The following is a 954,897-nucleotide window of genomic DNA, read 5'->3' on the forward strand; positions in this document are numbered from 1 at the left end:
AGCCAAAGAAGGCAAACTGACTTGAGTGTGGTTGTCAAAGGGGATTTTACTTTTATTTGAGAGACCAGTTAAGTTCATAAACCATGGCAGCTAGACTACTTGGGTTTAAATCCTGGCTCTGCGGCTTATTGGCTGAGTGACTTTGGGCAAAATACTTAACCTCTCTGAATCTGTTTCTTCTCCTCTAGAAGAAGGACGATAATAATGCCATTGTTAAATTAATTTTAGCTTAAGGCTGCCTCCTTACATATTTTAAGTTTGTCCTAAAGGTTTCTCCATACATAGTGAACTACAACCTTCCTGGATGTGTAAACAGAGTGTAACCTACTCTTGTACCAATCACTGTGTTTCAACCAAAGGTAGCCAACTGTTCAAACTGTGTGCAAATAAGGCAAATGCCAAGCTGTAACCAATCCAGCTGTTTCTGTACCTCACGTGTGTTTTCTGTACATCTCTTTCCTTTTTCTGTCCATAAATATTATCTGACGATGTTGCACCCCCCAGAGTTGCTCTGAACCTATTCTGCCTCCAGGGACTATGTTCTTTGCTCAGTTATACTCTGCTAAATTTCATTTAAGTTTTTAATTAAACAAGTATTTGTTGTTTATCTGAAATTCAAGTTGAACTGAGTGTCCTATATTTTAATTTGGCAAAATCTAATCCTGGCAATGGAAAGGCCCTGAAGGAATTTGAGGCAGAGGAATAACGTAATCTAAGATTTAATAAATACGTTTATTTATAAAATTAAAACTATGGGTTACTATAAATGAGTTTAGAGGATTTTGAGGCATATAAATAAGTTCCAGGAGCATTTCGAGAAATTCATGATGCAAGGTCTCCATCTAACAAGTAGAGCAGTTGGTGCAGATGAGATGAGCCTGATCGCCAACCAGCCTGGAGGAACCATGAGCTCTCTCTGCACTCCTTGTCTTCGCCTTTGCATGGTTCTTTACCGGTTATCCAGGCCTATCATGCCCAGTATTTCCTTCCATCCTGACCACATCCCTGCGTGGGAAGTAGGTCACATCAATGGTAAATATGCTGTCGTTATGCAGATGTAGAAACCGAGGCTCAGAGAGGTGAAGTGACTTACCCAAGGTCACACAGGGAGGCGGCACAGGACCAAGGTTACAACTCAGGTCTCTGCAACTCCAAAGCTCTTTCCCTTCTCCCTCACTGCTCTCGGTTCTTAAGGCATCCAGCCTGTAGTCTATCCATGCCGGAGGCTTGCAGGCAGGTCTGGGTGTGGGGACGCAAGAAGGATCCCCTAGGGGCAGCTGCTGGCCTTGGTGCCTGTCGTGTCTTCGCTGGAGCCGGGCGTGCAGGTGGCGGACCCTCCTCGCCTCCTGGGCTGTGAAGAAGGAAGCGGCGATGGCATGCCGCAGGCGGCGGGCGTAGGCCTCCAGGAGCACCGTGGAGCCCGCCAGGAGCTGCAGGGCCCCCGCGGCCAGCGGGGCAGCTGCGCGGGGACGCCGGGCGGGTAGCAGTGGGCAGCGGGCGGAGGTGAGGCGGAGCTCCCATTGGTAGGAGCTGTGGACGGAGAGGAAGGGGCTCTCCGGAGCCAGCTGGTTGAAGAGGAAAGGGATGAAGCCCAGGACAGTGTATGCCACCTTGGGAAAGGAGAAAAAGGCAGGGTCAACTGAGGGCCTCTCTGGCCACTCCCCACCTCTAGGAGAGGCTTGTCCAGCTTTCCCTGCCTTCATCTGCAAAATGGTTACAGAAATAACCCGTTTCCCAGGGTTTGAGGAGGACCCAATGAGACTAGGAGTCTGAAACAGGTTCTTTTGCCAAATAAAAATCACCATACAAATGTTACTAAGGTTAGTATCTTTGAGCAGAATATTTTAGAGAAAACAAATTGTCTATGGATGTTTGCTCCTTGCTGAGTCCTTACTGAATACTTTAGATGTCCTATTCCATCCAATATACACAATTCTATGGGTCGAGCCCAGGAGGAGCCTAATTTAAAAGATGGGAAGTGGCCAGGCGCAGTGGCTCACGCCTGTAATCCCAGCATTCTGGGAGGCCGAGGCGGGTGGATCACTTGAAGTCAGGAGTTCGAGACCAGCTTGGCTAACACGGTGAAATCCCGTCTCTACTAAAAATACAAAAAATTAGCTGGGTGTGTTGGCACGTGCCTGTAATCCCAGCTTCTCAGGAGGCTGAGGCAGGAGAATAGCTTGAGCCCGAGAGGGGAGGGTGCAGTGAGATTACACCACTGCACTCCAGACTGGGCAACACAGCAAGACTCTGTCTCAAAAAAAAAAAAAAGATGGGAAGCCCAAAGCCACACATGGGTTACATGTTGCCAACTCAGGGATCAGTCTCAGCCAAGGTGGGTCCCTATGTCCTGCTTATAAGCACTGGGCCCTGCAGTTTCCATAGGTATGTCCAGGTGAGGAAGAATGGTATCTAGAGAGGCAGGGAAGAAAGAAGTTCACCATTTGAACTTTGGAACCAACCTGGGTTGGATTCTGCACTAACCCAGGTGCAGAAGGATAGCTTGCCACACCCCAAATGGTTCAAATGAATGCAGGAGAAACTCCCAAAGCTTTCAGAAAAGATGAAATAATGTGAAAGCAATGAGTGGGCCTGTACAATTTATGCTTTCCCAGAGGATCAGAGAGTGCCAGCCTCAAAACTTGCTGAGTGAGGGCCCGCAGCTTGCAAGAAAATGCTGGAAACAATGGTGGGGCATCACCGGGGCTCTGGAAGGCACAGAGAATGATATTGGAGGAAAAGCCTCAGAGACTGACTCCTCGGCCAGAGTCATTCAGAAAAGTCAGATTGAATGTTTTAGGAAAACCATCAGATTACTTCCCCTCCCTCCCTTCCTTCCTTCCTCCCTTCCTTCCTTCGTCCCTCCCTCTCTCTCTCATTCCTTCCTTTTTTCTTTCTTCCTTCCTTCCTTTCTTTTTCTTTCTTTCTTTCTTTCTTTCCTTCTTTCTTTTCTTTCTCTCTTTCTCTTTCTTTCTCTCTTTCTCTTTCCTTTCTTTCTTTCTTTCTTTCTTTCTTCGTTTCTTCCTTTTTTTTTTTTTGGAGTCTTGCTGGCTCAGGTTGGAGTGCAGTGGAGCAATCTCAATTCACTGCAAACTTTGCCTCCCAGGTTCAAGCGATTATCTCACCTCAGCCTCCTGAGTAGCTGGGATTACAGGCACACACCACCATGCCTGGCTAATTTTTGTATTTTCAGTAGAGATGGGGTTTCACCATGTTGTTGGCCAGGCTGGTCTTGAACTCCTGACCTCAGGTGATCCACCCACCTCGGCCTCCCAAAGTGCTGGGATTATAGATAGGCATGAGCCTCCATGCCCAGCCCCCTATTTTTCTTTTTATGTATACGCGAGAAAGATATGGCAAAATAAACCTATGTTAAATAATAAGTGAACTATTTTATACAAATACAATAAAAATTCTAAATGATAAGAAAGCATTGTGTCAAGGTTGAATTGGTAGCATTTTCTGCCCTAAGGATACATAAAGTAATGGTGTGACTTGCAATTGATGACTATCTGAGATTTGGTGAAAATGAGTAAATCAGGGAACATGCTTAGAACATTGCCTGACACATTTCTTTACTGTGACCTATGGTAAGAAATGCATTTTACAGGCCAGGCATGGTGGCTTATGCCTGTAATCCCAACACTTTGGGAGGCTGAGGTGAGAGGAATGCTTGAGCCCAGGAGTCTGAGACCAGCCTGAGCCACATAGTGGGACACCATCTCTAAAAAAAATATTAAAAATTAACTGGGTGGTGGTGGTGCATGCCTGTAGTCTCAGCTACTTGGAAGGCAGAGGTAGGTGAAGTGGGAGGCTCGTTTGAGCCAGGAGGTCAAGGTTACAGTGAGCTGTGATTGCACCACTGCACCACTGCATTCTGGCATGGGCAACAGAGTGAAACCCTGTCTCAAAAAAGGAAAGAAAAGAAATGCATTTTACAGTACCTTCAAAGCAGAGATTGTTTTGTAATTGAAGAAAATATTCAAAAACCATACACTCCCTTATTGCCTAAGATGTAATCTTATAATTTTCCAGTTGATTCTATTTCATTAAAAACACTATTTATGACTCCTTAAATTGATTAAATTGATTTTGTGCAGTCTGAAAAGCACTTTCTTAATATGTAATAAGTACTTGATAAATATAAACTGTTAATATTATTAGCTCGAAGTTTGACACTTTGATATGTTTTATGCAATGGACTTTTGTGTGAGACCTCACTACTAAAAATTAAAAATAAAAAGATCCGTGGCAAAAGAAAGGATCGAAAAACACAACTCTTGATCTGATAGTAATATATCCGATTATAAGTCGATAGTAAATATTTTCTATATCACTATTAAAATAGCAAATATTTCAGGCTTTGCAGGACATACAGTCTCTGTTGCAATTACTCAACTTTGCCTTTGTAGGGCAGCCACAGACAATATATTGACAAATGGCATGGCTGTGTTCTAAAAAAGCTTTATTTACAAAACCAAGAAGCCATTGGATTTGTCCTGAAGGCTATAGTTGGATGCCTCCTGATCAAGGCCATTCCAAAGTCCTCCTCCAGTCTGACATAGACAGATGTAAGCTATTAATAATAGCCACTCTTTATTAAATAATCTCTTATGTGCCATGGAGCTTACTAGGTACTTTAAGACAATACCACATTGTAAGACACAATAGCCTTTTAGGATTAGGAGGATCGATTCAATTTGTACAAATGTGGAAAATGAGGCTAGGACAAGCTGCCACTTGTGAAGGGTGACCTTGGATGCAAGTTATTTTAAGGTGTCTGGGTTTCAGCATCCTCAACTGCAATAGGAAGTGAAAATAGAAACCACTTCCTAGAGCTGTTGTGGGTATCCGATGAGTCCCTCTGCCCATGGTATGGGGCCCCATGGATGATTCAAGGGCTGTTTCTTGGAGGCAAGTCAAATTTCATCACAAGTCAAGGGTTTAACAGATTCTCCCCCTGCCCTCAAAACAATGACTCCCTTCCCTTTTCCCATCATCACACTTACATCATACTTGACCGTGAGCGTGATGGGCACAGTTGGCAACTTCTGAGCCCAGTCCACAGTAGCCTGTGCCAGGAGGAAGGCTACATGGTCTGTGGCCACCGCCACAGCCGTGGCCACGAGGAGCAGGGCAAGCAGCCCCAGCCTTAGAAGACAACTCAACAGCTCCTCCTGTGACAGCCTCAGCTGAGCCGCCTGGAGCAGCCAGGTGGGTGGAGGGGCCAGGAGGTGTGTAGCCTGGGCCTGTGCCAACCGCTGGGTCAGCTGTTGAGTGGCGTAGATATTGTCAAACCGCAGGTCTGTCAGGTAGCAATGGAGGTACCATGCCGACTCCACCAGGAGGCCCAACATAAACAGCCCTGTGACCACTCGCTGGGTCCCTAGCGCTGCTGCCCGGGCCAGGGACTCCAGGCCAGAGAAATCCTCCAGGACCTGCTGAGTGACCCTGAGCATGTGAAGGTAGAAGGCAGAGCCATTGTCCTGGGCCTCAAATGTCAGGCCCCGGCTGCCTGCCTGGCCTGTGGGGCCCAGAGCCCTGGATGCTGCATGCAGCTGGTGAGTGGTATTGAGGAGACTCTCCAGGGAGCCCTCGGTGACACACCTCAGCACCTGCCCGGCCGCACCCACGTTGGCCAGGACGTTGGGCACCACAGCAATGGCCAGGGTGGCAGTGCTGTAGGACAGGAGCAGCCGGCGGCCCTGCTCCATACCCAGGGTGGGCACGCTGAGTGCAAACAGGCAGCGGACTGGGGGTACCAGGCCCAGGCTCAGGAAGACCAGGAGGCCACAGACAGTGGCAACCATGGCTGAAGGTCCAGGAGGATAAAGCAGCAAGGATGCCAGCCAGTGATAAACCAGACCTGCAGCAGCAGCAGCCAGGGAGGCACACAGGAGGAGCTGGGTCAGCAGCTGGCCACAGCTGGCTGGAACAGGCTGGGAGAAGGCGTCCCAGGCAGCCTGCAGTGGGGCAAGGGCCTTCCAGAACCCCAAGTGCCAGGACCTCCACCTGCACACAAGGAAATTGAAGGGCATCTCTATCAGGAGGTGGGTGGGTGGGTGTCTGTCCACTGCCCCTGCCCCACATACCCATCACCAGGCTCTGCTAACAGACTCCACCCTTGTAGTTACCCAGGTGGACCAATCAGAGTAAGTCACTGTATACCCACGTGACACAAGCTGAACCAATCAGAGCCTTCCCCAGGATTACTCTCGCTGGAACTGTCAGGGAAGAGCCCAATTCCCATGCAGTACCTGAGGATGTGAGGATGAAAGTCTGCCCTGTTTGAGTCCATTATTACAGTTTTGTGAAGGCAACTGGCCCAAGAGAATGAAAGAGTCATGGAGCGAGAAGCACAGGTGAAAGAGAGAGAATGAGTAAGAGGAGAGAGAAGAAGAGAAACGATTTCACTTGAATTAATAGTCTTGGTGGCTTGCTGTATGATTCTGGACCTTCTATTCTTTCTGAACTTCAGGGTCTCCTCTATAATTTAGGGGTGAGGAGGGTGAACTAGTTGGCCTGTGAGGGACTTTTATATTCTATCATCCTTATATTTATTCATTCAACAAGTGTTTATCAAGCAACGACTTTGTGTTAACCATTGGAGAAACAGGAATGAAAAAAACAGAAGTCCCTACCTTCGTGGGGCTTGCACTATGTTAAGAGCGATGGCAGAGGAGTAGTAAGGAAAGCTTGGATTCTGAACACATTTTGTTGGCAGAGTCAACAAGATTTGCAGAGGCTGATTGGTTGTGGGGTGTGAGAGAAAGAGGGGAGTCAAGGATGACGAGGTGCTTTTGTGTCTGAGCAACTGGAAGCACCAAGGTGTCATTTCCTGAGATGAGAACTCTGTGGTCAAAACAGGTTTGAGTGGAGGGGGAGAGAGGAGGAATTCAGTTCAGAACTCTTAAATTTGAGATTCAGTTGAGCCATTCCGTGGAGCTTTTGACGACGTGGTTGGAAATAGAAGTCAGGAATTCAGAGGGGAGGTCAGGCTGGAGTTATAACATTGGGAGTCTGATTATTAGATGTCTCCCAACTTTATATCCCTACCTAAAGCCATGTGCACCATGAGATTCCTCAAGAGAGTGTGTCACTGGGGAGGAAAGACATCCAAGGACATGCCTCAAGGCGCTCCAAGGTTAGGGGCTCTTAGATAAGGAGGAACCAGCAAAAGAGACTGAGAAACCAATGTGGTGCTTAGGAAGCCAAATAAACAAAATGTTTCAAGGAGAAAGGAGTGATCAAGTACGTCAAATGCAGCCAACAGGTCAAGAATGATGAGGACTGAGCAATGCCTATTAGCCGCTTAGAGGTCACTGTTGACCTTGGCAGGGAGAGTTCGGTGGCTTTTGGGGCCAAAATCCAACTAGACTGGGTCCAGGAGAGACGGGAAGGAGAAGAATAGGAAACACAGATACAGACAACTCTTTCCGGTAATTTCTACACTAAAACAGCAGGGAGATGAAGCAGTGGCTGGTAGCTATGGGAAATTGGACCAAGAGAATTCATGTAAAGGGAGGAAATCTATAGCATGTTTGCAGGTGGGAGATCTCATCGAGAGGGGAGACATTGACAAAGGGGAGACTCCCTGGAGTGACACCTGTAGGGGTGGAGGCAGAGAGTGAGACTGAGAACATGCAAGGTGGGGCTGGTCTTAGAATAGAGCAGGGGTCGTTCATCCTTAATAGCAGGTGGGAAAGCAGAGGAAATAGGTACAGATGATGGCGAATGAACAGGCAGCGTGTATGCACCTGTGAAAAGTATCCTCTGATATACGCAGAGCAGAGTAATGTTAAGGGCATGACCTCTGGACTGCCTGGGCTCAAATTTCTGCTCCACCACTTGCCAGCTATGTGAACTTGGGTACATATCACAACCTTTCTGTGTCTCAGCTGTCTCATCTGTAAAATGGTGCAATAAAAGTATGCACCTCCTGGGGTCACTTTGTTTCTGGCACATGGTAAGTATCACATCAGCTATTACCTACCACTAGAGTCAACTCCACCGGAGCAGGGACTTTGTCCGTTTTGGTCACTGATATGTCCCAAGTGCCTACAATAGTGTCTGCCATGTTGTGAGTGCTCCAAAACTATTCATTAAGAGTAGCATGACCGATTGCTTCTGTTTGCTCAGGTTGGCAGGAAGCAAGGTCAGCAGAGAAGGTAAGATGCTGGCGGAGGTGATGGATGCTTGAAGAGGAAGAAGAAAGTACAAAATGGTTGCCCAGGAAAGTGGGAGAACAAACGAACTGGGGCAATAACATATGTGCTGGGCAACACTGAGGCCCACTTGAGGTTGGAGATCATACATTATCTTAAGTGAGAGCAGGCAGAAAGGTTATACGGGAATATGGTTATAAAGGGCAGGGAGGGTGGTGGGGAGGCTGTCACTGTGTTGGTTACAGGCAAAGCTGCTGACTTGCTCCACCATCAACAGCTTGAAGGATAAGCATGTGACTGGGTCTAGTTGATCCAAGTACCTCTGATCCCCTGGCCACCGTGACTGGTGCAGGGATTGCACCTGACCGGAGATGGACCAATAGAGCTTTCCTCAGGATTTTGCTGCAACGACAAAAAAACTGCCCTTTGTTGCCTTGAGAGCTAAGCTGGTAGGAAGATGCCTCAAGCCTTGGGGACCACCATGTAGTATGAGTCGGCCTGGGATGAAGGCAACACAAGGAAAACAGTGTTAGGAAACAGACAGAGAGTCCCAGTGGCCTTGTTGGAGGACCTGGATCCAGAAATGCCTGAAGCCGAAATCTATGCCGGACCACACACTAGGAGATGTCTGTTTTTCTACAGGCAGTGTAAGATCAATCTGTCACTTGCAACTCAATGAGTCCTGACTAATACAGAAACCTTTGTCACAGGGCTTCTGGGACAATAAAATGAAATAATCCATGTAAAGAAGTTTACACAGGGTCTGGCACAGAAGAGGGATCCTATAAAACTGCACCACTTGTTACTCTGATGATACTTATGTCAACGATGTAAATGTTTCACTCGAGTCTCCTCTGTGCCCAGGCTCTGTGCTGACCCCTGTGGACACAAAGATGAATTAAGTCCTGGTCCCACTAAAGGAGTTCACAGTCTAATTGAGGAGACTTAAATAGACCATTAGAGTTTAAGTTCATTAACAAAGAATTCTGAGCATAGTATGCCTGGGCCTGGACTGGGGTGGGATAGATGGAGAGTGACCCAGTTTTACCTGGGAGTCAGGAAGGCTCCCTGGAAGAGGTGACATTCCAGCTGGGGGTGGAAGGACAAGTGTCAGTTTGTGGGTGAAGAAGGGAGTTGGACATCCCTGACAGAAGGAACAGCGTGTGCAAAGGTCCTGTGCTCTGACCATCGGGAAATAGGGAGTTGGGAGAACCAGAACAGTGGGAAGCTGAGATGCAGTGAGGCCTGTGGGGCTGGAGTGAAGGTCACAACCTTGAAGCCCTAAAGGCTGAATCATATGCAAATGTGCCTTATTGTGGCCCACTCTGTGTGTGTGTGTGTGTGTGTAAGCTGCCCCCATTTGGAAATAAGGAAGTTTCACATTAAAATCTGGGTTTCCAGCTTTTCTTGAGAGATAAGAAGATCTGGGTTAGAGCTCCCACCTTTGCAACAGGTAGCTGGAGCTGAGTATCCACTACCCACCTTTGACAGGGGAGCAGCCCTGCAGACTGCATCCTGCTGATCAATGAACGGGTCCGTCTGCACACCCAGGTGGCCTTCCACAGGTGCAACCCCTTCCCAGCTCCCGAAGGCATTTGAATTTGGGACTAAACACCCCCTTCTACTATATAATTAATATTTGGAACACAGTAGCTTTTGGAATAATAGCTAATAATAAAAACAATTTTAAGGATTGAAAGCCAGTCCTAAGTCATATTGGATGACAATTCCTGCACGGGGTATTGAAAATGGCAAGGAAACTAGCTGCTGTTTAGTGAGTGCTTCCTCTGAGCCAAGCAGGTGCCAAGTACTAAGCATGTGTTTTCTCATTCAATTCTGGCAACAGTCTTGTAGATGTCATTATTACTTCCATTTCACAGATGGGGAACTGAGGCTCACAGAGAACTGAGGATTTGCCTAAGGTCACATAGCCAAGGAATGGCAGAGCTGAAGATTTGGGTTCATATCCATCACCCCCAATGGCTGACTGTTTTCTCACCTGTAGCCCTCAGTGTCCAAAGTCCCCAGACCTACCCGGTCTTGACAAGTTGCTCAGCTGCTCCTGGGTGGCCTGGCATGCTGTCCAAATGGCAGTGGTTTCAGGCGGGCGGTCGCTGGCAGCTGTGGCAGGTGGAGAGGAAGTGGGGGAATCGCTGGGACTTGGGAATCCCTGCCACTTCTGCTTTTCCACTCTTTAATGAAGCTCTCCTGGCTGCCTTGTCCCGCCCTTTTCGGGGCCCACCTCCCAGAGGGTTGGGCAAGCTGCCTCATCCTCTGCCCACAAGCAAGAGCGGGTGGAAGGTGTGGGAAGAGGAAAAGACAGCCTTTTCCAAGCGATGTCTCTAATCTTGGTAGCAGGAAGGTAGAATTAGCCCCATTTTACAGAGAAGGAAACTGAGGCACAGAGAAACCATACAGCTTCCCTTTCCCTCCCACTCCATAGTTGTGTGCCCCAAGGGGAGCCTGATCCCTGCTCTTGGGACTCACAGGTGATAATCAGACCCCTGCCAAGTACTGGGAGCAGTGGCTCTGGTCTCCTTCCCCAGCCCCCTTCCTGTCTTTAGCCTGACTTGTACCTCGCTTCAAATCTCAGCTCTGTCCCTCCCTAGCTATGAGACCTTGGGCAGGTGACCTCATATCTCTCTGCTGGTTTTCTCCCCTTAAAAAAAGTTTAATGAGGCTGGGCACAGTGGCTCACATCTGTAATCCCAGCACTCTGGGAGGCTGAGGGGGGTGGATCACCTGAGGTCAGGAGTTTGAGATCAGCCTGACCAACATGGTGAAACCCTGTCTCTACTAAAAATACAAAAATTATCTGGTTTGTGGTGGTGCATACCTGTAGTTCCAGATACTCGGGAGGCTGAGGCAGGAGAATCACTTGAACCTAGGAGACAAGGTTGCAGTGAGCTGAGATCACGTCACTGCACTCCAGCCTGGGCACAGAGCGAGACTCCGTCTCAAAAAAAAATAGTTAATGAAAATAACAGTTAACATTTATTGAGCACTTACTATGTATCAGGCATTCTTCTAAACAATTTCTCTTCAAATTCACTGAACACTTACTTTGAACATCCCTTTATGGTAAAGATGTTATTTTCATTCTTCAGCTCAGAAAACTGAGACTCAGAGAGCTACGTCGCCAACCACGCCACTCAGCTATTAATGGTACTGCCGTGATTTCTAACCAGCGGGCTGGCTTCAGGGTATACCAGTTAGCCACTGGGCTCTGCTGCTGTGGAGGGGATAATTCACAGACCTCGTGATTACTTCATAGTACAGCTGGTACTGCAAATAGTAGGTACTCAATAATGTAAATTCCCCACGCACACCCTCTGCAGTTAGTGCCCTGCAGGTCTGCTTTCAGGCTGTCCTGAAAGCCAGTTCCTACCTGGAATGCAGACACCTCTCCAGCATCTCTGTACCCCATCACTCCCAGCAGGCCTCCCCTGAGCCCCCCAGGCTCCCCCTCTGTGGGATGGACCAGTAGGGGCACAGCCACTTTCCCTTATAAGGACATGTTGCCTGGGTCACTCTCAGGCCTGAAGGGGAATGTCCTGCGGCCTGGATAGGGGAAGTGACGTTCTTATAGTTACACAGCGATTGAATGGAATACCTGTGGCCAGAACCCTCAGAGGGCCTAACACACTTCCCAGACAGTGCACCCCTGCAGGATGTTAGGCCAGCTACCAGGTCTGCAAAGAACTAAGTACATGAGGCAGACTAGCAGCAGCAAACTTGTGTACCCACAGGGGCCACGCTGCTTAGCTCATGAACAAAGCAGGATGAATGCAAATAGCAGTGAGCTACAAAGTGTAGCCCCCCCCACTCCCTCCTGTCTGGTCAGCTGTTATTCATCTCCAGTTGAGGGTCAAAGCCCCTTGAAAACGAGGCCCACCATGACCAGATTTTCCAGCTTTTCTAAAGACGCCAGTCATTCTCTTTTTAATGTAAATGTCAGCTTTTTTTTTTTTAAATGAAAGACTACCATGCAGACCAATCTTAACAGGTCTATGGGCCAAAGCCAGCATGAGGAGCATCAATTTTCACCTTCCGCAGGAGGCCTTAGTCAGGCCTGCTGTTAGCTGTCTGGCTGCAAGGAGATGTCTAGCTATTCCCCCCAAACTGCAGGGGCCCTGGACTGGAGGCAGCAGACCTGAACTCAAATGCCAGCTTTACCACTTACTGTGCTGTGTGACCTTGGGCAAGACACTGTCCCTCTCTGAAGTTGTGCATCCTCTGCTATAATGAGGGTAATACAGTACCTACTTTAAGGACTGTTTGAGGATTCAATGAGATAATGCATATAGAGTGTTCAGTAAACAATAGGTAAATGCTCATGCCCTGTTTCCTCCTACCTGGGATGACAGTTCTGCCAAGTGAGCCCCTGTCTGCTCACATCTGATTGTTGAGACTTCTGATGCTCACCAGGCCACCCTGGCCTGGATCCCATCACATAGCAAACTTCAGGGCATTGTGCTGGTCAGACAGAAAGAGTCCTAGAAGCCAGCCACCAGCATTTGCCCAGTTTCTGCACAGGCACTAGGGAGCTGGTTGGATAAGGACCAGGCAGTTTGTTTCCGGAAGGCCTCTGGTGGATATGTAAGATTTGGGAGCATGGGGGCATAGGGAGTGAACAGGCAAAATATATTTTTGGCTTTTCTCGGTACATGTAGGCAGTTACCTCTGTCTATATAAGGCTGGCCTGACCTCAAGGCCCACAACATCCGGAAGGGGCTTCTGAATCATCAAAAATAGAATCAGCTTTGTTGAGGGGAATTTGTGGGTGGAGGATTCAGAGCCATAAGACAGAAGAGGAAGAGGAAGAGGTAAGCCTTCAGATCTTCCTGGAGAGCCTGGTCTGGGATCAGAATCAGAGACCCATAGAGTATTATTTTCAGTAGAGATGGACTTTTGCCTTGTTGCCCAGGATGGTCTCAAACTCCTAGGCTCAAGTAATCTGCCCACCTCAGCCTCCCAAAGCGCTGGGATTACAGGCGTGAGCTACTGTGCCCAGCTGCACAGAATAATTAGAGTCACTGAATTCTTTAGCCTTCTTCAACGTTGCCACTGTCCAGATAGTTTGAGAATACAGAGAAGCAGCCAAAATCTTCCTATATTGCTGGTGCTATCCAATAGCAACAGTATGTGAGCCACCAACTCGAACCGTATGCATAATTTAAACTTTTCTGGTAACCCTACTCAAAGTCCACTGATTCAAATGTTAGTCTCATCTAAAAACACCCTCACAGAAATATCCAGAATAATGCTTGACCAAATATCTGGGCACTATGGCCCAGTCAAGTTGATATATAACATTTTTTAAATTTAAAAAATCGAATTTTTAAAAACAGAAATCAATTTTAATAAAATATTTTAGTCAATGTAACATATCACAAATATCCTTTTAACATGTAAATAATATAAAAAATTGACAGGATGTTTTACATTTATTTTCTCATATTACAATTTTCTACTTATAACAAATCTCAATTTGAACTAGCCACATTACAAATGTTCAGTAGCCACACATAGCAAGTGGCTACTGTGTCACACAGGGCAGCTATAGACCATTTCCATCATTACAGAAAGGTCAGTGGGTAGTGCTGCTCTAGGCCATTAGAACCCGTGACCGCTAATGCTGAAATGGACCTCCCAGATCATGCAATTCAAGGGTCATAGATTCAAATGCTTTCACAAGCCAGGAAAGTGACAGAGTTGACAGAGGAGAGCCAGTGTAAGTCATTAAAGAGTGGTGGGGACTGAGGCTAATTAATGTTTACGTTCCAACTTATGATTTCCTCCACATACTACTCAGCTCCAAACAATTGTTGCCAGATGCCAAAGAGGGTCTCATATTGCTAGATCTGGTATTTTCCTTTCCAAGAGAAGCAGAAATCCAGATTTTTATGTGAAATCTCCTGAATTTTAATGACTAGCAAATAATAATTTAAAATTCATCAGGGGTCTGGCACAGTGGCTCACGCTTGTAATATCAGCACTTTGGGAGGCCGAGGCAGGTGGATCACTTGAGGCTCAGGAGTCTAAGATCAGCCTGGGCAAATGGAAAAACCCCGACTCTACTAAAAATAGAAAAATTAGGTGGGCATGATAGTGATGTTGTGCACTTCCAGCTACTCCAGAGGCTGAGGTGGGAGGATCACCTGAGCCTGGGACATGGAGGTTGCAGTGAGCTGAGATCACACCAGGCCAGTGCACTCCAGCCTGGGCCACAAAGCGAGACCCTGTCTCAAAAAAACTAAACTTAAAAAACCAAACTCATTGGGGAGAGGACAAACAAAACCTGGCTGAGGGCTGGCACCAGATTGCAAGCTCTGATGTGTCAACCCTTTGTGCCTTACTCTTCTCAAAGCTTGTTTCTCCAGACCCCTCCCCATGCTCCTCCTCCCTGCCCTGCACCCGGGAGGTGGACCTGGACAGGCTGCATCAAAGCCCTCCTTGCATTCTGGCTGGTGTTGGTGCAACACATAAAATTTCATGTGTCAACTTGGCTGAGCCATGGTGCCCAGGGATTTAGCTATGCATCACTCTTGATGTTTCCGTGAGTATGTTTTGAGATGAGATTAACATTTGAATAAGTGGGTTTTGAGTAGGGTGGATCACCCTTCAGAATGTGAATGGGTCTCATCCATCAGTGGGAGGCCTGAATATTGCAACAGACTGACCCTTCCTGAGCAAGAGGACGCTCTGCAGCAGATAGCCTTCAGGTTCCAACTGCAGCACTTTCTTGGCTCTCCAGCCTCCTGGTCTCCCCATCAGATTTTGGACTTGCTAAGCCTCCACAATGGTGTGAGCCAATTCCTAAAAGAAATCTTTCTCCTTCTGTCTTGATAAGACACACACACACACACACACACACACACACACACACACACACACACACACACCCTGTTTGTTGGTTTCTCTAGGGAGCCCTGACTCCCCAGAAGGAGAGCTGAGGGATAGAGGAGAGGAAGAGCCCCCTCCTTCCTGCAGTCACCAAGAGCCAGCTGCATCCCTGGACCCAGATCCCATCAGGAAGCTTGCTCCCTTGAGGCCTTGGGCTGGGAGGTGCTCCTCTACTCTTCACTCCCTGATTTCTCAGCACTGGGGTCCCACAATTTTCCTGTGGTCCCCCTACTCTCTGCTGACCTTGTAACTTGACCTTTTACTAAACTCTCTACAAATTAGCTAGTTTGTATACTTTCTATTTCCTCTTGAGACCCCACCTACGTGCTCTCATTTCTCAGATGAAAAAATCGAAATCCAAAATAGTAGGCCAGGTGCAGTGGCTCGTGCCTATAATCCCTGTGCTTTGGGAGGCAAAAGCAGGAGGACTGCTTGAGGCCAGGAGTTTGAGACCAGCCTAGGCAACATAGCAAGACCCTGTCTGCGCAAAAAAAATTAGAAAATAAGCCAGGTATGGTGGTGCACACCTGTAGTCCTTTTTACTCAGTAGGCTAAGGTGGGAGGATCACTTGAGCCCAGGAGTTCAAGGTTACGGTGAGCTATAATTGCACCCCACACTCCAGCCTGGGCTACAGAGCAAGATCCAGTCTCAAAAAAAAAAATAGTAAAGAGATCTGCTCAAGGTCACACAGCATGTTAGAGATGGAGCCAGGATTCCAATGAGGCTTATTGAACTCCTTGTTTAGTGATTTTTATTTCTTCTCCTTTTTACGATACCATCACCACCTCTATTTCTCCACCTACTTGACTCTATATCTGTTTGGCACTCATATTGGAATATGTCTGTGTGTAATCTGTCACTATGTGTACCTGTAGTTCATCACTTCTGTGTGTTCCTGTGTTTTCCTTGGTGGATTTCCTTTATATTTTATTTCAATACTCTCCCGGTGATGATCACCTAGGTGGCCTCAAACAACCGTGGCACAAATATCCTTTGACACTGTCTCCTTAGGACCCATGAGGTAGTTTTCTGGGTCATAGGAAATACAGATAATGAATACCCCTAATTACTGCCAAGATGCTGGCCGGGCTGACAGGATTTCTGTTTCCTTATATCCTACCAGGACTTATTGTCCACTTTTCTTATTTTTCCCAGTCTGATTGGCATGTTGTTGAATTTATTTTAATTTGCATTTCCCTGCAAATTATAAACACATAGGTTTGGGTATCTCTTCATAATCCTGTTGGCCATGTAGATATCTCTTTTCAGGATGACATTTCGTACCTTTTGTCCACTTTTTTCTTGGGGGCTATGGTAAATGGCTTCCAAACACGGCAGCCCACTGTCCCTGGTGGATGCCGCCCCTACCATCAAGGGCTGGAGTCTATTTCCTTCCCCTTGAACCAGGCCAGTCCTGTGGGCTACTTTGACCAATAGAATTTGGCAGAATTGACGTTCTTAGACTTCCACATCCTGCCCTTAGAGGCCTTTTAGCTTCGGTTTTTGTTGCTCTTGAAGGCCACTATCATGTAAAGAGGTCAAGGATAGACTCCTGGAGAAGCTACGTGAAGAGAGACCCTGAAGTGTCAGCGGCCATTGCAGACCTTCCAGCCCTAGCAAAACTCCCAGCTCACGGGGCAGAGACAATGCCATCCCTGCAGAGCTCTGTCCAAATGCAGAAACGTGAGCCGAGAAATTGCTGTTTCAAAGTTCTAAGTTTGAGGATGGCTTGTTATGTGGCCACAGGTAACAAAAACAAGGTTTGGTTTGGTTTTGTTTGTCTTGTCTTTTCTGAGTTGGGGTGCTTCTCATATCTTCTGGACATGAGCCCTTGGTGTATTCCAATGACTCTGTACCAGCCCTGCCATCTCCTTGTTCCTATGCTGCCATGAGCGTACCGTAATGGTGCTGCCGCCTTCTGCCTGCAGATCTTTTTCACTAAGAATGGCAAAGCCCTTCAGGCTTCAAGGACTGAGTAACATCCGGTCAGAGCAAGCTAGAATGCCTTCTCAGGAAAGCTGCAGAGACACCTGGTAACCAGCCAGAAGAGGCAGACTCTAGATTTCCAAATGCCACAAAGTTCCAGCTCAGAGCACCCAACTAAGTGAAGCAATCTGCTCATCTGAAACTCTGCACTTGCAGTCCCCTTGCCTGGAATGTTCTCCCCAGAGACTCCCCATCGCTCCCACCTTCTCCCTTCCTCCCACATTGCCATGAGCATCTGGCTGACTCCTTCAGGTCTCAATCTAGTGCCACCTGCTCAGAGAAGTCCTCTCCGTCCACCCTGGCTAAAGTAGCCTCTGAGTCAGTTTAACATCTTGGTCATTTTCTTCTTAGCCGGCATCATGACACATGACTTGTTTATGTTTCTATTGCCTGTCTCCCCTGCCAGCTTGTAAGTTCCATGTGGGCGGGACAATGAACCAGAACATGACAGGTTCCCAATAAATGTTTATTGAATGAATAAATGGAAGAAGGAGTGAACAAAGTAATGAACAAAACAGACCCCAGATCAGAGGAAGAGATGGCTTTCTTGTTAATTCTGGAGCAGATTCAAGCAGCAAATATTTACTGAACACTTGCTATGTGCTGGAAATTGTTCTAGGAACTGGAGTTACAGCAGTAAAAAAAATAACATTTGTATTTTCATAAATTTATATTCTAGAGGGAGAAGAAGATAATAAGAAAATAAGTTATACAGTGTCCTATTAAGGAGAAATTATAGCAGAGTAAGGGGGTGGAGAGTAATGAGGGTGACATTTTAGACAGGAGGTCAGGGAAGCCTCTCAGGGAAGGTGACACCTGAGCAGGGACTTGAATAAAGTGAGTCGGGGAACCAGACATATACTTGGGAGAGAGTGTTCTAGGCAGAGGGAACAGCACATGCGAAGGCCCTGAGGCAGAGTATGTAGCTGGAGAGGGGAGGGAAGAGCAGTAGAAAATCAGAGAGGTCAACTCTGTGGAATCCCCAGCCCAGGAATTTGGGGCTTTGAAGCTCTCTTATGTTCAGAAAGGCAAATCATCTCCAGGTCCAAAGTTGATTAACATTCTTTATTTCACAGTATTTTTGATCAGAAGTCTTAGAAATCATGATTCATCTGGTTACAAATCCCATGAGTTTCTCTTTGAATGAACCTCTTGCTTCCAGTCCCATACAACGCATCTCCCACCAGCCCCAGTGGGTTGTAACTGTGATTCAACACTGAGTGCTCACTTGGAAAGGAGGTGGAGCTCAACTTCCAACTCAGAGGGCCTCTCCCACTGCTCTCAGGGAAATGCCCATGATTCACTTATGCTGTATCAACAACAAGTGCAGCTGGGCGCTGCCTTCCCAGCTGGCCAAGCGCTCCTAGGGGAATCTCCACCCTCAGAGGCTTAGGAAAGGGAAGTGTGACGAGTCAGGGCCCCTGGGCTGGTGTCTTTTCCAATACTGGGCTAATGCTGGGCCATTCCATTCAGCAGACACTTCCTGAGGGCCTGAGCTCTTCACTGGGATGCCAGAATGCTTCTGCTTGGAACAAAGAGGGATTAACCCTTGAAGGCAGACACCACTTCCAGCCTCGGGCTCACGGGGACGTCTCAGTTTTACCCATATGCAGAAGGGGACAATCTTTTGCTTGCCTGAGACATTTTACCCTGGCCTTTTACAAGGCCCCAATTTATCTTTTGACTTTTCTCTCACCCCTGACAAATGGGGCCTTTGATAATTAAACATGCTTACCACTTAAGGTGGGGCATGGAGAGATCAAGGCCACCTGCTGGGACAAGCAGCAACTGACCGCCTTGCAGCCACAGAGGCCTATGGGGGCCACATGTAGGAGAGTCCTGGCTGGAGGGGTCATGAGTCACCCCATGGGAGGGCAGGACCCAGGCCTGGCCTGACCCCAGAATTATGGCCAAACTGACCCAGATGAAACAGGAGAATCCTAAATCTCTTGGGTCGAGATGTCAGCTGCGGTTTCTAGAACTTCCCCTGGTATGCTCAGGAGCCCAGAGAAACAGCAAAGAGGCTTTGCACAGTCTCATGTCCTTGGAAAGCTATCTGTCCCTTTCCCTGTCTCCAAGGATTAAAAAAGAATCTCTGACTGCTGGTTATCGGCAGGGGTAAAACAACTGGTGCAGAATGGGCACCAACTAAGCAAAATCACACACTGGTTGTGAACAGCTGGAACAACTGGGTTGGAACATTGCAGCCCAGGAAAGTGATCTTTAAAGACAAGGTGGTCTCTTCAGTGTAATCGAAAGTAATCACTGGGGGATAATGTTAGCTGTGCCCATGGGAATGAATGGCCTCCTATCCCAACTGTACGAGACAAACACCATGCCAGATTTGCTCACTGTTGATGACACTGGGCTGTCTTGTATCCTAATGATAAAACAGCTAACTGATAAAGGAGCTTATTTCTCAGGCAGCAGATCTGAGAGATACCTGGGCTTTGAACTGCATGAAAGAGAGAGAAAGTATCCTAGATAATGGCTCATGGACTTGAGTGGGCCACTGGAGGTCACCCTTGCTTGCTGCATATTGGATTACAGAAAAGAATTATTTGATTGTTTTGTAGTGTCCTAGCAGCAGGTGATGGTGACAGCCCTTTGAGAGGGTTCAGCCTCAAGGGAGTCCTCCAGGGGGACTCAGAGGGTCCGAAATGTGTCATTGGCCAAGGTGGGTGGCAATGCTGTGACATTGACCGAGTACATATCAGCCCAGTCCGGGAAGGTGCCCAGCTGGAAGATGGTCTGTGCCCAGGTATTCATAGCCAAACTGAGCAGCAGGACACCCATCAGGTTCATCAGGAGGCCTGTCCGCACCTGAAATAGAGCCCAGACAGAGGGAGGGGTCAGCACCTGACCCACCATACAGATGGAAACATTCAGACTCAGAGACAGGAAGTCACTCACCCAAGATCGCACAGCCAGGAAGTGATGGAGCCAGGACACAGACCCAGGTCGGTAAATGCCTGGGACCCTTCAATCTTTACACTACCCTAGGCTGTCACTCAAAGAGCTGCAAGTGTCCCCATTCATTGATGGCCTCTAGGTTCCAGGCACTGTGTGCTACGCAGTTGTCACAGGGTTATGCTGTTTAACCCAGAAAGCAACCTTACAAAGGTCATTCTTATTAATCCCCATTTTATAGAAGAGAAAAATGAGACCTAGAGAAGTTGACTTGTCCAAGGTCACCTAACTTGAAAATAATCTTGTCTGATCACTAAACACCCCCATCCCACACACATATACACACACGCATGCACACACACACGCATGCATGTAGGAACACACATATGTACACATAGGTACACACACACACTTCAGGTCCAGTCCAGTCAGGTAGTCCTAGTCAAGACTACCCTTGTCCATTGGGAAGCATTTTTCTTCTGTCGGTGGAGAATGTGCCCATCTGCTCCCTACCCTGGCTGGCCTCTTGGACCATTCAGTCCACCTTGGGCTGAAAATCCTTGTTTTCCCACCTGGGTCTTCTGGCTGCCCCGCCTTCACATAGCCCAGGCTGAATCACATGGTGAGACAGTTACTTCCTTTCTAATTCTCTTTCTGTCTATTCCTCCCAGAGAAAGTCTCTCTTAGGGGTGTGATAGGAAAATAAATCTTGGGGCCCCCAAATTACTAAGCTAAAGAGAAAAGTCAAACTGGGAACTACTTAGGGCCAACCTGTCTCCCATTCTATTCAGTCATCCCTCTGCTCACTGAGTTGAATGCATATCTGATTGCCTTCTTTGGAAAGGCTCATCAGAGACTCAAAATAATGCAACCATTTGTCTCTTATATACCTATGACCTGGTAGCCCCCTGCCCTCTTTGAGTTGTCCCGCCTTTCCGGACCAAACCAATGTTCATCTTACATATGTTGATTGATGTCTCATGCCTCCCTAAAATGTATAAAATCAAGCTGTGCTCCACCCACCTTGGGTGCATGTCGTCAGGACCTCCTGAAGCTGTGTCACAGGCGTATGTCCTTAACTTAGGCAAAATAAACTTCCTAAATTTACTGAGACCTGTCTCAGATTTTTGGGGTTCACAGGGGCCACCATGGCTTCAGCACTTCTCTGCTCCTGTCAGTTGCCCTTTTAACAAGGAGAGGCCCAGAACCTTCTCCAGGCAGCTGCTATCAGGGAGAGCTTAATTCTTTTGTTTTTGCCGCTTTGCATTTATTTTTAGGTTTACTGGCCATGGCATATATTAATAATACCGGTTTTCCATTGATGGATGCACTGGAAACATTTCTTCTGGAATATTCTTATTCAAGTTTTTTTTTGTTTTTTTTTTTTAATGTCAAGCTGATTTAGTAAAGGTGTTAAATAAATATTACCACGGACGGGTGGGGGACATACTGCGTGTGCTGTCCTGCCTCTCTTCTAAGGGCACAGAGGTGGAAGCCCTGGCACCTTCGGAGGATTAGAGGGAGTCGGGCCGACATGTTGGGGAAACTGGGGGAGGATTGGGTCTCCCTTTGCCAGGGCTCAAAATTCCTGCTGGTCCCATGTTAGCTACTTCATTAACACCTAACTCATTACTCTCAGGAGCGAACCTGCAGGTGGGCCATCCCTGCCCGGGACTGGCTGACCGGGGGTGCCCCTTGTACCCCTCCACATCTCTTGCAAGTCTCTACCTCTTGGGGACTCTCCATTTCTCTGGCTGTCTTTATTCTCCAAATCTATGCTGTTTGCATTGCTGCCCTCTCAGTCTTTTTCTCTAAGTAGCCTCCCTGCTTCCACACTTGTCCCTCCCACCCTAACGATTCACTCCAGCCAGCAGCCAAAATGATCTTCTACAGACAGAAGTGAAATCACATCATTGCCCTGCTTACCGAGGGTCCCCACTGTGGTTTGAATAAGATACCAAGTCTGTCCTGTCCCCGCTGTTCCCTGACCTCGTGTCTCCAACCTCATCCTTCTCCAACTCCACTGCAGCCACCCCAGCCTCCTGGCCCTGAATTTCTGGAGCACTCGCTGCTATTCCTCTCTTCCAGGCCTTTGTACCTGCTGTGCCCTCCATTGGGACTGCTCTTCCCCTTTTTCTCTGTGAGGCTGGCGGCTTCCCATGATCATCAGCTCCCATGTCACCTTCCTGGAGAGGGCTTCCCTGCCACCCCTCTCCCCCGTCCTCTTACACTTCCTCATGTTTTATTTCCTTCTGAGCACCTAGCAATATTGAAATTTTACATAATTTAGGAAAATCTGCTGAACTTGTTCACGTCTGTCTCCACCAATAGAAAGCAGCCTCCTAGGAGGCGGATCGGTGTCTCTCCCACTCTGCAGTGCCCCCAGTGGCTGGAACATAGAATGCACTCAGTAAATAGTGCTGTAATGAACGAACAAATCAATGAGTCTCTGTCTCGTCTCTTCTCTGTTTGCTCTGTGTCTCCCTTTCTGCCTCGCTCTCACTCTCGCTCTCTCTCCCCATGTGTCCTGCAGGGGTCTTGTGCCTGGAGGGCCTGCATCGCGATTGGTTAAGCAGGTCGCCCGTCTTGGCTTTGACAGCTTTGGAAGGGTTATTTGCAAAGCCAGTGGAGAGGGAAAAGGCCGCAGGAGTCAGGAGCGGGAAGGGAGGAGCTGGTTCAGCAGGGACCTTCCGGGGGAGGGAACATATTGCCAATGGCTGGGCCCTGCTGAAAGCTGGTGGGGTCCTCCCACTGCTACAGTCCTCCGCTTCTGTCTCCTTCCCAGCTGGCTGAGCACTGAGGCCCACCCCTGAGTCCTAGGGTGTGTCTGCTGCTTCTCTCCCCCGAAGATTCTGGGCACGAAGTGGGGTCCAGAGGGAAGGGGAAGTTCCTTGCCTCTGGAGCAAATTTTGGAAAGTAGTCACTAAGGCAGTGTTTCCTGAGATTGTCTAAGTGCAGGAATCATCCCAGAGTCTCTGCTAAATGTATGTTCCTGGTCCCACTCAGAAAGATCTATTCAGAGACTGGGGAGTGGGGTCAGCGTGCAGGAGTCCTGCATAGAGGCCTTGCCCGCCCCCTTGCGGCCCACCCACATCCCGGGGCCTCTGCTGGGAAATGCCCAGACTCACCATGTCTTTGACCAGCAAGTGTCCAGAGGCGAAGGCGATGGAGTTGGGGGGCGTTGAGACCGGGAGCATGAAGGCAAAGGAGCAGCCGACTGTGCCCGGAATCATCAGATACAGGGGGTGCACTCTCAGGCGGATGGCCTGGGCCAGGAAAAGGTGGGAGAGACCCGGAGAGAGACCAACGCAGAGCGACCACAGCAAGAGGGAGAGAGAGAGAGAGAGGCAGTTGGAAAGAGGGACACAAAGACGTAGAGACAGAGAGACAAAGACATCCATAGAGATTGGCAGAGTGGCAGAGAACAACAGGGACAAGTGAGAAGAGAGAGTTAGAGAGACAGAGAGAGAAAGGCAGTCAGAAAGACACATGCACAGGCAGAAACAGAGACAAGCAGGTAAGAAGAGAACCAGATCGAGAGAGAGGTGGAGAGAACATTCCCAGGGTTAGTGACATTCAAGGGCCACACTGTGGTTTGATCAGGGATGGGCTGGGGTGGTGTACCTAGAACACTCCTTCTCCAATGTGAGAGTGCAGAAAAGCACTTGGAGGGCTGGTTAAAGCCCACATGGCTGGCCCCACCTCACCCAGAATTGCTGATTCAGCAAGTCTGGGGTGGGATCCAAGAATCTGCATTCCTGACGTGTTCCCCCGGTGCTGCTGGTCTAAGGACTGTACACTGAGAACCAGGGCTTTAAAATACTTCCTCTGCCTGCTCCTTCCCTCAGCCAAACAATCTCAACCCAGAGTTGGCCTCTGGATACCTCTTGTTGGGGGCATCCCTGGATTTCAGTGAGAAAGAGAGCTCATGAGAGCATCTGTTGGCAGCTCTTCCAAATTTCTAAGACTGTGTGTATCAAACCCCCCTATGAGCTGGCCTCAGCTAGTGGGCCACCAGTTTGTCACCTCTCCTGCCTACAATTCATACTGATCACTTTTATGGCGTTTTACTTAAATAGGATATTTTTGGGCCTTCTAGGGAATTTTTGCAACCCAAAGCATATTTATTTTCTCAAAAAGCTCTAAAATCACCCCCTTGCATGTAAAATGTTTTTTGATTTTGATGATAAGCAAAGTTTACAAGAATGTGTCATTTACAAGTGTCTTTTCCAGCAAAAGCTGCCCCTTACAGACCTGGCTGGGTTCTATGCTCCGTCTCCGTCCCCATACCCCCTATAATACTCTCATTTCTCTCAGTGACCAGGTCCCTCTGAGGACTCCCACCCCATACTGCTATAAAATGGTGAGCCACTTTGGAGGGCAATTTCCTCATCTCTAACGACATTTTAAACGTACATGCTCTTTGACCCAGGAATCTCAGTCACAGGAATTTCTCTAGATGTAATCAATGAATGCATAGACAAGGCTCAGGTGACACGTCATTGTTGAGTAACAGCAAAGTCTGGAAATACCTATATTTCCATTGGGCAGAGAGATTGCTTAAATAAACCAACAACTGTCCATTTATAATGGAATATTCTCCCGTCATTGAAAAATAACACAGTGTATATCTGTGTGCTAACACAGATAAATTGATGCATAAAATAAGCAGACAGAAACCAAAGACAAGGTGCTGCAGGTATGTGTGCTGGGGCATCACTGTTTGCATACAAAGCATTTACTTGCATCATTGATTTAATTTTATCAGCGTGGGTTACATTAAGGTAATTACATGGTCTGGTCTTTAATCTGTTTAAATATAAAACTATATTGATAGTTTCCTTTTTAAAACTCCTAGTATAAAAGCTACCTGATCATGTGTATATTGTTCTTTTCATTCTGTCATGGTTTCATTTTGCTATTTGCATTTCTTTTTACAGGAGATTGAATTATAGCTTTCTCTTCCCTTGCTCTCCTTACCTGGTTTTGGGGCCAGGGTTTTGCTAGCTATAAATTGAGTGGCCATGTCTATTTTTCTATGCTGGTGAACAGTTTGGGTGAGTTGGGAACTCTCTGTTCCTTGCAAATCTGCTAGCTCTCACCCAGCAAACCACCTGGGGCTGGTGATTTTGTTTTTGTTTTTGTTTTGAGACAGGATCTGGATCTGGGTCTGTTGCCCAGGCACCTGCCACTAAGCCTGGCTACTTTTTGTATTTTTTGCAGAGATGGGGTCTCACCATGTTGCCCAGGCTAGTCTGAAACTCCTGAGCTCAAGCAATCTGCCTGCTTCAGCCTCCAAAAGTGCTGGGATTACAGGCATGAGTGGCAGAGCCCGGCCTGGGGCTGGTGATTTTTAGCCCAGGAGTCATCAGCTGGGTAGGGGGAAGGATTTGTTCCCCTGACGGGGATATTTGGGAATGCTAGGAGACATTTGGATTGTCATGATTTAGGGAGGCGCCACTTGTCTCTAGTGAGCAGAGCCCAGGGATGCCACTACACACCCTGTAGTGCACGGATCAGCCCCATACAGAGAATGATCCAGCCCCAACTATCAACAGTGTTGAAACCCCTGCTTTAGAGGGAGGCTACTGCTTTGCTTCCATTAGAATTTCTCCTATGGCCATTTGTTTACTCAGATTTTCTACTTCTTCTTCATCCAAAATTGGTAATTTACCTGTTCTAGAAAACTCTCCATGTCACCATGGGTTAATTTTCCCAGAAGAGAGAATTGGGAGCACTTTGAAAATATTTACTCTATGTATACATTTTTTGAAGGAAAACATCCAGTATTTAAAAAAATTGTACTGTGGTTCTGATACGTTCATGTATTTTGGAAGACAGCAATGGCAACTGTGGCCCCCAGTGAAGGTCCCTTGGCGGGGGAAGATTTCTGAATGTGTGTTGGGGGAGGGGTGCTCCCCTCTTCCCCAGAAGGACCCTCACCAGCTCTGCCAGGACCGGCAGGAAGATGATGATGGTCGCCGTGTTGCTGGCAAACTCAGTGAAGAAGGCGATGACCACAGTGATGAGCAGCACAGCCAGGGCGGGGGGCACATTCTCCAGGGGGTGCAGCTGCCCACCAATCCATACAGACAGCCCCGATTCCTGCGGAGGGAAAGGCATTCCTTCATACCCCAGCCCATCCCCAGCTGCCGCCCCCCAGAGAGGGTTAGGATAGATCACAACAATGACGACCATACCCCTTCCCAGATGGGGAGACTGAGGTGCAGAGAGGGGAGGTGACGTGTCCAATGTCACACATTCGAGCCAAGGTCACACATCTGAGCCAGCAGCCTCTCTACTTCTCGAACTGCTCTCCACTCTATCTCATACAGGCCAGGGACCCAAACCCCTGGGTCTCCAATAATCCATTTGGTTCTAGCACCCCTAAGCACCGATTTAAGTGGGAAAGGGAAATCAAACCAGACCCTCAGTAGTAAAACTTCTCATCCCTCCAGTGAAGGTTATTAATTACCCAAATCATAATAGTTACTTATATAAAATATTCATTATTTTTATAATTATTATTTAATAATATATTAATATGTATGAAATATATATACAAGACTTACTATATATCATATATAAAACACGTATCAGATATACATCAACTACAACACAATCAATGTAATTATCAATAATAATGGTATTTATACGCCTGTAATCCCAGCACTTTGGGAGGCTGAGGTAGGCGGATCACTTGAGGTCAGGAGTTCGAGACCAGGCCAGCCAACCTGGCGAAACCCTGCCTCTACTAAAAATGCAAAAATCACATGTGTGCCTGTAATCCTAGCTACTCGGGAGACTAAGGCATGAGAATCGCTTGAACCTGGGAGGGAGAGGTTTCAATGAGCCAACCTCACGCCACTGCACTCCAGCCTGGGCGACAGAAACTCTGTCTCAAAAGCTACATATATATATGTATTTGTATATATACACACATACAGTAATAAGGATAATTACTACAATGATAATACTACAAATATTAACGTTGCATTATTATTCATTGTCGTAAGAATCACCATTATTGAGGCTTTACAGGGGACCAGGCACCTGCAGGCATTAGCTCCTTGACTCCTCCCAACCATCCCAAAAGGTAAATATTGGTTCCTGTTTTACTGAGGAGGAACTTCAGCCTGAAAAAGTTTTTGTGACTTGCCCAGGATCCCTAAAAGTAGTGCCTGAGACACCCATCTACCTCCATAAGATGTGTGATTCTGCAAAGCTCCCCGCAAATCAGCATCTTCCTCTGGACCCACCAGTCTGTCACCTTGTCTGTAAATTAAGAGCAATGCCCAGTGCTGACTCCAGTCCTCCAGGGCAGAGACGGGTAGAGAAGTTCACCGAGACTCCACTCGCCTGTCAGTGCTGCAGAATTATTTGGGTGCTCTCTCTGCTGACTTCTCCAGAAGCTACCCTATTTACCAGTGTATAACATCTAGAATACTCTTCCGCACCTCTGTCCTCTCACCATCAAATGCATCCTTAAATAACTGACCCAACACATCATTATAACCACAAAACGGCAAAGCTGAGGATGTCAAAATATGCTCAATGCTGTCCCCTGGTGCAACTGTGATGCAGCAAGATCACAATAAAGCCACCGTTTGCTTAGACCTAGAACAAAGCTGTAGGTTTTGGAGCTGATCTAGGGCAGAGCTGGGTTAGTCCATTAACATTCAGAATCCAATGTATTGCTACCATAGCCCTTTTATCAATCCAGTATACCAAAGACACTTTATATATATATTTTTACTTTTAATAGAAAAGTCCCTGCTTACTCAGAACTTAAAAATTTCATAATCGATTCTAGAAGACAGCATACAGGGCCAGGCATGGTGGCTCACGCCTGTAACCCAGCACTTTTAGAGGCCAAGGTGGGCAGGTCGCTTGAGGTCAGGAGTGCGAGATCAGACTGGCTAACATGGTGAAACCCCATCTCTACTAAAAAAAAATACAAAAATTAGCCAGGCGTGGTGGTGCACGCCTGTAATCCTAGCTACCCAGGAGGCTGAGGCAGGATAATCACTTAAACCAGGGAAGCGGAGGTTGCAGTGAGCTGAGATCACGCCACCGCACTCCAGTCTGGGTGACAGAGAGAGCGAGACTCCATCTCAAAAAAAAAAAAAAAAAAAAAAAAAATAGAATAGAGCATACAGTTTTTACATAAATAAAATAGTACACTTGCCCCTACAATTTGACTTAAAAGTTACCTTCAATGTAAGAATAATAAATGCTTAAAAATATTTGTCCCCAGAAGAGTCCTCATGAAACTAAGGTGTTTCTGGTACACCTGCAGTTTGTCTGCTAGCCTGGGGAATACGGTAAGTGGCAGCGTGGAGGCCACAGCCCCTAACCTGGCTGCAAGGAGTGCTGCAGGGAGAAAATGGGACCTCTGGTTTTTCCCATAGGCCACAGCTCTGGCAAAGAGTCTGACCTGACAGCTCTGTGCGCAATTAAAGGGAGAGGGGCTAGAGAGAGGGAATATTAATGACTCGGGCAAGTGAGAAGCCAGGAGCTGCCCCGTAGCTGGGCCTCTGAGTGACCGGGCTTCCAGCCAGCATCCTCGCAGCCACACAGGCCTTGGCACAGCTCCAGCGCTGGAGGGAGGTCTGGCAGCTTCCTAAGAGAGGAAAACGCCTGTTGCGTAGGGTTCTACTGGGGACTCTAAAGGGACTTCACCTGCCCTTTCCCATTTTATTTTATTTATTTTTTTGAGACAGAGCCTCACATTGTCACCCAGGCTGGAGTGCAGTGACACAATTATAGCTCACTGCAGCCTCTATCTCCTGGGTTCAAGCAAGCCTCCCACCTCAGTGTCCTGAGTAGCTAAGGCTACAGGCACACAACACCATGTTTGGCTAAATTTTTTTAAGTGTTTTTTTTTGTAGAGACAGGGTCTTACTATGTTGCCCAGGCTGGTTTGAACCTCTGGGCTTAAGCGATCCTCCTGCCTAGGCCTCCCAAAGTGCTGGGATTACAGACATGAGCCACCATGCCCCAGACTCTTTCCCATATTCTTAGGAATTGGAAGCTTTGTTTCCTTGGAAACACACAGCCCCACAGTATTCCCAGGGACTCCAGGGACCAGCAACAGCCAAGGTCAGAGGTGGCATGGCCAGAAGGTGAAGAGAAGGGGCTCTGGAGTCAGACTGAGTTTGCTTCCCAGCTTAATCTTTTCTAGCTGTCACTTAACTTCCTAGGCAAGTCACTTAACCTCTCTGTGCTAAAATTTCCTTATCTGTAAACGAGGGATAATGATAGTGCCTGTCCCAGAAGGTTATTGTTGGGAGAAAAGGAGTGAATCTATAAAGGGCCTAGGAAAGTGGCTGGGCGCTTGGTTAGCGCCTGCCATAACCAGTAGCATGAAGTCACAAGATGCCTGAAGTGATGGAACTCAGAAATCACCCAGCACAGTGGTTGTCAAATTATGTTCCTTAGTGGCCTTGAAGATGACCAGAAGTACCCAAGGCCACCTTGCAAAAATGGGAGGTGGGGAGATGGAGTTGGTACAGTGATGTTTCCCTCTTCCTCCTGTTTTCTTACTTCAACCAGGTCCTCTCTTCTTGGTGTCTTTGATATACAGTAGAGGAGCATCTTATAAGGGGGTTTGTTATGGCATAAGTTCAATATTTGAAGTCAAAAACTCCTGTGGCCAAAATACCCTTGAAAATCTTTTAAAAGGCTTTGTAAAACACAACGGGCTCGGCTGTGTGCATACAACTTTGTATAATAATTCCTAGGTAAAGAGACCAGCGAATTTGATTAAAGGAAGGAAAAAAGACAAGGCTTTATGTACATGTATAAACATTCAAACCACTGCACCATTTACAAGCTGTGTGACTTTGGGCAAATTAATTAACATCTCTGTTCCTTGATTTCTTTAAGCGATTGCAGTAAGGATTAAATAAGTGCACACGAAACACTCTCTGTACTTAGTAAGCACTGAATATGATCTATCATTTAATTTAACAAAGCAACATAGTGCTTACTCTGTGCTGGGCACTCTTCTAAGTAATTTGTAAATATTACTTAATCTTCATAGCAACCTCATGGAATACAGACTACAGATGCTCCTTGACTTACAGTGGAGTTATGTCTCAATAAGCCCATCACGAATTGAGAATATTGAAGTAGAAAATGCATGTAATACACCTAACCTACCTGTTCACATCATAACTTAGCCCAGCCTACCTTAAATGCGCTCAGGACACTGACATTAGCCTACATTTGGGCAAAATCATCTGGCAATGCTATACACTGTAGAATATCTGTTGTTTACCCTTATAATTGCTCAGCATCTACAAGAGAGTGTCCCACCACATATCACAGCCTGGGAAAAGATCAAAATTCAAGATTCTAAGTACCCTTTCTATTGAATGCATATCACTCTTTCACCATTGCAAAGTTGAAAAATCGTATGTCGAATCGTTGTGAAGTCAGGAACCATCTGTACAATTATCTCCATTTTATGGTTGAAGAAACTGAAGCATAAAAAAGCTCAGTGATTTGCCCAAATAAATAATATGACGTGCCCTAGTAAGATTCAGAATCTGGATCTTAGTCATGTCATTAGGCTTGTCTGTCCGATAAAATGAGGGTAATAATAATTGTATTAGTCCATTCTCGCTCTGCTAATAAAAACATACCCGGGTGTGGGTAATTTATAAAGGAAAGAGGCTTAATTGACTCACAATTCAGCATGGCTGGGGAGGCCTTAGGAAACTTACAATCATGGTGGAAGTGGAAGCAAACACGTCCTTCTTCACATGGTGGCAGCAAGAAGTGCCGAGCAGAAGGGGGAAAAGCCCCTTACAAAAAATCATCAGATCTCTTGAGAACTCACTCATTGTCACAAGAACAGCATAAGGGTAACCGCCCCCACGATTAAATTACTTCCCACCAGGTCCCATGACATGTGGGGATAATGGGAACTACACAATTCAGGATGAGATTTGGGTGGGGACACAGCCAAACTATGTCAATAATAAAGATGACAGACTTCTGGCAGAAAATGAGGAATGGGGAGAATACACATTTTCTCCTTACCTCTATCACCGCAACATATTTGTAAGTAAGTTTGTTGTGGCAACAGAATAAGATCAACCTTTCCTCAATGAATTAATGCAATAATAACAGTAATAATAATAGTGAAGATGAGTGTGGCTCCTGGTTTGAGCACCCAGGGTATATCACCACTCTTCTGGGTACTTTCCATACATTATGTTAGCAATTCTCAAAGCAGCCCATCTTGTAGGTCATAGCAACAATGATGTGTTAAGCACCATTACGCACCCGGTGTCTTCTAGGTGCCTAGAACAGTGGTGGGTAAGACAGACATGGTCTCTGCCTGCCCTCATGGAGCTTCCATTCTAGTAAGAGACACAATCAATAAACATGCCCACAGGATCATTTGGGGGGTAGATGTGGTATATAGGAATAGGCAGGGTCATGAGAGGAAGAGGGACTGGGGTGGGAGGCTATTCTAGATGTGGGGGCTTGGGAGGGCATTTCTGAGGGACTGAGACCTGAAGAGTGAGGACTCAGAGCTCTCAGGATGAAAATTCAACAGAGAAAGGGAAGATGCAAAGGCTGTGGGGTGCATGTGAGTCTGATGTGGCTGAGGAAGGGGCCAAGGAGACTGGAGGGGTGTTAGGAGGGAAGAGAGGTAGGTGCCAATGTTGAGACCTACATTGTCCCATACAGCTTTCTGTGTTGGCCAAGGGAAACCTTGGACTTGACTTTAAGTCTATGCAGAGTCATGACTATACGGTTTTGTGGCAGGAGAAAACTGTAGTGAGGACCCTAAGTGGGCTTAAGTGAGTTGCTGAGGCTCAGAGTAAGCACTACTTCCTGCCCTTCAGAATGAGCGCTGGGAGCCCACACACCCAGGCTCACCCTGGATTGCATCCAGGGACCTCCGATCCTCAGGAGGCTGCCAGGCTGTGTTCTGATGAGAGTGTGGGGCAGGGGCCAGGAACCAGGATGTGCCATAAGCATTCTGGTCGCTCCTGGGCCAGGCTGCGGCTGCCTGGGGAGAGGATGGTACGGCAGAGGCTGGGGAAAGGAACAGCTACTACACAAAGCCCCTGTTGAAGAGAAACTCCGGCCAGCTGCCCAGGGCTGGGCTCAGAGCCAGGGTGGCCTCTCAGCATGCCCAGCGTCCCGCAGCCCAGCCTCCACTGAGAGCCAGTGCTCCCCACACCACTTCTGGAGCTTAGGGAAACCTCTGGATCAGGGTCATCTCATCCAGCCTCCTTCCTCTAGGCCAGGCTGGGCTCAGATCACTGAGGTAAATGGCACCATTTCCACCAAGTTGCTCAAGCCACGAACCTCCACATGATTCTTGATTTTGATTTTCCTTTTCCTCAGTATCTAACCATAATAACCAACTGTGCTGGGCTGTGTTCTCATTTCTCTGCATATATTGACTCACTTAATGATCATGGCAACTTTACCAGGTGGGTGCCGTTGTGATTCCAATTTTACAGATGAGGAAACTGAGGCCCAGAGAGGTTTAGTAACTTGACAAAGATCATACACCTAAGAAGTGGGAAATCTGTGATTCCAATCCAGATGGTCTGGTTCCATCGTACTGCAAGCTTCTTCAAGATCTGGATAACATGCCACTTCCTTCAGGAAGCCTTCCCTAAGACACCCCCAGCAGGAGGCAATAGCATAAGTCAGATAGACATGAGTTCAAATCTTACCTCTGCTACTAATGAGCTGTGTTACCCAGAACCAGTTACTTAACCTCTCTGTGTCTCACGATTCCTAAAATGGAGACAAATAACAGTACTTTTGCTCATCTATTCCTTTGTTCCCTTTGAAGTCTGTATCGTTATTTATGTGTTTTTTAATTAATAAAGTAAAACATATTTTATTTAAAAATGAGCAGCTATGTAGAGAGCCTGAATGTGCCACCCAGATCCCCATCAGTGGAGATCTTGTTGCCCCAGCTAAGGGAGTGCAGTCGGCTGTCTCAGACCCCAAAAGCGGCCTCACTTGAGGTCATACCTGCACCTGGGGCAGCTTGTGTCCCCAGACAGATGGATGCTGGGATACAAGGGCCTGGCTATCTCTGATTACTCGGACTGCCTCTAAAGGTCATCTCAGCTCCAGTGCTCCTGTGGGGCTGGGACTGCCTCCAGCTGCATTTCTCCCTCTGCACTCTCCTGCTTCCTTCCTCTCCCTTCCACAGTGACCCCAAGGGCACAACCTAATGAAGCCCGTGCTTCCGAATCTCCATCCCAGAGTCTGCTTCCTGAAAGCCCAACCTGTAGAAACCATGACATGAGGATTTATGAGCTGGTGTACATGCAGTTTTTAGCACTTCTTATCGGCTATATGTATTGGGCAGTTATTCTTTAATTTTTTCCAACAACCCTGTAGAGTAAGAACTTTGAGCCTCAATCTATGGATGAGAAAAATAGGAACCCAGAGAGGTTAAGAAACCTGCCTGACGTGTCCCAGCAAGGAGTGGTAGAGCCTAGATTGACCAGGTACTGAGATTCCCAAGCCTGGGCTTCTGCCCAGTGTACACAGTTAACAGGCGTCCAACATTGTAACTTCATTTGAAACTGAAAATTAAAATTGAATTAACAACAGAAGCAGTAAAAGAAGTAATTTCAGCTTCCCTTAACCTTAATTTCAGATTGACTCTTAATTGGCTGTGGTTTTTAACGCCTCGGTTTACAAGGCGTTCAGGGGTGAGACGGAGCTCAGCCACCTGACCTTTGGCTTCAGATCCTGGCTCTACCATCTCCTGGCTGTGCAAACGTAGGCGAGCTATTTAGCCTCCTTTTGCCTCCGATTCCTCATCTTTAAAATGGAGACAGTGATAGTAGCTGATTCAGTGGTGTTTATAAAGATCGACTGAGTCATATTCGATTCACGAAGCACTTCAAACAATGGCTGGCATGTGCAAAATTCTAGAGTGAACAATTTGGAGCCCGGACTCTGAAATCAGGGAGAGTTTGAACCCCAGCTCCCAAGCGGAATGCAATTGTAAGAATTTAAGAGAGTTGCTTAATTTTTCATGTCTCAGTTTTCCTATCTGTAAAAGAGGCATAAAAACATTACCCAACTCTTAGGGCTGGTGTGGCGATTCAGTGAGATAATCTGTGGTGACAGATGCTGGATGCTGACGTTGCACTGCCTCTGAGCTGGGCTGGCTGACCCGCACTTGCACGCCCCGGAGAGTGAGCACTCCCTGCAATTCTGCACTCCGTGTGCCTCATTTGCCCCACCCTGGTCCCAGCCCTGACTTCTGAGCTCACAAAGCCCTCTGGAATAACATTAATAATAACATCCATGAACTAATTAATATTACTATCTAGGACTTATATGAGAGTGGTTAAGAGCATAGACTCTAGAGCCGAACTGCCTGGATTCTAATCCTGACTCCATAGCTGTGTGACATTAGGTAAGGTACTGTATCTCTCTGTGTCTCAAGTTCTTTATCTAGAGAATGGGCATAAGAATGGTATCTACCTTCTAGCTTTGTTGGGAGGTTTAGATGAGTTAACGTGTAAAGCATGTTTTTTTCTTTTTCTTTTTTTTTTTTCTTAGAGATGAGGTCTCGCTCTGTCACCCAGGCTGGAGTACAGTATTATGATCATGACTCCACTGTACTCCAGCCTAGGACCACCACACCTGGCTAATTTTTTTAACCCCATCTCTACAAAAAAAAAATACAAAAGAAAATTAGCTGGGCATGGGGAGGCATCCCTGCAGTCCCAGCTACTTGGGAGGCTGAGGTGAGAGAATTGATTAAGCCCGGCAGGCTGAGGCTGCAGTGAGCTGTGTTGGCACCACTGCACTCCAACCTGGGTGACAGAGTGAAACTCTGTCTCAAAAAAAGAGAGAGAAAAAAAGAGAGAGGGTCTCACTATATTGCCCAGGCTGATCTTGGACTCCTGGCCTGAAGCCATCCTTCCACCTCCACAAGCATGTTGAACAGTGTCTGGCATTGGGTGAGCGCAATATGTTGTTATCCCTCTGAAGTCACAGAGCCCTCGAGTCCTAGTATTATTAGTATTAGTATTATATTAATATTTTGCCCATCATGAGCTCCTTAAGGATCCAGGCCATAACTCATTCCTCTCTTTCTCTGTAGCACCAGGAATGAACTATGATCATCTCAGTTTGGCAAGTGAGGAAACTGGCTGTGCCCCCAGGGCCCGTGCAGCTCACCTGCTCTGATCCTGGTGCTGCAGCCAGCACTGGGACCCGCCCACACCTGCCTCCCACTGTTCCTGCTGGTTGGGGGAGCCAGGGGGTCTTACCTCACAGCCTTTGGCCATGGCGAAGCCCCCTCCCAGGAGAAGGATGATGTTCCAGGGCACTGTCTCCTGGGCCTTCTTCCAGGTCAGCAAGGGCTCTGTCTCTGTGTTGGGAGCTGGGCAGAGAGAGGGATTCAGCACACACTCAGGGCCGCTCAGCCTGAGGCAGAGGCCACCAGCCCTGAGCCCCATCTTACCGGGGACACTCAGGGGTCCCCAGGAAGCCAAAGTGTGGATCCAGCATTTGACTTGGAGCTTTAGGGAGAGAGTGCACAGGCATCATGATAGGTGGAGCTGCTCTATTCCCAGTGAAAATAATTGTCATGGTTCCCACAGCTTGGGAGTTTTTGGAAACTCCACATGCAGGACATCACTTAACTCTCCCAACAGCCCTTGGGCACAAGTGCTATTTTTACCCTCATTTATAAGAGAAAAGGCTTTCTTTGTACTGGAACATGTACAGAGAGGAAAGAAAAAGAGGAAGGAAATTTAGAAAAATAGAAACAAAGGGTATTTTTGAGCCCCGAAATGATGGGATGATTTTTATTTCCTCGCAAGTGGCAGCGCTGCAGTGGTGAGGACAGTGGGCGGGGGAGTCAACAAACTTTCTGCAGGGGGTTAGCGAGTGAATCATTGAGGCTTTGCAGGCCACACAGTCTCTGTTGTCACTACTCCGTCGTTGTAGCATGAAAACAGCCAGAGACCATACCTAAACGTGTGGGCATGGTTGTAAATAAAACTCTATTTACAAAAGCAGGTGGTGGGTTGGACCTGGCACGTGGCTGGTAGTGTGACATCCCTGGGTTGGGGGCATAGGCTTGGAGACAGACCTTCCTCAGTCTTGGCTTACTGCATGCCCTTGACAAGTGACTTTGCCTCCCTGAGCCCCATTTCCTCAGCCGGCACATGGCACAGTTACAGAACCGGGGAGTCCCTGTGAACACGAACCAGGACAATGATGCATCTGCAGGGAGATGAGGCATTTCCAGTTAGCTGATAGTTGCATCCACAGGGTCTAGAACAGTGCCTGACACCTGATGGTAACTCCGTAAATATTTGTCAAATAATGTACATGACACACTTAGACCCATGCCTGGTGCAGGGTAATCACTCCTGAAATAGGACTTTTCTTGGCAGGCTGTGACCAGGGAAGCAGGGAGGATGGGTCTGACTCCTTTAAGGCAGTTTACCATCTCCCAGGACACTTCCTGGTCAAGCAGTTATGGAAATTTTGCTTCTCCTTTTGAGCTTTTTCCAAACGTTACACAGTGGTCTACCTAAAACAAGATTTTATAGTCAGGAAATAAAGATAATAAAAGCTACTTAATAAAATCCTTCTACCAGCAAGCATGCAGTCCACAAGTGTATGCAGCCCACAGGTGTATGCAATCCACAGGTGTATGCAGTCCACAGGTGCATGCAGTCCACAGGTGCATGCAACCCACAGGTGTATGCAGCCCGCAGGTGTATGAAGCCCACAGGTGTATGCAGTCTACAGACGTATGAAGCCCACAGATGTATGAAGCCCACAGGTGTATGCAACCTACAGGTGTATGCAGCCCGCAGGTGTATGAAGCCCACAGGTGTATGCAGTCTACAGACGTATGAAGCCCACAGGTGTATGCAGCCCACAGATGTATGAAGCCCACAGGCGTATGCAACCTACAGGTGTATGCAGCCCAAAGATGTATCAGTCCACAAGTGTATGCAGCCCACAGGTGTATGTAGCCCACAGGTGCATGCAGCCCATGGTATCTACATGCAATGCAGGTGTCATATACCTTGAGGGGATTCTTGGGCCAAATGCAACATACACTTAAGCCCAGAACTGGATGAGGTAACCAGACATGGCAGGTGGCCCAGCCCTATGCCTTCAGATGATAAAATGTCGTTTCATTAAAGAAGTACAAGAAGTCTGAAAAAGTGAAGCGACTTGCCCCACGCAGCAGGTAAGGGTGGATGGGACTGGGGAAGGAAGAAAGCCTTGAGCAGGGTCCCATGTAATGCAGATTAAATGGCGAGTGCGTATCAGACTGTCTGTCACATGCCAAGTGCTCAGTTAATGTTAGCTACCATGGGTTTTATTGTTTTCCCATCCAACCATGCCTTTGCTGCTATTTCTCATAAGCACAATCTCTGACTATGTGGATTTCCCACTGCAGCTCAACCTGATACCAGCCGACTGTCTACAGCAGTAGCTGAAGGCACAAGCTTTGAACTAGACTTGAATCCTAGCTCTGCTGTGCCCCAACTGTGTGATTTGGGCCAGTGTCACTACCTTTCTGAGCCTCGATTTCCTCTTCTGCAAAATGGGCTAACAGCACTTCCCTCGGAGACTTACTGGAAAGAAGAAATGGTCCCACTGTGCAAAGGACTCATCCCAGGGCTTTGCCCAGAGCAAGTCCCTGGCTATTTATTTATTTTTTATTTTTATTTATTTATTTTTTTTGAGATGGAGTCTCGTCTCTGTCGCCCAGGCTGGAGTGCAGTGGTGCGATCTCGGCTCACTGCAAACTCCGCCTAATTTTGTGTATTTTTTTTTAGTAGAGACGGGGTTTCACCGTGTTCTCCAGGATGGTCTCGATCTCCTGACCTCATGATCCGCCCGCCTCGGCCTCCCAAAGTGCTGGGATTACAGGCGTGAGCCACCACGCCCGGTCAGTCCTTGGCTATTTATTTAGCAAATATATATTGAGTACCTGCCATGTGTCAAACACTCTTCTGGGCTCTCAGGATACAGAAATGGTCAAAACAGAGAAAATTTGTCTCCTTGGAGAACTTATATTCCAGGGGGGAAGTCAGGTGATAAACAAATAAATATACTGGCCGGGCATGGTGGTTCACGCCTGTAATTCCAGCACTTTGGGAGGACAAGGTGGGCGGGTCACCTGAGGTCAGGAGTTCAAGATCAGCCTGGCCAACATGGTGAAACCCCATCTCTACTGAAAATACAAAAATTAGCCAGGCATGGTGGTGGGTGCCTATAATCCCAGCTACTTGGGAGGTTGAGGCATGAGAATCGCTTGAACCCGGGAGGCAGAAGTTGCAGTGAGCTGAGATTGTGTGGCTGCACTCCAGCCTGGGCAACAGAGCAAGACCCTGTCTTAAAAAATAAATAAATAATGCCAAGAAATTTCATGTGCTATGAAGAAAAATAAAATAAGGTAAAGGAATAAAGAGTAACACAGGAAGACGCTTTTCTAGATGGTGTAGTGAGGGAAGGTTTCTCAGGAGGTGGCATTTGGACAGAGCCCTGAATGAAGTGATGGAGTGAGTCACGAAGATCCCTAGAGGAACAGCTAGTTGGCAAAGAGGAAAGAGAAGTCGTCGTCGTCGTCATCATCATCATCATCATCATCATCATCAACTACTTTTCCACCACAAGCACATAGTAGGTACTCAATCAATATTTGAATGACCACAAAGGGTGAGAAATGCAAGTGCAACTCAGACCCACAAAAGAATAGTGGGGTGAGTATAAGAAGAAAATCAAGGCTGGCTTGAATGCCTGGTTCTATGTCCTGTCTCTCTCTTTCCCTTTGTCTCTTTGTCTCTCTCTCCCCCTCGATTTTTCTTTTTTTTCTTGAGACAGGGTCTCACTCTGTTGCCCAGGCTGGAGTGCAGTGGCAACATCACAGCTCACTGCAACCTTGAACTCCTCAATCTTCCTGCCTCAGCCTCCCGAGTAGCTGGAACTACAGGTGTGTGCCACCACACAGGCTAATTTCTTAAATTTCTGGAGACAGGCTCTTGTTATGTGGCCCAGGCTCTTCTTGAACTCCTGACCTCAAGCAATCCTCCCACCTCAGCCTTCCAAAGTACTGGGACTAGAGGTGTGAGCCACCACACCTGGCCCTGACTCTTTTTAATGAGCAGGGTGACCTTAAACAAGTCACTTTCTCTCTATGGAAACTTACTGACCAAAATATAAGACTCCACAAAAGTCTTTAGTGTTAAATACCAGAAAGTATCACATCAGCCAAGTCTGCACAGGGTCACTGGTGGCCAAAGGACAGGCAGTGCTCATGGAGTTCCCTCCCCACCCACTGGGAAATGCTGGAAACTCCAGTTCAAAGACCCCTGGGCTAAGGGCACACATTGGCATTCCATGGACCAGACTTAACACACATGTTTTAGTGCTACTGTTGTTGGCCCACATAGTATTTGTTTTTCAACTTGAATGAGTTGCCAATATTTAAAACCAGGGAGATTCCACATAAAAATCTAGATTTTTGGCTTCTTTTGAAAAATCAGCAAATCTGACTAAACTAGTTCTGTTCTCCTGCATGGGCACAATCAGTGGAAGCTAAGTAATATCCGTCCCCTTTAATTTAAGTGGGGATTGGCTCACCAATTTTCCACAGACCCTGCCTTGCCACGAGACTGAGGCACTCATCACTACTTTTTTTTTTTTGAGACAGAGTCTTACTCTTTCAACCAGCCTGGAGTGCAGTGGCGTGATCTCGGCTCACTGCAACCGGGTTCAAGCAATTCTTCTGCCTCAGCCTCCCAAGTAGCTGGGGTTACAGGTATGTGCCACCACACCCTGATAATTTTTGTATTTTTAGTAGAGACAGGGTTTCGCCATGTTGGCCAGGCTGCTCTTAGACTCGTGACCTCAGGTGATCCACCCACCTAAGCCTCCCAGAGTGCTGGGATTACAGGTGTGAGCCACTGCGCCCAGCCTCTCACCACTTCTTACTGATCTCAGCTGTTGTCTCCCTTTGTATAATAAGGAAACTGCTTTCTGTTTCAAAAATGGGAAAGGAAAGATTCACAAGGAGGGCCATGTGTTTCTTGAGACACATATTCCTGTACCCAATCTGCTGTATACAAATGTTACCTTCCATCTGGAGAAAAATATAGGTCAAATATATATAAATATATATAATATATAAAATAGATTATATATTTATAAAACATATAAATATATACAATATATAAAATAAGTGTTACCTCCTTGTAGGCAGTTGAGTTACAAACTCAATTGTAACCCCTGATCTATAAAGCCAGTAAAAGCCAGAGGTGGAAGGCATCTAAGGGACTCCCTCATTTTCTAAGTGAGAAAGTAAGGCTCAGACAATATAGGACCTTCCCTGAGGTCACCCAGAAAATTAGTAGCAGAGCTGAGATGCCAGTCATCTATGTCATAGTGAGGTAGGAGGCAGGACTCACTCCAGGGTTGGGGCTTGGGAACCAGACCAAATTGAGGACCAGCTAAAACAGGTCCTGGGCGGAAGCAGCTTTCCATAAGACACACCCACCAGTATACCATGTCAATCTACCATTGCCATGGCAACACCCAGAAGTTACCATCCCTTTTCATGGCAATGATTCAACAACCTAAAAGTTAACACCCTTATCCTAGAAATTTCTGCATAAACTACCCCTTAATTTGCATATAATTAAAAGTGCATATAAATATGACTGCAGCACTGCCTCTGAGCTACTACTCTGGGCACACTGCCTATGGGGTAGCCCCACTCCACAAGAAGCAGAACCTCTGCTGCTGCTGTGCACTGCTGTGTCAATAAAAGTTGCTGTCTAAAACCACTGGCTTGCCCTGGAATTCCTTCCTGGGTGAAGAAGCCAAGAACCCTCCCAGACTAAGCCCCAATTTGGGGGCTCGCCTGCCCTGCAACAATAGCGCCTTCCCCATGGGCCCAGCTGAGAGAAAGCCCTGGGCATTGTGAGTTCAACCCCAGGTGCCAGAACCATGGATGGGCACCTGACCAAGGGCAGCTGATCCATAGGCAGGCCAGGGATCTACGAGGCTGTGAAGTAGCCTTGTGGAAGGAGATCTGCCCAAGAAGAACAAGCTGGACCAACCCGACTCTTACTCTCAGATGCAGCAATGGGAAACAGAGACCCACTGGGCAAAGAGAAGTGACACCTGAAGGTGAAAGAATGAACAGAGAGGCTGTATGACACACAGGGGCATGACTGGGCTGAAGTTGGGTGAGGAAGCAGAAGCCAGGAGGAAACAGATACTGTGAGGACACAAAGGCTCCAGGGAAGCAGAGGCTCAAGGCATCAGATGGGCACCATGAGGAAGTGGCTGCCACCAGGGGGAAGAAGCTAGGAAGGAGCAGAAAGTATGAGGGGCGATGCCACAGGGAATAGAAAACATGAGGAAGTGGAGTTGGCAGAAGCCACGGGGATCAGACACTATAAGGGAACAAAAGTAGAGACTAAAATGAAGCAGAAACTATAAAGGTGCAAAACCTAATAAGCAGCAGAAACCAGGAAAAGGTTAAGAAATTGTATACAGAGGGAATGATGAGAACAGCCATTTGGAAGACTGACTGGAAAAGAAGCAGAGATGGAGAAAAACTGAATCCTGTTCAACTGCAGAGTACGCAGGCCCACAGCTAAGCCTCCTTAGACCCAGTTCCAGCCTCCCTGAGGTCCAGCTATGCTACAGGAACTGTCTATGGGTCGCACATGGTGGCTCATACCTGTAGTCCCAACATTTCAGAAGGCAGAGACGGGAGGGTCACTTGAGGCTAGGAGTTCAAGACCAGCCTGGGTAATGTAGCAAGACCCCTGTTCCTACAAAAAAAATTTTTTTGAGACAGGGTTTCACTCTGTCACCCAGGCTGGAGTGCAGTGGGTGCCATCACAGCTCACTGCAGCTTTGACCTGCCAGGCTCAATTCACCCACCTCAGCCTTCCAAGTAGCTGGGACTACCAGGAATGCCTCACCACGCCCAGCTATTTTTTTTATTTTTTAATTTTTTGTAGAGATGGGGTTTCTCCATGTTGCCAGGCTGGTCTCAAACTCCTGGACTCAAGCAATCCACCCGCCTCAGCCTCCCAAAGTGCTGGGATTACAGGTGTGAGCTACCATGCCCAGCCTGCTACAATTTTTTTTTTTTTTTAAATTAGCCAAGCGAGGTGGCTCACACCTGTAATCCCAGCTTCTTGGGAGTCTGAGGTGGGAGGTTCACTGGAGCCCAAGAGTTCGAGACTGCGCTGAGCTGTGATGGTGCTACTGCACCCCAGCCTGGGTGACAGAGTGAGACCCCATTAAAAAAAAAAGAAGAAGAAGAAAGAAAGAACTGTTTATGGAGCTTGCAAAATCCTCATCTTCCTACAGGACACATACACTATACTCCCCACACTCAAACCCTGACTCTTCCATGGCTGGGGCTATCCTGAGTGACACTATTTTTCTCAACAATAGAAAATAGTTTGATTATAGTCCCTATTTCCTGACTCCGGAGGAGCTCATCCAACTGACCCAGGTGGCAGCCTCAGGTGTTGGCGTCACCTTCTGGTAGACATCTGCTGGACACCGGAGGGAGTCGCAAGCTGGCAATCTGAAGGCCACAGTCTACAACATTTTGGTTAGAGGTACTCAGTGATTTTTTAAAAATGGAATCTGAATGCCTTTAGGCAGTTTTTCCTCAGTCCCCAACACTTCCTATACGGTTGAAACCCAGCTTGTGTTTTCCATGTGTGGCTCCCTGGGCAACCAAGGTGCAACTCCTGCTTTGGGCCAAGGGGTCATTTTTCTGCAAAGGACAAGAAAAATAAACATTTTTTGCTTTTGTGGGCCAAGAGGCAAAATTGAGGCTATTGTGTAGGTACTTATATAACTAAAGAAAATAAATTTCCACAAATTCCTTAGGGGAAAGCAAAATTTGATACATGGACACTGAAATTTAGATTTCATGTAACTTTCACATGTAGTAAAATGTTTTTCTTTTGGTTTTTTTTTCAACCATTTAAAAATCTGAAAACTGTGCTTAGCTCACAGGCTGTTCAAAAACAGATAGCAGGCTGGATTTGGTCTGAAGACTGTAGTTGCTAACCCCTGTCCTGGACTACCACCTGGGGCAGCCCTCAGTCCCCAGACAAGGCAATGGCTCAGACAGTGAAAGGAGAAGCAGGAAGGACCACGTGGTTAGTGCAGTGGGGGGCTCCAGGCCCTTGATGACCACACTCCATGCCGCAGTCCTCACTGAGCCCACCGAGACCCCAGCCTTGACCACCTTACCTTTGAAGTCAAACCACCACTTGAGAGAGGGCCTTTGGGACGGGAAGAAGAACAAGATGGTGACAATAGCCACGCCGGTGACAGCATCAGAAAGAAACCTACAATGAGAAGGCCCCAAATCACGTGACCATGGGCATCTCAGCGGGCCGAGGTTTGGCAGAATTGTAAAGGAGGATTTGTGGAAGGGAATTAGGCCTGCTGTGAAGGGGCCATTGTTGGAGGCTGGGCCACTGGATTCTGTCCTTCAGTGCGCTCAGCATGGTGCAAAGCTCTTCATTCACAGCTCCCTGGGGGCATTTAGATGCTGCTTGGGCTCAAGCAAATGCTTATCTTCCCAACTCAAGGACCCTACGAAGAGGGACTTGACCAAAGAGGGGAGAATCCGAGGGCCGCAGAATATTGGAGTCCTTGGAACCCCTATAAATCACCCTCACCGGGACTCCTGTAAGAGCCCTGTCTTTGTTCAGCTTGTGCTTGAATCCCTCCTGGGATGGGCAGCTCACTGCATTGAGATACAGCCCACTCACACCAGTGGAACCCAGATTGACCCAGCCTCTTGGCCCCTCAAAACCTAACTGTCACGTTTCAAGCATCCACAATGTGTCCTTTAGGGGAGTTTTGCGCACATTAAGCCCTCGGGGCAGGCACTTTCCATTTCAGGTGGAGAATCAGAGGGTCAAAGAGCAGAAACAACTTGTTCAAGGGCAGACCCTGAGCAAGTCATTTTGTTAAACTGACATACAAATACAACCAAGATACCCTGTAAATTGTATTTTTAAAGTTTTTATTTGCAGCATTGGACACAATTCAATAAGGAATTGGTTAAATAAATTGAAGTGCTCCCATTCTGTAGACCCTGGCCTGAAACTCAGATTGTTCTGGCTCCAAGTTCAACAAAGCCTAGAGCTCACTGCTAACCAAAGCTCTTTCCACTCACACATTTGGAAAGGAGAGTATTCAAACAGACAAGAAGTTGGAAGAGATGGTCAATATCACTATCATCAGAGAAATGCAGATCAAAACACTAATGGTATACCATTCATTTGCCAACAGGCAAGACTTGAAAAGGAGAGTAAAACTGGTGAGGGTGTTGGGAACATATGCCCTTAGTGAAAGAATAAACCAGTTTAACCTCCTGGGGCATTTGGCAACATGTTTCCAATTTTACATGTAAATACCCTTTGATCCAGTTATCCTCCTTCTAGGAATTTAACCTTGAGAAACAGTCGTACTTTTGTACACAGATTATGTGCAACGATGTTCATTACTGATAAGAGTAAAAAAAAATTGGAAGATTTTTGATAGACACATGTTTAAAGAAATTGTGTTCCATTCATATTATGAAGTACACTGCATCTGTTTAAAAAAAGATAAAAGATAACGTCAATCTATGTATTGACATAGAAACACAACCAAGACACCCTGTAAATTTTATTTTGAAAGTTTTGATTTGAAGCATTGAACACAATCCAATAAGGAATTGGTTAAATAAATCAAAGTGCTCCCATTCTGTAGAGTACTATGCAGTGTTTTAAAAGAATAAATTTGTGACCTGAGTCCAAGAAAATAAAATTAAAAAAAAAGAATGGAGTAAGTCCAAATGGCAAGTTGTCCATGATCATATTATTATATTTTACAGTCTTTTGTTATATGTATACATATTTGTATGTGTGTATGTATGAAGATATGTGTGCGTATCTGGAATGTCATACACCAAACTGCTCATGGTGATGATCTCTGGGCAGTGGGACATAAAGTGGATAAAGAGCCACTAACTTTTCCTTTTTCAATTCAGCATTGTTTGAATTTTTATGAGTATGCATAACTTTTGAAATTCAATACAAAATTAAAAAGCGGATTACAAATAATATGTTGACGTGATCACATTTCTGTTAAAAAAATCTTCTTTTAATAGGGTTCTAAAAGCCAATTGGCATATGTTTCATTGAGGTATAATTAACATGCAATAAAATGCACCCATTTTAAGGGTATAGTTTAACAAGTCTTGACAAATGTATGCAGTCCGATAACAGCGTGATCACAATGTAGAACAGTTCTCAGATAGGCATTGTTTAAAAGTCAGGAAAGATGTATATCAGAATTAGAGACTGAGATTTAGCTGATCTTCACATTTTCTGTATTGTTGAAATGCTTATAATGCCCATTTTGCATCTGAAAAAAATAAAGCATCTACATTTTAGAAAAATAAAAAAATGGTAAGAGCAACAAGAGCTTCATGGCTTCATGAAATTATATTGTTTCTTGCTTATAACAACCTTCAGGAGATCAGAATTTATGTCACCCATTTTACCAGGGAAGAGGTTGAGGCCCAGAAGGTGAGATATCTGGATTGTGCACTGCCCAGTATGGTAGCCACAAGCCACATGTGGGCTAGTGGGCACTTGAAATGTGGCAAGACCAAACTGACATGTGCTTTAAATGTAAAGCACACACCAGATTTTGATGATTTCACATGAAAAAAAGAATGCAAAATATCTCACTAATAATTTATACATAAAATATATTATTCATATTAGTTTCATCTGTTTTTCACTTTTTTAATATAGCTACCAAAAAATTTAAAATACATATGTGGCTCACATTATATCTCTCTTGGATGGGGCTAACTGAAATAATCAGATTTCACCAAATCCAGCAGATACATCTCTATTTAATCATGTTCCCACTCACACCAGAATTTGACACAGTGCCCACTCACGCTTCTTAAAACACTCCCCTCTCTTGGCTTTTGCTGGTCCATAGCTCTAAGTTTTCCTTCTACCTCACTCACCATCTCTCTGTTTCTCTGGTAAATTCATTTTCCTTTCCCCAGCTCCCAAGTGCTGGGGTTCCTCATGGTCTATACTCTACTTAAACACTTTCCATAGCTGAGCCCATTGATTCCTACGGATTTAACTCCCAAATTTATACAATGACTCCCAGATTTATGTCTGCAACCTAAACATCTCCTCTAAGCTCCAGTCTTGCATATCTAACTGCCTATTGAGCTTGACAAGTCTAAACCAAGTCCAAAATAGAATTATGAATAAGCCATTCCCAGCCCCCTAAAAAATATTCTTCTCCAATTAACCACCATCCATGCAGGTACTCCTTTCATTCACACCCCCCAATCCAACCCAGCACAAGTCCCACATTTAACTTTGAATGATATCTTGACTGCTACATTGCCATTGCTACCACCCTCACTCAAGCCATCCCCCAGACCAGGGGTCAGCAAATGTCTCCTGTAAAAAGCCACACAGTAAGTATTTTGGCTTTGCAGGCCACATGGTGTTTGTCTGGACTCACATTTGACATTGGAGTATGAAAGCAGCCATAGACAATATGTAATTGAATAGGTGTGGCTGTGTGTCAATAAAACTTTATTTGCAGACACTGAAATTTGAATTTCATATAATTTTCGTGTATTACAAGACGTTGTCTTTTGATTTTTCCGCAGCCATTTAAAAAATGTAAAAATCATTCAAAATCAAATGGCGGGCCAGATTTGGCCCAAAAAGACACGGGCCATCTAGATGATGTTATAGCTCCTAACTATTCTCCTCGTCTATATTTTTGCCCCCACTACCCATTTCCTAATGAATATAGCTAACAACTATTGAGTTCTTTTTATGAGCCATTTTAATCACTTGACATGTATTAACTCATTTACCTTTACAACAAGTCAATGAAAAACGTACTAGTATAATATCATTTTACAGATTAGGAAACTGAGGCACAGAGAGGTTGAGTACCTTACAACCCTCCAATGGCTGCCCACTGCTCACAGAAAAAAAACAAACCAAAATGCATAACATGCCCGAAAAGACACTCTGATCTGGCCCTCCCCTACCTTTCCTCACCCGCTTTCCTTCCTTCCCACCAGGCCTCGCTCCCACTGGGCTTTTCTCATTTTCTCAAACATGCTACGTTTGTTCTGACTCAGGCTTCAGTAGACATTCCCAGGGCATCTCCACTGCTTTCATCTGCAGTCTTCCTAAGCTTTGGCTCTTCCCAGAACTGTCCAAAGTCAATGCCCCTGCTCTATTATTTTATAGCATAACCCTCTCAGTCTTTCCTTCATAGCACTCATTGCAATGCAGTTGTTTTGTTGTCTAACTACTTGCTTTTGTCTGTGTCCCAGCATCCAGCATCCAGCTTAGCACATAATAGGTTCTCAATCAATGTTGATTGAATGAATGAACGATTTGCTCAGTCACACAGCTCGTAAGTGGCAGAGCTAGAATTCTAACCCAGTTTAGTCTGACTCCAAATCCAGAGCTCCCAACACATGAGAAGTCATATTTTATCACCCAAACCTAAACTCTTTTGAGAGTGAAAGAGGGACCTATTAATAATCATATGGGACAAAAGATGGAAACTTGGATGCGTGTCTCCCCAGCTGCACTGCCGCCTCTCCAGCTCCAGGTGGCCCAGCCCAGAATCCTCCCTGTTGGACTCCTCCCTGTGGGTCCCCAGAGTCTCACCCAGGATTGAAGAGGCTGGCCCAGCCAGGGATGAACTTCGGGTCCCGGGTGAAGAGGAGGATGGCAAACATGCAGAAAAGGATGAAAACAGCCTGTTCGGCAAACCTGTGGCACAGACATGCAGGCATGATGGTGACCCCGGGTTTCAGGCAGACCGCAGCAGGCACAGGCTCAGGCAGCTGCCCACTGGGAGTGACTGGGCCCGGGCTCTGCCTCTGAGAAAGCTGAAGTCATCCACTCCCCAGGGAGTGCCCAGAGTGAGGGGAGGGGTGCCAATGGACTGTAAATGATTCCTGTCCTAGGACTTCCACGATCCCTCAGGATCCTTCCTGAGCCTCAAGCCACCCCCTCCCCGAAATCGCGTGTTTCATTATCACCAGGAGTTTACCAGGGTCCTACGGAAAATCAAGAAAGTGAGAAACAGAGACAGAGTCCGAAAAGCAGAGAGGAAGAGAAACAGACAGAAATGCAGTAGGCAAAGAGAAAGAGGAGCATTCATACAGAGAGAGAGAGAGACAGAAAAACACACAGTCTGTCTACACCGAAAGGAGAAGACACAGAGAGGGGACAGACCTGGAGAGAGGGTGGATGAAGGTGGAAAGAGAGGATCCCCAAGAGTTGGAGGAGACAGTTACCCAATGTACCCATTTCACAGACTGGAGAGCAGGGCCCAGAGAGGGTTAGTGCCATGACCAAAGCCACACAGGACATGAGTGGCACAGCTGGTCCTTGAACACAGGCCTACTGAACCCGTTATTTTCACCATATGGAAATGTGCATTAAACAAGGTCCCGGAAGTCACCTGAGATAGTGTCAGGTATTCTGCGTACCGGGAGGGAAACGGTGCCTTGGGTGGAAGGTAGCAGATCCCACTGTAAGTACACTCTGAGGGGCTTTTTGGTCCTCAGGTTTCTACCCCAGCACCACGGCAAGAGGTTGACTGTGTAAACCACCTCCCATCCTCCATCTCTAGGCTCCCACGCCACGGGTCCTGGAATTCCCCTGGAGCTCAGCCCCCATGGGCCCAAGGCCAGGCCAGGAGGAAGCTCTCCTGAGCGTTTAATACTCAGCTCTTTCCTTAACCCAAGGGCCCCCACATACTTGATGGGCCCCAGGTTCTGGTATTCTTCCCGAATTACAGCTCGAGCCCTATCTTCTGCATTGGTTCTTATCTCAGATTTATTCTTCCTCCAGCCCCTGAAACAGAAAGTGGGAGATTAGGAGTGGCCACTGCAGGTATAACTAACTTCTCACCTACAACAAGCACCACCACCTGACCAAGCCACATCCTCTCTGTCCGGGAGGCTGCAACTGCCTGATAGCTTGTCTCCCTGCAACTGTCTTCCTTTGCTACAGTTGTTCTCCCCACGTATAGCCTGGTTGATCTTTGAAAATGTGAATCTGATGATATGACTTCCAGGCTTAAAATCCATGAGTGGGTCAAACAGGCACATGAATAAACACAGGAATCAATGGAACAAAACAGAAAGTCTAGACACAGACTCAATCACAAATGGGAATTTAGTCTATAATAAAATTGCTATCTCAGATTGGTGTGGAAAAGATGGGCTATTCAGTAAATGGTATCAGACATATAGATCAATGGAACAGAGTTGAGAGCCCAGAAATAAACCCATCCATCTATGGCCAGTTGATTTTTGACAGGCGTACCAAGACTGAATAGTGGGGGAAGGAATAGCCTTTCAACAAATGGTGCTAGGAAAACTGGACAGCCATGTGGAAAAGAATGAATCTGGACCCCTACCTCACACCAAATACAAAATTAAACCCAAAATGGATTGAAGACCTAAATGTTAGAGCTAAAGCCATAACACTCTCAGAAGAAAAGGCAGGGGTAAATTTTCATGTGCCTTGGAATAATATGGTTAGAGTTAAAACCATAAACCTCTCAGAAGAAAGGGCAGTGGTAAATTTTCATGCCCTTGGAATAGGCAACAGTTTCTTCAATATTACGTCAAAAACACAAGCCATCAAAGATAGATAAATTTGACTTCATCAAAATAGTAAAATGTTGTGTGTCCATAAATGGTGTTAGGACACTGGGTGACCATTTGGGACAAAAAAAAGTGAAGTTGAATCCAAACTTCACACTGTACCATAAGGATGAACTCCAAATAGATTAGAGGTTTAAATGTAAAAAAAAATAATAATACTAGAAGAAAACATATGATTATTCTTTTATAAGTCCTGTATTAGGAAAACCTTTCTAAACTGTAACTGAAATTTCAGAAACCATATGAGAAAAGATTGAAAAAAAAATTAAAACAATTCTGCAGGGAGAAAAGCACCATAAGCAAAGCCAAAAGACAAATCAGGAAAAAAAATGTAGCTTCTATTGTAGAATAAGCACTCATCTTTCTAAAATATAAAGCATACCAGAAACTAGTAAGAACAAGACCAAAAACCCATTTGAAAAAAATGTATAAAAATATGAACACACAGTTTCACAATTCACAGGAAAGAAAATACCTATGAACAAACTTTTCATATGCTTCCAAACCTATGAAAAGTTGCCCAAAATTACTGTTCATAAAATAAACACAAGTTATTTTTCTCTTATCAGATTGGCAAAAATCCACTTTGCTGCAAGGAAGCAGACACTCTCATACATTGTTCATGGGAGAGGAAACATGTACGATTTTTATGAAGAATGATTTGATAATATCTATTAAAATAAAAATGTGTTTATTCTCTGATCCAGAAATCCCACTTCTGGAAATGTATCTTATAAAAATGCTTGCTTCCTTTGAGCTACAGCTGCAAGGTAAAAGAGAAAAAAATAATAAAATAAAAATTAAAAAACAGCTGGGCTTGGGTGGCTCATGCCTGTAATCCCAGCTGTTTGGGGGGCCGAGGTGGGTGGATCACTTGAGGTTTGAGACCAGCCTGGCCAACAGAGTAAACCCCTCTCTCTACCAAAAAAAAAAAAAGGCACAAAAAATTAGCTGGGCAAGGTGGCAAGAGCCTGTAGTCCCAGCTACTCTGGAGGCTGAGGCAGGAGAATGGCCTGAACCTGGGAGGTGGAGGTTGCACTCCGACATGGTGCCACTGCACTCCAGCCTGGGTGACAGAATGAGACTTTGTCTAAATAAATAAATAAATAAATAAATAAATAAACAAACAAACAAAAATCTGTCACGGAGGCCAGTCACTAGAAAAAGATATCTATGTCTGCTCATATTTGCTTAAGAAAACTCTGGAAGGTTACACAAGAAACCAATAAAAGTGGATGCTTGTTTGGGAGGATATCGTGGCAGAAGAGGCCCATGGTTGGGAAGAGGGGTTCTCACTGCATACCTCTTAGCGCTGTTTTGATTTTTGAGAAGCATATGTATGTATTGCCTATCCAAATTAAGGTAGCCATATTAAAAAGTAATTGAAGTAAGCAAAATAAATATAGGAAAACAAAGTGCCAGTATTATATTTTGGCTAGTTATCATTTCTGGCTCAAGTCTCTGGGTCTGAAGCTTGCTCTTTCTTCGTTTAGAGGTTGATTTGGAAATGTTAGATATTAAGGTTTCTTTAGCACCCAACTGAGACTTTCTCCTCAACGTAAGTAGACTGAGTGATGAGAGTTGATAAAGACATATTTCCCATAATATGATTTGGTGTTATTTAGTATTTTGTCCTCATGCCACCCCAAATTATCTTCTGTATCAGGGCCCCATAAAATGGGAAATCGTGCACTCCCCTCTTCTCTGGTCAAGAGTGTTTACCTTATTTAAAGACAATACTATTAATAATTATGAATAATATGTGACATCAACAGAGGGTCTGTGTGTGGCAGGCAGGTCACACCTCTCACTTAATCCTCACATCCCTGGGAGGTCAAGAAATGAGGATATGGCTAGCACGGTGGCTCACACCTATAACCCCAGAGCTTTGAGAGGCCAAGACAAGAAGGATCACTTGAGGCCAGAAGTTTGAGACAAGCCTGGGCAATATAGTGAGACTCTGTCTCTACAAAAAATTAAAAAAAAAAATTTAACCAGGCACAGTGGCACTTGCCTGTAGTCTCAGCTACTTGGGAGGCTGAGGCCAGAGGAACACTGAACCTGGGAGATTGAGGCTGCAATGTGCTATGATCGCACCACTGCACTCCAGCCTGGGCAGCAGAGCAAGACCCTGTCTGTAAAACTAAATGCATACATACATACATACATACATACATATATACATACCTACATACATACATACATAAAAGAAAGAAATGAGAATACAACATGAAATAACAATCATCCTCAGTTTTCATAGGCAGATACTGAGGTTAGAAACGCCATTCCCTGCTTCCCCACTCTATTGCCAAAAAGAAAATGAGAGGTACCTGAAGCTCAGTCCCCCGTACAGGAAGGAGATCCAGAGCCAGCCTGCCAACAGGAACAACAGCATAAGAGGGAAGGCGAAAATGAACCAGGAGCCGAAATTCACCACGTCACACTGCGGAAAGAAACTGGAGAACAGCGGGAGATGAGAACAGGCCAAGGGCAGCCATGCCCATTTTGGGAGTGGGAGAGGGGACCAGGCAGTACTAGTAGCAGCGGGGAGGAGGAATGAGAGGGTCCCATGGAAGTCTTGGGAACAGTGTTTTCCACCAATTCTAATAGAAGCACCCTTTTTTCCTCTTCTTTGGAGGCTGCTGGCTTCTGACCTAGTGGGACCAATGGGTGCCCTACAGTCAAAATCTCTGCCCCCTGGAGGCCAGACAGGTACCTGAGTGAGTGAAACAGGCCAGGCTGGGCCATGGTGAATTGAAGAGAGCCCTGCTCATTAAAGGGCTCAGCTGCTATTTGCTTCCCCATGGTTGCCATGCAAGAGTGCAGGGCCAGTAAGCCCAGGTTTGGGTTTTACTTGAAATTATGTGATGTTTAAATGTTGACAATTCATGAAAATGTTTTAATGAATGTGGGAGTCACATATAACACATCTGCAGGCTGAAACCTTTGCCCTCCTTATTACATATGCTCAAAGACCCTGGGCATTTTGTCCAGGCAATGGTGATGTCGATGAGTTCTTTCTCTGCTGAACGGTGTCCAATCTCAGTTTTATTAAGACATCATCAAGCCTGAAAAGATGAAGGGCAATAACACTCAGTGCTGGTGAAGATGTGGAAAAACAGGCAGATTCTTGATGTTTGTTCGTCAGAATATTCTTTTCTGGAGAGGAATTTGGTAAAATGCAGTAAGAGTCTTAAAAATGTGCATATCCTTTTACCCAGAAATTCTACTACTAGAAATAAACTTTAAAAAAACAACCAGAAATGTGGTCAGGAATATAAGTGCTAGATTGAAAAGAGGAAAAGTAAGTTATAGAATGATGTATACAAAAGTATGTGGATACTCACGGACATTTCTAGGTAAATAATAAACCAAAACCTTAACAGTTATTGTATAACAAATAAGCAAACAAAAATATTAATAAACTCTATATAGTGGGATTCTAAGAGGTTTTTATTTCCTCCTTTTTCTCTACCTGTATTTTCTACAATGAATAAGTATACCTCTATAATTAGACAAAATAAAAATATTGTTTTAAAAATATTAAAATATCAGCAAGTGTGTGGTCAGTTACATAATTTGTAATAGCAAAATAATAATTATTATAAAATGAAAACAATCAATGCTTATGATTAAAGCATGTACACCCAAAATAAGACAATACATAGTCACTAAAAATTATGTTTTCTAAAAAATTTTAATAATAAAATCAGACTATAAAACTGTATTAAGAGCATAGTGGCAAAAACGTTAAATATATACACATTTAATATATGGACATAGAAAAGTCTAGAAGAAAGTCTGTTAAAATATCGACAGTGGGATTGGAGGTATTTCAAACTTCTTTTTCTACATTTTCCAAATGTTCTTTAGTGTGCCAATATCATTTTATAATCAGAATAAACCAATAAAATGTATTTTGGCAACAAGGGCCAAAGGACCACTCAGGGCAATCACTTCTCCTCTCCCCAGGCTTCTCCTGTTCTCAGCTGGAGAATCAAAATCACATATTACCTAGCATTCCTTTTAAATCCCCTCTTCCTACACCAGAGGGTCTGCATTTGAGCCCTTGTGTTGCATAAGATTTGCATGAAATTTACTTGAAATCCCACATTTGATATTTTTACTGTATATATGTTAATATTATATATTTTATGTATTATATGTTAATATAATATATATTACATACTTAAACATACATAAGATATATTTTAGAAAATATAAATATGAAATAGACATATAAAAAATATAATTTCCCCAATTTCATTTCAGGTTGGAACAAAGTCCTACTCACATCAGGGCAGGCAGGCAGCCTGTAAACGCTTTGACAACAACTGCTCCCCTCCAATTCTCTCCATCCCCAACCTAGGCTCTGCTCTCCATCCCCAGAGCCCACATCTTCCTGTCCAGCCCTGGGGATGGGTCCTGGCAAACCCTCATACCAAATGCCTACCTTCCCCCTTGGCAGAACGCTAAAGGGCTGAGCCTAGATCCTCCCCACACCTGAAGCAGGACCATCTTTGCTTCTGGTTTTTCTGTCACTGAGCTAAAACCAGAAGGCACAGCCAGCCTTGTTTAAAGGATAGTGATAAAAAGACATCTAAGGTTTGCAGTAAAACTCAGTGGGCTTAAATCAATTGGTGAAATACACCCACAACTTCTTTTTTTTTTTTTTCACCTCTCCCAGTGCATGGTTGACAATCACTGGTTTCCATCATCAAATCTTAAAATCAAAGCATTTTGGAAGCTGAGAATGTATTGGCAATTCATCTCACTCAGGGGTTAAGGTTTTAAAATCAGCACATGTGGCCAAACATGGGTGTACTAAAATCTCTTGTGAAAATACCTATAATGACTCACATGTATGTTACTGAGGGTTGCACACATAGCAAACCTCTCTCGGGGAGATCAGCAGGGCCTCCCTTTATTCATCCCCACAGGTTTTTGATTCTTTGGTTGGCCAACAGGTAAAGAAGTCAGCTAGTATTTGCAGCCACGTTGAATATCAAATACTATTTGGTGTCCTTTGTTGGCCAAATGCTTACATTTGCATTTATGTAAATCAAATGAACCTATGCTACATCTCCACTGCAAGGAATCTTAGAAACCCTGCCTCGGAATCCTGGAACCTAAAAGTCTTAAAGACAGAATCTTGAAATACTGAAGTTTTAAAAGCTTAGAAACCAGAGGTTTAGAATAATGGGAGCGGCACGTTGTGCAGTTGGAACATCTTTTCTTTTCTCTTTTCTCTTTTCTTTTCTTTTTTTTAGAGCAGGAGTGAAAGTTTATTAAAAAGTTATAAAGCAGGAACATCTTTCTTTTATCCTCGTGCCCTGACCGGCCACCCAGTCACTGCTGACCACTTCCAGGGGTGGGGAGACTTTAGCTCCCAGCAGAGCCCACTCCACTGGGGGACCCTGCTTATGGTTGGAAGGCTTCTCTTGGGCCATGACGGCCACAGACCCATGCCTCCCGCTGGATCACTCCTCTGCTGTGACCTTTCCAATGACCCCCATCTCACTTGGAGGAAAAGCTGGAGTCCTTAGACAACACTTACCGCTATAACCTTTTGTCTTCTCACCTTCCCTTCGCCCCAGGCTCTTCGTCTCCCTGGTTTTCTTGCTGGTCCCTGAACCTCCCCAGGAACAGCTCCACCTCCAAGCCCTGTAGGAGCTACTCCCCACTGTCGGCAATGCCTTTCCCTCCTGTGTCCACATGGCTCATTCCCTTCTAGGTCTCTGCTCAAATGTCAGCCCATCAGAGAGAACGGGTGTCCTTGACCAACCTACATAAACTAGCACCCCACTCTCCTCACTTCTACCCTCTTTCCCTGCTGTATTTTTTTCCTAACTTATCACACAGATATATTTTATATTCATTTGCTTTTTCACTTATTGCCTGTCTCTCCCGCCAGAATGGAAGTTCCCCAAGGGCAGGGATCTCACTGGATTTTGTGCATTGCTGTGTTCCCAGAGCCTGGCCCAGAGAAGGCCCTCAATACACATTCCCTGGATGTTGAATGAAGGAGGGAAGAGGAGGGGAGGAGCAGAACCCTCCCCGCCGGTGGGGACTCTCGCTTTCACCTCTTGAGCTGGCCAAGCAGGATGAGGTTAGGGGCTGTGCCCGTGAGTGTGGCTGTGCCCCCAATACTGGCTGAGTAGGGGATGGAGATGAGGAAGCCCTTCCAGATGTTCCGACGATATTCATCCTCCTTCCTGGAGTCAGCCGGCAGATCCAGTGGAACCTCTGTCTCCCCAGGGTGGTCTTTGCTTTAAACAAATCCAAAGAGAAGCCATTCAGAATACATGGAGAACAGGCCACAGACTGCCTGGGAGTTGGGGAGCTAAGTGATCTTTCTAGAAGGTAATTTGGCACAGGTATCAAAAACCCGTAACAAGGTGCAACTCTTCAGCTCAGATGTTCTACTCTAAGAATGTATCCTAAAGGAATAGACAAGTGTCTCAGGTGTGGGTACAAGGGAATTCACCATGCCATTAAATATAATTTAAATGAAGGACAGTCTAAATGCCCATCAAAAAGGGGCTGATAATAAAGATGACTCTCTTCCTGAATGGAACACCAATGCAGCTATTAAATGGATGCTTACTAAGATGAGAGCTGTCCAGTCATAAACTATAGTGAAAAGGCATGTCACAGTACTATTTAGTTTTTTATTTTATAAATACTTATGTTGCAGCTGGGCGTGGTGGCTCACTCCTGTAACTCCAACACTTTGGGAGACCAAGGCAAAAGGATTGCTTGAGGAAAGGAGTTTGAGACCAGCCTGGGCAATATAGTGAGATCCCATCTCTATAAAAAAAATTTAAAAATCAGCTGGGCATGGTGGCACGCACCTATAGTCCCAGCTACTCGGGAGGCTGAGGCAGGAGGGTTGATTGAGCCCAAAAGTTTGAGGCTGTAGTGAACTTTGATTGCCCCACTGCCCTCCAGCCTGGGTGACAGAGTGAGACCCTGTCTCTAAAAAAAATTAATAAGTAATAAATAAAAATAAAGAAATGGCTATGTTTCATGAATATAAGAATATTTAAAGTCTAGAAATATATGCAAGTTGTTTTGATACCTTTCCCAGGAGTGGAATTACATATTATTTTCCTTTTTTATTTTCTGGGTTGTTTTTCTTGTACAGTTAAAGAGTTTTGGGAAATAATGAAATTAAGAATTACTAAGTACATAAGTAAAAGATCATAATGTTGGCATTATTGAGATGAAATGATGTCCGCTATTCTCCATTAAATAAAATAGGTATTTGGAAACAGACTGAAATGAAGAAAAAAATGTGAAATAGCAGGTTACAAAACAGCGTACATAGAATTATCAATTTATGTTTTATTTTATTATTTATTTTTATTTTTCATTTTTGAGACAGAGCTTCACTCTTGTCACCCAGGCTAGAGTGCAATGGCATGATCTCGGCTCACTGCTACCTCTGCCTCCCGGGTTCAAGCGATTCTCCTGCCTCAGCCTCCCGAGTAACTGAGATTATAGGTGCCCACCACCATGCCCAGCTAATTTTTGTATTTTTAGTAGAGACAGGGTTTCACCATGTTGGCCTGGCTGGTCTCGAACTCCTCACCTCAGGTAATCTGCCCGCCTTGGCCTCCCAAAGTACTGGGATTACAGGCATAAGCCACCGCGGTAAAAATGCATCTATGTATACAGCTGTCTGTCAAGAAATAGTCTAGAATGGTATTCATTTAACTGTTATAATCTACCTCTGGAAGTGAGATGTTAAATGCATTTATCTTTTATTTCAAGAGTATTTTTTGACATATGCAATTGTAAATTGTTTCTAAGCGAATGAAACTGAGAATTGCTGTAGCACTGATAGATATGTTAATGAGCTTGACTGTGGTAGTCATTTCACAATGTGCCCATATATCAAAACATTACATTGTATATCTTAAATATATATAATTTTTATTTGTCAATTATACTTCAATGAATCTGAAAAAAAGATAAATTAAGATTTTTAAAAAAGTGTTCTGTGTAACAAATCAATTTTTTTAAATTAAAGTGGAAATTAAAATGAAAAAATATTTACTTAAAGAAGGAAAGATAATTCAAATACCCTCTGGCCTGAATCACTACATAAGGGACTCCTTCCCCAGAGGGCAATGTGGACATGAGCTGGGGTCTGAGTAGCTGATTTCCAGTATGACAGGAAGGCAAAGACCAGAAGCAGGTGGAAACTACCGTCATGGTCTGACTTCTTAGGAGTGGCAGGCCTGGTCCAGAACTGTGGCCTCCCTCAGACCTGGGGACCCTAACCATCCTGAGTATCGAAAAGAGAAAAAGCAGAAAGGGCCCTAGAGTTTATCTAGAGCAAACACTTTTTTGTTCAGGTGAGGAAACTGAGGCCCAGAGAAGGGAAGGGGTTTGCATCCAACAGATGTAGGCTTCTAGAGGGTGAGGACTGGGTTTTGCAACAGACCCAGTGCAAGCACTGCACAGGCAGATGTTTAAAGCATATTTCCAGGCCACACAGTCATGAGTGGCTGAACCAATCACAGAACTCATGTCTCAAAGTTGGACTCAAAGCCCCCAAACATGGTGCCAAGAGGGAGCACAGGCTGTGGGATGAAACAGGCATAAGGTCATGCCCCTCTCCTGCTAAAATCTCCATCAGCTCCCATCTCATTCAAAATCAAGGTTATATCTATGGCTCATGATGTCCCACATGCTCTGTCCTCCACCATCACTCTCTCCCCCCCGAAGCCAACTCTCAGACCCCACCTCCTACCATGTGCTCACTCATTCACTCGGCTCCAGCCACACTGGCTTCCTGGCTGTTCTTTGACCTCTCAGGAGCTTTGCACGTGCTGGTCCACACGCTGAGAACACTCTTCCCATGGATTCCCCCACCACTCCCCACCTCTTGCAGAGATTTGCTCAAGGACGATCTTCTTGTGATGACTTCCCTGACCACCCATATTCAAACTGCCCCTTCCCAATTACCAGCTCGCCTCCCCCACCCTTTTCCTGCTTTGATCTCCCTCTGAAGCTTATCAACCACCCAACACACCATGGATTACATTCACTTATCCATTTCTTGCCACTAGAATGTAAGCCCATAAGGGCTGGGCTTTCTGTCTTTTCCTTGCTGTATCTCCATCCTTAGAATAGTGCCTGGCTCATCGTAAGCTCCCAATAAATATTAGTGAATGAATGAAATAGACCGGATCAATGCCCAGCACTGCCTTGAGCAGATCGCTTGGCTCCCTGTTGTGTCATCACTGTTAAATTGAGATCACAATGTCATAATAACAAGTGCTAACATCTGGACGTGTAAGGTCCAGCCAACCTGCTCTGTCTACATTATCTCATTGTCTCACACAGCCAGTATGGAGCAGAGCCAGAGTTCGAAGTCAGGTGTTTGTGACTCCAAATCCCATGATCTTAACTACACTGCCATAATGCAAAGGATACTGTAGACTAAATGCGATTTCAACATCAATGTGAAGATGCTTTGTAAGTCATGTAGGGTGAAGGGCTGTTATTGTTTTATAAGGAATTTTTTTGTCTGTATGGACTGTTAACCCTGCCTGCAACCCTCTCCTCCTTGACTGTCATGCAGTTTGTGCTATCTTGCTTTTTTGGGTCTCTTCTTTCAAGAGGAAAGTACCTGTGATCCTCAACCTCACCAGATCTTTAGGGATTTAATGTGCTGCCCTACCCTTTCCATGTCTGCATTTTTTTTTAAATGAGGCTGTTGAGGTTAATGTTTAAGCCACAGAGATGAATGGTGGAAACTCAGGCATTAGGTCATTTGGAGAAAAATTCAGGGATGGGAGGAAAATGGTTTGCAGCATTGAATTCTTGTTCATCATCTCCTTGAATCAAGCACTGGGTCCTCTATGAATTTCACCAGTAACTTACGCTTCTGTGCTGGCGAGAAACTGCATCTCCGTGGGCACAGTGTGTAGGCCGTTTCTCCGCACAGCAGCTAGGAGGAAAGAGCATGATGTCTTTAATGTAATGTAGCGAATGGAACAGGAGTGTCCCAAATCTTGTGAAGTCAGTCAAGAATGCTTTCTTTGCCAAGGATCCTATACTACTCACTGAATCAAAAGACAAAGACAGAGAGAGAGAGGAAGAGAGGGAGGAAGGGAGAGAGAGGAAGGGAGAGAGGGGGAGGGAGGGAGGGAGAGAGAGATGGAGGAAGGAAGGAAAGGAAAGGAAAGGAAAGGAAAGGGAGGGAAAGAAAGAAAGAAAGAAAGAGGGAAGGAAGGAAAGGAAGGAAGGAAGGAAAGGAAAAGAAAGGAAAGGAAAGAAAAGGAAGGGAAAGGAAAGGGAGGGAAAGAAAGAAAGAAAGGAGGAAGGAAGGAAGGAAAGGAAGGAAGGAAGGAAGGAAAAGGAAAGGAAAAAGAAAAGAAAGGTCATTCAGCATTCTATCCTCCTGTCCTACCATCCATATGTGAAGATGTGCCCAGGCCTGTTGGCAGGGGTTTAGCTGCAGGGCTGCTTGACAACCCATAACTCAAGCTTAGGCTTACCTGAGCAGCCATTGCCAAAGTTGTGAAAGGCCAGCTATGAATGGTAATGAGTCATCAATGGGTTGGACGACCCCAATTGTCCATTCATTCATTCATCCAAAAAGTATTTATTGAGCACCTACTATGTGCTATTGACTATGTTCTCAGGGTACTCTGTGAACAATATAGAACAAGGCCCCTGGCTTCCATGGAGGTCATACTCTAGAAGGGGAGGCAGGAAATAAATGAATAAAGAAAATTTTAGGTAGGGACAAATGTATGGAGGAAATAGAACTGGGTAATGTGACTGGAAAGTGGAGAGGGGAGTAGGTGGGCTCTCCCTTCAACAGAGAAGACACTGTGTGCTGATGGCCTCGGGTCTGAGACCTCAAGGATAAAATGGAATCCATCCTATGAAGAGCCCTGGGAAAAGGGTGCAAGGAAACAGGAACAGCAAGTGCAAAGGCCCGGCAGTAAGGAGGTGCTTGGCTGAGATGAAGAACTGAGGAAGCCCATGTGCTGGGAAAGAGGTGTATAGGAAAGGCCTAGGGGAGATGGGGGTGGGGACGGAGTGGGCAAAGGCCAACGGGAACTAAATCAGGGAAGGGGACCCCCTGCAGGATTTAATGCCCAAGACGATATGATTTACATTTTATAAACAACTCTGGGCCTGGTCCGAGAGAATGGACGTAGGGAAAGGGGCAAAAATGGAAGCTGAGAGTCCAGTTCTGGATCTGTTGCATTTTCCAGCTAAGATGATGATGGCTGGATTTGGCTGGTAACCATACAGACCCTGAGAGTAATAAGTGGTGGATGTGTTTCAGTTCTTTTGAGATAAGAGCTTGGTGCAACTTGGAACCCAGAGCCAAAACTGGGGCACATGAACCCTAGCCAACTGATCCCTCAGCAAATCGCTATGGAGCACCTGTCATGTACCTGGTGCTGAGTGACAAAAGATGAAAGTCCATGTCCTCATGGAGCTGATCTTCTGGTGGGGGAGACAGACCACACACGACTAAGTAATATACGCAGTATGTCAAATGAAGATGCATGCCATGCAAAAGAACAAGGCAGGGAAGGAGCCAGGCATCCTGGGGTGAGACACCTTCTTCAAGGCTCAAAGAAAGTCTGATGGAGAAGGAAAATTTGACTTTGAACCAAGACCTGAAGGTGAGGGGATGAGCCAAGCAAACATCTGGGGCAAGAAAGAGCAGGTGCAAAGGCCCTGGGGTGGGAGCACACCCAGGAAGCAAAGGGGAGGCCAGTGGAGCTGCAGGGGCCAGAGGGAGGAGAAGAGTAAGAGGAGGCAAGGTAAGAGAAGTGGCAGGGGGTGGAGGTGGTAGGAAGTGGGTGGGATCATGCAGGGATCTCAGAGCTCACAGGAAGGACTGTGGCTTCTCCTCTGAGTCAGGTAGGAACTAGAGTAGCATTTGAGCAGAGGAGGCTCAGGACAGGAGCTAACTTTGTTTTTAAAGTTATTTCTCTGGTCAAGTGTGGTGGTTCATGCCTATAATCCCAGCTACTCAGGAGGCTAAGGCAGGAGGATTGCTTGAGCCGAGAGTTTGAAACTAGCCTGAGCCAGATAGTGAGACCACATCTCTAAAAAACATTCTCCAAAAAATTAGCTGGGTGTGGTGGTGCATGCCTGTAGTCCCAACCACTCCAGAGGCTGAGGTGGAGGATCTGTTGAGCCCAGGAGTTGGAGGCTGCAGTGAGGTATGATCATGCTACTGCACTCCACCTTGGGTGACAGAGAAAGACCTTGTCTCTTAAAACAAACACACAAAAATAATAAAGTTATTTCTCTGCTTGATAGACCAGACTCCCCAGCAGCCTTTGACAGTGTTTTGGAGAAAAGAAAATTAGAATGAATTAAATGTTCCTGCAGCTGGAACCACCACCAAGAGTAAAATAACTCACCTCTGGGAGTTGGGTGTGTGGCTGGTAGCCAAACACATCAGCCTTGGGTTCAAATCCTAGCTCCATCACTTACAATGTGACTTTAGGTCAGTAGTTCCCAGCGAGGGCCAATTCTGTACCCAAGAGATGTTGGGCAATGTCTGGGGGCATTTTTGGTTATCACAGCTTGGGTGGAAGGGCAAAGTACTACTGGCGTCTATTAGTTAGAGACCAGAAATGCTGCTAAACATCCTGCAATACACAGGTCAGCCCACCCCAGCAAAGAATTATCCCACCCAAATGTCATTGGTAATGAAGTTGAGAAACCCTGGTTAGGGTATATCCCTTAATCTCCCTATACCTCAGTTCTTTAATGATAAAATGGAAGTAACCATTCTAGGATTGTTAAGAGGATTAAAGAGTTAATCTACTGCCAGGTGTGGTGACTCACGCCTGTAATCCCAGCACTTTGGGAAGCCGAGGTGGGCAGATCACCTGAGGTCGGGAGTTTGAGACCAGCCTGACCAACATGGAGAAACCCCGTCTCCACTAAAAATACAAAATTAGCCAGGCATGGTGGCGCATGCCTGTAATCCCAGCTACTCAGGAGGCTGAGGCAGGAGAATTGCTTGAACCCAGGAGGTGGAGGTTACGGTGAGCTGAGATAGCACCATTGCACACCACTCCAGCCTGGGCAACAAGAGCAAAATTTCGTCTCAAAAAAAAAAAAGAGTTAACTTATTAAAAGCAAGGATCAACAAACTTCTGTAAAAAGCCAGATAGTAAACATTTTAGGTTTTGGGGGGCCATGAGGTCTCTGTCATAACAACATCTCTGCCATAGGGGCAGAAAATCAGCCACAGACAACATCAATGCTTGAGTGTGGCTAAACTTTTATTTGGGGGACATCAAAAAAATTTTTGTTTTGAGATAGGATCTCGTTCTGTTGCCCAGGCTGGAGGGCAGTGGCACGATCACAGCTCACAACAGCCTCGACATACCAGGCTCAAGTGATCCTCCCACCTCAGCCTCCCAAGTAGCTGGGACCACAGGCATGTGCCACCATGCCCAGCTAATTGTTGTATTTTTTTTTTTTTTTTTGGTAAAAAAGAAGGTCTTGCTATGTTGCCCAGGCTGGTCTCTAACTCTGGGGCTCAAGCGATCCTCTCACCTCGGCCTCCCAAAGTGCTGGGATTACAGAAGTGAACTACCACGCCTGGGCTGAAATTTGAATATCATATAATTTTTCATGTCACAAAATATTTTTCTGCTTTTGATTTATTTCAATCACTTAAAAATATGAAAACTATTCTTAGCTCCCAGGCTGTAAAAAAACAAGCAGTAGGCTGGATGTGGAGGGCCATGCTTTGTCAATCTTGATATAAAGACTTCAACAGAGCTGGGTAGTCCCAGCTCTTGAGAGGCTGAGGTGGGAGGATTGCTTGATCTAGGGAGGTCAAGGCTGCAGTGAACCGTGATCATGCCACTGCACTCCATCTTGGGTGACAGAGCAAGACGCCATCTCAAAAAAAAAAAAAAAAGACAGAAAGAATTTAACAGGAAGCTGAGTACTAGCAAATGTTCAGTAAATATGGGTTACCATAGAGAAAGAAGAAAACAGAGCATAGGGAATGATTCTGACACTCAGAGCCTGGTCACTTCATTCTCCATCATCTTGTCTAAGGGCAAGGTGGCTGTGTCACCCTCAAAATCCCAACATCCCCCTCTCTTGCTAAATGAGTGACTGCTCCTTCCTTACCCAGCTCAGAATTGCCTCTGGTCTCTCTCAGTGCCCAGCCTCCAGTCCAGATCCTGTCCTGGGTTCCTTTTAACACCCCCTTCCTGAAATAATCAGGGTAGCTCATGGCATGTGTGCCCCGCCCCCTCACTGCTGTAGTAAATGATAACTCAGCTTGTTTCATTACTAGGGTATTCCTGGGGTCTTTGGTGAAGGCCATTGACACTCTTCAAGGAACCCAAGCAAGACACAAAAAAAGTTTGATTTTTTTTCTTTTTTACATGGGATTTTCCTTCACATGGAAGTCAGGCCACATACACAGCCATGTGGACATTCCTTGTCTCGCCCCGTGGTTTGGGGAAGTCCCTTCCACACCACGGGCCGCTCTCGTGGTACACCGTTGGTACCATGAGGGAACAGGATTCCATGGTGGCTGGCTGTGTCATTTTTCCTGTGCCTGGAGCTGGCCCTGTTGACCCCCTGCAGGGGCCTGAAGATGAAAGTTGAATCAGCTGCCCTGGGCCATAGGGATGAGGGCCCCTGAGCACGAGTGCTGGGAACAGGTCCACAAGCCATGCACGAGGCCAGGGTCCAGGGCACTGAAGTAGGAAGCGAGGGACTATTAATAGCACACTAAGGTTGGGGGCAAAGTTGCTCCCCAGGGGATGGCCAGACAGTAAGAACTCTGACTTGGTGACCCCCAGTCCCCACCATCGCTAGCTCGCTCTACCCTCTTCCCACCTGGGTGCTGTGCAGGTGATTCCTTTATGCAGCCAGGGTGGACAGCAACTTGTCTGAGGTTACAGATAGGGAAACTGAGCTCACCAGTTTGCCACAGCCCTCGCCTGGCCCCGTTTGCTCTGCATCTGAGTTGAAGAGCCCTGATAAGAGATTGTATGTGCTATAAATAAGGCAGTGAAGGGTATTCGTACACACAGAACTCTAAACAGTAATTAGCTTTATCATATAAGATCAGGAAGGAGGGAGTTTTGCTTTTTCCTTATGGAGATTAGTAATGTAAGAAAAGTTAATATCAGGCATTATTTTCTGATGATGATGATGATAAAGTCATGAAGATGAAACTGGAAAACCTGGTGCTGAGCAGAGCTCTTAGGCATTTACACAGGATCCACCCCTGTGCTTCCTGTGACCTCAGTGGCCCAAGAGACCACATGGAAACAGGCCAGTGGAGCAAAGTCCCCAGAGAGACTTCTCTGGGTCCAGAAATTGCCAGTTGATTAGAAGCTTGATGCTTCTGTAGGGTCTTATTCACATCATACAAATCCTTGAGTTTGTGTCAGGCCAGGGGATGGAGAACTTTCACATTTATAATCTTACAGCTGTCTCCAAGCAGCCTTACAGAGCTATGCAAAGTTTATTACCTTCCTCTTCACAACTGGGGAAACTGAGGCCTAGAGAGGTGGGCTAAATTGGGATCAAGAGGACCCAATGGGTCAGTGGCAGAGTCAGGATTATACCCAGAACTTTGGATCTCCCATCCCCTGAACCTCGGTCCATCTCCAAGGCACCCACCTGTCACTTTAGCAGGTCTGACGTGAAACTGATAACTCTAGTCTAGCCTCCCTGGTATGACTAAGATGTTCTTAAAATTTGACACGAAGAGGGCCCTCAGGAAAGAGTTCTTGTGTCAAATTAGGTAAACGGCAATCCAGGGAAGGTCAAAAGCCCCCAAGTTAAGCAGGTTTATATCCATTTACTCACTTAGCACTCATGTCAGCCTAAGTAGTAAGGATTATTATCCCTGTTTTAGGTTTGAGGAAACTGAGACATAGAACAGTTAGTTCAATGGTCTATTTGTGTATTCATTAATTCCACACATTTATTGAACATCTACTATGTACCAACAGTGTCTTAGGTGCACAAGACTGCACCAGTGAAGATTCACAACAATGAGAAAGACTGATAGGCCCTTCACGGAGCTTGGAACCTGTGGAGGAGACAGATTATAAACCAGGAAGCAAATCAATCCCGCTCAAGTAGGAGGGGAAACACCAAGGTGGAACGAGGTAGGAGGTCTTATTACCTGTGCCTCCAATGCCTGGAAGTCTCATAGGTAGTTTTTAATACAACTGCCATATATTAACCACTTCCTATGTACCTGGCTCTCGTTTCTCACGTAAGAGGCAGTGTCCTTGTTTTATAGATGAGGAAAGTTGCAGAAGGTTGGTTAGCATATGGATGAGCACCACGCTTCACTCAACATTAAAGACCCTTGTGTTGTGAAGGGTGGCATCCTGGGCCTTCCTATAAAATAAAGATGTAGATGGCAAGTTAGCTTTCTATGGACAGAGAAAAGGAGGGGAAAGAGTTTAGATTCAAAAGCCAGGTGGAAGGCCAGATATGGTGGCTCACGCCTGTAAGCCCAGTGCTTTGGGAGGCCGAGGCTAGAGGATCACTTGAGCCTGGGAGTTTGAGGCTGCAGCGAGCTGAATGCACCACTGCACTCCAGCCTAGGAGACAGAGGAAGACCCTGTCTCTAAAAAACAAAAACAAAATCCAGGTGGGCCCCTTACTGGCCAAGGAACATTGGGCCTATCATGGCTGTGAGCTTCAGTTTCCTCATCTGTAAAACAGGCATGCTAATAGTGCCTCCCCACAGGGCTGTGGTGGAGGACCTAATGAGAGCGTGCATGCAGGGGGACATTGGCGAAGCCATCACTCACATGGCCCCTGGGTCCCCCAGGAAGTGCAGGGCACAGAACTGAGCAAAGGAACTGGAGAAAGGCAACAGCGCTGCCCTCCAAGTCTGAGGACCTCTGGAGTCTTATCCAGATAGCCCCACCCTGCCCTAGGTTCTGCCTCCTCTGTACCAGGCACCATGGCAAGGTGCTTATAAGCACAGATTCTGGATTCTGACAGAGCTCAGCAAATCATCGTGTTACTTTGGGCAAATCATTTTGCTTCTCTGAGCCTCAGTTTCCTCATCTATAAAATGGGCATCATTACCTCCTAGTACAATTATGAAGATCAGATGAGCTAATGAGTATAAAAAAATTAGCATGGTATCTGCATGTGGTGGTTACTCAGAAAATGGGAGCTCAGCTCACATGATGATTATGGTTGCTGCTGGTGCTACAGATGTCCTTCATGAACCTATAGCTCCTAGGAACTTCCTTGTGCCTCTCCTAGCCCACTGGCAGAATCTCTACTCCCTCCACCCCTGTCCTCGCCTCCTGCCACCTGGTCAAAGCTCAGAACTGGATGAAAGGGAATAGCTCTCTTTGTACTGGAATTAGCCTTGTTTTAGGTCTTAGAAGCTGATCATTAACCAATTCCTGCTCCTCCCTGATCCCATGGCCTGTAAAGGTAGGTATCTATCCCAACCCCCAGGATCCCCTCCCTCTTGACATCCTGCAGCATAGGAAAAGGCTCTGGACTTCAATGCATGGCCACCACTGTGTGTGGCCTTGGGCAAGTCCCTTCCCCTTCCTGAGTCTCAGATTTTTCATTCTCACAATGAGGGACTTGGCTTTCAATCATTTGCTTGACCACTTTGGAAAAAGTCTCATGTGGGAGGCAGAATAATGGAGCCTGAGAATGTAGGCTCTGAAGTCAGCCAGCCCGGATTCAAAATACCAGAGCCACAGTTTGGAAACTGCGTAACGGGGGGTGGGAGGACTCTTTTTAATTCCTTCCTCAATTTCCATTTCTGTAAATGAGGTCGATGCTTGCTCCGTCTCATTCAGATATGAGGTCCACCTAAGAGTCCGCGCATAAACTAAGTGCACAGTAAACATTGGTTATTATTGCTTAGAGGCCCAGTGTACAAAATGAATAAAGTGAGTCTAACTAGGGTTGAAATGGGGAAAAGGGCAGAGTCCCAGGTGCTTGCTGCCACCCCAGGGTGACCATCAGGCAGTTCTCTTAAGGGAAACAGTTTGAAAATCAAGAAAGCCAATATTGTACAGCAGGGGTCAGTGACCTACAATATGCAGCCCCAATCCAGCCCACCGCCTGTTTTTGTGTGGCCTGCCAACTAGGAATGGCTTCTACATTTTCAAATGGTTGAAAAACATCTATGGAAGAATATTTCCTGATACAAAAATTATATGAAATTTTAATTTCAGCACCCATAAATACAATTTTTTTGTCACATTGCCACGCCTGCTTGTTTGTTTTATCTGTGGCTGCTTTCTCACTGCAAGGGCAGCGTTGAGTAGTTGCAACAGAGTGGCCCACAAAGCCTGCAGTATTTACTATTTGGTCATTTATAGACAAAGTTTGTTAATCCATGCTATAAAGCTTCTCTTCACTTCCTCGTGGAAGACTCTGCCGTTGCATAGAGCTGACTCTGCCACTTTGCCAATGCTATGATCCTCAACACATCATCTCACCTCTCCAAACTTCATCTGTAAAGTACATATAATCATTTCTAGTGTTCAGGGTTGCTGTGAAAATAAAATAAGCAGGACCCCTTAGTGTATGACGGGGAAATACTCATGTGACTGTCAGTGAGATTAACTTAGATGGTACACGGATCAACATTTAAGTTTTAACAGATACGTATTTAATTTAATTCATATTTTAAAAACTAGAACTAGCACACAAAACCTATGGTTTCATGGATAATGCTTGTTGTGTTCACTGAGGTAAATGATCCAAAGCCACAGGGGCAGATCTGCCATCTATCTCTCAAGATGTGGCTCCTGTCTTTGGGTCCCAGGTGCCATCATATTCACATTCCACCCGGCAGGAAGGACAGAACCCGGAAGTTGCACACATCATTTCCACTCATATTCCATTGACCAGACTCAGTTATCTGACCAAGTCTTATCACAAGGGGAGCTTGAAGTTTCAGCCTTTCCTCAGAGAGGAAAGTATTGGGTTCTATTCCTAAAAGAACAAAGGAAGAATCAATGCCGGGGTTAAACTAGCCATTTCTGCCCACATATGTATCAATTCAAATCTTCCTTTTAAAATACAGTTATGTAAATTAAAAGTAAGACATTTTAAAGTGACATGATGTGGCAGCCACTTTGCAACCATAAGACCAGGGGAACCAGAGTTGCCAATGAAAAATCATGACGTCATTGTGCCTCTGAATTGATCCTGGACTTCTTTAACTTCACTGTGTAATTTGGGAAAATCATTTCCCTCTTGGAGACTGTATGTAGTCACCTAAAAATACAATGGCTGTGTATGTTTTGTTTTATTAAGAACATAATTTCAGAGGATTGAGGGAATCAAATCCCTCCGTTCATAATACGTTATCACTATTTACTTCACAAAGCCTCTCTTTCCTATAATTGATTGGGTCTTTTTAGTCCTTTCTCTCCCCATTTCCCACTCTCACCCTTTCCATAGCAACCATTCTGATATGTTTAATGTGTAGCTTTTCATCATACATTGCTTACAAAATCTTTTGTCGTTCATGTGTATTTTCAGCTTACATATTGAGGTTGTATTCTAGATCTCATTCTGGTTTTTACCTCCAATCATAACTGCTCTATGAGATCCATTTATAGAAGTACATGGTTCACTAATTCTTCTCTCTTTTAAAAGGAGCATAATGCTCAATGGCATGTATCCACCATATTTGCCTTTGCCTGTACTAGCAATAAAGTGCATGTAGCCACCAACTTCCCACACCACAGAGAGCGCTACAGTGAATATCACTATGTGCGTTCCCTCCTGGACCTATAGGAGAATTCCTTTGGTGTCTGGGAGCAAAACTGCTGGGTTACAGAGTATAAACACATTTAATGTGATTAAATCCTTGCACAAGATCCTTAAGAAACTCTAACCCAGTCCACACTCTTTCTAGCAGTACACGAAAGTTCCTGTGGCCCCTATTCCTGTCAACATGGGGATTCATCAGCTTCCTTATTTCTGCCTGTCTCATTGATTAAAATGTTATTGTTTCAATTTGCATTTCTCTGAGTACTGGTGATGCTGAGCATCTCTTTGAATGCTGTAAAACAAGGTTTAATTATAGTACTTACTTCATAGAGCTGTTTTGAGAGTTAAGGAAGATAATGTATGTAAAGAGTTCAACTCACTGCTCAGTATACAGTATGTGCTTAATAAATGCAAATTTTAAACAACCAAGGTACCATGATTTCTTATCTAATTATCAGTCATTGTCATAACTAAAACACCTGACGCATAGTAGGTGCTCAATAAGTGTGCATGCCCTTGGCCTTCCCTAACATCCTTTGGACATCCCATTCCCACTTCCAAATCCTGGTGGATTTGGCCCCAATCCCTTAGCACAGCCTCACCTGTGTTCTCTTCACTCTCCTGGCTGGGGTCCTTTCGAACCTCCTTCTGGCCAAAGAGACTTTTCAGGATGGCATTGGCAATGGGAAGCATCATGGCAGTGGAGGCGGTGTTGCTCAGCCACATGGACAAGAACGAGGTGGTCACCATCATCCCCAGGATGAGCCTGCAGAGCAGATGGCATTAGAGGCAAATCCAGAACCCAGGGCCCAGGAGATCCTCTGGTCCCAGTTTGCCATCCCTGAGGAATACAATCCATCCATTTTACAGATGGAAACTTGAGACTCAAAGCAGAAACCAAATCCACTCACCAGGTTTATTTTAGATCTAAGAAAACTGTGGTTCAGTGTGTTTAAGTGAACTGTCCATAGGTACCCAGGTTATAAAGACATCCCAAGCCTGACGTTTTCTCTTTCTTGCCCTCAAATCCTCAATGATACCCATTTCAGAATAAAGTTGCCGGGGCACCAAGACACTCCACTATCTTTCCCTCATGGCCTTCTCAGCTTCCTCCCTCTTTTCCCCTCCTCTTACCAGCTACTCCCTGCTGCGACTCTGCTGAACTTCTCACCCGCACCCAACACCTTTACTCCCCTGCCTCCCTGCCTTTGCTTGGTCCATTCCCACCAACAGAATCTAAGTATCAGGATTTTTTCTCTTTATATTGAACTCTGAATCCACCTGGAATTTACTTAGATGCATAGTACAAAGTAAGATGTAAATTTTTTAATAGAAGAAACCAATTATCCCAACTCTCACCATTTATTGGAAAATCCTTCCTTCGGATTTGGGTTTCCTATAGATTTATTCTGTTTCAAAAATCTGTTTCCAGACTTGTGTCTTACTGTTTTAATTATTGTAATTTTAGAATATGTTTAAGAGCAGCCCTACTCATTATTCAAAGTCAAGCTCAAATGTGACCTCCTCCAGGAAGTTTCCCCCTATCTCCCTACCTCTCATGTGGGCTCTCACACCATGATGTGCCCCTTGGAGATCAAATTCCACTTGGCATTGGAATTAGTTCCATAGATGGAGTCTGTCCCACAGGACTGGCAGCTCCTCCAGGAGGAGGCGCAGCTACAGAGCCTAGCAGAGCAGATGGCACAGAGATAATGCTAGAAACCTAGGAGTCATCCAGAACCTTCTTTTCCTACGCCCTCCCCTGTGTCAATTTTATCACCCAAATTACTCTCAAATCTATCCAATCTGTTCATCTCCACTGCCACCTCCTAGTCCAAGCTGCTACTGTCTCTTGTCGGGACACTCTAAATGGCCTTCTAACTGGGATGTATCAGCTTCTCATGCCCGTACCCTCCTGTCTGACCTCTACAAGGCAGCTAAGACGAATCTTTAAAAAATGCAAATCTGAAGGAAATGAGACGTATTTGAAATAAAATGCAAATCTGGCCATGTCATTCCTCAGCTTAGAACCCTTTAAAGCACAGATTTATAAGTCTATGGATATAATTCAGAACTGGATTGGGAGAAAATGTGTATCCTCATTTTGCTAACATCTAATCAAATTAAGCATTTCCTTCAGGGATAAACAGGCAACAAAGTTGAGGTGTATGAGCAGTGCCTGAGGCTCTGTCACCCAAAAAAAAATCCCTGACATTTTCTCTTTCTTTTTTTTCTTTCTGTCTTTTCTTTTCTTTCTTTCTCTCTTTCTCTCTCTCTTTGCTTTTTTTTTTTTTTTTTTTTTTTGAGACAGGGTCTCACTGTTACTGAGGTTGGAGTACAGTGAGTGGCGTGATCTTGGCTCACTGCAACATCCGCCTCCTGGGTTCAAGCGATCCGCCCACCTCAGCTTTCTGAGTAGCTGGGATCACAGGCATGCGCCACCACGCCCAGTGAATTTTTTGTATTTTTGGTAGAGACAGGGGTTTTACCATGTTAGCCAGGCTGGTCTTGAACTCCTGGCCTCAAGCAATCCACCTGCCTCAGCCTCCCAAAGTGCTGGGATTACAGGCTGGGATTACACTGCGCCCGGCAAGATCCCTGATATTTTTATATGACATTATAATCACTGCAGACATCTTGAAATATCATCGACACTCAAAACTGCTCAACATTATGGGTGTGATTAGGCCTATCACTCGGTCTTGCCGTTTGCGGTGTTAATAAAACAGTACCTACCTGTACCAGGGCACAGGTGTCTGTGTTCAAAAAAAAAAAAATTAGATAATTGCATTTTGCTGTAGCTGTTGTTTCAAACTCTGTTGTGCATTATGCATTTAAAAACATTATTCTGGGAAGATCCTTAAGATTCACCAAATTGCCAAAAGGGTTTATGGAACAAAAAATAAGATGAAAATAAAACCCCTATTTTAAAGGCCACCCAATTCTCTAAGAATAAAAGTCCAAATCCTAGCCAGAGTGCCCGAGGCTCTTTAGGATTGTAACCCTGCCTCCCTTTCCCTTCAAGCCCATCTTCCCACATCCTCTGCATCCCCCCACCTTCAACTCCCACCTGATCTTCATCATCTAGGCAGGTAAATAGCAAACAAGAATGCTAACAGCCAGCATTGCCTGCTCAGGTCCAGGGGATTTGCCTGCATTTGCTCATCTAATCCTCACTAAACTCTATGAGGTGGGTGCCACTACATCACTATTTCACAGGCAGACAGAGGTTAAGTTATTTTTCAGAGCAGGTCACCTGGGATTCAGCCCTGAGCAGTCAGGGTCAAACTGTCAGTGTGGCCCCCTCCAAAACTATGGGACTGGAATCCCTGGGGGTGGGGCCTGGGGGTCAGCAGCTCATGTTCCCAGGTGATTCTTCTGCACCTTTGAGAACAGCTGCCCATGATGGGCCTAGTGCTGTGTCTAGCATGCAGCAGGTGCTTGCTAAATAGTAGAGAAATAAATAAATAAATAAATAAATAAATAAATAAATAAATGGTGGGAACCGATGAGTTTCTTGGCCTGGACGAGTAAATCAAGAAGAGCAGGTATAGGCTCCAGAGGTGTGGTCCCTCTGCCTCTCCGCTGTAGGGCTGGAACCATTACCTGTTCTTACCTGGCCGGCTGGACTCCAACAAGCATCAGGATCTTGAGGGCGATTCGCCGGTGCAGGTTCCACTCCTCAATGGCGCTGGCCATGATCAGCCCACTGAGGAAGAGGAAGTTGGTGTCGAGGAAGTACTGGGGGCAGACCTTGTTGGAGGGCAAGATGCCCATGAAGGGGAAGAGGACGATGGGCAGCAGCGCCGTCACTGAGAGCGGCAGGGCCTCCGTGCACCAGTACACCGCCATGAGCAGGATGACAAACAAGCAGCGGCCTTCCTGCAGGAGGAGATGCATGCTCAGAGGGTCAGCGGGGCTCGGGGCAGAAGGGGAAGGAGGCCCAGGGCTCAGGGCAGAGGGGGAAGGAGGCCTGGGCTGGGGGCAGAGGGGGAAGGAGGCCTGCGGCAGGGCCTGCCCCGGCTTGTTCTCAGGGCAGCAGTGGAGCAGGTGTGTGCCTAAGGCGTTGACTTAAAGCAGGTGGCATCACCTTTCTAAGCCTCATTTTGCTCAATTATAAAATGAGGAAGCTATTTTGGTTCACCTCATAGGACTGTTTGAGAATGAAATGAAATACATTGTTGTCTTAGAGATAAAGACGAGAATGAAAATAGTTTACTTGATAGAGGATCCCAGGAGGTTCTGGAAGGACAATGGGGAAATGAAACAGAAGGAAGCCAATCCAGAGAGTGTCCCATGAGAAGGTTACCACTGTGGACACCTGGATCTCAATTCTGATGGGGACAGGGCAGACCATGCTTCAGTGTATGTCCCATGAGAAGGTTACCACTGTGGACACCTGAAGCTCAATTCTGATGGGGAACCCTGGGGGACAGGGCATATCATGCCTTAGAGTTGTCTCAACTGGAGGCAAGGAAGTTGGAGCATTTATCTGCCAACTCCTGGCCATCATTGGTTGAGGGCTGATACTGGGAGCATTAACTTTCAGCACTTCCGGCATCCTTATGTGCAGACTGAGCATGCTCCTGCAGCCAGGGGAAATACTCCCGCAGTCCATCTCAGAGGCAGTAGGAAGCTACTAGTGTGTGCGGAAATGGTGAGCACCAGTGGGGGTGTGGAGTTGGGACAGGGAGCAACTGCCACATCCTTACACGGTACTTAGTGCAATGCCCAACACATAATGCATACTCCATAAACAATAACAACAGCTGACATCTGTTGGGCTATTAAGTACCAGGTGCTATTTATTCCTAACAAAATCCTAGTGATGTAGGTATGATTATTACCCCCATTTGATGGATTAGGAAACTGAGGTGCAAGGAGGTGGTTAGCAAGGTAATGGCTGTGCAGACCAGGGTAGACCAAAGCAATCTACCTCCACAGCCAGACCTTCATACAAGTGCCCTGCTGCTGTTCTCAGCTAAATATTAGACCCAATGAAAGGCAGACAAAGTAATTTAAATCTAATCAGTGGTTGCCAAGGCTAGGGTGGAAGGTCTATGTTGTGGGGGCATAGGTAGGGGTTGCAGAGGAGCACAGAGGAAACTTTTGGGCTGATGGCAATGTTCTATACCTAGATTGGAGTGGTAGCTACATTGGTGTGCACATTTGTCAAAACCTGTCAAACTACACACCTGTTCTCATAATGAGAGTGATAATGACAATGACTTCACATCTGATGCATCCGTGTCCCACAGGATTCATAATACTTAATGTCCTATTATTTGCATGATCACTGTTGGAATGAAACTATTCCTGCCCTGCCCTTGCTTTCTTATGTCCTTTCAAGGCAACGATCTTGCATATTCTAGGAAACATGAACTTTTTCTTGGATTTGGTCCTGTCTGGAGCCATCTTATGGCTCTTACTTTATAGTAAGTTTTGTTAACTTTATTCCATGTCCATAGGACATCAAACAGCGCACCATCCTAAGAGCCACCCTCATAGAACATATCCTCAGCGAAACAGGACAGGTATCAGGTTACGTGGGGGATGCTATGATTAGTTAATCCATCTTACAGGGAGGCCAGGGAGGGACCACGGAGACCCATCAGACAACTGTGACAACAATCCAGGCAACAGACACCGGCCACCAGGGCCCATTGCTGGCAGTTGTAGGTAGTGAGAAGTAGTTGAATTCTCGATCAATTTCCAAGATCACGTCTGACAGCTTGGCTGATAGATCTGTTGTGATATGTGAGGCAAAGAGAGAAACCAAGGGCAATTCCAAGTTGTTGGTCTCAGGGAAGGTGGGGTTGTCATTTACTGAGATGGGGGAGACACACTGTCACCAATTTCCATACCTTGAAAAACACATCCCGAGACTCTGCTTAATACACCCTACATTGGAAAATGTCCAGATTCCCAAGTCCCTTAGCTTTTCTATCAGTGCTCACATTCATTCATGAAATTTATAGATGTGCAAAAAGTCTCCCGCTGGGAGAATTTCTGTACAGCACATCCTATTTTCCTATTGACTTAAGATACATTGTTTTAGAGAAAAAATTAAATAAGCTGCCACAGTTAATACAAAGTTATCCTTCAGGATACCTAAAATTTATTTCCTGGGGGCCAGAGAAGAACAACTGCAAAACAAATTAACTCAACTTGGAATGAATATCCCAAGAACCCAGGTTATTGGACACACACACTAAAGGTTGAAAGCAAAAAGAATAATACAGAATCAAACTCCACAACCAAAAATTCTCTAAGTTTTGATTTGTCATCATCCTTTCAGTTTCTCAAATGAGGCAGATCCTGCATCTCAGAGGTAAGATATCTTTGAGAATCACAAGACCAGAGTCCATAAATACTTATAACCCCCAGCCCTTTGTTCAAGCAAAATTGTATGTTGAATCTCAGTATATAAAACAGACAAACTTTGAATGTAAAAATCAGAAAAAAAGGCACTCTTCTGGAGAAGTGAGAAAAAGAGCTGTCGATGGGCTTCTCTGTTCTCTCCCTCCCTTCCACCTATCCTGGCAGCCCCTAAACCTCCCCGATTTGGGGATTCAATGGCAGATCATCAGATCATCACCAAGCCCCTATCATTTCCCTGGCTCTACAGATGTGGAGACTGGGACCAGAGAGGGGAAGAATGAGTCAGCAGGTGGATGTCAGAGCCGTTTCCAGAACCCCAAAGCTCCCCCAACAAGAAGCTGAGACCCTTTTGTTGGAAAAGCCTCAATGTGTGCTTGGAGCCAAAGGGCATCATCCCAGAATTCCACAGAGATAGAGGGCAGGCCCGTCCCAGGTATACAGCACAGCAAACAAGGATGTGGGGAAGCAGTGGCACAATAAACAGCACCCTGTTTAGAGAAGCTCCTGGAATCCCAACATTCTGCCTACAGAGCTTTAGTAACCACCTGGGGAGCCAGTGTACCAAAGGCTTCAGACTTGGCCAAGGCCACCTCAGCCTTCTTAGGCTGGGAACCTGAATATCAGCTGGGAACAATCGGTTTCCACAGCTCAGAGAGCCAAAGGGGCCTTCCTGAAGACATACAACTTTGGAGAGATGGAGCCACCTCTCCTCTTGAGTCTTGGCTCCTGGTACAAAAGCAGCATGAAACTCTGTCTCCAGCCCATTATCCTGCTTCATGTTCTTTTATGTAACCGGTTACCACCTGAAAGCAGATTTTATAGCTTTATATGTTTTCTCCTCTATTAGAATGCAAGCTCTAGGAGAGCAGGGATTGTGTTCCCAGTGCCAAGAACAGTTCCTGGCACATTGTAGGCACTCAAAATATCTGTTGAATGATGAAAACATGTTTCTACAACTTAGAGAAAAAGCTTGATCCAAGCTATCATTCATTCATCCATCCATTTAGCAAACTTTATTCCTGACCACATTTTATGCCCTGGGCTGGAAGCTGGTACAAGGAAAATGACTAAGACATAGCCTAAATTTTTAACAAGTAAATCTGGCCATGCCAACCAATAAACAGTTCTTAGTCAGGTGCCTATAGTCCCAGGTACTTGGGAGGCTTAGGGAAGATGATTGCTTGAGGCCAGGAGTTCAAGTCCAGCCTGGGCAACACAGTGAAACCTGGTCTCTAAAAACCAAACAAAAAAAAACTACAGTGCTTCTCAAACCCAAATCACCTTCCCAGGCTCTTTCTGCCAAATATCCCTCAAACAACAGATGTGTGTTGGTAAATGTTGAACAATTGGCTCTCTGAAAAACTTGTGTGTGTGTGTGTGTGTGCGTGTGTGTGTGTGTGTGTGTATTAAGGTCTGTATTTAATAACTGGCTATTAGAATTCCTAAAAATTTGACAAGCACATTTCCCAAGCCAGCATAAGCTGGCTGCAGCACACCACTGTGGGCCTCCAGGCAGAAGAACATCCATGTATCACCCCCTGGGCCAGGAAATCTGCATCACATTCTGCGCAAAACTGACTTTCTTCCACCCATGCTTGGTATCCTGCTCCACAATGAATTCGTGCTTTTAAAAATATACAATTACTTTCTATCAAATCTTCCTGCTGACCCAAGAAGGAATGCCCCATGTATCCTGTTCTGTGTACCACTCACCAGACCAACAGGTATCCCAATTTGTAAATATGAGTCCTCGGTGGAGATTATAGTCTCAAATTCCCACAGAAGCCCAGACATACCATAAATTAACTCTTGGACCCCTTCAGACAATCCTCATCTTTGCGTTTTGAAAATGATATGACTATAAGATGTTTCACTTTCATCTTAGGTCTATTATGAGACACCTAGACCCCTAGACTGTAGTCCACACCGCTACTTGGCATTCAAGGTTTGGTGCCCAGCCCATCCCTGGTCCTAGATTCCTAGACTGTAGTCCACCCCTCTACTAGGCATTCAAGGTTTGGTGCCTAGCCCATCCTTGGTTCATATGCTTCCACTGCTCAAGGAGACAGACATGAAGACAAATCATTCACCTCCCAGAGAGACAAGGGCTAAAACAGAGTTTAAGACAGTGAGCTATGGAGCAAAGGTGAAAGGCAGCTGTGTCAGCCAGTGGGGTCTGAGAAGGGCAGACACCTCAGCACCTCCTTGCTATGGTCTCAGTGTTTCTGTCCCCCCAGATTCATACATGGAATCCTCATCCCCATTGTAGTGGTAATAAGAGGCAGGGACTTTGGGAGGTGATTAGGTCGTGAGGGCTCTGCCCTCACTAATAGGATTAGTTTCCTCATAAAAAGGGCCTAAGAGCCTTCCTTCTGCCATGTGAGGACACAGCAATAAGGCACTGTCTTTGAAGCAAAGAGCAAGGCCCCACCAGGCACTGAATCTGCCAGTGCCTTGATCTTGAACTTCACAGCCCCCAGAACTGTAAGCAATATATTTCTATTGTTTAAATATCACCCAGTCTAAGGTATTTTGTTATAGTAGCCCAAATGGACTAAGACAGTCCTCCGTCTCTCGCTTCAGTGCCCATCATTCCTGTTCACACCAGTGACGTCTTCAGATTTCTCCGGTTTCAGAAGCACACTTGGCCAAGACTGCCAAGAAATAACACTCCAGGAGTAGCTCCTAGCCACGAACTTCAGTTGCCTTTCAGTGGGATAACTGAGGCATGTCGAATACCATTTCCCAGAAGTCCCCAGTAAGGCTGAGTCACTGCTGCTGGTAGTAACCTCTTCATTGGCACACTTGTATTTCTTCCATGCTCTTCACTGTTTCCCTTCTCCACTGCCCCCAAATTCCTTGCAGTCAAATTGTTGTCTCAGGGTCCTTCTGAAGACCCAATCTAAGACAGAAGCCTTCTCAGACAGGGTGACATCTTTCCGAGCTAGGATTTGAGAGGTGTTTGGCACAGAGAAGGAGAGGGACTGCCTTCTTGCCTATGCTGGAAGCCTCTTTTGTATTTGAGTCAAAAAAAGGCTCATGTCCTCCAGCTGGATTTGGGGTTTATCTGAGCCAAACCCAGTTGAGAGAGGTCCCAGGCATGATCTGATACAATAGAGTCCAAGCTCTGTCATTAGAGCCTGAGTCTTTAGGTCTCTCCTCTCCATCTGCACTGCCCTTGACTAAGGTCAAACTTCATCAGCTTTCACTGAGACTATTTCTCAACTTTTGCACTTGTCTTCATGAATCCTCCACATAAGCAGTCAAAGGAATACTTCTAAAATGCACTTCAGATTATGTCACTCCCCTGCTCAAACACCTCCTCTGGCTCCCCATGGCCCCCAGACTCACAGTCATGGCATTCAAAGCTTATCAGTGTGTCCCAGTACAGGCTTCCCACATTCCCCACTTTCTCTGTTATCTTGGACACAGTTCTCTCAGCAGTCTACGCTGCTTGTCATTCTCTGGGCCTTTGCACATGCTTTTCCTTTTGCCAGGAACATTCTTCTGCTTCTTCATCTAGTGAATTATGACTCATCTTGTAAAGGCCATTTTTATCCTGTGACCCCCACCCTAAAGTCCTGGTCAGTTCCAATATCTATGCTCTCACAGCACTCGGTTCACAGAAGAGCAGAACAGCACAGCGGTTAAGAACATGGGCTTGTTGCAAGACTTCCTGGATTTGAACTATAGCTTGATTACACCATGACTTTCGTGACCTTGGATAGGTGACTTAATGTCCCTGTGATTCAAGTTTCTGTCATTTGCAACTCAGACTCCTGACTAAAACACTCACCTTCTCCATCCTCCTAACAATAAATAATACCTGACATTTTAATAGAACTTAATGTGTGTGCTTTCATCCTTGCTATTGCAAAATTCAGAATATCTCTGTCACACAGTGATGGAAAAAATAAGAACATTTATTGAATGTTACTATGTGCCTGGGACTGTTCTAAGTATGTTATGTCTATTTGTTCATTAAACAACCTTATGAAAGGAAGGTTAGTATTATTTTCATTTACATTTAGCAAATGAGAAAATTGAGGCACAGAGAGGTTAAGACAAGGGATCTTCAAAAAGTTCATGAAAAGTATGTATTATTTAAAAACTATGCATGGGTTTCAAATTTTTGCACCAAAATAAACTCATACTAACTTATTATCACATGTCTGAACAGAATCTAGTTTGAGGCACTAAAAAGGATAGTTCGAAAACAGCCCCTATCAGAGCAACATGAATTCTGCTAAAACTGAAGCAAAAACAAATATCAAATTGATGATGAAGTTTGGATGGAAGAATAATGAAATAATTGACACTTTATGAACAGTTTATGGGGACAATGCTACAAAGAAATTCTAGTTTACAAATGGATAATTTGTTTTAGAAGGGATGAGACTATGTTGAAGATGAGGCCTGCAGTGGCAGAGCATCCACATGGATCTGCAAGGAAAAAAAAATTCATCTTGTTCATGCCCTAATTGAAAAGGACCAACAATTAACAGCAGAAACAATAGCCAACACCACAGACATCTCAACTGGTTCAGCATACACAATTCTGACTGGAAAATTAAAGCTGGGCAAACTTTCCACTTGATGGGTACCAAGACCACTGCACCGAGATCAGCTGTAGACAAGAGCAGAACTGTCAATGGAAATTTTAAACAAATGGGATCAAGATCCTGAAGCATTTCTTCTAAGAATTGTAACAGGAGATGAAACATGGCTTTGCCAGTACAATCCTGAAGACAAAGCACAATCAAGGCAATGGCCATCAAGAGTTGGAAGTGGTCCGGTCAAAGCAAAAGTGAACTGGTCAATAGCAAAGGTCATGGCAACATTTTTGGGGGGATGCTCAAGGCATTTTCCTAATTGACTTTCTGGAGGGCCAAAGAACAATAACATCTGCTCATTATGAGAGTTTTATGAGGGTTAGCCAAAGCTTTAGCAGAAAAATGCTAGGGAAAGCTTCCCCAGAGAGTCCTTCACCACAGCAATGCTCCTGCTCCTTCCTCTCATCAAACAAGGACAGTTTTGTGAGAGTTTTAATGGGGAATCATTAGGCATCTGTCTTATGGTCCTGATATGGTTTCTTCTGACTTCTTTTTGTTCCTAATCTTTAAAAATCTTTAAAGAGCACCCATTTTTCTTCAGTTAATAATGTAAAACAAAGATGGCATTGACATGATTAAGTTCCGCAGACTCTTAGTTTCTTAAGGATGGATTAAATAGCTGGTATCATCATTACAAAAGTGTCTATAACTTGATGGAGCTTATGTTGAGAAACAAAGTTTGTATTTTTATTTTTGTCTTTTAATTCCATTTTTTCATGAACTTTTTGAAGTCCTCTCATCTTATAGATGGTTCTGGAATAAAAAAAAGTTGTGGCTCCAAATCCAGAAAAATACACTGAGTACATTCTGCACGGACAGAATAACTGGCAGCTGAGTCAGCTGCTAGGGGCAACCCAGGAGGTCTTAAGCAATCTCTGTGTGGAACTTCCCGGCACATCACATCCAATGTCACATGATATCTTCCCAAGAAATGGTTCTAAAATCAAATAAGTTTTTCAGGAACTGTTCTCCCTACCGCTCCGCTAAAAATTCATAATTGGTACACTGAAAGTGCTAACAAATCATGTAGTACATATATTTATTTGACCTTATCTAACCCAAAGTTTCCAAAATACGTTTGACCACGGATTGAAATATTTCTTAAAATCCTCCACAACTTATGCTCCATGGAAAATAGGGTGGTAAATGGTGCCAAATTGTAACCTGCAAAGGTTCATCCATTCAAAATGATTTACTGACTCTGTCTCCTCGACTACTAAGAAAGTTCCCTGAGAAGACGGACCCCATTGCTTTTATCTTGTTCACGTCTGTGTCCCCAGAACTTGGCACAGTCCCCAACACATTGATGGAGTTGGTTTCAGGGAGTGTGGAATGAGTGAAAGAATAAATAGATTGTGACCCTGACTCTTTGCTGGCCACCATGCTGGAAGTTCAGGAGGTAGAGATGAGTAAGTGAACATCTGCCCTTGAGGATCTCAGAGTCTAGGGATCAAGCAGGTGGATGCCGGCTCAAATAACTACAATGGGATCAACATGTGGTTCTCAGTAAGCTAGGGACACCTAGGGGAAAGTAATTAACTTAACTCAGAGGACAAAGAAAGATAGCAGGGAACAGTTTTCTTAGGAAGAGCTATTTAAACTAAATCTCAGACAATAAAAGCTTTTGCAGATTCCTAAGGTCAGAGCCTCCCCTTTGTCCAGCAGGCACTTGAGCATTTATTTGCCTATTGTACTTTAAAATATGAGGGCAGATTTCTGGAGCAGTAGGGGATTCTTGCAAATTTGCTCCTCTAACTCAACAGGAATTGGTGTGTGGTGTGTGCGTGTGTGTGTGTGTGTGTGTGTGTGTGTGTGTGTGTGTGTGTGTGTGTCTGATACTCATGAATAGCAACAAAGTTACAAATTTAAGAAGGCAATATAGCTTCCCTGCTAGGGACACTCTAAGGTCAGAACTTAATAGATGACAAGAATTTTAAAAAGACATGACTCAGATCTTACAATATCAAAGGGATACAAAGGGATAGTTTGAACAACTTTTTACCAATAACTTTGATGATTTCAAGTAACCAGAGGAACTTCCTGATAAAAACATACCTTTCTCAACTATCAGAAAAAGAAATTAAAAAGTTGAATATTTCAGTGTCTATTGAAGAAACTGAATCAATCATTAAAAACCTCCCCACGAAAAAGCTCCAAGCCCTTCTGGCTTCAATGGTAATTCTACCAAACATTGAAGGAATAAATAATACCATCTTGCACAAACTCTTTCAGAGAGCAGAGAAAAAGGGAACACTTCCCAATTCATTTTATGAGGACAGGATAACCCTGTTACCTGGGTGATCCTGACAAGGGCATTAAAAGAAAAGAAAATGGAATACAATGGTTGAGAACAGTGACATGCAGTCACCTGGAAAATTTCAATTCTCAGGAGCTCTGGTGAGAGTTTCCTTTTCTATGCAGCTTCACATCTCTATGCAGAAGAATAACTACAGTATAATGACAATCACAATCACCAACATTTTTTGAGTATTCTCTAAGTTTCAGGCGTCTTCTATGTATTAACTCATGTAATGCCCCTAACAATCTTTTCTTTTCCTTTCCTCTCTATCTTTTTTTGAACCAAGGTCTAACTATGTTGCCCAGGCTGGTCTTGAATTCCTGGGCTCAAGTGAACCTCCCATCTCAGCCTCCCAAGTAGCTGGGATGACAGGCATACACTGACACACCTGGATTCAGGAAGGTACTATTACTTTCCCCCTCTGTTTTGGGGGAAATTATAAAAAGATGTCTATTTAGGTCATGCATACAATGCTGTGTCCCAGGTAATTCAGTCCCAGGGTAGTGTTGCAGCTTACAAACTGTGTAGTCTAAACAGGAATTCTAATTTTTAAACTCTTCTCTTTTAAACATTTAAGGGACTCAAAGTATAACGATCGCTAGCAATTAATTAGCAAGCAATTAATTTCCAAGTAATTGCATTTGTGAACTCATTTTATTTTCAAAACAATCCTTTGAGGCAGATATTATTAGCTCTATTTTACTGATGGGACATGGAGGCAAACAGGAAAAGTCAAGTAACTTGCCCATAGCTGCTGAGGCAGTCAGGATTTGAACCCAGGTGGTCTGACCAGAGTTTTCTCTTTATCACTATGTATTTCTGCACAATCCGTGGGTGTTCTTGTCAAATGCCTACATCCTCTCTATTCTCTAGCATGCCTGAAAATCTCTCTCGTTCCTAGGCCAAGAGAACCTCTCTCAAGCTTCCTGGCTCCTTGCCATCTCTGCCCCTCCATGACTCCCCATCTCTGCCTCACTGTCTCCCACAAGGCATGCTAATAATAACCATCCTGTTCCTTGCCAATTCCTCATTCACAGGAACCCCATCCTTCTAGTTCTGGCTCCTTTCTCCAGAAAATAACCTATCTGGAGGCTCTAGTTCTTCCTCTCTTCATGCAATAGCAACAACAATCACTATCACCATAATAATACTAATAACAGTCAATACCTATTGAGAATTTGCTATGTGGCAGACACTGCCCAAACAACTGTACCTGTGTATTATCTCAGTTTAATTGTGATTGTCACAACAGCCCTATGCAGGAGGTTCCATGATTATCTCCATTTAGCAGATAATGCAACTGAAGCACAGAGTGAATAAGTAGCCTGACCAGGGTCACAGAGATGAAAGTAGTGGACAGCCTGCTGGGTAGACACAAGGCAAGCTGCTCATAGCATTATGCTATTACACAAGGGGGAGATGGAGAGAGCTAGACAAGCTATTCCCAAATATCCAATCAGTATTAGGATGGATAGCAGCAAAATTGTTTAGCATAAGTATATCCCATGCACTATTTGGGATATACTTATAGTTTAAAAATGACTCCTTGTTCATCTGAAATTCAAAGTGAACTTAGCACCCTGTGTTTTATCCCTCAACCCTAGCTGGACCAACATTCCAAAGATGTGAGGAGGGAAAGCCCAAGTATTTCTAAAGACCAGATGTGGTTCTGAAGTGAGAATTTCAGCCCAGGTCCTCTTTAAAATCCTGCCTAAGAGGTCTGCTTCTAAGTGATATAGGACCCCTAAGGGAGTTCCCATATATAGGAAACCAGGAACTAGAGGGGGAGCAGCCAGGGGAAAAAAAACCCAAGGGAAGGGCTGTGAAGTGTTCTGAGAAGGGGGAGATCCTCTAGTCTCCCGACTCTGTAATGCTCACAAGAGAAGGGTCTGCTGTAAAGGGAAGCTGAGGGGCAGGAGTCATGCACCTGCTAGGCTCCTTGTCTTTTCCTGCCCCCTGGCTTCTTTCACTGTGGCTGTCACAAACCTTGCTTAAGAAAATAAGGAAGAAGAGATGAAACCGTAAAGGGGAACTCAGGAGACAATAATCTCTCTTTCCTCTTTCTCTCCCAGCTTCCAGCCTGTAGAGCCCTCAGGAAGGGGAGGGGAAAGGATTTCACTTCAAATCAAGTTCCACATTCTGATGATCACCTGGAACTGACCATTCTAATTTCTGAATTGAGACCATGTTTGTGTATTAAAGTAATTGGAGGATTTTAATTACATCTCAAGAGTGATAGGAAAAGGCATGTGTCTGCAGGGGTTTTTGTCCAAGTAATAGGAAAAGAACTTCCCCACTGAAAATATTTTAGAGCACTAGCTGGAGAGAAAAATAAACATGACTTTTAAAAAATAGCTCATTGAGCTATAATTTACATAAAATAAAAGTTCTGACAAATGGTCATATTCATATAGCCACCATCCCAACCAAGATATAGGACATTTACATCTCCCCAGAAAGTTCCTACATGCCCCTTTCAGGTCAATTCCCACATCCTCTCCAAAACAGTGCTGCAATTTCTATCACTATAGATTGGTTTTTGCCTGTTCTGGGATATAATGGAATCATACAGGATGTACTTCTGTCTCTGGCTGTCTTTTAATTTTAATTTTACCAACAAGAATGAGCTTGAAGTGTGTCTGGCTGTTTTGCTCAGCGTGATGTCTGTGAGATTCCTCCACGCAGTTGTGTGTATCAGTAGCCTATTCTTTTTTGCTGCTGAGTAGTATTCCATTCTGTGAATAGATGAGAATTTATTTGTACATTTTCCTGCTGGTGGACATTTGTATTATTTCCAGTTTGGGGCTACTATGGAAAAAGTTGTTGTGAACACTAGAATACATCTGCTTTGGAGGTGACATCCTGTGAGTCCTTTTGTGCGATGTATTCATTCTGTACATGATATAAATGGTAGGAAAGTTGTTTAAATTCTGGCTGCAAAGGTTGCTGTCAAAGCTGTATTCTCTCTCTCTCTCTCTCTCTCTCTGTCTCTCTCTCTCTCTGTCTCTCTGTCTCTCTCTCCCCCCTTCTTTTTCTCTCCTCTCCCTCCCTCCTTCTTCCCACTCCCTCTGTCTGTCCTCTCTCTCCCTCCCCCTCCTTTTCTCTTTCCTTCCTCTCTCTCCTCCCTTTCTCTCTCTCCCTCCTCCTCCCTTTCTCTCTCTCCTCCTCCCTCTCTCTTCTTCCTCTCTCACTCCCCCTCCCTTTCTCTCCCTCCCTCTTTCTCCTGTCTCTCTGGATGCTCCTGTCAGGATGTCAACTCAGCTTTCTGTGAAGGAATGACTCCAGATACAGCACATGTCAGCTGGAGAGGTGACCCAAGGGAAATGGCAGGAGTTGGGAAGTCAATCCTTGGCCCACTTGGGGTTTTGGCAGCAAGTAGGTCAAGAGTGTGTTTTATTACCTTGCTGGAGAGGGACTGGAGCAGAGCCAGAGTGACCCCCAAATGCCTGCCCTGCCTCAGCTGAGCTTCCTGTGGGCAAATGGATTCAGATTTGCCAGCTGTATGCCAGACATCTGGTGGAGAATTAGTAAGAAGTGCTGCTGCCCCTCATCCCCTGACCTTCCCACTCTGCCAGGACTTAAGAACAAAACTAACTTCCAGAGAGCAAAAATCTCCCAGGGGACTTGGAGGCAGGGACTAGAGCACTGAGGCCTGTAAAATGCTAAGTGGTGGGCTCTCAGAACAAGCAGGCCAGGCCTTTTCCCCCGTCCAGGTCTTTGCACCTGCTGTTCCCTCTGCCTGGCCCTCTTGACCCCACGCACCCCCTTCTATCTCTGGCTGGCTGGCTCCTTGCTGTTCAGCCCTCACTTCAAAGGTCTCCCCTCCAGGAAGTCCATCTCTGATCACACTGTTCATTGTGGTCTGCTGCACATTATCTGGCTTCATTCTTGTGGAGCCACTTATCACTAGCTGAAGTTTATTTTTTGTTCATTCACTTATTATCTCTCTCTCGCCTCCCTGCAGACCAGGAGCACCATGCAAACAGGGCCTTTTCTGTCTTTGTTCGCCTCTATTCTCAGTGCCTCAACAGGTATTTGTTAAAAGAATGAATAAATGATATAAAGTCATTTCAGGCATTTCAAACTCATATGCAGGGGACAATTTAATGAGTAATATGGGCTGGTGTAAGAAAAGTCACGTTTTCTCAAGTCTGATTTGCACTTCCAATAGTGCTGTGGATATAGAAAACTATTATTTTAGCAGGGGATAAAAGTTCCCAAGCTTAACAGTAACTTACAGCTGGCACTGGACTTCAGTGTCATGAGTGCAATAGGGAGGGGCGGGGACTGTGGTGAAGTGGGGAACACAGGGGCCTCCCCTACCACGAGGACAACCACTGCTGCTCAGCTCCTCTGATTGTTGTGATGCAGGAATGTGGGTCCCGTGATGCCAGCTCTCCTGATTTCAAGAGAAGCTTGAAATTTTGCTTCTATGTGAAATCTCAGTTTTAAAAGATTTGCTCATTAAAAGGAAACTGTGGGCCAATCAAAAAAAAAACTACATCTGCAGGTGGTATTCAACCTATAGTCACCAATTTATGACCTCTCATCTAAGTGATTTGAATTGGTAGAAGGATGGACCCCTGCGGTAATTAATGAAAAACCGACATATTGTATATGTGCCCACACATACGCAATACTGAATGTAATGTCAAGATGTTGACAGATTAGTAGGGATCACCGGACTCTGTACTGAAAACCCCTGCTCCATTTTAAAATCCCCATTTTACAGATATAAACTGAGGTCTGGAGAGGAGGTGTAGTGTCTTCAGGACCATGCAGAGCCTAAGAGTAGATCTCATCACTCCCAGCCCTGGTCCGTTTGAAATAGTGGAATCATAGAGGGGAGTCCAGGTGGATCCATGATTTTACTCCACCCAACAGCAGCTCTGGTCAACCTCTGCCTCTGGGCCTCCTGTTTCATGAACTCACACCAGCCACGTGGCCACACTGAGGTTCATTCTGTGTGTTTGCAAAATAGAGGCTTCCCTCGGATCTTCAAGGGCAGATTCAGGTAGGAAGGAGTGTGGGGCCACATGATCCCGAGGCACTGCTCCTTTCAATTTTAACTTCTGGAGTTCAGAGGTTGGGAGAGGTGTCTGATTTTGCAGACTTATTTTCTGGGTCAAGCCAGGGTGAGCAGTTTGCTTTCTTGCCACTTGTTTCTGTCCAGAGGCTCCATTTTGGGAGGGAGAATCTTGCTGAGCGGGCCCAGGGAAGAAGGAGTAGCAGCTTCGGGTAAAACATTGCTTAGCTCCCAGCCTACTCCCTCTGCCGTCAGAAGCCAGTGGGACTCAGCTAAAATCTCTAGGGTTGAAGGAACTGACGGCAAGGCCTAACGGAGTCTGCATCTGGAGAAGACAGGTGCCACAGGGAAGGAGGCTAGTCCTAATGATCAAGGCTGACCCTAGAGGCCAGATTCTGGGTGAACTTGATATGGATGAGGTTGGGAGGATGGCTGAAATGGAAAGTGGTCAGCTGCCTTTGAAGGGGAAAGAATACCAAGCAACTCTCTAGTGCTGGCCTGTCTAAACAGTGGAGCCCTGGGTCACATGTGGAATTTAAGTTCAAGTTCATTAACATCAAACAAAATTTAAAATTCCAGTTTCTTAGTAACACTAGCCACATTTCAGGTGCTCAACAGCCACATGGGACTAGGGTCCACCATTCTGAACAGAGCAGATATGGAACATCTCCATCATCACAGAAAGTTTTATAGGACAGACTGTTCTAGAGAACTCAGGCCCAAGGGCCAGGAAGCCTGGGGATAGGTGGTTTTGCTGCTGAATTTTTGCAGAAAATCACTGAACACACTGAGCCTAAATTAGTTCATCTTCTAATTGGGAATAATAATATTGGGATGTCTACATCACAGAGGATTCCATTAGGACAAATGTCTGTGAAAGCATTTTGAAGTGTGTGATTGACATTTCTATCTTAGGGATGATATTATGAATAAATTTGGATTTCTTTCTTATATGCTCTATTTTCCAAACTTCAACAACAAATATGCACATATTTTAAAAAAGAAGGCATCCTCTGAATACACAAGTGATATATCTGTAAAATTATTGGGTTACATGTTCTTTCTCTGAGAATTAGCAGATATTTAATTATTGCAGAAATTTGAGTCCAGCCTGATTTCTCCCACCCCTTATAGCTCACTTGAATTTTTTGCCTGGATATCCATAAGGTTTTTTAATTAAGCTTCAAGTCCATTAATGTTACCACAATTTGTCTTGGTGTTGATGAGTGTCCATAAGCTGTTTCTGGAAGACAGTAAGCTCTTTCAACCTGCATATGTTTTAGTTTTGGAGAAATGTTCTTCTATTAAAGATTCCAATATTGTTTTCCATTTTATTTTTTTCTTCAGGAACACCAATTATGCTGATGTTGGATTTCCTTTGTCTTCCATACTAATTGTTTTTCATCCATCCTTTCTTACTTTTCCACTTCATTTTGTTCAATCTTTTTTAGCCTGTATATCATGTCTCTGATTATGTTTTTAATATTTCCCCATTTTGCTCTGTCTGATACAGCCTTTATAACAGAATAGCTTTATTTTTCTCTTCCACTTACTTCCTGAGTGCTGTTTTTTCACCCCCTTCTGCTTCTTAATCTCTCTTCTTTGCCCTTTTTGTTTCTTATTTTGAGATTTGTTGTAGGCAGGCAATTTTTAAAATACATTTCACCGAAAAATATCTGTCCGATAGTTTCTCCCACTTCATAACACAAATCTTCTAGTATTTATTCTGTTTTTCTCCTTTCTATTTTATGTTTCTTCCCTTTTTATTTCTCATGCTCTCTTTTTGGCAGATCTCATGTTGGCTACTTATTACAGAATTGCGGTCATTCTTTTAAGACCGGTTCTTTGTTGGAGGAAAGTGTGGGGAAAGGGGCTGGCCCACAGGTATCTAAGCATTGGCTCTGTTGACTATCTCAGAATGCTTTCTCATCAACATGGACCCAGAACATGCCTCTCCTCTAAGCAAGGGGGAGCCCCTTACTCAATGCGAAGACCCAAGACGGTCACAGTTCTTTGGTGTCTCTTTAGCATTTATGTTTGTTTGACTGACAGAGAGAGAAAACTAGAACCTTTACAGCCATACAGGTGATCACTATCCACAATCTCTCTCCCATGTGCCATTCCAACATCCCGCTTCATGACAAGCGTCTTGGAGCCTCCTCAATCAGTTCATCTGAATGCTGTACTGTCACATACATCTCAGGAACTCTCCCTTCTCTGACATGCATGCTCCAGGCTTTGCCAGTATTAGGAAGTGTCAGAGTTCAAAAACACTTCAGAACTCCTCGTCCTGCCCACGATGTGCAGAAGCATGCGCCACTCTTGATTTCCTTCTGCAGTTTGGTCAAAGTTTCCTGCCATTGTCAGCTCTTCTTCATATGCTGGCGAGGTGGGATTGTGGTCTTTCCTTCTTTCATCAAAGATGGCATATTCTTCTCCTTTTGTTGCTTTTGTGGTTGTTTTCAGAGTGCTTCAGAAAGGTGAATGGAATAAAAGTCTTTGTTCTACTAACTTAAACCATAAGTGCCTCCCACCTAGTAATTCTGTGATCAGAAAGTGCTGTTTTCTTTTGCATATCTGTATTTTCTAATCTTTCTACAACAAATATGCACAGTTGAAACAATATGGGATTTGGAATTAAAGGAGCCTGAATTAAAGACCCGATTCTTCCACATTCTAGCTGTTGAACCTGGGCTTGTTAACTCTGTTTACCTTCAGTTTCCTTGTGTGCTGTAGACATATGATCATACCATCTCCCTTGGAGAGATGGTTATTAATATAAGGTAACCACTGACCCAGTGATTGATACATACAGTAGCTCAATACATATGATATATTGTTATGTTGTATTAAATAACATTGTTATTAATAGTACAATTAGATCAATTTCATAAAGCTGGGCTTCAAAAATACTGTACTTAAAATATGAGAGTCAGAATGAAGCTGAGATCATTTAATCCAGTGGTTCTCGACAGGGGGTGATTCTGTCCCCCAGGGGACACGTTTTAGTCTCACGACTGGTGGAGGGTGCTCCTGGCATCTAGTGAGTACAGGACAGAGATGCTGCTAAACATCCTGCAGTGTCCAGAACAGCCCCCTACAATAAAGAATTATTTGTTCCAATAGGGTCAATGTCCACAGTGCTGAACAAAGTGGAGAAACCCTGGTCTAATCTAACTTTTAGTACATACAATGGAGGAAGTGGTTGTCCCAAGAAGGAAAGTGGCTTCCCTGAGGTCACACAGTGAGTCAGAGGTAGATTGTGCAAGTTAAGGCCATGCTTTCTCTTAGTTCATTGAAAGACCATTGTGCCCTGGGCTTTATCATGCAGCAGGAGTTGGGAGCAGGGCTGCCATGTGGGCGAGGCTCACGCGTGACCCTGAGTGAGCTCCTCCTTCAATCTTGCTCTCCAAATGCCTCATGTGGCCACCCTAGTCCTAGCCTTGGTCCCCAACTCAGCCCCGCTCACACCCACCCAACCCATACATAATCTCCAAGGTCTGGCTTTCTTATAGGAAGCCTTATAATCCCCCCACCAAAGAAATCCCAGCTTCTCAGGCTTAGCCAATACACGACCACAGGGATTAAAGCCTGCAAGCAAAACGCGCAGGGGTGAGAGACGGGTGGAGAGAGAGAGAAAAAAATGCCATGTCAGGTGGTTAATTTTTGAGCTGGGGAATGATTTCCAGGCATACACAAGGCAACTTTTTTCCTACTGCCCCCCAACTTGCCCTCTTTGTGTAGGAAAGGAAAGAAAGAGAAGTGGTCTGTTCTCCAGGACCCTGGGGCAGGAATTTTCAGGACACTGCCTCCACCACCACTGTCCCCTTCCCCCTGCCCCAGCTCCCTGCTGGGCTGCAGCTGGCATTTTTGTCAGGGCACTGGGCAGTGACCAGGCTCTTGGCAGATACTGGTAGCTCTGTGCCAGGCAGAGAGCTGGCTGGCCCACACTTTGGGGACAGGACTGAGACCAGCTGCCCACAGCAGTGCCCTCCTGCTGCCTACGAGAGTCCCACTTCTCAGGAGTGTCCAGGGCTGGGGCTATGAAGTGCTGAACTTTGCACTCCAGCAAGGCAGAAGCAAGCCTTAAACCTCATGGTATCCCGTTGCCCAGGACTGAGCCTGCGAAGTGCCAGACCCTCTGGAGCTACATAGTGTTTGAAGCATCATGGCTCAGGCACTCAGGACTGGTGTCGCTTCCTCACTCCGAGCGTCAGTTCACTCATGGATAACATGGGAATGACGGCCTCACAGAATCACCATGGTGGGACATTGCCTGGAAGAAGGCCAGCCCCCAAGGGGGAAAAAAAAAAAAAGCTGCCAGGATCAGGGGAAAGAGCCATGGACAGGGAGCTGGGACCTGGGGGTTATAATCCGGACCTGATGCCAAGAAGCAGAGAAGCCTATGGGTTATGAGCTTGGCATCCAGTGCCAGATTGTCTGGGTTCCAATCCTGGAAGTCTATAGCTTCCAGAGCAGATGACTTAACTTTGTTCCTTGGTTTTCTGTAAAATGAGGGTGATGATAATAATGATGATAAGAATTTCAACCTCATAGAGTTATTGTTGGAAGGATTAAATAAGTTCACGTAGGTAAAAGGCTGGGTGCAACATATAGCCCAGAGTAATCTCTATCTCTCTCTCTCTCTTTCTTCCTCTCACTCTCTCTCTCCCTTCCTTCCTCTCTCCTTTTCTCTCTTTCAATAGATAGATAGATAGATAGATAGATAGATAGATAGATAGATAGATATATCTATCTATCTATCTATCTATCTATCTATCTATCTATCTATCTATCTATCTATCTGTTTATGTATCTATCATCTATCTATCTATCATCTATCTATCTGGAGATTTACATATTTAATGTTACCTACTACTGGCAGCTGTTATTTTGTTACATTCCTTGCCCTCTTTATGTTAGAAGGTTCATCCCAATGATCCATAAGCTACTTCACGTCCACCATTTGGGGATGAAGGTAACAATTCCAGTTCCCACATATATACGGACCCCAAAGGGAAAGAAATTTGGAGCACACAGAGCAGGCCCAGGGAAAGGACCCAACCTGGAAAGAAGAGACAGAACCCAAGAGAAACCCTTTCTGCCAAGGCCAAGAAGCACATTGGCATGAGACCTCCACTTGGAAAGAGGAGGTTAAATCAGGCAGGTGAAGGCTCAGGGGAACAAGGCCACTAGGAGTCACATAGCTTGGGTGCAAATCTCAGCTCCACCACTTATAAGCCACCAGCTTCAGGCTGACTCATTGGCTTTTTGGAGCCTCCCTGTCTCCATCCGTAATTTCGGATGCATATTAGGCCATCCTCAGAGAATGCCCAGGGGAGATCAAAAGGCAGGTGGACATGGCTATGCTTTGACAGTCCTGCAATATGGGCATTTCTCCCCCAGCCTCTGGGGCAACTCTCCCTCATGGCCTCAGTGCCATACCACTGCTATCTGAGATAGCTACACATGTTGAGCCCTTACTACACACCAGACACTGTTTGGCAATTCCCTTGTTAAACTCTACCCACTGCCCTGAGAGGCAGCAATAACTACTGTTTATGGGTGGCTTGGTTTATTGTAGCTCAGAGAACTCAAGTGACTTGCTCAAGGCCCTCTGCCTCAATGCAAACCATAGACAAGAAGAACAAAGCAACTATCGATTGAGGGCTTACTATGCTTAGGCACCAAGCCATGCTTTTTGGGGTGCATTAGCTCGCCTGTGTGTCCCAGTGACCCTGTTTAGAAATGATAAAGCACACAGAGGTTTGGCAACTTCTCTGCCCATGTGTGTACATCTAGCAAGGGATGGAGCCACGATCCTACCATGGTGGTCTAGCCCAGGGCCCTAGTCCTGATCTTATGGGCCCTATCCCCACGGCTCAGCGATGAAGATTATAGTGGAGGGAGCAGCCAGCATTTACTGAGCACTTACTATGTGTGAGTGCTGATTAAAGCCCTTTACAGTAATTGTGTCTTCAGCTCTTCCCAGGCTCTGGTAGGTTCTAGTAGAGGAAATGAAAGGACAGGCACTCAACAGAAGGTGCTTGATAGGCATTTTCATATCCTCTCTGGGGGGCTAATTCAGTCTTGAGGGTGAGCAGAACTGATTTTCGTGTGCCCACTTTCCAGAGGGAGAGACTGAGGCATGGAGGATTAATCCAGAGGTGATGCAGATGGAAGTAGTTGAGGCCACCGGGAAGTCTTGCTTCTGGTTGCCAACCGAGGCTCCCTCTTACCTTGTCCCATGCCCCAAAACACTCTGAGACAGCAGCTAGGGGCCATCTGTGTCCATCTGGGCACAAGACTCAATGGGGGAAACAGAAAGGGCAGCAAACCTGCCCCAGGAGATGCCTGAGCCCCGCCCCCAACCCCTCCCCTACAGTGGACTCTGTTAGACCCCTGGACTCATTAGTGGATGTTGTGACAAGTTCAAGTTCTTGGAGCCATTCATTAAAAACGTTCCTGCGGTGGCTCACACCCTGTGGCTGCCCAGGCCTCACTAATCATTCACGAGCCAGACAGGAGGGTGGTTGTGGGGGTGTGCCCTGGATGCAGGAGCTCCTGGTGGCCTCACTCAGCCTGAGGAGGGTAGAACACGTTGTTCTGAGAAAATAAGCTGATTCATGGTGTGACCTTGGGCAGCTCCGTCCTCTCTCTTTGCCTCAGTCTTCCCAACTGTCCAGCTGGTTCCTTCATCTCCCATCATGGAGCGGCATGGTGGGGTGCACCAAAAGCTCCCCTCAGGCCCCCTCTATGTCCCTTTTCCCCTGTCATCCTCTCCCGCACCTTTGCAGCTGGTGCTAATGGGAGGCCTTTCTCCAGGTGAAGTGAAACCCTGCCCGAAGGCACTGGGGTGGGACGAGCCTTTAAATCCCATCTGGGCTCTTCATTTTAGTTTTTCTGTGACCAGGGGACCAAGGATCAGTCTCCTGGAAAAGGCTGTTATGAGAACCAAGGAAGACCACTTGCTGTTTCTTGGACACTTGCCATGCTCCCACCCTTCTTTATGTTAGAACGTTATTCCCAATGATCTGTAAACCACTTTGGGTCTATCATTTGGAGATAAAGGTAATGATTCCAGGTACCACATATATATGGGACCCAAAGGGAAAGGAATTTGAAGCACACACGGCAGGCCCAGGGAAAGGACCCAGCCTGGTTAGATGAGAGAGAACCCAAGAGAAACCCTCTACCGAGGCCAAGAAGCACAGCCGCGTCCATGCAAAGTGACTTTTGCACTTGCTGTTCCCTATGCCTGGAATGCTCTTCCTTTATAGATGCTCAGGGCTTGCTCCTTCACCTTCTTCAGGTCTTTGCTCAAATGTCACCTCCTTTTGGTATGTGTTCAATGCTCCCTTTTCCAGGACACCTTCCGGACTCTACAATTGCACTACTCTCATCCCCAACTCCCTCCCTACCCTGCTTTTGTTCTCCATAGCAGTTATCATCATGGGACCTACTGTCAGAGGCGTTTGAACCAGAGTGACTCCATCTTGAACAGGAGCTGGGGAGAATGAGGCTGAGACCTGCTGGGCTGCATTCCCAGGAAGTTAGGCAGCCTAAGTCACAGAATGAGATAGGAGGTCAGCAGGACTGGTTTCACAAGATACAGGTCACAAAGATCCAATTCATGAAACAGGATGCAGCAAAGAAGCTGGCCAAAACCAAGATGGCAAGGAAAGCGACCTCTAGTTGTCCTCACTGCTCATTATATGCTAATTCTAATGCATTAGCATGCTAAAAGACACTCCCACCAGCACCATGACAGCTTATCAATGCCGTGGCAGCATCCAGAAGTTACCCTATATGGTCTAAAAAGGGGAGGAACCCTCAGTTTCAGGAACTTCCCACCCATTTCCCAGAAAACTCATGAATAATCCACCCCTTGTTTAGCAGATGATCGAGAAATAACCACAAGTATGCTCAGTTGAGCAGCCTATGCCACTGCTCTGCCTGTGGAGTAGCCATTCTTTTGTTTTTTCACTTCTCTCATAAATTCACTTTACTCTGTGGACTCACCCCGAATCCTTACTTGCACAAGATCCAAGGACCCTTTCTTGGGGTCTGCACTGGGACCCCTTTCTGCCAACAATACTATAGATCTTGCTTATTTATCCCTCGCTAGAATGTCAGCTGCATAGCTGAAAGGATTTGTGACTGTCCGGTTCACTGTGACTGTCTGCCATGTCCCCCTAGAATAGTAGCTGGTACCTAGAAGGTACTCAATTGAAATTTTTTGACTGATTGTATTAGTCACTTGTGGGTAGCACCTGGCACACAGGGAACACTGAGGAAATATCCCTTTTGATTCCATAATCATTCAGGACACGTGGATTAAGCACCTGTTGTGCATTGGTGGACAAGATGGACAAGGTCCCTATTAACCTCTCACTATTTGGAGGGCACTTTTTTGTTTTACAAAGCACCTGGTTCCCCTGGCTCCTCATCACAGCCCCATGAGGCTGGTGGGCCTGTAGGACAGATGAGAAAACCGAGGCTGGCAAGGGAAGTGCCTGGCTTTCACCTGCAGGGAAGTTCTTGGCCAATCTTGGCTCTGTCCTGGATCATCCGAGCCCACATTCTGTGCTCCCACTGCTTCTTGGGCCCTGGGCTCTGGCCCACCCTTGACATTTTTTTTTTCTTTTTTTCTTTTTTTTTTGAGACAGACTCTGTCACCCAGGCTGGAGTGCACTGGCGTGATCTCAGCTCACTGCAGCCTCCGCCTCCTGGGTTCCAGTGATTCTCCTGCCTTAGTCTCCTGAGTAGCTGGGATTATAGGCGCCCACCACCACGCCTGGCTAATTTTTGTATTTTTAGTAGAGATGGGATTTCACCATGTTGACCAGGTTGGTCTCGATCTCCTGACCTTGTGATCTGCCCACCTCAGCCTCCCAAAGTGCTAGGATTACAGGCGTGAGCCACCGCGCCCGGCCTGACATTTTCAATTCTCTTATGTTTACCATCATCCCAGCTCCACCTGGGTCCAGCTGGTCCTGCCCCAGGCATCCTGGGAGGGGGCGCAGTTGGGAAACCAGTGAGTGAAGGGGAAGCTGGTCCTGGGGGAAGCCGGCCCTGCTGGAAAGGCCCGGCCTGTTTCCAAGCCCCTTTTGACAATGCGCCTCCACTGCTCACAGTCCCTCGCTTCTCAGGCATCTGGGACTTCGGGATTTTGGCCAAGAATAAGAATGACAAGGGAACTCTCACTGAGATTTTTCTCTGAATAAGCATCATCTCAGTTAATCTTCCCAGCAGCCCCTAGGAGATGAGCTTTATTCCATTTTATACAGGAGGAAATGGAGGCTCAGAGAACCCAAGAACCCACACAGTGAGTAAAGGGAGGAGGTCAAGAGGATTCAAGAACAAACCTCATCCCCTATAATGCCCTTCCAGACCCCAGGGCCAAGAGGTCATTTGTAAGGCAAACAATACCACTACGACTACTACTGACAATAGCAAACATTGACCTAGCACCTGTTCTGGGCCAGATACACCCCTAAGTACTCTGGGCATGTGAACCCATCATCACAACATTCCTATGAGTTAGGCCCGATCAGTATTTTCATTTTACAGAGGAGGAGACTGAGGCACAGAGAGGCTAAGTAACTTGCCCAAGGTCACACAGCTAGGAAGTGGGAGAGCAAAGCTGGAGTCCAGGAAGGCTGGTGCTAGGGTTCATGCTCTCATGGTGCTGTCCCTCCTCCTCCATCCCCCAGGAGGTGATTCAGGGGGACATACCACCCCAGGTGAGGCAGGCTCCTTCTCTAGGAAGGGAAAGCCAGGGTCTGGAGAAGTACAGGTTCCATATCAAGAAAAAAGTCAGGAGCAGGAAGCGGTTGATGTCTGGTTTAGTGGGGGTGAGAATGTCCTCTCAGAACAGGCCTCAGTCTCCCCTATCAACCCCAAAGAAAGGTGAGAGCCAGGCCTTGGCAGGACTCCCCAGGCCTGGATGTCCCACGATTCTGGTCCCAGACACTGGCAGAGCAGGACTGGCTGCCCAGTGAGGAGCCCATACCTGCGGCTGGGCACTCTGTGGTGTAAAACGCCCAACTCAGGCACCATGAGAAGTTTTGCTGACTGGTTCCAGCCCTTTCCAGAGAATTCTGAGCGGGGCCACAGGCTGGGGCAGGGATTGGTTAATAAAAAGAGCTGGAAGAATGTTCCTTTGCTCTGCCCCTCACCCCTAGGCCCCCAGAGCCAGCACTTTCAGCTTGTCAAGAGAGAAAGGTGCAGGAGGCATGGTAAAACCCAGGAGAGAAGCGGGGCCGTGGGCGGCGGCGAACAAGGGCCTCTTTTGTTATTTCCCTAGCAAGGGAAAGGCGGCTGTCCTGACTGCTGCGGACAGAGGGGCCGTCAGCTCCGTCCAGTGAAGCCTGGAGCTGGCCTCTGAGAGGCCCTGAGGGCAGGAGTGCCTTTCTCGTGCCTGGAATGCCCTGCATTTCCAAATCCTCTCCTTCCTGCCAGGCCCTCTGCCTCCAGGCTGTGTGCTCACAGGCTAGCATGCCCCTCTTTAGGCCTCAGTTTCCTCATCAGCAAAATGGGACTCTGGACCATGCCTGCCTCCACGTGTCAGAGAGATCAAAGGAACTAATGCATTTGGGGCAGCGGTTCTCAGCCTTGGCACCGCGGACATTTGGGGCCTGAGGATTCTCTGTGGGGGGCTGTCCTGTGCATGGGAGGGTGTTTAGCAGCATCGCTGGCCTCTACCCATCAGATGCCAGTAGCACCCTACTCCCACTGTGAGAATCAAAATTGCCTCCAGACATTGCCACATGTCTCCTGGGAGCAAATTTGCTGGAAGACTCACTGATTTAAAGCATATCCTCTAAGGCCTGCGACACAGTAGGTGCTTTGTCCCTGAAGGTAGCCAATGTTTTTTTAGCTCTCTACAAACATCATCTATTATTATCATACCCATTTCACAGATGAAGAAACTGAAGCACGAAGAGGTTAAGTAACTGGCCCAAGGTCACACAGTTGGTTAAAAAGCCAGGACTGGGGCCAGGCATGGTGGCTCACGCCTGTAATCCTAGCACTTTGGGAGGTTAAGGGCAGGGGGGTGGGGGTGAGGGGCAGATCACCTGAGGTCAAGAGTTCGAGACCAGACTGGCCAACATGGTGAAACCCCGTTTCTACTAAAAATACAAAAATTAGCCTGGCGTGGTGGCAGGTGCCTGTAATCCCAGCTACTCGGGAGGCTGAGGCAGAATTGCTTAAACCTGGGAGGCGGAGGTTGCAGTGAGCTGAGATCGTGCCACTGCACTCCAGCCTGGGCAACAGAGTGAGACTCTGTCTCAGAAAAAAACCAAAAAAACAAAAAAACAAAAAACCAGAGTTGGAACCAAGCAGCCGAACCCAAGCTCCTCCCTCCACTGCCTGATCACTTGTGTTAGTTCTTGTCTCCATAAACTCCAATCTTCAGAAAGCCCTCTGAGATTTCCAAACTCCCACTCCAGTGTCTGGATGACATCACTGTCCTCTGGGAAGCCTGTCTTGATGTCCCACCTTCCCCATCCAGCACAATCGCTCCCTTCCCTGATGGCCTCCACTGAACCACAAAAGAGTTTGGGTTTCCAATGAGGCAGACCTAGGCTCAAGTGCCAACCCCACTATTTTGTCAATGGCTATGAGATGCTGGGCAAATGGCTTAATCTCTCTGAGCCTCAACTTCCTCATCTGTAAAATGGGTCCATCACCTCTGGGTCATACTGCATGGCTGAGAACACAGACCCTGGAGCCAGAATGGTGAGGTTTGAATCTTACCTCGGCCACTTCCCAGCTGTGGGAGCTTGGGCAAGTGAGGGAACCACTCGGTGCCTCAGTTTCTTCGTCTGCAAATGTCAGTAATAACACACCAGCCCACAGAGCCACAGTGAACATAAAAAAGCTCACAAGCATATCATGAGTGCTTAGAACCATGCCTGGCACTTAGTAGATGCTAGAGGTGCTGGCTGTGGCTCTTTTGAAGTCTCCTCGGGGGACAGAGGAGAGTGCAAGAATAAGGCATGTGATGTGGCCCAGGACATCAACAAAGCTGAGGTCACTTCCTACAGCCTCCCAGGTGTCGGCACTTTCTTGTAGGGGAGCTGAGTACAGTGGAAATCGAAGTCCTCTCTCTGCGCAGAGGGCTGGTAAGGTCCTGCAGGAGAGTAGAGCTAAAAGGGTGGGGAAGGGACTTCACCAGGTTGACCGGCAGGGCAGGGGCTTGCTGGCCTCCCCGGCTCTGCTCCAATGTCTTTTTCTAGCTGGGGCTCACTGTTGTGTTCTGCCTATGGGTGCTCCTACCAGCACCACAGGCACCTTCCCATGGCTGTCCCTCTTCGTGTGAATTTCAAGGACAAACAAAAAGAGCAGAGAGTCTGGACTCTCTGCAGATAATAGCAACAGCAGCAATCCTTTATTAAGCACCTACTGCGTGTCAGCACCTTTGAGCCTTCCCAGCAGGTATCATTATGCCCACTTTGCAGATGAATAAATTGAGGCTCAGGGGAGGGAAATCACTTGCCGGGAAGTGGTGTGACCTCATGTGGCTCTTCCCAAGTCCCCAGTGCATCTCAGCTGAAAAAAGCAGTTTGGACACACGTGTCTGACTTGTTCCAGGCCCGGGCCAGGTCTGCCCCTAGCTAGGGTGCTGACTTCGTGTCTTCAAGGTCTGGCGGTGTCAGAGAATTCTGCTCATCAGTCCAGAGAGCACTGTCCTGTTGAGTTGGGTCAGGAAACACGATCTTGCTCCCTGCTGCATCACTGGAAGTCACGCCAGCCTGTTTACACACCTGGCAGGAGCTCCGGGAAAGTGGAAAGTTGGCTGGACCTCAGAGGAATTGTTCTGGGGTCAGCGGGTCTATGTGCCCACTTGAGGGATGGGGCAATGGGTCAAACCGGGTAGGGAGAGCATGGAGGGGCACAGATGAGGGATCTGGGTCCACTAGGCTGGGAGAGGTTAGCAAAGTCTCTCCAGTCCCCTTCTGGGCCTCAGTCTTCCCAGCTCAAAATAGAAAGGGCTGGAAACCCTGATTCCTGCTCAAACGTTACGCAAACCAGGAAGCAGTCTGGGGTTTTAGACCCCGTACAGGTTCTGAAATCAGAACTTGTGTTCAAATCCAAATTCATGGAATGAATACTTTTTCACTGAGCACCTACTATGTGTCAGGCACTACTCTGGGTACAGGGCTGCCATAGAGCACACTATAAGCATAAACCTGCTCTTAGGTCACTCACAGCCAAGGGGGAGAGGCAGACACTAGACAAAGAAATGATCATTTCAGATCAGGATGAATGCCATGAAGGAATAAAACAGAAGGCTGTTTTAGAGAGTGATTTGTGGGATGAAGAGGGCAGGTGTGCTTGAGAAGCAGGAGGACTTCTAGGAGGAGGTACCATTGGAGCCAAGGCCTAAATGACCAGAAGCACCCAGCTGTGGAAGATCTGGGGCAAGAATGGTCCAGGGAAGCAAGTGCAAAGGGCCTGAGGCAGGAGCAAGCTTGGCAGCTTTGAAGAACCAAAAGAAGGCACATGAGGCTGGGGCACAGTGAGAAAAGACAAGGGCAGGGGAAGTTGTAAAATCAGGTTTTCTAATTTCTGTATTTGAGGCTCTGAGACCCTGGAGGGACTGCCCCTTCCCAGGGCTAGCAAATTCCTAGAAAGAATAAACTACTAGCCTGCAAGCATTCCTTCATATGTGAAACAACCAATCGAGACCCCATACTCCCTACCACCTCTTTTTGAGGGATCTCACATGAATCCACCTGCCCTAATCACCCCAGAGCCAGGTACAAGACAACTAGGGGAAGCCCCTATGCCCCCAGACCCACTGAAATGATTCAAACTAACTAGCCAGTCCTAAACCTGCACACCCTGCCTTGCCCGAACATATTGCCCACAGTAAAGGCTCATGCCCACGTTTCCTCTTATTCCCTCTGCCTCCCGACAGACCCTGCTGCTCCCCTGTGTGGCCCTGTGTGGCATGGTATGCCTCCTGCTTCTAGGGCCATCTGAGTATAAAAACTTCTTTGATAATGCTGATTTCTGTGTCTGTGTGTTTATCATACCCAAATAAAACAAATTCCATTACCATTAAAACAGACACAAGGGGACAGGTGGGCAGGAGCTGGATGACACAGGGCCCTGGGGCCACAGCTGTGAGCATGGGTGTCATTTTAAATTCTACTCACCAGCTGGGGACCTTGGGCTACAACACTGCACTGTGCTGACCCTCGGTGCCTCCTCATAGGCCTCCCTTGTCTGGATGTTCTAAGCATTGGCTGCAATGCATGTGAAGTACCCAGCATAACACCTGGCGCTTAGTAGGTGCTCAGTCTATGGTTGCTTTTGCCAGTTTCTGCCCTCCTGGGTCGCTGTGCACTGGAAGTCTGCATCTAGAGTTGGGAAGATGACTCCTTGCCCTCTCCCCCTGCTCAGGACTCTTCCTGCTCCTGGCCTCTTGCGCTTCCCATTCCCCAGGAGCACCCTTCCTTCCTCTCTTCATCTTACCACATCCAGTCCAAGCGCAAAGCCAACCAGAGACAAGAAGCCTTCCCAGCTTGTCAGCCTGACCCCAGAGCTTTACGGTGAGTCACAGCCTGTCCCTGTCCCTGGATTGCCAACCTGGCTCTCGAATTAGCCTCTGATTATTCCCGGAGTGTCCAGGGTCAGCAACTTTCTGCAGGAGGCAAAGGGCCAGGGGAGATAGGCGACAGCAGGAGTCTGGAAGTCAGCCTGAGAACCATCTGCCGCCATCTGCCGCCATCTGCCAGCCTAATGTGGGCAGGGGTCTCCTCCTGTCTGCACGTGGGCTCTTCATTGGGCAAATGGAGAGAATCGTAGTAGCTCCTTCTTGGGGTCATGGTGAGGATTAATGAGAAAATGCATGCCAAGAACTTAGCACACAACTGGCATTCTTTCTTTCACTTATTCGAGACATACTTATGAGCACCTACTATGTGCCAGGCACGGGGCTGGCACCAAAGATACAATGGTAAGCAGGACAAAAAAAAAAATATCCCTGCCCTTGTGAGCTTATACCCCATGGGTGGGAAGGGGGGAAGGGGGTTAATATAGATAATGCACCAGCAGATACATAATTAAAACATAATACGTTGCCAGGTAGTGATAAAGACCGTGAAGAAAAATAAGGCAGAATGGAGTGTAAAGGATTTTTCATTTTCTATTTTAGATAGGGTCTAAAGATAGGGGCAGGGACGGCCTTTTCGGAGGTAAGATCTGAACGGAGATCAATGAAGGGAAGGAGCAAGACTTGCGGACATCTGGGAGAACAGAGGTTCAGAACGAGGGGGCTGCAAGTGCAAAGGTCCTGGGATGAGAGCAAGCTTGGGATATTTAAGGAGCAGTAAGAAAGCCAGAGCGCTGGGAGCAGAGGGCATGAGAGGTGGAGTGGGGTTGGAAGATGGATCAGCAAGGAAACGGGGACCAGAACTCCTAATAAACATACAGTAAACATGAGCTGTCCTTAACCTTTGTTGAGAGCTAGCTACGATCTGAATAGAAATAAGTGAACTTGACCTCTGACCCCCCTCACCTGTCATCTAGAAGTTAGCTGTCAAGAGATTAAATGAAATGTCTTTAGCATAAAACATTGATGAGGCCAGATACAGTTGCTCGTGCCTGTAATCCCAGAATTTTAGGAGGCTGAGAGGGGCGGATAGCTTGAGCCCAGGAGTTTGAGACCAGTTGAGTGGCATGACTCCATCTCTACAAAAAATACAAAAATTAGCCAGGCGTGGTGACGTGTGCTTGTAGTCCCAGCCACTTGGGAGACTGATGTGAGAGGATCACTTGAGCCCAGGAGGCAGAAGTTGTAGTGAGCCGGGATCATGCCACTGCACACCAGCCTGGGCAACAGAGGAAGACCCTGTCTCAAAAATAATTAATTAATTAAAATAAAAACATTGATGACCAATGCCTAAGACAGGGTACTCCCTGGAGAGGGGGATGGAAGTGCTCATCTCCGCCCTGCCCCTCACTGAAGCCTTTGGAAAATTCACTTCCTTTTCTGGGCCTCAGTTTCCTTTTTGTGGGGGTTAAACTAGAATGAGCACCAGTTTACGATGGCAACTGTAATATTAATAGCTGACAGTTACTAAGTGCTAACTATAAGCCAGCACTCCAGTAAGTGCCTCAAACATATGAACCCATTTCCTCCCCACAGCAGTATGAGGTTGAACGATGATTAGACCCAATCTCCAGATGAGAAAACTGAGGCACGGGACTGACCATTTCAACATAGTCCTTTGCACCAAATGCTACCAGCATCTCCCATTTTTTTTTCCAAATCAATTTCAAAGATCCCAACCAGAAAAGCATGTGTAAAGGTTAAATTGCCAAAAAAATAAAATAAAATGTACATGTCCTCTGAGACACACATTTTGCATGTATGAACTTATTTATTCATTGTAAAATCCTGTGAAGAAAGGACTGTGGACATTTCCATTTTTCAGCTGGGGAACTGGGTTCAGAGAGGTGAAGACACTCTTCCTGCATCACACTGCTCATCAGGGCAGAGGCTAGAGATGAATTCATATCCAAATGAATCCAAAGCCTGGAACCTTTTTGACCAAGCCAGGCTCTCTCCTGAACACCAGGGTTTGCATCCCAGGAACATGGGGCCCACATGATGGGACCCATCTGGGAATTATGGACAATTGATGCATCAAAATTCAGAGGGAGACATGGGGCTAAACTTCCCAGCCGCTCCTGGGAGAACCAGTCTGGTGGGGTGGTTTTGCCATGTATTCATCTTTTCTTGCTGCTGTAACAAATGACCCCAAATGGAGTGGCTTAAGAAACACAAATGTATTCTTTTAGAGTTTTGGAGGCCAGAATTCTGAAATCATTTTCACTAGGCTAAAGTCAAGGTGTTGGCCAGGCTGGTTCCTCCTGGAAGCTCCAGGAGAGAGAATCCATGCCTTGCCTGTTCCAGCTTCTGGAGGCCACCTGCATTCCTCAGCTCACAGCCCCACATCACATTGCTTTTTCTCCCTCTGCTTCCATCATCCTATTACCTTCCGATTTCAACTTCTCCTGCCTGCCTCTCAGAAAGCCGCCTGTGGATTACATCAGGTCCACCTGGATACTGCACAATAATCTCCCTGTTTCAAGATCCTTTACCTAATCACACCTGGAAAGTCCCTTTTTTCCATAGAAAGTAACATTCACTGGTTCAGGGGATTAGGACACCGACACCTTTGGTGGGTCACTATTCAGCCAGCCACATGCCCGAGATTTCCTTTACTTAACAGCTCACCAAGCTTCATGGTGGCAAGAAGGCCATCCATGTACAGATGAGGAAATTGAGGAGCTGGGGCTATCAGTCAACCTCAGCATCCCCAGACAAGACACGCTTCCAGGCTATGGGTCCAGTATTTCTTGAAGCATAAAAAGCCAACTCCAGAAGACTTTGGGTGGAACAATGAGGTTACCTCCCTTCTAATCCTTCTTTCCTTCTCATTATTTCCAAAACAAAGTCTCAGTTTGGTACTAGTTTGTCTTTAATGCCTCACTTGATGATATCCCTCCCCTTGCAACAAAGAGAGGGCAGATCGCAGGCCCATAGCTTCAACCAGGCAGTATGTACCCAGTATTAATCAGCGTTAAATATTTACCTATCAATTGCTAGTTTTCTTCTCCTAATCATCAGTGATGATCCTGGTTTTCCATACATGATACCCACAGAAAATCTCCTTTTAAAGTCATTGCATTTAAGTTTTTTTAAAAGGAGAGGGCAGTAAGACATTAATGTAAAAAGAATAACAGGAATGTAATTAAGTAAATAATATTGAGTGGTAAGGGACTCTGGCAAAAATGATGTGAGTGGTATTTGGATGATGGAAACCAAACCAGATTCACTCCATTCTGGGGTGCATGGGGGAAAACTCCCTGTCTGAGCTCCCTGAGGCTCAAATGAGATGATAGAAGGTAAAATCAGCAGGCAGTGTCTGGCCAGAGAAGGTGCTCAATCCGCAGAGCTGGACTTGCAGTTTTTTTCTGGAAAACCTCTGTTGGGGAAAACTCAAGGGCCTCTCTCACTTCCTGGCCGCTCTCACTTCCAAAATCCAGGACTAAGAGAGAAGGAGGAGGAGTGACCGAAGTAGTGTTTAGTAGCTGTGTGACCTTGGAATTTAACCTCTCTGTGCCTCACTTTCCTCATCTCTAAAAATGGGGATAATTTTTGTTTGAACTTCCTACATCTGATGTGAAGAGTAAATGAGCTGAAATTTGAGATGCATGTAAAACAGCATTTTGTAAATGTGAGAAAATCTGTGGCTATTGCTCTAATTATAAACTCCCACTATATGCTGAGCACCACTCTGGACACCTCCTGTATCTTCCCCTAATTCTCGTAACAGAATGAGAGGGTGTGAGTCCTCCTCACTTCACAAATGAGACTCAGCCTCAGAAATTCAAGGTTTCCAGCCCAGGCTCCCCTCTTCAGAGCCAGACACAAATCCAGGTTTTCTCAACTCTAAAGCCCATGTTCTCTCCAACATTTAACTTCTCTGAGCCTCAGTTTCATCATCTGCAAAATAGGAGAACTAAAACATATTTTCAGCATTAAATAAAAAACTAAGAATTTATAGTACAGGCACAATGTATTAACTCACTGTGGCCAGAAAATAACTGGGAAAGAATATAATATTATGGCTGTGTTATAAATGAAGAAACCAAGGCCAGAAATAGAAAATGACTTGCCCAGCAAGTATGTGGAATGCGAATGCAGTTCTGATTCCAAAGCCTCAAAACTGGGAATGAAAGGACCATCTTCCTGGTCATCTACCTGCCCACAAATTAGGCAAATGCAAGAAAGGGGGCCTCTGACCTTACAGGTGTACTACCATCCCCCCCAAATATCTCTATCCCAGAGTAAGTCTGCTGTTGGCCACCGTGACACCTTTGTGCAAATTAGAATAAAAGGCCCTTCCTCAGGTGGATCCAGCTGTGCACCAGGGTGCACAGCTTGGCATGTGGAATGCAGGCTGGTTCAGCCTTACTTGCCTCCTCAAGCACCTTGTGCAGTGCACAGCTTGCACAACACTCTGTAGCAGCCTTGCCGAGAGCATCCCCAAACTCTTCCTTCTCAGAGCATCTTTAGAGTCACCTGTGAGTCCCCAGTGTTAAGAACTCCTCTTGGACAGGTGGTCAGTATCATTTAATTTGCTCTCAGGGGGCATAAGGCAGGAAAGGGGGTAAGGCTTCTCTGCAAACAAGTGGGGCTGGAGCTTATTTGTAAGCCTGTTTTATTAATAAGAGTCCCATCTGTGCCCACTAGCTAAGATCACTCCCCAAACCTCTAACTCGCAGGATGGCCATTCTTGGAAAACGTTGATGTAGTCCCTGGGGTAGCATCCCAACTTCCTGAGCCCCCAGCACTCTTCATAGCAAGAGCTAGGATCCCCAGTGGTGCTGGAAGCGGCAGCCATGCATTCCAGAGCTCATCCCACTCCTTTTCATCCCTGCTGACAGCATTTCTGAGCCAGAGGACATAATGTAAGAATTGTTCCTTCCAGCTCTGCTCTGCAGATTGACTCCAGCCTCCCCGAAGACAAGCTCACCAGTCACCAGGAACAGGTGCATGAAAACCAACCCTCTTAACACACAGACTCCTAGAACAGCAAAGCAGCAGTGGACAGATGTCATCAAGCTGGAAACCCAGGCCCCAAAGAGGGGTTGTCTCCTACTCCACACTGCCTGGTAAATGACAAATAACTGAACATCTCCAACTTCTTTCCTGATGTGATATCTGCAGTTTCGCAAGTTGTTAGTGATCCATGTATACAATACAACCTGCATTCATGGCGCCAGAATATCCATGTGGAAGAGGCTGAGAAGTGACAATCTGATGTTGGAGTGGACGCTGAGGACGCCTGTCTTGAATTGCCCAGCAAGCATGTTTTGAAGTTAGTCCACCAGCCTCTGTTTGGGGAGGCTCTCACAGGGAGTGACTGGTGAAGATGACCAGAATTGTCTTGAAGCTCCATGTGCATAACAAACCTACTGTGCTTGCTTTAACCCATGTCCCGTTTTGCACCGAGAATACTGCACTGGCAGTGAGCTGCACTTTTTTTTTTTCTAAATGGGAAATGGATTAAATGTGTGTCCCAGATCAATAAAGATGATGATGTTTTCTAAGGATACTTCTTATTCGCATTGTATATGAAATTGAGAAACACGTCTGTTCTTAATGTCAGAGAATCTAATAATGACAATCATATAAATATTGTTATATGGGAGAGGAGGCTTCAGGTATGCCAACAGAGATTTTGAGGGAGGCGAAGGTCCTCCAAAGAGCCAGGCCTGCCTCCTGGGAGGAGGCCCTGGTTCATCAACCACTTAAAGAGGCAGTGACATCTAGAGCCATATAAAGGGTCCCCACAAGGGAACTGTAGGGAACAAAGGGGTGGTTTGTATTGAATTATAACTAAGAAGAGCATGTAAGGCACAGCAGTTAGAAAGAAGTACAGACTCTTGCCTGTAATCCCAGCACTTTGCGTAGCCGAGGCTGGTGGATCGCTTGAGTCTAGGAGTTTGAGACCAGCCTGGGTGACATAGTGAAACCCCGTCTCTACTAAAAATATAAAAATTAGCCGGGTGTGGTGACAGGAGCTGATAGTCCCAGCTACTTGGGAGGCTGAGGCAGGAGGATGGCTTAAGCCTGGGAGGTGGAGGTTGCAGTGAGCCAAGATCGTGCCACTGCACTCCAGCCTGTGTTACAGAGCAAGACCCTATCTCTCTCTCTCTCTCACACACACACACACACACACACACATACACACACACACACACACACACACATAAAGGAGTACAGACTCTGCATTCTGGCTTTGCAGCAGCTGTGTAACCTTAGGCAAGTCACCTAACCCCGCTGAGTTTCCGTTTCTTCACCTGTCAAATAGGGATGCAAATAACAGCTGCCTCTCTGGTTGTTGTGGGCATTACATGGGACAAGCCTGACAAGCTCCTAGCATGGCCCCTAGCACATGGTAAGAGCTAAGCACTCAATAAAACACCTTCTTCATCAGGCTTAGCACCATCATAAGGGATTAGTTACATCCCAGGGGCTCTCCCTGTTATCTCTCCCTGCTTTCCATTCAGTTGTGCATGTTGGAGTTCAGATAGGAAGAGGATCCTTTGTGAAGCTCAAGCTTCAGACCTCTCCCAAGCCTCGTACCGAATCCTGTATTTGTAAATCTGTATTCATTTTCTTCAAGAGTCCCCCTCAAGTAGTAAATGCTCCCCGCCCCTTAACCCTTGGATCTGCTCCTGGGTTCATGTTCTTGCTAGAGAACAGAGCAGAGAGAAGCTGTCGGGACCCCTACTGAGAGAATAGAGACCTTGTGTTTTATCTCTTCTTGCCAGAGAGCTCTGCCTATGGCCTCGCAGACAGCAATCAGTCAAGGCTCAGCCACCCACACTTCCACCAAAGATGTTTCACAAAGCCTTACTCAACCTCTCACATCAATCCCAGAAGCTAGCGGTGTAATCGCTCCACTTACAGGGAAGCAAAACCCAAAGAGGAAAGGAGATTGGTCCAAGATCTTAAGATCCACAGGTCAGAAAGTGGCCTGGGGTGGGCTGAGTTTTGCAAAGGTGACCTCATCCTTCTTCCATCATTTATTGTGTTTTTCTCTTCCACGTCGAGAAAGTCTAATAGCTTAGATAATTCCACACTAATGAACTTGCTGTGTGTTAGCCCTGGGTCTCCTTGGAACCACTGGTGTCACCTTCTTACTCCATGTGCCCAAGGAGGGCTCCTTCTTCCAGGAGAAGCTCCCTGGTCTCAGCTGATCGGTGCTGGGTAATGCACCACTAAATTATACCTCCTCTTTACTTTTATTTTTGTGAACATTTAATACCTCACTGAGAGATGGTGAAGCAACTTCCTGGAGGTAGAAGCCTTATCTTACAAGCCCAGTGCCCTCTCATGATGCCCTGGCTGGGCTGGGCAGGGCACAGGTGAAGAACCCAAAAGGGACCTGTGGTACCATCTCCTTCCAGCCCCCACTAGTGTTGATTTCAGTTATGACTCCTGAACTCCACCTGCGGCCTTTGATCTTACAGGGGTTACTTCCTTGGGGAGACTGAAAACAGCTAGGGTTCTGGATTCTGACAAGCCGGGGACTGAATACCGACATAGTCACTTGCTGTGTGACTCTGAGCAAGTCACTTTCTCTCCCCGAGCCTTGGTTTTCTCCTCTGGAAAATGGGTCAAATAATCTTTCCCCTCTGAGACGCGTTGAAATGATTAAATAAAGTGATACACAAAAGGCAAATCCTCACCCGTAGTAAGCACTCATGAATCTTACCGTCCTCATCACGTAAGGACCTGGTGCAGAAAAAGACCAGTCACTGCTTATTGGGCATTTATTCTGTACAAGGTTTAGTTATAAGAGATTTACATATATTGCCTCATTGATATTCACCGCTGCCCTATGGGTGGGCACTATCATTTCTCCCATTTTTACACATGAGTAAACTGAAGTTCAGAGAGGTTAAGTGACTTGCACCATGTCACACAGCTTGGCACCCAGTAAGTGTTCATTGTGACTGTCGCGTGAAATGTGCAATACAGCACCAAGCACAGAATTAGAGCTCAGGAAAGAAAGAATTCTGCTAGGCACAGTGGTTCACGTCTGTAATCCCAGTATATGGGAGACCAAGGTGGGAGAATTGCTTGAGTCCAGGAGTTCCAGACCAGCCTGGACAACATAGTGAGACCCTATCTCTATTAAAAAAAAATTAGCTGGGCATGCACCTGTAGTTCTAGCCACTAGGGAGGCTGCGGAAGGAGGATCGCTTAAGTCCAGGAGTTGGAGGCTGCAGTGAGCTATGATCACATCACTGCACTCCAGCCTGGGTGACCGGCGAGAACCTGTCACTGAAACGAAACGAAATTATTCCCATGGAAGTGAGATCCAGAAGGCAGGGTGGGACTCAAGCTCTAAGGAGCAGCTGGGAAGAGGGAAGAGGCGTTAGGAGCGTTCACAGCGGTCCGCGGCAGGTGCAAGGGAGGGAAGGCGAGGGGGTCTGGTGGAGCCTGTCTACACTGGGACCTCAGCGGTCTCCCAACTTGGAGGCTTGGGAGAAGAGGATCCCGCCTGTGGTTGACCGGGGGCGCACAGGCGGAGGAGGCGTTACCTTGGGCGGGAGGGCGAAGACCACCGGCAGCAGCGCGAGCGGCGTGAACAGCAGCACCAGCAGCCGCCGCGCGCTCCACACCTTCTTGGCCGCTGCTGCCAGCGCCGCCATCAGCGCGATCGCCTGGCGGTACGGGCCGGCCCGGGACTGCCCCGCCTGGCCCCGGCGCCGGCTTAAAGCCTGGGGGAGGGTCGGGGAGGGGACTGCGCTGGGGAACCCGCCCTCTCCCTGCTCCTCCTGGAGGAAAAGGGTGGTGCCTGCGCCCCTGGGACCGGGTGAAAGAGGCCCGGGAACGTTGGAGAAAGTTAGGCACTAGAATTAGCAAACGGGACCCCAGCCGCAGGGCAGTGTGGCCTTGCCTCTTGGCTTCCCAGCAATGTGGCCTGGGGCAGCTGGCTTATCCTCTCCTCGCCTCTGTTTACTCGCCTGTGAGATGGCTGAGGATGACAAGGCGAGGATTAAGGCGCGTACTCCTATTACCCGGGTTCAAATCCTGGCACGGCCACTTACTCACTGCGTGGCCTTCAACAACAGCCTCTGAGCCTGAAAGTGGAGTGGTGATAATAATAGTCTACACCATGGAATACTATGCAGTCACAAAAAAGAAGGACATCATGTTTTTTGCGGGAACATGGATGGAGCTGGAGGCCATTATCCTTAGCAAACTAACACAGGAACAGAAAACCAAATGCCGCATGTTTTCACTTATAAGCGGGAGCTAAATGATGAGAACACATGGACACATAGAGGGGAACAACTGACACTGAAGCCTATGGGAGGCTGGAGGGTGGGAGGAGACAGAGGATCAGGAAAAATAACTAATGGGCACTAGGCTTAATACCTGGATGACGAAATAATCTGTGCAACAAATCCCCATGACACAAGTTTACCTATACAACAAATCTGCACATGTACCCCTGAACTTAAAAGTTAAATTTTTAAAAATAGTCTACACCAGACAAGAAGGTTGTTAGGAAGTTTAAATGAGATAACACATGTAATGTGATTAGCGCAGTGTCTGGCAGAGCAGGTGCTCAATGAGAGTTATTGCTGCTGATGAGTTATTCTTATTTTTGGGTTTTTTTTTCTTTTTTTTGAGATGTAGTCTCACTCTGTAACCCAGGCTGGGCTGGGGAGCAGTGGAGCGATCTCGGATCACTGCAACCTCTGCCTCCCGGGTTCAAGCAATTCTTCTGAGTAGCTGGGATTACAGGCGTGTGCCACCATATCTGGCTAATTTTTTTTTTTTTTTTTTTTGTATTTTTAGTAGAGATGGGGTTTCACCATTTTGGCCAGGCTGGTCTCGAACTCCTGGCCTCATGATCCGCCCATCTCGGGCCTCCCAAAGTTCTGGGATTACAGGTGTGCGTCACCACGCCCGGCCGTTATTCTTATTTTTTTTTAAGGGGGGTGAGTCACTTCTATTCACTTCTGATTATTCTCAGGTAACCATACAGGAGTGCAACTGTTGGGTTGCCCAGTATTTGCAATGCTTAGCTTTTTAAGACACTGTCAACCTGTCTTCCAAAGTGATTGTACTATTTTGCACTTCCATCAACAATGTATGAATCATCCAGTTTCTCCACATCTTTGCCAACATTTGGTGTTGTCACTGTTTATTTTATTTTAACCATTCTGACAGGGACATAGTAATAGCTCATTGTGGTTTTAATTTCTATTTCCCTAATGGCTAGTGATGTTTAACATCTTTTCACATGCTAATTTGCCATCTCTATATCCTCTTTGGTGAACTATCTTTTCCTGTCATTTGCCTGTTTTCTACTTGTATTATTTGGTTTTTTACAGTTGAGTTTTGAAAGTTCTTTGCAAATTCTAGATGTCAGTTCTTTGCCAGTTACGCTGTTTGCAAATATTTCTCCCCGTCTGTAGCTTGTCTTTTCAGCCTCTTAACTATATATCACCAAGCAAACATTTCTAATTTTGATGTAGTTAAATTTATCAAATTTTTCCTTTGGATGATCGGGTTAAGCTCTCTGCATAGCCTTAGACCCCAAAGAGTTTCTCGTATGTTTAGTTTGCTTTGTTCTCACAGAAGTGTCCAAGGAAGAGAATACAGTCATGGGTTCTTAGTTTCTGTTTCTGGTTGGGCCAGTAAAGCCCCTTCCTCATCCCTCTTTTCCACTCATCACTAGAGACAGAAACTAAAAACCATGGCTTCAGGCTGCTAAAAGCTTAAAACAAACAAACAAACAAAAAAAGAACAACAACAAAATAAGGCAGGTTGGACAAGCTTGTCAGAAGTTTTACAGTTTTGAAACACTGTATTCATTACAAAATAACTTCATTCTCTCCTCCCACAGCCTCTGGAAACCATCATTCTGCTTTCTGTCTCTATAAATTTGATTAATCTGGATAGCTCATACAAGCGGTATCATGGAATATTTATCCTTTTGTGATTAGCTTTGTGTCCTTAAGGCTCACCCATGTTGTAGCATGTGTCATAATTCCTTTTTAAGGCTGAATAATATTCCATTGTATGGATATACTATATCGTGTTTATCCATTCATTTGTTGATAGACATTGGGTTGTTTCTACCGTTTGGCTATTGTGAGTAATGCAGCTATAAACATAGGTGTACAAAGAGTATCTGTCTGAGTCCCTGCTTTCAGTTCTGGGTATATACCCAGAAGTGGAACTGCTGGATCATAAGGTAATTCTGCGCTTTTTGAAAATTATTATTGAGAAATGGCCATACTGTTTTTCACAGAGGCTGCACTATTTTACATTCCCACGATGTGCAAGGGTTCCAGTTTCACCACATCCTCACCAACACTTATTTTCTGTGATTTTTTTAAATAATAGCCATCCTAATAGGTGTGAAGTGGTATCCCACTGTGATTCTGATGTGCGTTTCTCTAATGATTATTGATGTTGAACATCTTTCCATGTGTTTATTGGCCATCTGCGTATCTTGTTTGGAGAAATGTCTATCCAGGGCCTTGGTCCATTTTTTTAGCATTTTGGTTTTTGTCACTTGCATGGCTTTTTTCAGTAATTGCTCTAGGTATTACATTGCATGTACATAACTTATAAGTTATAATCCACTGGTATTGCCATTTAACCAATTCCAGCAAAGCATAGAAACCTTACTTCATGCCCCTTTGCCTTACCCAGTTTAAAATACTTCTTTCAATATTTTCTCTACATACATTTAGAACCACATCAGTGTTTTAACTTTTCCTTCAGCTATCAGGTATAATTTTTTTTTCTTGTTGACATGGAGTTTTGCTCTTGTTGCCCAGACTAGAGTGCAATGGCGCCATCTCAGCTCACTGCAACCTCCGCCTTCCAGGTTCAAGTGATTCTCCTGCCTCAGCCTCCTGAGTAGCTGGGATTACAGGCACCCACCATCACACCCGGCTAATTTTTTGTATTTTTAGTAGAGACGGGTTTACACCATGTTGGCCAGGCTGGTCTCAAACTCTTGACCTCAGGTGATCCACCGGCCTAGGCAACACAAATTGTTGGGATTATAGGCATGAGCCACCATGCCTGGCCAAGAACTTCCTTTAATCATTCTTTGAGACCAGGTCTGCAGGCAACAAATTCTCTTAGTTTTCCAACATCTGAGAAGGTCTTGATTTCCCCTTGGTTCTTATTTTTGGTGGACATAGAATTCTGTTATTTTCTTTGAGCACTTGAGAAATGCTATGCACCTACTTTCTGGCCTCCATGGTCTCTGGTGAAAAATCTGATATCATTTGAGTTATTTCTTCTCCATAGGTAAGGTTCATTTCTCTTTCTCTTGAATAAATATTTTCCAAGATTTCTTTTTTTTGTCTTATGTTTTGAGAAGTTTGGCCATGATATGTCTTGGTGTGGATTTCCTTGGTTTACCCTAGCAATATTTGGAGTTCACTCAGCTTCTTGGGTCTGTAGATTTATAATATACACATACATATATACACATATATATACACACGTATATACACATATGTATACACATATATACACATATATACACATATATACACACACATATATACACATAGATATGTTCATTCATATATATATATACCAAATATACATATATGTATATATAAGCCAAAAGAGGTTTAATTAGCTCATGGTTATGCAGGCTTTACAGGAAGCATGGTGCTGGCATCTGCTCGGCTTCTGGGGAGGCCTCAGAGAGCCAACATGTATATATATGTGTGTGTGTGTGGTATATATATAATATATATTTTTATATAGTATATATTATATATACTATACAAAAATACAGATATACTACACAATAATATTCCATTGTATGGATATACCATATCATGTTTATCCATTCATTTGTTGATAGACATTGGGTTGTTTCTACCTTTCGGCTATTGTGAGTAATGCAGCTATAAACATGGGTGTACAAAGAGTATCTGTCTGAGTCCCTGCTTTTATACAAAAGAAAATAATATATATATACTATATATATATTTTATACAAAAGAAAATAGTATATATATGCCTTCAGTATATATAATATATAATACTGTATATACTATATATACTATACAGTATATATTATACTGTATATAATATATATACTGTACAGTATATATTATACTGTATATAATATATATACTGTACAGTATATTATATATACGTATATAATATACTACAGTATATATATACAGTATACATATATGTATATATGTATGTATATATGTATATATGTATACTACATATACTATATATACAGTATATATACATATACTACAGTATACTATATATACATATACTACAGTATACTATATATACATATATATTATATATACTGTACAGTCTATATTATACTGTATATAATATACCACACAGTCTATATTATACTGTATGTAATAGACTGTACAGTCTGTATTATATTGTATATAATATAGACTGCACAGTATATATAATACTGTATGTGATGTAGACTGTACAGTATATATTATACTGTATACTTATATAGACTGTACAGTATATATTATACTGTATATAATATACTATACAGTATATATTATACTGTATATGATATACTATACAGTATATATTATACTGTATATGATATACTATACAGTATATATTATACTGTATATGATATACTATACAGTATATATTATACTGTATATGATATACTATACAGTATATATTATACTGTATATGATATACTATACAGTATATATTATACTGTATATGATATACTATACAGTATATATTATACTGTATATGATATATACTATACAGTACATATATTATACTGTATATGATATATACTATACAGTACATATATTATACTGTATATGATATATACTATAGTGTATATATTATACTGTATATGATATATACTACCTATTATTATATATATAGCCAAATTTGGGAAGTTTTCAGCCATTATTTCTTTGAATAATTTTATGTCCCACTTTCTTTCTCCTCTCCTTGCATAATTTCAGTGATACAGATGTTAGCTCTTTTGCTGTAGTTCCCCCTGTCCCTGCAGCTCTATTTACCTTTTCAGTCTATTCTCTCTCTGTTGTTCACAGTGGGTAATTTCCATTGTTCCATGTCCCGGTTCACTGATCCTTCTGCCTTCTCCATTTGCTGTTGAACCCATCCGTTGTATAATATTCTTCAGTTATACAATTTTCATTTGATTCTTCTTTGTACCTTCTATTACTTTGCTAAGTCTTCTGTTTCTTTGCTGAGGTTTTCTACTTTTTTCGTTTGTTTCCAGTGTGACACATCACTGTCATCTTAATATTAAGCATCAAAAGTCAGTTTGACCAGCCTGGTCAACATGGCAAAACCTCATCTCTACTAACAAACCAACAAAAAAAGCTTTTGAGAAAAAGTTTGAAAAAAAACTTTTATCATGATCCGGGACATCATCAGAGAGCACTGAGCTTGTAAGATAGGGCTTCTACCTCCAGGAAGTAGCTGGGTGTGATGGCATGCTTGTAATCCCAGCTACTCAGGAGGCTGAGGCACGAAAATCATTTGAACCCGGGAGGCAGAAGTTACAGTGAGCCGAGATCGCACCACTGCATTCCAGCCTGGATGACAGAGTGCGAAAATGTCTCAAAAAAAAAAAAAAGTCAGTGTGAGACCTTCCACTTGTCTTATACAACAAGTGACTTTCGTTTGGAACCTGGACATTTTGGGTACTGTATTACGAGATTTTGGCTCTTATTTAAAACTTGTTTTTGCTGACTTCTTTCAGTGCTCTTGCAAAGGAAATGGGGATGTCACCTCATTACTACAAGACGAAAGTAGAAGTCCAGTTCCCCACCTCATCCTCCATTAATATCTGAGGTGGGGGGAGTTGTTAGGCCGTTTCTGCATTGCTATAAAGAAATATGTGAGGCTGAGTAATTTATAAAGAAAAGAGGTTTAATGAGCTCATCGTTCTGCAAGGTTGTACATGAAACATGGCGCTGTCATCTGCTCAGCTTCTGGGGAGGCCTTGGGGAGCTTTTACTCGTGGCAGAAGGCGAACCAGGAGCAGGCAGGTCACATGTCCAGAGCAGGAGCAAGGCGCTGGGGGGAGGTGCCACACACTTTTAAACAACCAGATTTCCTGAGAACTCATATCTCAAGGACAGCACGGATCCAACCCCATGACCCAAACACTTCCCACCAGGCCCCACCTCCAACATTAGGGATTGTATTTCAATATGAGATTTGGACAGGACAAACATCAAAACCATCTCAGGGGGGTTCATTACTGCTGGGGAGTGCTGGGAGTTCTAGCTCCCATCAGCCCTCTCCTGATACCTCCCTGGCTAGAGGAGTAGGAGTGCCTTGTCTTTGCTCCCCATGTGGCTTCCATTGACACTGCGGGAGGGTGGTGTCCTTGTTGCTGCTGGGTGGTAGTTACTTTGGAATACTGATACATGCAACACTCTAAATAAATATCAAAAAAAAACCCATTATGCTATATGAAAGAAGCTGAACATAAAAAAAACTACATTCTGCATAATTATATCTATATGAAGAGTTAAAAGAGGCAAACTTCAATTATAGAAACCATATAGTGATTGCCAAGCAATGGGGGTCAAAAGACAGGATCAACTGGAAACAGCATGAGGAAATGTATAGGGTGATAGATGTGTTCTGCTGACTGTGGTGGTGGTAATACAGTTGTATATAATTATTAAATTCCATCAAACTGATCATTTAAAATAGGTGAATTTTATTATATATAGTTATACCTCAATAAAGCCAGAACAGAAGTGCATTGAGGTCAGGTGTGGTGGCTCACACCTGTAATCCCAGCACTTTGGGAGGCCAAGGCAGGAGGACTGCTTGAGCCCAGGAGTTCGAGACCAGCCTGGGCAACACGGTGAGATCCTGTCTCTAATTTTTTAAATAAATTGTTTTTTAAAAGTGATTGAGTATATTTAGCGATAAAAAATATTCATTGGATCAAGTTGGCTGATCGTGTTCTTCAAATTTAGATTCTTAAAGTCTCCAATTCAATTATGGATTTGTCTATTTCTCACTTTAGTTCTGTCAATTTTCACTTCATAGATTTTGAAGCTCTGTTATTAAATGTGAACACACTTAAGATTGTTATGTCTTTATTGGTGGATTCACCTTTCTATCATTCTAAAATCTCTCTCTTTATCACCATAGATGCCCTTTGTGTTGAAGTCCACTTTATCTGATATTTAAATAGCCACAATAGTTTTCTTATGCTCAAAGTTTGTATTGTATATCTTTTCCACTTTTTTTAAACTGTCAACCTGTTTCTATATGTACAATGTGTTTATTCTATACAGTGTATTGATGAACTCTGCTTTTTTATCTAGTCTAACATTCTCTGATATTTTAATTGGAATGTCTAATCAATTTACATCTAATATAATTATTTATCTGGTTGGATTTAAGTGTCTTATTTTGCTATTAGTTTTCTATTTATCTTATTTGTTCTTTGTTCCTCTCTTCCTCCTCTCTTGCTTTCTTTTGTATCAACTGATTATATTTTGGTGCATTTTATTTCCTCTATTAATTTTTTAGCTTTTTTCTGTTTTATTATTTTAGTGGTTTCTCTAGAGATTATGATATGCATCTTTATCACAGTCTACCTTTGCACAATGATATATTATTTTAGGAACAATATAAGAGCCTTACAATAATGGTGGCCAAGTATGGTTGCTCATGCTTGTAATCCCAGCAATCTGGGAGGCTGAGGAGGGTGTTGCTTGAGTTCAGGAGTTTGAGACCAGCCTGGCCAACATGGTGAAACCTCATCTCTACAAAAAATACAAAAATTAGCTGAGCGTAGTTGCAGGCATCTGTAGTCCCAGCTACCGGGGAGGCTGAGGTGGGAGGATAGCTCGAGCCCGGGGAGGTGGAGGTTGCAGTGAGCTGAGATCACAGTACTGCACTCCAGCCTGGGTGACAGAGTGAGACCCTATCCCCCCCCCCCAAAAAAAAAAAGAAAAAACAAAGAAAGAAAGCCTTACAATAATGGAAATAATGTAAAAAAATTCCATTTACCACCCTCTTCTCTTCCTTTGTACTTTTATTGTCTTTTTAAATTTGTGTATTCTATAAACCCAAGTATGTGCTGAAGATAACTCATGCTAGCTTATGAGAAATGACTGTTACTCTTTCAGAAAATTTGTGAGCCAGCTGTAGAACTGATGGTAGCATGAAATCACCCATAGCAAGAATATTTACACCATGAAATTAATAAAATTCTATAAATAAGGGCTTTTCTTCCAGCAGCCAATTGTTAAACATTTACCAGAACACCACTGTTTGAATTACACAACATATTGTTTTAATTTTATAAACAATCAATAGTCTTTAAAAGACATGTATAAATTATATAAATAAAAGATAAATGTACTTTAAAAAGTATTTCATATTTTCCCAAATATTTACCCTATCTCTTCACTTCTTCCTGCAGATCCAGGATCATTTCTCTTTCAGGTGCTAGCATTTCTTTTACCATTTCTTATAGTGCTGGCTTGTTGAAAGGAAATTCTCTCAGCTTCTGTTTATCTGAAAGTATCTTTATTTTTGCTTTTGTTTTTGAAGTTACTTTCACCAGATATAGAAGTCTAGATTGACAATTTTTTTTCCTTTAGTACTTAAAGATCTCATTCCATTGTGTTCAAGTTTCTATTGTTTCTGGTAAGAGATTAGCCACCATTCATATCATTGATCCCCTGTAAGTAATGTCTGGTAAGAAATTAGCCACCATTCATATCATTGTTCCCCTGTAAGTAATGCCCCATTTTTATTCTGGCTACTTGTAAGATCTCTTTATCTTTCACTTTTCAGCAGTTTGACTGAAACGTTTAGGTGTAGTGTTTCCCTTATATTTATTTACTCGGAGTTTGCTGAGCTGCTTGGATCTGTGCATTGATGTCTTTCATCAATTTTGGTATATTTCCCGTCATTATCTCTTCAAATACCTCTTTTGCCCCATTCTCTCTCTCCTTTCCTTCTAGAATTCCAGTAACATTTATGTTAGAGCATTTGGTATCATCTTACAAATTTCAGACTCTTTGTTCTTTATTTTTTTCACTTTTCCTTCTCTACGTGTTTCAAACAGGCATTTTCTATTACCTGTCTTTAGTGATTCCTGTCTTTGTTGTGCCCAGTCTCTTATAGATCTAAGTCTTCATTTCTGATGTAGTATTTTTCATCTCTATAATTTTCACTAGTTCTTTTAATAGTTTCCAGGTCTCTGCTGAAGTTTTCCATTTGTTTATGCATGTTGTTCTTTAGATTCTTTCATTTTTAGAATTTTGTTGTAGATTTTTTAAGTCTCTGGGAATTCCAGAATCTAGGCCAAATCTGAATCTGCTTCTATTAATACTTTTCTTTAATGACTGTCACATTTTATTATTGTCTGTGTGGTTGCTAATCTTTGAACGCATTGTTGACATTTTTGTAAGAAAGAACAGTAGAGAATGAAGTAAATAATATTTACCTCCAGAAGGGGGTACTCCCCTTTTCCTGTAAAACCGATAGAGTATGGAATTAACCAGTCTTACCTGCAGTATGGAGTTAATCGGTTTTACCCGTAGTATGGAGTTAACCAGTCTTACCTGTGGTTGAACTGGATTTCAGCTTTGGTGCAGTTTTAGATTGTTTCAGTTCATCACTGGCTCCAAATGTTTTGAGGGTAGATTTAGAACTTTTCCTTCAGCAGATCTGAGACCGGAGCACTGGTGAGATTTTAGGAATCTGCCTTTGCTTCCCAGAAGAGTTACCCAGTTTGGGAATGTTGGGAGTTCTCTCTCTTGTGTAGAGCCAAGTTGCCATGGGGCTTTTTGGTCATTGGTGAGTTCTCTTTGTTCTCAAATCCTGCCCCCCATTTCCTGCACCTGGGAGGATTTTTTCAGCCTAGTTGTTGTTCATCTGGCCTTTGGAGGGCTATGGTTCTACACATTTTGAAGGTCTGGAATGACTGGTAGGGGTGTCTTTTCACTATAAGCTTCTGATAGTCAAAAGCCAGGCATGCCTGGGAGGGGAGGGAATCTCTCAATTCTTCTACCTCAGGTTTTCTGTCTGTTCTCCTGACCTGTTCCCCTGTGCCTACTTTTGAGAGTGTCTTATACTTAAGAGAGGCCCCTTGCTTTCAGGGGAATCCTTCTTATCCCTCCTTTTATCACCTGTTTTGGTGTAATATCCCGCACTTGATAAATCCCATGGTAAGACTTGGTGGGCAGATTCAGACCTATTCAGTGAGTAGAGTTTATCTCCATTATAAGCTACACAGAAGCTCTCATGTTATTGAAAATTTAGCTGGTTTCTTCCTGCCCATCCATGGCAGTCTCCTCTTTCTCCAGCAGTTGTGTTAGGATTTGGAGCAGCTATGAGTCTCTTCTCCCCCATTATGATCTTGGCATTTCCTCCTGGAGGTTAGCTCCTTTAGGTTTCTTTGTGTCCTCAGCTTTCCATGAAGTTTTTAAAACTATGATTTTATAGCTAATAAAGCCTATTTTGATGGGGTGGTGTTAGAGTGGGAGCAACAGTCTCTTATCATTTCCTATACTAGAACCAGAAGTGGAACTCTTTCCAAAAAAATAATAACAAAAACATGTTTCTAATAATGCCATCAGACATTGTTGTAGTCTATCAAAATACCAGGACCATTGGGTCATTCCTGCCTACCATGTGAAAGTCAAAGAATATTTCATTTGGGGGAAAAACTCAAGTCTTTCAAGATTAAACTCCAAGTAGAATACAGAGACTTATGGGTACCCGATATAGCAGACGAAAACGATATTACAAAAAGGAAGTAAGCACCTGCTATAGCAGGGAAAGGTTATATTACAAAAAGGAACTAAGCACACTGCTCAAACACTCTGGATCATTCAAGATGAACCTGAATCATCTTGAAATATACAACAAGATCCAAAATGTTCTGATGAGAAGTCAGCCAGTTGGTAACTCAGCTCCTATAGGCATGGCATGTTTGAGACAGCACTCTTTTGCTTTTGAATTGGGTGAGATTACCAAATGCTCATGAAGAATTTTTTCTTTGTTGTTGTATCTAGGAAGGGGTAAAAATTAGAACCTTGCAAAGTTCTGAAAATATAAATAAGAAACAAAGTAAATTATATGAGTTCAGCACTTTTGTAACTGACCTTGGTGTGAAGATATGAATTTATAAGTCTTATCAGCAATGAATTTGTGTATATTTGGTCTGCTGTTTAATATGCTTGAACCATTTGAAATAATCTGCTTGGGGGCTGGGCATGGTGTGTCACACCTGTAATCCCAGCACTTTGGGAGGCCGAGGTAGGATTGCTTGAGACCAGAAGTTTGATATCAGCCTGGGCAACATAGTGAGATATCATCGCTGTTTTAAAATAAATAAAATAAAATAAAAAAGAATCACCCTAGCTGGGTGCAGTGGCTCACACCTGTAATTTCAGCACTCTGGGAGACTGAGGCAGGAGGACCGTTTGAGCTCAGGAGTTTGAGATCAGCCTGGGCAACATAGTGAGACCCTGTCTCTACAAAAAAATTACAAAATTAGCAGGCCATGGTGGTGCACGCCTGTAGTCTCAGCTACTCGAGAGGCTGAAGTGGGAGGATTGATTAAGCCCAGGAGGCGAAGGGTACAATGAGCTATAATTGTGCCACTACACTCCAGCCTGGGTGACAGATCGAGACCCTGTTTCAAAAAAAAAAAAAAAGTTGGGGGGCTTTACCAAGATTTGTAATTGCAGTTTATATTGTTCAAGGGAATTTAATCAAGTTTGTGATCTATGTCAAATGCAAGGAATGTTGGCTTTCCAGCTTATTTATTCGTGAATAATAATGGCCACACTCACTACGTGTTTACTCCAGTTCAGGTCCTATTCTAAGAGCTTTACATGATTTAATTCATTGAACATTTAAATAACCCTATGAAATAGGTTCTATTATATTCCCATTTTGCAGAGGAGGAAACTGAGGTACAGGGAAATTGAGTAACTTATCCAAGGACACACAGCTACTGAGTGGGGATTCAAACCCAAGCAATTTCACTGCAGAGTCCACATGCGTAACCAACCACTACACTGTAATAACTCTAGTATAGGTGTTTATTAGATCTGGGCAATATGACTTTAATACTGAGCATTGAACAAAGTAGCAGTGAGTATCCTTCATGCACCAAATCCCTGAAAGTAGTAATATTAAAGGAGTTGTCGACAATGTGAGTGTATTCACTCAAGAGGCTGTTTCCCAACACTCATTCCCCTCAGATAACAAGGGTGCTACATGCACTTCTTTAAACTTCTAGCATGTGGTTCTCAACCCCGGCTGCACATTGGAATCACCTGAGGAGCATTAAAAGTGCTGATGCTCCATCCTCAGAGTCTGATTTCATTGTCTAGGGTGTGGCTTGGGCATCAGGATTTTTTTTAAGCTCCAAGCAGATTCTAAAGGGTAGCTTGGATTGAGAACCACTGTCCCTAAAAATCTAATTCATCCTTTGCCAGATTCTGGTGAAACCTGGGAAATGTGAACTGGCTTTTTATCACATCACGTCTAAAGGCTGAAGCGACCCTCCTGAGTTAGTACAGAATCTTGACACCCAACAGCTTTGGGGCCTGGGCATTGGTCTATGTTAGATGCCTTGTCAATGTTTACTTAACTATTAATAATATTTGAATACCTACCAGACTTGGTTTTGCTCATTAGCAAACTTGGGATTAATCAGACATACCTTTCACCATGTGTTTTACTCAATATTTGCTATATGGCAACCATATACCAGGCTGTATATACACTAATGAATAAGACTAAAAAATTAAAATCCCTGACCTCATGGAACTTAAATGATGGCAGGTGCAAATAATAAATAAATGAGTAAAATGTATTATAATCAAAAGATGAAAATATGACAAATCTGGGAAGAAAACACAAGGAAGCAGCAAAGGGAAGTTGAGAGTGGTGCTTTGGAGGTGCTGTTGTAGATAAGGTGGTCAGGGAAGCTGTCCATGAAGAGGACCCTAAGTTAAACCAAGACCTAAAGAAAGTGAACACATGAACTTCTGGGTATACAAAGGAAGCATTCCAGGAAGAAAGAGAAGTCAAACGCAATGGCTTTGAGGCAGCAGGCAACATGACAGGTCTTAGCATCATCAAGGAACTGGAGTGCAGAGACAAGGTCACAGCCAGCCAGCAAGGACTCAAAGTAGGATCCTGAAAGCCCAAGTAGGGATTTTCACACTCAGTGACAAGGGCAGCCATTGTAGAGATTTAAGCAGAGTGGCATATTCTGCTTTCATTTTTTTTTTAAGTCAGTGTTACTGAGATATAGTTCATATAGCATATAATTCACCTGTTTAAAAGTGAATATGTCAATTAGCCAAGCATGGTGGTGTGTGCCTGTAGTCCCAGCTACTTGGTAGGCTAAGACAGGAGGATCACTTGAGCCCAGGATGTCAAGGCTTCAGAGAGTGGTGTTTGCATCACTGCACTCCAGCCTGGGCAATAGAATGAGACACTGTCTCAAAAAAAAAAAAAAGTATGTGTAATGTAATGATTTTTCAGGACACTCACAATGCAACCATCACTACAATCAATTTAACACATTTTCATCACCCCAAAGGGAAATCTCATGCCCACTAACAGTCACTCCCTATCTCCCCACAACCTCCCCAGTCCCAGGCAACTACTAAGATACTTTCTGTCTGTATAGATTTGCCTACTCTGGACATTTCATATAAATGGAATCATATAATATGTGGTCCTTTTGTGTCTGGCTTCTCTGACTTAACATAATGCTTTCAAGATTCATCTCTGTCACAGCACGCATTGGTACTACATTTCTTTTTATTGCTGAATAATATTTCATTGTATGGGTGTATCCTACTTTATTATTCAATCATCAGTTAATACACATTTGGACCGTTTGAACTTTCTGGCTATTATGAATAATGCTGCCTTGACCTTTAGTGTACAAGTTTTTGGACATGTTTATATTTCTCTTAGGTACATACCTAGGAGTGGAATTTCTGGGTCATATGGTAACTCTATGTCTAACCTTTTGAGGAACTGCCCAACTGTTTTCCAAGGTGTCTGCACTATTTCACAATCCCACCAGCAGTGTATGCGGGTTCCAGTTTCTCTACATCTTCCCAGCACTTGCTATTATTTACCTTTTTTATGATAGCCATCCTACTGCGTGTGCTTTTTATTTCAAAGATAACTCAGGCTAAGACAATGGTGGCTTGGACCAGAGTAGTAACAGCAGAGGTGGTAGGAAAGGATTCAATTCTGGATATACTTTGCCAGCAGAGCTGGTAGGTCTTGCTGAAACTCTGATGAGGCTATGAGAGAGAGGAACTGGTACTGGGATCAAATGTGAGATGGTGGAATATTTCTCAAAGTGTGAGAGGAATACTAGTGAGGAAACACAGATAATTTTATGTCAGGCATTTAAATAACATTGAGTCACAGAAAGTGAAAGTTATCCTGTGTCACTTTTCTTCAACTCCTCATTATACCGTGGAGAGAGTCTCAGTTGGGTGTCAGTATCCCTTTAAGACCTCATCACCTATAAATCTTCCTTTGTAACAGACAGAAAAGGGTTTGGAGTCAGAAACATTGGGCTCTTGCTGAGCCAGGCAATATTGTTTTATTTTTATTTTATTTATTCTTATAACTACTTTTGACTGAAAGAGAGTGATTTTTTGTTTTGGTTTTGGTTTTGTTGCTTTGTTGTTGTTGTTGTTGTTGTTGTTGTTGTTGTTGTTGTTGTTGCTTTGAGACAGGGTCTCACTCTGTTACCCAGGCTGGAGTGCAGTCGTGTGATCACGGCTCACTGCAGCCTTGACTTCCCTGGCTTAAGCAATCCTCCCACTTCAGCATCCTGAGTAGCTGTAACTACAGGCGCACACCACCATGCCTGGCTAATTTTTAAATTTTTTGTAGAGATAGAGTCTTGCTATGTTGCCCAGGCTGGTCTCGAACTCCTGGGCTCAAGCGACCCTCCTGCCTCGGCCTCTCAAAGCGTTGGGATTACAGGCATGAGCCATCACACCTGGCTGTGATTTTCATTTTTTTATTAAAGCCTATGACTTTTTTAGAAAGCTCTCTGTTTAACTTATATCTATTTAAGTTTACAATGTAAAGCAACTCAAAGAAAAATGCCAAGTAACTTGGAGTGCAGGGAGTACGTGACAATGGCAAAATTCCAAAAATTTGAGGCCAAAATCTGAAATTTGGGAGACTACGAGATAGCAAGAGAAAGACCCAGGAAGGGGTGTGGCACTCACTTCCTATCCAGATCATGCTGATGCTGTTCCTATAAACACCGAGGGCAAGTTATTTCCCAACGGACCCATTCCAAGCTATGATGAAACTGTCTCCCATGACCTTTCAGGTTGGGACTTGATCCTGAGCCAGCCCAATAACCGGCTTCATCAAAGGCTCCAGACAACAGTGTATGGAGGGACAAAGGCCCTCCAGGGAGCACTTTGGACCTTCAAGGTCTGGGCATGGGAGGATGGGGTACTCCAAACTGGAAAAGGTATTTCTAGAGAATTGGATTCATTGACATCAAAGGAACTCTGGTCCATGCCCCAAAGTCTGAGTGGAGGCAGCTGGGACCAGGGCATATTTTACCGGTGGGCCTGGGTTGGATTCCCTGTTCCAGAACCAGCTAAGAGATTAAGAGTACAATATTTAGCATTAGAGCAGAGGTTTCAATCTGGTGGCCCAAATGTAGCCATCATCATAACAATATTAATATTAGCAAGCCCATATACCACACCTTACTATTTGCCAGGCTCCGTTTTCAGTACTTTACCTGTCTTAACTCATTCCATCCTTATAAAATCCATGCATTACTTGTGTGAGTCTATCACCCATGCATTAGACAAAGCTACATTCAAATTCTGGCTGGGCCACTTGCTCGTTGCTGGGCAGGAGGTTTCACTCAAACTGAGTTTCCTCATCTGAAACGAGAACTATAATGTGTACAGGCATATCTTGTCTCATTGTGTTTTACAGATATTGCATTTTTGTGACAACCCTACAGTGAGCAATTCTCTTGGCATCATTTTTCCAACAGCATGTGCTCACTTCATGTTTCTAGGTCACATTTTGGTAATCTTGCACAATTTCAAACTTTTTTTATGATTATATCTGTTATGCTGATCTGTGATCAGTGATCTTTGAAGTTACTATTGTAATTGTTTTGAGGTGCCATGAACTGTGCCCATATAAGACGGCAAATTTAGTGGATAAATATTGTGTGTATTCTGATTGCTCCACTGACTGGCTATTCCCCAATCTCTCTCCCTCTCCTCAGGCCTCCCTATTCCCTGAGATACAATACTATTGAAATTAGTCCAACTAATAATCCTTCAATGGCCTCAAAGTATTCAAGTGAAAGAAAGAGTCATACATCTCTCACTTTAAAATCAAAAGCTAGAAATGGTTACACTTAGTGAGGAAGGCACGTCGAAAGCCAACACAGGCCAAAAACTAGGCCTCTTGTGCCAAACAGTTAGCCAACTTGTGAGTGTAAAGGAAAAGTTCTGGAAGGAAATTAAAAGTGCTACTCCAATGAACACATGGATGATAAGAAAGCAAAACAGCCTTATTCCTGATAGGGAGAAAGTTTTAGTAGTCTAACATAGAAGATCAAACCAGCCACAACATTCCCAAGCCAAAGCCTAATCCAGAGCAAGACCCTAACTCTCATTAATTCTGTGAAGACTGAGAGAGGTGAGGAAGCTGCAGAAGAAAAGTTTGAAGTTAGCTGAGTTCATGAGTTTAAGGAAAGAAGCCATCTGCATAACATAAAAGTGCAAGTGAAACAGCAAGTGATGATGTAGAAGCTACACCAAGTTAACCAGAAGATCAAGCTAAGGTCATTGATGAAGATGACTACACTGAACAACAGATTTTCAACATAGATGAAATACTCTTCTTTTGGAAGAAGATGCCATCAAGTTGACCTCTGGTTAGGGCATAATGCAGCTGGTAACTCTAAGTTGAAGTTCTGCTCATTTGCCATTCTGAAAATCTGAAGGCCCACAAGAATTATGCTAAATCTAAGCTGCTTATGCGCTATAAATGGAGCAACAAAGTCTAGATGACAGTACATCTGTTTACAGCATGTTTTACTGAATATTTTAAGCCTATTGTTGAGATATACTGTTCAGTAGACTGTGGAAGGGAATTCTTAAAGAACTTCCACAGTCAATGGATGGCTTGACCAACATTAATTTTCATTCCTTACTAGGTATGTTCATTGGACAGATAAGGAAACTGAGACTCAGAGGGATTAAGACATTTGTCCCAGGTCACACAGCTGAAATAGAGCTGAAATCCCAATGATACACACTGCTACTCCCATATCCCCACACAAATACTGAACTCTTTTTCTTGTTGGAGTCATCAGAAGATCAAGAAGTTATTATATGTGTTGAGTGAAGGAATATAACACATGACCTGAAATCCAGAGACACACTTCAGCTAAAGGAGAAATCTTGTGTTCCACCCCCCTCGTGGACCCCCCGCCCTGCTTAACTTCTTTTAAAGACTGTCAGAGAGACAGGTCGAGTCCTTTCATCAAGGCATCCCATACCATTGACTGAGCACTTACTATGCCCCACACACTATGCTAAGTGCTTCCTCAGCTTTTCTCATTTTATTTTTACAACCACCCTTCCAGATGGGTGTGATTACCTTCATTACAGAGGAAGAGACTAAAACTCAGAGATGTGTCTTCTGACTCCAAAGTCTGTGTTGCTAACCCTCAACTAGACTGTTCCCAAGCCTGCCATCATGCTCACCTTAGGGCAAAGTTAGAAAAACCTCAGGTTGATGGGAGCTATTGGCAAGAGACCACATGAGCTGGGTGGGTCTGACCACTGGCACCCAAGGCAAATTAGAGAATGTGACTCAAGGTACTCATAATTTTATTGTACTACTATTTGTATAAATAATAAATACCATTTTTGAGGGGCAATGCCTACAATTTATAAAATTGTTGTCCAAGCACTGTGCTAAGACCATTATACAGACATTTCCTGATTTTTGATGGTTAGACTTAGAATTTTTCAACTTTACAATGGATTTATTGAGAGTATTAAGTGCCTTTTAACTTAGGATATTTTCAACTTACAATGGGTTTATTGAGGGGTAACATCATCGTAAGTTAAGAAGTATCTGTATAGAAATCCATATAAAACTTCATGCTGGCCAGTGTGTAAAGAAAGAAAAAAAATACATGCATACTTAACAATGCAGAAGGATAAATAAAAAATTGATTACCTTGCTTGTCTCCTAGAAGGTGCACTGGGAGGCTTGGGAGGCTGGTGTAGCAGGGACCACCCATATGTAGCTTCCTTTGGACCTTAGTGCCACTTCCCTGGAATACATGAGCAGCTTTAAAAACAATTCTCAGGCTTCCCTACAGTTGGTGTATCTATAGGATTAAGATCTGGCCAATGGGAAGTGAGTAGAAGTTGTTATGTGGGACATTTAGGACCGTGTCTTTAAAGGAGCATACCCTTTTTTCTTTCCTCTCCCTTTTTCCTTCCTGACTCATGGCTTGAGCTCCAGCAGCCATCGTTGATCAGGAAGTGTAAGGGATGTATTGGTGGCCTCCACAGACCCATGCCTCCTGGTATTCACACCCTTGTGTAGTCCCCTCCCACACTGACTCTGGGCTTGGCCATGTAACTTGCTTTGGCCAATGGGACATCAGCAAATGTGATGCAAACAAAGACTTAATAACCACTTGCACATTAGGGCTTGTCTTCTTTAAACACTCCCTCTTGGCAGCCAATGTCACACCATAAAGAAGCATGGACTAGACTACTAAATGATGAAAGACTCCATAGAGAGGGGCCCTGAAAGACAGGAAGCTATTTTGGATGTCTCAGCCCCAGCAGAGCTCCCACTAAATGCAGCCCCCTAAGTGATCTCAGCTGCACCATGTGGAGCAGAAGAACCACCCAACTGAGCCCAGTCAATCATGGAATTATGAGAAATAACAAAATAATGTTGTTGCAACTTGTGAGGTGATTTAATACAGAAACCAACATGAACCAACCTTGAAAATGAAAGGTACACACTAAGGATGGAAAAGCAGAAAGATGGGAGTTGGGATCCTTCATGAATTCATGGAACCACCTCTGTACTTTATTTACAAGGCAGCAGAAAACCTAATATGTTGAGCCTTATGTGTCTATGTTTTCAGTTATGTGTGACTAAAGTTATGTTGGGGACATGAGCAAGCGGAAGACTTATTTGCACATCATACTCTGCTATGAATGTTGGAATGCACTGCCCAGTGCCCCTTTAGGAACAAAAATCTTTATCTGCTTGGAATGCTTCCAGTAGTCAATCCTTGGCTATGAGCCCATTTGATAATTGCCTCAGCAAACAGTGCCACTTTAGCCAAGGTCATGTTTCCTTCCCAGAGTGGCTGACATCCAGTTAGTGACTGAAGCGGGAATACAAGTTCCCAGCCTCCTCACCCCAATTTGGGACAACTTTGAGGGGCCATCCCCCTTCAGAGCACTCATGCAATTGGTCAAGTCCTCTGTGAAGGTTGCATTTCTGCTCAACATCTCCCTTCACCCTATATTTGTTTCCTTCCCTTCCCTTCCATGGGGGTGGATCCCAAAGGCATGTCCTAATAAATTTCCTGCACACTCGTCTCCAAGTCCTTGAAAACCCAGCCTACAACACAGTGTTTTTCAACCCTTTGAATGTTAGAGTATATGTCTGTAATCCTCATTAAAAAAAAAAGATAAATAAGACAGAGTTCATATGTAGAACCAAATCACAGTGTGGGTTCTCTAGGAAACAGGGGGTTAGGAATGCATAAGATTTATTGGGAATAACACCTGTGAAAAGGAAAAGGAACAGGGAGAAGCAGGATTGGGCAGAGGGAGCCACCAGGCAGCATTCAGGCAAGACAAAGTCTCTGCCAGCACAATGGAGAGCCCAGAGCAAAGCTCACCCATTGGAGGAGTCTTGCACCAGGTGGGTAGATACTTGTACCGGCATCTGACTCAACCAGTCTCTGAGCTGAGGGCCTCCCTGAGAAGAGCATTACTTCTACTTGAAAACTGAGGCAGTCCCCAAAAGAGCTAATAATGGCTGGGCAGCAAGTCCCAGTTTGAAGGGGAATCTGAGCTGCACATGTCTATGACTCCCACTAGCTAGAGGGGCTTTTTCATAGTCATCCAATCTGATACACCTGTCCCACTAAACAGGTCAACAAACAGAGGGTCACAGTGTCTGTTCCAATACCATCCAGAGAGTCAGGGTCTGAATTATGGCCAGTTCCCAGTCCAGGGGTCCTTCCACCAGACTTCAAGCCAACTCATGTGAAGAGAAGGAAAGCGTGGCTTTGAGCTTCCCATAGGCAGAGGCCATGCCTGCTCAGACACAGCTGCCTCTCTACTGCCTGGCACATGAGTGGGAAATAAATATGAGATGGGTTGAATTGAATTGATGTGCAAATCCCAACATTTGGTAACCCTCACCAGAAGGCTGGGCTATCAGCATTCCTGGGGTTCCTGGTGCTGCACCGAGCAGTAGTCATTCATACCCAAGCTCTGCTGAGCCCATGGCAACAGGAGTATGGATTTTGGAATCATCTATTCATTTATTCATTCAGCAAACATTTACTGAATTCAAACCTGTGCCAGGCACTGTGCTGAACACTGGGGATCTGACATGAAATGAGGCAGGCAGCATCCCTCCTTCATGCGGCTTCCCATCTAGTGGGGTAGGCAGTTCAAATGCCAGTCCATATGTGGTTATAAAACATAGCCACAAATCCTGTGACACCCTTTCCACTGGGAGGCAGGGCCTATTCCCCCTCCTGATGAACCTAGGTGAGCTTCTGACTGCTTTGACCAACAGCTTACCGTGGAAGTGACCCGATACGGCTTCCAGGGCATGAATAAGGCCACACAGCTTCTGCCTGATTTCTAGAACACTTGTCCTTGGAGACCTGGACTACTGCCCTGAGGCTGTCATGCTGGAGAGGCCATGAGTATCTGCTCTGGTTGACAGCTGAGCCCAGACTTCCAGCCAGCCCTATCAAGGCACAAGACACATGAATGAAGCTGTCTTAGGCCCCCCAGATGAGTTCATCTGAATGGCTGAGTGACCCTGAGTGCATTCCTCGATGCCACGGAGAACAGAAGAATCACCCAGCTGAGCCCCACTCTAATTCTTGCCCCACAAAATCATGATGTATTATTGCATGATTATTGTTTAAGTTTGGGGGATAGTTTGTCAAGCAGCAGATGTTTAACACTGAAACTGTGCACCTGGTGGGCTCATATCACCCCTCTGAGCCTCCATGGCCTTGTGGAAAATGTAGATAATAAAAACAACTACATCATAGGTTTATGATAAGTCTCAGAGAATGAAAAGCCAGGTGCTGTTCTAAGGGCTGTTCCCATTTATTCGTTTAGCACAGGACCAGGTACCTATCAACCCCTAATTACAGGGAAGTATGATTTCTAATTGGGAAATAACACGCTATGTGAGGTATGAATAAATATATTAACTATGGTCATCAGCCCAGTTATGGAGGCTTGCTGTGTGCCAAGCACAGTGCTAGGCATTTACATGAACGATCAGGTCCTGCCTGGTCCTTCAACCCTTCCCCCATTCCCTTCCATTGCTGGGGGCTGTCCTCTTTGCAGCCTTCTTTCTGCTCCTTGAGCATAGCAAGTTCTCTGCTTTTACAAATGCTCAGTCTGCCTGGATCTCCCTGTGCACCCTCCCCAAGCTCCCGCCACCATCACCATGACTGGTTCCTTCTACTCACTCAGTCCTCAGCTCAAATGTCACCTCCTCAGAGGGTCCCCACCCCCGACCTCCTGATCTAAGGAAACGCAGCCTTCCTCAAGTTCACGTCACTCACCCTGTACAAAATCCCCAAATAGCATGATTCGTCGTCTGAAAGTGTTTACCACTAGGTTAAACTCCAGGGGAACAAGGGAGTCCCAATTGCCCCCTGCCACACTCCCAGTGCCTGGAACATGGAGAGGAGCAATAAATATTGAAGGATGAAACACGCTCTACATCATTGGGTCTTACTGTTAGGAATATCAGTCAAAATCATGACTATTGTTCATTCAGCAAGGATTAATTGAGCACCTATTGTATACCAGGCATCATTCTGGGTGCTGGGGATACAACAGTGATCAAATCAGACACCAGTTTTGCTCTCACAGAGTTTTCATTTTAGTAGCTCTGTGATAAGATACATGTGTGAAATACACAGCATGTCACGTGGAACTTAGTGCTATGAAGAAAAATAAGGTAGGCAGTGGGAGAGAGTATGAGGGGAATCTTGGCACCAAATTCCATTCTTCCCTCCACAGAAGGGACTTTCGGTTCCCCTCCCCTCCACCTCCGCACCCTGACCCCCATACCCCGTCAACATCTCTCAGTGTGACATTTTGTTTGAGGTCTCTGCAGCTCCAAGAACAATATTGGCTTTGATGCAGGTCCCAGCAGAGAGCCCTCAGACTGGAGGGGGGATTAGTTCCCCCTTCTTTCCCCTGGAGGGGGAAGTCAAACAGTTTGGCCTTGTGGGGCCTTTCCTCACTATGGGGAAGGGGGCAGGCCTGGGCCTTCCTGGCCTGGATCGTTGACTAACCCTGGGTTCTGGGCCATCCCCTGGCCTCCTCCATCCCAGGCAGAGAGTCAAGGTTTACAAACACGGAGAGGCCTTTGATCGGCAGCAGACCCCCAGTGTTCTGTTTTTTGTTCCAAACCTCAGGCCAGGACTATACTCTGTTTTGCCTCCAGCAGGGGAGACAGTGGGTAGGTGGGGAGTGCGCGCGCGCGCGCGCGTGTGTGTGTGTGTGTGTGTGTGTGTGTGTGTTTGTTTGGAGGAGTGGAAGGAATCAGAGGAAGGCTCACATGGATCCTTGATTTTCTTTCCAACAGGCAGGCTAGGTTTGGAAGAGAGAATTCAATTCAATTCAAAATACCTAAGGAGCACCTACTAAATCCCAGGCACCATGGTAGAAATTAGGGCTAGAGCAGTGAACCAAACAGAGCTCCCTGCCCAGAGCCCCAATTCTAGAGGGGGCCACAGACAGCAAACAAATGAGCAAGTGAATACAGAGGCTGTGGGGGGCCATGATGCGCTTGACAGGAATGAAGCTGGGCAGTCGATGGGGCTGGGATGAGGGTGCTGTGGGGGCTTCCCAGACAAAGTGGCATTTGGTAGAGACCTGAAGGAAATGAGGGAGGCAGCCATGTGGCGATCAGTGGGAAAAGTGTTTCAGGGAAAGGGAACAGCTGCTATGAAGGCCCTGAGATGTGCGCAAGGCTGGCATGTTGGAAGAACAGCAAGGAGCCCAGTGTGGCTGACCCAGGGGAATAGTGGGGAGAGGAACAGCAGAGGGGTCAGAATGGGGAGTGTTGGGGTTGGTGGGGGGAAGTGGAGTGGTTTTCCTTTTTTTCTTTTCTTTTCTTTTTTGTTTTTAGGAGATGGAGTCTCACTCTGTCACCCAGGCTAGAGTGCAGTGGCGCAATCTCATCTCACTGCAACCTCTGCCTCCCAGGTTCAAGCAATTCTCCTGCCTCAGCCTCCCAAGTAGCTGGGACTACAGGCGCATGCTGCCACGCCCAGCTAATTTTTTTTCTTTTTTTTTTTTTTTTTTTCAGTAGAGACAAGGTTTCACCGTGTTGCTCAGGCTGGTCTCGAACTTCTGAGCTCAGGCAATCTGCCCACCTCAGCCTCCCAAAGTGTTAGGATTACAGGCACGAGCAACCATGCCCGGCCCCTTTTTTTTTCTTTCTTTCTTTTTTTTTTTTTAGTTTGTTTAATTTTGTTTTTAACTAAAACTAAACTGTGTCATCCAGGCTGGAGTGCAGTGGTGCAATCACAGCTCACTGCAGCCTTGAACTCCTGGGCCCAGGAGATCCTTCCCGCCTCAGCCTCCCCAGTCGCTGGGACTACAGGCATGCACCACCTTGCCTGGCAGATCTGAACTGAGATTTAATAGAATTCCTGGGCTGTGTGGAAACAGTGGGGACGACGGCAGAAGTGGGGAGAACCATGAGAGGCAACTGCAGGGGTTCAGGCAAAAGATCACATGGCCTACGCCAGGGTGGTCAGGAGGGGGAACGGAGAGTAGTTCCAAATTCATCAGCTTCTTTTCTTTTTTTGAGACAGAGTCTCACCCTGTCCAGGCTGGAGTGCAGTGGCGATCTCGGCTCACTGCAACCTCCACATCCTGGGTTCAAGCGATTCTCCTATCTCAGCCTCCCAAGTAGCTGAGATTACAGGCACCCGCCATCATGCCCGGCTAATTTTTGTGTTTTTAGTAGAGACAGGGTTTCGCCATGTTGGCCAGACTGGTCTTAAACTCCTGACCTCAGGTGATCTACCCACCTCGGCCTTCCAAAGTGCTGGCATTACAGACACAAGCCACCACCTGGCCTCACAGCTTTTTATTGAAGTACCACATAAATACTGAAAAGTACCCATATAAACATGCCTGCAGTTTCATGAAATTTTACAAACCCAATCCACCCACATAACCAGCATCAAGCTCAAGAAATAGAACTTGTCCATCCCCCGAGAAGTCCCCAGAAGCCCCCTCCAAATCACTGCCCCTTCACCAAGGGCAGCCACTCTCTCAACTCTTTTTTTTTTTTTTTTTTTTTTTAGTAGAGACAAGGTTTCACCGTGTTGCCCAGGCTGGTCTCGAACTCCTGAGCTCAGGCAATCCGCCCACCTCAGCCTCCCAAATTGTTAGGATTACAGGCACGAGCCACTGCGCCCGGCCCCTTTTTTTCTTTTCTTTTCTTTTTCTTTAGTTTGTTTAATTTTGTTTTTAACTAAAACTAAACTGTGTCATCCAGGCTGGAGTGCAGTGGTGCAATCACAGCTCACTGCAGCCTTGAACTCCTGGGCCCAGGAGATCCTTCCCGCCTCAGCCTCCCCAGTCGCTGGGACTACAGGCATGCACCACCTTGCCTGGCAGATCTGAACTGAGATTTAATAGAATTCCTGGGCTGCGTGGAAACAGTGGGGACGACGGCAGAAGTGGGGAGAACCATGAGAGGCAACTGCAGGGGTTCAGGCAAAAGATCACATGGCCTACGCCAGGGTGGCCAGGAGGGGGAACGGAGAGTAGTTCCAAATTCATCAGCTTCTTTTCTTTTTTTGAGACAGAGTCTCACCCTGTCCAGGCTGGAGTGCAGTGGCGATCTCGGCTCACTGCAACCCCCATCTCCTGGGTTCAAGCGATTCTCCTGTCTCAGCCTCCCAAGTAGCTGGGATTACAGGCGCCCACCATCATGCCTGGCTAATTTTTGTGTTTTTAGTAGAGACAGGGTTTCGCCATGTTGGCCAGACTGGACTTGAACTCCTGACCTCAGGTGATCCGCCCACCTCGGCATTCCAAAGTGCTGGCATTACAAGCACAAGCCACCACCTGGCCTCACAGCTTTTTATTGAAGTACAACATAAATACTGAAAAGTACACATATAAACATGCCTGCAGTTTCATGAAGTTTTACAAACCCAATCCACCCACATAACCAGCATCAAGCTCAAGAAATAGAACTTGTCCATCCCCCTAGAAGTCCCCAGAAGCCCCCTCCAAATCACTGCCCCTCCCCCAAGGGCAGCCACGCTCCCAACCTTTTAATTATATTTTGAAAGTAAAGCTGGCAGGATCTTTTGCTGGATCGAATGGGGGCGAGGGGAGCTGGTGAAAGACAGGAGTCAAAGAGAGCCCCCAGGTTTGGGGTGAAGTTCTGGATTCCTGGGGCTGCCATTTACTAAGATGGGAAACTTGTGATGGGGGCAGAGACTATGGGTGAAACCAGGGGTTTGTTTTGGGACCTGTTGAGTTTTGGGATGCCCGTGAGGCCCTGGGGAAGATACATGCCATCTTATCTAAAGGTTGCAAATTCAATGCTCTCAGGGACAAGTAACAAGAGGAGTAAGACATATCTCACTCTCCTCTTACCTCTGTAAGAAGAACAACGGGACCAGCGTGATGACAAACAGTGACTCAGAGCCAAAGAGCAATAGGGAGCAGTGGAGACTGGGGCAAATTGGAAAGCACAGGCCCCTCTAAAAGAAGAGGTGTTAGAACAGGGTCCCGTGTGGCAAGATCTCCTGACGATGTTTCCAGAGAAGCCAGATGTCTAGATTTTTACATATGAAACAATCCATATGTATGTTTGAAATTGTTTAACATTGGCATATGAAATTGTTTAACATTGGCAACTAAAAAGCAAACATTATGTGAACCCAAGAAAACTGCCTACAGTTACAGCCACCCACTGGACCTAGATCAAATCTTCCACTTTACAGGTGGAGAAACTGAGGCCCAGGGAAGTCTAGAATTTTCCCCAAACTCACAGAAGGAGTTGGTGGCAGACTTTGGCCAGGCCTTGAATAGGCTGGGTCTCAGTGCCGGGTTCTCACCTCCCAGGCCTTGGTAAGAAGGGGCTGGAGTTAGTCTGTCTCCTTCACTTTGATCTAAATAGAGAGGCTCTAACCTGACAGTAAAAGGCAGCAAGATGCTATGAACAAGTATGGCTTTGGCGGCCTGGGGTCTCTATCTGTGTTGGTTAGGAATGCTTTTGGCTTCAAGTGATGGAAAATCTGATTTATGGTAGCTTCAGCTTTGGAGACGTTTACCTGTGCATATAATAAGTCCAGAAAGTGAGGTCTGAGGTCACTAAGAACAGACTCACACTCTGCCCATCCCTCTACCTCAACATCTTCCTCTCATTGACTCTTTACCATCAGGGGTGGCCTCATGGCCTCCAGATTGCTGCTGAACCTCCGGTTATTGCCATTGCATTGAAAAGCAGACATTGTTGATGGGGATGTGCTGGTGTCAGAGCAGGGAGAGAATTCTTACATCTTCTCACCTTCTAGGAGAAGCAAAATCTTCCACAGAAGCAATCTTCCCAGATTTGCTCTTGTATCTTATTGGCCAGAAAAGGGTCACATGCTGACACGGTTTGGAGGTTTGTCCCCTCCAAATCTCAGGTTGAAATGTGACCTCCAGTGTAGGAGGTGGGGCTGGTGGGAGGTACTGGATCATGGCGGCAGATCCCTCGTGAATGGCTTGGTGCCCTCTCTGTGGTAATCTCTGAGTGAGCCCTGGCTCTGTTAGTTCACAAGACAGCCAGTTGTTTAAAGGAGCCCGGCTCCTCCCCTTCTCTCTCTTGTTCCTGCTTTCACCATGGGACACTGCCTGCTCCCCCTTTGCCTTCCACCATGATCGGAAGCTTCCTGAGGCCCTCACCAGAAGCAGATGCTGGAGCCATGCTTGTACAGCCTGCAGAACTGTAAGCCAATTAAGCCTCTTTTCCCTATAAATTACCCAGCCTCAGGTGTTTCTTTACAGCAATGCAAAAGGCCTAATACACATGCCCATTCCTAATCAGGAACCGATCTGACCTTTCCTGAGATGAAGCTATCTTCGCCTAAAAATATCTAGACTAATTGGGATTCTGTCCAAAAGGAATAAGAAGGGTAGGCCGGGTGCCATGGCTCATGCCTATAATCCCAGCACTTTGGGAGGCCGAGGCAGGCAGATCACTTGAGGTCAGGAGTTCGAGACTAGCCTGGCCAACATGTCAAAATCCTGTCTCTACTAACAAATACAAAAATTGAGACCATCCTGGCTAACACGGTGAAACCCCGTCTCTACTAAAAAATACAAAAATTCGCCGGGCGTGGTGGCGGGCGCCTGTAGTCCCAGCTACTTGAAAGGCTGAGGCAGGAGAATGGCGTGAACCCAGGAGGTGAAGCTTGCAGTGAGCCAAGATCAAGCCACTGCACTCTAGCCTGGGCGACAGAGCGAGACTCCGTCTCAAAAAAAAAAAGGGGGTGGGGGATGGGCTCACGCCTGTAATCCCAGCATTTTGGGAGGCCAAGGCAGGTGGATCATTTGAGGCGGGACTTTGAGACCAGCTTGGCCAATATGGTGATATCCCCGTCTTCACTAAAAATTCAAAAATTAGCTGGGCGTGGTGGTGGGCACCTGTGATCCCAGCTACTGGGGAGGCTGAGGTGGGAGAATTGCTTGAACCTGGGAGGTGGAGGTTGTGATGAGCCGAAATCACACTACTACACTCCAGCCTGAGTGACAGAGTGAGACTCTGTCTCAAAAAAAAAAAAAAAGAGGGTGACTTTTGGTAGGCAATAATGCCTGGCACAATTTCTACCATTTACAGGCTGATGACTCTGGGAAAGTTGCTTAGCACCTCTGAGCCTCTACTCCCCCATCTGTAAAATGGGTATGGCAGATGGTATTTTGTTTCTTGCCCTCTCAGCATCCATTTCCTATTTTTCTGATGACATACTTTGATTTTCCTTCAGGTAGGAGTTTTCAGAACAGCAGCCTCAGCATCACCTGGGAAGTTGTTAGCAATGCAGATTCTCAGGCCAGTCTCAGACCTTTGATTCAGAAGCTTTGGAATGGCAGCCTGGCAAGGTGGGAAAGTGCGTCTTGTCTACCCTTAGCTTATAAGGGGAACAAATGGAGCTGTATTATAATCACCTGTTTGCTGTTCTCTAAAAATAGTAGCCACTTAAATGACATCACGATAATGATATTGCTCATTGTCACCATGTGCCATGCACTGTGGTAGTGCTCCAACTGCTCCACGTACCTCCTTATATGGATGCTTGTGGTGGACATGGATGTGCGACCCAGATCCCTTAAGGAAGCACCTATTGCCCCAGAGGCAGGGAGAGTGGTCAGCAGTCAGCTCCTGTGGTCAGCTCCTCCAGGGATCAACTCACAGTAGGCAGAGAGTGGCCTTGCCAGAGCTCGTGTCCCTTCCAGGCGTGACACCCCCAACGACTGCATAATGTGAGACTGCAAAGTCCTGGCCATCTCAGGCCATCTTGTGACATCTCTGAAGAGCCATTTCAACTGCAGAGCTCCCGCAGAATTGACTGAAGCTGCTGCTGGGTCTCAGCTCCAGTTCTCCCTCTGCCCGCTCCTGTGTACTCTGCCCTCTCCTGTGTCCTCTGCCATCTCCTGTGTCCTCCATGCTGTGGATGTTGATCCCAAGGGCAGCTCAACTGTATCTGAGTCTGCTTCCTGGGGATCCTGACCAGTGACAATACTCACAGCAACTCCACCATGCAGCACCACTGTGAGTCCATTTTACAGATGAGGACACTGAGGCTCAGAGAGGTACAAGGAGGGGATCCTAGGCCATGCACCTGGTAAACAAGGAGACATGGGCTGGGAAGCCAGCACATTTGTGAATAGAGAAGTGGCATGTTCTGGCTTTAAAAGGGTCCCCTGGGCTGCTGAGTAAGGAAGAACGGAAGGGGCCAGGACAAGGGCCTCCCAGGCCGCGGCTGGACCTTGTCATCCCTGCAGCTTCTTCAGAAGAGCCAGACGCAGCCCATGTGCTCACTAAGTACCCAGTGAAGGAGTGAGTGAAGAGAGAATGGATGAAAACATTAAGACTGGAAGGAACTAGACATCCTCACGTCCGTCTCCCTCATTACATGGTGCATAATTAGCACAGTGCCTGCTACACTTAGGTGCTCAGCTAAGGTGGCGTTGAGTGAATAAATGAACACGTTCAAGGAAAGGAGGGAGGGAGAGAGGGGCATGGACTTGGGAAGAAAAGATGGAAGTAGAGGAAGGAGAAGGGGAGAAAAGAAAGGGAGGAAGAAAGAGGGGAAGGAGGGAGGAGGGAGGAGGAAGAGAAGAGAGAAAGTGAAGGGAGGTTTACCTGTTCGCACCAAGAATGACAGTAACTTACGACCCCTGGTGGCAGAAAAGTGCACAGTCCATTGAAATTGCGGTGCCTAGAATTAAAGGACGCAAGGGAAGACTCCTAGTTCCCCAAGAGGTTCAGGCTGCATTCATTTGTTTTCTATTGCTTTTAACAGAATACTTAAAACTGGGTAATTTATAAAGAAAAGGAGTTTATTTCTTACTGTTATGGAGGAATACAAGGTCGAGGGGGCACATCTGGTGGGGGCACAGCCTTCTTGAAGGTGGGGACTCTACAGAGACCTGAGGCGGCACATGGCATCATGTGACAAGGGGGCTGGGTGTGCTAGCTCAGGTCTCTCTTCCTCTTATAAAGCCACCAGTCCTGCTCTCATAATAACCCATTAATCTATTAGTCCACACGTGGATTAATCAATTCATGAGGGCAGAGGCCTTAGGATCCAATCACCTCTTAAAGGCCCCATCTTTCAATACTGCTAAGTTGGGCATTCAGTTTCCAACACATGAAATACGGGGAACACATTCAAACCACAGCAGGTGCAGACCCTTGTAAGAACATGGGCTCCTCCATCAGGGCTCTGGCAGTCAGTGACAGCTGGGTTAGGACTAGGGTGAAGCAAGTGAGGCACAAATTTAAGGAGGCATCCAAAAACTCAATAATCCAAAAAATATCTTAATGGGATGGTTTTAAAAATCAAATTGGCAAACTATCGCCCACGGGCCGACTGTCTGATTTGTAAATAAAGTTTTATTGGAACCAGGGTCAGGAATATGGTGGATTCTTGCAGTTAAATCAGAGATTATGCCCTGCATGCCTTCGCTAATGTAGATGTTCCCAACCCCTAAGGTAGCACGTGGTGTGGGCGTGGTCAGCTCAGCTCATCCAACAATAAGAACACAGCTTGTTTGGAGCACTCACTATGCCAGCTTTAAAGCAACTCTACTCTGGAACTACCTCTCTTGGCCCCATGGACTGGCCACAAAAGCACTTTTAAATGTTCCAGGAATGTGGGCCTGTGTCAAGTGTTGGTCGCATCTCGGTGTCATATCACATTTCCCTGGTTCTGCCATTTACTAACTGAGTGGCCTGGGGCAGGACTTAATTTCTCTGTGTCTCATTTGCTTCTTCTGTAAAATGGGTTAATGCATGGAAAGAACGTAACTCTATAAAGTCAGCTGCTGTTGTTAAAAGCATGGGTCTGAATCCCAGCTCTGTCACTTATTGTGACCCTAGGACATATTTCCTATTGCCCAGTGTTTCCTCCACCATAAAATGGAGATTATAATCCTCATCTGGTTGGGTTTAGCTGGGGATTCACACAAAACTGCTAGTGCTGTTGGCTCAGCACTGCAAAGCACCTGCAGCTCCCCGGTGGACGTCAAGGGATCTGAAAGTGCAGAGGGTTCCTTAGCCCTTTGTGAGAGGAACTAGGAAAGGAATCCACTGTTCACCTAGGAACATTTGTTAACCCTTTATTTCCCACTGTGGGCCAAGGGCTAAGTGTGCAGATGGACGATTCTCCTCCTGGGGGCATTTGTGACGTTTCTCCAGTCTCCAATATCTGCCACTCTCCCTCTTGATACTTGCAAAGATCATTACTGCTTCCTGACAGCTGCGGCTACCCCCACTGCTACTGGCCACTGATACCGGAGATAGAAATTATTTAGGCAGATATTCAGGGCAAAAGAGTCCTCGGCGGAATTTCCCTTCTAACAAAAAAGCAGCCCCAGAAATCATTTCTTTTCTAACAAAGAGCAGCCTGAAAAATCCAGCTGCAAACATAGATAAGGAAGCTGGAAGCTTGCACGGGGGAATGCTGGTAGCTGTGCCAATAGAGAAGGGCTAACTGGGGGCCAGGCATGTCTAACACGAGGCTCCATCTTCCCTTTTCTTTTACCACGTGTACAGTAATAAAGAAATGGGCAACATGGCACAGCTCAGGCAGAGAACTCGCCTGCATAATAAAAGACTGGGGTGGGGGTGCCGAGATTCATACCCTGTGCCAATGGCACACCTGGGTCCAACCAGTTTTTCACACCCTATGTAGATCAGACAGCACCTCCTCACCAGCTCATCTATAAAACTCCCTTGCATTTCACTGCAGATCCAGCAACCCATTTTTCCAGGACCCCTCTTGTAGCAGAGCGCTATTCTCTTTCTTTCAACTATTAAATTTCTGCTCTTCACCTCACTCTTTGTGGGTCCCTGTCCTTGATCTCCGTGACCATGAGACAACGAGCCTCGGGTGTTACCCCCAGACAAGCCTGCTTCTCCACCGCGTTCCCTGCCTCAGTGGCTGCCAGGTCCTGTGCCAAGCAGTTGGAGCATGCTCGCCACAGCTTCCACCCTGGCTACTGTTTTTACTGGACCAGCTGGTTTCGGTCGCCTTTTCACTTCCAGGTTTCTTGCTTCCACTCTTGCCCTCTATGGTTTTCTGCCAGCAACCAATGCAACCCTTTCAAAACAATCAGGTATCACCCTGTTAAAAACCCTGAGTCCCATTAAGAACAAAACCCAACCTTGTAACAGGGCCCTGCAGGATCCGGCCCCGCCTCTCCCATCTCATGTTCTGCTCCTCCCCCTTGCTCACTAATGCCGGCCACACCAGCCTTGCTGTCGGGGATGTTTCTTCTTCGCCAACTTCGCACGCCACAGCCTGCCTGGGATATACTCTCTTCATCTCCTGTGTTTCTGGTTTTCCTTCACATCTTCACTCATCACTGTCTGAAACTGTCTTATGTTCCCCAGGAAAGTAAGCTTCATGTTCCCCTCTATTAGATCTCCAGTGCCCGGCGCATAGTGAGTACTAGTGTATTAGTCCGTTCTCACACTGCTGATAAAGACATACCCGAGACCGGGTAATTTATAAAGGAAAAGTTTAATAACTCACAGTTCAGCATGGCTGGGGATGCCTCAGAAAACTTATAATCATGGCAGATGGGGAAACAAACACACCCTTCTCCACGTGGCAGCAGGAAGTGCCGAACAAGAGGGAAAAGCCCCTTATAAAACCATCAGATCTCGTGAGAACTCACTCGCTATCACGAGAACAGCACGGAGGTAGCCGCCCCGAGGATTAAATTACCTCCCACTGGGTCCCTCCCATGTCACGTGGGGATTACGGGAACAATTCAAGATGAGATTTGGATGGGGACACAGCCAAACCCTATCAACTAGGGATTTGTTGACTTAATGCACACGAGCCAACCATACCCCAACAAAGCAGGTACTAGCCTTATAGTACACGTGAGGAAACTGAGGAATGAGGCATCTCATTCATGTTGGGAATATTAATTGAAAAACCTGTCAGCTCCTGTGGCCCTTGGAGTTCCTTGAAAATAATGTTATACGCCAATACTTATTATAGTACTGTAAAGATGCACCATATCCCATATCTCATTTGTCAGTGGAAAGAACACAGATTTGGAGCCAGGTAAAAGTACCTCTTGCTACCTGTGACGTCTTGGACAAGTTCCCACCTTTTGGGGCCAGTTTCTCCATCTATAAAATGGGGATAATGCCTAACTTAAGAGTTATTTTAGATCCAATATAAAAATTCCCAGCCCAATGCCTGGCATGCAGTAAGCAGGCAATTATATTATTTTTCCTCTCTACTAGTCACAACTACCCAGGAAGGGAAGTTTTCACTCATTCCTGGCCATCCGCCCCATGCTGGGCACTTGGGGCATGCTGACTGTGGTGAATGAAACAGACAGGGTACTGGTCCTACTATTATAGAATGTTTGCTTCATAAGAACAGGCACTGACTGTATCATCTCTGAACACAATGGAATGAAGCTGGCAATAACAAAAGAAAAATTGGAACATTTACAAATGTGTGGAAATTAACAGATTTCTAAACAATCAAGGGGTCAAAGAAGAAATCACAAGGGAAATTAGAAAATACTTTGAGATGAATGAAAACAAAAACACAAAATACCAAAACTGAGAGTGTGTGATGACAACAGTGTGCAGAGGGAAATTCATAGCTGCAAATGTCCATATTAAGAAACAAGACAGTAACTATGTGAGGTGATGGGTGTTAATTAGCTCAGCTGTAGCAATCATTTCATAATGTATATCAAAACATCCCACTGTATACTTTATACTTTTTTATAAAAATAAATATTCTTACAAAAGGACAGGCGCTGTGTCTGTCTGGCTCACCATTGTACCCAATACCCAACAGGGTGCCAAGTACCCAATACCCAACAGGGTGCCAAGGAACACAAAAGGCACTCAAAATATGTTTGTTGATTGGAGTTTACAAGGAAGAAAGGTATTTTCTTATCCCTCTCTTCCCTTCCCACCCAAACATAGCTTCTTCTAAGAAAAGAAACTGAGGCTGGGCAAGGTTAAAAGCTAGCTCCTGGTACTTTTGCATCCACACTCAGTTTACCTGTGCCTTAAACCAGACTTCATCAAACTTCAGTCTTCACAAGTCACTTCACCATTTTTGCTCTACCTACTTACTGCCTGTGATAGAAATCAACTCAGTTTGTTTAGCGGTATAAACTTAAAAGGAACTTTAGATCAATCACTTGTCTTAGAAGGTAACCACAAAAATACAAAGCAATAAAAATAAAAACATGTTAACATGAATTTCAGTTGCCTGAAAGCTGTAAGTCTGCTTTTTTAAAAGAGAAATTGGAGTTAAGCAGACTTTTCATTTTTTGATCATGACCCTGAAAGAGAAATATATTTGACATCAAAACTCAGCACATATCCTTGGTCTATATATACACGTGAAAGTTTCATAAAACAATACACTGATATTTTCCATGCTGTATTCTATTTCATTTTTTAAAATGCTGGTTGTATCCCATTAAACTGGTTTCAAAATAAATATAACATGTACACAACAACAACAAAAAAAAACACTGGGTTAGAGGGCCAGTAAGCTCAGCGAGTATCAGCAACTGAGACTTCATCCTTGTCTCACAAGGACTAAAAAGAGAATAATGTTCTCATTATGTGGTTCAATGCCACACCCATGTATCTGAGATATACATGTCACAATCTGGGAGAAGCCTGTCCTCAATTTACTTTAAATACCCAATTCTGCCTAGAACATGACTTAGACACATAGTAAGCTCTTGAGTGAAGTGCAGATGATAATGACACGATCACATACCACTTAAAAATATCTTAACACCTTTACTTAGATCTCATCTCATACTTGTAGCATTTCTTCAAATTTACTTTGAAAAAAGAGCTTCACTGTGTGTGGTTGTCATACACATTCTTCTACCCAACCATGGACCTCTTTCTTCCTCTCAGGCGCACTTCATCTAATTTTTTTAGCACTGGCCTGGCCTTTTTGGAGGAGGTGGAGTAGCTCTTCAGAAAGGCTTCAAACACAGTTTCAGTGTTGGGATGGGTACTGAGGAAGGCCTTCTCCAGGACATAGAGGTCTACTCCCTTATCCTCTGGAAGTGCTGAAATGAAACTCAGCCCAAAGTCTATGAGCACAATGTTCAGCTGTTCCAGGGGGGGTTTCAGGAGCATGTTGGAGGTGGTGAGATCACCATGAATGAGGTCTTCATCGTGCATTCGAGCCAAAACCTGCCCAATTGTCTTGGCTAAGTTGGAGAGACCCTGGGGAGTTTTTTCAGTCTCCATAGTGGACTGAATATAATCTCGAACAGTCACTGAGCCTTCAATTTCTTCCATATATAAGCAGTTGGAAGCATAGTCCACAAAAAAGACAACTGGGGCAGATATTCCTGAAATCAAGACATAAGTGGTTATTGGGTTGGATTTTTTTTAACGGGTAAACTTAATTTTCAAAGATTAAGCCAGTTTTTCCATCTATATCTACTTATTTCAGGACTATTGAGGAATGCTACAGGAAATGGTACAACTGAACTCATCTGGAATATTCCCCTGCTCATGCCCACTGCAGGACTATGCCTGGGAACACCCCACAGCTAAACTGAGGAGGCCATAGCTTCCTCCTCCCTTCCAAACCACCCTTTCTCACTGGACTTCATTTGTCACACTCACTCTCTAAAAAACAAACAAAACAAAGGCCGGGTGTGGTGGCTCATGCCTGTAATCCCAGCACTTTGGGAGGCGGAGGCAGGCGGATCACTTGAGGTCAGAAGTTCGAGACCCCCATCTCTACTAAAAATACAAAAATTAGCCAGGTGTGGTGGCTCACGCCTGTAGTCCCAGCTACTCGGGAGGCTGAGGCAGGAGAATAGCTTGAACTCAGGGAGCGTAAGTTGCAGTGAGCTGAGATTGTGCCACTGCACCACTCCAGCCTGGGTGACAAAGTGAGACACTGTCTCAAAAAACAAAAACAAAGAGCAAGGCACAGCCCAGTCAGAGCAGTTTCTACTGATGAGGACACAAACAGGAGGCCAAGCAGTGTGCTAGCTTCGAGGTTCATCTTCGTAGTCAGAGAGGACAGGGTTCAAATCCCAGCTGCTTTTCTTATTAGTTGTCTAATCTAATCTTAAAATTACATTAACTTCTCTAAGCCTCAGTTTCTGCTACTATACAAGGAACAATAGCTCCAATAAACTCAATGAATCTTTACTGAAAGTCAACCAGGCTCAGTATACTTTTCTAGAAACTGAGAGATGTTATCAATGGGGATACAGCAATAAACAAGCCAGCTATAATACAATCTCTGCTTAACGAAACAGATCATGAGGCTGAAAACAGAAATATGAATACACAAATAACTTCATGAAATCTTAAGTCTCTGAAAGGGCAGCAATGTGTCCGCTTGTTGGCTACTGAATATCCCCCACCCAGATCTCCCAGCACTTAACAATGTCCTGGTACCCACTGGTACCTAAAAAATACTGATAAAAGAAAGGCAAGAAGCGTAAAAGTAAAAAGCCAGGGCTTCTGAGTCAGAGGCATAAGGAGCTGAGGGCCTGGACCGGCCACTTAGTAACCGTGTAACCTTGGGCAAGTTACTTCTCTCTGAGTGTCACTTTCTCATCTGAGGACAAAGTTTATGGTGCTGGCGCACAATGATGTTTAATGAAAAAATAGGCAATTTAATGAAATCCAACATTTATTGGGCACTATGTGCCAGGCACACATTTGAACATAATACGTGACACACATACCTCCTCTAATGGTCACAACATCCCTATGACATGGATACTGCTACTATGTCTCCCATTTTACAGGTGAGAAAACCGAGGCTGAGAGGCTAAATAACTTGTTGAAAGGCTACACAAGCAGCAGAGTTAGTATTTCAACCCAGGGAGCCTGGCTCCAGTGGGGCAAGTACTTGTCATTACATGTTTCTTAAAACTAATAAATGGAAAGATAATGATCGAAAATTGAAACGAGTCAAATGGGGAAACCAAGGCTCAGGGAAGTTAAACATGTTCAACATTGAGCAATAATGACAGATCCCAGATTTGAACCAGGCAGAACGGCCTCAGGACAAAAGCTTGACGCTGCATGGCCACGTGGTTTCTTAAGACTTAACGAATGAAAAAAGGGATGAAAGAATAACATTTCCGAAAGGCCGGACACCGCAGAAGGCACAGAAGGAGAAACTGAGGGAAATCCAGCTTCGGAGCGCAGGGGAGTCCCTCACCCGCCCAGGCCCCAGAGCCTCGGGGCCGCCCACGCCGGGATCCCGGCCCACCTTACCAGCGCGGCGACAGCGGAGGAGCGCCCGGGCCTCCTGCACCGTCCGCCGTCTGCCAAGCCGCGCCTCCAGCGCCGGGTGCCGGTAGCCCTTGGGGAAGCGGTGCTTGATCACCGCCGCGCGGCCCTGGAAGCGGCCACGGAACACGCGCGCCTCGGCACCCTGCTTCACCAGCTCCAGGCCGCTCAAGAAGCGGCTGCTCCGCTCCCGGGCTGCGGCCAGAGCCTCAGCCTCCGGGGCGGGCTCCTCGCCATCGGCCGGCGTAGTAGCTCTGGCCGCCGCCATGACTGCTCGGCGCAACAGCTCCAACCGATCAGCTGTCTCTGAAAACTGTCGCGATGCTTCGGCTCGCTTCGGAAATCCTGGGACTTCTTCGGCAATCCTGGGACTTCTTCGGCTACCCGAATGCGTCCACCCCGGACACTTCCGGCCTGTAAGTGGTTACGCCTCCCAACTTTTCGGCTCTCTGAAGCCTGAGGTTCCCTGCAGGAAGGGCTCTTGTGGCCCCGCCTTCCGCCTCTTCGGCTATCTCCGTACACGTTCGGCAACGCTCAGTAAGTGGCTCTTCCCGACTCCTTGGCTCTCCGGAAATCTTCGGTGACTCTCGCAGCCGGCTTTGGGGGCCCACCTCTCAGTTGGTCGTCTCTTTCCGGAAAACTTCGGCGCCTCTCGAGAAAAACGTCGGACGCGCTTTGCTCTCTTCAGAAGTCTCTTCCGGGACAGCTGTACCCTCTAGTAGTCTCTTTTTGGAACTCCTCTTCCCCTGACTCCTACATTCCCCCCAAAATGTGCTCATACAAGTCAGAGTCGGAAGGGTCAGACAATGAACCATGTTTCCGACATCCTCTTAAGTGCTAGGATAACTACCATTTAGTGCATTCAGAAGAAATAAGGTTAAATGATGAAAATCCTTACAGAAAAGAAAATTGAGACTCAGAGCTGGCAGAGGGGGTGGTAAGATGGGGTGGGGAGTGGGGGCTGGGGAATCCGGGAAAGTCTTCCGGAGACAGAACCTAAACTGAATTGGGAATAATTAAACTTTTTCAGTTTCTACCTGTTTCATTACAAAGCTTATAATAACACAGGCTGTAGCAAATTCTTACAATACGGAACTTTGCACACGCACACATAAATAAATAAACTACCTATCCCCCTTGTGACACTGCTGGCCGTTAGTTTCTTTCCAGAATTTTCTTTCATTCAGTGTGCACACTCACACATCGTTGTGGCGTTTTTTCCAACATAAATGACATCATACTGTGGGTTCTTTGGCAACTTGCTTTTCATTTTCCTAAACAATTTATCTCAGACTATATTCCATATCAATACATACAGAGCTACCACGTCCTTCTACCTGGTCAGGCAGTTTCTTGTTGCTAAACAGTTGTTTCCAGTTTGTTGTTTCTCAGGAAAACACTTTACTTACTATTGCCAGTTTATTATAAAAGATAGTATAAAAGATAAAAATGAACAGCCAGATGAAGACGTACATAAGGAAAAGTAAAAATTGTACGTGTTTATCGTAAGTAACATGTTTTGAAATATGTATACATTGTGGAATGGCTAAATCCAGCTAGTTAACGTTACCTAACATACTGATCATTTCGGGGGTGAGGACACTTAAAATCTATTATCTTAGCATTTTTCAAGAATACAACCCATTGTTATTATCTATAGTCACCATGTCGTGCAATAGATTTCATGAATGTTTCCTCCTATCTAACTGAAATTTTGTATCCTTTGACCAACTTCTCAAAATCCTCCCTATCTCCCTCCCCCTACCCCACCGCCTGGTAACCACCATTCTACTCTGCTTGCATGAGTTCAACTTTTCTTACCTTCCTCATATAAGTGAGATCATGGGATATTTGTCTTTCTGTGCCTAGCTTATTTCATTTAACACAATATCCTCCTGTTCCATCCATGTTGCTGTAAATGACAGCATTCCATTCTTTTTAAAGGCTGAATAGTATCCCATTGTGTATATAAATGTACCATATTTTTATCCATTCATTTAGTGATGGACACTCAGATTGAGAATTGTGAATGATGCTGCAATTAACATGGGACTGCAGACATCTCTTCAATATACTGATTTTGTTTCCTTTGGATATGTACCCAGTAGTAGGGTTGCTGGATCATAAGGTAGTTCTATTTTTATTTTTTTTGAAGAACCTCCATACTGTTGTCCATAATGTCTGTACTAATTTACATTCCTATCAACAGGGTGCAACGGTTCCCTTTTCTCCACATCCTTGCCAACACTTATTATCTTTCTTATGTTTTAAAATAGCGATTCTAACAGGTCAGAGGTGATATCTCATTGTGGGTTTAATTTGCATTTCGCTGATGATTAGTGATGTTGAGCATTTTTTTTTAATATACCCGTTGTCCATTTTTATGTCTTCTTTTGAGAAAGATTTCTTTGGATCTTTTGCCTACTTTTAATTCAGGTTTTGTCCTTTCTTACTATTGGATTGTATTCCTTATATATTTGGATATTAACCCCTCATCAGATGTATGGTTTGCAAAAATTTTCTCCCATTCTGTAGTTTGTCTTTTCACTCTTTTTTTTTCTTTTTTCTTGACTGTGCAGAAACGTTTTAGTTTGATGCAATTCCATTTGTCTATTTTCACTTTTGCTGCCTGTGTTTTGAGAGTCCTACACAAAAAATCGTTGCTCAGGCCAATGCCATGACATTTTGTCCCTGTTTTCTTATAAGAGTTTTATAGTTTTGGCTCTTACATTTAAGTCTAATCCATTTTGAGTTGATTTTTGCATATGATGTAAGATAAGAGTCTAAATTCTTTCACATGAATATCCAGTTGTCCCAACACCATTTATAGAAAAGACTGTCCTTTCTCCATTACGCGTTCTTGGCATGTTTGATGAAACTCAATTGACTATAGTGCGTGGATTTATTTCTGGGCTCTCTATTCTGTTCCATTGGTCTATGTGCCTGTTTTTATGCCAGTGACATGCTGTTTTGATTACAATAACTTTGTAGTATATTTTGAAGTCAGGCAATATGATGCCTCCAGCTTTGTTCTTTTTGCTCAAGATTGCTTTGACTATATGGAGTCTATTATGATTCTATATAAATTTTAGAATTTTTTATTTCTACAAAAATGTCATTGGAATATTGATAAGAATTACATGGAATCTGTAGGACATTTTAACAATGTTACTTCTCCAGTTTTGTTTCATTTTTTTTTGTTTTGTTGTCTCTTATAAACAGTGCTGCAGTGAGCAGGCTTATCCAGCCATCTTTGCACACATGAATGTTTCTGAGGACATCTTTCTACAGGTGATATTGCTGGGTTGTAGGTGACAAGCACTTTGAAACTCGACTCCTCAGCCAAACTACCCTCCCAAAGTTTTGTGCCTATTTATGCTTCAGTCAAATTCATGTCTCATTTTCCCATATCTTCATCTTCATTGAGATTCTCAGGTGCTGGAACGCTCAGTCAGGGGGTGGAGAGGGAGGGTGCTCAGGTTCCAGGCAGTGAGAACAGACACAGGGTAGGATTGGGTTGGACAAGGACCAGCAGCTCCACATGGCTGCTGGCAGGTTGGCACTGGGGACAGGCTGGGAGCTGAAAGAACAAGGACAGTGGCCTGGTCCCAAAGGATTTCTCTTGCTGGAGGAGAGGTGCTGTGAGCCTGGGGTGACTACACCAAGCATGGCCCTTTGGGGCCTTGACCTCTGGCTGCAAAATATGCAGCTGAGCTCTGGGTAGAACAGCCAAGCAGTAAAGGGGAGGGAGGGGTCTACTTTTTAGCCCTTTCTGAGCCTGAAAGAGAACCTATGGCCTCTTCTTCACTTCCCACCCACCAGCACCAGATGCCCATTCAGTGATTTATTCACCAATTAATTTAATAAATATTTATTGAGTGACTACTATAGGCCAGGTACTGTGCTAGGCCCTGGGGACAGAGCTGTAAACAAAATAGAGAATAATTATTACTGCCCTCATGGAGTTTACATTCTAGTGGGTGGAAACCAGCAATAAACAAATAAGGAAAATGTGTCATTGACAGGGGCTAGCAGGAGATAAATCCAGCAGGAAGGGGGATGGGAAGGATGACGTGCATCTGGGCTTGCCAGGGACAGCCCCAGTTTTTGCCTGTTGCCCTGGCATAACTATTATTAGTGCCCCCGCCTTTTTTTTGAGAAGGAGTCTCACTCTGTTGCCCAGGCTGGAGTGCAGTGGCATGATCTTGGCTCACTGCAACCTCAACCTCCCAGGTTCAAGTGATTCTCAGGCCTCAGCCTCCTGAGTAGCTGGGACTATAGGTGTATGCCACCATGCCCAACTAATTTTTTTGTATTTTTAGTAGAGATGGGGTTTCACCGTGTTGGATAGGCTGGTCTCAAACTCCTGACCTCAAGTGATCCACCTGCCTCGGCCTCCCAAAGTGCTGGGATTACAGGCGTGAGCCACTGCGCCCAGGCTAGTGTCCCCTTTTTACTCTCAAAAGCATTCTAGTTTGGATGATACAATATATGGTTACCCTATGTGTAGTAGAGTGGGGGTGGGAGGGAGTGATGCAATTTTATTTTATTTTATTTTTTATTTTTATTTTTATTGAGACAGGGTCTTGCTTTGTTGCCCAGGCTGCAGTGCAGTGATGCAACCTGCTGGGGCTCAAGCAATCAATCCTCCTACCTTAGCCTTCTGAGTAGCTGGGACCACAAGCATGTGCCACCACCCCCAGCCAATTGTTACCATTTTTTGTAGAGATGGGGTCTCCCTATGTAGTGCAGGCTGGTTACGAACTCCTGGCCTCAAGTGATCCTGTTGCCTCGGCCTCCCTCCCAAACTTCTGGGATTACACATCTGAGCTACCATGCCGGGCCTAATTTTAAATAAAGTGGTTGAGAAGGTGTCAACGAAAAGGTGACATTTGAACCCTGTGAATGGATTCCTGGGGGAAGATCTTTCCAGACAGGAGAGGCCCCAGAGAGGAAGTGTGCTTGACATGTTTGAGTAAGAGTGAGTTATTTAACCTCTCTGTGCTTTAGTTTCCTCATCTGTAAAAGAAGATTGTAGATAATATTCATCTTGTAGGGTTTTTGTGATGATTAAATGTGTAACAAGGTAAAACACATAGAACCGTGCTGGGCACATGATATGCACTTCGAAATGGAAGCTATTATTATTATGGAGTGTTTAGTATGATGACAATTAAAACTGGACCCCCAGTATCCAACCACTGCTCCTTGTGGGGGAAGGGGCTTCCCATTGTGTGGTGTCTCGGGGAACACAGAAACCACCTCCCACTACAGAAGCCTCTCCTTTGCCCCATCCTTGTGTGGCTTGCAACAAGAACCCTGACTTGTACCACCACTGAGTGGAGGTGTGTTGTAACTGTATTAATTAGCTAGGAAACAAAATAAACTGCTATAACAAAGTAACCTACAAATACTGGCTTAAATATGAGAGAGATTTATTTCTTGCTTATGAAACATCCAGATCTGTTATTCTCAACTTATTGCTTCCTCCTCTGAGTCTACTCCACTTGTTGCCCTCTCCACTCAGCAAAAAGGGTGATGACAACCAGGAAAAAGAGATCAACCAGCTAAGAACTTGGCCCAAAGTTGCACATGTCACTTCCACTCTCATCCTATTGGCCAGAACTTAGTCACATGGAAGATGCAAAGGAAGCTGGGAAATGTATTCTTTAGCAGGGCGGACACGAATTCAGCTAAAACCCTGGGTGATTATTACTAAAAGGAAGGAGGGGAGGAATGATATTGGGGGACAATTAATAGACTGCAATGGTTTTGATATTTTAAACTGCAAGTAACATCAGTCAACTAATTAGCTTAATTGGCATAAACAATAAGTTCATTTATTATCTCCCAAAATTTCAAGAGGTGTGGCTGGGTGCAGTGGCTCACGCCTGTAATCCCAGCACTTTGGGAGGCTGAGGCAAGTGGATCACCTGAGGTAAGGAGTTGGAGACCAGCCTGGCCAACATAGCTAAACCCTGTCTCTACTAAAAATGCAAAAAATTTGCTGAGCATAGTGGCATGCGCCTGTAGTCCCAGCTACTCAGGAGGCTGAGGCAGGAGAATCACTTGAACCCAGGAGGCAGAGGTTGCAGTGAGCCACGATCACACCATTGCACTCCAGCCTGCACAACAAGAGCAAAACTCCATCTCAATAAATAAATAAATAATTTCAAGAGATGGAAGGTCCCAGCTGTCATTAGATACCAAGGACATGGGGTCCTTTCATTCTTTTCCACCAGCCTCAGCATGTTGTTTTGGTCCTTATCCTTGTCACCTTATGATCTCAAGATGGCTATCAAAGTTCCACACATTATCTGAAGACACAAAAACATTTGGTTCAAGAAGAGGGGCAGTACCTCCTGTATAGTTTTCTTTATTTGGGAGAAAATCCTTTGCTGAAGCCTCTTCTCTCCCCATCACACTTCCCATAAAGGGCATCGGTCATAGTTGGCCCATGTGCCTTTGGCTTAGCTACAGAGGAAGCTGGAAAAGTGAGGATCTGGCATCTTCAGCCTTTGAAGATGGAGATGTGTTCTATAAGCAACGAGCAAGCGAGCTGGGCATAGCTATTGGAAAGGCAGCCACAAATGGCTGGCACACTGTGACGCCCACCAACATCATTTTTCTGTATTTCAGTTTAATCATCTTCAGAATGGGGATAATTAGTTCTACTTTGGCAAGTGCTTATAAAAATTAAACAAGATGTTCAACATAAGGGTGCCTGGTGGATAGCAGACACTCTTCATTTGTTCATTTTCCTTCCTTCCACCCACTAGTCACTGGGGCCCTGTTTGAAATACCAAAGAAAAGCCCTTTGGTCTGAGGGTTGCTATGACACCAATGCCTTGGGCTCTGCAGTCCTTAGGTTTCATTCACACACGAGGCAGGTCGCTTTTTCAAACATAAGATCCTTTATGTTGGCATAATGTGGTTTCTAGCACCTTTCATCAGCCCAGACTACTCAAAGCCTACCCAGAACCAATTCTATTTATAACTCCCAGTTTCCCAAGTTTGTGGCTTCATTATCATAATTGTTAGTGTCCACGTAGTTGTCTCTATGGTTACCAAATTCATCTGAGCCTCTGCCTTAGAAATCTGCATGAAAACATATTTACAAGACCCAGGCTTGCTATGGTCAGACTGGTTCTGGCTTCTGTGGCAGGAAACTCAATTTAAAGCCTTTCAGTGGCTCCCCACTGCACTTAGGATAAAGATCCAATCCTTAATTCAGCCCAGGAGGCCCTGCATAAGATCCCTGCATCCACTTCCAAACTTATCTCCCGTGAAACTCCCCCTTCTACTTGGTCTCTGCTTTTTTTCTTTCTTTCTTTTTTAAGAAACAGGGTCTCACTCTGTCACCCAGGCTGGAGTGCAGTGGCATGATCTCAGCTCACTGCAGCCTCCAACCTCCTGGTCTCAAGCGATTCTCTGGCCTCAGCCTCCTGAGTAGCTAAGACTTCAGGCATGAGCCACCACACCTAGCTAATTTTTGTATTTTTTTATAAAGATGGGTGTCTTACTATGTTGCCCAGGCTGGTCTCCAATTCCCAGACAACTGTAATATCAAGAAACACCAGGAGAGGAGTGAGGTAAGGACAGGAAGGCAGTCAGTGAAAGGTGAGCCCATTTCCACTCTGGGCAACTAGAGCTGAATCCCACTGGGGAACAGAAGCCAGTGTAGATGACTCAGGCCTCAGACCCAAGGGGCAAGGGACCTGGGTACTTAGACAGCAGTCGTTGACTGAGGGTTGTTCCCAAGAGATGTTACTTTCTCTGTGCTCCTGGCCTGCCACAAAGCAGCAGAGCAGGGGCAGAGAGAGCCCAAATGCAGATGCCGGCTTGACTGTCAGCCATGTGCAGTGAAGGGCAAGGCATCCAGGGGACTGAGCATAGCACTGCCAGTGACTGCCCAATGGGGATACATTTTGCATTATTCATCGCCATGGTGGCTGCAAATGACAGAAACAAGCTTAACCACAAAAAGAAATTTATTTTAGGTGCAGCTGGACCCAGGGGCTCACAGGATGTATCTGGCTGCCTCTCAACATTGCTTTCATCTTCAATGGCTTTATCTCCAGGAGTGCTCCCTTTCTCATGATGAGCTCCACATCAACCAGCCCAGCAACCCCAGCAGAAAGAACAGACCCTTCTGCACTGGTTTCTCATTGCTGCTGCAACGAATTGCCACACACTTAGTAGCTTAAGTGACATTTTTTTTTTTTTGAGACAGGGTCTCACTCTGTCATCCAGGCTGGAGTGCAGTGGCATGATCAGGGCTCACTGCAGCTTCAACTCCCCCCTACAAGCCCAAGCAATCCTTCTGCTGAAACCTCCCGAGTAGCTGGGACTATAGGACTACATGTGTGAGCCACCACGCCCTGCTGATTTGTTGTATTTTTAGTAGAGATTGGGTTTCGCCCTGTTGGCCAGGTCTCAAACTCCTGGACTCAAGCAATCTGCCCACCTTGTCCTCCCAAAGTGTTGGGATTACAGGCATGAGCCACCATGCCCAGCCTTAAATGACATTTATTATCTTACAGTTCTAGAGATCAGAAGTCTGAAATGGGTCTCACTGGGGTGAAATTGGAGTGTCAGCAGGGCTGTGTTCCTTTCTGGGGGCTTTAGGGATAGAATCTGTTTACCTGCTTTTCTAATGTCTAAAAGCTGCCCACATTCCTTGTCTGATAGCCCCCTTTCTCTGTCTTCAAGGCCAGCAACATCCGGTCAATTCCTTCTGTGTAAGGACACTCTGTGTTGCTATAAAGAATACCTGAGGCTGGGTGGTTTATAGAGAAAAGAGGTTTATTTTGGCTCATGGTTCTGCAGGCTGTAGAGGAAGCACAACACCACATCTGCTTCTGGTGAGGCCTCAGGAAGCTTGCAATCATGGCAGAAGGTGAAAGGGGAGCAGACGTGCCACATGGTGAGAGAGGGAGCAAGAGAGAAGGGAGGAGGTGCCAGTGGGCTCTTTGAACAACCAGATCTCACATGGACTAATAGAGCAAGAACTCACTCATGAACATGCAGAAGGCACCAAGCCATTCATGAGAGATCTGCCCCCATGACCCAAATACTTCCCATTAGGCCCCTCCTGCAACATTAGGGGTCATATTTCAACATGAGATTTGGAGGGAACACACATCCAAACCATATCGCCTTCTCAGGCTGCCATCTCCCCAGCTCTCTCTCCTGCCTCCTTCTACTTTTAAGGATCCTTGTGATTACATTAGGCCCACCCGGCTAATCCAGGATAATCTTTCCAAAATCTGCTGGCTAGCAACTTTATTTTTTTGAGATGAAGTCTTAACTTACTCTGCCACCCAGGCTGGAGTGCAGTGGCCTGATCTCTGTTCACTGCAAACTCCGCCTCCCAGATTCAAGCAATTCTCCTGCCCCAGCCTCCCGAGTAGCTGAGATGACAGACGTGTGCCACCATGCCTAGCTAATTTTTGTATTTTTAGTACAGACGGGGTTTCGCCATGTTGGCCAGGGTGGTCTTGAACTCCTGACCTCAAGTGATCTACCCACCTCGGCATCCCAGAGTGCTGGGATTATAGGCGTGAGCCACCACCGCACCCGGCCTCACAACTTTAATTCTATCTGCAACCTGAATTCCCCTTTGCCATGTGGCCTAATATATTCACAGTCTCCAGAGATGAGAATAGGAACGTCTTTGTGGATTGTTATTTTGCCTGCTACACTATTTTCCCCCAACAGTTCTAGCAAAAATCCAGGATCAATTTTCATTGGTCTGCCTTGGGTCACATAACTGTTTCTGAACACACTACTGTAGACAAAGCAATGGAAAAGACTGATTGGCCAGATCTGGTCATGTGGAAAGGGGAGGTGGAGCCAGCCCCATTGGAATTCACATGGAGAGTGAAGAAGGTGTGGCTCCCCAAAGGAAAATCTGAGTGGTCTTACCAGGAGAAGGTATAATGAATGTCAGGCAGGCAAAAGTCCGGGATGCTCACTACAGGTCAGCAGGCCAGAATTTCTTGTTGTGGGAAGAAGATGATACATGTTTAGAATTGTAATGTTGTAATGTTGAATTTTAAATTAAAAGAAAATTTCGGCACTGTTCTGGGTGATAACAAGCCTCCATCACTGCAAACCTCCAATAAATATAACCACATACATTGCCTAGTGCACGACTCCAAAGTTGTAAGAAAAATCGGACAACTATTACAGGCATGAAGACGAGCAGTGATAGGGAATTAGGCAAGAGTACAGGGAAAAAAAGCAAGAAGTGATTAGGAGAAATTTCAGCCTCCTCCATCCACCCTACTCCTAGAATCCAGCTCCAGAACATTAGATTTCCCTTTATATGAGTGTAGTGGGATAATATATTTTTAATGATGATTTTTAAAAACTACATCTTTATCCCATTACTGTTGAAACATACTAGAAATGATTTGGTTCATTTGTGAATAACAGAAAGACTCACAATAGCAGTGACTCAAACAATCTAGCAGTTTATCTTTGAAGTACAGAGACAGTGGGGCCAGGCCTGAAGTGGTACATCACGGAGTTAGGAACCCAGATTGCTGCTGTGGGGTTGCTCTGCTGGGTTCAGTTTCTACTCTCAAGGTCTCATGGCACAAAATGGCTGCTGGAGCTCTGTCAATCATGACTGCATTCTGGCTGGCTTTAAAGACACTTCCAATAAATTTCATGCAGTACCTATGCTTATATCCGTAACCATCATGCTACACGCATACATTTAACCCAGTGGTTCTCAAACGGAAGAGATTTTGCCTCCCAGGGAATATTTGGCAATGCGAGGAGCAGGGAGTGTGCTGCCCTCTAGTGCGAAGAAGCCAGCGATGCTGCTAAACATCCTACAGTACAGAGCATCTTCCTACAACAGTCTTTCAGTCCAAAATGTCAATAGTGCTGAGGTTGAGAAACCTGGTTTATCCTTTCCGAGCCTCAGTTTCCTCACTTATCTAAATGCTGGGAACAGAGAAATGATCAAAACAGAGAAAATGATAAAACACGGGACACAGGGGAGGCTTCCTCAGATTAATTATACAGGACTCATGAGTTCTTACGGAATTCAAATTTGATCAATCACGTGAAGGTTTTACAAACTAAGGCACTACTAGGGGACAAATCTGTGATTGTTTCAAGTCAGCTGAGTAGCGTTCAGTGACAGTGGAGCAGGCAGAGCAGGGATAAAGGACTATTTGCAATGGTTCAAGCCTAGTATTTGGGAACCAGAAGGGAAGGGATAGTGCAGTACCCCAGAGAGGGTAACCGTGGAGCTGTCACCATCCTTGAGCCACAGGGGTGAAGGAAGGAGTAAAAGGAGAAAGTCATATAGAGAAAAGGTTGTTTGGAGAGGAGCAAGGAGCAATGCACTAGGAGACAGAAGGCCTGGGTCACATAGTCTTGCAGAAGTCCCCAAAAGCCCTGCGTATCGCTCGTCACCTCTGCCCTCGTCTCCTATCTCTCTTCCCCTCATTCTGCTCCAGCCATCCTGGCCTCCCTGCTCTTCCTCAGACACACTCCTGCCTCAGGGCTCTGGCGCGTGCTGTTTCCTCTGCTTGGAATGCTGATCCCACAGGTATCCTTCTGCCCATTCTCTCACCTCATTCAGGTCTTTTCCCAAGTGTCACCTTCTCATTGAGGACTTCCCAAACCACCTGATTAGGAATTGGCACACTGCCATTCCTCTTGCAACTTTGATCCTCTTTCCCTGCTTTATTTTTCTCCATACTGTTTATCATTATCTGGTACCTTATACAATTTACGTATTTATCTTGTATTGTATTGTATTTTACATATTGTAAAATATGTAAAAAATGTAAAATCTGTCGTCTGTCTCCCTTTATTGAATGTAAGCTCCATGGAGACAAGAGTTTTTCTCTGTTTTGATCATTTCTCGGTTCCCAGCACTTAGATAAGTTATCAGCATAATAAATACTCAATATATACCTGTTGAATTAATAATTAAATGTAAGAATGAATGAATTTATTCATTCATAAAATTAATTGTTCATGAATCTCATTAATTATTCATGAAGTAATTGAATCAGTAAACCACTCCTCTTCCATGTGAATCAGAACTGACTCATTAGCATACTCCACCGGCTCCCAGCCTGGCCAATGAGACTCAATTCTGAGACTTTGGAGAGAGCTCTTTGAAAAGACAAGCTCTCTTTATACCAAGGAAAATAAACTGTGAGGATGTGAGTCTGGGACTACCCAGTAAACCTGCCTGAGAGGGAACCCAAAATAGAAGAAGCAGAGAATTACAGAGATCTGATGAAATCATTTAACCCTGGATCCGGCCATGCCTGAAGCAGAATTTTAAAATATATGTTAACCAACAAATATATTTTTTTCTTAAGCTGCTTTGAGTTAGGTCTCTGTAACTTGCAACTGAAAGCATCCTGACTGCCAGGATGAGAGATGTGGAGCAGAGATGATTTGCAGACCAACGAGAGAATCAGCCAAATAGCAGACATGGGAGAGAAGAGCACAGATCCTGGGAAATAAATACATATTTTTCTATGCCCCTGAGGTTTTGTGGGAATCTTTTGTTGTTGTTCTGTTTATTTGTTGTGTAGCAATTTTGTGGCAACAGTTAACCATGACGAATACCGTGGGGCAAATGGAATCTGTTTGGCCCAACATCAGCCTTCCCAATGACTGAGTCAGGTTTAGAGGTGCTCTGCTACTCTGGGCAGGATGTAGGACATGGGACACAGGGGAAGCTTTGTTGAGGTTGTCTGTGTCCTAGCCAGTTAACTTGATATGGATTCTGGTGTCCTTTGGGTTGTGTCCGGTTTGCTAACACCTTGTTTTTAAAACATAATATCTCCTGCTTCATTAAAAAAAAAATCAGGAAAGTTCACGTTTCCTATAATGAAAAATATTAGCATCAGGTCCACATTCCTACCTAGCCAGCCTGCTGAGCTCCACCCAGCTGTCCCTGTTAGTCCTTTTTTTTTTTGGCAAGGGTGGGGGTGGGGGGTGGGGGGTGGGGGCAGGGTTTCGCTCTATCACCTAGGCTGGAGTGCAGTGGTGCAATCTCAGTACACTGCAACCTCCACTTCCTGGCTCAAGTGATCCTTCAGCCTCAGCCCCCTGAGTAGCTGGGATCCCAGGCACAAGCCACCATGCCCGGCTCATTTTTGTATTTTTTATAGAGACAGGGTTTTGCCATGTTGCTCAGGCTGGTCTCCAACCCCTGAGCTCAAAGCGATCCACCCACCTCGGCCTCCCAAAGTGCTAGGATTACAGGCATGAGCCACCCCATCTGGCGCCCTGAGAGTCTCGACCTGTGGTTGTCAAACTTTTTCTGAAAGGCCAGATAGTAAATATTTAAAGCACTGTGGGCCATACCATCATGTCTGTTACAACTACTCAACTTTGCTGTTGTAGTGCAAAGGCAACCATGGACAATATGGAAATGCACAGGCATGACTGTGTTCGAATAAAACTTTATAGACAAAACAGTCAGCTGATTGTAGTCTGCTGACTTCCGCCCTGAATGAACAGCCTTCAGCTTGCCACAGTCCTCACCACTCCGCACTGCCTTATGCCCGGCTCACTTCCCTCACTTATAACACCTCAGTGGGCCCTGTAGGCGTATGAATTTGCAGCCTCTAATCTAAGTTCTTTTTAAGGTTAGAGTTTGGGGAACAAAAAACAGGCAGTCTTGTAAGCTGGCTGCTTGGGTGAACAAGAGGAAGGTAAAATCCTTCAACAATTATGATTTAGCAACTAGTATGTGCTAGGTGTAATTCTAGATGTTTATCCTGAACCAAAACACTGGGATACAGAAGAGAAAAAGGGAGATTTAAAAAAATTCCTGACCAGGTGCGATGACTCATGCCTGTAATCCCAGCATTTTGGGAGGCCGAGGCAAATTCCTTGAGCCCAGGAATTTGAGACCAGACAGGGCAATGTGGCAAAGCCCCATTTCTACAGAAAATATAAAAAAATTAGCCCAATGTGGTGGCACACGCTTATAGTCCCAGCTACTTGGGAGGCTGAGGTGAGAGGATCACTTGGGCTTGGGGTGGTCAAGGCTGCAGTGAGCTGTGATTGCTCTACTGTACTCCAGCCTCGGCAACAGAGCGAGATCTTGTCTCCAAAAAAAAAAAAATCCCACTCATAGAGCTTCATTTTAAGGGAGAAGACAGAGTAAACAAATAAATGAGAGATATAATGTGTTAAGGATAATAGATATGTTCCTTATCTTAATTGTGATGATGGTTTCACGTGATGGTTTCACAGGTGTAAATGTGTGAAAATTTGTCAAACTATACACTTTAAGTATGAGCAGCTTATCATATGCCAACTGTGCTTCTGTTAAATTAAGTTTAGCCTGAAGCTGCCTCCTTACCTATTTCTAGTTCAGCCTAAAGGTTTCCCTGTACGTGATGAACCATGACCTAACTAGATGTGTAAACAGACTACAACTTACCCTTGCACCAGTCACCAAGTTTTGGCCAATCAGTGGTGGCCAACTGTTCAAACTGTGTTCAAATAAGACAAATGCCAAGCTGTAACCAATCCAATTGTTTCTGTACCTCACTTCCGTTTTCTCTATGTCACTTTCCTTTTTGTGTCCATAAATCCTCTCCAACCATGTGGTAACACCTATTCTGGTTCGGGGGGCTGCCCAATTCACAAATTATCCTCTGCTCCATTAAACTCTGTTAAATTTAATTGGTCCAAAGTTTTTCTTTTAATAGTTCAATAAAGCTTATATATATATATATATATATATATATATACACACACACACACACACATATATAAAGAAATGAAGAAAAAAACAACTGCTTATCTAGAAAGATACCAAAATGTAACTAGGTTTTTGAGTTTTGTTCCAAATATGTATTATTTTTAACATATGATGTTCTTTAATGTGTCATATATTGCTATTTTAATAAAGAGCTCCATTTTTGTTTCTGTCTTTAAAAAAAGATATACAGTGTATCAGATGGTGATAAGTACAACAGATAGAAATATGCAAAGAAGAGATATAGAGAGAGTTGGAAGGGGGTTATAAATGGTAAATGAGAAGACAGAGAAAAACAGTAATTAAGATCTCACAGTGGCCGGGTGTGGTGGCTCACACCTGTAATTCCAGCACTTTGGGAGGCTGAGGCGGGCAGATCACTTGAGGCCAGGAATCCGAGACCAGACTGCAACATTGTGAAACCCAGTCTCTACTAAAAATACAAAAATTAGCCAGGCGCGGTGGCAGGCCTCTGTAATCCCAGCTACTTGGGAGGTTGAGGCACGAGAATCTCTTGAACCTGGGAGGCGGAGGCTGCAGTGAGCCAAGATCGTGCCACTGCACTGCAGCCTAGGTGACAGAGTGAGACTTTGTCTCAAAAAAAAAAAAAAAGAAAAGAAAAAGAAAAAAGATCTCAAAGTAAGCTGGGTGTGGTTGTGACTATAACAGGTCTGTTGCTTGAAGCAGGGCAAGTCAATACACCAATACAGAGGGTTGCGGCAGAGAAAGAGTTAAAAAAAATCTTAGGGCAGCTGAATGAGGAGACAGAAGGAAACCTCAAATCCACCTCCTGGAGGAGTTTCAGCCTTGGGATTTTAAGGGTTTTGGAGTGGGCTGAGGTATAGGGATCGTCGTTTGGTTGAAGAATGCAGAGTGAAGTCACAGGACAGGGAGATAAAGAAATTTCGTTCTTAGGCTGATTCAGTTCCTCTGTGGGGGTCTTCAAACTGGTTGGTGTCTGCCGGTCCACTGGAATTCAGGATCTGAAGAACATCTTAAGCAATTCCTAAACAAAAAGCCTTATGATGCAAAGGTCAGAAATCCTATCTGTAGGAACAATGGGGATGCAAATGGCAGTATCTAGTGCCACATGACTTTCAGTTACAAGGAAGTGGGCCAAAGGGCAGCCAAATTAATGCTTAATTATAACTATGTTTCTGCCCAGAACCCAGCATGTAATTCTAGTTAACCCTATGAGGACAATTTCATGGCGGCACATGCCTATAGTCTTTGCTACTCAGAAGACTGAGGCAGGAGGATCACTTGAGTCAGGAGTTAGAGGCTGAAGGGCACTATCCTCATGCCTGTGAATAGCCACTGCACTCCAGCCTGGGCAACATAGTGAGACTCCATCGCAAAAAATACAAAATAAAATCTCAAAGCAGAATCCACTTACAAAACAAACTCTAAATGTGCAAGTTATACTCCCTTTCTCAGCCCTAATCCAACCCTCCATCGTGCCCTCCCCTCCTCACTCCTGCTAAACTTCAGGGTTGCCGACAGCTGAGTTTAAGCTCCATGCCCTGCTACATGATTCACAGCTGAAGCCTCCTTCTGGGTCTTGCTGTCTTCATCCTGCCTCTTCTGATCCATCCCGACAGTCCCAGGGAAGTGTAGTTGTTCCTGGTCTGTTCCTCATTAGCTGTGTCGAAAGACAAAATCACAAGTTTAAAGATCTCAGTTGGCTTTATTTACAATTCTAAAATTGGGCAACACTTCGTTTCATCAAATAGAATAAATGTTCCAGTAAGCTGAGAAGCAGAGGTTGGCTTTATAAAGACAGAGAAGGACTGAAGAAAGCAGAAACAAAGAACAAAAAGTATATTAGTTACTTTAGAGCAATAGAAAAATAACTGGTTAACATCAGGTTACTTCAGGCTACCTTTTTTGTGTAAGGATGAAAGCAGAGGGAACTTCATCATCACACTGATTGAAGATTTAAGCTGGCTGCTTGTCTCTCTCCTGATTTCTGGAAAGGTCAGATAACAACTTAGCTTAGGTTCAGTGACCTGGAACTCTAGCATGGGTGACTCCATTTTGATTTTCAGTCTGTTCTGTTGGGGACTAGTGCAGGAGCTTAGTCCAAAACAATGGCTGGTAAGGTTGCCAGATTTAGCAAAAACAGCAACAAATAGTATGCCCAGTTAAACGCGAATTTCAGATAGACATCAAATAATTTTGTAGTAAAATTATGTCCCATGTTTATCTGAAATTCACATTTAACTGGGCATCCTGTATTTTATCCTGTATTTTATCTAAATTCTGTGTCACTCCCCAAGAAATCAACTTGGGTTCTGAGGCCATCTATAAAAGGAAGTTTATTAAAGTGGCTTTTTAAGGGAATTTTTTTTTTAAATCAGAGAAACTCCTTTTTCCATGATGGACCCCAAGCTAATGAATAGGCTTTTAAAATAGTGAGTGAGAGGTTTACAACACTTAAGAGACAGACATTGGTGAGAAGGGCTTTTCAGCAAAGTCCTATAATTGCTGAATGGGTTCTTCCTGCTCGCTGCACAGACAAAACCAGTTCACTGAGACTGCAGTATTGCAGTAGAGAAAGAGTTTTATTAATGCAGAGCTAGCCAAGTGGGCTAGGTGGAGTTATTCCTCAAATCAGTCTTTCTGAAAACTTCAGAAACCAGGGTTTTTATAAATACTTTGGTGAGCAGGGGGATAGGGAATGGGTGCTGCTGATTGGTTGGGGGGGTGAAATCATCGAGATATGGAAAACAGCCCCGTGCACTGAGTCTGCCTCTAGATGGGAGCCACAGGACCAGTCCACTCATGAATCTTTAGTCCAGGCGGGGTCAGTTGGTTGCCAGGATGTGAAAGTATGAAAAACATCTCAAAAGATGAATCTTAGGTTCTACAATAGTGATGTTATCTACAGGAGCAATTGGGGAAATTACAAATCTTGTGACCTCTGGCCACATGACTCCTGAGCAGTAAGGAATTACCAAAACTACACCTGCATTTTAGCATAATTCAGGCCCATCCCATAATCCTAACCTCATGGACTTTCATTAATTTTACAAAGGTAGCTTCAGTCCCTGAGCAAGGAGGGGGTTAGTTTTAGGGAGTGATTATTATCATCCTTGCTTCAAAGTTAAAATATAAACTAAACTCCTCTCGTGGTTGGCTTGGCCTATACCCAGAAATAAGCAAAGACAGGTAGCCGGTGAGGTCAGAGTCAAGATGGAGTCAACCATGCCAGATTTCTCTTGCTCTCTAATCTTTGCAAAGGCATTTTCAGTCCCTTAAGATCACATTAAATTAAAGTTAGATACCATCCTCACCGATTTCTCAGCTTCTGATGGTTAACTGTTCAAGGGTCAGAGGAGAGATTCAAGGCCAAGGGTGATAAGCCTCCTAGTGTCCATGTAGATATAACCTAATCTCTACTTTCTCCTGGAGATGATCCATCTCCTTTTTCTAATCAAGATAATGAACAATAATGAAATGTGTATTCGTTATTTATCACTGTATAACAAATTATTCCCCAAATTTAGTGGCTTAAAGAAACAAACATTTATTATCTCATGTCTTCTAGGATAAAGAATTTAGCATAGCTAAATTCTAGCTCTGAGCAAGAGCTCAGAATCTTGCAAGGTTGAAATCAAGGTGTCAGCCAGGACTAGAGTCACCTCCAGGCTAGGCTGAGGGAAGATTCACGTCCAAGCTCACCACAAGCTTGTTGGCCAGATTTAGCTCCTTAGGGGCTGTTGATTTAAGGGCTTTAGTCCCTCACTGGTTATTGCCTGGAGGCATTAGCTATGTGATTCAATAGCTTCGCTCCATGTGGGCCTCTCCATTGGGAAGCTCAAAACATGGCAGCTCAATTGCTTCATCAGAGCAAACAAGTGAGAGATCTCGAAACTGAACAACACAGAAATCATTTATAACCTAATCCGAAAATGACATCCACCATATTTGCCGTCTTCTATTCATTAGACGTTGCTAAGTGATACTTCTAGTGACATCTAGAAGAGAAGAGGATGCCACTAGGCCACGAATACCAGGAGGGTCTCAGTGTAATCAGACTTTTTATATGAAGGCTCAGGGATCCAGGCACCAGTATTCCAGTGACCCAGCCTCAGAAGTTACACAGTGTCACTCTGCAGGCTACTGATCAAACCAGTCACAAGCCCACTTTTATTTCAAGGGAAGGAACAACGAATTCTGGAGCCATGTTTTCAAACTGCCCCAGCTATTATTATTTTTGAAACTGTGCAAGGATCCCCTGGTTCAGAGGTCTTATGGATGCTGTCATCTTTGCTGAGATACCTGCTTGTGCCTTCAGCATGGAAGAATGCCTGTGTATCCACCTGTACGGTAGGGGTCGCTGTGACTTTGACTGGTGAGGGTACAGCCACTGGTGCACATGCAAAGGTGCCTATCTGTGAACACGTATTGAGAGGCTGGATAAGGCTGCGCCCATGTGAGTGCTGGGCTTGTACGTGCATTTTTGCCTGAGTGAGCATTAGTGGCAGTGTCCCCAGCCTACCCCTTTCCTGAATCCCAGGCTCATAGCCAACTGCCCACCTATTTCCACGTGGATGCCTGCTGAGCACCTCAAATGTCACACAGCCAAGACAGAACTCTGGATCTCCTTTCCCAGCCACAAGCTGCCCCTCTTCCAGTCTGTAAGTTCTTACGGAGCATATATATGTGATCTGCCTACTTTTCTCCAACCTCACCACAGTGACATGAGCCCAAACCAACTTCTCACCTTGCAACAGCCTCCCAGGTGGGAAGGCTGAGTATTCTGGCCCTTAACCAGTTAGAACTCCCCAGTTATCTGTCCTGCTGATGGGGTTGAAATCTACATTCCTGACCCTGGCCCACCAAAGCCCCTCCCTTAGCTCCCATCTCCCTCCTCTCTCCCTGTCTTCTCCTCTGCTCCAGACACTCTGGCTTCATTTCTGCGTTTTTTGTACCCCATAAGCTCCTTCCCACCCCGGGGCCTTTGCCTTTGCTGTTCCCCCTGCGGGGAATGCCGGATCTCTGCTCAGATATCCTCTTCTCAGATCAGCAAGCTAAAGCAGCCACCTGTGTCTGCCTAACCCACCACCGTAGTTTAACTTTCTGCCTAGTCTTTATCACTAGCTGATATTTCTCAGGATCCTTTAGTTACTTCTTTTTCGTCTTCCCCTCCTAGAATGTAAACTCTTCCCCTCCTAGAAGGTAAACAAAAGACCTGTTCTGTTTTGTTCTTCGGCCCATCCCAAGCCTAGCGTAGTGCCTGGTATGTGGTGGTGTCCAAACCCAAGCGTGGAGTGAATGAGGGATGAATCCATGAGAGAGTGAGCGGCTCCAGTGGGTATGCGCGAGTGTCTCACTCGGTGTAGATGTGTGTGTTGTGTGTGTTGTGTGTGTGCGCACGCTGGGGAGGCCAGACAAGTGTGGACCAGTGATTGGGGCACCTCTTCCCTGCAAAGAGGCCAGGGGAAGACAGTGCGTGTGGGGTCTTCTACCAGGGAGGATGGCTTGCTGGTGTGTCCCCCCCAGGGGAGGACTACCAACGAAGGGGACCCGGGAGATGGCGGGTGGGGGCCCCCGGGAGGACAGTGGGCGAGGGAGGGGGTCCTTGCCAGGCCTGGGGCGGCCGGGGGCGGTCCTGGGCTCCCCTCCGTCCCGCCTCCAGGCCTCGGGGCCTGGCTGGCCGACGTGGCGTTGGCGGCGCTGCGCGCGGGAGGGCAGGGCAGGAGGGACAGAGGCGGGGGCGGGCCGGAAAGTTTGTCCGGCGGCAGCGGCGTTGGGGACTCCGGCGGGGGATGCGCGCCCGGCCCCTCAGCGCCCCCAGCACGCCGCCGAGTCCCGCTCGCCATGGGTAAGTCCCGATCGGGCGCTGCCTGCTGGAAGCCCGACCCCTTCCCAGGGTGTAGACACCGCCCCCACGCTCCCCTAAGAGTGCGCGCCCCCTGGCTCCCCCAGGGCCGCCCCGGCCGGATACCGCCTCTCGGGTGGCCAGCCCGAGACTGCAGGCCTGCGGCGGGGGCTGGGACGGGGCTCGGTCGCGCTTCCTTCCATCTTCCTTTCTGCCCCGGAAAAGTGGCCCCTCACTTGCTGCAGCGCCCACTCGGGCCCAGGCACTCTCCCGGGCGCCCTGATCCGACAGCCCCAGGCAAGTGCAGCTGTTCCTGGTCTGCAGATGAAGAAATGGAGGCTCCGAAAGAAGCAAAGCAGTTCATCGATTCGCTGAGCGCGGTTGTGCCCCAGGCGCTGTTGTGGGCCTGGGGACGCTGTCGCGAACGAAACTGCGAACAAAACAGACGAACCCCCTCCTCTGGACGTGATTCTGCAGAGAGGGGACAGAGAAGGAGATTCTAACACAGCATTGGGGTGGGACGCGTGGGGAATGGCTTTGTTGCCACTCGGGACTAGGGCTCTATTTTTCTCTCTGCATTCAGAAGCCTCGAAGGATCAGTCGTTGATTCTTGAGTGAGCACCTACTACGTGCCAGACATTGATATAGGGGTTAGAGCTTCAGCAATGAACAAAATAGACAATAAACCTCTCTCTCATGGAGGTGGCATTCTGATTGAGCAGCTGGGTAAACACGTTTATGAATAACTTCAGAGAGAGATAAGGTGTTGTGGAACCCATAAAATGGGGTGGCGTGAAGGCCAAGGGCGTGGGTTCCTTGGGTAGGTGGTCAGGGTGGGTTTTCTGGAGTAGGACGTTTTGGAGCTGAGAACTTCCTCAGAAGCGGGTCTTGCTGAGATCTGGAGAAAGAGCTTCCAGGTGGCAGCAACAGTGCAAAGGCCCTCAGGCAGGAATGAGTTTGTGTGGCCCAGGCCAGGATGGCCAGAGCACAGCGGGCAGGGCACTGAGGTCAAAGGGATGGCAGAGAGGTGTGCAGGGCTTTGTAAGCCGTGGTGAGAAGTTCAGATTTTATTGCAAATGCCACGGCAAGCTGGAGAAGGGTTTTAAGCTGGAGCGGGGCCGTGACCTGAATTATCTTTTCTTTTTTTTTTCTTTTTTTTGAGATGATCACTCTGTCGCCAGGCTGGAGTGCAGTGGCGTGATCCCGCTCACTGCAACCTCCAGCTCCCTGGTTCAAGCAATTCTCCTGCCTCAGCCTCCCAAGTAGCTGGGATTACAGGCATACACCACCACGCCCAGCTAATTTTTGTATTTTTAGTAGAGAGTGGGTTTCACCATGTTGGCCAGGATGTCTTGATCTCCTGACCTCGTGATCCGGCTGCCTCGGCTTGGGATTACAGGCGTGAGCCTCCGCGCCCGGCCCTGAATTAACTTCTCAAAGTTTGCTCTGAGTCGTTCTGTGGAGAATCACAGTCGCTAACACTGGCTATGATGTAGGTAAGCATAGAAGGTAGGCATTAATATCCCATTTGTAGATGGGGAAGCCCAGAGAGGTGAGGTGAGTTCCCCAAGGTCACACAGCTATGGAGAGGAGAAGCTGGGAAGGAGCCCCAGCATTCTGACTCCAGTCTGCATTCCTAACCACTGCACCACGTGGCCTGTCATGGTGGATTAATGGTAAAACTGGTGACCAGTTCCGGCTCTGACAGGAGAGTCCATCCTCTTAACCCCCACAGCACAGTGCCCCAGAGCCTGAGAAAAAAATGAGGCCCAGAGAGGTCAAGGTCTTCTTAAGGACACTCAGCTTAGCCCTAGCCCCTTGTTCCTGCACCTCCTATTCCTGCTAAATCAACCCAACAGCCATTTGCTGAGTGCCTTCTATGGGCAGAGCGAGGGCTGGGTGTTAGTGCTGGGGGAGGCATAAGTCATGGCTGCGGGTCTCTGTCCTCCCCAGAATTCTTACACAGCAGGGACCAGGGATTGGGCTCTCTTTATAGCCTCTGGGGGCAGAACTGGGTTCTAGACCCAATTCCTCTCACTTTGTTCCACCATTCCACTTTGACCTGGGAGAGTCTGCCAACTTCTCTGGTCACTATCAAATACCCTTATCACAGGGTAGCCATGAGAATGATGTGAAAAAATGAATTACAGTGCTCGGCTCATCACCTATATCTGGTAAATGGTGAGTGAATGTGAGTTTTTATTTTATATTGCACCCAATATTGGGATTCTGGAGTCAGACTGCCCGAGTTCAAGTTCCTGCTATGTGACTTACAAACTGTGCCACCTTGGGGAAATGTCTTCACCTCTCAGTGTGGTGGTTATTTCTGTAAAATGGGAATGACAATAGTGATTGTCATAGGATTGTCTAGGGATTAAGCCAGCTGGTACAGATACTGCCCCTTAGGAGAGTGGCTGGCTATAGTGGGTACTCCAAGTATCAGCTGTGGCTGCAATTGCTGGGACATTTGGAAGCCGGCCATCTGCAAGAGGATATTCATACAGTTCAATTTCACATCTGGCTTCTCCCTGGAGCTTCAGGGAAAGCCACAGCAGGTCTCTGGTGCAGGAGGGACCCAGTGCTCTGTGACCTCTGGTTGAGACACTACTCTAGTGTCACCAACGGGAGGCCTAGGACTTGCAGCTGGAGATACTTGCATCCCAAACCAGGGTTCTCCCCCCTCCCCCTGCCCCCTGACCCTGTCCCGGGGAAGCTGTGCCCTCCACAGCGAGGGGCTTAGAGGATTAAGGGATTTCCTCCAGTGTGGGACATCTTCACTACAGCCTATGTTAGGCAGGTTATTAATAGAAAGGATGCACACTTGCTAAACTTAGGTCAAGCCGTCTTAATGTGTTCTCCTTAATTTTCTTTCTTTTCTTTTTTTCTCTTTCTTTCTTTCTGTCTTCTTTCTTTCTTTTTTTTTTTTTTTTTTTTTTGACAAAGTCTGGCTCTGTCATCTAGGCTAGAGTGCAGTGGTACAGTCTCGGCTCACTGCAACCTCTGCCTCCCAGGCTCAAGCCATCCTCCCACCTCAGCCTCCCAAGTAGCTGGAATTACAGGTGCACACCACTATTCCTGGCTCATTTTTGTATTTTTTGGTAGAGATGGGGTTTCACCGTGTTACCCAGGCTGATCTTGAACTCATGAACTCAAGTGATCCACTTGCCTTAGCCTCCCAAAGTATTGGGATTATAGGCATGAGCCACCGAGCCCAGCCTAAGACATCTTAATTTGAGGACGAGGCTTTGCTCTGCTTCCTGTCCATGGCCACTTCCAGGCCCTGGACCTTTCAGATGTTCATGAGCCAAGATCCTTTCTTTCTGGATTTCCTACATCCCCACAGTTCATTTGGTTTTTCATTCATTCACTCAATCATTCATTTGTTTAACAAATATTATTGATTGAGTGCTGAGTAACTGTCCTTGGCCTCAGGGAGACAGCTGAGAAGAAACAAACCACTCCTGTTCCCTTGAGGCTGACTTTCAGGTCAGGGAGACCAATAAATATGTAAAATATGTAGTTATTTTGGAAGATGAGAAGTGCCACGCAGAAAAAACAAGTGGAGAAGGGAATACAAAGTGCTAGATGCTACAGGGAGGTTGAATTTTAGGTAGAAGGCCAGGGACAGCCTCACCGAGAAGGGGATGTTTCAGCAAAGATCAGAAGGGAGGAAGGAAGGAACTGTTGGCATGGAGGGACAGGACTTCCCAGGCAGAGAGGCTGGCAGGTACCAAGCTTTGAGTTGGGACGTGCTTGGAGTGAGAGTAGCAGCAAGGAACCAGTGTGACTGGAGCCCAGTGAGAGGGGGCAGATCCTGCAGAGTCTTGAAGGCCACGGTGAGGACGTTGGCTTTTCTTAGACTGAAATAGGAGCCTTGGAGGGCTCCTAGTGGAAGAGTGACGAGGCCTGACTTAGGTTTTCCCAGAATCCTTCTGGCTGCTGTGTAGAATTAGTTTAGGTTCAGAGGTATCTGACACAGCCCTAGAAATGTCATGAGGTGAAATAGCCCTGGTCCTCTACCCAGTCATTTGTTCATTCAGCAGAAACTTCACTGGGTTCCTCTTGGGTGTCAGGGCAGGGCTGGGGCCCCGGAGGCTCAGGACGAGTCAGTCTCTATCCCTGCCCTCCTTAGTTGAATATGGAAGACTCATAAAGGAACTTGCAGTGTGAAGGAAAAAGAGTACAGTGGAGAGTTGAGGAAGATGCATGGGAATTGGTCAGGAACTCCCTCAAACTTTTCCACTGAAAGGCACTAAGCAAACATCACTGTCTGCTGATAGGAAGGGTACTTGGGTACTGAGATTAAAAAAAAAATGACAGGCCAACCTTCAGAAAATCCAGAAATTGGCAATGAGTATTTATGGGTCACTGAAGTCTATGGCTTCAGGTGCAGTTGGATCTAGGGGCTCATACAGTGTTGTCAGGAATCCTTCATTGGGGAAGATGGCCCCCAGTGGCTCCAGGCAAGTAAAACACCAGCTTGGCACCCCTGGTGAGCAAACACACCCGGTCCGACTCTCACTGGCCCAGGTTCACCCACGTGGTATTCACCTCTGCCTAGGGCCCAGGAATTTGCTGATTGATTGGATCTGGATCATGGACACCACCCTGGGGCTGGGCACTGAGGGTGGAGGTGGGGGCAGTCATCTCCACCCAAACCAGGAGACTGTGAGACAAGGAAAAGGGGCGGCTCCCTGCAACGGAAGATGAGGAGCGGATGCCAAATAACAGATGTGTATACCTGGAGGCTCCTTGGGGAGGTGGCACAGGACCTGGGACTGAAGAGGGAGAGTAGAGGAACAAGGGGACCCTTTCCTTGGGGAACAAGGACAGTGCACGTAGGAGGCCCAGCACGTGCAGTGGTGGAGCGGCATGAAAGCATACAGTATGTGCCGGGAACAAACATGTTGGCAAGGTGTGTGGGGCGGGGCTGTGGCGACAGAGTCCGGGAGGAGGCGAAGTGGCTGAGGAGTTAGGCCAGCCCATGAAGGGCCTTGCCTGTCATGCTAAGGTGGTGGGACTGACTCAGGTGATGGGAACCATGGAAAGGGAATGTTCTTCCTCGTCTTCCTAATGGCTCCAACTCCTTTGAGGTCCTCCTTTATATCTACAGTCCCATGCCACAGTATCATTTCACCATGCTTTATCCCTTGGGGTTTTCCTGAGAGCTCTTTCCCCTCCACCTCTGCCTCCTGCACCCCAGTTTCCTCCCACCGCACCTATCTCTGATTGACTCTTCTTGCTGGGAGGTCAGTGCAGCGGAGCTCTTAAGGACATGGGTTTGGGAGGCAGGCAGGTCAGCATTTCCATCCTGATCCTGTTGCTTCCTAGCTGTGAGAACACTCTGAGCCTTAACCTCCACATCTGTAAGATGGAATAATTGTAGCAGTCTCACCTAGGGTTGTTATGAGGATGAATTGAGGGAAGGAACATAAAGTCTTCACACAGAGGAGGTCTCCATACATGATAGCTGTTATTATTACTGTTTTATTTCACGTTTGTTTGTTTGTTTGTTTGTTTCTATTGTCCATTGGCCTTATTGTCCATTTCAACTGAACCTGCACTGATGTGTTTTCCAGTGGAACCTGTGGGTGGAAGCTGTGAGCCCTTTGGCTGGGTTCCCTTTCGCTGCAAGAGGAACCCAGGAAATGGCAAACAAATCCTGGGCTTTCACCTCGATTGCTTCACATGGCCTGGAAGGACCTTGCTTTCTGGGAAAAAGCCTCAGGAATGAGGGAGGAGGGGCAAAGGGGGGCGAAGACAGAGCAGGATCTGAGCAGCATCTTCCAGGATGTTTACTAGTGGTGAGGAACAGGAAGGACAGGCCAGCCAGGGAGTGGCAAGGGCTCGTTTCCTTGGAAGGTAGGAGTGGCAGGGGAGAGGGATGAGCAGAAGTGGGGGTGGAGAATGATTCCTTCACCCATGGAACTCCTCCTTCTGCACAAAAACTGCCTAACAAAGCTAAGAAGGGACCCAAGCAAGAGAACAGAGTGAAATCACATTTCACCAAGGTTTTATAATGGAGCAGTCAAGAGTAGGGACTGTGGACCCAGACAGCCTGGCTTTCATTCTATCCTCAGCTGCTTACAACTTTTTTTGTTTTTTTATTTTAGAGTCAGGGTCTCAGTCTGTCACCCAAGCTGGAGTGCAGTGTCACGATCATAGCTCACTGTAACCTCAAACTCCTGGGCTCAAGCGATCCTCACACTTCAACCCCTAGAGTAGCTGGGACTACAGGTGCCCACCACCCTGCCTGGCTAATTTTTAAACCTTTTGTATAGAGACAGGATCTTGCTATGTTGCCCAGGTTGCACTTACTACTTTTGACCTTAAGTGAGTTGCTTTACCCCCCTGATGATCACTTTATTCATTCGTAAATAATACAAGAGCCTACCTCATAACGTTGGGGTGAGAACTTTTTTTTTTTTTTTTTGAGACAGGATCTTGCTCTGTTGTCCAGGCTGGAGTGCAGTGGCACGATCTCGGCTCACTGCAACCTCCACCTTCCCGGATTCAAATGATTCTCCCACCTCAGCCTCCCGAGTAGCTGGGATTACAGGTGCATGCCACACACCCGGCTGATTTTTGTATTTTTAGTTGAGATGGGTTCTCATCATGTTGGCCAGGCTGCTCTTGAACTCCTGGCCTCAAGTGATCCGCCCGCCTCAGCCTCCCAAAGTGTTGGGATTACAGGCGTGAGCCACCACACCTGGCCATAAATGTGTTTTTAAACTCAAAGCAATGTCTAGTCCAGAGAAACTCTCCATACATCTGGCTATAATATTGCAGATGTCCTTGTCAGGTCCAGGGTGGGGGTGCATGACATAGATACTGCTGGATTATTCTAGATGCTTCCAGAAATATATAAATTTAAGTGTGTGAATTAAAAATTAAGAGTAATCTGTGCAACTGTGCTGCCAATAGGGTAGCCAGCATCCATATGTGGTTATTTTTATATGTACACTAATATAAATAAAATAAAATAAAATAAAAAATTCAGGCTGGGCATGGTGGCTCATACCTGTAAGTAATCTCAGCATTTTGGGAGACTGAGGCGGGCGGATCACCAGAGGTCAGGAGTTCGAGACCAGCCTGGCCAACATGGTGAAACCCGGTCTCTACTAAAAATATAAAAATTAGCCAGGCTTAGTGGTACATGCCTGTAGTCCCAGCTACTCGGGAGGCTGAGGCAGGAGAATTGCTAGAACCCAGGAGATGGAGGTTGCAGTGAGCCGGAATTACGCCACTGCGCTCCAGCCTGGGAAACAGAGTAAGACTGTCTAAAAAAAAAGAAAAGAAATTATTTCCTGCATCCCGTTAGCCACATTTCAAGGGCTCATTTTCTACATGTGGTTGGCTAGTGACTATCATATTGCACAGCATGGTTATAGAAATTTCTGTCATTGCAGAAAATGCTGTCAGATAGTGCTGCTCTAAGAAGAAAGGAAAACATAGAAAATGTAACACTCAGATCAGTGCGGGAAAAAATGGAAAAAAAACCCACCCCATAATTGATCCATCAAAAGCAGAAATGGAGGTAAAAAGAAATATCCTGATAGCACAGTAAATAGAAGACAAAAAGATAAATGGCAGAAGCAATTTCAATTGTATCAGTCATTGTAATAAATGTGGACCAGTTCACCTTTTTATTTATTTATTTATTTTTGAGATGGAGTCTTGCTCTGTCGCCCAGGCTGGAGTGCAGTGGTGCAATCTCGGTTCACTACAACCTCCGCCTCCTGGGTTTAATTGATTCTCCCACCTCAGCCTCCTTGATAGCTGGGATTACAGGCGCCCACCACCACGCCAGGCTAATTTTTGTATTTTTAGTAGAGATGGGTTTTGCCATGTTGGCCAGGCTGTTCTCGAACTCCTGACCACAGGTGATCCACCTGCTTTGGCCTTCCAAAGTGCTGGGATTATAGGTGCGAGCCACCACACACGGCCAAGTTCACCTTTTAAAAGAAGACAGTCAGATTGCATCTGAAATCATCCAGCTGTATACTGCTTTCACAAGGAACACATGACAAATGGTTACAGATCTAACCTGTTGGGTTAAAGTGCTTTGAAAATGCAGACACTGAGGAGGGAGCGCTCACTGTCTAAATGTAGGTGCCTCTGGGGTGAACAGGTTTCAGAAGGAGGAGACAATGTGAGTTGAGAAAGGCTAAATCTAACTACAGCTGTTGAAAATACCTTGACTGCCATGCATGGTGACTCACGCCTGTAATCCCAACACTTTGGGAGGCCTAGGCAGGAAGATCACTTGAGCCCAGGAGTTCGAGACCAGCCTGGGCAATGTAGTGAGACCCCACCTCTTCAAAAAAATCAAAAAGTTAGCCTGGCATGGTGGTGCATGTCTATAGTCCCAGCTGCTTGGAAAGCTAAGGCAGGAGGATCACTTGAGCCCGGGAGGCAGAGGCAGTGAGCCATATGGTGCCACTGCACTCCAGCCTGAGTGACGGAACGAGACCTCATCTTAGAAAAAAAAAAGAAAGAAAATGCTTTGAGCTTTCTTTTTCCTGTGTCTGTTCTTATGGCGCCTTCATTATTCCCTGTGTTGTTTGGATTTCTGTCTTTTCTCCTTATTTATGCTTACCAAAGCATTATCTGTTTTCTTATCCATGTCAAGGAACCAACTTGAGTTTTAGCGATCAACTATCCTCTTCTTGTCGTTTTTCCATTCCCTTAACATCTGTTTTCATATTCACTAATTCCACTTGCTCTTTGGGTTCATTTTGTTCTAATTTTCCTAGCTTCTTCACACAAAGACTTAATTAATTTACTCTCAGGTTCTTTTGGGGTTCCTGATAAAATATAATTTTCACTTGATTATCTCTTTGACCACATCCCACAGGCCCATTTTTTATGTGGGCCTTTTATTCTCATTTCATTATTTATTACAATTTTTATTCTCAGTTATTTTTATCCTCAATTATTCAAGATTTTTAATCTTTATTTTATTTATTCTCATTCAGTAGGTGGTTATTTCTATTTTGTTTCTTCTTTATGCCAAGTAATTTAGATGTATATTTTATATTTTATTTTATTTTTTAAAGATAGGGCCTTGCTCTGTCACCCAGGCTGGGATGCAGTGGTGTGATCATAGCTCACTGCAGCCTCGACCTCCTGGGCTCAAGCAATCCTTCTGCCTCAGCCTCCTGATTAGCTGGAACTACAGGTATGCACCACCACACCCAGCTAATTTTTAAAGAAAATTTTTCTGTAGAGGTGGTGTCTCACTATGTTGTGCAGGCTGGCCTCAAACTCCTGGCCTCAAGTGATCCTCCTGCTTTGGCCTCCCAAAGCGATGAGATTACAGGCATGAGCTACCACATTCGGCTTTAGCTGTGTATTTTAAGTTTCTCCATGTATATTTGGGCGGAGGGGGGTGTTGTTGTTACTGGTTGTTTTTTTTTTCTCTCTGAATGAAAAAGCCATGGTTGGAAAAAAAAAATGCTTGTCTGCAATGCCAGGAACCAACAGGCTTAGTTTTGCTATTTGGCCTGTTCCCTTTGCACTAGATCTGCAGCAAAGAGTGAAATGGAGTCAGCGTCTTCTTCCTCTTATTCTCTTAGCACCAGCTGTTGAAGGGTTATGTTTTGAAGGTGTATTAGTCTGTTTTCATGCTGCTGATAAAGACATACCTGAGACTGGGTAGTTTATAAAGAAAAAGAGGTTTAATGAACTCACAGTTCCATGTGTCTGGGGAGGCCTCAAAATCATGGTGGAAGGTGAAAGGCACTTTACATGGCGGCAGGCAAGAAAGAATGAAAGCCACGTGAAAGGGATTCCCCTTATAAAACCATCAGATCTTGTGAGACTTATTCACTACCACGAAACAGTATGGGGGAACCACCCCCATGACTCAATTATCTCCCACTGGGTCCCTTCCACAACATGAGGGAATTATGGGAGCTACAATTTAAGATGAGATTTGGGTGGGGACACAGCCAAATCATATCAGAAGTGGAGCAGGAGATGACATCAAATTTGTGTTTTCTTAATCAAGTCTGGCATTGGGCAGGACTGCTACAGGTGGTAACAGCAATCATGGTACTTCTCCTTGAGCATACTTCCTGAGCCTCCTTTCTCTACTGAACTCTTCCAAGAGCCAGTGAGAAAGGATTTATTAGCCCTGTTTTACAGGTGAGGAAACGAGTTCAAAGAGAAGAAGCAGCTTGCCCAGGGTGGCACAGAGCAAGTGGCAGTGCTAAGACTGGTACTCAGGCCTTTTCAGTCCTAGTCCTCATTGCTTTACACTGTGCTAAGCTGTCAACACAGCAGATCATATAACAACTTAGAGGAACAGCATCCATTGTTTCATTTTATCTTCCCACTGGCTCTGAAAGCAAACAAGGTGGGTATTATTGTCCCCATTTTACACATGAGCAAACTGACACTGAGAGATCAGAAGTACCTTGGTTCAAGTGCAGCTGAGAGGGGCACAGAGTGAGATGAGGTATGCACAGATACACAAGAAAGAAGCTTAAGAATGTCTTTAATAACCACAGCTCTCGGATCACTGGATTCATGAGGACTGGAAGGGGAAAAGAAGCAAATGGCAAGAAAACAGATCTACCAAAAACAAAACAAAGCAAGACAAAAAGCCTCTCACATTCTTACATTCAGCCAAGGATTTTGTACCTTCTTCACTAGTTTGTTCATTCATAAAATGGGAATATTGAAACACTAATTTCTTTGGATTTAGGAAGAATTTTTCAGAATTATTATTTTTGAGCTCCTCCTTTACTACCCTTTTCATTTTTCATCTTTAGCCAATGGTCCATTTGGATATAAATTAAACTAATCTAGGACTAAAAACCTCACATTGTAAGATACGGAAGTCAGAATTATTGTGCAGTTTGGTATTTCCTAAGTAATGAAGTAGTTGGGTCATGGCGTGCTTTCCTGATTCCCACAAACTGACCCTTGTGCTCGCTCGTCATGTACTCAGGAATCTTTATTCCATTTTAAAGGAGAAAAATGTTTGAATGGATGCTTTATATATTGGTATTTTTAACACACAGATGTTGTAACATCTTTCATTAATGTGTCAGGAGCCCTTTGGAAGAGACTGATCTAGTAACATTTCCTCATTTTATAGATTTCCTTATTTTATATTCAAGTTATCTATTGCTGTTTAACAAAACACTCCAAGACTTAGCATCTTCTAATAATAATCATCTTATATCTACTAGTTCTCTGGGTTGAATGGGCTCAGCTGGGTGGTTCTTCTGCAGCTGTGGTTGGAATCATCTGGAGGCCCCTGTCTGTTGCCTAAGGGTCTCTCCACACAGTTTTTCCATGTGACAGTGTAGCCAGATTTCTTACAGAGTGGCTTGGGGCTCCCCAAAAAAACATAAAATGTGGAAATTGCTCAAGGTTTAGACCCAGGACTGAACAGTGTCATGGTAGCCATATTCTGGTGGTTAAAACTAGTCACAGAGCTACTCAGATTCAGTGTGAGAGGGAACCACATAAAGGCATAACACCAGGAGGCATGACTCATTGGGAGCCATCTTTAGAGACCAGCTCCCACAGCCCAAAAAGGGCAAGTGACTGGCCTGGTGTCACACTGCAAGTTAGTTACCAAAACAGAAAAGAACCTTGTTTTGCAAATCTCTAAATTATTGTCCTGTCCTCACTACTATATATGTGTAAAAATGACTTGGGGGCCCTACAAATCCCTCAATTAGCAAAAAAAAAAAAAAAAGAGAGAGAGAGACATTGCAGGTTTTTCCATGAGTCTGGAAATTCTGTTGCTCAGTGTACTAATTGGGAGCTTTTAAATTATAATTTACAGAAACCAACTCAATCTGACTAAAAGAACAAAGAGTATTGGTTGGCTCATGTAACGAGAGCCCAGTGGATTGGGTAAGCTTCAGGCACTGCTAGATCCATGGGTTCATGCAATAATATTGGGATCTATTTCTTGTTATCTTTTGGCTCTGCTCTCATCTGTGTTGGTTTCATTTTCATAAAGGCCTTCTGCACAGCATGACCAATGACTATTTTGTTTCTGTAACTTGAAATTCTCAAAAAATGTAGTTCTTTTTTCTTGTCTATGTATAGCAATTCCCTGAGACCCACTTGCTCATCCCTATGTGTGGGTGGAGAGTACATGTGACTGGTAACCCCATCAGTGGGGAAGGGGCTCTTCCTCAAAGGAAAAGATTCCAGGCAGACAGAAGAAGTAACAAATGTTTACTACACCCAGAGGCTTGTATTCCTTGAAGATTTGTTTCCATGTGGAAGCAGTTGAAAACTGGTACCTATGGGTTGCACTCTGAGATGTGTTTTGTCTGACTCAAAGAATATTTTTATATATTCTTGGAACAGCATTTAAAAATCAGAAAATAGTTTATAAAAATCTGGATTTATGGTTTCTCTTTAAAAAAAAAACCAGATCTGGCAGTTCTTGACCTTCCTGTTTTCCAATTTCCTTATCTGTGACATGGAGATATTAGTAATACCTAACTCGTGAGGTTACTGTTCCATGGTGAGCAGGTCTATGCAAACCTACCTCTGAAGGCTGAGGAGCTGAGAGGCCAAAGAAAGAGGCTGACAAATCCAGTCTTGCAGAAAGAAATTTCACAGGGACATAAAAACAGGAGCCATATCTCAGGTAGCCACAAGACCGTGGATTCCCATACCTGACCTCCAGAAAGTATTCTTAATATATCAAGCTTTTAGCATAAAACATGTGCAGCTGATCATGTCTTCAGACTTTCTTGCCAAGACTTGTGACCACTGGAGAGGCTGGATAAGCATCTTTATGAAGGGTTATCTATGCTACAGGCATTTTTAAAGAACTTACTGTAGAACAACTTGGTATGTGGGGCCCAAATATCCATCATCATGGTGGTTTCACTTCAAGATGGCCTCACTCTGGCCATGCAACAGGGTGTTTTCCTACAGTTGTGAGGATTACATGAAATGATGCGTTTAAAGTTTCTCACACTATGCCTGGCACATAGGGATCAGTCATGAAATGGCAGTTACTCTTCTAATAATTTGCCTGAGATTATACAGTCGGTGTGTTAACAATACCTGGAGCTGTGTTGTGACTTTAGATGAGGCATGAACTCTCCAGTTTGGCAATCCCCACCATTCTTTGTTGTCTCACATGCAGCCCGTGTTCCTCATTGATCTTAACTGGCAGCTCCCTGCTATATAGCATTTCTTCTTAGTTTTCGTTAGCACTCTTACCTGGACCCTTGTACTAGCCTTCCAACCTGGGTTTGCTCTTGCTCTTTGGTTTCACTGCTAGGAATAGAAACTGGAAATAGCATAGTTTCACTAAGTCAGAAATTGTTGGGATTTTCTTCTTAGCACATAAAAATATATGGAGATTGACAATCCATTGTTGGTATGGTAGGCTTACTGCCATCAGGGACCCATTCTTCTTCTATATTTCCATCCTACTATGTCGGTGTGTAGCTTGCATCCTCATGGTTACCCCCCATCATGTTCCAAGATGGCTGCTGAAGCTCCAGTCATCACACCTGCATTCCAGGCAAGAGGTAAGGGAGCTAGAAAAAAGGGCAAAAAAGATCTAGCCAGCTGTTTCCCTCCTCACCCTCTTCTTGGAGAGCTTTTTTCAATGTCCCACCAAAAAAACTCCCTCTTCCATCTTAGTAGCCACCAATAGCTGTGGGAAAGGTGGGAAATGTAGTCTTTTAGCTGGATGTAGTCCTGATACCAAAGAAAAAGGGGTGAATGGACATTGATTGGGCCACATTCACCTCATTTAGCATCTCCATACAACAGCAAGAGCAATATTTTAAAAATTAAAAATAGATGACCGATTTGTTTCCTGTTGGGACTCATAAAAAATGAAAAATAAAAGTAGATCACCTCATTCCTGGCTGAAGCCAGCAAAGGCTTCCAACCACTGAGAATGACATTCCTCATTGTCCTCTTGACTTGCAAAGCCCCACATGATCTGGCCCCTGCCTATTTCTCCTGCCTCATCATCTCCCATCACTCTCACTCACTGGGCTTCAGCCTCTGGCCTCCTGTCTGATTACCTCAGTGATTAAAGGTCCTCACTTTAGCCACATCATCTCTACAACTTACTTGTTATGTGACCATGAGAAAGTTTCTTAACTTCTCTGCACTTTGGAGGATGATATGTTATAGGGTAGCTGTAACAATTAAATGAGAAAATACATATAAAGCTCTTAAAACAGATTCTGGCATTTAGTAAGGGCCATATAAGTACTAACCATTAATATCCATAGTTGTTCAAACACCAAGAACTGTCCTACCTCAGGGCCTCTGTACTTTGTGTTCACTCTGTCTAGGATGTTCTTCTCCCAGATTTTCCTGGGACTTTCATGTCACTCAAATCTCTGCTCAAATTTTTGCTCTTCAGAGAGGCCTTAAAATAGTACTACTCCATCAACCTTAATTCTCCTTCCCTGCTTCATTTTTTATGACATCTTCACTATCTGAAATTATATACTTATTTATCATCTTCCTATTTCTTCTAGAACTTTAGATCCTGGACAACACATCTGTATTCCAGCCCTAAGAGCACTTCCTGGCATGTTGTAAATGCCAGATAAATAAATTTAGATGGATGGATAGATGGATGGATGGATGGACTGATGTGTGGATGAGTATACAAAGGGATGAAATACAGAGATGGGTGGATGAATGGATGGATTTGTAGATAGACTGATCAACAAATTGATGGATGGTTGGGTGAATTAAGGTATAGATAAATGGACATGCAGATGGATGAATATTTGGATGGATGAAGTAGATGAATGGATGGAGGATGCATAGATGGATGGATGGGTGGTTGAATAGATGGAGTGGATGGAAGAATGGATGGATAGTTAAATGGATGATTGAACAGATGGTGTAGATGGATGGTGGTTGGATGGATGGATGGATGGATGGATGGATGGATGGATGGATGGATGGTTGGAGTGGATGGATAGATGGATAGATGGATCAGTGAATGGTTGAATGGGTGGTTGAACAGATGGAGTAGATGGATGGAGGATGAATGGATGGATGGTTGAATTGATGGAGTGGATGGATGGACAGATGGAAGGATGGATGGATGGATGGATGGATGGATGGATGGATGGATGGTTGAATTGATGGAGTGGATGGATGGACGGATGGATGGATGGATGGATGGATGGATGGTTTGAATGGATGGTTGAATAGATGGAGTAGATGGATGGATAAATGAAGGTGTTGACAGATGGAGGGAAGGTTGAATGGATGGATGGTATGACAAGGAACCATTCTAACTCTGTCCCTCTCACTTTTGTTTTTTAGGCCACTCCCCACCTGTCCTGCCTTTGTGTGCCTCTGTGTCTTTGCTGGGTGGCCTGACCTTTGGTTATGAACTGGCAGTCATATCAGGTGCCCTGCTGCCACTGCAGCTTGACTTTGGGCTAAGCTGCTTGGAGCAGGAGTTCCTGGTGGGCAGCCTGCTCCTGGGGGCTCTCCTCGCCTCCCTGGTTGGTGGCTTCCTCATTGACTGCTATGGCAGGAAGCAAGCCATCCTCGGGAGCAACTTGGTGCTGCTGGCAGGCAGCCTGACCCTGGGCCTGGCTGGTTCCCTGGCCTGGCTGGTCCTGGGCCGCGCTGTGGTTGGCTTCGCCATTTCCCTCTCCTCCATGGCTTGCTGTATCTACGTGTCAGAGCTGGTGGGGCCACGGCAGCGGGGAGTGCTGGTGTCCCTCTATGAGGCAGGCATCACCGTGGGCATCCTGCTCTCCTATGCCCTCAACTATGCACTGGCTGGTACCCCCTGGGGATGGAGGCACATGTTCGGCTGGGCCACTGCACCTGCTGTCCTGCAATCCCTCAGCCTCCTCTTCCTCCCTGCTGGTACAGATGAGACTGCAACACACAAGGACCTCATCCCACTCCAGGGAGGTGAGGCCCCCAAGCTGGGCCCGGGGAGGCCACGGTACTCCTTTCTGGACCTCTTCAGGGCACGCGATAACATGCGAGGCCGGACCACAGTGGGCCTGGGGCTGGTGCTCTTCCAGCAACTAACAGGGCAGCCCAACGTGCTGTGCTATGCCTCCACCATCTTCAGCTCCGTTGGTTTCCATGGGGGATCCTCAGCCGTGCTGGCCTCTGTGGGGCTTGGCGCAGTGAAGGTGGCAGCTACCCTGACCGCCATGGGGCTGGTGGACCGTGCAGGCCGCAGGGCTCTGTTGCTAGCTGGCTGTGCCCTCATGGCCCTGTCCGTCAGTGGCATAGGCCTCGTCAGCTTTGCCGTGCCCATGGACTCAGGCCCAAGCTGTCTGGCTGTGCCCAATGCCACCGGGCAGACAGGCCTCCCTGGAGACTCTGGCCTGCTGCAGGACTCCTCTCTACCTCCCATTCCAAGGACCAATGAGGACCAAAGGGAGCCAATCTTGTCCACTGCTAAGAAAACCAAGCCCCATCCCAGATCTGGAGACCCCTCAGCCCCTCCTCGGCTGGCCCTGAGCTCTGCCCTCCCTGGGCCCCCTCTGCCCGCTCGGGGGCATGCACTGCTGCGCTGGACCGCACTGCTGTGCCTGATGGTCTTTGTCAGTGCCTTCTCCTTTGGGTTTGGGCCAGGTAAGTGGAGTTTTCTTGCAGGTGACTCTGGAGACTTCTACCCCTCCTAGGGGGAAGTTTGGGGACTTCCCACCCTGATGACCTGGCAGGGTGTCAGTGGGGCACTAGAGGTGGGTTGACCATGAAGCCTCAGGGCCCCTCACTTACCTGCAGTTGCTCCTCCCAGGGCCAGTGCCTAATTTTATGTTTGTAATTTGTATTCCTTAAAAGCCTCCCCAAGTCATTTGAGCTTCAGGTCCCTTAAAGCCCGGATAGCTCACAACTGGAAGGAATTTAATGAATAGCGTGAAAACCAATCATCCCAGTTCGTCCAAGACTGTTCCCATCTCGGCATTGAAAGTCTCATGTCTCAGAAAACCTCTCAGTCTTCAGCAAACTGAGACTCTACTGTAATTCTTATAGCAGAATGGGAGTGGGAGTTTAGTATCAGGAGCCTGACACTAGAAAATCCCATTGTTGAGAGGCTGCATGTTTGACCTGATGGTGCCAGGCCCCAGGTCCCACCACAGCCCAGGAGCCCTCCTGCTCTCCCACCCTAGTGACCTGGCTTGTCCTCAGCGAGATCTACCCTGTGGAGATACGAGGAAGAGCCTTCGCCTTCTGCAACAGCTTCAACTGGGCGGCCAACCTCTTCATCAGCCTCTCCTTCCTCGATCTCATTGGTGAGTCCTTCCCAGACAAGTCCGTTTTTTTTCTGTGGCCCAAGCTCCCTACTCTAAAGCAGAAATTTTTGGATTTTCCTATGTATTAGCTGCAGAACTATTATTCTGTGCAGAAACATCATCAAATGTCCAAGACGACATCCAGGACCCTCATATGCACTGTAAAACTCCCCAGGCCAGCTAATGGGTGATGGTCTACACCCAGTACTGGTGAGAGGTCATCTGAGGTCAACCGGCAGGAGTAAGAGTAGCAATGTTTATTTGCTCCAAACTGGCTTAAACTGGTTCATGACACCTGCCAGGTGGAAGTTTTTCTTGGCTTTTCTTTTCTTTTTAATTTTTAATTTTTTTTGAGATGGAATCTTGCTCTGTCACCCAGGCTGGAGTGCAGTGGCACAATCTCAGCTCACTGCAACCTCCACCTCCCGGGTTCAAACTATTCTCCTGCCTCAGTCTCCCGAGTAGCTGGGACTACAGGCACCCGCCACCACGCCCGGCTAATTTTTGTATTTTTTGTAAAGACAGGGTTTCACCAGGTTGGCCAGGCTGGTCTTGAACTCCTGACCTCAAGTGATCCACCTGTAATCCCAAAGTGCTGGGATTACGGGCATGAGCCACCGTGTCTGGCCTGGAAGTTTTTCTCAAATCAAGTTTGGGTGACATCATCTCTTCCTCCCTAGCATTGAAACCCATTCTGAGGTGTGGTGGGATGGGGTGGAAATGATGTGGGCCCAGAACACCAGGGAATGACTCTGAGATGCTGAGATGCTCATGGCTCCAGGCCCTGGTCTTCAGTGGGTATTGCTCATCTGGGCCAGAGTACACAGGCTCCTTCACTGTGGTCCCCAAGGCACAGTTCTTAGGGTTCAGTTATTTTCCTATTCCCTATGGCCAAGAGTTTCCTTCCCAAAGGTGCAGCCAACTTGGGAGGCTGGGGGGCAGTGCTGTGGGAAACCCCAGTGGAAGAACCCCCCCTATCATGGCTGTCTTCCAACCCCAGTCTTAGGGAATCCAAGCTTCTCCCTGCAGCCTCAGTCTTCAAGCATTTCCCTTTGTGTGGAGTAAATGAGTGAGAGAGGAGAAAGAAGGAGAGAAACAAGGAAGGGAGGAAGGAAGGGAGGGAGGGAGGAAGGAAGGAAGGAATTTATTAGAATTGTGTCATATATCATCCCCATTTCACAGATGGGAAAATACATCCTTACCCCGTCCAGCCAGGGAGTCAAAAGACTAGAACCAGCCCCACTGCCTTCCAGCCCATTGCTCTCCCTGCTGGCGATAGGTCCAGCTGGTCATGGGAGGCTGCCTAAAGGAGGTATGGACGTGGCTGTCAGAGGTGAGAATGGCTTCCAAAACATAATTTGTCTTCCACCTTGACAAAGATCCTTCCTCCACAGCCTCTTCTCTGTCTTGGGATGAATGACATCAAATGACTCAGGGTCATTCCCATCTTGGCTGCTGGTTCTGAGACCCACCGGAGGCTCTAGGAGGAGGCTGACTCTGGGACTGAACTGTGGCTTTTGTCCTCTCTCCCAAACCAGTCACAGGTCAAACTGGCTGAAACTCAATTCTCTGAATGATCAATTCACTGAATGACCGATTCATGGAATTTCTGGGTGTGTTTTTTTTTTTTTTTTTTTTTTTTGAAACAGGGTCTCACTCTGTCGCCCTGAGTGCAGGGTGGAGTGCAGTGGCATGATCTCGGCTCACTGCAGCCTTGACCTCCGGGGCTCAAACAATCCTCCAGCCTCAGCCTCCCGAGTAGCTGGGGCTACAGGTGTGTGCCACCATGCCCAGCTAATTTTTTTATTTTTTATTTTTAGTAGAGACAGGGTTTCACCATGTTGCCCAGGCTGGTCTTGAACTCCTGAGCTCAAGTGATCCTCCCACTTTGGCCTCCCAAAGTGCTGAGATTACAGGCATGAACCACTGCACCAAGCCCAATTCATGAAATTTCTAAGGATTTTTTTTTTTTCAAACTGAGATTTGCCAAGGCCGTGTCCATGCAGCTGTTTGGCCACTCAGCTGGATCCACGATCCCTCAGGCCAGGCTTTCGGAGCCCAAGCGTGCTCCACGGGATAGTGCTCTAGATGTGGGTGAGGGGCCTTTCCCATAAACACAAGTTGCCTTTGTCTCTGTGCTTGTGGACTTGCGTCCTGGCTCATCCCCGCCTTTGAGACAATCAGCGAGATTTCCGCTTTAAGGTACTTCACTGACAGCTTATTGGTCACTCTGCAAATTGACCAACGGGAACATTTGCTTTGAGTGAACTGACTTTCCATGCCTGACCTAGAACCTACCAGTTGGCCCAGGCTGCGGGGCCAGAGTGCTTGGTCCTGGGCCTACACTCCCGCCCTCCTGTTTCCAGGCACCATCGGCTTGTCCTGGACCTTCCTGCTCTACGGACTGACCGCTGTCCTCGGCCTGGGCTTCATCTATTTATTTGTTCCTGAAACAAAAGGCCAGTCGTTGGCAGAGATAGACCAGCAGTTCCAGAAGAGACGGTAGGAAGCTGACAGGGTGGGTCTGGGGGAAGAGCTGTAGCACACCCCAAGCACACAGCTTCAGGATTTTAGTCTTTGTGCTTTCCTTTTGCAAGCGGGCATTCCTCCTGTCTTCCTTATTGCCTGGGCACTATGAGTTTTTTTTTTTTTTTTTTTTTTTTTTTTTTTTTTGAGATGGAGTCTCGCTCTGTTGCCCAGGCTGGAGTGCAGTGGCGCCATCTCGGCTCACTGCAAGCTCCGCCTCCCGGGTTCACGCCATTCTCCTGCCTCAGCCTCTCCGAGTAGCTGGGACTACAGGCGCCCGCCACCACGCCCGGCTAATTTTTTGTATTTTTAGTAGAGACGGGGTTTCACCGTGGTCTCGATCTCCTGACCTCGTGATCCGCCCGCCTCGGCCTCCCAAAGTGCTGAGATTACAAGCGTGAGCCACCGCGCCCGGCCGGCACTATGAGTTTTGTCCGGTCACACACAAACTGTTTTCCTTGAGTTGTTTTGTGTCTCCCTACAGTGCCTTTTCATTTGACTTTAAGACCCAGCTCATGGGGATTTAAAAATCATTTGATTATGGAATCACAGGAGGCTAGAAGAGTAGAATCTTAAAACCATAAACTATCTTAGAGTCACAGGACCTTGGAGTAGCAAAATATCATAACTATGGCCTTTAAACATTGCACGCAAAACGCTTGTGGGCTTCATGCATTCATTCCGTGGCTATTTATTAAGTCCTTACTCTGTGCCAGACAGTGTTCAGAGCCTTAGGAAACATGCTGAGATTAAGGAAGACAAAGTGCCTGTCCTCAAGAGCTTCCATTTGATGGGGGAGGGAAGCCAACAAATGCATAAACAAGAGCGTTTTAGTTGGTGATGAGTAATTAGGAGAAAATGAAGCAGAGCAAAATATGTTGAGAGGGCCAGGTTGACACAGGAGGAACAAAGAAGAAAGGGGTTGTGGCTGAAGTAGAGTGGGTGGTGAGGGAGGGAAGTCGTCTCAGAGGAGGTGGAATTTAAGTTAGTGAGAAGGAGGCACCCACGTAATGATGAGGGGAGGAGCATTCTAAGCAGAAGGAACAGCAAGTGCAAAGGCCCTGAGGTGGGCATGTATCTGGCATGTGCAAGGAACAACAAGGAAGCCAGTGTGCCTGGAACAGAGGGAGGAAGGGAAGAGCGTGGAGGGTCAGACAGGCCAGATGGGTAGGATCACATCAGGTCTTCAGGTTATTGAGGGGAGTTCAGAATCTTAGCATCATGAGACCTTAGGCTGTTCAAATAAAAGAAGAGTGAAATGGGAGCTTCAGAAGGAACTTCAAAGTGCTACAGTCCTAAGCATCCTTGGCAAATATCCCCAGTTACCTCTTAAAAGCAGGTGATAGTCACCAGCTCCTGACTGCCCATTCTGTTTCTGGGAAGTCATAAAACGTTTTAAAAAATCATTCTATTATTGACTAGCATCCCTGCACTGGCTGCTAAGCCCCACCCCAATCTGGATCCTAATGTAAGAACCTGTGACCCAGTCCTCCCCACCCCAGAATGTTCTCTCCTACTTTGTTGAGTGGAACCTTCTGCAGTTTCGGCAGGCGCCTCAGCAACCCAGCTGTATTAGTTAGGAAATCGATTTGGCTGCTTGAAGTCGTCCAAATGTCGGTTGGGGGTCCAGGGTTGGGTGGATGCAGCATGCCATGAGCTCATGTAGGGTCCCAGGCTCCTTCTGTCTTGTTGCTCTGCCACCTCTTCCATATCACCTTTCCTGCATGGCCTAAGGAGGTGCACCCCCACATACCTGCCAGAGGATGGGGGAGGGGAAGGGGTGGGCACAGTCCTCAAGGTCACTTCCACCCACATGACTTTCCATAGAACTTGGCTACACCTATATGCAGGGGAGGCCAAGAAATGTGGTCTTCAATCTGGGCAGCCATGTGCCCAGCTAAAAATCGAGGGTTCTGTTACTAGACAGCTGCCTGGCATCTCTGCCACACTGGTTTTCTTGGGAGAAGATTCCAAATCCATCCTCTGGGATAAAAAGCAACGGAGGCAGAAACGCTGGTGGGAGCCAGCTTTGGGGTAAGGCAGGATGTGACTGCAGCTGCGGGGTGTCAGCCTGGACCTGGGGTTACATGGGGGGAGCCAAGGCCAGCCCTTGGGGACTGGAGGCTGGGTCTGCTATGACTCTGGAGAAGACAGGAAGTTAGGGGTTTTTGTGGAGTCCAGAGGCAGGTCTGTGTTTTATCATCTCTGTCCCTAGAGTTCAGGGGGCTCTTGATATCAGAGGCCACAGAGAGAGAGAGAAACTCGACTTTAGGAACACAGGGACCAGGGCATGTCCAGGGATTTTGACAGCAGGAACTAATGGGATAGTCTTTTCAGCAGCAACTATTTTCACTCCTGTGTCCTCCATACAAGAGCCATGGTCCCAGGAGAAAGTCTGATTGGCCAAGGCTGGTTTATGTGCCCACCTCCTAACCCCTAACTTAGCCAGGATAGGGCAGAGATCCTTGATTGACAGTCCAGTCAAGCCACATGCCACGTTCCCCAAAAATGGGAGGCAGATGCCGGTAGAGCCGTCACCCACTGCTGTAGGGCTGACTTATTCTGCATCCCTGTGCCTCAGATGTGCTTGTTGGAAATGGGGACCTACATCTTATGGATCCAGCTCCTCTACCTGCTTTAAGGACACATTAGTAATACAAGGGGCTCAAATCGTCTTACATCAATCAATGGCAATTGGTTGCCGAAATGTTGTTTATTTTGCCTTCTTATCAGGTTATTTCTGCTCAAAAGAGACCTTTACCAATCCCTCAGGGGATATAACAAAAAAAATTCAAAAATTCCTGTTTTATCCCAGTTTCTCAGGAATCGATTCATTCAACTTTCAGCAAATATTTTCAAGTGCCGGGCACTGTAGTAGGCTCTGGGGACAGACCCATGACCGGGAGAGACCCTGTCTCTGGACTTAGAAGGAAGTTACATTTTAATGTATAGGAGAGAGATAGACTACAAAACTCAAAAATGCACAAATAAGATAATTCAGAGTTTTTATATCATGAAGAAAATAAGGCAGGTTAACCTACCAGGGGGTGAACAGCAGATTTGGGAAATGGATAGTTTCTTTAGCTAGGGTGCAAACAGCTATGGGTGCATTTGTGTTACAAGTGTATCAGGAATTTTCAACAAGCACGGTGATATTTTTGTGTATCGGTTTCACTCACTGCCCTGTTTCCAGGGCCTAGAACAGTGCCTGGCACTGTCATCTTTAATCATATCTCTGGCTGAATGAATGATGCTCAAGGAAGGCTGCTCTGAGCTGAGACTGGAATTACAAGAAAAAGTCAATGGTTTCTAGAGCTGGAAGAAATGTTCAAGCAGAAGAAACAGTTTCAAGAGCTGGAAGAAATGTTCTAGGTGGAGGGAACAGCAAGAGCAAAGGCCCGGAGGTGGAAACAAGTTAGGAGTTTTGAAGGGAGAGACAGGAGGCCTATGTGGCCAAGGCGTGATGAGCAAATGGGACTGGAGGGGTTGGTGTGGGGGAGGGCAGCCATGGTGAGAAGATGGGATGTTAGGCTGAGCATGATGATGGTCTCCTTCTGAGCAGATGTATTAGTCCATTCTCACATTGCTATGAAGAAATACTGGGTAATTTATAAAGAAAAGAGGTTTAATTGGCTCACAGTTCTGCACTCTGTACAGGAAGAATGATGCTGTTGTCTGCTTAGCTTCCAGGGAGGCCTCAGGAAACTTACGATCATGGCGGAAGGCGAAGGGCAGCCAGCACATCTTCCATGGCGGGAGCAGGGGGTGGTGCTGCACACTTTTAAATCACCAGATTTCATGAGAACGAACTCACCATCTCAAGGACACTACCAAAAGGGATGGTGTTAAACCATTCATGAGAAGCTGCCCCCATGATCCAATCACCTCCCATCAGGCCCCACCTCCAACACGGAATTACAATTGAACATGAGATTTTGGTGGGGACACAGATCCAAACCATATCAGTGGAGAGTGACAGATTTTTGCGTTTAGGAAGGTCATTGTAGATGCAATGGTGACAAGGGGCTATAGGAGGCCAGGGAAGACCCAGGGAGACCAGGGAGGAGCTGCTAGGGGGTCCAGGTGAGAGAAGGTGGACATTTGTAATAAGGCAGGAGGCAGGAAGGGTCATGGTAGGAGTGAAGGTGGGATTGGGTGGTGGGAACCCCAGTGGAAGGTCCACTCCCCAGGGACGGCCCCAGGCCCTGCCACCCCCTGATCCCACGCATTCTTTGTCTGACAGGTTCACCCTGAGCTTTGGCCACAGGCAGAACTCCACTGGCATCCCGTACAGCCGCATCGAGATCTCTGCGGCCTCCTGAGGAATCCGTCTGCCTGGAAATTCTGGAACTGTGGCTTTGGCAGACCATCTCCAGCATCCTGCTTCCTAGGCCCCAGAGCACAAGTTCCAGCTGGTCTTTTGGGAGTGGCCCCTGCCCCCAAAGGTGGTCTGCTTTTGCTGGGGTAAAAAGGATGAAAGTCTGAGAATGCCCAACTCTTCATTTTGAGTCTCAGGCCCTGAAGGTTCCTGAGGATCTAGCTTCATGCCTCAGTTTCCCCATTGACTTGCACATCTCTGCAGTATTTATAAGAAGAATATTCTATGAAGTCTTTGTTGCACCATGGACTTTTCTCAAAGAATCTCAAGGGTACCAATCCTGGCAGGAAGTCTCTCCCGATATCACCCCTAAATCCAAATGAGGATATCATCTTTTCTAATCTCTTTTTTCAACTGGCTGGGACATTTTCGGAAGGGGGAAGTCTCTTTTTTTACTCTTATCATTTTTTTTTTTTGAGGTGGAGTCTCATTCTGTTGCCCAGGCTGGCCTGATCTTGGCTCACTGCAACCTCCACCTCCTGAGTTCAAGCGATTCTTGTGCCTCAGCCTCCTAAGCAGCTGGGACTACAGGCGCATGCAACCATACCCAGCTAATTTATTTTTAGCAGAGATGGGGTTTCACTGTGTTGGCCAGGCTGGTCGTGAACTCCTGAGCTCAAGTGATCCACCCACCTCAGCCTCCCAGAGTGCTAGGATTACAGGCCTTTTGACTCTTTTATCTGAGTTTTATTGACCCCTCTAATTCTCTTACCCAGAATATTTATCCTTCACCAGCAACTCTGACTCTTTGACGGGAGGCCTCAGTTCTAGTCCTTGGTCTGCTGGTGTCATTGCTGTAGGAATGACCACGGGCCTCAGTTTCCCCATTTGTATAATGGGAAGCCTGTACCAGGTCATTCTTAAGATTTCTCCTGACTCCAGTGAGCTGGAATTCTAAATGCTGGTCTAGGAGCTGTCTCCAGGATGGTGCAGGATGGCTTTGCGGAAAGGAGATGGGTTTGGAGGCCAACAAACCTGCTTGTCAATATTGCCTTTGCCTCTTGGCAGCCCTTGAACTTGAGTAAATAACAACTCCCTGAACCTCAGTTTCCTCATCTGCAGAATGGGGATAATTATGTCCCAGGGGTATATTTAGACCCTGTTTCCTTTCAGGAGGGTCCCCAGCTGGTCCAGGGCCTGGGAAATTTCTACTTATCCTCATTACCCAGGTCCCTCCTTTGGACCCTGTAAAGGGTCAGGGTGAATCAGATGGGGGACTGAGCAAGTAGCTATGACTGCAGATCATGTAAGGAAGGGACTGACAAGAAGCTCCCAGATGCTGGGGAGAATGAAGAGCTAAAATAGATCCTAGGTGCTGGATGCTTTGTCATCCATGCGTGCACATATGGGTGCTGGCAGAGCCCCCAAGGACTCTGGCCTCTCGAGTTCTCCTATCTTCTCCATTCTAGATGCTTCCCTTGTATCCAGTGATGTGCTGGAGCTGGCTTTGCCAAGCTTGTGAGAGCTGGTTGCTACATTTTCAGGATTTTTACAAGTTGGTAAACACAGCCATTATAAAAAATTAAATGATTTAAATTTATAATTAAGTAAATTACATTAAAACAAAAAAATTATACTCAAAATTCATTACTTAATTTTACTACCTGTTACTATTATCTGTGCTTTTGAGGCTATTTCTACATAGTAACTCTTATGGAGACCTAGGGGAGACACCGCGCATCTCTTCCTGATTCCCCACTCAATGACATCATGTTAGTCTTTGGTTGCTTAACTGGCTGTGGGGAGTGTTTTTGTATCACAAAGATTAGAGAGGACTACACATCAGGGCTTGATTTATTGTTTGTTGATTTTCTAGACTTCAGAACATGCTGGATAAAATGTCAGTAATGCAAATTAAACTTTAAAGTATGTCTTGTTTGTAGCCAATACATGGTGTATAGCACCAAAAAATGGAGGGATTATTCTTCCAGTAGTTGAACACTGTCATCCGTTTCAGCTGACAGCTGCTCAAATCATTTAAGAAGGAGTTCTGACATTCATTTTCATTGTTTTACTTTTGTCTTCCTCACTAGTGTAAACAAAAATTTCAACCAGCATTCATGCCGAACCTATACCCATTCTTCAGTGCCTAGCTGTACAGTTATCAGGGATTTTTATTTGTAGTCTAATTTTGTCAAATCATGGCCAAATCGCAGTGATAGTTGACTTTGGATACAAGGTTTGGCAAAAAAAAAAATATTAACAAAATATTCTGTAAGAATCAATTGTCTATATGGAATTTAGGATAAAGAATATTTACAATAAAGAATATTTACAATAAAGAGTTTATTATTATTTGTAAGTTGTGTGCAACAAACATACCCTTTATCTCTGTAAAATTTATACACACAAAAATTAACAAAAGATTCTGTAAGAATTAATTGGCTATATGGAATTTAGGATAGAATATTTACAATAAAGAGTATTTACAATAAAGAGTTTGTTATTATTTGTAAATTGTGTGCAACAAACATATCTTTTATCATAGTAAAATTTACACACACACACACTTTTCTTCCCTGGAGAGCTGTTGTTAAACATTTACCAGCACACTACTGCTTAGAGCTGTGCTTGTGGCCCCTTCAGATCTCTTCTCTCTCCAGGGACCCATAAACCTCACTCAATTCTCCTTTCCTCTCCTATCAGCCTGGAAGAATGCTCTCCTAGTCCTAGGGTGAATTCTCCACTTTCTTGCTCCAGGTTATAAACTTGGGGTTCAGGTAGGGAATATAAATGAGTGAAGCCATTTAAGACATTAGGGAGTAGTGGGGTCTGTGGAAATGGGGAAACACAGGGTCTGTCTATAAGGGTGACTGACCCTCAATTCCAACTGGTGGCTGCCATGTGACCCTCAATTCCAACTGGTGGCTGCCATGTAGGAATGTGGGCCCAATGTGGCATGGCCGTCTGTGTTTTCAACAAATTCCAGAAATTCACACTTTGGTGCAAATTTTATTGATTTTTAAGTTTTGGCAGTTGATTCCAAACTTAAAAATAGCTTGGAAGTTAAACAAAATACTCCGTGGCTAGATCACAGACCTCAGTCTGTGCCTCTAATCTCTATGTTTTTCCCTCTGAGACATTCCTTTCTTCTGCATATTTGAGGCACTTGGCTTAATCTCCTTAAAGAATCATGGCTTTTGGGCCGGGCTTGGTAGCCTACACCTATAATCCCAGTGCTTTGGGAGGCCGAGGCAGGTGGATCACTTTAGGCCAGGAGTTCGAAACAAGCCTGGTCAACATGGTGAAGTCCTGTCTCTACTAAAAATAAAAAGATTAGCTGGGTATGATGACACTCACCTGTAGTCCCGGCCACTTGGGAGGCTGAGGCAGAGAATTGCTTGAACCCAGGAGGCAGAGGTCACAGTGACCCGAGATTGTGCCACCGCACTCCAGCCAGAGTGACAGAGCGAGACTCTGTCTCAAAAAAAAAAAGAATCACAGTTTTTGAAAAATAAAATGCCAAGCAAACTGAATACCCAAGCACTTGAATTGGGTGAGTGAAGGGGCTATTACTGAACCTGAAGTATAAGACACCTGGAGGGAATGAAAATAGTCCACACCTCAAGCATCTTATACTGGCACAATTAGGTGCGTGACTTGGGGAGTTGTTCATCTCTATTATGGGGATGACACTACTTAACTCTTCAGAAATGACACATGTCAGTCACTTAGTGCAGGGTTCATAGTGGGTGCTCCTAAATGGCTAACTGTCCCAACAGCCTCCAGGGCCATCTGGCTTTAGGTAAGGATAATGAGGCCAAAGACCAGGTGGTAGTCTGGAAGGGGAGAAGGGGGCATTAAAGAAAGCTAAAAATTTGGGGGACACCAACTAGGTGCTCAGTTAGGAGGGTTTTTTGTTTGTTTGTTTGTTTTTGACAGGGCTTGCTCTGTTGCCCAGGTTGGAGTACAGTGGTGTGATCTTGGCTCACAGCAACCTGAAACTCTGGAGCTCAAGCGAACCTCTCACCTCATCCTCCCAAGTAGCTGGGACTACAGGCATGCACCACAAAGCCTGGCTAATTTTTAAATTTTTTGTAGAAATGGAGTCTCCCCATGTTTCTCAGGCTGGTCTCGAATTCCTGGGCTCAAGCAGTTCTCCCACTTCGGCCTCCGAAAGTGCTGGGATTACTGGCATGAGCCACCACACCTGGCCAATGCTCAAAGATCTTTAGCACCAACCAGAGGAGAGAGACAGTCTGTTCATTGGTCTGCAGGGAGAGCACTGGGAAATTCTTCTCCTTCCCGCAAGTAACTCCAGAATCGCTTCAGGGAAGCAGTTCCCAAACCTCAGTCTTGTGCACAGTCCTTTAATAAAATATGCCCATCACTTAGCACCTTTGGTTATTTGCCAGATTGTACTACACAGACTTCTTGCTGAATGCTTTTCTTCACATTTATTTGCTATTCCACTTAAATAAATGTATTTTAAAAGGAAACTATGTTAACCTATTTTTCCTTCAAATGCATATTTATTGAGTGTCTTATATATGCCAGTCACTGTTCTAGACCCTGGGGTCACAGCAGTGAACACGACAAGGTCCCTGTCCTCATGGAGCTCTAGTAAAGGAGATAAATTCTAAACAAGAGATGGGGAGGAAGGGAGGGAGGAAAGGAAAAAGGAAGGAAGAAAAGAAAAAATGAATGAAACAAGGAAGGAAGGAGAGAAGGAGGGAAAAGCAAGTAGGTAGAGAGAAGTTAATTAGTGTGAGTGCTAACAAAAGTTACAAAGCTAAAGAGAAATTGGGTGAGGTTCAGATGCAGATGCTTTCATGCCATGTTAGCTAGAGTCGCTAGGGCAGTCAGGAAGAGCCTCTTTGAGGTGCTGGCATCTGAGCAGAGACCTGCATGAAGGGTTAGAGTGAGCCATGGGATGATTGGGTGAAAGCATCCCAGGCAGATGGCACGGCACAGCACGTGCAGAGGCCCCAAGGTGAGACTAAGTTTGGCATATCAGAGGAACATTAAGGGGGTGTGAGCAAAGGGTAGAATGATGGAAGAAGAGGAGGCTGAGCTTAGCACGGGTCTGACTATGAAGGGTCTTCCAGACCATGGAAATCCCTCAGATTTTATTCCAGATGTGTTGGGAAGCCCTGAAGGGGTGTGAGCAGTGGACTGACATGATCTGACTTGATGCTATAAAATAGTCATTGGATGTTGGTGAACACACAAAGTGAATATCAACTGCAGAAATAGGAAGAAAACAATAAAATACTATGAAAGCAACAGATTCAGTAAACCCTCACCAGCCATTGTTATCTACTGAAGATTCTGAACCTAAGGTCTGCTCTGTAATGAAAAGGGGAGCTTAGCGGGTGTGAGAGAGGTGTTCAGGACATAGTAGCAACAACTGAAGACTTTCTCTTTGTCTGGATTGAAAGAACAACAATGCAATTCATCATATTTATATGGTGTTTGTGAACCACCTAAAATCATTTCCAGTGCTACTGGTATTATGCTTCTGACTCTGGTAAATACAGCTTTAAGGTGAGAATACCAAGGAAGTCACAAGCACCGAGAGAAAGTTGACCTCTTGTTACTTTCTCATGTCAGACCCTCCTAGAAAGAAGCATTGACCTTCAGCATGGAACTAGTTTAGAGTAGAGTGAAGTCCCTGCAGCCAATGTCCTTCCAGGAAGAAGTAAATAACATCCTCATGGGTTACCCTTCACCGGTCTGGCCTCTCCCAGTTCCTGGACTGTGAAATCCTAGAAGCCTATGTTTCATTTTACTTCATACACCCTGATGAGCTCAGCCTCAAACACCACTCTTTCAAGGCTGTATTTCAAACATCCTATTTCCTGGTCACCGCATCCTTACATTTCTGCTAATACCTTAATACTGTCTCATAACCACAATTCTCTGATCTCATGAAGACCTCTGACCTCTAAATGCTAACCCCTGACCTCACCCCTTTCCCAGAATCTATGAACCTCTTCCTGCCTTCACTTTCCTTCTTGTCCATCCAAGATCCCATAGCCCAACCTTATAATCCATCCTTTGCAAACACCCCCTTGTGCACTTGGTAATGCTAATCTCAGATCAATTTACACACCCATCTTCTCTGCTTGCACGTGGGCTGTGAATGTTGCAGGAGAGAAGTCACACAACCTGACAAACAGGTTTCACTTAAAGTCCATGAGCTCAAACCTCAGACTCACCCTCCAAACCCTCTCATGGCACACATTCCTGCTCCACAATTCAGCGATTTGATATGGTCTCCTTGACTGAAACTGTCCTGTCTCTTTCATCTCCCTCACTCTCAGCTGCTAACCCTGCCTCATACTTCATTGAATGAACAGAAGTTCTCAGGAGAGGTATGTTCCCTGATATCTTCATCTCTTTTAGGCATAGTAACAGAGCCTCTGATGTTTCGCTGGGAACATGGCTGCCCAGACCAAACACCGCATTTCCCAGGCTCCTTTGCAGCCAGGTGGGGCCATGTGACCAAGTTCAGTCTGATGTGAGGGAACACAAGTGATGTGCTCCAGGCAAGCCCTATGGCAGAGAAGACTAGCTGTCCTTGGAAATTTATTCTCCCTTGTTTCTTTTTAATAATAGAAATCCCTTTGTTTTAGCTGGATACATGGCCATCTAGCTAAAGATGACTTTTCCCAGCGTCCCTTGCAGCAAGAGGGCCATGTGACTAAGTTCTGGCCAATGGGATGTGAGCAGTAGCAATGTGGCATCTTCTGGGTCATTTCCTTAAAGGGAAGATGTTTGCATGAAATCAACATGCATTTTCCCCTTTCTGCAGGCCAGGGTGGGTATATGGTGGTCAGCTTTCACCATGAAGACAAAGACAAGGGGACGGTGGAACAAGATGGAAGGTGGCTGGATCCATGGATACCTTCATGAACTAATGTATCTAGTGGCCCTGTTTCAACACCTTCTACTGGACTGTTATATGAAAGAGGAATCAACTACCTTATTCCAGCCAACTTATGTTAGGGTCCCTTTTGTTACAGCGCCTTAGCCTGAGACTTTACTAATGCATAGCCTCAGATGGAATGGAAGTGTCCTTTCCTTTTTCCATCTTCTGTTCTTGTTGACTGAAATAGAGGTGTGTTAGGAAATCATCTGGGGTCATGCAGACAAGGACAACATCCTAGGGATGGCAGGGCATCAAGCTATAAGAAGCCTGGATCCCTGCTGACATCACAGAGCAGGGCTGCCACATTAGCCGGGACTATTACGTGAAAGAGAAATACCTTCTATCTCGTTTAAGCCACTGCTATTTTATGTGTCTGTTACTTGCAACCAAACAGCCTGACCAATACAGGGGGCCACTATCAAAATTACAGACCTGTCCATTTTCTCTGCTCTATCCTGCATCCTTCTACCGTGGGACCATCCTCTTACCTGGACTGCTGGGGAGATACCATCCTCACATTACACCTTGGTGAGCTTCTCTGTCTCCTGAATCACCAACCTCACTTTCCGTTGGACCATTCCAAGTCCCTTGTTAATTTCCTCCATGATACTTATTTTGCCTTCTAATTATTTTGATTGTCTGTGTACTAGAATTCAAATTAAAATTCTTCCACCTCTCCTTTCCATCCTTTTTCTCCATCCAATCCTCCTTTCCAAAAATAGTTTGATTGGGAATGAGGATTTGAGCCAGTAATTCTCATTTATTTGCTCCAACAAATTCAACCTCTACCTGCTCTGTGTCAGCAGGTTGACTTGTTTGGGCTCCATCAATGGGCTGCCCCATGCTCAGCTTCTGGTTGGGTTAGGAGTCCTGGCATTTGGTAGCAGGGAGGGGGAAGAATGAGTAGAGACGGGTTTTCATCAGGCTCACGCCTGTAATCCCAGCACTTTGGGAGCCGAGGCAGGCAGATCACTTGAGGTCAGGAGTTCGAGACTAGCCTGGCCAACATGATGAAAACCTGTCTCTATTAAAAATATAAAAATTAGCCGGGTATAGTGGCACACACCTGTAATCCCAGCTACTCAGGAGGCTGAGGCAGGAGAATCACTTGCACCCAGGAGGTGGAGATTGGAGTGAGCCAAGATCATGCCACTGCACTGCAGCCTGGACGACAGAGCGAGACTCCATCACAAATCAATCAATCAATCAATCAAGTGAACATGCCTAAAGAAAAGATTAAATTACCTTTTTATTGTCACTGTAGAAAAGAATCTTATGAAACTGTTATGAGAGAATCTGCAGCCAAAAATGGAGTAAAACAGGTGTAATAGAGGTGGGTCAGGCCGGTGATGATGATGGTGATGATGGTGATGATGGTGATGATGAGGATGAGGATGATTTATCACTTATTTTGATTTTCAGGTGCTTGTGGCATTTGCCACCTTTTTAACATTTCCAACTTACCATGATTCCTTTTATCACTTTAAATAAATATTCATGTCCATACTTAATTTTATATGTGTAGTTTGTTTTTTCTTAAAAGAAGTCCTTAACATTAAATCAGCCTGGATGAGCCCCTTGCTGGCCAGAGAGGTGCTAGGACAGAGGATGGGAGGTCAGCTGCAAACTGAGTGTCCTCCTGTCCCTGGAGGCTCAGCCTGAGTTCTCCCCCTTGTCCTCTCTTCCTCCCTCCACTGGCCACTTCAGGATCCAGCTGGAAGAGCCAAATCTTGGCGCTCAGAAGGGGTTAGTCACAGGGCAGGCTTTGTTGAAAGCACCTGTGGCCTCCTACCTTGGGCAGGAGATTTCCTCCAAAACCGCATCAGGGGGAAATGTCAGGGCACCTGAATCGATTTTTCTGCGTAGGAGTGATTTTTATTTTTTCCTACATCTCAATCGCTTCTAGGATTCAGGATCAACTAGGATTAACTGGAAAGCCCTGAATATGTGTTTGTAATGGCACCTTCTCAATTATCTGCCCTCTTTAGGAGTGGAATGTAGGGAATGCCAGAAGCATTCGAAATACATGTCTAGGTTCATTAATTTATATGGTTAAAAGGCATGGGTGAAGAAAAAAAAGACCATCAAGGCTGTTTGGACCACACACTCATCCAATACTTGACTCCCTGCATTACTTAGAAAACTTTTCGACAGAAACGGAAACCAAGCAGACTTAAGTTACCCGGGAACCCATTTGTTCTGGACTAAAAACGTCATAGTTAGTCCTGGTTTCAGACAGGCTCAGCTTGATCCAGGACTAGGATGATGATATTTCCTTTTGCCTCTGTTCTCAGTCTTTTCCTATCACAAAATCTCTCTTCTTCCAGCAGCAACTCTGGCTATGCCCTTCCAGGTTCACATAGAGGAGGAGAGAGGGTTTCCTTCTCCCCCAAGCCCCACCACATAGTTCTAGCATCCCACTGGCTCTCTGTGGGTTAAATGTGCCTCTCCAGACCCACTCATGGGGAGCAGGGCGCTGGGAGATGCAGACGGGCTTAACTCGAGCTGCTGGAGGTGGGGCTTGTGTTGGCTTCCTAGGCCTGCATTCACATAGCAACACACACTGGGTGGCTTAACACAACCGAAGTTTATTCTCACACTGTTCTGGACCTGAGAAATCTGAAATCAAGGTGTCAGCAGCTCCCTCTGAAGACTCCAGGGAAGAATCCTTCCTCGCCTCATCCAGTTTCTAGTGGTTGCCTGCAGTTCTTGGTATTCCCTGGCTGGCAGCTGCCTCAGTCCAAATCTCTGCCTCCACCCTCATGTGGCCTTCCTCCCGCCGTGTGTCTCCTCTGTGTCTCTGTGTTACATTTCCCTCTTCTTATAAAGACCCAAGTCATTGGATGGAGGGCCCACCCGAATCCAGTGTGACTTGATTACATCTGCCAAAATCTTATTTCCAAATAAAGTCACATTCACAGGGGCCAGGTAGACATGAAGTTTATGACACTGTTCAACCCAGTACAGGGGCCAATCACCCCAGACCCTATGGCTGAGTGGGGAAGAAGTGGACACCATAAGGCAAGTTGGCAAGAGAAGAGGAAAGAGATGCTGGAAATCACTCTGCACATTTCCCGTGGCCACACTGCATCCTGTGTCCAGCTCCGCTTGCACACCCCCCCAGATGGGGGAGTCACTAGTCACTACCGAGCCAGACAGGCTGTCACTCCGGCTGGTGCCCTGCAGTGTGGCCCTGCCCTCGTGTTCACCAGGGGTTTTATTTGTGGTCTTGGTCATGACCTGATCGAGGATCATGGGGTTCTCGGGCACAAAACTGAACTGCGAGAGGAGCTACAGGAGGGAGGGATGGGGGTGCAGACGGAGCGCGTAGAGAGGGGGTGGCCTGGCCAAGAGGAAGGGTTCAGAAGGTGCAGTCAGGAGACCTGGGTTTGATTCTGCTGCAGCTACTTAGCTAGTTTTGTGAACTCTGGCAGGGGATTTAACCTCTCTGAGCCTCAGTTTCCTTAACTGTAAGATGTGGGCAGCAGCAGCCCCCACCCCAAAGGGCTGCCGGGCAGATTCACTGAGATACTGGGTAGGAAAGCTCTTTCCCAGCTGCGAAGGGCAATGCAACCACAGGGCGGGGATCCACCAACACCTTTCCCCCAGAAGCAGGGCTTCCTACCCCACCCAGGGCTGTCCCTAGCTCCCGCTGTCCCAGGGCCAGACTCAGTTTCCATATTTGTTCATTTTACTTTCCAGTGTAAATATTTTTTCCATCTGTGGCAGAGGAGGAGGAGGATGGCATTTTGACGTGAGACACAACATTTTCAGACACCCTCTGAAAGCATTTCCAGACCCTCACATGCTGGGTCTCATCCAAGGATAGAAAATGATTTATCGTGGATGCTTTGGCACGTGCTTTTGGAGTTTTTCCTCCTAATGAAATGTTTAACTGGAAAAGCTGACATTCTGCTTTTAATTGATTCTCATGAGATGAGAAACATTCCCAGGTAGGTTATATTAGGTTGAAAGTCTCCTATTCTAAATGAAATTAAATAACAAATAAAATTCAGTTCTTAAAAATGATTCTGTTTAACATTTTGAAGGGTGGCACACCAAAACATTATTGCCCATTTCCACATTATAGTAAACTCTAATTTATTTAGTTTTGCTTTGTATTAAAATTGTATTAAAATCAAAACGTTTGTTGACCCAATTTAGGTCTTCCAAGATTATCTAGTTAACATACTCTCTTAATAGTCACATGAATTCTCTTTTGTTGAAATATTTGCATTTTTAGCAACTGTTTTTGCATATTAAATCACGGCTTTCATAGTGTGTGTGTGTGTGTGTTTCCACTGAATTTGGTGCACAATGAAGTTGCTAAATTCTTCCAGATTTGGGACTGATGCCATCCTGCCTCTCCTGGTTTGACAGGTTGGGTTGTTGGTTACCGAGATATGATCCCCAAAGCTTCCTCTTCAGCAAAATAAATATTACATGGATCCTTAAGCTGATCAATAGAATTTCAATATCTAAAGCAATAAAGAGATTAAAAAAATAAAACCTCCAAGTTACCTCTTGACGGTGAATAACATGCTTTGTTTGTTTTTTGATTAGATTGATAGAAGCCCACATGACTATAGAATCTCTGATGTCACATAGTGTTAGGCGCGCCAGAAGTAACTATAAAGTGAGTATTTCTCTTTTTGACTTTTCAAAAGCCAAAGCTAGACCTAATGCCAAACAGTGATTATTGTCTGGATACTATTGTTATAGGACCAACAGATTCGTATACCCACTGTGCAGTAACAGACCCATTACACCGAAACAGCAGAGATGAAGCAGGGAAAGAGTTTAATGATCACAGAGACATCTAGAGCCCAGGTCCTAGAATGAAAAACCTGGAATAGATCTGAACCCTACCAGTAGCCTGAACCAGGGCTGCTCCAGCCAACTCACATCTCAGAAAGCGAGAAAGAAACACTAATTAAGAGCCTGGGAGGCCAGGTGCAGTGGCTCATGCCTGTAATCTCAGTTTGGGAGGCCGAGGTGGACAGATCACTTGGGGCCAGGAGTTCAAGACCAGCCTGGACAACAAGATGAAACACCATCTTAACTAAAAATACAAAAATTAGTGGGGTGTGATGGCACACGCCTGTAGTCCCATGTACTTGGAAGGCTGAGGCATGAGAATCTCTTGAACCTGGGAGGCGGAGGTTACAGTGAGTCCAGATCACGCCACTGCACTCTAGCCTGAGCAACAGAGTAAGACTCTGTCTCAAAAAAAAAGAAAAAAAAGAGCCTGGGGTTGTTTGTCATGCAGCAGATGCTGACTAATACAGAATCCAACAAGGTAGAGAGTGTTTTTACCTGGTCCATTGAGTATAGCCTTGTCATGCCTGAAAGCCCCAAATTTTAAAAAATAATAATAGTAATCCAGTTTTTATATTCAAAAATGAAAAATATTGAAAAACATAAAGAAAGATAACATCACCTATGACCTACCACACAGACATAATTGTTAACAATATTTTTGTATATACCCGTGTAATCTCTTTTCTCTGATGACAGATCAAGTTACCTACATAGGAAGATAGTGAAAAGGCAATCCTATCCTTCCAATTGTTCAGATCAAAAACTTTGGAGGGCCAGACACAGTGGCTCACACCTGTAATCTCAGCACTTTGAGAAGCCAAGGTGGGAGGATTGCCTAAGGCCAGAAGTTTGAGACCAGCCTGGAGAACATAGTGAGACTCTGTCTCTATCAAAAAAAAAAAAAATTAGCCAGGCATGATTAATTAGATCACAGGTGCACACCTGTGATCCTAGCTACTTGGAAGGCTGAGGCAGGATTGCTTGAGCCCAGGAGTCTGAGGCAGGATTGCTTGAGCCCAGGAGTCTGAGGCAGCAGCGAGCTGTGATTGTACCACTGCATTGCAGCCTGGATGACAGAGAGAGACCCTGTCTTTAAAAAATAAGCAAAACTATAAACCAACAAAAACAAACCTCGCAGTCACCCCTAACTCCTCTTTTGCACTCCCACATCCAATCTGTTAGCAAATCCTGCAGGCTCTGCAGAATTTGACCTTTCTCATCATCTCCTCCATCACCATCATCACCATCACTCCCTAGATTGAGGATGCCACTACTTTCTAACAGGTCTCGTTACTTTGCTCCTTGCCCCCTATCTATCTTCCATGCAGCAGCCATAAGGGGCTTTTAAAACCCAAGTCAGTTCATGTGACTCTTCTGAGATGGTCTCCCCACGGCTCCCCCTCTTACTCAGAGGGTTCCTTATCAGAAACTCTCAGGCCCCCAAAGAACAGCCCAGCCTTTTCCTCCAATCTCATCTTTTCCCATTATCCTCCTTGCTCAGTTAGCCTATCTTTTCCCAGTCCCTCCAACACACCAGCCACGCCCTGCCTGGCGTCCTTAGCTCTTTCTGTGTCGTTGGTTAGGAATGTGCCCACGCCTCATACTTGTATGGCTCACTCTCTTCCATCAAGAGTTATTCAAGAGTTATCTGCTCTGGAAGGCTTTTCCTGGCTACCCCAGCTAAAATGTCACACTCACATGAGCTCATACACATGCACACACTTAATATGTACACACACACCCCTGCAAATGCATGCATGCACACACACATACTGCACATTTCTTTCTTGCTTTATTGCTTCTCCTTGACCCTTTACCACCATCTAACATATGATACAGCTATGTTGCTTGTTCATTTAATATCTATATCCCTTGCTACAATATTCCTTCCCCAAGGGCAGGACGTTTTGCCTGTTTTGTTTACTGCTGTACTCCCGGTGTCTAGAAAAGTGCTTGGCACATAAGTAGACAATTAATATTTGTTGAATAAATGAATGAATGAGTGAATGTAAAGTGCCTGGAACGCTGCAAACATACAATAATAATAAAGCATAATCATTAGCACCAAACAGGTAAAAGAAGGATTTTCTTCCTTTTTCATTGTAGATGCTGTAAAAAGTTGATAGAATTGAAAAATGGAGTTTAAATATATTACATAAAGTCATTAAGGCCACTGGTAGGAGAATTAGTAATAATCTAACTAATAAAAGCAAGGAGCTGAAAGGAATAAGGGGCAGTGGAGGGAATGTATATGAACAAAATTCCTCATCTCATCCCTGGAAATTGATCATTAATACAACACTCTACATCTATTTCTTAAAGCAGAGGCCTCAATTCTTTGGATGCTGGCCCTCAGGTGTTTTTATTTGTTCCAGACATTACTTTTAAAACTTTTTAGTTAGTTGCCAACCTTTGAAATTCGGAATATTTCGCAGATAACTTGGTATTTCTGGCTTCTCTTGAAAATGATCTGGTTATGATTGTACCACTGCATTCCAGCCTGGGTGACAGGGCCTGCATTCTGCAATAGAGCCACCAGATGGCACAGAGTCACAGCCACTCCCTTTCCATGCCGCTTGAACTCTCCTGTTTGCTACACATTACCAGGGCTTTTCACTCCTGATATAAATGTTTCATAGAAACAGTCTCTGGGCCGGGCGTGGTGGCTCACGCCTGTAATCCTAACACTTTGGGAGGCCAAGGCGGGTGGATCACCTGAGGTCAGGAGTTCGAGACCAGCCTGGCCAAAGTGGTGAAACCCCGTCTCTACTAAAAACACAAAAATTAGCAGGGTGTGGTGGTGGGCGCCTGTAATCTCAGCTACTCGCGAGGCTGAGGTAGGAGAATCCCTTGAACTCGGGAGGTGGAGGTTGAAGTGAGCCAAGATCGCGCCATTGCACTCCAGCCTAGGTGATAGAGTGAGACTCTGTCTCAAAAAAAAAAAAAGAAAAAGAAAAAAAAGAAAAAGAAAGAAAAAAAGGAAAAGAAAACAGCCTGAAAAATAGAAAGCAAGATTTCTGACAGTGGCAATCTCAAGGCAGTTGGAAGAACAGGAAAGACTAGCTCCCCACTTAGAACATTCTATACTGTCTATGTGTTTCTGTGAATTCTCATTCATGTCTTGCTTCTATAATGAAAGGGCTATGACAGTGAAAGAAAAAAATAAAAATAATTTTTAGTACTTTAGAAAATACTGAAAACTATAAAGATTAAAAATAAAAACTGCCCATGTCCTACCAGTTACTAACAACATTTTGGTATATATTCATTCACCTACTCTTTTGTCTATGACAATAAATCAAGCTAGTTAGAAACGAGGACAGGTATTGGGATATATAGACATTCTCACATCATTGAGACCACACAGTATACGACACGCTGTGGCATTTACTTTTTGAGATTATCAAGCATTTCACATGAGGCTGAGTTCACAAATATATTGTCTTTGCCAAAGTTACAAACAGTATCCACGATTTCCCCCAGGGTCTGGCTTTTTGGGTCTGGCTTTTTCTTTACTTCTGAACATGTAGAAAAATGAATTATGTGCCTACCAAGACAACATTGCAGTTTTCCTGGCAAAGGCTAATTCTGCCGATGGAAACAGTGTTTTCATTTTCTTTCTTTCTTTCTCCCCACCATTCTATGCTTTTCTGGTTTCTCTGTGTGCGTATTTTCCCCCTGGATTTGACATTATAAAGTTGCTAAGTTCTTCCAGATTTAAGGTGCTATGCCATCTTAAATCTCTGGATTTGACAGGCTGGGCCAGTGGTTACTGAGATATGATCCAAGAAGCTTTCTCTGGGGCCATCTGTCAATCAGATGTCAGCTCATAAGGAGGAAGAACTTGGCTGCTGGCCTGCACTTGGATGCCAGAGTTGGTTGCCTTTTGCTTGAATTGTGTCTGCACAGTGCTAGGCGCCCAGTAAATTCTCATTGTATCCCTGATGGGTGAAACCTCATCAGGTAGCTCTTGAATGGAGATATAAAATGTTTGCCTCATGTCAACTCTTCTTGATCTTTTTGACCCATGTCTTCCGATCTGAACAGCATTTAAAACTTTCTCCCATTGTAGCACCTATGGCCATACTAACTTGTCTGATCCTATTGTGGGTGAATTTTTGAAGACAATTATAAACCAGCCCACATGTCAGTACCTGAGATTTCTAGCCTTCCAGTGTCATCCATTCTAAAACCCGATTTGAAGATGCAATGTAGGAAACCAAGAACTACCACCACCACACCCTGTCATCGCTGTACCTTTGAGGTCATTTACTCAGCTTTCATGTCTGGTATGTTGAAAGAGTGGAAGTTGGGAGTTAGAGGGGTGCAAGTAGCAACTTGATTTTCCCTCTCACTGCCCATTCAAACACAACTGGTGGGATAGTTCTTTACTTTCCCCGAATGATCCATTGGGCCGATCCTTTAGCCCTTCTCCTCACCCTTAGATCATGACCAATAACAATATGGTGATGATTATAAAAATAAAATGTCTCCAAGTCACTTCTGAGTGTAGCAACAGTCTAAATGAAGTCATTAGAATGTCGAGTCATGTCAAAACTCCAAACTTCATTCATATTAAACCTCTTTCCTCCTCCACTCTCATTTCTTCTCCTCCCCAGCCCCCTTGGGCTCTGAAGAGGTGAGGAGCAGGGATGTTTTACTTGGCTGGTGTTGTGATGATGTGATCTTGTGCTTTCTGGACTTAGAGGGCCAATTCCTTCTTTCCTTAGCTTGTGTGTCCCAGGGGAGGGATGGCGGTTCTTGGCAATTCTCCCACTGGCAACCTCCAAATTTGCTTCCTGGGAGGCAGGCAATGTGTCTCCTCTGGCAGGCCACTCTTGAGTGTGCCTGCAGGTCCTGGGCATCCTGTGGTCCAGCAGCCCCATTTGGGCGCCTCACATTTTCAGGCAGTCCTGCACTGGGAATCCCAAATAACCCCAGGCCAGCTGCCTCTGGAGGTTCAGAACCTGCTGGAAGAAACTTACACCTTTGGCCTTCTCTAAAGTCATCATTCCTGATGCAGTAATCCATTTTCCTGCAGAGGCTGAGCGGCCATGGTCCCTAACTTCTACCCATTTCCAGGCATGGGTTTGGCACTAGTCTGTCCAGAAGACACAGGGCAAGCTCTTTCGGTGGTTTCCCCACATCTCTCTGACTCGGCGTTCGGTGAAGAGTTGGAACGGCTTTTTCTCCAGCATAACGTTGGAGGTGCTAATGGCAAGGAAATGCCACAGGACGCCAAGTATCAATAGTTTCTCCAAAGACGTGTCTCCAAACCTGTATTAGTCCCTTCGTTCTCGCACTGCTAAAAAAAATACCTGAGACTGGGTAATTTACAAAGAAAAGAGGTTTAACTGGCCCACAGTTCTGCAGGCTATACAGGAAGCATGGCTGAGGAGGCCTCAGGAAACTTACACTCACGGAGCAAGGCAAAGGGAAAGAAGGAATGTGTTCACATGGCTGGGGCAGGAGGAAGAGAGAGAGGTGGGAGGCACTACACACTTCTTTTTTTTTTTTTTTTTTTTTTTTTTGAGATGGAGTCTTGCTCTGTCGCCAGGCTGGAGTGCAGTGGCACGATCTCGGCTCACTGCAACCTCCGCCTCCCAGGTTCAAGCTATTCTCCTGCCTCAGCCTCCCAAGCAGCTGAGACTACAGGCACACGCCACCACGCCCAGCTAATTTTTATATTTTTAGTAGAGACGGGGTTTCACCATGTTGGCCAGGATGGTCTCTATCTCCTGATCTCATGATCTGCCCGCCTTGGCCTCCCAAAGTGCTGGGATTACAGGCGTGAGCCACCGCACCCGGCCAGCACTACACACTTCTAAGCAATCAGATCTGATGAGAACTCACTCACTATCACGAGAACAGCAAGGGGAAATTCGCCCCCATGATCCAATCACCTCCCACCAGTCCCTCCTCCAACACTGGGGATTACCATTTGACATGAGATTTGGGTGGGGACACAAATCCAAACCATATCAAAACCAGTCCTCTCTTTCAGCTTCTCCAACCTCCTTGAGCACTGGGGTAAGGATCACAAACCAATTTTTTTACCATTGCTTTTTGCAATTCCTGCAGAGGTGGAGGGAAGGGTGCTTGCTACCCACTGGGTTACTCCTGGCGTTTGGAGCTTCAGCCAAACGGAAGACAGAAAGAGTCCCATCCACACGCCACGGCTCTCATTTATCCCTTCAACAGGCGCCTGGATCCTCCGGTTCCACTTCTCAGGGTGTTCTGCCTTGCAGCTCTGGCAGCTGTTGTCTCCAGCCTGCATCAACTCAAATATGGAAAACATCCACGTTTTCTTTTCATTTTCTTGCCGCTTTCTAACAGTATCACTCATACATTTCAGAGAGTCCCATAGACTTTCCGTAAGGGGTGGAGTCACAGAAGCGGGCATCTGTTGCTTGGACGCCATCCACTTCCATTCGCCTCTAAGCTGATAGCTCTTACGGATCTGCTCCTCAGGGACCCCACCCATCTCCTAGTTAACCAATAAGAGCACCCCACCCCCACCATCCCAGCAACAATGATTGGTTCAGGAATGAGGGCGTGGCCAAAGCTAAGCCAACCAAAGCCAGTGATACTGGATTCTGGGACTAATTTTTAAATTTCTTAAGAAAAACTCTTCGTACTGGATTGCTGAGAGAATGGGATGTAAGGTCTGAACTCATGTCTGCCTTCATGCTACCAGCAAAGAGAACCTTGAAACCAAGTGCCCTGTATCCAGTAGGTGCTTAATAGTAGTTTATCGAGTGAAGGAAATAATGGGGAAAACATCTGCCAATGCAAGTAGTGCCAGTGCAATGATTCAAAGTGGTACTAAGTGCCCCCTGGAGAGGGCTGCATACACATGCAATTCCAAGTCTAAGAATGTATCTCACAGATACATTTGCACATGGACCCATATCAGTGTTACGGTGAAAGGTTGGACAGGTTATGCACTGCCCAACATTAGTGTGCACCATTCACATCAGGCGGGACAGAGTGGGAGAAGATAACTTTGCTGTAAACCTTTGTGCCCTGTGTGATTTTTTTTTTACCATGATCATATATAGTTTCTTCAGAAGAAAAATTTTTATATCAAAGCCGAAACTGTGCATTTACATTTCTTTATACATTGCTTGGCACATCAGTGCTCAATATGTATCAGCTGTATCAGCAGCCATCATTATTGTTATTTTTTAAGCTGTTTTGAAAACCTTACGGTGTTATTACACCATGGAGACACACGAGGGCGCGCCAGGCATCTATTTAAAAAGTGTTTTCATAGCAGTTCGTGGAGGCTGTAATTTTGAGTGTGTACAGGAGATGGGGGAAAAAGTCTTGGGGGTCCCGTGTGGGTGACAAGGGCAAGTCTTAGTTCCAACTTGGTCCAGTCTGCCAGCCTTGTCAATGAAATACCAGGACTCCCTTCCTGAGTGCTCCATAGTGGAATCAGGGTGAGCGTCCACTCTTTGCAAGTCCTTAGAGGAGAGAGCTGGCTGAGCCGGAGGACTGGCCCGGGGAGCCCCTGCTGCACCCGGACCTGTGTTCTCATCTGTGCAGCAGAAACAATCAAACCCACCTGCAGGGCTATCGTGAGATTAAGCAGGGTCTCTCAGAGATCAAAAGAAGCCCGAACTACTTTCTAGAGTGAAGAACTGGAAAGAAGAGAGAGAGAGAAGGAAAAGAAAGCCTCAAACAATCACCAAGATTGAAGTCACTCTCACAAGGTTAAATTTTACAACTCACCCCTCTGCCTCATATACACGGCAACCTAACAGTGCCAGGCAGAGATGGTGGGATTTATTTTAAAACAGTAACTTATATGGTCTGATAGAAGGACCCAAGCTTGGCCGGGCGCGGTGGCTCACGCCTGTATTCCCAGCACTTTGGGAGGCTGAGGCGGGTGGATCACGAGGTCAGGAGTTTGAGACCAGCCTGGCCAACATGGTGAAACCCCGTCTCTACTAAAAATACACAAATTAGCCGGGCGTGGCGGCGCGCGCCTGTAATCCCAGCTACTCAGGAGGCTGAGGCAGGAGAATTGCTTGAACCCTGGAGGCGGAAGCTGCAGTGAGCGGAGATAGCACCACTGCACTCCAGCCTGGGTGACAGAGCGAGACTCCGTGTCAAAAAAAAAAAAAAAAAGAAAAGAAAAAGAAGGACCCAAGCTTAATAATTTCTTTCTGACCCCTTCTGCTATCAGTTCTGGCGGTGCTTCTCCGTGATTTGGGTATAAGCTTATTCGATAAGGTTATACATATACTCATAAGATAATACACAAAAGCATATGCAGAGGGCTGCGGCAGACAGATTGCTGGTCTACTGGAAAGCCAGCTCCCCTTCTTGGCTAAGAGAGTGCCCAATGTGTTCCATGCACGGCGGATGACAATGTGCCCAATGGAGAGATGCTTCAGCCCCAGCCCCAGGGCATCCATTGCGATTGGGCTAAGTCATTCCTTTCCGCCAGCAATTGCTTTATAGGCAGGCAGATGCCCTGGTTCTGGCCACAGAGACACAAGTGGATGTCTCCTGGGAGCTTCTGAAACAGAGTTTTTGTGTGTGTGTGATAAGATAGAGACACTTGAGAAACTTCTCTCCTGTTGGTCTTATCTTTGGATGTTGTCAGAACGTTTGGAGCTGCAGCAGCCATCTTGTGACCACAAGGGAAAGACCAAGGGAATTGTAGAGACCCCCATCTTTGTGTCTGACATAATCGAGTTGCCAAATTAACCAGCTCAATTGGTGGTTAATTCCATTAATCCTGGAATTATCAAATTCAAGATTTCTTTTTCTTTACTTTCTTTTTTTTTTTTTTTTTGAGATGGAGTCTTGCTCTGTCACCCAGGCTGGAGTGCAGTGGTGTAATCTCGGCTCACTGCAGCCTCTGCCTCCCTGGCCCAAGCGATTCTCCTGCCTCAGCCTCCTTAGTAGCTGGGATTACAGGCGCCCACCACCACGCCCAGTTAATTTTTGTATTTTTAGTAGAGACGGGGTTTCACCAGGTTGGCCAGGCTGGTCTCGAACTCCTGACCTCCAGGGATTCACTTGCCTCAGCCTCCCAAAGTGCTGGTTTTACAAGTGTGAGCTACGGCGCCCAGCCCAAATTCAGGACTTCTGATTATATGACATACTTTCTAGGAAACTTGCAGTTTCACCTCTTTTAGATGACAGATTACTTGCAGTCAAAGCCCATGCAAACAACACAGGCACATGTCAAATGCCCCCTTGGGTGGAACGCAGGAATTTGCATTTCTAACAAGCTCAGGGGGCCACAGTTTGAGTATCATTGAGCCCAGCCATTTCTTGGTCTAGAGTAGGAGCCTGCAGAAGGGACAGAGCTCAGGGGTTAGGCAGACCTGTTTCCAGTTTCATCTGCATCCCACACTGGCTGGGTGACTTTGCACGAGGGAGTCAATCTCTTTGGGCCTGAGCTGCTTCATTGCTAAATTGAGGATAATAAAAGAACTCCTGGTTTTCTCCTCAAATCTGTTTCTCCAGCCACTTTTCCCATCTTTGTACATGACAGCTCCATTCTTCCAGAAGTTGAGCCCCAAATACTGGAGTTACCCTCGAGAACTCTCGTTCACACAAGCCTTACCTTCAATTGGTCTGAAAAACCTGTGGGTTCTACCTTCAATTGTATGCACAGCGAGACCACTTCTCATCACCTCCATCACTACCACACTGGTCCAGGCCTGCATTGCTTCCCGCCTGGGCCGTGGCAGCTGCCTCCTTGCTGGTCCCTGACTCCACCTCACCCCTGACAGTCTGTGCCTCACACACAGCACCAGATCAATTGCTAAAATAAGTAAGTACATCACTGCCTTCCTCTGCTCGGCTCCCAGAGCTCTCACCTCACTCACTCAGAGCAAGAACTGAAACTCTACCATGGCCTTCAAAGCTCTTGGAGATCTGGCTTCCTGGTACCTTCTGCCCCATTTCAGCTCCCCGCACTCCCCACTGTGCTCCAGCTGCCGTGGCCTCCTTGCTGTTCCTTAAACACACCAAGCAAGCTCCTTCCTTCTGCCTGGAACCATCTTCTCCAGGTATCCACATGGCTCCTTCTTTTGCTTCCTTCTGACCTCTGCTCAAATGTCACCTCCTCAGTGAGGCCCATCCTGATTGCTCACCTAGATTTCCACCCCACCCAACTTCTTCTGTCCCTTTTTTTTCTCCATATCCCACCTCACTAAGTGTATATTTGTTTGCCTATTTGTTTATTTCCTCTCCATGTATTGGAACGTAATTTCCACAAAAGCAAGGTTCATATCTGTTTTTCTTTTTTTAAATTTATGTTTAATTTACATACGGTAACATTCACTTTTTGGAGTACAGTTCTGTGAGCTTTGATAAATGCACAGTCATGCAACCATCACCAAAATCAAGACACAGAACAGTTCCATCATCTCCAAAAATATCTTCAAGCAACTTCTGGATAGTGAGGCCCTTTTGCCACCCTGCCCGATGTCAATCATGGATCTGGTCTCTCCTCTGTAGTTCTGCCTTTTCTATTTAATATGTGTCATATAAAAGACACACAGCTTGCAGCCTTTGGGGACGGGCTTCTTTCTTGCAGCAGAATGCTTCTGAGATTCATCCATGTTGTTGCATCCATCAATCGTCTGTTTCTTTTTATTGCTGACTCGTAATTTATCCTATGAATGAGCCACTTGTCAATCCATTCCCCAGGCGAGGGACATTTGGATTGTTTCTAGTTCTTGGTGATTGGGAATAAGCTGCTCTAACCCTGCATGTACTAGATTTTGCATGAACAAAGGTTTTCATTTCTGTAGGTTACACACCAGGAGCGGGATTGCGGGATCATGTAAGTGTGTGTTTAACGTCACGAGAAACTGCCATGCCGTTTTTCAGAGTGGTTGCACCATTTTACATTACCACTGGTGATGGAGGAGCCTGACAGCTGTTCTGCATTCCCACATGTTTTTTCTCATCATTGAATTTCCACCACCAAGGATAGAACCTGGCACTGGTAGGTGCTCAACAAATATGCACATAGTAGGTACACAAAAATATGCATACCTACTATGTGCACATAAACAGATAACTAGAGGCTATCACACAGTGGGATCGGAAGGATGAATTAGGGTAAAATGTATAGAGTGCTTGGTACAGTGCCTGGCCCTTAGTACCTGAGGATCATTGCTAACAGTAGAGGCCACTCTCCCCAGGGGAGGGCCATAGGGCAGGGGCCTCAGCTCCAGCCACACAGAGAGACTGCCTAGCAGAACCCTCCACTATGCTAATCGCTGATTCCTTGAGCTGTAGGCTTTGGGGATATAAAGATCTTCTCCCTCCAGGAACTGAGGAGGTAAGAATCTGCCCCCACGCCAGCAAGACCCGCAATGCTGCAAACACTTCCTGAGGCTCTCTGTGCCCCCCTCCACCCCAGCGTAGGGAACCCAGGAGACCTGGCTCCAGCTGTGTTTTCCTTGCCTCCACACTCAAAAATGGGAGGCCCACAGGCCAAGGAATGGAGTAAGTCTGTTTTCCTAGCTGACCTTGTCCCCTCAAGGGGACACCAGTGCCCCCACGCTGCTGAGTTTTCTCCCACTTTAGCCAAACTCTTTGGCTGCCCTTGTCCACCCCCACTGGGGGCCTGTTTGCCAGAATCTTTCAGCACCTTTTCTTTTTCACAATCACTCTGACCCTTTTTGCTATTGTTTTTTGTAGGTTAATTGAGTACGTTCTCCTCTCGGTGGAGACCGCAGGCAGGGCCAAGCACAACAGGCCCAGCACGAAGGGGGCCTGGGAGGCCCGTCCCAACTCTGCAGCCTGAGGCCTGCTCAGGCAAGGGCAGGGGGACATTGATGGGGCCAAGATGTAACTGACCTCGCCTGCAGGCAGCAGCTAGCTGGGGTGGAGGACGCGGGGGACGAGAGCATCAGGCCTCCCTTTCAATCCCTGCTCTTCCTTCTTCCTCTTTTTTGTTTTCAGAGCAGATTATCCCTAAATTCTCCTTCAGTTGGTATTTTCTGAGCACCTTCTAACCGCAGAAAACTGTAGCACGATGCAAAGTGTAATGACTGACAGAAACGAGGCTTGCAGTGGTCTCACCTGGGGTGAGTTTGTGCCCCAGGAGACACTCAGCAATGTCTGGAGACCGTTTTGGCTGTCGGCCCTAGGCAGGAGGGGTCCTGCTGACATTTAGTGGGTGGAGGCCACGGATGCTGCTAAACTTTCTACAATGCACAAGACAAGCCCACGTAACAAACATCGATCCGGGTGGGATGTCAGCAGTGCTGAGGCTGAGAAAACCTGGCTCCTCACTGTCCCATTATATGGATGAGGAGACTGAGGTCCTGTGCAGCTAAGTGACATGTCCAAGGACACACAGGATTTCAACCCAGAGGCCTGACTCTGCTGTCCTCATGCACCTCCCACTCCTAGAGCTCATCAAGGGACGGGGAAAGGAGTTAGGAGGGACAGGGACGCAGGGGGAGTTGACCTGGGTGTGGGAATGGAGCTCTGGGGGCCTTCCGCAGAGGATGAGGGGACTGAGGGGAATTTGGAAAGACTCCCGGGGGATGGGAGAGTCTGTCATGATTCCCTTTGACATCCGTTTCTGATACAGGAAAAGCCTGCTTTGAAATTTAGGGGGTGGGGGGGAACACCTGTCACCCCCACACAGCACTTCCGGCAGATCCTGGGAGGGGCATTGCAGTAGCAAATGATGAACAGCAGAGGGCGCGAGGGTTCCTTTGCCTCCTATGTACCACTTTTTTCATCGTAAAGGGAGTAGGTGTGCCTTAAAGAAAACTGCGGAAAGCCCAAAAAAGCAGAACAAAGAAACCTACATTGCCCAGAATCCCACCTCCTGGGACAGTTGAACATTTAAATAGTGAATAGTTTCTTCCTTTTTCCCCAGACAACTTTGTTGACATTTTTTATTCTGTTTTGTTTTGCTTTCCAACACAGGGGCCATCAGCCAGTACACATGATTTTGCAGCCTGGATTTTCACATAACATTCTATCAGAAGCTTTTCCCTTTGTCTGACAAGCCCATGTCATCCTCAGTCCCTGGTCACCGCTGCGGAGTCAGGGCTTGTGTATTAGGCCGTTTTTCAATTTCTGTAAAGAAATACCTGAGGCTAGGTAATTTACAGAGAAGAGAGGTTTCATTGGCTGGTGGTTCTGCAGATTATACAAGCATGGCACAGGCATCTGTTTCTGGGGAGGCCTCAGGAAGCTTCCAATCATGGCGGAAGGCAAAGGAGGGGCAGGTGCATCACATGGTGAGAGAGGGAGCAAAAGGGGGGCGTCCCAGGCTCTTAAACCACCAGATGTGGCATGAACTGAGGGAGAAGTCGCTCATCGCCAAGGGGGTGGCACTAAACTTTTCCTGAGGGACTCACCCCCAGGATTTAATCACCTCCCACAGTGCCCACCTCCAGCACGGGAATCACATTTCAACATGAGATTTGGAGGGGACAAACCTCCAAACCACATCAGCACACATCCATTCAGCAGATGTGTTTTGAGCCCCCATGTGTGGGAAGCTGTGACAAGCAAGGAGATCAACTGGGTGTGTGCTCTGTCTGGGGGAGATGGACCCCATCCAGGGTCATTTCAGATGGGGCAATGCACAGTGATGGAGTGAGAGATCTGGGCTGTGTCCCTGGGGGGGCCTCTCAAAGTAGGGGACATTTGGATGGGGACCTGGATGACCACCAGGAGGCTGCAGGAGCTGCAGGGACACTCCTGGCACGCTGGAAGTTCACATGAGAAAGGGGAAAGGCCTATTTTGGATAAAGATCCCCCCAGGACAGGGTGAGGGGTGGAACATGGGACATGAGGAACATGAGTGGTCTCAGATGCCTACAAGTCTCCTTCCTGGGCCTTTGGGCAGGTGGTGGCGCCATATACGGCAGCAGAGAAGGAAGGATGACACTTAAGCCTGCTGCCCCTGCTCCCCCCTTGATATGATTTGGCTCTGTGTCTCCATCCAAATCTCATCTCGAATTATAATCCCCATGTGTCAATGGAGTGAGGTGATTGGATCATGGCAGCGGTTTTTCCCATGCTGTTCTCATGATAGTGAGTGAGTTCTCACAAGATCTGATGGTTCTATAAGTGTTTGACAGTTTCTCCTTCAGAGTCTCGCTGTTTCTCCTGCCACCATGTAAAACATGCCTGCTTCCCCTTCCGCCATGATTGTAAGTCTCCTGAGACCTCCTCAGCTATGCAGAACTGTGAGTCAATTAAACCTCTTTCTTTATAAATTACCCAGTCTCGGGTACTTCTTTATAGCAGGATGAGAACAGACTAATACACCTGCTTTTCCCAGAGCCTAGCATTCAGCATGTGGGAGGAAGGAGCACTTTCTGCTTCTCTTTCATTAGTGAGGATAAAGAGGGACAGTACCAAAGGAGGATAAGGACTCAATTTCATTCTAATAAAAATGGGAACCCCTTGCATTTTATTTAAAATATCATTGTTTGTTTGCTCTTTCAGATTGCAAAAATAATTACTAGTCATTATAGAAACATGTGTAAAAATATAAATAAGTACAAAGGGAATAGTGGTTCCCCATGATCCCATTGTCCAGGGACCCTCCGCAAGCCTTTCAGGGTATTCCTTTATCGTAAGACCTTCATCAGTGTCTGTGTCTGCATTTATTCATCCATTCAACGGAATTTTTTGAGCACCCACTATGTGCCAGTCATCTTTCTAGATGCAAAGGATGTAGTTGGGAATAAAAACACAAAAATCCCCGTCATCATGGAGGTGACATTCCAGTGAGGGTGACAAACAAAATAATCGGTAAACGCTGCAGTACAGTCTATGATAAGGGCAGAAGTGCCATGGAGAAATGAAAGCAGGGAACCCGGAGGAGGGCACTAAATGGGGTTTGGATTTTAAGCGGGATGCTCAGGGAAGGTGTCACTGAGAGGTGACATTTGAACAGAGGCTTGAATTTTTGGAGGGAGCGAGGCATGAGGGCAGCTGCGGGGGAGGGGAGAGAGAACAGCAGGTGCAAAGGCCCCCAGGGGGCGAGCCTGGGTGGCTCAGGAGGTGCGAGAAGGTCAATCGGTGAGTGCTGGGTGAGCAGGGATGGCGAGGGGTGGGGAGGATAAAGAGGAAGTTGGGGAGCAGACCTCACAGGGCTGTGGGGGACACTGAGAGGACCACGCTTTACTCTGAGTGACATGAGAAGCCAGAGCAAGACTTTGATTTCTCTGTAAATGTTTTATTGTCAATCCAAACAAAAGTGGAGAGAACAGTAAGATCAACCCCACACACTCACCCCCCAGCCCCGTGTACGGTCCATCTGGCTTCACTGATTTCCTCCCCACTGGATGGTTTTGAAACAGATCTGGGCACCACCTCATTTCATCTGTTTACATTTTGTGAATGTCACCAAAATCAGGATTTTCTTCCAGCGTAACCTCAATACCATTATCCTGACTTCAAACATTACCAGTCATTCCTTAGTGTTACCAGAATTCCAGTCCACGTTCAGATGTCCCTCATTCTCTCAATTCATTTTCGCCTTCATTTGTTCAAACTAGGATCTAAACGAGGTTGTTTATGACAGCTGAGCTGTTCCTTAGGTCTTTTTAAATCTATGGGTTCCCCCTTCTTCTGTTTTTCTCCTTGCAGTGTGTTTGTTGAAGAAACTGGGCTGCTCATTCTCTAACGTTTCCCATATTCGTAGCACTTATCTCCTTTGAATATGCCATATAATTTATTCTTCTTATTAAAAAAAAAGTCCTCTCTCCCCTACTAGAAAGCAGTCTCCCAAGAGCAGCCTGTTGGTCTGTTTTGTTCCCTGCTGTGTGCCCAACACCAGAGCCTGGCACAGTCAATGACCCATAAAAGGATGGCTAACACTGAAAATACTGGCTATTGTTTCCCAGCGTTACAGATGAGGAAACTGAGGCTCACAGAGGTTAAGTGAACTTCAAAAGGTCATACAACCAGGAAGTGAGGAGATTGGGATTTGAACTCAATCTTTCAGGCTTAGTGATCAATTTTAACAACCATATACCACACTCTCCCGCGACCCAGCTCCCTCCTTCCCGACAGATGGCGGCTGTCTGTGAAAGGACCCAGCTCCAAAGGCAATTCCCCAGGACGCTCGGGGTCCCACTTTCCTAGGGGTGCTGGTGCCTGCTGGAAGCTGAGCCCCACTGGAGAGATGAGGCCATGCTGAGCCACCGGGGACACTAGTCCTCCATGAGACAGTCTCAGCAGCCCTGTGTGTCAAACTCCCCAGCACTGGCTTAAACTCCAGTGGCTCCCGAAGGCAAGGACCCCCAGCCCTCGCTGAGCATTTGGTTCATAGTAAGTGACCAAGAAGCTCCTGGGAGACAAGAGACCCAGCAAAAGTGGTCAAGATATCTGGACTGCACTGCTGCTAGGCCTGCCAGGCTCTGTCTCCTGCCCTCCGTGTCAGGCCCTGCCTCCAACCAACCAGCCTCCAGGTCAGCATTGCTATGTGATTCTCAGACCAGCAGCTTCCGCACACACCAGCACCTTGCTGGAAAGGCAGGTTGGAACACCCCAAGGATGTGGTACACGGAAAGACAGGGAACCATAGGTGCTGGGGTGGACCCTGCGATCTGGGCTTTCACAAGCCCCAGAGACTCTATCCGCAGAGATATTCTGGTTCTCAGTACCTTTGGGCAGAGCCTTCTTTGAGTGTTGAGGCCAGAAGGGCCAACTCCTTGGTTTATTGATTAGTAGGGACCACTGGGCTCTTTCTCAAATGGGTCTAACCATTTATCTGGGTGCAGGAATGTGGAATTTCAGTGCTGGGAACCATGTGCCTGAGCCTCATGTTGAGGTCCTCTGGGGTCCCAAGGTCTACCTGGTCTAGCATGCACTTAGAGAGGGCCCATGGGTGCCAGACACAGCAAGCAGCTTATAGCGTCTGTCCTCAAGTCACTCTGAGAAAGCCCAGGGTTAACGGCTAAGCCGGCTGCTCTCTCAGCATCCTCTCTTCCATCTTCCTGTTTATTTCATGGCTTCCATCACCACTGAAAGTTGTCACCAATTTGCCCTCTTGTTCGTCTGTCTCACCCCCCATCAAACATGCCCCTCACCCACCCAACCATGAGCTCCATGAGAATGGGGTCTCCTCACTTTGTTCCCAGCACCCAAAATAGTGTTTGGCCCATAGCAGGCACTCAAGAAATAGATGCTCAATGAATGAGTGAATGAACGAATGAATGAATGGGAACAATAAGAAGAACCCATGGAGAGAGAGAACGGGAGTGAAGGGAGATGGAGAGGTTGCGCTCTCAAGGTGGGATTTTGGAGTTTCAGACCATGGTGAGTGGAAGTGTCAGAACAGATCCCCAGGAAATACCAGGCCTCCATGCAATATTACAGGTTTTTAAATGTAGCCTTAATGTGATTTTTGCATATTGGGAATAATAAAAATGTAAGTGATGTCTGCTCAGAGCACACTCCCTGATTCAATTTCCACTCTGTTCGTGAGTATGTTGTTAAATTGTCTGGTCCCACGGGTTAACAACAATAGATTCGGAGTACGTTCAAATCAGAAGGCACAGAAGGTGATCCAGAGCAGAGCTTTCCGATCTTTTGACAGCAGCTCACAAGAAGAAATACAGTTGACATAGCGACCCAGTACCTGTGCACACCACGTACACACACACGTGAAAGTTACAGGAAACCATACCTTCCTCCGTGCAATGTACTCTGTTATTTTCTGTTGGTTCTATTTCCTTTCCTTTAAAAAATGACAGTTGCCACTTTTCAACTTGACTTCATAAGTCACTTAAGGGGTCACAGCTCACAGTTTGAAAATCAGCAGGTCCAAAGCCTGCAATTTACACATGGGGAAATGGAGGGAGACCCAAGCTGGGCCAATGACCTTGCTAAGGTCACATGGGAAGTTAGTAGAAGAGCCAGGCAAAGGAGCTTCTACTTCCAGTGGAACTTTCTTCCAGTGTAGACATCTGGAGATCTGGGAATCTAAGGATAGTAGAGAACCTTGGAATGCTGGAATTCCAGCATCATGGACAGTGATTTTGCTGTGGATGGCCCCTCTGTTCCATCAAGTGCTCACTCCTCCCCCGCCAAGCTGCCCTCTATCCTGGCACGCTGCCTGATTTTCTTCATAATGTTTATTGCTCTCCGACAACATCTAATTAGTTTGTTTCCAGGGTGTCTGTCCCACCCACCCGTACCACAAAATGCAATCTGCATGAGAGCAAGGACTTGTCTGCATTGTGCTCTGCTGTGTCCCGACACTCAAAAAGGCATCTGGCACATAGTAGATGCTCAATAAATATTTGTTAAATAACTACAAGAATAAATGGAGCAGCTGGTAGCTGGCATCCAGGTTTTGATGAAGGCACCTCTCAGACCACATCCAACCACAATTTATTAACAAGCAGAGGAAAACAGCTCCACAAGCCAGTCTGGAAGCTCCTGGACTGCCAGATCTCAGGCCCAACTGAGACTCAGAAAATGCTTTGCTTAAGAGGCTCCCTGGGGCAAAGGCCACAGTATTGCAGCAGTAGAATTTGTCCAGCATCCATGGTGGTCAGGACTTGGGCCTTTTAGGGATCAAACCCAGGGTGCCATCCCCTAGAGCAACTCTGGCCAATAGCACTCTCTATGGTAATGGAATGTTCTACTCTGTGCTGTGCCATGTGGTAGTCACCAGCCACATGTGCCAATGGAGCCCTTGAAATGCCGCTAGTGTGACTGAGGAGCTGAAGTATCCATTGAATTTTAGTTAATTGAAATTGAAGTCAAGATAACCACAGTGTGACTTGTGGCTACACATGAGACGGTGCAGCCCTAGATTCTTAAACCCTGCGGCTCCTGCAAGGGCCGGGAGCAGCTCTGACACATTCCCCCATCCACTTATCTTGGAAAGCACTGCTGCCACTGAAAACGACGCATGTCTCACGTCCACTTTGCCAAGCATCAGTCCTGACTTCCGCCCGTGACCACTTATGTCGAAAGTTCCTTGGGCCAGTTAGTGAAGCCTCTGGGGTTGACCTGGCATAAAGCTAGTGGTGCCATTGAAGATGCCACCTCTGGAGCGTGATCTTTTTGACAATCACCTCCAGAGAACGCATTCCTGATTAGAAAAACTGGCCGCCGCCAAAGTGGACATTGCAATGAACTAATACATGGATGTCCCCCTATCTATGCAGAAGTAGCAGAAACATGAAATAAATTAATATGTAATTACAGTTGCAATGGGTTGCGAAGGATGCTGGCAGCGTGAATAACAGGACAGGGTTGAGGTCAAACCCACCTTCCCTGAGCAAGTGATTTTTAACTGGAGAGTTGTCCTCTGCAGAGGGGAAAGCCAAGAGCAGGGAAATGAAGGGAAGCATTCCAGGCACAAGTAGCTGCAGGCACAGAGGTCCTGGGGTGAGCTTGGTATCTGAGGAACAGAACAAAGACCAACGTGGAAAACCAGGAAAACCAGCGAGGGGCCAGAACTTTCTGGCTATTCTGTCACAACAAGGATTTGGGATATTTTTCTCCCACCGCATTCTCTCATCCTTTCCCTGGGATGCTGGCAGGTACTGGGTTAAGCAAAGCTCCGTGGAAGCCAGAGAAGCCAGCTGATATAAAACCTTTGTATATGCTGTCTGCTATAGGATCCAATTTAGTATTGATATTCCCGTTTTAAAAAATAATAATTTCCATTAGATTGAGACCAGAATGCCCCGTGAAGCCCAGTGTGGTTTGCCAATTGATTCACAGAATGAAATCTTATCTAAAATCTTTTTATTTTATGCTATTAGGGACGCAGGAGGGAGCAGCCAAGGAAAAAAATCTCCCTGCTTGGTTAATGCACAGGGTCAGCTGGAAGTGGCCCTAGGGCCGTCTTAAAAAGACTGTCATTTGCGATTTCCCACTCTTTTGTTTCACATTACCAGTAATTGACATTTTTTTTCTTCCCTTCAAGTGGAGTTAATGGATTGACATCTTCTTGTTAGCACCTTGGATCTTTATTGAGGACTCCTTCCTGGGGCTGGCATCACCCCCAAGTGCCCTTGGGAGGCCTGGGGTGGTCCGTGTGGTTTGCCCACATTTCTCTTGGCGGCCCTTGGCAGCAGGCGGTGGGAGGGAGGTTGAGGGAAGGAGGGGGTGTGTCCCCCACCCCCAAGTCCACAGGCCACACGGCTCTGAACCTTTGGAATGGCATCTCTCACGCTGAACATACGATGACCCAGGAAAGGGCAGCCTTGAAGGGTTGCCTGCAGGAGGCCAGCCTTGTGCAGATGCGAAACTGGGCAAAGAGAGGAAAACTGTCAGCTTCGCGTAGGCGAGAAAAAAAGATGATTTTTCCCTTTCACCCCCCATTTTATTTTCCTGTAAAGATAATAAAAAGCTTTGACTTCCATTATACAAGTGACAGACTCTCACTAGAGAAAGCACAGCCGGCCACTGCCCCTGGCTCTGCTCCAGCCACAACGGCCCCTAGCTGTTTTCTGTGCACCCTTCATTTGCTGTTCCCCTTGCCTGAAACCTTCTTCCCCCAAACATTCTCACTCTCTCCTCTCCTCCCAATCTTTGCTCGAGCATCTTTTTCTCAGTAAGGCCTTCCCCACCCACACCTGCACCTGCAACCTGGCACTTCCTGTCTCCTGCCTGGCTTGATTTTGTTCTCCTAAGCACACATCAACCCCAGCCTGATGTATATTTCACTTAGTTAGATGTTCATCATCTGTCTCCACCTGCCAATTCGTTTTGCATTTTATAATTCACTGTTTTATCTTCAGTGAATAAAATAGCATCTGGAACATAGTAGATGCTCAATAAAAAATTCAATGACTAGAAGAAGAGGGCAGAAAAAAAATCACTCCCACTTCTTCATATTCAGCCTTTGGTAGTATTTGGTGCATTTGCTTCTTATCTTTTTCTATATATAGGCTTCCGTTTTTATTTCTACAGTGGAGTTCCCCATACACTGGGTTAGGCTATAAAGATAAATGCCTATGGAGAAAGCTGCAAAAATGCCCATGAAAACCTCTTATATTGCTCTTGAATGGTTTTGTCTGTACATAGAGTAGTTGGTTTGCATTTGGGAGGTATGTAGCATGGAAATTACATGTCTCGAAACACCAGAGTTGTTTGGCAGAAAGAGATGCTCTCAGGAGAGGTAGGACTCCGTGAAGGCCTCCAGATTCACACCACCCACTTCACACTCAACAAGTGACAAATAGTCATTAAACTAGAGGAACTGCCTGCACTGTTTAAGTGATTTTTTTTCTCTCTTGTTTCTTTTTAAAAACGAATATAGCTGAATTTATACATGTGTAATGTGCACAGAGGCAACTTTCCTATACGCAGCTCCAATCATACCTGTGAAAATAATTTTAATCCTGCATAATTATATTGTACTCATTTTCTACATCACTCTAAACACTTCATAAATATCTCTAACAGCTGCATTATCTGCCATCAGGGCATCCTTTCATCTACTCAGCCCATCCCCTATTCTCCTACATTGAGGTTGTTTCCAATTTTTCACAATAATAAATAACACAGAAGAAACATCATGCCCAATACTCTACTGGATTTCAGATTCCTTATTTGGGTCAAAATCAGGGAGATTTATGCAAGTGGGAGCCCAGGGAATCAGTGTCAGATTAGCAAAGTGAGTAATTGCTAGGAAGATAGTTTTGTCTTGAAAGTGAGGTCAGAGTGCAGCTGGGTGGGCTGGCGTGCACCTGCCCTCTAGTTTAGGCCAGCATTCCAGGGAGAAAGGACTCCAGAGCACACTGGAAGAGAAGCAACCTGACCACTAGGGGGAGCCAAGTGGGAGTCTGGGTTAAAGAGAGATGGTATTAACCAAGATATAAATTGGAGCAGATAAGGAGGATAATTAGGAACAGCATTAAAAATAATAGCATCAACATACATCATCAACATATGCTATTATTTTACAACCCTCGGCCCAAGGTTATGGCTCCGTGTCTGTAAAGTACCAGGCATTGTACCAGTACTATATGACCCTCATCTCTAAGCCTTTAGCAACCTTACAAGGGACAAATCACTATCCTTCCCTATTCTTGTTGCAGAAGTGGAAATTGAGGCTCAGAGAGGCTAACTGATTCACCTAGCATCACACGCAGAGCCAACATTCTAACTCAGGATATCAGACATCAAGCCTCATTTCTATTTCTATATCCTTTAAAAATCAAAATGCAGGTCAAAAAGATCCAAGGCTATGGCCAGGAAGACACAGCATTGTCTAGAGGACAAGAACGTGATGGTTAGATGAGAGTAAATGATATGAAATGCTGAGAGGTGACACGGACATGGAGGCCTCCATTCATTTGGCCAAGAGTGGTAGACTTGATGGCGTGGTCACTGCCAGGTGTGACCATGGCATGGGGTCTTGTGCCAATGCCTTCCTTCCACCTCCTCACTTTTCCCCACCCTGCTTTCTGCCCAAGAGGCTCACCTGCATGGGCTCCACCAACAGGCTCCCATGGGTGGGTGTGCTCTGGTTGCGTTTGGCCGATAGTGACCTTTAGCAGGATGGGAGGAGATACGATGCAAAGTAGAAATTTATTCCCTGTCCCTGGCCTGCAGAGCTACCTGTGATGGCTGCCTCCCTCAGCCCAAGTCATGGCTCTGTGAGGTGGCCCCCTCCACGTGGCTGTCATTCCAGGAGCACCTCTGTGTCAGAGGCACCGTCCCCATGGCTTTCCTCCACCCTGCCCATACTTTGTAAATAGAAAATCCCTTCCAGTGACTCTGTTTAGCTGTGTCCCCATATCTTCCTCAGATCCTGGCTGATAGAGACCCCCATTCATGCACATTTACTCTGTCCTCAGTTTTCTAAGGTGAGACTGCAAACCGGTGGCCCTGTTGGTTGAATTAGGCCATCACACATGCCTCGTGGTCTGTGCAGTGCTTAAAAATCCTTTCAAATTAGTTTGCAACCTTTAACCATTGGGAGAGTTAATGCAAAAAATTCTAAAATTTTGGCTTTGCTGGAAAACAAAGCAAAACAAACAAACAAAAAATGGTGGGGGCTCCCTGGCCACACGGGGCTTGCCTTCTTCTCTCAGGATCACTTTTAACCACTTGGGAAGAGCTTTGCAGCCTTCGAGGCCTTTTCAGGTACCCCCTCCCATCGACTCCTCTTCCTCATTGACGTTACCTGCCCAGCCCTGGTAAACATGGAGTTTATGACAGCCTCTCAAGCCTTCCAGATGTGGCCTCACCAGCCTTTATGGGGCTGCTTGTGAGAGAAACCAGAACTAGGAGTGGGTTCTCGGGCGGGGGCACAGCTCAGAGGGCAGTCAGTACCGAGGAAATGGAGATGCGGAGATGGCCATGAGCTTGGCGGCTGCACTGAGCTGGGGCAGCAAGGTCGCCGTTATATAGATCAGCCTGGGGAGAGAGAGACTGTGCTTTGATCGTGGGCAAGGTTAGTTAGATTTGGGAATAGCAGCCTCTGTAATTAGCCCCTGGTAAAGAGCTGAGAGGCAATATGAGAGCGTGTCCAAGAGTCCATCTCTGCGATATTGAGTTCAGATGGAACCAAGGAATTAGAAGGCTCTGGATAAAATGACCACCTCTGCCCTCCTCTCTGGGCTTTCCTCTAGAGCTCTGGGGGCAGGTAAGCGTGAGAGCATGCCCTTGACCTTCTAATGAGATGATGCTGCAAATTTCCTCCCAATTGGCTTATCAAGTTTACCAGCTCCCACTCACCCAGTGCAAGCTTTGGCCCAGAGAGAGCTCCCTTCATTGTCAACATGCCAAGAAAGCATTCTGAATGGTTCCCAACACACACGCAAATCCCAGCACAAGAGAGACGTGGAGGGCACATGGAGGAAGACAGTTTGAGGTCCTAGGATCTGTGGTCAGACTGGGAGCTGCACTGCAGGACAGGCCTCCAAAGTTGGTCACAGAGCCCCTGAGTTGGTATCCATGATCTTCTCTCTTGGAAAACTTAGAGAGAGTTCAGTTTTGCAAGCACCTGAAGGATGCTTCAGCCTTGGAGTCTGCAATACAGTAGGGTGGTCACTGTCATCAACATCAGCTGTGGGAGCCTGACAGACTTCAAACTCATCCTCGTTCCTTAAAGCCAGTGCCTTTAGCAATGTCATTAACCTGTGTGGGCTATTTCACTATCTGTAAAGCGGACGGTGGTCACAGCCACTAAGTCCTTGCTGCTCAGAGTGTGGCCTAGGGCCAGGAGCATCAGCATCCCCTGAGAACTTGTAGAACCACAGAATCTCGAACCCAGCCCCAGCCTCACTGATTCAGAATCTGTTTTCACAGGCTCTCCAGGTGGTTTTGATCAAACTCGTAGGGCTTTTGGGAGGAGTATATGCAGTTCAATAATGCAACAGTTTTGTTTGTTTGTTTGTTTGTTTGTTTTAGATAGGGTCTGGCTCTGTCACCCAGGCTGGAGTTCAGTGGCGTGATCTCACTACAACCTCCACCTCCCGGACTAAAGGGATCTTCTCACCTCAGCCTCCTGAGTAGCTGGGACTACAGGTGTGTGCACCACCATGCCTGGCTAATTTTTGTATTTTTTGTAGAGATGGGGTTTCACCATGTTGCCCAGACTGGTCTTGAACTCCTGAGCTCAAGCAATTCGCTGCCTTGGCCTCCCAATGTTGGGATTATAGCTGTGAGCCACCATGCCCAGCCAATCCAACACATATTTCTTGAGCACTTACTATGTGCCAGGCTTGGTTGCAAATGCTGGGAGTACAGCACTGAACATGGCAGATGAATCCCAGCCCTCAAGGAATTTACTTTCTAATGGGGTGTATTAGTCCATCCTCATGCTGCTAATAAAGACATACCCAAGACTGGGTAATTTATAAAGGAAAGAGGTTTAATGGACTCACAGTTCCACATGACTAGGGAGGCCTCACAATCATGGCGGAAGATGAAGGAAAAGCAAAAGGACTTTTTACATGGTGGTGGGCAAGAGAGCATGTGCAGGGAACGCCCCTTGGTAAAACCATCACATCTCACGAGACTTAATTACTATCACAAGAACAGCACAGGAAAGACCCGCCCCCATGATTCAATCACCTCCCACTGGGTCCCTCCCACAACACATAGGAATTGTGGGAGCTACAGTTCAAGATGAGCCAAACCATATCATAGGGAGAGACAGACAAACAAGAGACAGACAAACGGACAAGATGAAAATATAAAATACAGGAAATGGGGGATGGTGCTCAGTGGGAAGGAGAAAAATAAAGCAGTGCTTCCAGGTGGGACCCGGCAGGGAGAAGGACTATAATGGCAAGTAGAATGACAAGAAGGTGACATTTGAACAGTCACCTGAGGAAGGTGAGGAAAAGTATATTCCAGGTGACCAGAACAGCACAGACGAAGTCCCTGCAGCAGAAGTATGCCTGCTGTGTTGGAAAGATCTGTCAGGATGTCAGTGTGGCTGGAATAAAGTGAGTCAGCAGAAGTGCTGGAAGGTGAGGTCAGGGAGAAGTAAGAGCAAGGGCGGATGATGCACAGCTTTAGAAGCTGCTGAGGGTCCTGGCTTGTCCTCCAGTTCCTGATGCCCAGGAATGGGCAGGGACCCACTGGAGAGGGGCTGGAAGCAGTGGCTGGCACGTGGTAAGTTCAGGGACCAGCATTATTGTAATCGTTGCTGTTATCCAAAGCTGATAGAAACAGGTTGGACTCACCCTTGAGGTTTCAGCTTAGGTGTCCCTTCTCCAGGATTGCTGACACCCCAGGCTGGAGGGGGTGCAGACCTGAGAGCACCTCAGCCTTCTGAAAGCTCCTGGGTGAGGCTGGGATGGGGAGCTGGCCAGCCCTATTCACGATCGTATCTCAGAGCACAACACTGTACTTGGCATCTAGTAGTTGCTCAATAAATACCTGTCAATTAGAGGAATGAATACATACAAAGACTTGGGGGTGTCGGGTGGGGGACGTGCTCAGGAAAGGTGGGGAAGTGGCTGGGAGGAGTGACAGGAGTATTGTTAGAAGTAAACACCTGAGCTTTGTCCATTCAAGGTGCCCTCTGGAGCCTGACGCCCAGGAACGAACAGGGTCAGGGTGTTGGTCATCTCTGATCACACTGCTGGGTAAGGTAACCCAGAGGCCACCAGGACTCTGTGCCAAGAAACCCTGGGCCTTTGTGCTGAACTTGGCAGGCTTCTTGTCCTCCTCTGGCTCATTTCAGGGCCACCCCATGCTTTAGCCCAGGCTCCACCATGAAACTTTCTCCCCCACGGAAATGCTTGGGCACTGCTGGTAAAAGGATGGCCCCTCAGGAGAGCCACCAGGCAGCACTCAGAGAAAGTGACAATGCACAGGCTCTCAACAGGCAGCCCACCCTCTGGGGCAGGGCCCAGAGCAGCAGTTCTCAACCTTGGTGATCTTGCACCCCTAGGGACACATGGCAATGCTTGGGGACATTTTTGTTTGTCACAGCTGGGAAGGAGGTGCTACTGGCATCCAGTGGGTGGAAGCTCAGGGTGCTGCTAAACATTGTCCAATGCACGGGACAGCTCCACAGTGAGAATTATCCGGTCCACAGCGTCAACAGTCATTATCCCTTAAGGAGCCTTTTAAGATTTTTTTTTTCTAATTCCCCCTTTAATGAAATTTTAGAACTATAGAGATATTGCATACATATCTGTTTGTGTGCTGTAGGTATATGTGTGCTTTATACATAAAAAAGGTAAGATTTGGCTGGGTATGGCAGCTCACGCCTGTAATCCCAGCACTTTGGGAGGCCGAGGAGAGTGGATCACCTGAGGTCAGGAGTTCAAGACCAGCCTGACCAATATGGTGAAACGCTGTCTCTACTAAAAATACAAAAATTAGCTGGGTGTGATGGTGTGCACCTGTAATTCCAGCTACTCGGGAGGCTGAGACAGGAGAATTGTTTGAACCCAGGAAGTGGAGGTTGCACTGAGCTGGGATTGCAGCACTGCACTCCAGCCTGGGCTACAGAGAGACTGTCTCAAAAAAAAAAAAGTAAGATTTTTAAGTGTCCATTGATGGATATGAATAGTATGAATAGATAAACAGAATGTGCTATTGTACATAGTGTGGAATATTATTCAGCCTTAAGAAGGAAGGAAATTGTGGCACATGCTACAACATGGATGCATCCCGAGGACACTATACTAAGTGAAATTAGCCAGTCCCCAAAAGACAAATATTGTGTGATTCTACAGTATTTGTAGAATATTGTATGATGTACCTAGCGTAGTCAGAATTCTAGAGATAGAAAGTAGAGTGGTGGTTGCCAGCGTCTGGGAGGGCGGGGAATGTGGAGTTAGTGTTTGATGGGTAGAAAAGACTTCTGTGGATGGACAGTGGTGACAGTTGCACAAGAATGTGAATGTACTCAATGCCACTGAGCTGCACATTTTAAAATGGCTAAAATGGTCAATTTTATTTTATGTGTATTCTGCCACAATTTTAAACAAAGAGTATTCCGACGCGTTAAGAATCAGTTCTCGCCCGCCAGGGGGCTGTATCACCCCCATTGAGAATTCACAGCCTAGAGATCCTTGCATAGGACCTACAGGTGTGGATGTTCATCGCAACATGGTTGGGGGTGGTGAGAGCTGCAGGCACCCTGGGAGTCCCTCCCTTTGATGGTGGGAGAAGTTCTTAGGAAGAATGGGCCCACCTGGACACCGCAGGTGGAAAAGCTGGCGGAGAGATGCTCTTGCTCATTGCTCAGAGGCATCGTGACCGCCCCACACTCATACTCTGCAGGTTTTTGGAAAATCCAGGCTGGGCGCGATGGTTCACACCTGTAACCCCAGCACTTTAGGGGGCTGAGGCAGGAGGATCGCTTGAGGCCAAGAGTTTGAGACCAGCCTGGACAATACGGTGATACCCCATCTCTACAAAAAAGAGAATTAAACAGACATGGTAGCATGCACCTGTAGCCCCAGCTACTCAGAAGGCTGAGGTGGGAGGATCACTCGAGCCCAGATGTTCCAGGCTGCAGTGAGAACCCCTGCATTCCAGCCTGGGGGCTGGAGCGTTATAGTAGGTAGCTGGTCAGGTATGAGCAGGGCAGGAGAGGATCCTCCTCAACACACACCAGGAGTGTCACGCAACCATCAGGTGACGGTCAGGCAGTTGTTAACTGGCTTTCTAAAGTAATAATTGGCCACAGCTGGCATGAGGGAAAGGCAGTCCCTTAATAGATAGAAAACACCTGAAATGGGTGGCCAGAGGCTTCCCAATAAGATCTCAGGAGTGGTGAGAAGGAACGCAGGACCCCTGAGGCTTGCCACCATATCAAACCCCAAGTCAAGAGGTCAGGTCGCACACTTGGTCTCTCGAGTTGCCCGCTTGGCCCTCTTCCAAGTGCACTTCCCTTTCTTTCATTCCTGCTCTGAGGCTTTTTAATAAACTTTCACTCCTGCTCTAAAACTTGCCTCAGCCGCTCCTTCTGCCTTCTGCGCCTCGGTCGAATTCTGTCTTCTGAGGAGGCAAGAACTGAGGTTGCTGCAGACCCGTACAGATAACTACTACTGCTAACAAGAGTGAGACCCCATCTCAAAACACAAAAACAAACCCATACACGGCCAAATTAGCTTCCTCATCTCCTCTAGTCAACAACTCAAACTGAATTTTTCAAACTGACCTCTTTGCTCTCAAAATTCTGTTTTTGCCTTTGTTGCTTGAAACAATCTAGGAACATGAGTCTTCTTCATGTCAGAGCTAAACAGCATGCAGATAACTAGCTAAATGTTTCAGAGTCATTCTTTGACCATAAGTAAAATGTGCCAGGTGTGCACTAAGCATCTTATGGGATGGTTACAAGCAGTGCCCCAGATGTGTGCACAGCAGTACAGAGAGGTCTTGACAACACAGCTCAATGCCATTTTACATAAGGTAAAATAGATGCACACAAAGCAATTATAGGTATTTTGCAAACTGCCTACAAACAAAAGGATAACTCAAGCGTGCCAGGGGGAAGCAGGTGAATGGGGAATGGAGATTAGAGGAACTAAATAGATTTATAAACACGAGCACAGCTGTGGGTTGCTCCCAAGATGAAAAACAAAACAAACACACACACATAAACAAAAGAGGGAGTCTATCACATAATGTGGCACACTTAAAACACACACACATACAAAAATGCTCGCATATGTTATCCCGAATCATACAAAATAAAAGAAAAAGAAAACACATCTGGGCAGCTGACAGTGGCAGGAGTTGGAAGCAAAGGATGGAATAAAATAGAATTAACACATGAATGAACAAATCAACCAAGGGTTAGAGCTTGTCTGAACCAATTATGACAATATGTCATTGAAAGGATTTTTTTTTTTTTTTTGAGACAGGATCTCACTCTGTTGCCCAGGCTAGAGTACAGTGGCATGATCATAGTTCACTGCAGCCTCCACCTCCGGGGCTCAAGCAATCCTCCCACCTCAGCCTCCCGAGTACCTGGAATTACAGGAGTGTGTCACCATACCTGCCTAATTGTTTAATTTTTTGTGGAGATGAGGTCTCACTATGTTGACCCGGCTGGTCTCAAACTCCTGGGCTCAAATGATCCTCCTGTCTCAACCTCCCAAAGTGCTGGGATTACAGGTGTGAGTCACCACCCCCGGCCGACAGAGGAATTTGACTAACCCTACCTTCATTCCCCAAGGTCCATAAAGTGCCCAAATAGCCATATAAAGCACCATTGCAGATTCACCTGCGTTAGTTAAGACCTGTTAGTTACAACCAACTGATACCCACCACATTGCCTGAAACCCCTACAGGGCCACTTTCTTATAAAGAAGGCGTGGGGTGTCCTGGAGCCCTGAGGCTGCGAGGCCAGTTGGCTTTATGCCAGCTTGACTCAGAGGGCACCTATCTCTGTGGCTTCTCTCAGTCTTCCTCTCTGGGTCTCTGCTCTCTTCCCTCCATCTTCGGACCCACTTTCTCTGCTTTTACTCACAGAATAATAGCCATCCTTTCTTGTGCTATTTATTTGCAAATAAATGCTACCATTTATTTGCCAGAATAAGTTAAAGCTTTATTCGTTGGCTTGGAGACATTTCTATGAGATATTTTTGAATAAGAAAAAAGAATAGAATGTAGAAAAGAGTGTAAAATAGAATCCCATTTTTATAAAACAAAGACTGATGGAAAAATCCCAATTAATTCGCGTATATTTGTGAGTCTATACATATGTATCACATAAAAACACAGATGCAAATATAAGCACAAATAAAAATAGTTTGAAAGAACACATGCTGGGTTGTTAACCTGGGTCTCTAGCACTGGGCCACAGGGATAATGTAGATAAAAGAGTGAGGAAATAGGAATAAGGGAATAAGGAATGCACATCATTACATGTATTCCTTCATGTAAAATTATGTATAAAGAGATTATGCAAAAGATTGAGAGAGAGAGAGAGAAACATAAAAGTGAAGTGAGACCAAGATTCAAATCTTTACGTCACATTCCACATTCCCAGGGAAGGACTCTGATTGGTCCACTTTGGACCAATCAACTGTGACCAGGAAGCATAGTCATTGGATATAAGTATTAATATATCTGTTCCCACTTCATCTGTGCAGCTAGGGGAGGAGGAGAAAAGTCCAGAAACCTGGGGGGTGGGGGAATTAGTCACATGAAGTAACAGTTTCCACTAGTTTTTGCTTTTTTCTCTGCATTCCTGGAAACCTTAAAAAGAAGGATTGGAGAAGGAAGGGGGCATAAAACAAGTAAGATCTCAGGGAAGCTTAGAAACTAAGCCAGTGAATGAGGTGGGGACAGTACACACAAAGGTTCTGTGACAAGGCCGAGCCTGGAACCATCAGGGGTCTTTAAGTAATTCCAGGTGGCTGGAGAAATACTGAGAGATGGGAGGAGAAAATACTGAGAGATGGGATGGAAACAGAATCAAGCCAACCATGAAGGACCCTGGGCATCCCTGGTGAGTGACGGGTTCAACAAGTTTATGGGCAGGTCAAGATGGTCTTACAAGCCATCAGAAAGACTCCGCTTTTCCTGGAATGAGATGGAAGCCACTGGAGGGTTTTTTGTTTGTTTGTTTGTTTGTTTTCAGATATAGGGTCTCACTGTGTTGCCCAGGCTGGAGTGCAATGGGGCAATCATAGCTCACTGCAGCCTTGAACTCCTGGGTTCAAGCCATCCTCCCCACTCAGCCTCCTGAGTAGTACTACAGGCATGCACTACCACACCCAGCTAATTTTTTTTTTTATTGTTTTCTTTAGAGACAGGGTCTCACAATGTTTCCCAGGCTGGTCTTGAACTCCTGGGCTCCAGTGATCCTCCCACCTCAGCCTCCCAGAGTCCTGGGATTACAGGCATGAGCCGCCGTGCCCAGCCAGGTTTTGAGCAGAGGCAGGACATAGTTCCACTTAGGTTCTAACAGGATTCTCTAGCTGCTGTACAGAGAAGAGGCTCCCCAGGCAAGGACAGAACCAGGAGACCAATGAGAAGGTGACCGCAGTAGTTCAGGTGAGAGACGGTGGTGGCAGTGGACACCAGATTCGGGATGCTTTTTAAGATTAGAGCCCACAGGATTTGTTGATGGACCATTTGTAGGGTGGGACAGGAAAAGAGGCCCAGGAAGGAGGTACCATTGACATTTGATCCCAAAACTCAGCCAGACCAGATTGAAAAACAGATTGAAGTTGGTCACTCGCTTATCTCGAGGAGTTTCCAAGATGAGAGTTTCAGCCTGTCACCCCAGAAATACAGTGAGGCCATTAGTTCCCCATCTTAATCAGATCTCTCCCATCCTATTAAGCAATTTGGGGCCATATCTGGAGAAGATTTTGTTATTTACCTAAATCTCTGGCTGCTTCATTTAGACCTGGTGTTTAGGCGGAATGCAATTAACACATTCCAAACCTGGTTTCCCCTAAAATCCAATCAACTGTAACTCGTTTTCAAATCACACTGCTTTCTCTAATTGTGAACCTCAGCCTCCGCAGAATAGCGATTTAAGTCAATTATTGCCTCGCTTGTATGAAAATTGTGCTATTTATGTTGGCAGCTCCCCACATTACTGATGAGCTTCCTCGAGCTAATGGAATAATGAAAACACAAAACAGATTTACCATTCTTAATAAGAGAAAGAGATAATGAAGGCAAATTAAAATGGAGGCTCAGATCTGCATGGAGAACAGGTAATGCAGTTTCTTCTTTGAAATTAACACTCGAATTCTCAAATGCCAATGGCAGGGAGGGGGAAAGAAACTCAAAATTCCTTTAGACACAAGTGTGCCACTTCAGCTTGGTTTTGAAGATTGTGGTCCTCCCCGGCACTTTCTGGAGTTTAGATATGGGACGCTGTCAGCAGCCATCCCTGCTGGCACAATAGCCCACGCGCTCACCTCCTCCCCCATTTATGAGCGAAAACTCGCTTTCCACCAGACACGACGTTCAGCTCTCTCATGCCTTAGGTCATTAGATCCTCTCCAAGTTCTATGCGCTCAGTAGCGTTATCATTATTTCACAGAAGAACCAGTTAAATAATTTATCCAAGGCTTAACGCTGCATGTGAATCTAGCCCAGGGTCTCAACTGATTGTTGTTTGAGGCTAGCTAATTCTTTGTAGTCGGGGGTGGGGGCTGTCCTGTGCTTTACAGGATCATTAGCAACATTCCCAGATTCTACTCACAAGACACCAGTGGCAGCCCCATACCTCCAGTGATGATGACCAAAGATGTCTTGAGACGTTGTCAAATGTTCTCTCCGAGGCATAATCACCCCCGGCTGAGAGCTGCTGGTCTAGATTGTGTGCTTGTCAATCAACCCGAACAGCCAGTCTTGCCGGTGTAAGCAGCAAGAGGCTGAAGGTCAGGAAACCCGCATCCTGGATCTGTCCCCACCTCACATTGTGGCCCAGGGAAAGTCACAGTTCCTCATGGGGCCTGGGTGTTCTGACCTGCCAAATGAGTGTGATGGCACTGGGACCTGGAACCTGGCTTGGCTAAAGAAGTTTGGCCAAGGTCATTGAAGACCTTGGTCAAGTGAGAAGCAGCAGGCCAAGGTGGGGCGGTCACAGGGGGGAAAGGTCAGAGAGATGTGAAGGGCAGCCAAGCCAGAGGGTCTATATTGGCAAGAAGCAAGGTCAGCTGCGGTCAGAGGGGCCAGAGACCTGCAAAGGCCAGAGCTGACTCCAGGAGGCCGGGAGAGCTGAACATCTGCCTCCCTCCCTCTTCCTGCAAAGGCCAGAGCTGACTCCAGGAGGCCAGGAGAGCTGAACATCCAGCTCCCTCCCTCTTCCTCCTCTGCACCAGGCATTGGGGTCTTACACCTCATTTTCCTGTGCTTTTGCTGTGCACTTTCCCATTTACTACAAATAGATGCTTCTGGGCCTAATTCTGGGGCTAATGAGACTCAGACTGGTGATTATAATAAATATAAAAATGATAGAAACAGATACGAAATGCTGTGCAGAGCCCTCCACTGGCTTCACGGCCTGCATCCTCCCAGCAGCACTGTATCCTTATCGTTATTAGCCCAGAGGGACAGCCCATTGCTAGGTGTCACAGAGAGAAAGGAGAGAAAAGAGAGCCTTTGAGGCCGAGGAGAAAGAAAGAAAGAAAGAAAGAAAGAAAGAAAGAAAGAAAGAAAGAAAGAAAGAAAGAAAGAAAGAAGGAGAAACTTGGTGGTAATGGTTGTCATTTATTGAATGCATACTGTGTGCCAGGCCCTGTTCTAAGCACCTGACTTGGTTTTGCTCATTTAATCCTCACCATCACGTTTAATCTCCACTTCATAGTTAGGCACAGAGAGGTTAAGCCAGTTGCCAGGTTTGCACAGTTAACTAGTGGTAGAGCTGTGATTTGAACCCATAGTCTGGCTCCAGATTCTGTGCTCTTGACAGCTGTCCCTCAGAGCTGATGGCTCTGTGCTGCACCTGGGAAATTTAGTCCTCAGCCATGGGGGCCCCTGAACCCACCCAAGGTTTTGTGCTTTAAACACAGCATGAATGATTGGGGCCTCCTGTCCTGGAGGGAACATGTGGGAACTAGACAACCCATTATGTAGGGACTTTGCACTGATAACAGTGCCCCCGCCCACCACTCCCATGGCTTGGGCTACCCAGGATATTCGCACAAGCATTGGTTGGGAACCCCAAGAAGGACTGAGTTTGGCCTCCCCAGCAGTTCACTGACTTGACACATGGCTTGGAGACCAAAAGAAAGTGCTTAATAAAAACAAAACAAAACAAAAAACACCTGAGTTTGTGAACCAAGAATAATCCAAGGACGATACTTGGTCAGTAAGAAAAGTGCCCAGCATGGAGGTTGGCACATCGTGGGTGCTCAGTAAATGTTAGTCCCCACCTTGTTCCTGACCATGCCATCACCACCCACCCCCCGCCTTGCTTAGGGCTTACCCCGCTGGGTGGGGGTCTGTTTGGGGTAGCTTGTGCAGTCATCTAACTGGTCCCATCCCTCACTTGCAACAGACCGCCCCTGCTTGGTAGCTCATCTTTCTTTTCTGAGGCTAATGCTTGGCTGTGTGACCTTTGGCAGGGTGCTTGACCTCTCTGAGCTTCCACTTCCTGGGAGGTTGGGCAGAATCTGTGGATTCTCTTTCAACTCTGAAATGCTAGGAATCTCCACTCGGCTCTCTCTTGCAACCCTCTTCTCTCCTCTTCCCTCCACCTCCTCCATCTGTATCTGTATCTCTTTCCTTCTGTCTATACCAAGCTTCTCCAACCTGTGGTCTAGGACAGCTTTGAATGTGGCCCATCACAAATTCGTAAACTTTCTTAAAACATTATGAGATTTATATTTGCAATTTTTTAAAAGCTCATCAGATATCATTAGTGTTAGTGTGTTTTATGTGTGGCTCAAGGCAATTCTTCTTCTTCCAATGTGGCCCAGGGAAGCCAAAAGATTGAACACCCCTGGATTCTGGACTCTTCTCCACACACCTCTGGGCACTGCTCTGAGCCTCTTTCTAGATCATGATTTCCCAGGAATGGGGGAGGGCAGGATGGAGAGGACCATTCCCCCTTTTCCATGGGGTGGCACTGCCCAAGAGGGCTTCGGGCTAGATACCCGGGCGCGCGGCTTGCGTTTTCAGGAAGCTTGTAGCACAGGTAGATCTCAGCTGACGTCTAGTTGACAAGCTAAATATTTACGGAGCTCCTAAGATTTCCCACCACGTTAAGCCCATTGCTTGATCTCACGTCTGCACACAGCCCTTCTCTATTCACCTTCAGTCAGACGTTTCCCAGAATCCTCTGGGTTCCAGGCACCATCTCTCAGGAGGGTGATGAAACCATGTCTGCGTCTAATCAATTCCAGTAATAATAATAATTCCTTATCGTTGTATAGGATTTCTCAAAGCACGTTTGCACACATTATCTCACTCGCTTTTCACATTAACCCTGTGACTTAGATTTTATTTTGAGTCCCATTTTGGAGAGCATGGCTGAGCCACCTACTCCAGGGCCAGCGTGTGGCAGAGCTGTCAGGATCCTCCCTCTTGTCCTCCCACGGTTGGCAAGGCCAGCTCACTCACATCCAGTTCATCTCTGGGCCCCAGGACAAGAGTATAAATGGAGCCCGACGTACCATGTGTCTAATATTTAAAAGTTATAAACAAAGCTAAACATGTTTTTTTATCTTCCTACCTTGACTAAAATACCTGGAAGCCCAGGTTCAAATTTAGAGATCTTGGGCCGGGTGTGGTGGCTCACGCCTGTAATCCCAGCACTTTGGGAGGCTGAGGCAGGTGGATTACCTGAGGTCAGGAGTTCGAGAGCAGCCTGGCCAACATGGTGAAACCCCATCTCTACTAAAAATACAAAAATTAGCCAAGCGTGGTGGCGCGCACCTGTAATCCCAGCACTTGAGAGGCTGAGGCAGGAGAATCATTTGAACCTGGGAGGCAGAGGTCAGAGTGAGTTAAGATCAAGCCACTGCACTCCAGCCCTGGTGGCAAAGCAAGACTTTGTCTAAGAAAAAATAATAATAAATAAATAAATTTAGAGATCTTGGGCTCCTTGGGGTTTCCCACTGGAATGTGCTAGAAGCCATAATAAAAAGCATGGCCTTTTTAGTTTCATAAACTAAAAAATTTGCTTTATGCCACAGCCAGTTTAAGTTCCTGTCATTTATAGGAAGAGTCCTGATAATGCGGTTGCTGTGGAAGACAGACCAGGGGACAGGAGGGAAGGGAGGCCAGGCTTCCCCTGGTGAACTGGGAAGATCAGAGACCCACAGTAGTTCATGATGAGACCTTTGAGACCAACGGTCCCCAGCCTTTTTGGCATGAAGGACTGGTTTGGTGGAACACAGTTTTTCCACAGATGGGGGCAGGGAATGGTTTCAGGATGATTCAAGCGCATTACCTTTACGGTTCACTTTATTTCTATTATTATTAGATTGTAATATATAATGAAATAATTATACAACTCACCATAATGTAGAATCAGTGGGAGCCCGAGCTTGTTTTCCTGCAACTAGATGGTCCCATCTGGGGGTGATGGGAGACAGTAACAGATCATCAGACATTAAATTCTCATAAGGAGTGCACAACCTAGATCTCCATCATGCGCAGTTCACGATAGGGTTCGAACTCCTATGAGGATCTAATGCCGCAGCTGACTTGTCAGGAGGCGGAGCTCAGGTGGTAATACGACTGGTACCAGGCTCTGACCCAGGCACTGGGGACCCCTGTTTTAGATAATGGAATAGCTATATAAAGTTTAATCAAAGAAGAGGACCAAGAAAACTTATAAATCCTTGCACCACATGCACCCACACCATGCCTTTGTAAGATAAGAAAATAATACAGGAATACTGTCAATACCTTGAAATTCTCAAACCATAGCTCACCTTCATAGAATATCAAAGCTCATTTGGCCCAGTCTCTCTATCTTACCAATGAAAAAAATGGAAGTTCAGAGAAGGGACCCGCTCAAGGCCTCCAAGCTGGTGAGCAGCAGGAACCATTCATCAGGTTAGCAAATATTTCTTGATCCCATATCACATCCAAGATCTCATGGTAAACACTGGAGAGACCTTGGGATCCACCACCTGTCTTTGCAAATAAATTTTATTGAAACACAGCCCTGTCTATTTGTTTATGTATTGTCCAGGGCTGCTTTTGCATTACAGTGGCAGTGTTGAATAGTTGCAGGAGCCTAACTCTTACCTTGGCCTGCAAAGCCTAAAATGTTTACCCTCTGGCTCTTTGCAAAAAGTTTGCTGGCCAGGCACGGTGGCTCATGCCTGTAATCCCGGCAGTTTGGGAGGATGAGGCGGGTGGATCACCTGAGGTCAGGAGTTCGAGACCAGCCTGGCCAACAAGATGAAACCCTGTCTCTACTAAAAATACAAAAAATTAGCCAGATGTGGTGGCAGGCGCCTGTAATCCCAGCTACTCGGGAGGCTGAGGCAGGAGAATTGCTTGAACCCGGGAGGCGGAGGTTGCAGTGAGCTGAGATCGCACCACTGCACTCCAGCCTGGGCAACAAGAGTGAAATTCTGTCTCAAAAAAAAAAAGTTTTCAACCCCTGCAACAGGAAATAAACTAGGCATGAGGTTCCAATCTAGAGAGATGGAAATAGTACCCAAATATCATTCCACAAACATAGGCAGGCAGGAAACGAACCTCTCTGTATTTCTCCAGGGCAATTTGAGTCTCCATTTTTGGGGAATGTTGAAATCTTAGTTTCATCGAGTTGAGGCTCCTGCACTTTCCATGGGTGAATTCTGAGTTCATGCAGTGCCAAGTATTTGAAGGAAGTGGGTGGGGGCTGGCCTTGGGGTGACTTGGCCATCTGTCATGCTTTGGTCCTCAGTCACTGTCCACACAGTAGCTGTGGGGTTCCCATCCTCAGGGCACCTGCAGATCCAGAGATTCTCTGCTGGATCCTTGTTGCCCTCGGCTCACAGATATTAATCATATTCAACTGCTCCCTTCCAAGCTGTGGGGTGAGGACTTTGGTGAGGGCCAGACTGCTTGGAGCACACACCTGTGCCTACAGCCACCTGTCTTCTGGTCTTCTGCTACCTCTTCACGGCTCTCCCCATGCTCTGGACACAGTGCTGTGCTCCGGATGTCTCCAGGCACACTCACACCTCTGTCTGCTTTTCATCACCCGCCACTACCACCACCCCACTCCAAGCCATCGTTGTCCCCTCTCTGGGCCATGACAGTGGCCTCCTGCCTGGTCTTTCTAATCACAACCTGCTCTCCATGGTTCCCAAGGTCTATTAGCCCTGGGCAGCCATAATAATCCTTTAAAAATGGAAGTCATCTCTGCCACTCCTCTGCTCTTTAACCCCTCACCCCTCTACAGTCAGCATCCCATCTGCAATCAGCATCAATGGCTTCCCATCTCCAATCAGCATCAATCCTAAGGTCTTTGCCATGACTTCTAGGGCTCCAAATAAACCAAAGCGCTTTTGTCCATTGACCCTACTGAGCCATCCTCGTTCCATCCACCCCACCCCAGTTACCAGTCAGACAACATTTCCTAACACAGTAAGTGTTGGCTACTGTTTCAATTTTTTTTTTTACCCTGTCTCCCAGGCTGGAGTGGAGGAACCCTCTGCCTCCCAAGTTCAAGCAATTCTTCTGCCTCAGTCTCCCAAGTAGCTGGGACTACAGGTGCACACCACCATTCCCCGCTAATTTTTGTATTTTTTAGTAGAGTTGGGGTTTCACCATGTTGGCCAGACTGGTCTTGAACTCCTGACCTCAAGTGATCCGGCTGCCTCAGCCTCCCAAAGTGTGAGATTACAGGCATGAGCCACTGTGCCTGGCCTGTTATGAATATTATTACTATTAAAAAATCAGGGAAATTACATTTTTCTATATGTGGAGTACGAACTGAGGTTTTGACCTGTTTACATGTCTCATGAGAGGGACCTTGGGTTCTGACTGTCTACAAGGTGATATACCCTGTCTAGAAGCTTCCCCTGCCCCCCCGGGAGACCCAAGGACCCCTGGGTCACAGGATCAGGCTTTCTGGCTGGTCGTCCCCTCAGAAGAGGCCAGGGCTGCAATCTTGTCTTAAGAATCTTTATTGGAAAATAAACACCGTTAATGTACAAGAAATCCCATCCAAGGGTCCAGTCAAAACATCTCTGTGTGGACTGATGCCATCCTAATGGGCTCCAGATGTCCTCCCGTCTCAGTGTCCTGGTGACCTGAGGGAGGGAGGTGGGCCTTGGGGGAGACACGTGGCAGGTTTGGAACCTGAGCAGGGCCTCTTTGCTGCCCCAGTTTCTCTCTGTGTGGGAAGGTTTGGGGGACCTCCTGCACCCGACCCTGTCCCGTTTCACCAGACCCCCGTCTGTCTTTGCCCTCAGCGGCCTCTGCAGCTTCCTTCTCCTGAGTTTATTCATCTGACCACAGGAAATGCCCAGCTTGGGTGGATCCGATTTCACTTGAAATTGAAACTGGAGGTGACTCCTTCCGGTCAGCTGAGCTGGAGGCCATGTCTATGCCAAAGCAAGCCAGCTCTTCCCAGAGAACTGTGGAAGGAGCTGCGGTGGGGATCGGGTATTAGGAGGGAGGGGGCTTGGAGAGATGCGTCAGAGGCCAGAAAGGAAGACACAAGTTGGGGGTTCGAAAGACAAGCTCAGAAATGTCTCTACTGATAACTTTCTTGAAGATTACTCTTCAAAATTACGGCCTTACGATTTAACACCTGAGCTGACCCCAGCTCTCTCTGAGACCTCATTTCCTACCACACCTCCCAGCACCCTCTTTGCTGCAACCCCACTGGCCTGCTCGCTCTTCCTCCAACCAGGCAAGAACAGTCCTGCCCCCGGGTCTCTGCAGTTGCTGGTTCCATCACCTGGAGAGCCCTTTCCTTAAATATCTCCGCGGCTGGCTCACTCTGTTCAGATGTCCCTCCTCAGAGATGCTCTCCCTGATGGCCAGGTCTAGAATATCTGCTGCCTCCCCTCTGCCTCGCGCTTCTGTGTCTTTTCTCTTGTCTCGTTTTCCTTCACGGCACTTCTCACTACCTGCTACTAGACGACGTATTTCATCGTCTGTTGATTTGCTTTTCCTGTCTCCCTCGCTAGGCTCCAGGAGCCACCGGGGGCTTGTTCACGCTTGCTGCTGTGGCTCCAGCAGTAAGAACGGGGCCTGGCACCTAGTAGGTGCTCAGTCAATAGTTACTAAGTGATGCTATAGTGATACATTCTCAGCGTAAAAATATTTAAACGATCCAGGTGATGAGGTCAGGAGTTCGAGATCAGCCTGGCCAACATGGTGAAACCCTGTCTCTATTGAAAATACAAAAATTAGCCAGGCATGGTGGTGCACACCTGTAATCCCAGCTACTTGGGAGGCTGAGGCAGGAAAATAGCTTGAACCTGGAAGGCGGAGATTGCAGTGAGCCGAGATCATGCCACTGCACTCCAGCCTGGGCAAGAGAGAGCGACTCCATCTCAAAAAATAAATAAATAAACAAACAAATAAACAAACAGTCCAGGTGAGCTTTTTAAAAAATAATCCAGCAGATGGGTCCTTGAGGCTTCACCCCCACCTCAACTGCCCCCAACCCCACTCCACCCTACCCTCAGTGTCCCTGGAGTCTGGAGCAGGCGGCTGGGCCCCTGTGGTGGTATAACTGCCTGCTCTGCTCCACGAGGCTACAGAGGGCTTCATGTGGATGTCTGTTTCCCTTCCTCACACCCACGTGGCTGTGACTGCAAAGGAATGGCGACTGGACAGCGTCTTGCAGCAACCAAGGCAATCACAGTAATCCTGGCCGATAGCCCTAGAGCCCTATCTGAGCCTCACAACAACCCCAGATGGAGGTTACATCATTACCCCATCAACAGAGAAGGAAACTGAGGCACAGAGCGATTCAATGTCTGCCCAGGGTCCCATGGATAGCAAATGGGGGAGCTGAGAGCTGAAGCCCAGTATTCCCAGTTGGGTATTGGTCCCAGGTCCACATGAGGCCAAACCCAATGTCCTTCCCTTTACACGAAGCATCATCAGTGTGCTCTGGAGCCAAGAGAAATTAAGCACTTGCATTCGATCCTCCAGCATGGCTCTGCCAGGGAAAGTGGCCGGGAGAGGACACTTACCTCTGGGGAAAGGAGAGGAACTGAGGCTCACAGACTAATGAATGTGTAAGAGTCTTAGGTCTCTGCCAACCTCAGTGGTCAGAGTCCACACTACTTCCCCTTACCAGATTACTGCCCTCTGTTAGAGTCATTCTTCGGGGGGAGCTGCCAGGAGGCCTGTGTATTCTCACCAGGCTTCCCTCCCTGAGAGAAGCCAAACGTATAAACAACTCATGATTTGTGTGAATTTCCCATGATGTACCCAATCCAAGTTTGGCTATACCAAATAGATGAAAGCAGAGACTTCTAGAAATCCAACCCTGAGGTCAGGCGTGGTGGTTCATGCCTGTAATTCCCGAGGTGGGCAGATCACTTGAGGTCAGGAGTTCGGGACCAGCCTGGCCAACATGGTGAAACCCGTCTCTACTAAAAACACAAAAATTAGCTGGGCATGGTGGCAGGTGCCTGTAATCCGAGCTACTGGGGAGGCTGTGGCAGGAGAATCACTTAAACCCAGGAGGCGGAGGTTGCAGTGAGCCGAGATCGCACTGCACTCCAGCCTGGGTGACAGAGCAAGACTCCATCTCAAAAAAATAAATAAATAAAATAAATCGAGCCCTGAAAGGCACTTGGAAACCATTTACCCACTCTCCCCTTCTCTCCTTCCATTCCACTCTCACTGCTGTTCCCATCACACCAGGTACAGACGTACCCTCCCTCCGGGCCTGTGTGCTTGCCCAGCCACCCACCCAGAACGTGACTGCCCCCCTCCTGCCCTGGCTCACATATCACCTTCTCAGTAAGGCCTTTCTTCACCTGTCATGTCCTGACATACCAGGTGCTGCACTTATTTTTGCATTTAATATTTGCTTCCACCTTCTGGGAGGTCACCTTCACAGGGGCAGGGATTTCTCTTTCCTCGACTTCCTGCAGTGTGTCAAATGCCAGGCGCCAGGAGATGCCCAACACATTAGTTAAAAAATTGATATCCAAGAGCCTCTCCTTTTACAGGTGAGCAAATTAAGGACCAGCGGAGGGAAGGACTTGCCCACGTCCATCCAACCAACTAGAGCCTATAGTCATTGCTTAGGGCCGTCATGACAAATTGCCACAATCTTGGTGCCATAAATTCCTGCCAAAACAATAGAAATTTCTCCTCTCACAGTTCTGAAGGTCAGAAATCCCAGATCAAGGTATGGGCAGGGCCACACTCCCCTGCAAGGCTCTGGGGGAGAATTCATTGCTTGCCTCTTCCAACGGCAGGAGATCCCTGGCTTGTGGCTGCACCTCTGTCTGCCTCCATCTTTACGGGGCCTTCTCTGTGTCTCTGCGTCCCTCTCCCTCCTCTTATAAAGACATCAGTCATTGGATTTAGGACCCATCCTATCTTCAGGGTGACTTCATTTCAAGATCCTTAGATAATTATGCCTGCAAAGATCCTATTTCCAAATAAGCTCACATTCTGAATTTTGGGGGACAGTAGGCACCCTCCTACAGAGGCAGAGCTGGCAAGATTCCAGGTCTCCTCCCAACTGCAGCCCCCATGGGGACTTCACAAGGAACTCAGCTTTCAGGGAGGGCGTTGGCGGCCAGCGGCTGTGGCTGTCAGTCTCCCACGTACTTGTCAAGAAGGAGATGAAAAAAATAAACTATAGGGTTAATGAAAGCGGCAAGATGACCTCGGCTGATCCCCGTAATCCCTTGCTCTAAGCCTGGCTTTCTATCATCAGTCAAGGGTTCTTTTTTTTCTCCTTCTTCAGAAAGTTTCTCCAGAGAAGCAGCCCTTCCAAATTTAATAAATCTCCCCGCCCCCAGCTTTCCCTGAAATAATGAACCGGCAGGATGATTTTCAAATGTCTGTCTCAACGCTGTGACGAAGAATCCCCAGGAAAAAACTGCAGGGGAGAGGGAGGTGTGCAGACTGGGGCTGTTTGTGGCTGAGGATGTGCACAGATGCCTGGAAGTGTGTGTGATGGTGTGTGCAGCGTGTGTGTGTATGTGTGTGTGTAAGGAGCATCAGGCCTGTGGGACGGGGATCTGACAGGGACTGCCTACATTGAAAGTGTGTGCACGTAGGTAGACACATGTGTGTGAACATGTGAGTGAAAAAATGAGCACGTGCGAATGTGCACGTGTGTGTTTGCGACTGTGCGTGTGTGTGTGCATGTGTGCGTGAGTACATGTCAGAGAGAACGTAAGTATTAGAGTTTATGTGTCAGGCAAAGGTTTGGAGGTCCATGTGCAGTGTGAGGAAATGCCTGGATGCCTGGATATGGAGGTGTGTGTTTATTGGATGTGAGCGTGTGGGTGTGCAGGTGTGTGTTTATTGGCTGTGAGCGTGTGGGTGTGCAGGTGTGTGTTTATTGGATGTGAGTGTGTGGGTGTGCAGGTGTGTGTTTATTGGATGTGGGCGTCTGGGTGTGCAGGTGTGTGTTTATTGGATGTGGGTGTGTGGGTGTGCACGTGTGTGTTTATTGGATGTGTGTGGGTGGGTGTGCAGGTGTGTTTATTGGCTGTGAGCGTGTGGGTGTGCAGGTGTGTGTTTATTGGCTGTGAGCGTGTGGGTGTGCAGGTGTGTGTTTATTGGATGTGAGTGTGTGGGTGTGTGGGTGTGTGTTTATTGGCTGTGAGCGTGTGGGTGTGCAGGTGTGTGTTTATTGGATGTGAGTGTGTGGGTGTGCAGGTGTGTGTTTATTGGATGTGGGTGTGGCGGGTGTGCAGGTGTGTGTTTATTGGATGTGGGTGTGTGGGTGTGTAGGTGTGTGTTTATTGGATGTGAGCGTGTGGGTGTGCAGGTGTGTGTTTATTGGATGTGGGTGTGGTGGGTGTGCAGGTGTGTGTTTATTGGATGTGGGCGTGTGGGTGTGTAGGTGTGTGTTTATTGGATGTGAGCGTGTGGGTGTGCAGGTGTGTGTTTATGTGCATACAGGCCAATGTGGGTGTGAATGTGTGTATATGGGCCTGTGGGAGTTAGGGTATGTGAGTGTTTGGTGACGGGGAGGTAACTCTGAACATCACATTAATATGACTCATAACAATACCCAAAGCCTTTCCAGTGGTCCAGGGTCCCTACACAGTCTGTGGCTGCCCCACTTCCCTTCTGACCTTATGGTACCGCCTTCGCCTTCGTCCTCTCTCCTCCAGCCGCACGGGCTCCGTGGTGCTCCCTGAACACAGCAGGTTCATCCCTGATGAGAGTCTCTCATGGCTTCCTCTCTCACCTTTTCCTGGCTCTGCTCTGTGTCATCTTACCAGAGCGCCCTGCTGCAGCCACTGCTGCCCTCCTCCGGAATTCCCCATCCTCCTTCCCTGGAGTGTGGCAGGACAGAAAGGCAGACCAGGAGGTGGGAGTGCGGGTGCTGACCAAAGTTGGTAACTTCAGTAGAATCTCACTGGCTTGACAAGATAACCCAGGTCACATAAAATTCTTTGCTGTTGGGAAGTCTTTTTAGAATGTTTGGCTAGAGGGGAGTTTAGAAATCATCTAGTTTCATGCTTCTTTACTGATTTGTGATCATGAACTATCATTCATCTTCTTTGGGTAACAAGTAACAAAAATATAAAACCTCAAACTGGCTGAAGCCAAAAAGTGTATTTGTTGGCTTATATAACTTCTGGGTAATGCATTTCCAGAAGTAGAACTAGCTTCAAGCTTGGCTGGACTCAGTGACTTAAACTGAATGCATGTCCATCAGGACGGGTCCTTCTCCATCTCTCAACTGTTTGCCTTTGTATTGGCTTTAGACCTCTGGAGACCTTCTTTGCATGGTGGCCTTGAGTAGCATTGGGCATTTATCCAATTAGCTTAGCAACCCGAGTTCATATCACTGCAGCAAATATTCTGAGACGACACTCATTGGCCTGGCTTGACACATCTGCTCACACCAGAAAGATGGCTCCAGGCACAGGGTATAGTGAGCAGCTGCTATTTTTGGAACCCAGCACACTTTCACCATATAGGAGAGCCCTAAGTTTCCTGCAGCAATTTACCTCCCCAACTCGCAGTCCATAAGCTGACCAGGCAATCAGTGTCCCTGGCCCTAGTGACTGGTTCAGGGGAGTCCTATGGCTTCAGCCAAGCCAATCAAGCCAATTCAGGGGAAACCATGGCTTTTGCTTTCCACACGAGCAAAGGTGTTAGAGTCTCTTCCTCTCTGGACTTGATGTTGTGAGGGTGTCAGGCCGAAGGTCAGTGCATTAGGCCATTCTTGCATTGCTATAAAGGAATACCTAAGGTGGGTAATTTATAAGAAAAGAAGTTTAATTGTCTCATGGTTCTGCAGACTGTACGGGACGCATAGTGCCAGCATCTGCTTCTGGTGGGGCCTCAGGAAGCTTCCAATCATGGTGGAAGGTGAAGGGGGAGCAGGCATCTCACATGGCCACATAGGGAACAAGAGAGAGAGCAAGAGGAGGGCCTGCATTCTTTCAAACAGTCAGATCTTTCGAGAACTCACTCACTATCATGAGGACAGCACGAAGGGGATGGTGCCAAACCATTCGTGAGAAACCCCGCACCCCATGGTCCAGTCACCTCCCGCCAGGCCCCACCTCCAACACTGGGGATTGCATTGCAACAGGAGATTTGGGTGGGACAGACATCCAAATCATATCAGTGAGTCAGTCATCTTGACACCACAAAGGAAAATCCCATGAGGGTCCCAGGGGAGGCGGCCCTGAAAGATGAAATCATGTGAGCATTTGCAGCAAGTGGTACCTGGAGCCGGCCAATCCTTCTGAGCTTTTGCACTATAAAATCCAGTCAATCCCTACAGGGATGGAGAGTGGTTGTTGAATGGGTACAGCGTTTTTGTGTGGGATGATGAAACTGCATCCATCTGGAGATGGGTGGTGGTGATGGCTACACAATACCGTAGATGAACTTAGTACCACTGAAACAATTGTGCATTGAAAAATGGTTAAAACGGTAAATTTTATTATGTATATCTTACCACATTTTTTAAAACTACAAAAAACTCTTAATAAATTCCTCTTTTGTTTAAGTCTGTTTGAATTGTGGTTTTACTCTTACAACCACAAGTCCAGGTAACACTAAAGACATGACTTCAGCTTATTTATTTATTTTGTAAAAAATACCCAAGCATATTTAAATATATCTGCCCTGTGTCCTATCCCCTCATGGGTTCCACTGGCAACTAAAGAAACATCTGGACTAAGGTTTTGGCAGGCACCAATGCACTACTCTTTTCTGGGTAACACTTTTGTGTATTTGTAGAGACTTCTGGAAGGAGTGCTTCGAATCCTAAAGCGTGCCTCTAGTGGTAGTGCTGAGGCCCAGGCACATAGGAGGCTTTCCCACAAATCCACAGGTAGATTCACTCAGCAAACAAGCCCTCACTGACACCCCACCTGCACCTGGGAGTGGCGGGGCTCCTGCACACTGGCCAGCAGCCTCTGGGCATTCCCCATTCCATAGTAGAGGCTTCTCTTCCCCCTACAAGGAACCTGAGTGTGGCAGGGCCAGCCAGGCAAGTCCTACCCACCCACCCACTCTGCTTGGCCCTAAGCACCTAAAAATCCAACCAGATTTTTATCCCTCGGGCCAATCTCGTGTGATTTCCTGGTGACAGGTGCTGTCAGATCCTGAGGCCATGGTGGGGCAGGCAGTCGGGGCTCCCCTCCCGCCTCACCTTATCTGGCTCCCTTCCCTGCCTTCCAACCTCTAAATGGTTATTAACATTACAAGCAGCATTCCTGAGCCAGCTGTAGCCTCTCTGATCGGTCATTGATGCCATGATAGACAGAGGATCCTCCTCTCCCTTCAGGGGCTGGGACATATCTGCCCACGATCCCCCCCTCTCCAATGACCGAAGTTTTACATTATCTGCTAATTCACTCATTCATTTACTTGTTCATTCATTTATTCATTGTGGCCCCTGCAGCCTCTCTCTGTCACCTCCCTCCTTCCTGCCCCTGCAAGCCCGCCCCCAGCCTTTGCCCTTGCTGTTCCCTCTGCCTAGAGCACCCTTCCTTCAGAGCTTCCCATGGCTACCTGCTTCTCGTCCTTCAGCTCTGGGTCAGACGTCACCACCTCAGAGAAGGCCTTGTTGACCACCTTGTCTAAGATGCACTTTGCCCCTCAGACATCTAAATTTTCACTCTACTCATTTCCTCCATGGCATCAGCATTATCTGATCATTTTCTTGTCAGTTGCATCTGGCGTGCTTGTTGATGATCTGTCCACCCCAACCGGAGGAAAAAGAGTAAGAGGGGCCTGGATACTTCTATGTTTCTGGAGGTCAGAACCAGGTCCAGCTCCAAACTGGTGTTTAGAAAATAATTGTTGAGTGTCTTTGGTTGGGTCTCCCCAGAAGCAGACCCTGAGACCGGGATTCAAGCTCAAGAAGTTTATTTGGGAGGTGCAGGAAATATCAGTATAGGAGAGGGCAAGTGATGTGGGGAAGGAAGGCAGCCCATGCAGGGTGCCATCAAGCAGCTGGAGCTTAGTCCCACTGGGGCCCTCTGGGTGACTCTGTAGCTGGGTGACACATCTCGAAGCTACCCCATCTGGGCAGTGAAATAGCTGGTGTATTTATTTTCAAACTCCCTCAGTCATGAGTGACCACTCCGGGTTGCTCCCTGGAAAGGAGGAGGCATTCTTTCCAGGTGCTTCCTGACCTCCATAGGCACAGCAGGGCTCATCTCAGAGTCCTGTGAAAGCCCGCAGGCAAAGGGATGCAGGTGCTGCTGGCTAGAAGTCAGGCTGGGGTGCACTGGGGTAAAGACCAAGGGGGCACAGGTGGGAGCTGTCAATATCTGCCAGGTGAATAAACGAATGAATGAACAAATGCAGTCATTCATTCATTCCATCAGCCTGAATACCTACAACATAAAGTGTTGCCAATGGAGTGATGATTTAGATACACACAGTTCTTGTCTTTATGGAGCTGGAAGTCTGAGAAGGGGAATGGGAGGAACAAGCAAGAAACAGAATCACAAATGTAATTGTTTAATTTCAATTGTGGCACGGGCTCGGGCTCCAAGATGAACAGGAGCTCTGAATGTTTGCAAGGTGGGTGCCTGAGGCTGGCCAGGATGGTAGGATCTCCCTGAGAAGGCCACATTGAACCTGAGCCCTGGTGAATAACCTGGAGGGACAGCACCACAGACAGGAGGAACAGCATTACGGAGGCTCTGGGGAGAGAGGAGCGATCTGTTGGGGAATCACTGCAGGGGAGTACATGTCTCTGCAGACTTCTGTTTCCAATTGCCTGCTCCACATCTCTACTAGACGTCTAATAAACATCTCAAATTAACACAGCTGAAAATAAATTATTAGTTTTCCACTTGCAGACTTGCTTCCCTTCCACATTTTCCCTGTCCCAGTCCATGGCACCTGCACTCTCCCCAGCTTCTCAAATGTCACCCTGTCAAGAAGATCCCTCTGACCACCCATAAGAACATGCAGTAAAGCCCCACCACAGCCTTCCATCTCCCCACCCTACTTTGCTTCTTCATGGCACTGTCATCCCCTGACCAATTATCTGCTGTATTTATTGTTTGCCTCGCTGAGATGGAAGGTCCCTGAGAGATTGAATGGTGCTCTGTTCCCTATGACATCCCCAGCCCCTAGAACAGCCAGTAGGACATATAATTAATGTTCAATAAATGTTAGAATAAATGAACACATGAACAAAAACATGAATGAGTGAATGAATGATTCAGTCTCTGCCAGATGTGAGCGAAGGAAGATGAGGGCTCCGTGTGATTCTGGAGCTCGGACCTGGGCATTGGAGTCCCGATGACTTTGGCCTGCCCTTGAGTTCTCACCTCCCAGCACACTGCCCAGCCTGCCTTCTCCAGCTGCTCTCATGCCTTCAGCCTCCCTCCATTTATTCCCTGAGCCCCTACACCCGCAGTGACGTCTCCTCACCCCACAGGAAGGTCTCTCCTTCCTCCTTGGCCCAGCTTACATGCATGCCACCCAGCACAGGGACAAGGGAGGTAACACCAGCTCTACATCAGACAGGCCACGGCTGCATCTGAACTCTACCACTCGGGCACTGCACAGCCTTTAGCCCTGCGTGGACAGGTGGTTAAGGCGGCTTCTCTTGGTGCTCATGGCCCTTGCCATCCCTTTTTCTGCAGCGTGGGTGCAACCTGCAACCTGCTTCTAGGCGGTAGAATGCACCAAGTTGGTGGGAGGTGTGTGACTGAGGGTTATGGAGGTGCTTATGTGATGACGGTGCAGGAGATGTAGCACTGCACCTATTTTATGGGTCTCCCTCTCCCTGGCTGGTTTTGAAGAGATGAGCTGCAGTAAGGAGGCAGGTGTGCTGGGGAAGGCAGTTAGCGAGGAACGGTGCACCAACTCCTGACCAACAGAAACTGTGAGATCGTAGACAAGCGTTGTTCCAAGCTGCTAAATTTGTGGTGATTTGTTTGCAGCAGTCAATAACTAATAGGGTTACCCACTTTTCAGAGCTGTCCTGAGGACGGAGGTAATATACATATATACATATGCATACGGACATACACGCATTACATTACGTATATAATATACATGTAGGGCTAGGCGTCGTGGCTGCAATCCCAGCACTTTGGGAGGCTGAGGTGAGAGAATCACAGGAGCCCTGGAGTTCAAGATGAGTCTGGGCAACACAGCAAAACCCCGTCTCTACAAAAAATACATAAATTAGCTGGGTGACGCATGCCTATAGTCCCAGCTACTCAGGAGGTTGAGACAGGAGGATCACTTGAGCCCGGGAGTTGGAGGCTACAGTGAGCTATGATGACACCACTGCACTCCAGCCTAGGAAACAGAGCAAAATTCTGTCTCTAAATAAATAAATAAATAAAAATATACATGTACATACACATACACATGTACTGTATATATCACGATGCTTGGCTCAGTGCTTGGGGTGTAACAAATGTGTGTTGTCTCCCCCTCCCTTATCTTGCTTTTGGTTGCCATGATGAGTGGTGGCCATAACTGGAATTCAGTGGGCACTGACCAGAGATGGTCAATGTCCTGCAATGCATGGACTGTCAGCACACTGACAAATTGTTTCATCCAAACGGCCAATGACAGCCCCATTGAGAAACCTATTGGTGGTTATAGTTAGATGATGTAAGCTGTAAATCCTCGTAATTGGGCACATGTACGGTGCAGGGTCTGAAAACAAACACACACGAGTGGACACCACTGCCAACCTCCCATGAGGTGTGATGTTCCTCCGAGCCTCAGATGCCTTGGGTAGGTTTGTGTTGCGTAGATTCTGACAAAGTGAGGGTGCCCCTGACAATCTATTATTAATAAATATAAATTAGGCTTAATTTCTTATTTATTAGATAAGAAATGTAAATCGAATTTTTGATATTTTCTTCCCGTGCCCCAAAGGACTATCTTGTGCTTCCCAGTTTGGGGGCCACAACTTTGGTACAGAAGTTATTCATCATAGCAGTTAGTAGAGACACAATTATATCATTTAACAAGATTTCTAGAGCGGTGGTCCCCAACCAGGTATGATTTGCCACACCAAGGGATGTTTGACAAAGTCTGGAGATATTTTTGTTATTGTCATGAGTGAAATGTGGGTGCTACTGGCATCTAGTGGGTAGAAACCAGAGATACTGCTCAACATTCTACGATGAAGAAAACAGCTTCCCACAACAATTATCTGGTCCAAAATGTCAATAGTGCTGAGGTTGAGAAACCTTGGTCTAAATGGAAGCAGTTTCAGGGTTGATTCAGTAGCTCAGCAATGTATAGACTCTGAGTGCCTCTTTTTTGTTTTTGTTTTTGAGACAGAGTCTCGCTCTTTCACCCAGGCCAGAGTGCAGCGGCACTATCTCAGCTCACTGCAAGCTCCGCCTCCTGGGTTCACATCATTCTCCTGCCTCAGCCTCCCGAGTAGCTGGGACTACAGGTGCCCGTCACCGCTCCCGGCTAATTTTTTGTATTTTTAGTAGAGACGGGGTTTCACCATGTTAGCCAGGATGGTCTCGTTAGCCAGGATGGTCTTGATCTCCTGACCTTGTGATCCACCCGCCTCGGCCTCCCAAAGTGCTGGGATTACAGGTGTGACTGAGTGCCTCTTTGATTCTTTTGGGGTTTCTCCTCCTGGTTGCAATATGGTTGTCACAGCTCCAGACATCACACTCATCATTCCAAACAAACAAAAAAAAATCTGGCTTTCTGTCTCCTTTTTTCTCCCCTTCTCCTTCTCCCTTTCCCTCTTTCTCTCTCAGAGAAAAATATGGCGAGTGACACATGCTGGGTCACATATTCACCCCTAGTCTAATCACTGTCCAAGAAAGACTGAGTGGCTCAGATTGGCTGGGATTGACTGACTCACCTCAAGGGTCTAGATTCAGTACCTGGGAACAAAAATCAGGATTATATGAGCAAAGAAGAGGGAATGGCTGTTGGGTAGTCAACTTGACCAACAGTGTCTGACATTGAGAATTATTTCCTTTTTCTCTTCTTATGGTTTCTACCAACAAAACAAATCAGATGAATAAAAAAATTCCTTGCTCTTCCAATTACTTCCCACCCCAAAATCCACCTTTGCTGATCTGACTCCACTTCTTCAGCTTGCTGGAGAAAAGAGGAAAAGTCTTTCCACTGTCCCCCATCAGATTGCATTGGGTGCTTGGTGTGCTTTGGAACCCAGGTCAATAGGATTCCCCTTCCAGTGTCCCTTTAAAAAACCCAGGCCCCCTCTCCTTCCCACCAGAAGTCTCTTGCTGGTCCTGCAGACCTAAGCTGCTTATAGCAGCAGCGAACATCCAAGTTCACTAAAGAGGCCTGACCCCAGCAAGGCAGGTGGGAGTTAAGCAACCTGAGCTGGTCCACAAATGCCAGACAGCTGTGCACATCTTTGGGGCGGAGACGAAAAACAGATACTTAACGTATCTGGTTAGAAATGAGGATTTTCTGGTTTGGTTATGCCTGTCATTTCGAATGTGTCTCTTCTAATATTTACAGCATCTATGCACCTGACCTTGTCAGTTTCACCACTGAGAAGCAACATGGTAAACCATCCTCAGAGTATGACCCAGAGGCTTGGGGGTGTTCTCTGCCCAGCCTCAATCCCTCTTAAGCCTTTGTCGGGGGACAAGTCTGGGTGAAGATGTTTATGCAGATAAAGGTTTGCCAAGCTGCAGATAACCCTTCCCATTTAGAGAAACTGCTCTCTTGATTCAGCCTTCCTCTGTATTCGCCCCCAAACCTAGGATATCTGACCAGTACCCAGTTCCATAATCTCAAGGCGATTCTTATTTCCTTTCTTTCCCTCATACCTCACATCTTTCTAGCAGTAAACCCTGTGGGTTCTTCATTAAAAATATATCGACTAGGCACAGTGGTCCATGCCTGTAATCCCAGCACTTTGGGAGGCCAAGGTGAGAGGATCACTTGAACCTGGGAGTTCAAGACCAGCCTAGGCCACATAGCAAAACCCTGTCTCTACAAAAAAAAATTTAAAATTAACTGGGTGGGGTAGCACACACCTGTAGTCCCACCTACTTGGGAGGCTGAGGTGGGAGGATCACTTGAACCCAGGGGGTCAAGGCTGCAGTGAGCTATGATTGCCACTGCCCTCCATCCTGGGCAACAGAGCAAGACCCTGTCTCAAAAAAATAAGAAAAGAAAGAAAAGTAAAATTAAAAAAATAAAATATATCTATCTCATCCACTTTTCAGCACCTTCATGGCCACTGCTCTTATCTAAGCCACCATCATTTCTAAATTAGTGCAATTGCCTCTTCACTGGTCTTGTTTCTGGTCTTGCCACCTTTTCAAGCCACTCTCCATACAGCAGCCAGAGGGATCTGCTAAAATAGAAATCAGATCAGGGCCCTAACCTGCTTCAAATCCACCAATGATGAATCGTTGTGTTTAGGAGAAAATCCGAATTCCTGGCAATGGCCTCTCGAGCCCTGTACTGCCTGGTTCCAGGGGGTCTTACTAACCTCACCTCCTGCCTCCTGCCTCTCTCTCAGCCCACTCCAGTCACATGGGCTCCCACCTCCTCTCCCTAATCGCTGCAAATTCAGTCCCACCTCACAGCTGCAGAATTTGCCGCCTCCTCCCTCACCCAGGAACCCTCTGTCCTCAGACCTTGTCATGGCTTACTCCTCGTCATTCATATCTTTGCTCAAATGCCACCTTCTCAAAGGCTTCCTGAGCACTCCTGTCAACGTAGCCAGCCCACCCTATCAGCCACCCTGGCACCATCCTGTTCTATTTTCTTCATTTCTTTACTTGACTACCACTTTCCTCCCCTTATACAATGTTTTGTCTGTGAGAACAGGCACCATTTCTAACTTATATGATGCTGTATTCTCAGCACCTAGAATGATACTCGGCACATAGCAGGTGCTCAATAAATTGTCCTCAAATTAATGAAGCTCATTAGTGGCCCCTTCACCCAGGAGTCATCCCAACCTCCCCAGCCCCTGGGACTTCTGTCCTCTCTGGGTTCCCATCACCCTGACCATCCCTGAGCCAGCTCTGAGGAGAGGAGAACGCTCTGGGAATGCCTGCCTCCTCAGCTAGACGCCAGACTCATCAAAGATGGAGCCTGACGTAGATCCTGCTGTCTCCCCCACAGCATGAGTGCTGGATATGCAGCAGATGTAGAACACTGCCTCAGCATCAAAACACACCTGGCACAAAGGAAGGCTCAGCTCTTCACTCCATGTGAACTCAAAGACATCACAGCGTCTATCAAACTGTGCAGCATCTCTGACACTATCCTTCCATTTCTAGGACTTTATCCCATGGAAATATTCACTTAAGTGTGAGGAAAAGATGCATATAGAGGGTGTTTCCTACTGCATTGTCTGTCCTGGGGGAAAATTGGAACCTACCTAAAAGCTAAATTGTAAGGGAATGGCTACACTTGCCGTAGTCTTCCCAGTATTGTGAGATACTATGTGGCAATTTAAAATCATCAGAGGGCTGTATGGGCTGACTTTCACGTTCTTGGATACTTTGTTATTTATTGAGCACCTACTATGTGCCAGGCAGTGTTCTAAATATTTGGGACTTAACAGGGAACAAAGAAGACAAAAATATCTGCTAGAGTCAAGGAAGACAAACAAAAAACTTAAAGAAATAACATGCCAGATGGTTGATAAGTGCTGTGGAGAAAAGGAAAACAGGAAAGGGGGAAAGGGAGGGTATCAGGTGGAGATGAGGGTCTTGGGAACAGTGGGGAGCAGGGTTTGGGCTTCCAGGGGTGACGGATGTCAGCACGATGAGCATGATGAGATTAGTCCTGCTGATCTCCATGCAGATCAAGTAGAGAAGAAGGGTCTCACTGAGACCTAGGCGGGGCTTACAGTGCAATATGGCTGTCTTCTGCTGCCTCCTCCAAGTCCAGCCTGGAAGCTGGCTCATGGAAGTTAAGCTCCCCTTCCTCCAGCTTCCTGTAGGTTCAACTAGGGGGAAGCCCCAGCAGGAGACAGGTGCACAGTGAGGGCTTTATCCCCCTTTGCTGGCCCCTGCCAGGCACCGAGGCTTCACCGTGTCTCCACAGAAGGCTCTCTCCACTCTGCACCCTTGTTGGTTCCCCAGGCCCACTGCACCATTCTTACAGCCTTCCCACTGGCTACCCACAGCTCTGTAAATATTACATTCATTAAACTCCCTGTATTACCCAGGCTGACTGTGCCATCTGTTTCCTGAGAGGTCCTGACACACACACAGAGTGTGATCTCATTAGCTAGAAAAAGTCAAATTACCCATGGATATACAGGCATGGAGACTCGTTTAGAAGCAAACATCAAACTGTCAATAATCACTACCCAAGGGAGGTAGGAGAAGGGATGTCCTTGAAAGACGGTCTTATAGAAAAAGAGAGAGAGAGAGACGGAAGGGATGGAGGGAACTTCATTTGCACCTTCTACTTCTCCATGGGCTTTGTTGTATGTTTGGTTTTTTATAATGAATGTGTACTGGTTTTCTAATTTAGAAAGTGCAGAACTGGAAACAAAATGCCACCAGCCCCGCTGGCTCTGCAGTAGCCTGGACAGTGTATACACTCTCTGGACTGGCAGAGTTGGCAGGTGTCCTTCTTGGGGAGTCTGTGTGGAGCCCAGGGACAGCTGACTCTGGACAGTGCCTGGGTCCCTCACCGTCCCCTCCCCAGTGCCTGATGCAGACCAAACTCTACCCAAAAAGTCACCTAAATTGTGGTTGGTTTTTTTTTGCAATAAACATATATTGCCTTTGTTCTCTCTACATGTATATGTAGATATACACAAACACATATACAATTAACATTATTATATATACAATTAACAAGTAATTAACACAGTTGACAACTTTGTGGTTGTGTGTGTATACTCCTCTGTAAGGAAGAACAGGGGACATAGCATGTACCACAGACTGGACACTGTTCTCAGTGCTTTGCACGTCTTAGCCCAATTCCTTTTTGCAACCGCTCTAAAGATGAGCCCCGTTACTGTTTGCATGGATAGGTTGAGGGGGTGGAGGCATGTACACATATATGTAATGATCCAGCATGTTAATTGTGCTATACAAGTCCCCCATATCTTCTACTCCTGCTGGTCACTTTTGAGCTTGTCATTTCTCAGATGCGGAGGGCACAGTGTGCTGTGCACCTGCAGCCCAGGGGTTCTGAGCAGCAGCTCTGGTGCCGTGCTGCCTACGCTTGAGCCCTGGGTTGACATTTGCGAGCTGTGTGCCCTTGGGGAAGACACTGACTTATCTCGATCCCTCAGTACCCCCAGTTTACAATGGGATCAATAATGGGGACCACCTTTAAAACTGTAAAACGTAAACAGGGCAATGTGTAAGGTGCTTAGAATAGTGTCCAGTCTGCAGTGTGAGCTACGACCCCCGTTCTTCCTTGCTGGTGGGTCTTGTTAGTTGAGCAATGTTCCCCACTCTGAGTGACAGCTGGCTAGCTCATCACTGATCTGAGCCTGTCTTTGCAGTCTGTTGCTTCACTCGTACCTGAAAGGCACAGAGTGAGTCACTAGTCAATGGGTCTTTCAGGGAAAGTCAGATGGGGGAGGGCTGGAAAAACATGTGCTTTCCTGACAAACGGTTTACTTACAACTGTCATTACTCTTCATTTCCTCCTGCTTTCTTTCTGCCTCGACATCAGGTGTGATGTTTGGAGTTATAGCAGCCGCCTTGCAACCATGAGGCAAGAAGCTGGAAAGACAAGCCAAGAGACTAAAACACTGTGACATCACATCTGACAAAATTGAGCCACTGAACCAATGCCAGCAGCTGTGTCCTCCAGATTTCTTCTTATGTGGGGCAAGACCTTTATTATTTAAGCCACCAGTGGTCTGATAGTGTTACCTGAAGCCAAACAGACTCCTGTTTGAAACAGTGTGTTTGTTTCCCACTTATCATTGAGGATCTGTCAATGTCTCCCTCTCTCTCTCTCTTTATTTAATCTCCAGGGCAGAATGACGAGTTAATCCTACTCCTCGGGTCCTGGCACATCATCATTGGTCCAATCTCGAGAGATTGATTAATTGGTTGATTCCCTTTCATTCCCTTTCCCTACTTTCTTTCCTTTCCCATTCATAGGCAGCCATTCTAATGCATGTAATATATTACATATTTCCAACTTGCAGGCATTCATATGTGATTTGCATTGTCTTGTGTGCACATGTATTTTTATCTTATATAAATGGTATTGTGCCGTATATCTTTTGCTTCTTGCACTCTGCACTGTGTTCTTAGAATCCACGCATGTTGCAATGTGCGTGTCTCATCCATTGTTCTAACGCTGCTCAGAGCTCCCAGAGTGCATCCTCCTTGTGGTGGACTTCCACGTAAGTTCTCTCCCCTCACCACCACCACTAATGCTAGAATGATCATCATTGTACAGGTCTTCTTATGCACTCTAATGATAACTCATCTGGGGTTGATATCCAGAAGAGGAATGGCGGGGTCCCATACTTTTACATGTACTTAATTAGATTCAACAGTGCCTGCTGTTCTTTAGAATGGCTGCATCAGACTATCCTCCCAACAGAAAATTTTTCATCCTTTTTTTATTACCTTTTGCATTTTGAGTTTCCCTTGTTAGGTAGACTAATATTCAAGGCTTTCTTTCATGGGGTTTTCCTGTTGTTAACATGCAATTTCTCTCTTTGTCCATTTCAAAGCTCTTCACCTTGAATTCCATTTAGTTGGGCCTCAGAGCCTGAGCGTTTCCCAATTTTTCATGCAGCCTTTCTGACTCAAAGCTCGTGCCTGCTAATCCTGTATGATCAAGATTTATGTCAATGCCTGCAGTTCACGCATGCCCACTGTTAAGATGGGATAATGCCTCATGATGGATTCTTCAAAACAACAGCCTTTGCCAGCAAAGAAAAAGAGACAGACTGTCCAAGAGGTAAAGTGAACATCTGTTGTTTACGTCTGCCCAGAATCCATTCCCTCTTCTGGCCATGGCACCATAGTTTTTGTCTGGGGTCCACCCCTCCCCCACTTCTACTCTGTGAAGCTCCGTCTCTCCCCAAGTCCAGTCCTGGCTGATCAGAGTATCCACACTCCCAGCCACAGCAATTGGTTCAGCAGTGGGCAGCTGACCCAGGCCATTTGATAAAATGTTGAACTAGCACATTAGCTGTAACTCTTTAGGAAGAGGTGTTCTCTTTTGCTAAGATTTCTAAGCTTGCAGAGTATAGCCTGAAACTCCCTGAAATGGGAGACAGAGTTGAGAGAGAGAGAGATAAAGGGAAAGAGTCAAAACTTCATTACATCATCATTGAGCTACTGGATTCAGCCATGGCTGAAGCCCAATTACCTGTTTGTTTCAACTACGTGGCTCAATAAAATCCCCTATTTGAATGAGACAGCTTGAGTTGGATTTCCATCCCATACCGCTGAACATGCAGCATGCATTGGTGAGTGAGTGGTAGAGAGCTTCAGTGATAATACAGTGAGTGGTAGAGAGCTTCAGTGATAATACAGTGAGTGGCAGAGAGCTTCTCCCAGGGCCTGTGGGAAAAAAAAAAAGCCCTGTCCGTCAATCATCTGTTAGGCAACTGCCCACTTCTTCAAACTCATATCTTACCATGCTTCCCCTCCCTGACTGTGTTCCAGCCACACCAGCTTCCTGGCTATTCTGGGAACACACTAGCTTGTCCTGTGCACTTGCTGTTGTTCCCTCTGCCTAGAGTGTCCTTCTGCCGAACTGCCGGATTGTTTCCTTCTCATGCCTCAGGACTCAGCTCAAGTGTTACCCCCTCATAGGGACCTCCTTGGCAAGCCCCTCTCGATGCAACCGTCAGTCTGCTCTGCAGCTCAGCACAGCAGCCACCTGGGCGATGGCTTCTTGGGCATTTGGTCCTTTACTTGGCTGTTGCTTGTCTCCTCTGCCAGAATTAAGCTGTTTTGTCACCACTGCAACCCGAGTGTTTACGCGGATGCCCGGTTCATGGAAGATACTCCATAAATATATGTGAAATAAATGAAGGAATGAAGAGGTTAGGAGGAAGAGAGAAAAGAAAGGAAGGCAGGAAGGAAGGGCAGAAGGAAGAGAAGGAGGGGGAGAAAGGCAAAGGAGGAAGGGAGGAAAGTCGGGGGCAGGGAAGGGAGGAGGAGGAGGACGGACTCACTCAAATGCTTCAGGTTTAAGGGTCACTTCTTTTTTGTTCATACCCTCAGACTTGGCCCAAAAGCAAACTCAGAAACAAGAGTCCTTGAAATCTCATCTCAAATGTCCCTCTGGCCTGCTACTTAATTAAGTGACCCCATAATGAAATTTCTTCCCATTGAGTCTGTATTTAATAATTAATTGACCTCTTCAGCCCAGCCAGGCTTGGAGGCTCATCAATTATACATCTTTCCCATCTGCACTCAACACTCACCTCCCAGGAAAAAAGAGTCCAAAGAGGAGAGGCTGGGAGTGACTGGAGGCGAGCACTGGCTCCTCTGCGGGGTGAAGTTACTCCCAGAATGGTGACCTGCTAGGGACAGATGGAGAGGAATGAAAGGGGCTAGATTCAATCTCGGGCCTGAAGTTTATTCTGAGGCATCATCTTGCAAAAGACAAAATTAGTAATAAAAAGTTAGGCATGAAAGTAAACATTTATCTAGAAAAGCTAAATAACAACCAATTACTTTGTTATGGCAAAACCCACAAAATCCCATAAAAACAACACAATATTTTTATTAATTAACTAATTGTCTGGCCTGCTTGAAGTGTCATCAATTTAGTGAGTATTTAAGACTAGCTACTCACACCTATAATCTCAGCACATTGGGAGGCCAAGGTAGGCGGATCACCTGAGGTCAGGAGTTCAAGACCAGCCTAGACAACATGGTGAAACCCCATCTCTACTAGAAACAGAAAAATTAGCTGGTTATGGAGGCACGTGCCTGTAATCCCAGCTACTTGGGAGGCTGAGGCAAGAGCGAATCTCTTGAACCCAAGAGGTGGAAGTTGCAGTGAGCCGAGATTACACCACTGCACTCGAGCCTGGGCGACAGAGCAAGACTCCATCTCAAAAAAAAAAAAAAAAAGATCAAAAAAAAAAACTAGTTACTTACTTCACAACAAAATTTGAAATGGCCTGAATGTTTTAGCTCCTGTAGGAAAAAACTTGATTGTCATTTTCCCTTTTGGCCAGACTCTTTGATTGTCTTTTCTCATCAATATCATTTTCTACAGAGAGCAGAGAGAAAAGAAAGGTAACTCATTCTTTTCTTTAGAAAGTTGATCAGAAAAAAAAAAGAAAGAAAAAAAAGGAAAAGAAAAGTCTGACCATTTAGAAGTTTCTTTTGGCTTTGTAACCTGTCAGGGCTGTCACTACGAAGTAACACAGCCTGTGTGCCTTAAGAAATAGGAATTTATTTTCTTACAGTGCTGGAGGCTGGAGGCCTATGATCAAGGTGCTGGCAGAGTTGGTTTCTTCTGAGGCCCCCTCCTTGGTCTGTAGATGGCCGTCTCCTCTTCACACAGCCTTCCCTCTGTGCATTTCTGTGTCCTGATTTCCTCTTCTTAAGGACACCGGTCATATTGGATTAGGGCCCACCAATATGACCTGATTTACACTTAATCTTTAAAGACCCTCCCTATCTCCAAATACAGTCACATTCTAAGACACTAGGGTTAGGACTTCAACATATAAATTTGGGGGAGGAACACATAATTCAGCTGACAGCACACACATTTACAGGGCAGTTGTCAAATTTGGGGAAACCACTATCAAGTTTCTTTCCTACATGAGCTAAAACATTTTAAGGCATTTCAAGTCTTCTAAGCACAGCAACTAACCTAAAATACCTGATGCGTTGGTAACTCTTCTCAACCAGTTTGTCAATGACATCTCTGTGCTGTGATGCTTCATCGGGATCAGAGCGGGCAGGTGGCATTTTCTAGAATTCCATTCTCACACTTGAAGGACAGCAATGATTTACCCATAGAGACAACTGCAAGCCACATACAATATGTCGTGGTAGCCAAAGTGAATGCAATCCCAACCAAACCCCGCTTTGACCAGACCCCAACAGCGCCCGCGGCCACCCCAGCACCACTCCGTGCAAGGGAAAGTGCAGGGAAAGTCAAAAGACAAAATTAGTAATAAAAAGTTAGGCTGGGAAAGTCAAAAGACAAAATTCATTTTATTCAGCTGTGACTCCGTAGTGCCCATTGCCATCTAACATAGTACATATTGGTTTGTTTTTGTTAGCAGAAAGAAACAGTGGTCTTAATGGGCTGCCATTCAAATATCTTGCTTTTACAAATTTCACAAACATGTGCCTTGATTTTTACAAATTTCACAAACATGTGAACATAGCGTTAGGGCCCTTCCCAGGGCTTTGGAATGTCCCTGGGCAGGTGATGGGCCCTGAAGCTTAAACTTTATAAACTTCCCAGTAAATCTGCCTCCAAGTGGGTCCAGATTGTGAGCTTCCTCTCCTGCAACCCCATGCAACCCCTGGCCAGGCCAGAGTTCCAAAAAGAGAGAGAACAAACAGAGCTTTTTTGGTGTTGTGTTTCTTAAGGCCACTGCCCACCTGAACTGCGGCAATTAACCACAGAGTTGAAGGGTTAAAACAACAGAAACGTGTTCTCTCACAGTTCTGGTGGCCAGAACTCCAAAATCAAGGTTTCAGCAGGGCCACGCCCTCTAAAGTTTCTACAGGAGGCTCCTTTCTGGCCTCTTCCAGCTGCTGGGAGCTCCTAGTGTTCCTTGGCTGTGACCACATCACTCCCATCTCTGCCTCCATCTGCACGTGGCCTTCTCTCCGTGTCTCTGTGCGTCTTCTTCTTGTTCTCTTTTAAGGAGGCTGGTCATTGGATTTAGGGCCCACACTAATCCAGGATGATCTCATCTTGAGACCCTTACCTTAATTATGTCTGCAAAGACCCTTATTCCAATTACGGTCACATTCACAGGTACCAGGGTTAGGACCTGGACATATCTTTTGGGGAAGACACTATTTAACTCACCACAGGGGGGTTAACCATGTTCTCATCTTTCATGACCATTAAGGAGAGCAGGCCTAGGCCTCAGTGGTTTAATAAAGGAAAGACCACCCTTCATGCCTAAAAATCCCACCATTATGACTCCCCTTAAGGCTGCTTTTATCCATCACCTGCAGGCTCTGGAAGCAAATGCTCTGCAGACAGGTTTTTCTCCCACCCAGGAGTTGCCCAGACTTCAACCTATTTCTCAACTTCATGGTGATTTTCATATCCACAAACCACTTCATTAATGTTTTACCATCCACTTAATGTTCTCCTTCCAATAGATTTATTTTTAAAAATTCAGCCTCATCCTAAGCAGTAATGCCCTTGAAATTGGGGCATTGATGTGTCACTTCTATTTTTTCCTATACATACTTGAACAACTGGAGTTTGCATGTATTGATCTCTGCCTTTGTGTCATAGCTAAGTCCTGGTGATTTCATCCTCACGTCAACCCTGCAAGGAAGGAACTGTTACTACCACCCCCATTTTACAGTTGAGAAAATGTAGGTAGAGAAAGGGTCAGTAACTTGAGCCAGGTAAGAAGGGACAAAATGGAGAGCCCTGGGGGAAGGGACAGAGGAAGGAGAAAACAGACTGCAGGCTGGTTCTTGGTGTGTAAGGGTGGATGGGGAAGCAGGAGGGAGAGAACAGGGGGAGGAGAAGGGAACAGGGCAAGGAGAGAAGGGAAGCGGAGTTTCAAGGGATGAAATAAATCCTGAGCCCAGAAGTGGAGAAAGGTCACCAGGTCCTCACTTTGCAGAAGTCTTGACTTTGCCAGGCACTGTATTCCATCCATAACAATGAGACAGAGGTCTGTCCTGTAGATCAGAGCTCCACTCCATCGTTCAACATAGAGATTCAAGATGAAGATGAAGGGATTTTATTGAGGGCAGTGGGGGTCACAGCCACCCCCCATTGCCCTGGGAAAGAACTCCTTTAGAGGCTCGTCCTTTAGCCCCTCCCCATCAATGCTGACACAGCCGAGGTTGCCGCTGGCTGCCCACCTGAAATTCCCCTATCACCAACTTAGCTTCTCCCTGCCCCCATCCAAATTTCCCCTGTGGGTCCCTCGGGCTCAATAAGATGCTACAGGTTGGCCCAGAAACTGAGTGGAGCTGGAGCGTTCCTCACTCACCCCTTTCATCACAGCTGCTGTGAACTGAGTGCCAGGCTCTGCGCTAGGCCCTGGGGATATGACAATGAACAAGCCAAAGTCCTAGCCTCCCAGAGGTGACATTCCCTGGAAAGTATTAGGATGAGCCAGCTGCTGCCACCAACAAGCCTTGAATCTCAGCTGTTTAATTTTAAAAGGAAGAAAAAGTTTATTTCTCATTCACATCACAGCCCACTGCAGGTTGGCAGGTAAGGGCCCGAGGGACCCTACGAGTTCTTCCATTCAATGGCTCTGCCGTCGTGAGCCTGGCATTCTTAACCCATTGCGTGCTTCTGGACCTCTTTGTGTGATAGTATTTTAAAATCCTTCAATTGTCATTAAAAAATAAAACACCTAGGACTATGAAGAATACCAATTATATTGAAACATAATTATCCAGTATTTTTCTCAATTCATCACTTAGTAATATGAATTCTTCTTTTTAACACATTAAATAACAAGACCTAGTGGCAGATCTGATAATTACTGTAATTTCAAAGTAGTAATGAGTGTAAATCTATGGTCAGCAAACTACTACAGATGGGCCAAATTGGGTAAACATGCCACCTGTTTTTTTCAAGTTTTATTGGCACACAACCATAGTCATTTATTTGTATAATGTCTGTGGCTGTGTTTGTTCTACAACAGCAGAATCAAATCGTTCCAACAGAAACTGTATGGCCTAAAATATTTACTATCTGTGTCTTTACAGGAAAAGTTTGCAGTTAACAGTATTTTTGAGACATTTGCAGCAACTGTCATGTAATATGAAGGCATTTATGGTTTCTAGGGAAAAAGTCACAGGCCTTGCTGCCACCATTGTGGCTTGTTGGCTACATTCATTATTGAAGAAAATGATAATTTTCAATTCAAGGTGAGTAAAAATAAAGACACAATATTTTAAAGATCCAAATTCAGAGATTCCCCCTCTGCCTTTTAGCCACAGATCTCTGTAGGGGGGTCTCAGGACTGATCCCAGGTTAGAAAGCCCAGGTTAAAAAACCCTAATCTGGCCGGGTGCGGTGGCTCACACCTGTAATCCCAGCCTTTTGGGAGGCTGAGCCAGGCGGATCACCTGAATTCAGGAGTTTGAGACCAGCCTGGCCAGCAGGGTGAAACCCCGTCTCTACTAAAAATACAAAAATTAGCCAGGTGTGGTGGCGCACGCTTATAGTCCCAGCTACTCGGGAGGCTGAGGCAGGGGAATCGCTTGAAGCTGGGAGACAGAGGTTGCAGTGAGCCAAGATCACACCAGTGCACTCCAGCCTGGGTAACAGAGCAAGACTGTCAAAAAACAAACAAAAAAACAACAACAAAAAAACACCAACAAAAAAAACACCTAATCCAGGGCCTCAGGGGCTCTCTCCCAGATCCTCTGCACCCACAGGTGACAAGGGAGGAGAGCAAGTATGGAGGATCCTGCAGGAGGTTTTGTAGCCCAAGACAAAAGGTGGCGTCCATCACTTCTACCATTTTCAGAACTCGATGACAGGGTCACGCCCAGTTTCAAGGGATGCTGGAAAATGCAGTTAAGCGGTGTACTTAACACAAATATTTCGTAGAGCTAACAAAAACAAACCAATATGTACTATGTTAGATGGGAATGGGCACTATGGAGTCAAAGCTGAATAAAATGAATAGCTAATTCCAGCATGAACCATGATTTTAAATAGCATGGCAAGGAAAGGCACCCCTGAGAAGGCAACATTGAACAATGATCTGAAGATTCCAAGCCTGGGGCTTTCTGGGGAATGATGTTGCTGGCAGCAGGAATAGCGTGTGGGAAGGGCCCGAGGGAAAAATGCAACTATGATGATTTTGAAGGCCTGAGATTCAGTCACAGTATATATTTTAATCGTTTGTCTGTTTCTTGTCTGTCTCCCCCACTAGAACGCCAGCCCATGAAGAAGAAATTTTTGTCTATTTTGTTCACTGCTCTTTCCTAAGAGCCTAGAGGCGTGTCTGGTACATAGTTCGCACCTGTTTGTCAAATGCTGCCGGAACATGGCACGATCTGCCTGCTCTAGGGAGACAGGAGTATGGAATGAGGGCAGAGAAGTCTCCCTCCAGGGAGATCGCTTAGGGCCATAGGCCATGGTGGGGATCAACATTTTATTCTTTAGGAATAGGAAATTATCGGAGAGTCTTCACCACCGAGGGATGAGCTCCAATTTTGATTTTGCAAAGATCACTCTGGCTGCTACAGTGGATGCTGCGGCAGGTGAAGGCTTGGCAAAGTGTCTGACACTAAGAAGGGGAGTTCAGTCCAACAGCCTCTGGGGCAGTGAGTGAGAAGGTGTTTTGAGAGGCGAAGTATGGGACCTGGAGGACCCCTTATCCTGGAGTTTCACTGCTGAGAAAGGCCTCAAATTGGGCCTTTGGAAATTACATCTCAATGAGCTCTCTTCTCAGTCTCAAGGACTGAGGAGCTTCTGAGACACAGTAGGTTCACCATGTACAGAGAGGAGACTGATGGCACCCCCTGCAGCCACACACTCTTTCGGCAGGGCTCTAGGCAGCTCTAATTGCACGAACTTGTCCTATAAACATCTTAGGCAAAAGCACAATTTTATTGCGCCTTGATTTTTTTTTTTCTTAGGTGGAGAGTTGTTGAGAGGTCGATGCAGTCCACGTAAACATGTAAAACAGCCTAACATTTCAAAACCCTGCTATTTTTTGTTAGGTTGGTGCAAAAGTAATTGCGAGTTTTGCCATGAAAAGTAATGGCAAAAACCGCATATTACTTTTGCACCAACCCGATATGTCCGTAACCGGAGCAACGGAAAACAAACAAAAAAAAGAGGTGGAAAGACTGGCTCCCCACAACTGAGAGCCTCGTGGGGACAGCCCTGGACTGGGAGTCACTGGTGGAGCTGCCTCTAGCTGGGTGTTCCTGGGTGCGGGGCTGGTCTTCCCTGGCCACCGTCTTCTCCAATGAGAGCGATGACAGGATCTAAGGGGCCCCCTGGCGCTCTAAGGTCCTGGCCAGTGGAGACCCTGGGGTGCGACAAAGGGGTTAGGGGGCTCCCCCCTCCCCGCCCCTCGCCCCCACCTTTCCCCCTCGCGCTGTCTCTCCAACCCCATCCAAGCCCCAGGCTGGAAAGCCCCAGGGAGGCCGCCACAGTAATGACCCCTCGACAGCTGCGCTCCCCGCGAAGCAGCCGCCCCCACCCCCCGGGCCCCCGCCCTCCGCCCCGCCGCCTCGGCAGACAGGTTCGCACCTGCTCGGGGCCATTTCTCATCAATTAGGCCTTGGCAGCGCTTGAATGGGGCCCAGCTAGGGTGCGTCCCGGCTCCTCCCCGCGCCGCCCCCTGTCTCCCCCCACCAGAGCCGCGCTCGCAGATGGCAGCTCGGGCGCAGCTGCCCGCCGGGCTCGCGGGGGCCACAATCGGCCCAGTGTTCGCAGCCCCCAGGTTGGACAGGGGGCCGGGCACACCTGCGCGGCGCAGATGGCGCCGGGGGGCGGACAGCAGGCACCAAAGTCTCCTCCGGGGACTGGGAGGCGGGAAGAGAGCAGGGCCCCCTCACCGCAAGGCGGTTCCTGTCGGAACTAGGAACCTGTAGGGAAGAGGCCATCGAGAAAATGACCAGGGGCAGCGGGACCCAGCCATGCCCTAGTCCTTCTCGTTTCGAAAGGAGGGAGTCTTTTTTGGATAGTAGCTTGGTAACCTAAATGCCCAGCGATAGGGGATTGACTAGAAAACGTGTGCTGCGATTCTGCAGGGCACGGACTCAACCATTAAAAATATACTAAAGAAAAGCAAGTCGGGAAGAGGGATGTGTTGAGTGTAACTTTTGGTTGTTGTTGTTGTTGTTAGGTAGGGTCTCCCTCTGTCACCCAGGCTGGAGTGCAGTGGCGCAATCACAGCTCACTGCAGCCTCTACCTCCCAGGCTCAAGTGATCCTCCCACCTCAGCCTCCCAAGTAGCTGGGTTTTTTATTTTTGTAGGCGCAGGTTCTCTCTATGTTGCCCAGGCTGGTCTTGAACTCCTGGACTCAAGCAATCCTCCTGTCTGGGCCTCCCAAAGTGCTGGGATTACAGCTATGAGCCACTGCCGCACATCCAGTGTAATCTTAATTTGGGGAATCTGAGTTTGAGCTCTGGTGTCATCTCTTTTGAGCTTGATCAGGTCACTTTACCCTTGCCAACATCAGTTTTCTCATCTGTAGAATGGTGTAATAAGAGAGCTGTTGCAGGAGTTAAATGAGACAATGTGTGAAACTGCCTAGCCTAGGTGCTGGCAAACAGCAAACACCTGTAGTAAGTATTTTTTATTATTTCTTATTATACAAGTAATACATACTATTCACTGTTAAGAATCCACATTTTATCCAATTATGTAAGATTAAAAGCTAAACTACTCTATAATTTCACCTCTACCTGAGATCACCATTGATAACAGTTTTGTGTCTTGCCCCATGATTTTTTTTTCTTTTTCTCTTTTTTTTTTTTTTTTTTTTTTTTTTGAGACAGAGTCTCACTCTGTCGCCCAGGCTGGAGTGCAGTGGCACAATCTCGGCTCACTGCAACCTCCACCTCCTGGGTTCAAGCGGTTCTCCTGCCTCAGCCTCCTGAGTAGCTGAGATTACAGGCTCCTGCCACCACGCCTGGCTAATTTTTATATTTTTAGTAGAATGTTGGCCAGGGTGGTCTCGAACTCCTGGCTGCAAGTGATCCACTCGCCTCGGCCTCCCAAAGTGCTGAGATTACAGGTGTGAGCCACCGCACCTGGCTGCCCCATGATTTTTTCTACACTATATGTATAATAAATAAATACAGATAGATCTATGCGTAAATATAGATTCCAGAATCAAATAGAAGAAGTTTCACTTAGAGGCTGAAACCTTGGAGTCTGGAGCTAGACTTCCTGCACTAAAAAACCTGGCTCTTGTTTCCCTGCTGTGTGTCCCTGGGAAAACTACTTAACTTCTCTGGACCCCAGTTTCCTCATCTATAGCCTTGTAGGAAAGTTGTGAGATTAATACAAAACATTTCCAACAGTGCAAATAGAAATATGAGCTTCATTATAGGTGTGGTTTTGTAACTTTCTTCCTTAATATGTCTTAGATGTTTTTATGTGTTGGAAAATTTGAAATAATATTCTTTTTAACGGCTGTAGAATATGCCACCGTATGGCTCCATGTAAGCAGCCGTCTTCTAAGAAGGACTGGACTGGTTTCCCATGCTGCGGTGAGCACTCTTGAACACACTCTTTTGTGTGACAGTTCCCCTAACGTCAAGCCTGAGGGGTGGTATCTGCTGGATAAGGCCCCTTATGGTCTGGCACAAGCAGGATCAGAAGTAGGGTGAGGTGAGTGAAGCATTCAGGCACAAAATTTAAGAGGATGCCCCAAAAACTCAGTAATCAAGATAAATTGTATCTTAATGCAATATTTTTAAAAATCAAAATTAATGCTAAAAACCATCCATAATGAGCAAAATATCAACGTTTTAAAGACAGCATCTGACAGTGTCATACTGGCTTTGTTGAGCCTGTGGCCAAAGGAAAAACGTGCCTTCATATACATATTTTAATGTATTCTTTAATGGTAATTTTCTCCCAAATCGTTGAAGTAGTTGAAAAATATACACTGAAAAGTTAGAAGTAAGTGTATTAAAACTCACAGCATTACTTATGTTTTATTTTATTTATACCCCAAACAGAATTTGTATCAATTTTACTTTGCTGGGTTTAATGGAAGCAAACTCATCGCTAATATTTTCAAAATCTACTCCTGGAAAGAATTTAACTGTGAAAAAATAGATTATTTATATGTATGAGGCTAGCCGGGCATGGTTGCGAATGTCTGTAGTTCCAGCTACTCAGGAGGCTGAGGCAGGAGGATCGCTTGAGCCTGGGAGCTCGAGGCTTCAGTGAGCTAAGATCGAGCCACTGAACTCCAGCCTAGGTGACACAGTGAGATCCTGTCTCAATGATAATAATAATAATAATAATAATAATAAGGCTGGGTGCAGTGGCTCATGCCTGTAATCCTAGAACTTTGGGAGGCCAAGGTGGGGGCGGATCATGAAGTCAGGAGTTCAGGACCAGCCTGACCAACATGGTGAAACCCCGTCTCTACTAAAAAAAAAAAAAAAAAAAAAAAAAAATTAGCCGGGCGTGGTGGCAAGTGGCTATAATCACAGCTACTCAGGAGGCGGAGGCAGGAGAATCACTTGAACTCGGGTGGCAGAGGTTGCAGTGAGCTGAGATCGCGCCACTGCACTCCAACCTGGGTGACAGAGTGAGACTCCGTCTCAAATAATAATAATAATATTAATAATTTTTTAAAGTCATATATATGAAGGCTGCACATTTTCCCTTTGGCCTCAGGCTTCAAAATGACTCAACAAGGTGCTGGTATCGTTAATTTGCCTTTGCAGAGGGTGGCACCAATTGATGCTTCCACTGACAGCAGGCTCCATTTTTTCAAGCACCTTTTGGGATTAAGCTGCTCAGCAGAGGGTCATTATCCCCACATTTGGGCCTTCATCTGGGAGGAGCCAGGAGCTGGTATGCCTACCTGGGCTGGCTTTCTGTCCTCCCTTTCTTGTGAGAGCTTCCCAGATGCCTCTGCCAAGCCTGGGCAGCTCAGGTTACTGCAGACTCTAAGAGCTGCCTTATCTCAGATCTGCAAAGCCCCAGCACTTCATTCTCAGGAAAACCTTTTAACTCTGGGGTAGACAAACTCTAAAAACTCTAGAGCTGCCTTGGGGCAATGACAGCAGCTCCTCGATGGACTAGATCTGGGACCCCTGCAGAAATAATCTCATGAATGTTCCCTTACCTGTGGCCAGCAAGACCTGCTCCATTCCTTCCTTTATTTACATCCTCAGTGGCTACCCTGAGTCACTGCTCTGATCAGCCCTGAGTCAAAGCCTGGGACCGAGGCGAGTTAGTCATGGTCTCTGGAGCTCAAAGGGGCAGACAGACGGGTAAACAAAGAGTTTCCAAGACTCTTTCATGTCTGTTATTATCTCACCACATTGTCCCCAGAGACTTGGGAGCACTTGGGCCAGATATAATTGGATGTCAATAGGCATCTCAATCTTAACATGTCTAAAGCAGTAATACTAATAACAAAACCACTAGTAATAATAATAATAGTGTTTACTGCACAAGGCACTGTTATAAGTGCTTTACATATTGTAACTCACTCAGTCCTCATCACGACCCTCTGAAGTACAGCTTTTAGTTTCATTTTACAGATAAAGAAATCGAGGCATTAAGGGACTCAGTGGCTTGCCTAAGTTCCTGCAGATGTTAAATGGCAGTGCTGGGACATGTACCCAAGGGTCTGGCTCCAGAGTCCGTGCTCTTAACAATGACCCTCTGATCTTCAGTTCCTTCCCATTTCCCCTATATCTTCCACATCTCACAAAGTGGCATCGCACAAAAAAATAAATAAATAAAAACATCTATGCACCATTTTTATTCCACTCTTACCCAATTCTTTTCATACCTGACTTCTCGTCATCACTCAAATATCAGAGATGTCTCAAATTTCAGTTTTCCTGAAAGCAATCACTGAGAAAGGGATTCAAGGGTACGTAGCTTATTTAAGAGATGAGAGGTGACGGTTCAAGGAGAAGCATTGAAGAAGACAGAGGAGAAAAGTCAGCAGATACAGTGTGCCTTATCAAGTCAGCCACCACAACAGGTGACCACAGACAGCTTCATCCCTCCAACAAACTCTGGGAAAGAGTGCAAAGCACACAGCTCAGAATTATTCCGTCTACACTTCGAGGGAGCTGGGATATTGATACGCTAACTCCTGAGAGTCATTGGTTGAGATGTACTGGGGAGGAGTGTGCAGTGTTAAATCGTGGGCACTTCTTCCAGCCAGCAGCAAGTCCTTCCAGTTTCAGGGAAAAAAACCCAGGTAAAGATGCAGATACTGGCAATTAAAAGTCACTAGAGCATCTAGGGACCATTTGCTATCCCTCACCTACTCCTCCTCATCTCTTTCTTCTTGTACGTAAGACGCAGAAGAAAAGGAAAGCAATACAGAGTATATCACCAAGCAGGTTTTCAGCGTGAGCAAATAGAGCTTAATCTCACTGGGGTGCTTGGGGAGGCAGCACAAAATATGTGCCTCAGAGTGATCCCACCTGTGGGGAGAGGGAGTGGAGGTATTTATCCTCCACCCTCGAATTGATTGGTTGAGGGCTGCTTCTGGGGTATTAACCCAACAGCACTTCTGGCTTGCTCTGAACATGGGCCAAGCATGCTCCCAGGGCCAGAAAAAGTGCCTCAGGTGGAGAAGTGCAGGTGTTTGCAGTAAGCGTTTTTGGTGAGAGGAAGACAGTACAAGAGGATGGAGAAGGAGCAGCACCAGTGGCTGCTTCAAATAGCTTACTCATCCGAAGGAGAACCAGATGACAGTGACCATTTAGTAAGCACCTACTGTTTGCCTGGCTTCACGCTGAGTGATTTCCTTATATAAGTTCACTGCAAAACTTGCTTTTATATCATTACCTTTAAAAAAAAAAAAAGAAGGCAAAGTTTAGAGAAAGTAGGACTTTACCTAAAGCCACATATCCAGATAACATGGTGGACTCAGGATTATAACCAGATCTGTCTGACCTGAAAGACCCAATATTTTTTTGCCTCATGCTATTTCTCTGGATTTCTCTGCATCTCTGAGATTCACGATTCCCACCAATCTGGCCTATCGGGTAATATGTACCAAGGCTATTATGAGCACTGAAGTGAATAAAATGCTAATCCTCATCGATAGATTAAACAGAGAAATGCTTAAACCAGAGATCTGCCTGCAATAAAAGCAATTGGGTTACTTCTTTGTAATTTGACTGCTCACATGAGCCCAGGAACCTGCGTTATAGCTTTACAAATCTGTGATAATTTCCTTCAACTTTTCCATTTTATTACCGCCATTAAAATCCCGTTGTGTTCTTTAAACAGGAAAAAAAATGATTAAAACAGATGTGGCTCTTAAAGTTACAATATGAATTTTACAACCCCAGGTTTTATGATACTGAGAGAAACTTCAGCCACCAGGGTCAGAGGCAAGAAAAATGGGACCGGATTTCTGAAATGGGTCTGGGGAGGGGGAAAGGAGTAGGGTGAGAGGTTCAGAATGACGAAGACAGCCAACAGAGCCAATTTCCTGACATTTACTTTTCTCCCCAAACTCTGGGGATCAACTGCAGAATGTCACATTTGCAGCCATCCCTCTGCACCACAGAGCCTGGTCCCCACAGCTACTGAGGTTTGACTCAACTGCTTTCCCTCCCTCCAACCTCACTTCCAACCCACGCCCACACCCCCACCAAATCATAATTTTCCAGTTAAGTAGTCCACAGTGATCATTGTTTTGTTTTTTGAAGCAGTGTTTTATAGTAAAGAGAGCATTGAGATCCAAGTCCCAGATCTTCAACTAATTCACCACGTGACTTGGGCAAATCAGTGGACTCTGGGCTTCCAGTTTTTCATCTGCAAAACTAAGGAGTTGTACCAGATCTCTCTGTTCTCTCTTAGCACTGCCAGTCTATGACCCCATCTGCAGGAACACAATGCCAGGCACAAAGGAAGCTCTGAATATTTGTTGCCAGAAGAAAGAAATGATTTCCTAAATTTGTCTGTATTTTTCTTTTGCAGGGAATGAAGGGGTTATTAACTTCTACAAATAACCGAAAAAAAGAAGGAAAGCAACCATAAAGTTTGTTTCCTTTTTTATGTAAAAACAGTAATGGTGAGAATGACAAAAATTTTAAAGAGCCCATACACAGTGTTGGCAAAAATGTGCAGAAATAGGAAGTCTTCTATACTGCTGGTGGGAAGGTAAAAGAGTACAATATTTCTGGAGGGTGACTATCAAAATGTTAAAAGGGCATGTCCTTTGAATCTGCAATGTCACTCTCAGGAAATCATCCTAAGGAAATAATCAGAAAGATATATTTAGAGCACAAAAAATATAATATAAAGTCCAAGGGAAGGAGAGAAAAAATATAAAAATTTATATACTGCATTATTGTAATTTTAAGTTTTTTTAAAAAAATAACTGCATAGAAAATAACTGAAAAGAAAACATCAAAATGTTACATAGAAGTGGCCGGGCGTGGTGGCTCATGCCTGTAATCCCAAAACTTTGAGAGGCCGAGGCAGGTGGATTACCTGAGGTCAGGAGTTTGAGACCAGCCTGGCCAACATGATGAAACCCCATCTCTACTAAAAATACAAAAATTAGCCAGGCATGGTGGTGGGCGCCTGTAATCCCAGCTACTCGGGAGGCTGAGGCAGAGAATCATTTGAACCCCCGAGGCAGAGGTTGCATTCATTGAACCGAGATCACGCCTGCACTCCAGCCTGAGTGACAGAGCAAGACTCTGTCTCAAAAAAAAAAAAAAAAAAAAATCTCTGGTTAGTAAGACTATGGACTATTTTCTTCTTTAGGTATTTGAACACTGCTCTCACTCCCTGTCTTCCTTCAGGTCTCTGCTCCAATGTCACCCTGTCATCAAGGTTTTCCTTGACCAGCTTATCTAAAAGAGCAAACTCCTGCTCCTTCTCTCCCATTGCCCTCTTTTTCTTACCCACTTTTATTATTCTTCACTGCTGGACATAGTATTTATAAATATTTAGTTATATATTAAATTGTGCCTCACAACACGAATGGCAATCCGATGGGGGCTGTCTTCCCCTCACCTGGTATATAACAGTCACAAAATTGAATGATAATTTGAATGAATAGATGACACATGCAAAGATATATGGGCAAAGATAATCTATTGTGCTATTGTTTATAAAAGTAAAAATTTGCAAATCAATTAAATGTCTAACAGTAGAAAATTGGCTAAATGCAATATACTACATTTACACATTGGAAGTTTATGCAACACTTATTTCAAGTTTGTTTTTAACATATGTATGTGTGTAAGCGTGTCTGTACATATAATTGTATTTTTCTTCCTAGCAATAAAAGAAATCCACGTTGTTTGAAACAAATCAATCAACAGAGATTAGTTAAAACAACAATTCACACCTGAAGCTTTAATAGTTGGGTCAGAATCTTCCCATACGCTTTTTTTCCTCCATGCTTGTACAAATAAATGCCAACAAATAGTCACATAAATAAGTTTCTCACCCTTTCCAAAATCTGATTAATCATATACATTGTAGACATATATTGATCTAATTCAAACTACAACAGAGAAGTCATGATATGAATACAATATAATTTCTCAAATTGTTACGCTATGTCCATCACGACATTCAGATGGTCCTAAATTTTTGTCTATATAATAAATGCTGCAATAAGTATCCTTGGTCATATATCCCATATTGATCTTTTTGTTTATGTAGGATGGATTTCCAAATGTGAGACTTCTGGGTCAAAGGTTCCAAGCGTTTTGTGTATTCATTTATTTATTTATTTATCCTTGAGGCAAAGTCTCACTCTGTCGTCCAGGCTGGAGTGCGGGCAGATCACTTGAGGTCAGGAGTTTGAGACCAGCATGGCCAGTATGGTGAAACTCCTTCTCAGTTGGGCATGGTGGCTCACGCCTGTAATCCCAGCACTTTAGGAGGCAGAGGCGGGTAGATAATGAGGTCAGGAGTTTGAGACCAGCCTGACCAACATGGTGAAACCCCGTCTCTACTAAAAATACAAAAATTAGCCAGGCATGGTGGTATGTGCCTGTAATCTCAGCTACTCAGGAGGCTGAGGCAGGAGAATGGCATGAACCCAGGAGGCAGAGGTTGCAGTGAGCCGAGATTGTGCCACTGCACTCCAGCCTGGGCAACAGAGCGAGACTCTGTCTCAAAAAAAAAAAAGAAAGAAAGAAAGAAAGAAAAAGAAACTCTGTCACTACTAAAAATACAAAAATTAGTCAAGCGTTTTAAATTTAATAACACTTTCACAACACTTTTAATTTAACAATACTTTTTAACAATACATCAAGAATCATTGTAGCAATTCACATTTCATCAGGAATGTATGACAGTTCCTTCCCATCTTCACCAACCCGGGGTATTGCCAATCTTCCCAATTTTTATCAATAAAGGAGTACAAAATACTCTATTACCATCTAGATTTTTTTGACCATGAGCAAGGTTACAAATATTTTCATGCGTATACGTCGTTCTGTGAACACACTTTGTCCATTTTGCTATTTAAATGTTTATCTTTTTCTTGTCAATTTCTAGGAGCTCTCTGTAGATTAGGGACATTATATCTTTGCCTATCATTTTTTTGTTCCAAATCCCCCCCCAAGGTGACTCTGAGTACATATAAATATTCTCTGAAGCATTATTCAAAGGTTATAGTTGTATTCCTTCATTTAGATATTGATCCATCTAGAATTATTTTGGTATATACAATAGCATGAGGTAGAGTTTAACCTACCTTCTTATTAATGATACCATTTGTTAATGAAGCAGTCTGTTTCTGTTGAATTTAAACGCCACCTATATATATTAAAAATATATATACATACATAAATTTATACATATAAATATGTATACATAAATTTCCCAAATATACTCAGATTAATTTATGGAGTACCTATAATGTCCTATTAATCTATTTGTTCTTCTGTCCTTTTCTTTGAACTAACTTTCTAGTAACTCCTCAGCTAGGGTCCTAGCAGGAAGCAAACCGTCTACTCAAGTGGTACAACAAAGAAGGGATGGGCAAGCTTTATGGAAGCAAACAAGGAGTAGGGCAGTACACCAGGGCCAGTGACAGGGGGAGCTGTCCCTAGGGTGTGCTGAAGGTGGCTCACACTAGCTGGCAGGAGCCAGTTGTTAGCAACACGCAACTTCACGTTAGTAGCTTGAAATCAGCCATGGTGGGAATACTTACACCAAGGAAATGGGCAAATGCTGTACATCAGAGGTTCATGCCCCCCTTTTTTTCAGAGCTTGCCATTCAGCAGTTACTAGCACACCTCTGGGAGGAAGCGTTTTCTGGAATCTGGGGAGCAGAGTTCTATGGAGAGGGCTGTCTGCCAGGGACTGTGGTCTTCAGTAGGAAACAGGCAATTCATTGTAACCCCCCAGGGAAGGAGCTGGGGAGGAAACATTCTGACTTGATCTTCTGCCCCCCTATTCCTTACAGTACCTCCCACTGCCCAAATCCAACCAGGTATAAGAGGACGAGAGAGCTGGGGACGCAGTCACAGGGGCCAGCTTTGGGGCAGGGTAGAGAAGGGCAGAGACAGATAGAAACGTCCAGCCCAAGATCATTTTCCACCCCACCCAAGTCTTCATTTTAAAAAATTTCTTCGTGATTTTTATCCACATCCAGAAAAAAACCTCACTGAGGTAAGGATTGGAATTTTATACAATTGAAAAATTAATTTGGGAAAGATCGAAATTTTATGAAACTCAAAATTTCACAAATTTCAAACGATATAAAATTTTAAAAATCTAATGTCTTTTTCAAATTTGAAATTTGAAAGTACATGTCTTTCCACATATTCCTTTTATTTAGGCTTTTGTTTTTTATTCTCTAATTAAATCTTACAATCATTTCCATATGGGTCTTGTAATTTTCTTGTTAAATTCCTTTGTATTTTATAGTTTTGATCACTGTTATAAATGAAATATTTTTCTGTGTTCATGCCTAACTGACTAGTCCTAATAAAAAGAAAGTTACTGGTGTCTTCATATTTAGTACATATTCAAGCAATCTATAAATTGCCATTTACAAAGATCAAAAACTCATGTGAATACTATTTTGTAAGTAGGTTCTTTTGAATTTTCTATGTTTACAATTATATCATCTGCAAAAAAGAATAATTTTGAATATTTATACTACTTATTTTATTTCCTTATATAATCGTATTAGCTACAAACTTTGAAAGGACAGTGTAGACGATAGCCATCCTGTCTTATTTCTTATTTTATTGGGCCTGATTCATGTTTCACAGTAAAATACTAGGTTGGTGCAAAAGTAATTGTGATCTTTTCCATTAAAAGTAATGACAAGAACTGCAATTACTTTTGCACCAATCTAATAGTATGTCTACGGTTAGCTTGTACTACATATTTTTATTTTATTCATGTACCTTCTTTCTAGAAACAGCTGTAGAATTTTATCAAACGCTGCTCCAGCATTTTTCAAATATAAAATCTGGCTTTTCTCACTTACTTTGCTGACGTAATGAATTCTGCCAGCTTTTTAAATGATGAGCCATTCTTGCCTCCCTGAAACACATGTTATTTGCTCATAATATATTATTCTTTTAATATGCCGCTGAATTATATTCGCTGACACTTTATTGAGATTTTTAGCATCTTTATTCATAAGTGAACATGATCTTTATTCATAAGTGAACAATTAGTTTTCCTAATTGTATTAGGAATGACAAACCTTAGCATTAAGGTTGTTCTTTGTTTTGGATAAATGATTTGAGGAACTTTGCATCAAGTTTTGTAGACTGAAGCACTTTAAATAATATTTTGGTAAATTTTGTTTGTCAGTTTGTTTGTTGTTATTGTTTTGTTTTGGAGACAGAGCCTTGCTCTGCTGCCCAGGCTGGAGTTCAGTGATGTGAGCATAATTCATGGCAGCCTAAAACTCCCGAGCTCAAGCAATCCTTCCCGCTCAGCCTCCCAAGTAGCTAGGACTACAGGCACACATCTGTGCCCAGTTTATTTATTTTGGTTGTTTGTTTTATGGAGACAGAGCCCCCTTATATTGCTCAGGCTGGTCTCAAACTCCTGGCCTCAAACAATCCTCCTGCCTCGGCCTCCCAAAGTGCTGGGATTATAGGCACGAGCCATCATGCCCAGCCCATCTTGGTAAACGTTTAATAATGTTTCGCTCCTTCTTCTGGTTAGCTGTCTTTTTCTATTTCTCACCTCTTCTTGAGTCAATTTTGACCGTTTATGTTTTGCTTAAAGATCGCTTATATTCCCTACATTTTCCATGGTTTGCTTTGAAGTTCCGCAACTTTTTTCTTATAATTATGTTACTCCTTTCTATATTTGTAATTATATATCCTCTCTCATACTGACGCACATGATTTCCTTTATTTTTCCTCACAAGGGATTTATCTAGGTCATTTTCCCCCTGCAAAGAACCGACTTTGGTTTTTTACTCCCAGCGTTTGGCTTTTTGCTTCCCGTATGGCAAGTTAGGAAGGGAATTTGGAGTCAAATGTCAGTTCTGCTGCTCACCAGCCAGGGACATCGGCAAATCATTTACTGACCTTGGTGAGCCTCCAGTTCTTATCTGTGAATAAGAACATGCCTCACTCCCAGGGTAGTGATGTAGTAAAAAATAAGAAAAAGCCTATAAAGCACCCAGCACAACTCCTGACACACATTAAGACCTCAGTGGTGTTAGTGGTATTACTCAGGGCTCTCCAGAGGAACAGAACCAATAGGAGTTATAAATATAGGCTCATGTGATTATAAAGCCTGGCAAGTCCCCAGATCTGCAAATTGAGTTACAAGCTGCAGGCCCAAGAGGAGAGAGCCAATGGTGTAGTTCCAGTCCAAAGGCCGGCAGGCTCATGATCCAGGAGGAGCCGACACTTCAGTTCAAGTCCAAAGGCAGGAAAAAGCCAATGTCCAAGTTCAAACGCAGTCAGGCGTGAGGAATTCTCTCTTATTTCAGAGAGAGTCAGCCTTTTTTATTCTATTGAGACCCTCCACTGATTGGATGGGGCCTACCCACATTAGGGAGGGCCATCTGCTTTGCTCAGTCTACAGATTTAAATGTAACTTCATTCAAAACTTCCTCACAGAAACACCCAGAATAATGTTTGATCAAATATCTAGGCACCCCTGGCCCAGTCAAGTTGGCACGTAAAATGAGCCATTACAATATTCACCACACACGTCACCCAGCCCAGACTCTTTGCCCCCACAGGCACATGTGCCTCTCTACCTGAGCATCGCACATGCTTTATTTATTTTATTTGTATTCAATTTGTCTTATGTTATTATATTTGCTAGTTTGTTGTTAGTCTTCTCCCCTATAAATGCCCTAGTGGAAGCACATGGCTTGGGATAAGAAACTGAGAGATGGCCCAAAACTCCTCCAGCTGATGAACAACTTCAGCAAAGTTGAAGGATACAAAATAAATGTACAAAAATCACTAGCATTCTTATACACCAACAACAGCTAAACTGAGAGCCAAATCAGGAGGGCAATCCCATTCACAAAAGCCACAAAAAGAATAAAATACTTGTGAATACAGCTAACCAGGAAGGTGAGAGAGCTCTATAATAAGAAGGATAAAACACTACTCAAAGAAATTAAAGAAGACATATAGATGCATAGATGGAAAAACATCTATGTTCATGGATAGGAAGAATCAATATCATTAAAATGGCTATACTGCCGAAAGTGATTTACAGATTCAGTGCTATTCCTATCAAACTACCAATGACATTCTTCACAGAACTAGAAAAAACTATTTTAAAATTCATATGGAACCAAAAAAGAGCCTGAATAGCCAAGGCAATCCTAAGCAAAAAGAACAAAACTGGAGGCATCATGTGATTTCAAACTATACTACAGGGCTACAGTAAATAAAACAGCATGGCACTGGTACAAAAACAGATACATAGACCAATGGAACAGAATAGAGTCCAGAAATAAGGCTTCACAAAGCTGGTAAAAACAAACAATGTGGAGAAGACTCCCTATTCAATAAATGGTGCTGGGTAACTGGCTAGCCATATACAGAAGATTGAAGCTGGACCCCTTCTTTACACCACACGCAAAAATCAACTCAAGATGGATTAAAGACTTAAATGTAAAACCCAAAACTATAAAAAACCCTGGAAGAAACCAAGGCAATACCATCCTGGACATAGGAATGGGTGAAGATTTCATAACAAAGATACCAAAAGCAATCACAACAAAAGCAAAAATTGACAGGTGGGATCTAATTAAACTTAAGAGCCTCTGCATAGCAAAGAAATTATCAACAGGATAAACAGACAACCTACAGAATGAGAGAAAATATTTGCAAATTATGCATCTGACAAAGTTCTAATATACAGCATCTACAAGGAACTTAAATTTACAAGAGAAAAACAAACAACCCCATTAAAAAGTGGGCAAAGGACATGAACAGACATTTCTCAAAAGAAGACATACAGGTGGCCGACAAGCATATGAAAAAAAGCTCAACATCTCTGATCATTAGAAAAATGCAAATCAAAACTACAATGAGATACCATCTCACACCAGTCAGAATGGCTATTATTAAAAAAGCAAAAAATAACAGACACTGGCGAGTTTGCAGAGAAAAGGGAACACTTGTACACTGTTGGTAGGAGTGTAAATTAGTTCAACCCTTGTGTAAAACAGTATGGCAATTCCTCAAAGAGCTAAAAGTAGAACTACCATTCAATCCAGCAATCCCACTATTGGGTATATACCCAGAGGAATATAAAGCATTCTACCATAAAGACACAGCACGTGAATGTTCATTGCAGCACTGTTCACAATAGTGAAGACATGAAATCAACCTAAATGCTCATCAATGACAGACTGGATAAAGGAAATGTGGTACAGATATGCCATGAAATACTCTGCAGCCATAAAAAATAACAAGATTGTATCTTTGGTGGAAATATAGATGGTGCTGGAGGCTATTATCCTTAGCAAACTAATGCAGGAACAGAAAACCAAATACCACATGTTCTCACTCATAAGTGGGAGCTAAATGGTAAGAAATTATGCACACAGAGAAGGAAACAACAGACACTGGGATCTACTTGGGGGGGGAAGATGGGAGGAGGGACAGGAGCAGAAAAGAAACTATTGGGTACTGGGCTTAATACCTTGGTGTTGAAATAATATGTACAACAAACCCCCGTGACATGTGTTCACCTATGTGACAAGCACATGTACCCCCGAACATAAAAGTTAAAAAAAAGAAACTGGGAGAAGAATTTTAAATTTATATGTAACTCATACACATCCATGAGCCCCTGTATTTAACAATCAATGTTTCATTTAAAGAAGCATAACCCAAGCAGACATATCAATCTTCCCTCATAACTCTAACAAATATCAGATGTGGGCAGGCAGTATTTAGCCATTGATAACACTTATTATCAATTTCTTGTATTCTTCTATACTTCAGCACCCTGAAACTCTACCTCTCAGTTACTTTGTGCTGTTCCTATTACCGGCGTATGTGCCCCTCCTCCACTTTGATAAATCACTCAAGCAGCACTGTCTTTTCTCCTCTTTGGAAAGCAGAAGAACAAACAGGAGGGTATATTTTCCACCTCTTGATGACAGTATCCCTCAGAGTAAAACTAACAGAGGATAGCAGAGCCATGAGATTCTGTGGGCCTGAACCCTGCCCAGACGCCCTCCTACTCTGGCTCTAAGGCTGAGCATGTGACTCAGGCAGGTCCAATCAGCATAGTTTATTCCCCTGGCCCCAGGGAGCATTTCAGGGATGGACACATGACTCAGCCAATGCAATGAGACTCAATGCTTGGAATTTGTCTGGATTTATTAGGGAAAGAAAAGCTCTCTTTCCACTGGAGGGGTTAGGCCGGCAGGAAATAAGTCTGGAGCTACCAGAAGCATCTTCCCACCACAAGCCTACCTGAGAATAAAGTCAATGCAGAGGTAAACAGATCAGAGAGATAGAGTGAGAGCAAGTCCTTAGGATTAAGCACCTAGATCCAGCCAGGCCTGAAGCCCTTACCTCTGGATTTATCTGTTGTATGAACCACTACATATCCGTTTTAGTTGAGTTTCTATCACTTATAACTCACAGGGACCCAAGTAACTCTGAAGAGTAACCTATGAATTCATTGATAGTTGATTTTTTGACCCAGAGATCCCCTCTCTGTTTCCATAGCCTCCAATGTTTCCATTACCAGGTCCCTAATCCTGGTATACAGAAATTATCTCTTCTCTTGTCTGTCTTCTCCCAAATACTGCAGCTACTTGAGGCCAGAAACCTGGCTTTTTCATTTCTGTGTCCTCTAAGTCTAGTCTAGAATCCAGAACATACAGTTCCTGGGATCCTACAATGTGGTAAGTCCCTTCTTAACATTAATGCTTCCCGCCCCCTTAGGTATTGGGGATGGTAGGTATTGCCATCCTCAAGTTACAGGTTGGGAAACTGAGGCACATAGTAAACATTTCTTAGGAACTTAATAGGTGACAGACTCCTGATTTGAACCCAGGCCTCTCTGACTTTAAAGCAGCATTTGATAAACACTTGTTGAATAAATGAATAACCCCACAGGCTGACTTTGACATTCATCCTAATGAAACTTTAGCTTTAGTTCTTTCCCACAGATCTTGACGTTGGGGAGCCTTCAGAATTTTTCCAGAATGTACTGCACGCAGAACCTGGAACGTCTTGGGTAGCTGGTCCAAAGCTGACCAGGGGCCTCCTTCTCATTTTTTCTTCCAGGACTTCAATCTGCAGCCCCATGGCCTGCTGTTCTGAATAGCCGCCCCCTGCCCTAAACTCTGGGATGCCTTCCTAAAGCAGCTCTCAAGTTTTACTGTGTTTTGGGAGGTCTTCTTCCCGAATCCTCAGAGTCTTAATGCTACATTCCCCCCATCAAGGTCCCAGAAGACCTCAGCCTCTTTTCTCTGTCCCCACTCTTAACACTCCCCTGTCCCGAGTCCCATGCTCTCAGCTCCTGTTGGACGTCTTCCTCCTTCAAGTTCCTCAGGACACACTGAACCTGCTTCAATCCCCACCTCAGGGTACATGGCCTCTCACGCCAAAGTCTGCACATGTCCTGTCATCCACCCAAAGCTCTCCTCCTCACCCCAAAGCCCTTGACCCTTGTAACCCCTACTCATCATGCAGACAGCTGGCCAAATACATCTCCACGGGGAATTCCCTGGGTACCCCCCACCCGGTACACCAGAATCCTCCGTTTTGTCTGCTCTTACTGTTCTGTACTTCTCTTTAATATCCCCCAACACACCTGTAATGACCCACCTTTTGAGTGCCTGAACACCTCTAGACTGTGCACACCACGAGGACAAAGACATGTCGTGCTGGTTTCCAGCCATATCCTCACCGTGCCCTGAACAAGCCTGACACACAGTGGAACTCCATAAATACTTACTGACCTACTGAATGAATAACATAAACTAATCTGTGCTCATATTTGGAGGATTCTGATGGGTTGATGATCAGCCCCTCTCAGATTACAAATTCATTTGCACTTCTCTGAGCAGAGCCCACACTTCCTGTTTGTCCAAAAATCCCTACGTAACCTTGGTTCTTTCTCCACTGAAAATCTCATCCTCTCCATGCCTTTAAAAGAATAATAAGGATAATAAAAGCAAAGATAATAACACATGCCTGTGACTGCCAAGCAGTGTGCTAAGCACTTAGCACATTTCAGCCCATGCAATGTTCCCATAAACCCTAGAAAGTGGGCTACGGTCGTTGTCTCCATTTTACAGACAAGGAGACTGAGGCTCAGAAAGATTAAGTCAGTTATTCAAGGACACACAGCCAGTAAGCAATGGAGCCAGACAGTCTAACCCCAGAAAAACCTCATATAACCACTAAACTATATAATAATAACTTCCCAACATTTTTTACTGTGACTCATAGTAAAAAATACTTTTTATATCATGACACAGTTCACACATATGCACTCACCCACAAAAGACTGAAACAAAAGTTTCATGAAGCAATACTTAGTTTTATTATGTGCTATGCATTCTATTTCCTTAAAAATAAATGATGGTCATGATCCAAGGCAGTTAATAGGCTATACATTCCAGTAGGTTAAAATTAGGTATGTACCACATTTGAGTTTACAGTACTGCTTTTTATTAGGGTTTAAATGAAAATACTTATTTGTATGTACAGATTATCTGCTGATGCGATGCAGGCAGAGTTAACAGCCCCCTAAAGATATCCGTGTCCTGATCCCTGGAGCCTTTGAAAATGTTAGGTTTTATGGCAAGGAGGAATTAAGGTTGCAGATGGAATTAAGGTTGGTAATCAGTTGACCTGCAGATCAGGAGATTATCCTGGGTTATGTAGGTTGGGCTCAGTGTAATCACAAGGGTAACTGGAAGGATATATGGAAAACGGAGGTAGAAGAGAATGTCAGAGGGAGGCAACGTGAAGAAGACTCAGTTGGCCAGGGCTGGCTTTGAAGATGGAAGCAGGTTATGAGGAGGAACACAGGTGGACTCTAGAGACTGGGAAAGAGAAGGAAATGGGTCCTTCACCGGGCTTCCACAAAGGAGCACAGCTCCGATGACACCTTGATTTTAGTCGGTGAGACCCAAGTCAGACGTCTAACCTACAGAACTGAAAAATAATAGTCCGGGTGCGGTGGCTCGTGCCTGTAATCCTAGCACTTTGGGAGGCTGAGGCGGGTGGATTACCTGAGGTCAGGAGTTTGAGACCAGCCTGGCCAACATGGCGAAACCCCGTCTCTACTAAAAATACAAAAATTAACTGGGCATGGTGGCAGGTGCCTGTAATCCCAGCTACTTGGGAGGCTGAGACAGGAGAATCACTTGAACCCAGGCAGTGGAGGTTGCAGTGAGCCGAGATGCTGCCACTGCAGTCCAGCCTGGGCAAAAGAGCAAGACTCGTCTCAAAAAAAAAAAAAAGAAAAAGAAAAAGAAATGTGGGTTGTTTTAAGCTACTAAATTTGTGGCAGTTTGTTACAGCAACAACAGGAAAATAACAGATTCCCAAGAAACTGGTAACAATATTGTCTCTGGGGAGGGGGAATAGTTACTTAGTTGAGGGATGGAGTAGGATGATAGAGAGTAAAAAGAGCCTACTGTTTGAATTTTGAACCACTTGAATGTATTATTTTTAGCATAAATAAAATGCTTTGAATATTTGGGGCTTCCTTTTTTTTTTTTTAGACGAAATCTCACTCTGTCGCCCAGGCTGGAGTGCAGTGGTGCCATCTCAGCTCACTGCAACCTCCACCTGCTGGGTTCAAGCAATTCTCCTGCCTCAGCCTCCCGAGTAGCTGGGACTGCAGGCATGCACCACCATGCCCTGATAATTTTTGTATTTTTATTAGAGACAGGGTCTCACCACGTTAGCCAGGCGGGTTTCAAACTCCTGGCCTCAAGTGATACTTCTGCCTCAGTCTCCCAATGTGCTGGGATTACAGGGGTGAGCTACCGTGCCCAGCCTAAGAAGTCTTATAAGACTTTTTTTCCCTTAGTTCCACCTCCTCCCCCATGAAATTTTAATACCACAGATATACTCTATCTCATTTTATGAAATGTATATCTGTGTTTTATATATAAAAAGAATATGTGTGTTTTTATGGCCCCAAGAATCAGCTTTTAACCCCTTGGGGGCCATACTCCCTCTGCCCCTGCCACACACACACACTGAGTATGCACAATTGGGGTAAAAAAAAATCACATTATTTTATGTCTGAAGTACAGATATACATTCAGTACCTAAAGAGATATACAAAATATTTGTGGATTAAGATTTCATGGTGGGAGGTGATTAAGAAAAAAAAAAAAGCCTAAAAAACCTCCTTAGGAGAGTAATAAATTTTAAAAGATTATAGAAGGTTGAGAAACTGTGATCTAAACAGGTGGTTTGGAATTGCCCAGTGGGGCCCACATAGAATCGGAAGTGTGGCAAATGTCACAGCAGGGATGGGTAGTGTCTTAGAGGGGCACTAGTGGGAAACAGGGACCTTGTCTCCCACTGGCCCTGAACATAGCGGGTAACCCAGAACCACACTGTCACTAAAGCCGACACCTCAAAGTGGCTCACTGATATGCTTATTTGAACCACTAAACTTTTTTTTAAGAATCTGGAAATTTCACATAAAATATGGACTTATGGCTCTCTTGAAAAATTCGAAGACCTAATGACACTGGAGCCACATTTCTGCATATTAACAATTAACATAGCCGGGTATGGCAGCCCACACCTGTAATCCCAGCACTTTCAGAGGCTGAGGCAGAGGGATCGCCTGAGGCCAGGAGTTTGAGACCAGCCTGGCCAACATGGTGAGGCCCTATGTCTAAAAAATATTTTAAAAATTAGCAGGGTGTGGTGGTGCATGCCTGTGGTCCCAGCTACTAGGGAGACAGAGGTGAGAGGATCACTTGAGTCCAGGAGTTGGAGGTTATAGTAAGCCATCACACCATTGCACTCCAGCCTGGGTGACAGAGCAAGACTGAGGAAGAGAGAGAGAGAGATAAGAAAGAAAGAGGCATATTTAACTTATTTACCTTCCCTCTCTGGCCCCAGCACTGGAGCAGAGCAGAAGGAAGGAACTATGGGATAGAATGCAATTTCTTTCCTATCCTTATATCTATTTATCAAGGAGACTTCAACAAACAACAATAAAAACTTTATTGAACACTTGACTGTGCACCCGGTACTGTACTAAGAACTGAGTTTCGTTGTCTAGTCTAACTGTCCCCAGATCTCTCTGGAGTGTACATAATCATCTTCATTTTCCTGATCAGCAACCCCAGACTCAGAAAGGTAAAGTAACTCGCCCAAGGTCACACAGCAGTGGCACACTTTAGTTATTATTTCTGTATAAAAACTACACCAAACTTAGTGACATGAAACAACCATTCCATTGTCCTCAAGTTTACTATGAGTTGGGGATTCAGAAGGGACATAGCGGGGATGGCTTCTCTGTGCTCTGCAGTGTCTGGGACCTCACATGAGAAGACTTGAAGGCTAGAGATGAGTCAACAGCAAGAATCTAAAAATCACTCACAAATCTGGCACCTGAAAAAAGATGACTCTAACACTAAACTCAGCTGGGACTGCCAACTGACCAGATCACCTACACACGGCCTCCCCATCTGGCCACAGCCTCTCCATGTGCTTGGGCTTCCTCACAACATGGAAGCCTCAGGGCACTTCTTACATGATGGCTTAAACTCCAGCAAGAATGTTCCAGCAAACAAAAGGGAACAGCACTGCCTTTTCTGACCTAGCCTTGGAAGTCCCATAGTTAACTTCTGCCACATTCCACTGGTTACAAGCAAGTCACCCAGATTCAAAAGAAGGGGACATAGACCCCAACTCTAGACGGAAGGAGGCTCCATTGCAGAAGAGCACATGGAATGGAAGATATTGTTGCAGCCATCCTGCAAAATATGATCTGCCACATGGCAGAACCAGGACACAAACTCAGGCAGATGGCTCCGGAGACACTGTTGTTAACCACTAACTACGTTCTACAGGTGGTTATGAGAATTAAGTGAGATAATACATGCAAAGTGCTCAGGACAGGGAATGGCACATCATATCGAATTCAATACATATTGCTTTCCTGACTTCATGCACTCTCTTTGCCTCTACACCCGTGCATAACCTCACCTATGAAGTGCCTGGCTACGTGCATCTGGAAACCTGGCATCCAGTGAGCTAACTCAGGAGAAAGACTGAACTCAGCCTACCCCCCACCATAGCTCTGGGTGAGAATTTCTCTGAGGACTCCGTGGAGGAGGCCTTGTCTCGCCCACTCTGTGGCTTGGCCATGTCTCTAAAACCCAGGCAGGGCCAGAGAGCTGTGCCCCAGCCCCAGCAGATGACCCAGGGGACTGAAGTTCAGAGTTGAAGAGTTCAGACCCTGCACAGTTCATGAATGTTCCTGGGCCCCAAAGAGTAACTGGAGAAATTGTTTGTATCAGTGAGGAATGACTTAACTCTTGGCAAATCCTAGAAAACAGCCTTTCTTCCTGTTTCTAGAGGCCTTCCAAAGAAAAGAAACAGTTTAGATTTTGCTCAGCTCTGTGGTTGACTACGGACTCCCACCCCATGGGGGACCCATGGGTGAGGTCCCAGCTCCCAGGAGCAGGGGAGGGAGCATTCTGGGAGTGCAAACCAAACTATTTGGTTCTCTGGCCAATGGGGCCTCTAAGTTGGCTTCAGAGACCACTGAGGGATGGGAGTGTCATCAACACAGATCCCAGAATCTCTCCTCTAAGCTTTACCTTCCATTCAAGCCGGGCTGGGATCCTCACTACCCCAATTCGCCTCACCCCATTCCCTCCCACCGCCTGCCCTTTGCGAGTGTTGAGCCGCCCTCCTGGAACACCTTCCTTCCCATGGCCAAGCAAACTCATCTGCATTTTCAATACCCAGGTGGAGCTCTACCTCAACCATGAGAAATCTTCCCCGAAAACCATGGCTCAACAACAGTTTTATTTCTCTCCCTGAACTTGCAACGCAATTTACTTCTTCATTCATGAATGCAATAGGTCATTTTTAGGGAAGGCGTTCTCAAGGCCTTTGGCCTCATTACCTGCTTGACGCTCTTAAAAATTATAGAAGACCTCAAAGAGTTTTTGTTTATGTGGCTTTTGTCTGTTGCTTTTTACCATAATAGGAATTTACCCTGAGAAATTTTAAAACTATTTATTCATTCATTCACGTGAAAAGAACAAGAACAAACCCATTACATGTTAATATCAGGAGGATGACATCACCACATGTCATGAAGCCTCTGGAAAACCCCACTGCGCACTTGTGAGAGATGAGAGTTTGAAAAGGCAAATCACATCTTTTGTTATATCAAAACAAAAATAGCTTTGATCTCATGGATTCCCTGAAGGGCCCCACAGATTATTTTGAGAATTACTGTCTAAGGCTATTTAGAGGCACCAGGTTTTCTCTGTCTCTCTCTCATCTCTATCTCTTTCTCTCCCTTTTTTGATAACTTACTATCTCTGTCTCTATCTCAATCTTTGTCTGTCTCCACGTAAGCCTTCTTCTCTTTCATCCATCACTGACTTTTTGGTATAACTTTAGTATTTACTTTACTGGTACTTGTTAACATTTTAAAAAATTAAATAGATAAGGATAGGAAAGGAAAAGAAATTAGGAGGTCAAGGCAGGAGGTCTTGAGCCCAGGAGTTCAAGACCAGTCTGGGCAACACAGTAAGACCCTGTCTCTACAAAACAGAAAACAAAAATTTGGCGAGGCAAGGCGGTGGCGTGTGCCTGTAGTGCCAGCTACTCCGGAGGCTGAGGTGGGAGCATCGCTTGAGCCTGGTAGGTCGAGGTTGCAGTGAGCCACGATTGTACCACTGCACTCCAGCCTAGGCCAAAGATTGAAACCCCATCTCTAAAAAACACAAAGAAAAAAAGAGAGAAAAGGAAAGGAAAAATCAGCGTGCAAAGCACAGACTCTTAGTAAAGACTGTGCATATCACCATAAATATTTTTGTTATACATTGTTCCAGATACAGAGAAGGATGTAGATATAGGTGTAGATATAAATATGAATGTGAATGTGGGTATGTATTTGTTATTATAGGCTGTGGTCAGAAGATTTTGAAAACAGTATAATAGAAGACCTTTTATGGAGATTTCTCAGGATAAGACAATGTTTAGCAAAATGTGGGGCATTCTCTCCTAGTGGTATGGGAAACAATGTTTTGGTTGCATACTGCATATGCATATGATATTAAACAACAATAGTATATTAACATCAACATTAAATAACATTAATAATCCCTGTTCAGTTGTCTTTTAGCTACTCTGATTACAACGAGGAGGAAGTCTCACTTGGTGAATAGGGTCTCTTTAACATTCTCTAATATTTGCTAATCTCCCTTGGTAATCGGGACAGACAAAGCCTGAAGTTCAGAGCTCTCAGCAGTCAGCAACGTCTCAGTGGGCTCCAAAACACTGTTTTGGATTCAAATATATATATATATATATATATATATATATATATATATATATATATATAGAGAGAGAGAGAGAGAGAGAGAGAGAGAGAGAGAGGATTTATATATATATATAGTATATATATTTATATCTATGAGTATATATATAAATCCAATACATATGATATCCAAATTCATATATATTAGATTTAGGTATCATATATATTTGATATGTATACTCATATATGAATTCAAATATATATTTGATATGTAAATCCAAATGTATGTACACATATTAAAAACCCTGTTTTGGATTCATATATATATACATATATATTTTTCTTAAGTATCATATATACTTAAGTATTATATATACATATTTATGAATATATATATATATATGAATCCAAAACAGGGTTTTTTTATGTGTCTATATATATAATATATATTTATGGGTTCATATATATCATATATATGAATAAGAATATGGATTATAAGAATATGAAATAAGAATATGGATTCATATATATGAATCAATATATATTTATACATATGTACATATATAAAATGTTACAGTTGCTATTTACGTGTGGCAATGATGCTACGTTTCCATCATCTTAAGTAGAGATGTAACATTTCTTATTTAAGTAAGTTTATTGCAATAATCAAATGAGTTGCTGTAAAGAAATACTTAAGAAAATAATATCACAGGTGGTGTGTATATCTGGCAAAAAGTGTGAGATGAAGGTAGTTCCCAAGGGGTTAAGTTCCAGAAATACTCATGTTCTGGAATGAACACTCAATGGAGTCAGGCAAATGTGGATTCAAATTGGCCGCTCTGCCACCCACTGTCTGTGACCTTGGGCAAGTGACTCAGCCAGTGTTGAGGACTCACTGCTCCTTTGGGCTCTGAGAGTTTTCAAGGATCAAAGACATCTGAGGTAACACCAGATGACCTCAGGAGAAAGACCCCAATAACTCTGTCCCATACTCTCTGCTAAATAAACACTTTGTGGGCATGATCTCATGGCTCACTACAATCTTGAAATAAGGACCTTTTTTTTTTCTTCTACAGATGAGGAAAGAAAGGCTGAGAGAAAGGGCAATGACCTTGTCTTCCTCTTAATAAATGTCAACTTCTTTTTTTTTTTGAGATAGGGTCTCACTTTCCGTATTTGGAAAGTGCAGGAGCAGGGATTTGAACCCAAGTCCATCTGGGTGTGAATCTATTTTGTTTCTGGCTGCATTTACCCATCTTCATGGGGACAGGAAGGGAAGGAGTGGCCACTCAGACACCACTCCCATCATCTCACCTCCTCTTTGTACCTCCTCTACTGATGCTACTAAGCATGGTAGGAAAAGTTGAGATTGTTTTAAGTACTCATGTTTTAGCCATAATTTACTTTTACTAGCTTTGTAATTAACACATGGGAAAAAAGCAGGTTTCCCCTGCTAAGTCCAAGAGACTAGGAAGATCAATGAAGTCATTGTCATTGAGTTAAATATTAAGAGGCTGATTTGTAAATTCAAACTCAAGTTTGCATTTTAAAAATATACCGTTGAATTAAATTTTATGAGGACAAGTTGTAGAATATGCATAATTTTTTTCTGATAGAAAAAATCCATCTACCCAGCTTATATTTATATTTTAGTTTTCAAAGTCTGACTTGTAAACACTCAACAGTTTTCACCCATATTTCGATAATCAAATGTAATGGTTGGCACAGGGCTTTGTAGTTTGAAATACTTGGGTCAACAATTCTACATTTCTTTCTCTTAACATGCTATTAAAATGCATGGCTTCTGATCACAAATTTACTTTCATTCAAGACTGAATTGAACAATTTCAGAATCATAATTTTAACTGTTCCCAACTGATCAATGGTCTTAGTTTCAATTTCAAATTCCCCCAGGGAACGATCGTCGCTGGGCATAGCTTTTATGCGGGGTCATCTTATGGGGGAGGAGCATTCAGGCAGAGGGGACAGGAAGGATGAGGATCTAGAGATAAGAGTGACCCTCCTTAAGTGTCTGAGGGGCAGCAAGGAGGGAGCAGAACAAGATGAGTTCAGGGAGGTGATGGGAGTAGGGAAAGAAAGATCATTTGAGGCTCGTTCTCCATTGTCAGGACTTTGGATTTTTATTCTGAATAACACCAGAAGCAGTTGGGGGGTTCTGGGCAAAGAAACAGCATGTTCTTTCTCACCTTGAATAGGATCCCTCAGAAAGCTGAGTTGAAAATGGATGATAGTGGGGGAAGAGTGAGGACTGTATCCGATAAGCCATGTGAGCGATTATGCTGGCTCGGGTCAGGGTGGGGGTCCTGGGAGTGGTAAGAAGGCCAGGATTGGATGGTGGATTAAAGTGATGTGAGTGTGGGGAAAAGGGAGGAGCCAAGAATGATGGCAAAGTGTTTAGTCTGAGTCACTGAAAGAGTTGGCTTTTATTAAGAGGAAGACCAAGGGAGGAGTGTGTGTGTGCGCACTCATGCATGTGTGAGTATGCGTGTGTGTGAGTGTGAAAGTGTGTGTTTATGTGAGTGTGAGTATGAGTATGTGTGAGTGAGTGTGTGTGTGTGTGTGACCATGAGTTAACTTGGGCTGTGTGGAGTTTGAAATGACCATTTGGACACCCAATGGGAGATGTTAACTAGATGACAGGGACACAGCCCGGAATGCAGGGAAAGTAAACCCTGAGAGCCGTTGTAGTAGAAATTATATCCAAAGTTCCAGAAGTGATTGCTGAATGGCTAAAGGTTGCTGAGGGAAGGAAAACTTTTCACTAAAAGGCAATTTGAACATTAACATGTTATTGCTTCTCAAGAAATTAAAAGAGGCCGGGCGCAGTGGCTCATGCCTGTAACCCCAACAGTTTGGGAGGCCGAGGCAGGCGGATCACTTGAGGTAAGGAGTTCGAGACAAGCCTGGGCAACATGGAAAAACCCCGGCTCTACAAAAAATACAGAAATTAGCTGGGTGGGTGGGGTGCGGCACGCTCCTGTAATCCCAGCTACTCAGAAGGCTGAAGCAGAATAGCTTGGACCCAGGAGGCAGAGTTTGCCGTGAGCCAAGATTGTGCCACTGCACTCTAGCCTGGGCAACAGAGCGACACTCTGTCTCAAAAGAAAAAAAAGAAGAAGAAAGAAAGGAATTAAAGGGGTCTTCTCAGGCCAGGCAAAGACAAAGTGGAGCCCAGGGGATATCGCCCCACTCCACTGGGACCCTAGCCTGAGAGCAGGGATTGTACACAGGCATCTAAACTAGGGCAAAACACCTGGTCTGGTTACAAAATTACACCCAATATGTCTTTCAGAACTGTAACCCAGGCACAAGCCTCTGCCTCTTCTTTAAAGTATTTTCCCCTGACTCTGCCTGCTTCCTGCTTTTATGCTCCTCTCTACCTCTTTGTTGCAGGGGGCCCCAGTCAAAAGAGCTCACCTCACCTCTCCTGATAGATTGCTTAATGAGTACACATCCCTCCCATCCAGTAAGCACGCCCCTTTGCGAGGTAACCCTGAAGCTCCTCCCCTCCAGAGGTGGGTTCTATTTCCCCAGCCTTTTGATTCTGGGCTTGATCTTCTGACTTGATTTAACCAATATTATGTAGTAGAAATGCCAGTGTGTGAGTTCCAGAGCTTGAGTCTTAAGAGGTTTGAAGCTTCTGCTTTCACCTTCTTGGAAACTCCAGACTACCATAGAAGGCAGCTGGTGCAGCCTCCTGGGGAATGAGACATTCTGTGGAGGAGAGTGGAAGCAATCCCTAGTCAACAACCAGCCAGACATGAGGGAGAGGCTATTAGGGCCTTTTCAGCCCCAGCCAGTCTCCCAACTTTGTGCAGCTACATGAGTGAGCCTCAGCAAAACCAGCAGAGAAACTGCCCAGCCAACCTTTAGAATCATGAGAAAGAAGAAATCATTGTTTTGTGATTTGTACACAATGACAGATAACGAATATACCTTTCTTAGCCTCATGCTCCTCATCTGTGAAATGGGAATAGCAGTCCCCATCTAGTAGAGTTATTTTGCACACTAACCAATTGACTAGATGTGAACATACTTGCAAGCTATAAAAAAATTACATGTGTTTATTGTTAATAGGCCTCAATATATTGAGTAAAATATCTGGGCCCCTGGAAAGGTGATCTAACAGTATTTTGGCACAGTTAACACAAATAGAGTGCTTAGGCACAGACCAGGCACTGTTCTAAGTTCCGTAATTGTGCTAATTCATTTAACACTCATCATGGCTGGGAGCGGTTGTTCATACCCGCAATCCCAACACTTTGGGAGGCCAAGGCAGGAGGATCACTTGAGGCCGGGAGTTCAAGACCAGCCTAGGAAACAAAGCAAGACTCTGCCTCTATGAAAAATAAAATGTGAGCCAGCCATGATGGTAGGCATCTGTAATCTCAGTCTGTCAGGAAGCTGAGTTGGGAGGATCGCTTGAACCCAGGAGTTCAAGGCTGCAGTGAGCTAAAATAAGCCTGACTGATAAAGCAAGACAATGTCTCTGAAAAAAAAGAAAAAAGAAAAGAAACCCACTTACCATAAGCAAGTCTACAAGGTTGGAACCATGTTTTACAGGTGAGGAAACTGAGTCCTAGAGAGGTTAAGAACTTTTCAAATGTCATTCAGCTAAGAAATGATGGAGCTGGGATCCAAGCCCAGGTGACCTGGCTCCTGAGCCCTTGTTCCCATGAGATAATGGCAGGCAGACACGGCCAGGTGCGGTGGCTCACACCTGTAATCCCAATACTTTGGGAGGCCAAGGTGGGTTGATCATTTGAGGTCAGGAGTTCGAGACCAGCCTGGCCAACATGGTGAGACCCCGTCTCTACTAAAAACAAAAAAATTAGCCAGGCGTGGTGGCGTACGCCTGTAATCCCAGCTACTTGGGAGGCTGAGGCAGGAGAATCGCTTGAACTCGAGAGGCAGAGGTTGCAGTAATCCGAGATCACGCCACTGCACTCCAGCCCAGGCGACAGAGTGAGACTCCATTTCAGAAAAAAAAAAAAAAAAAAAAGACAGGCACATCCAAACAGACACCTTGGACAGCTGGACACTGCGGGAAAAGCTGCACCCTGCTTTAATGTGAGAGAGAGTTTCCATGTGGTTGTTATTTGGTGGTGGCTGGAGATGGAACCAAGGTCAGTTGTCTCTGGAAGGTTGGCTGCCTCAGATATTGACTTCTGTCCTTCCTGTGCTCCATTACCTTTCCCTTCTGTTCAACTGGGGATCAGGCTTTGTGGGCCGTTGTTTCTGGAGACTTTTGTGTCAGGGCTTCCCGGCTTCTATTTCCCAAAGCCATAGTCATTTGCAGAAGACTGAGGTTTTCCTACACTGAGAAGAAATTTCCCTGAATTGGGTAAAGAGCAGTGAGTTCTGTGGGTTCTGGAGCCCTGAAGCAGGCAGGGCTGGGGGATGCGGTTGTTACTCCCTGTTCTCTGGCAGGATATATTAGGGCTCATTGCAGGCTGCACCCCACCACCTTGCCCTAGTAACTTTAGTTTCTTGTCTCAGCCACGGTTTCCTGTCCCAGGCACGGAAGGGGACATCAGAGCTACCGCATCTGAAGGGGCCCTGTGGACTGGGACAATGGGCTTCTCCTGGGTCACCAGTGAGTACCATTGACTGGTACTGCCTAAAACTGCAGAACTGAAAATCTTGGTACAGCCCAAAAGTAGGGGCCCAATGAGCCCCAACCATGACAGTGGTTCAGGGCTCAGACTAGTAAGAAGGTAGATTTAGTAGAGCATTTCCAAATTTCAATTGTTTGCAAACTCCCTGCAAGTAGAGTTGCCAGATAAATGCAAAATACCCAGCTGTTCAGCCTGTCTTTTCTCCTGACCACCCCCACCTTTCCAGTATTTTGGACATTCTTATACTAAACAATTATTTGTTGTTTATCTACAATTCAGATTTAACAGGGTGTCTTGTATTTTTTATTTGCTAAGTCTGGCAGCCCTAGCTTCAAGATTTTTACCATAACCACACACTACCTCATATACTTGAGACTTTATGAGAACAAACCAACTGTTCTAACATTTAGTTCATATTTTCTTTAAATCCATATGACTTTTTCATTTAGGTAAAGTTATTTTTAAGGAAATTTGATTCCACTAATAAAAATGGAAAACTGGTATTAATTGCCTTAAACAGAAGTAACCGTAAAAATGATATTTGATGAGAGCCAAGCAATGTTTTGAAGCTCTAGCTGTGTTCTTTTGTCTCCCTGAGGCCCACCCTCTCTCTTACAAAAAGATGGGGGTGTTAGAGAGATGCTAAAGAGAGGCTAGCAGTCTAGGGAGACTTTTTCTTTGAAGGACTGAAGGAGGATGGAAGGGGAAAGAATTTCTGTCCATGTGAGTCAATGCTATACAACCTCAGGTCCATGTACTGCTCTCACCTAAAATCTTTTTTACTTTTTGTTTTTTAATTTTTAATATAGAAACAGGGTCTTGCTGTCCTGCCCAGGCTGGTCTTGAACTCCTGGACTTAAGTGATCCTCCTACCTTGGCCTCTAAAATCATTTTAGCATCCTATGCTTTAGGACACCCTGATTTACAGAACATTAAGGAATGTGGAATTTGTTGCTCACCTCAGTTTCCGACTGGAGATTGGTATCAAAGTTCAAAATTGATAAAAAGAAATATCTGCACCAGACTTTGCTCTGGGCATCTTACCCACATGACCCTACTTATTTCTCCTGACAAACTAAGCAAAAAAGTCCTACCATTTCCCCCACCCTTTTTTTTTTAATGCAGCAATAGAGACATCACTTCCCATCAGGAACGCAATCTGTGTTCTCAAGAACTTCGCTTATGTTGATCTCTCTGTACATACCTACAACTCCTCCCAAGCTCCAGAGATACAGGTTAAGAAGGAAGCATCCAAAAAACCCTTTGGGGCCGTCTTGCCCATCTGTCCTCCTGAACCTTCATGCTGCAGCCCTGCTCCCAGGTTATACTTGGGAAACTCAAATAACCTAATTTCAAGGCAATAAAAGTTTCCAAATTTCCCAGAGGACAGAAGATTTTGCCCTGAGTGTTTCCCACAATTTGTAATAACTTTTCCTTTGAATCGCCCCGAATTCTTCTCTGTCCTAACAAGTTAGTAAGATCTGGCTTGAAGTGCTGGTCCATGTTCTGCCTTTTGATCTGCCTTCTGCTTAGAAGGATGTGTTACCTGAAAGACAATTTATTAAGCTGTACCCTTATGATCTGGGTACCATTCTGTATATTTCAACAAAGAGTTTTAAAAATTAGAAAATATAACTCTTGGGTTTATACCTAAAAGGGTTGAAAGGAAAGATTCCAGCAGATATTGGTATACCCATGTTACTACAGCATTACTTACAAGAGCCAAAAGATGGAAACAACCAAAAGGGCTATGGACCACTGAATGGATGTTTAAAATGCAGTACACACAGACACTAGAATATTCTTGAGCCTTACTAAGGAACCAAATTCTGGTACATGCTACATTATAGCTGAAACTTGAAGATATTCTGTTAAGCCAGACACAAAAAGACAAATATTGTGTGATTGCACTTACATGGGGTACATAGAATAGTCAAATTCATAGAGACAGAAAGTAGGGTGGCAGTTACCAGGGGCTGGGGAAGAGGAAAATGAGGAGTTATTACTTAATAATTATGGAGTTTCAGTTTGGGAAGATGAAAAAGTTCTGAAGATGGATAGTAGTGATGGCTGTACAACAATGTGGGTATACTTAATACTGCTGAATTCTACATCGAAAAATTATTAAAATGGCAATTATATATATATATATATATATATATTTTTTTTTTTTCTGATACAGAGTCTTGTTCTGTCATCCAGTCTAGAGTGATCTCAATCTCGAAGTGGCACGATCTCAGCTACTGCAACCTCCCTCTCCCAGGTTCAAGCAATTCTCTCACCTCAGCCTCCTGAGTAGCTGGGATTACAGGCATGCGCCACAAAGCCGGGTTAATTTTTGTATTTTTAGTAGAGATTGGGTTTCACCATGTTGGCCAGGCTGGTCTCGAACTCCTGGCTTCAAGTGATCTGCCCACCTCGGCTTCCCAAAATGCTGGGATTACAGGCGTAAGCCACCACACCTGGCCTATTATGTATATTTTACCATAATAAAAAATTCTAAAAACAACAACAACACAAAAAAGAGCTGGCTGATCTCTCAGAAGGGCTGGGTTTCAGTGTCTGGTAAACACCATTCAAAACAGAGATGTTCTGATTTTGATCGCGGTTTTTAAAATATTCAATCAATTAACTTTTTAATTTAGAGTTTATTAGTAGAACTACTTTAGAACAACTCCCCATCCTTCAGAAAAAAAAAAGTACATCTTTAATCTATTTGCTTAAACATATACATATTTCTTTCTAGTCTTGTTTAACCATTAGCAGTGTTATGTTATTGTTATGGGGGTAGAGGGATACGATATACTTACAGTTTTGGAGTTTGCTTTTTTACGCTTCACAAAATATTGCATGTACCAAGGGTCAGCAAACTTTTCCTGTGGAGGGCCAAATAGGAAATATTTGAGGCTTTGCAGGCTGTATGGTTTCTGTGGCACTGCTTGTCTGTCACTGTAGCACAACAGCATCCAGAGATGGTACATTAATGAATGGGTGTGGCTGTGGACAAAGGAAAATTCTTACAAAAACAGGTGGCCCAGGGTCACAGTTTGCAGGCCTCTGGTATCCTATACCCATATGCAATATAGCTCTGTGATGAGGGGCTGAGGGCTTAGTATCAGGGGAGCCTGGGTTCCAATTTTGGACATTCTAGCCCTAGTTGTAGGGTCTATTTGTGCAAATTGTAGAACATCTTTCTGCCTCAGTTCCCTCATCTGTATAATAGGACTAATAATAACCAGATCCCAGTGTTGGGATTAGATGAGCTAAGGTGTGTAAAAAACATGGCCAGATCCTGTGCACGGCAGAATCTGTAAAAACAGTGGATGCTACGTTACTTGCTATCATGAGCCAAGTTTCTTGTTTGTCTTTCATCCTTCTGTGTGTTAGTCCATTGAGTAAATACACTTTAATCTGCTTCATTATTTCTCCCAGACTGTCTACTTTAAATCATTCAACACCCTTGAAGCACCGAGGATGAAGAAAAGAAGCTGATTTTCATTTTTGGACTGTCTGAGTAAATGTGTTTGGGGAGGGGAGGGTGTTTAAAGACATAATCAACAGTGAAATACTTGCTTGGGAAGAATTTTTCTCCCCTCCCCCAACCAAGAAGGCTACTCAAAGATATGAATGTATTTCAGAATTCTTTGAGAGCTGGGCTGGATTAGGTAGGCTCTTCACTGAAGGTAAGAGAAACTTAAAATTGCAATGGGGCACCTCTAAACAAAACAAAGGGATTTGTTACAGGGAAGTCAAGGGTGTTTTATGGAATGTAAAATCCAAAAATGCAGCCCAGCCTCAGCAGGTACAGGATAATGAATGAAAAGTGATTGGGATCACGTGAGGTCAGGAGTTCAAGACCAGCCTGGCCAACACGGTGAAACCCCGTCTCTGCAAAAATACAAAAATTAGTCGGGCATGATGGCGGGTGCCTGTAATCCCAGCTACTCAGGAGGCTAAGTGGGGGAATCACTTGAACCCAGGAGGCAGAGATTGCAGTGAGCCGAGATAGCACCATTGCACTCCAGCTTGGGCAACAGAGCAAGACTCCGTCTCAAAAAAAAAAAAAAAAAAAAAGTGATTGGGGCAAGAGGTCAAGGTTCCACTGGGCCAAGACAATGGTATCTCTCATTTTCGTACAACAGAGTCTCTCCCGTCTGCAATTCCCTGCAGAAACAGGTTGATATAGTTTGGCTATTTGTCCCTGCCCAAATCTCATGTTGAATTTTAATCCCCAATGTTGGAGGTAGGGCCTAGTAGGAGGCATTTGGGCCTTGGGGGTGGATTTCTCATGGCTTGGTACTGTCTTCGTGAGAGTGAGTTCTCATGGGATCTGGTCATTTAAAAGTGTCCTGTACCTCCCCCCAACTCTTTCTCTGGCTCCTTTGTTTACCATGTGACATGCCTTCTTCCCCTTTGCCTTCTGTTATGATTGGAGGCTTCCTGAGGCCTCCTCAGAAGATGATGCTGCTACGCTTCCTGTACAGACTGCAGAACTGTGCGTCAGTTAAACCTCTTTTTTGCGTGTGAATTGCCCAGTATCAGATACTTCTTTGTAGCAATGCAAGAACCGTCTAATACACAGGTACATTTTAATTTCACCCTTTAAATCTTGTTCTATGTGCAGCTTCCTTCCTTGGATCCCCGCCTTGAGACTTATTGTCACATGGTGGTGGCAATCACTCACCTGACTGAGACGAGGAAAGAAAAGCAGGCATGTGTTTGTGTCTTAACTTCCCACCTTGGCTATTGGCCAGGAGATAGGGGTTTTGGCCAGGAGATGCGGCGATTGCATCAGACAGAGGCGGGGGAGCCCGAGGAAAGAGGAGTTCTCCACACCTTGATCACCACCGAAGGCTCTGGATCCTTCTCTCTGGCTGATTTGACCACACCCAGGAGCAGTGACATGGAAGTGAACTTGGAGAGGCAAGTTGATGAGACCGAGCGTGGCCTTGGTTTCCTGCTTTCCCCTGCTATTCCTGGTTCCTGTGCTGTAAGGATGCCACCTGACAGTTCCCATGGCTTCAGAAGGTGGGACTCAGAAGGTGGCTAAATTGAAATCTAGTACTCTCTAGCATGGGGCCTGCATTAATCCGTTCTCACACGACTATAAAGAAATACCTGGCTGGGCGCGGTGGTTCATGCCTGTAATCCCAGCACTTTGGGAGGCCGAGGAGGGTGGATCACGAGGTCAGGAGATCGAGACCATCCTGGTTAACACGGTGAAACCCCGTCTCTACTAAAAATACAAAAAATTAGCCGGGTGCGGTGGTGGGTACCTGTAGTCCCAGCTACTCGGGAGGCTGAGGCAGGAGAATGGTGTGAACCCGGGAGGCAAAGTTTGCAGTGAGCCGAGATCGCGCCACTGCACTCCAGCCTGGGTGACAGAGCGAGACTCCATCTCAAAAAAAAAAAAAAAAAAGAAAAGAAATACCTGAGACTGAGTAATATATAAAGAAAAGGGGTTTAATTGGCTCACAGTTCTGCAGGTTATAGAGGAAGCATGAGGCTGGCATCTGCTCGGCTTCTGGGGAGGCCTCAGGAAGCTTACAGTGATGGTAGAAGGTGAAGGGAAAGCAGGCATGTCTTACATGGCTGGAGCAGGAGAGAAAGAGGAGGTGCTACACAGTTTTAAACAACCAGATCTCACGAGAACTCACTCACTATCATGAGAACAGCACCAAGAGGGAAATCCAGGCTTGTGATCCAATCACCTCCTACCAGGCCCCACCTTCAACATTGGGGATTACAATTTTACATGAGATTTGGGTGGGACACAGATTCAAACCATATCAGGGCCTGTGGTGGTGAGGGCAGCATGACCCTTTGCAGAACCTGTGGTGGAAGATAGACTGCCCAGGCCAGAGGCTGGTGGAGGGTGTGGCAGCCACTTGGGGGAAGAGGGTTGGCTCAAAGAGTCCCAAAGCTAAGGAGAGAGGGAGCCAGTGGTCAAGTTCTGGCTGAGCTGAAGAGCAGAAGTCCAGTTAGCCATCAGCTTCCACCACAGAGGTGAGCAGCAACTTGAGGATCCATGATAGCAGGACAAGCTGCAGGTGCAAAGACATCTTGCCTTCAGGCCACCCAGGTCACCCGAGCTCAACCACCCCCAAACCCACGGAGGTCATTTTGGCAGAGCGGACACAGAAATAGGAGACCCAATTGACCCACAGGCTGAGCATCACCTGGAAGAACTATTTGAATCACTAGATTAGACTCTTTTTTTTTTTTAGACGGAGTCTCGCTCTGTCACCCAGGCTGGAGTGCAGTGGCACAATCTCAGCTCACTGCAAGCTCCACCTCCCGGGTTCACACCATTCTCCTGCCTCAGCCTCCCGAGTAGCTGGGACTACAGGCGCCCGCCACCACGGCCGGCTAATGTTTTGTATTTTTAGTAGAGCTGGGGTTTCACCGTATTAGCCAGGCTGGTCTCAATCTCCTGACCTCGTGATTCACCCACCTCGGCCTCCCAAAATGCTGGGATTACAGGCGTGAGCCTCCGCACCCGGCCAGACTCATTTTTAAAGATAGTTTTTAAAAAAAATTCTTTAACGTAATAGTGAAAGGGTCAGTACGTTTTTCCATAAAGGGCCAAACTGTCAATGTTATATGTTTTCCAGACTATAGGGTTTCTGTTGTGAAAACTCAGTTGTGCTGCTATGGTGCAAACACAGCCACAGACATTTGTAAACAAATGTGTATGTTCTAATAAGACTTTATTGGCAGTGAAATTTGAATTTCGTATTATGTTTATGCATCATGAAATGTCTTTTTATTTTTTTCAACCATTTCAAAATGTAAAAACCATTGTTAGCTCGTGGGTTGTACAAACATGGGCTACAGGCTGGATTTGGCCAATGAACTGCAGTTTGCTGGCCCCTAAAATATTTGATTCATATAAAAATTATGTCAGATATGTTATAAATCACAATAATAAATCAAAAACCTGTGAACCCAGCACCCAACTTAAACTCCCAAATATTAATACCACTGACTCCATCCTCTCTCTCCCATCACTCTGCCTCCCCCACCACCCTGCCCCAAGGGGACCATGATTCTCAATTTTGTGCTTTCAGTTCAGCTTTTTCTTTTATAGTTTTGTCAAATACATATGCATCCCTAAGCAATATTCGGTAAAATTTTGCTTCTGTGGGGGCTTTGTAAAAATGATATCATATTGTACACAGTTTAAAGAGACAGGTGCTTTTTAAACTCAGCATCATATTTCTAAGATTTTTCCATGTTGTTTCATGCAGCTGTGGTTCATTAATTCTCACTAGACAAAGTTTTTGAGGTGAGTCCACAGGTACGCTGCCTCTGAGGGTACTGCTGATGGGAACAAGCTTTCTGAACAGGATTGGAAGCCACACGCCACTCCCCCAGCACCACCCGCCCTGCCTTGCCACCACTGCTGGTGCTGTTGATGGTGCCGCTGTCATACTGACAGAAGCATCGCCAGGAGCTGGAGAAATGGCTTCTCCTTTCTTGCACCTTCCATTATCCCACTAATGTCTCCCATTGGTAGAACCTACCAAATGTCAGTGCACAGGTATCTAGGAAATGTGGTTAGCAGCTTTCCAAAAGCCCTAGCAGTAAAGAAGAGTTGAGTGTGGGTAAGTAGAGCTGAGAGCCAACCTACATTATCCAGCTCACTCACTGATGTCATTCCCAGGAATTCTTTTTTTTTTTTTTCGAGACGGAGTCTCGCTCTGTCGCCTGGGCTGGAGTGCAGTGGCGCAATCTTGGCTCACTGCAAGCTCCGCCTTCCGGGTTCACGCCATTCTCCTGCCTCAGCCTCCTGAGTAGCTGGGACTACAGGTGCCCGCCACCACGCCCGGCTAATTTTTTCTATTTTTAGTAGAGATGGGGTTTCACCGTGTTAGCCAGGATGGTCTTGACCCCTGACCTCATGATCCGCCCGCCTCAGCCTCCTAAAGTGCTGGGATTACGGGCGTGATCCACGGCACCTGGCCATTCCCAGGAATTCTTGAAGGCTGTTGTTTATTTCATGCTTAGGGAACATTGCAACTCTTTGATTGGAAGAGTTATGTCGCTGAATGCCATGAAATAGCATGAACATTAAGTGGAAACAGTAGGGAAAGGTGGCTATATGCCTCTTTGTCTTTCCTAATACAGAAAATGAAAGGAGCAAATCCTGGCTCTTCCCTCATTGGGCCATGGAGAAATGGTGGGGCTGATTGGAAGGTTACAGCTGTGAAGTCTCCAGTTTTTCACTTTGAAAGAACATAGCCCTGTCTGCCAGCAAATGTTTACCAAGCACTTAGATATCTGATGCAGAGAAAACAGTAATGCTTGAAAAGTCAAAGATCTGGTCCATACCTTCAAGGAGATTACAATCTAATTGAAGAGATAAGATATTCACTCATGGAACAAACAGAGAACAAGGAATTCAGTGGTAATAGACACCAAAGATGGTGAGCATGTGGCACACATACCATAACTCTCCATTCCCAGACCCATAGCAGGCATTACTAATCAATCAGATCTTTTTTCTTTCTTGATGAATCTGGATTCAATCACAGAATTCTTTAACACAGTGATTCAGACATTTACTCTTAATTTCTCAAAATTGATAGATGTAGCCCACTATATATAGGTTCAGTAATTTTCGTTAACTAATTGGTCTAATCAATGAAAATTACTAACAGCCTACTATGCACCATTCGCAGACATAGGCACAGTGGTAATTACCACAGGAAGACTTGTGCTTGTGGCTCAGAGTGTAGGCAGAGAATCAAAGAAGCAAACAGAAAATGACAGTGCAGTGGTTTAAGTGCTAATATGTGGAAAACAGAGGGTTCTGTGAATGCACAGAGGAGGGACCCAACCCAGATTTGGGAATCAGGGAGGACTCTAGGCTGATACCTGAAGGATAAACAAAAGTTAACGAAATAAAAGGGAAAGTGTATTCTTCAGGAAGCGTTCAGTTGCAATTGACAGAAACCTAGCTCAAGTTGCTTTAAACAAACAGAGAAATACACATGTGTTCATGTAACTGAAATACATTGGCTCACGTAACTGGAAAGTCCCAGAGTTGTTTGCTTCAGGAATGGCTGGATCTAGGCGCTTGAGTGATGTCATTAGGAATCCATCTCTATCTCTTGAGTCTGCATGCCTCTCTGCAGCTTCATTTCAATCAGGGTACACATTCATGGTGGCAAAGACATTCATGGTGGCAAAGACATTCCTGTGCAGTTCCAGGCTGACATCCTGTCTGCTTAAAACCTCCATAGAAAGGCACCTCACAATAGTGCCAGCAAAAGTCCTGAGGTTGACTCTGCTTTGCCCAGGCTTGATTCTGTTCGACCCCATAGCTTGGTCATACCCACCCACAGTATGCGGATAGAGCAGACTCCCAAGGAGACTGAGGTGCTTTTACCAGGAAAAGAGGGAACTATGCCAGGCCAGGAAAAGGGAGATGAAAAAACTTGATCTCTGCTTGGAAGAAGGAAGCAAAGGAGGGTACCAGGCAGAGAAGCTGTGATGCATCCGAGGAGAAGTTCAGGATGCGATGTGCAGCATCTGAGTGTGGAGTAGAGGGATGAATCTGGAAGGCGGCAGGAGGCAGGTCAGATGAGGCCTCTTAACCACGTTAGGGATCAGCCTTTATCCCAAGCACAGTGAGAAGCCATTTCAGGGCTTTAAGAAGGAGACTGAAGATTCTAAATCGCCCTCACTTTTGATGAGTTAACAGCATTATGGGAAGTGGGGAGAGAAGGAAGAGGCATTAATTTTCAAGATCAGTCCTTAAAGTAACCCCGTCAAAGCAAACCATGTAATTTAGCAAATCACAGTTTCCATTGAAACTTGTTCAGGTAATACGTGCTCCTCCAATTAGTATAACAGCCCAGAGATGCTTTTCCAGGACAAGATGGCCTTTGGGTCATCATGTTCTTTGCTGCAATTCACTCAAGTGATTTCATTCCTTAGTTGAAAGAAGTGGCTGCTTGTACCAAGGGTCACTGAACACCAGTGGCTACAATTTTTTGAAATAGGCTTCTTGTAGCACCTACTGACCAACAGCCTCAAGCCTGAGGCTTTGAGAGAATGAGCAGAGTTAACCCTTCAGCAGCCTCAGCCCTCACCCAGCAGGAAGGCCACAGCTGTCCTCCAGTGCAGGACAAATCCTGCCCTGGAAAAAAACCATACAGGGCAAGCCTCAGTTCCGCTCATAAATCAATGTCTGCAAGTCTGTTTCTACGTGTAGTTAAGTTACACGGAAAAGTACAACTGGATTTGTCCCCGGTTTTCCCATTAGGGATAATATAAAGTGGAGGCGGAAGTTAATTGAGTTCAGAGTTCGCCGTGTGATGTCAGGGAAGCGGGGCTCTGGCAAGCAGGTCGTGTGTAACATGTGTTCTGAGGGTAGTGTTTTCACACAACCTCCCTGGGGGAGAAAAGCGTTCTTTCACCAGGAGTGCGATCTTCAGAAAACAGGCTTCTGGGGTTCCAAAGGGGCTTTCACCTACATTACAGGATAAAGGTCTCATTTTCCTTACAGAGACGTTCGTGCAATGAGCATGCCTGTGATATTCAAGAAAGGGTAATAAAAACCCCTGCCTTTCAACAAGAGTCATAAAGGTCGGTGGTTCAGAATAGAGACCCTGGAGCCAGACTGCCAGATCAGTCAGTCACAAGTAGGGAGACAGGGCAAGGATCACTTCACTCTCTGGGCCTCGATTTTCTAATCTGTGAAATGGAGCATTCAATTAGAGCCTCTACCTCATAAATTCACTGTGAGGATTAAATACGTTAATATATATCAAGTGCTATAAACAGTGCCTGGCTTTCAGAAATTACCACCTATGGTAGGGCGTGGCACTTAGTTCTTTACAGGCATTATTTCATTGCATAATTTAAAAAATAAAGAAAAATGTTGTGAGTTGGCGAAGATTGATTTACCATAAGGCTGCTGAAATTTAAGTGTCAGGGTCTTCACTTTCACTGCCTCTTCCAAAGCTCTGGAAGGGCCCCAGAAATAAGCTCACAAAGGCATGTACTGTAATAATTGCAAAAGTACGGTCTATTTCTTCTTTTTTTTTCAAGACGGAGTCTCGCTCTATCTCCCAGGCTAGAGTGCAGTGGCACAGTCTCTGCTCACTGCAACCTCCGCCTCCAGGTTCAAGCAATTCTCCTGCCTCAGCCTCCAGAGTAGCTGGGACTACAGGTGTGCACCACCATGCCTGGCTAATTTTTGTATTTTTGTAAAGATGGTGTTTCACCATGTTGTCCATCCTGGTCTTGAACTCCTGACCTCAGATGATCTGCCCACCCTGGCCTCCCAAAGTGCTGGGATTACAAGTGTGAGCCACCGTGTCCGGCCAGTAAGACCTATTCCTATCTTTATTCTTATAAGGGACTCTAAAATTGTGTAAGCCTCAGCCCCCACAAAAAATGGATTCTCTCTGGGAAGAAGGGCTTCTTATTTCCATCTTGAAGATGAGAAAACAGGCTCAGAGAGGCCCAAAGTCACATAGCTAGAGAGGAGTGGAGCCGGGACTCCAGCCCGAGTCTGTCTGTCTGGCATCCACTGCACTCCTCTGCCAGCCTTGAGGTGGGGACAAACTGAGCCACAGGTCTCAGCAGCTGGGGCTTGTCTGGCCAGTTGGCCATCACAAAGCGTGGCTTCCAGGAGGCACAAATATAAACATTTTTCTGAATGAATGAATGAATGAATGAATGAATGATTTTCTACCATCTCCTCCCATATCCAATTCAAGAATTCCGGAACTTCTTTCCCCTATTGCATGCATCTTAGGGACCACAGGGGGTTGTTACTGAGGTGTGACCTTCCTCTGGGCTGGGAGAGGACATGGGAGTGACCCAAGCTAGGATGACCTGGGGCTTCCTCTGTGGAATTTGAGCTCAGAGTGACCAAAAGACTGAAACACAGGTGAGCTCATTCCTTGGTGCTGCCTGTTTCTCTCCCTGGCTCTACAGCCTTCCTGACAATTCCGTGAGTCCTGATGTCCTACAAAGTCTCCTTTTCTGGAGATGGCCAAGAGTGGGGTTCCATGCCCACAATCAAAACTGCAATCAAATGACATGTGGCTCTCCCTGAGGCTTCATCGCTCACTCTGGCCACACATCTGTAAAAGTGATGAGTCAGCTGTTCAGGGGCACGTGGGTGAAAGGGATCTTAAGCATTCTTTAGCTCAGGCACCATTTGAGGACTCTTTCTCTCAACATACCCCAACCAAATGGTCATCCAGCTTCTGTTTAAAACCTTTCAAGGGGGTTCATTTCAGCTTTGAATAATTCTCTTAGAATGTCTCCTATTAGACATTCCTCCTATTAGATGAAAATCCGTATTCCTCCCTCTCACTGTCCTTTTTCTTCCTTCATTTCTTCCTTCCACCTTTCTTCCAAGTTTTCTTCCCTCTCTCCTCTCACTTCAGGAAGATTTCACTTGTCTACCCACCAGAGGCCAGGCACATCCTGTGCCAGGCCATGCAACTACTAGGATAGATGTTACAAAGTCTTTGTTTTAAACACACCTCTCCCTGATGATGCAGCGATTTTGTTTCTAAATATTTACCCAAAAGAAATGAAAACATACATCCACCCAAAGACTTGCCCATGAAATGTTCATAGCAGCATGATTCATAGTAGTCAAAAAGTAGAACAAGCCCGATGTCCATCACCTAGTCAATGGACAAGCTCACCCTCACTGTGGCAAAGGAGTCCCATCTGATCCCTGGGGGATACATTCCAAGACCCTCAGCAGATGCCTGAAACCTCAGTCAGTCCTGAACCCTATATACACTGTGTTTTCCTATACACACCTATGATAAAGTTTAATTTATAAATTAGGCACAGTAAGATAACAATAATGGATAATAAAATAGAACAATTATAATAATATAATGTTCACCATTTCACATATCGAAGATCCATCCTTATCATAGATCTTAGCAATCTCGGCACACGATTTTTTTTCCTTTTCTTCCTAAGTCAAGAACTTTCACATTTTTACTTAAAGGAAGCACTTTCTGGCTTCTCTTCTGCCTATCTGAATTGTTGTCATCACTACTACCCCTTATGCTTTGGGGCCATCACGAAGTAAAATAAGGGTTCTTTGAAAATAAGCACGGCATTACTGCGACAGTAGATCTGATAACCAACACAGCTGCTAAGTGACTAATGGGCAGGTAGTGTCTACAGCGTGGACACGTTGGACAAAGGGATGATTCGCAACCTGGACGGGAAGGAGCAGGGCGGCGTGAGATTTCTATCACACTACACAGAGCAACGTGCAATTTAAAACTTAGAAACTGTTTATTTCTGGGATTTTCCATTTAGTATTTTTGGACCTCAGTTGACGTCGGGTAACTGAGACTGCAGATAAAGGGGGACAGCTGTATATCCACACAATGGAATACCACTCAGCCATGAAAAGGAAAGAACTTCGGATCCATGCAATAACATGTATGAGTCTCAAAAGCATCCTGAACTGAAAAAGTCAGGCCCACGAGAGTAGATACTGTGTGATTCCTTTTCTATGAAGTTCTAGAAATGACAAACCCAAGCTGTAGTGACAGAACCCAGACCATGATTTCTGGGGACTAGGAATGGCAGTAAGGATTGGCTGAGAGAAGCGCAGGTTCTTTCTGAGCTAAGGTAAATGTTCTGTATCTTAAGCGTGGTGGTGTTTTCGCAGATGTAGGCATTTGTCAAAAGTCATCGAACTGGCTGGGCGTGGTGGCCCACGCCTGTAATTACAGCACTTTGGGATGCCGAGGCAGGCAGGTCACCTGAGGCCAGGAGTTTGAGACCAGCCGTGCCATTGTGCTCCACCCTGGGCAACAAGAGTGAAACTCTGTCTCAAAAAAAAGAAAAAAAAAACAAAGGCCGGGCACCATGGTTCATGCCTATAATCCTAGCACTTTGGGTGGCGAAGGCAGGTGAATTGCCTGAGGTCAGGAGTTCAAGACCAGCCTGGTGAACATGGTGAAACCTCATCTCTACTAAAAATACAAAAAAAATTATCCGGACTTGGTGGCACACGCCTGTAGTCCCAGCTACTTGGGATGCTGAGGCAGGATAATGTATTCAACCTGGGAGGCGGAGGTTGCAGTGAGCCAAGACCGTGCCACTGTACTCCAGCCTGAGGGACAGAGCAAGACTGTCTCAAAACAAACAAACAAACAAACAAACAAACCTCATCGAACTGTAACTTTAAATGTGCACATTTTATTATATGTAAGATTTTCCAAAACTGCCTACTTCAACAAGCTCTCAGCCTGATTAGGGGCATCATTCAATGATGTAATAAACCCCGAATATTTTCAAAGGTAAGAATTTTGTGGGTTTTTTTTAACTTTGAGATTATCTTTTAATTCTAATGTTACTCAATAATATAAAATAATTTATTTGACAGTACAAAATATTCACAAGCATGTGGACTAAGAGCAGTTGTCACAAGCCACTGGTAGAAGATCAGCCTGTCATTATCTTGTATCCAGGACCCAGCAGCTCCATTCCTAGTTCTGTCTTCTACATGGGTCCCAGGACACCTGCATGAAGATGTTCATTGCAGCGTTGTTTATAATCGCAAAAAACTGAGAGTGGGAGGAGACTCTGAATGTCCAGGAGAATGGAAAAAGTATACCATTGTACGTAAATGAACATTAAATGGCAGAGAAGAAGGACCATGTATCAAGAGAGACATGTCTCAAAATCAGTGTCAAATATAAAAAGCAAGTTTCAGAAAGATACGTATTGGATAATATCATTTATAAAGTGTTTCTGAAACATGGAACATGTATTATACATTCTGTACACTTGCATATTTAAGTAGCAAAATTATAAAAAAAAAACAGGAATGGGAATAAGGAAGTTACCAGTATAAAGATTACATTATGGGACAGTGCTGTGATTAGGAGTTCAGGCTTTGGAATCAGACGGACTGGTTTGAATCCTGGCTTGGACTTAACTTCTCTGAGCTTTTGTTTCCTTACATGAAAAATGGGACCAATAATGGTATCAACCTCATAAGGCTTTTGTGAGGATTAAAGGAAATAATATGTATAAAACCCTGCACTCCGCAGTGTATTTATAAGATTTAGATGTACAGGAGGTATAAAGAGGTGACAATAAAACCACCAATCTCAGGGCTGTCTTAAATTAAGATTTTTTTCTAATTAAAAAATTAATTTTGGAATTATGCTCATCATAGAGACCGTGAAAATTACAGATGTATATATATATGTGTGTGTATATATATATATATAAAGAAAGAAAAGAAAATTAACATGTCCCCAAATCTCCCTACCCTGGAAAACACTATAACATTTTAATGACTTTCCTTCCAGTCTTCTTTTGGCAATACGCATTCACACGTACTTAGATGAGGGGGTTCAGAGGAGAGGCGTGAATCTACACATCTCTCTGTCTATCTATGAGAAACATCTCCCAGCTTACTATTTGTATTCTGCCCTTTTCATTACCACTTGGGGCAGACTCTGTAAGTGTCTGAAGCAATTCCTTCTTCTTCTCTACCAACATAACCCATTTTTGTTTATGTATTGGCCAGAATTCTCCTGATCTCAGGGAAGATGTATAGGGTAGTCATGTGATCTAGCTATGGCCAATTAAAAGTAAAAATAGGCTGGGCATGGTGGCTCACGCCTGTAATCCCAACACTGAGAGGCTGAGGTGGGTGGATCACTTGAGGTCAGAAGTTCGAGACCAGCCTGGCCAACATGGTTGAACGCTGTCTCTAATGAAAACACAAAAATTAGCTGGCATGGTGGTGCATGCCTGTAATTGCAGCTACTTGGGAGGCTGAGGCATGAGAATGGGTTGAACCTGGGAGACGGAGGTTGCAGAGAGCTGAGATCTCGCCACTGCACTCCAGCCTGGGCGACAGAACAACACTGCATCTCAAAAATAAAAATTAAAAAAAAAAAGCAAAATAAGTTTGATGTGGAAACTTTTAGGAAGGAGTTTTGTATCCTGATAAAAAGCAAGACTGAAGTTCTGCCCCAGTCCTGGTCGCACATATCATTCTTGTCTTTGAATGAGACCATGATGCCAGGAGCTATGGCAGCCATTCTATGTTCATGAGACAAGCAGCCTGACGACAACGGCCAACACAATGAAGAGGATGGAGCAGAAAAACAGAAGAGCCTGGGTCCTTGATGACCCTGTTGAGGGGCCAGACCAGCCCTGAGGCCACTAACCTTCAGACTTCTTATAAATGAACATAAATAGCCTCATGCTTGAAGGCACCAATGGTCTGACTTTCCATTACCTTGAGGCCAAAAGTATTGCAAATGCAGACTTATTGTAGAATTCTTGGAAATTACACAATGTTTCAAAGAAGAAAATGGACATCATCCAAAATCTCACTACCTGGAGATAAACACTATTAAATATTTTGGTATATTTTCTTATTTTCTTCTAACCATAGAGAAAAGTCTTTCTTTTTTTAAAAGTGTATTGCTTGCTATTTGGCTTACTATTAAATTAAGTGTTTCTTTCCTTGTTATTAAAGAGTCTTTGAAAAGTTTATTTTTAATATCCATTGCTTGGATGTATTGTTACAACTGACACGTTTGGTTTGACTTCTGTCATGAAGATAAAACAAGAGGCTTTCTGTTTGTGGGTGTTTGTGCATTTTCTTTTCCTGCTTCCTTTGTTTCCAGCTTTTGCTATGTGGATTTTTCACTGTGCCTGAAAAAGTTCCCTTCCTCTAGCATTGTGGAAGGTAATTCACTCTTCACAGGACTCTGGATTTCAGATTTATAGTTTGAGGCGCATTTCCTTGATCCTTTTGAGAATCACACATTGCTGAGTCCTGAATTTCAGCTCTTATAGGGGCGTTTCTTACCATTTGATGAGTAAATCTCACAAATGCCAGCTGTTGCTAGCTTACAAGGAATCAAGTACCGGAAGTTCTTTCTCCAAACTGGAGTGCATTCCCAGCACATCCTATGGGGTCCAAATCTCCCCATTTCATAATCTTTGTCAGGGAGAAGTGGTGTAGAGAGGACAAAAGGAAAGAAGTTTTCTTTGCTAGATCATAAACATGCTAAAGGGCAAAATTAATACAGGTGATACCCTTTTAGCAACACCTAAGGGAGTGAGCGAGGATAATTTCTGTGTGCTGCATCTTTGTGTCTAAAACATCATGTGCAATTGTTTTATTTGGTTCTCTCTGAACAATTCTTCCTGGACGCACAGGAGCCAGATGTGGAAAGGTGAGGCCAGAGGAGGCATAACAGATCGGTTGGCAGACTCTGGACTTAGCCAAGGGTTATGTCTGAGTGCATTCAGCTCAAGTTGGGAGCCACCTGGTTTGATATTCCAAAAGTATTGGTGGCTGCTTTGCCAGAATTAGTTTTGTTTTGTTTTGTTTCTGATCCCCAGATGGAGTTCTGATGGCTAATGTGCACTTTTCCTTCAGTTACAAAAATTTAGAAATTAACCTTATTAGAATAAAATGCATCAAAATATAGGGCCTGTAAAGTCCAAGTAATTTCCCCTGAGATCAATCTTGATGCACGTTATATCCAAATGCAGATATATTAAATACCCTTGGAGGCTAGATGTGGTGGTTTATGCTCGAAATCTCAGCACTTTGGGGCCTACCTAGGCAGGAGGATCACTTCAACCCAGGAGTCTGAGACCAGCTTGGGCAACACAGAGAGATCCTCTCTCCAAAAAAAAATTAAAAATTTGACTGGGCATGCTGGTGTAGTCCCAGCTATTTGGGAGGCTGAGGCAGGAGGATCGCTTGAACCCAGGAGTTTGAGGATGCAGTGAGTTAAGGTCGTGTCACTTTACTGCAGTCTGGGTGACAGAGTGAGACCTCATCTCTAAAAAAAAAATAAAATAGTAAAATAAAATAAACATACCCTTGGATTTAAGGGATTTGGCCACTTATTTATGCTTTTATTTATACTGGAAGAGAGAAGCGGCAGGAAACATAAGTACATGGGCAGTGGTTTGGGTTTCAGGAAAGTTAGGATTTGTGTCCCACCCTTACCACTTCCTAACTGTGGGATCTTGGGCAAATTACCTAACCTCTCTAAGCCTCAGTTTCTTCACCTTGAAAATGATATATAATGCTACCTGTTTTATAGGTTTTAAACTTTAAGGCATGATTTATATTGATATATATTTATGTAATCAAATGCACAGTTCTTAAATGCTCTGTTCAACGAACTTTTACATTTATATACACATAACTAACCAGCACCTAAATAAGATATAGAACATTTCTAAGGCCCCATCTGGAAAGTTCTCCCATGCTTCTTTCAGTCAATGTCCCCCAACCCCAGCCAACCACTATTTCTATCATCAAAGATGAGTTTTGCCTATTCTAGATTTTCACATAAATGTAATCATACAGATTACTATTTTGTATCTGGCATCTTTTACTCCACCTAATTTCAACCATGTGTGTGTCAATAGTTCATTCCTTTGTGCTGAATAGCATTCCACTTAATGGGTGTACCACCATTTTTTATCCATTAATCTGTTGATGGCCATTTGAAGTTGTTTCTAGTTTGGGGGTATTACAAATAAACACAAATTTTAAATTTTGATGTATTTCAATGTATTTTTTTTTTTTTTTTTTTGAGAAAAGTCTCACTCTGTCGCCCAGGCTGGAGTGTCATGGTGTGATCTCGACTCACTGCAAGCTCCACCTTCCGGGTTCACGCCATTCTCCTGCCTCAGCTTCCTGAGTAGCTGGGACTACAGGTGACTGCCACCACGCCTGGCTAATTTTTTGTATTTTTAGTAGAGACGGGGTTTCACCGTGTTAGCTAGGATGGTCTCGATCTCCTGACCTCATGATCCACCCGCCTCAGCCTCCCAAAGTGCTAGGATTACAGGCGTGAGCGACCACGCCCAGCCTCAACGTATCTATTTTTAAAATACAATTAGCGCTTTTCATGTCCTGCACAAGAAATTATTTTCCCAGATGTGAGAGTGATCTGGCTGTGAAATCTGTCACCTCATTGATTGGCAGGGTTGATTCAGCTGATCTGGCTGGCTAGGCAAGTGTCCCCTTCTTCCCTCACCACTCCATGTGTGTCCCTCCTGAAGCTGCACACTCAGTCGAAGAGCATGGCCATCCCTCATAGAGGAGGACCATTCTTCGGTCAAGGGTATATGAGTAGTTGTGCTCCCCTACTAAAGCCTCCAAACAAGCTCTCAAGAAATCATTTTCCCTCCTCCCCAAGGTTTTCTTCCAGAAGCATTATGGTTACGGGTTTTGCATTAAGGTCTATGATGTAGCTGGAATTCAGTTTTGTGTGTGGAGTGAGATAGAGCTCAAGGTTCCATTTGTTTCTTCCATACAGATGTTCAATTGTTCTGGCACCACTTGTCAAAAAGATGTTATTTTCCTCCATTGAACTGACTTGGCAATTTGGTAAAAAATTGATTGACCATAAAAGTGTGACTCTATTTCTGGATCTTCTATTTTGTTTCATTAATCTATTTAGCTATCCTTATGCCAATACTATACTGTCTTGGTTACCATAGTTTTCTTTACATTAAATCTTAAAACCAGTGTAAGTTCTCCAGCATTCTTCCTCCAGATTGTCTTAGTTATTCTAGAGCCTTTGTATTCCCATGTAAGTTGTAGAATCAGTCTCTCAGTTTCTCCAAAAAGGACTGTTGCAATTTTGTCTCTCAGTTTCTCCAAAAAGGACTGCTGCAATTTTGATAAGAATTGTGTTTACTCTATAGATCAATTTAGGAAGAATAAACAACTTAACAATATAGAGTGTTCCAATCCATGAATATTGTATATTTCTCTCTATTTAATTAGATCTTCTTTAACTTCTTTATAGTTTTAAGGGTAGACCTCTCACAAATCTGTTAGGCTTATTTTTAGATACTTTATTTTTTTATACTATTATAAATAGTATTTTAAATTTTTATTTTTCAATTGTTGGTTGCTAGTATATTTTTCTATATTGACTTTTATCCTTTAAACTTGCTAAGTTTTCATTTTAGTCTTAGTAGCTCCTTTATAGATTCCATAAAATTTTCCATGTAAACAATTGTTACTTATAAGAACAACAGTTTCCCTTCTTCCTTTCCAATCTCTATGCCTTTTTGTTCTTCTTTTTATTGTCTTATTCCATTGCTTAGGGCATCTCATATGATGCTGATTAGAAGTAGTAAGAAGGGATATCTTTGCCTTGTTCCCAGTCACAGAGGAAAGCATTCAGTCTTTCGCCACAAAGTGTGGTGAATGTTGTAGGTTTTCCATAGATAGATGCCCTTTATTAGACTCAGGAGTTTCCTTCTATTCCTAGTTTGCTGAGAGTTTTTATCATGGATGAGCGTTGAATAGCCAGATGACTTTTACATATATTGAGGTGATCATATGAATTTTCTCCTTGATTCTGTTAATGTGGCAAATTGCATTGATTTTTCTAATGTGAAATTTACTTTTACATTCCCAAGTCAATCCCCATTAGGGCATGATATGTTATCTTTTTTGTATATTACTTGATTTAATTTGAAAAATTTTATTAAGGATTTGCATCTTTATGAGGAATACTGTTCTGTAATTTTCTTTTCTTGTGATATCATTTTCTCCTTTGGGATCAGGTAATACTAGCCCCATAAAATGAGTTGGGAAGTATTTTCTCCTCCTCTGTTTTCTGAAAGACTTTGTGAATCATTTGTATTATTTCTTCCTTAATTGTTTGATGAAATTCACCTGCGAAACCATCTGGGCACTTTTCTTTAAAGTGCTTTTGACTATGAATCCAATTTTCTTGTAGCTTGGAGCTATTAAGGTTTTCTAGTTTTCTTGTGTCATTTTTGTTAACTTGCATTTTACAATAAATTTTTCCATTTCATATAAGTTGTCAAATGTATTAACATAAAGTTGATCAAATATCACATTAATATCTGCCGGATAATTCTGATGTCCTTGCTTTCATTTCTAATATTGACAATTTGTGTTTTCTTTCAAGATTTCTTGATTGGTCTTGCAGGTTTGTCTCTTTATAAACTTTTGATTATGTCCATTTTCTCAATTATTTGCTTACTACTTCATTTATTTCTGCTCTTATTTTTAAAGTTTCTTGTATATTCTTTGGTTTTATTGGCTCCTGTTTTATTAGTTTCTTAAGTTAGGTGTTTAAATGACTGATTTTATCCCTTTTATAATATAATTTCTAATTCATTTCAAGCTATAAATTTCTCTGTAAACATTTTTTAGCAAATCTCAGAAGTATGGTGTTCATTATCACTCATTTAAGAATATTTTCAAATATCTCTTGTTATTTATTATTTGTCTCATGACTAATTTAAAAGTATGTTTCTTAATTGTGGAATATTTTGGTGTTGTATGGATATCTTTTTGTAATTGATTTGTAATTTAATACCTTGGTGGTAAGAGAATATATTCTATGTAAACTAATCTTTTGATATTTTTTGAGACTTTTGTTTTATGGCCCAGCATAGAGTTCATTTTTGTGAATGTTCTATGTGCACTTGAAAAGATATGTAGTTTGCAGTTGTTGAGTGTTTGTTCTATAAATGTCAGTTAGGTCAAATTGGTTGATGTTTTTGACATCATCTACTTCCTTATCGACTTTTTTGTCCAGTTTTTCTATCGATTACTGAATGACTGTGTTAAAATATCTGGCATGATTGTGGATTTGTCTATTTCTCCCTTTCATTCTGTCAATTTTTGTTCCATGTATTTCACAGCTCTATTGTCAGGAGCCTACTCATTTGGGATTGTTATATCTTCTTCACTTGATCTCAGCCAATGGGCTAAGAAGTGATTGTTACATCTTCTTGATTAATTTACCCTTTTATTGTGAAATATTCACTCAAGACTAGAGCACTGTCATTGTGCTCTTTGCCTTGAAGTATATTTTGTGTGATACTAATATTGCCATATCAGCTTTCATCATCTTATGTTAGTATATGTCCTTTCCTACTTGTCTGTCTGTCTTTATAATTAAAGTGTGTCTTGTGAACAAATTATATTGAATCTTGTTTTCTGAATCCAGTATAACAATCTCTACCTTTTAACTGGAGTGGTTAGTTCATTTACTTTTAATGTGGTTATTGATATGATGGGCTTTAAATCTACTACCTTGGTATTTGTTTTCTGTTCATCTCATTTGTTCTTTGTTCCTCCTCCTCTACATTCTTTTGGGTAAAGCACATATTTTTTGGCTTTCTCTTTTATTTCTACTATTGACTTTAATTATATTTCTTTGTGTTATTTTCAGTGACTGATCCACAATATACATTTTAAGGTATCTAAATCTATTTTCTAATAATATTAAACTATTTTACCTTCAGTATAATAAATTTACACCATAATTCCTTTTATACGTGTGTACTTGTATATATGATATCAACTCCACAATATCTTGCTATTTTTTAAATATTCAATGAACTTTTAAAAAATTATATAAAATAAGGACATTTAAAAAGATATTTTACATTTATCTGAATATTGAAACTTTCTGGTGCTCCATCATGTATCATTTTCCCTCGGTCTGAAAAGATTTTCTTTTAGTGTTTCTTTTGGCTAGTGCAGATCTTTTGGAGATACAGTATCTCAGCTTTTTTTTATCTGAAAATGTCTTTATTTGACTTTCCTTTTTGAAACCTGTTTTTACTGGAGGTAGAATTCTAGGTTGGTAGACTTTCTTTTTAAATTTAAGCACTTTTAAGATGATCCACTTTTAACATTTCACTGACTTTTGTTCTCCAGTGGTACAGTATTAGGTATTACTTGTGTTATTTTTCTCCTGTATGCAATGTGTCCTTTTTTCTCTAGTTGCTTTGAAGATTTGCTCTTTATCTTTGGTTTTTAGCAATTTAACTCTGATGGACCTACATGTAGTTTTCTTTGTGTTTATTTTGCTGGGGGCTCACTAAGCTTCTTAAACCTTTGGGTTAATATCTTTCATTAATTTGGGGAGAAAAATTAGCTATTTTCTCTTTAAATATTTCTTCTCACACATTCACTCTCTCCTCAACTTCTGGGGTCTCTAGGGTCTCTGAGTTTTTCTCTCTTTGTGTTTCAGTTTAGATATTTTTTCTTTACGTATCTTCAGGTTCACTTATGTTTACCTTGGCTCTGCTCAGCTTTCAGTTAAGTATATCTGACAAACTCTTCATTGCTGATATTGTATTTTTTAAATTTCTAGCATTTTCATTTGGGCATTGGTGTGGGCCATGTGAAGACTGGCAAATACTATGACGTTCTTCTCTTCCTCAATGATGGCTCTGGTTTTCTCCTTCTTGTAGAAATTCCGTATGGGCATTAGTGGTCTTGTCAGTTGGGTGGCCAATTTGAACTCTTCACAGAACTGTCTCCCTTTTTGGGGCCCAAGGACTTCCTGGCAAAGAGGATAAGCTTACAGCAGTACTCCTTCAGCCATTGCACATTGGATACCGGGGACCCAGTGGACTTGTTCCACCTTCTTGGATCCATAGAGATGCCAATGGTCCAGTCTACCTTCTTATGGATGCCAGCCACCTTTAACTCTTCCAAGCTGAAGGACCTGCCAGCTCATACTTTGGTGTGATACCTTACTGTGGGGCATCTTACTACGGGCTGGATGGGTCCAGATGCAGGGCATGCTTTTGCTTGCCTGGATTTGAGTCTGCAGATCTTCCAGGCCAGCTGGTTGAACCAAGTAGCCACACACTGCTGCCAATCCTTATGGAAGTGAGTCTTCAGGATCATGCCATCCAGCTGAGCAAGATGGCTGCCTACAACCCTACTCCACAGGAGACCTGCTGAGCAGAAGCAACTCTTTTTGGTTCTTTTTAGAGTTTATATGTCTTAACCGTCTCTTCATGCATACTGTCCACCTTTTCTGCTGTAACCTTCAGCATTGTTGTGTGATAATGCTCACTTCTGAGACATTGCTGGATCTGTTTTCATTTAATGTGTTATGTTTTAACTTTTTTCCCTTGCTTTTTCATATGTCATATAATTTTCTTCTATATATCGACATTTTGTATAAAAGAACAGTAGAGAAAAAAATAACCAATTTTTGCCTCTAGAAAAGGGCATGTTTTTTCTTCTATCCACTGCTGGAGTGGAAAGGGGTCTTAGTCTCTCTGATGTTAGTTGAACCGTGTCTGGGCTTTATTGCAGTCTTAGCTTCATTCAGTTCACCATTGGTTTTAAATATGTTGAGGATAGGTCAGGACTTTGGGCTCTGAGCCCTGTTGAGATTCTGGAGATCTTATTGTCATTTCAACAATATTCTACACTATGGGAGATTTCGGGATTTTGTTTGTTTGTTTGTTTTTTCTTTTTTTTTAATTTTTATTTATTTATTTATTTTTTTTTTTGTTAGACGGAGTCTCACTCTGTCACCCAGGCTGGAAGGCAGTGGTGTCATCTCGGCTCACTGCAATCTCCACTTCCTGGGTTCAAACGATTCTCTTGCCTCAGCCTCCCTAATAGCTGGGATTACAGACACACACAACCATGTCTGGCTAATTTTTGTATTTTTAGTAGAGACATGGTTTCACCACGTTGGCCAGGCTGGTCTCGAACTCCTGACCTCAAATGATCCACCCATCTCGGCCTCCCAAAGTGCTGGGATAACAGGCTTGAGTCACTGCGCCTGGCCAAGATTTGTCTTCTTTACAGCCCTCATAAAGTTTTCAGTTGCTGGGGAGTTCTCTTCACGTTCCAGGACCTTTCCAGAGTTTCTGAGCCTCTAGAGCTGTCTCTCTGCCATGCCACCCACCCTTAAGACTTGGAGAGCTACAGCCTTACACACTCACTAAGGTCCAGAATGCCTTAGGAGAGTTTCTCTAAGCGCTCCTATCCAATTCTTAGCTTCAGGTGGCTAAATTACCTAATTTTTAAATATAAAATAATTAGTGTTTAATTAGCTTACATAGAAAAGGGAGGTTTTTAAAGTTTTTCTTTTTTATTGTTGATGTATATTTACATGCAACAAAATTCACCCATTTTACATGTATATTTTCATGAGTTTTGGCGATGATTTGTAGTCATGTAATCACTACCATAATTAAAAAACCTTTTTGGTCAGGCGCAGTGGCTCATGCCTGTAATCCCAGCACTTTGGGAGGCCGAGGCAGGCGGATCATGAGGTCAGGAGATCAAGACCATCCTGGCTAACATAGTGAAACCCCGTCTCTACTAAAAACACAAAAAATTAGCCGGGCATGGTGGCGGGTGCCTGTAGTCCCAGCTACTCGGGAGGCTGAAGCAGAAGGATGGCGTGAATCTAGGAGGCACAGCTTGCAGTGAGCCAAGATAGTGCCACTGCACTCCAGCCTGGACAACAAAGCGAGACTCCTTCTCAAAAAAAAAAAAATAACAACAACAACAAAAAAACCTTTTTATCCCCCTAAAAAGTTCTGTCATATCCCGCCTTTGCATTCAGTCCTTCCTGTAACCTCCAGACCCAGGCACCTCTGATCTCTTTGTCACTATGATTTTATTTTTCCTAGAATTTCATATTCATTGGATCATAGTATTTGTCTTTTATGTTTGTCTTCTTTCACTTAGCATATTGTTCTTGAGACATATCCATGCAGGCGATATATCTCTGCTATTCATTTTTATTGCGAGTAGTATTCTATGGTACATTTATCACAAAATGTCCAAAGGTTGATGGACATTTTGTGATATCCATACCATAGAATACTACTCAGCAATAAAAATGAATACCATTTCAGTTGCTTCCGGTTTGGAGCTCTTATGAACAAGGCTGCAATGAACATTTGAGGAGGAGTCTTTGTGCGGATATAGTTTTTCTTTCTCTTGGATAAATTCCTAGGAGTAGAATGATGGGGTTGTATGATAAGTGTCTGTTTGACTTTACAAGAAACTGTCAAATTTTTCCGTCTATAGTGGCTGGACCACTTTGCAGCTGCCTCAGAATTATGTGTGAGCTCTGGTAGCTCGATATTCTTGCCAATACTTGGTATTGTCAGTCTTTTTCATTTTAGCCATCCTAGTGTGTTATCTCATTGTGGTGTTAATTTGCATTTCCCTGGTGACTACAGACAGCATTATTTTACATCCTTAAAAAGAATTGGTATGTCTGTGTTTCCCATTTTTAGTTGGTTTGTCCTCACGTTATTGATTTGTAAGATTTTTTTTTTTTTTTTTTTTGAGACAGGATCTTGCTTTGTCATCCAGGCTGAGTGCAGTGGCATGAACTTGGCTCACTGCAGCCTCAACTTCCTCGGGCTCAAGCAATCTTCTCACCTCAGCCTCCTGAGTAGCTGGGACTTCAGGCGACTGCCACTAAACCCAGCTAATTTTTGTATTTTCGGTAGAGATAGGGTTTCACCATGTTGCCGAGGTTGGTCTCAAACTTCCTGGGCTCAAGCAATCCTCCCACCTCCGCCTCCCAAAGTGCTGGGATTACAGGTGTGAGCCACTGCACCCAGCCTCTGTAACAATTCTTCATATATTCTAAATACATTTTGTCATATACGTTTTGAAAATATTGTCTTCCAGGATACGGGTTACCTTTTCATTTTCTTTGTGATTCAAAGAGCAAAAGTTTTTAATTTTTATGAAGTCCATTTCATTAATTTGTTCCTTTCTGATTTGCACTTTTTAATGAGCTAAGTCCTCTTTGCTTAACTCCAGATCACAAAGATTTTTACCTATGATTTCTCCCAGAAGTTTTATCATTTCAGCTCTTACGTTTAGATCTATGATTCACCTTGAGTTATTTTTATGCATAATGTGTGTGGTTTTGTTTGGTTTTGCTTTTGTTTTCTCATATACATACCCAGATCTTCCAGCACCATTTTTGAAGTTGCTATCCTTTCCCATTGTATTTCCTTGGTACCTGTGTCAAAAATCCATTTACTACAAGTGTGAGCCTACTGTTATATGCTGAATAGAAGTGGTGAAAGCAAAAAGCATTACTTTGTTCCTAATATGTGGGGAAAGTTTTTAGGATATGACCATAAAGTGATCATTTTAGCCAAAGCTTATCTTTTTTTATTATTTTACTTTAAGTTCTGGGATACATGTACAGAATGTGCAGGTTTGTTACATAGGTATATATGTGCCATGGTGGTTTGCTGCACCTATCAACCCATCATCTAGGTTTTAAGCCCCGCATGCATTAGGTATTTGTCCTGATGCTCTCCTCCCTTTACCCCTCACCCCCTGACAGGCCCTGGTGTGTGATGTTACCCTCCCTGTGTCCATGTGTTCCCATTGTTCAATTCCCACTTATGAGCGAGAACATGAGGTGTTTGGTTTTCTGTTCCTATGTTAGTTTGCTGAGAATGATGGCTTCCAGCTCCACCCATGACCCTGCAAAGGACATGAACTCATTTTGTCAAATTTCACTCCATTTATTTTGAAGCTCTGTTATTAGGCACTTACACATTTATGATTGTCGTATCTTTCTATTGAAGTCATCCTTCTATCATTTTGAAATGTGCCTCTTTTTTTAACTTGAAATCTATTTTATCTCATGTTAGTATAGTCAGTCCTGCCTTCTTATGCTTATTGTTTGCATCATGTATATGTTTTTTCCATCCTTTTATGCTCAACCTATTTGTGTCTTTATTTGTAAAGTGCATCTCTTATAGATAGGGCATCTTGGTTCTTGGTTTCTTATCTGAAAATCTCTGCCTTTTAATTAGAGCATTTACTTCATTACCATTTAATGTAATTAGTCATATGATTTGGTTTCAGCCTGCCATATTATTGTTTGTTTTCAATTAATCTCCTCTCAATTTTTGTTATTCTATTACCTTCCCTCGACTTTATAAAAGTATCAATTAATGTATTAGTTTGCTAGGACTGCCATAACAAACGATCATGGACTGAGGTGGCTTAAACAGTGAAAGTTTATTTTCTCATAATTCTGGAGGCTAGAAGTACAAGATCAAGGTGTCAGCAAGGCTGTTTTTTTCTGAGGCATCTCTCTTTGGATGGCCGTCTTCTCCCTGTGTCTTTACATGCTCTTTCTTCTGTACCCATCTGTGTCCAAATTTCATTTTCTTATAAGGACACAAGTCATATCGTGAGGTACTGGAGTTTAGGACTTCAACAAATGAATTTTGAAGGAGGGGGTGGGATAATCCAGCCCAAAACTATTGGTTTTATAATTGCATTTTAATTTTGCTATTAACTTTTAGCTATACTTCTTTGCATTTTTTTAGTGGTTGCTTTAGGAATTACAATATATATATCCCTAGCTTTCCATAGTCCACTTACAATTAGTCTTGTACTACTTCACATAAAATGTTGAAATATCATGTAAAATGTAGAAATACTGTATAGGTCCACACTCTCCCATATTTTATGTTATAATTGTTATACGTTTTCAGTCAACATACATTATAAACCGAAGAGTTACAATTTTTTTAAACAGTCATATGTATTTTTTTAAAAAAAAAAAAAGGGAAAAAGCAAAAACATAGTCTTTCTTATTTATCCAGCTATTTAACATCTGCAGTGATTTTCATTCTTTTCTGAGGCATTAAGTTTTCATTTAGTGTCATTTCTCTTTAGCTTCCTTTAGTATTTCTTATAGCACAGGTCTGCTAAAACAAATTCTCTTCACTTTCTTTTATCTGATAATATCCTTCTCCCTTGAAGAATATTTTCATTGGATATAGAATTCTGGGTTGACAGGATTTTTTTCTTTCAACATTTTAAAGATGTTCCGCTTTCTTCTGTCCTCTGTAGTTTCTCATGAGGTATCAGCCGTTAATCAAATTATTGTTCCCTTATACATAATATGTTGTTTTTTTCTTGTTGTTTTCAAGATGTTTTCTTGAGTCCAACTTCAGCATGACCTTTGCCATCTTTACTCTTCTTGGTGTTCATGGAGCATCCTGCGTCTGTGAATTTGTGTCTTTCATAAAATTTGAGACATGTTCAGCTATTATTTCTTCAAAGTTTGTTTTTGCCTCATTTTTGCTCTCCTCTTATTCTGCCCATTTCTCCCACAAGATCGACTTCAAAGTGTCTTTTGAATTACTTGCAAGGGGAGGGCTAGGGAAGGCTTATCAAAGCCCAGATTCTTGGGCTCTACCTCAGACTTATTGACTCAATGTCTGGAACTGAGACTCAGGACTCTGTGCTGTAGTAAGTTCCCCAGGTGACTTTTATGCACCACAAGTTTGAGAGCTCCTGCACAGGACTTTATGGGCTTCAAGAGCAGGACCATATCTTATTTATCTGTTGGATGCTCCTAAATTGCTCTGTAGTACCTCACTCCATGTCTTATACGTGGAAGGTACTCAATATGCATGTCGATATGCATGTGATATTTGCATTAATGCATAGGATTGTTTATCCTCCCTACTTCAAAAGGCAACTCTTATGCGAGTCTTTACCTCATCAACAGGTCTTAAAGTTGAGGTGGTTGTAGTTCACATTCAAGTTAATTAGGACTCCTCTGGTTTCTTATTATGGAAATACAACTCAATGACTTAAACAAAACTAAGAAAATGTGTTGACCCATGCAACTGAAAAGTCCAATGATTGTACCAGCCTGGGTCACAGCTGAATCCAGGGCACCAACACAACATCCTAGTACCATCTCTCACCATCTCTAAGCTCTACTTTCCTTTAGGTTGGTTTTATTGTCAGGCAGGCATCTTCCCACTTTGAGATAAACACTGTTGTCAACAGTTCTGAGCTCACATGGTTCTTACACTTGTGTTCTCAAAGTAAATAGAGCAACACCTCCTGGGCAGCTCTACCCAAAGCCCCAGAAAGGACTCTTATTGGCCTGGCTTTAGTCATGTGTCTATTCTTCAACCAATCACTATAACCAGGGAGATGACTTGCTCTGATTAGTCATCTGGAGTCACGTGGTCACCCCTGAGGTAGGAGAGGCAGGGCCATGAAATTGACAGCCCCTATGGATAAGGAAGGAAGAATTCCAAGCACACAAAGCAACAGATGACTTCTACCACAATCTTCAACATAATGGATGTAAACTCCTGTTCATGCCTTTCAACAGAGAAACTTTAGAACCATGTTTGTGAAATGGACCCTTTTTTCTCCAGGGAGGTTAGAGCAAATTCCATAAAGCCAGTCATTCCCAATCTTGGCTATAAATCAAAATCCCCTTGGCATGCTTCCTAAAAATACAGATGCCTGGACCCGTCCTCAGACCTAAAGAAGCAGAATCTGAGTGGTTGTGATTAGGGAGGGTATATAAAATTTTAGGTGTAGAATGGTAATAATTTTGCCCAGGCAGCCTATATGCCCCCTTTCCATTTCCCACTTTTCCTTCTGAAACTCCTTTCACCAGGTTTCAATCCATGTGGTTGGGGGATAATACTGTCCCCCTACCAAGAATGAGCACATAACCCAGACCTGATTGATCAGAGAATTTGATCCCTCTGTCCATAGCAATTGGTTCAGGGATAGGCATTCAGTGCAACCTGAGCCAGTGAGACCGAAACCCAGCATTTTGTTGGAAATTTTGGGAAACAGAAGCCCTCTTTTTTGTTGGAAGCACTAGCCATGAGGGTAACATGAGCCTACAGTGGCCCAGGGGCCACCACATGGCGAGGTCCCCCCTAAGAGTAAAGCTCAGTAGGCAAAGTAGAGCCCAAGGGGAAAGAGATGATTCCAGAGATTCTTGAGGAAGAAGCCCAAGAACGGGCCATCAGACAGAAGACCCAGAAAGCAGACAGGACCACAGAGAAAGCAAGCCAGAGTCCTGAAAACATCCTCCATGGCCTGACTCTCCTCTGGCCTTACAGTTAGTTAGGAGACCCTCTAACCTCCCTCGAGAGAAAAGTCAGTTCGAGTTGTGTTTTTCTATTCCTTACAAAGGAGGTGAGGCTTCCTAAGTCTTTCATGTGGTTGAACATGTTCCAAAGTTTATTCATTCATTCAACAACAGTTAATTGAGTGTCTACTATGTGCTCAGCACTATCCTACACACTGAGGATACAGCAATAAATAAAACACACAAACTCCCTGTTCTCTTCATAGCCCAAGTTTCTTTTAAAAAGCAATCATGTTCTCTCATTTTTAAAAGTATCACCTTTACTTTGAAGGCCCTGAGTAAGTATGTGGCTGACCAAGCCCTTGCAATTAGAGGAACATTAATGGCGCCTTCTTCCTGACCTGTGCATTCTTCCTCCCAAGGAATCTCTTTGTCCACTTGTCCATTTCCATTTGGCAAGGCCTTTCCCTTGAGGGAGATGAGAGCCATGGCCAGATTCTGAGTAGAGGAGGGATGTGGAATTGGACCTTGGACAAGTCACTTCAGCTCTATGAGCCTCATTTACCTCATCTATGAAATAGGGGTGAATCCTGGTAGGCAAACACCACAGTAATAATTGCTGCAGGCAAGATCCACCCGTGAATGCTGAGATTAGTGGGTGAAAGTTTGTGGATTAACAGGAAATTCATGTAGTCTCAAAGTATCACCTCCAAGATATTTATTCATTACAAAAGACAACCAAGTAACTTTACGCAAGAGACACCCAGTAGATGCCACCTTAACCAAGTGATCAAGGTTAACACTACCAGTAATAAGAAATATTGGCATCATGTAGCCCTTCATGTGATTACCTGAGGATACAATATCACTTCTTGCCAAAAAATGCTCAACGCAAATCTAATCATGAGAAAACATCAGACTAGCCCAAACTGCAAGACATTCTACAAGATAACTGACCACTACTTATCCCAAGAGTCAAGGTCATGAAAAACAAAGAAGGCAGATAAGTTGTCACAGACTAGGGGACACTAAGGGACAAAACATCTCAACGCAAAGTGAAATCCTGGATTGGATTATGGTACAGAAAAAGGACATGAGTGGAAAAGCTGATGAAATATGAATAATGTCTGTAGTTTAGTTAGTAGTATTGCACCAACGTTAATTTTCTTGGATTAATGTTTGTGCCATGGTTATATAAGTTGTTAAGACTGGGGAAGCTGAGTGAAGGGTAAATAAGAAAGCTCTGTACTATTCCTGCAACTTTTCTGAAAGTCTGAAATTATTTCAAAATACAAAATTAAAAATTGGACTGAATACCAGTTCTTACTGTGTAAGGATGGTATGCAGATTAAGCATCCATCAAGTCCTCAGCGCAGTGCTGGATAAGCATTCTGTAAACAATAGCAAGCATTGCTGCGAGCTTCATAGCAAGCATTGCTGCAAGCTTCTTTACATCTGTTATCAAGCACTTACTCATGGAGCACCCACACGCTCACCGCTGCCCAGTGGCTTTCTCTGTCTCTTGCCCTCATCAGTGAATTCTCTATTTGGGACTGAATAAAGAGGATTCTGCAAATCAGTCCTGAAAACAAGAGTTTAAACAAAAGCAAACTGTACTACTCTGATTACAAAACAGAAACCAAGAGTGCTCCTGAGTGCTGAATGGAAGGGACTCATGACTCCGCCCCTCCACCCCCGGAAGCAGATGAAGCAGATGACAGAATTTATTTGAACTGACTGCTGAATGGAACAGACTCACGACCCCGCCCCTCCACCCCCGGAAACAGATAGCAGAATTTACTTGGAAAGGTCTTAGAGGAAAACGAATAAGGCATCTATTCTTGGATTGACTAGCCAAAGTGTCGACGTCAAAAGCGCCATTTTTGGTTTTATCCAGGGTCTCATTCTCCCCTAAATCAATGGTCTGCAAACTTCTGATCAGGCACACATATTAGGAAAATATTTTGAAACAATTCCTCTAATGTTTATGCATTTACTTGCTAATTATATACATTTACCATGATATTAACCTATTATGTAGGTGGTAAAGCATATAAAAGGACAGCTGTAAAGAGGAAGTGATAAAGAAGAAATAAGTGATACTTTGAAAAAATTTACTCAGTGATGTAAAAAATTTCCTTACTCTCACTTAAGGATTATTGTTGTTTGGATATCGAATATCCTTTATTATTTTTAAATTTTTGGTTTATTTTATATGGTTTGAAATTGTGCAGTATGGTTTATATCAATACTTGATTTTTATGATTGTCATAAATGAAAAACTAACCTCATAGAGCTATATCTTCCAACTGGATGAAGGGTATCACTTGCTATACCTATTTTTAAAAATGCTGTTCATCTTCCAATTCCATATAGCAATTTTGCAAAGGTTTTTGTTGAAATTTGTCTAGTTATTTTTATCTTCCCTGAGGTTAAGCTGTTGTTGAAAACTAATTAAAAAGTGTTGAATTTTTGCACTTTTAGCATGAGTTTAAAATTCACTGACACTGAAATGCTAGGTTGAGATAATTTTAAGTTATATTAGAAAATTTGGTTTCCAGGACTTTAAAGTGTGTGCATATTAAAGCATTTATATAGAGAATTTACATAATTTTGAATAATGTAAATATGTCAACAATAATTCCTTAACAAGAATATTTCCAAACATCTGTTTTTAAAATGTTTTCTCCAGGCTGGGTGCGGTGGCTCATGCCTGCAGTCTCAGCACTTTGGGAGGCCGAGGCAGGCAGATCACCTGAGGTCAGGAGTTCAAGATCAGCCTGGCCAACGTGGTGAAACACCGTCTCTACAAAAAATACAAAAATTAGCTGGGCATGGTGGTGGGCGCCTGTAATCCCAGCTACTTGGGAGGCTGAGGCAGGAGAATCACTTGAACCTGGGAGGCGGAAGTTGCAGTGAGCTGAGATCATACCATTGATCTCTGACCTGGGTGACAAGAGCAAAACTCTGTCTCAAAAAAAAAAAAGAAAAGTAAAGAAAGAAGGAAGGAAGGAAGAAAGAAATGTTCTCTCCATAGCCCAAGTTTCTTTTAAAAAGCAATCATGTCCTCTCATTTTTAGAAGTGTCACCTTTACTTTGAAGGCCCTGAGTGAGTATGTGGCTGACCAAGCATTTGCACTTAGAGGAACATGAATGGCGCCTTCTTCCTGACCTGTGCATTATTCTTGCCACCTCCTCCCAAGGAATCTCTTTGGCCACTTGTCCATTTCCATTTGGGAAGGGTTGGTTCTATTCAATGTAGCATGGCCACAAAGTTGTCATCTGGTCCTCCCTGGCTGTGCCCTCTCCATGGGGTCAGAGTCAACAAGGCTAAGGGACTGTGCCTATCCACAGCCCACATCCAATCTCCCAGACCATGCACCCTAAGATCCTGGAATTTTCTCCCAGAGCTGTGGGAGACTCTTCCCCAGGGCTATCCTCTGTCCTCCTAAGAGCAGATTACATCCCCCATGTACACACCCTGCAGTCCAAGGAGAAGCCAAAGGGTGGTCAGAAGGCTTGGACATGAGCTGGCAAGTACAAACACTTGTGCACAAGACCTTCATGATGTAGGATGGAGCTGGAGATGGAATACAAAAGGGAAGTGGGCTATGGGCCAGATTCTAAAGAGTTCTGAATCTGAGCCTGGCTCACCAGGTCACTGTGAAGCCATGTTTGCAAAAGGAGAAAGCTAGCACATATTTTATTGAATATTTTGATATTTAGTCATATGGTAAGTGGACCTTTTGTACTCTTGCCCTGGGTCCTACAAATTGATTGGGACAGGCTTGTCACCTGCTGTTGTCTTTCAATTGCCTCCTCTCCGTGTGCAGCCACCTCTGAAGGTCATTTGATGAGCCTTTTCTTATCTCATGCAAGTGTCCAGCAAACTCTCATTTGAACTCTTCTTGCAAGGTCTCTAGGCAGCTCCTAGCTTGCAATAAGATGGTGCCCCAGGATTTATACTCTCCCAGGTAGAGTCCACGGTGCTGACTGATCCAGTGAATGCTCAGTTGGGTGTGAATCTGAAAGTTCAGATCTACCAATAGGAGATGATTTGCTTTGGGGAACTGGGAAAGGGAAACGTTCTCAGCTCCTTCCAAAATCCAAAAACCCATTTCAAGGGCTGCTGCTCTACTGACTTCCGCCTGCCAATGTGAAAGGTATTCCAAAAATGTGGAGGGGAAATGAAAAGCTGTCTTTAGAATGGAGAGGGTAGACCAGTCATTTCTAAGTAGCATCAGTTAACTGATGTAACTTCAGCGCATCACAGAAGTAAATGAATGAGGTAAAATGTTTTGTTTACAACCTCTCACCATTGGAAAACTCCAGCTCTTCCTTCTGGATGTCTCAAACACCTTGAAAGCCCCAAGACTTGTGACACACAATCAGAGGGGGCACCACGGCCCACTGGAATAGTAAATCTCAGTAAAGCTTAATGTCTTTTGCTTTATTTTAGATTAAAATAATACTCAGAAGTGAAAGGGCTTATGTTGTCTTCTTTGGTGTCAGTGGATAATCCGACTTACTCTACCTTGGCAATACTCCCCTAAATTATGAATTCCAATTGGGGTAGCTAAAAAGCCTCGGAAAAGACTTTCTGCTAAAATAGATGCCAGACAATCAAGATTCCTCCAGGAAAAGAATAAAAGTTAATAGTACATGTTGGTCACATAGTTGAAAAGAAATTTAGAGAATTTCAACTTCTGATAATAAATGTGGAGAAATAGAGGTAGGGTCACAGAAGAAAGAGGAATTGCTTAGAAGTCAGGAGACTGAGAGCCAGCTTCTGTTCATCCCCTTCCTAATTGTGTGATTGTCTCAGTTTCCCTATTTGTAAAATCAGAGGGTTAGACTTGATTCTCTCCAAGTTGAAAACTCAGATATGCATCAAATTTAGGGCTGTACACTCAAATTCTTATGGGGGCTAGGGAGTAAAGATAAATGAGTGACAGGGGCCAGGTGTGAGACAATAAGGAGTGGTGGAGACTGGGGTGAACTAGAGATATAGCCCCTACTCAGCTGCAGCCAGCTGATTCCATTTAGGCAGAAATATAAGCCTAGTGTTGTAGTGTTGACAGTTCTCCCACATTTTTTAGAAGTCAGGAATCCAGATATTATATAAAATTTCCATATTATTAATGATGGCATTTATTTCTTAAAAATCATTTTTGAAACACTATGCTGCATAAACAAATCTCCCACGAAACCAGTTTGTGACCCATTGCTTCAGAAGACTTCAATGCATTAACTACATTTCAACTTCATTGGCAACAATTGCTGGAAAGTTCTTCATTTTGCCCTGTCCTCACACCTTTATATTTACTTCTGCCGAAGATGTTTATTTGCCTGGGAAGTGGTTCCCTAACAGAAACATTTGTTTTAACTGTTGTGGCAAATCATCTATTTGTTGGGAGAGGTGGAAAAGAACAGCTAAGACCTTTTTCCCCCACAAACATTTCTTTAGGCCAGCTTACGAAAGCCTTTGCTGATCGGTTTTTCTCTGTAACAGGGCCCAGCATTGTCTTGGGATGGGAAGATGCCCATCTGTGTGGATGGGGTACAAATTTCCATCCCAACACTGCAGATCCAGCACCTGATGAGGAGCCCTGAATAATCACAGTGGAAGTTCCACTCAATGCTAACACTTAGCAGCCATGTGAAGACTCATAACCCTCTCTTCCTCTTTCTCTCACCCATCTCCATTAGCTGGGCCTGCGTCTTGGTTGACTTTGCCGTATTTATGAAACAATATCAGGTTAATTCCTATCCTCTTTGCTTCACATGATTTCATGCAAATAATCGCTGCCTACGTGCACATTTCAAAAGGGACCCTTTTAAAAATTTGATCCTTCAAACTTAACTTTGCCCTCCAAGCATTCCAGACTCACCCAGGGCCTCAATTTTTAATATATTTGCACAGAAAATTATGGAAAAAATGGAATCTAAACAATGGACTTGATTTTTAAAAATAATCAGGCAGGAATTAATGTTTCAAAATAATTGTCTAGAGGTGATTCAATTTCACATGCTCTTTAAATATGTATTTTTCAGTGCACTATGGCTTGAAGGGATGATTTCAAATTAGTGTATATAGCAGGCTGTGAATCATAAAAACTCTTATAGTTAAGTTTTTCATTTCTTTGCTGCAAAACTTCATTTCAAAACTGAAATTTTACCTTCCTGGTAAATCTCCTTTCCTCCCCTGCCAAAATAATTTTATCAATACAAAAATAAAGGATTGGCTTTTAATAAGTACAACTTAGAGATTTTGTGGCAGGCAGCATTCAAAGATGCTGGTGTTGGCCAGGCGTGTAGCTCATGCCTGTAATCCCGACACTTTGGGAGGCTGAGGTAGGAGGATCTCTTGAGCCCAAGAATTCAAGATCAGCCTGGGCAACATAGTGAGATCCCATCTCTACAAAAAATTTTAAAAATTAGCTGGATGTGCTGGTGTGCCCCTGTAGTCCCAGCTACTCAGGAGGGTGAGGTGGAAGACAGGAGGCTGATGTGGGAGGATCGCTTGAGCCCAGGAGGCAGAGACTGCAGTGAGCCACAATCACGCCACTGCCCTCCAGACTGGGTGACAAAGCAAGACCCTGTCTCAAAACAACAAAAACAAAAACAAAAGATGTTAATATTAATGTCCTGGATAATTCCTTCTTCTCAAGCGTGGGTGACACTTCTGACTTGCTTCTGGCCAATAGAATTTGGCAAAGACAATAGGATGTCACACCTATGAGTGTATGTATATACAATGTAAAATGTTATATATGTGATTTTTTTAATATTTAGGGACAGGGTCTCACTATGTTGCCCAGGTTGGACTCCAACTCCTGGGCTCAAGCAGTCCTCCCACCTCAGCCTCTTGAGTAGCTGGGACTACAGGTGCCAGACTTTTTAATATATAATCTTACGTGTGTGTGTGTGTGTGTGTGGTGTGTGTGTGTGTGTGTGTGTGTGTGTGTGTGTGTATGAAATAATCTTGCATTAGAGTAAGAGAGAGATTCTGGCCTTGAAAAAGCAAACAGCCATGTTGTGAGTTGCTTATAGGGAGGACCAAGTGGCATTGGCAGGTGGCATCCAGGGTCTGAGGGCAGCCTCCAGCTGACGGCCATGAAGAAGCAGGGCCCTCAGACATACAACCACCTTTTGTACCTGCAGACTGGTAAACAGGAAAAGGTGAAACGAGGAAACAAAGTGTGCCAGCAACCTACCTGAGCTTTGAAATGTGTTCTTCCCTGGAGAATGCAGCCTGGCCCTATCCCGATTGCCTTCTGGTAAGACCCCAAGCAGAAGGACCCAGTTAAGCCATGCCAGTGCTCCTGACTCATGACAACTGTGAGATACTAAATGTGTGTTGTTTTAAGCTACTTAGTGTGTGGTGATTTGCCACACCACAACAGAAAATTAATACAAAATTTATTTGGAAGGACTATTGCAAAATTTATCAAATTATAGAATTTTAACAGAGAGAATTTTTAGCTCAACCCTTTTGTTTAACGTGTGAACAACTGAGAATCAGAAATGGAAATAGTCACAGATCAAGTTAGTGATAAAGCCAGGAACAAGTTTCCTTTGGCCCTTTCTGTGATATCAAGCTTCTTCCCTGTAAGGAACCACTGGTATTGACTTTTTCTCTTTTTCTCTCTCTTTCTCCATATATATACATATATATATACACACATATATATATATGTATATATATGTATATGTATATATAACGATCACTCTGTCTCTTTTTCATATGAATACATTTATAAATATATAAATTTAAAATATAATATATGTAAATACATACATATATTATTATTGTTGAATCTTCCCATTAAAAAAAGGTTGAACGATTTACATATCTCCCAATACTTGATGGGCAAATCCATTTCCTCACAATTGCACACAAATCTGTTATTATTCACCTTTTCCTGTTTATCAATCTGCAGGTACAAAAGGATATTTTGGTGTGTTTTATTTTAGCCATTCCTAATATTTAAGCAGGCTGAACACCTTGCTTAATGCTTATTGGTCAGTTCTATTTCATGGTTTATTAACTGCATGTTCTTACTCTGTTCACTGTTATACTGGGTTGTCTGTCTTCCCTATTGATTTGTAAGAATTCTTGATAAATGTGTCCTGAGTTATTAGCAGTTTATGTGGAGTTAGGTGTGGTGGCTTATGCCTGTAGTCTCAGCACTTTGGGAGGCTGAAGTGGGAGGATCGTTCGAGGCCAGGAGTGGAAGGCTGCAGTGAGCTATGATCCTGCCATTGCACTCTAGCCTGGACAACAGATTGACACCCCATATGTAAAAATAATAATAATAATAATAATAATAAAGAAATAGTTTAGCTGTTTAAATTTAGCAACTGCTTCTTCTAAGTTGTTCCTTGTGTGGTTTTTTTTGTTTTGTTTTGTTTTGTTTTTGTAGGATTCACTTGGACATGCAGGCTAGAGTGCAGTGGCACAATCATAATCGCAGCTCACTGCACCCTTGATTTCCTGGGCTCAAGCCATCCTCTTACCTCAGCCTCCCAAGTAGCTGGGACTGCAGGCATAAGCCACCACGCCTGGCTAATTTTTGTATTTTGGGTAGAGACAGGGCTTCACCATGTTGCCCAGGCTGGTCTCGAACTCCTGGGCTAGAACAATGCACCTCCCTCGGCCTCCCAAAGTGCTGGGATTACAGCGTGAGCCACTGCACCTGGTCTCCCTTGTCTTTTAATTTAGTTTCTGAGATAATTTGCTATGAAAAAAGTTTTAAACCTTTTGTAGTCACACTTATCAATCTCTTTCATTATGGATTTGGATTTTTTGGCTGTCTGATTCGTTTCAGTTGTTGCTGCTTGATCTTGCTCAGAGGAGGCCTCCCCACTCTCGTGTTACAGAAATAGTTCCACGCTTTCTCCTAGTGTCTTTAGGTCTTCTTTCTTTTTTAAAATGTGTACTGTTTATTCCACATGGAGTTTGTTTTTATGACTGAGGTGGGGTAAGAATTAACCTTTCCCAGGAGAGCCAATTGTTCCAACAGCATTGAATAATCCATGCCTTCCCCAACTAAGCAAAACAGATGTGCATAAATACGTGCATACTCCTAGACTCATATTCTAGTACATTGCTCTATTCATCTCTCTTTTTTTTTTTTTCCTCGAGATGGAGTCTCGCTCTGTCACCCAGGCTGGAGTGCACTGGCACAATCTTGGCTCACTGCAACCTCTGCCTTCTGGGTTCAAGTGATTCTCCTGCCCCAGCCTCCCGAGTAACTGGGACTACAGGCATGTGCCACCACACCCAGCTAATTTTTGTATCTTTAGTAGAGATGGGGTTTCGCCATGTTGGCCAGGCTGGTCTCTGACTCCTAACCTCAGGTGACCCACCCGCCTCAGCCTCCCAAAGTGCTGAGATTACAAGAGTGAGCCACCATGCCTGGCCTATTTGGTCTCTTTACGCCAACACTTTTCCATTTTAATTATCATAGCTCCCCTATCTATCTTGATATCTGGTCAGGTAATTTGTTATTCATTTTTAAAATGTCCTTGTCAGATATTTCCTCCTTCGGATGAATTATAGAACCAGCTTGTCACCTTTGAAAAATCATTTGGGGCTCTTCCTCTGCCATTTTTTTCCCTTTCCCCTTTGCCTTTCTTCTTTTCTCTTCCATTCCTGATCAATTCAATGCAAAAGCCATTCAAAAAATGATAAGCACCCATGGGGGGCAGTGTCCAACACAGAAAACCTGACACCCCAGGCAGGAGGTGGCTTCCCCACAGGAGAAGCAGGAGTGGAGCCTGGCAGGGGAGTCAGAGTCCTAGGGAGTGAGGAGGGTGGCTTTGCAGGGATGGTATCCTGCGCAGGGTGGGTGCCCATTGCCTGAGAGTGAGGAGGTGGGTATGCCTGCTGGTGGGTGGCAGCTCCTGGACAAGGTGCCAGAACCCCAGCAGGGTGTGAGGTCAGCTTCTGAATGGAGGATGGATTGCAAACAGGGGCAATGAGCAAATTAGTAAATATCTCAAGGATCCAGCTTTCTCACGTTTGGAAAAAGCAGTACTAATTATGTAAAGGGAGAAAACAGAGTGAACCCTGAAGCGTTGGATTGGTATTGCACTATCGGTCTAAGCCAGGGCTGACTTCATGGACGTGTGATCAGTGCATTTGCATATGGCCCCGTGTCATGTCATACACTCAGGTGTTCATGCTGCACCATCACTGTCTTGAAATTCTTAATAACTTAATCTTTGAATTTGTATTTCGTAAGTCAAGTCTCATGGGACAGTGCAGCATGCACAAAGACTTGGAGTCTGAGCTCAGCAGCGGTCCCATGTCCCACCATCTCCCTGCCTCCCCAGGATCAGGGTCTCAGCCACCTTTCTCAATTCCCACAGTTCCTCAGACCCCTCTCAGCCTCCTTGTTCCCCTCCCCACCCAGCAACCACTGTCATCTTCTGCCTTCAGTGCCTACAGCGAGCACATCTATACCACGCCCACCCACAATCCAGGTACTTAGCCGTGTCCTGGCTCAGAGGTTGCAATACCCCTGAGGATGCCCACCTGCTATGGGTTAGAGGAGTGGGTCGAGGGGAAGAGTGGATGCTTTGCTTCATTTTCTTGCCCCAGCAGGGACACAGCACATCAGTCTGGTGACTGGCAGGAGAGACTGCAGCTGGTAGGCTACACTTGCTCTGAGTCCCAGCGTAGAGTCCCTGGGCACCTGTGAGTCTCTGCCTTCACCCCAGGAGTATCCTCATGCACGATGCGAAACAGCAATAAAAACCACTGTGACAAATCCAGAGGGAGACCGTGGAGGTAAGTGAAGAGCTTGTATTTTAGTACCTTTATTGGCTCTTCATTCCTGCTTTTTGAACAAGGTCCCCCATATTTTCATTTTGTACTGGACCCTGAAAATTATGTGCCAGTCCTGGTATAAACTCATGATTTTCAATATATTTAAATTGATTCAGAAATAAATATTGATGTAAGTGTATGCCTGCATATATGTGTCTGTACATCTGCATGCACCTAGCTCTGTCCACGGAGAGATCCTGAGAGTGGCCGCACAGTAGGAAAAATGAACACACTTAGCACCTGGACCTTGTCTTCTAAAAATTATTTTATTTATTTATTTATTTAGACAAGGTTTCACTCTGTCATTCAGGCTGGAGTGCAGTGGCACAAACACAGCTCACTGCAGCCTCAATCTCCTGGACTCAAGCAATCCTACCTCAGCTTCCCATGTAGCTGGGACTACAGGTATGCACCATCACACCCAGCTAATTAGCTTATTTTTTGTAAAGATGGAGTCTTGTTTTGTTGCCTAGGCTGGTCTCAAACTCCTGGGCTCAAGCGATCCTCTCACCTTGGCCTCCCAAAGTGCTGGGATTACAGGCATGAGCCGCCACACCTGGCCAGTTTCTAAAAATTATTTTCTGCTAAAAAGAACTGGAGATTTTTGGAGAAACAGCTAATTCCAGATCCAGGGCAAGATGAGTAGAAGACAAACCTGAGTACCTGTTCAGCCAAAAAAGAAGGAAGTAATCAAAGAATGATGGGGACATGGCAAGAGGACACGGAAGCCAGCAGGAAGAGGCTCCTACTGGCCACACAAAACACTTTTTAATTACAAAGGAAGAAAGAGTAACTTGATAGTGGAGAAGCCTGGCAGACACCACCTTAACTAGAATCAGAGTTAATGTCACCATTAAGGGAACAAATTGAAAACATGTGCTATGAAGAACGCAGCATCACTTCAATGGTCTTCTCGCCAAAGACGCATAACCTGAATCTAAAAATGAGAGAATGTCAGATTAATCTAAATGAGGGGCATTCTGCAAAATAACTGGTATATCAATAATATATCATATAATATGTAATACTATATAGTATACACATATATACTATACTGTAATAGTATAGTATTTAATAGTATAATAGTACAGTATTATATAGTATAATATACTATATAACTATATAATACTATAATAGTATAGTATTACATAGCATAACATGCTGTATAATTATATAGTTATATAGCATATTATGCTATGTAATACTATATATATTATAGTATTATATAGTATATGTATAACAGTAGAGCAGGATATTATACTATATAGTATTATATATACTACATATTGAATATATAATTGTTTTCTTTTGAAATATATATTTTATATGTATATATGTTTTCTTTTCTAAAATATATGCTTTTCCAGATCTTTTTAATGTACAAGTTATTTCAAATAGTCCTCTGAATTTTTCTTTTTCTTTTTTTTTTTTTTAAGAGATAAGGTCTGGCTCTGTTGCCCAGGCTGTAGTACAGTAGGCTCAAGTGATCGTCCCTCCTCGGTCTCCCAAGTAGCTGGTACTACACACAGGCAACACGATACTTGGCTAATTGTTTTTATTATTTTTTGGAGAGGCAGGGTCTTGCTATGTTCCCCAGGCTGGTCTCAAACTCCTGGGCTCAAGTGATCCTCCCACCTTGGTCTCCCAAAGTGTTGGGATTATAGGCATGAGCCACTGCCCCCAACCTAGTCTTCTGAATATTTACATGGGATCGAGTTTCAACATGAGTTTTGGAGGGGACAAACACTCAAACCAGAGCAATATAAAAGCCACTTATTAAAGATGTCTTTCTGTCACAGTGGTCAAACTGATACCTTCATTAATTCAGTCACTGAATGCTGAAAGAGAATTCTAGGTAAAGGAAGAAATCATTCCAATTTGGGAGATCATAAAAAGATTATTTTGTTTGATCTTCCCAATAATCTTGTAAGAAGGTAAGTTTGCATGTTGGTATTTAACTGCCATTAATGTTGTAGGTTGCTAAAAAATGCTTACGGTACAGCTATTTTTCCCCCTTTGGGATTTGTCTACGCTGTTGGAGAGGGCAGGCCAAGGGATTCAGTTCTGCTGAAGGAACCGGGGAAAAAATGCTGTCCAAACCAACTGGGGTTTTGGCAATGAATGCACATTTGTTCACCAGTTGAGCATTTGTTTAGATTCCTCTGTTTTGAAAAATTAAGTGGTTCAGTATTTTAAATTTGTTCCTAAGCCCAGTATAATGAATGACCTTTCATCTTCTTAGGTCACTGAAAAGAATTTTCTTGTGTTTGTGGCTAATTCCTCACTGGCAGAGGCCCAGACAGGGGACAGGAGGGACGCTCAGGCTGCTTAAGTCAAAAATAAACACAGGAGGAGGGAAGGACCCCGAATGTCCCGTGTTTGTTCATTTTCAATCATCCACACTGTCATGTGTGAGTTTGGGTGGTTTTGTATACAGAATAAGCTGTACACACATTCTAGGAAATAATTTTGAATGACTAAAGTTGCAATTTACCAAACCTTGTTTTCCTCTTGAATTTTAATGTTTCCTTTTCAAATCTGTGATTCCATTTATAAGAATAGAATAACAAAAATCAGTCACTGTGTTTGAGAACGTCATTGATTAATATTTGGTCTCATTTATAAACGTAGCCTTCAAACATTTAACATTTAAATGCTTTCAAATACTTTAAACTGCATTTCTAAATTTGATATTCTGGACTTTGTTTTCAAGTACTTCAACTGTCCAACACTTCTGCTTTCCCAAGTAAGTACTTATAAGTCTAATAAATCACATTTCTACAAATCTTAAACTCTTAAATGTTCCAGTGGGTACATGTTAGCTTAGTAAGATTTCTGCTTTAAAATGGCACATTTAAGCAATGGTTTGATTCCATTTTAAATTACGATTAACAAGTTTGACCAACATGTTGTTCTTATAGACCGAAGCCTCCTAAACATAAGGCTCTTAAAGTATGTAAATTGTTAAATATAAATTATTCCTTTTTAACAAAAAGAATAGTAATTCAGTGATGATGCTGAATTTGTCAAATATGTCCATGTTTATTTCTGAATCTTATCTCTGTTACACATGCTTACAGATAAAATCACTTTCCCATGGAGGACATTCCTATAAATAACTTTAAATATTCCTGGAGTTTAAAGATGCTTCCCTCCTGGGAGATTATCATATTTCTGGGTACTCAAGGTTGCTTCCAACTAGACTTTTTAACCTGGGGTTTGTGAATAGAATTAAGGGGGTTCGTGAACTTGGATGGAAAAAAAGTATCTCTATTCTCACCAACCTCTAACTGAAATTTGGCATTCTCTTCACATATGAACATAAACAACAAACCACAATTGTGTTACCAGGACCTGTGACTCTCTCACCAATAGAAATGACAGGTTTTGTTTTGTTTGTTTGTTTGTTTGTTTTTGAGACGGAATCTTGCTCTGTCACCCAGGCTGGAGTGCAGGGGCGCAATCTTGGCTCGCTGCAACCTCTACCTCCCAGGTTCAAGCGATTCTCCTGCCTCAGCTTCCCGAGTAGCTGGAATTACAGGTGTGTGCCACCATGTCCAGCTATTTTTTTTTTTTTTTTGTATTTTTTGTAGAGCTAGAGTTTTGCCACATTGGCCAGGCTGTCCTCCAACTCCTGACCTCAGGTGATCCACCCGCCTCGGCCTCTCAAAGTGCTGGGATTACAGGTGATTTTTATATCACATTATGGTTGTTGTATCTCAAAATACCTTTTCTAGGCAGCACTAACTTTAAAATTAGCTTGCTGCTAGATCCTGTTATTTAGTGCATTAATGAAGAAACTCACATGGCCATATCACAATATTTTCATATTTGTATTCACCATATAATTGAAGTACAATAAACTGGAAATACTTAAAGTGTTAAATTTTTTTACCATTTTTGACACATGCACCATGAAACCATCACCGCAATCAAGACACTGGACTTTTCCGTCACCCCCACTGGTTTCTCTGTGCCTCTCTGTAATCCATTCTTCCCTTCACTCCCACCCACAGGGGACCATTGATTTGCTTTGTGTCACTATACATTAGTTTACATGTTTAAGAAGTTTACATAAATGGGCCAGGCATGGTGGCTCACATATGTAATCCCAGCACTTTGGGAGGCTGAGGTGAACAGATCTCCTGATGTCAGAAATTCAAGACCAGCCTGGCCAACATAGTGAAACCTGTCCCTACAAAACATACAAAAATTAGCCGGGTGTGGTGGTGCAAGCCTGTAGCCCCTGCTACTCGGGAGGCTGAGGTGGGAGAATTGCTGGAACCCAAAAGGCAGAGGTTGCAGTGAGCTCAGATCCTGAGATCACACCACTGCACTCCAGCCTGGGTGACAGAGTGAGACCTTGTCTCAAAAAAAAAAAAAAAAAAAAAATTTTTACATAAATGGAATCATGATTCTTTTTTGGTAGGGAAGGTTCTGCCTTTTTCACTCAACATCATGGTTTTGACATCCATCTGTGTTATATGTGTATCAATAGTTCATTCTTTTTTATAATTTAATAGTCATTTATTGCATGGATATACCACAATTTGTTTATTCATTTACCTGCTGATGGACATTTAGACTGTTTTTAGATTTGGGCTGTTACAAACAAACTTGCTGTTAACAATCGTATACAAGTCAAGTCTTTGTGCGGATTTGTGTTTTCCTTCCTGTTGGGTGTCAAATAGGTGTGTCAGATGACAGAGGGATGTGCAACTTTTTAAGAAACTGCCAAACTGTTTTGTAAAGTGGTTACACCATTTGACATTCCCACCAGCAATGAATGAGAGTTCTAGCTACTCTACATCTTGCCAGCACTTGGTCTGGTCAATCTTTTTGTTAGCCAATATATTGAATACACGGTGACATTTTATTAGAGTTTAATTTGCATTTCCTTGATTATTAATGTTGAGCATTTCTTTATGTGCCTATTGACCATTTGTATATCATCTTTTTGAAGTGCTGGTTTGAAATCTTTGCCCATTTTAAAAATTGAGTTAATTGTCTTCTTAATTGTTGAGTTGTAAAAGTTCCTCATAGATCTGTTATAGATTCCTTATAGATTCAGAAGATATGTCTGATACATCACATGTCTTTGATACTCAGAACATGTACAACACATGTATCAGACACATCTTCATATATCTGTTATAGATTCTGTTATATGGATAGATTCCTTATAATATAGATTCCTTATATGTGTGTATATAATATGTGTAGGTGTAATCTCAGCTACTCAGGAGGCTGAGGCAGGAGAATCACTTGAACCTGGGAGCCCGGGAGGCAGAGATTGCAGTGAGCCGAGATCGCGCCACTGCACTCCAGCCTGGGCAAACGAACCAGACTCTGTCTCAAAAAAAAAAAAATTATAAAACTTCCAGAAGAAATCATTGCAACCTCGGGGTAGGCAAAGGTTTCTTCGAACACAAAAAGTACAAACCATGAAATAAAATATTGATAAACTGGACGACATCAAAATTTAAAACTTTCGTTCTTCAAAAGACAAAATTGAGAAAATAAAAGGCAAGCCATAGATTGGCAGAAATCTATCACATATATCAGAGACATTTTCTTATATCTGTTATAGATTCTGTTACAAGGATAGATTCCTTATAACAGAGATTCCTTATAACAGAATTGGAGGTTAGAAGCAAGATGGTTAAGTTGGATCTCTTTCACTGTCTCAGTCATAATTTTGCAAAGGTGGTTCCAGGCAGAGAGACCATCTGTCCCAGTTTGCTGGGGACAATCTTAGTTTATGCTTTGTTATTAATGCTCCTTTTGCTCTCAAAAGTGTCCCACTCTCAAAAGGTCTCTAGACCTCTGACCTTGAGGGACTCCTATAGTCTCTTCAGGTACTCCTTACGTCTTCAGGACCACAAAATCTTCTAGAATTTAGAACAATATCTGTTGGGGTTCTGGGGATCTCTGATGTCTCTCAGTCCTTGCTTCCGAGATAATTCCACCGATGCACGCTGAGATCAGTTGACTCCATTCACCATCCAAGACATTATATCCAGCTAAAAGCCAGCAAAAAGACAAGACAAATGTATTAAAAAGCCTTCTGGCTTCATTCTATTTGTTTTTACTCTCCTGGGAAAAGAGAATGCAAAAAGTGACAGATCTTGGAAGGAAATGGCCAGGAGGTGTAGAGATTCTTGTGCTTAGCTGAGAGGGCCAGCGTGGAGCTGGGTGAGGAGGTCACAGAGGAAGAACAGTTAGAGGAGAATGCTGTTTTAAACAGGGTGGTCAGGGTCTCTCTGGGGTAGAGGCATTTGAGCAGAGACCTGAATGGAGTGAGGGTGAAAACCATAGGACTATGTCAGGAAGGGGTAGTGCAGGCATAAAGAGCAGCATGCCTGGGTGTCTCAAAGGTCCCTCTTCACATGAGTGAATTAACATCTCCCACCGAACACTGGTGATCCTGAAATTCTGATGCTCTGCCAGAAAATGCACCCAAGAGTTGATTTCCCATTGTTTTAAATGGGAAACATTATAATGCATGACAGGTCAACCCAAGCCCCCAACACCCCAATCCTCATGGCCTAATCACTTCTTCAAGATCCTGGGCTCAAGAGATCCTCCTGCCTTGGCCTCCCCAAGTGCTGGCCCACTTTCTTGATAATGTTCTCTGCAGCAAAAAAGTTTTTAACTTTGATGAAGTCTAATTTATCTTTTGTTTGTTTGTTTGTTTGTTTTTTTGAGACAGAGTCTCACTCTGTTGCCCAGGCTGGAGTGCAGTGGCAAGATCTCAGCTCACTCTCTTAAAATAGAGCTAAGCACTTAAAATGCTGTCTTAGTCTGTTTGCTCTGCCATAACAAAATACCTGAGATTCTGGTATTTTATAAAGAACAGAAACTTATTTCTTATGGTTCTGGAGGATGAAAAGTTCAAGATCAAGGTGCCGGCAGGTTTGGTAGTCTGGTGAGAGCTGCTGTTTGCTTGCAACATGGTGCCTTGTTGGTGTGTCCTCCAAAGGAGAAGTTGAAGCAAGCCTCTATTTATTTAAGAAGGACCTGAATCTCATTCACAAGGGAGGAACCCTCATGACCTAATCACCTCTTCAAGGACTCACTTTTTTTCTTTTCTTTTTTTTTTTTTGAGACGAAGTCTTGCTCTGTCACCCAGGCTGGAGTGCAGTGGCACAATCTCGGCTCTCTGCAAGCTCCGCCGCCCGGGTTCACCCTTTTCTCCTGCCTCAGCCTCCAGAGTAGCTGGGACTACTGGCGCCCGCCACCACACCTGGCTAATTTTTGTATTTTTTAGTAGAGATGGGGTTTCACCGTATTAGCCAGGATGGTCTCAATCTCCTGACCTCGTGATGCGCCCACCTCAGCCTCCCAAAGTGCTGGGATTACAGGCGTGAGCCACCTCGCCCAGCCAGGACTCACTTCTTAATTCCATCACATTGGCCATTAAGTTTCAACTCCTGAATTTTGGAGGGGACACATTCAAACCACAGCACATGTCTACCAGTAAGTATCAAAGCAGTAAAATGTTTCAAACATAGCTTCCTGATCACCAAATCATCAGGAAAGTTTTCAACAAATAATTGGTTTGTCTGTGGCAACACAGCCACATCTGATTGCATGTCCCTTTCATTGCTCCTTAGTGTACTTTTCTAAATGTGATTCTGATGTTCTCTCAGTGGTAGTTGACATGCTGCTTTTCCTGCATGGTGTTTTGATGGAGATGCTAACTCTAATTTGGGGGATACAAATATCAGTTTTTCTTTGTAAATATTCATCTGATAATTGTGAGAAATGTGCCTTCTATGAAGTTTGAGTATTAAAAACAAAGTCATTTTATTGGAAAACTACTTACTGAAGAGACATTTGAAGCATCCCTGTATTTGTCTGCTTGGGTTAGGAAGGACGTGAGATTTCTCTCTCTCTGTCTCTCTCTCTCTCTTTTTTTTTTTTTAATGTTTGCAAAAAGCCCCTGCCCATCCCCACATACACACTGTATCATAAACTGCCTTTTTTGTAAAGACTCATGAGAAAATTTCTCTCCTGTATCAATATCAGGCAAAACTCTGATTTGCCCAAGTCATTTGGTTTCTTTCTCATAGAAGAATTAAGAATCATGAACACTGGCTGGGCACAGTGGCTCACGCCTGTAATCCCAGCACTTTGGGAGGCCGAGGCAGGCGGATCACCTGAGGTTGGGAGTTCGAGACCAGCCTGACCAACATGGAGAAACCCCGCCTCTACTAAAAATACAAAAATTAACTGGTCATGGTGGTGCATGCCTGTAATCCCAGGTACTCGGGAGGCTGAGGCAAGAGAATCGCTTGATCCCAGGAGGCAGAGGTTGCAGTGAGCCGAGATTGCATCACTGCACTCTAGCCTGGGCAACGAGAGTGAAACTCTGCCTCAGGAAAAAAAAAAAAAAAAGAATCATGAACACTATGGAGCACTTTGAAATCCATGATTCTTAATCTTGACTCTGCAGAGCTTTGGGGGTTCCTTCAAGACCTTTACACATACCTACAGGAGAAAGGGGTGAGGCATAAGGCTGTGGCTGGGAACCCTCACCTCCTTTTTCCATACTGAACTTCTATACATACTAGATTTTAAACAAAGGAAAGTTTGAAAGCCACTGATGTAACTGATCACATTTCTGTCCTTGCAGTGGCTGCCTGGAAGCTCAGCATCTAATTCTCAGTTCTCCACTGACAAGTGTCCAGGACCTTCTAGCTCACATTTTGTGTGCAAACCTTACCTTGACTTTCTTTTGTTTTCTTTCCTGTTTCCCTGTTGTCTGCTTTTCTTGTTTTCTTTATTCTGCTGCCATATATATGGTTTTATATGTTGCCTCAAATCCTTTTTGGAAAGAGCCAAGGTTTAAGTGAATGTATTTTAAAAAATTGAATGCTTTTTCTGTAGAGGTGACCTTTGCAGGTGGGAAAGGAATATGTTTAGAAAAAAGGCATGATTTGTAGAATTCACATGTGTGTTTGTAGGATATGTATATACATATCCTACAATGAATATACATACATTGGATATATTGTGAGGTTCATAGTTTTCAAAATTAATGTGTTTTTCTGGCTTTAGAGGGCATTTACTTGGAAGACTGGAGTGGGGGAAATGTGTTTTACTCCAAGGTAGGCATGACTGTGGACTACACCACAAAGAATCTGCTGTATGGCTTAGCACTTTCAAATTTTGTTTGGGATCATTTTGCTGGTTGTTATCAAATGAGGACAAATACTTAACAAAGAGATAGCAAGGGAAGAAAGAGACAGAAAGGGGGTGCTTCTACATAGGAAGGTGGCTGAATTTTCAGGGTCTTGAATTAGCATTGGGGGCTTAAGTCCTATCAGCTTCTGCTCATCTGCTGTGACTCTGTGGTCAAGGTCTCACTCTCCCAAAGATAGGGATTCTCTTCCTCTGCTGTATATTGGAATCACCTAGGGAGCTTTAAAAAAGGATGATGCCGGCCAAGCACAGTGGCTCACGCCTGTAATCCTAGCACTTTGGGAGGCCAAGATGGGTGGGTCACCTGAGGTCAGGAGTTCAAGAGCAGCCTGGCCAACATGAAGAAACCTTGTCTCCACTAAAAATACAAAACTTAGCTGGGCGTGGTGGCACATGCCTGTAATCCCAGCTACTTGGGAGGCTGAGGCAGGAGAATTGCTTGAATCCAGGAGGTGAAGGTTGCAGTGAGCCAAGATCACACCATTGCACTCCAGCCTGGGCGACAGAGTAAGGCTCCTTCTCAAAAAAAAAAAAAAAAAAAAAAAGGCAGATGCCACAGTTCCACCCCAGAGTCTGGTTTAATTGGTCTAGGATGGGGACTCAGCATGGAGATTTTTAAAAGCTCTCCCTGGAGATTCTGTGCACCCAGAGTTGAGAATCACAGCGCTAAGAGAAGGAAAAATAAAATTAATAAGCACCTGCCTCCTGCTTATCTCTCAGGGTCGTTGGGGTGTGTCTGTAATTTATGAAATAATGGGCCAGATTCTGGGGAAGGAATAAAATGGTATGAAGGAAATAGATTAACCCTTTGCATTCTATAGGGTACCTTTGGTTAACAAGTGTTCAAGATTTTTCCCCATGAGCCACAGGAAGAAACATTTCACATCCTGACCAAAGATATAGATATAGATATGGATATAGATATAGATACAGATACATGTGTGTATATATATATGTATGTATGTATACGTATATATGATATACGTATACATATATACATATATATCTCTCCATTGTAAATTGAAAATATCCTAAGTTCAAAATGCATTTAATACGCCTAACCTACTGAACATCATAGCTCAGCCTAACCTACCTTAAATGCACTCAGAACACTTGCATTACCTCGCAGTTGGGCAAAATCATCTAATACAAAGCCTATTTTATAATACAGTTTTGAATATCTCATGAAATTTATCAAATATTTTGCTGAAAGTGAAAAATAGAATGGTTGTATGGGTATCTCAATTGTGGTTTCTACTGAATACACATCACTTTCACATCGTCATAAAGTCAAAAAAATCATTAAGTGAAACCATCATAAATTGGGGACCATATGTATACATTTAACTATATATAGGGGATCATATGTATATATGTAACTATATATGTATAGGTATGTATATATATTCTTACTGCATACAATTCACTTGATATTTCCTATTCCAGTCTATTCCTTTAGGAAAAAAAAATTAAGGTTCACAGGCCAAGACAAATTAAACACCTCTGAAGGTCATTAAGATGCTCAATTTATAATGACTTGGAGCACTTAGCAAAGATACTATGGGAAGTGAAGCTGTGTGTACAGTAATAATATTTGTTGAGCAATTGCTAGTGCCAGCTGCAGTCATAGTAGAAAGTGTTTTATGAGCATGAGCTCCATGAATTTTCACAATAATAGTATAAGATGAGTACTGTTATTTTCACTTTAGTGATGAGAAAATCAAGGCCAAGTACATATGTACATTCTGCCTCTAGAAGACAGAAGCAGAGCCATCTCCAAGCCTACTGCGGCAGGCCCAGAGAAGAGAACAACCATGTTTACTGAATACATTTGCTTCTGTCTGAAGTTTGGGGAGTAGAAAGCGGAGTAAGCTATGACCAGAGGTGGGTCTGGGAATGGTGAGGCCTGATACATGTATAATTTGCAGCCCCTATTCAAGAAAAAGAGTACAAAATTATGAGTCCAAGATTAGATAAGAAAATGATTATTTCTTTAAATTAAGAAAAGAAATCACAACAAATTCAAATTTTAAGAAGCTGAAAATTACCACAAACATCACAAAATTCCCAACTCAACTTTCCTCCAAAATGCCAGCAGCCACCTGACACCACCCTACTCAAGGGCAAGTTGGGGGTGGGGAATCGGAGTGGAAAGACAGCGGTGTCTACGGCCTGCAGCCAAATGTCCAAAGCAAAGGACTTTTGTAAACTTTACATCAACAAGCCACCATCTGAACACTTTTCTAAGTCCCCTTAGAAAGGGGTCCAAGCAAGTCAGGGGCCCAAGAACTTAACCTTCATCAGCTCCTGTAAACTTACAACTGGAATTGAAGACTGTTACGGCTCAAGAGCAACGGCTTTGGAGTCAGCCAGGCCTGAATTTCATTCCTGGCTCAGCCACTTTCTGCCTTCTTTGAGCTTGGACCTGCTCATTTGTGAAATGAGTGTGCTGACAGCAGCTACCTTGGGGTCTCTCTTGGGGATTACATGAGATAAGGAAGAGTTGGGCATTGGATGAGCTTAAGGTTGCAAATAAAAATATAGGACCCCCGGTTACATTGGAATTTCGGAGACAAAAGAAATACTTTTTAAATATAAGTACGTACAACCAATCGCATAAGACATATACTGCAACTGATTCCTCGTTTCTCTGAAATTCAAATTCACCTGGGTGCCCTGTCTTTTACTGCACTTAAGAAATGACAGTGGTTGATATTGCTTTTGGATTGAAGCATCCTGGGTGTCCCACGGTGGAATTCATAGACATTAGAGAGTGGGTGACGGGCTAGGAAAGGCTGCATAGACTCCAATTAACACAGTTCATTGCCAGGGAGACTAAAAGGGGGGTGGCTATGAGAGGATGGAGTAAGTGGGGTGCCTTGATTTGGGCATGTAGGTGGAGGGGGCTATACCTCTCACTTTCACTAAACCAGTTAAGCTCTTGAGACCTCAGTTTCCTTAGCTGTAAAATGGGTGAAACATAGGGGAGACCCCTGAACCGTTCTCACCTAAATACCACACCAATGGCACTTCCTCATAATTCAGATGTCACCTCCTCAGAGAGGTCTTCCCTGACTGCTCTAGCTAAAATTACCGCCTCTCCTCCACTCCCCAACAGCAGATACATATATTATTTTTCTCCCTGTAACTCTAACTTTCTGAAACTGTCTTGCTTCTTTACTTGGTTATTTGTTTATGGTTTGCCTCTCCATGTGAATGCAAGTTCCGGGAGGGCAGAAAACTAGTCTGTCTTGTTCTAGCTGAGTCTCTCAGGAGTGGTACCTGGCACAGTAGATGCTCAATATATTTTGAATGAATGAATGGGTGGTTGAGTGAACGAATGTTAGTGTCACTATTGAGGTCCTCTCCGAGCCGTCGTTCCTTTCACAGGGGTCATGCCTGGGTTGCAGGGAGGATGTGCTGCCCCGGGGAGGGAGGAGGTGCGGGGTGTCGGTGGGTGGGGAGGAGGCTGGGCCCTGGCCTCCAGGACCGGCGAGAGTGAGCGCGCTCTGCTCGGCTGCAGGCTCAGGAAGCGGCGCGGCGGCACGTGCTGGGCCAGAGCCCCGCGCCCTGCGTCCAGCCGCCGGGTGTGTGCGCCCGCGTAGCCCAGCGTCGCGCCTCGGCGCCCCCACGCGCCCACGCAGCGGCGCGGGGACCCGGGCGGGGGCAGAGGGAGGGCCCGGCCCAGGGAGGAGAAGGGGCCGGTCCTCCCGGCGCAGGCAGCAGCCGCGGCAGCCCAGGAGGCGGAGGCAGCGGCAACGGCAGAGACAGCAACGTGCCCGCCGCAGTCAGCCCGGCCTCGTCGGACCCGCACCGGCCCGCCCGCCCGCCCGCACCGCGTCGGGGCGCCCTCTCCACTGCGCGCGGTGAGTACCGCCAGCGGCGCCCACCCCAGGCCGCCCGCCGGGATTCGCCGGGCGGGGGGAGTTGTTCACCGGGACCCCCTCGCCCTGCGCCTCTTTCTGGCACTCGCCAAGCGGGGCCTCCGCAGCTGTCGGGACGTTCTGGGGCGCACGGGCCTCCCAGGGCCAGGAAGGCACAAGGGCAGAGGGGACAGCAGCAGAGCCCCCCTCTGGAAAGGCTCTCCCAGGCTCGGGGCCCCAGTTTCCCCATGCGCTTTGGGGCAACGACCCTGAAGTTTGCTCTCCCGCGCGCGGGACAAGTGCATGGCGCGCAGGCGGTGTAGACGCGGCTGGGTCCTTGGCGTTTTGTTCGATTATGGTCCCGGCGGTTCGCGATAAGGGGCGCTCCCCCAGTCCGCAAACTCAAGCCCTCAGGTAGTGTTTATGGGATAACCAAGAAGCAGAGCCAACCGCTGGAATCCCGGCTTGGGGCTGGAACGGCCCGCTGAGACTTTGCCTTCTAGCTATTGATATATTTCTTTTCAAAAGTCCGTTTGCGCTCGGCCCGCTCTGGTTCAGGTCTGGGGCTTTGAACCGGGGCAGGGAATCCTGGCGCCTGCTGCGGGTAGAGTTGAAACTTAGAAAAGTTTACATCCGAAGGGTGTTTAGAAGGCGGCAAGGATTTCGTTGTAATGGGAGAAAGTGGGAAATGGAATTGTTTTTTAGTCATGAAGTCTGGAGGTTAAACGGCCGTGCTGGCCCAGGCTCCTTCAATATATTCCTGCCTGCCTCCCCCCCAGCAATAAATAGTTTATAAGCTCAAGGAATACTAGGAAAGCGTGACTGGTGAACGTACTCCTATCGCAAAAGACTCAGTGCGCTTTTCTCAGCTGTTGAACTGGAAGCGCCTTTTGCAGTGCGAGGTTCCTGCTTCCCCGAAGCCGAGGCTGAGAGTTGACAGCGTGCACCCTGCCGCGGTCTGAATTCTTTTTAAAAAGCAAGACCGATGCTGCGTTTTTATGGATACCCTTTTCTTTTCTTTCCCCTTCCCCGAAATGCTATGTAATCTTCAATTACTTTTTAAAATATAACGTGGAGGTATAAATCACCCCGGTAAGAGGTACCTTTTAATTACGAGGTGCAGTGGAAGAGCTGAACATTGGAATCTAGCTGTTAGCGAGGGCGGAGGGGCAGGAGGATGATTTACAAACATCATGTAAGAATTTGAGCACTGAATTATGTTTGAGTTAGGGAGATCCCTTACAAAGGAAATTATAACCAGTGGACAATTGTATTTCAAACCGAATCTATTAATTTCATGAGCCGTTTCTTGATTGAGTGAAATGTCTGTGACCATAATAGATACAGAACTAGTAAGCACCTTACCAGACTATGACCCATTTGTTAGCAACTAACATACACATGTAACCATCCTGCTTACAAAAAAAAAAAGAGGTACACAAAGAAAGAGTGGGAGGAGAGAACCTCTTTTTCAAAATAATCTTTGTGAAAGAATCTTTCACAATTTTACTCGATAAATAAATGTTCATTTTTTCCACTTGTCTTTCTTCATCACCTTAAGCCCCTTCATCCTTTACATATCTTTGCATTTAGACACTCTCACACTTGGGTAAGTTCTTCTATAATTTATATAACAAATAACAAATGATAGTGGTTTGAATCTTGCTTTTGACTAAGCATTAAATTGTGTTTGTATTAAAAAAAATCTCCTTGCCTTCGTAGCAAACTCTTAACTTTTGCCATTGTGAAAAGACCAATGTGGTTAGATGCAAAAGAGCCTGAACTTTTTTTTACTTTAAAGCAGTTTATATGTCCCCATTCTCTTGTAACTTCAGCTTCACAATATCATTCACTATTTTATCTGAAAGGAATTGGCATTTTTCTTTTCTGTCTTAAAATAGCTCACCTGGTGTTGTGACCATGTGTATGAGAATACTCTATAAACACACAAATCACTTCCCCAATATCAGAAAAACTAAAGGAAATATAAAATAAAATAAAAAGATGTGTATCTCAATACTTTAGGATTTTTTTAAAAAGTTTTCATCACGTAAGTTTTAGAATCTTCTTTTCATGTCTTTTGTTTTGCATTAAACACATCATAAAGAGGTATGATTTGTTGACTTGTTATAGGATTACCATTTGGCAAAAACGCCCAAGACACGCTGTTTCAAATATGTGGTATTACTTCTGCTTTAAATTGCGTGTAAGAGATTGCAAACCTTGTTCCAGATGGATAAATTGATAAAATGCTAGCTGCTGTTGGGAGAATGGAAAAGCCCTCAGCAAAAAGGCTCTGTGGTGTAGCTAAGTACATTTTGAATTAGGGTGAGCAAGCTATGGAGACCCCAGCCGTTTGTGAAAAAATATACACAGTCCAAGCACGTCCACTTTAAGACGTTGTTGGATCCTCCGTGACAAGATGACTCCTTTCCCACAAAGAAGAAACCGTTTCCTTATTTTTTCAGTTACTTTTCCAAAGACAACTTGCATCGGGCGCAAGAGAGCAGAGTTATGCAGAAATCCAACCGTAACCAGCTCAGAGCGAGGACTCATTCTCTCTCCTTCCACCAGATGTTTTTTAGGTGTCCTCAGCTGGAATGCCCAGTTTGAAACTAATTAGGCCAGCAGTAAACTCCTTGTATAATAAAATCGCAGGCCGTAATGGTGAATAAGTGAGGTTCCCAGCCGCTTATGACAGATGCCTTTCTGGGCAGAGAGAGAAGAGAGCCTGTGGCTGTCAGGAGAAAATGAAGGGAGTGGAGGTGCCTTCTTTAGACACATGCCTTTCCTAAGTATCCACGCACATGATCGCAGAGCGGAGGAGTGGAAGTTGCGACTGGGGTAGAGTTTTGTCTTTGCTGGGCAGGCCTCCTTCATACAAAGATGCTTGGGGGAGAATCAATTATAAGTATTAGGCAGTGTCTTCAGGTCTTAGGTGTATGCTGTGTGTGTGTGTGCAAAGGCTTGGGGAGAAGGATTGGTGTCACGTGCGGGGCAGTGTAAAAAACTTAACTGCTTCCCACCTGGGCACAAAATGAAAAGAAAGACTGCCTGGCCTGACATAAATTCCTTGGGAGAGAGGAGAACCTGCTCCCCCAGAGACTTTTGATAAAGGGAGAATTCGCCTAATGATGTGGTTCCCCTTATCTGTGAGGTTTGTGAGGGTGAAGGAGTTGGTTAGTCTGTTACCTCCAAAGGCTGGACTTTCTGACTAAGACTGGGTTTTGTTGGTGGAAGGAACCGGGTTTTTTGGGTTTTTGTGTTGGTTTTTTTTTTTTTTGGTTGTTTTTGTTTTTGTTTTTTTTAGCTAACTGTTCTGAAAAAGGAGTTGGTAGACTGTGCTCAAAAGGAATCTCTTTACAAAGAATTAATCCCAGAGTTAAGAAAACACAGCCTGTTGACAGAAAACACACACACACACACACACACACACACACCACAATTCTTCACTCACTCCCAACCCTCTTCCCTGATCTCCATCCCCCAATGTCATAACAGCTTCCTGAATGGCCCACTTCTCCCCACTATCATTTGTGGCAGTTCAAACAGTCCTAAACATACAAAACAAAAAGAAGATTCTGGTAAGAAAACAATTAGCAGAGAATTCGCTGGAGACAATGCTTCGTTTTCACTGTTTGAAGATCGTAACTGGCCTAATGGTGTTTGACTAACACCCTTTTCTAGTCGGAGGAGGATAAACACCCCCTCCGTCAGGTGGTAAATACTTGAAGTGACAGTAACTGAGGCTGCAGACCCACTTGTGTTATTGTAAATGAATCAGAGGGGCAAGACCTTGTTCTTTACGGCGTGTGATTTAAAATCAGTTTTAAGGTACCTGCCAGGTGTATTTAGAGGAAAAGGCATGAAGGAAGCCACAGGCTTATACATTCATTTTTAGTGCATATTTCTTTTTGTTCATTTTCATCCTATTGAGTTCCTTTGTCATTTCTCTGACTTGCAAATTATACCCTTCTGTTTAATAGTAATGATGAAAATAGCTGCTGTTTATTGAGAACTGGTATACCAGGCCTGCAGTCAGCTCTTCACGTGTATTTTTAAAGTGGATTCTTGCCGCAACCCCTTGAGTATTATTATCATTATTTCAACTTTGTTAACAAGGAAACTGAGTCGCAGGTCAAATGACCGACACAGGGCCAGACTGAGTGAAAATGAAATCTACGCTTTTGCTTCTCTGCAAAGTATGCCTTATCCATGTGCAATACAAGCTTTGGCTCAAAACATTTCTGCTATCATTTCCTTTGGAGGAAGATGCTGAATTTGGATGGTTTTAAATGCACAGAACACAGTTATTTTCTGAACCTGCCCTGACGTTTTTTGCCACTGTCGTTTGAAATGGGGAAACAAAATCATATTAAATATTCAGGAACACAAATACAAACCTCTGTGAGCCATGACCCTTAACCGGTTGGGTATGGTTCTGTAAAGGAAAATGACGGTTTATTTAAGGGCTAATTTGATTTATTCCTTCGATACTAACACTACGCATTTCAGGTCCTAAAAAGAGTCAATAAATTTACCGGCAGTGGAGAGGCCCTAAAACATTACGGTAGGCGCAGCCCAAGTCAAGTTTACCGGAAGGTGCTGGATCGCTATGGGTGGGTGTTGTTTCGGGTTAGATTTTAAACATTTGGAGAGCAAAGAATAATTTGGAACAGGTGGTGCCGAGAGTCAGGTAGCTGGAATGATTTATCTTTGCCTCTTTGAACGTTAAGGGAGGCCACTGGTTGCCTGAATCTGGAACCAGCAGGCTGCGGGTCAGTGGGGGCTGAGAGACTCGTCTTTGGGACAAACTTTGGCAGGATCCAGGGGCTTCGTCAGCGCTGTCATCGCCTTTGGATGATAGTAGTCAGAACACAGTTGTGCCTGCTCGTGCATTTTTGAAAAGTCTGCCTCTGCCTTCAGATATATGCAGAAATCTAAAACAGGAACTTAGACGCGCCGCAATGCCAATTTAAACATCTTTAAAAATGAACAAAGTATGTAATAGAGGTTAGAAACTCTTTTGTCATTTGGTATCAATAGTGTTGTGTCAGTAACATGAAAATGTGTGTAATTTCAATGGCATTGCACTTTCTTCTTCTTTTTTCCTTTTGAGTATCTAGTAAAGTTACATTTTTTAAAAGTCTGTGTTCCCAGATGTAATAGATACGAACGTATCTACTTGCAGTCATTCAGAGGAGAATTGTCAACTCTCTGCTAATGTAACTAAAGGAAAAATGATAAAATCAACATATTTTTCCCCAAAGAATGAGGAACTGGAGGGTTTGACTACTGTATATGGCAACTTACTTTTGTCTCGCGTCAGCTAAATCTGTCAGTTCCCCTTTCTTTTCTATTCATCTCCCAAGAATGGCCTTTCATAACTGAAATACACGTGTATTAGCCAAAAGACATTTTAATTTTGTAAAGAAAAATCATGCCAGAGACAGCCGGGTCTGTTTCAACCATTATTGTTTCTGCAGCATGCATACTTTGGGTTTCATGGTAAGATGTGGGTTTGTCAAGAAAGAAAATTACAGCAAGAAGCTATGCTGAAAACATATACACTTCTGTTTAAGAAATGAGAAAAACACAGAAAAATTCCACACAGTAATTGCTTTTACGTGAGTTTTAAATGTCATTGTTTGACTTATGTCAAAAAGCCCCCTTAGCCAGTTCTCTCATACTCCGTTACCAAATATCTCACCTTAAAAACAGCAAATGTTGGACTTCATTTTGATGATCTTTGAGGCTTTCAGAGATATCCTTAGTCCTAGTGGAAACATTCCAAATTTTTAGATTGTGCAGGCCATTTTTTTAAGGTTACTTAGATATCGATTTTATTTTCTTGACCCAAAATGAGAAAACACGGGGAATTCTCAAAAGCTTTTTACAGGCTGCTATTACGAGAAGAGAAGCCAAACCAACATGTATTAGGTCATGCGCTTGAAGTGCATAAATAAGCCCTATGAAGGTCACCAAACAGGGTGAAAACCACTAGTTCTCGTTACCTTGGCCACCTCTAAATTCCTGCCTGTTAGACGTGTTTGGTTGAAGTGGACACAGAAAGCGGGTTTCCGAGCCCGTGGTTGAAAGATCTCAATTTGACTTGGGTCCTCAAGGCGTCCTTGTGGTAAAGGGAGATAGGAAGGCTGAAATTCTGGTCTCCTCCCCATGGCTCCCTCTCACGGTTCCGGAGAAAAAGCAGGTACTGGGGCCTTCTCTTACTCCAAAGCAGATGTTTCCTACCTGGTATTCGGATATGCGGAAGTCAGAAGCTGAAAATAAAATGAAATGAAAATGTTCCTTCTGGTCAGTTTCTTCACCTCCCATTCCCTTCCTATAGTCACTTTGTGGTTAAGGTATTCATGGTTTCCAAAACAATTTTTTGTTCCCACTATGTTTTCTAGCATTTAAGATGCAAGGTATAAGTACTCACCTTTAAATCTCTATTGATTGGCAGCTTCCTGAAATACAGAGTCAGAGAGCGTGTCCACCACGTCCTGAGTTTGGTACCAACCCAGGTGCTGATGGAAATTCCAAGTAGGGAGAAAACGTCCTCTTCGGAGAGGCAGGGTGTCAGCGCAAAGAGGTTATTTTCTTTTGTGGGTGTGTATTATTTGCACATATCAGGACTTTTGTTTCAGGGTGTTCTAGAAACATTGATCTCTCCAGCAAAGTTCTGCGTGTCCTTCTTGGTTGGGAAGGGAGCGGAGAGGAAGGAGCCCCGAGGAGAATCGTGCACCTTTGGCCTTTTGTGTGACTCCTAGAGTAGAGGGAAGCCTCCGCTGCTCGGAAGGTGTCACGTGGTATAACAAGTTGTGACTTGTGCCTGTGTTGTCAACAGAGTTTTAGCCCCGTCCAGACATGAAAAAGAATGGAGCCCCGAAGATGATTCACCTCCGGTCTGCGATGGGCCCAAGCTGTCCAGTGCTCTCCTCTTGCTAAACAGACCATACTCCCTGGAGGAGTTAATGGCTGGGGTGTGGAGAGAAGACCGGTAGGAGGGGAGAAAGAATGCCTTAAACTCAGCAAATGTCTAAAACGCTCAAAATGTCTCAGCATTGCTCAGGCACCCACAAGAAAGACAAACTGATAAAAGGACATAGAATCAGGCTTTTTTTGAGGGGGAAGCACAGAGAGGTTGGGGGTTTGCTAGAGGTTTGATCTAGAGTGGACAATTTTTCTAACACCTTGGGACCCGATTTTGGAAATGTCTTCCTGTAGCCTTGCTGTCATTCCTTTGTGCTTATTTTTAGTGAATTAGTTTTGGGGATTTTCTTTTGTTTTTAAGAAAACACAGAGTTGTAAGACTTGTTTGGGAATCACAGGTTTTATTGAACACTTATTATTTATTGAATATTTATTATGTCCCAGGCATTGTGCTGTGGAAATACTTTATATGTTTTGTCTCCAAATGGCAGTAGATGGAACGTGCTGTTATTATTATTTCTATTTTACAGATGTGGAAACTGAGTCTGGAGAGTAACTTGTCCAGGATCACATGGCTTATGCCAGAGCCAGGATTAAACCCAGTTTTGATTCCTAACCACTAGGATGTCCAGCCTGCTCCCGTGGTATAACAAGAACTTCCCTTTCTCCATCTGTCTGCCCTGGAGAGCTAGATTTTAAAGTCCTTTTCCACTTGCATTGCCTTATGGATATTTATCGATGGTTAGGTACAAAAATCAGGTTGAGAAAGTAAGAGACGCCAGCAGATTCTCACAAGATTTTGAATCTGCCCTTGTAGAAATGAATGAATGTTTCAAGCTGGACCTATGGAAATGGTCGTAGCATCACTGCAGTTAGTGGCCTAAGTCATTGCTTACAGCTGCTCTTGCCCTATAACCGCAGGGTTGAACAGCCGTACTACAAAGACCATACGGCCTGCAAAGACTATCTGGCCCTTTACAGAAAAAGTTTGCTGACCTCTAAGCTATTGCAATATGACAAGACAATCCTTGTAGACCAGAAATAACATGCACTTGGGACATTTCGTATACCATTTCAATGATTTATTATTTATCAGGTGCCTCCAATGTGCTTGACACATTGCACAGTGATAGGGGAAAATTACAAGTGACTTCATTCCTTCATCCATTTACTTAACAACACTTATTTAGCTGTGTTCTGGGCTGTTTACTGGAGAGCCAGAGGTGAGAAGGACCAAATCCAGCATCTCCGGTAGGAGGATCCCAATGTGTTCTCACCAGTATCCCATGGCCTCTTCTTTCCTGAGGGTGCAGAGGGTGTTGACATGACTTTTTGAGCTTTCTAATGTTTGAGCAGCAGAATGGAAGCAACACCTCAGTCTGTAGACCCTCACCCACAGAAGCTATGCCTGGTTCAGTAAGAGCAGTGCCTCGGCTTCTGCACCTGAAACCGCACTAGGCATATAGGACTTACCAGTGCCCCAGGCTTACTCGGCCGACAGCAACTCTCTGCTTCCCTCAATGCGTTGTGCAGAATGAGGAGGAATGTAGAGAATCAGACTTTCCAAACCTCAGCCTGGGTACTGACTTTCAGCCTCGAGATTAAGAGCTTGAGTCCAGGAGCCAGGCTGCTCAGGTTACACTTCCCCTCAGTGTTAACCTACTCCTGCGTTTAACTTGGGGGTAAGTTACCAGACTTTTCGGTGCCTCAGTTTCTTCGTCTGTAAAGCAGGGTGAATAATAATGCACCTTCCTCAGAAAGCTATCGTGGAGATTGAGTTAATAAACATGAAGTGTTTGGAACTACGGCTGGCAAGTGGTATGAATTATATCAGTGTCAGCTACAGTTATTATTATTATTTATGAATTTGACCTGAAGCAAATTACTTAGACTCTTTGGGATGATAATAATAATAGTAACAACAATAATAAAATAACTTTTCATAGTGCCATTGTGAGAATATAAATGAGGCGATACATGGAAAACACTTAGCTTTGCTACACTGCCTGCCTCCATTCAATGTTCAATGAGCTAGCTATTGAGATTATGGGGAACAGTGCACTGGATCAGTGCGGTGTCTATAAGCTATTGATCAGTTGAGTCATTTTAGGTATCGAGAGAATGTTGGGCAGTGGTCGATAGCACAGGCCCTGGACTCAGACAGATCTGGCCTGAGCCTGAGTCAGTCCATCACTCACGGACTGCCATCTCCAGCAGGGGTCTGACCCTCTCAACGTCCCAGACATCGGAGACAGCAGTTAACTGTTCCTGGGGTGGTTGGGAGGCTTAAAAGAGTGGCTGGCACACCGAGCACAGAGCAGGGTGTTTGGCACATAGTAAGCACTCAATAAATGGTAGCTTGTATTATTACCACCCCCATTTCTTGCTGTACCCCCACCCCCAAGAAAGCACTGAACATTAGTAAATTTTAATTTGAAAATAAAAGAACACATTTTAAAACTGCCAAACAGATTTAAAATAATATTCATTACACAAAATTAAAATATTCTATTAAAGCCAGACTTTGGGCTCAGACCAAATTTTTATAACCCAAGCTTAAAGGCCAGGGAGTCCCCCAGCCACAATGGGGACATTGTGATTGAACTTGAGACTTCAACGCTGCTATTGAGCAGTCTTTGAAATGCATGTTTCCCCTAAAATAAAAGGGAAGTAATGGGAAGGAAAAAAATGAGGTTCTTGCTCCCCTCAACAAGCCTTAATGAATTGGAAAAGAAAAACAAAATATTTCTCATTTTTCTCCTGCTACTCGATCCTGCCAAAGACGCACGGCCCCTCCCAACCCTGGCTTTGAATGGTGCCCACTCAGAACCTTCCAGATCTGATATGCTATATGAGCAAACCTAATCTAAGTTGTAACATTGTAGTCTTCACCAGGTTTTACAGATGGCGGATTGTATCACTGGGAATCCAGAATGGGGAGCCCAAATTCCTAGGTTCAAGTCCTAGTTCTGCCTCAGTTTCCCTATTCACAAAATAGAGACAGTCCTCCTACTGCATAAAGTGGTGGTGGGAGTCTGAACGGTTAGCTCTCCCCATGGATGTTTTAATCTTCTGCTGTTACCTAATGAATGAAACTTGCCCTGAGTTCTGGGACTTTGAAAAATTAAAGTATACAGGTATGCCTCTGAGAGTTATAAATTAAAAAAAAGTCTATTCAGGGAGGAGAATGGAGGAGGGAAGAAGGAGACATAAAAATGGCTCACAGGAGTTATTATGTGACAGACACTTTCACAAAGCTCATTTAATCCTCTCAAAAAAAAAAAATACATGATATACATGTGTCCATTTAACAAACATGGAAACTGAGACTTGGACAGATCGAGTGACTGCCCAGCGGCATTCCATTCCAGGTCTGTGTGACCCAAAGCATGGGCCTGTTGTACCACATGACCCACAGCCCTCCTGGAACAAGGTCACAAACAATCATGGTGGACTGGAGAGACTCCCCTGACCAACCAGTTATTTATGATCTATTCTTACATTTCAATAGCATCCTTCATCCTCAATGAGCCTGAGTTGCTGTGGCCTTTTACCCCACATTCCATTGAGAACCAGTAGATTTTTTCTTGAACAGCACATGGAAAAAGTAACGTAAGTGGGTTGCAAAATCCTTTTCTGGATGAAATCCTTCAAGAATCCCTGCCATTTCTTGCCAACCGGAATGAAGTGACTTCCTCCTCAGACCAGGCCAGGCCCTTGGCTATGGTGTGGGACCATGAGACAGAGTTGTCTGAGGCTGGGCAGCTCCTGGAGAGGGTATGGGGTCCCCTCTATCACCAACCTGCTGTGTGTCTTCGGGCAGATCACAAGAGCCCTCTGAGCCCCAATCTCCTCATCAGCCCATGGAGCAGACACCTTCTATATAGGATTTGTTATACGACTTAAATAAAATGACAGTGGAATACTTAGGGTACTGTGGAATTGGACCCATTCCCAGGAGTACTCAAAGAAAGGGGAGAAAATGAAAGTTACTTGCCCCAGGCACATTCCTTACTGTTCTTCAGGTAGCTACCGTTTGGGGACTTTAGACATTCTGGAAGAATCTGTTAGTCTCTGAAGGGCAGACTTCTTTTTAATGATGTGGGCACCCTTTCCACATTAACTTGAAATGTACATGGACATTTTTTTTCTTTAGAGTTCTGTCTCTATCTTATTATGCATTTGGAAAAGATATAAAAAGCATTTGAAACAAATGGTTTTACAATTTTTTACTGCTTAAGACAAAAATGATTTAAAAACCAAGTCCATCAAGTAATTGATAGCAAAAGTGGCACACAGCCATGGCAGAGTTCATGAGGGAAGTTTCAGAAACACGAATCTGATGATGTGAAGCTTTCCCTGTGATCTATTCATTTAAAATAAAACATTTTAGTTTTAAAACTCATCCCCGCAGGCTGCGTACGACAAATTCCACCCAAATACCCAGAACCTTTTACTAACCAGAATTGCAATGCTGTGCTGCTTTCAGGGGAATAAAATGAAACAAATGCAGTCTCTCGGGGACATTGGTAAAGTCATCTCAGAGTACATCAGTGTCCGGGCACATCTAGTCTGTGTCTTGTATCTTTGAAAGAAGAATAACTAACCTTTGGATGACTGTAATGTTGATAAAAAATAATCTCTGAGGGCTAACTTTATGCCGGGATATGTTCCGAAAGATTATAGGCATTAACTCATTTATTCCTTGCAATAATTCTACGATGAAAGTACTGTTACTATTCCCAGTTTAAGTGAGAAAAGTAAGACACAGAGAGGTCAAGTGACTTGTTCAAGGTCACCCAGCAAGTGCAGGGGTAGAGCCAGGCTTTGTATGTGGGAGTATGGTTCTAGAGTTTGTCTTCATAACCCCTGACTTCCCTGATTCTTTAACCACCATAAAAAATTAAACTCTTTGACCCTCACTTACTTGCACAATGAATTAATTAAGGACAGGCATGAGAAGGGGCTGAAAGCGATGTTAAATCTCAGTTATAATTTTTCAGTTTCTTACAAGGATGTATTTGCGTATTCCATTATCTTTAGGGTACAGTACACTACAGAAGCCAGTCTCTCCACGTTCAAATCCACTGTCTACCACTTACTAGCCTTGGGCTTCCTTCACCTCTCTCAGCCTCAGTTTCCCCATTGATGACATGAAAATAACGGACTCTGCATAACAAATGCATTGAAGACCACGAGACACACACAGTGATTGTTAAAAGCTATTGATTACCTGTGGAAGAAAAATTAAGTCTAGAAATCATATCTTCCTACAGGGCACAAATGCAGTTTGGTATAGTTTGGAGTGAAAAAGAAGGGAAAACCGCCTGAGCTGTGAGGTTCAAGCTGGAAAATAGCTCAGGTTTTTCCAGATGCCTTAAGACTGAGCCAAAGAGACCGGCTTTCCATGTCTCCACATGAGAAGTTACCGAGCTAAGTCCTCAACAGGCAGCCTACAAGCCATTGATGTTAGAATCTGTCCAGGTGAGGAAGCAGCAGCCTGTGGGAGGGTCTTGCCCATGGCCACATGGCCAGTCTGTGGCAGAGTGGGGACTCCCCACCCTCTTTCAAGACGAGTGAGGGATCTTGGGTAGCATGGGTCAGAGGTGGAGAGGAACACATAAAAACAAGCGTGAGGCCAGGCGCAGTGGCTCACACCCGTAACCCCAGCGCTTTGGGAAGCCAAGGCAGGCGGATTGCGTGAAGTCAGAAGTTCGAGACCAGCCTGGCCAACATGGTGAAATCCCATGTCTACTAAAAATAAAACAATTAGCCAGGTATGGTGGCCCGCATCTGTAGTCCCAGCTACTGGAGAGGCTGAGGCAGGAGAGTTGCTTGAGCCCAGGAGGTGGAGGTTGCAGTGAGCCGAGATGGTGCCACTGCCAGCCTGGGTGACAGAGGGAGACTCCATCTGAAAACAAACAAACAAACAAACAAACAAACAAAGTGTGCCTGGAGCGACTGTCTATGCAAACTCTGACATCAGCTCTAGGCTCTAGTTTCATGATTTTCATTTTATTTCTTGTTCCCTTCTTTACATTGGGGAAAATGTGTTTTTCTCTAGAAGCAACTACCTGGTTTTCAGTGGCAAGGTGCACAGACTTTCTGGGTTTTCCATTCACCATTCTCCTCCACTGTGCCTCCCGCTTCCATTTCCTCTTCAGTATGGAAATGGCACTTATTTATTCATTCATTCAAAAATATGTATTGAGCACCTGCTGTGTGCCAGGCCCTACTCTGGACGTGGGGAATGCAGTCAAGAACAAAAATGACCAAAGTCTCCTTCCTTGTGGAGCCACAGTTAAGTAGGAGAGAGAAAATAAACACATATGTATATAAGGTACGCAGAATATCAAATGATAAGTCCATGGAGAAAAAAGGTCAAGAGAAGCTGACGAGAACATGCCCAGGGGAGGCGAGAGGAATGCAGCGCTGAAGGAATGTAGGAGAACATTCTAGAAAGAAGCGGTAGCAAGGACAAAAGTCCTGAATTGGGAGCAGCCAGTGAACAAGGAGGGCAGGGAAGATGAGGCCAGTTCTGGTAGGGCCTTGCTCAGAATCCAGCTGCCGTTCTGCGTCAATCAGTCATGTCCAGAGTCAAAATTATCGTAATTTAAAAATGATTTTTCAAAGTACATAGAGCCTAAATCTGAAATCAATGACTGCAACCGCAGATACCCAGAGAACCCAAACAGGTAAGAATTAGTGGAGTAGGTATGCTAATAGCAGGGACTCCACCCGGTGCCATTCAGGAATGGTCTCCGTGTTGCTAGGTGTTCTGATTTTTCAAAATCTGAATTTTTAAGAGAAATGTCCCGCTTTTAAAATCACTATGAGGAACCACCAGAAATATACCTCCAGGCTCATAGTGTACGATCCCTCTCCCAAACATCGACACAGACCCTGGGAATCAAATTTCAGTGAAAAGGCACTAAGCCTCTCTCCCGCACTTTTTTTTTTTTTTTTTTTTTTTTTTTTTTTTTTTTTACCAATTCCTGACCAGAAAGGATGCCAAGAGATGCTAAAAATTGTTTCCAGGAAAAAGTAGGACTTGAATCTCATGGGGATGAGGCTGAGACTTCTTCCAAGGAGCAATCAGCTTGCTTCATTATTATGTCTTTCTCAGGAGTTTTTCCTGATCTCCGCTCATCATGGGGAAAGGCAAGATGGTCCAAATCTATCCTCCTTCGGGTTTTCATTAGTTTCTTGATGATGATTATTATGTCATCTGGGGTTGATTTAAGAGTGGTGAAATGTTTGCAGGTCTCATAAATGGTTGTCAGCCACTGTTTAGAATGGCAAAGAACTTTTTATGTTGTTCCCATTGCAAGGAGTGGGGTGATAGTTTCCAATGGCTACAGACAAAAGGGGGAAAGTGGGTTCTGAAGCCTTTTACAAGAGGAGATTGGAAAGTTGAGTAATTCAATGGGGGTGCAGGTGGGAGGCAGTAAGGAAAGCTCCAGGAGCTTTTTAAGACCTGAGATGCCTACATTGACAATACTGAAATCATCGTCGGCCTCCCCAGCCCCAAAGCTGGGCTTAAGCAAAATCCCAGCCAGTGGTCGCCTTAGCTGTGGAGATTGCTCCAGATGTAAGTGACAAAAAAACTTACTTCTGAGTTGGTTTAAGAAAAAAGAAAATGTATTGCCTTGGGAAATGAAAAGTTCGAGGAGGGCTGGTTTCAGGTACAGCTGGTTCAAGAGCTCAGATGCAGGTCATGTGCCCATCTCTTAATCAGTCTCTCTGTTCAAGAGGATTCTGTACTGTGCCACCTGTGGAGCTGTGGATGGAGTGAGAGAAAGGTAGATTTCCAAAGTGAAATCGGCAGCATTTTCTGGAAGTGTGGGTGGACTGGTTCCTTATATCCCCCAAAATTGTACCTATAGGTATGCCTTCTCCACCCCTCTCCTCCTGGACTACAGTGCTGCTTATGAAATTTGTGCTTTTTCCAGGCACGATGTTATACTCTTTGTGTGCATGTTTTACTTTTCTCCTCAAACATTCTTACTAGGTCAGTATTTTTAAGACCTGCTACTATTCTGCCCTCCACATGCTCTTCCCCATGGGCCTGGAAGATTATCTTTTATTTCAAGTAAGGGTGTTTGTCTTACTTATTTCAAGTAAGGATGTTCATCTTAAGGGTGGGTCATCTGTATTTGTCTGTTCTTGCACTGCTATAAAGAAATACCTGAGACTGGGTAATTTGCAAAGAAAAGAGTTTTAATTGGCTCACAGTTCCACAGGCTGTACAGGAAGCATGTTACTGGCATCTGCTCAGCTTCTGGGGAGGCCTTAGGAAACTTACAATCATGGTGGGAGACGAAGAGGAAGCAGGCACGACTTACATGGTGGAGCAAGAGGAAGAGAGAAAGAGGCGGGAGGTGCCACACTGTTGTAAACAACCAGGTCTTATGAGAACTCTGTCACAAGAACAGCACCAAAGGGGAAAATCCAATCCCCCTTGATCCAATCACCTCCTACCAGACCCCACCTACAACACTGGAGATTCCATTTCAACATGAGACTTGGGTGTGGACACGCATCCAAACCATCTTATCATCTCTTTTCATGGTCTCTGGTACAAAAGTTGAGGCACTCCAGCCAAGCATAGGACATGCGCTGGGCTTCAGAGGATAAGTGAGAGATGAATCAGGATCACTAGGAGTAGAAGGGTTACCCTGGCAATGCACGCATTCCCAGGCCCCTGATGGTCAGCCTGGATTTCTTTTTCTGCTCTGAGCTTTTGCTCCCGTTGCTGCCTGTATTGAACTTTCTCATGCTCCATCTAGGGGCATGGCAGTAACATCGGGTACACACAGAGGTTGCACACTGGCAATCAAGATGTGTTTTGTTTGGTCTGCAGATCATTTAAAAAATAGAATGGAGCCAACTTTGAAGATCTGGATCTTTCACACAAAAATGTAGATTGCTGGCTCCCATCAAAACATCACAAGATCTGTCAACACTGTGCCCACATTTCCACATTACCGCAGTTGACTGGGGCTGGGAACTGTCTGTCCCTTTTAGGTGGATAAGTTAGTTCACCCAAGTCCTCACCTTTCCCTATAGTCTCTCCAACACCGAGGTTCAGGTTAGTTACCATTTACCGTTGGGACCATGCTGTTGGCTCTCCTAGAGTAGATTTAAGACAGAAAAGAAATCTTTCCTATATCTAGATCTCCATTAGAAGTATGAAAATGAAGTGTAAACCAAGGTGGTCCTTGGTATTTACAAAAAAGAGAAAGCATCTGTCTTCAGGTAACACAGGGTTTCTCAACTTTGGCACTATTAAGATTTGGAGCTGGATAATTTGTGTGTGTGTGTGTGTGTGTGTGTGTGTGTCCACTCTGTATACTCTAGGATGGCATTTAATATGTCCATGTGGACATCATGCACCATCTAGAAGTAAATAGGTCCCTGTGCTCCAGGCGCTCACCACCAGGTTGGTACAAAGAGTTACCATAAGTGAGGAAAGCTGTTCTTCTGCATGGCACCCGGGCAGGCTCAGCATTGGCAGTAGAGGTTATGAGTTGGCTGATTTTTGATTTAGTCCTAAGTGGACTTGCCAACCATTGAGGCTGTTTATGACTGCCTGTTTGAGATGTTATAGAAGGAATTCAGTGTTGAATGAGAGGTTAAACTATTTTAAAGAGTCTTTGGAGAATTTCTTAACTCTTAGCTGAGTGAGGCCATGGTGGATGCTACTTGCAAAAAGTTTGAAAGTAGCATGGATGGAACTGGAGGACATTATGTTAAGTGAAATAAGCCAGATGCAGAAACACAAATATCTCATGTTCCCACTTGTGTGTGGGAACTGGAAAACTCGATCTCGTGGAGGTAAAGAGTAGAATGAGGGTTCCCAGTGGCTGGAAAGGTGGGGGTGATGAAGAGAAGCTGGCTAATGGGTAGAAACATACAGCTACATAGAAAGAAAAGTTCTAGTGTTCAAAAGCACAGTAGGGTGACTGTAGTCAACAATATGTTCTATATCAAAATAGCTGGAAGAAAAGATTGAAATGTTCCCAACACAAAGCAATGTTAAATGTTTGAGGTGACGGATATTCTAAATACCCTGATTTGATCATCACACATTGTATGCATGTATCAGAATATCACATGGACCCCCCATAAATACATACAATTGTTATGTATCAATAAATAATCTTGCAAATAGAAGGTGGAGCATGGGCAGTGGTTGGGCTTGTTGGAGAGTGAGCAGAAGGACCAAATGACCTCTGGATGTCTCTTATGTCTCCTCCAGCTCTGGTTCTGTGAGCTGAGGCTTAGTGAGTTTCAAAATGTTGCCTACTACATGTTCGCAACTGCTAACCGTGGTCTACCATGGAAACTCAAAGGCATGGATATTCAGGGAGGAATCTCATTTTTCCCTAGGCTAGTACTGTGTACGAGGTGAGACTTTTTTTTCTTTTTGGCCTTCCCCTAGTGTTACAAATCCTGTCGAGTGTCTGAAATACCATCCATGTGAAGGTTTCCCATGATAACTGTAACAGCTGCCATTCATCCATTCAACACATATTTATTGAACACTTCTATGAGGCAGCCACTGTTCCAGGCACTTGGCAAGCAGCTATGTACAAAACTGACAAGTCCTTGCCCTCATGGAGCTTTTGTTTAGGGGGGAAAGAAGATAGACAATAAAAAAGCAAATAGTAAGACAGTCTTGGCATTGCTATGGGGAAAAAGTAAGTAGAGGGGAGGGAGGTTGATGGGAAACATTGAGGTAGAACAGGGAAGAGGAATTTTTAATTTTTTTTTTTTTTCTTTTTTTTTGAGACGGAGTCTCGCTCTGTCGCCCAGGCCGGACTGCGGACTGCAGTGGCGCAATCTCGGCTCACTGCAAGCTCCGCTTCCCGGGTTCACGCCATTCTCCTGCCTCAGCCTCCCGAGTAGCTGGGACTACAGGCGCCCGCCACCGCGCCCGGCTAATTTTTTGTATTTTTAGTAGAGACGGGGTTTCACCTTGTTAGCCAGGATGGTCTCGATCTCCTGACCTCATGATCCACCCGCCTCGGCCTCCCAAAGTGCTGGGATTACAGGCGTGAGCCACCGCGCCCGGCCTTAATTTTAATTTTAAATAGGGTGGCCACTGTGATGGCATGCTGGTAAACTGGTTCTCTGGAAATTAAAGGTCCTGATTTGTAGCCTCTGCCACTTACAGTGGTGTAAATACTCCCACCATGGTCACTTACAGCCCAACAGTGATTTTAACAAGGAGTTCACAACATTCATGCACATTTAACAATTGTTTCTTGCAGGCTGGTACAGGCTGGCTGCAGCACATCACTGGCAGGCAAGGCCTCCCTGAAACTATCTGGCAGAAGAGCCCACACAGAAGCTCTGAGTGGGGTTGTGCCTGGTGTGTTCAGGAATGACCAGGAGTTCATTGTGGCTGGAGCTGAGTGAGAGGAGAGGGGCAGGAGATGTAGTTAGGGAAGTAGCCAGGGGCAGATAATGTAGGGTGTTTGAGGCCAGGGTCAGATTTTTGACTTCTAAGCTGAGTGAGGTGGGAGTCCCTGGAGGAATGGGATCTGAGCAGAGGAAGGACATGATCTGCCTTAAGTAGAGCAGAACTCCTCTGGCTGCCAAGAGAACAGACTGCAGGGGTCAGAGGGTGGGGCAGGAAAACCGTTAAGAGACTGTTCAGACAGGGAGGTGACGGTGACTTGGACCAGGGTGGTGGCAGTAGGATCAGGGAGAAGAGTTGGATTCTAGATATGCTTTTAAGATAGAGCCGATAGAATTTGCTGAGGGATTGGCTCTGGGAAGGGATATGAAGAGAGGAGTCCAAGGTGACTCCAAGGCCTCTGGGCTGGGCATTTGGGAGGATGGAGCTGCCCTTTGCTGAAATGGGGACAGTGGAGGGAGGAGCAGGTTGGGAAAGGAGATGGGAGCACCTCGTGTGGACCTGGCATTGAGCCAGGTGTTTGAATATATGATCATCTCCTTCTGTCCATTTTATCACGCCCATTTTGGAAAGGATGTGACAGAGAGTTGAGGTTAATCAGCATGCCCAAGGTGGCCCTGCTGGTACATGGCCAGGCCAGGCCTCCCACCCCTTTACCACTCTGCTGTCCTACTGTGTTTTCTTGGCTTTCTCAGTCCCGTTCCTCCTCTTCGTTTTGAGGAAATGACAACAGGAGAACTCTGCAGAAGAAACCACCTAGGAGCCGAGACCTCTCCCTCGTTCCTAAAGAGCTGTCCAGCGGTTAACGCTGGACACACATCAGGTCTGCTCAGTGGATCTGTCACCCACATTTTTCCCTGACAAATTTGTTGGATTAACCTCATGAAGATGAATATTCCACAGTAGAACTCACACTTAAAAAAATAGGAGTCAGTGGCATAAAGGCTTTGATTTTTCTGTGGACACAGGCTTAAATCCAGATTCTACCGCTTGATGGCTTCTCCATGGGAGCCTCAGTTTTCTCATCTGTGGAGTGGGTGTGTATTACTCCATTCTCACACTGCCAATAAAGACATACCCAACTGGGTAATTTATAAAGGAAAGAGGTTTCATTGGCTCACAGGTCAGCATGTCTGGGGAGGCCTCAGAAAACTTACAATCATGGCGGAAGGGGAAGCAAACACATCCTTCTTCATATGGTGGCCGGAAGGAGGAGAATCAGTGCCCAGGAAAGGGGGAAGCCTCTTATAAAACCATCAAATCTTGTGAGAACTAACTCACTATTGTGAGACTAGGATGGGAGAAACCACCCCCGTGATTCAATTATCTCCACCTAGTCCCTCCCACGACACGTGGGGATTATGGGAACTATAATTCAAGATGAGATTTGGGTGGGGACGCAGCCAAACCGTATCAGGGAGTAAGAAGAGTTCCTCTCTCAGATTCAAGGAGATAATGGGCTGAGGCACTTAGCACTGTGCCAGCCCCATCGTCACACTCAGCACACAGAGGGAATCATGACCATGATTGTTTGAGAGAGGGAATTAGAAAGTTGGGTTCAGTTTTAGGCAAAAGCTGACCTGCCTTCAAAGCTGGAGTATGGGGACAGGGGGCCGTGCGTGGGACATCGTGCTTGAGAGCTTTGCAGTTTGGCCTTTTCTTTTCTCTACCGGAGATGGGAGGCCTCTGTCCGTGTTTCTGCTGTGTTCACCAGGAGGCCAGTCTGGGGCAATTACTGCTCCCCATCTCCCAAAGGAGCCACATCAGCCTCATAGCAGTGTCTCTAGCTTCGAGCTGTTGCCTGTGGCAGGCAGAACAGTGTGTACTCGCAACAAGCAAATCCCCAGATGTGAGCCCATTCGGGGCTGCCACGTTTTTTCCTGATGAAATTCCTGACTTGGTGTGTTGTGTTTTTTTAAAAAACACGCCCACTGCCTCCAAAAACCTCAGCCGGGGAAGAGAAACATTTCTCGTTGAATTCCCAGTTTTTGAAACGGTGTCAAATTATGCCCCTCTCATGGCCTGGATACGCCATTCTTTCCACTTAGTGCTTTTCAGAGAGGCCTGGGTGGCAGAACGTGGATGTTATCTAGGCCAGCCTTTGCATTATACAGGTGGGGAAACTGAGGCTCAGACAGGCCAAGGAGGAGCCCCACATGGGAAGTTGGTCTCAGAGCCTTGGTGATACCCCCAGATCTCTTGATTCCAGGCCCACTTTCTTCCTTCTTCATCAGAGGTCACAAATGGGCAGGCTGCAGCCACCTCTACCCTACAGATGTGCTTTCTTTGGCCTGAGATTGTTTTGATTTGAATGAGTTGCCGGCATTTAAAAATTAGGAGATTCCATATAAAAACCCAGATTTCTGGCTTCTCTGGGGCCATTGGGAGATCTGCCAAATGAGCTGTGCATTCCTGCATGGTGACAATTGAGGGTCTCAGTCATGGCCACTCCCTTTAGCCAGAGCATGTCTTCATCAGTTCACCACAGTCCCCGCCCCTCCCTCTAGTACCCCCGGACCTGGGGGCTCAATGTCACTTGTCATCATGGCGCTTTCCCTCCCAGTTCTATAGGGGTGCAGTTAAGAGAAAAGTGAAGTATTTCTTGAAACTGTGTCTCTATCAAAAAGAAGGAAACAAAAGATCAACCGAAATGACCACTTGTTTAAACATTAATAGTACATAGCATGATTGCTTTGTGGCAGAGCAAAAAATTTCTATGAATTTCATATGCAAAGAGAATACGTCAGTGTTGAAAATCGCTGGCCCCTTCACTCTCTGAGGTTACCTTCCCCTTCTCTGCCAGTGTTACACTTGCCATCCCTGCGTGCCAAGGCCATAGTTTCCACTTATTTTTTTAAGGCAGCATTAAACTTATTTGACCTACATCTGCCCCCCTCCTGTGAAACTTGAAATGCTATTAAACCAAATTAAGAAGTTTTTAAAAGTTGAAATGGTCTTTAACTGCTCGAGAAAGGGTGTATGTGAATATGTGAATGTATTGTGCAGTGTGTGTGGGTGTGCATGGACAAGTATGCTGTGTGTGAGTATATGAATGTGGGTGAGTGTGTCAGAGTCTGTGTGAATATGTGTAGGTGCTTAAGTGTGTGAGTTTGTGTGTGTGTGTATCTGAGTATGAAGGTATTATGTGTGTGTGCATGTGTGATGGGTTCTTGATTTATAGACTTTGCACCAAGTAGAATTGGACAAAAGTGTTTTTCTTTGGCTCTGGGACTGGCACTTCTGGGCTTTACCATACATTTAAGCCAAGGTGCAAAGCCAAGTTGGTTTTAACTCTAATGCCACGTCAGTGAGCTGGGTTGAGATTGAGGTTAAGGTTGACTTTCCTTTCTTCTGGGATATAGTGGGGGGCTTTTGGAGGGGAGAGCTCGGGGTGCTAGGCTTTACAAATGATGCTCACTTTCTTCCCAGAGCAGATGGCCAGAAGAGAGGGGGCTCACACTTTGAGGCCTGCTGTGTGCCAGACATTCATATGAAGATTATCTCTCTACTGTTCGAAGTGAGCTTTGGACCCTTCCTTATTTACTGATGTGTTCATTTTGGTTCTGTTAGGAAAAATATATAGAGAGATAACCTATAAAATACATAAATTAGTAGTATTTCTTAGAACAAGGCTCAGTTTATTTAAGGAGGAAAAAGAGTTCATTTAAAGAAAAAATATGTTAAATGATATAGTTTGTGGAGGTGAGAAAATCACAAATAATTGATCCTTACCATGTGCAGGAGTGGTCAGGTGGGCAGCCTCCCCCCGAGTCAAAATCTTCCTAACATCTTGTACTTCCTCAAAGCACTTAAACTTGTTAAATACTTAATCGTATATGCTTTTGCATAATTTTGTCTCTTTTCAACTAGGACTGTTTATGTCATTTCAAGGTTGCCTTTCCAGCATCTAGCAGAGTGCCAGGCACGCAGGAAGTGCTCAGGAAATAGCAGCGAATGCATGCACAGACTCCCTGCCAAGAGGGGAATTACTGTCCCCATTTTATAGATGAGGAAACTGAGGGTCAGAGTGACTTGCTTAAGATTTGGCAACTAGGATATGGCAAAACGAAGATTTGAACGCATGACTCTCAGGCTGCACAAACCTTTTTGCCAAACACCAATACGTGGGACTCAGGTCAGACAGACTATGACCACTGGCCCATTGCAAAATGAGGAAAGCGAAGTGGATGTGAAGAGTTTCATAAAGCTACAGGCATTCCTTGGAGATGCTGCGGGGTTGGTTCCAGAACGCCACAATAAAGCCAATATCGCAGTAAAGCAAGTCACGTGAATTTTTTGGTTTCCCAGTATGTATGAAAGTTATGTTTACACTATTACTGTACATAGGCCACTAAGTGTGCAATATTATTATGTCTAAAAGAATGTATGTACCTTAACTTAAAAATACTTCATTGCTAAAAAACGCTAATGATCGTCTGAGCCTTTAGCGAGTTGTAGTCTTTTTGCTGGTGGAGGGTCTTGCCCCATTGTTGAAGGCTGCTCACTGATCAGGGCGGTGGTTGCTGAAGGCTGGGGTGGCTGTGGCAATCTCTTAAAATAAGACAAACATGAAGTTTGCTGCATTGATGAATCCATTCTCTTCCTTTTATGAAACATTTCTCTGTAGCATGCAATGCTGTTTTATAGCATTTTACCCAAAGCAGAACATCTTTCAAAATTAGAGTCAGTTCTCGGCTGGGCGTGGTGGCTCACGCCCACAATCCCAGCACTTTGGGAAGCCGAGGTGGGCGGATCCTGAGGTCAGGAGATCGAGACCATCCTGGCTAACACGCTGAATCCCCATCTCTACTAAAAAATACAAAAAATTAGCCGGGCGTGGTGGCAGGTGCCTGTAGTCCCAGCTACTCAGGAGGCTGAGGCAGGAGAATGGCGTGAACCCAGGAGGCGGAGCTTGCAGTGAGCCGAGATCGCGCCAGTGCACTCCAGCCTGGGCGACAGAGCAAGACTCCGTCTCAAAAAACAAAACAAATCTCACTCTGTAGCCCAAGCTGATGTGCAATGGCACGATCTCGGCTCACTGCAACCTCTACCTCTGGGGCTCAAGCAATTCTCATGCCTCAGCCTCCCGAGTAACTGGGACTACAGGCACATGTCACCACGCCCGGCTATTTTTTTTAGTTTAGTAGAGACGGGTTTCACCAGGTTACCCAGAGTGGTCTCGAACTCCCGCACTCAGGCGATCCATCCACCTTGGCCTCCCAAAGTGCTGGGATACAGACGTGAGCCACCAGCACCTGGCCTATTTCCACCACATCCGCAGTGACTTCCTCCACTGAAATCTTGAACCTCTCAAAGTCATTGATGAGGGCCAGAATCAACTTCTTCCAAACTCCTGCTAATATTGATATTTTTACCTCCTCCTGTGAATCACGAATGTCCCTAATGGCATCTTAGAATGGTGAATCTTTTCTAGAAGGTTTTCAATTTACTTTGCCCAAATCTATCAGAGGAATCATGACCTATGACAGCTATGGCCTTATGAAATGCATTTCTTAAATAATAAAATTTGAAAGTCAAAATTACTCCTTGATCCATGGGCTGCAGAATGGATGCTGTGTTAGTGGGCGTGAAGACAACATTTATCTCCTTGTATATCTCCATGAGAGCTCTTGGGTGACCACGTGGACTGTTGTGAGCAGTATTATTTTAAAAGAAACCTTTTTATCTGAGCAGCAGGTCTCAACAGTGAGCCTAAAATGTTCAGCAAACCATGCTGTAAGCAGACATGCTGTCATCCCGGCTTTATGTTATTCTGTTCATAGAGCACAGGCAGAGTAGATTTAACATCATTCTTAAGGGTCCTAGGATTTTCAGAATGGTAAATGAGCATTGGCTTCAACTTAAAGTTATCAGCTGCATTGGCCCTTAACAAGAGATTCAGCCTGTCGTTTGAGGCTGTGAAGTCAACCATTGACTTCTCCTCTCTAGCTATGAAAGCCCTAGATGGGATCTTCTTCCAATCGAATGCTGTTTTGTCTGCATTAAGAATATATTGCTTAGTGTAGCCACCTTCATCACTGATCCCAGCTAGATCTTCTGGATAACTTGCTGCAGTTTGTCCATCAGCACTTGCTGCTTCGCCTTGCACTTTTATGTTATAAAGATGGCTGCTTTCCTTAAACCTCCTGAACTCTTGGTAGCTTCAAACTTTTCTTCTGCAGCTTCCTCATTTCTCTCAGCTTTCATAGAATTGAAGAGAGTTAGGGCCTTGCCCTGGATTAGCCTTTGGTGTATGGGAATGTTGTGGTTGGTTTGATCTTCTATCCAGACCACTCAGACTTTCTCTGTATCAGCAATAAGACTGTTTTGCTTTCTTATCACTCGTGTGTTCACGGGAGTAGCACTTTTAATTTCCTTCAAAAATTTTTCCTTTGCATTCACAACTTGGCTAAACATTTGTTGCAAGAGGCCTAGCTTTCATCCTGTCTCAGCTTTCGACATGCCTTCCTCACTAAGCTTAATCGTTTCTAGCTTTTGATTTAAAGTGAAAGCCATGCGACTCTTCCTTTCACTTGAGCACTCAGAGGCCATTGTTGGATTGTGGATTGGCCCAGTTTCAGTACTCTTGTGTTTCACGGAATGGGGAGGCCTGAGCAGAGGGAGAGAGGTAGGGGAACAGTTGGTTGAGGTCAGAACACATGGAACATTTATACATTAAGTTCACCATCTTATATGGGCACAGTTTGTGGTGCCCAAATCAATTATGAATAATATCAAAGATCACTGATCACAGATCTCCATAACAGATATAATAGCAATGAAAAAACTTTGAAATATTGAGAGAATTACCAAACTGTGACACAGAGACATGAAAATGACACTGATAAACTTGCTCAATGTAGGATTGCCACAAAACTTTAATTTGTTTAAAAAAAAAAACAGTATCTGCAAAGTACAATAAAGCAAAGCAATAAAACGAGGTCTTCCTGTATTTGCTTTATTGCGGTGATCTGGAACCAAGCCCACGATATCTCCAAGGTGTGCCCGTATACTGTTCCAATTTAAAAAATGGTCTGTTATTTTTATTTTCTTCCTATTTTGAGGACGTGACACGTTATCTTTTTATGACTAAAATTTCTCATTTTTTGTTTTTAAATGTTTCACTGGACAAATCAAAATGGCAGCCTCCTTTTGTGGGTTCTCCCAGTTTTTTTCTTTGTATTGCTTTTTTTCGGGAGGGAGATTTTCTAGTTGGTGGAATCCCAGAGTCTGAGAATCATCAGACAACTTCAAGCTCCTCTGGAGATCTTATCAGGTCCATTGGGGAAATCTCTGAGCTCCCCTCTGACTTCTTTCCAAGTCACTTCACCATTTCCCCTTCATGGGGTGGGGCCAGTGTGTCTCCCTCATTCCAGGCCCCAGGGACACAAATGCAAAAACCAGAGCCACATCTCAAGGATGTGTCCTGGGACCTCTCCAGAGGGCCAGAGCCTGCCCTTACTGATTTTCCAGGGAGCTCAGGACTCATCATCTCTCTGGGAGAAACTGGTGCCACCCAGGATGGCCTTGGTTAGTACGGCATCTCTTCATGGGCTCTGCTCACCTCTTTTGGTTTCAGCACAATGCAGCTTTCCTTTCCATTTTCTTAACCAATTCAGATGCCCCTCATCTAACTGCTAATCATAGCTCCCTGTTGAGCGAGGTGTCACCTCTGAAAGTCTGCCCATTGTTGACCCTGCGGTCTCTTCTTCCAGGCTTGGAGGCTGGGTAGATGCCATTTCTCTAACCCTGCCAGAACTCTAGCTGTGCCCACACCTCCGCTGGCTCTTAGTAGGGGCGCCTTCTCAGTGGGGAGGCTGACACAGGGCTGTGGAGACTTGGAGCCAGCAATGCGCCGGCCCTCGCCTCAGAGAGCTTGGAGCCTCGTAGGTGAGACCAGGCAAGCACAGATGTTTCCTTGGGACTGGATTCTAGGCCCTGTTGAGGGCTGGAGGGTAACCTCTTAGGCTTGCATAGTATATTACAGTTTACAAACAGTCTCCACATTTATTTTCCTCATGTCCATTTGTAGTCCTCTGCAGTACGTGATGCTTATCTTGCCCAGCTGGCATCCATTCATCTCCTGGTTTTCTTTTCTTTCTTCTCCTTTCTCGTTTCTACTGCACCTTCAGGCCATTACCCCACTCTCCAGTTCTAAGTGCAGACCTGTGACCTCCCCATGGGCAGTCACAACATGCTATGCCTCTGCCCTCAGGGTTCAGGCACAGGAACTGGACCCAGGTTGAATGGGGCCCAATTCTGGGAACTTTGCTGGAATTGTTGAGGAATGATGCCCTCTTTTCTCTGGGTTGCTAAACTCATAGAATGTAGCCATCTTGCTTAGGGGAAGCCTGCCTGAAACTAAAGGCAACTCAAAGGAAGACAGAGACAAGATATGGAGGGCAAAAGATTCCCAATGACCTCATTTGAGCACCTGGATCCAGCTGTTCCTGAAGCTAGATACCATGTGTTATTCCCTTATATTAGCCAATACATTATTTCTTTTTTACTTAAAGAAGTTTGAATGGAGTCTTCTCCCAATTGCTATAAACTAATACAGGTGGTTTTGCATTTACTAAGTTGCCCTGCTTCCTCTGATCACAGTAAAACTCCCTTTCATGTATGAAACCCTCTTGTAAGTGTTTTCATAGCAATCAGACTCATGTCTACTAGACACAGCACTGGCCTAATTTCAGTGAAGAGGGATTTGAGGCACAGAAGAGAAGGGAAGCAAGTTGAGGCTGGAACCTGCGTTTCCTAACACCTGTTCTAGTGCATTTTCCACTTGGAGCATCCTCACCAGCTTTCAGTTTGGAGAACAGTTTTTAATACCCAGGACATCATCACCCCGGAGGACAGGAGTGCTAATTGATTTAATGAACAACCCAAGCAAGGTCAGAGAAAACTCTTAACTACATCACAGAGTAATCAGAAGAGTTACACTAATGGTAATTTTAGGTGCCTAGAAAATCTCTGGTAGATAAGAGAGGAAATAGTTAACTGTAGTTACCCAGGGGAAAGGAAATGGGGAAAAGGAGATTCTTAGTTTTTTACTGTGTATACTCTACTGTACATTCCAAAATGTTTTACTAGGGGCACCGATTGTTTCATATTCAAGTAAACAGTGAATTTTGAAATGTAACAACAGCAGGCTTCCATCTGAGACAATTAGAGCATCAAATAGTGAATTATAAACCATTGAAAAAATACAAACCTATGAATATATACCACTAATAAATAGGTAAATAAGTAAATAGGGAGGAGGGAGGTTTTGTGCTTACAGTCGAATGCCGAGGACCAGCTAGAATTGTGGGGGAGAGCTGGGTAAGAAACACACCATGTTGCGACCACTATAATAAAGATTGGTTCAGTCAAGAATCATCATCAATAGATGCTGAATTTGGGGTGGGGATGTTGATAAGGAGTAGCATTTTGCATGGTCTTAAGTGATCTCTTCACGATGGCTTATAAATTTTAAGAGAAAATAATAGTCACTATGCAGTGCAGAAATTGGTGATCTGTATCAATGTCATCACTGAGAGGCAGATAGACAGGATGTCCGGAGAAGGACGCAGCATCACCCATGCAGTATTCTGGGAGGGTGCATGACCCGAATCTAATAAGAAAAGAGCAGACAAACCTAGAATGAGGAACATTCCATTTCAAAAAAAGGTACCTTCTTCTTCAAAAATGCCGATGTTGCAAAGTACAGAAAAAGACTGAAGAAATGTTCTAGATGAGGCCGGGCACGGTGGCTAGTGCCTGTAATCCAAGCACTTTGGGAGGCTGAGGCGGGCGGATCACTTGAGGCCAGGAGTTTGAAACCAGCCTGGGCAACATGGTGAAACCCTGTCTCTACTAAAAATACAAATTAGCCAGGCGTGGTGGCAGACACCTGTAATACCAGCTACTCAGAGGCTGAGACATGAGAATTGCTTGAACCTGGGAGGCAGAGGTTGCAGTGAGCCAAGATCGTGCCACTGCACTCCAGCCTGGGTGACAGAGTGAGACTCTGACTTAAAAAACAAACAAAAGAAATGTTCTAGACCAAAGGAATCTGAAGGGATAGGACAACTAAATACAGTACCCAGTTCTAGACTGGATTCTAGATAGAGGGGGAGATGTGATACAGGAAATTATTGGTGAATTGACAAATTGTACTGTGGAGAATGGATTGGTTAAAATATTGTGTCAGTGTTAAAGTGATTGAAGTGGGTAATAAACCGGAGATTCTATAAGAGAATGTTATTTTTCTTGGGAAATACCATTGGAATATTTACGAGTAAAAGGCCATTATGCATGTAACTCTGAAATGATGCACAAAAGAAAAATAATACACGTGTGCTGGGTGTGTGTGTGTGTGTGGAGAGAGAGAGAGGGAATTGGTAAGCACATGGGTGAAACATTAACAGCAGATGCATCTGGGTAAAAGATCTGTGAGTATTCTTTGTACTGCCATCACATAGGTCAGCCTCTCTCCAAAACCTGCACTCTTGTTTACTAAAACAGTATTTCTCAAAACATGGAACGCCTTAGTGATTTTTTTTAAATCTCATTTTGCTAACTTTCAGCTCTTTTAATTAAGCCCAAAAGAGAATCTTAAGTTGGTGCTGGATGGTTTGGTTTTTAACACCAAACACTTGCTAATTCTCTTTGTATAACAAAGAGAGTCATCAGGCAAGCAGTGGCCTCTAGAAAGATCTATCTTTCATGGGGGATTCCTCATATTAATTTTTCTAGTTATCTTCTATTTTTTGACAGTGATTTATATTTGTGATTTTTAAAAGTTCCTTTTTAGGTATATTAATTTAAGTTTATTTTTAACTTGTTTTAGGAAGTGAGTCAATTCAAAGAAAATATTAAGGTGGTGACAGTGCACGGTATGGGTGGCACATGGAGATGGCAGAGGCTGGGAAGGACTAAAGTTTCAGCCACTGCAGCTGGAAACTCCTCTCAAGTTTAAAATGTTTGGGTCAAGGTGACACTTTCCCGTCTGTGGTCCCTGCTTTCTTAACACTATCATTCAGAAAGGCCCCAAGTGTAGGCCGGGCACGCTGGCTCACGCCTGTAATCCCAGCACTTTGGGAGGCCGAGGTGGGTGGATCGCGAGGTCAGGAGATCGAGACCATCCTGGCTAACACGGTGAAAACCCATCTGTACTAAAAATACAAAAAATTAGCCAGGCGTGGTGGCGGGCGCCTGTAGTCCCAGCTACTCAGGAGGCTGAGGCAGGAGAATGGCGTGAACCCAGGAGGCGGAGCTTGCAGTGAGCCGAAATCGCGCCACTGCACTCCAGCCTGGCCAATAGAGCGAGACTCCATCTCAAAAAAAAAAAAAAAAAAAAAAAAGCCCCAAGTGGGTAATTCCTTTCCTCTAAGGCAGTAACCAGAATAAACCCTTCTCTATCACCAATGCATGATGCTTCCATTATGTTTCACCTCCCTAATCTTCAGAACTTGGAAGAATGAGTTTGGTAATGTTAGACTGGAAACTCAGACCAAGGAGGCTGTGTTAGTTTCCTGGGACTGATGTAAAAAAGTACAGCAAACTTGGTGACTTTAAACAACAGAAATTTACTCTCTCCGGAGGTGGAAGTCTCCAGAGAGCCTGCAAGGTGTTAGCAGAGCCGTTCTCCCTGAGCCTAGGTAGAATTCTTCCTCACCTCCTCCTGGCTTTGGTGGTGGCCATCCGTCCTTGGCATTCTTTGGCTTGTAGCCATGTCACCCCAATCTCTGCCTCTGTCATCACATGGCCTTGTCCCTGTATGTCTTCATGCAGCTTTTTATAAGGACACCAGTCACATTGGATTGAGGACCCATATAACTCCAATATGACCTCATCTTAACTAATCACATCCACAATGACCCTATTTCCAAATAAGGCCAGAGGGTGACAACTTTAATATGTCCTTTGGCGGAACACAATTCAATCCATAGCAGAAGTTTACTCAAGCACTCAAGGGCTAGGAAAGAAAAGATTCATGACTGGCCCTATGTAAAAATAAAACACCTCAGCATAATGCAAATACCATATGCAAAATCAAAAGATAAATGACAAACTGGGGGAAATCTTTGCAGTTCATATGACAAAAAAAGAGGCTGGTTTCTCCGGCATAGGAAAGAGAGTTCCTAGAAATTGATCAGAAAACAGTAACAATAATCCATTAGAGAAATGGATGGAAGGTATGAACAGGCAATTCACAGGAAAGGAAATACAAATGACTTTTAAATATTTGAAAATATGTTCGATCTCACTTAAAAAAGAGATATGCAATTAAAATCCACCCATAAAATCGAGAACAATTTCAAAGTTTATGAACATACTCTGCTGGTGAGGCTGTGGGGAAACAGACACTCTCATCTATTGTTAGGAGGAGTGTGTGTCACTACGGTCCTTTTGGAGGGCAGATTGGCGTGGCCCATCCAGATTACAAGTGCACCCTCCTTTAATCTAGCAATCTGTTCCTAGGAATTTACTGCAATTGTATGTGTGCAAAGTAGCACTTGTAACTCAGTGTTTATTGCAGCCTTATTTGTAACAGCAGAAGTTTGGGAACTGTCCAGGTGCTCACAGATAATAGAGAATTGGTCACATAACTTGGTATCTCCATGCAATGGAAAATTATGCAGCTGTAAAACAAAATGACCATACTTTCCAGGCACCAATTTGATAAAAACCCCTGGAAAAATATTACTGAAAGGAGGTAATATAGCATGCTACTATTCGTTTAAGAAGCAAGTGCGGAGTGAATAAGAATATACATCCACATTTGCTTCTGTTTACATAAAGAAAATTTGAAAGGCTACGCAAGAAATTAATTATTAGGACTAATTAACTATTAATTAGGATTTTTCCAGAGAAACAGAAAAAAATAGGAAATATATACGTACACACATACAGTGATATAGAGAGGGGGGTTGATTTATTATAAAGGATTGGTTCATGCAGTCATTCAATTATGGAGGCTGAGAAATCTCATGATCTGCCATTTGCAACCTGGAGACCCAGGCAAGCCAGTGGTGTAATTCTGTCCCATTTCAAAGACCTGAGAACCAAAGAAACTAATGGTATCAATCACAGTTCAAGGGCAGGGGAAGATGAGATGAGATGTCCCAGTTCAAGCAATGAGACAGGAAAAGAAGGGAGAAATTCCTTCTTCTTCTTCCTTTTGTTCTGTTCATGTCCTCAGTGGATTGGATGGTGCCCACCCACTTTGGGGAGGGCCATGTACTTTACTGAGTCCACTGATTCAAATTCTCATCTCATCCAGAAACACCCTCACAGGGATACCTAGAAATAATGTTTCATCTGGGCACCCTGTGGCCAATCAAGCTGACATGTAAAATTAACCATCACACTAATGAAAGTGGCTGTGGAGGGTGGTAGGGATAGAAATGAGACTTTTCCACTATATCTCTTTATAATTTTAATTTTTGAATTATGTGACTGCCGTGCCTAATTAAAAATAAATGCAACACCTTGGGTGTGGGAGCAGAGTTGCCGTGGGCTCACTGGTTGCTGCACACGTTGCTCTGCATGTCCTGGGTTCCTTTTCCTCTGGTTGCTCCTTCTTAGTTATTCTGGGGGAAAGCAGGTGCCATGGGGTACCTGAGACTAATAAATAAATGCAGGTCAGCTTGTGGCCCACAGAGGATGGCCCAGCAGGCATGGGGTGCTGTGTCATGGGCAAGGACATGGGCCATTCTTCAGTGGCAGTCATTTTCCTTGATGGGAGCCCAGAAGTGCTTTGGGAAGGTAGCCTCGTGCTGGGCGTGTCTGCCCTAAGTTGAGTTTACCAACACATAGGAAGGTCTGAAATTCATTTCAGCACAAGAGCAGAACTGACCCTGTGTGCTTACATTGGAAATCACAGATGCCCCTTCCCTCAGTCAGGAAAATTACCCAGGTCACCTCTGGTGAGCAGAAGGCCTTGCAGAACAAGTGCTCAGTGGACAGTGTGACATATGAGCCCCGCCGGGATCTCCCGCTGCAGCAGCGAGGAAGTAGTGTGGTGCAGTGGTTACGTGTTGCAGTTTCAGAGCTGAGTTCACAGCATGGCTGTATTAATCTGTTCTCACGCTGCTAATAAATACATACCTGAGACTAGGTAATTTATAAAGAAAAAGAGGTTTAATGGACTCACAGTTCCATGTGACTGGGGAGGCCTCACAATCATGGCAGAAGGCAAAAGGGCACATCTTACATGGCGGCATGCAAGAGAGAATGAGAGCCAATCAAAAGGGGAAACCCCTTATAAAACTATCAGATCTCGTGAGACTTATTCACTACCACGAGAACAGTATGGAGGAAATCACCCAGATGATTCAACTATCTCCCACTGGGCCCCTCCTACAACACGTGGGAATTATGGGAGCTACAGTTCAAGATGAGATTTGGGTGGGGACACAGCCAAACCATATCAATGCCCTGCCCTCTTACTAAACGTGTGACCTTGGGCAGGTCACTCAGCTCTTTAACCCTATAGGTTTTGTCACCTATAAAATACGAGTCGCTAGTACCTGTCTCCAAAGGTGTATGAGGATCGGGTGAGGTAATGCAGTGAAGTGCACATAGTAACCCTAACCGTGACCCGAATCAATAGAACACTTAGAATTATCACAAACAATAATAACAGATAATACTCATGTAGCATTTACTATGCTGCAGACACTGTTTTAAGCTCTCCAACTATATTTACTCTCCCTGCAACTCTGTGAAGTAGGTATTGTAATTATTCTCACTTTACAAGTGAGGAACAGAGACATAAAGGGTAAATGTCTTGCCCTACATTACTCAGCTCTGCACTGGAGGAGGTGGGATTTGAACCTAGGTGGTCTGGCTCAGAGACTGCTTTTACTGACTTCATCACTGTGTTCAGTGAGTTCCAGGACGTGAGTTTGAATAAATGGAAAAATGGGAACCTGAAACCCTCAGCAAAGTCTGCTGTGAGCATGTGTCTCTGATCTTTCAAGTACTGCTTTGGCCACTCTTAAGCTTCGTGAACCTTATTTTCCTCATACATAAATGGGAGGAGAGTAGTAATGACATCTACTATTTATTAATCACCTGCTGAGCATCAGAGGCTGTGATGAGTGCCTTACAGGTCTCATTTTTTCCTCACTGGAGCCCTATAAGATAAGTACTGTTTTCCCCATTTTATAGACAAAGAGACTGAGGTTCAGAGAGGCCCAGAAATCTTAGGCAGCCAGTAAATGCCAGAAACAGAAGTTGAAGCCAAGTCTGTTTGATGCCAGAGCCTGGGCCCATCACCACCCCCTGGACTCTGTGCCCTCCGGGAGCTGTTGCAAAGATGAGAGTTATTTTTCTGTGTGGTGCCTGGCACACAGTGCCGGTGTGCAAAATCACCAACGCTTGGATTGTCGATGTAACATTTGCTCACGGAAAGCTGACCTCACCCATGTTGAAGCTCCCTTTCCTCATCTGCTGAGTCAGGATGCAGATGGGGTGGCTTTCAGGGACTGCTATACAGACAGAGTTCTAGAAGGTTGTGTGGCCCGGAAGCGGTGCTGTGCCGATGTTAGGGGCCTCTACCTCTGAACTACAAGCAAATTCTCCCCTCCAACAAGAGCACATTGTGTTCTGGCCCCGGTCTCCCACTAAGGCTACTTTAAATGCAGATCCTTCTGCCAACAGCTACTTTTAGCAAGGGCAGACTATCATAAGGAGAGAAACTTGCAAGAAAATAGCAAAATGGAAGCATTGTTCCCGAGGGTTTGGAGCAGGCTCAGGGAACGGTGGGGTGGGAGAGCCCTGGAGACGTGCTTTGCCATCACAAATAAGTTGTGCAAAAAAAAAAAAAAAAAAAAGAAGAAAAGAAAATTCACTTAAAGTTTTTCCTGAAACCTGGAAGGAGGAGAGGGCAGACAAAACTAACTTTGGAAGGATTTAAACTGCTATAGTCCTGTGGAAGCTTCTCTGAAGGAACTGGGAACTGTTTATAGCAGGAGAATTGCATCTTGAGGCTGGAGGGAGCACAGGGCTATTGATGGATGAGTCCCTAGTAACACGGGAAGATGGGAGGCAGGAGAAAAAGCTTGTGGACTGAGAAGGGGCTTTTTTTTTGAGGAAATTTGTGTTCTCAGGGATGAACTAGGGCCATATGATAAAAGATTGCAAGGATGGTTTCAACTTCACACCATTTAGAGCCTCTGGCACTATGAGGAGGTTGGCTCATGCAGTAGTGAGTGGACTGTCCTCAGAAGCATGCAAGCAGAGCCCGGGTGATGATACAGGGAGTCCAGCTTTAAGATAGGACACAGGACTTGAGCAGAGGCTCATAAACACTGGGCCTTGTGCAGGGTCCGCTCTGTGCCAGCTCTCACACTCATCCATGATGAAATGAGAGCAAAGAGGACTGAGGCTGGGTGCGGTGGCTCACATCTGTAATCCTAGTGCATTGAGAGACCGAGGTGAGAGGATTGTTTGAGCCCAGCCTGGCCAACATAGTGAGACACTGTCTCTTAAAAAAAAAAAAATTGAGTAGTGAGATTTTAATCCAAGAAGACTGTTCCTTGAGACTACACCCTTCCTAAACTTAGGTGTTCAAATGCTCTTTATAAAATGACCCCTCTGTAAAAGCCTGGAAATATTGGGATTAGATAATGTCCAAGTCTTTTCCATTGCTAAGATTTTGTGATTCTAGGAAAATATGTTTCTGATTTGGATGAAACAGAATAGGAGGAGCGTAAAAGCAAGCCTAAAACTGACACATCAAGAAATGGCCATGTCAGCATACCAGTTAGAGATGCAGAGTTACTTACCAGGAGGAACAGTTACAAGTTGACTGTGGTCCTCCTGAAGAACAGGGCTGGAGGTGAGATTTTGCATAAGTATCAATTCTGCATTGGTATATAAATTTTAAAATGACATGCATGTACTATATGACCTTTGGTTAACACTAAAACTTTTAAAAAATAAAAGACAGGTAATAATTATAGCTGCCCTTTACTGGATTCTGTGCTAAAGGCTTTTTATAATATTATTTCCTTTAATTAATCCCATCTTAGGGATGAGGAAACAGGCTCAGAAAGGTGAAGTTACTTACTTTGCTGTGCAGACAGGGTGAATTTCAGGTTTTTTTGACGTGAGAATCCAAACCAGATGCATATACACGAAGCTCAGTTGTCCTCTGCCAGGGTGAGACTTCTGTGGGGCTTCAGGAGAGGAAGAGGATGGGGGGATGTGGGGGTAATGCTATAGAAAGCACCAGAAGATAACTGGAAGAGAGATGATGACAAAAAAGGGGGTCCTGGTTAGGTTTCTTGATCAAACATCTTGAGGAATTCAGCAGCTTGTCATAAACTAAAAAAAGGCACACTTGCACATTAAAAGAGAAATAATTAAACAGTTGCATGAGACACTTATGTTCCTTTCTCCCCTCAATTTGGATTTGATGGGAGGGAGGCCACATGGGAGGAAGCAAGCTGTTTGGACGCGTTGACTCTGTGCCAGGCACTGTGCCAGGAACCTTATGGAAATATCAGCCCATCTAGTCTTCGCCATGACTCTGAGAAATAATATTAACCAAGAACGTCACTTAGGAATGCCTACCGTAGGGTCTCTCAGCTTCAGCCCTGCTGATATTTGGGAACAGATCATTATCTGTTGTGGGAGGCTGGCACCCATTAGGTGCCAGTGTGATAACCGAAAACGTCTCCACACATTGTCAGGTGCCCTCAGGGAGTCAAACTCACCTCCAATTGAGAACCACTGTCCTCAGATGACTAGGCATGTCATATATATTATCTTGAGTCACCCTGCCAGCTAGCTGTCATGATGCCCACTTTGTAAATGAAGACACTGAGGCTGAGAGAAGGCTGACATCATTGTCAGTAGCAGGGCTAAGAACTGTGCCACGTGTTTTCAATACTGAATTTAGAGAAGCAGCAAATGAAGACCCCGGCCCAGTTAACCTTGGGCTAACACTAAAATATAGATTGTATCTTCTCTTTTTTAACCACAGTGAATGTCTTAGAGGAGGGGCTGGTGTTTCATTATGTTTTGTTTGTTTGTTTGTTTGTTGTTTTTAAGTACGCTGGCGACATGGCACAGGCTCTGGAACCAAGCACCTTCACTTATTATCTCTGAAACCCTGGCATGTTACTTAACCTCTTTGGCTCTCAGTTTTCTTCTCTGTAAAATGGAACTAATGATTATACCTCCTCATAGGGTTGTTTGGGGATGAAATGAGATCACGTGAGCGAAGCAGTGCCTGGCAGATAGAGACTCAGCATCAACAAATGTGAGCTGTCATTCTTACGAGCAAGTTTTTAAATCCATTTCACATACTCAGACCTGGAAGTGGCCCCAGTGGCATCATTCAGGGCACCATCTCTGGGGTGGCTGACTCTGCTTCTTTGCAGTCAAGCCCAGGGGTTGTAATTCATGTCGGATTTTCGCTGACCACTGAGCAATCCCCTCTGGGCTGCAGGAGTAGCCGGATTTGGCTTGAGCGTCCAGAGGAGAAGCCGTCCAAGCTGATCAAGCATTTGCCTTCTCCACCAATAGGAGTCTCAGGAGAATTATGGAACTGTCTTTGCACATGGAAGAGATTAATTCGTGTGGCCACAAATAGCTTGAACACTGTGTCCTCAGCGCTGTGATCTAGTATCCCCTGAAATTTACACAGGGTGCCAGCCCGGCAGCCAGAAAAGCCACAGGACCGTCTTAAGCTGCCCAGCGCTCCTAGCCGGGGGACCCCTCAGGAATTTCAGAGGGTGGGGACAAGATTAAGTCGTTTGTTTTTCATTTCATCCACCTACCTCGCCCCCCGCCTAATAAGCCTGCTTTCTGGCCTCCCGTTTATCAGCCAAATGGAATGATTGTGCACCCCCCATCCCCGGGTTTGCACCTCCAGGCTCAGTCCGTCTACTTCCTCCACCTGGCGTACCCTCTTTTATGGTCATGCTCACCTTCCAGTCTCTGCATAGCTAAATGCCACCATCCTCCAAGCCTAGTGCCACCACCTCTGCTCCCCCCACCAAGTGGTACATGGCTTTAAAGGATGTGGGCTCTGGAATAGAGTTTAAACCCCAGCTCTGTTAGATGTAGGTGAGGGGTGATATGGTTTGGCTTTGTGTCCCCACCCAAATCTCATCTTGAATTGTAATTCCCATGTGCCAAGGGAGGGACCTGGTGGGAGGTGATTGGATCTTGGGGGCATTTTCTCCCATGCTGGTCTGGTGATAGTGAGTGAGTGTTCATGAGAGCTGATGCTGTTAAAGTGTTTGGCACTGGCCAGGTGCGGTGGCTCAAGCCTGTAATCCCGGCACTTTGGGAGGCGGAGGTGGGTGAATCATCTGAGGTCAGGAGTTCGAGACCAGCCTGGCCAATGTGGCGAAACCCTGTCTCTAGTAAAAATACAAAAAAAATCAGCCAGGCGTGGTGGCGGGTGCCTGTATTCCTAGCTACGTGGATGGCTGAGGCAGGAGAATCGCTTGAACCCAGGAGGCAGAGGTTGCAGTGAGCCGAGATCGAGCCACTGCACTCCAGCTGAGCAACAGAGTGAGCCTCTGTCTCAAAAAATATTAAAAAATAAAGTGTTTGGCAGTCTCCCTCACCACGACCACCCCCTCTCTGTCCTGCCACTGTGTAAGATGTGTCTTGCTTCCCCTTTCCCTTCCAACATGATTGTGTTTCCTGAGGCCTCCCCAGCCACGCAGAACTGTGAGTCAATTAAACCTCCTTTATTTATAAATTACTGTCTCAGGTATATCTTTATAGCTGTGTGAGAACAGACTAATACAAGGGGCTTACTTTCCTGTGAACCTCAGTTTTTGCCCCTATAGGTGGAATACTAATGGCTGATTAATTCCTGCCTCATCAGATCATTTGAGATTTAAACCAGAAAAGGCAGACTAGGTGCTTGGCTCCCTGCTGAGAACGTAGTAAGGACTCCCTCGATGTGAGCTCAGGGCAGGTCAGGCAGGTAGCTGGCCTAGACAGCTGGGGCAGGAGGAGAACATCCGTGCAAAGAGGCTAGAGGCCCTCAGCAGCAGCGTGGTGGCAGCTGTTGGATCGGCTGGCCACACTTCCACAGATCTGGCCCATAAGGAGACAACACTCCAGATGGATGTAGGTGGGTTCTTACTTCACAGTGGGCAAGATCAGGTTGGTGTTGGCTCCCACATCCTAGTCCCACAGGGTGACCCCAAACTGGAAGGGCCAGACAACAGATGGCATCAGTGGTGGGTCACTCTGTTATTGAGGAAGCAACTCTGGACACAGCTAAGTGGTTTTGTAGTCTTCATCTGTACCAAAGTGGGGCAAGATGGAAAGCGCCAAGTCTCACTAGAACGAGGGAGGCCGATGAGAAATGACCGTGCTACAGCTCCTCACAGGACTGCTGTCTTGCAGCACCCCACGCAGGATCCTAGGGCCTTCCGTCAAGATTTGGGTTGGACTGTGCTTTAGTCTTGCCTATGGGGCTTTTGCAGAAATACACAAGGTCACCGGGGCCCAGAGAGTAATGAGAGAGGCAGGAAGACATTTGTGCTCACCTAGAACAGTGCCTGGCACATTGTATATGCTCAATTAAAAAGTGTTGGATGAATGAATGAATTTACCCCACAGTATTTAACAAACCCCTGCCTGGAGCAGGCCCTGTTCTGGTTGCTGGGAATTTGGAGATAAGTGAGGCTTAGCCCATGCTCTCAAGACCTCACGTGACAGTGCCAGAGATGCTTCAACTGATCATTAGCAAAGTGTTCTGAGATCTCTGAAAAAGCTAAGCATGGCTCGGAGGCACTGACAGTGGAGTGTCTGCATTTATGAGAGCATTTTGGGTGGCAATTGGCAGAAATGTCAAAGCCGTTGAAACAAACAAAAGAAAGAGACTTAATTGGCTCATGAAACTGAAATGCTACCTGCAGGCATGGCTGTATCCAGGCACTCAAACAACATCAACATAGTCTCTCTCTCTCACCCCGTCCCCACTCACCCATGTCTCTTGGCTCTGTTTTCCTCTGTGTCACCTTCCTCCTGGCCAGCTTCCTTGTCGTGGTGGTCCCCAGCCCTTCTAGGTGTTCATCATCCTGAGGACTGGCAGTGGCAGCAGAAAGAGGGCTCCTCTTTCCCAGTAGCTCTCCCAGAATTCAAGGATTGACTCAAACTAGCCCAGTTAGGTCGTGGGCACATCCCTCCACAAATAGCACTGTGGGACGCGAAAGTGATCAGCTCCATCCAAAGGATGTGGAGGGAGGGTGAAGCGGGAGAGGCTCTCCAAGGGAAAGTGAGGATGCTGCTAGGGAAGAGGAGGTGGATGCTGGGCAGGTACAGACAACAGATGTCCACTAGATCCACCTAGAAGACCGTTCATTCAAACTTGATTATGTGCACTGGGTGGAAATTTATTGGATGGGACAGGGGAAATAGAATGGGAGGAAGGGAATCTCTGGCAGAGAGAACAGCATGAGCAAAGGCCCAGAGGGAGAGAAGTGGATCACAAGGAATTGGACCAGGAGATGGGTAGGTGGTTGAGGTTGGAGGATTGAGCAGAGGCCAGATGATTGAAATCCTTGAATGTCAAGTGATTCAAAGAGGAAAGAGCTATGGTTAGATTTGCATTTTTAAATTCATTCATCCAACACATATTTACTGAGCAACTACTATGTGAATAAGCAAAGTCCCTGATTATATTCTAATCATACCCTAGGGTAGTGCTAGGAAGCAAGACTGGAGACGCTGAGTCTGGAGGCAGGGAGAGGGAGGAGGTTGCGCACCAGTCTAGACGGGAGTGGCTAAGACTTAGCTGGGGCGTGGAGCACATTTCCCCTGCATCAGCTCTACTCAGGGCCAAACCTTTGCTATGTAGAGTGAGTGCAGGAAGCAGATCTCCAGGCTCTTGTGTGATGCTCCACCAGGGCAGCCTGCTGGGAACATTTTTGTAGCATCTGTTTGCACAGGCTGTCACCAACAGAATTAGCCTAGATTTGAATCCTTGCTGTCCCATGCACTGGCTGTGTGACCTGCCGCACCTCTCTGGGCCTCAGTCTCCTCTGTTAAATGACTTTGTGCTGGCACCTACTTTGCAGAGTTGTCATGACGATTAAATGGGATAGTGTTTGGCGCCTAAGAAGTGCTCAATAAATGACGATGTTATTAATTACTATTGTTACTGTGACTGTCTTCAAGGGACATCCACTCCTGAAACTCATCTTCCTCTCTTGGAAACTGGGCACCATGATAGCAAGTGCCTTAGTGGAATGGTAATCCACTTAGTGGCCATGTGACCTTGTGCACATGACGTCACCTCTCTGTGCCTTGGACTCCTCATGGGAAAAAATGGGGCTAATATTAGTACCTGCTTACAGGGCTGTTATATGAATTAAATAAATCATGGTAAGTCCTGAGGAGAGTTCCTGGCACGTAGTAAACTCTCAATAAATGTCAAATAAATAATTATTATTATGTATTTGTAATATTATGTTGCAATAGTTCGTTATATTAATATAATATGTTATAATAACATAGATTATATTATATTGCAACATCATAATAATAAGTATTATTATTCGGTAGTAGTAGTTTAGATTGACCATCTGCAATCTGAAAATCTGAAATGCAAAATACTCCAAAATCTGAAACTTTTTGAGTGCTGACATGCGGCTCAAGGGCAGTGCTCACGGGAGCATTTTGGATTTTGGATTTTCAGATTCAGAGTGCTCAACTGCTGAGTGTATATATAATGCAAATATTCCAAAGTCTGAAAAAGTCTGAAATCCTAAACACTTCCAGTCCCATGCATTTGGGATAAGGGCTGGTCAGCCTATAGTATGTTATTAACAAGGAGGGGTTAATGATGACATTTAAAAAAAGCCTTATTAGGCCAGGTGCAGTGGTTCACGCCTATAATCCCAGCACTTGGGAGGCCTAGGCAGGCAGATCGCCTGAGGCCAGGAGTTCAAGACCATCCTGGTTAACATGGCAAAACCCTGCCTGTACTAAAAATACAAAAATTAGCTGGGTGTGGTGGCACACGCTTGTAGTCCCAGCTACTCGGAAGGCTGACGCAGGAAAATCGCTTGAACCCGGGAGGCAGAGGTTGCAGTGGGCCAACATCACGCCATGGCCCTCCAGCTTGGGTGACAGAGCAAGAATCCGTCTCAATAAAAATAAATGAATAAATAGCCCTTATTAAATGGCTGTTCTCAGAATCATCATCATTATCCATTAGACACTTAGAGGGAAAATGACTGCATTTGGGTTTGGGGATAAAAGGGCCACCATTTCCTCCCACAAAGGCAGGTGTCTTTCTCTCAGAACACGTGGTTATTAAATATTGCTGTTATTAATATTGTGAAACGACATCAGACTCAAACCCTTCTCCCAGCAGAACAGGAGAAGGAGGCTGGCTCCCCTCCCCTGATCTGTTTCTCCTAGGCTGACCGGAGGGGTGTCCCGTCCCCCGCTTTCCCTCGACGGTTCTGTAACTCCCCAGAAGGCCATCCCAGCTGGCACTTTAGTTTTGCGATTCGGGGATTTCTTTTCTGCCTCATGCCTGGAATAATTTGTGGCTCCATTTACAAGAGCAGAGCCCTTGTGTTCAAGCCCGCTCGGGTCCCAGAAGCAGTGATGCCTGGAAAGCAGTTTGGAAAGGTCAGCTCGGGGCGCAGTCCAAAGTGATTTTAAGTGCCCCAGCTAAGTGCCGGCCAGAATGGGGAGCGCTTTTAATCTATAAGCCTTGCCCTGTGAAGAAAGAGACAACACTGCTCTGAAGCAGTTTGACTGCAAAGTAATAAATCCCTTTGTGTATATAAAAAGTACAGACGTATCTAGCTCACATTTCAGAAGAAAAAAAAATCTCTGCAGTTAGGGCATTGGAGTTGAACTCATGTACATGAATCTATGGGAGGAACTTCATCGAGAAAAAGGAGTTTATAATCGTCATACATTTTTAATTTACAAGGATTTGTTCTGAGACTGCCTGAGATCACAGTTTCCTAAGCTGTGTGTCCTTGAGCCAGTTGCTTCACTTCTCTGTGTCTCATCTGTATAGTGGGAAGAGTGAGTACTCACTTTTGGGTTGTTGTAAAAATTAAATGAATTACTAGCTGTAATGCATTTAGGATAGTGCCTGGAACAGTGTACACACTTAATAAGGGTTAGTTACTATTATCTTATAGTACAGATTTTTGTTTTAGGATTGGCGGCGATTTTCTGCCTGGCACACAGGAAAGCCAGTCTACAGAGTGGCCCTGTTGTTTGCAACAGAAACCTATAATTGTCTGTTTCTCCTTGGTTTTCTGGGTTGAGAGTCCAATGCACACATTTCATCATGCCTTGATTTTTTTTTTTTTTTTTTTGTCCTTTTTAAATCCAACCTTTCAGGACGTACTTCCAGCAAGGCAATTTGGAATTCTTGAATTCCAGAGAGACCTTTCCGGCCACATTAGCTAACAGAGGAACTTTTCAAAACCAAGAGAAGCTTGCAAACCACTGGTTAGAAAATCAACTCATTCATTCATTCATTCTACAAATATTTCTTGTGGGCTTACTATTTGCCAGGTCTGCGTGCCAGGCTCAGGGGTTTCAAAGAGAGCATGGCATATTAAAGGTGTATCCTATGGGGAGCCAGGCCCTGATTTAAGAGCTGTGTATACATCAATCCACTCACCACAATCCTATGAGATCGATCTTATCTTATCCCCATTGCACAGACGCAGAAACTGAGGCAAAGAGAGGTTAAGTATCCCTAAGGACACACAGCTGGTAAATAAAGTCCAGATTCAAATCGAGGCAGCTCAGCTCCAAAATTTGTACTCTTCTCTTTTTCTCCCCAGCTCTTTAATTTGGAAAATTTCAAACCTACAGAAAATGTACCAGTATGGCACAGTGAACATCATATATTTGTGCCATTGACGTAGTCATTGTTTAAAGCTTCCCACATTTTCTTTACCCTTTCCTTTCTCTGTAAATTTTTGTGAAACCATGAGAGTTACTTGCAAACATGATGATTCTTCACCCCAAAATACTTCAGCATGTGCAGTAGTATCTATTACTGCATAACAAGTTACCCCAAACTTTAATAGATAAAAAAACAAGTATTTATTATATCATATCTGTAGGTCAGGAATCTGGGAGCAGCTGAGCTGGTCCTCCACTCAGGGTCTCTCATGAGGCTATAATCAAAGTGTGAGCTGGGGCTGCCTTCACATCAGGCATGGTGGAGCTCATGCATGTAGCTGTTGATTGGAGGCCTCAGTTCCTCCCCACATAGGCCTCTTCATGGGGCTGGGGCTGCTCATGACACATTGGCTGACTTCCCTGAAAGCAAGTGGAGAGAGAGAGAGGAAGAGAGGAAGAGAGGGAGCAAGAAGCCTGGATGGATGCCACAGTGTTTTATGTCAGTGTTTATGTCAGAGTGACATACCATCACTTCTGCCATATTCTATTGGTCACACAGACCAACCCAGGTACTGTGTGGGAGGGGACTACACGGGGGTGTGAAGACCAGGGAGGCAGAGACCACTGGAGTATCTTGGATGCTGGTGACCACAGTGTGTTTCTCTGAATGATGAGGACATTCTCCTACAAAACAACCGTACTATGACCACACATTAATACTGTACTACTACCTAACATTCACTCTGTATTCAAATTCTCCCAGATGTCTCAATAATGTCTTTTTTAATCAGTCTAGATCCATTCCACTTTCTTGACATAAGAACAGGTTGATTGCCCTTTTGGGAAACACTCCTTCCCCACTCTCAGTCCACCTAGTTCAGGAGGGGCCAATTCTGATGCCCCAGCCATGGGTAGGCTTATGGCTCAGATCCAGCTAGTGAACACTCAGCATTGCCCTGGTGACAGCGATTGGTTCAGGGATCAGCATGTGACCGAAGCTGGGCCAATCAGAATAATTCCTGAATTTTAGCTGGGACTGTTAAGGAAAAGGCACCATCTCACCACTAGGGTTGCAGAGCTGGTAGGGTCAGATTAAAGACACTGGGAGCCATCTTTTCTAGCAGCTTGCAGGAGAGGCTTCCTGAGAATGAACTCAAGGTGGTAGAAAGCAAACCTGAGTGATAGAGATGGGGGGAGGGGAGACAAAGAGAGATAATGACTTTATTTTTATTTTTTTATTTTTTTTCAAAAATCCCTTGATCAAGCTATGTCTGAAGCTAACTACCCCTAGGGGTTCCAGTTATGTGAGTCAATAAGTTCCCCTTTTTATTTAAGCCAATTTGAGCTAAAGTTCTTGTTATTTGCAACAGAAAGGGTCCTGACTAATACATGCATCTTCCAGGGAAAGAAAATGACTTACTGTAAATCCTTAACACAGAAACTAATTTGCAGTAGAAGTGTGCTATGAGGAAGCAGGACTGATATTCTTAGAAATTAGAGTTGTTTTGTCTCCTCTATTTGTAAGAGTCTAACAGATGACACAGCAAAATCTCCAGCCCTCCTACCTTCCATAACGGGTTTGCTCATCCATGGAAGTTCATGAAGTTCCAGTTATGCCACTTATTACTGCTGTGACCTTGGCTAAGTCATTTAACCTCTCTAAGCCTCAGTTTACTCATCTATGAAACAGATATATTATTAAGACATAAAATAAGGGGAGAGTAAAATAAGATAGGGCATGTTAAGCATAGGGACAGTACTGAGCATATAGTAAGTGCTCAATAAAATGTAGCCATTCATAGCAGTTCTAAGATGAAAAACCTACTACGTGCGAGGATCTTGCAAAGATACACAAGAAATATAATAGGCCTACCTGAGGATGTCAGAAATCTTCATGGAGGAAGAAAGGCTCAATCTGGCCCTTCCAGGATTCACTCAAATTTAAAAACATAAGCAGATGAATAGAGGTGGGCTTCCTACAAAGAATGTGCAGGAACACAAGTCAATAATAAGAACAGCTGAGATGTATTGAGCACTTACTGTGTGCCAGGCATAGCTGTAAGTGCTTTTCACACATCAACTCACATAATAGTTGAGGTCCTCCCAGCCCTTGAGGTGGGGATTGTGATGGACAGTTTTGCAGACAAGGACACAGAAGCCCAGAGAGGTCAAATCATTTGCTCAAGGTAACTCTGGTCCTGTGTGGAGAGCCAGGATTCAGACCCCAGGTGCCTGAATTCAGAGCCCGCATCCTTAACTGCTCTGCCAACGCTACTGTTGCTTATAAAACGTAAGTGATAACAACGACGGCAGTTACAGAGGCCACATATCTATGCCACAGATACAAAACCCAAATGATATGGATATCAAAGAAAAGGCACAAAGGCCACCCATGCAGCCAGGACCAAGGCCCAGGTCTGTGGGCCTCTTGTCCCTGAGGGGTTAAATGTTCTGTTCTGTGAGAGTGGCCAGGACCAAGCACAGCGCTCCGGGAGGGAAGGTGACAGGCCAGCTCAGGGCGGTGGCCAAAGCTCCAGGCAGCTGGTGGCATCGGGGGCTATGGCCAGCTGTCTCCTGCTGACCAGGCCTGAGCACCCCCAGGCCTCTCACCAGCAAGACCTCCACAGCTGTCAGAGGGGAACAGTGCTTGCCATCCACGGGCAACCCGCAGAACGGGGCCAGTGACCCCGGGGTGAAAGGTTTGCCTGCCGGGCCCCTAGCCTCCTGACTCCATCTGTCTCGCCACCTGCAAGCACCATTTCTGACTTTTTCCTTTGGTATAAATGGGGAGGCAACTATGAAATCAACAGTGGGAAAGGTGCAAGAGGCCCCATCTTCCCAGAGCCCGAGCCTGCTGGCTGTTGAGACGTATAGGCTGAGAAGGCTGGACAGGGGACGCTGACTAGGGGACCCCCGTGCTGGATGGTGCCATGGGTAGGGCTGTCTTGGAATCCCACAGACCCACATTCAAATCCTGGCTTTGCCCCTAAGAGCTGCCTGAGCTCAGGTGAGCCATGCACCCTATCACATCTCTCCTCTGTAAAATGGGCACAGCCCACCTCACAGAGGAGCTGGAAGGATGTAATGAGGTGCCTTCAGTTTCCCTCAAGGTCTAGGAGGGTGTTAAGTCCACCGGAAGTAGAACGAAACTCCTAAGTCGATTCCCGGCTCTTCTGCTCCTCAGCTGTGTGGCCTTTCATAGCCTCCTTCATCTTTCTGGGGCTCAGTTTCAAAATCCGCAAACTAAGGGGCATGATATCCATCTGACAGGGTTACTGTGAGAAATTCAATGCATTTCTATGTGTAAAGTGCCTGGACTTCAGTAAACACTATTAAAAGAAGCAGTAACAGAGTGGTTAAAGGCTCTGACATTTACCTGCTGTGTGATGTTGAGCAAGTTACCTTCCCTCTCTGTGCCTCAGTTTCCTCACATGTATCATGGAGATACTCATGCCCTTATCTTAAAGGCTTGTCCTGAGGGTTAGATGAGACATTATAAAGGCCTTTGGAGCTTAGCAGGTGGCGGGTACATGATAGACATGGGTTCTTTTTTCTTTTTTTTTTCTTGAGACAAAGTCTCACTCTGTGATCCAGGCTGGAGTGCAGTGGTGCCATTATAGCTCACTGTAGCCTCAAACTCCTGGGCTCAAGGAACTCTCCAACCTCAGCCTCCTGAGCAGCTGAGACTACAGGCACATGCCACCACCTAGCTAATTTTTAAATTTTTTTGCAGAGATGGGATCTCACTATGTCGCCCAGCTGGTCTCAAACTCCTGGGTTCAAGTGATCCTTTTGCCTCAGCCTCCCAAAGTGTTGAGGTCACACACGTGAGCCCCTGTGCCTGGCCTAGACGTGGGTTCTGAATTTTACAAAAGTGCTTGGCAACGAATGTTACTGAGTTCTTATTAGTAACATGTTTTCTGTTACTAGCCCTCCTCACCAAGGAGTGGGTGGTGGACAACCTAAGGAAAGATACCTTTTTATTTTATTTTATTTTATTTTTTACTTTTTTTCTTTAGACAAAGTCTCACTCTGTCACCCAGGCTGGAGTGCAGTTGTACAATTACAGCTCACTGCAGCCTTGACCTCCTGGGCTTAAGTGATCTTCCCACCTCAGCCTCCTGAGTAGTTGGGACTACAAGTGTGCACCACCACCCCTAGCTAATTTTTGTATTTTTTGTAAAGACAGGGTATTGCTGTGTTGTACCATTTTTAGGGGGGGAAAACTCTCTTAGAGAAAAGATGGGGAATGGGGCAAGAGGTCTCCTCACATTTAGAGACATTTTTGTGTAGTTGTGTAGTGTGGGTGCCATCCTAAAAGGGAACACCTCAAAAGCCTCCAAAGAGAGTTATGCAGATGTGACTTACCCACATGGCCCAGCTTTCGAGGGATCACACAGCTGGGCTCTGGAGTGGATCTGTGTCCCTTCTCTGACTCTCCTGTGTGACTTGGGCAAGGCCAGCCACTTAACCTCACCAAGCCAGGTCCCATCATCTATGAAATGAGGACACTGACAGACCTGCCTCATTGGGAGGGTTCTCTGTTTTGTTTTTTGTTTGTTTATTTGTTTGTTTTGACAGGGAGTCTTGCTGTCGCCTAGGCTGGAGTGCAATGGCACGATCTCGGCTCACTACAACCTCCTCCTCCCCGGTTCAAGCGATTCTCCTGTCTCAGCCTCCTGAGTTGCTAGGATTACAGACACGTGCTACCACGTCTGGCTAATTTTTGTATTTTTAGTAGAGACGGAGTTTCACCATGTTGGCCAGGCTGCTCTCAAACTCCTGACCTCAAGTGATCTGCCCGCCTCGGCCTCCCAAAGTGCTGGGATTATGGGCGTGAGCCTGCGCTCCCGGCTGGTTCTCTGAATTAATCGGTGCAGAGCAGTGATTCCCAACCAGGAGTGACTCTGCCCCCGAGGGGACATTTGACAGCATCTGTAGACATTTGGCTGTCACATCTAGAGGGGAGGCGTGCTGCGGGCGCCTAGTGGGTAGAGGTCAGGGTTGCTGCCAAACATCCTACGATGCACAGGACATCCCCCACCCCGCCCCCAGCACTCACCAACAACAAAGGACCATCCACTCTGAATGTCAGTAATGTCGATAGACATCCTCACGTAGAGTATTGGCTTCAGCATAGTGCCAGTAAAAGGAAGTGCTTGTGTTTGTTGAATGACTAAATGAACTTGCTCACTGCAAGTCTCAGCTTCTCCTGGCATGGAGAAAATGTATCTCTCTCCCAGAGTTGTTGTGAGATCAATGAGAAATACGCCAGCCTGAGGGCCTCTCTGGGGCCCTGGGAACTGCTGTTGGATGTTGAATGAATATCATAGCAAGGGAACATTCGGAGTCTCAGATCTGGGATTTGGGCAGGAGGGTTCACCCAGGAGGCCAGCTTGCCTGTGTGTAGCATGTAGTTCTTCCAGCTGAAACTGTTTCTCCCTGAAGGATTTCAAGCACGACATATACCCAAACTAAAGAGGATGGCAGCAAAACGTGCAGAAGGAAGCTAGGTTGGATTCAGCCTCCGTGCTCCCGCCTTGCTCATCTCCAAAGCTGTAAGAATTTAAGGGAAACTTACCCCATGTTTTGTTGCCTCATTTGTGCATAATTCATCAAAATGCTGTTCTGTAAAAGAACTTCTCTGTGGCTTGAAACCCTTTGCACACTTGTATCTTTTCCTGCGCTCTCTTTTTCTTTTATATCTCTCCCTCTCTCTCCCCCTTTCTTTCTCATTAAAAAGATGCCTTTTCTCTCAAGTGCAAGAAGCTGACTTGTGCCAAAAACAAGCAGGGTGGATGCTGAAAGTTCCCAGGGTTAGCCTGGAGCCTCCCAACCCTAGACCTTGAGCAACCTCCCAGCTTAAGTAAAATCCTCCTCCCTGCTCTGCTCCCCCTGGATGGCTCTGGGGAGTCCCAGGAATGGCCAGGACAGAGGGAGCCAGGTGAGGGCCTGGCTGCTCCCAGGAAAGAGAGGATGTCATGGTCCTGTTTTGGCCAAGCAGGTCCTGTTTTGGCCAACCAGTGCTCCCGTGCGCAGATCCCTGTGGTGATGGGAGACAATTGCAAGGGTCAGGGTTCGAGACAAGATACTCAAAAGTCCCTTCCAGTGGTGGGCACCTGACTCCAGGGCGGGTTCGTAAGGGCTGCGGTAGCTTCGGGGCAGGTGCAGCCTCGGTCTCCTCACCTGGGCAGTGGGAATAAAGGGGTCTATTCAGATTGTTCGGATGAGCAGTCAGTGAGGAGGAGGATGTGAGGTGTGTGGGTGCTGGGCACTACACCAAGCACTCAGGGCATGCAAGCCACCAGTGTCCCTGCATCTTCAGGGCACTTTCTGAACCTCAGCACCTTCCTCTCCAAAATGAGAAAAACAGCACCCGCTCCATAGTGTTGTTGAGAGGATTCAACAAGCTCCTTGCTACAAAGCCCCCAGTAGGACCTGGCATATAATTCCTGTTTTGAAAATGTTTGTGTATGTCTCACATCTTACCTAATTCATGCCCCTGCCTGCTCATACCAAGAACAGGTATCCAGTAAAAAGGGAGAAGAGTGTAAAAGGTGAAGATGCTACATTTATTTTTTCCTGGCAATTCATTTGATTTTTTAAAAAGAGGCCACATGTTGGTGGCTCATTCCTACAATCCCAGCACTTTGTGAGGCCGAGGCGGGCGGATCTCTTGAGCCCAGTAGTTTGAGACCAGCCTGGGCAACATGGCAAAACCCCGTCTCTACAAAAAATACAAAAATTAGCCAGGCGCGGTGGTGCCTGCGTGTAGTCCTAGCTACTCAGGAGGCTGGAGCAGGAGGATCACGTGAGCCTGGGAGGTAGAGGTTGCAGTGAGCCTAGATCAAGCCACTCCACTCCAGCCTGAGTGACAGTCTGGGTGACAGAGTGAGACCTTGTCTGGAAAAAAAAAAAAGGTTGCAGTTCGCAATAGGAAGGTCCTTTCTTTATTTGGGTAGCCTTAGCCTCGCTGGACCTCAGTTTCCTCATCTGTAAAATGGGGATAATTATAATACCTGCATAGCAGAGGTATTGTGGATTAAATGAGAGCTTTTGTATAAAGTACTTAGGACAGTGCCTGGCAGTTCGTAAGTGCTGTTTTAAGAGTTCGCCACATTCAGCCAGAGTGGACAGTAGACTGACCGATTTTTAGAAAGCCCAAATTCCCTGTGTTTAACCAGCTCTAAAACATCTCAGGAACCTAAGCAGCCTCTCTTGTACCTCAGGTGTTTCTGTCCTGTGAAAAAGGAATGAATTTGCTGGCCGCCTATGGAGTTCCCACAGTTGCGCTGCTTAGTGTTTGCTAAGCCCTCAGAGCCCTGCGGAAATGCAGGCTGCTACAAATGCTATTACCAGAATCCACATTCCCCAGAGCTCTTTGGAGATTTGGGAAGCTTGGGTTTGTTTGGACTTTTCATGACTCGACTCTGGTCATCGTTAGGGCGTTTGATGATCTTAGACGGAATCTGCCTTTCACCTCTGTGGCCTGCTGGGCCCTTCTGGGCGTGTTACAGGAAGGGAATGCATCATTGCTCCTATCTGCCTAGTCAGCTTTTGTAACAAGCTCTTGATATGATGATTTTGTGCTTGGGTAAGCTTTTCAGACCTTCTGCGGCTCTTTGCTGCAGAAGGTGGAGGTACTGGGACAATCAAATCAAGCCATCAGCTGTTGACAGTGGGCCTGGCAAGGTCTCACGGTGCAGAAGACACTGAGCTGTCTCACGCTGGCTTGCAGTTTGGTATGTGGGATCCGGTGTGCCTGGGATGAGAGCACACTCGCAACCCAAGAGGGTCTGAAACCCTAAGCACTCTTCGAGGGTCTTGAGAATAAGTACTGACCTCAGGATCTGGGTCCCTTTCCCAGTGGGGGTTAGAGTCTCAGTGGCCTTGGTTGTCCTCCTCCAGTGCCTGTTTATATTTGAACTTCTTCCTCCTCTGGACCTCACCCATTGGATCCCTGCAGGATTGCTGGACCCTCTGCCAAGACTGGCCATCAGCGGGAGGGCTGCTTCCCTCCCTACTTCTAAGCTCAAAGCCCTAGGAGGTCTTGCCCGTGGAGACGAGGTACATGGCTTTGTGTTTTATTGCCATTTATTGTTCTTGTTATTTTAACATTTATGGAGCACGTTTTAGCTGTGAACTCATTTCTTGAGCATCACTGCGGTCAAAATCTCCCCAGGGTGCAGGGCCAAGGGTTACTTTGATTCTTTTTTTGGCTGTTGCCCTATTTACTTTATTAAAAATATCATTGTGCGAGGGGCTCCCTTTGTTCTAAGAACTTTTCTGGACATGACCCTGGGTCCACCCTAAGCCCCTGATTACCATCATTTGAACATGAGCCTGGGTATGAGTAAGGCCATATAGGCCAGCGGTCAGCAAACATTTTCTGTAAAGGACCATGTCATAAATATTTTTGGCTTTGGGGGCCTCTGCTGTAACTACTCAACTCTGCTCTTATCACATAAAAGCCGCCATAGACAGTATATAACTGAATAAAACTTTATATACAAAACCAGACAGCAGCCAGAATTTGGCCCATGGGCCATAGTTTACTGACTGCCCCCTCCCCACCCACCCAACGTAGATGATGGGGCTTTGTTCTACGAACTCCCTTTTAGTTCTTCCATAGATCTAAAGAGTCAGTTCTTCTTACTGCAGTTTTGGCCTGTTTCTACTTCTTTGTTTGATCCCCTAGAGCGTGAGTTGGCAAACTGAGGCCAACAGCTCAAACCTGGCCAGTTGCCTGTTTTGTAAATAAAGTTTTATTGGAAAGCAGCCACACCCATTCATTCTGTGTTATCTATGGCTGCTTTCCCACTACAACAGCAGAGCTGAGAAGTGGCGTCAGAGACCTCTTGGCCCCCAAAGCCTAAAATATTTCCCATCTAGCTCTTCACAGAAAAGCTTGCTGACCTCTACTCTAAAGAGTTGAGGAATGGCTGGCTGAGAAGCAGACTTTTTTTTGCATGTACATGAAGAGCATTACTAACCCTCCCAAACTCATCTTAGAACTTTTCTCCCAGGTTCTCTTGTCTAGTCTTTCAAATATTTTAGATGTTATTCTCTGGAATCTAAGTTTTTTTTTTTTTCCAAAGTTCCAGACCACTGTTTTTAAACAACTTTGGACTGTGATCCTCATAAAGGACATATTTTATATGTCACCCCTGTAATGACATACAATAAACTGCATACACACAGATGTCCCCACCACACACACAAACCACACAAAACACATACAGAAATGAAAGTTTTAAGAAACAATGCTTGCCTTACTATATGTGATAAGCTCTCGTATTTTCTATGAACACCAGTCAGGATCAGCTTGATGATGCTGTGGTAACAAGTAACCCCAAATCTGAGTGCCTTAAATCAACAGACATTTATTTATTGCTCCTGCTCCACGTTTGCCCTGGATCACTGGGGATCCTGAAGGAGCAGAACATCACACACTGATCTCCAAGTGTCTGACAAGAGTGGTACTCACCATTTCTTTGAATATTTCTTTGGTCAAAGCAGCTCACATGACCATAACTTTCAATAGAGTGAAGAAGTGCAGCCCTACTGTGGACCCAGAAGGTGAATCTGAGATATTTGGTCAACAGCATTAAGATAACTACCATATGGCTGGGCATGGTGTCTCCTGCCTATAATCCCAGCACTTTTAGAGGCCAAGGTGGGAGGATCTCTTAAAGCTAGGAGTTCCAGACCAGCTTAGGCAACATAGTGAGACCTCATGTCTACAAAAAGTTTTAAAACTAGCCTTGCATGGTGGTGCATGCCTGTAGTCCCAGCCACTCAGGAGGCTGATGTGGGAGGATCGCTTGAGCCCAGGAGGTCAAGGCCATGGTGAGCTATGATCTGCACTCCAGCCTGGGCAGCAGAGTGAGACCTTGTCTCAAAAAAAAAAAAAAGAAAAAGAAAAAAGAAAACAAAAGAAAAAAATTACTACCATATTAGTCTATCCCAGGAGTTGGCAAACTTTTTCTGGAAAGGGCCAAATGCTAACTATTTTTGGCTTTGCGGGCCATACCATCTCTGTCACAACTATTCAGTGCAGCAGTTGTCACGTAAAAACAGTCAGAGACAACATGTAAACAAATGGGCTTATCTGTGTTCCAGTAAAACATTATTTATAAAAGCAGGCGGTGGGCTGGGTTTGGCTCATAGGCTGTGGGTTGCCAACCCTGGTCTACTCTATTTCTTTTTTGAAAAACACTGGTCACAGCTCACTAAACTGATTTTATTAACCCATCTATGGGTGAGACTCTATAGTTTGAAAACCCCAAGTGACGATAAGCTGCATAAGATGAGGGACTAATATTTCTTATCAGCTGTATCCTCGGTGCCCAGTACAGGGTTAGTGCTGAGTAAACATTGTTGAAAGAAGCCACTGAAAATCCTCTCCAACTGTTTTTCTGGTGATAAATACTCTGTTCAAGATGCATACGTTATTGTGTTTCTCTCGTAAGGTTGCCTGGAAAAAAACAAAATAAAATAAAGCTGCACACATTATTGTTTAATTCGTAAAAGGTTGACCCTACTTTCAAGGTAACTGTCAGTTCCAAACTTAGAGACACAAGTATTATGTTCACTTCTCTAAGAGCACTGTTCTTCATTCAAGCTTGAGATGATCGCTCCATAAATGTAGTGTTGAAATCTATACTTGTGGAAACCCAGGTCATTGTATATCTGTTTTCTTCATATATATTTATTATTTATTGTGTCAGGGAAAATACATGCACTATCTCATTTAATTTTCTCAAAAATTGCAGGAGGTGGGTGCTAATGTTACTCGCATTGTACAGATGAGGAAACTGCAGCTCAGAGGAATATGCCCAGTGTCTTGGAGCTCAAGACTGGTAGAGATGGGATTGGAGCAGAGTCTCTGACTCCAGAATATGGGGTGTTTGATCATTTGGCTATGGTGTCTCTGGGACATGCCACCACATACCAAGACCTACTCAAGTGCAAGGTCTTTAAATGCTATTGGCAGTTGAGGCCATGTTTTAAGTCCTCTTAGAAAGACACTATATTGTGCTTCATAAGATGATACAAAACATACATGAGCCGGTTCCTTTTATGGGAAAATCTGAAGTTAACAGTGAGATTGGGGAGTGGGGAGGGTTTAACACTTTAACAGCTGTCCTGCTAAGTGTGAGAGTAAGTCAGGCCAAACCTAGTCTCACAGTCAAGACTTTCAGGTAAAAGTAATAGAGAACTCAAGTCAAACTGGTTCAGCAAGTAAAGAGAATTTAGGGGATCAAGGAACTGAGAGTCCAGGGTCAGAGCTCAGTTCAGGTATAGCTGGATCAGGGTTGCTGATGCAGTCAGGATTTCAGTTGTTTTCTGACTCTTGACTTGTTTTGTTCTTCTCCACGTTTTGGGTTTAACCTCAGCCTGCACATGGAGCTAGATGGTGGGGTAACTGAGCCACACCCTCTAAGGCACATAGTAGGTGCTCACCAAATATTTATTGAATGGATGGACTGCTCAAGATTGGCTTAAAAGCTTGATACTTTTATGTAGCTGTTAGGTTGGTATGCATTTTAAGATTTGTGTGTATCTGTCTGTGTGTAGCCCAGAGGTTAAGAGTGGAAGCACATTGCTTTGGTTGCAACCCTTGGCTGTGCCACTTACCCACTGTGTGACTTTTGGCAAGGGTCCCAACCCCAGTTCTGCACCTGCAACTGCCCTATGAAGTAGGTAGTATCATTTTGCATCTATGATGCACAAGGATAGCATGACACAAAGAGGCTGAGGTGCTTGCACAAGGTGATTTATGGAGCTGGGTGTGCACCTTGGCATTCTGGTTCCATAGCCTGTGTTTTTCTCCACTGTGCATGCAAAGTGCTCAACACAGTGCCTGGCACAGAGTAAGCTCCCAGTAATCAAAAGAGCCATCAATCCAGGCTCGTTTAAAGGTGGTGGTGGACAGGGCAAGGGTTTCTCCCAGGATAACATGTAGTGAAGCATGGAGTTGAGTGATATAAAAAATAATCACTTTCCTAGAGTCTGGGAGAACTGAATTATTATTTCCCAGCTGCCACTAATCTGCAGGGGGACCTTGCAGCGATGTTCCCCTCTCAGACAGAGACTCAATTTTCACAACCATAAAATAATCTAAGGAGTCTCAAGTACCCTTCTAGCCCTGATATTCTAAGAGTCTGTGACTTGATGATGCCTGTGAGTTTGGAGGTCTCATGGCTGGGCACTGAGTTTCCAAGATTGCACATGGTTTGGGGTGCTGGAGCTGTGGGGAAATCATGAGGAGTCACTCTGCAGCATCTGTTCCCTGCTCCTCCTTCTGGGTGCTCCTCCACCAAGGGGCAGGAAAGCCCAAACTCCCTTGCAGCTAGGTTTCTAGGAGTAATGGAACATTAAGCAGGCACATGCGCTTCCTTGAAATTCAGAAGGCGGAGGTCGTACTCAAATTGCCTCTGCCGTGTTGGTTGTTTCTGTCACTGTGCAGAGTCTGGAGTAGTTTGGCTTGCTGCACAGCTTTAGCAGAGGCCCCAGCGAGCAGGCACTAGCTTTATGTGTGTTGAGAGGCATGGTGTCTTTGTGTGGGTTCCCAAGAAGCTGACCTCAAGATCAGGGCTCCAGTGCCAATAGTTCATTTAAGAGGTGACTCCAAGAAACACCAGAATGGGAATAAAGAAGGAAGGCATGAAGCGAAGGAAAGTAACAGAGGGTGTGTGATCCAGCAGGTTACTCCCTGAGCATCTAAGGCTACACCCTGATGGGAAAGGGCTTATAACACGTGCCGCTGAGTAATCCCTCCTTAGGGGTGAGGGAGCTGGGGTCTTTATACCCCACATATGCCAGAAAGAGCCTTCAGGTAAAACATTGCACTTGCTGCCGTTTGGAAGTTGGATGGTTTTCATGGAAATGGTATTTGCCGAAGGGATTTAGGCAAGGTAGTGACAGCATCAGCCACGCAGGGCACAGGGCATCCTTGTTGCTTGTAAGGATTCTGGCAAGTGTGATAAGGTCATGAGGCTGGCACATTAGTGGAATGGTTTCCTGATAGAGATATCCACAAGGTGCCTATCATGGAGGGATTTTTTCTGTAACCAGCAGCTTTCTGGTCACAGCACATGTAGCAGTAACCAGTTGTCTGGTGTCGCTTTGGCATTCCCTAAAGCTTATCCTAGCGTCTGTGCCCCCAACCTCCCCAGAAATTCTCTAAGTCGTTTGCTAGCCTGAATTAACCCCTTCCTGCTTAAGCTAGCTGTAGTGGGTTCTACCCTCTGCAACTAAACTCTGGTTGATACCAGTTATAACCTACATCCTGGGTCTGCTGGACAAGCAGAAGAGTGCCAGTCACTGAGGATTAGAACAAAGTTCCCACAACAGCCCTGAAGGGCAACCGGGCTATGCACTTCTACATCATGGGCCACCAGGGAGCTGAGTAATAAAACCACTCTCAGGCGTCAGAGGACTCAGATTCTTGTCCCAGCTCCCCCACTAACCTGCTGTGGGACCTTATACAGGTAATTTTCGTCATCTGAACTTCAAGTGACTAATCTGTGGCCCAGGCAGGAGAGGATGGGGGCGAGAGTGTGGATTTCAGGATCAGATGGGCCAAGTTCAACCTCTCAGAGCCTAAGTTCCTTCATTTGTGAAACAGGGATAACAGGGTTCCCAGAGAAATATTCAGAAGCATCAGAGCCTCTCTGAAGAATTCTGCCACCTCCTGACATTGTCAGTTTCCCTCTCTCCCTCTTCCTTCCTCTCTCTTAACAAATATTTATTATGCTCCTACTTATACCAGGCATGACTATTGGTGTTGAAAGCCCACAAGTCTCTCTTTCTGTGAATCATAGTTTCTGGAGGGTAGAGACAGACAAGAAACAGACAAAGGCACGTGTGTAATGAATGTGTCCGGGGGTGAGAAATGCAATGGAGAAGAACTCCGCCGAGCAATGGGGCAGGAGTAGTGAGGGACCCTCCTTAAGGTAGGGTGGTCAGGGAGGTCTCTCTGGCAGAGGCCTGAGAGGGGCAGGGAGAGCCGTGGGCATGTCTGAAAGGAGAGCATGCTTGGTGGGGGATGGGGCTTGAGGGACCACCACTAGGAGGCCAGTGTGAGAGATGGAGGGTGGCGGGATCTGAGCTCCAGAAGTCAGGGGCGGGATCAGACAGGGCCTCATGGGTTGCGCTTGGCTCTTTAGATTTTACTCTGAGCAAGCCAGAAGCTGGCCTCATTTAACCTCCTTTTAGAAATCGGTGTGATGAATCAATAGCTTTGGCCGTTTGTTCATCAGTCATTCATTCATTCAACAAGGATTTGTTGAGCACCTCCTTTGTGCAGCTCTGTGCTTTTCTAGTTCCTCTGCTGAACAGTGAAGGGCAGAGCAAGCACCCACCGGAATAAGGAGGGAGTTGGGCATTTTGCTAGAGCTCCTGTTTGGTCCAGAGGCCGCACACAATGGAAAAGTAAAGCCTGGTCCCCTCCGCAGGCCACCCCGCACCTGGAGGCATCACCTGGAGCTCTTCCTGGCAGGCTGAGGCCTGCGAGTTCAGCCCCACTGGCTTCCCCGGGGCAGGGGTTGCCCACGCTTGCTGAAATAAGAACCTCATACCAGATCAGCCCCGCATCCCAAGCAGGGCACCCTAAGGATGCTTTTATGTAAGAGGTTGCATTCCCAATTATCTTAAGATGCAAAGTGAAGGTGTTTTGCCCAGGGAAACTCTCTATCAGGAGTCGTTGCACATCTAAACACATGAAAAATGAGACTTCCTGAAACATTCCTATTTCACCCTGTGACAGTTTTGCACAGCTCATAGAGTTCAATTTTCAAATGTCATCCCACTCTGAGAGACCCAATATTTGAAGTCGTGGAAATCTATCTTTAAAAATACTTTTAACAGCATTATTCCTAATATTAAAACTTGGAAAACACGAAAGGGAGATACTTGAGTTGTGATCATAGCAAATGTTCCTATAATATTTAGTGTGTGTCACTGATGCTTTACATATTCTAATTCGTTTCATCTTCATGACTACCCTCTGAGGCAGATGTACTGTTAACCCCACTTTACACATGGGGATGCTGGGGTCTGAGGGCTTGAGAACTCCGCGGGTTAACCCAAGAGTTATGGGACCTGGTTATGGAACCTCAGTGCTAAGGAAAGTGACACCATCATAGGTAGTGTTAGAACAAAATCTTGGGGAATGGTTATGTTTTCCTGTTCGGTGGAAAGGAAGCATCAACATAGAAGATTAGGTAGGAGCTCATGTACACTAAAAATGAAAGTAGATTAGAATGAGCCGGGTTGGAAGTGGGAGAAATGTCCCCAAACACAGGTTTAGAGTTGGCCTTGAGAACATCAGCGGTATGGACAGATGTACGGACACTGGGGCCTGATAATTCTTCCTTATGGCGCTGTCCTGTGCCTTGTAGGATGGTTAGCAGTATTCCTGGCCTCTCCCTCCCCAGTTCCTCTCCCTCCCCAGTTATGACAACCAGAAGTGTCTCTGGACATTGCCAACTGTCCACTGGGAAGTAAAATCACTGCCATTCAGAACCACCAGCACAGATGCTAAGATCATGGGTGGCATTTTTCTTTCCTTTTTCTTTTCTGTGGTTTCCAACTTTCCTTGAATAGGCATAGATCGCGTGAATAAGTAGGAGCAAAGGAGCTCTCGTTGGGATGACCATGCCACTCTCCTGTTCAGAACCTTCCAGCAAATTCCCAATACACTTAGCTTCCCCAGGGCCTACAAGGCCCTGTGTGAGCTGGCCCTTGGCTACTTCTTGGACATGTTCTTCTCTCCCTGTGACCCTTTCTCATCATGTTCCAACCACACGATTCTTCTTTCTGACATTCAGACACATCCAGCTCATTTCCATCCCAGGGCCTTTGCATGTGCTGCTCTGTCCTGTTGCTCTTTCCTACCTCCTCTTCACATCACTTGCTCATCCACTTCAGGGGTCTGCTCAAATATCACCTCCTCCGAGAGGCCTTCCCTGATCACCCTGTCATGAATATTTAAGCGCCTCCTGTTTATTGTAGGTCACCCCTACTAGAGCATCATCTCCAGGGGGACTGAGACATTGTTTAATTTGCTGTTCCATGCCTCACTCCTAGAACAACGATCGGCACATAGTAAAAGTTCAATAAATATTTGTGGAAGAAGGGAAACAGACAGGGAGGAAGGAAGGGGGGCAAATAAGAAAAATAAAATCGGTAAATTTAGGAGCTTACAGTAAAGAAGCAATGTCTCAACCCACACAGCTGTGTTTCTCTCTAAATTCCAACTCATTTTGACTTGTGGTTTGTGGACAAAAGATTTGCGTAGCACGCAGTCTCCTGGCAGCTCGCTCTCTTTGAGGGAACACACTAATACAGTTTTTATGCCACCTCTCTCCACAAATACCATGCCGATGAGTGGCCAGTGTCAAAACAGCAGCAACAACATAAACAGATGCTCCTTCCTTTCAGCCGAGCAAGTGAAGAAACCCTGTGCGTCATTCCTCAAACACCAGGAGATGCCACCGATAGCCACCTCTCCTCACAGTTTCGTTCTGCTCGAGACTGTGAGTTCATGTCAACCCTGAGCTGCGTCCCCAGGGAAATAGGTTCTGCTAACAGTCAGTTCTTACTACGAGGCATTCTCAGAGCCAAGGGGAAGCTGGGTTGGTGGTCTGCAGCTGAAAATCTTTGGCAGAAAATTTACTCGAGGTTTTTCATGTGTGTCATTTGCCTTGATTTTGGGAGTAGGGAAGAAGCACTATCAGTATCTTTGGCCATTCGTAAGGTCAAAATGGATGTCGGCACGTCCTGCAGGCCTTTTCTCAGCCTGAGTTGATTTCCTGGTGCTTGATGGGTGAGCAGAGGAAGGCAGGTTTTCATTCTCTTCTCTCTTCTTTTTCATTCTTTTGCTGCATTATTCATTTCCTTCCACACTCGTTCATGCAGTCATTTTTTTTTTTTTTTGAGATGGAGTTTCACTCTTGTTGCCCAGGCTGGAGTGCAATGGCGCGATCTCGGCTCACCGCAGCCTCCGCCTCCTGGGTTCAAGCAATTCCCCTGCCTCAGCCTGTAGCTGGGATTACAGGCGTGAGCCACCAGGCCCACCGGGCCCAGCTGTCATTATTTATTTAATGAGCACCTACTGTGTGTCAGCCAGGCCTCACACCTGGCACTTAGAGAATCTGAATAAATATAAGGACCACTTTTATACTCAAGAACAAAGGCCACCTCACCAGAAACCTCTACACACTTTGGGGTTCAGGTTTCTTGTGACTTTCTTTTCCTTTTTTGGTTTCATTTTTAATTACAAAAGTAATTAACATGCTTATCATAGAGCAATAAAATGATGCTGAAGTATATAAAGTAAAAATAGATCTTTTCTGACATAACCCCTGTTAATTGTTGGGTATATACCCTTGCAGACATGTTTTAATAAATATAAAAATCATCCACAAATTCATAGAGTTTTCTTTTTACAAAAAGAGGATCAGATTTTACACACCACAATTTGCTAGTCTCCACTTTCATAATCTCGACATTTTTTCACTGTTAGTACATCTAGATCTTATCTGCTTTGTTACTAATAGTAGTTCATGTTGCTTATATGTTACAATCTTAATCTTTCCTATGTTGATCACTGAGTACAGGCATTGGCAAACTTTTTCTGTAAAGGGCCAGATAGTAAATATTTATAGCTTTGCAGGCCATGCAATCTCCATTTCAACTACTCAGTTCTGTCATCATAACATGAAAGCAGCCCTAGACAATATGTAAGCAAAGTGGGTGTGTCTGTGTTCCAATAAAACTTTATTTACAAAATCAGGAAGTGCACCAGATTTGGCCTTCAGGCTATAACTTGCCAACCCCTGACCTTTTTGTCTTCCACATTTTTCTTCATACTTTTGTGTTCCTAAACAGATGTATTCAGGTTTGGTGTTTAGTTTGGTTTAGGTTTTTTGTGGGAGCAGGTGGCAGGAAGAATCACTGATTGTTTTTTAAAAATAATACATTACACCTGCTTAGCATCTGATTTTTTGCCCATCAGTGATATTCATGGAATTGCTTCCAAAGCAATGGGTATAACCCCTACTTATTGTTTTTAACAGCTGCATAAAATTCCATCGAATGGATAGAGGATCTGTATTGGTTAAGGTAATGTCAGCTGCTGTAACAAATAAACCCTATATTCTCAGGGCTTAACACAGTCACAATGGATCTCTCACCTAAGGACCAGTAACAGTGTTCCTGGTAGATGGGTGTCCTCCATGTGGTCAACCAAGGGCCCAGGTCCTTTCCATTGCATAGGTCTTTCTCCCTATAGTGTCTCAGAGGCAAGTCCAATCAGCAGGTAGATGAGAAAAGAGAGGGAAGGGTCTGGTATCCAAGGTCTTAATGGCCAGCCCTACACATTGCACACATCTCTTCTGCTCATGGTCCATTAGCCGGAACTCAGTCACTGGCTGGACCTAACTGCAAGGAGACTGAGAAATGCAGCGTAGATCTGTGTTCAGGAGGAAGAATATCTGGATTTGGTGGGCACATAAGCATCCCTGCCTGTATTAGTCTGTTCTCACGCTGCTAATAAAGACATGCCTGAGACTGGATAACTTATAAAGAAAAAGAGGTTTAGTGGACTCACAGGCCTCAGAATCATGAAAGGCAAAAGGCATGTCTTACATGGCAGCAGGCAAAAGAGAGCATGTGCAGGGAAACTCTGCTTTATAAAACCATCAGATCTTGTGAGACTTATTCACTATCACAAGAACAGCATGGGAAAAACCCAACCCTATGATTTAATTACCTCCCACTGGGTCCCTCCCATGATATGGGGTGGGAGAGATTTGGGTGGGGACACAGAGCCAAACCATATCACTTTCTCTAAAATTAAATGACTTACTTGAGGTAAAGCAGTTACAACAGGGCCTGGTATGTAGGAAGCACTCAATAAATGCACCTCTGCTATTGCAAGCTTGTATTTTTTAAGTATTCTATGATACTGTCATGTCCTTGGGACCTCTGGTCAGCTCTTTACCCCTGCGGGTTACTGTACCCCTTCCTCCTTCTTTACTGCTTCTAATAGCCTATCAATGGCAAGCCTATCAATTATACACACTTGCTAAAATTTCACTCTAAAAACTAGTCAATACCAGGCTGAATAAGATATCAGGAAGATGTCAGGTTCTTATCACTGGAAACTGTACATGTCACCTTATGTGGCAAAAATACTTTGCAGATGGGATTCAGTTAAGGATCTTGAGATGGGGGATTATCTTGGATTATCCAGGTTGGCCCCAAATGAGATCACAGTTGTTCTTATAGGAGAGAGGCAGAAGGAGATTTCACACACACACACACACACACACACACACACACACACACACACACACACGAAGACAATGTGAAGACAGGACAGAGATTTGAAGATGTTGGCCTTGAAGCTTGGAGTGATGCAGCCACAAATCAAGGTTTGCTGGTGGACACCAGAGGCTGAAATGGATTCTCACCTGGAGCCTCTGGATGGAATATGGCCCTGTAGACACCTGGATTGTGGCCCAGCAATACTGAGTTTGGACTTCTGTCCTTCAGAACTGCAAGAGGATAAATTTCTGTTGTAAGCCACCAAGTTTGTGCTTCTTTCTTACAGCAGCCACAAGAAATGCATCCACTGAGGGTTCTAGGGCTCTCTTGTGAATAAAATGTATAAGCTTCTCAACTTGCAATTTGTCCCAAACTACATTCCCTGCTCTCCCTACCAACTGCCTTCCCAGTGGTCATGAGCTCTACCATCCACTCAGAGTTCACTCTGAAAGCCTGGAAGACTTGCTGGCCTCTTCCCAATCCCTCCCCTGCTGTATCAAAGTTGATCGCTAAGACTTATCACCATGGCTCCGAAATAGCTCTTGATCCACTGGAACACTTTATTCTCACCATCACACCCTCGCTTGCAGTGATGGCATTTTTTGCTTAAGCTAGAACTCGAGTCTGGTAAATGGGTTCAGCTGCGCCTGTGTCTCCCTCTCTGCCTCCTGCCACGCTGCTGCCTGGGGACAGTTTTCCAAAGTTGTTCCTGTGCCCAGCATTCCCCACAGGCTCTCCTGCTCCTTTGAGAGAGAATCTAAACTTTAACCAAACCTTGAAAATGCCCTCATTTCTCGCCAACTGAGCCATGATGGGGATGACTTAGGCAGGGAGACAAAATGAGCCTGGTTGCAATAAAGTTTGGTGATTTTTTAAATGAATCTGAGCTCACGTGTAATTATGAAAAAAAAACATGAACATGTTATATAGTTTTTCACTGATGGCTGGTATGAAGATAGTAGCATTATGGAAATGAGAGACAACTTGTCCATGAGGAACCCTCATTTTTTTAAACTGTTAAGTTCAGGGGTACGTGTGCAGGTTCGTTCTATAGGCAAACTTGCGTCATGGAGGTTTGTAGTACAGATTATTTCGTTACCCATAAAGTACCCGTTAGTTATTTTTCCTGAGCCTCTCCCACCTCCCACCACCACCCTCCAATAGGCTCCAGTGTCTGCTGTCCCCCTCTGTGTGTCCATGTATTCTCATCACTTAGCTCGCACCTATTAAGTGAGAACATGCAGTACTTGGTTTTCTGTTCCCGTGATAGTTTGCTAAGGGTAATGGCCTCAAGCTCCATCCATGTCCCTGCAAAGGACGTGATCTCGTTCTTTATTATGGTTGCATAGTATTCCATGGTGGATACGTACCACATTTTCTTTATCCAGTATATCATTGATGGGCATTTAGGTTGATTCTGTGTCTTTGCTATGGTGAATAGTGTTGCAGTGAACATACACGTGTATGTGCCTTTATAATAGGATGATTTCCATTCCTTTGGGTATATACCCAGTAATGGGATTGTGAGTCAAATGTTATTTCTGTCTTTAGGACTTTGAGGAATCGCCACACTGTCTGAGGAACCTTCATTTGTTGGAAACCACCCAACACAGAGTAGATGCTCAGGAAATAAATATGCAGTGGATGAGTAATATGTGCAGAATGACCTGACTGAGTCACAAAGACCTTTCTGGTTGCATTTGCATCTGTCATTGTGTACATAGAGCCCTTCCCCTTAGTTCAGAGTCTCTCCCCTTGGCACTGTGGAGATTTGGGACTGGACCATTCCTTTGTTGGGGGTGGGGGCTGATGCTGTGCATTGTAGCATTAGTTTAGCAGTATCCCTGGCCTCTACCCTCTGGAATTGTGACAATCAAAAAGGTTTCCAGACATTGCCAAGTGTTCTCTGTGGCAGGGGTGTGGAGTGAAGGGCAGAATCTCCTCTGTTACTGCTTTAGCTGATCGCAGTGAGGCCCTGTCCCTTTGCAGAACTTTATTCCATTCCCGCCTCCCACGGCATCCTCCTCAGCTTCCTCCTGCATCACTCTGCCGTTGGCATCCCCCCAACACATACGCACACAAACGTGCACACATGCACGCACACGCACGCACACGCACGCACGTACTTTCCTTCAATTGCTCCCCATCTGGCTTATGAAACTGACAGAGAATAAAGCTTCTCTCTTACCCTCTCCCAACCCCCACGTCGTTGTCCTGCACCTGGCTGGCCATCCAGGGCTCATCTCTTTTCTCTGAAATTCTCCAAGCATCCCTGTCATTGTCCTGCACCTGGCCGGCCAGCCAGGGCTCATCTTTTCTCTCTGAAACTCTCCAAGTAGCCACTGAAGTCAGCAGGAACTCCCAAAGCAGAGACATGCCGTGGGGGGAATATGGGAATCTGTCGCCTGATTTTTCATGGCCTTCTGAAATCACGAGAAGGGGTTGCATGGAAACGGTTGAAAGAAAATGATTTTTTAAGTGCCCCTCTGGCCACACTGGCCAGATTCAGGCTAGGTCTGGCAGCCAGAGCTCAGGGCACCACGTCATGCCTGAATTTTGTTTTATTTTTCTATCCATTATTCGAAGGAATCATGCTGACTTTGGCTATTAAGTGAGCACTTACTATGCACCAACAAAGCACTCGGCATGTATTCACTCATTTCACGCCACTGCAACCTAGGAGATGGACACGGACACTATTATTATCCCCATTTTACAGTGGAGGAAATGAAGGCTTAGAGAGACACTTTACCCACGGGACACATCTAGTAGGAGGAGCAGCCAGGATTTGATCTCAGGACTGTCTGATGCCAGATAGTAATAATAAAAACAGCTAAGTTTACTGATGTATTTACTGAGTGCCGGGTGCTGCCTGGGGGGCTTTACATGAATTGATTTACTTAATCATCCCAGCAGCGCTATGGACTAGAAACCTTTGTGATTCCCATTGGTGGATGAGGAAACCGAGGCACAGCAAGGTTCTATGACTTGCCCAAGGTCGTGTGGCTGGGCTCCCGTCGTCCAGCTCTTAAACCCTCTGCTCTAGTGCAGGGGAGGAGGCAAACCATGTCTCATAGGCCAAATCCAATCCACTGCCTATTTTTGTAAATAAAGTCTTATTAGAACACAGTCATCCCATTCATTTATATGCAGCTGCTTTCACAGTTCAATCGCAAAGTTCGGTAGTTCAGCAGAGACAGCGTGACCCACAAAGCCTGAAATCTTCACCGTCTGGCCGTTTACAGTAAATCTTTTCAACCCCTGCCCTAGGACCTTCCCTAACTACCATCCTGCCATCCAAGCTGTGGGGCCCCTTCCCTGCTGGAGCAGCAGCACATCAAAGAACGTAAACGAGTGGGCATTTCTGCAGCCCCCAGAAAGCAAGCCGGCATCCCAGGAGGTGCCTGGGAGGCTCTCTGAGAAGGCTGACTCCCCACCTCCACCATGTTTCCTGGAGGTTTGGCTGATAATTAGGCCAGTCCTATTATCAAAAAGACCAAAATAAGGCCGAGCACAGTGGCTCATGCCTGTAATCCCAGCACTCTGGGAGGCCGAGGCAGGCGGGTCACCTGAAGTTAGGAATTCGAGACCAGCCTGCCCAACACAGTGAAACCCCGTCTCTACTAAAAATACAAAAATTAGCCGGGCGTGGTGGTGCGTGCCAGCTATTTGGGAGACTGAGGTAGGAGAATCACTTAAACCCAGGAGACGGAGGTTACAGTGAGCCAAGATCATGCCACTGCACTCCAGCCTGGGCAACAGAGCGAGACTCTGTCTCAAATAAATAAATAAATAAATTTATTTTAAAAAATAGAAATAAAATAACAAATGCTGGCAAGGATGCTGAGAAAGGGGAACTCTTACACCCTGTTGGTGGGAATGTAAATTAGCACTATTGTGGAAAACAATGTGGAGGTTTCTCAAGAAAACTAAAAATATAGCTACCATATGATCCAGCGATCCCACTACTGGGTATTATCCAAAGGAAAGGAAATCAATGTTGAGGACATATCTGCACTCTCATGTTCATTGCAACGCTATTCACAATAGCCCAGATATGGAATCAACCTAAGTGTCCATCAGCAATGAATGGAAAAAGAAAATGTGGTAGGTACATATACACAATGGAGTACTATTCAGCCATAAAAAGGAACAAATCCTGCCATTCTCAGCAACATGAATGAGCTTGAGGGACATTGTGTTAAGTAAAATAAGCGAGGAGCAGAAAGATAAATACCACATGTTCTCACTCATAGTTGGAAGCTAAAAAAGTTAATCTCATGGAAGCAGAAAGCAGACTGGTGGTTACTAGAGGCTGAGAATGGTGCAGGGGTGAACCAGAGGCTGCTTAACAGATATGAAATTACAGCAAGAGAGGAGGAATAAGTTCCAGTGATCTATACCATAATAGGATGACTACAACTAACAACAATTGACTATGTATTTTCAAATAGCTAGAAAAGCAGATTTTCTTTCTTTCTTTCTTTTCTTTTTCTTTTTAAGACAGGATCTCACTGTTTGTCCAGTCTGGAGTGCAGTAGCACGATCAAGGCTCACCACAGCCTCAACCTCCTGGGCTTAAGTGATCCTCCCACCTCAGCCTCCTGAGTAGCTGGGACTATAGGCACATGCCACCACACCTGGCTAATTTTTTATTTTTGTAGAGATGGGGTCTTGCTATGTTGCCCAGGCTGGTCTTGAACTCTTGGTCTCAAGCGATCCTCCTTTCTCTGCCTCCCAAAGTTTTGGAATTACAGGCATGAGCGACCGTGCCCAGTCAGAGCAGATTTTGAATGTCCCCAACATAAAGAAATGATAAATGTTTGAGGTGATAGGTATGCTAATTACCCCAATACATTGTATACCTGTATCAAAATATCACACTGTACCCTATAAATATATACAATTATTATGTGTCAATTAAAAGTTTTTTTTTTAAAGATTGGGCCATTCCACATAGGCCCAGGTGCCTGCCTCAGCCCTGGAGAAAGAGAGGGGCATAAAGAAATCTAAGTTGCTTTCTCCTCAGTCTACTTAATCCCTGACAAAACCTGGTACATCTTCCACAGTGAGATCATATGTCGCCTCTTCCATGAAGCCTTCCCTGATTCCTTCAGGCAGAGTGGGTGAGGATTTCCTCTGGGCTCCTCATTGCCTTGACTACCTTGTCGCATCCTACCACGTAACAGCAAAGTCTGATTTTCCCTTTACATGCCTGAAGCAGACACTCTCAGGGCCTTGCCCACATCCCCACTCTTACTGCTTCAGTGCACAGCTGGACTGTGGGTTTCTAGCTGCCAACACCTGTGTACCTTTACCCATGGGCCTTCTCTCACCACCAGAGAGCCTGCTTTGCCTGCCTGCGTGGCAAGTCCAAAGCACCAGAGTGAATGCCTCTGTTCCCTGGCACCAGCCTTCAGCCAGTGCCTCACAGGAGTGGGTGTATAAATACCACTGCTCCCTCGCTCTACCCCTCCACCCCGTGGGATGACGGCAAGTGGCGTTTTCTACACTGACTCGCACAGTGCCTCAGCAGGACTAAGCCCCAGTTGCCCATGGTGGTAACTTGCTTGATGACACACCCTGTATCGGCTCCTTCTGTTTCTCTTATCGCATCCCCAGTCCCCTACTGGTGTTTCTCAGGATCATCTCCCAAATAAACTGCTTGCCCTGGAATCCTTGTCTCAGTGTCTGCTCCTAGGGAGCCCTCATCAAGTCAGCATCCTCTCTTATCCCTCCTGCAGGCAAAAGCTGGGTCTGTCTCTGAACCCACCACAGGGCCTGCTGTAGAGCAGATGCTCACATCAGTCAGTCGTCAAAAAAGAAATGTACTGAGTAGCTGCTGTGTGCCAGGCACCGTGCCAAGCCCTGGGGACACAGCAGCAGACAGAACCGACAAGGTCCCTGCCCTGGTGAGCTGAGATTCTAGGACAATCAAACACAAATAAATACATGAGCTAACTTTAGATGGTCTCAGTGCTCTGGAGGAAATAAAACAGGGTCATGTGCAAGACCTAGGGGTCTTCCATACTCACTGGGGATTGTTTTTAATGACAATGTCCAGGCCTTATCCCCAGAAATGTCTGATTCATTTGGTCTGAAGTGGAGCCTGAGCATTGATATTTAACAAAAAAAACACCTCCCAAGGTGGTTCTGATGTGCAAAGAACACCTGAAGGTGGGCCGGGGGTGGTGGTGAGGACAGGCAGCTGGCCTCCCTGAGGAGGTAGCCTTCGGCTAAGCCAGGCGAACAAGCAGGAAAAGTGCTCTAGGCAGAAGCAGCTGCACATGCGAAGTCCCAGTGGCAAGAGGTACTATGGTGCAGGATGTTCAGCATGATGGGAACACGGGCTGCCAGGAGGAGACAGAGAGAGATGAGGCCCACAGGCTTCGGGTCCTTGGTCTTAGAGCTCTTGAGCCATTGTGGCTCAGACTGCAGATCTTAACACATCAGCGGGTTATGAAATCAATTTGGTGAGCCACAGCCAGCATCGCAGGAAGAAAAGTAATAGAATCGAAAATACCAGAGTGTGTTGCACATGAGGTCAGTGTGGTTTTTTGAAACTTTTATTTGAAGTTTTATAAAGGTGTACACTGCACTGCATTGCAAAACAGGTTTCTTACTGTGAGTCTTGGTTGAAGAATTCGAAAGCCACTGTTTTTAGTCCCTGTGAAAGTTTGGAATTTAGCCCAAGGGGCAGTGGGGAGCAATTAAAGAGGTTTTAGTGGGGGGCATGACAAGGTCAGATGTATGTTTAAAAATCTCACTCCAGGAGTGTGGAGAACAGATTTGGAGGAGGTGGGCAGTGGAGGCTGGGAGGCGTCTTGGCAGGCTGTTGGAGGCAGTCACTGGGGTGTGACAAAGAGAACCAAGTAGCACCTGGCACACAGAGGTCCGCAGGTGGCTGTTGAAGGGATGCACGTGTCTGCAACATGGGAGGATCCTGGGAGGTTGAAAGGCAACATTTCAAGCTTTGCCTCCAACCCCTCCCTGGGATGACCACCTACTTGTCACCTGTCCTGTGACGCAGGTATCCCAGGCATGGCAGATAATAGACTCTGATTTTAACACTTCCTGTTTGCCAGACACTCTGCTAAATGCTTTCAAAACTCATGTAATGCCCTCAGAACAACCCCATTGGTAAGTACTGTTAGGATTCCCGTTTCACAGATGAGGAAACTGAGACCAAGAAAGGATGTTACTTGCCCAAGGTCACAGCGATCATCAAGCTGTGTAGCTGGCACTCCAGCCGGGCAGTGCGGCTCTAGAGTCTGTGTGCCCCAGCATCTGCTGCAGTCATGTGGGAGCCAAGCTGCTTGGGTTTGAATTTAGGGGATAATACACTGAGTACTCTCGTGAGGATTTAGTAAGGGACGGTCAGTGAGTAATACATTCAGGGCAGTAAGGGCCTGGAGCTTAGGACGTGCTAGATAAATGAGAGTGAGTTGTGCCACTAGACGCCCAACTTGTAGAGTTGGATTCAAATTCACGTAACTTGTGAACAGACGGTGGAACTGCCAGGGTTCGAATCCGCCTCTGACACTTAACTGCCTGCATCGCAGGAGTGTGGTACCAGCGCTGGCTCTTGTAATTAGGTGCTCTATGTCCAGTACTTAGAACTGAGCCCGACCTTGGTGAACCCTAAGCATGAGCCATTGATCCCACTGCTCAAGGTCATACAGGAATACAAGGGCCAAGGCTGGAGTTCAAACCCACAGCCAGCTTGCTACTGAGCAACTACAGCCCAGTGTAAAAAGGGCTTTAAACAGTCAAGTTAGGTTTTTCTCTGGCTCTTCGAATCCTTAATCCCTTCTCTCCATGTCTGCCCACCAGCAGTGTTCCCAAGTTAGAGCTTCCAGCCCAGGCAGGCCGCCAGAGTCACCAGGCACCCCAGGGCACAGAGACCCATCCACAGCCTTGGGCAAAGGTGGGGGGTTGGAGGGAAGCCTCTGAGAGAGCTGGAAGGTCCCAGCCCCGCAGTGGCCACCAGGTGCCAGGGCCTGGGCCTCACGCCTCATAGCTCCTGAGTCTGACCTAAGCGTGCCTTCTTCCCAGCGTGCAGAACTGTTTGCCTGGGCGTAGGTTGGAGACAGGTGACCCCACCTGGTTGGTTCAGGCCCACGCTTGTTCAGCCTCCTAGACGCTCTGAGTCTTGGCCTCCTGACTCCTCTGGGGTTGGCGCAGCCTTGCTTGCCTTGGCTCCCGTCCGCCGGGCTGTTCCCTGCACGTACGAGTGGCCCTTTAGAATGTGTTTGTCTGGTCAAGGTTGACAAACTTCCTGAGCCCACGTCTGTTGACTTTTGTGGGACCTTCTGGCTACCTGGCTGTCGCGGATGCTTCGCTCAAGCCCTGTCTTCTCTCTTGGGGTGTGGAGTCAGCTAAGAGGGCAGCAGAGCTGGCTGTGTTCACGGAATCCAGTGTCTGGAGAGAAAGCTGGTGCCCATGGCGGCTGGGACTGGCAAGTGAAAACTTGAAATTCCATGAATGTAGCACCTGGTGATTCTTTGGAGAACTTTAAAATGCAGCATGAGTATAAACTGTTCTTAACAACCAGGATATGAACGAGGCAACCTCTTACAGTCTTTTTTTCTTTTTCTTTTTTGGGATGGGATATCCCTCTGTTACTCAGGCTGGAGTGCAGTGGTGGCATCATAGCCTTGAGCTCCTGGGTTCACGTGATCCTGCCGCCTCCGCATCCCAAAGTGCTGGGATTACAGGGATGAGCCACTGTGCCCAGCATACCGTTCATTCATTTGTTAATTCAGCAAAATACTATTCATCACATATTCTGTGGCAGGTGCTGTTCTAAGCACAGGGATAGAGCAGGAACAATCTAGCTACAGCCTCTGTTCTCATGGAGCATGTTAAGGTCTCCAGCAACACTGTCCGAGAAAAATATAACATGCTTTACCAGTGTGAGCCACATATGTAACTGCAAATTTTCTAGTAGCCTTGTTAAAAAAAATATGTAAAACAGCAGGCCTGGCGCGGTGGCTCACACCTGTAATCCCAGTACTTTGGGAGGCCGAGGTGGGCGGATCACGAGGTCAGGACATCGAGACCGTCCTGGCTAACACGGTGAAACCCTGTCTCTACTCAAAATACAAAAAAAATTAGCCGGGCATGGTGGTGGGTGCCTGTAGTCCCAGCTACTTAGGAGGCTGAGGCAGGAGAATGGTGTCAACCTGGGAGGCGGACCTTGCAGTGAGTCGGTATCATATTGTGCCACTGCACTCCAGCCTGGGCGACAGAGCGAGACTCCATCTCAAAAAAAAAAACTGTGAAACAGTACATTTTATTTAACTCAAGATGTCAAAAAATATTATCATTTCAATACATCATCCATACTTTTAAGATTACTAATGCATTATTTTACTTTTTTTGTATCAAGTCTTTGAGATCTGGTGTGTGTTTGGACACATCTCAATTTGTTTTTTGTTTGTTTGTGTTTGTTTTTGTTTTGGGGACAGAGTCTTACTCTGTCACCCATGCTGGAGTGCAGTGACGAAATCTCAGCTCACTGCAACGTCCACCTCCCAAGGTTCAAGTGATTCTCGTGCCTCAGACACCCAAGTAGCTGGGACTACAGGCACACACCACCACATCCAGCTAATTTTTGTTTTGTTTTGTTTTTAGTTGAGATGGGGTTTCACCATGTTGGTCAGGCTGGTCTCGAACTGCTGACCTCAAGTGATCCGCCCACCTCGGCCTCCCGAAGTGTTGGGATTACAAGCTGGAGCCACTGCACCTGGCCCACATCTCAATTTAAACTAGCCACATTTCAAGTCACCTGTGGCTCATGGCTACTGATTAGAGTCTAAAGAGAGAGATAAGCATTATACAATTAAATACTCAGCTGTTAATTCCAATGGTAGTAAATGTCATGATTGACAAGTTCAGAGTGCAGTGGAAATTAATCCAGTCAGGGAGGATGGTGATAGCAGTAATGGTATCAGGGAAGGCTTCCTGGAAGCAGTGACTTTGTGATTTTTATGCAGAAACCTAAAGTGGGGTGAAGGGGAAGGATGAGCATTCAGGACAGAGGGAACAGCTGTGAGCAGACCCCAAGGTGCCAAGGAGCTTGCTGCTTTTAAGGGATACCAGGTAAAATGCTGGTATCACCAGAGAGTTGAGTAGGAAGGGATGCAACAGGAGAGGTTAGCAGGAGCCAGGCCATGTGAAGCAGCTCACATGGCTCCTGGTGCACAGCAGTGCTGCACTCACAATGACAATTGGCACTTGGAGAGACAGCTGCTGCTTGCAGTTACATCACAGATCGGGATGATTGGCTTGACCTTGTGTATTGGAGGCCTCCAGGACAACCCCTGGTGGTGGCATAGACAGCAGCCATCATCCCTCCTTGCAGGCCAACAGAAGCTCGATCTTATCTGGCTGACCATGGGCTCTGCCCAAGGAGATGAAGGGTGGTTAGACCAAGCCCCTTGTGATTGGTCTGGATGAGATATGGGGGATGGCTGCTGGAGGATGCTGATGGAGATATTCCTCTGAGATAAAATGAAGGCGCCACATGAATGGAGCCTCTTTTCCCACTTTCTTCCTTCCTGCTTAGAGTAGGGCCATGTCCAGTTGTGTTTCTTAGAAATGTGGCTTCTGATGTCCTGTGACCCTAGGGGGAGGACAAGAGACAGGCGAAGGTGCCCATCTAGGGCCCTGATCTTGTTAACCCACCTGAACCGCCATCACCAGACATCTTAGCAATTGTGATCATTCATATCTGCACCTTTTACTGTAACATGCATTGTGTGGGATGAACCCAAGAATGGCAAACATTTACCTGGCACTTACTGTGCTCCAGGTGTTCCTCAAAGCCCTTTGTCTCACGTCATCCTCACAGCAACTCTCTGAGGTTGGCGCCTTTCTTATCCCCATTGTACAGATGAGCAGGGACTCACGCCCAAGGGTTGCGGCTGTATCTTTTAACCGTCACCCTATACTGCCCCCTCCGTGTTTAAACATGTTGGTTTGGAAAGCTCATTCCCCTCCCCTTCACCACCCCCCAGAACATCATTCCTCTAAAACAGGTTTCTCATGCTCAGCACTTTTGACATTTTGGGTTGGATGATTGTTGTGGAGCTGTCCTGTGTGTTACGGGATTTTAGTAGCATTCCTGACTTCTACCCACCGGATGCCAATAGCACCCTCCCCATTGGTGATAACCAAAAATATATCCAGACATTGCCAGGTGTCCTCTGGGCAGCAAAATCCCACCCCGCCGCGCCCCCCACCGACCCCACTAAGAACCTCTACGCTAAAAGATGTTTTCCTGCCAGTCACCTGGGTCGCTCTGTGTCCTTGTTCAGGTTAACGTTTCTGAACCTCTCTTTCCTCTTCTGTAAAATGAGGGGACAGTATTACGTATCTCATGGGTTATTTTAAGGATTAAATCAACCAGTGTATGGAAAGCAGCTAACAGTGCTGAGTGCATAATGAGCACTTGCTCGGTGTGATGATTTGACCTACACGGCTCTTTCTTGTCTGTTTTCAGCTAACAGGAACTGCTAGCTGGGATTTTTTTTACCAGCAAAAGAGAATTCCTTGATCCAAGGTGAAATCTACCAGGGTGTTAGCTCTGGGAGTCAGAGGCTCCATCTGTCTTCCTCCGCTACTGGATTGCCAGGAATTTTTTTTTGTTTTTTGTGTTTTGTTTTTGGTTTTTTTTTTGTTTGTTTGTTTTTTTGACACTTAGTCACCCAGACTGGAGTGCAGTGATGCAATCTTGGCTCACTGCAACCTCCGCCTCCTGGGCTCAAGCCATCCTCCTGCCTCAGCCTCCCAAAGTGCTGGGATTACAGGCATGAGCCACCGTGCCCGGCCGATTGCCAGGAATTAAATCAGTGCTGGCACATAGTAGGTTCTCTGTAGTATTTGTTGACTGAATAAGTGACTTAAATCCCTTTGATTAGCTATATAACTTTTTTATAGATTTCTCTTGTTTCTTTCATTCTTCCCTGCCTTCCTCTGTCTTTGTTTCTCCTCTTTTGTTTTTGTTTGTTTACTTATGTGTCTTGTTGTTGTTGTTTTTTATTTGTTTTTACTATGGCTTTGGTTTCACTACCCAAGAAATCCCAGACTTCAGCACTGGAAGCTAAAGCTGAACTAAGCTAACTCAGGAGCCTCAAATCTATTTTAGGAGTTAATTCCCTTGGCTTGGTTCAGCCCCACAATGCACTCTTTGGGGGTTCATTTAATTTTTCTTAGCAGGTTCTGGCTGGATGTTAAACCTGGGCAAGGGAATGTGCTTCAGGCTGTTGAGTTTAGGCTTTACTTAGAATCTGAAGTCCCTCCACCATTTGTGTACAAACATCATTATAATATAATTTACTATTAAATGTAAGGGGGTGAAGGGGCATGCAGAGGTCACACATGTTCCCTGAAACATAATCCTATAATTAAAAGTGTGCTAGACCATAAAACTTACGATGTTCCCATCTCTAAGGCTACTTTTATAAAATGCATCTCATGTTCTTCCGTCGGATCTTCTGACCTGAGGCATAATATTAAAACATAGATCAACTCAAAGGGTCTTTGATTTATATGGTACATTTGCAGACACCGACTGCAGTTCTTGGTGAAGAATCAGTTCTCAGATTGCCATAGTTAAGCGCGACTGAAGCGCGGTGAAAGTACTTCCTAAAATCCAGAGCGAATGTGAATTCATCTTTTTCTCAAATAGCCACCATTTTGAAAATTTCTCTGTTTCCATTTCACTACTGTCCTCTGCTATAGAAATTAGGGTTTTCTGCTTGTTTAAGTGTATATAAAAATAGAGGAGAGGTTCTCAACCAGGGTTGATGTTGACCCCAGGGGACATTTTGCAATGTTTGGAGACATTTTTAGTTGTTACAACTCGGGGAGAGGGCAGCTACTGGTAACTGGTGAGGACAGGGGCCAGAGATGCTGCTAAACAGCCTGCAATTCCCTGTACAACAAAGAATCACCCAGCCCAAAAACCTCAATAGTGCCAAGGCTGAGAATTTCTGAGATAGAGAGACGTTCGTTTCATCATTGATTAAAATAGGGTAAAAAAACCCAAACTGTGAATAACCTGGATGTACATTGGTGGGGGGATGGTTAAATAATAAACTCTGCTACATTATTTCAGTGGAATACTATGCAGACATTGAAGAAGAAGCAGGCGGCTCCATGTGTACTGATGTCGAAAACTGTCCAGGATGTATTTTTAAATGGAAATAAAAACAAACACAACAGAGTTTTTGTTAAACCATTATGTTTTTGGTGATATTAAGGAATTTTGTGCCTTAATGTTAAGGAATATTGTGGCTATGTTTTCAAAAAAAGGGTCTTTTTTTAGAGAGAGACTTACACGGAAATATTGACAAATGAAATGATATTATGGGGTTTGCTTCAAAATACTATGACGGGGGAAATAGATGGAGTGGAAATGGGGCAGGACTGGCCATGAGTGCTGGGGCTGTGTGATGAGTTTAGGAAAGCTCATTAGATGAGTCTGAGTATTTTTGCAGTGTTTTTGAAATTCTCCATAAAGTTGCTACACACACACACACACACACACACACATGCACACACACGTAAATGCACTGAAGAAGATCTGGTGGGAGATAAGAGATGGTGAGTAGATAGAAAAATACAGACAGATGTAGATTTGGCTCTGTGTAACAAAGAGCTTAAATAACAGTGGCATAAATAACCTAGGAGTTTATTTCTCTCTCATCTAAGAGTCTGAGCAGCAGCTCTGCTCTGCAAAGTCATCAGCAGCCCAGATTCCTTTCAACTTGTTTCCTCATCCTTAAGGTGCTGCTCTTTTCCTCATTGTCCAAGATGGCACTCCATCACATGACGTTCTATCCAATAGGAATGGGAAAAAGAGGAAGGTCCACCCCATTCCTTTAAGGACCTAACCTACATGTTACTTGCATCACTTTTGATTCCACCCTAGTGACTGCGCTTAGTCACATGACCACAGCCTAACTGCAAGGGAACCTGGGAAATGTAGTCTTTATTCTGGGTAGCTGAGTGCCCTGCTAAGAATCAGTTGTTTGTAGAAGAGAGAAGAGAAAGAATATTGGGGATCACCTAACAATCTCTACCACGGTGTACTCAAACTGTGAATGATAATTAGCACAGATCAGTGGGACTATGGGGAACTTATCTTTTCACATTATATGTTGCTCTGACTGTTTTACCATTAGCATGTGTATTTTCTCTTTTGTAAAGAGAATTAAATATAAAAAATGTTCTGATAAGTGGTGCATGCATGATCCTTGTATGTAACACTGTGAGGCTGTAGTGTCATTTTTCAATATTCATTTCGCTGGTACTCATTGCCTGACTGTTTAGTGCTGATTACAATTACTTTATTAGATGCTAAGGACACAGGAGTGACAAGACAGACAAAGCCCCCAGCCTCTGACAGTGAACAGAGAAATATGCAGTATATTTTAAGATAGTGATCAGAATTAAGAAGGCAAATAAAACACAATCATGGGATAGGAAGCAGGGGGTGATTAGGGGGATGTAGGAAGAGTTTAACAATATGATCAAGAAAGGAATCTCTGAGGAGGTGACGTTTGAGAAAACACCACAGGTGGAAGAGGATTTGTTGCAGAAGGAACAGCAAGTGCAAAACCTATAAAGTGGGAACCAACACACTAGGTTTAAATAACAGCAAAAAGGATAATGTCCCTGCAGGAGAAGCTATAAGAACAGAACTTCCAGAAGGTGCGATTAGAGGGTGGGAAGGGTTTTGGATTAAGTGTTATATTAGGTCATTTGGGTATTAATTACTCCAAGTCATTATGACCAAAAGGTAGTTTTCCTAATTATTTGCAATCATTTTCAAAATAATTAGGAAACATGGAATGTGGAAAAACACTCCATTGGCACAGTGTCATGTGGTGAAATGAGATCTGCACCTTGTTCCGGCTCTGCCTGTCATTAGCTGTGGGACCTGAGGAAACTTACTTGATTTCTTGGCCTCCCAGTTTCTTCACTTTTAAGGATGGAGAAGAGCACTTACTCTGTATCCTATTCTGCTCTCAGAACTACACAAGTAGTAAGTCATTTTATCCCCACAGCAGCCCCAGGAGGTGGGGACCCTTTTTATCCCCACCTGGCAAGTGAGAAAGTTGAAGCAGAGAAGTCAAGGAAGATCCCACACCATTAGCAAGTGGCAGAGCCAGGATTTGAACTCAGGCACCTGGGCACCTGAGGTAGCTGCTTAGTCACCACTGTACCAGGTTCCTGCCGGCTCTGCCTACCTCACAGTCTGGTTGGGAGTGTGCAATGAGGAAAGAATTTTGACAGCAACTTTCAAGAATGTCAATGCTGAACAAATGTATTAACATTATTGGAATATTCTGGAATATCTCTCTTCTTTCCAAATAAATATTTTAAAGTTTCTAAACTCCTAATGAAAGAATTGATTCAGGCCACAAACATTAGTGGATGAAACCATCAGATCGGAGGTTAATGGGGAACTTTATAATGGAGGAAGCAGGTGGTGCTACCTGAACACAAGGGCCCTCGTGGTGTCACTAGGAGGGACACACCTGGGACTCCTGATGAGATGCAATGGTGAGAGCCCAGCACAAATTCCAGAGCATTGCTGCCCTCCCCCAAATTACTCTGAACCTAATCACATTTCAAGCTAATTTATGGGAAATACAATGAAAAGAGAAATGCATTAACAACACCGTGAACAGGCAGACAGACAAATACAGAACGTGAGATATTCTACAACACAACTAACCTAGTTTCTCCAACACATCAAGAGTCTGTATAAAAAGGAGGGGGAGGCTATTCTAGATTAAATAAATGTAGGCGATACAATAAGCAAATCTACTGTGCAGACTTCGTTTAGATTCCGTATCTTACAATCCACCCTTACAAAGGCATGTTGAGACAATTGGGGAAGATTGAATGTGGACTGTGTTCACGATGACACAAGGAGTGAGTGTGAATTTTGTTAGATGTGATAATAGAAAATCTCCATAGTTTTAAATGAGGTGTGGTGGAGAGAAGAGACTTCAAGTTTGAATTTGTTTTAAACACTTCAGCAAAGAGAAAAGTAAACAAACCAAAATTCTGAGAAGAGACACATTTGGAAAAACCGTGAACATTGTTGAGTCTAAGTAATGGGTGCACAGAAGTTCATTCCACTATTCTGTCTGCTTTTGTATATGTTGGAAATTTTTCATTAAAAAAACTTCTAGCCCCACTATGAAGCCGTCTGACCAAAAGAGAAGGAGGAAAAAAAAAAAACCCTCATCGTATGAAATTGCATAAAATTCAGCCAACCTCAAAACAAGAATAAAAACATTTTTAAAAAAACTCATGAATCGCTGCATGGCTCTTTCAATTTCGGGGTAATGATGTAATTAGAGGAGCTCAGTCATTAGAAAAGATTAATTTTAAGACATCTGCTGCTGTCAGTGGCAGATGGCAGAAGAGTGGAACATTGAAAGCACGGGGCTCTCAATCCATCTCTGCTACTTACCGTTGATTTTAGGCAAATGTCTTCAATTTCTGTCCTCACTTTCCTTATCAGTAAAATGGGATTAAAGTTCTATAGGGGCTATTGGGAAGATTAAGGGGACTCAAATATGAAAGGCACTTAAAACAATGTCTGGCTCATAGACAGTGCTTAGTCTACGTGAACTACTATTATTTTCACTTTCATGGTGGTCAGAGCTTCATGGGGGCACAAATAATTTGGACCAAGTGAAGATATTCTCATATTTGGTTTCCAATATTCAGTTTCTCTTACCCATTTTCCAACATTTCTCTCCTGCCTGTTTCTCTTCCCCCAGTAAAAATGCCCTTGCTCTGTAGACTCAGAACAAAGCTCACCACAGTTTTAGTGGTCTCACTTGGGTCCAGGTCATTGCAATGGGCTATGGTTGGGATGAAGGAAAGGAAGAGGTAAACAGTGAAGGGTAATGTTGCTGGTGTGGTATCTGAAAGCAAAATGCCTCTGCAACCTGAGGATTCTCTTTCCTCCCTGGATCTCTTGCCTGCCTCTTGGTAGGATACCAGGACTCCAGGATTCCAGGACTCCCCCAGTGGCCTCAAGCACTTCGTGTTGTCCAGCCATCCTTGGCAGGAAGGACTCTTCCCTTACAGGAAGAGTCCTTGGTGTTTTGCTTTGTGCCTTGTTTTGGTGGTTGTGGGTTGGGGTGTGGGTTTGGTTTGGCTTTTCTTTTTTTCTTTTTAATGGCTCTGCATGAGACATATTTTATAAAGTTCTACATTTTGCTCCAGGGCCCTGCTGAACCCAACCAGGAATCAAGCAGAACATGTGTGGTCCTGTCCGAGTCTGTCACTGCACGTTGGGTGCCTTTTTGAAGGTTGCCTTTTGTGGGCCTAGAGAATATTGGAACACGCATCGTAAAATGCAGACATCTGAACTTGCATCATGTGTTTTTCTAAAAAGCTGATCTCAAGAGGTTGCATACTGCGTGATTCCATTTATATAACATTTTCAAAATGACATTTTAGAGATGGAGAACAGGTTAGTGGTTGCCAGGAGTTAAGGGTTTTGGGTCGGGTGGGTCTGGGGTGGGTGTGCCTATGAAGGAGCAGCACAGGGAGATCTTTGTGGTGATGGAATCGTTCTCTAGATTGCCGTGGTGGTTACGCAGAGCTGCATGTGTGATAAAATGACACAGAGCTACACACACACTGCACCAACCTCAGTTTCCTGGCTTTGACATTGTACTATGGTTATGTAAGATGTAATCACAGGGTGGAAGACATTGGGTGAAGGGTACTCAGGACCTTTCTGTACTATGTTTTGCAACTTTTTGTGAATCTAAAACTATCTCAAAATAAAAAGTTTTGGCCGGGCACAGTGGCTTATGCCTATAATCCCAGCACTTTGGGAGGCCAAAGCAGGAGGATTGCTGGAGCCCAGGAGTTCAGGACCAGCCTGGGCAACACAGTGAAATCCAGTCTCTTAAAAAATAAAATACATAAAATCAAATAAAATGAAAAAAGTTTTTAAAAATACCAGGGACAGCAAAATTGGGTTGATTGACCAAATGATGGGCCCTTGTTTTACATGCGATCAAGAATGAGGGAAACAGGCTGGGCAAGGTGGCTCATGCCTGTAATCCTAGCACTTTGGGAGGCTGAGGCGGGTGGATCACCTGAGGTCAGGTGTTCGAGACTAGCCTGGCCAACATGGCAAAACCCCATCTCTACTGAAAATACAAAAATTAGCCGGGCGTGGTTCTGTGCACCTGTAATCCCAGCTACTCGGGAGGCTGAGTCAGGAGAATCACTTGAACCCAGGAGGAAGTAGAGTAAAAGCTTTCCCACCAGCTGTTTTTATTTTTTATTGTATGCCAAGCTCATATGAATGAGAATTCATCAAGCATAGTTGAGAGAATTTAGTCTGGAATTGAGATTCAAGACTCAAGCTGGTTTCCTTTTGTCATAGGACTCCCTAGGACTCAGTCCGCTTGGCTGAAGGATGGTGCTCTGAATAGGCTGCTGGGGAGGCATATTGCTTATGCAATTGCTTATGTAAGCTGAGTGCGGCGGCTCATGCCTGTAATCCCTGCACCTCGGGAGGCCGAAGTAGGAGGATCACTTGAACCCAGGAGTTGGAGACCAGCCTGGGCAACAAAGTGAGATGCCTGTCTCCACAAAAAAATAAAAATGAAAACACTAGGCAGGTGTGATGGTGCACACCTGTAGCCCTAGCTACTCAGGAGGCCGAGGTGGGAGGATTGCTTGAGCCCAGGAGGTGGACACCAGGATTTTGCTAGGCAACACAACAAGGCCCTGTATCTATAAAAATAGAATAACTGTTTATGTCTTCCTAAGAGAGTTTTTGGGTTTTGTTTTGTTTGAAATGGAGTCTCACTCTGTCACCCAGGCTAGAGTGCAGTGGTGCGATCTAGGCTCACTGCAAACTCCGCCTCCCGGGTTCACGCCATTCTCCTGCCTCAGCCTCCCGAGTAGCTGGGACTACAGGTGCCCGCCACCACGCCTGGCTAATTTTTTATATTTTTAGTAGAGACGGGGTTTCACCGTGTTAGCCAGGATGGTCTCGATCTCATGACCTCGTGATCCACCCACCGTGGCCTCCCAAAGTGTTGGGATTACAGGCGTGAGCCACCATGCCCGGACCCTAAGAGAGTTTTTGGATAAAGCTTTCCAATCAGGGAGTAAAAACAGCACAAGGGATGAAGACATGGGACATTCCGTGGGGAATATAGATTGGACTCACCGCTCTGAGGAGCGACATGCAAACGGGTTTTTCAGTTTTAAACTGGGGGGCCCAGCAGTTTTTCCTTGGGGTATCACTTCTAGAGAACTCCAGGCACGTGCACCCAAGAAGACCTGCTCCAGTCATGTGGAATTCGTTCTCATAACAACAACATGGAACCCCTGAGGACTGGACAGGTGAACTGTGGAATAGACATACCTGCAGATACCATGCAGCAGTGAGAAAGAATAAACTAGATTTCTGTGTCATGGCATGGAATGAACACCAAGGTATTTTATTATTAGAGTGAAAAAACATCCTGGAACAAGATGTACAAGATCAATAGCGATAACAACACATTCACAAAACACATTTGTAAAAACAGTACTGTATATTTTAATGAAGGTGTGTGGGTGTTTGTGTTTATAAGCTATTTATCCTATTAATTGTGGATACATCTGGTAGGAGGTAGTGCCCCAATGTGGCTGTAATCTTATCTGAAATTTTAAAATGTATTTACAAATATTTTTAGATGTTATTTGGGTAACCAAAATTCTATTTTAAAAGAAAAAGGGCCATGCAGTTCTTATCTCAGCAGGAGGAGGCACAGGTGGACTAGTTGGGGTCACCTGTTGAGGAATTCCTACTAAGTCTGGATAGCAAATCCCACTCTGAAATGCCAACTTCAGGAGAGCAGGAACTTGTCTGTCTGGTTGGACACTGTATCCTCAATGTCTGAGACAGTCCCTGGTTCTTTGAAGGCCCTTAAAGGACAGGGGAAGGGGAGGAAAGATGAAATCAATTAGTGAAGGAGTAGCAGCTTTGCTCTTTGGTGTGCTATGTAAACAGCATCGGTGATTCTAAATGATGGGCAGCCTGACTCAATGAATGAATCAGTGAATGGCTTTAGTGTCAGCTGTGTTCCTGATCCATTTATCTGCCTTCTAGCCTTTGCAAAGGAAACTGAATTTGCCTTATTTATCTGGGGAGATGATTCCCAACACATTGCAGCCCTGCCCCACAACTTCTATTCAATGACACTTCCCCATGTTAAGGGAGACAGGGTAGGGGAGGATGGAGGTGTGGACAGGAGGAGGGATTTGTGATCACTTCCTTGTGGCTTGTGGAGTTCTTCCCCAAAGTTGTTGAAGTGACAACAGCACCTGAATTTCACTGGCTGGACCCACAGCTGATTCCTACTCTAATTTTTCACACTGAACACCTGGGGCGTGATATACCTGTATCAAAACAAAAGGCAGTCTGCAGTCCCGCAGGCAAGGGTCTGCCCACGGCTCCAGGTAGGCATCTTCCAGGGCTTGTGTGCAGCAGGAGAGAACGTCTCTTCTCCAGCAGTTCATCTTGGGCCTCCCGTTGGCCCCAGGTGGCTCACGTGACCACCACCCTGGAGCCAATCACTGTAGACCGAGGAATGGGAGATGCTAATTGCCAGGCTCAGAGCTTGTTAGTAGGGTCAGTCCCAGCCAAGCCACGTGGACTGAGAGTCATGGGGAGACCTAGGGAAATTAAATAACTCACAAACACCTGTAAAAACTGTTACAGTGACTGGTGTGTGTGATAGAGGGCCATGGGCCTGTGAAAGCTGCAGGAGGGAAATCGCTTACTCAGGGAGAGCCTGGGGAAATCCTGCCGGAACTGAGGCCTCTGCAGGGTGAGCAGGAGGGACTGGAGTTCCAGGCAGAGGGAACAGCATGTACAAAGGCCCTGTGGCAAGAGGGAGTGTGGAGCGAGAGAAAGGCCAGCGTGCTGGAATCAGATATTGGACAAGGAGAAGCCAGATCAAGGCTGTGTTCGGAACTCTTTGCTTTATCTTAAGAGCAATGGAAAGCCGTCAGAGGTTATAAGCAAGGATGAGGTGAGGCGGGCAGGTTCAGATTTATGCTGTCATTTGCTGCACAGAGAACAAACTGGAGGGAGGCCCCGGTGGCCCCAGGGAGGTGGGCAGGGGGGCTGCCGTGGTCTTCCTGGGCAGAGAGGATGGTGGCTTGGACCTGGGCGATGGCCATGGAGGTGAACTTTATAAGGCCTGGAGATGGATTGGACGTGAGCATTGAAGGAGAGGGAGAAGTAAGAGCAATCCTGAGCTTTTGGTTTGAGCAACTGCCCCCGAAATGGGGGAAGCCAAGATGGTTTGTGATTCACAGATGTATTTTGAATGGAAATTGAATGAGGCTGGTGGAGGCTGTCAGAGACGTCCAGGTTTGGGCCACAGCTGCTGTCTGTCCAGAAGCCTGTGATTGAAGTCAGCAGGCTTTGATTTCTCAGCCCGTGAAGGATGCTGGGAGTGACCCTCTCCAAAGTCCCCTTAGCCGACTGGCCATCTGTCCTCTGCATCTGACAGACAGGGCCACCATCCTCAGCCAAGGTAGCTGGTGTACTCACGGGGGTGTGGAAAGGTGAGCGGCCCACCCGCCTGGGACCCTCCATCTGCTTTTGATCCCTCCCAGCCTTTGAAGCTGCCCCTGCCCCCACCCTCCAGCTGTCATCTCTCGGGCTCCCCCACTTCTTCCCAGTCCCCAGGGACAGGGGTGGTGACAAGGGTAACAAATGGCACAAGCCGCAGGCAGCAGCAGGCCAAGGGGGCCAGAGGGAGGGTGTTCCTGAATGCCTCTTTCTTCCCGCTCCTTCAGGCTGTCTTCTGAAGTAGCCAGGCTATCAGGGTTTTGCAACAATGCAACAAAGAAAGAATTTTTTTTTTTTGTAAATGAATTCCATGCTTTTCCTTCCTTTCCCTTCCCTGCCTTCGTGAAAGGGAAGCTAAGTCTTTCTCCTACCCCAGATTCCTTGAAGGCTGTCTGAGTTCTCTCTTCCTTCCCCTGCATAGAGAATAAGCTGGTCTCCAATTTCAGGTAATTGTGAGGTGGGGAAGAGTGGGGAGAATGTGAAGGAAGCCTTCCCCACCAAAGTGCAGCAGAGCTCAACTCTGCCCCTCAAACCACAATAGGAACCAGTGGTTTCCGGGTGATCCTGATGACAGTTTCCAGTGTCTACCTGGAATGAAACGAATGGTGTGTTTCAAGCCTTTGTCTGTGTGCATGCAAATAATCTCAGCTGCCCTTTGTTGAATACCCACTCACTCGTGCCTTCTCTGACTCATTTTTCTCAGAATAACCTGGCGGGGAGGGTATTATTTTCTCCATCTTATAGAACTGAGGCTCAGATAAGTGAAATAACTTGCCCAAGGTTACACCGCTGATAACGACATAGCTGGGATTTGAACCCCTGGAGCAGATAACACGTCTGGTGCTCTGACTGGGTAGCTTAGTAGACTTTAGAGCTGGATGGGCCCTGAGTTGAAATTGTGATCCAGAGCTATTTGCAAGCTGTGGTTAAGAGCACAGATCTGGAGCCAGATCACCTGGTTGAGAATCCTGACTCTACCACTGACTAGCCAGGTCAGTCTCTGAACCTGTCTCCTTATCTCTACCTACTTCATAGGATGAAACGAGCCAGTGCATGCAGAGAGATTTAAGCCTCAGCGTAAATGCTCTGTAACTGTGAGCTGTTTTTATTTCTAGTATCTGTAAACTAAGCAATATAATTAGGGCCAGGTTAAGACCTTTAGCAGCCTCAAACACCAGAGACTGGCCTCTCTCCTCCATTGTCTCCTCCAATACAATAATAAAACGGTGTGGTTCGTAAGACAAAAAACTCGCTGTGCTGAAATTTTTTTTACAATTTTGTTTAGTTTTGTTTTTTATTGATACATAATAGATGGACATATTTTCAGGGTGCATGTGACTGTTTGATACGTTCATATAATGTATACAGATCAAATCAGCATAATTGGGATTTCATCCCCTTAGATATGTATCTTTTCTTTATGTTAGCATCATTCAAATTACTCTATACTCTGGCTATTTTGAATGTGTGATAAACTATTGTTAATTATAGTCACCGTACTGTTCTATTGAACACTAGCTCTTATTCCTTCTAACTGTATATTTGTACCCATTAATCAACCTCTCTTCATCCTCCCCACCACCCTTCCTGGCCTTCAGTAATCACAGTCTACTCTCTATCTTCATGAGATCTACTTTTTTAGCTCCCACATGTGATTGAGAACATGCCATATTTGTCTTTCTGTCCTTGGCTTGTTTCACTTAACATAACGACCTCCAGTTCCATCCATGTTGCTGCAAATGACAGGATTTCATTGTTTTTTATGGCTGAATAATATTCTAGTGTATATGCATACCACATTTTCTTTATCCATCCATCAATTGGTGGAGTGCGCTGACATTTGAAAAGCTTCTTTTTAGATCCTCATGGCAGAACAGGATAAGTTCACCAAACAGGAATGATTTCACGTTTTCTTGGTGTCTAGACTTTGCTCAGACTTAAATCTGTGTTTAGTCGGCCTTTGAGGAAATACAGGACAGATCCTTCTATCTCCCAGCGTGGTTGAGAGAATTAAAAGAGATCATGTAAATGTGATCAGGAAAATTGCCTGGTGTATAATAGGTGCTTGGGAAATGAGAACCATGACTAGAATTTTTGGAAGGGTTTTACTAACTCTGGAAACTGAGTTGCCTTGAGTTGCTTGTTCACATTCCTATACTCTGTGGCTAATAGTTTGCTTCTGCAAGTCACCAGTGCCTGTAGCTGTAGCTGACAGCAGGAAAGAACAATTGTCAGGTTCTCAAGTCAGGGTCATGTTTACTTTGTGAAGATTAATATTTCTGTAGCTTTGGCTTTATTAGTGCTGTTCATTTATTTGCCTCCAAAGGATGGTGTGTTTTGATTGCTATAGGTATTTTAATTGCTATAGGTATTTTAGATTTTGCAGATCTAATTCTAGGTCTAACAGAGCCCTAGAATCAGTCAAGTCCCTTTCTTCATGCACATTAATTTTGGAAAAAATAAACTTTTAAATTATCATATATTGGTGGATTATTTTATCATTATTGTATGTCCCTGTAAATCTCTAATAATGGTTTTTATTTTAAAATCTATTTGGGGTATTGTGTTGTATTCATATTATTGAATCCTTGCTTTGAATCTTGGTATGTCTTTATATTTAAAAGGGGTCTCTTGTAATAAGCATGTAGTTAGGTTTTTAAAGTCAGTCTGGTGATCTTTGTCTTTCAAGTGTTGTATTTATTCTGTTTGCATTTACTGTAACTAATGTAATATAAACATACATGAAATGTTTACATTTATTATTATTCTTTAAGTGGTTATCCTAAATATTATAGGATACATTCTTGATATATCTAAAAGTTTACTATAAATTAGTACTTTTACCATTTCCAAGAAAATGCAAGGTCCTTAAAACATGTTAATTGTATTTATCTATCCTCCTGCTCACATATTTACCCTTTTATGTTGTTCTTTATCTTTGCTGAATTTTCGTGTTTCCAGAATATTCTTTTTTAGTGCAGGTTTACTGATGGGAAACAATCTTAATTTTGGTTTGTTTCATTTTGATTTTGTCTTCATTTTGAAGTATTTTTTTGCTGGCATAGAATTCCACAGTGGCAGATGAAATTCCATTGTTTTGTGGTTTCCATCAATTCTGCTGAGAAGCTGCTTCTCAGTCTTATTATACCTTCTTTAAAGATTGTCTTTTATTCCCCCTCTGACTGCTTTTAAGATTAATTTGTGCACATGTGCAGTTTAACCATCACATACCCAGGAATGCTTTTCTCTGTATTTATCTTTGGGATTCACAGAACTTCTTGATTCCATGACTTGATATCTGTCATCCATCTGGCAAGGTCTTCTGTCAGTTTCTCTTTAAATATTGTTTCTGACTTGCTCTCTCTCTCCTCTCCTTCTGTGGCTCCTATTACATGTGTGCTAGATCTTTTACCATGTACCATGTTTCTTTTATGCTCTTTTAAACCTGTTTTTCAACCTTATTCCTGAGATCTGTTTACTGACTTACCTTCCAGTTTGCTAATTCTTTCATCTGCTACATCCAGTCTGTAGTTCAACTGATCTATTGAGTTCTTAATTTTAATTATTTCATTTCTCAGTTCTGTAATTTCCTTTTTTTTTTTTTTTGAGATAGAGTTTTGCTTGTGTCACCCAGGCTGGAGTGCAATGGTGCAATCTCGGCTCACTGCAACCTCCGCCTCCTGGGTTCAAGCAATTCTCCTGCCTCAGCCTGCCAAGTAGCTGAGATTACAGGCACCTGCCACCACACCTGGCTAATTTTTGTATTTTTAGTAGAGGTGGGGTTTCACCATGTTGGCCAGGCTGGTCTCAAACTCCTGCTTCAGGTGATCCACCTGCCTTGGACTCCCAAAGTGCTGGGATTACAGATGTGAGCCACCACACCTGACCAGTAATTTCCATTTTTAAAGAGCCTAGATTTTTTTAGCAGCATTCTCATCTTAAATCAATTTTTTTATTATATTATCACAGTTGCTAGGGACTCCGTGTTTGACAACTTCAATAGCAGAATCTCGTGAGGTTTTTGTTTTTGTTTTTTGTCTTGGTTTTTGATCATTTGGTTTTGTCTTTTTGCATGCCTGGTAATTTTTTTATTGTGTATAAAACATTGTGGAGACTCTGGAAGATGACATCTCCTCCAAAAGAAAAGTTTTTCTGCTGGCTATTGATGATAGTAGAGGCAAATCACTTTGGTCAAATATGAGATTGAGATGACTCAAGGCAGGATCTATTTTGTTTGCTGTTACTCCAAGGAAGTAATCCTTTAGGGTCCCAGTTAAAAGTTTTGAGTGTTTCTCAAGGCTCCTCATCCTTATTGGCCATGAATTCCAATTTTTGCCTTCCTGTAATTAGGCAACTGCAAAAAAGCTCTGCTTAATTTCTTGCCTTTATAGCTACCCCCTTTTTGCTTGGTTTCTCTGCCTCTCACCGCACCCAGCTTGGATATCAGCAAATGCCTCAAGGCTAATAACTTTCAACAATATGAGACTCATACCTCTGTGGTTCTCATATTTCTACAATCTTTGCTCCTGTGTCCTAACTACTTTAGTAATCCTGAACTCCAGTTTTTTTCTCCCCAGCCCCATAAGACTGGAAAACTCTAAGCTGTTGCTTTTTTTCTTCTTTGCTTATAAACTGGCAAGTGTCTTGAGGGGAAAATTGATAGAGGTCAAACTTGGTCTGTTTTTCATCTCTCTGGGATCTTGTTCCCTCAGGACCTGCCTTGGTTGACTTCCAATCCCTTAAGACAATATTTTATAGCTGTTATTTTTGATCATGATAGTGAGGTTGACTAAAAATACAAGCTATCCCGTCGTAGCTGGGAGGTGCACTCAGTTGGACAGTTTAATACATATTAGGAAAAATGGCTTATTTTTGTTTTCTTCAATATGGAGAAAAATTAAACTTTAAACCACATAAAAAGGCAGACTCTAAATGAATTGAAGACTTAAATATGAAAGGTAAAATTCTAAGTGAATAGTTTAACATGTAGACAAATTTTAAAATCCCAAGAATAGAGAAAGGATTTTTACACCTACAAAAAGAAATTATTAGGTAAATATGTAAGGATTTTTTGTTCTACAAAAGATAATAGAAATAAAGAAAACAGACAAATGAAAGACTAAGAGAAGAAATTTACAGCATTCGAAAAACACATTGAATACCTAGACTCTGTAATGCACTCCAGCAAATCAGTAAGAAAAAAAAAAAATAGAAAACCCAGTAGAAAAATGGGCAAGCATAAAAGATCTGAACAGACAATTTCCAAACATTCATATGGCCCACAATTATGTGAATATATGCTCAAACTCACTAGTAATCCTAGAAATGAAAATCAAAATAACTATGAGTTATTGCTTTCCATGCATCAGTTTGGCAAAAAGTAGAAAGTGGGGCCGTGCCAAGTGTTAGCAGGAAATTGTGAAACTGGAACCCTTATGTACTTCTGGTGGAATCTAGAATGGCACAGGAGTTATGAAGAACAGTCTGCTAGTACTTGTTCAAGTTCAGTTCACATATACTCCATAACACAGAAATCCTCCACCTTGGCTATAAATACATTTTAGGAATGTGTGTGTATACATATATATAGGGAGAGATACTGCATTTTAAAAAATGAAGATGAATGGAGATGTTCATTGCAGCATTGTTTATAAGGTGGCTGAGAGATAAAGGCTACCTAGCTGTTCACCACCAGGGCAATGCATAAATTCAATAGAGTGGGTGTGCAGTATAGAATTATAGCTACAAGCTAGATATGCATCCAGTAACATACACATGTTTAAATCAGTGCAGACTGAAAATAAACAGCCTTCTAAACAGAGTGAGATATTGTGCACATTATTCATTAAATTAAAACACATGCCACACATAAAACAACATGGCATCATTTATAAGGAAACATTTACATATTTAATATGTCAGAGTCATTGTCTAGGGCATGGTGGAAAATAAGGATAAATGGGAACTTTTAAAAATCTTGTTGGAAGAAGGTGATGGCTCAAATAAGATTTCCTTCCTCCCTGTCTCTCTCTCCCTCTGCCCCTTCTTTCCTCCCTTCCTCCAACAGATGCTAACTGGATGATGGAATGAACAAGATTCTGTGTTAAGTGCTGTGGAGGAAATAAAGATGATTTCCCCATTGGCTTGGCCTTCAAGAACCTTAGGCAAGGGCCTAAGGTGAATACACCAGAAGCCTTAGTAGCAATACTCTGTCCCAGAGTTCAGACTCATAAACACATTCCTGCTCTGCTTAAAATCAACAAATGCTGTTTTGGATGTGTAAGAGCTCTTAAGGATGACAGCAACACTCAGTAAAGTAAATAAGCTACGTGACTGAGGCCAGAAGTGTCACACTGCCGTCTCTTTCCTTAGCAGGCTTTTCTGATAATACATATGACATAGCTCTCAAATGCAAATGCCTATAGGGACCAGGAGGAAATACCAATGGAAAAAGAGGGTCAAATTTAAGAGAGTAGGGAGTGGTGGGGACTGTGACAAAATGGAGCCCATATGCCTTGACTTAATTGGGCCGCCACTGTTCAGTGCCAGCTGGTTGCTGCCATGCAAGAATAAGGCAATACTCTTGTATTTTCAAGAAAAGCCAAAAATCTAGATTTTTATGTGAAATTGTCTCATTTTTAAATATTGGCAACTACCTCAAATATTTTTAAACCCTAGGGAGTGGGGAAAACAATTCATTTTGTTTTTAACCACATTTGGTCAGTTGGCTAACAATTTGCTGCTTCTAATACTCTCATAGCATCTGGATATCTGGAAACTAGTGATATTTTTTAACCTCATTGTTTATTTTTTTAACCTTTCATTATTTGCACATACCGAAAAGAATGAAGGGAATGAGTTTAGATAAGATGCAAATTTCTGGCACCTGTAGCCAGATAAAAGATACAATGTCTACCATTTGCTAAGCACCATACAATATGCTTTGATGTATTAGAGGGAGCAAGACACCTAGGCCTCTATCCTGGAGTGCCTGTGGCATTTGAGAAACAAGAAAACAGGCACCCAGGATGCATGTATACGTGGGGACATTTTAGGACTCAACATTTATATAAACACTGGAGATATATATATAATATATCTCTATATATCTAATGTATATATTATATATTATATATAATATCTCTATATATCTAATGTATATATATACACATTAGATATATTATATATTATGTATTATATATCGATATATAATATATAGATCTATATAATATCTATATATATAATATATAATATATCTAATGTGTATATATATACATTAGATATATAGAGATATATATATCTCTCTCCAATATAAAGATATAAACAATAGAGCTGATTTGTGTATTAGCCCATTTTGCGTTGCTGTAAAGGAATACCTGATACTGAGTAATTTATTTCAAAAAGAGATTTATTTGGCTCACGGTTCTGCAGGTGGTACTAGCATGGCATCAGTATCTGTTCCGCTTCTGGTGAGGCCTTGGGAAGCTTTTACTCATAGTGGAAGGTGGAGGGCCAGCAGGCACATCCCACGGTAACAGAAGGCGCAAGAGAGATGCCCGACTCTTTTAAACAACTAGTTCTTCTGTGAACTAATAGAACAAGAACTCACTCATACCATGGAGAGGACACCAAGCCATTCATGAGGGATCCATCCCTATGACCCAAACCTCTCCCACTAGCCCCACAACACTGGGGATCACGTCACATTTTAACATGAGAGTTGAAGGGGACAAAGTCCAAACCATATCAGGGTGGGATTCTGTCATCAGATCAAAAAGTCCATGTACAGAAAGTACTTCCTATGTGCAAGCCTGAGATAAGGGCTTTCTTATTTAAAAATTATTAAGTGTTTCAGGCATACAAAGATGGGTAAAACATACAAAAGTAGGGTACCCAGCATCCTGCTTAACTGATACAGGGGTTGGCAAACTTTTGCTGCCAGATACTAAATACCTTCGGCTCTGCAGGCCACACACGGTCTCTGTTGAAACTACTCCGCTTAACACTGTGGTGTGAAAGTAACCACAGACAGGATAGTAAACCAGTGAGCAGGGCAGTGTTCCAATAAAACTTTACCTATGGACACTGAAATATGAATTTCGTGTCATTTTCACATATTATGAAATAGTATCCTTCTTTTGATTATTTTGCAACCATTTAAAAATGTGAAAGCCGTTCCAGACTTGGGTCACACAAAAACAGCTGTGGGCTGGATTTGGCTTACGGGCCATAGGTAGTGTCAGCCCCTGAATTAAAGCACTACATAGTCTGAGCCCCCCAGGTGCCACTTCCAAAATTACATCCCCTCCTACCCCCAGAGTTAGCCATTCTCTTGAAAACAGTGTTGATCATTCCTGAGTGTAATTTTGTTTTTGTGGAATGCATCTGTGTCCATTAACAGTACAGTTGGTTCCAATTCAAGGATTCAGTTAACTACAGATCAAAAATATTCGGGGAGTGGGGCAAGCACAGTGGCTCACACCCGTAATCCCAACACTTTGGGAGGCTGAGGCAGGCAGATCACCTGAGGCCAGGAGTTCAAGGCCAGCCTGGCCAACATGGCAAAACCCCGTCTCTACTAAAAATATAAAAATTAGCTGGGTGTGGTGGTGTGCACCTGTAATCTCAGCTACTCGGGAGGCTGAGGTAGGAGAATCACTTGAACCTGGGAGGCAGAGGTTGCAGTGAGCCAAGATTGCACCACTGTACTCCAGCCTGGAAGACAGAGTAAGTCTCTCTCTCTCTCTCTCTCTCTCTCTCTCTCTCTCTCTCTCTCTCTCTATATATATATATATATATATATATATATATATGGGGCAAAAAAAAAATACAGAATAAAAATAATATATGTTTTAAAACAATGCATATAACAACTGTTTACATAGTGTTTACATTGCGTTGGACATTATAAGTAATCTAGAGATGATTTAAAGTATATGGGAGGATGTATGTGGGTTATATGCAAATACTCTACCATTTTTTATAAGGTACTTGAGCACTTGCCAATTTTGGTGTCCATGGCGGGGGGCGGGGGTGGGTCCTGGAAACAGCCCTCCTGGGATACTGAGGGGCAGCTGTATTTTTGAACTTTATGTTGAATAAGCATTTAAGTTGCTATTAAAATAGTGCTTTTTTTTACATGAATCATCTTTTTAAATCTTCACCGTGACCATTTTCCAGATGAGAAAACTTTTGACTTAGAGCAGTTTGGTAACTTGCTCAAAGTAGTGGGTAGCACACTGGGATGTGAATTTGCAACCTTTTTACAATGGGATCTGAGTTTATAAGCACCACACCAGCGATCGCTACGTTGTGTTTCATTAACCAAGTAATAACTGATCTTGCCAAGGATGACCTTATGATAACGACGTGCTCACAATAAATTTAGCCTTTCTCTGAAGACAACTGCAGGTTAAATGTTACTGGTTGTAGTTCAGACCTTGGAAAATTGCTACGCCATGTACAGTGGTGTGTGCGTTAACCAGAAACCTTATTTTCTAAACCCAGTGGGTGGGAATTTATTAATATTTATTTTGAGACAGGGTCTCACTCTGTCACAGAGGCTGGAAGGCAGTGGCACGATTAGAGCTCACTGCACCTTCCATCTACCCTGGCTCAGGTGATCCTCCCACCTCAGCCTCTTGAGTAGCTGGGACTACAGGCATGTGCCACCATGCCCAGCTAACTTTGTTGTATTTTTTTGTAGAGATGGGGTTTTGCCATGTTGCCTAGGCTGGTCTTGAACTCCTGGGCTCAAGTGATCTGCCTGCCTCAGCCTCCCAAAGTGCTGGAACTGAAGGTGTGAGCCACCATGCCTGGCCAGAATTTAGAAGGAGTGACTACCAACATGGTGCAAGAATTAGAAATGTTTTCAATTAAAAAATGAGAAAGACCAAAGGAGACCTCATCCCTACTCTCCCCTGCCCGCCCCCCATAACATATTATAAAAATCATGGGTGATTCAGGAGCCAGTATGTTCTCTCTTGGTCAGGTCCACAGTGATGAGCTGTTGAGTGTTGCCACCTAGAGAGTTGTTAATGACACTTACGCCTTTTGAGCTTTTCTCCGTCCATGCAAGTAGTACCGTGTTTGTTTGTTTGGAGATGGAGTCTCATTCTGTCGCGAGGCTGGAGTGCAGTGGCGCAGTCTCGACTCACTGCAACCTCTGCCTCCCGGGTTCAAGCGATTCTCCTGCCTCAGCCTCCCGAGTAGCTGGGACTACAGGCATACGCCACCACGCCCAGCTAATTTTTATATTTTTGTTAGTAGAGACGGCATTTCACCATGTTGGCCAGGATGGTCTCGATCTCTTGACCTCGTGATCCACCCGCCTCAGCGTCCCAAAGTGCTGGGATTACAGGCATGTGCCACCACACCCGGCCTGTTTTTCTCTCTTAACCACAGTCAACTCCACGTTCTCCCCAAGCCTCTGGCTTTTGGAAATCTAAATCCAAACGCTCCCTCTCTGCCTGTCTGTCTCTTTCTCAGCTGGGAAGTTGCCCTAGTTTGCTCTGGCTCATTTATATGACATTGAAGAGAGACCAAAATATAATTTTTCTAATGGCAAAATACAGCAAGAAGGAGGGGAATGTTTTAATCAACTGGGTGTATTCTCCAGCGGGGAGCAAGAACTTCATTTTAATTTCTCATTTCCCTTTGATGAAAAGTTGAGTGAATTTTTATCATGTAGAATTTATAAGAAGTCTGGGTTTAGGTAATCAGTTGTAATATTTATACTCTTAGGGAAAGAAATAGGAATCATTAGCAAGCATGCATAATTAATGAATAAATTATATTTCCCTTTGTTTTCTTTCAGGTACAAGGAAATGGTAGAACTAGTGATCTCACCCAGCCTCACTGTAAACAGCGATTGTCTGGATAAACTGAAGTTTAACCGTGCTGACGCTGCTGTGTGGACTCTGAGTGACAGACAAGGTAGGCTTCCTGCTGTGAGTTTGGGTCAACAGGTGTGGTGGTCCTAGGTCACCCTGAGAATATCGTAAGCAACAGACACGCATCCTTTCCAAAGTACTGTCCTTAGGACAATTTCTCCCCCTGCCATTTAAATGCTTGCCTCTGAACCAAAACTTTGGCATACATCTCTAACAACTCTGTCTCATCGTTAGAGGTAAAAATGTGCTCATTCGTGTCTTGAACTTCCTTTCTTGGTCTCCAATTCCAAGAAATGCTGACACCACCACGGATGATAGTCACTTTGGGGCGTGTCCCAGGCCCAGCCCTTGGATGTGTTTTGCAGTGTCTGTTTCTGGCTCTGAGCTCTGTCCTCTCTACTCTGCTCTGCCATCCCCTTGTCCAAGCAGGCGTCTTGCTTACAGGGGTTTGACATTAGGGCAAGAACTCGTCTGCCTCTTGCTTTCAGGTCGGGTTGGAGTCAAGGAAGCAGAGAAGAATTAAAGTTGTTTAAAAAACTATTGGCAAATGATGCAGTCGAACTAGTTTTCACTAGAACAATTCCAGCTATTGTTTGTTCTGTTTCAGATCTGTCAGCCTTCCTGGTAGAGCTTGGAGTTAGCAAAAGGCATTAAGCTATTATGTTTAACCATTGGGCTTAACCCTTTCTTTGGCCAGCTTTGGGATTTGCTGCTGTTGTCCTGAGACCCCCTCGTTGTTTTTCCTTCATTATCTGTTTGACACCAGCTCATGGGACACAAATGCTATGTAACTGTCGTGGAAAACCAAAGTGACACGTATCTAGTGGAATATAACATCACAAGGAATTGGCTTTGAAGCCAATCCAGGCTTCCATGAGTAATTATTGCTGTCAGCAAGACAATGACATTTCTCCTTGCATGCTGGTTACAGAGCTGGAACTGCGCTGATGAAAGTACCACCAGTGGCTTGGGCTCTCATGCCAAAACTGGATGGTGAAGAACATACCCTCATTCTTCCTGGCACTTTGGACCATTCGTGTAAACTGCCCAGGGGCCTTTGAGAGTTTGAGAAAATTTACTGAGCCCCGTTCAAAGACATTCATCATTTTCTTTCCAAATAGAGACACAAGTCAACTTAAGTAGAGACGCAAGTCAACTGTCTTCATTTGAGAGCCCGTAGTAACAGGAAAGGACATAGGCTGCTCAGGGGGGAATCCCAGCCCACTGCTTCTCAGCCAAATGATCTCAGGCAAACTGTTTAACTTTTCTGAGCCTCAGTTTTCTCACCTGTCAAATGGGGGCATAATGGCGTACTTCATAGGGTGCTGATTGCAAGAAGGAAGTGAGGTGATGGGATGTAAAGTGTCTGGCACACCTTGGGGGCATGGTGCATGGTTAAATGTACCATTCCATTGTCACTCTCCTCTGAACCAAATAACCACAGTAAATTCAAAACCATGGTTGCACACAGGGCAGCCCACAGCCACATCTGGCCCTGAAGTTTGTCTTTGTTTGGTTTACACTATGTTTTAAGTAAAAGTGAATTTGTAAAAATTGGGAGCATTCACATAAAAATCTGGAGTTCTGGTTTATCTTAAAAGACTGAAGGCTGGCTGGGAGCGGTGGCTCACACCTGTAATCCCAGCACTTTGGGAGGCCAAGGCAGGCGGATCACGAGGTCAGGAGTTCAAGACCAGCCTAACCAACATGGTGAAACCTCGTCTCTATTAAAAATGCAAAAATTAGACAGGCGTGGTGGCACACACCTGTAATCCCAGCTACTTGGGAAGCTGAGGCAGGAGAATTGCTTGAACCTGAGAGGTGGAGTTTGCAGTGAGCCGAGATCGTACCATTGCACTCCAGCCTGGGCGACAGACGTGAGACTCCGTCTCAAAAAAAAAAAAAAAAAACGCTGAAAGCTTTAGCAACCCTGGGCCCCCACATTCCCCGCTGGCTGCCACCAGTAGGAGCTGAGAGGCTGCTGTCCTGTAGATGAATCCCCGCCTCTCCCTTTTGTCCTTAATTGTTATGAGCACATACTTTCTGCCAGGCACTATTCAAAGCAACATAAATCTAGATTCATTCTCCTCCTCCCTCCCTGTCACCATCAGAACAAACACTCGGCACTTGTCGTGTCCCAGCATTGCTCTATTAACTCATTTAATCTTCACAACTCTAAAAAGTGGGTACTGTTATTATCCCCATTTTACAGACGAGGAAACCAAAATGCAGAGAGGTTAAGCAGCTTGATTGAGATGGCACAGGTGATAGCCCAGATTTGAACCTAGATAGTCTGACTTCAGAGTTTATTCTCCTGATCAGTACTCTGTACTATTTCTCATTTAATTATTATACAACTGGTAGGCTATGAGCCCATTTTACAGACATGGAAGTTGGGGCATGGAGGAGTTACGTAACCAGGTTAAAGTCACACCAGAATCAAACCCAGGCACTCTGGTTCCAGAGTTCCCACTTGTAAACCACTTCTAACTCACTTTCTGCCAAGCTGTAAGAGTCTCCAGACCCTGGATCTTCAATTCTCCCACAGTGGTGAAATCCACAGACACACTCCTTTTTGTGACTTGGAGCTGTCAGTGCCCTTTCTACTGCCCTGGAACAATCTGGCTGCCATGGTGAAGGCTTTGAGGGTGGAAGCGATGAGGCAGAGAGAGGTTGCTCCCAAATTCAGAACAGGTAGCGCCAGTGAGGTCAGGTTACACACACACACTTTCTTTCTCATGGGGCAGGTGGTGAGCTCCAGAGACTCTGCAGGGGACATTCCACCCTGGAGCATGACCCCCAAGTGCTGGATTATGCCTCTCCCCCTGCCTGGCCTACTGTTCTCCCTCCTCCTGGGCCATTCCTTCTATTACAGAGTCTTTACTAGGTGGCTTCAAAGGTCCTACTCAAAGGAGGACCCCCAAGAGTCATGAGTCACAGGACCTGCACTCAGGGGGATTCTGGAGGGAGCATGGAGCCAAGAAGCCCCCCAGTGGCTTCCATTGCATTCCCACCTCTGCTTCTTACCAGCTGTGGGACCCTGGCTAGTGGCCTAACCTCCTTGAGACCCATTTGCCCCATCTGTTTAATGGGAGTAATTATTCCACCGACCTCACAGACTCAATGTGAGGATGAAATGAGTTGAAACAGGGAGTGGACTTAGTGTGCTTAAAAAGTATAGAACAAGATCTGAATTCCTTATCCTTGGCCACCAGGCCCCACTTGTCTATCCCTGGAAGCCTCCCAAACTCATCTCCGTCCCTATTGCCTTTGCTCCTTGGGCCCAGCCCCTGGCCCCTTTTCCTTTGCTTTAACTGAGAAGCATGATTCTGCCCTCCGAGCCTTTGCATCTGCTGTTTCCTCTGTCTGGACCAGTCTTCACCCAGGCTCTGCAGGACCAGCCCTCCCTCAGTTCTCATCAGAGAGGTCTTTCCTAATGAAAGGAACTGCCCCTTCCTTCATTCATTTGTTCATTCATTTATTGAACAAATGTTTAATCAGCCATGTGCTTGGCATGGTTTTAAGTACTAGGGAGACAGCATAGAAAACCCTATCCTCATGGAGCCCACGCTAGGGTGCTGACAAAGCAAAAAGCTGACAATGACGATAAAGAAGCAAAGTATTTAGCACGTTGCATAGTGATGCTTGCTGTGAAGGAAAAAGGCAGGGGAGGAGCATGAGGAATGCAAGAGTGGAGGGTTGCAGTTTTTGTTAGGGTGGCTAGAAAAGAGGTCCCTGAGAAGATAACACTTAAGACCTGTAGGAGGTAAGGGAGGGTGCCACATGGCTACACAGAACAAGAGCCGTATGCACAGAGAAGACAGCAAGTGCAAAGGCCCTGAGGCAGCAGTGTGCTCAAAAAACTTTACATATATTAATACAAACATATGTACATATGCATATTTAAATTTCTGTTCCTGTTTAGCATGCAACTTAGTGCCTGGCTCATGGTAGATCCTTAAAAAATTATTTCTGGGTGAGTGAAGGGGTAGGTGGATGAAGACAGAATGGTGCTGAGGAACCCAGATAACTTTAGGGAGATATTGGTTCTGAATCCTTAGTAAAGTTTCCTTCACTTCCCCCTGCCTCATTTTCTACATTTGCATCGTACTGATGACAATAATTTCCTTACTGCGTTGTTGTGGAGAATAAAGAGATCATGCTCATGCAGTCCTTGCCACAGTAACCCTGGTTTGTTTGTAGGAACCACTTGAGAAATATTACCTATTATTCCTTATGATTCAAGGGAAAAATGGATTTGAATTGATTGTATCCTGTCTCTGGGAAGGGGTGGTGGGGAGTTCCCCTGAATAGAGGAAAATTTTTCTTTTAAAATGCACATGCATTTTTCAGAAACTGATGCTCTAATCTCATTGTTTCCAAGGAGAGGTGAAACCACCACCCTACGCTACAAGCTGGGCTGTCAGCTGCTCTCACTTCCTGCACCTCCTCTGCCCTGGGCATGACAAGACCTCATTTTCAGTTTCAGTCTCACCGGTTCCAACCCGGGGCTGACGGGTTTTGATTCATTTCATCCAAACCAGGCTGAGCTGCCCAGAGCTTTGCCCAGGTGCTGGCCTGGGGAACCACATGTCAGCTTCATCCTTCTCACCTTTAAGGCTTTTGTAGCCGTTCACACCCAGAACAACCTCTACCTGTGCAGAACAGAAATCCCGCTTTGTGGGAGGAAATGGTGCTATTAATCCCATCGTGGCCTCCACAGGTAAAGAGCTTCCACTGATGGCAGTAGCTCACAAATGTCATAGTCTCGAGCCACTTTCTGGCGTATATTCAGACCACCTCTACTGCCACTTGGTACTAATTTGTTCTTTTTTTTTTTTGAGACCGAGTTTCGCTCTTGCGAACCAGGCTGGAGCGCAGTGGCACGATCTCGGCTCACTGCAACCTCTGCCTCCCAGGTTCAAGCAATTCTCCTGCCTCAGCCTCCGGAGTAGCTGGGATTACAAGTGCCCACCACCACACCCAGCTAATTTTTGTATTTTTAGTAGAGGCAGGGTTTCACCATGTTGGCCAGGCTGGTCTTGAACTCCCGACCTCAGGTGATGCACTCGCCTAAGCCTCCCAAAGTGCTGGGATTAGAGGCATGAGCCACCGTGCCTGGCCTGTTGTTTCTTTAAAACAACTCCTTTGAAATAAATTCATTTTAAAAGGATGACTTAAGCCAGTTCCAGAAATGAAACGTTATGACTTTGATGGTCTTGTTGTGATTCTAATGTACATAAAATTAATTTGCAACGATTTCAATCAAAGAGGGAGTATTTATAGACTCCCTAAAATCATCGCAGTCTGGGACTTGCAGCCTCATTCCTTTCTGTCCTCAGTGGCACCTCCCGCAAGAGACAAAGGGCTTGCTCATGGTCACAGAGCCTCTCAGTGACAGTCAGAATTGGGGCACCCACTTCTGGATGCCTAGTGTGGTGTCTTTCCAGCTGTCCCTGTCCCTAGTATGGGAGTGATTTAAATCACCCACACAAGGAAGATGAACTGATACAGTTTACAGACATTTACCTTTATAGCAGAGACCTGCCTGGAGACATCTCGCTGGCACTACAAATTGTCTCATCTCACTGGGGGATCCCTTAGAAGCCGGCCCCTGGGGTCCAATTAGGCAACATAACAGCCGTTGCTGCTTTCAGAATCATTAGCTTCTTAATCCTCCCAGTGAGAGGTGAAAAAAGTGTGAACATTCAAATTGTGCTCATGGATTTAAGTGGCTTAACCAAGGGCCCCCAGGAGAGTGGAAGCTAATAATAGCTCCTCTGTGCTGAGCACTTAACCATTTGCCAGGTACCTGCCCCATCTGCATATGTGCAAGATATTGCCCCAATTTGCAGATGAGAAAACTGAGACTCAGAGGGAAGAGGTGAAGGACACAAGGTCTCATGGCTGTATTGCAGCACAGCCAAGATTTAAATTTGGATCTGACCCCTTAAGCCTATCTGTTTTCTTTGGAAAGAACATCAACAAATTATGAGAATGGGTTGTAGATTTGGCCTACGGTAGGTGCATGATAAACACTTGTTGACTGCGTGAATGAATGAAACATGGTGTGTATCCTCGGGTAAGTTGCTTCACACAGTCACTCACATACACAATTGCACATAAGTATGCACTCAGTATGCACAGACTGAAGCTTTAATTTCCTCTCTTAAAACTGGATCTTTTGCTTTGCACATTTATATTGTCTTTGTGGCCCCAATATGCACTTGAGTTTGTGTCTTCTGGAATGGAGATTTCTTTTTATGAACCCCAAATTGTGATAATGCTTAGTGATGTGTAGTTTTGTATTAGCCAGTGGTCTAAACTCTTACTCCTCAAAGTGTGGTTTGTGAACCTGCAGCGTCAGCATCACCTGGAGGCTTCCTTGACCAACAATCAGAACCTGTGTTTTAACAAGATCCCCAGGTGAATCCTGGTTCCAGGTGCACTGGTCTCAAATGTCCATTGCTTCCTTTGCACCTCGTTATAATTGCAGTTAAGTACTCATTTGTGTGATTGTTTGTCATCCATCTCACTCACTAGACAGGAGGCTTCGGGTCCATAAAGACAGGGACCCTGACTGCCTTGGCTCACTGTATTAGTCCGTTCTCGCACTGCCATAAAAAAATACCTGAAACTGGGTAATTTTAAAGAAAAGAGATTTAATTGGCTTACAGTTCTGCAGGCTGTACAGGAAGCCTGGCTCAGGAGGCCTCAGGAAACTTACAGTCATGGTGGAAGGCGAAGGGGAAGCAGGCACATTTTCCATGGCTGGAGCAGGAGGAAGAGAGGGGGGTGGCAAGTGCGAAACTCGGTCTCAAAAAAAAAAAAGAACAAATTAGTACCAAGTGGCAGTAGAGGTGGTCTGAATATACGCCAGAAAGTGGCTCGAGACTATGACATTTGTGAGCTACTGCCATCAGTGGAAGCTCTTTACCTGTGGAGGCCACGATGGGATTAATAGCACCCTTTCCCCCCACAAAGCGGGATTTCTGTTCCGCACAGGTAGAGGTTGTTCTGGGTGTGAACGGCTACAAAAGCCTTAAAGGTGAGAAGGATGAAGCTGACATGTGGTTCCCCAGGCCAGCACCTGGGCAAAGGTCTGGGCAGCTCAGCCCAGAGAACTCACTAACGTGAGAACATGATAAAACTTACTCACTATCATGAGAACAGGATAGAACTTACTATCATGAGAACATGAAGCCAGGGGAAAATACACCCCCATGCTTCAGTCACCTCCCACCAGGCCCCTCCTCCAACACTGGGGATTACACTCACTGTTGTAACCCAGTTCTGAACTCATGCCTGGCAATGAATGAATGAGCTCAGCTGATCCCTCTCTCCTCACCCATAGGAAGCTTGGGAAGTAGAGGAGGCTCAGAGTTTACAATTCAGAAGGAAATAGAGGAGGCACTCTACCCTCCCTACTTGGCAGCCAGCTGGCCCGTTATGCATCAGCCACAGCCCCTTCATCCTGTGGGTTCATTCTCAAGCCCTGGGGGAGGATGAAGAAGGGGCAAAGCTCAGAGTAAACAGATTTGGTTCTGTTGGGCGCCAGGTCATTAGAGCTGCTTTCACTACCAGCAAAGTGGACCTAAGTTGCCATCAATGACTCCTCCATTGACCTTGACCTCATAGCCTACATGGTCCAATATGAATCCATCACGGCAAGTTCAAGGGCAGCAACAAGGTTGAGAACAGAAAGCTATGATCAGTGGGAAGTCCACCTCCATCTGCCAGACACCAGATCCCAAAGAGGGCATTGCTGCCTTCATCACCCTAGAGATGCTTGGAGCTCATCTGAAGAATGGCATCAAAGGGGCATCATTCTGTCCCTTGTGCTGATGGTCTGTGTTTGAGATGAGGGTGACCTACTCCCTTTAGATTTCCAGCATGCCATCTGCTTGTTCCCCCAGAAGGGTCTATGACAACCATGGCATCATAAAAGTACTCATGACCACTGCCTGTGCCCTCTCTGCCCATCTGGCAAGCTGTGGTGCGATGGCCATGGGACTGTTCAGAGTGTATTCAGTGGCACTGCCAAGGCTGTGGCAAGGTCATTCCTGAGCTGAACAGGAAGCTTGCTGACACAGCCTCCTATGTCCCCACCCTCAGTGTGTCTGTCCAGGATCTGACCTGCCATCTAGAAAAAGCTGTTGAGCACAGTGACATCAAGAAAATGTGATGCGGGCACCTGGGGGGTCATTGAAAGAAATTCCGGGCTACACTGAAGACCACGTTGTCGCTTGCAACTGTAACAGTGATGCCCACTTCTCCACCTGTCACACTGGGGCTGGCATTGCCCACAACCACCAGTTGGTCAAGCCTACTTCCTGGTACTGTGATGATGTTTGGCTACAACAACTGCAGGGTGGACTTCCTGGTCCACATGACCTCTGAGGACTAAGGGCTCTGGACCACCAGCAAGTGCATAAGAAGAAGAAAGGCGTTCTCTGCTCTTGGGCAGTCCCTGCCCACCTCTGTGCCAAAGCAGAGAATCTCCACCCTTGACAGTGTCCCATCCAAGGCTCCCAGAGGAGGGAAGGAGCTTAGAGAGCCCTGCCTTATCATGTGTGTTTATGATAAGGATTATCAATGAAGTCCACACCACCCTAACCATGGAGAAAGGAAGCAGAAAGGGAGGCAGAAGATCACTCTACATAGAGTTTAATACACTCACTCTCCAGTTTCTCAATTCCTCCAGGTGTCCTGGGATGAAAAGGTTAAATGCGATTGATACCAGCAGAAAACAGAAAAAAGCCTGTGTTTTTTCAAAAATCACACAATTGCCAAAGGAAAATCTCTTTGCACTTACAAATGCCTGTTTCTCGCTTGCACAGTCTTCCTGAGGTTGCTGGGGTGGGAAAGGGAGAGTATTTACAGGTCTGCGTAGTGGGGGAGGGGAACCTGTCTGCTGGGGAAGGCAGGTTGCTCAATTCAGAGGAACTGGGTGGAAGCTTGAAAAGGAGCTGGGTGAGGCAAACATGCAAATCATGCCATGGAGATTGGCAGAAAAGACGCTTGCCTCCAATTTATGGAATGCCAAGTTAATTCGAGCCCATAGGAATGTTGTTCCCATAGATTTAGATTTTTATGAATATATACATATTTATGAAAGAAAACATTTAAAGTGTTTAATTCAGTAACTTATGCAGTACTAAATGCACTCAAGTCATGGGCTTTTACGAGGAATGAGATTGTGGCTGCTTCAGAATGAGACAGTTCATTCTTGAGCCCTGTGGGAGGATGAAGAAGGAGTGATGGGGTACAGGACACCCCGCCTAGGAGCAAACCCAGGGTAGGGAAATCAGCATTGAGTGAGCACCTACTGTGTGCCAGGGGCTTTCCTTGACATTCGGCTACTGTTGTTCCATCCTTTTCTTTGAATGTGATACATGATGCGAAATATATTTCTGCATTGTTGAATGCACGTGCATGCACACACAACACATTCTCACACCTGGACCTGCAACAAAAGGGTTACACAATTCCTTCTTACTATGGGCAATACCTGCTGCCATCGTATATCATAAAATAGGCAATTCTCCTTTTCTTAATTCCAGTTATGACTCTCTAAATGAACTTCAAGACCACCACCCCCGCCCCAACCCCAGTGGTTTGGGACTTGAACAGAATTTGGCTCAGCCAGGGGGAGGGCATTAAGAGTGTTGACCTTGGACTCACACAGCTTTTGGGTTCAAGTCCCAGTTCCCTTGCCCACGGTTGTGTGACTTGAACAAGGCACTTGACCTTCGGAGCCCCGGTTTCTTCATCTGTACAACGGGGTTAATGGCATCGCGTGCTCAGAGCGCTGTTGTGAGGACTCAATGAGAGCCTGTCTATAAGCAGTTAACAAGGGCCTGGCACATAGTCAACCTCTAAGTGAATGCCAGCTGCTCTTATGACAATGACTGTCATCGTCAGCTGTAGTGTCATGGTTGAGAAGACAGACTCTGGAGCCAGACCACCTGGGTTCAGATCACAGATCCACACCGTACTTCCTGTGTGGCCCTGGGTGAGTTACTTAAGCTCTCTGTGCCTACAGCTGTTCATCTGAGGATGAGAATAGAACCTTTCTCACAGGGTACTTATGAGGATTAAAATAATTAATCCAGGTAAAGAATTTAGAAGAGAGCTTGGCACGTAATAAGCACTGGGTAAATGATGGCTATCAGCATCATCTCATTTAATCCTTTCCTGTCCTTGCAAGATAAGTATTTTCATCCTCATTGCACAGGGGGGAGCCCTGAGGCCCAGAGATCTAGGAACTTGCCTGAAGTCTCATAACTAGGAAGTGGCAGAGTTGCAAGTGCACGTTGGTCTCCTGAGCCTCCAGCGCAGAGGCTGAGGCAGGCTCAGAGCTCCACAGCCTTAGGTTGTGATGATGACGCAGCCACTGCCCTACAGAACAGGGAGTGGGCATTGGCAGGTTGACGCTGTTCCCATCAGTAGACACATTATCTAGAATTTGTCCAGGACTCTGCAGTGAGGACATTGAGTTGCATTGTTCAAGATGACGGAGCACAAAAGTACTTCCCAGTGAACTGTCCCTATGTAAAATTATCCCCGGGCAAACGTCTCTCCCAGCTTAACTCTGTCACCTTTTCGTCACCCCCTGCATATCGCCTCCCATCAATGATTGGACATTGTGTGCTGAGTGATTGGGTGTTAGGTACTTGCATCAGGAGCCCAGGTGTCATCCATCTCTCTGCTCCACCACCCTAGATGGAGCTTAGGAGATGATCGAAGTGGTTCCTTCCCCTAAAGTGTTGGGGCCAGCTGCACCTGCACTCCATGGACTGGAAGTGAGGAGGCAGGGGAGGAACATCAAAGCCATGTCATTAGAAGAAGGGAAATGGAGGTTGGATGAGCAAAGCCAGCCTGTGTCTGCCATTCTGGGGTTCTTGGGGATTGCTTTTGAGGCAGGGAAGGGAGCGGTTTTCCATCCAGGAGTGGAAATGGCACCAGCTTGATTCACTTCCTAGTTGTGCTGCTGCCTGGTCATGTGACTTGGCTCAAGCACATTCTTTCTGTCTCTTTGGCCTCAGTTTCTCCATCTGTACAATGGATGGAGAAATGGACTCTACTCTGATGTTTCAAGGTGCTATGGATTCTTTAGATGTCATTTTTCCTTAACTGCACAGAGACGAAGTGCACCCAGAAAGGGCTCCGAACTCCTCAAGAAGAAGAGTGCTGAGATGTGGCGCCTCAGATAAGCATCTGTGGTGGAGAAAGCCGCGGGCAGCACCCCTCCAAGTCTGCTCCTGCTTAAGTGGTGTCTGAAGTCACCACCTCTGCAGAACATCACCCTAATCGCTAAAACTCTTCCAATTTTTCTTTTTCTCCTGCAGGCATCACCAAATCGGCCCCCCTGAGAGTGTCCCAGCTCTTCTCCAGGTGAGTGCCATTCACTTGTCTCCTGCTCACATGCCCACCTTTTCTTCTTTCTTGGAAGGTAGAGGTTAAGAGAGAGGGCCCTGGAGCCAGATTCCCTGGATAGGAATCCCAGCCGTAGCACTTCCTAGCTGAGTGAGCTTGAGCAAGTCACTCCACCTCCCTGGGCCTGAGCCCTCCCATCTGGGAGCGGGGGACAGTCATGCTGCCTGCCCCCACGAAACCAGCAAAAGCAGGTAAAACACACTTAGAATGGGGCCTGGAGCAGAGTGTCCTCAGAGTCTTAGCTATTATTTTCTTCTTTCTTCTCTTCATTCTTTTTTTTTTTTTTATTCTTTTCTTTCTCCCCTTCCTCTGCTTTCCCATGCATAGGGAATTTCTTAATTTTTCCCTCCCTTTTTGCCACTGTCTTTCTTTCTCCTTTCCTCATTCCTTTCCTTTCCCTTCTTTTCAATCTCCCTTCTATTTTTTTTTTCTCCGAGACAGAGTCTTGCTCTGTCACCCAGGCTGGAGTGCAGTGGCGTGATCTCAGCTCACTGCAACCTCTGCCTCCCAGGTTCAAGTAATTCTGCCTCAGCCTCCCAAGTAGCTGGGATTACAGGCTCCCTTCTTTCTATCCTTATTTTTCTCTCCCTTTTTCTCTTTCCCTTCCTCTCTTCCCTCCCCTTTCGTCCCCCATCCTTTTCTCTCCACCTCTCTCTCCCTTTTCCCCTCCCTCCTTTCATCATTTCTTTACTTTATTTTAAGTTCCAGTATACACATGCAGAACATGCAGGTTTGTTACATAGGTAAACATGTGCCATGGTGGTTTGCTGCACCTGTCAACCCATCACCTAGGTATTAAATTCGACATGCATTAGCTATTCTTCCTGATGCTCTCCCTCTCCCCTACCCTTCCCTAACAGGCCACAGTGTGTGTTGTACCCCTCCCTGTGTCCATGTGTTCTCATTGTTCAGCTCTCACTTGTAAGTGAGAACATGCAGTGTTTGGTTTTCTGTTCCTGCATTAGTTTGCTGAGGATAAGGGTTTCCAGCTTCATCTGTATCCCTGCAAAGGACATGATCTTGTTCCTTTTTATGGCTGCATAGTATTCTATGGTGTATCTGTACCACAATTTCTTTACCCAGTCTATCATTGATGGGCATTTGGGATGATTCCATGTCTTGGCTGTTGTAAATTGTGCTGCAATGAACATATGCGTGCATGCATCCTTTCTTCCTCCTCTACCATTCACACATCACTCCTCAGTACCTAACCCCACACTGAGCCCTAGAAACTCAGAGATGGATGAGATGCAGTCTCTGCCCCCGGAGAGCTAGTCCATATTGATGGATGAGACACCTTCCAGGACTGGGGCTGACATCTCCAGCTCAAATGAGTTTCTTATGCATTTTGCAGCAGGTTCCCCCAAATAACCCTTTATCGTGGCAGTAGTCTAAAAGAAAGAAGGGCATAGGGACATCTGTTTATAATTCCATAAACTTTTGCATTCACCTGCTGTGAGGCCTCAGGTGGAAGAGGAACTCTGGAAGCAAACAGGCTTTAGCAAAAGTGATGTAACCAAAATGGAATCAGATACAGATTGGGGAATCTCATCAACATTTACCTGTACGCTTAACCCAGTTGTGACAGTTAGAAACATGATAGTTGTGGTGTCTGGGGGAGGGTGGCATAGTGGAGGGGTTGAGGGTGTGGCCTCTGGAGCCAGGGTTCAAATTCTCTATCTGCTGTATGCTTGTGGCGTGTTATTAAGTCTCTCTCTGCCTCTGTTTTCTTACCTGTAAAATGGGGATAGAAACAAAAATTACCTCCAAGGCTTATCACAGTTGTGGTGGAGTTTAAATGAGCCAATTCACATGAAGTAAATAGGACAGTGCCTGGCACGTAGGCATGAGAATTGACTACCTTTACCACTAAGGGAAGTGGCCCTTGTAGGCATTGTTGCAGACAGGATGTGATTCGGTCTCAAGAGGTGGCTGCTGCTCAAATCCAGCTGATAGCACCACACAGGCGTGCAGACCCAGGTACGCTGAAGCACCTGCTTTTCAGGAGAAGGAAGACAAAGCGAGTGTGTTTATGTGCATGCCTGCATGTGTGTGTGTATCTGTGCACGTAACCTCCTGGTTTTCAAATTTTAACAACAATTTCAAATTAGGAAAAAAAATAACTTCACTGGTCAAAGAAATTATATCCATGGATCTGTGGATTGGATGTGGCCCCTGGGCCACCATTTTGCTCCCTTTGTGTTAGAACAACTGACCTTGACTTTATTTATTGCTATCTGCAGGGCTGGATGAATCCTAGTCCTGTGAGGAATAGCAGATTCATGGTTCCAAGCATGGGCTCTGGAGTCAGACTCCTTCATTTAAGCTCTATATTTACCACTTTGTAGCTGTGTTTTCAGCTCTCTGAGTTTTGGTTTCCTCATCTCTAAACCAGGAGAGATAAGAGCCTCCACCCCAGAGATTTGATAAGAGCATCCATGAGATATAATGTACATACCAGGTGCATGTGACACAATTCCCAACCCTTAGTAAAAAACACAATGCTTGGCAGCACCCATAGTATAAATATCTTAAGTAAGGAGCCCTGTACATCCTAGCCCATTATAGAACCTGTTGTTCTCCATGGAGTAGAGAAGTCATTTGTGGTCTTTGGTTGCAAGCAACAGAAATCAACTCTGGCTGATATAAGTCTAAAAGCATTTTTGGGGGAATATCTGGAATAGCTCACAACATAAATGAAATAATCAGGCCTCGAGAGAGATTAAGAATGGGACAGATTCAGGATTCAAGCAATATGGAGGATTTAAATTCCCAGGGCAGAGTCTGATTGGATGATCTTGCATCATGTCCCCACCCCTTAGCTAAGAGCAGGACATCTTGATTGACAGCCCTGTTAAAGCTGCAGTCAATTGAGAAGGTATCTAAATTAGGACAATCGGGGTAGGATAGGCTATGCTACAGTAATCAGTAAACCTCGACATCTCAGTGGCTTCACACAACAAAGGTTTGTTTCTTACATAAAGTCCAGTGTGGATGGGGTGAAACCCTGCAAGGCAGCTCTCTCTCCTCCACAAGCTGACTCAGGGATCCAGGGTGTTTCCGTATCATGGCTCTGTCATCTCAACCTGTGCCCTCCACAGTTGCTATCAAAAGAGGAGAAAGGACAGGAGGGTTGCGGGGGATGTGTTCATTGGCCAGGCCTGCGAGTGGCTTACAGCATATCTGCTTACATTCTACGGGGCTGAACCCAGTCACACGGCTGAATCTGACTGCACAGGAGACAGAAAATGTAATCTTCCTGCTTCCCAGGCAGAGGAAAATAAAATGGGATTTGGTGAACATGTATGTTGTCTCTGCTCTGGAAAGAGTAGAACCCCAAAGAAAAATGGGGGTGTTGATATCAAGATAAGGAAGAAGGGGTGCCAGACTGGGCCTGGAGATTTAATCTTCCCTCTTTCCACACAGATCTTGCCCACGTGTCCTCCCCCGCCAGCCTTCCACAGCCATGGCAGCCTACGGCCAGACGCAGTACAGTGCGGGGATCCAGCAGGCTACCCCCTATACAGCTTACCCACCTCCAGCACAAGCCTATGGAATCCCTTCCTACAGTGAGTAGTAAACAAGTCCTTACTCTCCTCCTCAGGTCCCCAAATCATGGTCTTTGTTCTGCACTATTGTCTCAGCTAAATGTGGATTAATAGACACAACCAAGCTGATTTTGGATTAGAGATAAAGGGAAAAGAGTAACACTTTAAATATGGTTCAAATTCTATAGCCTATAATATCAAGATCCCTTTTGATGGCAAGAATTGGAAATTGAACCCAAGCTGGTTTAGGGAAAATTGGGACTGAATGATTTGCATACCGAGAGATCTGTGGATACAGCTGTCATCAGGTATGACTGGATCTAGGTGCTAAAGCGTCATCGTGAGGTGTAAGTCTCTTTCCATCTTCAGATGCTCCCAGCAAGTTCTCCCTGCATGGCAGCAAAGATGGTGCCTGTCCACTCAAGGTTTGCATCCTTTTATCTCTGCATGCCCAGTGGAAAGAGAGCTCATCTTTCCCAGAAGTTCCAACAGAATCCCATATTGGCCCTCATTGGCCCAAGTTGGGCCATGTGGCAATGCTTATAGCAAGGCAAGGAGAACAGGGTGATGGAGATAAGGAAGCTGAAGCCTATGGATTATCTTTGAAGGAGGGGTGGTTTTCTTAAAGGAAAACAGAGTGGTAGTATCAGAAGAAGGAGAAATGGATGTGGTGGAGGACGGGGCAGAAACAACAGACCTCCAGCCCTTGACTGTTCACATCTTACAGCTAAGAACTGAAGACTTGCGAACCTGGCTCACCATCCATGCCCACCTGCCCTTGCCTCTGGCCTTGAGTCATGCTATTCCCTCGCCTCCTAGCTGATATCTTAACCAAAGCCCTTTTAGTAGCAAGTGACAAAAACCCAAGCTAATCAGCTGGAGGAAACAGGGGAATTTATTGCCTATGTAGCTGGAAAAACCTAGGGCACTGGCTTCAGGCAGGCCTGGGTCCAGGTCCTCAAGGTATAATATCAGGACTCAGCCTCTGCTTCCCTTTCTGTGGGCCTCAGGCTCAGGCAGGCTCTCCCACTGTGGTGGCAAAGACAGCCCTGGCAGTTTCAGGCTGCAGTGTCCCCCAAAAAGAGAGCCCCTCCTGTCTAGGACTTCCTGCAGAGTCCCAGGAATTTCTCTACTGGACTCCCACATCCATCCAAGAAGATAGGTGCTGTGGGTGGCCATATTTGGCCACATGTCCACCCGCAGGACCAGGGGTCAGGTCAGCCTCACCCAAAACAACTGATCTGAAGGTGAGGCAGGGGTGGTTCACAAAGGAGAAGGAGGCAGGAAGAAACTACAGATAGCCACTCCACGTGACTTTACAGCCCACCCAAATCCGGGCTATCCAGTGGAAAGGACGTAGCGTTGGTGGCAGGGACCTGCCTGCCTGACTTCGCTGCCCCTGACCTCTCCAGGCCTCAGTTTCCTCAATTGTAAAATTAATATGCTCGTTTCATCTTCCCACCTAGAGGGGTCCTGCTTGAGTTGAGTGCAGAGGCTGACTCTTACATTTCTTTCCTCCCTCCTCTTCCTCCATACCTCTGCCCTGTTTGTTTGTTCATTCATTCATTCATTTATTCATTCATTCAACATTGAGTCATGTGTGGGGCAGACAGTGGTCAACAAAGCAGAGCGGGCCCTGTCTTCATGGAGATTACTGCCTAAAACCGATGATCAGGCAGCACTAGACTCACAGTTTTGGTATCAGGGGTCAGTGGCTCTATGTGGACAAAAGCCCTGCAGACATTTCCTTTTAGCTTTAGTTTGCCACAGTCCTCACCCAGCCCACGTTACTCCCTTGAATTATCTGCCTTTTCCATGAAGACACTTGAGTTTGCAAACTCTGGCCTAGAGATAGAAAAAAAAGTTTTTTTAATTTTCTTTTTTTGAGACAGCATCTCACTCTGTTGTCCAGCCAGAGTGCAGTGGCACCATCGCAGCTCACCGCAAGCTCAACATCACAGGCTCAAGTGATCCTCCCACCTCAGCCTCCCAAATAGCTCAGACTACAGGCATACGCTACTGCGCCCTGCTAATTTTTTGTATTTTTTTGTAGAGATGAGGTTTTGCCATGTTGGCCAAGCAGGTCTCAAATTCCTGGCCTCAAGTGATCTACTGCCTTGGCCTCCCAAGGAGCTGAGACTACAAGCGGGAGCCACTGTACCTGGCCCCAGATTTTTAAATCTGTATGTGTAATTTCAAATTAGGATGCACGGCATAAAGGAAGCAAAGACTTGTTTTAGGTTCTAGGGATGGGAAAGGCCTTTTAAATAAGGAGCGAAATTCAGCTGAGAACTGAGAGATAGCCATGTGCAGGCACAGACAGGAGAGCATCCAGGCAGAGGGGCAGGCCCTGGGAATGGGGAGGAACTTGGCAATTCTGAGAAGACTAATGGCTGGAGCACAATGGGAGATGAGGTGAATGAGGTGGGCGGGGCCTCCGAGGCCCAGGAAAGATTTGGGGTTCTGTTCCACGTGAGACTGGAAGCCACTAGAGGGTTTATAAGCAGTGGGTAATAGGATGCAACTTAGGTGGGTTTTTTTTAATTTTATTCTTATTTTTATTATTTTTAGAGACAGGGTCTGGCTCTGTCTTCCAGGCTGGAGTGCCATGGTGCAATCATAGCTCACTGCACCCTCCACCTCCCAGGCTCAAGCAATCCTCCTCCCTCACCCTCATGAGTAGCTGGGACTACAGGCACGCACTACCTCCCCTGGCTAATTTTTTTTTATTTTTTTGTAGAGACGGGGGGTGGGGGGTCTCACTTTGTTGCCCAGGCTGGTCTTGAACTTCTTACCTCAAGCAATCCTCCTATCTCTGCTTCCCAAAGTGCTACAATGACAGGCATGAGCTACCATGCCCAGCCTAGGTTTTAAAGATCACACTGGCTGCTGTGGTGAGGCTGGCTCAGAGGGGATCAGGAGGAGAAGCAGGAAGGCCCGTTGGGAGACGGATGAAGCCTGGAGCAGGAAATGTTGGAGGCCTGGGGCGAGGCCATGGCAGCGGACAGACACATGTAGACAGAATCAAGAGCAACTCTAGAGGCAGAATTGACAGGTCCTGTCGAGGCATCAGTCCAGGCTTAGTAATAGTCACCATCGTTGACTTCCTGTCACTCACATTGGTTTATTTCCACTAATTCCTTTAATCCCCACCTCAACCCTACGAGGAAGGTCATCTCATTATCCTCCCTTGAGCGATAAAGAAACAGAGACTCAGAGAGGTTAAATAACTTACCCAAGGTCACCCAGCTGGTTGGTGGCAGAGGTGGAATTAAGCCCAGGCAGCCTGGCTCTGGACCCCGAGCCCTCACCCACGGGGCTCCGACGCCTGGCTGTGCATTCTGTAAATCCCGGGGGATTACCTATGACAGACCTTGGCCAACAGGTGTGGGCATCTTTTCTAACTTTTTTCCCCTGCTGTGCTAGAAGGCTTAGAATACAATCACACATAAGTTACCCCGCTTGGCTGACAGCCAAGAAAAATGAAGCCATATTCTTTTTCACATAAAAGAGAAAACTAGCCCTGTTCCCAGACAAAACATGGCATCAGATGGAAATCAATTTGGTGCAAAGTTATTTTACTGTCTCAGTTACTTTTGGAGCGTCTGCTCCTGGATGATACAGAGTAGATGATAAGAGCACATGTCCTGGAATTCTGCTGCCCAGATTCACATCCCACCCTTGCCTGTTGCAGGCTGCAAGACCCTGAGGGAGCAGCCTCCCCTCCCTAAACCTCTGTTTTCACATTCATACAATGGGAGTAATACTAAGTCTACCCCTCTCATGATTGCTGGGAGGATTAAATGAGATCATCTACACCAGGGGTTGGCTATCTTCTTCTGTAAAGGCCCAGGTGGTAAATACTTTCTACTTTGTGATCCATATGGTCTTTATTACAACTACTCAGCTCTGCCATTGTGGCGTGAAAGTAGCCAGACTGAATGTAAACGAATGGGTATGTCTGTGTTCCAATAAAACTTTATTTACACAAACAGGCAGTGGACCAGATTTGGTCCATGACCCTGATCTAGATGAAGGGCTTCCTCACCAGGGCCCACCCCAAGAGAAATGCTCAACAAATGTCACCTGTCCCAGTAGAAGCCAGGCTGCCACACACACACGCGTGCACGCACACACACATACACACACACAGAATGTCCATGTCACTGAACAATAACAGGTGGATGAAAAGCCGTTTCCCTTTACATCTGCCTGTGCCTGAGCAAGCTGTGTTTGCTCATCGTCTGGACAAACCTTGTTGAATCTTGTCAGGAAACTTTTTACATTGCTCCTTGGCAAATAGTGCTATTTACTTTGTTTAAATACCTGCAGGAAATAACACAATTGAGCAAACTAGAGACAAGGACAGTTAGTGTATTGAGTATTTTTTTCTCAATTTATTATGCAATATTAAAGACATACATAATAGAGTAATACTATGACACCTATGAACTGACCATTCAATTTAAAAAATAAAGGGAGGTGGCTTTCCTTTCCTCTCAAAGATTCCTGTGCCCCCAAGTTTCATGTTTATCATTCCCCTGCATTTTTTTATGTAGAAGAGATCAACAAACTTTTTCTATAAAGAGCCACATAGTAAATATTTTTGTCTTAGCAGACCACACAGTCTCTATCTCAATCACTCAACTCTGCCATTGTAGCATGAAAGCAGCCATAGACAAAGCATAAACGAATGGGCTGTCTATGTCTCAAAAAACTTTATTTACAAAAATGAACAACAGATGACATTTGGCCTATGGGCTGGAGTTTGCTGACCTTTAATGTAGAGTATTTTAAGCATGTTTTAAAACTTTACCTACATTGCATCTTTTAGTACACATTCTTTTGCAACTTGCTTTTTCCACCCAACATTGTGTCTGTAAAATGTATCCCTGTTCATACAAGTAGCTGTAGTTCATTCATTTTCACTGCTGTATAATATTCCACTACTTGATGGCACCATAACTTACTTACCCATTCTTTAGACAGTCTTTTAGGGCTTTGTTTGTTTCTCATTACATAGGATGCTGCAATCAGCATCTTTGTGCATTTCTCAGGGGTGGAAACCTATGAGAGGAATTTCTGGGTCATGGGGTATATGCATTCTTCACTATCCTGGATAATGGCAAAGAATTTTCATTGTCTCTGGCTTTGTAAAAAGCCACTCCAGAACTTAGTGGCTTAAAATAACACTGACGTATTATTTCTGTGGGCTGGCCAGTTGGGCCTGCTGCTGGTCTCCCACAGTCCCTCTCATGCTGCTGTGCTCGCAGCAGGTGGGCTGGGGCTGCCTAGATGGCACCAGTGGGGCCTCTCTCTCATGTGGCCCTTCCTCTGGGTTTCTTCAGGCATGGTGGGCTCAGGTTCCAGGAGGCTGAAGATAAAAGCTTCAAAGCCTCCGGGTGCTGAGTCTCAAGAACTACTGGGCGTGGTGGCACACACGTGCTCCCAGCTACTAGAGAGGCTGAGGTGGGAGGATCACTTGAGCCTGGGAGGTCGAGGCTGCAGTGAACTGTGAGCATGCCACTGCACTCCAGCCTGGGTGACAGAGTGAAATCCTGTCTCAAAAAAAAAAGTAGTTACATATTTATTTTAATATGCATTTATATCTACATATATATATGTGTATGTGTACAAATATAAATATAATATATATAAAATATGGAACCTGTGATTTCTTGGTCATTATTGCTTAAGGCAAGCAAATAGTTTTAAAATTGAGTTGATTTTTTTTTTTTTTTTGAGATGTAGTCTTGCTGTGTCTCCCAGGTTGGAGTGCAGTGGCATGATCTCGGCTCACTGCAACCTCTGCCTCCCACGTTCAAGTGATTCTCCTGCTTCAGCCTCCTGAATAGCTGGGATTACATATGTGCACCACCACACCCAGCTAATTTTTTGTATTTTTAGTAGAGACAGGGTTTCACCATGTTTCCCAGGCTGATCTTGAACTCCTGGCCTCAAATGATCTGCCTGCCTCAGCATCCCAAAGTGCTGGGATTGCAGACATGAGCCACCATGCCTGGCCTGATGTTTAAAAATAACATGAAATGAATCATTATATGGATGGTGCTGGGGTATGGGAAAACCAAGCAAGTGGTGCACAACATTGAAGATGGGGAAGCACTAATTTGGTCCAAAACCCTCATTGTAGTCACGAGGAAACTGAGGCTTGGAAAGCAGAGGGCACCTGCCTCAGTGATACCACAGAGCCAGGACAGGAAACGAGTACTCTGGGCTGTGCCATGTGCCATGGGCTGATCCAAATTCACATCACGGAGCACCTGCTCAGGGGGCTGTTGATATTTTAAACTTGAACCATCTCCTGTCTCTCCTCTGCTCAGATCCCTCCAGGGCCCCTCTCAGGATCAAAGCCAAAGGTTTTCCACTGCAGTATCTTTGCCCTGTCCCCACCTTGATGATCTTTCTGACCTCATCACTCACCCTCTCCCCAACCCTTACCCCACTCCAGCCTCACTGGCCTCCTTGCTGTTAGTTCATCCAACATACCAAGTACACTCCTGCCTGATGACCTTTGCACATGCCTTCCCTCTGCCTGGACAGGTATTCCTTCGGGTGTCCACAAGTCTTGCTCCTTTGCTTCCTTCAGGTCTTTGTTCAAATGTCTCTTCCTCCCTGGGACCTCTTCCTCCTCCTCCAAGGGACCTTTCAGGATCACTCTGTTTGAAATTTCAAATCCCAACTCCCCTTAACCAACTTTGCTACCTCCTTCCCTGCTTCATTCTTCTTTTTAGCACCTTAAGACTCTAAATGGAGTCCAAAAAATTTAATCATGTTTGGAGAATTGTGTTAGTGTGAGGTTCATAAGATAGCAGGGAAAAGTGTGTGCCGCTGAGTGTGCCAGGGAGTCAGGGAGCCAATCATGTTGTCTCTTGTGTTACCCAAAAAGTATTTTGTATGCTTCTCCTCTGCTGTGTGTTTTTACTTGTTTTTCTGCTGTCATTCTCCTCCCACTAGCATATAAGCTCCAACCGCTACAGTATCTGTAGCATCAAGATCTGTATCTCCTGACCTGTTGCAGGTGCTGAGCTAATAGTTGTGAATGAGTGAATGAATGCTTATTGGCTGTCTGTTGTTGACACCCTCTCTGAAATCCACATGCTCACTTTGGTGCTTCCATGAGTGGAAGCCAGTGGAACTTGCAGATAGTTCACGAGCACCTTTTCGGAGGCCTCTTTCTCTTTGCTGTGAAGATACTTATCAGAGATGCCTGCGGAGTAGCAGGTCTGATGAGATCAGTCTGTCCCCAGGCCAAACCGTGACCAGATTTCCTTTGAACATAATCTCTTAGAGCAGTGTTTCTCTATCTGGTTTAAAAGACCAGTTTTTGGGTTTTTGCTTTTTAATTGCCATTCCACTGTGGACTAATATTTTAGTAAAAATGAATTACCAGAAAAATCAAATTAAAATTTTTATTTACTTATTTATTTGAGATGAAGTCTCACTCTTTAGCCCAGGCTGGAGTGCATTGGCATGATCTTGGCTCACTGCAACCTCCACCTTCTAGTTTCAAGCAATTCTCATGCCTCAGCTTCCTGAGTAGCTGGGATTAGAGGTGTGCACCACCACACCCAGTTAATTTTTGTATTTTTTGTAGAGACAGGGTTTCGCCATGTTAGCCAGGCTGATCTCGAACTCCTGACCTCAAGTGATCCACCCACCTCAGCCTCCCAAAGTGCTGGGATTACAGGCGTGAGCCACCGTACTGGGCCAAATTAAAATGTTTTAAAAACATACTAAATACAAGTCTGGAGAAATGGCCTTAGATGTCAGAACAATGCCAAGTTGCTGCAAAAGTTTCAGGATGTTTACTTCTCAGTGTCTGACTTTCTCATTCTGAACTTGTAACTGATGCATGGACCACAGTCTGGACAACAGACTTAGGGGACGAAGGCCCTCGTGCGCCTTTGCCATTTTCATATTCTCTTCTCTTTCTCATGGATTAGAATTTTATGATCCAACCCCTTCAGCAAACAAAAGAAGAGATGAAAAACTTTATTTTCTTTTCTTTCATAGTCATTCATTTACCAGACAATTTTTGAGCACCTACTATGTGCAAGACAGGGAGCCACATATGGGGAGACTGCAGGGTACAAGAGGGAACCAGCCCCGCCCTCCTGGAGCCTCCAGCCTAAACAGAGAGCAGAGGTTCAACAGTGAATGGGGTTGAGTGCCAGGCAGGAGAACTGCATGCTACTCGGGGCTGACTTAGGTCATAGAAGACCTTTCTAGGGAAACAACATTTGCCTGATAGAGAAGAGGGAGGTGTGGATTCCAGGCAGAGGAAGCAACATATGCAAAGGCTTTGAGTCCAAAGACATGGTTGCAGTTTGTCTGTATCATCTATTTAAAATGGACAATGTAGGTACCCTTAGAGGCAGCAACTTTTGTCTTGTATCCAACCAAGACAAACACTCTGACATTGCTTGAGGAAGTATGTACATTTCATCTTGGATTGTGATAGTAAAAACTGGAATCAACCTGGAGTTCATCATCAGGGAACTGGCTGAACAAGCAGTGATATTTCCGATTCTGGCTTTCCATCCCGTCACTAAAACAGAGTGTCTGAGCATATGGCTTGGGCAGAGGGAGCGAAGGAGCCCAGGAAAGGCAGTGAGGTCGGAGGGGTGGGCAGAGCCCATGCAGGGCCTTGGGGGTCACTGCAGAGTTTAGATTTTACTTTAGGTGCACAGTGAGGCAGACTGTACCCAATGCAACGTTAACGACTCCTAGTGGACTGAGCAAAAAGAAGGTGCTGTATAAATATTGCTTGTTGCTGCCATCATTGTTGTTACTAAAGTCTGGCACCATCGATGGCATAAAACCCCTTCACACCTGTTATTGAGAAGCATCAAGGTAAGGAACCTTGACTTCAGAGTTATCCGCCAATTGCTAGACCCCAGTCCAATGGATTGGCAATCTCAATTCCCACATCTTTAAAATGAAGGAAGTAATATATAGCCTGTTTTGTGGGATTGATGTGAGGATAAAAGAGATGTGTTCTTTAATTACTTCATTCAGAGCCTTTATATGTTCATTCTTTCCTCTTACTTTAATTTCCTAACAACCCATCATTTCACAAGAAAGGAGGCCTCCAACCTGGGGTTGCAGGAGAAACTTTCCAGGTCACCAGTCAATGAAGCAAACCATCTAGGACTCCAGCCCAGATTTCCTGACTCACAATCTATCTGTTTTTACCTTACTAAGCATTCTCTTATTTTACGGGGTTGACAGGATAAGAAGGAGGAAATTTCAATACAAAAACCATCAGCAGAACTAGAAATGTTCTTGAAAGAAATGAAATTTTAAACAGCAATGAGATACTGTTCTATACCCATAAGATAGACAGAGATAAGCAATGTTTGATAACAGTTGATGTGGTTGTGGAGAAGCAGGACTCACTCAGTGACTGGAGAGAATGTCACCTACAATCTAGGGAGCACCATTCAGCAACATCCAAGAAGATTTAAGATGTTCTTGCCCTGGACTCAGTGATTCCAGCTACTGGGAATTTACCTAAAAGATAGACTTGCACATGTGCACAAAATGTGTGTGTGTGTGTGTGTGTGTGTGTGTGTGTGTGTGTGTGGTGTGATGACTATAAGCTGCAGCAAATACATATGTATATGCATATAGGTACATCTATATGTTAAATATATTTTCTGCATGTATATATGTGTGTATATATACACATTTGTTGCATGTGTGTGTGTTATGTGTGTATTTGCTGCAGCTTAAATTACAGTCATAAAATCTCAAAACCACCCAAAAGTTAATGAATAGGAAACTGGTTAAATGATGAGGAAACCACACATTAGAATGTCACACAGCCATCAATACAGAATAAGGAAGAACTTTATAAGCTCATGAAGAATAATCATTACCACATATTGTGAAGCAGTAAAAGAAAAAGAAGAAAATGAAGAACAGAATTTATAGAATACTCCTGTTTATATTTTAAAAGATGGAATAGATATATACGTTACATATATATATTATATACATAAGTTTGCATATGCACAGAACCTGTCTGGAAGTGAATTGTGTTCCATAAAGCTGGTAATCGTGGTTGCCTATAGGCAGAAGAGCTGGGGTTTGAGGTCAGGGATAGGAAGAGACTCTTTGCTTTATGCCTTTTGTACTATTGGAATTTTCTACAATGCATTCATTACATTTTCAGTAAAAATTAAGTGAATGAGCTGATGATGGTTAGCCTCTCCTCCTCAACACAGTCCCTTTCTCAGCCAGTTGTTCATGGAATTAGTACCTATGCTTTAGGTAAGCATGCCGAGTTTTGCTGAAGCAGAAGGCAGATTTGTAACTGTGGCCTTGGGATTAGCAGGTCCCCCCGTGAGATTGGAGAGTGTCTTACAGTTAAGTGATATCATCTTTGCAGAGGAAGGGTGGTTCATTTCACACCTTTGCCCAAAATCCTAATGGACATTTAAGCCATACACAGCACTACTCAGTGGAGTAGTGGGCTGCAGGCTTGCATACCTACCAAGCTGGCAGGTAGCATGAAGCTCACGGTGGCATGTACAAAATATGAGACCTTCATACCTACCAAGCTGGCAGGTAGCATGAAGCTGGTGGCATGTACAAAATATGAGACCTTCTTGGCCTGCCTTTCCCTTCCCCACTTTTGATAGGGTCCTAGGATGTACCAAAACAAATCACAACTGCAATGAGAAAATAGCACGTTAAAACCAGCCTCAAAGTCCTGCAGATGGAATGGAATCTATCATGACCTGGGAAACACCTGAATTGGGAGCCCACAGGGGCAGCTTGTGGTCACATGGGTTGCAGACATGGTGTTACTAGACCATCTTGTCATTCAAAAAGAAGCCGTAAGTCCAGCTTTTTGTATGAAATATCCTGACTTTTAACAAAATCAACTAATTCAGTTTTTCTTAAAAATATGCTGGCCAAGTCAAATGTCTATAGGCTCACTTTGGCTGACAAGCCACCAGTTTGCAACTCCTCATTTGGAAGCTGATAAAATTGCATGCTGTCTTGACCCAGTAGCTCTTTTGTGGGTGACAAGGACGCATCCTAATCATGTGTCCTTGGTCCTTTTTTTTCCCCCTCTTCCTTCAAAGGCATCAAGACAGAAGACAGCTTGAACCATTCCCCTGGCCAGAGTGGATTCCTCAGCTATGGCTCCAGCTTCAGCACCTCACCCACTGGACAGAGCCCATACACCTACCAGATGCACGGTCAGTGTGGCGCTGTGGCCCCTTCCTGCCCATCTCTAAGGACCACCTAAGTTGGGTGTCCATTCATTCATTCATTCAGCAGATTTTTTGAGCACCTACTATGTGCCAGGCTCTATCTCGAGGAGTGGAGAAAATAGATACGAGATCTGCCTTTCATGGTCGTTACCTGGCAGTGGGGAGAGACTAACGATAAAGTCGGCAAATAAGCCAGATGATTTGGGAAGGGGTTGAATGTAATAAGGCAAATAAACCTGGTCTTTGCATAAAGAGTGATGAGCACTTGGGAGGTCAGGAAAGGTGAGATTTGTGACTTTAGATCAAATCACCAGGGAAGGCTCTTTGAAGAGATGACATTGGGCAGAATCCCAAAGGGTGAGGCAGAGCAGCCACATAGACATCTTAGGGAAGAGCATTCCAGGCAGAGGGAACAGCCTGTACAAACTGTGCATGCAGGGAAATGTCTGGATGTATTGGAGGCACAGAGCTGAGACCAGTGAGACTGGAGCAAAGTCAGAAGGCATGTAGGAGGAGAGAATCTTGGAGAAAGAGCAAGGCGCAATCACACATGGCCTTGAGGGATATGGGAAGGAGTTTGCTTGTATTTTAAGTGTGATGGGACAGGCAAGTCTATTGTAGAGACTCAGAAATGTCGGGTGGTGGAAATATTGGACAGTCGGGTGAAGAAGCTGTTATTCCAGGCAGGAGGATCAAGGCTCTGCAGCCCTAGAGGGTGGCCTTAAGGAAGAAAGAACTCCATTGTGTAACCCTCCACCCACCTGCCATAAGGAACTGGCTTACTGGGTTCTCCCATGCTCATCTCCACTCTTTTACCATCCAAGAACCCTTCTCTGTTCTGGTGCCCCCTTGGGAGCATGCTGGAGTTGATGCATGGAGCAGGGGGCTGGTGGCTGTAATTATGGGGATCCCCATTCTGCTGTTTCCCTTTATATAAGCTGCTAAAAATTACCATCAAGGGTCTGAAAGGGTAAAATGATAAGATGGTGGGCTGATGTGTGATTGTACTTTTTTTTGAGATGGAGTCTTGCTATGTTGCCCAGACTGGGCTCAAGTGATTCTGCCACCTCAGCCTCCTGAGTATCTAGGACCACAGCTGTGCGCTGCTGTACCCAGCTTTGATAGTATTTTTCTTTTAAAAGCAACTACTTGGAAGTACTATCACTTCATCTTTATTATTTTAATTTTTTATTAAGGAAGTAATAAAAATGATTGTCAAGGGCAGCATTTCAGGAAAAAAAAATTGTGAAAGGAGAATAAATAATCTTAGGTATGTGTGTAGGGAAAGCAGGTGATAAGCATTCATGCCCAGCCCTGAGAATAGCTTCCTGGTAAGGTCTGTGTCCAAGTTTGTCAGTGATGCCATGAGCCAGCCTTGACCAAACATGCTAGGTGCCAGGTGATGCTCTGTGGGTTCTCTCATACAACCTTCATGACGCTCTCAAGCAACGGTACTGTATTATTCCCATTTCACAGAAGAGGAAACTGAGGCATAGAAGGAATGACTGATTTGTCCAACACCAGGGCAAGGATTTTAGATTTTATTGTAAGCATAATGGCAAAGGGACTGTGTCAGATGTCTTGGGGGCCTGGTGGAATCCCAACCCCCAGCCTCACTGCAAAGCCCATCGCTGTAACCCCGGCACTTTCCTGCCTCCTCTGCTTCTGCTCTCACGTCTGTGTCCCCAGTCGGGCCTTTCTGAGGCCCACTGAAGGGAGTAAACTCCTGAGACCCATCTCTCCAAGTGGGGAGTGAATGATGGCACCGGCCCTGATAACAGGAGGTGTGTGAAGGTACTGAACTTCAACTTGTATTTGAGTCCATCTCAAGCCAGTTTTTTTCCAGCTCTTTAAATAGAAACTGGACTTACTGCCTCAGGGCTTCTGAGGCCACAGAGGTTGAAATGGAGACCCGGTCCCCGTATCCCATTTTGACACCCCCTCAGCCACACAATAAGTGATCTAAGTTATGTAGGAGAGGCCCCCATTCATTCATTCATTCATTCATTCCGTATGTTGAGCACCAGCTTGACACCTGGCACCCTTCTAGGCACTGAGGGCACAGCAGCACACAAAGACAATCTCCTCATGGAGAAAGATGGACAGTAATCAATTGACAAGTAGATAGATAATTATAGATTTTGATAAAGCCTGTGACAGACAAAAACATGGTGGCATGCTGGACCGTGAGCAGTGGTATGGACCAGGAGTGGTGATCGGCATTCAGCAGGTGGTCAGGGGCCTCCCGATGGAAAGGAGGCTGCCACAGGAGGGGCCAGAGCTGGGCCGGGCCGTACAGGCAGCGGGAACGCAAGAGCAAAGGCCCCGCGGCAGGAAAAGGCTCACAGTGTTCAAGGACTCCAGAGGAGCCTCATCCTATCCTCCCCAGAGCAGGATATGCAGAATAATATTCTTTCTTCTTACAGCAACCGCGTGAGGTGGGCACCATAAGCCCTGCTTTCATAGATGGTGAAAGTGAGGCTCAGAGAGGGCAAGTGACTTGCCTGAAACCGCAGAGCCAATAAGTGTTCAGAGCTGGGATTCAGACTCCAGTTTCTCTGGTGCCACTTCCTCTAAATGATGAGATTTCCTGGACTCCTTCAGGACTCCAGGAACTGTCCTAATGTCTGCACATAAACATGCGGCTTAATCTCCCCAGTAGCCCCGTGACATGAGCACTGCCACTGCCCTCATCTTACAGGTGGAGAAACTGAGGCATAAAATGTTTCAGTCACTTACCCAAGGTCACACGGCCATGGCAGTGGGAAATGAGCCAGGCAGTCGCCCAGGCACATAACCCTCACGCCATCCTGCCCTTCACACTCTCTTAGATCCATCTAGAAGGTGATTCTCAGGGGTGAGCCTAGGGCCCCACCCCCCACCTCAATCCCCACCAGCCAACGTCTCCAGCTCTCTTCTCGCCCTACCATGGGAATCGTCCAGGTTATTTTCTTATCCTCCTCACAGCCCAGATGACAGAAGGGCAGCGGCAGCAGCTGGGCTTCGTCCCAATTAACTGCCTTCAGTCTGATGCTAATGGCTATAAACTGCTCTTGAGACAGCCCAGGCATTTTGCAAGCCTGACATATTCCTCCTTAAGTATTTTTTTCAAACACAAACACACAGAACGCTCACACACCATGCCCATGTGCTTCCTATTAACTTTTTTTTTTTCTGAGTTGTTCCAGAGGAGAAATAAACTCTCGAACTACTGAGAGCATTTCAGAATGGAAGACATTGGTTGAGCTTAGTTTCTCAGAGGAAGAAGAAAATAAAGAAGATTGAGGCTTATGAACTTTTAGGCCTGAAAATGCTGATTTTGTGAAATTGGCCCATGGTGAGAAGCTAGCATGAGTCTTTTTCCTTTCTAAGAATTTAAACCATAATTTTGGCCCATAATCCCAGCACTTTGGGAGACCAAGGCAGGTATATTTATTGCTTGAGTCCAGGAGTTCAAGACCAGCCTGGGAAACCTGGTGAAACCCATCTCTACAAAAAAAAAAAAAATTATCTGGGCATGGTGATGCATGCCTGTAGTCCCAGCTACTCAATATGTTGAGGTAGGAGGATCACTTTTCAGCCTGGGAGGTCAATGCTGCAGTAAGCCGTGATCATGCCACTGCACTCCAGCCTGAGCAATAGAGCAAGACCCTATCTTTAAAAAAAAAAAAAAAATGCTGGGCATGGTGGTGTGCACCTGTAGTTCCAGCTACTCAGGAAGCTGAGGTGGAAGGATTGCTTGAGCCCAGGAGTTCAAGGTTGCAGTGAGCTATGATCACCCCACTGCACTCCAGCCTGGGCAATACAGCATGACCCTGTCTCAAAAAAAGAAAAAATATATAATTTTTAGAAGCAAAAAAGGATGCTCTTGGGGCTCACCTCATCATTTTACAGATGAGTAAACTGAGGCACTGCAACAGAGTGTCTTACGGAAGATCACAGAGCAAGCTTTAGACAAGCCAGGATGCCTCCCACTAGGTCTTCTAGCTAATCTCATAAACTTCCAAAAACTTTAGCACAGCCATCACCCCGTAAGGCCCTGGTTTGAGATCTGTATCTGTTTGGATAACACTGCCCCTCCATGGAATATACAATAAATGTAAAAGAAAAAAGTTCACAGCTCTTGTTCAGCCTTTGCAGAGTTGTTTATTTTCTTTATTTTAAGTTCACCCTGGGGTTTTTATAGCTGAAGTGTGTTTCTTATGGGTTTGATTTTTTTTCTTTTTGGCTTCTTCTGGTAAAACACTGCTATTCACAGAAATAACCACAAAGATTAAAAAGAGGGGGAAAAAAATCTCCAGAGTGTGTTATAAGAAGTTTCTGGTGCCACAGAGTTGTTAAGAGTTCTGGACCTGGCCTGTGGTCAGTCCTGGCAGTACCCCACACACAATGGCATGAGTTGGGGAAGCACATGGACTTCTCTGTGCCTCAGTTTCCTCACCTGTGAAACTGGTATCATAGTGAGAGAGGTGACAACATGAGGCTTTGGGAGACTAAATAACATGATTCATGGGCACCACAGATGAGATCCATAAAGGCTAGATTTTCTTTTTATTATCTCTGTTATTCCTTCCTTAGCATGGTAGTTAAAAACAACTAAAAGCAGGGACTCTGAAGTCAGGTTGAGTTAACCTCCAAATACGGCTGCAAACCAGCCCTGTGACCTTGAGCTCAGTTACTTCTCAGTCCTCCAGTTTCCTTCCCTATGAAATGGGGACACTAAGAGTACTTTACTCGTGGGGTGCTATGATGACTAAATGAGTTAATGTATGTGAAGTGTTTAGAGCGCACCTGGCACAAACTAACGCTCTCTAAACGTTAATTATCGTTATTATGATTGACATTGTTAGCCTCACTTCAGGTTTGATGGGCCATGTTCTTTCCAAGTTCGCTTCTATTTCCTGAACTCTCAATTTTAGTAAGTGGTCAGGGTAAGAGAAAAGAGGAATACTAATCTGAGACTGTGGGACTGTCTGCATCCACATAAACTCCCCTTCCAGTGAACTCTGTGTTGTAGGGAGACTTAAAAACAGGCCAAGTGCAGTGGCTCATACCTATAATCCCAGCCCTTTGGGAGGCTGAGGCGGGCGGATCATCTGAGCTCAGGAGTTCAAGACCAGCCTGGCCAACATGGCAAAACCCCATCTCTACTTAAAATACAAAAATTAGCCGGGTGTGGTGGCACACACCTGCAATTCCAGCTACTTGGGAGGCTGAGGCAGGAGAATCGCTTGAACCCGGGTAGTGGAGGTTGCAGTGAGCCGAGATCACGCCACTGCACTCCAGTCTAGGCGACAAAGCGAGACTCCATCTCAAAAAAAAAAAAAAAAAAGGCAAGAAAACAGTGGGATCCCTATCCAGTGGAAACTCTTTTTGCATTTATGAAGGGCCAGGGAACATAAAGACTGAAGCTTAGAACCCCTCCAGCAGCCACTCAGGAGCAACATAGAATCGTGCAATTCAGGGATGTGTAGGAAATTAAAAGTTCAGTAAAAGCACTTGTTACTCAGTGATCTCAGCTCGAGACCTCCGAGACTGGATTGTGTTGGATTTAGAAAGTCTCTGTGTCAGATTCATGAAATCTACCACCAGTAAACTGTGTGACCTTGGACAAGTCACAAAGCCTTCATGATCTGTGTTCCACAGTTCTAGTGCTAACAAGAGTTCCAGGAAAAAATAAAGGGGTTGGGGCGGGTCATGGTCATACATACCAAATACGTTTAGTCAATAGTGCATGCCACAAAGTTAAAATAGACATCTTTGCTACAGGACTTTTCAGAGCCTTTGCAGGCTGTTGTGCCTTGTACTTCTCCAGGAATAGAATTCAGGAGGCAATTTTCCCAGGCAGATGGGATGAGGGCCCCTCCGTCCAAACTCGTTCTGTGGTCACTGAGAAGCCCTGGATGTCATGATCTTTTAGGACCCTTCCTTTATGAACGTTCTTTGAATTTCTATTGTTTTAAACAATGAACATGTATGTTTTTCTTTTTCCTGTGTTTTAATTAAATTGTTTCTTGTTGAGATGGAGTCTCACTTTGTCGTCCAGGCTGGAGTACAATGGCATGATCTCGGCTTACTGCAACCTCCGCCTCCTGGATTCAAGCAATTCTCTAGCCTCAGTCTCCCAAGTAGCTGGGATTACAGGCGCCTGCCACCACACCTGGCTAATTTTTGTATTTTTAGTAGAGATGGGGTTTCACCACGTTGGTCAGGCTGGTCTCGAACTCCTTACCTCAAGTGATCCGCCCACCTCAGCCCCCCAGAGTGCTGGGATTACAGGCATGAGCCACTGTGCTCAGCCTTAATTTTTAACTGAGATATAACTCACATCCTAAACTTCACCTTTTTTTTTTTTTTTTTTTTGAGGCAGGGTCTCTGTCACCCGGGCTGGAGTGCAGTGGTGCGATGACAGCTCACTGCAACCTCTGCCTCCTGGGCTCAAGTGATTCTCCCGCCTCAGCCTTCCGAGTAGCTGGGACTAGCAGGTGCCTGCCACCATGCCCAGCTAATTTTGTTTATTTTTTGTAGAGACGGGGTTTCATTGTGTTGCATAGGCTGGTAAACTTCACCTTTTTAAAGTGTTCAGTTTAGTGTTTTTAGTATATTCACTAAAATTGTGCAACCATCACCACTATCTAATGCCACAGCATTTTTGTCACCCCGCAAAGAAACCCCATGTCCATTAGCGTCACTCCTTAGTTCCCCTCCCTCCGATATATTCCTTTTGTAATAAAAAAAAAAGACACATGAATTTTTTAAACAGGTTACACATTTACCTAGTTCGGGCATCTGTGGAAATCTTTCTTCTACCCTCATGCTACATCCACCCCGTTTCCAAACCCCTAACAATTAACCACTGTAATAATTTCGTGGGAACCCACCCAGAACATCTTTTTGCAAACATAAGTAAAATATAAGCAGTCTATTATATTGTATGTTACTATTACAAGAATTAGTTCAGACGTGATTCATAAATAAGAAAACTATGTTAGTATAACTCGGAAGTTGCATTGTTTCATTTGCTTCTAAGGGTTTCTCTATCACTGTTGTTGTTGTTACGTGCCTTGATGTAGTTTTCTTTATGATTCTCGTGCTCTGTGTTCATTGAGACTCTTAGATCTGTGGATTTATCATTTCCATCAAATTTGGAAATTTTTCAGCCAATATTTCTTCAAATTTTTGTCTGATGTTCCACACCACTACCTCCCACTCCAAGTTCATAAATCTTTTCTTCTGTAGTATCTGATCTGCTGCTAATTACATCCATGTCATTTTTCATCCCATACATCATTTTCATCTCCAGAAGTTTGATTTTGGGTGTTTTTTTTTTTTTTTTTTTTTTGAAGACAGAGCCTTGCTCTGTCACCCAGGCTGGAGTGCAGTGGCGTAATCTCGGCTCATTGCAACCTCTGCCTCCAGGGTTCAAGCGATTCTTATGCCTCAGCCACCTGAGTAGCTGGGCTTACAGGTGCTCACCACCACTCCTGGCTAATTTTTGTATATTAAGTGGAGATGGGGTTTTGCCATGTTGGCCAGGCTGGTCTCAAGCTCCTGAGCTCAGGCAGTCTGCCCACCTCAGCCTCCCAAAGTGCTAGTACAGGCATGAGCCACCATGCCCAGCCTGGGTCTTTTTCTGATAACTTCCATGTCTCTACTTAACATGTCCAATCTTTCTTCTGGCTTCTTGAACAGATAGAATCCAGTTGTAGTAAACGTTTTAATGTCCGTGTCTAATTCTATCATTCCTGTCATTTCTGGGTTCATTTTCATTGATTTTTCTCCATGTCGAAAATCATATTTTTCTGCTTCCCTGCATGCCTGATAAGTTTCAATTGGATGCCAAACATAAATTTTACCTTGTCAGATGCTGGATATTTTTATATTCCTATAAATACTTTTGAGCTTTGTTCTGGGATGCAGTTAGGTTACTTAGAAACTGTTGAATGCTTTTGAGTCTTGCTTTCAGCCTTGCCAGTTGGGATCAGAGCAGTGTTTGGTCCAGGAGAAATTTTTCCCACTACTGAGGCAAACCCTTCTGAGTATTCTACCCAATGCCCCATGAATTGTGAGGTTCTGCAATTCTGGCAGGTGGGAACAGGAACTATTCCCAGCTCCATTATGAGCTCTGAAGCTTGTTGCTTCTGATCTTTTCCAGTGGTTCTCTCTCAGCCCTGGGTAGTTTCCTTACACCCATGTGCTCATCAGTTCTCAGGTGGCCACTCAAGGGGAACTGTGAGCAAACCTCCAGAGCGCTCCCAGCACAACTTTCTTTTTCTGGGAGTTCTGCTCTGCCAATTCCAGCCACATTAGCCTCCGCTGACTTGCAGCTCCATCTCCCCAGCTCAGAGAGACCACGGGCCTCCACCTGGGTTTTCCCTTCTTGGAAACTCTATCCTGGGGCAATCATACAGCTCACCATCTGTTTCTCCTCTTGCAAGGATCACTGTCCATGCCTAAGGCCCAATGTCTTGGAAACCTAGTTTTCAAACTGTTTCAGCTGGGAGGGTAAATCCAGACCTTGTTACTCAGTCTTGGCCAGAAGTGAAAATTCCACTGCATTGGTTCATTTGTAATTTTTCCAGAGCATGGGCTAACAGCAGCTGAATGTAAAATACCAAACACAAGCAAATGCAGCAAGCCTGGTATGAGTACAGTTCTGCTCAGAATGCCCTATCTTCTTCCTCTTCCTCAGTTTGGTTACATGTTCTATTTTGGGAGAACTAATTTTGCAATTCCTGCCAATTTTTATGCATTTTGCCCTTGTTTCCATAATTCAGCACCTCCATCATCTCTTCATCACCTCCATCAAGATACTTTCACTTCCTTTTAAAAGCAAAGATCTCTATTTAATGTAATGCTTCTCAGTTTATTATTTACATTTTTATTTTTTCACCATGCTATCATTTTTACTGGGATTGTCACTGCTTTGGTTAATGCTCTGGTTACAAAGTGGCATTGCTGTGGGGCAGTCAGCTGTAACCCTACTTCTTCCCATAAGCTCTCTGATTTTAGTGCACAGGTTTGCATAACTCATGGCCTTTCAAGAAAGCATTATCACATGATGGCAGAAACACTTGTCTATATTCTTTTCACAGATAACATCCTATGCACACTCTTCTGCACTTCGTTTTCCTCATTTAGCTATATACCTTGGAAAGAACTTGCTAAGTCAATATATAGAAAGAGCTTCTTCATTCTTTTTCATAGATGCCTATTATTGCATTGAATGATGTGCTATAAATGATTGAGCCAGTTCCTTACTGGGGGCCATTTGGCCTGTTTCTACTCTTTTGCAACTGCCTCCGAAATGGTCATGAAAACCCCTATATGTATATTATTTTTTATAAGTATATCTGAAGGGCAAATTTCCAAAAAGTAGGAGTTGGGGTCAAGGGGCAAGTCTATATTTAAATTTGGTAGATATCTTCAAGTTACCCTCCATAGGGATTCTACCCATTTACACTCCCCCCAGCAGTGTCTGGGAGTAGTACCTGTTTTCACAAAAACTCATCGACCCAGTGTCATCTTACGGTTGAAGTTTTTGCCAATCTGATGCGTGAAGAAATGGTGTCTCAGGGCAGTAGTAATTTCTAAGTCTTGTCCCACAAGTGAGGTTGAGCATCTTTTCAGACCCTTGACTGATTTGTATTTCCTTTCCTGTGAACCAGGAGATTTGACTTTTAAAAGTTTGCAAAAGAAAAGCAATTAAGTACTAGGCATACCAATATTTAAGCATATCATAAAGCTTCAATAATCAAAGCAACATGCTTCTAGTGTGAATACACTCACCGATCAATAGAGGAGAACAAATGGTCTCAGAGAGAGACCCACACATTTAGTACGTGGAGAAGGTGATGTCTTGAGTCAGTGGGAAAATATGAACTATTGAATGAATGGCATTGGAACAGCTAGTTAGCCATCTGGAGAAAAGTATCCATTCCTACTACCAGAAAACAAATCCAAATGGATTGACGGTTTAAATGTTAAAAATAAAACCATAAAAATACTAGAACGAGAATAAGCACAATTTTTTATAACCTTGGAGTGGAAAAGGCTTTTCTAACCAGGACTCAGAAATCCAAAATCCATAAATGAAAAGATTGACAGGTTCAACTACAGAATTTTTTTTTTCTTTTTTGGCACGGCAAAGAACACCAGAAGTCAAAACAACAAAACAAATGACAAAAAACAAGCAAACAAACAAAAAAAAAGAAAACAAAATGACAAACTGAAAAGAAATATTTACATCTGAAATCACAAAGAAATGTTACTTTTTCAAAAATGATTCTACTAGTCTATGGATTGAACCTGCTCCAGGATGTGGTTCTTCTCAATCAGGATTTCAGACTCAAATAGTACAGGGCCGAGCAGTAATGTAAAAGAGAGACATGAGCTAGATATAGGGTTATAGGGAGTGGTGGGAACTGTAGCAAATTAGAGACTAAACCCCCCACCAACGCTGGGGATAGTGGGGTGTTACTTGGCTTCAGCCCATTGCTGCCCCTCTAGAATGGATCCCAAGGAGACCACATCTTTCCATTTTTCAAAGTGATCCCTAAAACTCTATTTAATGTGAAATCTCCTTATTCTTTTTCAATATGGACAATTGATATACACTCTCTTTGAAACACCTTGTGAAGCATACAAACACGTATAAGGCTGGCTTCATGCCCACATCTTGCAGTCTTGCTCCATATTTTAACTGAACCACAGGTCCCGAGATGTCTAGATGGGGCAAATCACAAGCTAAGTGGTGACTTGGGGAACCACACAGATCACCTCCTTTGGGTTCCCCCACCTCTGGCTTATTTCATCAGTGAGGTATGTTTCAGAGAACTTGAGTGATAGGTGTGGCCATAGTTGAGAGTGGAGCCCAGTGGCCTCCTCATGGTGAAATGGAGTCATTTCCCTATTTCTCTCCGGTGATGGCATCTTTCAGGCTGTCCCAGCCCAGCCAGTTTTGAGCAGTCTAAATCTTCCTGATCTCACTGCATCGGTCAAGACAGGAGCCAGTCTTGGCATCCTATGGGTTGTTGGACTGAGGCCGAGTTCCCTAATGTGAATCAGCAACTCTTCTGCACACAATGAAGTGGGTGAAGTTTCCCCATGCATGTCAGCATTCTCGCCCCTGTGCAACACCTCCAGCCTGGGGGGTCACTCTCCCCTCCCCTTCATGTGTGCTGGCAGGCTTGCTGCCTTTTGCTTGAGCTAAAGTCTTCTGAATTTAGAACGTATAGAGTTTAAATGGAGGGTCTTTCCTCTAGTTACATAACAAGTTAGATTTGGTCACCCCTATCTCCAAAAGCCACTGGAGGTAACAGGCGGAAACAGCTGGAGAGATTGAGAATGAGTTTGGGATCAGGAGGGAGTTTAGTTCAACAGCAATTTGCTAAGGCAGTGCTGTCCAACAGACCCTTCTGTGATGATGGAAATCCTCTGAGTGGCTGTGCAACGTGATAGCCCCTAGCCACAGGTGGCTACTGAGCACTGAAATGTGGTTAGTGCAACTGAGGAATTGAATTTTTAATTTTGTTTAATTTTAATTAATTGTAAATGCACCTACTCTATTGGGCAGCACAGGTCTAAGCAATGTTTCAAAGCTAACTCTTAAGTTGTGTTATGGACTGAATTGTTTCCCGCCCCTAAAATTCATATGTTGAAGCTGTTACCTCCAATGTGATGGGTTTTGGTGATGAGGCCTTTGGGAGGTGTTAGGGTTAAATGAGGTCATGAGGGTGGGGTCTTCAGAATGGGATTGCTGTTCTTATAAAAAGAAAGAGAGAGAGAGATCTCGACCTCCTTGTCTCTCCCTGAATGCACATACTGAGGACAGGCCATGCAAGGACACAGTGAGAAGGTGACCATATGCAAGCCAGGAAGAAGACCTTCACCAGGAATCCAACCAGCTGGCACGTTGACCTTGGACTTCTTGGACTCCAGAACTATGAGAAATAAATGTCTGCTGTTTAAGCCACCTAGGTGACAGCATTCTGTGACAGCAGCCTGCACTAAGACAGTAGGTTTTTCCTAGACATGCAAAAGCAGAAATGGAAAAGCTAATATCCTGAGCATTTTGTTTGTTTCTCTTTTGAAGATGCTTCACCTTCTTCTCTTCTTGCCCCCACTATCAGACGGATTTTCAAAGCAAAGCAGGTCTACGTGTGGCATCAGGAGCTGGTGAGTGACAGAAGCTGGTGCCTTCATATAGCCGTCATCCCAGTAGATATTAAGGGAGCATCTCCTCTGTGCCAGGCACTGTGCCAGGTGCTGAGAAAGCAGAGGTGAGCAAGACAAATACAGTCCCTGCCCCCCTGGAGTTCACACCAGGGATGAGAGATGGACAATAATCCAATGATGGCACAACACATGTAAAATTGTACCTGTAAAGCTCTAGGACACAGGGCCAAGACAGAGTCTGCAACTGTCTGGCTCCAAGCCTGTGCTCTTCACTCTGCCACTGGTCACAGATCCAGATGCCTCATGAGCCAGCCCACAAGGTCAGTGTGTGAAGATGGCTGGGTGGCCCTGTGGCAAACTAAGGAGCCCCAGCCCTATATACCGGGGTAGCCCCACCCCATTAAAGCTGGTTATTGCGATGCCATAGATTATTCAAAATTTAAATTAAAAAAAAACAAATGCCAGAAATCTTTTATAAGAAATTTCCCAATTAAAAAGACTTAAATTGGTAGCAACAAATTTTTAAAATAAAATAAAACTTACTGTGCAAGCCAAAGCACATGTACAGATTGGATTCAGCCCACAGGCTGCCATTTTGCTAACTGTGTTCTCTATCATGACCATGGAGAGAACTGATGTGAAGGCAGGGGACTCTGAGCTCAGAAGGGGAAGAAATGGGGGTTAGCATATTCAGGACAGGGTGTAAGAAGGCAGAAGGGCCACAGGTTATGGATGTGTCCTGTCTCAGCCACATCAGCTGGAAGAATAATGATGGCGTGGTTTCTAGAATTAAGAGTTGAAGTTGAACAAGGGCTCAGCCCATAGAAGGAGCTTATCGAAGACATGCTGTGGCAACTTTGCCTGGCCACCCTGTAGCTCGCCAGTTACTTTGATGGGCAGCCATGGCTTTTATCCATATTTTCAGGGCAGAAGACAGGTGGAACCAGAATGATGCCATAATGGTTGTAACCAGTGGGTGGCCAATTTGGGGTTGACATAACTGTATCTGCAGGGGAAGCATGATCAGGTCCTTCTTCATATTTAAGGCTTACCTACTCCTTTTACCCCTTCCTCTATAAGTAGCACTGCTGTCTCTTACATCCTTTTCCTCATACCTCCCATTCATTCTGTCTACAAGGTTACTAACTTCCTTATTCTCTATACTTAACACATCTTTACATTTTGCCCATATCACCCAAGCTCCTTGCCTACTCACTAAGTTTTTATAACACTTCTTCCAAGTTTCATTCACCCCATCTCTTTTTCTTTTTTCTACAACACATAATTGAACATCGTTAAATATTCAATTAAGAATTATTGAACACAGTACAGTTACAATTGAACATATTACAATAGCATTCTTACAAAGTTCTATGTATGTTAAAGCCCTGAAAAAAAATTCTGCTTGTAAAATGGACTGATGTGTTGGAACAGAGGTGAGCAAACTTTCTGTAAAAGAGCCAGAGAGTAAATATTTTAGATTTTGAGGGTCATAGGTCTCTGTCCCAATTACTCGTAACTCTGTCATTGTAGATTGAAAACAGCCATAGTCAATACGACAACGAATGGGCAAGGCTGTCTTCCAAGACAGTGTTATTTACAAAAGCAGGTGGTGGGTTGGATTTGGCTGAGCTCTGTGTTCTAGGGTCATATTATTAAAACCAGATCTTATCTGCCTGAATGTTTGGTTGGATATTTGAAAGTCAGGTGGGACCTGGGAATGGTCTTCCTTTTGCTGGACTCTCCACACATTGCAGAATGTCTGCACCTCTGTCACCTGCCCACTAAATGCCACTAGTTCCTCCAATAAAAGTGTCCCCATGAATTTCCAGGCACCCCCTAGGGGTACTGCAGCCACCCAACCACTGGTTTACACAGTGGCAGGTTCAGGCATGGGGAGAGGTGGCTGTGGTGTAGGAATGAACATCTGTCATTCACTCAGCAAACATTCACCAGCGTAGGCTCTGTTGCAGGCAGCATGCTAAGCATGGGCCACACAGCCCCAGGCTGACAGTCAAGCCACACCTTCATGGAATTTATATCCCAGGGAGGATACAGGCGGTGCATGAGTCTAGTTAACCTGCCATAACAAAATACCATGGTCTTGGTGGCCTAGACAACAGAACTTTATTTTCTCACAGCTCTGGGAGCTAGAAGTCCCAGATGGAGGTGCCAGCAGATTCTCTTCCTTGTGAGGGCTTGCTTGTATATGCTCGCTCTGTGAACACATGGCCTCTCCTCTTTGGGTTCACAGAGAGAGAAATCTCCGGTGTCTCCTTTTTTTGAAAGACAGGGTCTTGCTCTATAGCCCAGACTGTAGTGCAGTGGTGCAATCGTAGTCACTATAACCTCGAATGCCTGGACTCAAGCGATCCTCTCGTCTCAGCCTCCTGAGTAGCTGAGACTACAGGTGCACACCAGGCTGCTGCTGCTTATAAAGACACCAGTTATTACCTTGTAACTCTTATGACCTCATTTAATCTTCATTACTACTCTGGAGGCCCTGTTTCCAAATACAGTCACAATTGGGGGTTACAGCTTCAACATAACGAATCTGGGGGCCACAATTCAGTTGCAACACGCAGTGGGTAAGGAAATGAGCAAATGACAAGATGATGTCAACTGTGATGAGTGCTCCAAGGAGAATAAACAGGGAGATGTAACAAAGAGAAACCAGGAAGGACGCCAGGCTCTCTGAGGAAGTGACAGTGGAGCTGGCACTTGCAAATTCGGAAGAGCCAGCCATGGGTCACAAGTGTCGCCAGCAGATAGGAGGCCAAGTGGCTGAGGAGCCAAGGGGAGAGGGGTGGGGAATGAGTTGGCCGGTGCTCAGGCACCGGGAAGCCATGGGGTTCTAAAACAGGGCAGGTGATCTGGTTTGCATCTCAGAAAGACCAGTTGACTGCTGGGATGAGTGGACTATGGGGGGATGGCAAGGGCTGCAAGGAGGCCAGGAGGGAGTTCTGTCCTGAGACAGTGCCTGACCTGTCCCTAGCTCTCCCTTCCCCTCCGCTTCTCTAGGTCAGACACAGTGAAGCCAGTATTCACAAGTGTACCTGTGACAATGCCTGCCAGATCTCAGTGACCCCATTCAGAAAATTCTAGAATTATTACAACTTATCCTTTTACTCCCAGAGGAATGAAGGCCCAGAGCACGGCTTTGATGACGTTGCTTTTGTGTCACTTGTTTCTTATTTCATTTGTTTATCATTTTTATTTCTGACGTTTCGATGAAATGAGAACTGGGCCCACAACCAGGGTCTGCACCTGCACAATTTGTTGAAAAGTCATAGATGAAATCTCTCTGCCATCTGATCATTGGCAGGGGCAGGGGTGGGGGAAGGGGAGTGGAATGAGAAAAAGGAAAAAAAATGCACCAAATTTTAAAAACCAGTACAAACACACAAAAAATGCAGAGTCCTATCCAAGGAACAAGTCCCTGCCCTGCTAATTCCTTAGAGATAAAAGGAGAGCAGCCTGCTCCCAGCCCAGGCAGCCCAGCCTTCTGTTCAGGAATTGAAAGGGGTAATTAAGGGGTAGGGGAAATACAGCCTCAGGCAGGGAGCCATTTATTAGAGAGGCACAGACAGACACACAGACCCTGCAACTCCTCAGTTCAGAGAGGAGGCACAGCCAGGACAGAAGCCAGGCTGTGGGATGCTCAGTATGTACCCTTAAAGCAAACCAGATTTTTGCTGCTCCTAAAAGTTCAGGTGGTAAAGCGGGGACCAGAGTCCAGATTCCACCCACCTTTGAGTTATGTGCTTCTTTCCCTGGGCCCGGGGAACATGCAGGGAATTCCTGATTTTTGTATTATTTCCCATTCAGTAGCTTTACACATGTCCCAGGAAGGCAGCTTAGCCCCCTAGTCCTGAATCCACCTGCCTTCTTACACTGCTTTTTATTTTTCATACATTTATTTTAAACCACATCAGTGCTATTAGTGTGTATCTTTCCAGAACATTCTCTATGTATGCATTTACGAGCTTATTTTTCTTCTCACCAGTAGAAAATCCTGTTTTTTTAAACACAAGTAATATCTTGGTGTGCATCTTGTTTTATAAGTTGTCTTTTATATTTTTCGCCAATTAACATGTCTCGGAGATCTCTCAAAGTCGGTTCAAACAAACCCACTTTAGTCTCTTGTTTGGCCTCTGCAGACGCTGCAGTACTGCATCGAGAAAGCCAGATGCTGGGGTTGAATCTCCGCCTCTGCACTCACTGGCTGTGAGACTTGATTTTCTCATCTGTGAAATGGGGTTTATAGGAGTAGCTTTTGTGAAGCCTGGGACAAAGTCAAGTGCTTCCTTGCTTTGGCTATCATGGTTAGTGTTATGGATATACCACGGCATTTAGCCATTCCCCTTGAAATGGACAAAACTTCCCACATTTCACTGTTTTCACAGAGAAGCCTGCAATCTTGAATTTTGGTTGCTGCAGCCATTTGCTGTCCCCGTATGTGTCTCCCTTTGTGGCAACCAGGGCCCCCTTCCAATTCCCGCAGCAGGCCTCGCCAGGTCTCGCCACACTTTGCATCTCTGCTACTCCAGCCCTAAACTGCAGCCTGTAAGAACTGGCAGCTCAAAAAGATTGTGCAACCCCCAAGACCATAGCTCAGGGCCATCCCAGCTGCTGCTGCAGGTGAGCCCTAGCCGGCTGCCTGACCTTTAGGTCAGTGGAGTATTTTTGATCGCTTAGGAGCAAGAGAAGAGAGCCAAGAGGAGGCAAATACCGAAGCCTACTAGAGACAACCCAGGATCCCAGAAGTGTATTTCTAGAAGGGGTGATAGAGATCATCTAGGTCAGGGGTCAGTCCAAATAGGAAAAACTTCAGGCTTTGCAGGCTATACAGTCTCTGTTGCAACTGCTCAACTCTGCCAATGCACTGTGAACATTGTTATAGATGACACATAAACAAATGGCATGGCTGTGTTCCAATAAAACTTTATTTACAAAAACAGGTGACCAGCCCACAGACCATAGTTTGCCAACTCCTGATATGAGTTGGTCTAAGTCAATCCATCCCGGGGCCTGGGTGAGTTGCTATGGCTGCCTTTAGTGCTGTTCCTGACACTGAATCATACACAATGACCCAGAGTGGCAGGACTGTATTTCTTGCCCTTCTTGCAGGCAAGGTGTCGGGGAGAGGCAGTCAGCTAATTCTAGCCACTGAACTGAGAGTGGAAATGATCATGTCATGCCTAGGCCAGAGCATTCAATGGCCAATACAAGACTCTGCCAGTGTTCAAATTGAAGGCTGCTCCTTTAACTGGTGCCCTTGAGTGACTCCAGTGAACATAGTCCCTGATGATTCTCAATGGACATATAGCATGAAAGATAGATCAACTTTGATTGCATTCAAGCCAGTGGGATATTGGGGATGTTTGTTACCACATCATACCATAACCTCTCCTGACTAATTTATTGGCACAAGAGATTATTTTACATGGAACATGAAAGTGGCACTCAAAGTCATTGGGTCACATAGTGAGGAAGTCATTCCCCTTTCTGTCATCTTTCAGCCCTTCTGATTCAGTGATAAAGGGAGGAAGGAAGTCTCTATTTGATGCTGATATATCTTCAATGTGTCTCTAATCCCTGCAAATACTTCTTTTTAACAAGATGAGAGCAAACCCTAGGTTTAAGGTCTTTGGCAGACAACAGTATTTGGCTAGAATTAAAAACATTTGTTCCCTATGTATTTTTTGTGTTTTGTATTTATCATTAATGGCAAGTGGTATTGATTTTCTATTTACAGTAATAATATAAAGTCTTCTCAGACAAATTTATTTAAGTAAAAACAGTGAATGATTATACGGATAGGGCTTAGGACACAGGTAAGTTTCGCAAAAATGTGAGTCAACATTAAGCTGATATAAGGGAAATATTAAATAAAAGAATAGGCCAGGTAGTTTGAGGATATTTAAAAACTGTGTGGGGGCAGGGAGATGAGTAGAGTCTGGATGCAGGAATCTTGTTCAATATCTTCCTTGCATAAGTGTGCAAGTGGAGGCTTAGAGAGGGGATGTGCTTTGCTGTGGGTGAACCAGCTTCCCAGGACCAAGGCGAGGAGGGATCCCCAACTTTGCAATTCAGAGGCCAGGCTATCCTTGTGCCCGAGGCCCTGTCCCCACCAAAGTTAAAAGGAAAACTGAGGAATGCCAGTAAGTCAACAGAATTGCCTGGATGTGTTTCCTAAGACTGTCATAACAAAGCACCACAATCTGGGTCACTTTGAAGAATATAAGTTTATTGTCTCACAGTTCTGGAGGATAGAAGTCTGAAATCAAGGCATTGGCAAGGTTGGTACCTTCTGGAAGCTCAGAGGGAGACTGTCCCATGCCTCTCTCCTGGCTTCTGGTGGTGGCAGGCATTCCTTGGCAATCCTTGGCCTATAGATGCTTCACACCAATCTCTGCCCCCATCACCACATGGCATTCTCTCTGTGTGTCTGGGTCCAAATTTCCTTCTTCTTATGAAGACACCCTAATCCATTATGACCTCATCTTAATTTGATTACATCTGCAAAAGACACTGTTTCCAAATAAGATCACATTTACAGCTACTGGGCCTTAGGAGATGAACATAGCCTTTCAAGGGACGCAACTCTACCCACGACATCACCCAACCAGGGTCCCTGGCTGAGCTGCAAGAGGCTTGGAGCCAAGAACTGCGTCCTGTCCCTGAGCTGGCTGGGCTTAGCAAAAATTGAAACCACCCTAGTGAAAGAGGTCGGTCAAGGATCCTGCTGCTCAGCTGGCTTGTATTAGTCTCAGTCTGAGACGGTGGCGGCAAAGATGGTCTAGGCCCCAGCAAGTGAGGCAGCAAGAGGCCAATGCCAGCAAAGGTCAGGGCTCCCTCTTTAAGTATAAATAGAACCTTCTTCCCAGCCACCCCCTCCCATAGCCACACAATATCTCTTTCAAAGATCTCAAAACACTGAAGCAGACCGTACCAAATTGACTTTATTGTTTTAAAACCAGCCCCTTCTGTCTGCCACCACCCGCCACCCCTTCCCGAAGGGGAAGAAAAAAATCATAATAGATGTCTCTCCAGCGTGCACCTCTGTTCTCCTCTCTCTAATGGCAGCTTGGGACCCTGAGGCAGTGACGCTTAGTAATGTATCCTAATAGTCAGTGTTTGTCTGACAAATACCTAGTGACCACAAGCCTAATCAGGGCCGCCATGAATTAATGGTCAGTGTAGTGATGGGTGCTGAATGATCATAAAAATAGCTAATACTGGGCCGGGCTTGGTGGCTGATACCTGTAACTTTGGGAAACGGAGGCAGGAGGACTCCTTGAGACTAGAAGTTCGAGACCAGCCTGAGCAACATGGCAAAACCCCGTCTCTGAAAAAAAAAAAGAAAAAGGGGGCCATGTGTGGTGGCGTGCACCTGTGGTCTTAGCTACTTGGGAGGCTGAGGTGGGAGAATCACTTGAGCCTGGGCAGTCGAGGCTGCAGTGAGCTGTGATTGTGCCACTGCACTCCAGCCTGGGTGACAGAGTAAGACCCTATTTCAAAAGAAAGAAAAAACAATGCTCACGCTGAATGAGGGCTTCTGGGGACCACGGACCAGGCTGAGCACTTGGCCAGTATTCACTCCCTTGGTCACCACTTCAGTGTTTGCAGCAAGTTGTTGCCATTTGACAGATGAGAAAACTGAGACTCCAAGGGAGGAAGCGAGAAAGCTGGGAGGTGGCGTAACCGGGATCAGGGCCGGGACTAGCATGAAGTAAGAGAGGCACTGGCTCCATGTGCAAAATGTAACAGAGTGCCAGGAAATTCAATCATGGATAACTATTTTAAGGCACTATTTAAAATAGCCAAAGTTCGCGCAAAAACTCCCTGATGAACAAAGTATCAAATTTTGAAATAAAGACAGACTCCTGCTGTTTGTTTAGTGACCCAGCAATATTGTGGAACAGGAATGGTCGTTTCCAATCAGCCCAGGGTTCTGGTGCACACGGGCATTATGGTCCTGCCGTGGCAGGGCTAGGAGGGTAAGCAGACAGATTTGGCAATACAGGGACTGTTATAAAGTCATGCTTCTTGATAATAGTGTTTTTAACTTCTTCCACTTGCTTCGTAATATTGGAGGATATTTTGGGAAATGCATATAAGAGCATGTATTTTTCCTTTTGCCTCAGGCTTCAGTACAGCTTGGTTCAGTGCCAATCAGGACACTTCTCCAGGCAGCCGGAATCCAAAGTTCTTGCTTTATTTATTTCCTTCCTTCCAGTAGGTTCTACAGTTTTGCACACACCACCTATGTCACCTGCATAACCAAGTACAGGGGTTCAGAATGTGGCCACTGAACTCAGATCGCCTAAATTCAAATCCCAGTTCTGCCAGTTATCAACTATGTGACAGGCAAGGGGCTTTGTTTTTCTGGACCTCTGTTTCCACATTGGTAAGATACAAATGATGGGTGTATTAGTTTGTTTTCACACTGCTATAAATAACTGACCGAGACTGGGTAATGTATAAAGGAAAGAGTTTTTATTGACTCATAGTTTAACATGGCTGGGGAGGCTTCAGGAAACTTACAATGATGGTGGAAGGTAAAGGGGAAGCAAAGCACCTTCTTCATAAGGTGGCAGGAAGGAGAAGTGCCAAGAGAAGCAAGGAGGAGCCCTTTATAAAACCATCAGATCTCATGAGAACTCGCTCACTATCATGAGAACAGTATGGGGGAAACCACCCCCATGGCTCAATTACCTCCTCCAAGTCTCTCCCTTGACACCTGGGGATTATGGGGATTGAGGATTATAATTCAAGATGAGATTTGGGTGGGGACACAAAGCCTAACCATATCAGTGGGAATTCCCCTACTCATCAGCAGGTTGTTGTAGTGATTAAATGAGTCAAAACTCATGCAACACTGAGAATAGACATGGCGCAAAAGAAGCACTCCGTGTTCATTGGCATTATTACGTGTTGCATTGTTATGTGTTGCATTGTATTATTAGTTTTCCATGACTTCTATAACAAATTACCACAAACTTCGTGGCTTAAAACAACATGAATTTGTTATCTTACCATTTTGGATGTCAGAAGTCTTACTGGGCTAAAATCAAGGCATCAGCAGAGCTTCTGGAGCCTCTAGGGGAGCATCTGTTCCCTTGCCTTTTCCAACCTCCCAAGGCTGCCACTAGTCCTTGGCTTGTAGACCCTTCCTCAAGCCAGCTACAGTGGGTTGATCTTCTGTAGTCCCATCTCTCTGACTCTTTCTGCTGCCTTTCTCTGCCACTTTTGAGGACCCTGGTGATTAAATTAGGCCCTCTCAGGTAATCCAGGATCACCTCCCGATCTTAAGCTCAGCTGCTTAGCAACCTTAATTCCATCTGAAACCCTAATTTCCCTTTGCCACACATGTAACCTAAATATCCACAAGTCCTGGGATTCGTATTGGATATCTTGGTGGGTAGGGGCATTTGTTCTCTCTACCACACGTGTTCATCATTCAACAAGTATTTATTCACAGCATCTGCTGTGCAGCAGAATTAGGATTTACAGCAGTGACAAAACAGATAAAAACTGCCCTTGCAGGGTTTACATTCTAACAGGGAGAGGTAGATGTATATATATTTTTAATTTTAAGTAAAATTCATAGTGTTTCTGATGGTGATGGATTCATGTAGAAAAAATAATAGAGCAAGGGAGAGAATTAGGAAGCTGATGATTTTAGGTAGGGGTGGGGCGGTCAGGGAAAAAAGTCAACTACTGGCTGGGCTCAGTGGCTCATACCTGTAATCCCAGCACTTTGGGAGACCAAGCTGGGAGGATCACTTGAACCCAGGAGTTCGAGACCAGCCTGGGCAACATGGCAAGACCCCGTCTCTACAAAAATTAGCCAGGCATGGTGGCATGTACCTATAGTCCCAGCTACTCAGGAGGCTAAGGTGGGAGGATTGCTTGAGCCCAGGAGATTGAGGCTGCAATGAACTGTAATCGCACCATGGCACTCCAGCCTGGGTGATAGAGTGAGACCTTGTCTCAAATAAATAAAAATATAAATATAAACTACTGCTTCTGCCCACAAGGGTGCTCTGGGGACAGGTCCACATAGGGCAGAGGAAACCCTGAGGGGTCTGTGTGTGTGTGTGCACGCACACATACACAATGTTCATTGTGATATAAAATTTACCATCTTAACCATTTTTAATTATACAGTAAGGAGTGTGAACTGTATGCACCACTTTGTGCAACAGATTTCTGGAACTTTTCCATCTTGCCAAACTGAAACTATATCCATTGAACAACTAGTCCCCGTTCCCCGCACGTAGCCCCTGGCAGCCACCGAGGACTTCCTGTTTCTAAGAGTGTGAGTACTTTAGATACCTCACGTAAGTGGAATCGTACAGTATTTGTCTCCTGAGGGGCTTTTGTGAAGAGAGTAGGGGCTTCTCGAACAGGAGAAAAACAAACAAAAAAACATTGATCTTTTTCACAGCTACTGGGCCTTAGGAGATGAACTTAGCCTTTTAGGGGATGCAACTCTACCCACGACATCACCCAGCCTGGGTCCCTGGCTGAGCCGCAAGAGGCTTGGGGCCAAGAACTGTGTCCTGTCCCTGAAATGGCTGGGCTTAGCAAAAAACCAGAGCAGATGTCGAAATCACACACACACACACACACACGCGCGCACAATTCTATAATGTGAGTTTCTAACTATTTTGACCTAGACCAGGTGTAGGCTAACTAAAACCCTCAGGCCAAATCTGCCTGCTGTCTGTTTTTGTACCACCCATGAGCTTAAAATGGGTTTTACATTTTCAGATGGTTGAGGAAAAGAATCAAAAGAAGAATAATATTTCATGGCACATGAAAATGATATGAAATTCAAATTTCAGTGTCTACTAATAAAGTTTTATTGGCACACGGCCACATCCATTCATTATGTCTATTGTCTGTGGCTACTTTCCTATCACAAAGGCAGAACTGGGTCATTGCAACCAGAGACCATGTGGCCAAAGTAGAAAATATTTACCGTCTGTCCCTTTACAGAAAATGTTTTCCCGTCCCCTGATCTAGACCCACAGAAAGAAATGCGTTTTATATTTTAACCCTGAGCTGGCACTTGGGCATGCATATACCTACAATGGAAACAAAGTATCAACAAAATCACACCCTCACTGCCTGAGATCAGTGCAGTATTCTCAATTCTCTTTTTTCTATTCCTGAGGCGGGGCATCTTGTAGTGATAAAAGACACAGATTGTGGAGCCAGCCTGCCTGGGTTCAAATCCTGGTTTTGCTGTTAACTGTGTGACTGTGGGATATTTTTTCGTTTCTCTGTTTCCCAGCTTCTTCATCTCATAGGGTCATTGTGAAGATCAAATACTTTTTTTTTTTTTTTTTTTTTTTGAGATGGAGTCTTGCTCCGTCACCCAGGCTGGAGTGCAATGGTGCGATCTCAGCTCACTGCAACCTCCGCCTCCCAGGTTCAAGCGGTTCTCCTGCCTCAGCCTCCCGAGTAGCTGGGATTACAGGCGCCCGCCACCACACCCAGCTAATTTTTGTGTTTTTAGTAGAGACGGGGTTTCACCATGTTGGCCAGGCTGGTCTCGAACTCCTGACCTCAGGTGACCCACCCACCTCGGCCACCCAAAGTGCTGGGATTACAGGCATGAGCCACCGCACCTGGCAAAGATCAAATACTTAATAGAGGCAATGTTTAGCCATGCTTGGTGAGACTGCACCCAGTAAGTGTTTGCCATTTTAAGCACAGAAGGCCATCTTTTCTACAGTATTGGTTCTATCTGCTAAATTCATTTCATACACACTAGCAGGTCTTACCCAGTTTGCAAATACTGTTCCATAAAGAAGTGGGAACGGTCTTGGCAGTCTTTGAAGAATGGTATGTTCCACTTAGAGCCTGTCTCCGTATCTCCCTCAATGGGGGATCTTGGGCAAGCTCCTTCCACAGTCTGAGCCTCAGTTTTCTGGTCTGTCGAAGGGGAATTGCTGTACCTCTCCTGTAAAGCCAAACTGAGGACTAGTGAGAAAACGCCGAGTTGGGGCTCAGCACGGGGCCAGCCCTCAGGGACATTCAGCACTGTTTTCATTATTTCCTGTTCTGTTACACGCTCTGCTGTTACACAAGGAAAATAACAACCATACAGCAGCAACTGTTCTAATCACATCACACGCATAGCTCCTTTAATCACAGCCACACAACAGGTAGGGACTGAAACACAGAGACATCAAGCAAGTTGCTTGAGGTCACACAGGTAAGAAGCTTGGGTCTCAGCTCAGCCTTTCTGGCTGAAAGTCAATGCTGTTATCACTGTAACTACACTAGAACTTGTCTTGAACTGTCCCTAGAAATGGGAGTGTCTGGGGGTTAGGGGGGAGGTTAAAAAACCAAAACCTGTAAACCACTGTGACTTAGGGCTTATGTAGCCAGCATCTTATCACTGGACAGCACATGTTCTGAGGGCATGCCAAGGGTTTCACAGAACACGTGAGGCTCCACTGTGTGCTCACAGCTGCAGGGGGCCAGAAGCACCCTGTGGGGTCCCAGCAGGTAAGGAGCTTAGGCCTGGCTGGAGGATAAACCACCCTCCACAGGGAAGTTAGATAACCAGCAGGTGGGTGCAGCCCCCAGGTCCCTGCTCCTCCTGCCAGCCCGCTGAAGCAGTCCCGCCCCTGCGAGTTAGAATTCTACAGAAAAATCTGATTTCTGTTCTCTAGTGTTTAAAGAACCCTCTGATCCTAAGGAAATCTAAAAACTTTGGCAACTGGCAACTCCAACCTGCCAGAAAAGCCTCCCTCCCCATGCTCTTTCCTTTAATTTATCTTATGTTATTTTGAATAGTGAATACCTGCACATAGTACAGAGGTAGCAGTTAAGTCTGCCTCCCACTTTTAACCCATAGCCATCCAGATCTCTTCCCCAGAAGCAGCCCCCATCACCAGTTTCTTCTGTGTCCTTCAAGAGATAGTCTGTGCACGACTAAGCATACATGTATATTGAACACTTTTATACAGATGGTAAAAACCTAACCCTAAACCTACCAGGACTCATAAGCTTGTAGCAACTGCCAACGGTCTGTTCTGGTCTGCTCTTTTTATCACTGAGTTGCAGTGCCAGGTTCTGAATTCTGTCTGAGAGAACTGGACCAATCAAGGAAGCCACTGGCAAATTTCATTCAATGAACATCTTGTTGGACTCGGTAGGAAGGTGTGCAGGGATCAATTAGTGATGCCTGCCATGACCACGGGAGGGGAGTTTTAGGATAGGTGCTCAGATTGTTCTCCCTCAGTCTAGTAAATGTTTCCTGTACTTTGAATATATTATACATGGCTTTGTCACATCAAAATTCCACCTCCACTATTATTTGATTTTTTTTTTAATTTACAGACTTCTTTTGGTTCAAAAGTAAATTCATTTTAAAAGCCAAATTTATAGCACTACCTTAAATGGAAAGCCAGTTTTGTTTGCCATAAATGGAAGGTTTGGTAAGAATAAATTCACTAAAAATAAAATTATAAAATAAATATAAAATAAAATTGGTAAGAATATATTCACTAAAAGTTAAATTATAGCCAAGTATCCAAATCTGAAGACACAAAGAGATTAGCGAGTGTGAAAGATGTTCTCCTTAACCCAGGAATAATTAATACTAATGTAATACTCAGTTCCAGGTGCTCCCTCATTAATTGCTTACAACTACCATATAAAGTAGAAATTATTATCACGTCTATTTTATAGAGGAGGAAACTGAGGCATGGCAAGGGTCAGTGATAGGTGCAATGTCACTCAGCTAATGAGTGGTAAAGCCAGGAGTTGGACCCAAGCCGTCTAACTCCAGACTCCAAGCTCTTCACTTCTGAGCTAGGCTGCCTATTAGATCGATTAAAAGAAATTAAAAGGGAAGTCATCTAAAATTATCTTTTGTATCATCACTGGTGGTTTCTGTCACACTTTGGCAGCCCTAGATTGGTAGAAAGAGCCAAACTGGACTTAAGGCTTAAGTCTGGGTTCTAACCCTGTCTTTGTTACAAATTCATATATGACCCTGGTCATTCAGCCTCTGACCCTCCACTTCCCCATCTGTGAAGTACAGGAGTTAGGCTGTATTTGAGCTTCCAGATGGCGGGAACCATCCCTTATCTCAAAGAACCCACAGCACCTGGCACGCATTATCAGTTAGAGTTCATTCAGCCACCAGCAACAGAGAACCGAGTGTCCCAGCTTCCCTCTGTCGGTCTACCCTGCTATACTTGGACTTAGCTTTTTCATCCTTATGCCTCTTATCACCTCATGGTCACAAGACAGCTGCTTCACCTCCAGCCGTCACCTCCACATTACAGGAAGGCAGAAGAGAAAAGCAAGAAGGAGCAATGCCACAATCAGGAAAGCCGAAGTTTTCAGGTTTTGCTTTAATGGCTGGATTTGTGTTATATGGCCACTCTTGGCTGCAAGGGAGATAGAGAAGTGATCATTTTTACCTGGGTACATTGCCGCTCCAGTTGGATTTTCTTAACAAGAAAGGAGAGGAAGCAGATATTGAGTAGGCACCCATTAGGCGACTGTAAATACTTAAAGAAGGAAAGGCGAGAGGGAGGAAGGGGAGGATTAATCCTTCAGACCCCTTCCAGCTCTATAGAGCTGTGATAAAAGAATGTTCATCCTGCTGTCTTACAGAGCTCTGGGCCCAAAAGTATGAATGTTATATTTTTCCTTAAAAGGGTTTTTCTGTGAACTTCTGCATGTTGAGGCCACTTTTGTTTTTATTGGCAAACTTATTCCAGGGGAATGAGAGTTCATCACAGTACAGATGTATATTTAAGTAGGACAGGAGGCACAGGCAGGGGACCCACGGAAAGGGAATGTTTTAAAAGGGAGAGGCCAACATTCAGGCTGGGAAGAGTACACAGGAGTCTCAGGAAGGAGGTGTCAGGTGCCTTCCAACACAGCCAAGGACTGGAAGTAGCCCTGAAGCCAGTCCTGCTTCTCCCTGGCTGCCCGTGGTCATGGGTGCAGGCCGCATTCTTTTGTGAGGCCTCTCAGCATCCTTTCTGCAGTGCTGTCTTCAGAAGGTGGTGTTTATCCTTTCATTTATGACCTGGCCTAACTTTGCACTTTTTCCTGTCACTTTCTAGCTGGGTAGCCTTGGACAAGTTTCTTAACCTCTCTGTTCCACAGTATCTTTGTCTATAAAATGGGCTGATGATAATACGCATTTCATAGAACTGTTGTGAGGATTAAATAAGTTAATACGTATAAAGCTCACAGAAACTTTCCTGACACATAATAAGTTCTCAATCTTACCACACCATCATCATTATTGCCATTATCATCATTGTCCTGTCTGAGTGGGTCAATAGAAGCTGACACCTTCCCAATCAATGTTGAGCAGTTTTTGAGTAGTTCTTTCACTTTTTTAGTGATCAAGAGGATATTGATAGGATATAGATATTGATAGTTCAACATTACGAGGTGTTTGGATCCAAACAAAGTTGTCCAGGTTGTCCAGTAATAGACTATCCTTTTAACCACAGACTTAAATCTGTGTTTTTGGAGACAGGGCACTAGGAAAGTGTTCATAGGGCATGCTGGTATGGACAAAGTTGGATACTGTTAATCAGCACAGCCCTTCCCACTGGAGCTCTGCTTTTGATTTTACACAACTCCAGGGGGCACCATTCACATCAAAGTCATCATAGACTCAGTCATCAGACCATTTTCAACATATGGCGTTAAGGTGTCTTGAGAAAGTGAGAGGCCTTTTTCTAGCGGGGCTGCTTTCCATATGCTCTGGTCCACCCTTCCAAGAACCACAGATAGCCCATGAACCCTTCTTAGACTTACTCATTCATTCAGCATATGTTGGGTGACACCCACTGTGTGCCAGGCATTGTTCCAGGCACTAGAGATGCATCTGTGGACAAAGTAGACAACAGTCAATACTCACAGTGAGAAAGACAGACAAAAATCAATATTTGTAATAGAATAAATAAGTACATTGTATTGTAGGGTGAGAAACGCTATGAATGAGGAACAAAGTAGAGTCTTTCGGGGGGGTGGGGGCAATAGCAAGTTGCACTGTTCAACCAGGTGGTCAGGCTGGGTCTCACTAAGAAGTTGGCGTTGAGCACATGGTTCATTCAGCGATCACATTTTTGTAGAACGCTGTTCATTTTTTAATTCCTTCACTCAGCAAACATTTATTGAGGGCATGCCAAGTGCTTAACTAACATTCTCTCATTTCATCTCACAAAAATCCTATCTATAATTACTGATATTTCTCCCATTTTGTAAATGAGAAATTTGAGTCACAGGGAGGCAGAGTGACTTGCTCAAGGTCATACAATCGGAGAACAGCAGAACCTAGTTCTAAATCCAGGACTGAGACACTGCCAAGGAAGCATAAATACACTGCTTCTCACTGTACTCATCTAGAGAGAGAAAACAATACTAAACAGATCATCATGTACCTAATTACATCATTGCAATTGTGGTAATTGCTATGAAGGAAGAGTACAAGGGGCTTTGAGGAACTGTAACTGGGCCTGGGGAAATACTAAGCCCAGTGTATGGACTGGTGATTGCTGTGTAACAAAACACCCCAAAATGCAGTGGCTTAAAACAGCAATAATGGATCATTTCTCGTAATGTCTTGGATTGGCTGGGCTCAGCTAGGTGGTTTTCCACTCTTCCTGGTGATACTTGGGGCCACACATAACAGCTGCATTCAGCTGAGATGCCCAAGAAAGCTATCCCCATTCATCTGGCAGCTGGTGCTACTATAGGCTGGGGCACCTTGGTTCTCTTCCACATGGACTCTCTTCCTCCAGATATCCAACCAGCTTCCTCATAGCATAGTACTGGGTTCTAAGGAAAAGAAGGTGGAAACTGCCAGCTATTTTAAGGCCCGGACTCAGAAGTCCCAGAACATCATTTCTGCCACATGCTGTTGGTCAGAGCAAGTCACAAGGCCAGCCCATATTCAAGGAGAGGGGAAGATGTGGGAACAGTATACACATACAGGGATCAGAAGAGTTCTTGACAGCCATATTTGAAGGTCAGCCTACCACATCCTGTCCTTAAAATGTCTCACAAGTTTCTAGAGTAACTGGAGCACAGTGCTTCCATGGATTTGTTACCTTGAAGACGTTCTGCCTGAAGCTGCCCCTGTCTTCTTCCTCAACTCTTTTCATATCCGTCTACATGAGCAATGGAATTGCTATGGAACCAAGAGAACTTTTGTCAGGAATTTGCAGGGGCCTGTTTTTGAGAATTTTTTTCAGCATCAATGGTATATGCGGGTTTGGGAGTAGTGTTAGGGTATATTTCCAGCTTCTATAACAAAGATCAAAACTAACAATGGTTTGATGAAGTAGCGGTTTATTTCTCTCTTATGTAACAGTTGGGTGTTACAGAGGAGGAGACCCAGACTCTTCTCATCTTGCTGTTCCACAAGTCTGTGTTGCTGTCCTCTTCTATACGACAGCTAACATCTTAAGGCTAACGTCTAAGTCCATTTGGGCTGCTATAACAAACAGAATATCATAGACTGGGTAGCTTATAAACAACAGACATTTACTTCTAACAGTTCTAGGGACTGGGAAGTCCAAGATCAGGGTGCCAGCATGGTCAGGTTCAGGTGGGGACTCTCTTCCTGGTTCATAGACCACTAACTATCTTTTTGTTGTGTCCTTACATGGCAGAAAGAAGAGAGCTTTCTGGGGCTTCTTTTATAAGGGGCTTCTTTTATAATCACCTTCATGAGGGCTCGACTTTCATGACCAAATCACCTCCCAAAGGTCTCACCTCCAAATACTTTCATGTTAGGAATTAGCTTTCAACATGTGAATTTTGGAGGGACACAGCTAAAACTTGTGAGCTTGATCACTGTGAGACAGAAGGAAAGAATGGACATTGTGGGCAGTTACCAGCCTCTACCACTCATGGCTAGTGGGGGAACCAGCATGTAGATACACCGAAGGATGAAGGTGTCTGCATCTCTCATCATCTCTGCACAGAGCAGTGTCAGCTGTGGGCTGCCCACCAGAATTCCCAGCCCTCATCCTAAAACAACAGCCCTCCCTTGGTACAAACATCCAGTGAGTGAGCTTTGATGGGAGGCTTGTGTAGGGGGGTGGGCTGGGTCCAAGCCCTCCTAGCCAAGCGTGTATGGATTTCATGCTAATCTGCCTTTCTGGACTAGTCCATTCATCTATTCAAAATGTGTCGCCAGGTGGCTGCGACCACGAAGGGTCCAAACTAGGGCCAGTTCTGGACCAGGTTTGACACTGTAAAATATGACTGTTAAGGTGAGTTCAAGAGTTCAGCAGCTTGGTGAACTCTTGTGTATCTATCTGGGAAGGGTTCTGACAGATCTCAGCTGCCTCATGGAACAAGCACAACTCTTACTGCAGACAGCTTACCACTTAGCTGGGCAACCTTAGACATGTTACTTAACTTCTTTAAGCTTCAATGTCCTTATTTTTAAGATTGTCAGGCTGGGGTATGATATCTGTCTCCCCTGGGTTATTGTGAAGACAAAAATAAGATCAGATTAGGGCAACTTGCTCATTTTCTAAAATGTATCGTGTACATTTCTCAAAGAATGATTTTTTTTCTCTTTTCAAAGTTTAAATGTTGTAGTGCATCCCCATGAATATCCACTTACGCTGTAGGATCCTGAAGGTCGGGGGCTGTGTCTTATTCCCCTCTGCATCCCTCAGTGAGTAATTCTGGGCCTGGGAGTGAGCAGTTCCCCATTAAACGTGGGCATGCATGAATGAGTGCGTGGATGATCTGAGACTCCTAGGCGAGGGGCAGCAAACACAAATGCCCACAGGAGTAGGGCAGGTCACGCAGAGGAGTAAAGTGGGCTAAGCCTAAGAAAAAAGATGAGCAGGCACTGCTTTATTTTTTGTCTCTCTCTCTCTTTTTTTTGAGACAAAGTCTCACTCCGTCACCCGGGTTGGAGTGCAGTGGCGCGATCTCAGCTCACTGCAACCTCCGCCTCCCGGGTTCAAGCGATTCTCCCACCTCAGCCTCCCAAGTAGCCAGAATTACAGGCATGTGCCACCACGCCTGGCTAATTTTTGTATTTTTAGTAGAGACGGGGTTTCACCATGTTGGCCAGGCTGGTCTTGAACACCTGACCTCAGATAATCCACCTGCCTCAGCCTCCCAAAGTGCTGGGATTTCAGGTGTGAGCCACCGCGCCCAGCCTGTCTCTCATTTTTGTTAGGGACAAGGATATTGTCTTGTGTCCCACTGGTGCTGTAACAAAGTGCCACACAGTTAATAGCTTAAAACAAAACAAATTTATGACCTTATCGTTCTGGAAATTAGAATTCCGAAATCAAGGTGTTGGCAGGGCTGCTTCCTTCTGCAGGCTCCATGGGAGGATTCATTTTCCCTGCTGCCCGCATTCCTTGGCTTGTAGCCTCTTTCTCCATCCATCTCGCTCCCAGCCTCCCAAAGTGCTAGGATTACAGGCATGAGCCACCGCGCCCCTGCCTCCCTCTTAGTAAGACAATTGTGATTATATTGGGCTCACTGATAATCCAGGATCATCTGCCCATCTCAAGGCCATTAACATAATCACATCTGAAAAGTCCCTTTTGCTGTATAAACTAACTCGACTTATTCACAAATTCCGAGGATTAGGACATGAACACGTTTGAAGAACCATTATTCCGCCTACCACAGATACACAGAAACATTTTTAACTGTAAGAAAGCTATCAGGCCAAGGATGATGGCATTTTTCCCCAGTATTAAGGAGACCTCAGGGAGGGGAGGAGAGTGTGGCCACGTGGAGAACACATGCTCCATCTAAAAGGGGCTGCTACTCACTTTTAGAGTATGGTTATTACATATGAGAAACTGGGCCTGATTTGCCAGAACTTCCCCCACTTTTTTGTTCAAAGGGAAGCCCAAAATCTGGGTTTTCATGGGAAATTATTACATTTTGTCAGTTTCAAAAATATTATGCAGGCCGGGTGCAGTGGCCCATACCTGTAATTCTAGCAGTTTGGGAGACCAAGGCAGGTGGATCACAAGGTCAGGAGTTTGAGACCAGCGTGGCTAACATGGTGAAACCCTGTCTCTACTAAAAATACAAAAATTAGCTGGGCGTGGTGGCATGCACCTTTTAATCACAGCTACTCGGGAGGCTGAGGCAGGAGAATTGCTTGAACCTGGGAGGCAGAGGTTGCAGTGAGCCAAGATCACGCCATTGCATGCCAGTCTGGGCGACAAGAGTGAAACTCTGTCTCAAGAAAATAAATAATAAAATACTGTGCAGCAGTTCCCTGGCAGATATTATGAAATGTGCCAGGCTGGGAGGCTCAAGACTCTATAAATTGCTGAATCTGTGTCCCCTGCTTCACTCCCAGCAAGAGAGAAGTAACAGAGGTGAGAGTAAGAAGAAGAATGATACTAGTAGTGGGTGACATTTGTTCCAGCATTTCTGAGTTCCAACACGTTATGGTACTCAACACATTAAATGTATTAATTCATGTGGTTCTCACAATGGCCCTGGAAGATGGGTGCTATTTGAAGACCCATTTTGCAGATGGAGAAACTGAGGCACAGAGGCACTAAGTCACTTGCACAGGGTCACATAGCCAGTAAATAGCAGATTCAAACTCAGTCAGTCCCTATTCTGTTTCTTTTTAACTTTCTATTTTAAATTAAGTTTAGACTTACAGAAAAGTTGCAAAGATAGTACAGAGTTCCCTGAAGCCCTTCTCCCGCTTTCCCTAATGTGAACCTCTTACATAACCATCGGGCAGTGATCAGAACTAGAAAAATGACATAGGTGCAGTGCTTTTAACTAAACTACAGACTTTATTTGGATTTTACCAGTTTTTCCAGAAACATCCATTTTCTGTTGCAGGATCCAGTCAAGGGTCCCTGATATGGTTTGGGTGTGTGTCCTCTCCACATTGTTGGAGGTGGGGCCTGGTGGGAGGTGTTTGGATCATGGGGGCGAATCCCTTGTGAATGGCTTGGGGCTCTCCTCGTGATAATGAATGAGTTCTCTCTGTTAATTCACCTGCAGATCTGGTTGTTTCAAAGAGTCTGGGACCTCCCCCTTTCCCTCTCTCTTGCTCTGTCTCGTCGTGTGACACCCCCTGCTCCATGTTGTCATGTGACACACCTGTTCCAGCTTCGCCTTCCGCCATGAGTAAAAGCTCCCTGAGGCCCCCCCAGAAGCTGAGCAGATGCTGGCACCATGCTTGTACAGCCTGCAGGACCATGAGCCAATTCAACCTCTTTGCTTTAAAAATTACCCAGCTTCAGGTGTTTCTTTATAGCATGCAAAATCTGATGACAAACACAGTCCCACTTTGCATGTAGCTGTGCCTCTCTCTCTAGGCTCCCATCTGTGACAGACCCCCCCCCCACCGCCACCAGTCTGTCTTTCTCTCATGATTTTGACACTTTTGATGAATACTAGCTGGACATTTTGGCAGTTGTCCCTCAATATGGGCGTGTCTCCTGTTTCCTGGTGATTAGCTTGAGGTTGTGCACTTTTGTCAAGGAGATCACATAAGTGACGTTGCACCCTCAGTGCATCTTTCCAGGGGCTGCACGATGCTGATGTCTTATTATTGGTGATGTTAACCTTGATCATCATGCTCGAGTGCCTCGTAAGATCACAAATCCTGTATCTGTCTGTCCCAATGGGGCAAGGAGTCTCGTAGAAATCTGCATGGTTCTCAGGTATGCCTGCCGGAGAGCTTGGCTTTCTCTCTTGTTAACTTTGATCATCAGAGTCTGGGTCCTAACCCCTTGGTTTAAATGCTTTCTGTATGTAGCGAGAGGGAAAAATATAAAACAAACACAAAATATTCAGCAGGACACATCAGCAGACCTCACCCATCCCTTGGGCTGACCTAGTAAATACGTATGAAGTGCTCAGTAACAGTGAATAACCTCCAAATTTTAAGAAGGCTTAAAAACACCCACTAGTGATGGCAGGAGTGGGAAAGAAAAGCACCCACATTCGGGGACTTTGGAAATAATTCAAGCAATGAAGATTGGAAGAGATGATCAGGGAAGGGGAAATAAATCCAGCAGAGATGAAAGCCAAGGTCCGCAGCTGCTCGGACCATCAAACCTTTATAAGCAATGTGAGGTTTTTAAGGAAAGGAGTGAATTATAGCTGTTAGGACCAAGGACAAAAAGGCTTTGATCTAAAAGTGGGAGACATCTTAAAGGAAGCTGTGGCTTTTGCATAAGGTATTTCCACATCCTCCTGGGGTGCATTAGATGAACCCATTTGGAATTTACAGGTCTGCAGAAGGGCCCTTATTCCTAAGGGTATACACTTGAAACAAGCGGCTTTGCAGGAGTGGAGTTGATATTTGGAGAGAGAAAGCGTAGCGCTCCAGCAGGCATACCTGAGAACCTTGCAGCGTTTTACGAGGCTCCTTGCCCCGCTGGGACAGACAGATACAGGATGTGTGATCTTACGAGGCATTCGAGCATTGCCATGGGAGGTCATTTTGGTGAGCCCTTGACCTCTCCATTTGAAAAGTATCAGTTTGGAAAAGGTTGTCTTTACTGCCAGGAAACTTTAGAACAGAGGCTATAACATGGCTTTTTGGACAGTCACTCTGTCGCTAACCAGATGTTGGCCTCTGTTTGCCCTGGGGCGAGACCCTAGCCTATGCCGGACTTTCCCTCTCGTTGAGCACTGGCTGCCAAGGACTCATCACAGCACGTTCTGCATCGCTTCGCCATTGCAGTGTATGCACGGTGCACGTGGCTGGCATCGCAGAACGCCATCAAAACAGCCCCATAGGCGGCCATCTGCTGTGAAGAAATCAGAAGTATGTGCACCACATACATCTAGGTGCATTGGGAGGAAGAAGTAGGGGGGCGGATTTTTAGCTGGGTTAAGTCAAATACCCACCGAAACTATGAATGAACCTTCCAGTAGGACCAAAAATTACAGCAGATTGGAAATGGGAGAAAACTGAGATGAAGAACAAGCCCCCGAGGCAGACACTCCTGGGTTCTAATCCCAGTTTTGCTCATAATCTGTGAGTTTTAATTTGCAAGTTGCTTAACCTCAAGGATGAAAGCTTCAGTTTCTCACCTCCTGCAAGTCTGTCCTCAGATGTGGAGCCTTCTCTGATGACCCAACCCGGACCCCAGTGTTCCTGGGTCCCCTTCCAGCTTAGCTGGCTCCAGCACCTATGACCATGGGACACATTATTTTATATATTTATGCACCCTCAGCCCCTCCTGACTCATGTCAGCTCCACAGAGGCAGGGATTTCATCAGTATCCTGCTTAGGACAGACTGGCACACAGTAGGTGCTCAGGAAACATCAGTGAAACGATTGAAAGGAGTCACCGACCTTGCTCTGTTGTTTTCCTTTTTGGCAGAGGATAAGCTAGGATAACCACAGCTCGGGGCTCAGCATAGTGCCCGGCACAGAGCAGATGCCCAGCAATCAGTAACTATTGCTAATGTCAACTCATTCACTTTTTTCATTCAATGAATAGTTATCAAACGTTTGTTGTGTGCCAGGTTCCAGCTGGAAATAGTGCCGAGAACAAAACAGATACTCCTTTTTTTCCCCCCAGAAATTATTTCTTGAGAGCCTACCACGTGCCTCCCACTCTCCCATGAACAAAAGACAGCCTCTGCTCCCATGGGGCTCATATTCCAGTGGGAATGTGATAAACAATAAAAGCAACCCTGAAGAAATGAGATGATTTCAGAGGCGTGCTACTAAAAGAAAAAGCTTTAGAACCAGGGTCATGTGCAAGGTGTGGCTGGAGTTGGGGGGAGCATGGGGGCTGCTTTAGCTGGAGTGGTCAGGGGAGGTCACATGTGAGCTGAGACCCAAATGAGGAGGAGGAGGAGAAGCCAGCATGGGAGGGGCTGGGGCCCCCACCTGTGGTCCTGGCAGCATCAGCATCACGAGGGGCGTGTTAGAAATCTCAGGCCTCATCCAGAACCTTCAGAGTCTGTGAACGGATTGCTCAGCTACTGCTGGGCATTTACCCCAAGCCGACCTTTGTTACTAAGGAATGTTTGGGGCTTGAGAGTGCCAGTCCTCTGCTGAGATTTGCAGTGCCCTTTTGTAAACCGCTACAAGGCAAAATAGGTCGTTTTAGGAGTCCTGCTTCTTTCTTTTTATCTTTTTTCTTTTTTTGAGACAGGGTCTCATTCTGTTGCCCAAACTGGAGTGCAGTGGTGTGATCACAGCTCACTGCAGCCTTGACCTCTGGGTTCAAGCAATCCTCCTGCCTCAGCCCCCAAGTAGCTGGGACTGTCACCATACACGTGTCACCATACCCGGTTATTATTCTGTATTTTGTAGAGATGGGATCTCACTATGTTGCCCAGGCTGATCTCAAACTCCTGGCCTCAAGCAATCCTCCTGTCTCAGCCTCCCAAACGGGCTTCTATTTCTTTTATCCACATTCACAGTATAAGACTGAGACATGAAATATTTCCAGCCACCATCTGGGTAGGACCTGGTGTCATTGAGTGTGTCCCCTATGTGGTCCTGGAAGTCAAGGACTGTGTCTGGGTCATCTTCGTCTCCCCAGCCCTTAACCTATTGCCTGTGGAGGGCATAGAATTGGCCACCCTCCATGGTGGGCCTTACGTAGTTTCTCGACCTTTTTTTCATTATTGTCCCCCACCCCCACTCCCACCTCAAGGATCCTTTTTAGACATTTTTTCTTCTAGATGAAATTACAAAGAATAAGGGAGAATGGAAATTGGAGGCCACCCAGATCTCTCTCTCTCCACCCTTAGAGCCCTTATTGGTTTTGCAAGTTTCTCAGCAAGAAAGACTTCTTTATGAAAAGCGAATGCCACGGACATGCTGTACATCTGTTTATGTGCTGAAGGTGTATCTCTACTTCATTCATAAAAAGAGTAACATTCGGCCGGGTGCAGCGGCTCATGCCTGTAATCCCAGCACTTTGGGAAACCAAGATGAGCAGATTGCTTGAACCCAGGAGTTCTCGACCAGCCTGGGCAACATGACAAAACTCCGTCTCTACTAGAAATACAAAAAATTAGCCGGGTGTGGTGGCGCATGCCTGTAGTCTCGGCTACTCAGGAGGCTGAGGTGGGAGAAACAACCGAGCCCAGGAAGTCAAGACTGCAGTGAGCTGAGATCATGCCACTGCACTCCAGCCTGGGGGACAGGAGTGAGACCTTGTCTCAAAAAAAAAAAAAAAAAAAGAGTAAGATTCTTCTATCTCCCAAGAACCAATCATCACCCAAGGAGGTGAATATTGGTTCTTGGGAGATAGAAGAATCTTACTTGCTTACAGGCAGTCTCAAGGGTGGGGGTGATATTGCCCCCTTGAGAATACGTGGGCTAAAATTTCCACAAAGGAGGGGCTCAGGGTTGTCAAGGAGAGGCAGTCAGGTTAGGATCCGAGTAGAGTCGTTAGGGTCATAGACTCAAGGCGGACTGCTGCAGTCAGCATCCCAGCTCGGAACCTTACTGAGTGACCTTGGGCCTCAGTTTCCCCATTTGTAAAATGGGGATGGTATTGATGATGACACTCACCTTATAATGTGGTCATGAGGATTAAATTAATTAATACAATTAACTTTCTTAGAGAAGTACCTGTCACACAGTAAGAATTTGATAAGTATAAGTGATTATTGTAATTATGTTTGAGAAAACCTAAGTTGTCTGTAAGACAGAATGGACGGGGTTTGTTCATGGAGATTGTGAGGCACTGAGCATTGCACCCCCCACTTCTCCAACTTGACCCTGATGCCACCCCTGGCTGAGGTGTTCAGTGAATATTTGTGGAATAAATGGCATCTCATTCACATCTCTGTCTCCACTTTGAATGAATGAATGACGCTAAGGAAATAGATCACGTCTCATTCATCGCAGTTTCCCCTGAAATTCATATACTGTCAGCGTAGGGCTGGTGATGAAAAAATATTTGTCGAATTCATGAATCCGTCAGTTTCACTGATTCCGTTCAGCAGATCAGCACTGAATGTCTACCCTGCACCAGGTGTTTCTGAGCATGTGTGGGGGGCTGCTTGAGATAAGCAAGGTGTACTGAGTAAAAGCCTCCTCCCCTCTCAGATCCTCTTCACTAATGCGGATAGACAGAAAATGAGCACATTCACCCCTCTTTGCCCAGCACCCAACACTTGACACCTGGGCAGCCCAGGACTTGACCCCAGGACATCCCATACAGAGTTCTTTCTGCTGCTCTGCCCCACGTCCCTCAGATGTGTGACTCCGGGACTCACTTGGGGGACATGCAGCCAGTCTCCTAGCTATGCCAGGCCCTGCTTCTGTCTCTCTCTTGCTGTTACCTATGAACTTTTGATTCAGTTTGGACTCTCGCACACAAGTAAAATAAAACCCAGCCTAAACTGACTTAATATTTTTACAGGAATTTATTGTAAACTGCAGCTATTACGGGCTCCAGAAATAGATGGATCCGGAGCTCAAACATGTCAGCCAGATTTGGTTCCTCTTTCTGTCTCTCTTTTTCTGTGTTCTGCAGCTGTGCTTTGACAGACTGTGCCCTCGTGGTGGCGAAGAGGCTGCAGCAGCTCCAGCCTCTTTACCATATGTCATCTTGAGATTCCCTCTCATTGGACCTGCCTGTTAGTTCAGGTGCACACCCCTAAAGCAGTCATTGTGGTCAGGGGACTGTGATGCACTGATTGGTCCAGGCTCAGTCACGTGATGCATCCCTGCCAAATTCTCACCAGGGAAGTGTAAGCCATCTCGAACCTCATTGCCCTGCATGGGACTGTATCAGTGAAAATCTCTCTCTGACGTGTATAACTTGTTTCAGAAACTCTGGTCTTTATGGGTTACCATTCCCGAGGAGATCCTCTGCAGGAAGAATAGGTATTTGGTCTTGGGATCCGCTGTGATCCCCTGATCTGTTTCCACCACACTGGGTGAAGGCAGATGGTCTGTCCCTCCCTATATTGTATCAGATCATGTCACTCCCCTGTTTAAAAGCCTTTGTCTCTGGAGATTCCCACTGAAATCAGAAATAAACCCCAATGCCTTGCTGCGACCGCCTTACCTGGGCCCAGCACCGTGCAGTTCCTGATGACCTCTCTGACCTCCTCTCGCACACTTGCCCCCTTATCCTCTCCTGAATTTCACTCGCTCTTGCTTCTTTCAGATCCTTACCCCTCAGGGTCTTTGCACTTTGCTCTTTCCCGTAACCTAGAATGTTCTGTCCCCACGTCTTCATGATGTAACTGGCTCCTTCCTATGCATTTAGCAAATGCCACCTCCTCTAAGAGGTCTTCCAAATGTATTGATCCCCTGTTTAACTGAAATCAACAAACATAAATATTCAGTCCAGCATGTGCTCAGAGTAGCCCCACTGTCCTGCAACTCACCTTTTTTTTCACCCCGCACTGCATTTTGGACATCTCTCCACACCAGCACATGTGGACCGACATGTGACAGCTTTCTCCTCTGCAGCAGGATGGCTCTTCCCGCCCCTGCTGCCCCCGCCACCCCTGCTCCTTCCATGGCATTATCCCGACTTGTGTGGCAGAGACACAGTGACAGGGCAGCCTATCTGAAATGGCGTTCTCAGGCATGCGGATTGTTTTATTACCAGTTAAATATGCTTTATGCTACCTGTGAATGAGGCCATTGTGACATTTAGCAACTGATTTGATTAAACACAGATGTGGGCTAGACTCCACGTGGAGCAAAGATGCAGGAAGACAGGCTCCGGGTGTGGGTTTGGAGTTTTTAAGACGGTGAGAAGGACTTGACGACTCACAGCAGCAAGGCAGATGTGGACCAGGCGTCCTGTTGGTCTCAGAGCTGAGAACGCAACATGGGTACCCCAGGAGGCTTTGTCTGCTTTGGGTTCTGCTGTTTGGTCCTATCCAAATTGTTTTTTTTTTTTTAACCTTCCCTGGATGTTTTTATTCCTGTGAATTTTTTTAAATGACAAATTGGTGAAATGCTAGCACTTTTGACATCTTCAGTGGTGATTATGAAGACACAAAAAATTATCACCGTAGCTCCCGTTTGTTGAACATGTACTCGATGCTGGGCTCTGGCCCTTGTATCCCACGTCTCACAGAACCACCACATAAGCCAGATAAACAAACTATGCTTAGCTCCACTTTACAGATGAGGAAACTGAGGCTTAGAAAGTTCAACCATGTGTCCATAGTTATCAGGGAAAATCATGAGTTATATCTGAATTCTCTGTTGTCTTCCAGCCCGTTCCAGGCTCTGAAATCCAAGGAGACAGGACCCTGCTCTTTCTCAAAATAGAAATCTCAGGACTGGGCATGGTGGCTCACACCTATAATCCCAGAAATTTGGGAGGCCGAGGCGGGCAGATTGCTTGAGCCCAGAAGTTCGAGACCAGCCTAGGCAAGAGAGCAAAACCCTGTCTCTATAAAAAGTAAAAAACTTAGCTGGGTGTGGTGGTGCACACCTGTAGTCCCAGCTGCTTGGGAGGCTGAGGTGGGAGGATCGCCTGAGCCCGGGGAGGTTGAGGCTGCAGTGAGCTAAGATCACACGTCTACACTCCAGCCTGGGTGACAGAGTGAGGCACTGTTGAAAGAAAGAAAGGGAGAAAGAAGGGAGGGAGGGAGGGAGGAAGGAAGAAAGGAAGGAGGGAGGGAGGGAGGGAAGGAAGAAGACAGGAAGGAGGGAGGAAGGAAGGAAGGAAGGAAGGAAGGAAGGAAGGAAGGAAGGAATCTCAGCACGTACTAGGCACTCAACAAAGATGTGATGGCTGAAGGAAAATGAATGAGCAGCTGAGTGAATGAAAGGTTTGCCCAGGAGGTGAGGGGATGGGGCAGGGCTTGCCAGCTGCAGCCAGGTCTTTGCCTTCACCACTTTGTATTCTGGGTAAAGAAAAGAAACAGAGAAATAGACTATGAAGCCTGGGATTTGTCCCTTTCTGGAACTTGGGCTGTGGTCAGGGTGCTTGAGTGGGTGAATTTTGTAACAGGCTCACGCCTCTCTACCCACTTGTGGCTTTTCCATTCTATACATTATCTGCTGACTACTTTTTATATCACCCCCCCCCCCCATCTCATACCTCCAGACCTTTTCCACTTGCAGTCCTGGTAGGTTTTCAGCAATTTTATTTTCACATCAACATCAGTAAGACTTTATTAAGATGGAGAACACATGCTTTGAGGTGTCACTGTGGAACCAGTACAGAGGTCCCTTTGCTATGGGGAAAGAAATTGTAAGGTGGAAGGGGGGATGTCTGTTCACTGGGATTACCCATGAGGCCTCCTTTGCACTGCCGGGGCTGGCATGTCAGATCCATGGGTGACCATGAGTTCACTGTAGGTTGGCCCAAAAGAACTAAGGCAGGCAGTGGCCTGTGCAACTTCCCACAGGTGTGTGGAGGCAGGACGGCCTGCTGGCTGGGAGTCAGGCTGACCTGGGCTTGAACCCTGCTCCACCCCTTCCCAGGAGGGCCTGCTTCCTAGGGCTGTGGTGGAGATTAAACAAGATAATGCATGCAAACTGATAAGCGATGAGGAAGATAGTAAGTGCTCAATAAATGGAGGCTATTATTACTAGTTCATTAGTATTTATCCAGCTGCTAATGCCAACAACTGAAAGTCTTCCAAGGGCTTGGATTAAGTTAATACCGGGTTTGGCCCAGGAAAAGGAGGAAGGTTTGCATGGTAACTGTCACCTCTCCTTAAAAAGAGGAGGAAATCCAGAAGACAACAAGCCCAAGGAGGGATGTTTAGAATCATCGGTCATCAGAGAAATGTAGACTAAAGACAACGAATGAGATGTTAGTCCCATAGGCTGGCAAAAATAGCAAGTGGGATTATGCCAAGTGCCTGTAGGGGTGTAGGATGTGGGAACCACCTATGGACGGGGCACCCAGCCATTCAGGAAATTAGGTCTGTGCAACCTTGGGACCCAGTGGTCCCACTCTATCCCAGGTCCCACTATATCCTGAGGAAACTCACACACAGGCCCACAAGGGGATGGGTGCGAGGGCGTTTATGGCAGCCTTGCTGGTGATGGCAGGAGAGAGAGGCCATACTGGTGCTGACCCTGGGGGAGTCAGTAGGAGAGATGTGAAGGACACACATGGAAGGCCAGGTGTGGTAGCTCATGTTTGTAATCCCAGTGCTTTGAGAGGTCAAGGTGGGAGGATCACTTGAGGCCAGGAGTTTGAGACCAACCTGGGCAATATAGCAAGATCCCAATCTCTAGAAAAATAAATATCCAGGTATGGTGGTGCACACCTGTAGTCCCTGCTACTTGGGAGGCTGTGGGAGGAGAATCAATTGAGCCCAGGAATTCAGAGCTGTGGTGAGCTATGATCGTGCCACTGCACCCCAGCCTGGGCAACAGAGCAAGACCTAGTCTCTTAAAAAAGAATGCAAATGGTGGAGGAGGAGACATGCCCACGGCAACATGGGTGGGTCTTAACAACTTAATGCTGGGAGAAAACAGAAACCCCACAAAACAATACACACAGAATTTACAGAAACAAATGCCTGCTCCCGAAACACTAGTGCATGTTTTGCACTAATGCACAAACAAGAGAATATGCAACAGGCACACCAGAATTAGTGCCTGTGGAGTGATGGGGAATGACAGGAAACAAATAAATAACAGGAGGGGTCTTGGGTGGGCTCATAAGGAAAATGTGCATGAACCAAATTAACTCTGCCTTAACACCCGAGGTGCAGGATGGTGAGCGGGGAGGGACCGGCTTCTGAGGCTGTCCACATAGTTTCCCACGCTGGGAGTGCCACAGTTCCTGGGACATAAAGAATCCCTCTGTCCTTTGTATAGTAGGTATAAATCTCAGACTACAGGCTCGAGGGGCCAGAAATAAAACTTTATTTTCAGCATGTCAATGTAATTTCTGTTTATTTTGTTGTTTGTTTGTGTGTTGACATGGAGTCTCACTCTGTCTCCCAGGCTGGAGTGCAGTGGCATGATCTTGGCTCACTGCAACTTCTGCCTCCTGGGTTCAATTCTCCTGCCTCAGCCTCCCAAGTAGCTAGGATTACAGGTGCCCGCCACCACACCCAGCTGATTTTTGTATTTTTAGTAGAGACGGGGTTTTGCCCTGTTGGCCAGGCTGGTCTCGAACTCCTGACCTCGTGATCCACCTGCCTTGGCCTCCCAAAGTGCTGGGATTATAGGCATGAGCCACTGTACCTGGCCCATAATTTCTATTTCAAGCCACCATTCTTCTGGGAAAGTGAGAAAGTTTCATCTTAGTCATTTGGGGCTTTCCCCAAACTCTCCAGAATTTTGGCCATGGTTGTGGAATCTTACTCAGTGCTAGTCTATTTGTAGTGCTGAAGGCTCATCCGATTCTCCATCATCAGGACCCAGGCCACTGTCTTGGTCTAGGAGGCCCCTTTGGGTCTGGACTCTTCACATCTGTGTCTTTGCCACACTGAGGACCCAGGAACCTTTCACTATTCTGTCTTCCTAGAGCAGAGATCACAACCTGGAAGCCCACAGCCCCCTCTACACTACAAACACAGTTTTGTTTATTTTGTTTTGTTTTTGGTTTTATTTTTTGGTCCAACTAACTCATATTTGTTACCTGCATTTAAAACTCAGGAGATTTTACATACAAATCCAGAAGCCCTGGCTACATTAGACTCACATTCTTATGGGGCAGAGGTTGGCTGGAGCTGAATAGTGTTCTATCAGTGAGGAATGCTTTTAGCTGCAAGTAATAACAAGCCCAACTAATATTGGCTAAACTATAATCACGTTCATTGTGTATTTAACAAGAACTCTCTACCCCAAGGTTCGTTTGGCATCTCAATTATATAATCAAAAATCAGATTCATTTTATCCTTCTCCCATTTTGGCCTCAGCATATGAGCCTTTTGCTTCTACTCTCATGGCTTCATGGCCCAACATGGCTGCAGTCACTCCAGGAACATCCTCACATGACTCGGGAGGAGGTGTGGGGAGTGAAACAAAAGAATAGTCTTTCCCAGAAGCCCCCTTGGCCAAAACTAGATAATATGGGCCATTCTGAAGAAGGATCCAGCATCACATCCTGCAAGGGAGGCCAGGAATGCAAGACTTAGTCTTCATCAGCCTGGGCAGAGGGAAGCTATCAGGGGAGCGAGGAATCAGGCATGCCTGTTGGGAGGCCAAGTGGTATCTGCCACAAACCGCTGCTCCCTAAATACAGCTTGGCATTCCAGTTTGCCACAGTCCCCACCATCCCCTGTTGCTCCCCAGCACTGAAGCCATCTATCACTGTGCCTGCAGCACCTCCTTCCCTCACTGGTGTTGCTTGCTACACCTGTAAGGTTTGGATGCTGCCGGCCTCGGACTCTTCATGCACAGAAGTGAAGGGTCCACAGCTGCTCATCTTCATCAATCGCTCTCTCTCTCTTTTTTTTTTTTTTTTTTTTGGAAATGGGGTTTTGCTCTTGTTGCCCAGGCTGGAGTGCAATGGTGTGATCTTGGCTCACTGCAACCTCTGCCTCCCAGGTTCAAGTGATTCTCCTGCCTCAGCCTCCTGAGTAGCTGGGATTACAGCGCCTGCCACCATGCCCAGCTAATTTTGTATTTTTAGTAGAGATGGGGTTTTACCATGTTGGTCAGGCTGGTCTCAAACTCCTGACCTCAAGTGATCCACCCACCTTGGCCTCCCAAACTGCTGGGATTACAGACATGAGCCACCGCACCCAGCCCAACTTCATCTCTTTACTCTCCTTCTTCCCTTGTCTCTTGTCCTACCCCATTTCCCTAGCCTTGAAGAATTGCCCTCCTTTAAGAAAATCAGGCCTGGCATGCTGGCTTACGCCTATAATCTCAGCACTTTGGGAGGCCTAGGCAGGAGGATCCCTTGAGTCCAGGAGTTTGACACCAGCCTCGGCAATATAGCAAGACCCCACCTCTACAGAAAATACAAGAAAACATTAGCTGGGCATGGTGTCATGTGCCCGTAGTCCCAGCTACTCGGGCGGCCAAGGTGGGAGGATCGCTTGAGCCCAGGAAGTCAAGGCTGCATTGAACTATGATGGCACCACTGCACTCAGCCTTGGCGACAGAGGGAGACCCTGTCTCAACTGAAAAAAAAAAATCCCTCTTAATTCATGTTTCCTGCTAAGCCATTTTGCCTACCTCAATCTAATTCACAGTTGGTTCACCAACGGCAGCCAGTCCACAAACAGCTGCTGGTCTACAGTAACAAATATGGAACTGAGAGAAAAAGTGAGACATGTTTACAGCAATTAGATACGGCCACAGCATCCAAGCACATGATCCTACGCTCATCTCATTGCAGAGGGTGTAGGCGAGTTTGGGACTGTTGCATCACAGGGCCAATTGCCTGTGGTGTGAGTTGCATGCTAATCACACATCGTGAACCACGTCTTAGTCCCCAAAGGGTTAGACATTTGGAAACGGATTCTTCCCCACAGAGCTGAGAAACACAGGCGTACACCTCAGGTCCTCCCAGACTCTCAGGAGGACTTGGAACCTCAAGAGCCAGGATAACTCATTTCTGCTGTTCCTTCTTTCCACCTTGCTATGCCCCAGCTTGGGCTCCATGATCCACGATGGGACTGTCTGGGAGGAAGAATCCCAAGGCAGCGTCTCAAAACATCACCCTGACACATTTGCCTTCCTGCCTGAATCCTGGGCTCACTTACCACTTCTCACACGTGATGACGTGATGAGGAATACCTGGTGCATCCTGGACGTCCAATTGTCCACCTCGGACCACCACCCCAGGAGCACTTCCTCAGCAGAGAAGTTGAGGAGAAATTTCCAGAAAATGTACACATCCTCAGCATTTTCTTGAGTATCTGTCCATTAAACATATCCATCTAGATATGATTTTTAAATGGTCTAATCCACCATGTAAAATGGGATCTGGAGTTGAACAGGCCCCTCTGGAGTGCCCCCTTGGACTGCACAGCTGGGGCTGAGTTCGCAGGGAGGTCACCCCGGTATCGCAGGCAGGCGCTGGCTCTTTTATGCAGTTATCTCCAGTTATTGGGGAAACAGGAAGGCATGGCATCAGGCTCCAGGATCGGTGCAGAAAACATGTTCGCTTCCCAAGGTACATGTAGCGGCTCTCCTGGCAGCTGTAATAAGGGAGGATGGCTCTTTCGAACTGAAAATATTTTGAAGATCCCAAATCTCACCCAGATTCTGAGCAGCTCTGGCACATGAGCTGTTTTGTGATCTCAGATCTCGGGTTCGTGTTACATGGGAGGGCCGGGCCCAGCTTGTCCTCCCTCTGTCCAGAAGAGCCTTCTGCGGTGAATCTCAGCAGCCTGGTTAACGTTGAGTCATAATATTGCCAATAAAAGGAAAGAAAAATATGGAAAGGGGGTATGCAGTTGGTGCCAAAGGGAGAGGGATTTGTTCCCTCAACTCCGGAGTGGGGCTGAAGGCATCTTTGAACCTCAGATATAGTCTCTTCTCTCGGGCCTCAAGGTGTAGGGTGCCCAGGAGTGTGGCAGAAGGCGGGGGTTCTGATCTTTCTGGGCCTTTCTGTGCCCTTTCTTTTGCTGCCAAAGCCTGGGAGACAGGCCATGGGGGCAGTGTGGGGAGGTAGTGGGAGCAGTTTTGTTTTTTAAATTAAGGTAAAATTCCCATAACATAGAATTAACCATTAACCATTTTAAAGTGTACAACTCTGTGGCGTTTAGTGCGTTCACAGTGTTATGCAGTCACCACCTCCAATTCCAACACATTTTCATCGCCCCAAAAGGAAACCCCATAACCTTTAAGCGGTCATGTCTAATACTCCATCCCCCAGCCCTGGCAATCACAAGCCTACTTTTTTTTGTCTCTGTAGACTATCTTATTCTGGATACTTTATATGAATACAAATCCCTCAGTATGTGGCCTTGTATGTCTGACTTATTTTATTTGGCATAATGTTTTTTGGGTTTATTTGTGTGTGTGTGCGTGTGCGTGTGTGTGTGTGTGTGTGTGTGTGTGTGTGTGTGTGTTTTGAGACAGTGAGGCAGGAGAATAGGGTCTGGAGGCAGAGAACCTAAGGCCAATTCATGCTGACTTCCTAGAACTGAATCAAAAGGAAAACCCCACCTCTGCACACCCAAGTAACAAAAGAATCAGAGGCTACTCCCTTTGCAACTCCCTGCCCCTTTTCCACTTTGTTGCAGATGAAAAGGAGAAAGTACCTCTGATTGTGGGCCAAGTCTTCATTTGCATAGGTTATAACTTTGTAACTTTACTTCAGCCTCTGGTCCTTCCTTGCAACCAGACTGGCCGTGGGCCAAGTCTTCATTTACTTAAGGTGTAACCAGATAACCAATGGGAAACCTCTAGAGGATATTTAAACCCCGGAAAACTCTGTAACCAGGACTCCTGAGCTGCTCCCACCACTCTGTGGGGTGTAATTTGGTTTCAATACATCTGTGCTTTTGTTGCTTCATTCTTTCATTGCTTTGCTTTTTTGTGCATTTTGTCCAATCCTTTGTTCAAAATGTCAAGAACCTGGGCGACTAATAGTCAAGGCCCTCCACCAGTAACAACAGGGTCTCACTCCCATTGCCCAGGCTGGAGTGCAGTGGCGCCATCTGGGCTTGCTGCAGCTTCAACTTCCCAGGCTCAGATGATATTCCTACCACAGCCTCCAGAAGAGCTGGGACTACAAGCATGCATCACCATGCCCGGTTAATTTTTTGTATTTTTAGTAAAGATGGGATTTCAACATGTTGCCCAGGCTGATCTCAAACTCCTGGGCTCAAGTGATCCACCCTCCTCAGCCTCCCAAAGTGCTGGGATTATAGGTATGAGCCACCATGCCCAGCCTCATTTGGCATAATGTTTTCAAAGGTCATCCATGCTGTATGTAGCATGTATCAGAATTTCATTCCTCTTTATGGCGGAATAATATTCCATTGTATGGCTGAACCACATTTTGTTTATCCGTTCAGCCGTCAGTGGACACTTGGATCATTTCCACCTTTCAGCCACTGTGAGTAGTGCTCCTGTGAACTTTTGCATACAAGTTTTTGCTTAAATACTTGTTTTCAATTATTTTGGGTATAAACCCAGAAGTACAATTGCTGAGTCATATGGTAGTTTTGTATGTACCTTTTTGAGGAATCATCCAGTGTTTTCCACAGCTTTTTATGCACCGTTTTACATTCCACCAGCGTGTGTGAGTGTTCCATTCCTCCACATCCTCACCAACACATTTTTTCTTTTTCTTTTTCTATCTTTATTATGGCCAACCTAGCGAGTGTGAAGGAGCAGCAGTTTTCAGCCCAGACACTCGTGTTGGGTCATGGGACCTTTCCCACTCTGAGTTTCTGTAAACTGAAGGACAATGCCCACCTTAGAGAGTAGACAGCAGCGTCACATAAGTCACTGTACATAGCATCCCCAGCACAGTGTCCAACATGAGAGATGCTGTTCACTGGGGCACTGTATTAGTCTGTTCTCATGCTGCTAGTAAAACATACCTGAGGCTGGGTCATTTATAAAGGAAGGAGGTTTAATTGACTCACAGTTCCACATGGCTGCGGAGGCCTCACAATCATGGTGGAAGGCAAAGGAGGAGCAAAGTCACGTCTTACATGGTGGCAGGCAAGAGAACATGTGCAGGGGAACTCCCCTTTATAAAACCATCAGATCTCATGAGACTTATTCACTATCACCAGAACAGCATGGGAAAGATCTGCCCCCATGATTCAATTACCTCCCACCAGGTCCCTCCCATGACACGTGGGAATTATGGGAGCTACAATTCAAGATGAGATTTGGGTGGGGACACAGCCAAACTATATCAGGTACCAAGGCCACCTCCAGGCACCATATTACCCAGTGCTTCTCATTCTCACTGTCATGAAGGACAAGGGCTTCTTCCCCCATTTAGCGTAAAATAAAAATGAATCACCAGAATATGTATTCTCAGTAGGGGAAATATCATCCCAAGAGGGGAAAAAGTGGTCCCTGGGAGTGGAGCAAAAACACATACACATACAGTCCCAAAACAGATATACAGTCTAACTATAATAGTAAAATTTCATGGGAGGTGGGGCAATTAGGGGAGAAAAAAAAATTATAAAAGAACCCTGGCGAAGGGTGGCAATAATGAAAAAAAGGTTGAGAAACAATGAAGTTTAAAGCAATTTAAATTTGTTTAATTTTTATTTTATAATTTTTAATAAATTAAAAGCGTGATTTTTTTATTAGATTTAACAGGCATAAAGTACTGTATTAAATTGCTCTGGAGGTTTAAATTTCTCTATTTATCTCAGACTGGTAATAAACACAGTGGCTTTCAATTTCTCTATTTATCTCATCATAGACTGGTAATAAACGGTTTGTGAGCAGGCACCAATCTGCAGTTCACACCTCAGTAGTGCTGTGCAGAAGCATCACTGCGTCTTTGTCTGTCTGGAATTATCTCACTTCCTTATGTATCTGTTCATTTGATTGTTGTCTGTCTCTCTTACCTGAATGTCAGTGTCAACACCATATCTAAAACAGTGTCTGCCACACGGTGATATTTGGTACATCACTAGGAAATGAATTGTTGAATGCCTGAGGGAATGAATGAACAAATTAATGATTGAATGAATATCCACTTAAAAATTGTTTTGCTGGCTGGGCATGGTGACTTACACCTGTAATCTGAGCATTTAGGGAGGCCAAGGTGGGCAGATTGCTTGAGCCCAGGAGTTCAACACCAGCTTTGGCAACATGGCAAAACTCCATCTCTACAAAAAATTAGCCAGATGTGGTGGCATGCTCCTGTAGTCTCAGCTACTCAGGAGGCTAAGGTAGGAGGGTCACCAGAGTCTGGGAGGTCAAGACTGCAGTGAGCTGTGATCATGCCACTGCACTCCAGCCTGGGCAACAGAGTGAGACCTTGTCTCAAAAAAAAAAAATTATTTTACTGAGTCAGGCACTGGAGGCTACTTTTACTTAAAACCCAAGAAAACCAATCAACCAAAAATGGTAGCAGTTCTCTGCCTTTGACAGAGACTCAAAATAGCAATGTCTTCAACAAGAAAGAAGGGTATTTCTCTCTCACCTAAAAGTCCTAACTAATGTGGCCATTCTAGTCTGCAAACGTGATGGGGGTCCAAGCTCCTCATGTCCTGTTGCTCAGCTGCATATCCAAGATGGCCCCATTCCATGGAGAAAGAGAAGCTGCCACTGCCCTTCAAAATTTACTCCTATCCCTTTGCCTAGAACTCATCATGTGGCCACATTTAGCCATAGGGAATCTGGGAATTGTAGTTTTTATTCTAATCAGCCATGTGCTCAGCTTAGAAACAGATTCTATTAATATGAGAGAGAAGGGGTGAATCAATATTAGGGGACCCTCCAGGAGACCTGCCACCATCACCTTAAGAGGATGTTTTTTTCATCTCATCTTTGCCTTCCCTCACTGGGCATTGTATCAGCCAGAAGGAAGAAAGAGGTCAGTGTTTCACATTCCAGCACCAAGCTGGGTCTGTTTGTCAAAACCCTCCAGAGACCACAACTTGTGGCACAAGACTTCAGGGGCCACGTGCCCCCTTCTTCCTGGGTCCTCTCTGGCACAGGATGGATTTCTCACTGCAGGCACTCTGTGGCTGCCCTCACGCTGTAGTTTGTTCAGCTGTCCATTCTTCAGCTGACCCTGGGTCACAAAATGAAAATAAACAAGAGACTATTTTGGAGAAAGCATACCAAGGGACAAGACGATAGCCTGTTTATTTCCAAACCTGCCCTGAGTCATCATTCAGAAGGTTCATGCAAAAGAAAAGAGAAATCAGAAGAGAAAACACTGCAGTCAGGAGTCTTCTGAGACAGGTGGCTTCCTAAGCTTTTGCAAGTAGGGTCACCATGGTAACCAGAACCAAACAGATGACCTCGAATGGAATAGACTGACCTAGACCTTCTGCTAAATGTGTCTGGGCAGGACATTGAGGATAGAGTGGGATTTTGTTGACTATAGTCAACAAAAATTTAAATGTACATTCTCAAATAACTGGAAGAGTATAATTGGATTGTTTATAACACAAAGGATAAATGCTTGAGGTGATGGATACCCCATTTACCCTGATTTGATCATTACACATTGCATGTCTCTATCAAAATAGCTCATGTCACCCATAAATATATACACCTAATATGTACCCACAAAAATTAAAAATTTTTAAATTAAAAAAAAATTTAATGTAACGAACCAAATTGTATATTGAGCTGTTGGCACAACCACATAGAGAGGAACTATCTTAAATGACTTTATTTACACATATTTTTATTCTTTTCCTTTTTCTTTCTTCCTTCCTGATGTTTCCAGCTTTTTTATCCTTTTCTTTCTATGAGAAGAATTTCCTGTACCCATTCTTTCTGGGTAGAGCTGCTGTAACAAATTCTTTTGGTTTTCCTTCATTCGAGGATGTCTTAGTTTTCCCTTCATTCCTGAAGGATATTGTCTCTGGATATAGCATTCTGAGTTGATGTTTCTTTTCCTTAAGCCCTTGAAAAATGTTGTGCCATTTCCTTCCGGCCTCCATGGTTCCTGATGAGAAATCTGCTGTCATTCCTATTCTTTTTCCCTTATTCTGGCACATTTTGTTTGATTAATAAATGAATGAATAAAAGAATTAATCTTAGCTTCACAGCCTACTAGCTTTATGACTTGGGAAAAACTCCATTCCTAAGCCTCAGTTTCTCTGTATGGAACATGGGAATGGCAATTATATACCTTCCTCTCAGGATCGATGTGAGGATTAAGTGCAGTTATATACAAAGTGCCTAATACAGTGCTTGGTGCATAAAGCACTCAATAATCTCAGTGGAATGAATAAATGAATGCATGCATGAATTAATGAACTAATTAATGGCCTCAGTATCTTTGTGTAGAGAAGCCATGTGCTGCCATGGAAAGGCCCTGAGCTGGGAAGCATGAGACAGGCTTAAGGCCTTCTCTGCTGCCAAGACCAAAGCACAGGATCAGCACTGTTTGCCTTCCCTCTTTGTGCCTCAGTCTCCCCATTTGGACCATAAAGAATTTGGCATGGACTATTGGTTCTCAATTCTCAGTGTGTACTAGGATCTCCCAGAAAGGTTTGTTGTTGTTGTTGTTGTTTTCATATACTGATGCCTGGCCCAACTCTAGACTAACTCAAATCAGACTCTCTGTGGGAAGGGCCCTCAGACTGCTTTTTTGTTCTGTTTTGTTTTTTGTTTCAAGTTCTTTGGGAGATTCTGATGCAGAACAAGGGTTGAGATCCTATGGTTCTGATGGATCCATCATCTTGGATAATTTTAGAGGTGTTGTGGTTCCTTTATTATCCTCTTATCTTCTCCTACCTCACCCCAGGAAGTAAGTTTCCTGGAGTCCATTGTGTTCATTTTAGCCACTTTATAAAAAGTAGTGTGGGCTCTAGAAGCTTCTTGTTTGATGTAAGTCACCGCTCATTTGAGTAGCCATTTGTTTTCTAACCAGCAACTAGTGTGAATGTTTAGAGATGTGCCTGCAGTTGTGCGGTTGCTGCTTTAAAACCTCTGACAGCAGTCCATGCCCCTTCAGCAGATGCAAACCATGCTCCAGGCTTCCGGGTCCTGAAGCATCCAGCCCTAACTTTCTTAATCTGGCCTCATCTTATAAAAGAAGTCTGTTGATTCAGTCCAATTCCTACCAAAATCCCAGATGGTGTTTAGTAGAAACTGACATGCAAAGTAACTAAAAGCCAAAACAAACTTGAAAAAGAACAAAGTTGGAGAACTTATACTACCTGGTTTCAAAACTCACCATAGGCCGGGCTCAGTGGCTCACGTCTGTAATCCCAACACTTTGGGAAGCTGAGGCAGGTGGATCACCTGAGGTCAGGAGTTCAAGACCAGCCTGGCCAACATAGTAAAACCCCATCTCTACTAAAAATACAAAAAATTAACTGGGCATAGTGGTGGGCACCTGTAATCCCTTGGGAGGCTGAGGCAGGAGAATCACTTGAACCTGAGAGGCGGAGATTGCAGTGAGCCTAGATTGCGCCTCTGCACTCCAGCCTGGGTGAGAAGAGCGAGATTCTGTTTTTTAAAAAAAATCACCATAAAGCTTCAGTAATAAGGATAGGATGGAATTGGTATAGGATAGATAAATCAGTGAAACAGAATAAAGTCCAGAAATAAACCTTCTCATTTATGGTCAGTTTATCTTTGGCAAATGTACCAAGTAATTCAGTGGGGGAAGAAATGGATACCCCTTCTCCATGATGTGTTTATATCATATTTCATACTTATATCAAAACATCTCATGTACCCCATAAATATATACACCTACTGTGTACCCACAAAAATTTTAAAAAATAATAAAATCAGTGGGAGAAAGGATAGACTTTTTATAGTGGTCCTGGAACAACTGTGTGTGTGTATATGTATATATACACACATATACATACATATATATGCACATATATATATATGAAAAGATGAATTTAAGTCCTTAATCCACACTGTATACAAAGATTAACTTAAATTGGATCATAGACCTAAATACAAGAATACTGTGAAATTTCTAGAAGAAAACACAAGAGCAGTTCTTTGTGACCTTGAATTAGGCAACAAAAGCAAAATGCATCAAAGAAAAAAATCAACAACCTACAATCTTTTGCTCTTCAAAAGACACCATTAAGAAAAAGACAAGCCACAAACTGGGAGATAATATTCACAAATCATGTATCTGATCAAGGACTTGTGTCCAAGATATATAAAGAACTCTTATAACAGTAATAAGAGGCCAAACCTAATTTTTTAAAAAGATTTGACTAGGGTTTGATGGGAAAAAGATTTGAGTAGATATTTCATCAAAGAAGATATGTGAATGGCTAAAAAGCACATGAAAAATGCCCAACACCATTAGTCATTGGAGAAATGCTACTTAAAACCACAGTGAGATACAACCACATACTTCGTAGAGTGGCTGTAATCAAGAAGACTGAAATGACCAAGTGCTGGAGAATCGAGAACTCTCGTGCATTACCAGTCAGAATGTAAAATGGCACAGCCACTTAGGAAAACAGTTTGGCCATTTCTTTTAAAAGGTAAACATATGCTTACCACACAACTCTGTAATTCTACTCTTAGGGATTTACCCAAGAGAAATGAAAATATATATCCATACAAAGACTTGTATGTGAATGCTTATATTGCATTATCCATAATAGCCCAATATTGGATGTTGTACATCTATGCCATTGTGCATTGTTGTTTAATGGGTACATAGTTCCAATTTTACAAGAAGAAAAATGTTCTAAAGATGAATGATGGTGATGAGTACCCAATAATGTGGATGTAGTTAATGCCACTGAACTGTACACTTTAAAATGGTTAAGAGGGTAAATTTTATGTTGTATATATACCACAATTTTTTAAATAAATAATTTTTATTTTTTATTTTATTTACTGTTTTCTAGAGACAGGGTCTTGCCGTGTTGCGCAGGCTGGAGTGCAGTGGTGAGATTGTAGTTTACTGCAGCCTCAAACTCCTAGGTTCAAGCAATCCCCCCGCCTCAGCCTCCCAAGTAGCTGGAACTATAGGCATGCGCCACCACACCTGGAATTTTTTTTTTTCCAAGATGGAGTCTTGCTCTGTCACCCAGAGCTGGAGTGCAGTGGCACAGTCTTGGCTCGCTGCTACCTCCGCCTCCCGAGTTCAAGCAGTTCTCCTGCCTCAGCCTCCCTAGTAGCTGGGATTACAGGCACACACCACCACGCCTGGCTAATTTTTGTATTTTTAGTAGAGACAGAATTTCACCATGTTGGCCAGGTTGGTCTCGAGCTCCTGACCTCCTGATCCTCCCGTCTCAGCCTCCCAAAGTGCTGGGATTACAGGTGTGAGCCACTGTGCCCAGCCAATGTTTTAATTTTTTTGTAGAGACAACATCTCACTATGTTGACCAGACTACTAGAGTGGCCATAATCAAGAAGACTGAAACTACCAAGTGCTGGAGAATCTAGAACTCTCGTGAATTCCTAGTAAGAATGCAAATGGCACAGCCACTTTGGAAAACAGTTTGGCCATTTCTTTAAAAAGTGAAACACTTAAATGACCAAACTCCGGGGCTCAAGTGATCCTCCCACCTCAGCCTCCCAAAGCATTGGAATTACAGAAAAATCTGAGGCCACCACACCTGGCCTCAAATTTTTTAAAAACATAATTATTAAGGACCAGGATCTGGGTAGTGGGCACTATCTCACTTATTTCTCACCATAGCCCTTTGAAAAGGACACCGTTTATTTTCTTCATCTATCCAGGAAATTGAGGTTCAGAGAAATTTGGTAACCAAAGTCACAGGTTCCATCCCAGCCTGTCAGACCTCAAAGACCCCACCTGGCCATGGTACCCTCCTCCTGCATGTTCCTCTCCGACTGTAAGAAACCTAACCTGGCTCTTGGGTCTGGGCCGCCAACATGCCATCCGGACAGAGGAAGATCCAGAGACTTAGGGGTCACGTGAGCCATAGCCACGGCCGCATCAGCAAGCACTTGGAAGCACCCAGGAGGCCGTGGTGATGCTGGTGGTAGGCGTCACCAGAGGATTAGTGTCAACAAGTCTCACCTGGGTTGCTTTGGGAACGCTGGTGTGAGGCATTACCACTAGGAACCAGAGCTTCTGCCCAGCTGTCACCCTTGAAGCCACATGGAGGGAGGTTCATGAAATGCTAACAACTGCTTTAAAGAGAAAAAAAGACAAGAACCCTAACCTGTACCCCTGTTCCTCCTTCCCACAGGCACAACAGGGTTCTATCAAGGAGGAAATGGACTGGGCAACGCAGCCGGTTTCGGGAGTGTGCACCAGGTAGACATGGCTCCCTCCCGATTCTTTCCTCAGTTCTTTCTGGAAATATTCCCCTTACATCAGGGCACCCAGAGAGCCCACGACACACACAATCCCCATTGGGAACCTGCCTCTTAGTCCCTGGGTTTGGAGACTACAGGGGCTAGATTGTGCAAAAGGCTGCTGGAAGGACACAGTATACAGGCGGAGACGTAGGAATTGTTAGAAGATTCCTGAGATGTCATGGAGATCTACAAGTATGTTCCATCTTGACCTGGACTCAGGACACCCATTGACTGTTGAATCTGATATATATCAATACAAATGGGTGGGTTCTTTCACCAGACCATGGGCTTCTCAAGGGGGACCGTATATCTTGCTCACCTCTGCATCCCCAGTGGTGAGAGCCCAGCACACAGTGGGGGCTTTATAAATACTTGTTAAATAGAGCAAAGTCAACTCTATATAGGTAAATGTTGGCTAGTACTTTGATTCTCTTGGTGTCACTTACAAAGTGAATTAAGAGTTCGCATCTGCTCAAAGTGTGCAGTAACTCTGCTGTGTGTACACCTTCCCTGTACACCTAAAATTATTTCAAAACAAAAGGTTCACCTGCTTTCAGGCTACCATTTAAAACAGAACCACCCTGGGGTAGATGGGCTTTAGGAATATTTAACATATTTAGATCTGAGGAATACGCAATTTCTTTTCCAGTGAGAATCTAAATAATTTAAAACTTAGCAAATGTAAAAATTGTTTCATGTATTTTTGCATTATTTCTAATGTACTATGTACATAGATAAAATACTTATAAATAAAACAGTACTTTTTAAGATGTGGTTCTTAACCCTCCATTTCACCATTAAATCTGTGTTTTTCAAAAACACTGACCACCCCCGCAACCCCCACCCCCAGGAACTCTGACTCCCAGCTCTGGGGTGGGGCCCAGGAAGCAGAACGTTCCATGAGTTCCGTGCAGGGTTGAGAAGCACTGGTTTGGTGATAGTGCGGCAGGATATTTGAAACAATGACTGTTGGAGAATTGGGATCGCTGGTCTGCTTAAACAAAGCTTGATCAAAGGTGATTGGCAGCTATTGAATTGATCTCCATGACTCCCTCATAGAATATTCTGGACCCCTAATGCTGTGTAGGTGCTGCTGTATTTGCACCTCCTCCCCATGAACATAAAATGTCACCTAGTCTCCTGGGTTTGTGTGTCGTGTGGGTGTGTGTGCGGTCTTCTAGGTTTGTGTGTGTGTCGTGGGGGGGGGGTGCAGTGTGGTCTTAATTGTTAATGCATTTGTTTATTAATTTAACCAGTATTTGTTGAGTTACTGCATATACCAGGCACTGTTTCAGGTGCAGAGGATACAATAGTGACCAGGACAGGTGCCATCAGGGCCACGTCTATATCCCTTAGGGTGGCCTGTGGACCTCCAGGTGCCAGCATCTGCATGCCTGGGCCCAAGGGGCTTTTCTAGAACCAGTGCACGGGGCAGGCAGGAAGTGCCTGGGAATTAAAGCCCCCTGGGTGCAGCTCTCAAAGACCAACAAGTTGATGTATAAACCCCTCCACTCCCTTGACCCGTGGGAGAGGCAGTTCTGAGATGTGGATTTTAGACCATCTCAGCTTTTCCTCATAGGGCTCATCTCTGGTCACTACCACAGAAGCACCTATGCAGGCTGCTCTCCCGCATCTCTCTCACTTCCCCGATCCCCTGCTGGTGTCTCCTTCACCTTCCAAACAGCCTCCTTGCACTTGAATCCTTGCCCCGGGGTCTGCTTCTGGGAAACCAAAATGAAGACAGTTTCTGCCCACAGAGAGCTTTTATTCTAATGGTGAGACAGAGTGGCCAGGCTGACCAACGGCCCGAGCCCAGAAAGGCTTCCTCACATATGTCCTTGGTTTGTTTTTCTCTTCCCAGGACTATCCTTCCTACCCCGGCTTCCCCCAGAGCCAGTACCCCCAGTATTACGGCTCATCCTACAACCCTCCCTACGTCCCGGCCAGCAGCATCTGCCCTTCGCCCCTCTCCACGTCCACCTACGTCCTCCAGGAGGCATCTCACAACGTCCCCAACCAGAGTTCCGAGTCACTTGCTGGTAGGTGCAGTCACTGGTGGGGCCATTCATGGCTGTGGTCTGAGAGCTTCTATGAAGGAGGGACCCGCACATGGGTCCCAATTGTAACAAACAGGTTACCCAAGGGTCATTCATGGATGTGGCCTGAGAGCTTCTCTGAAGGAGGGACCTGGATATGGGTCCCAGTTGTCACAAACAGGCTCCCAAGGGCTAAATCCATCTCTCAGACATGTTTTGTTGGCCTGTTTGTGCATGTGTTTAATTGCATTTACGTTTAAAAGTCAGAAAATTTTATAAATACCTAAAAATTCTATTTTCTGGCTTCTTTTGAAAGAAGATCTGGCCATAGTAGCCACATTCCCAAGGAACACCACTTGGTTAAAACTAAGTGTGTCTGCTCTTTTTAGAAAGGACACACCCAATTCCACATCTAGCTAGCTTACCCCATGTTCATTACTGCCTGGCCCATGTAGGCCTTGGAGTTGATGAACCCTGGTAGTATTTATAATATTACCAGCTGGGCACGGTGGCTCACACCTGTAATCCCAGCACTTTTGGAGGCTGAGGCGGGTGGATCACCTGAGGTCAGGAGTTCGAGACCAGCCTGGCCAACATGATGAAACCCCATCTCTACTAAAAATACAGAAATTAGCCTGAGTCATGGCAGGCACCTGTAATCCCAGCTACTAGGGCGGCTGAGGTAGGAGAATCGCTTGAACCTGGGAGGCGGAGGTTGCAGTGAGCCGAGATCGCGCCATTGCGCTCCAGCCTGGGCAACAAGAGTGAAACTCCATCTCAAAAAATTAAATAAATAAATAAAATACCCATCTGTTTCGTGCTGAGCACATACCTGTGTGGTCTTCTCTAATCATTTACTTATATATTTATTCAACAAATATTTGGTAAGCTCCCACTGCATTCCAGGCCCTCCCTTTAGTTTGGGAAATAAAGTGCAGTGTAGAGTTAAGCTTTGCAGACAGGAATCAAATAATCATACAAATATCTCATTACAAACTGTGATAAGGAGAGGCATAATCCTCACAAAAACAGGTTTATATTATCCCCACCCTTTTTCTAGATAAGAACAATGAAGATGAGAGTGATAAGGAGCTTGCTAGTGATTGGTGGGGCTAGGATCCCAATCCCAGTTTGTTGGCCCCCATAACCAGCACTCCTGCTATGCACTGGCCATACACAGCCAGGAACTGTGTACACAGCCTGGCTGTGTACGGCCAGGAATATGTTATCTAAAATCCGTTTGAGAACAGAAGGGCAGAGGCTTTCAAATGTTGATTCTTTGTCTAAGAGGGGTTCAAGTATAGCGACTCAGGGTCCTCAAGAATTATACAATCCTTCAAAACATCCTTAAGCATGTTCATTTTTTTTTTCTTTCAACTTGTATTTTAGGTTTGGGGTACACATGCAGGTTTGTTACATGGGTAAATTGCATGTCGTGGAGGTTTAGTGTACAGATAATTTTGTCACCCAGATAATCAGCACAATACCCACTAGGTAGTTTTCCAGTCCTCACCTTCCTTCCATCCTCTACCCTCAAGTAGGTCCTTGGGTCTATTGTTCCCTTCTTTGTATCCATGTGTACTCAATGTTTAGCTCCCACTTATAAGTAAGAACATGTGGTATTTGGTTTTCTGTTCCTGTGTTAATTCACTTAGGATAATGGCCTCTAGCCCTATCCATGTTGGTTCAAAGGACATGATCTTATTTTTTATGGCTGCGTAGTATTCCATGGTGTATATATACCACATTTTCTTTATCCAGTTTGCCATTGATGGGCATCTAGGTTGATTCTTTGTCTTTGCTATTGTGAATAGTGCTGCAATGAACATACACATGCATGTGTCTTTATGGTAGAAAAATTTATATTCCTTTGGATATATACCCAGTAATGGGATTGCTGGTATATATCCAAATGGTAGTTTCATTTTAAGTTCCTTGAGAAATCTTCAGGCCGCTTTCCACAGTGGCTGAACTAATTTACATTCCCATGAACAATGTATAAGCATTCCCTTTTCTCTGTAACCTTGCCAGCATCTGTTATTTTTTGACTTTTTAATAATGGCCATTCTGATTGGTGTGAGATGGTATATCATTGTGGTTTTGATTTGCATTTCCCTAATGACCAGTGATATTATTTTTTCATATGCTTGTTGGCTGCATGTATGTCTTCTTTTGAGAAGTGTCTGTTCATGTCCTTTGCCCATTTTTTAATCGGGTTATCTTTAAGGATGTTTGTTTCTGATGGCACAATAGTTTTAGGAAACCCTTTTGATTAGCCAAGATTTTTTGGCTTCAAAAGACATAGAAAATCCAATTCAAACTAGTTTAAGAAAAAGCAAATGAACTTTTAGGCATATCTAACCTAGATGTACAGGGGTTTAGAGCTAGGTCCAGGTGTTCCAATGACAATGTTGAGACTTAGTTTCTCTCTTCCTTCTGGCTCTGAATTTTCCTGGGTTCGTTCCGTTCTCAGGCAAGCTCCTCCCCTATGGTGGCAAAGATGGCCACCAGCTACCCAGAGCTCAATCCTGTCTGCTAATCCATCCCAGCAAACATAGTTCCTCCTTCTTAGCCATTCCTGCAAAAGTCCCAAGTAAAGCTCCCATTGGCCCAGCTTAGGTCACATGCTCATCCCCAAACCAATCTCTGTGGTCAGTGGAATGGAATGCTGGGATGAAGCAGCAGACTTTGGGCTCATGCCTACGGCTGGAGCTAGAGTTGGGGTCAGCCTCACCTCAACCACCAGGGACTGAGAGTGAGGAAGAGGTGATCACCTCAAAAAACCTAGAGCATTGTAACTACAAGAAGACAGAAGAGACAATGGGTGAGCAAAAACAATAAATGTCCACAACCTTGATATGGATGCCACCTACACTATGAGCAACATGTGGCAGAGTCCATGTCCTGACCCCTCTGTGGTCACAGAACTTAGTATGTAACATCCCTATGCAACTAATGCACCAGCCTGTGGATTCATTCATTCATTCCCCAGACCTGCTATGCACATCTTCTCTTTTACAAGGTGGTTTTGGCTTATCAACATTAAATAACATGGCAGCAATACGTTAGAATGTCAGTAGATATCACTGAGTTTCGTTCCTTTGTCTTCTTTTCTGAAACCTACTGATGCTGTAGGGCTTTGCAGAAGCTAAGCTAGCACGATGGTGTGGAGACAGTCATCAACAAATATTAATTGGTTGATTGTTAGAAAAGGAACAATAGGGAAGACCCACCTGTTTTGTTCCTGGGGTTCTTGGTGTGGCTATTGATTTTAGCCCTTAAATTTTCCATCACTGGGAATGAGTGAGTTATCCTTGGTTTGATGACAAATGGAGACAATATGGCAAAGCATGTTAAATAAAGTCAACTTTTTAAAAGGTTTAGAGCTTGAGCATTGATTTTGGTCATTGTGATCTCATCCCAGAATATTTAATGATGCATAGTACCTATTTAATAACTTTCTTTGAAGAGTTTGAAGTTTAACAAAGTTTTTCTCTGTCATCATCTTGAATTATCTTTAGCCATCCTGATTTTCAGAATGTGGTTCTTCCGATCTCATTTCAACAAAGGAGATAAAAACAAAACATTGATGAGAAATTAGGGCAGAGAGGAACTATAAGCAGGAAACCATCGAGTAGATGCCACTATCCGTCTATAATTCAATGGTGAACTGAATGGCAAACGAAAAACTTACCTCCCCAGAATTTGAGTTTTGTGGGAAGGTTCTCTTCATTCCCATCAGGAGTGAATATAAAGGCTCATTGTGTCTTTGAAATTTTTCTGTCTTGTTTCCCTCTGTTCTTCCTTTATCCCTTGATCAAAGGTTCAACAGTAAGTGGTTGAGATGGTTTTTACTGTGTGTCTAACAAGCTGACATAAAATCTAATGACGTAAATAATGGTCAGCTGTAGCTGAGGTCTCCTGCCTCTTTTTCCTAGTGTTCACTGTAAAGGAATTTAAGCATATGTGTGTGCACATGTGCACGTGCGCGCGCGCGCGCACACACACACACACACACACACACACACACATTCATGCACTCTTTTTAAATTTCCCATAAAAACTCTACTTTTGAAATTATCCAGGATATCCTTGAGTGGTTGGTTCCAAACTCCAGAGGCTCTAGAGGTTTACTGACAGACAGATCACACTCACTGTGTGCACTGCCTGGATATAGTATTTTGGTGCTCTCACCACTCACATCCCCCATGCACCCCATCCTCGCCACAGGACACTCTGCATTGACATGCATTAATGTGTGTGTGAAGTGCCAACAATTTGCAGATGATTACAGGGCAATTTGCTGATATAGAGGGCAGAATCTGAACATCTCATGTTACTTAAGAGAAAAACCAAATCATTGGTTACTTAAGGATTTTTTTCTTTTTACATTTTTAAATATGATACAAATTATCTAAAAAGAAGTTGAAGGATTTTTTAACTTCTAAGATCAACTTCCTTTGCCAAGAGAAGAAGAATTTTTTTAATCTCTCAAGAAGAAATTGGGAAGGCTCTTCCGTGTAATTTGGCAACATCTAACAAAATTTAAAATGCATAGACCTTTTAACTCAACTATTCGACATCTAAGAATTTATCCGAAAGATAAACTTTGACCTAGGTACAAACACTTAAGTAAAAAGAATACTTATTTTTTTCACTGATTAAAAATTTATTAATACTATTATGCAAATAATTTTAGTGATAACCACAAGGGTTTTGTACTGTTAGTACATAAATACATACAAAAATGCATTTTGAAACTTCTTGTATCCCCTTTATCCTTTTCAATTTCTGTTTATGTTTGCTCTACAATATATATGATGGATCTGTGCAGTAGAAAATTTTTTGCTGATGAGTATGGTACAATCAGAAATGTTTGGAGACTGTATCAGTTTCTTCTTGCTGCTGTAACAAATTATTATGACCTTTGTGTCTTAAAACAACACAGTGATATTTTACAGTTCTGGAGGTAAGAAATGCAACATGGCTCTCACTGAACTAAAATTGAGGGGTCAGCAGGGTTATAGTATTGGAGGCTCCAGAGGAGAATCACTTCCTTGCCCTTCTACCTGCAGAGGCCACCTGCCTTCCTTGGCTCATGACCCTGCATCATTCCAGTTTCTACTTACATTGTCTCATCTCCTTCTCTAACTCCTGCCCCCGACCCCTTATAAGGACTGTTGTGATTCCACTGGGCCCACTCAGAGAATCCAGGATCATCTCCCCATCTCGAAGTCCTTAAGTCAGTCACATCAAGAATATTTATTTTTTTAAAAAAGAATATTTATTGCAGCAGCATCATAGCAAAAGGCTGGAAACAACCTGGATACCATGCCATTAACAGGAAACAGGTTAAATCAATCATGGTGCATCCACCAGTAGCATACTATACAGCTGTTAAAAAGAATAAGTTAGATATATTTGTGCTACTATGGGTTTCTCTTTGAGCTATTGTGATAGGTTAAAAAAAAAAAGCAGGAGGCAGAATTACATGGGTAATGTGAGCCTGAGTTTTTTAAAAGTTTAAGTGTAGCTTAATACCCATATTTACTCATATTCCATAAGGAATTTCTAGAAGGATGCAATAAGAACTGTTAATAGTCATTTTCTCTGGAGAGGAAAACAAGATCTGGAGTGAAAGGAAAAGACTGTATGTAACAGGCAATCTGTAGAACACTCCACCCAACAGCAGCAAATACACATTCTTTTCAAGTGCACATGGGACATTTACCAAGATAAATATTAATATCTTCTGGGCCATAAAACAAGTTTCAGTACCTTTAAAAGAATCAAGGCATACAAAGCATGTTCTCTGACAGCAGTGGAATTAAATTAGAAATAAATTTCAGAAAGATTTTTGGGAAGTTCCCAAATCTTCAGAATCTCAATAATATACATTTCAGTGACCCATGGGTCAAAGAAGAAATCAATGGGAAATTAAAAAGCACTTGGAACTGAATGAAAATGAAAACAAATATATCAAAATTTATGGAATGTCATTAAAGCAGTACTTAAAGGGAAACTTACAGCACGAAATACCTGAATTAGAAAAGAAGACACAATTACCACAGGTATCAGGTGAAGGAAGGGAGGGAGGGAAATGAGGGAGGGGGGAGGGAGGGAAATGAGGGAGGGAGGGAGGGAAATGAGGGAGGGAGGGAGTAAAGGGGAGTGGAGGGGAGGGAAGATTGGTCAAAGGATACAAAATTTCAGTTAATAGGAATAAGTTCAGAAGAACTATTGTACAATATGGTGACTATAGTTAATAAATAAGGTATTTGTATTAGTCTATCTTCATGCTACTGATAAAGACACACCTGAAACTGAGCAGTTTACAAAGGAAAGAGGTTTAATGGAGAACTCAGTTCCATGTGGCTGGGGAAGCCTCACAATCATGGCTGAAAAAAAGGAGAAGCAAGTCACATCTTACGTGGATGGCAGCAGGCAAAGAGAGAACTCGTGCAGGCGAACTGCCACTTTCTTAAAACCATCAGATCTTGCGAGACTCGTTCACTATCACAAGAACAGTGCAGGAAAGACCCTCCTTCTTAAAGAGACAAGGTCTTACTCTGTCACCCAGGCTGAAGTGCAGTGGTACGATCATAGTTCTCCGTAACCTCGAACTCCTGGGCTCAAGCAATCCTCCCTCAGCCTCTCAAGTAGTTGGGACTACAGGTGTGTGCCACCATGCGCAGCTAATTTTTAAATTTTTTGTAGAGATGGGGACTTGCTCCTCCTTGTCTTCGGCCATGATTGTGAGGCTTCCCCAGCCACATGGAACTGAGTTCTCCATTAATGCTCTTTCCTTTGTAAATTGTTCAGTCTCAGGTATGTCTTTATCATAATTCAGTCACCTCCCACTGGGTTCCTCTCATGACATGTGGGAATTGTGGGAGTTACAATTCAAGATGAGATTTGATGGGGACACAGAGCCAAACCCTATCAGTGTTATATACTTGAAACTTGCTGAGAGAGTAGATTTTAAGTGTTTTTAGTAAAAAAAAAATAAAAAATATGTGAATGTTAATTAGCTTGATTTAGCCATCCCCAATATATACATATATCAAAATATGTTGTACATCATAAATATACACAATTTTTATTTGTCCAGTTAACAAATCATCATCATCATCTACAGGGTTGCTGTGAAAATTGAAATAAAAAGGCCGGGCATGGTGGCTCATGCCTGTAATCCCAGCATTTTGGGAGGCACAGGCACGTGGAGCACCTGAGGTCAGGAGTTCAAGACCAGCCTGGCCAACATGGCGAAACCCCGTCTCTACTAAAAATACAAAAATTAGCCAGGCGTGGTGCCACACGCCTGTGATCCCAGCTACTCAGGAGGCTGAGGCAGGAGAATCACTTGAACCTGGGAGGCAGAGGTTGCAGCGAGCCAAGATTTTACCACTGCACTCCAGCCTGGGTGACAAAGCGAGACCTTGTCTCAAAAAAAAAAAAAAAGAAGAAAGAAAAAAAGAGAGAGAGAGAGAAAGAAAAAATGTGCATTGCCTATTATTATTATTTTGAGACAGAGTCTCGATCTGTCGCCCAGGCTGGAGTGCGATGGTGTGACCTTGGCTCACTGCAACCTCTGCCTCCCAGGTTCAAGTGATTCTCCTCCCTCAGCTTCCTGAGTAGTTGGGATTACAGGCGCCCACTACCATGCCCGGCTAATTTTTGTGTTTTTAGTAGAGACGGGGTTTTACCACGTTGGTCAGGCTGGTCTCAAACTCCTGACCTCAGGTGATCCACCTGCCTCAGCCTCGCAAAGTGCTGGGATTACAAGCGTGAGCCACTGTGCCCAGCCAACCCTGCCAATTATTAAGTAACATGCAAATATAAATAATGATTAATGAAAATATATTTAAGAACTCACTTTAACCCAGACAGTTAAATATAATAATTTTCATCCAAAGATATGATTATTTAACTTAATTTAAAATTTTTTAAAAATAAGAAAAGAAGAAGTAAAACTTCATGAAGTAAAGAGATAAAATGACCTGGTCACCTATGTAGAAAATCTGATGGAATCTATGAAAAAGCTACTAGATCTAAAAAGTAACTTTAGCAGTGTTGCAGGGTACTAGGTGAATATCTAAAAATCAACAAACAACAGGAAATAGAATATTTTAAATGCCATTTGAAATAGTATCAAAGATGTGAAATACTCAAGGTTAAATTTGGCAAAAGATATGCATGACTTTACACTAAAACCTATAAAACTGCTGAGAGAAGTTAAAGAAGGCATTAATAAATGGAGATATATACCTGGTTCGTGAATCAGAAGACTTAATATTGTTAAAATGCCAGCTCTTCCCAAATTGAGCTATAAGATTAATACAATCTCTATCAACATCTCAGGCTTTTTTTAAGAAACTGTCAAGCTGTTTCTGAACTTTAAATGGAAATGCAGAGGACCAAGAAGGGCCACAATGACTTTTGTAGAGAAGAACAAAGTTAGAGGGCTAAGACTACCTGATTTTAAAATCCATTTTAAAGCCACAGTACTTAAGACAATGCAGCACTGGCATAAAAATAGACAAATAAATCAATGGAACAGAATTGAGAGTTCAGAAATAGGTTGGGTGCCGTGGCTCGTGCTTGTAATCCCAGCACTTTGGGAGGCCGAAGAGGGAGGATCACTTGAGGCCAGAAGTCTGAGACCAGCCTGAGCAACATAGCAAGACCCTGTCTCTGCAAAAAAATAAAAATAACCCAGGCAGTGGGTTGTGCCTGCAGTCCCATCTGCTCAGGAAGGTGAGGTGGGAGAATTGCTTCAGCCAGGGGTTTGAGGATACAGTGAGCTATGATCATACCACTGTACTCCAGCCTGGATGACAGAGTAAGACCCTGTCTCCACAGTAAATAAATGAATTAACCCACATGTATATGGTCACCTGATTTTTGACAAAAGACAATTCAATGGAGAAAGGACAGTCTTTTCAACAAAAGATGCTGGAACAGCCGAGCACAGTGGCTCACGCCTGTAATCCCAGCATTTTGGGAGTCCAAGGCAGGTGGATCACCTGAGGTCAGGAGTTCAAGATCAGCCTGGCCAACATGATGAAACCCCGTCTCTACTAAATATACAAAAAAATAGCCAGGCTTGGTGGCGCACACCTGTAATCCCAGCTACTTGGGAGGCTGAGGCAGGAGAATCCCTTGAACCAGGGAGGTGGAGGTTGCAGTGAGCCAAGATCATGCCACCACACTGCAGCCTGGGTGACAGAGCAAGAGTCCATCTCAAAAAAAAAAAAAAAAATCGTGGAACAACTGATTATCTATACTTCATACCTCACATGACACACAAAAAAAATGCAAAATAGATCATAGACTTAAATATAAAACTGTAATCTTCTACAAGAAAACATAGGAGACAGTTTTGTGACTTTGATTTAGGCAAAGATTTCTCATATGTAACACCAAAAATATGATCCAAAAAGAAAAAAAGAATATAAACTGGACTTCATACAAATTTAAAACTGTTCAGAGAATGAAAAGAAATCCATGGTCCAGGAGAAAAATAATTGCAAGGCATATCTCGAATAAAGCATGTGTTTATATAGAATATAGAAGGAGTGTTCAAAATCCAATAATAAGAAAGCAAACAATCTGATAAAGAAATGGGCAGGGCCAGGTGCAGTGGCTCATGCCTGTAATCCCAGCACTTTGGGAGGCCAAGGCAGGCAGGTCACCTGAGGTCAGGAGTTTGAGATCAGCCTGGCTAACATGGTGAAACCCTGTGTCTACTAAAAAATACAAAATTAGCTGGGTGTGGTGGCATGTGCCTGTAATCCCAGCTACTCGGGAGGCTGAGTCAGGAGAATCGCTTGAACCCAGGAGGCGGAGGTTGCAGGGAGCCAGAATTGCGCCACTGCACTCCAGCCTGGGCGACAGAGTGAGACTTTGTCTCAAAAAAAAAGGCTGGCTCTGTGCAGTAGCTCACGCCTCTAATCCCAGCACTTTGGGAGGCCAAGGACGGCAGATTGCTTGAGCCCAAGACTTCAAGACCAGCGTGGGCAACATGGGGAAACCCTGTCTCTACAAAAAATACAAACATTAGACAGGTGTTGTGGTGCAGGCTCGTAGTCCCAGCTACTCAGGAGGCTGAGGCAGGAGGATCGTGTGAGCCCGGGACATCAACATTGCAGGGAGCTGTAATTGTGCCACTGCACTTCAGCCTGACAGAGTGAGACCCTGTCTCAAAAAATAAAGAAATAAAAATAAAGAAATGGGCAAAATATTTGAACAGATGATAGATGCCTCACCAAAGAAGATATAGGGATGGCCAAAAGCACATGATTAAGATGCCAAATGTCATTAATCATTAGAGAAATGCAAATTAAGTTCACAATGAGACACCACTACATACCCACTGGAATGGCTTTAATCACAAAGACGGACCATACCAAGGGCTGGCAAGGATGTGGAGCAGCCAGAACTCTCATCCACTGCTGGAAAATGGTACAACCACTATGGAAAATAATTCATCTGTTTCTTTCTTTTTTTTTTTTTTTTTTTGAGACAGGTTCTCACTCTGTTACCCAGGCTGGAGTGCAGTGGTGTGATCATAGCTCACTGCAGCCTCAACCTCCTGGGCTCAAGTGATCCTCTGGCCTCAGCCTCCTGAGTAGCTGGGACTATGGGTGTGTGCCATGAAACCCAGTTAATTTTTGTATTTTTTGTAGAGACGGGGGTCTCATTATGTTGCCCAGGCTGGTCTCAAACTCCCAGGGTCAAGCAATTCTCTCACCTTGACCTCCCAAAGTGCTAGGATTACAGGCATGAGCCACCATGCCCAGCCTCATCCATTTTTTCAAAAGTTAAACACTACTTATTATATGACCTAGCAAACAAGCTCAGTAAAAATAAAAAGCTTACATCTAGACCAATGTGTGAATTAATGTTCATAGCAGCCTTATTAGAACTGAAAACTAGAATCAACCCAAACGTCTACCTACAGGCGAATGGATAAACAAATTCTGATGTATCCATACAATTGAATAGTACTCAGCAATAGAAATGAAATATTAGGCTGGGCATGGTGGCTCATGCCTATAATCCCAGCACTTTGGGAGGCTGAGGTGGGCGGATCATGAGGTCAAGAGATCGAGACCACCCTGGCCAACATGGTAAAATCCTGTCTCTACTAAAAATACAAAAATTAGCTGGGCGTGGTGGTGCATGCCTGTAATCCCAGCTACTCAGGAGGCCAAGGCAGGAGAATCGCTTGAACCGGGGAGGCGGAGGTTGCAGTGAGCCAAGATCTCACCACTGCACTCCAGGCTGGCAACAGAGGGAGACTCTGTCTCAAAAAAAAAAAAGAAAGAAAGAAATGAAGTATCGATAAACACCGCATGTACTGAATCTCAAAGCAATTATGCTGACCAAAACAAGCCAGAAAAAAGAATACATACTATATGATTCCAATTGTTTAAACCTCTAGAAAATTCAAACCAAAGTCTATAGTGAAAGAAAGCAGTTTAGTGGTTTTCTGGGGAGGGTAACTGGAGGAAGAGCTTATCCAAAGGGATAACAAGGAAATTCTTGGGGTGCTGGATTTGTTTATTATGTTGATTGTGGCAATGGCTTCACAGATGTGTACATACGTCAAAACTTAAGAAATTGTGTACTCTAAATATGTCTAGTTTATTGTATGTCAGTTGTGCCTCAGTAATGCGTTAAATAAGTAAACACATTAAAAGAGAGAAAGAAAAAGAATGAAATTACTCCAAGAAAGGTTTACATAAATTGTGCTATCCTGTGGATCTCTGACTGTGACCTTGAACTTTTACTCTGTATTAGTCTGTTCTCTCATTGCTATAAAGAAATACCTGAGACTGGGTAATTTATAAAGAAAAGAGGTTTAATGGCTGGGCACAGTGGCTCATTCCTGTAATCCCAGCACTTTGGGAGGCCAAGGCAGGCAGATCACTTAAGGTCAGGAGTTCGAGACCAGCCTGGCCAACATGGTGAAACCCCATCTCTACTAAAAATATAAAAATTAGCCAGGTATGGTGGCGTGTGCCTGTAATCCCAGCTAAAGAAAAGAGGTTTAATTGTCTCATCATTCCTCAGGCTGTACAGGAAGTATGGTGCTGGCATCTGCTCAGCTTCTGGGAAGGCCTCAGGAAATTTGCAATCATGGCGGAAGGTAAAAGGGAAGCAGGCACGTCTTACATAGCCAGAGCAGGAAAAGGAGGGGGTCAGGGGAGGTGCCACACATTTTTAAACAGCCAGATCTCATGAGAACTCACTCACTGTGCGGTACCCGGGGAGGGGAGATGGTGCTAAACCATTCATGAGAACTCCATGCCCATGATCCAGTCACCTCCTACCAGGCCCCGCCTCTAACACTAAGGATTACAATTTGACAGGAGATTTGGGCGGGGACACAGATCCAAACCATATCACTCCTCATTCTCAAGAATGTGTACGTTTGGGTAAAGGCCTGGGTTTTTCTGTTTGTTTTTTTGTTGTTTTTTTTTTTGGCACCCCTGCGAAATTGGTTTCACACAGACCTTATTTTAGACATTTCTTAGATAACTAGCATTTACCCCTCTTTTTAATATTTGCCTGTTTTAATGGGGGGGGCAAACAAATGTTTTCTAAGCCCAGTAGCCTTAAACTACCAAGTGAACCAGGAAAGACCTTATTTACATTGCTCTTCAGCATCTGTGAATTGAGAAGAAATTCTTTTTCCAGAGGAAAGTCTTTGCTCACTCAATGTTTGGGAATCTCTCATGCTGCATCCTGAAGACTCTGGGGAGGTGGAAAACACCCAGCCATCCTGACAGCGCAAAATCATGTCTTGTCTTATTATGTCCTTAGTCTGTTAAGAAGCTTTTATAAATATTAAATAAACAAAGTTCAGTCCCTTGGGTCTTAAAGGGAAATAGTTCTTTCAGTGTAGAAAAAAACTCTCCCTAGCCAAGTCTTTTTAGACAAAGGATTTTCCCCTGATGATCCAAGAACTGGCAATTAGGGCAGGAAGGATGGGGTCTGTGTGACACATTTGGGAGCTAAACCAAGCAACTGTAAAGTGAGAAAATGGGATGGGATGTCCTCGAAGGTTCACGCTGTTTTACAGTTCTGTCACTCACGAGTGACAAGGACAGGTCCAAATTTTAGTTCTGGCTTTGCCACTCATTTGCAGACTCACATGGTCCAGTAAGTCACCTCACTAAACCTGAGTTACCTCGTTAGCTAAATAAGGATAGTAAAGTACAATCAAAAGCCATGCATTTAAAACATCTGTGCGTAAGCAGCAACACAGCTCTGATGCTGGCTTTAGGACCTGGGTCGGGGACAGTGCTGCTTCACTTGTTGGGGACCACTAGACAATCGCCGGTGGGCACAAGTGTGACAGCCTCTCAGTGGGGCCACACCCAGGAGCACCCCAAAGTGAGAAGCAGCAAGGACCCACATTCTGTGCTGCGTCTCTCACTAATCCACACATATCCATGGGTTGACTCCAGCCAGAACTCCATTCAAGTCACCTCCTAACTGCCAGGCCTGTGCTAGATGCTCTCGCCTATATAATCTCATTTACTTCTCAGATTGACAGCTCTCAGCAGGTAAAGCTTAAAAGGCTTGCATTTAATAGAGAAGTGGCGGGGCACAGTGGCTCACGCCTGTAATCCCAGCACTTTGGGAGGCCGAGGCAGGTAGATCACCTGAGGTCAGGAGTTCGAGACCAGCCTGACCAACAGGGTGAAACCTCGTCTCCCTGTCTCTACTAAAAATACAAAAATTAGCCGGGCATGGTGGTGGGTGCCTATAATCCCAGCTACTTGGGAGGCCAAGGTAGGAGAATTGCTGAATCCAGGAGGCAGAGTTTGCAGTGAGCCGGGATCACGCCATTGCACTCCAGCCTGAGCAACAGAGCGAGACTCCGTCTCAAAAAATAAAAATTAAAATAAAAAAATAGAGAATAGAGGGAGCCCAGCAGGGAGAGGAAAGTAGAGAATCCTTCCCATGCAGCCCCCGTTTACCTCTGGGGCAGAGAGAGGGGAATCTTCTAAAGGTGGAAGAGTGTAATGCTCAGCTACAGATAAATACGTGTTGCCCTCCTTCTGTTCATCTAGGCATGCTCAGGATTTCAGATTGAGAGAGTTGTAAATGCATAACTCCTCCATCATTACAGCATCCAGTGGCCCCTCCCTCACTCCCTGACCGAGGCCTTCCCTGACTAGCCCCATATAAATGAGTCACCTTTCAGCCCTCCCCGCTGCCCCACCCTGATTGATTGAATACTTGATTGGTTGATTTTAGAGAAGAGGCCTCGCTCTGTTATCCAGGTTGGAGTGCAGTGGCGCTATCATAGCTCACTGCAACCTCTAACTCCTGGGCTCAAGCGACCCTCCTACTCTGCCTCCCGAGTAGCTGGGACTATAGGCATGCACCACCACACGAGGTCAACTTTTCTATACTTCATAGAGACAGGGTCTTGCTATGTTGCCTAGGCTGGTCTCAAAGCAATCAAGCGATCCTCTCACCTTGGAGGTGCTGGGATTACAGGCGTAAGCCCCCACGCCGGGCCCCCTGACTTGTTAATTCTCTGTGGCACATTTCCCTCCCGGGCTTGGTGTATGCTTACTTGTCGATGTGTCTGATGACTGTCTCCTCTCACTAGCGTTGAAGTGCTGTGAGAACCAGGACATAATCCCACTGCCTGGAGCAGTGCCCGCTGACCAAGTGTCTGCTGGATGGATGAAAGATAATGAAGGTCACCAATGGGCAATTTAAGGGACTTCCAAGGGCAGTTTTCATCCTACGAGATCTTTGCCTCTGGTGCTGCCTTGGAACCCACTGCTTTGGAGCTAGACGGTGCTGTTGGGATATTTCCCAGGAGGAGACACCCAGCAAAGCTTCTGATTTGTCCACCATTCCCTTTCTTACGCCAGGTGAATACAACACACACAATGGACCTTCCACACCAGCGAAAGAGGGAGACACAGACAGGCCGCACCGGGCCTCCGACGGGAAGCTCCGAGGCCGGTCTAAGAGGAGCAGTGACCCGTCCCCGGCAGGGGACAATGAGATTGAGGTAATCCAAAGGGGCTCTGTGTGACCTGGTGAATGTAATCTCCATCTGAGGCCCAAACAAGAGTGGGGACAGAGTTTTCTCCAAGTACGAGGCGGAGAATCGCCCTTCGTGTTTTACAAAGCATGAGCAGGGAAGCATGAGGTTGTCCAAGCAGGTAGTCCTGGGGCCAGGACAGAAGAGAGGTTCTCAAACTGAAGCAGCATCAGAATCACCTGGGGGGTGGGGGATGGTGCTTTTGAAATCAGGGATTGCTGGGCCTCAGCCCAAGAGTTTCCAATTCAGCAGATCTGGGGCAGGGCATGAGAATTTACGTTTCTGACAAGCCCCCAGATGATTATGATGCTCTGGATTGAGGACCACACTCTGAGAGTCCCTGATAAAGAAAAGAATGGGCCTCCGACCTTCCAGCTGGGTTAAAGTGGTTCTCTACCCTGGTTACACAGCAGAATCATCTGGGATGCTCTTTAAAAAACAGATACCCTGGCCCCATCCCAGATCAATTGAAAAGACTCACTGGAGGAACTAGGGGGGAGGAGGGGAGTTTTAAACATTCTCGGTGGGGACTCTAATAAGGCTTAGATATTGATCTGTGTGGAGGCTGGCTCTAATGAGTGTGCCTCTATTTCTGGGATTCTGGGATTCTGACTTCTCAGAAAGGGGCTCTCAACCTGGACTGCACACGACAATCACATGAGGACTTTGAGAAACCTTCATTATCAAGTTGCACCTCAGACCAATTAAATCCTATTCCCTGAGGGTAGAAGCTAGGCATCAGTGTTTTTAAAGCTCCGTGGGTGATTCCTGTGTGCAGCTCAGGCTGAGAACTAGTGGTCAGGGATGCTCCAATCTTTTTTTTTTTTTTTTTTTGAATTGGAGCCTCTCTCTGGCTCCCCCATCACCCAGGCTGGAGTGCAGTGGCACAATCTCGGCTCACCGCAACCTCCACCTCCCAGGTTCAAGCGATTCTCTTGCCTCGGCCTCCTGAATAGCTGAGATTACAGGTGCACGCCACCATGCTCAGCTAATTTTTGTATTTTTAGTAGAGACGAGGTTTTACCATGTTGGCCAGGCTGGTCTTGAACTCCTGCCCTCAACTGACCTACCCGCCTTGGCCTCCCAAAGTGCTGAGATTACAGGCGTGAGCCGCCATGCCCGGACTTTTTTTTTTTTAATCAGGTATACATGAGGTTTTCAACAGGTTGCTATGGGATACATACAGATAGTAAGATGATAATCATCATGAAACAGATTACCAAGTCTACCATCTCACAAAGTTACTTTTTCTGTCTGACAAAAGCAGCTAAAATCTACTTATTTAACAAAAATCCCTAATACAATATAACTTTGTTAACTCTAATTCTTGTGTTGCACATTAGATCTCTATACTTGTCATTTGTTATGCAAGTGTAGTAGTATTGGCCAGGTACTGACATTTTCCCAAAAACAAAACATTATGCCTAGGGGAGGGTACCAGTAGAAATAGGCAAAATGGATGCCCCAAAACCGGAAGTAAGCTACTGTTGTCTTATCAAGGGAGGAAAATGAGCAAACTCACCGGTTTATACTTCTTTGAAAAAGGCAGTCAGTTGCTGGCCTGAGTGTGCTAGGTGTCTCGGTAGGATTGTCAGTGCCAGGCAGTTCAAGTACACCAGCGTCACATCCCTATTTATAATCTGTATACTTTATGCGGCAGCTGCAATGCTCAGCCACAAACTCAAACACACTGAGAAAGATCACCTTTGTCATTTCCTTAAAAAGCAATGTAATTTTAACCCTGAGTCCCCATGCCACCAGATGGTAAGAAATTTCATTTCATTATTAGGGACCCTCCACTCCCAGGATTAAATGAGAATCCAGGGGTCAAGTGGTCTCAGAAACCAGACCAGCCTCTGACGTCCAGTGTGGCTGGGTGGCCCCTGCCACCTTCATTGTCAAAGCCTGCAGTCGTCACTAAAAGTCCAGCCACTCTCTGGTGTTTCCATGCTATACAATGGGTATGGAAATCTTTGTTGAGCCTGAGAACCTTGAAATATTTGCTACAATTCTTTGGTTGCAAGCAACAGAAACCAGTACCGGGCCCAGCACAGTGGCTCACGCCTATAACCTTACCACTTTCAGAGGCCGAGGTGGGCAGATTGCTTAAGTCCAGTAATTTGAAACCAGCCTGGGCAACATGGCAAAACACCATCTCTACCAAAAAAAAAAAAAAAAAAAAAAGCCAGCCATGGTGGCACACACCTGTAGTCCCAGCTACTCAGGGGGCTGAAGTGGAAGGATCAATTGAGCCCAGGAGGTAGAGGCTGCGTTGAGCCATGACCACACCACTGCACTCCAGCCTGGGCGACAAATTGAGAACCTATCTCAAAAAAAAGAAACCAGTTCTGGTTACTTAAGCAAAAATGAATTTACTAGGAAAGGACAATGAGAGGAGGCCGTAAAACCAAGTTTAGAAAGAAAGTAACAAAGACATTGTTGAGAAATCTAGGAATGCCAGAAAGCAAACATTTTAGAGTGCAGTGTCCTGTCCTTCGGTGTCCGATTCCAAGAAGACAGTATCCCAGTGGCCTAGCTTGGGTCTTACCCCTTAATTGACAGCCCCACCAAAATAGCACACAATGGGGAAGGAAAACTAGGATGCTCTTTTCAGAAGCCCTGAAGTTGGAAGCTAGGGGTGGGGACCGGGACCTCCAAGCAACACATGCTGACTTCAGCATGTTCAGGGCATTTGATATTTAGCCAGTGGTCCCTAGTTCACCTGTAGCAGTTGTTTATAGCTGGGGTCGGTTCTGATCACCCTGGAAGATATTAAATATCCTGAACATCATGCTTGGTGCCCTACACTTGGTCAGCCTCCCGAGATCTACCAGTAGCCTTGATCCATGCTAGAGACCTGGTGCAGAGCAAGTGTTCCCACTGTTCCTGGGGCCATTCTTAGTCCAGGGAATTCTGTCCTTGCTTTTTGCCTTGTTCTTAAAGCTCCATCCTTTCCCCAAATAGAGGAGATTTTGCACAATCCCTTCAGTGGGTTTAGGCCTTTGCAAAAGACTGAAAGAAAACGTATTGGCGTCAGGTTGTACTTGCTGTCTGCCTTCCCATATTCCTAGAATCTCCTACCAGCTTGAAGTTGCAGAGCTTCGAAAACACAGAGAGCCACACATACATAATATTCCCTCCCCACAAGAAAATTATTCAGTCACCTAACATGTTTTCTGCTCTCTGTAGGGGAACGGCGGGGGTAGAGAGAGATTTTTCCATTAAACTGAGAAAGAGGTGGGGAGGGTTATGGCATAGAAGTCAGGGATTATAGGGTGATATTATTCTGGAAACATCTGCTTCTTGATTTCAGCATAAGTACCACTGGCAAGAACCATTGAAAAGGTGTGAGCTGTGTTTCACTTCTATGCTTAATGTCATCATAGAAGGTTTGCTTGGGTCACACCTCTTAAGTCTTTGGCTGTTTTGCTAATGACTGAAGCCCACGGGAGAGAAATTATGTGGAAGTGGAAAGGAGGAAAATTCTGAGCATGTATTAGTTAAAATCCTTCAGCTGCACGTGCCAGGGACCAACTTGAGCTACTTAGGTGAAAAAGCAGAATTTATTTTAAGGATACAGGGCCTCTCTTAGAACTTAAGGACAGAAGTAGAGTAGAGTATCAGCGAGGCACTGGAACCAGCAAGGGAGACAGGGACAAGAAACTGCATGTATGCCTTCTCTTCCCATTTGCCACAGTGAAGATGACAGAACTCCCAAACTATAGTGTCCTGGCCGTGCCTTCATGTGCTAGTTACTGGGCACAGCTCTCCTCTGGGCCTCCTCACTCCTCCTTTCCCTCTACTCCCAATGAAACCAGGTCCTGGTAAAGTGTTAGTTTGTTTGTATCTTTCACCTTCTGTTCTTGTCTCTGGAGACTACCTGTCAGATCCCGGGGTCTGGGTCCAGCCCATGCTGAAGTCCGAGGGGAGTGGGTGGATGGGCAGAAAGAACACTCAGGGGGCCATAGGAGGTGAAATGTAGTTTTATTTAGCAGCTTTCTCATCAGCAGCTTTCTCACATTAGCTGTCTCACATTGTCCACCTTTATCTCGGCTGTCTGCTTCAGCTCTGCGGCTCCTGCTGCCCTGACAGCTGCAGCCGCGCAGCCGGCTCTCCCTTGCCTTCAGGGTCAGCAGCTTAACTCTTCCCCTCTCTGGGCACCAGCGCAAGCTGTGCTGTGGCTCCCCTCTGTCTATCTGCAAAACAGTCATTCTCCCTTACAGGGGCCTGTAGCTTCATTCCCTCTCTGGGCACCAGCGCCTGCACAAGAGCCACATTGAGCCAAACTGAGCCAAGAGCCATGCCCTGTGCACAGCGTCAGCAGGGCAATTATATCTTCTAAAGACAGTAGTGACTGCAAGCCAAGTATGAACTACACAAACAGGTTATATAACAAGTGGAGGTATGCACCTGCACGCCAAACTCGCTGAGTCACGCAGGCCTGGGTATCCATCTCAGCCTAGTCCTTGACCAAAGCACATCCATGTGCCTTACGCTGCCCTTGTCTCCCCTTCAGATCACATGGCTAAACTTGGCCACCAATAGCCCTCCCCAAAAGACAATTACTTTCTTCCTAGCCCCAATTTTAAATTGCAAAATAAAAGGTCTCTGACCCACCCATGGTTAAGGACGCACCCTGGTCTGCACCATGATGGCCTAGGGAATAGGGTCACCTGCAGAATGGCCACCAGGAACTTACCCACTAAGAATCGAGGATGGTGAGGTAGTAGGAGAAAGGGATGGATTTTTTTCAGAGGGGATTTAATGGATAAAGTAAGGGAGCCTGCACTAAATTTGAAAATATTTGCTGATTTTTAAAAGTTCTATTACTGAAATTTCTAAATTTAATTTCCTAAGTTCAACCCCAGTGAATTCAGATAAGTTAGGACTTGGCATATTTGAATCTCAGAAGGTCCTTCTCAAACACTGATTTTCAAACATTTTTACCATGACCCGTAATAAGAAATATACTTACTATGATGGCCCAGCATATATATGCACATAAATATAACTGGTCCAAAAGATTTATGAAATAATACTTAGCCTTACTAATTGCTTCAGAAATCCCTGTACTAGAGAATCTGGGATGCTAATACCTTTTTCATTCTAGATATTTCTCTTAACTTTCAAAGGCATGGCAAATGCCATTGTGTTAATACAGCCATTGACCTCCAGAGAGTTTTAAAAGGTGGCCCACTCAAGATTGCATACTGGGGAGGGACATTTGCCTCCCCTTCTCAACACTAGCTACAGAGTTAGTCAGGTCCTTTGTCCTTGAAAATAATGATCACCAGAAAAATAAAGAAAATCAACAGTATGAAAAATAAAGAACAAGATTAGCCAGGCGTAGTGGCTCACCATGCCAGCACTGTGGGAGGCCAAGTGGGGAGGATTGCTTGCATTCAGGAGTTCAAGAACAGCCTGGGCAACATAGCGAGACCCTGTCTCTACAAAAAGAAAGATCAAAAATTAGCCAGGCATGGTGCCACATGCCTGTAGTCCCACTACTCAGGAGGCTGAGGTGGGAGGATCGCTTGAGCCTGGAGAGGTCTAGGCTGCAGTGAGTGATGATTACGCCACTGCACACAGGCCCTGTCTCAAAAAAAATTTTTTTAATTAAAAACAATAAAGGCCAAGGTAAATAAATGGGATAAGTTAGAAGTGAAGTAATTTAAGAAACATAAAATAACTTAGGAAAATTCTAATTGGTTTTCATATAAAAACTCAAGATCTTGCATCCATAAAATAAAAAGTGGAGGCTACTGGGAAAGGAATACTCAGAGGGAAAAAAAGTTATTGGAAATCTTTTAATTACTGCAAAAATCAAAAATTTAATAAGGGTTATAAGAGAAAGTTTAAGAAATCTCCCAGAACACAGATCAAAAAGACAGATTTATTAAAAAATATTATTTACAAGGAAAGGCAGTATCAACCCAAAAGGTTTGATTTGACTATTGGGAATTTCACAAAAAGAAAACAGTAGAAAAGATGGGAGAAAATTATTAAAAGAAATAAGAAAATAAAAATTTTCAGATCTGTAGAAAGATGCAAGTCATTGGGTTGAAAATGCTGAAGTGCCAAACAGAATTCATTAAAAAGAAGACCATACCCAGATATATCTTCATGGAATTTGAGGATACCAAGTGTAAAGAAAAGATCCTTTAAAATTCTAGAAAGAAAAAAAAGGTAAAACCTACAAGGACTGAGGAACAGTGAAATACCAGATTTCTCATCAGTGACCCTGGACACTTAAAAAAAATGATGAAAGAATTCTTTCAAAGATCTAGAGGATATTGTTTTCAAATTGGAATTCTGTACCCAGAGAAACTATAGAGAAAAATAAAGATAACTTCAGATATTCGAGAATTCAGGAAGATTACTTTCCATGTACCATTTCAGGAAAAGCAACTTAAGGATGTATTCAAGCAAAACAAGGAAGAAAACCAAGGAAGAGAGACTTGGGATCCAGAAAACAGTGGATCCAACCCAGAAATACAATGAAGGGAAGTCTGCAGCAAGCCTAAAAATGATCCAGTCCACATTGGAGGTTTCTATCACTGAGGATAGATATCTCCAATACAGAGTGTGTGGCTGAATTTGACATTTTAATGAAGGTACATTGTTGCAAACAAGAAAAAATTAATAAATTCTGACAAAACCAAAAAAGTTACATCAGACAGGTATGATACATATATGAACAAACTGAGATATGACATTATTTTAATTATGATGGAGTACAAGTAAAGAGAATACATACAATGGTAGGGGCATTCTCCTTAAAATCAATCTGGGGATATGACATTGGACACATAGAGAAGACAATGCAATCTTAGCATATTACTTGGCTCTGTAGTGAACAATAATCACAAAATGTAAATGTATATTACTAGTTACCAACTTTTAAAATTGACATAGGCAGAGTGCAGAAAATTTAACCTTAGTTATAAAACCAATGTACAAACAAGTTTATCCTCATTGACAATATGAAGGTAAAGCTACAGCTGATAGACATTAGAGCGGGGAGGATGTATGGGAAAAGGTAGGGACTCCCATATCGATAGCTCCATGTTTGTTTACCTTTTTAGCCAAGGGAGAATGTCCAAGGAGAATTGGAATAGAGGGACTCACATATGAGAAAAATGTAAGTTTCCAGAGAAACAACAGAGATTTCCATGAGTTAAACCCTCATCTTTTAAGACTGCCCAGTCAAAAGATATTGTCTCAAGTTGAAAAATCAGTAAGGGTATAAATATGTTACTTAGAATTATAGAGGTGATCACCAGACTTGCTAAAAACAGAAATAGTTGAGCGTATGGTGAACAGTGAATTTAAAATGGTGGTATTTCATTTTGTAAAACGAGTTATATGATTTTCGTTGTTGATTTTGGCCTGAATCCTCCTTTTTGAGCTTTTATATGGAAGGCAAGGACAGACTTCTTGATTCTGACATCTTTTGAGTTGATAAGAGCCCAAAAACTGGGCATCCGAATACACATGACACAGATAAGGTTGGATGGGGATTCATGACACATCAGTGAGTTACATGTTTTGTAACTAAAGATAATGTTTTTCGAGACTTCTTTTCCTCCAAGGGAATGAATTTCTGCAGACATTAAGTCAGATGCACGTGAGTCCATTTTTCTCCATTCTCTTCCTCTCTTTCATCACAGCGTGTGTTCGTGTGGGACTTGGATGAGACAATAATTATTTTTCACTCCTTACTCACGGGGACATTTGCATCCAGATACGGGAAGGTAAGAATCCATTTTGTCTCTCTCTCTCTTTTTTTGTTTTCAACGTTATTGTCCAGCCAGTTTGTCCTGGAAATTGTGCGGACAGTTTATGAGGCAGCTTCTCCAACAAAAGCTGCCCTTTGGGGTCAGCCCAGGTTTAAAAATTCCTATGACATTTTCCTTTGCCATGTGAAAATTTAATTAGCTTCCCCTTCTATTGTCTTCCATGCCTTTTCTTCCAACGTTTGAAGCAATCAACATTTACTTGATAGGAAATACACTTGTTGTCTTCAGCCGTCTCCCTTCCTAAGACAGTGGGCTATGGTGCAGCCAAAGCCAGTAATTCTAGCTAGAAAACGAGGTAAAGTACTTTTCTTCTTCCCTGTTGTTTATCCTAGTGTCTCCGGCAGATGAATTTAATTTTCCTTCTGTTTTTTTGAGACAAGGGGGAGGCATTGTCAGCTCCAGTGTGGATCTTAGCAATCGTTTTGCAAATGTATCATCAACAAATTATGTCGGGGAACCATCTAGTTAGAATTCTAGGCAAATGCTATTGGCTGAATCGTGGTGGATGGAAGAGACCTTGAAACCACTTTAATAATGCAAAAATGAACTCAACTGCTAAAACTCAAACCTTGTCAATTATTTGGGTTCATCCCATGGGCTACTGAACAGACGACGAGTGGATGCCCTAGACATCTGTCATCTCTTCAGGGGCACGCATGGGGTGGAAGGGCAGTACTTAAGACGACAGCCTAGTTTTCATCTCCTCAGAGGTGAGTGACCCACTGGCAGCTGCTTCCACGCATGGGTAGGAACCTTGAGACTTGCCAGCGCCTGGAAAATATTTCTGTTTCTGTTTAGAGACCAGGAATATGATTTGACATCACTTCATGGCTTTTCCAGCTGCTCATGTTTTTTATGGGGGTTATAACAAGCTGGATGTGTAATTAGCAAGATAGATTTATCGTCTGCCATTATGTTGTAAAGAATATAAAAATGGTGTTGGTGGTGCAGAAATCTCTTGCCGTGTAGGAATGCCGTTAATATGTCTAGCAGTGCCTGTGGGAAATCCAGCATGCATTTTTGGACTGTGCACAGCTTAGGTAAAAGATGGCAGAGTCAAGAGCTGCTGAAAACACTGAAGAATGGGCTCCACAGCCATTGCAAAAATTTGGGCTATCCCAAAGGGGCCACAGTAGTAAGTTGCCTGCTAAGTCGTGGTGTTTTATGGTTTTCCTAACCACTCCTGTAAAGTCACCTCCCCTGAGACACAGGCACTCACTCATCTTGCCCTTAGAGGCAGCCTGCTGTGAAGTTCCATAGCTCCGTGCAACAACTCACTTAGTATGGATTGTGTAGGGATGTGTGATCTTGGGTATGATTTTTGTATCTGTGTCTCACCAACATTCCTCAAACCAAACTGTGGGCTCCTTCAAGTCAGAGACAAAGCCCCGAGTTCCTTTCTGGGCCCCATGTCCCCTGGCCCATGCCATTCCTCACTGCCAGCCACCTCTCTCCCACCTCACCACCCAATTCCAGCCACCTTCACCTCCAACTCGGCTTCCTATCTGGTCTCCCAGCTTCTACTCTTGCCCACTGCAGCCCCCTACATTGGAGTCATCCTGAAATGCAAGCTTGGCCATATCACTCTCCAGCCGAAAAATCTTCAGTGGCTTCCCCATTGACAAGCCTACCCCCAGCCTCCAAGGCTCTTCATGAGTAGCCTCCTGCCCCATTCTCCAGCCTCCTTTCCTGCTCTTACCCTGAGTTGTTTTTGGTCCTTGAACCTGCCACATTCTCTCCCATCGCTGCTGGGTTTCTCCCAGAAGATCCTGAGACAAAGAGTGAGTGCGAGTAATCTATCTGGGAGGTAATCCCAGGAAGTAGTGGGGAATTCAGGCAAGGAGGGAAAGGAAGCCAATACAAATTACACAAATATAATAGTTACTGCCGTGGGCAGTTGGGGCTAAGTCCCACCAGGGACAGTGTTAACCCACCCAAGGAGTGAGGGAGCTGGGATATTTACCTGCAAATTCCCTTCCATTAAGCGTTGAAGGCTTTTCCTGGAAATTGTCTCCTTGCACTTCTGGCCTGTCCCCAAGAAGCCGCAGAGGGCAGCCTTGGTGGCTGACACCTATAATCCTAGCACTTCGGGAGGCCGAAGTGAGAGGATTGCTTGAGGCCAGCCTGGGCAACATAGTGAGACCCCATCTCTTTAAAAAACTTAAAAATTAGCCTGGTGTGATAGTGTGTACCTTTGGTCCCAGCTACTCAGGAAGCTGAGAAGGGAGGATCGCTTGAGCCTGTGGTGAGCTATGATCGCACCACTGCACTCTAGCCTGGGCAACAGAGCAAGACCCTGTCTCAATCAATCACTCAATCAATAAAAAGAGAGCCCCAGGGTAGAGCATCACAAATGCTAACTGTGGAAGGTTTCTTCATATATGTACAGGAATGGTGACAGTTGAGGGGACGTGGAGCTGGGGCACACTGGAAGCCTCTGCTATAATCTAAGATGTTCTAGAATGTTCTTTTATTAAGTTAAATCCTACTTATCTTTCAGTTCTCATTTAAAACGTAGCTTCCTCCAAAAGGACTTTCCTCAGTACTCCTCTCCATCTAAATTGCGTCTGTCCTCATAACTGTGTTTTCCATTCATGTCATAATTATGTTTATTTTTATTTTATGTCTTCCTTCTAGGCTATAAGCACCATAAGGGCAGAGACCATGAACATTTTTTTTTATTTCCCCAACCACGCGCAGTACACAGGGCAGAATTGCTCAATAAATATTTGTTGAATGAATGAATCAGGGTGATCCCCTAGAATGTTAAGCTGCACGAGGACAGGGACCTTTGGTTTGGTTTGGTTTGGTTTGGTTTGGTTTGGTTTTGTTCATAGCTTTATCACCAGTGCATGGAACAGTGTCTCCCACTTAGTAGGTGTCAAGTAAATATTTGTTAAATGAAGGAAGGAAGGAAGGAAAATAGTATCAAAACAGAAATTTTTAACTGGTGGCCGCTGGCCAAATTCATACTGCAGATATTTCTCTTTGGCCCCCAGAGTGTTTGAAAAAATGTGAATGTGTCGCCAACATTTAAAAATCAGGAGATTGCACAGACCAAAACAATCTAGATTTCCAGCTCTTCTTGAAAAATTAGAAATCTGGCAATCCTGCATTCCCCTGGGGCCACAATCAACAGGAGCAGAGGAGGACTGCCCTCTTAGGGGGGGTGGACATTCTCCAGCCCATCGCAGCCCCCACCTGGCCTGGTTAACCCATTCTTGGGACTCTCTGGCCCCATTGGTATCTGAGTTTCAACATCCATCCTAGAATTACAGAATCATAGAAGATTAGAGCTGGAAGGACTTGAGAGATCATCATGTCCAGTTAGTCTCCATCGTCCATAAGGAGAAACTGAGGCTCAGAGGGAGTAAGATCATCCAAGAAAGCATGAGAATCAGACTCAAGCTCACCTGCCTTCCTGTGTGATCTCTGGATGTCCAGGGAAAACTGAGGTGAAAAGCTGTTAGAGCACCCAGATCGCCTGTGCCATCTTCATGACTCTCCTAGAATTTTCCATTCCCTCCTCCAGCTCTCGCTAAGGTGAGGAATGAATGAGTATTATCATTTGCTAAATCTAGCAACCTTCAGAGAGACCCAAAATAATTGTGACTTAAACAAGATGCAAGTTTATTTCACTCCCCTGCAGTCCAGATGGAAGCAGTTCAAGCTGGGGAAACTGCTGTGCAGCACCAGAGACCACAGCCTCTACAGTCTTATTCCCTGCCATTTTTTGGAGTGTCACCAGCATTGGCAAGATAAATCATAGCTTACCCCCATGTCTGCATTCCAGCCAGTAAGCAAGAATAGGAAAAGGGGGACTTGCCCCTCTCTTTTGATATTTTTATTTTCTTGTCCCTCTTTTTTTATTATTTTTATTAATTTTTTTAGAGACAGGGTCTTGCTCTGCTGCCCAGGCTGGAGTGCAGTAGCACAATCATAGCTCACTGTAACCTCAAACTCCTCACTCAAGCAAGCCTCCCACCTGAGCTTCCTGAGTAGCTGGGACAACAGGCAAGTGCCACCATGCCCAGCTAATTTTTAAAAGTTTTTTGTAGAGATGGGATCTCACTGTGTTGCCCAGGCTGGTCTCGAACTCTTGGGCTCAAGTGATTCTCCCACCTCGGCCTCCCAAAGTTCTGGGATTACAGGCCTGAGCCACCACACCCAGCAAGCCCCACTTTTTTAAAGGCCAGACTCAGAAGTTGCAGGCATCACTTCTGCTCTTATCCTATTGGGCAGAACTTGGTCAGATGGCCTCATCTACCTGCAAGGGAGTCTGTGAAATGTACTCTTTATTTGAGGCTGTCATGGCCAGTTAAAATTTAGATATTCTATTACTCTGAGAGGGAGAAAAGAAGAATGGGTATTAGAGGACAACTAGCAATTTCTAGCCCAAAGTACTGTATAGTAAAAGGAAAAACAATTAAATAGAAAACTGATGAGGAAACATAAAATTAGTTATGTTTGAGAGGCCTGAGGGACAACAGGATTTGTAGGTCTGAAGCTCCAGAGAGAGGTCTGCACTATAGCTCTAAGCTTGGATGTCAGAGAAGTAATAAGGATGTAGAGGAGAAGTGTGAGCCCCATTTTGCAGACAGAGTGACTGAGATGAGACCTACAGAAGTTGTGTAGTTGGTGGGATATTCATGACAGAACCAAAACTCATGGCCTCAGCTTCTGGCTCACAGTTCTTTCTCTCTGTACTTCCCCAGCACTGCAGCCATGTGAAACTTGTTATTAATAGCTGTCATCAAGTATGACATTCAGTTTGAAGTACAGCATATTTAAGCTGCAAAGAAAATTTATTGAAGCACAATAATTGAAAAACCCAGGGATACCTGGGATTCAGGTCTGGCTGGATCCAGATGTTTAAGCAATGTTCTTAGGTCATTCTGTATCTCTTAGCCAATTTTCTCCATGTGGTAACTCCCTCTCAGCAATCCCAACTAAAAACTGGAAATTTCTAGTACCCACATTCCAGCACAACTTCTAGGCGTTAATGCCAATGTCCCAAACTGGGTCACATGCCCATCCATATGCCAACCTCTGTAGCTCTGATTGGCCAGCCAAATCAAGAGCCCACTCCTGGCATGGGAAAGGAGGGGCAGATCAGCTCCACCTCAACCAAATAGAGTGAGAGAGGGAGGATGGTCCCCCAAAGGAAACTGGAGTAATCCTTCCAGAAGAGTATGAAGGCCCATGGATGTCCAGTGAATGGGCACTGGATGCCAAGATCCCCTGAACATCCATGACAAGAACCAGCAGCACTTTGCTTGTGGCCATCATGCTGCATACCATGCAGGAAGCCAAAATCATTAATAGTACCAGCCAGAGTGGGGACTTGCTGTTTTTTGGGGGAACTAAGCCCAACAAAGCTAAAATGATTGGGGAATGATTCAAAATAGGTTGTTTGAATTTTAAGACAGAAACTGGGCTCCCGTTCTGTTCCCAATCAAGGGATGTGCTGCTTGAGGCTGTCATCTCTTCACTTCCTTTCCATTTCTTCCTCCCCAGTGCTCAGAGCCAGAACATCCCTTTGGTAGCTGTATCTCCCAGCATCTTGTGGATCCATTAGAAATTCCCTAGAGAGCTGGAGCAGCCAGTGACTGCTGCCTCTTTCCTAACCCCTCCCTTCCCCTACCACCCTCCTCCGCAGTCTCTGAACTCTGTTTTTTTCCAGCTGGTATTAGGCAAATGCAAGGTGGTCAAGAGCCTTTGCCTGTGGCCAGGAAGGGATTCTAAAAGAAATTAGTCAGCTTTCCTCCAGGGATTCATGGGGAGTTGCCCTGACTCCTCCTTTTGTGCCTTGCCTTCTAGGCAGCCCACTACCAATATGAAGCTCAACTCCAGGACCTGTTGTTGTTGTTGTTGTTAATAACAATTTTATTGAGATACAATCTACATATCATAATTTACCCTTTCGATGTGTACAATTCAGTAATTTTTAGTATATTCACAGAGTTGTACAACCATCACCACTCTAATTTTAGAATATTTTCATCACCCCAAAAAGAAACCCTATACTCACTAGCAGTCACCCCTGCCATTTCCTTCTCCCCCTGGCCCCTGACAACCACTAATCTACTTTCTTTCTCTACAGATTTGCCTCTTCTGGATATTTCATATAAAGGGAATCACACAGTACGTGTGATCATCCGTGTTGTAGCATGTATCAGTACTCCATTCCTTTTTATGGCCACATAATTTTCCATTGTGTATTAGTCCATTTTCACATGGCTATAAACAAATATTCAAGACTGGGTAATTTATAAAGGAAATAGGTTAAATCATCTCACAGTTCTGCGTGGCTGGAGAGGCCTCAGGAAAGTTAACGAACATGGCAGAAGAGGAAGCAAACACTTCCTTCTTCACAAGGCAGTAGGAGAGAGAAAGTTCAGAGTGTAGGGGGAAGAGCCCCTTGTAAAACGATCAGACATAGTGACAACCCACCCACCCACCACAAGAACAGCATGGGGGAAACCACCCCTATGATCCAATCACCTCCCACGAGGTTCCTCCACCAACACAAGGGGATTACAATTTGGATTATGATTCAAGATGAGATTTGGGTGGGGACACAGAGCCAGACCATATCACAGTTCATGGATAAACTATATTTTGTCTATCCATTTATCAGTTGGATAGTTGAAGTTTGGGCCATTATGAATAATGCTGCTATGAACATTGGCATACAAGTATTTGCATGTGCATATGTTTTTAATTCTCTTAGGTATATGCCTAGGAGTAGAATTGCTGGGCCACATGGTAACTCTAGGTTTAATGCTTTTGAGGAACAGCCAGATTATTTTCCAAAGTGACTGTATCATTTTACCTTCCCATCAGCCATGTAAAATGGCTCCAATTTCTCCACATCCTCATCAATATGTTATTGTCTGCCTTTTTGGCTATAGTCCTAGTAAGTATGAAGTGGTATCTCATTGTGGGTTTGATTGGCATTTCCCTAATAATGTTGACAAGTGACTAGTGATGTTTTTATGTGCTTATTGGCCATTTGTATATCTTCTTTGGAAAAATATTTATTCAAATCTTTTGCTCATTTTTAATTGGTTTGTCTTTATATCATTATAAGAGTTTTTATATATCTGGATACCAGTCTATTATCAGATATGTGATTTGCAAATATTTTCTCTCTCATTCTGTGAGTTGTCTTTCCATTTTCTTTGTGGTATCCTTTGAAATACCAAGCTTTTTATTTTTATGAAGTGCAATTTATGTATATTTTCTTTGGTTACTTTTGCTTTTGGTGTCATATCTGAGACCCTATTGCCTAACCTAGGTCACAGAGATTTACTCCTGCACTTTTTTCTAAGAATTTTCTCATTTTAGCTCTTACATTTAGGTCTGTGATCCATTTTGAGTTAATTTGTGTGTATGATGTGAGGCAGGGGTGCAACCTCATTGTTTTACCTATGACTATCAAGTCGTCCCAGTAGCATTTGTTGAAAAGACTCTTCTTTCCCCTACTGAATTGTCTCAACATCCTGTCAGAAAATCAATTGGCAGCCAGGTGCAGTGGCTCACACCTGTAATCTCAGCACTCTGGGAGGTCCAGGCAGGTGGATTACATGAGGCCAGGAGTTCAAGACCAGCCTGGCCAACATGGTGAAACTCCATCTCTACTAAAAATACAAAAATTAGCCAGATGAGATGGTGCACGTCTGTAATCCCAGCTACTTGGGAGGCTTAGGCATGAGAATTCCTTGAACCCGGGAGGTGGAGGCTGCAGTGAACCAAGATCATGCCATTGCACTCCAGCCTGGGCGACAGAGCCAGACTCTATCTCAAAAATTTTTTTAAAAAATCAATTGGCCGTAAATATGTTTATTTCTTGACTCTTCATTTTATCCCATAGATCTGTATGTATGCCCTTATGCCAGTACCACACTGTCTTGATTACTGTAGCTTTGTAGTAAGTTTCAAAAATGGAAAGTAGGAGTCCTCCACCTTTGTTCTTATGACCAGTCTTGACCTTTATAATTGGCATCTCCATTGGTTTTATTTTTTGTGGTTTTAACATAGCCTTTGCACTTGCTGTTGTTCCCTGTGCCAGGAATGCCCATCTCCCCATTTTCTACATGGCTCCTTTATTCACGAATCTGCCCAGTGGCTGGGCGTGGTGGCCCATGCCTGTAATCCCAGCACTTTGGGAAGCTGAGGCAGGCAGATCACTTGAGGCCAGGAGTTCGAAACCAGCCTGTCCAACATGATGAAACCCTGTCTCTACTAAAAACACAAAAATTAGCTGGGCATGATGGCAGGCACCTGTAATCCCAGCTACTCAGGAGGCTGAGACAGGAGAATCACTTGAACCTGGGAGGCGGAGGTTGCAATGAGCTGAGATCACGCCACTGAACTCCAGCCTGGGCGACAGAGCAAGACTCTGTCCCAAAAAAAAAAAAAAAAGGAACCTGCCCAAATGTTTCCTCATCAAACCACCTGATGCGTTAAATATGTATTATTTATTACCTGCCCTCTCCAACACACACACATTTGAATGTAAACTCTATGAAAACAAGCACCAGGGCCAGGATTAGCCTTTTGTAGGCACAAAATTTAAGTGGGTACTGAGAAACAGAGTAATCAAGCTCAATCATATTTTAATGCAATATTTTACAAATCAAAATTGATGCCAAAAAATCGATCATGAAAGAAAATCAAAATGTAAACAAAGACAGATGGTTGTGTGTGTTACTGCCCTGCGTTATTGTGCAATGGGAACAGTTTCCAATCAGCCCCTGACTCCCTGGCCTGAGTGACTGTTACCTCTCCACAGGGCAGGTTTATGAGCCTTGGCAATGGCAGGAACAGATTGGCCAACGAGAGGCTTTAATATATAGTCATCTTTTGTGTTTTGTTTTTTGTTTTTGTTTTTGTTTTTTACTGTAGAGCTTTTATTAACTTTTTCCACTTGAGTCAAAATACAGAAAAATGTTTTGATAAGTGTATGTAGGGGCCACATTTTTCCTCTTGCCTCAGGCCCTGTGGCTTGGCCTGGAATGGCAAGCACCAGGGTGGTCTGCCTCCCAGCTGTAGCCCCCGGACCTAGCACAGGGCCTGGCACATGGTAGGAGCTCAGTAAACGTTTGTTGATTACATGACTGTAATCAAGGGAGTATTTTAAGTGTTAGTAGCAGGGAGAGATCTCAACCCACACAGCATGCATGAAATAGAATTTTGGTTTTCTGTAACGCAATGGAATTCCTACTTGCAGCCTTTGTTCTGCTGGGTTCTTTTTCCTTCCTCACCAGGTTATATCAGACTTCCAGGGAGCTCACAAAGCACCCAGGGATTGGGTGAGAGTCCATGGACCCACGAGTCCTCTGTCCACTTACGACACTGCTGACATGTATCTGGTTCCTGTCCCTAGGGGTGCTTCAGGTCTGGTGGGATCTGGAATCTCAGTGAGGCTGGCTATGGTCCTATCTGCCTGACCCCCTAGCCCAGACTGTCACTCTCTTAGGTTTTGCTTCCTGGCACACGTGGCAGGGTAGGGAGGCCTCTGAAAACCCCCTTCCATCCTTCAGTTGTTGGAAGTCAGGACAAGAAACCAGTGCCACTCGCTCAGCATCCCAAGGCCAAAAAGCTCAAAATCTGCTACCTTATGAATGGGAGGCTGGAAAACAGGGAACTGAGGGAGCAGAGAGTAACAACTCACATCTCGCCCATGTTCTTGTTGGCGGATACATCAGATCCTTGAGGGAGCGAACTGGAGTAGAAGGGAGTGTTTGGAAAAGGGAGGAATTTGCAGTTGTCACGGTGATGGGAGGCACAACAAACCCGTGAATCAACCCACCAAGATACCATTAGTGGTCTCCATAGAAATGTGTGCATTTTCTCATTTTATTCAACAAATATTTATCAAGTGCCTCCTGCATGCCAGGTGTACTGTTCTAGGCCCTGGGGATGCGGCAGGGAACAAAGTCCATTAAAAACTCTGCCCTCATGGAGCTGATATCCTTGGGGAGAGGAAGGAAGATGATAAGCAAGACACATAGAAATGCAAGTGGCCAGGCACAGTGACACACGCCTGTAATCCCAGCACTTTGGGAGGCTGAGGCAAGTGGATGACTTGAGGCCAGGAGTTCGAGACCAGCCTGCCCGTTATGGTGAAACCCCATCTCTACTAAAAATACAAAAATTAGCCAGGCGTGGTGGTGGGCACCTGTAGTCCCAGCTATCTGGGAGGCTTGAGGCATGAGAGTTACTTAAACCCAGGTGGCAGAGGTTGCAGTGAGCCTAGATCATGCCACTGTACTCCAGCCTAGACAACAGAGTGAGACTCTGTATCAAAAAAAAAAAAAAAAGAAAGAAAGAAATGCAAGGCCAGGCATGGTGGTGTACCCCTGTAATCCCAGCACTTTGGGAGGTTGAGGCAGGAGGATTGCTTGAGGCCAGAAGTTCAAGACCAGCCTGGACAACATGAGACCCTGTCTCTAAAACAAGAAAGAGAGAAAGAAAAAACAAAAGAGAAGAAGGAAGAAGAAGAAGAAGAAAAGAAAAAGAAGAAGAGAGAAGGAAAAAGGAGAAGAAAGAAGAAGTAGGAAGAGGAAGAGGAAGAAGGAAGGGAAGGGAAGGGGAAAGAAGAAGAAATAAGAAGAAATAATAATCCAGAGAAAAAGAGAAGTTGAAATTAAATTTGAGAAAAATGTGGCCAGGGAAGGAGGCCACACAGAGAAGCTAAATTTTGAATAAGGCCTGAAGGAAGTGGAGGAACAGAAATCTGGTGGAAGGGCAGAGGGAATGGCACATGCAAAGGCCCTGCAGCAGAAGTGTGCCTGGGGAGTTTGAGGGACAGCAAGGAGGCCAGTGTGGCTGGAGCACAGCAGACTGACTCTTAAGTTGGAGCTGGTAGAGATTTGGAGTAGAAGGACAGAGTCTGCCCTGGTTTCAGTATGGTTTGTTGAGCCCCACAAAGTCTCATGTTGAAATTTCATCCCCATTGTTGAAGGTGGGGCCTAAAGGGAGGTGTTTGGATCCTGGAGGTGGATCCCTCATTAATGGCTTGGTGCCATTCTTGCAGGAGTGAGTGAGTTCTCTTAGTTCCCGTGAGAACTCGTTGTTGAAAAGAGCCTGGCAGCTCCCTCCACTCTCTCTCTTCCTCTCTCTCCACATGTGATCTGCACATGCTGGCTCCCCTTTGCTTTCCACCATGAGTGGAAGCAGCCTGAGGCCTCACCAGATGCAGATGCTGTTGCCATGCTTCTTGTACAGCCTGCCGAACTGTGAGCCAAATAAACCTCTTTTCTTTATCAATTCCCTAGCCTCAGATATTCCTTTATAGCAACACAAATGGATGAAGATGGAATCTGAGTTCCATTCTTATTTATCTTTATTTTTTATTTATTTATTTTAGAGACAGGGTCTTGCTCTGTCACCCAGGCTGGAGTGCAGTGGCATGATCATAGTTCACTGCAACCTCAACCTCCTGGGCTCAAGCAGTCCTCTCACCTCAGCCTCCCAAGTAGCTGAGACTACAGGTGCACACCACTGTGCCCAGCTAATTTTTTTTGAGAGACGAGGGTCTCAGTGGCTGGTCTCTACTCCTGGGCTCAAGCGATCCTCCCCCCTCAGCTTTCCAAGGTGCTGGGATTACAGGCGTGAGCTACTGCATCCAGCCTGAGCTCCATTCTTAAGGAGCCCCTCTGGCTCTCCCCGGGGAGAGGAGAGTAGAAAGTGGCCAGGTTGGAATCCTGGCGATGGGTGAGGAGGCTACTGCACCAGTTTATCTGAAAGACTGAACTGGTCTTTCTCAGTTTACCGTTCTCTCCACCCAGGGAGTGGAGATGCAGGCGGGGAGGAGCACAGTAGGCTGGGTATATTTTGAAGGCAGACCAGCCACAGATAAAGAAGGTAAAGGGAGTCCTAATTCTCACCACCAAGCTGCAAAGATGCCCTGTTTTCCATCCAGGGTCTCCCCCTGAAGAGACCTGATTGCTTCTACCCCTGTTGGCAACCAGCCAATTCCTCCTGAACAAATTCCTCAAGCTTTACTGCACATTTCCTATACACCAAGCACTCACTATCAATTTTATTATTTTCTTAAGTTAAGCCTCAAAGGCACAGCTTGAGTTATTCATATTCTTTGTCCACACAAGGCCCCTTTCTTGTTTCACGTAGGTACTACCAATGTGTTTCCTTTTAAACCTATTTGTGCTCCTTTCCCTCCCCTCCCTATATAGCTCAGTGTATAGCCTTTTGTTTGTTTCCTGTAACATATACATTCTCTTTTTGTGTGCATTTATTTCTTATGTGTATAGGTGACATTGTTTAAATACCCTGTGTTTCTTACCTTTCTCCCTCTGTGCTATGGTTTCACTTATTTATTTCTGAGACAGGGGTCTCGTCATGTTGCCCACGCTAGTCTCGAACTCCAGGGCTCTAGTAATCCTCCTGCCTCAGCCTCCCAAAGTGCTGGGATTACAAGCATGAGGCACCACACCCTGCCTGCACTATGGTTTTAGATCCTCCCACATTGCCATACATACAACTCTATCACTCTAACACAATAGTTTTTAACCAGAGGAAGTTTTGGCCCCCAGGGGACATTTGACATTCCCCATTTTTGGGGAATGGGATACTACTGGCATCTAGTGGGTAGAAGCCAGGGATGCTGCTACACATCCCACAATGCACAGGATGGCCCCACAATAAAGGATGATTGGGCCCTCCGGGTCCATAGTGCTGTGGCTGGGGGCCTGCATCTGACCGCTGCATAGTCCCAGGTCCTCCAGGTCTTCCTTATGGCACTCTCTTCAGGGAGGACACTCAGGCTTCCTCAGCTCCGCATCAGCACAGACAGAGCTGTGACGAGCAACCTTTATGGACTGCTCTGAGCTTTACACCCTCTCTCTCATTTAATCCCCACCATGAATCTATAAGGCCCAGCTGCTCCCTTTATACTCATTTCCAGAGAAACTGAGGCCCAGAGAGGTGATGTGACTTAGTCAAGGTCACCCAGCTTAGGAGGGATGAAAGCCAGGAAGTGGCCCACTGCTCTTTAATTTATTTTTTATTTTATTTTTCTGCGACAGGGTCTCACTCTGTCACTCGCTGAAGCACAGTGGTGCAAACACGGCTCACTGCAGCCTCAACTTCCTGGGATCAAGCAATCCTCTCAGCTCAGCCTCTTGTGTAGCTGGGACCACAGACATGCACTACCATGCCCAGCTAATTTTTTATGTTTTTTTGTGAGACAGGGATCTCACTTTCCCCAGGCTGGTCTCGAACTCCTGGGCTTAAATCCCAAAGTGCTGTGATTACAGGCGTGAGCCACCATGTCCGGCCGCTCCACTGCTCTTAACCACGTAACATGTCCCTAGTGATCCATGTGACTGTCTCGAGGGTAAAAATTAAAAGCCTCTGGAATGAACTCTTCTGCTGCCTCTTAGCTCGTGGAGCACAGGGACTGGGTCTGATGTGTTCACAGCTTTATCCCAATACCCAGCACAGTACCTGGCACCTCCACTGGACAAATATTTGTTGAATAAACAAATAAACAAAGGGCTGCCAGGTAGGGAGTTTTCACTTGTGTGATGGCAAATACAGCAGAAATAAGATTCCAGGGCATTCACCCACAAGGGAGCAGACAGCCACGTGTGTGACAAGCAGGGGCCTGGCAGCCTCTGTCTCAGACTGAGATGCTCCATGCCCCCTAGCCTGGCCTCACCTAGAGCCTGGCCCACAGCAGGGTCTCAGCAAAGGCTTCACAATTTTGTTTTCAGACATTGCATCCATCCCCTCCTTCCTGAAAATGTCTTTGTTCTACTGTCCTTCATGGCAGTTTGGCTGGGTATAGAATTTTTGTTTGGAAATAATAATTTTCCTTCATAGTTTTAAGGCATTTTCCCATTGACTCTGGCTTCCAGAGAATAAATGACAGGTGCAGTTGGTCCTAATTGAAGTAGGTCAGAAGGTGCTGAGAAAGACATCTTGAAGAAGTGAAATTGGTAAAATACCTGGTACATCTGAATGCATTGAGAGGATTTTTAAAAGATCATTATTTACTCCAACGGAAAACAAAAGGCATGAGAAGTGATCATAGTTTACTACCTGGCTTAGCTGTGTTATCAGTTAGCTACAAAACAATCACCCCAGGACTTAGTGGCATAAAACAATAAGCATTTATTATTCAGCCCATGAGATTTTGAGTTGGCAGAGAGGTTCTACTGAGCTAGACTGGGCTCTTGCATGTGTCTGCAGGGTCAGCTGGCAGATCAGCTGGTAGAGAATGGCCTGAGCTGGGACAACCTGTCTCTGCTCCATGGGGTCTCTCATCCTCCAGCAGGCAAGTCCAGGCTTTTCCTCGTGGCCTAAGAAGTGTTCCTTTCAAGGAGAGAGACCCGTCTTTAGTCCTCCATTTGGAACTGGCGTGCCATTTGGAACTGGCACACTGTGAAAAGTGGGCAGCACTGTACCCTGGGGCTTAGAAACGAGCCCAGATCATTTCTGCTGCATTCTGTCAGCAAAAGTAAACATAAGCCAGCCCAGATTTAAACAGAGCAGTAACCCCACCTCTTGAAGGGAGAAGCTTTACTATCACACTTCAGAGGGTGAAGATGTAAGGACATTGAGTCATCAAGGCAGTCAGCCTATGCAGTAATCACAGCAGCGTGAACTCTGACTAGTAGCCCAATAAAAACCATTCACTTTTGAGAAGCCGAGGTGGGCAGATCACTTGAGCCCAGGAGTTTGAGACTAGCCTGGGCAAAACAGCAAAATCCCATCTGTACAAAAAAAAATTTTTTTTTCAAAAAATTAGCCAGGCGTGGTGGTGTGCACCTGTAGTCCTAGCTACTCCGGAGGCTGAGGTTGAAGGATCCCTTGAGCCCAGGAGTTAGAGGCTGCAGTGAGCCGAGGTGGCACCACTGCACTCCAGTTTGGCCAACAGAGCAAGACCGCTGTCTCAAGCAAACAAACAAAGCCATGACTATTTAGGAGGAAAAGAGAATGAGAAGGATACATATGTGCGGTAAAGGTAGCAAGAAGAAAATCCACATTGCCCATAGTGGGATCAAATAATGCCTCAAAGTGAAAAATCAAAAAGCCATGTAATTATAACCATGCAATTTAGAGACAGGGCAGTGAGTATCAAGATAATGAATGAAGGAAAGAGTTGAAGGTGGTGACAAAGGGGGCATGAGAGGGTGTGTCAGGGAAACTGCAGTCTTATAACAAGCCTTGTGGAACTTTTTGAGCATTTGACAAAAATTAAAACTATTAAAAATTAAATGATTTAACTTGATTATATTATGCATATAAAAGAATGAGTTATGCAAGACTATATCTGATCAGCTCCTTGCTGAGAGGAGAGATTAGGCATAGATTGGAGAAAGAAGGTATCTGCATGGCTCAGATAGTCAAGGAAGACTTCCTGTAAAAGGAAGTATCAGCTGAGACTTCAAAACTAGGCCAAAAAAAAAGCACTTAGGCACGTTTGGGAGTTTACAGTTCATTCTTACATTATTTGTCTTAATTCCACAACCACCTTCTTGAGGTGAATAAATCAGGAATTATTGTTACTCTTCTTATTTTGCAAAAGAGAAAACAGTTCCAGGGAAGTTGAGGGACTTGCCTGAGGCTCCAGAAGCAGGGAATGGCTCCAAAAGTTAGATTTCATGTTCACTCCTTTTTTTTTTTTTTTTTTTTTTTTTTTGAGACGGAGTCTTATTCTGTCACCCGGGCTGGAGTGCAGTGGTGATGTCTTGGCTCACTGCAACCACTGCCTCCCAGGTTCAAGCGATCCTCCTGCCTCAGCCTCCCTAGTAGCTGGGATTATAAGCATGCACCACCACGCCCGGCTAATTTTTGTATTTTTAGTAGAGGTGGGGGTTTCACCATGTTGACCGGGCTGGTCTTGAACCCCCGACCTCAAGTGATACGCCCACCTCAGCCTCCCCAAGTGCTGGGATTACAGGTGTGAGCCACCGCAACTGGCAGATTTTACGTCCAAATGCAACAAAGGCTAGCTGTGGCTAACTTAACCACAAGGAAATTGATTGGGAGGGTATGAGGGAGTTTTCAGGATCCAGGAGAAGAATGGAGGAAAAGTTGGGGCTCCCAAGGAGCAGGAGTGATGAGGTGGCACCTTTAGGCCTTACAGCTGCTGTTTCATCCTTGAATTGCTTCAGTCCCAGGAGAGAGGGGCTGATCGGCTGTGCCTGGGACCTGTGCCCACCTCTCAGCTAAGCAGGGTTAGACACCTTGATGGACAGCCCACCAAGCCACCTGCAGTGGGGGCAGGCAGTTCCCCATGAGGAACCTAAGGAGCTTTTAGCAGAAAGAATGAGAATGGATGAGAGGCAGAAACCATGGGTGCTCATGCCAGGAGCAGAGCCAGCCTCCACATCCACACTCGGGGCTGTCTGCTCTGAAAGGTGGGTAGCGCTGTAGCCTGGAGCTTAGAAACGAACCTCAGATCACACACTTTGTATTCACCCACTGCAAAGGTCATTCCCAGGCTGAGATTTCTCCAGAGAGAGAAATGCCCAGCATCTGCCACCAGCACACCCCTCCTTAAGGGAAACCCACTCTCCTGAGACACACAGACCATAATGTTTCTGCTTTTCAGAGTGAATCACTGCCTCAGACACAGCTGAGCCCACATCAAATTCCTAGATGGGTTTTTTTTTTTTGTGGATATGCTGTGGTTTCAAGGGGGAGATCTCCACTGTGCTTCTGGGGTTTCTTATTTAAATGGAACTAGGTGTCATTCAAAGTAGCAGTGGCTGGGATCACCACATGTTCCCTGACTTGCCTTTTTAGTGACCATCCACACAGATATCTGTTTGTTCCATGACTCTTGGACTCATGAGTCAGCTCTTCTGTCGGGGGAGAATGGGCAGAACTCACAGGCAGCCTCAAAGGCTCTGTATAAGACACCTGTTGGTGTGATGGCTACAGAAACACACCATCCTCTCATCCCTGGGGGCAGGGCAGGTGAATGCCCATGTCACAGATGAGAACCCTGAGGCTCACCTCGCTGAAGTGCCTGCACTAAAAGCCTCTGGAAAAGGTCTTTCACACAGGGTTTTCTGTCCCCCTTTAAGGGTGACGTTTTTAGCCTTTCCTCTTCAGAAGGCATGAAAAGCTTCAGCCTTGGCCGGCCACGGTGGCTCATGCCTGTAATCCCAGCACTTGGGAAGCTGAGGCTGGTGGATCACCTGAGGTCAGGAGTTCGAGACCAGCCTGGCCGACATGGTGAAACCCCGTCTCTACTAAAAATACAAAAATTAGCCGAGAGTGGTGGTGTGCGCCTGTAATCCCAGCTACTCAGGAGGCTGAGGCAAAAGAATCACTTGAACCCAGGAGATGGATATTGTAGTGAGCCGAAATCGTGCCATTGCACTCCAGCCTGGGCCACAAGAGCAAGACTCCTTCAAATAATAATAATAATAATAAAGCTTTGGCCTCTATCAAAGACACTGAGAGAGTTTGGATATTTGATCCCTGCCCCAGTCTCATGTTAAATTATAATCCCCAGTGCTAGAAGTGGGGCCTGGTGGGAGGTGTTGGGATCATGGGTGCGGATCCCTCATGGCTTGTGAGGATCCCACATGGCTTCACAATAGTGAGTTCTTGTGAGATCTGGTCATTTAAAAGTGTGTGGCACTTCTCCGCCACTCTCCCCCTCTTGCTCCTGCTTTTGCCAGGTGAAGTACCTGCTCCCACTTGGCCTTCTGCCATGAATAAAAGCTCCCTGAGGCCTCCCCAGAAGCTCAGCAGTTGCCTGTGCTGTGCTTATACAGCCTGCAGAACTGTGAGCCAATTAAACCTCTTTTCTTTATAGATTACCCTGGCTCAGATATTTCTTTATAGCAATGCAAGAATGGACTCACAAAGATACTTTCGGGCATGCCGAGGCAAGCAGCTGAAGGGTCTTCATAGCCAAATTTGCTCACAGGTGGGGCCTCCTGCCCACCTCCCAACTGCCCACCACCTTACCCTTCTCCCACCTGCCAGAGGGATTGCTTGAAAATGCAAATCAGGCCCTGCAATGACCCCCTCTTGCTGCCAGGGAAGCAGACTGCTCCCAAGGACCCCCTGCCCAGCTCATCGCTGCCGTCTTCAGCCGTCTTCCCTGGCCATACAGGTGCCTTTGCTCACCCAGGGCATCAAATTCCCAACTGTCTGGGCCTCTGCGTATGCTATTCTGAATTCTTAGAATATTCTTCATCCTTCTTTTTTACTCCTGTTATTCACTGGGAGGCTCAGCTTTTCTTTCATAACACAGTTCAGAAGTTACTTCCTCGAGGGTCCCCCAGAGTAAGTCAGGTCACCCGTCTTATGCTCACGTAACTCTCTTAACTGACCCATACGCCAACCATCATCATTGCTGTGTCTGTCTCTTGAATCCCATCCCCTTCTCTCCAGCTCCCCCACCACCTCCTTCATTTCAGCCTCCTCCGCCCTCTCCACGGGTCTGGACAGCTGCCTCCCTGCTTCCCCTCTGCCTCCACCACCCTCAGCCTATTGGGCAGCCAAACAACTGCTTCAAGAGGCAAATGGGATTGTGCCACCTTCTCCATCCTCACCCGGTGGAGAACCCTGCAGTGATGCTCACTGCCCTTAAGGCAAACTCTTTGCCATGACTTTCCAGGCCCCGGGCGGTCCAGCCCCTGCCAACCTTGCCAACTTTCACCTTGATCTCTTTCACCCACCCCCAGCACTGCTGCAGCCTCCTGCTCACATGCACTTCCCACCACAGGGCCTTTGCACACACTGTTGCTCTGCCCAGAACACTCTTCCTACCCTCCCTTAGTCTAACCAGTGTTGCCTGTCCAGTGTGGTATCCTTAGGGACGCTTCCCAATCTTTCCAAGTTGGTTAAAAACCTCCTACTGATGGTTCATAGCACCACAGTGCTCATAGTAGCACAGTTGCAATTATTTATTTCTGGGTGTGATTATTTGATTATAGAATAACATCATCATCCTTCTTTTTTTTTTTTTTTTTTTTTTTTGAGATGGAGTTTCGCTCTTATTGCCCAGGCTGGAGTGCAGTGGTGCAATCTTGGCTCACTGCAACCTCCGCCTGGCTAGTTCAAGCGATTCTCCTGCCTCAGCCTCTCGAGTAGCTGGGATGACAGGCGCCTGCCAATACGCCTAGCTAATTTTTGTATTTTTAGTAGAGACTGGGTTTCACCATGTTGGCCAGGCTGGTCTCGAACTCCTGACCTCAGGTGATCCACCCACCTCAGCCTCCCAAAGTGCTGGGATCATAGGCATGAGCCACTGCGCCCGGCCCACCATCCTTCTTAAAAGGCTGGAATTGAAACCTCATTATAACAGATTCTGTCAATCTCCCCTCCCCCATTATTCCCGTAGCACTCTGCTCCTTTGGGTGTGACGATGTCCCTCTGCAGGCACCTGTGACCCTCTGCAGTGCGTTGGGCAGTGTCCCAGAGGGACAGAGCCCCAGTGGCCCAGGCATTGACCTGCTCATTGACCCACCCTTCCTTCCCCTCCACTCTCACGCTCCCACTGTGTCAACAGCCCTTCCTGAGATCACCTCCCAGAAAAACCACCTGCATGTGAATCTTTGGCTCTGGGTCAGCATCCTGGGAGACCCAAACTAAGACATCGAGGATGTATGAATGCTGGGACTCCATGATTGCTGCTGCAGGGATGGAAACTCCTCTTAGTAGAGCCCTGCTGTGACATAAGTCTCCTGGCTACTGAAGGGCGGTCTGGCATCACCAGGTAGCTGGCAGAAATGCAGAGTCTCAGACCCCGCTGTAGACTCACTGAACATGCATCTGCATTTTTTTTTTTTTTTTTTTTGAGGCAGAGTCTTGCTCTGTCACCCAGACTTCAGTGCGGTAGTGCAGTGGTGTAGTGGTGCGATCTCGGCTCACTGCAACCTCTGCCCCCTGGGTTCAAGCCATTCTCCTGCCTCAGCCTCCCCAGTAGCTGGGACCACAGGCGCACGCCACCACACCCAGCTAATTTTTGTATTTTTAGTAAAGACGGGGTTTCACGATGGCCAGGCTGGTCTCGAACTCCTGGCCTCAAATGATCCGCCCGCCTGGGCCTTCCAAAGTGCTGGGGTTACAGGCATGAGCCACCGCACCCAGCCAAGCATCTGCATTTAACTCCATCCCCAGGCCATCCTTTCACACATTCATCTGTGAGGTGAGATGGAGCCCCGAATTCACCTGGTGTTGGCTTTTCTTGCAGATCCAGAGGCCAGGTCGAGAGAGCATGACCTGATCTCCACAGCTCCTCGACCGGCTCCTCTGCCCTCTCCGTTCCACCACAGTCCTCCCCGATTCCTCCGCGGGTGTTATTACGTGATTCCGGCTTGGATTCCGGAATCCAGAACCCAGCACAGGACTGTAGGGATTCAATCAGATCCAGTTGGCGATAGGCGGCTTGGCCTGTCTGTTACTGCTTTACAAACTGAGAAGAAATAAAAAGAAAAAGAAAAAGAAAACCCGGTTTTATGACGCAGCAGTTAAAAACTATTTGTAGAAGTTGCTAAGGTTCAAATCAAAAGTGCCCTCTCTCGAGGACTATTAGTTAATTCAGAGGACCACAGATTCTTTCCTTTTCTTCCTTTTCCCCCTTCTACCTTGAAATGTAGCTGTAATTCATTTCTGCCGTTCATACAGCTAGAGCTTTCCATCCTGTGACAAACACAAGCCAAAGTGCTTAAGGACATCTGTTTATTTTATTTCTTTAACGAGAAAACCTTCCAATTTCTCCTGAGCTCAGCTGTGTTTATTTACATTTTCTTGGTCATGTGAGGCGAGCACCTTGGAAGTTTAAAGGCCTGGCCAGACCCTTGCAGGAGCCTGTAGCTCTGAAACGGAGAGGAAGCCCTGCCCAAGGAAAACAGAGTCCTTGGAACTCTATAAAATAGATTCTCAAAATAAATACTGCCTCATTCACTTGGTAGATGTGGATTAAGTCAAGATGAATACAATTTGAAAAGGATTTTCTGAGGAAGTCGGAGATTTCTTTCCCCCACTGGGGGTTAAACCTTGTATTTAAATCTCTCTTCCCCCTTCCCTCTCTCTTTTCAGCTGAGTAAAAGGTGTTTAGTCTTTGTGGCTAATAAAGAAAGGATGACTTTGATTGGGCTTCTCCAGCAGTGATTATTTTCTTTGCAGCACGGCTGGGAGAAGGAGAGTGACCTCACTAGTCACTCTGTCCCATCCTGTAAGGAGTGAGGGCAAGAAGCAAACATCTGCAGTTGTCATTTTGGCGGGGGTGGGTGAGGAAGAAGTTGGAACAGCCTTGAGAGATGTCCCGGAGGTGAATGACATTGTTTGAGGTGTTGGATGGGGGTGGTACCCTTTGTTGGCTTAATCCCTTATAATGATGCTTCCCTAAGCCAGGGACCTTCATGCCAAGTACCCCCGCTTATGTATTTTACAGCATTAAAGGATTATTTCCAACATAAAATATATTTTAAAGATGGTTTGGGGTTGTCAGAAAAGTGCTCATTAGCAGAGACTTTCTTTGAAGCCCTGTGCTCTCGGCCGCTTTGAGAGAGACCATTTCCTTATAGAATCACTCAACTTGGGTTGAGAGTTCTGAGCGAGTTAAGTCTCCTGACTATGCCTAATTTTCCGCCCACAGATTTAACAAACACAGACTGCTTCCCCAGACTTCCTTCGCCAACTTCCCCCGCTTTCTTGCCCCACCTCTCAGTGAATGCTGAAGGGCATCTGAAAGGAAAGAAAAAGGAGAGGGATTTAAATCCTCCATGCAAAACCTACAACAAATTGTCAGCTGGGTTGGAGTAAGAAGCTCCTTTGTCTTCTGTAAATATAGAGCTTGCTGCTCACGATGATAAGTGCTGAAAAAAATCCCAGGCACTCTGGGAACCTACATAATGGGAACAATTTTCCTTTACACTTAACTAGCAGGTTGAGAAGCCGTCTCCCCTCCAACTACTCACCTGCACTTTTTACACTACTTATTTCCCAACAATAGTGTTCTTCCAGCGTCCAAAGATTGCTGGTGATGAGGTGTCACCTGCTAAACGGCAGGAAGGTGTCAACGCCATTGTATTTGGGGTTGACTTTGACAGGGAAATAGGAGGTGTCCCCTCACCATGCCTGCTTCCCACACTTCCTCTGTGAATTCGTGAACTTTCAGGCCCCTCCGATGGCAGATGGGGAAAAGCTCCAATGGATGTCTCCCAGTGGGGCCTAATTCAAAGCAGAAATATGCAGTCTCGGAGTGGAAATGACCATCAATGGATGAATGGATAAATCATAGGATAGTCATACTCGTGGAATATGATTCAGCTATGAAAAGGAATGGGGTACTGATACATGCTACAACACACTTATGTCAAGTGAAAGAAGCCAGATACAGAAGGTCATATTTGTATGACTGTTTATATGAAATACCCAGAAGAGGTCAATCCTTAGAGCCAGAATGAAGACTGTTGGTTACTAGGGACTGGGGGTAGTGGGGAATGGGGAGTAAGTGCTTCTTGGGTACAGAGTTTCCTTTTAGGGTGATGAAAATGTTTTGGACCTAGGTGGAGGTGGTGGGTGCACAACATTGTACCCTAGATTCCACTGAAGTGTTCACTTTAAAGTGGTTCATTTTCACACCTGTAATCCCAGCATTTCAGGAGGCTGAGGTGAGAGGATAGCTTGAGCTTAGGAGTTTGAGACCAGCCTGGGCAACATAGTAAGAGCTTGTCGCTACAGAAAGAAAAATAAGTAAAATAGGCCGGGCACAGTGGCTCATGCCTGTAATCCCAGCACTTTGGGAGGCCAAGGCGGGCGGATCACCTGAGGTCAGGAGTTGAGACCAGCCTGGCCAACATGGTGAAACCCCGTCTATACTAAAAGTACAAAAATTAGCCGGGGCATGGTGGCACACACCTGTAGACCCAGCTACTCAGGAGACTGAGGCAGAAGAATTGTTTGAATCCAGGAGGCAGAGGTTGCAGTGAGCCAAGATTGTGCCATTGCACTCCAGCCTGGATGACAGAGCAAGACTCCGCCTCAAAAAAAAAATTAAATAAAATAGCCAGGCATGGTGGCGTGTGCCTGTGGTCCCAGCTACTCAGGAGGCTGAGGTGGGAGGATCGCTTGAGCCCAGGAGTTCAAGGCTGTGGTGAGCTATGATCGCACCACTGCACTCCAGCCTGGGCAACAGAGTGAGACCCCATCTCAAAAAAAAGGGTTTATTTTCAGTGCTATGGATTTTACCTAAATTTTTTAAAAAGAAAGAAAGAAAGAATCTCCTTGGGTAGTCACGTTTTGTTAGACCGCTGAGCCCAGGCTTGGTCTTGGTATGTGCTGCCATAGCCCGTGTGCCCAATGCGGTGGGGAAGTCGCTTCTTGCCATGGTGTCTGTTGTGACATTTCTGACTGGAATCCTGCCGGGTGATGTGACACTGTGGAGTCTAAAGGTCCCAGATCAAATCCCATCCCCACCACTTCCTGGAACAAGTCAGTTTTTTCCTAAGGTCTCAGTCTGTAAAATTGGAACAGCAGTTCTTGCCCTACTGACCTCATAAGACAAGCCCGAGAATGATTCTGTTTCCCAAAGGGCACTGAGAGTGCTCTGGAAGGAACGCACACGGTCTGGAGATAGCTAAAGATGAATATTTTTTACTTGGAAATTCAGATAGGACTTTTTGTTAGTTCTTGAGTTTGAATTTTATACTGTCATCATCTGGTTTTGGTGTCCAGATAATACTGGCCTCATCGAATGGGTTGGAAGTGTTCCCTCCTCATTAGTTTCTTGAAGAGATTGTGGAGAATTGGTGCTAATTCTTTTGGAATATTTGATAGCATTCTCCCCTGGAACCATCTAGCCCTTGCAGTTCTTTTTTGTTTTCTGGGAGGCTTTTAATTAGGAATTCAAGTTTGTTGTTGTTGTTGTTGTTGTTGTTGGGTTTTCTTTGAGACAGAGTCTTTCTCTGTTGCCCAGGTTGGAGTGCAGTGGCACAACCTCAGCTCACTGCAACCTCCACCTCCTGGGTTCAAGCTATTCTGCCTCAGCCTGCGGAGTAGCTGGGTCTACAGGCACCCGCCGCCACACTCAGCTAATTTTTGTATTTTTAGTTGAGACAGAGTTTCACCATGTTTGGCCAGGCTTGTCTCGAACTCCTGACCTCAAGTGATCCACCCACCTTGGCCTCCCAAAGTGCTGGAATTACACGCATGAGCCACCGTGCCCCGCCAGAATTCAATGTTTTCGTAGGGGTAGTTATTTCATCTTGGGTGAGTTTGGGTAGTTTATGGTCTTCAAGGAATTGATTCATTTCATTCGTTGTCAAATTTGTATGTGTACAGCTAAAAAACAAAATTGAAGTATCTACTTTTATGATGACTTTCAGTTTGTAGCATATAATCCATAATCAGAAACCTACAGTAGGCAGGAGGATCACTCGAGTCCAGGAGTTTGAGACCACCCTGGACAACATAGATCCTGTCTCTACAATTAAAAATAAAATAAATCTCTCTCCCCATGCATAGCACTGGGTCAGATCCTTTGCATGGGTCATCTCCTTGGTCTTCAACACGAACCTGCAAGCTAAACATAGTAATCCCCATTCAACCCAGAAGGACACAAGCTCTGCCCAAGACTACCACGCTGGGAAGTGGCAGAGAAGGGATCAGACCCAGAACTCCAAAGGCCATTCTAAACCCAACTGAGCTGACCAAGGCCCCAAGTTCCCTGGCCCAGCCCTCAAACTTGCCCTCCAACCCCAGCTCCTTCCTCGGCCAGACATCACACTGAGGGCATCTGCAGGCCACACCTGGCCCTTAAACATATCCTTTTTATTACTTTTAAAATTTGTTGCCAGCATTTAAAATCAGGATATTTCACATACAAATCCAGCTTTCTGGTTTCTTTTGAAAAATCAGAAGATCTGGGCATGCTGCACCCACAATCCCAAATGGCATCACTTGGCTGCAGCTGCCCAGAAACCACCCCCTATAAATGGCTCAGGTGTTCAGTTTGCCACAGTCCCCTCATTCCCTATCATCTCCCTAACATTAATGTCATCATGTTTCATTTTCTTCATAACATTTGTCACTCTCTGAAATGAAATGTTTCTTAGTTATTTTCTTGGTTTTTTTTTTTTTTTTTTTTTTGAGATGGAGTCTTATTCTGTCGCCTAGGCTGGAGTGCAGTGGCACGATCTCAGCTCACTGCAAGCTCTGCCTGCTGGGTTCATGCCATTCTCCTGCCTCAGCCTCCCAAGTAGCTGGGTCTACAGGCACCCGCCACCGCACCCGGCTAATTTTTTTTTTGTATTTTTTAGTAGAGATGGGGTTTCACCGTGTTAGCCAGGGTGGTCTCGATCTCCTGACCTCGTGATCCACCTATCTCGGCCTCCCAAAGTGCTGGGATTACAGGCGTGTTTCTTAGTTTTTTATGCCCTTCTCTGCCATTAGAATATAAGCTCCTTGAGGCAAGGGACTTTCAATATCTGAGAGCAAGGAGACAGCATTGCAAAGTGGTCAAGAGCAGAGGTCAGCAAACTACATCCATCCTATGGGCCAAATCTGCTCCCTCCCCACTCCCCCAGCTTGTTTTTTTAAATAAAGTTTTATTGTAACAGTCACACCCATTCGTTTACATCTTGTCTATGTCTGCTTTTGTGCTACCGCAGCAGAGTTGAATAGTTATGATGGAAACCATATGGGCCACAGAGCCTAAAATATATGCTTTCCAAACCTTTATAGAAAAAGTTCACCACCCCTGGTCTCAAGAGCCAGACTACTCAGATCCAAAGACAGCTCCACTTCCTAGCCATGTGACCTCAGACAAGTCACTTTGCCTTCCTGTGCCTCAGTTTTCACCTCTGTAGCATGGATGTAATAACAATAATACTCACCTTATAGGGTCACTGGGGGAGGATTACATGAGTTAATACATGTCGAGTGTTTGGAGCTGTACCTCCTATGTAGTAAAGAGTTTTTGTAGATAAGCAAATGACACTTTTTTTTTTAATTGACAGATAATAATTGTACACATTCATGGGGTACATGGTGATGTTTCGATGCATATAAAGTATAATGATCAGATCAGGGTAATTAACATATCCACCATCGCAAACATTTCTCATTTCTTTGTGTTGGGAATGTTTAATATCCTCCTTCTAGCTATTTGAAACTATATATTATTATTAAAATATTGTCATGAGTGGGGCAAGGTCAGATATAACCAGGTCCACGCACGTTTATGTCTTTCCACAAGGTCAGGCTTTCACTGATGCTATTTCAGTTATGAAAGCCACTAGCTAGAGGAAGACAAGAGAATGACCTGTCTGGAGTTCCCAAGGAGGCAATTCTCCTTAATATTACCCTTTCACTTGGTAGTCAGGGCCATGAGCACAAAAGGCTGAAACCACTCCACAAGTCAGTCAATATTGCAAACCATACATAATAGTATACTTAATTGATATATAAATGTTATAGATTAGAATTTCATGCCAAACAGCAACATTAGGCATCAAGAATAAAGGGGATATGAAAAGGGACTAACGGGCTGGGTACGGTGGCTCACGCCTGTAATCCCAGCACTTTGGGAGGCCGAGGCAGGCAGATCACTTGAGGTCAAGAGTTCAAGACCAGCCTGGCCAACATGGTGAAACCCCCGTCTCTACTAAAAATACAAAAATTAGACAGACCTGGTGGCACACACCTGTAATCCCAGCTACTTGGGAGACTGAGGCAGGAGAATCACTTGAACCCAAGAGGCAGAGGTTGCAGTGTGCCAAGTGCACTCCAGCCTGGGTGACAGAGTGAGATTCCATCTCAAAAAAAAAAAAAGGTGGGGGAGTGGGGGGCCTAATGAACCAGTCCAAGGAGAGTGACATGTAGAAGGAGAGAGTCCTGATCCGGGCACTTGCCAGTATCTTCCAAGAGTCCTTTATTTGGGCAGAGCCTTCAGCTTCAAATTCTGGGTGCTGATGACAAGTGACAGTGAGACAGAATGTGTTAAGATGTCAAGCTGGTGAGGTCCTGCTCATTTTATGACCCTTGAGTCCTCTGGTGAGGACTGGTGGTAAAGGGTTACACCCTTATCTGGTTGGGTGTTGTCTCTATTGATTAGGTAGACATCTGGACTCTTGTTGACTTGATGACTTTTAAAATGTAAGATGGAGTCTTTTTCTAAGATGGAGTCACTTATGTCAAGGGTGTGCTATACATATAGTATCTTTTAAAGAGCTGCATCTTTAGAAGCACATTGCTGGTTATGTAAGATGTTCTATCTGAGGAAGTGTGCTGAAGTGTGACGACTACTAATAATAAGCAGAAAGCACGTGGTGTTGATGGGGATGTTGTCAATGCTGATGGCAGCAGCGGGCACTTGCTGGGCATCAAACCCTGTTCTGAGTCCTTGGAATGACTTTCCATAAACAAACCCATCTCCCATGTCACCACATGCCCCTCAGCCCTGGGCAGTGACTCCTGTTAGGGTGATCATCTCATCCAGGTTTGTCTGTGACTTTCCCACTTGTAGCACTGGAAGTCCCAAGACCCAGGAAACCCCTCAATCCCAGGCAAATCAGGAGAGTTGGTCACTCTACTCCATATCCACAATCCATTTTATCTATTTATTTGTTATTTTTGCCTTTAAATTTATATCCTAGAAAAATACTTTAAAAGCTGCTAGACATGTCCAGCTGAAAGAACATTCTTCAAAGATTAAAAAAAAAAAAATTCTAAGAGGCTGAATAGTTGCACAAAACCCCAAAAGAGGAACCGGTTTCAACATCTTTCTTTGTTCTCTTAAATTTGACCATGATTTCATCATTTGTCATGAGTTTGACTCTTGTGATTCAGCGATGATGGAATGTATCCTACAGTCTTTTGGTTAAGTTTTTTTTTTTTTTTTTTTTTTTTGAGACAGAGTCTTGCTCTGTTGCCCAGGCTGGAGTGCAGTGGCACTATCTCGGCTCACTGCAAGCTCCACCTCCTGGGTTCACGCCATTCTCCTGCCTTAGCCTCCCGAGTAGCTGGGACTACAGGCACCTGCCACTATGCCCGGCTAATTTTTTTTGTATTTTTAGTAGAGATGGGGTTTCACTGTATTAGCCAGGATGGTCTTGATCTCCTGACCTCGTGATCCGCCCGCCTCGGCCTCCCAAAGTGCTGGGATTACAGGTGTGAGCCACCTGCCTGGCCAGTTAAGTTCTTGTTAGTACAGATAGACCCATTATCTTTTCTATTTTTGGTGTTCTCCCACAAAACTGTCGAAGAAGCCAAGTTTTTTTTTAACTTTACTGTTTAAACATGTGAATCAACTTATTTTTTCTTTATCAGCATCATTTTCTTGTCTTCCTCTAAAAAAAATTTTTTTAAACAAGCTGATCTGCCTTCCAAAAGTTTCCAAGTAATTAAACCCAATTAAAACCATTAAATTCTTTCTTTTAATGACAACTTTATTATTAAAAGCTAACCACAAGGAGGAGATTTAACTGGCAAAGCTCTCTGTTGTGTGTTAATCCATTCCTGACCTCTGGCTGACACTTCCAAGAGATAAACCCCACAGAATAGGGAGCTGGTTTAATGAACAGCTTTAATTAATACTTTTCTTCCTTGTGGCAGAGTAATTATTTGTTCAACTTGTAAACAGCTCCTTGGCGGTGATTTTTTAAAGACCCAGTTGGCTTGGATAGTGTGATGGTTTTGATGTGTTTTGTGTGTTTGTGTGTGTTTTTTTTTCTTTAAAAGAGAGAGGGGAGGAGATCTCCATTCCAGGATTGGTGCTGAAGCACATGTGTCCTGAAGTTCAGGACGTCAGGGTAATTGACACAGAAGAAAAGTGAGGCGAAGGCAGGCAGCAAGCTGCCTGTATTTTTGAGACATCTCCAGAGAGGGCAGGTCTGCAGACGGGCAGGTCTGCACTTTGCAGCAACAGTCTGCAAGCCCAGACAAGGCCCCCAAGGAGACACAAGCCCAGCCCAAATGCAGTCTGAGTGTTAAGAAAGGAAAGGGCCTGGGATTGCAAAGCGCGAGGCCAAACGCCTCCCCCGACCTTCCCTTCGCGTGGCACCTGAGAAAGGGGCAGCCCAGTGCAAATGCTAGGTGTGACCAACCAGGCCCCGGAGAAGCGATTCTGTGAACAAGGATGACTAGCCCGCTAGTAGTGCTTGCCGCAAGCCGCCCATGCATCCCAAGTGCTTTCCACCCATCACCTCCCTAACCTGTCTCAGGGAGGTAGATGCCGTGGGTTTTCGTGAGGTTAAGTGGCCTGTCCCAAGTCACGTACCTTCTAGCAATAAGGGCAGAGCGCAGATTGCAGCCAGCTGTCTGGCTGCAGGAGTCAGTCCTAACTACTGGGCAGAGCTGCCCCTTGAGACAAGAAAGTGGCACCTCCCACTCAGCTGGCGGGGAGAGACTTAGGTTTGTTTTTTTTCATTTAGTTCATCTCTTAGTTAGAAAGCTGGTTTCATTAACAAGTTAGAAAGTTAGTTTCATTGCCCACTCTGTAATTCCAAAGTTAATTTACTAACACTAAGGACCAAGCTTTTTCATTATTTTAAAAATCATTTAGAGGAGTGATTCTCAACTAGGGGTGATCTTGTCCCTCAGAGGACATTTGGTGACGTCTGGAGACATTTTTGACTGTCACAACTGGGTAGGCGTGCTACTGAATTTAGTGGGTAGAGGCCACGGATGCTGCTCAAATTCCTACAACCCACAGGATGGAACTACAACGTGGAATTATCTGGCTCAAAATGCCAACAGTGCCAAAGCGGAAAAACCCTGATTTGTAGAATCCTCAAATGTTTCATTCTTATATAATTACTCAGACTTTTCATTCTTGTAGAATGCTCAAATGCTCACTCTAGAAGCAATTTGTAAACACACAAAAGCAATATTAATGCACCCATCAGTCCCCACCCCACCCCCTCAAAATTAGGCTGAATCTCTTATAAAAAAAAAAAGTTAATTAATTAACTTAGTGAATTTGTTAACCAGGCCACCAGAAATTCTTCAGAAACACATCTAAAGTGCCACTAACTGTTCTCAACTGAACAGTTAGTTACGGATGAAATTGTTAGTACAAGAATATTTGAAGACAGTCCCCAAATTCCCAAACATCTACCTCTACTTATTATGCAAGTTTCCTTAAGAAAATGCTTATGTGGCCAAGCTCGGTGGCTCATGCTTGTAATCCCAGCACTTTGGAAGGCCGAGGCGAGAGGATCACCTGAGGTCAGGAGTTCGAGACCAGCCTGGCCAACATGGTGAAATCCCATCTCTACTAAAAATACCAAAATTAGCCAGCTGTAGTGGCACACACCTGTAATCCCAGCTACTCAGGAGGCTGAGGCAGGAGAATCACTTGAACCCGGGAAGCAGAGGTTACAGTGAGCCAAGATAACAAAAAAGAAAAGAAAATATGTATGAAGAGCACAAAGCAGATTAACTAATTTCACCCTCTGAGCCTCCTTGGGCTGAGGGATGTGTTCAGAGATCTCTGATGCCTCTTTGGGGCTCCCAAGACTCTCCTCCCCAAGGGCTCAGAGCTGTGTCTGAAGCTGGAAAGATAAGCAGACAGTCCTGGAGGGCTTAATCCTGGGACTGGGTTGAGTCCAATGCTTAAGATGTCAGAATTCAAGCTTCTTAGAGCAAGGGCCGTAGGCTTCGTGTTTCTATCTGGAAGGACTGACCGTGGCATCCCACCTGCAAGACCCTTGACAAGAGCGAAACAGACAGCTAGCGTTGCTGACAGACCAAGACATTATTCAGAGAGTGTTGCTGTTTTCTGAAAATTATCTTTGGATATGTTGCATTTGATAAGATTAATGGATCTAAAGAGGCCCTAAAGTTAATCTTTTCACAAACACACCTGTTTTTGACTCCTAGGGTGACATCCTAGAAAGACATGGGCTACAAGTAAGTGAGGGGAAAGGCTGGGAGCAGAGAGAGATGGTTCTGAGCCCTTCGGGGGCAGCTAAAATGAGCTGATTTCCAATCGCGGCCAAGGTGTCTGGTTCCCGCAGAGCCATTCCCGGCCTTTGGCAGGCAGCAAATGGCAGCTGACAAGGAAGGGATTTTCCAGTTAGCTTTGCCTTTTCATATCAAGTCCAGGAAATTAAAGACACACATACTCCACAGCAATAAGGGGAGACGGTTTCCCACCCTGTGGGCTCTCCTTTTGTCCCCTCCAAAGACCAGCATTGCAGTTATCAGAGAGGAAAGCCAGCCTGAGACCTGAGAAAAGAATCAGGGCTGATTTTTAGGTGGCAGCTGCCTGCCGTTTCTCCTCACTTTGGAAGTGTAATTGTCATTAAACATGTTGTTTGTTTCATTAAAAGTAGACATCAACAGTTACAAATCAGGCATTTACGAAAAAAAAAAAAATCTGGTGGTTATCTGCCCTAAGCTTTTTTTTCCTAATAAATCATTTCATTTTATGTTACTAGTTCCCATGAAGATATATTTATGAGTAAAATGGTTAAGATTTTGGATTCTTGAGTTAGACAGTCCTAGATTTGAATCCCAGCTCTGCCACTTATTGGCAGCGTGACCTTGGACAAGTCACTTCATCAGTCTGAGTTTTGATTTATCTGTAAAACAGGGAAAAGATATTTTGAGGAGGAAATGGGATAATGTACACAAAGTTCACACATATTCATATATTCATTTAAAATAAAAAAATGGCCAGGCACGGTGGCTCATGCCCATAATCCCAGCATTTTGGGAGGCCGAGGTGGGTGGATCACTTGAGGCCAGAAGTTTGAGACAAGCCTGGCCAACATGGTGAAACCCTGTCTTCATTAAAAAATACAAAAATTAGCCGAGCATGGTGGCATGTGCCCATAGTCCCAGCTACTCAGGAGGCTGAGGCAGGAGAATCACCTGAACCCAGGAGGCGGAGGTTGCAGTGAGCCAAGATCATGCCACTGCACTCCAGCCTGGGTAACACAGCAAGACTCTTGTCTCAAAAAAAGAAAATAAATTAACCAAGCATCTGCCATTCAAGCTCTGATCTAGGTATGAGGGACACAGTAATAGCTCCCATGGAGTTTGCCTCCTACTTAGAGGAGAAGCACAAAAAATTATAAATAAATAAATAAGAGCATTTCAGTCAATGATAAATGCTGTTTAAAACTGCAACAGAGTAATGGGATGTGGAGTGAGTGGGGAGGAGTATGTTAGTTTATTTCATAGGGAATGGTCAGAGAAGACCTTTCTGGCATTGAAAGTGGGAATGGAATGTTACAAAGGATCCAGCCCTGAAAGAGCCTGGGAAGAGGGGATTTCAGGCTGAGGAACAGCATGTGCAAAGGCCCTGAGGCAGGAGCAAGTTTGGCAGATTCAAGGCAGAGTGGAAGAGTAGGTGGTTACTAGAGCACATGAGGCCACTAGAAGACGGTGGCTTTACTCAGAGGGCCAGGGGAAGCCAGTGGGTTTTAAGTGAAAAGCACAGCTCTGATAGTTGTTTTAAAAAGAGCACTCTGGCTGCTGTGTGGACAACAGACATGGGGGACAAGGGAGGCTAGCTGCCTTTATAGTGGCCCAGCACACAGAGGGGCTCCTTGTCTTCCTCCCTCACCGCCCCCCTCTCTTGGTGATGGACTGAAGGTGCCTTGGAAATAAGATAAATGACAACATGCAAATAAAGTGCTGAGCGCAGGAGCAGGTGCATAGTAGACCATCCAACCAGCAAAGCTCTGATAAGAATTATTATTTTGGGGAACTATCTCTTAATCCCTTGCTCCTTGGAAAACCTGGAAGAAATCAGGCAATTGGGGTATAAGGACCAGGTGAAGTGCTAGAGCCCTCAGGTCAGGGGAGCAGTTGTGCCCCCCACCCCAGTCACATGCATGTCCCCCTCCAACCCCCACCACGGATCAGATCAAATGAGGATGGCTAGCATCAGGGTCTGAGTCACTGCCTTAGCTGCCAGTTTTTCCTAAAGCAGATTTCAACCTTGAAATAAATCTCTTAAAATGCCTTTTTTATGATCCCAAAATGAAAACCCCAAATAATATAGCTGACCACTCACTACTTTAAAAAAAATGAATGTAGTATCCTAACTGTAACTTAACGGAAAGAAATAAAAGAAGGTTTATTTTCTTTTTTTTTTTTTTTTTTTTTGAGACAGAGTCTTGCTCTGTAGCCCAGGTGGGAGTGCAGTGGCACAATCTCGGCTCACTGCAAGCTCCGCCTCCCAGGTTCACGCCATTCTCCTGCCTCAGCCTCCCGAGTAGCTGGGACTACAGGCGCCCGCCATCACGCCCCGCTAATTTTTTTGTATTTTTAGTAGAGGCAGGGTTTCACCATGTCAGCCAGGATGGTCTCGATCTCCTGACCTCGTGATCCACCCGCCTCGGCCTCCCAAAGTGCTGGGATTACAAGCGTGAGCCACCGCGCCCGGCCGAGAAGGTTTATTTTCTAAAAATATGTATTTCAGTATGTAAATGCTCAAACATGACCGCAATAGAAGACATGACAAAGGAGTCTGATACTACCACCCACTTCTCATTTAAAAGGTTGCATTTCAGAGAACTAGGAAGATCTGGGGCTCTTCTCTACTAGAAGTAAAGGAAAATGGAAGAACAGAGATGGGATGGACCATGGGATACAAACAAGTATATTCAGTATTTATCAAAACCATGCAAAGCCCGGGCGAGGTGGCTCATGCCTATAATCCCAACACTTTGGGAGGCCAAGGTAGGCAGATCACCTGAGGTCAGGAGTTCAAGACCAGCCTGGCCAACATGGTGAAACCCCATCTCTACTAAAAATACAAGAATTAGCCAGTGTAGTGGCGGGTGCCTGTAATCCCAGCTACTCAGGGGGCTGAGGCAGGAGAATCACTTGAGCCCAGGAGGTGGAGGTTGCAGTGAGCTGAGACTGCGCCATTGCACTCCAGCCTGGGCTACAAGAGCGAAACTCCATCTCAAGAAAAAAAAAATCAAAAATACTCTATGTTTACTTCTATAAAGGAGTTAGATTCTAGGCTCAGATCATTAGAAACAGGTTTTTCACAACGTGAGTGTTCATCAGGAGATATGAAAGTCACATGGGTTGTGGGACAATTTTTCTTTCTGTACAACTTCCTACAGTGCATTAGAAGACATTAATATCCTTGGCACCCCCAAATACCACTATCCCTCTCAACTATTACAACGAACAAAATGCTTCCCCCACAAATTTCCAAACCACTGTCTAGGCGGAGGTGCCACACCTGCCGAGAACCACTGCCCTAAAACAGATTCATGGATGATATACTCAAAATAACCGCATTTGGCAATTTTATAATTGCATGCTGTGGTGGGCAGACAAATGGCACCCCAAAGACGTCCACATCCTAGTCCCCAGAATCTGTGGCTGTTAACCTTCTATGGCCAAAGGGACTTTGCAGCTGTGATTATGTGTCCCTAATGTAATCAGAAGGGTTTTTATAAAAGGGAGGGTGGTCAAAGTGGGCGGTAGGAGATGTGAGGCCAGAAGCAAGATATTGGAGTGACATGAGGAAGGGGCCATGAGCCCAGGAATGCAGGTGGCCTCTAGCAGCTAACACAAGCAAGGAAACAGTCTTCTCCTCTGAAGCCTTCAAAGGAACGCAGCCCTGCAGACACCTCTCATCTCTAGAACTATTAGAGAATAAGTGTACATTGTTTAAAGCCACTAAGTTTGTGCTAATGTGTTATGGCAGCCACGGGAAACTATATTACATGTGTTTATATTCATGGTGACTTCCCATTTATGGTGACTACACCAGGTTTTCTATTTATGATCATGATAACAAGTTTCTTTCTAAACTAAAATGCACTTAGATTTTGTTTTTGTCTTTGAAACAGGGTCTCACTCTGTTGCCCAGGCTGGAGTGCAGTAGCGCAATCATAGTTCACTGTCACCTCAACCTCCCAGGCTTGAGCAATCCTCCTGCTAGGACTGTAGGCACACACCACCACGCCCAGCTAATTTTTTAATTTTTTGTAGAGATGAAGTCTTACTATGTTGTCCAAGCTGGTCTTCAGTTCCTGGGCTCAAGCGATCCTCCTGCCTCAGCCTCCCAAAGCACTAGATTATGAGCGTGAGCCACCATGCCCCCAGCGAGGTGTTTTAGAAGGAGGGAGTAGCCAAATTAAAGGAAAATATTAAGTTAATAATAACACAGCTACTCTGTAGCTTGGCAGAACTTGCAAAGGTGTTCCAAGAATGGCCCTAGTTTGGAAAATAACAGGTTAAACTATCGCATGGGAATTTCTCAGCGGGAGAAGTCTTCTGTTGGAAGCTTCTGAATGCTGCTGCTTTTTGTTAGTAATACCTAGGCACCAGGTGTTTTGCAAGACACACCACACACAAATCCTCAGGAGCCCTGGAAAGGACTCACTGCTTATGTTCAGCTGAAGAAACTGAGGCCCAGGGAGAGTGAACATCTCCTTCAAGGTGATGTACCTGGGGAATGGCAGTCCCAGGATTTGAACCTGGGTCCTGCCAACTCCATGGGTGATGCTCTCAACCACTTTGCTTCATGGAGATTCTTGTCTATGGCCACATTCATGGATACCTTGTGAATGATGGAGGCAATTTGTGGTGGCCATTTGGGTGAGTCCCTTGCCCCATTAGGCAATGCTTGTATAAGGGAGAGGTTACTCTTTTCAGACTACATAATAACCCAGGCCCTTCCATGGACTTGGCTTAAATCACCTTGGGGTGGGGGTAGCAAGAGGTGCCATCAGAAGAGAAGACAGTCTTTCCAAAGTGCTTCCTGGCAAAGCTCGACCATTGCTAAGATGTAAAGAAACACTTGGGCTTGCTCAGCAGGCCTTGTCTATGCCGCAAACACCCGTTTTTGCTTGGAATTGGCACGTTGCATGCTGAGTTAAGAATCTTTTGATTATAAGCGACAGAAATTCAATGCACATCAGCTTAGGCCAAAAAGGAGAATTTGTTCATGTCACCAAGATGTCCAAACGTAGACCTAAAGCAAGGTGGGATCCAGCTCCCTAAATATTTTCATATGAATCTGTGTGCACTGTCAGGAAGGCTCTGCCTGTAGGGTGACAGAGATGGCTGCCGGCATCCTTGAGCCTAGATCTACCAGCTCAGCCACCCCAGGAAAAAAAGGTGCCTCTCCCAGGAGTCATAGCTAAAGTCCTCAGGCCAATGCCCATTGGCTCATAATCATCCTTGAATCAATCACTATGATTCTAGCCAGGGATGGGTTATGAGATCACCCTGAAAGACCCATAATGGGTGTTATTTTTACTAAAAATTATTAACTGCTAATTTACGGATGTGACTGCTCATTCTCAGAGAGATTGGGTATCTCCACAATAGCATGCTGCCTCCTTTGCTAACCGGTTGTTTTTTGAAGGTGTCTAATAAAGACACTGTGTTGGGAATCCCCAAGACCACCTTCGGCCTCAATGATTGACTAGAACTCACAAGGCTCAGAGAAGCTGTTAGACTCACAGTTACAGTTATTACAGTAAAAGGACACAGATTAAAATCTGCAAGGGGAAGAGGCACATGGGGTGAAATCCAGGAAAGACCAGGCACAATCTTCCGGGAGTCCTCTCCCAGGGGAGCACGGACACTCCACCTAATTCTCCCAGCAACAATGTGTGCGAACACATGCCAAGTGTTGCCAACCAGGGAAGCCCACTTGAGCCTTGATGTCCAGGGTCTTATTGGGGGTCAGTGACATAGGCATGCGACACCTAAGTAACTGACCTCAGCCACTCAGACACCAGCACCCCAGAGCAAAAATAGACATTCACCATAAACTACATTCTTAGCCTAAACTATCTCAAGTGGAAGTGCATGGTGTGGCCCAAGGGCTTGGAGCTCATGCACCAGGAACTGGCCAAGGGCCAGCCCTGAAGACAGACATTTCTTAAGGAATGTGCAGGGTTTGAGCAACCCAGGCCTGCTGAGTTAACCCTTTCCTGCACAGCCAGCCTCTAAATCTTTATAGCAGACCCCAAATGAAATCAGCTAAATGGCTCTTCCCAAGTAAAGACCACCAGATAGCGTAGATGTCTGGTGCACTTGGAGATTCCACAGAGGGGACAGCACATCCCTTCTGCCCAGTCATGCAGCTGAGCCATGGAAGGCAGACGCTCCCTCAGAGCAAAAAAGCCATGACAGGGGTGGTGGCCTAACCAGAGGATTATGGAGTCTGGAGTCAGATTAGACCTGAGTTCAGTGCCAACACTTTCTCTTACAAGCTAAGCAACATTGAACAAGCTACACAGTAATAATAGTAACAGTAATAGCAATATAAACAGTAGCTATTATTAAGCTAACATTTATTCAGACCTTGCTATGTTCCAGGCATGGTTTTAAGCACTTAAACAGTCATTAATTTATTGTTTTTAATTTTTTTTACATGGTCACAGTAAGAAATACATTTTACACTATAACCCACCACATACACACACACACACAAACACACACACACCCCAACTGGAATAGGTGTTCACCATTGCTGTGTATGATAGATTCTGATAGTTCGTTGTCTATTGTAGGAATTAACAAACTTTTCCTATAAAGGGATAATAAATATTTTAGGATTTCAGCTAGGTCCTGTGGTGACTACTCAACTATGCCATTGTACCATGAAAACAGCCATAAATAAACATTAAGTGATCAAATGGGCACTGCTAGGTTCCAACAAAACTTTATTTACAAAAACAGACAACGGGCCGGGTGCAGTGGCTCACGCCTGTAATCCCAGCACTTTGGGAGGCTGAGGCGGGCGGATCATGAGGTCAGGAGATCAAGACCATCCTGGCTAACGTGGTGAAACCCCGTCTCTACTAAAAATACAAAAAATTAGCCGGGCGTGGTGGCGGGCACCTGTAGTCCCAGCTACTTGGGAGGCTGAGGCACAAGAATGGCGTGAACCCAGGAGGCGGAGCTTGCAGTGAGCCGAGATCACGCCACTGTACTCCAGCCTGGGCGACAGAGCGAGACTCCATATCAAAAAAAAAAAAAAAAAAAAAAACAGACAACAGGCCATAGTTCCATAGTTTGCTGACTCCTGGGTTCTATTATATTTCTTCCAGTCTTTTTTTTAATGCTGTTCATTAAACTTTCACTAAAAGGATTATAACCTGCACTTTTACAAAAACGTATTTAATCTTTACAACAATCCTATCAGGTATATAAGCCCATTTTACAGATGAGAAACTGAGACACACTGAAGTTAAGTAACTTGTAAGAAGTGGAACTGGCCTTGATCAGAGGTAGTCTGGCTTAGAGCCCACCTTCTTCACCTGTACAACAAAGCACTCACTAGAGATTGGCCATTATCATTATCAACATTATTATTAATTATTATTATTATTATTATTCAGCCAGGAGTTAAGTTATGAAGGAACTCATATTTGAATTATGAAGGAACTCAAAATCCCACAGTCACATAAACCAGTTTCAGGATGAAATCGGCATGCCTTCCTTTTGTTCAAAGGGTTGTACAGCTAATTAGTATGTAAATCTCACTTCTTTGAATTGAACACATTTTAGAGTCATCTATTACAAAAGTGCTGCATGCTTGAAACAGAAAGCTTGCAAAATCTGTAATCTCAGCACTTTGTGAGGCTGAGGCAGGAGGATCACTTGAGGCCAAGAATTCAATACCAGCCTGGGCAACATAAGGAGACCCTGTCTCTACAAAAAAAAAAAAAAAAAAAAAAACAAACAAACAAACAAAAAACTAATTAATTAATTAATTAGCTAGGTATGGTGGTGCAAGCCTATAATCCTAGCTACTCAGGAGGCTGAGGTGTGAGGATCAAGAAGATCAAGGCTGCAGTGAGCTATGGTCATGCCACTGCACTCCAGCCTGGGTGACATAGGTAGTAGACCTGTCTCAAAAAAGAAAAGAAAGAAACAGAAAACTTGGAAAATCCAGGAAAAAAAGTCTTTAATGGATAGAGTTCTGATTCATTAAAACAATTTTTTGGTAAAAATCTATATGTGTTATTTTGAAATGAGAACAGTTACCTCCTAATCTATGTGGACTGGGAAGTAGACTTACAATACGGCATAAATTGGAGAGCTGATAAATTTGAGGATGGTAGAGACACTTGATAGAAAACAACTGTTTAGTCTTAATTAACTATGAATAACTTTGGCATTCACGTTTTGAAACTCATTCATGTTTGCTTTACATCAGATTAATTTTATTTTAAGAAAGATTTTTGTATACTCTTATCCTCTCCCTTTCATCCAAGAAATACAACCATACATCCCAAGATAGTGATCCACGAGGCAGATCTTTGGGCCGCCTACGTGGTGAAAGGCCCCACCAACCTCCTATAATTCAGAGAACTTTGCCTGTAATTCCAGCACTTTGGGAGGCTGAGGCAAGAGGATCACTTGAACCAAGGAGTTTGAGATTACCCTGGGCCACATAGCAAGACCCTGTCTCTACACAAAATAAAATATAAGCCAGGTGTGCTAGCACACGTCTCTAGTCCTAGCTACTTGGGAGGCTGAGGCAGGAGGACTGTTTGAGTCCAGGAGTTCAAGGCTGCATTGAGCTATGGTCACACCACTGCACCCCAGCCTGGGTGACAGGGGAGACCCTGTCTCAAAAAAAAAAAAAAAAGAACTTCATCAAGAATGCATAATAGTTATATTACTGAGCTGCCATCCAGGTCCATAGCCTCTCTCCTGAAGGGCAGTTCCAACTCGAAACCTCTTCACCAGCCTCCCACACAAGTATGCAGAGCCCACCACACCATCATAAAAACTGAACCCGGAGAAATCTGTAGAACATTAGGGCACGCTAAGAAAATCTACAGCGTCTTTGTCTGATCCGTACCTTCGCCTCAAGAGAACCACCCACAAGTTCTCTAGTCAAACAAAGATGACATTCCATCCACCCCCACCCCTTAGCCCCCAGCATGGTCCTTCCCAGGATGAGTTACACATTGAAGCCTGTTTTGGAAAAACTACCTCCTCTCAGTTCATTCTGGTTTAAATTGATTTTTTTTAAAGTAATCCACTTATGCTGTTGCTTGTTTAGGAAATTAACCACTGTTGTTTTTTGTTTTTTAATCCAAAGAATATGTAATGCTTCAGAAAATGGGTTTCATGTAAGTGGCATGTTAAAAGCTTTTGTACCAACTGATGTGGGGTCTTCCTGCTGGGTTCGCAGAAACGATTCTTTGCTTAAAGGCTCAAGGAAGGGGACTGGGGGATTTTGACAATAACCAATGCTTGTGGAGTGCCTGCTGCAGTCCAGGCCTGGGCTAGGTGCTTCCACACGTGCTGTCTGATTTAATCCTCACTGCAATGTTAGGTCTTAGAGGGATCAGGCTGGACTTGAAGGGGTCAGTGGCCCGAAAGAGCATGGTGTGAAAGCTGTCTATTTTAGGCTTTATTTGACTGGGAGAAGTTCTGGGTCAGACAGAGGGTTGCCTCCAAGCTGTCCTCTGTGACTAAAGTCAAGACACCAGGATGGAATATTTATGGTTTATAGTAGGGCTGCATTCAGCAGGCAGCCCAGGATGAAACTGATGGCTTTTGTCTTGTCCTCACTCCAGATGTATTTCACATAAATTAATACTGAGTCACCACCAAATTTTTTTTTCTTTTAGTTTCTTGCTCTCTGCAACCCTGGAAAAACATTTCCTACTTGGATAAACTATGCAGCCATAAAAAATGATGGGTTCATGTCCTTTGTAGGGACATGGATGAAATTGGAAATCATCATTCTCAGTAAACTATCGCAAGAACAAAAAACTAAACAGCGCGTATTCTCACTCATAGGTGGGAATTGAACAATGAGAACACATGGACACAGGAAGGGGAACATCACACTCTGGGGACTGTTGTGGGGTGTGGGGAGGGGGGAGGGATAGCTTTAGGAGATATACCTAATGCTAAATGACGAGTTAATGGGTGCAGCACACCAGCATGGCACATGTATACATATGTAACTAACCTGCACATTGTGCACATGTACCCTAAAACTTAAAGTATAATAATAATAAACTAAAAATTAAAAAAAAAAAAGTGTTCTGACCCAGGGCAACACTGTGTTACTTGACTCCTGAGTTAGCCTTGCTTTTCTGAGGCTATTCCAGACTTTTCTGCCTCTGTGCAACTAGTTTTTATCGTGTTTTTTGAACAGAGGTACCACCTACATAGCTTAAAACAATCTTAGGAAAATCTGAAATAATAAGAATGCTCCAAGAGTAGGTGGGTATTCTAAAGGCTCATCATATAAACATTTGGGTGTCTTCAATCTTTAGAAAAATGTTTAATTACATGATAAGTATTTGAATCCCTTCTCTTTTAAAAAATTCTAGAAGGCTGGGCATGGTGGCTCACGCCTGTAATCCTAGCACTTTGGGAGGCCGAGGTGGGTGGATCGCTTGAGCTCAGGAGTTTGAGACCAGCCTGGGCAACATGGTGAAACCCCTGTCTCTACAAAAAAAAATACAAAAAAATTAGCCAGGCGTGGTGGTGCACACCTGTAGTCCCAATTACTTGGGGGCTGAGGCAGGAGGATCACTTGAACCTGGGAGGTCGAGGCTGCAGTGAGCCAAGATTGTGCCACTCTACTCTGGGTGACAAAGTGAGACCCTGTCTCAAAAAAAAAAAAAATCTAGAATATTCTAGATAATACTGAAGTTCACTTTGACCATCACTTTTAATTCCTGTTCCTTCCTCTCTGCCTTCTAGAAGTAACTGCCTTTCTTTTTGTGTACAGCCTTTCAGATATGTATAAATATGTAAGTGCACATGGAAAATATAGTAACATTTTATGTGTCTCTAATAAACGGTAATAACATACAGTACATAGTACATAATGCAATCAGAAAACTTTTTTTCACTCCAGTGTATTTTTTGATGTGTCCCTGTTAATACATGGAGATCTGGTGCATTTCCTTCCATTGAAATTTCATTTCCCATTGTATGAATAGACCACATTTCATTTTTCAAGTCTGCTTTGAAGTGATAGCTAAATTATTCCCAATCTTTTGCTATTTACTAACAATTCTGTAATGAACATCTTCGATATGTCCCCTTGCTCATGTGTATGAGATTTTCTGTAGGATAGATAATGAAAAGTGGAATTACTGAGTATGTTGCCTGTTATTTTTAAATTGTTAATCCAAGAAATATATGCCTATAGTTTAATATTCATAGTTCTACAAAGGAATATATATGGAAAACAGCAGTCCTCAGTGACTGCCCACCACCCTTTTTTCCTGCCCAGGGGCAACAACTCTTGCTGCTGCCTTTAAAAATGTAACCTCCAAATTATTTTTATTTTATTTTATTTTTTTGGTACGGAGTTTCACTCTTGTTGCCCAGGCTGGAGTGCAGTGGCACAATCTCGGCTCACCACAACCTCCTCCTCCTGGGTTCAAGCAATTCTGCCTCAGCCTCCCGAATAGCTGGGATTACAGGCATGCGCCACCACACCCGGCTAATTTTTGTACTTTTAGTGGAGACGGGGTTTCTCCATGTTGGTCAGGCTGGTCTCGAACTCCTGACCTCAAATGATCTACCCGCCTCGGCCTCCCAAAGCACTGGATTACAGGTGTGAGCCACTGCACCCAGCCTCACTCCCAAATTTCTAAGTAACATCCTTAGGTGCTACTTCTTGATTCTTTTTTTCCCCCCATTGTAGGCATGATCTCTGGCTTCCCAAAATATACTAATTGAGCTCTCTTTTCTCACCCTTGACCCCAACACACACATGCAAACTTTCTCTTCATGTCTTCCCAGTATCAGTCAATCATAACTTGAGCTTTACCAATATGCGGTATTTGCCTTCTTACAACTATATAAATACTCTTCACAGAGAAGTCATTTGGTATGCAATAATTACTTTTCCTTCTCTGTGTGCTGGCCTGGGAGGTGACAACTTTCAGAATAAATCCTTTCAGCAAACAAGTCTGGGTGGCAGCTCCTTCTTGCTTCTTGTCCAGTACATGGAGGGTTGGTAATCAGTGATTAGGTGCACGAATTGCTCCGTCAAAGAGGAGTGTGTGATTGTGCAGAGGTGAAATGCTTTGGATATGAGTAATGCAAAACCTTTTCCCAGGTCACACACGATTCCCTCCTAGGCCCTGAGAAGTTTGTTTTCCTCATTTGCTCTTCATTTTTCACTGAGTACCCTGCCCCATCGACTTCCAGCCAGGACCAAGAGTGCTAAGCTTTGGCTCTCGGGGCCTTGATGAAGTGTTTTGCCTAATGGCTGTGTTCCTGGGCCTGATTCTTCACAGTTGTGTGTGTGAAGCTGAGATCACCAGCTGCATTTTTTTCTTTCTTTTTTTTTAAGGGTCAAAAAGGGTTTATGTCCTTAATTATTTATTTTTATAATAGAAATAATATAGCCTCCAGTGAAAAATTTAAACAGGAAAAGGACTGTATGGAGCAAGGGGACAAGGCCCCTGTCGCTCCTCTCCCAACTCAGCCCCTTTGAGTCCTCAGAAGCAGTGTTGTTCCAGAACCAGATTACCTATGTTCTAATCTCAGCATTTGTTAGCTTGTATGGCCTTGAACAAGTTGCCTAACCTTTGTATGCCTCCATTTTCTCATCTATAAAATGGGTGTTTTAGTCCATTTAGTGTTGCTATAATAGAGTACCTGAGGCTGGATAATTTATAAAGAAAAGGGGTTTATTTGACTTATGATTCTGGGGATCGGCAAGTTCAAGATTGGGTAGCTGTACCTGGTGAGGGCCTCAAGCTGCTTCCATTCATGGTGGAAAGTGGAAGGGGAGTCAACGTGTGCAAAGATCACATGGGGAGAGAGGAAGTCAACTCTTTTAACAACTCACACTCTTGGAAACTAATCTATTCCTGAGAGACTGAGAATTCACTGACTCTCATGGGAAGGCATTAATCTATTCATGACCCAAACACCTCCTACTAGGCCTTACCTCCCAACACTGCCACATTGGAGATCAAATTTCAACACGAGTTGTGACAGGAACAAACCAAATCCAAACCATAGCAATGGAAAAATAATAGTGTTCACCTCACAGAGTTTGGTGGGGATTAAATGAGTTAATACTTATAAAGTGGCACAGAGAAAGCACTTCATAGATATTAGCCAGGAATATTAGCCAGGAATATTATTAACAGTGTGTTTTATATCCTCCTAGACTAGTGGTTCTTAACCTTGACTGCATATTGAAATCTAGACTAGTGGTTCTTAACCTTGACTGCATATTGAAATCACCTGGGGAGCTTTAAACTTCTTGGTGCCTGGACCCTGCTGTCAGCAATTCTGATTTTATTGGTCTGGAGAGCAGCCTGGGCATCAGGATTTTTAAAGGCTTCTCAGAGCATCACAATATGTATCCAGGGGTGGAAACCATTGTGCTGCATATTTTCCATGTGTATCGGTTAGGATAGGTAAGGGCATGCTGCAGTAACAAACATCCCCAAAATCTCATCTACTTCTCATTTATGATACATGTCCATTGTGGTCAGCTGTATCTCTGATCCACATCATCTTTATTCTGGAACCCAAGCCAACAGAATATGTGTGGGCATTGGTGAACATAGCTGCCTTCCAGGCTAACAGAATAAATATCCAGAATACTTGCAGCCTTGTGAAGTGAGAAAAGAGAGTGCATGGGGAAGTGTGCACTGGCTCCTAAAAACTTCTGATCAAAAGTGAAACATAACTTTTGCCCACATATCACTGGCCAAAGCAAGTTGCATGGTCCAATTTCTAAGTAACATGCGTATGTGCTCCTTCTTGTAGCACATACAAGAAGTATGTTTTTTCAGTTGTAGGTATGATCTCTTGCTTCCCAAAATAGAAGAATTGAGCTCTCTTTTCTCACCCTTGACCCCATCACACATATGCAAACGTTCTCTTCATGTCCTCCCAATATTAATCAATCATAACCTGAATTGAACAGGGAGGGTATGTGTCAGCGGCTGGATGGTAAATATTTTAGGCTTTGTGGGACACACAGTCTACTCACCTCTGACTTTGTAGTACAGTGTAGACAATACACTGATTTTCTAAAAAAATGTAAAAACCATTCTTAACTCATTAGTCATACAAAAACAAGCAGCAGGCCAGGTATGGCGTGGGGGCTGCAGCTTGCCAACCCCTGCTACATGTCCTCCTTTTGCAGGGAGAAGCACCTCAGGGAGGGACCCCAAATATGGGTGAACAGCAGTACAGTCTACCACACTGTGTATACAGAAAGGAGGCACTTTCATTGCACAAGTGTGCAAATTCATACGTTATGCTGTGTTGCAGCTTGCTTTTGTTACTTAGTACTGTATCTCTTGATGACAGTTTCATATCAGTAACTCCAGAATGACTTCGTTTGTATAATGGCTGCCTAGTTTTCCCTCCTATGAATGTACCATAGTGCCTTTGTGTTTGTGTGTTTTTATCATTAACCCTCTATTGTTGGATAACAGGGATTTTTTTAAATATCAAGAGGAGGGAGTAAGGCAGTGTGCCTAGAGAGATTGTTGGAGAGAGAGACTCAACATCCCAACTCTCCCAGTAGTTTATACTGAAATCTTCCAGACCTCCCTGAAAACAAAAATGTGTTGGGGGCAACCCCTGAAAACATGCATTTGCCAGGAGGCCCTGTTTTATTACAGCCATATCATATCTGTGATAAGTGTCCTTGCAACGCTGAACACTGTTGCAATCCCAGGGTCATTTTCCAGGAGATTTAAATACTGGAAAGGGTAAAAAGAAATGGTGAAAACTGGAAGTGAGATCCCGGAAGCTGTACAACATGATTATCACACCGGCCTCACACAGAGACTCATTTTAGGCCACGCGTGAGCCGAGCAGATGAGGAAAAACCAAAACTGCTTTTCGGCAGTGGAATGGGACCAAAAGGGTAGCTAAGATTCCTCAGGCTCCGCGTGCATGTGATTTTCCCCTTCTCTGCCTCGCAGGACACCACGACGTCCGTGCGCATTGGCCTTATGATGGAAGAGATGATCTTCAACCTTGCAGATACACATCTGTTCTTCAATGACCTGGAGGTTTGTGGTTGCTGATTTCATTTAATATTTGCCATGTTTAATCACCTGCATCTAGTTTATGGGAAGAAGGATGCTGCCTTTCCTTTCTTTTTCTTTTTCTTTTTTTCTCCTTTTTCTTTTAGAAGCTTGAAACTTTTGCTAACAACCCCCAAAAAGGCCCAAAACTGTGGCCGGTGATGGTTTATTGGAAACACACTTAGCTCAATTATCTCCCTAGCTTTCCTGTGCAGTTAACGGGCTCTTCTCTGTTCCAGTGGTAGTGTCCACTGGCAGTTTTACTAATCCAATAATGGCTATGTAGTTTCTTCCTCCTGAAATTTGCTATTTAATAAGTTTATTAAGGCAAATTAGTACAGATCCTCCTGGGTCAGTAATAATTAGCAGTGGCCCAGGGTGGAAGCTTTTAAAAACAATTTACATTCCCCTGAAAGCATGTTTTATAAAGAGAAAGAGTGAGAGTGAGCAGAGGGAATATGCTTATTTAAAGTATCTGCTCCTGAGCCCGTAAGCAAGATCCAAGGGAGATAGGGAAAAAAGCGGGAGAGCAGCTTCAAAAATAAATTGAATTCATTTGTTTATACCCAGCCTATGTCAGAAAGGATTTCGAATGGGAAACATATTTAGAATAGAACTAGTAACACAAAGGCAAGCGGAAGCAAAGCTATGTCATGAATAAGGGTAAGACATTGCACAAAAAAAATCCAGGCTCAGGCTAACTATTGCAATCAAGTTCAGAGTGTATCACTTCCTGGTAGCCAAAGTAAAGAGGGAAATACAATGAGTTACTTCTCTCTAATGAAAGAGCAAGCAACTTTCTCCAACGTGAAGAAGGGGTTTTGGCTGATAAAAGGATCAGTAAGGAAATCTTCTGGCTTTGTAAATTATGTTCACCTTATTGGTTCAACAGATTGAAAAGTAAAGGCAACCGGCCGGGCGCGGTGGCTCACGCCTGTAATCCCAGCACTTTGGGAGGCCGAGGCGGGTGGATCACAAGGTCAGGAGATCGAGACCATCCTGGCTAACATGGCGAAACCCCGTCTCTACTAAAAATACAAAAATTAGCCGGGCATGGTGGCGGGCACCTTTAGTCCCAGCTACGCAGGAGGCTGAGGCAGGAGAGTAGCGTGAACCCGGAAGGCGGACCTTGCGGTGAGCAGAGATCGTGCCACTGCACTCCAGCCTGGCAACAGAGCAAGACACCATCAAAAAAAAAAAAAAAGAAAGAAAAAGAAAGGCAATCTAAAATAAAACTGTATACAAAAAAACAATTCTATTTCTCTTAGTAGGAATATTTTTTCCCGGAATCTGGAATATCCCTGGGGACTAAACTGAAGTAGAAATATAAAGGTTATGGATTTCAAATCCATCCTGGCTAGCCCAAGGCACTACTAATATTTATCATTAGGAAAGCATACAGATTTTTCTTTCTAGTCTGCAGGCTGGAGTTCCAGAGAGAGGAATCCTTGCTGAAATAATCAGTCTTGTGTTTTGTCTAATCTATGTAAGCCTCTTGGGCCTCAGTCTTCACATCTATAAAATGGAATTGGTATTCTTTGCCCAACATCTGTTTCAAAGAGCAGAACTAGGTAGAAACTTGAGGAAGAAAGAGAGCTTTGGAGCAATGGAGAATAAATACCATTGGCTTCAAGGCTTGGGACTGTCTCTATTCAAAAGCAAAGTTCAGGCTCGCTTCACGATGACGTCTATGGCTCGAAGGACACAAGAGAGAAAACAAACAAACAAAAACTGTGGCCGTTGAATTCAGTGAGTATTTATGGAGCCTAATGCGGTAAAGACTCAGCCGATTGCAAAGATCAAAACCCAACTCGTTTTAACCAAAAGTGGAAATTATTGGCCCTTGTAGTTGAAAAGTCCAGGGTTGTTTTCATTCTTGCTTATTGCCCCCACTTCTGTGAGAACAGGGACCACTCTGTGTGATTGACCCTGAATCTCTAGGGCCCAGGCAGTAAACAACCAAACAAATCCATAAACAAGACCATTTATGATAATAAAAAGGATATGAAGAAAATAAAATAATCAGATGTGAGAACAAGTGATGGGGATGGAGGAGGGTTGGGGGGCAGCATTCTTGAGGGGGCCGGTCCAGGGAAGGCCTCTTAAGGCAGTAGCACTTGAACCAAAGGATGACAAGCACCCATTCAGATGGAGATCGGGGGCAGTGGGGCGGGGACAGCAAGTGCAAAGGTCCTGAGTGAGAACAAGCATGAAGGCCCCTGGGATCAGAGAGAAGGCATGGAGGCCGAAGTGCAGGAGTAAAAGTATGGAGGTGGCCAGGATAGATGAGCCTGGGGCAGGAGATATTACAGCAATCGAAGCTCATTCTAAGTGCCTTGGACATCTCTGGGGCAAGCTGATATTAAGAAGGAAAAGCCACATGGTCTGGGTTGTGTGTTAAAAAGACCTCTCTGGCTGCTGTGTGGAGAATGGGCAGTCAGAGGAGAAATGTGGTCTGGGCATGGTGGCTCACACCTGTAATCCCAGCACTTTGGGAGGCCAAGGCGGGTGGATCACTTGAGATCAGGAGTTCAAGACCAGCCTGGCCAACATGATGAAACCCTGTCTCTACTAAAAATACAAAAATATTAGCCAGGTGTGGTGGCGGGTGCCTGTAATCCCAGCTACTCAGGAAGCTGAGGCAGGAGAATCACTTGAACCCAGGAGGCAGAGGTTGCAGTGAGCTGAGATCAAGCCACTGTATTCCAGCCTGGGCGACAGATTGAAACTCCATCTTAAAAAAAAAAAAAGTAAAAAAGAAAAGAAATGTGGAGGCAGAGAGACCAGCCAAGAGGCTACTGCAATAGTCCAAGCAAGAGAAGAAAATGGACTGGATCCAGGTGGTAGGAAGACGTGGACTTGAGGGTGAGGTGAAGCCAAGAGGACTTGCTGATAGACTAGATGTGGAGGTTGGGGGAGAGAGAGGTGGCAAGGACTCCTGGGCTTGATCTGACCAGGATGTGTTGTCCTTCACTGAGATGGGCAAAACAGAAGAGGTGTTTGGTATGCAGTGGAGGATCCCATCCCCCTGTCTGGGGTACGTGGGGTTTGAGATGTCTGAGACACCCTGGTGAAGATGCCAGATCAGGCAGCAGATAGATGAGTTTGAACCTCCACTGCAGTAACAACACCAGGCATGGAATAGGCGCCTTGTGGATCTTGGTTGAACCTGCGACTCAAAGCCAGGTATTTTGTGGGATTTCTGTGTATTTCAAGCTGATGTCTTCAGAGTCTTGCCCCACTCTGCTGTTTCTGTCTGGCCCCTGAAGTCGAAGTTGCACCTCTGGAAGGAGGATCTTAATTACCAGCTGGAGCTACTTAGGGAAGCCAGTTTGTTTTTATTTTCTAAATTTATTTCGAAAATGTCCCAGTGCCAGAAGCCCCCCAGGGCACCTCAGCAGAATTGAAACCACGTTATACGATGATGAAGTTAAAATCCACACAAGTGAAAACATATTGTTTGTTGGTGCAAGGCAGTCCCTGTCAAAATCTAAAGCACAGCCTTCTGCAGCTGCCCAGGGAAGCTGTGTGGACCAGAGAGAGGCGTGCTCAAGGCCCGGCAAAGCCAGAAGCCTTTGTTCTCCGAGCCTGTAGTAGTACCACCTGTAAGGGAGTTCCTTCCCGCGTCCAGCAGCGCTTTATGAAGGGCTTACCATTTGCCAGGCCCTAATGGAATGCTGTGGATTCAGCAGCAAACCAAACACAGCAAGACCCGTGCCCACAAGGCATTGACCTTCCAGTTCAGGAGGCTGACCATAAACAATGGAATGCAAAGTATAATGTCAGAGCAAAGTGCTCTGAAGAGAGACCAAGAGAGTCAGGGAGGAGGCTCTCACCAGGGCTTTTGTTTTGTGGTTTTTACTTGTTATATCCAGGAGAGGCTCCTCTGACTTTTTTTTTTTTTTTTTTTTTGAGACAGTCTCACTCTGTTGTCCAGGCTGGAGGTACGATCTTGTCGCACTGCAACCTCTGCCTCCTGGGTTCAAGCGATTCTCCTGCCTCAGCCTCCCAAGTAGTTGAGATTACAGGCACACGCCACCATGTCCAGCTAATTTTTGTATTTTTAGTAGAAACAGGGCTTCACCTTGTTGGGCACGGTGGTCTCGAACTCCTGACCTCAAGTGATCCACCCTCCTCAACCCCCAAAATACCAAAGTACTGGGATTACAGGTGTGAGCCACCGCACCCAGGCTCTTCTGACTTTTGAGCAAAGACCTGAAGGAGGTGGAGGAGGAGGCCATGCCGATATCTGGGTGAAGAGTGTTCCAGATAGAAGCACTGTGCAAAGGCCAAGGTATGATTAGAGTTGATGGGCTCCAGAAACTGGGAGGAAACCAGCAAGACTGAAGCAGAGGGAACAGGAAGAATTGTGGTGGGCAATGAGGGTGACGCCTTTGGGCCATTGTAAGGCTTTGGGTAACAGCCAAGGGTGACAAAAGCCACTGGAGGGTTTGGAACAACATGATGTGACTTTGGTTCAGAAGCTGCCTCTGGCTGCCTGGTGGAGAACAGACTCCAGAGGACAAGGATTGAAGCAGGCATCCGCATTAAATCAGCAACTTCCAGACTCCCAGGGGAAAGAATCTGTGGGGTTTAAAGAATGGTCCAGGATTGGCCTGGTGCGGTGGCTCACGCCTGTAGTCCTAACACTTTGGGAGGCCGAGGCGGGTGGATCACTTGAGGTCAGGAGTTCAAGACCAGCCTGGCCAACATGGTGAAACCCCGTCTTTACTAAAAATACAAAAATTAGCCAGGTGTGGTAGCAGGCGCCTGTAATCCCAGCTACCCAGGAGGCTGGGGCAGGAGAATCACTGGAACCCAGGAGGCGGAAGCTGCAGTGAGCAGAGATCGCCCCACTGTACTCCAGCCTGGGCGACAGAGCAAGACTCTGTCTCAAAAAAAAAAAAAAAGAATAAAAAAAAATGGTCCGGGACACAGAAGGTGCCACATGCAGCTGTATCTTAGGATATTCTGCACGCATGTCCCAAGTTGAGGACAAAAGCCTTCTAATCAGTTCCATCTGCTGTTGAGTCCTGGATCCACCATCTCCTAACCTGGGCAAGTCTCTCCATCCCTCTGAGCCTCAGTTTGCTCATCTGTTAAATGGGTGGAAGAAAAGCCCCCACCATCTAGGGCTGTAAGGATGGAGCTATGTGAAAGCAGTCAGCACAGAGCCTGGCATACCTGCCCAATGTGGGGGCCTTTCCACCAGGGGGCTACAGGGGCTACATGTGTCCCTGGGGATAGGCAAGTGGGGGTTCTATGGTACCAGGGCAAATTGTTTAATTGCTACATATTTATTTTACTGTGAATTAGAAAACTATAACTAGCTTGCCGACCCCTGATTTTACAATCATTTTATAAAAGTATAGGCAACAGAAATATGACAAAGATGATGACAGTCATGAGCAGACCAGGCCTGGGTCCCAGCCAACTGCTGCAGCTTGGGCATAAATATCGACACTCCCTCCCCTGCTCCCTGCCACTTTGCCTTTGTGCAAGAGCTGCTGATTTTGCAGCTCTTACTTTGCAGGGCAGGTGAACCCTCCTCTGAAATGTCACCTGGGTCATGGGTAAGGGTGGATGTTGGGTTAAAATTCAAGCACCTGCTCAAGATCTGTCAAAACTGTCCTCCAGCCCCACTCTACTGCACTCACTCTGAAAGCTGTTCATGGGAAGCCCCCAAGCCCTACTTCACAGGGATGTGCCACTGTCGAGTCAGAGCTGGACCTAGGTCTGCGGCCTCTGTCCCAGCCAAGCAGGGACCCCTTAGGTTTTGACTTCTGGGCTCGGATGCAGCCAGGAGGAGATACTGTTCAGCCCTGCCCTGTGAGAAGAAGAGATTGGGGAGGCCTGGCAGCCGAGACTGTGCTACTGCACTCCAGCCTGGGCGATAGAGGGAGACTCCATCTCCAAAAAACAAAAAAAAAAAACAAGTATTATTTATGTTTTGAGATGTCACAACTTTAATTTAAAATACATTTAAAACCTAGATTTATGTTGAATGGCTGAAATTTTATAGGCAGTGTGATTAAAGATGATTCCAAATTTCAGCAAGGGGACATTTAGTTCGGGCATGAAAAAGAAGTTAACAAGCAAAGGTACCTATAAACAAAGGCATCATAAATAGATATAAAGCCAGAAGAAAAGGGATCTAAAGTAGACAGAGAAGATAGGCTGACTCTCCAGTTGCAGATTTTCATTATCAGCTCATCACACCACCGAAACTCTCTGGTGATTTGCTATCCACATCCATGGCGTTTGGTGGCCCTAAAGATTGTAACGGCCCCCATCCTCTTGGTTAAAATGGCAGGTGTGTTGACAAGAACTGTCTTAGGTACCCCCTGCCTGCTGGGCATCACATTCTTCTTGGTATATATTAAAAGAACACAAGTTTGGGCCAGGCACGATGGCTCATGCCTGTAATCCCAGCACTTTGGGAGGCTGAGACAGTGGATCATTTGCGGTCAGGAGTTCAAGACCAGCCTCGCCAACATGGCAAAACCCCATCTCTACTAAAAATACAAAAAAAAAAAAAAAAAAAAAAATTAGCCAAGCAGGGTGGCGTGCACCTGTAATCTCAGTTACTTGGGAGGCTGAGGCAGCAGAAACCAGGAGGCGGAGGTTGCAGTGAGCCGAGATCACACCACTGCAGTCCAGACTGGGCAACAGAGCAAGACTTCATCTCAAAATAAGTAAATAAATACATACATACACACATACACACACGCAAGATTTGCAGGCAAGATGCAGCAGGACTGAGGAGGGGGCCTTCCTTGCTCTCCCTTGCCTTAGCAGGCAATCTGTCAATGTCAGGGTGTCCTCTGGAAGCCAGGAGGTGTGCCTGAGTGAGGTGCTGTCCCTGAAGAAGATGTCCAGGGGCTGGCATGGTGAGGGCAGTAGTAAGAGGGAGGCAAAGAGTTTGGCCCCAGGAGGGTGGAATTAATGCATCTGGCCAGGGAGTCAATGGTCGCACAGCAGTGGCTGAGGTTGGAGGCACCTGGCGTCATCCTGCCTCACCTGAGTTTCTGCTGCATTCTCTGGTCCTGGCCCCTGTCCGCTTCTCTTCACTCCCCTTGCCATTACCTCTGTGGTCTAAGTCACCATCATCTTTCTCTTGGACGTCATCACGGCCTTCTCACTGTCCCCCTGCTGTCTATGAATTAGGATACAAGCTCATCAAAATAAAGAGGCTTAAGTACAACACAGATCTGTTTCTCTCTCATGAGGAAATCTGAAATGTGAACAGTCTAGGGCCAGAAAGGCAGCTCTTCCATGCCAGAAGCCCAGGCACAGCGGCTTCCTTTTCCCCCACCCCCCGAAAGACAGGGTCTTACTCTGTCACCCAAGCTGGAGTGCAGTGGCATGGTCATGGCTCACTGCAGCCTCGACCTCCTGGGCTCAAGCCATCCTCCCACCTCAGCCTCCTGAGTAGCTGGGACTATAGGCAGGCGTCACCATGCTCCGCTAATATTTTTATTTTCTGTAGAGATGGAGTCTCCTATGCTACCCAGGCTGGTCTCAAATTCGTAGTCTCAAGGAATCCTCCTGCCTTGGGCTCTCAAACTGCTGGGATTACAGGCATGAGCCACCTATTCCAGGCACATTCCAGGCAGCAGGGAAAAGGAGGCAGAGACAGAGAAGGGCACCACCCAGCGGTTGCAGTTCTCTCTTCTGCTCACACCCCATTGGCCTTAACATAGTCACTTGGCCACACCTTCCAAGGCAAGGGAGCCTGGGAAATGTAGTCTTTATTCTGGACAGTCACGTGCCAATAAAAACTGCTACTAATAAAGGGGGAAGTGAATTGGGTATTGAGGGTCAGCTGGCAGTCTCATCCTGACACCTTTCCTCGGTTTTCATCACAGTAGCCAGAGAGGTGAAAAGGAAAGCTGAACATGTCACCTGCTTAAAACTCTTCAGTAGGCTGGGCACAGTTGTTTGCGCCTGTAATCCCAGCACTTTGGAAGGTCGAAGCAGGTGTATCACTTGAGGTCAGGAGTTCATGACCAGCCTGGCCAACATGGCAAAAGCCTGTCTCTACTAAAAATACAAAAACTAGCAGGTCATCGTGGTGGGCACCTGTAATCCCAGCTACTCGGTAGGCTGAGGCAGGAGAATCGCTTGAAACCAGGAGGCAGAGGTTGCAGTGAGGCAAGATCACACCTCTGCACTCCAGCCTGGGCAACAGAGCGAGACTCCATCTCAAAAAAAAAAAGCTCTTCAGTGAGCTATTATGGACTGACCCCACCTGCCTCTCCAGACTCTTTTTCTCCTACTCTTTTCATCATTTGCTCCACTCCAGATCCAATGGTCTTTTTTTAATTCCTTGAACATCCATGCTCCCCACTACCTTAAGATTCTGCCCACGCCATGCCCTCTGTATGGAACACGCTTCCCCACCATTCTCCCCTCCTCTTGTTCTCAAGGTCCAAGGCCTCGCCAGTTCCTATGCACCTCTTAAATCTCTGAACCAGTTCCATGTCCTTAGGGAAGTCTTACCCGATTCCCCTCAAAAGGTTAGATTCTGCCATCATATGCTCCCAGGACGCCTCATACTTATGCGGTACATTTTGTACTCTTTGTAACCATTTCATAATTATTTAAAGTAATTGATGTGAATTCTGTGTTCCCCACCAGCTGTGTATTCCAGGAGGGCAGAGAACATGTCCACTGTGTTCACTGCTATAACTGGCACATAGTAGGTGATCAGTAAATCGTTGTTTCTTGACGGTTGATGATCTTGCCCTACGACCCCATCCATGGTAACAACTGCCTTCTGGAATTTCTAACTTTCAGGAAACTGACTTTGTTTATGTGCCTTTGACTTTATTAGAAATTAAGTAGGTTAACGTCGTCCATACAAAACAGGATGTATTTCTCTTATCTGCAGAACTCTAGAGGTTAGCAATCCAGGGACCTCTTCTCGACGAAGAGCTCAGATTCCTGCCAGCACTTAATTCTCACCTCCTATTTTACAGACCTCAATTTCCATTTACTGCATTTTCTTCTCCTCAAATCCTGGTTTCTGGTTCTGCAACCTCAGCCGGGTGCCTGGACTCTGACCCATTCTCCTCATTTGCTAGATCCTCTAGTCTGGCATGTTTGCCCTGGATTATTCCTCCACGCTGTACACATACCTCCTACCACCTGTATTGTGAATTACCAGCCCTGCTCCTTAGCAGTGTCATTTGTGTGTTGGGAGGACAGGGGAGTGTACCTTTTTTTTTTTTTTTCTCAAAGAGTGGGCATTCTGAATGTTCTCATTCACATTAGTGTCAGTGTGTTTAACTAGACCAGCATTCCCACCTGAGGGCAGCCCCATCCCTTGGATGGATAGGGGGGCGCATTAGAAACTAGGGGTGGGGCCAGGCATGGTGGCTCACGCCAGTAATCCCAGCACTTTGGGAGGCTGAGGTGGCAGATCACTTGAGGTCAGGGCTTCGAGACCAGCCTGGCCAACATGGTGAAACCCCGTCTCTACTAATAATACAAAAATTAGATGGGTGTGGCAGCGGGTGCCTGTAATCCCAGCTACTCAGGAGGCTGAGGCACGAGAATCACTCGAACCCAGGAGGCAATGGTCGCGGTGAGCCGAGATCGCGCCACTGCACTTCAGCCTGGGTGATGGAGCAAGACTCAGTCTCAAAAAAAAAAAAAGAAAGAAAAGAAAAAAAGAAACTGGGGGTGGGTGGGAGGCAGAGATTGCATTGAGCCAAAATCACACCACTTCACTCCAGCCTGGGTGACACAGTTGAGACTCTGTCTCAAAAGAAAAAAAAAAGAAAGAAACTGGGGGTTGGGGTAGTTGGTTGTCACATGAAGGGAAAGCACTGTTTGCTTTTAGAGGCCGGGCCAGCAATACCACTCAACCCAATATGTTGGACAGTCTTGTACAAAGTGGAATTGTCCCACCCAAATGCCCACCACACTGAGTCCCTGAGAGATGTCAGTCAGCTGAGCAGTATTTATGGATGCCTTGTGCACAGCATGATCCAGGTTTCATGTGGTTTGCTCTTAATTAAAATACAAAACAAAACAAAACAAAAAACCACTTTGTTAAATGTATGGCTTTTTCTTACTCGTGTTTTAGGGGAAAAATGACCAGTACATCAAACCAGTGATGTCATAGGTAATGATGCCCAGGATGAAGCGTAGGTTTGTGAAAGAGCATCAGTGTAAAGATAAATGAGGAGGCCAAGCGCAGTGGCTCATGCCTGTAATCCTAGCACTTTTGGAGGCTGAGGCGGGAGGATCACTTGAGCACAGGAGTTTGAGACCAGCCTGGGCAACATGACAAAACCCCATATCTTCAAAAAATACAAAAAAAAACAAAACAAAATTAGCCGGGCATGGTGATGAGTGCCTATAGTCCCAGCTACTTGGGAGGCTGAGGTAGAGGATCAATTGAGCCTGGGAGGTTGAAGCTGCAGTGAGCTAGCTGTGATCACACCATTGCACTTCAGCCTGGGTGACAGAGCAAGAATATCTCAGAAAAAAAAAAGACTGAGAAGTTAGTGAAAGTGGGGACTCCTCTATGGCTAAATCCGTGAAGGTGCGACATGAAGGAGCATGGCTGTATCCGGGTGAGTGCCATCCACTAAGAGGCCTGGCACCGTGGAAGGAATGGGATACTATTTGGGATCAGAGGACCTAAGTTCCAATTCTGACCTTGATTCTTCTGAGCTCTAAGACCTTGAAGGAGGTATTTAACTTGGCTGACTTTCCACTTCTTCGTCTGAACCAGATCTCAATAATAACTGACATTTACTGAGCACTCACTACATACCAGGCACTGTTCTAGCTGGCTTGTATGTTTCACTTTATTTAATCCTATTATGATCCCCATTATACTAGTCTGCTCAGTCTGTCCTAATAAAATACCATGGAGCGGGTGGCTTACACGACAGAAATTTTCTTTCTCCCAGTTCTGCAGGCTGGAAGTCCATGATCCAGGTGCTGGCAAAGTTGGTTTCTGGTGAGGGCCCTCTTCTTGGCTTGCAGATGGCTGCATTTTTGCTGTGTCTTCACCCGGCCTTTCCTCAATGCATGTACATGGAGAGAGAGCCAGAGAGAGAAAACAGCTGTCTGGTGTCTCCTCTAACAAGGACACCAATCCCATTGGGTTAGGGCCCCACCCTGTGACCTCACTTAAACTTAATTACTTCCTTAGAGGCCCTACCTCTAAATACAGCCACATAGGGAGGTTAGATTTTCAACATATGAATTTTGGGAGGAGACACAAACGTTCAGTTCATAACATCCATTTTACAAATGAGGAAACTGAGGCAGAGAGTGGCTAAGTGAACAGCCCAAGTCACATAGTTGGCAGTGGCAATATTCAGACCCAGGTGGCCTGGCTCCAGAGACCCTGCCCTTACCCATGGTGCTGTGTTGCCCCTGCCAGGGACAGTGATGTCCGTCTGGTTTGAGAAAAAGGATTCCCAGTAAGAATTTAGGAGCTCGTGCAGTGCCGCAGACAGTGGACTCAAAGGAAGAAAAGAAAGTGCAAGGGAGGCTGGAGTCACTGAGAAGTGTGGTGGCGGAAAGCCAAGATCTGACACCAGGAGGAGGAGGAAGTCCCAATGTTCATGGAGAAAACAAATATTTTTCATCTCTTTGGGTTTTTCTGATTTTGTTTTTGTTTATTTTGTTTTGTGTGTGTGTGTGTGTGTGTGTGTGTGTGTGTGTGTGTGTTTTGAGATGGAGCCTCGCTCTGTCTCTCAGGCTGGAGTGCAGTGCTGCGATCTCAGCTCACTGCAACCTTCACCTCCCTGGTTCAAGCAATTCTCATGCCTCAGCCTCCCGAGTAGTTGGGACCACCAGCTGATAGCTCCTAAAGCCACCACACCTGGCTAATTCTTGTATTTTTAGTAGAGACAGGGTTTCACCATGTTGGTCAGGCTGGTCTCAAACTCCCGACCTCAAGTGATCCACCCACTTCAGCCTCCCAAAGTGCTGGGATTACAGGCGTGAGCCGCCGCACCTGGCCAAGATTTTTCATGTCTTTGTAAGATGAAAAATCGAATTATTAGATTCCTCTGCTGTGAGTTTGCATAGCACCTTATGCAAAGTAAAACTCACACAAATAGCAACAAGCAACCACATGAACACGACAGCATCCTTCACTCCCCGCTGAGGGGATGAATCGCCTGGAGGTGATCAAAGCAATGTGCAAGGGATCTGAATGCACCTTCTAGAAAAGACATGTTACTCCCACATGCTGAGTGCACATGTGGGAGTAACAAGCACAATCCCGATGGGAGCTAGTGTGTCCTGCATGCGACTGTGTGCCTGGCAGTGACTGAAGGGCTTGTCTGTACCCATTCATTAACCCTTACAACAACCACAGAGGGCAGGTACTGTTATGTATCCCCATGTTAGAGATGGGGAAACTGAGGCACAGAGCGGTTCACTTGTGCGACAGCTGACGCATATCAAGCTCTTCTTTTGCACCAGGCATTGCGCATGAACCATCTCACCGCATCCTCACAGCAGCCCTGCAAAGGAGATGGTTTTTTCAATCTCCATTTTACAGATGAGGAAACTGAGGCCCAGAAAGATCCCTTTCCCAGGGTCACACAGCTAGTAAGAAGAATGTGGAGATTTGATCCCAGGCCAAATGACTTCTCTGCTAATGTCTATCTTTCATGGAGAATAGAGTTTGAGATGAACTAGGAAGTGGAGAACATGCATCAACTGAATGGATGGAAGAAAAGAGTCTTTCAGGGGGCCAGCCATGGTGGCTCATGCCTGTAATCCCAGCACTTTGGGAGACCAAGGTGGGCAGGTCACTTGAGGTCAGGAGTTCAAGACCAGCCCAGCCAATGTGGCGAAATCCCGTCTCTACTTAAATATATATATATATACATACACACACACACACACATATATATACATACACACACACACACATATATATACATACACACACACACACACACACACACACACACACACACACATATATATATATATATATATATATATATATATATATATATATATATATATATATATATTAGCCGGGCATGGTGGTGCATGCCTGTAGTCCCAGCTACTCGGGAGGCTAAGGCAGGAGAATTGCCTGAGCCCGGGAGACAGAGGTTGCAGTGAGCCAAGATAGCACCACTGCACTCCAGCCTGGGCAACAGAGCAAGACTCCATCTCAAAAAATAAAAAAATAAGGAAAGAGCCTTTCAGGAGAAACAAGGTAACGCTAAAGATCTTTGGCAAAAGGTATCCCTAGCCTGACGCAGGAATGGCCAGGCATTCGGGCAGGCTGGAAGGGGAGCATTTCAAGATGCAGCCAGGGCTTTAGGAAAGACCATGCCGGAGAGACTCAGAAGTTGCTGAAATCAGGGCAGCCATGGCTGCTTGCCTGACACATGAGCCTGGTTGCTAAACGTGTGATTTATCCTGATAGCTTTAGGAGCCATCAGGAAAATAATATGTCACTGTGTTAACACTGAACTCTCTCCAAAGCATCCTGCCCAATGGTCATTAATACAATTCAGGCCACAGCCTCTTTAGCGCTCTTAAGATAAGTTAAACACTTAGCACAAGAGATGTGGCCCAGGTTTCCCTCCCAGGGAGTAGACTCCTCTCTGGCTAGTCTGGAGGCAGCATTAAGCAATCTCACTTGAAAAATATACCTGCCTCAGAGGAGAAGGAGCAGCCAGGAAGTTCATCGGGGCCCTGATGAGCATCATTTTTCTAACGCAAATTTGTCAACAATTTCTGCATTCATGTCTCCAAGCAGCCAAAGACAAAAAGTAATGGAATCAAACCACAGCAGGAGAGTTTGAGAAACCCCAGCTGTCACCAGCTCAATCAGAACAGGTTTTGATAAGTATTTGTCACTGAGTTTACTGATCAGCAACGTGCAACAACAGTAATACTAAGTATCGGCTGGGGATGGTGGCTCATGCCTGTAATTCCAGCATTTTGGGAAGCTGAGGAGGGCAGATCACTTGAGGTCAGGAGTTCGAGACCAGACTGGCCAAGATGGTGAAACCTCATCTCTACTAAAAATACAAAAATTAGCCAGGCATAGTGGTGCACGCTGTAGTCCCAGCTACTCAGGAGGCTGAGGCAGAACAATCACTTGAACCCAGGAGGCGGAGGTTGCAGTGAGCCGAGATTGCACAACTGCACTCCAGCCTTGGTGACAGAGCAAGACTCCGTCTCAAAAAAAAAAAAAAAAAAAAAAAAAAAGAGTACTAAGTATCATACCTGTGGGATGCAGAAGGGCAGTCCAGATTGGCATTTACAGTCCTAAATGACATTTGTTAGAAAAACAGGAAAATTCATAAGAATAATTGGAAAGACCGTTAAAATAGATAAGGCTTTAGCAAGCTTAATCAAAGGGGAAAAGAGAGAGATCAATAAACAACATCCAGAATGAAAGGGTGGACATTACTAAAATCCAGGGGAGGTTGTTTCTTTTAATTACAAGAATGCCAGGCACACTGTTTTACCAATGAATTTGAAAATCTAGGTGAGATTGACACTTTTCAGGAAGACACAAATTACTGAAATTAGCCCAAGTGGAAATAAAAATAAATACAACAAACCAAAGATCATGAAAATTTGTTAAATCATTAAAGAGAAAGTGCGTTTTTGGTGCCCCCACCAAAAAAGGCACCAGGTCCCACTGGTTTTAAACAAGAGTTCCAACAAAACTTCAAGGAAAGGATAAATCTCATCCAGCATAAACTACAGAGCAAAGAAAAAGATGGAATGCTCTCCCACACATTTTATAAGACTAACATCACCCTAAAGCTGACACTGGAGTTACAGCGCATATGACAAATGGACAAATTGCGGTCGTCGCTGCTGAAGTTGGAAGGCCCCTGCGATCCCAGCACCTACCTTCATCCATGCCCTGTGACTCTTTACAGAAGTTTTCTGCAGATCCTGTCTGAGCTTTAGTTTCCACACTGGTGAAAAGAGGGGTCTGGACTATAATTGGTATCATTTATTTGACACCTGCCCCTTGCCTCGTAACACACCTGCAAGCAGATAGAATAACCATATTTTGTAATTTTTTAAAAAACACTGAAGACTGTCTGGGTGCAGTGGCTCACGCCTGTAATTTCAGCACTTTGGAAGGCCCAGGTGGGTGGGATTACCTGAGGTCAGGAGTTTGAGACCAGCCTGGTCAACATGATGAAACCCCATCTCTACTAAAAATACAAAAAATTAGCCAGATGTGGTGGCAGGCATTTGTAATGCCGGCTACTTGGGAGACTGAGGCAGGAGAATCGCTTGAACCCAGGAGATGGAGGTTGCAGTGAGCCGAGATCACCCCACTGCACTCCAGCCTGGGTGACAAGAGTGAAACTCTGTCTCAAAAAAAAAAAAAGGAAACTGAAGACCTTGCTGTGTTACCTGAGCCCAGGAACGATGACACCCTTGTAGCAATGAGGATACTCAGATAACAGTTTCTAATACCACGCTGCAAGAAAAAGGAACCAGAGCTCCATGGAGAAATGGCTGATTCTAGGGCTGGGCCAAGAACTATATGATTATCCCAGAGCATCTTTTAGCACCGTAAAGTAAGGAATTGCTCAGGAAAACCCAAAGTGATACGTTATGCCAGAGGAACACAGGATCCAACTGAAAAGAGTTCCCAATGGCCAAATCCAGAAAGATAAAAAGAACAACAAAATAAAACAAAAGCTGGAGTAATAAAATAAATAATATAATATCAGATCCCAATGGCCAAATCTGGAACAATAAATAAAAAGGAGAGCAAAATAAAATAAAAGCTGGAATAATAAAATAAATAATGTAATATCAGATTCTAACCCAAAGTATAAAATAAGTATGTATGAGTCTATGCTGATGTAGATAAATGATTGCATAAATAAATAAGTGGGGAGACTAAACAAATCTCCCACACAGAAAAATTCCAGGTAACTTATGTAGATACTACACCCATAGTGTGAGCCACGCATAGTGACTTCTTTCCAAAGAGTACAATATAGATGAGGGGAATAGTAACTTCGGAGTGGAGAACCCTGATGAAGACCACCTGAGCCAGGTGATCAAGGTCAACATCAACAGTGATTAGTCATGTTGATAATATTTACCCTTGATGTGATATGAAGAGAATGGCACTCCCCATCTGTGACCTTCCCAAAACCCAGGAACCCGGTGTCATCATGAGAAAAACATCGGAAAAATCCCAGTTGACAAACATTTTACAAAATACCTGACCAGTTCTCCTTCACACCGTCCTCAAAAGCAAGGAAAGCCTGAGAAACTGTCACAAACCAGAGAAGCCTAAGGAGACAGGACAACTACGTGTCATGTGATATCCACCTTGGATCCTGAAACAGTCCAAGAACAGTACAGGGAAAGCCTTAAAAATCTGAATAAGTAATTGACAGTAGTTAACACAGCACTATCTGCTTATTAGTTTTGACAAATGCAGCATACTAATGTAAGAAGTTAACAAAAGGAGAAAGTGGGTGTGGGGTGTATGGGAACTCTCTGTACTATCTTTGCAACTTTTCTGTAAATCTAAAACTATTCCAGGCCAGCCACGGTGGCTCATGCCTGGAATCCCAGCACTTTGGGAGGCCAAGGTGGGCGGATCACTTGTGGTCAGGAGTTCGAGACCAGTCTGGCCAACATGGTGAAACCCTGTCTCTACTAAAAATACAAAAATTAGCCAGGCATGGTGGCGCATGCCTGTAATCCCAGCTACTTGGGAGGCTGAGGCAGGAGAATCACTGACCTGAGAGGCGGAGGCTGCAGTGAGCTGCAGGAAGCCACTGTGTGGGCAGTGTAGTGAGGAGAGGGTAGGAGATGAGGTCAGGGAGGTGATGAACCTGAGGGTGGGCAGACCACATGGAGCCAGGTTCCACTGTGAGGACTGTGCTTTTATTTGGAGGGAGGTGATATCCATTGTGGGGATTTGAGCAGGAGCGGGACGTGATCTGACTTAGGGTTGAACAGGATCCCTCTGGCTGCTGGCTGGAGACTAGGCTGGGAGGATAGGGGCTAGATAAGGATAGGAGCAGGAAGAGTGAGGAGGTGACTGTAGTAGCCTACACCAGGGGTCAACAAACTTCTGTAAAGGACCAGATAGTAAATATTTTTGGCTTTGCACATCATAGTGGACCTGTCTCAGCTACTCAGTTCTCCTGCAGTAGCACAAAAGCTGCAGCAGACAGGATGTAATTGCATGAACATAGATGTGTTCTAATAAAACTTTATTTACACAAACAGGCGACAGGCCAGATTTGGCCCCTGGGTTATAGCTTACTAACCTCTGATCTAGGTGGGAGATGATGGTGGTTTGGACCACGGTGGGGCGGGGGGCGGTGCGGGCAGTGGAGGAGGTGAGAATGGTCAGATTGTGGGTATATGTCGAAGGGAAAGCCAACAGGATTTGGTGATGGATGGGTGGCAGGATGTCAGAGAGAGGAGACGGGGATAACTCCAAGACACATGCAGTGCCTAGGCCAGTGTTGGGAACATAGAAGGTGATCAGTGTGTACGCATCTTGAATCAGCAATTTGGTATTTCATGCCTCTTTGCCTTGTCTTTTCCAGTGACATGATAGGCACTGTGAGGGCAAGAGCCAGATTTCATCCTTGAAGCCTCCCCTCTCTTTTTTTTTTTCAAGCTTAATTCACTTTATTTTTCTTGTATAAAAACCCTATGTTGTAGCCACAGCTGGAGCCTGAGTCCTCTGCACAGAGACTCTGATGGGGTCTTGACAAGGTAGTCAGTGAATTCCTGACCTGAATTCCTGAATTCTAGGGAGACTTGGTGAATACAGTCTCCTTCCAGAGGTTGGGGGTCGGGTAGCTGTAGGTCTTAGAGATAGCATCAAAGGTGGCCTTGGCGAAGTTTCCCAGGGTGGCAGTGCAGCTGCGGCGTAGCAGTCATAGATACCCGCCATCAGCAGCAGCTTTTGGGCATGGGGACCGAGATGATGCCAGTGCCCCTGGGTGCAGGGATGAAGTGCACCAGCACAGAGCCACAGTGGCCTGTCACCTTACAAGGGACGGTGTGGGGCTTGCCGATCTTGCTCCCCCAGTAGCCTCTGCACATGGGGACAATGGAGAGCTAGCCCAGGATGATGGCCCCGCGGATGGCGTGGCCACCTCCTTGGAGCACTTAACACCCAGATCGACATACCATTATAGTCACCGATGACAATAAATCCCTTGAGCCTGGTGCGCTGGCTGGCGTGGGTCTGCTTTTGTACTGGCATGATCTTCAAAACCTCATCCTTGAGAGAAGCCCCCAGGAAAAAGTCAATGATCTCAAACTCTTTGATGGCCAGGAAGAAGAGATAGATCTCCTCCAGGAACTTGATCTTCATGTCCTTGACCAGGTGGCCCAGCTTGGGGATAGACGTCCACTCCTTGTCCTTGGTCTTGCCTCTGTGAGCTCCTCGGCCTTGGCCCGGGCCCTGTCCGCGGCTATGACCCCAGCCCCCGATGCCCCTGCTGAAGCCTCCACAGAAGCCACCGTGGTTCCCCATCCCAGGGTCCCCAGGGCCTCCAGCCCCCCATCCCCCAAAACCGGATGTTTTCTTGGAGAAGAAAGAAGCTTCCCCTCTCTTGACCCATCATTGTCTGATGCGGTGCCGGGCCCATAGTAGGTGTTTTTATAGTCTTGGGATAGACAGATCTTCTCGAGCACAGGCTCTGAAAGGAGATGGGTCCGGGTGCTGGCTCCTCTTCCCCTCGCCTTGGGCACATCTGAGTTTGCTTGGGCTGCCATTACAAAGTCCCACAGACTGGGTGCCTTAAACAAGAGAAACTTACTGTCCCACAGTTCATGAGACGAGAAGTCCAAGATCAAGGTTGGTTCCTTCTGAGGGCTGCAAGGGAGAATCTTTTCCTTGCCTTTCTCCTAGCTCCTGGTGGTCTCGGATGTCCTCTGACTCGTAGAGAACATGTCACCCGGTCTCTGTCCTCGTCATCACCTGGCATTCTTCGTCTTCTGTCTCTGTGTCCAAATACCCCCTTTATAAGGACACAGACATATTGGATGAAGGCCCACGCTAAGGTCCTCATCTTAATGTGATCATCTGCAAAGACCCTATTTCCAAATAAGGTCACATTCAACATCTTGTAGGGGACACAGTTCAACCCATAACAGGCATGTTCCTACACTCCTCTCTGCCTCGTTTTCTCCTAGTTTCCCACTACATATATAGAAAGTGCTGGCCATAGTCCCTGGCACATTGAAAGCTTTTAATAAATACTAGTTTCTATCCCTAGTCCAATACTAGTTTCTGTCCAGTGATAGAGATTTTTGTCTCTATCTCACTGAGATATTTGTAATTAATTTTTTTCAAAAGCAGTACATACACACATTATCCTTTTTTTTTTTTTTTTTTGAGACACAGTCTCGCCCTGTCACCCAGGCTGAAGTACAGTGGTGCGATCATAACTCACTCCAGCCTCGACCTCCCCAGGCTTAGGTGATCCTCCCACCTCAGCCTCCCAAGTAGCTACAACTGTAGGTACATGTCGCTACACCTGGCTAATTTTTGTATTTTTGGTAGAAACAGAGTCTCACCATGTTGTCCAGGCTGGTCTCAAACTCTTGGGCTCAGGAGATGCACCCTCTTTGGCCTCCCAAAGTGTTAGGATTATAGGTGTGAGCCACCACACCTGGCCCTCATTTTTTTTAATGAAAGTATTTCAATAAGCTAAAACCTTCTTTGATCACCAGCCCAATCCCAGTGACTCCCCATATGAAACTGCTGCTTCCAGCCAGATGTATGGGCTTCCAGATCTTTCTTTTTCCAGTTATGTACAATATATCCATATAAAAATCTCATATTTTAATGGGATTTTATAAATATATACATGGCATCATACTGGGTGTATCACTCTTTTTTTTTTTTAAACAGAGTCTTGCTCTGTCACCCAGGCTGGAGTGCAGTGGCGCCATCTCAGCTCACTGTAACCTCCACCTCCTGGGCTCAAGCGATCCTCCTTTCTCAGCCTCCCAAGTAGCTGGGATTACAGGTGTATGCCACCATGCCTGGCTAACTTTTTGTATTTTTAATAGAGACAGGGTTTCACTATGTTGGCCAGGCTGGTCTCCAACTCCTGACCTCAAGCTATCTGCCCACCTTGGCCTCCCAAAGTGCTGGGATTACAGATGTAAGCCACCGCGCCCAGCCGGATGTATGATTCTTTAACCTGCGTTTTTCACACTCCAGGATGTCTTGGAACCATTTCCATGTGCTAGCATAAAAATTCACCTCCTTGGCTTGGGACGTGGCTCACGCCTGTAATCCCCGCACTTTGGGAGTCCGAGGCAGGGGGGTCATCTGAGGTCGGGAGTTCAAGACCGGCCTGACCAAGATGGAGAAACCCCGTCTCTACTAAAAATACAAAATTAGCTGGGCGTGGTGGTGCATGCCTGTAATCCCAGCTACTCAGAAGGCTGAGGCAGGAGAATTGCTTGAACCTGGGAGGAAGAGGTTGCAGTGAGCCGAGACTGCACCATTACACTCCAGCCTGGGCAACAAGAGCAAAACACTGTCTCAAAAAAAAAAAAAAAAAAAAAAAAATCCACCTCCTTTTTCTGCACTGCTGGGTAGGATTCCACTGAATGGATATACCACATTTTATTTAGCTACGACCTCATCAAGGGAACTTTAGGTGTTTTCCAGTTTCTCACCAGGATGATGGACATTTTTACACAAGGCTCTTTGCAGGTGTTACTCTGGGTCAGAAAGTAAAAATCCCTCGAGACGGGGATTGCACCAGGTCCCGGTCCTCAGCCCCACTGCACTTCACCTGTGTCAAGGCCACGGGAACCCTTCCACCGTCTCTGCCAGCAGATGCCATTCAGCACCCACCCCAAGATACTCATACTTTGACCCGGAAGAGACCAGAAGCACCCTGCAGTTCGTGTGGACAAGTCTCCCCTCTGACTTACAGTCCCCTCACCCTCGTACCTAGGAGAGGGATGGCAGCGCTGAGGGTCGTGGGATTCTCTTCCCTGGAGGCTCCCCCATCCTCGTGGCCTCTGCGCGGTCCAGCTCCCCTCCGAGCTGGCTCAAGGGGTAACTTGATCCAGGTCAGCTGGTGGAGTATGAGGTAGCGTCTAGCTGAGCGTCACGGTATTTTATTAAGTCCGAAATGTGATTGCTACTGTTGTCACACTTTAGCGCCCCCAACAATCCCCTTACAAATGAGAAAAACAGAGCCTCCCCAAATGCCTTTCCTCTGACATCAAGGAAAGCGCATGGAACCCTGCCCAGAGGCCTGAGCCCGGGTGACCCCAGGAGTGGCTCCAGAGCTTGAGGAAAGGCCTGGGGGGCGGAGGGGGTGTTTTTCCAGTTTCAGGCAAAGCAGTGAGCTGGGGGCTATCTGCTGTTTCCTCTGCGCCTGGGTCTGTAAAGTCAGCGGTTGCCGTTTAAATCCCATTTTCCTTAACATGTCAGGATTGCTCATTCTAGGCCATCCATTTATATGGCCATGGCTCAGAGGTCTCAGACTCACATGCCTAGGGGGGTCAAGGATCCAGGTAACGTAAACTGAAGCAAGCCCCGTAGAGATGGTGGGAAACTGTAAATGGATGCCCTGGCTGAAGGAGGTAGCTGAAAATCTGGAGAGAGAACAAGAACAAGAAGAGAAAGGGAAGAGGAGGCAGAGAGAAAAGAGAGAGGACATCCCCCAAGTTTACATATTGCCCATTGCTTCAAAAAAATTTAAACATGCAATGAGCTAAGTAGATATGTCTCCAGGCCAGTTTGCAGGCTCTTCCCTAACTGAACTTATCAACACAGTAGACAAGCTGCCGGCCTGGCTCCCTCACCCCTCTAGAGCAGCGCTGTCCAGTAGAGATTTCTGCAATGATAAAATATCTGCAGCGTTCACTGCAATAACCACTGGCTACATGTAGCTCTTGAGCACTTGAAGTAGGACTAAAGAACTGAACCTTTAATGTTATTTAACTTTACTGAATTTCAATATAACTATAACTAGCCACAGGCAACTAATTGCTACCATATTAGACAACATGGCTCTAGATTCTTTCAATGTGGAGGGTATCATCGTGCTTGACTACTGCAAAAAAGATCACTCCTTCTTGGGGAGAGGGGGTAGATTATACCTGAGACCACCAAGCATTAATCAGAGTCCTGGGTAAATGGAAAGAAAGGAAATTCGAAATACTGAGCAGTAAAAGCTTAGGTGTAACCAGATGTCTGCTGGCTCAAGAGTGGTCACTCAGTGTCCTTCCACTCCCCCACTTCCCAGTGAGTTTCTCATTCAGGGTCACCCTTTAGCATCCACTGTGTTCTTGGCCATCTGCTTACTCCCATTTGCCCAGAGCTGACCCCTAGGAAGCCACCTGGGGGTACTTCCCTGCTGCCGTTGGTCTCCAGGCCTTAAGAGCACACCACTGTCCAAACCCAGGGTGCTGCCCGTGGGTCACAGAGGTGCAAGGTCCTATGCAGAGGCGAGAACGGCAGTTGCACTTTGTCACCTGCCACAAAGTTGCTGTGCCTGGGCCCATGTGTGTCAAGGACTCTGGAAACAAGCCTCACCTTTCATCAAAACCCTTTCTAATCTGAGGCCCTTTCAAGGGGCTGGAGAGGGACCAGCAGCCACACTACCCCCTTGCCAACCCCTCTCTCAGATTCCAGCCCAGCTCCCCACAGGGCAACCCAGGCTGCCCCAGATGCCACTGACCCCTCTCTTGCCTCCCTAAACATCACCATAACAACAAGACTACCTTACGTATCTTTTAAAAATTAATGAGGAGGCCTGTAATTCTACCACTTTGGGAGGCCACAGCGGGAGGATCACTTGAGCCCAGAAATTCAAGACCAGCCTGGGCAACATATTGAGACCCTATCTCTATTTTTCAAAAAAAGAAAAAAAATGAATGAGGCAGGGGCTTCCCACCATCCCCCTGCAAAGCTTATATTCTCAAAGATAAATTCAAGCCTTTTGGCCAGGCACGGTGGCTCATGCCTGCAATCTTAGCACTTCGGGAGGCCAAGACTAGAGGATCTCTTGAGGCCAGGAGTTTGAGACCAGCCTGGCCAACATAGCAAAACCTCATCTCTACTCAAAATACAAAAATTAGCTAGGCATGGTGGCACACACCTGTAGTCCCAACTACTCGAGAGGCTGAGGCTTGAGAATCACCTAAACCTGGGAGGTGGTGGCAGTGAACTGAGATTGTGCCACTGCACTCCAGCTTGGGTGACAGAGCAAGACTGTCTAAAAAAAAAAAAAAAAAAAAAAAAAAAAAAAAAAAAAAGCTTTTTGCTTGTCCAATTGTCTAAAAAGAGATCTGTTCAAAATGTTGCAAATACCCTTTCTTCCAATTTCTCTACTCCCATCAAGGTTCCAGAGATGTTACAACCAATTTTTTCTCAGTAGTCAAGCTCAGAGTCCCACGTGCTTCTCCTCCTCCAGCAGCCTTTGTAAGGAGGCAGCTGCCTCGAGAAATCACCTTGCAACTAAACTGTGGGAAAATGTGTAAGATCTTAACACAGTGGTAGAAACTAACATGTATGCAGTAGCCACTGTGCACCCGACACTGTTCTCGGTGCTCTCATGCAGCATCTCGCTTCTCCTCACCTCATCTGGAGGTGGGTTCAGTTATCAGGTCCATTTATCAGTCAGGCCTCTGGGGTTCATGAGGGTCATGCCCCTCACTCAAGGTCACACACTGGGAAGCGGTTGGATCCAGGATCCAGGCCCAGGCAGTCAGATTCCAGAGCCTGCACCCTGAACCAGTACCGCAGGGGCTGGCACCCCCGCACATTTTTTGCCCCATCAACATATTATCATGTCACTCCGCCAGCATCATGAAGTGCACTCATGATATGTTTGCCCCATCAGCGTGTCACGAGGGCATTTCATGATGCAGGCGGGGTTGGCAGGTGTGCATCGTGTAGGCTCCACATGGGACATGGCATCCCTTACGACTCTTGGCTGCAAAGTGCCAGAAACCCAGCTCCACTCACTTAATCTGAAAAGTGGGTGTATTTGTTCGCCAGGGCTGCTGTAACAAATTTCCCCCAGTTACTGGCTTCGAACAACACACACGTGTCCTCTTACAGTTCTGGAGGTCAGGCTCTGAGAGGAGAATCGGTTTTTTTACTTTTTTTTTTTTTTTTTTTGAGACAGAGTCTCGCTCTGTCGCCCAGGCTGGCGTGCAGTGGTGTGATCTCAGCTCACTGCAGCCTCCTGCCTCCCAGGTTCAAGCTATTCTCGTGCCTCAGCCTCCCAAGTAGCTGGGACCACAGATGTGCACCACCATGCCCAGCTAATTTTTTGTATTTTTAGTAGAGGTGGGGTTTCTCCATGTTGGCCAGGCTGGTCTCAAACTCCTGGCCTCAAGTGATCCACCCGCCTCAGCCTCCCAAAATGCTGAGATTACAGGTGTAAGCCACCACACCTGGCCCTTTGGTTTTTTGTTTGTTTTAGTTTTTCTTTCAGTGGCCACTTGTGTATGTTGACTGTGGTCTCTTCTTCCATCTTCAAAGCACATGACTCCAGTCACCCTCTCCTTTCTGTCATCAGATCACTGTCTCTCTTACAGGGACCCATGTGATTCCATTTAGGGCCCACCCCGACAGCCAAGGAAAAACTTCCCACCTCAAGATCTCTAACTGAACTAAAGTCCTGATTGCCATTTAAAGTAATAGATTTGCAGGTTCCGAGATAAGAATGTGCGCATCTTTGGGGGTTCGTTATTCGGCCCAGCACAGTCAGGGATGGCTCAGCTTCAGTCCTGACTGGATCCAGGGGATCAGATCGCATGCTCATGGCATCCCCCTCTCCAGCTCGCAGCCCTGCTTTCCTCAGCAGCTCCCGGCTTAATCCACCATTCAGCAGCCCCAGGGAAGAGACAGCACCTCTTCCAAAAGTGCCAGCCAACGTCCCCGGGCTGGTTCCCATTGGCCCACCTTAGACCACATGTTCATCCTTGAAGCAATCACTGTGGCCAGGGGGACCTTGGGTCCCTCTGATTGGTTTTCATTGTCCCCACCCCGTAGTCTTTTGTTTTTTTGTTTTTTTGTTTTTTTTGAGACAGAGTCTTGCTCTGTCATGCAGGCTGGAGCACAGTGGCGCGATCTCGGCTCACTACAACCTCCACTTGCTGGGTTCAAGCAGTTCTCCTGCCTCAGCCTCCCGAGTAGCTGGGATTACAGGCAGCTGCCACCACGCCCAGCTAATTTGTGTATTTTAGTAGAGACAGGGTTTCATCATGTTGGCCAGGCTGGTCTCAAACTCCTGACCTCAAACAATCCACCCGCCTGTCTCCCACAGTGCTAGGATTACAGGCATGAGCCACCATGCCCAGCCTCCACCCCATGGTCTTGTCCCACAGAGAGAGGTGTTTCCCCAAGGAAACTGAGTGGGAAACAGCATGGCATTGGAGTTTGTTCAATGGCAAGCCCTGGGGATAGTGCCTGGCACATAGTAAGTGCTCAGTAAATGATGATCACAGATCATGAGGCACAGCAGGTGTCCCTCCAGGAGCCAATACTTGAAGAGCACAGGGTTTACTAAGCAGATGTAGGCAGGAGAGCATTTCAAGCAGGGGGAACACCTTTAGCGAGGCAGAGGTGTCCACCATATGGCCAGGGTGACCAAATGTCTGGCCATACTTGGGAAGCTGGGGACCTAGGGGAGTCCTGGTTTGAACCTATCCCCCTAGTATAATACCATCCCCCTTTAATGCAAAACTCTCTCTGTTTGGAGAGTATCTGTATGGTCACTTTCCTTGCAGTCAACCTGCTCATTTATAAGGAAACCAAACAGACAAAGAGGATGAGATTGAACCCAAGGACCTCTAACCTTGAGTATCCAAATCCAGACTAGAACCCGAGCCTGATGACTCCCAGTGCAGTGCTCATCCCAGCCCTCAGCTTATGAGGCCAACCCTTGAAGGCTACATCAGATTAACCAGGCATGTTCTCTCTCTCTCTCTCTCTCTGTCAAATTTTCCATAGGATTGTGACCAGATCCACGTTGATGACGTCTCATCAGATGACAATGGCCAAGATTTAAGGTGGGAATTTGGGGAGTCAAAAATGCCCATTGATTGATTGATTGATTATCAAGTTATCCTTCTACTAGGAAGTGGGGTGGGAGAGGAGGGCTGCTTATAAGGACAAGGAGTGCCTGCCTCCAGCCAGAACTGGGACTTTTGCATCTCAGACTCAAAAATCACAACTAGGCGGGTGTGGTGGCTCATACTTGTAATCCCAGCACTTTGGGAGGTCTTAGCAGGAGGATCACTTGAGCTCAGGAGTTCAAAACCAGCCTGAGCAACATAGTGAGACCCCCATCTCTACTATAATAAATAAATGAGTAAAAATTTGTTTAAAAAATCACAACCTCACCCCTCAACCCTACAGTCTCTTGCTCATCACCTCAAATCACTAAACTCTGCTCATTTATTGCTATTTTTTTCCTGCTTACTGAAGTAATGCATGCATAACAGAAAAAATTCAAACACTTAACCTGACCTCACCTCCCAAACTCACCACCATTAAGAGTTTAGTATATATTCTTCAAAGATCTGCTCAAAATGTTGAAAATACCCTTTCTTTCAGCTTCTCTCCTCCAATCAAGGGTCCGGAGATGTTATAACCAATTTTTTCTCAGTAGTCAAGCTCAGAGTTTCACGTGCTTCTCCTCCTCCAGCAGTCTTCGTAAGGAGGCAGCTGCCTCCAAATATTTGGTTGTATTCATTAGCATACATATATATATTTTTTTCTTTTTCTTTTTTTTGAGGCTGACTTTCACTCTTGTCACCCAGGCTGGAGTGCAATGGTGTGATCTCAGCTCACTGCAACCTCCACCTCCCAGGCTCAAGCAATTCTCCTGCCTCAGCCTCCTGAGTAGCTGGGATTACAGTCATGCACCACCACACCCAGCTAATTTTTTTGTTTTTTTAGTAGAGGCGGGGTTTCACCATATTGGCCAGGCTGGTCTCAAACTCCTAACCTCAAGTGATCTACCCACCTCAGCCTCCCAGAGTGCTGGGGTTACAGGCGTGAGCCACCGCACCCGACCAGCATGCATATATTTTTAATATAACAATTGATACAGCCAATACTTAAGAAACACTTCTCAAATGAATAAGTGGTGTGTCTGGTTTCTAGGGGAAAACACTCCCAGGACATGGCTTCCAGGAATCAGGTAACCCATTGCTTAATATGAGACACCTTCAGGCCGGGTGTGGTGGCTCACGCCTGTAATCCCAGCACTTTGGGAGGCCAAGGCGCAAGGATCACCTGAGGTCAGGAGTTCGAGACCAGCCTGGCCAACACAGTGAAACCCCATCTCTACTAAAAATACAAAAATTAGCCGGGCGTGGTGGCGGGCGCCTGTAATCCCAGCTACTTGGGAGGCTGAGGCAGGAGAATTGCTTGAACCCAGGAGGCGGAGGTTGCAGCGAGCCGAGATCGTGCCACTGCACTCCAGCCTGGGGTACAGAGCGAGACTCCGTCTCAAAAAAAAAAAAAAAAGAGAGACAGCTTCCAGAGGAATGTGGGCTGGAATGTTCCAAGCCTGCCCCTGGGAAAACTTTGTAAAAATGGAACCATAGTTAATCTGTGCTCATCCAAAATTACCACAATTCAACGGCTTTAGGCTCATCAGATATATTATTAGACCAACTAATGTTTTGGTTACGGGATCAGTCATTGTAACTTTATTTAGTAGCTGCTTCCAAGGTGTCTCTCCCAACTTACTGCAAAAACAAAAATCAAAATTTCTGTTCCTGAGCCCTGCAAGTCTTTTCAAAGCCCGGCACAATCGGAAGTGATCAGCCGGCAGATGCCTGCTTCATTTTAATCAGCCATTCGGAAAATCCCTTCTGCAATCAGGACTGGCAAGGAGCAAAGCTCCAGCCCCACCAGGACTTCTCACCTGATGGAGTAAATAAACCCCAGATCAAGGTTAATTGGTCCTTTCCATGAAGTCATCGTTGGGAAGCACTCTTCCTTTCAAGGCAGTGAGCAGCACCGTTCTGTTTCTATAGTTTCCCCTGTAGCTAGCTGGCTTGGAATTGAGAGCAACAGTCCTCTGAACCCTGTCTCATGCTGAGCTGTTTGGTACCTCACTTTGAGAATTCTCAGCCCAAGGGTGTTTTCTTCCTTAGAGACCAAATTCTCCACTTATTCATTCAAGAAATATTTATGGAGTACCTACTATATGCTAGGTCCCAAACATGAAATGCCTCTTGTTTGTTTTTTTGTTTTGTTTTGTTTTGTTTTGTTTTTTTCAGTTAGCAGTAAGAACCAACCTTCAGAGATGCCTCGTTTTGTGCCATGTTCTATTCTAAATGCATTACATGGGATAACTCATTGCATATCCACAGTAACCCTAGGAGAGAGAGATGCTTTTATCCTCATCCTCATTTTTCAGCTGGGGAATGTGAGGCATAGAGAGATTGAGCAATTGGCCCAAACTCACATGGCTGGTCAGCAGGGAAGGCAGGATTCAAATCCAGGCAGCCTGGCTCTGGGACCCAAGCTCTTAACAGATCCTCTGTCCATCCTGGACACTGGTTCCTGCCCTCCCCAAGGGCCTCCATCTCCTAACATCTAGACATCTCCCCATGGTAGCATCTGAGTTAATGGTGAGCGTTCACTTTTTCAAGAATAAATCTATGGCCGGGCACAGTGGCTCACGCCTGTAATCCCAGCACTTTGGGAGCCCAAGGCGGGTGGATCACTTGAGGTCCGGAGTGCAAGACCAGCCTGGCCAACATGGTGAAACCCTGTCTCTACTAAAAATACAAAAAATTACCTGGGTGTGGTGGAGGGCACCTGTAATCCCAGCTACTTGGGAGGGGGAGGCTGAGGCAGGAGAATCACTTGAACCTGGGAGGCAGAGGTTGCAGTGAGCCGAGATCATGCCTTTGCACTCCAGCCTGGGCAACAGAGCAAGACTCCATCTCAAAATAAATAAAAAAAAATAAAAAAAATAAAAAAATAAAAAGTCAAAATAAGGGACGAGGCACGGTGGTGCATGCCTATAATCCCAGCACTTTGGGAAGCCAAGGTAGGAGGATCCCTTGAGCCCAGGAGTTCAAGAACAGCCCAGGCAACATAGAGAGACTCCATCTCTCCAAAAAATAAAAATAAGTTAGCCAAGTGTGGTGGCGCACACACGAGGAGCCTGTGGGCCCAGCTCCTCGGAAGGCTGAGGTAAAAGGATCCCTTGAGCTGGGAGGTTGAGGCTGCCATGAGCTGTGATGACACCACTGCACTCCAACCTGGGCAACAGCGCAAGACCCTGTCTCAAAAAAATAAAAATTAAAAAATAAATGAAAGGCAAATGGATGTGGATCAGGTAAGAGCAAAAGACACCACTTTTCTTGGGGAAGCTAATGAAAGCTGTGGTCCTGCTGCCCCCCAAATGCACACTCGCAGCACCCTGTGCATTTCGAGGGGCTCATGGACACCCAAAAGCCCACCCGTGGGTCCCACAGAGCCTGTGGTCTCCCAGGGAAGATGCCCTGCACCCCCCTGCACTAACACTGTCCCTCCCCTCCTCTCTCCGCAGCACATACAACTTCTCCGCTGACGGCTTCCACAGTTCGGCCCCAGGAGCCAACCTGTGCCTGGGCTCTGGCGTGCACGGCGGCGTGGACTGGATGAGGAAGCTGGCCTTCCGCTACCGGCGGGTGAAGGAGATGTACAATACCTACAAGAACAACGTTGGTGGTGAGTACTGTGAGCCTTGGGCCTCCGAGGAAGGGAAACTCATTGGGATGGATGCTGTCAGTGTCCCTGCTGTGCCAGGCGCCAGGCAGAGAGGTTCACAAGTTCAGTACCAGCCCACTTAATGCAACCCTGACGACACCCTTCGGAATAGAGCACTGGGATTTTGTCACCTTCACTTTGGGGGTGGGAAAGCTGAGGGACGGAGGCTGCATCTGGTCCAAGATCCTTCAGGCCACAAATGGCGCGGGGTGGACGTGGGGGCGGAATTCTCTTACCCACAGCCAGAGGCTCTCACAGTGTGGTCCTCCAAGTAGCAGCGACAGCATCACCTGGGGATGTGTTGAAAATGCAGATTCTCTGGCCCTACCTCAGGCCTAGCAAATCTGAAACTCTGCGCTGGGGCCCAGAATCTGTGTTTTCACAGCCCTGGAATCCCCCCTTGGATTCTGGAATTCCAGAATCCCCCTGGAATCGGGAGGACCTGTGCCTTGAGTCTTTGCATCTCAGATTGTTGTCCGCAGACCAACCACATCAGCATCCCCCGGAGCTGGTTAGAAGTGCAGGGTCACCAGCAGGCAGAGTCTGCAGTGACCCAAGATTACACCACTGCACCCCAGCCTGGGCAACAAAGTGAGACCCCGTAAAAAAAAAAAAAAAAAAAAAAACGTGCAGGGTCTCAGGCCTCATCCTGGGCAACTGACTCAGAATCTGCTTTAAAAAATTTTTTTTTATTTTTGAGACAAGGTCTTGCTATGCTGCCCAGGCTGGTCTCAAACTACTTCTGGCCTCAAGTGATCTTCCCACCTCAGCCTCCCAAGTAGCTGGGATTAGAGGCATGCACCACCTGCCTGGCCCAGAATCTGCATTTTTGACAAGCCCGCCAGGTGACTGTGGAGGCATTAAAGTTGAAGAAGCCCTAGAAGTCACTGGTTCTCACACGTGGCTCTCATTGGAACCACCCAGGGAGTTTCAGTTGCTGGTGGTCTTGGTATCACTGCAGCCTGGACATCAGGAGTCATAAAGATCCCTGGGGAATTCTAAGTGCAGCCAAGGAGAGACCCGCCCCCTGGCTTCAGGTACTAGGAACATTTGCTCATTGCCCCAAACAAGAAGTCTGAAGGCACTGAAGGCGAGGCTGGCTCAGCCGTAGTCTAGAGAATTCTGGAGTTCTCTAGAACAGAGGTTTTTAACTAGGGGTGGTACTGCGCCCTCCTCAGGAGACATCTGGGAGTCTTCCTGGTTGCCACAGTGCCTGGAACCAACCACTGGCCCATAAGGGCAGGGTTTGAGTAGGTGGCTAATAGTGTCTGCAATATACACATTGGCCCCAAAAACTTCTAGGGCCCCCTCCCTCCATTCCTAGAAAGAATAGAGTCCCGGTTCTCAAACTGGACAGAACACACTTCCAGTCGCAGCTCTACAACTTTCTAGCTATGTGGCCTTAGGCAACATACATACGGTCATCTTAATGAGCCTTAGTCTTTAAATCTATGAAATGGAGAATACAAATACTTCTGCTTCCCTGGATTATTGAGAGATTTATTGTTAGTGCATACAAAAGGCATGACTCCATGCCTGATACACAGCGGGAACTCAATAAATGGTGGCATTTGTCACGAGTTGCTCTCAGTTTTGCTTGGGAGCCTCGGGTTCCCCTGCGTCTTCTACTGTCCCTGGAGCTTTCCCATCCGTTCTTTGGGACAGACTTCCCGTCGTGTTCATGGCTGCGGTGCTAATGCAGCCCACGTGCTAAGCGCGGTCCTGGCAGTAGCTAATGTTTAAGGAGCACTCGCTCTGCCAGTTTTGCCACCGTTTTCATGGACTAGCTCCTTCACTCTTCACAGCATGCCTGTAAGGTAAATGTTTTTATCAACGGTGTTGCTTGAAAGCAGAAACTGAGATGACGGAGGTTAAGTAACCTGCCCAGCGTCACACAGCCCAGGCAGAAGGGCCACAGTGGAGTCCCAGGCTGGGTGACTGCACCACCTCTGCCCTTCAGGGCCACACTTGGTGGCCTCTCAGATGTGAGTGTGTTGATTGCAGGAGTGAAGCAGCAAGCTCTGGTCAGGTCCCAGCCTTTGTACCCAGCCCTGCACGGAGGGAGGAGGGGAGCAGGAGGGCTGACTCAGGTGAGACAGGGATGGGGTTGGCCGCCAGAGAGCATCTGTTCCCCATCCAGGTTAAGGCCCAGGAAATGCCAGGGCTTTGTCAGGCTGCTCTGCTCACCCATAGCTGAGGGGAGAGCACCCAAGGCGTCAGCCAGTGAGGAGCCCACAGCCAGCGGCATGCCGGTCTCCTTCCCCAACCCAGCTGTTCCTGCATCACAGAACTAGCCAGGTGCATGGCCGTGGCTTCCAGCCCAGGGATCACCACAGATCCCCACGATTCCAAGTGTTTTAGAAGGTACACTCGGAAGAAAGGCATCTGCAAAATACAGAATAGAGAAAATGCTTAGTAAATCACCATCTAGGAGGCAGGGGTTGAAATCAGGGGCCTTAGCCTGATGTCATCCTTCCATCTACCACTTCCCATGTAGCTCTGAGCAGGTTATTTGACCTCCCTGTGCCTCAGTTTCCTCCTCGTGTGCAAAATGGGGCCAGTGATGCTGCCCAGCATCATTGGTAGATGGCTAATAGTGTCTGCAATATACACAATATACACAAGGATTCATGCCAGGATGTTGTGAATTCACACAGGAAAGGTGCTCAGAACGGCATCTGACACACATAAGCTCTCATTAAGTGGCACTTTTGTTATCTGGGGAAGGTGGGAAGGAGGCCAAGCCTGGAGGAAAACGCCGAGGAAACAGCTTGAAGCACACTTCCCAGCGTGGAGCAAAGTAGGGGTGGTTGGGCAGCCAGCTACACAAGACAGCACGTTGGGAAGCCCTTTGTCAACTGAAAAGTGCTGAGCCTTGTGAGTTTGTATTGTTACTGAGGGTTCCAGCTAAGGGTCTGTGGGGAAGGTGCAGAGACAGAGGAAAACCAGAGGCCGTGTGTTCTCCTAGAGTTGATAGACTAATGAGAAGATGGGACATGTAGCAGTAAGAAGATTCATTCATTCATTCATTCTTCCACGTGTCCATCGTCAAAGGCCTAGGTTGTGGATTCAGCAGTGAACAAAAGAAACAAGGTCCCTGTTTTCAAAGAGTTTATATTCAGTGAGTGGAGGAAACAGACCATCAACAAGTGAGCAAATCACTTAAATTCTTTTTTTTTTTTTTTTTTTTTGAGATGGAGTCTTGCTCTGTCACCCAGGCTGGAATACAGTGGCATGATCTCGGCTCACTGCAACCTCTACCTCCCAGGTTCAAGTGACTCTCCTGCCTCAGCCTCCCGAGTAGCTGGGATTACAGGCACATGCCACCATGCCCGGCTAATTTTTGTATTTTTAATAGAGATGAGGTTTCACCATGTTGGCCAGGCTGGTCTTGAACTCCTGAGCTCAGGTGATCCACCCGTCTCAGCCTCCCAAAGTACTGGGATTACAGGTATGAGCCACCATGCCCGGCTTTAAATTCTTAATTCAGTCATTTCGAGGATGATCACACCTATTGAAGAAACAGATATGGCAGAGAGCCCAGCGTGGGCAGTGGTGGCCAGGGGATACTTGGAATAGTAGACCCAGAGTCCATCTCTCAGGAAGGGCTATTTGAACTCAGTATTCTAAATATTCTAGATGAGATTCTAATAATGATAACCAGATGCCCAGAGCTGGGGAATGACCAATACAAGCAAAGAGTCAATCAGTTCAGCTACATTCAACTGCATAAGTAAAAGAACAACCAACCAAAAAATAACACAAAAAACAACAATGGCTTAAACCAGATAGAAATGTATTTTTTTTCTTATATACAAAAGCTGTAGGCATTCCAAGCTGGCCAAGTACTCTACAGTGTTATGAGCCCAGGATCCCAGGATCCTTCTTTCTTTTTTTTTTTTTGAGACAGAGTCTCACTCTGCCACCTAGGCTGGAGTATAGTGGCACAATCTCGGCTCACTGCAACCTCCGCCTCCCGAGTTCAAGCAATTCTCCTGCCTCAGCCTCCCAAGTAGCTGGGAATACAGGCGCCTGCCACCACACCCGGCTAATTTTTGTATTTTTAGTAGAGATAGAGACGGGATTTCACCACGTTGGCCAGGCTGATCTCGAACTCCTGACCTCAGATGATCTGCCCGCCTCGGCCTCCAAAAGTGCTGGGATTACAGGCATGAGCCACCCTGCCTGGCCCCTTCTATCTTTGTATTTATTTATTTATTTATTGAGACTGGGTCTCACTCTGTTTCTCAGGCTGGAGTGCAGTGGCATGATCTCGGCTCACTGCACCCTCGACCTCCTAGGCTCAAGTGATCCTCCCACCTCAGCCTTCAGAATAGCTGGGACCACAGGCACATGCCACCATGCCTGGCTAATTTTTAAATTTTTTGTAAAGATGGGGCCTTCCTGTCTTGCCCAGGCTGGTCTCAAACCCCTGGCTCAAGCGATCCTCCCACCTCAGCCTCCCAAAGTGCTGGGGTTACAGGCGTGGGCCACCTCACCCAGCCAAAATCAGGATTCTTATTACTAATGAGAAGATCCTTTTGTATTTATATTTTTACTAATTACAAGTGAAAAAAATGGATAGTGGATGGCAACTAAGTGTCTACCACAAACAGCAAATGAAAAGTCTCTGAGACAAAAAGAGTTTGACACTTTTCAGAAAGATAAAGAAGGCCAGCATAGCTGAATAGCTGGAGTGAGGGGGCACGTGGTCCAGGACAGGATGAGAGAGCTGGCGGTGTCCAGATGACATAAGGCCCAGTTTGGACACTGGGCTCTTCTATGTAGAGAAGACGATGTCTCCATAGCACAGGCAGCATTTTGTCCTAATTAATTCATTCTTCCTTCAACAAATACTGATTGAGCATCAAGCACAGGCCAGCCCCTGCTACAGAAACTGCTGCTATGATGGCGAACAAGACTGACTTGGTCCCTGCCCTCTGCCCTAGAGTGAATAGCCTAATGGCCAAGGCAGATGCCAAACACATCGTCACACAGATACACTTAAAATTAGAGTTGTGAGAAGTGCTGTGAAGAAGAGCTACAGTGTGTTGGGAGAATATAAACTAAAGGGACCTGACCCAGCCTGGAGAGATCAGGTTAGACCTTCCAGAACAAATGACATTTAAGATGAGGCCGTAAGGCAGGATGCAGAGGTTCACACCTGTAATTCCAGCACTTTGGGAGGCCAAGGCAGGATTGCTTGAGGCCAGGAGTTCAAGACCAGTTTGGGCAACATAGCAAGACCCCACCTCTATGAAAAATACAAAATTTAGCCGGACATGGTGGCAGGCATCTGTAGTTCCAGCTACTCAGGAGGCTAAGGTGGAAGGATTGCAGGATTGCTTGAACCTGGGAGACTGAGGCTGCAGTGAGCCTTGATCACACCACTGCACTCCAGCCTGGGTGACAGAGCAAGATCTTGTCTCAAAAAAAAAAAAAAAAGACAAGGCCCAAATGCAGAGTGTGAAGGATTTAGCCAGGCAAAAGCAGAAGATGAGATAAAAGAGTGGTCCATGTTCTGAAATGAGGTGTGCAAAGGTCCTGGGGCAGGAGTCCACTTGGTGTTTCAGGGAACAAACGAGGCCTCCAGGCTGGAATGGAAAGACAGCGGCAGGAGATGAAACTCAGTAGGGACAGGATCATGCTGCTGGGGGTTTTGAACTTTATCTTAAAGCTACTGAAGGCTGAGAGAATGGCAGGTTGAGAAATACCCAGGGTAGCTCTGGAAGCCAGCTGCCTGGGTGCCGGACCTGTGTCCATTTTTGTTCATATCTGTGCATTCAGTGCCTATTACAATATCAAGCACCTAGAAGGCACTCCTGAATTTTTTGTTGGATGCATGGATGGATGAATGTGGGGGTAGATAGGTGGATGGGTGGATGGGTGGGTGGGTAGATGGGTGGATGGGTGGGTGGGTGGATGGATGGATATTGGGTGGATGGATGGGTAGATACGTGGGTAGGTGGATGGATGGGTGGATAGGTGTCTATTATTTTCTCCCTATGGTGAGCAAGTCAGTCAACATCACAAAGCCTGTTTCTTTACCTAAAAATATAGAAATAAAAATGGTGTCCACCTCTATGGTCATTGTGAGAATGAAATAAATCATGTTAAAAGCAGAGCCCTGCACATAAGCACTCAAAAATGTTCATCATTTTTTATGTTATTATTAATTCCCTGTCTCCACCATAACAATATAAGCTCTATAATCTGCATATTTTTGTTCATATCTGTACATTCAGTGCCTATTACAATATCAAGTACTTAGAAGGTACTCCTGAATTTTTTGTTGGATGCATGGATGGATGGATATGGGGTAGATGGGTGGTTGGGTGGATAGGTGGGTGGGTAGATGGGTGGATGGGTGTGTGGGTGGATGGGTGGATGGGTGGGTGGGTAGACTGATGGGTGGGTGGGTGTGTGGGTAGATTGATGGGTGGGTGGGTGGATAGATGGATGGTTGGATATTGGGTGGATGGATGGATGGGTGGATGGATGGATATTGGGTGGATGGATGGGTGGATAGGTGGGTGGGTGGATGGATGGATGGATATTGGGCAGATGGATGGATGGGTGGATGGATGGATATTGGGTGGATGGATGGGTGGATAGGTGGGTAGGTAGATAGATGGGTGGATAGGTGGGTGGATGGATGGATGGATGAATGGAAGGGTGGATGGGTGGATGGGTGAATCAGTCAGTGGATGGATTAATCTATCAATCTGTTGATCTCAGGATAAGATTGAGAGAAGCCACTGGATTGAAGTTTACTTTGGGTTGTCATCTGATTTTAACCCTCAGGGTACAGTAGCTAGATTCCTGTTCCCTACCTTCATCCCCCAGATCTTTCTAATACGATGACTACATCTTTATTTCCTTTGTCCACAGGGTTGATAGGCACTCCCAAAAGGGAGACCTGGCTACAGCTCCGAGCTGAGCTGGAAGCTCTCACAGACCTCTGGCTGACCCACTCCCTGAAGGCACTAAACCTCATCAACTCCCGGCAAGTGGCAGCCCTCATTTTCCTCTGTGCCACTGAACTTTCTCGCAGTAGACAGTGGTGGCTCCTGCATGTCCACACTTGGGAGAATTGGACTCCTCAAACTCTCACTTGTACACTTTCCAAATATTTTTTTTTTTTGATATGGAGTCTCACTCTGTCGCCCAGGCTGGAGTGCAGTAGCGTGATCTCGGCTCATCACAACCTCTCCCTCCCAGGTTCAAGCAATTCTCCGGCCTCAGCCTCCTGAGTAGCTGGGATTGCAGGTGTGCACCACCACACCTAGCTAATTTTTGTATTTAGTAGAGATGGGGTTTCACCATGTTGGCCAGGCTTGTCTCGAACTCCTGACCTCAGGTGATCCACCCGCCTCGGCCTCCCAAAGTACTGGGATTGCAGGTGTGAGCCACCACTCCCAGCCCAAATATTTAATAAAGCTTAAGTGCACAAGGCTCAGTGGATACCTTGGAGCATAGCTGAGCTAATAGCGGCAGAGACTTTTCAGGGCCCAACAGGTTTCCAGGTTTCTGGATTCTCCCAAAAGATGAGAACTGGCATGCAGGCTCCAGCTTACTCTATTCCCCACCTCTCCCTCTTGTCCTACACTTGTTCCATATCACTCATTTACATTACCCGCAACTATTTAAGTGTATGGCCCTTGCAATAAACATTTGCTTTTTATATAAGAAAAGTATTCCCCCCATACTACATTTCACTATGTCAGGCAGCTTCAGGCTTAAAAGAGAGGAACAGCCTGAGAATCCTTGGGCCCTAACATACCTGAAGATGACAGCCATAGCCTCCAAGCCTACCAGATTTCCCGCCAACTGCAGGCTCATGCAGCAAGAGGAGGCCTGGCCTTGTGGTCCCTCTGAGTTCTGATCCACAGTCTCCTTTGTCCTTAGGCCCAACTGTGTCAATGTGCTGGTCACCACCACTCAACTAATTCCTGCCCTGGCCAAAGTCCTGCTATATGGCCTGGGGTCTGTGTTTCCTATTGAGAACATCTACAGTGCAACCAAGACAGGTAGGGAGAAGCCACACCTCGGCGGGGATACAGGGTTGGAGGGTGGGGTTAGCTTTCCATCCTGGGAATGGGGTGTTTAAGGAACATGACACCACAGAAATGGATGGAGTGTGCCTATGGCCATGACTCAGATTCCCAAAACAGCCCCCATAGACCACATGCCTTAACCTCTGCTTCTAAAGAAATTGGTTAGGACCACAGTTTTCCAAAGTGTCTGTATGAGTTCAGATACAGGCAAAGCTGCTGTAACAAACACACCCCAAATGCAAGGGCTTGCAAAAGAGTCAAAGCTGATTTCTCCCTAGTAGAACAGACAGAGGTGAGTGATCCAGGCTGGTGGGGTGACCCTGTCCTCAGAGACATCCAGAAACCCAGGTCTCTCCCGTTTTATTTTTCCACCATTTCTTATGGTTTTATTCTCATGTATGGGGTCAAATCAGAGTCCTAGCCCATCCTCATTCTAGCAGGTCTGGTATTTGAAGGCCAAGCTCAGAAGGCTATGTACATTACATTCTACTCACTTCCTGTTAGCCCCAGCTTAGTCACGTGGCCACAAGTAGCTGCCAGGGAAGCTGGGAAATGTAGTCCATAGCTGAGTGATTCATACTGTCACTCAATCTGGAATGCAGTGGCGAGATCATAGCTCACTACAGCCTCAAACTCCCAGCCTCAAGCAATCCTTCCACCTCAGCCCCCAAAGTACTGGGACTACAGGCATGAGCCACCGTGCCAAAATATTTTTAATTAGAAACCTTTTCCATTGTTTTTTCTCTAGAGCAAAAAATAAAAAAAATAAATAATTTATAGTACTTTGGCAGCATTTTCTTGGAGCAATTTTGGTTTTACTGAAGTTCTACGTCCAAACATTATATGAAAGTGCCTTTTGATTTTAAAATTATAGTAGTAGGGGCCAAAATGGTTGTTGAAGATTTTTCAACAAGATCCTGTCTTTTCATTTTTCCCATTTTTCCTGCATACCTCAAGTACCTTTGCAGGTTTATTTCGAATCTCTTTTTTAAATAATATTTTTATTTTTAATTGTGGTAAAATTAAATAATGTAAAATTTTCACCATCTTAACCTTTTTTCTTTTTTTTAAGATGGAGTTTCTCTCTTGTTGCCCAGGCTGGAGGGCAGTGGTGCAATCTCGGCTCACTACAACCTCCGCCTCCTGGGTTCAAGCAGTTCTCCTGCCTCAGCCTCCTGAGTAGCAAAGACTACAGGCGTGCACCACTACACCGAGCTAATTTTGTATTTTTAGTAGAGACGGGGTTTCACCTTGTTGGCCAGGCTAGTCTTGAACTCCTGACCTCAGGTGATCCATCTGCCTCGGCCTCCCAAAATGCTGGGATTACAGGCATGAACCACCGCACCTGGCCATGCACTATACGCTTAAAAATGGTTAAGATGGGTCAGGCGCGGTGGCTCACGCCTGTAATCCCAGCACTTTGGGAGGACGAGGCAGGTGGACTGCCTGAAGTCAGGCAGTTCAAGACCAGCCTGACCGACATAGTGAAAACTCATCTGTACTAAAAATAAAAAAATTAGCAGGGCATGGTGGCGGGTACCTGTAATCCCAGGTACTTGGAAGGCTGAGGTAGGAGAGTCGCTTGAACCCAGGAGGCAGAGGTTGCAGTGAGCCGAGACCAGGCCATTGCACTCCAGCCTGGGCAACAAGAACGAGACTCCGTCTAAAAAAAAAAAAAAAAGGTTAAGATGGCTGGGTGCAGTGGCTCACGCCTGTAATCCCAGTACTTTGAGACACTGAGGTGAGCAGATCACTTGAGGCCAGGAGTTCGAGACCAGCCTGGCCAACATGGTGAAGCCCCATCTCTACTAAAAAATACAAAAATTAGCCAGGTGTGGTGATGCGTGCCTACAGTCCCAGTTACTCAGGAGGCCGAGGCAGGAGAATGGCTTGAACCCAGAAAGTGGAGGTTTCAGTGAGCCGAGATGGCACCACTGCACTCCAGCCTGGGTGACAGAGCAAGACTGTGTCTCGAAACAAAAGTGTCCAGCGCAGTGGCATCAAGTGCATTCAAATGGTTGTGCATCCATTGCCACTTCTACATCGGACAGCTGCAGAGACTTGGGAGCCTGCTCTAACCCCTGCGCTGCCTCCTCCTGCTGTGTTGCCCTGGGCAAGCTACTGACCCTCGCTGTGTTTCCGGCTGTCATCATCCTTCATGTGGGGATGATAACAGGGCTCACCTCAGAAGTTTGCTCAAGAACGAAATGATGAATACCGGGCCTTTGGGAGCACAGCTGCAGGCACCAAGCTCTTAATGAGCGGGTATTGGCTGCAATCCGGGGTCCTCACAGAGCGTTTTTTCTTTCCTTCCTGTGTGCGTGCAGGGAAGGAGAGCTGCTTCGAGAGGATAATGCAGAGATTCGGCAGAAAAGCTGTCTACGTGGTGATCGGTGATGGTGTGGAAGAGGAGCAAGGAGCGAAAAAGGTACTTCTTCCACCTCTCAGACTGCGTTTTCCTGCTCTTTCGAGCACCCCTCGTGGTCTTCAAGGGCTCCTTCCATGATTTCCTCCACTCCCCGTGGCTGGCTGGGTCCTCCTTCCCAGGCTCCTTGCTTGCCAGTCCATTCCATTTGCAAATTGCAGAAGCATCCTGAGTAATTTCCTTCTACAAATCCCCCTCTCTGCCTCTGGCTGCTGCCCCTGGTAGCCCTGGATTGTTTCTGGGACAACTGTTCGGGAGCCTAGAGACGCTCCGGCAGGGCAGGCTGGTGGGGGGCCAGTGCACGTGCATGTGTTTTATTTAATACTTACTGATCATATGTTCCAGCAACCCTTCCCAGTTAATAAAGACAGCATTAAGCTAATGAAAAAGAAAATCCTGCATTTGTGATCTCGGGCCCGTGAGGAGAGGGCAGGGGGTTCTGGTGGCCACATCTCTGTTCTTGGAAAAGAAACAGCTGCCAAAGTCCTGGGTCTGGATCTGTCAACAGCGCCCCAGAGAGGCTGCCACCCCCAACCCGGAGGCCTGGGAAGTGGATTGTTAATGTCACAGACCTTAATTAGGGGGACCTGGTTTCCCCCATCTCTGCCTGGCAGCAAATCCCAAGGAAATGCAAAAATGTTCAGGGTCTCAGCAGATGAAACCCAGAAGAAGAGGGAAGCCCTAGGGTCCTGGGAGAGGGCCCCGGGAGAGAGGAGCTTGGAAGGCTTTGCAGGCACTGTTCCCTCCACCTGGAAGGCTCCTCCCCTTTCCTGGGAGATGTAGTCTCTATTATCCGCCGCCATGAGCCCCGCTAAGAAATGGGAGCTGCTTCTGAGAGAGAAGGGGAGAAGTGATATTGAGGGGCAGCTGCCAGGGTCAGTCGCACTGGTGTGTGGCCAGGCTGTGGCTGGCATCTTGAGTTGCTGACCTAACCCCATGCCCTTCACCACCGTAACTTTATTGCTAACATCATCATTGTACTCAATCCTCCAAAAACTCCTACAAAGTGGGTATCATTGCATCCCTTTTTTTTTTTTTTTTTTTTTAGAGATAGGGTCTCACTCTGGCACCTAGGCTGGAGTGCAGTGGCACAATCTCAGCTTACTGCAGCCTCTACCTACTGGACTCAAGCGATCTTCCCACTTCCACCTCTAAGTAGCTGGAGCTATGGACAGGCACCACCATACCTGGTTAATTTTTTGTATTTTTTTTTTTATAGAGATGGGGTTTTGCCATGTTGCCTGGGCTGGCCTCAAACTCGTAAACTCAAACAATCTGCCCACCTTGGCCTCCCAGAAAGCTGGGATTAGAGGCATGTGCCCGGCCACACCCCATTTTATAGATGACAGAATTTGAGACTCAGAAAGGTTAATTAATTTGCCTAGGGTCACACATCTAGCACATGCAAACCTACCTGTGTCATGCTCCAAACGCCTGGCAGGGAGGAGACGGACTTACGAGTTTCAAACACGGTTGGTTTTCACCCCTGAGCTAGTCAGGCAAGAGTAGAGTCAGCCAAAGAAGACTAGGTACACACCCACCACACACAGAACTCCCATAAAAGTCCCAGTGTCTGAGGCAGAAGCCTCAGAACGTTAGTGAGAAACAGTGTCCACCAGCAGCTCTCTCAGCCTGACAAATGGAAGTCATTAGCCCAGGCCACCGGAAATCTGAGCGGTGTAAAATATGGCCGCAGGACCAGGGGCCTTGACTGTTTCCGCTGACAGTGTTGTTAATATCTCCATTTTAGTGGGTGATTTGTCTCCACCTCTTCACGAGTGATGAATCCACTGGCACTCTGGAACCTTTAAGCCTGGGGTAAAGGCGGCTAGAACATTCTCTTTCTTCCACCTTTGCTCATTCTCTCCCAGAAAAATGAATCACACTCTTTTTTTTTTTTTTTTTTTTTTTTTTTTTTTTTTTTTTTTTTGAGACAGAATCTCACTGTGTCGCCCAGGCTGGAGTGCAGTAGCATGATCTCGGCTCACTGCAACCTCCACCTCCCAGGTTCAAGCGATTCTTGTGCCTCAGCCTCCTGAGTAGCTGGGATTACAGGCATGAGCCACCACATGTGGCTAATTTTTTGTAATTTTAATAGAGACGGGGTTTTGCCATGTTGGCCAGGCTGGTCTCGAACTCCTGACCTCAGGTGATCCGACCACCTCAGCCTCCCAAAGTACTGGGATTAGAGGTGTGAGCCACCACACTCAGCCAAATTACACTCTTTAAAGAGGGCAGGATTGGCCAGGTGGCAACCAGAATCTATCTTTGCAAAGAAAGGAGGGCTTGGCCGGGATGAGGGCAGGGTGGGAATGCTAGGGCAGTGAGAAGGCGTTGAAGAGATGAGAGCTGTTCCCATAGGAGATGGTTTTCTGCTTCCCTTGAGCTGAGAATTGTTTAGAAACTACAGAACAAAGAGAAAAGGATACATTCAGAGGACTTTGCTTGAGAAACTTACCTTCTTTTTTTCCCTCTCTCTCTTCCTCTTTTCATTCCTTCTACGAATATTTCTTGAGCACCTACTATGTGTCAAGAGCCATGCGGTGCAGCAATGAGCATTGCATTCCAAGCTCAACCTTCCTGGGGCCTTTGCACTTGCTGTGTCTTCTACCTGCCCCCACGTTCCCCCACATCTTTGCCAGGGCCTGCTTAAATGACACTCCCTGGAGAGGCCTTTCCTGACCCAGCTCTCAAAAGTAGACACACAAAGCTGCTTTCTACCCTATCTCATTCTGTTTCCTTCCTAGCACTTACCAGGAGATGAACTTATCTTGTTTATTTCTTATCTGTGGGTTTATCTGAGCCTCCAATGAAAGCCCCATAAGTGTTTGTGACCTGTACAGAAGGCCCCACTGGGGTCTGCCCCTGGCATCTTTATAGATCTTCCTTTGCTCACTGAGGGATTCTCAATCTGGGATGCCCTTCCCTTCAGTGACCTGCTAACTATGAAGCACTTATTCTTTTTTTTTTTTTTTTTTTTTTTTTTTTGAGATGAAGTTTCACTCTTGTTGCCCAGGTTGGAGTGCAGTGGCATGATCTCAACTCACTGCATCCTCTGCCTCCTGTGTTCAAGTGATTCTCCTGCCCCAGCCTCCCAAGTAGCTGGGATTACAGGTGGCCACCACCACGCCCAGCTGATTCTTGTATTTTAGTAGAGATGGGGTTTCACCATGTTGGCCAGGCTGGTCTCAAATTCCTGATTTCAGGTAGTCCACCCGCCTTGGCCTCCCAAAGTCCTAGGATTACAGGCGTGAGCCACCACGCCCGGCCTCCTCATTCGTTCTTCAAGGTCTGGGTCTCATGCGCTTCTTGTCCCCTGAGACACCCCCATCCCATTCACTTCTACCAAAAAAGAGGCTGCTTCCTCTGGCTGGCTCCCATGACATTTTATTTACACCTGCCTTAATGATTTCTTTACATTCTTCCTAAGGTAGTCTTATTTATTATCTTTTAAACTACTGAGAAACGCCAGCATTCTTTCTTCCATATACATGCACATATATATACAATTTGTCCTGCATCCTTCCTTTTTCCTATTTACCTAGATATGTCCCTAGCTACTCAGGAGGCTGAGTCAGGAAAATCAGTTGAGCCCAAGAGATCAAGGCTGCAGTGAGCCATGATCTGCATTCCAGCATGGACAACAAACTGAGACTCCATCTCTAAAATTAAAAAAAAAAATTAATGAAACGAAATTCAGCTGGGCACAATGGCTCATGCCTGTAATCCCAACACTTTGGGAGGCTGAGGTGGGTGGATCGCTTGAGCCCAGTAGTTTGAGACCAGCCTGGTCACCATGGTGAAACCCTATCTCTACAAAAAATACAAAAATTAGCCAGATGTGGTGGCATGCATCTGTTGTCCCAGCTACCCGGGAGGCTAAGGTAGGAGGATCGCTTGAGCCTGGGAGGTTGAGGCTGCAGTGAGCAGAGATCATGTCACTGCACTCTAGCCTGTCTCAAAAGAAAGAAAGAAAGAAAAAAAAAACTCCACATCATGACAATAACTTGAAGCAGGTACCACCTGCTGCAAAGAAAAGGAAAAGATAAAAACGAAAGCTATAAAGAAAACAGATTAGTGTCATCTGACCTGGCTAGCTACAGTGGCCTGCTGAAGACTCTCCAAGACCAGCTCTGTTTGTTCACAGTGGAGACTGTCAATGCTGGGGAGGGGTTCCAGCACCGAGCTGTGACTTTCTTCTTGAAGTAACAGGATTCAGAGCACTGCAGCCTCCAATTCCCGGCCTCAAGCAATCCTCCCGCCTCAGCCTCCCAAAGTGCTGGGATTACAAACGTGGGCCACAGTGCCCAGGCAAGAACAAATTTTTAAAAAGGAATCGCTTTCCCATTGTGCAATTTAACACCATGTCAGTGCACCGCCTAAGACCACGCTGGTACCAACAGAGGCGAGAGGGTCAAACAGCGAACACGCTGGGCAGTGCTGGATAAGCCCGTCAGAGCAGGCTCTGAATAGAAATGGTTGGCCATACTGGTGGGTACTGGCCAGATGTGGGTCTGCCAGCAACATCAAGTGCCCCATAGTTTGGGAAGTCCCCACGTGCTAGACTTAACTGGGTTGACTTCTCACATGCCCTCTAACCACAGGCGTGGAACCCGGGGGCAGGGGCGGGGCCATAACCTTGTGGCTGGTGTTCTGTGTTTCAGCACAACATGCCTTTCTGGCGGATATCCTGCCACGCAGACCTGGAGGCACTGAGGCACGCCCTGGAGCTGGAGTATTTATAGCAGGATCAGCAGCATCTCCACCTGCCATCTCACCCTCAGACCCCCTCGCCTTCCCCACCTCCCCACCGAGAACTCCAGAGACCCAGATGTTGGACACCAGGAAGGGGCCCCACAGCCGAGACGACGTGTCCAGTGACCATCTCAGAAGCCGTCCATCAGTCCAAATGGGGGTTCTGAGAAGGAAAGTACCCAACATTGGCTTCGGAGTATTTGACTTTGGGGAAAAGGGCTGGCTCGGAGTCTAGACTCTTCTGTAAGACTCACAGAACAAAAGCAAGGAATTGCTGATTTGGGGGGTGCCTGGTGATGAGGAGGGGATGGGTTTGTCTTGTCTTCTTTTTAATTTATGGACTAGTCTCATTACTCCGGAATTATGCTCTTGTACCTGTGTGGCTGGGTTTCTTAGTCGTTGGTTTGGTTTGGTTTTTTGAACTGGTATGTGGGGTGGTTCACAGTTCTAATGTAAGCACTCTATTCTCCAAGTTGTGCTTTGTGGGGACAATCATTCTTTGAACATTAGAGAGGAAGGCAGTTCAAGCTGTTGAAAAGACTATTGCTTATTTTTGTTTTTAAAGACCTACTTGACGTCATGTGGACAGTGCACGTGCCTTACGCTACATCTTGTTTTCTAGGAAGAGGGGGATGCTGGGAAGGAATGGGTGCTTTGTGATGGATAAAAGGCATTAAATAAAACCACGTTTACATTTTGAAGTGGGGTAGGATGTGGTTACTTTATTACCACTCTTGAGGCTTCCAAATGTGTTGTCCTTTTTAAAGACTTTATCAGTTGCAGAAGAATAGAATCCAACTCACACTGGCTTAAGCCAAGAAAAATGGGGTGGGGGGAGGGAGGAAGGAGAAGAGGGAGAAAAGGAGGGAGGCAGAAAGGGAGGGGAAGAAGGACAAAGGGACAAGTGTCTCCAGGAACTTTAGGTGGTATCTGTCTGGATCCGGGTGGTCAAATGAATTTCTCTCATGTGGCCGTAATTCTCAGGCAGGCTGTTCCCTGTGTGGCAAAGACGGCTCTACGAGTCCTTCAGCAAAACCACACAGACAGAAAGAGACCACATTCTTCACCGTGGTGCAGCGAAAGCCTCAGGACTGTAACTCGTTGGCCAAATCTGAGGCTTAGGCAACTCACGGAGCTGGATTTAGGGTTGGATCCTGTCACGAACAGCAAGTTGAACAAGCTGATCCTCCAAGGGAAAGAAAATCAGTGAGCTGTTATTCAAAGAATTGGGGGAATTGAGGGTCGGGCTGGAAAATGCAACTGACTTCCGTTCTAATGGTAGGACTTCATTTCCCAGTGGATGGGACATGAGTGAAGGATCCAGTTTAAGGGGCAAGGAGGGAAATCTGGAGAAGTTCTGAAGACATCTGGAGCACTGCCACTACCCATAGTGGACCAGGCAGGACCTGGGTCTATCTGATTGGATGCTAAGCAGGAATATAGGCTCCTTCCTTATTAATGCTGGTAAAATCGTGGATTATCAGTCAGCTGACCCATGTCATGGGAGATGGAGATCTCTGCCACTGGAGTCTCAGAGCTAGAATCTCTGATGATTAGAAAACTGTCACCGGCCAGGCATGGTGGTGTATGCCTGTAATCCCAACACTTTAGGAGGCCAAGGCATGTGGGTCGCTTGAGCCCAGGAGTTTGAGACCAACCTGGGCAACATGGTGAAACCCCGTCTTTACAAAAAATACAAAAATTAGCTAGGCATATAGCATGCGCCTGTAGTCACAACTACTCAGGAGGCAGAGGTGGGAAGAGCTCTTGAGCCCAGGAGGTTGAGGCTGCAGTGAGCCAGGTTCACACTGCTGCACTCCAGCCTGGGTGACAGAGCAAGACCCTGTCTCAAAAAAAAAAAAAAAAAAAAGGCATCACTAAGGGTCAGATAGACTCCCTTACTAGACCCTGAGCTTCTCAGGGGGTAGGTACTGTTGGTTTCATCTCTATATCCACAGAATCAAGCACAGAGCCTGACACAAAATAGAATCCCATTATAGATGGCATAGAATGAAGGATGGAAATATGAATGGAACCACAGCCAGATGGATGATAATATGGGTGAATGGCCATTTGGACAAATGGATAAAATGGAGTGTTAAACAGTTGAGTACGTGGGTAGATGAATGGTTGGTTAGGTGATTAGATGATTAATTGGAAGGTGGGTGGGTAATTGGGTGACTGGAAGATGGATAGATGAATAAATGGATACCTACTTGGGATGACTAGATGGATAGTTGGATAAATCATGGGTATATGGACGAACAGATAGATTATTGGATAGATGACCAGATCGATAACCAAGTAGTTGTGTGGTGACATGAATGAATAGATGGTGGTTTGGATGAGTGAATGGCTGGGTGGTTTTACGGAAATATGGATAGATGGTTAGGTGGGTGAGTTAGTGGATAAATGAGTGGGTTGTTTGGACAGGTAGATGGATGGAATGATTGATGGTTGTTGGTGGTTGATAATAATATTATGATGGATATGTGGACAGTTTAATGGGCAGGTGGATGGAAAGTTAAATGGAAATGAAGTGTGATGGTTAGATGGATAGAGAGTGGAATGGAAGTGAAGAATCTTTAGCATTGCCTAAAATACCTGAGTCAGCCTCACTAATATCTGTCAGCTTAGGTTTCTTCTAGAATGAGTGGAGGAGCTTTACTGGATAAGCTGACTTCTAGCTGGAGTGGATAATGAGACTAGAGTAGAGCCACCCAGTCACCAACCATCCACTGGTAGTCAGTGATGTGAATACTCCTGAATCCCCCTGACTCCCCATTCTTTAGCACCCTTGCCACACAGGAACCCACTTATAATCATGATCTACCCATCTCTCCCTTCCTGCTACCATCAAAACCTGCTGTCAGGGAAAATTCTGTTTAGGGTCCAACAAAGGGTAAATTACTTATTAAGAAAATTTTTTCTTTTAGTAGGATTTCATTAGAAACACAAGTAGAATTTCAGCCATGCACACAGGAGGTTTTGGGTGAAACAGATCTTCCCCTTGACCCTGAAATTAAACTACGTAGGTGATCAACTACTTTTTTGTTGTGATGAGTCAATGTCAAAGACTAGTTCTGACAAAAGTTAGCAGTCCACAGTCTTTAAGGTAAGTGTTTTAACTTGAATTCCTTCTGGATGACTCAGAGCTTCTGCTGAGTAAGGATAGTATTTTTCTCATCTCTGTATGCTCATTGCCCATCACAGAGCCTGGCACAGATATGCCACTTAATGAATGTTGGATGGGTGAATGAGTAGATAAGTGGTGGATGGATGGATGGATGGATGGATGGATGGATGGATGGATGGAGAGATGGGTGAATAGTAGATGGATGGATGGATGGATTAGTGGATGGTGGATGGATGGAGGGATGGGTGAATGAGTGGATGCATGGATGGATGTAGATGGATGGATGGATAGATGGATAGGTGAATGAGTGGATGGATGGATGATAGGTGGACAGATGGGTGGTTAGGTGGATAGATGGATAGATGGATGACTGGGATTTCATGGTCCCAGGCTTCTAGACTTCACTGTTTCCCCAGCGGTGTCTTGCTGCTCTCCAGAACATTCTTAGAAGTAGAGTAACAGGACTATTCAAGACACACATACAAAAGCTTTTGGACTCTCAGAAGTCCAACCTTGACTCCAGAACTTCCTGAGCAGCCCAGCAGAAGGATAGAGACCCACAAAAGTGCCCAGGTTGACCTCAAGGATGAAAGAATTTGCATATCCAAGGGATTTAGAAGTCAGAGAGCTACCATTTGGATTTTTTCCATTGCAAATGACAGAAACACTATCAAAATGGCTTAAACAAAACAGAATTCATCTGCTCACTTGACTAAAAGATTCAAGAATGAGTGACCTCAGACCCCTTCAAATGCAAAACTCAAGACCCATCTTTAAAATTCAATTTATTTCTCTGAATCCCTGGACTCTGTTTCCTCTCCTTTGGCTTCGTTTGTAGGCAACATCCACATTCTTAGAGTGGAAGCTGTGGAAGACGTAATCCAACAAAGATTTTCATGAGTAAAGCATTGCTTAATTTTTAAAAGATAACTGCCTAGGACAGATAATCAGGTTAAATGTATTATGTGAGTTAATGTCCTTTAAATATTTTGAGTTGTTTCTTCCTGAGTTACTTGCAGCCAAAAGCGCTCCAACTGATATAGCACATAATAAATAGCATTACTAGTTTTTTTTTTTTCTTTTTTTTCTTTTTTTTTTTTGAGACAGAGTCTTGCTCTGTCACCCATGCTGGAGTGCAGTGGTGTGATCTCGGCTCACTGCAAGCTCTGCCTCCCGGGTTCGTGCCATTCTCCTGCCTCAGCCTCCTGAGTAGCTGGGACTACAGGTGCCTGCCACCACGCCCGGCTAATTTTTTTGTATTTTTTAGTAGAGACAGGGTTTCACCGTGTTAGCCAGGATGGTCTTGATCTCCTGACCTCGTGATCCACCCGCCTCAGCCTCCCAAAGTGCTGGGATTACAGATGTGAGCCACCGTGCCCAGCCTTTTTTTTTTTTTTTTTTTTTTTTTTGAGACAGTCTTGCTCTGTCACCCAGGCTGGAGTGCGATGGCATGATCTCGGCTCACTACAATGTCCACCTCCCAGGTTCAAGCGATTCTCCTGCCTCAGCCTCCTGAGTAGCTGGGATTACAGGCGCATGCCACCATGCCCAGCTAATTTTGTATTTTTAGTAGCGACAGAGTTTCACCATGTTAGCCAGGCTGGTCTCGAACTCCCAACCTCAGGTGATCTGCCCACCTCAGCCTTCCAAAGTGCTGGAATTACAGGCATGAGCCACAGCACCTGGCCAACACTTTATATTTTTTAAAATGCAACTGGTTCTTGTTTTTTGGTTGGTGGTGGTTTTTGGTGTTTGGTTTTGTTTTGGTTTGGTTTTGGGGGATTTTTGTGTGTGTGCGTTTTCTGGTTTTGATTGTTTTTTAGACAGGGTCTCACTCTTGTTACCCAGGCTGGAGTGCAGTGGCACAGTCATAGCTCACTGTAACCTCAAACTCCTGGGCTTAAGCGATCTCCCCACCTTAACTTCTGGAGTAGCTGGGATTACAGGCATGAGCCACCACACCCAGCTAATTTGGTTTTAAAACTTATAAAAAAATACTCAGGCCAGACATGATGGCTCACACCTGTAATCCCAGACCTTTGTGGGGGCCAAGGTGGGAGGATGGCTTGAGGCCAGGCGTTCCATACCAGACTGCAACATAGTGAGACCCCATCTCTACAAAAAACAAAAATAAAAAAATTAGCCAGGCCTGGTGGTACACGCCTGTAGTGCACGCTACTCAGGAGGCTGACGCAGGAGGCTCACTTAAGCCCAGCAGTTCAGGCTGCAGTGATTTATGATTATGCCACTGCACTCCAGCCTGGATGACAGAGTGAGACCCTGTCTCTAAAAATAAAAATAAAATATAAAAAAATGTCAGTGCAGTGGCTTACACCTATAATCCCAACACATTGGGAGCCGGAGGCAGAAGGATCACTTGAGCTCGGGAGTTCAAGATCAGCCTGGGCAACATAGTGAGACCCTGTCTCCACAAATAATTTAAAAAATTAGCCAGGTGTGACAGCATGCACTTATAGCCCAAGCTACCAGGGAGGCTGAGGTGGGAGAATCACTTGAGCCCAGGAGGTCAAGGCTGCAGTGAGCTGTGATCATGCCACTGCACACCAGCCTGGGTGACAAAGCGAGACCCTGTCTCAAAAAAAGAAAAGAAAAAAGTTCAACCTCACCTATAACAAGAGAAATGCAAATACGTTCATTGTCCACATTAGTTGGACAAAAATCTGAGAGTTTCATGACTCACGGTACTGATGAAGCTCATATATTGAAAACGATGAATGGATTACCTATAAGAGCACCTTTTTTTAAATTTTTTTAATTTTTTATTTTTGTAGAAACAGGGTCTCACTATGTTGCCCAGGCTGGTCTCAAACCCCTGGCCTCAAGTGATCTTCCCGCCTCAGCCTCCCAAAGTGCCGGGATTACAGGCATGTGCCATCTTGCCTGGCCCTATAGGAGCATCGTAAAGGTCAGATGTCAGTTTTGGAGACTTCTCTGTCAATAACCTGTGGCCCTCAGGAGCTTGTTTCCAGCCTTGGTTTCCCCCAAACAGCATCACTAGCCCTTTCTCTGTGTGCCCCACAGCATTGGGTAAAGGCTGTGGCCATGTGGGATGTAGCAAGAAAGACCCTTCTCTGAGGCCCCATTGTCCAACACAAGGTGGTCTCAGTGGTCTGAGAGCCAGGGACCCCTGGGAAAATCCTGTTAACAAGTTTCAAAGAGGCTGGAATATATCCACTCATCCATGCTCCTACAGCTCACCCATTCACAATTTTCAGTGTGATGAAGGCACTCTCCCACCTGTCACTCATATGTCTGATTTCATCAGCCTCCTGTAAGCAGCTGCATTCCTTAATTTCTTTTGAGACCAAGTCTCACTCTGTTGCCCAGGCTGGAGTGCAGTGGCATGATCTCAGCTCACTGCAACTTCTGCCTCCCGGGTTCAAGTGATTCTCATGCCTCAAGCCTCCCAAGTAGCTGGGACTACAGGTGTGAGCTACCACGCTCAGCTAATTTTCATATTTTTAGTAGAGATGGGGTTTCACTATGTTGGCCAGGGTAGTCTCGAACTCCTGACCTCAGGTGATCCACCCGCCTCAGCCTCCCAAAGTGCTGGGATTACAGGTGTGAGCCACCGCACCCGGCCCCTTCATTTCTTTTGTATCCTTTTAAAGTTTCTTTATGGAAATATGACAATATATTTCTTATTTCTTCTTCATTGTTACACAAAGGGTGGCATGTGCCATTGGCTTTTTTTCACTTAGCGATGTGTTTTGGAAATAGATCCGGGTTATGCACAGGTCTGTTATTTACCAGGTGCTCGTTTCAACTTCTGGATGCAGAGGTGAAAATGAGCAGATGAGGTCCCGACCGTCACAAAGTGCAGGGAACCGGACTGAAAGCGGCCCTATTGACACTGGGAGGTAGCCTTTGCCGCCAGTCAGCTGGGTCCCACAAGAAAAAAGGTTTTCGCCAGCCAGGAGCAGGGAACCAGCACACACCCCAGGTACAGGCTTCATTCAGGCTTGAGCCACAATCTGTGTCCCCTTCCAAGATCTGCCTTGAGGTCAGCAGGAGAGGAGGGGTCGTATGAGCCTCCGCAGGGAGGGGAAGGTGGCTCTTGGAGGCCTACTTTAGCCAACTTCAAGAAGACCTGTTGAAAGGGGTCCCAAGAAGAACTTCTTGACAGAGATGGCAGTATCTCTCCAGGGAACATTCAGGGGCCATAAAGGGGTCTTGGTGCTTGCCCAGGAGGTAAAATATTGAGGATCTTTTTGCTGGCTGAGATTTTAACTTTTAGGGCACACAGCATGGTACTGTTAGCTCAAAGAAGGAGGCTGCTTTCTTCCCCAGTACAGAGTCACTTCAGACAGTGCCTGGAGTCCGGAAGCAAGCATTGGGCTGATGCAGTGCAGACTCCCCCGAAAAGCATTTGCTGTGGACTCGCTGGTCACCTCTAAGGAGGTGACACTTGAACTCAGACCAGTACAACAAGAAAGGCCAGGGACAGCATTCCAGGGAGAGGTGCAGGAAATACACGGTTCCAGGCAGGACAAAGGAAGGAAAGGAAGCCGGTGTGGCTGGAGGCCAAGGCCAAGGTCAGAGGGTGCGAGCATGATAGGGCGCAAGGGCAAGGCCCGGCCAGATGTCGTGGGACCCTATTCATTTTGGATTTTAAATTGTATTCTAAATCCAGTGACAAGATATCAGAAGGTTTTAAGCAGGGTGCTTAAAACCAATCAGGTTTTAAACAGGAGGGTGCTGTGATATGATTGATATTCTCAAAATCACCCTGGCTGCCATGGAAAGAATGGCTAGAAGGGGCAGGATGAAGCGTCTGGGCAAGGGATTCCTTCATACATTTTAAATTTTTTTTATTTTATAATTAATATAAAGTCTATTGCACAAATCTCAAATCTCAAGTATTTTTACGTATGATTATGCTGGGATAATTACAGCACCCAGATCAAGATGGAAAACGTTTCCAGGCAAAAGGCTGGCTCCCTCGCACCCCTGCCCAGTCTATATCCGCATTCCATGACTGTTCCGGTTCCTGTCGCTAAGGTAGTTTGGCCAGATCTAGAACTTCATATAAATGGACTCAGAGCGTAATCTTTGGTGCCTGGCTTCTTTGACTCAGAATGTTTTTGAGGTGTACCCATGTTGTGGCACGGACCTGTGGTTCATTCTGGCAAGAGGAGAATTCGCGTTAAAAACGATGGACCATTTTTCCCTAATATTTTGAGCCCCATGATGCAAGCTCAGCGCCCGAGAAGCTGTGCTCATCTGCAACCACCAGGGGGCAGTGCGGCCCCACAGCTGACCCAGCCGCCCGCAGGTGCCACTTGAAGTGGGACCCGGAAAGAGCAATAACGCAAGCCTTCCGAGAAAGGATTCTCAAGGCGTCTGCTTTGGGCTGCGCCGGGCTACAGGGATTGCTCTGATGATACTGCAGCACCGTCGACGATATGTTAGGCCCAAGAGGTCATGGTAAGGTGACCTTCTACAGTGACCATAGTGGTGGCCTCGGTTGACACAATGTCTATGCAGGAGGCAGATGGACGCTGTGGTGGCCTCGAGAGTGGCCCAGCCACCTACAGGGCTGGGAAACGCTGTTCCTGCACTCTGCCCAGCTTTAGACATGGGCCGCGCCAGTGTTTAATAATGTAATTGTAACAATGGCTTCAATTGTCTGGGAGAAATGTTAGGTTGGTAGGTTGGTTGGTTGGTTGGTTTGAGATAGGGTCTCACTTTGTTGCCCAGGCTGGAGTCAAGTGGTGCGACCGCAGCTTCCTCGACCTCCCAGGCTCAAGTGATCCTCCTACCTCAGCCTCCTGAGTAGCTGGGACTACAGCCGTGCACCACCACACCTGGCTGAATTTTTTGTATTTTTTGTGGAGATTTTGCCATGTTGACCAGGCTGGTCTCAAACTCCTGGGCTCAAGCAATTCACCCACCTCAGCCTCCCAAAGTGCTGGGATTACAGGCATGAGCCACCGAGCCCAGCCGGATTTATTTTTATATCCTGAAGTTCATCTGAGAGTGATGATAATCCGGCTCTAGCCAAATGCTGATTTTATAATTCAACCATTTGGCCGTGTGCAGTGGCTTACACCTATAATTCCCAGCATTTTGGGAGGCTGAATCGGGAGGATCGCTTGAGCCCCAGAAGTTTGAGGCTGCAGTCACAATCACATCACTGCCCTCCAGCCTAGGTGACAGAGAAAGGCAAGACCATGTATCAAAAATCTCAAAAAAAGGCTGAAGCAGGTGGATCACTTGAGGTCATCAGTTCGAGACCAGCCTGGCCAACATGGTGAAACCCCGTCTCTACTAAAAATACAAAAAAAATTAGCTGGGCATGGTGGTGCATGCCTGTAATCCCGGCTACTCGGGAGGCTGAGGCAAGAGAATTGCCTGAACCCAAGAGGCGGAGATTGCAGTGAGTCGAGATCACGCCACTTCACTCCAGCCTGGGCGACAGAGCGAGACTCCATCTCAAAAAAGAAAAAAAAATAAATTCAACCATTAAGTATTTGGTATTTGTTTGGGGTTTTGGTTTTATTTTGAGACAGAGTCTCGCTCTGTCGCCCAGGCTGGAGTGCAGTGACATGATCTCGTCTCACTGTAATCTCCGCCTCCCGGGTTCAAGCGATTCTTGTGCCTCAGCCTCCCGAGTAGCTGGGACTACAGACGCATGCCACCACACCTGGCTAATTTTTGTATTTTTAGTAGAGATGGGGCTTCGCCATGTTGGCCAGGCTGGTCTTGAACTCCTGGCCTCAAGTGATCCTCCCGCCTCAGCCTCCCAAAGTTCTGGGATTACAGGTGTGAGCCACAGCACCCAGCCAAGTATTTGGTGTTTGGTAAACTCCAGCTCTAGGTGACGGGGGAGCCTCTTTGCCCTTGCATCCCCTACCCAACTCCATGGGGATCTGGGCCCACAGAGACCTACCCACCTCTCCCTCAGCCCCTGAAGTCTACTGGCCCCCTTGTGGGGTAATAAGAAATGCATATTACATATTACATCAAGACCCAGTACAGCACATACATATGTGTGTGTATAAATAGGAGTGTATGTATATCATGTATGTGTGTATAACTCAGTTTCACAAAGCAATGCTTACCAAACAACTGTGACACATTCTATAATTTTTCCATCCTGCTGTTTTTCAGTGATGCAGGTTCCAATCTGCAAAATCAATTTCACAACCCATGGATTGGAAACCACTGGTTTAGAACAAGGATTGGCACATAAGCTCATCCAAGTGATTGTTTTTATAAGCCCCATTTAACAGAGGGTGAAACTGAGACTCAGGAGGTGTCGTGGCTTGCCTGTGATTCACAGCTGGAGGCGGGCAGAGCTGAGACTCCGATCCTGCACTCTCTGACTCAGGTTGCAAACTCTGGTCCACAGATACATTTTATTACTCTTCACATGATTTTTTTCATACTTTGACCCGATTATATAAAACTTGGGTGATTTCACTCAAAATGTAAATTTTCAACTTCTCTAAAATTCAAGTGGATCCCTTGGCCTGCATTTGCACATGAGCAGCTAAAGCCATCCCATGGCCACCCCTGTGAGCTGACTCGGGGGCTCTCCAGGTTGACCCGTTCGCCACAGTCCTCACCATGCTGTGTTTTTTGTTTTTTTAATTTTTTTTTCTTTTTTTTGAGACAGAGTCTCGCTCTGTTGCCAAGACTGGAGTGCGGTGGCACGAGCTTGGCTCACTACAACCTCCAACTCCTAGGTTCAAGCAATTCTCCTGTTTCAGCCTCCCGAGTAGCTGGGATTACAGACAGGCACCACCACACCTGGCTGATTTTTTGTATTTTTATTAGAGATGGAGTTTCACCATGTTGGTCAAGCTGGTCTCGAACTCCTAACCTCAGGTGATCCACATGCCTCAGCCTCCCAAAGTGCTGGGATTACAGGCGCGAGCCACCGCGCCCGGCCACCATGCTGTGTTTTCTCCCTGACACCCCGAAGTCAAGCATCGGTTGCCATTGATCCACACACCAGCCAGCTGTTATTCTCATAGTGGAGAAATATTTTTTCTGTCAAAAGTGGAAAAATAAAAACTAAACCAAAGGGCTTACATATTTCAAGAAAAGCAATGGTGGAACACGGTGGCTCACACCTGCAATCACAGTGCTTCGGGAGACTGAGGTGGGAGAATCATTTGAGCCCAGGAGTTTGAGACCAGGCCGGGCAATATAGTGAGACCCCCATCTCTACAAAAATAAATAAGTAACTGGGCGTAGTGGTGTGCACTTGTGGTCCCAGCCACTCGGGAGGCTGAGGCAGGAGGATGGCTTGAGCCCAGGAGGTCGAGGTTGTAGTGAGCTATGATTGTGCCACTTTGCAGTGAGCTATGATTGTGTCACTGCACTCCAGCCTGGGCAACAGAGGGAGACCCTGTCTCAAAAAAAAAAAAAAAGATTAAAAAAATGCACAGATTATTCAAACACGTGTTTTTGTTGTTATTGTTGTTGTTTGGTTTTTGGTTTTTTGAGACGAAGCTTCGTTCTTTCTCCCAGGCTGTAGTGAAGTGGCGCGATCTCGGCTCACTGCAACCTCCGCCTCCCAGGTTCAAACAATTTTCCTGCCTCAGCCTCTCAAGTAGCTGGAATTACAGGCACTCGCCACCACGCCCGGCTAATTTTTGTATTTTTAGTAGAGACTGTAATGCCTAAGCTTGTTTTTACTAACCTTGTTTTTAGACTCTCCCTCTTTCCTTTAATCACCTAGCCTTAGTTCCACCTTAATTGACTCTCCCTTAGCTAAGAGAGCCAGACAGACTCCATCTTGGCTCTTTCACTGGCAGCGCCTTCCTCAAGGACTTAACTTGTGCAAACTGACTCCCAGCACATCCAAGAATGCAATTCACTGATAAGATAATGTGGCGAGCAATATCCGCAGTTCCCAGGAATTCGCCTGATTGATAACGCCCAAAAAAAGCCCCGCGTCTATCACCTTGTAATAATCTTAAAGCCTCTGCACCTAGAACTGTTTACTTTCCTGTAACCATTTATCCTTTTAACTTTTTTGCCTACTTTATTTCTGTAAAATTGTTTTAACTAGACCCCCCCCCTTTCTAAACCAAAGTATAAAAGAAAATCTAGCCCCTTCTTCAAGGCCGAAAGAACTTTAAGCGTAAGCCATCTCTTAGCCGCCGGCTAAATAAACAGACTTAATTCGTCTCAAAAGTGTGGTGTTTTCTCTAACTCGCTCCCGTGCAACAAGACGGGGGTTTCACCATGTTGGCCAGGCTGGTCTCGAACTTCTGACCTCAGGTGATCCATCCACCTCGGCCTCCTAAAGTGCTAGGATTACAGGCGTGAGTCACCGCGCCTGGCCTCTAACATGTTTACTATACAAAGAAAGCATATCTATGTCAGTGTTACCCCAGCCTGTTTCCCTAGCTTATATCCCCTGCCTGGGTCCTGGGAGCAAACCCCAGCTGAACTCACTACCCTATGTCTACGTCTTGTCTCTTTTGTCCACAGTTGTGTCCCCAGCACCTGAAACACAGCCCAGTGAAGAGTAAGTCCCTAGTTAATAATTAACTTGTGGCTTTTATACAAAAGTTTCTCCAATGATGACAAAGATATAGTCATGGTTAAGAGCAGGCATTTTTTGGGCGGGGCGCGGTGGCTCACGCCTGTAATCCCAGCACTTTGGGAGGCCGAGGCGGGTGGATCACAAGGTCAGGAGTTGGAGACCAGCCTGGCTAACATGGTGAAACCCCGTCTCTACTAAAAATGCAAAAATTAGCCAGGCATGGTGGCTCATGCCTATAATCCCAGCTACTTGGGAGGCTGAGGCAGGAGAATCGCTTCAACCCGGAAGGCAGAGGTTGTGGTGAGCCAAAGTTGCGCCACTGCACTCCAGCCTGGACAACAAGAGCGAAACTCTGTCTCAAAAAAAAAAAAAAAAAAAAGAGCAGGCATTATTTGTGTCATTAGACTGGGTTCAAGTCCAGCTTCGGCTACGCACAAGCTGTGTAGCCTCAATCCCTCTGGACCTGATGTCCTTTGCTGCAAAATGCAGGTCATTAGGATGCAATGTGCAGAAATTGCCTGGAGCACAGGAGGTGCTGTGTATGTAAATGAAGTTTCCCTCTCGGGTTCATCAAAGTGAACCAAGGTCAGTACTCAGCTGTCTTAATAAAGCTTGTAGTACCCAACTGGCCCAGGCTTAGGCTATCTGTGGGACCAGGAAGGCCACAGTTTTCCATTAACACCACAATCTGAAAAGAGTGCCCTGGGCAGATTAGAGCCCTAGACCAGGTGGCAAAGCCACGGGTTTGATCCCTGGTCACATGTATGAGAACTGGCTTGTTCAACATCTGATCATTCTTCTGGGGTGGTTTTCTGAACTAAACTAAAAACCGGCTGGGCCCAGTGGCTCACACCTGTAACCACATTACTTTAGGAGGCCAAGATGGGAGGATCACTTAAGGCCAGGAGTTCTAGATCAGCCTGGCCTATAAGGTGAAAACCTGTCTTTACTGCAATTACCAAAATCAGCTGAGCATGATGGCACACGCCTATAATCCCAGCTACTCAGGAGGCTGAGGCACGGGAATCGCTTGAACCCGGGAGGCGGAGGTTGCAGTGAGCCGAGATCACGCCACTGCACTCCAGCCTGGGTAACAGAATGAGACTCTTGTCTCAAAAAAAAGAAAAACAACTTATTCCTCAGGCTCTATTCAGCCAGGCGTCTGATATATTCAAGGTTCCACCCATCAGCTGCATTTGGTACGGATTAAGTGGGGAGAAAAGTGACTGCACGTGGCGGTGTGGACCAGCCTAGGGCCAGCGTGGTTGTGGCCTCGGTGCATCTGTTTCTTTGCAGCCCAGTCCTGCACGGTGGCTTCGGTGGCTTCCTGGAAGCTCAGACCTCATGGCTTTCTTCAGCCCTCCATGTGAGTCCGGAAATACTGTTTTGGGGGTTTGTTTGTTTTTGTTGTTTTGTTTGTTTTTGTTCTTTTGTTTTGTGTTTGTTTGTTTTTTGAGACGGAGTCTAGCTCTGTCGCCCAGGCTGGAGTGCCATGGCATGATCTCGGTTCACTGAAACCTCTGTCTCCTGGGTTCAAGCGATTCTCCTGCCTCAGCCTCCCAAGTAGCTGGGATTACAGGTGCCTGCCACCACGCCCAGCTAATTTTTGTATTTTAGTAGAGATGGGCTTTCACCATGTTGGCCAGGTTGGTCTTGAACTTCTGACCTCAAGTGATCCGCCTGCCTCAGCTTCCCAACGTGCTGGGATTATAGGCAGGAGCCACCGTGCCTGGCTTGTAAATACTGTTAATGCATCAGTGAGATTGAGCCCATGAGTTTGGGAGCAGTCATGCACAGATGATGGGTATTAGATCTTACATAATTGTGGGAGGAGCTGGGGAAGCAGGGGTCTGAGGAGAGATCTGGAGTCACCAAGAAGGTGATCTGAGAAGCTGTGGGGCAAGTTCAGAGGACTCAATGGGGATCTGTGGCCTCTGCAGTCCAGCGGCTGGTGACAGGCCAGGTGCTGACATGCAGGAGTCAGGAAGATGACCTGGACGCAGAGTGGAGGAGAGCAAGGGCAAGCTGGAGCCTGCTGGCGCCACTGCAGTTGTCTGTCCCACATCTAACTACAGCGACCTTGCAACAGTAGAGGCTGTGGCTTCCTTACAGCCTTGGAAATCTCACACAGCTCCTCTTTTGGTCAACTCTAACTGGGAACCACTCGAGAGCCAGGATTCTGGGAAATGTGGTTCCAGCCTAGCCAGGTTGGCACGGAACTGACCAGTACACTTACTAATGCCTTGTGCTTAAACTGGTTGGGTGAATTCTGCTCTCTACAACTGACCAGGCTGACAGAGACCTTGGACAGTTCTGCAGTGGGTACTGTCATCGTTTTGTCCACACAAGACCTTTTGTTTGAACACTTTCCCAACTTATGAGTCTGCACCAGAAGAGGCTTGAATCTCACTTTCCCAGCCTCCTTTGCAGTTAGAAGGTTAGCTATGTGGCCTAGGCTCAGCCAATCACATACACCCAGGTGGCACCCAGGCTCAGCAATCAAATACCCCTGATATGGTTTGGCTCTGTGTCCCCACCCAAATCTCATCTCGAATTGTAAGCCCCATGTGTCAGAGGAGGTGCCTGGTGGGAGGTGATTGAACTGTGAGGGTGGATCTCCCCCTTGCCGTTCTCGTGATAGTGAGTTCTCACAAGATCTGATGCTTAAAAGTAAGGCACTTCCCCCTTTGAACTCCCTCTCCTGCCACCATGTAAGACATGCTTTGCTTCCCCTTTGCCTTCTGCCATGATTCTAAGTTTCCTGAGGCTTCCCCAGCCCTGCAGAAGTGTGAGTCAGTTAAACCTCTTTTCTTTATAAATTACCCAGTCTCAGGTAGTTCTTTATAGCAGTGTGAAAATGGACTAATACAACACCTAAATGGTGCTTAGGTTCAGTCAATCAGATGCACCCACATGGGACCTGGGCTCAACCAATCCAGATACATCCACATGTGAAAGCAATGGAAGTGGATTCTGATGCATGGAATCCAATCTGGCAAGGAGGCAGAAGGGTCGTGCCCAGCGTCACTAGAGAAAGTCGCAGTGTTTGAACCCAATGGGGCAGTGATGTGGGAAGTCTTTTTTTTTTTTTTTTCAGACGGAGTCTTGCTCTGTCACCCAGGATGGAGTGCAGTGGTGCAGTCAAAGCTCACTGCAGCTTCCACTTCCTGGGTTCAAGTGATTCTCCTACCTCAGCCTCCCGAGTAGCTGGGACTACAGGCGTACACCACCATGCCCCTGCTAATTTTTGTATTTGTAATAGAGACAGGGTTTCGCCATGTTGGCCAGGCTGGTCTCAAACTCCTGACTTCAGGTGATCTGCCCGCCTCAGCTTCCCAAAGTGCTGGGATTACATGCGTTAGCCACCATGCCTGGCCAATGTGGGAAGTCTTAACACAAAGGTCCTGCAATGTAATCTGGACATTGTTGGTTGCTGTGCAATCTCCTAATCCATCTCTCTGGCCTTCCCAGGGATTTGTGAGCCACTCAATATCCTTTAACAAATGCCTTTTCTGCTCAAATTAGCTGGAGTGCATTCTGTTATTTGCAACTAAAAACCTGACCCCTCCCAATTCATGTATCCCCCAAGTGTCCGTTTCCCGAGCTGCACAGAGTGGAATAACCACCCCAGGGCAGCTAAGAGAAGCCTGGGGAGTCATTTTGTAAACTCACCACGGTGTCACACACACACACAGGGCTAGTTGTGACTGGGGCAGTGTTGCCTGATGATTCACTGAACTGGCTTGGGAAGTAAGCAGACTGGTTTGAGTCCCGGCTCTGCAGTGACCTTTTGTGTGATCTTGAGCAAGTCACTTTTTTCTCTCTGAACCTCAGCTGCCTCACTGGGAGAATGGGCCTGTTACGAGGGCCTGCTCCATGTAGGGAGTTATTACAAAACCCGAAGGATTACAGCATGGAAAGCCTCAGCACAGAGCCCCACGTGGGGCAGGCCCACATCAGCGACACTTGGAGGAATATAGGTGACCTTTGCTTCTCTAGACTAAAGAAAATAAATAAGAATATAGATGGGGTCCTGATGTACCCTGATATGAAGGTGGCAGCTAAATGCTGACCTTTGGAAAACTCAACTCTGATTATCGCCACTCGACTGTATAGTTTAAAATGGACGGTCGGCCGGGCGCGGTGACTCATGCCTGTAATACTAACACTTTGGGAGGCCAAGGCAGGTGGATCGTTGAGGTCAGGAGTTTGAGACCAGCCAGGCCAACATGGTGAAACCCCGTCTCTACAAAAAATACAAAAATTAGCCAGAAATTGCTTGAACCCGGGAGGCGGAAGTTGCAGTGAGCCAAAATCGTGCCACTGCACTCCAGCCTGGGCAACAGAGTGAGACTCTGTCTCAAAATAAAATAAAATAATAAAATAGACAGGCACACTGGCTCACACTTATAATCCCAGCACTTTAGGAGGCCAAGGCGGGTGAGTCGCTTGAGCTCACGAGTTCAAGACCAGCCTGGGCAACATTGTGAAACCCCGTCTCTGCAAAAAAATTTAAAAATTAGTTGGGCATGGTGGCGTGTGCCTGTAGTCCCAGCTGCTCAGGAGGCTGAGGCGGGAGGATGGGGTGAGCCTGGGAGGCGGAAGTTGCTGTGAGCAGAGACGTCCCTATAGCACTCAAGCCTGGGCGACAGAGCAAGACCTTGTCTCAAAAAATAAATAAATAAAATAATTGGGCTCAGTCCCCTCGGAAAGAAACCCCCTTCAGGTTCTACTGAACGGTGAGCCCCTCAGAGAGGGCTCCCAATCACATCATCTCCCTACCCGCCTAGCTTTATTTACCTTCAGCGCATCTAGCCCGCCTGGGATTATATTACATGCATACAGGTATCAAATTGCTTCCCAGTGAGAGTGTCAGATCAATAAGGACAGAGACCGAACCTGTTTTGTTCACTACTGTGTCACTACTGAGGACTTGACTCATACAGAGAGCTCAGTGAACAGCTGTCTCCGGAATGAAGGGTTTTGGCCCACGTGCTCGCTGTCCCCAGTGGGCCAGATCTCTCCACAGGCTGCAGTTTTGCCTATGGCCACCAGATAGCGAGCTTGCTGGACTGCATGAAAAGGTCTGAGCCAGTTCCTGCCCCGGTCATTGCCAAAGGAAACCAGCAAGGAACTGGCAGCTTCTGCCAGGTTCACCAGACCTCACTGCATCTCCCTCTTCTTCTCCTCATTCTGAAAACACTCAACCCAGACTGGAACCTTCAAGCCCCTCCCCTCCTACCTGGCCTCTCACTGACCCACTGGTGTGGCCTGAGAAGTAAGCAGATTAGAGAGTGTTCTAATTAGGTGGAGTGGATTCTGTTATTTGCAACTAAAAACCTGACCCCTCCAAATGCATGTAACCCCTGAGTCTCAGTTTTCCAAGCTGCACAAAGAGTGGAATAACCACCCCACTGGGCAGCTAAGAGGAGCCTGGGGAGTCATTTTATAATGGTGCTCACTGCAGGGCCGTTTGCCGTGGCCAGAGTTTGGGGACAATCTCAATGTCCACCAGCTGGGGGCTGGCCACATGCATTATCCCGTGTCCACATAGCAGATATCACACCCCCTAAAAATGGATGGAGGTGCTCTTGAACTGCACTGATATGGATCAATACTCAAGGCTTCAGATTAAGTTTAAAAAAAAAAAACGGGGCAAGGGGACAGGGCAGAAGAGTGTGTATCAAATGCTATCATTTATGTAGAAAAAGGGGGCCGGGAGCAGTGGCTCATGCCTGTAATCCCAGCACTTTAGGACACCGAGGCGGGCAGATCACCTGAGGTCAGGAGTTCAAGACCAGCCTGGTCAACATGGTGAAACCCTGTCTCTACTAAAAATACAAAACTCAGCTGGGCATTGTGGCGGGTGCCCTTAATCCCAGCTACTCGGTAGGCTGAAGCAGAAAAATTGCTTGAATCCAGGAGGTGGATGTTGTAGTGAGCTGAGATTGCGCCACTGCACTCCAGCTTGGGCGACAGAGCGAGACTCCGTCTTAAAAAAGAAGAAAAGGAGCAGAGAAAAATGTCTCTGCATTTGTTTGTAAATGCAGACTCTCCCTGAGGACTATGTGGGAAGGGGGATTGGAGGGGACCGAGGTAGCAGGGAGGGAGAGGCTTTATACTATGGGCCCTTTCGTATCTTCAGATTTGAGTCATGTGGGCTGTTTTACCTGGTCAGATGAATGGTAAAACTAAAAGCAACCATTTCTCTATCCTCGAGTAAGCAAGCCACTTCCCTAGATGTCTTTGCTTCTAAGGGAGGTTGCGGCAGAGGCTGGATGGGGGTGCAGTGGGACACCTCAAGGTGGCCTCTGCATTTGAATGCTGCGCTGCTGGCTACTCGCTACTTAGGAGCCCAGCTGCTGGCTGCTCGCTACTTAGGAGTGGCATGACCTTCATTGTGTCCAAGCCCTGGGGACACAGCAGGGAACAGAGAAAGCACCTCCCTCACCCAGCTCACATTCAACTGGGACACACAGGAGAAGTAATAAAACCCCACACCCTTTGCTCAGAGATATGAAGAAAATATTGAGGGCATGATGGGCCCGTGGGCAGGTGGCTATTTCAGGAGTGACATCTGAAGAATCAGGTACCAGCCACAGAAGAGGGTATCAGGTCAAAGGAGCAGAGAGTGCAGTTGAGACTAGAAAGGCAGGAGCTGAAAGAAGACAATGGATGACCCCTCGTAGCCATGGCCCCTCCTTTCTCTGGTCTTCAGGATGAAATGAGACAACAGAGGAAAGGTGCACACACATGCCCAGGAACGGGAAGCTAACATTCTTCTCACTTAAAAAAATGACTTGGAGGCTAGGCACGGTGGCTCACACCTGTAATCCCAGCACTTTGGGAGGCTGAGGCAGGCGGATCACCTGGGGTTGGGAGTTCGAGACCAGCCTGACCAACATGGAGAAACCTCATCTCTACTAAAAATACAAAATTAGCTGGGTGTGGTGGTGGATGCCCGTAACCCCAACTACTCGGGAGGCTGAAGCAGAATTGCTTGAACCCGGGAGGCGGAGGTTGCAGTGAGCCAAGATCGCGCCATTGCACTCCAGCCTGGGCAACAAGAGCAAAACTCTGTCTCAAAAAAAAAAAAGACTTGGGAGGCCAAGGTGGGTGGATCACCTGAGACAAGGAGTTCGAGACCAGCCTGGCCAACATGGCGAAAACCCCATCTCTACTAAAAATACAAAAATTAGCTGGGCATGGGTGGTAGGCACCTGTAATCCCAGCTACTCGGGAGGCTGAGGCAGGAGAATTGCTTCAACCCGGGAGGCTGAGTTTGCAGTGAGCTATCACACCACTGCACTCCAGCCTGGGTGATGGAGACTCTCCCTCCAAAAAAAGAGGAGAGTCCAGGTGCCATGGCTTACACCTGTAATCCCAGCACTTTGGGAGTCTGAGACAGGCAGATCACTTCAAGTCAGGAGTTCAAGCCCAGCCTGGGGAATATGTGAAACCCTCGTCTCTAAAAATACCAAAAAATGAGCCAGGCATGGTGGTGCACATCTGAATCCCCAGCTACTTGGGAGGCTGAGGCACCAGAATTGCTTGAACCCAGGAGGCGGAGGTTGCAGTGAGCTGAGATTGCGCCACTGCACTGCAGCCTGGGTGACGGGGCGAGAATCCGTCTCAAAAAAAACAAAAAATGAGAATAACTTGTAGACAGTCTGTCTTCCTGTGAAGAATGAGAGGCCCACCCTGACAGGGCTCCTGTGCCCTGCTCACCATCTGTCCCCAGTAACTGAAACTGTGCATGGCTAATGACAGGTCCCCTGTAATACTTGAGTAACTGAACGATTGTTGTCCCCATTAGGATGCAAGTTTGATGAAGGCAGGGACCCGACTCCTTGATGGCACCATGGGATCCTCAGTGCCTGGACAGTGCCTGACGCGATGTGTGTTTGCTGATTGGCAGGAATGAACTTATGCCCACGCGGGCCAACCTCCCCTGCCGGCCATGTCATGTCTTGGCCCTTGGCACAGGAAGGGGTTTGTGGAGATCTTTTCTGGGGAGTTACTGGATTGCAGAGAAGGAACACTGCTGCCCAGGAAACCAAACCTCAGCCTTTCAAGCCGGCTTCATTCTACTCATACCCTGTGCACCTCCAGCCAGGCCCAGAGCCATGGACCAGGGCACCTGCGAGGGGCTGGGATCCTTGCTGCCCACGCGAGGCCTGTTAGCTCGGCCTCCCTACGGGCTTCAAGAAGACAACTCCGTCCTCTCCCAACTGTTTGACGAGGACTGGCGTGGGGGGCACCCACTAGGGCCCATTCTCTCCAGTGTGCCCACCACCTGGCTGTGGGGGGTGTTCATGACCTCTCACGGCCCCTTCTGTGTTTGGTCGTGCAAACCTGACACAGCCATCCCGACCAAATGGAAAACTGCAAATTCGAGGACGACCACGGCATTTTTCCAAAACAGTTTAATTAAAAAAAGGTAAAGAAATCTGAAAAAACTGGGGGGGTGGGGGAAGGAACGGGCAAACCCAAAAAAGCATATAGTGTGAGTCTACTGGCTCAGTCACAAAGAAACACCACCATCAAAAAGATATTTAAGTTTAATACAAATTTTATACAAAGAAAATGTGAAAAAATACTTCCATATGCTAAAAGCAATTATGCTTCACAAATAAGGCCAGCTAGGCTATTTTTTTTTTTTGACAACTGCAATTCACAAATGTTCTTTCTCTCCTGTTTTCTTCTAATACTCTCTTATTTCTTCTCTAATATGGGTAACTAGCTGGAAACTGTACAGTTCGCATCCTCTTAACAATGAAGAGAAAGTAAACAAGACTAAAATGTACAACAAAACGTACTGGAATGATATCGTACAATTAATTTTCTCATATACATACATCACCTTTTGCTTTTTCATCAATGCTTTTTGTTTTACACAACATACAAAATGGCTCTACAGCATACGTAGTGTACGGACAGCATGACGGGCCTTGCTTTCTCTCATACTGCCTGTGTTTCATGCTTACATAAAAACGTGAAATTCCATCATATAAATAATACGTACATGCTTCATCCCAGACTCAAACGTCCTCTGCGTGCACCTTGCCTTTGAGTCCTTGCTTCCAAGAAGCACAGCATCTCTGACCAAGTGTGTGTGAGTGTGTTTAAAGGAACCACAAAGCAAAGATAAGGTTTCTCTTTTTTTCAGAGTTCATGATCCTAAGACTTTCTGTGTTCTCTCCTGTGACTGAGCTGAGTGGGGCTTGTTTGTTTCTCTTCTGTAAACAAGGATATTGTTTTTTCCCTTTTAGGAGTAGAGTCATCATTTCAATCACATGAAAGAAACTAGCTTCTCCCTGTGTCCGTCTGGTCCGGAGAGCTTGCGTTTTAGGAACGTGGTAACGTAGTAGCTGAAAGGAGCCAACGGCTTGATGGGATAGTCTGTGCCGAAACTCCCGATCCCAACATGCTGCGTACAGACACACGAGCGAAAACGGTTCGCCCTCCCCTGGGTATCCAAGGATGAGGACGTGAGTATGAAAGTGGTCCCCGGGCCCAGTATCCATTCCGTCGTGTGACAGACAGGCTAACTGACCATCCCTTCTCCAATACCAAAACATTCTTTTTTGTTGTTGGGGTTGGTTGCTTTTTTTTTTTTTTTTAAATCGTTTTTCTTTTTCTTTTTTTTTTTTTAATAAGTTAAAGTTAATACAAATATAAAAAGGGGAAAGTCCTCTAGATTCAATGACATCCACAAATTGTACATTATTTACACCAAAAGCACAGGGCTCGTGTGGGTGAACAGTCTGCAGTCAAAGCCGATGCTGGGTGTCCTGTAGTGTAGCAGCCCCCGCGCCGGGGGCTCAGGCTCAACTGAGGGTTTTGTCATTTTCAAGTCTGAAAGTGGCTGTTCTCCTGCCTTTGTTGTTTCTTCTTTTCCTGGCGTCTGGGTTTTTCTCCCAATGGGGTGGGTGGTTTGTGTCCCGATTCACTGCTAGTCCCAGAAGGTGTCCAGCCGAGACTCTTTCGGGAGGAGGCTCTTCGTGCTGGTACTGGTGTTGTGATCGGAACGTGTCGATCCCCTCTTCTCATCACTGCTGCTCCAACTGGATTTATTACTCCGGGAATGGTCTGAGGGGGAAAACCAATGTGTTTAGCGTGCCTGCCCACCTGCGCCTGAGCACAACTATCCTGCAATCTGACCTGCCCCTCCTGCACAGGAAACCACCTTCCCCTCCCAATTGATGGTTCAAACACTGCCACCGCTGACTGCCCTGCATCTGTGGGTCTGTAGAACAGAAAGGTAGAACAACTTATTTTTTAGGATTTAACGACAACCGGTTGAAAAAACGGTAGGGTGTCATGCTCACAGAGAATAAAGATTTGTAGAAAAGGTGCTGAACTGCCAAGGAAGGCATTTCTTGTGCCGTGTCTGGAACCGTGTATCCTTACTACATCACTGAACGACACCAAGCACCCCATGCACTTCTGGGTCCAACCTTGGCCCCTGGAGAAAGACACTGAAATTTGGCATGCAGTCTACTTCCGTTAGTGGGATTTCTTTTATCAATGTATAGGCAACTTGAAAAATGGCCTTACAACCAAATCACACTTGTCCACCCAAGGGAAAGGATCATAAAGGAGAAGAATGGTTAAGTCCACCTGGGAACACACACCCACTGACTCCCGGTAAGGACAAGCTTATGGGTGACTGAAGAATTCAGAATCAGAATAAGACCTAGGATGGCTTCAAGGACACATGGACAAGGAGCTGAGTAGTGACTGAGTAAGAAATAAGTGAAGAAGCTGAAGGAAGAGCCGAATGAGGTGTCTGTGAAGAGCACTTTAGCCAACAGCCCAGCCCAGATCTGCAGCTCTGCTAGATGGCTGACTGGAGAAACCTTCCAGCCAAGCCCTAAGATCCCATCACATCCTGGATCATGTACTAAGTTCAGACAGACTGGGACAGAATTATTTTTTAATTTCTTAAGGTGGGTGATAATGTTTGGTTGAAAGAGGTTGAGGGCAAGAGTGGAGTGGGCCAAGGAGGGGACCATGCTACTACCTAGGGGGGCTGCATTTCTTACTGCCTGGTAAAAAGGCATGTGTGGGTAATCATGAGTTCTGGAAGATAAGCAGTGAAGAGAATGACAAAGATCTCCAAAGTCATGTAGTTACTCAGGAGAGAACTCTTCTTAGTCATGTGCATCAGTGACCAAAAGGGAGCAATACTATGGTAGGCAGAGCTGGGGGCAAGGGCGGAGTCTTCTTAACAATCCTCAATCTGCCTTCTTATGCCTTCTTCCCTTAGCCGCCATGCCTATGCTTTTATTTCTCCGGAAGGACTCTGGGGAGTGATGCAGCTGGTCATCCCCATCTGGGAGAAAATCCTACAGTGATGTGGTCAAACCACATCAAGTCCTTCCAGCTCTGGTGAGGGCAGAGACCACCAGCGGGTACTGGAAGAAATGGGACCAGGGCCAAGCTGAGTTCAGTATCTCTCTCCCAGAACCAGGCTGGCTAATGGAGGGATCTGCAGGCCCTCACTCCTCATATGGAGAGGACACGGGACACTGGCTGCCATAGCCAATCACCACAGGAGGGAATCGGTGTTCATCTAGGACCCTTTATGAAAAGAGCGAGGACGATCTCCATCAAGAAGCCAGGCCACATGCTCGCTCTCATTTCCTAATGCAGTTTGTGATGGCGACCAGAGGCACAGCGAAGAAGAAACGTTGCAAAGGAAGACCCACAACTCAAAAGAACAGGAGAAGACACACCCACAAAGGAACACATACACGGACACACACAGAACAAGCCTTCTGCATACCAGGAAGAAGCCCCGGCAGCTTTCGTAAGACAGGTTCATACTTACACTTCTGGGCGGGGTAGTTGGGGTGCGGCTGGTGGTCTGTGGTGGTTGGGGCATAGGCAGGTTGCTTGTCACACCTTTTGCTAACTGAAGAGATAGCACAGGTAGCCTCAGAGTCTGTCAGAGAGCTGGAATTCCGCACAACCCCAAGTGCTTACTATTTTTGTTCATCAACAGGCTACTGTTATTAGAACCAGTTGGCACCTTCATTCATGTCACCATTGTCCAACTTTAATGCAAGCACAGGAGACTAAGTCTCTTTAAAAATGCATATCAAACCACAAACAGCATCACTGGACACAGCACAGCATTACAGGTAGGAAATAAGGTATACAATGACATAAAAGCAACTCAGCATTTTGTAAGCCACAAATTTTCAACCACTAGCTCTGCCAATAGCCTAATTCAACCATGGGAAACGGAGGCAGGCACTAGAAACGTGCTAAGGTTGAAGGCAGCACCCGAGAAAGCCAGACAATTTAAGGCAATAACTCATCAACTGCCCACAGTGATAACAGAATAGGGAGGAGAGGATGGAGAAGGCACACGTGATGAGGAGGACTAAGGAAGGGGCTCCAGATGAGGTGGCAAGTAAGCTAAATTCTCAGCTACGATGGTAGCACACCAACAAATCACCTCTGAAATCAGAGTCAAAAAACAGTGATATGAAAGGAGTCTCCGTAAACAGCTGATACCGTGAGAAGCTTCATAGGAAAACAATTGAAAGTAAGATCAAGAGAAAAAATAGAAACTCCAGGAAAAAGGCTATAAAAGAATGGAATATAATCACAGTACACTATGTGACTCTGCCATGAATGATATGGTCATAATCATACAAGAAAGAATTGTCACACTGCAACTTTTTAGACTAAGCCAACAGACAAGAGTGAGGCTTAACTGCAGTTATAGGACAGAATGCACATGTTCTCAACCTTGACAACGGGGAAAGTCACAGGACAGGTGGGAAGCCTGGCTATGACAGGGGTGGGAGAGGTAAGGAGAAGATGGACTGCCAAAAGAGGGGTCAAGAGATACTGTCTGTAGCAGACAGAACAAAAGAGCTAAGGAGGCAAGTGTTTCACTGGAGCAAGGTAGCACATAAAATAGCAACCTCAGTAGTGTGGGAAGAGGAAGAGAAGAGTAACTCTCATCTTTTAAAGCTCGAAGTCAACAAATAATATCTAATGATGAAGTCAAGAAATAGAGGTATAGCCAAGTACATTATTTATTAGTAAGGAGGTAACAGAAGGACCAGAATGAGCCGTGTAAACTGGAACTAGGAAGAGTTTTCCCCTGCACTATTTTATTCTCTGCAACTCTATGCATATAGCTCTAACTAAAAGCTTAAAACGAAAAGATGAACAGGAGAGGCCCACACACTAAGGGAGCTCATACCCCTAACTAAAATTCTCTCTCTTCCAACTAAACTTAGATGTACTGTCCTAGTACCTGATGCACATAAATAGCTCAGAAGCCTTGACGTTTTTAAAACCCATGTTCCTTCTAGATATGTCACGTGCGCTGTCACCAGAAAGCAAGTGCTGGCAGAAGTAAAGTGACATGGATGAGGAATTAATTAGAAGGGGATCAAAACTGAGGAAGTCTTTTTGCTTTGACGTGACCTGTCAACACAAACTGCTTTGGTGAGAAAATCGGGAAGACTGAGAAGACTGACGGCTGCATTCCCGCACAGACCTCTGCGGCCTCCCTGCAGCTTCTCACTCACACTCTCAGAATCACTGCGGCACTGACTGCAAAACGCACTTTTTCTGCCACTTTCTGACCATGGGCTCCATGGCGCTCTCACTGTGCTGATGTGACTCTGCCCAGCCTCTTTCCAAGTCCTAAATGTCGGACTAAATCTCTTGTTTTTGAGACACAGTCTCACTCTGTCGCCCAGACTGGAATGCAGTGGCACGGTCTCAACTCACTGTAACCTCCGCCTCCTGGGTTCAAGTAATTCTCATGCCTCAGGCCCCTGAGTAGCTGGGATTACAGGGGTGTGTCACCACGCCTAGCTAATTTTTTGTACTTTTAGTAGAGACGGGGTTTCACCATGTTGGTCAGGCTGGTCTTGAACTCCTGACCTCAAATGATCCACCCACCTTGGCCTCTCAAGGTGTTGGGATTATAGGCATGAGCCACCACGCCTGACCTAAATGCGGGGCTAAATCTCTTTTAGTGTAGCCCCGGGTGCACCTCAATCTTTATCCAAACCCTGGAGAGGAGGCCCTTTCTGACATGAAGATACCATGATTCTAGCCAATCTGGTCGTCTTTTAAGAAAAAAGTCTCTGCTGCTGACCACGGTGGCACATGCCTATGATCCCAGCTACTCAAGAGGCTGAAGTGGGAGAATGGCTTGAGCTCAGGCCAAGTTCAAGGCCAGCCTCGGCAACAAGGCAAGATCCTGTCTCTTAGGTTTCAAAACAACATTTAGAATTAAAAATGTCGGCCAGGCATGGTGGCTCACGCCTGTAATCCAAGCAGTCTGGGAGGCCGAGGCAGGTGGATTGCCTGAGCTCAGGAGTTCGAGACCAACCTGGGCAACACGGTGAAACCCCATCTCTAATAAAATACAAAAAATTAGCTGGGCGTGGTGGTGTATTCCTGTAATCTCAGCTGCTCAGGAGGCTGAGGCAGGAGAATCACTTGAACCTGGGAAGCAGAGGTTGCAGTGAGCCAAGATTGCACCACTGCACTCCAGCCTGGGCAACAGTGCAAGACTCCATCTCAAATACTAATAATAATAATAATAAATGTCCATGACTGTTAATGGCTTAGGGGGATGGTGGAGTATCAGAATAGAAACTGTATCATAGCAGCAGCGGAGTGTGTAAAGAAAGGGAAATGGAGACAAATGAAACAACTTTTTTTTTTTTTTTTAAATATGAGGTCTCACTCTGTTGCCCAGCTGGAGTGCAGTGGCTATTCACAGGCACTCACTGCAGTCTCAAAACTCCTAGGCTCAAGTAACCCCCCTGACTCAGCCTCTCCAAGTAGCTGGGACTACAGGTGGGCCCTAGCTCTAGAATAACAACCCTTGAAGAGACATCTAACTAACTGGGTTGAGGAAGGAGACAGGACAGGTCTTAAGCTATGCCATTCAATATGGTAACCACTACAATAAGATACAATGTTAAATTCCATTCCTCAGTCGCACTAGCCACAGTTCAAGGCTTCAGCAGCGACACGTGGCTAGTGGCTACCATAGTGGACAGTGCAAATATAAGAACATGGCCATTGTCACAGAACGTTCTATTGGAGATGCAAGGTGTCAAGGAAGGCACTTGGAGATAGATGAGGATATTTAAGTGCCTAGGAAGAAAAGCAATACAGAGTGAGAAATCTGGCTACAACAAAGGATGCAGATGCCTTTGAACGGCAGGAGGGAAGGACAGAGCACACCACGGAGGCCCTGCAGAGGGCAGAGGAGCAGCCCTGAGCGCCCAGGGATGGTGACGCAGGGAGAGATGCAGGGAGGTCCAAAACAGAGCAGAGAACTTGAGAAATAGCCATCATGGACGATGGAATCCTGATAAAAACAAAAAACTTGGGTCACAACACAGGCCTCTGGCCAGGCACGGTGGCTCATGCCTGTAATCCAGCACTTTGGGAAGCCAAGGTGGGTGAATCACTTGAGGTCAGGAGTTCAAGACCAGCCTGGCCAACACAGTGAAACCTTGTCTCTATTAAAAATACAAAAAATTAGTTGGGCATGGTGATGCACACCTGTAATCCCAGCTACTCAGGAGGCTGAGGCAGGAGAATCACCTGAATTGAGGAGGCAAAGGTTGTAGTGAGCCAAGATCACGCAACTGCACTCCAGTCTGGACAACAGAGCGAAGACTCTGTCTCAAAAAAAAAAAAAAAAAAAAAAAGGGCCGGGCTGGGCGTAGTGGCTCAAGCTTGTAATCCCAGCACTTTGGGAGGCCAAGGCACGTGAAATCACCTGAGGTCAGGGGTTCAAGACCAGCCTGGCCAACATGGTGAAACCCCATCTCTACTAAAAATACAAAATTAGCTGGGTGTGGTGGTGCACACCTATAATCCCAGCTACTCGGGAGGCTGAGGCAGGAGAATCACTTGAACCCAGGAGGCAGAGGTTGCAGTGAGCCGAGATCATGCCACTGCACTCCAGCCTGGGCGACAGAGCAAAGACTCTGTCTCAAAAAAGTAGAATAAAAAAAGAACACAGGTCTCTGGGGACAAAAAGTATTAATAAAAGAAAAACATATTGGGAAGACGATCCGGCAGAAGAGAATATCTGCTTCTGAGGTTAGTGACCCAGATTTGCGTGTGTGATGAGAGGAGTTTGTGTTCTTGTGTAACATTCTCCAGTTAAGCACTGAGGCTCAGGTGCAGGTAAATCAAAAGCGGAAAGCTGGGGTTCATCCAAGGTGAGGTTTTGCCAAATGGACATGCTAGGAAAACAGGAAGGGCCTGGGAGACTGGGTTGTATTAGCAACAGTACTCCATGGAAATTAAGCTGGGTAAGGAGGTAGGAAGGAGGGAGGTATAGAAACAAGACAGTTAGTAGAATTGGGTGAGGAAAAAAAGGCCACATCTGCACGCTGACGTTTCCTAGAGATCAGTGCCTTATTAGCAGAGCCACGCACAAGTGCCATTACTCAGCCATTTTTGAGTTACAACAATTTTATAGGTGTCCACCTAAGTATACCTGACATATGGTTGCAAGCATGAGTCTGGATTGCAAAGCTCAATTGGTTGCATATGGTTGCAAAGCTCAGTCCTTGTTAAAAAGAGAATCAAGAAATATGAGAGATGCTAAAGACATCTCAGTATCAAACTAAGCCTGTTCGAAGGGGAAGTGAAGAGGGAGTTGCTTTCTCAGTAGGTGCTTCCGTCATATTTAATGCCAAGTTCGTATCCTTCCTAAAGTGAGCTCACGTTACTCCCTCTGACTGTGCCCCCAAATCCCACCCACCCACCTTTCAAAGCATGAGTCTGGAGAGATCTGAACTGAAGTCTTGGCTCTCATAATTACTCATTGAGTTACCTGGGCATCTGAGTTAATGTCTCTGGACCTCAACTTGCTCATCTGTATAATGGAAATACTAACTATGCTCTTACAGACATTGGGGAAAAACATGATAAGGTGTTCATGCTCTTCAGTATCACCAATAGCTGCTCTTCTGACTTCCTTTGAAACTCCACGAAGATAGGCATTTATCTGCCTTATTCAGAAAAACTGCCCCTTCCTCCCCCTGCTCGCCCCCCTCTTCCCCCCACCATTTACTGGGGCTTCTTGCCTCCTCTCCCTTCCACTCCCTGGGCCAGTGTGCCTCAGGTCAGGAGTCAGCAAACTATGGCCAGCTCAATGCCTGTTTTTGCAATTCAAGTTTCATTGGCACAAGGCACACGTTTGTTTACATATTATCTATGTCTACTTTCACACTACAACGGCAGGGTGAGCAGCTATGACAGGAACCATGCGGCCTGCAAAACCTAAAATACTTACTAAATGGCCCTCTATGGAAAAAGTTTCTTGACCCTGGTCTAGGTAATACTCCTCCAGCTCAGAATGGAATACGATGCCTCTCCCAACTACCTTCCTGTATGCCACCCTCCTGATGCCAACAGACTCCTGCCAGATTCATCCTACCACGGCATCATTCATCTTCTCAGATGCCATTTCAATCAAGCCACTTTGAGGCTCCAAAACCCTAACAGCACCCCTCTGTCTGAAACGGTGTTTCCCTAACTTGGACCTTCCTCACACCACTTGTGCCATTTCGACACATCCATAGTCCTCTTACATATTGCTTAGTTCATGTTTTTATTTTAAACTTATGTAACTTAGGTAAATAACTAAACTTTTATTGTTAACCAACAAAAAACACAAAACCAATAAAATCTGCTGTTAAATCAAGGGCAACTCCAAAAATGAATGTAATGAAAACCTTAAATTAAAAGTTCTAGGGTGGGGAGCATGCGGCTAAAATCTAGAGTCTGCTCAGTCTTTGTTAAAAAGAGAATCAGGAAATATGAGAGATGCTAAAGACATCTTAGCACTAAACTGAGCCTGTTACAAGGGGAAGTGAAGAGGGAGTTGCTTTTTCAATAGGTGGTTCAGTCATATTTAATGCCAAGTTCATATCCTCCCTCCTAAAGCAAGCTCATATTACTCCCTCTGACTGTGCCCCCAAATCCCATCCAACTTTCAAGGCCTAGCCCCTTAGGGAAACCGTTCCCAGCCCCTAACAATGGACATCACTTCTTCCTCCATGCACTCAATATGCAGAAGTGAAATGAAATGTTTGCTTTTCAGCTCAAGAGAATCGTCAGTGGCTCACGCCTGTAATCCCAGCACTTCCGGAGGCAGAGGCGGGAGGATCACTTGAGGTCAAGAGATCAAGACCAACCTGGCCAACATGGCAAAACCCCGTTTCTACAATTTTTTTTTTTTTTTTTTTTGAGAGAGAGTCTCGCTCTGTCTTCCAGGCTGGAGCGCAGTGGCACGATCTCGACTCACTGCAACCTCCACCTCCTGGGTTCAAGCGATTCTCCTGCCTCAGCCTCCCAAGTAGCTGGGATTACAGGCGCATGTCACCACGCCCAGCTAATTTTTGTACTTTTAGTAGAGACAGGGTTTCACCATGTTGGTCAGGCTGGTCTCAAACTCCTGACCTTGTGATCCGCCCACCTCAGCCTCCCAAAGTGCTGGGATTACAGGCATGAGCCACTGCGCCCGGCCTACCAAAATTTTTTTAAAAAATTAGCCAGGCATGGTGGTGCGTCCCTGTAGTCCCAGCTACTTGGGAGGCTGAGGCAGGAGAATCACTTGAGCCTGGGAGGCGGAGGTTGCAGTGAGCTGAGATCACACTACTGCACTCCAGCCTGGGCGACAGGGCAAGACTGTCTCAAAAAAAAAAAAAAATCATCATCAGGCAGAAAGGTCCTGGAGCTGTGGTGCCAGGCAAAAACCTTGAATGAAGTAAAACTGTCTTCCACCAGGAAGACACCTTCTCTGAACCCTTCTGGAATGACCCAAAACTGCTTTAAGAAAGTGCAGGAAAAAGATTCTTTGGGCTAAGGAAGGAAGACAGCTCAAACCCCACAGAAGAAAAAACCTAGATGTCAAGTCTCAGAAATTTCCCCAAACCTGCCTGCCAGGTTATTCTCCAAAAGGAAAGGATTTAACAGAAAGATCATCCACTTAAGCACTGCCTTCAATTCTCAAAGGCTTGAGCGCCTTCATCCACCATATGCAGGTGTCAGAACCTCAGAATAAAATCTTACACAGTGTCATTTACCGTTCTCATTTCCCTGAGAGAGAGAGAAAAAAAAAACTTCCCAATCCAAATGCACTTCTTCTACCCTACCCCAGGTCAGCAACAGAACCCTCTGTCCAAATGGAGTTTTATGTGGATCCCCAGTAAATACAATAGGTAATACCGATCAGCTTGAAGAGGTACCTGAAAGTTAACATGCTCAGCTACCCCCTCACCCCCACTGACCCACCCCAGGCACCCCTAAGGATCCATAATCGTTTGGAAACCATTGGAATAAACCCTTCAAATTCTCCCTGACAAAATGGCTCCCCATCTGCCCATCTGAAATGTGAAAGCACCGTTCGCCCACCAGGGGGCAACATACCAGAGCCTTGGTTGGAGCCTAAGAGAATGGAGGAGGGCGTCTCTCTGGAGCCAGAAAGGTCAAGGGTCTAGAAATACAAAAAGAAAAAGATGGACTCAAGGCACTGAGGCTACTGTCGCCCCCACAGGGAAATCCAGGGAGTCATGGGGGTGCTCATCGCTGCCCCCAAAGCATCTCAGTGTCCTCTGCCTGGCACGGTCAGGTGGGAGTGATGGGCACAGGGCGGCCAGGTGGCCAAACCCCAGGTACCATCTCCCACACTGAACAGACTGGAACGCAGCACCAGAGTGGCCCCTCACTGTACCCTAGAACATTCACTGTTTCCTAAACTCCACTCACTAACAGAACCCCCTCCAGATTTTTGCCATATCCAAGGAGAAAGTACATTACTTCAAAATTCTGTCAGTCCGCTTTTAATTCATGCTAGCCTCTGACTAGGTAATACTATCAGTTAAACCAACATGTTTTAACTGACAGTCTAACGATTTATCTTTTTCCTAATATGCAATGAAATAGATATACAGTGACTAAAAATGTAAAAAACTATATACTCATGAAAATAGTCTTTGCATACCATCAATGTCACATACATCACACCCTGGCAAACAAACAAGGAGGTGAAACCTTCGTGGCCCAATAGGGCAGCCACTAGCCACATGTGGCTACTGAAATCTCAATTAATTAAAATTAAATAAAACTGTAAAATCAGGTCCTCGGTCACACTAGCTGCATTTCAAGTGCTCAAAAGCTGCATGTAGCTAGCAGCTACCATTCTGGACGGGAAGTACAGAACATTTCCATCATCGCAGAAAGTTCTCCTGGGCAACACTATTCTACACTTTGAGGGTCCCCAGCAGAGAGTACTGGGGAGCAGCTGCCAGGTCCCACACACGCCGGCCCAGGCTCCATGTTCCCACACATCCACTGGAAATGCCGGCACACTGTTAGGACAAGCCTCCCACAACACGGAACTTTCAGGGCGGCAGACAGGGGGTCCTAAGTCCACTTGGCACAAAGGGTAGATGTCACTAGCCAAAGGCATGGGGGGATCCTCACCGAGCCACTCTCCTTGCTTTTCTCAGCTGACGTCTCCTTCTCTTTGGAGGCGCTGGCCGTTTCTGAAGGTGCTGATTGTGTGCTCGAGGAGCTCCCCTGGGAGGACTTATTTAGTGTTTCTGTGTTCACCTCAGCATCCGCTTCCTGCTGAGGAGCAGTAGCTGGGGACAAAGGAGAGAGAGAGACGCCACATATACACAGAGTACGATGATTTTGAAACATGCATGGAGCCCCGCCCTGCACCCAGTGGCACCCAAGGCTCAGCCCTACCCAGGGCATAAAAGTGGAGGCTCAAGGGGGCCAGATTGCCAGAGTTTTCCAGAAGCTGGAATTCCAAACTTTAGAATTCCAAATTTTAACATAAACATGCTGAGATGGAGTCTCGCTCTGTCAGCCAGGCTGGAGTGCAATGGCACGATCTCAGCTCACTGCAACCTCTGTCTCCTGGGTTCAAGTGATTCTCTTGTCTCAGCCCACCAAGTAGCTGGGACTCAGGTGCACACCACCATGTCCGACTAATTTTTTGTATTTTTAGTAGAGACAGGGTTTCACCATGTTGGTCAAGCTGGTATTGAACTCCTGACCTTAGGTGATCCACCCACCTCGGCCTCCCAAAGTGCTAGGATTACAGGCTTGAGCCACCGTGCCTAGCCAACATGTTGATTTTTAATGGTTAGCAATTCAAGTTTTATTAAATCATTCTGGAGATGAAAGTATATTCCTGGAACAAATAAAGCCCATCAACAAGAGCCAACCTGTAACTGCTGATTTAGTTACTCTATTTAGTCATTTCTAGGTGGAGACCTATATTTTTAGCCCCAGAGACTTTCTTCCTTCTAAGGTGGGACAGGAAAACCACGTGAAAGGCGACATGCTATCAGAGGCCCAGAGAATCTGGAGATGGCAGAAACTTGGACACATAGAAAAACAGGGCGTTTGGGGCCGGGTGCGGCGGCTCATGCCTGTAATCCCAGCACTTTGGGAGGCTGAGGCGGGCAGATCACGAGGTCAGGAGATCAAGACCATACTGGCTAACACAGTAAAACCCTGTCTCTACTAAAAAACACAAAAAATTAGCCAGGCGTGGTGGCGGGCACCTGTAGTCCCAGCTACTAGGGAGGCTGAGGAAGGAGAATGGCATGAGCCCGGGAGGCGGAGCTTGCAGTGAGCTGAGATCGCGCCGTTGCACTCCAGCCTGGGAGAAAGAGCGAGACTCCGTCTCAACGAAAAAAAAAAGGAAAAGAAAAACGCGTCTGGGAGGAATTTAGGAAGAACAGATGTAATTATGTCACAAAAAAAGGAAAGCCGAAGGACATTTTGGCCATCTTGGCAAAACAGCAAAAGGCTCATCAGACACATTCCAGAACGGAGGGAAAACACAAAGAGACTTTACTCCAGTAAGAGACCAAAAGTCTCTACAAAGAAGACATCTCCCTAAAGACTAAAGAACAGGGCAAGGTATTCTCCAATATTGCCTTTTAAAAAATAATAAAATAACAGATTTGTCTAGAGCAAGAGCTGGCAAGCTAGTGCTGCCTGTTTTATTGGCAGACAGCCACATCCATCCATTTATATATCATCTATGTCCATCCATTTACATATCATCTAAGACTGCTTCTGCACTGCAACAGCAGAGTTAAGTAGTAGCAACAGAAACCACATGGTGTACAAAGCCTAAAATATTCACTCTCGCCCTTCACAGAAAAAGTTTACCAACCCCTGGTCAAGCTTCTCACACTTGAGTCATTTACATACCACCTTTGCAAATTTTGCCAATCCGCAGACATACTACTTTATTGTATTATTTATGGGACACTTGAAATTCTTTAAAATGGAAGTGTTTAATTCCAACCATACAAAGCTAGTATCATTTGCCACAAATAAAAGCTAATGGTAAAAAATAACTTATAGGCTGGGCGTGGTGGCTCACACCTGTAATCCCAGTACTTTGGGAGGCTGAGGCCGGCAGATCACTTGAGGTCAGGAGTTCAAGACCAGCCTGGCCAACATGGTGAAACCCTGTCTCTACTAATAATACAAAAATTAGCTGCGCATGGTGATGTGTGCCTGTAATACCAGCCACTTGGGAGGCTGAGGCAGGAGAATCAGTGGAAGCCAGGAGGCAGGGTTGCAGTGAGCCGAGATCGTGTCACTGCACTCCAGCCTGGGGGACAAGAGCAAAACTCTGTCTCAAAATAATAATAATAATAATTCATAAAATATTATTGATGCCAGGCGCTGTGGCTCACGCCTGTAATCCCAGCACTTTGGGAGGCCAAGGTAGGTGGATCACCTGAGGTCAGGAGTTAAAGACCAGCCTGACCAACATGGAGAAACCCCATCTCTACTAAAAATACTAAAAATTAGCCGGGCATAGTGGCATATTTCTGTAATCCCAGCTACTCGGGAGGCTGAGGCAGGAGAATCGCTTGAACCCGGAAGGCAGAGGTTGCACTAAGCCGAGATCACGCCACTGCACTCCAGCCTGGGCAACAAGAGCGAAACTCTGTCTCAAAAAAAAAAAAAAAAGGATAAATTCTAACTAGATAGTGCTTCCTGCTGGAAGCTCTAGGCCTGGGGACTGCTTGTTCTATGTTGGAAAGGGTGATTACAAATATTACAGCAGTGTCAAAGATAGGTTAGTACCAAACTAACACTTTTTACTTAACAAAGAAATTGGGAATCCATATTATCTAAAGCCACAAGTCCATTACTGCCAAAAAAAACACAGTGTCTCAACTTCAGTACTACTGACACTTTAGGCCTGAGAAGAGATCAAGGGTTCTGCAAAGATCAAAGGTTCAAAATGCCCATGGCTCAAGTTTTAGCTATGTGCCTGCACACTGCTCACCTGTGTGTAAGACACAATTGTTTTTGAGTGAAAGTGTCCAGAAGCCAGGCAAGCTCCCTTGACAATTAGCCCTGAGACCCCTGAAGTCCACAGGGGAGACCAATGCCAAGCCACTGCAGCCCAGGACGGGAGGCAGCCCCACAGGGCATTACCTGACTGGGTGCAGGACTTCATGTGCTCAGGCCAGTGGGCTTGCTGGCAGGGGTAGTCACAGTAGCTGGTGTTCCAACAGCAGTAAAAGATGGCCTCCTTCTTGCAGTTGGCGCACCACTGCTTCTTCTTGGTCTCATCCACCGCCTGCTGCTTCTCCAACTCCAGCTGCTTCTTCACCTCGGCGATGAGCCGGTCCCGCTCCTGCTCCAGGCTCTGCCGCATCTCCGCCATGGTCAGCTCTGGTGGAGGAGGGGAAGAACACCGCTCATCACCTGACCCCAGCCTGGGGTGTGGGGTTATTCCTGCCCCCAGATTCAGGCAGACGTGGATGCAAGACCTGGCTGGGAGAAGCCCTGGCTGTGTGCCCATGGGCAATAACCTAGCCCGAGTCTTCATCTGTAAATAGGGCATTCATCATGGTGACCAGATGGTGCTGCCTGTTGAGAGTGGACATGAGGTGCCCAGCATGGACATAACTGCAGCCCCAGAGGATTTTCCACACCAGACTACATTCTGGGAATTCCTCAAAGTAACCCTTGAAACAACTGCCACCAAAACTCACTTTCTATCCTATTATTCATTAACATAAGCCTTTTCCCCCCTATCAATCAAATACCTATACAGCACCCACTACATGAAGGCACTGTTCTAAGAACTTTATAAATATTAACTCATATAACCCTCATCCTAATAATCCTACGGGGTAAGTACTACTATTCTACCCCTTTCGCAGATGAGGAAACCGAGGCAAACAGCTAGCTGGGCCTAGACCTCAGGCGTGCTTTCTTGTAGGTGTCTCCTGTGGCACTGGATCCAGATGGGACTGTGGTTGATGATTATACTAACAGGACAACTATGAACCTACTCAGTCTACCAAGATTTCTCTAATTTTACTTCAGACAGTTAAGTCCACTGGTAATTCATTTAGGAGTGACCTGCTGGCTGTAATAAAAGAAAAATAGGCCAAGTGCAGTGGCTCATGCCTGTAATCCCAGCACTTTGGGAGGCTGAGGCAGATGGATCACCTGAGGTCAGGAGTTTGAGACCAGCCTGGCCAACATGGTGAAACCCTGTCTCTGCTAAAAATACAAAAATTAGCTAGGCGCGATGGTGTAATCCCAGCTACTTGGGAGGCCGAGGCAGGAGAATTGCTTGAACCCAGGAGGCAGAAGTTTCAGTGAACCGAGATCATGCCATTGCACTCCAGCCTGGACAACAAGAGTGAAACTCCATTGACAAGGGAGGGGAAGGGAGGGGAAGGGAGGGGAAGGAAGGGGAAGGAGGGGATGGGAGGGGAATGGTCCCTCAATTCCTTCAAATACTCTTCCTGAACTTTATAAAGTAAAATTAACCCCTCATAAAGAAGTTAACTACCTGTGGCCAGACAGAACCTTTGAGTCAATCTAACTACCTTTAACTAGGGGTCTGTAAACCATAGCTAAGTTTTGGCCAGCCCACAGGTAATTTTTTCAAATGTGCAGTCAACACATAAAAAGAAAAGGATTTTATGAAAGTAAGATTCCCTGATTTTATTAGAAAAACAAGAAGTGGTGGCAGGGGCAGTGGATCACATCTGTAATCCCAGCACTTTGGGAGGCTAAGGTGGGTGGATCGCTTGAGGCCAGGAGTTTGAGACTAGCCTGGCCAACATGCTGAAACCCCGTCTCTACTAAAAGTACAAAACTTAGCCAGGCATGGTGGTGCATGCCTGTAATCCCAGCTACTCGGGAGGCTGAGGCATGAAAATCACTTGAACCTGGGAGGCAGAGGCTGCAGTCAGCTGAGATTACATCACTGTACTCCAACATGGGAAACAAGAGTGAGACTCTGTCTTAAAAAAAAAAAAAAAAAGGAAAACGAGAAGCAACAACACCCAAATCAGCGTCCAGAAAGAATGAACCAAGGGCTCCTCTCCAGGGGGCTCTGAAAGGATTCATGTCTGCAAGGTGTGACTTAGATGCTGACCACAAGTGAGCAGGTAGGCACACCTGGGCATGGGTCCTCAACCTAAGAGTTCTCCTGGCTGCCAGCAGCCCATCTGATCTGATACTACGTGAGGGGCTGAAGCAATCACTTCTACCTTTGGGGAAAAGCTTAACTATACAGAACGACAGGCCAAAACATCTGTCAATCTAATCCAGGGACCAATAAAGTATCTTTCTCCGCACTGAGCAGTGCACAGGAAGCATCCAGATATTGTTAAAGTGCCTAGCATTCCATGATGAACAGGGTGAAGAGTGCCCAGACTTGAACTGTGGCCGTGTGACTTTGAATAATTTCCTCAACACGTCGGTTTCTTCCCTTGAAAACTGGGGATATGTCCACGCATGCGGAGTGTGAAAAAAAGGAAAGGAAAACCAGGGATATAACAGATCCCTTTATCACAACAGTTTGTGTAATGAAATTAGTTAAGTGCACTGCAGCCTTAACTTCTCAGGCTCAAGTGATCCTCCTTCCTCAGCCTCCCGAGAAGCTGGGACCACAGGAGCGCACCACCAGGCCCAGGTAATGGTTTAAAATTTTGTGTAGAGATAGGGTTTCGCCAGATTACCCAGGCTGGTCTTGAACTCCTGGAATCAGGTGATCCTCCCATCTGGGCCTCCCAAAGCGCTGGAATTACAGGTGTGAGCTGCCGTGCCTGACCAATCCTCATTATTTTATTGTTGAGGCTGGTGTTCTGAACAGAGGAAAGGGGGGCTCCCGCCAACACCCACTCTTACACCTGGTTTCTCCAGGCCCAGACTCTCAGGATTCTGTGGTCTCCCTACGAGTCATACAATCCTAGCCTAGCTTTAATTGCACTCACATCTCGGCTTGACTCCAGAGGTGCAAAGAAGTTCACACCCAAAACCCTCCTCAGTCCAGACCAGTGTGTCAGGCCTTACCTAAGTTGTGTTTCATTTCGGAGAGCTCTTGCTGGTGCAGCCACTGGAGCTTCTCTATCTCGATCCTCAGCCTGCGAATCTGGAAGAGGGAGAGTGAGCGTCTTCAAAAGCTGTCTCATGCAGTTCACCAGGAGGGCTCAGAAGCTCAACCACGGCTGGCTGTGAGGGGTATGGGAATCATGCTAACCTTCCCACAGCTATAGTCCAGAGAGGTGATCACTGGTGGGTGAACCCAAATTCACCAGAAACACTGGTTCAGAAAACCAAGTATAAACAGGCCATCAATTCCAAGAAATACTGGCACGAGGGAAAGCCACTTAAAGTGACAAGGACCAGACTTTCATATAAATAATATATTAAGGGTTATTTAGGATTTTGGTCTATAAATACGTAACAAATACAAAGATAGCTGGATTTTCACTCTTACATAACATTTAGGTGGTGGGATCCACACTTATTCACCTGAAATTCCAAAGCCTGACATCTCTGAAAACCAAAGGGTATTTCTGGGCAGAGGAAGTGTAACTTTGGATCCAAACTCATTTGAAAGGGCAAATAAACAAACAAACTCGACCTGATCTGATAGGAAACTAATTAAACAGTGTTTTGGCCAGGTGCGGTGGCTCGCGCCTGTAATGCTAGCACTTTGGGAGGCCAAGGTGGGTAGATCACCTGAGGTCAGGAGTTTAAGGCAAGCCTAGCCAACATGGAGAAACCCTATCTCTACTAAAAATACAAAAATTAACCGGGCATGGCGGCGCACGCCTGTAATCCCAGCTACTTGGGATGCTGAGGCATGAGAATCATTTGAACCCGGGAGGCGGAGGTTGCAGTGAGCCAAGATCATGCCACTGCGCTGCAACCTGGGTGACAGAGCGAGACTCTTCTCAAAAAAAAAAAAAAAAATTTAATTTAAAAAATAATAATAAACAGTGTTTAATTATCGCAGTAGTTCTTAACTGGGGCAATTTCGAGTACTCTCCCCTGTCATGAGAATGTCTGGAGTCATTTGCGGTTGTCACAATTGAGCAGTGTTGCTGACAGGGATGCTGCTCAACATCCTAGAATGCACAGGGCAGCCCCACAACAGAAATTATCTGGTTCAAACGTCAGTATAGCTAAGGCCGAGAAAACCTGATTAATTCACGTAGTGTGAACAATCACATTTCATTGCAGAAATGGTGTCTCTAATTGTGGGGGACTGCATATTATAACCTCTCTAAAATCCAAAAAAAATTCTGGCATACATCCAGACCCCAGGTTTCAGGTGAGATATTATGAACCTGTATTTTCAACCACACACCAATTCTTACAACGTATACAAACAAGAATGAAGCTGTTTCTAAAGCCTTATTCTTTCCCTTCTTATTTGATGTCCAAAGCATAATCATAAAGGTCATACTTGCAAAACTATTCAAGGGGATTCATTGATTTTTCTTGGGTCTCTTAAATCTTTGTATTCACATTGTCTTCTGTTGAAGGGACCACCAGGTTGCCTTCCTGAAGATCTTCTCCTCTTCGTCTGAGCACCAGCCTAATGCTGCCAAGTCCTAAAAGGTCAATAGCTCTGCAAAGGATTCCCACAGCTCCCCAACGTCACCTTAAATGACCTCTGTAAGTCCTGCCATTTGTCATTTCACCTGATAACCCGTTTGCATCTGGCCTACATTGTACCATCCACAGACAGCCGGCAAGTGGCCCACTCTCCAAGCCCTGATAGGGAATTAGCCTAAAGGGGAAGTTCAGGGAGGTGTATTTTTAAAAGCGGATGCTTTATAAGTAGATAGCTTAATTTTTTTTTTTTTCCTTAAGAGACAGGGTCTCATTCTGTCTCCCAGGCTAGAGTACAGTGGCACAATCACAACTTACTGCAGCCTCAAACTCCTGGGCTCAGGCAATCCTCCTGCCTTAGCTTCCTACAGGAACACACCACCATCTCCTGCTTGTTTTTTTAAAATTTTTGTAGAAATGGGGTTTCACTATGTTGTGCAGGCTGGTCTCAAACTCCTGGCCTCAAGCAATCCTCAGGATTCCCAAAGCGCTGGGATTACCACAACTTCCCAAAGCGCTGCGATTACAGCCAACATGCACAGCCAATGAAATGTCTTAACCACTTTCTTGTCTACACAATCACATAATTATGGAGACTCCAGTACACAAATTATTGAACAAGAAGAAGCACTTGTATTAAAAAGTCCAAACTTCCAGAGAAGATTCAGGAGCCAGTTTTACATGAAGCAAAAAGAACTGGTGTCCAGTTTCACCAGTAGGTTAACTGAAGCTCTGATTTTGGCTGTTTTATTAGAAATGAATTGATCACACAAAGCAGGGCATGTCTCCACAGCCCCAGCCGTCTGGCTAAAGGAAAAAATACCCCCATCGATAATGACAATCAGTAGAGCCAGCTTAGTGACCAAGCCAGGACCCCAGAGGGGTTTCCAGAGAAGCTTCTTCATGGTACCACCTTTAAAGCAGCCCACAAAACACTCTTAGCAAATAAGAAATTCATGTGTCATCTCTGACCTCAGCTATTGTGCTTCCAGTAGTGTTTTTAGAAAGATCGTTGTATATTTCTGTCATTGTTCCTTTTATTGCATCCATCATCTGAAAGATAAAAACAGAAACAATTCAGCTGATCACTTCTTGGAGGCTTTTCCTGGTGACAAATACTTAAAATCTATCTGTATAAAGCAGAGGTTCTCAACTTAGGGCAATTTTGTCCCGCATGAGACACTGGGCATTTCTGGTTGCCATGACAGGTGCAGGAGCAAGGAGAAGGAGCTGCTACTGGCATCTAGAGGGTCGAGGCAGGGACACTGCTAAACTTCCTACCTGAACCATGCTAAAGGCACGGAAGGACCCCACACAAAAAACAATGACCTACGAGCCCAAAATGTCACTAGCACTGAGGTTAAGAAACCCCAGCATTAATGGGGTAAAAATTTCCAACAAATTTCATGGATCGCATTGTGGTGCCACTTCATAACCATAAAGCTAGTTTCCATACCCACATAAAGCTAGTTTCCATACTACAGTTTGGCTGAAACCGGAGAGGCCAAATTTGGCCCCCAGATGTGTGGTGTTTTTTTTGTTGTTTTTTTTTTTTTAAGATGGAGCCTCACTCTGTTGCCCAGACTGGAGTGCAGGGGCGTGATCTTGGCTCACTGCTACCTCCGCCTCCAGGTTCAGGCGATTCTCCTGCCTCAGCCTCCCAAGTAGTTGGGATTACAAGCGCACACCACCACACCCAGCTAATTTTTTTTCTATTTTTAGTAGAGACGGGGTTTCACCATGTTGGTCAGGCTGGTCTTGAACTCCCGACCTCAAGTAATCCACCCACCTCGGCCTCCCAAAGTGCTGAAGCCACTGTGCCTGACCCCCAGATGTCTTTTATTTGCCCAGCACAGTAGGTTCGAGAGAAGGATTACTTTGTTTTGGTTTTCATTATTTCCCGTCAAAAAACCAGCACCGCTTTATTGAGGTATATGCATATACTATACCATTCATTCATTTAAAGTATACAATTCAATGGCTTTTAGTACCTCAGAGTTGTGTATCTGTCACCACAATCATTTCACAACATTTTCATTACCCCAAAAAGAAAATCCCACTCCCCCGGCCTTAGTCTTCACCTCCTGGTATCCCATCCCCCGCTCCCCCAGCGCCTGACAACCACTGATCTGCCTTCTGTCTCTCCACATTTGCTCAGTCTGGACATGTCATATAAATGGAATCACACAACTCAAGGTCCTCTGTGACTCGCGCATCCGTGCTGCAGCAGGCAGCGGAACTTCATTCCTTTTTATAGTCCATTTTACAGATATGGCTGGTTTGTCATTTTAATGCCTTCAGTCAGGACACTGTCTTTGCGGTTCATTTCCCATCTTTAACTATCTGACCCCTGAAGGCATCAGCCAGTTGGTGACATCAGCTAAGGTCCCTGCAGCAGGCACCCAGGGATTTGCTGACTATGTTAATAGGATGAATTTCTCTTCTACCTCCCACCTGCCAGCTGACTCTTCCCCCATTACAGCAGAAAGAGGAGGGGACAAGAGATCAGGCTCTGTCTCAGGCCTGGCTTGACTGGTGCTGAGTCTCTCCAGTGCTTTCTAGATGCCCCAATTCAGGGAGAAGGCGGGACAAAGAGCAGCCTCCTATCTGATGCCTCACTATGCACTGCCTCTAAGCCTCGGTTTCCCCACAAAAAAACAAGAACTGCATGCCGCCCCGGTAGGGTGTGCACGAGGATTAAATGAAAAAAACCACGCAAACACTGCAGCTCGTTACCTGCCACGGAGTAGGTGTTCATAAAGAAATACCCATTCATCTTATTTTTAAAGAAAAAGAAATTCATGTAAGTATGCAATTGCGTAATTGCTGCCAAACCCCAAAATAGTAGGCCCAAATTCACCCCAAAATGGAGTAAAATGAATAAAATCTCTGTTGAGATTTCCGCTCCCGGCTTGCTGCGGAGCCCACACCAGGCCGTTGCCAGCAAAAACACTCTGCGCTTTCCACGGCTTTGCAGCCCTCCTGCACTTGCCTCCTTGCTCTGTTGCACCCACTGTGTCCATTTTAAAAATTACAACTAAATGGCTTTACAAGAAAACTTTAAAAAGTGGGTGAAATTCAATACATTGCTAATGTAATGGTCACATTCCACTTCAAAGATATCATGCATTCATGGACTGCCTTTTACTCTTAACTTCCAAATATAGCAAAGACTTCAACATCGGTAAAGAACACCACTTTGCCAAAACACACAGAACTGCGTCTTCCACTCCAGGTCAACTCAGAGACAGGAAAAGTTCATCAGCTCCCAAAAAATGTCACTGTGTTCATTTTTTTTAACTTCAAAGAAAACACTTATCAAAAAAGTCATTCCTGGACAGGCACAGTGGCTCACGCCTATAATCCCAGCACTTTTGGGAGGCAGAGGCAGGCGAATCACCTGAGGTCAGGAGTTCGAGACCAGCCTGGCCAATGTGGTGAAACCCCGTCTCTACCAAAAATACAAAAATTAGCCAGGTGTGGTGGTCAGGGCACCTGTAATCCCACCTACTTGGGAAGGTGAGGCGAGAGAATCGCTTGAATCTGGGAGGAAGAGTTTGCAGGGAGCTGAGATTACACTGCTGCACTCCAGCTAAGAGTGAGACCTTGTCTCAAAAATAAATAAATAAATAAATAAATAAATAAAGTTTTGCCAAAAGTGTCAAGGGGAGCTGGGGTCCTGAAGACCCAGCTACCTGGGGAAGCCAAGGTGGGAGGGTCGCTTGAACCCAGGAGTGGCCAGCCTGGGCACCAGGGTTAGACCCCAACTCTAAAAAAAAAAAATTTCTTTTAGTAATTTTTTAAAGAACAAAGGGGATGCAGAAGGTAACAAAATTAAAATGGCTGCAGGAGCTGAGAAAACAGCCTTCCTGCAAACCACTAATCAGACCCACTCAGTAGGCCTCAGCTTTCCCATTCATAAGCAAACAGCTGGGACTAAATCAAGGGAAGGTGATGTAAGGACAACCGAAGGTAGAACAAGAGATCATTCAGGCAAAACCAGACACCTACTTATATCACTAACGAAAAAATTACCCGCTTTCAATTCTCTAATAATCCTACAGATTGCTTCAGCAAGAAGTCTCAGTTTGGTGCTGTTATGCCTTTAACACTTTCATGACAACCTCCCCCATGTTTTTTTTTGTTTTTTTTGTTTTTTTTTTTTTTTGAGACAGAGGAGTTTCGCTCTGTCCCCCAGGCTGGAGTGAAGTGGCGCAATCTCAGCTCACTGCAACGTCCATCCCCTGGGTTCAAGCAATTCTCCTGCTTCAGCCTCCTGAGTAGCTGGGATTATAGGTGCCTGCTACCACACCGGGCCAATTTTTGTATTTTTAGTAGAGACGGGGTTCTGCCATGTTGGCCAGGCTAGTCTCGAACTCCTGACCTCAGGCAATCCACCCGCCTGGGCCTCCCGAAGTGCTAGGATTCCAGGTGTGAGACACCGCACCAGGCTTTTTTTTTTTTTTTTTTTTTGAGACAGGGTCCTGCTCTGTCCACCCAGGCTGGAGTGCAATGGTGCAATCACAGCTCACTGCAGCTTCAAACTTCTGGGCTCAAGTAATCCTCCCATCTCAGCCTCCCGAATAGCTGAGACTACCGGCATGTGCCACCAGGCCCAGCTAATTTTTTTTTATTTGTAAAGACAAGATCTCAGTGTGTTGCTCAGGCTGGTCTTAAACTCCTGGCCTCAAGGGATCCTCCCACTTGAGCCTCCCAAAGTGCTGCGGTTACAGCCACTGGCTCAAACAGCCACACTGAATCCTAAGAGGAGTTGCTTATAAAAGTCATGTGGCAACAGTTTGTGGACCATGAACATTTGTGGTCAGCAGGCTTGTTTGAAATGCACAAAGCAGTTCAAAGCCAGGTTAAGTGCACACTCTCTAGGGCCTGGCTGCTATCATTCAAAGTCCAGCTTTGCCATTCACTAGCTTGTGACCCTAGACACACTGTGTAACCTCACCGGGCTTCAGTTTTCTCATCTATAAAATTGGGGTGATAACAGTACCTACACTTCATCAATTTGTCAAGAAGACTGAGTAAGTAACATACAAAAAGTGCTTAGGACAGCATCTAGCCTAGAGTAAATGCTATGCAGACATATTGCTACCTTATGTGGTAGGCAAACTCTAAGTGGGCTCCCGATGATCCCAACCTACTAATATTTTGTGCCCATCTGTAATCCCCTCCCTCTGACCTAGCAACTTGCTTCTACCCAATGGAATACAGCAAACGTAATGAGGTGTCACTTCTGTGACTGGCCTAAGTAAGCCTGTCACTTCCATCTTGCCAGCAGGCTCTCTCCATTGCTGGCTTTTGAGACAGTTTCGCTTTGTAGCCCAGGCTGGAGTGCAGTGGCAAGATCTCGGCTCACTGCAACCTCCACCTCCCAGGTTCAAGCAAGTCTCGTGTACCAGCCTCCTAAGTAGCTGGGACTACAGGCGCATGCCATCATGCCAGGCTGATTTTTTGTATTTTGGTAGAGATGGGGTTTCACGATGTTGCCCAGGCTGGTCCTGAACTCCTGAGCTCATGCAATCCACCCACCTCAGCCTCCCAAAGTGCTGGGATTACAGGTGTGAGCCACCATGCCCAGCCTCCATTGCTGATTTTGATGAAGCAAGCTGCCATGCTGGGGAGGCCCACATGGCAGGGAACTGAGGGTGGCCCAGGCCACTTGCCCTCAAGAAGTGAATCTTGCCTGCCACCACCTAAATGACCTTGAGAGTGGATCCTTTCCCAGTTGAGCCTTTGTGTGAGTCCCAAACCCTTGCAGACACCATGACTGCAACTGCAAGAGATCCTGAAGCGGAGAGCCCCGTGGAGCCATGCCCAGATTCCTGACCCACACACACTGTAGGATAATAAAGGTGTGTGCTGTTTAAAGCTGCTAAGTTTTGTGGTAATTTGTTCTGCAGCAATAGATAACAATTACACCTACACAGAAGAAATAAAAAGAAACATGACCAATGAAAACTCATTTGTGTAAAAAAAAAAATTCATATATATTTCTCTCACCACTCAGAATTTTAAAAGATTCCTCTTCCCTTAACTCAATATAATAAAGCTAACTCTTTATTATTAAGACTATAAGAATTTTAGAAACAGGCTGGGTGTGGTGGCTCACACCTGTAATCCCAACACTTTGGGAGGACTAGGCAGGAAGATCACTTGAGGCCAGGAGTTTGAGACCAGCCTGGGCAACAAAATGAGACCCTGTTTGCATTTTTTAAAAAGAAAGAATTCTAGAAACAACCATCCTCAATTATTTTCATCCATTCTAAAAACTAGAACTGTTTACTCATCAGTATTAGTAATCTACTCATCAGTAAAGAATAAATTATTAACTACTTAGTAATTTACTAACTAATCTCAGTAGATTATAAATCAATAGCTATTATTAAGTTATTGATAATAATTGAAGCCAATAAAAACAAAGCCCAACTATGGGTCAAGCACTTACTACATGCCAGGCATTGTTCTAGGCCTTGGCAGTGAGCAAAACAGACAAAAATTCCTGCCTTTGTGGACCTGACATTCTGGTGGTTATTATTACCACCGTGGTCTAATGACAAGATACACAGCACATCAGTCCAGCGCACTCTCACATGACGCTGAGAACTGCAGATGGTATCTACCTGAATTCAACAGTGACCATAAAAGCACTTGGCAGGCCGGGCCTGGTGGCTCACACCTGTAATCCCAGCACTTTGAGAGGCCGAGGTGGGTGGATCACCCGAGGTCAGGAGTTTGAGACCAGCCTGGTCGACATGGCGAAACCCCATCTCTACTAAAAAAATACAAAGATTAGCCAGGCATGGTGGCGCGTGCCTGTAGTCCCAGCTACTTGGGAGGCTGAGGCAGGAGAATTGCTTGAACCCAGGAGGCGGAGGTTGCAGTGAGACGAGATTGTGTCACTGCACTCCAGCCTGGGGAACAGAGTGAGACTCCATCTCAAAAAAAAAAAAAAGCACTTGGCAACTTAAGAGAAAAAAAGAAGGGGCCTGTGCTGAGACAGTTCCCATGAGTTCACCAACAACAGGCAATCCTGCCCACCATGCCACTTAATGGGGACTGTGCCCCAGAGGGCAGGAGACAGGGGAGAGGGAGTCCCCTTGGTCCCCCTCCCCATCCATCTTGATTCCTGGAAAAATCAAAGTGTGGGCATCTCACCTTGCCAGTCTCATGTTTAAGTCTCTGTCACTTCTGCTCCACATGCAAAGCTCTAAATGCAAACCAAACCCCTGGTCAGCTGTTCACTGAAGGATCAGTCATGTGTTCCAGTGCCTTAATGAGTGACTTGAATTCTCGAAGGTAATTCTGATTATGTCATTTGCACTTTATGAACTGACTTTAGAATCTAAGCCCACTTGGAGTAAGATTCAGTCCATTCTACATTTCTCTGTTAGACCCAAATTAAAGAACGTGGTCTTGGAGATTCTGTTTTTAAAAAAAAGGGTCTTCACTCCCTAAAGACTGCAAGGTTAAGACGCTCACGCTTCCCCTCGGGAGACCAAGATTCTGGCATCCTGCCAGGTGTCTGCCATCTCCACGGTAGCTCTCCCATCCACTCACTTTGCTAGTGTACTTGGCAATATCAGCGGCGACATCAGCTGAGGCAGTGGCGATGGGCAGGTCAGCGTTGACTGAGGACACAAGGGTGCTCATGGACCCCGAGCTGGTGACCAGGGGCGATGACTGTGTGCTGGTCACCAGGGTGATGGTGGACGTGGATGGGCTCTGTGTGATCTCCTTCTGCTGGACAGCTAGGAAGGCAAAGCATCCTGATTACCCCACGTGGGAAGGACCCATCCCAGCACAAAGCTGTGGTGTAGAAGCAAAGCCCCTAATAGACATCCTGAGAGCTTTTCTACTTTTAAATGACAAAGATGCTCCCCTTGACCAAACTCTATCCAGGTTTCTCAACTAGGCCCTAACCTTGGCCTGGAAAGACTTGAGCAAACATTGACAGTTTCTAAGAGCTCAAGAGTGCATGCTAGGATGACCCCAACCCCCTCTTAAAGCGACTGCCTGGGAAAACTCAATGCTGGCAAAAGAACTGACAGTTTTGTTCCAGCCAACACCTGAAGACAGGACCTCAGCATCCCAGTGTCTATGGGAGAGTAGGGGCCCAACTTCATGAAGTGCCCGTTAGCAAATCAAGATGTTTAACTTCCCTGACTCTACTGAGGCCCAACTCGCTCCCATCCCTACTCCCTCATTCTCCCTTTAAAATGTCCAGTCACCCCTGTACAAATCAAAGTTAATTTCAGCTTATGCTAGACTCTTGCCCCTATTACAGTAGCATATTACCAATTTAAATTGGTCTTTACCCCTTTAACTAGGCTTTACTTTGGCGTAAGACAATCTGAAGCAATGAGCCACTTTTTGGCAGCGCTCTTTTTTTTTTTTTTGACAGTCTCACTCTGTCGCCCAGGCTGGAGTGCAGTGGTGCAATCTTAGCTCACTGCAACCTCTACCTCTGAGGTTCAAGGGATTCTCATGCCTCCCTCCTGAGTAGCCAGGGTTACGGGCATGTGCCATCATGCCCGGCTAGTTTTTTGCTTTTTTTTTTTTTTTCCATTTTAGTAGAGATGGGGTTTCACCATGTTGACTGGGCTGGTCTTGAACTCCTGGCCTCAAGTGATCTGCCTGCCTTGGCCTCCCAAAGTGCTGGGATTACAGGTGTGAGCCACCACGCCCGACCCTCTTCTTGGTAGCAATTAAACTCCCCTGGGGAAGTCTCCTGCTTATGAGATATGAAGACAGAAGACAGGAAGCCGCAATCCCAATCTCAAATATCCTAGACTCGGCTTTGCCCCACCAACTTTTTAAATAGCAAGATTAATCCAACTGTACTCTCAATTTTGCCTGGCCAATTCTTCAGGACCCACTCCCTCGCCATCTGTGAAGGGTTTCACTGGGGGCCAATTCAAGACCTGGCCACCTTTCAACCTCACATTCTGCTGCTCATGAGCCCCCCTCACAGGGGCGCATTCACTATGAGTTTCAGTTGAAGAACCCAGCCTTTGAGGATCTAGATGCAGGTTTCCTGGTAGAAAGATCTACATCAATGCTCACAAAAGCCAGGCAAACTGGTACCAACCAGTCAGATCAGCACTGTGTTTGGCCTAATTTCAGCTCCAGATGGAGCCTCCTGCAGGACTGGTGGGAGTTCTGATTCTGCAACTTCAGCAAGTGGTTCTTGAGGCTGGCTCATCTTGTGTGTGTGACGAATCTCCAGTTACTAAGGTAACCTTCGCTATCAACTTCTCGCACTGTACTTTTTCCAAAATAACTCCAAGAGGTTCCCTCATGTGCACAAGGAAATTTATACAAAGATATTCATTGCAGCACTGCTCACAGTAGAAAAAAAACTGAAAGCAACCTAAATGCCCATTAGTAGAGGAATGCTTTAAATAAACTATGAAATACTATGCAGCAGTCCAAAAGAACAAGGCAGGGCTGTATGTGCTGATGTGGATGGACCTCCAAAACATGCTGATGGGTGGGGGAAAAAAGCAAGTATGGTACCATTTTTATGTTTTAAAAAAGAAAAAAAGGGGGGAAAAAGGACTAATTTTATGGCATCATATACATGATGCGCACATATATACATACAGATATGTATATATACATATACATGCATACATGCATAGAAAAGCTTTTACAACGGTTGATACTGGCCACTGTGGAAGGGAAGAGAATGAAATGGAAGGTAAACGGGATAACAGACTTTTATGTAAAACTTTCTGCCCCCTTTTTAAGGAGAATATATGCATGTATCATTTATAAAATGAACAAAAAAAACTTTTTGAAAGTAAAAAAGCAAGTAGCAAAACAATTTTTAAAAATAATGCCAAATGGAATGTGCAAGGCCTTCAAGATACAATGGCCCGGAAACAAACGAGAACTAAAAAAAAAAAATAAAAGAGCAATGACTTTCTCCTGTCGATGTGGCAAAATGGGAGCGGGCGCCACGGAGAACAGAAGGGGAGGCTCGGTACCTTTCACAGCCTGTCTGGTCTGATATCTCGTCCCCTGGGAAGACTGAGGCTGCTGCTGCTGGTTTTGCTGCTGCTGCTGCTGCTGCTGACGCTGCATCTTCTGCATGTGCCACTTTTGGGAGGACGTTTGAAACTTACTTGATGAGTTCCACACGACCCGCTGCACGGCCGGGGCAGTCTCCTTCGGTAAAAGCGGCCTCTGCTTTTTCACTGGGCTTCCTGTGGCGGCGGGGGCCGGGGCCGTGACGGTGACCGTGGAGGACGTGCTGGTGGTGGCTGTGGCGCCAGCCGCGGAAGTTTGGGCGGAAGAGCGGGTGAGCACCGGTGTTTCCGGGGGAGAATGGCTGCCCACCGTCGTGGATGGTGGAGTTTTACCTACAACTAGCCAATGCATGAAGAAAAAACAAACAAAAACCGGATTTCACTCAGGTTCACCTGCACGGTCTTGACGCCACCAAGTTCTGGGTAAAACCTATGAAAGCCAGGAATGCCGAACCAATTCGACGTGCCAAGCACACCGCGCTGGAGGAGTACATTCTCACCTAACGCTGAGGCCACTTCTGCGGCGTCTTCCATCTCCGCGAGCAGCGGCCTCCTTTACTGAGCGCCGGCCCACATCTGAGATACAAGTCAAGACCTCTAGGGGAGAATGAGGCAAACAAGACCCGGCTCCTGCGCTCAAGCTCCCCTACACCTAGTGGACAATGCGGTGGGCGAACAGATTCAATGTTCACGCCCTTTTCGCAAAGTTAAAATCTAGTCGGCACCTTGAGAAGGGCCCAGCGGAAGTCAATCCAGACAGGAAGAGCAATTCTTTGGCTAGGGAACGTAGAAAGCAATACCTCCAAAGAGCCAGATGGCCTCCCAATGGCCAAAGCAGTAACACTCAGTCACCCAGAAAGAAAAGTATTCTTTTCATCTCTTCTGATTCCCTCCAGGACAAAGTTTGAAGGCGGTACTGATAGCCAGGACAATACCAGGAAAACAAATTCTGCCCCAAGGCCAGAACCTTCCCCCAACGCAATGGTACTGATCTAGGATTGAGTAGCATTGCTTTGGTTTTGATTGGATTTATTCCTATCACCAGCTTTTATGTATACTGTGTGCTACTGTTCTTATTGGGTGGTGTTCAAGTCTAAAATGAGTTTATACTTGCAGATGCTTTTTTCAGGGGAAATTTTTTTACTAAAAAAATGAGGCCAAGCACGGTGGCTCACGCCTGTAATCCCAGCACTTCGGGAGGCTGAGGCAGGCGGATCACTTGAGGTCAGGATTTTGAGACCAGCCTGACCAACATGGGGAAACCCCGTCTCTATTAAAAATACAAAAAAATTAGCCAGACGTGGTGGGAAACTGAGGCAGGAGAATTCCTTGAACCCAGGAGGCGGAAGTTGCAGTGAGCCGAGATCGCGCCACTGCACTCCGGTCTGTGAGAAAGAGTGAGTGAGACTCCGTCTCAAAAAATATTACTAATAGGCCGGGCGCAGTGGCTCACGCCTGTAATCCCAACACTTTAGGAGGCTGAGGTGGGCGGATCACTTGTGGTCAGGAGTTCAAGAGCAGCCTGGCCAACATAGTGAAACCCCGTCTCTACCGAAAATACAAAAATAGCCGGGTGCGGTGGCAGGCGCCTGTAGTCCCAGCTACTCAAGAGGCTGAGGCAGAAGAATCGCTTGAACCCGGGACGTGGAGGTTGCAGGGAGCCGAGACCATGCCATTGCACTCCAGCCTGGGTGACAGGGTGAGACTCCGTCTCAAAATAATAATAATAATAAATGAAAAGTAAATAAAATGAGTTTATTTTATTTATTTATTGAGATGGATTCTCACTCTGTCACCCAGGGTGGAGTGCAGTGGCACAAACTTGGCTCACTGCAACCTCCGCCCTCTGAGTTCAAGCGATTCTCCTGCCTCAGCCTCCCGACTACGTGGGATTACAGGCGCCTGCCACCGCACCCAGCTAATTTTTTTTATTTTCAGCAGAGACGGGGTTTCGCCATCTTGCCCAGGCTGGTCTTGAACTCCTGACCTCATGATCCATCCGCCTTGGCCTCCTAAAGTGCTGGAATTACAGGCGTGAGCCAACGTGCCCGGCCTATTTTATTTTATGTTTTAAAGAGATAGAGTTTTGCTATATCACCCCGGCTGGGCTCAAGCAAGCCACTTCAGCCTCCCGAATAGCTGGGACTACACGGGACGTGCTACTGTGTCCCGCTTTAAATGAGCTTAATTTTATTTTTAAAGAATGAGATTCTTGGCCGGGTGCAGTGGCTCACGCCTGTAATCCCAGCACTTTGGGAGGCCGAGGCGGGCAGATCACGAAGTCAGGAGTTCGAAACCAGTCTGGCCAACATGGTGAAACCCCATCTCTACTAAAGATACAAAAAATTAGCCGGGCATGGTGGTGTGTGCCTATAATCCCAGCTACTTGGGAGGCTGAGGCAGGAGAATCGCTTGAACCCATGAGGCAGAGGTTGCAGTGAGCCGAAATCGCCCCATTGCACTCCAGCCTGGGTGACAGGGCGAGACTCCGTCTCAAAAAAAAAAAAAAAAAAAAGATTCTTTAAATAAAAAAAGTCAAAAATTATACAAGCAGGACTTGAGAACGGGAAAGACAATGAATGTGAATGACTCAAGTTTGAAAAACGCTGCCATATGGAGTATGTCATCTTGGAGGAGCTGGGCTGGTGGGGAATAAAGGGTAGGATTTCAACAGGCGGAAAGTGAGAATCTGGAGGGAACAGCATCAGCCAAGATATGTCTAGGAATACAGAGCATTTGAGTAAGTGAGGGCAGGCAGGGAGGAGGGGCTGGAAGGGAGGTTAGAGCCAGAAGCACTGAGCAGCACGTAGAGGCGATGACCACACGGGAGCTCATTTGTAAAGGTGGCTCAGTTATGGATGCACAGGCCTCAGCCCCCGGTAAGGTGAGCCTATGCCCCAGAGAGGATATCTGGGGAACACACACCACACCCAGGTACAAGCCAGCACCCCGATCTTGGACTATGCTCCCTGACATCAAACTCCTTTAAATAAGGATTATGTCTGCCTCTTTTTCTTTTCTTTTTTTTTTTTTTTTGAGATGGAGTCTTGCTCTGTCACCCAGGCTGGAGTGCAGTGGCGCGATCTCGGCTCACTGCAAGCTCCGCCTCCTGGGTTCACACCATTCTCCTGCCTTAGCCTCCCGAGTAGCTGGGACTACAGGTGCCCGCCACCATGCCCAGCTCATTTTTTGTATTCTCAGTAGAGGCGGGGTTTCACTGTGTTAGCCAGGATGGTCTCAATCTCCTGACCTTGTGATCCACCCGCCTCGGCCTCCCAAAGTGCTGGGATTACAGGCGTGAGCCGCTGCGCCCGGCCTATGTCTGTCTTTTTAAGATCAGTATTACCCAGAAAAAGACATGAGCCTGATTACTCCAGCAAGGATTTTCATTCAGTAAGCTGTGGGTTTTAAGAAGCCAAGGAGGGAAAGAGACAAGCTGACTATCCCGACTTCAGAGGGCGTTCTCGATGGTTATCGAGATGTTGCTGGCCCTTGTACTTCCCCAGAGAGGAGAATCCAGCCAAGCTGGTCAGCAAGAGCCTGGGGTGGGTCTGGAAGGAGAGCTTCCTGCAGTGAAGAACTCCGATGCTTCCAGGGCCACCTGCCAGATATGGGGCACAGTCCCCGCCTCTTCCAGGTGGAGATGAGGTGTTGAACTGGGCCCTTCTAAGAGGAGGGCAGGGGGCAGTGCCTTAGCAGAGCTTCTAACCCACGTAAGTGCCTTCAATGCCTTCCTTTCCTGCCACATTACCAAAAAATATACTGTTATTGTTGATGAGCTAGCCTGTCTCCCCACCGTAAGGGCAACCGCAAAATGGTCGTTTTCTCTCTCCTGATTTGCAAAAGCAAACAGCCAGCAGGGCGGAGGGGTTACTGCTCTGCAGTGATCACAGCTGGCTCTCTGCCAAATAAAGAACTAGAGTATACAATCCGATAAGATTCCAGGCTCAAAATTGTTTGAAGTTATTTAGATATCAAAATATTTAAATTTCCAGGAATCCTGATGGTTTATGGAGACAAAATGAGGCTACAGGAAATTTCATTTGTCCCAGAAATCTGGAGTACATAATCAATCACCTGTAGCGGGAAAAAAAGGGTGAATTTTTTTTTAAAGGGTCAGCACCTGAGAAGCTGCCCTATCAAATTAACCTACTTAATTCCTGAATTTGTCACTGGTCACTGTTTTTCATTTATAAAGCAAGGACTTTTTAAGAGAAAAATTAGCATCCCCTTTGTAGAAGGATGGAAATTACTGATGTGCCAGTGAAAGCACAGCGAAGAGTCTAAGTGTGCTCTCTTTGCTTCTGTTCTGAGGTTATTAGCTATAAAAGCTGTTTTGCCATCTGAAGATTCATATTCTACCCATAAGCTGCATCCCTAGTGGAAGGTAAGCTGGAGGTCACAACAGCGCAATCCAAAATGCCCTTCACTTACTAAACTCTTAAGTGAAAACACATCATTGAAAAGATGCTCTCTAGCGGAGTCTGACACGAGAATTTTTCAAGACCCAAACCACCATCAGCTCTGAATTTAAGATCAATTGGTTTTGCCCCAAGCCTTAGGAAGCTGCTCTAACTGAACTGTGTTTTAGAATCATCTTCAGCTTAATTGTCCACCATCTACTAAAGCTTCCTGGAGAAATTCCCTTCAGACATCAATGTGAGGAAAAGTTCTACTTCTTTTAATCAACTAGAATGGTTTTTTGTTTTTTTGGAAAGTATGAGATCTTCTAAGGTACTGTGTTTCCCATTCTGCTTTCAGAGCCAACTTCCCTAACTCTGAAGATTGAAATAGTACAGATTTCTGTATAAAACCTTTCCCCAGACCACTTGCTATTCTACCTTCATTTTCCTTTTACATGGATGTCTTTATTTTCATCTTGTTTCATATGGTTATGTATCCTTGTCAATCTGTTGCAAATTCTTTCTGGAAGAGGTAGGGGCACAAAACCAATCAATCAAAAGATCTGTTCCAGAAAGAAAGAACAGTATAAATATGTCACTCATAGGAGCACTGCCATCTGCACCCAAATATTCCTACGATCCTCATGAAATAAATGCTACTCCTATTGTTCTCTGCAACAACAGAGACAGTCTCTCAAAACCCAATCCATAACATACTCATATTTTTCAGAGGCCATCTATAAATCTAACAGATGGGTCGGGATGGTTTGATGGCCTATCCTCCCTCCCTTATGTAACTGTATCTCTCTCTTCCTCCACTGTACCTCTCACAGACATTCTCTTTAGCTGAACTGCAGGAATCCTCTCTCACTCTGACAGCTGAGGTTCCAGAGCAGCCCAGGTTGACCATAACCACAGCAGAAAGATTCTCAAGGCCCATCCCTGACTTGCTTTAAGCCACCAGACAATGGAAACCCCAAAGGACATGGAGTTACATCTTATTCAAGGGTTTCATTGACAAGTTAGCTCCTGATAGAAGTTAGGCACAGTCAAGATTTAAACCTGGCTATCCCTTAAGTCACTCGCCACATACATAAGGTTTTATGGCTACAACCTGTAATTTGTCCTGGGGCAATGTTTCTTCTGGGCCCTTAGTTAATTCTTCAGTATCTTTATTGAGCATGTTGAATCCTCTAACCTAATTGCCAAGCCAACTCAAAAATGTGCTGAATACTTTGTCAGTGGGAAGGACATCCTTCCAATCATTCCCACACCCCTTTTGTTGGGCTTGTTAACATGCCCAGGCTGCACTAGGCTGTGGGGTAGTCACTGCTGGTTCAGAATATAACCGTAGCCTCTGAGACTCAGGGGATATTTGGCAATATTTGATTGCCACATTTGTGACTGCCACAACTGAGCAAGTAAGGTTGCCATCTGGCTGGTAGAGGCCAGGGATGCTGGAAAACATCCTCCAATACACAGGACTAAGAATTAGCCAGGGCAAACTGTCAGAAGTGCAAGGTTGTGAAACTCTGAGCTAAGTTAAATGCAAATAAGATTAAAAGCCAGTAAGGCCAGACGCAGTAGCTCATGCCTGTAATCCCAGCACTTTAGGAGGCCGAGCTGGGTGGCTCACCTGAGGTCAGGAGTTTGAGACCAGCCTGGCCAACATGGTGAAACCCTGTTTCTACTAAAAATACAAAAATTAGCCAGGCGTGGTGGCAGGTGCCTGTAATCCCAGTTACTTGGGAGGCTGAGGGAGGAGAATCACTTGAACCCGGGAGGCGGAGGTTGCAGTCAGCCGAGATTGTACCATTGTACTCCAGCCTGGGCGACAAGAGCCAAATTCTGTCCGCCCCCCCTCCCCAAAAAAGCCAATACACATATCCACCATACTCCATTTTCTAGTGCCCTAAGAAGCACTCAGTATTCTGGCACCAATCACCCAAATACTGTCCTACTACTGTAAGAAAATACACTTGGAGATGCCTAGGTGGCATGAGGGGAGGAAAGCAAAGCTGAAATCATCAAAACCTTTGAAATGAACACTGCTTTTTTTTTAGAGAGGGAGTCTTGCTCTGCCACCCACACTGGAGTGCAGTGGCGCAATCTCAGCTCACTGCAACCTCCGCCTCCTGGGTTCAAGCGATTATCCTGCCTCCGCCTCACGAGTAGCTGGGATTACAGGCGCCTGCTACCACGCCCCGCTAATTTTTGTATTTTAGTAGAGACAGGGTTTCACTATGTAGGTCAAGCTGGTTTTGAACTCCTGACCTCAAATGATCCACCCGCCTCGGCCTCCCCAAGTGCTGGGATTACAGGCGTGAGCCACCATGCCCAGCTTGAAATGAACACTCCTAACCGTTTGAGACTTGTCAAAAGAGAATGAGATGTCTGTGGAATGCAGCACTGAAGGACCATTTGACAAGATCCAAATGTTAACAAACACTTTGGGGAAATAAATGAGCATATTGGAAAAGAAGCTGCTCAGACTAAAAATGACTTGGTCACTAAAAGTAACCATCATTTTCTAACAGACTTCTCTTTCTGTACTCAAAATCAATCATACTGGATACCGAGCAGGTTAAAGGTAGGCAGGCCCATGTTTGAGTCCAGGTCCTGTTCTATGACTAGCTAGGCAACCTTAAACCAAACACAGCTTCACTGTGCCTCTCTCTCAGTGTGTTAGAGGGTCACATAACTTCTGATTTGTTTCTTTAAGGGTCACATAACTTTTGATAGTAAGTGTACGAGGTAGGATTCTAAACCAAATTAAGAAAACTGGAAACAGATACAATCACTTACCATCCTGTTTGGGAGATGGTTCTTTGGGTTCCTTCTTATTTTTTCGACCCTCCCGCCCAGAATGGTCTTCTCCTAAATCTATGACAAGTTCGCTCTCTGAATCAGAGTCCAGGCCCAAATGGACTGTTGGGGAATCCGTCTCATCTTTTCCCTTCAGTTTATCCTTTATGGGGTGAGGTGAAGGTTTTGCCTTTTCGGAAAAGTCCTTCTCAGGCTCAGGGCTGGCCTTGTCCTTGACTGCTCCAGGGTCTGCCTTCTCGCTGGCTGGTGACGTGCTTTTCAGCTCCTCTTTAATCTCCACTGGGTTTGTAGGCTTGGGCTTTTTTTTAACAGCAGATGGCTCTTTGTCCATCTGACAACCTTCTTTGTCCTCTGTGTCTTCTGGCTCGTTCTTAGACTTCTGCTCATCATCACTGATATACTCACTATCGCTACTATCTGACTTCTCAGAATCCTCCGAATCGCTGTGCTCTACGGCCGTATAGACATCTTCCGAGATTTCATTTATGCCTAAATTCAAAAAGAAAACCCAGCATGTGGCGTAGTCACAAAATAAAGAGCAGGATGAAAAATGCAAACATTTTTCCACACCAAATGCTGGAATAAGAAAAGCACGTTTCAAATCGCATCACATTGGCCTAAATGGGGCCAGTAATAATCTCAAGTGGCAACTGGCTACGGCTGCCAAGTGGTACTTGCCTTGGGAGAGGGTTTTGGTTGTTAGGAGACACAGGACCTACCAACGGAGATTTTAAATTTATATGGCACTAAACATGTGGTGCCAAATTTTTGCAACGTTGATAACTAATTGGGATTATTGAGAATGAAGAGGGCTGGAAGGGAACAGCAGGGACAAGCTGTTCAAACTGATCCAATTTACAGATTAGAAAACAGAGGCCCAGGGATATCACCTGCCCTAGGACACAAGACAGAGGCCAGGCCAGAACCCCGGGTTCCTGGCTCCCCACCAACACTCTTCCCTTGGGTTTCCAAAGGGTTAAAGTTCTTGATCCTTTGTGTCTAGGCCAAAGAAAATAAGCCAAAGCCTTAAAGCAGAGGTTGCAAACAGCCCACAAGCCACATCTAGCTTGCAGACATGTTTCATGCGAGAGGCACTGGTTTGGCCCACAGGGTATCTTGTCTGCTTTTAATTTATAAATGTGTTGTCCAACTCACAAATCAGGAAATTTCATATAGAAATCAAAGCAGGGGCTTCTGATGAAAGAGCGGAAAATCTAGCCGCTCTGGGTCACCAGCCTGCCAGGCATTGGCTGGAACAGGAAAGCCACTGGCTCCTCTAGGCGGGGGACACACTTGTCTCCAGGTGACCCGGGTGCCCAGCCCTCCCTCTTGTTCCCTGCACTCGTGGAAAGTCAACTGCCACTCGGTGTGCATTGCTCTTCCACTGGTAAAGGAGTCAAGAGAGAAGTCACATACTTCTGTCTCTTTCAAAAGGAAGAAGCACAAACTAGCAGGTGTTTCATACACACAAACAAAAATGGGCAGAAGCACATTTCTAACAATAGTTCCATTTAACCCATTTACGGCTCCTGCCCCCAACCATATGTTATGCCATCATACTGTAGATAATAATACCATATCCTAAACTTTTAGAAAGAGGAAAGAAAACCCAATCAAGTCTGTGCAATCTCTTCATTCTAGAGCAATGGCCACTGTGAATGGTGCCACTGTCCGACTTGTATACACCAAAAAGAAACCTGCAAAAATACCAGAGCCATGAACAGCCCGGGGCATGGGGGATCAGCTGGATCATTGGGGAATGTATCTGCCTCCACCAGGGCTCAATCAAAAACACAAGTCGAGCCAGGCATGGTGGTGCACACCTGTGGTCCCAGCTACTCAGGAGGCTGAGGCAGAAGAACTGCTTGAACCCAGGAGTTCAAGGCTAGCCAGGGCAACACAGGAAGAACACAAGCCAAAATACAAACACCCAGATCTGGTATAATTCTGGGATCCTAGGCTTGTGCTACTGGTAGGTAATGATTGGAAACAAGAAGGAAAAGTGTAAGCACATATGTGATAGGAAAAGCTTGGGTACTGCAGTCCAAAGGACATGAATTCAAATCCTGCTTTTCTGTTTTTATTACTGGTGTGACCCTGAACAAGTTATTTATCTCTCTGAGCCTCAGTTTCTCTATCCGCAAAATGGGACTGATAAAAGTATCAACCTCCCAAGACAATCTATATGCAGTGCTTAGCATAGTGTCCAAGGAAACACTCAGTAAATGGAAATAATAAAATTCTTATTAGCAATAAAAACAAATCAAGAGTTGGGCCAGCTGCATGGAAGGACCCAAGAGGATTATTTAAATGGCATGCCAAATTTCACCCATGCCACCCAATGTCCTCACCAAACAGGCAACCCAACGGGAGCTGTTGTCCTCTGGATAGCCCCAGATGGGTCCCTAACTCTAGCTGCTTTCTCACCTGAAGATGCAGAGCACCCACTGACACTCAGAGGAGCTTGCTCTCCAGAGGCCCAGCCATCCCCCACTTCTTTACAAATGCCCTCCTAGCTTTACTTACTTATTCAACAAACATTCCAGAGCATCTACCATGTGCACAGACCAAGTACCATAGAGAAGGCAAATCCTCATAAAACGGCCTCCCTGCCCTCAAGGAGCTTCCAGTCTAGATTGGGAGGGACACCCCCACACAAAGGGACCATTGCTACTTCCGAGCAATGAAGTACCAAAGGAGGAGGGCAGATGGGGAGGGCAGTCAGGGGAGACTTCCTGGAGGAGGTGAGATCTGAGCTCAGCCTCACAGAAGGCAGGATTCAGGTAGGCAGTGTGAAGGCAGGCAGCACAGGGAAGAGGAAGAAAGGCAACAGCTACAGAAGCAGGGTTTGCCCGGTGGGGAGGAGACCAGTCTGGAGGGAAAGGGTTTCGTGTCGGACACCTACAGAACACACTCACTACTCGTGTGGAGACACTGATGCGTACTGAGGAGAGCAGAGGCAAAACTCAGAGGATCCTCATTCTGCTTGCAAACCTTGATGATTCAAACCTGTATCTCGAGTTTCCAGACTGCTTTCACCAAAGAATAAACTGATGAGTTCAAAAAGCCCTGAATTAACTAGCAAGTCTGAAGTCTTTTGCCATGAGTGGAAATATATTTTAGCTGAGCAAATAGTTGAAAGTTAAAGCAGCTGCTAAAAGCAGCCAGGATTCAACCTTGATTTCATCCAGGTGGTATCCCTACCAGTAATGATAACAATGATACTGCTGGAAAAAAAAAACAAAACCAAAGGTATACCTAATTGTGCTTTGCAACTCTCTATGGTCTTGTCAAGATTCAGCTGGAACCTGCTACGAATCTGGCGCTTGGGAGAGATGAGAGGAACAGGGGTGGACTGTTGCTGGACCGACTCGCTCAGCTCCTTCAAATCCATCTCAGCTTTGCTTCGATCTGAAAGAAACCATCACACCCTCGTAAGATCAGGCACACACCATCCTCATCACGGAGCTTCGTCCTTGCAAAGTCAGAGCAAAACACACATTTTAGAACATGGGGGAGGGGGAGATACTTTTTTTGTCATTCATCCCAACAATATCATCTGCTCAACCAAATGGGGTGACATGAAGATAATGGCCCACGTGAACACGTTTGGCAGGTTTAAACAGTCCACTGAACAATCGTCTGGGTGACTTTCAATATTTAAAATGGACAATCCCAGCCAGATGGCTCAGTGTGTGGAAGTCAACATCATTAGGGACCCTCCAAAGACAAAGGTTATGGGCAGATATTCAATCTCAATTTCAGTGAACAAAGCAACACTGAGCCTGGTCAAGGTGTACTTGTAACTTCAGGTCCAGATTGAAGAGGACTTGTATCCAAGAAAGATGGCGACCCCCTCGAAAACACCCTGATAATTGGGGGCCCTAAATGCCTATTTGCCACAGAGGCTTCATTTTTCATTCTCAGTGGACCTAGTCTGGGGTGGAAACTAGAAAGGGCAGGGAATATAAGATAGGCAGACCTTCCAGCCAGTGTGTTGTGGCTCACAGCATCTATGTGAGGCAAGGGGAACAGATTAGCCCTGGATACTCAACCTCTGTCTAACAGGTCTCGCTCAAGTAAGAGTCCAAGGTCCTCAGCCTAGTTCCCAGGCAGAGGCCTCTGGGGGGTGACTCAGGCCGGAGGTCCTGTCCCCTCACTTCTTCGAGGGCTCTTTGTAGGACCAGCAGGACAGATTCCAAAGTCAGTGAGCTTACATTTCTTGGATTCCTCTCCCACCGACTCCAGTGCCCCCAAAATATTAAGAGTTTCAGTGGCTGCAAAGGTCCAGAAAGCAACAAGCAACTCTGCAGGTGGGGCCTACTGTCCTCCACTGTGCCTGCCACCCTCTGGCATCCCCTCCAACCCACCCAAAGCGAGTGTGAGGCATCTGTCCTACTCCGGCCGATCCCAAAAAATAAGTCAGAAAGCAGGTGGAATCCAATCAACCCACAAAGAGGAGAAGCCACCTCTGAGCCTGTTCCCAACAGCTATCAGGTTGCTCCCTGGACTTCGTGCTTCATCTCCCTGCTCCCTCCATACCTCAGGCCACCTCCATTCATTGGGCTGTGAAAGAGGCCCCAGAATCTAGTCTGAGAGCTGGGCTGGAAGCACTGTTTAAAGCCATCACTCTCTCCTACCTTTTTCCTTTGGCCTGACCCAACCACTTTCCTGTTCATGCAGTAAGGGAGAGTTCTCAAACACTGCATACCCAGAAATCAGCTCCTTCAAAGTAACTAGAAGCAGCCTCCCAAAAGCCCCACCCAATCCACTCACAGGTGACCAGAAGCAATAAATTGCTCCAACTTAATTTTATCAGCCCCCAGGATAAGATTAGAAAGAGGTCTTTTCCCAGCCAGGTGTGGTGGAATGCACCTGTAGTCCCAGCTACTCAGGAGGCTGAGGCAGGAGAATGGCTTGAGCCAGGAGTTAGTGGCTGTACTGAGCTATGATCACGCCACTGCACTCTAGACTGGGAGACAGAGCAAGACTTTTTTTTTTTGAAGGAAAAAAAAGGAGGGAAGAGATGGGTCTTTTCCTAAATCACACTTACAGACTGCCCCTCCCAGACCCAGGGAGATTCCAGAAGTGAGTGCTCAAAGCAAGCAGAGACACTATCCCTGTAATTCAAGAAAAATAGCAAAAACAGTATCTGTGTGCATGCATGTGTGTGTGCACACTTATCAGGGCTTTAAAGACAGGCTACTAGAGACAGGACTGCAGACATTCACACAGCCACCTCTGAGAGGGTGAAGAATGTGCAAATTTACTGCAGTGGGGCCAGGCACAGTGATTCACACCTCTCCCAGCACTTTCGGAGGCAGAGGCAGGAGGATTGCTTGAGGCCAGGAGTTCGAGACCAGGCTGGGCAACATAGCAAGACCCCCATCTCTACAAAAAATACAAAAAGTAGCTGGGCTTGGTGGTGCACGCCTGTAAACCTAGCTACTTGGGAGGCCGAAGTAGGAGGACTGCTTGAGCCCAGGAGTTTGAGGCTGCAGTGAGCCATGATTGCGTCACTGCACTCCAGCCTGGGTGAGCAAGATCCTGTCTCCAAAAAAAAAAAAAATTTACTGGACAAAGAACTAGAAAACTCTTTATACCCGTCTCTGTCCGGCAAGAAATCTGAAGTAGCTTAACAAAGAGAAATTATAGGGTAAAATAATTTTAAAAATAAGGAATGGGGAACACTAAAAGAAAAGGGAGGAGCGCCTCTGCCCAGTCGCCCCACCATCTGGGAAGCAAGGAGTGCATCTCTGCCCGGCCGCCGCACCGTCTGGGAAGTGAGGAGCGCCTCTGCCCCGCCCCGCACCATCTGGGAAGTGAGGAGCACCTCTGTCTGGCCGCCATGCAAGCCTCCAGGTGTAAAGTGGCAGCCTTGTGTGTGATCTTTCTGCCCTCCCCGAGTTTGCATTTTTGACACTAAAGTTTACTTTTAAATTAAAAGTTTATTTAAAAAAAAAAAGAAAGAAAGAAAAGAGAAATGCCGGGCGCAGCAGTTCACGCCTGTAATCCAGCACTGTGGAAGGCCAAGGCGGGAGGATCACTTGAGGTCGGGGGTTCAAGATCCGCCTGGCTAACATGGTGAAATCCCGTCTCTACTAAAAATAAAAAAATTAGCCAGGCATGGTGGTGGGTGCCTGTAATCCCCGGTACTCAGGAGGCTGAGGCAGGAGAACACTTGAACCCAGGAGGCGAAGGTTGCAGTGAGCGAGATCGCACCACTACACTCCAGCCTGGGCGACAGAGCAAGACTCTGTCTCAAAAAAAAAAAAAAAAAAAAAAAGCCCAGATTAAAGAGTTCCAGTAGGCAGGACTCAAGGACTTAACAGCTGAGTTGCATGCAAATGTGACAGCAAAGGGGGAGGGATTTGAGGCCTCCCTCGGAATTTCCACTTTCAGAAATGAAGAAGCATGCTAGATTCCAGAGGGAAAAGCCAGCCTTTTCAAGAATAAAGATGGAAACGTATACTCACAAAAATACTCTCCATGGCTACCCAAGTGACACATTCATCAGTGTCCTCAATATTCCTATATACTACTAGAATACACAGTTAACGAAAAAATTTACAAAAGAGACCAACAAACTTTCTTTGTAAAAGCCTGGAGAGGACCGGGAACAGTGGCTCACACTTGTAATCCCTGCAATTGGGAGGCTGAGGTGGGCAGTTCCCTTGAGCTCACATTTGAGACCAGCCTGGGCAACATGGTGAAACCCTGTCTCTACTAAAAATATGAAAATTAGCCAGGCATGGTGGCACACGCCTGTAATCCCAGCTACTCAGGAGGCTAAGGTGGGAGGATCGCTTGAGCCCAGGAGGCAGAGGTTGCAGTGAGCCGAGATCAGGCCACTGCACTCCAGACTGGGCAAAAGAGCCAGACCTTATCTCAAAAAATAAAATAAAAGCCCAGAGAGTAAATATTTCAGGCTTTGCAGGCCATACAGGCTCTGTTGCAAAAGCAGCCATGAACACTACATAAACAGATGGGTGTGGATGTGTTCCAGTAAACTTTATTTGCAAACACAGGTGGGGGCCAGATTTGGCCTGAAAGCCGTAAAATCTGCCATCTTCTATACTAGTCCAGTGACTGCCAACCCTGGCTGCACACCAAAATTGCCTGTAAAGTTTTAGAAAATCCTGAGGCCTGAGCCCCATCCTCAGAGACTCTGACTCAATTGGCTGAGGGGAAGGCCTGGGCATCAGCCTTTTACAAACTTGCCAGGAGGTCGAGCGCAGTGGCTCATGCCTGTAACCCCAGCACTTTAGGAGGCCAAAGCAGGTGGAGCACCTGAGGTCAGGAGTTCAAGACCAACCTGACCAACATGGTGAAATGCCATCTCTACTAAATATACAAAAATTAGCCAGGCATGATGGCACCTGCCTGTAATCCCAGCTGCTTCGGAAGCTGAGGCAAGAGAATCACTTGAACCCAGGAGGAGGAGCCTGCAGTGAGCCGAGATCACACCACTGCACTCCAGCCTGGGCAACAGAATGAGACTCCATCTCAAAAAAAAAAAAAAAAAACCACACCAACAATAAACTTGCCAGGTGATCCTAATTGGCAGCTAAGGCTGAGAACCCCTGTATCAGACCAATCTTCTATGTGAGTAAAGAAAACTCACTATTTGCCTTAACTCCTGTGTGTGTGTTAACAGGACAACCTTTCTAAACCTTAGGGTCCATAAAAAGAGACCTAGACCTCACCTGAATAACTGAGCTCTGTGTGTGCACCTGCGTGTCTACACGTATGGCTACAGTAAATGCGACCCATTAACTTTAGCCTAAAAAGACTGAGCACTGGAATGTTCATAATCAAGAAAAATGCAAAGAAGGTAAATTCCCTCATTTTACAAACTGAGGTTTCTCTGGTCAGTAAGCTGCTGTTATGTTTATTCTTGTTAGAATAAACCACCAAATGGCTAGGGGCTGGGCCCAGGCCCTGGAAGCTGACCTTCAGGAGTTTAGCCGAATGTAATGATCTTTATCCAAACCTGCAGCTGCATTTGACTCCCCCCTCCTCCGCAGAGAGAAAACAGCTTCACTTTCTCATTTAGCTCATGTAGCTTATCGGGACTTCTTCCACCCCTGCCCTTCTATATCGGGAATATCTTCAGAATCCACCCTTGCTGCCAACATTTTGAACTTTTCAGCTGATATGAAGACAGCTTAGGCTATAAATGGAAACCAGGGATGAAAAATACTCACGCTAGAGAAAAAGGCACGATCTTACATTTCTGGAGGGAGCATAAATCAGAACCACCTCTTTAGAGGGCAGTTGGGCGATACCTCTCAAAATGTCGCCGCATGTGGCCTCTGATGCTCAATTCCACTTCTAGGAATTTATCCTATGGATTACCCTCCCACGTGGGCAAAAGGGTTCTTCATTGCAGTTGTCTTCAATAGCAAAAATGGAAAGAAGCGTAGCGTCAGTAAGTAAGGCGCCTGAATAAATGTTACAGTTTACCTTTAAATGGAATTAAATACAGCTGCTAAAATGAAATGAAGGCCGATTTCTGTGTGTTGATATGAAAAGCCAACCTGTTTCATGAAAAAGCAAAGACTGGTGGAGCACCTTAGCACTGCTGTAGGGGAGCCAAGAAGGAAATGGAAAATCGCTGGGAAGGCTATATATTCTCAGGGTTTCTCAACAGTGGCACTATTGATATTTGGGTCCTGGATAAGTCTTTGTGGTGGGGGTGGGGTGGGGTGGAGGGGCTGTCCCGTGTGTTGTAGGATGTTCAGCAGCACCCTGGCCTCTACCCCCTAGATGCTATTAGCACCTACACACCAGTTGTGACAATAAAAATATCTCCAGGCCAGGCGCAGTGCCTCATGCCTGCAATCCCAGCATTTTGGGAGGCTGAGGTGGGCAGATCACTCGAGGTCAGGAGTTTGAGACAAGCCTGGCCAACACGGTGAAACCCCGTCTCTACTAAAACCCCATCTCTACTAAAAATACAAAAATTAGCCGGACGTAGTGGCGCGCGCCTGTAATCCCAGCTACTCAGGAGGCGGAGTCAGGCAAAGGTTGCGGAGAGCCAGATCATGCCACTGCACACCAGCCTGGGCAAACAGAGCGACGCTCCATCTCAAAAAAATAAATAAAACATAAAAATATCTCCAGACACTGCCAAATGTCACCTGGGAGACAAAAACCATTCAGAACTCATGCTATATATCTAGAAGGGCTCTAGAAACTAAAAACTTGCAACAGTGGTGACGTGCAGGAACAGGGGTATAGAGACAGGTGGTTGGAGGTTACAGACACGCTGGCCTTTCATGAAATGTCCTGTGCTTTGAAATTTTTGTTACCATATGTACTCATTACTTATAAAAACAAACTCTATAAAAGAAAAATTTAAGAACTTCTTTTTCCATTTAAAAAAAGAGAGACAGGGCCGGGCGTGGTAGCTCACACCTGTAATCCCACCACTTTGGGAAGCCGAGGTGGAGATATAAATATATATATCCACCATATACATATACATATGCATATGGTGGATATATATACACACCATATACATATACTCAGTGTGTGTGTGTGTGTGTGTGTGTGTGTGTGTGTATATATATATATATACACACCATATACATATACTCAGTATATATATACCATATACATATACTCAGTATATGTATATGGTGTATGTGTGTGTGTGTATATATATATATATATATACCGTGTATGTGTGTATATATATATATATATATATATATATATATATATATATATACGGTATATATATATATTTGTATGTGTATATATATATACCGTATATATATATATTTGTATGTATATATATATACACACACACACACCATATACTGAGGTCAGGAGTTCGAGACCAGCCTGGCCAACATGGTGAAACCCTATCTCTACTAAATACAAAAAATTAGCCGGGCATGGTGGCGTATGCCTGTTATCTCAGCTGCTTGGGAGGCTGAGGCAGGAGAATCACCCGAACCCAGGAGGTGGAGGTTGCAGAGAGCCGAGATTGTACCATTGCACTCCAGCCTGGGCAACAAGAGCAAAGCTCTGTCTCAAAAAAAAAAAAGACAGATTTTTGTTCTAAAGCTGAACGCAAACTACAATGGATGGACTTCCAGGAACTACAAAATGTCAGTTCCTTCAAGGGAGCAATATCACTTAGACAAAAGACCCTAGCTGGCCAGGCATGGTGGCTCATGCCTGTAATCCCAGCACTTTGGGAGGCTGAGGCAGGAGGACTGCTTGAGGCCAGAAGTTTGAGACCAGCCTGGGAAACATAGCGAGACCCTGTCTCTATATTATTTTTTAAAAAAAGAGAGGCCGGGCACAGTGGCTCACGCCTGTAATCCCAGCACTTTGGGAGGCCGAGGCGAGTGGATCACGAGGTCAGGAGATTGAGACCATCCTGGCTAACACAGTGAAACCCTGTCTCTACTAAAAAATACAAAAAATTAGCCAGGCATGGTGGCGGGCACCTGTAGTCCCAGCTACTTGGGAGGCTGAGGCAGGAGAATGGTGTGAACCCAGGAGGCGGAGCTTACAGTGAGCCGAGATCGCGCCACTGCACTCCAGCGTGGGCGACAGAGCAAGACTCCATCTCAAAAAAGAGAGAGACCCTGGCAGACACTATCTTTCAGTCAAAGCCAAACAGAGATCTTCCCCACCTCATTCACTCTAAAGAAAATCAAGACAACATCTGAAAAATCTGGGCCCAGGCACTCCATGTATGCTCTCAAAGAAAGCCCGACTTCCAAGATACCGCTTTATGCACAAAAAGAAAGGATGCCTCCTGTCATTAACAGTGGAGAAATAAACAGAAAGTCTCGGGGTGTGACGACGTTCCCTGGCCCTGCCTGCATTTTCAACAGAGCATCAAGGCGCATTTCTGTCACTAACAGGACTACTGACTGCTGAGTTTCTTCAGCTCAAAGTAAACACCCTCTGTGAAATAAGAGGAGATGGGATCATCAGAGAAAGCAAACAGGAGTCTGGAAGAAGAAAAGGACCGGGCCCACCTCTTCTCTTCTAGTCTCAGAAACTCATTCCTATTTATGACTTATTTATAATCACTGCTGAGTCATACAGGGGGCTCGTAATAATCCACTGGGCTCAGCTCCTTGTTTTTTAGTGAGGAGAGGAAAGGCCCCAGACAGCAAATGAGGGGAAACAGTGAATTAGCAACCTGGGCAAGAACCAGGTCTCTGTACAAACCTTCCCATCTTATACCATATAGTCATATACCATACACACACACAAATACCATATACTCATATACCACATATACATATACTCATATGCCATATACACAAATACACATACACTCACCATATACACACATACATACACACAAATACCATATACTCACATACCATATACACATTTACCATATACTCATATGCCATACACACACAAATATATACCCATATACTATATGCTCACCATATACACACACGCAAATACAACACACACATACATACTTATATACCATACACACACATACATATACTCACATATACCCAATATACAAACATACCCATATACCATATACTCATCATATACCATACACACATACATATACTCAAATATACCCATATACCATATACTGTCATACCATATACACACATACATATACTCATACCATATACCCAATATACATACATATACCATATACACACATACATATACTAAAATGCCATATACTTATATACCATATATTCTTAATTATAGTGTAACAGTATAATATAATTACAGTATAGTATAAATAAAAACTGACAACCTATGGACTATTTTTGTATTGTTGGTTGTATGTGTTTGTCTGGCCCAAATAGAGTTTTGGGGTTTTGTTTTTGTTTTTGTACCACAGGGTCTCACTCTCTCACCCAGGCTGGAGTGCAGTGATGCAATCATAGCTCACTGCAACCTTGAACTCCTGGGCTCAAGCAATCCTCCTGCCTCAGCCTCCCAACGTGCGGGAATTACAGACATAAGCCACCAAGCCTAGCCAGTTTTTGTTTTTAATGAAATTGATTGTCAGCTTTTAAAAACTAGGAGAGTTCCTGTAATAATCTAGAGTTCTGTTTTTCCTGACAATTCAGTCCGACAATGTGGGTTAAGCTGGCAAGAGCCACATCCTTTACAAATTTCAAAACTTCACCTTACCCCCTGACCCCCAAAAAAGCTGACGTATCCAATAGGCACAGGAGACATTCAGGTATCTCAGCTAAGAGCTCAAGCTTTGCAGCAGACAGGCCTGGGCCTGAAGGCCAAACTCTACCACAAACCATGGTTGATCCTTGGGTAGGTAACTTGCTTCTCTGTGCCCCAGTTTACACTTCTGTGAAACATAGATATTACCTACTTTAAAGGTTGTTGTAATTTTTAAAAAGTTTTAATTTACAGACAGCAAAATTCACTTTTGGGAGAATACAGTCCTATGAGTCGTAACACCTGCATAGATTCCTGTAACCACCACCACAACCAAAACACAGAGCAGGTCCATCTCCCGAAGAGTTCCCTCCCAATGTGTAGGCAAACCCTCCTGCACTCCAACCCCCAGCTATCACTCATCTGTTCCCCATCTCTGTAATTCTGCCTTTTCTGATATATTTTTTAAGGAAATCCTGTTTTGTTAGCTACAATAACTTCATCATTATCCAGGGTGCTCCCTTTCATTGTCCCTGTCTGGGGAAAGTCGTTCCACGGCTGACAGACAGAATCAAGCCCTATAAAGCATTTGTTCAGTCCCTGGGCAGTCACTGGAGAATTCCTTAACATTGCCCTGCTTGTTCTGATCTCCTCCCCACCCACGGCACTTCCATCGGTCCCTAGCTGATCCTCTTCCCGTTAGGTCATTGCAATCCCAGCCCACAAAACGCCCACATTCCCAATGCTCTTGTTCCTGCTGACGAAGATAAGAAATGTGTCCTGAACCGGAAGAGCTGCCAGGGGAGACACAAGAGGGCCTCGGTTCCCCTGGTGCTCACCCACCACCATGCCCACCCACCAAGACACACAACAGGAAGAAACCTTTCACTCCCACAACAGATCAAGCCAAACTGAAAGACCCACAGTGTCACGAGGAAGCCCAATGACCACCCAGTTTCAGCAAAGAGCTATTCTTGACAAGCATGACTGGCAGAGAGGAAATGTCACCGTGAGAACGCCTCCAAACAGCATTTCTTTTCAGGGTGTGGAGGTGGAAGGAGGGTGTGAGAAAGCAAACCACAGATTTGGGAACAATGAATGTTCCCAAGGAAGCACGTGTGTCCCTTTTCACTCAAGTGAGGAACCAACTGGTTGGTCTGAATGGGAGCCCCGAAAGCAACTGCCCTGACCATCCTATTACATCAGGGCTGTACTCACAGGTGAGCCAGGATTGGAGCCAGGCTGTGCTCCAGCCCTGCTGCCTCTGGGATCCTGGGCACCCCATGCCTCCTCTCCAGACCTCCCTCAGTTTCTCCATCTGAAAATGGCACTGTAGGACAAGATGGACCTGGAGGGCGCCAACCACCAAAGGCGTGGAATTCACACTTAAGCGTCACTGGGCACAGGTGGCCGCCCTCTCTTTCTGAAACCCCCATACTGGAGGCTCCAGGGCAACACACTCCCCTGGTGTGGCTACTCCACCCCTTGCTTCTCCTCCTCAACCAGAACTCCACATCCTCAATGTCCCAGGGGCCTCACTCCTGCTCAATGCTCTACCCCTGACTCGCAACCTCAGTAAGCCAATGGGGCTGGAGTCTTTGTTGAGTGAGGCTGTCCTATGCACTGGGGGATGTTTAGCGCAACTCTGGCCACCAATCATTAGATGCCAGCAGTGTCCCCATCACCCCCTCAAAGTCATTTCAAGAACTACCACTCTAACCCAATCCCACGTACACGTCAAGATTCCCAGAATTACACCTCCTGCCTGAACCTGGCCACAGGGAACCCTAATTCCTGCCTCCAGCTGCCCTATTGACCTCTCCACCTAGGGGTGTAACAGCTGCTCAAATTTACATAATCTAAACTAGACCCTTGGCTTCTCCTGCCATACCCAGATCTGTCAGCACAATTACTGACACAATCTAGAAATTCTCTGTTGGGGGCCCTGTTCTACATTTTGTAGGATGTTGGGTGGTATCTCCCTGGCCTCCCTCCATTAGGTGCCAGGAGCACCCCAACCCCAGGTGTGACAACCAAAAATGTCTCCAAACATTGCCAGTGGGTGGGGAAGTGTTACAAAATTGCCCCCAGATGAGAATGGTTGACTGATATGGACTATTTGAAACACAGCACCGAGGGCTTCTTCTGAGATGTGAAGTCCATTCACATCCCTCCTGCGCTGAACCCTCCATCCACACCAGGGTCTACGAGGCCCCCGTACTGTCTCCGACTCCACGGACTGGCCTCACCCTCACTCACTGGGATGCAGCCACCCTGGCCTCCTTGCTAATCCTACAACACACCCAGTTACTCCTATAGCACACCAACTTAATCCTAACCCTAGAGCCTTTAAAATCTCTTATTCCTTCTAGAATCTTTTTCCTCCTGACACTGGCATGGCTGATTTTTCTTGTCACGTAAACTTCAGCTCAAATATCGCCTCTCAAAGAGGCCCCGTTTAACCCCTCCACCTAAGTGAACTGTGACATCTGCTTCGCAACTTGCCCATCTCTTGCCTCATCACATTACCTTCCAGACATCCATCATGGTGTGAACTATCTTGGTGTGAACTGCCTCTCATGGTGTGAACTGCCTTGTTATTTGCCTTTATTATTTTCTCTATCTTTCTAAAAACCCAGCCTCTACAAGAGCAGGTCCTTAGCTGACTTGCTTTGTACTCTATTTCCATGCCTAGAATAGTGCACAGCACATAATAGATGTTCAAGAAAAATCAATGGTGAGGATGCAATGAATCAATCAATAATGAATCAACAGCAGCCGGGCACAGTGGCTCATGCCTGTAATCCCAGCATTTTGGGAGGCTGAGGCAGGCAGATCACCTTAGGTTGGGAGTTCGAGACCAGCCTGACCAACATGGAGAAACCTCATCTCTACTAAAAATACAAAATTAGCCAGGCGTGGTGGTGCATGCCTGTAATCCCAGCTACTCGGAGGCTCAGGCAGGAGAATCACTTGAACCTGGGAAGCAGAAGTTTGCAGTGAGCCAAGATCACGCCATTGCATTGCAGCCTGGGCAACAAGAGCGAAACTCCATCTCAAAAAAAATAATAATAATAAGGAATCAATAATGGGCCAGGTGCAGTGACTTATGCCTGTAATCTCAGCACTTTGGGAGGCTAAAGTGGGAGGACTGCTTGAGGCCAAGAGTTCAAGACCAGCCTGGGCAACACAGCAAGACCCAATCACTACAAAAAATTAGCTGAGTATGTAGCTAAAAACTAGCTAGGCCTGTAGTCCTAGCTACTCAGGGAGGGTGAGGCAGGAAATAGCTTGAGCCCAGGAGTTCAAGGTTGCAGTGAACTATGATTACACCACTGCACTCCAGCCTGGGTGACAGAGTGAGACCCCATCTCTAAAAAAACAGTTATCATCATCATCATCATCATCATCATCATCATCATCATCATCATCCAGGGAATAAAGACCAGAGTGTAAGAATTAGAAGAAGAGAATTAAGGAATATCAGAGTATGCTGCACATAGGAAAGGTAAGTACTGATTCCTCCTACTTGCTTCTGTGCCATGGGTATAATTTGCAAATAGAACTGGGTTAATGTGGTCAAGGACAACTGAGGTGGAAACACTGGCCTGGATAAAAGCACTTTGGGCCAGGCATGGTGGTTTATGCCCGTCATCCCATTACTTTTGGAGGCAGAGGTGGGTGGATCACCTGAGGTCGGGGTTTGAGACCAGCCTGGCCAACATGGTGAAACTCTGTCTCTACTAAAAATAGAAAACTTAGCCAGGTGTGGTGGCATACTCCTGTAATCTTAGCTACTCGGGAGGCTGAGGCAGGAGAATCACTTCAACCCAGGAGGCGGAGGTTGCAGGGAGCCGAGACCGCACCCTTGCACTCCAGCCTGGGCAACAAGAGCGAAACTCCATCTCAAAAAAAAAAAAGTAATTTGTATGTCAATAAGCCCCAAGAAATCCCTTACTTATTCTTTTCACAGATCTTTTCTCACCTTCATCCTCTGAAACTTTTGCATTTTTTGCATAGAGAAAAGAGTTGAAGGTTCAAGAACCACATACACAAGAGGATACGTCATTTGCAAAAATATCCACAGTTGCCACAGAAAGATACTGGCAAAAATTCTGACTGACCCAGGTTAAGATTCAGGATGCTGCCGGTGGTGGAGGTTTTGTCCGTTTTCGTCGTGATAGGAGCTGACAGTTGAGGAGAGAAGGGCTTTGGGCTGCCGGATAAACTCCCTGCTTGTCCCGTCTTGGTGGAGGCTGGTGAAGCTGAAAAAGTATGGCATTGTTAAAAGACAGGTTTACAAATAAACAAGTAGAACGTGTAGGTGTGGTGTAGGGAGAGAATGGAGAGATTATGAAATTGTGTTTGATTTCAGCAAGGCCGCTACAGTATCACGAATGGGGTGGGGTGGAGCATAGCAGGTTGGCCATTTATTTTCAGCAAAGGGCTTTAACCGGATGTGAAACCGTTAAAGCCACAAATGAAGAAGGTCTCCCCAGTTACTCTATTAAGCACAAAGCTCTAAGACAAATCGGCTAAGCTGCCACTGAAATTGGTTTGGCCCATTCACGGATATAAATCTCAACATAAATAGCGATTAAACCAACCCCCACATGGTCCAGATGTGGAGAACGGGAGCCAGGCTTACAAATGCGTATCATCTGTTTGTGGAAAGACACCACGGCCAGCTCACACGCAGCCACTGCACCTGCCAGGGACCAACTTGGCCCCTTGGGAAATCTCCAGCTCCCATTTCAAAGGTTCTTGAGGCTATGTAAAGCCAAACCCAGTACCAGATGGAGTGAGGGAGACGTTGGTAAATTATGTCCTTCTTTACTGTATTTCAAACTTTCACAGGAGGAGAGAGAACTGTACCTATGCCTAAGGCTTTTAAAAATACCTTAAAATGACCTACGACCTGCTTCTCCCCTGCCTCATTTCACAGGGTTAGGACAATAAACCACTTACGTTTAAAAAAGCAAGCATTCATAGGGGCCAACAAGCGTCCTAAAGATCCTTCAAATCCTGCCCCTTTGTCCTTGCCCCTCCATGGTACTGGGACTGTCCTGTTAATGCCTCTTGGGCCCATTTAAAAACAGCTGGGACTAAAGGCATCACTAACAACAATGACAGCCAACTCTTCCAAGATGAGCAAGAAACATTCTGAGTTGATCTGGTGCTGGAAAGAAATTTGTGGATGGCAAATTGGAGTTAGGAACTGAGACTCCCCAGGGGCTTCGAAAGTGCTGGGACACTTGTGTGGGCAGCACTTGCCTCAGTTTCCTCACCTGACAAATTAGAAAACTCAGAACAAGGCTTCAGTGTGTTGAAACTCACATACCACTCGGCTGGTGAATCCAAGTAAGCTAGGCAGCTCTGGTGCCAGGACCTGCCTGCATTACTGTTAATGTAATATAGTGGGAAAGACTCCAGAAGTAAAGAGGCCTGGATTCAAGCACAGATTAGAAGCCAGACACTGTGGATTCAAGCCCCGGCTCAGCTGTTGCCCTGCTGTGTAACCCTGGGCCAGTTACTGGCACCTCTGCCTCCCTCTTCCTGGCAGCAGCAAAGAGAGACACTAATAATATGATACAAAGGGACAATAACAGTAGCTACATCTCATCAGGCTGCCGTGAGGATTAAATCAATCATCTGAACAGTGCCTGGCATGCAGTAAGTACTCTGTTACTGTTTGCTATTAGAGTGGTTTTATTTTCTATTTCCCCATTAACCTCTAGGGCTTTGGGGTTATCCTCTGAACCACTGATTCTCAGCTATGAGCAATTCTTCTCTCCAGGGCACACTGGGCATTGCATCCAGACATTTTAGGAGAGTGGGGGGTTGCTACTGGCATCTAGGAGCTAGAGACCAAAACGCTGCTAAATCTGCTGCCATGCACAGAGCGGCCCCCCACAAGAAAGAGTTATCTGGCCCCAAACGTCAAAAGTGCTGAAACTGACACGCCGCATAGGGATGGAGTAGGCATGCAGCTGGGAATCCTTTTCCTCATCCGGGAATGATAAGGGAGTGAGGATCAATGTCGTCGATCTATGTCAATTGGCGCCGAGCAAGTGCTCAATAAATATTAGAAATTGTTTTAAGAAATAAGTTTTCTTTGCTTTTGTTTTTTTGAGATGGAGTCTCGCTCTGTCACCCAGGCTGGAGTGCAGTTGTGCAATCTCGGCTCACTGCAACCTCTGCCTCCTGGATTCAAGCGATTCTCCTGCCTCAGCCTCCCAAATAGCTAGAACTTCAGGCTCCTGCTATCACACCCGGCTATTTTTTATATTTTTACTAGAGACAGGGTTTTACCATGTTGGCCAGGCTGGTCTGGAACTCCTGGCCTCAAGGGATCCACCCGCCTCAGCCTCCCGAAGTGCTGGGATTACAGCCATGAGTCACTGTGCCCAGCCTATAATTAAGTTTTTAACACAATAAATCTGTTTTACTGCAAGAATTAATAGAATTGGCCTAGCACGTGGCATGCCACATTCCTTCACTGGGGGGGGCTGCTATATTATTACTAGTCCTATCACTGGTACTGTAAGACATAGAACTGAAGTGTTTGTTACACGAAGAAACAAGAATATGCCAGGTGCGGTGGTTCACCCCTGTAATCCCAGCACCTTGGGAGGCTGAGGTGGGAGGATCACTTGAGCTCGGAAGTTCGAGACCAGCCTGGGTAACATGGCGAAGCCTCATCTCTACTAAAAATACAAAAAATTTAGCCGGGCATGGTGGCACACGCCTGTAGTCTCAGCTACTTGGGAGGCTGAGATGGGAGGATCCATTGAGCCTGGGAGGTCAAGACTGCAGTGAACCGTGATCATGCCACTGCACTCCAGCCTGGGACACAGAGAGAGACCCTGTCCCCAAAAAAATATATATACATATATATATATATAGGCATTTTAACGGAAGTATTACCAATAAAATCTTTAGCATTAGAATTTTTAACCTTATTAATTCATTTATGTTCTACCTCATTCCAAAAGCAATTTGCAGCTGCTCAAATATCTGTGTAATAGATTCCCCTTGAGGATTAAAGACCGGGGCTTCTCTAATTGTATTCCCATAAGCAAACTGGCAAGGTCTAACAGGGAGGGCCTTACTATACTATCAAATACCCTGCTTGGGACTGCAGAGAACATTGACAAGGACGTCCAACCCTAAAGGGTAGCAGGAACAAACAAACAAAAACACGCAAAGATGCTGTTGCACGTAGAACACAGCCAAGTGAATCCATTTTCCTGCTCGACAGGTCAAGTTTGTTTGTTTGTTTGTTTGTTTGTTTTGAGACAAAGTCTTGCTCTGTTGCCCAAGCTGGAATGCAGTGGGGTGATCTCAGCTCACTGCAACCTCTGCCTGCCAGGTTCAAGCAATTCTCCTGCCTCAGTCTCCGGAGTAGCTGGGGCTACAGGTATGTGCCACCATGCCCAACTAATCTTTTTGTATTTTTAGTAGAGACGGGGTTTTGCCATGTTGGCCAGGCTGATCTCGAACTCCTGACCTCAGGTGACCCACCCACCTCGGCCTCCCAAAGTGCTGGGATTACAGGTGTGAGCCATCACGCCCAGCCTATTTTTATAATTCTGTATATACATTCATGTGTGCTAAAAAATTAATAACTAGAACAGGCCTTTAATTTGATAGATCTATTTCCTTTGTTAATAAATAAACAAGTGTTGAGATTTAAGAGGTATGTTCTAAATATTAAAAAATGGTTTTAAGCATAGCACTTGGATATGGCAAGAATAAGGGTGTCAGGAAAACATTGGTTTCCCATGGAGATGGGTCTGGTTCACACTCTACCCAGCCAGTGAAGGGCAGGGCCCATCCTCCTAAGGCATCTGGGACTGCAAAGCTTCATGGAGTCAGGAAAAGGACATACATGAGAGTCACTAGCAACCCACAAGCCTCACGCTGCAAAACCCTCCTCTGCATCTCCCTGAGAAACAGGTCTCCTATGTCCACCTCCTAGTGCCACCAATCCTACCTCCCCAGTGTGTGAAACACCCTGCACCTGCCTTGTCCTCCCAATATCATGAATGCCACGGCCACCCACCTGGTGGCTCAAGGCCAAACACACCTGGATCATTCTTTTTGTTTTTGGGGGGGAGGGGGGCGGGGAGAGAGATGGAGTTTCACTCTTGTTGCCCAGGCTGCAGTGCAATGGTGCAATCTCAGCTCACAGCAACCTCCACCTCCCGGGTTCAAGCGGATTCTCCTGCCTCAGCCTCACAAGCAGCTGGGATTACAGGCGCCCACCACCACGCCCGGCTAATTTTTGTATTTTTAGTAGAGATGGGGGTTTCACCATGTTGGCCAGGCTAATCTGGAACTGCAGACCTCAGGTGATCTACCCACCTAGGCCTCCCAAAGTGCTGGGATTACAGATGTTTGAGCCACTACACTCAGCCCATTCTTAATTCCTCCTTTGCTCTCATGCCTGAATTTACCCAAATCTTCAGGAAGAACTCTGCACTCCTCTTCCTAAACATATCCCAAATCTCTGCACTCATCTCCACCTCCCCTACTATCACCCTAGTCCATGCATCTCAACAGGGACCATATGGCCCCCAACGGGGCAAAAATAATTTTTAGGGGGTGAAAAAATCTTATCTTACTATTCCTTTTATGTACAAAGCACTCTGTGTGTGTGTGTGTGGTGTGTGGTGTGTATAGACAGTACATAAACAGATCTACAATATTTTCAAATTTCATGAAAGTTCACTCTTAGGTAAGTACCTATCCAAAATTGAAAATAGGTACACAAACAAATCCTTGGATACGAATGTGCACAAGCAGCACTGTTCACAATAGGCAAGAGGTAGAAACAACTGACTGTCCATCAATGGACAAACTGAAGTATCCCCACAATAGAACGTTACCGAGCCATAAAAGGAATGAAGTTCTGATACGTGCTGCAGTGTGGCTGACTTGAAAACATGATGCTAAGTTAAAGAAGCCAGACACAAAAGGCCCCATATTCTTTCATTTCACTGAAACAAAATACCCAGAATAGGAAAGTCAGTTCAAACAGAACACAAATTGGTGGTTGTTAGGGGCAGGCTGTGGGGTGAGAGGTAGGGGTGGAAGTTTGTGGGGGATGGGGAGTGGCTGTTTGGTGGGTACAGGGTTTTATTTTGGAGCGATGGAAATGTTTTAGAACTAGACAGAGGTGGTGGCTGCACAGCACTGTGAATGCACTAAATGCCACTGATCTGTTCAAAATGGTAAATTTTATGTTATGTGAATTTGACCTCATTTTTTTAAAAGATCTCAGGGGGAGTAAATAGGAAGAAAATGTCTAAAATGGTTCAGGGCCGGGGCGGGGGGGGGGCAATTAAAAGACTGGGCAACACTGCCCTGCCTATCATTTCCCATGGAGACCCCGTAAGCACTTCCCACAGGTCTCCCCACCATGTGCACAGCACCCTTCTTCCAGGGCACTCTCCACACAGCAGCCAGGGCAGAACCCCTGAAATGAGGGCATATTGCTCCATCACCTAAAAACATCCAGAGGCACCTCATTCCCCAGAATAAAATCCAACGTCCTCTCCAACCTCAAACCCAACCTTTCCTTTCTACCTCCTGGAATGTCCGGCCACAGTGACCTGAGGGCCACCCTGGAAGATCAAGTCTGTTCACACCTCAAGCCTTTGTGCCTGAGGTTCCCAAGGGAAGGCTTTCACGCCCACCCTAGATCACACTGGCTCGAATTCCTCCATGGTCAGGTCCCAGCTCAAACATCACCTCCTCGAAGGCCTCCCTTGTTGGCCACCTAAAGTGGCCCAGTGCCTCTGGCCTACTGTCTTTCCTTTTGACATGAAAATATTGGCCCTGAAAGAGCAGGATCTGCGCTGGCCAGCAGGCATCCAGGATACCTCTGGATGCTTATCAGGTGCATAATACATTCACTGAATGAGCAGTGCATAAAATAATTGAAGAAGGAGGTTTCCATTTCTCTTCTCACTGCTGTAGTCATGATAAGCAATAAACAAACAATGACGAGGCCGGTCGCAGTGAGTCTCGACTGGTCCAACACTTCGGGAGGCGGAGGCAGATGCATCACTTGAGGTCAGGAGTTTGAGACCAGCCTGGCCAACATGGTGAAACCCCGTCTCTTTTTTTTTTTTTTTTTTTTCAGAAGGGAGTCTCGCTCTGTCACCCAGGCTGGAGTGCAGTGGCACAATCTCGGCTCACTGCAGGCTCCGCCTCCCGGGTTCACGCCATTCTCCTGCCTCAGCCTCCCGAGTAGCTGGGATTACAGGCGCCCGCCACCATGCCGGGCTAATTTTTTGTATTTTTAATAGAGACGGTGTTTCACCATGTTAGCCAGGATGGTCTCGATCTCCTGACCTCGTGATCCGCCCGCCTCGGCCTCCCAAAGTGCTGGGATTACAGGTGTGAGCCACTGTGCCCGGCCCTGGTGAAACCCCGTCTCTACTAAAAATACAACAAGCAGTCAGGCGTGGTGGTACACGCCTGTAACCCCAGCTGTTCAAGAGGCTGAGGCAGGAGAATCGCCTGAACCTGGGATGCGGAGGTGGCGAGTGAGCCGAGATTACACCACTACACTCCAGCCTGGGTGACAGAGACTCCATCTCAAAAAAAAAGAAAAAGAAACAATGACAACCAGATAAAACCTTTTTCATACAAAAATATCAAACAATCTCCCCAATGTTATACACCTACTAAACACAAGGTGCTTGCTAAAAGAGTGATTAACAATCCAAAGAAGAGATATGACAAGGCCGGACGCAGTGGCTCACACCTGTAATCCCAGCACTTCGGGAGGCCAAGGCAGGCAGATCATCTGAGGTCAGGAGTTCGAGACCGGCCTGGCCAACATGGCAAAACCGCTCTCTACTAAAAATAAAAAACCAGCCAGGTGTGTTGGCACATGCCTGTAATCCCAGCTACTTGGGGGGCTGAGGCAAGAGAACTGCTTAAACCTGGGAGGCGGAGGTTGCAGTGAGCCGAGATCATGCCACTGCACTCCAGCCTGGGCAACAGAGTGGGACTCCATCTCAAAAAAAATAAATAAATAAAAATAAAGAAACAGATATGACTAAGCAGATCACAAAAAAATCCAAGTCAATATACATGAGGGTGTGGGTGGTACTGGCATGGAGGCCAGAGATGGTGCTCAGCATCCTAGGTGCACAGAACAGCCTCACAATACAGAATTATCTGGCCTTAAATGTCAGTGGTCCTGAGGTTGAGAAAAACCTGCTTCGAATCACTCCAGACATTTCAAAAGCAAAAAGACTTGGAAATGCTTGTTTCAATTAAAACTCTGAAACAGATGCCAATCCTTTTATAAAGCCATACATTTTGCCCAAAGGAAGAACTAATTGCCTCTGAAGTCACAAATAATTTTACCAGATTTCATATTTTGATGTACAATTCACAAGTGTGGGCTGAAACACATCATTTATTATCTACATTTACAAAATCCTGGCCTGCGTGAAGGGTTGTTCTGACTACAGTAGGAAACATGAGCCTTGGAATTAAATTAGGAAAAAAATGCCCTTTCCCTCCCATGCACCCCAGCACTCTGGGTGGGGTGGAAAGGCAGAGTGAATGATTCACGCTAAATGTCCTCCAGTTATAAAACCTCAGAAACAACCTGTATGTTCAAAGTGCCGCACCTTGCACAACTCCTATGGTGCCATGCACAGATGAGCAGAGCATGGCCAGATGGTCTAGGATGGGTCAGGATGTGTTGGTAAAAATGCTGTTTTGAAGGGTTATTCACTAACACAGAAACATATTCAGAATACAAGGCTATGGACCAGGCATGGTGCCTCATGCCTATTATCCCAGCATTTTGGGAGGCTGAGGCAGGCAGATCGTTTGAGCCCAAGAGTTTGAGACTAGCCTGGGTAACACAGCAAGACATCATCTATACTAGGTGTATAGCTAGGTGTGGTGGCGCACACTTGTACTCCTAGCTACTCAGGAGGCTGAGGCAGCGGGGACTGCTTGAGCCCAAGAGTTGAAGGCTACGGTGAGCCATGATCACACCACTGAACTCCAGCCTGAGTGATAGAGTGTGACCCTGTCTCTTAAAAAAAAAAAAAATCCCAGCTACTCGGGAGGCTGAGGCAGGAGAATCGCTTGAACCCAGGTGGTAGAGTTTACAGTGAGCCAAGATCGCACCATTGCACCCCAGCCTGGAAGACAAGAGTGAAACTCCATCTCAAAAAAAAAAAAAAAAAAAGTTTTTTTAATGTATAAAAATAAAAAATTAAAAAAGAATACAAGGTTAAGCTTTAAAAAAATAAATTCTACAGTCTACACCAGACATTGCAAACAGGTGATCCATGAACCAAGGAGTCCACAGGTGCATTTAATGTGATGTAGCTTTTATTTAGTTAAAAATGTGAGCCAGTACATAAAAGTTGATAGCTGGGTGTGGTGGTATGTGCCTGTAGCCCCAGCTACTCAGGAGGCTAAGGCGGGAGGATCGCTTAAGCCCAAGAGTCTGAGACCAGCCTGGGCAACATAGTGAGGACCCTGTCTCTGAAAAAAAAAAAAAAAAAAAAAAGAAAGAAAGAAAAAGAAAAAGCTGGAGTAGTTCCCATTTTTTTTAATTTGAGGGTTCTCTTGAAAAAACAGAAATCGGCCGGGTGCAGTGTCTCACGCCTGTAATCCCAGCACTTTGGGAGGCAGAGGCGGGCAGATCACGAGGTCAGGAGATCGAGACCATCCTGGCTAACATGGTAAAACCCTGTCTCTACTAAAAATACAAAAAATTAGCCGGGCGTGGCGGCAGGCACCTGTAGTCCCAGCTACTCGGGAGGCTGAGGCAGGAGAATGGCGTGAACCCAGGAGGCGGAGCTTGCAGTGAGCCGAGATCGCACCACTGTACTCCAGCCTGGACGACAGAGTGAGACTCCGTCTAAAAAGAAAAAAAAAAGAAAGAAAAACCAGAAATCTCTCAATACAGAGCCCATACTCCTATGTGGCAAGAACCAGCAGGAGGAAAAGGTCCCTGGTCTCTTTCAGAAAGGCACAACTCTCTAGCTCAGCGTCTTGGGAGCTCATGACCTATTAGCCGTGTGTAACACTTATGGGTAACATGGGTGTGTAAAACTTACCCAAGAGCTACTGACTCTTCTGACACATGGTGCATGCTAGCATTTGCCCTATTGTATTTCCTTATGAAAGAGCTGCTTATCATTGTAGCACTAAAGTAGCCCCAAGCTGCTGTAGTACCTCTAGCATGCACTATGTATCAGAAAAGTCCGCACCCCTTGGGTTAAGTGTTATACACCCATATGCACACAAAAGCACACGATGTGTAACAGGTATGGAAAGAAACGTATGTCTGCTTTCATTCATCCCAGTCTCTACCTACCACTCCCCAACCTCACTCACTGCCATATCTGCCTGATCCCTGTATTTGAGCTTTCAGCTTAACAGTAGGACTTATAACCACATATAAAAAGCGCTGGAAACACAATCTAAGGACTGGCTGTGAGAGGTGAGATTCTCAGTGACTTTATTTCATTGACTGATCGATTGAGATGGAGTCTCGCTCTGTCTCCCAGGCTGGAGTACAGTGGCGTGATCTCAAGCTCACTGCAACCTCCACCTCCCGGGTTCAAGTGATTCTCCTGCCTCAGCCTCCTGTGTAGTTGGGACTGCAGGCGTGTGCCACCACGCCTGGCTAAGTTTTTGTATTTTTAGTAGAGACGGGGTTTCGCCATGTTGGCCAGGCTGGTCTCAAACTCCTGACCTCAAGTGATCCGCCCACCTCGGCCTCCCAAAGTGCTGGAATTACAGGCATGAGCCACTGCACCCAGCCATCAGTGACTTTAAATTCTGTAATAAAGAACTAATTTATGACAAAAACATATTGATTTCACAATTATAAAAAAAGGGGGGGGGGAGTAATATGAAACCTCTTTTTTTTTCTTTGAGACAGAGTCTCACTCTGTTGCCCAGGCTGGAGTGCAGTGGTGCGATCTCGGCTCACTGCAAGCTCTGCCTCCCGGATTCAAGCAATTCTCTTGCCTCAGCCTCCCAAGTAGCTGGGATTACAGGCACATGCCACCACGCCCAGCTAATTTTTTGTATTTTTAGTAGAGACGGGGTTTCACCGTGTTAGCCAGGATGGTCTCAATCTCCTGACCTCGTGATCCGCTTGTCTCGACCTCCCAAAGTGCTGGGATTACAGACGTGAACCACCGCACCCGGACCCTCTTTCCTTTCTTAAATGGTAACTCACAGTGTAGCTACCAGACCAAAGGACCATTAGCCCAGAGGGTGGTGAATGTCAGGCCCCCCGACTCTGACCCTAATACATATTAATAACTTACATCGAGATCGCGCAAACAAATACCGGTGAAGGTAACCATTCTGGCCAGGAGGTCTATATAAAGGGGAAACTACAAAAATCACTCAGAATATTAACCACTTAGGCCACCTAGCTAGCAAGATTATAGGACACTGTGAGTTAAAGACTTCTGGCTGAGCAAAGTGCTTCTTAGAAAGCTAAATATCCAGTTCTAAGGATTATAGGCACACAGCTCTGAGTTCTCCAATCTTCTAAACAAAAACAAGATTTCTACACTGTTGTACAAGTTTTATGCAATAACATTTCAATCTGTAGTTTTATGTTACTGGTTACAAAACTTTCACTGGTGAGGCTACTATATTATTTTCTATTCTATGACATGGCAATTATTTTACACGATTTTGGGTGAACTACTGTCTTATCTCAATTATATTATCCTGACTGTGGAAGCATTTTAATACAAATTTCCCATCTCCCTCCACTAAATGCTATTATCACTGCTAACAGCAGATGGCAGTAGGGTGCAGAGAAAGGAAACAGGTATGGATGCAGAATCTGGCTGTGGGGACTTTCACACCTCCCTTACACTCTGCATGGCTCTCAATTTGCCTTCTGTAAAATGACTCAGTTTCTTCTAATCCTCTTAGTCTGTAATAGTGGTTGGCAAACTATAGCTCAAGGGTCAAATTGGGCATATCACCTGTTCCTGAGGGGCCTGCAAGCGAAGAAAGGTATTTTAACATTTTTTTAATGGTTGGGGGGAAAAGAATTAATAGCTCATGAAACATGCAACTTATATGAAATTTAAATTCCAGTGTCTGGACACCTCGGGAGACTGAGGCGGGTGGATTACCTGAGGTCAGGAGTTTCAGACCAGCCTGGCCAACATGGTGAAACCCTGTCTCTACTAAAAATACAAAGAACATCTGGGCATGGTAGCGCATGCCTGTAATTCCAGCTACTCAGGAGGCTGAGGTGGGAGGATTACTTGAACCCAGGAGGTGGAGGTTGCAGTGAGCCGAGATCGTGGCACTGCGCTCTAGCCTGGGCAACAGAGCAAGACTTCATCTCAAAAAATATAAAAATTTAAATAAGTAAATAAATTCCGGTGTCCATTAAAAAAGTCTTAACTGTCTACGGCTGCTCTATTTTCTTCTATCTAGCTAGCTGTTTATTGAGCTAGGGTCTCACTCTATTGTCCAGGCTGGAGTGCAGTGGCACAATCACAGGTCATTGTGGCCTCAAACTCCTAGGCTTAATTGATCCTCCCAGCTCAGCCTCCTCAGTAGCTGGGACTACAGCAGCTTGTGGCTACGTTACTGCAACAATGACTAAATAGTTGCAGAGTTGGAAAAAAGACCCAAAAAGCCTAAAATACATACTATCTAGCCCCTGACAGAAAAGGGGGCAATTTGTAAGAGTAAAATAATTTTCAATATCACTCTCTCTTCCTACACTACACATTGGCTAATTCATGATTAGTAAAATGACCTAAGCACATACCAGCAAGGAGATTATATTTTAGGAAAGGGACTTTAAAGTCTACTCAAATGGGGGATTCAACTAACTTCTCACCTAAAAAGCACTCAAAGAATGAGGTATATTTTTCCAGGAAGTCTGATGTCATTTATCTTTCTCCTTTTGTACCTCCCAAGGGAAGACAGAAGCTAAATTAAACACATTATCCCTGTTCTTATATTCCTATAAAACTGAATTTTTTGAAATGTGGTGCAGGAGAACCAATGGTCATATATATGCCATGTTTCATTTTACTAGTTATGTATTAATTTCACATATATTAGGAAAAGCCACAACAAGCAATTTAAACACACGAGCCTATACATTGTGTTTAGCTTAGGACAAAGCTGCATTACAATTTTCATATTTAAGTATGTAATAAAATACGGCAGAAAACCATGGCAATGAAAGTTCAGGCAACACTAATTCACAAAGTCGCTGCCAAGGTTAAAATTTTAAACATTTCCTGAAAAGCATGCTCTTTATGGGAATTAATGTGCCGAAGGATTGTGTAATTAAGTACCATGTTTTGTGAACTTGGCTTAAATGGAACCGTGTCATGAAACAAAGTAAGCTTTTAAGGACTCTGGTCAGAAACAAGGGGGTAAAAAGGAAGACTTTTCTGAAACTGTGTCAACACAAATTATGTCAATTCCAAAACAAAGCTCTATGACTCAACCATGAGTGTCTAGGACCACACAGCTATGAATCAGAACTAGAGAAAGATATAGACTGCAGCCTTTATTTTACAGAACCAAAAGCCACAGGCTCTCTCTACCCCTCCTACCACCATCTGGGGAGCAGCTAGAAGCAGTTCTTGAAAATAACCCAAGGAAAAGAAAAAAGAAAAAAAATTTCCCAAGAAACAACACAAGCAAAGTCAGTAGAATTATTTGAGTTCACAACTAAATCCTCATTATTTTAACTCTTGGGGACATTCATGGTATCCTGAAGAACTGATGCTTGCTCCTTAAAGAATTCCTGTGTGAAGGGAGTGAGGGAGAGAGGGAGGGAGAGAGAGAGAGACCAAGGAAGGAAGCGAGTGTGAAAGGCTGTCCAAGGCTTTAGGCCAGAAGCCTAAAGCTGGTACTCCAACCTGCTTTATTCATTCTAGAAAATCTTCCAAGACATCTTAAACTGACATTTAATAATTGGAGATTTTACTTAAAAACCTGACATTTAAGAATTGGAGGTTTTACTTAAAAACTCAGACTTTGGGCCAGGCCCAGTGGCTCACACCTGTAATCCCAGCACTTTGGGAGCCCAAGGCGGGTGGATCACTTGAAGTCAGGAGTTCGAGACCAGCCAGGCCAACATGGTGAAACCCTGTCTCTACTAAAAATACAAAAATTAGCTGGACATAGTAGTGCGCGCACCTGTAATCCCAGCTACTCGGGAGGCTGAGGAACGACAATCACTTGAACCCAGGAGGTGGAGGTTGCAGTGAGCTGAGATGGTGCCACTGCACTCCAGTCTGGGTGACAGAGCGAGACTATGTCTCCAAAAAAAAAAAAAAACACAACACAACTATTAAAGGATATGACCTTTAAGGGAATGGGATCACACTGGGAAGACAGAGTACTATTATTGTTTTTTACCTTTTTTTGTTTTTGTTTTTTGAGACAGGGTCTCACAAGGGGTCACACTTTGCCCAGGCTGGAATACAACAGCGCAATCATAGCTCACTGCAGCCTCAACCTCCCAGGCTCCGGCAATCCTCCCACCTCAACTATAGTCCCAGAGTAGCTAGGACTATAGACACACGCCACCACGACCAGCTAATTTTTGTATTTTTGGTAGAGACAAGGTTTTTGCCATGTTGCCCAGGTTGGTCTGGAACTCCCAAGCTAAAGCAATCTGACTGCCTTGCCCTCCCAAAGTGCTGGGACTACAGGCATGAGCCACGGCGCCTGGTCAAGTATTATTTTTTATCATATGTGTTTCTCTAAGATTTGCACTGTTTAATATGAATGTAGGGTTTTGACAGAAAAATACAATTTCAACTAAAACAAAATTATTTGTGTTATGGAAAGTCAATAATCCAAAATGCAGCGACATCTGAACAGAACTCCACAAGATTTCTGGCCATCTCCATCTACTTCTAGGTATAACCTCCAGGTGGCCTTTTGGGGACACTTTTCTCATTTCTGGGTTACTAGCAGCAAGAACTCCACTGGTGACTTCTTGAAAATCTGCTCTGTGGCCCCCTACAGTTCCCCACGATTGCTTGATGCTCACCTGCTTGGGCCCACCAAGTGTGCACCCATGGGAAACCCCCGTGTCCAAGGGGCCTCCTCCCCGCTCCCCCGCACGGAGCTGACCTGTGCTCTTATCCAGGAAGTCCATGGACTCCTCGCTCGCACTGAAGTGGCTCGACGTGGCCTTCTTCTCAGCATCCTGCTCCACGTCGGAGCCCGTGTGCACAGAAGAGTTTGTGCTCATGGGGGAGCGCGGCATATCCGACAAGGAAATCCGGCGGCCTGTGCCCCCACTCAGCACAGGCTTGCTCATCAGGATCTTGGGGGATGCCGTCATGTCAAAGTTGAGCTTGACCTTCTCCTGCTTGTCTATCTTGGCAGTGCCGGCGCTGGGGTTGGTGGGATCGAGCAGCATTTGATACTGGCTGTTGGGTGTGTAGGGTGTCCTAAATGGAGAGTAATTAAAAACCCCAAACTTCCTGCGGATGTTCTCCACGTAAACCTCCATCTCTTGCATGGCACTGTTGAAGATGCTCTTAGTCTTTTTCACAGAAAAAGGAATTTCTTTAGACATGAGGTAGCAATTATTTATTGGAACCCAGGCCCTAGAAGGGCAAAAGATAAAGAGAGTTTAAGTCAACTTCAGTAATTTCCAAGATTGCTTTTTTCTTGATGTGAACCAAATTAGCCAAGCATGTTTGCCAAGATTCTTATTCTATTAAAAAAAAAAAAAAAAAAACTTGGTTTGAAGGATTAATTAATGATCCATTTAACAAGCATGTTCTACCATAACAGAACATGAACAACAAAACTTCGGCGAAAACATTTAAAAGTGCAACAGACTTAGTCATTGTGAGCCACTAAAGAAACAATCCTCTTTGGTTTTCTCTTAGTAGAGAAAAATAAATCAGCCACTGCATCTGACAACACCTCTGAAAAGAGACTTATTCCTCAGGTTACACTCAGACATAAAAAGCTTCCTTTTCCCATTGCCATTTGAAATAGGAACAGAAGGAAACTTTGGAATACTGCATCCCTAAAAGGAGGTACATGTTTTTGAATGTAAGATAATTCACACAGAAAATCACTGAAAAAGGAGCCCATTCGCCTCCAGGCGTGCACTTTCCACCTCCCATCCCAGGCCAGTTCCATCTTCCTAACATCCATATCCCACATTCCAATTTTGCTCTGCAAAGACCCATGACAGCATGTTTTTGCAGAACAAACAATGCCAGCAGCAGCTTTTCTGGAACCAGAGCCAGTGGCCCCCGGGGGAGGTGCAAACACCACAACCGCTGCTGCGGGTGACCACGCAGCTGATACAGGGACATCCCAGAAATAACTTGGCTACCATGTATGATCTGCTGGCCTCAACCCAGTTTCTGGCTGGAAAAACTGGCGAGAATAAGCTTTCCAAGGAAGGCTTTTGTGGGGGATTTTTTGTTTGTTTAATTAATTCATTTTATTTATTTATTTATTTATTTATTTATTTATTTATTTGAGACAGTCTCGCTCTATTGCCCAGGCTAGAGCACAGTGGCATGATCTCAGCTCACTGCAACCTCCGTCTCCTGGGTTCAAGCAATTCTCCTGCCTCAGCTTCCCAAGTAGCCAGAACTGCAGGTGTGTGCCACCACGCCCAGCTAATTTTTGTATTTTTAGTAGAGACGGTGTTTCACTATATGTTAGCCAGGCTGGTCTTGAACTCTTGACCTCGTGATCCACCCACCTCAGCCTCCCAAAGTGCTGGGATTATAGGTGTTAGCCACCGTGCCCAGTCTTTTTTGCTTGTTTTTTTAAGAGACAAGGTTTCCCTCTGTCACCCAAGCCAGAGAGCAGAAGTATGATCAAGGCTCACTACAGCCTCAAACTCCTGGACTCAAGGAATCCTCCCAGATCAGCCTCCCAAGTAGTGGAAGTACAGGCACGCGCCACAACACACCCAGATAATTTTTTAACTTTTGTATACTTTTGTAGAGATGGGGTCTCGCTACATTACCCAGGATGGTCTTGAACTCCTGAACTCAAGCAATCCTTCCACCTTGGCCTCCCCAAGAGCTGGGATTATAGGTGTGAGCCGCTGCACCCAACCTCCAAGGTGGCCTTTTAGATTTCACAGACCACAAACTGAAGCCCGGTAGAAAGCAGTGGGGAGCAAAGGGGACTTTGCAGAAGCAGAAAACTCACGTCTGGTGGAAAGGGAGAAAGCAGTATCTACTCAGTTGCTATCCAAAGCAACCATGTAGGAATCTGGACCCAACACTGCCACGTTTTCCAATATTTTAAAGAGAAGAAGACAAAATAGACTTCTTATGTTACATTTTACCCCCATTTCAACAGTTGGCATCTAAGAGAAAACAACCCAGGAGAAATAAAGCACATCCCTGGGACCGAATTCACAATACAGGCGGATTGTTTGCAAGTCTCGGTGACACCAGATCGTAACACAAACTAAAACTAAACACCCCAAAAATATCGATCTGCTCTATCAGAGGGCTGGAAATCACCAGCTTCTCATCCATTCTGACTGCTGTCTTTCTCCTGAGACCTGAAGAACCATATCTCCACCAAGAGGGGCAGAGCAGAACAGAAGCCAGATGCTCTCAAGGTAAGAGTTTGCCTCACGGTGAGATTCTGCGTTCAAAGTGAGCGGGCACAGATCAGGACTACTAGACAGGACAGATCTGAGAAGGCATCAGGGTCTCCAGTGCTGTCCTAGGGCAAATGACTCCCCCTTCCTGAGCTAGCCTCAGCTCTGTCACCGAGAAAAAGGAGAGTGAGTCCTTCTCTGGAGAATCAAGAGGCAGGGCCACCAGGAGCTTATCACCAGTTGGTCCTGGTATCATAACCTCGCCCCCCTGACCTGCTCCACACCCACCTCACCCACACACTTCTGTCCGGTATCTAAGGCGCTCACTGTTCCCTTCCCCCAACTATTTTCCATGAAATTGCTTGGCAGGGAAGGAAAAGAGTCTCTTTTCTTTCAAACAAGTCCAAGGCTGGGCATGGTGACTCACACCTATAATCCCAGCACTTGGGGAGGCAGAGGCAGGAGGATCACGTGAGGTCAGGAGCTTGAGACCAGTCTGGCCAACACGGTGAAACCCCATCTCTACTAAAAATGGAAAAATTAGCCGGATGTGGTGGCACGCCCCTGTAATACCAGCTACTCAGGAGGCAGAGGTGGGAGAATTGCTTGAATGAGCCACTGCACTCCAGCCTGGGCAACAAAGCGAGACCCCGCCTCAAATAAATAAATAAATAAAACAAGCCTGGGTGACAGAGCAAGACCCCCCTCTTAAATAAATAAATAAATAATAAAACAAGCCCAGGAAGTATTTCAAGCGAAATTAGATTTGCTTGACAAAATAGAGTCTCTGCGGGGGACAATATCTAGTTTCACATTATCTCACATCTAACCCCACGGTGGCTTCTCCCTAGCTATGTGACCCTAGGCACTCTCTGACCTTAAGTTTTCTTATTGATAAAATAGACATAAAAGCAGCTTCTACAAAAAAGCACTTAAAACACTGCCCAGTACATAAAAGGCAATTGGTTGGTGTCCGCTTTTTTTTTTTTTTAACTCTGCAGGCATTTAATAAAATATTTCCTATATTTTTACATAACTGTGCATCTATAAAACAAAACCAGGCCAGGCACAGTGGCTTACGCCTGTAATCCCAGCACTCTGGGAGGCCAAGGCAGATGGATCGGTTGAATCCAGGAGTTCAAGACCAGCCTGGGCAACATGGCAAAACCCCATCTCTACTGAAAATACAAAAAATTAGTTGGGCGTAGTGGCACATGCCTGTAGACCCAGCTACTTGGGAGGCTGAGGCAGGAGAATGGCTGAATCCGGGAAGAGAAGGCTGCAATGAGCCGAGAGCTCGCCACTGCACACACCAGCCTAGGTGACAAACCAAGACTCTGCTCCAAAAAAAAAAAAAAAAAAAGAATGGTGGTCAGAGACTCCCTGCCCAAAGCCTACTAAAACATCCCAAGACCTCCAAAGTTGTTTCTCTACCACTGTGGAAGGTCCTGAACAACTCCCTCCAGGGGATCCCCTCTCCCAAAACAAGCCCAACAACACGGTGCACTCCCTTAAAGCAGGTGCTGAGAGGGGCTTCGAAACTGGTGACCATCAGACCCATGCTGCTTTCTTTTTCACAAACAGAAGGGGGCCAGCTTCCACGACAGCTCTCATCCAGAACCAAGACCTAAACACACAAATGGTTTTGGGAAACAGCTTCTGCACACAGAGCTGGCCAACTCACACGCCGTCCTTCATGCTCTGTAAGCCACCTTCAGTCGCTGTCTGACGGGTGAGAGATGGAGGTCCCTGCAGAGCAGTCACAGCTGAGAGACTACAGCCATCAACCATAAGGGTCTGGGAATATTGGGTGCAAGGGGGTAGGTATTATTTTTTCCCATCCTGCCTGTGTCCTAAGTATATCTACTCATACTGTATTACTGTATCAACCTATAGAGTAAGAATCTCAAATCATCAAGATGGTTCACATTTGTCATGCTCTGATGAAGAGGAGGGATGTACAGCCTGTCACCAATTCCTCCTGCTCTTCAAATAAAAAACAAACTCCTGCCTACCCCTCTGACTCCAGCTGTGAGCATCCTCTCCTCCCCGACCCTGTTTAAACCCCACTATTCTCCCAGCATTTCCTGAACCCTCTCAGCCTCAGCCCTTCCCCTCCCGACCTCTGCTCTTCCTGGTCCCTCATCCCAGATCTTCACACCAGGCCCCCACCACTACCTCCTGACCTGAGATTATCTTGCCTATTAGTTCACTTGTGTATCATCCTTCTTCCCCGCTAGGATGTCAGCCTTCACATGGGCAGAAACATTTGAATCACCAGCTTCCACTACACAGGCTGGCACGCAGCAGTCATCAAATATGTATTTCTTTGAATGAAGGAATACAGGAATTAAAGTCAAGGTGCAATACTTCCTACCAAATCCAGCACCATCTCAATAATTTCCATTTTGTCTTCTGACAGTGGACCATTGGGATTCCTAGTAAATGAGTTTGCAAATGACTTGGGAATTCACTCTTTTGGTCTGCAAGACGACTAGCAAAATTTAACAGGGGAAACCAATTTTCAGCTTCTGGACACTCTGTGTGTGTACATAATTTGTAGTATATATATTTTAAGTAGTCTCGCTACATACTAACACGCTTTCTCAAACTGATTGGTAGGGCTTCAAAAGGGTCTTTGCCTTACTTAATCATAACTTGATAAAAGAGAACTAAGATATTAACCGCTGCTCATCTCTGCCTACCTGTTGTTCTCAAGCACACAGCAGGCTCTGCTCTACAGGGAACTGCTATTAGCTGGAATAATTCACTCTGCCGTGTACGGAGGGAAAGGGGAGGGCAGGAAGGCTGGGAGGGAGGGCTCACACCTGTCAAAACAGCAACCCCTTATAACTTCCCACTGTAGCTTCAGAGAAAAGGGAACAGGAGAGAACTACTCAGCATGATGATAAGAGATTCATTTACTGGCAATCTAGGAAACTACTTCTATTCTTTGAAAGAATGATTTGGAAAGCAGTTTCCATGGAGGTTTAATTTACTTCAGAAACCCCCTCCCAAAAAATCAAACCAAAACAAAAAAGAACAGCAGCACTTCAAACAGCCACAGAACCCATTCCAATGTTGGTTTCATCAACAGACCCAGTAAAGTAAGATGATTTTCTAACACACCTGAGAAAACTGTAGCCCACGCCATTACCAAGCTTAACATACCACAGGAAATTTATTTCAACAACAAGATCAATGGTTGGTATCATGACAATAATGAGAATAATAGCTGCAGCCTCCACTTCTTTTCTTATCTCATAACAGTATCAAAGTTCAGTGAAAGCTACATGTTCCAAGCCTGTTATTAACTCCCACCTGTCATGTTGTCCAAAGAATCGGGCATCGACCTGCCCGTCTTTATCCCTTAGAGCTTTTGCAGGCCAGAATGGAAACCCCTTCAGTTTGGCCCAGACCAAAGGATGTGGATTGCTCTAGGAAAAGAAAAACAAGATCCAGAGTTTGTACATATTTGACAGCAAGATACTCACTAAAGTTTGGTATGTGAGGATGAAGCAGGACTGTGGGACACAGGCCATGAGTGGAAAAAGAGTTTCAAGCAGGGTCGGCCTGTGTGGTATTCCCTAAAAGGTATGTGGCCAAGACACCTGGACAAAACTGCAAATGGAGTTAAATGGTGAAATCAAAAGCTGAATGAAGTCCAGGCATGGTGGCTCACGCCTGTAATCCCAGCACTTTGGAAAGCCAATGCGGGTGGATCACCTGAGGTCAGGAGTTCGAGACCAGCCTGGCCAACATGGTGAAATCCCATCTCTACTAAAAACAGAAACATTAACCAGGCGTGGTGGCACACGCCTGTAGTCCCAGTTACTCAAGAGGCTGAGGCAGGAGAATCACTTGAACGCAGGAGGTGGAGGTTGCAGTGAGTCAAATCACGCCACTGCACTCCAGCCAGGGCGACAGATCGAAACTCCATCTCAAAAAAAAAAAAACAAAAAAAAGAAAGATGAGAAAACCAGGGTTGGATTCTAGCTGTACCATTATTATCTGGGCAGGCACGAGCAAGACATTTCACCTTTCTGTGCAACATACACAGAGACAATGACACCAATACCTTCTGTTTTTGGATTAAATGTGCATCATACCTAGCATCTAATAAGGGGCAGTATTTTGCTACCTTTATTCTTTATTGAAGGCTTAGCTATTCCGGTGTTAATCTCCAAAAGCACGAAGAGATGCAAAGTATATTTTCTCAACTTTCCTTGCCTAATCTTGCCTCCAAACCCACTCCAACCCACCAACCCCACCCCCAACACACACACCAGTGCAGCCCAACAATGTACTTCTCTCTGCAGAACCCCAGCTTGGAGAAGGCAGATCCACAGGGAAACTAGGGTGACTTTATTTCCCCCAAGAATCATGTTTTGGAGGGACTATGGAGTTAATCCAGGGAAGTATTTTCAAACCTCTTAAAATAGAACCAACATGATTTGTAAATCCACACTGATTTAAGCTCATCTTATTATCTGAAAAGCTTTGCTGCATCCCACATCTCTGATGAGCTCTCTTTTATGCTGCACCTTGCAGTCTGCCCAGGCTAATCAACCCAGGAAGCCATGATGCTATCTCTGGCACATGAACTTTCAGCCTAAGAGGTTTATCCTACCTGGATTACTTTCCTTCTGCCATAATTTTATCAGCAAAAAATTATCTTAAAACTCCATCCAAAGTTTCATCTAATAAGCCACCTGGAAAAAGCTGTCTCAGGGTAGTCATCCAAGGCACAGGGTTCAGTAAATGAAATAAGCAAAGTAAATCCAACTTACACAAGGCTCACAAAACCAGTTATCTCGTTTTTGGCAAGCAGCTAGATAACATTCTGGACATACTTCGATTTCATTCATCTGTAAAGCAAAAATACATTAGAATGTGTCACCCCAGGGGTGGATATCTTGTGGACCTCAATCAATGCTTGATGATTTTGAAGGTTAAGATGTTTTAAAGTCCCATAGAGGGAACACCTTGGAGATGAATCCAACCACTATGTATCGCTCCCAATGCTTCCACCCAGTCCAAGCCACCGTCCTTTCTCTCTGGACCAATGCAACAGCTAACTCCCCACGTCACCCACTTCCACTTTTACCCCCATTATAGACATTCCCTGCAGAGCAGCCACAGCCACCATTTTTTTTTTTTCCTCCAGAGTCTCACTCTGCTGCCCAGGCTGGAGTGCAGTGGCCCGATCTGGGCTCATTGCAACTTTCGCTTCCTGCGTTCAAGCAATTCTCGTGCCTCAGCCTCCCAAGTAGCAGAGATTACAGGCGTGCATCACCACGCCCAGCTAATTTTTGTATTTTTAGTAGAGACAGGGTTTTGCCATGTTAGCCAGGCTGGTCTCAAACTCCTGGCCTCAAGCGATCCACCCGTCTCAGCCTCCCAAACTGCTAGGATTACAGGTGTGAGCCACCATGCCCAACCCAGAGCCACCTTTTATAGACATAAATCTGTTCTTGTCCTTCCCCTGCTTAAAAGCCCCCAGTGACTTCCCATTATACCCAGTAGTTCTCTGTCAGAGCACTTTAACCATTCCCCCCACCCACAGGGATCACATAGCAATGTCTAGAGGCATTTTTGATTGTCACAAGTAGCCCAAAGGAGGGATGCGGGACTACTGAAATCTAAGATGTACACAATAGTCCCTGCAACAAAGAATTCTCCAGCCCTAAGTGTCAGCAGTACCAAGCTGAGAAACTAACAATGAAGTCTAATGACCTGACAGGTTCCCTCAAAGCCACATGTGATCTGGCCCCAGCCCACCTGTCTCGGCTCACCTTGCAGCAGTTCCGCTCCCCAACCCCTTCCAGCCACTCTGGCCTGCTCTGCTTGCCAAGCTCAATTCTATGTCCAGAGTAGCTAATTAATACCATGTTGCCCTATTTCAGCTCCACTGACGACAATCCGAAAATTCAATTAACTTATTTATTGTCCTTTTCTCTCATAAGAAAGTACATTCCCCTAGAATAACATTGTAGCTTAGAGCCAAAGATCCCAGAAGCTCCCTTCTTGGATCTCAAGTCAGACTCCACCATTTACTAGCTCTGTGACTTTAGGGTAAGCTGCTTCTCTTCTCAGAGCCCCCATATGTTGATCTATTGAAGAGAAAAAAAAGCAGCACCCACCACAAAGGGCTGTTATAAGAAATTAAATGAGATAAATGTAAAGTGCTTCAAGTGACAGAGTAATCAATATTGCCCATTAACATTTACTGAAGACTTAGAGTGTGCTGGTATCATTCTAAGAATTCTGTAAGTATTAACTCATTGTATTCCTTACACCTCATGAGATTAAAAAAAAAATGAGGCCCCAAAAAGTTTAGTAACCTGCCCAAGGTCTTACAGCAACAAAGTGGCATGGTCAGGATTTGAACCCAGGTAGTCGGGCTCCAAAGCCCATGCAGGTCACCACTGCACTGATATTTGTTATTCCTTTCTACCACTATCTGCCTTATTCTTCTCTTTAACTCTTATCATGCAAGGTGCCACATATTTAACAGGTGCTCAATAATTATAAGACTAACAGATTTCACAGGTCAGCGAGTAAGTAAGCGAATGAATGTGCAAACAAATGCATGGATGGCAGAGTGCACCTCCTGCTTCTAAGCCCACTCTACTTCTGAGCTATTCCAAAGGAACATATCCAAAACAGCCTGTATGACTTTCTTCAAGGAAATGCAAACTAAAATCACAGTAAGATGCCTACCGTTTTTACAGATCACATCGTTGGGGCAGGGGGGCACATATTTACATATAGTTTTGTAATTACAACTCCCAATATTGGAAAGGACATAGCCTCATTGTAACTGGAACATCTGACATGTTCACAGCCTCATAGTAGTTTTATTCCTAAAAATTAAACTAAGGAAATCATCAAATGCGCAATGATATTCATCACCTTGTTACTTAAGATGCTGATAAAACTGGGTACTATTTAATGACAAGAGGAGTAATTAAATGAATGTCCATGTGTTGTATGTAATACTATACAGCCATGAAAAATTCTGTTCTTCCTACGAGTTTAATTACCTAGGAAACAGAGAAAATACATAAAATAAACTAAGTGAGAAAGCAGTTTATAAAACTCTCTCTACATAAATATACAGACATAAGCCGGGCTTGGTGGCTGAGGCCTATATTCCCAGCGTCTTTGGAGGCTGAGGCAGAAGGATCGCCTGAGCCCAGGAGTTTGAGACCAGCCTGGGCAACATGGCAAAACCCCATTTCTACAAAAAAAATAATAATAATTAATTTAAAAAGAAATAGCCAGGCTAATTAATTAGCTGGGTGTGATGGTGCACCCAGTCCATGTTGAGACCCTGCCTCAAAAAATACATAGATAACTATATCTATATATAGATATAAATTTATAAGGATAGATTTTTTTTTTTTTTCTCGGAGACAGAGTCTCACTCTATCACCCAGTCTGGAGTGTAGTGGTGCTATCTTGGCTCACTGCAACCTCTGCCTCCCAGGTTCAAGCAATTCTTCTGCCTCAGCCTCTCAGTTTAGCTAGGATTACAGGCATGTTCCACCATACCCAGCTAATTTTTGTATTTTTAGTGGAGACGGGGTTTTGCCATGTTGGCCAGGCTGGTCTTGAACTCCTGGACTCAAGTGATCTCCCTGCCTCAGCCTCCCAAAGTGCTGGGATTACAGGTGTGAGCCACTGCACCTGGCCAGGTATCTATCTATCTATCATCTATCTATCTATCTGGATATATCTAGATCTAGATCTATATATCCATATATAAAAAGACATGGATGGGTCCCAGTGCTATCTGAACAGTTTTTCTTTATGAATGAATGGGAGCACACTGACAGGTTGAAGGTCATTCCATCTCATTTTTTTATTCTCACAATGAGATCTAATAAAGAAAAGCTCCCTCATACCATTTTGGCTGCCAGCCTGTCCCACAACCACCAGAGCCTCACAGCTCACACGCCTAAGAGGTCTGTTCCATCCACGCCATCACAATTATGGGCATTTGCAAGAAAACAGGTTCTCCTGGACACCTGGGCCACTCTCCCAGAAGCAGTCAAGGCCATGCCCCCAGATATCAAATCCTCTTCTGCAAGAGGACCAAAAGGGACCTGAAACAATACCAGGCTGTGGGGCCAAGGTCAGAAATTACGAATTCTATCTAGGCAATCAGGAAAAGACAGGAGGCCCGGTGCTTACTGGTGACTCAAGGGTAAAAAACAAAAAATCCTTTCCATCTCCCTTAGATCATTGCTACAGTAAGGGTGTTTTATAATATACTCGGGCCCCTCTTTGTTCTTTTTACTTTCCTTGAAGAGTAGGGGTGTGGCCTCAACAAATTCCAAAATCACCTCGGCTACCTAATAGGAGATTCTGCAAATGGAAACTTCAGCTGCCCCATCCCCTCCTTCTGGGTGCATCTAAAACAGGACAGTGGGAAACACATACCTCATGTTCACAGATTTTGATGACTACTTTCGCTATTTGCGTCAATTTGTGATTTCCTAAGGGAATAAGAAAACAGGATTAATTCTAATGGAAATACCGCAACACCGGGCCTGGGGACTTTACTTCCGCTAACAATGTGTTTACTTGCTTTTCCCCCAGGATTAAGCTTTTAAAGGCTAAAACCAGAGGTTCCTGGCTTCTAATAGTAATTCACATTATGTGATTCCTCCCATCAATGTCGACGACTCTTTGGCGCCTCGATGTCATCTTCTCTGCAACTGAGCAATTTATGTGGGTTTCCCTAGAGATCATGGATTAATATTCTTAAAATGCTTTGACATTCTAAAGGCTCAAATTAATGAAAAAAGGCCTTATTCTACCCATTGTCCCAGACGCCAACCCAAGAAGAATACAAGAGAAAGAAGACATTTTCTTGAATAGCTCTGGTGTGGCTAGTGCTTCAAAACACATTTTCTTCTTGGGCCAAGTGTGGTGGCTCATGCCTGTAATCCCAACACCTTGGGAGGCTGAGGCAGAGGGATCACTTGAGCCCAGGAGTTGAAGACCAGCCTGGGCAACATAGCGAGACCCCACCTCTAGAAAAAAACAACACACACACACACGCACACACGCACACACATACACATTTTCTTCTCAGCTCCTCAAGAAGTCATACTAGGAAGCAGGGACAAAATGTGCCCATTTAATGAATGAGTATGCCAAGGTTCAGGAGTCACCACTTACATTACTTAGCTAATAAAGTAACCATCTAGCCCCAGGTCTAACTCTACACTAAACCAGACGACAAGATGGTCCAAAGTCATGTTTTCTTTGAACTTTATGGTATTTTTAGAAATTGTAAATTTGTTGACACGAAGATTTCACACACACAAACACACAATATACCTACATTTCTGGTTTGCCTTGAAAACTCAGAAGATCCAGTAACTATAATCAATGGAGCACTGGAGCTGCCAACAGCGACCTTTCCAGGCCAGGTAGGAGTTTTCTGTTCTCCATGATCCACAGCACATCACTTGACCTGCAGCCTTCTTGGCTTGTGCTAATGTTTTTGTTCTTCTACCTGACCTCATCCACTTGTTTATATAATTTGATAGGCGGGGCCTTTCTATATATTTGAGTTTATAATCTTTACACCAATTCTTTTTTTTTTTTTTTTTTGAGATGGAGTCTCGTTCTGTCACCCAGGTTGGAGTGCAGGGGCGCAGATCTCAGCTCACTGCAACCTCTGCCTCCTGGGTTGAAGCGATTCTTGCGCCTCAGCCTCCAGAGTAGCTGGGATTACAGGCATGCGCCACCACACCCAACTAATTTTTGTATTTTTAGTAGAGACAGGGTTTCACCATGTTGGCCAAGCTGATCTCGAACCCCTGACTGAAGTGATCCGCCCGCCTCAGCTTCCCAAAGTGCTGTGATTATAGGCATGAGCCACTGCACCTGACCCACACATTCTTAATGCCTAGTGCCTCTCCTTTTTCCCCTCCTTGCACTCTCAGCCCTGCTATAGTTAGTAATGCAATATGGTGCGTAAAGCAGATATGCATATATCTTTCCTTAAACACTAGCAAACAGGCTGGCGTGGTCTCTAATGCCTGTAATCCCAACACTTTGGGAGGCCAAGGTGGGCAAATCACTTGAGGTCAGGAGTTCGAGACCAGCCTGGCCAATATGGCGAAACCCCATCTCTACTAGAAATACAAAAATTAGCCAGGTGTGGTGGCACACGCCTGTAATCCCAGCTACTCGGGAGGCTGAGGAACGAGAATCGCTTCAACCCAGGAGGCAGAGGTTTCAGTGAGCTGAGATCACACCACTGCAGTCCAGCCTGTGCGATTCAGTGAGACTCTGTCTCTAAATAAATAAATAAATAAATAATCCTATTTTTGCAATGAACAAAATATCTGAATAGATGTTTACAAAAAATGACATACAAGTCACTAATAAGCACAGGAAAAGATACGCAATACCACTGATCATTAGGAAAAGGCAAATTAAAACATCGTGACATAATACTTTACACCTTCAAGAACAGGTAAAATTTAAAAGGCAGACAATATCAACCCTTATAGTGTGTGGAGCAAAAGAGAACTCTAATATACCCTGCTGGTAGAATGTAAAATGATAGAACCACTTTGCAAAAACTGTTTGGTGAAACGTAGTAAGTTAAATAAAATCCTACTCACTGAGCTGGCAACACCACTCCTAGGTATTTACCCAAGAGAAAGAAAAACCTATGTCCATGCAAAGACTTGCACAAGCAGGTTCACAGCAGCTTATTCCTAACAGCCCAAAGCTAAGAACAACCCAAATATCCATGAGCATCAACAAGGTAAATGGATGAATGGCGGCATATTGATCGAATGAAAAAAAAAAATCAGCAACAAAAAAAAAGGAACCACTAATAACACATAACACAGATGACTCCTCAAAATATTACACTGCATGAGAGCAGCCAGACACACAAGAGCACTAACTCTGACTCCATTTATATGAAATTCTACAAGAAGCAAAATTAATCTATCCTAACACAAAGCAGAAAGTGGTTCCTGTTGAGAGTGGGTTTCCTAGAAAATGGCATGTATGAGAATCCAACAGGCTGATAGGAATGTTCTGGATCTTGTGGTTACACATTTGTCAAATTCAGTGAATATAAACATAAAATCTGTATGTTTTATTTTATGCAATTATACTTCCATTAAAATAAGGTTTGTAGAAATAACACTAAAAGGCAGCAGCACCATGCAGCTGCAAGCCACTTTAGATGTCAGCTCATACCTTAAAATGAACTTGGTCACTGCCTCCTATTCACATATATTAGCACAATCTATACGCAAGTATTCTCAATATGAATTAAGAGCCTGATTTTTCATGAAGGACAGGAATTTGTGCAACACATACACAGCATACTCTTTCTTAGGAGTCATCTAAGCCACTCACCCCCATTATAAATGATGCAGTTGTGCAAAATCCACTTTGCATCAGCCAGGAAGGCTTCTGTGCAGCCATACATTTTCTTTTTCGCATTCTGGGAAGAAAAGCGATGGAGCATAATCACAGTGAGTCTAGACAAGCCACAGTCAGTGACTCTTGTGTCCCCACATAATTTTTGTAGCAGTCATTTGCCAAATCAATTAGTGTTCTTCTATTCATTTCCCAAGATGCTTCTTTTTAACCTACAACACCCCGACTAAAGAATGCTTTTATTTTTGAGATCTATAACCCTATAAAAATGCACTCTTTGAATTTAACACAATAACTGGAATTTTCTCATCTTATAGTAGCTGTCATTTATCATGTAGCTTCTTCCAATAAACAGGATAGTTTATTTATTTAGTTTTTTTTTTTTTTTTTTTTTTTTGGAGGTGGAGTTTTGCTCTTATTGCCCAGGTTGGAGTGCAATGGCGTGATCTCGGCTCACTGCAACCTCCACCTCCCGGGTTCAAGCAATTCCCCTGCCTCAGCCTCCTGAATAGCTGGAATTACAGGCGTGTGCTACCATGCCCAGCTCATTTTGTATTTTTAGTAGAGACGGGGTTTCTCCATGTTGGTCAGGCTGGTCTCGAACTCCTGACCTCAGATGATCCGCCCGCCTCAGCCTCCCAAACTGCTGGGATTACAGGCTTGAGCCACCGCGCCCGGCCAAACAGGGTATTTCATATATTTATACATTATTTATTATTAGTCATATGGTCTCACACAAACCTCACAATAATTTAATGAAGTACTTATTATCATACCCATTTTACAGAAAGGCAAACTGAGATACAGTAATGTTAAGGAATGTATCTAAAGTTCCACAGCTCTTAACTTAATTAATATAAAGTCAGGTTTCCAACTCCATCTCTTTTGAATGCCTCCTTTTTTCCACCACACCATGAAGGTATGTGCAATTTCCTAAAAACAGACTGGATTTATGGTTTGGGAGTTATTGGGGAAGACAATATGAAGTAATGTTTCTTCCTCGTGGATGCATTTCACTGCCCATATTTTGCTGCAAATAGTTGGAAAATCAGCATCAGAATAATGTGCACAATCTACAGTGTTCCAAGTGTAATTTTCAGCGTGGAATTTTAGCATGAACTTTTAAAACCTTCAGGCATTCAAGAAAAAACCTAATCAGTAGAGTAAGTCAAATTCTAAGAAGCCACATCTTTATTGCTAATCTGGAGGCTTCCCAGACACTTAATTTTCTCTTCTTCCTTCCTGCTGCTCTCATTAGCACCTCCGAAAGAAAGAGGAGGTAACGCTCAAGTCAATCAAATCACTAACTCTTAGAAGCTATGGCTTTTGCAGGTAAAAAGCTAGAATCATCGCAAAAGTATTACCAAAGAATTTCAACATTCCACTGCAATCTTGGAAGAATGTTACAAAGGAAAGACGTTAGAGAATCAAGAGTTCTTCTATCCAAATAAAGGAGCAATGAAAATATAGAGAAACAATTTAAGATTGTTATGTCCAACTTGTGATAGAGCATAGGCAGTGAGGGAAGAGCCTTAGGCATCTCAACTGTGGGCTAGAATGGTGAGGTTCTTTGACGGAGGCCAACCTTTTCCAATGTACAAAGGTCCATTGGATGGAAGATGTATTCCGCATAGTCAGGGTGCTGTTCCAATGGAACGGGCTTCTGGAATGCATCTGTCTATAAAAGAGAAGATATGCAGAGGAACGAACCCATCATTACTATGGAAAACCAAGCATTAATGCTAACAAAAGGCTTGAAAAATTGAGACAACTTTTCAGACAATATAGTTCTAAAGTTTTCCATAAAGGATGACCGTGGGGAGCTCCAAATTGGTCTACCTTCTAATTCTGCCTGGTTATTGATAATTATAAGCCCAATTGTGATCCAATTTTATTCTTGGTTTTCAATACACACTCAAGAAACAGATCCTGTCCTCTTACATTAAGATTGACAATTACAATACGCACTGTAAGTTAAAAAGATGCTTTAACAAAATCAGCACTTTCTCCCCTGACTGATTTGACGTTCAACGATTTACTTGAGAAATTAACGCCCTCTTCAATTTTTCTTCTTGGTTTTTAATTCTATGGGGCTGACAAATCTACATGACTCATTCTTTTTGTTAATAGTCATTAGCACATATAATTTAGCCTATGAAAATCGAAGGTAATTCCTTGCCACACTCAACATAAAAATTATACCATAGCAAAAAAAAAACAAAAAAATTGTGCAAACCAAACTAAGGCTACACCTTTTGCTTCCACTGATTGAGATTTTGTTTAAAAGAGTCCAATTTGTTAAAGGTTCTCAATTGAAGGATATCCAATCAGCATGCTCTAAATTTTTTTTATCATCTCTTCAAAATTTCAGAATATAATCTCAAAGCAAAAGCTTCTTTTTTTTTTAAAGATATAAAACCACAGTGATTAGCCCCAAGAATCTACATTTCTGTACAGTACTCTCAGGAGTTGTACAAAGGGTCACCACTAGCCCCTATGGTGCCTTTGTGCAAATCAGGTAGGGGGCATCATGTCCGCAAGTTTCTCTTCATCTGTAGGGGCCAGGCGCCGTGACTCATGCCTGTGATCCCAGCACTTTGGAAGGCTGAGGCAGGAGGATCATTTAAGGCCAGAAGTTCAAGACCAGCCTGGGCAACATAGCGAGACCCTGTCATTACAAAAAATAATAATAATAAAAAAGTTAGCTGGGTGTGGCGGTGTGTGCATCTATAGTTCCAGCTACTTGAGAGGCTGAGGTGGGAGGATCGCCTGAGCCCAGGAGGTTGATGCTGCAGTAAGCTATGACTGCGCTCCAGCCTGGGCAACAAAGCAACAGTCTGCCTCCAAAAAAAGAAAGGAAGGAAGGGAGGGAGGTAGGGAGGGAGGGAGGGACGAGGAAAGAAGGAAGGAAGGAAGGAAGGAAGGAAGGAAGGAAGGAAGGGAGGGAGGGAGGGAGGGAGGGAGGGAGGGAGGGAGGCAGGCAGGCAGGCAGGCAGGCAGGCAGGCAGGGAGGGAGGGAGGGAGGGAAGGACAGAGGGAGGGAGGAAAGGAAAATATTCATCTATAGAAAAAATGTCATAATATGCTTATTATATTGTCAAAATAATACTATCTTCAAAAACAAGTTATTTTTCTGCCATTTTCCTGAAAAGTATTGTGATAAATATACAAACCACAGTGGCCATGGTTTGACCTGGGACTCACAGGTGAGGCACCACTGTGAGGTACACAACTGGCCAACCCTTCCCCCACATGCAGATTTTCCTCAAGGGGCAAAGGCTGTATATCAAATCTCATCTCAAAACTGAAGGAACTAACCAAATTCTCACCCTCTACAGAAAAGTCACTGGTTGAGTTTTCCTTGAAGGTTCCATCATCAGATCTGGGACATAAATAAACTGTGTTGTGCTCAGCTTCCTCATTGAAATGGATTTTCCTAACTCCCATGGGAAGGAGCACAAAGCTCCCCTTGCTGGGTGTTATAGGAGGTTTCACTTTGCAACCAGTCAGAATTTTCAATCCCCCTCAACGTTTTACTATGTCATTGCCCAATTGATATGGTTTGGCTCTGTGTCCCCACCCAACCTCATCTCAAATTTTAATCCCTACATGTCAAGGGAGGAACCTGGTGGGAGGTGACTGGATTATGGGGGTGGTTTCCCCCATCCTGTTCTCGTGATAGTGAGTGAGTTCTCACAAGATCTTGTGGTTTAAAAGTGTTTGGCACTTCCCACCCCCCTTCTCCTGCTGCCATGTAAAACGTGCCTTGCTTCCCCTTCGCCTTCCACCATCATTTTAAGTTTCCTGAGGGCTCCCTAGCCATGCAGAACTGTGAGTCAATTAAACCTCTTTTCTGGCGAGCCACAGTGGCTCATGCCTGTAATCCCACCATATTGGGAGGCCGAGGCTGGAGGATCACTTGAGGTCAGGAGTTTGAGACCAGCCTGGCCAACATGGTGAAACCCCATCTCTACTAAAAATACAAAAAAAAAAATAGCCAGTGCGGTGGCGGGAGCCTGTAATCCCAGCTACTGGGGAGGCAGAGGCACGAGAATCACTTGAACCTGGGAGGCAGAGGTTGCAGTGAGCCAACATCACACCACTGCACTCCAGCCTGGGTGACAGAGCAAGTCTCCATCTCAGAAAAACAAACAAACAAACAAAAAAAAAAACCTCTTTTCTTCATAAATTACTCAGTCTCAGGTAATATCTTTACAATAGTGTGAAAACAGACTAATGTACCAATTAAACTCCTCTGGGACATACAGTGCTTACTACGACAGAGAATTAACTGAATGGCATCATACCTCATGTGTGATTTACACATACTTGAATTTGGGGATGCAAGGAGGCCCAAAGAATACATCAGGTACCTAAAAAGCTAAGCTATTAACAGAACAAAACATATGTCATTACGTTCATTTACGCGTATACCAAGAGGAACTTTCTTCTTACCCCTGGCTGTTTCATTTTCTGAATGGCAAACTTGAGCAGGTAGGATAACTGTTCAATGGTGAGCATTGTCATGGCTTTACTCTGGGTCTCGATGCATTCTGCTACTGTAATTTTCTACAAAGTCAAAGTCATACATAAACGTCCGGTTAGAAAAAAGAAATTACCATCCATGTACTGATTTCTATTTTTTCAGTCAACTGACAGACAAAAAGCAATTCTCATCCCAATGAGACTTGTTGTTTCACTTAGCAAAGACTCCTGGAACAAAATGTACCAGATCAGTGGGTAACTATTAAAAAGCGTATCAATCTATTTCCTTATCAGGAAGCATTTTTAGCTCAGGAAGACGACATGATCTGAGAAAAGATGTGGCTAAACAGGGGCCTGAAAAATCATCATTATTATAACCTTTAGGTTTCAAGAATGGGATATGAAAGCAAAGGCCAGGTGGGCGTGGTGGCTCACGCCTGTAATCCCAGCACTTGGGGAGGCTGAGGTGGGTAGATTGCTTGAGCCCCAGTGTTGGAGACCAGCCTGGCAACATGATGAAACTCCATCTCTACAAAAAAATACAAAAACTAGCCAGGCATGGTGGCACGCATCCGTAGTCCCAGCTACTTGGTAGGCTGAGGTGGGAGGATGGGTTGAGCCTGGGAGGCGGAGGCTGCAGTGAACCATGATTGTGCCACTGCACTCTAGCCTGGGTGACAGAGCGAGACCCTGTCTCAAAAATATGTATGTATAAAAAAAGAAAGTAAAGGCCACGGATGATTTCAGGGTGATTACTTCACAGGATGGGTACTTATCAACCATTTATCCTGATCCTCTTAAGGTTCTGGGCTGTCATTCAGGAAACTGACAAGGCATTAATTCAATGACATCACTGATGGAAAGGGACAGACTTCCCTGCAGAAAGATTACAAGGGAAAGCAGTGGACTAATAATACGTATGACTTCATTGTCCATCTCCCTTACTTTGAACCCACCTAAGGCACTGTGTCAAAGTACACAAGGAGCACAACCTAACCTAACTGTCTATCTCCATGGGTAATAGATATCAGCTCCTAAGGGAAATTCCCATCAAAGAAGAGACCCAAAGGAACGTCTGAAACCAGATTCTGCTATGTAAATCTGGTACTACATCTTAAGGCTTCAGAATCCTTATGTAGCAGCAACAACAAAAATAGCAAATTCTGATCATGTCAGGAAACACTCTTTAACCATCTGTGTAGGGAGAGCTGAGAAAAGTTTTCTCCAATTAATTTGGATTCTGTTTCCATTTTTCACATCTCTGGGGCCTCCAAAAGGAACTCTCAGATGTGTCTCGTTGGTTGTCGAGGAAAAGGCCAACACAAGAGTCACTCAGAAGCTGAAAACAGTGCATGACGCATGCATCTATTTGCTTAGCTACCACAGCCTTGCAACGTTCAGTCTTCCCAGTTGACTGCCGTAACAACTCATCCCTGGAAGAAATTCAGAGCCCCGAATCTTAGACACAGAGCACCTGTTTGTTTGATTCTGGTTTGTTTCCAGGTAACTTATCCATGGCAAACACTTGGGCTGCCTGCCCAACTATCATTCATTCCCTCTCACCCCCCACTCCTTCTTCCTGGCTGGCAGTGCCTGGTTCCCACAACACAAAAAGCACCACATATGCAATTTTCAAGGCTTTTTTGTACAAGGACTGGTGATGCAATACTGACCAATGAGCCCAGGGGCAAATCAGCTGGGGGATGATGGACAAAATCTTTCTGCTTGATAAAAAGAGATGCAAGGAGAGACATCCTCCTTTTGGGAGAATTTTTGTCTATCCACACATAATACCTGAACCCTAGCAGTCAACTTATGGCCATGGAGAACATGTCACCTCAACAATGAGATGGAAAGAGTCTGGCTCTGAATAAACTCTGGCCTGGCCCTGCCTCTAGGTTCTGATGATAATAAATCCACATTGTTTCAGCCCCCTTCTATCAGGAACTAGTGCTTGCATTAACAACTATATTTTGTTGGCCGGGCACAGTGGCTCACACCTATAATCCCAACAATTTGGGAGGTCAAGGTGGGAGGATCGCTTGAGCCTAGGAGTTCAAGACCAGCCTAGGTAACATAGCAAGACCCTGTCTCTACAAAAAACTTAGTAAGTAGCTAGGTGTGGTGGTGTGTACCTGTGGTCCCAGGTACTCAGGAGGCTCAGGTGGGAGGATCGCTTGAGCCCAGGTGGTCAGGGCTGCAGTGAGCAAGATCTCGTTACTGCACTCCAGCCTGGGCAACAGAACAAGACCATGTCTCAAATAAAAATAAAAGAACTATTATTTGCAGCAAAAGCATCCTATCAGAGCTGCTGTCATCTTTGTAATATCATTAAACAATTGGGAAAAGTTGGCCAAGACTAAAGAAAATTGGTGAAGGTTCCAGATCCCATGACAAATGTAGTAGAATGAGGTCAGCCTCTGCGTGCAGAGGAGGGCGCCGCTGTACAATGCAAACCCTACATATTTCTCCATCTAGAGTAACCCAAAGAGAACGGCAGCCGCCTTTTGCCATTTTAGAGAGGACACCATTACAATATCATCGTCATCATATTGATTTCATGTCTACTTTCTTTTTATGTATTTCTTATTTTTCTCCTCTCCCTACACAAAAGTATGACAGACACTGTCCTATAGCTGGCTTTTTTCCCTACTAAAGACATCTGGATGATCTTTCCATTTCACACATAGAAAGCTTCCACATTTGAGATCAAACTCCAATGTACCTTTTTTTTTTCTTTTTTTGAGACATGATCTTGCTTTATTTCCCAGGATAGAATACAGTGGCATGATTACAGCTCACTGCAGCCTCAACCATCTCGGCTCAAGTGATCCTCCAAGCTCACCCTCCCAAGTAGCTGGGACTACAGGCACATACCACCATGCCCAGCTAATTTCTTTAAACTTTCTGTGGAGATGGGGGTCTCCCTATGTTGCCCAGACAGGTCTTGAACTCCTGGGATCAAGCAATTCTCCTGCCTCGGCCTCCCAAAGTGCTGGGATTACAATCATGAGCCACCACGCTCAGCCTCCAATGTATCTTTGAATCCAAGAGACATTCCACATTAAATAATTGTGGAGATGACATTTTTATTTTCAGCAATTCCAAAAAAACATCAGAGTTGGGGGTCTCCAAGAACAGGAGCCACCTCCAAACAGTGGAAACCCTAATAGTTGGCTTAATAAAGGGTGCCTGGGGTTTGCTACACAGGAGGCATACACACTGCCCCGACTACGCCCATGCACTGCTGCCTCCGGCCGTCTGCCTGGAAGTTGTCCCCCAAATGGCTGCATGGCTCACTCCTCTCTTTCATCAAGTCTTTCTCAAATTTTAGTGAGGCTTTCCCAGACCACCACATTCAAAATGAAAACACCTTGCACTCCCTTGGACCTCCTATTCCCATCCTGAATTTGTTTTCTTCACAGCACTTTTCTTTTAATTCATTATATGGAACTTTATTTATTTTGGTTTTTGTCCTTTTCTGCTGGAAAAAAAAAAATGATCCATGCCTGTTTTTGTGCACTGTCGAATTCCCAGCACCTAATAGGCACTCAAGAAATACTTGTTGCACAAAAGAAAGCACCAGACGGCCACTACAGGGAACATGCAACCAAACGTGGTCTTCTCAGCTTGGCTACTGCTGATGATTCAATGATGCGGCAGGCAACAACATCCAAGACGGAGAAAACAGAATGAGATCTTTTCAAAATGTGTGAGCCGTTCATGATTTGGGAGTTAACTTTCAAAAAGTTCATCATAGAAGATGCAGAGATGACGACTACAGATCTCCAAGGAATCCAAGGACTCATGAGAAATCAGAAATAATATTCCGTGCAATTGTCTTTCCAAGAGCTGCAGTACTGCAGCCACTGCCGGTGTTGGTCAAGAAGGGGGTGACCAGGATAGAACAGGTGGAAAGCAAGAAATTTCTCTTTTCCATCTATCTGGATTATTTGTAAATTTAAAAATAAAAGGAAGAAAGAGAAAGGAGAGGAAACGAGGCAGGTAATGCATTCATTCATCAGGAACTAACCTCACATTCAGGACAAAACCAGTCCCCCTCTGGTTCCGATGTCAGTCTCAGACACTTAGCGTGATAAACCCGGGGACAGAGCTCACAGCAAAGGACTTGGCCTTCCCGGTGACAAACCCAGCAGTAGAAATCATTCCGTCCATCCTGCGGTACAACATCAACAGGGTCTGTGGTGAGTGGCTGCTTCATATAGTAAAACGGACCATGTCTTAGTTCTGACTGAAATGTAGGCAAAAAGACAGGTTTGGTTTCAAAACAAATGTGCATTCTCAAAAGGAATTTGAACAAGTACATCAATAACAACAAAAGAAAATAACAGCATTTCACAAATTCATTAAAAAGCCAAACTATCTTAGGTTACTCTACTAAATATATAATTAGCAAGTTGTTAAAATTATGAGGATTTTTCTTTTTTCTATTTTAAGAGGCCACGATTAAAAGCTGGTATCTAAGAGTTACAAGGCAGCCCTAGCAGAATGGCACATTGCCTATAACCCACATCTACCTAGGTTCAGATTTTAACTCTACCATTAACCAGGTGCATGACCTTGGACAAGTCTCTTAACCTCTCAGCTTCAATTTTCTCATCTGTAAAATGGAGATGATAATGCCTAACACTTCATGGTACTGTGTTGCTATTAAATGGGGTGATATAATGTATGCCTGTTTATCAAAATGCCACCATACTAACAATGCTAATGTGGTTGGAAGCCCAACTTATGGAAGTCCCAATTTACAAAGCCAATAAAAGCATAGTAGTTTGCCCTGGGATTCTTCAAATGGCAGACATTTAGAGAATAGATCAATAGGGTTTCAGTCACCAAAAAATGGTTACCTAATTTTTTTTTTCTTTTTCTTTTTCTTTTTTTTCAGAGACGGAGTCTCGCTCTGTTGCCCAGGCTAGAGTGCAGTGGCACAATCTTGGCTCCACTGCAACCTCTGCCTCCCGGGTTCAAGCCATTCTCCTGCCTCAGCCTCCTGAGTAGCTGGGACTACAGGCGTGTGCCACCATGCCCGGCTAATTTTCGTATTTTTAGTAGAGATGGGGTTTCACCATGTTAGCCAGGCTGGTCTCAATCTCCTGACCTCGTGATCTGCCCACCTCGGCCTCCCAAAGTGCTGGGATTACAGGCGTGAGCCACTGCACCCGGCCAGTTATCTAATTTTTAAGTTTACCCCCAATACATAAAGCATTTATGAGCCAACAAGAGGCTTCCTAAAGCCATAATTCTTGAGCATGGTAGGTCCTTGTTTTTGCTAGGGAGACATATCTCTTATTTGACATCAGCAATGGCAGAAAGATGAGATGGGTGGCCAACTCATGGGAGGTCGACCTCTTCCTGGTATATTATGGAATATTATGGTATATTATGGAATCCAGCAAAGCCACACTTGAACACAAAAACTCACTCAGGAGAAACTCATAATGAAAATGTCTATCAGAAACAAATACGAAATCCTATTTAGGAAGTACACATGTAAGTCCTGTGGGAAGATTCAAAAAGACCTGGTAACTAGCTATGTGACCTTAAGAAAGTGACTCAACCCACTTTGAGCCTCAATTCCCTGGCAATAAAACCACAGAGAATAGTTTAGCCACAACCATATTCCCTACCCTCGAATAAATCTCACTGTATAACATGTTTCTTTTCTGTCCTTCAGTAAAACATGATGGTTTCCTCCACAAATATCTTCTACGTTGGTGAGATCCTGCATACTTTTTGATGATACTACGAATGGGGATTTACTAAACGGTTATCATTGATAGACAGAAATGCTGTCAGATTTCTAATACAGACCTCATATATAGACAGTTCCAATAGTTTATTGACTGAAAATCATATTACTCTAAGTAACATCAGTTTTGTCTTTTCCTATCATATACTTTAACACGACTTTTCTTTTTAATGGCTAGGACCTCCAAAATAATGTGCAAGAGTTGCCAAGAAGGCAGGCACCCATATCTTGTTCCCAGCTTTTATTATGAGGTTTTGTTTAGTATTTGAGACAGGGTCTTGCTCTGTCGCCCAGGCTGGAGTACAGTGGCAAGATCTCACCTCACTGCAACCTCCACCTCTGAGGCTCCAGCAATCCTCCAGCCTCAGCCTCCCAAGTAGCTGGGACTACAGGTGAGCGCCACCATGCACAACTAATTTTGTGTGTGTGTGTGTGTGTGTGTGTGTGTGTGTGTGTGTGTGTGTGTGTGTTTTGTTTTGTTTTTTTTGTAGAGACAGGGTTTCACCATGTTACCCAGGCTGGTATTAAGAGGTTTTACTGTTCCCAAATGCCTGGTATTTCCACAATCCTTGATGAAGAGCCTTGTAGATGCTTGCTTAGTAGACCTTTGTAAACCAATGTTTCTAAGCCTCTCTATTCTCATTTCTGCAAAGTAAGTAGCTAATACTTATAAATGTGATTGCATAATTCTTTTTTTTTTTTTTTTGAGATGGTGTTCCGCTCTTGTTGCCCAGGATAGAGTGCAATGGCGTGATCTCGGCTCACTGCAACCTCTGCCTCCCAGGTTCAAGCGATTCTCCTGCCTCAGCCTCCTGAGTAACTGGGATAACAGGCACCCACCACCACGCCCAGGTAATTTTTTGTATTTTTAGTAGAGACAGGATTTCACCATGTTGGCCAGGATGGTCTCGAACTCCTGACCTCAGGTGATCTGTCCGTCTCTGCCTCCCAAAGTGCTGGGATTACAGGTGTTGGCCACTGCTCCCAGCTGCATAATTCTTTAGCCCAGTTATTTCCCTGTGTCAGACCAACTTTTAAGATAGAGCTCTACTTGGTTTCCAGGGAATATCACTGCTACAATATTTTTTTCATGTTACATTTTCAGCATGCCATTGCACACACCATCTTCATTTTATCCTGACAACCACCCAGAAAGGTACTAAGAGCACTCCCTAATGAGAAAATCAGAAATCAAAAATGCTCCAAAATCCTTAAGTTTTTGAGCACTAACATGAAGCCACAAGTGATCTCTTGTGATGAGTCACATATATTATTTAAAATATTGTATAAAATTACCTTCAGGCTATGTGTATAAGGTATGTGATATGGTTTGGCTGTGTCCCCACCCAAATCTCATCTTGAATTGTAATTCCCATAATCCCCATGTGTCATGGGAGGGACCCAGTGGGAGGTAATTGAATCATGGAAGTAGTTACCTCCATGATGTTCTGGTGATAGTAAGTTCTCACAAGATCTGATGGTTTTATAAGGAGCTTTTCCTCCTCTTTGCTCTGCACTTCTCCTCGAAGCAGCCATGTGAAGGACGTGTTTGCTTCCCCTCCCCACCTTGATTGTAAGTTTCCTGAGGCCTCCCCAGCCATGCTGAACTGTGAGTCAATTAAACTGCTTTCCTTTATACATTACCCAGTCTCGGGTATGTCTTCATTAGCAGCATGAGAACAAACAAACTAATACAGTATGTATGAAACATAAATGAATTTTATGTTTAGGCCAGGCGTGGTGGCACGCCTGTAATGTCAGCACTTTGGGAGGCCGAGGTGGGTGGATCACCTGAGATCAGGAGTTCCAGACCAGCCTAGGCAACATGGTGAAACTCCATCTCTACAAAAAATATAAAAATTAGCTGGGCATGGTGGCACATGCCTGCTACTCAGGAGGCTGAGGCAGGAGAATCGCTTCAACTCAGGTTGCAGTGAGCCAAGATTACACCACTGCACTCCAGCCTGAGCGAAAGAGCGAGACATCATCTCAAAAAAATATATATCTATGTGTTTAGGCTTGGGTCCCATCCCCGAGATATCTCACTATGTATATGCAAATATTCCAAATTAAAAAATAAAAAAAAACACTTCTGGTCCCAAGATGAATAAGGAATACTCAACCCATACTAGTCTTACTTGATGTGTAGAAAAACTTGGTTACTTGGTTAAAGATATTTATCTGACCTTGGAGCCCAGAGCAAAGACTCAAACCTGGGTCTCCCAGCACACTCTCTCTTCCCTATAGCCCTCATAAGACAACGTTGAATCCAGGAGAGTGTGTGTTGACTTAGAGACCCCCTCAGAGAACATTATCTGCAATGCAAACTAAGTTCAGATTAGTGCACAAAGCTAGAGGGGAAAAAACATCTGAAAAATAAGATGACTACTAAAAACCTGACAGAAGGGGACAGCATCCAGGGCACAGGCTCTCAATCTTGGTACTGGTGACACTGGGGGCCAGAAAAGTATTTGTTGTGGGAGACGTCCTGTGCATTGCAGGGCAGGTAGAAGCATACCTGGCTAGATTCCAGTAATACTCTAACACCCTCACACACGTAATTAGGACAACCAAAAACGTCTCCAGACTTTGCCCAACGTCCCTTGGAGGTCAAAACTGTCCCTAGCTGAGAACCACTAATGTAGAGGGTCTGCTCTCTGCCTAGGAAAATGGTTGCTTCGAATTTATTGTAGGGGTATGGGGGTGCTAAAGAGGAGATGGGTGAGGAGCAGCAGGAAGGGGAAGAGAGGGCGGGGAACTCCTGTTGAAAGATAAGCTATACATACCAAGCAAGCAGAACTATTTCCCTTCTTTTTCTTTTTTTTCAGAACTATTTCTACCCCGAGTGAGGTCTTCTAGGATGCTACTGTGGTTTTTGAAAGATAACAGTCAGCCGTATTTTCAGTATCTGACTTCTTTTCAGTAAGTTAATAATACAATAGGAAGAGTTGTTAAGAAGCTAGAAGAATCAGCTGGGCACAGTGGCTCACGCCTGTAATCCCAGCACTTTGGGAGGCCAAGGCAGGTGGATCACCTCAGGTCAGGAGTTCAAGACCAGCCTGGCCAACATGGCGAAACCCCGTCTCTACTAAAACTATAGGTGGGCGCCTGTCCAGCTACTCAGGAGGTTGAGGCAGGAAGAAGTGCTTGAACCCGGGAGGTGGAGGTTGCGGTGAGCCAAGATCACACCACTGCACTCCAGCCTGTGTAACAGAGCAAGACTCTGTCTCAAAAAAAAAAAAGAAGCTGGAAGAATCAAATATGACTGTACATCTCCCTAACCAGCAACTCAAATCCTCTCTGTCTGATAGTAGCCGAGGTACTGATCCTCCAAAATTAAGTTTCTCCTGGTGCTCCCCTCCCAACCCCACCACCTCCTGGCTGGGGCTGGCTGCCCCTAGGAGGATCCCGAGGACTGCCTGGCTGCTCTGTACTCTTTTCAGAAGATTTTCTCCTTTCCTGAAACAGCAGCAGTTGCTGAGAGCTAGATGCCTGGTTAATCTCCTTATCAATCAGATATTTTCCTTATCTGCTGCTTGTAAGTGTTTCCTGTTCCATAAAAATAATCTGATAACAAATATGGAACATTTTAAAAAGGGAAAGCAAATCATTTCTGAGATATGATTTTTCTCCCCTACATGTATAATGTGTGTTACCAGTTTGATAACTAGGGAAACAGGTTGCAACCTGTGTTATCATGGAATATTTGCAGGTTATTAAGGGATACTGCAGAAGAGAAAATGTTCTTATTTCCCTGCTTCCATAGGCTGGCTAACAAGAAAGTAGAAAAGGCCCTGTCTATTTGCTTCTGGAATACCTTCAATGATACCAGGAACCGGCAAACTTTTCCTATAAAGGCTTCTATAAGGATAGTAAATACTTGAGGCTTTGCAGGCCATAAGGCCTCTATCGCAAATACTCAATTTGGCCACTGTAGGGCAAAAGCACACACAGACAGTACATAAATGAATGACTGTAGCTGTGTGCCAATAAAACTCTATAAACACAGGCTTCAGGCAGCATCTAGCCCACAGGCTGTAGTTGCAGACACCTGGTCTACATAAACCAGAGTATGGGTGCTCTGGCTGTGTGTAAACACAAGGTCCATGTGTGGACGATGAGGACCATAGACTCCAGTTCCTACAGAGGCCACACAGGGACCATACCTGAGTGAAAAAAACCATAGCTTCAGCTATCATTCTCCTACATCTGGTAAAAGCATGAATACTGTGAAGTATGTAAGAAAGAACCACCTAGCCCTGGAGTGTGAGGATGCACTGGCATTCAACCTCGCAGTGGGGGAGACAGCAGGGCTGGGCAGAGCTCAGACCCATCTTACAGAGGCAGCCCCCACTCAGCTCCAGTGATCCAAGGAGTTGGGCAGACACAAACTCCTAGTGTTGCCTGACCTTGGGGAGAAACTGGCAATCCCTGCACTCCCCTGAACTATCTCAACTGTTAATACACTGTCTCAGCCCAACAAAAGACTTCTGTGGGCCTAGTGCAGTGGTTCACACCTCTAATCCCACCAATTTGGGAGAATGAGGTGGGAGAACAGCTTGAGCCCAGGAGTCCGCGACCAGCCTGGGCAGCAAGACCCTATCTCTACAAAAAGTTAAAAAAAAAAAATTAGCCAGGCATGTTGGGGAACAGCTGTAGACCCAGCTACTTGGGAGGCTGAGGTGGGAGGATCACTTGAGCCCAGGAGGTCAAGGCTGTAGTAAGCCACAATGACACCACTGTACTCCAGCCTGGACAACAGAGCAAAGCCCTGCCTCTTTTTTTTTTTTCTTTTTTCTGAGACAGAGTCTCGCTCTGTCACCCAGGCTGGAGTGCAGTGGTGCGATATTGGTTCACTACAACCTCCGAGGTTGAAGCGATTCTCATGTCTCAGCCTCCCGAGCAGCTGGGATTACAGGTGCGCACCACCATGCCTGGCTAATTTTTCTATTTTTAGTAGAGATGAGGTTTCACCATGTTGCCCAGGTTGGTCTCGAACTCCTGGCCTCAGGTGATCTGCCCACCTTAGCCTCCCAAAGTGCTAGGATTACAGGCATGAGCCACCAGGCCTGGGCCTGCAAAGCCTTGTTTCTTTCAAAAAAAAAAAAAAGCAAGCAAAAAAAGACTTCAAGTGTCCCAGTTTTTAGGGCAACATGTGGGCCCAAGAAAATAAGTACTAGCCACTCATTCATGATATGCAGACACCCTGTCCTCAGAGAAGGTGAAGAGGGGCCCCATCATTTCTTTGCTATATTTGATCAAAGATGCACCTAAGGCCATTCTGTACAAATCTGCTGGCACGTTATTTCTCAATCCTTTAATGCAAGGGAAAAAAACCAAAACACCTCCCAACAGGATGTTTGAACTCAAATGTGTCAGAACTAAAGAGCAGAGTGGTATTTATCTGTAAAGACCCTGACGTCATTTGGGGCAAGGCATTTCTTGCCCCATATACTACAGGACATCCATTTAGCAACCTGACCCTCCTCCACAAAACGCCGAGAGCATCTTCCCAGGCATTCTCAAACCTTCCTAAGGGGTGAAAACACTGGACCAAAGGTCTTTTAAAAATGCATGGTAAACCTTAGGATGCTTTTAAACCCTGAAAATAAAATGTGTTTTAAAGCTCTTTAAACTTTTGGCTCGGCGCAGTGGTTCATGCCTGTAATCCCAACACTTTGGGAGGTTGAAGCAGGAGAATCACTTCAGCCCAGGAGTTCGAGACCAACCAGGGCAAGAAAGAAAGTGAGACCCCCATCTCTATAACAAAATAAAAAAAACTAGCCGGGTGTGCTGACATGTGCCGATAGTCCCAGCTACTTGGGAGGCTGAGGGAAGAGAATTGCTTGAGCCGGGGAGGTCGAGCCTGCAGAGCCGGGGAGGTTGAGGTTGCAGTAAGCTGTGATCATGTCACTGCACTCCAGCCTGGGCAGCAGAGTGAGACCCTGTCTCAAAAAATAAAAATACAAATAAAAATAAACTTCCCTAAAATGAATTCCTAATATATGATAAATGGGTGGAATAGGGACCAAACTTAAAACTCATCCCATATTTTCACATGGTAATAAAACATCTCTACCAAAAATGGAAATATATGGATTATTTGCCTTTTTTTTTTTTTTTGAGACAGAGTCTCACTCTGTCGCTCAGGCTGCAGTGTGGTGACACGATCTCAGCTCACTGCAACCGCTGCCTCCCGGGTTCAAGAGAGTCTCTTGCCTCAACCTCCCAAGTAGCTGGGATTACAGTCCTGAGCCCAGCCTATTTGCTCTTTATGAGGTGAGAATAGCTTTCTTTCTGGAACAATGGAACAAAGAAGAGAAACTAAAGTGAAGAAAAAGAAGACGACAGTGGAGAATCTTCACATATGCCAAAGTCAAAAGAACATGGACATGGAAAGAAATTCAGAGGTGGATGAAATGAGCAGAGCAGGCTGAGTATGAGACAACAGGGAATGGTGGGCAGTGTGGCAAACAAGCAAGCACAGGCCTGTGTCTAAAGGGGCAGGCTTGACTCAGCTCCAGCTGGTTGCTAGATTTTGCTGAGTGCTATGGTCTGAATGCTTGTGTACCTCCCAAATTTCTATGTTGATGTTCTAACCCCAAGGTGATGGCATTAGAGAAGTGGGGCCCTGAGAGGTGATCAGGGCCCTGCCCTCATGAATGGGATTAGTGCCCTTATAAAAAAAGGGACCCCGGAACTTGGCCAGGCACGGTGGCTCATGCCTGTAATACCAGCACTTTGGGAGGCCGAGGTGGGTGGATTACCTGAGGTGAGGAGTTTGAGACCAGCCTGGCCAACATGGCGAAACTCCGTCTCTACCAAAACTACAAAAAAAAAAAATTAGCCGGGTGTGGTGGTGCATGCCTGTAATCCCAGCTACTCAGGAGGCTGAAGCAGGAGAATCGCTTGAACCCAGGAGGCAGAGGTTGCAGTGAGCTGAGACTACACCACTGCACTCCAGCCTGGGCAATGAGAGAGAAACTCCGTCTCAAAAAATAAATAAATAAATAAATAAAGGGACACCGGAAAGCCCAGGTACTCAGGAGGCTGAGGCAGAAGGATAACTTGAGTGTCCAGCTTGAGCAATATAGCAAGACCCCATCTCTTAAAAAGAGGGTAGGCTGGGCACAGTGGCTCACGCCAGAGGTCAGGAGTTCAAGACCAGCCTGGCCAGCATGGTGAAACCCCATCTGTACTAAAAATACAAAACTTAGCAGGGCGTGGTGGCAGGCGCCTGTAATTCCAGCTACGTGGAGGCTGAGACACAAGAATCTCTTGAACCTGGGAGGCAAAGGTTGCAGAGAGCCAAGATTGCGCCATTGCACTCCAACCTCAGCAACAAGAGTGAAACTCCATCTCAAATAAATAAGGCCAGGCGCGGTGGCTCACGCCTGTAATCCCATCACTTTGGGAGGCTGAGACAGGTGGATCACAAGGTCAGGAGTTCGAGACCAGCCTGGCCAAAATGGAGAAATCCCATCTCTACTAAAAATAAAAAAATTAACTGGGCACAGCGGCGGGCGCCTGTAATCCCAGCTACTCGGGAGGCTGAGGCAGAAGAATCCCTTGAACCTGAGAGGTGGAGGTTGCAATGAGCCGAGATCACACCAATGCACCCCAGCCTGGGTGACAGAGTCAGACTCTGTCTCAAAAAAAAAAAAAAAATTGAAAAACTCAGTTCCTCAGTCACTTGCCATTTTCAAGTACTGAAGAACCACATGTGACCTGTGGCTACCATCTTGGACGTGAGGTTTTTTTTTTTTTTTTGGAGACAGAGTCTTGCTCTGTCGCCCAGGCTGGAGTGCAATTATATGATCTCAGCTCACTGCAACCTCCGCCTCCCAGGTTCAAGCAATTCTCGTGCCTCAGCCTCCCGAGTAGCTGGGATTACAGGCATGTGCCACCACGCCCGGCTAATTTTTTGTATTTTTAGTAGGGCCAGGGTTTTTGCCACATTGGCCAGGCTGGTCTCGAACTCCTGACCTCAGGCGATCCGTTTGCCTCGGCCTCCCAAAACGCTGGGATTACAGGCATGAGCCACCGCGCCTGGCCAGACATGAGCATTTTTACAGGAATTGTTTATTTCATATAAAGATTGTATGATTATTCTACTTAGCAGAGAAACTGACTTTATGTTTCATTTTTAATATCACTATTTATGGCATTTAGCTCAATGTTCACAACCCTGTGAAATTTGTGGTAGTATCATTATCCCCATTTCAGTAGATGAGAAAACTAGGCACAAAAGAGGTTAACTTGCCCACAGCCACGGAGCAAAAGCAGGGCTGGCATTTCACTATGTAATTTTGAGAGTGAAAATAGATTCATGCTCAGAAACACACACCTCTCACAGGCCTGGGTATTTAACCGTTGCTAGGTCTCCTTCCATGAAAGCAACAATCTCGTTTAATTCAACTTTCCATCCCCAGGGCCCACTCCTCTACTCAATAATGCACAAAGTGGATGAATGCATCCCTAGGAATCACTGCTGAAGAACAAGTGGCATCAGAACCAACGGGACACTGTTTCCTTCAGTGCTATGAGATCCGACCTCATAGTCCAGGGGGATAGATACAATCCACCAGTAAGTCCACTAAAGTGCCTCTCCATTTTTGTAATCTGAAGAGTATCTAGCCTGCCCCAGAGAATTCTAAAGCTAGAATGTCCCTTAGAAAAGATCCAAACGGTGAACGGATTTTTCCTATCTAGCTGACTGGTGCTAGCTGCCAAGGGAGGGTGGGCTCTGGAAAGAATCCTCTGTGCTTCCACGAAAAGGAACTGTGACCAATTACCTAAGCCTGCCCCTGGCAATGCCTCTTACCAAAGAACCTAAACCCTTCATTTTTTTTTTTTTCTGAGATAGAGTCTCGCTCTGTCACCAGGCTGGAGTGCAGTGGCGCGATCTCGGCTCACTGCAACCTCCGCCTCCCGGGTTCAAGCGATTCTCCTGCCTCGGCCTCCCGAGTAGCTGGGACTACAGGCGCATGCCACCATGCTCAGCTAACTTTTTTTGTATTTTTAGTAAAGGCGGGGTTTCACCAGGTTGGCCAGGATGGTCTCAATCTCTTGACCTCGTGATCGACCTGCCTCGGCCTCCCAAAGTGCTGGGGTTACAGGCATGAGTCACCAGGCCCAGCCTCTAAACCCTTCATTTTACAGATGAGAAAACTGAGGCCAGAAGGGAACTTGCCTCAAGCCAAGCAACCGCTTCCAGACAGAGCTGAGAACTAGTCCTGTGGGCATGGCCCAGGAGGGGAAAACTCCTCAGGCCACATGGGGAAAACAGTCCTAAAAGCATGAAAAAAAAAAAAATACAAATACAAGGAAACGCCCCAAACCCTAAAGAATTATATACCCTCATCTCATCTGGGTCCCTGCTCTGTCCCCGAAACAGATCTGAAAACCCACTGGAAATTTCTACACAGGCCCATTTTTAGCCATCTTTTTTTGTCCAAGGCAAATGACAGCCAGCGCAAGGCAGCTAACTAAATCCAAGAAAGCCGGCGCTTACAAGGATCCAGAGGTTCAGCGCTACTAGCTGGCCTCTGTCCCACCAGTGAGGACACCGTTCCCAGCGGCTGCTTTACCTGCTCCTTATTGTTACTGTTCAGTAAGCCAGGTTTCTTTTTCTTTTTAATGGGGCTTGTTGATGTGTCCTGCGGCGAGTGGCCATTGGAAGAATGTGGAGGGCTGGGGAACTTTCTTTTCTGGGCTGTTCTCTCTGCAGAGCCAGGATCTGAAAGAGATACAGGACCACAGGTTTTAAAGCAGTCAGGGAGGCCTGGGCCCCACAGGGAGGAGGTGTGGAGGAACCAAGTGTGGGAACAGAGTGCATTCTGTCCCCCAACTCCCGAAGCCACTTCAGTGTTCCTCCTCCCAGAATATACGTGCCCCCTTCTTCACTGTCTGCTTCAACAGTCAGACAAGTATTTCTTTGACCTATGTAACATTTTTGTAAAATCTTAACTTGTTGCCAAGATACAAAAATCAGGAAATTTCATGTAATAACCTAGATTTTTCACTTTTCTTAAAAAAACAGATTAGGAGGGCCAGGCACGGTGGCTCATGCCTGTAATCCCAGCACTTTGGGAGGCCAAAGTGGGCAGATCACAAGGTCAAGAGTTCAAGACCAGCCTGGCCAATACCGTCTCTACTAAGAGTACAAAAATTAGCCTGGTGTGGTGGCACATGCCTTTAATCCCAGCTACTCGGGAGGCTGAGGCAGGAGAACTGCTTGAACCCAGGAGGCGGAGATTTCAGTGAGCCGAGATTGTGTCACTGCACTCCAGCCTGGGGGACAGGGCAAGCCTCCGACGTGAAAAAAAAAAAAAAAAAAAAACAGATTAGGACCTGCAGGCCCCTATAGCACCAGATACAGCTGAGTAACAGCTACCCCACTTTTAGATGGAAACATGTGCAATCGCCACTCTTCCCCACTACGTCCCTGCTGATGAGACCGAGGCCAACCTGCCAACAGTCATCACACAGGGACCAGTATTGTTCTTACCCCAAAGAAATACGACTTGTCCATGCCCATGCCTGATTGCAAAAGCAGGAAACCAAAGAAGATAGACCAGGAAGGCCATACTTCAAGGAAATGAAGGCATACATTCTCCTTTGTGGAAAACAACATCATTTATTCGTGTTTAATAGGCTATGAACTGTAATTGTGTGGAAAGAACACACCCCACCCACCGGGAAGTTCCCGTGCTCCCACCGCCTCTGGGCCTCGTGTTTGAGACCCTCCTCCAAAAAGATCAATACAAATTACATCCTTGTGGATTCTCACCAGCCCCACTCTTGTTCATGCACCCCTTCTTTTCATCTTTCAGCATCTCATTTAAACACATGTACACTTCAGCCAGGCACGGTGGCTCACACCTATAAACCCCAGCACCTTGGGAGGCCGAGGCAGGCGGATCACCTGAGGTCACAAGATCAAGACCAGCCTGGCCAACATGGTAAAACCATGTTAACGAGATCAAGACCAGCTGGGCCAACATGGTAAAACCAGTCCTCTGTTTGCAGACGTCTGTTTCAAGTGCTTTGGGTACAGCCCACAGTGCTGCAATGCAGTCATCTTGCCTTTGCTCCTTTTCCACTGTATTTGTAGAATGTGTTTCTAGAGGAGATTGTTGGGTCAAAGGCCAAGTGGAGAAAAAGTTTTCACGAACAATGGCGGGAGGTCATGAGATCAAGACCAGCCTGGCCAATAAGGTAAAACCCCGTCTCTACTAAAAATACAAAAACAATTAGCTGGGTGTGGTGGCACACACCTGTAATCCCAGCTACTTGGGAGACTGAGGCAGGAGAATCGCTTGAACCCAGGAGGCAGAGGTTGTAGTGAGCCGAGATCACACCACTGCACTCAAGCCTGGGTGACAAAAGTGAGACTCTGTCTCAAAAATAATAATAAAAATACATAAACACAGGTACACTTCCACTACCATCCATTCAATCTTCACCTCCAAGGACTTGAATCCACTCCATGCCCAATGGTGGTCTTCTTAACTTAGGGACGATGTAATGACACAGCCTGGTGTACCTGACATCCTGAGGAACGAAAGCTACAAATACCACAAGAGGGGTGAGCTGTGCCAAGACCATAGGGGGGATGGGGTGGGATGGGATGTGAAATCTGCGAAGATGTCAATTACCAAAGATGCTCCTGCCCCAGTTTTACCACTCAGCATGTAGGCTGCATGGTGCATCTGTCTCCCTGTCTGTAGGAGGGTCACTGACAGCAGATTAACAGCATCCAACGTGGTCCACGCAAGGCCTCCTAGTGGTTGACTTTCATGAAAAGGCAAAGTATCTTCCAGCAGATTCACAAAGGAAGACAATGAACACTTTCCCAAAACCCAATCTACAGGATGGAACTCTCCAGCCTCACCATGCAAGCTTCTGGACAATCCTGAACAAATATTCAGGGGGCTGCGTGGAGACCCAGTCATGAGTGGAAATTAAATGCTAACAACAGGTACCTTGAGGGTGAACAGACCTGAGAGTCCAGAGATCAAACCACAGACATCAAAAGGGCGGCCCAGAGAGCCCAAAGCGCTGGACCAAAGGCACACAGCAGCTAGTTAGTGGGAAAACTCACGAAAGAGACAAAGAGGTCAGCCTAGCCAACATGGTGAAACCCCGTACTTTTGTACTAAAAACACAAAAATTAGCTAGGCATGGTAGCGCACACCCATAATCCCAGCTACTTGGGAGGCTGGGGCAGGATAATCACTTGAACCCTGGAGTCAGAGGTTGCTGTGAGCCGAGATCACACCGCTGCACTCCAGTCTGGGCGACAGAGCGAGACTCCGTCTCAAAAAAAAAAAAAAAAAAGAGAGAGAGGTGCAGCCCGGGGTGAGCACATTCCCCCAGAGAAACCTCCCCTCCCTCCCACATGGGTCCTCACCCGACTCTCGCCACTGTTCCTGAAAACTTTTTCTCCACTTGGCCTTTGACCCAACAATCTCCTCTAGAAACACATTCTACAAACATAGTGGAAAAGGAGCAAAGGCAAGATGACTGCACTGCAGCACTGTGGGCTGTACCCAAAGCACTTGAAACAAACGTCTGCAAACAGAGGACTGCTCTAAGAATACATTACAGTCACATGGCCGGACACAGTGTTCACACCTGTAATCCCAGCACTTTGAGAGGCCGAGGGGGAAGGATTGCTTGAGCCCAGGAGTTTGAGGGTATTGTGAACTATGATCACGTCGGAGCCTGGGTGAAAAGGAGAGACACTGTCTCTGAAAAAAAAAAAAAAAAATTTAATTATAAAAATTTTTAAGTTCTTTAAAAAGATCTAAAAACACCTGGGCAACATGGTGAAACCCCGCATCTACAAAAAATATAAAAATTAGGCTGGAGGCCGGGCGCAGTGGCTCACGCCTGTAATCCCAGCACTTTGGGAGGCCAAGGCGGGCGGATTACAAAGTCAGGAGATCGAGACCATCCTGGCTAACATGGTGAAACCCCGTCTCTACCAAAAATACAAAAAATTAGCCGGGCGTGGTGGCGGGCGCCTGTAGTCCCAGCTACTCGGGAGGCTGAGGCAGGAGAATGGCGTGAACCTGGGAGGCGGAGCTTGCAGTGAGCCAAGATCGCACCACTGCACTCCAACCTGGGCAACAGAGGGGTGAGACTCCATCTCAAAAAAATAATAATAATAATAATTAGGCTGGGGACGGTGGCTCACACCTGTAATCTCAGCACTTTGGGAGGCCGAGGCAAGCGAATCATCTGAGGTCAGGAGTTCGAGACCAGACTGGCCAACATGGTGAAACCTCATCTCTACTAAAAATACAAAAAACTAGCTGGGTGTGGTGGCACGTGCCTATAGTCCCAGCTACTTGGGAGGCTGAGGCAGGAGAATCGATTGAGCCCAGGAGGCAGGGGTTGCAGTGAGCTGAGATCGCACGACTGCACTCCAGCCTGGGCAACAGAGCAAGACTCCGTCTCAAAAAAATTAATAATAAATAAAGTGTATCTAGCACCATTAATGGACCAATATTCCTCCCAAAAAAAGATTTAATATACACATCAATGTTTGCATAAACCTAGAATATTCCTGGATGAACACAAAAGTACAACAAAGCTCGACTTGGGGACTACTGGTTGCCTTGGGAGGGGTGCCTGCAGGGAGTCCAGGGAAGGGGAGTCCAGGGAAGGATTATTTTCCACTCTATACCCTTGTGTACTTATTTATCATGTGACTGGATGACGTTACGAAAATAAAGAAAATTGGCCAGGTGCGGTGGCTCACGCCTGTAATCCCAGCACCTTGGGAGGCTGAGGTTAGCAGATCGCTTGAGGTCAGGAGTTCGAGACCAGACTGGCCAAGATGGTAAAATCCTGTCTCTACTAAAAATACAAAAATCAGCCAGGTGTGGTGGTACGCTCCAGTAGTCCCAACTACTAGGGAGGCTGAAGCGGGAGAATCACTTGGCGCCAGGAGGCAGAGGTTGCAGTGAGCCAAGATTGCACCACTGCACTCCAGCCTGGGCGAAAGAGAGAGACTCCATCTTTAAAAACAAAACAAAACAAAAAGAATGCAAATTATCAGGCCCCACCCCAGATCTACAGAATCAGAAACTCTGGGGTAGGGCCCAGCAATCTGTTTTAATAAGTCCTCCCGAAGACTGGGAGGTACACTAGTTTGAGGAACGCTAGGGTATGTGTATGTGTTTAGGAGATGGGGTCTGAGTTCTCAACTCTACACAATCCTGTTCCACACTGGCGAGCCAGAGCCAATGGCCTCTACTTCCAGACATTATTTGAGGGGTTGGTTCAGGACTCAGGATAGAAGCTAAGCAAGGGAGTCAGGCTGGAGAATGAGGCTAAACAGGAAACAACCCCAGGCAAGTCTCCACCTCTCAGGGCCTCAGGGCCTCACCTGCAAAATGGGAAGAGCCGGGAGAAAGGGACTAGACTAGAAGTTCTTGTTTAAAGACCAGACAGTGCTCCAGGGACCCTTGAACAGGCCATCACTGTATACAGGAGTGCAATTTCTAGGGACATGGAGTCATAGCTTCCTTCACCTTTGCAAAGGTGTCCTCAGCTCCAATGATTAAAAACTTCAGGGCCCCCAGAGGATGTTAAAAGTCCCTCTTCAACATTACTTAATTTAATGAGAAAGTGGGAAAAAAAATCACTAGACAGTAATATACTTGTAAGCGATTTAGAGTTGGCAAGGGACTATCACCCAAGCCCACCAGGAAACAAAGGGGGAAACTGAGGTTCTGCTCAGCAAGAGGTAGGGGGAGGTGGGTCCTAGCCCAAGCATGCCCACACCTGAGAGTATTCCAAACCTTCTAGTTTCAGCAAAACATAAAAACCCCAATTCTGTTTGCTGTTACAAACACCAATTCCCCCTGGAGTTGATGAGAGTTCAGTGACTGTATCCAAGGGGTCGAAATTTGATAGGTTCCAAACAACAGACACATCAGTCAACAGCAGGAGATTTCAATGAAGGGTTGTAGGGAGAAGAATTAGGAAATGCCTGCTGGATTCGGTATCCTTCGGAGGGATGAGACAGCAGGGGGGCATTATTACTTAAATGCCCCCCACTCCAGTGGGGGCTGGGCCTCTGGTGATGATGGACTGGTGGGTGTACACCTGACTGTAGCCGTGGTACCCAGGCTCCATAAGGACCCTTTCCAGAAAGCTGAGTCAATTTTTTCTTCTTTAATGATTTAATTCTGACAAGGATGTATTGCCCAGTGCATTTCATCTATAAACTTTGAACAATGACAAACAGCCACTGTCGACTGAACCACTGGTTCACCCTGGATCTGAAAGACTTTTCTGCTGCCTTTTCTGAGGGAGTAGGACCTGTGACCCCGCCCGGCTGGCTCACTCACAACCCTCTGCCTCTCACCCATCCCCCAAAAATGAGTGGTTCTGAATGAGTTAACGTGGGTGAGGGAGGAATGCAGCCTTATGGAGAGGACAGAGCAGTGACTCAGGAAAACAGCTTGGCATGGAGCGGAAAGCAGCAGAATTTTCCTCTCCTTGTGACATTTTGCTGAAATTGTAACAATATGGGAAGGTCTACTGGGTATTAAGAACCAGGCATGAGGCCGGGCACGGTGGCTCACGCCTGTAATCCCAGCACTTTGGGAGGCCAAGGTGGGCAGATCACAAGGTCAGGAGTTCGAGACCAGCCTGACCAACATGGTGAAACCCCGTCTCTACTAAAAATACAAAAATTAGCTGAATGTGATGGTGAGCACCTATAATCCCAGCTACTCAGGAGGCTGAGGCAGGAAAATTGCTTGAACCCAGGAGGCGGAGGTTGCAGTAAGCCGAGATCATGCCATTGTACTCCAGCCTGGGCAACAGAACGAGACTTTGTCTCAAAAAAAAAAAAAAAAGGAACCAAGCATATGAGGAGATCCTTCCCAAGCCTGTGATCCACCAGAAATCATCCTGGAGCTCAGCACTTCCTGGATGTCTTTTGATTTAAGGGGCATCTTAATTCAAGATAACACAGGCTCATAGCTTTCCTGAGCCAAGAGTATGAAGAGCTAAGAGTTTCGGCCAGGTGTGGTGGCTCACACCCATAATCCCAGCACTTTGGGAGGCCGAGGCAGGCAGATTGCCTGAGGTCAGGAGTTCAAAACCAGTCTGGCCAACATGGTGAAACCCCATCTCTACTAAAAATACAAAAAAATTAGCCAGGAGTGGTGGTGTGCGCCTGTAATCCCAGCTACTTGGGAGGCTGAGGCAGGAAAATTGCTTGAACCAGGGAGGTGGAGGTTGTGGTGAGCCAAGATCGCACCACTGCACTCCAGCCTGGGTGACAGAGCAAGACTCGCTCTCAAAAAAAAAAAAAAAGAAAGAAAGCTAAGAGTTTCTTTTATTATATGTGATATTCTAGGCAATGTTCAAAATGCATTTCCTGTAGTCCCCACTAAGTCACCTGCCTGAGATCACAAAGCTACCAAGGAGCAGTGCTGGGATTTGAACCCAGGCAGTGAGGCTCCGAGGGCCAGAGCAGTACTGGGATTTCAACCCAGGCAGTGGGACTCCGAGGGCCAGCTTCTAATCTCTGTACCACATGGCCTTGTACCAGGAGGGCCTCATCCTCAGCCCTGTAGCAAGAGGACTCCCTAATTTAGGGTCTATGATTTAAGAGCACACTCTCATTTTGCCTTTTTTCCCCTAAACTGCAGATGGAAGTATAGGGACAGAGAAGGTCCAACAAACAGTTTCAGGAACTGGGAAAAGGTGGAAAGTCGTGTCATTCACTGATGACACCGTTCTCTCAAAGGCAGTCCCCAGAAAGCACATTCACCTCCCAATTTCCAAACAGTGGCATCAGTCCCTGAAATAGGCTGGGGGCTCCAGGGCCAACTCACCTCCCCTTTTCCAGCCTCCATCAAGGCTAGGCCTCCCCAGCAGGCCACATCAGGTACCCGCCCTCCACCCCACTCCTGCCCCCACATCCGGTGCCTGAGTCACAGCACATGCCGTTCTCCAGGGGCTAGGAAATGACACACCATTACAGGGAATTGTCTCCTCCCTCAAGGGAAAGGGCCGCAGCTGAAAGGCCGGGAGCTTCTTGTGTTTTTGTGGGTGTTTAATTTCCTTAATGATGTCGACAGCAAGCCTGCTGGGGCCTGAACGAAAAGAGAAGCTTGGTCCACAGGCTGAGACAGGCATGACAGGCCACAGGAGTAGGGCAACCAACCATGTGCTTAGCTGGGTCCCGGGCAAACCAGGACACATAGGTCAAGGCATATGCTCTCATGGGCCAGGTTGCAAACGACAGAGAGGCAGGATGCCACAGTGGTGGGGAATCAGCTTTCTGGCGTCAAAATGCATGCAGAACCTGGCTGTGCTCTCCCCTGCAGTGTGACCGTAAAAAGGCAACTTAACCTCTCTGTGCCTCAGAGAGTTTACCACTTTACAAGTGGTACCTTGTAAAGTTATCGAAGAAGTCAATGAGTTAATTCACGTAAAGCTCTTAGTATAATACCTGGCAAATAGTAAGCACCTATTCAATGGTAACTAATGGGTAACTGTATTTTTTTTAACCAATCACTCTTCCTCCTTTTCTTGCTTCTCTTCCACCTCCTCCCCGACTACCGCCCCCCACTCCAAAAACACAGCTTGCTTTCTGGAAGGAGCATGTTAAATCAATTCCACAAGTTCAAAGCTATGGAAAACACCGGCCTGTGTAGACTGGAGACCAGAATCAGCCCAGGACAGGATTTCTGCATTTCAATCAGACTGAAAATGCCAGGTTTCCCCCAGTAACTGTGAAGGCAGGGTCAGAAGCAGAGGCCTGCTCTACAGCCCTTTTCGTAATCACCAGTCCTCCCCTTGGCCTACTTCAAACATGACCACACACTGCTGCTCCCCCAGAAGCAGCAAAGCAGAGCATGGTTAATCACTTCAAAGCGTTTCCCAAAGACACAGAGCAGGTACCCAAACAGGCCTCCCTTCCCCAGGAATATTTGGGGCCCTCCCCAACCAGTAATTACATCATAAAGAGACAAAAGTCCGGAATTTCCTCCTGGCAGAGCATAGAAGTAAGAAATCAGGAGCAAAGGTTGGGGGTGGGGAGGAAGCAAAATTGTCCTCGCAGCAGAGAATGCCTAAGCCAGGAGGAACTTGTAAATGAAAACCGCTCGCATTAGCAAATGATTATTTCCTCCAACGCTGACCGTCTCTTAGACCCACAGAAACTCGAGGACCGGTCTGCACCCTGGCTGACTTGGGCCTGCCAGAGCTGCCGGGCTGAGCCCTCTCCTCCAGAGGACTGCACTGGCCTGAACTGTGCTTATAAAGAATCTCTGCAAATCAACAGGAACTTCTCATCCAGAGCCGGGATAGGGAGGGCTGGAATGGAAATGAGGCTGTGGAATGAAAGGTCACTCTCAACTTGGGGAAAATGGCATTTCACCAGGAACATCAAGTACCTCGGAGGCAGAACATGCGAGGGGCAGGGAACGCCAAGAGGAGGCACTTACCTGCCATTGAGAAAGTGCGGCTGCTCAGAGGGCCTAGCCTCTCTTGTTCAAAAGAGAACAGAGGCTCACCCACAGCAGACATTCCTGCTTCCGGATCCTCAGCGGCCTCTCCCAGGGGGAGGAGGAAGAAGCAAAGAGAACAGGCTAAGAGTCACCACTTACCAGGCCAGCCCCGGTCTTGTACGCATTAGGTCGCCCGGCGGGGCAAGGACACTGTCACCTCTTTGCAATCAGGCAGTCTGAAACCCAGCGACTTGCCTTCATGTCCCCGGGCTTTCGCCTATAATTTATCACCCTCAACAGCAGCTCGGCTGAGCTGAAAGTCTCCGGTGCAGTGCACCGAAGAGCCATTGATTTCGTGGGATTGTGAATAAATACGAGGAACTGCAGTTGTTCTGCTGGCCGAGGTGACAATATCAGAAGGGAGCCTGGGGGGAGGGAAACAGCTGTGGTTTGCATTTTGAAGTTGTTTTTAACATTTTTAGTAATTGTTTCAGATTCTCCAGTTCTGATGCCCCTCTCCTAGAAATGAGAAAACCCATCTTTTATACTTGAGGTATAATCCTTTCCCACTAGACACAGCCTCCTCCACCCTTCTCTCAATAATGCAGAAGTGGTGATTAAAGGGCACATTCATATGTAAAAGGCGAACTTCCAAACTCGCCTGGCAGGACAGAAATTGCTTCAATCTACAGAAAAGAGGCTGATTTACAATTGAATTCAGTGTTTAGCCCTCAACAACTAGAGGCAATAGCAACCGCGGCCCTTTCTCCTCCCCAGCTGGGATGAGGCCCTCTGGAAAAACGACAACATCGCAACAGGAATTTCCTGGATCAAGAATGCCAAGTTCTTTCCAATTTTACTGAGGCAGGATCCGACTCCCTGTGAGAACGCACTGCCCACCACCCACCCACCCCCTCAGCAGGCCCAGGCCCCAAAGGCTCCCTCCAACATGTGTACATGAGGCCCTTCAAACTCGACCGGAACACCACAAAGAATGTGGAGAAACCGGTTGCCTCTGGCCTTTACATTGTGGCTGGCTGAGGAGCTGGTTCTGGTGGCTGACACCCGTTGGCACTATTTATCCAGCCCCTGCCTGGCTTGGGTTCTGGAAATCTCCGGTGGTAGTGGCTTCCAAACTGCAATGGGGAATCGCGGCGTCAGAGGGCAATTCAGAAACAAAAAGACAGTTCTGTGCTGGCAGCATTTGAAGCACAGAAGTGGGTTGGGAGAAGCAAAGGGAAATTAGCTTCAGAAAGGGGGCAGATGAAGGAAGAGGCGCCACTGCTAACCAACCAAGGTCCCCATCTGCCCTGGATGGTATCTCTAAAAGCCACCTAAAGAAGGCAAAATTCTCTACTGAAACGCCAGGTACGAAGGGACAGGCCCTCCACAGTCACCTTGTCACATTCCTTTGGGGAGCGAAGAGTTCAGACCCAACATGTCACCCAAATTACCCTGGCCAGCCACCACGTAAAGATGCTGCGGCTGTGCATGGTGGCTCACGCCTGTAATCCCAACACGTTGGGAGGCCAAGGCGGGCGGATCACCTGAGGTCAGGAGTTCGAGACCAGCCTGGCCAACATGGCGAAATCCTGTCTCTATTAAAAATACAAAAATTAGCCGGGTGTGGTGGCACACACCTGTGGTACCAGCTACTCCTACTGGGGAAGCTGAGGCAGGAGAATCGCTTGACCCCAGGAGGCTGGAGTGCAGTGAGTCGAGATCACGCCATTGCACTCCAGCCGGGGTGACAGAGCAAGATGCCATCTCAAAAATAAATAAATAAAGATGCTTAACATCACTCAGATAGTAGTGGGGTGATTCTAAGAACATGTCCTATTGTCTACAGGGCTCATGGGTGCACAGAAGGATAGACGGGGTAGCCACTGCAACAGGGCTTTGTAGAAAAGTCAGACAGGAACCAACATTGATGCCCATATGTGAAACATCATGATGCAGCCATAAAATGGAATAAAGATGGAATCCCGTCTGCATAGACGGGCATGGTCCAAAATCCAAGTGAAAGGAGACCAGAAATAGAACCAGGGTAAAAGTTTGTTCTCTGAGGCTTCTGGGTTTGCAGAGACATGGAGGAACACCCAGGAAACCCAGTAAACGCTGGACTCCTCTGAATTATTTCTGATCATGTTTACATATTTAACGAAGGTATTTATTAATGGCTTTGGGGAAACTGGGTGATAATGACAATATTTATGGAACACTCACTGCATCCTGGGCACTGCCCAGCCAGGGATCACGTCTGTATCCCTTGTACCCGGCATACAGCAGGAGCTCAGTACACGCCCCCATCATCAAACAAACACTTTTACGGGGCTCAGGTGTTTAGAAGAGTGGAAAGCAGTATCAGCACACCCAGGGGACATCTGGCAATGTCTGGGGACATTTTTGGTTGTCACAACTGGGCAGGAAAAGGAGTTGCGACAGGCATCTACTGGGTAGAGGTGAGGGATGTTGCTAAACATTCTACAATGCACAGGACAGCCCTAAGACAAAGAATGATCAGGCCCAAAGTCCACAGTGCCAAGGCTGAGAAATCCTGGTAGAAAGAAACTTCAGTGAGCTACCAGGCAGGTCTCACCATGTGTAAACACACCACCCACAGAGGTGCATGTATTCATTAAGAAGGAAAATGATTCCTGATGTTTCACCTGGTGGCCCTGACTTCAGACTTCAAAGAAAATAATGGGACCAGTCAGTCAACAAATAGTCACTAGGCAACAACTAGATATCTGGGCTATCAGGAAAACTGTCCCAGGAAGGCCTCTGCCCTGATGGAAGGACAGCTAGAAACACAGTTGTAACAGCTACCTTTTATTGAGCAGTTACTATCTGGGAGGCATTGTTAGAAATACAAATATCGATTTATTTAAAACTCGCCGCCCTTTTTTTTTTTTTTTTTTTTTTGAAACAGAGTCTCACTCTGTCACCTAGGCTGGAGTGCAGTGGCACAATCTGGGCTCATTGCAACCTCAGCCTCCCAGGCTCAGGAGATCCTCCTGTCTCAGCCTCCCAAGTAGCTAGGACTACAGGCACAGGCCACCATGCCTGGCTAATTTTTGTATTTTTTGTAGAGAAGGGGTCTCGCCATGTTGCCCAGACTGGTCTCAAACTCCAGGGCTCAAGCAATCCCTCTGCCTCAGCCGCCCAAAGTGCTGGGATTACAGATGTGACCCACCTCACCCAGCCTCCCTGTTTCATTGATAAGGTAATGAAAGCCCAGAGAAAACCAGGCCCATGGTAAAGCGGCTATTAAGTACAGAATGATTGAGAAACTGATTACAGATGGACAAACCACTGAACAGGAAAAATATCAGGAGTTTGTGAACACACCTAGCAGGTGTGAGGATAGACAGGGAAATATTCCTCTATTTCCTTTGCAGAAGGGTTTCATGTGGTTCACAGCTATTGTTTACTGAGAAGCTACAAACTGTCCCAAGAATCCCAAGAGGTTGGGATGGCATTTCTTTTTTTTTTTTTTTTTTTTCAGCACAGAATCTCACTCTGTCTCCAGGCTGGAGTGCAGTGGCGCGATCTTGGCTCACTGCGACCTCCGCCTCCTGGGTTCAAGTGATTCCCCTGCCTCAGTCTCCCAAGTAGCTGGGACTACAGGCACGTACCACCACACCCATTTTCACTATGTTGGCCAGGATGGTCTCGATCTCCTGACCTCGTGATCCACCTGCCTCGGCCTCCCAAAGTGCTGGGATTACAGGCGTGAGCCACCACACCCAGCCAGGATGGTATTTCTGTACCCATTTTATAGGTGAGGCTCAGAGAGGCAAAGTCATTTATATGCTTCAAGACAAGCAGATCGACACAGCACGCCCCACCTCCATCACGGTTGAGTTCCACTCTAAAGCCCTTCACTGTACAGGTCAACTGTCTCTCCTAGGCTTGTGAGTGCCACCTGGTAATTCTCCATCACAAAGGGCATGCTTGGCATTGGCCAACGTCAACACAGCATTGTCGTTCAGTGTGTGGGCTCTGGAGCCAGACTACTAGGTCTGAATCCAGGTGCTGGCACCTGCCAGCTGTGTGACCTTGGGCAAGTTTCTTAGCCTCTCTGTGACTCAGTCATTCAGTTGGAACTATTAGGCTCTTCCCAAAAGGGTTGTGAGGATTAAATAAGATAATGCATACAAAGTGAATGAAAGGCATCTGGCACATCAAAGCACCATACTTTATTACCATTATTCTCCTGGGGGGAAGAGGGGGCCAGGGCACAGAAAAAGGCAATAACCGAGAAATTTCAAACTCATTTCCCCCAACTTTTCTCTTTTTTGGGGGAGACAGGGACTCACTCTGTCAGCCAGGCTGCAGGACAGTGGCACAGTCATGGCTCACTGCAGCCTCAACCTCCCAGGTTCAAGCGATCCTCCCACCTCAGGCTCCCAAGTAGCTAACACCACGGTGTGCAATACCATGACCACTTAATTTTTTATTTTTCGTAGCGATGGGATCTCCTAGTCTCAAACTTCTGGGGTCAAGTGATCCTCCCACCTCAGCCTCTCAAAGTACTAGGACTACAGGCATGAGCTGTTGCACCTGGCCCCCAAATCTTTCTGTACCTTCACCAGACTACCTCTTCCAAGCCTGTTTTTAAAAAGGGTTCACTGATGAGAAACACAAATATTCACAATAAACCCCCTCAGGCTGTCAGGAGCTCAAGGAAGCCAGGCTCAAAATCCCTCCAGGGCTCAGAACTTCCTTGAAAATCAAAGCAGAATTCTCCAGATGGCCCACAATCCCAGCCCCACCCCACCTCCACTGACCTTCCCCCAGGACTCCTCCAACTGCACTCCCCTCTCCACTCAAATGAGGCTCATCAAGCTAGGGAGAGAGCTGGTCCTGGCTCACATGGCTGTGTGTCCCAACAGGTTACTTCACCTCTCTGAGCCTCAGAGTCCTAGTCATCTGCCAAGTGTTATTAAGAATGCCAAACCTGGCCGGGCGTGGTGGCTCACGCCTGTAATCCCAGCACTTTGGGAGGCCGAGGCTGATGGATCACAAAGTCAAGAGATCGAGACCATCCTGGCCAACATGGTGAAAACCTGTCTCCACTACAAATACAAAAATTAGCTGGGTGTGGTGGTGGAGGACGCCTGTAATCCCAGCTGCTCGGGGGGCTAAGGCAGGAGAATCACTTGAACCCGGGAGGCGGAGGTTGCCATAAGCCGAGATCATGCCATTGCACTCCAACCTGGGCGCCAGAGCGAGACTCTGTCTCAAAAAAAAAAAAAAAAAAAGAATGCCAAACCTTTACCGGTCGTGGTGTCTCACGTCTGTAATCCCAGCACTTTGGGAGGCCAAGGCAGGTGGATCACCTGAAGTCAGGAGTTCGAGACCAGCCAGGCCAACATGGTAAAACCCCATCTCTACTAAAAAATACAAAAAATTAGCCAGGCATGGTGGCGGGTGCCTGTAATCCCACCTACTCGGGAGGCTGAGGCAGGAGAATCGCTTGAACCTGGGAGGCGGAGGCTGTAGTGAGCCGAGATCGAGCCACTGCACTCCAGCCTGGGCAACAAGAAGCTCTGTCTCAAAAAATAAAAAAGTAAATAAAAACCTCAATAAGATAGTGCACTCCCTGCTTAAAACCCTCAAAGAGCTTACTGTAGACACCTAAGGTCTTATGAAGACCTGCAGTGCCCCTGGTGACCTGATCCTGCCCACCTTCTCTCCTTCATTCACTCAGCTCCAACCCCAATGGCCTCCTTTCAGCTCCTTAGACAAGCTCCTTCGCATGCGGCTGGCCCCTTCATCTATAATGTTCTGTGCCCAGTCCTCTCCATAGCTGCCACTTCATCTTTTGGCTCACTGCCCTAGAGAGGCCTTCTCTGACCACCCCAGCCTCCAGCCTCCAGACTCCTTATTATATAATCCTGAAGTTATTTTTTTCCCTTCATTACAGTCATATATAGGTGAAAATTATTTTTTATTTTTTATTTTTTGAGGAGTCTCGCTCTGTTGCCCAAGCTGGAGTACAATGGTGTGACCTTGGCTCACTGCAACTTCCACCTCCTGGGTTCAAGCCATTCTCCTGCCTCAGCCTCTCGAGTAGCTGGGACTACAGGCGTGCGCCACCACGCCCAGCTAATTTTTGTATTTTTGGTAGAGACGGGGTTTCACCATGTTTGCCAGGCTGCTCTCAAACTCCTGACCTCAGGTGATTCACCCACCTCGGCCTCCCAAAGTACTGCAATTACAAGCGTGAGCCACCACACCTGGCCCATAGTTGAAAATTATCAAAAATTATTTTCCTCTTCTGCTGGTTCACTGGTTTATTGTGTCTCTCCCTCCAGAGTGTGAGCTCAATCTCAGCTTGTCCATCCTTCTTTGCTGTAGCCCAGTGCCAGGTACATGGCCTGGCTCGGAAGTACCCCAAAGTACATATCAGACCGACTAACTGAGCGACTGTACAGGGTTAACAAAGCCCTGTACAGGTGGGCCAGCCAACCTGACTCAGCAAACTCCAGTTTTTCTTCCCCAGTCTAAGAATTTCTTCCAGCAAATCAGGAAGGCAGCAGGGTAGCGAAGTCAACAGGGAAGATTACACAAATGGGAGCCTGGTCACGTCGGCCTCTGAAAGGGACCCCAGAACAGGACATTCTCCTTTCAACAGGTACTCAGCCATTCTCTTGCCTAAAGAACCCATTTCCCCCAAAAGCAGGGGAGTAAGTAAAGATTTATAACTTGAATGGGATGGGGCCATTCAGCTAAATGCAATTACTGAAAAATCAAAGGGGGATATCTCAGGAGGTTTTTCTAAGACAACCAATTTACTCATTCTCTCAATTATTCTTTTTCCATTTTGTTTTGTTTTTTTTTTCTGAGACAGAGTTTCGTTCTTGTTGCCCAGGCTGGAGTGCAATGGCACAATCTCCACCTCCTGATTCAAGCAATTCTCCTGCCTCAGCCTCCTGAGTAACTGGGATTACAGGCACATGCCACCACACCCAGCTAATTTTATTTTATTTTATTTATTTATCTATTTATTTTTTTGAGATGGAGTATTGCATGTGGCTCAGGCTGGAGTGCAATGGTGCAGTCTCAGCTCACTGAAACCTCTGCCTCCCAAGTTCAAGCAATTCTCCTGCCTCAGCCTCTTGAGTAGCTGGGATTACAGGTGCCCGCTACCACGCCCGGCTAATTCTTTGTATTTCTTAGTAGAGACAGGGTTTCACCATGTTGGCCAGGCTGGTCTTGAACTCCTGACCTCGTGATCCGCCTGCCTCGGCCTCCCAAAGTGATGGGATTACAGGCATGAGCCACCACATCCAGCCCACCAGCTAGTTTTTGTATTTTTTAGTAGAGATGGGGTTTCACCACGTTGCCCAGGCTGGTCTCGAACTCCTGACCTCAGGTGATCCACCCGCCTCGGCCTCCCAAAGAGCTGGGATTCCAGGCGTGAGCCACCATGCCCGGCCTCCCAGTTATTCTTGAGGAGAGCTATTGTTTCAGAATTATTTAGCAGTTCAAAAAATAAAAATAAAAGAGGCATGACTTTCTCCAGGGAAAACATATTCCCTTCTAGGAGACCCGCCACTGAGATGGCCATTTAACCAAATCTTCAGTCTTGGTTCTGGGCCCTTTTTCTTATACGTCTGAGTCTGAGGATCTCTTTTTCCAAAACCTCCGTAGATCCTCAGTCTCCCTCTGGGTTCTCCAAGTCTGCCCCTGCTATGAGAAGCAGGGATCAGATACAGGTACTGATCTATGTGCAGACAGGCTCAGCTTCGACTGGGAAAAGCAAAAAATTATTTTTCAAGTTCATCTTCCCTGCATCCCATGGAAATGAGTCAAGAGATATTCAGTCTGCTCCTTCCTGTCTCCATCTAGTTCCCTCGAGCTTCTCAGAGTGTCAGCATCACACCAGGCATAAGACGGGTCTAGATTTTCAAGATAAATATTTGTCTTACAACACAGTCCCTCGGCTCTTATCAACTGCTACTGTATCTGGTCCCAAGTCAAGAAATAGCAACCTGGTTTGAAGTGACTGTACCCAAACTTGAAGTCTGGGGATGGGGAGTTACGGGAGGGTCATTAAGGAGGTGGTGCGCAAAACCAGGTCAGCCTTATTAGGAAGAGAGCACTACTTACAGCTGATGCGGTGAACCAGTGATCTGGAAAAGGAGCAATCAGTGGCCAGGAAACCAGTCAGCCTCCCTAGTAGCTGGAATTACAGGCATGCACCACCACGCCTGGCTAATTTTGTATTTTTAGTAGAGATGGGGTTTCACCATGTTGGCCAGGCTGGTCTCCAACTCCCGACCGCCCACCTCAGCCTCCCAAAGTGCTGGGATTACAGACGTGAGCCACCGCCTTTAAAGAGAAGCTCTAGCTTCTCTTTTAAAATAAGGTCATTCACAGATGAAACAAGGGGTTAAAGAAAAAATAGGCCAGGTGCGGTGGCTCACACCTGTAATCCCAGCACTTTGGGAGGCCAAGGCAGGCAGATCGTTTGAAGTCAGGGGTTTCAGAGCAGCCTGGCCAACATGATGAAACCCTGCCTCTACTAAAAATACAAAAATATTAGCCAGGCGTGGTGGCACACACCTGTAGTTCCAGCTACTTGGGAGGCTGAGGCAGGAGAATTGCTTGAACCCAGGAGGCAAAGATTGCACTGAGCAGAGTTTGTGCCACTGCACTTCAGCCTGCGCGGCAGAGTAAGACTCAAAAAGGAAAGAAAAGAAAATCACAAGATCCCTCCACATAGGGCCCCCTATTCCCACATGGAACAATCCTCCCGCCTGCCCACTTTGGGTAGAACTCCAGAATCCCTGTTTGCCGAGGTCTCCATTATTCTTAACTTTCAGATAATTAAATCTATAACTTATTGTTTTTTTGTTTGTTTTTCCAGAAACAGGTCTTGCTCCGTCGCCCAGCCTGGAGTGCAGTGGTGCAATCACAGCTCACTGCAGCCTTGACCTCCTGGGCTCAAGTGATCCTCCGGCCTCAGCCTCCCACGTAGCTGAGGCTACAGGTGCATGCCACCAAGCTCAGCAATTTTTTTTTATTTCAGAGATGAGGTCTCACTATGTTGCCCAGGCTGGTCTTGAACTCCCGGGCTCCAGTAAGTCTCCTGCCTTGGCCTCCCAAAATGCTGGGACTACAGGCATGAGCTACCATGACTACCCTAGATCATTAAATCTAAACTTGAAAGGCCCTTAAAGGGTGTAACAGGACAGGGGAAGCAGAGAAGGATAATAAGGTAAAGAGAGGGATCAGAGACAAGGGATGTTTTGCTAGGATGGCCAGGTCCTAGAAAGTTCAACCCCATTATAGGTATTGCATAAGTTTTTTGACATTTTTATAAGCATGGAGAGGGTGGTATAGACAAAAACATACCAAACTGTTATCACTGGTTACCTGGCAGGAGAAGATTTTTAGCTTTTTCTTTGTATACTTTGGCTTGTTGTCAAGGAGATACACTGATTTTTATCATTTGAAAGGAAAATCCAATAAACCTTAACCCCTCTGCCACCCCACAAAAAGTTAATTCTTTTTTTTTTCGAGACAGAGTCTGTTGTCCAAGCTGGAGTGCAGTGGCATGATCTCAGCTCACTACAACCTCTGCCTCCCAGGTTCAAGCGATTCTCCTGCCTCAGCCTCCCGAGTAGCTGGGATTACAGGCGCGTGCCACCACACCCAGCTAATTTTTGTATTTTTAGTAGAGACAGGGTTTCACCATCTTGGCCAGGCTGGTCTTGAACTCCTGACCTCAGGTAATGCACTGGCCTCCCAAAGTGCTGGGATTCCAGGCATGAGCCACCGTGCCTGGCCAAGTTAGTTTCCAGTTCTTGGAAGAGATCCTTCATTCACAAAACATTTAATGGGCAACTACCATGAAATGCCAGTCCCTTGTTAGTCTAAAGAGGTGAGAGTTATTTGGTCTATCAGTCTAGAAGAGACACACAGGTAAATGCATAATTACGGTAAAGCATGTTGAAGGCTGGAGGGAGGACCGCCCAGCTCCCTGGCATATCCTGTGGAACTTTACCCCAGTCAGGCCTAGGTGCCAAGGGGCCTGGCAAAAAGGGAATTCAGCAGGGCCTGAACAAAACACACCAACTTGCAAAGATAGAAAGAGGACTGTGTTCTCTGCACAACTTTTCAAAGAATAGGCAAGCTCAGGAGGCAATGACCAAGCAAAACTTAAAACTCAATAATCATGCATGGAACATGTTCAGTGCTGTGTCCCCTGGCGACATAGCTTCACCTACAGCATTCAGCACAGCATGCACAACAAATCCATTAATCTACTAAGGCTACGGAACAGTGTGATCCAATCAAGCTTGCTCGAATGATGGCAATGTTCTCGATCTGTTCTCTATCAGTGCTGTCTAATAACAGCAGCCTCTAATCACCTGTGGCTGTCAGACACTTGACACGTGGCCAGGGCAGCTGAGGAATGAATTTTATTTTGTAAATCTAATTTTTTTTTTTGGAGATGGAGTTTTGCTCTTATTGCCCAGGCTGGAGTGCAATGGCGTGATCTCAGCTCACCGCAACCTCCTCCTCCCGAGTTCAAGCGATTCTCCAGCCTCATCCTCCTGAGTAGCTGGGATTACAGGCATGCACCACCATGCCTGGCTAATTCTGTATTTTTAGTAGAGGCGGGGTTTCTCCATGTTGGTCAGGCTGGTCTCAAACTCCCAACCTCAGGTGATCCACCCACCTTGCCCTCCCAAAGTGCTGGGATTACAGGCGTGAGCCACCACGCCTGGCTTGTTAATGTAAATTTAAAGAGCCACGTACAGCTAGTGGCGACTGTGTTGGACAGCACAGCTGCAGAAGCTTAATATTAAGACAAAGAAGCATGCCTGGCAAGCAAGCAGGACACTGCACAATCATCCACCCATCCCAATTTGCCTCTAGGGACTGAGTAGTTGAATTCAAGGCACCGGATGCAGGGAAATGTGAATATGGATTCACCTTTCACTCCTTTAGTCTAGCCTGGCAATTGTTAACTCTTTAGTATGCATACGAATTTCTGATCAAAGCTGAATACTTTCGTGGGCAATTTAAGGTACTTTGAAGAGTGATTTTTGACTTTGGAACCTAAAAGAACTTCTCTGTGGGAGACTGTAAATAAAGGGTTCAGGCCAAGAGAGGGCTTGGGTCTCCATGGACACAGTGAGGATGGTCCTCACGAAGGTCAGTCTGGAAGGCAATGCCAAGTGTGTCTCAGCAAGGTGCACATCACAGGACTCTCACAAGGCCGTGCAGTCTGTCCAGGAAAGACAGATGCTGCAGGACCCCTGCAGTGCAGTGGCAAGATCATAGCTCACTGCAGGCTCCACCTTCTGGGCTCAAGATATCCTCCCACCTCAGCCTCCCAAGTAGCTGGGTCTGCAGAGACAAGCCACCATGCCTGGGTTTTTTGCTTTTTTTTTTTTTTTTTTTTGTAGGAACGGGTGGGTCTTGCCACTTTGCCCAGGCTGGTCTTGAACTCCTGGGCTTAAGCTATCCTCCTGCCTCAGCCTCCCAAAATGCTGGGATTACAGGCGTGAGACACCATGCCCTTAAGGCTGTGTTCTTAAGGAGCCACTGCAAATTTAAAGGAGAGTGGGACAATCTGACTTGTGTTTTAGAAGGCGCCCATTAGAAGTTATACTAATATGTCAGAAAGCAAAGAAACCAGGGGGAAAGGGCCATTTCAAAGAGTACTATGTCCCTAGAGGGAAAAGGAAGACAGGCCACCAGTCGCTTTGCAGAGAACAGACACTTGAGCTGGGTAATAATCTCCAGGCACTGGATTAATGCTGAAAACAAAGCCATCCTCTCTCGCCGAAAGGCTGCTTTTACTTCAGTCTCTAGGATAGAAGTTCTACCCATCTGATAGAGCTAAATCATTTGTTCATTCAAAAAAATATTTATTATACGCTCACCAGCAGCAGGCAAGGTGGTAGTAAAACAGGATGAGCAAAAACAAAAGGCAGAACTCATCCTCATTTTGAGCCTTAAAATTGATGGGGAGTAAGGAGAGGAAGGCAAGGAGGGGACCTTCAAGGTATGGGCAAAGGCCCTGAGGCTTTGATGGATCTGCACAGTCAGTGTGGCTGGAGAAGAGAGAAGTGGAACACGGAGAGAAGTGGAACACAGAGAGAACGGAACACGGAGAGAATGGAACACAGAGAGAACAGAGACTAGCAAGATGGGCAGAGGCCAGCACAGGAGGGTTTTGCAATTATGAATCTAAAAGCCAAGGAGGAAACACTTAAGAGTTTAAAGTAGGAAGGGATAGCCAGGAAGATGTTCCTTTCAAAAGACTGGGAGGGTGCGGCAGATAGAGATAGTGAGAACAACTACGAGGCCACTGTAGTTCAATGGTGATAGGCTGGTTGAAGTGGAGTGACATTTAGGATACGATATTGTAAGAAAATGACACAAAAGGGCAAAGAACAGAAGAATGGGGAATGAGTCCATATCTCTGGGGGTGAAGATGTAAAATCTCTCATGGACATCTTGAGTTTGAGACGCCCATGAACAGGCAGGGAGGTCAGGTAGGCAGCTGACCCTCTGCACCATGACTCAGAAGCAATCTAGGTTGGAAACATAAATGTCTGAGTCATAAAGCTCCAGATGTGGGTAAGATCACCCAGAGAAGGAACGTGCTAGGCGAGACAAGGACAGGGCCAAGCTTTCAGCAACTCCAGCATTTAATGGCCAGAGAGAGGAGGAGAAGGTGCCAGGGAAACAGAAGGAAAATCAGCACTGCGGTGGCAAAGAAGGCAAAGGAAGAGAGAGTGTCCACAAGAATAATCAGCATCTCCAGTACTGCAGAGACAGCGCAGCAGATGAGGATGGAAAACCTCCCCTGGAAAAGGCAACACAGAGTCTCCAGGAAGCTCAGTGGGGATGTGAATGTGGAAGGTCAGGGTGGAAGCCACATTGGAGCTTGCAGGACAAAGACAGGAATACAGACGCTTCTAAGAAGTTTGGCTTGCTGGACGCGGTGGCTCACGCCTGTAATCCCAGCACTTTGGAAGGCTGAGGCAGGCAGATCATGAGGTCAGGAGTTCAAGACCAGCCTGACCAACATGGTGAAACCCCGTCTCTACTAAAAATACAAAAAGTGTAAAAAATACACTTTGGAAGGCTGAGGCAGGCGGATCACGAGGTCAGGAGTTCAAGACCAGCCTGACCAACATGGTGAAACCCCGTCTCTACTAAAAATACAAAAATTAGCCGAGCATGGTGACGTGCGCCTATAATCCCAGCTACTCAGGAGGCTGAGACATGAGAATCATTTGAACCCGGGAGGCAGAGGTTGTAGTGAGCCAAAATTGTGCCACTGCACTCCAGCCTGGGCAATATAGTGAGACTCAATCTCAAAAAAAAAATAAGTTTGGCTTTGAAGAAGAGGACAGAAATACAGCAGTTGCTAGTAGGAAAGATGTGGGGGTCAAGACAGCAGAGAGGGGAGACAAGTGCCTTTAAAAGTCTGTGACTCCAAGCATGGTGGATCACACCTATAATCCCAGTACGTTGGCAGGCCAAGGCAGGAGGATCACTTGAGCCCATGAGTTGGAGACCAGCCTGGGCAACATAGCAAGACTCTGTCGCTACAAAAAATTAAAGAATTAGTCAGGCATGGTGGCATGTACAGGTAGTCCCAGCTACTCAAGAGGCTGAGATGGGAGGATTGCTTGAGCCCAGAAGTTCATGGCTGCAGTGAGCGAGGATCATGCCACTGCACTCCCGTCTGGGGAACAGAGCAAGCCCCTATCTCAAAAAAATAAATAAAGACAACACAAAAAATTTAAATGTGTATATTCTTCAAAAGGTTAATAGTTACCCTATGACCCCACAATTTCACTCCTAAATCTATACCCAAGAGAAATGATGTGTCGTGTCTGCACAAAAACTCAGACATGAACACTCACCGCAGCATTATCCCTACTAGCCAGAAAGTGGACACAACTCAAACGTCCATCAACACATACATAGATAAACAAAGTGTAGCATATCCATCCAATGCAGCATTATTCAGTCATAAAAGGAAATGAACTACAGACCCTCCTCAACTCACGATGGAGTTACAGATGATAAACCCATAAAATGTAAGTACCAGAAGTCAAAAATGAGGTCACACACAGTGGCTCATGCCTGTAATCCCAACACTTCAGGAGACTAAGGCCAGAGGATCACTTGAGCCCAAGAGTTCCAGACCAGCCTAGGCAACACAGTGAGACCCCTGGGTCTACAAAACATATATATATGAGAGAGAGAGAGATAAAAAAACACAAATGCATTTAAGCCAGACATAGTGGTACACTCCTGTAGTCCCAGCTACACCAGAGGATCCCTTGAGGACACCATTGCACTCCAGCCTGGGCAACATCGTGAGACCCCATCAGAAAGTAAGGCAGGCAGCACTTTGAGAGACTGAGGGAGGCAGATCACTTGAGGTCAGGAGTTCAAGACCAGCCTGGCCAACAGGTGAAACCCCGTCTCTACTAAAAATACATGGCAGGGCACAGTGGCTCTCATCTGTAATCCCAACACTTTGGGAGGCCGAGGCAGGTGGATCACATCAAGAGATTGAGACCATCCTGGCCAACATGGTGAAACCTCGTCTCTACTAAACATACAAAAATTAGCTGGGCGTGGTGGCACATGCCTGTAGTCCCAGCTCCTCGGGAGACTAAGGCAGGAGAATCGCTTGAACCTGGGAGGCAAAGGTTGCAGTGACACGAGATAGTGCCACTGCACTCTAGCCTGGTGACAGAGCGAGACTCCGTCTCAAAAAAAAAAAAAAAAAAAAAAAAAAAAAAAACATTAGCTGGGCGTGATGGTGCTCACCTCTAGTCCCAGCTACTCAGGAGGCTGAGGCAGGAGAATCGCTTGAACCAGGAAGCAGAGGGGTGCAGTGAGCTGAGATAGTGCCACTGCACTCCAGCCTGGGTGACAAAGTGAGACTCCATCTCAAAAAAAAAAGAAAAAAAAGGAAATTAAGAAAGGGAAGGAGGGAGGAATGAATAAATGAATAAATAAATAAATAAGCATCGAATATACATAACCTAGGGAACATCATAGCTTAGCCTAGCCTACCTTAAATGTGCTCAGAACACTTAGAGTTAGGCAAAATCATCTAATGCGAAGCCTATTGTATAATAGTGTTGACTCTCTCATGTAATTTATGGAATACCATAATGAAAGTGAAAACAGAATGGTCGTATAGATTGTTTGTTTACCCTCGTGATCATGTGGCTGACTGGGAGGTGCCTGGCACCCCAAGAGAGTCTCATACTGATGCTAGCCAGAGAAAAGATCAAAAATCCAAAATGCCAAGTACTGTTTGTACTGAACTGTCACTTCCGCACCACTATAAGTCAGGAACTGTCTGTACTGATGATCTATGCTACAAGAATGTGGATGAGCCTTGAAAACATTATTCTAAGTGAACGAACTCAGACCAAAAGGTCACATACTGTATGATTCCATTTATATGAAATGTCTAGCATAAGCAAATCCACAGGCACAGAAAGTAGACTGGTACTTGCCAGGCACAGGGGTAACGGGGGAATGGGAAGTGACTGCTAATGAGTATGAAGTTTCTTATTGGGGGTGATGAAAATCTACAACTGATTGTGCTGTTGGCTGCACAACTCTGTGAAAAAAAAAAATATATATATATATATATATATTTTAGGCAGTCTTGCTCTGTCACCCGGGCTGGAGTACAGTGGCACGATCTTGGCTCACTGCAACCTCCACGTCCCACGTTCAAGCAATTCTCCCGCCTCAGCCTGCTGAGTAGCTGGGATTACAGGCACACGCCACCACACTCAGCTAATTTTTTGTATTTTTAGTGGAGACAGGGTTTCACCATGTTGGCCAGGCTGGTCGGAACTCCTGACCTCAGGTGATCCACCCGCCTCGGCCTCCCAAAGTGCTGGGATTACAGGCGTCAGCCACCACACCCGGTCTCCGTGAAAATATATTAAAAACCATCAAACTATTCACTTTAAATGGAGAACTGGGCCCAGGAGTGGTGGCTCACACCAGCAATCCCAGCACTTTGGGAGGCCAAGACAGGAGGATCGCTTGAGCCCAGGAGTTCAAGACCAGCCTGGGCAACATAGTGAAACCTCATCTCTACAAAAAAATATAAACATTAGCCAGGGGTGGTAGTGCACACCTGTAGTCCCAGCTACTCGGGAGGCTGCAGTGGGAGGACTGCTTGAGCCAGGAAATCAAAGCTGCAGTGAGCCGAGATCGTCCCACTGCACTCCAGCTTGGGCGACAGAGAGAGACCCTGTCTCAAACAAACAAACAAAAAAAAAGGAGAATTGTATGGTATGTGAATTATATGTCAATAAAGGTATTTTTTTTTTAAGTCTATAAAGCGCTGGATCTCTAGGTTCCCAGGAAAGCCCAGGATAGGTGAGGGGAGTCACAGGAAGTTGAAGGGGGCTTATTATCATTCCACTCACCCTCACCCCCCCACAGCCATGACACCTGGTCTTTCCAAACTGATCACCTCAAGTCATCGGTAAAGGATCCACTATCAATAGAGAACAATGAAGGAATGACGACTTTAATAAGGCAATAAAAAGTACCCAGATCTCTAAAAGGCCTCAGCCCTGATATGCTTATTCTACAGGCATTTAGAGAGGAAAAAGAAGAGATGGTTCTTTTTAAACTAAGCTTGAAACGGTCGATTTTAGATCACAGTCTTCTAGAATAATAATAGTCACACAAACATATAACGTGGGTCATGCTTCAAAAATGGGGCAAACACAAGGTTTGCATGAGTGAACCACAAAGCTAAATTGCACAGACACTGCCGACAGGATTCCATGAACAGATGCACAGTAGAGACGATGCTGGCCAAGAGAAGGTAGAAGATTTCTCATTTGCAAAACCATAATCAGACATCTTCAGAGTTCTGGGATATTTTAGACCTTGTTAGGAGAGGAACAATCTGGTAGTCATCTAACTCACAAATAAATTCTTTCCACTGCACAGTACACGGATGGCACTTCTTGGGCTGTCAGAGATAGAGAGGAGCCAAAATACGGTTAAAAATACTGATGCTCATTTTTTGAAAGAAAAATTCTCAGCACTTCTGCATCGCGCTGTGATTTAAAAGTGTTTGTGGTTATATTTTCTGAAAGAGTTTCCTTGAAAAATGACAGAAGGTCTCTATCTCACAGCCGTCCTCATAAACAATCCCTTTGTGAAAGTCTTAATTTACATACAACAGTGAGAACAAGGATCCTGTGCTAATTAAGGTCTGGGGCTGGTTAGCAAATTGCTATAATTGTACATTCTCTAGCATCCTGTCTCTGAAAACACATCCATACCCCCAGCAAATCTCAGCAAGAATGATACTGTTCAAGATTTTAATATCCTGGGCTTCCGCTGCATCTGTGCGTGTTTCCAAGTCGTTCATTCCCTTGTGCCGGTGACATTACACAGACATTTTTAAAAATGGTTTCAGCTTTGGCAGGCTGGCATCCACACACCACAAGCACTACCACAAAACGCACACATGGCAGGATCAAGACGCAAGCAGCCCAAACAGGGGAGCCTTTGTATGGAGACGTGAATTCAACCCGCGGAGTACATCATTTCTCAGGCTGCAAATCCCTGGCCTTCAAGGCGCTTGTTCTGACTCACGCATGGTGAGGCCAAATTCTGCAATGAATTGTGCCTTGGCCAGTCTCGCACAGGGAATGCAAAATGACAGCCCTCGGCTTCTTCTGACCCGGAAATGCGTTTTGTTGGGTTCACGCATGATCTTTAGAGAAGCCAGTCTACACAGACCACATTTCTAAATGAGGCAGTTTTACAGGGGAAAAGAAAATCCCAGCTGGCCACAGCGGATGAGCCATATTCCTGCTGGTCAGCAATCAGATGGAGGCACCCTCCCCACTTTGGCACACTCTCCCATTCACCAAAGCTCCCCTTCCCCCTGCATCCCCAGATGCCAGCCACAATCACTGATCTACCTGCTGGGCCCTTCAGGCATTTGACTTGCAACCCTTGGAATACAGGTCATGGTTAAGTACAAAGGTTTAAAATCTAGGGACATTAAACACTCTTATCAAAAAAAAAAAAAAAGGTTTAAAAATCAAAGGGCCAGCCAGGCACGGTGGCTCACGCCTGTAATCCCAGCACTTTGGGAGGCCAAGGCGGGTGGATCACCTGAGGTCAGGAATTCGAGACCAGCCTGGCCAACACAGTGAAACCCTGTCTCTACTAAAAATACAAAAATTAGCCGGGCGTGGTGGCAGGCGCCTGTAACCCCAGCTACACCGGAGGCTGAGACACGAGAATCAATTGAATCCAGGAGGCGGAGGCTGCAGTAAGCCGAGATAGGCACTCCAGCCTGGGTGATGGAGGGAGACTCTGTCTCAAAAAAATAAATAAATAAAATAAAATAAAATAAATCAAAGGGCCGGGAGTGGTGGCTCACGCCTGTAAACCTAGCACTTTGGAAAGCCGAGGTAGGTGGATCCCTTGAGCCCACGAGTTCAAGAGCAGCCTGGGCAACACGGCAATAACCCTCTATATAATTAATAAATAAATAAAGATAAAACCTGACCCTAGTTCCATCCCTACTTTGACACTTCCTTAATTCATCTGAGCCTCAGTTTCCTTAACTGTAAAATGGGAATGACACACCCACATCATGGAATTAGTATGAAAATTAAATGAAGTAATTTGCATATCATGCCATGAAGTACTCAGAAAATATTAGCCACGCAAACACACCTGGCATCGAGATGGCACTTCCCATTGATGTAGGAGCATCTTTCAGCAGGATCATTACCCTCGGACACAAATGTCAACCTGACATCTTGAAAGCTCGAAAGCTTTGTCTCCTGAGAGCTAAAACGCTCTACTAAATGCCAAGGCTGGCATAATGGCAATGACTGGCTTGGGAATTACTCAGTTAATAAGTGAGTATGTGTCAAGGGGAGAGGGGCGTAAAAATTGAAATTCAGTTAGAGAAACTGAAAGGTCACATGGACTAGATGTAGGAATAGGACTGAGGAATTCTGCACCAATTATTGTCAGAGTTTCTAAGTTTCCCAAGAAGAGGACGGCTCAGCACCTGTTTTCTAAGTGCAAGTAGAGAAAAACACGTTGCCAGGTTCATAAGATGGTAGAGTGGTCACCTTATCTCCTTTTGAGGACCCATCTCTTTCCCAGTGGGGACAGCGTTGGTGGGTCCAGGTGTCCAGGATATTAGCCCTTCCCTGGCCAGAGACGTGCACATGGACTTTGCGCTATTGTCCCTGAGGAGGCTCCGGGCTGGCTCTACTCCCGAGAGTGGCCTGGACCTCCAGCCTTCCCACCAATGCAGTGGGAGCAGCTTCACACCAACAGACCACCTGCAGTCCATCCCTTTCCTGCTCAGAACCGAAGGACCCTGACCCGGGTCATGTCACAGGGGAACAGAGTCCCTAAACTTCCCAAGAAAAGCAGGCTGGAGGAAAAAAAAAAACATGTTCACTGAGCCTGGAGATCATCCCACTGCGGACGCTGAGATCACTGGGACTGAACAAGAGATAAGGCTTCATCCCGGTCAGCTTCACAGACATCATATTTTCACCATGCAGACTTCAGCTCTGGGAACCTCAGCAACCCCAATCTTAACCCCAGGACTTTGAATATTAAGCCAAGTGGCTCCGGCAGAAAGGTGCTCTGGAAACAGAAGCTACCACCACCGCCACTCACTATGGGGCACGAGAGCTCAGTTTCACATAACGACAACCACCCCAGAGAATCCTTGGGGAAAGTTCTCCCTCAAAACAAGGTGATCCCTTCCCCTCAATGATTCCCTACCAAAGCAAGAATTCCCAAGCACCCGAGAAAATCCTTCCAAACACCTGCAGAATGGCTTCTTCAAATGTCACAGAGGCCAACAGGACAGGAAGCTTGCAGGGCAGTGCAAAGCACTGGACTCCTAGATGGAGAGAAGCAAATTCCTATCTGGTCCCGAGCCTGCCTGCTGGGCAACCCTACACAATTATTTCTTTTTTTTTTTTTTTTTGTGAGACAGAGTCTCGCTCTGTCACCCAGGCTGGAGTGCAGTGGCGTGATCTTGGCTCACTGCAAGCTCTGCCTCCCAGGTTCATGCCATTTTCCTGCCTCAACCTCCCAAGTAGCTAGGACTACAGGCGCCCACCTCCACGCCCGGCTAATTTTTTGTATTTTTAGTAGAGACGGGGTTTCACTGTGTTGGCCAAAATGGTCTCGATCTCCTGACCTTGTGATCCGCCCGCCTCGGCCTCCCAAAGTGCTGGGATTACAGGCATGAGCCACAGTGCCCGGCCCACAATTCTTCACTGTGCCCCCTCTAAGCAGGGGGTCTTCCGGGCATGGTTTCCTCATCTGCCTCCAGACCTTCTTCCTAGAGGCTGCAAGTGGGGGAAATGGCAGAACAGTCATTCTCACCACCTGACAGACCTAGCAATAAAAATTCACTGTCTCTAAGTTGATGCAAATCATAGCTAACATTTTTGAGCAGCCACCCTGTCCCAAGAACCATTCTTTTTTGAGACGGAGTCTCACTCTGTCGCCCAGGCTGGAGTGCAGTGGCGCAATCTCTGCTCACTGCAAGCTCCGCCTCCCGGGTTCACGCCATTCTCCTGCCTCAGCCTCCTGAGTAGCTGGGACTACAGGCACCCGCGACCACGCCTGGCTAATTTTTTGTATTTTTAGTAGAGACGGGGTTTCACCATGTTAGCCAGGATGGTCTCGATCTCCTTACCTCATGATCCGCCCACCTCGGCTTCCCAAAATGCTGGGATCACAGGCGTGAGTGAGGCACCACACCCGGCCCCAAGAACCATTCTGAGCATTCTATCTGTGTGAGCAAAGTTCATCTTAGCCATAACCTTCTATCTTTATCATCCCCATTTACAAAAGGAAACCTAGCCACAAGGAATAACTCAGCTAGAAAGGGGGCAAGACAGAACCAGGAAATCTGGCTCTAGAAGCCAGGTGGTTTTTGTTTTTTTTTGAGACGGAGTCTCACTCTGTCACCCAGGCTGGAGTGCAGGGGCACGATCTCAGCTCCCTGCAACCTCTGCCTCCTGGTTTCCAGCGATTCCCCTGCCTCAGCCTCCTGAGTAGCTGAGATTACAGGTGCCTGCCACCACACCCAGCTAATTTTCTATTTTTAGTGGACACTGGGTTTCACCATATTGGCCAGGCTGGTCTCAAACTCCTGACCTCATGATCCGCCTCTCAAAGTGCTTGGCCTCCCAAAGTGCTGGGATTACAGGCATAAGCCACCCAGCCAGAAGCCAGGTGTTTTAAATCTCAATGACACCTTGCCTCTCAAATCATTGGGGTAAGTAAGAATGGTGGTCCAGGGGTGCTTAAAGAGGGAACTTGAAACCATGGTGCGCACTTACAGTCCCAGCTACTCGGGAGGCTGAAGCAAGAGAATCACCTGAGCCCAGGAGTTAGAGGCTATAGTGTACTATGATGGCAACTGTGAATAACCACTGCACTACACTGCAGCCTGCGCAACACAGTGAGATTCCATGTCTTAAAAAAAAAAAAAGGCCGGAGGCGTGGTGGCTCACGCCTACAATCCCACCACTTTGGGAGGCTGAGGCGAGCAGATCACTTGAGATCAGGAGTTCGAGACCAGCCTGGCCAACATGGTGAAAACCCATCTCTACTAAAAATTAAAAAATTAGCTGGGTGTGGCGGCGTATGCCCCAGCTACTCAGGAGGCTGAGGCAGGAGAATCACTTGAACCCGGGAAATGAAGGTTGCAGCGAGCCAAGGTCAAGCCACTGCACTCCAGCCTGGGCAACAGAGCAAGACTCTGTCTCAAAAAGTATTTTTTTTAATGTAAAAAAAAAAAAAATACAGCAGCCAGCATTCTAGCAGAGTAACAAATAAGAAAATACAAAGTGAGGACAAAGGCTATAAACAAAATCAGAGGGATAGAGGACGCTCTGGATGCTGGAAATGTTTAATTATCTTGATCTGGGTCAGGGCCCCATGAGTGCGAACGTGTGTTAAAGTTCATCAGACTGAACACTGTAGATCAGGTTAAAATGTACCAGAAAATAGTAAACAAACGGTGGACAGTAGAAGCCAGCCTTCTCACTGTTGGAGGAGGAGGTTACAGAGAAACCAGGGAATAAGGCTAGAATGATCCATGTGGTAATGCGAAAAGGTCAAACGAGAGAATGAACTCATGTTTAGCTGATATAGACACAGATGGATACATGTAAAAATGTTTACACAGTATGTCTATATATCCTTCCTTGTCTACTGAGAAAATCTAGAAGCAAGGTGGCTCACACCTATAATCCCAGCACTTTGGAAGGCCGAGGTGGGCAGATCACTTGAGGTCAGGAGTTCGAGACTAGCCTGGCTAACATGGCAAAACCCCATCTCTACTAAAAATTTAAAAATTAGCCAGGCATGGTGGTGCATACCTATAGTCCCAGCTACTTAGAAGGCTGGGGCAGAAGAATTGCTTGAACCTGGGAGGCAGGGGTTGCAGTTAGCTGAGAGTGCACCACTGCATTCCAGCCTAGGTGACAGAGCGAGACTCCATCTCAAAAAAAAAAAAAAAAAAAGAATCTAGAACAAAGACATTCCAGTAGCAATGAGCACACACTTGGCCAGGTGCGGTGGTTCATGCCTACAATCCCAGCACTTTGGGAGGCCGAGGTGGGAGGATCACAAGGTCAGAAGTTCCAGACCAGCCTGGCCAACATAGTGAAACCCCATCTCTACTAAAAATACAAAACTTGGCCGGGCGCGGTGGCTCGTGCCTGTAATCCCAGCACTTTGGGAGGCTGAGGCGGGTGGATCACGAGGTCAGGAGATCGAGACCATCCTGCCTAACATGGGGAAACCCTGTCTCTACTAAAAATACAAAAAATTAGCCGGGCGTGGTGGCGGGCGCCTGTAATCCCAGCTACTTGGGAGGCTGAGGCAGGAGAATGGCGTGAACCCGGGAGGCGGAGCTTGCAGTGAGCGGAGATCGCGCCACTGCACTCCAGCCTGGGTGACAGGGCGTGACTCCGTCTCAAAAAAAAAAAATACAAAACTTAGCCAGGCGTGGTGGTGTGTGCCTGTAGTCCCAGCTGCTCAGGAGGCTGAGGCAGGAGAATCATTTGAAACCAGGAGGCAGAGGTTGCAATGAGCCGAGATTGTGCCACTGCACTCCAGCCTGGGCAACAGAGGGAAACTCCATCTCAAAAACGAACAAACAAACAAACAAAAACGAGCACACTTAGTGCCCACATCTTGGTTTCTAATACTATTCTCCAATAAAAGAAACCAGGATCCTCTGGGTGCGGTGGCTCACACCTGTAATCCCAGCACTTTGGGAGGCCGAGGCGGGCGGATTACCTGAGGTCAAGAGTTCGAGACTAGCCTGGCCAACATGGTGAAACCCTGCCTCTACTAAAAATACAAAAAAATTAGCCAGGCGTGGTGGTGCGCTCCTGCAATCCCAGTTACTCGGGAGGCTGAGGCAGGGGAATTGCTTGAACCAGGGAAGTGGAGGTTGCAGTGAGCCAAGATCGCGCCAACTGCACTCCAGCCTGGGAGACAGAGCGAGATTCTGTCTCAAAGAAAAAAAAAAAAAGCTGGGCACGGAGGCTCATGCCTGTAATCCCAGCACTTTGGGAGGCTGAGGCAGGCGGATTGCCTGAGGTCAGGAGTTCGAGACTAGCCTGGCCAACATGGTGAAACCCCGCCTCTACTACAAATACAAAAAAATTAGCCGGGCATGGTGACATGTGCCTGTAATCCCAGCTACTATGGAGGCTGGAGCAGAGGAATTGCTTGAACTAGGAGGTGGAAGTCACAGTAAGCTGAGATCACACCACCGCACTCCAGCCTCGGCAACAGAGCAAGACTACATCTCAAAAAAAAAAAAAAAAGAAAAGAAAGAAAGAAACCAGGATCCATAGAGAAATGGATGATTTTAGGGCTGAGGCAAAGACATACAAAATGAGCCTGGAACATCTTATAGTGCCAGAAGACAAGAAAGTGCTCAATAAATAAATAAATAGGCCAGCCGGGCATGGTGGTTCACACCTGTAACCCCAGCACTTTGGGAGGCCAAAGTGGTAGGATCACTTGAGCCTGGGAAATTCAAAACCAGCCTGGGCAACACAGCGAGACTCCATCTCTACAAATAAAAAGAACAAAAATTAGCCAACTGTGGTGATGCATGCCTGTGGTCCCAGCTACTTGGGAGGCTGAGGCAAGAGGACTGCTTGAGTCCAGCAGGTCAAGGCTGCAATGAGCTGTGATTATACCACTGCACTCCAGCCTGGGCAGCAGAACGAGGCTGTCTCAAACGAACAAATAAATAAACCCCACAACGATGGAGTCTGTCAAGGGGACACAAGAGCCAACACAAAGAGCTCCCAACTGCCAAAGCTGGAATGATTTGAGCAATAAAATAAATAAGTAGTATTGGATTACAACCCACAGTATAAAGTAACCATCCCAGAGTCCACACTGCTAGAGATAAATGACTGAATAAATACATGAGGGAGAAAAGACTAATACCCCATACAGAAGAATTCTAAATTTTTTTTTTTGAGACACAGTGTCACTGTCACCCAGGCTGGAGTGCAGTGGTGGAATCTTGGCTCACTGCAACCTCCGCCTCTCGGGTTCAAGTGATTTTTCTGCTTCAGTCTCCCAAGTAGCTGGGATTATAGGCATACAATGTTTGTTATTTTTAGTAGAGATGGGATTTTGCCACGTTGGCCAGGCTGGTCTCGAACTCCTGGCCTCAAGTGATCTGCCCGCCTTGGCCTCCCAAAGTGCTGGGATTACAGGCATGAGCCACCACATCCAGCCCCCAAATAATTTATGTCAAGCCTCTGCTTTCGAGGAGGTGGAGCATAGCTCTTCACTCCTTAAGTGTGGGTGATGCCTTGTGACTTCCTTCCAAAGAGCAGAGGATGGAAAGAGAAGAAAGACAGCCAGATGGTCATGGTCAACATCAACAGTGATAAATCTTTTTTTTTTTTTTTTTTTTTCTTTTTGAGATAGTCTCATTCTATCTCCCAGACTGGAGTGCAGTGGCATGGTCTCAGCTAACTACAACCTCCGTCTCCACCCCCTCCACCCCGGGTTCAAGTGATTCTCCTGCCTCAGCCTCCCGAGTAGTTGCGACTAGAGGTGCCTGCCACCACACCCAGCTAATTTTTGTATTTTTAATAGAGGCAGGGTTTCACCATGTTGGCCAGGATGGTCTCGAACTCTTGACCTCAGATGATCCCCCCACCTTGGCCTCCCAAAGTGCTGAGATTACAGGTGTGAGCCACTGCACAAGGCCAACAGTGATAGATCTTATTAATAATACATACCCTTGATGTGATATGATGAAAATGGCATTTTACCCTCTGTAGTCTTCTTCCTCCCCAAAACCCATAACCACAGTTTACCAGAGTCTAATCATGAGAAACACATTATACAAATCCCAATTGACAGGACAATCTACAAAATACCCGACCAGTATTCCTGAAAACCGGTAAGTTCCACAAAAACAAGAAAAGTCTAAGAAACTGTCACAGCCAACAGGAGCCCAGGCAGACAACTAAATGTAATGAGGAATCCTGAGTGGGATTCTAAAACGGAAAAGGGACTTTTGTGGGAAACCGAAGGAAATCTGAATAAGGGATGGCCTTTAGTTGGTAATAACATATCAAAATTGATGCATTATTTGTAACAATTACACCACACTAGTGTATGATGTTAATAATAGAAGAAATTGTGTGTGTGGAGCCAGGGGCTAACATGGGAACTCTTGGCACTATCCTCAAAACTTTTCTGGAAATCTAATACTACTGTTAAATTAAAAGTTCATTTTAAAAATGTAATAGAAAATTGGCCAGGCATGGTGGCACATGCCTATAATCCCAGCACTTTGGGAGGTCAAAGAGGGAGGATCACTTGAGGCCAAGGGTTTCAGACCAGCCTGGGCAACCCACTGCGACCTCATCCCTACAAAAAAAAAATTTTTTTAATTAGCCAGGTGAGGTGGTGTGCACCTGTAGTCCCAGCTACTCAGGAGGCTGAGGTGGGAAGATAGCTTGAGCCCAGGAGATTGAGGCTACAGTGAGCTTTGAGCCCAGGAGATCAAGGATACAGTGAGCTATGATCATACCAGTGCACTCTAGCCAGGACAGTGCAGTGAGACGTTGTCTTTTATATATATATTTAAAACAGAAAATAATGAAATGACTCCTTCAGACTCCGTGGCCACCAAAAGCCTCTTTGAGGAGCCACCATCTGAGATAAGTCTGAGATCACAATGAGAAATGGGCAGCCTGCTCCTGGCAAAAGACACACAGGGGCCCCAAGGAAGGAACCAAGAGGAAGGAGGCCAAGGAGCTCAAGTGAAGTTGGGGGAGAAATGGCACAAGGTGAACAGAACATCACAAAGGAAACAAAGGTAAACAGGGCCGGCCCAGGTAGGCAGGTCACGGTGACTTCAGACCTGAGTGGAAGGGTACTGGAAAATCATCAGAAGGAGTTAGCAAAATGAGACAGAACCTGACCCACTTTTTTTTTTTTTTTTTTTAAGACGGAGTCTCGCTCTGTCCCCTAGGCCGGAGTGCAAAGGCGTGGTCTTGGCTCACTGCAACCTCCGCCTCCTGGGTTCAAGCAATTCTCCTGCTTCAGCCTCCCAAGTAACTGGGATTATAGGCACATGCTGCCACGCCCAGATAATTTTTTTGTATTTTAGTAGAGATGGGGTTTCACCGTGTTGCCCAGGCTGGTCTCGAACTCCTGAGCTCAGACAATCCACCCGCCTCGCCCTCCCAAAGTGCTAAGATTACAGGCGTGAGCCAACGCACTCTGTCCACTTTTTTTTTTTTAATAGAGATGGGGGCGGGAGGGGGGGGTCTCGTTAAGTTGCCCAGGCTGGTTTCAAACTCCTGGCCTCAACTGATCCTCCCACTTCAGTCTCTCAAGTAGCTGGGATGATTGGCATGCGCCACTGTGCCTGACCCCAATCCACGTTTTTGAAGCGCATTCTGGCTGCTGAAGGGTGAGGATGGGAGTAGGAGAAAAGAGAGAAAGAGACAATGGTCACTCAGCTTGGTCATGCTTGGATAGAATCTAATCCAACACCCCACTTCACAAATACAAAAATGAAGGGACAGAGCCAGTGTCCAAGCCCCCTGGGGAAGGTAAGCAGCAGAACAGGGACAAGACCCCCACCCTCCTGGCCCCCTCTCTTCAGTCCCTCTCCACTTTGCCCCGTCTCCTGCTGGACCACATTTGATTCTGACCACAACAAGGGGGCTGAGAAGTGGCTGAGAGGCACGTGCTCCTGCAACATCAAAAACACCTCTGTGAGAAGGTACCTTCCTTGCTCTGAAGTCCCTGGTGGCTCAGCTCTCTTCACCATCAATGGCACTGAAACTTCCTGCCACCCAGCACAGGCTGGGTCATGCTGTGATGAGGGGGCAGCAGCCCTCTGCCTCCGCCCAGCCTCCTCCTGCTGCTCCCCAGCACACAGCACCCACCCAGTAAGCCAGGCCTTCCCACCCAGGGTGCCTCCCCTTCTGTGACCCCTGCCAGAGATCAGCAGCCAGCTTCTGCTTCCCAGGTCCCAGCCTTGACTACTGGACCCTCAACTTTGCCCCAAAATGACATACTGTCTTTTTTTTTTTGAGATGGAGTCTTGCTCTGTCGCCCAGGCTGGAGTGCAGTGGTGCGATCTCAGCTCACTGCAACCTCCGCCTCCCAGGTTCAAGTGATTCTCCTGCCTCAACCTCCTAAGTAGCTAGGATTACAGGCGCGTGCCACCATGCCCGACTAATTTTTGTATTTTTAGTAGAGACGGGGGTTTCACCATGTTGGCCAGGCTGGTCTCGAACGCCTGACCTCGTGATGGTCCGCCTTGGCCTCCCAAAGTGCTGGGATTACAGGCATGAGCCACCACGCCTGGCGACACGCTGTCTTGTAACAATCCTCAAAATGCTTTTGGTTTCAGACGCCTTTAGGGAGTCACTTTGTGCGACACTCTGCAGCCAAATGAGAATCTCCTTCCGGCAGTATGCAGTAACCCTGTCCAGCCTCTTCCTCCCTCCCCATAACCCCCAGTGCAAGGCTGTGTGTTCCAAGAAAGCACTCAGTGACTTGTTGAAGGAATGAAAACACCTTGGTACAACCATTAAGTTTGGAGATGAGCCTTTTCATCAACCAAAGATACGAAAAATACTCCAGTAGCTCATTTGTGAAAGCACCCTGAAGGTAAAAGTGAATAACTGCTTCATTTTGGGAAGCCTCATAAAATCTCTTTCACAAAGACCAAATGAAAAGTACCAATCCCTCAATTAGAAGATATTCAGGAGTCTACTCCAGGCTTGTGAATAAACGCATAAATTGTGTTTGTCCTAATTTGCTAAATTTTGAACTAAATGCAAACACTGGCCCCGGCATCCCAGCAAGCTCTACATTTCCTTTTTATCTCTAACCCAAGACCACCACTTTCCAGTGAAGCGGGCTGACTTCATCCCACTTCTGGGATTCCAAAGAGGTCTGTTGTTAAAATCAGAAAACGAGCAGCAGCTAGAGGCTCTGGTGGCTTCCAGAACATGCTTTATTTAAACTGTGGCTCCTGAAAGTCACCCTGCGGAGAGGTAGCCAGCCACCCTCAGTCATGACACACAGGTAAAATTCACTGTCAGGACCCCTACACAGGCACCAGGGAAAGAAAACCAAAAGGAGGAGAGTTCTCCATCAATTAGGTTCATCCATCAAAAAATCTTATATCTGAAAATCCAAGAAGAGTTACAACGTCGGCTCAGAGAGCCACACACTTCACTGCACTACAACAACAAAAAGAAATTCCAATTTCCTCCTTAGCTCTAGAATAGATAATACAAGATTTTTACTCACCTTTGGAGCGAGTAGAGATATCCATGCCCTCTACCACCTCCTGTTCTGTTTTTATTTCCTCTTCAGCCAAGCTGAAACAGAGCAAATTATGTTCATGTTTAGGAAGGCTGAGAACTTGCCCCATGGGGGCAGCTATTTGGAAGTTCTAGCAACAAACACACCTTAAAGACATTCCCTCATCCTTATCCAGGGCTGGGGGAGGAAACCCACACCTGATTTCAACAAAGTGTGAAGAGTCCTAAAGGAGTTTTTTAAAACACTAGGTTGTTCTTTTTTTTTTTAAGTCAAATTACTATTCCAGTTGTCATGCTATTGGGGAATGCAAAAGGCAATTTTTTAGACACACAATTACAACCTACCCCTGTGGGCCAATGAGAACCCAGCCTTCAAATAAACAAGCTTCTCATTGTTAACACAGGGTTCAAAGGCAGGGAGGTTGGAGGTGTTTTGCAGGGTATCCAGAATTCTGATCGCTGAATACTTTAGGGCAAAGAGTAAGATTTCCCACACCTCCCCCTAAATCTTACAATTCCCTGATGAGGCAGGAACATGGGAAAAAAAAGATACAGGTTAAATTACAAAGCAGAAAAATATGCCCAGCTAGAAGCTAAAGACCTGGTCTCAAAACACTGAACCGAGGAGCACTGATTCCAGCAATCAGACTGGGGTCTCCACACTTCCAACCCCCTGAATGCTTCCTCTCTACAGCAGGCACGGCTTACTACTGAGTTGTGACTAATTATCCCCCACCACAAAAGTGGAATGAGGAAGGATTATTCAAAAGACAAAGGCTAAGAGTGGAGGGTTGGGGAGAGAAGCAAATAAAGCAAGCCCCTTTGCTGGGAGGGTCCGTCACCCAGAACATTCTCTCTCTCTCTCTGCTGGAACTAGGGTTGAAAGAGAGCCGGCCATATCAGATCTTCCTCCCACAGAGAACTCACAAGCTAAACCAAAGGGAAAAAATAGAGTTCTGCTTTCATAGATGCAAATGGTTTGAGGTGCTAGAACTTTCCAAACATTCAGGCTGACACTGAAGTGGTAAGAAGCTGGGCATTTACTCCAGAAGCAATTCCATCAGACTGTCGTTCCACAGGAAGAAATGGGTGCATCACCAATTGATATGGCTGGAATTTTCCATTTGGAAGACTCAACGCCAGGACAGGAAGGAGGCTGGGGAAGAGAGAATGTCCTGTCCTGGGGAAGAGAGAATGTTCCGTGGTCTGGGACTGTGACAACGCAAAAGGCCCAAAAAGACAGCCTCATGTCTCGAACCCTAGTATAAGGAGAAGATTTTAGGAGAGTTCCACGTTAGGAGGAGAGGACTTAGGATGGGAGCTAGATAGAATGGAAAAGATTATAGTTCAGAGTTAAATTATAGGGGCTTGGAGACGAAGAAAGGTAGTTGGGTTTAAATGAGAATATTAACACATTTAGCCATCTGATTTTGAACCCCGTTAACAATTTCATTTACACCGCATCTGTAAAGAAAGCCTGTGACACAAATCACCAAAGAAACAACTGACATGTTGTCACAAATGGTTTTCATCAGGAGAAAGCAGCCTGCTAAATTTAAACACATCGCTTATATGCAATAATACAACGGTGATTTATTGAAGGTTATTTCAGCACTAATGCTTTCTATTCCAACTTAAGGAGAAAACATTCTCAACTCAGAAACACTCTGCCTGAAACATACACAGGTTGTCCAACTGGATGCTGTTGATGGGTTCTGGCTTGGGGTGACTGGAAATACATCTTAACAAAAAGCCCCATGCAGCCCTCGGAGATGGGTAGACAGTTAACTTCAAAGGAACAAATAGCAACCTTGATCTTTTCTAGCAACTAGAATTCTGTTTCCCTCTCTAGCATGAAGTATGTGAAATTCTAAACTTCTTGAAACCGATCCCATATTTTGAGTAATAGAGAAAACGCTAATCTGTGATCCAACTGAAATCTACAGTGGTGAGGGAAACAATTATGCAGAACTGAGCCAAAAAAAACCCACTTGAAGGATTTCTGCAGCGATGAAAACATTCAAAGGTGTATTGATCATGGAGGAAGGCTGCATTCAAGGGAACCATTATTTGGCTTGTAACAGCCTAGAGGAGCTGAATACTTCAGGCAGGAATGCTGCTGAGAGACGAGGAAAATGCAAACTAGTTATGTGGTGGCTATTTGCTTCTGAGTTTTAAGATAATCAATGCTGGAGCAGAAGAGAGAGGGAAAAAAAAGTTAAGCTGTTTTATCTTTCCAAGTATTACAAGTGGGCACCATAATCACCCAACTTTAGCAATAGCACCACCAGCTTTAGCACAGCATTTCAAGCACAACAATTTAAGAAAACCATCTTTTTCACAGATCAGCAAACCATCCTTTCAAAAGGAACCCGTGCACACACATGCACGCACACTCACACACACAATTAACTTGTATTTGACTAAAGGAAACTGCAGTGTCTATGCATTAAAAGGAGAAAAAAAAAAAAAAAAAAAAAAAACTTCATTTACAAAAGCAAAGACCAGAATGCAAAATTAGTCATTTTGAATAGCCACATCTAAAGGGACTTCCTTTTTCCTACACCACTGATTTCGGTTTTTTTGTGTGTGTGTGTGTGTTTTTTTTTGATTTAGTGTTAAGAACTAGTATGTTATTAGGAAAAAAAAATGAATATTACATCAAAAGTAGGCGCAAGAAAAGATCTGTACCTGTCTGAATTGCCCCACTGATGTTGGTCAATTTAGGTTAAGAACTGTTCAGTCATTTGGGGGAAAAAAAACAGTCAAATAATTCTTAAAAAGAAAAGGCAGCTGCATCTGGAGAAAATACTCTGAACTTCTGTCATTAACACATTAAAGTCTTAGAACATAGACAGCTTATTTCCTTCCATATCTGCTAGCTTCCAGCAACCCTGATGATTTAAATCAAAAACAATGGGACAACAAGCTCTTGTTTCAAACTGACATTACTTTTTTCCCTTTAAAGGTCTGTTGAGGAAACTGGGGGCCCGCTACAGAAAAGGGTAAAATTAGCTGAAAAGCAAACAATTTCTCACTCCAATAGGAAAATACACCATCAACTAGTTAGATACATTGTATACACCACCACCTCTTACACTCACATTTACCCAAGTCATTTGCCTGCAGATTTCACAAACTGATACATTTGAGGCAATTCAAAGAAATAACAGTACCTGCAAAGATAACCAAGACCACCCCATCCCATCCCAAAAAGAATAAAAGATTTCTCCCCCAGTGCCTGAGCAAGAAAACCTATGCTTACTTCTTAACCTGCATGCACTGAAAAAAGAGCAATTAAAAGTTGCAGATGAACTACTGCACCTCCAGGATGCTTTAAGCCTTCTGATTGTTAATTCTGAGGACTCAGGGATGGTCCGTAATTCCCAGGAATCTCATCTCCTCAACACTTCCAAGAGAGAGAAAAAAGAAAGCATCTAGTTTTGACAGAAAAATGCCTGAATACACAATGCCCACATATTTCTTTTCCCCAAGTGCCCCTACTATTTGACTTTTAAAGAAGAGTATCTAAGCCATCTAGAATATATAACCAACATGCACAAGACTCTGGTTCTACAGATGAGGATCATCGCACAGCAATTCAAGAATCATGCATCATTCGAAAGGACTTTTCCTGGTTTTTACTTTTCATTCAAAATACCAAAATGGTCCAGGCTGTAAGAAATATTTAATCCCCAAGGCATAACATCTTCCTCTTCTAGATTACAAAATAGTGAACATCAAAATTAAAAACCATGCTTCCCTAAATCTACAATTAATTTTTTAAGAAATTGGGGTGGGGGGGAATGGTTAGCAGAGCAGCTTTATATAAGCACTCACCTAAAACAGGCAGAGTCATCGGTAGCTAAGCTATTTATGCAGGATTCTTAAAATGGCGTCTGGCAACACTGCCTCATTCCTGTGTTGAAGCTAAAATGGTAGCAGTTTGTTCAATAGCTGTAGCTCTTGTTTAAGCAGCCCTGCGAGTTTCAAAGCCACCTTCCTAAATACCAGAACTAGGAAAAGCTGAACCAAAGGACACCAACAACCCAACGTTTAGAAGCTTAAAAAAAACTCTGCAATGACAGGGAGAGTTTGTGAAGTCACAGGTTCCTAAGGAAAAGCCTTCTCTTGTAGATCCTGAGCCTTCAACATGAGGCTCTGTGATGAGGCCCCCTTGCCCTCAAATTAGGTGGGTAGAAGGTTAGGAATCGTGCAGCCCCGTGGCACAAACTGCAGACGGACAGGTGTCTGTGCAAACACAAAAATGTTCCCAGGGAGCAGCCTGGGGGAAGGCAAGGAGGAAGCCCGGTCCCCCTTCTCTTCTCAGTCTATTAGAAACCAGCTTTGCATCCATACCAAAAAGGCGCTAGGTAAAATGAAAGTGCTTCAAGGACAGCAGGCATCTGAAAAGCCAAGCTAAAGGGCTGCACCTCAGTCTACGGCAAAGGTAAAATAAAAAGGCTGTTTATAAGCCTGCAAACAGCCACCAAATACCCAGCCCTCTGAAGCAGCCAGTCCTAAGACAGTTAACATCAAGGAAAGACAATCCGAGTCTGCAGAGGAGAAACACAAGGAAAACATTCCCTTATCCAATGCACAGGATACTCACAAATTAGATTTCTGACCACCCCCAACAGAGCCTGAGAATTAACAATGGGTTTTGCAAAACCCGCTTTCAGAGGCCGAACTAACAGCCTGAGTGGATAACGTCATTTACTGTTACAGGTCTGAGCATTGGCCTCAGAACTCCTCTGGTGCTGGGAGTGAGGAGTTTCAAGGTGACTGCTTTTTAGCTCCAGGGGAGAAAGGAGGGCACAGTGCCCAAGGCCATGCCAGGGCAAGGACGGGCCACTGGCCCCCGCCGGCCGGTAGGTAAGGTAATCGGGATGGGGGGGACAGGCTGGCAGCACACTGGCTGCAGAGCTGGCATGGCCACTGCCTGTTTGTTTGTCTGCAAGGAGAGTGGGAAGTAGCGGGGAGGGTGACCATAACCTTAGCAACCTGAAGCCAAGGGTGAACCCTTGCTCAGATCTTGCATTTTAAGAGTAACCAAAGGGTTCTGAAACATATTCCCTTTTTAAATCTCTGCTGTGCAGTAGCGAAGGCCCCTTTGAATGTATCTTTCTTTCCAGAGTCAACCAGAGGCAAAGCCAGATTGAGGGTTCCCAGGCTGACAAATGTCTGCTGCCTCTGCCACAGGAGAGAGAAGGGGAAAGAGGGCAAAAGAAACAAAGACATCACGCGTTGCAAGTGGCTGGACTTTTAAAAACCTACCTTTGCCTCCAGGGTTTTCTAGGTTACTGTCACCCCACTTCCTAAAAAGTGTCTCCCCCCTCATCCTATTTAAGACCTGATGCAGTCTCCCCACTGGTTCTCCCAGGGAAAGAAAAGGGGAAATGTTTTGTTGAAAATAAAAGGGATGACAAGAAAGAAAGGAAAAAAAGCTATTGTTTTCATCCCTAATTTATAATCCAAGAGGCCCCCAATTGTTTCTTTCTGACTCAAATCTTTGAGCTGTTAATTATAAAAGTAACTGGACTTGGCGCCAACGGGCTAACTATGATCAGGCTCAGCAATTAGAAAAACTCTGTAGAAAGTTTACTGAGTGATTATATATAATTAATTCCTAGTTACAGACTGAACACTGACCATTTTCTGGAGCTAATAAAAGCAGTTACTCCCCCTCCCCCACGTGAATGCCACTTAATTTCCCAAAGCAGAAAGTGAATCCATCCTGGAGGGTCTTGAAGGAAAAAAAAGGAGAGGAATCAAAAGCTTCAGTGTGTCTGTGTTTGCTCCTTGCAGCTGTGTATCCTCTTTGGGGACTGAGGAGGCAGAAGGAAAAAGGAAAACAGCCCAACATTCTGTTCCTCCTTCTGCAATTTACAAACGTGGCAGAGAGAACATTCTACCTTGATGAGAAAAAGAAGGGGGGTTGGGGGGAAGCAGGGAAGGGAGATGACCTAGGAATGGAAGGTAGGAGACGCTTCTGCTTGGCAGATCTGCTTTTCCTAAAAGGAACAAAGATGGTAGAAATTTCCAGAAGGCCCGTTCTTAGTTCGGCCACTGCAATTGTCAATCTTTAACCTTTCCTCCAAGTCTATTGGTTTAAAAGCTAGAGTAGAAGAACCCCATTGGGCTGCTCTGGGAGCCAGTACTGCCGTCCCTACCTAGTCCTGCTGCAATGCAGACATTTATTTTTTTCCCCCTTTCCTGAAACTGGAAAATAATGCTACTTTGAAAGCAATTAACTTTTTACAGACTCATGCTTGGTAGGGGTCACAGTACCAGAGGAAAAGTGGCTAGCTTGGTCCAGGGTTGGGAACTTGCTGGGGGCTGTACATTTGAAAACAGATCTTGGCTCTCCAAACCTGTGGGAGCCATTTTAATGCAAGCTTTTAGAGGACAAATGCCTTGCCCTTAAGTTCCCTTCCAGCCCAACAAACACAGTATTATGCAAACGTTGAAGGCACCAAACCAGGAGTCTTATGATTAGATATTGCTTCTAGGGAGGCCACAAGAACCTCGATATGTAATTTCCATTTACAGCAAGGAGATAAGAACAAAGAAAATAGCTGAGTGTCTGAACTTACTTGTTTGGGGCAGTGGCACTGTTCAGTTTTAAGTATATAACATCATTAACTGCCTGCAGTTTTACTCTAAGAAGCTAAGCTGGCCTGCCTTGCACAGACTTTTCTCAACTTAGAATGTGGTACGTTTCTGCTGATTAAATGAGCCTTTTTCCAATTCGGTGTCAGAAAGTGGGCTACTGGACACTCATTTGAAAGAAAAAAGATTACTGACTCCATAAAGTTGACATAACACAGCAATTGAATATATTTCCTGCATTTACGGTCATGTCGGATTGGTCTCCAAGCTGAAAATTTATGTACTGAACTTCTAGGGAAATTCTGAAGGTACTGCTAAACAAGACTCTACTTTTCCCACTTAACTTCTAGCTGCAGCCTTAAGTGGTCAAGGGAAATGTAAAAAGTGAGAAATCTTATGTGGGGCCAGCATGCATACAGATGTGTGGAGGAGACCTGAAAAAAGGCCAAAATGTGTTGGTCAGTGAGTCCTGAATCAAACCCAGTCTGGTGGTAGATGAGATTTTGCACTATACATAAGTCCTAAAACATGAGCACACTGACACCACCCCCCCAACACACACATACCACCACCACCACCAGCTTCTACACCACCAATGTTTTTAGGGCTCTGCACCTCTAAGAACAAGCAGTTTCATGACATTTCACAAGCACATCACCTACTCACAGTTTGAATATCCAAACAAACCCCATTAAAGGTCTAGAGTCAAGTCACAATGAACTGAACATTTCTCCCCTGACTCAGGGTAAACAGGAAGTATAATCTTCAATCCTAGCTGCAGGTTATCAGGAAAAACAGTGGATTCAAACAGTCACCTAAAATCAAGACACTCTTTAAAAAGCCCTTATTTTGTTCCTGCTAATGAAGCCCCCAACTCCTGTAGCCAAGACCCACTATTACAAACAGACCCCAAATGTTCGCAAAACTCTTCAAACATGGTCACAGAGGAAATGGATTGCTTTACTTACCCAACAAATGTTCAAGCAACCGTCTCATTTTTCCACAGTTAGGAAGAGAGAACAGGCTGGCAGATTTGGGACTTGATCAAAAAGGAAATTTTTTTAAACAGTTACATGGTATTATTAAAAACACACACAACAACAACAACACAACCCAACAACTGAATATGGAATGCTGTCATGAGCCACAGACATGATTTTATTTCCTCTACACTCCATGACACAGGAGAAGAGAGGAGGATACAATGTATAAAAGGGACAGGAAAATGAAAACAAGGATAAAAGGTAACATTAGTTCCTTGAAAATCATGCAAGAGTAGAAAGCTAAGGGATTCAGAATCCTTGCAGATTTTTTTTTTTTTTTTTTTTTGCAGGATGTTGTCCAAGATCTCTCCCCCCACCCCCCAGTCCCCATCCCTACTCCAAAAAACTTCCTCCAAAGCCTAGAAAACACTTTCAGAAACATTTGCTGGCTGTAGGCTGGCTTGCAGAACACTCTGTAGCAACCTAAGTCAGGAAAACAGGCTGAACAATGTAGTTTCAAGTGCAGAAGCTCTGTAGAATAAGAGAAGACCGTGTACAGACACCACCACCCACCTAGGCCCCAGGAGCTAGACTCTCCTTAGCACTGCTCTGCTGAGGGCACAATTCTTTTGCAAACACGCTCCTCTCTTGTCAAAACTTATCCAGCCTTCCCAGAACCTCTTTGGAGAGGCAAACTTGCCTGCTCTGCTGTCTGCCATGAGCTCTCCTTGGAGAGGAGCCTGTTTGCTTACCTTCCATTTTCTTCCCCCAGCAGGGCATGTGGCAAAAGAGAAGACAATAGTGCAGGGGTGGGAGGGGGGGAACTGCTCAGAGAGAGAGAGAGGGGAAGAGAGAGGGAAGAGGGAAAGAAAAAAAAAAAAAGAAGGAAAAAAAAAAGCTTCTTTTTTGGCATACCAGGATCTAGCTTCAAACTCTTCCAGAAACACCATGCCCTGGTGGAAGGAAAGGTGTGCCAGGCCCTTGCCAGTTTGCAAAATCAAGCTATGGCTAATGGCTACTGAGCCATGTGACCCAAGAAAGCAAAAAAATTCTCTCTAAACAGTTCCAAGTTAACATAAGTGCTCTGGGGGTGAGTGTGGCACGGCCAGCCACAGAGAAATCACACTGCTCGCCCACAATTCGGATGTCTCAGAGGGAGGGGGAAAAAAGATGGTTAAAAAGTCGAGCTTACCTCTGTGGATGCATTGTTAACACTGTGTAATGTCAATACTTATAAAACATGGAGGACAGGCTCCTAGTTCTCACAGAAAAAGGGTTTGGCACTTCGGCTGATGATCTGGCCGCCTAATAAAAGCTCATCCCCGATTGGCTGCCCCGGCAAATCGGAGTGTAAAGCCGCCCCGGATTGGCTGAAACACTTCCTGAGCGATTATCTTTGTGAGGCTCGGGTGAGCAAGAGCCATCCTGTGCATAGAAAAAGACAGGCTAAGCTAGGCCTTTTGCAGCAAGAAAAACTTGGGAAAGGGGCCCCCACACGCACTTCTCCTGCACCCTGGCTAGATTTCCCGGCACGGGCCAGCCAGGGCAGCCAGCCTGACCTGCTCCAGGAAAGCCTGAGGCCCGGAGGTCCCTGGGAAGGGAGTTTCTTGGAGTGGGCTGGAACGGCTCACCCTCACCTGCCCCCAGAGAAACGGCCCTTGTCCAGGGAGGAAGGCCAGCCTTTTTCTAGAACAGTCCAGCAGGGTGGCTCTCCAAGGGGAAGGGGAAGCTGGGGAGTGGGGAGTCCCGGGGAAACAGCCAAGGGGCCAGAAAAAGGGGCTTGAGGCAGGCCTCTGAGAAGCTGGGGGAAGCAGGCAGCCCGGGGGAGCCCCGAAAAATCAGCAGAGAGCAGCCCTGGCTTCTCAGAGGAGCGAGGAGTAGCTGCTGAGGGGAGGAGGGGAGCAGAGTGGTCAAGTTTGCATAGTCATTGTCCCCATGCCTCCTTGCAAGGCAGGCCAGGGAGCCGTGGGCCTCTCGCGCCCTGCTTAGCCAGTCCTGCAGGCAAAATCAACGTGGGTTCCTGTCGCCCTGCCACGATGCCAAGGGGGACCCCTCTCGGTCCTTACCCTAAGAAAAACCCAAAGCCCTCCTCGCAGGCCACATGCCTGGATCTACAAACTTCCCTTCCCTCCCGGCCCCTCCCCCGCGGCCGAGACCTGCTAAACCTGTCAGTTAAACACAAATCTGACTTCCGTATTAGCCTGCGATGCCTTCGGCTTCCTGCCTGTTAACCCTCTCTCGGACTCGGGGCCTGGCTGGGAAAAACTAGGCCTTGAGATCGCAGCGAAGGCCTGTGGAAAAATACCAGCTGCAGCTCTCCCGGCAGATGCAGAAAGAGAGAGAGAGAGCCGCTGTCTCTCAGCCTTTGCTTCCCAGGGAGGCGTGTACCTTGTGAATCCAGGGCACAGGCAGTGCCTCTCGGGCTGAGAAGCCATTTCAATCCAGAGGGAGACAGAAAGATGGCACGCTCAGCCCGGAAACAAGAGCCCCCATTATGCGTCAGGCCTACCCCCGTAGGTCAGCCCTTCCTGCCACAATCATCCCTGTATGTGTGTGCCTGGGGGAGTTGGGCCCTCCTCGGTGGGCAGACAAATCCCCTGGGCTTCCTAAGGATTCTTGCTTCCATTTATTTGCACAGAGAACGGCTTCTTTTCGTCCCCCAAGGCAGATGGAGCAGCGATTTCACACACAGCCCTCCATTTGGCAGCCCCCCCACCCCCCCATCTCTGGCACCGCTCCCCAGTAAAATATTAACTGGTTGTTCAGAGCTGCTTACAATTCTACCCACTTCAATTGCGTTAGGAGGTCTTTGCTGGTCTCCTCCCTAAAGCTGCCTTCGCAGTTGGTCTGTACCCAGAGATAGAAAAGGACCGTAAAATGTCCCCAGCTTTCTCGCTCTCTTTCCTTCTTCGGCATTTTAAATGACAAGGTGCTTAATTAACAGGATTTTTTAAAACAGCAACCTGGAACCACAGAAGCTAAATAAACACCATTCTTTAGAGGCTGGAGAAAGCGTCCAGAGTTAACGCAGCCATATGCCAGGAGGCATAACTCCGGAGCAATAAAGTCTCCCCTCTCCTCCTAAAATTAGGACTTGTGGGCTTTCTTGTCCCACACGGTTCCCACAAAGAAAACGAAGAGCTGATGGCTTGCTTTCCCTGCCCCCCCCCAACCCCCACATGGACAACAGATGCCCACTGCTTGTACATAAATTCTTCCTGGCCGGGAATCTCATATCAAACAGGCTCAGGAACGAGCTGGGAATCGAAACTCACTGTACGGCAGGGCAGGACCCAGGCTTTATAAAAACGGACAGGATGTTGCTGTTGTTACTGTTTTAGGCTGCTGAGGCCAAGCTGCAGGGAGGGACAGCTCCATGGCCACCCAACCTGACAAAGCTCCAGGGCTCAGGACAGCAGGCCTGGGCCTCACCAAAAGGGAGGGGCCTGCTCTTCCTGGAGGTAGAAAGCTGCATGGGGAGACTAAATGGGAGGAGGCGAGAGGTGGAGGCCACAGTGAAGCAGTGCGTGCTCACCCTCCTAGCTGTGTGGGCAGCGGCCCTCCACCGCCATCCCATATGGAATGCTGTTTGTTTCTGCGGGTGCTGCTTTGAGGGGAACAAACAGGACTGTGGGGTTGGTGGCAGATCTCCCATGCAGCTAAGTCCACGAACCAATGAGGAAATAAAATATGCCGCTGGTGTGCGTGGTGGATTTTAACCTGGGATTAAAGCTTGTTGCATAAGCAGCTACAGCATCCTCCCCGCCTCCCTCCCTCTCTCTGATCACTTGATCACTTGAAATGTTTTCTGGGGCAAAGAGCAGGAAGCTGCTGGCTTATTCTGGCAGCTCTGCTCTGTTTGAGGAATGCTGTTGGCATTCGGGTAGGTCTGAGGTTATCTGGAAAACAGCAATTCGGCTGGGGACAGACACAAAAGTATGGTGGCAGATGGAATCCTGGGAGGAACACAGATTGAAAAGAAAGCCTGGGGCAGGCCTACGAAGGGCTGGTCCTGGGCTTCATGGAATGTGGCTGATAAGCAGGAAATAAAACCAAATGTTGCAGGTCTCAATCTAGAAATCCATTCAGCAGCTCCTCTTAAAGCCCCACTGCAGTGAGTATCCCAGCAGTTACTTCTAAATTAGTGCTTTACATAGACTGATTCCTGAAGTAGGTGGCATTGTTAGAAACCTGGAACTAAGCCCAGAGAGGTGAAGTGAGCTGCCCAAGGTCACACAGCTGGGAAGTGCCAGAGATCAGATGTCCACCCCGTTAGCACTTCACATCCCTAAACTCTGTACCTTCTCCTGGCTCTAAAGAAAGAAGCAAAAGCAAAGCCGAACCAAGCACAGCAGAAACAATGAGGCTGAAACCTACGAACAGCAACTGCATAATCTGTGTTTTCTTTTAGGAGGTAGACCAGTTTTTTGCTTTTTTGTTTTTTGATACAGTGTCTCGCTCTGTCGCCCAGGCTTGAGTGCAGTGGCATCATCACAACTCAATGCTGCAACCTGAAGACCCACCCTTTTGAGGTGGGTTTTCAGTATTGAATGATGGCGCTGAAGGAAACTTTTAGATTAGACTCATTCAAATGCCCCTCATTACAGATTGAGGCCCAGAGGAAGCGACCCTCTCCCTCCCAACCTCCAGCAAGATGCAAGATGTCAAGGGGGAACACTTTGCCATCTCTAAAATTAGGCTTTTATATTCCCTGAAACCAGTGGTTCAACCATGGGGGGATTTGCCCTTCAGGGGGCATTTGGCAATGCTTGGAGACGTGTGGGTTGTCACAGTTAGGGAGGTTGTATTACCGGTATCCAGTGGGTAGAGGCCAAGGATGATGCAAAACATCCTATAAGTACACAAGACCAGCCCCGCCACAACAAGGAAGTATCTGATCCAAAATGTCCAAGGTTGGGAAACCCTGGCTTTAAGCCCTTTAAGGAAAGGGAAGAAAACAGTCCAATCATTCTGCCTCTGGCTAGAAAAGCCAGCACAGGCCTAAACAAGCAGGTTCTTTGGTGATATTAATAAGCAATGAGCTAATAAAAATAGATTAAAACGTGTCTCTCTTAATATTCCCAGGGTACAGAGAGGATTGGGGTACAGAATCAGGCTGTGGGGAGCCAGGCAGAGTGTCACAGTAACAACACTGGTCTCGAGGGAGAGGAAAGGCTGGCCCCAGCTCCCTTCCCCCAGCACCTTACGAGCTGAGGCCTGGCCTCCCTGAAATGGCTCGCCCGTTCCGCTGGCCTCCAGCCAGGCGAGCAGCAGCAGGAGCGGCCCCACAAGCTGCATCCCGAGATAGCCTGTTCGGCTGCCTACAAAAATAAGCACACTTGCAGTTATCGGCCTCCAGCTACAGCAGGCCTCTCTGACCGTTACGCGAAATGGACAGGATTGAGTCAGGGAAGTGTTTTAAATATCTTGTTTTGTTTTGTTCCTTTCTGGCCAATTAGAACCGAGGCCAACTTCGGGCACGGTGACAGAAGGGCTCACCTTCAGAGCCCGGAGCTGACTGTGTCATGTTACAGCCACAAAGAGGCAGATAGGAGCCTCCCTCCCTTGGAGAAGATGCCTACTAGGAGAGGGGTGTGGGGTTTTTTGGTTTTGTTTTGTTTTTTTACCTCTTTCTAGGAGGGACTGGCAGGATTAGGCAAACGGCGGGAGGGAAAACAAAAAGGGCTAGTGGAAAGGGCAGGGGGTGGATGGTCGCCCCTCATCAGGCAGATGGCCACAGCGCGGGTGGGGCGCCGAGCAAGGGATGCAGGAGCAGAAGGAAAATGAAAAGCAGGAAAACTCAGGCCCTACTCTTTTTTCTTCCTAGCAATTACTTTTATGGGCAGAAGACTATAGATTCGTTCGCTCTGTTTCTCCCTCCCACTGGACCGGTGGTTTTGCCCCCGCAAGGGGACATTTAGCAATGCCTAGGGACATTTTGGGTTGTCTCCATTTTGGGTTGTAAGATCTTTCAGGGAAGTGGGGAGTGCTACTGGCATCTAGTGCTGCTAAACATCCTACAACACATAGGACAAGACCCCCCAGCGGAGAATTAGCCAGCCTCAAATGTCAATAGTGCAGAGGCTGAGAAACTGTGCACCAGGCTGAGCACTTCACGAGGCAAGGAAGGACCTTGTCTGAATTCTTCACCATCATGCCCTCAAGAGTTGAACACAGCACTTGACATATATTAGAGCTCAGTAGAACACCATCTCCCATCCGGATGGTTGCAAGAATCTTACCTGAGCTCTCTGCTTCCGCCCTTGCAAACGCTTGTACACATGCACTCACACACACATACACACACTGTACCACCCAGGCTGCCAGTGATCCTTTTATTTTTTTTTCTCTCCCTTTTTTTTTTTTTTTTTTTGAGACAAAGTCTCACTCTGTCGCCCAGGCTAGAGTGCAGTGGCACAATCTCAGCTCACTGCAACCTCCGTATCCCAGGATCGTGCAATTCTCCTGCCTCAGCCTCCTGAGGAGCTGGGATTACAGGCACATGCCACCACACCCAGCTAATATTTTGTGTCTTTAGTAGAGACGGGGGTTTCACCATGTTGTCCAGGATGGTCTCGATCTCCTGACCTCGTGATCCGCCTGCCTTGGCCTCCCAAAGTGCTGGGATTACAGGCGTGAGCCACCATGCCCAGCCACTTATTTATTTTATTTTATTTTTTCTGAGACACAGTCTCACTCTGTCGCCCAGGCTGGAGTGCAGTGGCGCCATCTCAGCTCACTGCAACATCCGCCTCCTGGATTCAAGTGATTCTGCTGCCTCAGCCTCCCGAGTAGCTGGGATTACAGGTGCAAACCACCACGCCCGGCTAATTTTTTTTTTTTTTTTTGTATTTTTAGTAGAGACGGGGTTTCAAATTTCACCATGTTGGCCAGGCTGGTCAGGAACTCCTAAGCTCAAGCGATCCGCCTGCGTTGGCCTCCCAAAGTGTTGGGATTACAAGCGTGAACCACCGTTCCCGGCCAGCCAGTGATCCTTTCAAAACACAAGTCAGCTCCTGTCCTTCCTCTGCTCAAAATCCATCAATGACTCCTATTTCTCAGTAACAGCCCAAGTCCAGATAACGGCCCACCAGCCTCCCGGCTGGCACTGTGCCCTTCTGACCTCCGACCATCTCCCTCCACCCTCCTGTGGCTCACTCTGCTCCGGCCACTCCGATCATCCACCTGTTCTTTCCATTCTCTAACTTGTTCTCTCCTCCTTGGAGCCGTGGTACTTGATCTTCTACTCTGACCCTTCCTACAATCAATGGATCTGCCCACTTCCCCAAACCACCCAGCAGCTAGCCATTTCCTCCGCGGGGCCTCAACATGTCTGTATCTTCCCTGCTGCTTCTGAAAGGATTCCCCACAGCCGACAAGGCCTCTCTTCTGCTGCACCCTACATCAGATATCTTTCCATCTGAGCCCTGGCTTAAAAACTAGCCCCATTTCTCTTGCACCTGTAACCTTTTTCCTCTCTCTTCCCCACATCAAGAAGCACAACTGTGCAGTGATTGAGTGTGTGGCTGCTGGTGCCACACTCTCTGGGTGTGGATCCCAGCCACCCCACTTGCCAGCTGTGCGGCCTTGCTTGAAGTACTAAGTTCTCTGTGCCTTGATTTTCTCATCAGTACAATGGGAACAAAAATAAAAAGTGCCTGGAATCATTGAATAAATCATCTCTACCAAAAGCTTGCAGCAACGCTGCACAGAGTCAGCACTCATTTAGTTGCTGTTACTATTTCCCTCTTGGCTTACTCTTATTTTTTTTTATTATTATTATTTTTTTTTTTTGGAGATAGAGTCTCACTGTGTCTCCCAGGCTGGAGTGCAGCGGCGCAACTTCAGCTCACTGCAACCTCCACCTCCTGCGTTCAAGAGATTCTCCTGCCTCAGTCTCCAGAGTAGCTGGGATTACAGGCGCGTGCCACCACGCCGGGCTAATTTTTGTATTTATAGTAGAGACGGGGTTTCACCATGTTGGCCAGGCTGGTCTCGAACTCCTGACTCAAGTGATCCACCTGCCTCAGCCTCCCAAAGTGCTGGGATTACAGGCGTCAGCCACTGTGCCCGGCCATCAGATACGATTTTAAACGCTTTACATGAACCAACCCATTTATCCTCAAAACTATAAAGCAGGCACCATTATACTTATCAACCCACTCCTATATGAGTAAACTGAGGTCAGGACTAACCATCCCATTCTTTTTTTTTTTTTTGAGACGGAGTCTCACCCTGTCTCCCAGGTTGGAGTGCAGTGGCATGATCTCGGCTCACTACAACCTCTGCCTCCCGGGTTCAAGCGATTCTCCTGCCTCAGCCTCCCGAGTAGCTGAGATTACAGGCATGAGCCACCATGCTTGGCTAATTTTGTATTTTTAGTAGAGATGGGGTTTCTCCATGTTGGTCAGGCTGGTCGCGAACTCCTGACCTCAGGTGATCCGCCCGCCTCGGCCTCCCAAAGTGCTGGGATTACAGGCATGAGCCATCGCAGCCGGATTTTTTTTTTTTTTTTTTGAGACGGAGTCTCGCTCTATTGCCCAGGCTGGAGTGCAGTGGCGCGATCTCGGCTCACTGCAAACTCCACCTCCTGGGTTCACGCCATTCTCCTGCCTCAGCCTCCCGAGTAGGTGGGACTACAGGCGCCCGCCACCACGCCCGGCTAATTTTTTGTATTTTTAGTAGAGACAGGGTTTCACTGTGTTAGTCAGAATGGTCTCGATCTCCTGAACTTGTGTTCCACCCGCCTCGGCCTCCGTAAGTGCTGGGATTACAGGCGTGAGCCACCGTGCCCCGTCCTGTTTCCCAGACTGCAGCGTGATGGCAAGATGACAGCTCACAGCAGCCTCAACCACCTTGGCTCAAGCAATCCTGCCACCTCAGCCTCCTGAGTGTCTGGGGTCACAAGTGTGTCCACCACACACAGCTAATTTTTTTTTTTTAATTTTTTACTAGTTTTTTTGTTTGTTTTTGAGACAGAGTCTTGCTCTGTCACCAGGCTGGAGTGTGGTGGCGAGATCTCAGCTCACTACAACCTCTGCTTCCCGGGTTCAAAAGATTCTCCTGCCTCAGCCTCCTGAGCTGGGATTACAGGCGCATGCCAACACGCCCAGCTAATTTTTGTATTTTTAGTAGAGACGGGATTTCACCATGTTGGCCAGGATGGTCTCGATTTCTTGACCTTGTGATCCTCCCGCCTCGGCCTCCCAAAGTGCTGGGATTATAGGCATGAGCCACCGCACCCAGACTTAATTTTTTATTTGTAAGAGACAGGGGTCAGGCTGGGCACGGTGGCTCATGCCTGTAATCCCAGCACTTTGGGAGGCCAAGACGGGCAGATCACCTGAGGTCGGGAGTTCGAGACCAGCCTGACCAACATGGAGAAACCCCGTCTCTACTAAAAATACAAAATTAGCCAGGCGTGGTGGCTCATGCCTGTAATCTCAGCTACTCAGGAGGCTGAGGCAGGAGAATCGCTTGAACCCGGGAGGCGGAGGTTGCTGTGAGCCAAGATCGTGTCATTGCACTCCAGCCTGGGCAACAAGAGTGAAACAACGTCTCAAAAAAAAAAAAAAAAAAAAGAGACAGGGGTCTTGCTCTGTGGTCTGGGCAGATCTCAAACTCCTGGGCTCAAATGCTCCTCCCACCTCAGCCTCCCAAAGTGCTGGAATTACAGATATGAGCCACAGTGCCTGCCGGTTTATCTGCTTTAGATAGTGTGGGCAGGAAGTGGGGAGACCCTTTAAGGAGGCTGTGACATTGGAGCGAAGAACATAGAACCTTCCTGGTGGAGGGAACAGGAAGTATGAAGGCTCTAAGTTGGTCTGAGCTTGGCAGTTTGATGTTTCAGCGGAACAAAAAAAGGCCAGGTATGGCTACACCAAATAAGGTGCAAAGAGGCTGGGTCCCATGGCTCAATCCTGTAATCCCAGTGCTTTGGGAGGCTGAGGTGAGCAGATTGCTTGAGCCCAGGAGTTCGAGACCAGCCTGGGCAACAAAGCAAGACCATGTCTCTACAAAAAATAGAAGAAATTAGCCAGGCGTGCTAGTGCACACTTGTAGTCCTAGCTACTCGACAGGATGAGGTAGGAAGATCACTTGAGTCAAGGAACTCAAGGCTACAGTGAGTGGTGATCATATCACTGCACTCCAGCCTGGGCAGCAGGGTGAGATTCTGTCTCAAAAAATAAAATAAAGTGGCCGGGCGCAGTGGCTCACGCCTGTAATCCTAGCACTTTGGGAGGCCGAGGCGGGTGGGTCACGAGGTCAGGAGTTCAAGACCCGCCTGACCAATGTGGAGAAACCCCATCTCTACTAAAAATACAAAATTAGCCGGGCGTGGTGGTGCATGCCTGTAATCCCAGCTACTCAGGAAGGCTGAGGCAGGAGAATCGCTTGAATCCAGGAGGCAGAGGTTGTGGTAAGTCGAGATCATGCCACTGTACTCCAGCCTGGGCAACAAGAGTGAAACTCAGTCGAAAAAATAAAAAATAAAAATAATAAATAAATAAAAATACAAATACAAAAAATTAGCACACGCCTGTAGTCCCAGCTACTCGGGAGGCTGAGGCAGGAGAATCTCTTGAACCCGGGAGGCAGGGGTTGCAGTGAGCCAAGATCGCGCCAATGCACTCCAGCCTGGGCGACAGAGCGAGATTCTGTCTCAAAATAAATAAATAATAAAATAAAATAATAATAATAATAATAATAAGATGCAGAGGACCAGGCCAGGCATGGTGGCTCACATCTGTAATCCCAGCACTTTAGGAGGCGAGGCTGAGGCAGGCAGATCACGTGAGGTCAGGAGTTAGAGAACAGCCTGGTGAACATGTTGAAACCCCGTCCCTACTAAAAATACAAAAATTGGCCAGGTGCGGTGGCTCACACCTGTAATCTCAGCACTTTGGGAGGCCGAGGTGGGTGGATCACGAGGTCAGGAGTTCGAGACCAGCCTGGCCAATATGGTGACTCCTCGTCTTTATTAAAAAATACACAAAATTAGCCAGGCATGCTGGCGCATGCCTGTAATCCCAACTACTCTGGAGGCTGAGGCAGGAGACTCACTTGAACCTGGGAGGAGGAGGTTGCAGTGAGCCGAGGTCACGCCATTGCAGTCCAGCCCAGGCAACAGTGCGAGTCTCCTTCTCAAAAAAAAAAAAAAATCAAAAATTAGCTGGGCGTGGTGGTGGGCACTTGTAATCTCAGCTACTCAGGAGGCTGAGGCAGGAGAATTGCTTGAGCCCAGGAGGCAGAGGTTGCAGTGAGCCGAGATCCCGCCATTGCACTCCTGCCTGGGCAACAGAGACTCCGTCTCAAAACAAAACAAAAAAAAGATCCAGAGGACCTAAGCATGGAGATAAGCTCAGAGACAAGGTCACCATTCCCTCCACCATCTTTCCATTACTAAGACTCAAAATATTCCACAATGTTCTTTACCTTCCCATCCCCACTCTCCTCTACATCTAATCCACACCATCCCTGAACCCACCCCAAAAGAGAGCCCTATAAAAGGGTAGCTAGACATGTACACTCAAGCTTAAGACAGACTGACTCTGCACTGTGTAGCTCCAGAACCCCAAATAATTTCTGTAACTCTCTACACCTGATCCTCCACATGTAAAATAGGAATACTACTCTCTATCTCATCGGGTTATACAGTAAATAGAGAAAATGAATTAATAGATATGAAAATACCTCCCACAGGTGGATCACCTGAAGTCAGGAGTTCGAGACCAGCCTGGCCAACATGGCGAAACCCTGTCTTTACTGAAAATACAAAAATTAGCCAGGCGTGGTGGTGGACGCCTGTAATCCCAGCTACTTGGGAGGCTGAGGCAGGAGAATCGCTTGAATCCAGGAGGCAAAGGTTGCAGTGAGCTGAGATCATGTGCTGCACTCCAGCCTGGGCGACAGAGCGAGACTCTGTCTCGAAACAAACAAACAAACAAAAATTAGCCGGGCGTGGTGGTGGACGCTTGTAATCCCAGCTACTTGGGAGGCTGAGGCAGGAGAATCGCTTGAACCTGGTAGGGGATGGAGGTTGCAGTGAGCCAAGATTGCACCACTTCACTCCAGATTGGGTGAAAGAGCGAGATTCTGTCTCAGAAAGAAAGGAAAAGAAAAGCCAGGCGTGGTGGCTCACGCCTATAATCCCAGCACCTTGAGAGGCCAAGGGGGACGGATCACTTGAGGTCAGGAGTTCGAGACCAGCCTGGCCAACATGGTGAAAACCCCATCATTACTAAAAATACAAAAATTAGCCAGGTGTGGTGGCACGCGCCTGTAGTCCCAGCTACTCTAGAGGCTGAGGCAGGAAGGCAGGAAAATCACTTGAACCCGGGAGGCAGAGGTTGCAGTGAGCCAAGATCATGCCACTTCACTCCAGCCTGCGTGACAGAGGGAGACTCCGTCTCAAAAAAAAAAAAAAGAAGAAATAAAATACAATAAGATAAAATAAAATAATGTATTTTGGCTGGGCACAGTGGCTCACACCTGTAATCACAGCATTTTGGGAGGCTGAGGCAGGTGGATCACCTGAGGTCAGGAGTTCGAGACCAGCCTGGCCAACACAGTGAAACCCCATCTCTACTAAAAATGCAAAAAATTAGCTGGACGTGGTGGCAGGTGCCTGTAACCCCAGCTACTCGGGAGGCTGAGGCAGGAAGGCAGGAGAAACCCTTGAATCCGGGAGGCGGAGGTTGCAGTGAGCCGAGATGGCACCACTGCACTCCAGCCTGGGTGACAGAGCGAGACTCCGTCTCAAAAAATAAAAACAAAAAAATTATGTGTTGTATTTGCTTTTCAGGGCAGCAATCTTGTCCTTTACAAGCACTTGATTCGACGGTTCATCTCCAGAGCCTAGAGTAGGTCCCACACAGGGGAGTCTGTTGATTTGAGTGAACGTCAATTCCTGGGGCTCAGTACAAATGCTTTAAAACAATTTGCTCAATACTGGGCACAATAGGCTTAATGTGGCCTTGCTAAGTTCCTGGAGTGACTTCTATGGGCTTTAGCCTCCTCCTGCTGCCACCACTGCCTCCATCGCCCTCCTCGTTGTCATGACGACATCTCCTCCTCCTCATCTTTACCTTGGAAGAGTGGCTTGCACTTATTGAGGTGCCATGTGCCAGGCACTGTTCCAAACACACTTTACGTATTAATTAATTTAACCCCTCCAACAACCCTATGAGGCAGGTACAAGGATAACCCCCATTTTACAGGTGAGAAACCTGAGGTGCAGAGAGATCAAGTAATTTACACATCTGAAAAAAGGAAAACATTCATAAGAAAAATGAAACCTCAGCCTACTTGGCCTCTAAAATTTCAAGAAGCTAAAACTATGGAGAAACCAACACTTACAGGTGATCAGGAACCAATTTACCAACAACAGCAGCAAAAAATAGACCAAACACAAACAGAAATTCCAGAGAGGGCAATTCAATCACAATTCATCTCGTGTTCTGAGGCCCCCCAAACCTCCCTGTGTTTTCCATCCACCTGGTCCCTCAAGTCCCAGATCTGGACATCACCCTTGACCACCGCTTCCCCATCTCCCATCCCAAGCCCTGTGGCTTCACCTTCTGAGCGCCTTCCACTGCCGACTGCGGCGGCGTAGCTCCATTCTGCACAGGTGCTTGGCTCCAGAGCCACCATTATCTGCTATCTGGGCTGGAAGGGAACAGCCTCCTCACCCCGACTCTGCTCCCATCCTCCACCCTCAGCTGCTGGAAGGATCTTTTGAAATTTCAATTTGGGCCAGATCACATCCCCATCCCCCAACCCCCACCTCTAAAACCCTTCACAGGTTTCCCATTGTTCTCAGGCCACAGTCTGAAATTCTTCAACGAGCCCTAGGGGGCCTGTAGGATTCCCTTCTCCAGCTTTTGCTCAGGGTCTGAGCTCCAGCCAGCTTCAAAGACTGAGTGAGTTTGCCTGGATTCAAATCTTGGCTCTGCCTTTCACTCACTGTGCCACCGCATGTAAGTAACTTAACCTCTCTGGGCCTCTAAAGTGGGGATAATAGCACCTCCTAGAGTGTTGTCAGGATTAAATTAATTCATGTAGTAAAAAGTGCTCACTTAGCACAGCATCTGGCACCCAGTTAGCTATTGCTATTGTTATTGCTGTCAGGTAACTCCTACTCATCCTTCAAAACCCAACACAAAATTCATTTCTTCAGGACAGCCTTCCCAGACTCATTTCCCAAAAAAAATCAGATCCTAGGCTGGGCATGGTGGCTCACGCCAGTAATCCCAGCACTTTAGGAGGCCGAGGTGTGTGATCACCTGAGGTCAGGAGTTCAGGACCAGCCTGGCCAACATGGTGAAACCCCGTCTCTACTAAAAAATACAAAAATTAGCCGGGTGTGGTGGCGGGCGCTTGTAATCCCAGCTACTCTGGAGGCTGAGACAGGAGAATTGCTTAAACCTGGGAGGCGGAGGTTGCAGTGAGCGAGATCATGCCACTGCACTCCAGCCTGGGCGACAAGAGCAAAACTCTGTCTCAAAAAAAAAAAATCAGATCCTCCAGTTATATGGTGTCCTCATAGTGCCCATGACAATCATAATTTAATACTTTATACATGTTTAATCACCAGGTACAAATTTTATTTTATTTTTTTTGAGACAGAGTCTTGCTCTGTCACCCAAGCTGGAGTTCAGTGGCCCGATCTTGGCTCACTGCAACCTCCATCCCAGGTTCAAGCGATTCTCCCACCTCAGCCTCCTGAGTAGCTGGGACTACTGGCACGAAACACCATACCCAACTAATTTTTGTATTTTTTGTAGAGACGGGGTTTCGCCACTTGCCCAGGCTGGTCTTGAAGTCCTGGGCTCAAGCAATCCGCCTGCCTTGAACTCTCAAAGTACTGGGATTACAGATGTGAGCCACCGTGCCGGGCAGGTATAAATTCCTATGATCGAGTTCTTACCTACTGTCTGTTTTGTTCAATTCTGTATCACTCTGGCACATAGTAGGTGCTCAAAAATAATTTGGTGAATATTGGACAAGAGAGTAGCTGAATGAATCAGCTGCAGAGGAGCCCAAATCCCCACTTTTCAAGTTAAATAATTAGAAAAATCGGCTTTTGGCCAGGCGTGGTGGCTCACACCTGTAATCCCAGCACTGTGGGAGGCCGAGGCAGGCGGATCACGAGGTCAGGAGATCGAGACCGTCTTGGCTAACACGGTGAAACCTCGTCTCTATTAAAAATACAAAAAAAATTAGCCGGGCGTGGTGGCGGGCACCTATAGTCCCAGCTACTCGGGAGGCTGAGGCAGGAGAATGGCATGAACCCGGGAGGCGGAGCTTGCAGTGAGCCAAGATTGCGCCACTGCACTCCAGCCTGGGTGACAGAGCGAGACTCTGTCTCAAAAAAAAAAAAAAAAGAAAAATCGGCTTTTAATGAGGATGCAGGAAAACTGAAGCCCACTGAGGGTAACTGGGTTACAAAAGGAAGCCGCAGTGATTCCAATGTAAAGCAAAACTGGGAGCGTGGCCCAGAGAGCTGCAGTGCAGGGGCTGGGTTAGCCTAAGAGCTGACTACTTGGTATTCACAGCAAGCAGCTCAAACAAAGAGAGAGGAGAGGGACGAATTCCATGGGGAGCTGAAGGCCAAAGGCCCGAAGCTGAAGGCAGAAGTGGTGGATTACCCTGGGGGCGGGAGGCTTCCAGCTGCAGAAATCGCCCAGATTCTAGGAATCCATCCCACCCGTGCCCCTGCTCACTGCTGTCTTACCTGAATTGCCTGCCCGCAACCCTTCGGCTCACCAGCCTCGGGAACAGTGACTCACTCCAATGCCTCTGGTCCCAGCTACAGCCCAGGCCTCCACCAGCCTGATGTCAGAACCTCTGTAGGGTGGCCAGGTCTAGCAAATACAAATACAGGATGCCCAGTTCAGTTTGAATTTCAGATAAACAAGGAATCTTTTTTTTAGTATAAGTACATCCTGTATCAGTCTGGCACCTCTACCTCTCTGGTCCCATCAAACTCTCCCCAGCAATGTCCTTTCACAGTTACCTTTCTGCTGCTCAGAGTCTTGAGCCTCCTTGGAAGATAAACTGGCCCCCTGTGACCTCTGGGTAAGGGAGAAACCAACGCCAGCCGAATAGGGTGGGGTAAGGACCTCCCCGCCACCACCAAAAAAAAAAAAAAAAATGCAGGCACAGTGGCTGAAGCCTGTAATCCCAGTGCTTTGGGAGGCTGACTTGGGAGGATCCTTGAGGCTAGGAGTTTGAGACCAGCCTGAGCAACACAGCACGATCTCTTCTCTACAAAAAATTTTAAAAATTAACTGGGCTTGGTGGTGCACACCTGTAGTCCCACCTACTCAGGAGGCAGAGGCAAGAGGATTACTTGAGCCCAGGAGTTCAAGGCTGCAGTAAGCTATGATCATGGCACTGCACTCCAGCCTGGGTGACAGAGCAAAACCGCATCTGAGAAAAAAAGGAAAAATAAATGACCTACCCAGTTCTTAGCACAGAATACATTCTCCATAAAAAGCAACTTCATACAGCCATCCTTTACTCTACGGTCACCTAGGGGCCTCTCACAAGTCCTTGTGAGATACATGGCATGGATGGTTGAACCCTTTTCACAGAGGAGAAAACTGGGGGCCTGCTAATTGGTGGAAGGGCCAAGAAGAAAAGTCCTGCTCTTTAGGATTCTGCTGCTAAAGCTCTGCTGGAGTCTGTCAGATGTGAATATGCAGGAAACTATAAGCCACATGAGAGCAGGTTAACTGTGGCTTCACCGATGGACTCCTGGATCCCAGCACAGTGCTCCAGCCCTTAGCAGCTGCTCCGGAAATAACTGCAGAGCAGCTGAGCGTGATGCCTCACGCCTGTAATCCCAGCACTTTGGGAGGCCGAGAGGGGCGGATCACTTGAGGTCAGGAGTTCGAGACCAGCCTGGCCTTCATGGCAAAACCTCATCGCCACTAAAAACACAAAAGTTAGTTAAGTGTGGTGGTGGGTGCCTGTAATCCCAGCTACTCAGGAGGCTGAGGCAGAAGAATCGCTTGAACCCGGGAGGTGGAGGTTGCAGTGAGCCGAGATCACACCACTGCACCCTAACCTGGGTGACAGAGTGAAACTCTGCCTCAAAAAAAGAAAGAAATAATTGCAGAGCGAATACAAATCCACCAGAGTCTCCACGACGACCTGATAATAGAGCACACACTTGTGGTCAGGCCCCTTCTCTCAATCTCTCTCTCTCTCTCTCTCTCTCTCTCTCTCTCTCTCTCTCTGTCTCTCCCCTGCACCCCTCTGCCCTGCCCCATGTTCTGGGTCTTGAGCCCAGGTCTGTCTTTCTGTGCTGTCTCCGTAGCCCCAACTACATGGCTACGTGGTGGGGAGAAGGAGAGGATGAAGCTTAAGGCAGATTTCTGGCTTTTCTCCCCAAATGAAGCAAAATAACAAATGTAGCTTCAAAAGGAAAGCAGCATGATCATGGAAATGTCAAAACAGCCACGTTCTTTTCTAGCCAGGCAGAAGAGACTTTATAGAACCTGACTCAACACAGTTGCATTCAGCATTCCTTAAACACCTAACATAAGCTCCCCTTTACTGGCAAATTGCCCTGAAACAATTAGGAGGTAAAGGAATTCCCAGAAGAAAAGGATTTTCTAGGGCCTTTGAAGAGATGTGTTGACTCTAACCCAAACAACCCTCTGAGAACATGGAGCCACTTGGTTAGCTCTCTTTGAGAGTTGTCCAACAGGTAAAGCAGGGGCATCCACCAGTATCTGTTTTTAATTGCTTCTGTCTTTACCCAAGGTCAGAAATGAACATTGGGATTTGACTGAGGAGTTACTTTCCATTTCTTACTTATGTTTTCTTTATTCAGTTATAGGGACAGGGTGGCCATGGGGATGGTGAGGGAAGTTTGGACTTTGAGACCATTTTGATCAGGGCCTTTACTCTTTATAAATGGGAAGTGACTTGCAGGCATTAATAGGCTCATCAGGTTCTCACCTTTGGTGCATCTCCCCCATGGTCAGTGCCAGCCTAGTCATGGATCTCGACCTGATCAGTGGACTTTTCTCCATAAACTTTCCCTAACACCTGGAGAGATACTTCAGCTGCAATGTCACCTCCTCAGAGAGGCCTTCCTTGATTGCATTATCTAGAGGAGATTCCCACCCAGCCCTGCCCAGCAGTCACCCTCTATGAGGTCACCTGTTGTATTGTCCTATGAGGACTCCTATCAACTATCACACGCTGTTGCTTTTTTATTATTATTATTATTATTATTATTATTATTATTATTATTATTATTTGAGGCAGAGTTTCACTCTTGTTTCCCAGGCTGCAGTGCGATGGCACAATCTCAGCTCACTGCAACCTCTGCCTCCTGGGTTCAAGCGATTCTCCTGCCTCAGCCACCCGAGTAGCTGGGATTACAGGCATGCACCACCACACCTGGCTAATTTTGTATTTTTAATAGAGACAGGGTTTCTCCGTGTTGGTCAGGCTGGTCTCAAACTCCCAGCCTCAGGTGATCCACCCGCCTCGGCTTCCCAAAGTGCTAGGATTACAGGCTTAAGCCACCACACCTGGCCTATTATTATTATTATTATTTTAAATTTATTTATTTTGAGACTGAGTTTCACTCTATCACCCAGGCTGGAGTGCAGTGGTGCAATCTCGGCTCCCTGCAACCTCCATCTCCCAGGTTCAACTAATTCTCCTGCCTCAGCCTCTGAGTAGCTGGGACTACAGGCACGTGCCACCATGTCTGGCTAATTTTTGTATTTTTTGTAGAGACGGGGTTTTGCCATGTTGGCCAGTCTGGTCTTGAACTCCTGACTTCAGGTGTTCCACCGGCCTCGGACTCCCAAAGTGCTGGGACTACAGGCATGAGCCACCGTGCCCAGTCTTATTTTTTTGAGACGGAATATCACTTTGTCACCCACACTGGTGTGCAGTGGCACGATGTCAGCTCGCTGCAACCTCCACCTCCCTGGATTCAAGAGGTTCTCCTGCCTGAGCCTCCTGAATAGCTGGGATTACAGACCTGTGGCACTGCACCTGGCTAATTTTTGTATTTTTAGTAGAGACAGGGTTTCCCCACGATAGCCCAGGCTGGTCTCGAACTCCTGGCCTCTAGTGATCTGCCCGCCTCAGCCTCTCAGAGTGCTGGGATTACAGGCACAAGCCACCACACCTGGCCTGTTGCTTTATTTTTGACTTGTTGGTCTCTTGGTCTCTGCAACCAAGATGACAGATGTCATCCGACTGTCAGCAGCATGACGACAGGGCCTTGTCTGGCTTCTTCACTGTGGATTCCCAGCCTCAAGAAGGCAACCAGGCCCATGTGTAGCCACTGAGTCAGAGCCTTTAACAAAAAGGATAAAGAAGAAGAAGAAGGCTGGGCGCGGTGGCTCACGCCTGTAATCCCAGCACTTTGGGAGGCCGAGGTGGGTGGATCACGAGATCAGGAGATCAAGACCATCCTGGCCAACATGGTGAAACCCTGTCTCTACTAAAAATACAAAAATTAGCCAGGTGTGGTGGCGCACGCCTGTAGTCCCAGCTACTCGGGAGGCTGAGGCAGGAGAATTGCTTGAACCCGGGAGAAGGAGGCTGCAGTGAACCAAGATCACTCCACTGCACTCCAGCCTGGCGACAGAGCGAGACTCTGTCTCAAAAAAAAAAAAAGAAAAAGAAGAAGAAGAAGAAGAAGAACAATAATAATAATGACTTACATTAAGTGTTTGCTAATTGAATCCTTACAGCACTGTGACATAGTAGGTACATTGATTTTGCCACTTTGCACTTGCTGTTCCCTTTGCCCGGAACACTCTTCCCAGGTGTTTGCAGGACTTTTCTCTCCATGCAGGTCTCTGCTCAAATATCACCAACTCAGAGAGGACTTTCCTAACCCCCTCCCTAAAGGAGTGCCAAGCATCACTCCCTAATCCCATATCCTGTGGTTAAGGATTTCACTGTGTCCCTTCTAAAAAGATATGTTAAAGTCTTAACCCCCAGTACCCAAGGATGTGACTTGATGTAGAAATGGGATTTTTTTTTTTTTTTTGAGACAGAGTCTCGCTCTGTTGCCCAGGCTGGAGTGCAGTGATACAATCTCGGCTCACTGCAACCTCCACCTCCCTGGTTCAAGCGATTCTCCTGCCTCAGCCTCCCAAGTAGCTGGGACTACAAGCATGTGCCACCACGCCCAGCTAATTTTTTGTATTTTTAATAGAGATGGGGTTTCACCGTGTTAGCCAGGATGGTCTTGATCTCCTGACCTCGTGATCCACCCACCTCAGCCTCCCAAAGTGCTGGGATTACAGGCGTGAGCCACCACGTCTGGCCTGAAATAGGATCTTTACAGAAGTAATCAAGTTAAAATGGGGTCATTAAGGTGGGCCCTAATCCAATATGACTGATGTCCTTATAAAATGAAGAAATCTGAGGCCAGGTACGGTGGTTCACACCTGTAATCCCACCACTTTGGGAGGCCAAAGCAGGTGGATCACCTGAGGATGACCTCTGGCCAACATGGCAAAACCCCATCTCTACTAAAAATACAAAAATTAGCCAGGTGTGGTGGTACACGCCTGTAATCCCAGCTATTTGGGAGGCTGAGGCACAAGAATCACTTGTACCTGGGAGGCAGAAGTTATAGTGAGCCGAGATCACACCACTGCACTCCAGCCTGGGCAACAGAGTGAGACTTCACCTCAAAAAAAAAAAAAAAAAAGAAATAGGATCTTTACAGAGGTAATCAAGTTAAAATGGGGCCATTAGGGTGGGCCCTAATCCAATATGACTGAAGTTCCTATAAAAAGAAGAAATCTGAGGCTGGGTGTGGTGGCTTACGCCTGTAATCGCAGCACTTGGGAGACTGAGGCGGGCGGATCACTTGAGCCCTGGAGTCTGAGATCAGCCTGGCCAACATGGTGAAACCCTGTCTCTACAAAAAATACAAAAATTAGCTGGGTGTGGTGGCGCACAGCTCTCAGGAGCTGAAGCAGGAGGATCACTTAAGCACAGGAGTCGAGGCTGCAATGAGCTGTGATGGTGTCATTGCATTCCAGCCTGGGTGACAGAGTAAGACCCTGCTGCCAAAAAAAAAAAAAAAGAAGAAGAAGAAATCTAGGCTAGGCACAGTGGCTCATGCCTGTAATCCCAGCACTTTGAGAGGCTGAGGTAGGAGGATCTCTCAAGCCCAGAAGTTCAAGACTAGCCTGGGCAACATAGCAGGACCCTGCCTGTTTGAAAAAATTTTTTTAAATTATCAGGGGTTGGTGGTGTGTGCCTCTAGTCCCAGTTACCTGGGAGGCTGAGGCAGGTGGACCACTTGAGCCAAGTTGAGGTTGCAGTCCAGCCTTGGTGACAGAGTGAGACCTTGTCTCAAAACAAAAAAGAAGAAATCTGGACCCGTGGCCGGGCATTGGTGGCTCATGCCTGTAATCCCAGCACTTTGGGAGACCAAGGCGGGCAGATCACCTGAGGCTGAGAGTTTGAGACCAGCCTGACCAATATGGCAAAACTCCATCTCTACTAAAAATACAAAAATTAGCCAGGTTGTGGTGGCACGTGCCTGTAATCCCAGCTACTTGGGAGGCTGAAGTAGGAGAATCGCTTGAACCCAGGAGACGGAGGTTGCACTGAGCCGAGATTGCACCACTGCACTCCAGCCTAGGTAAAAGAGCAAGACCCTATCTAAAATAAACAAACAAACAAACAAACAAATAAAAAAGAAAGGAAGGAAGGAAGGAAAGAAAAAAAAAGAAAAGAAATCCGGACACAGAGACAGACACAGACGGAAGATGATGTGAAGACAGAGGATTGGAGCAATGCATCTACAAGCCAAGACATGCCAGAAATTGCCAGCAACCACCTGAAGCTAATAGGAAGAGGTAAGGAGGACTGTCCCCTACAGGTTTCAGAGGAAGCATGTCCCTGCCCACACCTCGATTTGAGACTTGTAGCCTCCAGAACTGTGAGACAATATATTTCTGTAGTTTTAAGCCACCCAGTTGTGCTGCTTTGTTTTGGCAGTCCTAGCAAACGGACACACTTGCTTTATTTTTCTTTATTTAAAGCTCTGATAGCCACCTGCCACTGCACACATTTATTTGCCTGCTGACTCCCTGCACCCAGGATGGACTGCAGGTCTCTTGAGGCTGAGGTCTCATGTTCATATGTTCATGCATCTGTTACAAGGGCTGGCATTTACTCCTTCCTTCAGGAACTATTCATTTGAGTGCCTACTATGCCAGGCCCTGCCTTCTTTTTTTTTTTTTTTTTTTTTTGAGACAAAGTCTCACTTTGTCACCCAAGCTGGAGTGCAGTGGTGCAATTCTCATGCCTCAGCCTCCTGAGTAGCTGGGACTACAGGCATGTGCCACCACACCTGGCTAATTTTTTGTATTTTAGTGGAGACGGGATTTCACCATGTTGCCCAGGCTGATCTCAAACTCCTGACCTCAGGCAATCCACCCGCCTCGGCCTCCCAAAGTGCTGGGATTACAGACAGAGTGAGCCACCGCGCCCTGCCAAGCCTTGGCTTTTTGAAGTTTACATTCTAGTAAGAAGAAACAGGTAATAAACAATAAACAGATAATAAAAAACAACAATAAGTAAATAATAAACAATAAATAGGAACAATAAAATAGGTAGTGTGTTAAATGGTGATGAGTGCTATGGAAAAAAATATAGCAGCAAGGGAGATGGTGGGGGGTTGGGGTGGGCAACGGTGGTCATCAGTGTAGACAGAGGCCTCACCAAGGAGCTGACAGCTGAGCCTGAATAAGATCAAGGAGGAGGCGTGGGGGATTTTGGGGGACAGCAGTACAGGTTGAACAGGGGTTCCCAGCAAGAGCGATTTTGCCCTCCAGGGGACATTTGTCTGGAAATATTAGGGAGTTGCTCCTGGCACCTAGTGGGTAGAGGCCAGGGATTCTGCTAACCATCCTGCAATGCATGGAACAGCCCCATAACAAAGAATGGCCCAGCTGGCTGGGCACGGTGGCTCACGCCTGTAATCCCAGCACTTTGGGAGGCTGAGGCTGGTGGATCACGAGGTCAGGAGTTCGAGACCAGCCTGGCCAACATGGTGAAACCCTGTCTCTACTAAAAATACACAAATTAGCCAGGAATGGTGGCATGTGCCTGTAATCTCAGCTACTCAGGAGGCTGAGGCAGGAGAATTGCTTGAACCCAGGAGGTGGAGGTTGCAGTGAGCCAAGATTGTGCCACTGGACTCCAGCCTGGGCAACAGAGCAAGACTCTGTCTCAAAAAAAAAAAAAAAAAGAAGAAAAAGAAGAACGGCCCAGCCACAAATGTCCGCAGCAGTGAGGTTGAGAATCCTTAAGGGAGAGGGAAGAGGAAGCCCTCAGCCTCGGAGTGCCCTGCAGGGACCAGGTGTTGGAGGAATAGCCAAGGCGATCACTGCTCAGATGTTTTACTCTCTGGGAGGACACCGTGGTGGGGAAGGTTAGAGGGTACTGAGGAAACAGAAATATGTCGCAGGCCATTTTAAGAAGTTCAGTTTTTACTCTAAATAAGACCAGAAATCACTGGAGACTTTCTGCAGATAAGAGACACAGGCTGACAAGTTCCACAAACATCACTCTGGTCATGGGGTTGCAAATCGACTGAAGGGGGCCATGGCAGATGTAGGGAGACTAGTGGGGATGGTTGGAATGTTCCAGGCCTGCGATGCTGGTGGCTCAGAGCAGGGTGAAGGAGGACAGCAAGTCAGGATTCTGGACCTACTTGGGAAATCTAGTTGTCAGGGTTTGTGGAGTATGGGAGGGAGGAAGAGGAGGCATGGATGACTTCAAGATCTTTGTTGTTGTTGTGTTTGTTTGTTTGTTTGTTTTTGAGACAGGGTCTCGCTCTGTTGCCCAGGCTGGAGTGCAGTGGCGCGATCACAGCTCACTGCAACCTCCGCCTCCCGGTTTCCAGCAATTCCACTGCCTCAGCCTCCGGAGTAGCTGAGATTACAGGTGCACGCCACCACGCCTGGCTAATTTTTGTATTTTTAATGGAGATGGGATTTCACCATGTTGACCAGGCTGGTCTCAAACTCCTGACCTCAAGTGATCCACCTGCCTCCCAAAGTGTTGGGATTACAGACATGAGCCACCGCAACCGTGATTTGTTTTGTTTCCAGGCTGGAGTGCAGTTGGCGCCATCATGGTTCACTGCAGCCTCTACCTGAGCTCACGTGATCCTCCCATCTCAGTCTCCTGAGTAGCTAGGACCACAAGCCCACACCGCTATGCCCAGCTAATATTTTGAATTTTTTGTAGAGACAGGGTCTTGCTCTGTTTCCTAGGCTGGTCTCAAGCTCCTGGGCTCAAGTGATCCGCCCCCACCTTAGCCTTCCAAAGTGCTTAGACTTCAATATCTTCTGACCTGAGCTGCTGGGGGGCTGGAGTTGGTGCGGGCTGAGATGGGGACAGTAGTGGGAGGAACAGGCTGGGGGAGGATGAATGTGGGGGTGAGCTATTAGTCATCCAAGTGGAGATGTCACGGAGGCAGTCGGATGATGGAGTGCAGGGGAAGTTTGGGCTGGAAGTATAAATGTGGGAGGCATCAGCATCTAGACGGAATTTAAAGCCATGACGCATATGGGCTGAGATCACCTAGGACTGTGCGTGATGGGAAAGAATCGGGTCCAAGGGCCAGTCCCTGACACTCTCCACAGCTTGGACATTTGGCTGTGAGAATGAACCAACAAAGATGACAGCCGGGTGCGGTGGCTCATGCCTGTAATCCCAGTACTTTGGGAGGCCGAGGTGGGCAGATCACCTGAGGTCAGGAGTTCAAGACCAGCCTGGCCAACATGGCAAAACCCCATCTCTACTAAAAAATACAAAAATTAGCTGGGTGTGGTTGCAGGCACCTGTAATCCCAGCTACTCGGGAGGCTGAGGCAGGGAGAATTGCTTGAATCCGGGAGGTGGAGTTTGCAGTCAGCTGAGATCTCACCACTGCACTCCAGCGTGGGTGAAAGAGCCAGACTTTATTTCAAAAAATAAATAAAAGAAAAAGAAAATTGCTCCTTCAAGCCACGTAACAGGAGCAGAGAAGGAAAGGTGGGTCGAAGCCCAGCTTGGGCATTTTCCAGGTGTGACCTTGGACAAGTTCCGGCCTTCCCCAGTTACCCCATGACACTGCTGTCAAGGATAGAGGAGATCATGAAAAGTGAAGAGCCTCTCAGCTTTGTAAACTGTGAAGTGCCTTCTAAGGATCAGGGTGATTGCCAACTGAGCATTTCTATAACACCACCACTGAAATAAAAACTCAAGGTCGCACAGCTTCTGCTGACATCATTCAGCAGAGAACAGATGCAGAATTTCCAACCTTTCAAGAGCTGTGCACCCTGTTAGCTTGAGGGCCAAGACCTTACCACTTCCTGACCAAAACATAATGCATACAGCATATTAACCTGAAAAAAATTCTAGGAAATAGAAAAACATGCATGTAGTAAATAATTAAAATGGCATAGAAACGTATCCATGGGGCTGGGCGTGGTGGCTCACGCCTGTAATCCCAGCACTTTGGGAGGCTGAGGCGGGCGGATCATGAGGTCAGGAGTTCGAGACCTGCCTGGCTAACATGGTGAAACCCTGTCTCTACTAAAAATACAAAAAATTAGCCGGGCATGATGGCAGGCACCTGTAATCCCAGCTAATTGGGAGGCTGAGGCAGGAGGATCTTTTGAAGCTGGGAGGTGGAAGTTGCAGTGAGCTGAGATCAAGCCATTGCACTCCAGCCTGGGCTACAGAGCAAGACTCCGTCTTGAGGAAAAAAAAAAAAATTAGCCGGGCGTGGTGGTGGGCGCCTGTAATCCCAGCTACTTGTGAGGCTGAGGCAGGAGAATCACTTGAACCTGAGAGGCAGAGGTTGCTGTGAGCCGAGATCGCACCACTGCACTCCAGCCTGGGCGACAGAGCGAGACTCCGTCTCAAAAAAAAAAAAAAAGACTTTGCTCTGGTCAGGAGTGGTAGCTCATGCTGTAATCCCAGCACTTTGGGAGGCCAAGGTGGGAGGACCAATTGAGTCCAGGAGTTCAAGGCTACTAGTGAGCTATGATCATGCCACTCCACTGCACTCCAGCCCAGGCAACAGAATGAGACCCTCTCTCTAAAAGAAAAAAAAAAAAAAGCCAGGTGAGGTGGCTCACGCCTGTAATCCCAGCACTTTGGGAGGCTGAGGCGGGTGGATCACTTGAGGTCAGGAGTTCAAGACCAGCCTGGCCAACATGGTGAAATCCCGTCTCTACTAAAAATATAAAAATTAGCCGGGTGTGGTTGCCTGCGCCTGTAATCCCAGCTACTCAGGAGGCTGAGGCAGAATTGCTTGAACCTGGGAGGCGGAGGTTGCAGTGAGCTGAGATCATGTCACTGCACTCCAGCCTGGGCGACAGAGCAAGACTCCATCTCAAAAAAAAAAAAAAAAAATTTATAAAAGCACAGGGTCTTCCAGAAATTGTGGATTAATTGGTCTGGGGAGACGACCAAGCATTTGATTTTTGTTGTTTTTTTTTTTTGTTTCTTTGAGTTGTAGTCTCGCTCTGTCACCCAGGCTGGAATGCAATGGTGCGATCTGCGCTCACTGCAACCTCCGCCTCAAAGGTTCAAGCAATTCTCCTCCCTCAGCTTCCCAAGTAGCTAGGATTATAAGCACCTGCCACCATGTCCGGCTAATTTTATTGCATTTTTAGTAGAGACGGGGTTTCACCATGTTGGCCAGGCTGGTCACAAACTCCCAACCTCAAGTGATCCACCCGCCTCGGCCTCCCAAAATGCTGGGATTATAGGTGTGAGCCACCGCACCCAGGTTGATATAGTTTTTAAAGAGCCCCAGCTGATTCTAATGTGTAGCCACGGTTGAGCGCCACTGTTCTAGAAAACTACAAGTTTAAACTAGAACAAAAAGAGGCATTTTGGCCCGGCACAGTGGCAAACGCCTGTAATCCCAGCTACCTGGGAGGTTGAGGCAGAATCGCTTGAACCCGGGAGGAGGAGGTTGCAGTGAGCTGAGATGGCACAACTGCACTACAGCCTGGGCAACAGAGTGAGACTCCGTCTCAAAAAAAAAAAAAAAAGCAGGGGGAGGGGAGGCATTTTGGCATGTCCATCACTAATGGGATATACACGCACACCATATCCTGGGTTGTAGCTTTGCAGGCAGTAAATCTAATTTTTTAATTTTTTTCAATTTCAGCTCCACTCCTAACTAACTATGATTTAGGGCTGTAGGGAAGAAAAAGTACCTTTTCCTCACCCATCACAAGGTTCATGGCTAACACCCCTAAAGACAGATTAACAAGAGATAAGCATGACAAATTTATTTAACCCAAGTTTTGAGTGACTCAGGAGTCTTCCAAAGTGAAGAACCGTGACCCAGGGCACCTGTGTTTTTATGGACAGTCAAGCAGCAGTGTCACAGGAGGACAAAAGGGTTTGATCCAATGATGTACACAGTGGGAACTTAGCAAGGCCTGTGAGTTTAGTCTTCATGGTCTCCACGGACAGGACCGGACCCCCTCTGGAATGAGGGGCTTGGGGCCTACTTTCAGGAGAGGCAGGTCAGAGAAACCTTGAGTGGCCCACTGCAGAAGAGGAAGGCAGGAGAAGGTCAGAGAGTGACCTTCCTGCTTCTATGGTTTCCTCAAATTCCTTCAGCTTCAAATGCTCAGTTTGCCAAAGTGCTGTAATTTGGGGTATTGTGTTCCAAACCCCTACAGGAGAAGTCCCTACTGCTCTAAGCAGACTTGAGCAGGCATCAGAAGCACGTGGGCAGCTTGCTAAACACTGATTGAGGGACTCACCCCCACCAAGTTTCTCAGTTGAAAGATTTGAGAATCTGCATTTCTTGAAATTCTCAGGCCTTTTGATTAAGAAACTCTTTTTTTTTTTTTTTTTTTTTTTTGACAGAGTTTCACTCTTATTGCCTAGGCTGGAGTGCAATGGCATGATCTCGGCTCACTGCAACTTTAGCCTCCCTGGTTCAAGCGATTCTCCTGCCTCAGCCTCCTAAGTAGCTGAGATTACAGGGGCCCGCCACCACGCCCAGCTAATTTTTGTATTACAGGTGCCACCACGCCCAGCTAATTTTTGTATTTTTAGTAGAGACGGGGGTTTCACCACATTAGCCAGGTTAGTCTTGAACTCCTAACCTCAGGTGATCCATCCGCCTCGGCCTCCCAAAGTGCTGGGATTACAGGCGTGAGCCATCACACCCGGCAGATTAATAAATTCAATCAAGGACTTTGGGGGAAGTGGGGCTGAGAATTTGCATTTCTATCAAACGCCATCAGAATTTAGCAGGTGCTGCTGCTGATCCAGGGAACAGGCTTTGAGAACCAGGGCTCAGTTGATTACTAGTATAATTAACAACCTCTGATCCCATCACTGGCTCCCATTTCAGAGCAATGGTTGGTGCCTGCAAGCTTTCATCTCACTGTGTCCACACACAATCCCATGGGGTCCCAGTGTTCTTATGGATGAGGTTACCACGGCTGCAACATTCACAGTGAATTGTCCAGGGTCACGCAGCTGCAGCCAAAGTCTGGGGTGGAACACAGGTCTAATTACAAGCAGGAGAGAACCTGGGCAACACTTTCTTTGGGAGCATCAAAGCAAGCTCTCCCACCACCTGCTTGAGCACTTCCAAATCCTGCCGACATACCCAACCCTGCAACAGGCAAAGAGCCTCGCCTCCTGCTGGGAGAGCAGCTTCTTGCGGCGCGGCCTTCGCGAAACTCCGTGGAGAAATGGCGCCCCCTGGTGGCTCCAGAGAGAGCAGCGTTCCATTCTCCGGGCTGGGAGCTCTGGTCTCATGCGTCATGGACATTCTTGGACCCCATCACTAACATGGAAAATATTATTCAGTCCATTCCATCCTAGGAAAGAACTCAGGGTGCTGAAAGGAGGTGGGGACTTCAGAGCTCAGGAATGTAAAGGAAGGGCGGCGGACCGAGCCCTGGGGCTCTCAGGGGGCTGGAATGGTTAAAGCACAGCTGAGAACAATTCGGAGTTTCACCTTTGACCTTCCCAAAGACTTCTGCTGAGGAATTTTCTTTCTTTTTTTTTTTTTTTCTTTCAGACGGTGTTTCACTTTTGTCGCCAAGGCTGGAGTGCAATGTCGTGATCTCGGCTCACTGTAACCTCTGCCTCCCGGGTTCAAGTGATTCTCCTGCCTCAGCCTCCTGAGTTGCTGGGATTACAGGCGTGCACCAGCTAATTTTTGTATTTTTAGTGGAGACGGGGTTTCGCCACGTTTGGCCAGGCTGGTCTCAAACTCCTGACCTCAGGTGATCCACCCACCTTGGTCTCCTAAAGTGCTGGGATCACAGGTATGAGCCAGCGCGCCCGGCGGAGGAATTTTCAGTACTAAAGCTATAGTGTTGTGATGAGAGTCCGGCGTGCTCCCTGAATGCCGGTGCCCGATTCATAACCTAGTGCATTCGTTCACACATTATTCATTCAACAGATAAGCTTTTGCGTGCAGTACTATTCTGGGTGCTGGGACCACCGAAATCAGCAGAACAGACAGAATCTTTGCCTTCACGGATGCCTCCTGCCCTAGAACAGTGAATGAATGAATACATCAATAGGTAGAACACATGGAAAATAGATGACACTTAATAAAGAGATGTCATTGAGATGACACTTAAGCAAAACCCGGAGTGAGGAGAAAGAGCAGGTATCTGGTGAAGAAGTGTTCCAGGCAGAGAGAATGGTAAGAGCAAAGCCCCCGGGGCGTGGGTGTGTTTCTCTAACATGTTTGAGTTCTTTTTTTTTTTTTTTTGAGACGGAGTCTCCCGCTCTGTTGCCCTGGCTGGAGTGCAGTGGCGCCATCTTGGCTCACTGCAAGCTCCGCCTCCTGGGTTCACGCCATTCTCCTGCCTCAGCCTCCCGAGTAGCTGGTATTACAGGTGCCCGCCACCACGCCCGGCTAGTTTTTTGTATTTTTAGTAGAGACGGGGTTTCACCATGTTAGCCAGGATGGTTTCGATCTCCTGACCTTGTGATCCGCCTGCCTTGGCCCCCCAAAGTGCTGGGATTACAGGCGTGAGCCACTGCGCCCGGCCTTTTTTTTTTTTTAAATTAAAAAAATAAGGGCCAGGCACAGTGACTCACGCCTGTAATCCCAGCACTTTGGGAAGCCTAGTGGGGTGTATTACCTGAGGTCAGGAGTTTGAGACCAGCCTGGCCAACGTGGTGAAACCCCATCTCTACTAATTTGCTGGGCATGGTGGCACGCGCCTGTAGTCCCAGCTCCTTGGGGGGCTGAGGCAGGAGAATTGCTTGAACCTGAGAGGCTGAGGTTCCAGCAAGCCGAGATTGTGCCATTGCACTCCAGCCTGGGCGACAAGAATGAAACTGTCTCAAAGAAAGAAAAAAAATAAAAATAAATATGGTGCTGGGCGTGGTGGCTCATGCTGTAATCCCACCACTTTGGGAGGTAGAGGTCAGGAGTTGGAGACCAGCCTGGCCAACATGGTGAAACCCCCTCTCTACTAAAAATACAAAAATTAGCTGGGCATGGTGGCCTGTAATCCCAGCTACTTGGGAGGCTGAGGCATGAGAATCACTTGAACCCAGGAAGCGAAGGTCGCAGTGAGCCAAGATCATACCACTGCACCCCAGCCTGGGTGACAGAGCAAGACTCCGTCCCCCTCACCCCCAAAAAAGAGAGAGATGGGGTCTCTCTATGTTGCCCAGGCTGGTGTCGACCTCCTGGGCTCAAGGGATCCTCCTATCTTGGCCTCCCAAAGTGCTAAGATTACAGGCATGAACCACTGCGCCCAGCTTGAGTTGTTAAAAAAATTTTTTTTGTAGAGATGGGGTCTTGCTATGTTGCCTGGGCTGGTCTTGTACTCCAGACCTCAGCCAGTCCTCCCACCTCAGTCTCCCAAAGTGCTAGGATTACAAGTGTGAGCCACCACGCCTGGCCTAGACTAGACTGTTGATGATGGAGTGGGATGTATCTCTTCATATCCAAGAACCACTTACCCTGTTATTAATTCGACAGTTTTTATTAAATCAACTTATTTTGTTTTATTTTTTGTTTATAGAGACAGGGTCTTGCTATGTTGCCCAGGCTGGTCTTGAACTCCCCAGCTCAAGCAATCCTCCTGTCTGGGCCTCCCAAAGTGCTAGGATTACAGGTGTGAGCCCCCATGTCTGGCCTGAAATAAACGCAGTGTTTTTTTTTTTTTGAGACAGTCTTGCTCTGTCGCCCAGGCTGGAGTGCAGAAGTGTGGTCTTGGCTGACTGAAACCAGGCAAAATCTGGGCCGGGTGTGCTGGCTCATGCCTGTAATCCCAGCACTTTGGGAGGCCAAGGCAGGGGGATCTCCTGAGGTCAGAAGTTCAAGACCAGCTTGGCCAACATGGTGAAACCCTGTCTCTACTAAAAATACAAAAATTAGTCAGGTGTGGTGGTGCACGCCTGCAATCCCAGAGCTACTGAGGAGGCTGAGACAGGAAAATCGGTTGAACCTGGGAGGCAGAGGTTGCAGTGAACCGAGACCGCACCATTGCACTCCAGCCTGGGCAACAAGAGCGAAACTCAGTCTCAAAAAAAAAAATCTAAATAGGCCAGGCACGGTGGCTCATGCCTGAAATCCCAGCACTTTGGGATGCCGAGACAGGAAGGTCACTTGAGCCCAGGAATTCAAGACCAGCCTAGGAAACAGAGTGAGACCCTCCATCTCTACTAAAAATTAAAAAAATTAGCCCAGTGTGGTAACACATGCCTGTAGTCCCAGCTACTAGGGAGGCTGAGGCGGGAGGATCGCTTGAGTCTGGAAGGTGGAGGCTGCAGAGAGCCGTGATAGCACCACTGCATTCTGGCCTAAGAGAAAGAGCCAGACCCTCACACCTAATCCCAGAACTTTGGGAGGCCGAGGTGAGCAAATCACGAGGTCAGGAGATCAAGACCATCCTGGCTAACACAGTGAAGCCCCGTCTCTACTAAAAATACAAAAAATTAGCCGGGTGTGGTGGCAGGTGCCTGTAGTCTCAGCTACTCGGGAGGCTGAGGCAAGAGAATGGCGTGAACCTGGGAGGCGGAGCTTGCAGTGAACCGAGATCATGCCACTGCACTCCAGCCTGGGTGACAGAGCGAGACTCAAAAAAAAAAAAAAAAAAAAAAAAAAAAAGCCAGACACTGTCTCAAAAAAAAAGAAAAGAAAAGAAAAGAAAAACCTGAAATACTTATTTCAGCCTGATAGAGTCCATTGAGGAGAGAACAGGAACAGGAGAGAAAGGGGAGATGGTAGCGATAAACATGCCTTCGAGAAATTTTACTAAACAAAGGAGCAGAGAAATGGGACCCTCTGTGGAATGACATCCCCAGAGGTGTCTAGCTAGATAAGACAGTAAGATTTGCCGGGCACGGTGGCTCACGCCTGTAATCCCAGCACTTTGGGAGGCTGAGGCGGGCGGATAACTTGAGGTCAGGAGTTCGAGACCAGCCTGGCCAACATGGTGAAACCCCATCTCTATTGAAAATACAAAAATTAGTGGGGCATGGTGGGCAGGCCCCTGTAATCCCAGGCAGGAGAATTGCTTGAACCTGAGAGGTGGAGGTTGTAGTGAGCCAAGATCGCACCACTGCACTCTAGCCTGGGTGACAGGGCAAGACTCCGTCTCGAAAAAAAAAAAAAAAAGATTTAAGTGCATGTTGACACCTTGTATCGTCCCAGGATTTGGGGCCTGGGTCTTGCCTTGTTTCTAGATAATCTGGTTCAGTGCCAAGATTTTAAATAGCATCTCCATGCTGATGACTTCCCTATTCATATCTCCTGTCTCCTGCACACATCCAAATCTACAGACTGGCTGGCGTTCTCAGCCATCAATTGTCCAGAACAGAACTCTTGACTGGCTCTTGTCCCACCCTCTGCCCCTTCCATACGGCTTCATAAGGATGAGAGTAAGGAGTGGTCCTTGTTCTCTTTTTCCTCTCACTTGGCTTCCAGGCCATTAGCAAGCATTGAGGGCTCCCACCCTCACCCCCATCTCTACTGCTCCCATCTTTTAGTCTCTCTGTCTCCACCCGTGGCCCATGAATCACTTTTCCACTCAGCAGTCAGGCAGATCTGAAAAAGTAAATCAAGTCACGCCAGTCTTCTACTTAAAATTCAACATTTTTATCCAGGACAACCAGAATAAAAACCAAATTGGCCAGGTGCAGTGGCTCACGCCTGTGGTCCCAGCACTTTGGGAGGCCGAGATGGGCGGATCACGAGGTCAGGAGATCGAGACCATCCTGGTTAACACGGTGAAACCCCATCTCTACTAAAAATACAAAAAAATTAACCGGGCATGGTGGCGGGTGCCTGTAGTCACAGCTACTCGGGAGGCTGAGGCAGGAGAATGACGTGAACCCGGGAGGCAGAGCTTGCAGTGAGCTGAGATCACGCCACTGCACTCCAGCCTGGGCGACAGAGCAAGACTCTGTCTCAAAAAAAAAAAAAAAAAAAGAATAAAAACCAAATTTTTTTTTTGAAATAGGGTCTTGCTCTGTCACTCAGGCTGAAGTGCAGTGGTGTGATCACAGCTCACTGCAGCCTGGATCCTCCTGCATCAGCCTCCCAAGTAGCTGGGACCACAGGTGTCCCCCACCACGCCTGAGTTTCTTTTTTTTTTTTTTTGAGATGGAGTGTCTTGCTTGTCACCCAGGCTGGAGTGCAATGCCAACATCTCAGCTCACTGCAACCTCCACCTCCCGGGTTTAAGCAATTCTCCTGCCTCAGCCTCCCAAGTAGCTGGGATTACAGGTGCATGCTACCATGTCTGGCTAATTTTTATATTTTTAGTAGGGACAGGGTTTCACCATGTTGGCCAGGCTAGTCTCGAACTTCTGACCCCAGGTGATCCACCCACCTCGGCCTCCCAAAGTGCTGGGATTACAGGCATGAGCCACTGCACCTGGCCTAATTTTTTAATTTAAAAAAAATTATTATTATTATTATTATTTTTTGAGACGGAGTCTCGCTCTGTCACCCAGCTGGAGTGCAGTGGCATGATCTCAGCTCACTGCAACCTCTGCTTCCTGGGTTCAAGCAATTCTCTGCCTCAGCCTCCAGAGTAGTCAGGATTACAGGTGTCTGCCACCATGCCTGGCTAATTTTTGTATTTTTAGTAGAGACGGGGTTTCACCATGTTGACCAGGCTGGTCTTGAACTCCCAACCTCATGATCTATCTGCCTTGGCCTCCCAAAGTGCTGGGATTACAGGTGTGAGCCACTGCGCCTGGCCAATTTTTTAATTTTTATATTTGTTTGTAGAGATGGGGGTCTCCCTGTGTTGCCCAGGCTGGTCCTGAACTCCTGAGCTCAAGCAATCCTCTGGCCTCAGCCTCCCAAAGAGTTGGGATTACAGGTATGAGTCACTGTGCCTGGCCCCAGACTCTCTTCAGTGGCCTCCAAGTTCCTCCATGATCTTTTCCTGGCCTCTGATTTCATCTCATACATTCTCTGCCTTCTTCATCATTTTGTTCTCCAAGAGTCTATCCCCTGCCACGCCCACACCACCCCCACCACTGGCACCTCTTGAATTTCTCAAACTAAGATTCCTTTCCAATGGCATATTGCGTGGGATTCTCTCTTCCAGTATCTGCACATGGCCAGTTTCTTTTCATCCATCTCAACTTAAACATCACAGGTAGATGCTTTTGTGCAAACACAACCTCCCTGTCCACTCTGCCCCACATCCACATGTGGCCTTGTCATGTGGCCACGCCTAGCTGCAAAGAAAGCTGGGAAATGTAATACTTAATTGGGCAGCTCTGTGCTTCCTTTTAGTCACATCCCCCAAGGGCAGCACTATCTTGATTACTCACCGTGACATGCGATTTACATTTACACAAATAGCCTCCGGTTTTTTTTTTTTTTTTTTTTTTTTTTTTTGAGACGGAGTCTCGCTCTGTCGCCCAGGCCGGACTGCGGACTGCAGTGGCGCAATCTCGGCTCACTGCAAGCTCCGCTTCCCGGGTTCACGCCATTCTCCTGCCTCAGCCTCCCGAGTAGCTGGGACTACAGGCACCCGCCACCGCGCCCGGCTAATTTTTTGTATTTTTAGTAGAGACGGGGTTTCACCTTGTTAGCCAGGATGGTCTCGATCTCCTGACCTCATGATCCACCCGCCTCGGCCTCCCAAAGTGCTGGGATTACAGGCGTGAGCCACCGCGCCCGGCCGCCTCCTGTTTTTTTTTTGAGACGAGTCTCGCTCTGTTGCCCAGGCTGGAGTGCAGTGGCGCGATCTTGGCTCACTGCAAGCTCCGCCTCTCAGGTTCAAGCCATTCTCCTGCCTCAGCCTCCCGAGTAGATGGGACTACAGGCGCCCACCACCACGCCCGGCTAATTTCTTTTTTTCATTTTTAGTAGAGATGGGGTTTCTCCATGTTAGCCAGGATGGTCTCGATCTCCAGACCTCATGATCCACCCGCCTCGGCCTCCCAAAGTGCTGGGATTACAGGCGTGAGCCACCACGCCCAGCCAGCCTCCTGTTATTTATACTTACTCTTCACTCTGTTTTGAATATCTCTTTTACTCCAATGCTGATGAGTTCCTGTCACCTGGATTCCAGGACTTGCCTCAGATCCTAGCCTTCCAGAAGCCTAGTTTCAGCCTTTTTTTTTTTTGAGACGGAGTCTCACTCTGTCGCCCAGGCTGGAATGCAATGGTGTGATCTCGGCTCATTGCAACCTCTGCCTCCCAGGTTTAAGCAATCCTCCTGCCTCAGCCTCCCTAGTAGCTGGGATTACAGGCGTGCACCACCACGCCCAGCTAATTTTTGTATTTTTAGTAGAGACAGCGTTTCGCCATATTGGCCAGGCTGGTCTCAAACTCCTGACCTCAGGTGATCCGCCCATCTTGGCTTCCCAAAGTGCTGGGATTACAGGGATGAGCCACCACACAAGGCCTCCAGCCTTTCTTTTGAGTCAATAAGCTACACCATATTCTACCAATATTTTTACTTGAGTCAGCAGTGGTTTCCTACACCTGCAACTCAAGAACTCTAAGGGTTACTGCCTCCATTGTTTGTTAAGGCACCACAAGACTTTGCTGAACTGTACATAATGCTTTAGGTCAATAAAATAATCATCATCATAATGACAACTGAGGAGAAAGTCATGATAATATCAACCTATTGAGCACTATGGTTTTTTTGTTTTATTTTGTTGAGACAGGGTCTCTGTCACCTAGATTGGAATACAGTGGTGTGATATTAGCTCACTACAACCTCTGGCTCTTGAGCTCAAGCCATCCTCCTGCCTCAGCCTCCCGAGTAGCTGGGACTATAGGCACGTGCCACCATGCCCCGCTAATTTTTTTTTTTTTTTAAGTAGAGACGAGGTCTTGCTATGTTGCCCAGGCTGGTGTCGAACTCCTGGGCTCAAGCTGGGCTCAAGCTATCCTCCTGTCTCAGCCTCCCAGTGAGCACTATATTAGTTAGCACATAGATTCTGTACAAAGATCAAGAGAGAACAGTCTACTTTATTTCCCATTTAGTAGTCCATCTATAAGGGGTTGAGAGCTATTTGGGTGGCTTCCTGTTCTCTGGCTGGGCCCCAGGCTCCTCCTATCTTGTTGCTCAGTGTCCTCAACACATGGCTTCCACCTTAGGGACCAAGAGAGTCACTCCAGCTCCTGCAGGAAAGAAAGGAAGAGAGAGGGAGGGCACTCTCTTTTCCATTTATGGTCTTGGTCCAGGAAGTTGCCTGCATTACTTCTGTTCCCATCCCATTGGCCAGAACCTTGTCATGTGGCCACGCCTAGTTGCAAAGAAAGCTGGGAAATGTATTATTTAATTGGGCAGCTCTGTGCTTCCTTTTAGTCACATCCCCCAAGGGCAACGCTATCTTGATTACTCACCATGACATGCGTTTTACATTTACACAAATAGCCTCCTGTTACAGAGTTCTTTGGTTTTTGTTTTCACTCTGTTTTGAAGATCTCAACACGGGTCTCTGTAAATATCTAGTCCATTTCTTCGGCTTCCCCATCTTCTGTGCATTCACCACATTTTACCAAAGTACTCTCCTAGCAATGGCCCCCATATGGCCGCCTCCACACACATCACTGCCTCTTCTCCCCAGGAAGGAGATGCCGGGGCATAGGCTATGTGGGTGCAAAACACTGCCAGGTTGCTCTCCCACATAGCAGCTGCCAGCCCACACTCCTGCCAGGTGCATGTGGGGGTTCTATAGTCCCATAAAAGGTATTTTATTCATTTTTGTCATGTCTATAGTTGGACATCTGTTGTTTTTTGCATGGCCAGCATCCATTCTTCTTTTTTTGGTCACTGTGCCCTAGCATTCTTTTGGGAAACTACCTTTTCCGTCATTCTCAATCCACGTGATTCAGATGGGACTGAATCTCTTACTTACTGGTGTGACCAGGTGATGACACACTGGCCAACAACCATCTAGCACCTCCCAATCAATCCAGTGAAGGCATGTGACTCAAACTGAATCAAATTAGAGCCAGGTCAGGACTCTCACTGGAACTGTTGGGAAAAGGGCTTTCCCTTTCTCTGTGGGTGGTTAAGCTAGAGTGGGTAGAGGCCAAGACTGCTATGATCTCAGGGTAGAAGCTACCTGAGGGTGAAGCAGGCCTCCACAGAAGAAAGTATAGCTGAGAGATGAAGAGTGAGGGTAATTCTCATACTGTGAGAACCAACCATGCCTGAAGGCGACTTGCACTAGAGCTTTTATAAGTTACATAAGTTTCATAGAGTTACATAAGCCAATAAATTCCTTATTTATTTATTGAGACAGAGTCTCATTCTGTCGTTTACACTGGAGTGCAGTGGTACAATCTCAGCTCACTGCAACTTCTGCCTCCCAGGTTCAAGTGATTCTCCTACCTCAGCCTCCCAAGTAGCTGGGATTACAGGTGTGTACCACCATGTCCAGATAATTTTTTTATTTTCAGTAGAGACGGGGTTTCGCCACGTTGGCCAGGCTGGTCTCACACTCCTGGCCTCAAGTGATCCACCTGCCTCGGCCTCCCAAAGTGCTGGATCACAGGCGTGAGCCACCATACCCAGCCAAATTCTTTTTTACACAAGCCAATTTGAGTTGGGCTTAGGTCACTCAAAAGAAGTCAGACTAACCCCACCCATCCTGGTGCTAGGCATACAGTAGGTCATAGGACAAATGTTTGTTTTTTCTTTTTTTGGTAAAGAAAGGCAGACTTATTAGAGAAAGTATGAAGATACACTGCATGAAAGCAAAGGGCAGCACAGCAGAGAAGGGGCTGTCTGCAAATGTTTGTTGAATGAATGAATGAGCCCATGTGTGGGAATAAATGAGACATGACAGACAGCTACCCAGTGATGTGTAAATATCCACAGTGAGTTATCCAGGAGTTCAGGTGAGGAGCACAGGCTTACTTATTTTGCTAAATATGAATTCTAAGGCTAAACAAGACACATGTGAGCTCATTCACTCATTGCACTCCAGTTTTGTTCCTTTTGCTTTCAGATAATCAGATCACGACAGGCGCCGGCCATCACACCTGGCTTATTCTTGTATTTTTAGTAGAGATAAGGTTTCATCATGTTGGCCAGGCTGGTCTCGAACTCCTGACCTTAGGTGATCTGCCTGCCTCGGCCTCCCTAAAGTGTTAGGATTACAGGTGTGAGCCACCACGCCTGGCTCTAAAAGGGTATCTTTTTTTTTTGAGGTGGAGTTTTGCTGTTGTCACCCAGGCTGGAGTGCAATGGCATGATTTCAGCTCACTGCAACTTCCACCTGCCAGGTTCAAGTGATTCTCCTGCCTCAGCCTCTCGAGTAGCTGGAACTACAGGCACACGCCACCACGCCTGGCTAATTTTTGTGTTTTTAGTAGAGACAAGGTTTCAATGTGTTGGCCAGGCTGATCTTGAACTCCTGACTTCAAGTAACCTGGCTGTCTCGGCCTCCCAAAGTGCTGGGATTACAGACGTGAACCACTGCACCCAGCCAAGAGGGTATCTTAAGACCCCACTACATTCCCCCTAGAGGAATAGAGACTAGATAGGCACCACAGGACCCTCTATTCTGCAATTTTCTAGGTATGTTTTATTTTGAGCTGATTTTTATGAAAAGTGAGTACTGAGAAATCCTGAGTGTGGATATTAATCCCATACATCTTACAATGATTTAAATTAAAATTAAATTTGAATTTTTTTGGTCTTTTACTTGAGTATTTGTAAAAAGTAATAAATGTATTTCATTTTAAAATTACCAGTGTTCAGTCCAGGTGCAGTGGCTCACACCTGTAATCCCAGCACTTTGGGTGGCCGAGGCAGGAGGATCACTTGAGGTCAGGAGTTCGAGACCAGCCTGACCAACATGGCAAAACCCCATCTCTACTAAAAATACAAAAATTAGCCGGGTGTGGTGGCACACACCTAGTTCCTGCTCCTCGGGAGGCTAAGTCATGAGAATTGCTTGAACCCAGGAGGTGGAGATTGCAGTGAGCCGAGATCATACCACTGCACTCCAGCCTAGGCAACACAGTAAGACTCTATCTCAAAATAAATAAATAAATAAATAAATGTAAATAAAATTACCAGAGTTCAAGCACAACACAGGACATGTGTGACAGGCCTGTGTCCTTTGCATCTCTTACCTGTGATTTGCTTTTTTTTTGAGATGGAGTTTTGCTCTTGTCACTTAGGCTGGAGTGCAATGGCGAGATCTTGGCTCACTGCAACCTCTGCCTCCTGGGTTCAAGTGATTCTCCTGCCTCAGCGTCCTGAGTAGCTGGGATTACAGGCACCTGCCATCACGCCCAGCTAATTTTTTTATTTTTAGTAGAGGCGGGGTTTCACCATGTTGGCCAGGCTGGTCTTGAACTCCTGACCTCAGGTGATCCGCCTGCCTCGGCCTCCCAAAGTTCTGGGATTACAGGTGTGAGCCACTGTGCCTGGCCTCTGTGATTTGCTTTTGTATTGAGATACAGTCTCATTTTGTCACCCAGGCTGGAGTTTGTGGCATGATCATGGCTCACTGCAGCCTCAACCTCCCAGGCTCAAGCAATCCTTCAACCTCAGCCTCCCAAGTAGGTGGGACTACAGGTGCCTGCCACTACACCTGGCTAATTCTTGTATTTTTTGTAGAGGCAAGGTTTCACCATGTTGCCCAGGCTGCTGTGATTAGTTTTTGTTTTTGAGATGGAGTTTTCCTCTTGTTGCCCAGGCTGGAGTGCAATGGCACGATCTCGGCTTACCGCAATCTCTGTCTCCCGGGTTCAAGTGATTCTCCTGCCTAAGCCTCCCGAGTAGCTGGGATTACAGGCATGTGCCACCACACCTGGCTAATTTTGTATTTTTAGTAGAGACGGGGTTTCTCCATGTTGGTCAGGCTGGTCTCAAACTCCCGACCTCAGGTGATCCGCCCGCCTCAGCCTCCCAAAGTGCTGGGATTACAGGTGTGAGCCACCACACCCGGACTGATTTGTTTGGTTGGTTGGTTTTTTTGGAGATGGAGTCTCACTCTGTCGCCCAGGCTGGGGTGAAATGGCGCAATCTCGGCTCACTGCAACCTCCACCTGCCGGGTTCAAGCAATTCTCCTGTCTCAGCCTCCCTGTAGCTGGGATTACAGGCGTGCACCACCACACCCGGCTAATTTTTTGTCTTTTTAGTAGAGACGAGGCTTCACCATGTTGGTCAGGCTGGTCTTGAACTCCTGATCTCAGATGATCTACCCGCCTTGGCCTCCCAAAGTGCTGGGATTACAGGTGTGAGCCACCGCGCCTGTAGATTTGTTTTTTATCTATTTTTCAACTTTGAATTTCCAATTCATTAAAAAAGAAATCCTGGGGGTGCCAACTCTCTAGGAGCTTAATAATATTTCACTTCGGGCCTGGCGAGGTGGCTCACACATGGAATCGCAGCACTTGGGAGGCTGAGGCAAGAGGATCCCTTGAGCCCAGGAGCTCGAGACTAGCCTGGGCAACATAGCAAAACGCTGTCTCTACAAAATATGAAAAATTAGCAGGGTGTGATGGCACGCACCTGTACTCCCAGTTACTCGGGAGGCTGAGGTGGGAGGATCACTTGAGCCTGGGAAGTGGAGGCTTCGGTGAGCTGTGATCTCACCACTGCCCTCAGCCTGAGTGGCAGAGGGAGATCCTGTTTCAAAAAAAAAAACAAGATTTCACTTGAGGAACGGACTTTTGAATTCCCAAGCTAAAAGAAATCATAAGTATAATTATAATTATGGCATATTAGTGTTGCACCTAAGTAGCATAAGAAATGAATCAGGAACTTTTTGGGCTTTGGGCTTTAAATAGCAGAAACCATGATTTAGAATGGCTTACATGGCCAGGCACAGTGGCTCATGCCTGTAATCCCAGCACTTTGGGAAGCCGAGGCAGGAGAACTGCTTGAGCCCAGGAGTTTGAGAAGAGCCTGGGCAACATGGCAAGACCACACTCTACAAAAAATAAATTAGCTGGGTGTGGTGGTGCATGCCTGTGGTCTCAGCTAATCGAGAGGCTGAGTGGGAAGGATCACTGGAGCCCAGGAGGTCAAGGCTACAGTGAGCCACGTTCACACCACTGCATTCCAGCCCAACACAGGGCATGTATGACAGGCCAGCAACCTTTGCATCTCTGACCTGTGATTCACTTTTGTCTCATAAAAACAAAAACAAAACAAAACAAACAAACAAACAAAACAGAAGAAAGGAAAAAAAGAGTGGCTTACATTTTTTTTCCCCAAAAATCTGGAGGTAAGTATCTGCTGTCGCTGGCGGAACAATACCAGTGCTGGCTATTCTGTGATCATCTTGGCTTTTCTTCTTGGTAAACAAGATGGCTGCTGCAGCTCCAGGTATCATGTGAGTATTCAAAGCAGGAAGAGGCAGGAAAAGGGCTGGAGCCAGTTGTGTCTCTCCCTTTTATCTGGAAAGCAAACATTTCTTGGAAATCCAACAGCAGAGTTGGCAACTGCAGTTGCAAAGGAACCTGGGAGAACAAATGTGAAGCTTTCCAGCTTCTAAAATAGGAAGAAGAATGGCTGGGCATGGTGGCTCACGCCTGTAATCCCAGCACTTTGGGAGACCAAGACGGGTGGATCACCTGAGATCAGGAGTTTGAGACCAGCCTGGCCAACATGGTGAAACCCCGTCTCTACTGAAAATACAAAATTAGCCAGGCGCGGTGGCCTGTATCCCAGGTGCATGCCTGTAATCCCTGCTACTCGGGAAGCTGAGACAGGAGAATCGCTTGAATCTGGGAGGTGGAGGTTGCAGTGAGCCGAGATCATGCCATTGCACTCCAGCCTGGGCAACAACAACGAAAGTTCGTCTCAAAAAATAAATAAAAAAAAATAGGAAGAAGAAAAGAGTCACAGGTTAGGGATGGTAGTTGGCGTAGCTAGTAGGCTGTATCTGTCACAAGAAAGATCACAGAAGCCACAGTGTTCTAGAATATTGAAATCTCTTGTCCTCCTTTCAGTTCTTGTCCCTGAATGACAGACACCGCCAGAACTCACTTCAGGTCTATATGCATCCAGGGGCGACTTAATAGTAATTCACTATGTGAGTTATTAACGGTTATTAAAATGCAGCATTTGTGAACTAAAATTAGCCAATTTATCCATGCCTGTATTCTGCCAAGTCCTTCTGGCTGCCACTCAATGCTTAATGACCTTGCCTTTGCACAAACAGCTGAAGTGGGTATGGGGTTTCCTTTTGAGGTGATAGAAATGTTTTAGAACTAGATAGAGGCGGTGGTTACACAGCATTGTGAATGTGGTAAATACCACTTTGGTTAATTTTCCCTTATGTGAACTTCACCTTAATTTAAATGAAGGAGAAGGGAAAGGAAGAGGGAGAGGGGGAGGAGACACAGAAGGCAGAGGAAGGGAAGGAGAGAAAGAAAAACAAAGAACCTTAACAGTTATTTCTGGTGGCCATAAGGAAAAAAACTCTAATACTTTTTTTTTTTTCAGACCTGAGTTTTGCTCTTGTTGCCCAAGCTGGAATGCAATGGCGCCATCTCGGCTCATTGCAACCTCTGCCTGCTGGGTTCAAGCAATTCTCCTGCCTCAGTCTCCCGAGTAGCTGGGATTACAGGTGCCCACCACCATGCCCAGCTAATTTTTTGTATTTTTAGTAGAGATGAGGTTTCACTACATTGGCCAGGCTGGTCTCAAACTCCTGAGCTCAGGTGATCCACCCACCTTAGCCTCCCAAAGTGCTGGGATTACAGGCGTGAGCCACCTCGCCTGGCTCTACGTCATTGTGCTTTTTTTTTTTTTTTTTGAGACATTGTTTCTCTCTTGTTGCCTAGGCTGGAGTGCAATGGTGCCATCTCTGCTCACTGCAACCTCTGCCTTCCAGGTTCAAGTGATTCTCCTGCCTCAGCCTCCCGAGTAGCTGGGATTACAGGCATGCGCCACCGCACGTGGCTAATTTTTTGTATTTTTAGTAGGGACCAGGCTTCAGCATGTTGGCCAGGCTGGTGTCAAACTCCTGACCTTATGTGATCCACCCGCCTCGGCCTCCCAAAGTGCTGGGGTTACAGGCGTGAGCCACCGCGCCCGGCAACCCTAATACATTATTGTTACAGCCTTTGGGCAAGGCCTTTTAACATTTCCATGGGATAAGTTCCACTCTTGGGAACTAATATGTAAGAATATATGTGCAAGAAGATGTGTGCAATATTGTTCATCTTGGCAAAAATGGCAAACAAAGTAAATATCCATCCTTACAGAGTTTCTGAATAGATCACGGTATAGCCACACCACAGAATATTGTACAGCCACTAAAATGCTCTTTGCCAGGTGGCCTGGAGGGATGTCAATGTGATGTGTTAAATGAGAAAAGGAGGATACAGAAAAATGAGTATAACATGATGCTATTTATATAAACTCCTGTGTATTCAATGTGTATGTAGTATGTTTGCATGTCTATACTTACATATACATGTACGTGTATCCAAATATGTATGTATATGTGTATTTGTTTTTTTTGTTGTTGTTCGTTTGTTTTTCCAGATATAGTCTTGCTTTGTTGCCCAGGCTGGAGTGCAGTGGCGCAATCTCAGCTCACTGCAACTTCACCTCCTGGTTCAAGCAATTCTCATGCCTCAGCCTCCTGAGTAGCTGGGATTACAGGAGCCCACCACACCTGGCTAATTTTTGTATTTTTAGTAGAGACGGGGTTTCACCATGTTGGCCAGACTGTTCTCAAACTCCTGACCTCAAGTGATCCGCCTGCCTCGGCTTCCCAAAGTGCTGGGGTTAAAGGTATGAGCCCCCGAGCCTGGCTGTATATGTGTATTTGTATAAAATTACCTAGGCATGGAGAAAAAGATGGGAGCATACAAACCCGAGGTGAGAACGGGAGAGAAAAAGGAGAAATAGGGAAGGAGAAGCCAAGAGAAAAAAGAAAGAGAAAAACCAAAAAGATTTCTCTAGAAGAAACTTCCTGGCCGGGCATGTTGGCTCACGCCTGTAATCCCAGCACTTTGGGAGGCCAAGGGCAGGGGTGGATTACCAGAGGTCAGGAGTTCGAGACTAGCCTGGCTAACATGGTGAAACCCCGTCTCTACTAAAAATGTAAAAATTAGCTGGGCGTGGTGGTGAGGCCCTGTAATCCCAGCTACTCGGGAGGTTGAAGCAGGAGAATCACTTGAAACTGGGAGGTGGAGGTTGCGGTGAGCTGAGATTGTGCCATTGCACTCCAGACTGGGCGACAAGAGCAAAACTCCATCTCACAAAACAAAAAACAAAAAACAAAAACTTTCTTTCCCCCAACATATATGATATGATCACATTTATGATTTTTTGTAAAATTATATGCGTGTGCATGTACATGTATAAAACCGTTAAATCATAGATTTAATGCATTATAATCAAACAGAATTTAACACAGAATTAGACTTACTGTTATTATGGCACCATCATTATTAATTATGCCTGCAATGCCTCCTTTATGCAGAGAGTAACAATGCATATTTGCATGAACAGTATTTCTGGTGTATAATTTTCCAATTATCTGGTATTAGAATATGCACGTATTATGAATCAAATATGAATTATTTAGACTCTTCCCCCGAAATATATCCAGAGTCCTGGAAGTTAATTTATGTGGTTGAATAATTAATATAAGTGATTATAGCACCCCGCCCCCTTAAAGAAAAGACCATTTGGTCTTTGCCTGCCCAGCAACTGAGGCCCTTGGAGGAGACTCTGCCTTTGCCCAATAGTTTCCCTGGATTTTTGTAATGGGAAGAATGAAACAGGAGCCAGACAGAGAGGGAGCTATGGAGTAGATCAGTAGAGCTTTTCCTGCTGAGCAGACTCTTGCCAATCACTTTCGTTCTTCTACTCCAGATCTGGATCTCTCAACGCTTGATGTGAACATGTGACCCAGACCTAGCCAATCGGAGGGCTTCATCCATCTGGCCAATGTGATTGGTCAGATCTGGGCACATGACCCAAACTGGGCCAATCAGAGGATTCATTTCCTACCACTTCCTGCTGAAACTGTCAGAGACACGCCTTTCTTGAGACTGCTGGCCCCTCTCACCACACTGAGAGTGAAGCCTCACAGAAGACGCTGACAGCATGAAGGACTAGAAGATTCTGAAGACATCTTTGAGCACCTGGCTCCAACTGTGCTAGGATCTTAGGATCTGGGTATATTTAAAGTGCACAATGTCTTTTATTTTATTTTTTTTTTGAGACGGAGTCTCAATCTGTCGCCCAGGCTGGAGTGTAGTGGCGCAATCTCGGCTCACTGCAAGCTCCACCTCCCAGGTTCACGCCATTCCCATGCCTCAGCCTCCCCAGTAGCTGGGACTACAGGCGCTTGCCACCACGCCCAGCTAATTTTTTTGTATTTTTTTAGTAGAGACGGGGTTTCACCATGTTAACAAGGATGGTCTCCATCTCCTGACCTCGTGATCCGCCCGCCTTGGCTTCCCAAAGTGCTGGGATTACAGGGCGTGAGCCACTGCACCCGGCCTTTTTTTTTTTTTTGAGACAGTCTCTCTCGCCCAGGCTGGAGTGCAATGGTGCGATCTTGGCTCACTGAAACCTCCACCACCTGGGTTCAAGAGATTCTCCTGCCTCAGCCTCCCGAGTAGCTGAGATTAAAGGTGCGCACCACCATGTCCGGCTAATTTTAGTATTTTTTGTAGAGAAGAGTTTTCGCCATTTTGCCCAGGCTGGTCTTGAACTACTGGGGTCAAGTGGTCTTCCTGCCTCTGCCTCCCAAAGCGCTAGGACTGCAGGCATGAGCCAACACGACTGGCTGTGTTCATGAGCTAATATTGTCTCTTCTGGTTTCTGTTTGATTTCCAGATTAATGGTATATCCATCAAGAGTAGTATTCTTGGCCGGGGGCTGTGGCTCACACCTGTAATCCCAACATTTTGGGAGGCCTAATTGGGAGAATCACTTGAGCCCAGGAGTTTGAGACCATCCTGGGCAACGTAGAGAGACCGCATCTCCACCAAAAAAAAAAAAAAAAAAAAAAATGCTGGGCGTGGTGGCTCACGCCTGTAATCCCAGCACTTTGGGAGGCTGAGGTGGGAGGATCACTTGAGGTCAGGAGTTCGATTCGAGAACGGCCTGGCCACTATGGTGAAACCCCGTCTCTACTAAAAATACAAAAATTCGCCGGGTGTGGTGGCAGGTGCCTGTAATCCCAGCTGCTCGGGAAGCTGAGGCAGGAGAATCGCTTGAACCCGAGAGGTGGAGTTTGCAGTGAGCCGAGATCGCGGCATTGCACTTCAGCTTGGGCGACAGAGCCAGACTCCGTCTAAAAAAAAAAAGAAGCCAGGCGTGGTGGTGCGTGCTTGTGGTTCCAGCTACTCAGAACACTGAGGTGGGAGGATTGCTTGGGCCCAGGAGGTCGAGGCTGCAGTGAGCTGTGATTGCACCACTGCACTCCAGGCTGGGTGACAGAATAAGACCTTGTCTCAAAAAGAAAAAAAAAAGCAAGATTCTTGGGTTCTGTTCTTTCTCATTTGTTCTTTCTTTCTTTTTTTTTTTTTTTTTTGAGGTGGAGTCTTGCTCTGTCTCCCAGGCTGGAGTGCAGTGGTGCAATCTCGGCTCACTGCAAGCTCCGCCCGCCGGGTTCACGCCATTCCCCTGCCTCAGCCTCCCGAGTAGCTGGGACTACAGCGCCCGCCACCACGCCTGGCTGATTTTTTGTATTTTTAGTAGAGACGGGGTTTCACTGTGTTAGCCAGGATGGTCTCGATCCCCTGACCTCGCGATCCACCCGCCTCGGCCTCCCAAAGTGCTGGGATTACAGGTGTGAGCCACTGCGCCTGGCCTTGTTCTTTCATTAAATTTTTCCTCAACACTATGTGCCAAGCCTTTCTGAGGCTCTGAGGGTACAAGGATGAATCAAACTGAGTATTATGGCAGAGACAGCTGTTTCAGCACTAATATCTCTTTTTTCCCCTTCTTTCTTTAATAACAGAAGTTATGAGTTTTAGGTGGGTGCATGTTTATCCAGTTGATGACTACATTTCTCTTTTTTTGTTTTGAGACGGCGTCTCACTCTGTTGTCCAGGCTGGAGTGCAGTGGCACAATCTTGGCTCACTGCAACTTCCACCTCCCGGGTCAGTGATTCTCCTGCCTCAGGCTCCCGAGTAGCTGGGACTACAGGTGCCGGCCACTGCGCCCGGCTAATTTTTGTATTTTTAGTAGAGATGGGGTTTCACCACGTGGGCCAGGTTGGTCTCCAGCTCCTGACCTCAGGTGATCTGCCCACCTTGACCTCCCAAAGTGCCAGGATTACAGGGGTGAGCCACCATGGCCGGCCCCCGATGACTACATTTCCTTTTTTTTTTCTTTTCTTTTTTTTTTTTTTTGAGACAGAGTCTAGGTCTGCCACCCAGGCTGGAGTGCAGTGGCGTGATCTTGGCTCACTGCAACTCCTGGGTTCAAGCAATTCTCTTGCCTCAGCCTCCTGAGTAGCTGGGATTACAGGCACCCAACAACACCATGCCTGGATATTTTTGTATTTTTAGTAGAGACAGGTTTTCACCATGTTGGCCAGGCTGGTCTTGAACTCCTGACCTCAGGTGATCTGCCTGCCTCGGCCTCCCAAAGTGCTGAGGTTACAGGTGTGAGCTGCTGTGCCTGGCCTGATGACTACATTTCTCAGCCTGCTTTGGATCTAAGTGTTGATGTGACTGAGTTCTGGTCAGTGAGATATAAGCAACAATGATAAATGTTCCTTCTAGGTCATGCTATTTTTTTTTGCTCTGACACACTTTATCATCACTTAATGGGTCATGCTATTAAAAGGAATGGATATGTTCTCCCTTTGCCCCTTTTTCTGCCATTTTCCACTGGCCAGGATGCAGGTGTGATGGCAGGACCTAGAGCAGGTACCTCGACCCAGAGATTGAAGCTGTGTGTTGAAGCTGGCCATTGCCTCCCTGCTACCCTAGGACCTCCTAACTTGGGTTGTTAGTGAGAGAGATATATACTTGATTTTGTTTAAGCCACTAAACTTAATGTCTCTTTGTTATAGCAGCCTAGATTTTACCCAAACTAATAAGCCTTTGACCTCCACTTCTAGTGAAATAGACCAAAGAGACAGCCACCCCCTGCCCCCCGCAAAAAAGTGACAAGTTCTGAAATAGATATAACCCCATGGTGTTGTGAGGTTATAAATTAGGGCATGCGTGGCTGGGCGCAGTGGCTCACGCCTGTAACCCCAGCACTTTGGGAGGCTGAGGCAGGCGGATCACCTGAGGTTGAGAGTTCGAGACCAGCCTGACCAACATGGAGAAACCCTGTCTCTACTGAAAATACAAAATTAGCTGGGCATGGTGATGCATGCCTGTAATGCCAGCTACTCGGAAGGCTGAGGCAGGAGAATCACTTGAACCTGGGAGGCAGGGGTTGCGGTGAGCCGAGATCACGCCACTGTACTCCAGCCTGGGCAACAAAAGCGAAACTCCGTCTCAAAAAAAAAGTTAGGGCATGCTCAACTTGGGCTGAGACACTGTTTGATGAAAGGCTTACTGAGGAGGATGGCTGAAAAGAATTCCCATAAGCAGAAATTGGAGTAGGGCTGGACGTTTGAATCAATTAAAAATGTTTTGAGCTGTGAGCAGTGGCTCACACCTGTAATCCCAGCACTTTGGGAGGCTGAGTCAGGAGGATCACTTGAGTCCAGCAGGTCAAGGCTGCAGTGAGCCATGATCAGGCCACTGCACTGCAGCCTTAGTGACACAGCAAGATACACACACACACACACACACACACACACACACACACACACACACACACACGGTGTTTTGGCTATAAGTAACAAGAATAACAAAATACAACAAGGAATATCTTTAAGGAGTCATTCATTTATTCTACAAACATTTTCCTGTCACTTACTATATTCCAGGTCCTGTTCTAGGTGCTGGGGATATGGCAATGAATAAAACAGATCAACCCCCTCACCACTCCTGAAAATCCAAGAAAAACTCTGGCTTTATAGATTTTATGATCTGTGGGGAGAGATTTATTATCTTACAGAACAAGAAATCCAGAGATAGGTGGTCCTGGGCTGGTGGATAGAGGCTCAACACTATCTTAAAGGACCTTATTCTTTCCATCTCTTCACTCTGCCATCCTCAGTGTGTCGGCTTTTTTCTCAACCTTGTAACCTCATAGTTGTAATATGGCTGCCACTGCTCCAGGAGGCACATCACATACACATTAATCCAGTGGAGTAGAAGAAGAGAACCTGTTTCCTCCCATGCTGCTCTTCTTTTTTATTTTTCTAGCAGGAAAACTTCCTCGGAAGTCTTCAGCTAACTTTAAATCTTATTTACTAGAATTGCATCACATTCCTAATAAAATCACTGGCAAGTCGAAGGAAACAAGCATGAGTGGCTTAGGTCAGTGTTCTCAAATGGTTGTCTCAGGACCAGGCACGGTGGCTCATGCCTGTAATCCCAGCACTTTGGGAGGCCAAGGTGGGTGGATCACCTGAGGTCGGGAGTTTGAGACCAGCCTGGCTAACATGGTGAAACCCTATCTCTGCTAAAAATACAATTAGCTGGGCGTGTTGGCACGCACCTGTAATCCCAGCTACTCGGGCAGCTAAGGCGGGAGAATCGCTTGAACCTGGGAGGCGGAGGTTGCAGTGAGCCGAGATCATGCCACTGCACTCCAGCCTGGGTGACAAAGTGAGACTCCGTCTCAAAACAAAACAAAACAAAACAAAATGAGACAAAAAAGCTGTTGTCAGGTTATTAATGACTCCAAAGAGCTTTGGTTTATGTGGTTATGTCTATTGATATTTGCTATATTAGAAGTTAAAAGTGAAAAAAATTAAACATGTATTTATTCATTCAAAATTATCCTTTACATAGTAACATAAATAATTTTTTATGAAAAATAGCTATACTTTGCAAGACAAAAAATAGTGCAAAGCATGGCATTTTTTGTTTGTTTCTTTGTTTGTTTGTTTTAGACAGGTTCTTGCTCTGTTTCCCAGGCTAGAGTGCAGTGATGCAATCATAGCTCCCTGCAGCCTCGACCTCCTGGGCTGAAGCGACCCTCCTTCCTCAGCATCCTGAGTACCAGGAAGCACAGGCTTGCAGCACCACATCCAGCTAATTACTTCATAATTTTTATAGAGACAAGGTCCTTCTGTGTTCCCCAGGCTGGTCTTGAACTCCGGGACTCAAGCGATCCTCTGGCCTTGGCCTCCAAGTGGCAAAGTGGCCCTGTTTTGCATTTTGCTATTATCTCTTTGATGTCTGCTTAACAGAAGAAGCTGGATTTTCATGCCTGCTTCTGCATTCAACCCATTGTGATATTCTGTTTTGCTTTAAATACACAGAAATTCTGGTCTCATACATGTATGTTGTTGCAAAAAAGAAGGCTTTGTGGACCTCTTGGAAAGGTCTTGAGGATTCAGCATTCACAACTGGAGAACCACTGACTTATATTGATTAAAACTCACTCTCTGAGGATCCCTTGAGCCCAGAAGTTTGAGACCTGAGCAACATATTGAGACTCCGTCTCTAAAATATAAAAATAGGCCAAGTGTAGTGGTTCATGCCTGTAATCCCAGCACTTTGGGAGGCCGAGGCAGGTGGATCACTTGAGGGCAGGAATTCGAGACCAGCCTGGCCAACATGGTGAAATCCTGTCTCTACTAAAAATAGCAAAATTAGTTGGGCATGGTGGCGCACACCTGTAATTCCAACTACTTGGGTGGCTGAGACAGGAGAATTGCTTGAACCTGGAGGTGGAGGTTCAGTGAGCCAAGATTGTACCACTGCACTCCAGCCTGGGCGACAGTGCGAGACTCCATCTCAAAAAAATAAAATAAATAAAAATTTAAAAAATTACCTGGATGTGGTGGTGGTGTGCACTTGTAGTCCTAGCTGCTTGGGAGGCTGAGGTGGGAGGATCATTTGAGCCCAGGAGGTGGAGGCTGTGGTGAGCTATGATCGTGCCACTGCACTCCATCCTGGGAGACACAGCAAGACCCTGTCTCAAAACAACAACAACAACAACAGCACTCACTCCCTGGGCTATAAAGAGGCTTAGCCCCCACCCATAATTCCACACAGCTCAACCTCCCTATAAACACATGGCTGCTTCCATTCCTTAACAAAATCATAATTCTCTCAGCAAGGAGAAAGGCAGGGAGGGGTATTGGACAAAATCATAATTCTCTCAGCAAGGAGAAAGGCAGGGAGGGTTATTGGGTGGGCAGCCCACAGAGTCTGCCACGGATTGCTCTACAGCGGAGGTTTTCCAGCCTATTCGACCGTGTCCCACAGTAACAAATACATTTTACATGGTGACTCAGTACACACATGCACACAACAGAAACATTTTTATTAACAATACTTAGGCTTGCAACATGGAATGCCCTCTGATATTTTCTATTCTTTGTATTCTTTTCTATTTCTTTTTTTAAAAAGTGCTGGCTGTAACCCAATAAATTCACTTCATGATTCACTAGTGGGTCATAATCTTCAGTGTGAAAAATACTGTTCTCTAGGGACTTGTTATTTGATTGGATAGAGGGGCTAGACAGAGGCCTTCAAAGGAGGGAATTCATAACCATTGCCTCAAAAGTTGGCCAAGGAATTGCCCCAAGATGCCTGTGTTGACCCAGCCTTTGTCCTTTTTGCCTGCATTAACTCTTTTATATTGAGCAGAGGGCAAGTAGGCTCAACTCAAATGGTGTTAAGTAAAAAGGTAAGGCTGGGCGCAGTGGCTCACACCGCGGCACTTTGGGAGGCCGAGGCAGGCGGATCACCTGAGGTTAGTCTGGCCAACATGGTGAAACCCCATCTCTACTAAAAATACAAAAATTAGCCAGGCATGGTGGTACGCGCCTGTAGTTCCAGCTACTCGGGAGGCTGAGGCAGGGAGAAACCCTTGAACCCGGGAGGCGGAGGTTGCAGTGAACGGAGATTGCACCACTCACTTCAGCCTGGGTGACAAAAAAAAGTCTCAAAAAAAAAAAAAAAGTAAAAAGATAAACAGAATTATAATTATAACAAAATTTATTGACTCATAGAATTGGAAATCCCAGGAGCCTCGTGAGCTTCAGGCACAGCCAGAATGATGGCCACAGGGTAAGTACTTGTTGATCTCCCCCTGGAGACCCTCATGTCCTCCATGTTGGCTTCTCAGGAGGAGAATCTCAGGCAATAGTGCCCCCTGTAGCTCCCCAACTTCAAAAACCAGAGTATAGAAAACTACATCTTACTGGCAGGTCTAGAAAAATGTCGCCAAACCTGGATCATGCATCCACCTTTTTTTGTTTGTTGGTTTTTGAGACAGTCTCGCTCTGTTGCCCAGGCTGGAGTGCAATGGCACGATCTCAGCTCACTGCAACCTCCACCTCCTGGGTTCAAGCGATTCTCCTGCCTCACCCTCCTGAATAGCTGGGATTACAGGTGTGCACCACCATGCCTGGCTAATTTTTGTATTTTTAGTAGAGACAGGGTTTCACTATGTTGGCCAGGCTGGTCTTGAACCCCTGACCTGGTGATTCACCTGCCTCGGCCTCCCAAAGTGCTGGGATCACAGGCATGAGCCACCGCACCTGGCCTATGCATCCACCTTTTGAAGGGAATGTTGAGGTCAGCCTTCTCTGAACACGTGGGGTGAGAGTGGATGGGCAGTGGCTTTCCAGTGGAGAGGAGGAAGTTGTTGCTTGAAGCAGGGAGGATTTTGAGCAGGCAAAACCAGCAGATGTTTACTACCTCAAGCTCCATGAGGCCAGGGAAGGTGCTGGGTCCTGAGCACCACTGTATGCCCAATGACTGGCACAAATTAGACTCAGAAAATACTTGTATGAACAAGGGCAATTGTGTTGTATGATTGGGTATCCATGGACAATTTACATATTTGAAAAGGTAACAGAAAGATTTGTAGGGCATGATGGCTCATGCCTGTAATCCCAGGACTTTGTGAGGCTGAGGTGGGAGGATTGCTTGAGCCCAGGAGTTCAAGACCGGCTTGGGTAGCACAACAAGATGCCATCTCTACAAAAAATTAGCTGGGTGTGGTGGCATGTACCTGTGGTCCCAGCTACGTGAGGGGCTGAGGCAGGAGGATTGCTTGAGCACAAGAGGTCAAGGCTGCAGTGTGCTATAATCCTACCACTGCACTCCAGCCTGGGCAACAGAGAAAGACCACATCTCAAAATAAAAAAACAAAATAAAGAAGGATAGACAAATAGGTTAGTGGAAGAGAATAGAAAGTCCAGCTAGCTGGGTGCGGTGGCTCACGCCTGTAATCCTAGCACTTTGGGAGGCCGAGGCGGGCGGATCACAAGGTCAGGAGATCGAGACCATCCTGGCTAACACCGTGAAACCCTGTCTCTACTAAAAAAATACAAAAAATTAGCCGGGCGTGGTGACGGGCGCCTGTAGTCCCATCTACTTGGGAGGCTGAGGCAGAAGAATGGTGTGAACCTGGGAGGTGGAGCTTGCAGTGAGTGGAGATGCGCCACTGCACTCCAGCCTGGGAGACAGATCAAGACTCCGTCTCAAAAAAAAAAAAAAAAGAAAGAAAAAGAAAGCCCAGCTGAGACTGACACATATATGGCCAAATTATCTTCAACAAAGTCACCAGGGTAATTCATTGAAGAAAATCAATTTTGTATTTCAACAAATATTACTGGGACAGGCCAGGTGCAGTGGCTCATGCCTATAATCCCAGCACTTTGGGAGGCTGAGGCAGAAGGATCACTTGAGGCCAGGAGTTTGAGCAGCCTGGGCAACAAAGGGAAACCTCGCCTCTGTCTAAATAAATAAATAAATAAAATTCACTGTTGAGAAAAAGAAAAGGCCACTGAATTGTATACTTTATTTCATTTTATTTATTTATTTTTGAGACTGAGTCTCGCTCTGTCACCCAGGCTAGAGTGCAGTCTCATGATCTCAGCTCACTGCAACCTCCGCCTCCCTTCAAGCGATTCTCCTGCCTCAGCCTACTGAGTAGCTGGAATTACAGACATGCACCACCATGCCCAGCTAATTTTTGTTATTTTTAGTAGAGATGGGGTTTCACCATGTTGGTCAGGCTGGTCTCCTGACCTCGTGATCTGCCCACCTTGGCCTCCCAAAGTGCTGGGATTACAGGTGTGAGCCACTGTGCCCGGCCTGAATTGTATACTTTCAAATGGTTTGGCCGGGTGCTGTGGCTCAACGCCTGTAATCCCAGCACTTTGGGAGGCTGAGGCAGGTGGATCATTTGAGGTCAGGAGTTTGAGACCAGCCTGACTAACATGGTGAAACCCCATCTCTACTAAAAATACAAAAAAAAAAAAGAAGATAAAGAAAGAAAGAAAAAGAAAGTAGCTGGGTGTGGTGGCATAGTCCCAGCTACTTGGTGGCTGAGATGGGATAATCACTTGAACCCGGGAGGTGGAAGCTGCAGTGAGCCGGGATTGTGCCACTGCACTCCAGCCTGGGCAACAAGAGTGAAACTCCGTCTCCCCACCAAAAAAACCCCAAAAAACATTATATCTTCCTGGCTAAGTGATTGGCTTATGGTAACTCAGACTGAGCCAACGAAGCCCTCCTCAGTTTGTTCTTGGAACTATTGTCAGGGGTATTTTCCCTTTCCATTGGTGTTGCTGTGCTGGTGAGAAATAACCCCAGAACCAGCAGGTAGGCAAAGCTACAGGAGAGGAAAGCCAACTTGGAGAAGAACCGAGAGATGATAGAGAAATGGAAACCAGCCATGTTGAGCCCCTGGGTTCAGGTTCACCTGATGTCCTCCAAACTTTTTGTTCAGGCTAGTTTAGGATGTGCCTATATTTCTTGCAAATGAGTCTCCAAATACAAACCCCAAATCATTGTAGCAAAATGCACTGACCAACTGTGCTTCCACGATCAGATCAGTAAGCTGGGTGCAGTGGCTCATGCCTGTAATCCCAGCACTTTGGGAGGCCAAGGTGGGCGGATCACTTGAGGTCAGGAGTTGGAGAACAGCCTGGCCAACATGGTGAAACCCCATCTCTACTAAAAATACAAAAATTGGCCAGGTGTAGTGGCAGGCACCTGTAATCCCAGCTACTTGAGAGGCTGAGGCAGAAGAATCACTTGAACCTCGGAGGCAGAGGTTGCAGTGAGCTGATATCATGCCACTGCACTTCAGCCTGGGCGACAGAGCAAGACTCCGTCCCAAAACAAACAAACAAACAAACAAACAAACAAACAAAAACCAATGTGTAAGTGAACAGAGAGAACAAGAAGTTTAAGGAAAATTAAAAACATAAAGGACAAAGTGAGAGAAGAGAATATCTGTAAAATACATGAATACACACACACAGTAGATGTTTCATGGTTGTTTATCCCCCACCTCTCGCTGGAACACAGACTGGTGCCCCACTTCGTGCTTGGGATGTCCTTCCTCTGTTTCTTGGCTGAGTCGAACTTGTGCTGCTTCCTTTCTCCTTAAATATCCTTTCCTCTGGACAGGATGTTCCTGAAGGAGGCCACAAGGCAGAACATCTCGGCTAACTTTAGTTTGCTATTTTCAGCCTGAATTTGTGCCTGGGCAAATCAGTCCACGGACAGAGTATCCTCCCCAGTTGGATATTTCTTGCATGAGCATCAGAATTTTGTGGGACACAAGGCTTAGTTTCACTAAGCTCTGAGCCTCAAAACCTGGTATGCATCTGGGTTAGAGAGCCTCATCCAGTCTTTTTTTTTTTTTTTTTTTTTTGAGATGGAGTCTCACTCTGTCGCCCAGGCTGGAGTGCAGTGGCGTGATCTCAGCTCACTGCAAGCTCTGCCTCCCGGGTTCATGCCATTCTCTTGCCTCAACCTCCCGAGTAGCTAGGACTACAGGCACCCACCACCACACCCGGCTAATTTTTTGTATTTTTTTTTAGTAGAGACGGGGTTTCACCGTGTTAGCCAGGATGGTCTTGATCTCCTGACCTTGTGATCCGCCCGCCTCGGCCTCCCAAAGTGCTGGGATTACAGGCGTGAGCCACCGCGCCTGGCCCTCATCCAGTCTTAAAAAAAAATTCCCTGAGCTGTAGAATATATGGTGGACATATTTTCTGCATTCCTTTTTTGATGTAGGTAGGAAAAAAACCCAAAAAACCCCAAATCACAATTGTCCCTCCAGGGAACTGAGAAGCTGGGGTACTTACCCATTGACTCCTGTATTCCATTGGTTAAGAAAAGCTTCTGGTGGCTTTAAGTCCCTAACACTTTTTTGGGGCTGTCTTGCATCCTGTGCTGGAGACAGCTCTTAGGTTAAGAGACACAGGTGTTCAGCCTGGGCAACATAAGGCGACACTGTCTCTGCCAAAAAATAAAAAAAATAAAAAAATAAAAGCCAGGGGGTGGTGCGTGCACCTGTGGTCCCAGCAACTCAGGAGGCTGAAGTGAGAAAATTGCTCGAGTCTAGGAGGTTGAGGCTGCAGTGAGCTGTGATCATGCCACTGCCAGCAGCCTGGGCAACAGAGCAAGACTTTGCCTCAAGAGAAAAGAAAAACAGTCAGATGCGGTGGCTCATGCCTGTAAACCCAGCACTTTGGGAGGCTGAGGCAAGTGGATTACTTGAGGTCAGGAGTTCAAGACCAGGCTGGCCAACATGGCAAAACCCCATCTCTACTAAAAATACAAAAATTAGCTGGGCGTGGTGGCTTGCACCTGTAATCTCAGCTACTTGGGAGGCTGAGTTAGGAGAATCACTTGAACCTGGGAGGTGGAGGTGTCAGTGAGCCGAGATCACCCCACTGCCCTCCAGCCTATGCAACAGAATGAGACTCCATCTCAAAATAATAAAAAAGAGACTAGTGTGGGAGGATCACCTGAGCCCAGGAGGCGGAAGTTGCAGTGAGCTGAGATCACGCCACTACAGTTTAGCTTGGGTGACAGAGTGAGACTCTCTCAAAAAAGAAGAAGAAGAAGAAGAGAAACAGATGTGTGTGTGAGGTGGGAGCTGCCAGCCTGTCCATCATAGTTGTAGCTAATCTCAGAAGCAGGCCAAGGGGATTTGCTATAGGGCACCAGCAGTATATGCTAGAAAGAGAATGTAGTACATGTACTGGCTTGTAGCACAGGGGACATTCTAGTTTTAGGCAATGCTGAATCAAGGGCCTCAAATAATGTCAACAGGACTTGAACTTTCACCATCTTTTAGTTCCTTACACCTTATATCCTCTATTAGTGGCTTCTCACAACTGTGGGCTTAATCCTACCAGTCCAGGAGCCCCAGTAGAACAGAGCATCCTTTCTAACACCTGAGCTGACTTTCATGGTCTTGCTTGAGTTCTGTGCCCAGTCCTGCTCTACGGCCAGGAAGCTGTGGCCCTCTGATTGACCAGATCTGAGCTAAACGCAGTGGTGTGTTGATAAATGTCTAACAATAGTCTTTTTGAGAAAATAAAAGTTTTGATTTGTAGTGTTTCCTGATTTCTATGATGTAAGTACCCCCATTAGCTTGAAACCATAGCCGATTTCAATTACCAATGTAGTGTCAACCGGTTTACAGAACTCTTGTCATGTCCCATCAGCTCTAGTGAGCTAGTTCGAGCCAGCTCAAACACAATGCTGGCTCATGTGTCTCCTGTTGAACAGAGGCAGTTGAGGCACCCCATGCATTCCACAGGGACTGAAGGTGGGGAAGGGAAATCGGGTGCTGTTGTCACGATTTGGGGGGCGAATAGTTGCTGAATGGGAAAAACCAGGTCTCCATCAATCATACAGACAGACAGAGATCCTGTCTCCAAAAAAAAAAAAACAAACCCAAAAAACTGCAACAAACATCTTGGTAAATATATCCTTATAATATAAAATTATATATCCTTTGTTTGTTTGTTTGCTTGTTTGTTTTGAGACAGGGTTCTCGCTCTGTCACTCAGGCTGGAGTGCAGTGGTGTAAACTCAGCTCACTGCAACCTCTACCTTCCCGGCCTCTACCTCCCTCACTATAACCTCAACCTCACACCTCAGCCTCCTGAGTAGTTGGTAACATAGGCATACACCACCATGCCTGGCTAATTTTTTGTATTTTTGGTAGAGAGAGGGTTTCACCATGTTGCCCAAGCTGGTCTCGAACTCCTGAGTTCAAGCGATCCACCACCTTGGACTCCCAAAGTGCTGGGATTATAGGTGTGAGCCACCATGCCCGGCCACCTTATATATCCTTATATGTTGTCTTTTCTATAACACTGGTCAGCAAACCAAGGCCCACAGAAAACCAAACCCAGTCTGGCACCTGTTTTTGTTTTTGTTTGTTTGTTTGTTTGTTTGTTTGTTTATTTATTTATTTATTTATTTATTTTAGATGGAGTCTCCCTCTGTTGCCCAGGCTTGAGTGCAGTGGTGTGATCTTGGCTCACTGCAACCTCTGCCTCCCAGGTTCAAGTGATTCTCCTGTCTCGGCCTCTCGAGTAGCTGGGACTACAGGCACGCCCCACCATGCCCGGCTAATTTTTATATTTTTAGTAGAGACGGGGTTTTACCATGTTGCCTAGGCTGGTCTTGAACTCCTGACCTCAGATGATCCACCCGCCTCGGCCTCCCAAAGTGCTGGGATTACGGGCATGAACCACCTTGCCTGGCCTGGCACCTGTTTTGTAAACAAAGTTTTGCAGGAACACAGCAAACTCATTCATTTACATAATGTCTGTAGCTGCTTTTGCAGTACCCCAGCTGAATGGAGTCATTCAGAGACTGCATGGCCCAGAAAGCCTAAAATATTTACTCTCTGGCACCCTTTACAGAGAAAGTTTGTTAACCTCTGCTCTATAATATAGGACCTACATTATGGAAAGGGAAAAAGATATATGTTTTAAAAAATTTAACAGACAGCCGGATACAGTGGCTCACATCTGTAATCCCAGCACTTTGGGAGGCCAAGGCGGGTGGATCACCTGAGGTCAGGAGTTCAAGACCAGCCTGACCAACATGGCGAAACCCCGTCTCTAATAAAAATACAAAAATTAGCAACGCATGGTGGCACACACTTACAATCTCAGCTTCTCAGGAGGCTGAGGCAGGAGAATAGCTTGAACCTGGGAGGTGGAGCTTGCAGCGAGCCAAGATCACACCACTGCACTTCAGCCTGGGTGACAGAGCAAAACTTTGTCTCAAAAAAAAAAAAAAAAGAAGTGTACAAAGAAGAAAGCCCACTCTTCTATCGCAATTACCAGTTTGGTGTAATAGTCCAATCAACACAATAATCAATACACACACACACAGTTTTGTCCTTTCTTAAAACAAAAACAAAAACAAAAACAAAAAAACAGGAATGGATCAGTAATTTCCTGTAGCTATTATCCCCGAAATACTTTTGTATTATTCTGCCCGTTTTCTGATAGCTCATAATCAAAGAAAGATCACTGCAGGTGTTTGGACACAAAAATCCTAGCAGCTGGTGCCCCTCGCAGCAGAATTTCAACCTGACACACTGGGAGCCAGAATGTTTGTTGGCTCTGATAAGCTAATAACCACATGTTTCAATGTCCCGTGTCCCTGAAGAAGCCATTTTCATGTGACTTTCCTGCTTCAGACCAGGCCCAGTTCACTGAGTTAAAAACCAAAATGCTCATCGTGGCCTACAAGTTCCTCCGTGACCTGGCCTGTAGCCAGTTTTCTGGTACCGCTCTTCCCCTTGGTCTCTGTGCCTTCTTTCACTTCCTCCAAGTTGCACCAAGCCCTTTCCGGCCTCGGACTGGGTTAGTCAGAACTCTTTCAGTTTCAAGTGACAGAAACCCAACTCGAACTGGACTAAGCCTTTAGAGTGTATTAGGCTCATACAACCGAAAAGTCCCAAGAAGGCCGGGCGTGGTGGCTCACGCCTGTAATCCCAGCACTTTGGGAGGCTGAGGTGGGCGGATCACCTGAGGTCAGGTTCGAGACCAGCCTGGCTAACATGGTGAAACCCCCGTCTCTACTAAAAATACAAAAATTAGCCAGGCATGGTGGTGTGCGTCTGTAATCCCAGCTACTCGGGAGACTGAGGCAGGAGAATTGCTTGAACCTGGGAGGCGGAGGTTGCGGTGAGCCGAGATCGCGCCATTGCACTCCAGCCTGGGCAACAAGAGTGAAACTCTGTGAAAGGAAGGAAGGAAGGGAGGAAGGAAGGGAGGGAGGAAGGAAGGAATGAAGGAGGAAGGAGGAAGGAGGAAGGAGGAAGGAGGAAGGAAGGAAGGAAAGAAAGAAAGAAAGAAAGAAAGAAAGAAAGAAAGAAAGAAAGAAAAGAAAAGGAAAGAAAAGAAAAGAAAAGAAAGAAAGAAAGGACGGACCCAAGAAGGTGGATTCAGACATAGATGGCTCTAGTCTCCCTTGGCTGCCCCTAGTCTCCACTGCATTATCTTCATTCTCAGTCTCTCCCAAAGGGATGGAAGGATGGTCCTAAGGTTGCAGCCTAATTAGCCATCCAGGTGGAAAGAGGACTCTCATTTCCTCTTTATTGCTCTAGAAAAAGGTCCTGTGGGCCAGGTGCAATGGCTCATGCCTGTAATCCCAACACTTTGGGAGGCCAAGTTGGGCGGATCACGAGGTCAAGAGATTGAGACCATCTGGCCAACATGGTGAAACCCTGTCTCTACTAAAAACACAAAAATTAGCTGGGTGTGGTGGTGCAAACTTGTAGTCCCAGCTACTTGGGAGGCTGAGGCAGGAGAATCGCTTGAACCCAGGAGGCAGAGGTTGCAGTGAGCTGAGACTGCGCCACTGCACTCCAGCCTGGGCTGCAGGGCGAGACTATTCTGTCTCAAAAAAAAAAAAAAGAAGAAGGCCCTGTGGATAAGGCTCATTGAATCAGCTGGCGTGACACAACCATCCCTGAACCAATCGCTGTGATCAGTAGGGTAGGCTTCACTGATCAGTCAGCCTTGGGTCTTGTGCCTCACACCCTCCCACCAGCACTGGTGGGGGAATCTGCCCCATCTGAAACATGAACACTGGCAATCAAGAAGGGAAATAGCCGCAGGCAGGCAAAAACAACAGGTGTCCACGGCAAGCCTCTGTTCATATCCTCCCCTCTGCCTGGAGCACCCTTCACCCACTTTTCACTGTGACAGCAAGGTTATTTTTCACAGCTTTGGTAGAGCAGGCAAAAGATTAGAAGTGGCACAGCTGCCTATTAATAAGAAATTGCACTTTGGGAGGCTGAGGTGGGAGGATCCCTCGAGCCCAGGAGTTTGAGGCCAGCTTGAGCAACACAGTGAGACCCCATCTCTACAAAAAATAAATAAACTAGCCAGGTGTAGTGGTCCTGTAGTCCCAGCTACTTGGAAGCCTGAGGTGGGAGGATTGCTTGAATCCAGGAGTTTGAGGCTGCAGTGAAACCCTGTCTCTAAAAAAAAAAAGAAAGAATGTAGAGAATAACCTTGCTTGTGCTTCAGACATAGGCAGTAGAATGCCGAAATAGGCTTGTCCCTGCTCCGGAGAGCCACTTCCTAAAAAGTCAGGAATCTTAAGTCAGTTGTACACTGTAGGTAGCTTGAAATTAGCCATGGTGGAAGTATTTACACCACAGAAATGGGCAAATGCTGCAAACCAGGGCTGTTTTGTTTGTTTGTTTTTCCCTTGGAGAGCCTCTTTATCAGCACAACACTGCCAGAGAGGGGTTTGAAAAGTTCCTCTGGTCAGAGGTCAAAGAGCACTGACAATTAGCCCCAAGAAATCAGAACAGCCAGGTATGGTGGCTCATGCCTGTAATCCCAGCAGTTTGGGAGGCTGAGGCAGGAGGATCTTGAGCTCAGGATTTCGAGACCAGCCTGAGCAACATGGTGAAACTCCATCTCTACAAAAAATACAAAAAATTAGCTGCGTGGTGGTGTGTGCCCGTGGTTCCAACTACTTGGGTGGCTGAGGTGGGAGGATTGCTTGAACCCGGGAGGTTGAGGCTTCAGTGAGCTTAGATTGCGCCACTGCATTCTAAGCCTGGGTGACAGAGCAAGACCCTGTTAAAAAGAAAAGAAAGAGAAGGAAGGAAGGAGGGAGGGAGGGAAGAAAGGAAGGAGGGAAGGAAGGAAGGAAGGAAGGAGAGAAAGAAAGGAAGGCAAGACAAGGCTTGGCTTTGGGCAGAAGGGAGAAACTTATTGGGTCAAAGGAGGAACAGAAGTCTAGGTAGTTGACTTTTCTTCCAAAGTACAGATCCCTTTGAAGTAAAGCCAAGGCACTATGAGGGTCGTGACCCTGAATCATATAAGGTGCCGGCTGGTCTTTGTTTAATGCTCGCTGATCTTTGTTAAATGCACTGGTTGGTAGGATAGTGCTTTTGTCTAGAGCTAAGGTCAAAGAATATTACACTAAGGCAAAGATTTCTCCCTACTTGCAGTAGGGATCAAATAGGAAAATGAATGCAAACATTTGGAAAAGTACGAAATAGCCTCCCAAAATATTAGGCAAAAGTTAGAGAAAATGATGATTCATGCTACAATAATTACTACCTTTCCAAGGAAAAATCAAATCCTTTATGCTTCTGGCACAGTAACATTGCAATGTACATTACCACTCACTGCATTGCCTCAACAGTCATCATTTCGTGCCCCCAGGAAAGGAAAGTTACAGTGATTCGGAAAAGCAAAAAAAATCTCCACAGTTATTGACAACAGTATTCATGGAGGTTAAAGAGGCAGTTTGGCCTCATTTTATTGTGAACTCCGGTTCTTATAACAGCAAGAATAATCATCCACTTTTTTTTTTTTGTAATGCACCCTTGATGTGAAAATCCAGGAAATAAAATGTTTCCAATTCAAGATGTTCTTTCCATATAATTCCCAGCATCCTCCCTCCCTTAGCCCTGAGACCATCAGACAGGACCAAGAATCTCTCCCTCCCTTCTTTCTTCACAGATAACTTTCTCATTGGCCAGCCTGCCCTCAGCCCCTGCACTGTTAAATGCTAGCGGCTTCCTTCCTCCCTCCCTCCCTCCCTCCTTTCCTTCCTTCCTTTTTTATTTATTTATTTATTTTTTATTTATTTATTTTTTTGAGCTAGGATCTCGCTCTGTCACCCAGGCTGGAGTGCAGTTGTGTGATCATGGCTCACTGCAGCCTCGACCTCCTGGGCTCAAACAATCCTCCCCTCAGCCTCCCGAGTAGCTGGGACCACAGGCATGTGCCAGCCACCACAACTGGCTAATTTTTTTTTTTTTTTTTTTTTTTTTGAGACTGGGTCTCGCTCTGTCACCCGGGCTGGAGTGCAATGGCACGATCTCGGGTCACTGCAACCTCTGCCTCCCGGGTTCAAGTGATTCTCCTGCCTCAGCCTCCCAAGTAGCTGGGATTACAGATGCCTGCCACCACGCCTGGCTAATTTTTTTTTTTTTTTTTTGAGATGGAGTTTCTCTCTGTCACCCAGGCTGAAATGCAGTGGTACGATCTTGGCTCACTACAACCTCCCCCTCCTGGGTTCAAGCGATTCTTCTGCCTCAGCCTCCCAAGTAGCTGGGACTACAGGCGCGAGCCACCATGCCCAGCTAATTCTTGTGTTTTTAGCAGAGAGGGGGTTTCACCATATTGGCCAGGCTGGTCTCGAACTCCTGACCTCGTGATCCATCCACCTCAGCCTCCCAAAGTGTTGAGATTACAGGCGTTGAGCCACAGCGCCTGGCATTTTTTAAAAAAATATTTTAAGTAGAGACGGGGTTTCATCATGTTGACCAGGCTGGTGTCGAACTCCTGACCTCAGGTGATCCGCCTGCCTCGGCCTCCCAAAGTGCTGGGATTGCAGGCGTGAGCCACCGCGCCTGACCACAACTGGCTAATTTTCAAATTTTTAATAGAGACAGGGGTCTCACTATGTTGTCCAGGCTGGTCTTGAACTCCTGGCCTCAATCAATCCTCCTGCCTCTGCCTCCCAAAGTGGTAGGATTACAGGCGTAAGCTGCTGTGCCCGGACTACCTCTTTCTTAATATGCAAATTGTCCCCACGTAGTAGGGGCTCAAAAGGAAGGCGGTGCTGGGGTGAAAGCAGGCATCAATTTAAGCAGTTCTTAGACTAGAGCCATAAAACCAAACTACACTGTCTGTCATCACCTGAAGAGAGGGGCTGTTCCAGGCGCAGCTGGGAACACAGCAGCAAACTGGGTTTCCCAAACGTGAGTTAACCAGCATCTTACACGCGGGTTAAAATGTCCCCTTACGTTATGAGATGTAGGGAAGGGGTGGTTCCTGATCAAGAAGGCCACTTCAAACCAGATGACTTTGCTTGTCTGCATAGAGCCTGCACTGTGCATGGCTGCCCTGTGTCACAGATGGGCTCTTGCTTCCTTCTGTCAATTTCAGGAAAGATGTGTGCTGGGAGACCTGGGGCAGGAAGAGAGGGATGCCCCTAACTACATTACTCTGTAGAATCAGATTAAGATGCTCAAGTAGAGGGGCCTAGGAGAGGGAAGGAGTTCACGGAAGGGCAAGCAGAGAGGAGGAGGAATGATTTCCAGCATCCCCATCTTCCCTGTCCCTCCTGCTCCACTGCTCTGAGCACTCCCTCCCTGCACAGAGGGACTAGAAATAGGATCTCAGGGCTGGGAGAGCAATGGCTCATGCCTGTAATCCCAGCATTTTGGGAGGCTGATGTGGGAAAATCACTTGAGCCCAGGAGTTCGAGACCAGCCTGGGCAACACGGCAAAACCCCCATTTCATTATTGTTATTATTTTTAAAGACAGAGTCTCACTCTGTTGCCCAGGCTAGAATGCAGTGGAGTGAGCTCAGCTCACTGCAACCTCAGCCTCCTGGGTTCAAGAGATTCTCCTGCCTCAGCCTCCTGAGTAGCTGAGATTACAGGCACCCACCACCACACCCAGCTAATTTTTCTATTATTGGTAGAGATGGGGGTTTCACCGTGTTGGCCAGGCTGGTTTTGAACTCCTGACCTCAGGTGATCCACCCACCTCGGCCTCCCAAAATGCTCGGATTATAGGCGTGAACCACCGTGCCCGGCCCCAAACCCCCATTTCTACAAAAAAAAAAAAAAAAAAAAAATTAGCCAGGTGTCATGGTGCATACCTGTGGTCTCAGCTACTCAGGAGGCTGAGGCAGGAGGTTTGGTTGAGCCTGAGAAATTGAGGCTGCAGTGAGCTGTGATTATACCATTGTCCTCCAGCCTGGGTAACAAAGCAAGACCCTGTCTCAAAAAAAAAAAAAAAAAAAAGGATCTTGGGACTTTTCACAGGGCCCAGGGCCCAGGCCTCCCATCCAGAGAGGGCCTCCCACCAAGATGTGCACATCCCCTCTGACAGGACCGAGTTTTAAAAATCAACAACAGTGTTGGTAACCCTATTTGGTTTTTCTGCTTTTTTCTTTTTCATTAAGTGAGACCTTTAAAAAACAGAAGTGCCTTGGTCTTCTCTCAACCTCTGAGAGGCCCTGTGTGCTGCGGGCATCTGCTTTTCAGCTGGGAAAGTTCAGCCTCCTCCCACTCCACAGCCTCTCTCTGGCTCCAACCATCAGCCCCCAGCTGGGGTGTCAGGTGGGACCTTCAGAAAGGTGGTGTCTTGAGTTGAGTTCCTGCAGAAGCTGACTAGGGACAGACTCCGTGCAATAGTGGCATGAGCCACTGTGCCTGGCCACAAATGGCTTTATTTTATGTATTAAATTAATAATTAGGGCTGGGTGCGGTGGCTCAAGTCTGTAATCCCAACACTTTGGGAGGCTGAGGTGGGCGGATCAGTTGAGGTCAGGAGTTCGAGACCAGACTGGGCAACATGGTGAAACCCCGTCTCTACTAAAAATACAAAAATTTGGCAGGCGTGGTCGCGGGTGCTTATAATCCCAGCTACTCAGGAGGCCAAGGCAGAGAATCACTTGAACCTGGGAGGCAGAGGCTGCAGTGAGCTGAGATTGTGCCACTGCACGCCAGCCTAGGCAACAGAGTGAGACTCTGTCTCAAAAAAAATTAATTAATAATTATTAATTAATTTGCCCAGGCTGGAGTGCAGTGGTGTGAATACAGCTCACTGCAGCCTTGAACTCCTGGGCGCAGGTAATCTTCCTGCCTCTGTCTCCCGAGTAGCTGAGATAACAGTTGTAAGCCACCATACCTGGCTAATTATTTTATTTTTTGTAGAGATGAGGTCTCACTTTGTTGCCCAGGCTGGGCTTGAACTCCTGGGCTCAAGCGATCTGCCTGCCTCAGCTTCCCAAAGTATTGGGATCACAGGTGTGAGCCACTGTGCCTGGCCACAAATGACTTTCTGAGACCCATCTCCTCCCCATTTCTAATCTTAAGAAAATCAGAGGATCAGGCCACATTGGGCCCACGTCCCTGTCTTGCAACTCTTGGTTGAACTGAGAAGTGACTGCCTCTTTTATTTATTTATTTATTTATTTGTTTGTTTGTTTGTTTGTTTGTTTTGAGACAGAGTCTCGCTCTGTCTCCCAGGCTGGAGTGCAGTGGCACAATCTCGGCTCACTGCAACCTCCACCTCCCGGGTTCAAGCAATTCTCCTGCCTCAGCCTCCTGAGCAGCTGGGACTACAGGTGCGTGCCACCACGCCCAGCTAATTTTTGTATTTTCAGTAGAGACAGGGTTTCACCATATCGGCCAGGCTGGCCTTGAACTCCTAGCCTCGTGATCCACCCACCTCGCCTCCCAAAGTGCTGGGATTACAGGCGTGAGCCACCGTGCCCGGCTGTGACTGCCTCTTTTAAATAGAGCCACGCTTTCCTCTGGGTCCCCATTTGGTGCATTTCACACCTTTTGTTAGTTCAGTGTCAATATCTTGCCTCTAGAGAAGTCAGGGACCATTTCTGTCTTATCCTTCTAAAACCCTCCTCCCACCCTCCTAGTCACTTGCTACCCCACCCACACTGTCTCCCTGTGGCTTGCACACGTTCCCTTTGCACCTGTACTTCCCTCTGTCTGCCCAGAACACTCTCTTTCCAGAGTTCCTGCTGGCTCACACACTTTCTGCTTTGGTACAGATGAGCATTCTTGGAAACCAAGTGTTAAGGACAGTGGAGCCACAAGATAGGGGTTCAGGAACATGGATCCCCGAATCTGTACCTGGTGGAGGAGGAACTCCATTGATCAGGAACTCCTATTGTGAAATTTATAGGAGAAGAACTAAATGATTGCATCAAACCATCAAGATTTGGAGCTTATCTGTCCATGACCCTGGCAGTACCCTAAATGATGAACAAGGTGAGTCACATTTGGGGTGGAATGCTTGCAAGCTCGCTTGTCCACACACCAAAAGCCATATTCGCCAGCCAGCATTGTTGGGGATAATGGTGATCATTTGTTCTCACTCTGAGACAAGCATTTGTCTTTCAAACTATTCTGAATTCAGGTGATAGAAAAGGATGTTGCTTATTACGACACTTAAAATTCCAACAAGAATTAAGGCCTGAATAATACCATGGGTGGTATTGATGGTATTGATGGGGAGAAGGGAGGAACAGGTTCTGAAACACATATAAAAAATTCGATCGGATGGCACAATTGTTTTCCAGGCAAAAGAGCAAACCAAACTATTTTTAAATGTCAAGAGCTAAATAGCCTGGAGAAAATGTAATATATTACAAGCAGTAAGCAACAGACCTACACATAAGTTGATACCTTTCAACATAACAGAATGGCGAGTCCTGGCTTAACCTTCTGCACTTCCAAACCGGTTCCCTCCTAGAATTAACATTTTCTTGTCATCTTAGAGTAAAGGCTGTGCATTCTCAGCCATTAAGTCTTCCAGGCTGAAAGCTTTCCTTAAACTTGTTTCAATCCGTCTTTGATTCTGAAATGCTCCAATTACATTTCCATAGTGGCCATGTTAATTAATGGTGATGATCAGACTTAATGAAAGAGGGAATTAGTAAGCCATTCCCTGGCCACTTTCATAAAAAGGGAGAGTGCTAACAAGTGCTAATGGCCTGACATGGAAACCTCACCTTCCCCGGAGCTTTTAACCTGCAGTCACATCCTGAAACATAACCCGAAGGCTGCTCTAAGCAACTGGGTGTTTGATCTTCTTCTTGTAAGCAGAGCTACTTATACTCAGATTTCTCAACTGAATTCATCCTAGAAAATAGGGCCTTCAGGCCTGGCATGGTGGCTCACACCTGTAATCCCAGCACTTTGGGACGCTGAGGTCGGGGGATCACCTGAGGTCAGGAGTTCAAGACCAGCCTGGTCAACATGGTAAAACCCTGTCTCTACCAAAAGTACAAAAATTAGCCAGGTGTGGTGTCACATGCCTGTAGTCCCAGTTACTTGGGAGTCTGAGGCAGGAGAATCGCTTGGACCCGGGAGGTAGAGGTTGGAGTGAGCCGAGATCGCACCACTGCACTCCAGCCTGGTAACAGAGTGAGACTCTGTCTCAAAAAAAAAAAAAAAAAAGGGGGCCTTCAAGCAGCAAGAGATTTGGGTCCAGAAAACCATGACTGGCAAAAGCCAATAATTTTGCCCACAGACTTAATAGTTGCATTATCATGTAGTATACATTGTTATGTTAGTATGTTATATGACATTATATTATTTTATAAAATTATGGGCTTTTTTTTGTTGTTTGGTTTTTTTTGAGACGGAGTCTTGCTGTGTCACCCAGGCTGGAGTGCAGTGGGGTGATCTCAGCTCACTGCAACCTCTGCCTCCCAGGTTCAAGCGATTCTCCTGCCTCAGCCTCCCAAGTAGCTGGGACTATAGGCGCATGCCACCACGCTTGGCTAATTTTTGTATTTTTAGTAGAGACAGAGTTTCACCATATTGGCCAAGCTGGTCTCAAACTCCTGACCTCGTGATCTGCCCGCCTCGGTCTCCCAAAGTGCTGGGATTACAGGCGTGAGCCACCGCGCCCGGCCAAAATTATGTTTTATAATTTTCTTTTTTATTTTATTTATGTTATCTACTGCACAAGAATTAAAGCTCTCTGTGTATGGCCAGGCCTGGTGGCTCACACCTGTAATCCCAGCATTTTGGGAGGCTGAGGCAGGTGGATCACTTCAGATCAGGAGTTCAAGACCAGCCTGGTTAACATGGTGAAACCCTGTCTCTACTAAAACTACAAAAATTAGCTGGGCGTGGTAGTGCGTGCCTGTAATCCCAGCTACTTCAGAGGCCGAGGCAGGAGAATCACTTTAATCCGGGAGGCGGAGGTTGCAGTGAGCCAAGATCCCACCACTGCACTCCAGCCTGGGCTACAGAGTGACTCCGTCTCAAAAAAAAAAAAACACCTCCTTGTGTAGAAGTTTGGTATTGTTCACTTCTGCATCCTCAGTGTCTATAAGAGTGAACAAGCTGGGTGTGGTGGCATGCACCTGTAGTCCCAACGACTTGGAAGGATTGCTTGAACCCAGGAGTTTGAGGCTGCAGTGAGCTATAATCACGCCACCGCACTCCAGCCTGGATGACACAGGGAGACCCAGTCTCAAAAAAAAAAAAAAAAAAAAAAAAAAAAAAAGCAGGTGCGGTGGCTCACGTCTGTAATCCCAGCACTTTGGGAGGCCAAGACGGTTGGGTCACATGAGGTCAGGAGTTTGAGACCAGCTTGGCCAACATGGCAAAACCCAGTATCTACTAAAAATACAAAAACTAGCCAGGCATAGTGGCACGCGCCTGCAGTCCCAGCTACTCGGGAGGCTGAGGCAGGAGAATCGCTTGAACCCAGGAGGCAGAGGTTTAGGTGAGCCAAGATAGCGCCACTGTACTCCAGCCTGGGTGACAGAGCAAGATTCCATCTCAAAAAAAAGAAAGACAATCACAAGTTTTTTGTTGTTGTTGTTTTTGAGATGGAGTCTCGCTCTGTCGTCCAGGCTGGAGTGCAGTGGCACGATCTTGGCTCACTGCAAGCTCTGCCTCTTGGGTTCACGCCATTCTCCTGCCTCAGCCTCCCAAGTAGCTGGGATTACAGGCGCCCACCACCATGCCCAGCTAATTTTTTTGTATTTTTAGTAGAGATGGGTTTTCACTGTGTTAGCCATGATGGTCTTGATCTCCTGACCTCGTGATCCACCCTCCTCGGCCTCCCAAAGTACTGGAATTCCAGGAGTGAGCCACCGCGCCCGGCTTGTTTTTTTTTTTTTTTTTTGAAATTTTTGTGTTTTTAGTAGAGACAGGGTTTTACCATGTTGGCCAGGCTGGTCTTGAATGCCTGACCTCAGCTGATCTGCCTGCCTCAGCCTCCCAAAGTGCTGGGATTACAGGTGTGAGCCACTGTGCCCTGACCCCATCTTGTTTTTTTTTGTTTTTTTTTTTTTTGAGAGGGAGTCTCACTCTGCCACCCAGGCTGGAGTGCAGTGGCGCAATCTCTGCTCACTGCACCCTCTGCCTCCCGGGTTCAGGCAATTCTCCTGCCTCAGCCTTCTGAGTAACTGGGATTACAGGTGTGCACCACCACATCCGGCTAATTTTTGTATTTTTAGTAGACATGAGGTTTCACCATGTTGGTCAGGCTGGTATCAAACTCCTGACCTTGTGATCCACCTGCCTCGGCCTCCCAAAGTGCTGGGATTACAGGTGTGAGCCACACGCCTGGCCCCCATCTTGTTTTTAAACTCCAAACTGCCCTTGGTCACTCTTGAGTGTGGAGTGAGCTAACATTGGGAGAAATTTAGTTCATAGTTTAAAGGATAATGGCTCTTCCCTAAACTAAGCTGCTTTATAAAACTAATAAAAGGCCACAAGTTTAAGATTATAAGAGGGGTCTGAATTCTGCTAAAATGTAGGCATAGTTAAATAATTACCAGCCATTGTTCTGGAAGTCACAACTTCCCCAGTTAGTCCTGTAAATAACATCACTATTATAAAACTTAAGATTGGGGCCAGGCACGGTGGCTCATACCAGTACTCCCAGCACTTTGTGTGCCAAGGCAGAATTGCTTGAGTCCAGGAGTTCAAGACAGCCTGGGCAACATAGGGAGACCCCGTTTCTACAGAAAACAAAACAAAACAAAAATAGCAGTCATGGTGGTGCATGCCTGTGGTCCCAGCTACCTGGGAGGCTGAGGCAGGAGGACTGCTTGTGCCTGGGTGGTAGAGGCTGCAGTGAGCCATGATCAACCACTGCACTCCAGCCTGGGTGACAGAGTGAGACCCTGTCTCAAAACAAACAAACAAACAAACAAAAAACAAAACCAAAGAAACCAAAAAAACAAACAAAAAAAACCAAAAACCTAAGATTGGCCTTCCAAGATATCTTTTCAGATTTTTGCATTTCTGACTACTAGGTAACTCCACTTGGATCAGCAACTCCTCTGTGGCCCTTACCCAGAAGCAGACTCAGTGCACAAGGACTGTTTTCCACAGCCCTGTGATTGCATCCCCAACCAGTCGGCAGCACCCATTCCCTAGCCTCCTGCCTCCTATCCTTGAATAACCCTAGCCTTCAAATTTCGGGGGTGGTTGATTTGAGTAATAATAAAACTCCAGTCTCTTGCTTAGCCAACTCTAGGCATATTAAGCTCTTTCTCTATTGCAATTCTCCTGTTTTAATAAATTGGCTCTATCTGGGCAGTGGGGAAGGAGAACCCACTGGGCAGTTATGTACCTATGTAAATGCATACTAAGAATTTTGGAGGCTGGGCACAGTGGTTCACACCTGTAATCCCAGTGCTTTGGGAGGCCCAGGCAGAAGGATGGCTTGAGCCCATGAGTTCAACACCAGCCTGGGCAACATAGTGAGATCTCATCTCTCCAAAAAAATTTTTTTTTAAATTACCTGGGTGTAGTGACAAGCACCTGTAGCCCCAGCTACTTGGGAGACTGAGGTGGGAGGATCGCTAAAACCTGGGACGTGGAGGTTGCAGTGAGCAGAGATCACATCACTGCTCTCCAGCCTGGGTGACCGAGCAAGATCCTGTCTCGGAAAAAAAAAATTTTTTTTTGGAAGAATCTACCTAAAACCTATGACAGTGGTTACTTCAGGGGAAGGGCCTGAGATTGGGAACTGTAGTTGAAGGCTACTTCAGATTTACCTGGAATGATTCTCAGCCAGGGGTGATTCTGCCCTTTTTTTTTTTTTCTTCCTTCTGCTTTTTGCAGAGCAGGGCTACCCCACAGGCAATGCGCCCGAAGTAGTTGATTCTGCTCTCTAGGGATATTGGGCAATGTCTGGAGATATTTTGGGTTATCACAAATGGTTGAGATGGGGGAGGGTGCTACTAGCATCCAGTGGGTCAAGGCCGGGGATACTGCAAAATAGTCCACAATGCTTAGCACAGCCCCCGCAACAAAGAATTATCCAGCCTAAAATGGCAATGGTGCTGAAATTGAGAACCCTGATCTGGATCATTTTAACTTTTATAAGGAGATAGGATTCAAGTATTATTTGCATAATTTAAAAAGGGCTGAAAAAACAATGATGTGGCGGGGAGGAGTCTCTCTGAAACTATTTTGGTCTGGGAGGCTGCCTGATTAAAAAAAAAAAAAGACAGGGATGCTGTGATCCACCGTCCACCTTCCCTTCCCTCTGCAGGACACAGCAGGTATTCCCCTAGCTGCCAGGAGTGTTAGCTGCTACTCCCTCACATTCTGATGAGTCCCTCTTCAGAAATTGCCCTGAGCTGAAGGAAGCTGCCTTGTTCAACAGCCTTTCTCCTTGAGAAGCCTCTGCACTGTTGACATCATGCTTTGTAGCAGGGGTTGGGGGAAGTGTCCTGTGCCCTGTAGGACACGTGGCAGCATTCCTGGCCTCTATCCACTAGATGCTAGCAGCCCCCTCTTTTTTTTTTTTTTTTTTTGAGAGAGTCTTGCTCTGTGCCCCAGGCCGGAGGGCAGTGGCATGATCTCGGCTCACTGCAACCTCTGCCTCCAGAGTTCAAGCAATTCAATTCTCCTGCCACAGCCTCCGAAGTAGCTGGGATTACAGGCGCGCACCACCATGCCCAGCTAATTTTTGTATTTTTAGTAGAGGTGGGTTTCACCATGTTGGCCAGGCTGGACCCCTTCTCCTATTAAAATAACCAAAAATATCTCTGAACATCACCAAATATCCTCTGGGAGGCAAAATTCTCCCCCTCCCTGCATTAAGAACCACTGATGTACCCAGTGCCTGGTTAATACAGCAGCACAAAGGCCCAGCCCCCTGACCTCAGTTTGGAGTATCTCTGAGGGCCATCTCAGGCTTTGTTGAGATTGCATCATAAATTCCTCTCTTTACCCAATCCTCCTTCCCTCTCCCCATCATAGGTGTTGTTTTCCAGAGCATTCTCCAATAAATATTCTGGTGCAAATCTCCCTCCCAGAGACTGTTCCTTGGGGCCACTGACCCAAGACCAAGACGAAGGCTTAGGGGGGTTAAGTGGCTTTTCAAAGGTCCCACAGCAGGCTGGATGTGGAGCTAAGACTGTGACCTTTCTCCTCACTCCACAATTGGTGCTCACAAGCATTGCGCTTCAAGGCCTTATTCTTGGGCTCTGCTGACCACAGCTATCTTTTTCTTTTTTTTTGAGACAGAGTCTCGCTCTGTTACCCAGGCTGGAGTGCAGTGGCATGATCTCGGCTCACTGCAATCTCTGCCTCCTGTGTTCAAGTGATTCTCCTGACTCAACCTCCTGAGTAGCTGGGACTACAGGTGCCCGCCACCATTTCCTACTAATTTTTGTATTTTTAATAGAGATGTTGCCCGCCTTGGCCTCCCAAAGTGCTGGCATTGCAGGAGGAGCCACTGCACCCGGTGCGCAACTATCCTTGATCTCTAGAGGACTTTTCAACCCCCTTGCCTACCCCATGTGTATTTCTATAATAGAAGAAACAGAAGAAAAATTCATAGAATGTGCAACCCAGTGGCATGAACTTCAGCCCTCTTCCTTTGTTGTTCTTAAGCAATATATCTTGTAGTTGTGCTTGTCTGCACCCTCTCAACTGGTTGACAGCCAGCAAGTTCAAACACATAGACTTTTCAACTACAAGTATCTAATATGATTGCATAAAGTCCTTTGTGCTCAAAAAACTTAAAAAATTTTTTTTGTTTTTTATAGAGACAAGGTCTTGCTATGTTGTCCAGGCTGGTCTCAAACTCTTGGGCTCAAGCGAACCTCCCATCTTGGTCTCCCAAAATGCCGGAATTACAGGTGTGAACCACTGTGCCTGGCCAGAAAACTTTTTTGTGTATTTGTTTTTTGTAGAGATGGCAGTCTCACTATAGCCCAGGCTAGTCTGGAACTCCTGGGCTCAAGAAATCCTCCCACCTCTGCATTTTTTGTTTTTGTTTTTTGATAAAAGTATGGATGTGAGATAATGGGCCCATACAAGTATGTGGCTGGGACAAGGTCATTTCTCGGTATGATGGTCCATTTCTAACATCATGGGACAGTTATGGAGGTTAGAATGCTGTGGTCTGGTGTGAGAACTCTTGCTATGCCAATAATAATAATAAACATTAGGCTGGGTGAGGTGGCTCACGCCTGTAATCCCAGGACTTTAGAAGGCCGAGACCAGAGGATTGCTTGAGCCCAGGAGTTCAAGACCATCCCGGGCAACATAGCGAGACGCTGTCCTGTTAATAAATAAAAATAAAGGCTGGGCGCGGTGGCTCACGCCTGTAATCCCAGCACTTTGGGAGGCCAAGGTGAGCAAATCACGAGGTCAAGAGATCGAGACCATTCTGGCCAACATGGTGAAACCCTGTCTCTACTAAAAATACAAAAATTAGCCGGGCGTGATGGCAGGTGCCTGTAGTCCCAGCTGCTCAGGAGGCTGAGGCAGGAGAATCGCTTGAACCCGGGAGGCGGAGGTTGCAGTGAGCTGAGATCGCGCCACTGCACTCCAGCTTGGCGACAGAGCGAGAGTCCGTCTCAAAAAAAAAAATCAATAAAAATATAAAAGAATAATAAACATTAATCGAGCTATTGCTATATACCAAACACTACATACTTATATATATATTTATGTATTATTAAATATATACTATATTAATATATAATACATATAATGTATTTTATAATTAATAGTTAATAGTAACATAATATTAATATTATATTACTGTATGTATATATACTGTATAGGTGTATGTATACTGCATTGTACTTTACTATATTTACTGTTATATATATACATACATATTTATAACATATAAAATAACATTATATATCAAGTTATCAATAGGCAGATATTGTTATTTCACCCACTTACTGGTGAGAAATCTGAGTCACAGAGAAGCTAAGTAACTTACTCAAAGTCACACAGCTAGTAAATGGCAGAGCCACTCCAGCCTGCATGACCGCTCTTCATTTTCAGAAGGTGCGGCTCTAACTCAGAGCACATTTATTCAACTGAATGCATTTATGAGGAAGATCTTGAAAGCCTGTCTCCCTCTCTCCCTCCCAACACATCAAAAAATAATGGAATGTAAAACAATTGGCTGGTCTTCATCTTAAACTGGTCGGCTTAAGCTGGTCAGTGTCAACCAGGTTCAAGTTATGGAACTGTGTGTAAATGTTGAAAATGTATCATTGTATCTTTTTTTTTTTTTTTTAAGAGACAGGGTCTCCATATGCTACTATGACTAGCAGCATAGTCATAGCTCACTGTAACCTTGAACTCCTGGGCTCAGGTGATACTCCTTTCACCTCAGCCTGCTGAGTAACTGGGACTATAGACAGGCACCACCACGCTTGGCTAATTTTTTAATTTTTTGTACATATTGGAGTCTCACTATGTTGCCCAGGCTGGTTTCTTTCTTTTTTTTTTTTTTCTCCTGAGATGGAGTCTTGCTCTGTCACCCAGGCTGGAGTGCAGTGGCGCTATCTCAGCTCATTGCAAGCTCCACCTCCTGGGTTCACACCATTCTCCTGCCTCAGCCTCCCAAGTAGCTGGGACTACAGGCACCTGCCACCACGCCTGGCTAATTTTTTGTTTATTTTTAGTAGAGACGGAGTTTCACCGTGTTAGCTAGGCTGGTCTCAATCTCCTGACCTCGTGATCCACCTGCCTTGGCCTCCCAAAGTGCTGGGATTCCAGGCATGAGCCATGGTGCCCAGCTTGCCCAGGCTGGTTTCAAACTCCTGCCCTCAGGTGATCCTCCCACTTCAGCCTCCCAAAGCATTGAGATTAGAGGGGTGAGCCACCATACCTAGCCCTGTGTATTGTATCTTAAAAGGAAAATGTAATTATGGATTTATGGTATATTTTCTTTTTTTTTTGAGACGGAGTCTCACTCTGTCACCCAGGCTGGAGTGCAGTGGCGCAATCTTGGCTCACTGCAAGCTCCGCCTCCTGGGTTCACACCATTCTCCTGCCTCAGCCGCCTGAGCAGCTGGGACTACAGGTGCCCACCACCACGCCCAGCTAAGTTTTCTGTATTTTTAGTAGAGATGGGGTTTCACCATGTTAGACAGGATGGTCTCGATCTCCTGACCTCGTGATCTGCCCGCCTCAGCCTCCTAAAGTGCTGGGATTACAGGCGTGAGCCACCGCGTCCGGCCAATTTATGGTATATTTTCTTGCATTGAAACTGGAAACTCTTGCAACACATAAGTACATTATTCAACTTCCAGTTATTCAAGAAACACTCTAATTTTTTTAGCCATCATGTATTGCATAAAAACAGTGGGAGAGTTGATCAATTACTCACTGTTTATTTAAAGCTGTGGTTTAAACACTTTCTGTATAGTATCTCTTTATTGAAGGATTGTTGAGAGAGCTGGAATTACCTCTGTCACTCATCTTTGTGCTAAGAAACCCTGATGTGTGTTTTGTATTGGTTAGTTTTTGCTTCTCTACTGATGAACAGGATCTGATCAAGTTGAGCTTGCAGTAGAATAATTCACAGAAAAGTGCAGGGTGCGGTGAGTCACGCCTGTAATTCCAGCACTTTGGGAAGCCAAGGTGGGTGGATCACGTGAGGTCAGGAGCTCAAGACCAGCCTGGCCAATGTGGCGAAACCCCGTCTCTACTAATAGTACAAAAGTTAGCCGGGCATGGTGACGCGTGCCTGTTGTTCCAGCTACTCAGGAGATTGAGTCAGGAGAATTGTTGGAACCTAGAGACGGAGGCCGCAGTGAGCCGAAATCGCTCCACTGCACTCCAGCCTGCGCGACAGAGCAAGACTCTGTCTCAAAAAAGAAAAAAGAAAAAACAAAAAAGAATAATTCACAGAAAAGTTAAGAAAGGTTATCTATGGCCTCTTAATCTTCCTGATCTGAAACGGCAACTTGGGGTAAGGGAAGAATGTTGAGGAAGTGGAGCATAAAAAAAAAAAAAAAAGAGGAAGAAGAGAAAGAGAAGAGGGAGTGAGGGGGAGAGAGAGTGAGGAAGGAAGGGAAGAAGGGAGGGAGGGAGGAAAGAGAAAAGGAAAGAAAGAAGGAAGAAAAAAGGAAGGAAGAGAGAAAAAGAGAAAAGGTTGGTGTCATAAATAGTGTAAATATACTTAATAAGCAAGTGAAATCAAAGGCTGAGTAGTACGTCATACTGATGTCTAGTATTTTAAAATTTAGGCTGGGCACGGTGGCTCACACCTGTAATCCCAGCACTTCAGGAGGCAGCGGCGGATGGATCACCTGAGGTCAGGAGTTCGAAACCAGCCTGGCCAACACGGTGAAACCCTGTCTCTGCTAAAAATACAAAAATTAGCCAGGTGTGGTGGCGTGCACCTGTAATCCCAGCTACTCCGGAGGTTGAGGTAGGAGAATCGCTTGAACCCGGGAGGCGGAGGTTGCAGTGAGCCAACATTGTGCCATTGCACTCCAGCCTGGGAGACAAGAGTGAGACTCAGTCTCAAAACAGAAAAAAAATAAAAAACATTTTTAAAAAAAAGGAAAAAGGAGAAAAATTTGGACACAGAGACATGGACATACAAGGGGAGAAGGCAGGTGAAGATGTAGGCAGAGCATGGAGTAATGCATCTACAAGCCAGGGAAAAACAAAAATTGCTGGCAACCTCTAGAAGGTACAGGTGGCAAGGAAGGAATCTTCCCTAGAGGTTTAGAAGGGAGTCCAGCCCCGCTGACACCTTGATTTTGAGCTTCTAGTCTCTGGAACTGTGAAAGAACATGTTTTGGTTGTTTAAAGCTACTAAGTTTTTGGTAATTTGTCATTGCAGCCCTACGATACAAATATATTCACAATAAAATAAATGAAAATTAAAATTATACTGACATGCCATTTTTAACCCGCCACTTAGACAAAGATCAAAAAGCCTGATAACAGACTAAGTTAGAAAATGTGTTGGGAAATTGATTGCTTTTATTTGCTGCTGGTGGGAGTGAATGTAAACTGATATAATCTCTAGAAATTACTTGACAATTTCTATCAAAATTACAAATGCACATATCTTTTGACCCAGCAATTCTGCTTCTAGGATTTTCTGACATTGGAGAAAGTTGCATACGTGGACAATTGCACATGGACACGTTATGTATCACAGCACTCTCTGTAACCACAGACATTTGGAATGAACACTAACTGTTCATTGTCAAGCGATGTTTGAGTACACTGAAGAACATCTATACTTGGAGTCAGCAAACTTTTTACATAATGGGCCAGAGAGTAAGTACTCTAGGTTTGCAGACCCAGAGGGCTCTGGTGCAATGACTCAACTCTGCAGTTGTAGCTCAAAAGTAGTCATACAGGCTGGGCACTGTGGATCACGTCTGTAATCTCAGCACTTTGGGAGGCTGAGGCGGGTGAATCACCTGAGGTCAGGAGTCCGAGACCAGCCTGGCCAACATAGTGAAACCTCGTCTCTACCAAAAATACAAAAATTAGCCGGTGTGGTACTGGACACCTGTAATCCCAGCTACTCGGAAGGCTGAGGCAGAAGAGTTGCTTCAACCTGGGAGGCAGAGGTTGCAGTGAGCTGAGATCGCACCATTGCACTCTAGCCTGGGCGACAGAGCGAGACTCCGTCTTAAAAAAAAAATGTAGTCATATATCATACATCATATATAAGTGAATGGGCATGGTTGTGTTCCAATAAAACTTTATTTACAAAAAACAGGCAATGGCCAGATTTGGCCCATGAGCCTGTTTGCTGATCCCTGATCTATTCAATGGAATATTATGAGCTGAAAAATTAGTGAGGTGGCTATGTTCTGCTCCACAGTGACTTCCAAGATTAAGTGAAGAAAGCAAGATTCAGAACAGTATGGATTTGTCAGAAAAAAATATATAAATTTATATAAAGAATTATTTGTATATTCACAGGCAATGTCTGGAAGTATCCATAAGAAAGTGGACCCATTACTTATTTCTGGGATAGGAAACTGGGTGGCTCAGTGTCTCAGTGGGGAAGATATTTTCCTTTGTGCTTTTTGAATTCTGAACCAAGCTGAAATTATTACCCATTCAGAAAACAAAATAAAAATGTGAAAAGGTAAGCAAATTTATTTCCCTACCACATACTTTTTCTTTGCAGGGCCAGTGAGCACAAATGGTTTTTAGTTCCGTTTTTGTTTGTTTGTTTGCTTTTAATAGAGATGACATCTCACTTTGTTGCTTGGGTTGGTTTCAAAAAGGCAAATTTTTCTTCTTTCTTTTCTTTTTTTTGGGATGGAGTCTCGATCTGTTACCCAGGCTGGAGTGCAGTGGCACCATCTTGGCTTACTGCAACCTCTGCCTCCCAGGTTCAAGCAATTCTCCTGCCTCAGCCTCCCGAGTAGCTGGGACTACAGGCATGCACCACCAAGCCCAGCTAATTTTTGTATTTTTAATAGAGACGGGGTTTCACCATGTTGGCCAGGCTGGTCTCGAACTCATGGCCCCAGGTGATCCTTCGGCCTCAGCCTCCCCAAATCCTGGGATTATAGGCATCAGCTATCACACCTGGCCGGGTTTTCACATTTTTGGATGGTTGAAAACAACCCCAAAAAGAATAATATTTTGAGAAGGGGGTGGGGGAAAAAAGAATATTTTGTGACAAAAGAAAATTATGTGAAATTCAAATTTCAGTGTCCACAAATAAAGTGTAATGGAACACAGCCCTGCCTATTCATTTGCATTCTGTCTATGATTGCTTTGCCTTACACTGGCAGACTTGAGTCATTGTGACGGAGAGCCCATAAAGCCTAAAATATTTATCTGGTCCTTTACATAAACAGTTTACAGATTGTTGTTCTAGATTAAAGAACAAAACAATCTTTCACATGCTTCTACAAATAGAAAGTTCATATTTAATATTGAATGACCATTCCATGAGGACTTTAAAAAATGAAATGGCTTATGAAGAACTCAAAATTAAATTGTGAATTTTCTTGCTTCTTCTTAGAGAATATTTTAAAAAGCTGTGGCCTCTAAACAAAAATAAAGCACTTATCCCATCTGTCTGGGTCTCACTGTGCACCGTGTTGGTGAGGCCATCAGAATGAAAATGTATCACAACCCACCTTCCCCTTTATTTTTATTTCTTATTTTATTTTATTTATTTATTTTTTTGAGACGGAGTCTTGCTCTGCCACCCAGGGGCGCGATCTCGGCTCACTGCAAGCTAGGCCTCCTGGGTTCACGCCATTCTCCTGCCTCAGCCTCCTGAGTAGCTGGGACTACAGGTGCCCGCCACCACGCCTGGCTAATTTTTTTGTATTTTTAGTAAAGACGGGGTTTCACCGTGTTAGCCAGGATGGTCTCGATCTCCTGACCTTGTGATCCACCTGCCTTGGCCTCCCAAAGTGCTGGGATTACAGGCGTGAGCCACTACGCCTGGCCTTATTTTTATTTTTAATTTATATATATATATATATTTTTGGGGGGGGGGGCAGGGACAGGGTCTCACTCTGTTGCCCACACTGGAGTGCAGTGGCGTGACCTGGGCTCACCACAACCTCCGCCTCCCGGGTTCAAACGATTCTCCTGCCTCAGCCTCCCGAATAGCTGGGATTACAGGTGCGTGCCACTGCTGCCGGCTAATTTTTGTATTTTTAGTAGAGACAGGGTTTCACCATGTTGGCCAGGCTGGTCTTGAACTCCTGGGCTCAAGTGATCCTCCTGCCTCAGCCTCCCAAAGTGCTGGGATTACAGGTGTGAGTCACTGCATCCGCCCCTCCCTGTCCCTTATTTGACAGAAAATTCAAAGTACTTGATGTTAACAAAAAGCTGAGATGACCTGGAATTGCTTTTAATTTTTACTAAGAATGAATCAAAGCTTTCTGTTGTTGTTTTGATGGTGGGAAGAACACACTTGTGCCTTTTTTTTTTTAAATCACCGATAAAACAAGGATACAAGGAAACTCTGCCTTCTGAAAGTTTTGTTCTTGGTTTATAAGAGACAATAAACCCACATAAAAAGTTATGTAATAAGAGGACAGTCAATAACTATGTTTTCAACCTTTTCGGCAATGATCCACAGTAAAATATATGTTTTATACTATGACTCAGTAGATACATATATACACACACAAAAAAATAAAAATATGGGGCTGGGTAAGGTGGCTCACACCTGTAATCCCAGCACTTAGGGAGATCAAGGTGGGTGGATTGCTCGAGCCCAAGAGTTTGTGACCAGTCTGGACAACATAGCAAGACCCCGTCTTTACAAAAAAATAAAAAAAACTAGCCAGGTGCAGTAGCATGCCAGTGGTTCCAACAGCTGGGGAGACTGAGGAGGGAGGATCACCTGAGCTCAGGAAATCGAGGCTGCAATGAGCCATGATCATGTCATTGCATTCCAGCCTGGGCAACAGCAAGAACCTGTTTCAAAAAAAGAGAAAAGGCAAAAATTTTTTTTTCTTGAGACAGAGTCTCACTCTGTTGCTCAGGGTGGAGTACAGTGGTGCGATCTTGGCTCACTGTAACCTCCACCTTCCAGGTTTGAGTGATTCTCCTGCCTCAGCCTCCCAAGTAGCTGAGAATACAGGTGTGTGCCACCAGGCTTGGCTAATATTTGTATTTTTAGTAGAGATGGAGTTTCACCATGTTGACCAGGCTGGTCTTGAACTCCTGACTTCAGGTGATCTGCCCACCTCGGCCTCCCATAGTGTTGGGGTTACAGGCATGAGCCACTGTGCCCAGCCAGAAAAGACAAATCTATTTTTTTGTTTGTTTGTTCTTTTTTTGAGTTGGAGTCTTGCTCTGTCGCCCAGGCCGGAGTGCCGTGGCGCCATCTCGGCTCACTGCAACCTCCACCTCTCGGGTTCATGCCATTCTCCTGCCTCAGCCTCCCGAGTAGCTGGGATTACAGGCACGTGCCACCACACCCGGCTAATTTTTGTATTTTTAGTAGAGAAGGGGTTTCGCCTTATTGGCCAGGCTGGTCTCGAACTCCTGACTTCGTGATCCACCCGCCTCAGCCTCCCAAAGTGCTGGGATTACAGGCATGAGCCATCGCGCCCAGCCAGAAGAGACAAATCTATTAAGGCAAAAAGTACATTAGTGGTTGCCTGGAGCTGGGAGTGGGATCAGAGATTAAGGATAAGCAGGCCTGAGAGTTCCTGCTGGGGTGATGAAAAAGCTGCATTATATTAAAAATTTACTAAAAATAATCGAATTACACAAACAAAAGCAGTAGATTTCATGGCATGTAAATTACATAGCAATAAAACTGTCTTTTAAAAAAGAGAGGAAGAAAAGAAGAAGCAAAAGAAAAGAGGCCGGGCACAGTGGCTCATGCCTGTGATCCCAACACTTTGGGAGGCCAAGGCGGGTGGATCACCTGAGGTCAGGAGTTCGAGACCAGCCTGGCTAACACGGCAAAACCTTGTCTCTACTAAAAATACGAAAGTTAGCTGGGTGCTGTGGCGTGCGAGTGTAGTCCCAGCTACTTGGGAGGTTGAGGCAGGAGAACCGTTTGAACCCAGGAGGCAGAGGTTGCAGTGAGCCGAGATCACACCACTGCACTCCAGCCTGGGCAACAGAGCAAGACTCCGTCTCAAAAAAAAAAGAGAGAGAGAGAAAAAAAAAAAAAAAAGAGGAAGAGGAAGCGGAAGAATAACCACCCAAACCAATCGGTCTGCAGGGCTTGGGATTCAGCTTTTAAAAATTACATACATTTGCCCAACTCCAATCTTCCAGTTGTTCCCACTCTCCACAATTTCTTGAAGATTACTGCCTGCATTTCCTCGGTCACATGTGCCAATTATTTCAGTCCTCTGGAATGTCATTCATCAGGTTTAGAAACTTTTCGACAAGGTGAATATGGTAACGAAGTCCAAGAGTTGGATGTTTTCCCGCCCTTCTGAACCTCTTCCCTTCGCATACTCTTCTCCTCTGATGACTTCTCCTTTAGTCCGTGTTTACATTTTGTGATTTCTTAGACGTGAGCTCCTAGGCAACAGAAAGAGCTGGGGTAGTTGCGTGCACAGTGAGATGCACCTTAGGAAACTGTGGGCTTCTGGGGTGGCCTTCCCCTAAGTTCCCTGTGTGACTGTTGTAGATGTTTGTAGCTCAGTCTACCTAGCAACCCCTCCTCCTTCTGGAAACAGCTCTAGGTTTCCTGGGTGGGGTTTCCTTCTCCCCCTTGGTGTCTGTGGTCCTGGTGAGGCAGACCGCCACCCATGGGCTCCAGGAATAAGCAGGCGACTCAGGTCAATCCGGACACCAACATAGCTCAGCTCTGGCTGTGGTGATTGGCTGAAAGATGGACATGTGACCTAAGAGAGTCCAGTGAAAGTCAGTTCTGAGATGTTTTCTAGAAATACTGGAAAAGAGATGTTCTTTTTCTACCATGATTGCTTTGTGGTGGGATGTAAGGTTGACTGCTGTGAGCCTCGCTGGGCCACCATATGGGAAATTACCAAGAATGAAGCATTTACCTTTCCTATAGTCCCTGAAAAAAAAAAATAAAAATAAAAATGAAAATAAAAATAAAAATGAAGCTAACACAGGCCGGGCACTGTGGCTCATGCCTGTAATCCCAGCACTTTGGGAGGCCGAGGTGGGCACATCACCCGAGGTCAGGAGTTCGAGACCAGCCTGGCCAACATGGTGAAACCCCGTCTCTACTAAAAAAATTACAAAAATTAGCCAGGCGTGCTGGCATGTGCCTGTAATCCCAGCTACTCAGGAAGCTGAGGTAGGAGAATTGCTTGAACCCTGGAGGTGGAGGTTGCAGTGAGCTGAGATGGTGCCACTGCCCTCCAGCCTGGGCGACAGAGTGAGATCCGTCTCAAAAAAAAAAAAAAAAAAGTTAAATAAAGGAAATGGATCAGGAAATAGAGACAGCCAGACGCAGTGGCTCACGCCTGTAATCTCAGCACTTTGGGAGGCCGAGGCGGGTGGATTGATTGAGACCAGGAGTTTGAGACCAGCCTGGCCAACATGGTGAAACCATACAAAATTAACTGGGCGTGGTGGTGCATGCCTTTAATCCCAGCTACTAAAGAGGCTGAAGCAGAAGAATTGCTTGAACCCGAGAGATGGAGGTTGCAGTGAGCTGAGATCGCATCACTGCACTCCAGCCTGGGCTACAGAGCGAGACTCTGTCTCAAAAAAAAAAAAAAAAAAAAAGAAGCTAACACAAAGGAAATGAATCAAGAAATAGGGAAACAGTACTGATCTCACTGTGTGAGCCTCTGGGTCCATCCATACCTAAAGCTGGTACAAGCTGTACCCTTGCTATCAGGTGAGCCTGTGAATTCTCTTTTCATAACCAATTTGATCGTGATTTTTGTCACTTGTTGGCAAGAATAACACAGTGTCTGGCCAGGTGCGATGGCTCACATCTGTAATTCTAGCACTTTGGGAGGCCAAGGGCGAGGGATCACTGGAGGTCAGGAGTTTGAGACCAGCCTGGCCAACATGGTGAAACCCCATTGCTACAAAAATACCAAAATTAGCTGGGTGTGGTGGCAGGCACCTGTAGTTCCAGCTACTCGGGAGGCTGAGGCAGGAGAATCGCTTGAACCCGGGAAGTGGAGGTTGCAGTGAGCCGAGATCATGCCACTGTGCTCTAGCCTGGATGACAGAGTGAGACTCTGTCTCAAAAATAAATAAATAAATACATAAATAAAATAAAATAAAAATAAAATAATGAATAAAATTTTTAAAAATGTAAAAAAACCCATCCAGGAATGGCCAGTTATTTCCCAACATCCATTTTTTGCCCTTCTTCACATTAAGAGAGTCCAATTTTTTCTCTTTTTTTTTGTGAGGGGACAGGGTCTCAGTGTGTTACCGAGGCTGGAGTGCAGTGGAACAATCACAGTTCACTGCAGTCTCGACCTCCTGGACTCAAGCCATCCTCCCACCTCAGCCTCTCAAGTAGCTGGGACCAGAGACACGTGCCACCACACCTGGCTAAATTTTTTTTCTTTTCTTTTTTTTTTTTGTAGAAACGGTCTCACTATGCTGCCCAGGCTGTTCTTGAACTCCTGGACTCAAGTGGTCCTCTTGTCTCAGCCTCCCAAAGGGCTGGAATGATAGGCATGAGCCACTGTGCTTGGCCAGATTCCAATTTTTATTCTAGCACGTTGCCACCTAGAACTTAGAATAAAGGTTAAATTTCCCGGTTTCCTTTGCAGTTAGGTATAGATGAAAAAGTAGTGTCACTTTATAGCTTAGTCATATGTCTAAGTTCTGGCCAATGAGATGTAAGTTGACATGAGTGGAGGCTCCCAGAAAGGAAAGGGTGCACCCTTTTCTCCCTTCCCGCTTCCTGCTGCCAGGAATGCAGATTTGATGGATGGCATTCCAGCCACTATCTTGAGTCATGTGGATTTAAGAATGGAAGCAGACAGACAGAAACAAGGTTTCTGGGGAAAGAGGACCCACCATGCCAGCCTTGGAGAACTAATCTATAGACTTCTTTTACATGAGAAGAGAAATAAACTTTTATCTCATTGAAGCCACCAATCTGTCCTGTCTCTGTTACTATATCCAAAGTTGAGTCTGATTGACAGTGCCATGTTCCTCACACCCTGGCCACATGTTGTATTATCAGTTATTTTTTCATTTAGCCTATCTGACAGGTGAAAAAGTAGTGTCACTTCATAGTTGTAAATTCATTTCTGATAAGAGCTGATCTTATTTTTGTAGATTTTGAGCCATTTGTGGGATTTTGGGTCTGTGAACCATCTTCCCTCCCTTCCCCTCCTCTTCTCTCCCCTCCCCTCTCCTCTCGTCTTTCTTTTCTCTCCCTGTCTCTCTCTCTCCCTTTCTTTCTTCCTTTTTTTTTTTTTTTTCCAGACAGGGTCTGGCTCTTTCACCCAGGCTGCAGTGCAGTGCTGCAATTATGAATCACTGCAGCCTCCACCTCTCTAGGCTTAAGCAATCCTCCCATTTCAGCCTCCCAAGTAGCTGAGACTATAGGTGTGCGCCACCATGCCCAGCTAACTTTTTTAGGGATGGTGTCTTGCCGTGTTGCCCAGGCTGGTCTCAAACGGCTGGGCTTAAGCAAGCCTCCAGCCATGGCCTCCCCAAGTGCTGGGATTACAGGCCCCATTTCTTTCTTTCTCTCTTTTTTTTTTTTTTTTTTTTTTTTGAGATGGAGTCTTGCTCTGTCGCCCAGGCTGGAGTGCAGTGGTGCGATCTCGGCTCACTGCAAGCTCCGCCTCTGGGGTTCACGCCATTCTCCTGCCTCAGCCTTCCAAGTAGCTGGGACTACAGGCGCCCACCACCTCGCCCGGCTAATTTTTTGTATTTTTAGTAGAGACGGGGTTTCACCGTGTTAGCCAGGTTGGTCTCCTGACGTTGTGATCCACCTGCCTCGGCCTCCCAAAGTGCTGGGATTACAGGCCCCATTTCTTTCTTGACTCCATTCTCAGTCAGCCCCATTCCTGTGATTCCAAGATGGCTGCCAGCAGCTCTGGACTTTCATCCCACCTCTCAGCACCCTCAGCAGGGAGAATGCCGCTTTCCTGGATGGTGCAACAAAAGTTTAGGGATTGTCACGAGAAAGAGAGGACAAGCCACAGACTGAGAGAAACATCTGCAAAAACATATCTTGATAAAGGTCTTTTATCCAAATAACACAACAATCCGGCTGGGCACAGTGGCTCTTGCCTGTAATTCCAGCACTTTGGAGGCTGAGGCAGGTGGATCGCCTGAGGTCAGGAGTTCGAGACCAGCCTGGCCAATACGGCGAAACCCAGTCTCTACCAACAATATAAAAATTAGCCAGGCGTGGTGGTGCATGCCATAATTCCAGCTACTCAGGAGGCTGAGGTAGGAGAACGGTTTGAACCCAGGAGGCAGAGGTTGCAGTGAGCCGAGATGGCGCCATTGCACTCCAACCTGGGCAACAGAGCGAGACTCCGTCTCAAAAAAAAAAAAAATTAATTAATTAAATAAAAATAAAAATAAAAAAACACGTAACTCAACAATCTGAAAATAGAGCTGGGCATGGTGGCATATGCCTGTAGTCTATTCAGGAGGCTAAGCTAAAAGAATCACTTGAGCCCAGGAGTTCAAGATTGTAATGTGCTATGATCCTGACTGTGAATAGCCACTGCACTCCAGTTTGGGCAATATAGCACGATGCTGACTCGTTTAAAAAAACACGAACGTGAACGACCTGATTAAAAAATGAGCAAGGCCAGGCGTGGTGGCTCATGCCTATAATCCCAGCACTTTGGGAGGCTGAGGCAGGTGGATCATGAGGTCAGGAGTTCAAGACCAGCCTGGCCAAGATGGTGAAGCCCCATCTCTACTAAAACTACAATAATTAGGCGGGCATGGTGGCAGGTGCCTGTAATCCCAGCTACTCAGGAGGCTAAGGCCGGAGAATCGCTTGAACCTGGGCAGCAGAGGTTGCAGTGAGCCAAGAACACACCACTGCACTCCAGCCTGGGCAACAGAGTGAGACCTCGCCTCAAAAAAAAAAAGCCAGAGGTGGTGACTCATGCCTGTAAATCCAGCACTTTGGGAGGCTGAGATGGGTGGATTGCTTGAGCCCAGGAGTTCGAGACCAGCCTAGGCAACATGGCAAAACCCTATTTCTACAAAAAATACAAAAAATTAGCTGAGTGTGAAGGCACGGCCCTGTAGTCCCAGCTACTTGGCGGGGCTAAGGTAGGAGGATTGCTTGAGCCAGGAAGGTAGAGGTTGTAGTGTACCGAAATCACACTACACTCCACCCTGGGTGATAGAGTGAGACCCTGTCTCAAAAATAAATTAAAAAAAAATTAAAGGCCTGGCACAGTGGCTCACGCCTGTAATCCCAGAACTTTGGGAGGCCGAGGCAGGTGGATCACCTGAGGTAGGGAGTTCGAGACCAGCCTGACCAACATGGACAAACGCTGTCTCTACTAAAAATACAAAATTAGCTGGGCATGATGGCACACATTTGTAATCCCGGCTACTCGGGAGGCTGAGGCAGGAGAACCGCTTGAACCCGAGAGGCAGAGGTTGCAGTGAGCCGCGATCCTGCTATTGTACTCCAGCCTGGGCAACAAGAGTGAAACTACGTCTCAAATAAAAAAAAAAAAAAAAAGAAAAAGAAAATTAAAATTAAAAAATAAATGGGCAAAAAACTCTGAACAGATACCTTACCAAAGAAGATATACACGGCCGGGCATGGTGGCTCATGCCTGTAATCCTAGCACTTTGGGAGGCCGAGGTGGGTGGATCATGAGGTCAGGAGTTCAAGACCAGCCTGGCCAAGATGGTGAAACCCCGTCTCTACTAAAACTACAAAAATTAGCTGGGTGCGGTGGCAGGTGCCTGTAATCCCAGCTACTCGGGAGGCTGAGGGAGGAGAATCACTTGAACCCGGGAGGCAGAGGTTGCAGTGAGCCAAGATTGTGCCACTGTACTCCAGCCTGGACGACAGAGCAAGACTCTGTCTCAAAAAAAAAAAAAAAAATATATATATATATATATATATACACACACATAGCAAGACTCTCTCAAAAAATATATGTATATACAGATGGCAAATAAGCACATAAAAAAGTGCTTAATGTCATATGTCATTAGGGAATTGCAAATTAAAAAAATGAGGTACCACTACTCACCTATTAGATAACAGCTAAATTTTTTTTTCTTTGTTTTGAGACAAGGTCTCATTCTGCCACCCGGGCTGGAGGACAGTGACGTGATCACTGATCACTGCAGCCTTGACTTGCTGGGTTCAAGGGATCTTCCCACCTCAGCCTTCTGAATAGCTGGGACTACAGGTGCACGCCACCCTGCCTGGCTAATTTTTAAATTTTTTGTAGAGATGGGAGTCTCCCTATGTTGCCCAGGCTGGTCTCAAACTCCTGGGCTCAAGTAATCCGCTGGCCTCAGCCTCCCAAAGTGCTGAGATTACAGGCATGAGCCACTGTGCCTGGCCTAGGATGGCTAAAATTTTTTCTTTTCTTTTCTTTTCTTTCTTTTTTTTTTTTTTTTGAGGCGGAGTCTCGCTCTGTCGCTCTGTCGCCCAGGCTGGAGTGCAATGGTGATATCTCGGCTCACTGCCACCTCTGTCTCGCGGGTTCAAACGATTCTCCTGCCTCAGCCTCCCAAGTAGCTGGGATTACAGGCAAGTGCCACCATGCCTGGCTAATTTTTGTATTTTTAGTAGAAACGGGTTTTCACCATGTTGGCCAGGATAGTCTCGATCTCCTGAACTCATGATCCTCCCACCTCAGCCTCCCAAAGTGCTGAGGTTACAGGTGTGAGCCACCATGCCTGGCCGAATGGCTAATGACTAAAATTTTTAAAAATGACAACACCAAATGCTGGTCAAGATGTTGAGCAACAGGAGCTCTCATTCATTGCTGTGGAAATGCAAAATGGCACAGCTACCTCGGAAGACAGTCTGATAGTTTCTTCTAAAACTGAAATGCTCTTCCTACATGATCCAGCAATTGCACTCCTTGGCATTTAACCCAAGTGAATCGGAAACTTACATCCACACAAACACTCGCACACAAATGTTTATAACAGATGTATTCGTAATTGCCAAACTTGGAAGCAACCAAGCTGTCCTTCAGTAAGTGAATGGATAAACTGTGGTACGTCCAGACAGTAGAATATTATTCAGTGCTGGCCGGGCGCAGTGGCTCATGCCTATAATCCCAGCACTTTGGGAGGCCGAGGCTGGCGGATCACTTGAAGCCAGTAGTTCATGACCAGCCTGGCCAACATGGCGAAAACCCATCTCTATTAGAAAAAAAAAAAAAAAAAAATAGCCGGGCATGGTAGCACACACCCGTAATCCCAGCTACTCAGGAGGCTGAGGTGGGAGAATTGCTTGAACCCAGGAGGCAGAGGTTGCCGTGAACCAAGATTGCACCACTAAACTCCAGCCTGGATGACAGAGCAAGACTCTGTCTCAAAAAAAAAAAAAAGAATATTATTTAGTGCTAAAATGAAATAAGTCGCCAAAACATAAAGAGGTGTGGAGAAACCTTGCCTTAGTCTGTTTTCTGTTACTATAACAGAATACTAGAGACTAGGTAATTTATAAAGGAGAGAGGTTTATTTAGCTCAAGATTCTGGAGGTGGGGTTGTCTAAGATCTGCAGGATATGGGATTCAGCTTTTAAAAACTGAGCTTCTGGTCGGGCTTGTAGCTTACACCTATAATCCCACTACTTCAGGAGGCTGAGACAGGAGGATCACTGAAGGCCAGGAATTTGAGACCAGCCTGGACAAGATAGGGAGACCTCTTCTCTACAAAAATAAAAATAAAATGGGCCAGGTGCAGTGGCTCACACCTGTAATCCCAGCACTTTGGGAGGCTGAGGTGAGCGGATCACAAGGTCAGGAGATGGAGAACATCTTGGCCAATATGGTGAAACCCCGTCTCCACTAAAAATACAAAAATTAGGCCGGGCATGGTGGCTCATGCCTATAATTCCAGCACTTTGGGAGCACTTTGGGAGGCTCGTTCAATTCGAGCACTTGAACGCCTGAGATCAGGAGTTCAAGACCAACACGGTAAAACCCTGTCTCTACTAAAAATACAAAAATTAGCTGGATGTGGTGGCACGCACCTGTAATCCCAGCTACTAGGGAGGCTGAAGCAGGAGAATCGCTTGAACCCGGGAGGCGGAGGTTGCAGTGAGCTCCAATCATGCCATTGCACTCCATCCAGCCTGGGCAACAGAGTGAAACTGGGTCTGAAAAAAAAAAAAAGAATTAGCCAGGCATGGTGGTACGCACCTATAGTCCCAGCTACTCTGGAGGCTGAGGCAGGAGAATTGCTTGTAACTGGGAGGCAGAGGTTGCAGTGAGCTGAGATTTCACCACTGCACTCCAGCCTGGGTGACAAGAGTGAAACTCCATCTCAAAATAAATAAAATGGCTGAGCATGGTGGCTCATGCCTGTAATCCCAGCAATTTGGGAGGCCGAGGCAGGTGGATCATTTGAGGTCAGGAGTTTGAGACCAGCCTGGCTAACATGGTGAAACCCCACCTCTACTAAAAATACAAATAAATTAGCTGGGTGTTGTGGCACACGCCTGTAATCCCAGCTACTGGGGAGGCTGAGGCAGGAGAATCGCTTGAACCTGGGAGACACAGGTTGCAGTGAGCTGAGATCACACCACTGTACTCCAGCCTGGGCAACAGAGTGAGACTCCATCTCAAAAATAAATAAATAAATAAATAAAATAAATACAAATAAAAATAAAAATTAGGTGGACATGGTGGCCTGCAGTCTCAGCTACTGGGGAGGCTGAGGAGGGAGGATGGCTTGAGCCCAGGAGTTTGAGGCTGCAGTGAGCTGTGACAGTGCCACTGCATTCCAGCCTGGGTAACAGAGGAAGATCCTGTCTGTAAAAAACAAGCAGGCTGACCATGGTGGCTCATGCCTTTAATTCTAACACTTTGGGAGGCCAAGGTGGGAGGATTGCTTGAGCCCACGAGTTCAAGACCAGCCTGGGCAACATAGTGAGACCCCATCTCTACCAAAAAATTTAAAAATTAGCTGGACATTGTAGTGCATGCCTGTAGTCCCAGCTACTCAGGAAGCTGAGGTGGGAGGATTGCTTGAGCCCAGGAGGTCAAGGCTACAGTGAGCTGTGATCATGGCACTGCATTCCAGCCCAGGTGAAAGAGTGAGACCCTGTCTCAAAAACGAATGAATGGGCTGGGCGCGGTGGCTCATGCCTGTAATCCCAGGACTTTGGAAGGCCAAGGCGGGCAGATCACGTGAGGTCAGGAGTTCAAGACCATCCTGGCCAACATGGCAAAACACCATCTCTACTAAAAATACAAAAAGTAGCCAGGTGTGGTGGTGCGTGCCTGTAATCCAAGCTACTTGGGAGGCTGAGGCAGGAGAATTGCTTGAACCTGGGAGGCAGAGGTTGCAGTGAGCCGAGATCATGCCACTGCACTCCAGCCTGTGCAACAGAGCGAGACTCCGACTCAAAAAAACAAAACCAAACAAAAAAAAAGAATGAACAAAGAAAAATTGAGCTTCTAGTGAGGGTCTTGTGCTATGTCATAACATGATACAGAAGAGGAAGCAGACATGTGCAAAGTGACCAACACAAGAAGCAGTCTCGCTTTTTTTTTTTTGAGATGGAGTTTCACTCTTGTTGCCCAGGGTAGAGTGCAATGGCACAACCTCGGCTCACTACAACCTCTACCTCCCAGGTTCAAGCAATTCTCCTGCTTCCTGAGTAGCTGGGATTACAGGCGTGCGCCACCACACCCGGCTAATTTTGTATTTTTAGTAGAGACGGGGTTTCACCATGTTGGTCAGGCTGGTCTCGAACTCTCAACCTCAGGTGATCCACCCGCCTCGGTCTCCCAAAGTTCTGGGATTACAGGCGTGAGCCACCATGCCCAGCCTGCAGTCTTGCTTTATAACAACCTGCTTTGGAGCTGATGAATCCAATCCCATGGGATCGAGAACTCAAGGGAATGAGAAAGACCTTAATACATCTTAATGACCTAATCACCCCTTAAAGGCACCACCTACCAACACTACCTCATTGGGACAAAGTCACGACATAAATTTGAGTGGGGACAAACTGTATTTAAGCCATAGCAAACCTAAAATACTTATTATCAAATGAAAATAAGCCAATGTGGAAAGACTACAAACTGTATGATTCCAATTATATGACATTCCGGAAAAGGCAAAACTATGGAGACAGTCAAAATATCAGCAGTTTCCAGGGGTTAGGAAGGAGGAGATGTAGGTGGTACACCGAGGATTTTTAGGGCAATGAAATCATTCTGTCTGATACCATAATGTGCTTACATTTTACTATACATTGGTCAAAACCCATAGAACTGCATAATACCAAGAGTGAACCCTAATGTAAACTATGGACGTTGATTCATAATGAGGGGTCATGAGGGTTCATCAATTTTAACAAATATACCACTCTGGTGCAGGATGTTGATAATCAGGGAGGCTGTGCATGTGAAGAGACTGGGTATATGGGAACTCTCCATATTTTTTATTTTATTTATTTATTTATTTATTTATTTATTTATTTATTTATTTTGTGATGGAGTCTCACTTTGTTGTCCAGGCTCGAGTGCAGTGGCATGATCTCTGCTCACTGTAACCTCTGCCTCCCAGGTTCAAGCGATTCTTCTGCCTCAGCCTCCCGAGTGGCTGGGATTACAGGTGCCCACCACCATGCCCAGCTAATTTTTGTATTTTTAGTAGAGACGGGGTTTCACCATGTTGGCCAGGCTGGTCTCGAACTCCCAACCTCAGGTGATCCACCTGCTTCACCCTCCCAAGGGCTGGGATTACAGGCGTGAGCCATGGCACCCAGTCTATTTATTTATTTATTTGAGACAGGATCTCACTCTGTCACCCAGACTGGAGGACAATGGCACAATCTCTGTTCACTGCAACCTCCGCCTCCCAGGCTCAAGCGATTCTCCTGCCTCAGCCTCTCCAGTAACTGGGACTATAGGCATGCATCACCACACCTGGCTAATTTTTGTATTTTTAGTAAAGACGGGGTTTCACCATGTTGGCCAGGCTGGTCTTGAACTCCTGACCTCAAATGATCCACCTGCCTCTGCCTCCCAAAGTGCTGAGATTACAGATGTGAGCCATGGCGCCCAGCCCATATTGTTTTTTTTAGAGACAGGTCTTGCTCTGTGGCCCAGGCTGGAATACAGTGGTGTGATCATAGCTTGCTGCAGCCTCAAACTCCCAAGTTCAAGGGATTCTCCCACCTCAGTCACCTCCCAAATAGCTGGGACTGCAGACATGAGCCACCACGCTCATCTAATTTTTCTATTTTTTAGAGGCAGGGCATCCCCATGTTGCCCAGGCTGGTCTTGAACTCCTGGCTCCCAAAGATCCTTTTACCTGGTCTCCAAAAGTGTTGCAATTATAGGCATGAGCCACCATGCACAACCAGCTCTGTGTTTTGCCTTCAATTTTGCTGTCACTCTAAAACTGCTGTATATTATAGTCTATTTTTAAATTTAATTATTTTTATTTTTATTTTATTTTTTTTGAGACGGAGTCTCACTCTGTTGCCCAGGCTGGAGGGCAGTGGTGCGATCTCAGCTCACTGCAAGCTCCGCCTCCCGGGTTCACACCATTCTCCTGCCTCAGCCTCCCGAGTAGCCGGGACCACAGGTGCCAGCCACTATGCCCGGCTAATTTTTTGTATTTTTAGTAGAGACGGGGTTTCACCATGTTAGCCAGGATGGTCTTGATCTCCTGACCTTGTGATCTGCCTGCCTCGGCCTCCCAAAGCGCTGGGATTACAGACGTGAGCCACCGCGCCCAGCTTAAATTTTAATTTTAATTAATTAATTTATTTTTTGAGACAGAGTTTTGCTCTTGTTGCCCAGGCTGGAGTACAGTGGCACAAGCTCGGCTCATTGCAACCTCTACCTCCTGGGTTCAAGTGATTCTCCTGCCTCAGCCTCCTGAGTAGCTGGGATTACAGGCACCCACCCCCACGCCCGGCTAATTTATTTGTACTTTTAGTAGAGATGGGGTTTTGCCACGTTGGCCAGGCTGGTCTCGAACTCCTGACCTCAGGTGATCCACCCACCTCAGCCTCCCGAAATGCTGGGATTATAGGCGTGAGCCCCTGTGCCTTGCCTATAGTCTACTTTTTAAAAGGAGAGGGGGATTGGCCCTGAATGGATCAACTTAGGTCATATGACTCTCTCTGTTCTAATGAATGTGGCCAGAGGAATTGAGCACACTGGTTAGTCATGTTCAGGTGCATGCTCATCTCTGGAGCCAGGAGTGGAATCAGCCCTCCAAAACACATGGAGGCCAGGTTTGGTGGCTCATGCCGGTAATCTCAACACTTTGGGAGGCTGAGCCAAGCAGACTGTTTGAGCCCAGGAGTTTGAGACCAGCTTGGGCAACATAGTAAGACCCTGTTTCTAAAAAAGAAAAAATAAAAATAAATTAATTAACCAGGTGTGGTGGCATGTGCCTGTAGTCCCAGCTACTCAGGAAGCTGAGGGGGGAGGATTGCTTGAACTGGGTAGTTCAAGGCTGCAGTGAACTATGATTGTGCCACTGCACTCCTGCCTGGGCGGAAGAGCTAGACCCTGTCTTCAAAACCAAACCGAAACAAAAAAAACACACGGATTAGGGATGGGAGGGATAGAATCCTAGAAAGAAATTAAGGACTTGTTTCCAGAGAAGAGGGGAACAGATATTCAGAGGTTAAATCAATAGATATTGACTCTCCTAGGCAAAGAGGAGAATGAAATCCTTGTGATCAGACAGCACAGAGTCCAGAGGCCTTGTTGATAAAAGAGATGGAATTTGTGGAAATACTGAGTGATCCATTCTCATTTAGATGTCCAATTAACTCCCATTCACGTCAGCTTTATTAATTTATTGACCACCTAATATGTCCCAGACTTTGTGCTTGGAGTTGAAGAGACTTTTGTGAATAACAACTCAGCCAACAAGTCCATGAATTTTCAAAGGCTCCATGTTTATTCCGTGCACATTTAGAAGACCTTGCAAATTTCACCACTATGAAATTAAATTTCACATGGCCTAATTAGAATATCCGCACCCCTAAATTATTGCAATTGCAGAGAATCGGAGGGTTCAAAGGAAAGCAGGGCACTCACGTAATTCACCACAACCCCCAGGCTGCTGGAACACTTGGTTAACTTTTGACCTTGGCCAACTCCAGTGACCACTTGAAGGGAAGAAAGTGCCATCCCAGGATTGCCCATGATTACTCTTGGGTGGTTAGACCCCTAACTGTGTGCGTCAATCTGGAGATGTTGTTACTGTTCAAAAGAGGGGGACATGAACCACAAATTAATTGGTTTTACATAGGCTTTTAAAACCAACAAAATTAACTTTTTAATATTGTTCATGAAACGAAATACAAACCCTTTATTATTTTAAATTTTAGTGTCTGGACACTTTTGAAGTGGTTTTGTCCGTTTTTTTTCATAAAATACTGCCACTGCTCCATTACTGTTTGTGAGGAAGAAAGTATAATAACACATTGTTTTCTCTGCCCCCGCCACCACCCCACCATGGTTCCTGTTTTTATATATATATATGTATATATGTGTATATATATGTGTGTATATTTTTTTTTTATTATTTTTTTTTCTGAGACGGAGTCTTGCTTTGTCACCCAGGCTGGAGTGCAGTGGTGCGATCTTGGCTCACTGCAACCTCCACCTCCTGGGTTCAAGCAATTCTCCTGCCTCAGCCTCCCAAGCAGCTGGGACTACAGATGCGTGCCATTATGCTTGGCTAATTTTTTTTATTTTTAGTAGAGACAGGGTTTTGCCATGTTGGCCAGGCTGGTCTCCAACTCCTGGCCTCAAGTGATCCGCCCGCCTTGGCCTCCCAAGGTGCTGGGATTACAGGCTTGAGCCACCATGCCCGGCCTCTTGTTTCTATATTAAAGAGACATTTACCTAACTAGATAAAGACCTGCTATGCCATTAACTTAACTTTTTTTTTTTTTTTTTTTTTTAGAGACAGGGTCTCACTCTGTTACTCAGGCTAGAGGTGAGTGGCACGATCACAGCTAACCTCAGCCTTGACCTACCTGGCTTAAGTGATCCTCCCACCTCAGCCTCCCAAGTAGCTGGGACCATAGGTGCAGCGTAAGCCACCACATCATTTAGCAGAAACGGGGTCTTAGTATGTTGCCCAGGCTGTTCTTGAACTCCTAGGCTCAAGCCATCCAACCACCCAATCTCTCAAAGTGCTGGGATTACAGGTGTGAGCCACCACACCCATCTCACACCATTAACTCTTTCAGTCAATCTGCATTAAGCATTTAGTATGTACTTGGTACTATGGAAAGCATCAAAGAAATTGACACTACAGGTTCTAAAAACTTTCCATTGAGGAATTAAGACTTAGTCGGTCTCTAGCTGTGTGATCTTAAGCTAGTTACTTAATGTCTCTGAGTTTCCATTTCCTGATCTATAAAATAAGGATGAAATATTGCTCTTGCAAGGCTCTTGTATATCCATGTATTCAGCAAATATAGCTTGAGTTCCTACTCAGTGTTCCACACACCTTTAGGAAGCAGAGATTCAGTAGTGCTGGGCATTGGAAGGAGTTTTCAGTGGGGATGGAATCCAGGCTGCAAAGAGAAAGCATTTGTATGTGAACGCTTCTGGAAAATTACTTAAAGCTGGGCTCAGTGGCACACGCCTGTAGTCCCAGCTGCCCAGGAAACTGGGGTGGGAGGATCTCCTGAGCCCGGGAGGCTCAGGAGGCTGCAGTGAGCCATGATTGAGTCACTGCATTCCAGCCTGGGAGACAGAGCAAGACCCCGTCTAGAAAAATAAGTAAGTAAGTAAATAAATAATGACCTAAAACCATCCCAGAAGACAGGAACATGAGTCTCTGAAGGCCTCTGTATTAGCTATCTATTGCTGTGTAACAAATTGCTTCAAAATTTAGCAGCTTAAACCAATAAAACATTTATCTCACAGTTTCTGTGGGTCAGGAATCCAGGAGTGGCTTTGCTGGGTGGTTCTGCCTCAGGGTATCTGCCCTGTTTACAGTCATGCTGTTGGCTGGGCTGCAGAGGCTGGAAGCCTCTTTGGGGCCAGATGATTTGTTTCTGAGCTTGTTCATGTGGTTGTGGTCAGAAGGTTTCAGTCCCTCATGACATGGAAGCTGGCTCCCTCACTAAGTGAGAGAGAGAGAGAAACCAAGAGAGAAGTTTTAAGAAAGAGAGAGGGGCTGGGTGTGGTGGCTCACAACTGTAATCCCAGCACTTTGGGAGGCTGAAGCGAGCAGATCACTGGAGGTCAAGAGTTTGAGACCACCCTGGCCAACATGGTGAACCCCATCTCTACTAAAAATACAAAAATTAGCCAGGTGTGGTGGTGCACGCTGTAATCACAGCTACCCAGGAGGCTGAGGCACGAGAAGCACTTGAACCTAGAAGGTAGAGGTTGCAGTGAGCCAAGATGGTGCCACTGCACTTCAGTCTGGGCAACAGAGTGAGACTCCATCTCAAAAAAAAAAAAAAAAAAAAAGAGAGAGAGAGAGAAAGAACCAAGACAGAAGCAGTATTGTCATGATGCACCATCACTTCTGCCTAATTTTACGGGTCACACAGACCACCCTGGTGCAATAGAGGAGGGCACTGCACAAGGTGGGCACACCAGGAGGCAAAGGATCATTGGATCACTGGAGGGCATTTTGGAGTCTGGCTAACACAGCCCCATGACTTTTTTGTGATTTCTCATTTTATTTTATTTATTTTTTTGAGACAGGATCTCACTTTGTCACTCAGGCTGGAGTCCAGTAGCATGATCTTGGCTCACTGCAGCCTCAACCTACCGGGCTCAAGTGATCCTCCCACCGCAGCCCCCCATAAGTAGCTGGGACTACAGGTGCACACCGCCACACTTGGCTAAATTTTTTGTGTGTGTATATTTTTAGTAGAGACAGGGTTTTACCATGTTGGCCAGGCTGGTCTCGAACTCCTGAGCTCAAGCTATCTGCCTGCTTCGGCCTCCCCAAGTGCTGGGATGACAGGTGTGAGCCACTGCATCTGGCCCTGTTCTCACTTTAAATATTCACCTTTTTCCTTCTCCTCCTCCTCTTCCTCTCCTCCTCCTCCTTCTTCTTCCTTCTTCTTCTTCTACTTTTCTTTCTTCTTCTTCTTTTTTATTTATGTTTTTGAAACAGGAAACAGGGACTCGCTCTGTCTCCCAAGCTGGAATGCAGTGGTGCAATCACGGCTCCCTGCAGTGTCAACCTTCTGGGCTCAAGCAATCCTCCTGCCTCAGCTCCCGAGTAGCTAGGACTATAGGCACATGCCACCACACCTGGCTAATTTTAAAAAATCTTTTGTAGAGACAGGGTCTCACATGTTGCCCAGGCTAATCTCGAACCCCTGGCCTCAAGCAGTCTTTCCACCTCGGCCTCCCAAAGTTCTGGGATTATAGGCATGAGCCACTACACCTGGCCTAAACATTCACTTTTATACCTAATTTTGTACTTAAATTTTGTATTTGTTTTAAAGAAGGCTCCCCCAAATTGTCTAAGCTTCAGGTACCACAAAACCTGGATCCATCCCTGGTCCTAAGACAGGTCTTCAGTTTTTTGTGACAGTGGGTGTTAGAGATTTTGTACAAAAGTTCAGAAGCTGGACTCAGCCCAGCGAAAAGGTTTGTTGATCTGCCTGGGGGAAGGTGTGGATTTCAGCCCATCCCTGTATGCCTTCACTCAATACTCCTTTGAAAGCATAAGCTGCTGGAATTAAACCAGTGGTTTTGATGTGCTTGGAGCTGAAGATAAAGTCCTGTTTGCACACTGTAATGGTGTATTTAAACATTTTGACAATTATCAGGTGAAATCTTTGGCTGTTATTGACTCCGCTCCTCTGTAAGTGATTGTGTGCGGCAGGAGAGTCTCTCCACCACATGACTGGGCCCTCACTTACAGGTTAATTGACTTGTTTGGTCGCTTTCTTCTTAAGCCACAGGAGTGGTGAAATGCAATTTTTTTCTTGTGTTCTTTCGTAACACACCAAGACAAACAAAGCTGAGTTTTAAATCCTGTTGCATTTATTAACTTTTGAGGGTCTAGCTATGAGTTTTCAGAAACAACAACCAACCACCAGCTCTTCTGATCTTGGTTTGAATCTCTATGATCTGAGATAAATTAGGTTCCCCCCAAAAAAACACACCCCCACCCCAAGTTGGACACTGAATGATGTATTGGGAATTTGTTTGATACAATAAATGTCCACTATTTATTTATTTATTTTTTGAGATGGGGTGTCTGTCACCCAGGCTGGAGGGCAGTGGTGTGATCTCAACTCACTGCAACCTCCACTTCCCAGTCTCAAGTGATCCTCCCACCTTAGCCTCCCGAGTAGCTGGGGCTACAGGCCTGTACCACCATGCCTGACTAATTTTTTGTAGAGGCGGGGTTTCACCATGTTGCTCAGGCTGTCTTCAACTCCTGGATTCAAGGGATCTCCCCCCAACCCCTGAGATGGCATCTTGTTCTGTCACCCAGGCTGGAGTGCAGTGGCACCATCTCAGCTCCCTGCAACCTCCGCCTCCCAGGTTCAAGTGACTTTCCTGCCTCAGCCTCCCAAGGAGCCGAGATAACAGGCATGCAGCATCATGCCTGGCTAATTTTTGTATTTTTATTAGAGACGAGCTTTCACCTTGTTAGCCAGGCTGGTCTTAAACTCCTGACCTCAAGTGATCTGCCTGCCTCGACCTGCCAAAGTGCTGGGATTACAGGCCTGGACTCAAGGGATCTGCCCATCTCAGCCTCCAAAAGTGCTGGGATTCCTGGCGTCAGCCGCTGGGCCTGGCCTATTATTTCTTATGAGTCTTTGGGTGGTTGCATGGCCCTTCTGTTGGTCTCACCTGGGTTTGCTCATGAAGCTGCACGTGGCTGAAGGCTCAGCCGGGACAGCCAGGTGGCTAAGTCTCTCTCATTCTGTGGGTTTTCTTTCAGAGTTTCTTCTGGTGTGGTGGTCTTGGGGCAGAGTTCCAAAAGAGTGAAAATGGAAGCTGCAAAGTTTTTCAAGGTATAAGCTCTAGACGTGTGCAGCGTCTCTTCTGCCCCACTATGTGGTTAATGTAGGTCCCAAGAAGCTCCACGTGGGTTTAAATCATGTTGGTCTTTTCAGGGCTGTATCCTCAGTATCTAGAATAGAGCCTGGTACATAGAATATTTATTGATGCAACTGAGATTATCATAGTGTATTTTTCTGTGAGCACAGCAGCTTATTCACAGCAGCAGTTTCCTAAATGGTGGCTATTTTATTATAGCTTTCCTAGGGGAGACACATAATGTAAATTTTCTGTTATTTCTTTTCTTTTTTTTTTTTTTGAGACAGAGTCTCGCTTAGTCCCCCAGGCTGGAGTGCAGTGGTGCGATCTCAGCTCACTGCAACCTCCGCCTCCCAGGTTCCAGTGATTCTCCTGCCTCAGCCTCCCGAGTAGCTGGGACTGCAGGCACCGGCCACCACACCCAGCTAATTTTTGTATTTTTAGTAAAGATGAGGGTTTCACTATGTTGACCAGGCTGGTCTCCAACTCCTGACCTCAAGTAATCCACCCGCCTCAGCCTCCGAAAATGCTGGGGTTACAGGTGTGAGCCACTGCGCCCGGCCTCAGTTATCTGCTATTTCTAGGAATACTTTAGGTTGGCACAGAATGAACACTGATCTTAACTGCTTTCCCCAACCTTCCCCCAATTCGCTGTTATCTGATACTCAGTAAACTGCCAGAGATGCATTACCAAAATAATATGGAGGTGGTCAAAATCATCATGAAGAATGTAGACATGGAATCTGTTTGCCTGCGTTCAAATCCCGGCCCCACCTCTTACTCGCTGTGAGACCTTGGATGAGTCATTTAAACGCTCTATGCTTTTGTTTCCTCATCTGTAAAATAGGCTTAATAATTGTACGTATTTCCTGAGATTGATAAAAATTAAATGGGTTAATATTTGTCAAGTGCTAACAAGAGAGGTTGGCATGCAGTCACTGTTATGTAAGAGTTAACTATCATTATAAGTAACGCACAGGCCCTGACTTTGAGTTTCCAATGAGTCACTTTCTTCAGATACCACAAAAACTTTTGGGAGATATTGTTCTCTGCCTCATCTGACAGTCTTCTGGGAATTAGGAAGCCATCAAGATGAACTCTGAGCAAGAGTGAAAGCAGTTCATGACTGGATAGCTTTAATTCACCTGCTTCTAATTTCATCCATGGTGTATAGATTGTTAACTGTGGTTTTCTATCAATAGATATGAATTAGAATGCCTTTTATGGAGAAGTCAGCTTTACAGACTTAAATAGAAAAATAAGGCTGGATGTGGCGGCTCAGGCCTGTAATCCCAGCATTTTGGGAGGCCGAGGTGGGTGGATCATTTGAGGTCAGGAGTTCCAGACCAGTCTGACCAACATAGTGAAACACATCTCTACTAAAAACACAAAAATTAGCCAGGTGTGGTGGCACGTGCCTGTAATCCCAGCTACTTGGGAGGCTGAGGCAGGAGAATTGTTTGAACCTGGGAGACAGAGGTGGCAGTGAGCCAAGATCATGCCACTGCACTCCAGCCTGGGTGACAGAGCAAGACTCTGTCTCAAAAAAAAAAAAAAAAAAAAAAAAAGAAAGAAAGAAAGAAAAAGGAAAAATTATAGCAGGAGCTTTCCTTTATTGATTATTATTATTTCATTATGAAAAAATCTAACATACAAAAGGAGAGAAAATAGTATCATCATCTCCCTTGTCCATTATCTGGTTTCTACAATTATCAGCTCAAGTGGGCACAGTGGCTCATATCTGCAATCCCACTGCTTTGGTAGGTTGAGGCAGGAGGATAATTTGAGCCCAGGGGTTAAAGACCAGCCTGGGCAACATGGCAAGACCCTGTCTCTACAAAAAATTTAAAAATTATCTGGGTGGGCCAGGCACGGTGGCTCACGCCTGTAATCACAGCACTTTAGGAGGTCGAGACAGCTGGATTACTTGAGCTCAGGAGTTTGAGACCAGCCTGGGCAACATAGTAAAACCCCATCTCTACCAAAGATACAAAAATTAGCCAGGTGTGGTCGCACACGTCTGTGGTCCTAGCTACTTGGGAGGCTGAGGCAGGAGGATCACTTGAGCCTGGGAGGCAGAGGTTGCAGTGAGCCAAGATTGCGCCACTGCACTCCAACCTGGGTGCACACCATCCAAAAAAAAAAAAAAATCAGCTGGGCATGGTGGCACACACCTGTAGTCTCAGCTACTCAGGAGGCTGAAGCAGGATGGGGATCACTTGAGCCCAGAAGTTGGAAGCTGCAATGAGCTATGATCCCACCACTGCATTCCAGCCTGGGCAACAAAGCAAGATCCCGTCTCTAAAAGAAAAATAAAAACATAAAAAAGATATTGACAATTAGCAATTTAGGGGCAATCCTGCTTCATCTTTCCCTCCACTCTTGTTCCTGCTGCTTGGATTACTTTGATGCAAATCTCAGCTATCACACCACTCTGTGGATACTTCCGTGTGTATCTCTAAAAAATAAAGACTCGACTTTGGTCATAATCACAATTCTAATATCATACATTTTAAAAGTTAACAATGGCCGGGCGCGGTGGCTCAAGCCTGTAATCCCAGTGCTTTGGGAGCCCAAGGTCGGCGTCAGGAGCTGGATGTGGTGGTGTGTGCCTGTAATCCCAGCTACTCAGGAGGCGGAGGCAGGAGAATTGCTTGACCCGGGAGGCAGAGGTTGCAGTGAGCTGAGATTGTGCCACTGCACTCCAGCCTGGGCTACAGAGCAAGACTCTGTCTCAAAAAAAAAAAAAAAAAATTAACAATAATTCCTAATGTCATCAAATATGCAGGTACTTGATATATTCAAATTTCCCAGCTGAGAGCATTTCTTTGCTGAACTCTTTGTACCCTGTAACATTGGGACTCACTCCCTGACGTCCAGCGATTGGATGCTGTGTCAGAGAACACAAGGAACAGTAGAGCCTGTGTTTACCTTTATTTATCAATGCAATTTTTCAACAATTTATGAGAACAGTTGCCAGAAAATTATGCGGCACATAGACAGTGTTATAGTTAATCTACTGGCTAAGGGATGCCCAGGTAGCTGGTAAAACATTTCCAGGAGGGTGTTTCCAGAAGGGATTAGCATTTGAAACAATAGACTGAGTAAAGAAGAACCTTGCTCGCCAGCATGCATGGACATCACCCAATCCTTGAGGGTCTGAATTGAAGAAAAAGGCAGAGGGAGGATGAATTCTCTCTCTGTTTCAGCTGAGACATCCACCTTCTCCTGCCATTGGACATCTCGGGCCTTCTGACTTGGACCAGGACAGATGCTGTTGGCTCCCTTGGTCCTCAGGCTTTCAGATTCGTACTGGAACCGCATCACCAGCTTTCTCGGGCCTCCAGCTTGCAGATGGCAGATAGTGGGACTTCTCCGCCTCCATAATCCTATGAATCAATCCCTGTAATAAATCTCTTCCTGTTCATAACTATCTATCTATTTATCTGTCTATCTATCTATCTATCTACCTACCTACCTACCTATTATCTGTCTACCTATCGCTGATTTTTTTTTTTGAGATGGAGTCTCACTCTATTGCTCAGGCTGGAGTGCAGTGGTGTGATCTTGCCTCACTGCAACCTCTGCCTTCTGGGTTCAAGCGATTCTCCTGCCTCAGCCTCCCAAGTAGCTGGGACTACAGGCATGTGCCACCACGCCCAGCTAATTTTTGTATTTTTAGTAGACATGAGGTTTCACCATGTTGCCCAGGCTGTTTTCGAATTCCTGACCTCAGGTGATCCGCCCATCTCAGCCTCCCAAAGTGGTGGGATTACGGGCATTACCTATCATCTATTTATCTCTTTATTATCTATCTATCTATCTATCTATCTATCTATCTATCATCTGGTATCTATCACCTATCTCATCTATGATCTATCAATCTATTATCTATCATCTATCTATTAATCTATTATCTATCAATCTATCACCTATCAATCTATTTCTATTATTTATCTATTATAAATCAATCTATTGCTCTATCTGCCTATCATCTATTTATCATCTATCTACCTATCATCTATTTATGTACCTATCTACCTATCATCTATTTATCATCTATTATCTATCACTTATCTATCATCTATCAATCTACACTTGATTTTAGCCAAAAGGCCAAGAGGCGATCTATCTATCATCTATCAATCTATTATCTATCATCTATTAATATAATTATCTATCTATCTATCTATCTATCTATCTATCTATCTATCTATCCTACTGGTTCTATTTCCCTGGAGAACCCTGACTAACACAGGCGGTAAGTAAGTTGTAGTGGTAACTGGGTTTGAGTCTGCCTCCTCCACTCCTCAACCACTTGAATCTCTCTATGCCCTGCCTTAGCCACCTATGAAATGGGAATAATTACAGCAAGGCCAACTCTTCTTCTTTTTTGGAGACGGAGTCTCACTCTTTCACCCAGCCTGGAGTGCAGTGGTGCGATTTCAGCTCACTGCAACCTCCGCCTCCTGGGTTCAAGTAATTCTCCTGCCTCAGCCTCCGGAGTAGCCGGCTAATTTTTTTGTATTTTTAGTAGAGACGGGGTTTCACCTTGTTGCCCAGGCTGATTTCAAACTCCTGAGCTCAGGCTAACCGCCTGTCTTGGCCAAGTCTTCTTAATGTCTGTTCAGCATCTCTTCTCCCTGTCTTCCTTTTGTCACTGGAACCCCCCCATAGGATGCCCTAACACACAGATTTTGGTATGAGTGTGTTCGGCCCCATCTAACTGAGGATGCATCGGAGAGGTCAGATGTGCACATTCACTGTGAAGGGACAGCCTTGAACGTGGACCCACACAGGGGTGATTACTGGTGATGAAAACTCCCTTGAGTTTTACTGAGTTGCATTGCCAGAAGTGACATGATTGTCTAAAGTAGTGAACAAGTTTTGGTAATGTTCCAAACAAAAGAAAGTACAGGCTTCCTTTAATTTATACAGAAGTGACCTTTGTGGAAAATTCAATAATATTGTCTTAAGTCTGTTTTTTGTTGCTTATAACAGAAATAACATAATACATAAAACTTGGTAATTTATAAATAAAAGGAATTATTACTTTTTTAATTTTTAATTTATGTGGGTACATAGTAGGTACATATATGAGGAATTATTTCTTACAATTATGGAGGCTAAGTCCCAGGCTCGAGGGGCTGCATCTGATGAGTGCCTTCTTGCTGTTGGGGACTCTTTGCAGAGACCCAAAGAAGCACAGGGCATCCCATGAAGAGGGGCCTGAGCAGCTACCTGAGGTCTCTCTTCTTCTTCTTCTAAAGCCACAAGTCCCACTCTATGACAACTCATTAATCCATTTACCCATTAACTCATTAATCTATTAATTCATGAATGGATGAATCCATTCATGAGAGCTTTCATGACCCAATCACTTCTGTTTTTTGTTTTTCTGTTTTTTTTTTTTTTCTTTTTGAGACAGAGTCTTACTCTGTCACCCAGGCTGGAGTGTAGTGGCACGATCTCGGTTCACTGCAACCTCCGGCCTCCTTGGTTCAAGCAATTCTTCTGACTCAGCCTCCCCAGTAGCTGGGATTACAGGCATGCATCATCATACCTGGCTAATTTTTGTATTTTTAGTAGAGATGAGGGTTTCACCATGTTGGCCAGGCTGGTCTTGAACTGACCTCAGGTGATCTGCCCGCCTCGGCCTCCTAAAGTGCTGGGATTACAGGTATGAGCCACTGGGCCAAGCCCAATCACTTCTTAAAGGCTGAACCTCTCAGTACTGCCACATTGGGTATTAAGTTTCAACATGAATTTTCAAGGGGACAGTCAAACCATAGCAGATAGAAGTGTGCAAAAAAACGCAATCAGACCAGGTGCGATGGCTCACGTCTATAATCCCAGCACTTTGGGAGGCTGGTGGGTGGATAACCTGAGGTCATGAGTTCAAGACCAACCTGGACAACACGGCAAAACCCCGTCTCTACTAAAAATACAAAAACTAGCCAGGTGTGGTGGCGCCTGCCTGTAGTCCCAGCTACTCAGGAGGCAGAGGCGGGAGAATCACTTGAACCAGGAGGCGGAGTTTGCAGTTAGCTGAAATCATGCCACTGCCTGGGCGACACAGCGAGACTGTCACAAAAAACAAAGAAACAAACAAACAAATGCCTTTTTTAGGAATGAGGAAGACACAGAGAGTTCATACATGTGCCCAAGGCCACATTAAGCTCCTAACTGCTATAAACTAGCTGCCTAAATAGAAAGAATGTTCTAGAAGGACAGAGCAGAAAGGCTCAGAGTGGTTACCTCTGAAGAAGGGTGAAGGAAAGGGTACAAGGAGAAGGCTGGGTGTGGTGGATCATGCTCATAATCCTAGCACCTTGGGAGGCTGAGGCAGGCAGATCGCTTGAGGCCAGGAGTTTGAGACCATCCTGGGCAACACAGCAAGACTCTCTAAAAAATAAATAAATGCTAGCCAGGCGTGGTGGCGCATGCCTGTAATCCCAGCTACTCAGGAGGCTGAGTCAGGAGAATTGCTTGAACCCAGGAGGCGGAGGTTGCAGTGAGCCGAGATTGCACCATTGCACTCCCGCCTAGGCAACAAGAGCGAAACTCCGTCTCAAAAAATAAAAAATAAAAATAAATAAATAAATAAATACAACTTAAAAATAATATAGGTTAACTATAATACCTAATAAAGTTTGACATTTACCTACTGCTGACCCAGTAATTCCACTCTTGGATTAAGAGAAATGTGTGCCCATGTCCATAAAAATACTTGTTCCAGGCCAGGTGTGGTGGCTCATGCCTGTAATCCTAGCACTTTGGGAGGCTGAGGAGGGCGGATCACCTGAGGAAAAAAATTAGCTGGGCGTGGTGGTGCGCGCCTGTAGTCCCAGCTACTCAGGAGGCTGAGGTAAGAGAATCGCTTGAACCCAGGAGGTGGAGGTTGCAGTGAGCTGAGATCTTGCCATTGCACTCCAGCCTGGGCAACAGGGCAAGATTCCATCTCAAAAAAAAAGAAAAAAAAATTTGTTCCAGAATGTTCATAGAAGCTTGTTTCATAATAGTCCAAACTGGAAACAACCAAGTGCCCGACAACAAGAGGGTAAACAAATGATGGTATGGTCCCAAAATGGAATTCTACTCAACAACAGCCAGGAAAGAATTACTGGGGCATCCAGCGTGACTCAATCTGAAAAGCATTATTTGAGTGAAAGAAGCCAGATACATGAGTTCATGCCGGATGCAGTGGCTCACGCCTGTCATCCCAGCACTTTGGGAAGCTGAGGCAGGTGGATCATTTGAGGTCAGGGGTTTGAGACCAGCCTGGCCAACATGGTGAGACCATGTTCCTACAAAAAATAAAAAAATTAGCCAGGCGTGGTGGCGGACACCTGTAATCCCAGCTACTTGGGAGGCTGAGGCAGGAGAATCCCTTGAACAAGGGAGGCGGAGGTTGCAGTGAGCCAAGATCATGCCTCTGCACTCCAGCCTGGGTGACAGAGCGAGACTCTGTTTCAAAAAAGAAAAAAAAGAGTTCATTCTGTATGATTCCATTTATGTGGAGTCTAAGAATAGAGAAAACTAAGGGTGATAAAGGTCAGGATAGTGGTTATCTTGTTTTGGGAAGGGGCAAGAGGGAACTTTCTGGGGGATGGAAATGTTCTGTGTCCTAGGGGATGTTTGGCACTGTCTGGAGAGGTTTTTGATTGTCACAACTGGTGGTGGGGGTGCTACTGGCATTTAGTGGGTAGAGGCCAGAGATGCTGCTAAACTGAATCTTACAATGCACAGGATTACCCCAAAACAATTATCTGGCCGGAAATGTCAATCGGGCTGAGAGTGAGAAATTTTGGTATATGATTTAAATTGCTTAAACACGATCAAGGCATTTCTGCATCCTTGTGGGCATTTGCCATTACTACAGGCAATATTTGAGTGACGGAGACGGCTAGTTATCCTTAGGATATAGAGTTGTCATTGGAAAGCAGCCAGGGACAATATTTCCCAATCCCCTTTGCATCTGGGTACAGCCTGTGATTCATTCTGCAAATAGAATGTGAGCAAAAGCAATGTGTATTAGCTCTGCACAAAGCAGTTGAGAAACATGTGCGCCTTTTCCATTCTCCTTCCCCTGCCACCACTGGATGCAGACATCAACGATGAGGCCCCAGGGATGGAGGAAAGCTGTCAGTCAACTGGCAATGCAGCGCTAGAGGAGATAAACTTCTATTATGCAAGCCTCTGAAATGTGAGCGTTATTTGTTACAGTGGCTAGCGTTACTCTAATAGAGTATTCAACAAAAAAAATATAGTCTTTGAAGGGCAGGTCTCCCAAACTGATATATTAAGGGGCAGTTAATCTCACTTGTAAATTCTCTGAGAGCAGGGATCATGTGCTACACATTTTCTTAATCTTCGATAATGCTAAGTACCATGTTGAGCAAATGACATGTTTCTTTCTCTCTCCTTCCACCCCCGCCCCCAAAGTCCTATGACTTCCTGGGTTGGAAGAGAATGTAAGTGTTCTTTTGTAATCTTTCCAGGACACCATTAATGGAACCACAGAACACCAACTTTCACACTCTAATTCCATGTGTTTTGGAATAAGATTTACTTTGCCCCATGCTCCAGAGTTGGGTCCTGATTGGCTTACATCAATCAAAGTCTTTTCTTTACCCTGGCCTTCCCACTCTGTCACCCAGGTTGGAGTGGCACAATCTCGGCTCACTGCAACCTCTGCCTCCTAGGTTCAAGTGATTCTCCTGCTTCAGCCTCCTGAGTAGCTGGGATTACAGGCACATGCCACCACGCCAGGCTAATTTTTTGTATTTTTTTAGTAGAGACAGGCTTTCACCATGTTGGTCAGGCTGGTCTCAAACTCCTGACCTCAGTTGATCCGCCCGCCTTGGCCTCCCAAAGTGCTGGGACTATAGGCGTGAGCCACCACGCCCGGCCTCCCTGGTCTTCTTGTTAGGGTTCGCAGATGAACACATCACTGAGTGAGAGGCAATGAGATCCAAGGTTTTATCTGGGACTCCGGAAGGGAAGCAGTTTCTTCCCTTTCAAGAGAAAGCCCTGAGCATATGCTTTTCTCCTGTGTGGTGGTGTCGGTTTGGGAGGCTTCAGTTACTACAGTAACTTTGCCACCAAGAGAGCAACTCTTTCAAGTTGTCAAGGATCCATAGGTATAGATAGTTCTCAGGGGCTCAAATATTGTCAGAACCTAAATTCTTTCTCTGCCTCTCTTAGTGTGTTAGATATTCTCACTCGTGATGCCACGATAATGCCCACAATTTCAGACATTCAAGTCATAACAACACGTTTCTGTTAATGAGAAAAACCTTTCCCAGCGTGCAGCGGAGTTTTTTTCTTGTCTTATTGGCTAGAGGGCATCACGTGATAAGCCTAAACCAACCACTGACAAGTGGTCTGGATCACCGTGATTGGTTCATATGTATTCCTCAGGCTGGGGTTGGGACTGGGATCCATCTCCCTGGAAGCACATGGCCAGCAGGAGAGGGGTGGACATCTGGTCCCAACCAGAATTCTCATTTAAAAAGGAAGAAAAGTTTTTGAGTAGGCCAACAATAATGTCTGCTATGTATCCTGCCATTTGTGGTGGTATATTTATCAGTCAATTGCAAGTAACAAAAAACCAAAAAGAAAAAAGATGTTAGGGAGAAATGTATTGGCTGGCACAACTCAAAAGTTCAGAGTTTCCCAGCTTCAGGCATGGCTGGATCTGAGCAACAAGGTCATAATTATTTGGTCTCTGTTTTTATTGCTCATCTCCGCTTTATTCTCAGGCAGAATCTTACCGAGTGGTGGCTCCAGCAACTACAGACTTACTTCCTACCAAGTTAGCAATTCCAGAGGAATCTTTTAGGCAACTGTTGCAACAAAAGTTTAAGAACTGAGCCTCAAAGACTTGGCTTGGATCACAACCCCATTCTTGAACCAATCACTGTACCCAGAAGGAATGAAAAATTCTAACTGGTCAAACCATTTCTTTTTTTTTTTTTTTTTTTTTTTTTTGAGATAGGTCTTTTGCTCTGTTGCCCAGGCTGGAATACATAGCTCACTGTGGCCTCAAACTCTGGGTTCAAGTGATCCTCCCACCTCAGCTTCCCAAGTAGCTGAGATTAGTGGTGTGCACCACCACGTCTAACTAATTTTTTAAATTTTTTGTAGAAACAGGGCCTTTCTATGTTGGAAGAGGGTCAGGCGGGCGACTTGAGAAATCAAGCGCTCTGTTTTACCTGTGATTTGTGTTTCATATGCTGACATACTTCCGGGGTCTTGAGTTCCTTCTCCCGTGATTTTTCACTGGGGATGGGCTGTCTGCACGTGCAATGTGTTTATTGGAGTTGTGTACGTGCTCACTTGAGGCATTCTTCCCTTACCAGTTGAATGTCCCTAGACGGTCATCAGTTAAACTTTGCCATTTTGCCTCTTAATTCCCATGCTTGAGCCCATTTACCCAGTCCTGAGATCTTACTGGGAAGCTGCTGATCACCAGTTTCAGGTTGTTGTTTTTTTTCTGCTTATTGGGAGACTGCCTTTCCCTGGAGTCGGCTGAGACCAATCATTATTTTAGAGAGATAGTTAACAACCGCCTGAGCATCACCTGATGGTCACCTCTGGTCACCTGACATTCCTGGTGTGTGTGTGTTGTGGGGGAACTCTCTCTTGCTCTGTTCATGTCTGACTAGCTACCTACTGTAACAGCTGCACCACTGCATTCCAGCCTGGGTGACAGAGCGAGACGCTGTCTCAAAAAAAAAAAAAGGTGATTTGTGGCGATGGCAAAAATCTCAAAGGCGTTACATGAGTCACTGAAATTTGGGGAACTCTGATAGACCCAGGTTCTATCCTGGACTTTATTTGGCTGAACCAAACTGAACAAAAATTCCCTTGCATGAAAACTGGTGCTGGAGGAATATTTTCTTTGATTGATTGATTGAGGCAGGGTCTCACTGTCACCCAGGCTGGCATTGAGTGATGGAATCACGGCTCACTGCAGCCTCAACTTCCCGGCCTCAGGTGATCCTCCTGCCTCAGCCTCTCAAGTAGCTGGGACCATGGGCGCACACCCAGCTACCCAGCTAATTGATTTTTGTGGGGTTTTTTTTTTTTTTTTGAGATGGAGTCTCACTCTGTCACCCAGGCTAGAGTGCAATGGCTCGGTCTCGGCTCACTGCAACCTCCGCCTCCCAAGTTCAAGCAATTCTCCTGCCTCAGCCTCCCAAATAGCTGGGACTACAGGCACGTGCCACCACACCCAGCTAATGTTTGTATTTTTAGTAGAGATGGGGTTTCACTATGTTGGCCAGGCTGGTCTCAAACTCCTGACCTTGTGATCTGCCCACCTCAGCCTCCCAAAGTGCTGGGATTACAGGTGTGAGCCACTGCGTCTGGCCTATTTTTGTGCATTTTTTGTAGAGCCAGGATTTTGCCATGTTGCCCAGGCTGGTCTTGAACTTCTGGGCTCAAATGATCCTCCCGCCTTGGCCTCCCAAAGTGCTGGGGTTACAGGTATGAGCCACCATGTCCAGCTTGAGGAAATCTTTCCAAGGACTGCTGCCTTCAGGTGGAGCTTCAAGGTTCAAACGGTCTTTATTCATAGCCTTTTTAAATTTGGTGGGGGCTACATTTTTCAAATATATTTTCAAAGGCCTTCATTTGGGGAGAGGCCTTAAATGTGCCAACTGCCAGCTGCAAGAACCAAGTGGCCAGAACATCGAGGTTTTGAAGTCTCGCAAAACAGATGTGTAAAAGTCAACTGCACAGGCAGGACCTTAGAGTGGCACCCGGAACCCAAGGCCTTGAAAGATCCCAGCTTGTTTCTTTACAGAAAGCTTGGCTTTGTTGACCAGGCTGATAGAAACCGCGCCCAGCTGTAGAAAGGTTGCGTGTGTATATATGTGCGTGTTTCTGCTTCCTCTTTTTTTATCTCATACGATTACAAACACATAATCTCAAGGGTCTGCAGCACATGTCACCTTGGAGTTATTTTAGATTTACCCCCGGAACATCAAACGTTCATTCCAGAAGGGTTTGACAGGGCATAGAGAGTGCCGACTAAACCCAGAGGGGGCAAGTTCAAGCATGTTTTTCGCTACCCCAATTTGCATCAGTGCCTCCCCACCCCCCCAAAACACATGCCTCTTTTGCATTACTCAGTGAAAAGTGAAAACTGATAAAGAAAAGGCATGTTTTGTTAATTAAAAACATCTTTATTTAATAGCATGGCTGCTAAATCTGGTAAATAGCAGCATGCTGCTAGATCTGAATAATGGGGTCGTTTTTTTCTTTGACACAGGGTCTCACTCTGTCACTCAAACTGGAGTGCAGTGGTGCAGTCATGGCTCACTGCAGCCTGGAACTCCTGGGCTCAAGTGATCCTCCTGCCTCAGCCTCCTGAGTAGCTGAGACTACAGGCACGTGCAAGCATGCCCAGGTAATGGGGTCATTTTTGTTTCTTTTTCTTTCTTCTTATTTCAACCCTATTATCTGACCTTTTTTTTTCCCTTGCAAATATTCTTGTTCTGTCTCCTATGTCTGGAGATGGAAGATAAGGAAACCCATACTAGTCCTTTTGGGTTGCTCTGATCAAATAACAGAGCAACAGACAGAGAAAACAACAGAGGGAGGGAGGGCTTTCCCTCTTTCCCCCTCCCTCCCTCCCTCCCTCCCTCCCTTCCTTCCTTCCTTCCTTCCTTCCTTCCTTTTTTTCCTTCTTTTCTTTCTTTTCTTTCTTTTTTTAAGACGGAGTCTCGCTCTGTCGCCAGGCTGGAGTGCAGTGGCGTGATCTCAGCTCACTGCAACCTCCGCCCCTGCCCCAGGGTTCAAGTGATTCTCCTGCCTCAGCCTCCCAAGCAGCTGGGACTACAGGCGTGCGCCACCATGCCCAGCTAATTTTTGTATTTTTGTATTTTTTGTATATTTTGTATTTTGTAGAGACGGGGTTTCACCACGTTGGCCAGGATGGTCTTGATCTCTACCTCGTGATCTGCCCGCCTCGGCCTCCCAAAGTGCTGGGATTATAGGCATGAGCCACCATGCCCGGTCTTCTTTTCTTTCTTTCTCAATTTTATTAAGTGCATCCTATGGTACTATGCTGGGCATAATGGAAACCAAAACAGAAATAATGTCTACTCAGATGGAGTTTAATTTCTGGACAGGAGTAACAAACTGAAATGCATAACAGGAACCTAAGATGCACTGAATAGAGCTGGCTTGAGAAAGATAACCTGTAATCTTCACTGGCCTCAGTGTCTGGAAGGCATCAGGGAATAGTGGGTACCGTGGTAAACTGGAGAGCCCATGCTCCTTTCCAGATCCTCAGATCAGCCATCAGGAAAGTAGACCCTCTTTTCCCATACTTTTATATACATATTTCAAAAGAAGCCAGAAATTGACAGAAATTCAGATCTTTATGTGAAATCTACCAGTATTCAAATACTGACAACTCATTCAGATTATTTAAAATGCTTGTATGGGCCGGGCGCAGTGGCTAACGCTTATAATCCCAGCACTTTGGGAGGCCGAGGTGGGCGGATCACAAGGTCAGGAGATCAAGACCATCCTGGCTAACACGGTGAAACCCCGTCTCCACTAAAAATACAAAAAATTAGCCGGGTATGGTAGCAGGTGCCTGTAGTCCCAGCTACCCGGGGAGGCTGAGGCAGGAGAATCGCTTGAACCCGGGAGGTGGAGCTTGTAGTGCAGTGAGCTGAGATCGCGCCACTGCACTCCAGCCTGGACAACAGAGCGAGACTCCATTTCAGACAGACAAACAAACAAAACGCATGTATGGGCCAGGTGTGGTGGCTCACGCCTGTAATCCCAGCACTTTGGGAGGCCAAGGCAGGTAGATCATGAGGTCAGGAGATCGAGACCATCCTGGCTAACATGGTGAAACCCCATCTCTACTAAAAATACAAAAAATTAGCCTGGCATGGTGGCAGGCACCTGTAGTCCCAGCTACTAGGGACGCTGAGGCAGGAGAATGGTGTGAACCCAGGAGGCAGAGCTTGCAGTGAGCCAAGATCATGTCACTGCATTCCAGCCTGGGCGACAGAGCGAGACTCCGTCTCAAAAAAGAAAAAACAACAACCACCTTAGGTTCTATAGGTGATGTTATCTATAGAAGCAATTGGGAAAGTTACAAATCTTGTGACCTCTGGCCACATGACTCCCGAGCAGTAAAGGATTATAGAAACTGTGCCTATTTTATCAGAATTCAGTCCCCTCTCATCCTGCTAACCTTGTGGCCTTTCATTAGTTTTACAAAGCTGGTTTGGTTTTGGGGAGGGCTATTATTATCTTTGCTTTAAGATAAAACCATAAACTAAATTCCTCCCAAAGTTAGCTTGGCCTATGCCCAGGAATGACCAAGGAGTTTGGAGGTCAGAAGCAAGATGGAGTCAACTATGTAAAATTTATCTTACTGTCATAATTTGGCAGAGGCAGTTTCAAGGTCAGCAGTGAATGGTAGCCGCAGTGTGCTATCATTGCACCTGTGAAAAGCCACTGTAATCCAGCCTGGACAACATAGCAAGGCCCTGTCTTTTAAAAAATCTATTTTAAAAAAGGCTGGGCAAGGTGGCTCATGCCTGTAATCCCAACACTTTGGGAGCCTGAGGTGGGCAGATCACCTGAGGTCAGGAGTTCCAGACCAGCCTGGCCAACATGGCGAAACCCTGTCTTTGCCAAAAATACAAAAATTAGCTGGACATGATGGCGCATGCCTGTAATCCCATCTACTCAGGAGGCTGAGGCAGGAGAACTGCTTGAACCCAGGAGGCAGAGGTTGCAGTGAGCTGAGATTGCACCACTGCATTCCAGCCTGGGCGACAAAGGGGGACTCCATCTCAAAAAAAAAAAAAGTGTATAATCAGGCATCCAACTCAACCCGATTGACTAGGACTTTCCTGATTTTAACACTGCAAACCTGGAAAGTCCTGGACAAACCAGAAGGAGCCGGTCATCCTACTTATATGGTACTCAGCATTTGCCAGGCATGAAGTCCGTGATCAGGGACTGCTAACAGGCGGCGGGCCAACTCACAGGCCAAATCCAGCCCCACCACTAGTTTTCTTTTTTTTTTGAATTGAAAAAATTTTGGACCAAGCATGGTGGCTTACACCTGTAATCCCCACACTTGGGAGGCTGAGATGGGAGGATTGCTTGAGGCTGGGAGTTTGAGACCAGCCTGGGCAACTCAGGGAGATCCTATCTCTACAAATTAAAATGAGAAGTAAATAATTTTGATAATTGCAGATTCACACGCACTTGTAAAAAATAATACAGAGATCTCTTTTACATTTTGTCCATTTTCCTCCAACTATGCAAAAGCATAGTATAATATCACATTCGGGATGTTGATATTCATATGACCCACCAATCTTATTCAGATTTCTCTTATTTGTAGAGATGGGGTTTTGCCATGTTGGCTAGGCTGGTCTTGAACTCCTGGCCTCAGGTGATCTGCCCATCTCAGCCTCCCAAAGTGCTGGGATTACAGGCATGAGCCACCTCACCGGACCAGATTTCCCTTTTTAGCTGTACTCATTTGTGTGTGTATTAAGTTCTATAAAATTTTATCACGTCTTGTGTGTCCACCACCGCAGTCCAGATACTGAACAGTTTCAAGACCACAGGGACCCTCATTGTGCCTTTGTATAACCTCACCCACACCTCTGTCCCACAGACTGCACTCCCAGCCCTCATCCTTAACCCCCTGGCAACTGCTAATCTGTCCTCCAGTTCTAAAATGTCATTTCAAAAATGTTACAAGCTGGATGTGGTGGCTTACGCCTGTAATCCCAGCACTTTGGGAGGCCGAGGTGGGCGGATCACCTGAGGTCAGGAGTTTGAGACCAGCCTGGTCAACATGGTGAAACCCCGTCTCTACTGAAATTAGCCGGGTGTGGTGGCAGGTACCTGCAATCCCAGCTACTCGGGAGGCTGATGCAGGAGAATCACTTGAACCTGGGAGGCAGAAGTTGCAGTGGGCTGAGATCACACCACTGCACTCCAGCCTGGGCAACAGAGCAAGACTCTGTGCCCCTGCCCCCCTGCTCCCCACACAAAAAGTTACACAACTGGAACCATACCCAATCCCCATACAGTATGTAATTTTAGGGGATTTTATTTCCCCCTCAGCATAATTTTCTGGAGATTCTTTCTAACCGTCGCACGAACCAACAATTCATTTCTCTTTATTGCTGAGTAGTATTCCATGATACAGATGTACCAGTTTAACTATTTACTTGTTGAAGCATATCTGGGCTGATACCAGTCTTTGGTTCTGCCTCCTGTTTTTATATAAAGTTGTATTGGAACACAGCCATGCCCATTTATTTACATTTTGTCTATGACTGCTCCTTAGAGTTGAATAGTTTCATCACAGACCATAGAGCCCACAGCCTAAAATATTTACTCTCCAGCCCTTTGTAGAAAAAGTTTGCCAACCCTTATTCCAAGCACCTAACATTTATTAATCTTAATTTTCACAATATCCCTATATAATTGTTATCTTCGTTTCGCAAAGGGAGAAACTGAAGCATAAAGAAAGTAAGTAATTTGCTCATAGTCACACAGCCGAGCTAGGTTTTGAACTCAGCAATATGGCTCTAGGGGCTGCCTCTTAACCAGTCCTCCTCAAAAGATAATCTTACTTCTCAGTTCAAGACAGAGGAACTCGGCTGGGCGCAGTGGCTCACACCTGTAATCCCAACACTTTGGGAGGCCAAGGTGGGCAGATCACCTAAAGTCAAGAGTTCCAGACCAGCCTGGCCAACATAGTGAAACTCTGTCTCTACTAAAAATACGAAAATTAGCTGGGCTTGGTGGCAGGCTCCTGTAATCCCAGCTACTCGGGAGGCTGAGGCAGGAGAATCGCTTGAACCTGGGAGGCAGAGGTTGCAGTGAGCTGAGATCACACCATTGCACTCCAGCCTGGGCGACAAGAGTGAGACTCTGTCTCAAAAAAAAAAAAAACAAAAAACCACACACACACACACACAAACAGAGGAACTGAAAACTGAGATAAGCACACAAGAGAGCTAGCAGCTGAACAACAGGGCTTCTCTTTGAGGGCTAGAAGGAACGGTAGGATTTAACTTGTGATCATTTGCTTTGTTACCTGAATAATGCTTGGAACAGAGCTAAAATTTCTCATTCATTTGAATTAATTTGATATAGGGCTTTTTAAATTTTACCAGGATTTTACAAAGGTTCAGGACCCAAGTGTCTCTGGTCCCCTGACTTTCTTCCTTTCTTTCTTTTTCAGACAGAGTTTCGCTCTTGTCACCCAGGCTGGAGTTCAGTGACACGATCTCGGCTCACTGCAACCTCCGCCCCCCGGGTTCAAGCCATTCTCCTGCCTCAGCCTTCCGAGTAGCTGGGATTACAGGCGCCCACCACCGTGCCCGGCTAATTTTTGTATTTTTAGTAGAGATGGGGTTTCACCATCTTGGCCAGGCTGGTCTTGAACTCCTGACCTCATGATCCACCCACTTCAGCCTCCCAAAGTGCTGGGATTACAGGCTTGAGCCACCACATCTGGTCAGTCCCCTGACTTTCACAGCCACATTTGTAACTGGAAAATTAGCACAGTCATTGTTATCTTTTGCTTGTATCCCAGGGGTTTTTCAGGTAAGTACAGACCTGAACCTAGAGAAACTTCCCTAGGCCAGCATGAGGCTAAATGGTGGCTTTTAATGGAAATACTTTTCTTTCTTCTTCTTTTTTTTTTTTTTGAGAGGGAGTCTTGCACTGTCGCCCAGGCTGGAGTGCAGTGGCATGATCTTGGCTCACTGCAAGCTCTGCCTCCCAGGTTCACGCCATTCTCCTGCCTCAGCCTCCCGAGTAGCTGGGACTACAGGTGCCCGCCACCATGCCCGACTAATTTTTTGTATTTTTAGTAGAGACGGGGTTTCACCGTGTTAGCCAGGATGGTCTTGATCTCCTGACCTTGTGATCCGCCCACCTCGCCCTCCCAAAGTGCTGAGATTACAGGCGTGAGCCACCGCATCTGGCCGCCTTTCTTCATTTTTGTGGGGAGACTTATGCCCAGCTGAGAGAATTTGGGTCTCCCTTTAGGGTGACCAACTATCATGATTTTCCTGGGATTGAGGGGGTTTCTGGATTGTAGGACTTGCAGTGCTAAAACCTCTGCCTCCTGGGCCCAAGTGATTCTCCTGCCTCAGCCTCCCAAGTAGCTGGGATTACAGGCACATGCCACCACGCCCGGCTAATTTTGTATTTTTAGTAAAGACGGGGTTTCACCATGTTGGTCAGGCTGGTCTCAAACTCCTGACCTCAGGTGATCCACCCACCTTGGCCTCCCAAAGTGCTGGGATTACAGGTGTGAGCCACCACATCCAGCTTGTAACATTTTTGAAATGACAACATTTTAGAACTGAAGGACAGATTAGCGGTTGCCAGGGGGTTAAGGATGAGGGCTGGGAGTGCAGTCTGTGGGAGAGAGGTATGGTGGCTCATGGCTGTAATCCCAGAACTTTGGGATTACAGGTGGGTGGATCACCTGAGGTCAGGAGTTCGAGACCAGCCTGGCCAAAATGGTGAAACCCCGTCTCTACTAAAAATACAAAAATTAGCCAGGCGGGTGTGGTGGTGCACACTTGTAATCCCAGTACTTTGGGAGGCTGAGGTGGGTAGATCACTTGAGGTCAGGAGTTCGAGACCAGCCTGGCCATCATGGTGAAACCCCATGTCTATTAAAAATACAAAAATTAGCCAGGCTTGATGGCGCATTTCAGTAATCCCAGCTATTTGAGAGGCTGAAGCAGGAGAATCGCTTGAACCCAGGAGGCAGAGGTTGCAGCGAACTGAGATCACTCCACTGCACCCCAGCCTGGGTGACAGAGTGATACTCTGTCTCAAAAAAAATAAATAAAATTAGCTGGGTGTCATGGCACATGCCTGTAATCCCAGCTACTCACTAGGCTGAGGCAAGAGAATCAGCTGAACTCAGGAGGCAGAGGTTGCAGTGAGCTGAGATCACACCACTGCACTCTAGCCTGGGCAACAGAGTGAGACTCTGTTGGGCAAACGGAGAGAAATCAGTCACCCTAGTCCAACTAGTCCCTGACCCAGACTTGGAAGGAGAGGGTAGATTTCAAAAGACAAAGATATATTCATTCATTTTTTGAGATAAGGTCTCACTCTGTTACCCAGACAAGAGTGCAGTGGTGCAATCATAGCTCACCGCAGCCTTGAACTTCTCAAGGGATACTCTTGCCTCAGTCTCCCAAGTAGTCAGGATTCAGGTGTGCACCACCCCACCCAGCCACAAAACAAAGACCAAAAAAAGCAACATTTCAGCCCTGGGTAGTGGCTCATGCCTGTAATCCAGTGCTTTGGAAGGCCAAGGTGGGTGGGTCGCCTGAGGTCAGGAGTTCAAGACCAGCCTGGCCAACATGGCGAAACCTTGTCTCTACCAAAAAATAGATAAAAATTAGCCAGGTGTGGTGGTACTTGCCTGTAATCCCAGCTACTCGGGAGATTGCGGCAGGAGAATTGCTTGAACCAGAGAGGCAGAGGCTGCAGTGAGCCAAGATTGCGCCGCTGTACTCCAGCCTGAGAGAGAGCATGAGACTCCATCTCAAAAAAAAAAAAAAAAAAAAAAGAAAGTAAAGGAATGAAAGAATGGCTACTTCATAGGCACAGCAGTAGCATGGGCTGCTGATTGGCTATTTTTATGGTTATTTCTTTCTCCAGCCTGGGCGACAGATCAACACTCTGTCTCAAAAAGGAAAAAAAGAAAAAAAAAGTTACCTTGCCACATATTGAAATGGCCCCAGGAGCCTCCTCCTTTCTCCCCCTCCCCTCAACCCATTACGAAAAAAAAAAAAAACGGCCCTACAAAGGCTTCTTTTGTGGGGGAAAATTTGCATTGTAAAGAATTTCTATGAATATAACTAGATTTTTCATCTTCCAGGCTCTCCAAATCCTGGTGAGATTAACTGAGAATCTAGCATCCTGTAAAGGTCTAAATAGAAAACATTAAAAAAAAATTATAGAGATGGGGTCTCACTCTGTTGCCCTGGCTGGTCTTGAAGTCCTGGGCTCAAGTGATCCTCTTGCCTTGGCCTCCCGAAGTGCTAGGACTACAGGCATGAGTTACCATGCCCGCCCAACAAATAGGAAACATTTGTCCTCTATTGTCTCAAAGGGCAGCCACCTATGAGACTTCATCTACTTCATACAAACCTTGGTCTCCATAGCCCCTTATTGTAACCCAGACACTCCTTTCTTTTGATTCTAGATCTCTAGATAGTAACTTAACTTTCAGCCAATTGCCAATCAGAAAATCTTTGAAACCACTTGTTACCTGTAAATACCCTCGCTTACTTTGAGTTGGTCCACCTTTCTGGACTGAACCGATACACCTCACATGTATTCATTGATATCTTATGTCCTCCTAAAATGTATAAAACCAACCTCAAAGGGCGGGTGCGGTGGTTTATGCCTGTAATCCCAGTACTCTGGGAGGCGGAGGTAGACAGATCACCTGAGGTCAGGAGTTTGAGACCAGCCTGGCCAACATGGTGAAACCCTGTCTCTACAAAAAATAAAAAATTAGGCCAGGCGCAGTGGCTCACACCTGTAATACCAGCACTTTGGGAGGCCAAGGTGGGTGGATTGCCTGAGGTCAGGAGTTTGAGACCAGCCTGACCAATATTGTGAAATCCTGTCTCTACTAAAAATACAAAACTTAGCCGGGCATGGTGGCGTGCACGTGTAGTCCCAGCTACTCGGGAGGCTAAGGCAGAAGAATTGCTTGAACCCAGGAGGCAGAGGTTACAATGAGCCGAGATCGCACCACTGCACTCCAGCCTGGATGACAGAGGGACACTCTGTCTCAAAATAAAAAAATAAAATAATAATAAAATTAATTAATTAAAAAATTAGCTGGGTGTGGTAGTGCACACCTGCAGTCTCAGCTACTCCAGAGGCTGAGACGGGAGGATTGCTTGAGCCCGGGAGGTGGAGGTTGCAGTGAGCTGAGATTATGCTACTGCTCTCCAGCCTGGATGACAGAGCAAGACCCTGCCCCCCACCCATCCCCCCAAAAAAAGTCTTCTGCTAGCCATCATCACTCATATTTGGCTCAGAATAAACCTCTTTAAATATTTTGCAGTTCAGCTTTTTCAACACCTCCAATTTGAACTTGTCTGATTGTATCCACAGGTTTAGATTCAGGTTGAATATTTTTGGCAAAAATACTATAAAAGTGATATTGTGTGTGTCCTTCTTGGGGAATGATTTTTATTATACTACGTTTTAATAAATTTACTTTTAGCCGGGCATGGTGGCTCACGCCTGTATCCCAGCACTTTGGGAGGCCGAGGCAGGTGGATCACCTGAGGTCAGTTGTTCCAGACCAGCCTGGGCAACATGGTGAAACCCCATCTCTACTAAAAATACAAAAAATTAGCCAGGTGCGGTGGTCGGTGCCTGTAATACCAGCTACTTGGGAGGCTGAGGCAGGAGAATCGCTTGAACTGGGGAGGCAGAGGTTGCGGTGAGCTGAGATCACGCCATTGCACTGCAGCCTGGGCAGCAAGAGTGAAACTCCATCTCCAAAAAATATATATTTTTTATTTATTTACTTTTCATTTATTTAAGAGGGGTATAACATCACATGGAATCTTTGTCCAGTGGCCTTAGCAGGAAGATTGTTTCAGAATTTGGCATGAACTATGCCCATAATTCCATGGGTCTGAGTTACCTTTCCTCACATCACTCTGGTTTTGTTCAGTTTGCTGCCGGGAGTCACTGTCCTGTTCTTTGCTTTGTATGCATAAGCGCATCTCTTGCCCAAATAGGATTCAGTTTCATCTCAGGCATAAATGCCTTCAATGTTAAGAAGAGCTGTGTACTCCCTTTGGTTCAAGAGACCCTGCTTATAGCCAGCAAAAGTGGCCTTGGGTCCAGGCCCAGTGGTTCATGCTTGTAATCTCAGCACTTTGGGAGGCCTAGGCAGGAGGATCACCCGAGGCCAGTAATTCAAGACCAGGCTGGTCAACATAGTGAGACCGTGTCTCTACAATAAAAAGAAAATAAAGCCAAGTGCAGTGGCTCACGCCTGTAATCCCAGCACTTTGGGAGGCCGAGGCGGGTGTATCACCTGAGGTCAGGAGTTTGAGACCAGCCTGACCAACATAGTGAAACCCCGTCTCTACTAAAAATACAAAATTAGCTGGGTGTGGTGTCACATGTCTGTAATCCCAGCTACTCGGGAGGCTGAGGCAGGAGACTCACTTGAACACAGGAGGCGGAGGTTGCAGTAAGCCGAGATTGTGCCATTGCACTCCAGCCTGGGTGACAGAGTGAAAGTCCGTGTCAAAAAAAAAAAAAAAGAAAAAAAAGTAAAAGGAAAAAAGGAAAAATGGCCTTAGACCACAGCCTTCCAGACATATCTGCCTTTTAGAAGTCCTGTCCTGGTTGGGCAGGGTGTCTCATGTCAGTGATCCCAGCACTTTGATAGGCCAAGGCGAGAAGATCCCTTGAGCCTAGGATTTAGAGACCAGCCTGGGTCTCTAAATATAACATAAGGAGATCCCATCTCTACAAAACACTAAAAAAAGTTAGCTAGGTGTGGTGGCATGCACCTGTGTTCTCAGCTACTGAGGAGGCTGAGGTTAGAGGATCACTTGATCCTGGGATGCTCTAGGTTACAGTGAGCTATGATCGCACCACTGCACTCCAGCCCGTGCGATGGAGTGAGACCTTGTTTCAAAAGAAAAAAAAAAAAGGCCCTGTCAAGCAGACAGGCTCCAAGATGGTAGAAAGAGAAAGGCCTTAGGGAATGATTTTTAAATTTACGGCAGCTGAGAGTCTAACTTCTTAGAGGGGGAAAATTGTGAAATACTAAAATGTGAAGGTGAAATCCCTTGCCCAAGGTCATATGTGCCTTTTAGTTGGTGACCCCAGACTCTAATCCTGGTCTCCTTGTCTGTCTGTACCTATGTGTTCTTCTGTCTTCTCTGTTCTTAGAAACAAACTTTTTCCTCCCCCCACCTACAGCATGCCTTCTGTGGTCAGAATTCTGCTTTAAAAAGCCTTTTTCCCTTATTACTTTTGCACACAACTCAGTTCTCTCCAACAAGGCCTGAACTGCCATTGTTTGCTTCAAACTTCCTTGCATCCAATCCTTCCTCTTTTCAAGATAAGGCCTGTTTTTCCCAGGGCTCTGGGGAACCACACCTAGAAGAGGCTGTTCCAGACAAGTCTAGCATTGCTTCCCTTTTTCTGATAAGGTTCCATTGTTGAGAACACTCCCTTTGTTTCTTACCTGTCTCCAAAACATTCTGGAATTTACTTCTATTTTAGTTTGCTGATGTGGCCATTACTGTTAAGTGGTGGTTAATTATCTTTGTATTCTACATTCTTTTTTTTTTTTTTTTTGAGACGAGTCTCACTCTGTTGTCCAGGCTGGAGTGCAGTGGTGCGATCTCGGCTCACTGCAACCTCTGGCTCCTGGGTTCAAGTAATGCTCCTGCCTCAGCCTCCCAAGTAGCTGGGACTACAGACGTGTGCCACCATGCCCAGCTAATGTTTTGTATTTTTAGTAGAGACGGGGTTTCACCATGTTAGCCAGGATGGTCTTGATCTCCTGACCTTGTGATCCACCCGCCTCCCAAAATGCTGGGATTACAGCCGTGACCCGCAGTGCCAGCGAGAATTCGTATTTCTAACCTAACCTAATCTAATCTAATCAAGTGATTCTGGCCCACAGATAACACTTAGAGAATCACTGGGAGCTGGGTGTTGTGATTTGTGTCTGTAATCCCAGCACTTTGGGAGGCCAAGGCAGGAGGATCCCTTGAGGCCAGAAGTTGGAGACCAGCCTGGACAACACAGCAAGACCTCATCTCTACTAAAAATTTAAAAAGTAGCCAGGCATGGTAGCATGCACCTGTAGTCTTAACTACTTGAGAGGCTGAGGCAGGACGATGGCTTGAGCCCAGGAATTTGGCTGCAGTGAGCTATAATCACACCACTGCGCTTCAGCCTGGGCAACAACAGAGGGAGACCCTGTATGTTAAAAGAAAACAAAACAAAAAAATCATTGGCTTAAACTGACATTTATATAATGTCAAACTGATTAGGCTGGGTGCAGTGGCTCACACCTTGAGCTTTGGAAGGCTGAAGCTGGCAGATTGCTTGAGCTCAGGAGTTCAGGACCAGCCTGGGCAACATGGTGAAACCCCATCATAAAAAGAAAGAAAGAAAGAAAGAAAGAAATACAAATTCTCAGCTCTTCTTCCTTCCTTTCCTTCCTTCCCTCCTTTCTTCCTTCCTTCCTCCTTCTTTCCTTTCTTCCTCCTTCCTTTCTTCCTTCCCTCCTTCCTTCTTTCTCTCTTTCCTTCCTTCCCTCCCTCCCCTCCTCTCTCTCTCTTTCTCTTTCTTCCTTCCTTCCTTCCTTCCTTCCTTCCTTCCTTCCTTTCTTTCTTTCTTTTTCTTTCTTTCTTTCTTTCCTTCTTTGCCTTCCTTCCTTCCTTCTTTCCTTCCTTCCTTCCTTCCTTTCTTCTTTTCCTTTCTTTCCTTTATTTCCTTTATTTTTCTATTGACAGGATCTTGCGCTGTCACTCAGGCTGGAGTGCAGTGGTGCAATCTCACTGCAGGTTGCTCACTGCAACCTTCTCCCCCAGGCTCAAGCAATCCTCCCACCTCAGCCTCCCGAGTAGCTGGGACTACAGGTGTGCACCACCATGCTGGCTATTTTTTGGTATTTTTAGTAGAGATGGAGTCTCATTATGTTGCCCAGGCTGGTCTTGAATTTCTGAGCTCAAGCGATCCGCCTGCCTTGTCCTCCAAAAGTGCTAGGATTACAGGTATGAGCCACCATGCCTGGCCAAAACCCCGTCTCTACAAAAAATACAAAAGTAGCCAGGTTTGGTGGTGTGCGCCAGTAGTCCCGGCTACTTAGGAGGCTGAGGTGGGAGGATAGATTGAGCCAGAGAGATCGAGGCTGCAGTGAGCCATTATCCCACCACTGTACTCCAGCCTGGGTGACACAGTGAGACGAGACTGTCTCAAAAAACAAAAACAAACAAACTGATTATATTGAAGTATCATAAAGCAAGTTATAGACATGAAGTCACCCACAAAACCTAAAAATGTCCACTTCCCAGGGGTTCAATTCTCTACTTTCTCTTGCTGTCCACATCTAATCTGTTTTGAAGTTTTTCTTGTCTAGCTTCAACATATACCCTGAACCCCCATCCTTTCTCCTACATCGTCTTAGCCCAAGCTCATATCCCCTCTCGCCTAGAATACCGCAGCCACTTCTCATCTGGTATCCTCTCCCAGTCTTGACCCAACTCCCCACACAGTCACAGGGGTTATCGTTGGAAAATGCAAGTCAGATCATATCACTCTGTTAAAAACACATCCAGTGGCTACTGCAATTAGAATAAACGGCAAACTTCTTTTATGACTGACAAGAACCTGCATGCCCAGACCCTGCCTGTCTGTCTGGCATTCTCGTTGCTTCTTGAGCCTTGTTTATCACGCTCAGGTTTACTGGCGTCTTCCTCTTTCTGCACATATCAAACTCTTGGTACTTGTAATTGTCTGGATTGTACCCCACTCCCAGCCTGAATTCTGTGCTTGACAAAAGGCTACCTTTTCTATCTACTTACCTAAAGAAAGTGAAGAAATGTCTAAGATGTGCTGGTAGGTGAAAAAGTAAGGTGGGAAGTACGTATTGCATACATGTTACCTTTTTATTTATTTATTTATTTGAGATGGAGTCTTACTCTGTTGCCCAGGCTGGAGAGCAGTGGCGTGATCTCAGCTCACCGCAACCTCTGCCTCCTGGGTTCTAGCGATTCTCCTGCCTCAGCTTCCCAAGTAGCTGGGATTACAGGCATGCACTATCATGCCTGGCTAATTTTTCTATTTTTATTTTTCATTTTTATTTCTATTTTTTTGAAACAGAGTCTCTCTCTGTCGCCCAGGCTGGAGTGCAGTGGTGCAATCTTGGCTCACTGCAACCTCTGCCTCCCGGGTTCAAGCGATTCTCATGCCTCAGCCTCCCAAGTAGCTGGGATTACAGGCACGTGCCACCACACCAGCTAATTTTTGTATTTTTAGTAGAGATGGGGTCTCGCCATATTGGCCAGACTGGTCTTGAACTCCTGACTTCAGGTAATCCACCTGCCTCAGCATCCCAAATTGCTGGGTTTACAGGCGTGAGCCACTGCACCTGGCCTAAAAATTTTGTAGAGACAAGGTCTTGCTATGTTGTCCAGGCCAGTCTCAAACTTCTAGCTTCCAATGACTCCCACCTCAGCCTCCCAAATACTGGGATTACAAGCATAAGCCACTGCACCTGGCCTCTATGTTACCATTCAGGAGATATATAGCCCTTTGCTTGTACATGATTCAACTACTTCTGAAAGCATACACAAGAAACAGTTAACTCTTGTTGTCTCTAGGGAAAGATGCTGGGTGTCTAGGGAAGAGTGGAAGAAAGATTTTTACCAGAAATCTTTTGTACCTTTTGGATTTTGAACCACATTATACCTGGTCAAAGTAAATTAACAAATAAATACCATCAAGACTAACTAGTTAAATAAGTAGTTCTGTGGTTATTCTGTGCCTGTCACAAGCTGTTTTTTTTTTTTTTTTTTTTGTAGCACTGATTACAATCTGTAATTATCTTGCTTTTGTGTATGTGTTAACTGATGTTTTGTCCCCGTCCCCGCTGGATTACAAAGTCCTGAGAAGAGAGACTGTTGCTGTTTGTGTCTCACCATTACATGCCTAAGAATTAGCACAGTGCCTGGTAAACGGCAGGATGTCAACAAATATTTCTCTGGGATTTTTTGGTTTTTGTTTTTTCTGAGACAGAGTCTCGCTCTGTCGCTCAACCTGGAGTGCAGTGGCGCAATCTCGGCTCACTGCAACCTCCGTCCCCTGGTTCAAGTGATTCTCCTGCCTCAGCCTCCCCAGTAGCTGGGATTATAGGCACCCGCCACCAAGTCTGGCTAATTTTTGTATACATACATATATATATATATATATATATATATATATATATATATATATGTATTTTTTTTTTTTAAGATAGGATCTTGTTCTGTCTCCCAGGCTGGAGTGCAGTGGTGCTATCATGGCTCACTGCAGCCTGGAACTCCTGGGCTGAAGTGCTCCTCCGGCCTCAGCCTCCCAAGTAGCCAGGACTACAGGCATGTGCCACCATACCCAGCTAATTTTTTTTTTTGAGACCGAGTCTGTTGCTCTGTCTCTCAGGCTGGAGTGCAGTGGCGCGATCTCAGCTCACTGCAACCTCTACCTCTTGGGTTCAAGCGATTCTCGTGCCTCAGCCTCAAGAGTAACTGGGACTACAGGCACGCACCACCATGACCAGCTAATTTTTGTACTTTTAGTAGAGATGGGGTTTCACCATGTTGGCCAGGCTGGTCTCGAACTCCTGACCTCAGGTGATCTGCCTGCCGCAGCCTCCCAAAGTGCTGGGATTACAGGCATGAGCCACTGCACCCGGCCTCCCAGCTAATTTTTGCATTTTTTGTAGAAATGCGGTTTCACCATGTTGCCCAGGCTGGTCTCGAACTTCTGGGCTCAAATGATCCTTCTGCCTTGGCCTCCCAAATTGCTGGGATTATAGGGATGAGCCACTGTGCCTGGACTGTTTTTTTTGTTTTGTTTTTTTTTTTAATATGAAACACTTCATGAATTTGCATGTCATCCTTGCACAGGGGCCATGCTAATCTTTGTGTTATTCCAATTTTAGTATATGTACTGCAGCAGGGAGCATAAATATTTGTTGAATGAATGAATCTTGTCCAGCAGGGACGAAGTGGAAAGGAAGGTGCAATACAATCACTTGTGGATTCAGGATCTGCATACCTGACCGGCAGACCTGCTTGCTGGCTTGGAACCTCCTGAAGTTCATGACTGTCTAATGAATTCTGAATCAGCCATCCTCTGCAATTTCCTTGCTATGTCGGAGTCAGCGAGATTCTATTACCTGCTCTGGGCCTTAGGTTTCATGCCTGCAAAATGGGCCGAGTGAAATAGATCTGTGTTTGCCTAACTGGAGTTGTTCCTGTTCTATCTTTATGATTTTTGCCATATCGTCTATATTATTTAGCATTTTTATATCTGTACCATCTATATTATTTACTTAACATTTTTCTTGCATCGGTTCACTTATTTTTAGCTATATAAATATTATTTCAAAAGGAAACCTTATGTCAATACATAAGCAGAAAACCTATACCTCTTGCCATAAATGGGAGCTAGAAGTAAAAATAAAGACAGTGAAACAACACAATGTGATTACATGCTGGCTAGAGACTGTTGCCTGTACAGGCTTTAGGGTCCAGATCTGCTTGTCCTTTGTCATAAAGGAGATTGGGCTGGGGGTGGTGGCTCATGCCTGTAATCCCAGCACTTTGGGAGGCTGAGGTGGGAGAATATTTTGAGGTCAGGAGTTTGAGATGAGCCTGGGCAACATAGGGAGACCCTTGTCTCTACAAAAAAAAAAAAAAAATTAGCAGGGCATAATGGCACCTGCCTGGGGTCTCAGCTACTTGGGAGGCTGAGGTGGGAAGATCACTTGAACCTAGGAGGTCGAGGCTGCAGTGAGCCACGATTGTGCCACTGCACTCCAGCCTGGGCAAGAGAGTAAGACCCTGACTCAAAAAAATCAAAAACAGAAAAGGAGATTGTACCACACTGAGACTTCCTACTAGAGGTAGAATTAGAAGAGGATTGAAAAAGGGGTGACTGAGGCCGGGCGTGGTGGCTCAAGCCTGTAATCCCAGCACTTTGGGAGGCTGAGATGGGTGGATCACCTGAGGTCAGGAGTTCGAGACCAGCCTGGCCAACATGGTGAAACCCCATCTCTACTAAAAATACAAAAAAATTAGCCAGGGGTGGTGGTGGTGCCTGTAATCCCAGCTACTCGGGAGGCTGAGGCAGGAGTGTCGCTTGAACCCAGGAGGCAGAGGTTGCAGTGAGCCAAGATTGCACCATTGCACTCCAGCCTGGGCAATGGGAGCCAAACTCCATCTCGAAAAAAAAAGAAAGAAGAAAGAAAGAAAGAGAGAGAGAGAGAGAGAGAAAGACAGAAAGAAAAAGAAAGAAAGAAAGAAGAGAAAAGAAAGAAAGGAAAAGGGGTGACTGGCTGGGTGTGGTAGCTCACGGCTCTAATCCCAGCACTTTGGGAGGCTGGGATGGGAGGATCACTTGAGGCCAGGAGTTTGAGACCAGCCTGGGCAACATCGTGAGACCCCCCCATCTCTACTTAAAAAAAAAATGAAAGAGAGATTCCTTTCCACAGTGCTTTTTAATGGTGCCCGAATATTTTACCAAAAATAATCTCATCTACACTAGGGGAAACATTGAGTTTAAATTGCTCATTTCACAAACGTAGAAACTGAGGCCCAGTATGGGGGTTGAAATTTTCCAGGGTAGTCATTTGGGAATTTGTCAAGTCTGGACTGTAAGCTTTCATAATAGGAACTGCATTGGCATGTGCTTGGGACAGGTCTGGTATACAGTGTCATTCAATAAATGAGTCCTGAGCCAGGCATGGTGACACATGCCTATAGTCCCAGCTACTCAAGAGGCTGAGGCTGGAGGGTCCCTTGAACCCAAGAATTTGAGGTTGCAGTGAACTATGATTGCACCACTGCACTCCAGACTAGGCTACAGAGTAAGACCATGTCTCTAGAAAAAAAAAAGTAATAATAAATAAGAAAAAAAGAGAAAGAAATTAGTTTTTTTTTTTTAGAGACGGAGTCTCACTCTGTTGCCCAGGCTGGAGTGCAGTGGTGTGATCTCGGCTCACTGTAACCTCTGCTTCCCGGGTTCAAGCAATTCTCCTGCCTCAGCCTCCTGAGTAGCTGGGACTACAGGCGCATGCTGCCACGCCTGGCTAATTTTTTGTATTTTAGTAGAGACGGGGTTTCACCGTTGTTGCCCAGGCTGGTCTCGAACTCCTGAGCTCAGGCAATCCACCTGCCTCGGCCTCCCAAAGTGCTAGGATTACAGGCGTGAGCCACCGTGCCCGGCCAGAAATTAGTTTTTATTTTATTTATGTATTTATTCATTTATTTTGAGATGGAGTCTCGCTCTGTCCCTTGGCTGGAGTGCCGTGGCGCGATCTCGGCTCACTGCAAGCTCCGCTTCTGGGGTTCACGCCATTCTCCTGCCTCAGCCTCCCGAGTAGCTGGAACTACAGGTGCCTGCTACCATGCCCAGCTAATTTTTTTGTATTTTTAGTGGAGACGGGGGTTTCACCGTGTTAACCAGGATGGTCTTGATCTCCTGACCTCGTGATCTGCCCACCTCGGCCTCCCAAAGTGCTGGGATTACAGGCCTGAGCCAGGTTCTTTATCAAACCTGCTTGTTTTTTGTTTTTTTTTGTTTTTTATGATATTATTCTGTTTGCATATTTTGGTACCTTCTTTTGTGTCTTTAATAATTATTAGCTCATCTTTCGATGGTTTTTGTGCAAACATGCTATTATCTGAAAGTACGCCTTTGCTTGCTGGGTTGACTCCTAGCTCCAGGAGGATGATTTCTATATTGTAATTTTGGATTACATGAGCCCCAAGGCCTGATTTCCTGCCCTTGTATTTGCATTGCATTAGGAGGTCTTTGCTTTCTGAGACCCGTGACACCTCCTCCTCTGGCATAGTATCTATCAGTTCACACTACCGGTTGGGTTTCAGTTCCATTTTTGTTTTTTGACATGGGGGATTTCCCTTTCTTTCCTGTGAACCCTGTGATTCATTTAAAAGAGTACTTGTTATCTTTTACTCAGAATTTCCAGATGTTTTTGCGGGTGGGGTTGAGTGTTTCAGGCTATCTAATCTGCTGTATTGCTGGAAACTGACCACCTTTGCGCTTTTTTTAGTTTCTTTTCTCTACCCCCTAGCTCTGAATATTCAGTTTCTGTTCTTTCATTTCCCACCCTACTCCCTCCTGTCTCATATATCTTTTATACCTTCAGCTTCAAATCCTTTTCTTAACAAGTTGATTTACTCTGGAGTTTCTAATTTAAATGCATCCCAGGTGGCAATCTCACAGGTCAACCTGGTTCCTGTTGGGCCAGATATTCTGGGTCCAGCTATCTCATAAATCACTTGCCCTGCCCATGCATTGGCTGCCCCTGGGGCTGATGCCCATGTCTGACACAATCAGCTGTGGTGTGAGCAGAAGTTGCCAGTCACATGGTACCAAAGAAGGTGACTTCTGCTCTGTCTTTAGAAGGGTCTGTGGGTAAGTGGGGCAGACATCATGACTGACATGTACAGTAACATCCTTAACAGGTTTGCAATGTAGTTGATTGATAATAGCCAGAAGGTTTAAAATATTTTTTTTTTTGAGATGGAGTTTTGCTCTTTTTGCCCAGGCTGGTGTGCAATGGCGCGATCTCGGCTCACTGCAACCTCTGCCTCCCAGGTTCAAGTGATTCTCCTGCCTCAGCCTCCCGAGTAGCTGGGATTACAGGCATGCACCACCACCCTGGCTAATTTTGTATTTTTAGTAGAGACGGGTTTTCTCCATGTTGGTCAGGCTGGTCTTGAACTCCTGACCTCAGGTGATCCGCCCACCTCGGCCTCACAAAGTGCTGGGATTACAGGCGTAAGCCACCACGCCTGGCAAATTTTTATTTTTTTTAAAGCTAGAATCTTAACTTGCCTTATACATTCACCTCTGGCATAGATACTGTTTGCATGCCCCAACATGGCTACTCCTTCCATGTTCCTACTCTGTAAGTACTAAATCATTGATAGAGGGTTTGTCCTCTCAAATAAGCTTACTGTCATCACTTTAAAACACTATTTCTTTTCTTTACTTTTTTTTTTTTTTTTTTGAGACGGAGTTTCACTGTTCTTGTTGCCCAGGCTGGAGTGCAATGGCACGGTCTTGGCTCACTGCAACCTCTGCCTCCTGGGTTCAAGCAATTCTCCTGCCTCAGCCTCCTAAGCAGCTGGAATTACAGGCACCCGCCACCACGCCTGGCTAATTTTTATATTTTTAGTAGATACGGGGTTCCACCATGTTGGCCAGGCTGGTCTCGAACTCTTGACCTCAGGTGATCCGCCCGCCTCGGCCTCCCTAAGTTCTGGGATTACAGGTGTGAGCCACCGCACCTGGTCCCCGAATTCATTTTTTAAAAAAGGAAGTGTTTTATTCCAGGGCTGGAGTCAGCCAACCTTTAAATGCCCCCGAAACTCTATATGATGGGATACCATGTAGCCAGTGAAACATTATGAAGCTGCTTAACATTCAACAGTTAAAAAAGATCTCCCAGATACTTTACTTTTAAAAGAAGTTGTGGATACATTGTAGGTGTATATATCAATGGGGTATACAGGATGTCTTGTTACAGGCATGCAATGTGAAATAAGCACATCATGGAGAATGGGGTCCAGATACTTTAAGTTAAAAAAAAAAAAAGAGATAAAGCAGTGTGTATAATAGGCCTTATTTTGTGTTACAAAAATGTATATATATATAGACCAGATGCGGTGGCTCACGCCTGTAATCCCAACACTTTGGGAGGCCAAGGCAGGCGGATCACTTGAGGTTAGGAGTTCAAGACCAGCCTGGCCAACATGGTGAAACCCCGGCTCTACTGAAAATTAAAAAAATTAGCTGGGCGTGGTGGTGCACGCCTGTAATCCCAGCTACTTGGGAGGTTGAGTCAGGAGAATTGCTTGAACCCGGGAGGTGGAGGTTACAGTGAGCAGAGATCACGCCACTGCACTCCAGCCTGCGTGACAGAGGGAGACTCCATCTCAGAAAAAAAAAAAAAAGAATATATATAAATACGTGTGTGTGTGTGTGTGTGTTTATTTGTAAATGCATCTCTTAAATAATACCTAAGAAATTGGCAATGGTGGCTCCTCTGGAAGAGGAAGTGGGTGGCTGAGGGACTTACATCGCATTTCCTTTGTAGAAGTTAAAAATAAATGAAGAGGCTGGGCGCAGTGGCTGACGCCTGTAATCAAAGTGCAAGCAGCAGTTTGGGAGGCCAAGGCGGAAGGATCACTTGAGGCCAAGAGTTCAAGACCAGCCTGAGCAACATAGTGAGACCTTGTCTCTACAAAAAAATTTTAAAAATTAGCTGGGTGTGGTGGTATGCGCCTGTAGTCTCAGCTACTCAGGAGCCTGAGAAGCAGTGGAATAGTTTGAGCTGCGGTGAGCTATGACTGTACCACTGTACTCCAGCGTGGGTGACAGAGCGAGACCTTGTCTCTAATAAAATAAAAAATAAGGGCAGGGTGCGGTGGCTCACGCCTGTAATCCCAGTACTTTGGGAGGCCGAGGCGGGTGGATCACCTGAGGTCAGGAGTTCAAGACCAGCCTGGGCAACATGGTGAAACCCCGTCTCTACTAAAAATACAAAAATTAGCTGGGTGTGGTGGCATGTGCCTGTAATCCCAGTTACTCGGGAGGCTGAGGCAGGAGAATCGCTTGAGCCCAGGAGGTGGAGGTTGTAGTGAGCCAAGATTGCACCATTGTACTCCAGCCTGGGTGACAGAGCGAGACTCTGTCTCAAAAAAAAAAAAAATAAAATAAAATAAAAGGAAGGAGGAAAAAAGAAAGGAAAGAGGAAGAGAGGAGGAAAGGAAAGAAAATATTGTCTGGGTACAGTGGCTCATGCTTGTAATCCCAGCATTTTGGGAGGCTGAGGCAGGCAGATCACCTGAGGTCAGGAGTTCCATACCAGCCTGGCAAACATGGTGAAACAAAAATTAGCCATGTATGCTGGCACACGCCTTTAATCCCAGCTACTCGGGAGGCTGAGGCATGAGAATCACTTAACCTGGGAGATGGAGGTTACGGTGAGCTGAGATCTCGTAACACTGCACTCCAACCTAGGTGACAGAGCAAGACTCTGTCTCAAAAAAAAAAAAAGAAAAAGAAAAAGAAAATGGGCCCGGAGTGGTGGTTCACTCCTGTAATCCCAGCACTTTGGGAGGCTGAGGCGGGTGGATCACCTGAGATCGGGAGTTCGAGCCCAGCCTGACCAACATGGAGAAACCCTGTCTCTACTAAAAATACAAAATTAGCCAGGCGTGGTGGTGGACGCCTGTAATCCCAGTTACTCGGGAGGCTGAGGCGGGAGAATCGCTTGAACCCGGGAGGCAGAGGTTGTGGTGAGCCGAGATCATGTCATTGCACTCCAGCCTGGACAACAAGAGCAAAACTCCGTCTCAAAAAAAAAAAAAAAAAAAAGAGAAAATGTAAGAATAGCTCCTAAGCCAAGCTGGGAAAATATTTGCTGAAGAATGGCAACACCTCACATTTATCTGTCTCTAGAAAAAGGCAAGGGTTAAGTCAGTTCCTCAAAAAGGCCACCTCAGAAGCCATGGCCTTTCCACTGGCAGTACTTCTCTCTTGACTTTACCCTTAAGAGGAATTGGGATCTCAGATCTATATACCAAGCCTGGCCCATATGTTTGAGGTCATGAAAAAGAATGTGGGGGCCAAAAATTCATCCTCCTAGCTCAGTGTCTTCAAGCCTTTGGCTGAATCGCAGAACAGCAACAAACATATTTCACATTGTGATTCAGTATTGACACTTGTATTTCTTTCTCTTTTTTTGAGATGGAGTTTCACTCTTGTTGCCCAGGCTGGAGTGCAATGGTGCGATCTCAGCTCACTGCAACATCTGCCTCCTGGGTTTAAGCAATTTTCCTGCCTTAGCCTCCAGAGTGGCTGGGATTACAGGTGCACGCCGCCATGCCCGGCTAATTTTTGTAGGTTTTTTTTTTTTTTTTAAGATGGCCGGCTAATTTTTGTATTTTTTTAGTAAAGATGGGGTTTCATCATATTGGTCAGGCTGGTCTCGAACTCCTGGCCTCAGGTGATCCGCCCACCTTGGCCTCCCAAAGTGCTGGGATTACAGGCGTGAGCCACCACGTCTGGCCTATATATATACATATTTGTAACACAAAAAAAGGCCTATTATACATACTGCTTTACCTTTTTTTTTTAACTTAAAAGTGTCTGAACCCCATTCTCTGTGATGTGCTTATTTCACATTGCAAAACTGTAACAAAACATCCTATGTACTCCATTGATATATACACCTACAATGTATCCACAACTTTTTTTAAAAGTGAAGTATCTGGGAGATCTTTTTTAACTGCTGAGTGTTAAACAGCTTCATAATGTTTCATTGACTACATGATATTCCAACATATATAGTTTGGCTGACTCTTGGTATCCCATCATATAAAGGTTGGCTGACTCCAGCCCTGGAGTAAAACACTTCCTTTTTTAAAAAATGAATTTGGGGACCAGGTGTGGTGGCTCATGCCTGTGATCTCAGCACCTAGGGAGGCTGAGGCGGGCAGATCACCTGAGATCAGGAGTTCAAGACCAGCCTAGATAACATGGTGGAACCCCGTCTCTACTAAAAATACAAAAATTAGCCGGACATGGTGGTGGGTGCCTGTAATTCCAGCTGCTTAGGAGGCTGAGGCAGGAGAATTGCTTGAACCTGGGAGACAGAGGTTGCAGTGAGCCAAGACCATGCCATGGCACGCCACCCTGCGCGACAAGAGCAAAACTGTCAAAAAAAAAAAAAAAAAGAAAATGAGTTTTAAAGTGATGGCAGTAAGCTTATTTGAGAGGATAAACCCTCTTCCAGTGATTTAGTACTTACAGAGTAGGAACATGGAAGGAGTAGAGATGTTGGGGCATGCAAACAGTTCTATGCCAGGGGTGAATGTATAAGGTAAGTTAAGATTCTAGCTTTAAAAACATAAAAGTTAAAACCCTGTGGCTATTATCAATCAATTACATGGCAAACCTGTTAAGGATGTTACTGTACAAGATTTTGCATGGACATATGTTTTCAATTCACTTGGGTATATACTTAGGGGTATAATTGATGGGTCATATGGCAATTCTTTGTTTAACACTTTGGAGAACTGCCCACCAATTTTGCGAAATGGAGTACCATTTTACAGTCCCACCAACAGTGTACAAATGGTTCAATTTCTCTACATTGTGGTTAACACTTAAAAAACAAAACAAAACAAAACAAAAAACTGGGGTCAGGCACGGTGGCTCACGCCTGTAATCCCAGCACTTTGGGAGGCTGAGGCAGGCGGATAACCTGAGGTCAGGATTTCAAGACCAGCCTGGCCAACACGGCGAAATCCCATCTCCATTAAAAATACAAAAAATTAGCTGGGCCTGGTGGTGGGCACCTGTAATCCCAGCTACTTGGGAGGCTGAGGCAGGAGAATGGCTCGAACCCGGGAGGCAGAGGTTGCAGTGAGCCGAGATTGTGCCATTGCACTCCAGCCTGGGCAACAAGAGCGAAACTCTGTCTCAAAAACAAACAAACAAACAAACAAAAACCAAAAAAAACCCCAAAACTGGAATGCTTCACAGAATTTGCATGTCATCCTTGTGCAGGGACCACACTAATCTTCTCTGTATTGTTTCAGTTTTAGTGTATGTGCTGCCAACATGAGCATAGTCCTTATTTTTATTTTAGCCCTCTTACAGTGGGTACTTTTAAAGCATTTGATAGCAAATGATTTTTTCTTCCAAGGCAAATATGTTTAATATGTAAGTCTAGAAAGGAAAAGCAAAACAAAAATGAGCTGGGCTTCAAATTCTTCCAGCTGTGGAGTCATTTGCAGGTTGTGGAGCAGGACAAGTCTGTTGCAGCCAGGCCAGGTGCCAATTCCAACAGGCGCATGTGTCATCTCTGGCACAAAAATCACAGGTCACCAAACCCTGATTTGAGTTTAAAGGAAGAGGCATGAATAAGGCAACTCTGGGTTGTAAAGCTCAGGCTGCTCTTTATCTCCAAAAATTTGTCTTAAATATGATTCTTCTCAGGGGTGTTTTTCCCCTCTTTTAAGCAAAACAAGAAGTCAAGTACTTGTTTACCCTAAATTGCATTTTTTGATCTCTCTCTTCTGCTCTCTCTTTCCCCCTCAGTTGTGTGTCCTTCCCAGGGAGAAAAGTGGTTCAGAGTACAGCCTGGGGGTGGAGCTTGGGGCTGTGCCAGCTCATTTTCAGATTAGGTATTTCGTAACAGAGTTTTAGGCATGTGCAGGGTTTAGGCTTCTACCCAAGGAATCTATTTTCACTTGCAGGGAAATTTCACACTGTAATTACTATCATGAAGCAAAATATGGTGTGGGGTGAGGGAGGAGAACATTGTTACTAACCCTTGGATATTAACCCCTACGAAGCAAGTTTGGAACTGCCATACATTATCATTATTAACATTTGAGTGCTCTGTGCTTGACACTGTGTTTAGAGCTTTCACTATGCTGTTCTATTTAATCCTGATAATACCCTATGACATAAGCATTATTGTTGTTGCTATTATTATCATTATCAGTGTTCTCACTTTAGGAAATGGAGGCACAGAAAGTTCAAATAACCAGCCACTATCACACAGCTTTGTAAGTAGCAGAACCAGCTTAGCAGGTTAGGCAGTGAGTGTCAAAGCCCACATTTTCTTTTTTCTCTTTTTGGACTCCAGGGTGGAGTGTAATCACCTTGACTTCCCTGGCTCTAGTGAGCCTCCTGCCTCAGCCTCCCAGTAGCTGGGACTAAAGGTGCATGCCATCATACTTGGCTAATTTATGTATGTTTGTATGTATTTGTTTATTTTTGAGACCGTGAGCCCCACGATCTTGGCTCACTGCAGCCTTAACCTCCTTGGCTCAGGTGATCCTCCCACCTCAGCTTCTTGAGTAGCTGGGAGGCTACAGGCGCATGCCACCACACTTGGCTAATTTTTTTTTTTTTTTGGTATAGGCAGGGTTTTGCCATGTTGCCCAGGCTGGTCTCAAACTCCTGAGATCAAGTCATCTGCCCACCTGGCCCTCCCAAAGTGCTGGGATTACAGGCAGAGCCACTGCGCCTGGCCATAATTTTTCTAATTTTGTAGAGACAGGGGTCTCACCTTGTTGCCCAGGCTGGTCTTGAACTCCTGGAAAGTCCACACTCTTAACCATTAGGGTATCTGGCTATATCTCACACAATGAAAGAGGGAAGAATGTGGGAGATAGCAGTAGGGACAGAAACTGAGGCACGAAAATGACTTGAGCCCAAAAGGTCCAGGCTGCAGTGAGCCGTGAGCATGCCACTGCACTACAGCCTGGGTAGCAGAGTGAAACCCTGTCTCAAAAAAAAAAAAAAAAAAAAAAAATCAGTCGGGCACGGTGTCTCACTTTTGTAATCCCGGCACTTTCAGAGGCTGAGGCGGGCGGATTTTAAGACCAGCCTGGCCAACATGGTGAAACCCCATTTCTACTAAAAACAAAATTTGCCTGGCGTGGTGGTGCACGCCTGTAATCCCAACTACTCAGGAGGCTGAGGCAAGAGAATCGCTTGAACCCAGGAGGCAGAGGTTGCAGTGAGCCGAGATTGTGCCATTACACTCCAGCCTGGGTGACAGAGTGAGATTCCATCTCAAAAAATAAAAACAAAGGCCGGGCAAGGTGGCTCATGTCTGTAATCCCAGCACTTTGGGAGGCCGAGGCGGGTGGATCACAAGGTCAGGAGTTCAAGACCAGCATGGCCAACATAGTGAAACCCTGTCTCTACTAAAAATACAAAAAATTAGCTGGGCCTGGTGGCA

General features: G+C 45.6%; 6 protein-coding genes, 7 long non-coding RNA genes, 1 other non-coding gene and 7 pseudogenes across 52 annotated transcripts, besides 99 other annotated features; 9 read left to right on the plus strand and 12 right to left on the minus strand.

Moving 5' to 3' along the window:
• Positions 1 to 628: 628 nt before the first annotated feature.
• Positions 629 to 10,337, minus strand: OCSTAMP (osteoclast stimulatory transmembrane protein). Its single transcript, NM_080721.3, has 3 exons — positions 10,200 to 10,337; positions 5,010 to 6,012; positions 629 to 1,610 (listed from the first exon to the last, which is right to left on the minus strand). The coding sequence occupies exons 1-3, from the start codon at positions 10,241 to 10,243 to the stop codon at positions 957 to 959; spliced, it is 1,701 nt and encodes a 566-aa protein (NP_542452.1). The 5' UTR covers positions 10,244 to 10,337; the 3' UTR covers positions 629 to 956.
• Positions 4,643 to 5,494: an enhancer, noted in NCBI's record as "H3K4me1 hESC enhancer chr20:45173599-45174450 (GRCh37/hg19 assembly coordinates)". NCBI's record gives its function as "activates a minimal SCP1, AML or CMV promoter by ChIP-STARR-seq in primed H9 embryonic stem cells {active_cell/tissue: H9 hESC(primed)}" and the evidence as "EXISTENCE:reporter gene assay evidence [ECO:0000049][PMID:30033119]".
• Positions 4,701 to 4,770: an enhancer, noted in NCBI's record as "active region_17975". NCBI's record gives its function as "activates an Ori minimal core promoter by ATAC-STARR-seq in GM12878 lymphoblastoid cells {active_cell/tissue: GM12878}" and the evidence as "EXISTENCE:reporter gene assay evidence [ECO:0000049][PMID:35858748]".
• Positions 12,797 to 12,996: an enhancer, noted in NCBI's record as "active region_17976". NCBI's record gives its function as "activates an Ori minimal core promoter by ATAC-STARR-seq in GM12878 lymphoblastoid cells {active_cell/tissue: GM12878}" and the evidence as "EXISTENCE:reporter gene assay evidence [ECO:0000049][PMID:35858748]".
• SLC13A3 (solute carrier family 13 member 3) lies at positions 17,511 to 144,168 on the minus strand. Of its 5 annotated transcripts, NM_001011554.3 has the most exons (14): positions 144,079 to 144,168; positions 129,726 to 129,822; positions 73,143 to 73,408; positions 70,129 to 70,292; positions 59,654 to 59,720; positions 55,840 to 56,025; positions 52,087 to 52,212; positions 48,843 to 48,938; positions 47,742 to 47,846; positions 43,255 to 43,352; positions 35,256 to 35,368; positions 25,912 to 26,073; positions 23,097 to 23,234; positions 17,511 to 19,881 (listed from the first exon to the last, which is right to left on the minus strand). In NM_001011554.3, exons 3-14 carry the CDS (start codon positions 73,376 to 73,378, stop codon positions 19,705 to 19,707), a joined length of 1,668 nt encoding a protein of 555 aa, NP_001011554.1. In that variant the 5' UTR covers positions 73,379 to 73,408; positions 129,726 to 129,822; positions 144,079 to 144,168; the 3' UTR covers positions 17,511 to 19,704. The 5 variants fall into 5 exon arrangements, with proteins under 5 accessions (NP_001011554.1, NP_001180269.1, NP_001180271.1 ...); NM_001193340.2 differs by lacking the exon at positions 47,742 to 47,846; NM_001193342.2 differs by lacking the exons at positions 129,726 to 129,822; positions 144,079 to 144,168 and adding an exon at positions 110,994 to 111,142 and having other exon boundaries at positions 73,143 to 73,235.
• Positions 28,055 to 28,556: an enhancer, noted in NCBI's record as "H3K27ac hESC enhancer chr20:45197011-45197512 (GRCh37/hg19 assembly coordinates)". NCBI's record gives its function as "activates a minimal SCP1, AML or CMV promoter by ChIP-STARR-seq in naive H9 embryonic stem cells {active_cell/tissue: H9 hESC(naive)}" and the evidence as "EXISTENCE:reporter gene assay evidence [ECO:0000049][PMID:30033119]".
• Positions 42,647 to 43,469: an enhancer, noted in NCBI's record as "OCT4-NANOG-H3K27ac hESC enhancer chr20:45211603-45212425 (GRCh37/hg19 assembly coordinates)". NCBI's record gives its function as "activates a minimal SCP1, AML or CMV promoter by ChIP-STARR-seq in primed H9 embryonic stem cells {active_cell/tissue: H9 hESC(primed)}" and the evidence as "EXISTENCE:reporter gene assay evidence [ECO:0000049][PMID:30033119]".
• Positions 43,470 to 44,291: an enhancer, noted in NCBI's record as "OCT4-NANOG-H3K27ac hESC enhancer chr20:45212426-45213247 (GRCh37/hg19 assembly coordinates)". NCBI's record gives its function as "activates a minimal SCP1, AML or CMV promoter by ChIP-STARR-seq in primed H9 embryonic stem cells {active_cell/tissue: H9 hESC(primed)}" and the evidence as "EXISTENCE:reporter gene assay evidence [ECO:0000049][PMID:30033119]".
• Positions 48,667 to 48,756: an enhancer, noted in NCBI's record as "active region_17977". NCBI's record gives its function as "activates an Ori minimal core promoter by ATAC-STARR-seq in GM12878 lymphoblastoid cells {active_cell/tissue: GM12878}" and the evidence as "EXISTENCE:reporter gene assay evidence [ECO:0000049][PMID:35858748]".
• Positions 81,799 to 82,372: an enhancer, noted in NCBI's record as "OCT4-NANOG hESC enhancer chr20:45250755-45251328 (GRCh37/hg19 assembly coordinates)". NCBI's record gives its function as "activates a minimal SCP1, AML or CMV promoter by ChIP-STARR-seq in naive H9 embryonic stem cells {active_cell/tissue: H9 hESC(naive)}" and the evidence as "EXISTENCE:reporter gene assay evidence [ECO:0000049][PMID:30033119]".
• Positions 90,780 to 91,528: an enhancer, noted in NCBI's record as "H3K4me1 hESC enhancer chr20:45259736-45260484 (GRCh37/hg19 assembly coordinates)". NCBI's record gives its function as "activates a minimal SCP1, AML or CMV promoter by ChIP-STARR-seq in naive H9 embryonic stem cells {active_cell/tissue: H9 hESC(naive)}" and the evidence as "EXISTENCE:reporter gene assay evidence [ECO:0000049][PMID:30033119]".
• Positions 91,529 to 92,275: an enhancer, noted in NCBI's record as "H3K4me1 hESC enhancer chr20:45260485-45261231 (GRCh37/hg19 assembly coordinates)". NCBI's record gives its function as "activates a minimal SCP1, AML or CMV promoter by ChIP-STARR-seq in primed H9 embryonic stem cells {active_cell/tissue: H9 hESC(primed)}" and the evidence as "EXISTENCE:reporter gene assay evidence [ECO:0000049][PMID:30033119]".
• Positions 133,144 to 133,300: a silencer, noted in NCBI's record as "fragment chr20:45302100-45302256 (GRCh37/hg19 assembly coordinates)". NCBI's record gives its function as "represses an EF-1alpha promoter that drives an FKBP-Casp9 reporter gene in an ReSE screen in phorbol 12-myristate 13-acetate-treated (for megakaryocytic differentiation) K562 erythroleukemia cells {active_cell/tissue: K562(+PMA)}" and the evidence as "EXISTENCE:reporter gene assay evidence [ECO:0000049][PMID:32094911]".
• Positions 134,213 to 134,727: an enhancer, noted in NCBI's record as "H3K4me1 hESC enhancer chr20:45303169-45303683 (GRCh37/hg19 assembly coordinates)". NCBI's record gives its function as "activates a minimal SCP1, AML or CMV promoter by ChIP-STARR-seq in primed H9 embryonic stem cells {active_cell/tissue: H9 hESC(primed)}" and the evidence as "EXISTENCE:reporter gene assay evidence [ECO:0000049][PMID:30033119]".
• Positions 142,983 to 143,494: an enhancer, noted in NCBI's record as "H3K27ac-H3K4me1 hESC enhancer chr20:45311939-45312450 (GRCh37/hg19 assembly coordinates)". NCBI's record gives its function as "activates a minimal SCP1, AML or CMV promoter by ChIP-STARR-seq in primed H9 embryonic stem cells {active_cell/tissue: H9 hESC(primed)}" and the evidence as "EXISTENCE:reporter gene assay evidence [ECO:0000049][PMID:30033119]".
• TP53RK (TP53 regulating kinase) lies at positions 144,048 to 149,127 on the minus strand. The gene is made up of 2 exons (NM_033550.4): positions 148,815 to 149,127; positions 144,048 to 146,914 (listed from the first exon to the last, which is right to left on the minus strand). Exons 1-2 carry the CDS (start codon positions 149,095 to 149,097, stop codon positions 146,436 to 146,438), a joined length of 762 nt encoding a protein of 253 aa, NP_291028.3. The 5' UTR covers positions 149,098 to 149,127; the 3' UTR covers positions 144,048 to 146,435.
• Positions 148,706 to 148,755: a silencer, noted in NCBI's record as "silent region_12976". NCBI's record gives its function as "represses an Ori minimal core promoter by ATAC-STARR-seq in GM12878 lymphoblastoid cells {active_cell/tissue: GM12878}" and the evidence as "EXISTENCE:reporter gene assay evidence [ECO:0000049][PMID:35858748]".
• TP53RK-DT (TP53RK divergent transcript) lies at positions 148,982 to 149,972 on the plus strand. The gene has a single exon (NR_186399.1). It is a non-coding gene; the product is annotated as a TP53RK divergent transcript (long non-coding RNA).
• Positions 148,986 to 149,575: an enhancer, noted in NCBI's record as "active region_17978". NCBI's record gives its function as "activates an Ori minimal core promoter by ATAC-STARR-seq in GM12878 lymphoblastoid cells {active_cell/tissue: GM12878}" and the evidence as "EXISTENCE:reporter gene assay evidence [ECO:0000049][PMID:35858748]".
• Positions 155,805 to 155,924: an enhancer, noted in NCBI's record as "active region_17979". NCBI's record gives its function as "activates an Ori minimal core promoter by ATAC-STARR-seq in GM12878 lymphoblastoid cells {active_cell/tissue: GM12878}" and the evidence as "EXISTENCE:reporter gene assay evidence [ECO:0000049][PMID:35858748]".
• Positions 162,543 to 163,315: an enhancer, noted in NCBI's record as "H3K27ac-H3K4me1 hESC enhancer chr20:45331499-45332271 (GRCh37/hg19 assembly coordinates)". NCBI's record gives its function as "activates a minimal SCP1, AML or CMV promoter by ChIP-STARR-seq in naive H9 embryonic stem cells {active_cell/tissue: H9 hESC(naive)}" and the evidence as "EXISTENCE:reporter gene assay evidence [ECO:0000049][PMID:30033119]".
• On the plus strand, positions 168,003 to 196,030 carry SLC2A10 (solute carrier family 2 member 10). Of its 10 annotated transcripts, none has more exons than XM_011529060.3 (5): positions 168,003 to 168,236; positions 184,724 to 186,007; positions 186,547 to 186,669; positions 189,036 to 189,171; positions 193,439 to 196,030. In XM_011529060.3, the coding sequence occupies exons 1-5, from the start codon at positions 168,170 to 168,172 to the stop codon at positions 193,515 to 193,517; spliced, it is 1,689 nt and encodes a 562-aa protein (XP_011527362.1). In that variant the 5' UTR covers positions 168,003 to 168,169; the 3' UTR covers positions 193,518 to 196,030. The 10 variants fall into 10 exon arrangements, with proteins under 10 accessions (XP_011527362.1, XP_011527364.1, XP_011527367.1 ...); XM_011529061.3 differs by lacking the exon at positions 168,003 to 168,236 and adding an exon at positions 169,332 to 174,305; NM_030777.4 differs by lacking the exon at positions 168,003 to 168,236 and adding an exon at positions 169,332 to 169,423.
• Positions 185,284 to 185,784: an enhancer, noted in NCBI's record as "H3K4me1 hESC enhancer chr20:45354240-45354740 (GRCh37/hg19 assembly coordinates)". NCBI's record gives its function as "activates a minimal SCP1, AML or CMV promoter by ChIP-STARR-seq in primed H9 embryonic stem cells {active_cell/tissue: H9 hESC(primed)}" and the evidence as "EXISTENCE:reporter gene assay evidence [ECO:0000049][PMID:30033119]".
• Positions 185,785 to 186,285: an enhancer, noted in NCBI's record as "H3K4me1 hESC enhancer chr20:45354741-45355241 (GRCh37/hg19 assembly coordinates)". NCBI's record gives its function as "activates a minimal SCP1, AML or CMV promoter by ChIP-STARR-seq in primed H9 embryonic stem cells {active_cell/tissue: H9 hESC(primed)}" and the evidence as "EXISTENCE:reporter gene assay evidence [ECO:0000049][PMID:30033119]".
• Positions 199,745 to 201,958, plus strand: LOC124904918 (uncharacterized). The gene is made up of 2 exons (XR_007067616.1): positions 199,745 to 199,890; positions 200,331 to 201,958. It is a non-coding gene; the product is annotated as an uncharacterized LOC124904918 (long non-coding RNA).
• A 23,027-nt stretch (positions 201,959 to 224,985) lies between these two features.
• LOC124904919 (uncharacterized) lies at positions 224,986 to 231,053 on the minus strand. The gene is made up of 2 exons (XR_007067617.1): positions 230,906 to 231,053; positions 224,986 to 225,507 (listed from the first exon to the last, which is right to left on the minus strand). It is a non-coding gene; the product is annotated as an uncharacterized LOC124904919 (long non-coding RNA).
• Positions 236,574 to 237,773: an enhancer, noted in NCBI's record as "MED14-independent group 3 enhancer chr20:45405530-45406729 (GRCh37/hg19 assembly coordinates)". NCBI's record gives its function as "activates an origin of replication core promoter dependent on BRD2, BRD4, P300/CBP and CDK7 cofactors, and independent of MED14, by STARR-seq in HCT116 cells {active_cell/tissue: HCT116}" and the evidence as "EXISTENCE:reporter gene assay evidence [ECO:0000049][PMID:35650434]".
• Positions 262,684 to 263,883: an enhancer, noted in NCBI's record as "BRD4-independent group 4 enhancer chr20:45431640-45432839 (GRCh37/hg19 assembly coordinates)". NCBI's record gives its function as "activates an origin of replication core promoter dependent on BRD2, P300/CBP, MED14 and CDK7 cofactors, and independent of BRD4, by STARR-seq in HCT116 cells {active_cell/tissue: HCT116}" and the evidence as "EXISTENCE:reporter gene assay evidence [ECO:0000049][PMID:35650434]".
• RN7SKP33 (RN7SK pseudogene 33) lies at positions 319,016 to 319,355 on the plus strand (annotated as a pseudogene).
• On the minus strand, positions 323,228 to 323,781 carry RPL13P14 (ribosomal protein L13 pseudogene 14; annotated as a pseudogene).
• Positions 354,526 to 648,527, plus strand: EYA2 (EYA transcriptional coactivator and phosphatase 2). 5 transcript variants are annotated; one of them, NM_005244.5, is made up of 16 exons: positions 354,526 to 354,670; positions 449,684 to 449,802; positions 461,111 to 461,156; positions 464,625 to 464,767; positions 475,864 to 475,980; positions 531,868 to 531,935; positions 533,841 to 534,018; positions 548,922 to 549,064; positions 556,768 to 556,851; positions 602,742 to 602,831; positions 628,822 to 628,880; positions 632,390 to 632,550; positions 639,481 to 639,595; positions 640,498 to 640,619; positions 642,974 to 643,074; positions 647,736 to 648,527. In NM_005244.5, exons 2-16 carry the CDS (start codon positions 449,694 to 449,696, stop codon positions 647,814 to 647,816), a joined length of 1,617 nt encoding a protein of 538 aa, NP_005235.3. In that variant the 5' UTR covers positions 354,526 to 354,670; positions 449,684 to 449,693; the 3' UTR covers positions 647,817 to 648,527. The 5 variants fall into 5 exon arrangements, with proteins under 5 accessions (NP_005235.3, XP_016883210.1, NP_742108.2 ...); XM_047440010.1 differs by lacking the exon at positions 354,526 to 354,670 and adding an exon at positions 405,620 to 405,959; XM_017027721.3 differs by lacking the exon at positions 602,742 to 602,831.
• On the minus strand, positions 360,071 to 361,431 carry EYA2-AS1 (EYA2 antisense RNA 1). The gene is made up of 2 exons (NR_183876.1): positions 361,110 to 361,431; positions 360,071 to 360,948 (listed from the first exon to the last, which is right to left on the minus strand). It is a non-coding gene; the product is annotated as an EYA2 antisense RNA 1 (long non-coding RNA).
• Positions 360,255 to 361,454: an enhancer, noted in NCBI's record as "BRD4-independent group 4 enhancer chr20:45529211-45530410 (GRCh37/hg19 assembly coordinates)". NCBI's record gives its function as "activates an origin of replication core promoter dependent on BRD2, P300/CBP, MED14 and CDK7 cofactors, and independent of BRD4, by STARR-seq in HCT116 cells {active_cell/tissue: HCT116}" and the evidence as "EXISTENCE:reporter gene assay evidence [ECO:0000049][PMID:35650434]".
• Positions 379,310 to 379,837: an enhancer, noted in NCBI's record as "NANOG hESC enhancer chr20:45548266-45548793 (GRCh37/hg19 assembly coordinates)". NCBI's record gives its function as "activates a minimal SCP1, AML or CMV promoter by ChIP-STARR-seq in naive and primed H9 embryonic stem cells {active_cell/tissue: H9 hESC(naive and primed)}" and the evidence as "EXISTENCE:reporter gene assay evidence [ECO:0000049][PMID:30033119]".
• Positions 403,489 to 404,182: an enhancer, noted in NCBI's record as "H3K4me1 hESC enhancer chr20:45572445-45573138 (GRCh37/hg19 assembly coordinates)". NCBI's record gives its function as "activates a minimal SCP1, AML or CMV promoter by ChIP-STARR-seq in primed H9 embryonic stem cells {active_cell/tissue: H9 hESC(primed)}" and the evidence as "EXISTENCE:reporter gene assay evidence [ECO:0000049][PMID:30033119]".
• Positions 404,876 to 405,568: an enhancer, noted in NCBI's record as "NANOG-H3K27ac hESC enhancer chr20:45573832-45574524 (GRCh37/hg19 assembly coordinates)". NCBI's record gives its function as "activates a minimal SCP1, AML or CMV promoter by ChIP-STARR-seq in naive H9 embryonic stem cells {active_cell/tissue: H9 hESC(naive)}" and the evidence as "EXISTENCE:reporter gene assay evidence [ECO:0000049][PMID:30033119]".
• GAPDHP54 (glyceraldehyde 3 phosphate dehydrogenase pseudogene 54) lies at positions 457,394 to 458,160 on the plus strand (annotated as a pseudogene).
• Positions 494,865 to 495,364: an enhancer, noted in NCBI's record as "H3K27ac hESC enhancer chr20:45663821-45664320 (GRCh37/hg19 assembly coordinates)". NCBI's record gives its function as "activates a minimal SCP1, AML or CMV promoter by ChIP-STARR-seq in primed H9 embryonic stem cells {active_cell/tissue: H9 hESC(primed)}" and the evidence as "EXISTENCE:reporter gene assay evidence [ECO:0000049][PMID:30033119]".
• Positions 509,559 to 509,759: a silencer, noted in NCBI's record as "peak4229 fragment used in MPRA reporter construct". NCBI's record gives its function as "represses an SCP1 promoter by STARR-seq MPRAs in K562 erythroleukemia cells {active_cell/tissue: K562}" and the evidence as "EXISTENCE:reporter gene assay evidence [ECO:0000049][PMID:32103011]".
• Positions 585,407 to 585,920: an enhancer, noted in NCBI's record as "H3K4me1 hESC enhancer chr20:45754363-45754876 (GRCh37/hg19 assembly coordinates)". NCBI's record gives its function as "activates a minimal SCP1, AML or CMV promoter by ChIP-STARR-seq in naive H9 embryonic stem cells {active_cell/tissue: H9 hESC(naive)}" and the evidence as "EXISTENCE:reporter gene assay evidence [ECO:0000049][PMID:30033119]".
• RPS2P54 (ribosomal protein S2 pseudogene 54) lies at positions 620,484 to 621,383 on the minus strand (annotated as a pseudogene).
• Positions 626,650 to 626,741, plus strand: MIR3616 (microRNA 3616). The gene has a single exon (NR_037410.1). It is a non-coding gene; the product is annotated as a microRNA 3616 (primary transcript).
• Positions 641,024 to 641,318: an enhancer, noted in NCBI's record as "tiled region #12423; HepG2 Activating DNase unmatched - State 4:PromP, and K562 Activating DNase matched - State 5:Enh". NCBI's record gives its function as "activates a minimal TATA promoter and a strong SV40 promoter by Sharpr-MPRA in HepG2 and K562 cells {active_cell/tissue: HepG2 | K562}" and the evidence as "EXISTENCE:reporter gene assay evidence [ECO:0000049][PMID:27701403]".
• Positions 661,327 to 661,376: an enhancer, noted in NCBI's record as "active region_17980". NCBI's record gives its function as "activates an Ori minimal core promoter by ATAC-STARR-seq in GM12878 lymphoblastoid cells {active_cell/tissue: GM12878}" and the evidence as "EXISTENCE:reporter gene assay evidence [ECO:0000049][PMID:35858748]".
• Positions 666,768 to 667,062: a silencer, noted in NCBI's record as "tiled region #5760; K562 Repressive DNase matched - State 18:Pol2". NCBI's record gives its function as "represses a minimal TATA promoter and a strong SV40 promoter by Sharpr-MPRA in K562 cells {active_cell/tissue: K562}" and the evidence as "EXISTENCE:reporter gene assay evidence [ECO:0000049][PMID:27701403]".
• Positions 667,879 to 668,504: an enhancer, noted in NCBI's record as "H3K27ac-H3K4me1 hESC enhancer chr20:45836841-45837466 (GRCh37/hg19 assembly coordinates)". NCBI's record gives its function as "activates a minimal SCP1, AML or CMV promoter by ChIP-STARR-seq in naive H9 embryonic stem cells {active_cell/tissue: H9 hESC(naive)}" and the evidence as "EXISTENCE:reporter gene assay evidence [ECO:0000049][PMID:30033119]".
• Positions 668,505 to 669,128: an enhancer, noted in NCBI's record as "H3K27ac-H3K4me1 hESC enhancer chr20:45837467-45838090 (GRCh37/hg19 assembly coordinates)". NCBI's record gives its function as "activates a minimal SCP1, AML or CMV promoter by ChIP-STARR-seq in naive H9 embryonic stem cells {active_cell/tissue: H9 hESC(naive)}" and the evidence as "EXISTENCE:reporter gene assay evidence [ECO:0000049][PMID:30033119]".
• ZMYND8 (zinc finger MYND-type containing 8) lies at positions 668,897 to 816,382 on the minus strand. 20 transcript variants are annotated; one of them, NM_001281779.3, is made up of 24 exons: positions 816,340 to 816,382; positions 807,539 to 807,609; positions 769,739 to 769,887; positions 758,412 to 758,630; positions 754,349 to 754,462; positions 751,479 to 751,571; positions 749,870 to 749,957; positions 746,912 to 746,967; positions 745,379 to 745,509; positions 743,254 to 743,331; positions 741,785 to 741,900; positions 735,997 to 736,478; positions 721,971 to 722,111; positions 708,970 to 709,122; positions 705,691 to 706,200; positions 698,579 to 698,821; positions 696,009 to 696,199; positions 689,409 to 689,489; positions 686,886 to 686,964; positions 684,000 to 684,239; positions 680,997 to 681,157; positions 679,941 to 680,007; positions 672,325 to 672,408; positions 668,897 to 670,580 (listed from the first exon to the last, which is right to left on the minus strand). In NM_001281779.3, exons 10-24 carry the CDS (start codon positions 743,329 to 743,331, stop codon positions 670,444 to 670,446), a joined length of 2,763 nt encoding a protein of 920 aa, NP_001268708.1. In that variant the 5' UTR covers positions 745,379 to 745,509; positions 746,912 to 746,967; positions 749,870 to 749,957; positions 751,479 to 751,571; positions 754,349 to 754,462; positions 758,412 to 758,630; positions 769,739 to 769,887; positions 807,539 to 807,609; positions 816,340 to 816,382; the 3' UTR covers positions 668,897 to 670,443. The 20 variants fall into 20 exon arrangements, with proteins under 20 accessions (NP_001268708.1, NP_001268703.1, NP_001268702.1 ...); NM_001281774.3 differs by lacking the exon at positions 745,379 to 745,509 and adding an exon at positions 815,133 to 815,203; NM_001281773.3 differs by lacking the exon at positions 745,379 to 745,509 and adding an exon at positions 815,133 to 815,203 and having other exon boundaries at positions 698,441 to 698,821.
• Positions 692,506 to 692,575: an enhancer, noted in NCBI's record as "active region_17981". NCBI's record gives its function as "activates an Ori minimal core promoter by ATAC-STARR-seq in GM12878 lymphoblastoid cells {active_cell/tissue: GM12878}" and the evidence as "EXISTENCE:reporter gene assay evidence [ECO:0000049][PMID:35858748]".
• Positions 694,016 to 694,516: an enhancer, noted in NCBI's record as "H3K4me1 hESC enhancer chr20:45863077-45863577 (GRCh37/hg19 assembly coordinates)". NCBI's record gives its function as "activates a minimal SCP1, AML or CMV promoter by ChIP-STARR-seq in primed H9 embryonic stem cells {active_cell/tissue: H9 hESC(primed)}" and the evidence as "EXISTENCE:reporter gene assay evidence [ECO:0000049][PMID:30033119]".
• Positions 712,880 to 713,380: an enhancer, noted in NCBI's record as "H3K27ac hESC enhancer chr20:45881941-45882441 (GRCh37/hg19 assembly coordinates)". NCBI's record gives its function as "activates a minimal SCP1, AML or CMV promoter by ChIP-STARR-seq in primed H9 embryonic stem cells {active_cell/tissue: H9 hESC(primed)}" and the evidence as "EXISTENCE:reporter gene assay evidence [ECO:0000049][PMID:30033119]".
• Positions 718,778 to 718,887: an enhancer, noted in NCBI's record as "active region_17982". NCBI's record gives its function as "activates an Ori minimal core promoter by ATAC-STARR-seq in GM12878 lymphoblastoid cells {active_cell/tissue: GM12878}" and the evidence as "EXISTENCE:reporter gene assay evidence [ECO:0000049][PMID:35858748]".
• Positions 719,268 to 719,407: an enhancer, noted in NCBI's record as "active region_17983". NCBI's record gives its function as "activates an Ori minimal core promoter by ATAC-STARR-seq in GM12878 lymphoblastoid cells {active_cell/tissue: GM12878}" and the evidence as "EXISTENCE:reporter gene assay evidence [ECO:0000049][PMID:35858748]".
• Positions 735,527 to 736,027: an enhancer, noted in NCBI's record as "H3K4me1 hESC enhancer chr20:45904588-45905088 (GRCh37/hg19 assembly coordinates)". NCBI's record gives its function as "activates a minimal SCP1, AML or CMV promoter by ChIP-STARR-seq in primed H9 embryonic stem cells {active_cell/tissue: H9 hESC(primed)}" and the evidence as "EXISTENCE:reporter gene assay evidence [ECO:0000049][PMID:30033119]".
• Positions 736,028 to 736,528: an enhancer, noted in NCBI's record as "H3K4me1 hESC enhancer chr20:45905089-45905589 (GRCh37/hg19 assembly coordinates)". NCBI's record gives its function as "activates a minimal SCP1, AML or CMV promoter by ChIP-STARR-seq in primed H9 embryonic stem cells {active_cell/tissue: H9 hESC(primed)}" and the evidence as "EXISTENCE:reporter gene assay evidence [ECO:0000049][PMID:30033119]".
• Positions 741,148 to 741,442: a silencer, noted in NCBI's record as "tiled region #15539; HepG2 Repressive non-DNase unmatched - State 17:Gen3'". NCBI's record gives its function as "represses a minimal TATA promoter and a strong SV40 promoter by Sharpr-MPRA in HepG2 cells {active_cell/tissue: HepG2}" and the evidence as "EXISTENCE:reporter gene assay evidence [ECO:0000049][PMID:27701403]".
• Positions 776,170 to 777,087: an enhancer, noted in NCBI's record as "NANOG-H3K27ac-H3K4me1 hESC enhancer chr20:45945231-45946148 (GRCh37/hg19 assembly coordinates)". NCBI's record gives its function as "activates a minimal SCP1, AML or CMV promoter by ChIP-STARR-seq in naive and primed H9 embryonic stem cells {active_cell/tissue: H9 hESC(naive and primed)}" and the evidence as "EXISTENCE:reporter gene assay evidence [ECO:0000049][PMID:30033119]".
• Positions 776,170 to 778,005: a biological region, named in NCBI's record as "P300/CBP strongly-dependent group 1 enhancer GRCh37_chr20:45945484-45946683".
• Positions 776,423 to 777,622: an enhancer, noted in NCBI's record as "P300/CBP strongly-dependent group 1 enhancer chr20:45945484-45946683 (GRCh37/hg19 assembly coordinates)". NCBI's record gives its function as "activates an origin of replication core promoter dependent on BRD2, BRD4, P300/CBP, MED14 and CDK7 cofactors, with strong dependence on P300/CBP, by STARR-seq in HCT116 cells {active_cell/tissue: HCT116}" and the evidence as "EXISTENCE:reporter gene assay evidence [ECO:0000049][PMID:35650434]".
• Positions 777,088 to 778,005: an enhancer, noted in NCBI's record as "OCT4-NANOG-H3K27ac-H3K4me1 hESC enhancer chr20:45946149-45947066 (GRCh37/hg19 assembly coordinates)". NCBI's record gives its function as "activates a minimal SCP1, AML or CMV promoter by ChIP-STARR-seq in primed H9 embryonic stem cells {active_cell/tissue: H9 hESC(primed)}" and the evidence as "EXISTENCE:reporter gene assay evidence [ECO:0000049][PMID:30033119]".
• Positions 778,006 to 778,922: an enhancer, noted in NCBI's record as "OCT4-NANOG-H3K27ac-H3K4me1 hESC enhancer chr20:45947067-45947983 (GRCh37/hg19 assembly coordinates)". NCBI's record gives its function as "activates a minimal SCP1, AML or CMV promoter by ChIP-STARR-seq in naive H9 embryonic stem cells {active_cell/tissue: H9 hESC(naive)}" and the evidence as "EXISTENCE:reporter gene assay evidence [ECO:0000049][PMID:30033119]".
• Positions 778,185 to 780,437, plus strand: LOC100131496 (uncharacterized). The gene has a single exon (NR_024594.1). It is a non-coding gene; the product is annotated as an uncharacterized LOC100131496 (long non-coding RNA).
• Positions 778,923 to 779,841: an enhancer, noted in NCBI's record as "OCT4-NANOG-H3K27ac-H3K4me1 hESC enhancer chr20:45947984-45948902 (GRCh37/hg19 assembly coordinates)". NCBI's record gives its function as "activates a minimal SCP1, AML or CMV promoter by ChIP-STARR-seq in naive and primed H9 embryonic stem cells {active_cell/tissue: H9 hESC(naive and primed)}" and the evidence as "EXISTENCE:reporter gene assay evidence [ECO:0000049][PMID:30033119]".
• Positions 781,678 to 782,595: an enhancer, noted in NCBI's record as "H3K27ac-H3K4me1 hESC enhancer chr20:45950739-45951656 (GRCh37/hg19 assembly coordinates)". NCBI's record gives its function as "activates a minimal SCP1, AML or CMV promoter by ChIP-STARR-seq in primed H9 embryonic stem cells {active_cell/tissue: H9 hESC(primed)}" and the evidence as "EXISTENCE:reporter gene assay evidence [ECO:0000049][PMID:30033119]".
• Positions 788,692 to 789,339: an enhancer, noted in NCBI's record as "H3K27ac hESC enhancer chr20:45957753-45958400 (GRCh37/hg19 assembly coordinates)". NCBI's record gives its function as "activates a minimal SCP1, AML or CMV promoter by ChIP-STARR-seq in naive H9 embryonic stem cells {active_cell/tissue: H9 hESC(naive)}" and the evidence as "EXISTENCE:reporter gene assay evidence [ECO:0000049][PMID:30033119]".
• Positions 790,927 to 791,427: an enhancer, noted in NCBI's record as "H3K27ac hESC enhancer chr20:45959988-45960488 (GRCh37/hg19 assembly coordinates)". NCBI's record gives its function as "activates a minimal SCP1, AML or CMV promoter by ChIP-STARR-seq in naive H9 embryonic stem cells {active_cell/tissue: H9 hESC(naive)}" and the evidence as "EXISTENCE:reporter gene assay evidence [ECO:0000049][PMID:30033119]".
• Positions 795,385 to 796,224: an enhancer, noted in NCBI's record as "H3K27ac-H3K4me1 hESC enhancer chr20:45964446-45965285 (GRCh37/hg19 assembly coordinates)". NCBI's record gives its function as "activates a minimal SCP1, AML or CMV promoter by ChIP-STARR-seq in primed H9 embryonic stem cells {active_cell/tissue: H9 hESC(primed)}" and the evidence as "EXISTENCE:reporter gene assay evidence [ECO:0000049][PMID:30033119]".
• Positions 796,225 to 797,063: an enhancer, noted in NCBI's record as "H3K27ac-H3K4me1 hESC enhancer chr20:45965286-45966124 (GRCh37/hg19 assembly coordinates)". NCBI's record gives its function as "activates a minimal SCP1, AML or CMV promoter by ChIP-STARR-seq in primed H9 embryonic stem cells {active_cell/tissue: H9 hESC(primed)}" and the evidence as "EXISTENCE:reporter gene assay evidence [ECO:0000049][PMID:30033119]".
• Positions 799,068 to 799,567: an enhancer, noted in NCBI's record as "H3K4me1 hESC enhancer chr20:45968129-45968628 (GRCh37/hg19 assembly coordinates)". NCBI's record gives its function as "activates a minimal SCP1, AML or CMV promoter by ChIP-STARR-seq in naive H9 embryonic stem cells {active_cell/tissue: H9 hESC(naive)}" and the evidence as "EXISTENCE:reporter gene assay evidence [ECO:0000049][PMID:30033119]".
• Positions 801,978 to 802,759: an enhancer, noted in NCBI's record as "H3K27ac-H3K4me1 hESC enhancer chr20:45971039-45971820 (GRCh37/hg19 assembly coordinates)". NCBI's record gives its function as "activates a minimal SCP1, AML or CMV promoter by ChIP-STARR-seq in naive H9 embryonic stem cells {active_cell/tissue: H9 hESC(naive)}" and the evidence as "EXISTENCE:reporter gene assay evidence [ECO:0000049][PMID:30033119]".
• Positions 805,534 to 806,280: an enhancer, noted in NCBI's record as "H3K27ac-H3K4me1 hESC enhancer chr20:45974595-45975341 (GRCh37/hg19 assembly coordinates)". NCBI's record gives its function as "activates a minimal SCP1, AML or CMV promoter by ChIP-STARR-seq in naive and primed H9 embryonic stem cells {active_cell/tissue: H9 hESC(naive and primed)}" and the evidence as "EXISTENCE:reporter gene assay evidence [ECO:0000049][PMID:30033119]".
• On the plus strand, positions 812,244 to 814,316 carry LOC101927377 (uncharacterized). The gene is made up of 2 exons (NR_134501.1): positions 812,244 to 812,423; positions 812,688 to 814,316. It is a non-coding gene; the product is annotated as an uncharacterized LOC101927377 (long non-coding RNA).
• Positions 812,354 to 812,503: an enhancer, noted in NCBI's record as "active region_17984". NCBI's record gives its function as "activates an Ori minimal core promoter by ATAC-STARR-seq in GM12878 lymphoblastoid cells {active_cell/tissue: GM12878}" and the evidence as "EXISTENCE:reporter gene assay evidence [ECO:0000049][PMID:35858748]".
• Positions 814,383 to 814,990: an enhancer, noted in NCBI's record as "H3K27ac-H3K4me1 hESC enhancer chr20:45983444-45984051 (GRCh37/hg19 assembly coordinates)". NCBI's record gives its function as "activates a minimal SCP1, AML or CMV promoter by ChIP-STARR-seq in naive H9 embryonic stem cells {active_cell/tissue: H9 hESC(naive)}" and the evidence as "EXISTENCE:reporter gene assay evidence [ECO:0000049][PMID:30033119]".
• Positions 814,831 to 814,910: an enhancer, noted in NCBI's record as "active region_17985". NCBI's record gives its function as "activates an Ori minimal core promoter by ATAC-STARR-seq in GM12878 lymphoblastoid cells {active_cell/tissue: GM12878}" and the evidence as "EXISTENCE:reporter gene assay evidence [ECO:0000049][PMID:35858748]".
• Positions 816,193 to 816,362: an enhancer, noted in NCBI's record as "active region_17986". NCBI's record gives its function as "activates an Ori minimal core promoter by ATAC-STARR-seq in GM12878 lymphoblastoid cells {active_cell/tissue: GM12878}" and the evidence as "EXISTENCE:reporter gene assay evidence [ECO:0000049][PMID:35858748]".
• Positions 816,193 to 816,813: a biological region, named in NCBI's record as "NANOG-H3K27ac-H3K4me1 hESC enhancer GRCh37_chr20:45985267-45985874".
• Positions 816,206 to 816,813: an enhancer, noted in NCBI's record as "NANOG-H3K27ac-H3K4me1 hESC enhancer chr20:45985267-45985874 (GRCh37/hg19 assembly coordinates)". NCBI's record gives its function as "activates a minimal SCP1, AML or CMV promoter by ChIP-STARR-seq in naive H9 embryonic stem cells {active_cell/tissue: H9 hESC(naive)}" and the evidence as "EXISTENCE:reporter gene assay evidence [ECO:0000049][PMID:30033119]".
• Positions 816,348 to 816,642: an enhancer, noted in NCBI's record as "tiled region #8686; HepG2 Activating DNase unmatched - State 1:Tss, and K562 Activating DNase unmatched - State 1:Tss". NCBI's record gives its function as "activates a minimal TATA promoter and a strong SV40 promoter by Sharpr-MPRA in HepG2 and K562 cells {active_cell/tissue: HepG2 | K562}" and the evidence as "EXISTENCE:reporter gene assay evidence [ECO:0000049][PMID:27701403]".
• Positions 817,393 to 817,742: an enhancer, noted in NCBI's record as "active region_17987". NCBI's record gives its function as "activates an Ori minimal core promoter by ATAC-STARR-seq in GM12878 lymphoblastoid cells {active_cell/tissue: GM12878}" and the evidence as "EXISTENCE:reporter gene assay evidence [ECO:0000049][PMID:35858748]".
• Positions 817,393 to 818,027: a biological region, named in NCBI's record as "NANOG-H3K27ac-H3K4me1 hESC enhancer GRCh37_chr20:45986483-45987088".
• Positions 817,422 to 818,027: an enhancer, noted in NCBI's record as "NANOG-H3K27ac-H3K4me1 hESC enhancer chr20:45986483-45987088 (GRCh37/hg19 assembly coordinates)". NCBI's record gives its function as "activates a minimal SCP1, AML or CMV promoter by ChIP-STARR-seq in primed H9 embryonic stem cells {active_cell/tissue: H9 hESC(primed)}" and the evidence as "EXISTENCE:reporter gene assay evidence [ECO:0000049][PMID:30033119]".
• Positions 818,028 to 818,635: an enhancer, noted in NCBI's record as "NANOG-H3K27ac-H3K4me1 hESC enhancer chr20:45987089-45987696 (GRCh37/hg19 assembly coordinates)". NCBI's record gives its function as "activates a minimal SCP1, AML or CMV promoter by ChIP-STARR-seq in primed H9 embryonic stem cells {active_cell/tissue: H9 hESC(primed)}" and the evidence as "EXISTENCE:reporter gene assay evidence [ECO:0000049][PMID:30033119]".
• Positions 818,028 to 819,243: a biological region, named in NCBI's record as "NANOG-H3K27ac-H3K4me1 hESC enhancers GRCh37_chr20:45987089-45987696 and GRCh37_chr20:45987697-45988304". NCBI's record gives its function as "regulatory_interactions: ZMYND8".
• Positions 818,489 to 818,702: a transcriptional cis regulatory region, noted in NCBI's record as "candidate enhancer chr20.2032 targeted for multiplex CRISPR interference". NCBI's record gives its function as "positively regulates ZMYND8 gene expression in K562 cells {active_cell/tissue: K562}" and the evidence as "EXISTENCE:mutant phenotype evidence [ECO:0000015][PMID:30612741]".
• Positions 818,636 to 819,243: an enhancer, noted in NCBI's record as "NANOG-H3K27ac-H3K4me1 hESC enhancer chr20:45987697-45988304 (GRCh37/hg19 assembly coordinates)". NCBI's record gives its function as "activates a minimal SCP1, AML or CMV promoter by ChIP-STARR-seq in primed H9 embryonic stem cells {active_cell/tissue: H9 hESC(primed)}" and the evidence as "EXISTENCE:reporter gene assay evidence [ECO:0000049][PMID:30033119]".
• Positions 818,808 to 819,102: an enhancer, noted in NCBI's record as "tiled region #8218; HepG2 Activating DNase unmatched - State 1:Tss". NCBI's record gives its function as "activates a minimal TATA promoter and a strong SV40 promoter by Sharpr-MPRA in HepG2 cells {active_cell/tissue: HepG2}" and the evidence as "EXISTENCE:reporter gene assay evidence [ECO:0000049][PMID:27701403]".
• Positions 820,205 to 820,860: a transcriptional cis regulatory region, noted in NCBI's record as "candidate enhancer chr20.2033 targeted for multiplex CRISPR interference". NCBI's record gives its function as "positively regulates ZMYND8 gene expression with high confidence in K562 cells {active_cell/tissue: K562}" and the evidence as "EXISTENCE:mutant phenotype evidence [ECO:0000015][PMID:30612741]".
• Positions 820,448 to 820,597: an enhancer, noted in NCBI's record as "active region_17988". NCBI's record gives its function as "activates an Ori minimal core promoter by ATAC-STARR-seq in GM12878 lymphoblastoid cells {active_cell/tissue: GM12878}" and the evidence as "EXISTENCE:reporter gene assay evidence [ECO:0000049][PMID:35858748]".
• Positions 820,468 to 820,762: an enhancer, noted in NCBI's record as "tiled region #630; K562 Activating DNase unmatched - State 5:Enh". NCBI's record gives its function as "activates a minimal TATA promoter and a strong SV40 promoter by Sharpr-MPRA in K562 cells {active_cell/tissue: K562}" and the evidence as "EXISTENCE:reporter gene assay evidence [ECO:0000049][PMID:27701403]".
• Positions 832,411 to 833,029: an enhancer, noted in NCBI's record as "H3K27ac-H3K4me1 hESC enhancer chr20:46001472-46002090 (GRCh37/hg19 assembly coordinates)". NCBI's record gives its function as "activates a minimal SCP1, AML or CMV promoter by ChIP-STARR-seq in naive H9 embryonic stem cells {active_cell/tissue: H9 hESC(naive)}" and the evidence as "EXISTENCE:reporter gene assay evidence [ECO:0000049][PMID:30033119]".
• Positions 835,632 to 836,133: an enhancer, noted in NCBI's record as "H3K27ac hESC enhancer chr20:46004693-46005194 (GRCh37/hg19 assembly coordinates)". NCBI's record gives its function as "activates a minimal SCP1, AML or CMV promoter by ChIP-STARR-seq in primed H9 embryonic stem cells {active_cell/tissue: H9 hESC(primed)}" and the evidence as "EXISTENCE:reporter gene assay evidence [ECO:0000049][PMID:30033119]".
• Positions 836,134 to 836,633: an enhancer, noted in NCBI's record as "H3K27ac hESC enhancer chr20:46005195-46005694 (GRCh37/hg19 assembly coordinates)". NCBI's record gives its function as "activates a minimal SCP1, AML or CMV promoter by ChIP-STARR-seq in primed H9 embryonic stem cells {active_cell/tissue: H9 hESC(primed)}" and the evidence as "EXISTENCE:reporter gene assay evidence [ECO:0000049][PMID:30033119]".
• Positions 838,274 to 838,774: an enhancer, noted in NCBI's record as "H3K27ac hESC enhancer chr20:46007335-46007835 (GRCh37/hg19 assembly coordinates)". NCBI's record gives its function as "activates a minimal SCP1, AML or CMV promoter by ChIP-STARR-seq in primed H9 embryonic stem cells {active_cell/tissue: H9 hESC(primed)}" and the evidence as "EXISTENCE:reporter gene assay evidence [ECO:0000049][PMID:30033119]".
• Positions 842,449 to 871,827, minus strand: LINC01754 (long intergenic non-protein coding RNA 1754). 3 transcript variants are annotated; one of them, NR_146494.1, is made up of 4 exons: positions 870,951 to 871,077; positions 866,466 to 866,606; positions 856,832 to 857,028; positions 842,449 to 844,702 (listed from the first exon to the last, which is right to left on the minus strand). It is a non-coding gene; the product is annotated as a long intergenic non-protein coding RNA 1754 (long non-coding RNA). The 3 variants fall into 3 exon arrangements; NR_146496.1 differs by lacking the exons at positions 866,466 to 866,606; positions 870,951 to 871,077 and adding an exon at positions 871,753 to 871,827; NR_146495.1 differs by lacking the exon at positions 866,466 to 866,606.
• Positions 843,078 to 843,930: an enhancer, noted in NCBI's record as "H3K27ac hESC enhancer chr20:46012139-46012991 (GRCh37/hg19 assembly coordinates)". NCBI's record gives its function as "activates a minimal SCP1, AML or CMV promoter by ChIP-STARR-seq in naive H9 embryonic stem cells {active_cell/tissue: H9 hESC(naive)}" and the evidence as "EXISTENCE:reporter gene assay evidence [ECO:0000049][PMID:30033119]".
• Positions 851,701 to 851,830: an enhancer, noted in NCBI's record as "active region_17989". NCBI's record gives its function as "activates an Ori minimal core promoter by ATAC-STARR-seq in GM12878 lymphoblastoid cells {active_cell/tissue: GM12878}" and the evidence as "EXISTENCE:reporter gene assay evidence [ECO:0000049][PMID:35858748]".
• Positions 852,001 to 852,190: an enhancer, noted in NCBI's record as "active region_17990". NCBI's record gives its function as "activates an Ori minimal core promoter by ATAC-STARR-seq in GM12878 lymphoblastoid cells {active_cell/tissue: GM12878}" and the evidence as "EXISTENCE:reporter gene assay evidence [ECO:0000049][PMID:35858748]".
• Positions 852,451 to 852,500: an enhancer, noted in NCBI's record as "active region_17991". NCBI's record gives its function as "activates an Ori minimal core promoter by ATAC-STARR-seq in GM12878 lymphoblastoid cells {active_cell/tissue: GM12878}" and the evidence as "EXISTENCE:reporter gene assay evidence [ECO:0000049][PMID:35858748]".
• Positions 870,091 to 870,280: an enhancer, noted in NCBI's record as "active region_17992". NCBI's record gives its function as "activates an Ori minimal core promoter by ATAC-STARR-seq in GM12878 lymphoblastoid cells {active_cell/tissue: GM12878}" and the evidence as "EXISTENCE:reporter gene assay evidence [ECO:0000049][PMID:35858748]".
• Positions 872,478 to 872,637: an enhancer, noted in NCBI's record as "active region_17993". NCBI's record gives its function as "activates an Ori minimal core promoter by ATAC-STARR-seq in GM12878 lymphoblastoid cells {active_cell/tissue: GM12878}" and the evidence as "EXISTENCE:reporter gene assay evidence [ECO:0000049][PMID:35858748]".
• Positions 874,371 to 874,420: an enhancer, noted in NCBI's record as "active region_17994". NCBI's record gives its function as "activates an Ori minimal core promoter by ATAC-STARR-seq in GM12878 lymphoblastoid cells {active_cell/tissue: GM12878}" and the evidence as "EXISTENCE:reporter gene assay evidence [ECO:0000049][PMID:35858748]".
• Positions 875,462 to 875,511: a silencer, noted in NCBI's record as "silent region_12977". NCBI's record gives its function as "represses an Ori minimal core promoter by ATAC-STARR-seq in GM12878 lymphoblastoid cells {active_cell/tissue: GM12878}" and the evidence as "EXISTENCE:reporter gene assay evidence [ECO:0000049][PMID:35858748]".
• Positions 875,738 to 876,237: an enhancer, noted in NCBI's record as "H3K4me1 hESC enhancer chr20:46044799-46045298 (GRCh37/hg19 assembly coordinates)". NCBI's record gives its function as "activates a minimal SCP1, AML or CMV promoter by ChIP-STARR-seq in naive H9 embryonic stem cells {active_cell/tissue: H9 hESC(naive)}" and the evidence as "EXISTENCE:reporter gene assay evidence [ECO:0000049][PMID:30033119]".
• Positions 888,353 to 888,853: an enhancer, noted in NCBI's record as "H3K27ac hESC enhancer chr20:46057414-46057914 (GRCh37/hg19 assembly coordinates)". NCBI's record gives its function as "activates a minimal SCP1, AML or CMV promoter by ChIP-STARR-seq in naive H9 embryonic stem cells {active_cell/tissue: H9 hESC(naive)}" and the evidence as "EXISTENCE:reporter gene assay evidence [ECO:0000049][PMID:30033119]".
• Positions 912,835 to 913,035: a silencer, noted in NCBI's record as "peak4230 fragment used in MPRA reporter construct". NCBI's record gives its function as "represses an SCP1 promoter by STARR-seq MPRAs in K562 erythroleukemia cells {active_cell/tissue: K562}" and the evidence as "EXISTENCE:reporter gene assay evidence [ECO:0000049][PMID:32103011]".
• Positions 913,114 to 913,314: a silencer, noted in NCBI's record as "peak4231 fragment used in MPRA reporter construct". NCBI's record gives its function as "represses an SCP1 promoter by STARR-seq MPRAs in K562 erythroleukemia cells {active_cell/tissue: K562}" and the evidence as "EXISTENCE:reporter gene assay evidence [ECO:0000049][PMID:32103011]".
• Positions 913,531 to 913,740: an enhancer, noted in NCBI's record as "active region_17995". NCBI's record gives its function as "activates an Ori minimal core promoter by ATAC-STARR-seq in GM12878 lymphoblastoid cells {active_cell/tissue: GM12878}" and the evidence as "EXISTENCE:reporter gene assay evidence [ECO:0000049][PMID:35858748]".
• Positions 924,148 to 924,442: a silencer, noted in NCBI's record as "tiled region #10107; K562 Repressive non-DNase unmatched - State 6:EnhF". NCBI's record gives its function as "represses a minimal TATA promoter and a strong SV40 promoter by Sharpr-MPRA in K562 cells {active_cell/tissue: K562}" and the evidence as "EXISTENCE:reporter gene assay evidence [ECO:0000049][PMID:27701403]".
• Positions 928,361 to 928,520: an enhancer, noted in NCBI's record as "active region_17996". NCBI's record gives its function as "activates an Ori minimal core promoter by ATAC-STARR-seq in GM12878 lymphoblastoid cells {active_cell/tissue: GM12878}" and the evidence as "EXISTENCE:reporter gene assay evidence [ECO:0000049][PMID:35858748]".
• RPL35AP (ribosomal protein L35a pseudogene) lies at positions 937,897 to 938,693 on the minus strand (annotated as a pseudogene).
• Positions 939,339 to 939,892: an enhancer, noted in NCBI's record as "NANOG-H3K27ac hESC enhancer chr20:46108400-46108953 (GRCh37/hg19 assembly coordinates)". NCBI's record gives its function as "activates a minimal SCP1, AML or CMV promoter by ChIP-STARR-seq in primed H9 embryonic stem cells {active_cell/tissue: H9 hESC(primed)}" and the evidence as "EXISTENCE:reporter gene assay evidence [ECO:0000049][PMID:30033119]".
• Positions 939,893 to 940,445: an enhancer, noted in NCBI's record as "H3K27ac-H3K4me1 hESC enhancer chr20:46108954-46109506 (GRCh37/hg19 assembly coordinates)". NCBI's record gives its function as "activates a minimal SCP1, AML or CMV promoter by ChIP-STARR-seq in primed H9 embryonic stem cells {active_cell/tissue: H9 hESC(primed)}" and the evidence as "EXISTENCE:reporter gene assay evidence [ECO:0000049][PMID:30033119]".
• On the minus strand, positions 943,961 to 944,064 carry RNU6-497P (RNA, U6 small nuclear 497, pseudogene; annotated as a pseudogene).
• Positions 946,238 to 946,307: an enhancer, noted in NCBI's record as "active region_17997". NCBI's record gives its function as "activates an Ori minimal core promoter by ATAC-STARR-seq in GM12878 lymphoblastoid cells {active_cell/tissue: GM12878}" and the evidence as "EXISTENCE:reporter gene assay evidence [ECO:0000049][PMID:35858748]".
• Positions 946,908 to 947,237: an enhancer, noted in NCBI's record as "active region_17998". NCBI's record gives its function as "activates an Ori minimal core promoter by ATAC-STARR-seq in GM12878 lymphoblastoid cells {active_cell/tissue: GM12878}" and the evidence as "EXISTENCE:reporter gene assay evidence [ECO:0000049][PMID:35858748]".
• Positions 947,268 to 947,317: an enhancer, noted in NCBI's record as "active region_17999". NCBI's record gives its function as "activates an Ori minimal core promoter by ATAC-STARR-seq in GM12878 lymphoblastoid cells {active_cell/tissue: GM12878}" and the evidence as "EXISTENCE:reporter gene assay evidence [ECO:0000049][PMID:35858748]".
• Positions 947,528 to 947,577: a silencer, noted in NCBI's record as "silent region_12978". NCBI's record gives its function as "represses an Ori minimal core promoter by ATAC-STARR-seq in GM12878 lymphoblastoid cells {active_cell/tissue: GM12878}" and the evidence as "EXISTENCE:reporter gene assay evidence [ECO:0000049][PMID:35858748]".
• Positions 947,598 to 947,657: a silencer, noted in NCBI's record as "silent region_12979". NCBI's record gives its function as "represses an Ori minimal core promoter by ATAC-STARR-seq in GM12878 lymphoblastoid cells {active_cell/tissue: GM12878}" and the evidence as "EXISTENCE:reporter gene assay evidence [ECO:0000049][PMID:35858748]".
• Positions 952,661 to 952,768, minus strand: RNU6-563P (RNA, U6 small nuclear 563, pseudogene; annotated as a pseudogene).

The sequence above is a fragment of the Homo sapiens genome, chromosome 20 (genome assembly GCF_000001405.40).
Source record: "Homo sapiens chromosome 20, GRCh38.p14 Primary Assembly".
Taxonomy (NCBI): Eukaryota; Metazoa; Chordata; class Mammalia; order Primates; family Hominidae; genus Homo; species Homo sapiens.

Coding starts and splice junctions, on each gene's coding strand:
- SLC2A10 (XM_011529060.3), top strand. CDS start 168,170: ATGTCACACAGCCAAGACAGAACTCTGGATCTCCTTTCCCAGCCACAA. Junction 168,237..184,723: donor AGCTGCCCCTCTTCCAGTCT/GTAAGTTCTTAC, acceptor TTTGTTTTTTAG/GCCACTCCCCACCTGTCCTG. Junction 186,670..189,035: donor CTCCTTCCTCGATCTCATTG/GTGAGTCCTTCC, acceptor TCCTGTTTCCAG/GCACCATCGGCTTGTCCTGG.
- OCSTAMP (NM_080721.3), bottom strand. CDS start 10,243: ATGCCAGGCCACCCAGGAGCAGCTGAGCAACTTGTCAAGACCGG. Junction 6,013..10,199: donor GAGCAACTTGTCAAGACCGG/GTAGGTCTGGGG, acceptor CCTTGTGTGCAG/GTGGAGGTCCTGGCACTTGG. Junction 1,611..5,009: donor CGCTCACGGTCAAGTATGAT/GTAAGTGTGATG, acceptor TCCTTTCCCAAG/GTGGCATACACTGTCCTGGG.
- SLC13A3 (NM_022829.6), bottom strand. CDS start 111,104: ATGGCGGCGCTGGCAGCAGCGGCCAAGAAGGTGTGGAGCGCGCGGCGG. Junction 43,353..47,741: donor GCCAGCCTCTTCAATCCTGG/GTGAGACTCTGG, acceptor TTCTCATTGTAG/GTTTCTTTCTGATGCTGTCA. Junction 26,074..35,255: donor CCATGGCCAAAGGCTGTGAG/GTAAGACCCCCT, acceptor TTCCCTCCGCAG/GAATCGGGGCTGTCTGTATG.
- ZMYND8 (NM_001363714.1), bottom strand. CDS start 816,097: ATGGTGTTTCTGGAAGAGTTTGAAGCTAGATCCTG. Junction 751,572..754,348: donor AGAAAATGAAACAGCCAGGG/GTAAGAAGAAAG, acceptor TCTCTTTTATAG/ACAGATGCATTCCAGAAGCC. Junction 696,200..698,440: donor GACCAGACAGGCTGTGAAAG/GTACCGAGCCTC, acceptor TTGCCTTCCTAG/CTGTCCAGCAGAAGGAGATC.
- TP53RK (NM_033550.4), bottom strand. CDS start 149,097: ATGGCGGCGGCCAGAGCTACTACGCCGGCCGATGGCGAGGAGCCCGCC. Junction 146,915..148,814: donor CCTCCGCTGTCGCCGCGCTG/GTAAGGTGGGCC, acceptor TCTTGATTTCAG/GAATATCTGCCCCAGTTGTC.
- EYA2 (NM_005244.5), top strand. CDS start 449,694: ATGGTAGAACTAGTGATCTCACCCAGCCTCACTGTAAACAGCGATTGT. Junction 461,157..464,624: donor GTGTCCCAGCTCTTCTCCAG/GTGAGTGCCATT, acceptor CTTTCCACACAG/ATCTTGCCCACGTGTCCTCC. Junction 632,551..639,480: donor CTACAAGAACAACGTTGGTG/GTGAGTACTGTG, acceptor CTTTGTCCACAG/GGTTGATAGGCACTCCCAAA.